The 1,153,433-nt window shown below is 39.9% G+C and overlaps 2 protein-coding genes, 1 long non-coding RNA gene, 1 other non-coding gene and 7 pseudogenes across 4 annotated transcripts; 6 read left to right on the forward strand and 5 right to left on the reverse strand.

Moving 5' to 3' along the window:
• Window positions 1-56,048: 56,048 nt before the first annotated feature.
• LOC147821015 (U6 spliceosomal RNA) lies at window positions 56,049-56,158 on the reverse strand. Its single transcript, XR_015447837.1, has one exon. It is a non-coding gene; the product is annotated as a U6 spliceosomal RNA (small nuclear RNA).
• A 5,134-nt stretch (window positions 56,159-61,292) lies between these two features.
• LOC110344842 (transcriptional coactivator YAP1 pseudogene) lies at window positions 61,293-83,210 on the reverse strand (annotated as a pseudogene).
• A 95,718-nt stretch (window positions 83,211-178,928) lies between these two features.
• On the reverse strand, window positions 178,929-179,806 carry LOC101710639 (translation initiation factor IF-3, mitochondrial-like). The gene is given in 1 exon segment (XM_087202250.1): window positions 178,929-179,806. A coding segment is annotated over 1 exon segment (834 nt). The 3' UTR covers window positions 178,929-178,972.
• Window positions 179,807-275,032: 95,226 nt separating this feature from the next.
• LOC101710274 (mediator of RNA polymerase II transcription subunit 21 pseudogene) lies at window positions 275,033-275,444 on the reverse strand (annotated as a pseudogene).
• A 101,499-nt stretch (window positions 275,445-376,943) lies between these two features.
• Window positions 376,944-885,852, forward strand: Ca10 (carbonic anhydrase 10 (inactive)). Its single transcript, XM_013077742.3, has 9 exons — window positions 376,944-378,189; window positions 464,658-464,732; window positions 589,066-589,208; window positions 773,757-773,942; window positions 860,139-860,234; window positions 864,437-864,509; window positions 880,568-880,722; window positions 882,727-882,901; window positions 884,594-885,852. Exons 1-9 carry the CDS (start codon window positions 378,129-378,131, stop codon window positions 884,614-884,616), a joined length of 987 nt encoding a protein of 328 aa, XP_012933196.1. The 5' UTR covers window positions 376,944-378,128; the 3' UTR covers window positions 884,617-885,852.
• Window positions 715,923-716,005, forward strand: LOC147821016 (U2 spliceosomal RNA; annotated as a pseudogene).
• Window positions 762,741-763,251, forward strand: LOC101696931 (non-histone chromosomal protein HMG-14 pseudogene; annotated as a pseudogene).
• Window positions 847,661-847,875, reverse strand: LOC147821017 (U2 spliceosomal RNA; annotated as a pseudogene).
• Window positions 885,853-1,050,001: 164,149 nt separating the features above from the next.
• LOC101709922 (lupus La protein pseudogene) lies at window positions 1,050,002-1,051,239 on the forward strand (annotated as a pseudogene).
• A 72,165-nt stretch (window positions 1,051,240-1,123,404) lies between these two features.
• LOC147821018 (uncharacterized) lies at window positions 1,123,405-1,126,827 on the forward strand. Its single transcript, XR_015447694.1, has 2 exons — window positions 1,123,405-1,123,953; window positions 1,125,891-1,126,827. It is a non-coding gene; the product is annotated as an uncharacterized LOC147821018 (long non-coding RNA).
• Window positions 1,126,828-1,136,907: 10,080 nt separating this feature from the next.
• Window positions 1,136,908-1,137,720, forward strand: LOC101696565 (high mobility group protein B2 pseudogene; annotated as a pseudogene).
• Window positions 1,137,721-1,153,433: the final 15,713 nt, after the last annotated feature.

Consider the following 1,153,433-nt stretch of genomic DNA (forward strand, 5'->3'; position numbering starts at 1 on the left):
TCAGACCTCCCAAATGTAAAGACCCAATCTGAAAATGGACATCTGAAACGAACAGACATTTCTCAGACAAGGAAGTAGAAATAGCAAATAAATACATGAAAAAAAATGTTCAACATCATTGGTCATTCGAGAGAGATGCAAATGAAAACAATGCTGAGATTCCACTTCACTCCAGAAAGAATGGCTGCTATCATGAAATCAACCAATAACAAATGCTGGTGGGGCTGTGGGGAAAGAGGAACCCTGCTCCACTGCTGGTGGGAGTGTAGACTGGTGCAACCACTGTGGAAATCAGTATGGAGATACCTCAAAGAACTAGGACTGGAAGTCCCATTTGACCCCACTATTCCACTGCTGGGGATCTTCCGCAAAGAATTAAAAGAATCATACCACAGTGATATATGTGTGCCCATGTTCATAGCAGCACAGTTTGTGATAGCTAAAACTTGGAAACAGCCCAAATGCCCATCAACTGGAGACTGGATAAAGAAAATGTGGGTTTTTTTTTTTATAAAATGGAGCACTACTCAGCCATAAAAAATGAGAAATTAGAGACATTTATAGCTAAGTGGATGCACATTGAGGCGATACTCTTAAGTGAAATAAATAGGACACACATGAATAAATTCTGAATAGCTTCTCTGGTGTGAGAAACTGAAAGTGTAAATAAGGACTAAATGTATAATAGGTAATGTGAAATAGGAAGAAAAGGGGCAAAGGAGAAGGAAGTGGGAGGGCTAGGGGAAAGGATAGAAGGGAATGGGATTAATATGAGAAAATGGAAAAATAGGAACAAAATCTTTGTCAATAGGGAGGAATGGAGGGGTTGAAGGGAGGGCTGGGCAAGGGTGAAAAATAAGAACCAAGAGAGACTATGTAAAGGTGCAAATTTCCAATGATGAATGTCATTATATTGAATACCTAAAATGTACCAATGATTAGAATGAATAATTGCTAATGCAAAATAGGAAGAAAAGGTCCAAAGGGGTAGGGGTAGTGGGAGGGGCAGGGGAAAGGAAAGAAGGGAAAGGAAAAATGATGAGAAATGGAAAAAATGGAAATAAAGTCTTTGTAAATAGGAAAGGGTGGAGGGGGTGAAGGAAGGGCTAGGAATTGGGAAACAATAAGAACCAAGATGCATCATGTAAAGGTACAATTCCCAATGAGAAATGTAATTGTGCTGTATACCTACAATGTACCAATGAAAGAATTTAATTTTAAAAAAGAAGTAGAAATAACAAATAAAAATGTGAAAAAATGTTCAACATCACTGGTCATTCGAGAGATGCAAATGAAAACAATGCTGAAATTCTACCTCACTCCAGAAAAATGGCTGCTATCATAAAATCAACCAATAATAAATGCTGATGGGGCTGTGGGGAAAGAGGAACCCTGCTCCATTTCTGGTGGGAGTGCAGCCTGGTGCAACCACTGTGGAAATCAGTATGGAGATACCTCAAAGAACTAGGACTGAAAGTCCCATTTGACCCAGCTATTCCCCTGCTGGGTATCTACCCCAAAGAATTAAAAGTATCATACCACAGTGATATATGTGCACCCATGTTCATAGCAGCACAATTTGTAATACCTAAAACATGGCAGCAGCCCAAATGCCCGTCAACTGGAGGCTGGATAAAGAAAATGTGTTTTTTTATAAAATGGAGTATTACTCAGTCATAAAAAATGAGAAATTAGAGACATTCACAGCTAAATGGATGCACATAGAGGTTATACTCTTAAGTGAAATAAACAGGACATACATGTGTAAATACCAAATAATTTCTCCAGTGTGAGAAATTGAAAGTACAAATAAGGACTAAAAGGTATATTTGATAAAGTGAAATAGACAGAAAACGGGCAAATGGGAAGGGGAAGTGGGAAGGGTAGGGGAAAGGAAAGAAGGGAATGAAATTCATATGAGAAAATGAAAAATGGAAACAAAGTCATTGTAAATAGGGAGGGATGGAGGCGTTGAAGGGAGGGCAGGGGAAGGGGAAAAAATAAGAACCAAGAGAGATTATGTAAAGGTGCAAATTTCCAGTGATGAACTTCATTATATTGTATACCTAAAATGTACCATTAAAATAAAATTTTAAAAAATAGCCTCTATCTTGATTGTATTGGTGGTAACACATCTATGTAAAAATTATTGAACTACATAGTTTAAAATTGGATTTTATAATATACTCATGTTATATGTTAATGAACATGACTTTTGTGAAAATTCTAGAATTCTGGTAAGTATATAGTAATATAAGTTAATATGTTAGTAGAGGTTAAGTAACTTGTTTTAAAAATTAGTTTTAATGGATTATTTAAGATCACAAAGCAAAAGGTGAATGGTACAAAAGAACATATGGGAAATTTTTTTTCTTAACTTGTTTCTCTATCCACCATTTCTTTTCTATAAGCAAGTGCCTTATTTGATGAGACTTCTCCTAGACCAAGTATTTTATTATATGCAAGTATTCTTTTTTTTTGTGAGTATTCTTTATATACAATGATATACACATACCACATATGTGCACTTACGTGTTGTATATTCATGCAGGGAGCATATGCTATACCTTAATTTTTGTAAATAACATGTTTTGGAGGTGATTTATTATTACATATAGAGCTAGCATTGATTCTAGTAGCTGTTAAAGCATTTATTTTTGCCATGTACTAGCAAAATATTTTCATCCAGTTACTTTTATATTATCACTTAGTGTTTTGTTACAATATTTTGCCATCACATGCCAAGTCAAAATGAATGTACTTAGAAAGATGTTTGTATATATGAAGGATAAAGTTTTAGAAGTAAAATGCTGAGCTCAAATGCTTGCATTTTAATACAAATGGAAACAGTATCCTTATACGACTTGTGCTGCTTTGCCACCCTACTTGCAGTTTTAATCATTTATTTATTTATATTCTTGCCCAAAACAGAATGACATTAATATGAGTAAAAATGAGCATAATTTTATATTTTCATAAACTCTTTGAATTTCTGGATGGTAATTGCCATACGTTTACTTTATACTAATTTATAAAGTTGTAATTTATCATTTAATTATTTATTTGTTTAATGATTTTAAAATTTCATTTTTCAGCTTCAGTTTCTTCTTAGATTCTAGGAAAAATTGTATTTCTGTCCATCATATGTACTTGCACGTATGACTGCTAGAAAGTGGAAATTAGAAAGAGGTCCTATTTCTTTCATTTCTGATGTTTTGCTGCCAAATATGACTATAGAATCACTGGACTTTCTGTTGGCCTTACAATAGATCTCAGTAGAGTTATTTACTTCAGGAACATGAAATGAAGTTCATTTTGCTTGATGCCTGTTGGAGCAAATAAAGTCACCAATCTCTAGATAAAGTGTTTTTACATTTCCTGACCAAATTCTGACATATGTAGTATCCTTTCGTGTCCCAGACTGATACCTCCCAGAATATGTGTGTTAATCTATACGTGAATTAAGTTATTCCTAGACAAACTATCTTCAGAAGTCTTGTGTTGAGAGAAGAAATAAGATAATTAGGGTGTGAAGGAATTTTTCCTAGTACTAGTTAAGTTATTTTGAGGCACAAAATTGTGTGTTTTAGTCTTTATTTCTCTACTGCCAAATAAAGTAGTTTTCTTCCTTCATCTTGCCTCATGGAGAAAGTGCTTCCTACAAGTATGGGATGTTTCCTCCTACGCTGCTAACCTAAAAAAGCTCCCATAAACAAATCCCAGTGCTTATATCCATTCTTGTAAAAAAGGGACTACTAATTTTAACTTGCAGGATAAATCACCTCAGATCAAATCAACTCAGATCAGACTGATTTCATTTGGGAACTTCTATTGTACACGTCTCTTCTAGTGTCTCCTATGTTCATTGACAATGCTGTTCATTGCTTAGGGGAGGAAAGCGGTGTAGCACCAATTGACTTCATTGTCTTGTTTTACCAACTTCCAACAGTGTATATTATTTATCTCATAAACACATCACAACTTTGTTTTATGAGAATAGTTTAGATTAGAAGAGTGAATATATATCTATTCATTTTTAACTCAGGATTTAAAGAATGTGATTAACAATAAAATAAACAGGAGGGATTGAGATTGCAGAAAATATATCTTTAGCATTTTCAGTTTTGTTTTGTCAAATTAAATCTATTTTTTATTCCAAAGAACATTCCTTGGTGCCCAGTACAGACAGACAGACAGACAGACAGACAGACACACACACACACACACCATGGTAATAAATACCATTTTGTTCTTGTAGCTTTCCTGATTCCTTTATCCCCTTCCTCTTTTTTAACTCTTTTTTTAAACTGCATGGAAATTGCCTAAATATATAGGTGTCCAAGTCATACTCTAGACTTAACAAAATACAATCTTCAAGGATGAAGCCCTAGCAAAATAATTTAATAAAATACTTGGGTGATTCTGAGACCCAGGCAATTCTGAAAACCACTTCCATAGATTATGCAATGTGAAGTCACTGAAAAATTCAAAGTGTCTTTCAAATTAATTTCATTATATATGATATATTATATATACATTCATATTCCAAGTATTGTATATCATCACTAAGACATAAAAGCTGAGCTTGAAAAACAACAGTAGTCATTTCTCTCAAACACATCCCATTAAAAAGTAGCAAAGAGACAGATATTGACCCTTTACAATGACCTGGATTTTTTCTGCTATAACAAAACTGCCTATTTTGCTTTAGGTGTTAGTTTCTCTTAGGTCGTTGCCTCTTCTATGCTTGAATCTTTACTTAATCCTCTGGCACCTCAAATATTCTTACTTTTTATTTGATCCATCTTTTCACTACTGGTCATTCCCACTTCATCATATCCTCAACCATCAAATACATGCATACTCTGGGATCTTGGAGTGATATCAGTAACCTGAGGACAGAGACTGGGGTGGTTTGCATCACCTTTTTGTAGTGAAGCTGTTCTGATTGTTAAATATTTTGGCTATCACCTCTAAATAAATTTTAAGAATCCAAAGTGATTGTATGAAATAGATAAGCAATAGTAAATTCCTTTGAGAATCTATAAAAATGAAACATATATGAAATAGATATTAAGGTCCTAGTGAGTTCAGGATACCCATTACAAAATATTTCACAGCGCTGTTTACTGCAATTCCATCAGTAAACTCCATTAAAGTCCATTAAGAGTACAAAGAGAGATGAAGAACTGTCTTTAGTGGAACGAAAAGTACACACAGAGTCTATGAACTTAGCAGCTAACTTAAAGCTCTTTCTTCAAAAGTAATGTTAGAATTATTTTAATACATATTTTACAAGCTTTGTATAAAGATTGAATTGAAATAAACCAGTGCCCAGATCATAGATGCTATAGCAAATATTAGTGTGTCATCCTCCTTTGACTACACTGTTGGAGAAGAAGGAACTTTAGGTGCTGTTGTCGGTCTCAACTTACAACAGAATACCTTTGGCTTCATTGTGTATGTTGATGTAGTCCACATAAACACCACCGATGGCAGTCAAATCAATTATCCAGCCCCCAGGGAAAAAAAAAAGAAAATATAAAGATGCTAAGCACTAGTTTGAAGTATTTTTCCATTGGTAACTTGTACTCAGAGGAAAAAAATATAGTCAAAAATGTCAGAAGTAATCCATTGTTTATTCTATGCGCCATTTGAAGAATGGAAACAGGCATTTTATACATTATCAAAGTGGCACCACATACTTGTTCACATTACTGATTTGAGAAACAAGATTTCCTGAAAGAAAATCAATTCCAAACATAGAGCAATGCTCAATCTTGCCATAAAACTACAAATCTTCAGCTAGACACTTTGAAAACCATCTTCTATATCATTAATTCACATCATACCGTGTCTAGCAATCTGGCCTACATTTAACACCTCATAGCAAGAGGTCACTTAAGAAACAGTACAAAAATAATCATAGCAATTCGTTTACCAAAATGTTTAATACTTACAGTGCTTATTTCCTGGAAATGTGATATGAGGCTATAAACTCCTATGTACTCTTATAGGCTTCCTAAAAATATTTTATTTTATTTTCTATCATTATGCATTAATTACATGCTAATGGGTCTAGCTGATGTCTAAACCCATACTGACAGCAGGTACTAATCAAAGCCAGCCGCCCTCTATCCATCCTCTCTCCCCAACCCTTCTCAACCTCTATCGCTACTATTCTATATTAGGGTGTTTTTGTCTTCCACATATAAGAAATAATGTGTGGTGCTTGTCATTCTGTGTCTTGATAATTATACCTAACACAATATTTTCTTTTTTTTATATTTTTTTTATTAAATTCTTTTATTGGTACATTGTAAGTATACAACACAATTACATTTCTCATTGGGAATTGTACCTTTACATGATGCATCTTGGTTCTTATTTTTTCCCCATTCCTAGCCCTTCCTTCACCCCCTCCACCCTTTCCTATTTACAAAGACTTTATTTCCATTTTTTCCATTTCTCATCATTTTTCCTTTCCCTTCTTTCCTTTCCCCTGCCCCTCCCACTACCCCTACCCCTTTGGACTTTTTCTTCCTATTTTGCATTAGCAATTATTCATTCTAATCATTGGTACATTTTAGGTATTCAATATAATGACATTCATCATTGGAAATTTGCATCTTTACATAGTCTCTCTTGGTTCTTATTTTTCACCCTTGCCCAGCCCTCCCTTCAACCCCTCCATTCCTCCCTATTGACAAAGATTTTGTTCCTATTTTTCCATTTTCTCATATTAATCCCATTCCCTTCTATCGTTTCCCCTAGCCCTCCCACTTCCTTCTCCTTTGCCCCTTTTCTTCCTATTTCACATTACCTGTTATACATTTAGTCCTTATTTACGCTTTCAGTTTCTCACACCAGAGAAACTATTCAGAATTTATTCATGTGTGTCCTATTTATTTCACTTAAGAGTATCGCCTCAATGTGCATCCACTTAGCTATAAATGTCTCTAATTTCTCATTTTTTATGGCTGCGTAGTACTCCATATTATTAAAACCCCCACATTTTCTTTATCCAGTCTCCAGTTGATGGGCATTTGGGCTGTTTCCAAGTTTTAGCTATTACAAACTGTGCTGCTATGAACATGGGCGCACATATATCACACACAATATTTTCAAGTTCCATCTATTTCATTGGCAATGACAAACTTTCTTTCTCTTCTATGGCTGAATAAATATGCCACTGTGTATTTATATACAACTTTTTCTTTATTTATCTGCTGATGATACCTGGATTGATCCATATCTTATCTACTGTGAATAATGTTTCCATAAATATGAGTATGCAGTGATCTGTCACAAGCTGATTTCATTTCCTTTACATATATTTTAAACTTAAATCACCTCCACATACTATTGGTACTACCATTTCACAAGTGATTGTGGTGTTATCACAAGATTCTACAATTGATACTTTCATTCCCAATATGGTGGCACTACCACTCAATGCCATCTGAATTATAACTATCACCTCCATTGTCTACTTTTATCACTTTTCTTTTTTTCTTCTTCCTTGAGTAGTCCTTCCCTTCTACAATGTTGAAATAGAATAATAATATCTCTTGTTTCATTATGAATACTTCCCACTGTTTTTCCCAGTTTCTCAAGCCCAACCTAAAGCCTATGCTCTGTCTTATCAGGTAACTTAGTGCAAATGTGCTTAGAAGAGATTTCACAATGGAGTTATGAGCACGGTACCTTATATATGAATTAATGGGATCTAAGACTGTCCATTTTGCATATCATTTTTTCTTGTCCCCTAATATGACATTGGCAGTGAGAATGGAAATGTTCTTTCAACAATAAGCTTTTCCTTGGCTAGAAACCCAGTTTTTTTTTTTCTACTTTTGTGTAGTTAATCAAAGCAATAAAGAGAAAGTTTCCTCCCTACACCAATGTTCACAGGGAGATTACCCATGTCTGAAGATTCAAATGTATAAAAGCCTATCCCTAAGTGTCAAATGAGTGAGTGGAACAGTGGTACTTTTCATGGTTCATTTTTCTTTGGTATTATATCATTCTCTTTGATAACCAGCAGGAGCTCTGTATATTTTCACTGACTTTGAATCTAAATATAGATTTACTCACTGAAAGATTTCCCTTTTTTTTAAATCTAAAAGACTTATCCCATCAAGAATCTGTGAATTTCAGATATTTATTATCAGGAATTTAGCATGAGGCATTGACTACTGGCAAAAGTCTAATTATCCTATTGGAGTCTGGAACATCTTCATCTCTTCTTGCTTATAGGTTTTGCCTAATGAAGATAAAATACAGAAAGTTAAAAGGGGGTCTGGGATTTATTTCACTTGCTTAGCATGTATGAAGTCCAGGGATCAATCAATCCTCAATGTTACAAATAAAACCCATAAATAAATAAAAAGCTAAAAAAGAGATTAAAGTATGTCTTTAAAAATTGGGTGGTAAATTTAAAGAAAGTAGCTGCGGGCCAGAAGCCTTACGTCTACCTTCCACTATGCTCAGTTGAGGACAAACACTCCTGGAGCAAATAACTAGTCTAATTTAAATGTCAAGTCAGTCACAGGTAGAAAAGAGCATGGACAATCCTGCCCTCATCCTAGTTCCCGTTCTTTCATTTTCAGCACACCTTATTCAGCTGAGCCAGGTTTATGGATCTTGGAACCCCACGGTATTTCTTACTGATATTTGAGGGAAAAAAACACCATTCATGGATATATATTCTAAAATTAGATTAATTCTTCTAGCAGAGAAGATAAGTTTTGAGTTAATACACAGTGTTAAAAAACTCCTTTGAAAGAAGAACCGTACCCTCCATAACAGCCCAGTCAGCCATAACATGATATCACAGACAGCACGTCTTAACTAGTAGAAATAACAGAAATTTGTTTTCTCATGGATAGGGAGGCTGAGGGTTCAGTACCAAGAGGCCAACATGGTCAGTCTGTGTTAAAGTCTTTCTCTCTAGGTTCCAGTGGCTGCCTTCTTGCTGTGTCCTTCTCATATAGTATAGAGTAAGATTTTTTTGGTATGGCTCCTCATGAGAACCCTTACCTCAGTAGATTAGAGTACCATCCTCATGACTTCACTTAACTTTAACTATCCCCTAAAGGCCTATGTCATAAACCCTCACAGTGTGGCTAAGAGCTTCCACATGTTTCAATTTGGGAGGAAACAATTAAGTCTATAGTATGCCTCTATTTTTACTGTATGGTTTCCAGGATGGTTGCAGAAGAAAGAGTGAAGGAGAGTAAGACTGTATCCACAGGCTACTGGGGGCCAGGTCTGGCAGGGTGCTTCTCACCTTCTTCTTTTTTCATGATCAGAACTCAGCCACATGACCCTATGGCAGACTCAGGCAAAAAGTCTACCTTCATTTCAGAAGAAAAGGAAGTAAGTTTGCTAAGAGATAGCCTGCCTTTGTTATCAGAAATCAAAAGAAGATAGATAAGTAGTGGCTGACTCAGGAGAAAGCAGATAGCAAAACCTGATAGGGGAAAAGGGAGAGAAGGAAAATGTAGTGGAAAACTAAGCTCAGTTAAACTCAGGAAAGCTGAGACAGAGGACACTTAGAATATCTGAATCATACAGTTGAGCCAGGGCTAAAAGGTGAATATGATCATAATTGCACACGTACCCCAAGTCATCTTATCCCATTTCCCTCTCGCCAAGTGACTACTTATTCCCAGCTCCAGAGAAATAATAAAGTTTATTTCATAGAGATGTTGGTATATTTGAGAAAATAATTGATAGCAAAGATATTTCTGAAAATCAAAGTACATAATGCTTAAAACTTGCCCTATTACCTTTATTAATCTTAAAAACTACTAACACAAAATTATACCATGAAAAGCTCTCAAAGAATCATATTAAGATTATTCTCTGGGTACAAGGCCCCAAAATACATTCCTACAGATATTTAATTGTGGGGAGCCCTTCCAATAAAAAATAACCATTGTTGTCTAATTGCTCTTTAAATAAAATTATTTACCCACACAACAAGTGGTCTTATCACTGTGTCCTTCTGTCAAATTTTCAATTTGACTGGGTTTCAGATATTTGCCCCTGAACTATGTATCATTGGTCACAAATAAACATACTGTTTGAATTATTTTTCTCATTTCTGAGACAAAATACCGAACACCCAAACAAAGTTAAAGGAGGAGAGGTTTATTTCAGCTCACAGTTTATAGAGGTTCCAGCCCATAGTCAGCTGGGTCTAAGGCAAGATGGCATGGTAGAGGAGAAACAGTGCAGGGCAAAGCAAGCCAGGCACAAGGCAGCAAGCAACCACAGCAGCCCTCTTTCTGTACTTGTTATTCTTTAAATTTTTAAATTTTAATATAGGTAGATATTAATAAAATATAAAAGCCATTCTATGAAAAAATAATTTTTCATAACAAAAATGATTAGAGAATAACAATGGTAAATACACTGTGTATCATGATCTAAAAAGAATATATTTTCATTTGCTAATCTCTCAGCTCATTTCCTAATAATACTATATCTTTTTTTTTTTTCAAAACTACACAGAATGTGAGATACTTTGGGAATACTTAAAAAGTCCCCTTTATTCTATCTAGGCTCACACCCAGGGTGGGGCACCCTCAATCCCAGCATCACAAACCCTAGATCCAGCCACCTCTGAAATACTCTACCTATGACTGCATGAGGGTTTGAGGGGACATCTGGACCCAAGCCATAGCACATACATTAGAGGGAAATCTCTAATGTGAAACTGCAGAGCAAAGCCAATAAAAAATAGAACAAAAGAGATAGAGAGGAGAATAAAACATTTTAAAGCTGTCTAATATCCTCAGGTAAAATAGAACATGCATTAAAAAGAGCAGAATAGAAAAATGAACACTTGGAGCCCATAGAAAGTTAAAAATTGACAGTAGAAATAATATGATGATTGACACTGAAAGAAGACAGGCACAGCACGGATTAGTGATGAATGCTAAGCTTCACTTTGCTGTCTTCCTTTTAACATCAGGCCTCCACATCTGGCTTACAATCACCCGTAGAAGGTTCCAGTTACTGGGACCCTTGATAGAGATTCAGACCATGTACCAAAATGAAACCATTTTATCAAGATTCTGTTTCCTATTTTGGCCCCATCTCCAACTATATGTTGTGTATCTCGGTGCCCTTTCCCGTGTTTTATCATTCCTGTGACCCTAAGGCCAAAGGGCACGGGTTTAACAGTAGAAAGGAGAGAATAAGATTGGTTATGCTGTTTTACCCAGTACCGTGACTAACACAAAGAAAACTGCTAAGCAATTGAAAATTGTCTTGTCTTTCTCCCTGATAAGAGTATATAAAATTCTATGTACCATCTTTGAATAGGAGACCCAGTGTCATCTACATTAATGCATACTTGCTGAAGGTTATTGCATTTGTGTTCCTCAATCAATCGGTTTATTATCATCAGAAACACCCAAAAATTTGTTTCACTGATTTTCTTAACCACGTGAATTGCTTACTTAGTTGGCACTGTCTACCTGTAGTCTAAATTAATTAGAAGTTACATGAATTTAATTCCCTTTCCTTTATGATTTTTTGGTCAAAATTGCTAATAATGACACAACAAATTTCTATGATGCTTCCAAGAAGGTAAGTGATTGATTTTCAAGGGCAAGTCCATAGTTGTTTTAATGTATGTCAGCTTCCTGTGTGGTGTGTCTTTCTCTTTCTTATAATGAAGACAGAATGAGGTTCATTCCTTCTATTTGCAAATAATATTGAATTGAGTATTATCTTTCCAAATTCCACACCTAACAAATAAATGCTTTTTGTAGCTATCTAAGGAACAGAAAGAAATATATTAAGTAAACAGAACTGTATTCCTGCTTCATCTTGAATGAATAGAGTCCTATTATTCATAGTATTTTGCCCTATGTACTGTGGGCATAGAACAAATTGCTAGCATTTTGAAGAAAGCCAAACTGCAATTTTCTTTTCACTTCACATGCTTGTTTGAGAAATTCATTAAAGAAGACTGCAAGGTCATCAGTCCAAGCCCACATATCATAGGGGAGACAAGGTCTGGTCACTCCAAAAGCCACCATGCCTATTGTACTCAATAACCACCTTGCATTCACATCAGAAAAAGGATTGCCCTCTCTGCAGCAGCTAAATAGATAGTCAGAAACTACCTGTGTCACACAGAAGTGGAGGTTTTATTGTTTTATTTTAGTCCCAAACACAGAGCCCGGAAAGAACGTGGAAAGAAGTGAAGGCTACATTCTGCTCCCAAGAGCCAAATGCTGCTCTCTTGCTTACCCAAGTGAGAGAGGGCATCTTGGAACTCAGTCTAAATAAGATCACAAGCCCTAATTGAAAATAATAGATACCGCTGGCAAACTGAAGCATCTAGTTTTAATGAGGTTCTTCAAAGTTATGCGTCTTTAATTTGATCTCTTTTCATAAATCACAACTCTGTATTTTTGTTCTTGTTTTCCCATCTGCTGCTGTGTAGGTTAAACTTAAAGAATGTATTTGATGGATGGAACCATAGGTTAGGCATGGAACAAAAGGTTCTTTGCTAATTCTACCAGTGAATTTAGAAAATTGGAATTTATATTCTCAGGTTGGGTTTTCTCTTTTTACTAAGTTATGTTATAACTAGACTTCATTGTGCCCACTTTTCAACATGAAGCTGTGAACACTTTTTATTTTTCTTCTCCTAATGTTGAGCAATAAGGACTTTGTGTAATCACATATCACACTGAAATTATTTAAAACCCTGCAAATGAAACACAGTATTGATAGCAAAATAAAATTTCAGAGTGTTCAGGTGCTCTTTAAAAAATATATTACTCTCTCATTCAAGACTTACTTGATCCAAATTTGGCTCCGTGTTACACATGAGAGACTGTACCTGGGATTATGAATCATATTGATTGTGTGTTGCCTTCATGGAGTTTATGGGTCAGTTGGAAAGAGGGGCTTTGAAAAGCAATTAACATTTCACACATTCTATAGTGGTAAAGATCAGGATGTCATGAAAGTGCCTAGTTGGAGGAGAATAGGTAAACGGTGAAGAGTTCAAGAGAGATAAGGGATTCTCAAAACTAAGACTTAGCAACAAATATTTATTGATCATCTTCCTGAGAAAACTTAGAAGGAGTGATGAAAGTTAGAATCCAATGATAATAGTTTGAGAAATGATTTTAAAGTGAGAAAATTGGAACAAAAATAAGGACGAGTATTTAAAGAGGTTTAGGTCTAAATGGAGAAAATAGAAAAGAGGTGCTAACTAAAGTGGGGTAGGGAGAGTGTTTTGAGTTTTTGATCTTTTATAAAATACTCTAACAGAGTAGAACAGGAACATAGAAGTTCTCAAGTATTATACAAATTAATATTACACAAGTAATGTATGTGCATTGTAAAATATGAATAATGAAAACTAGTTATGTGTAAAATTTGCTTATAATCCTAATACTTCAATATAAATAGTACCTTATTGTTTCATTGTTTGTGTACAGATATTTGGGTATTTACTTTTTATCAATATATGTTGATCCATTATATATTGTTTTATAACAAGTTTTTAATCAAAAATGAATATTAATTTTTCCATGTCAATAAATGTATCTAATTAGTCTAATGCATTATCTTGTACCATACAGTTGTCACTATTCTATTTGTTCATCTGTTATTAAACAATTAGGATATTTTCAGGTCCTCATAAATATAAGCAACTCAATTGAGTCATACACTTGTGTTGATTTACTGAGATAACTGCACATTTGTAGAATTATTTCTTTGATTTAAATTCCTAGGAGTGTTTTAGATTTTTAAAAAATTATTAATTTTATTGGTATATTTTAGGTATACAATATAATGACATTCATCATTGGGAATTTGCACCTTTACATAATCACTCTTGGTTCTTATTTTTTCCCCATTCCCCTACCCTCCCTTCAACCCCTCCACCTCTCCCTATTTACATAGACTTTGTTTCCATTTTTTTCATTTTCTCATACAAATTCCATTCCCTTCTTTCCTTTCCCCTACCCTTCCCACTTCCCCTTCCCCTTTGACCCTTTTCTTCCTATTTCACATTATCTATTATACCTTTTAGTCCTTATTTACACTTTGAGGTTCTCACACCAGAGAAACTATTCACTATTTACACATGTGTGTCCTATTTATTTTACTTAAGAGTATCACTTCAATGTGTATCCATTTAGCTATAAATGTCTCTAATTTTTCATTCTTTATGGCTGAGTAGTACTCCATTTTATTTTAAAAAACACATTTTCTTATCCAGTCTTCAGTTGATGGGCAATTGGGCTGTTTCCAAGCTTTAGCTATTACAAACTGTGCCGCTATGAACATGGGTGTGCATATATCACTGTGGTATGATTCCCTTTGATAAAAACCCTGCAAAAAATTGGGATAGTCTCTACCTCAATCTGATAAAAGCCATCTATGAAAAACCAACAGCAAATATACTAAGTGGACTGTTTTAGATTTTGCATTAAACTTTTGCAGCTGAGTTTGAGCATTTACTCTAAAGTTCCACAGTGGCATGTATTTCAGAAACCAATAGCAAAGTAGCTGAACTAAAGTCTTAACCAACTCATGAAGGAGCCATGCTTGGGGGGGGGGTGATAATAAGGTCTCAATGAACACTGATTGGAAAACTATATTTGGGAATGGAAGAAGTTATAACCAGTCTACCTAATACAGTGTTATGGCAGAGGATACACAGACAAATAGCTAATTAAACAAGGTGCCCTTGAGAGAGGACCATAGGAGTGTAGAAATTAACAGGACAAGCTAGCACTGACATCTGCAAAATATGGAGCACATAGCATTTCCTGCATGAAAATGAGATGATTTAACTGGGTTGTTGCAATAACATAATTTTGGAAATAGAAGAGTGACAGGCTGTCAATTGCTTACCAGTTACATTTTAGGACTGTTGGCTTAAAACAAGTTCAGCGTTTGACTACATTGGCTGTGGTGACTCTAGAAAGAGAAATAACACAACATCTAACCCCCACATATTTCTGAACTACCAGCCTTATTTCCAGTGTTTTGGATTAGACAATGATTATGAATTTGCCCTTCTTCCACAAAAGGCCATGAGTACCAAAGTATGTTGTCTACCAGTCATCACAGAAATCTTTAAATATAATAAAAATTGAGGAAGCCATTTAATTAGAGCAACAATGACAAAGATGCAAGAAAAAGTTTTGTTTTTATATTTGATAGTATTCATTACTTTTAATTGTTATAACCAATTAAAATATGTTCAAACTGAAAATGCATTCATGTCTTCCAAATGCATTTCTGGAGTACATTAATTCAAAATGAATGTAGAGGTAGAAAAATGCCAACATATTATACAGCTAGATTTTTAGAAGTCAGCATTTAAAAATCATATTAACACATAAAATGTTTAAATGGGCTATAAAATTTCACAGAGTATAATTTCTTACACATAAAGTAGCACACAATATGATATCACTTTGTCTTTGTTTATAATTATTATAAAACCTTTTATCTATGAAAGCTGTACCCACGTTAATGTAGATTTTTAAAAATGTATAGGTCAAGGGTGCTGTATGTATTTTGATTTTATGCTTTGCTGGTTGTTTTACTCGGTATTTATCAAAGGAGAAAAGCAATATAATATGTAGAATCTGGGGACATTTTAGTTCATATTTTAAAAATAAGCTCGAGATATACCAGAAACTCTGTACTCCACTTTAAAATCAACAGTATGCACTTTTTAGAATAGTTGCAAACATCTTCAATAACTTCCATTTTCCAAATGTGTACAAGGTAGTATCAGGCCTTGGTTAGCTTCTTTAAATGTATAATAATAACTAATTGCAAAGTATATATTTTCTTTGTTTTATAGGAAATAAAACAGGTTGATGAAATAATTTAATTGTGCTGGTGTGCTAGTACCTGTATAGTGACAGCTTAGGGAGACTGAGAATCATAAACAGCTAACGTGAATGGTCATGCTTTTTCTGTAACATGCTTCCATAACTGAAAAATAAATAATTTATAAGGTGCATAGATACATATACAGTGAGTGATTTCATTCAAGACTTCAAAGCAGGACTTTGATTCAGGACTTCTTGTGCAATTAAAGCCTTTTTTCCACTAAGAATTGAGAACTATCCCAACATGAGGAAATGCGTCTCATCTGGACACATGCTGCTTACAGCATTATTAGCTGTTATCATTCTCCTTTGCAATTAGTTTCTACACCATGGATCTGCACAGACAGGTGCAGGTCAGAGCCCACTGAAGTCTGAGGTGGTGTTTGGCTCATCAACTGCTGATCAGGGAAAAGCTGGACTGGAGCATACTCTCCATGGGCAATAGCTGAAGATCTGAGTGGTTTTAATTAACCCTGAGGGCCAATTTAGCAGACTCCTCTCCTCTGTCTTTACCTATATTAACACAGCAACAGAATTCCAAATTTTTCACACTTAACATTAAAAATGCTCTCCCTCCCCAAGTGTACTTTCTGGTCTTTAGCTTACTGATGATTCCACTGGGAGGTACAGAAGCAGACTCAGACTAAATGTAACCCCAATTCCAAACTCCATTGCCCGTTACAGTTTCCTCCAAATTGCTAATAACCATTCTAATATAATTATTTCTCTGATCCTTCAACAATCTCATTGGTTCTAGCATCCTATTCTCTACAACCCTGCAAAATATATCATTAGCTAAAAAACAAAACCCCCACAATACAAATTTATGCATATATGTACATTCACAAATATAAATATACATGAAGAAACATAGAATTCCAAGGTACAACTAAAAAGTGATATTTTTACACTGGGGTACTTTTTCTTAATTTACTAGTTCCTAACTAAATGAGAAGAGGAAAGTTTTCATTTTAAATTTCCACTCAAGCTATTTTTCCAGTTTTACTCCAAACCTTAAATGTGACCTTTTGTCCAAGTAAATTTTAACATACAGGTAGTTATCATATAATTTAAAATATTCTTTTACAAATGTCTTTTTTATTTAAATCACAACTGTTTTTCTTAAAAACCATCTTTCTTTGAGTAAAAATCAATTTACTGTTACCTGTAGCAATAAAGAATTGGATTAATGTTTACTTCATTTTATATTCTACAGGAATAAACAGCAGACATTTCATGTCAAGCAGTTGAGACATACACTATTTGGACAATTCAACCCACAGCATTAATCTAGTCATAAAGGGCCTGCAGTGCATTTTTAAATCCCATAGTAGTACTTAAAGAAATAAAATATGTAAACAGTAAGAAGATATGGTTATTTAAAAAGTATTCTCTGATCCTCTACCACTGCATAATGGCTTGTAAAATGTGTTAAGATTTTGAACTCAGAGGACATAGAATATACTATGAGAAATTATATCAATCATTAAAATCTGCCCATCATTTCTTTAAAAACCTTTACACTTCAGTCATCATAATAGTTTCCTTAGACTTTTAAAAGAATTCTAAGGTAAACTAGGCAGCCTATCAAAATATCTTTTGCTGACACGTACCACTGAAGAAAAAGGCCCCGTGGCATCTGCAATTCTACACCCAAGTCATTTTAGGCTCAATGATTTTATTATCATTACCACCATTTTTTCCAATGGTTTATCTTCAACTACCAAAGCACAAATGGATCCAAACAGTGGAACATTTCTCCATTATTTTGCCTTTTACTTTTAAGCAATCTTCTCCTTTAAAGGCATGAGAGGTGTGACAAGACAGCTATTCCTGGGTATATATTTACAGATTTATCTATTTTATCTAATGACCACAAATGTGCTTTTATTTTATATGCTCGAGGCCTGTAATTTTATAATAATAACTAGAGTCAATTTTCTACAGCAGAGTGTTTTTGGTACCCAAAGATCCATTTAATTCAATGAACATTTTAGCGATCCTTTTGGCCAAGTATTTTCTTACACTCAGAGCACACAGAGAAAAATGGGACCCACTCTGTCTCTATCTTCAAACATCTTGCAGTTTAAAGACAGGAATGAGTATACACAGTGTCACAGGACAGCTATGCTCATACCCCTAAGAGGTCACAAAGAATATCAACCCCAGAATTAGAGGAACCAAAAAGCCAGTTTTCTAAGCCTTAAAAGGTGAATGGCAATTGGCCTTACTCCAGAGAAGATACTCTAAGCAAAATATAGTTAAGTCCAAATATAAGAACTCGTGAACACTCGCAGCACATTTGGAGAACTGCAATTAGTTAAGAATGACTGAGCACTGTAGCACCAAATAGGGAAAAAGTCAAGGTTGGGTCCAAGTTCAATGTCTGAAGATATTTTCTTCCAAATTGATGTCAACTCATGAGTGGATCTTGAGATTGACAATAGCATATGTCAAAGCTTCCCTTAAAGCCCCATAAATGGCTCATAATTTGTGGAATGTCTGCCTTTTATCCATTCAACCCAGTTCAGTAATGTTTTGGTATAAATGCAGACAAATGATGATGAATTGAAAGTGGCCATTGGACATATTCAAAAGATTTGGTTTCCTTTCCTCTTACCAGTACCACTTGTAATTTTTATCTCTTGTAATTATGTAAGTCAAAATCATACAGGTTAACTGCATATATAATACAACACCATTTTCATCTAAATTATTTTAAAAGATAGGAAATTTCCAAAAGATATGAAGTATGATAATTGCCATTTATAAAATCATCCATTTATAAAAAAACTATTCCTGCAGACTTTGAAAGGATGGGGCTGGTAGAGACACCCTGGTTAGAAATATGATAAAACTGTCCAGTCAAAATGAAACAGGAGATACCAGTAAACCCTAGTAGCATTTGTAGGAATGTCGAAGAGGACATGGCTCTGGGCTACATCAAAATGGTTCAATAAATCAAATTTTCTGATTAGATTTGGGCATTGAATCAAAGGTCCAAATCTGTGATGATATTTTAGTTTCCCATCCACTCAGTGACCAAAAAATATAAGCCACTGTTAGCGATATATATAAATCATGCTTACCATATTCAACTTGGTCTCCAGATGCCAAGGAAGCACATGTGGCATAATGTTTTATTGGAGCAGCCTATTGCAGGAAAAATAGGGAAATGAAGGTCAGACAGACATGGAGGAGAGAGAAATATAAGGGCATCAATTTCTTGTGGGCTGTAAATTTTCAGGCAAATGTAACCATAGCTCAGTGTTCTAATCAGGAAGGCTTCCAGAACATGCTATGTGATATCATTGAGGCCAAAGTCCTTGATGAGTAGAGGAAGGAAAATAAGCAATTTGACTTCGAGTTGGTTTCTACCTTTGTAATCATTCAAAGTGTGAGAAAAGTGAACACAAATAGGATGTAGCTAAAGTAGTGTTTGAGATTTTTTTTTTCTTTTTTCGCTGTGCTAGGGATTTTACTTAGATCCTACCGATTAAGCCATGTCCCCAGCCTGTTTTTACATTTTGTATTGAGATATTTTGGGACAAGTTCTTGATAAATTGATAATTTGTCCAGCTTGGGCTTGGATTTGGGGGCTTTTTGCTGCAGTCTCCTAGAGGCTGGGATTATGAGTATGCCCCAGGATGCCTAGCTATTAGAGGGAAATGTATAGCTGCCAGTGCTATATTAGAAATGCAAGTTGATTTAAATAACTTAATCTTTCATCTTAATAAACTAGAAAAATTAAATCTAAATAGGAAATTATAACTAATACAATTTATAAAGCAAAAATAAATCAAATAGAGTAAAAAATAGTGAAAATCAACAAAACCAAAAGTTGGTTCTTTGAAAAGTTCAACAAAAGTAAGAAAACTCTCACAGATGACTAACATCAAAAAGGAGAGAAGGGGTATAGTATGATGAGCTACCTCGTAGAAATAAAAAAGTAATAATTATGAGAAAATACTATGAACTACTGTATTCCAACAAATTAGATGCCTTATACAAAACGGACTCCTAAAGAGACACAAACTATCAATATCGATCTAAGAAAAAATAGAAAATCTAATAGACCTAACTTTTAGAATTTGAATTAGTAAATAAAACACTTCCTACAAAGAAAAGCTTTGGCTTCAATAGTTTCATCAGTGAATTTTACCAAATATTCAGAGCAATTGAAGCTAATCTTTCACAGAATTTTCCAGAAAGCAGTAGAGGAATAAAATGTATGTCCGTACAATGAGATGTTGTTTGACAATAAAAATAAATGAAGTTCTGAGGAAAAAATAAGAACCAAGATACATTATGTAAAGGTACAAGTTCCCAATGATGAACGTAACTGTATTGTATACCTAAAATGTACCAATAGACTTAATGAAAAAAAAAAAGAAAATAAATAAAGTGCTAATACATGCCACAAGAAGAAAAATCTTGAAATCATGATTCCGAATTAAAGAAAATGAACATAACAGACCAAATATGATGTGACTTGGATTACATAAAATTCTGGAATAGGAAAATCTGTGTAGACACATGAGACTACTGAATTACCTAAGACCGGAAGGGGTGAGGAAAAGCAGAGATAGTGGCTACTGTGCGGGGAGTTTCTTTTGGAAGTGACATAAATATTCTACAATTAAAACTTGCTGATCCCTCCCCCAAATTCAGCAAATATACTAAAAATCACCGAATTTTAAGTGAATGAGTTTTATGATATTTAAATGAAACTTTAAAAATTAAGTTAGTAAGTTATAGGGACATGTCCAGGAAATATAATATGATTTGTAAAATTTGAATCAAATGTACTGTATAAGGGGAGTATCATTGATTAAACAAGATTAACCATGAGTTAATTGTTCAGGTTAGTTGAGATATCTGGGAGCTAATCGTACTTTTCTTTCTAGTTGTATCTATGAGCAAAATTTTCAAGGAAAACTATTTTAAAAATGACTCCCTATTCATTGCATGAAGATTATACGCATGTGCTCAGAACAATTGATTATACTCAGAAAATAATGGTTGTGTCCTATGAGATGCTGCCACATTGTGTCACATTGACAATTGGCAGAGATTAAATACATTGGATATATTAAATAAAAGTTCCAGAGAAGTAAAATGAGAAAATTTACTCTCCTAACAGTAGAATGATTATTACATGATCTTTTTGGTGATCAGTCACTTTCATATCAGAATGGAGCACTGAGATACTAAAGTCTCTCTGATTTTTTAACGGTGGAAAAGTTTTACATTTATTAAATGTAGGAAAGAAAACAAAAGGATAGGGGGAAGATGGGGTCCGCAAAGCAAGCATGGGCTGAGTAAGGGAGGAAAAAATAAATAAAAATACACCCTAAGCTGAATATGGTGGCACATGCCTGTAGTCCCAGCCAGCACTGGAAAGGCCGAGACAGGATTGCAGTGAGTTCAAGGTCAGCCTGAAGTACTTAGTGAGATCCAGCCTCAAACAAAACAAAACAAAGCAAAACGAAATACACCCTAAGCATAGGCTAGGCTATCACAAAGAGGCATAATAGCCTAAATTCTAGGTTTTTTCTGTATTTTTTCACATATAGAAAAAAAGTGAATTCTATGGACAATTTCTAAAATTTAAAAGCAAATAAAATCTATGTTCCTTCTCTTAAAGGATGTCTATAATGTCCTCTGAAAGAAAATGTAGCCTTTCATAAGGGAATCAAGCCTTATTTTCTTATTAAAATAGAGAACAAAGCAGAAAATCTTTACTTCTTTTACCACTTAGCATTTTCCAACCATATTTACCTTCAAGCATTGAAGTCCAAACCAGGGCAAGTGTTATACGAATGGCAATTGCTAGCATCCATGTAGGGATTTCTTATTTCTGTATTTCTGTATCAGGACAGACATTGCTAATTCACCTCAGAATTCTTCAGCTGAGATTTTTATCATTGCTTTAAAAAGCTATGTTGAGAAAACACTGGAATTTTGCTGCCTTTGTTGTTCTTGATGCTGCTGCTGCTGCTGATAATAAGCACACAGTTAAAATAAGGTTAAGATTTAGCTTCAGTATGAGAATAAATGTTAATCCTAGAATGAGAGGCTTTTACTACATTAAGTATTATTAGCATGAGCATTTGCTTAAAATTAATACTAGGATCAGATTTAGTTTTTAGATGGCATAATTTCAATTTCAAGTGAGGTTTTTTTCTCAGAATTTTTTGCTCAACATCTAAAAAGAAAAAGTTAGATTAAGTGTATTTTACTGTAAAATAGCCAGAGGATGTCCTGAAATATAGTAAAACTTCCACAAGCTCAAATATTTCTACTCTAATATTTAGTATATATCATGAATGAAAATTAATGAAATAGCTAAAAGAAGCCTTAGATGCTATTAAAATTAAGCTACTAAGCTCTTAAATTATAGTTTTATTCAGCAGACTATCCTATATGACTCATGTATTTTACGAGTTAATTTTATTATTTGCCTAAAAGAACTATCGCAAAATGTTTCAAATATCCTTTCATCACCATTTAAAAAAATCACAGTGATCAAAAGCCACTTGTAGGCCTGGGGATTTAGCTCAGTGGTTTCGCTGCCTGCTGCGCAAGCACAAGGACCTGAGTTCGATCCCCGGCACTAAAAAAAAAAAAAAAAAAGCCACTTGTAAGTTGACAAATGTAGAGGAATAATTAGCATATCCAGTGAAATAATGAGTCAACATGACTAGTCACATCTGTGCTAGAATGGATGAATTATTTTCCATCCATGTAAGATTTACATCCTGTGAATATGTTTGAGAACATCCATCCCACACACATTCCTGCTGAATCCCACCAAACTTATCCATTCTCGTTTCAAAATAGAAAGCAAGAAATTCTTCCTAGGTGTTAGGAATCATGATGAACAGAATCAAAATTTAAATCCCTTTGAGAAACTTTTCAGTTTAATCTGTTTTTATAAAATAGAGAAAGAAAGAGACTAATAGACTATGATTGCCTTAATTCATTTCCAAAATGATTTTAAACATAGGCAAAGAACTGTGAGTAAAATCCACAAAAACAAATATTTACAAAAATCAAGTTTGGGTAAAATGTATTGTCAGAAGTAGAAAAAATATAGTAATAAAGAGTGCATGCTAAGAGATTTACAAATGCATCTAAGATAGCTGCAAATTGATCTCAGAACTCAATGGTTTACAGATATATTTTTAAAAAGCAAGAGGTGATAAGATTCAATTTTAATAATATATTAAAGAAATATAATGGGATATGACATATTACCAAAATATTATACTTACCAAATGAATTAATGAATATGCATTTACTCTTTCTCTTCATGAATCACTCTGCTCATACATGCTCGTATGTGTTAAAAGAAGGAAAGATAAAATGACATTATTTTCAATACCTATATTTTCCTTTAAAAAAAAACACTCCAGTATCAAAATAAAGTTACCATCTATTCAGGTAAATTTCTTCAAGGAAGGTAAGAATCTGTGGTAAAATAAATCTATTTCTAGTCTTATAAAATTTCAAGCTAATATAAAATAGTATCATTTTATGAAGGGCAAAGTTTCATGCCAAACAGTGTACAAAATCTAATAATACTCAGCAGGTAATAGAGGCAATTCATGGAAAAATAAATACCATATAAAAATTATTACCAGGGACACTACCGCTCTAACTGAAAATTCTTGAAGTTCTAACCATGTACACAAGAAAAACCATCAAAATTCTACATGCTGCTTGTGGAAAGTGCAATTTTCTCCATAGTTTTCCTTTGTATTTTCCTTCCACCCAATCATACAGCTTTTCTAGGCTTGACCAGTGGAGACAGAATCCTGGAAAGAACACTTACTGCCAAGCATAGCACCAGAGCTCATTTCCACATCTTAAAAAGAGAAACCAGTGATATTAAAGTTCACACTCCAAATCTACCTTCTAGTACTTACATGAGTCAAAGCAATGTACTTAGCCTTTCCTACTCTTTAACACTTGATCTGTGAAGGGATTCAAGCCAGAGTCTTACAGAAATTGGGGAGGATTGAATGAGTTCCCACATATGGAAAGCCTACCAGATACAATACAATATGTCTCCCTAACATATTATTTCATCTTTCTTCAAATCCCTTTCTCTTTGTGTTTCTCTTTCTTTTTAAAGTCTCCTGAGTTCCAAAATGTCTGCTAATATTAAGAAATAATTTCCAAAATGTCTGTTAATATTAAGAAATAATAGCTGCAAACTAATGATTTACCAGCATAGAATACAAACTGAGATTACATCATTTAGTACACAAGTGAAATTATACCATGGTTATATCAGAGTGTTTACAAGGATACTAGTTTTTCCTACTTTTGAAGCTCCCAGAACTAAGAAAAGTCTACAAACCTCAGGGAACTACTTTGGTCCTAGTTTCTCAAAGAAGGGAAGAAAGACAAAGGAAAACAGTCAAAGAAAAAACTTTGTGTGCTCAATTCACCAAACTCTGTAATTTGTCGTGTATATGTAGCTGCCACTTAGCACCTGATACAGTGCTTGTTAGGTGGGGTTGCCCAAAATGTACACTGTTAAAGAAAATGAAATCCGGATACATGTTTTATAAGCATGTGTGTATGTAGTCATGCAGGAGGGAAGGGAAGAAGAAAGGAAATTCCTTCTCCCCAGTTGCTATGGTCCATATCTAAATGTCACTCTAAGCCCTCAAGCGATCATATGCAAGACTTTTTGCAAAGTGACTGAATTATAGGTCCATGATAGCTGGCTTGCTGTTAGAAAGAGAGTCTGGTAGAAAGAGGTGCGTCACCGTGGTCACATCCACAAAGATTCTATTTCCCTTTCCCGTCCCTCCCTTTATTTCCTCTGCTTCCTTCCCAACCGTTACGCCATGAGCAGCTTCCCCTCTGCTCTGTCCTTCTGCCATGCCACCCTCCCTTGGAGCCAGTGGATTATGAAATGAAACCTCTACAAACCGAGAGCCAAAGTAAACCTTTTCTCCTTTAAGTTTAGATGTGGGTATTGTGCCCCAGCAACAAGAAAGTGACTAAATGAATGGTAAATTCAAGCATCACTACTATATGGGAGTCCATGCCTAATCCGTGGTGTGGCCATGATACACCTTTAGTGCGCCCATTTTTTAAGTGTGCATTCCTATACTTACAACCATTTTTCTAAAATATGGCAAAGGATGCCTGAGTAACTAAGTGGAAGAGAATTCTAGCAATATCAACACACTATGCCTAAAACTTGCCTTCTCTTTGAACAAAGAGTCATTCTGTTTTGTTTTTTCTCATAATTTGCTCAGTGGGTCTGAGTCTAAAGGACATGACCCTGAGGTTGGGGGCCTCATCCACTACTACTTAAGCAGTCATAGGAAAGGCAAGGTTAAGAAATAAGTTTAAAATAATTATTGCTCTTCTGTAAATCTATAAACCACCAGAAGTTCTCCAAGACTCATCTAACCCCTGATGACAGGCCTTCCCAGAGCTGACCATGTTCTACCTTAGCGTGGTCAGCTGGAGGTAATCCCCTGATCTTTACCTTCATGGCTCCTAAAAAGAAAATCCCCAAAGAAGTATTATCTATCTTTTCAGAGAAGGGCTCTTAATTTTGTCATTTTGTCATAGACATAGAAGCAAATCTTAATATAAACAAGTGGCTCTCTTTCTCTGATGGTAGCCATTAAAAAATTAGTCAGAATGTGGCTTGTTTATACCAATAACAAACTAAAACCTCTTTAACTTGTGTCCTCCTCCCTTTGAACAGCTCTGGCCTTTCTGCCTGTGTCAGATTCTACTTCAATGTTCCCATTTCAGAAATCCCTTTAGAGAAAGGGAACTCTTTAGGCAGTAATGAGTGCACTGAAATTGTTTTTCCAAGAATGATTAAGGCACTCAGACTTTCTACAGTAGTGGTAATTGCTCCCCACACTGCCCTAGCAGGGAACAGAGCTGTGGGGAACAGCAAACACTGGTTATGTAAGGACTCTTTATTTTCTGTTGTTCCACTGCCTGCTGGCTCTCAAGGCAGTAATGGACTCTGATATGCACCTATGAGAGAGCCCTGAAGCTGCTTAAGGACATGCCATTAGACAAGCCACAGAAAGGAAATCAGACATAACCTGGAAGCAGAGAGACAGAAATAAAGGTCAAGTGAGAGATACTGGAGGATGCAGTATCAACAATTACACCTGTAAGGGAAGGCACATTATCAGCTGTAATCTGGAATCAATTGATTTTGGTACCCAGCTCCCTGTTCAGCAATCTTTCTACCTTTTAAAATAGATAAGACTTAGAGGAAAAAGGGAAAAACCATCTTTGGTGTTTCACAGACCTTGAAACCATGGAATGGAGACATCTACTCCAGCCCTGTGGACTCAAATAGTGAACATGAAACACAAAGCTCTATGCTATGGTGTCAGCAACTCATGACAACAGTGAAGAATGGCTTAAATGCTAGAATTATAGAAAATCAAAACAGGTAATGCAAAAACAAATAAACACAAGGCATGCTATTTTGGAAAAAAAAATCAGGACTCAAATCCTACTTGTGATTAGAAAATCAAATCACTAGTTTAAGTGAATTTAAGTGTCAATTTCAGTGATTTAGAAGCTAAAGTAATATTTTATTCCCACCAAACAAAAGTTTTGTAACAGTTGAAGAATGAGTGGGAAAGAATATTTATTGAACATGTACTATGTGTTCGGCACTTTTGAACAAGCTGTCCAATTTATCTAATCATTTGAAACACTTGTAACTCTCTCAAGAGAGTTGAGGACTTAAAGCCTTCAAGATTTAAGTAAAGTGCTCAAGATCATAAAAGCAAGAGCAAAGGAAGAATCAAAGTGCTGTGTGGCCTCCCACAATCCATGAGACCTGCCTGAAACCCTCCTGCTACCTTTACAGGTTGGGACATGAGAAAAGTACACCCAGCTCCCATGGACACCTCTGACCTAGAACACCTGTTGTCTGCGTCGCTTGCTAGGCACCTGGAAGTCACCATTTCCACCCTGACTTATCTTCGGAAGCATCTCTCTTGTCTTTCCTTATTTGCTGACTCAACAGTGGCTGAGTTCAATGACTAAGGCTATCTTTTAACCAGGCTGTTCCTGCCGTTTGGATCTTAAATAGCCTCTAAGGATCCATGGCCACTTGTTCCACAAGGTGGAGCTACTGGAGGTGGTGGAATTTGAAAAGGTAGACTCAAGAGACTGGAGGCATCAAAGCGGGTAGAGAGATCCACCCCTTCCTCTCCCTCTGGCTTGTTTTCCAGCCATGAGATGAGCAGTTTTGCTCAGCCAGGGTTTCCCACCACGATGAGCTGCAACAGACCCAAAGCAATGGGACAATTGATCGGAATGAACACCTCTAAAACTGGAAACCCCAATATACCTTTTCTCCTTATAGCTTGATTACTCCAAACATTTGCTAAGTGACAGAAAGCTGACTAACGCAATGCTCATAACCTTTCTGTGGATCAATCGGCTCATTTAAAATAAATAACAACATTATTTCAAATGAGAAGTAGGGAGATAATACAACAAAGACCCTACCGCAGGATTTTCCACAGATTTCCTCTCCATACTCTTGGACAATTTCTTATCATCGTGTTCAATCTCCAGTAATGCCGGGTAACATCAATTACTGTGTTGTCCCTTAAATCTTCAGATATTAATAACAATATTAACAATATTATTGAAGGCAAGAAGATTTTCTGTGTTCTTCTGAAAAGTCACACAATTTTTCTGAAGTTTAATTTGCAAACTTAGGTGAATGATAGTAATGAGAATCCTCACCTTGCACAATTCATCCTAAGAACTGAGTGAGTTAATATATGTGATGAAACCCAGGCATAGCAGGGAGATTGTACTTGAAAAAAAACTCAAAGGATTCTGTTCGTTCTTTCCTTTGTCCTCTTAAGTTTATTTTACACTTCATAAAGCATTCTGTTTTCTCTCTTATGTTCTCATAGTACCTTGGAATGCATCTATTTTAACATCTTCACATGAGGAAATTGTTCGTTTGCTTTTTTTTTATCTGTCTCATAAAACTCTCAGTTCCCTGAGGGTAGGAACTATAGCTTATTTATCTTTGACTTACTGGTGTTCAGCACAATGATGAAATATAGTGAGAGTGAAGAATAAATAAGTAGAAAATAAGTCTAAATATTTTCAAACTTAGAGAAAGAATGAAAACAGACTAAAAAAGAGATTTAAAAAGGAGAGTGGGAAGAAAGGAAGAAAGGCAAGAAGAAAAGAAAGGAGGGTGGAAGGAAGGAAAATACACAGTGATACAAAATTGAAGGTGCAATATAAACAACAAAACTCTGCTAACCGATAGTTCTAATAGTTCTTTAGTGTGAAAATCCATATGGCATAGAATAAAGTTATATGCATAAGAATTAATGCTTAGCTAGAATCTCAATTTTTTTTTATATTTCACATGGGGAAACTTGAAATCTTTAGATTTTTCCCTTTAAAACTTTCTACCACATGTACAAAAGTTATATATAATATAGTATATCAAATATTTATTTACTTTCATTTACCTTCCTCTTCATCTTGGAATTGATGAGTCCATTGCTAAGAGCAAGAGAAAATGGTTTTCTTTGTCATCTTTATCCTAACACAATTTTTATTTCAAGCTACTTATTTTGAAATGAATGGAGCCAGTATCAGTAGATTGGAAGCAAATGAAAGGCCTTAGATTTTTGCAATGGGCTCATTTCTTTTTATTTTTAAAAATCTCTATAAGTACATGTTTGTAATACATAGTTAATATATTCATCTTGGGGGTTTGATACATATACATGTAGCATCTTGATCATTTCTACTGTGCCATACCTCTGTTCATTCATTTCCTGGTACAAGAAGGGTAAGGAATTGAGGTAGCGGGAGGCACCAATAGCTAAGTAATATTTGTTTTAACAAGGAAATTTATGAAATATGGAATATAACTCATTTTAAAAATAATTACAATATTCACCCTATTTACAAAATATTTCACAATATTTGCCTAATATTGAACATCCACACATGGAAACAGACAAAAGCCCTTTATTTTGATCCACTTCAGGAACTCATAGCCTAAAGTAGTTGCAAAATAAATAAATTATAGTGTCAAGGGATAAATACAAATCTGAAGTTTTCAAAGGAGTGTGTGCTTTACGATGCAGCATGGAAAGTGTTCTGGAAAGGGGAGCAGGTGAAAGGTGATCTGATGGGATAAATTTAAGTAACAGGAGGAAAGGATGGTAAAGGCTTTTCAGGTGAGGAAAGATACAGGTCTTTAACTCATAAATGTACAGTTCGGAATCCACATGAGTTTGAAAATACTGGAATGGAAATAGAAAGGAAGGAGCTGCGAGGCTAAAAGGCTGAAGAACAAGAACTTCAGCTTAAACTTTATCCACTAAACCATCGATAAACAGCTGATATGAAGATTCACAGATGGATGCACGATTACGTTTCAGAAAGAAAACATCGTGTGTTAATGACCCTAAAAGTTATTTACATATTTGGCAGGTAAAATTCCCTATACTGATGTTTCTCAAGGGCAATCACATATTGCATCATTAGGGGATCTTCTTAAAAACACCAGTGAAAATTTTAACACAAACTCAAATCAGAAACAGGCATGGAGCCCAGACATCAATATTTTGTGTTTTGCTTATGCAGCTGGCCTTAAGCCTCACTGTAGTCAATCAGTAGCCACAGTGCTCCATTTCAGGGAAGAGATGCGGCATGTTGGGGACCAGCTGATAATTTATTAGTATCACAATTGGCTTATTGATGTTTTCATTTTTGAGAACAGGCAAAGGAAAGTGTAGGAACCTATTTGACAGTGATTGCTTACTTTGGCAAACCCAGACATCTACTACTGGATGTTAAAACATTGAAGTAATTCCACTTGACATGTTAATAATAGTGTTCTCTAGGAAAAGGTATGAGATTAGGAAATGAACTGGAAAAAGAAGAATGCTATAGGAAGATAGAAAACTTCACTGAAAATGTGGATAGTCTGAACACAACAGACGGGTTCCTAACTTATTCACAGGGACGTGCAGGTGTCAAGCTTGATACTCTTCCATCTCTAGTTCTCCCTTTCTCTCTCACTGTTCCTTCTTGTTGGAGTCAGGGTTTGCAATGGAATAGACACAGGACACATAATTTATAGGATTATTTTTAATATTCACCCAAACAGTCAAATGCAGAGGAGTGCAAGAGATCTGTCCATGAGCTAGAGACCCAAAGAATCCAGTCAAGGGCCTGGATTCCACAACAGTGCCCCCACGAGTCCAGCCAAAGGCCTAAAGCCCATGGCAGCGACCTCCATGAGTCCACCTAGAGGCCTAGAGCCCACAGCAATGTCTCATGCAAGTCCTCTTTATGCTGTTGACAGTAATTTCAGCTAGGTCTTCCATGCTCAGAACCATGCTGATTCAGTTCAGCTGGTCATTGCAAGTTGACCTTTAGTTAATCCACTGCACTTCTCTTCTTGCCAATTTATGAACTCTCTTCAGTTGACTTTGAAAGCTGTTGACCTACAACTGGCCACAACGGAATGATTCCTGCTAATAGAACCATTTGCCTATATATATGATATTCTCCATAAACCATGTCTGTCTTCTCCCACCAGTTAATATATAATTAACATAATTTTTTAAAAATTCACAAGAATCCTCACTATGCAACAAAGTGATTGAAAAAATTTTCAAATTAATATCTTTGTTGGCTTTCTGTTACCATAACAAATACGTTAGATCATCAAGTTATAAACAAACCTGTGAATCAAGAATATATCATTGCTCCCTGATTATCAAATTTTATAAAATTCTACATCTTATTTTCTTTAGTGGTACATATTTGCAGTGTATAATAATTACATTCTTTGTGGGGATTTGGTACATGTACACAACACATCTTAATTCTTTTTTTTTTTTTCATCTCTTTCCCTTCCCCTCTCTCCAAAATTTGGGGCCTTTTCTTTTTTCAAAAGACCTATCTTCTTGTTTCTATTATCTTTTATTTTGTTCTATAATTTATGTATATTTTAGCTTTCTCGTATGAGAGAAATCATGTGATATTTAAGCTTGTGAGTCTGATTTATTTCATTTAACATTATCATCTCAAGGTGTATCCATTTTCCTAGAAATGATTCGAGCTTATTTTATTTGTCTAAAACTTTTAAAAATGAGGTACAGTACATGAGAAAGGAAATATCTACAAGCTCTAAAAAGCAGCAGCAGTAGTCTAAGTCTCTAAGACGGAGACCCAAAATACTGTCTAAGGAAGTAAAAGCAGTTTAAAGGCAAGTAATTTCATGTGTGATAAATATCTTAATTTTGCTTAGGTAAATAATTTGCTTAAATTGCTTGAATAAAAATAGGTTTAATAATATCTATATAAAATGTTGTGTAGATTATAGAATAAGAAAATACGTAACACAGCACCAGACATATTATTGATCTAAATATATTACTTTGAAACACAGAAATAATATATTTTACATCACAATTTAAAACTCTACGTGTGTGTGTGTGTGTGTGTGTGTGTGTTTGTCTGTGATGACTAATCTTGACTGTAGTATTTAAGAGCTTGACAGCCCCCAGGAGAATGGTAAAGCACATTACCGTTATGTCTAGAAAGGTTATGGAAGCATCAGCTTGACAAACATACCCGGTCTGTGGGGCCTTCCTCTCTGGTTCTTCCCCTAGTTTCTGCTTCAGAGTTTTCATATGTTAAGCAGCTTTCCTCTGCTGTGCCTTTATGCCATAATGTTGCTGCCTTGGAGCCAGATGACCATGGACTGAAACCTCTGGAACTGTGAGCCAAAAGAAACCATGTCCTCCTTTAAGTTGTACATATCAGGTATTAGGCCCATGATGACACACTAGCACAGCTCCTAAATGTGAATGTAGTTACATAGTTATCCATTGGTGCATAAATATTACTTCAGAAGTAGCTTAAAATAATAATAATAAGCATTTATAATTTCTTAATGTTGCTGGTCAGCCATTTGAGGGTAGATTAGGTGAATGGTTCTGGCTTCAAATCTCCTGCAATGTTTCAGTCAAGATGGAGGCAGGGGCTTCGGTCACTGGAAGACTCAAGTGAAATCAGAGGGCCAGCTTCAAAGGAGGCCCATCATATGGCTAGGAACTCAGTGATAGTTTTTATGACAAGCATCATTTGATCTCACAGGAACTGCTCCACATAGCTTCTTGAGTAACTTTGTGATGCGAAAAGTGGTTTTGCAAGGAAAGAATCATCCAAAACAGACCCTCCAAATTCCATTATATTTCTGCCTTCAGAAGTTATGTTCTGTCATTTCTGCTACATTCTGTTAAACAGTACCCATCAGCCATGACTTAGTATGGGATGAAGAAGCACAGGGAAGCCAGTAGGATGAGGCAAGAATCATTGGGGGCCATTTTGGAGAATGACTGTCTTCTTTCCTCTTTCACTCTCATCCACCTTTCTCTATATTATCTGCCTGCCTATATATGTTATCACTCACAGAGACACAATTCATGTACACTGAGTGCACTCTCAGTACACACTGCTGGGACACAATTCTTCCAGAATAATCTGTACAGTTGGATATGCAGCACATATGTATGTGTATTTAGATCCTGGCATTATCTACTTTATTTCTATGTTGCTTTTAAGCCCCTCTTTGGAAACATTATGTAGTTTTAAAGACATGCTAATTGGTCGCCACTCATATCTGAAGCATAATTATGTGTGCATTATTAAACACAAAGTTATTGTCCATTTTCTTAGTAACATACATGGAAAATGTTTATTGCTTTTATTTTTATGCAGATAACAGTATGAAGTCATTAAAAAGGAAAAGCCTTTAAAAATAATAATAAATATTTATTATTTCTAAGTGTTGGTGGATCAGGCATTTGGATTTTTAAAAATTTTTATTTTTATCAGGAAATGTTTGGAGTACATGATTTCATTCATCGTGGGGAATTGGGATATGTCCATAATACATCTTAATTCTTTTTAGGTCCCTTTCCCCTCCCTACACTCCCAGATCCCTCCATATATTGGTCCCTTTCAAATTTACAGAAGTGACATCCCATAACATTCTCAGTCAGGAAAAAAATGCCTGGACTATTTTACTCCTCCTTATTGCTCCTGAGGTTACTTGTCAAAACAGGGAAGCTGTTGGAAAGACAGAGTGTGCAGAAATAACAGGCCACAGATACAAGACACCTCAGTTTCTCAAAAAATAGTACTCAGTATTGTCTATAGTGTGGTGAAATATTTACAGGTCCAGTAACAGAGGATTACATAGCTCATTGTCCAAACTGGAAACATAATAAAAGAGAAAATCATGACCAATTCTACTGGGCCAAAAAACAAAAAGTAGAACCATCCCAAGTATACCTGGATGTATAGTTATTACCATAAACATTATATTTGAGAAGTTTTGAGAGATAGAAGATATATACTCTATTATCTGGAAATAGTACTAAGTGCCTTTTCAAAGGCAAATGTAGTTCACTATCTATGTGTAAAACTTAAATGAAGTAGTGTATATAAAATACTGAAAAAAAAGTCTATATCCCTTGACCAAGTGGAACTTAGTTGACAGAAATACCACAAAATTGAGAGTTTCTCACTTGGGCCATTTCTTCTAGATAGCATGCAAACCTAGCTAGCTTTCCTTTTTCATTGTTGTTGGTTTTTTTTTTTTTTTTTTTTTTTTTGGTACTGGGTATCGAACTTGGGACCTTGCGCTTGCGAGGCAGACACTGGAACCACTGAGCTAAATCCCCAGCCCAAACCTACCTAGCTTTAACATCATCATTCTATGGGCTTTATACATGGTGAGCATCTCAGTTTATGCATTTTTTAAATGTTTGCAAATCTAAATGAAGAGTTACAAGCATATTAGGCTTCTCTTCCTAATTACAGCAATAAAATTAGCATGTCTTTACTCTTTTTTTTTTTTTGCTTAAATTCTGTTATTGGTACATTTTAGGTCTATAATACATTTGCATTTATCATTGGGAGCTTGTACCTGTACATGATTTATCTTGGTTCTTATTTTTTCCCCATTACCTGTGTGCCCTTCGCCCCCTCCACCCTTCCCTATTTACACAGACTTTGTTTCCATTTTTTCTTTTCTTATAATTTTTACTTTCCCTTCTTACCTTTCCCCTTCCCCTCCCACTTCCCCTACCCCTTTGGACCTTTTCTAGTGTGAGAAACTGAAAATCTAAATAAGGATTAGAACATTTAAAATGAATAATTAATAATTTGAAATAATATGTCTTTACTCTTAAAGAATAGAAAAACGATTTCGAGGAGGTAGATAAATTCAAAAGTGAATACAAAATATTACTTTAAAAGAATCATCTTTGTGGTAGGCACAATATTAGTTTACTCACATATCCTAAGTCCTGTTCTTTTAGATCTAACAAATTAAATTGCAGTCCATGTAGATCAACCATGGGGTTCAGAGGCAAAGTAATTTACTTAACTTCTATAGTAAGTGATAATAGTGTGATTGAAAACCTACTGAAACCCTTGTCACCTGATAATTGTACCTTACTCTAGTAAGGAAGTGATTGAATTTCTTGCTAGTTCATTTATGTGCATAAAATCCAGTTTCTGAGCTATGGGGCCTCTCTGACCATGTTTGCATTTAATGCCCTCTGTTCCTACTGCTTACACTACAGCTGCAGTAGAGGGAGGGCAGATGTTACCCAGCAGCAAGTAGAGTAAGCGGTTGCAGACAGTCTCCACCCTCTGATGCCAGGCTGCCATTTCCTCTGGAATAAATAAATCTGTAGGAGAGATTCTTGCCATCAACTGTCAACAATCCTAAAGGTAGCAACTCAGTGAAAAATTAAAATCAAAATTGTTGCTATGGTTTGTCTACACATGAGAATGCCTAAAGGGCATATGTTCCTCTCTGCCCCACTCCTCCTGCATGTGTCTGATGGAGAGAAAGTGAGCCAGTATAGAACTGAGATACAGAAAGAGCAGATTTTGTATCTTTCATGCTCACCAGTTGCTTCTTTTAGTTCTAGAAGGATGCAGGTCCCGAAAGGAATTTGTCCTTTAGCTGCCTTGCCCTCCCCTCTTTGGTGGATTACATATACTGCACTTGCAGGTTTCCTAGTTAGGGTTGTACTCAGTGCTCAGCCTCTCCTCTCCATGAAGAATTGCAATCTGTTTGGCATATTGTTTTGGAGAAACCTAATAACCTCTATAAATGTAAGTTGCCTTACTACAAAGTGGAAGGTGTTAATAGCATGGGTCTAATAATTCTAGCAGAGGGAAAAAAACTTGTAACTTACTATTTGGAGTCATTTGGCACCTCTGGGTCTGTTTTGGATAAGATTGTTTAAATGAGACAATAAGAGGAAACCAATTTACAACTTGAAATAAGCAGAGCTCATGTTTCCATACCGCTAAAAGGCAAGGTTAGATGAACACTGTACAGTTATCATAAAATTTTTATCAAGAAGCTGCAGTACCTTTAATAATTCATTCTTTTACCTTTCAAGAACTCTTCTATATGATTTTAAAATGTTGTTTTCATTATACTAAAAGAACTGGCTTTATAAAAGCATCTTTGGGTGGAATCAAATCTATTATGAAAGAGTCATGATTGGTATAAACTAATTTTTATCCCTCCCTTTTTATACATTTTTCAATTGATTGTATTAACACAAGTGTCTTATTTCCTCCTTACATCAACTTAATGACATATGGAGGTAAAATACAAAATTATATATTCAAATAACTCGGAGAGGCTTAATAATGCTCCAGTTAATGTGCTTTGCGAAGATCTAGCATTAGAAGGCATGTATCTTGTTTCACCCACAAAGAAGAAAATTCCTTCCAATATCCTAATAAATGAAAATCTGTAATTTGTGAATATATAAGCTGTCAAGAACCGAGCAATCCACTTTACATGCATGTAGTTCCAGGTATGGTATGCATGTAGTTCCAGGTGTGGTATGCATGTAGTTCCAGGTGTGGTATGCATGTAGTTCCAGGTGTGGTATGCATGTAGTTCCAGGTATGGTCATACACTGATCAAGCTGAGTATGTCACCTCCGCTTTGATTCAAACATGGACCTGGTTGTCCCATCATTCCTGGATGCAGAGAAGCCAGTGGTCCTTTGTTAGATATAATTTAATTGCACAACACAGCTGCCTAGCTGTCATCCTGTCTTCAGTGTATCTTGTCAGATTATACTTTAAGGCATTATCTGGCAGCTGAACTACATGGTGTCATAAAAACAAAAATATGCCTCCCAGTGAGGAAGACTAAAAAACCCAACAATTTATTAAATTTTAAAAATATAAAGCTGGAAGCTTGAATCCATAATAAAAAAATGCTGACCTGAGCTTAACATTCCCACATTAAACAAATGTGTGTTGTTAAAATGTGTTGCAGGATTCCAGTATCCACGCCATGGCTTGATAATTTCAAAATTATGGATTATGCAACTTCATTAACCCAGGGAATGACACAAAGCAAAACAGTGCAGCAAAAATAAGCAGTACAGCTTCCTAGTTTGGTGATTCCCAAAATAAGCCAATAAACGTTCACAGAAAATAAAAGCTTTCTGTTATGGCACTATGTCTATCAAATGAATGCTGAGTGTTATTACCTATGATAAGAATTAATTATTTTTCTATTTTTATGGAAAAATATAGCAACTATATGTTTTCAACTTTCATCAAAAATCTTGACTTCAGTATTAGAGAAATGGTTGGCATGACATAAATTCAACTCTGGCCTTGCCAACCCTCATGTCACAGTATGCTACATGTGATTTGCTCATTTAATGAGAAACACCACACAGGATGTCTACCAAACCAAAGAACATTTACTGAGAGACCAAACGGAGAGGCGAGGAGTCACTGAGCAAGGGTCCAAAGACAGCTTTTGTTGTTGTTGTTGTTGTTGTTGTTTTTTAAAAAAATGGTATTTTAGCCTCAAGATAAAAACAGAAGCCGTTTTAGCTCCCTCCCTTCACTTCCTCCTGCCAAAAACTCCCCCACCTGCAACCTGAGTCAGAGGAGAACGGCAGGACCCTTCCCTTCTTCCTGAGCCAGCAGGAGGAGGGTGCGGCTTGCCACACAACTCTCCCACTCATCCACCTCGCTTCTCCTCACACCCCCTTGGGCCCCAGAGGATGGACAGAGTAGGTTGCTTCTTGCCTCAGTGTCCCCTGCCGCATTGGAGGTTTCTCTGTGGCTGCTCTGCAGGCCTCTCTGACAGGAAGCACAGCTGGGATGTCAGCTCTGGGGCTCCTCCCACACTCCTGCTCTCTAGAGCCTGAGAAAGTAGACAGGAAATGGCCTGTCGGCTGGCAGAGATCAAAGAAGGGTTCCTGCTCATTATTCACAGATAAGAGATATAACAGCTATCAACATCTTGTTGAATGGCTGTCATGATAGCTCCTGCTGTCCTAGGTGTTCTGCACTCGTTGGGACCAATCACAAGCCTTCACGTGGGCCAGTCATTAGGTTTGAATTTGAACCAATCATAATTCTACACCTGGACCAATCAGCAGGCCTAAATTTGTACCAGTCATAGGCCTGCTGTTACTTTACAAGTAGCACTCCGCTCGTACTCCTCAGGTTATTCTAGGAACATTTCCTCTGGTGTAATACCAGCTTGTGTTGCAGCATAGGTTCGGTTCAAATAAAGCTTTGCTCTAATGTCCTCGTAAATCAGCTTGTGATTTATTTCTCAGGTTGTGTAGGCTTAGAAGGTCCTGTAAAATCTACTTGGGATTCCTATTTTGAGTAAGAGGGACAGATTGGTCACTTCAAAAGAGAGCACTATTACCACTAGGGCCTCTTAGCCCTGAAGAGCTCCACAGAGAGACCAGCAACCAGCAGAGATGACCAACAGCATGCAGAATTAATTGATGTTGACCAGTGGCATATCAGGGCCACTGGTAGAGCTTCACTTTGCTGATTTGTGATTACTATTTCAATCAAGCAAAAGAACTTTGAATTGATTGGTGACAGGCTGATCTGAGAGGGAAGAAAGGAACACATGGAAAACTTTTCTATGGTAGTGCTAAAGAATGTGTGTGTGTGTGTGTGTGTGTGCCTGCATAAATACATGCATGCCTGCAAATGTGTGTAGAGAAAAAGGCAGAAATTTTGTACATACATACATATGAATAGGGATTATATATTACAAATATATAGATTGTGTATACTTATATACTTATAGAAATTGTATATATGCAGTTAATATAGAGAAATTTGCTTGCCCTTGTGTTTATGTGTGTGGAGAGAGAGAGAGAGAGAGAGAGAGAGAGAGAGAGAGATTGATTTTATCAGCTAAAATGTGGGCCTCTGTAGATTACCTGAATTTAAATATGTCTTCTCAGTTTATTCATCAGTAATATGAGGTCATATTAAAACCTAATTTTTAAGATTATTATGAATGTAAAATAAGGTAACCATGCAAGTCTATAACAATGTTATGTCTAAGTGTTTAATAAATGTTATCTTTATGGAATCTTCTCATCTGTTAAGAGCAAGAGGTTCTACTTGGAAGTGTATTCACCTTTCATTTGTTATCCATCATCTTCTGTAGGCCAGACAGTGTGCTGTATATAAGTTGGGAATGTACCTATGAACAAGATATATACTCTTGAGTTCTAGAATTTAGTAACAAATTATAGCTGGTAAGTATCTGTAACATTGTATTTGATATACAAAAAACACCCAGAAGAAAGGTGCTATGAGAACTTACAAAATAAGGGCTTACTCTAATCAGTAAGTGTGGGAGAATTCTTTATGGATGTGAATTTAAAGCAGACTTGAAGACTAAACCAGTAGCTCATATGAAGAGAAGGGAAAGATGTTCAGGAGAGGGGAATTTGAGTGGAAGTTCTGTGGGCATGGAAGCATGTCATATGGACAGAGTGTGCTGGTGAAGAACATCAGGTACAGCTGGAGTACTGTTGGGGAGGCCACCTCAGCAGTGATCTGAAGTGTTAGAAGCATCTACAATGGTCTTAACCATGAATATGACCAGATTTTCATTTTCAAGAGATTTTCCTGGAGAATGGATTGGAGAGGAGAAGGGGTCAAGCTGGGAGACCCATTGTGAATCTAACACTGCTGACCTGGAGAGAGATGGTGACTCTGATGAGCATAGTGGAGTAGTAGAAGTGGAGTAAAGTAGATTGACCTAAGAGAGGTGGTAGAATGCACTCTATCTAACTGTCCTATTAAATGTACATGGTCATAGCAATAGATGATCAATCTGCTCAGGAAGATCCAAGTGAATCACGGAGGAACAATTGGAATTGTCTGGAATCTCATTTTCTAAGAGACTGCGAGAAATGGGGGAGAGATTCTGAAGAATTATCAAGTGACTGGACTTCAGGACAAAGGTCAAGCCTCCTGGTACCCATGAAAAACTAACATAGTAAATCAATGGCACGAAAGTGGCCTCCATCTGTGGCTTTTGGATAAAATCAGAACTGCAAGGAAGGAGGGTGATCAAAGTATGTTCCAGGGATGTCCAGACACAGGTGCCTAGAATTAAGTAGAAAGGGGATGGAAGGTAGAGGGTACGAGACTCAAACATCCAGCCAGACTGTCTGGGTTCAACACCTGACTCTGTCACGTAATCTGGGCCAGTTATTTAACCTATCTTTGTTTCAGTCTCTCTCATGGCAAAATCAGAATGCTAATATGTGCCTCAGAGAGTAGCTGAGGGGACCAAATGAGCTCGTGATTCAAGTATTGCCTCACACATGCCTAAGGAAATAGCAAGCATGAGCTCTTATAATTCATTAAGCCCAGCAGTTGATGGATCTGAAAGTGCTCTGCCTGAATCAGAATGGGCTCATGAGCTCATAGAACTGAGCCTAAAGATGGACAATATCAAGACCCATGATTGAGTAGAGAGAACTGAGTGAGACAGGTGATAAGCAGGAGCAGGAATAAAGAACCTGTGTTCATTAGAGAGACTAACTCTGACGAGCTCAAAGAAAAGGTGAGACCTTTGCTTTCTGGGCCCATACATTGTCCTTTGATTGGAAGGGGTGGACACCTGAGTATAAGGAAGGACCTGTGAGATTAGTTAGTGGTTTGGAGATTATGGGAATGGAGAGATAAACTGTTCAGTGGAAGTGGTGTAATAGTTTTCTGCATTATTTTGCATGAAAAAATAATCTCTTGTGAAAGTTGATTTCATTTTCCAAAGTCCAAAGCACTTCAGTTACCTTGTATTTTTGCAGACCATAGAGCTTAAGATCTCAAACTTACTGTTAAAAATACAATTAAAAGAATAAAAATACAATTTTAATCCATCCTAAGAATTTTTGCAAAGGTATTGCATGTCAGGGGGCAAATTAGCAAAGAAAAAATGATTTCAGAATAACTCATGGAGTTTGTATTTAAAGGAATCCTTTATGAAAAAAATTCTGATTTTCATCTAAAATCCCCAGTGCAGACTCTGCAAACTGAATTTCCTTTCCGTTTCCCAGAAGAACATTTTCCTGCTCTAAAACAGTCAGAAATTTAGCATTTCGTGGGTGGCTGGGTCTGCAGCCCTAAATAACGATTATTATTGTTTGGAAATGTTAATTAAAATGACAACATTTTCTACAAATCTCAGCAAGAGACTTTTATGTCTGCCTTGTAGCTGCAGTTTGTCTTTTGCTTAGGATTCAGAGAGAATATCTGGGCAGCATTAAGCTGGCATCATCATCACTCCTGTCACAATAGACGGCTGTGGGGGCTGCTAATGGGCTTCGGAGCCACCCACCTCCAGGTCACCAGTTCACATATGGTGCAGGCAAATAGCGAATGAGACTCATTATTCTCTCCATGCTATGAAAAGCATTTTCTAGGATAAGCTTGCAGTGTCTGGCCAATATCTAGGGTAAAGGGGTTCTAATTACAGTGTTATATTATATTAATTAGCTCTACTTTAAAACAATAATATCGGCTCTCTGGAAGTGAAGCAAAGGAAATGATCCATAGGTGTTTTTAGAGTAATGGAACCAAATCTGTTGATGTTTACTTTCCAGGTGAGTAAAAGTGAGGAAACATGAAAGAAAAGAGGGAGTGGCTTTATTGTTAGAAAGGAGTTTATCTCCTACTGACTATATACTAGATAAGAAAGGGCATAGGCTAAAATAACCTCAAGGAGTACAGGTTCAGAAGCAGGGTACCCTGATCAGTTTCACCAGCCATGTTGGATTGAGATCATGGTGAGGAGGAAATAAACTGTGTCCTATATAATTCCAGCTCTGTGCCACATTATCAAGGTTAGGTCATCAGGGGGCTGCACATACAACAGGGATCTCATAAGACTGCTTTGCATTTGAAAAACTCCTTTTTCTATGTAACATCATAGCCATCCTAACATTATAGCCTTTCACCGACATGTTTGCTGGTGAAGCTGGTGTAAAATACCCTAGCACATTGATAGTCATAGAAGTAGAGCATGAGCGCTTATGCACAATTTGTAACTCTTGATAATAATAAAACAACTGTGTCACTGGTTTATGTATTTACTATACTATACTCTGTTTGGTGCTTAAGTTCAATCCAGGGCCTCATGCATTCTAGGTAATTGCTTTACCACTTAGCTCCTTCTTCAGTTCTTTTTGTGTTTTTTATTCTGGGGCAGAGTCTCACTAAATCCCCCAGGCTGACCTCTAATTTCTAATTCTCTTGCATCAGCCTCATGAGAATACAGTTGTTTGCCACCATTCCTGGCTCTATACTAGACTTTAAATCACTGTTTTAGAGTATACTCCTTCTACTTATAAAATTAGTTTATTGTAGACTAGTATGCCATGTTACACTGGCAGTAGCCTCATAATCTTGTATTTACCATATTTCTTTAATGCATAAAGATGCCTCGATGTGTGACTGACTTGAAGCACCTGGGTTTGTGTGAGCACACCATGGTGCTTACATGACAATGTGACCTCCAACAACCCATTTCCCAGACCACAACCCCACTGGGAAATGATGCACAATAGTACCACACGTCACTACTTGCCTCCCTCTGGTGATGTACAGGATGAGAACAAAAATAAAAGCATCAAGTCCTCAGCTTGTGACAAATACTGAGTAAAAGCATGCTTGTAAAAACTTTAGCAAATTGCATGGTTCAATATGTGGGTGGTTATGAGGATGATGATAAAATGAAAACAATGACAAAGATAATGATGACAACTGACTGTATTTATCTGCTAGGTCACTTTGTGCAAAATTGTTAGAAACATAGGGCTCGTTACATAGTTGAAGCAGATATAGAACATTAGACAATAAACATTCAATCACAAATACTTTGAAGAAAAGTTCAAGAAAGCCCACCTTGCAGCTTGACCTATAAAAGCATTCTGCAATCAGTGAACAACTTCTATCTCAGAAAACACATATTGACATCTATTGTATGCGCATGCATTGGGATCTAGGTGTGGCACATCCTTTAGAGTTCTGATGTCAGTGCATTGCGTTTCCAGTCAAAGAGCCAGCCATGGATTCTAACTCTGCCCCTGGCTTGAAATATTTTTGTATTTGAAATAAAATCAAGAGAGGCACCAAAGGAATGAAAATGAGATGAGAAAACTGGTAGTACACCTGCAAGAGATCAATGTGGGAATAGGCACAGGGCAGAAGCCAGACTAGGGTTCAATTGTAGGGGAGGCCTCATTCTCAGTCTGTTCCTTCAGAGAGCTGCACAGGAGCCGTGTAAAAAGATCTTTGTATGACGATGAAGGTGTTCTATGTCCATACTGCTCAATTTGCTAACCAGTCACCACAGATGTCTGGGGAGCACTTGAAACGTGGCTAATGCAACTGAAGAAATTACTTTTACTTTATTTAAACTTGAATAACCACAAGTTCTGAGCAGTTTGTCTCTGGAACACATATTCCACCTCAAAGTTTATTACTCCACCTAAAGCAAAGAAATTAGGCTTTGATATTCCCATACTAGTCAGTCATTGGCTATTTCCTTAATTAAAAGATCCCCTCCACCTGTCCCTCTGCAGGTAGTTTATAGGTCCAAAGGAAATATTCAGGTTGAAGGAACACATGCAGAAACTGGAGGACAGGCACACAAGATTGAGGAAATAGATTGAATGTTATCTGGATAGGGCACCAGCATAGTCGCCCACATCTGATGACCATTAAAACTCTTTCAGTTAGTATTCCACATGCAGGGATTTGATTCTTGAAGCCATAGTTCTCCCAAGTGACACCTTCGATTTACTGTTTTATTGGCTACTTGGCTTTCCCAACACAGACCTGGTTCTTCTCACACTTCCTGAATCTGCTCTCACTAAGGGAGAGAAGAGCAGTAGGTCACCTCCTCAAGAATTGATTGCAAGTTATAAAGTCCCTTAAGTTAGTCACAGGATTTCAATTTTTTGGTCAACCCTACTATTTAGTTACTTGTATTAGGTTGTCTTCTCAGTCTTTTCTTCAACACACACACACACACACACACACACACACACACACACCATTTTTTTCTCCACCGAAGAATATGAACAGGTTGCTCTGGAATTTAGTCCATTGGTGTATTCCTGGAAACATTAAATGTTTTGCTCAGATAAAACCTATAGTCTATTCCTTAAAAGTTGACCAGTATCTCAAGAAAGTGCAAGGAAAAAAAAGAACCATTGATCTGCTAGTTAAAGGCAGTTCCCTACATAACTAGATCTTACTTGGAGAAGTTATGGGCTCTTGTGTAATACTGGTCAAGAAACTTTACTTCTAGAAACATCAATTCAAATATTTAAACTGTTGTGCTTGAGACTGGTGTGTGTCTTGGGAAACCCATGAGGGAACCGAATATAGGATACGGTTTCTTGAAAACAGGGCCAACTTTGTTAATCATTAGACTGAAAGCATATATTTGACTGAGACTTTTAAAAAATTGTTTTCAAGAAATTTATAAAGGAAGAAAATTGATTTTTGTGTTTCTAGAAGGAAATTCAAGACAAAAATCATGACTATAATCATTTGTGATTGATGCAAGAATAAACTATGCTGTTTCTAAAAAGGTAAGTATTTAGAACATAAACTATTGAGCAAAATGGAATGTGGTTCATTGGTTTTTTAAAATAATCATCTTTTTGTTGTTAAAGTAGTTATTTATACATAATGAAGAATGTGCCCCCAACCAGGCCTACAAGTAACAGGTGAACACATGGGTACATATATCCTAAGTACCTGTTTAATCTCCACATCATATCAGAAATAATAGAATTAGAGAAGTGGAAATGTCCAAATTGAAAAAAGTCCACATTCTCAAAGGGCTTCATGTTGTTCTCATTCCCACAACTCTACTCAGCTCTCAAACAAAACTCATAAATGAGCTTTAATTGTCCATCTTTCAGTTCCCTCCTCTGGAAAAGTAAGGAAGGATTGTGATCTTTTCCTTTCATAATTTTTTTATGTTAGTTTGTAATTTAGTAGAAATTACACTGCACTAGAGGCGGGAAGGTCTCCTACAGTCCTCACGCCAAGCGTATACTTTCAGTAAGAACTGGGTAATTCACCTCCCCATATATTGCCCTCATCACTGTTCATATGACAAAAAAGAGCAAGAAAAGAAAAAACCTGAGAAGAAAGAATACAGAGCACTCCCATCTCTTCTGTACTTGTGATTATAGTGATTTTTGTCTCCAAGCTCAGTTTTTATTTATGCTAAACGTATACATTTGCTCTGTTGTATTCTAATACAAAAAATACAAATGATATTTACTGGTTCATATAATTATTATACCCAGGGGAAGTTCTTATTTCAGCCATAGCTAGATCTGTGGACTTATCTTGACTTATATAATCCACTGGACTCAAACAATGTCACCAAGACCTCATATCTTGCCTCTTTTGGCCTCCATCTTCCATCGTTTGGGAATTTATTTCTAGGTAAACCATGACAGTGCCTATCCAGTTTGACTTTCCATAAATACACATTTAATAGAAAAGACAAATTTCTATTTCTCATCTGTTAGCTTCCAAACAGGTTTTGAGAAGCCCCAACATAGCCCACATGAGTGTCCCAAGCTAGCAACTGTGCTCAGCAGAGTGCAAGCCTCTGGTGTGTTCTAATTAGAGGCTCCACTGCTAAAGGAAATAAAGCTAAAAATATAGCTAAATAAGAAATAGTAAATACTATAGAATGTTTATGATATCAATCACATTTCTTTCTCTGAAGAATGAATAAAATGCATGTCTCTTGAGAATTTATTGTGAGAATTAGCAAAGTTCTAAAGAACTTGGTATTCTGCTTAGAACATTAAAAACAACCATTACTAGTTTTCTATACATAAAAAAATCCTAGACTTTGGGAGTGTGTATCAAATTATCATGACTCTCTTAGATTCCCAGAACTTCCCTACAATAAAGGCAATATTAATATTATAAATGTATAAGGTATTCGATAATACAATAATGTCTACACATCCAGAATGAGAAGCCTCCCCAACCCATATCTGTTTTCAGCTGTTGCCTTATAAATGACTACGAATGGAGTGATTTAGATTTAATTATTATTAATTAATTGTAGCAAATTTATTACACATTCACAGCTTCCATGGGGTAAGAGTCCAAGTATGGCTTAGCTGGTTGCACTGCCTAGGACTCATCAGTCTGCTATCATAGTCATCCAATCAGTGTTCTCTTCTGGGTGCTCCCCTAGGTGGCATCTGCTTCCCAGCTTACGAAGACTCTGGCTTTTTGGTTATACTGGTTGAGGGCTGCTCTCAGGTCTACATGTTCTGCTCCCTATGCAGTTCACAGCATGGCTCTCAGCTCCTAGACAAGTGAGAAGACCTCTTCTCTCAGTTGGCTAAAACTTCTATAACCAAACATAGTATTAGAAGTGATAGCTCATAATTTTGTGGAACTGATTTTTTTAACAGGCCACAGGTTGTGGGTCACATTTCAGGGGAGGGGGATTACTTGAAAGCATGAGTCCTTAGCCTCTCTCACAGGATGTATCCACAGTCTCCCTCCAGTGTAATAACCTTTTACATGCTAAATTTTAAAATAAAAAATACATTATTAGACTACTGATCCTCATAAAAATACTTCAAATTCGATACATTGGGGTCTATTTGACATATTTTAAAAAATAAAACTGAGGGGTGGGGGTTTTAGCTCAGTGGTTTCACCGCTGGCTGCACAAGCGCAAGGACCTGAGTTGGATCCCCAGTACCAAAAACAAAAACAAACAAAAAATAAATAAAATAAAAAAAAATAAAACTGAAATTGAGAAAGGTGATTAAATCATCTGTTTAAAAGCATAGGGAATTATTAACAAAGTTGAGAATTTATAACATGATTTTCAGTACCGTCTTCTTTCTGCCTTATCATGTTATATTTCTGTGATTCCCAAATGTCAGTCATTTGAGCACCACCTTCATAAATCTTCTTCATATGCAGATGGACATAATATTATGTAGGTAATTGTTTTAAAACAATAATCATTCACTATCTAAATATGTTTCCATACACAGCAATACTTACAGAGGTCCCACAAATGCAAGACCATCTTTACATGGCAGAAACAGAAGGGAAGCAACAAATAAATACCATATGTTAAATTTAGTCTTATTTATTTGTGTCTTGCATAATAAGTTCATGCTGCATGACCATGTAGCATATGTCATACTGGGGATCGGTCAATACATGTAAATTGAAAATATATCTCAAAAGACATTCTCACTTCCATTTCTAATCATATCTGAACAGGAAGAAGTAGAGGTACATGGTACCTGATCCTGCTTTACAAAGATATGATTTTTATAAAGAGGCCAAAAAGCCCAGCACATGCTCTGGGCAGTACTCCTGGATGCTTCTGAAAGCAATAGCAGCCTCTACATCAGGAACAGCTATGGCTCTGGGTGCAGGGTCATCAATAGATGAGAAACAATTAGCAAATACAATTAGCTCTACCAGATTGAAACATGACCCTTTCCTTTACCATCTTCAAAGCTATACAAAACTTTCTGCATATTTTGCCTATAAAGCAATACTTACATGTTCGTGCTTCCTCCTCCCTTCTTGCTATTCTCAACACCCTATTCATGATTCTTTCCATGTGTGAGCCTTCAAAAATTCTGGAAAAATGCCACAGAGAAGCATCATCCTTATTCTGTCTCTTCCCATCATCCCCTTTCCCACAAATGATTTGTCCCATGCTTTCCCCTCTCTGGGGAGATCTCTATTTCTGTTCCAGTTCTCTTTATAAAGCATCCACAACAGCCTTTCATGTCATTTCTTCCCTTTGTGCTGCTTTTTAGTGCAGACCCCTTCAACTGTTTTTATTATTGAGATTTTATTTATTATTGAGATTTTATTCTATCAGGCTCACCACTGACTCTTAGGAATAAGCTTTTCTAAATCAGCATTCCTATCTTAAGTTCATATTTTTGTCACAACAAATGGGCCAGATGTGCTAATTCTATTCTCTTATCTTTACTGATGGGAAGTAAGTTCATAAAAAATAAATATATATGCACAAACAGGGACAGAGAAAACATGCTGCTTATGTATAATAAGCACATTTGAATAATTAACCGACTCCTGCTAGTTTCTGTATAATTCTCTTAACCACTAAAGAAGCAAGGAAATACATATTTTCCGAAGTTTAAAGAGAAAAGAGGATCTCCACAATATCAGTGTTTCCTGTAAGACCAAGATGGGTCACTTTTATCAAGAATAGTAGCAATACCCGGCAGTTACATTGTGAAAGTCTTCTCGATCTATGCCATGCTTGAATTTGCTTCTTGGAATAACCCTGATTTGTATTTGTTCAACCCATAACCCCTGAAATAAATCAAAACATTCCTGGAAATCCAGCTGAAATAGCAGGCTCTGGATGAGTACTTGCCACCCCTATGCATATTTCTATTCTCTCTCTCTCTCTCTCTCTCTCTCTCTCTCTCTCTCTCTCTCTCTCAAACTTTCCAGTCTCAGACACAGGTGTCCATTTCTGGAGCACTTATTTACTTTTATGACTAATACAGATATTCTTTGTTTTTCTGCCACACCCTAATTGGAACTCTGCACACTTCTTTAATTTTATGCAACCAGACTCTGGCACAAAAACATAATTTTTATTAGCTTTAATGCTATGGAACTGGTAGACTAGATTAACTACCATAATGAGCCTCTAGCAAAATCAGAGGCTGTACTTATGTATGAAAAAGCTTAGAATCATGATAGAGTAAATGGTGCAGTTATTTTGAATGCCAAGATCAATAAGGGTTGGTGGTTAGAGGGGGGTAAAGAAAAAAATCACAAAAGTAAATGACTAAAATTAACTCTGAATGGGTTGACAAATTATCCATTTGGACTTTGAAGTCATTAAGTTTGGCAAGAATTAATAACATAGAAGAAGACAGTGACTTGAGAGCTAAATCATATTTAATAAAAAATAGTACATAAACATAAAAAGCGTGGGCTGGAGATATAGCTGGGAATAGAGTTTGTACCTGGTAGGTGTGATGCCCTGGATTTAATCTTTCTCAGTACACACACACACACACACACACACACACACACACACTCCCACCTGGCTACTAATCATTAAGTTTCAATAATATGGACTTTTATAAAAACCCAAGACTTTATAGAGATAGGAAAGTAAATATCTTGGATAAAACAGTAAAAAGAATCTGCAAGCCAAGAGGTATGTAGACTACAACACAAAAAATGGGTATCTACTCATGGGGACAGAAGGCAAAATTCAGGGTCAGGGTCATTCTTACAGGTGGTTGAAATTGTTGAAAATGTGAAATTTAGAACAAAATTTTTAGGAATGTTCTTTGAGGACTGGAAGATTGAGTAAGAGTATAGAAATATCGGGTTAGAATGGGGTACTTAGAAGGTCATGGGCTTCTGTGGAAGACTGAAGCCACATTGCAATGAGGCATGATGAAGTCATCCTAGCGATCACTTGGAATTGCCATGCAGTGCGAGCCATGGACCACCAGCAGCAGCACGACCCAGAAGCTGATGGAAATGCAACTCCTCACACTTTGCCTCAAAACTGCCAAATCAACTCTGGGAATAGTTTTGTTGAGAAAAAGAAAGTCACTGAAAAAATCAGCAGAATGTGGAAATTTAGTAGGAAAGGTAATCTGAGTTCTTTTAGTGACGTTTCTAGAGGTTAAGAGTTCACACAGGGGATGCAGATAAGCAGGTGTACAAATCTTAGCTCCTACATCCTAGCTGGTGACCTAGGATTGGTTTTGCAAATTTTCCATCAGAAAATAAGAATGATAGAAATATTTTCCTAGTATGTTTACTGTGAGGATCAAATAGCATGATCCTAGTTCAACACTAGATGAATATTATCAGTTTCTTTGACTTCAGCTTTTCCCTCCTTTTTCCATCAAAGATCATGAAGATCACAGGCAGTCAATACAACTTCCTTTGTATCCAGATAATGGCTAGATTCAGGTTCTGAGAAATGTGTGTCTGAACGTGGTTACTATGCTCTCTTCCAAAATGATCACAGAGGAGCCAATGTTAAATTTAACATTATCTAGTTTAAGATAGCAGATTGAGGGTATTTGTTTCCTTCTTATTCTAAAATCACATTGACAAAGGTAAAAATTTGAAAAAACGTTATAGCTCCTGATAGTGTAAGAGATCATTGTACTATAAATTTTCAGAAAAATCAGAGATCAGGAAAATTAAATTTATGAAAATTTTAGAGTAAAGACAAAATTCAAGATAAAATAAATACAGAAGAAAGATATGAGAAAAATGAACAATGAAGAAATGTCAAGTTCAGGGGCAAGTACAGGTTCCAGAGTAGGCAACTGAATATCTTTACTTTAAAGAACACGTACAAATACTTCTTCCCACTTAAATTCCTTTGAAGAGTTTGGTGTTTGGGGAACTACATCTTGAAGAGAATGTCTTTTGTGGGAACCAGGATACATTTTCTGTATTGACTCAAAATCCTAAGGAGATTGAGGAAAGCAAGGTGAGAAGAAAACTTTCATTATATAAACTTTCTAAAAGCTTCTGATTCTCTGTTTAGATTTCTTCTTTCTGAATCAGATGGAAGTGGATTGAAGTATGCACTTTGTTATTTAACAATGCGTTCAGCTGGCAGGTTCCTCCACTCTGATAAGCCTCAGTTTCTGCTAGGTGAAATCATGATGCTAATACCTACCCATTAGAGAAATCAGACAAATCACACAAGATTCTATATGTAAGATGCCTGTCATATTTGATCTTCAATACATGTGATTTATTTTTGTTAGAGCCTATTCTTGGGAAGATTTGAAACACACTAAAATAATTTTCTATCTCAGCAATACTTTGCTGTGACATTAAGGTAGCTGGTAACACTGGGAAACAGTTTTTTTATCATTGATTCCACTACTTTTCAGAAATGGTTTCTTGATCCCTGCCTCTCTTTCTTATCAAATAAACAAGTACACTCATCCTTTGACCATCCATTCTTTTCCTAAACTACAGTCTATATTTTAGATCAATATTCTTTCATACATAGGTCTTTATTATTAGCTCAAAAATATCTTCAACTATATGTGGACAAAAAGTATGTGTGTTTTTAGGTGAATCAAAGTTGTCATGGAGGGAAAGGAGAACATAAAGAGACGTTGGAGCAGGAGAATGCTAATGGAAAGTAGAAACAACTCAATGCTTTTAAAAAGCCAGAAGAACAAAACGGGATTTTTCCCTATGAAGGAAAATCTCCATTTGCCTTTTGAAATGATACTTCTCCGGGGTGACAGGGACACTCAGAAGTCCTCACCATAGCAGCATAGCAAACTGGTCTTCTAATGCTAGAGAAGAGGCACCACATTTTAAATCACAGCCATCTAAATACTAAAATATAACTCCCACTTCTATCCTGCCTAGCTCTGGCCCTCCTGGGAGTTGGTAATGATATTTTAAGAAATGGATTTTTGTATACAGTCCTTGCATATTTGTTGAATGCATTATGTACTTGAAAGAAAAATTCTTAATGTATATGGAAAAGACCAAATTTTGCAATTTAAGTCTGATTTAGAATTCAATGTACTTTTGCCTTTTTTTCCAACTCAAAATTTGTGAAATTATTGGCTCAATATGATAAAAATATATTCAGACTTCCTATATCTGATGCATCAGGAAAAATAATAAGAAAAGTAAAATTGAATCACTCCAAACTAAGGAAATAAGATATTATTTAATTTTATTTAATCTTTGAAAGCACTGTGTATGCAAAGTTTAACACAGTTTTATAGCTCATCAGAGAAAGATTAAAATAAATGTTGTATTTATATAGTATATAGTTCCCTTTAATAATATTGGGAATATAAATATATAGGCCTATTCTGAGTCTTAATTTAATTTATCAATTCTTTCTTCAAGCTTTAATTGAGCACAGATTTTTTTTTTTTTGTAGTATTGGTGATTGAATTCAGGGCCTCAGGCATGTTAACTAAACACTTTACCACTGAGCAAGACTGAGACTTTTTTATTTTACTTTATTTTTTATTCTGAGACAGATTCTAGCTAAGTAAGTCATCCATGCTGGTCTCAAATTTGTGATCCTCCTGCATCAGCCTCCTGAGTTGCAGTAAATAAAGATCTTAATCTATTTCTCTCTGTAGTATTGTTGGTATCAACTTGACACAGGCATTGATTATCACTGCCCTCATCTGAAAGATAACTGTTGGTATAATAGACATCAAAGAAATCAAGGCAGACAAAGGTGCTAAAAACACTGGTGGAAATGGAGAAAATACAGAGTCATTCATTCTTTCAGGATCTCTGGTTGTAAACTCCATGAAGGCCAAGATAAACATTATCTTTTTAATAAAAGCATTCCCCTGCATTTAGCATGGTGTTCACTTACCACCATTTAAATGTGGTAATTAAATAATTAAATAGATCAAGTACTTGTTCAACAGATGAAATGAATAATTAACAAAGAACAATTGCTCATAATTAGTCCACTACAGTAGCTGTCACAGAAGAGTACATCTACCCAATGACTATTGAAAGGCTTCTTGATACCTTGGAAAGGTCAGCATTCAATTTGCATGTCATTAATTTGATTATCTCTCCTCACAGGAAGGAATGTTGAAAGTGTAGATTGTTCTTTAGTGTGTAATGAGGGATCAGAGAACTGGAGTTTAGACTCCTTTTAAACCTTCCTTAAAAAAACATTATCAGAGCCTTTCTGAACCTAGCATTCTCCTCACAATCACCCTCACTTTTATGGCACCTTTTAAATTGATGCCATCCAATCACAACTATCCAATCATAATGATGATACAGCTGAATAAAGACCACCATTAACATAGCCCTTGTCAAGCAGTGAGCTCTGTGATTTATAGGTATTGTTATAACCTGCAGCCAACAGAGGAGGTAGAAACAATCATTGCTCTTGTTTTTCAGGCTGAAAACTGAGAATCCAAGATGTTCAGAGACTTGCACTAAATTAATGGAGTCACTGAGATTTGTAACTCAGGCTATACGCTACAGGAGGACCAGCTCTTCTTTAGTTCCAGGATAGAAATACTGACAAATTCATCATTAAATCTTAATTTTGTGGCTCTGACTCATTCTATTTGATCTTTTCGGAGTTTTGGGTTGTTTGTTTTTTTTTTTCTTTAATCACTACAATAATCTATATGGTACTATTTGACTCCTACTTTATGTATAACGAAATTAGGGATAAAGAGTTTAAATTACATGATCAGGAGCACAAAATGAAGGAGACATAAGAACAGATTCAAATAAAGTATACTGGATTCCAAATTTCAGGCTCTTTCCACATCCTTTTCACTGGTGATGATTGCCTCTATTAATGCTATCATGTGGTGAATCTGACAGATTCCAGGCTCTGGCATATGGCAGGCAAAGAATTACAAAGTATACACTCTACAGTGAAAGAAAAGCAGTGGCGTTTATTGAAGATCATGAGCAGAGAAAGGGTGCCTAGGTGATAGAAAGGCACACAGCACCCCACGCAGACAAATCAGACTTTCGTGCTCAAGAGCAAGAGAAAGAGTATACATTTTTGTCTGGGATTACAGAGAATGGTCCTATGGTGTCACCTCAGTCCCCATTGTTCCACCTGTACTGTTATTATACAAATTCCTTGGTTTTATACTGCCACTTTCCCATTCATTAGAAATTATATTTCATATATCTTCTTGCATTGTACAAGTTAAGGTAGGTTATTTGTCAGTAACAAGCTCATCAAAGAAGCTAACTTATGTTTCTTACTTGAGCTTTTTTCTTTTTCACATTACATAGGCAATCTGGTTCTAATGGAGTGCAGGTAGACATCAGCTTCCAGTAGTTCCCCAAGCACATCAGCCGATGGAACTGTCCATCCTTGGAAATGTTGCTGGTCACCATGACAGAAGAAGAAAATACCTGTGAATCTTAAACCTAGCCCATCATTAGCCACATGGCCCCTTCTCTTGTCAAAAGGTCTTGGGATGTACAGGAATACTTGGAGTGTGGTTCTTCCGCTAACCAAAACTCTCTATACTTTCCTTTTCCACATCTAAAACAGAGTCTCCTTTGAACAGAGAGTCCCCAACAATCCTCCCGAGTCGCATCACCTCAAAACCTAGGTTGTCTGGGGAAGTTCAGCAGCCTCTGTCTCATACTTAGTTAAAATTCTTCTTGGTGTAAGGCCAGGAATTTAGCCCAGTGGTTCCAGCACCTGCTTCACAAGCTTGAGATCCCAAGTTTGATCCCCAGTACCAAAAAAAAAAATTATTCTTGGTGTGAAAAATTACTAATTAAATATATAAGAAATCTTCACTGTCCTTCAGTCTTCAATACAGGGCATTGAATAACCACAGTAAGTGATCAAAAGTTCAATCAGGCAGTTATCATAGTTTCCACTCTGTGATGTCACTGGGCATGACACCACAAAAATCAACAAGCCTGGGATATGAGGAACAGTTGTGATTTGGCCCTGATTATTTCTTGGAAGATTGCCACCTTCATAGCTCTTGCTCACTGGTTCATTATCACCCTTGCCGTATGCAAAATTAACTGTTGAGATAACTTATTGTCTCCCCAATAGAAGTTGTGGTCCAAAATGTGCTACTTCAGGCTCTTGGTTTCTTTGTCACTGTCTCAAAAACTTAGTAGACTTTGTATTAATTTGCTTCCTGTCATTTCCAAGGGCAAGTAATCATTACTGACACTCCTCCCAAAACACCTAGTTCTTTTAAAAAGTTGGTCCTGATGTTTATTGTAATTTTTTTTGCAGTCATAACACCAAAATGTCTGTGCTTTGTTAATGGTGAGGATAGTGACCCTTTCTGAAGTAAGAAATAGACTTCATATAACCTTTGCCCTGAGGTAATTAATTGGTATTCTTTCCTGGACAACATCCCTTGAATTCCATCCTTGTCACCTGGTACTCTATTCCTTGAAAGATTTTAACAACTGCTTTGAATGCCACATCCTTATTGTAATCTTGTGGAGAGTCACTATTGTCATTCAAATGTAGTTTTTTCAAGATTGCCAGGTTATGTTTTTCTGCTATTTTTCCATTTCCTCCCATTCTTGCTCAGAAACTTCCATGGGTTTATCTTCTTCTCTCTCTATAATCCCAAACTAATCTCTCTTTCCCTAGTCCCCAACTAAACTACAGAAAAGAGCCACAAATCCACACTACTACCATTTTGCATTTAACTCTCCCCTCAGAGGTGTGATTCATCAAATAAGATCTCTCCTTCAAAGTTGCTGCAGAGGACAGTTTTGCCAAATAATTTGCTATTACATAACAAGGATTGCTATTTTGCTAGTACTTTTCCCTGGCATTCTGTCCCTCTACCAACGCTGTGACCACGACACAACATTAATATTAATTTTATGATTAATCAAGGCAAGCTAGATGCACTTTGTTACCAATTAGGTTCTAAATGCCAGTATCTTAATGGAGCAAGTGTTTATTTCCTCTACACATTACATACCTGACACAGTCTGAGACTGGAGGGGGAAGGCTCCCTATGGTCTCCCAGGGATCCAAACTGGGGAAAGCTGTGCCTTCTGCAATCCAACTTGCCACTGCTTTTGGAAAAGAGAAGTCTGACACTCACACTGCTCTTCTAGGCTTTAGCCTGAAAGTACTGCATGCCACTTTAGCTCAGAACAAGTTGTGCATATCTTCTTAACTGCATGAGTGTTAGAAAACACAAAATATTTGATAAGCATACCTCCTCTTGTCCCATGCACTTCCAAAAATCCAAAGACAGACCTAAACCCTGAAACCTCCTCCTCAGAACTCAGTGTCCACAAGAAAAATAGGATCTCTAGACATCTTCACTATCAACTCACAAATTGGCTTTCAAAATTTGCTCCCAGTCCTGTGTTTAGAATGGACTTGATTTTTCTTGCATTGAAAAATGCCTCAATAAAAATGAATGGTTTTGCCTATACTGTAAATGTAGTTTAGGTTCATTTGACTAAACCTTGAGTATATCCTCAGACATTTTGAAGAATTTCCTCCTTTTAATGCTGCTATATTTACCGACATTTCCACCCCCTGGGAATCTGGTTCTCTTGTTTATTAGAGCCTCTAAAATGAGAGTTTGCCACCTGATTAATTTTAATAGTTTAGCCAGAAACCTGTGGATAATGTATATTGGCTGCCAAGCTTGAAATAAATTTTGTTGGCTGTGCTGCAAAGATTTTGGCGGAAATAAAGTCTGCCCTTTGCTAAAGAAGCACAGAGGAGCTGAAGGGATGGAATTTCAAAAGCAAGTGTGAAGCAAAAGATGGTTTTGTCTTTCTTTGTGACTTCCCACTGCTGTGGGGATCTGATAAACCCATTCAGCAATTCTGTTTTAGACCTCATATGTTTTATTTTAGCATTATAGTTCAGGAAGAAATGTAAGCCTTTTGTGAAGAGCTGGATCTGATTCAAAGTCAGAAAGACTTCAGAGGCAGCTTGGTGAGGCCAGCTGTCAGTTGTGTTTTTTAAAGAAATCTGGACGACTAAAAGGTTGCTGAAGACACCAGGAGTTTCCCACAGGGGACTTGTATTGGGAGAAGCTCGCTGTGGGGACATTTATCCACATCCTATAGCTTTTTTGTTGTTGTTTATCAGTTGTTAAAATTTTACTATATTTGCTTTCTCTTTAATATACAATTTTTAATGACAGTTTTAAAAATACGGAACGCTTCACAAATTTGCGTGTTATCCTTGCGCAGGGGCCATGCTAATCTTCTCCGTATGGTTCCAATTTTAGCATATGCGCTGCTGAAGAAGTGAGCACTCACATCGTATAGCTTTGTGCAATGCTATTTTTTCAAGACTTGCTGCAGAACTTGTACAAGTATAAGACAAAAACGGTGGGGCTCTTGTTCCAAAAATCAGAGGGAAAGTGTCATTAGAAGTATTAAAATATAAAGCATTTTCTTTCCTTTTGTGGGCTCCCTCTCATATGTTGTCATGGTATCTTGTATTTGCTATTTAATCCTAAGAAAAGAAAAAAATAAAAATTTAAACGTGGATCTTATCATCCATGTTTATCTTATGCAATGTTATTTCCAAATACAAATGCCTGAGCATTTAATGTGCCTGCTGAATCAATGAAATGATCCAATTCTCATTTTATAACTGTCTCCAGATAACTCCCAGAGATGGCGGAAGAGAAAAACACAAACCAGAATAAGGGCGCTTAGAAGATAGAAAAGCGGATACTTGGGGTGGAGTAGGCTAGTGAGGCACCCTTCAGGTATGGGGATCCATATAGGGTGAGCCAGACCCTCACAGGTGTCCAGCTCTCCTTCAAGTGATACAGACTGTGTACTCACAAGCTCTGCCTCACAGCTGCCTGAGGTGCTGACTGTGCACTGCCCCAGGAAGCATCTGCAGAAGTTCAGGCTCCCTTTCTTGCAGTGAATTGTGGGTGGATAAGTCCCAAGGGCATATGACCTGAACACCAGTCCCCTGGGTACCTGGACTGCTGGGAGCTGGAAGATTCTCCACTCATTCACCCCAGGCTTTAAGCCCCAAGCAAGCACAGTCACCACCATGCCTCACCTCTCTGGGTGTTAGAGAATACTGCCATCGAACCTAACCACCTTGCATTCTCAGGTCCCTGTCTGGGGCAGAGTGGAGAGGAACCAGGGTGGAGAAAGGGAGGCCAGACAAAGCAGGGGACAAGATTAAGAGCAGCAGACAGTTGATAATTCATCCTGGAGAGGGAATTGAAGTCAATTCCATGAGGGATGAGACAAGATTCAGATTCATGCTCCACTGTCCCACCAATTTTATTTACAGAATAAAATTCAACGATAAAATTTTTAAGAACTTCAAGACAGCAACCATAGAACTCAGGATTTTCTGAGGCAGGGATGTGTCCAACTGCACTGGCCACTTACCCAGGAGGCCACCTGTCTTAGGAAGTGTTTTTTGGTGTATTTGCTTGTTTGTTTGTTTGCGGCCTTTCAGTAGTGCTTTTGTGATAGCCAGCTACTGAGCTTCTGTTTTTCCATGTCAAGATGTGAGATTTTAGATGCACTCAATAAAAACTTTAAAAAGCCTGCTACAGGAAAGTAACACATCTTTAGATAACATTTTCTGCTCCTTTGGAAGTATAGCTTTTCAGATCTGTGCCGTCTTTGGCAGGATAGGTTAGTGATTTGGAGTGAGCATCACTCTGGTGCTCTGATCTGCACTGAGCTCAGGGATTCAGGCTGCCGGAGGCCCCACCTTCTGTAGCTGTGCCTTCGGGGCTGTGGTCTCTGAGGTCCCATGGCAGAGGGAGGGAGGGAGGGATCGTAGGTAGTGCACTGACATAGAAAGATTCCTATCAAGCTGCACATTAGCTAGAACTACTCAGAATCAGTACACCAGTGCCATCTAAAAGAAGCCTGGGAAATGTGAAGAAATGTATGCATTTGGTGAACAGAAATTATTTGTGCTGCTCACTATGGGGCAGAACATTAAATGCCATGTAACTTTAGGGATGCTGCATTGGTTATATTCAATGTCAGAAGTGAGTTCTGGCTCTCTCTGGCTCTCTCTCTCTCTCTCTGTGTGTCTCTGCCTTCCTCCCCTCTCTCTTAATATATGTAACTATTCTAATATCTTCAACTAATTCTGAACCTAAATTTCTTCATTGTGAAATAAGGCTAATAATATATACTTTACAGGACTATTACTAAATAATAGAAGACTATGAAAGTACTTTGTAAGCAAAAAAATCCTACTCAACTAATGAAGTATTATTGTGAGCCACACTGAAGAAAAAATACCCAAAGAGATGTATTTACCTTTTTCTAAATTTCAAAAAGATATTTAATAGACTATTTCTTTAATCACTGCAGCAAATCTCATTGTGATTTATGAACTGAGTCTCAGAAGAGTTGTTAGACAGAGATGGTGACATAATCATGGAAAGATGGATATGTAAAATTTAAGAAATAAGACAACACCCAATATTTGGCAGAACTTCTTTGCATTTCACCTACATGTTAGAAAATGCTGAGCTTCTGCTTTGCTATCATGCTGTGATTAGAAATCATAAACTTTGAGTCCAATTATAAGTTTGCATCACACTTTAAGAAAGATCTTCTCATTTCTAACACCCCAAAGTTCCAAGAGGTCTGTGGTCAGGTTGTATGGATATCTTTATTAGATTTGTTCAAAGAAACATGTTTCTCCTCCCTTCATTTGGGAAGTAATTTGTGACAGAAGTTTTAATCAATTAGGAGGGCCTCTTAGATACAGTGGAGTTCAAAAATGTCGGTTGAATGTTCAGTAAATGAACAAATAAACATATTAAATAACTTCTACTTTAGAAACCAGGTCTGTGATGCTTACCAAAAAAAATCATATGGTGTCTCCTAGGGCTCATTCCAAAGAAATAAGGATGCAACTGCATTTATGCTAAAGAACCAGAAATTAGCAGTGATCACCAGAAGCTAACTCACAAGTTCAACACGTAGGCTTTCGTGGAAAAGCGTGCTTCCAGCTGAAATAGATCAAGTAATGCATTTTTCAAGAGCTAGTTGTGAGGAGGGCTTTCCCCTAATTATTTACTGGAAGAGGCACTACAAATATCATTTATTCAGCACCTTCTGAGATACAAACCCATAGCCCCAGAGCAAAGCAGAATTCTGTCCATCTGCTTTGAAGCCACAGAAGTTGCTACATCCAGGGGACTAGGAAAGAACTGGAGCATCCACCTAGAACCTCCAGACACAGGAAATAATGTCACACTGTCAAGGAAGACAGGGACACTTGGACAAGGACACATTCTTGAAATTCTGTGATGTTCTCTCGCTCTTTTGACACCTGAATTTTTTCAGAGTGCTGAAGTAGCCACATTTCCATTTCCAATTACACTCTCTTATTCATTCAGAGAAAATTGCTTCATGGCATTCACATCTTAGATGAAAACATAAGGGGCAAAGTAGATCCCAATTCTAAATATCTTCAAAGAAGAAAATTCAGATATTTACTGGATCTCAGTGATCCAGGACAAGGAAAGCAGGAAATAAGATAATGTATCTTCCTGTTGCGAGTTGCTGCTCACAACATCACAATGTGTCCTGCATTCCTGGTCCAAGTGGCAAACAAAGCACTGTGCTCAAAAGATAGCAGCCTAATTGTGACTGTGGCAGAATCAAAAGTAAAAGAATCAACAAAGAATTTTTACCCGTCAAAAATAAGAATTTTTTTAGCATTAATCTTAGCATATTGGAAAATCAACATTAGCATATCTGCAACAATTTTGTATTTGATCATTCAAATAAGACTTTAGCCATTATTTTATGATATTATGTTAATTATAACTTCCTTGGTATCTCTAAAAGAGCATTGTGCACTATCCAAATGGGCGGGGAATTGGACTTCTATTTTCTTTTTACTCCAACTTCTTCCACTCAATATTGTAGAACAGCAGATATGTAAATGTTGATTGAGTTATACTAAAACATGAGCTAATTAAGAATCTAAAGATAAATTTAAGCAGCCTTCTCCTTAGCATCTTGTTCTAAAATATCGAAAGGGTAGAATTTTTGGTTGGGTCTTTGCTATATTCACAGAGGAAAAAAAAACTTTAAACATCCTTTCTTCTAATTTTTCTCATTTCTACTGTTATACCAGCACTATTACCAACATATTATTCACATAATTATTCTATATAGAAGTTAGTGTAGCTTATGTATAACTTGGACATATACATCTCATTTTATCACATAATTACTGCTCATAAAATATTATCCAAAAGTATATTAAAATATCTCTCATATTACATTTTCATTCAAGAAAAATGTACATAGATATAGATACAGATGTTATACATATTTGACATTACAAACATCTTGTCTGACTGCATCTTTGGGACTCTATTTTGTTTTTAAATCAGCAGACAATTATGATAAAAAGCATTTTGTAAAGACATAAAATTTATTAGTTTTTGTTTACTCTCATTTGGAAATTTTTAAAATTGAAGTTGAAAGTGAACAATAATTTTATAATACTTAAAACAAAAGAGTAGAGCATCATCTCATGATAAAACATGGTAAATTTAAAAAAGAACAACAGCTTAATAGGAAAAACAATACTATCTGCCTAACAATATGAAAATTACTATTAGAATGTATAGCAATATAGCATCAATAGCACAAATAACGGAGAGAGATAGATAAAGATACATTGTTTAAAAGATCTCACAGTGTCAATACAGTGGGACGGAATAACAGCTGAACACACACACATGCAGCAAGAACAGTAAGCCAATAGTGGAGAGGTGAACTGAAAGCTAAAAAAAGAGTAGATGGAATAAATAGAAAATGAATGGCAGAAACTCAAATTAAACTGTAAGAATAATTACTTTCAATGCAAGTATCTAAACACTTCAATTTAAAATCAAGGTTATCAGATTGGATTTTCAAATAAAGACCCCAATAGATGGATGGGTGGAAGGGGCACAGAGAGACAGAGAAGGAAGGTACAGGAAACAGAGGAGGAGGAGCAAGAGGAGGAGGAGGAGGAAGAAAAGAAGAAGAGAAAGAACAAGAAGAGAAAGAGGAGAGGAAGGGAGGGGAGGGAGGGCAGCTCTGTCATTTAACCACTAGCAAAAGGAAGTTTCAGTGCATACGTTAATATTAGACTAATGACTTCAGAACGAGGAAAATAACAAGGGATAAAGAGAAATATTTTATAACAATAGAGGAACCAATTCATCAGTATAACGTAGCCTCCAAATTTGTAGGCCCTCAGTAATAGAGATACAATAGGTACAAAACAAACTGAACTTTTTTTAAAAATTGAAAGGAGAAATAGAAAAAGCCACAATTTTGGTTGACTACTTCAGCACTCCTTTCTTTATGATCAAGGAAGCATGGAGAAATAAATACTATTATTAGAAATAGTTGAGAGAAAATCAATAAGGATATCGAATTACTTAACACTTTATCAACCCATTGAATTCAGAATATAGGACATTCCACCCAAAGACAGCAGAACATTCTATCTTTCAAAATACAAAATATTCATAACAATAGACCATATTTAGGATCATAAAAAGTTTAAGCTAATTTAATAGGATTACAATCATACAAAATATTTTCTTTTTCTTTTAATTTAAAGATTATAAAATTGCTTTATTGTAAAAGCAATTCAAGAATAACCAGTTAAAATCTTATCCCCATGCTACCCAATACAAACAAGAGGCATTAAAACACTTTTACATTAGGAAAAAGGACATAAAGCAAGAAAGACCACATTAAGGCTGTGATTCAAACTCAAAGAGAGAAAGGACTCTTAGATCTCCTTCAGGTCAGTACAAAGGGTATGATAAGATCAAAGCACTGTGTCAGGTACACAATGCTGCTACAACACTGAGGTATAATTGAGCAAATTAAAGTCCAGGGGAAATGGAGACTATATATTTTTGTTTTGTGGGTATATTTAAGCGATTGAAATTTTAGCATCAACTGCCTTTAATGACAGCAAGATGGAAGACAAATCTTTACTGAAGAGAAAAACGTTTATAAAGTTTTCTGTCAAGGTCCCACTAACTCTGCACAACCCACACCCACCTTCCCACCCTCCCACTAAGCTAAAGCTACTCTGCTGATATATACATATACATATATATATATATATATATATATATATGATATGATCTTAATTTGTGTCTTACTGGCAAATTGTAGGCACTCCTTGTAAGTAGCTTTGATCTGCACTTTAACAACCATCACAACATTCTGCATCATCCATATGCTCAAAGTTGCATTCTAGGTAGAATTTCATTATTGTTCTAAAACTCAATGCATCTGCACAGTGGCCAAATTCCCCCAGACTTAATTCAAGATTGAATCTTTTTGCTTTTTTACATAAATTGTGTAGTCAATTACGATGAATGATCAACCTATGAATCATTATATACAATACAATGACTGCATTACTTTAGAGCACTGAAAGTACTTAAAATTAAAACTTCTTACTTCCACTTTTGTACTCCTCCAAATTGAAGGGTCAAAATACTTAGATTTTGTAACTGGAAAAAAAAACCCCTATCTTCCCAAGCTGAGGCTTTTCATAGAAGCTTTAGCCAGGAAAAGAGAATTTGTCTGTTATAAACCCTTGAAAATAAGGGCTTATTTTAGGAACACTGAAAGACCCTTAAATCATAGAGGGGCTAGCTGGTGCCACTATAATTCACAACCAACTACTACTTCATAGCTTCTATTGAAGAGTTAATTCATACTCATTTTGTTCCTTTTAAAAAATATTCTTTGGAAATCATTATTACTTCTGTAGACACATACTCTAGTTATATCTCTTCCTGTAAAAATAAAGGTCTAATCACGATTATCTCTATTTCTTTGCAAAATTAAGCTACCAATATACATTTATTAATCTGATCACTTTACCAGCTAACTCATGACCTTACAGTATTCTACATACTACCCAGGTCAATTTTCAGCATACAAAAGTAGCAGCAAGTCTTATAAAATCTTATTTCAACCTACTAGTATTTATTGTGTTCATTATAAATGAGACCTAAGGTACTAGAATTTACTTCCAAAACTATGGTGAAGGTAAACTTCCAAAGTTACTGGAAGGTAAACCACTAAAGCTTACTTCTGCCATGTACATTACACACCTACTCAGTAATTTCCCATCAAGACTCAAATTAGTCCAAGGAGGAGATGAAGCCATTTCTTGTTTGCCCCTTTTCAATTCATCAGATAATATTTATCATGCGTCCAGAGGCCACAGAGTAGGCCTCTAGGCACTATCCATAGTAATACCCTTTCTAGAATACTAAACTACCTCAAATAACTGTAGATTTCTCCAAGAGAATTAAACTATTTGTGAAATATAAACTATTAGCCGTGTATTCTAAATGCGTACATTCAAAGCTACCATTTAAAAAATAAAATGGAAAGTAGGGAAGCCTAAAAAAAGATACATTCTGCTATCACATTATTATAAGCACTGTAACTGTGTGAGTGAATATATATAAAAAGCAGATAATCAAGATTTAAATAAGATGGCAAAAACCAGGAAATACAGATTTTACCAAAGAACTACAATAACCTTTCCAAGCTACAATTAGAAACAGGTTCACTAATTTAGTAATTTGCCTAGGTTCTGAAAAAAGAAAAAAAAACACCACCAACAAAAAACCCAAACAAAAAATAAAACACCCACAAAAATATGCACCCAAATCTATACTAGAGTATGTGGCAATAATTAATGGATTTCCATGGAAATTGACTCATGCCTTATAAGCTCCTAAAGTAAAATCAAGGTCACTATGTGACTAATGATAGCACTAGGGGGACAAAAAAAAACCACTGAAAGTAAAACAGTCTTCAGCCTTGGTTTCAGCTATCTCTCCAAATCAGCATTAAGTACTTAAATCAGGCACATCGTTTTTTGGCTTGTCAAACCAGTAAGACATGTCTTGCCACTGGCCAAAGGCAGGTGAAGAAACAACTACTTGAACAAAGTAAATGCTGTGACAATGAAGCATTTGACTTCCAAGTCTAAATAGTTAAAATGATCAGTGAACATCTAACTGGGCAAAAGCAATGACATTCATCATCCAAACAGGCTCATTTCCCCAGCCCCCACAACGAACAGTAGTTATAGTAGCAAAAGAAACAAAAAAAAAACTTTTTTTTGATTCTTTAGGGCCAACTGTGAAAGAGGTCAGCACTATATTAACAGCAGCAATGGACAAGGAAGAGCAAAATAATGGATGAAAGAATCTTGCTGGACATTTGTTCATCTTTTTCTGTATTAGCCAGAAAAATTTAATGGGCTTATTTGGAAATTTCAGGTATACATGTCTCATCTCCTTAAATCCTTCACAGATTTAGAATTCAGTCTACCTGAGGGCTCTATAACCACGTAAGAAAGCTTTCTTTATCTAGTTTGGTGGCAGCCAAAACAGACTCCATGTCATTAAGGATGCCAGAACGCAAAGCTTCCTGCAGACTGGGCATTAGCTCCTCTCCTTCTACGTTCATTCCATCTCCTTCCATGTTCCAAGGTCCACATTTGTCCCAGGAACGGCTTCAAGGTAGTCTGGGAGACGGTTCTGCTGTGAGGGGAGGGTGCTTTCGTTGATGGTATCACCTGGATCCATTTCATCAATGCTGTTTAGGAAGTCATGTGGAGTCCGAGGGACACTGTGGCTGCTCATGCTTAGCCCACATCTGTACTCTCATCTCGAGGGATATAGGTGCTACTGTTAAGAAAGGGATCTGAGCTATTGGTCGTCACTGTTCTTAATTCCTGAGACATGCCGGGAAGAAGACACTGGAGTTTGAGTTGCACCATCCTGCTCCAGTGTTGGCAATTGGCTACGAAGAGCTAATTCCTGCCGAAGCAGCTGTTGCTGTTTCAACTGAAGTCTTTGCTTCTCCATCATCAGTTGTTGGAGACGCATCTGCTGCTGTTGGTTGGAGTTGCTACCACCCATAACATCTCCCTGTGGGCTCTGGGGAGCCAAGGGCGGTGGCTGTTTCACTGGAGCACTTTGACTGATTCTCTGGCTCATGGCTGAGGCCGAGTTCATCAAATTCTGCTGCACTGGAGGACTGGTGGGGCCTGTAACATTCATCTGAGAGAGAATGGCCTTCCTGGGGTTCTGACATGTTGTTGTCTGATCAATGTGATTTAAGAAATATCTCGGACCAGAAGATGTCTTGGCCACCTCCCAGGCTGCTGGCTGGCAGAGGTACGTCATCAGGTGTCTCAAAAGAAGACTGGTGAAGGTGTTGGGCAGCGGGCGTAGCTGCTGGGCCAGAGACTACTCCGGTGGGGGTCAACGTCCCAGGAGAAAGGGCTCCCAGCTGCAAAGACTGGAGAGGAACGAGCTGGAACATGTTGTGGAGTCCGGGCTCCTGCAGTGCCTGCATCGGTACTGGGCTGTCGGAAGTGGGATTTGGGCTCCGGCGGCTTAAAGAAGGAGTTGAGCAGCTTCCGGAGCCTCATGGGCACGGTCTGGGGCACGTTGGCCGTCTTGGGGTTCACGACAGCGTTGAAGAGCGCGTCCAGGTCGGCCTCCGAGTCCCCCGGACATGCAAGATCTGGTGGCCGCCCGGGGCGGGGGGCTGCGGAGCCGCCTGGGACGGAGCGGGCTGGCGGGCGGCTGCCCCGGGCCCTGGGGCGCCTGCTGAGGGGGCGGCTGCTGCCCGGGATCCTTGGCTCGAGCCTCCCCAACGCACGCCCCTGGCCAGGCGGGCGAAGGCTCCGCCCCGACGCCGCGCTGGAGGGGCGAGAAGAGGAGCGGGCGTAGCGCTGAGCTCACTGTTAGGGCGGGAGCTGCAGCCCCCACCCGGGAGCCTCCGCCCCTGCCCGCGCCCCTGCCCGCGCCCCGCTCCACTGGACTGGCTGGGGCTGTGGCGCCTGGCAAGGGGCGGGGAGAGGCTGGGAAGGCGGCGCCTCAGAGCTTCCCCTCAGCTCTTTGGACAGGGGCCCGACGACTCGCCGCTCCATACAAAATATTTTCTGTGAATACGACTATACTAAAAATAAGTAACAGAATAATATTAGAAAAACCCTAAGAATATTTGGAAATTGAACAAAACACTTATAAATAACCCAGGCATTAATCCAAAAAACACAAGGAAGCTGGAAGATATTTTCACGTGAAAAAAACTGAAATATATCTGAATTTGTGAAATGTAGCAAAAGCAGGGTTTAAAAGAAGATATATAGTACTAAATTTGAATTTAGAAAAGAAAGTGACGTTCGAACAAAAGACCTCGTGAATCCATGAAAGGATATCAAGTTAACTCCAAGATATGAAGAAGGAAGAAATAATAAACACAAAATTAATGCAATGAGGGACCAACGTGCAACGGAAAAAAATCAGTGTAACTGAAGCTGCTTCTTTGAATAAAAAATTCAGTGGTTCCCTGAGACTGAGGAGCAGCAAGAGAGGAGGCTGATAGGAAGTTGATCAGCACGGGATAAGTTACACTGAAGAGAAATAAACTCTGGTGATGCACAGTAGGATAACTTAAGAAAGCAATCATGTATTGTGTATTTCACAAAGTTAGAAGAAAAGATTTTGAATATGTTCACCATAGCAAAATGATAAATGAGCAAATAGATATGGCTAACCTTGTTAAACATTGCAGAATGTATAAACATATCCAAACATCATGGAATACCCCACTGATGTGTACACTTTTTATGCTTTTACATTTCAGTGAAAATTTTAATTTTAAAAAGCTGAAAAATATTAAATTTCAGAAAAAAATATGTTGACTATAAGATTAAAGCCGTAAGAAATTTTTAAAAGTCAGTAAAATTGATTATCTCCTAGCCAGCATGACGCAGAAAAAATGAGACACAAATGAGCAATATAAGAAATGAAAAAGACATTGCTGTAAATCCTATAGACAGTAGAAGATGATAAGGGAATATCAAATAAAAATCATTATGCCAAGAAATTTGAGAACTTAGGTAAAATGGGCATATTACTTTGAAGACATAAACCAACTCCAGAAAAAATTAGATTACTAGTTGCTCCACTATATTAGTTGAGTAATTTTATGTCTATTAAAGAAATTGAATTCAAAGTTAAAAAGCATTCCCCAAAGATAACTGCAATCAAGGTGGCTACAAAGGCCCATTTTATCAAACATTTCAGGAATAAACACCAATTCTTCACAATCTTTTCTAGAAAACCGACAAAGAATAAAACATTTCTAACTCATTTTATGATGCCAGGATTGTCATAATACATAAAATCAGCAAATTTTTGAACCAATTCATGTAACTCTTTCTTCATGAACTCTGATCTATTACCCCCCTTCCTCAGTTTCCAGGCTATCCTGAATACTGTAAGTTTATCATTGTGTGTACCATATATAATTTTCTACTTATTTGAAAGTCTCACTTATTCATCTAACGTAAAGTTTAGTATAAGCCCTATTTCTCACTCATGCTTATATCACAGCATCTAACACACAGTGCGTATTTGAATTCACAAATAAATGTATCATGTGTATGCTGTTTCTGAGTAGAAAATTCCCCTTTCACTGAATTTTAAAACCAGTTTACATTCACTTGTAATCAGCTATTTTTTTCAAAAACTCACTAGGTTTCTCTACAGTTTTCTAAATAGTTATGTGTTTTGATGAATATTTTTTGGATTTTCCAACCAGGGATCATTGTTTGACTAATAAATCCTTTATTTTCCATTACTCTCTAAAACTAATAAAATAAATCTCTCTGGTTTGAGATGGAAGGATATTGTTATTTATAGTCTTGTGTGCAGCAATTTCATTGTTTTATTGTATAGCTTCCTTCACCTATATCTAGATCCTTTTGGAACAATCAAAGCTCAGATTCATTTTCTTGTCTTACTATATCCCTCTAGGTGCAGATTCAACTGTTTTAAAATAGTTCTTCTAGTTTACTATTCTTGTGCTGTAACTCAAATTCTTCCAGCTATTAATTTCAAAACACTGGAGAAACTCATGCATCTCCCCGACTCTCCTTTTGTCTCTGTACTCCTACAAGAGAACTTGCTTTACTTGATATTGGGCAACTGTCTTGCCTTGAGTCCACCTCTTCATTAGAGAAAGATTCAAGTTCCCCAGAACTACACTTACGTGGAAAGTTAAATGGAAAATTCCCTTAGCTCTTTTCATGGTAAGGAGTGTTAAGTGTATTTCAAGAAGAAGGGGGTCACACACTAATAGACAACAAATACAATATGGAAATAGGCAGAGATGAAAAGATGAGTAGCTAAGACTTAATCAGATTTAAGTAGTTTTCATTGATCCCCTGGCCTAGACAAAACATCTATTCCCTTTTATGCCTCTATCAAATGAAGTTATCTTTTGTATCTGTGCATGTCTTTACATGTGATATTTTAAAAAATATTTAATTATTAGTTGAACAATTGTTCAGTGTTTCTTAACTTGCCTGGTGGTTTCCCTCTGTTAGGCCTCATAGAGTTGAGATCTTCATTGTCTTTTTCTAGGATATTGCTTAGAATTGTTTGGAGTGCTGGTTTGATGTTTATGAAATTTCTCAGGTGTTCATTGTCATGGAAATATCTAATTTCCCCATTGATTTTGAAAGATAGTTTTGCAGGATACAATGGTCTAGGTTGGAAGTTATTTTCTTTTAGGGCTTGAAATACTTCACTCCAGGCTTTCCTTGATTTGAGGGTTTGTGTTGAAAAATCTGCCATGATTCTGATGGGCTTTCCTTTGTAGGTGATTTGTTTCTTTTCTCTAACTGCCTGTAGGAGTTTGTTCTTCTGTTGGGTTTCTGGGATCTTGACTATTATATGTCTATGTGTAGTTTTTTTTTTGTCATAGCTAGTTGGAATTCTATATGCCTCACTTATCTGTGTGTCCACTTCTCCACCTCTGTCTGGGAAGTTTTCTAGGGGCTGAGAAGAGCAGAACTGTGAAATAGCAAATAAGTGTCCATTAGGGAGCTCAGAGGACCAGCTGAAGGACAGCAGCTAAAACTGGAAGGGTTTTGTCCAGACTTACAGTGAATTGTGCGAAGGTTTTGCACTAAATGCTGACTGAATTGGAATAATCTACACCATATGAACATTTAAACCTATTAATCAGGATTCTGTGTAGTTAAAAGCCTTACAGTTAGGAGAAACTGATGAGGATAGAATAAAAATTAAGGAGAATTGTAACAAAAAGAGGTCCAAATGAACAATGTGGAGAGGAAGAGAGCCCAGGCATCTGAGAAATGCCATCATCTTTTTGAACACTCCAGGGAAGCAAAGAAGATAAATCCCTGTGAAATTACAATAGCTGCTCTGAACCACATCTCCTAAAAGTTCAAGAAAGCCAATTTAAAAAAATAGCAGTAGGGAAATATCAAAGTCACATCATAGAATAAAAATGTTTCATAGGAGAAAAGAGTATAATATACAGTCAAAAATTTTTATAAATAACAAATCACACCAGAAAAACTTGCTAAAAGAACAGCTCAAAACAAACTGCTGTACTGAAGAGATAATAGGCTTTAAGAAACCTAAGAAAAAAAACAATGGCATAATTCAGGATTAGGAAAAACACATAAAGCAGATAGCAGAATGATAGCCAACCTCCAAGGTGAACTCAATGACCCTTGTCTTTTAATATTTTACTTCCTGTCATATTCTTTTTTACTGCTATAGTACTAATCAATAGAGTACAGTGGGAAACATGGCATGTGAGCTATGAGATTAGGTCATGAGAGGGTATTGCATTGTCATTTGGCCCCTTTAATCTCCTGGTCGAAGGGAAGCCATCTCCCGTGTGGAGTTCAGCACTTTGGAAAGGACAACTTGAAGAGCAGCTGAGACACCCTGCCAGTAGCCAGCACCAGCACACTGATATGCTCTAGGTACCTCAACAGTCAAACCTTGCAATTTTATCAAATCTTCAGACGACTGCCCCCTCATAAGAGACTCTGAGTCAGAATTGCTCAATCTAACAATGTCTAAATTCTTGACTCAGGAATATAGAAGATAAATTTTAGAGTTGGTTTAAGTCATTAAGTTTCATGGCAACTAATTATGGAGCAGCAGAAAACCACTACAAAGACCAAATTATTAAAAGCATAATGGGATAAACAAGATGATTGTGTCACAGGGACATAAAAGTTTCAAATAAAGGGAATTTGAAAAAACAACAAGAAAAAAGAGATTAAAAGATTCCCCAAAAAAGTGAGAAATATGAAATGTAGGTAGAAAAGTTCCAATGTGTAGATAAAGAAAATAAAAAGAAAATAAAAGAAAATAGAGCAAATACTAAACTATAGTTTAAGAAAAGAATATTATATTAAAAACTCTTGAGACTACATACCAAGAATGTACACCCACACCTAAGTATAGAAAAATATCAAACTTTAATTTTCAAATGGAAAAGGAACAAGAAATGGAAGGAGAAGGGAGGGACAGGAAGAAAAAGAACACAAGAAGGATTAAGATGTGTTATGTTAGTGCACCAACTTTCCACAATGAAAGTGGTCATTATGCACTACAAATACAGTGGACCCTTGAGTTACGACCAGCCCGACATACAAACAACTTGGGTTATGACCAGAATTTTAGTTTTAACTGATGAACAAAGTCTTCAGTTATGAGCCAAATCCCAGCTACTTGTGCTTCCAGATGGTCTCAGATACAGATTTAACCCTTAAAGAGTTCTGGAAGGAACATGACAACATCTTTTCCTGTGGGGAGTTAGTTGAGAAATCCTGGGCCAGGGTCTTTCTAAGGACAGTGAGATCTGCCTGTGTACAGGAGAGAGACTTTGAAGGCTGTGTAGAGGAGCCTGAGCCTTCAGTTGACCAACTTTAGTTACAACCAGCCCTTGCAAACAAATTGAGTTCATAAGTCAGGGGTCCACTGTATGTGCTGATAGAAATAAAAATAAAAAATAAAGATAAGTAATAAATATAAAACCTCCATGGCTTCTAAGAAAAAGAGATATGTAAGGTAAGTAAAATTATATAGCAATGTTGTATGCTTGAAGAAAATGAAATAACATGTTTCAGTTTTTTGTTTCTATGTTTTGCACTATTGGGGATTGAACCCAGGGCCTTTCCACTGAATTACATACTCAGCTCTTTTTTTATTTTTTGATTTTGAGACAGGTTTTCACTAAGTTACTAAGTCACCAAGGCAGGGCCCCAACTTGTGTTCCTCCTGCCTCAGTCTCCCAGAGTGTTGGGATTACAGTTGTGCACCACCATGCCCAGCTTATCTATCAGACATTAAGAGATATTAAGGAGTGAAGATGTGAGCCAAAGATTTTATATCTAGCTAAACTAACTCTCAAACATAAAGGCGTGAACTGTTAGCAACAGACAAGTACTCAGGAAAATTTATTCCTAAGAACTTTTCCCAAGGAACTTAGTAGAGAACATGCTTTTCTCACCCAAGATGAGTAGACTCATAAGTCTGAGAATGAGCTGCAAGCATTAAACATAGTTGCCCACAGTGAGCTGAAGATCAACAGGAAGACAGTATAGAAAGCAACGGCTATAGTTTCAGGTAACACAGGTATAACAATTATTTTTAATGAGAGAGAACATGTGAAAAGATATTTAACTGTTCTCAGTATATATAAAAGCAGTAGTATTATTGTTACTGTGGACTGTGTGTATGTAATCATTAAGTACATAATAATTGTTCAGAATTGTAATGGTAACATCCTTTGTGTCCTTGAGAAGTAGAATTTTCATTGTGAAAATAAAAAGACAGAGATATAGAAGGGATGAAATTAAACAACAGCATCAGCATGCTAAACCACACCTTAAATATGTTCAGTAAAATGCAGACTTTAGGAAAATCTATAGACCGAACAAGTTCCCCTCTTCAACAAATAAATTTGAACAAGAAAGGCATAAAGAAGGAACCTGTAAATTAAGAGATTTAACACACATAGGCATCCCCCCCATGAGTTCTAGCCTCTAAAGATGAACATTTGGATGAAATAAATTGTTAAGAAAGGCAAGCATGTAATTAATGTAAAAGTGAGGTAGTGAGCACATTTGAGGGAGGGACTAGACTGAGAATCAGAGGGAAACATAAGCATCAGAGGGGTTGATGGGAATGGTTGTAAGGTACTTGAAAAGAGATTTTTACCTTATCACAATTCATTACATTGTACATTTGCTCTATGTTTTCATTTATAATTAAATGAATTTTAAGAGTTTTGTGTTTTTTTTAATAAGAGCCTAAGAATTCAGTGGAAGCCTGGTATAGGGGCGCATGCTTATAATCTCAGCACTCTCTAGAAGGCTGAGGCAGGAAGATGACAAGTTTGAGACCAGCCTGGGCAACTAATTGACTTAGCCATACCCTATTTCAGAATAAAAAATAAAAATTGCCGGGAATGTAACTAGTGCATAAGCCCTGGATCCAAACTCCAGGATAAAAAAGAAAAAAAGAATTCAGTGGCCACAGTACTGAGAATTCCTAAATTCCTAAGTTAGTCAGAAAGTCAAATGCACCATTTCCTTAGAATCTTTTTGAATGTTTTCCTTTGCCAAACGTAATTTCTCAGATTTTCTATACATTCTCCTAGAAACCTAATTTATTTCCAATTAAATATATATCAAATAAACCAGGCTATTTGACTTTTAGAATTTCCCACTCTCCACATTTTGCTTACTTCATATTAACATTATAATATAACATGTTTTCAGGTTAATATATGATATGTATGGTCCCACTTCTTTATTCATTATATATTTATATATAATTATACATAATACGTATATATTTATATCTCAATCTTAGTCAAGTGGCTCAGGCTTCATTAGTCTTGTTTTCTTCATCTCTATAATCTGCTAACAGGACTTACTTAATGTAGTACAATGCAAAAACACTTAAACTCCAAGTAATTGCTCACAGATTTGCCTTTTATTATTGATGTGTGAAAGAAGCATACAGGATGATATGCAATTCTTCGGGTTTAGGTGGTCAGGAAATGAAGCTGTGATTACAACAGAGCATCCACGAAGAGAAAATATGTGGGAAAAATAAATTCAACTTTGCACTAATGAAATCCACACACTGACAACTATTTACTCATTGATTACCCTAAGAAAACCCTAAGATCAAATAGAGTACAGATTGTAGTTCATCTTCTGAGGTGTCAGCTGAGTGCCAGTGTTTAGACTTCCAACACGTCCAATGCAAATGCTCAGATTTAGTCCTGTCTCTTGTCACTACAACAAGGAGATTACTTAAAGTGCTTTCTGTGGGATCATTAACCTACCAATTAACCATGAGTCTTTGATTTGGTCATTAGCTACCCTATAATTAGTCAAACATACCAGAAAACTGGATAACAGAAATCTAGCTAATGAGTACTCTGCCCCAGTTGGACCAATGTCACTCATAATGGAAAGAAAACAGCATCGATGATTATGCAGCTCATCAGGACTTTCTGTTCCCATCACTCACTCTCATCTCACCTTGCATAACTTAATCACCACATGAATCTTCAGGTGTGACCATCTTTCTTCTTTGCAGTACCTTTAGTACTTTCACTGTTCACCCGCCACCGTGTAGTAATCAGGTATTGTAATGTAGTGGCTGTCCATTTCTGATAACCTAAACTCACTCCTGAACAGTTTATTTTGAAAATTCACGCAATGCAAAGTGCAGCCCAGCCCCTTCTGTAGCACACATGATCAACCCAACCAGTTACTGCTGCAAATCATTTATGATTTGCATTTAACATAGATCACGATAAGACAGCATTGAAGAACTGATAATTTGCCTACTGGTTCATACACATCATCAATCACATATTTGAGTATGACGAACTACTACTCGCATCTTTAGATCACTCTATTTTAATGACTTTTTCTTTTTGCTCACTATTCTGTATTTTAAAATATGTGATTCTGCCAGGCGTAATGGCATATGCCTGTAATCCCAGCACTCAGGAGGCTAAGGCAGTAGGATCGCCGTGAGTTGGAGGCCAGCCTGATCTACATAATGTGACCTTGTCTCAAAAAAAAAAAAAGTGATCATCTCACCTATCATGTTAATGTTGTTTATCTTTTATCTCCATATCTTCTCAACCTTCCCTCTCCTATTAGTCAGCAAATATAATATTTAAAAAACATGAACCTAAAAGTATTCTGTCCACAGGCTAACGTATTCTCCCATTTTAGCCTATCATTTTGTCCACATTAAAATGAAGGAAATGTGAAGTCCATAATCAGTGACTTGATTATTGGTCATAGGGAGAGTAATGAAGAAACCCGGTCTAGAATATAAGGCTCCAGGTTAGATTTCAGTGCTACTTACATGACACTAAGCCATAGGAATTACTCCAAGTACACAGTACTACATTTTACTGCACCTTTTATTGTTGAGAAAAGATTTGGGGAAATACAATTTTAAAATTGTCTTCTCCTGGGTTACAGAGCTACTTTCTCTCCTTGAGATAAATTGATATCCCTGGGGACTAGGAAAAATCAGACAGCACAGTTGGCTAATAATCTAAGAGAGAAGCATATTGATGTTCACTTTATTGTTCTACTTTTGAGGAGTTTTAAATTTTAAAAGAACCAATTATACATTACTATAATTTATAGCTTCGATCTAATTCAAAGTAATTCCTTATAGGGCATATGACTGAGAAAAATCACAGATATATTTAAAGAATATGGTGTATCTCATGAATTATTGGGGAAACAAGTGGGTTTTAGATACAAATGTTAAATTAAAGCCTTACAGAAAAATATACTAGAAAATTTTAATGTAAAATCACCCACCCATAAATTACAAGATTTTCTTTGATAGAGATAAACAGCATAGAGAAGATATTTCTAAGTACAAATAGATGAAAGAAATAGAGAAATTTTAAAGTATTTTATGTTGATGTCGCTTAGCTTTGATGTTTTTCATGTTTTCAAGCAAGAAAAAGAAATCTTGATTTCAAAATTAAGACAGGCTATCAGAGAACAAAAACAGAGTCTTTGACTGCTCTGTATGCTATTCATCAGTGTTTCCAAAACCAGGTTCACACACCAGTTGAACACAGACTCGCTCTTGAGTGTGTGTTAAGTGTGAATATCTAGGGCCCATGGAAGACCTACCAAATAATAATGAGACATAGGCCCTTGAATTTGTATTTTTGTTCAGCAGCATAAGTGATATTTTTAATGAAAATCACACTAAGGACAGTAATGAGGACAGAATGGCTATTTAATAAATTATAACTGGGTTAATTAAACTAAAACTGTGAATCAAATAAAATACTCCCTCGACATTTGTAATGACCCCCCTTGGAATAAAGAAAAGCCCACACATTTCTAGGCTTGACGTTCCAGACCCTGTGTCAACAGCCCTCGGGTCTGGCACATCTTGTGTCATTTGTCTCTGCTTGTGCCTACACGCGACTTCCCCCAAGACTCCACCTCCAGCTAAGCATCTCATGCCACAGTCATCTGACTATTCACTGAGACTGTAATGTATTTGGAATATTTTTTTCCTTTTGTATGATTCTTCCTATTTCTATTTCCTTATGCAATTTCTTCTTCCAGCATTAAGTCCCACTCTCTACAGCAATCTGTTCAAATCTCATTCAAAGTTCAGAACTCTGAATATCAATTCATTCTCAGACCCTACTTGACCCTCCATTGGCACTTTGTACTTCTACTAAGACATACATCATGCTCTGCCCTGTCAGAATCATTTGTAAGTCATGTGTTTGTATGAATATGCAGCTATATGGGCTCTGCAGGTATTATTCCATATTTTTAAACACCAATTTATCTAACATGCTATTTTATTTGTGGTGATGCCCCATACTTGTTCGTTGAGTTGCCTATGATCAAATTATCTAAGTTTTTCATCTTTTATGTACCATGCCTTCATTTTCACTACCAAAATTTAGAGGGATTCTTAAGGAATATCCAGTCTTTTAATTCTTATAATAAATTAATGTCTAATCTGTGTCATAAATAACAGTTACTGTGACTGAGCCATTACTTACACTATAAAAGGCAAAGACCGTGACTTTTCACTCAAAATTTAATGGACTGTCATTGAAGGCTTTGGTATAAGAGGAGGACGTGTTTCAACTTCCTTTTAAAACAATTTCTGTGGCTTTCTGTTGAACGGAAAGAAGAGAGGCAAGGGCTGAAAGAAGGACAATCATTACTGGAATCACCCAGGATGAAGGCAATGGGGACTGGGATCTGGGGTTTTGCCATGGGAGATGTAAGAAGATGTAAGAAGGCGTTCTGGATATATTCTGAAGATTGGACCAACAGGATTTTCTAATGGACTGGATATGGCATGTATAGTAAAAAGAGGAGTAAAATTAATTTTTTTAACTGAGCAATTGAGAACTGGACTCACCACTAGCTGAGATGGAAAACACTTGCAGGTGGTCCAGACTCATGTAGGAAAGGAGAACATTCTCAGACTATATTTGAATTTATTTAATCAAGAATAATAAATGTTGGCACTTGAATTATGTGGCCTAGAGTTTGAGAGAAATGACATCATTGGAGATGATTTAAGTCATGGAAGATGAAAAAGTAAAACCGGTAGGGCTGGGGATTTAGCTCAGTGGTTCCTCCACCTGCCTTACAAACACAAGGTCCTGAGTTCAATCTCCAGTACCAAAAATAAAATTTAAAATTCAAGTAAAGCCAGGAAAGGGGACAAAGAAAAAGCAGACATGATTGATATAAGACAGCAAGAAAAGTGGGCACCTAGTAGACAAATGAACAGACAAGAGAAGTGCTCCAACATGTTACTTTTGTTAATAAGACATGTTAGATAAAAATTTAGAACTGATTGTTCAATTCACAAAATGGTGGCTCAGGAATGCAGCTATCAACTGGTCTTGGAAATAAAAGCCTTGTAAGAGTATATTTTTTAAAAATAGGAGCAGAAGTAGTAGATATAGTTGATAGAATCAACCTTATGAAGAGTTTTTCTACATAAAGGTACAAAGAAATGCAGCAGTAGCTAACAAGAGAAGTGAAATCATGAGTTTTTGTTTTATGTAGCAGAGAGAGGTAATGAGAGACAAAAGGAGAACTCCTTCAGATGGTCAAGGAGCTGGACTCTAGTGCATTGGTGGGGAGACTGACATTAAGTGGGCACAGACATTGTTCACAATCGATGACAAGAAGGAAGACAGAGTTATGTGACCACTGCAGAACAGAGATTAAACCTGAAGAGTAAGAGCAACAGTGAAGAATTTAGTCGAAGGGCCTAGGCCAGTCTCAACAAAATTTACAGAACTGTTCCCTGGACTGAATTTAGGAATTAAAACTTCAGTAATGTCTAGAATCATTAGTCTCGAAAACTTCAAATCTTCTATCTCTGACATCTAGAATATTTCCAGTACTTTAAATCTGAAAAATCCATTTCCATGATCTCCCATTTGCTTAGGGATTTACAGAATATCTATTAGTATCTACTCTGTATTTTTAATAACCTAGAAACAGTATGCGAACCCTGGAGGATTAGATACAAGGCTTCCAGATTTGTCACTCATGATGATTTCAGGCTGGGAATGAAGGAAGGATCTTCATCCTAGGAGCACCACTTGTGATACAAGTATAATGAGATGAACAATGAATTCAAGCAAACCTTCAAGATACAGCCTGGCTATTAACTCCAGATGGGGGCAGCAGAACTCAGTTGTACTTTTTAAGATAATGAATGATCTCTCAGCTCATCTCTGACTCTGATAAAGTATTGGACAAAGATTCAATTGCAAATTGGATTTCATATAGCAAATGGATAAATGATAGCCTGAATTCAGAGAGAGCAAAGAGTAAGCAATTTCTGAGGAGGCATGAGTTGAAATTCAGCCAGAAGGCTGATTTCAACAAGTAAGAAAGATGTTTCAGGGCTTCTGGGGGTGTCATGTGAAGTTCTATAAGTTTACCAAGCTCAGCAGCATTAATTAAACTTAATTAAAATTAGCACATTAAAAATTAAATGCTTGCCATTTGAAGAGCAATTTTATTTTTTTATAAAATTAAATCTCCCTGTACATAATGATCTGCTACTATGACTTACTCTGAAGAACCTATTTTCGGCAGTTACTGTCATGGTAAAAGCTACTGTGAAATAATGCCCTTTCAGAAAACCTGCATTTATATACACTCTCTTTACTGCATATTAAGAAGTATTTGTTAAATTCATTTTAGACAAGAAGAAAGGAGAAATAAATAATAAATTCAGTGCTAAACACTGGAGCTGAAATTCCATCTCTGAGGTTCGTTCAGGGTGCAATTTGTGACAGGTAATTCAATTTTTTCTGATTTGCAGTTTTTATTTAACCTGGATAATAATCCCTGTCATAACATTGTTATTTTTCAGGACTTAATGAGACAAAGTATATAAGATCACCTACCATTTCCAATAGGTTGTAGATATTTAGTAGGTTTTAGTTGATCCTACATCTAAGAATGGCTCCTTGAAAAAAAATGCTTCAATCAGGGGTGTGCTATTGGGTAAGAAATTGACAGGAAGAAGGTGGGGGTGTTTCCTTGGTTTTATGCCTTTAAGTGTTTGGGCTTATGCCGGTTCCATCCATTCCAGACTCTTTATCTCAAACCTGAGCTAAACCCAACTTTCCTCTCCCCAGACTCTTCTTACTTAAAGCCTCCAGCTATTAAAAAAGTCACGTACCATCATGAGGATTTATGGCACGCATCTGAACATGTTATTTGGAGAGTGATCTGATTAAGAATATGAGGGCAGATGTGTGTGGGCGAGAAGGGACAGGCAGTGTTGTATGACCCCGTGCTTGACATCCTCCACAGAACAGCACTCTCTGCCTGTTTTGTTGCAATGCCTTTTAAACAGCAGAACTGCCTATTGCTGGAGATGCAATTTCACTTCATGCCACAGTGTGCAGCGTCATGCCAAATCCTGTCAACGCACCACTCTGATGATAGTATTAGGAATGAATTAGATGTCAAAGAAAAGGGGCATATATTAAAAGTGTTGTCAGTCCTAAATGATGAAAGATCCATCCAGCTATTAAATTCAAGCCAGAAAACTCAATTTCTAACTATCCTGGATATATAGGAAGGGAGAGGTAGAGAGTGGAGCAGGGTAGGGTGAAGAATCTGTTGAGCACCTATACTACATGCTAGCAGAGGCCAAACACATAGTCTCACCTGATTTTCCTTCTTTAACCACCTGTTTTGCTAACATATTCTAAACTATGAAATGTGTACTATTTGAAACAACTCTGAAAACACTCATAGATTTTGAATCTCTGTAGATTAAAATATTATCTCAAGATTTCACAAGGTTGTCTATGTGAACATCATTCTCACAGATTGTTCAATAATAGTGTGATTAAAAAATTCAGACCATTGGCCCACTCTGATCTTGTTACTCCCCTTCCCAGGATCATTGTCCTTGGTCTTACAGATACACCATTATATGGTGTCCTTTGACTGCTAACCAAAAGCATCCTGGAAGAGGAACCCATGAACTCTTCTTGCTCTTGCTCTTTTTAAAGACCTGTTTAAGCCTTTGCTGGGAAAATCCATAGTAAGGATTGGGGTCTTCAAGGGAAAGGGAAAGTGTGAGTTAATTTCAGTTCGTGCAACATGACTTCTCATGGACTTTGGGAGAAGGGTGAGCAGTCAGCTCCCCTTTCAAGTGAGCAAGATGTAAAAGATATGAGGGAGAAAGATTTTCACTTGGACATTATATTAATTGCCCAAAGCCCATGTACAAATTACCATCAACTGAGGGACTGAAATCAACACACACTAATTTTCTTACCTGTGGAGACCATTAGTCCAAAGTCAAGATGTCAGGAGGACCTGCCATCCACTGCAGAAGAGAATCCTCCCTTGCCTCTTCAGATGATCACAGTTACTGCTTGGCTTGTGGCTGCAAAACTTCAGTCTCTGCTTCTGTCTTCACACAGCTTTCTTGCTTTGTCTCTCTCCTCTTCTTTTCCTTTTATGTCTCTTATAAGAACACATCTCTATGGATTTATGTTCTCTCAGGTTAATACAGAAAGAGCTCATTTTTTTTTCACTAGGGCACCACCAGAAGTAAATTCAGGCACCAGTGAGATGAATAAGAAGGATTTATGTGTATGTAACTTAAAGGTAGGACTGTTAGAAACAAATCACTCCCACCTCCACTCACATAGTTAAGAGGTCCCCATTGCCTTGGAATATGACAGAAAGCTACCTGCACCTTATATGAAGTTCTTGATACCCATTTGTCCCTTTTATCCTTTGCTGTCATCCAGCAAAACAAATGCATTTTTCAAATTGATGCAGCCCCACTGCATCCTTGTGTTCAAAATCGCATCCTTTGTGTACCTTCAATACAATAGTGATTTTGCTATGCTTGCAGCTCAAATACTGTGAGTTCATTTCTCCCCCAATTACCACATAAACAGTAGATTATTTTGAAACAAAAATGTTGTGCATAATATACCATATATATATATAATATACCATATATATATATATACACATATATGTATATGTAAATGTGAGCCTGATGAAATTACCACCTTAGTTGAAATTGGAAACAACTTATGAAAAAACATTGCTCTCTAGATAAAGAGACTTCAAGGTGTTTTCCTAAGACCACAGACCTAGATTCAAGCATTTCTGGACTAATTCTATTTTTTTTCTTTTTATTAGCTGTGTAATCCTATACAGAGTTCTCCACCCCACCAGTCCATCTGTTTTTCTCATTTAGAAAATAGAGCTTTTAATATCTATTTTATACTCTTATGAGAGTTACAAAATACCATATTGGCATATAAAATGCATAACTATAATTATCATAGAGAATTTGAGAAAGTTATATTATCATTTCTAACTGAAAACCTGAATTTTAAGTTGCTCTCAAAAGTCAACAGAAGTACCATTGGACCTCCATATCCCAGGTTCTGTGACTGCAATTATGAATTGAAAATATTTTTTAAAATTGAATTTGTGCTGAACATGTGCAGACTCTGTTTTCTTGCCATTATTACCTACATAATACAGTATAACAATTACTAATATAACACATACGTTGTATTAGGTATTATAAGTAAACTAGACACTATTTTTTAAAATAAAATAAGAGGATGTGTGTGGGTTATATGTAAATACTATATACCATGTTATAACAGAAACTTGGGCATCAGTAGATTTTGGTATACATGGGACATCCTGAAATAAATGTCTTGAATACTGAGAGATGGCCATAGTTTGTAAAAATCATTTTCTTTCTCATCAGCCTAAAGTTTTGCCATGTAAGAGAGAAAATAACCATCTGTCATTTACATTTTTTGGCTATGAATTCTTAGGGACCACCAAAGACATTCTAGCTATGAAGAGGTCTTATTGCAGTATACTCAAGATTAATGATATATTTCAGATTCTCTTATTCTGATTTTCCAAGGTGAGTGATCTGCTCTCTTCAATATCTCACAGATTGTCCAACTGAAACAATGTCTCCATAATGTCATCTTCTCTTTGTTGTTTAGTTGAGCAGAATATGCCCACTAATTACATTTTCCCTTTACATTTATAACACTTATATTACATTTATAACACCTGAACTAATTAGTTTAAGAGTCTTTGATTATTGCCATTATTGGTGCTTTAAAAGAAATAAATGAAAAGACGTTTGTAAGGATGAGGCATTTAGTGTCACTAAAGGAACTGGACCAAAAATTTCTAATTAGTTCATTTCTATAATTACAGGTTTTCTGTAATATTTTAAACAGTCACAGGGATTAGGCTAAGGTTTTGCTCTGGGAGGGACTAGGATGGCAGCTAGAGCTAATCATAGGGAAGACAGACACCTGATTGAGTAAAGAGTCAACAACATTGAATCAGGATGAAGTACAGTTGTATCTCTAGGCCATCGATGAAAGTCCTACTTCTGGATATGACTTGTCATGGTAGAATGAACATGAAGTTTTGAATCAGATATGTCCACAATAAATACTGGGCAGCCATGAAAGGAGAAAAAGAGCAATGTCTACTACTTTACAGAAGATAGCCGGTCCAAGAGAAAAAATATTCTACTCAGAGACCCCAGAGATGGACGATGAGACAGATTAACCAAAGGATGGCATTTGAAACAGTAACAGATATGGGTACAGAAGATACTGAAATGATGGCAGACATAAATACAGACAAGGGCTCTTCACTAGATCAAGAAAAACAGAAGAGAATGGAGATGCATGACTACTATGGAGTACAGGTAAGAATATAATTTTCAGAAAATATTTAAGAATTCAGCTTAACTGCTCACAATAATTCTGCTATTTATTGAAGTGACTACAGAGATATCTTCTTTACCCTCTAAAGCCAGTTGAAATATCCTGCTCCCATCTTCTTCAATTATACTTATTCCACACTGCCCTTTCTTACTTCTTAGAAATGACTGAGCAAAGCTACATCCAAAACTGGCTCCAGGGCAAATAGAAAATTTAACCAGTAGGATAGGTGGTTAAATATAAAATATTACACTTATGGTTCAATTAGGAATAGAAACAAACATAGCTTCTAAAATCTTCTCTGAAAAATGCATGAATAAAAAAGGTCTTTAGATTTGTTTATGCTTTAGACTTGTTTTCTTACAATTTTAATTCAGAGAGTGACAGAGAGCAAGAGAGACAGAGAGACAGAGAAAGAGAGAGACAGAGAGAGAAAGTGAGTGATTACAAATAGACATTGTCTGCCCCAGGCAGAGCCTAAAGATGGCCCTTCGTCTCTTCTCTGCTTCCTCTCTCCCCTCAGCTCCGTTTCTCCTCCCTATTCCCTTTCTCCTCCATAGATTAGAGAGTCAAACAGACTGTGACTGTGTCATATTGTAGTCCCTGGATGGCACAGCCTGGGAGACAGTTACATTATATCCTTCCCTGTTCCCTTCCGACCCATGCCCTCATCATGAAACAATCACACTACATTAGGCTGACAAGCTATAGTTCTACCTGGACCCAGCTAAGAGGAATCTTGGTCGTCCTCATCTTTCTTCATCCCCCACCACTGTCTCTGGCTTTGGACCCTACTAGGCTGTGTGGGTTGGAGCAGTTATCAGATTATAGAGGATGGTAACAGCATAAGAGCCTGTGAGCATGTCTGCATTGGCTGGTCTCTAAAGAGTCCTGGCAAGCAGAGGATTCTAGCCCTTCTGTAGCCATTTCTGCTACTGGAACAAATCACCAAAACACACTGGGCCTCTGGAAAAGAAGGAAGCTAAGCGAGACAATCTTTAACTGACGTGCAGTGTTGACAATCTGACACTCAATGGGCATTTCTTCAACGCCTTTTTTCATTTTCACATATTCAACTCTAATCTGAATTGGATGCCTTGCTGCCATAGGGAGTCTGACTTAGGAAGGATGATTATTCTATGTGCAGCAATCCGGAGCCGGTGTCTGCCATGAGCATCTGTTACCACTCAGGTAAGAGGCTGCAAAGAATCTCCGCCTCTCAGACATGTGTGGCTCTGTGTGCTGTGTGGCAGGAATAGGAGAAAGGGTCAATCAGCTAGAAAGAATGAAATACTTGAGAAGATCATGAAGTAACCCTCCTCCAGACACGTCATAAGATAGAAAAGGAGGCACAGACTCAAGGAGCTGTCATCTGAGAAAAATGTGGAAATGGAAAAAGAAGCCCTTATCTTTGTGTTCTTTGTTGTCCACAGAATCAGCTCACTCATCTGCTAGAGGAGAGAATACAGGGTCCATGTGCACAGGTTTCCGGCAAACATTGGCAAGGATTGTCATTCTGCAGTGGGAAGACAAAGTGACTCTCAAGAGTTAGTATCAACATTTGGGTTTTAAATACATCTCTGTGTAATTTAGAATGAAAAGTACTTGAGAAAATTAAGAGTTAAAGTTCCACTAAACATTTTTAAGCCCTCAGAAAAAGAATCCAGGCTGAAATAATCATTTAACTTCTATAAAATGGTGAGAAAGAAAATCAAAAAGCAGAGAAATTTCATAGGCACAGGAAGGCTTAATATATTCTTACAAACAGAGTGAATGAAATTTTTTAAATAATCAAACAAAATATCTATTGAGTCCCTCCCTCTACCAGCCATTATAGCATAGTTTGGGGAAAATAAGTATAAATAGGGTCTCTGTCTTCATAAAGCTTATAGTCTACTGAGGAAGCCAGATATTGACTAAAGTTTAATTTTATGTTAAACTCTGATTTGTGCAAATAGAAAATACAGAAGACTAGGAGATCAGTATTATAAAGGAATTTGACCTAGTAAGCAATGCTGGGGGTTGATTTCCTAATGAAATATTGAGTTGAGATCAGAAAAGTAAATAGTACTTAAGTAGGAGAGGAAAAGAACGAATGAGAAACAGTGTATGCTAAAGTCCTGTAGTAGAGGATGATGGATTTGTTGAAACTGAAGAAGCACAGCTGAAATATAATGTAGCTGAAGTGAAGAGAAATGGTGGGGGAAGAGGAAGAGAGGGAAAAAAAAACCAAGATTAGTCTACAGGGAAAGGCAATGGCAAGGCATAAGAGATGCAGGGGCCGATTTAAAGAAATTGGTCCTTGTCCTAAACCTTACAAGTGTTGAAAGCTGAAAGTGAGGAGGTTTTGTCAGTTTGTTTTGTTGTTCTGTGTGATCAGGGTTACTTTACATAAAATATTTCAATCCTTATGTAAAATAAAATGAGACTATTGTTTTTTAAAAATCACCTACGTGAAGAACCAGTGGGATAGATGAGAATCACTGTAGCCATAGCCATTCAGAGGGAAGTGGTAGAAGTGAAGAGAAAAGAAGGGAGGATGTTCAAAAAGATTCTGGAAATGTAAGTGGCATATGTAGATGAAGAATGTATCGTTCACCGTGGCATACAACAGGGCATTGGAGGGAAACTCATTGGTTCATTTTGAAACATCGATTTTGTTGAATTCTTAAAATATTTGAGTTCAGCAGAGGAGGCCAGTGAGATGTCAGAGGGTATATTAATCTGAGATAGAGAAGTACAGAAAGTCTTAGACTAGAGAACATCATTTACAATGACATTGTTGAGTTAGGGGAGAAGAGGACCTAGAAGCAAGGTTTGAGGAATAGCATCATTTGCTGAACAGATGAGGTTGAGTATGCAGAGAAGGAAGGTTAGCAGCCAGATGCACAGAATAGAAACCAGAGCAGTGTAGCACCATGGAAGTCAAAGGAAAGACTTTTCAAAATGAAAACCATGAATACTATTGGAAGCTGCTCACAGCTACTGGTTGTTAGTTCTCCCAGTGTGTGGGTTGTCTCTTCACTGGGGGTGATTGTTTCCTTTGCTGTGCAGAAGCTTTTTAGTTTGATTTAATCATCCTACTTTACTATTTAACTTTGCTTTCTGTGCTATTTTGAGTCTGGTACCAAGATTCCTTGCTGATTCCAATGTCCTAAAACTTTTCCTCTATGTTTTCTTCTAATAGTTTCATGTGTTACATTTAACTCATACATTTATGTTTTTAATCTATTTTGAATTCATTTCTGTGACTGGTGAGGGATAGAGGTCTTTTTTCATTCTTCTGCAAGTAACACCCAATTTTTCTAGCACCGCTTATTGAAAAGAGTGTCTTTTTTCCCACTATGTGTTTGTAACATCTTTCTTAAAAATCAGTTGTGGATGTGCAGGTTTATCTCTATTGTATCTATTCTGTTCTTGTGGATTTTTTACTGTGGAGTTTCAAGAATATTTAGAAATTGATATAATGGAATCAGATCATAAAGTTATTAAAATACAAGAGATAATTTAGGGGATCTAGTGACATTAAACATGTAGATATAAGTTGCTTATGAGCATAACAGAATTTAAGCAGTAAAAATCAAGAACAAAAATAAAAAGAAACAATGAACAGAAAAGAAAAGAATAGAAAAGAGGTTTATAGAGTCAGGGTGATAGTGCTTCAGAACCTGTCAGGGCAGCTGTGGCAGCTACAATAGTATAAGGAAGTATAGACTAGTGTTTAGGGAATAATCATGAACCCCAACTGCTCTGTTTACATCCTAGATCTCCAAGTTTTCACTTGTGTGAGTCCAGCCAAACTATATAACCTCTCCATGCCAAAATTACCTCTCCCTCTCCGGAGTAAATGGAAGTTAGAAAAGCACTGCATGTGCTTATTTTGAAGGTTAAATGTGTCATACTTTTATATAAAGCAGACGATAGATAGATAGGCGGACATTTTAAGGAATATTCAGTAACAAAACAGTGAACTCTATAAATGTGTGTAGGAAATTATGGTGTGAATAATATTATTCTGGAATTTTCAGTAGAACAATTCTCTCTGGTCATGCAAGAAATCATTTAGTTAAATGGTGTTTATTTTAGTCTACATTCTTTCCAACTATACTTTTTCTGCTCACCTTTGGGAAGTGGAGGCAGCTGTGTGTACCATCCACATTCCATACATGAATGCCTCACTGATAAATTTTAAGGAGACCTTCTGGGAGACTATCAAGCACACTGCACTGATTTATTTTTTCATTTATTATGTTCGTCTGTACAGATTGCCGGTCTATTCCAGGTACTATATGAAGGCCTGATAAAACAAAAAAGGACATGACATGATCCTTGCCTCAAGAACTCCAAATGAGGAGACATGGATGTATGAGGAAAGCATGTCAAAATGATAAAAAAAAAAAAATAAGGATGCTGTGTGAGCACCAAATGAAGAGAGGGTGCCCATGTATTATAGTTGTTCTGCTGAACAAGTCAGGGTGTAGCACAGGACTTAGATCTTGGAATTAGTGAATGAGGAGGTCATTCTAATGCTGTGAAATATGGACTCAACAGAGACCTGAAAGTGCCATCAGACAGTGAAGCTGGGATCGATCCACATAAACTAAAGCTAGATCTCTGCCTCCGGGCTATACATTAGAATTACCTGGAGAACTTTTTTAAAAAAATCATGCCTTGACTTTCCATCAGAATAATTAAATCATAATTTCTGGGATGTAAAGCCAGACAGTATTATTTTAAATAGAGTTGGAATGAGTGTGTACCTTGAGTAGAGACCAGCTGCAATGCAGTGTCCAGGCAAAGGAAAACAGGAGTAGAATAAACAAGCAACACTGCTGCTTCACTGTGCTCTGAGAGCCTAGAGTGGCTATAGCATGAGTGAAGGATCTTGGACCTCACCATAGTTGGATCCTCTATGATTCCTTTGCTCTACCATATTCCAGAAGCTCTACCATAGATATTTTGACAATCGCAATCACCTCCTAACTAGTCTTGCTGCTTCCACCCTTCCTCCTCCACAGTTTGTACTTCTGAGCTTCTACAAACTCTGTTTATATTGCTGAGTTTATGTGGTCGAGGACTAAGTACACATAGTATTTGAGCCTTGCCTGAATTGCCAAAAATAAAAGAATTGACTGAATTCACATAGGAAAGGACAAAGCCATTTATTGATGAGTACAGTTACATAAACTGTTGGAAAGCCTTCAAAAGCAGATCACACTGCACTGGAAATCAAAGGTGGAGAAACTGGCCTGTAAATACCTACCTAAGATGATGTCATATTCCAGCAGTCTGAGACCTGGACTTGTATCAGTTCTAAAATCAAGGAAGCAGTCTTGCCCATATTCACATTTGTAAATAAAATCCCATTCCCTTCTTTAGTCTTGGATAAAAGACCTCATCAACGTGACAAATTATAACTCACACAAACAGAAAAATTTTCATACTTTATCATATTGGCAATAAAATCTAATCACGTACTTCAGTGCACATTGCAAAAGCAGAGCTTTCATTGATAGAGGACCTTTCTAGGTAGATAGATTCACCTTAAGACCATATTCTTCAGTGAAATACATCAGACACACATGTTTAAATATCACATTGTTTCTCTGGTGTGAGAAACCAAAAGTGGAAATAAGGACAAAACTGTACAATAGATATGGTGAAATAGGCAGAAAATGTTCAAATGGAAAGAGAAACAGAGAGGGGAGGAGAAGAAGTGAAGGAAAGGAAAAGGAAAAAAGGGAGACTAGAAGGAAAAAATTGAAACAAACCTTTTGTAAATAAGTAGTAGAAAAGGGATTGAAGGAAGAGGAGGGGAGGGGATTAGGGAAAAAAGAAGCATGAAGATGCATCATGTACAAATACAAATTCTCTATGATGAATGCTATTATTCTGTATATCTAAAATGTACCAGTAAAATTAATCAAAAATCATTAGAGGATCTGATGCTGACGTGAAAGACCTCTTCAAGAATCAAGTTACCATCCACCAAATAGGAGAGAGCTTGAAAGTAACTATCTTTAGGATTGGTTGTTAAAATCTTTCAAATTTCTCCAATTGTAAGAACTTAACAAATCCATAATTTATTGAGTAATAAATCTGGAGCCAATATTAGAATTTTATATTTGCTCTGAACCATCAAATTTGAATATCCATTTCTTGGGAGCCCTTTCATATGTACAACTAATATATGTTGACCAAAAAATGGAGAGAAGAAGTTAGTAAAGTTTTGAAATTATCAACTAAAGCTGAGTTGGGGATCAAATGTATACAGAAACACAATGGCTTAAGACACAAGTTTTCCTTATTACTTAGATTTCAATCATCTATCCAAATCTTAAATATATCTTCTTCTTTAATTCCTGCAACAACTCTAGAAAGTAGAATTACTTGTTATCAAGTTTTTCTGCAGAAGATCCTAAGATTCACAACACACCTGCAGCTGCCCCAACTCACATAACAGTTTTAGTTAGATTCATGTTTTTCTCAAATCTATATCAAAACCAAACCACTGGACTTCAAATCCCAAACCCACTTTGCTCCATTAAGCTACCTCTCCCATACTCTAATTGCTCACATTCTTGAGCCATCCCACCCCTTTCTCTTTCCTTGCCCAAAAAATTTAAGGAAAAGCAACTGAGTTTCTGAACAAGTAGCTCCTGTATTTTGCCACTGGGAAAGGGAAAAGGTTTCCAGCTTTGTTTTCCCAATTCCCTTAAAAAGAAGAAAAGCAATTTCTTCAAAGCATAATCCCAATTCCATTCAAAGGAAATTGGGTTTTGTTTGTTTCTTATTGACAGAGCCCTAGTGCCTTCTCAAATCAAATTGACTCCAAACCAAATCAGTGTAGATTTTGTTTATGGCCACAAATGCTGTAGGAAGAGAGGAAGTCTGTGTTTGGTCCTGTGTTAGACCAAGCAATTAGCGAGGCACAGTCATGATTTGAGAAACTACTTTAGTCACCAACTATAAATATAGAAGTTTCCTTTTTTTTCTTGTTGTTGTGATTGTTTATTTGTTTGTTTTGATTTGAAATGTACACTGATTAGCATAGAAAAATCAGCTTCCTGAAATGAATGCCACCATTTAAACAATTATGGAAATGCAATTAAAACTTAATGTTGGGAGATTTTTGTACCCTACAGGAGAACATCTGCCCAGCAGCCAGGTGGGCACATGTGAATGGCCTAAGAGGAAGGCTGCCTGCTGACCTGATCTTCATGACAGAAATCTGTGCTGCATGAAGGTGACACTGGAGGCTTGTTTTGGAGAGAGTAAAGGAGATAGAGAGAGAGAGAAAGAGAGAGAGAGAGAGGCGGGGGCAGAGAGAGGACTGAGGTAAGGGCCAAATAATATGGCCGTATTTTAATTTTGAATCCATGAAAAGAACTAAAAGCCATCTCCGACTATAAAAAGGACAGATTAACATAGTTATTCAATTTCTATCCAATTAGAGAGCATCTATTCTGCATTTGTACATGAATTATTTTCATACTTCTGTCCAGATCTTTACAGCTTACAGGGGATATTTTGTCCCCACCCTTGACCTGAAATTAAGGTTATTTTCCTTTTCTCTAATTTCTGCCATTAATTATGTTGACTTATGCTCTGTATCTTTACAAACTTCCTCACATTGTTTTCAGAATCAATACAAAAAATCAATCAATGAATCAATCATTGTTTTCTGTGGAAAAAACATTCTGTTTCTGATTGTCTGTCTCCCTTTCTTCTGTTCTCCAAGTCCAAGGTTCTCTTATAGCTTTGTACAGGAAGAAAATGATGTGGTGGACTAAAAGACCTCAATTTAATTCGGAGGACAGAATCACTTTAGAAGATACAATCCACATAGAATCTGCCCCTTATTTGAACACTTGCAGACAGAAATTTCTTCTTGTTTATCAACATATGCCCACCAACCAGCATAGCCTTTCCTTCAATATAGATGAAACAAATGACTCTAATTGAATTGAAGAATTACAGGCAAACAGTCAATGGTACAATGCCTACTGTGTGGTATATGGTCAAAGAACCTGTCTTTAGGGCAATTTCTGCAAAATGAGAAGTTTTAGGTTGAATTCCTAGGCACCCTGAAACTCTAGAATTAGTTCTAAACCAAATTGAGAGATACTAATTACGGAATCACTGGCCTTTTAAATAAAAATTCTGGACAGCAGTAAGGATTTAAAAATACCTCATCTCTGATTACTTATGGCAGTTGTTCACTGAGCTGGACAGTAATCCTGGCTCCTTCACAGACAGGTAATTAAATGTCTGAGTTGGCCGACTCGGGTTTGAGACCAAGTTTTACCACTTTTTAATGCTACTTCGTGGAAGTCATTGGAACCTTCTAAGACACACTTTCCTCACCTACAAATTGGATGATATACTAATAACTATACTAGAGTTGTGGTGGGGAATGTTAATTAGAACGCTTCCAAATGCTGCATATGAAATCAATACTAGCTGGTTCCCTTCTCAGTTAAGTTGCTCAAAATACCAAGTCACTAATTGTGTCACCATGAATTTATCTGGTAAGATCTCCCCTGCCACATTCTCTAGAAGCATCATTTCTCCTGTAGTGTATCATTCTCAACATCACAAAATAGTCTGTAATAACTCTCACTTTAAATCCTTCCACTACCACCCATATTGATACTCCATACTGAATGTCCTCCTACCCAGCTCTCCTCAGTGTTAAAAGTCCTGGACAGGGAGTGCACTATTACAAAGTAGAAGCTATCACTTTTGTACTTCTGTATTTTCTATTAACTCACTTCTATTTGCTTTCTGTCCCCACCATTCAAGAACATTCATATGCATCAAGATCACTGCTATAACCTTCATCTTTTCAAGTCCATTATTCAGTGCTCAGTTCTCATTTGATTGGATCTCTTGGGAACGCTGGACCCAGTTGCGTATTTCCTTTCTTAAGACATTCCACTGCTTTGTTTCTAGGAAATTGGTTTCTTCTAGTGCTTATCCTTCCTCACTCACTGCCTCATGATGCCACAAAATCTTCTTCCTTTAATGCAAACTTTGTGAAGAACTGATTTTTTTTGTCTTCCTATCTGTACTATGCTCATCCCCTCAATGATTTTATCTGCTCCCTTGGTTGCAGTGATCTTTTGTATGTTTATGCCTTTTCCTATTTTATTTCTATAACTGTCCTCCCTCTCCCATGACTATCGTTAACTGATTGTGTCAACTTAAGTAAAAAATGCCCAACTAAATTAGATCAGCATAGTTTTGGGTGTGGCTGAGAGGATTTACTGAAGATTTGCTGAAATTTACCAGACATAAGTGACAGCAACCAAAGAGCTTGCCACCTAAATGGTATAAAAGGGAAACAAAAAAGGAAGGCTCATTTCTATTTCATTGGAGGCGCTCCAGTCTTCACCTTCACTTTGGACACCATCCCCTGGCTTCCAGCATAGACTGCTCAGCCTGATATGGATTCACATGGGACATGGTAGTGAGCTCCAGGCCTCCACTGGATCCTTCAGATCTCCAGCACAGCATACAGACAGACTTTTCCCACCTTCCACACCTGACTCTATGTGTAGCCATTGTAATCCAATCCCCTAAATTCTTATATATTGTATACCTTGGGTTAAACCTGTTTCTCTAGTGAGCACTAACTGATATGATATCCACTAATGTATTCAAGTGGCTCAGTTTCTCCACTTATGTTTCCAGTTGACATCTCAATCTTAACATTTCTTGATTTTGCTCTGAAACTTCACCTAACTTTTTTTTGTATAAATAGCATCACTACTCACTTAAGAAAAAAGAAAACTCTAAATCCTGTCTGGTGTCTTTCTTCTTTCTTGGGCATCAGTTTATTCATTCAGTACCACCCACAATGACCATCTTTCTTATCTCTAACTACACAACCTAGTTCATCTCAGTGCCTTTATCTTAGATAATCCTTTATCTTTGATGGTCCTTCTGCTTTCTGGAATGACCTTTTCCTATATCTTCACAAGTTTCATTCCTTCACATCATTCTAAATGTCACTTCCTCAGAAAGGTCTTTCTTGATCACCCTATTGAAGAGAAGTCTTTCCATCAGTTCTTGTCCCTTGGCCCTCTTATAATTTTTACATTGCTTTATTTTAGGGTTTCTTGTAATTTCATGATTTATTTACTTATTTACTTAGCTGATGAGTGATTGGCTCATGTAATCACTAGAATTTAATCTCAATTAGAGTAATGTCTTTGTATCATTCTCCACTGTTTCCCCAGTTCCCTGATTATAATCAGCTCTCCAAATGTATTTTTGAAATGACTGAAAAATAGAGATGTAACTTGATCATGGATGTTACTTATACTCAGGCCTTTGATAGTCATTTACACAGAAAATGTATATTATGTTTATTTAAAAACTTGCTATTCTTACTTGTGCCATTATAGTTCCTAAACATTGAAACACACTGAAAAGCAGAAGCATAAAAGTAATAGCTATGACTCTGTCATTTATAATCTGAGTCTCTGAAGTGAGTGAAGCTAGAATTTCAATTCTCCAACTTGCAAAATGATGATAATAAAATCTGTCATCAATAACCTAGAGAACTGTCAAACAAAAAGAGAAACTTACTACACTTATTACATTTATCACTTATTACAAACCTACTACATGCCAAGCACGGAACTCTCAGGCATGTTTCTCACACATGTCTCTTCTAAATTATTACAAGGTCTTCCTAGCTTATTTTCTTATTTATTCATATTCCTATTATTCATATTTTCACCCACAGGATCTGTTAAAGATGGTCCTGGAATAGTTTTAAAAAATACAAATCTTATCCTATCTTTCCCAATATTGAAAAACTCTTGTGTAGCTCTCCATTGACTAGATAATAACTTCCTAAGCTTCTAAGTTCCATTACCTGCCTCTTCCTTCTACTGGTTTCCTCTATCTCAGTGTCCCCTGTGTGCAGATCTCAAGGCATCACCTATTTGTTGGTCTCTAAATAAAATGAGCTATCTTAATTTCCTTGTTTCTGTGTCTTCTTTTTGAATTTCCTTCCATTTTGTGTATTTCTGTCCAACTTCCATTTATTCTGTGAAATTCCATATCCATGCAATAACCTGCCTGGAGTTTGTACTAGACATTCCTGGCACCACCAGAAGAACCAATCTCACTATATTTTCTACACCTTACACATGCAGTTATAATCCTTTGTACATCATAGTAACTTTTTGTTTGTCACACGTACTACAAGTTTCTCAATGGCTGTAACCAATTCTTAATCATCATCAGATCTACAGGTAATAAACACACCGAAAATTGTCCATGTATGTTCATTGAAAGAATAAATTGCCTCACGTAATTTCTAATTTTCATTTTATTCAGTAGGTGTTATTATTCCTTGTTTACCAAAGAACTTTATACAAATATAAATTGTTAATATTTTCTAAGTTTATAGATATTGAAGATTAATTTGGACTTTGTATGTTTGTTGTGAGCCTTAAATACTTTTTAATAGTATTCCATAGTTGTGTTTTAGGTCAATATAGTACTCAGTAGATTTTCCAAACCACGAATCTCAGTTTTGTATAAGTATTAAAGTGCTTCATGTGATTAATAAAACATTTAAGAATATTATTTAGAGGTTATCTTTTGCCTCACCTTTTCCTCCACAGTTCTTTCTAAAGAAGACAGGGAGCTTCCCAGAACCTCGAGGTCTCAGGTCCTACTGCAACAAGTAGATGAAGAAAATTGCCTGGATTAAGCTAAGGGTTGTGTTTATTTACACAAGAAAGGCAGGGTGGAAAGAGTGGTCAGAGTTTGGTGAGTGTTATACGGGACTAGGAGAAATGAGGGAAATGAAGAGCAAGAAGTGAGTAAATGGCTCTTCAGAGACAAGTGTAAGAAGAAATACATGGAAAGGATTTGGAGACATTTTGCTGTGTATTATGTCACAAAATCTCTTACACTGCTTCTCTAAAGCACATCAGCAAAGAATTGAATTTTGTCTCAAAGCTCTCAGAAACAACATAGTTAGTTTTATTACTCTAGATCACAGGAAATAGAATTTAAAAGGAAAACAAAATGCCTAGGATTATTTCGTTGATATTGGTAACACTGAGTCACTTAATTCTCCACTTTCAGAACGCATATATTGTAACAGGAAAAAGCCACAGTGGCTGACTTAAATTCACATGACTACATATAATAAAAATGACTGTAAAATGTTCAAATACATTACAGTTATCATTCCCAGCTAGTAACTCTTTTTTTTATTCATTCTGTTAGAATAATCCATCCCTTACCACTCAATACACAAACTCCCACCTGCATGCATATATATAAGACACACCCATCCACACACATCCACATTCTTGCTTACACACATTTACTCAACTGTATAATAAGAGATGTGATGAAAGAATCTTGGAATGGGGACTAAATTCTGGGAAAGAGAGCATTAACAATTCGTACCAAAAATTTGAGACTCTAATATAGAGGAAAACATGCCTGATACCTGGTTTGATAGAAAAACAGACATGGGAGTCACACGGGCAAAGAAGGAGGGGCCAAAGAAGAGGAAGAATAAGAGGGAAAAGAAGAAAGAGGAGGAAGAAGGAGAACAGAGAAGTGATGAGAATAGGGGAGGGGGAGGGGAAGAAGATGATGATAAGGGCATACTGCATGTCTTAGTTACTTTGCTTATTGCAGGAACAGAATACCTTACAACCACAACTAAGAGAAGGAGAGATTTATTTTGGCTCACATTTTAGAAGTTTTACTCCTTACATGATCAGCAATTAGGTGCATGGGCCTAGGGAGAGGAAAACTGCTCTCATTATGGCATCCAGGAAGCAGAGACAGTGAAAGGAGGTGCTAGGGAAGGAGAAAAACTCTTCCAAGCCACACAAACCTTTGACTTCCCTCTTTCAACCAGACCCCACCTCCTAACAGCAAGTCTTTGACCTATAAATCCATATAATCCAGTCACCTTCCCAAAACCCTGCCTATGAGCTCATGAGGCTCTTGAGGAACATCTAGATATAAACCATAACACTGGAAATAAGTAGTTTGTGGAAAGAAAACAGAAATTATGAACCATAACCTCAAAATCTTCAATGAGGCAGCAGGAATGCAGCTATTGAAGGTCTGTCTGGCTAACATGGGTAGAATCAATCAAAACATCTGACCATAGAGTGTGGGCAATAAACCTGCATACATCTTATCCTGTATTAATGCTTGATATATGTCATAGATCCCATAGGATATCTTTAAATGAAGCTGGCTCACATCCTCCAACACAGCTTCCACTCAGGCTCTCCTTCCATCTGTCTGCAATGTTTCACAACAAGGTGCCTGTGAAATGCCTTGAGCAGAATTATCCTGAGTTAGGCCACAAGTCAAAGAACTTGACAGTATTTTATAATAAAGGTACAGCGAAAGGGAGGGATATCAAGTTTTTAACCCAAATGATACAAAGCAATATGATTTGTACAGGTCAGAAAACCAGAGAAAAACTGATTATTCTAGTTTAAATCATACTGATTTTGTGGACATGAGGCAGCCTTCAGGTATACTATCTACCAGATATTTGGAGATGTGAGGTTCAAAATTAGGAAATGACTACCAATTGGACTCAGATTTAGAAATCAACTGGGTCCGAAGGATTTTGAGACTGAGAAAGCAAGTGACATGTGAAAAAAGGAAAAATGAGAAGGAACAAATCATTTTAATAAATTAGAGCCAATTGAGTGAGATGAGGAGAACATCAAGTACAAGATTAAGGAAGAAGGGATGGTCATTGTAAGGGGATGTGAGTGAGTGGGCACAGACACTGGAGCTGATTAGAAAGGAGATGATTAGAATCACAGAGAAAAGCAGGATTATCAGGCAGCCAAAGTGACCCCATTGAGACCAATCTATGAGGAGCTCAGATGGCATAATTTTATTATTTTGTGTAACTACCTCCAGGTAGGAATCTAGAAAACAAACAGTAGGAGTTTACTCAGATTTTCATTTGACCTATTGGACAATGAATTAGTCCGGTATCTGATAGTTTACACAACCTATCAAAAGGTGAGGAATTCTAGGGTGTAAAGCAGCATTGGGCTGATGGTTCCAGTTGAGAAGCCCTACCTTTTGTTTAAGTACTGGAAAAAATCACCAAAATCAAGGAAAATCTAAATATAAACTCAGACCCAGAACATAACAGAATCATGAAGTGTCAAAGCTGGCAAAAAATTAATAGAAGAGCATCAAATTAGTGTTTTGATTTGTATGAGTACAAAAGGTTTTAGGTCAAACAGAAATCTGTCTTGAACTGTCAAAACAGAGTTGAACCTCACAATTAATTCCCAAACTTTGCCAACTTTGAGACTCCTGTTTAGCCAGGTCCCCTTGAGAAAAGATCCTACTACATGGTAAATTTATACTTCAGATCTTTTTCAATGTCATCTCCAATTTAACCTGCCGCCATTTACCAGGGAGATCGGGATACACGAGGGTATATCAAGATCTCTCAGGGATTATTAAACTTTAGTATTGAACTGAGACTAATTTCTGAAGACCTAAAATGGTACTGTGAGCTATCTCTCAGCACAGGGGCCCTCTGGAGGCCATGTGACTATAAATGTTTGACCTTGATTTGTCTCTCATTGGGTACAAGAGGTCTCCAAACCAAACCAAACCAAATTGGGTACAAGAGGTCTCCAAACCAAACCAAACCTGTGGTTATCTCCTCTGTTCTATAATGGAAAGTAAGTAGACATACTCAGAAACTTGCAGAGTATCCATGCTGTTGCCCAGACACATAAATTGAAGGCTGGAGGTATAGCAAAGCCATACAGATGGCACTAGAATTGCCTCAACTTATCAAAATAGTAAACCATTGCAGTATCATATGTGGGGAGCCATTCTACATTATTTTGGGGAAAAATCATTCCACAATTAAATTATGATTAGGGCTGTGTAAAGGTTCAATAGTTCTGTGATGCTGTGATACTCAAAGCAAGATTAGATCAGCTGAAGACATCCTGGTTCTTTAAGAACTGAGTAGCAATGCAAAAAGAGAAAGATTTCACCTGGGGAGGGACAAATTCCTTATCAGCTTATCTCATCCCACCTACTGTTGTAAGAATGGTTTGTTCATCTCACTGTCCTAATCAACCTAAACTGCTCATTGACCTAAAATCCTCATGGTTATAAGATTACCACCACCCTCCAAGTCATCTGAAACTTACTCCAATTATAAGATCCTTGTCTATTTAGGATTATTGCTCCCCTCTGGCTATCTGATATTCCCTGTGAATCCAATAAATAGTGGCAAGCTCGGGATGCCCTTGTCTTTGCTCCCCAGAGCAGCATTGATCAGGCTCAAAGCTTAGCTTCTTCTCTAAGTCTCATTTCCTGTCTTTACGCTTTAATTCACCTTGAGTTGTAGTGGCTCACAGGAGACCAGGACTCACTGCAGGGGTTCTGGTAACATCCTCTTTCCCATTCCCTACAATCATATTCCTGGAGAAATTGCAAATATCATTCCTTTTATAAGTGCCTTTCATATTTGAGGAGTGGCATTCAATTCTGACCACTCAACTTGCGTATGAAGGAGCGGAATCATTTAAAGATTACAGATAATTTTTATAAACTTAACTTAGTAAGAACAGCAATTGCAGCCAACAGAGTAAGTCAAAACATCCCTTGTCACTGGTATCCAGCTATTGTTCTGGTGAAAACTTTTTGTCTTTCTACTTAATAGGATAAATACCAAAATCCATTCACTTTCATCTGCCAAGATCAGTCTTATTTAGTGAACTGGCTCAGAATTATATTAAGAGTTAATCTCTATGCCATAATCTGTCTGAAGATTTCATCATTTCATCTCCTTGTCTTACTCTGTTTGACCATACTGATGATATCACATGGCATTACTTCTAACCAGGAATTTAGGTTTAGAAAATACAGTGCAGCAATGGCTTCATGCTTCCCTAGGGCCTTGAGCAAGCTGAATTATTGAATGAACTTTTGAAGCCTCAATATACCAGCTGGGAGACAACATATTGCAGAGTTCAATTGGTCACCCGCAAGATGTCGTAAATACTCTTTTACCAGCAACCAACACATAGTGTTATTATTCCTTAGCCAGTATTCATGGATCAGGGATTGAATGGGTAGAAACAGAGGTGGCTATAGTTTTTATTACTTCTAGTGATTATCTGCTAAAAAAAAAATCCCCAAATTCATAACTCCAGGTTCTGTTGAATTTCAGGTCTCATATCCTAAAACAACTAAGAGACTATCACCAGGGGACACAGTGATTACACCATTCAACTAAAAGTTGAAAATGCCACCTGGTCGCCTTGATCTCATTGAGCCAGTGAAACAATAGGAAAACATAAGGCTGTTGAGGTGATTAATTCTGACTATTGCAAGGGAATTAAATTGTTCCTATAAAATAGGAGCATGGAATGCACATATAGAATGCAATAAATCCTCTGTTGAATATCTTAACTCTCCCATGAGCTATGTGCAAAATTAATGAACAACTATAAAAACCACATATAGAAATATTTGGGTTACCCTTATAGATAGGGGGAAATGACTACCTGAAGTGCTTGCAGAAAATATAGAACAGGAATTTCAAACAAGAAGTTAAAACTCACAGCTATGGTCATGTGTACAACTGCAAATAAATGAAACCTCGTTTTGATGTTAGTATATTTGTAAACAAAAAATAACTGATTCTTTTGGTTTTCCTCTTTTCTTATGTGTTTCCTTTCCTATTCCATAAGTCACAGCTATAACTTGGTATTTAAGTAATGGGGTGTCAAGTGAAAGTGATTCAATCATAAAAGGAAAAAATATAGCTCAAAAATGGTTCCAGTGAAGCTCTGCCTATCATTCTTTGGCAAGAAAGTTAGTGTGTTCACAGTCTTACAAAGTAATAGTTATGTTGGGCCAGGGATTTAGCTCAGTGGTTCCACCGGCTGCCTCACAAGTGCAAGGTCCTGAGTTCAATCCCCTGTACTAAAAAAAAAAAAAAGAAAGAAAAATCAAAGTAATAGTTATGTTACACAAAACAATAATTTTCCTATTGCTCTTACTTGTAAATTGTCTTAATCACTTTCCTGTCCAGACACAATACCAGACATCTACAATTTACATGAGAGGTTTATTTTGGCTCACAATTTCCAAAGGTTTAGTCCCTGATTAGCAGGCTCAAGTATGAAACAGCATTGTGGAAAGACCTGCTATAGAAGAAAAGACTCTTCACACCATGGTGGCCAGGAAGCAGGAAAGAAAGGGGGAACTGGGGAGGGAGTCATACCTTTCTAGGTCACGTGTCTAGCAATATACCTCTTCTGACCACCACATGCCCTATCAGCACAATCAGCTCCAATTATATTGGTCTTATGATCCAGTTACCCTCCAAAAACCCTCCCTTTGAATGTGTGAGAGTTTTGTGGGAATTCTGTATCTAAATCATAAGAGATGTTAAACATAGATTTTAAAAGGTATGTAAGCATACCAACTCAGTGAGTTAAACAGTGCTGGATTTTTCTATCTGCAATTTGAGATAGGGGATTAGGCCATGACAAAGCTGGCTGGGGAAGTAGCCATGACCTGTTAATTACAAGATCCCAGAATACATGTAGAGAATGGTTCCCAAAGCCCTGCACATAGACTTCTTGAGAGAACTCAAGCAGGTTTTCCATAGGATGCCTGACATCAGCCTGAGGAGTGAGATCCCAGCACTGCCTCTCAGGACCTGGATGGAGAAGTTCTCTGTGGTTAACACAAGATTTGGACAGTATAAAAGGACACAGATGCCAACAAGCGCTTTCTGTCATGGATTTTCTCCAGTGGCCAACACTGCATCTTCCAGGGCATAATTTTACCTTCCATTTTCCTCTTTTGCTCAGACCAAGTTGCTCTGCAGAGAAGTTCCCCTCTCACTCTTTACTTTTACTTTTTCAAATAGACCTTGCCACTGTATTTGCTCATTTCATTCAATTCTTTATTCAAAACAAGAAGAACCTGGAATCTAACTCCAGAAGGAGAGGTGAGCAATCCAAAACCTGGTAACATTTATTTGGTGAGCCACTTTTAGAAGGAGCTACTCAATAAGAAATTGATTTATCCTAAGAAATGCATTTCCCAGGACATCCTACTCTCTACAATGATGAGTGAGAGTGTGACTACAATTAAGTTTTTTGAGATTTGGGAGGCAGAAGCAGTAACCATTATTCTGTGAGTTCAGAGCTATTGAGAAAAGGATACAGATGACCCAGGAGATTGCAGTTCATCCAATCTCTTTTCCATTCTGGCTCCAGTTTTCCTTCCCAACAGTTGTTCCTGCTGACTGACAGCACCCTAGGTCCACCACTGGATGCTTTGCTGAAGATTCAAAGAGCTCATAGTCATGAAAGGTTGCCTGCCTTTCACAGTCAACTGACCCAGCCCTCTTCCCTAATATCTCTAATTTTCAGATTTCCCTGCAACCCCCAAATCATGCATCTGCACCTGTCTCTCTGATCTTTCAGTTCTCACTTTCAGATCTTTAATTCCCCATTTCCTTCCTCATATATACAGGGTTCAATTTCTACAATAAATTCCATATATCATAGTTATCATACATCTGCCTCCAACTGAACTCTAACTGACACATCAGCCTACAAATAAAGAGCAGCTTTCTCTTTTGGAAATCATCAATATTATTTGAAGAAAGAAAATGTAGAATATCCTTAATCGTAGTCTCAAAGCTAAAACACAGACCAAATTGTAAAGAACACACACTTCTCTTCTTCTGTGAAATTGTTAACCTGGTCTGTGGAGAAAAATCTCTGAAATTCTCCTCAAATATTTCCATAACTTCTTGTGAGATTTCGCCAACACATTGGGTCACTGGGTGTGGGTCACTGGATGCATGAAGAAGGGTGTATTCTTATGCTTGGTTGATTCCTCCCTTTTCTCTCTGCTTTCTGGCTACCTGGGTCCAGCATCTTTGTCTCTGCCATATCCATTTCTGCTTTGGAGCCAGCTGACCTTGGAAAGGAGAAGTCAAAACGAACTTCTTCTTTAAGCCATGGGACTCTGGTATTGTCTCCAGTAATAGAAAAAGGACTAATAGAAAAGGGTATTAAAAGCTACTGCTACCTTTCTGAGTGAGAATTCTCACCTATTAAAGAGAGTTTGACCCATTAAACTGGACCAAATAACTCCAGACAATAGAGGCAAACATTGAAGCACATGAGAAATATTGTCAAGAGAAACACTGACACCTAGAGAAATATTCAAGAGGAATCTGTACACCTATAATATAAAGAAGTGTTTTAACATGCAAATTATTAAAATATTTTGCCCTGGCATAGAGCCTTAAAAGAGCTGCTACTGTACAAAAATGCTCACAAGGATCTAAGTAAAATGTAATCAGCACAGGTATAAGTCATAGCATAAAATCATAAAGCAATTTTTTTCATGTTTCCCTGTTCCAACCCATTTAGAAAATAAGACCTTTCCTCTCTGGGGCCTAAAGAAAATTCAGGCTCACCCCAAGACATTTGTGATAGTTCTTATGTTACAAAATAGAAAGAATGTTAAGAATAGAAATGTTCACTATGTCTACAAATTCCAAACAACATTGAAATGAAGGCTCTTCCCACTCCATTCTTCAAGACCTCTCAGTGTGGAACTATGTGAAAGGGAGCCTAGAGGTAGGGAAAAGATGCAGGTAGTTTCCTGTTGCCTTCCCCACCATAGTTTTACCATTAAGCCTCATTTTGTTAACTAATGTTTCTGAACATTTTGAGTTGGAACATAAAGAAAAAAGAAAGAGAAAGAGTTAAGGAAAGCTCTTTTATGACTGATGTTCTTTTTCCAGACCTAGGAGATGTTTAGAGATGAGCCTTTCTTCCATGGTCTTTTCATGGAAACTTTGGAGCTCTCTGGGAAGTGTCCATCTTTGTTCTTCTGTTCTTTAACACATTTAGTTGCTTACTCAATCTTCAGCCCTTGATTCTCCCTTGGCTTTATTTTATACCTGGCCCATCATTGCTACATGAGAAACTATGATGCATTCTTCAAACTAACTCAAGTTAGGAGCACAGGCCACTTGGTGGAGGCACTTCTAGGTCGCTTTTGTCTGAGGCTAATCAGCCTGTGTCTGCACTACTCTCAGGCAAGAGTAAGACATCAGTACAGTGTGCACACCCGCTCTGTGTAGTCCTAGTGAAGTCCTGCTAGGTACGATCCCACTCTTCCATGAGGTGAGCAGGGGAACACGGGTACAGCAGCATCCTTCCGCACACCTCTCTTCACAACTTCTCTTTCCATTCCAGTTCTCAGTCCATTTAAATATGTGTGATGCAGATGAATGTAGCTCTCCTAAACCCTTTGACTCCCTTCAGCCACATTTTTTTGTAATAGTCCACTAAAACCTGTCATGCTCGCTTCAGTGTTTGACATCTATTTGTTCCCATCTGAGGAGAATATTCAACTATAAAGTTCCGTCACTTAAAATGATTCCTTTCTTGAATCACTAAAATTTGCCCAACATATTCTAATTAAAAAAACTGTTTCTTCAATTTCCATAGTTGGCAGTTCTACTGTTAAAAGTACAATTATGTGTTATCGTCAGCCACTTCAAGCAAACATATATTTTCTTTTATTTATTTATTTATTTATTTATTTATTTATTTATTTATTTTGGTGGTACCAAGGATTGAACTTGGGACCTTGTGCTTTCGAGGCAGGTGGCAGAAACCACTGAGCTAAATCCTCGGCCCCCATATATTTTCTTTTAAATAGTTCATTATGTCCTCAATGTGATTGCTATGTCTTGTCTCCATTCATTCATACAAAATGTTTTAAATAAGGCCTCAGAATGTGCAAGGCTCAATGCTAAATATCCAAACGCCAAAGGTCAATGAACTTTTAACTCTTTCTCACAAAGAGATCACATAATTATTAGGTAATAATTATTAGAAGAATATGTGGGAGATATTCTAGCTGTACAGAGGAATGAGGAGTCATAAGAGATGATGCATAAGTAGCAGCCTCAAAGAGCAATAAAGTTAAAGGGCAGGGGGCATTTAAGAGAGAAATGGAGAAATGCATCTCAAAGCCAGAAGTTATGAGAAGGGGTGGAATATTGATTAGACATAGATGGCTTTGTATGCATTGGACACATAGAATATGGAATAGACACATAGAATATGTGTCCAATGCAGTGATGATTAATGAGCTGACCAAGTGTACAAAAGACACATCCTAAAGGGGTCTGTATATCTGTTAAAGAATTTAAATTCTATTTTAAAGGCAATGGGAAACACCAAATGTTAAGCAGGAATGTGAAAAATTAAATTTAAATTTTAGAAAGATCATCCTGACTAAAGGGCTACTAGTAAGTAGAGGGGATTCGGAAAACATATCCAGGAAAAGCATTGAAATGATCTAAATATAAAGATCTCATATATTTAATTAAAAATTTCAATATCACATCAAGGAGAAATGGAGGAATTAAGGAAAAGATATCCTTTTATTCATAAAATCAGGGAAGGACAAACTAAAAATAAAACCTTATTTTTTTCACCATAAGATAAAGAGCCTGTGGTGTCAAATATGATGAGGGTTTGGAGAACTAATCTATTGCACTGCTGTGAGACTGGAGATTTGAAAGAAATTTGGCAGCATCTATTAAAATGGGAAATACACATACTGTGTGACTCAGTAGGCCTTCTTCCTTGTATCTTCCATGAGAAATACTCATCCATGTGTACAAGAAGATTGGCATGAGGAGGTTCAAAATTGCACTGTGTGAAACAATAGAAGGGTGAAAATTATTGTACAAAGATGGCATGAGGTAAAAGTGGACTTTTTACCTTCTAATATAGAACTAACTCGGAAAGAGCAGGGACAAAGAAGATCAAGTGCCCCACATTCTCTAAGTACAGGTAACTGATTGCTATCAGGGTGCCAACCCTCTGCCAGCAGAACTCAGATGGAGATAGCATTTGATAGAGCAGGCATCTCGCCACATGGCCTTCTTACCCCATGGAGTAGAACTAGGAAAAAGAGGAGAGTTGCTTGAAAGAGGTTCTTCCAATTCCCCAGGAAAAGGATGGCAAGGAGAATCTCTGGAGACAGTATAGAAATTTCTACAAGAAAGAAAGACTGACATTTTTGTACCTGATTACATTGCTGCATGGTGACCAGAAACACCAAGCTATATGCTAAGAGAAATGTGTCATGGAATGGCAGCCAAAGATGTCAGGTTCACTCACATCCCCTCAAGTTTTCTAGTAAAGATAATAACAAGTCCCACCTTGTCCCACAGAATGACAAGTTGATTGTGGTGGAGGGAGTGGAGAGATGAAGGAATATTGATCAAGTAGAAAATGAGATTGTAGTGATAATTTGCACATTATTTAGTGAGTGGGACTGGTTGAATTCAAGAAAATGACATTACTCATTCTAATGAGCTGTCATTAAGGGGTCCAACTACCCAGCAGGAGGGGGCCCCAGAGACTTGGACAAAGCACTGTTGTAGTTACTGAGAAAAATAAAGCTTTTTGTACACCCTAGAACTGAGACTATTTAAAAAAAACTATGCAAATGAAATGTCTAACAGTAAGAGAAAGGATAAATAAATCTCTGTATGGGAAATGTACAGCATGAATTCAGAAATCATCTGTAGCCATTTAGAAGAATAAAATGGCATTACACTATTGATATGAATATTTCAAAAATATGTTGGCTGAAAAAAATTGAACAATGTAGACAGAAGACCATATTATACAATTCCATGGATAAATTTTTCTGTAAGTAGTGGCTGCCTGTGTGCATTTCATGTCCCTACTTGGCGAAGAGAAGTAAACAAAATAGATCAAAGCCAGACTCTAGCTTCATGTACAATGTGCTTTAAAAGGTGGAAAGGTAGTCATAAATTACTTGTAAATATCTTATAAACATGAGAAGGATGGAGAGCTATTTTGCCAAAATAAAAACAGTGGTTAATTTTGTGTGATGGGTATTTGAGTGATTGTTATTTTCTTCTAAAAAATAAAAATTTTTCAAAGGAAGAGAACAAAAAAAGGTAAAGGAAAATAAATATACATTCACAAGGAAGAAAATAAATACAAAATTAACATGCAAAATGATAGTCAACTTCACTAGAGTAATGCAAATTCTAACAAAGTGTCAAAGAAATGTTACTTCCCAAATTATTGATCTTCTGATCATAATAATCAAGGTGCTTAAATGCAGCAGGGAGAGTGAATCTGAGAGTGCTCCTCTGGACAGCAATTTGGCAAGAAATATAATGAGCCTTTTGAAGAGCTCATGACAATGCATGCATAATATATTCCCTAAAATTAAACAGTATAACATTAACTGCACTAATCTCTGACATTTTGGATTACAAATGATGCATATTTATCTATATTAATATGTTCTCTATAATAGGCATGTATTATTGATTTCATTAACAGGCATATATATGTATATGCACATATTTAAATTTTGTACAGTTCTACTTTGGTAATTCTACATGTCAGAATCTATTGTAAGAAAATAAGAGATTTGCTATGATTTAGTACAAAAATATCCATGGCAACATTATTCATAACAACTAAAAACTGGAAACAACCTTCATACTTAACAAAAAAAGAATGTTTAAGTACATTATTAAACAACCATATGATGGAATGAAAAGTAGACCTTTATAAAAATGGTGTTTTCAAAACACTGCATTGCATGGCAGAAATTCTTCTGATGTACTGTTGTGAAGAATAAAAAGGAAGATAAATAGGGACGAATTTAACAGAGAGTCTAGGGGTCTAATCAAGCTTGAAATCCATGCATCTGTGGAGCCATCATGACTTTTCTCTGCTGGTATTCAGTACCTCAGACACAGAAACACACACACACAAATAATGAGCATCTTCTGGAAAGAAAATCTAGTGTCAAAGGTAATGAATCTTGTGTTTCCAGGGAATCGTTTGTACTTCATAATCCCTTTTGTCAAATGCACCCTATTCTCAAAAGACCATTCACTAAGAGGTCCAGAAACCCCACTGCTTCAGGAGATTCTCCACCTATAGCATGCAGAATCCACTCTTACATACAGAATTAGCGATCCACTGGTGTTCACAATACTTCCATTTGAGGATATGTTATGTTTGAAGATGCCAGAACTCTTAAGATCTCTCAGGCTCAACCCCCAAGAGTGTGATTATCAGGAAGCCCCCATGATTACCATTATTCATGTATTTTGTCAAACAGAATCCAAAACTTTATCCTGTACTTCATCTGCCAGACCATTCTTGAAGTAAGACCATTGAAGTCCCTTCAAATTCACTGTCTCATTTGTTGCTTTAGTCATTAATCTATTGATAGCCTGGTATTTAGCAATATGTCTCCACATTAATAGCTATGTAGGTCAAAGATATTTCAGGTTAAATGGAAGACTTTCTGAAAATATGTCTCAATTCCATGAACCAAAAAGTTTTGAAAACTGTGAACCTTCAACTCTAACTTCTTTCCCACTTTCTAAGAAATTGGAAAATAATAGTCACAATTACCAAACAGAACTCAAGCCAGGCACACACGTTAGAGTCTCCAAATAAATCTTTTAAAACCATGTATTTTGTTTGAGTCTCACCTTTGCGTGGATTCTCATTCTAAATTACAATGCAAATATTTATTTAGTACCATTGTGTTACTGATATGGAATCTAGTTCTTTTGGCTGATCTATCTCAGAATGAAACACATAGCCATTTTCCAGGAGGAGGAGTTCTACTTCTGTGGCTGTCCCAACACCTCAACACCAGATCAAGGTTTCCAACTGGGTACTACCCAGTTTGATTTGGATGAACCAGTGTCAGGCCTCTAGGTTTCCACCTACCTCTCCACTTAGCAGTGTATTCACAGAGCACTTGACGTGCTGCCACCTCCTTAAAGATCACTTCATATTTTATAAGCTCCTGGATATCTCCCCACCAAACAGTAACTATGTTTTCTACCCCTAGCAAGTTCCCACATTACAGATTGTCACCATCAAAAACACCCACAGTTCTCTGGAGCTGGTGTCCTATCCCAAATCTACTTTTAGATACCAAAAGTCACAGCCCACTATGGAAAGTACCTTGGCTCCACTTACAAAGCATATTCTAATCTTTGCCATTAATTTAAACATTTAGTTTCTTAAATATCCATACCTCATTCTTCACTCCATTCCTGAATGGAGAACCTGACCCTACATTGACGCATGTCCTTGAGTTACTCTTACTTGATGCACATTCCTGAATCACCAAGTCACATCTGTTCTGTTGTTGCCATTGCTGTCATTTTAAGATAATGAGTAATGTGAACATGTTTATAGGCTAAGCTGTAGATACTAAGAAAGAGAATGAATAGGCAGACCATAAAGGAAATACTGACAAAGCTGGGTTCTTCTTTGTGGGATGGGATTACACCCACAGTGATAGTAGAACTGGTATCTGACAGTGTTTGGAATAAAATATGCTGAGGGAAAGATTGAGCATACAATTCTGAATCTCTAAATTATGTTCTTGGCTGCTTACTTAACATGAACCTTTGCTATTATGTTTGAGGGAAATAAATTGGACAAGAAAAACCTGTCTTCATCAATATTCCGTCCATTTTCTGATTTTTGTATCTTCTCCTTCCCCACTAGCTCCTTTATCTTAGCCTAAAAGTATGCTCGTTATTTATTATCTTAAAATGACAACAAAAATTATAGTAATGGCAAAGATGTGATGTGGGTAAAATTCAGGGAAATCAACCTGTTCGATTACAATGAGGATTTGATTCAAAAGCTCAAGATAGTAGCTTGCTGGCAGGTTTTTGCTTGACTTCAGATATACCTTGAACTTTGAGGCCAGCCACATTGAACACTTTTTGTTTCTCTCCCCATAAACACATGCCTGAATTTCAAGTTGCTCCTGCTAGAAAATTCTGATGAATAGAGTGGTCCAAGATCATGAAGCTGGGGAGAAAAGACAACAAGCATGAAAATATGAGAGATTGTAAGAGTGATGAGAGTAGAGATGGTTTAGGCTTCATGCCACAAAACTCTATTAGGAGGGACAGCTTCCAAAACGTCAGAGCTCCAAGTTTTGTATGGAAAAATCCAGAGGGAACAAAGGAGCCAAAAGGAAAAGAGATAGATGTCAGGCCCTTTACCCAAGTATTTCCGCCAGAGGGAGGAAGAACCCCAAAAGAAACACAGACTTAAATCTGAGTTTCCTTCTGAAAGCCCTTCCATAAAAGTGATAGAAACTTATTTACATTCTTCCTGCTAAAACTCTATCTTTTGAAAAATACTGCCAAATGGGAACCTTGGAATCGGCAATTGACAGCATCATTCTTATTCCAAAAGTGTTGTTGTAAACTTCTGCTGGTTACCTGGGTAGTTATTAACTTTTATTCTCTGACAGAACAGGAAAACAAATAAGTTTAGCTGAAATTGTCCATTAAAGTTGAAGTCACTAGTTTAACATCACTTTTTTAAAAGCTTACATAATTACATGTGATGAAAATCAAAGCTTTCCCTCACAGTGAAAGTGCTCTGACTCAGGCAAGGGCCTTGCTATGGGCAGAGGAATCTTCAAGGAGAGAAGCGTAAAAGGAAGATGTAAAAGCGGCAGTGTTTTCAGCTGGAATAGGCCATGCCAGTGCATGGGCTATCTTTGATGACCATTCCCATATCCATGTGGTACCCGGAAGCCAAGCAATGAAGTAAGTTCCAAAGTTCACATCTCAAGCCTGAACGTACATAGCCAGTGCAAGTTCTTGTAACATAAAATTAGGCCCTTTATTTGCATGCTCTTCTTTAAGGCTGCATTTCTATAGTTACTGGCTTATGGCTTTCTGTTTCTAAAAGAAGGTGAGATGTCGCAAGTTCTCTGAAGATGAATGCTGAAGGTGGGTCAGACAGTTTCACTTTCTTCTTCCATTAATAAACTTCTATTTTGGCTTCTTTCACCTTCTATCCTTTATCAGCTCAATTAACTCCTGGGCAGCTGAGGGAAGTTCTTAGCTTTTGATCTTAGAAATTTTCTTTTACAAGATAATTTACAGAGTTTCTGGGTCTTTGGAGAAGTCACATTCATTGTCTTCTCCCTGCTTCCTTTATTCACCATTTCATACTCAAATAAAATATTAGGAAGAATTTTTCAAATAGGAAAAGAAAATGAGAGATGGGGGAGGGGCGAGAAGGAAAGGAAAAGAGATTTAAAGAAAAAATAATTGAAGGAGAAAATGAAAATAGAGCTTTTGTAAATGGGGAGGAAAGAAGACTTGAAGTGGAAGGGGGCCAAAAAAGAATTAAGGTGTGTTATGTGTAAGTACACACTCTCCACAATGAATGTGATCATGAAAACATATACTAATAAAAACCGATACATTTTAAAAAATAATCAGAGCACATTCAAGTTCAGCACTGTATAATATCCATCTCTCCCATGGATAGATTGCTTTCTGGAGTGCAAAAGTCAATGATAAAATTAGCACATGTTTTTTCTCATCAAAAGAGTTGTTTTCTTAACAAAATTAGTACTAGGGATTCTCTGAATCTCGAGCCCAGGCCATCCAATCTGGCCTAGACAGAACTGTGATTATTTGTGCAGATGGTTTGTTACAAGAAAGAACTGCCAATCCACCCAGAGCACAGTATACACAAATGAGAACCACAGAAGTAAGGTGAATGACCACATGCCAGTGAAAGGTAGGAAATAAATTTAGCTCTCATGAACTTCCGTTCAACCTGATTTCCACTAGGCAAAGCTGTCCTCCATAAAAGAACCTAACCAAGACATCATCAATCATACAAGTTTGCATTATCACCCAAAGATCAAATAGTATGAAGTAGCCAGGTGAAGGGCAAGAAGTGGCTTATCAATAGTTTATTGGAATGGAGAGTTAAAACCTCTAATTTCTCCATGTATCCTACCCAAACCTCATAAAAAGAGCTTGTCTTCATAACAAATTTCCTACTATATTTCAGACTCTCAGAGTTGAAGAGCACTTAATAAGTATTCTCAGTAGGGAGAAAGAGCTTGTAATTTTTGTTTTGACCATCTGTCACTCATTTTAATTTGACAAAGCCATTTTTAACACACAATTCAGATAATGCTCAAATGTCAATACACTTCCCTATTCAGACAGCTCCTTAATGTGCAGTTCATTCATTCTCTACATTACCATAAGAAAAGCCATTGAATTTACCAAAAGGATGACAACCTGCAGAAGCTGCACTCTTCTTCTAAGTAAGAAATATCATTAGCTTTTCCCACCAAGTTATTATTGCTGATATCTCCTTCACAGAGCTAACATCAGTGTCCTTCTGAGGTCAGAGGTATGAAGACGGAAGGGTAGGGATGACATATGTCAACGTAACCTTTAAAAGTCCCCTTTGAAAGGCTTTGTTTAAAAGAGAAGTCTCCAAAGACCTGAACTTTTGCAACTCAGTAAACAATGAACAGTCATTTCCACTGAAGTCTTCCCACTGGAGTCACTTAATAAGTAAGAAGCAGAGCACTTGTCTAGACTTCTTCCTTGATTTTTGGATCTCAAAAGCAAGGTCCTGGTAGAGTGGTCTTCAAAAGAGTAAACCCTTGTTACTACTTAGAGCTTACATAAAATTAAGTAACATTACTAGCTAGAATTTGTTCTGTATATTTTAGAAAATTATTAGATGAATTGTCCCATTTATAATTGATAGATGAATTGTCTCATTTAAATATTAGATGAATTGTCTGGTTTATGAGCAACAGTTTGAGAACAAATCTGCTGTAATTGCTACTGTTTCCATTTAAGTAAGGACTATTTGGCAGAAAGACTGGAGCTGGAATAGGGTACATACTGATTATGCATCTAAATCTATTTGTAGGGGTCTCTGCTCTGGTAGCATTCTCCAGAACTGGGACAATATTTCAGCGTGATATAATAAACGTAGCATACAATTGCAAGTTATAAACTTTCATTCATTTACCTTACAAAGTAATAATTTTGAAAACTATGTAATCTATTATATGATTTTGTATTATCACTTAAAATCTTGTAGCATAAGATCAAATAAATCTAAAATATATAATTTAAAGAATATATTAAACATTTACATTTTAAATGAAGATAGATATTACATTTTGATTATAGTCAAAAGCATATAATACCTTATGACTTGAAGTGTGTCTTTAACTATTTACATTTTATATAAGTAGATCATCTTTAATATTGATAATTTTCACATAATTTTATTTCCTTTTGAACTCACATTTCCAGTGGAATTTTATCCTTTTGCATTTTTTTAATGTTTAGAATATTGTTATATGGTAACTCTATTACATTGTTCTGTAATGAAAATGTATATGCTGTATATTTTATGTTTTCTTTTCTGTAACTATAAGATACAAATTTTTAATATTTGTGTCCTTAGATTCAAATATCAAAATTGATATTATTATCTGAAAATTGATCTGAAATATTATAATGTTGGTATATATGACTATGTTACTTTATATGGTCAAAGAACTGCCCGGCTATGACAAAAGACCTTGTGGTAGAGATATGGTCCTGGATTATCCAGGTAGAGACAACAGTCCCAAGAGTCCTTATAAAAAGGAGGCAAAAAGGCCAAAGTCAGAGGAGAGGCCTGGTTGAGGCAGTGGTTGAAATGGTGCATTTGTAAGAATGATGTCCTTTGGAACTAGAGATAAAGAGAAGGAACACAGGTGGCATCTAAGAACCAGAAGAGGCATGGATATGCACTTCCCTCTGAAGTTATCAGAGGAGGACGCGCTTGCAGATGCACTGGTTTGATTTTAGGACTAATTCAGACTTCTAACCTCCACAACTGCAAGGAATTGATTGTGTGTTGTTTAAGCTACTAATTTTATAATCATTTATTTATAGAAGCTACAGAAAACTAATATAGACCTTTTATATAAAGACATATCCATTTATCCTTGGATGATTATTACTAGAATAAAAGAGGATTCAACATTAATTTCACACCAGCTTTTCACTTTGTGCAGTGTATGTAAGCATAACAAATCTGTTCCTAATATTAGATGCTTCCTTAGACTAATGGCAGACATTTCTTTGGACCCCTTCTACAACAAAAATCACAAAGTGGCATAATATTAAAAAGTTTCTTTAATGCCCTACCAACTAATATTTTAGCTTTGTCATGCTATCAGGTTGCGCATATTTTAGCCCTGAGAGTGAATGCCTTCTGAAACTTTGCTCACAAGGTATCTTACTTACCTTACCCTGCTCCTGAGCTTGAATCTTGCTGAACTTTTATAAAATCAAAGTAAAAGAAACAGTCTGCATGACAAAAAATGACATTATGCATCACTAAAGAATACAGAGCCTCAGTTTCTGAGAAGCGCAACAAAAAACATTTATCAAGATTCAAATATGTCTATTAAATTTTCTGCTAACTATTTAAAGGCATTTACTTAATTTGATAATCTCATCAGGTTTGGGATGAAATGAAATAATATTAATTTTAATGTATGTTTTTATATATTATGCTTTGGGATAAAAGGTTATATTTTGTGCTTGAAATGTATTTCTGAAAATGTTGAAGTTGAACATACAGCTCATTTGGTTTATGGAAAAAGTCTCCTTATGAATTAATGGGCAAAAACAAATAGCCAAAGAAGACTTAATTTATGTCACAAAGAATAGCACTGTAATTTTTTAAGTTACTCTATTTTTAATTCAGATAAACATGTTAATACATATCTCCATGACAACAATTTTAGTTCCAAATTCTAAATTTAGAACCAAAAGCAAGGCATTGGAAAACCAAGTCAGTAAGGCTTTTAATCAGTATGAGGCCAATGTAAATTGAAGACTTTAGGAATACTATGCCTTCTTTTTAGAGCATTGGAGAACTATAAAGAAGAAAATGAAGAATAGAACTACAGAACATAGAGTCTAGCAGTTAATTGTAGGTCAAGACATGTTCTCAGATATATAGAGTCTCCCTGTCAGTTTTAAAGGTTTTATGTATCCTAAACCTGCAAGAATAGCTAAATTTGATGCCTACGGGACTGAGATCTAGGGGCAGCCAAGCAGGGTGCTGGGCACTAGCTGGGATAATACTGATACTTATAAGAATTGGTTACCTGACACAATAAAATGTATGAATGTATGCGGTTTTAAATCCAAGTCAATTTACAAAGTGAGAACCCATTGGTCAGGGTGGAGGATGGGTCTCTTTAAGGAAAGATTTTGAATACCATTGAAAATATGTGCAATAAACAGTTGTTCCCCAGAATGCTTCAGTCCTTTCCCAGGGTAACTGTGTACGAGAAATATTCAAAAGTGAGAAATTGAAATCTCCTATGTCTGTGCAGAGATTAATAAACATGAGATGTTTAGGGAAAAGATCATAATAAGGCAAATGAGATGATGGGGTACATGTTAGGGAAGCACTCACTCTCTCTTTCAGGGCTAGGCAAGTGCGGGATTTGTACTTGCACCATCCCGGGAATTATCCTTTCTTGAGATGTAATTCCCTAGGGGACTTCCTTACTTGCCTTATTTGAATTTTGAGTCTACATTAACTATACGGAACTTTGGCCCATTTCTGTCTGACACTAGTCAAGTTTATGGGAAATCACTTTGTAATAATCTCTAAGTATTTTTCATATACTTGGAGTGATATGCAGAACATCTAGCAGAACCTAACATTATTTCCTTGACTTGTGAAATAAGGATAACTACAAGGAGAATCTTGCAAATGGATAGGGGACCAAGATAAGAGAGGGGAAGGGAATGAACAAAGAATTAAGATGCATTATGCACATGTAGCAACTCTCTGGTAAAAAGAATAAGTTGAAAACTCTTAAAAGGTCATATTCCATTTTTGTCAAGACATTAAATTAAAAGAAATGATGGCAATTCAGAAAGAGTGGAAAATTAGTTTCATTATTGTAAACAACAGATACAAGAAGGATGGACTGTACCATGTCACTATTCAGGTTATCTTTTTTAAAAAGTGCATGAATTGTAGCAAATGATAGTGAGATACCATCAACTTAAACAGGTGTTAGTTGCACATTTAAATTTTTAAATTTTTTTGTGGCACTGGGGATTGAACCCAGGGCCTTCACACTGACCTCCATACCCTCTCTCACTTTTTATATTTTATTTTAAGAAATGGTCTCAATAAGCCAATAATTTCCCAAGACGGATTGACTTTACAATTCCCTTGCCCCAGCCTTCTCGATGGGTGAGACTGCAAGTACATACCACCACGCTCAGCTACTAGTTGCAATTTTACATGCTGTTTAGAATATAATCTTGTCTTTATTATAACAGACCTACACAATCTCCAGCACATACTGATTAGTAAATGGCTGTTTCTTGATGTGACTGCAGTGAGACTCACGTCGTTCACCATTACATGACTAGGACAACAGTATACTTTCACATGCTTGAACCAAGGTAATGTAACTTCCTACTCTGTCATAAACTCGGCTGCATGGAAATCTTGGTCACCTTGAATTTTTGCATGACACACTGGTTCTTTTCATTTTTTAAAATATTTTATTTTATTGATACATAACACACCAGTTCTTTCATAGATGATAACATTATAATTTGGCCTGATGAATAGGAATTGAAAAGTAACACATAAGCCATAGAAAATTTTAAAAAAACATGACAGAGGTTTAGGAATAAATCCTATGAAGACTCAGGAATCCAGCACATTGTAAATGTTTTAGGGGCAATATGTTCCATCCCATTCTAAAATACTCCTCTTTGTCAAATACAACTGTTGTACATCATATCTCCCACATAACTTCTTAACATTTTAAGGAAAGAGACAGAATTTTGAAGACAAAATACCATCTACTTAATTTTGAAGACTTAGAGGAATTTGAATTTTAAGTTGATCAAGAGCAAAGAAAATATTTGCAGTTGATCCAGGCTACATTATTATCTTTCTGTCCTCTTCAGCCACGTGAGACATTAAAGTCAATAGTGCTAGGTGAGTTTTTCAAATTCAGCACTATTCACTGGGCTGCATGGTTTCTGTTGTGGAAAAAGGAGTGCTCAGTGTATTGTAGGGTATTGACAAGCATCCTTGGGTGTCACCCATTATATTCCAGTAGCATCCCTATCAAAACTGCAAAAACCTGGGCTGGGGATTTAGCTCAGTTGTTCTATTGCCTGCCTCGCAAGCACAAGGTCCCAAGTTCAATCTCTGGTACAAAAAAACCCTGCAAAAACCTTTTGGTTGCAGTGTCTCTAGATATTGTAAGTGGTCCCCTGGGGGCAAAATAGCTTGCAGTTGAGCTCAGTTTTTGAGAATTACTGTGCTAGAGCAATAAATAATCATGTTGAATTGAAGCCTCAATAGAATACACACACACACACACACACACACACACATCTCTTGGCTTCTTGAACAAAGCCATGCTCTACACTACACAAAACACTTTCTATTTGAAAAGTAATCTTGGAATGCTACTGGGTTCTAGAAGACTGAGCATTTACATATAGAATATAAAATACATGGACATGTTGGTTGTTATCAAATCCATCTTACCAGAGAAAATTAACGGACACAGCAGATTTCTCTTATATGATGACAGTAGTATATTTAGGACCAGGCTTGAGAACATACAGATGATATTATTAAATTATATAAATGGTTATCTTATAGCATCTTTCTCTGATGCACTGATACTTCTTCCTCTCTCTCTCTATATATATATATGTTGCACCATAGAATTGGAATTCCCTATGGCCAACTAATGAAAGATGTCTTCAGCATCATTCAAAAATGTATCGAAGCAAAGTTTATGAAATGTGAGAAATTGATATCACCCACCTTGCAGCCTCATTCAATAAGGATTACAGTGTAGGGAAATAATTCTGGTTGACAGATGTGTGACCAACAGAGTTGATTATCCACTTGACATTGAGAGAGCTTGACCTGGGGTTAGGATGCTCAGTAACTTTGGGGCAGAAACAAATAGCTTAGCAGTGGACCAGGGGTAATAATACTGCAATATGAAGAACCAGAAAAGCTTTTTAAGAAGCATATAAGACTTTTTAGTGGGCTTAAAGCTCGTGAATCTTTATATCTACTGTTAATTTCCCAGAAAGATCACAGATATTTCTCAATAATAGAGTTGATAAGATGATTTGTCTAGTGGTGTTGGCCAACATTTCTCCTTTACAACATTAGTTGGTTCACATAAAGACTTCATGAGGAGAATGACCATGGTGGCATGGAGAAGGCTTTGCAAGGTCAAAAAGCACAGGTGCTTTCTCAGCAATTCATTATATACTAAAGGTTCAACTACCTGCAGTATACAACAACATTAAACACGCAGTGTCACACCATCCCTTGAAGAGAACCACCAGCTATTGGATTTAACACTATAGAGATGCCAGTTCATCTTTACTAAACCTGAAATTTGGAGTGTATGCTTGGCTTTCCTTTTCATAATGCTTCTGTGAAAATTATCATCAAAACAGTTTACAAAATACCAGATATCCTGTGTCTTTGCTAAAGACCAAGAGATTAATTGTATACAAAAGCACATAAATTGATAGATAGTACATAATCACAGAATCCACTTGCCTTACAATATGCCACATAACCTATAAGCACCCAGCCAATGATAATGATAGAATAACAATTAAAGGCTCAAATATGGAACTAGATCAAAGAATGTATTTGTAGATCTGAAATGCAGACTTCAAGAATAAAATAGACTTGCTGAGTCAATATTCAATATACATTTCTCTTTCAACTTTATCAAGGTCTAGGAACAAAAAGATGGAGATGTTTCTCTTGGTCTCTTCACTGGCTTCTTTCATCACGATTTCAAATTATCAGTGTGTGGAAGGGGATGCTTCACCTTCACATCCTTAGGCTCTGCTTCAATAAGACTCTTTGTCTCTGAGGTGGGGGATAGAGAATGATAGAATACTTCTGCCAGGATCACATTAAGTTTCCATTTAACTGGAAGTAGTGCCTACCATCTGGACACTATGGGCTTTTCATGCCTTTAGAAAAGCAGGTGAAGAAAGCCTACAGTACTGTCCTGGCTGGGGCAATTGACCTTCCTAGCCATCAGAAGTTAGGACTGCCATGACACAATGGGAGAAGAAACAGTATATTTGAAACCCAGGGAACTGACTGGGGTACTTTTTAATATTCTCATATCCATTATAACAGTAAAATAATATAATATTTAATCGAGTTTAAAAACAGACATTTGGAATTAGGAAGATATCTACAAATCGTGTACGTATAAAAAAATAAAAATCCAAATAAGCCAGAGTCAGAGTAAAATGAACAGTTTGAGCCTGAATACATGAGGTCTAGTCTGCATATGATGTGAGCAACATATGAACTAAACAGGGTCTAGTGTATCATATGAGCATTACTGACAAAAACCCAGACAGCACACTGACAGACATTTATGAACATTATGAGACTTAAAGCAATCTGAACACTCAAGTTGAACATCTTCATTATAAAATAACTCCCCAAACTGTGTGAGTTAAACTATTATTTTTAATGGATTAAAGTCTTTAAATTCTGGAGACTAGACATATTTAAGATAATAAGGCTGATAATATTACTATTTGAACTGAATAGTATGTACACTTTGATATTTTTCTTATATTCTTAATGGTATATATAATTTGGCCAATTACAGTAATATCCCAATTTTTAACTCTAATTTTAAATGTGTGATTGACTAATTTAGACATGTCTTTTAAGTTGAAATATTAAATTTATGTACAATACTAGAAAATGACTTAAAGTGTGTTATATTTATAAGCTTAATTTTTCAGGTTTCTGTGAGGCAGTAGTTAGGAGACTGTCAACAATTAAGATTAATTAAATAAAATGCTCTATGTCACACTGATAGACATTTTGAAATATTTGAAGATATTTAATTAACTAAGGTTTAAATGAAAGCAAATATTATGCAAAATCTCCTTACATATGATTGCTAAATTTCAGCAGGCTTATGAAAAGAATAATACTGTGTGTAAGTTGAACTTAAAAGCAAGAAGAAAAAAAACAGTACTGTTTTGTTTTACTTTCATACATTAACCATTAAATTCTAAACCCAGTATAAATCTTTGAATAGACTACTGAGCATAACTGACCCAAAGGATACTAAATAACTAACACTTAACATCACTTGTTGGCATAATGATTAACATAAGTTGCTTATTTTCTCTAAGACTGTTCAGTCATCTTCAAATGATGTGAGACTGTAGAATAAATGATACAATATGCATAATTCTTAACCCTGTTGGGGTTGTTCTAGATGATACTTAACAAATGGTGATTGTTTTTAAAGTCCTTTATAAACAGTAAAGAACCAACTACATGAACTAACTTCTGGAAACCTATCCTAAAAAACTGTATATCCATCTGCACACAAACATACATAAAATGATGGGAACTTAAAACATTATTTTGATAGCAAAAAACAACTCAAATGTCTAAAAAAATAAGGAAGGAGTAGAAAATTCCATTAAAAATAAACACACCAGGGCAGGGGATTTAGCTCAGTGGTTCCGCTGCTTGCCTCACAAGTGCAAGGACCAGAGTTCAATCCCTGGTACCAAAATAAATAAAAATAAATAAACCACCATAACTGTAGCAATAGAGTCTAAAAATAGACCTACAAAAGTCTATCGATGCATAAGAAAAATGACATGACCGAGGAATGGCGATGTGATACTCTGCTCAATGTGCTGCGGGGTCAGGTGGATATTTGTATGGGTAAAAATAAAAAGAGAGAGAGGGAGATTCTCGACTCCCCTGCAGATCAACTAAAATTAAAAAAAAACTTCAATGACAAACTTTCTAGAGCAAAATCTCCATTTCATAAACAGAAAGAAATAATGTTCTAGTCACTAATGAAAAGTTTCATTATTTCCAACTACCATAAAATTAAGAATGAAATGGTTTGATGATAATAAATGTTGGCAAGGATATGGTTTATCTGAAACTGCCATAGTCCGGGTTGGGTGTGTATATATGTAGAACCACTTTGTAAGATTTTATGTGTCAGAAAATACTAAATTCAGTATAGATATTATGATCCACAAATTTCTACATATATACCCAATAGAAATGCATGTATAAAACAGAAAATATATATAAAAATGTGCATGACAATGCCAAAAGGCCAAATAATGGGGAAAAAGACAACCATCAAATTAACAAAATAATAAATTGTATTATCTTTATACAACAGAATAAAGCATTAGAGTAAACTATTTCAACATAAAACAACATGGTTGAAATGTATAAACATAGTATTAAGTGCAAGAGCTGTCTCGCCGCTCCTGGCCCAGAGGAGGGGGCTTCTGGGCCACCATCCCTACCATGGCCCCTGTCCCACCTCTGCCAGCTCAGAGGAGGTGAGCTGCATGGGCTCCAACAGCACTTCCCCTGCCCCCTGAGTAGAAATGAGAAAACACATAAATAAGTCTCAAAACCAGACTTCCAGATCACCTACAGCAACCCCAAAGGGAAATGAGATGGAACACTCTGATACTCAACCACCTGGACCCACTAAACTGGCAACAAAAGGGGATCTGGAAAAAATGAAATGAGAAATAATTTCTCAGATAACAGGAGAAATTGTGCTCCTAGTGCAAGACATGATTAATAAATCTAGAGAGGAGCTGAGGAACATGATGGAATCCCAACAGAGGAAAAAATGGAATGCGTAAAACAGATGCAAATAGATTTCCAGTAGATGAAAAACTCCATTGAAAGTCTACACAGCAGAATGAGCCAATGTGAGGACAGAATTTCAGATATAGAAGATAAGATTGCAATTAATGACTAGGAAAAGAAAAATTGCTTCAAAAATATAAGGGAACATGAGAAATCAATTCAGCAGCTGCTAGACAAGGCAAAGAAGAATAACATAAGACTGATTAGAGTCAATGAAGAAACAGGAGAGGGTGCAGATGACATAAAAAACTCTTCACAGGAGTAATGGCAGAAAACTTCCCAGGCAGGGGAAAAGAAATTGACATACAGATAAGAGAGGCATATAGGACTCCAACTAGACTTCATCAAAAAAAATCTACACATAGGCATCTAATTGTGAAGATACCAGAAGCTCAACAGAAGAACAAAGTTCTACAAGCAGCTAGAGAAAAGAAACAAATCACATGCAAAGGAAAGCCCACCAGAATCACAGCAGACTTCTCAACACTGACCATCAAGGGAAGAAGAGCTTGGAATGACATATTCCAAGCCCTAAAAGAAAACAGCCTCCAACCCAGATTGATGTACCCTGCAAAACTATCTTTCAAAATGGATGGAGAAATAAGATACTTTCATGACAAAGAGCACCTTAGGAACTTTGTGAATACCAAACCAGCACTCCAAAGAATTTTATACAATATTCTAGGAACTGACATTGAGGATAACAACCTCAGGAAGCAAAGCAGAATGAACCCATCTGGCATGACAAGAAATTAAATGTAAAGAGGGAGAACCCAACCAAAAGAAAAAGTCATGGCAATGACAAGTCAATACTTTTCAGTTATAACCATCAATGTCAGTGGTCTCAATTCACCAATCCAAAGAAATAGACTGGCAGAATGGGTCAAGAAGCAAAATCCAACAATATGCTGCATACAAGAAACACACTTAATTCAAAAGGAAACTCATAGAACGAAAGTTAAAGGGTGGAAAACAATACTCCATGTGACAGGAACCCAAAAAAAAGCAGGAGTAGCTATCCTCTTTGCAGATCAAGTGGATTTCAAACCAACACTGATTAAGAGAGATGAAGAAGGACACTACATCCTTGTAAAAGGAACAATCCAAGAGGAAGAGATGACAATCATAAATATCTATGCACCAAACACTAGTGCACCCAACTATATAAAACAAATACTAATGGACATGAAAAGTCATATATGCACTAATACAATTGTAATGGGGGACCTCAGCATCCCACTGTCACAAATAGATAGATCAACTGGACAAAAAATAAGTAATGAACTATTAGAACTCAATCGAACTTTTGAACAAATGAACTTAACAGATGTTTACAGAGTCTTCCACCCGACAAAATAAGAATACACATTCTGGTCAGCCACACGAGTCATTCTCCAGAATAGACCACATACTCACACATAGAACATGTTTAAGTAAGTGAAAAGGAATTGAAATCATCCCCTGTATAATATCAGACCATAGTGCGATGAAATTGGAGATCCATAGCAAAAGAAACTGGAAAAATTTCATAAACATGTGGAAATTGAACAACACACTTCTGAATAACCATTGGGTCACAGAGGAAAGAAGAAATCAGACAGTTCCTTCAATTAAATGACAATGACAATACAACATATTGGAATCTATGGGACACAATGAAAGCAGTCTTATGAGGGAAATTCATAGCAGCAAATACTCATATTACAAAAACAGAATGACCCCAATTAAACAACCTGATGCTGAACCTCAAGCTTCTAGAAAAAGAAGAGCAGGACAACCCCAGAGCTCATACAAGGGAGGAAATTATAAAGATCAGAGGAGAAATCAATGCAATGGAGACTAAGAGAATGATACAAAAAAATCTATGAAGCTAAGAGTTGGTTCTTTGAAAGAATCAACAAAATTGACAAACCCTTAGCCAATCTTATCAGAAAAAGGAAAGAAAAGGGCCACATCCATGCAATTAAGAATGAAAAGGGTGAAATTACAACAGACCCAGCAGAAATCCAGATGATCATAAATACCTACTTCCAGAACCTATATGTCAATAAGATGGAAAACACAGAAGAAATGGACACTAGATACATATGAATTACCAGAGTTGAAAGAAGAAGACCTAAAAATTCTGAACAACCTAATATCAACCAGTGAAATTGAAAACCTAATTAAAAACTTATCCACTAAGAAAAGCCTGGGCCCTGATGGCTTCACTGCTGAATTCTGCAAGATATTTAGAGAGGAACTGCTGCCACTACTGTTTAAACTCTTCAATGAAATTGAAAGGGAAGCAATACTCCCAAATTCATTCCTGGAAGCAAGCATCACTTTGATCCCCAAAGCAGAGAAAGACCCAACCAAAAAGGAGAACTGTAGGCCAATCTCACTAATGAACACAGATGCAGAAATCCTTAATAAGATACTGGCAAATAGAATGCAGAAGATCATCAAGAAGATCATACACCCTGATCAAGTGGGATTCATCCCAGGGATGCAGGGATGGTTCAACATATGAAAATCAATCAATGTAATACACTATATCAATAGATCCAGGGACAAAAACCATATGATTATCTCCATAGATGCAGAAAAAGCATTTGACAAAATCCATCATGCATTTATGATAAAAACCCTACAAAAAATTAGAATAGATGGTCTCTACCTCAAACTGATAAAAGCCATCTATGAAAAACCAACAGCCAATATCATACTAAACGGTCAAAAACTGAAATCCTTCACACTAAAATCAGGAACAAGACAAGGATGTCCACTAGCACCACTCTTGTTCAATATAGTTTTGCAAACATTAGCCACGGCAATTAGACAAGAGAAAGAAATAAAAGAATAAAGATAGGAAATGAAGAAGTCAAATTGTCATTTTTTGCAGATGACATGATACTGTATATAGAAGACCCCAAGAACTCCACCAAAAGTCTTCTAGACTTAATAACCAAATTCAGTCAAGTAGCTGGTTACAAGATCAACACACAAAAAGCAATAGCTTTCCTCTACATGCATGACAGACTCACTGAGAGAGAAATAGGGCAAATAATTCCTTTCACAATAGCATCCAAGAAACTGAAATACCTAGGAATCAACCTAACAAAAGACATCAAAGACCTCTTCTCTGAAAACTATAGCACTCTGAAAAGAGAGATTGAAGATGATATCAGAAAATGGACAGACATCCCCTGCTCCTGGGTAGGAAGGATTAATAGAGTGAAAATGGCCATACTTCCAAAACTGCTATATAGATTCAATGCGATTCCAATTGAGATCCCAGCAGCATACTTCTTGGACCTTGAGAAAAAAATCCAAAAATTCATTTGGAATAAGAAGAGACCCAGAATAGCAAAAGCAATTCTAGGTAACAGAGACATGGCAAGGGGTATCACAATAACCAACCTGCAACTATACTACAAAGCTACTGTGATAAAAACAGCATGGTACTGGCAAAGAAACAGACCTGAGGACCAGTGGAACAGACTAGAAGATGCAGAAACAACGCCAGACACACACAGCCATCTCACCCTCAATAAAGGAGCCAAACACCCTCACTGGAGGAAAGATAGCCTCTTTAATAAATGGTGCTGGAAAAATTGGGCTTCAACTTGCCAAAGATTAAAACTAGACCTATATCTCTCACCATGCACTAAACTAAAATCAAAATGGATTAAAGATCTAAATATTAAAATAGAAACTCTGAACCAGTCAGAACAGAGGTTAGGTAGAACCCTTGAAGACATCAGTGTAGGAAAAGATTTTATGAACAAAACCTCAGTTGCCCGTGAACTAGCACAAAAAATCAACAAGTGGGATCTCTTCTTATTAAAAAGCTTCTGCACAGCAAGAGAAACCACCAGCAGTGTGAAGAGACAACCCACAATGTGGGAAAACATCTTCACCTGCTTTTCCTCAGACAAAGGTCTACTATCTTGAATCTATAAAGAACTTTAAAAGATCAGACCTCCCAAATTTAAAGATCCAATCCAAAAATGAGCATCTGAAATGAGCAGACATTTCTCAGACAAAGAAGTAGAAATAGCAAATAAATTCATGAAAAAAATGTTCAACATCACTGGTCATTCGAGAGATGGAAATGAAAACAATGCTGAGATTCCACCTCACTGCAGAAAGAATGGCTGCTATCATGAAATCCACCAATGACAAATGCTGGTCGGGTTGTGGGGAAAGAGAAACCTTGCTCCACTGCTGGTGGGAGTGCAGACTGGTGCAAGCACTGTGGAAATCAGTATGGAGATACCTCAAAGAACTAGGACTGGAAGTTCCATTTGACCCTGTTATTCCACTGCTGGGGATCTTCCCCAAAGAATTAAAAGAATCATACCACAGTGATATATGTGCACCCATGTTCATAGCAGCACAGTTTGTGATAGCTAAAACTTGGAAACAGCCCAAACGCCAATCAACTGGAGACTGGATAAAGAAAACGTGGTTTGTTTTTATAAAATGTAGTACTACTCAGCCATAAAAATGAGAAATTAGAAACATTTATATTTATAGCTAAATGGATGCACATTGAGGTGATACTCTTAAGTGAAATAAATAGGACACACATGTATAAATACCGAATAGTTTCTCTGGTGTGAGAAACTGAAAGTGTAAATAAGGATTAAAATGTATAATAGGTAATGTGAAATAGGAAGAAAAGGGGCAAAGTGGAAGGAAACAGTAGGGGTAGGGGAAAGGAAAGAAGGGAATAGAATTAATATGAGAAAGTGGAAAAATATGAACAAAATCTTTGTAAACAGGGAGGACTGGAGGGGTTGAAGGGAGGGCTGGGCAAGGGTGAAAGATAAGAACCAAGAGAGATTATGTAAAGGTGCAAATTTCCAATGATGAATGTCATTATATTGTATACCTAAAATGTACCAATGGTTAGAATGAATAATCGATAATGCCAAATAGGAAGAAAATGTCCAAAGAGGTAGGGGTAGTGGGAGGGGCAGGGAAAAGGAAAGAAGGGAAAGGAAAAATGATGAGAAATGGAAAAAATGGAAATAAAGTCTTTGTAAATAGGGAAGGGTGAAGGGGGTGAAGGGAGGGCTAGGAATGGGGAAAAAATAAGAACCAAGATGCATCACGTAAAGGTACAAGTTCCCAATGAGAAATGTAATTGTGTTGTATACCTAAAATGTACCAATAAAAGAATTTAAGAAAAAGAAAAGTGCAAGAACTGTAGAGATTCAGCTTGACATGATCACATTTATCTTGATCATAATGCCATTGGCCCAGAAGGTGACCCTAGCATGTGTTCCAAACCCTATAAGATAAACAGCATTGATAAGATAGTCAACACAGGTTTTTTTTGCTGACCACAAATAAGGCCTGAATTGTTTCTTAATTTTTGAATGTTATTAGTTAACAATCCAGAAAAGTCAGGATTGGCTGGGAACTACCTTTGCCTAGTTGAGCATAAAAATCCCTTCCCTTTCCTTTGGTCACAGAGAGCTTTATGTCTTACTGCTGTCCAAGGCACACTTCTGTCCACAAGTTCCTACTAAACTGCTGTATGTACAACCATGGGTCTGTCTGCCTCTTTCTTCAGTCTTTCAGCTGGTTTCCATATGCCAGGACTGGATTTCTCTGAAACAATAAATCACGTTCTATTTATATAAATGTCAAAAACAGGCCAAACTAATACACAGTGTTAGAAGTCACCATTGTACTTGGCCCATTTCCAGACAGCCCTAAAGCTTTACAATCACCTTTAAATCAATTCTTGTTCCACTACACAATCCAGACTCAAATTTTTTACCAATGACAAATTTATTTATTTTGGTTTTCTAAAAGAAAGAATTAAGACTTCACCAGTATTCATGTGGCATGGTAAAACATTGTGTGATATTTTATTCAGAAGTCCTGGGTCTGAATCCTGACCTCAATACTTACTCTCTGAATAATCCTTCTCAATTTATTTAAAATCAAGGAGATTCAGGTCCCCCATTTATATGACTGGGTCATATAGCTTTTTCCTTCTTCTCAATTCACATGTTTGTCAGAGTGAGTTTTAGGGTTAGAATATATTCTATTGAGTAACAGTATCTGGCTCAATAGCTTTGTTAAACAAACTGGGAACAAGACCATAAGGATCTGAGATCAGTTATTCAAATCACTGGTGATGAACCTATGGCACCCATGGCACAGTGAGCTGTGTGCATCATTAAAAGCTCTGTTATTGTGCTTTTCTCTTAAAACAAAAGATTATTTTTTCTAAACTAAAACCTTAGTATTCAGGTTTAATTGGTGTGTTGGTACTTTGTGATAAATAAGTGGGTTTTGGGCTGTAGTTTGGGTAGTCAGTCTCTGAAAGTTTTGCCTATATCGCTGATATAGTATAATAAAAATTAATTGTCAGCTTTTTGGTTTCCACATATAAGGGGAACATACAGAATTTCTCTTTCTGTTCCTGGTTTATTTCACTTTACATAATGCCTTTCAGTTCCCTTTGTGTTGCTATGAAAGCCAGGATTTCATTTTTATGGCTGAATTTTATATATTTTTTTTTCATTTTTTATTCATCTAATACAAAGACAACACTAGTAAGTGTCTGAAGTGGTAAATATGTTAATTGCCCTGATTTGATCATTACACTTTGGATACACGTATTGAAATATCATATAAATACATATAATTAGTCAATTAAAATAATAATAATTATTATTATTATTATTATTATTATAAAAGAAAGAGATGCCAGACAGAGCTGGGCTTGTCTTCAAGCCACACCTTGGACATAGCTTTGCTCTTCCTGTCTTGTACCCCTTTGGACCAGCAGCCTTTTCAGGGCACCTTTTTCTCATGGTGATGGATGAATTCAAGAGTAGACTCCACTACTTCTGGACTCCAAAGACACTGGGTGTTGAGGCTTAGATAGTGGTCCCACAGTGACTAAGACTGAATGGGATGAGGGAACTATTTATACTGTTCTTCCATCTATTATCTACTCCTCAGAGTTGGCATTGAGGTGTAAGGTGGCCACATAAGATGCAATCAACACTCATTTCTATCTGCTTGGTAAGGACTAAACCAAGGCTTGAGATTGAACACAGGGTGTTCAATGTGTTTCTTTTCTACAAATGTGGGGCTAAAGCTAGAGATCATTGGAAGTTCCATACCAGAGGAATCTGACCAATCATGTCAAATCCATGTCATCGTTCAAGGAGCCAGGTTATGCATTATAGAAAGATTTTGACTCATATTCTTATTCCAGTTTATTTTAAATGGCTTGTTGGATTTTAGATTGAGAAAGATTTTGAGATCATGCTTAGGCTAAGTTGGAGATAGAGCCATGTCTAATTGCTGATAACAACCACAGACATGGAAGTAAGAGTAAACAAGGTCTAGACTGGGTAAGAGCACAAATAGAACCACACTGGATCTCAGAAATCCAGGAAATGGAAAGAGGTGTATAAGGTCAAAAGAGGTGAAGCAGAAGACAGCATCCAACACTGTAAGATGTGGAACACCTACACTGCAGCTACACAAGGAGAACCATGCGTCCTTGTCGAAGAGTTTGGAAACAGAATTTAATGACATCCACCCCCTTGAAGAGATAATGGTCCAATGAGACAGTCAGAGAAGGGAACAATGACACTCAACCCTCACAGACATCAGAATCAAATAGGAAAATTTTTATAAATATAGATGTCAAATACAGCTGACCTACAGTGGGCTAGGGACCACATTGCTTAAAACCACTCCCTAAGGGCCAAGGATTTAGCTCAGTGGCACCATGCCTGCCTCAAAAGCTCAAGGTCCTACATTCAATCCCAGGTATCACAAAATAAAATAATAATAATAATAAAATAACCACTCTCTAGTAAATTGGAGATGAAAAGGAAGCAATGATGCCTGTGGATATTTTGGATAAGAAGAAAAGAGGCCATCAAGCCAAAATGAAAGCAGGCATGAGGTTACGTAAGTGTAAACTAGCCTAATACCTTCAAGGACTTGCTGAAAGTTTTGTTTTGCATAGCTGCCATTCTGTGTCTCTGGAGGAACACAGGATCTGATGCCAAAGACTAGATAATAGAAAGCCTCTTGTGAGAAACTAAAGTGTTTGAACGTTTGCCATTTGTCTATGGAAAATGCTCTAAAATCTATGAAAGACTATACAAAAATAAAACTTTCTTTTTTATATTAATAGCTAAAGGTAGTATTCTGAGAGTCTCTCTCTCTCTCTCTCTCTCTCTCTCTCTCTCTCTCTCTCTCTCTCTCTCTCTCTCTCTCTTTCTCTCTCTCTCTTCCTTCTCCTCCTCCCTCTATGAAATCTCTGTGACATGAAACAGAGATTGCCCTTCAGGAACTGAAGGGTAAACTGCTTGAAAGAGAAAAAGGGAAACAGCCCAGTGCAGAGGGTTATGTAATAAATTACTTTTTCTCTGTAACTCTACGGTCCTCTACATCCACCTGGTACTGAGGCAGTACTGGAAGTATGTTGCTTGACTGAATGAAGATGGCATAGAATAAGAGAGAACAGTTGTCCCTGGAAGTCAAATGACTTTGGCTCTAGCTTTGGCCTAAGGGAGATGCTATGTATCTATATCTGAACCTCAGCCTTCTCATCTATAAAAGGAATTAGTATCTACCCAGCTTTTCTAGCTTAACTTCTAGTGACTTACATTAAACTAACATTTACTGAGCTTGTGAGACCTTCTATTGTGAGATAATGGGATAATCCATATTCAAGTACAATAGAAACTTTAAACTGCCATACAATTGTTAAGAGATGGTCATTGCTAATAAGCACAGTAATTTACACAAACTGCTCACCATTTAGGGTCAAATTACAATCCGGTCAAACACTGATGAAGCACGCCATTAAGTATGTGTCAGACAATTTCTTGTTGTTTTATTTGACCGCAATACTAAATTGTTTATGTCTGTTAAATATCATTTGATTGTTGCCTGGATCACAAGGTGTCTGCTCACAGCTTCAAAAATTAGTGTTATTCCTCCTTGCATTTCTCTGTGAGAGAACAGGCTTGGTTTTAGAAAATCATACAGTCAGCCAGTGGTAAATATGGGCTGTCACGAGCAGTCTCTGAATTCTGAGACTGACTTAGCACAGCACGTTCCTGTGTTTTTAAGAGTACCTGAGACTCTGCTATGCTGGAGCAGAAAAGACATCAACTTTATATGTGATGCTTTTCTAAGATTGGGTAATGGGTAATTTTGGCACTTGAATCTTTACCTTCTCTCTCCTGAAGTCTTCTGCTTCATGTTCTGAGCCACCTTGGGAAACTGAATTATTCCTTCTTTCAGGCAATGACTCTTCGTCTTGCCTCTATGGAGCAGGTGTTTCTGAAATTCTGTAGGTAAGGAGGGGGAAGTATAAACTTTTGTTGTTACATTTATTTACCTTTTAGGAGAAAATATGCACGTTCTTCAGATAGCTCAGGTCAAACTCATATGGGCTCAAAATAAATGTTGTGAAGATACCAATAAAGAGCAAAACATAATCTCTTTTCTGCTATGAGAGCTACCAATTGCCAAAAAGTGCACGGTCGATAGTTTCCTGTTACCTCTGTACTCAGGCAGCCCATATTTGCTCATGTAGTTGCTACTTCTGGGCTGTGGCACCTCATTTTCCTCTAAAGCTTTCTTCCTCCATCTAGAAAATGAAAAGGTGAATAGTGCCTACTACAGAGGGTTGCTTAGAGAACTAAATGATACCATAGGCTGAAAGTGTGTGGCACATAATAAGCATTCTGAGGTTGTGTGCTTTTATCACTGCTGTCATAGAAGCGCTTTCACACTCTAAGCCACAAACAGTAATTTAGGGACAAAAAGCAGAGATTGGACCTCTGTTTCTAGTAGATGATATCAATCCCACTTCGACGTTAAAGTGGAATAAAGTACCAGCAGAGGAAGTATGACACTTGGAGATTTAGGAGCTTAGGTTTTAGTTTCCCTTCTATCATTAGCTTGTTGTGTGGCTTTTAATAGATTGACTTGATGTCCAGTCTGGTCATCCTTTCTCGGGCACCATGCAGAAGGGGTAAATGCACAGAAGAAAACAAAAGAACCCCAGTGAGTGAATAGCTACAGAGGGTCCATCAGCTCTTTATTCTATTATCATTCCAACGATGAATGATACAGACCTGAGGCTACAAAAATATTGAAGTGCATTGTCAATCCTAATCCTAGGTGTGCTGTATCAGTAACCTTTGCCTCATCAGCATGGAACAGTTGTGTCCCATCTCATGACAATCTTATACCTTTTACTGAAATTTTTTTCCTACTAGAAGTCTCTCAGCTTGCTGGAGTTGGTTATGACATTGTCCACACATCTTACCAATTCCATGTAGACTTGAGAACCAACTGACATCACAGTTAAAAGTGGATCTATTATTGCCCTTAAATCCTAGTGATAATATATTATTTATACTGATGAGAGCTCTTGCTAGGGATCCTAACCCTGCCCTACTGGCTGGTATTATGGACTAAATGCCTGCTTCTATCCAAAATATATATTTGGAAGCCCTGACATATTGTGGTTGTATTTGGAGATGGGGCTGCTATGGAAGTAAGCAACTACAATTCAATGAAGTTATAAGCATGGGACCCAATCCAGTAGAATTAGTGTCTTTACAAGAAATGACAACAGCGTGATAGTGTGCTGGCCCACTCTGCAGTCATCTCCAATGCCACCATCACCACTGGATACACACAAAGAGCAGGTCCTGTGAGCTTCCAGTAAGAAGGCAGCTGCCTGCAACTTAAGGAGAGAGCCCTCAGTAGATATCAACCCTCCTGCAACTTGAAAGCAAATATATTTATGTTATTTAAGTTTCCCAGCCTATAACATTTTATATCTTGTTATGGCCACTGGTCATAGTCCATTTGGGCTGTTATAACAAAATATTTTATCCTGAGTAATTAATAAACAACAAAAATTTCTCATCACACTTTTGGAGGCTGGGAAGTCTATGGTCAAGGTTCCAGTAGGTTGGGTGTGTGGTGTTTTGATACTGCAGCCTCACCTGCTAGAGGGGGAAGAAAGTTCTCTCAGGCCTCTCAAGACATTAATAATCCCATTAGTGAACTCAAAGCCCTTGAGAGCCAATCATCCCCTAAAAGCTCTACTTATTAATACCACCAACAGAGAAGATTAAGTAACAACAAGAACTTTCATTTTTGAGGGGCCCAAACTTTCAGATTATAGCACACCCTTAGAAGACTAAGACAGCTGTCTTGGACTCTCTTGGAACTGGTACTTGTCAAAACTAATCTAAAACTGTGTTTCTGTTAGGACACAGCAGATGTGTATATTGCACATCCATGAGAGGGAGAAAATAAGGGTCAATCAGAGTCTCTATGTTACCTGTGTTTATGTTCCTTCACCAACTTGGGAATCCAAGTGGTAATGTCCAGTATCAATCTTGATATTTTAGAGCTGCTCAAGATCTTGAGAATAATGATTGTTTTCATTATACAAATTACAAATCATTAATCCTTTACTAGGCATGTGCAAAAAATGAAATTAAAAAAGCTGAATTATGGGATTTGAGTATCAGGGAGCTGTGATTCTCTCCACCTTAATGCAAACATAACTGCAAATGTTATCTACTTATTTACCTAAAATAAGCACTTTGAAGAAGAGAGAAAACAAGGAAATGACCAAGGTTTTGTTTCTTGCCTACTGGGAAATCAAATTTGATTATCTGGCAGTTTGTGAGAAGCCAGTTTCCTTATTTTCCAAAAGGATTCTCGGCAGAGTGGTAGATGAAAGGAAATTGTAGAAACCCCATGAAGTGTCTAGGTGTGGAGAGGCAGTAGGGAATAGTCTCCAACCCAGGACTTGTTCTCAAGATGCGTTATTACAGCACATCACCTCTACCCTGGCTGCACTTTCTGTGATCTGGAGACTCCTTCACAAGTGCTTCTCCTGAACGGTTCCCATTTTATCCAGCCATCACCTTTCCTCTCACCCTTTCCCACTCCCACCCATAGAACTTCTTTGAGGAAAATACAGAACTTGAGCTTCTGAATCATATTCCCTCTGGCCTGAAATGTGTGTTTTCTATAAACTTTTCCTAACTTTTCTTTTTTTGCCTTTCCAAAAGAAGATATTGACATTTTCTTTCTAAAGCTGATGCCCCCACCTGTCTTTGCAACTTTTTTTTCTCCTGTAAACCCTTGCTGCATCAATTATTCTGTCTGTTGGATATTTCAAACCTCCTCCATTGGTTTCTCCTCTTGATCCTCCAGACATGTTGAAATATCTACGATCCTTAAAAAATTCACACTAAAATCCTATCTCAACCTTGTTCCCTCTAAAGTCACTATTCCTCCTATCCCTTCTTATCTAGGTTTCTTGAGAGTCTATTCTATTGTGTGTGTAGTTCTCTCTAATTATTTGCCTTATAGCTTCTACTCCAGGGAATTACTGAAAATGCCTTTTCACAAGGGATAGTCGCCCCTAATTGTTAAGTTCATTGGCTTGCACTTTTCTTATCTGGACTTTCCACCATGTTTTATGTTGAATGAATGCTGTGAAACCATCCATTCCCTTGGATTTTGGAGCCCAGGTTCTGTAAAGCAGGAACTTGAACTTGACTGGCATAATACTGTCAGGTCAATATAATAGTAAAATATGATTTTCTATTGTAATGCACTGATTATTTATGTTTACCCCTCAAAATTTTCATTTCATAGGAATCAATATTAGATTTTTTGCAAATTGGAACTTTTTTAGTCACTGCTCAATTCCCATCACATAGTAAGTACTCAGTGAAGAATTGGTAAGTATAGCTTGAGGGCACTTAGTTTCATTTAAAACGTAGGAAGGTGAAAAAATTCAGTACACCCATTTCAAGATCTCATCTTGAATAATCTCCCTGATAATTTGTAAACTGCCTTATCCATGCCACACCAGCTATCACTTGAGTACCTAAAGTGTACCAGCTTTTCGGGAGGGGGCAGTAATACAGTGGATAGGACAAACACCCTTTTATCTTGGGCCTCGTAGACTAGGCAGAGGAAATTTGGAGTAAAAATGTTTCTATTAGTTCAGAAGAATCTACCTAGATAAATATAAATGGACATGAAAATGGCCAAAACTCTCCTATTCATAGTGCAGGCATAAGGGGAGAAAGCCCCACGGAAAGGTTGAGACCTCAGATGAGCAAACTGCTACTTTATTTCTAGATAAATTTGGAGATCATGGGGGTTGACAGAGATGACAACACATACAACACATGATGATGTAAGGGCATAGTGCATCCTCATGGAAATTAACTTCCATGAATTTATCTTAACATTAAAATAGGCAAATATTATCAACTTCAAAGGGATTGGAGAAGAGTTAAGAAAAAAAAGAATGAATGAATGAAAAGAAATATATATATACATACAGAGCATGGCTTATAGCTATTGATTAAATATAAATTCTTTTCTTTTTTTTTCATTCAATACTTGCTAAGCACCCACAATATGCCAGAAATTCTGATTATAATAAGGATTATAATATTAAAACATACATATGCTCTTCCCTACTTGAGCATAGAATGGTTGGGAATGATTGTGCTCATAAATATTAATTATGACAGGGTCATGAAACTATACAGCACAAAGGAGAAATCGCAAAGAGCCTGGTTTTACTACAGGGTCAGAGAGCTCTGCCTGAGGAAGTAGAATTGAAACTCAGATCTGATGGAGGAGTAGGCATTGCCTGGATTAGGAGGAAAATAACTTACTTGTGCAGTAAGTTCCAAGGCAGTATGCAAAGGTCTAGACAGAGTGAAGGCATAAGGGGGAATGCCAGAAGGCCAGCAGGACTAAAACATAGAATAAAGGGAAAATGGTGAAATAAAGTTGGAAACAAGCAATCAGCCCTGGCCGGTCATTATCTCTGCAGTTCTTGATCTGACCATGGCCAACATCTGTGATGATTTCTTAACTGTCTCATGCAAGCTCAGCAGATGTAGCTCAGTGGCTCCTTGCCTGCCTCTCAAACGCAAGGTCCTGAGTTTGATCCCTGGTACCAAAAACAAAACAAAACAAAAAAGAACTATATATATTTTATCTGGAGACTGCATCATGTTACATTGAGGCTATAGCACTCACTCCTTGTTGGATTCTAAGTTCCTTGAGGAAAGACAAAGTTTCATGTAACTTGTTTTCCCACAACACCTGGGGAAAGGTAAGCATTCATAAAGGGAAGTGAGATGAATTTACAGATAGATGAAAGTTGTGTCATCTACTTAAAGAACTTATTGTTAAATAAAGAACATTATAAGTTGGTTCCTAACCTATTTTAAATGAGGAAGATACCTTCTAACAGCAGGTAAGAATAGTATCTGTGGTGATTTTATTTCCTGATTCCCAAAGGAAATAAAAATCAGTTTGAAATTTTTTATCATTTGAATATGAATACTTCATGAAAATTTCAATGGATTATAAAATGTTTGTCTTTTCCCCCACATATTTAATGCAAGAAACTATAAAATAAACAGATTTTTTAAAAGTTTCCCCCCATTCCTTTTGAATTCTTTGGGAGGGGTGCAGTATTGGATATAAAACCCACAATCTCACGAGTGCTAGGTAAGAGTTATACCACCAAGCCACACCCCCAAAACCCTTTTGAATCCTTTATCCAAAGAATTCAATGGCAGTTGGGTCAAGAAACTCCTTGTTCTGCAGCAGAACCCTTTGATCATAAAGCCAAGCGCTTGATGATGTATAGTGGTAAAGGAAGAACTCGGGGCAGATTCTATGATCTCGCATCCCACCTTTACATCTGTGCATAAATTCTCACATAAATGCTATCTCTTTCACAATTAATGTATGCTTACTTAAAAAATATATACCTTTCCTTTGGAGAAAAAAAAGGTGCTTTTTATTTAAATAGGTAACAACTGCTAAAATTTTCAAACGGGATCATAAAAAAATAAATCAAAAGTGTACTTCTCTGTTGTTAGTTACAATTTTTTTCTGTCATGAAAGAATGCATTTGAAAATAAGAGCCTTTTTGAAACAGTATCCAAATCAACATAACAGGGTTAATTAGGAACAGTTTAAATATTTAACAACAATGGAAGATGAGTAAATAAGACTCAAGGATTAATAAAACTACTCATTGACACAAGTGATTATAAGGAATTCTTATGATATACTCAATGAAAATAATAAATGCACATATTTTTCACTGGCTCATGTTCATATCTTGCATGCCCACTCTTTGATTATAACAGTTGGCAGGAATCTGCAGTAGGACAAGCATGGCCCCTGCAGCATGCTTTGTGCCCTCAACCTCAGTGGTTCTCCAAAATAATGCATGGATGAATGGCAACAGCACTGCCTGGGAATTTGTCAGAAGAGTGTCATCCTGAAGCCCATTTTGAGACTGTGAGTACAGACATTCTTGATATGGGGAGCATGTTGCTGCTGATGTCACCTATGGATGAATACTCCAATTTCTTCCAGTCTTTCACTGTGATGAATAAAGTTGCTATGAATATCCATGTGCAAGTGTTCAGTGGATGTTCATCGTCATTTCTCTTGGAGTATAATTGCTACATCATAGACTAGAAAAATATTTTTAAAAACAGCTAAGCAGGTTAGCAATTTTCTAAACCAGTTATACCATTTTACACTCCTACCAACAATCTATGAGTAGAAAGTAGTATTTCATTGATTTTAATGTACATTTTTTGATGACTAAAGATATTGATCACTATTTCACATGCTCTTTAACCACTGATGTATTTTTCTTCATGGACTATCTTTCAAATTTTGCCCTTTTTTATTGGGTTGTTTTGTGTTAATGTGTTAAGAGATTCCTTTATACAGATGGCTCTCCATTTCTATGGGCATCTTATGCACTCATTCAACCAAACACAGAGAGAAATATTTGAAAAAATAATTGTATTTATACTGAACATGTACAGACGTTTTCCTTATCATTCGCTAAATAATGCAGTATAACAACTGTTTACATAGCATTTACAGTGTATTGGGTACTAAAGGTAATCTATAGATGATTTAAAGCATAGAGAAAGGTATGCATAACTTTTATGTAAATATCATGTCACTTTATATAAGCAGTTTGGGGCCACTTTTGCTGTGAGAGGTCCAGGAACAAATCCTCCAGAGATAGCAAGGGACAACTTTATATCTGACTTCCAGTTATCTGTCAAATACTATGTATGTCATGAATATTTTCACTCAGACTTTCCCTTTTCTATTTATTTTCTTGATATGCATTTTTTAACTTGGAAGAGCACTTTATCAATATCTTCCATTTAGTTTCTCTTTTTAAAAATAATTTCCAAAGATAAAAAGAGCAGTCATTTTTTAAGGTTTTGAAGGTACTCTTTTAGGTTTTATTTGGAAATTGTATATACATTTAGCACTTACATTTATGTTACATTTCAAATAAATTCCACTGCAGGCTGTAAAGTAGGTTTTGAATTTCATTTATGCACGGAGATTTCCAGTTGCTCTTTTATATCCACTGGCTCCATGTCCATCTCAACTATTTCTTGAGAATGTTTTACACCATAAATGAATCAGCCATGATACCTTTGTAATTTTACAAATATATGACAGTGCATCTTTAGACATTGCATTCTATTCCTTTAAATAATCTCCTTTTGGTAATGCCTGTTAGCCTGGATTATATTAGCTTCATAGTAACTTTCAAAATCAGATTACATAAGTCATATAAAGTTTTTGTCCTTTACAAGATCGTTTTTGGAGTAAAGGATCAATTTTAACATATTTTGCATTCTCAGATGAACTTTTAAAAAAATTTTAACACTTTGCTAATGGAAGGATTTTAAACTATGGATTCAGTTTTTTAAGTATATAGAACTTATTCTGATTTTAACATTGTGCTTTCCATTTCAGATTTAGTAAGTTGTTCTTTCCAAAACTGTTTTATCCACCAAGATAAAGTTTGTCCGATTATTGTTTTAGTGTTTGTAGGAACTGCAACAATATCCTGTCTTTCATTCCTGATATGGTAGACTGTATTTTATGCTTCTTAGTCAGTCTTGTTGGATTTTATTAATTTATTTAACTTTCCAAAAGGTTTAATTTTTAATTTTGTGTTTTTGTCTATTGTTTGCATATTTCCTATTTTTAAAAAATTTCCTACAAATTTTATTAAAAATTTTATTCTATTCATTTGCAATTTGATTAACTCTTCTTTCTAGTTTCTGAAAGTGGAAACAGTTCACTAATTACAGACCACAAATTTTTATTTCTTTTTTTAATACAGTCATTCAAAGCTTAATTTTCCTCAAGTGATTCCCCTAGATTTCGACATACTGTGTTTTCTGATTTCCTGTCCAAGATTTCCCACCTACCTGCCCGCTGCTTTTAAAAGATGTTTCCACCAATGATCAAGTTCAGGGGCTTATGACTCCTCCCCCAAGCTTCCTCCCCCAAGCTTCCTCCCCCAACCACTGCTTGCTAGCTCTGCCTCAATTTGACCTTAATGTGACCCACCTGGGATGGCAGTAGTGAGCAGCCCGAGCCTCTGTCTCCAGCGGAAGAACAAGCAAAGAGCCAAGGCACAAGGGATTGCTGTTTCAAGTTCAAGTGCAACCCCAGTGCAGAGAGCAAAGAGCTAACAAGGTGTGTGCAAAATCCTGGGATCACGTGTTACAGCTGACCATGCCCCTGTTCTAACACACCCTTTTTTAACTGTGCCAGATTCACTCCTCAAGTTCTCAGGGAGCAGTGGGTCTTGCCGCCTAATCTGTGTACCATCCTTATGCTCCAGCATAAGCTCTAATAATTCTGTTCAGAGGCCACTGCTTGCCTCTTCTTCATGATTTCCATCTCAAACTGGGCACGAAAACTCAAGGTTAAACTGGAAATTCTAAAAGCTGGTAACTCAGAGACCTGACAAGACTGGTAAAAGGTTTTTAATGAATTGCATGAAATATTTAATACTTTATTACAAAATGCCCTCTGTGTCAGAAAGTTTTGCCCATTTATAGGCTAATGTAAGCGTTCTTGAGCATGTTTAAGGTAGGCTATGCTGAGGAATTATGTTCCGTGGTTTAGATACATGAAATTAATTTTTTGATTCATGATACTTTCAGTAAATTATTGATTTATCAGGATATTCATAACCTCATCTTGAATTGAGGACCATCATATATGAGGACTTCTTTTCCTATTATTCACTCAAATTTAATGCCATTTTCAAAGGAGAACAATCTCTGTGTGAAGCTGCACATTGGAAACATACTGAGATTTGTTTCATGGCCCAGCATATGGTATAGCTTAGCAAACACTTGATGTGCATTTTAGTAAAAAAATTGAATTCTCACTCATTTTTCCACAGGTCACTTAAGGCTCTGTCTCATATCGTTATCATCCTGAGACAGAGATCTGTGAGGCTGATTTTCCCATGTCACAGGAAAGGAATATCAAAACATCCACTGACTCCTAAAAATTCTACCTCAGATGACATATACTTGTTTCGTCCGCATTTTATCAGCTGCAAGAAAAGTAACAAGGCTATTCCTGATGTCAATCCAAAATAGATGCATAACCCTCCAACAAAAAATGAATAATTTCAACGTATATATAATCCATGACAAAGACATACTAGATTTATATGAGCTTTGGCACTATCTCCAAGTATCTCTCCAGTCACTCAGCTCTCTGCTTTCCCATTGCCCACACTTTTGTTCAGACCACTCTCAGTCCATCTGGATTGGTGCAAGGAAGCTTTTAATAGATCTGTCTGCACGGCCACTTTGGTTCCCTGACAGCAGTTATAGTATTCAACAAAAATCTGGCTATGCTATGCACTGTCTCATTATCTCCCAGGCCCTGCATTACAACCTCTTAATGGCTTCTCAATGCACTTAGATTAAAATGCAGTCTTTCAATGTGGTCTACAAGGTCTTGCAGAACACAAACTCCTATTGGCCTCAACTTCCCAGCTGCATGGCTCTTTCTGTGCTTTGATGGATCGATCTACTTACAGCATCATGGACTTTGCAAAGGCTGTTCCTGATGTCTGGAGTGCCCTTTCCTTTAGCTTTTCCCTGGCTCAGTTTAACAGCCAGGGTAGAGCACCGCAACTCTGCTTCTTATAGCATCACATCATTTATCATACTTTCTAGTGATGTATTTATTTGCATAGTTACTTTTTTTCTCTTGTATAGACTGCAAAATTGCATTAATTATATCACTTAGTTCAAGAATGCAATTATCTACAGTCTGTGCTTGACAAGTTTTTATTTTGCTTTTATCCAACATTATTGCTTCACCCCCTTTCCCCTTGTCACATTAGCTCACAACTTTAATCCACTTGAAGGATGTCTTTTCCAATTTCATTCTATATATCAACTTTTTAGACACACATATACACACATGCACATGATTTTTGTGTTTTCTGATCCTTCTTTTCCTCCCACAGCATCAAATATCTGAAATCTATGTTGTTAGGTTAATATAAAGTCCTTCCTTTCTGGTTAAACCCTCTATGGTATTATTATCACTTTACAGATGAAGAAAGCAAGATTCTGTGAGGCTGAGCAGCACTTTACATTTTCACAGACAGAGTTTTACAGGTTCCATGAATGGAACCTGGTTTTATCTAACCCTAAAAGCAGTCCTCTACACCTCCCTTTCTGTCATACCATCTTGCTATCACTATATCTTTTTAGAAACATAGAAATTTAATATTACAAAGGACAAATGGTAGAATGAAACTTAAGACCTGCCTTCTTCTCCTCCCATCCTCTTTTGCTTGAATTGCTATTCCCTAGACACATTGATCGCATTCAGTGTTTACTTTTTTGCCCTGATTTGAGCGTCCAGACTCCGTTTTGCTCTCCTGAAGATAAGTGCAGCAATCTACTGCAAACTTCAAGCTCCGTGCCAGCTTTAGCTTTGTGTGAAGCATTCCTGTTTGCCCCGGCCTCAAACCAGCTATTTGAAGTCAGCAGCGCTATTTACTTTCAAGCCTCCATTGTCAATAGATCAAGTAGAAACATTGATAACTCGATGCTCCAGGCAGCCTGCCCATCAGGAGCATCAACCTGATACATTTCTATGTACAGGAAGCTTTATCTCTGAAACCTAAGCAAACAACAATTCCTGATTTTGATCCAGAATGAGTATTAGTGTTGTCCACCTCTGCACTTGGCAAGGAAGTGAGGAATCTGTACAAGCATCTCTCTCGGCTAAAATAGGCTTTTAGACTGTCTGGTACTAATGGGCTTAGGGCTTAATGTGCATGAACAGCTTATAAGAACAAGGATGAGATTCTTGCATCATTGGTGAGAGTAGCAACCACTCTCTCTCTCTCTTTTAACAAGTATTTTTGAGTGTCTACTATGAGATAGGCACAGTGCTAGATACGGGAGACATTCGGGGTGGAGCACAGTGTCCTTGCATTCAGTGTATACATAGTCTACTCAGAGAAATGAGTGAAAAAGTGAATGAGGTAAAACAATCCCAGCAATGCTATGCATCCTCCTCCAGTGATTGAGATCTAACTCTTACCTGAGAAGATAAAAGTGGCAGTGCTGCCGAGAACAGAGCTGCTCCTGGTGGCCATTTAGATACATCTTGAACACCTCAACCAGCTAAGTGGAAGCGGATCATAAAGCTGTGGGACTGAGATTAATTGGTGAAGCTGCCTGTGTCAGGCATCATGGAAATTAATTCCCCAGAGTGTCCGAAAACATATTAAAACTTCCATTTCCTCAATGTTCTTAAGAAAAAGTAACTTGAGTGACTCTTTCTGCAACTTAGCAAGCCATATGAGATGATTCAGTGGGGCTATTATGTAAACCTAACCTGGTATTTATATACATTTCCTTGTCATTCTGATACCCAGGCTTCCAGGAGATGCTGACCTAGTATCTTTTCCTCTACTTCTACAGTCTTTCTAGGCCCCTCAGCAGCATCCTTTTCTGCTTCCCCATTCCTCCTCTCCCTATTACTTTTTTACCACTTACTAGAGCAGGCAAAGTTTTTAAATGAATATAACTCATATTTTTACTAGATAATTTCAAGTTGTTCATTTTAACAATTTATTTTATAAGGAAACATTATGTTTTAGAGACATAATATTACTTTCAGGAAGTTTTGTATTTGTTTGTTATTACCCTTTAATCCCTATTCTCAGTCTCCTTAGGACACAACCTACCTCTTCTAGGAGAAAACAATTAAAAACAGGCATGCCTAAGCCCAGGTCATTCTTTATGTTTGCATAGTTTATTTCAGGTATATATATCATATACCTTGCACTTGTTCAGTGTACAATTTGGGCAGCTGTATTTGCCAGTCATGTCTAGACCTACTTCTATTAAAGAAATTAATAAGAGTAAGTGGTTAAGCATGATACCTAATGAATGGATTGAATAAGAGTGGACCTAAGATTTCTTCCTCTTCTTATATCCCTAAGATTTTATGCCCTTGAAAGAAACAGCTCATGACTTAGTGTTGTAGATAGCATTGAATCTAGAAGGCAAGATTGAACATAAGAGCTCTAAGAACTGATCAGGAAGCATAAGGACACATATCATACTGAGCTGGTCCATATCATGTCTCCATATTTAAGTGTGTAGCCAAATCCTGAAGTTCTCAGCCAGACAAGAAAGACATGCAGGAGACAAGGCCAATGGTTTGGCTTTGGCTTTCAAAACCATTACCAAAGCGAATAAGTGGTAAGGAAGGCATCTCACTAAGCAGCAGTGTTCCCTAACCGTGGCCATGGCTGGATCACTTCTCTTTCTCATTAGGTAGCTCACATTGAGAGGAGAACTCTGTACTCTATGCCCTGCTGTCTTTCCTTCTTTCTATGTCTTCCTTTCAGAACATTAATGATCATCATTGGCATATTAAGCATTTGAAAATCCTGCAGTCCATAACATATTCTAGGTTTATTCTGCTTTCCCCACTGTTTCCCCCAAACTGGTAGGAGCATAAAATTGCTTTTTGCAGCCCACATATGCATATCTCACACACTCTCAAGTAATTGTCTGGACACCACTGACCCAAGTGAGGTGGTCCTACTTGCTTACCCGGTTATAGATCTCATTGAGCTGACAGTCCTTGTCCTTAGGTCACAGTGATGTGCAATAGGGTTCATAGGTAAAGAAGGGCAGCTGTGCTGGAAATAAGTTCTTTTTTGTGGCACTCACTTCAACACCAGCTAACTGTTAGAACCACAGCCGAAAATCAAAGGGTACAGATCAAAGTTGCAGAAAATTGTTAGAAAACTTCATGGTGGCTTGGCTTTTCTTCCCATCCTCTGTATCAGGCTTCATTCCAAAATCATTTCCTCCAGGCTGTACTTAACCCAGATGGGGAGCATCCCAGAGTTGGGAGCTGTCCTTCAAGGGGTGAGAGGTAGAGGTGAGAGCAATGAGAGAGTTACACAGAGCAGAGCATTTTCCTCTTCTGGTAACTATTATTGACCATTTACTCATTTTCCCATTTTTTTCCCTAGCTCTCTTTGCCTGTCTCCTATACCCAGTTAAACTTGAAATTTAATACTAGCCTTTCTAAATCTCATTCCTAAGGGTCCTACTTCAGTCCTATTACCAAGCTACTATTTTCCTCCTCCAGGGTTGAGAGCCTCTGCAGCCAGTAATATATATCATTATCTAGTCCCAGGCCATGACTGGTACTTTTCCATGCCTCTGGCTTCTTTTTTTGAAATCATCCTTGTTTTTCATGGGGCTGTGATTTTTTTTCCCAAAATGAATACAGGCCACGGAGAAAAAAAAAGAAGAAAGATGGCATCCTGTGGACCCAGGCATGCCAGCAACCCTGTAGCATCTCAAAAATGGAACGAAACGTATTGTTGTCACTCACTCCCTTAAAATTCTACAAATGTCACCCGCAACTCAAAATATTAATAACATTGTAATTAATCCTTATTTAGATCTCGAATTGTGTGATGCGCTGTATTGAGCACTTTAATCCTCACAGCAACCTGTAAAGTAGATATAATTGTTATCCTCATTTTATGGATAAAAAGACAGTGATGTAGGGTTTTCTAAAGAAACAAAATTAGTACTTGATAGACAAGAATTCAAATTAGACAGTCTGAACAGTAATTAGTCTTCAGCATTAGCAAATACTGTCTTAAATGAGAGTGAAGTATTAAGAACTTACCTTGACATATTTAGATCCTTCCAATGTATATCTGAAATTGCTTTCCATATACTTCACTCTTGCTTATGCATCCTACATCCATTCACTCATAGAATATTTACTGAACACCTCCTCTATGCCAGAATCTGAGCTAAATATCACATGATAGACACACAATTCTAGCAGTCTTAATCTGTCCATTCACTATAATAAAAATAACATAAACTGGGTAGCTCATGAAATATCAAAAAAGTATTTCTCAGAGTCATGGAATCTGTGAAGTCCAAGATCAAAGCAGACTCATTATCTGCTGGGGCTCATTTTCTCTCTGTAACCTCACATGGCAAAAGAGTAAGATCTCCCTAAGGTTTCTTTCACAAGGTCACTCATCTTATTTATAAGGCCTTGATCTCATAGCCTAATCACCTCCTAAAAACCCAACCTCATAACACTATCACCATGGGAGTTAGGATTTTAGCAGATGAATTTTTCTGTTTTGTACCAGGAACTGAACTCAGGACCTTGTGCCTGAGAAGCAGGCACAGTGCCACTAAGCTAAATCCCCAGCCCCCCAGCAGATGAATTTTAGAGGGACACCAATACTTACAATATGGCACTGGCTCTACACCATAAAAGTCCTACACATGTCTGGAATTTTATATGAACAGTGTCTTTGTTCTGTTATGAGCTTCCCTCCTCTTTCCATTTCCCTACACACTTCAACACTCAATGCAAATTTTTCTTTCTCTATGACGCTTTCTGTATCTCATTCATGCTCAATGCCTCTGAGGCTAGCATTGAAATTTGTGGACACTTCCTATATACTCCATAAGTGAGTATCATCTATCTATCTATCTGCCATCCCTCTACCTTTGTATTGGACTTTTGCCTAAAGACTTGAGCCCCTTCTCTCTAAATTTTCTACTTACTTAGAGAATGTCAGGCATATAATAAATATTCTAGAACTGAATTGATCTGCTACTTTAAAGTCTGAGATCGTAAACCATATTGAACCACCTAAGGATTTTTATTTGTGAAAACTTTTAAGATGACAATTTTAAGAGGTTTCCCAGATAGAAACCATCTACAAGGGTCTCTGGACTAGTAAGAATTCTCACCTACATACACACACAAAAAAAACAAAGCTTGCTGTTAGACTGAATGATTGTGTCCCCCTCAAAAATTCATGTTAATATCCTCACTTCCAATATAATGACATTAAAGAGGTCAGGCATTTGGAAAGTAATAAAGTCATGAGAATAAATCCTTCATAAATAGAGGTATGCAGTGCCCTTACAAAAGACATCCTAGAGAACTCTATCCCTCTTTCTGCCATAAGAGGAGACAAGGAGAAGTTGGCCAAATGTTTAGCTGTAAAGGTAACTTTGTTGATACTGTAGAGATTAAAATCTTTGGAGAATGTTGAGTTTGGCATCCTGGAGACCCTTAACTTCCCTCCTTTATGCATGTACAATTGGTTTAAAAGCAATAAAGCACCCCCTAAGTCAGGAAGAACAAAGTTTTCCCCTGGCTGATGCTGCTCCTGGGGTCTTTTGGTGGAGACTACTTCTTTCCTTGCTGTCTTTTTCTCTCCCATTTTGCTTCCTGGAGAAATTTCAGAGCTTACTTTTTATACACACCCTCTATTTAAAGAAAGTTTAATCATCCTTATCTAAGTCCCCAATGATTTCTAAACTTTCCATTCTCTGAATGCAAAATATAAATCCCTTATTCTAAAATATTCTTTATCCATTAGGAGAAGGATTATTTTGCTTGCTGATGACAGAAATTTAACTTAAATTAGCTTATATAAAAATAAATTTAACTGCTTATGTAATCAGAATACCCCAGAGGACTTTATCTGGTCAGATACAGTTAGATACAGGGTTTCAAGTCATCAGCAGCAAGATTTCTCTTCACCTCTTGGCTCTAGCATCCCCTGAGCCTTACTGTCTATACACACTCTCTTCCTGTGGTAGCAAAGGTGTTGATCAGCTGCTCTAGGCTTACACTGTCCCTGCAGACTTAAGTTGAGAGGAAAATGTATGGTTCTCTTCTCACTATCATCCACACAAATCCTTCACAGTGGTCTTTTGTGGGGATGTGCTTATCTGATTATGGACTACTACAGTTTGAATCTGTCTTGTCGTCTCTGGAACTCATGTGGAAGTCTAGACTTCACTGAGGAGGATGAAGAGGGTAGAAATTTAATCTGACTATGGAAGTTAGAGATGGCCCTTTGCGAAGTGGTAGAATTGGATAAGGTAACCATGGAGGAGCCTCATAATTGGACACTGGTGGCTTTACAAGAAGAGGGAGAGAGGGCAGAATACACACATCATGCGTGCTCCCTGGCTTCCATGGTGTGACACCTGTACCGCCCTAGGATTCTGCCAGCAAGAAGGCCATCACTAGGTAAACCAGAACCATGAACTGTGACCAGCCTTACCCAGTCTGTGGAACTGTGACATTTGTCAGAGTAAGCAAACCAATACATGGACGAATCACTGTATCCAAAGGGACTAAGCATAAGGTCGGTCTGTTGGCAGTGGCTCAATGATGCTGGCTTGTATAAAGCTGCCAAAGCCAATTCCATGCTCCTCTCCCCAACACTACACATAGAAATGTCATCTAGGTAGCTTGAAGTCAGTCGCAGTGGGACACAGGAGTGTTTCCACCAATGTAAAGACAAGAGTTGTACAACAGGACCTGCCTGTTTGGAAAAGCCAGTTATTGGCAGGAGATGCCTTTTCCCACCCTAGGAAATTGTTTCATGAATGATATCCCCACTAGTATCATGTGGAGTAGAGAAATTTCCAGAAGAGAAAGTATCAAAGGTAGATCAAAAAGTAGCTGGCATGTATCACATTTGAAGCTTTCTCTTTGTTTCCAGTCACAAAAGATAAATTCTGCTCTTTGGGGGAGTGAAAGTACATTTTTCCATGCCATTTCATGTGTACATGTCCCAAGAATCTACTTATAATTATTTTCAGAAAACAGGGAAAGGAAGGAAAGAGAAAGAAGACACTCTTGCCACTTTTAGAGCTTTTTCTTCCTAGAAGTGACTTGCTAAAGAAGATGAAGAACCATACAATTAATCTTACCCAAGAGAAGCACCACTCAACACACAGTGGAAGTTTAATAAGTATTTCTTGCCATGACCAATAGTCATTTTAGGTCTACCAGATGTGTTGCATGTGTAGGTTTTGTTGGCTGAAATAGAGCTAAGTTAGCACTATGTCGACTAAAAGAACATCTCCTCTTAAGATATCTTAGAATAGCTTAAGGTTCAAGAAGTTATGGAGATAGCAAAATACGTACTCAGAGTTATCCTTTGCTTTGATTAGAGTCCAGGGATCAGATGAAAAAGGCGTGAAACTTATTTGAAAATATTACTGCTGCTAAACTGTTTCCTTTCCCCTTCACAAGCGGAGAAGCAGATGACTCAGAAAATACACATACCCCATTATGACCTAAGAAGAAGACAATGAGGGAAGTCACATCCTCTTCTCTAACCCTAGATATAACTACCTGAACCAATGCTTGCTTTCCCACCAGTCCTACCATCCTAGGAATCTGTTTTGTCTGGACAAGGACAAAGATTACATCTATTACGTAAAAACCTAAATCCCCTAAGAACCCAAGCAGCTGTGCTGTTGAACCTCTCAATGGAAAACATAGATAGAAATGGCATGGAGTTTGGTGACATGGAGGAGAAGCTGCTCAGGAATTAACAGTCCAGAGGAGATAACAGTGATGGGGACCCAACATGCACACTGTATACATGAGTGGAAGAATTGTAGCACAGCAAGTAGTAAGATGTCTCTCTGATCCACCAAACAGCAGAGGGTCCAATAAAAGAAAGTGCCATAATGAATCACCAAAATTGGGAGGAAGCTCTGAAAAGCCTTTGGGATTCCCAAGAATATTAATAGGGGGAAATCTAGAAAATCAGAACTTTTCTGCTAGGAGATAGTGTATAAGAACTCAAAACACCTAAATTTGGGTGCTTATTGTAAAATGTGAGTACGGTTTTAATCCCCAGCCAGAGAAGACTGTGACATTTATTTAAAATCCACTACCACTTAAGTAGGTTTAAACAATGAAAATAATAATGGCATCCTCTATGAGTCTTTCTTTCCCGGTAATGAAACTTGATGCTGTACATTCACTTCCTTGTATAATTCCGTGTTAAAAGCCTCTTACTAGTTGCTTGGATTAGTACCTCTACATTTTTAGCATGCATCTTCCTTTACTCTCACCTCTGTTCTACATATGCTGAAACATGGTCATGTAACTATGAATATATGTCTTTTTTTCTTACCCCACCCCATAGTGTGTATTGAACCAGGGCCTCACAGATGCTAGGAAAATGCTCTACCACTGAGATTTACCCTCAGCACCTTTTTAAGAAATTTATTTTGGCATGGGTCTCGCCAAGTTTCCCAAACTGGCCTAGAATTTGTGATCCTCCCCTTTCAGCTTCCAGAGTAGCTGGGATTACAGGAATGTTACCATGCCTGGCTCCTCTGCTGCATAAGCCCTTATCCATTTTTTTAAAACATCTTGTTCATCCTGTAAGAAATAATTTAATTTTCAGCTTCTTCTAATCTCACCTCCTCCTCGACTCATCCTCAGTTAGCACTGGGTCCAGCCTCTCCAGTCTCCTTCGAAGTACCCCTGTAAGATTGTTACCACAATATGTTGAGTTTATACACATCTCACCAATGATATCACAAATTATTTGCAAAGTAGGGTTTTTTTCTGATCCTTTTCTACATTTCTGAAGCCTAGCATTTTGGGGGATACCTAGTAATCATTTACTAAATACATAATTGATTAGTTTAAAAATATGATGTTTTAATGCTTTGAAGATGTTGAAAACGCCACAAAAATATTTTAAAATGTTTAATGTTTTAAATAGTGATGTGTATCCAGACTTTTAGAATGCATGTTAAAATTTTGAATTGTTCACAAATGCCTATGTAAGGAGATAATATAGAAAACCTAGTTGTATTATGTTTTTTAACAACCATTCATCAAGCAGGAATCATGCCCCACTGTGGAGTAAAACACATTACCAAATACTATAATTAATTGATTCTAGATAAAGCAGACACATTGAATGGCTAATTATGATGTTCATGTCAACAGAGCAATGGCCATTCAGTAGATAAATGAGTAGGAAAATATCTCTTCAGCTACATGAGAAAAATATGACCAAAAAAATTCCAACTACACGAGCAATAAATCATAATAATTTACAAATCGTTTCAAATACCAAAAGTGCAGGATAATTTTTCCCAAGAAGAATAAACATTAAAACAAAATTACATTTTGGAAAAAATATATACTATGTATATGTATAGTATACACATATATACATATATGTAAAATTAGCATTCATTCAACAATTAGTTACATGTTATGAAAAACATGAGTCAATTCAGTATTGATCTAATGAACACATAAGAGTCATAGTGTTAATTTTCAGAAGCAAGGCAAGTTAAAATTAGAGGCTCTATCCACTGTTTTTGCTATTTTTATTTTCTAGTGTACATTGTGACTGAATCTTGAATGTGAGAGGCTCATGAAATATAGTAAACGAATGGCTCACTGAGCTGCCCTTCCTGAACACTTCACTCACTGGCACTAATTCAATAAAAAGCAAAACAGTGCTTGGCTGGGCTCGGTGTTGCATGCCTGTAATAATACCAGTGCTCTGGAAGGCTGAGGCAGGATGGTCTCAATATTATGACAAGGCTGGGCAATTTACCAGATTGGTGAGAGTCTGTCTCAAAATAAATAAATAAAAAGTGCTGGGAATGTAGCTCAGGGCTAAGACCCTTGGTTCATTCTCTAGTACTGAAGTGGGGGTGGGTCTGTGGGGGGGGCAGAAAACAAATGGAGACTCACTAGTCACACTTCATGGCTCAAGTACTAACCTCTCCCAAATTTAATATTGTCAGACTTACTTCCTAAGTTCAAATTAAGTGTTTACCCAGCTCTCAATATGAGCAAGTCGTTATGTAGAATGTAATGATAAATGAGACATAATCCTTTCTCTTGAGAGGCACATAATTAAGAAAAAGAGATGATCACATTTACAAGTTTATTTCAACAAGCATGTATCAAGTATCTTCTGTTCCCAAGGCATTATATTATATTCAAATCAGAGAAGTAAAATGATCCAATTACTGGACCTATTGTTCTGATTGGAAAGTTTCACAATGTATTGTATAAGCGCTTAGATAAAGTTGACTCCTTCTATAATGATCTTATTTAAGGTCCCAGAGAAAAGACTTTGCTATCCTAAAAACTAGGACTCATCAGGACACAGAAGGACTCAAAATAATGAAGTAAGTTCTGTAATTAATGCTAAAGTCTACATGGGACCGAGTCATGTCTGTCAAAGTCATCAATGACTACAGATCTAAATCACTGCAAATGCTTTACAGACAGGATATGTCTTGTACAAATTGTGTTCAAAGTTTCATGGCCAATAAAGATGGAGAAAGACAGATCTAAATAACAAGCTCAATAGAGCTACAAAACTCAATGTGGCAAAACAAGAGATTAATACATTACATAGTTAAGCCTGTGCTATGATAACTTTGGTCCTGTAATCTTTATGGCTTAAACCAATAAAGATTTATTGGTTGTTCATACGCATTCTGATGTGAGTTAAAAGAAGAGATCTCTAGGGAAGTTGTCCTGCTCCAAGTGACTCTATGATTTATACTGTTTTGAACTGGCTAGGGTACCATGTCAACATTCTTTTTCTATGTGGAAAGGAGGTTTGATGGTTGAGTAGCAACTCTTACATATTTTATCCTGAAAGTGACAAGTCATCTCCCCTATATTCAACTGGCCTAAGAATTAACATGGCATTCCTAAACTTAGAGTTGCTGAGAAATATACAGGGATGCTTTGCTGTTCAATAAAACAGTAAATATTTATGTCACACTGGCCAGGTGTGGTGGTGCATGCTTGTAATCCCAGTTCTTGAAAGGTTGAGGCAAGAGGATCGCTGTGAGTCTGAGGCCAGCCTGGGCTACATAGTGTGTTCAAAACCGGCCTGAATTATATAGCGAGACTCTGCCTCAAAACTAAATTATGGCACATTGACAATTAATATCATGTCTAAGAAGAAATAAGGATGGACTGATAGTTGCTTTGTTGAAATGTCAGAGATGAGCATAAATGTCTGCTTATATGAAGTATCCAGTGTAGTCAAATTCAGAGAAACACCAAGTAGGATGGTGGTTAATGGGGACTGGGGAGAATAGGAGGAAAAGGGAGTGGTTTTCTGACATGTGCAGATTTTCAGTTCTGTAAGATAAATGTTCTTCAGATCCACTCCACACAAATGTAAATATAAAATCCCATAAGCCAGAGTCTGTGGAGTCATTCCTACATCAATTGGTAAATACAGTAGTAATCAAAAATAAATCCTGTGACTCAATCCCACATCTCCAAAGCGAAAAATGCTTACTCTAACAAACTCACTGATTAAGGTCAAACCAATCAGTATTGTAAGTCTCAAAGAGAATGATTTGTACCCATGTGATTTTAAAAGTAAATAATGATGCATAATATTATTTTTTACAAAGCACAGAAACCAATAATTAGTCATTACTTTTTATTTTAGTAATTGCTTTAATGATCCTCTCTAAAATAATTGATGACAATTTTGAATAGGTACAATTTAAAAGATGAATGAGGAAAGTCCAAATAGGAAATAGGTGATACCCTGCTAAAATAAATTACACCAAAAATAATTTCTAACCAAGGTGTAAATAGGATTGAAGGAAGGCAACGAAGGATTGTGAAATACATGGAAATAAGAGAAAAGTAAAACTGTCATATAAATACACATGGGCCACATCACACGCCCCTGCTGAAGTGGTAACGGGAAAGAATGATGCAGTCACTCTGGTAAAAGCCAGCACCATGGACAGGGACCCATCCAACAAGAAAGAGCTGCGGCAGGGATAGAGGAATACAAGGATCGCAACTACCGGCAAATTGCAGTGAGGCAGAAAGAAAGTGGAAAATGCTCCCTAGTATTCCACCTACCAGACAAATTCAAACATAAGCCATAGTAAAAGAAAGTATTGGTAATTTCGTTTAGAAATCTCATCCTCCTGGGTCAAAAGCAGAGCAAAGAGCAGAAAATGCTCAGGGAAAGCAAGAAGAGACTAGAATGTAAGCAACCAAAGATCCCTGGAGAAACACAGTGATAAATCACTTTCAACTGCCAATGCTACTTAAAATTTGGACAAGTAAGTCTACCTTTTACATGCCGGGTAGGTCAAAAGTTTACCTGTGACTGACCATGTTAGCAGTGTGTGTGCAGGGGGTGTATACAGCCAGGGTTTGTAGCACTGGATTCTTGAGCTCTTATGTCCCCAAATTTTCTCTGAACTGTAGAGACCATTTTTATTGCCATGTTTTCTTTTAGTGTATTTGGAACATCTTTTCTTATAATTTTATTGTCATTAATAGATAACATTTTCTCAATGGTTACTTTTACTTCTTTTTCTTTGTTGCAGAACTGGGAATTGAACCCAGGGTCTTTGCACTGTGCTACACCTCTAACTCTTTACAATTTAAAAAATAATTGGGGGATGATTAAAGTCACTCAGGATAAAGTTTCAGTTCCCTCCACTTACTACTTGACAACTTTTTAAATCTTTCTATGCCTTAGTCACTTTCTTTTTGGAATGAAGTAGATAGTTTAGTAAGCTTTTATTCATTCATTGATTCATTCAATTCATTCAACAACTACGATGGTTTCCTGGGCACTGCACTAAGTGTTGGGAATACTGCAGGCAACATGAAATAAGTGTCTTCTATAATAAAAAAAAAAGTTACAAAAATTATGTTTGAGCTTCCATATGAGCTCCTGGACCCATAGGAGCTGGCTCAAAGGTTCTTGAATCAGTTTCACCATTGCAATCATCTAAGGAGAGTTGAAAATGTGTGGCTATCTTAACCTCTAAAATTTTGTCTTAGGAAAGCTCTTGTAATTCAAAGTGTGCTCCTCTGGCATCAGATCCACACCTCCCAGGGTGGTTAGGAAAACAGGTGATTAAGCACCAACTCATGTTTCTTTATCTGCGATAACACTTAAGAAACACTCTTCTATGGAGATTCTTGGGCCTTAGTTTTTCTACAAAGTCATCGGTGATTTTAATTTGTAATTATACCTTAAATAGCTTAATTTTATAAAGAGTTTTGTTTTGTTTTATTTGGTTTTAGGGAGTAAGAAATCAACTCTAGGGAAAAGGTTTAAATAACTTGCATGTTTAATAAAAGTAACAAGGGTTCATAATTTTTAAATAATATTGCTAAATGTTCTAGGTACCTGGGGGGGTATCAGCAGGCCTGATCCTCTGAATAATATGCTACCTACACAAGCCATTATCTGCCTCACTGAAACCTGGTCTCATTCTCATTATGTTTACAAAATGAAAAGTCCTGAAGATGTAACCAAAGGCTCCTGAAGATCTGTTAGCAGTTATTAATTATATGTATAGGGTTATTTTATTAGGACATAGAAAACTGTTGTGGGAGGCCCCCTGGAAAAATCCATTCACAAAAATCAAATGGAGCTGGAAACCCAACCTGACCACTTAATAAGTGATCACATTTATGGAAACCTATAGAGGTAATAGTTATGATGTTTCCATTAAAGATAGCACTACAGTGTTTAGAAACTGCTAGTGAGAGTGCAAAATAGTGCAGCCACTTTGAAAACTAGTCTGGCAGTTCCTGACATAAGCCCAGAGTTACCATGTGATCCAGTAGCTCTATTGCTAATTACACACTCAAGATAAATTCTAAGGTACATCTACCCCAAAACTCATGTGCAAATATTCATAGTAGCAGCATTCATAACAGGCAAAATGTAGAAATGACTCATCTCCATAACTGATGAATAAAAAATTGAATGTGGTACATCCATACAACGGAATATTATCTGGCAATAAAAAGCAATGATGTACTAATACATCCTGGAACATAAGTAAACCTTGAAGACATCTTGCTAAGTGAAAGAAACAGATTGCAATTATATAGCAGGGACATGCTATCTTACCCCAGTTACATAAAATTTACAAAATAGGCAATATAGCAAATAGGCAAACTGTACTAAATTGGTAGTAGCTAAGTGATAGAGAGCATTTTAACACTAATGAAAATGTTCTAAAATTGATTGAGGTTATGGACACTTAACTCTATTAATATACTAAAAGATATTAAATCATGTAATTTAAGTGAAAGATTGTGTGGCATATAAATTATATCTCAGTAAAGCTATTCATAACAAAATAATATTTTCTTGAGTGAATTAGCAACACCTGTTTAATTCCTGTTAACCTGCTTTATTTAGAGATCTTCCTCTGTAACATGTCTATTTTCACAGATAAATTGCAAGTGACCTTATCCCTCTGCATGACAAATGACACCAAGAGAAGTGTAACCGGACTTCACTAAGTGCACAACTTCTGCCCTGGATAATATAATGAAATTCATGACATCACATTCTGCATTTCCTGAGCCCTTCTCCTGGGCTTCCACACAGGTGGGGGCACAGGCTCTGGGCAGTCTTTCCTTCTACTTTATTATCAAAGATTGTGGAAAGCTCTACTCACAAAAGTCTCAAAAAACGTCAAATCTTACTTTCAACCTTGTAACCAAAGACTGCAGAAATGTGATAGATATGGTACTTGATAGGGAGTTTGGTGTGTGGGAAACTCTCTGCCTGCACCTATCTTTTGTGTTCCTGAAATTTATGTCATATGATGGAAGAAAAACACAGAACATATCAAAGTATAATCCAGCTTAAAGAGGAAAAAACTATACAAAGTAGATTCCTTTCTTTATTAAACCATTCATGCCTCACATGTGATCTACAGTTTGTAGTTTAAATCTCAAGAACAAAATTGCTTCTTTTATTTATGAGTTGTTGGTGGTCACTTTGATGCTCCTTCTACCTCCTCCTTTACCTACCTACTGCAAAACTTTCAGGACCTTGATTTTAATGAAGTTGACTTTATGTTGCTCTGTGGTCTTCTGAGTGGATTTGACAGTCTGCCAATGAGTCTGACACCACTAACCATGGACTTCAATGCACAGGATGGACTGGGCTTACCTAGGAGTCAGGGTGTTATCAGAGAGGGGACATCTCCTCCTTCCTTGAACTTGAAAGAAATTCAAGCTACATTAAAATGAACCTAGTACGTCATACAAAGCAATAACAATGTAAAAAATGAGCCACCACCTACACACACACACACACACACACACACACACACACACCATTTTAAGTGTCATCAAGGAAAGAGAGAAATATTTTTTGGCCCAGATGCAAGTGGAATAGAATTTTAACTCAGAGACTCCACTCACACAACAGAGATTGGGTAAATACAACATAAGAGGACAGGGGAAAAGTCAGAAAATTGCTTCTTAATCTAAACACAAGAAATTAAGCTCCTGTTTATACTGATCCTTGATTTGGTAGAGAATATGAAGCCCCACTGTAAAGATTAGTGCAAATGCCTTCAGGAGACCACTGGTTTCAAAGTGGAGAGAACTTGTAATCTAGGTGTCTTACGTTGTGTCTCTGAGAACTCAGCCCTGAAGAAAACACTCAGGTACTTGGCTATGCTAACTGGAGAGTGGAATTAGTACAATAGAAGAAGTTGTTCAAAATAAAACATCTGGAACAAAATTGCGCCATAGCAACACACAGTTATTCTATGAATAGATTTGAAGGTACTTTTCAAAGTTGTGGCCAGGTGAACATAGTTGTTTCTAAAATTAACCTCAGATTTCTACATTTTATGCTCTACCAGTCATCCTAAAATTAGGATTTTCATATTTTCTTTTGTCATATAGGGAATGAAAAGAAGAAAGAAATCCATAGAGAAGGCAGAATTCATGCTCTGGGGGTGAAGTGATTTGGTTTTGGAAAGTGAGAGGTGGCTTAGGACCAAAGGAATTTCCTTGGCCTGTGGCCACAACTCAATTACCCCTTCTCTCATAATCTGTCATAGGACATCTGGAGGGCATTCTTTTCTTTCCTGAGACCTAATTGAGGAGCAAACAGAAAAAAGTATAAAATGTGTAGATATTTGTGAAGTAGACTTTTATGTGCCAATGCTTATCTCCTCAGTCTCCTCTCCCCTCCTCTTATATATATGATCATATATATATGATCTCTCAAGTGTGATGTTAGACATGTAAGACAGAAAGAGGAGGGGAGAGGAGACTGAGGAGATATATATATACATATATATATATGATCTTAGAAAGGGTACTTGCGTCTAGATGTCCCCATAAAGCCTCATGCAGTCATAGGTGGGGCTTTTCCAGAGGTGGCTGGACCTAGAGTGTGTGATGCTGGCATTGATTCATGGTGCAATGCTAGGCTCAAGGGAATTAGGATTAAGGGAGTGAGTGCTGCCCACCTTAAGTAGCCTGGATAAGACATAAGGGACAGAAAAAGCTGTGGTCACCCCTTTTGATTTGCTACCTTCTGCCCACCATGAACTATTTCTCCTCTGTGATGCCTGTCTGCCATGCCACCTCTCCTTGGAGCCAGCCGATGATGGACTGAAATCTCTACAAATTTTGAGCTAAATAAACCTTTCCTCCTTTAACTTTAGGTGTCAGGTACTTTGACTCAGAAAGGAGAAAAGTAACTAAGGCAGTACTAAAATTCTCAAAAATATACATGCACATACAAATGTATAGATCTATATCATGTACACACATATATACCTTCATCTCTCTGTATCTGTATCTATTTACTGAGAAGTACAGTCCTTTTGTTAAGATTATATGGAGATAGTGAGTTGTCAAATTAGAATTTGTACTGAGATAGGCTGAATATCAAACACTTATCTTTCCAACATAACAAATTCCAAATTGATTTAAAACTTTTTTTCCGTTTATCCCAGTATCATGAACTAGATTAAGGAACTCTGCTTTTTAAAACTGTGAGTCCCTCAGGAAACTCTGGACAATGACCTATAAAGTCCTAGAAACTGATAGCAAACCTTTCAGAGCTTTGAATGACAAATTGGCTGCAGCACACATGACATGGGTTCGCTACCATGGCCCTAGAGTTTCATGGAGCAGAGAAAACAATCACTGTTCAAAGGGCTGTGCATATTGAATTCACAATCCACGTAAGTGATTCTGAGACAGACCTTGGAATATCTAGTGGAGTAGAATTTTTTTTTTTACTTGAAGTAACATTTCTTTTATGCCTTGTATGCAAATGAGATGAAAGGTAGGTAATTTAAAGAAGAAAAGGAATAAATTAATATCTGTAGAGCAATTATTCTGTGCTAACCACACCTACTTCTTCATTTAAGTTTGGCCTATGCTTCCCCATGAGAGCTTGAAGCCCTCCTCTTTGCCACGATCTGCATGAGCTTTGAAAGGGGCAAATTGGTCAGTGATGTCATAGAGGGGGAAGGTTACCCATGTCTCAGATAAAGAGTGACTGGAAGGATGCTTAGTGATACAAATCTGCCGTGGATTACACAGGGCATTAGGAGTCACTCTGGTAATACCCAGGCAACCATATGTAACCTTGAATAAGTCTATGTTGAATTGTCTTTCAAGCTAAAAATAAAACAGAAGACAGCATAAGAGAAACTGGTAAGGATTACAGTTGAGACAAAAAATAATTTTGGTCAAATAAACATGAAATAGGGGAAGGAAACTAGAAAACCCTTTTAAAGTGTTCATATATTATTTAAGTATATACATTTATACCAATAGAGCTGGTACAATTTTAAATATAAAACTTGATTCTGCTTTTATAAAACCATGCTTAGCATTCCCCATGGCACATTTTGTGAAAAATTTGGTCATTTAAAGATGGACTGAAACTTGGGAAACAATCACTTTGCTTTAATGGAAATTTTATTGACTTTGAAATTAAACAATTTTGAGTACAAATTTACATGGAGAATGACAACCAAAAACTGGGGATTATCCCCAGGCTGACTGTTGCCACCTTGAAAGTAGTTGGAAAATACATAATTCAGGGATGTGATGTGCATAATGAGTTCTATCTATTATTGTTTTTCCTGAAAAAAATTAAAAATAAATTACATGGTTGATAAAGTTGTACAATACAATTTGGCAACCGGATAGAAGATGGCTTTTTTTTATTTGTCATTTATAATTGCCTCTTAGACCATGGCAAGGAAATTATTCCCAGTTCTTTAGATGATGGGAATTAAGTCAACATGAGCATCAACAGCAAAAGAATGAGTACATGCTTCCACTGGCATGCATTTTGAAAGGCAGCACAATTTTGGATACTTAGGTGTTAGAATATTGGTTTAAAAAGTAGACTTTGTGCTTTACAGTCACTTCAAGCTCCCAGATGGAGACTCAGTGATAGATGAATCCATGCAGAGCTGCCTCTGAGGAACTGACCTGAGGACCTTCACAAACAGGTACAACTTAGCCATCAAGATGTTACAGAGCACAAGACTCTCAATCTACAAGCATGGTACTTCCCCCAGCTGAAAGGGTTTCTCTGCATTTATTCTTCTTCTCAGGGATTTACACTCTGATCTATTTGAGGAAACTGCATAAGCCACCCAAGGAGAACTGAGGCCACACGGATGCAGTCACAGCAGAGCCTCCCCTGTTCCAGGTTTTCTGAGTGACCAAGATGGCACCCGTGTGATAAGAAGCTGCCTCACACCCATGGTGGTGGTGAGGCTGTGTCCCAAGGTTACTCAGATGCTGCTGGTGGAAGAAGTTGGAAAGGTGAGGGAGTCAGGAAGGTGAGTGACACTTACCTCCTCTGAGGCAGGTACAGGGTGACAATAAGGTCACCCCAAAGTCTCAGTGCGTGTTACTACAGCAAGGAAACAGGAAATTACAGCCAAACTTCACCTTTGTGACGGTGACTCCTAACAGTACTCTCAGATTCGCTTCAGGGGTTTAAAAAGCTGGAGTCAAACATAAAAAGGAAAGGACTGACCAGACTTGCTAATAAATAATGAGAAATCTTTCACATGCATAATATAACAGTTCACTGTATAAAGATTTCTGTCCAGTCCATCATCTGTCTCCATGGGGTTTTTATTATAATTGCTCCTAAATTCAGAGATGAAGAAAGCAAAACTTTAAGAGCGTCACGGACTTTTTTAGTTAAACTCAACTGGAAAGTGTTAGTGCTAAGACAGAAATCCAAAGCTCTGAAAATCCATTCTTGACTAATTTCCCTCTGGCATCTCCTTCTGTTGCCAGTGCTGCAGCTACAATCCACTTCTTGGGCTGCTCCAGGAAGCTGTCTAGCAACAACAATAATCCCTAGCAGTAGTAGTAATATTAGTGCAATAATAACATTTATTAGTCATCATGTACTATATGTTTATTGTATACCAGACCAAGTGTTCTGAACTTTACATCAATCATCCCATTTAACCCTTAAAACAGCATTGAAGTAGGTATGATCATTACCTTTATTTTAGAAACTTACACTGAAAGGTTATATAAAAGTTTGTAGTTTCATATATAAAGGTTATGAAGTCGTATGAGATCATAAAGCAAAGGTTCAACTCTGGTTCCAGGGTTCAGAAATATGAATCTTAAACTCTCATAACCAAGATGCATCCCACCCTTCCTCCTGACCCACAAGCCCAGGGATGTTTTTAGGCCATCACGGTAGGTCTTCGCTCCCCCTTTGCACCTCCCTTTCATCTTCCGCTTTCCTGTGATCCACACATGTGGCATCTGCTCGAGAAATTAAGAAGCAGTCACAGATATTCAGATCCAAGTTTTCCAAAGCCTCCCCACAGCATTTGTTTCTTTACTTTCTCCACTGTGTAGCAAATATTTTTTCTCCTTTTACTCCACCAGGTTGCTATATACCTGTCTGAGGGATCCATGAGCTTCATAAAATAGCCCCAAACAATGTAAAAAAACAATGCCAGCCCAAAATGAAGTGGTAGAAAACAAAACTGCTGGCTTTGAAGGATTCTGTGAGCTGGTTTTCTTCTTGATGCCTTAATCACTTATTCTTCTCTGTGAATCTTTGCACCCCTATGGCTGGCTCCAGCGATTATTTCCTTCAGTGTATCACCAGTGGATAGAGATGGTCTCAGGGCTCTGAAATCTTAATGAATGTAATTTTGTGGCTTTCCTGCGTATTTTCCTGCTACCCTTCCTATTTACTAAGAGGTAGAAGTCACAATAAGTCTTACAATGAACTATATTCCCCTGTGGGTCATGGTATTTGAAGCCTGGACATTTAGACAGATAATATGGGTTTGAGAAGCACCAGCTTAGAACCCAGCAGCAAAGCTGAGTAGTCTAGAATCAAGGGTTCTGGATGCCAATCTTCTGCCTGTGAGTATCTGTCTCATTTTGTTCAGAAAACATGGATGGTGCGGCTCCTCGTCAGTGACTGTGCTACTAGGTATGTGAGCCTCTCACTTTCCCCTCCCTCCCCTTTGCTCTGAAATGGTCAGGCTGGGAAATCTCTCGGGCTCCTTGCAGCCGTCACATTGCTGGGTTCCTAGTTGGAAACTCGATGATGGTAAGAATTGTGTGTAGTCACTTTTTTAGATGGGGGCTTTATGTATTTCTTGGTAGAGGAAATAGTGGAGGACAGGTTTGAGGAGAATGCTATGGAGGTAAGGAGACAGGTGAATTTCAACCCCACAGTCCCATCCTACTCCTTTGTTTCCTAATTCACTCTCTCAGAATGGTGCGTCACTGTCACAGTGGGTCTATCCCAGGGTAGAAGTAGAGCAACGACCATCATCTCCTGAAGCCATAATGAGCAAAGAGGCTCAAAAGTCCACTTCCTCTACTGAGAAACTGGGGAAACCACAACAGTATGCTTAGAGGGGGAGCTCAGGACACTGAATTACCCTTTGTAAAAACTTGTGATCCTCATTTTCTCATTCTCCTGCCTTTACCTTTCTTTAGGATCTTAGCAGTTTATTCCCATATTCATATAAGAGAAATGAAGTCTAGCAAGTTTTCCAACTTGTTCACTGCACTGGTCCCTACTCCTTGTAATCCACAGTATTTTTCTACTTTTAAAGTCAAGTTCTAAATGTACAAATAAAGCTCTTCGCTGGCTTCCTATTTCCTTCCATCCATCTTTCTCCTTCAGTTCCCCAATGGACCTGCCCCTCCATCATATACTTTCTTAACCCTCAGAGCTCATTTCCACCTTCCTCCCCATTTCTACCAGGTATAATTCTACCCACTCCTGAAAGCCAGTTCTAGGACTCTGATTCATCATGAGGATTACTCTATTTCATAGCTTATCCGTCTTACTTTTACCTGAACCCCAATTGAAATAAACTTATTAATTTACCCATCAGGATTAAACATGTGTTTTAGAAGCTGATGATATTGAAAAGGCAAGGTTTTTTCCTTTCCATGAGTTTAACACATTTCATTTCAAATAACCTTAACCTTGATTTCAATATGCACATGGTATGTGTGGAATTTAGTTTTGTTTATTTTTCTTGAAACAATATTGGTAATGCTTAACTCCTTCTGCTTCTTAAAAACTGGTAGACAAGTAACACCTTGCTAATAGAAGTGGGCTCTGTGAAAAAGCAGCACTTCACTGAGGGACTTCTTAGAAGTCAGAATCTCAGCTTCTGTCCCGGACTTACCAAAACAGAGTCCACAGTTAGACAAAGTCTTTCCTGCTTCACATGTGCAGGAAAGTATGAAAACCACTGAGGAAACAAAGCACAGAAAAACACAGGAAGTGCTGAATAGACAGATGCTTACAGGTGGAAGAAAAAGAGCAAAATCCAAGCAGTTAACTTTGATGGGGCCCAAGCCATGCACTAGGTTCCTTCACACAACAGCACTCCCAGCAACCTTTCGGGTTAGTAAGGTAGATGCCATTTTCATTTTCTGAGAGCAGAATGAGGCTGAGGGAAGTTAAGAGACTTAGCCTAGGTCACACAATTAGTAAAAGACAAAAACCACAGGCTGGGAAAACATATTTGCAAAACACATTTCCAATAAATAGCCTATATCTAAAATACTCATAGAAAATTAAAACTCAACAAAACAACTCAGTTAAAAATAGGTGAAGTATTTAAACACCTTTCATCAAACAAGACATATAGATGGCAGATAAGCATATGTAAAGATGTTCTACACCTTACCTGAGAGGGTAGCAAATTTTAAAAATATGAGCTATCACTCAATGCTTTTTAAAGTGGCTAAAAGCAAGAACATAACAACACTCAATGCTGGAAAGGATGGGGAACAACAGAAATTCTCTCCCATGACTGAATGAAAAAAGGTATTGCCATTTTGGAAGATACAGTCTCTTGCAAACTAAGCCTGGTCTTCCCATACAATCCTATAATCATACTTCTAGATATTTGCCCAAATGAGTTGAAAACTTACTTCTACATGGGAAAGTTATGTACTCATACACATAGATGTTTATCACAGCTTTATTCATAATTGCCAAAACTTAGAAGCATCCAAGATGTCCTTCAGTAGGTGAATGAACAAACAAATTGTGTACATCCAGAAAATGAAATTATTATTCAATGGTGAAAATAAATGCACTCTCAAGCCATGAGAATGCATGAAGAAAATTCAAATGCTTGTTGCTATGTGAAAGAAGGCAAATGGAAGAACCTGTATATGATTTCAATTCTATTACTTTTTGAAATAGGCAAAACTATAATGACAGTAAAAGTTCAATGGTTGCCAAGAGTTCTAGAGCTGAGAAGGCAGAATGAATAGGTGGATTACAAGATATACTTTTCGTGGTGAAACTTCTATATGGTACCATAAAGGAAATACATTCCTTTATACATTTGTTGAACCACCCAGGAAGAGTGAACACAAATATAATCTAGGGACTCAAGCTAATAATTGTACACAAATATTGGATTATCGATTCCACAAAGGACCACACTAATGCAAAAAAAAATGTTAATAGTAGGAAACACTGTGTAAGGGACAGAGAATTTTCCACATTAAAAAAATAAAGTTTATTTTAAAAAATCAGAAGCAAAGATAGCATTTGAGCCCAGGTCTATCTGATATGAAAGACTACCCTGCAAGAAGATACAAAAAGGACAGAAACTTCAGGTGGGTAGAAGTTAAGCTTCCCCCAGGTGAGGGATGGTGAAAACTGAGTGGTTGAAACTCTTAAAGTTTCTAGGCTTCGGATGATAAATTTCCCCTGAATGAACAGTGTTGTAGACTGTGAGTGAACACCCATGAAATAAATCTCACCAAGAAACAAGGAAACCAGTGCTACACATATTCTTCCAGAAAGTAGAAGGAACTCTTCTCAACTCATTTTAGGACCCACTGTAGTCCTCCGATTTCATATTCAAAGGCAATTATGAGACCAAAAAAACTCAGAGAAAAATTTTGTGATTCAAGAGACCATGACCTCTCCTACTTTTTCCCCGCAAATGTTCACACATTGTTCAGAAAGACTCTGACAGGGAGTCCTGTGAATTTCCAACAAGATAAACTCAGTTACCAACAAAAACAGAAGGAACAGCAGGAGTGACAGCACCAATAAAGCCTGGGAGTCCTCAATTCATGAGAGCGAGAGAATATGTGAATAGCATAAACCTCTTGGGCTTCCAGACCGTGGGTCACCATCACTAACACACAGGCTCCTCCTCCAGCCAGGCAGAAAGGACACTCCTGCAGGGCTCATGGGGCCCCTGAGAAGATAAGATACTTGTGCGGTGGAGCTCTGTGAGCCAGACCCCCTACACCCACGCTTCTCTCACCTTGCAGTCGGAGTTCGTGTTCCTAGGAATTATTCCCATTCTGATTGTTCATGAAGATGTGAGAGTGCAACTTTACGCCAATTACGTTTACCACAAATTCAGAACTTCAGAGAAACTCGATGACACATACAAGGTGGAAGTTAATGTCATCATATCATTTAATCACAGTAGAAAAGGAACTTCTTTCAGCAATTTGTCTCTTCCTGGGTTATCTGAAGGGAACTGTGAATGGTTAGGTTTTCCGATTTCACTCTACTACATTGAAGGAGTACGTTAATTCTAAATTATAACTGAGTTTACTTCATAGAAGTTAGCCTACATAAGCTGCATGCTTAAAGAAGTTTCAGGTCTTTGGTAAGCCTCACCCCGCCTTTCTGGTACAACTAGGCTCATTTCTGGTGCTGCTCCTGCACTGAGTCTTCTAGTCTTTCTGAATGTCTACTGCCGACCCCCATGACTTTAATTTGTAAGTTGAATATCACCTATTCCATATGCTTAACACTTGACGTGTTTTAGATTTCAAATTTTTATTTTTGGATTTGGGAATATTTGCATATACAAGGTATGGTCAAAATATACAGTGACTTTAAATTTTTAAGTTATTACAATAAAAGGCACATTGCCATTAGTCCCTCTCAAAATAACACCACACACACACACACACACACACACACACACTCTCTCTCACATTGGTTCAAACATACTTGTCCCATCCTTCCTGCCACTTCCTAGAGCAGTTCCAGAAGTTCTCTTTCAGGAGTGTCTTTAGTTGGGCTGTCATGGCTGCTTTGATGTCCTGAATGGTTTCAAAATATTTACCACCATTACCGGTCATTTTGACTTTAAGAAAGATTCAGAACTTACATGGTGGCAGACCTAGTGAATAAAGTGGTTGATGACAAAGTATAATGTTTTTATGAGACTGCCTTTCTATTGGAATGCACTCAACAGGAGTATTTACAATATTTTTAATCACACCACATAAAGACACTCAGAATTGCATCAGAAAATGGAGAGAAGGGGGAATGTGTCTTTTACTGGAATAAATGATTTTAATTTGAGAATTCACTGTATGTTTTGACCACCTCTTGTTCATAATGGGATATTTTGCGAATGATATACAAGCCTAAAGAGATCATTCATTTACATTTCATAAATACCCTATACACATAGCCTGAAAATAATTTTATGCAGTAATTTTAGTGTGTATGTTTTAGACTATGATCCATCACATGAAGCCAGGTTTGGAATTTTCAACTTCTGGTGTTGTGTCATCACCCAAACTGTTTCATATTTTAGAACATTTGAGATTACAGATTTTCATATTAGAGATTCTCAACTTGTATGTTTTCTTTTTAATTCAGCTCATTAATTGTTAATCAAATGCCAGACATGTGCTCTGCCCTGCCCTTCTGCCATCACTATCAATACCCTTCTCCACCTTTACTCAGCTCACTGACACCACCAGCTCCTCTTTCCCCAGATGTAAAATCTTCACCTCTCCACTCAAGGAAAAAGTTTGGAGCCAGCTTTGGAGCAGCTATATCTGCTGACAGTGAGGCTGTATCTCAGATGGTCTGCAAGGCCCACTAAGACCCACTAAGGTCAGCAGTAAGTATTCCAAGTTAGAGTTTTCTTGAGCTCTGTTTATTTCAGCTCAAGAGTTCATAGACACGCTGCAGTACTGGGTGAAGATATACTGTGTACTGTCACCTAGAATCCCACCTTGACCCCATGAGCAGGACATAAATGTCTGAGTCATTCATGACTCTCTTACCATCTGCCACCCTCCATCACGATCTAAAGGACCAACAACCAGTGCAGTGGGGTGAGTACAGCATGGGTACATGGAGCACTCCGTTTGTGAGCATGACCCTGTATCCTGCATGCCTCAGCAGGAAATAGTGCCAACAGGGATGGCATAATAGTGCCCTCTAGTGACAATCAAACTGTGTCCCAGAGTGTGAGACAGAAGTCTAGAACCCCTATTTTGCTCCACTGAAAACAAAATGGTTTAATCTTGATGTCTGGGTGCCCCCATATCTAGTCAAGGACATGTGCCCTGATAGTGAGCCAAGTATTGGAGACTTGCATAATTCATCAGACCTTTTCTTCATGTACAAAGTCTTCGGGTGCTCTTTTATTAAAATAGTTTTATGGAGATAAATAATATAAAAGATCATCTATGATATGTAAACAAGTCCATGATTCTTTTCAGCATATTCATAGAATTCTGCAGCCATCACCACAATCTCATTTTAGAATAGTTCCATCACCCCACAAGAAATCTCATACCCACTTGCAGTTCCTCTCCATTCTCATCTCCAGCCCACCACATCCACTAATCAAGTTTCTGTCTCAGATTATTTGCCTCTTCCAGGCATTTCATACAAATAGAATCATGGGAAATGTGGTTTTTCATGTCTGGCTTCTCTTTCTTGTCATAACACTTTGAAGGTTCACACATGCTGGAGCATGAATTCAGGTCTCCTTCTTTTCTATGTTCAAATAGTACTGCATCATATGGATGACAGCATTCCATTATATGGATATACATCATTTGTTTATCTATTCATTCCATGACATTCTTCAAATAACAATATTTATGAGCTGAGGCTTCAATGGAGTCACCATCTCCCATGAATTTTAAATTGATTCTGAAAAATTCCAAAGGTGGACTTGTCATGAGGGTAGGAACACTTCCCAGACTCACCTTTGCCAGAAGGATGGTGGTATTTTGTCTTTGCAACATCCCTGTTCCCTTCAGTCTTTACCATGAAGCCCCCCCTCAAAAAAAAATTTGTGAGTGTGTTATATTGAAATAAATGTGAGAGAATCTCTGCCCCACTTATCTGGACTCTCTTGATTGCATTCTCAAAGTCACTCTCAGGCTGACAGTAACAACTGAGGTCTCAGAAGTGGACTCCCCATCCATCCACACAGCCCTCCCCTGCTACATCCCAGAAAAGATTAGTCCTTCAGGAAGCCCTACCTGCTCAAAATTTTCCACATTTTCAAACATATACCATAACTCTGTTATCCATTTCATATTTCAATTCTCCAACAGGCCTATAACATAATATAAATGACCCTAAAGAAATGGAGCATTTCGCGCATTCCCTGGAAGCCACATTAGTATTCACATAGCTATAGACTCAGTCCTACCTCTGGTCTTCCACGGGCAAATTCTGATAAAGCCCTACCTTGCATGTTTCAGGCAGGCCTCTTGATCAGCATTACTCCATTTTATTTGAAAGCAGGACCCCAGTTTCCCTGAGATGGAATATCCTCCCTTATTACCTCAGTTCCATACCAATGTGGACAGCTAGGCTAGTGATACCAAAATTGTCTGGTCTTAGTGAAAAAGAGTGTGGCCTATTCAGAAGACACAACAGAAATTACAGTCTGTCATAATTCAACCAAAGGCTTTGGAGCTTACATAAGCAAATGAATAACTATTTCTTTGTAAGAAAACATTTATTGAATATTTCACAACTGGATAATGGCTCTTGCCTACTCTGCTATAGCTTCACTTTGAAATAGAAGCCAAAATATCAGACATCTGTGCTTTTCTGTTTAATATTGAGATTCAATAATTCAAAGTGGATTCCACAAAACAATGAATGATTCTTCTTTCAGTTTGTCTCTTTTCTAAGGAAAGTAATGAAACAGAAATCTGGGCTTCTGAAACAAGGTTATGGACAGCACCAGCATTCATTATAGAACCAGCTACAGCTTCGTGGTAGCTCTATAATGTGGTGCAGGTGACTCAACTAAAAGTAAGTTCAGTCGCCTTAACTGAAAAATGGGGAGGAAAATGTCTGTCTCAGTCATTTTTGCTAGAACTGATGAGAAGAAAGATTGATGGGTAAGGTTTTATGATGGCCAGAGACAGGGATTTCAGACACCGGGTTTTATTCTTAAGTCAAAAAAGACTTGGATGGATGACATTGCAAGGACCCTTTCTGTATCTCCGTGAACAGCTTGGGCACAATAATGGAAAACTGCAAGGCAGCCCAAGTGGTTCAGATTTCTCTTATGAGGGTAATAGCTATGACTAAAAATCTAATAGCAATCAAAAGTGAGTCCTGGGGGGTGAATTACCTTCCTTCAGTGTTGCTGAACAATAGCAGCAGCTCTTTGGATGCTTGAGAGCTGATGAATGGCCAAGGTTGCTGCAGAGTTGTATAACGAAAAATGGCAAATTCACTAAGCTAGATTCTAAAAAATAACGGGGAGCTGAGCAGCTGCAATCAGCATGTAATATAAGAACAATGAGCCTGCTGCCATCATTTAGTTTTGTGAGGCTCCACAAAAATCCTGCCTCTACCTCCATAACTTTTAACTGCATATCTCTCTTCCCATCGTCTCTCCCTCCAAAAGGAAAAGTAACAGGGTTACAGGGAGATGATCAGCCTGCATTGGTAAACTGTCAATTTATTTGCAATTTAGTTTCCCAATCTGATTGCAATAAATAAAGAATAATGAAACATTTATAATAAAAACCATTACACACTAATGGCTTTAAGGTGACATTGTTTTACTTAATTTTCACTGTAAAATAAACAGGAATTTAAAAGTTATTAGTAGGGGCCAGGGATGTAGCTCAGCAATGCCATGCCTACCTGGCAAGCACAAGGCCCTGAGTTCGATCCCTCATACAGAAAAATAAATAAATAAATAAATAAAAGTTAGTAGTAGTACTATTTTATAGAATAGGAAATGAAAGACCAGCTTATGTGCAGTCGTATGACTTGCCCAGAATTATTCAGTTAGTAAATAACAGAAATATAACTTGAGCCCAATTATTCTGACTCTCTAATTGCTATGGCTGCTGGCATCCCATATTTCTAGGTGAATTTTGCTGAAAGCACATTTGATATACTGATTTCCTAGTAGGTATTCGATAAATGTTTACATTTCCCCTTTTTGCCTCTTTGCAATGAACCAAATCTGCCTGTTTAATAAATCCCTCTCATCATTCACACAGTAATGACAGTCCCTTTGAAGGAATTTGAACCAATACTTGCAAAACAAATTGTGATCCAGACCTGTTCGCAGCAATTGTTGACCGATTATGCTAAAAGAGTAGCATTTTTTTAATTTAGAGAAATTCTGAAACCGAACAGCGAAACACTTCCTCTGAAAGATCATAACACGATGTTAGGTGTGATGTTGGAAAATGTTCCCATAAAAATATCCAAGTATGTGATATAATGTCTGAAATCTAAGAGGAAGAGTTAGGTAAAGGTGGAAGAAAGTCTTTGGAGTTGGGATGAATTTCATGTCCACTGGGAAGTACACAGCCTATCATTCCTCCAACCTTTAATGGTGGCATTATTTCTTGAAATTGGTATACATTAAATGTTTTTAAAAATTAAATTCTGTGTCTTTACTGACCTGACATTAGATTATCAGAGATGAGGGTCTCAAGCAAACCTGGTCCTCAAGTATAATCAAATCCCTATTTGAAGATTCAGAAAATGCCACATTTAAAGGTAAATAACCTGTATGTCTGAGTGAAATACTGCTGTTCTCAGTGTTCACCTGCAGCAGTTCAGACTTAGCTTTAAGGAGTGGAAGACCAAACACAGAAGGTGGCAATGGAAGACCAATAGCAACCATCAGGCAGGCAGCCTCCTGTGGATGAGGGTCCATCCACTCATCTCCAAGGTGTGCTGCCTGAGAAGTTTATTTGAAGTAATTTAGCCCTGGGAAACCTGGTTTAAACCAATCAGACACACATGGGATTGATGTGGTAGTAGCAAGACACTTTAATAAGTTACAAGGGAAAATCTTGCCTGCCAGGATTCCTCCTCTCCACAGCAGCCAATCGGTGCACTCCCTTTCCAGTAGGGAAACCTGCTTGTGAGCTCAGCTGCACCACAGGTACTTGCTGGAGAACTCAGTCATAAATTGACGGCAAGCCAGTGTCAGCTGATTATTCGAGATAGATGATACTGAAGAGAGAGAATCTAATGGACTATATAAACAATCTATTCTTCTAGATATTCTAAGTTGCCAAATCATCAGAACGCAAAGTGCTTGAACTATGTTAGCTCAACATTCCCCATCATGGAAGACAGATCTGCTGTCTCCCAGTGGCCCATATTTGCATTCAATGAATGAATATTGCAACCAAATAATCATTAATTCTATCAATAGGACGATGTGTAAAAGAGGAGATGAAATCTGTCTCTGAACACAATTTTTTTATATTTTGTATTGTTAAACTGTACAACACATATCATTAACTTTTTCTAAATGTTACTTACTCTCCAGGATGCTGAAATTTTAAAGTTGAGTAAGACACCATCTCCATCCTATGGGGAGTCATGGTCTATCAGGTCTATAAAGTCTATAAGGAATCCATCCACTTAAAACTGCAAACTTAACTGACATTCGAACAGGTAAAAAAAAAAAAAAAAAAAGGGTGGAGGCATTAATCTAGGCAGCATAGGAAATAGCTCAGGAATATTTTTGCAGAGGAATTATAAATAAATTAGGATGTCAAAAATGCACAGAAATATGCAGGTTTTCCAGGCAAAAGGAAAAAATAAACATGTTTTTCAAGACAAAGTACTTGTGGTTGAAATTAGACTACTGTGCAAAAACCAGGTTGGAATAAAGTGCATATTTGCTTATTAAACTAGGTATCTATGAGGGTATGAAATGTTCACTCTTTATGTCCAGTGCAGCTAAACCAGGCTCATCCACAAGGCCTTATCCTGAGAGTGCAACCACAATTTCAGGCTTATGTGGCCCTTTGCAGCATGTGGTCCTGAAGATATTAAGGGTGTCTTTCTCAACAAATTCCCAGAAATGTACAGGAAAGGACTCTATGTCTGTTATGGATGGTCTGTCCTCCCAGAGAAAAAGTAGGACATGTAGCACCACATGCCTGGGACACCCTTTTGCATTGCAAAGACTTGCCAAGTCCAGGGGACATTGTGAGTGCCCAGGGACTAGAGCGTTTGGATAGGTGCTGTCTGAAGAACACCAGGAACTAAGTAAACCAGTGATATTTGTAAAACTGCTCATCCTGCCCATATGGTAAATTAGCTGTTCCTGGTGATGTGGATCATACAATGGAACAAAGCAGGGGAATGATGTCATTGCTTATGTAGCCTAGTCTAGAAAACCCCTTTCTTTCCCTGCAGTAACGAGGTACAGAACAGAACACTATAGAGAGGAAAGAGCTGCTAGTCCAGCAGGCCTACCCTTGGACCTTGTGAATACCTTCTGGTGATTTTCTGCCTGGTTCATTGTCTCTGGATCCTCTCCTGTTATCAAGTCTTAAATAAACTCTGTCTCACACAACTTCTCCAGGTATTTTCTTCAGTCCCACGGCATCCTGTTGAACTACCCTAGCGCAACTAGAAGTGGACAGGACATACAGAATATTCATACCCAAAATAATTGTGGGTTCTACATGTCGAGACACTCTTAGCTTGTTGGTGGGTTTTGGAGACTGAAGAGGGTTATGATGACATTAAGTGAGGTGTTCCACATAGGAAAGAAGCTAGAAAGATAAACAGTTGTGCCCACAATGCTGCAGAGGTCTAAACACATAGAATGGGTTGGTGTGGTCAATTCAGGAAATAATGAAAAATTAGTCAATAAGGTCAGGTTGTTCTAATGAAGCTTTCAGAAGAGTACTACATCTGACAATATGATCTATAAATAGTTCAGGAAAGAGATTGGTGGTTAGTCCAACTGTCAGCAGTACACAGACTGGTAATTTAAAATGTGCCTAGTACCTTGTACGTAAATAACTCTCATGTACTTCATGACATTTATTCCCCGGGACTCCCTATAAACTGGATGCCATTAAGTCCATGTGAAAGGTTGACAAAGGTGCTTGGAAGTGAAGGGATATGTCCAAGACACAGGATAGAAATGTAGCAGGAACACAATTCAGATTCTGATCTGCTTCCAAGATCCATACTTTTTTAAATTTTCCCTTCAATTTATTTTTAACTGATACCTAAAAATTGTGCATATTAAAGGGGTCATAAATTATGTCTCAAAATGTATAGTTTTTTAATATTTTAATCAGTTTAAACATAACTACTTTTTCAATTATTTACCATTTGTCTAAAGTGAAGGCTTTTAATGTACTTTCTTCTAGGCTTAATGAAATGCACTTCATTATTTTATCTATGGTCGCCCTACCATACAGTAATAGTACATAAGAACTTCTTAATTTTACCTACTGTAACTGTCTACTCATTACCCCTTCCTCATCCCTGTCTCTTCAGCCTGTGGTAACCACTATACTACTCTCAACTTCTGTAGGCTGGACTTTTTTACATCCCACATACGAGTGAGATCATACAGTCCTTGTCTTTCTGTGCTTGGCTTATTTCACTTAACAATGACCACCAGTTCCATTCAAATTCTCACACCTAATAGGATGTCCTTCCTTTTCATGGCCGAATAGCATTCCATTGTGTATATATACCAACCACATTTTCTTACCCATTCATTGGATGATGGATACTTGGGCTGTTTCCATTTCTTAGTCATTGTGAATAGCACTGCGATGAGCAAGGGAGTGGAAGTAATCCAATTAAAAAATGGTCAATGATATAAGTAGTCATTTCTCAAAAGAAGATACACAAATGGCCATCAGGTATATGAAAAAATACTCACCACCACTAATCAGAAGAACATGCAAATCAAAACCACAAGGAGGTATCACCTCCCTTTAGTAAAAATGGCTATAGTAAAAAAAAAAAAAAAAAAAAAAAAAAAAAAAACAGTCTAAAGATAAGACCTGACAAGGGATGGAGAAAATGACACTTACACACTGTTGATGGAAATGTAAAATAGTGCAGACCTTATGGCTACTGTCAGCAAGACTAAAGATGAGATCTGTATTCTTTTTTTTTTTGGTACCAGGGATTGAACTCAGGTCCTTGCGCTTGCGAGGCAGGTGACGGAACCACTGAGCTAAATCCCTGGACCGAGATGTGTATTCTTAACCGCAGTATAAACACACACATATATAGTATGAGGTTTAAGTGAGCCTGTCTCCATAAAGATAAATAGTTCCAAAATATCAGGGCAGTCTCTACTGAGAGAAACAAATCACAATTTAAAACTTTTCAACCATCACCCAATGTGGCTATCTGGGTGACTCAACCAGACTATGTTTTTAATGGAAGAGTGGGATTTATCAATTAGCACAACAGGCCTTTAAAAATCCCCACTGCATAGGGAAGCCAGACCTCTTTCCCCTGATCTCCATCTAACAGGGCACAGGTTGCCCATCCCCTATGTGGGCCTAACATTTGGGTTTTTGAAAGCCTGGTTTGATTCAGGTTGAGCAAGTAATGAGGTGGTACTGATGCTCAGGTACATTTGGGGTCCAGAGTGCCAGCAGTCTTATAATTCAACATGTTTGCTAATCTGCATTGATTTTTATCCCCAGGGCAAAGGGCTAAAGTGCTAAATAAAACCACAAGGTATTGCACATGACTTGATGCTTAAAACAAAGTGCTGCTGCCCTCTCGATCACTGGAATACATACAGCCTTGGTTCAAAATGAGCAAAGCTAATTCCTTTCACCAGCTATTTCCTTTGATTTTCTAATTTCAAACTTTATTGTGGGCTTATTTACCCCAGCCAGTCTGAAAATTTTTGGAACTGGAACAGATTCATCCGCTGCATCTTAAAAATCCCTTTAACTTTTAAAAAGCTGGGATTATCAATTATCTGAATAGCTTTCTTTCCTAAGTTTTTATTTTTCCTGTTCTCTGGTAGATGTCTCCTCATTGTTTGTATTTCCTTTAGAAAGTTAGGACTATGTCATTTTGAATATTTTATGGGTCTGTTTGGAACCAACATTTATTTTCTTATTTTGTACACTTTCTCAGATAATCATTCTTTATTCGTGTTGCTCTAAGTGTGTGTTAAGCTTCACAGATTGCAGTAGAAATGTCAGTGGAAAGAAAGCAAACCATCAAGAATGAATCTATGAAGAATCAATAGGTGGTTGCATAAAAATCTGTCAAAATCTTCCCTAAAATCATATTAAGAAATGCCAGAGAAGATACAAATGTTGTGGGAACACTTTAATTGAGCCAGCTCAGAAGGGAAAGAGGGAGTATGATTTCAAGAAAGCTAGATAAATGTTATCTCTTCTTAGTTCTTTACAATGTTCCCCCTTTCTTGAGTTCTCTAATAATTTTTAAGCATCTGTGTATATTCTGGGAAGAACAACTGAATGGAGCAGATGTTTCCATTTTTCATAATGTAGAAATGCATTTCAACAGAGGGCAAGTTCAAGAATATCTATTTATTATGTCCTAAGATCTCCACATAAAAACAAAAAAGAATTAATAGTGTGGAAATCAAAGCACTTAGAAAGCACTGTCGATCTCCTCTCCCAGAGTAAGTGGAGAATCATCACATGCAAGAATATTTAGTTCTGTGTACTTCATTGATATCAAATACCCATGGGAGTTTTGTGAGTGTGAAGAAAGGATATCTGACTTCTAATCAGGAAAAGAAAGCAAATTTTCAGGATAGGAAGGAAAATTTAAGTTTAATTATCTGACATTTTCTTAAAGTTAATTTTCCTTGCCTTTGTCTCCGTGCACAGTTCTCTATGAGAGAGAAGATTTATGGGCATCTTATTTTAATTAGCAATCTGGAGGTAAATGTTCCGTGGACAGTTGAGTGTGTGTCCGCACTTCACCAGGCTGCAAGGGAGGCACATTTTGAAACACATCCCACAAGCTTTCTAATGCCACACGTTATATTTTCAGTTGTTTTTCTTTTTTCCAAAGAGGTTTAAATGTGGCCAGATATAGATTAAACATCAACTTAACAAAACTGAAGTTTCATAGCTTCTCCTTGGTACAGATGCATTCCAAGGCTCCAGAAGGGGCCCTCGCAGTGCCATGTGGTCATAATTTGTTTATAAAATTTGTTAAGTAAGATACACTTGCTGCCATCTTCAAGATCAATTTCTCTCCATTATAACTGGGTTTCATTCCACTCCCCTCTGTGCCAATTGGTAGTCAGGAATTTTTTGTTTGCTTGGTTTTGGTTTTTTGTCAGGAATGTTTTTGAAATACCCTTAATGGAAAATTGAATTGTAGTATGTATTTATTTTTCATTTATTGGGATATAGTTATATAGTGTGGAGTCACTTCTGTATTATTGACAAATAACTACTGCCAGTATAAGAATGGCTTCCAGAAGTATTATTCTTACCCACTGTGAAGATTCACTACACCATGATAGGAAAATGCAAGGCCAGAGCAGTCATCACCACCTGAAGTCCCCTTCAGATCTCAATACTGGCGATCTGGAAGCAGGGAAGAGACACAATGTTTGAATTTTATGTAACTGGAAGCTAGGCTCTGCAAAGTTCTTCCAAATTGCCCATGCGTAAAATTGTAAGCAGAGGATCTTTTTCTTAGTGATGGCTATTTATAAAAGAAGTCTTTCCATCATAAATATATGAGCTCATGCAACACATACACTTACAATGTAGCAGGTATCTTTATAATTATCGCATAAAAGTCAGCTTTATTAGAATTCTAGCTTTCATATGAGGAGGGTCTGCAACAGATATGCAAAAAAAAGCATGTACACTTGGGAATACATGTTTATGAATACCCAATATCTGTCATTTTTAAAACACTATTTTTGATTGTTTATCCTAAAGGAAAAGGTGAATTATTTGTACATCATCCACATAGAAGCTATTTTAAATTATTGCCCTTTAAAGAGGTTTTTATCAAAGAGTATATGGCCAAACTTAAAAGGTAAAAACAGTATGGTAGCACTTAATGAATATGAAGCACTTAATGAAAAAAACCACTATTTTTTTTTCTAGATTTTGTATATGTGATGTTTGTCAGCTCAATTTTGTAATGTATTATGGTTTCTTTGAAACTTTAAAATAGCTATTCATTTTCATAGATAAGTTTTATTCATAACTCTGGGTTTATATAGACAGAGTCCAAATGGAGTAAGCTTCCAGTCCCCATACACCTGGCTATATTTCTGTTGGCAACTTCTAGACCTGAGATCTGCAGAAAAAAAATAGACATTTCCTTTCTTGGAGGGTGCAGTTTTTCTTCTTTCTAGAGAACACAAATAGGATCTGTTCTAGAATGATTAACTTTAGAAAAATCTGTTAATATTATCTACCCTATTTATTCATTACAGGAGAAAAATCATATGCTCAACTCAATAGATCCAAACAATATTAGATGAAATTTCATACCCAGAAGAGATACAATTCTTAACAAATTGATATGGAAGGGATTGTCTTTAAGCTGAAAAATGTTGTCTTTCAAAGATTATAGCAATGATTAAACTTAAAATGAAATATTAGAATCAATCACTTTAATATCAGAAACAGAATTAAAATGTCCATTACCAACACTAACCAAAGCAAAAACACAATAAAATCCAATAAGAGGTAAAAGAAGGGATGAGGGTGTTGCTCAGTGGTAGAGCCCTTGATTAGCATGTATGAAGCCCTGGGTTTAATTTCCAGCTCCACAAAGTGATAAGCAAAAAGAAATGGCAAGGGAAGCACTTTCATAATGTACAAATTATATAATTTCCACCTCTGACTACTGAGTACAACCTATAGGAAAATGCCAGAAATAATAAACAAGACTGTTGCATTGAAGATACAAAAATTAATTACATTCTTATGTACTAGAAACAGCCTGTAAGAAAATATTGTAATTGTTTTTTAAGATACCACTCATATTAGCAACAGAACATAGAACATAGCCAGAAATAAAGCTATTAAAAAAGAGCAGATTATATGGAGAAAATGAATAATATCTGTACTGAAGCACATAAAAATCCCTCAATAAATGGAGAGAGATACTTTTGGTCATGGATGGAAAGAACCAATTTCATAAAGATGTCAATTTCTTCTAAACTCATCTATAAATTTAATGAATTCCTATCATAATCCTATCATAGCTCTTTGTAGACTGAAAAGCTGGTCTGAAATCCATATGGAAAATGGTATAGCCAAGAATGATTAATTTCCTTTTTTTGAGTTTAGTTTTTAATTTATTAGAACCAATAAGTAATGATTTTAAAAGCAGAGTTCCCATCAAATTAACACGTAATTCAGGGCAAAAATACATATAAAGAAAACCTAAATCTTAAGGCAGAAGTGAAACATCATAAAAACAGCATGTCTATTACAGACTGTAGAATGTCAGATTTTAAAGAGATTCCCATAGTATTTTATAGCACTACAATGTGTTAATACAGTCAAAAATATTATCCACTGGTCCAAGATTTTTTAGCCTATAAAATGCCTCAGCTGATAATAAGAATGGTTAATTTCAAAGAACAATAAGGAAGAGGGATTTTCCCTGTCAAATACCAGAACTAACAAAGTTACAATAATTAGGAGAATACTGATTCAAAGATAGATAAATTGACCTTTGGAACATAACACATTAAGACTCTGACCCTCTCAACTGTGAGGATACTATGTTTGGCAAAGGTAGCATTTTACAATTCTGCAAGGAGATTGAATATGCAATGGGTGACGCTGAGGCAGGATTAATATAAACAAAATACAAAAAAACTTAGGTATTTTATACCCATGGCTCTCAGTGGTGTACTTATGGCCCATCTGGGGATACCTGACAATGTTTGAAGTCACTGTAGATTGTAACAGGGAGGGGAAGACACAAACTGAGGTCCAGCAGGTAAAGACCAGGTATGCTGCTGAATATTCTGCTAAGCCTAGGACAGCTGACATCCCCTCAACAAAGAACCATCCAGCCCAAATGGCAGTAGTGGCATCACCGAGAAAGCCAGCTCCAGCTGAAACAGATTTCCCCAGGTGACACAAGACATCTTCCCTACCCCTCTCCAAAGATGTTCAGTGGTCGTCACCTTAGCATAAAACTGACACAAACCTCTCCTTTAAAAATTGCTGCCTTTATTCTTCTTCCCCAAAGCACTGGTGATCTCTTTTGCTCTTCCCTCCTCTTAATTCCAATGCACTTATCATCTTCTAAAAGCCAATAAAATGTACTTATTTATTTTCTTTATTGCTTATTATCATTCTGCTAGAATGTCCTGTTTTGTTCGCTGATGTCGCCCAAACACACAGAATAGTACTTAGCACACAGCAGGTAATCAATCAATATTTACTGAATAAATGAATAAAGATTTCCAAGTGCTAATTAGTATGTAGAGTAGCAGGATCCTCAAAAGCTGCTAGTGGATAGTGTCATTTTGTAGAGAAATGTAGCATTGTCAAGTACGTGCACTGCAGACACACATACCAAGAGAGCTTGTGTGAAGTCGGTAGGTGGAATTAGTGAAGAACTTCCTTCCCCCAATGCCAGGCCATATAAGCCAATTATCCAAACATCCAATTATTCCTGAGGAATAACTCAATACCTCCAATGCACAAATTCCAACAACATGTTCCTAAACAAAGAAGTGGGAGATTAAGAACAGAAGAACAGTAGCACAGCAGGGCTCCTAACTTCGACCCCTACACAGTCTTACATTTTGGACTTTTTTTCACTTTGTTTTTCTTTTCCGATAATAAATGATGATTCACATCTGTACATTTTTTCTTCTCCTGAATATGATCATTATGTATATCTAAATTATACAAATAAAATTTAAAAAAATAAAAAGCCTGCCTTTAAAAAAAGCTACTATGTAAGGCTGGGGTGGGACTTGGTTATGTGTAGCTTGCCTGGCATGCGTGAGACCCCAGTTTCAATACTCAGCCCTGGAAAAAATAACTAACTAAAAGAAAAGAAAGAAAGAAAAAGCTATTATCCAGAATCTATGTATGTGATTATTGCTTTGCTTTGTTTGTTTTTCAGCTGATTCTGATGATCAGCCCAGTTTTACAACTATGCATGTTGTAGGTTTTCAAACATGTACTCAGAAGCCCTGTGGATCTGAGTACAGGTGGAAATATTTTAGAAGTCATTTCTTGGGCAGTCTGAAAAAGAAGATGGTTCTATCTATCTATCTATCTATCTAATATTGTTTGGAGAAAAATGTACTCTCTCTTTACGGAAAGCTGGCAAGCCACTGATCCAGAGAAACATGGATGGTGAATGGAATGACCTCTGGGTGTGTGGCAGATGCTGTATGTACAGTATGGAACCTGAAGAATGAGGATGTTTTTCTTTCAGTTGTTGAGAGTACTGAGGGAAGATGAATCCCCAGGAGAATTGTTTGAGAATTGCCTCAGTCTAAGAAAACGCATCCAAGATCAGCCTTACTCCATGGAAAACTCTTATCTAATAACCAATCAATTCAAGTATAAAAAGTCTTAGCCTTTGTGTTTAACTCAAGACAACTTTGAACAGCCTTCCTGCTCCCCAGAGCACCTGTGGGGCCTGTGAGTCTTTCCATTAAGAAGTACTTCAGCTGCCTGGGCTAATCTGCTCCCTTCCCCTCCCCACTGTTAGATCCGCAGAGCAGTCCCTAATCAGCATCCTGTCCACTGATCTGCATACCAAAGCCTGCTTCTAAGAAACCCAACCTGCAACAGCAAGTGAACCTAAGCATATAATTGTATAACACATGGGAGACATGATCATGTCCCAAGTGAGTGAAATGACTAGATGACCGTCTAACGGATAAAAGAAAGAAAAGTGCATCAGAGGCTAAAATCAGGCTGTTCTGCATTCACAACACATGGAAATAAATGGTCTGCAAGGTGCGAGTGATTTAGCAAAACCAGAAAGCTTGCAAGGTGCATTGGCATGATGTTAAATGGCTATCCTTGGGTACCATTAGCGCAAGTGTATGCTTCCATTGTTACCTGCTTAACAAGACACTGTTTGGGGTCTCCATTTGTAACAAGACTTTGGGGGAAACAAAAACAATAGCAAGCAATTATTGAAGTCTGAAAAGCTAAACCATTGAAGAAAGTTAAAGAATTTGTTGTAAAGGGTTTAGTCCCTATATCTGAAAAGATATTAAATGATATTAAATCCAGAAAAGAATTAAATGAAATTTCACCTCCATTCCAATTTGTGAGTAACTAATGCACATGCAATTAATTAATTTAACCCTGGAAAACAATGGCAAAATAAATGCAAATATTTACATAGTGATATCAAGAAAAATTCCTAGCAAAGTTTTGGAGGTCAAGTGCTGATTGCAAATTTCCACTAGAATTGATGGGGATAGGCATCGTCTTTTTTTTTATAGCTCAGAAGCCTATTTTTCTTTATTAAAATCATGAATGCACCCCATCTGATTCCCTGCCATCTCCATTTTTTTTGTCCAAAGTGTCTCTTTTCTGGATTTGAGAGTCTGCATATTCCTTCTCTGCTTTCTTGTTCAGATGACGAAGAATGCACATTAAAGCTCTTCCTCCTTTAACAGCCTGTGGTCTGGATAAGAAGGTGGCTACTCCAGGCATTGTTTGAAGTATTTGATGAAATATTGCCTCTGTTTTATTTTCTGGCTCATCTGCATTTTTCCTCTTCTTTATGGTAATTTGAACCTGGTATTTTTTCTCAATCCAATGCTGAATCTGTTTACTCTTTGTGTCCAAGTCATGTTGTCCAATATTTGAAGAAAAGGTCAGTTCCTTTGTCACGGTTGGTCCAGTTTTGGGTTTGGCCTTTTCCTGCTCCCTGAGTTTTAGACGCTCCTGGTGGATCTGCATGCCCGTCATGAGCTAGTACTCTGGGGGCTCCACACTGGTGCTCCTCTGCACCAGCCTCAGGTCTCGCTCATCCATGAGTCGAATCACATCTGCCTGGTGCATGTTTCCCAAATCACTGCCCTTCTCGTCAAAGACTCGAATAATTTGAGCATGAATTTTCCTTCCAGTGATAGTCAAAGTCTTATCATTTGTTTTCTTTTTCCTGTCATCCTGGGTGTCTTCAACAGTACTAAAACACTTTGCATGAATTAAAGAGGTCAGCTTTGGGGCAGAAGCAGACAGGGACAACAGTGCTGGGACTGTCTTTTGAACTATGTATTTACTGAAACATCTTCTAATACACTTATTTTCAGTCTTTATGGTTTGCAGTATTAATTTCTTTAGAAGAAGAGCAGCCATCCTTTTTAGGAAGAAATGTACTCATCCCCTGTTGATGAGGAAAAGCTCTTCTTTAGAGGAGAAAGGCAGCTTTAACATTAGCTGCATGGGGGGAGGCGAATTGTCATGTCTGGCAGTAGAAAATGGTGAACGGGTTAGGCAGCCGGCATCATCTTAATCTTTCTGATCAAGGCACAAAACCACTGTGGGAAATGTTCTCTTCCACTTCCTTTATATTGTTCTGAGGCTACTGGCTCCCTGAAATCCTTGAAAATATTGGTGATGCACAGGTTTATTATTTTTGTTGCTGCTTTATTCTTTTTTTCATATTTTCACAAGTAGGATTTTATTTATTTTTCCCATTAAGTTTATTGGTACATTTTAGGTATACAATACAGTTACATTCATCACTGGGATCTTGTACCTTTACATGAGTATCTTGGTTCTTATTTTTTTCCCCTTCCCCTGCCCTCCCTTCACCCCCTCCACCCTTCCCTACTTGCAAAGACTTTGTTTCCATTTTTTTTCCTTTTCCTCATATTTCTACTTTTCCCTTCTTTCCTTTCCCTTACCCCAACAACTTCCCCTACTCCTTTAGACCTTTTCTTCCTATTACACAATATCAACTATACATTGTTTTAATTACAATATCAAAATTTAGAGGACATTACCACAGATTCTGCAGAATTTAAAAGGATATAGAAAGCATATTACAAAAATCTTTTTTGAAATAAATTTGACAACTTCTAAGAAGTACCTTGGAAGACAAATTAATGAAACTGACTCTGGAGGAAATATAAAATTTGAATAGCACCTATTGAAGAAAGTATATTCCTAGCTTGAAAACCTACCTATATGACAACAGCAGGCTCATATACATTTTAACTGATGAATTATATCAGACATTTAAAACAGAGAAAAGAAGGAACACTTCGCCCCTCATTTTAGGAAATCAACATTGTGCTAATACTGAAACTGGATAAAAATAATAGAAGAAAAAAGTATGAACATAGACAAAAATTTGTTTAATAAAACAAACTATTAGAAGTCAGATCTGGTAGTATGTAGAAAGTGGTTTTGTTATAGGGTTGGCAGCGTTGGTTCAGCATTGGAAGATCCACCCCCAAAAGTCATCATTTTAACAGAGGAAAGGAAAAAGCAATATGATCCTGCCAGGATTTGCAGACAAAGTATTGGACTAAATTTCACAGCTGTTCATGGTAAAAGCTATCGGGAGACTAAAAGTAGAACAGAACATTCTCAACAGATAAGACATGTGCTCCATACATCCAGCAAAAATGCCTTATATGAATGGAAAAGATACAATGCTTTCTCCCTAAGGTGGGGAACAAGCGCAGATATGCCTACTCTTCATCTGTCCATTAAACTTTGAAACATAGGCCCAAACCAAAATAGTCTGGCAATAAAAAGAAACAATTAGTATAGGAATGGCAAGGTAGAAGTAAAATCTTTATATGTAGATGAAATGATCATCTACAGAGAAAATACTAAGAAATCTCTAGGATCCCCTGGAACTTGTGTTTGAATTTAGCAGGATTAGAAAACAAAGATATACATACAAATTCAGTTCTATGTATACTTGCTATAAATGAAGAATTGGATATTGAAATTTAAAAGTTATGTAGGAGTACAAAGGACCTAGAAAAGTTAAAAGACAAAACAAAACCAAAAAAAAACCGTGTTGGAAGATGTTTAGTACGTAATTTTAAGACTTCCTCTAAAGCTACAGTAATCAAGGCAATGTTGGCATAAGGAAAGACATACAGATCATTGGAATAAAACAGAAAATCTAGAAATAGAACCACACATATATGGTCCACTGAGTTTTGAAAGATTATTTAACATTAACATTTTATAGAACATAAACTCAATTCAAGAGCAGAGGAAAAGACAGTGTTTTCAGCAAATGGTACTAGAACACCTGTTATCTGTATGTAAAAAATTAACCTCAATACTTTATTTCCATACATAAAAATAACTTGAAAGGTTCTGTGAATCTAAATATGAAAGACTAAAACTACAAAACTTTAAGAAAAAATTATAAAGGAAAATGTTCATGAATTTCGGGTAGGCAAGGATTTCCTAGGATACAAAAAGCATGATGTGTAAAAGAAAAAAAATGATAAATGAGATTCCATCAAAATTTAGAACTTTAAATGACATCGTTAAGAAAAATGAAAAGTAATCCTTAAACAGACCATATTTATAATGCATATAACCTATGACCAGAATATATAAAGAACACTTACAGCTCATTAATAGACAATCCAATTAAAAAGTGGACAGAAGAAGATGATAAATAGCCAATACTGCACAAGGAAAGGTGTGCAATATTAGAATCAAAAAAATACTAATCAGTACAATAACAAGATCGTATTATACACTCATTAGGGAGATGAAGTTAAAAGTTTTAAAAGAACAAGTGTCAGCTTAGGTGTGAATCAGTTAGAACTTTCTAATACTGCTAATGTGAACGTAAAATGATAAAACCATTTTGGAAAACAATATAGAAATTTCTTGTATTACTGTTAAGAACCAACAGTTCTGTTCTTAAGTTTTTACTTAAGAAGAATGAAAACACACGTTCGCAATAAATTTGTACATACAAGTTGCCTATCCCTTATATGAAATTCTTGGGACCAGAAGTGTTTCAGATTTTGGTTTGAAATCCACTTGATCTGCAAAGAGGATAACTACTCCTGCTTTTTTGGGGTTCCTGTTATATGGAGTATTGATTTCCACCCTTCAACTTTCAGTCTATGAGTTTCTTTTTGAATTAAGTGTTTGTCTTGTATGCAGCATATTGTTGGATCTTGCTTCTTGACCCATTCTGCCAGTCTGTTTCTTTTGATTGGTGAATTGAGACCATTAACATTGATGGTTATAACTGTTACATACTGACTTATCATTTTCATGACCTTTTCTTTTTGGTAGATTCTCCCCCTTTACATTTAATTTCTTGTCGTGCCAGATGGGTTCATTCTGCTTTGCTTCCTGGGGTTGTGATCCTCAATGTCTGTTCCTAGGATATTGTGTAAAATGTTTTGGAGTGCTACTTTGGTATTCACAAAGTTCCTGAGGTGCTCTTTGTCATGAAAGTATCATATTTCTACATCAATTTTGAAAGATAGTTTTGCAGGGTACACCAATCTGGGTTGGAGGCTATTTTCCTTTAGGGCTTGAAATACATCACTCCAAGCTCTTCTTGCCTTCGGTGTCTGTGTTGAGAAGTCTGCTGTGATTCTGATGGGCTTTCCTTTGTATGCAATTTGTTTCTTTTTTCTAACTGCTTGTATAGCTTTGTTCTTCTGTTGTGTTTCTGGAATCTTAACTATTGTATGCCTATGGGTAGATATTTTTTTTATCAAGGCTATTTGGACTCCTATATGCCTCACTTATCTGTATGTCAAGTTCCTTTCCCCTGCTTGGGAAGTTTGCTGTCATCACTTTTGTGAAGAGTTTTTTACATTATACTCACTCTCTCCTGTTTCTTCATTGACTCTGATCAGTCTTACGTTATTCTTCTTTGGATCATCTAGCAGCTACTAGATAGACTTCTCATGGTCCCTTACAATTTTAAAGCAATTTTTCTTTTCCTGGTCACTAACTGCAATCTTATGTTCTATATCTGAAATTCTGTCCTCACACTGGCTTATTCTGCTGTGTAAGCTTTCAATGGAGTTTTTAATCTCCTGGAAATCTGTTTGCACCTCTTTTGTGGATTCCATTTGTTTCCTATGTTGGGATTCCATCATGTTCCTCAACTCCTCTGTTTTTTTTTAATCTGTGTCCTCTCTAGATTTATTAATCATGTCTTGCACCATGGGCAGAATCTCTGCTTTTATCTGAGAAATTACTTCTGATTTCATTTTTTCCAGATTCTCTTTTGTTGCCAGTTTAGTGAGTCCAGGTGGTTGAGTATCAGAGTGTTCCATCTCGCTTCCCTTTGGGCATTGGGAGTGGCTCACCTCCTCGTGCTGTTGGGCAGGTGGGTAGTCCAGTGGCCCAGAAGCCTCCTCCTGGGTGCTATGTGGGGCTCCTGCAGTTTTATTCCTAACAAGCTCCTGTCTAAAGGAATGTCGTAAGGAGGCATCCAGATGAAGAACCAGTGGAAAAGGTGAAAAGATCATTGTCCACATGGTAGAAAGAATAATCAGAAAAATGTTTCACAGCACTGCCAGGCATAAAGGATGTGTTACGTTGGAATGCTGATTATGAGGATGACTTCCTATGCAAGATGTGCATGGCAGAGAAGATAGACGATCAAAGAGCTAATCATTTATGATGTGGATCAATATATCACTGTCTTTAACTTTTGCCTGATCATTTTGAGGATACACATTTGCATGCATTCATTGTCCCTGAGTCTATGTATTATTCCAATAAGTAAATGGAACAAAGACCTCAAAAGAAACAAAAAATAACATTAATATGACATTTTCTAATCTTCTATAGCCTTGATTTTACTTTTTCTTTTCATGAAAATATGTATTTGCATTTTATTTTTGCTTTAACTTTTTCTACATTTCATAAATCCAATGAACATTAAACAAAAAGACAAGCATGAGTTTGTGAGAGATCAGGTCTGGAATTCAACATGCTATTTATCGGCCTAAACTTTCTTCAATGCCCTAAGGTAACTCAATACCACTGAATGAACAATATTGCTTTGAATTTTTAAATACAATCAAAATGCTTCGACTTACTCCCATCTTGAATAACTGCTAGAAATGAAATGAAAATGTTCTTCTCTCTCCAATAACTCTTCATTATAATAGGCTATTTAATAAAACAGTATGAATTATTTAACTTATAGTGATAAGAAATGTAAAATATCTGTGAATTGTTAACAAAATTGAGGAATACAATTAAAACTGTAAAATAAAATCTCCACCTCACCCAAATGGGTAATGGAGAAATAAGATACATTGTCTAAGAATTTAATTAGACTGGAGCGATTTTAAAGCTGAAATTCACAAAAAGGAACCAAATTTTAAGCCTGTAGGAAGGGACTAAATAGAACTAACTGCTGTATATAAGAATACAGAAAGTATTAGTTTTTAATTCTGAGAAGAAAGGATTAGAGGAATAATAAGGAGAGAGAGGGAGAGGGAAAAGAAGGGCAGGAAGGAGAGGATATATGGCAAAGAGCAGTACCAGGATTTGTAGAAATGGAAAATCAGTCCCAAGATTCTAACAATGAATTCCAAATGCCATGGACCAGGGATTTAGCTCAGTGGTGCCGCATCTGCCTTGCAAGCACAAGGTCCTGAGTTTGATTCCTGGTCCAAAAAAAACCAAAACACACACATGCAAAAACAAAAAAACAAAAAACTGTCTAAATGCCTCCCCTTAATCAAAAATTTTCTGTAAGGTAGCCCATTCCTAGAGAGGCCTTTCTGGGAGTAGTGGCCATGTGCAGTGGATATGTGTGAATGTGTGTTATAAATGAAAGGAATTCTGTGTGTGGACCTGTGCTACAGGTGAACTGAGCAAAGACTCAGATCTAAAGTCCACTTGAGAAAAGAATTCCCCTGGGGGATTTTGCAGACTTGACAGGACAGCATTGCCCTTTGCACAAATCATAGAATGAAGGGGGTTTAATCTTACTAACAAAATACCAGTAGCACCAGTTGACATTTGGGATTCCTGCCTGAGACTGTGCTGGTATATTTTATCATTTAAAATTCAACAATACCAGTTCTTGCTAAAAATAACTCTGGTATTTCTAAGGACTTGGGTGAACTTCAGTATGGCTGTTTTCCTAAGGCCAGAAATCTGAGTTCTGCTGATTCAAACTTTCATTTGAAGCCATACTGACAAATCCTCCCTGTCCTCAGCCCTCTCCACTGCATCTTCAGCTTTACAAACCACACTGGAGACTCACTTCCTGCCACTCTTCTTGCCAGCCCAGTAAACAATTTTTGTTCCAATACTCTATAAATCTTCTTTCCATGACAAACCCAGGTATTTGAAGAAAAGCACATGTTGTCACCAACATAGTGAGATTTCCCCTCTCTCTGCTTGGAGCACTCATTGTCTAGTGAATATTTAACTACTCTCTGCAAATCCTCTTCAACTTTTAGACATCTTCTCATCTCACTTTCTGTTGAGAGGAACCAGTTCTTTACCTCCTCTAGCTGAAACAGTTTTCCTTAAAACAACAACCATCACAAAAAAAATTCACTTTCTTATAAAGAAAGGGACTGCAGCTGCTTCAATAGTCAGATTGTTAAGCCTGAGCAAAAGATGATAATTCATTATCTTGTGAGAGCCCTTCTCTACAAAGGAGCAACTGAATAATAGTGGACAGGACATAACAAAGGTAGGAGTTTTCATAAGATTTTTAACATTTTTATTTATGTAATATCTTATCATTGCCTGCTTGTTGTACAGCCTATATTTTTAAAAACATTCATTTTTGTTCTTATTATTGCTTCTCCCATGCCTAAGTTATATGGTACCTATATCCTGAAGACTTAATTGAACATAGATTAAAAACTAAGGAAGTGACAACAACAACAAGAACACATAACTAAGATGCCTGAATAATTTGTGGTTCAGATGGGATTATTTTAGAGTGCAAAGGTTGTTACTAATTACTTGAGGACAATAGAGTGTCCCAGAGAATTATGGCTTATAGTTACCTACCTTACCTTATAACTTTTCAGTATTTATCTATGAATATATGCTATAGAATGCTTGCCTATTTAGAAAAATGATATTATATTATTTACAGTTTTGACAGTTTTTTCTTCTTTTGCACAAGATGGACATATTTACATCCATTTCAATTTATGCCTAGCTGTATGATCATTTCAGAGGGTACAGTGACTTGCATATACAAGGTAAAGTCTACGTAAATGTCAGCTTTTCTTATTAGCTACTAAAATTAGTTTGTTATTATAGTAGCCTTTAGATTAATAAAAGAATTAATTTAGAAAATATTATTTAATATATCACTACAGGTTGTATTTCTTGTCTGAAATACTTGGGACCAGAAATGTTTCTGATATTGGATTTTTCTTTCAGATTTGTGTGTGCTTAGAAAGACAAAATGAGATATCTTGGGAATGGGGTCTAAGTTCAAAATGTGTTTGTGGTCTGTACACACCTTATACAAATATCCTGGCGGTAATCTCATACAATATTTTTATTGAACTTGCAATCTGACTGTGATCTTTTACGTGAGGTCAGATATGGAAGCTAGTGGCCTCATGTTGATGCTCAAAAAATTTTAGATTTTGGAGACTTGGATTTCAGAATTTTGCATTGGGAATATTCAGCCGGTCCTTTTTCTGCTATTATAAGCAACGTTGTGATAAATATTTTCACACCTACTAGTTTTTGCCCTTGCATAAGATACATTTTTAGAGGAATACTTTTGGGATTAGAAGTGTGTTTTTTTAATTTTAATTTTTATTAGTACATGTTTGCAGTATGTAATGATTATATTCATTATGGGGAGTTGGTGTACATACATAACACATCTCACTTCCTTTTCATCCCCTTCCCTTTCCCTCTCTCCCCCCATCTCTTAGTTTCCTTCCCTTTTGCAAAAGATTTATCTCCCTATTATATTTTATTTTGCTCTTTAATTTATTCATTTTAATTTTCTCATATAAGAGGAACCATATAATATTTAAGCTGTGTGTCTGATTTATGGCACTTAACATTATGGTCTGAAGGTACGGGCATTTTCTTATAAATGACGCAGACTTATCCTTCTTTATGGTAGAGTATTGCCCCACACTTTTTAATTCATTAGTCTGTTATTGGACATGTAGACCACTTCCAAGATTTAACTATTATGTGTTGTGCTGCTATAAATATAAGTATGCATATATCATAGTAACATGATGTCTTCAACTCATTCTGGAAAATGCATAAAAGGGGAATAGCTAGGTTGAATGGAATTTCTAGTTTTAGTTCTTTAAGGAATCTCCATATGGATTTCCATAGTGGTTGTATTAGTTCAAATTCCCACCAATAATGTGGAAGGGTTCTTTTTTCCTATAACCTTGCTAGAATTTGTTGTTATTTGATTTCTTGATGACAACAATTCCTTAAGTAAGATGGAATCTCACCATTGTTTTAATTTGCATTTCTCTAATAGCCAGAAATGTTGAACATTTTTTTTCATGTAATTATTGGCCATTTGTACTACTTTTGAGAAGTGTCCATCTCAGTTGCCCATATTTTTCAGCAGGTCTTTTATGGGGGGGATGTCACTTCTTTTGAAGGAGATCAAAATGCCAATGTAGTGACCAGTAGCAAAATACAGCCTCTTTGGGACTTGAAATCAAGACACGTGGAAAACAACAACTTGGTGAAGAGAAGAAGAAAAAAGAAGAAGAAGAAAAAGAATTAGATATCTTATAATCAGAAGGGTGCTGATGGGAAAACTAGAAACTGCAAAGAAGATGGAGAAAAAGAGCACAATGCAGAGAAAACAAAGAAAGAAAGAAAACCAAAGCACTCTGGAAAGCTCACCCTAGCTCCTAGGGAGAGAGATGTATCTCAGCTAACACAAGGTAATCAATCCAGGAGAAGATCGGCTACTCCAGGGAGAAACAGCAGACTGGGTCAGAGGGTCAGCCCCAAGAAAAGCCCACTCTTTTCATTATTGTTTAGAAGTATCAGAATATGTGCCCATTTTAAATGTGTGAGATGCAGATTTCTCTTTCGCCTTGTTAAAATAATTTTATCAGTCTTCTCAACCTTTGCCAATTTAATAAGTAGAAATGGCCTCGTATTTTAATTTGCTGTCCTTGGATGAAGCTAATTAGTATGTATATCTGAAATGGGAGATAGAATAGATAACTCGAAAAAAAAAAGAGTAGGAATGGAGAATAGAAGCTACAGGATGTTCTACGAAGGCTACTAATTAGTGTAACAATTTAAGTGGTTAAATAGAAAATCTACCTCATTAGAGTTTCTGCTTTTGTTGTTGGTCTCAGGGGGATCTTTTTTGGTCTACACGTGCAAAATATTCAGTACTACTTTCTTCTAATGTTTTTAATTTGTCAAAAATTTATTTTGTTATGAGGTTTAAAGTAGAAATCTAATTCTTACACAAATAATTAGTCATTTATTCCAGTACCCACTGTCCTACACATCTGGCACTTTATTATGTATTAGGTTCAAATCTCTAAAATGTACTTCTGTCTGTTTCTGAACTTTTGTCTTCCTTCAGTGATCTGCTAATCTATTCTGGTACAATTCGTCGGATGTATTAAAGTTGTACTTTTAGAATATGTTCTAACACTTTAATATTAAGCCTCCACTGTCTTACATTTTTGTTTTGTTGTGTGTGTATTTGTGTGTGTTGTGTTTTCACTCTTTTTTCCTGCCTAAATATTCTGGATTGCTTTGACTATTCCTTAGAACGTAATATGAAAATAATATGAATGAGACCTTAAGTAGTATTGCATTTACAGATAAATTGGAAAACATTTGACATACTTATAATATTGAAGGTTTTCTTTCAATTATACACATATCCAGTCACATATCTGAGACTTCTTTCTTTTTTCTTATCCCAGAAGGAAAGGGATACAGATTGCTATAGATATGAATTTTATCAGAAGAATTAAATCCTTTTGATAAGAAGTTAGAGCAGAAGTACTTCTATGGAAGCTACCAAAAATCCCTTAGGAAATCTATTTGCTTACTAGCAAGCAGTTCTCAAATTTCCACCCAGGAACTGGTGTTAAATACTGTACATATATTATGGCATAGTATTTAGTACCAAAGCTTATTATAAGTTCGTATTTCAAGGGACAGATAACTATAACTATACAGTATCAAAGACAATATTTGAGTAAGAGAATTTTGAGCTTCTCTGATTTTTCACCCAGGATTTAAGTATTATTAATATAAATAGTTCACTGACAACCAGTTTTTCTTCTTCCCAGCTAACTTTTAGCTTTATTCTGCATACAATATTAAATGAAATTCTGCTTAATGTCTATTAAAGAATGAAGGGATGATAGGAGGATCATTTTGAAAGATGGCAGTAGAAATTCAGAATCAGCTGTTTTAAAATTTATGAACTCAACAGTAATTTAACTTGTGATAGGAACAATTTTAATCCCATTTCCATGAATGCTAATGTTCTTACTTTAGTTATTAAAATTAATCTGACTCAATTATGTTGTGTAGGCTTGCATTCAGTGGTCCTTTTTGATAATAGCAACAAGCATTAAGTACAGTTTTGTGATCTGTGACACTACACAGCTATTAACAACAAAAAGGAAAGGGTTGACAGGGTGTCCTTTTGACCCAAAATCCAAAACCCACTAGGAATCAATGTTAATGATACTCTAAAGATAATTCCATTCATTTACTGAACAAATATTTATTGTGTCTATCTATAAAACCACGCATAAGGGAGGAAAAACTAATCTTTACTGAGAATTACAACACATCCACAACTTTTAAGCTTTTGCTAAACTTTTCTTATTTAATCCTCCTGTCAGCAATTATTATTACAATTTACAGAAGAAAAGGTATAAATTTATCAAGATTAATTTGCTCAAGGTCAAACAAAAGATAAACACAGGTGCTTCACTCCCATGTTTCTGTGCCCTGCAACCCCAAATCTCTTCTTTTCATTGTGTCATATTCATAGTCACTGTGTCTTCCAAGAAACATAAAACATCGTTTTTTTCCTACTGTCACAGAGTTACAGACTTGTTGAAAGACACATGGGCAAAGGGTCATTCATTGTATAAATATGTTTGAGCCTCTATAATGAACAATGCTTTATAAATGTGGAGAAAACCACAATTCAATAAAAAAAAATGCACTATAGATCCTTTCCACTGGGAAATTTATGAATTAGGTTCCTTTTGTTCTTTTCTGAGCAAATGAAGTCACTTGGTTTTTTAAAAATCTACAGAATAAAATGTCTTCTTTATAATCTTTTGTAACAAAGTAAACCTTGAAGTTTTCCAGGAAGTCACCATTTTCTGACATTTGCACTTCCAAAAAGTGAACATTTTCTGATACCTGCAGTCTTAACCAGGGTATTGGATTTAACTTAAAACACATGAGTTATTCATGGAGAAGTAAGTGGAACCTAGTTCATGAATTTTACATTCTCTGCTGCATTAAAATAGGTAAGTTGGTTTGCATACATTACTTGGGAATTAGGCTTTTCATCATGTCCAAAATGAAAGTCCTAAATTACATACACATTAATCGGTATTTTTTAAAACCCAGAAACTATCTGCATTCTTCCTTTTTCTCTCCATTGTGCCTTCACCTCTATAATCCATTCTTTGTGTTCTCAATGTCTACCATATGTATCACAGTCACATGTGTCTTCATTGTCACACCCTCCATAATAATCTACCCCACCAAAACCTTATACTTGGCCAGAGCCAACAACACCCCACCAATCCCTCTGCTACCACCTCTATTCACTCCATCTCTGCACAGTAGCCAAAGCAAGTCTTTTTATTAAAAAATTTATTCAAAACTTGCCTGCTTTCACACTTAATAAAATTAGATTCATTGATTGGTTAATTTCCAGGCTCTTAAATTCCACTGGTCCTGAGATAAGTTAAAAATCTCTTATTTTCTAAGAACCCACAGAAACAAATGGCTCTTCTTCATCTACAAAGAACAGTTCAGTACACAGTAGGCATTTTTTCCAGCATTGGAGCAGGTAAATTAAATGACCAAGCTAGTATCATCTCTCCTTCAATCAGCATGTCATGCCCAGATCACTTTTATAATATTGCTTTACTTTATTTTACTTTTTGTATTTGTCAGTCTGGGCAAACCAATTATACAAGATATATATCTAATTATCTTTAGGGCTGAATTAGTCCTACTTACAGAAAGAGTTCTGACTAAAGAGAGGCTTCTGCTGGAATCTGGTTGCCATCGCTTCCTAACTTCTCATATTTATCATTATGTTTTTATACTTTAAACTAGGAACAATAAATATATATACTACAAAGGTGTTATTTGTGTTCAAAAGAATTAGATCCCTAAATAAGAACTTAAATTAGGAAATCAGCCAATGCTTTCTCCCTTTTTCATTCCTGACTTCATAACATATGCATAAAAACTAGACTTCTATATAGCTTAATAAAGGTCACTTTTTTTCCTAAATGGCAGTTAATTATTTAATTTTACCAACCAACAACACTTTTCTAAAGATAAAACTTGCTATAAAAATAATCATATCTTGAAATCTTTTTTTTTACATTTGCAGTTCTGAGATTTTTCCTATGAAAGTGCTGAGAACAGCATCATGGTATTCTTAGCTAAGGTATAAACACTCCTCTGTGAAATTGTTCTCATCTTACATTTTGACTCCACTGAGAGCTGGTACTGCTGCAGTAACAGGAGACTTCTTTGATTATTTTGAGATAGACTGAGATACAAGTATATGCTCTCCAGTAGGCTTTTTCCCCTTAGCTTGAATAAAAGCATTTTCATATCTCACGTTGGTTCCAGAGATAGAAAAATCTGTTACTCTTAGGGGAAAGGGAGGCAAGATATACTCCTTAAGGAAATGTTTTGAGAGCCTACTGTAATGCAGAGATCTAATTTGGAATATGAATTTCTTGGCACCAAGGAGATCAGTTAGAGCATCTTCAGGTCCATGCAGACTTCGCCGTGGAGCTTCCTGCAGCTCCTGCAGCTCTGCTCAGGAGTCCAGTGTGCCACCACCCAGTCATATTTTGATAACTCTTAGCAGGCACAGCAGTTCTTTACAATGTTGAACAACCAATTCACTTAGGAAGGCTAAATGTTCACAAATGGTGGGGTCAAAGTGCAAAGTGGTCACTTGTAATTACACTAGGAGGCATTAATCCACAGCACAATTGTGAGTCCACTGAGCTCTCTTCACTCTTTTGGAGAGACAGACACTGGCCTGATAACATCAGGTTTTCCACTCAGAATCCACCAGTTTTGCAGTCCTCTCATTAGAGAAAAGCAAATGATGTATCCACTTAAATAGACATTGACAAAAGACATTACATTTTCATTACATTTACATTACATTTATTACATTTTCAACACCACATGAATTTTTATTAGTGAATGGCTTGATAGCTATTTTGAATATTAGGAGTGCTCTGAATGCATTCTTACAAAGTTATAACAATGCCAGGAATTACGAAAGGTATAGAATTTAAAATATAATCATCAAAATAGAGTCAAAAGAGGGAGCAAAGGAATAATTTATTGACACATTTATCCATTTAATTTTTGTTTGTTTTGTTACTGGGGATCGAACTCGGGACCTTGCGCTTGCGAGGCAGGTAGAGGCACCAATGAGCTAAATCCCTGCCCCTGTCCATTTACTTTTTTATTTATCTTGTATAGTTTGACTAAATGTACAGAGTAAAGATGAAAGTGTCATCAGAAATGAAAACAAAGGTACAATAATTTGAGTAATATATTGATGCCTGGGCTGTCAAAACAAAAGAGAAAAAAGGGTTTACATAAAAGCTTGCACAGGTTGTGTTCTCTGATATGGCAAAGCTTACAAATGCTTCCGAAGAGAGAAAATTTTCCTGGCAGTAAAGACCGATATGACATTATCTCAAGGATAAGTCTTTTAATGAAGTATTAACATGTGGCAATAATGAATATGGACTTTGGAATATACTTCTGGAGTGCAAAAACTTCAATGTTACTTCAAGACTCAGTTTTCACATCTGTAAAATGGCAATAATAGCAACTTCTATCACATAGGGCTTTCATAAAGATTAAATGCAAATGGGGGCTGGGGATTTATCTCAGTGGTACTAGTGCCTGCCTGGCAAGTGCAAAGTCCTGAGTTTGATTCCTGTTACTGAAAAAAAAAAAGATTGAATGCAAATGAAATAAAATATAATACTAATTTTAAGAACAATGCAAAATAATGCAAATATGAGAAGCTTGACCTGGTACATAATAAGCACAATGTGATTGTACTGAATATTATTTTTTCTGTTATTCCTGGAAGGCTTATGAGGGACATGAATAATTTCTCACTGTGACCTTTTCTTGTCCTGTCCAAGGGGTTCTGAGTTTCAACTCTGTCCACATTTAGTTCTTCTGACTGTTAACATCATAGTGCCAGACAACATTCTCCTATTTGATTTACCAATGTATGCATCCTACCTTCAGCTTCTGTTCCCAGGCCTGCATCCTATTTTCATTCCTCCACACAGCAAGTCTGGAACTTCTGGGACTGAAGCTCTTGACCTCCAGCACTTCATCCTTCAATCAGACAGTGTCCTTTGACTCTTTGGTTAAGGATAATAAGTCGCATTGAAAAAAATTATCTTTATCCATCATACAACACTTGAAAATATAAGTTAATAGCAGTTTGCTTATACTGACCTCACAGAAATAGAAATAGCATAGTAGCAAGTCATTTTCTTGCAGAATATCTTCAATGCCTGCACTAGTAGTATTAAAAATGCCCTGCTTTCTGCGGATGTGATCTCAGAGAAGATTTCTGTGCGAAACAGTAGAAAAAATTGAATTCACTCAAATATTATTTAGCGCTACCTTTATAGGAAATAAACCATAGGCAGTTAGAGATTGTGGTATAGATTATTAGGTGTTATATGTTATTGATTGTGGAGGTGTCTATATGTTTGAACTGTCAAGTTTTTATGTGCAAGGTTTAATGTTGTGTGTTAAGTAGAAAAAATATCTTATGATGTTCTAATATTAACAATTTGTTGTAAGATACATGAAAAGTAAAATGGATCAATGAATGGGAAGATGAAAAGATAGAATGGATAGGTATGTGAAAAACAAATGCATCAAAATGTTGATTGTAGCATTTAGATGACAGGTAGATATATGTCCACCATAGGATTCTTTCAGTTTTTCTGCATGTTTCACAATTTTCATCCAGGTGGGGGGAAATACAAACTCTTGATTTCCTTTGCTCAACATTGAAAATGCATTCAAGTTATTTTTATGTATGTAGATCCACATTTTTTCCAGAAAAGAGATAGAACATTTATTTTAAAGAAAAAGTTCAGGCAAGGAGGGCTGCAATGCTGATGGCAGCCTAGGCAATTTCATGAGACCATGTTTCAAAATAAAAAATAAAGAGGGTTGGGGATGTACCTCAGTTGTTGAGCACTTCTGGATTCAATCTTCAGTACAAGAAAAAAAACTCTACCATGGCTCATCATAGGTTTCAATATCATTTTCCTCTACTATTAATTTCTTGGAATGATGAATTTCATCAAAATTTATACCTCTTCCAACTGCATGGGCAACCTGGACTGGAGTCATGGCTGGGAGGGGGGCGACGAATGCCCGCCACGCACCTGAAGGTACCGGCTCCTGGACGATCACACCAGCTGCAGCGGGAGTCCATGGCGCTCCTGCCACCACACACAGGTGCTCAGGCCTCAGTGTCCATTGGCCGCTGGGCTCAGCTCTGAGGCACAGCTACAACTTCTACTGTGATATTGAAGAAAACTTGTGAGAAGAGAAATCTTTGCCGTATTTCTGATCTCAGCAAGAAAGATTTGTGCCTCCCATCATGCACAGCAGCGATGGTATCCATCAGTGTCTTGTAGATGTTCTTTCAAGGGAAGCTACTGAGAATATCCATTAATGGAATGTTGCTCCAAGAATGATGCAGGCAGGGTCAGCTGAAGAAGCCACGATGCAACCAGACTCATGGTCCCTAATACTGAAGATATTTGAAGTCTTTATATTCTGAGATGGTTCCTAATGAAGTGATAATTGAACCAGGATGCTGATTTCTGTGACGACATCAGGGTCTGGGAGAGAGGGGAGGACAAGGAGCTGTGCTGCCTCCTCTTGGACATCAGAGAGACCCTGCGATGGAGATGTGGAAGCACACCAGCCCCATGCACAGGATCTTGCTATGTAGTTCGGGCTGGCCTTGAACACAGTATGTAGCTGAGGCTGACTTCAAATGCATATCCTCAGTCTCCCGGTGCTGGGATGACAAGCATTCTCCACCACATCTGGAAGCAGTTAACAATTTGCTGGCAACACGTGACCTGACACTCTCTTCCTGATAAACGCCACTGCTCCCAGCTGGCCATACAGTCATGAAGGGTAAACAAGTGGTGCTCCGAAGGGGACTGTCCTGTACAAGCTATCTTCTTCAGGTTCACCTCTTTGCAGATCCTGAAATCAAGATTTCAGTAGCTCAACATTGCTGGTATCAGGTTGACCCTCATGCAGAAGAAATTTGTTATACAACTTTCTAGAGTAGGCCCAGGGACACCGTAGCACATAAAATCCTCAGATGTACTTCACAGTGCAAAACAGAAAAAAACGGGAGGAGCAGAGCCCCCTCAGTGCCAAGGAGGTGAGCTGCGTGGGTGCCAGCAGCACCACTCTCCCCCCCACCCCGGTGGCTGCACTGAGACAGTATTGGGATCCTCAGCACAGAGGTGCAGGGGGTCATAAATGGCATTGTTCTGAGCTCCAGAAGATATAGCAGAAGTGAACAACAGAAAGAGGACCTCTCTCTGGCTCCTTGATGAAAAGGGAAGCCCATTGGAAAAGTGAAGGAAATCTTTGCAATAAAGGTACACCAGACCACTGTAGTTGCACACTGAATCAGGAAGGATAGTGCGTGACTGCAGTCCCAGCACTCTGGACAGCTGAGGTAAGAAGGTCACATGGTGGAGTCCAGCCTGACCAATTTGGTGAGTTAGGGAGACCCTTAGTGGGTATCTGAAGTAAAATGTCTGAGGATATAGTTCACTGAGGAAATGCAGAGTACAAGCCCCAGTAATCCAAAAGTGAAAAGCTAACAGATAGATGATAAATAGATAAAAATATTCATAGATACTTAGATAAAAATAACAAAATAAGTGGCCACTGATTTATTTAGTATGAGGAAAAAATGGCTGTCATAGGCGGAGACAGGGAGAGAGCCCCCACAGTCCCAGGCCTGATTCTCCCAACAACGCAGAGGGTTGTGGAAGAATCAGATAGAGACCGAAAGCGTAGAAGCAAAGTTGTACTTTTATTCAGCAAACATGCAAGAGTACAGCTGCCTTCTCGCAGAGAGACAGGCAAGGGTGCCCGAAACGGAGCCACCATTGCAGGGGGGCACAAGATGCTGGTTTTATAGAATTTGGGGCCTATCCTGCCTCTGGGCTGAGGGCTCCCCTACTTGATTGGTTAATGATTAACTTAACTCATTACTAGGGACAACAGGGAAGGGTCTTTTCCGGGGCCCTTTATGTCTTAGGGCCAAGGTTCTTTTTCCTTTTGATCTTAGCAAACCAAGCTTTGCAGGGTTCAGTGTGAAGAGGAGGTGCAACCTCAGCAGACTGTCAGCTTTTTATGGGTGGTTAAGCCTGTTCTGCCAGCTATCTGAACTCCTTTGGGTAGGGGCTCATCTCCCCCTGCTTAGGAGTCTCTATCCCTACAGGGCTATAGGCTTTTCTATCACATGGAGACTCAGGTTATGGAACCCCCAAGACATGAGCTGACTTCCTTGGCAACATCTCCAAAGAGAACTTGGAACCCTTGTTAATGGGTGTCACAATCTAGTAACAGCTGTCTCCCAAGCTCACTTGGCCAGAGACAGTCAACAGCGAACATGCTGAGCTGCTTCTCCACTTCAGAGGCTGCAGGCTCAGGACCCCAGGTAGAGAAAGTATCTGTGAAAGATTAAGAAGACAGCTGACTCCATCCAGATGCCGCAGGCCATGCTACAGCAGCTGCACAACTGTCACAGACACCCCAGGGATGGTCTCCCCAGGAGTGACCACCAGTGACCTACCAAAATCAAGGTACCCCAGTGAAGTCTGCCTAAGCCCAAATACCAATGGCACAGAAACTGGGAAGAGCATGGGGCAAGTATCACCAGGCACAGAAACACCCAGTAGCTCTGGGCAGGCCTCCCTGGAGCCAGGCACAGAAAACCTAGAGAGTCAAAGTCCAAGGGGGGAGACCAAAGTCACAGCCACCGGGCCCTGAGAGATACTGAGAAGCCTGGTGTACATCCATCCAGGTCTGGCCACCACTATTGGAAACAACTTCACAAAAAGCCTTGCAGAGTTCCTGCCAGTGTGGTCCCTGCAGGCAGCCAGGCTGCTCTCATTGTCTGAGCCCTGCCTGCCTATTTCCCTGGGCAGCCAACCATCTATGGTCCCTTATTCCCAGGCACCACCACCACCCACACTTCTACCTGATTGGCCCTGATTTTGGGAAGAGACATCATGACAAGATCTCTTGAGAATTCCATCCCGTTTGAGGGCCTGTGTGATAAAGATCAAGATGTGTGGTGTTTGGACAATAAACAGCTTTTCACCACACCCTGGGTAGAGAGTAGGAAGGAGACCCATATACTGTGTCACCTCAGTTGGAGTTAGATGAGGCCATTAGGCTTTCTGAACTAAAGAAGGATTCTGAGCTCTTAATTCATTTATCGCCTTGTATACCAGAACATCCTAAAGTGCCTTGCCCAGGAGAAGAGAAATCCATCAACCACAGAGCTGCAGGCTGCTGGAGAAAGCTGTATTGTGCGAATGGCCACACTTTTCAGGCCAAATGTTTCAGCAGGTGAGCTCACTGTGCTGTCTGGAAGACCGTGTAGGGGGACTTGGCCACCAGGTGTATAAGTGCACCAACTGCAAACTCTCAGTTCACAAGAAGTGCCACAAACTTGTTACAATTGAATGTGGGCAGCATTCTTTACCATCAGAGCCCACGACACCAGTCAATCCATCATCCATGGCTTCAGACGCTGCACACACAGAGATCCCACATAACCTTTCAACTCATGAGGCTTTAGAACAAGTTGATGAAGAGAATCAGGCAGGGAACACTGGGGAAGGTGGCAAAGCTTCATCTGGTCTAGGTCTTGAGGACTTTGATTTGCTCTGAGTGATTGGCAGAGGAAGTTATGGGAAAGTACTGTTAGTCCAACTGAAAGAATCAAATCATATGTATGCAATGAAAGCAGTGAAAAAAGAGCATGTCAATGTTGTTCAGATACAGAGAGAGAAGTGCATTCTAGAGCAGGCATCCAATTGTCCTTTTCTAGTTGGACTTCATGCTTGCTTCCAGACAGAAAGTGGACTGTTCCTTGTTCTAGACTATGTCAGTGGGGGGGATCTCCTGTTTCATGTGCAACAACAAAGACGGCTTCCTGAAGAACATGCCAGATTTTACTCTGCAGAAATCAGTTTAGCAGTCAGATACCTTCATCAGCAAGGAATACTTTACAGAATTTTAAAATTGGAAAATGTATTACTGGACTCAGAAGGGCACATTAAACTCATCAATTTTTGCTTGTGTAAGGAAGGCTTACAGCCAGGAGACATGACCCGCACTTTCTGTGGCACTCCTCATTTAGTGGCTCCAGAACTTATAAGAAGGGAAGATTACAGTTTCAGTGTGGACTGGTGGAATCTTGGAGTCGTGATCTATATCATGATGATCGGAGAGTCTCCATTCGATCTTGATGAGAGCTCTCATAACCCTCATGAAAACTCAATCAAGCATGTCTTGCAAGTAATTTTGGAAAGAGACATTGTGTCATACCTCGTTTTCTGTCTGTACAAGCTGCAAGTGCTCTACAGAGTTTTCTGAACAAGGACCCAAAAGAACAACTGGGTTGTCACAGGGGCTTTGCTGATGTTCAGGAGCATCCATTCTTTCAAAATGTGGACTGGGACATGATGGAGCAAAAGCAGGTGGTCCCTCCCTTTAAACCAAATATCTCTGAGGGATTCAGTTCAGACAACTTTGATCCTGAATTTACTAATGAACCTGTCCAGCTCACCCGATGATAATGACATCGTGAGGGAGCTTGATGGATATGAATTTGCAGGTTTTGAGTATATCAATTTTTTTATGATGTATGAAGAAGAAGGGGTCTGATCTCCATTTTTCAACTATGCATTTTGCTTATGTTGCCATTTAATGCTTGGAAAAACTTGTTGCCAGGCTAGATAGAATTAAGCATTTCAGAAATGTCTGGAAGCTAATTTTAATTTATTGTTTTGAAGCTATATTTAGATGTAATACTTGATTCTTACAGTCTATAGTAGAGAATATGGAATTTTTTGTTCATAGATTAGATTTTTATAAACTGATTTAAAAAGCAATGAGGCAATCACTTGTTAACCACACTTGTATATACATTCCATTTGTTGAGTGGGACATAATGCCTAATATTTTTTCTTTTTACTTATGATACAAGAAAACAATTTGTCTTTTCAGTAAAATATCTTACCTATGCTAGTTTCTCTCCAACCATACTTTTGAAACTGACCACCTTTTAGGGTCAGTTTATGTAGTCGTCAGGAAAATCCAAAAAATAAAAACAATTGTGAATAAAGACACATATACTTGTATCTTTTTTGTATGAAGAAAATACAATGTGTGACTGCAAGCTTTGGAAGGGTAATGGTTCTCATGAAATGGGGCATCTGAAAGGGATTGAAGGATATTTTGTTGAATGTTTATAAATTTTGAATTGTTCTAAATTTAGAACTGGATCATTAACTAAAATTAAATTAAACTAAGATTGTACCATTATAACTTATTTACATTTAGATGATGATGGTTACCTTTCACATCCTTGACATAAAAATGATACTAAAACAGAAGGATGATATATAGCATCCTAATTTTGGTTAATGATCTGGTTTTGAATTCAGAATGATTTGGGATTTGTAAACATTTGATAGATTATCTTTTGGTCTTTTTCAGATGCCCCATTTCATGAGAGGTATTACTTTTCCGAGGCTTATAGTCCTGTATTGTGTTTTCTTCATATAATTTAGTTTGAAACTAATGAAAACATCAAAGGAAAATATTTATAGACATTCATGTGTTCATTTCCGAGGCATGTATGTTTCTCTTAATGCCTGGAACTTGTTTCAAAACAAAAAGCAGGGCCAGGGATTTAGCTCAGTGATGCCGCTGCCTGCCTCGCAAGTGCAAGGTCCTGAGTTAGATCCCCAATACTGCAAAAAAAAAAAAAAAAAAAAAGCAATATTCATAATATAAACTTATAGAGAATTCTAACATGTCAGAAATATGTTTAGGATCTTGCTTTTAAGTGTTGCTCTTTTCTGTAGGACATTTAAGAATGTAGAATAATCACCCAGGGTGTTTCTTTACCATGTTTATTACTGAGCCTACATTAGAATTCTTTTGGGCTTTTCAACCTCATTTTGAGAAACACTTTCTTCAAGGTATTCTTTCGTCCTCCAGTTAAATAGTAGAAAGTATGTTCATGGTATAATATTTGAAGATGTTACAAGCAGAAATTTACAACTTTATGAACATTTTTGAACAAATGTTACATGAATGACTTCATTAGATACCTTCCTTGTTCCCCTCAACAAAATCTTATCAGTTTTCTGCCAATGATATCCAAATGACGAGCATATTTCTTTGTTGAGGTTTTCAACATTATTCAGGGTGGTCTTTTGCTTTTCAATTTTTTAAGTAATAAGATTAACTGTATATTTTATAGAGAACTGCATTACAAATATGTTTTCAACTATTTTTGTAGTATTTAAGTGTTGTGTCAGGTTTTTTAATGTCATATAAAAATTATCTCAAAATACTCTTTAGGGGGATAAGTCAGTTTATAGTCAGAATGGCTGACATTGTGGTGTTCTAAAAAAATTATTTTGCATAATCCTATAGTCAGATCATTTTATGCATATGTAGCTTGGGTTAAATTTCAAGTACTGTGTTCAGCACTGATATATTTACTGTATACATTTGTTTTGTTTTGATTTTTGTCGTGTAGAACACTGACTTGGTGATCATAATATAATCTGTGTTGTGTTCTTTTTTCATGTTACAGTCTTTAAATAAAACATTTAATATAAATTCAAAACAAAAAAAACAAATCCTTAACTTATATTTTGACCTTAATATGTAGCAAGTACAGAAATTTGGAAACTTTTGATCATTATAAGGTCCATATTTTACCATGTATGAAATTTTGATGTAATGTAATTATCATTATATTAAAAAACAGTAATGTGTCAGTCAAAAAAATTTTATACCTCTTTTCGTCTGAAAACTGCATGTATTGCTCTGTAAATGAATCTTTCTCTAGTTTGTAATTAAAATGTGAAATTCACAATCCTACTGAACTTTTTGTTGGCTTCTTTACTTCTGTTTTTGAGTAAAGTACTAGTGCAGTGTCTCTTTTTTGTGTGCAAATACATGGTTTTGTGTATGTGAGTATTAGATTGAGTCTCAAACACTAGTGTGAACAGAGCCCCTATGGAGTTTGTTAAAAATGCAGGTTCTAGGGTCCCACCTAGCCCTAGAAACAACTCAAACAGCTCATTAGCCAGACATTCTGAGTCCACCAACAAGCCCATTGCATAAAATGGTATCCCTACAAGTGAACTTTTAGCAAGTGTTGCTCTGATCATTTCATAAGGGCAACATCTGTCCTGCCTTTGGCTTGATGTTTCATTGAAATTTTATGAAAAGGGTGATTTGATGTCTGATTTGAGCTCTCTTAGAAATTAGTGTTTTAAAGAGATTTGCTTGAGGGGTTACCACCTAAGAATTACCAATAGCTTCATTTTCACAGTGAGCTGACATTTCAAGTCTTGCCACAGGAGAGAAAACAAAGCCAGCCATCATGTTTTTTAGAGTCCATGATCTGGAGGACCTAACTCCTGAGTTACTGTGTTTTAACACTGAGAAACCAGGACAGTCTAAGTTCCTTGAGGACAGGATGGAGTCCTTGCTGATACAGGCAGTAGCCTTGATGTCTACTGCTTTTAATTAATACTGTGCTTGTTGGAAGAGAAACATGTGCCTCCCTTCAGTGTTACTTATTCCCCCATTCAGTTACTGCTTTTTCCTGTCTAATACTCATGGTATTTATATCCAACAGGAGGTTTTAGTGAGAACTAAAATTAGCTGGACAAAAAATTCACACCATTTAGTTTCCCAAAGGAAATAAAGTAATGATAACACAATAAAGGCATCTCCCACTGCCAACACAAAGCCCATGAAGTGGGAAGACCTTTTACATTTTAGGGCATGAGATCTGGCTATGTGACTATCAGGCACTTCTTAATATACAGTTAAACTTCCTTCACCTTGAGGCAAAGGACCCAGGGTTAGAAAGTCAGGAATTACTGTATGTGTCAAGGAAAAATCTGCTTCAAAGATATCTTATTTGTGGTGAATAGTCACCAGAGAATCATGATATGTAGTCGCCTAATGGTGAGAAATCTTAGTATGGCAAATTAATTATCATCACAAACTTTTGGACACACCTATAGGTATAATATGATCTAGGCTCTGCTAGTCTTGAGCGTGGGCAGACAGTGTTAGGCTACTTTGTCAATAGAAAGTGATGGTGTGCTAGATTTGGGGCCCAGGCCACAGGGACACATTCCACAGTCTTCTTTGGAATGCCTTTGGAACATGGAGCCACAAAATTACTCAAATGCTGCTCTGCTGTGAAAAAGCCCATGGTAGCAAGACCAAAGTTCAGGCAGGAAGGGGAGAAAGTGGGTGACCAAGTCCCTGTTGCTCCATCTTCAGCCAGGTGAGCCAACTTGGTAGAAGCAAGTTTGAGAAGAATTTGTTTCACAGTAGATAAACTTAACCAATAAGAAAAAGCCATGAGCCACTACACTGAAGGTTCCCATGGCTCAACCTGTGAGGAAGGTATGGTCCCCCAATGGAGCTTCCTAGCCCCAAGGAAGTCACCCAGGCCTGAGTGAAAAGTAGTAGTGGTATGGACTATGTCCTAAGTGTCCCTGTTTAATCTTTAGAAAGGGAAAGCAACCTTAAAGGACAATTGTCACTACACTGCCTAAATGAAGGGGAGCCTGAAATAATTTTAGTTTAAACAACAGCATCTTGCATCTAAAGGTGAGCAGTTCTTACTGGTTAGAAATGGATTCACCCATCCCTATCACTACACCGAAGGATGAACTTGGGAAAACCACTGAGACCTTCCATTCTTCTTCCATAAAATGGAGAAAACTTCTCACCCATGGAGACTTACTCTAGGATCAATGAACTAATGGACAAGAAAATACTTTGAGGGGTGGGGATTTAGCTCAGTGGTTCTGGCACCTGCCTCACAAGCGCAAGGTCCCAATTTTGATCCCTGGTACCAAAAGAAAATACTTTGAAAAGTATAAGTAATATGTGTATGAAATAATCAAAATTACAATCAAAATTATGATAGCCATCCAATCATTTTATTGTATACTCAAATGTGTTGAAACAAAAAAAGGTAATCTCTTTGTTTCCTGGGTATGTGTTTATGCACACATGCATATGTACATGAACACACACATGCACACTCACACATGCACACGTACTTCAGGCACAGGTAGATTATTTACTTTTCCAAGAGTCACAGACCAGTAAGGTATAGCTGGGTTTAATGCCCACTATGTGTAACCCACAAACCTACTTTTACATGAGTAAACTAATAATAATAGTAATGGAGAATGTTGAAAAGTTCACTTTACACCTTGGAACTTTTGTTTTTTAGATTTCTTTCTCCTATAGTAAGGCCGAATTCAGGTATTTCAGTGGACCACATATCACCATGGCAACTGATCCAACCCAAGGCTAGCTCCGCCTTAACCAGTTCCAAATTACCTCTGTGGCCACAGGGTGCTCCAGGGCTTTCTGGCCTTGTGAATTAAACAGAGAGCCAGTCAGCAATGAGTAAACAAATTTGCACTAAACGTCTGGACTCATCAACTTATAATGTGCAGATCTGGATTTCTGGGTTCAGCCAAATGCAAGGAAAGCCTGACAGGGAGAGAACTAAATATTGCACAAGACACGAGGGTTGGAAATAGAACATAAAGCTCAGCATCCTGTTAAATAAGACATGAATCTGCTATTTTCCTTTTTCTTCCTCCTTAGACTCCCTATCAACATAGAGTTCTGGCTGTGGTTTGCATGTGTGAATCACAAACAGTTTAACCCTTATCATGGGGAAGCATGTTTTATGGGTACCCAAGGGCACCATGGAAATTCAGTCATGTGATTCAAAGAAAGCCCTTCTCCGTTAAGCCTGCAGTGTAGAATGACAGAATGTAAACTAATAAATCTGTTTGCAAAATGTGATCTTTCAATACCTTAAGGTAGTGGATCAACTGAACAGCCTATGTTTGTCTACTGAGCATGTGTTAAAAGTGCACATTTTGAAGATTTTCTCTACTCCCAATTGGATTTTTAAGTCTGGGACACACACGAGTTGAACATTTTGGGTGAGTTTGGTTGGGTAAGTTTGAAGGTAGGTACTGAGCAGAGCGATAGAGTGACACCTAATCAGGAGAAAACTAAGGGGTCATCTTGGCATGAGTGAGGCCATGATGGAAGATTTCATGATGTGACTCCTTTCCCCTGGCCTCCAAAGTTTTCAGTAAATTATGATCATCACACTTAATGTTTCATGTCAAGGGAGTTTTATAAAACTGATGGAAGGTTACATTTCTGAGCTGGTGTGAAGCAATACAACAGAACATGAGTCAGTACTGGAGAGGGATGTAGGTATACCCACTGGAGTGGGAGGCCACAGGGATCACATATTTGTCAGGGTTCTCCAGAGATATGGAACCCATAAAATACAGCAGTAGATATAGATATAAATGTAGATATAAGAAACTGGATTTGTTAGGGGAATTAGTTCACATGGTTATGGAGGCTGAGAAGTTCCACAACATTCTTTCTGCAAGCAGTCTGCTTTTTTTTGGTAGCTGGAATTGAACTCGGGACTTCGTGCTTGTGAGGCAGACAGCAGAACCACTGAACTAAATCCCTGGGCCCAATCAGTCCACTTATTTACATGATGATCTTTTATGGAAACCCTCTCACAGACATGACCAGAAAAGATGCTTTGTCAGCTCTCTAGGAATCACTTAAGCCAGTCAGGTTGACACTTAAAATTTAACCTCACAGCACACAAGAGCAAATCCTTTTAACAGCTGTTGCCAATACAGGCAAGGTCTTTATTCTTCTACAAGGTGTGGAGTCCGTAATTATAGTCCATATTAACTAGATCTGTTAGGAACAAGAAGTTCATATACAACACTTGAGTTTCCCCACTCATCCATCTTTTTAGTCCTTGGCTCATTCATTCAACACTTACTGCTAGACAAACTGAGTAGAGAAATAAATGTCTAAGCCCAAAGCTGCTCGTGTTTGTTTGCATTAAAATTGTCTGGTGATTGATTCTAAATATTTCTTCACTTCTCTCAATAATCTGATTTATAAGTCCTGGCTAGGGTACATGAAATTTGATGTGTGTTGTCTGTGGATTGCATGTTGAAAGAATGCAAACCTGATTTTTCACTCTAGAAACTAGCAGCACAGTCGGCAATGCAGATTCATAAACAAAGATGACCATGGTAAGTACTTGGTGGCTGAATACAGGCAGAAACAAAGGAAAGACTGCTTTTTTCTTCTTATTGAAGGACTGAATGGGAGAGATGACTCTAAGGGTGAGATAGAAAACTGACTAGGAGTTGTTGAAGAGGTGTGGGAAAAAATTTCTAAAGAGGAAGATCAAAAGGCAGGTATGGTCTGAAGAGTTGATACAGAGAACTGAAAGTGGTTAAGAGTAGTTGAGTGAAGTGAGATGTGCACACAAGAAAGACTTTGGAAGGTCTTGCAGCCATCCAAAAAGTCGTACAAAGGGAGGGAGTGTTGGTAGAATTCACCAAAAGGAGATGCCATTGAAGTTACCAGGAGGATAAAATAAACCAGCTTTTATAAGTGGAGCCTTAATACAGCTATAGAGTAAGAATCTGATGCTAAATTATGGTTGACTTCTAGGCAAGAGTCTAGGAAAGCTGATATTGGCAGAATCTCATAGTCATGAGAAGTAATCCCAGGAGAAAAACATGAATTTCAGGGTAACAGCGAAGAGAGGAGTAAAAGAGCACCCCTCAATTAAGGCTCCCCAAAGTAGAATCTGTTTCTTCTGGTACATCAATATCATCTGGAGTAAGGAGAAGTGAGATTCAGGGATGTCTTAGATGGACCACCATGTTACTCTAATAGTCATCAGTCTTATCAAAGGACTCTTCAGTCCTTCCAGGCTCCTCCAAGCTTTTGTCTGTCTCTTTCTCAAAGTTTGAGTTTTGACATCGAAAGAATAAAATCTCTAAAGGAGACTAGAGGGTCTTTTATCTTGTTTTGACTCCTTCTATCCTCTGTGCCTGCACTATTCTATATGTTTGTAACCACAGCTTTGGCACATCCTGAATTTCAATCTACAGATTTGCACATTGAATTCAGTACTTACATATTACCTCAGAAGTTACAAATCCCATAGTAATTTTTAGTCCAAATCCAATGTTAAATTGTGACTAGACCTGTCCAATTGAGAAATGCCCATCTTTGGATAAAATTAGGTATTTCAGTTATTTAGTTCAAAGAGGAGAATCAGAGATGAATATGGTCATATTCCATTTTTATTTTTTATTAATTTGTTCAGGGTCAGTTTGTTAGAATTGGCCTATTTGGCTTGATCTCTAAAATAGCCAGCTTGTACTGTCATGTTAAGAAAATCCTATGTATGTATAGGAATTTCTATCAAAAGGTGGATAATCTGATATGCTTTATTTTGATACCTCTATCATTTTGAACAAAGGTGTGAAATATCAACCCTAGTGAACAAACATAAACTCATCAAATTATTGAATAAAACATATTAAATGCATGAACATAAATGTTTGCATCATCTTAAATAATATAAACAAACAACAAATTGTTATCACTCATTTGAAAGCAAGATTTTGGTTTTGCAAAACACTTGGAAATTATCTATTTGATTACAGTTATATCAAGCAATACAGATTTAGGATTTAAATCTAAGTCACAAAGCCTTATATTCTATCTTTCTTAAATACAAACTCTTTAATAATTATTATTATACTTAGAAGTATGAATTTTTCTTTATCACCTAGGGATCTTACGACTCTTGCCCAAATTAATTTTCACAAAAACTAAGAAGCAAAGCCAGGCTTCAAATCCAAGCTAATATGCTATCCTAATATGCATAGTTCTGGTCCTTTCATTGTCCTTCCTTAACTGTCCAACTATAATGAATTCCCCTTTGACACTCCTGAATATGAATTGAATGGAAACTGAACATTGAGACTGAACAGTGAGGAGCACAAGACTTTTGTCCTAAAATTTGTCTTCCAACTCTTAGTAATGCAGACTCTTCCTCCCTGTACTTGTCTACACAGACTCCATTGTCCCAGGATTATTATAAGAGTGTTGTATTCTGCTATCCAGAAGAGGCATAGACCTTTGGGTGTTTTTAGCAACTGGGCAGCTCGAGCGATCAACAAGGTATACAATGATCCACTGGTCTTTTCTGTAGATTGTAAAATGTAAAGTAGTTAATATAAATATAGGGAAAACATCCAAATCATGTTTTCTTGAAACCCAAGTTATAGATGAGAAGAGCAGCAATGGATGATAACAAGCTATACCATCACCCTTGTGGCAAAATTGGTCATCCCAACAGTTCAACCACAAAATTGAACAGGGGTAGGCCCTGCCAGGTTGTTGGTAGACTAGCATATTCTTTAGGATGACTCCATTCACTATATAATAAATGCTTTTGTAAACAAGAAAAACTGACTGTATTCTTCACAAATCAAGTCTAACATTTAGTAAGACATGTCATTTCTTTCCCCTAGACCTCATTTACTAATCTCTAAAATAGATCCACTAAACCAACTGACTCCTAGTACCTTTTTCCAATTCTTAACTTTCTAGAGTTCTAAATAGAAGAAACATCTGGTACAATGTGTTTGTTCAAGAGTCATTTTGTTGAGAAAGCAGAGACAGTTCCTGGGGCATCACAAGTTTTCTCCCTTCATCGATTCCTATAGGAATGCCAGCAGGGTGCCATTCAAGACAGTACTGCGATTGATTCTTTTATCATGAAATAAAATGAAAAGACACAGTTCCATTTCAAAAAGTGTATAACTGTGATTCAAGTAATTGGGAAGCAAGAAGGAAGTTACAATTTCAAACACACAGAAGCTCCTTCAAATTACATTAGCCACCTACTCCTCTGCCCTCGAGGGTAAGTGGACGAGGTAACTGTGTGTTGAAAAACCTGCAGGTGAGATTGTTTCATCAACAAGTCGGGAAATCAGTTGTATAGAGTGGTAACATCTTGGGTAGGACTGAGCTGCCTGACAGGAAAAATGAGCTAGGAGAAGTTGAAGAAAGCAGAGAGAGAATGAGTCAGAGGAGAAAGCAACTTTTACTGACTGTCCTAAGAGGAGTTCCCCATGATTTGAATAAGTAGTCTACTCAGGGTGTCTCTGTTTTCAGTAATACCAGGTTTATGTAAGTGGCTCAAGTTAATCCTCCAAACTTGTTTTGCCTAGATTGTTCTTTCTGTGTGTATTTCTTGTAGGTGCACATTTTTTACTCTTTTATCCAGCATTTTATGAGGTGATCAAACATATGGGAACATATAATAGGTCTTATTGTTAATCCATTGAGTCACACTATGCCTTTTGTCTAGGAAAGAAAGGAAACGGATCAGGTTTTGAGCTCAGCTTGGGCAACTTAGCAACTTAACCAAACTCTGTCTCACAATAAAAAAAAATACTGGAACTGTAGCTCAGGGTGAAGGTCCTTAATTCAGTCTCCAGTACTGAAAGAAAGAAAGAAAAAAAGAAAGAGAAAGAAAGAAAAAAAGAAAGAAAGAAAGAAAGAAAGAAAGAAAGAAAGAAAGAGAAAGAGAGAGAGAAGGCAATTATTGGTAATGAAGCTCTTATTACATCTATTTTGTCACTTGTTTTGTTTTTAAGTCTTTTTAATTTTAGTAACTTTCTTACTTTCTTTTTTTTCCCATTGTTTATTGGTACATTTTAGGTATAAAATACAATTGCATTCATCATTGGGATCTTGTACCTTTACATGATGCATCTTGGTTCTTATTTTTTCCCCATTCCCCTGCCCTCCCTTCATCCCCTCCACCCTTCCCTATTTGCAAAGACTTTATTTCCATTTTTTTCTTTTCTCATATTTTTTTCTTTTCCCTTCTTTCCTTTCCCCTACCCCTCTCACTTCCCCTTCTTACTTTCTTATAGTCTTGCATTGTGACTAAGTGATTTGCTCAATGTTATGCTTTATTCCTTGTTTATTATTTTTTGTTTTCGATTATAGATGTTTGTTTCATGGTTACCATGAGCCCTACAGAAGCAATGTTTTGATTATACAAACTTTTTGAAATGATGGAAATTCAACATGATAATAAAAATAAGAAAGGAAACAAGAAATATGCTTTAAAAAAAACCTTTGTTCTTGCTCTCTATTTTTCACATTTTGAATTTTTCATGTCCCATTTTACCTTTCTATATTGTGTATCTCTTAATATATTAGGGAAGTTTTTATTTTACTTGTTTTATTTTTTAGACTTTACATTTAAAATGTGATTTATGCACTACGTTTACAATGTTAGAGCATTCTGAATTTTTCTACGTACTTATATTACCAATGAGTTTTACATTTTTCAGTATTTGCCTCTTACTCGTCAATGTCGCTTTCATTTTAAAGAAGTCTCATTAGCATTTGTTGTAGGACAGGTCGAGTGGAGACATATCTCTCAGATTTTATTTGTCTGGGAATATCTGTCTTTCCTTCATTTCTAAAGGATAGCTTTGCCGGATATAGTTATCTCAGTTGGGAGTTTTGTTTGGTTTAGTTTTTTTCCCTGTTATGTATTGTGAAAATCTCATGATGCACTTTCCTGACCTGTTAGACTTTTACTGAGAAGTCTGCTGTCAGAAAAATTGGAGCACTCTTAAATGTTATTTGTTTCTTTGCTCTTGCATATTTAAGAATCTTCTCTTGATCTCTCACCTTTAAGAGCTTGGTAAACATTAAGTCTTGTTTAGAATTGGTTGAATTAAACCTGAACAATTATCTTTTACCTTTCAGTACCTGGATATAAGTTTCTGTTACTACATCTTTGAAGAAAAATTTGTATTCCTTTGGCATTTCTATGTCCTTCTTGAACCATAAATGGCCTTTTAAAATACTGTCTCAAAAATATTCTTTATTCTACTTTGTTTTTGTCTCCTCAAATTATGTGTTTTCAAGTAATTTGTATTTGATTTCACTAATTCTGTCTTCTGTTTGATCTATCCTATTATTGATACAATACATCTATAATATTTCTAACTTTGCTTACTCACCTGAAAGATTTTTATTTCTTCTTTTAATTCCTTCCATTTTTAGGTTAAGTTTCTATGTTACAGTATTGCTTTTCTATATTTTTTGAAGCTCACTGAGTTGTTTTCAATGCCATTTAAAGTTTCCTGGACCAGGGATTTAGCTCAGTGGCACCACACCTGCCTCGCAAGTGTAAGGTCCTGAGTTTGATCCCTGGTACAAAAAAAAAAAAAAAAAAATTACTGAGAGGTTGTCCACATTACTTACTATCTACTCCACTTCTGTTATCTTATCTTGACCATTAGGTGATGTGATGATTTCTTTAAAGTACTTCATGCTTACAATGTGTGGCATTGCTGGACATTGAAGAATTAGGTATATATTCCAATCTTCATATTTGGAATTTCCAGAAATACAAACAAGCTGATTATTTTGAGTTTATAGTCACTTCTGCTATTTGACCACAAGGTGATACCATGCATCAAGTTTTGCCCCAAATCCACTTTGGGTCTGTTGTCACTGTTTCAGTACTAGATGGCAATCTAAGTCCAGATGTGTACCAAATTCATAGTTGGTATTTTAAGAATGAACCAGTGAGGTGCATCAAAGGGATACAAAATGGCATTCCATCTCTCCATCCCTCTCCCTAAGGGTAGGCTAGAACCAGATGTTTCATGATGCAGCACTGTGGATTCTGTCTGACCTGGGGTAGAATCAACGTGGAGGGACCAGCAGACTTCTACAGCTGCCTGCAATCTCTGGTGTTATAAAGTTGCATCGTCCTCTGAGCTCTCAGGCTGCCAAGACTGATATAGCACTCCAATGTCATCAAGGCCCACCTTCTGCTGAAGTGGATGTGTGGCCTGATACTACTGCAATCAGCCACAGGTAATGCTGGCTGAAGGAAGAAATCATGTGTATGCTTGGCACTGGGGCTATTCCAACAACTTTATCCATGGACACTGGACTGGGAATGGGTCTCTTAGGATCTGCCCAGTGTTAGGTTTCACCAACTCAACACTGAGTTCCATGGCAAAGTTCTGGGCTATCTATCTGGTCCTACCTCCAGTGAATGGATTATTGCTTCACCCTATGCTCCAAGGTTGGGATAGGATTAATGAAACAATCTGTTGGCCACCAAGACTGATGCTAAGATGGATTATAGCTATGTCTCATAGGTACAAAGACTTTCAGCCTCAGGGGAGTACTTTGTTTCATGTAACAGCTAGCAATGATGCTAGCTGAAACATAAATTCATCTCTCTGGGATACAGGTCTCTGCCTAGGCTTGGCACAGGTTCATAGGCTTTATCTGGCCTATGGACAGTTGTATCACATATGGTTGGGAGATGGATGGTAGAGACAGTACTCTGGTCACCAAAGTTTTACTAAGTCATAGCTAAGTCATAGCTGCAAGGCCCACTGCATTTAGGGGGAAGTTTAAGGCTAGTAATGGTGCAAGCAGATATTCAAGTTTGCCCCACCAGTGCACAAGTATCCATCTGATGCTTGGGCAGGTCTGGAGCCTCCATCTCTGACTCTGGTCAGAGTTTTGGGCCTTGGATTTCTGCCTGGTATTGGGTTTCCTCATGGTAGCCCCAGCACTGAGGTCTAAGACAAGCTCTTACACTAGATTTCATGCCCTCCTCCTCACCAAGTAGAGTCTTGGTTCCCATTCTGGTGCCCAAGGTCAGAGGAGGGGTGGTGGAGACAGTCTCTTTGTCACCTAGCTATAACAGTTCCAGCAGCTCGATCTTGCATACTGGCTTGGGGGAAGGACTGTGGGGCTCTACCTGACATTAGGTTTCTCTGTGTTGGACCTGGTACTGGATTTCAAATCCAAGCCTCAATTTAACTGCCCCAATCAGGAGATATCTGTTTTCACTTTGCTTGGAGCCAGAAACTCTTTCTTTCCTACCTTTTTCAATCTGTTCTTTTTATCATGTTAAAACCAGGCACTATGGGCTCTCACCTGGCTTCCTTAGCACTTGTGAATGTAGTTTGTTGTGTGCATAGCTGTTCAAATTGATGTGACTCTAGAGAGACAATCACTGTAGTATCTTATTCACCTGCCATCTTGCTCTCCTCTTTTAGTTGCTTTCTCTGTAAAGCAAGGAAATCCAGGGTACTCTCCTTGCTACATTTTCATGACAATGAGATGAAACAACACTTGTAAGTTGCACATTGTCTGACCCAGACTGACCAGAAATTAAACATCATCAGAAATTAAAAATCTACCATGTGCTCTTAGTTGTACTCTACTCATAAGTCTTACTCTTCTACTGGATTGAGCAAGTCTTTTTCTCAGAATCATACAATAAATAAATAATAGCTGTCTTATTCCAAAGCCTGCAAGAATTCTATTGCATCCTTTTCCAATAAATAAGACACTATTAACAAAAGCAACTAGAAAAAATTTAAAAAATGTGATCATATAACAAAACCTAAGCTACTGAGACAAAATAAAGACCATTGATTTGAAGTATTAAGATTTTAGTAAGGTGATTTTTTTCCTCTACAACTAAACTGGAAAAGTGATTAAATGATTCACATACTTGGTCTCCATTTAGTCTGTAACACACATATTTTTAAAATTTTAATAGACTAAGGAAAAATGAGAAAAACAAAGAAAATATGCAGAAATCAAATGGTGAAATTTAATGTAAAAAACTAGATATGAAAAATAGAAAATGGAAAGATTCTTAAGATAAAACAAAGTTTCTAAGTCTTGAAATCCAATATAAAAAAATAAAGCATAATCATAAAAATTTCAAAAACAGGACTATTTAAAATTTAACAGAAAACCACATGCTTATTTTGATTAATAAGATTATCAAAACTGGATAATACAGCTACACTTACCAATGATTGTACAACAATGAATTCCAAATGGCATCACATGTGCAAATGAGCTCTGGACCACATTTGAGGCTTGCTTAAAGAGTTTGTTATAATTAATGTCACTGCACTGAATGTCAAAGGAATTAATAATGATTAGCCTCTGATTATAAAGAGCTGCCTATCATGGTTATTATGTTAACATTCAAAACAACTCGCTTTATTAAAGCATTTGTTTTTAAATTGTCAACAGCAACCTGAAAATCAATGTCACATTTTTCAGTATCAAAAATCTCATATAGGTCGTTGGTTTTCTCATTGGAGCTATGTTACACAATTATATTATTCAGGCAGATGACCAATTTGAAAAGGGAAGATAACTAAAACTTCCTAAATAAGATTTGAATGTCACCTATTACCCTTTTTTGGTTATAACTATGTTTGGGTTATAACAAAATAAATTGGAAGCCACTTTTGCTATTTGAACTGTAGAGTGACTCACTAATTATAGTGTAATCTAGGACTAAAAGATATAAACTTAAGAAAAAAATCTAGTAAATCAGTCTTTGAGTAAATGCCACAGTATCTTTCCAAATCTACACAACTGATAGGCAGGAAAATTAAAATCACAAAATCCTTGAGTATTCACTAATTTGAGAATTTTCATATGCTTGAAATTCCTGAAAAAATTGCCTTGCAAAGTAGTTGAATATTTGAAGATTTATAATTATTATTAGTATTATGAACTTGAAGAAGAAAATGAAAGTTGATTCAAAGACAAAAGACCCATTGATAAGATTGAATGATTATCAAATGCCAGAGAACAAAATCTCTGGAATTTTAGAAAGATAGATTTAGGCAGTGTATAAAAAGGAAGAACATTTCTCCACATATGCAGTCCACTCACCATCAAATGATAGTTTTCTTCTTTCTTTTAACACAAAAAGATGCATGTGAAATGTACATCGGATTTAGCATGTACGGTAAACACTTCAGTCTTTATCAAGTTCTTAAAAGAGAAATAATAGAAGCAGAGCTTTGAAGCTAAAATACAATATGATTTGAGATAGGGAAGCAGGAAAACTACCAAAAGATGCTCACTTGAACTGGTCATGAAAAGAACTTTTCATGTAATAAGTAACTATATGCTTGCTGTGAAAAAAGCCCTTTATCATCACTTCATTTTTTGTCATTAAAAAACTTCTTCTATCTCAGGGAATATTTGCTGTTTTGACACTATTCACATATCACCCATGAAATGTATAGTAAGACTGGTTCCAAAAAAGATTTTGCCAACAAAACCTATATTTGGTAAAGAAACAAGCCATGACAAGCTTCTAGCCACTGTTAAGCAAACCTTCCTCTTTCATGCTACTATTCCTTTGCTGGTGTTAGTTCTAATTTCAAAAATGTTTGGGATATTAGAATGAAAATCTAGTTTCTGAATTTCCCATTTTTTTCTTCTTTAAAGCCCAATTTCAAGTGTTCCCTCCCTTGATGAGAGGGGAAAAAGAGCAAACTATTATCTTAAAATTATTATGAAAACCATTTTGGGATGGGGATGTAGCTCAGTGGCACTGTGCCTGCTTTGCAAGTGCAAGGTCCTGAGTTTGAACCCTTGTACAGAACAAACCAACAAACATTTGGCTTCATGGACTCTCAGAAAGGAATTGGGGTCCCTTCAGGGTCCTCTGATTATGCTTTGAGAACCACTGCAGTAATTTAATTAAAATAATAGTAAACAAGACTTTGTCTCACCTAATAGTAACCAGTTTCTTTGCATTATTGTCCCATGTAAGAGTCATAATAAATCTGAAAAGGAGTATGGCAAAAGGAATAGGGCTTGGTTTCCATGGCTTGTTAAACACATGACAATTTTCAGAACAAATTTTAGATCCGAGTTTCTGGCTTCAAAACCTTTGTACTTCATATACCCTTAAAGTTGTCTTTCACTGGAATATTGGAGAGGTATATAAAGAATTGATACTTTTGTAAAATTTTACTTTTAGTTTTAGTTTGTTCTTTGGATTTTAACTGAAAACTGTCATTATTTACTTTGTTATTCAAACTGTTCCAAATTTGGACATTGGCAGCTTTTAAAAGTCAATCCCCATGCTGTTTTGACACGTCTGTATATATCTGTTTAGCATTTTCTTTCTTTCTTTTACTTTTACTACCTGATGATCCAGACTAGTTCTGCACTTTTTATCTTCTAGCACTAGTATCAGCCATTTCTCCAAGGAGCTCCTGCTTCTTCAACTGGACAGTAATGTTTAGAAACCAGAATCCTGATTTTAGATCTGCATGTCTCCACTGAGATGTCACTGCTTCCAGGCTGGCTCAGGATAGACTGAAGAAGTGCACATGTACATACCAATCTATGTATAGACACATGTCTGTCTACTTGCTGTCTATCTATTACCTTCCTATAAACATGAGTTTACATGAACACCACTAATAGTAACTCAGTATCAAAGTGATTATTCCAGCTCTTTATTTCTCTTGCCTATTGTAAATTCTATCACTGCCAGTGAAAACCTACAGCTGTATTTAAATTGTTTCCAATTTATAAATGGGTATGCACTAAAAATTCATCTTGAAAACTGGGGTACATTCTCCCGCAGAAACAATTATATGCATGGTACTGTGTTCTACATGGGAGTTAGCCCCTCAGCTGTTCTATGGAATATACTCATGCCAGATTTAGAACTTATTTCCCTATTCAAGAATCAAATTTATACTATTACCAAATATCAGAATGTTCTGTCATCATCAATACTATAAATCCTACCATATCTCACACTTCAATAAAACAAGAGTCCTTGTACATAAAGCGTGTATTACTTTTCATTAAAAATCTAAGAGCTGTGTAATAGTAATTATAATTTCTATTATTTTGAAATTAAGAACTTGAGAATCTGATTCTAAAATTAGTAATCAGAAAACACTTTATTTATGTTTAATTATATTCTGTTAATTTAGTCAACATTTACTCAGCATCATCTGTGTGTAAAATTAAGAAAATGCATGTAGTAGAACAGTACTTTAGAAGAGTGCACCTCAAAATAGTTTTATCAGACCAGCATTATCATCTCCTGAAGATTTGTTAAAAAGTGCAAATATATTTGGGCCCCATTCCTGGCCTAATGGAGAAAATTTTCTGGGTTTATGGGTCAAGAATCCATGTTTTCACAAATTTGTAGGTGATTTTTCTGCTTAGTAAAGCTTGAAAGGCAGATTAAGTAAAGGTTTGAAATCTGGATTCATAAAAATAGAACTGAAACTGAGTTTGCGCACTATCATAGATAGTGTATTTTCTCATATTCTATTAGGTATTCAGTTAAAAATTTTTAGACATTTAAAAATATTTTATAGGTCACGAATGAGCTGATTGTTCCCTTTTTAGGCATGCTGTGGTAGAAAGATGGTTAAAAAACATTCTTGCTAGGCTGATAAATGTGTAATTCAGACTTACAAGGTTCCTCTATATAATTCTTGGCTTTCTTAAAAGAATTGTTTCTTGCAGTTATTTATGTTCACCCTAAGGAATGAAGATTAGCTCTGAAAAGGAATATGCTTGGATCCAGAATGCAGGAGAAGGAAGATTTTGGTGGTCATCAGAGCTCATCCTGGGAAATATCTAAAATCCTCTCATTAGTATTCACTGTACCTGGTAAGCAATACCTCTGAGCACAGACTTTAAATCAAAAGCTTTGCTCAAAATTCTCATCTCTTTGCAAATCACAATGAATATCAATGATGAAAAAAATTATAGCAAAGAAGATTGCAAATGGCCCTCAGAAATCATCTGGTCCAATTCTGTCACTTTACAAATGAGGGACCTGAGTTGTGGGGAGATTAATTGTCTTGCCCATGGTCATGGTCACACCGGAGTCAGTGGCGGAGCTGGGACTAGTTTCTGGGTTTTCTTTCTCTTAGGATAGCTGTAGATATGTACATAAGGTGCTAAAAACAGATTTTTTTCTTCAAGTGTCCCTTTCAGTTTGTCACTCACAAAATAGCAATATTTGTACAGGAAAAGAGCTTTCTGAGCTATCTCCATATTTTTGTGGGACTTACAGGAGGAATACTCAAAATATTACTGAGTATAGGGAAGTCAGAAGTCCTAGTAAATAAATATATGTGGAACAAACTGAAACAGAATAGAAAGTTGTTGTTTGTACATATCCTGAATTTTTCTGTCAAGATTTGTCTATTCTAGGTGAGTACAGTAGTCATAAATAGATATTTGTCATTTAAAATTTTATAGTTATGCATCTATCTGAGGATGAAATGAGAGATTTAGAAATCTTGATAAGAGTGAACAAAAGAGAAGGCTAGAGGACCAGAGGTAGAGGAAGACTTCATGGAGAAACAAAGGAGCACAGAAAGTAACTCTCTAGAGTCAGAGAGGACTAACTGGAAAAGGACACATGGCAACTGTCTGAAAAATTGATTTGATTCTTGCCACTCCTGTTGGGCAACCAAGTGTTCCCTGGTAAGGTGTTGCAAGTTGAAGAAAATGAATATAAACAACCTGAAATAATAACATGACTCACCAAATTCCAAATGCCTGTAGCCACACTTGATCAAAAGCATGCATATCCAGAAGAACAGCTGAATTTGCTTGTGGGAGACCTAAAATTTCAGGAAAATCTGTGTGTACAAGCCTGAAATTCTCCAAATAGTTGAGGTACATTTGTTTTGGAGACTAAAGTTGTCCAGAAATTATCAGCGTCTAAATATAGGCATATAATTAATATTGAATAAATAGGCAATAGCATACTTTGGGTTAACTATATATGTTCATACTGGTTTATGGTAAGAGTATTTATACTACATTGATTTTTCTGAGTCCTATAAAAAATTTACATGCTACTGAAAATAGATCAGGAAAGTAACACCTGGTAACAATTATGAAAATAGCCATGGAAAGAGGTGCTACAGAAATAAACAATTATTCTTGGTATATTTGTCATTACATTTTTCTTAACTTTGCAATATTTTCATGCTATTTAGAAATGACTGTATGTCTACCATGCTCCTAGGTTCTATAAAATATTATGTGAAGAAATAGGATGCATATGAGTGAATAAAGTTGAGTTCTGTGATCATCAGAAAGCTGTATGTCATGAATTAAGTAGTTGCATACTAATTTAGGAGGGAAATACAACACGAAACAAGGAAAAACAGTCAAGTGCTAAGCCAAGCACAGGAAACAAAGGGATTAGGAAGTAGACTGGAAATTGGGCCTTAGAAGGTAAATACGATTAGGATTGGGGAATAAAAGTTCATGTGCTTCAGGTTAGAAAAGATCACCTAGGTAAGAAATAGCCTGGTCTGTGTGTGTGAGGGTGAATATTTTGTCTAGGTTACCAGGAACTTATTGATGAACAATGGAAGATCAAGTCATTTGGGTGGGACAGGGCTGGATTGTGCAAGACTCTCAGATCCTTGAGAGTTTCAGCTTGATCTTGAAAGAAAATATAAAGTCACTTCAGCATAAAAGAGAAAAAAAAAAGGAAGCATTATTTTAGGAAGTTAATTTCAGGAAGATGGTAGACAAAAACCGAATGGAAATGTCAATGAGAGGTTCAAAATAATACAAACTTAGTTTATGGGTGTCTAATTTAAGGTATTAATACTGACAGTGCATATTATATTTTATGAAAATAATAGGCTTTGATGTCAAATTTTATGTAAGGAATAAAATATAAATACTCATTTAAAATAATCTTCTTAAGCTTGAGATACTGAAGATAGAGTGGATGACTATTAGGAATTGTATAGGTGCTTACTATGGTTTTGGAACAAATATAATGAGTTAGATTTTGGGCCATTGAACTCAAGTGATAATGTTGTGGTAGAGAAAATATTCTCTTTACCACACCTATATGACTGATTTCTTCTTGTATACACAGGACAACTATATTTACAAGTCTCCCTCAAAGTTTATTTGAGATTCTACCTCTAGCTTCCGGCCAATAGAATGTGGTTATAGGGATGTGTGTTATTTCTACACCTGATGCACACGTTTCAAAAGGAAAGTCTTTCAGTCCCCAGGTCACCGTTTGGAAGAAAGTAACCTATAGCATGAGTAGAAATGAAACTTCATTATTGTCACTAATCTCCCAGGTCTATTTCTTGTGAAGCAGAACCTTTCCTGTCTTGGTTAATATAAATGCAGCATCTAAACAGACATACGGAGTGATGGAATGAAGATAAATAAACTCATTGATTGAAATTCAGATTTGAAATTTCACTTTGTGGTGGAAAGAGTTGAAGAAACAGCAGTGGGTAAGCTTTCTGAGGGAAAGAGAGGGCAGAAACAAAGGCGTAAAAGGCAGGGGGATGGGTAGAAATCCAATTAAGTAACAGGAAAAAGAAGTAGAGAAGATAACAAACTAAAACATTTCAGAGAGGAGGTTTAAAGAAGCAATACTGAATCAACAGCATCCAGCTCTTCAGAAATATAGAGGACACTGAGGATTGTGACAGCAAGAAGAAAGAAGTTTGTGTGTGCTAGGGTGGGGAGATCTGAAATCTTTGTATAGAGAGGCTAGAAGGGCCAGACATTGGTTTGATGGGCACAGTATGTCTGCATCGAACCCTTTCAGCCAACTTGACCTACTCAAAAAGGAGGCTCTCTAACCTCAGATTTGGTTGCTTTTTCTTGATTTCATCTCCTTTAGCATTTAAGATCTAGCTTGATAACCTTGACTTTGACTTCAGGTTACTATCAAAGATGTGTTACTTTAATGTGTTTAATCCAATGCTTGAATTTAGTTTTACATGAAAAAATTTATGTTCAATGCTCAGGAATTATTCTGGTTCACAGAAAACACAGATCAAATATTCATTGTAGTAGTCATCATCATTATTATAATTATTATTTTCAATTCTGTCTTAGTTTATCTTTTTACATCTCATAAACCATCAATTGCCTTAGGAGGAATGTCTTTCACACCCTAGAAATAAGCAAGAAATTTGGAGCAATAGAAGCTGGTATTTCAATATCCAGTGCAGTGTATCTCAAAAGCTCGGTGTGAATATGCACTTCTTCGTTGCTTGTTGTAGCCACATAAATAGCATGTGGAAGGCTATTGTTTAAAAATCAGTTGAAAGAATAGGTGCAGGCAGAACTGATTATAGTGAACGAATGAAGTCAAACTGAGTGCCATAAGAGTGCTGTTGCTGAGAGATTAGGTTCAGGTCAGACAGATGTAAGGGGAAATCCCAGCTTTGACTTATTATGATTGTTTCAAACTCATGACTTCTCTCCTATAAAAGGTTCAATCTGATTTTAATTACATTACAGTATATAAAATGTTTGACTTGGTATATGGGAGGGACATTATAAATGTTGTATATCATCTGTTTGAATCATTTTCTCATCTCTGAAACACAATACCTGACGCCTACAACTTGAAGGAGAAGAGGTTTACTTGGGCTTACAGCTTCAGAAGTCTCAGTCCATAGTCACCAGGCTCCAAGGCAAAAATGCCATGAGAAAAAGGCCTTCCTCAGAGGAAAGGTGCTCACATGATGGTGGCCAGGAAGCAGAGAGAAAAGAGAGGCCAGGGAGGGAAATGCACCCTCCAGGTCATGGCGGCCCCAGTGACCTGCCTCTTAAGACCATGCCCCACCTGCTAACAGCACATCCATCTCTGAATTCATCAGTGGATCAATCCACTAATGCACATACAACCTCCACAATAGAATCACTTTCCACACACATGAGACTTTTGCAGGGGGTATTCTAGAGTCAAACCATATCATCATCATTATCATTAAATAATAGAATGGCATCCAATTCTGAAAGGTTTTTGAACTCCAAAACAAATTAACATACTGCTCTAACCACCCAAAAGGTACCTAACTACCCAGTGAAAACTCTGTATTTCTTATAGTGGCTAAGCAGAAAACAGCATATATGCAAAAGAATTGTTAAAAAAAAACCTAAGCCAAGACACTCTTTAAAAATTGTATTATATACACTTAAGGTGTAAAACATGCTTTTTTGATATAGACATCCATAATAAAATGATTGCTAGGGTCAAGCAAATTAACATATCCATCACTTTAGAGTTAACTATTTGGGGTGTGTGAAGGATAAGAACATCTAAAATCTACTATCAGCAAATTTTGGGCGCTCAATACTGTTTGATATTATTATCCAGAATCCATATGTCATACCTTAGATCTCTAGACTCATTCACCCTGGCCCTGGAAATTTGTACCTTTGGCCTACACCTTTCCATTTCCTCTTCTTTCATGTCCTGGTAGCCACCTTCCTACTATCTATTTCCATTCCACACACAAGCAACGTTGTGCAGTAGACATCTTTCTGTGGCTGGCTTACTTTACTGAGCAAAATATTCTGCAGTCCTTTTTGTCACCAATGGCGGGGCCGCCTTTTTTTCTACTTAACCTGAATAACATTCCATTTTTTACACATCTGTGGGCGTGCACACACACTCACACACACACACAACACTGAGGTTTCTATATTGCATCTGTTTTGAATAATGCTACAATGAACATGAAAGTGTTGTAAGTGGCTACTATAATTTTGGGAGGAAGATAGACAAAGACGAGCAAAAATACTGTGAAGGTTGGTAAAGGGGAAAAAATAAGAACCAAGATACATCATGTACAGGTACAAGCACCCAAAGATAAATGTAAACGTATTGTATACCTAAAATGTACCAATAAAAGAATTTAAGGGAAAGAATTTTTATCACAGTAAAAGACACATTGCAATTAATCCTTCTCAAAACAATCACTCTCACTTTTAAACATACTTTTCCTATTGCTCTTGACACTTTCTAAAGCAGTTCCGAAAGTCCTCTTTCATAAATGTCTATGTGAGATGTTATGAAAAATGTAGTGTATACTGCTGTCAAGTACCATCCAATGGAAAGAAGGCTCATACAAACATTGTGGTATGTTTTCATCCACCTTATTCACTGGATTTGATACCCTGCAACTTCTGGCTCTTCCACACAATCAAAATGACCATGAAATGTAAACATTTTGAACCAATTCAGGACATCAAAGCAACCACGACAATGCAACTAAAGACAGTCATGAAAAAGAACTTCCAGAATTGCTTAAGAAAATCTTGAGAACAATGGAATAAGGATATTTGAAGTGAGGAGTATTTTGCAGGGGTAATGGCAATGTGATTTTTACTGTAAAAAAATGTTATTTAAACACACAGTGTACTTTTTCACAATGCCTCATACATATAAAGTTTTGATTTCATTTCTTTTGGACATACACCCAGCAAAACATTGCTAGATGATATGGTAGCTATATTTTTGATGTTATAGCCACTTCCATACTGCTACCCATAGTGACTATACCAATTTATATTCCCACACTGCACAAATATTCCTTTTTCTCCATACCCTCAACAATACTTGCTATATCTTTCCTCTTTACAGCAGGCATAACAGGCCTGAGTTGATATCTCATGGTGGACTGGATTTGCATTTTCCTGATGATTAGTGATATTGAGCATCTTGTTATCTATCTGCTGGCTTTGTTTATGTTCTCTTTAGAAAAAATGCCCTTTCATGTCTTTTGTTCATTTTGTAACCAGATTTAATTTTAGTCCATGATTTCTGTTTTCTTTTGTTTTTGTTATATATGGTTTGCCAATATTTTCTCTCAATCTGTAGGCTGCCTTGCATTTTGTTGATACACTTTTAAATACTCTGTAAGACTGTCTTTTTTAGATCAATCCACACAGTTCCTTTTGATTACAGCTATCTTCCTATTAAATTTTTTTATGGCACACACATTACCTAAAATGACTTTGTTACCTTATAATCACTGCCTTCTTTCATCTATCCAGGTGCAGGTTGGTGATTTCGTTTTTATCTTCCAATCCTATCAATGTGGGAAGACATCTTATGCTAGATGGAGCTAAACAAATCCATCTACTTTAATCCCAGACTTTACCACATCTAAGGTTCCTTTGAGGGCCTTGGCAATTCACATTTCCAGAATTCTGGCCAGCTTTTCAACTTCATCATAGTCCCTGGTCTGAATCCTGTTTCTCTGCCCTGCTTTTAGATAAGGTTCATAATCCACACATCTGAGGAGAGGTTAGGAGCCTACTGTGCAGGTGGATGTTCCAAACACAATAACCTGATTTCAGCTGGATACTTACTGGGAATTGTTTTGACATTTTTTTTTCAAGTTCAAGTGAATCTGAATAACTTTTTACACACTATGTTTCACTGAGCATGGTCATTAAAGTATGTTGGCACAATTGTAATGCCTAACAAAATTGCATTGCCTTTAGATTTAAATTCACAAAATTTTCATTCCCTCCTTTATATATTCATTTCTAAATATCCTTGGCATGACTTAATAAGCTTTGATAGATGTGTAAAGATTAAAATAAAATCATAGCGTTTCAATATTTAGGCAATTGAAATTTCATTTCATCTGACTACTAAGAATAAATTTCCTCTATAAAAAGTATATACAAAGGGCCATAGAATCAAAGCTGTTAACTTATTAAACATCAAACTCAAGTCAAAACTTTCATCGATGTGGCAGGTAAATAATATGGTTATTCTTATACTCAATGGGAAAAAATAAGTTTGACTCTGAATTCATTGAAAAATATTTTTTTCTCTGCAAATTTATTCCTCACTTTATTTTTCTTTGTATTAAATTCTTTTATTGGTACATTGTAGGTATACAACACAATTACATTTCTCATTGGGAATTGTACCTGTATATAATTCATCTTAGATCTTATTTTTCCCCATTCCTAGCCCTCCCTTCATGCCCTCCAATCTTCCCTATTTACAAAGACTTTATTTCCATTTTTTCCATTCCCTTCTTTCCTTTCCCCTGCCCCTCCCACTACCCCTACCCCTTTGGACCTTTTCTTCCTATTTTACATTATCGATTATTCATTCTAATCATTGGTACATTTTAGGTATACAATATAATGACATTCATCATTGGAAATTTGCACCTTTTACATAGTCTCTCTTGGTTCTTATTTTTCACCCTTGCCCAGCCCTCCCTTCAACCCCTCCAGTCCTCCCTATTTACAAAGATTTTGTTCCTATTTTTCCATTTTCTCATATTAATCCCATTCCCTTCTATCCTTTCCCCTAGCCCTCCCACTTCCTTCTCCTGTGCCCCTTTTCTTCCTATTTCACATTACCTATTATACATTTAGTCCTTATTTACACTTTCAGTTTCTCACACCAGAGAAACTATTCGGTATTTATACATGTGTGTCCTATTTATTTCACTTAAGAGTATCACCTCAATGTGCATCTACTTAGCTATAAATGTCTCTAATTTCTCGTTTTTGATGGCTGAGTAGTGCTCCATTTTATAAAAAAGAAAACCACATTTTCTTTATCCAGTCTCCAGTTGATGGGCATTTGGGCTGTTTCCAAGTTTTAGCTATCACAAACTGTGCTGCTATGAACATGGGTGCATATATATCACTGTGGTATGATTCTTTTAAATCTTTGGGGAAGATCCCCAGCAGTGGAATAGTGGGGTCAAATGGGACTTCCAGTCCTAGTTCTTTGAGGTATCTCCATACTGATTTCCACAGTGGCACCAGTCTACACTCCCACGAGCAGTGGAGCAGGGTTCCTCTTTCCCCACAGCCCCACCAGCACTTGTTATTGGTGGATTTCATGATAGCAGCCATTCTTTCTGGAGTGAGGTGGAATCTCAGTGTTGTTTCCATTTGCATCTCTCGAATGACCAGTGATGTTGAACATTTTTTCATGTATTTATTTGCTATTTCTACTTCTTTGTCTGAGAAATGTCTGTTCATTTCAGGTGCCCATTTTTGGTTTGGGTCTTTAAATTTGGGAGGTCTGATCGTTTTAAGTTCTTTATAGATTCAAGATAGTAGACCTTTGTCTGAGAAAGAGCAGGTGAAGATTTTTTCCCACATTGTGGGTTGTCTCTTCACACTGGTGGTGGTTTCTCTTGCTGTGTAGAAGCCTTTTAAGAAGAAGAGATCCCATGTGTTGATTGTTTGTACTAGTTCACGGGCAACTGAGGTTTTGTTCATAAAATCTTTTCCTACACTGATGTTTTCAAAGGTTCTACCTAACCTCTGTTCCAACTGGTTCAGAGTTTCTATTTTAATATTTAGATCTTTAATCCATCTTGATTTTAGTTTAGTGCATGGTGAGAGATATAGGTCTAGTTTTAATCTTTGGCAAGGTGAAGCCCAATTTTTCCAGCACCATTTATTAAAGAGGCTATCTTTCCTCCAGTGAGGGTGTTTGGCTCCTTTGTCGAAGATGAGATGACTGAGTGTGTCTGGAATTGTTTTGGCATCTTCTAATCTATTCCACTGGTCCTCGAGTCTGTTTCTTTGCCAGTACCATGCTGGTTTTATCACAGTAGCTTTGTAGTATAGTTGCAGGTTGGGGATTGTGATACCCCCTGCCATGTCTCTGTTACCTAGAATTGCTTTTGCTATTCTGGGTCTCTTCTTGCTCCAAAAGAATTTCTGGATTGTTTTCTCGAGGTCTATGAAGTATGCTGCTGGGATCTCAATTGGAATTGCATTAAATCTATATAGCAGTTTTGGAAGTATGGCCATTTTCACTATATTAATCCTTCCTACCCAGGAGCAGGGGATGTCTGTCCATTTTCTGATATCATCTTCAATCTCTCTTTTCAGAGTGCCATAGTTTTCAGAGAAGAGGTCTTTGATTTCTTTCATTAGGATGATTCCTAGGTATTTCAGTTTTTTGGATGCTATTGTGAAAGGAATTATTTGCCCTATTTCTCTCTCAGTGAGTCTGTCATTGGTGTAGAGGAAAGCTATTGATTTTTGTGTGTTGACCTTGTAACCAGCTACTTGAGTGAATTTGGTTATTAAGTCTAGAAGACTTTTGGTGGAGTTCTTGGGGTCTTCTATATAGAGTATCATGTCATCTGCAAATAATGACAATTTGACTTCTTCATTTCCTATCTTTATTCATTTTATTTCTTTCTCTTGTCTAATTGCTGTGGCTAATGTTTCCAGAACTATATTGAACAAGAGTGGTGATAGTGGACATCCTTGTCTTGTTCCTGATTTTAGTGTGAAGGATTTCAGTTTTTGACCATTTAGTATGATATTGGCTGTTGGTTTTTCATAGATGGCTTTTATCAGTTTGAGGTAGAGACCATCTATTCCAATTTTTTTTTAGGGTTTTTATCATAAATGCATGTTGGATTTTGTCAAATGCTTTTTCTGCGTCTATGGAGATAATCATATGGTTTTTGTCCTTGGCTCTATTGATATAGTGTATTACATTAATTGATTTTCGTATATTGAACCATCCCTGCATCGCTGGGATGAATCCCACTTGATCAGGGTGTATGATTTTCTTGATGATCTTCTGCATTCTGTTTGCCATTATCTTATTAAGGATTTTTGCATCTATGCTCATTAGTGAGATTGGCCTATAGTTCTCCTTTTCAGTTGGGTCTTTCTCTGCTTTGGGGATCAAGGTGATGCTTGCTTCCAGGAATGAATTTGGGAGTATTGCTTCCCTTTCAATTTCATTGAAGAGTTTAAACAGTAGTGGTAGCAGTTCCTCTCTAAATATCTTGCAGAATTCAGCAGTGAAGCCATCAGGGCCCAGGCTTTTCTTAGTTGATAAGTTTTTAATTACACTTTCAATTTCATTGGTTGATATTGGGTTGTTCAGAATTTTTAGGTCTTCTTCATTCAACTCTGGTAATTCATATGTATCTAGGAATCTGTCCATTTCTTCTGTGTTGTACATCTTATTGGTGTATAGGTTCTGGAACTAGGTATTGATGATCCTCTGGATTTCTGCTGGGTCTGTTGTAATTTCACCCTTTTCATTCCTAATTGCATGGATTTGGGCCTTTTCTTTCCTTTTTCTGATAAGGTTGGCTAAAGGTTTGTCAGTTTTGTTCATTCTTTCGAAGAACCAACTCTTGGCTTCATTGATTTTTTGTGTTGTTCTCTGAGTCTCCATTGCATTGATTTCTCCTCTGATCTTTATAATTTCCTCCCTTGTATGAGCTCTGGGGTTGTCCTGCTCTTCTTTTTCTAGAAGCTTGAAGTTCAGCATCAGGTTGTTTAATTGGGCTCATTCTGTTTTCCTAACATGCGTATTCACTGCTATGAATTTCCCTCATAAAACTGCTTTCATTGTGTCCCATAGATTACGATATGTTGTACTGTCATTGTCATTTAATTCAAGGAACTGTCTGATTTCTTCTTTAATTTCCTCTGTGACCGATTGATTATCCAGAAGTGTGTTGTTCAATTTCCACATGTTTATGAAATTTTTTAGTTTCTTTTGCTATGGATCTCCAATTTCATCACCCTATGGTCTGATAATATACAGGGGATAACTTCAATTCCTTTGCACTTACTTAAACATGTTCTGTGTGTGAGTATGTGGTCTGTTTTGGAGAATGACCCATGTGCAGCTGAGAAGAATGTGTATTCTGATTTTGTGGGGTGGAAGACTCTGTAAACATCTGTTAAGTTCATTTGTTCAAGAGTTCAATTGAGTTCTAGTATTTCATTACTTATCTTTAGTCTAGTTGATCTATCTGTTTGTGACAGTGGGGTATTGAAGTCCCCCTCTACAATTGTATTAGTGCATATATGACTTTTCATGTCTGTTAGTATTTGTTTTATATAGTTGGGCGCACTAGTGTTTGGTGCATAGATATTTATGATTGTCATCTCTTCCTCTTGGATTCTTCCCTTTACAAGGATGTAGTGTCCTTCTTCATCTCTCTTAATCAGTGTTGGTTTAAAATCTAGTTGATCTGCAAAGAGGATAGCTACTCCTGCTTTTTTTGGGTTCCTGTTGCATGGAGTATTGTTTTCCACCGTTTAACTTTCAGTCTAAGTTTCCTTTTGAATTAAGTGTGTTTCTTGTATGCAGCATATTGTTGGATTTTGCTTCTTGACCCATTCTGCCAGTCTATTTCTTTTGATTGGTGAATTGAGACCATTAACGTTGATGGTTATAACTGAAACGTATTGACTTGTCATTGCCATGACTTTTTCTTTTTGTTGGGTTCTTCCCCTTTACATTTAATTTCTTGTCATGCCAGATGGGTTCATTCTGCTTTGCTTCCTGGGGTTGTGATCCTCAATGTCTGTTCCTAGGATACTGTGTAAAATTCTTTGGAGTGATGGCTTGGTATTCACAAAGTTCCTAAGGTGCTCTTTGTCATGAAAGTATCTTATTTCTCCATCCATTTTGAAAGATAGTTTTGCAGGGTACATCAATCTGGGTTGGAGGCTGTTTTCTTTTAGGACTTGGAATATGTCACTCCAAGCTCTTCTTGCCTTGATGGTTTGTGTTGAGAAGTCTGCTGTGACTCTGATGGGCTTTCCTTTGTATGTGATTTGTTTCTTTTCTCTGACTGCTTGGAGAACTTTGTTCTTCTGTTGAGTTTCTGGAATCTTAACAATTATATGTCTATGTGTAGATTTTTTTTTGATCAAGGCTATTTGGAGTCCTATATGCCTCACTTATCTGTATGTCAAGCTCTTTCCCCCTGCTTGGGAAGTGTTCTGCCATTATTTCTGTGAAGAGATTTTTTTATGTCATCTGCACTATCTCCTGTTTCTTCTTTGAGCCCAATCAGTCTTATGTTATTCTTCTTTGCATCATCTAGCAGCTGCTGTATTGATTTCTCATGTTCCCATATAATTTTGAAGCAATTTTTCTTTTCCTGGTCACTGATTGCAATCTTATGTTCTATATCTGAAATTCTGTCCTCACATTGGCTCATTCTGCTGTGTAGACTTTCAGTGGAGTTTTTCATCTACTGGAAATCTATTTGCATCTGTTTTATGGATTCCATTTGTTTCCTATGTTGGGATTCCATCATGTTCCTCAGCTCCTCTCTAGATTTATTAATCATGTCTTGCACTAGGGGCACAATTTCTCCTATTATCTGAGAAATTATTTCTGATTTCATTTTTTCCAGATCCCCTTTTGTTGGCAGTTCAGTGGGTCCAGGTGGTTGAGTATCAGAGTGTTCCATCTCATTTCCTTTTAGGGTTGCTGTAGGTGATCTGGAAGTCTGGTTTTGAGACTTATTTACGTGTTTTCTCATTTCGACTGGGGGGTGCTATTGGCACCTGCACGGATTACCTCCTCTGAGCTGGGAGATGTGGGACAGGGGCCGGGAGCAGAGGTAGGGATGGTGACCCAAAAGCCCTTTCCTGTGGGCTGTTAGCAGGTGGAGGGATGGTGGCTGGGAAACCCCTTCCTCTTGACCAGGAACAGTGGGATGGTGACTCAGAAGCCCCTCCCTCTGGGCCAGGAGCAGTGGGACAGAAGGTGGACCAAAATCCCTTTCCTCTGAGCTGGGAGCAGCGGGAGGGATGGTGACCGGGAAGCCCCTTCCTCTGGACCGGGAGCAGTGGGATGCTGGCTCAGAAGCCCCTACCTCTGGGCCAGGAACAGTGGGACTCAGTACCTTGGTCTGGTGGTCTGGTGTCCTCTGCGTCTTTGTAGTGTGGAATCAGGTGGCTGCCTGTCTGCAGCGGGGTGGTTCGGTGTCTTCCGCGCAACTCAGGACCTCGGTAGGTCATGCACAGACCTGCCGACCTGCAGCGGGCTGATTCGGCGTGTGTTCCATGTGACTGGGGACCTCGGTAGGGTGTCTACTCCTCACTTTAGCAGTAAAGATACTACCAGTTGGGACACTATGCATTCTATTTGGAAAACAGGATGGAAGTTTATACATACAGAGAGGTAATGTTTTGCAGGTTAACACATAAACCAGGGTAAATATTTTGCAAAAAACACTTAGATGCTACAAACTTCTGTAGGTTGCACTTCATAATCACTCTCCTTAAAATAAATCTTGTGCAAATTCTTAAGTGGAATATACAGATAAAACCTTGATAATTATAAGAGAACAATAATAAGGATTTATTGAACATGTATTAAGCACCATAGCTCTTTGTATTTCTTTTCTCATTTAATATTCACAGTAGTCCTAAAGAGTCAAGTAGGAAAAAGTCAAATATAAGTTATGAAGCTACAATGGCCTTAAATGTTGATCAACATCACATAACCAGTAATTGTCAGAGCCACAGTTTAAGCTCAGGTTTATTTACTGTCTCAGTTTACTATTTAAGCTCAGGTCTATTTTCTGACCTCAGGCCATTGACTGCTTCTGCCATTACGCACTTTCTGCATTGTGCAAGAAGTAGCATCAAAAACAACCAGTTTATACAGCATAGGAACAGAAGGAGACACTGAATATAAATCAGAGAACCAGAAAGAAGACCAGAGGCAAAGAATGTGTGGCCAACTTTAATCTCATTCTATAATGGCTGCTCTAGGAGTCTCTCATCATTTTCAAATTTGACAAGCCTGCCTTAAATTTGTCATCAAAGTCTTGAAGAGGTCCTGGCTATAGACAATGCCCTGTAAACCACTTCCAAAAATGCCTGGTCCTTGGATTGTCATTTTGGGATAGATTGTGTAGCAGGTACATGCATCGTGAAAATTTCGGATCAACTGTCACTTTTTCCAGCACAGATCCAACAGTTTACAGAAATGATATGTAGTGGGGAATCTTTAGAAAGAAGTTGTCCTCTTTTGAATTAACCCAAAGGAAACAAATGACAGGAGAACATTAACATAGGAATGCTAGGATGATACAACATTGGTAAAACAGCAAGTTGCTGGCATGCTTTAATTAATTATGATTATTTCAGTAGTAATGAAGCAATTTTATTTGAGGTTGAGTCACATCATATTCTCAATTAAGTTATGTAAATTTAGTTGGGCTTCCTTGGTCTACAATGGCAAAGGAAATATAAACAATGGCTTCAACAGCACATAATTCTACTTGCTGTTCCTTTCACTAATGCCCAGCTCAAAGGGACTTTGACATGGAGAGTTAGATCTGTTCTCTTAAGAGCAGGTGACTTGTGCCTCTGATTAGCATAGACTTCTTGCTTCCCTTGGTGTGATTATAACATTTAAAGGTACAGACTACTAGTACAACTTCACCTTGAAACACAAGACAATTTTTAAAGTATTTTTTCACTACTTTTTAACTGAGAAAAAGAAAAAATAATAGTTTCGAGGTAGAAAGAAAGATGCTAGGAAATCAACTGCCCCCAACATGGAGTTTTTCAACAGGCTTTTCAGGGACAATTTTGGTTATTTTTCATTTTAAAATTTATTTTTTTTATTCTTTTATTGGTACATTTTAGCTATACAATACGTTTACATCTATCATTGGGTGCTTGTACCTGAACATGATGAATCTTGGTCCTTATTTTTTCCCCATTACCTGTGCGCCCTTCACCCCCTCCACCCTTCCCTATTGACATAGATTTCGTTTCCATTTTTTTTCTTTTCTCATAATTTTTCCTTTCCCTTCTTTCCTCATAATTTTTCCTTTCCCTTCTTTCCTTTCCCCTTCCCCTCCCACCACCCCTACACCTGTGGAGCTTTCCCTATTTCAAATTATCAATTATTTGCTTTAATCATTTTAATCCTTATTTATACTTTCAGTTTAGGAAATAGGGAGATAGCTCTTTGGCAGAGAGAAGGGGACTGAGCAATGGAGGGAGGGAGAAAGAGGGGAAGTGAAGGAGATAAAAAAAAAAAAGAATCAAGATGTGTTATGTACACGGACCAATCTCTCACTATGAATGCAATTGTTATGTACTGAAAACAGGGACTAATAAAAAAATAAAACTTGAAAAATACAATAAAAATTACTTTTATTGTATAACCCCACTGGGCAGTGCATTCACAGTTCTATTTTCTTTAACAGCATTAGATGGTGATACATTGACATTGATTCAGTCAGATACATTGATTCAGGCACGTTTACATATCTACTTCACATGCGTGCAGAGGAGTCCAGCCTCACAGAATCACATCTGGGTTCTGTAGATTCCCATGTTGCATGTCAACGTCATCAACTTGGAGGATTTACATCCACGTGCGGGGAAACTAATAAGTGAAACCTGACAAAGCACACTTGTTGCACCATGTTAATGCTATATTTAGCTGGACCCTCCTGAGGACATGGGTCCTGCTGTTCTTATTGTCTGGCTATCAGTCTCCTCCATCTCTTCTCCCTCTTTGTCTTCCTTTACTTAAGTATGTATCAAGTTTTTAATTATAAATTGAACTAGGATATATCTCAACTATACATACAAGAAGGGAGAAAATGTAATACCCTCCCATGTATCCACCACTTGCTACAACACTTTTCCGTGTGGCATATTCACTTCAGAACTATCTTAAGGAAAAAATGCTTAATAGGAAAGGTTGAATCCATGCACCTATATCCAACTCCCACCCTTCTCTCTGCAGAGGAAAATATTTTCTCAAAATTGGTGAGTACTCTTTATGCAAGATTTCAATATTTTCAATATAGGTATGTATCCCCCACAACTGCAATTTGTGAACAAAAAACATTCAGACACGGATTTGACACTGTTCCTTCTTGTATTTTATTCTTTTAGCCACTCTACATCGTTCTAATATTTATCGCTGATACACATTTATTTTGTCAATTCATTTTAACTGCTACATGAAATTTTATTGAATGAAATGGTGGAATTTATGTTTTTATCCTCCTTTTGATTTTCTGAGCTGTTAAATCTTCAGTATTACAAGCAATCCAGTGAACATCTTTGTAAATGCCTCCTGGAGTGTATGGGAAGAGATTGCCACAGTATATGTACTTGTGTCAGAGTTTTGCACAAATTTCCACTTGATCTAATGTGTGCCTTCCCACACAGTTATACCAACTTACCATCTCACCCACAATAAATTATCACTTATCTTTTATCATATTCTCTCCTTCAGTGGAGCTTAGAAGATTTCTAATGTTGGCCTTTTGAGTGGGTGTGAAGCATAAGCCCCTTGTGTGATTTGCATTTCTCTGATTACTAGGACTGTGGAAACCTTTCCCATACTAATTAGAAATTCACTTCAGATTTTCTCTTTGAATAGCATGTTCATTTTTAAATTCTTTTTTCTTATTGATTTGGTAAGGGCTTTCATATAAACTGAGCACAAGTTGTATTAGTAATTTTTCTCATTTTGTAAACAGAAGAATATACTCTAGCCAATGTAAGCAGAAAAGTTATGTGTGAAAAGGAATTGGGCAGCTGATAGAATCTGGGTGATTGGAAAGTCCAATTCAGCTGCCCTGTGGTTCTCCCAAATCACACTGCAGCCAAGACTGAACTCTGTGCAGCCACACCAGACACTGCATGTACCAGTAATAAAGCTAAAGACTGATATATGGCTTGCTGTCCTCCCAAGTCAAGAGCTTTTGTCTTAATCAGTCTTGCCCAGGTGGATCTGATCATTGAAACCGATTCCCCCTTGCTGATCTATGCCCTTCCTGCTTTAGGGAATCATAATTCACCTGATGGGGAATTCCCCCAAGTACTACCAGGAAAGACATGCAAAAATATTGTGCATGATCAATATCCAACTCAGTAACCATTTCCTGCCTATCAGTGATGCAAATATCCACTTAATGTCAGTGGCTCATTTTTAAACTCTGTTTTACGATGTGTTTTGCTGTATAAAACTTTTCATCCTGGTCTGAGGATTTAGCTCAGTGGCTCTGCCACCTGCCTCATAAGTGCAAGGTCCCAAGTTCGATTCCTGGTACCAAAAAAAAAAGGTTTACATTCTGATTCTTTTGGATATATCAGTCTTTTTCTTTATGTTTTATCCGTTGTGTAATTTATTTATGAGATCTTTCTCCATGCTAAAATCATAATAAAATTCTTCTAAATCTTCTTAAAAATGTTTATGGTTTTACTTTCCAGACTTGTATTTTTATTATATTTGGAATCCACTTTCATGTCTCATGGGAGGGAAAGACTGGACTTGTCCATATCCATATTGACCTCATTATTCCAGCATTATTTATCAATCTTGATTCTCTCACAGATTTATGCAGCTATTGGTCCCATACTCCACCTTCATTTATCTACATGGGTCTCTGTTTGAACTTTCTATTGTGTTCCATTATTCTACTCGGCTATTTTTGCTTCAGTACTCCACGATTTTAATTACTAAACTTCTAGAATGCCTTCTAGAATAAGTACTGTCTTCTTATTACTTTTCAAGTTTTAGCTATTCTTTTTTCTTCCATATGAATATTCTTTGTTCCAAAATTAACTTCTTATGTGATTTTGATAGCAATTGTGTGTATTAACTTATTTCATAAATATATTTTTTTTAATTTTCAGAAATCAATTTTGTTACATTTTAATTGGTTTTCGCTTGCACATCAGACTTTGATTCTGATTGATCTGAGCATATTAATCTTGCATCAGGTAAACTCATTGAATCTTTTAGTAATTCTATTTATGATTCATTCTTTTGGATATTTCTATATATGCAAATTTACTTCTGCAATAAAGTCATGTTTTGTTTTCTATTCTTATACTATTTATTTATACTTTTTACTGTGTGAACTATGACAAAACAGATGGCGCAGAATGAGAGCAACAGTCGATAGTTTTCTCTTATTTCTTCAAGGCAATCTGTGACAATTGATACTGTAACAGGATGTGGGGTGAAGGATCCTCAACTATATGCTTTACCAGATTAAATAAATTCCATTCTGTCATTAACAACTGATATTCAAATTTATCCAAAGATGTTTTTGTAGATAAAGCAAAATAAGCTTGGTCCCTAACATTCATATTGCACTTGTGGTTTATATTACCCAAATGGGGAGGAAGTATTTTAAATAATCACATGGAAACCACAGAGTAAATACTGTGAAAGCAAAGCATGTGGTTATACAGGAAATAAAAACAGGGGTGGTGGATCCATATTTGGGGAAAGAAGGTCAAGGTTTCTTCAGGAAAATGGTGCATCAGCTGAGACTGAGGTTACAAGTTAGAGCTTGGCCAGATGTGGTTGGGTGGATGAGAGCGCAGGCATACTTGAGGGACAGCCATATCCCATGCAAAAGCCTACGTTCTGGAAGAGAAGAAGCCAGAGTGTTAGTGAAAGGGCACAAGTACACACAAAATGGAGAAAGAAGAAACAAACACGGAATGTGGAACTTGTAGTTCTCATTAAAGGAGTCAAAGGATACTCTCTTGAAGGAGATGGTATGGTACAAACTCAGCCCCTTGTTTTCAGGTTAGATTGTTTTTGACAAGGTTTGATCTCTGGCAGACTTTTAATAAATGAGTTTAAATAGCCACTAAACAGGCAAATATTGATATTTCTTGCCCATTTTTCTTGCTTGACACAAATACCCAAAAACCAAAATAAAACTCATCTGTAAATGAAATTTATCTAAGATATGTTTTCACCTACTAGAGTAGCACCTAGTCTATGCAAATCTGCCTCATTGGACAGAATATCAAAATCTTCCAAGGTTTATTTCCCCACTGCATGCCAAACTGCCTCACTCTAGTCCCAATTTGGGTGTGTGGTTAAGAACAGCAGTGTTAAAATGGATGGCTATGAACAAAATACCAAATAAGGAATTATTAGACAATGCACTGCTATCTTGTAACAAATCTTGGCCTTATAATCATCCAATTAAATATGCAATACAAGCAGCAGTGATATCTAGTATTTCTAAGTGATACAGGCAACATTAAGAGGATGGCTTTGCTTGTAATGTACCAGGATGTTCCAGAATAAACTTTGCTGAGTCGCAGTTTACAGAGGGAAGAGTAAGAACATTTAATTCAGTTAGGGAAAGAAAGTTTGATGGATTTCAAAACAGAAGTCAAGGGATGTAGGAAGAGGAAATGAAGCTGGAAGGCAGTGATCATGTGGAGACTGAAGCAAGTTTAGTAAAATACTTTTCACAAGCTGAGTGACCCACTTGAGTGCTGCTATTGCCGCATGGGATAGATGAGATACAAAAGGTAGTATCCTCTCATGAACCAGTGTTCCAGCAACAGAATTCAGTACTTGAATAGAAGTGCTTTCCAAAAGCTTGGCAGTGAATAAACATAACGAAGGACTTCTATTGCAAATTATCCTCTCTGCTCTTGGCATATAAAGAAGTGTGGAGTGGGAGAAGAATGATATTTTTTCAACTGTAAATGAAGCATACTAGACCTTGAAGAGACCACCAAAATACCTGTTCAAGTCTCCCCTTTCATAGGTAGGGAAGATCTAAAGAGAAAATTACTTATTCAAGGCCCACAGCAATTGAGTGGTAGAGTCAGAATTAAACCTCAAGTCTTTCCTTCCCAAACTTTCACAATTGCATAGGTTTCTTGACTTAACCACACCATCTTCAACTGTCCTCAAGTGTTTTATCATTCTTTTATTATTTCTCCATCTCCATTTTACAGCCGTTTTCCATTCCTCCCTTTGCAATATGGCATCATCTATGACATATTTATTAATGAGATAAGAAGATTTGAATGTCTCTTAAGTGAATTGTTTTGTAATTAGAGCTCTTTTTACAAAAAAATTATGAAGTAATGAGGTTATTCATTTGGTGAGGAGAAATATCTTTGGGGGAAAACTCACAGTGGGTGGGAAAGCACATTCACACGTGAGAGTTAGGGTTGTTTTTTTCATTAGACAGTATGGGTGTTGGAATATGTCCCAACTCCATGAGAAGCATCTGATAACCATCATCTGTGTAACCCGCAAGATGATTTCTGTCAATCCTTTGCCCTTCATTTACTTGAGTTCACTCTAATGTAAAAGGTACTTTTGAACCCACATCACTGCTTTGTCGACCTTTGCTAGGCTAATACTCAATCTGTTAGTGGTGCCACCATTTCTTTGAAACGCAAAACAGATCAAAAGTGAGGACTTTCCCCTAGCTCTGCCTGCTGATTTCTACAACCATCAGGAGGCATTGAGGAGAACTCTGATACATTGTAGGGACTCATGTGATACAACTTCAAATGCCTGAGAGAGATGATTCCTGAGAACCTTATTATCTGTAACACTTTGTGGTTTGTGACTAATTCTCAATCTGGCAGAGAAAACCAATACTAAGATCCAATCTGGGAAGAAAACTAACATTGTCATCCACCTTCTAGATATTAGATCTAGTTTAGCTGCTTATATTGATTGCCATATTTAATATTTATATACTCCCATTTTACCAACAAAATAACTAGTACTCAGGGGAATAGGTCACTTCCTTTTAGAGAGATTAAATGACTTCAGGATCATGGGATTAGGAAGTAACTGAGCCAGAATTTGGACTTTTTCTTGCTGGCTCTAAAAGCCCTGCTCTGTCCACTATTATGAGTTTGAGCTATGAGTTAAGAGGTTAGAGCTGCTGCACCAGAGGGGAAGGAAGATTGACTAGACCCTCTGTTTCCTCTCCATTTGAAATAAGTCTGAAGTGGCTTAGTAAGCTGCTGAGTAATCTTAGCTCCTTAAACACAATGGACTTCACTCCATCCATATTTCCCACTCAGCTACTCTGTCCATGCTTGCAATGGACATAGAAATATAACAAATGCTTCATCAGATATTCCCTTCTGAAAGGTTAATTAGGGGATATTTATTGAGCACCAACTGCATGTCAGACCCTGAGCTTATGTATATCCTATTTCATTTTATCTGTAACGATGCTGCAATGTATTAATTAATATTTATCATAGGTTAGTGGACAAAACATGGTTTAGCTTAGATTACCTACCTATGGATGGGTGAAGCTGGGATTACAAATCTAGGGCACCTGGTTCTAAGCCTAAACTTCATTTTATTTCCCATACTGCCTCCCTGAGAGTTCTCTGTCTAAACTAAATCACAATTCAGCTGCTGTTCCATCTTGTCTTTTTTAAGGTTTGTATGCTTAACTGGATTTCAAAATAGTTGACTGAGTTTACAAAGAAATACGAACTTCATTTTGACATCTTTACTTTCTTGTTAGTTTTAAATGTTGCTAAATAAGCTGTCAGTTTACTTTGAAACCCTCATATCAGAGGATAATGATGGTTAGTGGAGGGTTCAAACACAATGACAAGGTAGAAAGATTAATTCATGGGTGTTAATTATCCAGTGCTGAGGATCCCTTGGGCTCCATCATGCCATTGAAAAGGATGGTTTGATTTTAATAAACAAAGCTCCTTCCTGTGAACATCATATTACTCACCAGAAAATTATCACCGCATGATGTAGAGATGACACAAACTTTGGCAACTGGGATGACTGTCAAGGTGGACTCCCCAATTCCTGACATTTGGCACTGATGTGGCTAAGATTGAGCCTATGGCTAAGGCAATCTTCTTAACTGATCATAAGCTTTCATTTGTTCCTCTTTCACTCACTGTGCATGGATAGCTTCCTTCTTTATGCAAAAAAAAAAGTCTGCTATCTTCAGATCACTGTGCCAGGCACTGAAGATATGGAGTTTCACAATGTCTCTGCTCTCAAGAAGCACACTCTCTAGATGAAGGGACGATATTTACCTGACCATAATTTTATGAAATACGAACATCTCAGTAAAATTAAAGGCATTAGAGTCTTCCTGATGACACAAAAGATCATGAAGCTTCAAAAATGGAAAATGGAAGGAAGGACTCCAGTGGTGGAACTGGACTGAACTGTGAATAAAGAGAATTACTGAGCCATGCAGAAAAAAATGGGGAGGGTGTATAACACAGAGGAAAGATCATATGCAGGAAACAGCAGAGAAGAACATAATGTGATCTGAGAATAATAATGATAATAATCTCAGCTGACTCATGCATTCATTTTGAGTCTGAAAGAAATAGAAGATAAAGGAGTAGGTTGACACTAAATCATAAGGGTGCTTGAACACCTTGCTAATGGCTGCAAATTTATTATATAAATGTTAAGGAGCTCTCTTCCATTTTGATCAGGTGTCCCTGTGATCACCAATGGGAGGCTGCTGAAGGTCTTCAGGACTGTGGACAGCTGCTTTCTGCTCACACCAATCACACTACATGCTCGTGAGCCAGCACCATATATTAGGGAGAAAAAAAAAAAAAAAAGCATAATGTTCTCTCCATTTCAATTTTCATCTACACTGAAATGGATGGCCTTTTTACACATTATCAATAATGCCTCTGCTGGAGGAGCTTTTAATAGGACAAACATTCATCATTCTAAGGTTACTCTTTCCCCAAAAGCATGAGAGCAGTCTGTTGGTAAAATGGAAAAACCATGTACATGAGGCTGCCTTGCTGCCTTTTCTGCCAGGTGGTACCCACTGATAGGAGAAACTGGCAGCAACTAGGAACAAGAAATACTAATAACTTTGCTGAGTATCCCTCCGTTTGAAAGAGCCAGAACAAGAGCAGTTCATCAGGGTTCTAGCTCAAGGTTTGCTAGCAAATAACTGTGTCATCTTAGGTAAATTACTTCCACTCCACAAGTCTAAACTTCCTCATCTTTAAAGTAGGACTAGACTATGGATTCTCGATTTTCTCTCATAAATGAAAACTCCTGTACTAACCTGATATTAGATTAAATAATATCAAGAGATCAAATAGTTTTAAAGAAGGCATTAGTTGTTCAAAGTTGCTGACAGAATGTCAACATCACATACCTTACATAACCAATCCATCATGCAAACTGGAAGTATTCTTTTGGCATTAACCTACCCACTGTGGTACAATAATGAGCTCCAAATCACTCATTTTAATTTCAAAAGCACTGTAGATGGACTTTCAGACCAAACCAAAGGAACAAATACATTTACTGTCTGACATGCTTTATCAATAAGGCTTTAATTCTAATCCCCGGTAGTCCACTGGGTGGTGACGATGGTGTGGAGAGGTTGCTCTGAGCATGATCATGTCATACTGTCATTATTCTATAAATCCATTGATCAACCCATTTTCATTCCATCAGCACTTAAAGACTTCCTAGTATATTCTAGACCCATGAGAAGTCTTGGCAGCCTTTGGAAGGTAGCAGAAGATAACATTTCCCTTTCCACTGAGGTCATTGGCAAGCTATGGAGAACAGAGCAAGCAGAGCAAACACAAAAGAGAAAGTATAAAGCTAAGGTATTCTACAGGGGTGCCCAAGAATTCAACATTTAAAAACCACCAAGTGGCAGGGTTATGCAGGAGCACAGCCTTAAATGATCTCTCTTTCTGTCTCTGTCTCTCCCTTAAGCACCTTCAGGGCAGTGTATTAGTCACCTATCTTGTCACTGTTTTGTCCTGACAAAATACCTGACACTTGTAACTTCAAAGAGGAGAGGTTTATTTGTCTTGGGTTTCAGAGGTTTTAGACCATGGAACTTTGACTCCAAGACTGAAGGACGCAGCAGAAGAAAGCTGCTCAACACAGGGAAGCCAGGAAGCAGCAGAGGGGAAAGGGACAGGAATCAGATAGAGCTCCCCAGACAACATTCCCATGCTACCCATGAACACCAAGAAGTGTACTTTCTTCATCTTCATGGCATCTCAGTTGACAATCATGATTAATGGTCACAGACAGAAAGGAACAAAATTATCTTCAATTTAATGTCCTACAAAGGGCCTACCAAAGTGCTTTATATGCACCAGACATTCAAAAAATAGATATTAGGTGTGTTAGACAGCTTTCCTTGCTGGAAAAAGATACCTTGAGATATGCAACTTAAAGGCAAAAAAGTTGAATTTGGCTCATGGTTTCAGAGGTCTCATTCCATGGTCAACTGTCTCCAAGACAGAAATAGTGTTGCAATGGGAAGCTGTTCACTACATGCAGCCAAGAAGCAGAGAGCAGGGGGAAGGACCAGAGAGAAAATGGGACTAGGGACAAGATATACTCTTCCAAGTCATGTCCCAGTGACTGTCCTCATTTAATTAGGTAAGACTACTGAGCCACAGATTCATCAATAAATGAATCTATTGATAAAGTTGGTGGTCTCATGATCATCTAATCACCTCTGAATATTGCTGCACTGGGGAACAAGCCCCTAACATATGAGTTTTGGGGGTACACTTCATATTTATACCACAACATTAGCAGATAGGTTAGTGTACAAAGGTAAGGGCTGACTGGAAAATAATTGGCATATGAATGTGTAACCTGAAGAATTTACTTTTGATATGGCAAAACTAGTGAAGGTTCTTAAGGAGGGAAGAGGTTAAATCTATCCATTGGGAAGATTTATCTTACATGTGATGACTGGAAGAGTAGAGATAGGAAAATTCACAAGAGTATTCTCATCACCCAGACTTAGAAATTCTGCCTCTGATACATAGCTCTTGATCTTCAATTATTAAAATTGAGTATGGGGACTGTGGGTGCAGCTCAGTGGTAGAGTGCTTGGCTAACATGTGCAGGGACCTAGGTTCAATACCTAATACCACTAAAAAATGCTTAGTGTGGGCCGAGACTTAGCTTATCTTCTTCTGGCTAGTTCTCCAAGGCTGATCTACTATTCTCCCTTTTGCTTGCTCCATGCCAAACTCTCAATAGCTAGCAGATCTAGTAGAATTCTTAAAACAAAATTTGTTCCTTTGTTATCCACTTCTTGAAAAGCTATTCTCTGCATTGAATTCTTTTCTCCCATATAACCAACTGGTTCCCCCAATTAATGCAGGCACCTATTAAACAATATCTCACAAATGAGCTGCCATGAACTCTTATCTCTCTGGCACTCTCTATCCCTTTAATCTGCTTTATTGTGGTTGTTTTTCATAGTCTTTCTTGCATTCTCAGGCAGGACAAAACTTCCACATAAGAGCTATCAAAGGCTCTGCCACGTACTGGCTACCATTTTCTTGGTGTCTCCCTCTGGTCGATGTCCATTTTCTTCCATCTAAGATGGTTGCTTTCCAGATCTATTGCACAGCTGTAATTTTAGATTTTTTTGTTCCTGATGCTACTCTTAAAAGCCTTATTCTATCTCCTAGATGTGAGTCCCTGTTTTTTAGATTTTTTTTTCTTTAAATTTTCTCTTTCATACAGTGCTTTTTTTTTCCATCAATTTCTCTGGGTAACAGGTATCACAATGGCAGAGACAGGGATAACAGCCTCAGCTCTTCAGTCAAACTCTCCAGACTGGAGTGGTTGCTCTCCATGGCTAGACCCCAGGTGTCATCTTGGGTGATCTGTACCCATCATCCTGGGGAGTCCCCTTGCAACTCTCTTACACTGGATCTTCTTTTTCTTGCTTTATTCTCTTTAGTGGAAATTATTCTCCAGTAGTTCTCATAGAAAGGAGTCTGGGGAAATATGCATTAAGAGATTAGAAAATGCTGTTATTCTACCAATGCATTTGATTGATATTACTAACATTATTGCCTAAGGTAACTTTCAAAAGAGTGTGAAATCATCATCCATTTTAATTTCCCCATTATATCCTAGCTCTCCTTTTAGAAAGCCAAAGCCATTGGAATTTCTTCTTTGATGTATAATATTTCTCCTCCATTTTCCTGTAATTTAGTAGAATTTTCAATTTGTCTTCAGGCTTTTTGGATTCTACAATGATTTTTCTTGGGGTGACTGTAGTTTTGTAAGTCGGTCTGGGCACTTCATGGCACCTTTCATTATGGAATTTCACTGCGTTTCCTCAGTACTGGAGACTTACTACAATTATTTTCCAGGTGTGCCCTGTTCTATCTTCTCAGTTCTAACCTTCCTGAATGTACATATTCTTTTTATATACCTTCTTTTATTCTCTCTGGGAATATTAATAATATATTTTTGATAATTTCCCCTCTCTGCATGATCTCTGATATTCTAATTTTGTTCCCTGCAACCACTTCTCTTTCCTTGTTTTGCTCTCTTCTGTGTTGAAGGCTTTTCTCCATTATCTTGGAGATACCCATCACAACTCCCCTACATCAGTTTCCTCTTTGATTTGACTCAGTTATCAGTAAATTGTGGTTCATTTGCACATAGTTAAGAGCAAGCAACTTCGAATTCTGGTTGGCATCTCTGCGGCTGTGGGTGAAGCTTTCTTAGTTTGAGTATTGCTTTTATTATTTGGTTAAGTTCTATATTAGTGAACCCCTGAAGTCAGAATTGTGGACTATTGTATTGGTGACTTCCAGCGGAAGCTGGCTCTGAGATCTCACCAATGTTCATGCTGACTTAGAAAATGTGGCAGAATTGATATTATGCCATTCTTGGGTCTAATCTTTTGCAGACTTCTTTTTTGAACTTCTCCCCTGGGGAGCAAGACTTAGAAACCAGTCTCTATGGTCAGAGGTCCCCAGGCAGCCATGTGGGAGGCCCACCTGAAGGACAGCTGATGACCTTAGCTAAGAGTCCCAGCTGAGATGCCAGTCAAGACTTCACATGACTCCATCCATCCCAGTCCTCTAGTCAATGCCAACAAGAGCTAAAGAATCTTTCAGCCTACCCACAGAGCTGAGATGCAAACTTTTATTTTAAGCCCTGAAGTTTTGCAATGGTTAGCTAGACAGCACTCCACTTAAAAAGTATCATTAAGTCTTTTTTTTTTTTTTTGCCCCCTTTGGGCTTGTCAAGTTTCCTAGACAGAGTTCTTCCAAAATCCTACCTGGAACTTAAAAACTGTCAGCCTGCATGGTTCGACCCAGCTGGAAATAAAATACTCAAGGGTCTCAGGCTTTAGTATGCATATAGTCATTTTACCACCCCTGTTTTGCAAATGGTGCCCATATTTTTTATTTTTTTAATTTTTTCCCCATATTTTAACTGTAAAAATTTCTGGTAAAAGTAAGTTTCATCAAAGAATAAATCTTCATTCTTTCACAAGGATGAAGGATGAGCAGGCTTTCAGAAGCATGGAATGAGGTAGGGGAAGAGATCTAGATTTCTATGTAATTCTTGAAACTATTTCACCCAATAAAACATATTTTAGCTATTCCCCTCTCCCATTCCTCCTAATTCTGGAAGTTCCTGGCATTGTCTGAGCCTAAGCTTTTTTCAGTGGCTTTGAAATATTCATTGCATCCCTTCCAGTTATACTACTGGCTCAGAATTTGGCTTTCTTTGTTGTCATAAGCCCACTATAACTGGCGCTTCTCTTTTTCAATTACCAGAATATCACCAATGTGTCTTCTCTCCTGTTTTCCCTGAACTTTTTAATTTAAGCCCTAAGAAAAAAAATAGAAAAATCTTTGTAGTAGTTTTAGCAGTGTTTTTGGAAGGTTAGAAATCCAAAGTTCAGAAATGACAAATTACATATATATGTTTTATTTGCCAACATAAAATTGGAATTTTCAATTATCATCATTATTATTTTTTACTCTTTTTAAAATCGTCTTTGTCTGGTATCCTGTACTATCCATTACTAGGAATTTGACATGGATACAAGCCACAGAGTTTGTTCAGCCCCAGTATTATAGGCTCTCCTGTGTGTGTGTTCGTGTGTGTGTGTGTGTGTGAATAGGTCGGTGCAATTTTGCCATATATGCATTTCATGTAACTATTACCACAAAACCATTCCATTACCACAAAGCTCCATACTTCAACACCTTTGTATCCATACCACCATACAAAATACCCAGTAATAACTAATTTGCTCACCATACCTAGAATTTTCTTCAAAGATGTTACACAAACAGAATCATACTAAATATAACTTTTTGTGACATTGATTGTTTTGTACTCACCATGATTCCCCTGAGATTTGATTATTTTTCTGAAGGACTTGAATACTCACTAATCTGTAGGTTCCATGCAGGATGAGCCATGTTTGTCCTGAATCCCAGGCACTATCATATCTCCTTCACCAAGCATACTGCTTGACACCTGGCAGGAACCAAAACGAAATGGTTGCTTAAGTAACAGAGAAAAACAAAACCTGGTTCCTGATCCTCTTTGTTGCTTAGGATAATTTTGGGTCCAGATAGCAGAGAGGGAAACATTTTAAAAAGTTTAAGTAGCTCGAGGATGCTTTAGCTCACGTATCCAGGAGTCTGGAGGAAACATCCTCGTATTCACAAGTACCAAGGCTCTTATTCTTCCCTCCCTCATGGTCCCGGAAAAGTGATCACAGTTTTAGACATTTTATGCAAGTGCTGCTGTGTAATAATTGGGGAGACATTTCTTCCTAAATAAAGAATAAGAAACCCTTTGCAGAAGTTCCCTAGCAGACCTTTCTTTGCATTTTATTGATCAGAATTAAATTTCCTGCTCTTCTCTGAACCAATCACTAGCACAGGGAACAGGATTCTGAGGCCAGTTTAAATGAATATAGATCCTGTGAGGCCAGGACAGCCTGTCATCTCCCTTAGAGAATGGGAAGGATACTTATCTAAGCAAATAGCACCCCTAGTACTAAAGACAAAGAAAAGAATGGCCATCAGTGGAATATCAATTATGAAATGGAAGTAACATTGCAGCATAATAGCAAAGAGAATCTTCACCTCTTACTACCATGATTGTGATTTAAATGTTTAACAGAGCATTTAACTCCTAACAAATGCAGAATGTGGATTTTTCTGAAAAATTAAATCATTTGTTCTATAAACTGCTTATATTTATGGTGTAGCAAAAGGTGGAAACTTCCCATCCTATTGAAGGTATACTTTCCTTCTACTTTTCCTGGCCATTCAGTCCAGGTTCTCATGGATTGCTTCTAATTCTTCTATCAAAATGTTGTTTCTACAGCCATAAGGACTAACAAGATGTTCGTGAAATGAAAGGCGAGCAAATGGATGAAATACTGCTAATGGAAATTCAACAGAGACATACAAAGCAGCTTCAGCAACTTTGGAGGCTTCTGAGACTGCAGTTGGTTTTGCATTTCTGCTTCTTAGGTCTGATTTTCCCCATTAAAAAAAGAACAATCACTGAGAGAGTCAGCTCTGTCCATAATATTCTTCCTCGACCCTTCATTTCAGTCCAGTTGTATTAATTTGGTGCTTAAATTTATTACTCTGGAGCCTAATGTATATTACTCTTGTCAGTATTAAATTTAATTTACTGCAACAGGGAAAAGGGGTTGCTGAAACCAGATTTCAATTCCCAAACTATTAAAATGTGTTTTCCTTAATAAACAAGATCTTTATTGTATACCAGTACAGTGCGTGTGCCTATGGAGATACAGTTCTGCCGAATGTGTGCCTTTGGATAGGCTTTTTAATTTTAAAATGATGTTTAGTCTCTTTATTGTGTATATATGAATGTTCCAGGGAGGTTGAGCTATGGAAGCTTTTTACTGTATAATTTTTTTCAGATGATAAAATAGGAAATCTAACCCCAGCCAGACTACCGAATTTTGCTGTATTCCTGCTGGGATACTCTCACCAGTGGATTATAGCCAAAGACACAATGTTGACATTTTTTTTGTAAGGGCAGACACAAGAGACAGCAGGGATTTCTTTGTTATCAAAATGAAAATAGATTTTTTTGAAATTTAAAAAATTTTAAAGAACATTTGTTGTTATAGTGATGCATGCTTGCAGAGAATTCAATTGGTGTGAGATGTTATGCATTGCGATTACTTTATCATATATCCTTCAAAAGACCCTCACTTTTCCTCCTCTCATTATAGATATGAGTGCATGTGTGTGTGTGTATTTATATTTGTTGTATACCTATTCCCTAACCTCCATTTCTATACACAGCATATAATAAGCATTCAACAAATGTTTGGTGAATTATATAAGCAGCTAATTTATATATGTTATTCTTTCTTATTTGTTACTATATTGAACAGAGATGCATGATGCGCTATGTAAAACAAACTAAAAGCCTCTTTCAATTGGTGGAAAATGAGATGCACTAGTTCGTTTAAGAGGATGCTGATGTGTAGAATAGATTTTAGGGTTGAATTATTGGCGGCTCCAAAATGTTTTGAAGGTCCTAGGCTTCTCCTGCCTCTCACACCCCCATGTCAATAATTAGACCCCTTGTTTCTTTATTCATAACTGACATTTTTGGTTCACTCCAGAACAAGGAAGAATTTTCGCAGAAGTCCTCATCATGGCTCAGTTTCTAGTAAGAGGGCAGCCTGTGTACTAGGTATAATACTAACACAATCCACAGTCCACTACAGTAATATGTTCAGGTCCTGCATATTTTGATATTTTCTTTGGATTTACTCATTGACCTGAAAGACTATTAAAGAGATACATTTTTTTCATTGGGGTTGGGGATGCTGCTCAGTGGTAGAGCACTTACCTAGCATACATGAAGCCCTGGGTTCTATCCCCCATGCTGCAAATAAAATATTTTCATGTTCTTGCTTTTTTGTTGTTTTAATATATCTTTGTTTTAAATGTTTGTTTTGTGTTTCACAGTCCTTTTGTGCTATATCTTGCCTTTTCCTTTTTTGCGTAACTCAAAGTCCTTGAATTAAAATTGTAGGTTTTTCAGAGCCAACCTTTTAATATCATACACCTGAAAAATAACATATCTAAATTCTATTAACTAATTTAGCAGTTTCCATTCCTATTGATACTATGCCCTAAAAAAAATAAGGACATAATTACACCCAATGTCCCCTATTTGTTACGTATTTCTTTGCCTGATTTTGATCAATTATAATAATATTTGATGTTAAATTTTATTATAACCTGCACTATATTCTATAAATTATTTTACAGGATTTATTTTTCTATAATGAATAATGAGCATGCTTGTCCAGCAATACCTTCAAGAGTACAATCCAAATTTTGGAATGAGACAGGAGGTTTTGCTCCTCTTAGCCTGCTCATAGAAAGTGTACTTTATGGTCAAAAGAGCGCTCTCTCTCTCTCTCTCTCTCTCTCTCTCTCTCTCTCTCTCTCTCTCTCTCTCTCTCTCTCTCAAAAGTCATATCCTCCCCCCTCCAAATACTACCTCTGACACACTGTGACTTAAACTGGGAATGAAATATGTTTTCCTTCTCTTTTTCTGAGGAATTCTGAAGGATTAAAAGAATGGATGTAGGGTCCTGAAAGAGCAATTATACTCTGATTTTTCCCTAAACTGGCATCGCTACCAGAGGAAGTTTTAGCTATGAAACCCACTTGTTCAGCTAATGCCTCACTTTGTTGAGCAAAACCAAAGCTTGAGGGCTGTCAAGAACAGTAAGCTTCAGTTCCTGTCAAAAGCCCATGGCTATTGAAATCAGCTGGAAAAGAGAGAAAGGAAACTGTTAGGTTTGGTACAGAAATCAAAACTCAAAAATGAATTTAAATATCTACTATTTTGTATTTATCAAATTCCTATTACTGGAAACTTTAGGAATTAATGTGCTAGCTTTCAGTGTCTGTGTTAATGACCCCTGCCATATAGCTATGAATCTGTTTATATATTTTTCTATCATGTAAATTCTTCACTGAATCCCTTATACGTTGTATATTCTTTTAGGTGCAAATTCAGTAATATTTTGACCTTTTTCTTTTTGCACTTTTCCCACACATAAATATTCCCTTTCCTTGGTAGGTATTTATCAGTCAGATTGTATCTTGGTGGCAGGGACAGATGACTCTGCTGTCATGTTCTACATGGCCCGAAAGAGTGGCAGTGAGTATAACATGTTCCAGGAAAAGTACTAAGACAAATATGAAGGGGGCCATATCAACTAGCACCATGAGCCTTCTCTGTTAATGGACATCACTGTACTCCCTGAAAAGGATTTTGGCTGATTTCAGTGCTACACGAAGATTCTCATCTTCCCAAATCTTTACCCAGAACAAAAAAGATATTAAATTATCCAAATAGAGTAAAAGCAAATTTCTTTCAATTTAACTTATAGTCATTTGCTATCACACTTGCAAAAATGTAATTTGTTGCAATGTGGTTGATATATTAGGGAATAATTTAAGCATAATGCAAATGTCATATTTGCTTCTGCATGATTTTATCGGCGAGAAACAGCAGGTGAAGTGAGAAGCCACTCCCTTTTGAACTGAATAGAGTAGAAATACATGAAATTTATAGATACAGACTTCAAGTATCTGCAGCTGCTTTACTTCATAGTGTGTTATGTTCACACCCATTACATCTGGCCTTCAAACTTTCTGTGTGATTTCAGACAGCCCTCCTTCCAGCACTTCACAATCACTCATGAGTTACAGCACTTGAAATGTCCAACTCTATAGCAAACCTCAAGTATTTTTGTGGAAAGTGCTGTCATTATTATAGTAGTTATCTATTTCTTACCCACCTAAAAGATGTAAAACTGTGCTACCATTTTTATTAGCTTCCTGTTTCTTTGTGTAATGTGTCACTCATGAAGTTTGGGAGTGTTGCACTTCAACTCCTTTTTCCCCTTTAGTCTTGCATTTTTCGCTATGTGAGTTTGGATGGCACAGTCATTTGAGAAATGCTTAAGTCTTCTTAGATGAGAACTAACTGTGCATGATCTCACCCTGGCTGTCGTTGGCAAGATTGATTAAGGTGATGTCCGTCAGCTTTCTCCACTGTCTTCTACTCAGAAGAAGAGGATGAAAGTGAAGAAAACATAAGTTCCATTCCCTAGAGGAAAAAATATAAAGGATTTTAGGCATATATTACAAATCATCACAGTAATTAATAAATATTTTGGAAGAGATACTTTGAGGCTATGCAAATATCTGTTTCTCCTTAAAGCTTTGCACACTAATTCTTACAGGCATCAGTGAATCTAGCCTGCAGCAACTATTACTGCTACGTTCTAATGTTGATTTCCATTTTCTCTCATTTTTTGAATATTTATTAATTGGAATGTTTCATAAAGAAAATCTGTCCCCCTTCCCCAGTTGCTCATTCATTTAATCACTTATTTATATCAGTATGAATTTATGGCCATTTATGATACAATGTGAAGGGCACATTATTTCTGTGATTTTCTTTCTCCGTGTCCAAAATCGAGAGAAAACATCCGAGAAGCCCAAACTGAGGAACAACCTATCCAAAAATGCCAAGATCATGGCAGACAAGATGAAACCAAGAGGCATCACAGATTGGAGAAGATTAAAGAGACATGACCACCTCATGCAAGGTAGTATCTTCACTTGAATCTGGGGACAGAAAAGAACATAAGCAGGACAACTAACAAATATGGTTTCTACTTTACCTAATAGCATTGTGCCAGTGTTATTCTCTTAGATGTGATAAATGCATCGTATTTATGGAAGATGGTAACATGGAGGGAAGCTGAGTGAGCAGCACATGAGAGTTCTCTGCATTATCTCTTCCATCTTTTTGGAAATGTGAAATGATTTCAAAGCAAAAATTCTGAAGGAAATAAAGGGGTATGAAATGAACATGCGAATCTTCCTTCACTGTTTTTGTTTTTGTGAGATGCAAATAAGTTAACATATAAAGTACTTAGAAATATTTCTGGTGCATAAGTGCTACATAGTCATTTATTATTATTATTATTATTATTATTATTACTATAACTATTATTACAATGAATACCAAATATGTATAAGAGGCTTTACGTACATAATTTTCTTTGACCTTTGAAGCAAACCTTGAGGTTTTTTTTTTAATTTTATTAATTCTAGAACTAGAAGCTTGGAGAACTGGAGCCTTTAATGTTCTGAAGATTGACGATTCATAAGAAGAGGACCTGGATTTTCAAGCTGATCTTCTTTAAATCTGAACAATGCCTTTTTTACCCCTAGAAAAGTCCTCCTTCCTGGAGAATATGTGGAGTAGTTATTTATTATGAATCAATTTGCACAACTTTTTTTACATTGCTTTAAATGATTTTGGGAATTAGATGAGGAAAATTATTCAGCAGTGAGTAAACTTCATGCAATATTATGTTTTATATTTAGGGGATAATAGTGGATTGGGTGAAATCTGATTTTATTCCCATGGCATTCCTACATTTTGTGACCCTGCCCTCCGTTATCTTTGTATTCAATGATAAAATAAACACAGAAGCATTTTCAATGCCATCCTCCATCAAACAAGTACTTGAGAGTAATTTCTTTACAAAAGAACAGCTGAGTGACCTAGAGTAATGTCACAGCTCTAAAGTCAGTGAATGCATTGATCATCACTATGCTTTTCTGCCATGACGTTGTGAAGTATTCAGGACGAGCCAGGGGGTTTCTATTGCAGCAATTCCTGCATTCTTGTGTCCATGCTTAACGTTTCTGAAATCATACCTTACGGTCAATGGGCGTATTTTCAATACTTCCTTTTCTCCCTAAAATTACCTGATATGTTGAAAATAATGGCAAGAATGATTATCAATGACACCACCAGATTTGAGAAAACAACTTTATGCCATCATCATTTTCCTAAGCCTCATCAGCATCCCTTTGTTTCTAATAAAATTATATATACGTGATAAATTCACCATCCTATCTGCCTCTCATTTTGAACTTCTCTCATTGGAACTCTCTGTGGTAATTTTCTTTATTTCCTCCATCCAGCCAACAGTCAGATTAGAAAAGCCAACTTTATCTGCAACTAAAATAGTTAGCAGACCTTGATATTACAATTTCAGAGACATGAAAATGACCTTCCCTCCCAAGACCTAACTCCCCTACCTAGGGGCTGCTGCTTAGCACTCCTTATTAAGAGATCTGAATGAATGTGGTTGTATTATTGGCTTTCTCCTCAGACACAATACCCAATGCCCACATTTAAAGGTGGAAAGGTTTAATTGCTTGCACTTTCAGTCCGTGATCCACTGGCTCTAAGGCAGAGGCATCATGGTGAAAGGTGTGGCAGACCAAAGCAGCTTAGTTGGTGGCAATAGGGAAGCAGAGCAGGAGAACAGAGTCAGAGAGCAGAAAGGGCAAGGACCAGATGCACAGCCCAAGGCCATGCCTCCATGACCCACCCAGACTCACCTAACAGTTTGCTCTACCAATCCTTGGATGGACCCCAAAGCTAATCAAGTTGAAACTCCACCCTAGCCCCCCACAGCAGTGAAGGTCAAGAACACAGGTCTTAGAGTAAAGGACAGTGCTTTAATCCCCTCTGCTTTTCTGAGCAGCCTTTTGACATTGAGCAAATTACTTAGCTCCATGGAATCTCACTATCCTTATCTATAAAATGAAGGTCTTCATAGTAGCATATCTCCTAGTCCTTAGGACTTTATTCAAAAGTAAGTATAAAATGCCTAGTGAGTGCCTGGTGCACTGTGAGTGCCTTATAGCTGAATGCCATTGAAATGAGCATGCATATACATACACAAACATTCTTAAAAACACATTTTAAAAAACTTGAAGGTTAGCTTTGGAAACAAGTTTTGTAATGAGGCTCAAAATTATTTAAATTCTACAATGAAGTGGAACAAACCAAAAAATTCATAGTATAAATGCTGATCCTTGGTGATTTGAAATGTAAGTGAATTGACTTATGTCCGTCATGTTGAATTATATGGATTATGTGGAAAATATTGAAGAACAGTTTAAATAAATACAAATGTCCAGAAAACAATTTCTAGAGGATTTAGAAAATGATTTTCATTGAACTAAAATTCTTTCTCTTGGATTATAATCCAAACACAAAGATGATTACTGACTAGGAGGAAACTGTATTGCCTAAAATAATAATGATATTAATTGTTGTTATTATATTTAATAGTAATAGTGACATGACTACATTTATGAGGAACTTACTATGTGCCAGGCACTATTCTAAATGATTTTTATATAATAATTCATTTAATCATTTACTCTGACAGATATTACTGCCCTCATTTTAAAAATAAGGAAAAGGAGAAATGAAGAAGCTGGAAAGTACAGTAGAGAGAACATCTAGCAATATATTTCTGGATCCACACTGAAGCTATTCACATCCAAGGAGAAAGTTTTTGCTAGGGCTTAGGTATGTGTGAGAAATGTCTCTTAATAATTCTGTTCATGATATGACATAGTACAGTTCAATGGCATTGAAACAGTAGAACTAGATGATCAGTTCTCAGAAATATTTTTCTTAGAATGAAAAATTGTGAAAGGGAAGCAAACTGCAAAATTTTCATTCTTGGGACCAGAAGAGAAAGACACCAAGGATAGTTTAACATCAGTAAGGAGAGAATTAAATCATATGAGGAGATTGTTAATGAGTGGAGATCTACTGACACTTCAGTCACAATAGTCATAAATGAATGTGAGTATATTGTCTCACTTTTCCTAGCTGCTGATAGAAAGACACACACAAAAATATGGATGAAAGGTGCCAGGTCAAACTTCCTAGTCAATCTTACCAGTTGCAGAATTTCTAGGAATTCTAGAAATAATCAGCTGCTTTTCTTACCCACTTAAATCTTCTAAAAAGGGCCAATTCACCAGAGGGGTTGTAATTGGGAACCAACTACACACCGAAGCATATTAATCCATAAAAAGGATCTGCAGAACAGATACAAACAAGTGTGAATGTGACTACCACTTATCTGCTATCAGTCTTGAGCTTTTTATTTCTTCTGCTTTTCAGTTCATCTTTTGTGAATTAGGATAATAATACTTATCTTTCAATTTTATTGTTATGGTTAAATAAAGGTATGCTTGTAAAGCACTGAATACCTGACACATAGTAGGAAATGAATAAATGTTGTTGTTATTGTTGTTGTAATTGTATTGATTACCATTGCAAAGGAATAGCACCTACTTGCCTGAAGTTTAAGCACTGGTCAACTAGCTGGTCACTGTTCTATTTCATAAAATTGTGTCCCGGTGCTGCTAAATTTTATCCCCGACATCTCTAAAGAGACCACATCTTAACTGTTTTATTTATGCTGACCAAACAAGAGCCATAAACATCCAGTGAAACTGTGGCAGAATTTGTTATGAACATCCATGGAGGTTTCTGATAGTATTTGAAACTCCTAGTGTGATGGTGGTACAAATATAGAAGGGGAACAAAACTATAATGGATCCTCTGGGGTTGAATTGGAAATGGTTGTATTGTGTTTACCCATGATTTGAAAGGTGTAGCAATAAGTACAGAAACATGAATGTGCATTTGTTTCTTTATGTATTCCTTAATTCTATCCACTAATAAGTGGTGAGAACAAAGGCAAGCCAATAACAATGAATATAACCAGAAGAAAGACTGAATTTTTTTCTCTAAATGAAAATAGAATACCTTGATGAAGTAGATGATTTCAAGACTGAAGCAGAAGACATGATAAAACCAAAATACCGGTTTGCACCAGAAATCACAGAAGTGTTAAAAAAAAAAAATGGGAAGCTGTGCTCCTGTACTCCTACCTAAGGGTTGAGGCAGGAAGATCACTTGAGTCCAGGAGTTAGAGGCCAGACTTGGCAACAGTGAGACCCCATGAAAACAGAAGCAAGTCATGATAACATGAAAATGAGGTCGAAGGGACTCCTACTGGTTTAGTAGAAGATGATCTAAGTTTGAATGACAGTAATAGATTGTGACCAATGTAATAAAATATGAGATTACAATCTATAATTACATGAATAAATTCAAAGTTTGATAAAGAACAAGATATTTACATAATTTCAAAATATGTCTTTTATAAGTTGCTTATCAATTACAAATTGGAAAAGAGTAAACTTCCATTGGTGTGGCCTTCCACTTTACCCAAATGATCAAATTGAATATTAATAGTAATGATATGAATCAGAACTGTGCACCACTTGAAAAGAAGCAATGAGCATCTTGTGAAACAAGCATATCTGTAATGCTTCCAAAAATGCATGAGTCAAATCTACTCAGGTAATATTGAACAAAGTCAAATTAAAGATACTCTACAAAATAGCTGAACTGTAACTTTCAAATGTGTACAGGTTATAACAATCAAGAAAGAACGGTAGAGAGAAGCTGAGCCAGTCCCAGCACCTGGAAGGAAGCTCCCCTGCCACCATCCCAAGCTCCTATGGCAGAGAAGCTGAGCCAGTCCCAGCACCCAGAAGGAAACTCCCCCACTGCTATCCCAAGCTCCAAGGGCAGAGAAGCTCAGCCAGTCCCAGCACCTGGAAGGAAGCTCCTCCACTGCCATCCCAAGCTCCTAGGGCAGAGAAGGTGAGTCGCATGGGCACCAGAAGCACCCCCCCCCATGGAAAGGAGAAGACACATAAACAAGTCTCAAAAACAGACTTCTGAATCACCTACAGCAACTCCAAAGGGAAACAAGATGGAACAATCTGATACTCAACCACCTGGACTCTCTGAACTGGCAACAATAGAGGATCTGGGAAAAATGAAATCAGAAATAATTATTCAGATAACAGCAAAGATTTTGCTCATGGTGCAAGACATGATTAATAAATCTAGAGAGGACACAGATTTAAAAAAGTAGAGGATCTGAGGAACATGATGGAATCCCAACATAGGAAACAAATGGAATCCATAAAACAGATGCAAATAGATCTCCAGGAGATTAAAAACTCCATTGAAAGTCTACACAGCAGAATGAACCAATGTGAGGATAGAATTTCTCACATAGAAGAAAAGATTGCAATTAGTGACCAAGAAAAGAAAAATTACTTTAAAATTGTAAAGGAACATGAGAAATCAATCCAGCATCTGCTAGACTATGCAAAGAAGAATAACATAAGACTGATTGGAGTCAATGAAGAAAGAGGAGAGAGTGAAGATGACATAAAAAAACTCTTCACAGAAGTGATGGCAGAAAACTTCCCAAGCAGGGGGAAAGAACTTGACATACAGATAAGTGAGGCATATAGGATTCCAAATAGCCTTGATCAAAAAAAATCTACACATAGGCATATAATAGTTAGGATTCCAGAAATCCAACAGAAGAACAAAATTCTACAAGCAGTGAGAGAAAAGAAACAAATCACAGACAAAGGAAAGCCTATCAGAATCACAGCAGACTTCTCAATGCAAACCCTCAAGGCAAGAAGAGCTTGGAGTGATATATTTCAAGCCCTAAAGGAAAACAGCCTCCAACCCAGATTGATGTACCCTTTCAAAATTGATGGAGAAATAAGATAATTACATGATAAAGAGCACCTCAGGAACTTCATGAATACCAAACCGGTACTCCAAAAAATTTTAGACAATACCCTAGGAAAAGACAATGAGGATCACAACCCCAGGAAACCCAGCAGAATGAATCCATTGGGTGTGACAAATTAAATGCAAAGGGCAAGAATCCAACAAAAAGAAAAAGTCATGACAAGGCTTTTAAAACTTTTAACTTCATCTCCCTAATGAGGGTATAATTCAATCTTGTTATTGTACTGATTAGTATTTTTCTGATTCTAGAGTTGCACACCTTTCCTTGTGCTATACTGGCTATTTATCATCTTCTTCTGTCTACTTTTTAATTGGGTTGTCTATTAATGAGCTCTAAGAATTCTTTATATATTCTGCTCATAGGTTATATGCATTGTAAATCTGGTCTGTTTAAGGACTACTTTTCATTTTAATGATGTCATTTAAAGTTCTAAATTTTGATGAAATCTCATTTATCAATTTTTTTCTTTTATATGTCATGTTTTTTGTATACTAGGTAGTTCTTACCTACCCTGAATTCATAAACATTTAACCCTTATAATTTCTTCTTAAAGTTTTATACTTTTAGGCTTTCATATTTAGGTTCATAGATCCCTTCAAGTTATTTTCATGTATGGAAATAAAGAGTTGAGGTTAATTTTTTATATACGATACCAGGTGTTCTAGTGTCATTTGCTGAAAACACTGTCTCTTCCTCGGCTCTTGAATTGAGTTTATAGTCTATAAAATGCTAATGTTAAATAATCTTTCAAAACTCAGTAGACCATATATGTGTGGTTCTATTTCTAGATTCTCTGTTTTATTCCAATGATCTCTATGTCTTTCCTTACACCAACACTGCCTTGATTACTGTAGCTTTAGAAGAAGTCTTAAAATTAGGTACTAAACATCATCCAACACTGTTTTTGTTTTTGTTTTTTTTAACTTTTCTAGGTCCTTTGTACTCCTACATAACTTTTAAATTTCAATGTCTAATTCTTCATTTATAGCAAGTATACACAGACCTGAATTCTTACATATACCTTGTGTTTTCTAATCCTGCTAAATTCAAGTACAAGTTCTAGGGGCTTCTAGAGATTTCTTAGTATTTTCTCTGTAGATGACCATTTCATCTACATATAAAGAGTTTGCTTCTGCCTTGCCAATCCTATCATAATTGTGTCATTTTGTAGCCAGACTATTTTGGTGTGGCCTAGGTTTCAAAGTTTAATGGACAGATAACGAGTAAGCATATCTGCCCTTGTTCTCCACCTTAAAGAGAAAGCATTGTATCTTCTCCATTCATATAAGGCTTTCTCGCTGGAACTATGGAGTACATGTCTTTAATCTGTTGAGAAGTTTCTGTTCTACTTGTAGTTTCCTGATAGCTTTTACCATGAACAGCTGTAGAATTTAGTCCAATACTTTTTCTCCAACTGGTGACAGGATCATATGGCTTTTTCCTTTCCTCTGTTAAAATGATGACTTTTGGGGGTGGATCTTCCAATGCTGAACCAACACTGCCATCCCTATAACAAAACCACTTTCTACATTCTGCCAGATCTGACTTCTAATAGTTTGTTTTGTTAAACAAATTTCTATCTATGTTCATACTTTTTTCTTCTATTATCTTTATCCAGTTTTAGGATTAGCACCATGTTGAGTTCCTAAAATGAGGGGAGAAGTGTTCCTTCCTTTCTCTGCTTTAATTGTTTGATATAATTTATCAGTTAAAATGTATATGAGCCTGCTGTTTTCATATAGGTAAGTTTTCAAGCTAGGAATATACTTTCTTTAATAGATGCCATTCAAATTTTATATTTCCTCCAGAGTTAGTTTCATTAATTTGTCTTCCAAGGTACTTCTTAGAAGTTGTCAAATTTATTTCAAAACAGATTTTTGAAATATGCTTTCTATATCCTTTTAAATTCTGTAAAATCTGTAGTAATGTCTCCTAGATCTTGATATTGTAATTTAAAAATGTATAATTGATATTGTGTAACAGGAAGAAAAGGTCTAAAGGAGCAGGGGAAGTGGGAGGGGTAGAGGAAAGGAAAGAAAGGAAAAGAAAAAATATGAAAAAGGAAAAAAATGGAATCAAAGTCTTTGCAAATAGGGAAGGGTGCAGAGGGTGAAGGGAGGGCAAGGGAAGGGGAAAAAAATAAGAACCAAGATACATCATGTAATGGTCCAAGATCCCAATGATGAATGTAACTGTATTTTATACCAAAAATGTACCAATAAACTTAATGGGAAAAAAAATGAACTTTCTAGTCCAACAAAAAAAAAAATAAAGAATGGTAAATGGTTTGAAACCAAAAAGACATGACTATTAAAGGCAATGACTGATTCTGAACAGGATCTTTTGGTCATTATGCAGATATCTGTCAAAGGTGAATGAAGTTGCAGCACTGGAAATGTAACAATTTTAATTTCCTTATTCTGGCAGTTGGGTTCAGTTTATGGAAGAGAATGATCAGATTTGTACAAAATTCATCCCAAAGTATTCAAGGGTAATAGAACAGCAGATTGGCAGTCAATTCAATTTTCATTCAGAGAAAATAAAGTTATTTGCACTATATGCCTAGATTTTCTGTATAATTAGAATTATATCTCAAAAATTTTATAAACATGAAATTACACATATTTAAAAAATCAGTTTTACTTTTTAAATAAAATAAAAGTGCTATTTGTGTTGTTTTATTTAATGTGTCAACTTCAGTAGGTCACACTGCCCACATATTTCATCAAATATTTTTGTAGATGTTTCTGTAAAAGTATGTTTTAGAAGAAATTAATACTGAAATCTATAAACTTTGACTAAAGTAAATAAACATACATGTGTGAGTGGGCTTTGTCTAATCAGACTCAATTATTCTCTTTTCATATATATGTACAGTAAAATATTCTTCTATATCCTCTTAATTTCGTTTCTCTGGAAAACCAAAGCCAATACCCCTGACTAATACTCTACAGTTTTCTAAGTTAACATTATTGTGTGAGAATTCATGCTCCATACTGAATAAACTTTAAACTGTTCAGGAGAAGATAGAAAACTGAAATTTTAACATTAACTGTCTCATATATTAAATATTGACCCAAGTTTTTCTAAACTATTATGAGATTCAAGCTAAGCCCACCTCTGTGGCAGGTATAGCCCTTAAGAAGCCAGTTGGTGAGCTCTGCTCAGTGGCTATTATGCAAAAACAACTTTGCTAGCCTTGGGTGCTACCATCACTGGATGGCTAAAAGTAAAACCAGCCGTGGTCCAGACACACAATTGCTTTAGCCTGAGCAGCTCTGCGTGTGTGTTTTCTGTATTAGTCTTTTACAAGACATCTCCTTTAACTGAAGGGTTTCAATATTGACTTTTTGAGAGATTGGAAAATTACTGCACTAGAGAACCAGCAGCAAACCCTTTTAAGATGGCAAAGCATCATTGCAGAGATGTTCTGAACTATTCTCTTGCTCAGCATCCATCTCACTAGTACAGCTTTTCATTCTGTCACCATGAAATGCAGTGGTCCCGCAGCAAGGCCATCTCCCACCACATTAAAAGAGTCTCATCAATGCATTCAGAACATTTTTCTCCTGGGAAGTCTGAAGTCCTGTTGTTTTTATGTGCTGAGGGCAAATGAAAAACAAAAATCAGTGAATATTCATTGAGAATCTCAGTTATGCAGTAGGGTCTCACATACGTTTTTTCTCTCTGTCATTTTCTTTTGATTGCTTCTCCACAATACTTGTCTTGTTTTTAACCAGTCACCAGTTGGATACTTTTCATATTCTTGATTTGGGTGGAAAAGTGACAAACAGTATTCTAGACAATTAAGGCCCAAGAAGTTTACTTGGTTTAAAGGAGGTTTGAGGACATGAGCTAAGAAAAATAAATATGATAGTATGGCAGTCTCAGAGTCCCAAGGAGGCCAGGGCTGGGACATCATACCAAGGAGATGTTCTAAAGATCAAGGCAACATCACAAATTTAGGAATTCAACTTCTAGGATCAATATGTCATAATAATTTGTCCATATGTGTCACAATAGTAGAAAACATGCTAAAAACATAAAATACAGAATTTAGTCATCAGAAACAAGTTAAAATGAGTACTAGAACTCCAACCACGTATTGGGGGGATTATAGTTGGAATTTCAGTTCTAGAATGAAACCAGAAATCTACACTAGAAAAGAAGATAGTCTCTGGATATAGAGAGGTAAAGGTTCAGTCTGAAGGACTAAACACCACCCAGGAAGTAGGGGATGCAACATTGTTGCAGTCGCGTGGTAGTTAATGACGCTAGTGAGATCCGGGACAGGTTCTGGAAAAACAGGATATGGAAAGGCATGTAGTCATGGCTTGGTCACTGGACAGATCAAGGAGTGATCAATGTGATTTTATCCAACCCCTTCCCAAGCAGCACAGGCTGAGCCACCAATGTAAGGTTGATTCTGTGATTCAGTAGCCAACTCTGACCATGAAGAAAAGTGATAGGAAAGAAAACAGGAGTTGAATAAGCAACCTCTGATGATTATTCTTGCATCTAAGTTGAGCCACTTATTATTTTCCAGTGAGTCTCATTGCCTCGGAAATATGAGAAGCCCTCAGGACAAGGATATACCTCTGTGTTTTGCATCACTAGTGCCTGTCACCATGACCCATATGCAGAATGTCCCAATCTTTGCTCTGTCCCAACCACTGGAACTCATCGGTTATTTTTTATTTAATTATATTGGGTGGATTTCAATCAGTGTACAGTTCAACTTTCCAGCCTGTCCTCAGCTCACTTCTCCCTTTACATCCTGCCCTTGGGCCCTGCAAACCACTTCTAGTTCCACTTAGGCAATGGACCAACAGCAAATATTAAAATCTACTCTGAAAGCTCACTTATGCAAGAAATGTCTTTCTTCTTTATTCCCTTTAAATCAAGTGAAATCTAACTTTACACTCATGTTTCCAGTTTGAGGACAAATTCAAATTCAGTCATTATGTGACTCTCTCCACCTCTCTCCTATCTTCATCCCTTCTTCTTAAAATGTTATTTTGAATAGAGCACTCAGGGAGGTGTCCCTGCTGTCCTCCACACTGATTGCTGCTGGCATGCCCCTTGTCCAGATCCAGGCTTGAGGACCTTTAGCTCCCCTACAGTGGCCTTTCCACTCACACATCCTAGGTTGGCTTCTGCACCTCTAGACCCCCCTGTTGGCATTGCTCCTATCCAAAGGAGATTGTTCTCAGATAACATCTTGTCACACTCAAAACACCAAAATCTTCTGATTAATTGATTGATCGGTTGATTGAATGATCCTCTTAGAAATGTAAAGGATGCATTGTGGGATTGAGGAAACAAAATAGTAAACACAAATTAATTCTGTGATAAATTACTGTCAACTTATTTTATTCCCAGTGTTCTTTCTACCAGGGCAACACTCTATTCTCTTTCTGCTAATGCTTCTTCCTCCTTTCAAAACTAACTCAATACACCTCTTCAGAAAATCCTTCCTAGTTTTTTTTTTTCCCCCTTTTTTCTCACCTGCCAGAATTTATAGCTCCCTCTTCTGGCCACCGAGCTTTTTGTGCTACTGTTTACTGTAGGACTTATCCACCAGGTCGGTGCTTTTACTAATCATGTCTGTGCTGTCCTACATATTGTTAGTGCCACAAAGATAAGGATTATGGTCTATTTTTGTAGGAATATAGGAATTATGGGCTACTTTTGTATCCTCAGTTTTTAGTATAGTCCCTGGAAAATGATGAATGTTCAACAAACACTGGTGAAATGTATTTTGATGATGCATGCTTGGGGGGGTAATAGAGAAAGCATAATCTAAAGACATAGATATAATTTGCTATTCCTTTCAATATAAGTTACATCAGATTCACTGCCTAAGAGATAACCATGAAACTCCTGCAAGGACCAGCCCCGAGCCAGAATAATATAGCTTCCTCTAAAATGGCAGAGTGATATTAAGAGAGAAAATAATTTTCCATTCTCATGAAAAATATTTTTAATTAATGGTTTTTATTAGTAGATCATCTTTAGTTGGATTCCTCAAAAGAAGATCCTGAAATTTGTATGGAAGTGATTTATTAAGTTTCCAGTGAAACCAATAAGTGAATAAGGAAAACCCAAAAGGAATAAGAAAGATAGCAAACAGGGGTATAATTTCAAGCAAAATTTCCAAAGCTTAAACTCAGCCTGACCCCACAGAGATCTCCTGGAGGATATGTTCTGTGTCTGCTTCACTGTAATCTGAGGGAAAGGCGACAGTAGTTTGGTCTCATAACTCATCTGTATCTATTAGCTAAAGACCACCTTTGGAAATGAGTGAGTAGGTAGGGGAGATAAATATGTAGGCACTTCACTTTTATTACTTGAGGGGCAAAGTAACTCCAGGGCCTGGGGTGACCTTCCAGGAAGAGCCATGAGCACAGATCATTCAAAGAAAAAGTCCACAGAAGCCAGGACTAAAACACAAAGAAGACATTGACTTGGGAGAAGCATCGGAAGTGACCATTGAGAGAGTGGATTGCCTCTGAACTTCAGAGCCAAACTCCCTCACAGGGACTGGAGAACATAGACTCAGGCAACCTTCCCAAGTGTTTTCTACACACAGCAGATTGTGTGAGTGTCACACAAATATAATTATCAAGTGTCATGAAACATTCAGGATTTTGTGCAAAACTGGAATACATGGCATGTTGCTAAAGACAGTTATATTGGAGATGGAGGGGCAGTTTCAAATCCAGAAAACATGAGAATCCTATAAATGGGAATAATACCACCTAGCATACAAAATTATTATAAAGATTAAATGCAGGTGATAATAACTTATAAAAAATACTCATTTAAACCTAAGTACTCAGTGTGGGATGACTTACTGAGGGCTTTATTTTGCTTCCTCTTTACTCACACATGGTCCCCAGAACTTGTGGCAGTGACTTCCAATCTCTTGTTAAATAAATGCGCAAATGAAAGCCCTTATTATCAGTACAGATGTTCACTGATTCCCCCAAATACTTAATAAGTGCAAGTCACAGTCAGGTACTAAGGGAAATTCAAAATTAAGTAAAACTTCCCACATCCTTGAGGAACAGAGACTAATAAGATGAAATAGTAGTAGCTATAATATCTATTACAGCTACACAATAAAATAAAATATTTACTACCTTAAGGAAGTCTTATAGAAACAAGAGAAAACCAAGATACAGAATGGAGATCAGAGATGACAATGGAATTAAGGACATTTTCATTACGCATGAGAAAGAAGTTGCCTGGCCTCCAATCTTCAACAATATTTGAGTTGTGGCTCTGTGACAACAGAGCAAAAGTAGACACAATGTATTCATTACGAATACAGAATACAGGGGCAATGACAAATAGGTGATTAACAAATAAATCAATAAATAAATATATACTAATCATGTGTTGATATGTGCTATGGAGAAAAATAAAACAGGGAAAGAGAAATGGGAGAGAAGACAGCCTTTCTGATATATTCACAAGTCAAGGAAAGAGCAAGTCTTGCTAGTAGCTAGGAAAAGAACATTGCAATGAGAGGAAGCCAAAATGTAAGGACCCTGACAGGAGGGTATGTTGGTGGGTTGCCAATCAACAAAGAGTTCACAGTGGCCAGAATGGAGTCTGTGGTGGGCAGGTAGGTAGGTAGGAAGGTAGGTATATAAGGTAAGGGGCATGTCTGAGACAGTGTAAGCTTGAAACATTGGAGAAAGGGCATTTTAATTCAAAAAGTCACAAAGCATCTCAGCTCATACAAAGGATACAGTAATACCAGTAGCAGTAGGCTAATATATTCTTCTTCTATACTGATAGCAGCAAGCATGATCAGTCCATTTCAGGTTGTGTTAAGTCATGTGTACAAGTCAGAGGTTGCTTGGGAGTGTCTGGCTTCCCTTCACTAATTGCTGTGGCACTCACAAGCTGCTCTTTCCTCAATCTCTTCTTCATCTGTATCTTCCAGAAGATTAGCCTCGCTGGCCTCATGAGTCAAGTGAATGGGGTTCTTGGGTAAACAAACATCTCCAGCAGGGGAGCCTTTCATGGCAGTGCTGCTTTGCCTTTGCCATCTTAACACATCTGCATTTTCAGAGAAAGGGAGATAGCAGGAAGCATACTGGCCCATGTAATTTTGGGAGACTATTATTTATCATTTCTTAGCTTGCCTCTGCTGACAGGTGTGACAGGTAAATGGTGGTTTTGACAGGGTCCCTGTGATGCTGAGGAATGACTTAAAAGCAATGAGGGGCCCATGAGCTTGGCTATTAGGCTAGACTTATTGCCAGAATATGGATTCCAAAGGTACCTGAGTCCCTTTATGATGGCTGGAAGAATTCTGCAGCGGGACATCCTGGACTTTATTGGCACGAAAGAATGATGCTAATGGTGCCAGGGGTTTCTGAGTTACAGAGATGGACTGGAAGGCGAACAGGGGGCCCACAGTTGCTGCCCACATAGCTCATTTTGGGGAGCATGGGTACTTTTACCCTGGAATCCGTTTCAGGAGAATATGTCCTCCTGCTCAGGAAAAGGAGAGCCAGTCGGTGTCTCCCTTCTCACTCCCACCTCGTCTTCCCAGCTCCAACCCTGCTTCCAAACCAGAGCTGGAAATACAATGTGAAGTCTGAGGCAAGAAAAAGCCTCTAGATGCCTCACTCTAGAAATCGGTGTGTACATTTTACCTGGAGCATTTTAATTTAATGCTGAGCACAGACTATGCTAGAGAGATTGTCTGGCAATGGCCTTCCCTGCCTGTGATTAAACATATTAGACACAGAGAGATATAGGTTCTCTCCTCTTTAAGGGAGAATTTGCTTGTCAGTTGTGGGGAATTCAGTCAGCACACAGCTTTCAGCTGCCAGCTACTTTACCTGCAGAAACCCACCTGTGTAAGGTCATAACCCTGCTGGGTCATGCAGTATGTAGTAAGTGAGCAAGGCAGAGGTATCAGGGCCTAGTCATTTTGATCATCACTGGAAAACAGCCTACATCGACTCCAGAGGTCCCCACTGGATTGCCTTTGCCATTCCTGCATCACAATCTGACTTCTCCTTCTACCCAACCCTGCTTTTTCTCTCCTGGGTGCTGATCTACAATAAGCATCTTAAACCCCAGATTTCAGTGTCTGTTTCCGGTGAACCCAACTTATGACAGGCAGTACTATGAGTGACCCAAGAAAACAGGTGACAAGATGGGATTTTGCAGCCAGGTCACTCGGGCCAGGCTGGCAATGAGAATTTCTTCACTGGAAGTGGGTGAATCACAGCTAGCCTCTGGCATGAGGTGGTGGCCCACTTGTTAAAGTGTGCATCCCAATGAATTATAATGGTGTATTAGTAAGAGGAAGTAATTAGCTGGCATTTAAAGAGTGATGGAGGAATTAAAAGCTATAGGAATTACAGTATTGGATGTTATTGCTACACATGATTGATGTCCTACAGAAAGAACATAAACAGGTAAGGACCAATAAGAGACAATTGGATGTCAGAGGAGAAGGTCACAGGGTCTCTTTGTTTGCATACAATTAAGATCTTGTCTCCTACTATATGAGCATGGAAAAATCTAAGCTTAGGGGTCAATAAGGCCAGGATCTGAGTGTCAAAGAAAGCTTAACATCTAATGAAGTCAGATCTATTAGGTCAACCTCAGGACTTAGATTAGAAAAACTTAAATGTAAATATGTATATATATGCAAATATCTCCAAAATGTTTGACCGCATATCTCTTCCACACCTCCTGTGCTCACAAAAGTGGTTCAGTTTTTCTAAATAAGAGATGGTACTGTCCACTCAAGGCTGGAAGATGATGCTTGGCATTTCTCCTCAAAGGCAAAGCCACGTTCCTTTGGATTTTCCTCCAACCAGGCCTGTACTTAAAGGGTTAAATCACAATATAACTCAACCAGAAATATGTTAAGTCAAATATCGAATGAAAGAGACCCGAAGCCTATGGGCTTGTAAGACTAGGCTGTCATGTAGGGACAGAACTGATCTTCAGATTATGTAAACAAAGGGCCTGGACACACATTGTGATGAGGTAGAGTTCTTTTATTTGAGAAGACTCTCTTGAGATACAGGATTTGACAGCTGACAAGGATCCCAGGAGATGATACATTGTGTGAAGACATTTCAAGATTTTTGGACACAGGATCTAAGTTGACTGTTTGAACCTAGAGACTCAAAACATCATCTTGGTCCCAAATTAAAGGAGAATCACATGGAATCCAGGTAATAAAAGGAACCCCAGTTTGTACATGAGAAACTGAAATAAATATCATTGATAATCAGCATATCCCCCACAGTGATCCTTGAAACTAGCCCTATGGCCCACAAAAACAGTGGCTGAGAACCGCAGCCTAGGGAGCAGGGATAGGGAAGATAAGTACCACCATTAAAGATCTGAAAGAGGCAGAAGAGATGGTCCCCATTATGTCTCCATTTAACTCTCTAGTGTGGACCCTGCAGAAACCACAGAACTTCAGGGATAACTACAGACTCCTGCGAACTCAACCATGTCACATCCCCAGTCACTGCTGCAGTGCCATTATGGTATCTTCACTGGACCACAAAAAGTCTCCTTTTTTGTTAGTTGCTGGACAAAGGAGCCTAAATATCTGACACCCAAAAGAAAAAAAATCCCCAAGCAGCATCTATAGCCTGTAATTCAATGGGACTCTAAATAACCATGCTCACAAATTCCATAAGACAGGTACAGAAGGTTTTATTAAAACTTTACCTCTTTTTAAACTAGGACAAAATGTTAAAACTCAAGACTTCTAATTACATATACATGTTTTCCCTTATAACCAGAAACACTAAAGTTTAAAACACATAGGTATTTTATCCACCCATAAAGACCCACAGAAATGACCAACAAAACATTTTAATATCATAATAAATAAGTAGAATTTTCTGCAAACTCTGGCTATATTTTAGAAGACATTTTATTTCATTGACAACATTTAATAATCCTACTTAAAATAATGAAGTATTATTGGATTCTCGCTTTGGTAATAAGATGCAAGATTTTAAAGTTTTTCATTTAATTGGCTCTACAGGCTATAGTAATCAGTTCTTTATAAATTTACAAATAAATCATTTCTGCCACCAATTGATAGAGGATGAATAAGTGAATACAATCCATTTTGCTGCATTTATGTAATACAGTTCTCCATCCAAAGTAGAAGTATTAGCTGCTAATATTTGTTACTACAAAAAATTTCATTAGACTATAGAGTTTATAAAGCCTGCAATTTAAAATTCCTTTTATTAGAGAAAATTGAGAGATACAGTGTAGACATAGGCTCAAGACAAAGGGACATTTAATGTATGACAAAAATGACATTTCAAATTACTGGGGGAAAAGAAGTGTCATTCAGTACTTGGTGTTACAGCAAATAGCCACTTAGAAAAATATAAAGTTATATAACACTCGGTAGAGCAAAGTTACAGGATTAACCAACATTTAAATATGAAATGTGTGTCTACTTCCATAATTGAAAGCTTTGATTATTTTATTTATTAATTCAGAAAGCATTAAATATTCACTCTGTGACACTGCCCTAAATTCAAGGACTGAAATGGGTAAACAAACTGTGGCCCTTCCATGTTTAGAATCAAGTGGAAAAGGAAGCAATTAAAATAATAACATTATTCACACAACAGCAGACAAATCAATGAAAGAGAAACCAATTCTAGAAAAAGACCTGCATATATAAGGTCATGTGATCCAAGAAAAATATGCCACTGCAATTCAGTGGAGAAAAGAATGGTAGTCACAATAAATGGTACTGGAACTACTGCATATCTTTCAGAAAAATAGTTAATTTTGATCTCTACCTTAATTTTAAAATCAATTCAAAAACTAATTTAAACTAGATTTTAGATATAAATGTGACAGCTGTAAACATAAAGCTTCTACAAGAAAACATGAGAAAGTGCTTTCATGAATCTGATCTAATTAAGAGTTTATCAATAAAATACACATAAAAATTAACCCTAAAATAAAATACATTGGTACTTCAGTTCACGAACTTAATTTTTTCGCCATGCTGGTGCAAACTTAGTTGGTCACAAATCAAATCAAATTTCCCCATAATGCCAACATTGCATCTAACCATTGATTTTGATTTGATTTGTGACCAGTTCAGTGTATCATGGAAGGAATTAAGTTTGTGAACCAAGGTACCACTTGTATTGACAAAACAAACTTCATTAAAAATTTAAAAACCCTTCTGACTAAAAAAATACCCTAAGAGAATTGAAAAGAACACTTCCTATTACAAGAAACCGAATGCATGATACATACTTGTTAAAAAGGACTCATCTTCAGAACATTTCTAAAACTATTACAAAAAAGATAAGCAACAGGATTTATAAATGACCAAAAACTCATTCAGGGACTTTTCAAAAATATATGCAAATGACCAATGTGTCTCAAAGAATTAGAAAAGTTTCTTACCTTCATTAGTCAACAGCGGAAACAAATTAAACCCTAAGGAAAATACCAGCACACACCCTCGTAATTGACTCTGCTACAGAGTGCAAACTGATACAACCACGTTGGGAAACTATTTCAAAAGTCTGTATTACAGCTAAACATGCCTATCAGCAATTCTACTTTTTAACATCCAAAATAAATTTCAGATATACCCCAAAGCATGGACTAGGATGTTCATAATAGCTTTATTCATAATAGCACCAAACTGGAAACAAACCAAATGCCCATCAAAAACAAAATAGATAAATCAATGTGGTATATTCATACCATGAAATAGCACAGAGCATTCAAAAGAACTTCAGCTTTACATCAAAACATGGATGATGTGAAATAGGAAGAAAAGGTCCAAAAGGGAAGAGGAAGTGGGAAGAATAGGGGAAAGGAAAGAAGGGAAAGGAATAAATATGAGAAAAGGAAAAAAACGAAAGCAAAATTTTTATAAATAGGGAGGGGTACAAGGGTTGAGAGAGAGCAGGGGAATGCAGAAGAAACTAAGAACCAAGATATATAATGTAAAGGTACAAATTCCCAATGATGAATGTCATCATATTGTATACCTAAAATGTATAAACAATAAAATAAACTTAATATAACTTGATATAAACTTAAACTTAATTTTAAAACATGGATGAATATTATAGACATGATGATGAGTAATAGACTCAATAGTGTGTAGTCTGAAATTTAAGAAAAGGTCAATAGCAATATAAGTAAGAGTAGTAATTATCCTTGAGGAACAGTTATAGAATGACTTAGACTGAGAAGAGGATAAAAAGGATAAAATATTCTCAGTCTTTTGAGGGAAAATACAGGATGCTCTAAGAGCATAAAGCAAAGGAAAGTAATCCAGTATGGGGAATTAGGGCAGCCTATCCTAATATATAATGTTTGAGTGGATACATGAGAGGTAATGAGAATGCAACTAGGTAAAGAGCATTCCAGACAAAATGAAACAGAATGATCTAAGGTCTCTGCAACAATGAAAGAACTCAAAGAAGAAACCTGTGGCTGGAGCAGACAGAGTAAGTAAGCACTTGATGTGAGGTAGCTGGAGAGACAGCCAAGGGCTAGCGATGCAATGCTTTGAGGCTGTATTAAGCACGTGCAAAAGCAATGAAAAGCATTGAACTTACTGAAAGAGGGCACATGATGTGCAGGATTGGGTTATAAATGAACACTCTGGCTGTGTAATGAAGAACTAGAAGGGGAGAGCCAGGAGTAATGACAAGCACACCAGCTGGGATCTGTATTAGTCCTATGGTGACAGGAGATAGCACCTCGGACAGCAGAGGGAGCGCCAGGAAGTTGAAGCCAGCTCATAACTCTGCAAGTTCCAATTGTTAAATTTTCAGAAAGCTTTTGAGCAATTCATTAAATTTAGCAATTACAAAAAGTTAAATCATATCAACTTACAAATAAATAAATAAATTACACTCTGAATATAATACAGTTGTGTCCTGTTGAACATCTCCTCCCAATATTATACACAACGATTTCAGGTTGATGTCTCACAATTGCCCACAGTTGAAGTATTTAGGATACACACATAAGGCAGAAAACAATATTGTTGGGAGCAATGCTACATAATTTTAGAGAAAAATCATTTGATTAGGCCTAGTTCTCCTGCCTACAGGCCAGCTATGGCATTTTGAGACATGATCTCACCTTGGCCTCCTGTCACAACTGAGACCTCAAGGATCTCTTGATGCTGTGATGCTCCAGGGCAACACCACACTTGCGGGAGACATCCTAGGAGGAACCAAATCTTCATCAGCATAGTTCCTCATTGATCTAGGGATTCCACCACTCCCCAGTTATCTGTTACATCTGTTTCTCCCTATGTACTGAATAAAAGTTATGGTAAGCTCCAGGGCTTTCCTCTCTGCTGCCCAGAGCAGCACTGATCAGGCCCAAAGCTCAGCTTCTCTAAGTCTCATTTTTCTACCTTTCCTGTATAATAAGTTAATTCGCCTTGTGCTACCATTTCTCGCAGGAGACTAAGACTTACTGTAGAGGTTCTAGTAACGCACGTCCCCTTTCCCTGTTCCCTACACAATATTAATAGGGTTTTTCTGGCCTTTGTATTTGTAGACACTATTTATAAACATTTTTAGGAGCTACTTATAAACATTTGTTGGGTAGGAGAATTAATACAGATAAAGAGGAATGGATTTGAAGCATATTTGAGAAACACATTTAATAGAAATTGATAATGTATTACACAGTGAAGGCAAGGAAGAGAAAAGTGTCAAGGATAAGACCAGTTGTCCAGCTAGGTTTTGCAATTTTTTTCACATGATGATGGCTCCTTCAGCAGGATAAGAAACATTAAAAGAGAACAAGGTTGTGAATAAAAATGGTGGTAAGTTTAGTTTTATACTTTGGGTTTGGTGACTTTTGGATAATTCATGTAGATATTTTGATTTTTTTTTTTCAGTACCGGAGATCGAACTCAGAATCTTGTGGCTGCCAGGCAGTTGCCATGCCACTGAGCTACATCCCCAACCCTCATGTGGATATTTTAAAATTGTGTATATCTACTTATAATAATATATTTTAAAATAATATTATTAAATGTACATATAATTATAATTATCATTAGCATACATTTTATACATATGTGAATTTTAGAGGAGAAATCACTACTAAATCTATAAATTTGAGCATTTTCAGTATATAGAAGGCATTGATTTCCAGACTCTACAGGATGCCCTATGATGCTCAACATCACACTACCACAAACTTACCTTAAACCTGGAATGATCAAACTCCAGAGTATCTTAAAAAATTCTAAGGTGTCAGAATGTGGATAAAGGCATTTACGATTTCTACTCAGATGTGTAGAAATATAAGACAAACATTGCTCTCATTCTTACTGTGGGACTGCATAACTCTGTAATCATAAAACTCCCCTAGCCCCAACCGTGATTGAATGTGAGTAAATGGATAAAGATGCTTGTTAGTTCCGGGACACTAGATAAGATCTGTATCAGCCATAATTATTCAACTCTTTGTTCAAAAACTGATGTTCGGACACTGCTATCTATAGAACAATCTACAAAACATCTGCTGACCATCAGTACATGACAGGCTAATTAACATGCAAATGTAAGACCACTAACTTTTGTTCCCTCTTCTGTAAATTTCGCCTGTTAACTTCCCTGCAACCCCCTAAAAAAGAGCCTCGGACTCTGGGCTGATCGCCTCTCTAAGCTACTTTGCTTTGGTAGTGCCGTCTGGCCAGACTAAGATCTGTTTCACTTTCCAACTTGTCCGGTGTGTTCCTTCCCGGGTGTTCTTCGCTGCAGTTAGCTCCTTGGAGCATTTGGTAAGGCCCTTGGTCTTACATTCTGGAGGCACCGCTGGGATCCCTGGGTGTGCTTCACTATAGTCAGCTCCTCTGAGCATTTGGTAAGGACAGCGGTCTTACATTACAACAAGAAAAAAAGTCAGACAAATCTCAAGTTCACGATCTTACTTTATCTCACCAAAGAGCTGAAATTGCTAAGCAATCACCTAACCAGAAATCTGGAGAGTGTCAAACCCAAATATTTTATTACCTGGGACAAATTCAGTCAAATAATGCTAAGAATTTAGCTAGAAAGTTGGAAGAATTGGTGGAGACAAAGAGGGCTGGCATGAGCATGAAGCCCCAGGCAGGTCTTTCTCACTCTACAAATCCCACCCGGGGCCTTACAAGAATGAGTCGGGAATGTAAGCAAAAAGGTTGGCTCATACAGGCTTTAAGAGTAGAACAGCAACCACTGCTGGGGAGACACAAGATATCCCAGGACTCCTGCCTGTTCACTTTAAAGAATTAGTGGAAGCTCATTATACCTTGTAATAGGTACAGAAATAAAACTCCTTTAACATGGCACATGGTGGGAGTGGGCAGAAATACTTGGTAATACCAATACTTGGTAATGTGGTGGGGGATGGCAGGAATACATGTGAGAACCACACCCAAGAGACACATTACGTACCTAAAACCAAAGATTAATCATTAAAATACCATTCTCCTACTTCCACGAAAAATCTAGTGAGTGTTCAGTTAAAGGAACAATGAAATATTTCTATATTGCAAGAGACAGACACTCCCAGAGATGCAATACAAAAAGAAGACAATAAATCTAAGAATGAAGTGGAAATTGAGAGAAAAGACCCTCAGACATCCAATCCCTACTCCCAATATAAGATGCTGCTAGAGGATTTGAAGTCCTTGGAGCACCAAGAATAAACATACCAACAAAAGCTTAAACTTTGGCCAAATCTAGGCTAGACTAACACACACGGGACACTAAGAACAAAGCATAAAGTCTATTGATTTCAATTTTTATTTACCTACACAAGATGTTTGGCTTTCAATTTTAAAAAATGTTACAAAACAAATGAATTCAGTATACTTCTCAGAAACAAAACAATCAAAAAACCCAATCAAATACAACACAAACGTTGGAATTATCTGATGGAAGGTTTTAAAAACACTGTAAACTGTTAAAGATAGACTAAAGTCTTACTGGAAAACATGACAATCACATAACTTCACAAAGGAGATATACATTATAGGAAATGATCAATTAGGAAAGCTGTAAATTAAAAACACATTAACACATGAAAAATACCTTCTATAGAGATAATAAACTTTTTGATATACAGGGCATGCTGAGGAAAAAGCAGTGAAGTTGTGTACAGGGAGATACAAATTTCAAAAATTCAAACACAGCAAAGTAAATTGAGAAATGCATCCAAGATGATGTTGTCTGGGACAACACCAGACAATTAAATATATCTTTTTGGAATCCCAAAAGATGAAGAAAAACACAACATGAAGAAAAAATTCGAACAATGACCAATAGTTTTCCAAATCAAAACAGATGTCAACCTCTGAACTGAGAAGCTCAGAGAAACCCAAGATATCACATTTAAGCACATCATAAAAAGCTGAAAAGAATGACAAAGGACATCTAGAGAAGAAGATACGCTATTTATTTTTTAGGTAAAGTTACAGCAAACATCAGAAAACCTGCAAGGCAGAAGACAACTGAGTGACATCTTTAAATTGCTAAAATAAAATAAAACTTGTTAACTTAGAATTGCTCTGGAAAATATCTTTCAAAACTGAAATCAAAATAGACATTCTTAAACAAAGCTGAGAAAATCATTTGCCAGAAAATCTGTGTAAGAAATACTACAGGCAGTTCTTCCCATAGAAAGAGAATACCAGACAGAATCTTAGATGCCGTCAGGTAACGAAGAGCAAAAACAGTGACAAAATCAAGCTCTTTATTTTTCTTTTGGATTTTTGTTTGTAATTGCTTGTAGAGATAATTAAATATCTAAATCAAAGGTGGTTTTTGCACATTTCTATGGTACATAAAAGTCAAATGTGTTGCAAGTAGCTCAAAAGATAAGACAAAGAGTTGGGAATGTATTTATCAGAATGGCTTTTCCATACACATCAAACATAATAGTATTATAATGTGGACTCTGAATAAGCAGAAATGTATCTTGGAAACACTTGGAATAGACACTAAAATATTATTAAATATTTTATTTATTATTAAGTTAAAAAATTAAGATTGGAAAGAAAATGAAATTATAAGAAAATTCTCTACCCAAGAGAAGACAGATAAAGAGGAAACATGAAACAAAGGCAAGAAGGAATCCATGAAAACAGACAGCAAGATGATATACATCATTTTAGTGTATCTGTTTAATTATACTATGAACATTAATGCAACATCTGCTTTAATAATTTCATTTAGATGAAAAAAGATAGCATAGTAATGGTTTAAAGCTCACTCAATCACAATTTTATAAGCTTATTTATAAAGAGTGAAAATAGAAGGTTATTAAAATAGCCACAAAGGTAACAAGCATCAAGTATGTTTCCATAACTGTTGTAAGCCTTGTATCTAAATCTGATGCAGAATTCATAATGACTGAGACAGTTCTTGGTGTTCCAGATGCTATGAGTCTGGAAGAGGCTGCCTGTGGGTACCACTTCTCATTTTCAGTACGATGTCAGCCAGCGCACTCTGTATCTTCTCCAGAAGCATGTTGCCTCGATACACAATATCCTCCAGGCATGTTGCAGCTTCATGGTTTTCTTCTTCCAGATTATATAAGCTAGCCATGTGTAGAGCAGCATTACCCAGTGAGGAATCTATTAAAACATCATTGTCTTTTGCTGTTCACGCATTCAGTGCAGTAAAAAGCTGGATATACTCTTCTGTTGGGTTAGCTGGTTGGTCCTTGTTAATTGCCATCTGAATGTTACTGAAAGAGACAGGAGGACCACATTGCTGCAGTACTCCAGTGGCATCACAGAGCTGATCTGCTACAGAGTTCAGGGCATCTTGCAGCTGCATGAGGTGGTCAGAAATAAGATGATCTATTTTAATCCAAACATAGAAATAAACACATTTTGAAGGATATAAATGCATCATGCATGTTAAAAAACAAATAATACCAAATTAAATTAAAAAGCAAGGCCTAACTTTATGCTGTGTACAAGAAACCCATTTTAAATATAAGGGACTAGAGAGTGTAAAAGCAAGAGAATAGAAAAATCTAAATCAAAGCTGAAGCAGTGGTAATTATAGTAGTAGACTTCAGAACACAAATATTATAAAGTCTAAAGAGAGATTTCATAGTTATAAAGGAATCAATTTTCAATTTTCCAAAAATAGCTAACATTCTTAAATACCTATGTACCTAACAACATAGCCTTAAGATACATGAAGCAAATTGATAAACTGATTAGGGAACTAGTTTAATCCAAAATTGTAGTGGGAAATTTTAACACTCTTCCCTCAGTAATTCATGGAACCAGTAGGCATAATATTAGGAAGGATATATAGATGACCTAAACATAACTATCAATTGAATTTAACTGACATATTGAACAAGCTATGCAACAAAAAAACACATGCACCAAGATATACTACGGGTTATAAAATGAAACCCAATAATTTATATTATAGTTAGATTAGAAATCGATAACAGAACAATCTCTGAGAATCTCCAAATATTTCAAAATCAAACTAAATGCTTTCAAATAAACCAAGAGTTAAAGGCAAGAAGTAACAAGGGAAATATTAAAATATAAATAAATTGATCCAAAATGAAAGCAAAACAAATATATGAGATTCAGTGAAATCAAGGCTTTATGAAAGTGTATAATGGCATGTGCATATGTTAAAAAAGACGAAAGGTCCAAAGTCAGTAATCTAAATTTCTACATTAAGAAAAAAAAAAAGCAAATTAAACTCAAGGAGAAAATAAAAAGAGAATGAAATTAAAAACATAAATCAATAAAAGTTAAACAAAATTAATGAAACCCAAAGCTAGGTCTTTGTAAAGCACCCCCCCAAGAAAAGAGATTTAAATTTTCTCCGAAGTGATCTATAGATTCAATTTAAATCTCAAATTGGTGAGAAAAAAGAGAAGTATCACAATTTAAAAACAGAAAAGTGAGTAAAAGCCTTAAATTCATAAAAGAATGAGTGCTAATAAATATAGGAAAAGTTGGTCAACTTTTTTAACTCTGAGAAAATACAGATAAAAATAAGACGTAATTTGTATTTATCTGATTAGGAAACTATTTTAAATGATTTAAAACATCTAATGTGATTATTTTTAAAAAGGTCTGTGCCATTGGTGGGAATGGACAACTTTCTGGAAGGCAGCGTAGCGATGTGTGGTACATTCCAAACTCTCTTTCCACCCCAAATTGCCACTGCTCAAAAATGTGCATTAAAGAGATAACCACACAAGTATGCAAAAACTTAAACACAAGTATACTCAATGCAGTATTTTGTGTACTAAGGATAATTTAATAAAGCCACAAAAATTCATTAGGAAATGGGTTAGTTACTTTGTTGTATACAATAACAAGAGACTATCAGTCATTTCCAAGGCTACCACTAATGATTTTGAATCCCACTAACCTGATGTACATCCAACATTCAATCTCAGAGCCTAGTATACACTTGACCCTCAAGGATCTGAAGGCTTAATTGAGATAGACTTGAAAATTAACTTTATAAAATAACAAAAAATTTCATATGATGAAGATATCCACAAATTATTAAGGCAGTACACTAAAGAAAAAATTAATTCAGATGACAATTAAAAGTCATGCTTGCTACAGGGTTGACACTTTTCCCATTTTCCACTAAATATTTTCATTAAATGTTTGTTGATTATGTAATTTTCAAAAAAAGCTTCCAACAAAGATCTACCTTGAGGTATGCTAAATCAAAGTGTCAAGACTTTTTCCAGTATTGGTAAACAAACAAACAAAAACCCTGCACCTGATGGGTGTTTTATTAGTCAACTTCACATTGCTGTAGAAAAATAAAATACTGGAGGCAATTATTTTGTAAAGAAGAAAGGCTTATTTGGCTCATAGTTCTTAGAGTCCACTCCAGACCCTTTCTCTGGCTTTCCAATGAATGTACCACATCCCAAATGATCTAAGGGCCACCCACTGAACCCCAACTCTTAAAGATTCACAACAGCTCTCAACAGTGCCACCTTGGGGACCAAGTGGAGAGCACTACATATATTAAAATCCACTCGCTAAATAGCTGATAAAGCTAAACATACTGATGATGGAAATGCTTAAGCCCAATTCCCTTTTTATTGTTCTAAATATCGGGCCATACAGGTAACTAACTTGCTGTTTGAAAAATTTGAATATGATCCATACTAATCTCTCCATAGATGCCATGCCCCAAACCTTTCAAAATCAAAAAATTATTTAACTTTTGATTTAAAAAAAACAAGAAAAAAACAAACCTAAGAATTGAATGATAATGAGACTATGCATTGCAGTACATTTGAAGATAAATCATTGGTCAAACTTTCAGGAAGAAGAAAAGGAAAGAAAGAAGGAATAAATTTATTTTTTCCTTCCATGGAACAATTATGTGCATGAATTACAACCGCACTGCAAAACTACTGTATAATTTTAACATTTGACTGGCTTTTTCCAATCAATCTCATTGATGTTCCTTCCAAGCATAAAGAATGGAACTTTGGCATCCTCAACCTAAAGAAAAATTTCCTTCTATGCTTTTCTATTTCTTTGTTATGGTACTTGAATGCCGCCAATATAATTGATTATTCTCTTTCTCTTCAAGTGGAATGCTTATTCTTGATTCTTGAATGATAGAATCTGTTTCTCTGAAGTTCTGATGAATGAGGTATATGTACTTCTCTAAATCTTTTCTTTATGTCCAAAGGATGTGCTGGGAGAAAGAGACTTGCTGGTTATCAGAATGGACTCAGCTTGTCACACTATGAAATATCTCACCACCTCTAGCACAAATAGAAAACAAGAAAAAACACTTACAAAACCCTAATGGAGAAGGTAAACATTCCTTTCAGCCTTGTCCAGAAAAATCTAAATCATTATCTGAGATACGGTACGTAAGTTAACATTTAAAGTGATTTATCTTAAATGCTTGCTAATCACTCCAACACCTCCTCAAAAAGATCTATGAAACCTGGAATCATCACAGAAGCTAACCAATGTGATAAGCACATTATATACATTGTCACTGCTTCTTACAAAATCCTATCATTACTTTCGTCCAAAGGTGAAACTGATGTTACTCTCATAGTTCAACAGTAAACTGGAAAGTCACTGAGTGCAAAGTATTGGAATTCAGCTTTGAACCTGGGTTCATCAGTGTTCAGACTGCAGTCTCACTCATATGATCTCACTGACAGAAATTTGGAATGAACACTGAATATGTTCTTTAACAGTTGATTGAATCTTGAAAACAAAGCCAACGTGTACCTTTTCATTCCACTGTATAAACCAGAACACTGCTCCTAATCCGAGCCGAAAAGGAAAAAAAAGGAAGAAATCAAGGACCATAATTACTTGTGATACTTTTGTTGGACTCTATAATTTGAATAAATACAATGACAGGCAATTAAACCTACTTTAAAAGGATTTTGTTTTATAGACTTGGCACTTTGCGAAAGTTGATTTTTACCTATTTGCTGCTAATATAATTTAAATGCTCTGCAGCAGGCAAATGTTAGGATGCAGCAGGCAAATGTTAGGATGCAGCAGTGCAAAAATGCATAGTTCCTTATTATTCAGGACAGTGACTTTCACATGTAATTAACCCCTGAAACAAGACACTTCCGATGTTTTAGGTTGATATTGCATTGCATCAAATATTTGTCTTTCTTTCCTTAAATTTGTCACTTTTATTTTCTTTTGCATTTAAAAAATGTAATACAAATAAATATTAATAAAGAAAATATTACACGCACTCTTCTTTCTTCTCTGACACAATAAAACAAAATTTCATAACAAAATAATTACAGAATAATAATAGTTCATACACTGTGTACCGTAATCTTATAAGAATGGTCAAAATGTTATTCAGAGTTTAAGTAAGTCATTGACAAAAAAGGCTACCTCACACCAAAAAAACCAGATACTAGCACAGAACTTTCTCTTCAATGAGTTAGGAGAAACTAGTAGTATTGTATGAATGAAACCAATTAGCATATGTATTGAAATATTCATATATATTAAAGTATTCTTGAAACAATAAACAGATAATTTGGGGAATTATTTGAATTTCTTCTTATTTCCTATTAAGCTCTCTTCTATTTTCCTTTCTTTCCATGCCTTTTCTCTCTATGAGAGAAAACTGTGTGATATTTAAGCTTATGTGTCTAACTAATTTCACTTAATATATTCCCGAATTGCATCCATTTGTCTATGAACCCCTCAAGTTTATCTTTCTTTTATTTCTTTCCTTGAATTTTCCACTTTTCACTTTTTCCTGTCTATGGACCTACTCAGCACCAAGAAGCTTTGATCTCATTTTGTCTCCACTAGGAAAGAACTTTTCTCTATACATGTTCTGTAAAATAGGTCTGATGTAGTCACTGAGAGGTGACCCTACGATTTCATTTCAGATATTTTTGACTTATAGGTCCATGAATTTAAGATAGTTTTATGGTATATTTCTATTATCCTTCCTTAGCCTCTTTGCTTTTGTTTATATACCCCTGTCTAATTGAATCTTGTTTTCTTGTGCCTCTAGTCAAAGATATAACTTCAGCTTTGTTCCTTCCAGTTCTATTTCTCATCTCCCTACTGCTCCTGGACTGGACTACCACCACCAGGATCAGCTCTTCGTGTCTAGAGATATTCATTCTTCATTCATTCATTCATTATTCAATCAATCATTAATCCCTTCATTTAATAATTCAACAAATGGCTATGGAATATCTAGTGTGCCATTCCCCTTCAAGATTTTTACAAACAAAAATAATGTCATATTATTAATAATTAGCATTATTTCTATCAAACATCTTATGGCCAACCAAAATAAATAAGCTATGGTGAAAAGCATAACCAATTCTAATACTCAGTGTAAAGGGAGCATAAACACAAGGCATTTCATTTTAAAGATATGGGGAAGTGTTTTGGATATGCTCTTTTTTCCCAAAAGTGAAATCTGTAACTTGGATTCTGAAGCTACTTTGAAAGATCGAACTTACCATATGCATTTTCTTGTTAGATGAAGTTAATTGTTACATTATAATCATAGGTTTATCATAATCTATTTGTAAATTTCATCTTTGTTAGATATATTGTTGCCATTTTTTCTATTAAGTAGTGATGCTGTAATGATGTATCTACAATTTTATATTTATCAGACAAGTCAAAGAAGTGCTATAAAGTGTCTTTGATACAATTTGCCAACATGTTTTTTATAAGTTTCAAATGCCCTTGCCCACTAGCTAAGAGGAATCAACTTACAACACTTCCCAGTATTAAGTAATATATACTTCTTATAAATTCAATTTAGTACATAAAAAAGCATATTTCACTGTTACATAAATTTGCCTTTGATTATCAATAAAAATTAAATATTTCCATACACATTCTTTGGATTTTTGAAGCTTATTTCTTTATCCAGTGTATTATTAATGTTTCTTATGCTAACTTATCAAAAAATCTCTATAAAATGTTAACCTTTATGAGAATCATATTATTATTAGGAATTATTATTTTAAATGTTGTAGAGTCTTTTATCATTAAAGGAAATATTCATATGACAATGACTAAAAGACCCGGTGCCACATGACTGAGTGCTCAATGCTTTTCTCCCTCTTTTGTGAGTTTTCCCTAAAACAAAGTTTTCCTAATAAAAGCAGAAATAAAATCAGAACAAAAACCACACAAAGGGGAATTAGCAGAGGGGAAATTTTGATGGCTTTTCAGACATCAAAAATAGAAGGAGGGGGCCGGGGATTTAGCTCAGTGGTTTCGCCGCCTGCTGTGTAAGCACAAGGACCCGAGTTTGACACCACCACCCCCACCACCACCACCACCCCCCCCCCGCCGTACCAAAAAAAGAAGGAGGCATAATGATAATGGAAACCAGATCCCGAAAGAGCCAGAGGGGAGGTGAGCAAAGGTGGAGGCCCATCTGCCCAGGAGGCCTCCAGAGAGGGTCCTGAAGAAGAGGATGGTTGTGAAGAGGAAGCTGGGCTTGTTCAAGGGAGCATCCCGTGATGGCCACCCTTAGTCCTCTGCCGTGCCTCGCCTGGCTGCCTGGCTGCCTATGTCAGCCAAACAAGCCAACAGAAGTAATTTACTCAACGAAATTCGGTGTGTTCCTCGAAAGAACCGGGGTCACCTGCCAGTGAGTGGGGACCGGAAACTGAGGAAGGAAGGACTCCAGCCAGTCGGGGACTATGGTCACCACCACAAGACCAGCTCCCATCCACACATACCAAAGTCAGGTCTGAGAGACTGAGCAAGCAGCGGGTGTTTTCCTTTACTTCATTTTGATGTTGAAAAGTTTTCTTTTTTGTTCTTTTGTTTTGTTTTGTTTTGTTTTTTGGAGACAAGATCTCACTATGTATTTCAGGGTGGCCTTGAACTCACTAGTTGGCCTCCAACTCATGGTGTTTCTCCTGCCCCAGCCTCCCAAGAGCCAGGATTGCAGATCTGCACCACCATGCCTGGCCAAAGGTGTACATTTTGTGTAGGGCAACCAATTTATGTTTTGGAGGAGACTGCTTCCATTGGTGCTTACAAAATGTATTCTAAGTGCACAATCAATTTAAATATTGCTTATATTTTCCAAAATATTTTCAGTTTTAGACATTTTAAACAATCCTTCAAAATTATATTTCCTAAGATATCATAAGATCAAATCTAGTTTTTCAAATATCAAATTTCCAAACACTATTCTTGATGTTTTAAATAACTACATGAGTTTTTATATGAATTATGCATTTTTTCGAAAATGGTTATTTTCAGATGAACTTGTCTCTTGGTTAATGTCAGTTTCATTGTGCTTTATCTTTAAAATAACTTTTACTATTTGACTAGATGGATACCCCATTATTTTACTTTTTTCAGAATTTTCCTACTTATTCCACAGGTTAATATAATTTCACCAAAAATCTCCAAAACTTCTCACAATATTTAATTGGTATTCTCTTAAAAGTATAAAAAATAAATTGAAAAATAGACATCATTGAGATAGTAGTCTTTTTATTCAGCATCCTTTTAGTAAAATTCTATTATTTTCTTCACATGACAATAACATATTTACAGAGGTTATCTCTAGGTATTTCTGTTTCTGTTGTTATTGTGAAGAGATATCTCTTTTCCATTCTGTCATTAAATATTTTTGTCAAAACTTATGCAGAGAAAAAAGCACTGTTATTCTCTTATTATTTTGTTATGAAATTTTGTTTTTTCATGAAACTAAAAAAAAAAAAAAGCTCCAAAAGAATTAATACAAACATGGAAGTCCTGGGCCACATCCACAGCTGACAAATACTCTCCTCTCCATCAGGAGCCTCTTTGAATTCTAGAGCTGATCTCTTTGGTGTTGAACATTTCTGAACAATCTACTTATATTGTTATGTATTAATTTTTCAATTTTAAGAATTATCCCACTGACTTCCTCCTACAGAAACTACAAACTAAGCTTTCTTTTACAAGCAATTTGCCTGTTGTTCTAAACTCTTGATTTTTATGTGGTCAATATTTATCTTATTATTCTTATATAACATTATAGGCAGCTGAGCAGAAATATAACTTTCCTTATCAATTTTTATTCTTACTCTCTCTGACATTAGAATTGCCTTGTTTCAATTTGTTCATTTGGATGCATGTGTTTGTTGGTTTGTCTCTGTGTGAGATGAGACATGGCTTTTCCATGTACAGTATTACTCTTTAATTCATGTTCAGATTCTTTCTCAGTAGTGCAAAATCCTCAAGACATTAAATCTGCTATACATGCTGGTACATACCTGTAATTCTAGAACTCTGGGAGGCTGAGGCAGGAGGATTGTAAATTCTAGCCCAGTCTGGCAACTTGGCAACCTAACAAGACCTTCTTTTAAAATATAGAAATTTTAAAAAGGCTGGGGATGTAACTCAGTATGAAGACCCTGGGTTCAGTCCCCCATACTGCCAGAAATGTACATATTAAAAGACATTAAGTGTACTACCACATTCATTTTGGGGAGCAGTTTCCCCCTACGACACGAGTTTTTTAGTCCTATTTCAAGAAGAGTCTTCCTTCGTCTCATTACTTCCTGGAGTTTTCTCTAGTATGGAGATCTTTCCCTAGTTATTGTCCATTGTCTCCTGGGTCCTCTTTCTTTCTCTTTCTTGCTTCGTTAGTATACTATGGGGTGCATATTTTCCAGCCATTTCCTGGAAAAAATGCACAGGAGATAATATTTTCTCTATGCCCTGCTGGTCTACAAATGCATTTATTCTGTCCTAGCATTTAATTGATACTGATATACTGAAGGAAGATTTCTAGGTTGGAAATTATTTTCATTCAAAGGTTTGAAGGCATTTGTGCACTATCGCCCAGTTTCTGCTGCCTCTGTTGAGAGACACTTTGCTATTCCAACTCCTGGTGCTTTGCATGAACCTGTTTTACTTCCTCTGGGATCTTTTAGCCTGGCTTCTTTCTCTGACACATTCTGAGATTTCACAGTAAGGCATGAGCTAGTTTTGCTGAGTACTCAGTGGATGGTTCAAATCTGATAAGGTGAGTCCGTCATCTTGGAATTATTTCATTTTTGTCCATTTTTCTCTTTTCTCTCTTTCTGAACCTCTTCTCTGTTATTGTATTTCCTTTAGCTTTCTTTTTTTTCCCCTCCTCTTTTCCCAGCTGAATGCTACTTTCTGATAGTTTCTCAACATTATTATCCAATCCTGCTTTTCCGCAATCATAGTTTTAATTTCCTTAACCTCTATTTTGTTCTCAAAATATTATTTTATTTTATTCTTGTTCTTGATAGATTTGTGTGTGGGTTTTTAATGTGCTTGTTTTCACTATATCTTGGAGTAGTTTGTTTCTTCCTAGTTTCCTTAACATTTTTCGTGTCAGTCTTAAATTGTCATGTTTCCACGTATCTTAGGAAAATTCAAAAGCTGATTAGAATTTAAATGCCACGTACACAAGAGGGACTTGCTTCACAGTGAAATGATCTGACTGAGCCACTTCTTTTGTATCCTTCTTCCCACCGTTATGGTGTTTAGTCTTTTGCGCTGGACCAGTCAAATTCACCAGCAAAACTTCTTCAGCCTTTCTGATGGAAGGTATAAATGGAACTCAGCTTTCTAAGAGCTACAGGGAAGGAGGCTGAGGACCTCCGCAGTCAGTAACTAACTAGGTACTTATTTCCTTCTCAAAGGACTAGTGCTAGGCTGAGACAGCACTCACTGTTATCTCCTCAAGAGGACAAAGCTCCGGCCCTCAGCCACCACACAGGGAAGGACTGTCACCCGTGTGCTTGAACGTGGAGATGGAATCTGGGAGTGCAGTCGGCATTGCAATCACTCTTCTTGTTCTCAGCTCCATAATAACCCACTACCTAACACTCCCATGAATCTATTCTCACCTTTCTGGACCTGGGACAGAGCTACAGGAAAAATCATTCTGTGTCTCTGTTTTGCCCATTAGCAGCTTACGGTCCACATTTTTCCAGTCTAATAATCAGCATGATACTATTCTCCTACCTGCCTTTGTTTCTTTTTTTAATTGTTTTTTATTCATTAAGTTTATTGGTACATTTTAGGTGTACAATATGATGACATTCATCATTGGGAATCTGTACCTTTACATGATGTATCTTGGTTCTTATTTTTTCCCCCTTCCCCTGCCCTCCCTTCAACCCCTCCACCTCTCCCTATTTACAAAGATTTTCTTTCCATTTTTTCCTTTTCTCATATTTATTCCTTTCTCTTCTATCCTTTCCCCTACCCCTCCCACTTCCCTTTCACCTTTAGACCTTTTCTTCCTGTTTCACATTATTACACATTTTGATCCTTATTTAGACTTTCAGTTTCTCACACCAGACTATTCAGTATTTACACATGTGTGCCCTATTTATTTTACTTAAGAGTATGGCCTCAATGTGCATCAATTTAGCTATAAATGTCTCTAGTTTCTCATTCCTTATGGCTGAGTAGTACTCCATTTTATTAAAACACACACACACATCCTCTTTATCCAGTCTCCAGTTGATGAGCAATTGGGCTGTTTTCAAGTTTTAGCTATTACAAACTGTGCCACTATAAACAACTCCCATCTACTTTTGTGTCTCCAAAATATCACCCTAGTTCTTTACCCTATGAGCATATACCTTTAGCAGGCATTCTCATTAATTTAAAAAAAAACAGTTTCACGAGGGACCACTACTAAATGTGTATTCATCTTTTTCACTCTAAAAGAAAGTGTCCATTAATTCTATACATAATTTAGTAATTAAAGAATCTAAAACTTGTTTTTATGTTTTATTTACCTATTACATTAAACTGTTTCACTAATATGAATGTATCTCTAGTTTCTTCATATTTCTATACTTAAAATCTCCAAATAAAAATATTTTGACATCTATATTTATTTCACATTTATATGCAAATGTATAAAATATATGTATATATAATACTTCATGTGTTATTGCATTTACCACAACTTATATAAAAGGGTTATATACTAATGATTTTAATGGCTATTTTTTCAATTGCAAAGTTTCTAATGGTTTTGCCATTAAATGTTTCTTTTTATTAGTTATTGGTAGCACACCTTTTAATATATTAAGAGAATGTCATTCAAAGCATCTTTAAAAAGTATCAAAGCTATGTAGCAAAGATAAGAAACTGTCTTATGTTACATTAAATCCATACACATTTCAAAATTATTGACAGCTAATATATTGGTTTGGACATTGTTTTCAGAACTAATTTTCCACAATAAAAATTCCCCATTTATGACTTATAATAAATAGTGATCAAATTTCGCTTTGTCACATGAGGTTCATTCATTAGCCATTTTATTTGCCAAGGCTGTGGGCTAGGCACAGGGCAACTTAAACACGGGCTTACCTAGACCCATGGAGAGGGCATCTGAGGTAAAAGTGAGTGAGTATTCAGATTTAGCAGTCAGGAGAGGCTTCTCAGAGTACATGGACATTTAAGCAGAGATTCAGACCCTGAGGAAGAAGGTGAGTGGCAGTGCTACTTAATGAAATAGGAAATACTGGGAAGGTACGGTGTAGGGGACAACAGAGGAAGGACTCAACTGCTTTATTTGAACAGAGGAAGTATAAGATCTATTCAGCAACCCAGTAGAAGTGGCACCAGTCAGGCTGATCTAGGAATCTAGTGCTCAGGGCAGTTGTCAGAACTACAGATATAAGTGTACACTTTTTCAGAATACATTGTATTTAAACATATGAGGTTGGCTGATACTATGACTGGAGTGGGTGTCATTAGAATGGAGAGGGAGGGCTCGGGTGGAATTGTGAGGAGTCCCACCATATTAAAGGACTAGAGAGGAATTTACAAAAGAGCTGAGAAAGAGCACCCAGCAAAGCAGGAGGAAAATAGAAAAGACTCAGAAGAACAAGGTTGATGCATCGTCTCCACGGCTGATGAATTGCTAATGGTTTACCGTTAATAATTGATTTACCATTAACAATTTTTTTCTCCATTAATTGTTGGTAATTTTTCATTACCTTTGTCTAAACTGTGACCAAGAATGATAACACACTATAGTATTGATAATATGCTGCTGTGTACCTTGTGAATTTGTCAGTAACACACTATTTTCAGTATCTTGACCTATATTTTGTGTGCAGTTTACAGTAACTATAAGGGAGAGCAAATTGTAAGACCTAGTAACAAAATTAGACGTTTGAGTGACTTGAAAAGTACACAAAAATATTTTGTTACCAGCAATAAGGATCAATGAGACCCTCAAGCTCCAGGGCACTTCAAGAGTGAGCAAAGTCAAAAATTTAGCAGCACATATGAAAGAGAACCCTATTTATATTGCTCACATGCAGAGTCTGCACTGAAGAATGATAAGAAAGAAAATGGGAAAGGTAGCACAGCTTATAGACATGACTTTATATCACTGCAATTAACTTCAATATATCTTATGGGTAATGTAGATCCATGGAAAATATCTAAGCTGCTGTAATGTTATTCCTTACAGGTAAAACACATTTTTAATGGAAGAGCCAAACACAAAAAGGCTGCTTCAAAAAAGCATCATACAGGAGTAAAGTATGCTGCAAATGAGGCAATGACACACTGACTTGTAAGGGCAATGTTTACCATTTATTCTTTCATCACCGATATATTAAATGCTTGCTTCCTACCAGGCACTATGTTGAGTGTTGACACAGATGAACACATCACAGACGGGGCTGTCATAGGACTTTAGAGTCAACATTGAAAATGATTGAACTTAAATATGTTTTAATTGGTTGGTACATAACAAGAATAAAAATTTTAAATATATTTTATTATTAATGAATTCAACATGATATGTTTCATAGATCAACCTAGGTAACTATATATTCAAAATTGTATGTATATATTATTTCAAGGCACGTACATTGAATATAGCATAGAGTTTAGTGCAAGTCCCTCAATTTATGAACAATCTGAGACCCCAAAAATTTAATATGAATTGTCAGAAGTTACACAGGTGTTCCAATAGCTGTAACTATTAGACCCAAGATGTTTGTCTTTCAGGTGTGCAAAGTTGTTAAGTGAAATGACTTCACACGGATTCTCCTCCAACTCCAGATACCTGGGCAATAGAAGTCTAGAGAATCAAAGGGATGGAAGGAACATCAAGAACTTGTTGGTGTACTTTGTGATCTCAAAGCCCTATTAGTGCACAGCAATTCACAAATGAATTGTGAAGCAGTGATTGCTGGGGATCTGGAGCACAGCACTTGGGTCCATGGACCCTTGGAGAGAACTCAACAGTCCTTCCATTCCTTAGCCAATGACTCTACCCTCAGTAATTCTGCTTAGCTATTTTCTATGTAGAAAAATTTTCTTGACCCAAAGATGCCTTTAAAGACTTACAAGAACTGAAAACTGTTTTTAATTTCTCGTTTGCAGGAGGTGACTTTCATGCTCTGTTCAACAGCCAAAGCTCTCGCTTGCCTCCTTACATCTAAATCATTTTTTTCTTCTGCATTTCAAAGAATTCTGAAAACATGTTTAAGAATACAAGAAATACTTTTCAAAACTTTAGGATTGGTTTGCCAATTATCGTACTTCAAGAATTGCAAACTAAAAAAGCTATGCCCTACAGTGGAAAGAATGTATTTGTATTTAAATGTCATTTATATTTAAAGTCATTCATTATGTAATCTGGCACAAGTAGTAGAATTCTGAAAGTATAGAGGAAGTTTCTCATCTATTTCAGGTATGTATCAAATGCAAATTCTAAGCTTACATGGTGTAGGTGATGTAAAATGAAGAAGATGCATTTTCTCAGTCAACATCTAGTCCAGTAAATCAGGCAATAAGTAAAATAACGTGATAAATTAGTCAATCGTAAATTAAAGAATGCTCAGATAATGAAACATAAACAAGAAGAAAGGGATGTTATTACTTTGTGACATTTATGAAGACATCATTTTGATTTGTTAGATGTGTTCACAAGAAGGAATAATTTTCTGCAGCAACGCTGCTCTTCCTCATCCTACCAGACTGTAGCTCCTCCACCTCATGGCCCAGTCCACAGCATCGGGTCACAGGCATGGTATGAGAAACAGCACAGCAGCAGATGCAATAGTGTAAGCAATGTAGGCATGGATCTGGATGCCCAAGTTCAGGTCACAGGTATGCCATTTACCAACTGTGCACCACTGGGGATGTTACTTGATCTCACGGAGCCTTAATTCTTCATTAAATAGTGAAAATAATGAAAGTACAGAATTGGTAAATGGACCAAGTGAGTTAATATATGCAGAAGCCTAACACAATAAATACTGTCTTAGTATTATTACCCTGCACTTTTTCTCTTACCCAGTGTACCTAGAAAACCCTGTATACATTCATACATATTATTTCAGCAAGTTCTTTTGCTCCTTCTCAAAAATATATTCTAGATAAGTTTGCTTTTATCTGTTTCCATGGCTAACTTGCCTATGCCACCATCATCCCTTGCAGCTATACTATAATTTCATATCTCCTATCCTGTCTCCCTGCCTTCACTTTTCCTCTTTATAAATCCATTCTTCATGCAACAGCCAAAGCATCTGCCTAACATAAAACAGATATCATATCTCTACATAAACCGATCAGCAGTTTCTAATTGTACTTAGAATACATTTTAATTTTTTATCATGATCTGAAGGTCCTCTGCAGTCTGGATGGAGAACGCTACTGAATCAGGAAGAGTAAGTCCATAAGAGCTAGCAAGCGGGTAGCGCTCCAGCCAGCCAGGCTGAGCTTAGGAGTGTAGTCTCAGGACCAAATGTCAATCATAGGACTAGATTGGAGTGCTAAGCTCATATGTCTACTGGGCCAAACCTAAGTGTGGATATAGTGGGTCAGTGAGTATATCTCCTATCTGTGAGAAAGTGGCTACTAAGATGCATCTGTTTGATGTCAAGTGCAAAGATGAGGCAGAAAATTTGTTAGATCCTGGCTATACATTTGTATTTTTTAATGCGAGCACCCCAAGTTTTAACTGCTGGCAACTCACACTGATGTTCAAACAATACCATTGCTAAGAAACCATGTAAAAGGTGCAAGTAAAAATCTCTCTGTGATTGAAAAAATAAACACGGCACTATTAAGACTGCAGGTCATTAAAATGTGAAGACCCAGAGTCCGTAAATAGCCAGACTCACGTGTGGCTCATGTCTCAGTAAACTCACTTGCTGCAGGTGAAGGAAACCAAGTCTGATTCAAGTAGAAGATTAGATATTGGAGAACTAATAGAGGAGGCTAAAGACTGAAGATAATATTGATGCAATTTGTTATAGAGGACCACAATTTAAGAATGGAGGCTAATAAAAAAACAGATCTCTGCCATAATTGGAAGTTTGACAAATGTGCAAGGACCTGTTACATATATATTTGCACACTAATGAGTAAATACACTTTTCCTACTAGCAGCCAGCCTGAGATCAAATGAACTAGGGAAAAGAGTCATACCACAAATACTACAGCAATTCACATTCTTATCTTTAACAAATGCAACCATAATAAGTCTACCTTAAAGTCCAGCAAATACCTGGCAGCAGTGAGTCTGCAAAAAGTGAGAATTGGGAGCTCAAATCCTTGTCCCTCAATTCCTAAGTGTATTCTCAAATCTAGAAAAGAATTATTCGAGAACTATTGCCTTTCTTTGCCCTCAGTCTGTAACCCATCAGCTTATATCTCTACAGAGAAAGAGTGACAGTGTCTGAGCATAAGACACCCTTTGGGACTTGGTCACTTACCTATTAAAGTGAAAGAAGAGGAAATGTACATCCAGCCTGTTGTATGTACAGACAGGAGTCTGAGAAAGGGCAATATCAGCACAATGGGCTCACGGAGCCAGTGTGCTTCTTGCTAATAAGAGGCTGTGAAAAACTCTCTGATTGCAAACTGTTTAGGCCTTTGCTGGTTGATTTCAAACCCACAGCAAAAGACCATGGCATACCTTGCTTGTAAAAATAATTATGTCATGAGATCTGAACTTTCTATAAAATAAATTGAAAGTCTTATGCAACAGGTAAATTCATTTCTCAGGACTTTAGACTACACAGCTGAATTCCTTCACTCAGCTGTACAAGCTCTCCTAGTTTAATTTGTCTTTTCAGGCACTAATTTCTCTTTATCAACATCTTTATCATCACTATAATGAGAGTAACAGTTAATAAATATGCAGCATTCACAACATGTTAGACACTTTGCTGAACATTTTATATGATTTATCTCAATGAATACAACCACCCTATTAGCTAAGTACTATTTTTATTCTGACTTTAACAGATAGATAAAAATAAGACTCAAAATAATGAAGAATTTGACCAAGCTTTCACAGATGATAAATAACAACTGGTCTTTCTCAGGCTAGAACCTACACTATAGCCATTATGCTCTAAATAAACCACCTTTTCTCCTTGAAGACTATAATGTAATTCCCTACATGTCTTGTGAATTAGTCATGTCCTTTTTGATGGGAAAAAATCCCCAACATTTGCAATTTAAAGGAGGGAAGGTTTATTTTGGCTCACAATTTCCATGGGTTCAGTCCATGGTAGACAGCTCCAACACGGAAACAGAATGGTGGAAGGGTTGGGCAGAAAAAGGCTCCTCACATCATGGTGTTTAGGAAGCAGAGATAGGAGGAAGGATTTAAGGACAAAAATATACCCTTCCAAGTCATGCCCCAGTGACCATTTGCTTCTGACCAAACCACAACTCTGAATGTTACAGTCTGGGGGGACATTTCCACCTCTAGTTCTCAGAAGGCTCAGGTCCATCTCATTGTGTAATAAGCATTTAGTTTATCTCTAAGCATTACCAAAGTCTTAAGAGTTCCAGCATTTCTGAAAATTCCAAGTCTAAAAGTCTCCACTGAGACTGAGGGCAAATTCTTATTTGTAAGCCCTGGTAAAAATGAAAAAGAGAGTTAAAAACTTTCGACAAGATGGCACAGAGTAAATATTCCCATTCCAAAATAGACTGCTTAGGGAATAGGCAGAAAAAAGATGAAGAAAAGTATGAAACTCAGCAGGGCCAACATTAATCCTATAGTACATAGGGAAAGTTTTGGAAAAATATGAGTTCCAAAGGGCATGAATAGCCCTGCCTCTGGCCTGATTGGTTGCAGTCCACATGGCCTTGCTCTTGAGGATGACTCCACTCACTGCCTACAGCTTTCCTCAGCATTTTATGTTCTGGGCATCTCCAGCTTCTTGGAGTTTCCACTGCACCTTCAGCTTCACTCTCACAGCTTCATGTATTAGCCTCTCCTGGGCTTCTAGCAGGGACTATGCCTGTGTCGCATATGTTTGCCTGCCTTCACAGGCCTTCTAAAATCTGTGTTGGAGCCTCCATGATACCACATCTTTCGCACTCTGCCTGCCTAGAAAACCAGCAACATGTGGATAACACCAAGTTGGGGCACCAGTTTGAGCAGTAGCTATATTCCCTTGGACCACAGTTTCAGTAGCTTCTGAGGGCCTCTAGGGCTGAACTTTGAGATACACTTCTCTCAATAACCCTGAATATGCAGACAGCCCAGAGACTCTCTTCTCAAATAAAATATTTGCAGTTTTGCATCTGGAGCCTGTGATGGTTGGGATCTGGCTGATTTCTGAGATGCTCTCTGAGCATCTTTTTTCTTGTCCCTGTACAAAGCATTCGGCTTCTTTTTATTGCTAATCTTTTTAGCAACTATGTTTTCCTTTGCCCCAACTTCGTAGGTGATACTTTCCAATAAAACTGGAAACTTTCAAATCAAGTACTTGTGCCATTTGCTCTGGACTTTTAGATCTGGTTAAAAGTAGCCAGCAGCCCTGTCATAGCCTAAATGATGAGCTGCCATGAAATTTCATCCACCAGATTAGTCTGCCACCTTTAAATTAAGCCTGACCTGAAGTCTTAGGACATGAGAAAAGGTAGACAAATTTTCTGCCAGAGCATAACATACATGGCCTCTAGTCCAGTTTCCAATGCAGTCTTTCTTTCTAACTGAAACATCTTGAGCCTGGCCTTTACTCGCTACATTCCTATCAGCATTCTGGTCTTCTGAGCTCCAGTCAGTACCTTCCATCATCAGTCTCTGCTTACAGCATTCTATCGCTTCTGTAGTCAGCATCTCCAAAGTTTTCCAAAGTCCTCTTGCAAATCAGTTCAAAAGGCTTTTGAACCACATGGTCATGTATACTCACAATAATGACCTCACTCTTGGTACCAATTTTTAATATTAATCATCTTTCCCATCAGTGGTACAAAATCCCTGACACCAGAAAGTTAAAGGAGATGAGGTTTATTTCCATACATAGGTTAGTGGGTGCAGTCATGGTTCAAAACAAGATCACTGAAAGATTTTTTTATTTGCTTGTTTCTATTTACCCTGTCCTTTTCAATTAATCCAAATATACAAAAATAAATATTGTTTAGGAATGCTTTATGCCAAGATCTTGTTTCGCCACCAGTGTGGATTGAGGCAATCACCAAATCCACACATTATTCCATCCTCCTCTTCCCTGGCTTTGCATTTCTCTTACTGACTGATTCTTCAGGTACTATTTGCTTCTATCTCTCTGTTTTAGGCTTTTCTCTCCAAATCAACAGTCACATTTTCCCTTGAACATATCTAAAACTTGTTTCTCTTTTCATCAAATGGCATTTGTACTCTCCTCAGACTCGTTGTACCTAACCTGGCTTTCCCGTAGACAAGAAAAACCTAACAATGACCAGTTCTGGGATCCTAGCAAATTTTATTCTAAATTGTATCCATTTTCTCTTGTTTCCATAACTGGCAATAATATATGGAGATCCCACACAGCAAATGTCAAAACTCAGAAGACTGCCAGCATTTCAGGTCATTTTCAGTTTAAGAGTTATGCCAACCAAAACAAGCAGCCAATTATAGTGGGCCAATTATCAGTCCCCGAATGAGGGTGGGTTGGAACCATGTTTATGACAGCATGAGGTAAAAGATTTAATGAGAAGTAAGAAAACCAGTCTGCTTTCTATTTGCTGGCTTTCCCTGGCTCAAGACCTACTGCCTAACTCTACATGTTCAATCACTGTAAGGCAGGGCTTTTAATGGGCTGGTTGCCATTCCCCAGGGAAGAACCACTGAGCCAGATCTGGAGTCTGTTTGCAGCTAATAAGGTCAGAGTGTGATTGCCCAACCCCAAATGGAATAATAATGTATAGTCACTCTGGGTGAGAGAATTAAATTCCCATAAATTCATAAATTTAATTCATATCATTAAACAATAATAATAGTGCCAGCACACTCTGGTCTAATAATATCTCTGACTCCTCAAAGAAGGTGAAAAGCAATAACTGGCAATAAGGCCTTTGGTTCACACTACTAGATATTTACTCTGCACTGAGTTATTGGAGGCTTTGTCCAAAGCTCTGCATGGGAGCTGGAACCCCTGACTGATAAAGTTAATATATCTATTTGCTTCATTAAGCTAACATAATTTTTCTTTTAAAAATTCTGATTAATGAAATTGCTAATTGATCTTCCCCGCTGTGTTCATCTCTGCTCATATTTTTCCTTTACCTGGATACACACAGAGTAGCCTGTGTTCACAATACTGTGGCTATTGGTTCAACTAAGCATTCCTTTCCATCCTTCTCTTCCTGGCATATTCTCTTCCTGGATACTCCTTCCTATTGTCTAGACCTGACAGACTCTTCACCCATATATCAATAACCAAAATGATTGTAATCCCTCTAGGAATTCTTCTCCAGCTACCTCCTTGTGTAGACTTCATTGGTTTTATAGTTGACTTTAGACTTACACAGAGTGATACCAAAATCTCTGTTTTAGTTTATCCATAAATCTATTCAAACCATACATGACTATAGTTTTTCTTTGAGTTTCATCAGCCTCTGACTTTGGCATAGAAACCAAAGAACAGGCAATATACTATTTATTACAAATTAGTAATGTTTACTACCATTTCTTCAAAATCTGTACTCTAGTAACACTGCCAAAACTAGAAATGATCCACCAATGAAAAATGGTATTTTGAATTCTCTACAATGATGCAATAAGAAACATGTCCCGTATTTAAAAATGTATATCTATATAAAACTGGATCTTCTCACCATACTGAAATAGAGGGGCTAAATGTTTTATATTCCAAAAAGAAAAAACATAAGACAAATATTTCTGTTTAGTACCCACTAAGGCATTGATAGATGAGCATATCATTATTCTAAAAAGTAAACCATTGCCTTTGCAGAATCTCTCTAACACTGAAAAGGTTATTGATGAATGGAAGCCTGCATTCAAGGGCACCACTAAGGATGTTGTGCTAAGCATGGAGATCACCTCACGCAAATTTCCTTGTGAAGGAAAACTTCATGTTTACATTACAGCCCATCTGAGATGATCAGCCAAATTCACACTAGACTGAAAGGTAGAAATCCAAACTACAAGTGTATTTTAACAACCTTGTATGTTTTTAGTGCCTGAAATGTTCACTTTGCCTATCCTGGCCAGGAGTCAGAATTTAGGGGATGACTTACTGAAAGAAAGCCTAAATAGCTGGACTGTTCCACCATTTCAGACTCCTCCAACCTTGGACAAGTCTATGTTCATATCAATAATGTTAATCTTTGTGTTGTCTTTTCTGTTTATTTCTTCAATTACAACCTCTGCAATTACTCTCTGTTGCTGTAAAACAACTCCCTTAAGATTTAGGATATTAAAACAGCAACCATTTACCATTAATACACACAAGTTTCTAAGTCAACTGGGTGGTTCTGCTGATCTAGGTAAAACAGGTTGCCTGGGCTTCCTTTTTTGTCTGGTTACCAGCAGGGTAGCTGAAGGCTGGCATGTCTTTAATGATCTCTCTCACATGTGTAACAATTGGCAGGCTATGAACTTGGTGACACATAGAACTGAGCATGTGCCTCTCCTCTGCCAGCTAGCCTGGGATGGCTCACAGGGCAGGATTCCAACACAAGCAAATGAAGCAAGTGAATGTGCTAAAGCTTAGGTTTAAAAGTGGCACACTGTTAAAATGATTAATTGGGAGGCAATTAGTCTGAGGTAGATCCAAGAGCCTAGATTCCTATAAGCAAACCAAAACACAATGCAGTATAAACATAAAATGAAGCTTAAGTTTAACCAATTAGAAACTTCCAAATAACCTCTAATGAGGGACCTTCTACTGAGATTTTACAAATAATGCCAGGGCTCTACTTTAACCAAATAAGTATTTATTTTGCTCTGCTTTTGTTATTCATTCTATAAAGTTCTGCCTCTTTCGCTCTGGCTTATCCCCAAACTGCTTGAGGTCTGAGCACCCAATTCATGAATCCTCATCTGCTCAAACTCTATAAAAAGTTGACATGACTTGGTTTATCTTTTAGCAATATGATGTTTTCTGTTGTATTTTATTAACCAAATGAGATGACAAATTTAGTTTATACTCAGACACATATCTTGAAGAGGAGCTGTGAGATTATACTGCAAACATCATAGATACAGAGATGCTTGAACAATAGTGGGTATGTTTGCAGTCTATTATATTTTCTACCTCCACTTTGACACATTCTTTCTTTAGACCTATTAATGTCATTGATTAAGCCAAGGTCAATTTCCTCCAGTCTGCTATCCCGAGAAGCATTCTTGCTCCTACTATACCTACATAATCTAAGAGTATCATGTACATTCTGATTATGGTCATTTGTGCTTGCTCAGGTACATCTTTTCCTGGTTGATTCATAATCAGAACTTTTGTGGTCACAATTAATGGGAGGGTGAAGCTGGTCAGGGAGGGGAGGTGACTTTCCCCAGAAAGTTGGAAAGAGAATTGAGTAAGTGTAAATTAGTTACTCTGTAAAAAAATTGTTTAGCATCATGTGTGCATATCTACTGAAACTTCAGGTTATCAGGAGATGCTGAGATTTTCTGAAAAATATTCTGCTGAAACGGTTCTAGTTTTGAATCTGTTGGCCATCTCTTTGGGCACTTTTGTAAGGGACTTTAAGTGACTTTAACCAGATTTATGACAGGTGCAAAGTGGAGTACATGAAATTATAGACTCATCCAAATGTTGAGCATGCCTGAAGCTTATTCCTGAGAAAAATCCTGGTTTCATAGTGCAGACAACTTTGTGTACAGCCCCCAGCAGCCCTACATTCAAGTAAGAATACAAAATACACACCTTAATTTTCAGGCTGTTGTCTATTCTGTTTTTCAAGTTAATGGATTTCTCATTAGCTCACAGATTTATATTTTACCTAGAATCTCAATAAATCATGATACTAACGAGGTCCGGAGTTGTGCAGAACACGCTGAATAAGTGCGCTGCAGACAGGCAGGTCTGCAGATGCCATACCGAGGTCGAGAGTCCCGCAGAACATGCCGAATCAGCCTGTGCCCCAACAGCAATCCACTGGGCACCCCACACACACACTCCTCTGTACAGCCATCTGGTTCCACACTACAAAGACACAGAGGACACTGGTCCACCAGACCACAGTACTGGGTCCCACCACTCCTGGCCCAGAGGTAGGGGCTTCTAAGCCACCATCCCACTGCTCCTGGTGCAGAGGAAGGGGCTTCCTGGCCAACATCCCTCCCGCTACTCCCAGCCCACAGGAAAGGGCTTTTGAGTCACCATCCCTCCCTACCGCTGCTCCGGGCCCCTGTCCCACCTCTCCCAGCTCAGAGGAGGTGAGCCACACAGGTGCCAACAGCACCCCAATGCGCCCCCAGTTGAAATGAGAAAACACATAAATAAGTCTCAAAACTAGACTTGCAGATCACCTACAGCAACTCCAAAGGGAAATGAGATGGAACACTCTGATACTCAACCACCTGGACCCACTGAACTGGCAACAAAAGGGGATCTGGAAAAAATGAAATCAGAAATAATTTCTCAGATAACAGGAGAAATTGAGCTCCTAGTGCAAGACATGATTAATAAATTTAGAGAGGAGCTCAGGAACATGATGGAATCTCAACATAAGAAACAAATGGAATCCATAAAACAGATGCAAATAGATTTCCAGGACATGAAAAACTCCACTGAAAGTCTACACAGCAGAATGAGCCAATGTGAGGACAGAATTTCAGATATAGAAGATAAGATTGCAATTGTGACCAGAAAAAGAAAAATTGCTTCAAAATTATAAGGGAACATGAGAAATCAATCCAGCAGTTGCTAGATGATGCAAAGAAGAATAACATAAGACTGATTGGAGTCAATGAAGAAAGAGGAGAGAGAGCAGATGACATAAAAAATCTCTTCACAGAAATAATGGCAGAAAACTTCCCAAGCAGGGGAAAAGAGCTTGACATACAGATAAGTGAGGAATATAGGACTCCAAATAGCCTTGATAAAAAAATCTACACATAGGCATATAATTGTTAAGATTCCAGAAACTCAACAGAAGAACAAAGTTCTACAAGCAGTTAGAGAAAAGAAACAAATCACATACAAAGGAAAGCCCATCAGAATCACAGCAGACTTCTCAACACAAACCATCAAGGCAAGAAAAGCTTGGAGTGACATATTCCAAGCCCTAAAAGAAAACAACCTCCAACCCAGATTGATGTACCCTGCAAAACTATCTTTCAAAATGGATGGAGAAATAAGATACTTTCATGACAAAGAGCACCTTAGGAACTTCGTGAATGCCAAACCAGTACTCCAAAGAATTTTACACAATATCCTAGGAACAGACATTGAGGATCACAATCCCAGGAACCAAAGTAGAATGAACCCATTTGGCACGACAAGAAATTAAATGTAAAGGGGGAGAACCCAACAAAAAGAAAAAGTCATAGCGATGATAATTCAACACATTTCAGTTATAACCATCAACGTAAATGGTCTCAATTCACCAATCAAAAGAAATAGACTGGCAGAATGGGTCAAGAAGCAAAATCCAACAATATGCTGCATACAAGAAACACACTTAATTCAAAAGGAAACTCATAGACTGAAAGTTAAAGAGTGGAAAACAGTACTCCATGTGGCAGGAACCTGAAAAAAAGCAGGAGTAGCTATCCTCTTTGCAGATCAAGTAGATTTCAAACCAACACTGATTAAGAGACCCAATCCAAAAATGGGCATCTGAAATGAACAGACATTTCTCACACAAAGAAGTAGAAATAGCAAATAAATACATGAAAAAATGTTCAACATCACTGGTCATTCGAGAGATGCAAATGAAAACAATGCTGAGATTCCACCTCACTCCAGAAAGAATGGCTGCTATCATTAAATCAATGAATAACAAATGCTGGCAGGGCTGTGGGGAAAGAGGAACCCTGCTCCACAGCTGGTGGGAGTGTAGACTGGTGCAACCACTGTGGAAATCAGTATGGAGATACCTCAAAGAACTAGGACTGGAAGTCCCATTTGACCCTGCTATTCCACTGCTGGGGATCTTCCCCAAAGAAGTAAAAGAATCATACCCCAGTGATATATGTGCACCCATGTTCATAGCAGCACAGTTTGTGATAGCTAAAACTTGCCAGCAGCCCAATTGCCTATCAACTGGAGACTGGATAAAGAAAATGTGGCTTTTTTATAAAATGGAGTACTACCCAGCCATAAAAAATGAGAAATTAGAGACATTTAGAGCTAAGTGGATGCACATTGAGGTGATACTCTTAAGTGAAATAAATAGGACATACATGTATAAATACTGAACAGTTTCTCTGGTGTGAGAAACTTAAAGTGTAAATAAGGACTAAATGTATAATAGGTAATGTGAAATAGGAAGAAAAGGGGCACAGGAGAAGGAAGTGGGAGGGCTAGGGGAAAGGATAGAAGGGAATGGGATTAATATGAGAAAATGGAAAAATAGGAACAAAATCTTTGTAAATAGGGAAGAATGGAGGGGTTGAAGGGAGGGCTGGGCAAGGGTGAAAAATAAGAACCAAGAGAGATTATGTAAAGGTGCAAATTTCCAATGATGAATGTCATTATATTGTATACCCAGAATGTACCAATGATTAGAATGAATAATCGATAATGTAAAATAGGAAGAAAAGGTCCAAAGGGGTAGGGGTAGTGGGAGGGGCAGGGGAAAGGAAAGAAGGGAAAGGAAAAATGATGAGAAATGGAAAAAATGGACATAAATCTTTGTAAATAGGGAAGGGTGGAGGGGATGAAGGGAGGGCTAGGAATGGGGAAAAAATTAGAACCAAGATGCACTATGTAAAGGTACAATTCCCAATGAGAAATGTAATTGTGTTGTATACCTACAATGTACCAATAAAAGAATTTAACAAAATAAATAAATATATAAATAAATAAATAAATCATGATAAATTCTTAATACTTGTAACACCTCAAAGACTGGGATACTGAGAATTCAATGTGCAAGAATCCACTCTGTGATACTATTGGTGGGTAGCTTGGGAATATAGATGTCTTTAAAGTTGTATCACCCCAGCATTGAGTTTTACTACAGTTTACTATGGAGAGAAAAATCCATGAGACATTGTTCAGAATCAAAATGCAATAATAATGTGGGATTTTTCTGCAACTTGCCAATTATAGGAATCAAGCCTCACATCCAGTTTTTTTTCTCAATAGGTAATTGGAAGTTAATACATACAGCCACAAAATCTTTGGTTCAAGTAGATCAAGGTTAAGCTGATCTTGTTGGGAGGGTGATAAGAAAAATACACAGGTAGAAGAAAGGGACTCTAACTCATCAAATGCTTCATCTGTAGCTGATTCTAATAATAGTACAACACAGAGCTACTGTTTGGAGGAAGTGAGGAGAGAGAATCTGAAGGTATCTCTGTAGAAAACTGCAGTTCTTCAAGAAAGAAAAGCAGAGAACACTATCCCTTGGTAGATCTGTTCTATCCTAGATGTTCTAATAAAGAAGATACTTTGAATGCTGAACACCAGGTACTGGTTTCAAGGGACCTGCTTATGAATTCACCATGGGCAGAAGCTTCAAGGTAAAAGGAATGCCAGGCTGGCTGTAACAATACTGGAGTGGTCAAAAAGCCCACATCGTGGACAATCTTTAAGGTCACAGAAGAACAGAGGAAGTGCAGTCAGATGATGTGGCCATAAATGTTTCAACCAGAAGAAATGAAAGCAGTCTACTCCAACCATAATCACACTCCACATTTGCATAGCACTTTAAAAGACCTTTTTTGCAGAGTTTTCACAGATTTAAGTTTATTTTATCCACACACCTTCACTCGGAGACAATTCAGAGCTAGCTGCAAAAAATTCACAGCATTTTGTGTGGGAGGAAATGAAAGCAAGGAGACAAAAAGTGATTTGCCCAATGTCACCTAAGTAATCAGAAACAAACTCAGAAATAGGACATCTCTAGGTCTCAGCTTCATAAAATCATTATTATTTTAAGATGCCTGTGAATTTGACAAACATGTTTGGTAGAAGCCTGCCAGAATGAACTCCTAATTACTTTCAGGGGCAGGTACACCTGCATCCCTACTGACGGCCCTTCCTTTCCTCCATTCCCTTCCTGGTCAGCTTCTATCCTCTTCCCTCCTCATCAAAGCCAGTTAAGGGACTGTGGGGTAATGGGACATGAGCTTTCCTTTAGCATCTGCTTATTTATTAACTCAACTTCTAAAATTAGATTAGATTGAAATTGAAAAGCAAAGAGGAACAATCAGTATTAAAGTTGGTCGTTGGCTCTAATTTCTGGTCACGCTAAGTCTGCTGTTCATCCATGAATAAAGATAAGCACAGACAGTTCTGCAGGGTGAACATAAGGCTGGACAGACTCCATTCAATTCTGGAACACATCCACCTGCTCCTTGTGACCTTGGACAAGTTATTCAACCTCTTCCACCCTCGATTTATTTAACTGAAAAAGAGTTACAAGAACCCCCTCATCTCACAAGATTCTTGGGAATATTCAATAATACACAATAGTACATAAAACCCCTCTAACAATATAACAATTATCACTTCCTGGTTGAAAAGTTAGTTGTAAAATTATGAAGAATAATATGCAGGATAAAATAAGGAGAAGTCTGTCTGATAGAGTATCTTAGTTTAGGCTGCTATAATAAAGTACCATAGAGCAGATGGCCTATAAAACCTATAAATTTAACCTTTAGGCTTCTAAACTTTGTAAATCTGAGGTCAGGATGTCAGTGTTACTTGGTGTGGACCATCTTCCCATTTGCTGACCTCCGTCTTCTGATTGTGTCTTCCAGTGGGAGAAAGCAGTGATAAAGTTCCCTGAAGTCACTTTTGTAATGGCACTTTTTTCATTTATAAGAGCTCTACTTTCATGACCAAATTATTTCCCAAGGGGCCCACTGCCTGATACTAATACACCTGGGGGCTAGGATTCAAACATATGTATTTCAGAGAAACGTAAACCTTCCATCCACTATATATAGTTATATTTTTAATTATTTATTATATTCAGAAATATAATGGCTGAGTGTTTCCAAACAGGAAATAATATTGTTTATCTGTTTGGTTAAATAGAAAACCCCTGCAATTTAGACATTGCATGTCAACATTAATAAGACATGATAGAATTAAGAGGGAAAACATTTCTTCTTCATTTCAGTTTATACATTTGTTAACTAAATTTCTGTGATGGTCTTTTGGATGTGTCCACTTGATGATAATCCCCCAGTTATTTAATCTAATATTAATTTTCTGTAGGCCGGGGATTTAGCTCAGTGGCATCATGCCTGCCTTGTAAGTCCAAGGTCCTCAGTTCAATTCCTGGTACCACGCTAAAAAAAAATAAAATAAAAATTGTGTTGCTGTGAAGGTAGTTTGTGGGTGTGATAAAGTGTAAACTAAGTTCACTGTAAGTAAAGGAAATTATCCTAGATTATCTAAGAGAACTTTGATTCACCTTAAAAAACAGAGATGAGGCTTCCCAAAGGACAAAATTCTACCCTGGGACTACAGCTTTAGCTCAGGCCTGAGAATTCCAACTTGTCCTTTCCAATGGCCTGCCCTCTGGGTTTCAGGTTCTCCTGGGAAATTCCTTGTATACATATATATTGCCGTGTACATACGTACATCTACCTGTGTACACATATTTGTATTGGCAAATGTAGATGTGTGTGAATGTATCAAGATAGCAATTCTCTAGTTTAACTTTGACTGATGCACCCTCTTTTTCCATAGCAAATGTGAATACTTATATTTTTTTAATGTAAAATATATTTTAGGTTTAAAATGACTCTGTGAGTGTGTATGATTGAACTACATGAATTGATCTTTTTTTAGACAAAATTTTTGCTTATTTTATTTTTCTTACATTTAAGAAAATTTTAGATTCACAACAGTTTGAGTAGAAAGCGCTGTGTTTCCCCCTACACTCTTTGCCCCCATATTGACAAAGCCTCCCTCACTGTCACCATCCCCCGGCAGAGTAGCACATATGTTACCATCCATGAGCCTACATTAACACAGGGTTGTCACTCAAAGTCTATGGTTCACATTGGGTTCATTCTTGGTGAGTGAACTGCTCATAAAGTGCATCACTTTTGATCCATTCTATGAGTCTGAACAAATGCGGTCATGTACCACTAGGTTGTCATAAAAGGGGTTTCGCTACCCTAAAAATGCCCTGTGCTCCATGTATTTATCCCTCCCTCCCTCCCTGCCTTCCTCCCTCCCTGCCTTCCTCCCTCTCTCCCTCTCCACAGGCCCTGGCAATCACTGATCATTTCACTGTGTAGTTTCTCCTTTTGCAGAATGATATGCTCTTTTAAGGTCAAAAGAGATCCTCATGGAAAATATATCAGATTTTCTTTTACCTATTGTGCTAAGGGATCTCGGGTTATTTTATCTGACAAGTACTGGAAAATGTGAACACTTACTGAGTCCAGTGATTAACCATGTACAGGGCCTCTATTCCTTTACTGTTCACATAACAAACTGGGAATCCATAAGAATTTCTTGTCTTGCTGTTCCTCAGGTTACTGGAAGCTCTGACAAGGATTGGACAAGTATGTTTCTAGCTTTCCCTTATTTCTCCCCACATTACGTATCATCAGATTTCAGTGTCTTATTGATTTGGGCCAGACCTTAGGTAATGTTTAGGAGTAGGGCTTAGGAGATGTTGCCAATAAAAAAGTTCCAAATAACTGTCTCTTTGTTAACCTAAAGCTTCAGACAAGCAAACATCCAACTAATGGGCCATTGCTCCTTTCATTCCTAGACAAACATAATCAGTACCACTAGGTTTGAAGATATAATCTCTCTTGCATTTTCCAATCTTTCAGACACTCTCATTGTTACTAGAATCATTTCCAGCATAACACAGCCCAGGGCCTGCAGGTCTGCTTTAATCTGAACCAAAACCATTTCTCCTTCCCAGACAAAGCAGCCAAACTTTGCTTTGTGCACTTTTCAGCTGAAATGTAGTTTCCTATTATGTTCCCAAGTAGGTCACAATCTATCTTCCTTTGCAAGCTTGTGAAGCTGCTCTGCAGGTCCTAATGAACTGGCAAGGCCAATTAAGCACCGCATAGAATATCTGTAGCCAACTAACCTAACAAAGAACAGATAGATGAATTAATACTCTGGTTTTTGTAGTTGAAGATTACCAGGAAAGAGGATTTTTTGTTTTTCCAGCCCTGCCTGAGAGAATGGTTACTCAGTTTTATCAAACTAGTATCTTTTCTCCCTTTGTTGGCCAACTAATTTCAACTAACACTTATTGAATGTCTAATATATGTTGTATGCTATGCTAATCAGTTTTACATATATAATGTCATTTAATCATCACAATAATACCTGCTCATAAGGATTGCAACAGTAAGCCGACATAGTTTGACACTTATAAGTGCCAAATTAATTTGCTTCCCAAATTCGGCAGGTAAAACACTGACAGGCTTGGGGTATATAAATAACTTGGGTTAATTAAGTTAATGTAAGAGTCCTCTGCCTCTTCTTATCTATGGCGCCTACTCAGGTAAACATCCAGATCTCAGCTGTATTGATTTACAACCAACTTGAGTGACATCCAGCCCTCAGGAACTGATTGAGTTCATAAGTTAAGGGTGCACTGTATATTAGAACTTGCACTTATGAAATGGTTGACTTCATGAAATAGATATACATAGATAGATAGATAGATAAATAGATAGATAGATAGATAGAAAATAGACTTTTTCAAAATATCTTCTTGCATGGAAACTGTTTTCTTCTGAGTATTTATTTCTTTCCCCTCAACTTGCACCTGAAATTGTTGCATAGATTTTGTAAACTGAGACTGAGGGGCAAAATGAGTCTCATGCTGGACGGCTGAAACTGAGAAATACTAACACCGGGAGCAAGTGGTGGCTGTGTCTATTCAATCTCTGAGAAGGAAGATGAGATCCAGGCAGGGGAAATGGAGCAGCCACAAAAGGAGGTAGTGCTTAATTCTTCTCTGGGTGCAGACCCCTCTCTCCAGTCTGTTGCTGGCATCAGACAGCATTTGGAAATCTCCCCAATTCCCCTGAATCATCTTCTTTTATCTAGAGTAGACAGTTTTCAGCTCCTTGGAATCAAAAGAGCTCTGATACACCAGAGAAGGCACAGAATACACTTTGGCACTGTGCTGAGGTTTGTATCAGGGATCCATTCTTTTCCTTTTTGTCCCAATACTGAGGATTGAATCCAGAGCCTTCACTCCGAGCTGCTGTTTTAATTTTCTTATTTTGAGACAGGGTCTCATCAAATTGCAAAGTTTCCCAGGAGGTCTTAAACTTGTGATCTTCCTCCCTCAACGTCCCTGAGATTACAGGTATGCACCTTTACAAAGAGCTGAGGATTCTTTTTGAAGCATTATTTTGGGGATGTAGGTGACAAAACAAATTACGAACAAGAAAAAGGGAGTATAGAATTGAGGTCAGCATGGGTACTAGAGACACTGATCAAACAGCCAAGGGGTGGGCAGCGAAGAGTTCGAGAATGTATACCACAGATGAAGGCACTTTTGTAATTACCAGAAGCAAGATGTGTAAAGAAGAAGAAAGAGGAGCCACAGTTAAGGAAGAAGAGGGCAGTGCTGAGTCACAGGAATTAGCAAGAACATCTCCAGACAGAACAAATCTTCAACAACAGCCAAAGCAGGTGCCATGGTGAAATAATTGAGAGCTGAAAAAGGGTCTTAGAGGCCACTTATGATCTAGGAGGATATTTTTACAGCTGGTTTTTCTTTCGGTTTGTTTGTTTTGGTACCAGGGATCGAACTTGGGTCCTTGTGCTTTCAGAGCAGGCAGTGGAACCACTGAGCTAAATCCCTGGCCCTGGAGGATATTTTTCATAAAAGATCTATGCATGTAAGTCTGACTGCAGTGGGTTACTGAGTTAAGTAGGCTGCAGGGAAGTTTTTGAAGTCGTAGGGAAGTTTTTAGTGAGGGTAAATAGCTGTTATTTTAGGATTTTGGTGGTGAGTGACATGAAAAGAGGGGAGTAGTTGGAGGAAGTAGCAAATCATGACTTATTTGCATTTGGGACATGGGAGATTTGAGTGTCCTATTAGCAGAAGAGATTACATGTGTATTTCCCTGTAGGAGCAGTTTGTTTACAAATGCCTGATGGAGATTTGTAACTCTCCCACCATATGTATTCTGTCTCTTTAGTAGCAAACTCTTCTCAGCTAAACACTATGTGTCCCAACCCCAGTTGCTCCTCCAATCCACCAGTTTCCATCAACAGAGTAGAAATGATGTGTGCAGCTTTCATGTCTCTCTCTTAAGCAAAGATCTTCTGCCATCTATGTGAGTTCTTTCCCTTTTCTTTTTTTTTCACCCTTTTCATATAACCCTGAAAATATACTTTCTGGTAAATCCATTCAACCAGATCTATAAGAAATGACACAGCAAGAAGATTGCTGGGCCGGGGATTTAGCTCAGTGGTTCCACTGCCTGCCTTGCAAGTGCAAGATCCTGAGTTGGATCCCTGGTACCCAAAAAAAAGGAAGATTGCTCATGGATTGAAGATGCCCACCTGCTTCTACTTGACAACCATAGACATTAGGACTCTAATGAGAGAGAGAGAGAGAGAGAGAGAGAGAGAGAGAGAGAGAGAGAGAGAGGAGAGAGATCATACAAAACAACAAAATACCATTAAGATTGGATTTGAAATGTACCCCTAAAATTCATGTGCTAAAGACTTGATTGCCCACTGATAGGTTTTGGGGGAGGTGATTGGATCCAAAGAGCTCTAAGTTTATCTAGTAGATTAATCCATTGAGAGATTGTAATTTGATGACATTATTGGGAGGTGATAAAAATAGAAGGTAGGACCTAGTTGAAGGGAGTGGATCAAACTTGGGGACTATTTCTGGTCCCCAGCCCCCCTTTTTTGACTCTTTCCCTTTCTTCTTTATGACTGTGATGAGCTGAGCAGCTTTAACTCACTATGAACCTTCTGTCATGATATTTCTGCCTTCCTATAGCTGACCATGGATTGAAACCTCTGAAACCAGGAGCCAAAATAAGTGTTTCCTCCTTTAAGTTGTCATTCTTGTCTATTTTGTCATAGTGACAGGAAACTAAGTAGCACAACTATTGCACTTGAGTAACTGTATTTTGGGTTCTACATTTTAGAAGCTTAGCCTATGGTCTAGCATATACCACTGTCAAAGAAGAAAGCTGCATTTATCCTAGGTAGTTTAAATAAAGTCCTTTCTGGAAAAAGTTGGACTAACTCTATGTTTTGTAGAGCTAAATCATGCACTATAAAAACTATTTCTGAGGTATGGAATAATCCTAACACGGAACAAGCTCCATCAGAGAAGGCAAACTATTGACCTCTAAGCCAGAGAAACGGAAATTTAAAAAATATTTACAAAATTGTTTTATAGATGAACAATTGGAAGAATCTTTGGTAATAACGATGGAGGATTCTATTTTAATGTTGTTTATAAAGTTGGGTCTTGCAACAAACAGAAGTGGACTTTGGTGGGCTTGGGCAAAACGAGATTTATTGGTTCATACAACTTAAGAATGATCAAGAACAAGGCTGACCCCAAAGGAAAAGGAGGCCAGGTCTTCTTCATCGTCTCATTTCCCTCTATCACCAATCTCCTCCCTTCTACTTTCATTGATGGCCAGCTTCAATATTTTAAGGCAGCTTTCTTCACAGATTGAAGAACCTGGATAAAGACAAGGTCTAGGGCTGGGGATTTAGCTCAGTGGTGCCACTGCCTGCCTCACAAGCACAAGGTCCCAGGTTTGATGCCCAGTACCAAAAAAAAGAAAAAAAAGAAAAAGACAAGGTCTAAACCTCTCATCACTCTGCCTCACTTCTCCAGAAGGCTTTCTGGCTTTGCTCTCTATTTCCAAATTGAAAAAACTCAGGGAAGAGCTCAAACTTTGGCCTAGTTTGGCCAAGTTCCCTACCTTAGGTCAACTACTTGGCAAAGAAAAGAACATCTAAGAAGATAGTAACTCACATTTAATTATTTATTCAATGATTTACATTCAAAATGCGGAGGCTGACTAGAAAAGTTTTATATGGTTTACTCTGATTCTCAGAACTTAGCTCACAGGAAGAATTCTTTCCTTCTTACCGGAAGTCAAGTCTAAGCTTCTGGCTCCTGAAACAAAGCTTGGCTGAGGAGAAACTGGAGGGCAAATCTATATCCTCCTTATCTTTTCTGAAACAAAGACATAACATAAATTTGACCATAGCTTATGAGTGTGAACTTCTTGTGAGGAAATAACCAAATTCTAACCTGATGAATATTGGACCTAAATGACTTGGAATTTCATTTCTGGAAACAATGGCAGAAGGAAACATGAAGTGACTTAGAGAAGAATGATTGCTAGCATTTTTGAAATGTAAAGGGGTCCAAAAAACAAGATGCAATTGGCCACAATGCCACAAGGCTCACTATCAGAGCTTGTACCAGCTGTGTGCACCAGTCCCACTATCAGATCGGGGCCATGGAACCATCTGTCTCTCTAAGTGGCACAGTGGAAAAATTCACAGGAAGCTTCTAACCCCATAAAACAACCTAGGTTTGCAGCTAAATCATGATTCTGAGTCCCAACTTCCCCCATCTTTGCTCCCCTAGAGGGCAAAGATGTCCTGCAGAATGTTCACCTGCACAGTTAAATAAGGTAAGACACTGGAATCTTGGAGTCCAAACCATAAAACATAATTGAACAAATCTCTACAGACAGTACAAAATATTGTACTCTGTCTCTCACAGATGGGATTATTTACCCTTCACACGACCTTCAGATAACATGTTGTGCTCCCTTTCATCAATCCATAATTCAAAGAGGACATCTTAGCCTCCAGAGGTTTCATTATGACAATAGGCATGGGCAGGCCAAGCCGAGGTATGTTTTATTATGAAAGGCAAAGTCAGCTTGGGCCATAATTTTATAAATCTCATTAGTGATTATAGTTTCATATTTGAAGGTATGATAAAATACCATTTCTACTTTGTAAACGTATCTCTGCCAGAAAGAGGGATCCCAAGGCCTCTCCACTGGCTGTACCGGGAACAAAGGGCTGCTTGGTGTGGAGCGCTGTGCCCGAGCTGATAAGGGGCTCTGCGGAGAACCACTGTCCTTTGCCTACACACAGCGTCTTCATAAAAGGTCAGAGAGCAGAGCAGCCTCTTTCTGAATCCCCCAGGGAGACAGAGGCAGGAGTTTTGTGAATGCCACAGCAAATAGCTTTTCTTTCACACTCCAGCTCTGCTGTTCCTGTATGGCCTAGTGTCATACAAATTAGGAACAGAAGTTCTTCCCAGCACCAAATGCACTTATGCTTGCAGAGGCAGAAGTGCCTGTGTCTCTAACAGAGGTTAAACTGCAGAGGGAGAGACCCCTCATAAGTATAAAATCTTCAGTCAGTCAGCGAAGCAGTTGTGCCCATGTGGCCATGGATCTGAGCTGTACTCAGAGGCAAGAGGCAATTAATATTCATTTGGAAACAATTTTCAAAGACCAAATGCATGCAAGGCCATGGGGAAGGTGCTGGGAGACAACAGTGGGATAAAGGTACATTTTGTGTGTTGAAGAATAAATGAAGCAGTGGGGGAACCCAGAGTAGGTCCTAAGAGAGGAACGTGGACGTCATACTGCAGTGCGCACAGAAATCAGATGGTGGTCTTGGAGGAGAGTTCAAGAAATGCTTAAAACAAAACCTGAAAAAATGAATAGGAGAGAACTATGGCAGGGACAGGAAGGAAGCACATTCTAGAATTTTCTAGAAGGAATGGCAGTTATAGCACTCACACGGGATGTGGCTGGGCAAGGCTGGCTTTGCTGAGGTGGGTCCCTGCAGATGCCTGCTATCCCCACATTGTTATTAACAGTGCCTCTCTTTCAACTCAAGAGCATCCCAAGTTATCTGGATGATAAATCATATGGTCACCTTCATGATTCAGCACATAGAGAGGGGTAAGATTAATTTGCCTTCCTAAGGTATCTATGTTGAAGACTGAAGTCTGGTAAGTTCTCCTAGGGATATGGGGCCAGCTACATTTTATGCAGCAGGCAGTGAGAAACCAATGAAAGGAATTTAAGCAGGAGAGTGAACAAAACCAAATTCATGTCTAAGGGAGTTAACTCTGGCAGCAAAGTGGAGGATGGATTATTGCAATGGATAATTCTGGACTCAGGGAGACCAATTAGTTTAGTGAGACTCATGGTTCATACCCAAAAGAAATGTGCTCTCCATATCAGTGCTTTCCAATAGAAATATACTGCAGGGCCCTTCTGTAATTTAAAATACTCTAGTAGCCACATTAATCAAAGTAAAAAGAAACAGATGAAATTAATTTTAATATGGTTTGTGTAACCCAATATATCAAAAGTAGTAAAACAATACTATGTAGTAAAAGCTAGAGAATTAGTAAGGGTTTTTTTGGTGGGTTTTTTTTTTTTTTTGCACTTTTCTTTTCTTTCTGCACTAAGTCATAGGAATCCGGTGTGCATTTGCACATGCAGCATATTACTGGCCACATTCTGATCACTCCATTGCTCCAGGTAACTAGGAGTCACAATATTAGATGGCACTAATACAGACAGAGGGGACATATACACAGGAAAAGTTAGATACAATTTAAACGCTGTACCACTTTTAAAAGAATTTTTCACAGGCATATTGTATTTCAGATGAATTATCAAATGAGTTATGAAGCAGTCTTACAAATTAGGCATGACTTTTTACTTTGTAGATTCAAGCATAATATAAAACACATATAATAAATATCTAAAAGTCAGAAAGTTTTACTCAACTGGCTCCGCAGAGCTAATATACAGCAGAAGCCGTTCTTGAACCTGGCTCTTCAAGCTCCCTCGCTCTCCCCCTCTACCTTGTAAACTCAGGATTCCCATTGCTCTGCTCAGCCTCAGGGCCTGTGCACTCTCAGACCTGCTCCTCCTGTCTCTTTCTGCTTATTTCTGCTTTCTTTTTGTATATGAGCCCAAAGATAAAAGTCAGAATTACAAGAGAGAATTCAAGAAGCACAGAGATAAGAATAATCTGGAAAAAGGTATAAAAAAGAAAAAGCAAAGATATTCTCCTGAGCCAAAGGTTGCTTTATTCTTTAGTCAGATACACCTTTTGTTATCACAAGTGGTAACAAAAAGATCTGAGATAATCAACTTCTATCAAGAAAGTTTGGTTTGGCTCTCAATGTTAGAGGTTTCAGTCTGTAGTCAGTTGGCTCTGCTGCTTTTGGGCCTGGGATGAGGGCCATGTAGAAGAGCAAAGTCCTTTCTCTCTTGGCCAGAAATAGGAAGAGATAGGATGGGGCTCCAGTCCCACTCTCCCCTTGGACCACAGGCTCCTGGTGATCTAAGTCCTCCACCAGGCTCCATCTCTTAAAGTTTCCCGTTTTCAACAGATCGGCCTTTATGGGACATTTTCTTAAACTATAGCAGGCCTGCACACAATTTAATTCTTTCCTGATTTAGTTCTGTGTGCCAGGCATGACTCTAAATTCTCAACTTCAGTCTCTACAATTCAAAGTTAGACTCCATGACAGGCTTGCTCAAAATATTATAGATTCCGTAACAGTTCTGCAATATAGTAGGCACTTGAATACATGGCAGCAAGATTTATTTTGTAAGAAAATCATGATAATTGAATCACTGATTACATCCCTCCCCTGGTTATAAATTTCCCATACCTCCCCATCAGTGCTTAGAGAATACTGTCAGAATTCAAGAAAAATGTAGAAGATACAAGTTAACATGTAAGTAATGAGTAAAGGCTGTGTTCAGACAAAGCCAAAAAGAAAACATGGTGAAAATAACCCAGAAGAAAACAAAGATTTAAACATGAAAAGTCAAACTTAAAACTTTTAAAACTGGATATAGAAGAATATTTTTATGTCTTCACAAACTGAGAATTTCAAAATTAAGACGTAAAAGCATTAATCATAAAGTACAATATCTATGGCATATCAAAGAAATGGAGAATTAATATGCCAACAGATCTGTTGAAAAATGTGGGAGTATGATGGGCAATTCATAGAAGAGAAAATACAAGTGACCAATGTCTTAGTTAGTTTCCTTTTGGCTAGGACACAATACTTGAAACCCACAATTTAAAGAGGAGAGGTTTATTTTGGCTTACAGTTGGCAGAGGCTTCAGTTGAGAGTCGGCTGGTTTCAAGGCAGAGTGGCATGGCAGAGGGGCACAGCAGAGAGAAAGATACTCACATCCTGGTGGATGGGAAGGAGAGAAGGGAGAAGCCAGGAAGGGAAATAAACCCTTCCCGGTCATACCACAGTGACCCCTTTTGGACCAGCCCCACCTCCAATAGCAGCCATAAACCCCCACACTCCTGTCTCTTTTCAATACCCCACCTCGGAGCACATGAAGCTTTGGGGGTTCATCCAGATATAAACCATAAGAACCAGTAAGCACTTGAAAGCATGTTTATCCTTATAGGGAATCACAAAAATGATAAAGCAAAAGCCGCATAAGAGATGTTTGCTTATCAAACTGAGAAAAATGAAAGATCATGAATATTACAGGCTAGTAAGGATGTGTGGAAATGAGTACTTTCATACACTTTTTCTGAAGCAATAGATAAGTGTAATGTTTATAGAAAATAATCTGATAATATGTATTAAAATTAAAAATGTACACACATATATGTATTTTTGGACCCCAAACTGACTTATATTAATATGTCCAAAATAAGATACTACTTCATAATTACAAAAGCAAAAGGACAAATTAATGAATTTTATACAGACAAAGAAAAAGAAAAGAAAACTGGTTCCAATTCAAGGGTCTAAAATTTGGAGTATCTATTAATAATATTCCAGAAAATGCTAAGAGCTATGAATGAAGACATAGATTTCATTGTTTTGATTTAAAAGATTATTCATAGTATGCTTTAGATAAAAGACAACAAAATGCAAAAGAATATTGCCTGCTCCAGTTTTATAAACAAAAAGGAAGCAAATCCCAAATACCCCTAGTAATGATTATATATAACTATATAAACAAGGCAATGAGTCTAGAAAAAGACAAAGAGAGATGATTTTACTTTGAACACCTCTGTAATTCTTGAATGATTTGATTACCATGTATTGCTTGATTTAAATTCCCACAAAAGAGAATTATCTAAGTACAGTTTAAATTTTTTTTAAATGAGTCTAGCCTACCTCTAGGGTCATGACAACCAGAAAAGAAACTAGCAAGATGAAGGCAACATAGATAGCACAGCAAGAATCAAACAGAAGAGAGCAGGTGAAATTGGAAAAGAAGCCCACCAGTAAATGAGTTGGGACTGTGATTAGAAAAAGATGAATCTGATCTTGTCACCTGGTTTAATTAGTATTCCTTTGAACACTGCTGGAGTAGGGCATCTTTTCATAGAGCCATGAGAAAAATTTAACTTTAGATTTATCTGCCTACATCTTTACCTGTTTTCACTTAAATGTATCAATTTGTAAGAAGTCTAGGTACTTTAGGGATATAAACACTTGAAAAAATATTCTTAACTTTGAAAATTTTTGGTCTCTTGACTACTGCTGGAACATAATTATTTTTCCAGATGGAAACTATCAAAACTTATGTAGAAAAGTAAAATTTGGAGTTTGGCCCCTTGCATAAACTGTTGACCTATAATGTGTTAGCTGCTTTCCTAGGCATGGGTAACAGAAAGATTAGTTTGTGTCCCTAAGTTTGTGTGTGTAAGTGGCAAAGTGAAATAAACTGAGAGTTGTAGTAGAGTTGAATAGGTATTGCAATAAAAGACACTTTTACCAACACCTCTGATCACGTGCCTAGTCTCGTTGCTTTACACACTCATAGAACTTTGCACTTCTTCTTGGTCCACTCAGCACCATTGCAATTAATTGATTATCATTAATCTCCTCCCTGACTCTCTGACTGCATGAACTATTCACCACAACTAGAATGGAGTTAGTGCACAGTTGGCTTTAGGGAAGTATTTGTCAGCTGAGTGAAAGAGGGTGCTTGCTACGGTGATGGGGCAAATGGGAGAACCCACTCCAAAGGAGTCTACTCAGAAGGTGAGATATTTGAGTTTGATCTCAAACACAAGATGAGATTCCCCAGATGAGTAAAGACAGAAATAGCAGGATGTTCTCTGGGAATAACCAATATCTTAGTATGAACAAAGCACAGGAATTATGAAGTATAACTGGGAAAAGGTTAGACTGAAGACTTGGAGATCAAACCCTAGAAAGCCATCCAAAGGACTGTACAGCTTTTTCTTATAAAGAATGAATAGATATTGAAGAATTTTAAGCAAAGGAGAGATAAAAACAAGTGTGCTTTCAGAAGACCAACCCACAACAGCATAGGAAGAGGAAAAGAAGGTTGAGCAAACAGGAGGGTACTTTCGGCACACAGTAGGTTCCATAAATATCTGTTAGATAAGTGAATTAAAGAGGCAAAATAGTCAAATTTTTGCACTTAAAATTATTTAAAAAATAGAAATACCTCCCTTTAGCTCGCTGATTACTAACAGCAGACTCTGCACAAATGAGCCTCAATTCCCAACTTTGCCCCAAAGAACCGAATTGTTCCAGGGCAAGCATGGAGGCAATACTGAGAGTTGAGGGAGGCAGTCAAGCAGGGTAATAACGGATTTCATCAATGACTGGAGATGGAATTTCATTACAGTGTATGTCAATAGCAGGAACCTAGAATGGAAAGGGTTTTACTTTTTTAAAATCATGTGCTGAAATAATTTAGGTAAGTTTCAGCAGTAATACTAGGAGTTAGGGGAGAAATAAGAAAGCAATAAAGCGGTGCATAATTTATCCTCTCCTCTATTTTATTACAAAAACTAAACCCAAGAGAAGATCTTGAAAGGCGGTTGCATTTTCATCCCTTGTCTTTTAGGAATTCCAGCTGCAAGGCTTAATCACTACAAACGTAAGGAATATAGTCACACCCCCTTAGCACCATTCTGGTTTTTTTGTCTGCGTGAGACAAAGTTTTAGCTGTCTAAATAATTTTTATGGATTTGAGCAAGACAATTAAGAATATATTGTCTTTAAACTTGGAAAACAATTATTCCACGAGTCCAGACACCAGGCTGACACTCACAGTAATTTTGCTGTTTTTGGCTTTTATTCTGGTAAATCAGATAAATTTATAGAACCCAGCATTCTACTCTGATCTGCTGCTTTGAAGTTAGGTGTGGGCTATCACTTCACTAAATTAAGAAGAGGGACCAGGACAGTTCCTCAACCCCAAAATCCTAACCCTAAGATAATATTGAGTCTTTATTTCGTGAATATTCTCTACCTAGCAGTCATTAAGAACAGGAAATCAGCTGCCTCTCTGTGTGCTTGGGTTTCTTCGTTTATGGAGACCCTCCTCTGGTCTCTAAGGGCCTTTCCAGTACTAGCATTCTGGTATTTACAAGAGGAGATACAACTAGCAATGCACTGGAGAGAATTAAGGGTCAAAACCTCTAACGATCAGTGGAAATATAGAAGAATCAAAAGTCAGTGCTATTGGCCTTTAAATGCCAAGTGCTTTGCCTTCTCTTCAAATCACTGGTAAGATATAAGACTGTGGCACAGAATTTTTTTAAATGCCCCAAATCACCACTTTTTCCTCCCCCTACTTGAAATACATTGCCTTTTAAGATGTGAGTTGTTGAATGCACTCCTTCAGTTTGCTTACCTTGAATACAGTTGGTTTAACAAGGCTGCATTTTGTCTCTGAGATCTGCCAGGGCTCTGCTCTGAGGTTGATTGTACAGTAAAGCTGTTGCTCTAGACGCTACCCAGCATGCCTGCCATAATACATTTCCAATATGTGAACTTGCTCAAAGGCAGTAGCAAGGGTAAGAAATTGGAAATCCTAGTCTCACACTGTGTAAGCCACAGGAGAACTGGGCCTTCCATGAAAACCCTTCATCTTTGGTGATGGACACAGGTCCATTTCCAGGACATGGACTCATCACTGGTCCTCCTCCTGCCCCTGCAGAGAAACAACATCACGAGCCCAGCTCCAGGGACTTCTCATTGTTTCAAATATAATTGCTTTCCTTCCTTCTTCTTCTTTTTATTTTTTTCCCCTCAATTTCACAGACACTTGGCAAAACCAATGTAAATGCCCTCCCTGAGATCTGTTTTTTTCCAAAGAGAGAAAGGGGTGGGAGGGGTGTGGAGACATGGATTTGTTCTACTTGAGTGTTCCTGTTTTTCTCAGTGAAACAATTGGATTCTTTTCCCCCAGTGTCTCTCACCAGACCATTTTAGATTTCTTAAAATAAAAGTGAAGACTCCAAACCTGACTTTTCTTTCCTTTTTCTGTCTCGCTCTCACTCAGTGTTCATAAGGGTCATGTGTCTGGGCGCCTGGGCACTTTCTGTGCTTTCTGCTCCTCCTCTCGGCTTCCCACTTGATTCACACACAGGACATTCCTTCTTGTCTCAGCTGTTTCTCCCACTGAATTACACTGGCGTCTGGTTCCCCATCTTCAGACCCCCAGCTCTGAGAGCTGGAGGAGCCGGAAGTGGATCTCTGCACACTGTTCTGTCCTGAGGACCTGGACCAAGCCTATCTCCCCCTTCTTACTCACTTGCCTGGCAGTTTGGTCTGAAATGAGACAAGTCTGAAGGTAGCAACATTCCCTCTAACACCGAAGTCTTGTAGGATTTTTAGAAAAAAAGAAATTTAAGAACTCTTAACTCAGACCCTGACTATTTCTCATTTGGATTTAAAGCAAAGAGTTGCCTTTCCCTGGCAAGCTTGCTAAGGGCAAAAACACAAAGGACTCCCCAAGGTCCAACACAGTGCCTGACACATAAGAGATGCTCAGTAAATGCTAAATGAATGAAGCTGTAGAACATTATTTTCTTTTTCTAAAGTCTACCTATGAGTATCTTAATTGAAACCTAAACTAGAATCAATTATTGCTTTTAATTTTCTCCACTGATTGAGTCCATCCTGTGCTTTGCACACGAATCAGGAAAAGGACCTCTCAGTCATTTTGATCATTTCATCCTAAGGACCACAAGACCCCAGGGGGAATGCTAGGTCAACTGTGACATGCACTATGGTATTTTTTTTAGTTATGGAAATAGTCATCTGTTCAAATGTGTTTTGGATTCATTTAAGGTGTAGAGATTAAGATACAGGGGAAACAGGGAAAAGTGTATCTCACTTTGGACCCATGAAAATCTGAGTGGTACCTGATTCATTTCAAGCTATGAAGGGTCTCCATTTTAATGGTGCATTCCTTTTCTGCGGTCAGAATGGTAATTCATTTTAATAGCAGTTTAAACACCTGTAGCCAAACCTTAAATGTCTTTCTCATTTAAATTCTAAACATTAAAATTCTAAACATCTCAATTATGTAAATAGTAAAAGTGAGAGGCAGAGTTTTTCTTAAGCCTTTTCCCTCCAATGTCATTCCACTTCCCCAAATCATGTTTTCTCTCTGAGCTCCCAGAAAGGTGGCTAACTTTCCTGAATGACCCCAGAAATTCATTTTGGGGGTAGAACAGGAAGGCCAAGTCTTGCCAATGTGTTTCCAAGAAAAATATGTAAAAGTATCTACCATTTGTTCAACACCTATAATATGCTACCCACCACGCTGTACCCTGCATGTGAATTTGCTGTATGTGTATAGTCCTCATAACAACACTAGAGTTCAGTACCATGAAACCCATTGCTCAACTCAGGAAACTGGGGGGAGAGTGCATACAAACTGCTGTAGGTCCAAAAACCACCCAGTGGTGAGGCAAAGATTCAAGAGGGATTTGAGCTGCCTGATCTCCTTATACATACATAGCTGTCCCCCAGTGCCTGTCGCTGCAGGACACACTGTTGGGAATTTTCTAAAGAATGAAAATTGTCAAAGGAGATTCATAATGAACAGGCAAAGACAAAGACATATGATCCACAAAAGATAATATACAGAATGAATAACATTTGCAACCGACACTGGCTTAAGAAAATGGTGTGCTCCTATTAAGGGACCATTAATGTTGCAGAATGTATTGTGCCTAATCAGTAATAACACCCTGCCAGACCATGCGACCTATTCAGGAATTGTTATAATGCAACTGATACACTCAGCTTTTCATCTGCATTTTCACCACTTAGTAATTAGCAAGCCCAGGAGAGTGATTCTATGATTCCAAAGAGGTCTGCTGAGTCCATTCCCAACTGCCACATTGGAAACAAGCTAGGAGCTTCCCAATGGCATTGGCAAGGCAGCCCCATAGCTGATTAGAAAGTTCCACCTTCCAACTTCCACCCAGTTCTTTCCAAAACTGATTGTGTTTGTTGATGTGATGTGCATTTCTGATCACCTCTCCCATGGAAGATTTTATAAATGCACAAAGAAAATAGAGAGCTGCATCCACTTCCCACCACTGGGTGTGATAACACTCAGTTTTAGTTGACACTGGAGAATCCAAGTCAAGAGATGGAAGGTATATGTACTAGGAATGAGAAAATGGATTATTTAACTGCTTATTTTGTAAAGATAGAAAGAAATAAGTATAAAATTTGAGTAGTCCCACAACACTGAGATGCACTTTTATACCAGATTGTTTTGACCCATGATGAATAGATCTCTTTAAGTTACTTTAAAATTAGCTAAAAAGAGAACGTAAAGTTAAACAGTCTAAATCTCATATTGTCTTGTGCAATGTTAAGTTAGTTCTGATCAAGTGAACAAATCAATTCTCAGGTGTAAATTAAGAATATATGGAGAGAGAGCTAGATGTCAATGTATTTTTTGAAACATTGAATTTAAAATTAAAAATTCTGAGAAACACAAGAAAAGATCCATTTGATATTAATAAAGCATCTACTAATGTCCTACACACTAAGCTGTATTATTGGAATTCAGGGATAAATTCTCTAAAGGAGTTCCAAAAAGGATAGAAATATATAGAAAATTGGGTAATAAGGTTGGAGGTATTGATTGGGGCCAGACTGTAAAGTGAATCATTGTGCTAAAGATTTTGAACTTTGTCCTATGGGAAATAAAAAATTACTAAAAGTTTTAAAGAAAAGGTGAGATACCAAAGTTGGGAAATACATAAAAATGTTTAGGCTAAACATGAGTAATGAAACAGGCATATTTCTGGAAGTAGTAAGTTATCTATATTTTATACTATGGTGATAATATTTTGTTTACAGAGTAAAATAATCATGATTTTGTAAAATTCTAAATCACCCTTTTAGTCTCTAAGAATTGAAATCTTTGCACTGTGGTAGATTTATGGGATGCAATGTTGACCCAGACAAATGCAGTACCAGTCCTCCTGAGGTTTGCATTCCACTGGGAAATAAACAATAAATATAATTACAGATATTACAGATCTTCCTACCATAACAGGCTAAACAGCCACAGAAGCTCACTGCTACTGCATTATGAAGACTTCAGATTTATTTTAGCACTATCATCTTCACTAAACAGCTGTGGAAGTTACTTTTTTTTTAAACTAACAGAAGTGCATTTTTCTTTTGACTAGGGAGTTTGCCAGTGAATTTGTGCTTGAGAGGCCTCAACACAAACCATTGTGATAGCTTCAAGATTTTTTTACTATTATAAACATTTACATATTACTGAGAGCCATTATAATCTGATGGAGAAGAGAAATAGACAAGCTTTTCTAGCTGGAGTCTTTGAAATGTATGGAATCCCCAGTACAAGGGTCAGATGGCTGAGCTAATGTAAGTGATAGCCACAAGAAAAAAACCCATTGTTGACTTCATAGTGCAACAGAGTCTATTTTTATACAACTTTCTGGTAACTGTTTAGCTTAAGTCCTAATTATACAAAATTGAGAAAGAATATCTTAATGTCAAAAAAAGTCCCTAAGAATATCAGAATACTAGGCCACATCTCTATATGTGACTGCTAGACCATCTGCCTAACAGCTTTCTTAATCTTATTTGATCTGTAATACATCCAAGAATTTATTAGCTACTCGCATGAAATACTACAAAAATGAAGGTGAAGAGTTACTTTGGTGAAAGTGTAACCCAATACTCTAACATAAAAAGATACTGCAGGGACTTTTTCCATGAAATTTAAATTCTAAACTAGAAAGTCATTTTAAAATAAATAATGCCCTTTCACACTGTGATAATAATATCATTTCAATTTGCTAAGGCTGCTATAACAAAATAGCTTACATTGTGTGGGTTAAATAGCAAACCTTTGTAGGCTAACAGTTCCGGAAACTAGAAATCTGAGATCAAAGTTCTTCAGAGTTACTTTCTCCTGAGGGCTCTGAAGGATAATGTGTCCCATACCTCTTTCTTAACTTCTGGTGTTTGACAGCAGTCTCTAGCATTCTTGGCTTATAAATTAATCACCCAGATCTCTACCTTATCTTCACACAGGGTTTCTTTTTGGTTACTTCTGTTATCTGTCTTCAAATTTCCCCTTCTCATTAGGACACCAGTAGTACTGTATTAGGTCCAACCCTAATTATCTAATATAAATCTATGATCTCTCTGAAGAAACTTCCCCCAAATAAGATCACATTCTGAAGTACTAAGGATTGGGACTTCAACATAAGAATTTTGGGGAACCCAATAGGACCCGTACCAAACATTCTTTCAGCTGAAAAGCAAACTTTCTCTTTTCCACCAAAGTGTCAGCATCTTTTCTATGTCAAATTTTTTTCTAGTGTGGGGGTGGTGGCAGGGGAAGGGGAAAGGGAAGAAGGGAAAGAAAAAATTATGAGAAAAGAAAAAAAACATGGAAATGAAATCTATGTAAATAGGGAAGGGTGGGGGGGCGTGAAGGGAGCACAGGTAATGGGAAAAAAAATAAGAACCAAGATATATCATGTACCGGTACAAGCACCCAATGATAAATGTAAACGTATTGTATACCTAAAATGTACTAATAAAAGAATTTTTTAAAAAAAATTTTTTCTAAAGAAATATTCAGACTGTATGTGTAGTTCACTTTTACTTTCGATGTAATCTGTACTTAAGCATTGAGAATATTTTGATTATGAGAATTAAGGTTGGAATATGAGGTGCATAATAGACCATTTTGCAGGTGGCTTCCAGTTCAATACAAACATCTCTTGCATGAGACTACCAGGACGATCACCTTGTCCTTTCAGTGTGACTCTATCCTACTGATGGTAGCAAGATTCTATGTGGATGAATGATTTCACTAAAATAAAAGGTTAGTAGCAGAAGGCAATAACCAGCAGTCCATTCACATTAGTTAAATGGAGGTAGTAAGCTTGAGTTTATTCTGATCTTATGTTCTCCTTCTTCGGGAAGTAGTAATGTTTTCAGGCAATGGAAGTATTCTTGTTAAAAATTAAATATCCAATGGGAACAGGAGCTGAGTCAGCATCAAGGACTACAAGTGACTTTGTACATCGCTAAAGCAGGTGATTGAAGATGAAATGTCTCAGCAAACTGCCCTGGGCTCCATTAGAGAGAACAGAATGCAAATGAGGACATCAACACAGAAGTTCAACCCCAGAGCTGAACAAATTAATGACAAAACAGTGGTGAAAGCATGCAGGTAGGGTTTTCGTGTATGTTAGCTAATACACGGCAGAACATAAAAAAATAGCTCTGGGTTCCATCAGCCAGAGATGCTGTATTCAATACTCTTACTCCATCTTGCTCTTGTTTGGACCAAGTCTGTGGTTGAAACAGCCTTTAACATCCGAACTAACTTGTGTTAAGGGAGACAGGAACTAACATTTGTGCATTTACCTAGATTCACTTTGGCACTCTTCACTTTTGATAGACACCTACAAAGTACGTACACATTTCCCCCTATGTTCCTAAAATTAGATAACTCTCACCACTACCTATATACAAGCTATGTTTGATGTTAGCCAATAAAAGCTGATATTTCTGAGTAAATACTTATTTCAAGTACTGTACTGGATATTTCACATACTGATATTTTTCACATCAGTGAAAAATAGGTATCATTATCCTTCAAAGAGGTAAATAACTTTCTCAAGATTCTAACATGGACCTGAGCTATATACTCCAATATGGGTGATGCCCAAGCATGTATATCTTACATTGCATTTCACTGAGAAATGTTTGGAAGCAACGATTCATTTGGATGTGATTTTGTTTTGTGAACTTTTTAATACTGTACAACCAATTAAACATTAGCTCTTTCCTTCAACCTGAGTTTGGCTTGAATGTGCACTCAATATTTTAATTTTTTATCAGTGCATGTTTGCAGTACATAATGATTGCATTTACCGTGAAGAGCTGATACGTGTACATAACACATCTTAATTCTCCTGTTCTCATCCTCTACACCTCTTCCTTTCTCCCCACTCCCTCCAAACCTTGGTCTCTTTCCCATTTGGAAAATCTCACTATTTATCATTTTTCCCTATTCATAGGTCAGTAGGCCCCTAATTTATGAACATTCAAGTTCAAGATTTCACAGGTACAAATGGACCTCACATTACAAACATTTATAGATGCAAACAAATGGTGGTAGTAGCTCAGTTGTCCACCTTGCCGTTTTAACATAATTTATTTACAGTTGTATTATATTGTACCACCATTTTACCATAACTGTAAACTTTTAAAATTGTTTACAGTATTTGTGTGTGTGTGTGTTTTGGTTTTTTATGCTTTACATTGCATATTTGTGCCAAAGACACGTAAGATTCACTTTGTCTGACTTACAAATGAATCTGACTTAGGAATTTTCTCTCAGAATTGAACTCATTTGTAAGTCAGGGACTTGCTGTAAATGGATATACCTTGAGACCATAATATTAAGTGACATAAGTCAGACACACATTAGTGTAAATATATATAGTTTCTCTTATTCAGTGGACCCTCACTTTATGACCACCCTGACATACAAACCACTTGGGTTAATTAGGTTAATGGAAGATTCATCTGACTTTTGTTATCTGTAGCACATACCCAGGTAAACATCACAATCTCAGCTGTATTGACTTACAAGCAACTTGATTTACAACCAGTGCTTAGGACCCGATCAAGCTCATAAGTCAAGGGTCCACTGTATGGGAATTTAGACAGAGAGAGAGAGAAACATTTCTAATAAATTGTAACTCGATAAATGAGTGATGTCTTGCAAAATGAGCAGTGTGTGACACCCAACATCACATAATCACAAGTGAGCCTGTGGTGATTCCTCTCTCTCTCTCTCTCTCTCCTCTCTCTCTCTCTCCTCTCTCTCTCTCCCTCTCTCTCTGAGATTATGGGTGATCATCTCCCAGCAGCAAGAATTTATGGAAATCTCATCTGCAGAGGAGGAGGAGAAAAGGGCAGCAGAATCCCTCACTTCAAATGATGTTAGGAATGTGTGTGAAATGTGGAAAATAGTGCAAAATTTTGTACAAAAGAACTACCCAAATAAGACTGTAGCAGTACAAGCGATGAATCTGTTTAATGACAATGCAGTGTCACATTTCCATGAAATCCTCAAAAGGAGGCAAAAGCAAGTGTCATTGAATAGGTTCCTAGTTAAAACTACACGGAAAGGATCCCACTGAGCCAGAAGATATCAGCGATTATGTGAGCGATAGTGAAAGTTGTCCTACACAGTAACCCTCTTCTTTTGTGTCTCCCTCATACCAGCCGATGAGGTTTTCAAAGGTAAGTGCATATTAATTTATTTTTCTTTATTATTTTTTATTATATTACAGTATTGTAATCATTTTTACACAAATATTTTTGGGTTGTGAAACAAATAATCTGAGTCTCCATTATTTCTTATTGAAAAATTCACTTTGATATGCAAGGGCTTTGGATTACAAGCCTGTTTCTGAAATGCATTATGCATATATATATATATATATATATATACACACACATATCATATATATGTGAGAGAAATAGCGAGTGCAAAATAAAGGGTAGGTAAATAAAAAGTAGGGAGATCTTTTTCAAATGGATGGAGGAATGAGGATGGAGAGAAAGGGGGAGGGAGAGAAAGGAGATTAAAAAATAAATGAAGGCATTCAATAATTTTTAAAAATTAGTTTTCATATTGGAAAGCAGCTTTAAGGGAATGAACATTGAGAAGCATGACACTGAGTCATGGAAACTTGTGAAGTCCTTGACTTCCCTAGGAAAATGTCCTTATTTGTTAAAAAAAAAAAAAAAAAAAAAAAAAAAAGAGCTACAACTAGTAGTGATATGGAGAGTTGAACTTAAGAAATTAAACTCTGAGCATTTATTCGAGGCTCTGTCATTTCTAAAAGACTATCCACCTTTATAGTTCACATTTTTTAGGTATTTTCCATGCTGTCTCTTTCAAAGGAGCCACAAGAAAGAAGATACTTTTAAATTTATTTTTAAAGAGAACTACTCCAGGGCTGGGGATTTAGCTCAGTGCCAACACCTGACTCGCAAGTGCAAGGTCCTGAGTTCAATCCCCAGTACCAAAAAAAGAAAAAAGAAAAAGAAAAGAAGAGAAGAGAAATGCTGCAACTGCCCAGATATTCCAACTTAGTCAACTTCTTTCAGTTGTAATCAACTTAAAGAAGTAACAATTACTGTAGCTGAAATTGACAACGGAACACTTTGGAAACTTGTAGATCAGTGAAAATATACAAATTGGAATAGCAAAAAAATCAAAGTCCTGTTTTCAAGTAGAAATGCAATTTCAACATAACTCAGTTTAAGGAACTGGTACCTTAGTTTTAACTATGAAAATGGATTAGGTGGTTGGAGTGCAAAAAGTAGACAATGGATTTAATCAAGCTCTTCACAAAAGATTGGTGACTGCAACATTAATAAAAGCTACAGAAGATAAAGGCATCTGTAGCCTTTCAAATAAGGCTGCTAAGGAATGCTTCAGGTAGACAGCTGCTACAGAATCACCTCTCGCACTGCCTTTGTGGCCTGACTTAAAGGACTATGTAGAATAGGTATAAAGAAGAAAATAAGAGAGAAAAGGAGGGGGGATGGGAACATCTAGAAAGCCATAATGGATGCTTCTGCTTGGCAATTTTTCACATAATGGTAGGTGCAGACAGTTAGAATAGTTCACCATGATTTTGCAGTCTGGTTTCAGATTTATTGCTGGAATTAATTTCTACATTTCTGTGAAGGGCATTATACACTCCACTCCTACCATTTTAAATAATAAATTAATTTTAATGCATTTTTGCTCTAGCTTGAATGGGAAAGATGAAGAGCAATTGATAGGCTCTGAATTTTTAGGACGCCTTTCAACAAGATTAAAAGCAGAAGGCATCCCAAGTCGGCTCTTCTAAAAACAGAAAGTAGCCATCTGCTGAGGCTGCAGAGATATTCTACTCCAGGGTGCTGCATAGTCCAGCATACTAGGCACAGGTCATGGCTGTGAGCTCAAACATAGCCTCTTCTTACACAGTCATGGCCCTGTGTCCTTTCAATCAGGATGCTTATTTAAGATGCCCTCTACTTCTGCTTGACAGAACTAACGAAAACAAAGAAGCTACTTGTAATGATCCCAGACCTAGAAGATAAAAACAACCCCAGTGAGCCCACAGGTCGTCCTGAACACTTGCTGAGTCTCCCTACAGTTATTTTAGCCTGTACCTGAGAGTAGATAGGGGAGATTGCCCTGCTCTTTCTAAAGTGCTATGTTGGAACTTGAGTCGAGAGAGAAATTAAACTATTTTCATTGTGTCTGTTCGTTTGGTTGTTTTATTTTCTTCCAGCATCTCTTTTTGTTTCAGCATCCTTGCTTATCTGGAGTCTGTTTTTGTTTTTCTCCACTGGATTCTACTGGAATCCATTGTGGAAAGCCAAGCCTCAGAGTCCCTTCACCTCTCTTATTTCTTTTTAACTTCTAATGGGTCCATTTTCTGAGGGTAAATAGTAAAGTAGGGTGACCTTCCCTTCTGCCAAAAACAGAGCTCTCTTTATTTAAGTTTATTGATATCTGAAGGAAAGAACGAACATCTGAAAAGACATACTGGTTCTTAATTAGTCTTAATGATCAATCCCTCCCCACTGGATGTAGCTGTGAGTACACAATGCTATGCTTTATTGCCCAGCAATTGATTGAAAACTGAGATTTTTACAGGAAGATACATATGTGGAAAACACTGTTAGCTGGCGTGCCCAACATCTTTCCTCAAGCCTTCTTTGCCTCTCTCCATAGAAAGCACACTCTTCCCCACCCCACCCCCATGTAGCCCAAAGTGGTTATGTCACTTCCAGGCATTACCATGGGGGCAGAAATCTGATGCAAACTTGGTAAAAGCATGTGCTTTCTTAATGGGAAGAGCAAATAAGGCTTAAGCTCCCCCTTTCTTTCTGGGACACAGATGTGATGTCTATAACAAGTGCAGCCATCTTTGAAGCATCCATCATTAAGACAAAAGCCAATGCACTAAAGACAATGGTGTTAAGATAGAGACACATCTTGAGTGCCTGGTAGCATTAGTACTCCAGCTGAACCAAATACTTACCTCCATATTTGTAGCTGATAAGAAAAATATGCTTCTTCTTGCTTAAGTCACTGTTTTTTTAATTTTGTTTATTGCAATTAGAATTATTACAAAGAAAAGTGTTTCCAATACCTGATGGACAATTTATGTGTGGTAATAATAACATTTTTCATTGTTTCTTATTTCCCTATTTACAAAGTTCTTGTTTGCCATTTGTTATCTCATTTAATCTGTACAATAATAGGATGTAAGGCAGTAATTGTTATCATTATCCTAACTTCAAAGACAAGCCAATTTTAAGCCTAAGGGGTTAAATAACTTGGCCAAATTCATAGAGAATATGGCAAAATTTAGAACCTGAACCTTTACTTTCCAACTCCAGTTTCACAACTGAGTATCGTTTGCTCACGTTGGAAGCCAAATTCTTGTCTTTATATATGTATTATGTTATTAGTACTCCCTGAAGCATGCTGTGACTTAGCTGTTAACAGATCACATACCAGAACTGGTTAAAAATTATTTAACTCACGGTCTGGAGTGAACTAAGGTACTGTGACTAGCCCCCGCGGTTTTAAAGATAAGTGATATGCAGTATCCAATTCATGCTGAGTTCATCACAGGCTCCTAAGACAGACATGTAAATAAATCATTCTGTATGTGGTACTGAGTGGATATAAAGAGTATATGCTACAGTAGTAAAGGAATAATAATTCTTACTTTTGGGGAGGTAGAGATGGAGGCTGGACGGAGAGGGAGCTAAAGGAAGAAACCCAGGACATACACTAAGCAGTTTTGTATGGTTATGGTACATTTGGGAGGGTGGTAATTTGGGGGTTTCAAAGCAGATCACATCTAGGACATAAAGGTTCTTAAAGGTCCTGCAATTTCGTGTGCATGTGGGTGATGAAGATCAATAGGAAGATTTCAAGCATGGCCATATTTTATAGAGAGTTATATTTTTGGATACTTCTCTGGCACCAGGCAGTAAACTGGAAGTAGACAAGACTGGAGACAGGGGGTGAGTAGGATGTTGAGGCAATCATCCAAGCAAGATGGAATGAGACCACAAACTCAAGGAATGTTGTGGGTGGGACAGGAGGAAGCAGCTAGGAGAGCTATTCAGATAGTTCTAACTATGGACTATAGTAGACAACTGGACAAGTTTGGAGGCGTGGCTGATGTGTGAGAGGGAATAACACAAGATGATGTGCAGGAATCTGGCTTGGCCTTCTGAGGAGATGATGCATCATTCATAACAGCAAATGCTAGAGAACAGGCAGAGAGGGGTAGAGCCGCACATACAAGGACATAAATTCTCCACTGCATATGCTGAGTTTTGTAGGCCTTTATCACATCCCAATAGAGGTGTTCATGAAAAAACTGATGTAAAATCTGTAATTTCAATAAATAATTTTGGACTACAGAAGTCAATTTCCAAATCTCACTGGGAACACATGTAGACAGAGAGAAAAAAAAAAAAGAGACCAGAACTCTGAAGGAACATGGCCATTTAAATGCTGAGCAAAAGTATATGATCCAATAGAGGGAATGAGCTAAAGAAATCAGATGAGTAAAGCAACACAAATAAATAAAAGCTGTTTCCTGAAAGCTCTAGAATAGGTTTCAAGAAGGTAGGGAATGAGCAATAATAATCTCAGTAATAATAGATCACTTAGTAATAATTGAGCACTTACATTATATGCAGTATTGATTTTCACATTTGTACTACCAATTATTGTGAAGAGGACAACAAATAGAAAGCCTGATATTTTGCATTTGGATTTGACCACAAATCAATCACTCCAGCCTTCAAAACAAAGGCGTTTCACTCCATATTACTCCAAGCAATCTGTCGGTCTAATGCAATACTATCAACATACCAATGGCAGGCTTCATCATAGAACCAGAAAAAAGAATGTCACTATTCAGATGGAATCACAAAAAACCCTGAATATCCAAAGGATTCTTAAGCAAACAGAACAAAGTTACCCCAAAGCTAAAGTAATCGAAACAGCACGGTACTGACATAAAAATAGTCACATAAACCACTGGAGCAGAATAGAAAGCCTGCAAGTAAAGTCATGCATCTTCAGCCAACTTATCTTCTGCAAAGGCAGTAACAACACACATTAGGGAAAAGACAATCTGTTCAATAAATAGTGCTAGTGAATTGGATACATGGATTCAGAACAGTGACATTAAACTACTTCTCAACATATTTAAAAATCAACTCAAAATGGATTGAAAACCTGAATGAAACAACTGAAGCAATAAAACTACTGTGTAAAAATGTAGATGGAACATTTCAGGTCTTCGGAATGAACAAGGGCTTTTTTAAAAATGAGATCCTAACAGCACAGGAAATTACAGCAAACATGGGCCAAAGCATTACAGCAAAGTAAAAGCCTGCACAGTAAAGGAAACAATCAACAGAATGAAGAGACAAACTATAGAGTGGGAGAGCATATTTGCAAATTATGTATCTGGCAAGGAGGAAATATATAGAACCTCTAAGGAACTCAACCCAATAGTAAACAGCAAAACTCCGATTTTATTTATTTTTAAAATTGTTATTTTTTAGTAAATGTTTGCAGTATATAATGACTACATTCCTCATGGGAAGTTGGTGCATGTACATAACACATCTTAATTTTTTCATCCCCTTCCCCTTCTCTTCATCCCTTGGTCTCCTTCTTTTGACAAAATATCCATCTGATTGAAAGTGAGCAGTAGAATTGGACATTTTCTATGCCTAATGAGTAGCTAACAGGTACACAGAAAATGCTCAGTGCAACTAATCACAGTAAAATGCTAATCAAAACTACAATGAAATATCATCTCACTTCAGTTAGAGTAGCTTTTATTAAAAAGACTGAAGATAACAAGTACTGGCAAGGATGTGGAAAGAAAATGTTGATGGGAATGTAAATTGGTATCATGAATATGGAAAAGTTTAGATTCCAAAAAAATTAAAGATAGCACTACCATATCCACTACTGGGTATATATCCAAAGGATATATGTCAAGAGACACCTGCATTCCTATGTTAATTGCAGTCCTAGCCACAGTAGCCAAGAAATGGAAATAACCTAAGTACCCATCAGGTGATGAATGGGTGAAGAGAATGTGGAAACTATATATAATGGAATACTATTCAGCCATAAACAGTATAAATTCCTGGCATAGGTGGGACTGAGTTTATTATCTTAAGTGAAAAATGAAGTAAGCCAGGCACAGAAAGACAAACACCGCATTACCTCGCTCACACATACAGCCTAAAGTGGGCGATCTCACAAAGGTTGAAAGCAGAATCATGGCTACCAAAGGCCAGAGAGAGAATGAGAGAGAGACAGATGGGGAAATGTTGACCAATGGGTATGAAGATACCATTAGCAGAAAGAAATTCTCAGGTTCTACTGCGCAGTATTATCATTGGCTAAAGACAATGATAATATGCTGGATGTTTCCAAAAAGGTAGAAGAAAGGATTTTGAATATTTTTACCCCAAATAAATGACAAATGTCCGAGAAGATTCAAGTTAACATACTTCAAACATTGCATAATGTGAGCATGAATCAAAACATCACACGGTACTCCAAAAATATGTGCAATTTTATGTGTCAATTTCAAAATAAATACATAAATTGTAAATACCTCAGGAGGATTTAGTCAATGATGAGAGTAGAAGCCAGATTTCTGTGGGCTGAGAATTCAGTGGGAGGTGGGGAAGAAGACACCAAGAGGAGTCTATTATTTTTAAGAAGCACTGTGGGCAATAGGAAGAGCACTTCTCAAAGGCTGTTTATATAATACAATAAAAATCCCAGGCATGAGGGGCAGGGAGCTACAAAAACAAAAGGGAGGCAGAGTTGATGTAGCAGGATCCCTGAGAAGGTAAAATAAAATGAGATCGTAACATGGGTGGAAAAGAATTAGCCCTGGAGAAGAACCGTGTGTCCTTCTCTGAGAACTGAAGGAAGGTAATATGCACAACAAGTGCAAACATGTAAGTAACCAACTAGAATGAGTTCACATCAAACTACAGAGGTTCTTACACCTGCTTCATAGTTACAGATCAAAGGCCTGTTTCAGTGTTCTTCCTTGGTCTTCAGTATCCATCTCTGGACTCAGGCTGAAGGGAATCAGTTTGTGTACATCAGTTGCTTTCTCAATTCAAGACTATTTCTTAACCGCAATCAACTCTAACATTCTCCATCTGCAAGTGCTCCAAGCCCACACTTTAAGAAAGGTCTTAATCTGGTTTCTTCTGGAAGCAGAAGCTGAGTTATAGAATGATAATGCAAGTATTTTACTTGAGAGATGATCCCAGGACGTCCCAGCAGGGAAGAGAGGAATTGAAACAGGGAAAAGAAGGAAGTCAATGGAGGAGACACAAGAAAACAGGTTCTTGCTAGGAGCCAGTGAGGTTCCATTTTCCTGGGGAACAACAGACCCTAAAGATCACCCTTCCCTGGTGAAGGGAAACTGAACCTAGGTTACTTGCCCTCCAGTAACCAATAGCCACAAATGAGAACTCTAACTCCCCATCACTTCTGTCCTGCCCTTCTCGTAGGTTGAATCATGTTCCCATAACCAAAGAAAACTCCCAGCAGAAAGTCAAAGGAGTTATCAATGAGGAAGCACAGGTAATAGAGGCCAAGCACCAATGGTGTTATGACAAGTTCCTTCCCATGAATTGAATTTCTTAATTGCTATTTGTATTTATGCTTAATATTACACAAGTATCTGCAAACACTAGAAACACATCACTCTTAGTACTGTTTCCTGACATGAAATGCCTAAGATAATTTTTACACTGGATACTTATGATTATGGACTGTTAAAATAGGGGCAGAGGGTTTGGGGAAAAGGACAGACCTAGCTCCCTCTAGTTTTCAGGCATAGGGAACAAATTCAGAGCAAAGTAGTACCAGAAAATATTGCTACTTTGAATTACTACGTTCTCATCACAAATTAAAAGTAGCTGTAAACATTACAGTTGCATGAAAGTGTATCAGACTTGCAGTTAGAAAAATGCAGGTTCAAGTCTGAGTGGGCCACTTACTGCATGAACTTTCGCCCACTGCTCAGTTTCCTCATCTATAAACAAGGATGAAATTTTCTCCTCTGATGGTTGAATCAAATAATTATGAAAATAATGAGATCATGAACACAGGACTTCTCAGCCATAAGATTAAAGGGAAAAAGTATTCCAGTGGTATAGGAGGCACAAGCAATGAAGGAACATGAGAGTGGGTATGGGCAGAGAGCAATCATGCATTTCATGGCAAGGAGTTTGGACCCGATTTAATAGGCTACAAGAAGTCATAGAAGTCCAGGCAGGAGAGCAGTGTGACGGGCATATATTTTTAAAGGATTGCTTTGATAACTATGGCAGGGAGGTGTTATATTTTGACAAGAGAGGTGGAAACTGGAGGCAAGAAGACTAAGGTGTGACATTAAAAATTTCACCTCTAAGATCTACCCAGCAATCTCTTTTTTTTATTAAATTCTTTTATTGGTACATTATAGGTATACAACACAATTACATTTCTCATTGGGAATTGTATCTTTACATGATGCATCTTGGTTCTTATTTTTTCCCATTCCTAGCCCTCCCTTCACCCACTCCACCCTTCCCTATTTACAAAGACTTTATTTCCATTTTTTCCATTTCTCAGCATTTTTCCTTTCCCTTCTTTCCTTTCCCCTGCCCCTCCCACTACCCCTACCCCTTTGGACCTTTTCTTCCTATTTTGCATTATCAATTATTCATTCTAATCATTGGTACATTTTAGGTATACAATATAATGACATTCATCATTGGAAATTTGCACCTTTACATAGTCTCTCTTGGTTCTAATTTTTCATCCTTGCCCAGCCCTCCCTTTAGCCTCTCCATTCCTCCCTATTTACAAAGATTTTGTTCCTATTTTTCCATTTTCTCATATTAATCCCATTCCCTTCTATCCTTTCCCCTAGCCCTCCCACTTCCTTCGCCATTGCCCCTTTTCTTCCTATTTCACATTACCTATTATACATTTTAGTCCTTATTTACACTTTCAGTTTCTCACACCAGAGAATCTATTTGGTATTTACACATGTGTGCCCTATTTATTTCACTTAAGAGTATCACCTCAATGTGCATCCACTTAGCTATAAATGTCTCTAATTTCTCATTTTTGATGGCTGAGTAGTACTCTATTTTATAAAAAAGAAAACCACATTTTCTTTATCCAGTCTCCAGTTGATGGGCATTTGGGCTATTTCCAAGTTTTAGCTATTACAAACTGTGCTGCTATGAACATGGATGCACATATATCACTGTGCTAGGATTCTTTTAATTCTTTGGGGAAGATCCTCAGCAGTGGAATAGCAGGGTCAAATGGGACTTCCAGTCCTAGTTCTTGAGGCATCTCCACACTGATTTCCACAGTGGTTGCACCAGTCTACACTCCCACCAGCAGTGGAGCAGGGTTCCTCTTTCCCCACAGCCCCACCAGCATTTGTTATTGGTTGATTTCTTGATAGCAGCCATTCTTTCTGGGGTGAGATGGAATCTCAGCTTGTTTTCATTTGCATCTCTCAGATGACCAGTGATGTTGAACATTTTTTGATGTATTTATTTGCTATTTCTACTTCTTTGTCTGAGAAATGTCTGTTCATTTCAGATGCCCATTTTCAGATTGGGTCTTTAAATTTGAGAATTCTGATCTTTTCAAGTTCTTTATAGATTTGAGATAGTAGACCTTTGTCTGAGGAAGAGCAGGTGAAGATTTTTTTCCCGCATTGTGGGTTGTCTCTTCACACTGCTGGTAGTTTCTCTTGCTGTGCAGAAGCCTTTTAAGAAGAAGAGATCCCACTTGTCGATTGTTTGTGCTAGTTCACGGGCAACTGAGGTTTTGTTCATAAAATCTTTTCCTAGACCAATGTCTTCAAGGGTTCTACCTAACCTCTGTACCAACTGGTTCAGAGTTTCTATTTTAATATTTAGATCTTTAATCCACTTTGATTTTAATTTAGTGCATAGTGGGAGATATAGGTCTAGTTTTAATCTTTGGCAAGTTGAAGCCCAATTTTTCCAGCACCATTTATTAAAGAGGCTATCTTTCCTCCAGTGAGGGTGTTTGGCCCCTTTATCAAAGATGAGATGGCTGAGTGTGTCTAGTGTTGTTTCTGCATCTTCTAATCTGTTCCACTGGTCCTCAGGTCTGTTTCTTTGCCAGTGCCATGCTGTTTTTATCACAGTAGCTTTGTAGTATAGTTGCAGGTTGGGGATTGTGATACCCCCTGCCATGTCTCTGTCACCTAGAATTGCTTTTGATATTCTGGATCTCTTCTTCCTCAAAATGAATTTTTGGATTGTTTTCTCAAGGTCCGTGAAGTATGCTGCTGGGATCTCAATTGGAATTGCATTAAATCTATATAGCAGTTTTGGAAGTATGGCCATTTTCATCATATTAATCCTTCCTACCCAGGAGCAGGGGATGTCTGTCCATTTTCTGATATCTTCAATCTCTCTTTTCAGAGTGCTATACTTTTCAGAGAAGAGGTCTTTGATTTCTTTCATTAGGTTGATTCCTAGGTATTTCAGGGGGTTTTTGGATGCTATTGTGAAAGGAATTATTTGCCCTAGTTCTCTCTCAGTGAGTCTGTCATTGGTGTAGAGGAAAGCTATTGCTTTTTGTGTGTTGACCTTGTAACCAGCTACTTGGCTGAATTTGGTTATTAAGTCTAGAAGACTTTTGGTGGAGTTCTTGGGGTCTTCTATATAGAGTATCATGTCATCTGCAAATAATGACAATTTGACTTCTTCATTACCTATCTTTATTCCTTTTATTTCTCTCTCTTGTCTAATTGCCATGGCTAATGTTTCCAGAACTATATTGAACAAGAGTGGTGATAGGGGACATCCTTGTCTTGTTCCTGATTTTAGTGTGAAGGATTTCAGTTTCTGACCATTTAGTATGATATTGGCTGTTGATTTTTCATAGATGGCTTCTATCAGTTTGAGGTAGAGACCATCTATTCCAATTTTTTGTAGGGTTTTTATGATAAATGCATGTTGGATTTTGTCAAATGCTTTTTCTGCTTCTATGGAGATAATTATGGTTTTTGCCCTTGGCTCTATTGATATATTGTATTACGTTGATTGATTTGTGCATGTTGAACCATCCCTGCATCCCTGGGATGAATCCCACTTGATCAGGGTGTATGATCTTCTTGATGATCTTCTGCCTTCTGTTTGCCATTATCTTATTAAGGATTTTTGCATCTATGTTCATTAGTGAGATTGGCCTATAGTTCTCCTTTTCGGTTGGGTCTTTCTCTGCTTTGGGGATCAAGGTGATTCTTGCTTCCAGGAATGAATTTGGGAGTATTGCTTCCCTTTCAATTTCATTGAAGAGTTTAAACAGTAGTGGCAGCAGTTCCTCTCTGTCCCGGCCCGCGGGTAAGTCAACGGAGACCCTAGAGGGGGGGTGAGAATGACAAAGGACAGGGGACACGAGAGATGGAGACAAGACAGGTTTCTGATCAAGTCTCGTTTATTGCGGAAGCTGCTACAACATATATACCGTAGGGCTAGAGGGGAGGAGCAAGAGGAGGGTACTGGGGCTACTTCCTTGTTGCCGGGTAGATTTGCAGCGGGCCCGGATATGTCCGTAAAAGGCACTCAAGAGTTCTAGTGGGGGGGCAAGGCCCCCCACACCTCTCTAAATGTCTTGAAGAATTCAGCAGTGAAGCCATCAGGGCCCGGGCTTTACTTAGTTGATAAGTTTTTAATTACATTTTCAATTTCATTGGTTGATATTAGGTTGTTCAGAATTTTTAGGTGTTCTTCATTCAACTTTGGTAATTCATATGTATCTAGGACTCTGTCCATTTCTTCTGTGTTGTACATCTTATTGGCCTATAGGTTCTGGAAGTAGGTATTGATGATCCTCTGGATTTCTGCTGAGTCTGTTGTAATTTCATCCTTTTCATTCCTAATTGCATGGATTTGGACCTTTTCTTTCCTTTTTCTGACAAGGTTGGCTAAAGATTTGTCAATTTTGTTGATTCTTTCAAAGAACCAACTCTTGGCTTCATTGATTTTTTTGTATCTTTCTCTTAGTCTCCATTGCATTGATTTCTCCTCTGATCTTTATAATTTCCTCCCTTGTATGAGCTTTGGGGTTGTCCCACTCTTCTTTTTCTACAAGCTTGAGGTGCAGCATCAGGTTGTTTAATTGGGCTCGTTCTGTTTTCCTAATATGCGTATTCACTGCTATGAATTTCCCTCATAAGACTGCTTTCATTGTGTCCCATAGATTCCGATATGTTGTACTGTCATTGTCACTTAATTGAAGAAACTGTCTGATTTCTTCTTTAATTTCCTCTGTGACCGATTGATTATCCAGAAGTGTGTTGTTCAATTTCCACATGTTTATGAAATTTTTTGAGTTTCTTTTGCTATGGATCTCCAATTTCATCACCCTATGGTCTGATAATATACAGGGGATAACTTCAATTCCTTTGCACTTACTTAAACATGTTCTATGTTTGAGTATGTGGTCTATTTTGGAGAATGACCCATGTGCACCTGAGAAGAATGTGTATTCTGATTTTGTGGGGTGGAAGACTCTGTAAACATCTGTTAAGTTCATTTGTTCAAGAGTTCAATTGAGTTCTAGTATTTCATTACTTATTTTTAGTCTAGTTGATCTATCTATTTGTGACAGTGGGGTGTTGAGGTCCCCCACTACAATTGTATTAGTGCATATATGAATTTTCATGTCCGTTATTATTTGTTTTATATAGTTGGGTGGTGCACTAGTGTTTGGTGCATAGATATTTATGATTGTCATCTCTTCCTCTTGGATTCTTCCCTTTAAAAGGATGTAGTGTCGTTCTTCATCTCTCTTAATGAGTATTGGTTCGAAATCTACTTGATCTGCCAAGAGGATACCTACTCCTGCTTTTTTTTGGGTTCCTGTCACATGCAGTATTGTTTTCCACCCTTTAACTTTCAGTCTAAGTTTCCTTTTGAATTAAGTGTGTTTCTTGTATGCAGCATATTGTTGGATTTTGCTTCTTGACCCATTCTGCCAGTCTATTTCTTTGGATTGGTGAATTGAGACCATTAACATTGATGGTTATAACTGATACATATTGGCTTGTCATTGCCATGACTTTTTCTTTTTGTTGGGTTTTCCCCTTTTACATTTAATTTCTTGTCATGCCAGATGGGTTCATTCTGCTTTGCTTCCTAGGGTTGTGATCCTCAATGTCTGTTCCTAGGATATTGTGTAAAATTCTTTGGAGTGCTGGTTTGGTATTCACAAAGTTCCTAAGGTGCTCTTTGTCATGAAAGTATCTTATTTCTCCATCCATTTTGAAAGATAGTTTTGCAGGGTACATCAATCTGGGTTGGAGGCTGTTTTTTTTTAGGGCTTGAAATATGCCATTCTTCTTGTCTTGATGGTTTGTGTTGAGAAGTCTGCTGTGATTCTGATGGGCTTTCCTTTGTATGTGATTTGTTTCTTTTCTCTAACTGCTTGTAGAACTTTGTTCTTCTGTTGAGTTTCTGGAATCTTCACAATTATATGCCTATGTGTAGTTTTTTTTGATCAAGGCTATTTGGAGTCCTATATGCCTCACTTATCTGTATGTCAAGCTCTTTTCCCCTGCTTGGGAAGTTTTCTGCCATTATTTCTGTGAAGAGATTTTTTATGTCATCTGCACTCTCTCCTCTTTCTTCATTGACTCCAATCAGTCTTATGTTATTCTTCTTTGCATCATCTAGCAGCTGCTGGATTGATTTCTCATGTTCCCTTATAATTTTGAAGCAATTTTTCTTTTCCTGGTCACTAATTTCAATCTGATCTTCTATATCTGAAATTCTGTCCTCACATTGGCTCATTCTGCTGTGTAGACTTTTAGTGGAGTTTTTCATGTCCTGGAAATCCATTTGCATCTGTTTTATGGATTCCATTTGTTTCCTATGTTGGGATTCCATCATGTTCCTGAGCTCCTCTCTAGATTTATTAATCATGTCTTGCACTAGGGGCAGAATTTCTCCTGTTATCTGAGAAATTATTTCTGATTTCATTTTTTCCAGATCCCCTTTTGATGCCATTTCAGTGGGTCCAGGTGGTTGAGTATCAGAGTGTTCCATCTCATTTCCCTTTGGGGTTGCTGTAGTTGATCTGGAAGTCTGGTTTTGAGACTTATTTACTTTTTTTCTCATTTTGACTGGGGGTTGCTGTTGGCACCTGCATGGATTACCTCGTCTGAGCTGGGAGATGTGGGACAGGGGCCGGGAGCAGTGGTAGGGATGGTTGCCCAAAAGCCCTTTCCTGTGGACTGAGAGCATCAGGAGGGATGGTGCCTGGGAAACCCCTTCCTCTGGTCCAGGAGCAGTGAGATGGCGGCTCAGAAGCCCCTACCTCTGGGCCAGGAGCAGTAGGAGGGATGGAGGCCTGGAAGTCCCTTCCTCTGGGCCAGGAGCAGTGGGACATAGGTGGCCCAAAAGCCCTTTCCTCTGGGCTGGGAGCAGCGGGAGGGATGGTGGCCAGGAAGCCCTTTCCTCTGGACCAGGAGCAGTGGGACGGCGGCTCAGAAGCCCCTATCTCTGGGCTGGGAGTAGTGGGACTCTGTACCATGGTCTGGTGGTCTGGTGTCCTCTGCGTCTTTGTAGTGTGGAACCAGGTGGCTGTACAGAGGAGCAGGGTGCGGGTGGGGGGGGTGTCCATTGGATTGTTGCTGGAGCGTGGGGTGATTCGGCATGTTCAGTGTGACTCGGGACCTCGATAGGGTGTCTGCAGACCTGCCTGTCTGCAGCAGGCTGATTTGGCGTGTTCCGCACGACTAAGGAACCTCTTTTTGAGTGAGGCATAGGGGTGAAGGAAGGAGTGAGAAAGTCAAGGAAGGAAGTAATAGTTGGGAAACAGCCCTAAGGTGAACCCAGCAGATGCACGAGTACTTCCTAGTGTCAGAGACTGAGGCTCCAGATGGTATGGAGAATGCAGAACTCAGCTTAGGACCGGGAATATGCATGTGCAGAGAAACGACATTACAGGCATTCTTTGGGATAAAACGAAGCCTGTACATGCCGCTTATAAATACATGAGACATCTTAAACTGTCCTCCTGATTCAGCTCAAATTAAATACAGTTATTTTGGAAAGGTTAGTGAGTTTGGCTTTTGCTGAAGTGTTCCTTCTCCCCTCTTTGTTTCAATATTGCACTGACAAATTACCTTCGCTTTCAGGATTTATTTCCCTTCAGACTTAGCTCACCAAGTAGCACCTGCAAAATCCTAACACTTCAAGGGTGCAGCTAGAGGTAATGGTAGTGGGTAGCAGCAGGTGAGGAGAGGACCAAGTGCAGGGCCTTTTTGGTGAGAGGAAGCATCCCCAGAGACAGCTGAAAACATCTGCCACCCAGGTTGGCAAAATGTCATCGGCCCTCTAGCTAATCACCCTCTGGTCTGCCACAAAGTGAAATTCCGTGCTTGTGACAAGCCTGAATAGTTGCACAGCTCAGCGGTCGTCTCTCAGAGCTTGTTCAAGAGCAATCCTCAGAGAACAGTGATTCAGTCAGGGCCTGGAAAGGAAAGGCTGTCTCCTACTTCAGCTCTGGGCTTCCAAGGGTCTTGTCCTGACAGCCACAAGGTGCTTGTCACTGAGAAATGAACAAAGCAGCTTCAATACAGAGAAGGCAGCCCTCTAGGTAGTCAGACTCCTAGGAAAAAATAGTCTGCCCTATTTTAGTCCCTGCTCATGAACTCCCCTGGCACCAGTGCCTCCAAGGTATTTCTGTACTCACAGGTGGCACTGGATTTTCCAATTCATTGAGAAGGAAGCCTGCAAAAATCAGGTATTATAAGGACACAGAGAAAGCCTGGCTTAGCTGGCTCTTCACAAAGTGGTGTCCGATATAAGCCTTCACTAGTCATTGTTGTTTTGTTCTAGTTGTCTTTATTATAATTAATTTTTTAATCTCACCAACCTGATGAAATGCTGACATTACAATTTAGCTTACTCTTCAAGCATTTTAGCAGCTTTACTAAAGTTTAGCTGATGTACAAAAGAGCTTCACATATTTAATGTTTACCATATGATGACTCTGAGTTTGGACATATGCAAACATGTGTGAAACTGAGACCACAAAAAAATTAATACATGTATCTAGTACCTCCCAGGTTTCTTGTGGTTCTTTGCTTTTGTTTTGTTGTTGTTATTGGTATTTTCATTGCTATTGGTGGTGATGATGGTGGTGGTGGTGGTGTGTGCGTGTGTGTGTGCGTGTGTGTGTATTTGGCAAGCACACTCGACATGAGATCTACCCTTGTAACAAATCTTAATGGGCTGTGGATGTAGCTCAGTGATATAGCACGTGTTCAGCATATGTGAAGCATTGAGTTCAACCTCCAATACTGCCAAAGCAGCAACACAAATCTTGAAGTGCATTAATATTGGATTAACTATGGGCACTATGTTGCATAACAGATTCTAGAATTTGTTCATCTAGCATAACTGAAACTCTAAACCCATTGAGTAACAGCTCCCCATTTCCTCCACTCCTAGCTATTGGCAAGCATGATGTATTCTCTGCTTGTGTGAATTTGGTTATTATAGATATCTCTTCCAAAAGGAACCATGCAGTACTTATCCTGTGATTGGCTTATTTCATTTAACATAATGATCTCTAGGTTCATTCATTTTGTTGAAAATGATAATGTTCCCTTTTATTTAAATTGAGTGTATAATTTTAGCTATTTTTATTTCTTTTCAGGCTACAAGTTTTTCACATCCTTTGTTCAATTTATTCTCATGCACTTTATTCTTTTAGATTCTATTGTGAATGGATTATTATCTTAATTTCCTCTGAATGATTCATTGTTAGTATACAGAAATGCAATGGATTTTTATATGTCAATTTTGTGTCTTGCAATTACACTGGATTAGTGTATTTGTTCTAATAAGGGTTTTTATGCCCTGTATTCAGCTTAACTTATACAGTACTTGGAGAGCACATTGTTTCTCTTGTATGAGAATCTAAAAGGGTGAATAGGGAGCAAAATGGAGGATAGATATTGCAAAATAGAAAGAACCTGTTCAAATGGGAAGGGGAACAGGGGAGGGGGAAGTGGGAAGGGAAGAAAGGGAAAAGAATTTTTTTTCAAAAAAGAGAATAGAGGGAAAAACTAGAAACAAAGCTTTTGTAAATCGGGACAGGAAGAAGGGTTAAAGGGAGGGGATGGGGAATGGGGAAAAATAATTAAGATACATTATGTACAGGTACAAATTCCCTATGATGAATGTGATCATTATGTATGGCAAATATGTACTAATAAAAATATAATAAATAATAGGTTTTTGTGAAGTCTGCAGATGTTTTAAAATATAAGATCATGTCATCCTAAACTGAGATAATTTTATTTCTTCCTTTCCAATTTGAATGCAAAAATTCCTAATAAAATTATGTATCACTTAGCAATGGGGATAATTCTAAGAAATGAGCTACTAGGAATTTCATCACTGATGAACATCATACAGTGTACTTTCAGGGACTATACACACAGAGACCATATGGTATATACTGTAGTATATAAAGTCTACCATTGACTGAAATATGATTTTGCATTACATAACTGTGCTAGCAAATTGAATTCAAGAGGACAGTAAGAGTCATAAAATACAATCACTGGGATTTATCCTCAGCATGCAAGAATGCTTTACAATAGGCAAATCAATAATCATGATACCCTACATGAATAGAATGTAGGATAAAAATTACATGATCATCTCAATACATACCATAAAAACATTGGACAAAATCAAATAGATTTTCAAGGTACAAATGCTCAACCAACTACATGTTGAAGAAACATAAATGCCAAACACACAGCTGTATCATATTCAACAGTGAAAAACTGAAAGCTTTTCCTCTAAGATCAGGAATAAAAGAATTCCTATTCTATCCATTTCTACTCAAAATAGTTATAGAATTACTAGCCAAAGCAATCAGACAAGAAAAAAATGCTAATTGTGTGGTGCTGTTGGTGGTGGGATTCCCCCTTAATTAGTTTGAGGACATATATGTTAAAATCTGTTCTCATGAAAATAAAAATCACCATTAGGCAATCATGAACTCCCAGAGACCAGAAGTAGAACAAAATGTATCTTTACTTCTCCTATGGAATAACTAATTAGGTCACACAATGGAGTCCCTTTAGTGGCTGTCTTCCTCTTTCTTTCTCCTTCTCTCCCCTCCTTATTTTTCATCTCCTCTACTCTCTCCTAAAGGTCAGGGAGTTCCATTCTTGAAAGGGGGGGGCTTCTTTCAAACCTACCACTCTGAGTGGTAATTATAGATCCTTCTGCTGGAGAGTAATCCCATTCTTAACAAACCCCTTTACACTGCACAGACTTCCTCTCAGAGTATAACTTCAACATATTATTGTGCAAAAACTATCTTTGCCTCATTTATTTTTTCTTACAGACACCTCTAATTCTAGAAGGAATGAGACTATGCAGAAAAGGATGAGTGAAAAAGGAGAGGATATCAGGCTGCAATATTGCTGCTGGTGGTGGTGTTATGGCTTTATGACTATTAGAGATAGGGATAGGAGTTCTCCAATCAGACTCAAGCTTCAGTCATTGAAAAATGCTTTTTGTATGTAGTAAGGGTCCAAGTCTTCATTTATTTTCCAGTAGATAATGGAAAAACATTTTTGTGATTCCTCAAGCAGAGAAAACTGTCAAAATATACCTTAGTTCAGAAGCCAGCATCAGAAAAATAGTGGTGACAATTTCAATAAGGTGAGGAGAAATGGTTTACAACTCATTAAATCCACACATAGGGGAGATGATCAAAGAAATTAGGAACCATGTTATTGGAAATCTGATTCCAAAGCTGGGTTAGAATTGGAAGCAATAAATACTCAAAGCTGAGCCCAAAATAGCATGGGGCTCTTTGTATCACCTCTGTCTGGAGCCAGGACTGGCTCTTGGAGCTCAGAGTGTGCAGGGCTTCAGGATGGGATTAAGTAGAGATCGCTCACTGCCTTAGTCAAGTGCTGTAGGAGTGAGAGCTGAGGATCCTATCATCTGTTAATGGAATTTCATATTTATATTTTATTTCAGGACAATAGGAGCACTTTTATATCTCAAAAACAATTAAAAACAAACCCTTTTAAGTTCTAAATATTGCAATAATGGTGGTGCTTTTTAAACATGTTTAGATGTAAGTCATTACTATTTTATTCTCAACTCAACTTTTAAACTTCTAAAATCCCTGTTTGATCCCCGAGAGGGGACAATTGTGAAATTTTCAAAACAGAAAAAAGTACTTGTGAAAACGTATATTCGCTGTCTTCAGCTTATGGCATTATATCTAGATATAATTAGATATAATCTAATAGCACAAATCTCCTACTTATATTACCTGGACTTGTTATATTTTTCTTCTTTATTAATCAGATGGTAGTTAGTCATTGATACATTATTGATCTGCTCAGATCACGTTTATTTTCTTCTTTCTCCTCCTTGCCTCCCATTCAAAAACAGAGATGGTTGAGTATGTTTTCCCAGCTGCTTCTCTCCTTCATTCCCTTACATTCTCTTCTTCATATGGCCAGCATTATCTTTTAAAATAATTCTCAACTGCCAGTGATTTTCACCTTCTAAGAGACATTCTGCAATGAGATTTTGGATTGTCACACTGAGGAAGTTGTTGTTGCAGGCATCTGGTATGTAGAAGCCATGGATGGCCCTGAACATCTTACAATACACAGAAACCCCCACAATAAAGAATTGTCTGATCCACTGTATCAACAAGACTGAAATTCAGAAAACTTGCCTTAGAACTTTAGTTAGATCATGTCACTCCTCTGCTTAAATCATTGCAACAGCTTTCCATAAGACTCAGAATGAAATTGAACTCTCTCTGAAAGTACAGTAAATGATTATTATCACTAAGTAAGCCAAAACACAAGTAAAATAAATCACAAGACATGTTTGCCATTTTCTATAGTCAGGCTGGAAAAATATTAAGTTCACTTAAAAGGGACTGTGGGATATAGGTCATATAATTTAGACAGAATTCCAAGGTAAAGATTACTAGGTTTAATGGACATATTAGATATAGAGGAAGAATATTTCATATGATCAAAAGAGAAAAAAATGGAAAAAAACTAATGAACCATAAAAGAGTAGGCAAGCTATCTGAACCAGAGCTTTCAGATATAGGATGGACTCAGAAGAGAAAGGGATGAAAAGTTAGATGATAGGTTTACTTTACGTGTCATGCATCACAGTGAAGTTTTTAATGACTTGAAGTCAGAAAGTAATTTCAGGCCACTAATAACAAGAGCAAGTCTGCATTTGGGGTAGATTTTTCTAGCAGCACAGCACAATATGGACTACAGAAGAATGAGTGGAAACAAGATAAGAACTGTAAGAATTGCTTGAGTGTGGCATCCAAACAAATGTAGTGAAGTCAGTAAGAATAAACAGGAAAGCAGGAAAACACTCATAATTTCCAAAGGTTTTAAATTTTCTTTAGCAGTATTTTATAAGTGCCTAATAGGGTGGGAAAAAATATTAGCATTGAAAATATAAAGAATAGTAATAGCGTATTCCCCACTCCAAAATTTTCTTATTTAGTGAGCATCATTCATTCATTATTTGTTCATTTATTATTAAATATGTAATGACAAGCAGTGCTTTAAATGCTTATAATTCATCAAAGAACAAAACATATATCTCTTTTGTGGCATTTCCATGATAGTGGAAAAAAAGTAGACATACACATAATGAACTAGGAAGGGAGCACGTAAATTTAGTTCTATCACTTCAATAAGTATCTAGGGCAAGCCTAGCTTCATTCAGTATCATAGGAGGCAAAACAAAATTATAACTCAAATATAAACTCAAAGTCTTGTTGGCATGACAAAACTAATGCACAAGTCACAAAACTCCATTAGACAAGCTAGCACCCTACTGTTGATTAAACTTATGTCCTTTAACTTATTTTATCTTCACATCAACTCTTCAAGGCAACAATGGTTGAGACAATTATCTCTATTACAAAAGAGAAAACAGAACCTACTGATCTAAGGGCCCAGAACCACAAGGAGGCAGAAACCAAATTTGCATCCATCATTTACGGTCTAGCTATTGTCATCCTCCCATCCCAGGAGGGGACTCATATCTGTTGCCATCTGTGACTCCGAAGGCCAGATGTGTGCACTGAAAAAGATCTCACTGCTAATGCAGAGTCTACTTTAACCACACATGCGGGTGTGATCTAATGGTGCAGGGCCATCCTGGTGCATTATGTAATTTTTTTTCTGGTTTATACCTTGTGAGATTATTAAAAAATAAATGTCAGTGGCTCCCTGGGTACTGAGTTTAATTGGGAGGAGGGGATGTCACTAGCATGTGGAGGGTCCAGACTTACTCATCCTCTTGGTAACCACCCACCCATCAGGATCTGTTTGAGAGGCTACCATGTAGGACATTGATGGCAAACATTTGAGAGCTTTCAATGATAACAAATAGCCCATTGGTGCCATAGGTTCACCACCACTGGTTTAGGACATGTTTTCCAGAAATTTTTGTTTTTAATCTCATCTTCCTTTCCAGAAGTATCATCACTTATCAGCAAAATTATAATCAAGTAGTGCAGTGGGTGTGGTATTGTATAATATAAACAACCCATAATTTGGAATTCAAAAATATTTATTGAAGCCAGATTAAAGGCTTCAGATAATGTATTTGGGAACCAAATAACCTTTATTGATTTCAAAACCTTCATCTGCTAAATGAGGATTATTACCATCAAATACCTAAATAACATATAAGTAGCATTAAATAAAGGTATAAAACTTCACGCTTAAGTGTGGCTTCCTTTGATTTTCTTTCTTACACAGGTATGTTTTATGTATGAAAACAAAATGGTAAAGTAATTAAAAAGCAATTTCTACATGTTCGTGGGAACATAAGATAAAATTTATAAATTATAAAGAGCTATATGGGCCTAAGACTGATGCCTCATTATAGTTGTTATTTGCTGAGAACTAGCATACCAAAAAATTCTCCTTCAGAGTAGTGATAAATCCTATGGGATTCTGTTTTCCGAAGTTTAATGCATCCACTCAGTACCTGTGAGAGGGTATAGGATGGTGCTTAAGTATATACACTTTATAAACTATTGAGAACTCAGATGTTAATTCTGGCTCTGCCTTTTTCCAAGTATTTAAAGTAGGATTCATTTCTTGAAATCCTCTTAAAATTATGTCAAGGTGCTTTATTCTTTCTTCTATATCCTTCAAATTCTCTTTCATACATTATTTTTTAATCACATCTCTGTAGAGTCCAGGAGACCTGCTCATTAATTCTCCTCTTTCAATCTATCAAGACTTTCTTTAGCTGTGTAAAGTATATTCTACTCTGTCCACTATGGTGTTTCTCTGTTCATCTGTTTGCTTACTGATTTCATTTCTTGTAACTTTGTGTTCTTTTACAAACATGCCAGTTTTCATCATTTTCTCCTATGGCTTAAGGTTTGCGTATCTTATCTCTATGAACACTTATAAGTCATTAATTTAACACCCACATCAAGCATTCCATTTTTGAAAATTCACTGTTCATGATTTCTGCAACTTGTTCCATCACTTCACTGTTGCTCACATCCCTGTATTTCCTTCTGTTCTTTGTAGTTTTCATCTATTGATTGGTCTTTAGTGGAAAATAATTCTTAGGAAGGTGCATATGTCCCTGTCTTTTGGAGAAAACCCAAAGAGGCAAAGGTAGTGATTTTATAATCAACCTTTCTAGGACATCATTGGGCTCAATTCTGGATCTGTTTTCACACTAGTTTCCAGATGCACCTTGAGGCCATAATGTTAAGTGATATTAATCAGACACATGAACTTAAATATTGTGTGGTGTCTCTTCCATGAGAAACTCAAAGCATACACAAATTATAGAGCAAAATAAAAGGTAATATGAAACTGGGAGATAGGTCTTTTGCAAAAGGGAAGGGGACCAAGGGATAGAGACATGGGTGAAGGGGAAAGGAATTTTTTAAAAAGAAGTAAAATGTGTTACTTACATATACCAACTCCCCACAGTGAAGGTAATCACCATGTACAGCAAACATTTTTCTAAAGGGACAGCTTCTCTGTTTGCAAGAGTCAGAAAAGATCATAGTTTCTCTTTCAAAACTGTAAGGGGTCAGAGGCTTTGACTATGAAAATGTTTATACACCAACCATTAAGGAATATAACCTTTGAAATTGCCCCACAAGCCATACAATTTTGTACACATCTGGAATTACATTTTTCATTCTAGTGCAATAGTTTTAAGACATTTTTAAATATTTAAATTGTGCTATATCTATATTATGATTATGATTATTATAATCTCATCATTTTAATCAAGAATTTCTGTGTTTAAAATATGAAGGAAGAGTCATATAACTAATTGGTCCATCTTTGCTAGGGGATTCACCTTTACTGTTTTAGAGGTGATACATTTACTTTCTTAATTTTAATCCTAAATTCAGCATAATTGTCTCTCATTATTATAACAACATAAAATGCACAATATTCATTGAATGACAAAGTTCTAGTTCTGTAGTTAAAAGACAGATATCAAACTGTTGAAGTTAATAGGGACAATGATTACAATGGACTTTTGAGATGCTACAAATCAAAATCACCACCAACACAACAGCTCATCGATGAGAGAGAGAATATGAATGAATGAATGAATGAATGAGAGACAAAGAACAAAGACAGATGCTCTCTCAGAGAGCAGAAAGCCAGCAATTTCTGGTTACTGGCACTACAGGAATTCCAGACTTGATGCTAACAGAAAATGGCTACATTAACTTCTATCCACTTTCCTTAAGGCACCAAACAAATCAGTCAGCAATTATTTCCAAACAGTTGATCATATAGTTTTATAATATACATCAAGAAAAGAACAAAAGTCACCACTTGGCCAAGACACTGGCATCTTGTAGCATATATCAGAAAGTAGGTTTTTCAGCTGAGTAATTTCCCCTCAAGGACTGAAAATCAATAAACTTGCTTTTTACATGAGAACAACTAGAATACATTTGTAGACAGCTAATCTGTTCTGAATATATTCCTGTAGCCAAAATTCAGCCTTCAGCAAATATCTCAGATTTCCTGATCCCCCAAAATAATAGATTAGACAACCATAGAACATCCTCAGTAAAGCACCTAGAATGTCTGGAAAAAATATAGTGAGACAGCCTTTGAACTCATGGCTAAGATTCTGAGAAAATTGAGGGTATTCTCCGGGACTAGAAATAAAAAGAATATGTAAAACTGCAAATGTAAATAGGCAAACAGAAGTTGCAGCTTCCCAAGAAGGTATTGTTAACCCCAATAATCTGTATTTTATATTTTTATATTTTATTACTACTGGGAGATGAAACCTTGAACCAAAGGAAGTAGAACTAACCGAGGTAGAACTAACTCCTACACAAAGTGTTGAATTAGTGAAATATATCAGACTTTGTCTCTGCTTGGTTTGAATGGGAAAACATGTGTCCCTTAAAGATTCATAATTATGAAACATGAACCTGGGGTCAAATTTATACACTTGCATGATGTGTAGGCCTTTGAACAGAGGACAGAGGATTAAAATCAATTTCAGTTTGTAGTAGTTCTGGGCTGTTGGAAAAAGAAAATTTAAAATCAGCTTAGAAATGTGTGTTCAGAAGCCAGATCTTATAGGACATCCACAGAGAAAGCCTTCTAAGGGAGGTGTCACATCTCAAATTATAAAAGATATCAAGAAATAGCCCATCTTGAGGAGAAGTCAGCACACATACACATGGACCCACACACATGCACATGCCCACATGCATACACACACAAACACACACAGAGTAAAGCTACCAAGAATATCAGATTGTGAAATAATCTGAAATTACAAATAAATTTATTTAAAATGAATAATAATAAAAGGGATTAGTGAATAAAAGTAATACATGAGAAAAAGGAACATATGTATTTGGGAAGAGCTGCGTGACACCTCTATAAATAAAAGCCTTTATAAATTGAGATTAAACTCAACTAATGGGTTAAAGGGCAGATTGCACACAATTGAAAAGAACTGAAAAATACGTAGGAGAAAGTTATTCATCATCAAAGAGAAATTAAGGGACAAAAATATGAAAGGAAAGAAGGCAGAGGAAAGATCCACCAAATGCCTGCTAGGATTTTCAGAGAAAGAGGGGAGGAGAGAGAAAAGACAATGTTTGAAATGGTAATGGCTGATAATTTAATACAACTGAGAAAAGACAAGATTCCTCTGATTCTGTAAAAGTCAAAGAGCCTTAAGAATAAGTTGAAATTTAGTGATGTAGTTCACATTTAGACACACTATGACAGAACTGCAACATAACAGACTAGAAGGCTATTTGTTGGAGGAAAGATTATAACGAAAACAGTAGCCAGAAAACAATGTTATTTCTATACATGGATGATGAATAATGATGAAAAAGGAGGAGGAAAGGGAGGAGAAAGGGGAGGGGAAGAGGAGAAAATTTCACTTGCAACATCAAAAACAATATAATACAGGGGTGTAGGGGTTGAAGGGAGGGCAGAGGAATGGGGAAAAACAAGAATCAAGATATATTATGTAAAGGTACAAATCTCCAATGATGAATGTCATTATACTGTATACCTAAAATGTACCAATAACATTAATTTAAAAAACAATAAAATACTTAGAAATAAATTTAAAAGAACTACAAAGCGTGAACATTTAAACTGTGAAATAGCTGTAATATATATTAATGAAGAGTTAAATGGAAACACATCTGTCTTTATGGATAGAAAAGCTTTACATCCTTAAGACGGCAATACTTTCCAAATTGATCTACATATTCAATTTAATCCCCAACAAAATCACAGCTCACTACTGTGTGTGTGTGTGTGTGTGTGTGTGTGTGTGTGTGAAAATTGACAAGTTGATCTCAAAATTCAGATGAAAATACAGCATTACTCATTGGGGAAATCCATGTCAAAACTACTGTAAAATATCACTTTATACCCTCTATGATAATAATTTTAAAATAGGTAAATAATTTTTTGGTGAGAATGTAGAGAAATTATAGCCCTCACGTTTTGCTAGTGATAATGTAAAATGATACGGCCACTTTGAAAACCAGCTTGGGAGTTCGTTAAGAAGTTCAGTACAGAGTTACTCTATTTAGCAGCAATTCACCTTCGGTACATGCTTTGAAGCATTGAAAATATGTACCTGTATTTTCATAAATACTTGTAGACAAATACTCAGCAGTATTATTCATATTAGCCCTAAAGAGGACAATCTAAATGTCCATCAACTGATAAATGGATGAACAGAATAGCTTCCATCCACACTATGGGATTTTATCATCGACAAAAAGGAATAAAGTACTAATTTATGCTGCAACATACATTAACCTTGAACATATCGCACTAAGTAGAAGGATCCGGAAAGTAGTCCCATACTGGCTGATCTCATTTCTATGACGTATCCCCACTAGGAAAATCTACAGAGATGGAAAATAGATTGGTATTTTCTAAGTCCTGGTAGAAGCAAGGAGTAAGGAACGAGAGCTAATAAGGGTGATGAAAATATTCAGGAATCAGACATTGATACAGATTATACAAGTTTGTGAATATATTAAAGGCCACTGAGTTGCACACTTTAAAAAGGGGAATTTTATAGCAAATTAATTACATCTCAATGATAAAATGAAGAGAAAAGGTAGGAGCCCATGAGAGCAACCTCCACTCTGCAAACACATCAGCTGCTGTCATATATATAAATGTATATATAGAGAGACATAGATATAGATATAGATCATATTGGCCAAAGCAGGTGATAGGGTCTAGCCACAGTCAAGAGTCAGAGAACATTTCACTCCAAGGTAGTGAGGAGTGAATGTTTACTAACTAACCATCTAATGTGACGCAGATCTCTATAATTCGTAATTTAAATATATAAAATTGTGGAGGAATAATAATAATAGATAATAATACTAGATAAATCAGTTTATAAAGTAAGCAATTTAAAGCATGTTAAAGTCATTGTATTGACTAAATACAGCATTAACTTTAGGCTTAGTGAAGAAATAAATGTTCGAAAGTAACATAAAAATTAGAATTTACACATGTGCATTTCTGTATATTAGAAACATATAGATGTATGCATAATTTCTAAGTTTATGAAAAAATTAATAAGAAGGATAAAAAATAGTCAATTGATCCAAGAATAAGAACAAAGGGGGTTAATTGAGAGGTAAAGAGAAAGCCTGGTAAACAGAAAGCACAAAGCAAGGTGGTAAAAATAATTGCAAATATCTGAGTACACATTAAATGTAAAATGCTTCAAAATGCTGAAGCAAAAGTCAGAAGTTCTTAGATTGGAATTTTAAAATAATAAATACATTAATATTCAATACATAAACGAGAAGAAATAAGATTTTTTTACCTCATTAGTAACAGGATACATATATCTGTATTTCCTCTTTCAAATTCTGGCTCTAATGAAAACTTATTTAGTGTTTGAAAATGTATATCAGCACTTTTCTGCAAATCAAAGATCTTTAAGACTCCTGTAAAATTTTCTACCCTTTCCCTTGTGTCTACACAATACTATGGGTTGTAAATAGTGAAGGCCAACTTTTTCAAGAGGAAAAAACAGGCAGTTTCATAGAAATATCCAAGCAATTTCCCAAGTGTATGTTGAGAGACACTGGGGAGATAAAACTTTGCACCTCCATGTGATGATGGAGATGGAATAAAATCTGTGACAAGGAGCAGATGAGAGATTATACCTTCTCTGACCTATTGTTTTCGATTGTTCACAAGCAGTCTAATATAGGAACCATTGAAGAAAGGGCTAGAAATGCAGACAAGAAACAATGCCCAAGGTCAGTTGCTACAAATCACAATCACCTTAGATTATAGACATGATAAACATGATATCTCACCAAATGCATATAGACAAACAGCCCAGTAAACACCTAAGATAATTGTATTGAAAATAAATGAAACAAAATAAATCATTTTAACTATTAAGAGGATTTTTTTTTAACCCATAAGAAAATTCCCATGTCCCTGAGCTTCCATTGTCAAAGAGGTACAATCCATACATAGAAATGGAAGAGCAGCCAACAGCCATCTTAAATATGGCCCCAGAGGGCAATGAAAATAGAAGGGCCTGTTAGAGAATCCCTGGGAGTATCAGTTGATTGACCAAGAAATTTCCTTTTACATCCAACCTAAAAACTTCTACTTTCTGACTTGCAAGATATGATCATTTCCATGGATACATGACTACTATGTATTATTACTTGTCAATATCTACTTCTCCAAAGAGAAATTTCAAGTCATTTTATACATCACAGTGTATTGTTTAAGTTAGGTGGAAATAAATTTATAATTTAGGTGTATATCAAGATAAGATGCTACTTTCCAAAGTGAGTAAGAGAATAGGAATAATTCTGGACTTGAACTATCTCCCTTTGAGTGATGGTTATGTATAGAAAAGTTAGCTTTGAATGTATTATGGAAAACAAGGGATGCGTGTCCTGGAACATTTGTTTCTTTCAGCAAAATATTCATTTACCCTCTTTCTGAGGGCAAGATGATGAATTCCCTTTGGCAAAACAACTTGTCTCCTTTCTCAGTCACATGGATTGGGTTAGACTAATCCCATAACTATGCAATGAACCCTGAACAGTTTAACCCAGTTAATTAAATCCTAATCCCCTAAATACCATGAAGTGAATTCTACAGTAGGGGACAAAAGGGAAAATGCTTAACCCTTTTCCTTCCTAGCTCTACATAGACAACAAGAGTACGTATCTGTCTCTATGGTAACTTCGTGGTTATAATTCTGCTTATTTTTTAGTAGCTCTATACAGAAATTATTTTGATCAGTTTCTATAAAAAGATAAACACTGATGTGAAGCTCATTGTGTGGCTCTATCTGCAACATAGAAACACAGGTCATCAATCCAAAAATACCTACCCATAAAATACACATTGGATACCGCTGATTAATCAGGACAATGATAAATATGAAAAATGAGTAGAAATGGGAAAAAGACATGGTTAAGAGGTTTGAGTAATTTATCTTACTTCTGAAAATCATTGAGAATATAAAAAAATTTTAAATAAGACTTTATATTATTTTTGTTCTGCCTTAACATATAACCACAAATTTACTGGCTTAATACAACACAAACTTGTTATCTTTCAGTTCCATAGCGCAGAATTCTGATATTTGCCCACACCAGACTAATAGCAGAGGGTTAGAAGGGCTGAGCTCCATCTAGAAGCTTTAAGAGAAATTCCATTTTCTCATCCATTCCAGTTACTGACAGAATTCATTTCCTCCTGACTATAGGACTAAGGCCTTCATTTCTTTGACTGTCAGTGATGGTCATTGCTAGCTTCTAGAAGTTGCCTTCATGCCTCGCTTTGGGGCCCCTTCTTCCATTAGTAAAGCCAGCAACAGGATAACTTTGCTCTCATACTTGGGATGTCTCCTCTTTTTCCTTCCATCATTTCTCTCTGACTCACTCTCATGTGTTCCTCTTCTACTTTCCTTGAAAATGGAAGATTGGGTCCAACTGGAAAATACAGAATAATCTCCCAAAATGCATTCCCTTAATAGCATCTCTAAAGTCCCTTCCATAATACAAGGTAAAACTTAGAATGTGAAAACATTTTTGAGGTAGCCATTATTCAATTTTCCCTGGCATTGCTACTGTAATTTTTTTAATATGAAATGTCTTACAGAAATGGAATCACAGTGGTGAATGATTATAATAAACTTCTTAGTTCACTACTTCAAAATTAATCTAGTATGTTCTTTGTAATGGTTGCATGAAGAACAGTCCTCATTACCTATCATCTCCCTATTAAAATATATCTTAATTTTGTTTACCAAGTCTGTATCAAAGCCAGATGCAGTATTCCACACTTCACTGAAATTCAAGCCTATCTAGAAAGTGAATAAGAAAAGATAATAGTGCTAGGGGTTAGGAGAGCAATGTTCTTGTTACTCTCTGCCACTAAAGCCGTGTATCTTTAGCTGTGTCGCTTTTCTCCATGGGCTTCCTCACTCAGAAACAGGAGAGGCAGAGTGAATTCTTTCTTAGGGCATGTTAAGCTCTCCAAGTCAACGTGATTGTATCATAGAGTTAATCCAAAGAGTTCTTGGAAATCTCTCATTTTATTGGGATTCCCAATTCAACCAGGACCTAATGAAATGGCTTTAATATTTAAAATATGTAATAACATGCTATTAGATATTGGGAAATTATATTTTACTTTTTTTCAATTCATCTTTTGAAAGATTACTGTCCAGACCTTTTGAAAAGAAGAAATGCATTTTTTGGTGTTTTTTTTTTACCACAGAAAAGGCAGCACGCCGTCAGCAGCAGGACACAGGCACTGTGGATTCCACGCTCTGGGCATATTGCTCTGACCCCCTCTTAGCTGGGCAGTGGCAGGTGGGTTTCTTGCCTTCTTTGCACATCAGTTTCCCAATCTACAAAATAAGAGCAATGATCAGAGCTAACTCACAAGAACAAGAAATGCAGGGACTGAGCCGACACCGAGTCCTTACTTCCCAGCCTGACATACAGTAGCATTCAATAAATCCAAGCTATTACTGGACGATTCTCAGGCATATCTTTTTACATTGAAGGGTTCAACTTGAAATAGTCACCAGACCCATTCTCTGTTTGAATCTATTTCCAAATACCAAGATTCCTCCAGCCAGTGACACATCGTCAGCTGAAATGATAGCAGAGAAGATAAAGGAAGCACATCAGAGGGTCATCTTTGTGCCGATGGTGGTCAACTTTATTAGCATTAAAATTGCTTTCATTTTTAAGCATGTATGGGATTTTTAAGGAAGACTTGGCTCTGTCAGGAAAAAAAACTCTGGTTCCAAAATCAAAGCCTGTGGTTCGATACTAAAGAATGGGGGAATGGTAAGAAGGTCATACTTCATTAAGCAGGTTCTTGCAAATACTGGGAGTCCTGGGATATCAGCATTTAATGTTAGTCAGACCAGGGCTCAGGTTTCAAATGTGGGCTCTAGAGTTTTCATGCAGCCTCGGAAGAGGCACCCCATGCCTTTGGCTCCACTTTTTAGACCTATGCCCCCATTTGCATGGCCCTGGCACTAGCAGACGGCCTCCCATCACCCTTTTCTCCAAAGGCAAGTCTAGCACCTCCTTGGATAGGGGCAGATCTGACAGTGTGTTCAATTCAGGGTTTCTCCTGGGCCTTCCCAAAGCAAAGAGAGGTTCTATAAAACTTAGAAAAAGATGATGATGCCACTGATAAGAAGAAACACCTTGATCTTAAATACCAGCACTTTCTGTCCACATTTTATAACTCACTCCTTTTAACAAACCAGTGAGGTGGGAGTATTTGGGCCATTTTGCATGGAGTGAAATCAGGGCGCACCAAGGTTATTTGGCAGATTCAAGGTCACAACATTATTAGATCTGTGTCTGTCTGGGTTTAGAGAGCCTGACACTGACCAGTGTCCTTTAATGACTTTATAAAGATGCAGGAAGGGGGTTCTCTACCCCTCCTATGCTCCCCCACCACAAGGGTGCCTTTCTCTTGTCTATTTTTTTTAGCACCGAGTTTCACATTCACTACTTGTGTTTACTTTTGAAGGGCTCTGCTCCAGTGATTAAGGACCTAAAGCGGATAATTACCCTGTGATTTGCAAGCGCTGCAGTTGCTGGTATTTCTCAAAGTAGTATTGCCATATAAATATCACCTGTGTGCTGTGTCAGCTTATTGCCCACCTTGAGAGCAATCTCCCTGTTAGTTTTATGGCACATTAAGTCTCCTTTTGAAATGAATTGGGTTTGTAAGAGGGGGATTGGTTACATCAGAATAAAAGAGGAAACAGCAGGGATGACTGGAAAGCTGTAAAATAGAAGCATTAGGGGAAGGGGAGGGGGAAGAGGGAGAAGCATTTAAAGGAGACATTTAAAGTGATAAAAGAATAGGGATGGGGTGACAGTCTGAGATGGTTTTGTTTAATGCAGAGAGTGTGACTGTGAAAACAAAGGTATGAGTCAGAGGTTGAAATAACACTTAGCACTGCCGGAAGGAAATCATCTAGGGATAGAGGAGAGAAATGCTAATATTTATTAAATGTCTACTGTGCGTTTTCCCCTATGCCCTTCCGCATCTACTGACACATACTTGCTGACCTTTAGGACCAGTCTGACACCCCTGGAGTTCTTCTAATTTGTGCCCCCTGTGCCATTTTCCAAGGCTTTGGAGAACAACAGCCAGGGGAATGGATGCAGGAGGACTAAGGCACCAAGTGCCGAACACTGGCCACATCGCACAGGGTTCTGATGGGTTTGTCCCCTCGGCTAGCGTTCTGTCTTCTAGAAGCCAGGAAGAATCCTACATGTCTTGATGTGCTTGATGGTGGAAAGAAGTTCTCAATAAACATTCATTAATTCAAAAGAAAACAAACTTGATATACTGAGCAACGAAGTCCATTTATACAGATGACAATAAACCTGGATTTGATTTCTTGGTATAAATTTCAGTACAATCTTGAGTCTTTCACATCAGTTTCATTTACTAATTGCAAAACAATTTACTATATTAGTAAATTTAGTAATTTTACTAAGCTTAGTAAAATTTAGTAAATTTACTAATTTAGTTAGTAAATTTCATTTACTAATTTCAGGCCTAGAATTTAGTCAGTGTCCCTAACTGAAAAATAATTCTATTGATTTTGAGATTGATTCATATCATAGATGGTAATTTATAATGGGCCCCAAACATGGAATTTTTTCTATATATTTTTGGGGGGCAGCTTTATGGTGTATTATTAAGTGAAAAAAAATAAAGCAATATGGAGAAAAGTTTCTAGAAAGAAAAGATGCCAAGAAGTGTGTGTGTATTTCCTTATTTTAAAAAATAGATCAATATTAAAAACTAAGGACCTGGAGATTTAGCTTAGTGGTTCTGCCGCCTGCCTTGCAAGCACAAGGTCCCAAGTTTGATCCCTGGTACTAAAAAAAAAATATTAAAACGGCAATTTTGAGAGGAGGGAAGAAAGGATATAAAGATCAGAGACAGAAATTTCTAAATGTATCTTGTTTTATATGTTTGATCTTGGGATCAAATAATTAGAAAATAAAAACATAAAAAAGCAATTTCTGGTAATGAAAATCATAATTAAATAAAGAAACCTATGTTATTGAGTCAGTAGTACAGCCACACATAGGAAAGTTATCTCAAGTGACCTTAAAACATTTTTATTATCCTTAATAACACCAGTAAAATACATCCCAAGGACTGTAAGTGTATTTTTTTAAAATTAGGATCCATTCATTTGTGGCAATATTAGTACTTTTATTTTGAGATTGTCATGAATTTTGAAATTTCAAGAATTAGTAATTACACTGGTGATATCAGTAACCATTTCTTTTTGTTGGTTCAATTTTATAGATTTTGGTTCTGGTTTTGGTCTTCTGAAACAGGGTCTCAGCCTGTGGTCCAGGCTGGCCTTAAACTCAGTATGTAGCAAGATCTTTTGATCAAAGAATGAAATATAAATCAAAGGCTAAGAGATTAAATTGAGATTTAGTAGCCCTAAGCTTTCAATACAATTATCATGAGTTTATTGTGCATTTTATTTTGTGTTAGTCACCTTTCCTCACCAGAATGAAACACTTGAGATGATCAACTTAGAACAAAAAAGGTTTATTTAGGCTCAGAGTTCTAGAGGGTTCAGTCCATGATGGACTGGCCTCATGGCTGTGGGCCTCTATGACCACGTGGGATGACAGTGGCTGGAAGCACATTGCAGAGCAAACCACTCACCTCATGGCCAAGAAGTAGAAGAGGGAAAGAAAGGGGCCAGCATCCCTTAGTCCCCTTCAAGGGCACAGCTCCAGTGACCTATGGAGCTTTCTCTAGGCCCCATCTCCTAAAGATTGGTTTCTCCCAATAGCATCACCTTGGAGACCAAGCATTTAACATATGGTCCTGTGAGGGAAATGCAACATCCAAATTATAACAATCTTTAATTGAAGTATAAATACACAATACCTCTGTGTATTGTGCCAGTTCTGTCTACTGATAAAACCTGGAACTTAGGGCCAACCCAAGAGCTATGGGTGACCCTGCCACACAGATTACAATCATAACTACCAGACCTCTGAGAAACTGTTGATTCTAGGTCTTGGGCAGGAACTGTAGAAGATGAGCCTATAACATCTCATCAGACCATAAACCAAAAAAGTTATCAAAGGCTACTTTGCTTTTCCACGTATTAGCACATTCTGACAGCGAATATCAAAGATGGTGTATTAATTACTGTTTTGTCTAGTAAGATCCCCCCTTCTGTAGTGCACACACATACACACACACAATTAGTGAAATTACATTAGAAGGAAGGGAAAAGGCTAAAATGCCAAAAATTCATTTATAAAACTGAAACTAGGTCTGTCTTCTAGTAAAGAATATGCTGAAATCCACTCTCACCTAAATTCACTGCTATATGCTATTAATTAACCTGAAGTCTTCATCATTCCCAATTGGCTTTTTGTTTCCACTTTTGTTCCAAATAAATATTATTTCCAATTTGTTTTTGTTTTGCTAATATTCTAGTCTCTGCTTTTCAATACTGAGTTAACTGAGCATAGAATAATTTTATGTCTTGGCTAAAATCAATAAAAGGTTTATGTTGCCTTTAATAGAAATTAAATATAGGAGAAAATGGATTAAATAAGCTGCTAGAGTATTTCAATTACACTGTGCCACAATACATGTAAGATGTATTCAAAAACTCTCACACTTAAAGAAAAAATTTTCCTGTTTTTAGAAGTTACATTTTCAAATATACTTGACATTTTATTAATCAGTACATAAATATTCACAATTGTCAGTTCATTATTGGAGACCCATTCTAGCAGTATAAAATCACCAGCTATTTTCCCCTTAATGCTTCTCGCATTGACTTCTACTGAGCTGCAATAAAAAATTTCACCTACGCCCTCCTTTTCCTAGTGTATTTATCTTAAGTGGAATAGGGTTGAACTTTGAATTTTATTCAGTCAGCAAGTTTGATGATGTAGTTTCAGGGATAGCTCCCTTCTGTCTATAGAATTTCTGCAGGGATGTATGTCCTAAACCATAAAAGTTATCCTTTTTAGCTCAAGTGCAATAGGATACAATCAAAGGAAAAGACCCTGGGTACATATTCTGTTGCCTCTTAAAGATAAAAATTTTCAGTGTGGCTTACAGACTACTTGCTTCCAAATCACCTGGGATATTCACTGAAAAGGTAAGCGGGAGGACTCACCCTAAGACATACTGAGTCTGAATCTTTGGGGAACAGAGTCCTGGCATCTCTACTTCAACAGGGCTGCAGGTGAACCCTATGGTCAAAGCTTGAGGATCATTGACCAACGGAATAATGAAAGAGCATCACTTAAATCAATTTAAGTTTGATGTATTTTGATGATTTTAAAATGAAAAGCATTCAAATTAATTTTTCTCTTCTCAAGAAGAATTAAAGAGTTAATGAGAAGAATTTGACAGCACCCATGTAAGGACATTTTTTCCTACTCCCTTTCTCAATACCTAATCAGAGGGGAAGATAAAGGGTTCCAAGGTATTCCAAATTGCCTTGTCTTCGGCTCCTAATTTTTCTCTCACTCTGTCTGAATGTTTCTAGTTTTCTACCTTCATTCCGTTTTTAGCTGTTACTGCTTCATATCTATATTTCATGATCATGACCTATAGGATCTTTGGTGTAACAACCATTCTTTTTCAGATTTTGTTTTTTTTGCAAAAGGAAGAAAACATACATTTGAAATGTCAACAGTGTGCTAACATGCTACAATTATACAATCACAAAGCTTTCACTTCTTTTATTCTAATGCAACAGAATTTCAATTTGCCAGGCCAAATAGCTCAGTACTTTTGCTATCAATCAATGAAGCTGTAATATGTAATTCAATCATCATAAATGTCTTCCCCTATTGAACAAATATTTGCTGACTTTTTAGATTAATATTTTGGCTAAAAGTACTTAGAATACTGTCAAAAACACAGTGATATATAATAACTAGATTGAGTCTCTTCCTTCTGCTGAGGCAATGCTGAGGAAAATTTTTGTTTATTCACCCTGTTTTATTAGGTCAGGTCATCAAAACAGAACACTTAATAACCTTTAAGTGACATTTCCATCCAATGGAATTCTATACATTTTTTCTATGGGGAATGAAGTCACCTTAGAGGCCCCTACTACAAAAGAAAATCTCTTGCAATGTCACTAATTGATACAAAATGTATATTAGTAAAGAGAAGTTTTGTTGAATCCTCAGAGACATAGTACAAATGAAACAAATGGATGTTCATACAGCATCTGATTCAATTCTTTCATTTTTACATATAAAGAAGCCAAGGTTCACAGCCAAATTCTAAGTGTCAAAGCTCAGAGCATCTGACTTCTTAGTTCAGTGCAGCACTCACTGTCCATGAAGGCAATGGATGTATCAGGATATTATTTTTCAAATTTCAATAAAACTTTTCCTTGGACTTATTAATTCTCCCCAGCTGCTTTCAAAACCATGATCTTGTGTTCCCCAATAAAATCCTTAGTTCCTCTTTTTCTTCTATCTCCTATATCCATCAATACTTCCTGTAGACTCCACCCTTGAAATAGATCCCAAATGCAATCCCTTTTCCTAGTCCAAAATGCCAGCATCTCTTCCTGGTCTGCAGCTATATCTTCCCCCAGCTGATCACTCTGTTTCCACTCTACATAGCCTCACCCTTACCCTCATCTGCCTCAGTTCTCTGCCCTAGAGTCAAAGCCAGGGAGCTTCTCAAAATGATCAAGTCTTTGATTAAAAACCCCAAATGGGCTCTGCATCACTATTGCAATGGATTCAAACACACTACCACTGATGACAAGGTTAGACAGTGTCCGACGGGAGCTTGTTTCCCTAACTTCATTGGCTGGTACTCCTGCTCTTGCTCATACAAGCAGAGACATCCATTCTCTAGTGTTTTCTTACATATACCAAGCTCTTCCATTGACTTGTTGCCTTGCTTTGACCAGCTCCCTATTTAAATATCACCTCCTTGACCAAGTCTATTTGGATAACCCAATCTCAAAGAGCTATTCCCTGCTTACCATGTGACCACTTTCAGTTACCTTATTCTGCTTTAATCTTCTTTGTGGCATTGATCTATCTAATATTTAAGTAATATTAGTATATTTATCATTCCCCATCTAGAATATTAGCCGCTTAATAACAAAAACTTCTCCATTGTGTTTGTCTCTAATATTATACTATCTGTAGCAATGTCTGACACATAGTAAGACTTTAATTAGTAATGATTGAATAAACAAGTAAGCATCATTGTTTTTTTCACAATCTAGCAAACCAAGAGTGCATTCACACACATACAAACACACACACACACACACACACACACACACACATCTTGCTCGGCAGACAATTGTTGAAGTATGGAATTTAATTTTGGATATACTTTAATAAGTTAAATAAGCCAAACTACGCATCCTTTGAAAAAAGGATTAAGAGAGAATGCAATGAAAATTTCTTTAAGAACCTGAAAAAACCCTGCAATTTGGTAGAAGAGTAAATAGAATGTAGACAGAGACAAGATGGGTAGAAATTTTTGAATCAAAGATACGGGAAACTAGATTCTAGCTCCATGGTAGGAAAGGGCACCAGCTGACATAAATAACCGGAGATGTAATGGGATGCTAACATGTAGGCTAGTGGTCTCTCTTCACTTCAGACATGCAAGCTTCACCTGGGCAAGCAGGGATGGGCACCACTGTATGAAATGCCCTAGTGCTAAGTGTCAAGAGATGGGCTGATTGGTCTGGTCCATGTCAAGGTGAGCTGATATCAGAATTTCACCCATGTTATCATTATTCAGAACATTTGCAAAATATTTTCTTAGAAATGGCTTTCAAAGTTTATGCCCCATTCCTTCGAATATATTAATATTGACAAACGTAACTTCACTAAAGAAAGTGAGTGACGAAGCTTTGTTGGTACATTTTTCTACTTAAAAAGTGACTATTGTAGAGCTGTTTTATTTTGACACACCTTTCCAAGAAAGAATTCCCAGAGTATTTGACAAATGACATAATTATTGAAAAAGATTCTGTTCTGAGCCTCTTCCTATGATGAACAAAATTATTTGAGCCTGCAAATTCTTATGTGTGAATAAAAAAGAATAAAAATTATACTAAAATCATCAAACTACATTAAAATCTCACCTATTGCATAACATTCATTAACCCCTCCCAATAAATGCAAGATATTTATTTCCTTTTAGCTCTTTCAATGTATACTTCTAACAGTAAATATTAGTCTCTTAATTTTGCTGATTTGTAATTGAAGATCAGAGATGTTAAGTGACTTGATCCATAGTTAAATGACAAATAAAAGAGACAGTTCAGACCAGGTTGCAAATTCTGATTGCAGGTTCACAGCCTTATAATCCACCTTTGCTCTTCTAGACTAGAGCCCTCTATCAACACTGAGAATGCCAAGCCCCCCAAAGGTACATAGAAGAAATAATTGTGGGAAGTTTGATTTGTATTTTTCCTCAAGCCATGCTGTATAGGAAGCTTCTTGTTCGGCCTCCTTGTTGGAATGCTCCAGCTGTAAAGCACGATAAAAATGTCAAGAAATTATTCTCTTCTCCTGTAATTTGGGCCTTTTCTTGCTAGTGTGTGGAAAGCAATGATGGATTTTCAGTACACTTTATAAATTGTCACACACTTGTTATTTTGTTTTCCAAAATCTACTTACGTTCCATGGTTTTATGCTAAGCTTGGGTTACTAACTCACACATTTATTCTAAACTTAATTGAATTTTTATTACTCATGATAAAATTGGTGTTTTGCATTTTGCACTATATTTCTGTACTGTGGGCTTTCGTGAGGTACAATTGTACAAGAATCAGAGCCTGGGGCAGTTAATTATTAATAAATGGAATAAAGATATCAATGTTTATCTGTCACAAATGAAAGGCTATATTTGCTTCTTTCAGTTATCACAGCAGACCTTGGATTTTGATGGCCTTTCTTGTTTTTATCAGTAAATTCCACCCCCAGGATTGTAATAGAAAAATTACATAACATCAAGAGATAATCTAAAATAATTTTTGTGTGTAAGTGTATGTATATAGGCATGTGCATGCATGCATGAATATATATGTAGATGTGTCTGAACATACAGATATATCTATGTATACATGTGTGGTACATGTATGATACACAATAAATACACATATATGCATATTCGCATGCACAAAGAGACACACATTTGTATTGAAAAATACTCATTTATATGTATGCATGCATACATATAAAGTGTTTTGTAGATTGATTCCATCTGATCCACTTCCCAGGTAGCCTCTCAGGTAGAGAGACTTGATAGAGACTCTCTTCATTATGAAGATGAAGAAACTAAGACCTGGTGGCTTTAAGTAACTCACTATGTTTACATGGTCAGTAAGTGGCAAAACCAGGACTCAAACACTGATCTCACTTATGGATTGCAAAATCCATAACACTAAGTGCTCAGAAGCTGACAAAAATGACCTCTATGCATTTGGGGTTTACTCTACACCAAATAATTTGCATATATTATCTCACTTCTCAAAACACTCCAATGGGATAGGTACAGTTCACCTACTACAGAGTTGAAAAACAAAACAAAATTAAAACAATAACAACAAAGGTGCAAGCTGGGAAAGATTAAATAACTTTCCTATGTATCTTTTATATGGTAGATCACCTATTACTACATACATCTTTTAAATCCTATTTTAGTTCCTCTTTGAATCTCATCTTCTTGATGTTTTTATTTTTGATGAGAATTTTTTAAAAGGATTGAATGGTGACTGCCATATAAATACTTGCTTAAAATATAAATATCTGCTTGTATAATTATCTATTCCCATTTACTTCAGTTTTCCTATCCCCCTTCTTTTCGCCATTCAGCTAGTTAGATGGGATTGGTTGCATTCAGAGTAGTATTACAGACAGCTGTTCAACTAATCAAAGATCACTGTATTGGCCAAGGAGGAGAAGGCTTAGAACAAGATGGATGAAAATCCTAATTTGATGTACATTAGAAGTCTGATAAATGATTTTGAAAATTCCTGATTGACATGTTTGGTGAACCATATAGTGCAATTTCCATACACAGTTCCATATAGATTCAGACTAACTAATCAGTCATTGTTGATCACTCATAATGTGTTAAGTGCTTTTTATGTATACTCTTGTCTCAACAATCTCTTTGAAGAAATTGTTTTTCTTTATTCTGCTTTTGCAAAAGAAATTTCAGTTCAAGTGCTCATTTAAAGGATTTTTAAAATCTCAGAACTGATGAAAGGAAGGCTTCAGACTCAGAGGCCAGCCATCTGATGCAGGATGCAGCACCTCTGTACCTACTGTATTCTACGTGGCACCTAAGGGTGGTACAAGGTGGCTCATGTGCCATCAAACTTTGTGCCTCTATTAAGGACCACACTGTGCATTCTTTCTCCATGTTTCTATCCTGATTTCTAAATCACTGGGTGAGTTGCATTCCTTCTTGAATCCAGATATTTTAAAGTCAAGACTCTGGACCAGAAAAATCTCTTTTCTTTTTTTTTTAACCACATTGTTATCTATCCAGCTCTGTGAACATAAAAGACAACAGCCTTGCCGCCACCAATCATTTAAAACCTAATCATTATTGTGAGGAGGTCCCAAACATTGACTATGGAGAAACATACCCACTCTAGGACATGTCAAATCTGAAGTTGGCAGAAGAGATTGTGGGGTAAAAGATTTATTTTCACAAGCAGCAAAAGCTTAACACAAAAGCAGACTTCATAAAGTCAAATACATATAAAATTATGGATTAGATATCAGAACTGCTGGTGAATGAGAGAAAAGTACTGCTTCACTCTCTTCGAGTACTGTAAAAAGCATCAGAGTGGAAGAAGTTCACTGTCAAAATCCTGGACAAAGCATGTAGTTCTACAAGGCAAGAGGCTCCATCCAAGTCCCGTCGTCTGAATTAATGGGGGTGCCAGTTATTAACCTATTCTATTGTCTTTTAGTTCCCATTCCCGTCATGCTTTGCTCTGTGATGTTGGCTCTGGGTCTTTCTCAACACATTTCTCTTTTGTCAACTTGCTTTCTATTACAGGGCATGCTAGAAGATTAGAACGGGGTGAGATGAAGGACTGGATAGTGTGTGTGTGTGTGTGTGTGTGTGTGTGTGTGTGTGTGTGTATGTATGTGTGTGTGTGTTTCCTGGGAACCGAACCCAAGACTTTCCCGGAGCCATTTTGTTTTGCATCTAGGTTTTGCAAGAGTCTCCTGGGCAGGAGCTTTCCACTGCCATAAGCAGTGTTTAGGCCACTTTTCAGCTTCTTCCAGCATTCCACTATGAGAGCAGAACCAGCTACGCAGCACAGGGCCTGCACTGGGCTGAGCTACACTGCTTCCTCTGAGGCCCCAGGGCATCAGCACCAAAGGAAGCAGGTTCCTCCGATCACAGGTCCTTGACCATCAGAGACTCCTCCCCCAATCTTCCAGGTTCGGAACATTGTAACATCTGTGTTTCATCTTCCCAGCCGTAAAGGTGGTACCTGTCGCCTATAGTCACCTTCTCTGCGTTAATTCGGTGTTTCTTGTTGCTTTTTAGTACTCCAGAGCCTTTTTAACCAATGATAACATTAAATTATCTCCAAAAACAAAATAAAAAATAAGGATAAACCTCTCTGATTTTGTGTTCAGGGCAGGATCCTGCTTGGTTCTTTGTGTCTGTATCACCCAGTTTGACTAGACTAGACTAGAAATGTCTCCCCTTCCGTGTGAGTGGATAGGCTGACGTTTTGAGGCGCCCTTACCTGCAGGTGCTTTCTTGTTAAATCGGCCCTTCCTTCTCCACCTGGATAAGGCATAGCCAAGCTAACTCAAGGATGCCCCCTGCTGGTCGGAAATAGGTAGCTAGTAGACAGGTGGTGGGCAGAGGTTACCTCCACACAGACCAGCTGCCAAATCATTTGGGCAAACGCCAGCCTCCAAACCATGACAGACTCTATTTCTTCATACCAATGAGCCTTTATCCAGATTCTTCGTCGTGTGACTTTGTGACAATTCCACCTTTGTAAGAGTCGTCACCATTACAGTATACTAAAATTAATTTTTATTTGAACATTATATGAAACTCCTAGACACAGATGAGAAGCTTTTGGAAGGAATATCTGCCTTCTGCTTGGTAAGAAGCCCTATACTCTTTCTTTGGTTACTGTTGATTATATTGAACTAAATCCAAGAATCCAAAAAAGCATTGTGACAATACCTCCAAAATTACCATTACCTCCTTCTGAAATGCCCCGGGACAGAGAGAAAACAGAGATTGTTTTACTCACTTTATTTCCTATAAAAATAAATTAATAAAACTGATATGAAAAGGACAGGACAACACCTTGTTTCCTGTATGGGGGAAGAAGTGGGAAATAGCCATAAGAAATTTCTATTTTATTATAAGTAAAGTTGATGACCTGAAATGAAAACGATTTTTATTTTAATAATTGGTCATTTTAAATATATTTAAATTTTCATTTTTATTCATTTAAAATTCATTTACCCATAAAGAAATAATAATGTATGGGAAAATTAATTGAAATATATTTTCACAAGTAATACTGATATCCTTCCCCCTCCCAAGAAGACATTCAGCATGAGGTTCATAAGACTCCCAAAATATTCATTAAGAGAAAGTATTTGAACTAGTGAGAAGAAAATCATCACTTAGTGAGGATTTTCTGTGTCATTGACAGTACCCCTGCTATTTTGCAGTACCTGACAATGTTATCTTTATGTTTTTGTATGAAAAGTTGGAGTCTTATCACTTTATTTAGTGCTGACTGTTATTTACTCTGCCATGGGGATAGGGGTACTTTCATCTTTCCTCTCCTTCTTGGCAGGAGGCTCTGTTTGTTTTAACAAGTTTTCTTCTCTACCAGCAAGCAGAGAGCAGGCGCAGAACTTTGAGGGTTTCCTGCCATGGTGACTCGACTCTTGCTTTATTAAATCCACACGGTAGTGGCAGAGAGACAAATTTTAATGTTGATCTTGGATCCAAAATTGAAAATTCCACTTGTAAAAGAAAATGAGCTTCATCTCTACAGCAGGGCCCCATCTTCCATGTGGATTTGGAAATGGAATTCCTTTTAGATCTTCCATTCATAGCCTTCCTCATGTACTGGACATCTTCAATGCATTCAGTAAAGGCAGGTTACGTGTAGCATTTGATGTGTAACACTGGTAGGTAAGTGGAGGGGGTAAGTGGGGGGATGGGAAGATCTCTTTTCCCAAGGGACATGCGATACTCACAGCAGCACATTTAGGACTGAGGGCATGACCCAGGGATGGCTCTTTAAGTGAGTATAAGTGGAAGAAAATCTCTCTCTCTCTCTCTCTCTCTCTCTCTCTCTCTCTCTCTCTCTCTCTCTCTCATCTTGAGACTTGAACCCAGGGTTTTTGCACTGAGTTATGTCCCCAGTTCTTTTTTACTTTTTATTTTGAGACAAGGTCTCACTATGTTGGCCAAGCTGCCTTGAACTTGCAATCCTCCTGCCTCAGCCTCCCAGAGTACTGGAATTGTCATGCATCACCACACCCAAGTAAGAGCAGTTTTTAAGACACTTGAGCTTGAGGCATCTCTTGTAAGAATGAAAAACCTCAGAGGAGGTTGCTGGTAGTGTGTGGCAGTGCTAGGAGTAGAGAGAGAAAGAGGAAGAGACTTGGACTGGGAGAGATAGGAGTCTTTTGTTCCAAGTCTCCAAATGTTCCAAGTGAATTCAACTGCCACACACACACACACACACACACACACACACAATTTCTAGATTTTCCTAATAAATTAATTGGACATATGACTCTAAAATATAGCATGTAGGAATTTCTGAATGGAGAACAGGAAAGTATCTTTTACGTGAAAATTAATACTTGCCATTTTAATGCTAATCATTAGGGAGGTGTTGTAAATAAAACTTAGCAGATAATTAAAAAACCTAATGCACTAGTTGCTAACTCAAAAGTTCTAGAAGCTGAGATGCAAGCAGATGGTTATCCTAATGAAAGCCTTTCTTTAAACCTGAGAACCATTATGAAATTAAAATGCTCAATATTGATCTGTAACTACTACCCACGGGTACTACAGTTGGTTTATGAAGAGCCTTTTGGTATTAAACTTCCCTGGAAAAGGATTAATATAAAGAAGCACACACACATAAACGATGGAGTTGAACTGAAAGTGCATTGGACAGAAAGCAGAAAATGTGGATAAAGTTATCTTCCCCTAAGATTTATAGTTTGAGATAATATATTTACCTTTAAGTTTCAGCTGTTGCACTGTGTTATTTGGTAACAAATGAAGTAATGGTTCGAATAGAAAGTTTAAAAACCTAAAAAGGAATAATAAGGAAGGCTAATTTGAATTCCGAGTCTGCCTCTGTTTCAACTTGGACAGATTACCTGACCTCCCTTCAATTTCCATCTTCTCATCTAAAAATGAAGGGCATTGAACTAGACAAGGACTACATGTGCATTAAGATGCACTTGCAATGTATTATGAGCCATCCATCATTAAATCCATGATAAAAATACAAGAAAATTTGGATTCATTTTTAATATACAAATAAGCCTATTTGGTCTTTCAGCAATCATTTACACAGTGCCTGTTATTTATGCACTGAAAGTAAGTCATTGTTCTGTAAGACCTTCAGTTCAGGAGACTGAAGGCATGAGAGAGATTAACTACAATGATAATAAAAGAGATTTAGCAAGAGCTTTACTGACTTCCAAAATGATGCCCAAATGCTTAGCCAAAAAGTCATCATCTAAGTGTGTAGCATGTCCTAGTCAAACTTTAAATAGAAAAAAAGGCATACCATTGTATAGGAATGAAACTTCTGCTATTTTATTTTACAGAATGAAATCCCTAGAGTTTGTCACACATTAAAGAATGGCTGAGAAGAAAGTTTTTTTTAAAATAATGATGAACACTTGTGCTAACAAGCCTATTGTCCATTCTGAGGTCAAAGACAAGAATATAGGCCCTTCCAGCATCTGATATTATTTGTCCAGAGAAGTGAACTGTATCCACTCAAATGCCTTAACATCTCTTCTTGATATACTAATTTATAGAGCACAAAGTCTCCTACCAATGCTCCAAATAACCCACATGAACTCACTATTGAAAAATAGAAAGTACATTACTATACAGATTGAACAGTAGCAAGCTTTTCATTTTCAATTATTTCATGAAAGGCTCCATTGATCTATTCTTGTCATTCTTCATGTGACCCACATCTACCTTCTCCTGGTAAGCAGGATAATATCTCCACAACACCAAAGATGTTCATGTCCCAATCCCTGGGACACAGAAATATATCACCTTACATGGCAAAAGGGACTTTAGAGAGGTGATCAAAAGAAGGATCTTGAGATGGGGAGATGGCCCTGATATTTCAGGTTGGCCCAAAGTGATCACAGTGGTCTTATGAGGAAAAAAGGGATTCTGAGGAAGTAGAGGTTGGGGCAAAACTATTTCTGGGAGAGAGATCTGAGCCAGCAACTATAAACTGCCTCTGGAAACTGGAAAATAAAAGGAGCAGATTCCTCCCTTCCTTTCTTCTCCAGAAAGAATGCTGCCTTCTAGATTCATTCTAGATTTCTGACCTCCAGAACTCGAATGTACTGTATTTGTATTTTTTTTTTTTGCAACTCTCTATGTAATCCCAGCACTCTGGGAAGCTGAAGCAGGAGGATCATAAGTTCAAGTCCAACCTGGGCAACTTGGTAACTTAGTGAGACCCTTCTGTCTCAAAAAAATAAAAAAAGGTTGGAGATGTAGCTCAGGTCAGTGGCCCTATGTTTAACTCCTGGTAACTATTAAAAAATTGAAGGAGAGGGCCAGGGATTTAGCTCAGTGGTTTCACCGCCTGTTGCACAAGCCCAAGGACCCAAGTTTGATCCCTGGTACCAAAAAAATAAAAAATTGTAGGAGAGATAGAAAGTGAAAGTCTTAGCTTGCATGCTGAATAGGAGATTCCCAATCCCCCTTTTTGGAGTTCTCTCCTTTCTCAAAACCTTTGGGGAGTCTCCACAGAGAAGCTCCTCTGTTCATGCTCCATGTTCATACATACATCTTCTCCATCATCCACCTCTGTTCTGCCACACAATTCTTCATTCTGACACAAGTGTGCTCTTGGTCTTCTGGTCCAACTCTTCCTCCAAATCAAGGAACCGTCAAGCCCTTGCTTCTGCTTCTGTTTGCAGCTCCACGTTGCTTTTAGAACCGCTGCAGGCCCCCTCATCACCATAGCCATAGTGCTCACACAGACATTTTCATGAAGAGGTTTATAACTTTATCAAGAGTCATCTGAGGAGACAGCAGGAAGAAATAACATTCAGAGATTACGTTTTTGAAAAATTTGGATCAGTGCATGTTTGCAGGGCAGCATGTTTACAACATTGCTTCGTGGAGTTGGCACATATGCACAACACAACATAATCCTCTTTTTCATCTCCTCCCCTTCCTCTCTCCCTCCATTTTTGATTCCCTTCCATTAAAGAAAGATTTATCTCCCTACTTTCTATTCTCTTTTATTTTGTTCTTTACTTATAATTTCAGTTTCTTATATAAGAGAAACTATGCAGCAACTATTTTTAATCTGTCGCTGGGCCTGATGACTCTTGGACCACAAGTTACATCTCAAGTGTATTAGGACTCCTCATTGGATCTTCAGTCTTACTAAAGGCTTCCCCTTTGCCTCGCTCACAACCTATATCTCAGTGACAGAACCGAGCTTTGCCATCATGACTAATCATGTCCCCAAATGTACTGAGACCCCTTAACCATCATCCTTGCTCAAAGGAAATGAAGAATTCCTTGCTCACCCCCAGTTGAAGGCTGATCTTTCCTGCCGTTCTTTGTTCCTCAAGTTCTAGCTCTCTCCGGGAATGACTGGCCTAGTTAATTCCCACTATCTTCAACAGGAATCTCCACAATGTATAATAGAGAATCTTACTCTCTGATCCCCCACAGAAATTATGACATCATAATTTAATACTTGGAAAAACAAATAAAGATGTAGGTACAGCATCGAAGTATTTCCTTTACACCAGAGCTTCCAAATTACAGAAAGAGCGAATCCTTAAGTTCTACTATTTCACAAAGACTAAGATAATAGTAACCAGCATTTCACATAAAATAATAGTGTGATAATGATGAGTTTCTCTAATCCAGCTACAATTAATACCATATGTCTGTATGTAAGTGTGGTCTCTACGTTTTCAAAAACACTTTCATCCATTTAGATGTATTCTTCGACATATAATTGGCAAACAAACTGCACATTTTGAAGTGTCTAATTCAATGCTTTTCAGCATGTATATAACCCATAAGCTGTTAGTGCAGTTATGATAATGAATGCACTCAATAACCGTGCAGTCTCTTTGCACTCTTTTGTGACCTCTTTCCTCCGTCCTTCCCTATATCCTTGCTGTGCTCCCTAGGTAGTCACTATTTAGCTTTCTGTCACTGTTCATCAGCTTACATTGCCTACAGTTTCATCTAAATGGACTCATACTCCAGGCACTCCCTTTATCTGAATTCTTTCAGTCCGTGTAAAGATCTTTGAGATAAATCCACGTTCCTCCATATTGCAACAGTTCCTTGCTTTTTTAAAATTTCTATACAATCCTTCAAATTTTCTTTATCCATTAATCTGCTAGTGGACATTTTGTGTTGTTTTTAGTTTGTGACTACTAAAATAAAGTACTATGACTATCTTAACAGAAGTCATTGTGGGGACATAAGCTTTTATTTCTCCAGTATAAATATCTAGGAGTAGAAAAAATAGTCATACAGTTTATATATACTTAACTTTTTAGGAAGTTGCCCAACTGCTTAATAAAGTGACTGTATAATTTCATATCCCCACCAGAAATGTATAAGAGCATTAGTTGCTAAATATTCTCATTAATGTTTAACGTACTCATTTTCAATTTTAGCTAATTGAACATGTATATATTGATAAACATGTGTTTTAAATTTCATTACCCTAATGACAAATTATGTTAAACATCTTTCTATATTCTTATTTGACATCAATATGTATATTTTGATAAAGTATCCATACCCTTTGTCCATTTTTAAATTGTTTTGAATTAAGTTGAGCACCTTTTGTATTTTCTGCTTACAAGTCATTTGTGATACCTATTATTTCTAAAATATTTTCTCTCAGATTGTGACTTGTATTTTTATTTTTGTACATTAAGCATCTTTTAGAGCACAAGTTCTTAATTTGGATGAAACACAAATTGTTCTTGTATTTTACTTAATTTAGATGAAGTATAATATATTATTTTTTCTTTTATTAGTCATACTTTTGGTGTCCTATCTAGGAAATATTCACTTAACCAAAGCTCATCAAGATTTCTTCCAATATTTTTCTGTTTTTTACATGCATGTCTATGGTCCATTTTAATTACTTTAAATAGTACATAAATGTATAAATTATATTTTATTTTTCTGTTTTCTTGAAAAGACAATCCATTAAAAAGGTTGTTCTTCCTTAAGGAAATGACTTTGTACTTTTGTGAATCAGCCAAATTAATATATGTCATTCTACTTCTGGGCTCTCTATTCTGTTTCATTGATTTGTATTTCTAGACTCTACTCTGTTTCATTGATTTATATCTCTATCTTGATGCTAGTACTACATTGTCTTGATTGCTAAAGTTTTATAAGTCTTGAAGTCATATAGTTTAAATCTTCCAATTTTGTTTTTCTTTTCAACAGTACCAAGGCTAATTTAGGTCCTTTGTATTTTCATATGGATTTTATGGAAACAGCTTGTTAAATTACATTTAAAACAAACAAACAAACAAACAAACAAAAAGGTTTGCAGGGACACCAATTGGGATTATATTGACTACAGAATACAGCTTGTGTGAAACTGGTATCTTAACAACATTAAGTTTTCTCATCCAATATGGTATATCTTTCTATTTGAGTAATTTTGATTTTTTTGATAAAAATTAGGAGAAGCCAATCATGAAGTTCCCTGGCTTGAAAGTAATTAAAAATAAGAACATTTTCAAACGATGGTGACACATTCACCAAATGAAGCTTTATATGTTCCAAAGTGTATTGTAGTACGTAGTTTCATTGGGTAAAAAGATTTGTACATAAAGATTAAAACAGCACTTTCACTCCCTCCAAATCCAGAACTAGGAAATCATCCAAAAAGATAGTTGGGTGTACAAAGAAGGTTCTAAATAATCTTTTCCTGGCATGTGAATGGTTGTGATTGGTCTCAGAAACCCAATTACTTCAAGAAAGAAAGAAAAGACATGCAGACATACACAGTAAAGGCACTGTGAGATCATTGTGCCAGCAGGTTTACCAAGAGAATAAAGGCACGAGAGATACAAATGGGTCTCTTTCACCTAAAGCAGAGTGACCAGCTGCTGAGAAACATGCCCTAAGCAATGTTGGACTCCTACAGATTTTACCAATCCAATGAGCCTCTCCTTCTTTTAGAGAGCAGAATGAAGGAGAAGGAAGAGCGAGAACACAAAGTAATTTAACACTCTCCTGACGAGTGGAACTGTAACCCTCTGGTCTCCGCGCAACAACTGAGCTTGGTACAAAATTCACAGCACGTGATTTGTAGTGGAGAAACCTAGAGGAACAGGCAAGAGACAAAAGATGAAGACAAGTTCAGGGAGAGAAATTTTAGAGTTATCAAGATATGGGTATAGATCAAAAATGTTAGGAAACTGTTGTATTCATTGTTTTATTCCAAGATGAACAGAATAGGCATCTAGCAGCCACTCAGATGTTTTTTAATTAGAAATGCTTTGGATTATTCCTAATCCCAAAGGATCATTTCCTTCTCCCAAATAGAAGGGAGTTAAATTGTAAACTACATGATCTGCCATTACATTTTCATCCTTCCTTCAATTGATTCTAGGTGTGTGAAGAGTATACACTTCTGCTCTAAGTACAAAGTACCCTCCAAAAGATGATATTTTTCATTTTACAAAGCATGTAGGGAGGTGGTGCAGCCTGGCTTCTAAATTTGGATTGCCCAGGTATGATCTATACATTACCAATTAGGACTGTAAGATCTTGAAAAAATTATTCTATGCTTGTTTTATATCTATACAGTGGAAATAATAACAATATTTATCTCATAGGCAATGGCTATGTTTTGATTTATCTTCTTCAAAATTCATGTTGAAATTTAATCCCCATTGTGCTAGTATTAAGCGATGAGGAACCTTTTGGGAAGTGATTAAGTCACGAGAGTCTTACCCTCACAAATGGATCAGCACCTTTCAGAAAGGAGCTAGCCTAGGCGGTGTTTGCCCTTTCCCCTTCTGCTATGTGAGGAAAGCAACAATGCCCTCACTGAAAGCCAAGGGCAAGATCCTCAATCTTGGACTTCCTAGCCTCCAAAACTGTAAGAAATAAATTTCTATAGTTTGCAAATTAGCTGTGGTGTTTTGTTATAGCGGTACAAGTGGACTAAGAGAGAATATTATGATAACTCAACAAGAAAACTCGTGTAAGGAATTTGGCAATGCCTTGCCCATAACAAGCAATCAATACCTTGAAACTCTTTTTTTCACTAATACTTTTTTCCATTGAAAGTACTTCGTGGCAGAAAATAAATATATTTTTAGAGTGCAGAAGGCAAGTATGCAGGATTAAGAAAAGTAACTGAAGTAGTATTTTACAGGCATTGGTCACAAGGCAAATTGTAAAGGGATATAGAGTATGAGCTTTTAAAAGCACAGATTATGCATTTGCAATTACGAGACACCGGCATCTTCCCACAGCAGTTGACGCATATAAGACACTCACTTAATATTTACAGAATTCTTTAGTGAATGAATTGGCCATGGTATAAAAATCCAGCCCCTCTGCTTTGACCTCCAGAGGGAAGAGCACTCCCCCTGGCTGTAAATCCCGCTGCCAGAGCCCAGAAAGCGGGTCGCTGTCCACGGTTCTGAACCCTGGGCGCTAGATCTGTCCAGATTGGGCAAAATGCTTCTCTTCTCTTCCCTCACAAATCCCTTTCAAGCAGTCTACTTTCAAGGTACGGAGGCAAACACTCCCCATATGCTTCCCAAATGGGCTAATTCCCACTAACTCGGATTCTTCTAAGTCTCGAGTCTCAATACCTTTGCTGCGGAGCCTTAAGGCGCTCCATACGGGGGTCCTGGATTTATTGCATCTGGGCCTAGATTCCTAACGTGCTGACCACCTGGAGTCCTCTGCAGTCACCTCACAGGATGGATCCCTGGGCCACACCTCCTTCTGAAAGAGTAGGCAAGGCTGCCAGCGGTTCTTAGAATCCCCCGAGGCAGCGGGACTGCACGCCCCGCTCCCGCCTCCGCGCAGGCCTCCGCGCAGCCCTGACAGCTCCCAGAGCCGCTCTCTGCTCTCCTCCCTCCTCTGCTCTCTCCTCTCCAGCCACTCAGCCAAAAGACACCCCGGACGCCTGGGCAGGGCAAGCCCGAGCCAGATTCCTGGGAGCTCTGTGGCGTAACTCCTCCGGAGCCCAAGCCGCGCCCTCAGCTGCTGCGTAGCCCGCGGGCCAGTTTCACTCCGGGAAGATAAGTGGATGGACTTGTGCGGGTGGACCCTGTACTTTCTTTGGCCTCCGTGCTTTCCACTTAACCATCCTTCGTGCGGTTCTCAGAGCGCGGTTCACACCGAGATGGCTTCTAAACATCAAAAATTTAAAAGTGCAAAACAGAAAATCCCTGCGGCTTAAGTGTGTGTGTGTGTGTGTGTGTGTGTGTGTGTGCGCGCGCGCGCGCGTGGTGTCCATCCGCGCTTATGCAAAATCTGCCAATGGCACAGTTCGGAATCGGACAAGCGCGTGGAGAAATCCGAGATCGTTCCCGGGATTCCCTTCGCCCTTCCCTGCTCTGCCTCAGCACCCCCACGAGCTAGGTCTGGGGCTCCTGGCAAAGCCCTGCAGCAGCGAGAGGCGCACTGCGATCTGCTGCAGTTTCTCTTCCCCTTGGCTCCCAGCCCTTCCGGCCGAACAGTCCCGAGCGCAGGGTTCCCATTTCTTGGCATCTGCACTGCAACTGGCTGCCAGTCCTTCCCCAGCTTCGGCCCGCCCGCCTCACGGAGAGCCCTTCCGCGGACTGGCGGGCTCGGACGCGGCGGCCTGGCGGCCCGGCGGTGGGTGGTGCTCGCGCCGCCCCCATCTCCCCCGGGGCGCGGAGACTCGCGCGCTGGGCCGGAGTGCGCGCGCGCGGGCTTGGTGGGGAAGTCGCCTTCCCCGCAAGCAGCCGGGTATCCCGGGCAGTCTCCTGAACCCCGGCGGAAGCCTCCAAAGCGCTAGAGCTAAAGAAAAACAGGGCAGGCAAGAAAACAAATCAAGAAGGGAAACCCGTTTGCATCAGGCTCGGATCCTCCCGGAGCTGGGTGGAAGCACAGTTGGCAGCACCCGCACCCGGACTTAGAAAGACGTTTTCCCCACCTTCGGGAGCGGGGAGGTGAGGGACTGGCGGGCAAGAGTTGCAACTGGTCTGGGAAGCTGCAGAGAGAACTCTAGGGTAAGTGGTGTTCCCGCAACGGAGCCCAGAAGGGGGAGGAGGGAAGGGAGCAGGAGAAGGAAGGAAGGGGGAGGACAGGGAATGAATTATGCAAAAACAAAAATCCCCAACACTCCGCAGCGGAGGGAGAAGCTCCGCGTAGCGCTCCCAGGACGATCCCGCCCTGGTCTCCCGCGCCGAGCCGGCGGGCGCGAAGTTCTCTCGGGGAAGCAGAGAAACTCGGAGACCCTGCAGGGCCCCGCGGGCAGCCGGGCGGGGCGGGGCGCGCGGCCCCCCGGGGGCTGGAGCCCGGCAGCGGCCGCAGGGCCCGAAGCTCAGACGCCCGGCCTCCTCCTCCTCCCTCTGTGGCCCGGCTCAGCCGCTCCTCTCCGCCCGGGACTGCTGCCTCCGTCCCCGGGTGCCCGAGGCCGGCCTGACGCTGGGACTCGGGGCGAGCACGCTCACCTGGCCGGCCCCCTCACCCCCCCCCCCACCTGCCCTCCTTCCCCTCCCGGAATCGGGAAGCTTCGGGATCCGTAGGCGAGGAAATAACGACCCCTGCAGTTGCATTGCGGAAAATCTCGGCGGCGGCGGCGGCGCCAGTTGCGGGCGATGGAAGAGAGGCAACCGGGGGTTCTAGGGAGCCCAGGAAAATAGCAGAGGAGCAGGAAGTGCGCACGACGTGGGGAACCCAGTGGGCCCCAGCGCGCCCCAGCCCCGGCGCCCCGCCTTCGCGCTCGGCGGCCGGGACGCGTGGCCCGAACCCCTCTTGGCGGCGAAGGCGGCGCGCGCGGACTGGGGAACGGGGGTCGGCAGAGGCTGCCGGCAGCCTGCGGTTTCGGGCAATAATCCCTGCCTCTCTCTCTCTCTGTCTCCGTCTGCGGTGTCTGCTCGTTCCCCGCCCCCAGAAGCAGGAGGAGACCGACCCCGAGCGGAGCCACCCTCTGACCATGCCCCGGTGAGGGGGGCGGACTTCGAGGGCAACTTGTCGCGGACGCCGGGGCTGAGCCAGCGAGCTGCGAGCTGCCGCCGAGGCCCGGAACTGCGCGGCGCGGCCCGGCGGGGGGCTATCGTCTATGTCTTCTTGGGGCGCCAGGCGGATCGGGGTCCCGTTTTTGCAGGAAGAGCCCAGGGCTGGTGGCTTCAGGTGGCTGCCACCGCTGCTAGTGTTTCCACCGTCGGTGCGAGGAGCAGAGACGCGCGAGCGGGGAGACCTCGAAGACAGCGAGGCATCGGACATGTGTCAGCACATCTGGGGCGCACGTCCGTCGAGCCCGAGGGGAGATTTGCCGGAACAATTCAAACTGCGATATTGATCTTGGGGGTGACTGTCCCCGGCCGGCTGTCGGGTGGAGCGCGAGTGAGCGCTCGCTTGGGAGTGCGTGCGTGTGTGTATGTGTGTGCGCCGTGTCGGGCTCCCCCCTTCCCCCGGTTTTCCCGTCGAGTGATGCACTTGGAATGAGAATCAGAGGATGGAAATAGTCTGGGAGGTGCTTTTTCTGCTTCAAGCCAATTTCATCGTCTGCATATCAGGTACGGGACGAGCTGGAGGCATGCGCGGGTTCGGATTTCGCTGTGATGTTTGGCATGTCTGGGGGTTTCTGGTGTGAAGACGTGGGTCGGGGAAGGACGGGGTGGCACAGACCCTCTGGGTCCTGCGGGTTTGCTGTTTTCAGAATCAGAAGCCTTTTGAGCCCCAAGGTGTGTGTGTGTGTGTGTGTGTGTGTGTGTGTGTGTGTGTGTGTGTGTGCGAGCGCGCCCCCCCCCCCGCTTGTGTCTGTGCTGGGGGCAGGATCTGTGTGGAGTCCTGGAAAGGAGAAGCGTTGGGGACCAAGAAAAAGGAGGCAGATGGGTGTTGGTTTTCAACTGCTTCCCTGGCTGAGAACTCTGGCGCCGAAATCTGAGCACTCGGCAACCCCCACCTCCATCCCCTGGCTTTCAAAGTTCCCAAACTCGGTGATTCCTGGCTGGCAAAATGGACGCAGAGCCCAGCCCTGGTATCGGTGACCTGGCATCTGTGCACTTTCCAGAGGCTGCGGGGAAGATGCGGACTAGTGTGTCCCTTCTTCTCCATCCAGCAGGGACCAGAAAGATGTGAAAGTCCTCTTTGCCTTCCCCCAGACATTTGGGTTGTGACATTTGAAACCTGGTGGCACGCCCTTCTCCACCCCAAATAAAAGAGAAAAAAAAAAAAACCCACCTGAAATAACACAGTATCACAAATACTGCTTTAGACCCTGATCATTCTTAATCCCCAGTAGCAAGGATGTGCAGGTTCAGACACTGGTCTCACTCACGCCCCTTGTGCCAGCCTGGTGTTTGGGAAGCAAATGAGAACCCAGGGCATGGAGGTGGATGAGGGCAGGCTGGTGCACGCCTGTGCCTGGATGTTTGTGTGTTGGGAGGAATTGTGATTTCTGAGCAGTGTCTTTGTTGGTGCAGGACACTGGGAATGGGAGGGAGCTTGAGGAGAAGCCCCAGGACCAGCAGCATTCCCCAGTTCCTGGCTCCCCCCATTGGCCAGCACCTACTCCATTTCCCTCCACACCTGCCATTTAAGCACCCATGGTGAAGCCTGTTTGCACTGCCTGCATTCCCTGTGCAGAATTAGGGACTGAGACAACTTCCATGAAGTCACCAGAAGAGAGCAGGAACCTTGCCCCTCTGAGCAGATACAGCTGAACATCAGTGAGGTGAAAGGACAGCTGTCCCCACCCCATAGAGCCAGACCTGATTCTGGATAGTAAAAACCCTCTCTCTGCCCTTACCCTGGACCCCTTCCAAATATCACTATTTAGTTTCAACTCTGTCCTACTAAGGCAGGAATGGGAATCTGTTACCTGACGTGGCCCTATTTCGGGCTTGGCCACCCTGCTACAAATGTGGCTCTGTGAGTTATGTTGTGTACCTGGAAGACAAGAAAAAGTGCCCTGGGGCCACCCTAATTCCTCCAGCGGAAGCTCTTTTACTCAATCCTACATTTATGAATAAAAGCCCCCAGATGACTTGTAAGGGTTCACATCAGTCATACATTCAGGAATGGTCTCGGGAGCATCTCCCGAGGCCACATTTTACATCTTTCTCTTCTTCGTATCTATTTCAAACTCTTCCTCTTGTTCCACAGTATTTCACTAGTTATAAAGTAGCCTTTCTCTACCTTCCTCCAGCACCATGAATAATTTTCACATCCAATAAACCTTCTATATTCCTTTAAGATCTACAAAGAGGTAACATTCACAGAGGTTCTGGATTCCCCTGGCTGCCTCTTTGTCCCCAGCCTTTGCCCTGCATTTTGTCAGGTAGTGCCATAAGGAAAGAAGCTGAGGAGGAGTCTGTTCTTAGCCTCTGAGAGAGGCCTCAGTGGGATGCCTATCATAGCTGTATTTGATTTGCTGTATTAGCCAATAAATTATTCAAATAGAAACATTAAGAGGGGATTATTTCCAACACAGGCAGAGTGCTGTGGAGTGTGTGGCCTTTCACATATATTTACTAAATAATCATCACTGCTGCGTAATGAGAGGATAAAAGTGTGAGCAAAATTGCTAGCTATTAGCTGAACACAGAAAACTAGGTTAGCGTTCCAAATGCCTAGTTAAGATCTGCATTAATTTACACTTTATGAAGATATGTAGGCAAAGATGCAACATTCTGTATTTACACATCCATAAACTTAACTTCAAAAGGCCATTCTTTCTCATGGCCAAGGTGAACTTACAAGTAGAGCTACTCAATAAGACTCCTATATGTCAGTCTTATGATTAGTAAAATAATCAAAACTCACAGTTACCACAGTTTGGGGGACTTGGACTTCAGTCTTTGCTCCTCTGACAGCCTTAGGATGTACAGGAATACAAGACCCTAAGGGTGAATGATTATGCCTCACGGGGACTTTAGTGTGTCTTTCATTTCCATGTTTCCATGATTTGCAGTTTTAATTTACTCAGACCGAGCTTTACCAAAAGGACTATAACCCCGTGATCATAGAATCTCCTAAAATATAAATTTAAGAATATAAATAAAAAACAAAGCACTTCCCCACCATCTTAAAAGGAGTCTCCCTGCTCAGTAAGTGAGCACTAACCTTCACTGAGTCACCAGATATTGATGATTGATACATTAGTAAGGTTGATTCCATTATTGAGGAATACAGGCTGAAAAAAGCCAGCCAAAAATCTGCAGTGTACACATTTTGCAGAAGGAAAATTTTGGTAGTAGCTTTGGCCTATAGAACACATATTGACTGAATTTCATTTGTTAGCATTTGCTTCCAAGAACACTCTGGGGCTTTAGAGCTTAGTGATTTGTTAATGAAAGGTTCCAACACCCCTTTTCATCCTAGCCCCCAGATTGAAAGTATACCCAAGGATTTTTCTGTCTGTGCCTGTTGGATATATGGCTTAAAGTACAGCTTACCTGGGCTTGGCATATTTGTTGGCTCTGACTTAGTAATTTGGTTGGCAAATGGTACTGGAGGTCTGAGTGGTCAGGCTTAGCTGCTGAATAAGCAGCATGTGTGTCTTCCACCAAAGATATTGTATCAATTTTGGTCACTTAATGACAGCACAAGGCTAAAGAGGGAGTGTTATCTGGGAGTTCTGGCTCAGCACTAAACTCAGATATCATTTTACTGAAAATCTCAGGCAGCTAGGATCTCTGAAGAGACCAAGAGCGGGTAGAAGGGGGAGCTCACCAGAATTTTTCTCTGTGCTAGCAAGAGCATGATTCTCTTCCTACAAAAGCAGAGCAGATCAGCAAGAGAATGCTCAGCAGCATGAGAAGAGAATTTCCTGGTCAAAAGACAGCTGCCTAATTTAATTCCTACAATGCACCCTATTTCCCTTCTTATATAACTTCATTTCTTTTTTAGTTGATTCACAATAGTCATGGCAATGAGGATTTAAACTATATGATATTTTCATACATTTTAAATACACTGCAGATGTTTTAGCTTTATTCTTAGAATTGGTGGGGCAATTTCATAGATGAGACAACCAAAGCCCACAGATGTTTCTTCTAGAGATCCTTTATGTTTTGGTTCAAGATTTCTTTCAAATGTTTCCACTCAATATCTTTTATTTGGACATTTCTAATTAAAAACATAAACTGAGTTAAATGGATGTAAGTCTTACAGAGTTTGGAAATATACATTTAAGGCAATTACAGTATGAAGCTAGAATTCAGGTAGCATCTGAGTTGTACATTACTCTGGCAATCAATCAAATGCAACTCTTACTCTGGTGCCCCTCGAATCTTTTGATCAGCAATCCCTGTAATCAAGGAATATTTAGCACATTCCCTAGTCTGAAAATTGAAATGGTCTAACTTTAGTTTCTCTACACATAGAACAGGAATATTACTATACTTTGTAGTATACTACTACACTAATACAACAGTATCAATTATTTATTTATTTATTTTCTGACGCTGCATAGATTCGATTTATGGTAGAAGAGGGCTTTGTGTTCTATGTCAGAGGAAAAAAAGAAAAAGAAGAAAAGCCAAAAGAAAAGGATCATAAGGGACCACATTTTACAACATCAAATGGGAATCTCACTTTCAAGGAGGACTTGACTAATATTTTGAAATGTCCCTTAATTTTCCTTTCCATACAAATGAGACCAGTAGCATTAGGCTTTTTGCACCATTGTGAGTGTAACCCGTTTCATGCCTATGAAACTGATATTGAGATAATCCTTGAAGAGTTTAATCAGAAGGTAACCACATAGTTCTTAGCACCCAGGGAATCAGCAGAATCTGTTTCATTCTGTTTGTGGATTGAAAACCAATATAGACCCAACTTTAGAGTCTTCCAGAGTGGCAAACTGCATATGCATTCCAGATGGCTTGAAATAGAACATCCCATTAAACAAAACTGAGCCCACCCAAACAGACCACTCATCCAGTCATCTCATTAGCAACATGATTTCTTTAAATCCAGTTTTCAATGTGATGTCCTACAGCCCCTCCTGGACAGATAACCATCATCCTACATCAGTGATGGTGAACCTTTTAGAGCTTTCAATGATACAAACAGCCCACAGTGGCGCATGTGTCATAGGTTCACCACCACTGTCCTAGATGAAACTCTCCACCCAGTGAGTCAAGAAAGTCTTCCTAAGTAATATAAAATCCCAAGGGAAAAAAAATGTCATTGTGGAGAAACATTCCCTTTGGGCCAGGAGAAGACTTTGATTGCTGTTCCAGGAAAGGAAGTCAGTTACCTACCACCTTAACTTATTACCTTCATTAACCTATTTGAGCCTGGGGTTTAAGTCAGAAAGACATCTAGGTACCATAGGTGCATATGGTAGCAGGAATTATAGAAAGGGTGAAAATCTGAAGGCTCACTCTGCAATCCAGCCCTACCCTAATCACCTATGTGACTTTGGCTGATTCTTTTAACCTGTCAGATTTTCAGTTTCCTCATCTGTAAAATTAAAATTACATTTGCTTTGCTTGTTTCTAAAGGATTGTTGAGAGAAACATGAGCCTGATGCCAAACATTCTTTGTGCTTTCTAAAAGTAAAGTGTCTGTCTTTACTATATTGTGTAATGATCCATGCTTAAGACATAGTGTAAAACAAACTATACTTTGAGACATATCCATAATACAGTGATAAAAAATAGTATGAATAGGGGCTGGGGATTTAGCTCAGTGGTTTCACTGCCTGCTGTGCAAACGCAAGGACCCGAGTTCGATCCCCAGTACCAAAAAAAAAAAAAGAAAAAAAATAGTATGAATAGTGTTTAATTATTAAGATATAATTATGAAAGTTACAGTACCAAAATATATTGCAATAGAAGTCAATAAGGACAATGCATAATTGTTTAATACATGACATAAATTCTGTGGAAAGGAGCAATCTAGCCCAAAAAAAAGGGAGTTAATAGCTTGATGTTAGAGTTTGCAATGAAAGAGATGGGGAAGGAATAGGAATGGGTGGATGTATAGCAAGGATAGTTACAACTGAAATAAAAGTTTCAGTTTGGGAGATACTAGAATGTTGGGAGCTATTGAATTAGAGTATATGAAATGTTCTACTATAGTTATTATCTTTGTGATTTTTCTTTTTAAGTTATGGGTCTTTGTATTGATTCTACAAATTTAACTTGGTTAAAACTCATTTTCAATTCTAACATTGCTTTCAACTTTACACTGGTTTTGCATGTCTCCAACTACTACTGTACTAGTACTGCATAGTTTGCAGTCTATTTGATGTTACAGGTAGATTGGTGGGTGTTTGTTTGTTTGTTTGGTTGGTTGGTTGGTTAAGCTTTTTTGGTAAGTCTCAGCTTTCTATCAGTAATATGGAGATCATGGTTCATACAGGATAATTACAAAGATAGTGGAACACTATCTGTAAAATGCAGAGCATGGTGTCTAAAATGCAATAACCACTGGTCATATATATATATATATTACGAGAGTAAGCATAGGCTTTAGAATCAAGACAAGCCTACATGTGAATTATAACATTGTCATTTACTGTGTAGTGTTGAAATAAGTTAAGTTCTATGACCCTCTGCTTCCTCAGCTATAAAATGAAGACTGCAGAAAATACACATAAGAGCTGCCATAGTGCCTGGCATATAGTAGTCATGCAGTCAGTTAAAGCTACTGTCATAACATAATCAGTTTCATCATCATCACCACCACCACCATCGTCATATCAACACCAGTAATACTAATTGTTCTTGATACTTGGGCGAGTTCTTATAAATCTTAATTAATTATTCAGTCATTAAAGTATTGACGGATAACTTCACTGCAGGTACCAGAATCACAAAAATGAACAACACCTGGCTCTTAGTATTTATACAATAGCTCATGTGAGGTGACAGAGAGTTGTACAATGAGGTATCCTGTGAGTAGAAAAGAGGAGCAGTTAGCTCCATTCTTGGTGGCTGCAAGTGGGAAAGAGAGAATCCATACAGAGGAAAATGTATGAACTGGGCTTTAGAGATATATCGAATTTCAGAAGAACAGAGTCGGGGAAAATACTGTAAGGCAGGAATAGACTGTCCATAGGCAAGAAAAGATAAAACAAGCAAAATATCAGAAATATGGAGCACAGGTTTATATGATGAAATTGGAGATAAGGTCACAAAAACAAGATAAGGCCGATATAATGGTGCTTTCAAGCCGTACTGAGCAGGTTAGACCTTAGCTATTTGTAATTATGAGCTAAGAGGGAGGTAAGGAAAGTGGTATGTATAACCAAGTTTGTTTGCAACTTTCGTAAGAAACATTTATAATTTAATTACAATGAGCAATAACTTAAAAGTGCACCTCTTTGTCTTCTTAACTTGCCTACATGTATCCTTTGTCACAAACCCCTTGAAACAGTCCTGGCCTAAATAGATCAATTAGGCCATTATGCAACATCTTGAGTTACGGGGGTTAAAAGGCCATTTCTTATCTATAGGGTCCCTCATTTACCCTGATCTTTGAGATTTGATATTTTCATGTTAAGCAAATGTCTTCCATTTTGTAGCTCTATAGTAGTAATAATGCCTTTAGCATTAGATGAAAGCTAAAAGAAATGAATGTCTGTACACGCATCCGGGTCTCAGAGATGAATCGTGGGCCAAGCAGTGGATGCACTGTGTGACTTGAACCAGATGCCTGAAGTACTGTCCCACCTTTGCAGCAGTTTTACCTTATTACGTTTTGTGTGACTCTTATTTCCAGCAGACTCCATGGTCATTTGGGAGAATATGGTCATGTTCCACTACATTGTATACGCATTGCATCCTCCTAATGGTCCAGTTACTAGAGAGTGTAGAGACCTCAAAAGAAATAGTTTCCTTTGGCCATCCAATCATTTAACATTTACTGAGGGTACCCTAAGCTTGTCAGTCACTAAGGCACCAACAAAAATGAGTAAGACTGACATTCCCTCTAAAGACTCATCATCTACTAAGAGACTATTTTTGAAAATATTAGTAGTTGCAACAGAATGTGGAAAGTATTGCAGTGACTTGGTATGAAAAGTGTTTGAGGGAACAAAGAAGGATGTATGATTACTGATGGAGATGGGAAGGGCAGCAGAAGGAGAATAAGTAATGTTAATGGCAAGATGCTTGGGTTGTGTCTTGAAGGAGGCTAAAGTGTTGGCTTTAAGATTTTGACTGGTTAACTAGGAGGAGTGTAATGGGAAGTGATGACCCTAGGAAACAGCATCTGCAAAGGCGGGGAGATTAGAGAGGACATGGTAATGAATTCAGGATACCATCAAGAGGGAAACACGGCAACAAGTAGAGAGTGGAGTGATGGATGAAGTGGAGATGAAATAGTGTTTAGGAGATGAGTTCAGTAACAGTTACGCCTTATGTAGAATAATGTCAGATAAAAAAAATAAACCTCCCTTGCACCTCCACAGGAAAGGCCTCCTTTGAAAGCTCAAGAGGGCATGGAGTTTGTAGCCTTCTCTTCATCAGGAACAAACCCATCAGAGTGAAGTGCTTGGCCCTGATCCAGCCATGCTCCATTTGGCTAAGATTGAAAAGTCATTTTCCAGTGTTGTCTTTGGTTCCAGGTGGCTTCTCATAAGTTTTGAGGTATCTCAGATATAGATTACAGAGTTTATCTCTTCACTTACTTTATTGTTAGATATTTACACCCTGGAAAAAAAGAGTCAAGAATCTATCGACTGACCCTGGATTTTGCAATGTGTAAATTAGCGTCTTATTCTTTTTTGGTAATTACCAAAAATCCTTCCTGTAATTTTCTGCAATTTTCATCCCAAGTAACCTTAAACAAAACTTTAAGGGATTTCTGGCATGCAGGGACTGGGATAGAGCAGAGCAGGTCCCTAGGTGATGAGGGAGGGTCTACGTAGGACTGCCTTTATAGCAAAGCCATAATTACTTTGTATTAGCAAGATTGGGGTAGTAATGGGATAGCCAGTATTGGGGTTTGATTACATTTGCACTAAAGTCAAAATCAAGAGGGCAGCGGAAAGATATCAGTGGTTATAAAGAAGACAGCCTACAAATGCCTTTACCTTCTGATCTGGAAGAGGTGACACTTTTGTCATGGCAAGTACAAAATTAAACTTTAACTTTGTCCAATACTTCATGCCTGGTGGCTAAAGAGGCTGGCAGTGACTTTCAGGTGAAATTTCCAGAGCCAAGTCTTGCAATTGGCAGCAACGCCAGAGTAGGAATAAACACATTTACTGAAGGATATGAGTCAAAATATTTCCCTTCTGTTCTTCTCTCTTCCTGTTCTGCACACAGCTACCTTTCACCCTCCAGGCAAACAATTCTATGGTGGCACTGAGTGCATGAACATAACCCTTTCCTCTTCTGAGAGGCTGGGATGGTCATAAATACCTCATCAGACTCTTGAAATGAGCAGATCTAGTAATATATCTGTAGCAGGTTTTTTTTCTAGACTGTTTAATGTGTTTGTTCATTCATTCATTCAAGAACTAGACTATCAGGGGGGAGAGATGATGCAGGCAGCACTGTCAGCTCTTCTCCTGCTTTCGCTGCCTGTAGGTGTTTGAATGTGCAGAGTCAGAGAGAAAGGGAACCATCCAACGGAGTAACTTACTTAATAGTTTTCTGTTTCTATCTCAGACTCAGTTCCTATGTCTGTTTTACAAACCATCCTTATTTAAGACACTTCTAGTTTAGAATGTGTTTCATCTCCTTGATGTTCTGTGGCAATGGATTCATTGTTGTTCCCTTCTCCACATCACCCCTGTTCCTATTGGAGGAGGTGCCTTAGGATGTGGAGATGTCCAGCTTGGGAGAAACCAACAGTGTAGAGAGCTCCCTGCCTTCAGTTAATACTGAGCCAGAGTGTTTCAGGGGAATAGTCTACCCCACCCTTTAGTCTGAGGCAGAGCGATGCAGGAAATGACTCTGGTCCCTAGGGTTTTTTTCAGTCTTGTATCAAACACATTACCTCTCTGGCTTTTTGCATCAGAATATTGGTGTGCCTGGCTAGTTCTTTTGAGAGAGAAAAGCCAAGGGCCTCGGAAGCAAAATAGCAAAGCAGATTTGCTGACCTTGGGTGCAAACTCTGTCTGTAAACACCTAGTTGATCTTAGCAACTGTGAGGAAATGGTCAGTGGGAAGTTTTGTTGTTTGCTTGTCATTTTAATTACAGGGAGGAGAAGAGAGGAGGTTATGGAAAATGCTCCTATTGTTAACTCCTGATTAGATGAGTATAACTTTTGGGATTACGCTGATAGAAAGTGAAACATCTGTGGGCTTTGCATTTATATTGTATGGCCTGGGTGTGAATGGGAATATGTCACTTGCCATGCACATCTCATAGTAGACCATAATGACACTAGCTCTAACTTGCAGTGACTCAAACCCCTGCACAGTAAAATGTAAAATCATTATTTTTAATATCTGCAACAAGTAGAGCAGTTCTGTGAGATCATTTAGTTTGTTTCAGTGCAGTACAGTATATTGTAGTGGCAAAATAAGAGCTGCGTGCAACCTTAAACGTACAAATTGGTCTGGCCTTTTAATTTTTCAGTTTTTCTCCTGAGCTTAGAACTGCTGGAATTAGAGGTTGACTGAGCGAAGTACTTTTGTATTGTGCCACCTCTAAAGGTGTGTTGAGCAAATTAATGAAGGAGCATTCCTGCATTGGCTATATAAGCTAATCATGGATGCAAATGAGCTGCTCTTCCTTGATAGGTGCTTCTTACAAGATAAGATTATATACATGAAACTGTTTTAGTGTCACAAACATGAGTGATGGGGGGAATCACTGGATGTATTTTAATGCCAAGTATGATACAAGTGTGTCAAAAAAAATTAAAATACCTCAATTCCCCAGAGACCTCATCTTGATTTATGAAAGTTTAAAATTATAACTTTTTCAACCTTAAATATTTGGTACTTCATCTTTACATTGCATCTTAAGTATTTCCCCAGGTTGTTTTTTAGTTGTGGTTCAGGAAATCTTGGATTCTATAACAGATAAATTTCAAAATCTCAGTTACATTACAGACTAGAAGCTTAACTCTTGCTCACATTAATTGTTCCATTTGCATCAGAGTGTGTGTGTGTGTGTGTGTGTGTGTGTGTGTGTGTGTGTGTGTGTGTGTGTGTAGGGGCTTAGTGGGGGAAAAAAGGAGGAAAAATGCCTGTCTTTTGTAATGACTGGGGAATCTCAAGGCTGCTGGAGGCTATGCTACCTTCCAGACGTAGTTTCCACAGGTGTCCTAGGCTCAACATCAATAAGTATAGAAAAAAATGAAATGTGGGCGAGAATCACGCAAGAAGTTTTGACAAGGAAAGGAGGGAAGCTGTGTACATCACTTCCGGTCAGCCTGGTTCACATCATATTGCTAAGGAGCTGGGAATTGTAGAACAGCCTTGGGTCCAGGCACAAAGGGTCACTTTGCTTTCCATTATTTTTTTATTATATTTCCATAACAGTCTATTCATCTAAAGGAGCATTTTTATTGGTTCATGTTTGCAGTACACGATGTTTGCATTCCTTGTGTGGAGTTGGTACATGGACATAATCCATCTTAATTCCTCTTTTCATTCCCTCTTCCTCCTTTCCTTTTCCCACCTTCCATCTTTCTACCTCTTTCCCCTTTGAGAAATAACCATCTCCCTACTTTCTATTATCTACCTTTTATTTTGCTCTTTATTTATACTTTAGGTTTCTTATATGAGAAAAACCATGTGACATTTAAGCTTGTGTGTCTGATTTATTTCAGTTAACATTATGGTCTCCAAGTGCATCCATTTATCTACAAATGACTCATTTATCTTTATGGCAGAGTGCTACTCCATTGTGTGTAAATACGATATTTTCTTTACCCATTCATCTGTTGATGCACACATAGGTCATTTCCAAGATTTAGCTATTATGAATGGTGCTGCTATAAGCATGAGTATGCATGTGCCACTGTAATATGATGACTTCAACTCTTTCAGGAAGGTATATAGGAAAATAGCTGGGTCAAATGGAACTTCAAGTTCCGGGTTTTGCGGAATCTCCATACTGATTTCCAAAATGGTTGTACTAGTTTACATTCTCACCAACAGTGCAGAAGGGCTCCTTTTTCCCCTGACAAACTTGCCAACATTTGTTATTCTTTGATTTCTTTTAAAATTGAATCATATTTTATTAGTAGTTGTTTGCAGTGCCTGAAGTTTACATTCGTCTTAGGGAGTAGGTGCAAGTACATGACACAGCTTGAGTCTTGATTGGTGGCCATTTTTTCTGGTGTAAGATAGATTTCAGCTTTGTTTTCAATTGCATTTCTCTACTGGGCAATAGGGCTGAGCATTTCTTCATGTATTTATTGGCCATTTTGCACTTCTTCTGTACAATATCTATTCACTTATCTACATTGTCTCTAGTGCATGCCATTTTTGGTATCTAATTTTATCTCCACTGGTAATTATTTTTGTGATTTTTTTCTTTAATATAATCCTAATACTATAATTACTGGGTCATATAGGATGAAGTTTGCTATGATTTTTCCAAGTGATATCCATAAATAATATTTAACCTACTTATAAATTTCCAGAAATATGCTTGGATACCTTTAACAAGTAAGAATGAAAGTAGAATACTGACTAAATTTTCAAAGATCATTTCAACAATGGTCCACCATGGAACTATTAAACAAAAAATGTCTTTGGATTCAAGGTGTTATTTTGCTTTACAAGTTAGATCAGAGACAGGAAGCTGGTTAAGAAGAAAGCAAATATCTTTTCTGGGTCTAGAAATCTTAAGTATTATTTCTGGAGAATATTTTATGTTTTATAAGTTGGTTTGCTGAAAAAATGTTAGGAAAGAGGTTAAGATATATTAAATGTAGTGTTAGTTTGCTGCTACTAGCTCTGTGACGTGGAGTAAGGCATTTCGCTGCTTTGACTCCCAATTTTCTTTTATTAAAGAGGGTTGTTGGACTAAGCAATTTCTGGGTCCCTTTCTAACTTGTGATGTTAACAGACTTTTACAGAAGATTGTCTAAATTTTGAAAAGTCTGAGGCAACAAGATTTAAAATGCAAGAAGAACTTTCAAAACTGTGGAGTGAACACAAAAGTGGCAAATGACTTATGAGATGGGCAAGCTTAAAATAAAGTATTGTAAGAGAATAATTCAAATTACATTTATACAATGATGACGTTGTCATCCTCTATTAAGATTCTGGGAAAAAGTCTAGGGGTCATCACTGACTGCTACATAAAAGCATTTATTGAACACTTTGTACATTGTCTTATTATTTAAACTCAACTCTGCTGATAGTCATATGACCATAGGGAGTTACTTAATATTTCAACAAAGACTCACTTCCCTCATCTTCAATCTGGAGTTAACAGCATCTACCTGTGAGGTGAAAAGAGATTGAAATTTTAAAATGTAGCACAGTGCTTGCCACATAGAATACACTTCATAAACGGAGGGTTTTGCTATTTGTTAAGTCTGAAGCTAAAAGAAAAAAGACACATCAGGCAAAATTAGGCAGGAATTTGGCAATATCACATAAAGCACGGCCATTAAATGAGCCAGTGTATGTGAAAGCATTTAGCACAATGTATGTACGTAGCACACAATCATTTAAGGTCGTGTGAGTTTGATTCACAATGGGAAATTAAGATGTTTGCAGAATATTGTAAAGGTAATAAGGAAGACAGTCATGCTTTGTCCTAGAATGATTTTCGGAGACAGTCTACTGAGTCTGCTCACATTTTTCTTTAAATTTTTAATAATTTAATGCCACATATTTTCATTTTTATTTCTATGGTTTAAAGTGATTGAGGACACCAAAGTGTGAGGTTTTGTGTCACCCAGTAAAACTCTACCCTTAACAGTAGTGGCATAAATAGAATCCTGATTCAATAATTTGCTTATTGTTTTACCTCCTTAATCAATAGTGCAGAGCAATAAAGAAATGAGTCATCATACTCAAATCCATTTACAATAAAAGATATAATATTTCCCCTACATGTTCTAAAAGTGTCATTCATTTTTACTGAAATTTAACTACTTTTCTTTTCATTGTTCAATCTTGGGAGCTTTCTCCAAGTATTAATTTGCACACAGGGTAACCTTAATCATGCTTTTCCACCCATTTGTAACATGAAAATGTAGTTTTAACTTATATTTCAAATTCATGTGAGAGGAAAAAAATTAAATGATAATTAAAGGCTGGGCTGTTCCAAGGATTGAGACATGGTTTGTTTTCAAATATATGTGATCGCATATAGGACTCCAACTCGCCATGATCAAAAAAAATCTACACCTAGACGTATAATAGTCAAGATCCCAGAAACACAACAGAAGAACAAAATACTACAAGCAGTTAGGGAAAAGAAACAAATCACATACAAAGGGAAGCCCATCAGAATCACAGCAGACTTCTCAACACAAACCCTCAAGTCAAGGAGAGCCTGGAGTGAGGTATTTCAAGCCCTAAAAGAACACAGCCTCCAACCTAGACTGATGTAGCCTGCAAAATTATCTTTCAAAATTGGTGGGGAAATAAGATAATTCCACAACAAAGAACACCTGAGAATTTTAATGAATACCAAACCAGCACTCCAAACAATCCTAAACAAAATCCTGGAAAAAGGCAATGAAGGTGACAACTCCATGAGGCCCAACAGAGCAAATCCACCAGGCAAGGCAAGAAATTAAAGGGAGAGGGGGGAAAATAAAAAATAAAAGAGCCAATAACAGGAAAATAACATGACAAGGATAAGCCAATACATATCAGTTATAACCATCAATGTTAATGGCCTCGACTCACCAATCAAAACAAATATATGTGATCTGAGAATTTCAGCAAAAGGCATAAAAGAAAAACCAACAAGAAATAGGACAGATGATAAATGCTGTCTGGATGTTAAGTAAAAACAAGCAAACTGTGACCTCAGCATGCTGCTAGGGAGTTTGCCCTCATGCTTTTCTGAGCATTTGGGGATTTGTGGGATTTTTTTCCCCCAAATCACATTGGTTGAGGCTGGATTATAACTGAGATGCAGAGATTAATGGCTTGTTGTCACTAATCCACTAAACCCCTATTCCTGTTTCTCTTAAATTGATTGAACTTCAGAGAAGCTGAGTCCCAAGGACAAGTAACCAAGAATCAGGGAACCTTCCTGGAAAATCATCATTTTTTACCTTAGGGCATTCCTCATTAGCTGCTTGTAGATCCTAATGCATTGTTTCAAAATCTCTCTTTTTAAAAAAGGACATTTTTACATGACTATTTAAAAAATAATAATGTAGATATAATCCAATTTTAAATAATTTATGAAAATTAATTATTAATGCCACTATTGTTAATACACAGGTTTAACATATAAATTCATGTGAGATAAATATGTGGTTTGTGTGCTTTAAAATAAGGTCCACCATAGCTAAATAGATGCATATTGAGGCCATACTCTTAAGTGAAATAAATAGGACACACATGTGTAAATACCGAATAGTTTCTCTAACGTGAGAAACTGAGAATGTAAATAAGGATTAAAAGAATTAATGACTAATAATTGATACTTTGAAACAGGAAAAGGTCTAAAGGGGTAGGGGTGGTGGGAGGAGATGGGGAAAGGAAAGAATAGAAAGGAAAAATTATGAGAAAAGAAAAAAAAATGAAAACGAAGTCTATGTCAATAGGGAAGGGTGGAGGGGGTGAAGGGCACACAGGTAACAAGGAAAAAATAAGAACCAAGATTCATCATGTACAGGTACAAGCACCCAATGATAAATGTAAATGTATTGTATACCTAAAATGTACCAATAAAAGAATTTAAGCAAAAGAAAAGAAAAGAAACAAAAAAAATAAGGTCCACCTAAAAAGGCTGGCAAAATGATATGAAGCTAATTATATGCATAGATGGATAGATATAGCATTAATAAAATCCACAATTTTATACTGCCAGTGAACTTAAATTGGAAGAAAATGAAACAACATTCAAACTTACAATTATTTTATTATCAATCCAGTGCTCTTACAAATAATTAGTAGGGAGATAAAAAGACGAGAGACATAGTTATATAGTTGGGAAATGTTGACTGAGAGAAACATAATTTAGGGAGAGACAATTTAGAAATGAGGTTTAAAATATATTTTGTTCAGCTGTTAAAAACACTGACTTTTTTTTTTTTCATACCGGGGATCGAACTAGGGATCTTGTGCCGTTGAGGCAGGCAGTGCCACCACTGAACTAAATCTCCAGCCCTCTGAAATTTTTTTAATGTACTGAGAAACAGTAGTTTGCACTGAGAGTGACTAGCAGCTGTATTTGAGCTGACACTCTGCCTCTTACCTCATATAAGCTGGCAGGCTTTGGGTAAGTTAACTGCTTTTTGCATCTCAGTTTTCTAATCTATAAAATGGGAATAACATAGTTACAGTGACTTTTACCCCCTCCATAAGTGTTAAATAACATGTGGAAATAAAACATGTATCATTACTATGGAGCAGATATTGGCTTAATAAATGTGACTTTTTAGTAGCTTCACATTTAGAACACATGGAATGAAGCCAGCCACAGCTTCTTAGCAAAGGGGATGCCCGATTTTTAGAGAACATTGTGCTAGAAGCTTAAAAAACCCACAGCAACTCCCACTGGCTCTACAAGAAAAGAACATACGTTGTTTAAAGGCACAGTTTAAAATCTTCCACGATACACCACCAAGCTTTCTCATTTGCTTACACAACATTCTGTGACTACTTTTGTGAGCACTTTCACCCAGGACTTTGCATCTGTGCTGTGTTTCCCACCTTGTGACTCACCTGAACCCCATGGGAGAGGGACCCCACACATTCTCCATGTCCCCCAGAGGCTGCTTCCTGTCCATCTGGCCTGCCAAGGTCTCATTCCTCTTTGCCCCGCCAGACGCATGGTCTTAATCCCTGTTCGGTCAGGATTCCTCCAGGCTGCTGGCATATCCTCTCCCCACCCCTTTCACTGCATGCTCACTGGTGGGGTTTTACTCCCCAATCTGTATCAATCATTTTTACCCCGTCTTCACAAGTATTATCTACTGATTTAAGTTGTCTTTCCTCTTCCGTGACCTATCCTGTTGTTTCCAGAGATACTGAATCTCAAACCAGGGCATAGCAAACAACACAATGTGTGCCAAATTGAATCTACTGCCAGAATTTATTGTTTTTCATAAAGCCAATTATTTAATTGAAGCTATACAAAAAGAGGCAGTATAACTGATAAAATTAAGGAAAGAATATTTACGACGTCCCAAAGGGTGTAAAGTAGGAGTAAGATACATTGCAAAACACTGTGTGAGAAATAAAACTCTTAAGCTGTAAGGAGAAATATAACATTACACAGAATACAAAATACAAAGACAGAAATAGAAAAGGATTATGTGTACTCCAAAGTCTGAAAGTTATTATTAATGACCAGATATTTAGATTTAAATTTACAGTTCCTGTCTATGAGAGCCATTATTACTGTACAAATCTTCCTAAACATCAGGCAGTCTTTTCCAGTTAACCATGTACAGCATCTTCTTCCCCAGTCTTTGGCCATCTCTGATGTGATCATGTCACTATGACTAATCTTACTTCTGAACTTTACACCGTAGAATTTGTCCGCTGATTCAAGCAGGTCAGGCCTAAAAGTAGTTGTAATGAACTGAGCATGTACAGCAAGTTCCATAATCATGTCCAACACTGCCTTTAAACAAAGTTTTATTGCAACACAGGTAAGCTGTTATACCACCAACCGCAGTTGAGTAGTTACAACACTTACCATATTGGTTTCAAAGTCCAAAATATTTATTCTCTGGCCTTTAAAAAAAGAAAATGTGTGACACTCTAATAGAACCAGTCAATTAAAATGTTTCCAATAGGTAGAGGAATAAATTTAGGTTGCCTGGAAAATCCATTTTCTTCAATAAATGGTTGTTTAAACTTTAGATGAAATATGGAAATTTTGAAAAACCGCAAACTTTAGAAATGTCAGAACTATCTATTTTGTAGATGAATTGGTGGTTTTTACTACCCAAAAGTGATTCCTCGAGTACCTACCACTTCAGAAACAAAAAAGAGAATTCTCAGTTCATGCTGTTTGGATTTAGAAAGCTCCCTTCACAGAAAAAAGCATGGGGTTACTCGAGTCCTGCCTAGAAAATCATTCTGGTGGGAAGCCACTCTCCCTGAGGGCTCTGTTTGTGCTGGGGAAGGCAGATTGGCAGGGAAGGAGCAAGCTTTCTGAGAATACTATTTGGCTGCCAGCTCTTTTAAAAAAATAACCCTTATCCTTTGGGAATGAAGGCCAGACCATATTCAGAAATAAGAACATCACCAGGAGAATAAGCAATTTTAGGAACGACAACCTGAGAAATCAGACCTCTCCCCTGATGATTGAAGCAGGCCAGACTCATAACCCAGGCCAAGATCAGTTTCTGCACACAGAGAGAGGATTTTCTCCCAAATAATAAGCTGCATAAGTTGTGGAGGGCTCTGGGAAATGATTGCTGCCCTCCCTAGATAGATGGGGAAAATGAAGTCCAGAAGCAGCAGCTTAGGCTGACCACAGAGGGCATGGGTTCTGGCGAGGGCCCCGAGGACCCAGCCCTCTTAGACACAGCATTCACTAAGAAGCTTCTAAGGCAGCTTTCATAATGTTGTGAGAGAGAATTTTGGAACTCTAGGACAAAGGGCGGGCAAAGGCTGATATATGGACCATTTGCTGTCCTCTGCCCATTTCTATAAGCCCCACAAACTAAGAACGTTTACATTTCCAAGTAGTTAGGGAGAAAAACATCAAAAGAGGAAGAATATTTCATGGGGCATAAAAATGATACAAAGTCAAATTTTGGTCCATAAATTAAATTTCACTGAAACACAGCTATACCCATTCCTTTATGTATTGTCCCTTATCTCTGGCTACTTTTATGCTACAGTGGAAGAGCAGAATAGTGATAAAAGAGCTTATAGCTACCAAAGCTTATGTTATTTACTATCTTGCCATGCACAGAAACATGTTTGCTAACCCCTCACCCACCATAGAATATGTGCAATATCATAATTAAAATCCATTGTATTGAAACAGTATATATAAAATAAAATCTACTCATTTTAAGCCACCTGTTTGATGAGTTTGTAGAAGGGACACGGTCCTGTAACAACCACCAAGATCAAAACATAGAACATTTCCTTCACTTCCTGTATTTTCCTTTCTTTGCAGTCATTCCCTGCCTGATCCTTGAACTCAGGTCATCATGAATCTGATCTCTAGTGACAGCTTCTAAGTCTTTATTTTCAAAGCTTTTAGAGCACTAGAGACAGTGTTGAAGAGAGGTGAGCGTGAGAGTGTGAAGTTTGGTTAATGTTTTCACTTGATTATTCCTTAATTCACTTCAAACACCCACTCCAAATAGCCACTTAACTATTCAATATTATTAGACGCTAACAGGCACAGTGCAATGAGCTCTCCATTTATATCACTTAATCTTTTAACCCTACGGAGGAATAGTCATTCATTTTGTATTTTATTTAACTACTAAAACACAAAAATATGTTTAAATGCCCCAAGAAGCTGTAGAGTTTGCACTCTGAAAGATTAAAAGCTAGATTTTAGCCCACACTCTACCCCTTACAAGCTGGCAAGTTTTGGTTCAGTTACTTTCTTCTGCATCTCAGTTTGCTAATCTGTAACATATGAATCAAAATAACCACCTCAGAAATTTTGAGAGGACACAGAGGCATCCTGTTTAACTTAAAGAGGGCCCACAGCTGTGAAGGCGTAAGCTAAGACTTGAACTCTGATTTGTCTGAATCTAGAGTGTAAGGTTGGCCATCATACCAGGCTTCACTACAAATCTGCTTAAGGGTATAATATCAGCTTTCTTTTTTCAATAATGAGGATTGAAGCAAGAGCTTTCGCACTGAGCTGCATCCCCAGCCTTTTTCTTCTATTTTGAGACAGGATGTCATTAAGTCACTAAGTTGCCCAGGCTGCACTCAAATTTGTAACCCTCTTGTCTCAGCCTCTCAAAGTCCTGGCCCTACAGGTGTGCAACAAAATTCTCAGTGTAATATCAACCTTTTATAGGAGAATGATATTCAGGTTAAGTAACTGGTCCAAGTCATTAAGCTACTGACTGCTGAAGTCAGGATTTGAGCCAAGATCTCCAACAAGTAGAAGACATAAACTAGAAATGGATTGAAACACGTTGTTTGGAAAAACCACCTTACCAATGAATGAACTAAAAGTCCTGTGTTAGTGAGTTCTAAATAATGCAAAGGTGTGTGTGGCAGTGGAAGAAAAGCAGCCTTAAGCCAGATGTACTTTTGCTGTCTAAATTAATGGATATTCCAAGACTATTTAATTTACTATAAACAACTAATGGTTGTAAAATACTTTGAAAAACACTGAGGGGTGCATCCGCACCGGGCAGTATCAAAATTAAAATCACCCTTTGAATCCCTTCATAAACAGCATTCTATCTTCGTTGGTCTGTTTAGATTGAGAAGATGAAAATTAAAGTCTCCAAAGAAAATCTCACAGTGTATTCTCTTTCTCTCCTTCCCCTTATACCTATGAAGATTGATCCATTTTACCAACCCCTATTTGAATGATTTTGCTACATTTCTTCAGTGCTTTTTTTTTTACCAACTGCATGGCACCCAAATGGTGCCTCCTGGTATGGTTATTCCAGTTTTCTGGGAGCGTTCCACCAGAAGCCCTTCCTGTAGTCCCTCCTTACAACCTTGGCCAGGAAGCTGTGTCTGTTGGGGTCCTTTATGATGAACAGGAGAACTTCTTCAAGACTCCTATAACTGAAGAGAAATTCATTAAAGCATTTTTCGTGCTCACAGAATCTAAGGGTGGTCCAAAGAATTGGAGTTGGAGGCAACATTTACAATTACTGTAGAGAAGACCCTGGCTTCTGCCATTCTGGGTGTTGGGGAGAAACAACCAGATCCTATTGTTGATGTGGACTGGGCACCAGAGTTCCCTGGTGTCTGGGAAGCTGGACATTTGTACCACTCACCTCACCAGCATGTCTTAGTAGACATGTATACTTGAGCATCTGAATGGTCAACCTCAGGCACATTCCTGTGTCCCGTTAAAAAGAAAGTTCAGGATGCTACCTGGGTAGGATGGAGCACAAAAGACAGGAAATGCTCCAGGCAAGGTGGGTTACCTTGAGTAATGACCTCTCAAAGATGTCTATGCCCTCATCTTGGAAACCTGTGAATATGTGACTTCCTAAGAAAAGGGGACTTGCCAGGTATGATTATGTAAAAAGTATTTTAAACCATGAAGATCTCTCATCATTATCTGGGTGGACCTAATGTGATCATAGGGTCCTTGTAAGAGGGAGGCACTAAGCTCAGAGCCAAAAAAAGAAATGGGATGACAGAAACCAGTTGGATTGATAGAGGAAGGGGGTCATGAGCAGAGCAGTGAGAAAGGTCTGTCATAGCTAGAAAATGGAGAAAAATGGGGTTTCCCCTAGAGCCTCCAGAGGGAACACAGGCCTGATGCCACCTTGATTTTAGCCCCCTAAATCATGTTGCACACGTCTGAGCTCCAGAACTGTTACATAATCAATTTATGTTATTTTAAGCTCTGAAACTTATAGGAATTCATGGCAACAGCAATAGAAGGAAGTAATAGACATAGGACAGGTTTTCATGATGTGATGGGAATCCAGAAAATATGACAGTTGTTTGGCACAGTAACATTGAAAGAAAAATGGGAAAATTGTCTTCTACATCCAGTTCATAGGGTTTTATCTCTCCACCCTGTATCTCTCCTGAAGCTAAGGTAGATGAACAAAGCTCAGTAACATTACTTGTGATTATTTAGTTTGTTCATTTACTTTATTCATTCTATGATTTATTCAACAAAAGTCCTAATCATTGAATATTTACAGGAGTTGAGTACCAAGGACTGTGAAGGATTTTGTGGTTACATAGGAAAATGAAGACTAAGATATAAGACCACCACTCAAGAAGTTCTTAGACACTGTGTTTGGACTTACATTATTCCCTTTACATCAAATGCCACCAAAAGTCTATACTAACAGGGTTCTGAAAAACATGAACCATCTGATTTAGAATGTCCAGATAATACCAGAAGTAGAGTCCCAACAATTTATATATGTATGAATTATACTGGAATGGATAATTTTTTAAAAGTTGAGTATCTATTACGATAGTAGTCAACGTGAATTTATTGCTTCATATGTGTTAAAGGTAGTAGTAAATGTTTTATATGCCTTATTTTTATAATAGCAATCCCTGTTAAAATTAGCCCCATTTTACAGATAATAACACTGAGACATAGGAAATATGACTAGAATACACATGGGTAGTAATAAAGCTGGAATCTGAACTCCAGGCTGACTCCTGGGTCTACACACTTTGTAGCCCGCCTGCTTTTCTGCTGTGCCTTGGACTAGAAGATAGAGATTCAAGTGTATAAGAAAAATTCTGACATAAGTGAAGCTTAAAAGGTAGTAGACAGTAGGTAATATGGAAACACAGATGAAAGATTTCATACTTTTGCAGTTTGACTGATTTTAAAGGGGAACCCCCATCATTTGGATATATAATTTCCAACACACTTGGTAACAGATTATTACTTTACAACCCAAAATAAGAACAACCCCTATGTCACTTTCACTAAGCAAGATGCAAAATTGATTCTACTAGGTTGTTTCAATTTTAAAACTCATAGTTCATGAGAAATACTTGTGAATCATACACCCCTTTTCATTCTTTCCTCTTCCATAACAAGTGAATTCTTTGATCAGTGGTATTGTTTACCACTTGCAGACTCTTGCTGAAAATATAAGGGTCAGAGAGGGAAACTGGGCATCTCCAGGACCCTGTTCTAAGCTGAGCCTGTCTCCTCTCCAGTGCCTCATTGGCACCTGCATTGAAAATGTCAAGCCTGGCTGCACTGTGCCCGTGGACACGCAGCTATCACTTGTCATTGCTAGCTTGAGTATTTTCAGTGTATGCAATTCTTTGCCCACTGAACCAGGGACTACATCTTGCACAAGTGGAGCCCAAGTGTTCTGCTCCTTGTTTGGGGAGCTGCTGTTTGTTGAATTCTTGCTCAGCAGTCCTGTTGACAGATGGTGTGACTTGCTCATTAAATTAGAATCTTCCCCACTCCAAGGGCCCCAGGCACGTTAGGAGAAAGGTTTGGTGGTGTTTTCTAATGCTGAATGGTCTGCAGCTCCGGAGCATGAAGATAAATATTCCACTTCATTGTGCATCCACTAACTTAAGCCTTACTGGGTCTGTTCCCTTCGTGTTGACAGGGCACATTTACAAAAGTGAAGTGAAGTGCTTTTAGGCACCCAGCTCCTTCATCCATCACTTTCTCTTGTACTCTGCCAGCTTGGCCCTTTACTCTGAGACTTGTCTTCATAGTGTTTTATGTCAGTGACATACAATATCATGAATCCAATAGAGACCTTCATAGTGCAGAGTTCAAGGCTTAACTTTGTCTTGTAGACAGCATTGTGAAAGGTTTATTTGTTTGGAGAGTTGATTGGAAGAAAAGACAACCATGTATGCAAAGAGGGGGCCTGATATAAAGCCAGAGTGGCTCCCTCCCAGGCAATAAGCATGATCCAGAGCAAGAATGTTAACATGTGCATTTGTCCTAAGAACAATGGGAAGTCATAAGATGACCTTAGGTTAAGGGTTTTACATGATCATCTTTGCATTTTTAAAAGACCTCGCTGGCTAAAGAGTTGCAGATTTTTGGACAGTGAGTAGAAATAGAGAAAGATGACCTTGACTTTGAGAGGGACACTCAGAAGGCTCTTGTGGCTGTCTGGGTTAGAAATGAAGGTCACCTGATGATGGTAGTGATGAATATGGAGAGCAAAGGGGAGAATCAGGAGCTGTGTGGGGAAGAAGTGGAACAACAGAGTCTGATGAATTGCATATGATGGGGGTGAAGAGCAGTAATGAATCGAAACAAGGGCCAAGTTCTGGGTCATGAACAAAGTGGATGGTAGTGGTATTCATAAAGCACAGTGAGCGAGAAAGCTACCATACAAAGCACAGGCTCTGTATTGAGTCACTCAGAGAAGTGCAAGACATCTTAAAGTGGAAAGAGAGATGCGGAGTGGGGAGAAAGGAGAGAAGTAATAATAAAGGAGAAGGCAGTTCTCTCTCCTAGGGTGTGTACTGGGGCATAAATCACAAACCTACTACTACTACTATATTTAACTAATATTGAATAGCTAATATTGATTGCTTGGTGTATGTCTAAAACTTACAGCCATCTTCAATCCTTACAGAAACCATGCATACAGTTTCAGGCATCATCCCTGTAGAGCCAAACAGCCTGAGATTCAGAGGTATTAAATAGTTTAGCTGAAGTTGGAAAACTAATGTGTGGGCAAGGTGGGATTTGAACCTAAGCTTTTATGGCTATAAATATATCGTAACTCTTAGAGAAAATGATCACCCCATGAGACAAATAGGTGAAGGGTTAGCATGATGTGTGTAAAAAATAAAGTACTGAGATAATGGAGAATCTGATGAGAGGTCATAGTAAGACTATTTCATGGAAAATTGGTTTGGATGAGGTTGGTTTTGGATGAGACTATATGTGCTAAATCTTTGGGTATAAGCATATTAATTTCAAGGAGGGAATCAATAAATAAGATTAACAACATTTAGGGTGAAGAGGGCACTTAGGAAAAGGCACAGGAAGTGGCTCTTTAAAACAACATTCTACCTCACAGCCTTTGATGATGCTACTTTGCCAGTGAGGTGAAGTACAATGCTTACCTTGACCCACCTGACCAGCATATGTTAGACACAGCCTTACTTCCTGTCTTACCTCTGTGTACCCTCTGCTTCAGGCATAAAAGATCTTCCTTTCCCCTCTTCCCCCGTTCCCATCGCCCCTCTATTCCTTCCTTCCTACCTGTCTCCCTTCCTTCCTTCCTTGTCTTCTTCCCTCCCTCTCTCTGAATCTTTCTCCCTCCTTTTCCTTTTCTTCATCCCTCCGTCCTTCATCTTCTTTTCCTTCCTTCTTTTATTAATTATTACATTCACCATTCATTCAGCAACCATAAATTTAGCTACTATTAAGTTCCAGGAACTGTTTAAGTCCTCATGGTATAAGATGGACAACCTCAATTTAATCATGGGTGTCTGTAATTCTTGGTCTATAATTCATGCATTATACCTTGAAATACAAACATTGCATCTTACAAACCTTGCATCTAATGAGAACACAAACCAGAAAGGATATGACTTTGTCTAAAGGGGGTGAACTTTGAGAGACAGTTAAGAACATGTAAGAATTTGTCAAGTACATACAGGGGTTGGGATTTTCTACCAGAAGAAATAAATGTGCCTAAAATAACCACAGCTCCTTGGAGATTGGAAATGCCAACTTGAGCCATTTCTGATATGTGACCAGTTGTTTTGTTCCTTATTACTACCTTTTGCATTTTTTTTCCAAAATCCCAAAGTCTCTTCTTCCACTGCCTCCTCTTTTCTCTCTTTCTTGTTTTTTTCCTTTCACCTCTTTGCTGAGTCTCTGGATGAAACCCTTCACTGTAGATCTCTGGCACTTTCTGCCTGGCTTTGCTAACCACTTTAAAAAATAGACAGTTAAAAGCCTTCTGTGGATCTCCCGCTATGTTATGGCTCACATGCTGCGTGAATGGAGGCTATCTGCTCAGAGGACGGGTGCCCCACCGCTGGGGCCTGGGAGGCTGCCTTAGAGGTGTGCAGCATACTCTGTGCCAAATGACAGCAGGTTACCATTCCCTAAGGTAGTCACCTGCCGTGCACCTGCCTTCAGCAAAGGCCATGGCACCAGGCTGCTTGCTCACCCACAGGCTGAAGCTCAGGCAGGCAGTGCAGAAGCCCATACACTGTGGTCATGGCCAGGATGACTCCCAGCTTCCCCTGACCTGCAGTGTCACACGATCAATAGCTGCATGCTCAGCCTGCCTGTGGTCCCCTAAAGTAAACCAGAGCAGAGCCATTGCTAGGGTAAGTCATCCCACCCTATGTTTCAGGGTTGGCTGGAAGGCATGCTTGCTGCTTTCTCACTGTGGCCCTGGGTCTCAGCTGAGCCATAAGATTTCACCTGTGTCTGGTCCAGAGCACCAGTTTGTGCTCTGGCCCTGGTGAGGGGTCCTCCATGCACCTAGGACATGCCATGTTGGTGCCATAACCTATAGAGGACCTTATAATCTCTAGGCTTAGAGATTAGGCTACATTTTGTCTTATACCCATGGGCTCATTGCACAAAAACCAGCTGAACTCAGATTGCCTGAGCCTGAGAAGAAGATGCTGAACTCTGAATATTCTCTGTCCCTCTATTCTCTGTTGCTGAGCCCCACATATAAGTCAGAAAACCAGATTTCAAATAGTGCTCTTCATTGTAAAGACTATGAATAATATGGCAGGGAACAAGTTTGTGGGTGTCTCTGCCTATAACTGCGCAGGGCACTTGAGAAGGATTGCTCACAGAGCCTCACCATTGTTCCAAGAGGAAGGCAGTCCGTGGAGCTGGGATGCCTGCTCAGGGAGCCTTCTTCCAAGGCCCATCTTGTTAGCTCTCCTTCCTGCATCCTCTGGACCCTACAGCCTTGCCAGCCCAGGGTCTATCCAAACAGACCAACTTTCTGGGAGCTTGTTCTTCCAAGTCTTCCTGTCTGATGCTTCTATAGCTCTTGTGGATGAATCTTTCTTTTAAATTGATAAATAAAAAATATCTATATTCACTGTTCTCAACATGATGTTTTGATGCATGGATGCATTGTGGAGTAGTTAAGCCAAGTTAATTAGCTTGTGCATGACCTCACATGCTTATCTTTCCGTGGTGAAGACACGAAAAAAAATCTGTCTTAGCAGTTTTCATGTATGCAACGTATTTTTTCCAACTACCATCACCATGATGTACAATAGACCTCTTGAACTTATTCCCCTTGTTTAGGTGAAATTTTGTGTTCCTTGTCCAATGTCTCCCCAGTCCCCCACCCTCCATTCTTGTATAACTCTCTGCTCCTAGTTTCTACAGATAAGTGAGATTAGTCAGTGTTTGACATTCTGATTTATTTTACTTAATGATGTCCTCCAAGTTCGTTCATGTTGCTGCAGATAATGGAATTTGCTTCTTTCTTTAAGGCAGATAGTACTCCATCGTGTATGTAAACTGAATTTTCTTTATCCATTCATCTGTTGATGGCCCTTTAGGTGGTCTCTGTAGCTTGGCTACTGTGAACAATGCTGCAGGGAAATGTAAGTGTAGATGTCTCTTTAACACACTGACTTCGTTTCCTGCGGAGATATACCCAGTAGTGAGATTACTGGGCTCCATGTTCCTTCTGTTTTCAGTTTTAACGCCCTCCTTACCATTTTACATAATGCCTATACTAGTTTATATTTCCACCCACTGAGCACAGGGGTTCTCTTTATTCCATAATTTCACCAACACTTGTTTTCTTTTGCCTTTTTCTATACTGACCATTTTAACAGGAATAAGACATCTCATTGTGGTTTGAATTTTTATTTCTCTGATGACTGGGGATATTGACCACTTTTATATACTTGCTGGACATTAAAGACTTTCTTTTGAGAAATATCTATTCAGTTCCTTCCTTCACATGGAAGAAGAGGTCTTAGCCAGTGAGCTCAGACTCTAGAGCCAGACTGCCCATATTTAAATACCTGCTTTACCGCATAGCCCATGTGAACTTGTTCAAGCAGCTTATCTTCTCTGTGGCTCTATTTTCTCATCTGTGAAATGGAGATAATGACATCTACCTCATAGGATTCTTGTAAAGATTAAATTAATTGATTTGTGTAAAGTAATTTGCACACAGTAAGTTAAATAAGTGTTTACCAGGATAGTGATGATAATGAGATTACAGTGCAGTGTCTGCTTTTAAGAACCATTTAGCTCAATAAGGGAAACAATAAACCACATACAACAAATAAAACCATATATAATTAAATGCTAATTTGGGTGATAATCAGAAGTTTAATAAGGTCTCAATAGCTATTAAGGACCACTGGAATAGACACTAGGGAGTATGGCTTTCAGGGTCAGTGGGCTGGAGATAGAGGGAGAGTGGAGTCTTGATCTTCTTGGCATAAAGCCTACTACCTTCAAGGGAACACTAACAGCCCTTGTTACAGTAATTGTTATGCATCGTCCAAATTTCCATGCAAATTAACAGGAGCCCAGGATTCTGGGTCTAAGTGAAAATCTTGAGAGCCTGCATTAGTCATGGACAGGGTTATGATTCACCCTTGGGAAGCTGAGTATGGATGGGAATGTGACTTATGAAATCATGTCCAGAGGTGGAGTTGGCATGGAACAAGTCAATCAAATCAGGCTTCCATCAGAAGCTGAGTTGGAAGGCAGAATAAAGACATACCCAAAAGACTGGAAACAAGTTCAGTACTAGAATAAGGACACTAGAATAAACAATAGGAAACAGAGCATTGATGTGTAGAGCAGCAAGCTTCAGCCGATAAATTAAGACAAATAAGTTCTAATTAAAGCATCAGATAAATTAATTTACCATGAGCATTAGATCCTGTATCAATAGGACCATAAAGCAAAAGCTTCCTAATGCTAGAGAATGGACTAAGCCATCCATGCCTGGAGGTTCGAATGTGTGAATTAGTTCCAGGAAGGAGCCTCACTGGGTGACCTATGAAGGTCAGTCTCCGTCTCAGCTTGGGGGAACTCAGTGATCTTTGATTGAATGGGAGAAATTTCATGAGGTTGAATGGTGAGTTTGTCTTTCTTTCAAAATATATTTATTGAGTTCCTACTGTGTTTGAAGTAATGCATGTTTCAAAACATGGTAGAGGCAGAGGTGACTGGGCCATGCACCTTTCAGTTGAGAAGTTAATAATAAGATAAAGATAAGAGAAATCCTATTCACAAATAACTAGTACAATGTAGAAAGCAGTGCCTGATAGGAGAGAGACAAAGAGCCTTGGACAGGCAAAAGAGGAAGTGATTACTGGGGATTCTCAGCCCCGGACTGGCTTCGGAATCATCCACTCCAAGTTCAGCTTTCTGCTCTACTGCTTGATAGATGTTATGACCCTGAGTAGATTCATACACGTATTTGATCCTAATCTCCAAAATATCAATCAAAAAAGTACCTACCTCAAAGAGTTAATTTGAAGATTAGCTGAAATAGTGCATGCAAAGTATATGTTACCTAATAAATGGTAGCTGCTGTAATTCCAAAGGACTGTATCATTAGGGTCAAAGGCACTATAAGTACAAAGGATACCTGATATCAGATATCTAATAAAAATGGAAGAAAAAGAGAAGGCACAGAGAAGGAACTAATTATATTGAAAAGGAGATAACTGGATTTTTTTGTTATTGTTGTTGTTGTTTTTGGTACTGGAGATCGAACTCGGGTCCTCGCGCTTGCGCAGCAGGCAGCAAAACCACTGAGCTAAATCCCTGGCCCAAGGTGATAACTGTTAACAGTTAAGTTCCTTCCACACTCGTAGGACTTACTTACCTACTGAGCATGTGTCTGTAACTCACAAAAAGCTAAAGGACACCAGCTTCTCCTTTCTTCTGCAGTCCCTCCCTATGGCAGCACAAAGATGCTCCTCAGCTGGACTGGATCCTGCTGGTGAAAGTGAAAATTGGCGCTGTGATTGGAGAACAAGTCTGCAGTGACTATTAAAATTTAAATGGGTAGGGAGAAGTAACTACCCCTCAAGCCAAAATTATATCTCTCAATGTATCCCCTGGAGAAATATCTGTAATACATGTATATTAGGAAGCATGGACACCATGAAGACATAGGAAATAGCCTAAATGTCCCCTGGATTGTGGTTGATAAACTGTGGTGGATCCACATTCTATAATACTATGCAAAAGTGAAAAAGAATGGAATACAACTCTGTGTCCCTGCATGGTGAGACTTCCAGTATATGGATTTAAAAATACATGCTATGAGCCGGGGATTTAGCTCAGTGGTTTCGCTGCCTGCTGCGCAAGTACAAGGACCTGAGTTCCATCCCCGGTACCAAAGAAAAAAAAAGGTAAAGTACATGCTAGAAAATATGTATAGCATGCTATCTATATAAAAATGCATATATATTTTATAATCACATGGCTAATTTCTAAAAGGATGCACACCGCACTGATACAAGTAATTCCTCAAGATTGGAGTGTTGTAGGGGAGGGAAGGCTAAGAGGAATTTCAGCCTTTGAAGTCCTCTGAATTACTATGACCGTGGACTCACATCTTATTGAGTAATTGCAAACAAATACAAAATATGTGTATATAATAAAGAGACCTCTACTCACCCCATTAACTACACTGTCACTTTAATCCTAGGCACCTTTCAAATGGTGCATACCCTCCTTTAACAAATGCAATAGAGAAGAGGCATGACTTAGTTTATTTTTATGTACTAATCCTTTATAAAGCTCATAAGAAGAAAAAGTATGTTGCTTTTTTCAAAAAAATTTGCGAGCAGTTGCAGAATTAAATTTGGTTCCTAAGTTTCATGGGGAATGATTTAATGTTCTCCCACACATTGCTGGCACTCACATATGTCCCAAATAAAAATGAGCTGCATAGAAATATAAATAACATTTATACAAGATGGACAGGCCTGCTTAGCTTGTTTTCCAAAGTGGGCTTGAAAATGCTCATTTACAATTTATATTGAGACAGGAAAATCACCATTGTGTCAATAGTATAAAGAAAAAATAATAATCCTCGAGGTGGATGCTTTCAAGTGCACAGCATGCAGATAGGTTAACCAGATGTTCAGATGAAGACTGAAGCTGTCAGCCAGACCTTTGCTCATTTTCAAATATCTAAATGACTGATGCATTTTTTAAATTCATGTGTTGACTTTTGGAATGGGTAAATAGAGACCACATTTGCACCAAAATTAAAATAATAATAAAGACATATACTTGATATGTTTTCAAACAGTGCTTTCTTATTCCTTTATACCTGAGCCCCATAGCAACCATGCTAGGTATTTAGTGCAGATATTATTTGTGCCATTTTATTATGTCATTTTGTGACACTGAGTTTCAGAGAGATTTAATAGGCCTGTCCAGGATAGTATGGACAATATCATATCCACATGTGTACCCTTAGCAAGTATCACTAGCGTACATTACATTGTGTGCTTATCTTTTTTATTCTGGTCTGAGTCCCTCACCAGAATGAAAACATCATGAGAACAGAGGCTTTTCATTCTCTTCATGCCTAGAATAGTACCGAGCACATGGAGAGTATTCTACAGCTGTTGGGGGAGTGAGTGAAAGAATGAGTGAGTGAACGGTTAGGATCTAAGGCTGAGTAAGCAACCAAAACTATATAAAATGGTGATTGGAAGGATGGAGAATAATCTGTAAATCAAGAATGTAATGAGGTGGAGGAATTTAGCTCAGTGGCACCACGCCTGCCTCACATGCGCTAGGTCCTGAGATTGATCCCCAGTACCAAAAAAAAAAAAAGAATGCAATTGTGGACTTTCTCTGGGACAAGCAGAGAATGTATAAAAGAAGAAAAGAACTAAGGATCACATTGACAGAGTCAGGCACTAAGTACTTGTCAGTGAGACACTGGCGAGGAGGTACCTTGAGAGTAGAAGCACTCAGCCAGGAAGGGTCTCAAAGAAAACGACATCTCAGCCAACAGGTTGTGGAAGATTGAGTTGTAATTTTTCCAGCAGAGTGAGTGGGGGAGGCAGAGGAAGCTATGTACACACAAGCTGAGAAGAGAGCCAGGCTGTGATGTACACATGCAAACCGAAAGTCATCCAGTAGAGATGGGGAACGGTGCGAGAAACCATGGTACCTAAGACTGAAGATGTAAGCAAGAGGCAGATGGTGAAGGGGCTTGACTGTCATGTACAAAGATCTGGACTTTATCCTGAGAGCTATGAGAAGCTGCCGAAGCAATAGTACGTGGGCAGGGTGGAGAGCAAGCCTCAGGCGGCAAGTTTCGTAAGTCGTGCGTAAGCAGGTTCTAGAAAGATGAGGAGGAGTTTGCCAGGTAAACAGGGTGTGAGTAACATTGCAGAGGATGCAGCAGCTGCAGAGACTTAGGGGCATGAAGATGGAGGGCAGGGAATCCTGCCACGTCGGCATGGCTGAGTGCTTTGTAAATACCAGGTAATTAGAAAAGCCAGATTATGAAACTCTTGTATAGAAAATATGTTCCAAGAAATGCACTGGGGGTCAGATAATACCAAACTCTCTATATTACAGATTTTTCCTTAGATACACGCATACCTGTCACAGACTTTCACATTTTCACTTAAACGAAGCACTCCACAGCTTCTTTTCGGCATATCCAAGTTACCAGCATCACTGCCTTGCACTTTAGGGCCATTATTAAATAAAATAAGGGTTCCTTGAACACAAGCACTGTGACATCACCGCAGGCATCCTGACAACCAAGATAGATCAGTGACTAACGGGAAGGCCACGTATACATTGTGGATATGCTGGATTAAGAGGTGATTCACATCCCAGGTGGGATGGAGTGGGATGCTGTGAGACTTCATCGTGATACTCAGAATGGCATGCAATTAAAACCTATGAATTTCTTATTCATGGAATTTTCTATTTTCAGACCACAGTCATGACAGGTAACTGAAACTATGGAAGGTAAAACCATATATGAGGGCAAAGAATTATAATTATATTTCATAGGCAAAAAAAGATACAAGTGTCTCCAGTATCACCCATACCTTCCTAGGGGATCTATGTCACCTTTTATGTTAGACATTGAGCAATGACATGCTATATACTAGACTGGTATGACAGAATTCTGTATCCATAGGAAGGTAGTGAGAGAGTGAGGAAGGAGAACCTGGTTCTGAATGCCAGATCCATCACTTACTGAAGACTGGGGCCAAGACGCTTAACTTCTGTCCCTCAATTTCTCCATCCCTAGAATAGCACCAATGAAAGCTTTGCTTTATTGTGAGGACTAGCTTAAAAAGTGCATGAAAATTATCTATGCTGGAAAAAAGTTATTTTTTTCATGATAGGAAGTTGTATAAAGGAGATGAAGATAAGGGTGAAGCCATGTAGGAGAGGCAGAAAGGACAAGATAGAGCACCCAACAAAAATGAAGACAAACATAAGAAGGCATGGTTGGGATTGGGTGGTATCTCCCACAAGAGGTGGGAGAGTCCAAATGGAGCCAATGCAAGACTCTGCACTGTATTAGCTGTGGATCTTTGCTATATTAGCCATAGATAGAAATGAATGAGGAGCTCTACGGTATCTCCTAATGACTGTTCTTCACAAGATGTTGTTTTACAAAACGAGCCCAAGACTCGATTTCTGTTGAATACCTGTATCTGTCTTAAAGGTATACTGCTTGAGTCCTGATGTCTCTTGAAGTAGACTCACCTGTTGAAGATGATAAAGAGCTCACTTGTCAATTCACTTCTTCAGTAAATACTTGTTAAGTCTGTCTGGGGTCACCCCTCTGTAAGATATTGGGTCACACAGAAGGTTCCTGCAACTCACAGAGCCTGGATTTTAGTAGAGAACCTCAAAAAGCACCTGAAAATGTCATTTTCTTAATAAATCACATCAAGGCCTACATGCCATATATTTATGAGCTATCTATCCATGAATATTTGCTCAGAAACTCATTGTTCTACCAATTCTCTTTCAGTGTTCTCTCATACCTGATTTTTTCCCCCAAAAAACAAAACAAAACAAACAAACAAAAAGTGGTTTCTGCCTCAGAAGTTCTTGTCCATCACAGGAGTAGGAAGTTGGCCATGAACACTGAGATTTCTTTTTGACCATTAAATAAAAACCTCTATATTTGATCCTGTTACGAGAATACCAAACTGTTACCTTTCTATAAATCTAGGTGAAAATATGCTATACTTCTCAATCCTTCTAATTAATATTTACCATCATTATTTTTAAGAACTCAAAATTTCAGGCTATCTCACAAAACACTGACAACCTTGACAAAGCTGACAAGCCAATTTGCAGGTCAAGTACCTCTACCTTTGTTTCCGCTCATTCTAACAATCCCATTTCTCTCCCATTGATCAGAACCTGTGATTCACAAGTGTCACAAATACAGACATGTCGACCTATTCTATGGTGTACAGAACTTCTTCATAAAGCTTTGATGATTTTTTTCCAAAGCCCAGGGCCTTAGTGAAGGTGAGAGAGAAATATTAGTCTTTGGTGGTGCACAGATAAGAAGCTACTGATTCAAAAGGAATTTATTTCCAAACAAAAGCCAACATATGACAGAAATGGAGAAGTCTGTGTTAAACTGGGAGCTTTCTAATCACAATCTCTCCTTTAACCTTTTACAGAATGCTTATGTAAGAACTGATCTCCATTTCCTATGCCTCTGATTTTTTTTTTCTTTTTTAAAAATAAAATGGTACTAGCATTGTGGAAAGCTATATCAGAAGACAATATTTTTCCTCCTTCTGCTGACACAAAGATTATCCGTAATTTGGAGCTGGGCAGAAATAAGGCTGAGTTAAAGGAGATGATTTCCTCGGGTGCAAATTTAAAAGGGGGCCAAAAATCTCAGAAATTGAGATGTGTGACACTTTAATGAAACATGTTTTAAAACTCTAAATTAGTACCCAAAAATCCACGCTGAATAAAATATCCAAATTTTTAACGAAGTCAGGTTCAGTGTTACAGATTTTCCTTTAGCCTTAGGCTTGAAAATGCCTCACCATGGCACTGTTAAACCCTTTTACTTAAAGCTCAGCTATTTTGTTCACAGTATATGTTTTTGAGTTCAATTTTGTTTTTCAAAATTTTGTATCAGAATATTATTTATCTTAGTTACTGTGTTTTGGGGTGCACCTTACATTTTGCTTCACCTGTGTTACACCCATTACCTTGCTCCCCAACATCTGCAGATTCTTTATGTAAATGTGGCTTTGTGGCCCATTTGTCTGCTTTGTGGAATCTTCCTTACTTGTCTTCCTCCCCAAGCTGCATGAATGGCTATTTGGGTAGTTCTGCCTGAGGAGTGTAGAAAGGCCTGTCTGCTACAGAATGAAATAAGTTAGAACTATATTGTGCATGAAATTTCAGTTTGGGCCTGCTTTGCAAGCACAAGGTCCTGAGTTCGACCCCCGGTACTGGAAAAAAAAAATTTTTTCAATTTGGGGAGTCAATGCTACAATAATAATTGTCACTTCCCAAGAGGTGCACCAGGGGCAGGGCAGGAGCAAGTAGGTCAGAGCTCCTAATGACTAGCTTCTTGCCCACAGTTCCTAGGCACCTGGAGATGAGAGGCAATGGCAGAAGCTGTGCTGTTGGCCAAGAGATAGCCTTGCTTGCTTGCTTTCCCAGTGCTAGGGATTGAACCCAAGGCCTTTGCACTGCCCTACATCCCCCGAGTCTTTTTTTTCTTTAATTTTGAGTCAAGGTCTCACTAAGTTGCAAAATTCCCCAGGCAGGGCTCGAACTTGCCATCCTTCTGCCTCAGCTTCCCAGAGTCCTGCCATTACAGGCCTGTCCTGTGCCCCACACTGGGAGACACAAACTCATGCTGTGTGATCTGAACTGCAAAGAATTTGCTTGACCTAATGCTTTCTTAATGATTGGAACTTAATAATTTTGGCTTGGCGCGCGTGTGTGTGTGTGTGTGTGTGTGTGTGTGTGTGTGTGTGTGTGTGTGGAGAGAGAGAGAGAGGGGGCCAATAATGCCCAAAATTTTTTCCCTTTTTGTGTGATCTCTCCCAGGTGACTGCAAATCCCTTCTTTTCTGGAAGCTGTCCTTCTAGTGAAAATTACAGAATGAGTTCATGGATTCACATACCTAGGTTTTGTAGAGTGATTTATGGAAGAGCTATTCAGCAACTTTTTCTGATCTACATATTACTGTGAGCTTGTGTGCTAGGCAGCAGTTATTTCTTTTAAGGCAATATCCCTTTTCACCTAGGTCTTCCATTGTAATGCTGAAGAGACAGTTTTGCCAATAATAGCAGAATCAGGAATTCTGAATGGCATCCGTGACTTCTTGTGACAAACCAACTGAGAAAGAGGTGATGCAAAGGAGATGAATCCTCTGAGAAAGCTCGGAAGGAGCTCAGCCCTTGTGCTATGTCTGTCAGAGAGGGGTGATTCAGCCTTTTGAGTCTCTCTCTGGCATAAGGAAAACTCTGGCAGTATTTGAGTGGACTCCATGCCAAATCAAAACTGGTGGCAAGGCGGAAGCCAGTCAGGTAGTTGGAGGCACAGGAGGTGGTGAGGAACAGGACGAGGGAAGGTGACCAGGCACATGGGCAGCCATCATTCAAGCAGTCCTGCCACAGACAAGATCGAAGGAAGGGACAGAGCAAAGTAGTAGAGGGGCCCAGCCGCTGGTGGGTCTGGTGTCTCATGACTGAGATAGACTAACCCAAAAAGAAACACTGGATCTGACATCAAGGCCTCCTAGACAAAGAGAAGGTCAGAAATGAATTACTAAACTTGGCCTCTGTTGATGAACTCAGGGCTGGGGCAAGATACGCAAAGCCAAATACATACATATATATATACAAAGCCAAATACATATATATATACAAAGCCAGAAATGGGAGCATTGAACTGATCAATTCTGAAGTGTTATATTTCTCTTCGTAGGGCCAGTGTTAGTCCCAGAGGAGGAGACACAGTTATCCCTGTAGCTGCCGTGTTAAGTAATTAGAAGAATGCAGTGGCGGGGTATGACAGGCTTTTATTTATCAGGTACTTTACTAAGTACCAGGAATTGTTCTAAAACTTGCCTGCCATTTAGGGCTAATGACAATATTGTGAGTTCAGTATTGTTAGCCTTCTCATTTATGGCTAGGCAAACTGAAACTCAATGGATGCATGTGCATTTTGCTCAATATCATAGTGATAGAACTGAAATTTGAACCCAGGCATTTGGGTTTCATTTGGGTTACATTCCTCAGCACTATGCTATGCTGTTTTTGTTGTTGTTGCTTTGTTTTGTTTTATCATCAAGTTTAATGGTACAATTTAAATACACATAATGATCACATTCATCATATGGAATTTGTACCTGTACATGATCTATCTTGATTCACATTTTTTCCCGTTCCTCTCCCCTCCCTTCTACCTCTCTTCCCCTTCTTATTTACAAGAAATTTGCTTCCATTTTATCTTTCTTTTCTCATTTTTGTTTTCTTTTCCCTTCCTTTCCCTCTCCCACCTCCTTTATGGTCCTTTCCAAACATTTTCTTCCTACTTCACAATATCGTTTATACATGTTGGTCCTTATTCACACTTTCAGTTTCTCACACCAGAGAAGCAATGTGATATTTACACATGTGTGTCTGCTTTATTTCACTTATGGTCTCTAGGTGCATCCATTTGGCTATAAATGTCTCAAATTTATTCTTCTTTATGGATGAATAGTACTCCATTGTATAAAAAAACACATCTTCATTATCCATTCATTGGTTGATGGGCATTTGGGCTGTTTCCAAGCTTTAGCTATTACAAACTGGGCTGCTATGAACATGGGTGCACATGTATCACTGTGGTAGGATGCTTTTAATTCTTTTGGGAAGATACCAAAAAGGGAGACAGCTGGGTCAAATGGGACCTCTGGTCCTAATTTTTGAGGAATCTCCACACTGATTTCCACAGTTGCACCCGTCTCAAAAACATAGACACAGGACTTATAAAAGGATTATCCAGCCCACAGGGCTGCCCACGGGTCTCCCACCTTCTTGTGGAGCAGGAACCCCTGGGGAGTTCAACAGCTATGCTGTTGATACAAACAGGCCATCTTGTAAAACAAACGGGAGCTCAAGTGGTTCAAAAAGGATAGAAATCAGTGCATACACTTAAACGTGAACTTGGTAGCACATCTAGGAATAAGCCCTTTCTCCAAACGTCTAAGGAGTAAGGGTCCCTGCAGTAAGCTGGTGAATATAGGAGAGAAGTTTCACCCAAGGGACCCCCTTGTAGGTGTTCTGGCTTCGTCTTTCTAGAACATTTTAGAATTCAGCTATTCCTGTGCTATCCTTCGTACTGAGGGGAGCAGGTTTTTTCTGAGCTCTGAGTTTTTCTGTACTCTGCCAATTCTCAACTCCATCTATGCCATCCAGGGCCAGTGCCACCCTGCGGCTCTGGCTGTGAGAGAGTCTTTTCCAGGAGACTCCCCTATACCAGGTGTCCTGATTTCCATCAGAATCTTTTAGTCTAATGTACACATTTCTTCTAAAAACAGCATAACTGAAATTGTTAGGAAACAACGTTTGGTGGCTGATTACCACACATTGTGAGCCTGGAAAGCTAGTTAATTAATGTTCATTTTACACTAAAACACTTGAAATTACTCACTTGAAATGTAAGTACATATTTAACTTTGGTATTTTCATCTTCCTTCAGGAGGAGGAAGTAGGAGGGCCATTTTCTTGTGTTTTGGTTAACAAATTCACCTCTCATGTGGATCTTATTCGCCTCTAAAACCTCTATAACACTAGCTATCTGAAGAAAGCATTTAACCACTAATTACTTACTACATGGCAGTATCTCTTCCATTGTTGTCTTGTACTGTCATTGAACTCATTAATTGCTATTTAACTTTTCATGGGCTTGTCTTGTCTCCCCAAGTGGATTATTAACTCCATAGGATGTGAATTTTACCTCATTGATTTTTCTCCAAGGCCCTCAGGGCAGTGACTTGCACATTTGGATAGCAGTATATGTATTTATTACTCAGAACACTGGTCTTTTTTTCTTGAACACTGGCCAGAAAGAAAAAAGGGAAAGCAAATGTGTGTGTGTGTGTGTGTGTGTGTGTGTGTGTGTGTGTGTGAGAGAGAGAGAGAGAGAGAGAGAGAGAGAGAGAGAGAGAGAGAGGTATAATCTATTCATCCATCTGTATTTCTCAAGGAAGTGAGTTATTTACAACTTGTGCTAATTTTGCTCCTCCTTCCAATCTTACATTCCTAGACCCTCTCTGAGTCTTGAGTCTGTACAAACTAATAAGTCCTCCCAGGGATTCACAATTAGTGTTCTAAACTATAGTCCCTGGATCAACTTTAGAATCCCCAATTGATTTCAAAAATGAGAAAACACTATTAGATGGGAAAACAAACCTATTATTCTATCAAGGTTGTTAAGCTGACTATTGCCTATTTTAGTAGGAGACAGTGAAAGTTTGACATCTCTGTATGAACTCTGACTGGAGCTATCTTGTAGGAGTAAAGTGAGAAAAAGAAAAAAAAGTGGTTTCCCTCCTGCATGGCTGCTATGGAATACTTACAAAGAGCTATGTCTGTCCAGAGAGGTGTAGAGAAGTTAGGTCAGAGAAGTATTCCAGATGGCCCCAGGGGAAAAAAAGGTGTCCCTCTTGGCTCAAAAGCCAGTGGCATACATAGGAAGAGAGAAGAGATCTTTGGGTGGTGTTTACAGTGACGCTAGCTAACAGTTATTGAATCATGAATGCATAATAGACGCAGATTTCTTGGCACTTTGAGCATTTTAACTCATTGATTCTTCAATGGTTGGGGAAGTAGGGGAAGTAAGGGTAGCTTCTTCATGGTGATGGTACTGAGGAATGTTCTCAAGGCAACATAACTGATGAGTTATAGAGCTGGTATGCATCCCCCACCCCCAAAAACAAATCTGTTTGTCGAGCACAGATCAGCAAAGATTTTCTTGTAAAGGGCCAAATAGATAATATTTTTGTCTTTGCGGGCCAGGGTGTTCTCTGTCATTTACTCAGCTTAACTGCTGTATTGTAAGAGCAGTGATAGAAAATATATAACTAAATGGACATTCTGGGTTCCAATAAAACTTTATGTATAAAAATAGGAAGAGGAAAAATTTGGTCTATAGTTTGCCAGCCCCTAAGCCCCTACTGTTAGAGCTCATCTATATTCCTTTCCAAAACTAATCTCCCTCTTCTCTCTCTCTCTCTCTCTCTCTCTCTCTCTCTCTCTAGATAATTTGCAGAATTTGCCTGTAAGTCATTAATTCCTTTTTGGATTATCCATATGAAATAATACATTTGTTTTATTTGTTTGTTTGCTTTTTCTTCCTTTTTCAAATACTTCACATTTGGGATGGAGCTAAAATAAAATCTGGTGAATTGGGGCAATAGATCCATTTGTTTCACTGAATTTTCCCAAATTGAGCAGATAATTGGTGGATATGCCCTTCCTTGACCTCGTGATGATAATGACAGTGTCTAGAATCACTGATGCTTTTCATATGATACCAATGGGCAACTCATTACTGAAGCTCTTCTAGTACCTGCTAAAACTTGTCTTCTGGATTCTAGTAAGAAGGAGAGTTTCAGATAAAAGTACAGATTCTCATTTACTTACCATGCCATTATACCCTGATAAACCACATAGGAATATGTTGAAAATATCACCCATCAAAAATGCATTTAATAAACGTAACATGAACTGAATAAGCTACTGAACATCATAGCTTCACAACACAATTCACTGTGAGTATCAACTGTCTACCAATTTAATTGTATGGCTTCCTGGGACCTCAGCAACATGACAGACTAAGGAGACACATCTTTCTAGCCTCAGGATAAAAAGTCAAAATTTGACATAAGGTTACTACTTAATGTGTAACATTTTTACACCTGTGTAAAGTAAAAACAAATCTTAAATTAGGCCTATCAGTACAAGAAAAGAACTGATCATTCAAGCTCATTGGACTCCTTTTTATTTGTCCCCAGGCACTCAAACACAAGTAAAAATTTCTGGAAGGGGCTGATTCATTCAGAAGATTTGAAATCAGGAGCATTAAACATAAAGTTGATGGTAGAAGAATTAATATTAATACTAATCATTGACCTTTGTAAAGCACCTTATCATTTACAAAATGCTTTCCCCTATTCTTACTAATGACCAAGCTGGCTCGCCCCTCCCCTCTCTGGGTGCCTGGGGATTTGTCCTAATGGCGTTTCAGAGTGTGAAGGCTGCTGATACAATCTAATCTAAGCAGGTACTGGGACCTGAGCACATTACTTATTCATGCATTTGCTGATGGGGATGGAAACCCAAGCATGACATCAGTAGGTTCACAAGGGGATACTTTCACATCGTCTACCTCTTCCAATCTGGCTCCTTGCATGTCAAGGAGAAGAAAAAGTACATCATTTAAAAGTGCATCTGTCACATACGTGCTTGGAAACATGTCACAGTGAGTGGTAAAACATTATTAATTCCTTTTGCCTTCGAAGAATAATTCATGCACTTACAAGTACAATCTGCATCACAATGAAATATTTGGATGTAAGTGTAGGTATAATTAATGCCAGGAAATCTCTGAAACAAGGGAAGAAGGGAAATTACCAGTTAAGTCGGCCTCAGACATAATCAGCGTGCTAAAGAATTTAGGATGTGTTACAACCTTGTGCGGTCTTGGTAATTACGAAGACCAATGGACGGGAGAAATGCCAGAGCTGCTTCCAGTGTTTGGACCTGTGGGTTAGGCATGAGGTTACTCGTGTTGACTTTGCACCCTCTCTGTTACTTACAAATCCTTTACTTCAGTTCAATGTAACACCTCCTTTTTGCGTCCCTGTTATACCAAAAGCTCAGATGTGGACATAAGAAGATATAACTCTAATAGTAACCAAGCTCTGGGTGCCACTCGTGCCTGCCCTGATTTCCTTTTCATGGTTGCTGCATTGTCTGCTGTTTGTCCATGGGTACTTTCTTCTGTATAGAATTGCCTACAGAAAAATGAGACCTGCCTGGCCATGAGGGGCATGTCCGTCTCCACCTCCCACAATGGGGACAATCTATTTCCAGTGAACCGTTGGCACAGAGGGTTTGGGTGGTGGAAGGAAAGGAGCAGGAAAGGGCCCACTCTATGGTAAACCCCCATGGGATCAGGCTGAAGCTAGATTTGAGCTTGGCTCCTCTTCCTTTCCTTCCTCCCACCTTCCTGACATCTCTCTTTTAGTTAAATCACAGACACCCCCTATCCCATCACAGATTTCACCTCTAGAGAGCCCAACCTAGGACATAACACTATGGCTTACTGTATCAATTACTAGGGGCAAGGCACCAGCTAAGCAATTTACGTGTGTTTTCTCACTGGATCCTTACAATTACTGCTTTACTTTTTGGAACAGAGGCTCAAGAGAGGCTAAGTGGTCAAAATCTGGCAGTTAGTAGAGCTGGCTTTCTGATGTGTCCGACTGCAGAGGTCTCATTCCATCCTGCTGCCATAGTTGAGTAAGGTGCATGATTGTCCATGCTCTACCCACGGGAGCTTACAGTTTAATCAGCAGAGAGAGCAAATGAAAAACTATTATTGGAGAGATCCAAGAAAGGTTATGCAGATTCAGAGGAGGGGAGCTTGTATCCAGTCGAAAAACATGATTGTTTGCAGAGATTTTATCAGATGCTTACACAAAGGCCATGCTGATCTCTCAGTTTTTCCAGATGGGCTCATAGTGTTAGCTAGTCTGGTGTACTTTATACTTTGTACTTGTGGAGTAGTATTGTAGAGGAGATGGGGGATAAGAGTACACACAGTTATATCATTTGAGCTCCTGTATCTACCTGTTGGAAATAAAACTTTTGTGAGTATGCTGCCAAAGGAGTCATTGGATAGGTTGCCTCTTGATGCTGGAGAAAGCATGAACAGGGTCTCAAATTCTTTAATATTCATAAAGAAAGAGGAATTTTCTTTGATTCCCATCTCTGAAAGTGGCCACCTGAAAGTCATAAGACATAACCTTTGATGGTTTCATTTCTACCTTCTCCATCAATAATCTAGGAGAGTAATAATAGAGATGGAAAAAATGATAGAATTTGGGATATATATTTTTAGCTGGAGCTGAGAGACATTTTTGTTTGGCTTTGGGTTTGGGTGTTTGTCAGTTTGTTTAGTTCACTTGCTTGTTTGTGACAAGGTCTTGCTAAGTTGCCCAGGCTAGGCTCGAAGTTGTGACCCTCTTGCCTGAGGATCCCAGACTGCTAGGATTACATGCCCTGCCACAGCTGGTTGGAGCTGACAGATTTTTAAGAACTTGCTCATGGGATTGGCTGTAACCTGCGTTAAACTCCATTTCCACTGTTTTCCCATCTTTTGAAATCAATCTCCTTCGTTTTATGTGCAGGCCTCATAGAGAACAGAATGTGCTCTGCATTAATCTGCAATAGTTTATTTCCCAAATGGAAAATCAACTGGGAGGAATTATGGCCTCCTGCAATGTTTCCCCCATGATGGCTTTGTTGTGGCTGATCTTAAGACAGACTGGAGTTCTTGCTTAGGAAAAGTCAGAGCAGACTCAAATTCAAATATTTCTTCTCTACCCATGTTCTTTGGTTTTCTCCTGGTAATCCATGGCTGATTTTACTTTCGCCATCCTTGGAAAAAAAGATACATACATATGTAAACAAGGTCTGATCAAAATATATGATGATTGTTTAAATCCCAAACATTTATGACAGTAAAAGTTACATTGTCATTAATCCATCTCAAAACAGACTCCCTGAGTTTGAATACACTTATTACATCACTCTTGCCATGTTCTAATACACATCTGGAAGTCCCCTTTTGTGAACGTCTTTTACAAGATGTGATCAAAAACACAGTGAATGTTGTTGCTGAGTGTCATGCAACAGGAAAGGAGGCTCATGGAAACATTACAGTGTGTCCTCATCCACCTTATTTGCCAGATGACTCTACCTCTTCCCGAAAGTCCAAATGACCATAAAAGGTAAATGTTTTGAACTAATTCAGGACACTGAGGCAGCTATGACAGCACAGCTAAAGAAACTCTTGAAGGATTTACAGAACTGCTTCAGAAAGTGGCAAGAAAAGATACGTGTGTTAAAATCAAGGGAGAGTGCATTGAAGGAGTTTAATGCCAAGGTGTCTTTTATTGTAACAAAATTTTTAATTTAAATATTCACCATATTTTTCAGTGACATGGCATACACACAGAACCCTAACATCTATAAAATAATTTTCATCTTGCATGTTTTCTCATAAAATCCATTAGGGCAAGATTATTTATTTAGTTAGTTATTTATTATTTATATTTGGTACTGAGGATTGAACTCAGAACTCAGAACTTCGCACTGACCTGAATCCTTAGCCTTTGGAGGGAGGGCACATAACAAGGTCTCAAGTCCCTAAATTGCCCAGGCTGGGCTTGAAATTGCAATCCTCCTGTCTCAGCCTCCAAACATGTAGGTATAACAGACACGCACCACTACATCTGACTAAAACAAGAGTTCAAATATCAGAAAATTCTTATCTGTGTGATTTGGTCTTTGTAGTCAAAGTTCATAATCTCAGCCTTGTCTACAAAGGAGCACAGTTGTGTTCATATCACCCCTTTCCCAGTGTCATTGTAAGGAGTAAATAAAACTATGTATTTGAAAATACCTGGAAGAATATGTGGCTAAATTAAATGTTGAAAAAGTTGTTTCTTTTTACTCTTGAAACTCAGTGAATTTTCACAAAGCCAGATCATCGCTAGACCACTCCATTTTATTTTGATTTATGTGGCATTTTCTGCTTCCCTTTGTGGTAGAAAACATGACATCCCGACTCTGACTTTCTTAAATGCTCCAGCATTTGTTTCAAGGATGGAGTGTTACGCTGTGCCCACCATGCCACCGCACATGTCTCCTCTGAACTGTGACCGGGGTCCCTGAGAGTCAAGCACACTTCACTGGAAACACAAAGGTTGCTGATCACAGGGCAGATCTGCTTAGAAGAGGAAGGCGACCCAGCTTTGCACAGGTGTTCCTGTTTAGGGACTCAGAGCCAGCTGTCCTCCCTAAGACTCGAAGAGCCTCGTGATTTCAGTTTTTCAAATTACTGTAAGAACCTGAGCAAGGCTGTATCTAGAATTTGGTGTTGGATTGTTTTTTCTTCCATGTTTATTTCATAGACAATAAAAAAGTCTGAGTTTATTCAGACTATTCACATGGAGAGGATACTTTGAGTTACAAGTCTGAGCAGCTATGTAAGAGATAAATTGTGTCTTCTAGAAAATGTTTGTAAGGGGAAGAAAACTAAAAGTGTTTTTATGGGAATTGTCCTGCTGAAATTCCTGTCTTTTTTATCTGCTCAGGTGTTTATGACCTAGGTCTTAGGTCAGAAGGTAAAGGAAGTGGAGAGATTCTGTCCCCTCCTTTGTTTACAGCACGAAGGAGAGGGGTCCAGACTAGAGCTGATCGCACTTGGCTCCTGTCCCTGGCTGTGGCTCCCATGTCACTCCAGCTTGAGAGATGGAACCCGGGCCTTAAGACTGTCTCATCTCAACCTTTCCCCTTCGCACCAGGGAACTCAAGATCTCCTTTGGGGAAACTGAATATTCAAAAGTAAACCAGACAATTTGGGACTTAGTATCAGTGAGTCTCCCCGCCATACTCATGGTTGACCTTTAGAAAGTGTGAGCTAAAGAGCCCAGTACTTTCTAAAAATAGCTGTTGTTTTTGTAGGACACGGTCCAAAACAGATCTGTGCTCTAGTTTCTGTCCAGCAGAGGGCGAACAAGTTAATACAATCTTTTTGAGCTGTTTGTTGGGCTCTCAATGAACTCGTGGATGTGAACAAATAAAGAATCAAGTTAGCCCGAATGTTTTAAAACACACCATTTAATCAATATCCACTAAATGGGGGAAATACATTTTGTTTTATATATTATAGTCATTCATGAAGGAGGATTACAGTTATACACAGCCTGTAAGAGTTCATTCATTAAAGCCTAGAAGTGGAGGCATCCTGGAGCTCCACCATTGCCAGAATTCTGGTGCCCTCAGGTAGAGGGCAGGGGTGACATTGGCAGGTGTTTCTGTAATAGTTGTAGAAATTTCATATTAACAACAAAAAGCTATACTCTGCAAGAGTGAAAGGACTGCATATCAACTGCAATGGGGAGTTGCTCTTAATTCATTTCTCATACCTCCCTCTTCCTCCCTACTCAATTTTCAAGGACTCAGCAATAAACCAATCATCGGTGGAGGATTCCACCTCCTCAGCTTGCTCTACAGGCAGCATAAATCAGGACTCCTGTTGATTAGAGCCAGTGAGTAGGTCTGCAGCACTGGGAGACTGAATGAATGTCCCATGGTCAGGGACAGTTTCATAGTCTGGAAACATGGGCAAGATCACTGCAGAGAGTGAAGGCAAATATAAATTCCTCAGAAATTCGTCCATGTATTTGGGAAACATTTCTTGGACTCCTCGTGCTTGCCAGTCCAAAAGCTAGGAAAACAAGCATGAGTAAGACATTTGGCTTCTATTAAGGAACCTAGTGGACCATATTCTTAGATAAGAAGTCTATGGACAATGGTCAAGGATTATCAACCTTTATTGAAAATCCATTTCATGTACTTCTAACAGCTAGAATTACACAGGCCTCCGCTAAACACTGTATATGCGGTATTCCATCGAGTACATGTGGCATCATTCTTTTATATTGTTTATAATTCCCTATGCATAGGAGGCTAAGTATGGCAGGATCTTACAACTGGAGATCAGAGACTCTGTCGTGTGTGTGTACATAATGCTGTCCAAAATAAGGGCTCAATTAATGTTTTAACACACTATTAACAATAGCTACCACTTAATGAGACTTGATTTGTGCCATGTACTATGCTAAGTGACTTCGATGTTATTGAATTTCCACAACCCTTAATGCAGGTATTGTTCTTCCTGTCATTTTATAGGTGAGGAACTGGTTAAGTACCTTGCTCAGAGTCATATGGTAGCAAGTACAAGAGTGAGGATTTGAACCTGAGTCTGACTCTAGAGCTGAAGAGCTTAACAGAAAACCTGTGGACTTTTAAACTTTAATATATTTAAGAATTACCTAGAAATAATGTGGATCCCTTAACACCTATTGTAGTAGTTTGATCCCACTCATATATTTAACAAAAACACCTTGGAAGCTTTTTTAAATTACTCATTGGTAGTCAGGCAAGGAGGTGCACACCTGTAATCCCAGCACCCTGGGAGGCTGACAGGAGGATGGCAAGGTTGAGCCCAGTTCTGGCAACTTAGCGAGACCTTGTCTCAAAATGACAATCAATAAAGGGCTGGGATGTAGCTCAGTGTGAAGGCCCTGGGCTCCATCTCCAATAGCACTTACTCATTTCTCATTAGCCTCATCCCAGATGAACTGAACCAGAATCACTGGAGACGGCGTCCAGACTCCAGGTAAAACCAAGATGCAGGCAAGGTGATAAACTGCCTTCAGTAGTCTGGGCCAAGGCTCTGGAATGTACCCATTTTTAGAAGCACTCCAGTGAGAAAAAGTGCCTTCGGCTCTCTTCTGTTCATCAGTCCCCACTGTATCATAGGTGCTAGGAGAAAGGAAAGGGGTATCTGTGAAGCAAATGATGAGCTGACAGAATGAACTCCCCAGCCAGGCCAAGAGGAGATGAGGGCAGAGTACCCAGGGTGAGGAGTCCACACAACCCGGACCCCAAGAACTGGAGAGGGACATAGATCGTGTGACCCCGGGTCCTCACATGGTAACTGGAGGCCACCCACCTGGGAGACATTTGAGAAAGACACCAAGAGAGGAGGTTACTAGGGATTTTCCAAAGGGTTAGATCTGGAAATGTGGGGAACAGCTATTTTTACAAAGCCGCCTCCCCCCCCCCGAATTATTATCTGTGCCTTTTTGAAGGAAGGAAGATATAAAGATGGCAGGAAATCTCTGCCTTTGTTTGTTAATCAAAGAAGAATGAGCATGAAGTAAATGCCCAGCTAGTATCGACTCTATGCAGCTCTTGAGGTGGGAGACTTTATTTTCTCATAATTCCCTCTCTATGGATAGGAAATGGAATGTTAGTCAAGTGTGGCCATTGGTCCATGGCCAGAAAACATAGAGACAAAGCTGGGGCTTAAACCTAGTTCGCTCTGGCCCAGAGCCTGAACCACTAGTTGCACAGCCTCCGAGGCGAGGCGTGACACAGCAGGCACACTACATGAAATCACATGGCCAAATTCAACAAGCAACTAGTGAGGGGACCATCTTGTCCTGGAAGGAGGAGCGAAAGTCATGCACCTGGAATAAGCAAGGCAGCCTTCGGAGAGAAAATGCAACCAACTGCATCCTTTAGCCTGGTAGGTGAATCACTACCCAACAGTAATCCTCAGGTAATGCAGCTGAAGAAAATTTCAAGGCTGAAATCCCCATTATTTATGTAGCCAGCACCTTGCTGCCCAAACTTAGTTATATGTAACTAAGTTATTCTAACTGGGAAACAGCAAAGGTGGAGTTTCCCTCATTTAGGGTCAGCAGGCTCAGGCACAGGCACAGGCCAGAGTCTGTCTGCCTAGGAAGGATCTCACCTAATCTCTCTCTTTAGCATGACAGGTGGGGAGTCGCTCAGAGCAAAACATGGATTCTCAGTGTCAGGTTCTGATTTAAGTCTGCAGAAGTTCTTGGTAGTTTCAAAGTCTCTCCAGGTTACTCTGATGATCATCTTAGGTGGAGCCCTACAATGTTAAAACCTTAAAATCAGTGACAACAGAAAGAAGTAAAAAAATGCATGTAGATCGCAGTGAAAAAAAAAATAGCAGAAATCCCTGCAGTTCTTACTTATCCTCATTAAGAGGAAGGGACTGTCATCAAAGATGGAGAGAAATTCGTGTGTAACTAGGATGAGGTGCATTTTGGACCTTGTGTGAGGCTCAGTTATTAAGAATTATTTCTTATTTTTATGTCTATAAAGAGGCTGGGAAGATTTCATTTACTAACAGTCTTCGTTAGGAGGGTATGATGAGAAGGTAAATCCAGGCACAGGGGAATAGTGAAGAGTATCTTGGAGCAATGATCTGTGAATTGTGCAGCAGTGACTCCCACAGGCTCTACTAAGGAAGTTCAAGGGATGGAGTTCTGGTTTGCATCTAGAATGCCCGCCTCCTTAGCCTCTTGCATTCAAAGAAGGGAATTGGATCATGAGGGCACTAGACTCACTGGTGGATTCAGCCACTGATGACTAAATGTGCTATCAGGCTGTGGGGCCTGGTGGCAACACAGGGTTCCCTGGAAGCAGTACCTGGAAGACTCCTTCTCCCTCCCACTTCCTTCCTTCTCTCTCTGCTTCCTGGACACCATGACGTGAGCAGCTTTCCTCCACCACGTCTTCCTGCCTTGCAGCCAGCTGATGATGGACTGAAAATATGAGCCAAAATAAACCTCTCCTCCTTTAATTTGTGGGTGTTGAATATTGTGTCCCAGCAATGCAAAAGTGACTAAGAAAAGGATCCTTTAGAAAACAGAGACAGTGCCTCACCAGTTCACAGAACAATACAAAACGTCATGTACATGCCCAAGAATAGAATTTTATATGTGATACAGAAATCAGTCAAAGATGTATTACTATTATTGCACCATCTTACCCCCAGCTCGATTGTGGGGGAGGGGACCTAGCTCTCACTGGCATCTCATTAGTGGAAGCCACAGTGTACCCCATCTTATGGACCCAAAAGGTGAACCCTCTTCTTGGGTTTGTGGACACTGGACATCCACTGCACATATGTTAAGGGTCTGAGTTTTGCAATGAGGTTGATTTAGAACCAGAAGAGAGTAAGCAAATGGATGAGAGAATAGTGAATCTCTGGACCACTAGTCATGATCCACTCACCTTCTAAACACACAAGGCTTTTGTGGGACATTTTAGATCCAAATCATAACAGTATCACTGATATTTCTCCCCTGTGACCATGTTAGCTGTTTCCTGGAATTTTTTTTCTTATGTTGTACCCATGGTTTCTTCATTCTGGCTGTTCATGGGTTTCATGTATGCATGCTCCTATGCTGGGTGAAGGAATGGATGTCACATTGTAAGGCTGTCTTGGAGCCTTAGCTCACTGGGAGATTGCTTTAATTTGGCAATGGGCCCACAGAGAGGCTAGAGAAGCACAGGTGCCTGGTTGGAGCTACACTAGGTGTATCTTCTCTATGAGCTGACTGGGTGGAATGACAAAGAGGCATGCACTGTGGCCCTTCCCAGTCTTACTGGCCTCCAAATTAGTGTGGCTGCAAAGTAATTTGCTTGCACAAAAATATATTTGCACAAATGAAAGATAAAAAGACACTAACTTCAACCTTTTTTATGTCACTACATGTCCACTCCATGACATAGTCGCCAAAAAGACAAGTTTTAACTATTAGAAACTGTGCTGCTATGAACATGGGTGCACATATATATCACTGTGGTATAATTATTTTAATTCGTTGGGGAAGATCCCCAGCAGGGGAATAGTGGGGTCAAATGGGACTTCCAGTCCTAGTTCTTTGAGCTATCTCCATATTGATTTCCACAGTGGTTGCACCAGTCTGCACTCCCACCAACAATGGAGAAGGGTTCCTCTTTCCCCACAGCCCCTCCAGCATTTGTTATTGGTTGATTTCATGATAGCAGCCATTCTTACTGGGGTGAAGTGGAATCTCAGTGTTGTTTTCATTTGCATCTCTCAAATGACCAGTGATGTTGAACATTTTTTCCTAGGTTTATTTACTATTTCTACTTCTTTGTCTGAGAAATGTCCATTCATTTTAAATGCCCATTTTTGGATTGGGTCTTTAAATTTGGGAGGTCTGATTGTTTTTAATTCTTTATAGATTCTAGATAGTAGACTTTTTTCTGAGGAACAGCAGATGAAAAATTTTGCCCACAACACTTTTAGGTCATCTCTTCACTCTGTTGGTGGTTTCTCTTGCTGTGCAGAAGCTTTTTAGTAAGAAGAGATCCCACTTGTTGATTGTTTGTGCTAGTTCATGGGCAACTGAGGTTTTCTTCATAAAATCTTTTCCTAAACCAATGTCTTCAAGAGTTCTACCTAATCTCTGTTCCAGCCTATTCAGCATTTCTATTTTAATATTTAGATCCTTAATCCATTTTGATTTTAGTTTAGTGCATGGTGAGAGATATAGGTCTAGTTTTAATCTTTGGCAAGTTGAAACTCAATTTTTTCAGTATCATTTATTAAAGAGGCTGTCTTTTCTCCAGTGAGGGTGTTTGGCTCCTTTGTGGAAGATGAGGTAGCTGAGTGTGTCTGTACTTGTTTCTGCATCTTCTAATCTGTTCCACTGGTCCTCAGGTCTGTTTCTTTGCCAGCACTATGCTGTTTTTATCACAGTAGCTTTGTAGTATAGTTTCAAATTGGGGGTTGTAATACCCCCTGCCATGTCTCTGTTGCCTAGAATTGCTTTTGCTATTCTGGGTCTCTTCTTGTTACAAATGAATTTTTCGATGGTTTTCTCAAGGTCCATGAAGTATGCTGCTGGGATTTCAATTGGGATTGCATTGAATCTATATAGCAGTTTTAGAAGAATGGCCATTTTCACTATGTTGATCCTTCCTACCCAGGAGCAGGTGATATCTTTCCATTTTTTGATATCATCTTCAATCTCTCTTTTCAAAGTGCTGTAGTTTTCAGAGAAGAGGTCTTTGATTTCTTTTGTTAGGCTGATTCCTAGGTATTTCAGTTTTTTGGATGCTATTTTGAAAGGAAATGTTTCCCCTATTTCTGTCTCAGTGAGTCTGTTGTTCATGCAGAGGAAAGCTATTGATTTTTGTGTGTTGACCTTATATCCAGCTACTTTGCTAAATTTGGTTATTAAGTCTAGAAGACTTTTGGTGGAGTTCTTGGGGTTTTCTGTATAGAATGTCATGTCATCCTCAAAAAATGACAATTTGACTTCTTCATTTCCTATCTTCATTCCTTTTATTTCTTTCTCTTGTCTAATTTCTGTGGCTAATGTTTCTAAAACTACATTGAAAAGGAGTGGTGATAGTGGACATCCTTGTCTTGCTCCTGATTTTAGTGTGAAGGATTTCAGTTTTTGACCATTTAGTATGATATTGGCTGCTAGATTTTCACAGATGGCTTTTATCAGATTGAGGTAGAGAATGTCTATTCCAATTTTTGTAGGGTTTTTATCATAAGTGTATGTTGGATTTTGTCAAATGCTTTTTCTGCATCTGTTGAGATGATCATATGGTTTTTGTCCTTGGCTCTATTGATATAGTGTATTACATTGATTGATTTGTGTGTGTTGAACCATCCCTGCATCCCTGGGATGAATCCCACTTCATCAGGGTGTATGATCTTCTTGATGATCTCCTGCATTCTATTTGCCAGTATCTTATTAAGGATTTTTGCATCTATGTTCATTAGTGAGATTGGCCTATAGTTCTCTTTTTTGGTTGGGTCTTTCTCTGCTTTGGGAATGAAGGTGATGCTTGCTTCCAGGAATGAATTGGGGAGATTTCTTCCCTTTCAATTTCATTGAAGAATTTAAACAGTAGTGGCAGTAGTTCCTCTCTAAATGTCTTATAGAATTCAGCAGTGAAGCTGTCTGGACCCAGGCTTTTCTTAGTTGGTAAGGTTTTAATTACATTTTCAATTTCATTGATTGATATTGGGTTGTTTAGAATTTTAAGGTCTTCTTCATTCAACTTTGGAAATTTATACGTATCTAGGAATCTTTCCATTTCTTCTGCATTTTCCATCTTATCGGCATATAGGTTCTCAAAGTGGGTATTGATGATCCTCTGGATTTCTGGTGGGTCTGTTGTAATTTCATCCTTTTCACTCCTAATTGCAGGGATTTGGGCCTTTTCTTTTCCTGATAAGGTTGGCCAAGGGTTTCTCAATTTTGTTTATTCTTTTGAAGAACCAACTCTTGGCTTCCTTGATTTTTTTTTTTGTATCATTCTCTTAATCTCCATTGCATTGATTTCTGCCCTGATCTTTATAATTTCTTCCCTTGTATGAGCTTTGGGTTTGTCCTGCTCTTATTTTTCTAGAAGCTTGAGGTTCAGCATCAGATTGCTTAATTGGGTTCTCTCTGTTTTCCTAATATGAGTATTCAGTGCTATGAATTTCCCTCATAAGGCTGCTTTCATTGTGTCCCATAGATTCTGATATGTTGTATTGTCATTGTCATTTAATTGAAGGAACTGTCTGATTTCTTCTTTAATTTCCTCTGTGACCCATTGGTTATTTAGCAGTGTGTTGTTCAATTTCCATGTGTTTATGTAATTTTTGTGGTTTCTTTTGCTATTGATCTCCAATTTCATTGCACTCTGGTCTGATAATATACAGGGGATAACTTCAATTCCCTACACTTACTTAAATACGTTCTATGAGTGAGTATGTGGTCTCTTTTGGAGAATGACCCATGTGCAGCTGAAAAGAATGTGTATTCTGATTTTGTGGGGTAGAACACTCTGTAAACATCTGTTAAGTTCATTTGTTCAAGAGTTTGACTGAGTTCTAGTATTTCATTGCTTATTTTTTGTCTAGTTGATCTATCTATTTGTGACAGTGGGATATTGAAGTCCCCCACTACTATTGTATTAGTGCTTATATGATTTTTCATGCCTGTTAGTATTTGTTTTATGTAGTTGAGTGCACTAGTGTTTGGTGCATGCATATTTATGATTGTTATGTCTTCCTGTTGGATTGTTCCCTTTACAAGGATGTAATGTCCTTCTTTATTTCTCTTAATCAGTGTTGGTTTGAAATCCCCTTGATCTGCAAAGAGGATAGCTACTCCTGCTTTTTTTAGGGTTCCCATCACAGGGAGTATTGTTTTCCATCGTTTAACTTTCAGTCCATGAGTTTCTTTTAGAATTAAGTGTTTCTTGTAGGCAGCCTATTGTTGGATCTTGCTTCTTGACCCATTCTGCCAGTCTATTTCTTTTGATTGATGAATTGAGACTATTAACATTGATGGTTATAAGTGATATGTATTGTCTTATCATTGTCATGACTTTTTATTTTTGTTGGATTCTCCCCCTTTGCATTTAATTTCTTGTTGTGCCCAATGGATTCATTCTGCTGGGTTTCCTGGGTTGTGAGCCTCATTATCTTTTCCTAGGATGTTGTCTAAAATTTTTTGAAGTGATGGTTTGGTATTCATGAAATTCCTAAGGTGCTCTTTGTCATGAAAGTATCTTATTTCTCCATCCATTTTGAAAGATAGTTTTGCAGGGTGCATCAATCTGGGTTGGAGGCTGTTTTCTTTTAGGGCTTGGAATATGTCATTCCAAGCTCTTCTTGCCTTGATGGTTTGTGTTGAGAAGTTTTCTGTGATTTGGATGGCCTTTCCTTTGTATGTGATTTGTCTCTTTTCTCTAACTGCTCATAGAACTTTGTTCTTCTGTTGGGTTTCTGGAATCTTAACAGTTATATGCCTATGGGAAGATTTTCTTTGATCAAGGCTAGTTGGAGTCCTATATACCCCACTTATCTGTATGTCAAGTTCTTTTCTCCTATTTGGGAAGCTTTCTGCCATCACTTATTTGAACAATTTTTTTAATGTCATCTGCACTCTCTTCTGTTTCTTCATTGACTCCAATCAGTCTTCTGTTATTCTTCTTTGCATCAGCTAGCAGCTGCTGGATTGCTTTCTCATGGTCCCTTTCAATTTTAAAGAAATTTTTGTTTTCCTGGTCACTAATTGCAATCTTATCATCTATATCTGAAATTTTGTCCTCACATTGGCTCATTCTGCTGTGTAGACTTTCAATGGAGTTTTTAATCTCCTGGAAATCTGTTTCTATCTGTTTTATGAATTCCATTTGTTTCCTATGTTGGGATTCCATCATGTTCCTCAGCTCCTTTACTTTTTTATGTGTCCTCTCTAGATTTATTAATCATGTCTTGCACTATGGGCACAATCTCTGCTGTTATCTGAGTAATTATTTCTGATTTCATTTTTTCCAGATCCTCTTTTGTTGCCAGTTCAGGGAGTGCAGGTTGTTGAGTATCAGTGTGTTCCAACTCGTTTCCCTTTGGGGTTGCTGTAGGTGATCTGAAAGTCTGGTTTTGAGGCTTGTTTACATGTCTTCTCATTTCAACAGAGCAGGTACTCCTTGCACGCATGAGGCTCACCTCCTCTGTGCTGGCAACGGTGGCACTGTGGCCCGGAAGCCTCCTCCTCTGCACTTGGAGGGGTGCTACAGAGTCCTGGAAGCCCCCTCCTCTGCTTGACCCCATTAATTACTGTAGAGATACTGGGGCCTGCCCCTAGGAATGTGTCCAGGTAATGGAAGAAAGATACTCAAGGAACTTGTGACCATGGTCATTTATTGCAGATGGAATCCAGAAATAGCTCAGTATCTTAATAAATGCTGTGCAAAATGGTAAAAATGTGTTAAAATCATCCTCACTATATCCTATTTTTTCTTCTTGTGCACATTGCTATTATTGGGCTTAACACTTCTGTCTCCCCTACTAATTTATATCTCCTTCATAGCATGGCCTTGTATTGCTCTGACTTCAGTGAGTGCCTGATAAATGTTTGCTGAGATGAACAAATCAATGAATGAGTGAATGAGTGAGCAAATAGATGTGCAAAGTAGTCATGTGAAAGAAAGTTCAGACTTATTCTGTGTCATCCTAGAATGTAAAAGCAATGTACTGGATGGAAATATTGAGATAGGTCAGCAAGTAATCCAAAAATTATATAGGGTACCAAGTAATCCAAATAGGCAAAAATAATCCAAACAAGGGAAATATTATAACTCCCAGCCTGCTAGATATCCAAAATGTGAGTTTGTGTACTCTAAAATCAAAGAAAAAATTCTAGGAACAACAGAGGTTAAGAGCAGGAAAAATTCATTGAGAGAAGATAGCTTCTGTCTATGAAAGACAGAAGAGGGACTGGAAAGTGAGTTGTCTGCTCACTCCATTTCTCACAGGTGTTTTGTAGAGTAAAGCCTGGAGATGAGGTGGGTAAAAAGTGGAATAAAACTATAAGATCCAATGGAAAATCACAAGATGGGCATGAGGTGCGACAAAATCATGATCAAACAATAAGATTACAAGTACAGTCACCCAGGTAATATTGATTAAATGGGGATCCAATGGGAAAACAAGTCATGTAGCAAGCCTATGCAGAATTTCTGGAAAGGAAGTGGGCTAGGGAGATCGATGCCTATGTAGAATACAAATCACTACTATTTATCCCCAGGGCAAGTAAGTGGGTGCAGTACCTTTTCTCTCTCTATAACACTAACCAGTGAATGTGCCTCGATTGTTTTTCATGCTGAGGGTCCAGCTTTGTCTAACTGCCTTATAATAATTTGTAAATAACTTAGCTATCTGTGATAATAACAACCTATGTATGGACTCACCCTTAAAGAGGAAACTTCTGAAAATTAAAAATGTGCAAAATGAATTGAGTTTACCTGGGTAGGGCCAAAGTCTCTGGAGCCATAGACAATCTAATAAACCTAATTTCAAACAATCCGATAAAACACTTGATGTATAAACCGTGTAAACAAGATCATTTACAGATGAAGAAACCCAGGCAGCCATAAATATATGAAAAATTTGCTCATCTTCACTGGGATTCAGTGGAAATTAAAATTGTGGTGGCATACCACTTCCAACCCATCATATCAGCACACATTTTAAAATCTGATTATACCAACTGTGGGCAAGTGACATGGTAGTTTAAATTGTTATAACCACTTTAGAAAGATCTAATTTATTTCAAGATAGGCATACTCTACAATTCAGCAAATCTACTTCTCAGCATCTATTCTGGATTTTTTAAAATGAGATACTCCAGTACACGTTTATGAGATCTCAAGAAGAAATATCCTAATGCATGATTAATGAGATCTAAAGGCAGGTATCCATTGTAGCACAACCTAAAATGTCTATAAATGGAGGGGACTCAACTATTTATAGTAAGGAAATGAAAAATCACTGACATTTATGCAATGGTATTTACCACAGAGCAATTAAAATGAATGGAGCTTGAATTATAATAAGTCAGATAAACAAACAACAAAAGATAAATAGTATTAGGTGCATTATATATAACTTTAACAATACCCAAACAACAGTGTATGGGGATTGTGGATAGAAACCAAAAATATACATGAAAATGACTTGCTCCAACTTTGGAAGTGAGATATCTCAAGGCAGGGGAGACATAAGGAGGAATGATGGAGAGGAAAGTTTTAGCCATACCTATCATTAGAAAAGGAAATAGAAGGGGAGGGAAGAAAAGGGGAAAATGGAAGGGGGGAGAAAGAGAGAGAGAGGGAGAGAGAGAGATATCCTGGCACCTTACATTTAGCAAAATGTCAACTCCTCTTCCAAATGGGTAATGGTGAGACTGGTATCTATTACATCACCAACAGAATTTTTTGGTATCTAATATTATTTAATAATTTTTAAAAATTGAAAAGGGGCTAGGGTCATAGCTCCACAGTAGAGCATTTGCCCAGGATATGTTAGGCCCTGTGTTCAACTGCCAACTCCTCAAAATAAGAAAGAAACAAACATAACCAATTTCCATCGAAGTCAGTGGGGGTGGGGTGTAGAAGGTCCATGTGGGATAGAGATGATGAAGTGGCCAATGGAAAGATCACTAATTCTGTGGTCTGAGCCAGCTTCCATCTCTAACATGGCCTGGAACTTCCTCCCTAAGGATGGAGAAAAGAAGGTAGACCTGAAGTTCTGAATTTCCTGGTCATTATCCAGTAAAACCTTTAAGGATTCTTTCATAGCCATCTTGTTGAGTTCTCCTTCCTGACAGCAGAAGGTCTGTGTTCATTAGTGGGACACCCACCAAACTCCAGAAAGGAAAAATAGGTTAGGAACAAAAGGACAGATGGACAACAATGAGCCTGGAGGCTGTGGTGGGGCCACGCTCAGAACTGCTTCTTACCTGACCTCAGCCCAGTTGGCCCCATATCAGCAACAGGTACACCCTCCTCCCTTGCTTTCCTTATCTTCACATGCATTATCCTGGGAGATGCAGCGCCCCCACCTGGCCCTGGTGAGGTAAGTCAGGGTAGCCTACATCTGATATGAGGGGCAAAGGTTCAACAGATTAAGGGCTTGGCCAAAGATGGTGTGGGTAGTAAAAGGTTGTCTAGACTCAAGGCCAAGTTTTGTGATACTGAATATTTTTCTCTTTATAGCACCATTCAACTTCTATCTTTAGTGCTTTGTTTTAGCATAGTGTTTACACCCGTATCTAACATAGTTTGGAAGTGGGGAAGACATCCACAATAATATTTAGCAGATGGATAAGCCTTTAGCAGATAGGAAATGGGGATGGAGCTTGGGGAGTGTGGAGCAGAAAGAGAGAATAGAAGGGAATATCTGAAACCCAGGCCAGGAGAGAGAATGGTACTGAATTGGTGTGTGTTCCCTACCACAGGCAAGATATGATATATGTTCTTATTATCTGACAAAGAGAAACCTGTCAGGGTGTCAGGACAGAAAAACGTTTCCCTGGTCCTTAATTATAGAAGGGACAGATTACATATATTCTTATACAGGATACTGGTGTAGTTATAGTTATATTTCCATTCACCATCCTGTCTTCCTTGGGAGACAGTGCTGTTTAATTGGTTTTCAGTGAAATTAACATTTAACATGCATAAATCTTAATTGTACAGATTGATTAATCTGTACATACATACGCATAAACCCACATAACCACTGCCCAGATCAAAATATAGAATGTTTTCAGCATTTCTGCAGGTTTCTCTCTGTCCCTTGCAGGTTAATGACCAACCTGCCATTTCCATATAATAAAAGAGCAAGAATTCTGACTTATAACCATTGATTTGTTCTGCCAGTTCTTAAACTTTGTAACTCTGCACACTCAAACGCTTGTGAGTGTGTGTGTGTGTGTGTAAAATAACATTGTGCAGAATATGCTTCTTATGTCTGACTTTTTTCACTCAAAAATTTGTTAAAACTACCTGTGTTTTCTATTCTTTTTAATTGCTGTTTCAACTAGCACTTGGTTTTTTTTGTTTGTTCGTTTGTTTTTTCCAGGGATGGAACTTTTGTCCTTGTGCTTTCGAGGCAGGTGGCCACACCACTGAACTAAATCCCTGGCCCCTACTTGTTTATTTTTTTTAGCTGCTGTGTGGTTTATATGGTAACATATAAACATATGTTGTAAGATGTAACACACCTTATAGACATATAAACGAAGAACTGAATCTTGGTTTCAGGCCCCAGCTTCCCTGTTTATCAGACAAATAACCTTGATCAAGTAATTTGGAACTTCAATTTCCTTGCGTACAAATGAGATAAAACCTGCCTAATGAGTTTATTGTAAGAATTAAACAAGACATGCATGTCAATTACCCAGTACACAGGAGATGCTTGGAAAATTTACTTATCATCTTTTCCCCTATTCCATCCTAAGAGTTAGCAGTACTTGGGTGTATTTGTCTCTTGCACTCAAAATATTAATAAATTAAACATTTATTTAATATCTAGTGTTACAGGGGCTCAGTACAGATGCAAAGCTAGCCCACAATCAGTTGAAGAGACAGTGACAAGAGTAAAATATTTATAGGAAAGTTACATCCTAATTGAAAACACCCAATTACAAAGACTTCACGGAAGAGTGCAGGATAAATTGACAGCTAGATGAAAACCACCGTAGACATCCAGAAAGAAGCAGGCATTTCAGTCCATGGCGACAAAGGATGGTTTCCCTGATAGGTGAGGGTTTCAGCCAGGATGTAAATTGTGTTTGTAAGGAAGGGGGAAATATCTCAGATGTGGTTTCCTGACACGAGCAAGAAAACATATAGGAGACACTTTTTCTAGTTGTAGAAGAATTGAGATGAATATCGGACAAAAATACCAGAAATGGGTCAGTTCATTAATCCAGGAAGTACGCAGTGCGCAACTACTGCATGCCCAGCTCTCTGATCCTCATTTTCTCAATTATGTGCTTTCATTTAATGCCTAAATGTATATATATGTGTATATATATATATATACACTTTTCCTTTAATATTAGTTTGACTTTAATATTACTTTAAATGTACCTTTAATTTTAAGGTAATAAATAGAATTTGAAGAATTACAGAAGCCAAGGAAAAAGCAACCTCAGAAGTGTCAATCCCATGATGCTCAGTCCTTAGAGGGTGCAGTAAGGGCTGAGTGATGGACACTGGGTGTTGGACAATAAAAGACCCCTGGAAAGATACACTTATGTGATTTTAAGGGTGAGAATCAGCTTAGGGAAGGTTAAATTGAGAGTGCTGAGAAAGGAGGAGGGAGAGGCAGCAAGGTGGTGGCCCTGTTATCTTTACCCGTCAGTTACTTAGGCCAGGAATCTCACAGCCTGCGGGAACAGGAAGGATAACCCTGTCTCACAGAGAAGGTGCCCTGGGCAAGTGTCATGCTGAGACCTAGAAGGTGTCAGCATAGAGGATGACCCCAGGGTGTCACTTCCACCCTCTGTGAGGGGCAGAGGTTCAGGGAGCCTTTTGGGGGGGCCTCACCTGGTTCGTGGAACTTCTTTAGTGAGCAGAGAGCTGATCCCTGCAAGGCACAGTTCACTGTGTAGCTGATGTCCTTGGAGGAAGACCCTACCTCCTGAGATGGCCTTTGATATTTCCTGGCAAATCCCATACTGACATATTTAGTGAGGGCCCTCAGGGTGAGACCCATTGTCATTCACAGCAGCAAAGTGAAATGGAGTCCAAAGTGTTATCAAGTTCCCTGAGCTCAGGGTTTAAAGTAACACTCCAGGCTTTCTTCATTAATAATCACCCTGAAGGAGGTTTCTCTGATTTGAGGTTTATCCTTATGCATGGGTCAAAATGAGGGATTTAGGAATGGGGGAAATTATTTAGTCAGCAGCATAGTGGCCCATGTCTGGGAGTGAGAGAATTAGTCTCAGGAAACATTAACATCCTTCAGGTGTTCTTGCTGTCATCGATAGGGCTGAAAATGAAATGTTAATGTTGAAGAAATTCATTATTTTACTACAGAGAAGTCACTGGGGTCTTCAGAGAAATCTGGGTCATTAGTTCTGGGGAAAAGGTTACAGTTTTGGTACACTGTAGGAAGTTTTGCCTTTTTAGGGTTTATGTGACATTTTTGTCTTAGTCATAAAAAATAAATACACATTGCAAAAATAATTTGGAAAACAGCCAAAGGTTAAAAGATTAACTTCATTTCATAGTCTTATCAGCTGGAAATAATGCCACTTAACATTTGGTTATATTTCCTTATGAATTTCTTTGCTTCTTTTCAAAATTAGGATCATGTTTTTATATATTTTTTCAACTTTTTGTGAAGAATTTTGTGTATGACTTTAAATAAGCTTCAAAAAACATGATTTAATATCTCTTTGTGTGGAAGTCCATGATATATTTTGCCTACACTATGCTGTTCAGTGTTTTGTTATTTGTAAGTTTATTAGCAGCAGTATACTACTCAGTGTTCCATTACATTGCCTTTTCCTTCATTGTCCCTTGATTCATTTATCTTTCCAAAGAAATCTAATTCTTCATATGATCAACACACCTGTAACTCAGCTTTAAACCAAGTTTGGGTTCATCTCTTATGGTGGTTATGACCAGCATGTTTCCATTTCTCTGAATATTCCATGCTGGGGAGGCAGCTGGTCTAGAATGCATAACCAAACTTTAGGTTTACGAGATGTGACCTGTATTAACTGAAAGTTGCTTCATCTCTGACCCAGGGAAATTTGTTATATTTTATTTACCTAGTTTTTTAATTTATATTTTATATTTAGCTTTTAATCTACCTAGAATTTATATTATAACAAATATACCTGATAGTTTGTTTATTATAATTAACCAATTTTGTAAATAATTATCAAATAATCTATTCTGCCATTGATTTTGATATTCTCATTATCCTGTTAGCAAATACGATATCCTATTAGCAAATATGTTATCAAATACTTCAGTATCACTAATGCTATTTCATTGATCTATCAACCAGTTAATTAAGAATCATCTTAGTTATTATAGCTTTATTAGGTTCTAATATCAGAATATGTAAGTCCCAATGGTTTTCTTTCAGAAGAATAACACAATAGTTTTTACTATTTAATGGCTAAATATACTTCTTTAATACTCTCTTTTCCAATTTATTATTATTATTATTACTATTATTATATTTATTGTGAATATGCCCAGAGATATTTATGCATCTCCTATTTTATTCCACTGATCCACACATCTGTTTTTGTGCCAGTATCATGCTGTTGTCATTACTGTAGCTTTGTAATGTATCTTGGAATCCAGGATTGGGGTGCTTTCTGCTTTGTTTCTGTTGCCTACATTTGCTTTTGCTCTTCTAGGTCACTTTGGGTTCCATATGAATTTTAGGATTGATTTACATATGTTAAACCACCCTTGCACATGAAGCCAAGTTGGTCATGATGTATGACTTTAATAATTTGTTGCATTCTACTTGCCAATATCTTGTTGAAAATGTTTGCTTCTATATTCATTAAAGAGATTGGCTTATAGTTCTCTTCACTTGTTAGATCCTTGCCTGGTTTTGGTATCACGAGAGTGCTAGCTTCCAGGAATGAGTTTGACAGTACTCCCTCCTTTCCAATGTCATTGATGAATTTGAGGAGTGTTAGCATTAGATATTCCCTGAAGTTCTTGTAGAATTCAGCACTGAATCTGTCAGGTCCTGGCTTTTCTTAGTAGGTTTTTATTACTGCCTCAATTTCAGTGCCAGTTTTTAGACTGTTCAGTATTTTTATATCTTCTTGTTTCAGTTGTGGTAATTCTTATGTGTCTAGAAATCAGTCCATTTCTCATAGATTCTTCATTTTATTTAAGTACAGGTTTTCAGTATAGTTACTTGTAATCCTCTGGAGTTCAGGTGTGTCCATTGTGATTTTGCTTTTTCATTTCTAATTGCACTACATCTGTCTTTTCTTTTCTTTCCTTTTTTTTCGGTAAATTTGTCAAGGATTTGTGTATTTTGTTTATCTTTTTGAGTAAATGGCTCTTTGATTTATCAATTCCATGTAATTTTTTTAGTCTCAATTTATTTTATTTCTTCTATGATCTTTATAATTTCCTACCTGGTACTAGTTTTGGATTTGAATTATTCTTGTTTTTCCAGCACCTCAAAGTGCATTGTTAGTTTATTTATTCGGAATTGGTCTGTTTTTCTAATGTGAGCATTCATGGCTATAAACTTCCCTCTTAAATACTTTTTATTGTATCCCATAAGTTCTGATATGTTTTACTAGGATTATCATTTCTCCAGGAACTGTTTAATATTTTCTTTGATTTCTTCTGTGACCCATTGATTAATCAAGTGTATATTAGTTAATCTCCACATGTTTATATTATTTCTGTGGTTTCTTTTGCCATTCATTTCTAGCCTCATTGCACTGTGATCTGATAGTGTCTATGGAATTATTTTGATTATTTTGCAGGTATTCAAGCAAACTTCTTGGCCTACTATGTGGTCTAGAGAAATTTTCATGTGCTGCTGAGAAGAGGGTCTATTCTGTTGCTATTAGGTTGAACATCATATAATCTTTTTTTTTTCTTGTGTATGTGTGCATGTGAGTGAGCGCACCGAAGGTTAAGGATCCATTGGGGTAGTAAGAGTCTTTTGCTAATAAGGAGATGTTTTTACTTAATGTCTGGTTCACAGTGATGTGTTCTGGGCTTTGACTGGCTTTTGGTATTTATTTCCTTCTTCAATCTATTCAGTTTAATAGAATCAGACCCAGTAGCTTTGTTGTAAAGAGAAAATTCCTACAGATCATATCAACATCAACAGATCCAACTCTACATCACTCATGTACATTAGCTTTTCTTTAACAATTTCCTCATTTTATCAATGACCCATAAAGACTGTAATATAATACTATTGGCAGGTAGCCTGGGATGCAGTGGGTGGGGGAAGGAAAAAATAAGAGAAAAGAGAAGGGGTTAGAAAAGGAGAAGATAGAAATAATAATTGAAGGAAATAGGGGTGCTCAATCTCTGTTGATGTTATTTTATAACTTGAGTAGAGGCGTGGGGGAGAGGAGATCTGTGAGTATGTTTGTGGGGGAGGAAGAAGGCACACAAGAGGGAAGTGTAATTGTTGGTTAAGGAAAGCTATGACAGGGCTGGAACCTCATAACATCCTGACCGTCTGCTTTTGTTTGGACCCTTGGTATTGAATTTTGGCAGGGCTTACCCTGCCTTGCCCAAGAAAGGTACTATTTAGATTATAGACTTCCTTAACTGACCTCCCAGATATATACTAGGTCAAGGGGAAAAAGGAAAAGAAGGAAGAGAAAGAAGGAAAGAAAGAAAAAAAGAAAGAAAGAAAGAGGGGGGCAGGGAGGGAGGGGGAGAGAGAGAGAGAGAGAGGAAGGAAGGAAGGAAGGAAGGAAGGAAGGAAGGAAGGAAGGAAGGAAGGAAGAGAGAGAAGAAAAGTGAGTAAAAACTAAAAAACCCTACCCAGTTGCAAACACACAAAATTAAAGCTCCCTGCCAGTCCTGATTATCTGAGTTCAACTAATGAGCTCTTCCCCCAAGTGCACAAGTGCGGACACTTCAACCTGTAGAGGTGGTGTTGATGGATTTCTGAAGGGCTATTTTTGCACCTCTGCCCTTCTAGGAGTGTCACTGTGACCACCAGGTGTTTCCTTTCCTCACCCTGTCAGTCTACCGCCAGCTTCTGCTGCTTTCCAGGCTGATCTCCCACTATGATCTGTTCCATTGTCTGTGAGTGCAGAGGTTTAGGGAGCCTGATGGACTGCTGAGCCCATTCCCCACTGCACGTGCACTCTGGGCCTGACCAACCAGAGGCCTTCGTCCGTTTCCTAAGATCAGAATCTCTCATTTAGGTCATAGAGAGTAAAGTGCAGTGTGACAGACTCAGTTTCCGGTTTGCCGCTGATCTCGCCCGGGTCCTCTGAATCTCCGCTCTCTCCTGTGCACCAAACTTTGCAGCTGCTTCAGTGTTCTCCTTCCACGAACCTTCTACAAATGCACTTTGGGTCACTCTCTGGCTATGGTTTCATTCTCCAGCACCCCACCTGCAGCGGGTGCTCCCTTCCTCGCTATCTTCAAAGCATCACTGCTCTGGGATCCACGAATTGGGTGGTGACTTGGGGCCCCTGTGTTCAGCAGCTCCCAGCTGGGAGTTTTGGCTGTTGGTGTGAAGGTATCTGATGGTGGGTAGTGAGTATGACATCCCATAAGCACAACTCACTTAGAGTTTTGGGGGGAGAATAGCTAAGCGCCTATTCCTGGGCCAGTCTGTTTAATGATTTCCCCAAGGTTTCGCCTTTTACTTGTTCACTCACACAGCCCTCGGTGTTCTGGCTTTTCTCTGCTCTCTAATGGGTCCCCACTCAGGATTGTGTGCTTGTTTTCAAGTTCTCTAGTTCTTCAAGGACTTGTCAGTGCTTTCTCAGACTCTGCTCTCAGGCTTTCAGTTTCTCTGGAACCCTGGTCTGTAACCATCTGCTTTGGTACTTTTCTTTAGCCAGCGGGAGGGTAGGGTGTTTAGGAGCCTATTCGAGCAGTCTTTGAAGTGCAGGGTCCCTTGCTCATGGCTTTAGATCTTCTTCCAAGATGGCATACACACCAGACCCACAGAGCAAGGGGCTTGTGTCCAAGGGTGGTTCAGATCCCCTTTCTAAGCCCTCCTGATTTGGGGTTTGGTTCTAATGGGTTTCTCCTTCAGTTTGCTTTCCCATATCTGGTTTTCTTTGCCATGCCCACTTCTGTGTATCTGTGTTTTCTGGACCACATCATTTGGATCCTTCCTCATACGGTGCTGCCCCTAGTTGATCATGACTCAATTTTTTTTTTTTAATTTTGAGCCAGGTTTTGCTCAGACACTTAATTGCCCAGTTTGAGATGGAATTTATAATCATCCTTCTTCAGCCTCCTAGAGTGCTGGAATTACAGGGATATGCTACATTGACATTTCATAAGTGTATATATTTTTGAGATACTATATAATAGTATACATATATAACATTATATGTAATGTATATATAACATAGACATCATGTTAATATTTTAAATCCTTTATTATTCTATAAACTTTGGAAACAATTTAAGCTACTAAATCACTCTTAATATTCAATTAGAGCTTCATTAAAATATTTGAAGGATTTGCATCTATTCAGTCTGCCATTTCTGAAGTATGAAGTACATTCTGATTTCTTTCTTACTGATTTGTCTTTCTTATCTCTTCTAAGGTTGTGTTTTTCCAAGTTACTTTCAAAAAAGATATACAAGATTATCTAATGACATGTTTAATTTACAACCGTATTATACATTTTATATTGTCATCACTATATGAGTTGCTTTTCATTTAATTTGAGTTTATCTTGATACTTACAGGTTTATTTTACTTGTTTTAATTACCATGCAGCATTTGTTTATGAATGTGACAATTAATTGCCCCATTTCTATATGAATGTTTAAATTATATCCAATATTTACTTCCAGTCTTCTTGTGCCATTTTATTTTAGGCATAGCTGTACAATATGGTATACCTAACTTTTAAAAATCCAGTGTGGAAGTCTATATACTATAAAACATGAATTTAATCTTTTTCTATTTATTAGTGACCAATAAATATTTTTCAACTCATTTCCCCATCTCACTTTATTTTTTATCTATATAATTTCCCTACTTCTCCCCCTCCTCTCCACATCTCTCTTCTTCACTCTCCCTCTTCCATCATTATTAACTACTGGATTCAGTTTTCAGGTATTTATTTGTGACTTTTTCTTAGCTGATTTGAAAAATTGTATTTTTTATTTCATAAGATATGGTTACAATAACAATAATATTTTTATCTACTTATTTCCAACAGTTATGGTTATGATTCTCAATCCTCCCTCTATCACATTCCTGACAGATTCCATACAGTAGGTATTAAAGCCCATAAACTGTAGTATCAAATAAACTTCATTTAAAGCCTACATCATAGCATATGACCTTGGATAATTAATCTGATTGAAACTCATGACATTATCAAATAGTCTAGCTGAATCTTACTCTTCTCAACATTGTCTATTTTCTAGATTAGTTTTGATTGAATGAAATAATATATTTGAAGTGCCTAGGACTGTGTGTGACGTTTAAAAGTCATGCATAACTGGTAGCTTTGACATTTATTGTTTTAGTCATTTTTGATTTAATGGGCCTTCCCATTGATTTAAGTTATTCTTCACCTTTTGCACAAATAATTCCACTTCTGAAGTGTATCCTAAAGAATTAACCACGGATTCAGCAAAGCTTTATTCATGAGAATAGTATTCTAAGTAGATGTGTGCTGAAATGGCCTGGCAGGAGGAGGGCAGTGGCTATGGAAGGGTGATTCGGTCTTTTCTCCAGTGTCTACTTCAACCTATACCTTTAGATTAAGAATATTCAAACATGACCCAGTCAGCTGCTAAAGTCTCCTTCCTTTCCACCTGCTCCTGTTTTTGATTTGTTTTGTTTTGTTTCTACTCCTTCAATTTTGGTAACCTTTTTCCTCTACTTCTATTTTGAGTCCTATATTTATTCCCTGTGATTTAATGGTATTCCTTGCTTTTGTGTTAAATTACAGTTCTGTAGTGAAAATCTTGTATTTGTCCTCTGAATCGTAAGAGGAAAGAGGCATAGTGATCAAGTATACAGACTTAGCAGCCAGGCCACTTGAGCACAAATCTCACCATCTTACTATGAATAAAATCTTGGCAAAATTATTTAACATCTCCAACATTTTTGTTTTTTTCACTCACAGCACTGAGACCATGAAAGTAACACAGATAGGGCTGATGTGAGTTTCCTGAGTAAGTACACATAAAGTGCTTAGAACAGTACCCACTTCTAAAAGCTATTTAAATGTTAGTTCTATTGGTTGCTAAGAATATCTTCAAATCCTGCTCAAGCCCAAACCCTGATGCCAGCCCACCCCAGCCCCCGAGATGGGATCTGTGTTCAGCGGCTTGGACTGTAGTGCCCTAGAATGCTAGCAACACAAAAACTCAGGCGAAGTCAATGTTTGTATATTTCATGCATACATCTTCAGTAATCTGATTCTGTCTTTTTGACCTTGAAAAGTACAGCAGTGTTTGTATTAGTCGCACACAGAACTTTTTCACATCTGGTTTTGCCTGCCTTTTGAAATTCATGATTACATGGTCTTGTATGTTCCAAAGGAAGCAGATTTGTACAACTGCAGACCATTAGCCAAATGAGGAAAGACCATTTGCTTACTTTTTAAACAAAATGTGGTCCAGAGAAACCTGGCCAGGATGATGAAAGTGTTTTATTGACTGAGCTCCATATAATCCTTAGTGTATTTTCCACTTTTGTGCTTGATGATTTTTTTTTTCTGAAAGTGAAGAGTGCTGTAGCTTTCAGGAGCAGCATCTGCCATGCTTATGTGATAAAATTATATTTATGTGTAAGGGCTGTTTCCTTCTTTTCATTTCTTGTTTTTATAATCATATGCCTGTGAACAACATTTATGACAAATAGGATGTGCTTGATATTCCCAGAAATTTTACAAAAACTATTGCTTGAGGGAAAAAAAACCCAGTCATTTTAAAGTGACTTTGCCTCTGTTGCTTTGAGAAGTTTTGGATGCAGTCTCAGAGAGAGCCAACTAGCAGACTTCCATCTCTTTTTATTTTTAATTATATGTCTTTGATTTATAAGTGAGCAGAACTTGAGACTATATCACAGAGTCCTGGAGGTCAAAGATGAGAGAACAAAAGGCTCTTTCCATGACTGACAACTCTGGAACTTGACATATTCTTCCCCTCTTGTTTTTCTAGACAGGGTGAGCATATCCTGTTCCAGGATCCCTAACTCATACGCCAAAGAGGCAAAGCCCAGCTATTAGTGTACATCTCGAGTGGAATTAGTGTATATGGTATCAGAAAACCTAAAGCTTCGCTGACTCCTGAAGGATTTATCTAGGATACCTGAAGTCGAAAGTTCAGTTTAGTTCACAACTGTTCCTTTTTCAGCTCTTACTTAAAAAATTTTTACATGTAGTTATGAAGAGTAGCGATTTGGCCCACAGAAACCCCGAGTTGTAGTACGGGCTCCTGCTGTTAGCTCTTTGAACACTTTCATTCGTCAAGATCTCAGTTTCCCCATCTGATAAACAAAAGAGAGGGAAACAAGATTTCCAGTCTTCCTTCTGCCACGAAAGAGTATTATTTTACTGAACCTACTGGCCCATAACTAGAAGAAAATTAAATAGAGTTAAATATTTTCTTTATAAAGTAAGTACACTTTGTTGTACTCAATATCTTGAAATACAGCTAATTCCAACACCTTCTCCTCAAAAAGAACAGAAGTTGAATAATAGAGAGGGCTTCATGCTGAACATTTACTGATGGACAAAGCTTCCTCAGAGAAGAGGAATCCCAGACACAATTCTACCACCTAGGCTTTACTTTCAAAGAGCTTATTTGCTGCCACTTTTCATTTAACATTTAAATTTTTTTAAACGTAGATCAGCATGTTCCTAATAATTGTGTCTTTTCTGTTGCTAATTAAATTGGTTTTATTGATCTATTGCCTGGTGAGTGATGATGAGGAAAGCAGGTTGGGAGAAACCAGATGCATATTTTTGGGTCATGTTGGACTATATATGCACATGAGACAAAATATAGGTTTCTTCTGTAGATGATCTAACATGAATCTAATTATCCTACAGGGAGATTCTTTACAGTGATTAAAGCCATATGTGGCAAAGACTGCTATGTGTTTATAATTTATCCCAGCTTTGAGAGTAAAAGAGAGCTCTATTTATAATCATATTGGGACAACAAGTGTAACCTGGGACAGTCCTAGGGAAATTAGATGTTGTAGGCTCTAGTCATGTGTTCTCCAAAACATACTTCTTCTTAACGGAAAGCTTTCAAGTTCTCTGAAGGATCTTGTGGGATGGGCAGAATTCTACAAGCCCTACAACAATTCTAGCCAGGCAAACAGCGTTGTACAGTCTGTGGCCTACATTTCCTTTGCCTCCTTTACATTCAGGTACATGCAGAAGAATAAGTTCCAGTCCATAAAATACGGGGAAGTAATGAATAGCATTTCTAGTTTTATACCATGAAAAAACTTGTAAGAGATTCCCTATGATCTTTCCTCTTCTGGCTTGATGACATGCAGAATCATGTGTTGTAGAGAGCAGAGTCATAAGGTAGAAGGATCCAGGGACCTAGACTGAAAAGCTCCATACCAATCTAGAAAAAACAGATTGGGATTTTATGTGTATGAGAAGTAAACTTGTTCTATGCCACTGAGATATTAGAGCTTACCTGTTATAGCAAGAAAACTAGTGTTATCAGTACCCATGTTATCTTAATCTATACATTGTATAAACATTTGTTTCAAATATATTAAAAGCATCTCTTTGTTATTGAACTGTGAGTTTCTTCAAAACAGGGCCCAAGAATAGATATCACATATATAAAAGACATTTTAAATAGTCTCTGGATTGGATTGAATTGAAGCACACTGAATTGGATTGAAATGAAATAAATTACATAGAAAATGGTAAGAAATGTCAAAGATGATAAGGCTTTATTCCAGCTGGAAGGGTCATGGGAGGTTTCAAGAAGGCAGTCTTTGAACTGATACTTGAAGGATTGGTTTTACTTTGGATAAGTGAGTAAGATTGATGTACCGGGAAAAACAAATGGCATGAGTATGTGGTGCACACGACATGAGCAGGGTTCAGTCTGATTAGGGTGCAGTATCATCACTTCAGTTCAGACAGATTTCTTTGGTAGCTTTTCTGCAGAAAGATAAACCCATGAAAAGGAAACCTAAGAAAATAATACAGGTGATAAGGTAAAATATATAAATATTATGAGAGCATAGAAAAAGACGCCCAAGAAAAGACAAGACTAAGGTGGATTTGGGTGTTTGTTTGTTTGCTTGGTGTTGGGGTTTGAACATGGGCTTGAACGTAGTAGCCAAGTGCTGTACCATGGAACTGCAGTCCCTCCCCACAGTGGGAGTTTTAAAAAAACAGACAGATGAACCACACTGTACAGGTGGTTGAAGGCTTTATTAGGAATTTGCATCTCATTGTCTAACCAACAAGAAGCCATCATAGGGTTATTGAGGAGAGCCTTGAATGACAGTCAATGACTTTTGGATGTTGCTTTGTGCATAGTTGTAGATCTTTAAAGAATTTTAAGGAATACAAGGAAAGACATGAGTAGAATGTTGCTTTAACAGTGAAATCTTTATAATGAGATGGGTATAAAGAAAACATATTCTTTTAAGATCATGATTCACAGTGTATTTATCATTGTTACTAAATTCTTTTGTTATGAAATTTTATTTTTTCATAGAAATGTTTTTATATTTTCTTTATTAATATCTACTTGTATTACATTAAATTTTTTTTAAAAAGAAAGCAGCAAGGAGCATGGAGGAAAGAATCTAGTTATTACATAGTTCTAAGTGGCTATTAAAGTGATTATTTAATTTCTAGGTGCCTGTGTGTAGAATCTGTTGCATAAACAATGTAAACATATAGGAAAGAAAGAGAACTATAACAGAAGTAAAATAAATGTCTAAATTCCATGGATATTGGAGCTATGTATCTGTTAGGATTAGTTTAAATTGTGATTGACACAAAACCAAATAACATAAAGCAGTGGTGGCAAATCTATGGCACACATGTCACTTGTTTTTCTTTTAAGACAAAACATGTTAATGTATGAGTTGTTTTGTCTAAACTAAAACCCCTCAGTATCTCAGTATTCAGGTTTAATTACAGTGTTGTCACTTTGCCATAAATAAGTGGGCTTTATGTTGCAATTTGGGCATTTGTCTCTAACATGTTCGTCATCACTGCAGAGGTTTATTTCCCTCTTGTAAATTTAGGCAGTACAAGGTTACCAACTTCCTCTATCTGGTTTTTAGAAATGAGGTTTTTACTTCACGGTTCAGTATGACTTCTTGAGGGCCAGTGATCACATCCACATTCCAACTTGCTATAAGGAGTGAAGAAAAGCATATCATTTCTCTTTAACATATACCAGAGGTCTTACGCACTCCCCTAACACCTTGCTTGCAGAACCTAGTCATATATCTACATGTAACTACAAATGAGGAAGAGAAAGGTAGATTTTATTCTGAAAAGCCATGTCCCTTACAAAACACCAGAGGTGTGTTAGCTACAAGGGCAAAACACAGTTAGAGTCATGATATTCTGGAAAATAGTAATATAGGCATTTAGTGGGCAGCAATGAAAAATTCATATGACGAATATCCATGTAACCGTTCTTGTTAAAATAATAGTGAGGTGGATGGAACCATCAGGTCTCCAAGTAAAGCTCACCAGATCACTCAAGTTCCAGATTTTTCTTTGGTGTTATTTGTTTATAAAATGGCCCCCTAGGTTGGTTTGTCTGCACAGTCCAGGCATGCTCATAGTTCACCGACTTCATCATTTATAAGTATGCGATAGCACCTGACACGCAGTGCATGCTCAGCAAGTACTGAGTGGCCCAGAGTTTCAATGAAGGACAACACGAAGCTGAGCTGGTGGTACATTAAATATAAATGCATAAAATTATCCTGGCCCTTCCAAAAGGTTTGTACATGGCCTTATGTCCCACCACAGCTAATTGATTCCAATATGCAACTTTCCTTTTCCATAGGCACCAGAATTTATCTGGACTTTTTCTCTGTAAAGAATACAGGGTTCCTGTGTGAGTTCTCTGACTCTGTTGTTTTTCTGCTTTAAGTCTCATGTTCGCAAAGTTTCTTCAGTGACCCACCTGGACTCACAAATGTGACAAGTAAGTGTCCTTCTGAGGCTCCTCAACTGTCCCTCAATCAACCAAGACTATCTCTTAGGTGGCTCAGAATTTTCAGGATAGAGCGCTTCTTCAAGCCAGGATTCATGTACTGCCTCTCTCTCTCTCTCTCTCTCTCTCTCTCTCTCCCCCCCCCCACCCCCGCTTTCCACCAGAATCAAGTCAAATTGAGGCCTAGCTTCTATTTCTTTTTTCTGAGAAATGCTTTACTGTTTTTCTTCTTACCAGTTTCCCTTTCTTCCTCTGGTTGTACCATCCACTCTCCAACCCCAGAGCCAAAAATCAAGGAGATACAGTACTGGGTGCTATATATATTTATATGTATCTATATATATATATATTTATATGCATATATAATGTCTATATGCATATAAATGAAAACTACTGAAGATATACTTAATCCTTTCAACATTCCTTCAGTTATTTATTTCCATTTTTCAAATAAGGATATTGAAGTGTTTGGGGTTTTTAAATGCTATTTTATCTGTTTTCTTATTTTAATTGAACCTTCAAATGATGAGATAATTTGCCCAAAGTGTGGCAGTGAAGAGTAAACTTGGATTCAACTCCATCTTGCCATCTTTCATCTTAGTTTCCATTGTTTCATACTGTCTATCAAAACAGAGCAATAGTTCTGCTTGATTTAACTCTTTGCATTTGATTTAGCCTTGCTGAAATCAAGCTTTAAAAAAAGATATAAGATGTTAGCCTCATCCAGATCTGCTAGCTGTGATCAAAAGTTTTGTATGGCATGCAGTTAATCCCTCAATTGACTATGTCATTGATTTTTTGAATTATCAATAGCTTTGTTCAATTGTAGTTTTGAAATGGGTTTCTTATCAGCGCCCTTTTAGTATTTTTGAGTACAGCACACACACATTCTCTTTATTGCTGTGATTTATAAGAGACTGAGTGAACTTAGGCATAGACTTGAACTCTTGGAGTCAGAAGTTTCATCCATCTGTTTAAAACATTAAGAGGCTCTACCAACAAATGGAGCTGTAATATTGATAGAGCATACACCCAGGCCTGATTCCAAGATGACAAATAATAGTAAAAAATAGAATATGAAATGTGACCTGATTGATGAAATGTTCATCTCATGAATTTTTGACAGAGAGAATCATCCATTAGCTAGACTAATAATTCTTCTTGATTAGTTGCTTATGTGTCAGAAGCAAAAGTCATTTTTAAATGGATTAGCATTAATCTATCAGTATTTATTTGTTTTGAGGGAACCCCACATTTTCCTTTCAGAAATAAAGGAAAATTACTTACCTTACTGTGGTAGTGCAGATTGTTACAACATCTCTTACAAAGTACAGTAATTTAACATATACACTTATGTCCCTTGACCCTTATTTTAGTGTCAGGGTTTTAAAGAAAGATTCTAAAAAAGGAGCAGTAAGGGAAACGTGGGATTTCAAAAGTTCATTGCAGTAATCAAACCACTGAACAGCCTATAGGAAGGAAATCATGGTAAATTATGCATTTCTACTAACAGGACTTTTATGTGCACAGAGTCATTTGTAGCAAAACAGATGCCCCTGGAGATCATAATGTTAAGTGAAATAAATCAGACACACAAGCTTAAATATCACATGGCTTTCTTATATGAGAAACATGAAATATGAATAAATATGGAAGTAGGGAGATAGATCTTTTCCAAATGGGGAGGAGATGAGAGTTAGAGAGAGGAGGGAGAGATGGGAAGGGAAAAGAGATGAAAAAAAGAATTGAAATGTGTTATGTACATTTACTAACTCCACACAAGGAATGTAATTATTATGTAATACAAACATGCACTAATAAAAAAATAAAAACTGAGCAAAGAAAAGAAAGAAGAATAGGAAAACACCTCAGAAAGTGTTTACTAATAGAAACAAACAATAAAATTATAGCTACACTCTTATAATTTGATAGATTTGAGATAATCTTTTTGTCCAGTTTCCATTGTGTACCACTAATGCTGTTTGAATTACACACTTCCAAAATTCCAAGGACTATTTATCATGAAAATTAATTCAGGAAAATAGTGGAGAGCAGTCTGAGAGTGGATATTACTATAAGACATGAGAACTGGAGTTTTATATATCTTTCCATCTTACTTTTATTAAACAAATATTTATTGGAAACTGGTGTATCTATTATTATATGTGTTGTATTGTGGTATAGTTTTTAAGTTAGCCTGAAAACAGGCGTATAAGATAAAAAAACAAATTAAACATATATGAGGGAACTTTTGTGGCCACGTCAGCTAACCATAATGTGGGATCTCTCTATGGGATCCTGGTACAGAAACTAGACCTTAGGTTAAAAACATAGGAAATGGGAATCAAGTATGGACTTGATTCCCATTAATAATATTGCATCACTCATTATGACATGTGCACCATACTAACATAGGGTGTCAATAATAGGAGAGCATGTGTATGGGAACTGAGAACTAACTTTGTAATTTTTCTATAAATATTGTAAGTAAAATATGTGTATACGTACAGAGAGAGAGAGATAGACAAAGACAATGAAAGAGAAGAGGAGGGAAAGAGAAGTGAAGAACAGGAAAATAAGACATGGTACAAGACATGGTACCAGACAACTATTTTTCTCCTCTTTTTATTAGTGCATATTTGTAGAATATACTGATTGCAATTAGCACGGGGAGTTGGTACATGTGCATCTTAATTCTTTTCTCACTCTTTTCTTTAATCCTTTATTCTTCCCCTCTCTCCCTGATCCTTCCAATGCTTGGTCCACTTCTCATTTGCAGAGGCTCTGTTTCCATCATTTTTCCTTTCCATTCAAATCTTTCGTTTCCATCCTCTTTTCTCTCTCCCGCCTCCTTCAATCTTTTCCTGCCCATCTCTTTGAAAAAGATCTCCCTACTTCCTATTTATCTATTTTCTATTTCATTCTCTATTCTTATTGGCTTCTTTCTCTTAATCACATTTTGGGTTTTTTCCCTTTTATTCAACCCCTAAATATTGAATATCTGAGAGTTATATTCTGAGTTTCTTTTGTTTTCTCTACACATTTTTACATTCTGCTTCGTGACTGCTTCTAAGTTTATGGTTTTATATATCATCAATGCATCAAACAGCCATAGATGTTTACCTCATCATGGCTTCTCTTCAAAACCTATTTTGCAACCACTGCATACTTTCTCTCCCTATGATTTCTCAGTGCCATCTCAAATGCAACTCTTAGCTTCATTTCCAGCTTCAAAGTCACCTCCCCAGCCTCTTTAGTCATTGTAACAACCATCAACATCCAGTCAGGGTCTAGGCTAAAAAAGGTAAAGATTATCATTGAAACAAGGCCTTTCACTTTCCTCATCTGGTTCATAAGCATGGCCTACTTACACTTCCTCTAAAACAGTGATCCCTGACCTTTTTGGCACTGTGGAACAGTTTCGTGGAAGACAATTTTTCCCCAGTTTTGGGGTCTGAGCATGGCTTGCAGATGATTTAAGTGCATTATCTTTGCTGTGCACTTTATTTATACTATTACTGCATCATAATATATAATGAGATAATTATACAACTCACCATAATGAATAATCAGGAGGAAATCCGAGCTTGCTTTCCTGCAACTAAATGGTCCCATCTGGGGTGAAAAGAGACAGTGACACTGAAAGTGTGTTGTATATGTCTGGTCTACTTCCTAATCTGCTCTGTAGAAAACTCTGCTTCACAAGGATGAGATGTTGGAAAGTGAAGCAGATATTTCAGTGCTTTTGTGGCAATCAAGATATTCTACCTTGTCTTTAATACAGATTTATGGAAATTGAAATTGTCTCAAATGCCTTTTAAGGCCACCATCATTTGTAATCTTTAGCAGTTTATCCTCTTCTAGCAAGGACAGAGTCTATTCACCTGGCTTATTCACAAATGTGTGACAGATCCATCCATTCCCAATTCAGGGGTCTTATGTGATTGTGAAATAGTGCTCAAACTCTTGAAAACTGAGACAGGTGATCATGCACCAACCGGGAGAAAGAAGGCCCTGGCTCAGTGTCTTTCAAAATATCTGTTAATGTGTAAAACATGTCAATAATCCCAATGTTCACTCATCACCCCCATAATCCTACTTTGGCTTTGAATGTAGACACTTTAACTGTTTACTAGAACACAGTTGTTCTCTCCTAAAGTGACAGCTTGAATTCACTGAGCAAGTTGAATATGCCACACATGCAAGCAAGTTTTATGATTCATCCCGTGTCACTGAAATGTGCTGCCAGTGGTAACTGTTTTTCTAAAAGAAATCTCTGAAGCATCTCTTGTAACTCAAAAATTCTAGTGATTTTTCTTTAGATAGTGATTTATCTTTAGAAAGCTACCTCACTTCTATGTAAGAGAAGACATGTGTGCTCTGTATCCATCTCCCCACAGAGGTGTTCAAAAAGATGTCCATTAAGAGCATGGACTTTAATGTGACTGATAATTTTAATCATAGTTTGCAAAATGTCATGAAGTTCAGTGACAATTTTGGCTAGCCATCATTTCTCTATGGGTTACACAGTGTGTAGACTCACATTCAAACGTAGCCTCTTTTAGGGGAAGTGGGAGGGGAAGGGGAAAGGAAAGAAGGGAAAGGAAAAATTATGAGAAAAGGAAAAACTGGAAACAAAGCTTTTGTAAATAGGGAAGGGTGGAGGGGGTGAAGGGAGGTCAGGGAATGGGGAAAATTAAGAACCAAGATACATCATGTATAGATACAAGCACTCAATGATAAATGTAAACATATTATATACCTAAAATATAGCAATAAAAGAATTTAAGCAAAAAAAAAAAAAGTAACCACTTTGATCCAAGTTGTGAAACCAGAAAACTCTCCAGTTATTGCAGTCAATTCACCCATGCCCTATATCAACACAAAATAACTAATTCAGTTTTCCTGATATGTAATTATTCAAAGATAGAATAGTTCTGCAGCTGTACTGTGTTTTGGCAATGAGTGCACATAACATATCCCCTGCACATATCCCCTTCTGAAAAATATACCACATAAAAGAAGCATTGTCTTATTGTCAACATTGGTGAACTAAATAACTCAGTAACATTTGTTTTTAACTCATTTTTGATAGAATTATCTTGTAGGATTACCAAAACTGATTGAGACAAGTGTGTAGTGCAGGAAAGAGGTAAAGTGAGAAGAAAGTGGTAAATAAAGTAATGGGCAGGCCATGCATAGACTAAAATAAGTGCAAGATTCTGACTTAAAGCCTATCACCAGATTCAGGTGTACAATTGAAGTATATCAATGTACTTACCATTATAAAGCCTCCCACCAGGAGCAGCTTAGTTGTCACTTACCACTCACTAACAGGTTTTTCCTATCTATCTACAAGTAGTTGACTTATTATGGTCTCTATGCAGTCAAACCTCTGTACTAATGTTAATCAGTATTTGCAGCCACTCCCCAGTGCCAGCGCCACTATCTCAGCTTCACCTCAGATCATCAGGTGTTAGATTATCATAAGGAATGCACAATCCAAAGCTCTCACATGTGCAGTTCAGAGTAAGGTTCATGCTCCTATGAGAATCTAATTCCCACACTGATCTGACAGGAGGTGCTGCTCAGGTTGTAATGCAAGCAATGAGGAACATCTGTAAGTACAGATAAAGCTTCACTTGCTTCCCATCACTTCCCTCCTGCTATGTAACCTGGATCCTAAGAGGCCACACTCTGGTACTAGTCAATGGCCCAGGGTGTGGGGAGCCCCATTCCATAGCATCTGGTGTTCAGTCTTCACCAACACCACCCTAGTTGAAGCTGCCATAATTTTACTGCTGGTGACTACCTACATTATCGACCCTTGATTAGAACCTCTCTCCCCCTCTATCATCTATGGCTCACTCATAATTTCCACTTTCATACTTCTGGAAAAAGCCAAGCTCCTTCTTGCCTACCTAGCATCTTTGAACCCACTTGAAATACTGTCACCGTTGGTTGTCATGAGCCTAGATATTTTTGATATTCACATTTCTGATTGTGTCACAATCTGAATGCTATCAAAGTCACACAATTTAATATGTTTTTCTAGTTACTCTCTATTACCTTGCCCTCTCCAACTATACCGCAGAGTAGTTTCTGTATCAAATATTTTCCTTATATTTTAATTCTAGGTTGCTTTGTGTCTTTCTCCTCCAGGAGAACGTAACTTCTTGGAGAAAACAAACTTCGTTCATGTCCTTAGAGTTTAGAACACTACCTGACAATCACAAGTACTCAGTGAACGCTGAAGTAATGAGAGTGAGAAAAGAGGAAGAGTCATTATTCCTCCATTTCCCAAAATTCAGAAAAGTGAGAGATTACAGTAGATGTGAAGCGATTAACAGAGGTTTCTTGAAAAGAGAGACGCTCTGAGAAAAGAGTAAGACAAGTCAAGAGGCAATAAAGAAAGAGGCAATTCTGAAAAGGGAAAAGTAATGCAAGGTGTAAGAGAGTAATAAATATGGCATTTTTGAGGCCACTAGGTAGAGATAATAAATTTTCAAAATTTGCAAAATTGTGAAAAATGAGATTGGAATATGTGGAACATCCAAATTTTAGAAGTTTTAGAATGCCAGGGTGCTAATCAGGCATGTTACAGGCTTGCCTGTTGTTGATTTTCAACTATAGCTACCCTGGAGCCTCATAACCATGATCTCATGATAGGCCTTATAGGTAAACCAATGCAGGCTGCCCCCCCATCAGTCATCTAATTATAATTTTGACATCAGCTTGCTTGAGTCTTGTCCAGTGGTCAAGGTGATTCCAGATTCCATCATCCCTTCTTTTCTGCTTGGAGAAATCACTTTGTCACACAGTCTGTCCGATCCTTGATGAAAGTTCTGTCTAGATTTTATTGTAAGAGGGGTCACAAAGGGTGAAGGAATAGAAACGAGCTTCATCCTTGTCTTACCAATTTAGGAAAAGAGGGGCAAAGATGTAAACAGTCTCAAGTATGGCATTTTCTCTTTTGCTTTTAAATGAAACACATTTCATAGAATAAAAGTGGGTTTGCCATGACTTTGATTTTCCCAGGCAGGTTGTCAGCTCCTGGTGCTTCTCCATCTGTCAAGCAGGATGGATCTATCAACCAACTTGAAAAGACTTCTGTGCACATTTCCACTGACCACAAACACAGGCATCACACCAACAAGTCTTTGGATGTGGACTAAAACCCCCAAGGATTGTGACAGCTGGATTCCAAGTGTGTATGACAGACAACTTCACTACAGCACTATTCATGCATTCACCTAAATTTTATTGGGCACTTGTATACCAAGCTTTGCATAAATAATAGGATTTTTAAATGAGTTACATACTGTAGCCTTAAGAAGGTTATAATTTAATCTGAAAGAATGATATAGAAACAGATAAAATGTGGGGCACTATCTAAATGCTAAAACATACATGAGCACGTAATCTTGAGTATACACAGAGGAAAGAAAGACCTAGCAGGTAGTGTAAAAGCCAAGCACCTGAGGAAGGGCATTATCCCAGGCAGTCCAATGGGTGCCGTGCGGTGCAGTGGAGCAGTCATTACGTTTCCTATGGTGATCCAAGCTCTTCTCACCTCTCCTGCAGCTCACTTAGGAAGCCACTAAAGGGAAAACTGTGATTTCCTGGGGATATGGTTCTTTCTAGCATGCATCCAAGGTTAGAAGGATTTTTCTTTTGCCTTCTAACATCTGATTTTCTCCTACTCATTAGACTCAGTGATTTCTTCTTTGAATTAACTCTTTCAGAAAAGAGAAGCAATATCTTAAGGAAAGAACTGCTCAGGTTTCTTACTACCACACTAAAACCAAGTAGCCATAGCAATGAATGCCTGGTCCATATATTTGGCTCCATCTTTCCTAGTCATGGACCATCGAACGCAGGTGTAATTGTACTGGCCTAGAGCCTGGAAGCTCAGTTGTGCAATGTGCATGCTTAGGATGCTTCAGGCTTGGTATGTTTTAATCGAAAGTAGAGTTTTGAGGAAAAGCAACCTCCTTTCCTCCACTGATCCCTTTGTGAGGGCTCCTTTCTTGTCCTTTTATCCCCAATACTGGGAATTGAGCCCAGGGCCTTCCCACCACCGAGCTACACCTCTAGCCCTTTTTATATGTTTTATTTTGAGACAAGGTCTCTGAATCGCTAAGTTGCCCAGGCTGGCCTTGAACTCATGATCCTTCCACCTCAGCCTTCCAGAGTGTTGATATTCCAGGTGCATGCCACCGCCACACCTGGATCCTCCCTTCTGTCTTACACCACTTCCTCCCCGACTATACCTCTGTACTCTCAGCTGTTGCTCTTGAGTTTTGGCAAGAGACCCAAATAGATTCCACATGGAAGTATTTTACCATTGTGTTTTCTCTGAGCCTTAGTTAAATTGCTTTCTCTGTCTACAACTAATGATAGACATTGGAAAGTGAATGTTTAAATAGAGAAGAGTTGGAAAATTCAACCTCAAAATGGTGTGAAAACATTCACGTGTGAAAATAAAATTACTTTATCTAGGAAACATTTGAGATTCCAGAGTTATCCAGAAATATGCTTTATACACCCGTAGAAAGAATAGAAGGAGTTCAAGGAATCACTCACATCCCTTTTGACTGGTCTGGAAAACCCAGCTTAGGAGTGTGGGCCATTTTTATACGACACCCTTCAACTTTGCTTGTTTAGCCTGATGGAAACCAGGTGGGGAAAAACACATTGAATTTTAGTTCTACAAAAGGTTTAGTATGACATTGATTTCTGCAGGCCATATTGATCAGATATCATATACATATAATTATAAACCTACATATTACACAGCTCTTTCTGACTTTCCATAAGTAGCTCACTTCTAATCATGCAAGAAGCAGAGCTATGTAACAAAACCTCTTTCTAGGCCTAAAACAGGAGTCTTCCCTGGCCTGCAAGCCAGATTCAGCCTTCAGTCTGGTTCTGTAAATAAAAATCGCATCAGCACAGAGCCATGCCCTATTACCTATTGCATTACCTAGTACCAATTTATTACCTATTGCATATGGTGCTTTTGTACTCCAATAGCAAAGCTGAGCAGTTAGCACAAAGGTGGTATGACTTTCAAAGGCAAAAATGTTTAGTATCTGTTCTTTTACAGAAAAAAAGTTTGCTGACTCCTGTAAGTGTCCTTCCTTCTATGGTGCCCCTGTTTTCTCATCTGTACATAAAAGAGATTAGAGCCACGAGCATTGATCTCTTTCAGAATCCTGAGGTTCTGAGTTTTCTTTTGAAACCCCTAAGATCTCAAACTGCCACAATGAAAAAAGGAGAATAAAATTGAAATATGTTTTGCCTTCCTATGTATATCCCCTCATCTGGCAGCGAAGACAGCTTTTATTGTCAACACAAGCTTTTTGATTAGACACCTGGATTCTTCCCCAGGGGCTGGTTGCACATTAAGTAAAGAAATTCCAATCCCTAGGCAAAGAGAAGCAGAGAACACTAGAAACTTAGGCTGCTCTCTGTTCACCTGTTTGCTCTCAGGAATTCTCAATCAGCTCTGCACTCACTGGAAATCAGATGTAAACAACAACGAAACGACTGGAGGACCTGGCAGAAGGCATTAAATTTGGTGTCCTGAATCTCTAGGTGCTCCATCTAAATCAGCCTCTTATAGGACTGTGACAGTGACAGAACTCTAAAGAAGGTGCCTTTTAAACGCACTATCCTGTCTTTCTAAATGCCAAACAGTGTGAATCCAGACTGGGCGTCCAGGGAGCTTGGGAAGCATCATACACAAAGCACCTTCATTTCCTTCCACGTCAGCTTGCAACACTCACAGCTTGTAATTGGCAGACATCACGTGGGCTCTTCTCAGGCTGGTTGATGGGGGGGGGGGAATTCGGTCCTTCACAAGGCACAGAGAAAGATAACAGGAGTCCTGCGGTTTCACCCTCGCAACTGGCTTTGTTCAGATGGCCTGATTGTCTTGTCACCTGCTAAAATCTGACATCATTCCACTTCTTGATGTGAAAGCTAAACAGTGATTGGGGATGATGGAAGTGAAAAGTTTTCCAACTTGCTGTGTGGAGAGAAGATTTCTGTGACCTTTTTTTTCCGTTGCAACACTCTTAATTATCCAGGGGCTTCTTTTTCTTCTCCCTTTAAAATGATGTTTCTCAAACTGACATTTTGGTCAGACGGATAGTTCTTCCTTATAAGTGTGTTTGTGTGCAGGTGTGTGTGTACGTGCACACAAGTGTCAAGTGTGTATGTGCATATGCAAAAGAGAAAGGCAGAATATGAATGCATTTAAAAATCTGAAACCCGACTCATTTTACTCGGGATTTTATCAACGTTAGCTCTCCCTTTTTGACATTGTGATGTCAATTATCTTTCCGTTCTCATTTTTCCACACTGCCTCACCCCTTCTGATCACCTGCTCTGATCAAGCCTGCAACTCCTTCCTTTCATTGTCCAATGCATTGTGCCCCTTGATATGTGGACATATAAATTTTATTGTAAATGTTTCTGGGGGATATTTTGGAAATTAGGGCTCTCAAGATTGTTATGATGAAAGCAGTTACAATTAGGATCAACTGAAAGGGACAGAGATGCTATATGCTCTGCAATACATTAAACAACTCCAAAAAATGATAAATCTTCCTATGACCTAGCAAACATTCAAGTAGTGAAAGACTGTTTTATTTATCTGAAACTACAAACTACACTTTGCCTATGAACACAAAGCATTGCTTTCAAAGTTTTAATATACCCCATTCTTCAACAATTCAAATACTGCATAAATCAAGAGAAGGTAGTATTTTATTTTGTTCTGAACTTTGACAACAGTTGCTTTCTGTTTTGGAAAATCACAGCACTGAGAGCAATACTACTCACTGATTCTGAAATCTCCAGGATAATACAATGGTGTTATTTGTACCAGTTTCAATTTGGTTTCTGACTCCTTCATTTCATCTCCTAGTGCATCATGCCCATTGACATGTTGACACACATATTTTATTGTAAATTGTGTTCCTTGCATATCTCCTTTATATTACAATTAAAGCATTGCATTCATTGTATTGGTTTTTCTGAAATTATGTGTCTAAATTAGCAGTCAACAACTTTTTCTTCAGTAAAGAGTCAAAGAAAAAACGTTTTAAACTCTATAGACCAAATGGTTTTTGTTGTACCTATTTGGCTCTGCGATTGTCATGTGAAGGTATCTATAGGCAATATATTTTTTAAATGGGCATACATACCAACAAAAATTTTACTTATGGAGCCCACCTGGAATCCTAGCACTCTGGAAGTTTGAGGCAGGAGAGTCACAGGCCCAAGCCCAGTTCAAGCAATTTAGCAACTTAGCAAGACTCTGTCTCAAAATAAAAAAGGCCAGCATGTAGCTCAATGCAAAGGCAATGGATTCAATACCCAGTAACACACACATACACACACACACACACACACACAAATTGTACACATTGAAATTTGAATTTCACATAATTTTCACGTGTCATAAGATATTATTTTTCTGTGATTTTTTTCAACCACTTCAAAATATAAAACTCTTCCTAGCTCTTGGGCTATATAAATCTAGGCAATGGGCTATATTTGGCTAGACCAGGCACTAGTTTACTAATCTCTGTTCTTGCATATCATGCTCAAATTTTACACATTGAAACATGTATTATTTTAAATCTCATCTATTTATCCTTTATAGTTTAGTTAATGCACCATGTTAAGTTTTTGAAATGATGTTTATAAATACTGTAAACAATGGTTTTTGTAAATAATTAGATAAAAGGTTTTACATTAAATTAAAAATTTTTGAGTATTGCCATATCTATATGTGAAATAAGAACAAAAGGAGTAGTTTCTCCAACAGCTGGCTGTGAGAATGAAGCTAAAGCTGTATTTATTGCTGACCTTGTGTCTTGGCAGGGAGCAATCCTGTTTGCTTAAAGTTGGGTGGGTCTGATAAAACTGTGAAGTTTCTGTGATAAGGAAAATGAACCCTGGTTAGGTGCTGTTCCCAGAAAAAGGCTTTCAGGCTTGGAGAACTTTACCTCTTTCCAGGCAAGGAACATGCTCCATGACCGGCAGTGTTGGTCTCAAGCTTAGTTTCATGAAATATCAGCGTTTAGTTTTGATTTGTTTTGTTTGGGGTAGATTGTACTGTCTGGAAATTTAATCTGTCAGGGTGAGCATTCCAGAGTGTTTCAAAACAAGGCTCTTAGGTCCTAATGCACAATGTCACCTCTGGGCAGAGGAATTTCTAAACCTGCTCATGGCTTGCTCAATCACTGACCTCCTCGGGGGAACTCAGCAGGAGGAGAAGGAAAGTGAATTATGCAGTGTCAAAGCCCAGGGAAAACATTCTGAACCCTTTGTGAACTCTAATGAATTTCATTCAACCCCAGAGAGATGTCCTTCCTTCAGTCACTTGTTGAAACTGCAACTACATAATTCTTGATCTGGTTTCTCAACTTGGCCACACCTAAAGGCCTCCTGACTGATTTCAAATCTCCAGGTCTTTCTCTGTTACTATAAATTCCCAGCATCTCAGCTGAACTTCCCATTTGGCTTCCTGGCTGAGCAGAATCTTTCCAGGCTCTGCTTTGAAGTCACTTCCTCCTCTGCCTGTGCCCTGCCCTAGAGCACAGCACTGGCTTTCAACTCCACTATCTCAGGGCCTCCCTCAAGGGCAGCAGAAACCTCTCAACTCTCCCCATACAACATGGGGAGTCGGAACACTAGGAAATCCAGTGTACTTTAATACATACATTGCCTAGATTTGTGCTGCACACCTTGAAGGGTGACAGCTTTTTAGACAGAGCCTTACCTAGGTTCTTGGTCCCTCTTCCGCTTGTTTCTGATATTCCCTAACCCAGTTTTCATTTCCAAGAGTGAATTTCCTTTTAATCTTATGTCACAAACTCTCCTTCAGTGACATAGCTACATGCATGGGGTCTTAGTGTCACAGGCAGAGAAAAATATCTTCTCCACACTAAGGAAGGATACTTGGAGCTAAGCAATGTAAGCTCATCTGCAAGTTAAGGGAATTTAGCAAATCCTTTCTTTATAAAAATCCTTGTCCTGAAGCTAACATCTTGTTCCCAACCTCCAACTCAGAATGATGAGTTTCCTAGCTGGGACTTTGACAAGAAAGATTGAAAAATAGTTTTAAAGAAGGAAATTAAGTGAAGGTGTATTCATGAGCTTTCCCATCACTGAGACACAATATCTGACACAACTTGAAGGAATTAGGCTTAATTTAACTCATAATTTTAGGTGATTTGGTACATGGTCAGCAGGCTCTGAGGCTGGAACTTCGTGGCAGAAGGGTATGGTGGAACAAAACTGCTTACTTTATGGAGGACAGGAAGTCAAGCAGGGGAATGATGCCAGACAGGAAAGGTTGAGGGGCCAAATATAGTACTCACGGTTATACCTCTCTAACCCACCCAAACACATCCAGGAATGTGCTTTACTAATCTGCTAGGTGTTTCTTAATCCGATGAAGTTGACATATCAGAATTAATGATCAAAGAAGGCTTACATTAGCTATATACATGCCAAATTACAATTAATGTCGATTCTACCTTATTTTTCTCCAATGTGACTGGGAACAGAATTATGAGTGCAGCTTAATTAATAAAGGCATAAACTCAGTTTTACATGCCATTTATACTTTGAGGTATACATGCCCACCTGAATTGAAGGATTATTTTGAGGTCATGTCAGTATGACCTTACAGATCCCTATGATATTTCACAGCATCTCAAGTCCTCTATCCTTTATTCCTATATATCAAAAGGCCCCAGAATGCTTATTTATGTTCTGGATTTCATTTTCTGGGGACCTGAAGAAAGGTACACCCTTAAGCCTTGTAGGTTGGCTCTAGTTCCCAGGTTCTCTAAACACAAGGGCTCTGTACCTATTTAGGATTTTCACCTGGTAATTTCCCTTTCCTTCTCAAATCCAGCAGGATGTGCGGGTGTGCGCTTGCATGAGTGTGTGTATGTATGTTGAAGATAAGAAAAAACAGTCAGACAAGTACTGGGGGAATTAAATATATAATCACTGTTTCCCTCTCATCAAAATATCCAAGTGGTTTTTTTTTATTTTTTGGCATTACTGTGACTAATGCCAGGGCCTTTGCACAAGCTACATCCCCAGCCCTTTTTAATTTTTATTTATTATTTTGAGACAGAGTCTTGCTAAGTCATTAAGTGGCCCAGCCTGGGCTTGAACTTGTGATCTTCCTGTCTCAGTCTCCCAATGCTGCGATCACAGCCAAGTACTTTTAATAAAAATTTAAGACAATATATTTATATAATAATTTATTTTTTTTAAAAGGGGAGAAAAAAGGAGGATTGCTGACATAATATGGCTTTAAGGGAGAAAATGATTATTTTATGGATATTTATCCTTCTTCCTTAGACAACCAGGACCCAGTGTTTCCAGACAATCATCTTAGTCTCTTTTCTCTTTTGCTCTTTATTTAGCTCAACAAAACTCACCAAAAATCCATGAAGGCTGGTGGGCATACAAGGAGGTGGTCCAAGGCAGCTTTGTTCCAGGTAAACACACATTTATTGTTATTTACTTTATTTTTAAAAGAACAATTGTGTCCTTAAACATATTTAAGTGGATGTGAATGCTAACCACCCTGATTTGATCATTTCACATTGTATACATATATTGATTCATTACATTATATGAAATATAATGCATAAAATGCATAATTAATATGAAAGCTCATTTTGGTGAAAGATAATTTATCTCTGGGATTTTGTACTTGCTGTATGACATAAACTCTCTTGTAAAAGGCAATGGAGGCTAACTTATATTGGATGAATACTCCAGCAAGAGAAATTATTTTTCTAAAAACAAGTGACAACTTAACCAGGGCACATTTTTTTCCATCTCAGCTAGCAACATACAAGGCCTTCCATGCACAGGAAATAGTCTCAGAGAGAGGGAATGAAAGATTGGGGGCTGAAGTTCTGTCTGCTGACATTTTGTTAAACGAGGAAGGACTGTTTCTTAACATTAAGGAAACAGGAAATATGGAAAGACTGACTGTGGCAGTGAAGCTTGCTGGGATACCTGCTGTCACTGATGTCACTTCAGGAGCACCAATGGTCAGGACTCAGAAGATCGGGCCAAACACCAGTTAAAAATAACAGGCAAAGTAGCTTCGGACAGCATGGGCTCACAGGACAGAGAACCAGAGTCAGGATGGAGCCAGAAACACACCATAGCTTTGGTTTAGAATCAAGGTGGGTGATCTTTGCCTTCTCCTACCTCTCTTACCCTCAGAGTGGTCTCATCCTCCTAGTACTCCAATGGGAAGAGAGCCAGGGGAAAGAGCAAGAATGCTAAAGAAAAGGTGGAAAGGAAGGCTGGAGGAAGGTCTTTTACCTGATTGGACCAGTGAAGGTCACAAACCAGGCTGCCCAGAGGAGTCAATGTATGAGCCCCACTCAGGCCCTGAGAACAGAGGGCCAGTGGCATAGCTGGAGTCTCTGTAAGTGATGGCAGTAGATAGAGCAGTGCCCTAGCTCACCTGGATCATTTGGGCTCTGTGTCTTTCGTTTTCATTGTTTTCCTCTCGAATCTACTGCATGAGTTATTCAAAGCTCAGCAATTTACCAAACCCCTCTGAACAACTCTGTTCTCATTTGTTATCAGGCAATAATAGGCCTTCATAGAACTTTCCCACAGGAGGAAGATAGTCCTGATGAGGCAGTGAGTAACCCAGGAAAAAGCCAGCTAGCTGCCAAATAGCCTCAGAGATCAACATATTACCTGGATAAATTTACTATGGCACATCAAGTCTTTGGCACTGTCCACATAGAAACTGGACTAGATTAATTCACTCAGAAATGACCAGGTTAATAATAATAATCTTAAAATAATACAATCAACATAAGCTTTATTCATATGAAATTATATAAATTCATGGCATTTGATATTATAATTGGGGAATATCCTTCCAACAGATAGAATGTTTATATGTTTTGCCTCTGGGGAATCTGCTTTCCATGTGCAAGGTGTCCTGGAAATTAAATTTCTACTTATACTATTGTACCTCATGAGTGTGGAATTAGAGTACCAGAGCATTCTTTTGTAGTAACCAAAATGCCCATAAATAACTGTCAATGGTCACTGCAAGATTTTACTCCTCTTTCCTACATTTTTTGATGTTTTTCTTCTGTCATCATTCTTTTCTTATATATGATCTATTCTGAGTTGGCTGCTGCCTTAGTTAACCACAGGAAATAATTTGTATCTTTTCTTTTGATGTTGATTTAAGTTCAAGAGTTTAAATTTCCCTTGTTTTCAGCTAAGCCTGGTTGGCATAGCAATTGTGAATCAGTTACTTCAACAGAGTTTGTATTGTACAAAAACACATGAGCTCTATAGCAAAAGCAAATGAAAGTTTAACTTGGCTTGAGACTATCCCACTGTGGTGAGTTCAATCGTATTAATGGAATACTTACCAGGTACAGATCATCATGTTTGGGGCCAATAAAGAGACAGTTGATACCTGATTCTTATTCAAAGTGAACTCATAATCTAAAGAAGAAGATACACTGTGAACTCATGACTCAGGATAACAGGCCTCCAATAGGGTTGATACAACATGTTGCCATGGGTAATTTTATGTGTCCGTTTGGTAGACCTGCTACCCAGTTATTTGATTGAACATGTCTGATTGTTGCTGTGCATGTATTTTTCTTAGATGAGATATTATTAAATCAGTAGGCTTTGAGTAAAGCAAATCATCTTCCATAATGTGACTGGACCTCAATGAATAAGTTGAGAAAAAAAAAAAAAACTCAGGTCCTCTGAGGAAGAGGGAATTCTGTATCCAGAAATCTTTGCGCTCAAGAGGAAATATCAACTCGTCTTACGGCTTCCATCCTTACACACTACTCTGCAGATTTTGGATTTACAATCTCCAAAATAATGACCCAATGAAAATATCTCTCTGTCTCTCTCTCTTCCTTTCTCTCTCTCTCTCTCTTTCTGTTGTTTCTGTTTCTCAGGAGATTTGACTAATACACTAATACAGATATGAATATGCTCTAAGCACTTCCATCCATGAATGTTATGAGGGGAAGTCTCCTGAATATACCTGGGGACAAAACCATACTAAAGATGACAGAGTAGAAATTTATACAGTCCTTATCTTTCATGGCCTACTTGAGTGTTGACTTAACCATAGAGCTGCATCAACCATGATTTTGTTCTGTGAAATTACAGTCCTCTTAGGGTTTGAGCCATTGCATTTCAGGGTCTGTTTACTTGCATCTCAAAGCATTCTTTCCAATTCATAGATCTCAATACAGGGCTGAGGAGGAGATGGAAGTTAGAACTAGGTCTTGACAACACTCAGGATTACTCAAAGTAGAGATGGAGAAGAATGAGAGGAATATGGGACAGCACAGGGTGAGAGGGGTGACAGTGCACCTTGGGTCTGAGGTGTGGTGGACTTTTCTCCCTCCTTAGGAGGCTGGGCACAGGGAGGAACATGATGGAAGGGGAGCCAGAGGGGTTGGGGGAAGCCAGCTTTTGAAGCTCTTTATGTTCAATGCTCAGGAGTCTAGACATCATCCCTTCAAATGCAGGGAAATTATAAGACATCCACAGTCAAAAGTGCATTTTGGAAAGCTTGCCATGGGCACAATGATGGGAATATACTACTATTCAAATGAGGATAATGCAGGCAAAAAGATCAACGAGGTGGGTACTTTTTCATTGTCCAGGTAAGGGATGACAGACTTCTAAAATAAGACTATAAAACCAAGAATAGTGGGTTAGTCATGTTACTGAAGAATTAGCATAAAGACTTCTTAGTAACGTTTAAAGTGTATCTATAAAAAAACCCAAGAAACTATATATATATATATATATATATATCACATACATATAGCCCATTCAAAATTATATATTTATCACATTTAAAGAATATTTATGCCAAATACTATATATTCAAGTCCAATTTATCCAAAGCAGTAGGAAAATAAGGCATTCTCTCTAGAAGATACACTGTGCTAAGGACTGGGATTGCAAAAAGAAATGACTTCTATCTCCTTGGGCCTTACCATATAGTGGGAAATTTAGTTGCTAAGAATATAAACAGCCCCCTTGAACCCCTAGTATTTGCTTCATGTGGTAATGTTTGAAAGGGAAGTTTCCATCCCCCTATTCAGACTAGAATAACACAGTTGAGGAATGCTTTCCATTTAAAGGATTGAATGAGGGTATATATTTTTATGATCTTATACAGCCCTTCAGCTGGCAAAGCCTTTTTTAAATCCTCTCACCTCCAAAGGATCATTCCAAGCTCACTGGACCTGAACACCTTGGCTCATTTATCCATCACCTGCTTTAAGCATGCCCATAGTTGGTCAAGGGTGAATGACATCCCAGAGGAGGTTCACTGTGTCCTCAAGGAGCTGAGCATAGTGGGGAAGAGATAGTACTATCTATTATCGTACAGTTTTCTGAGATTCACACAGAGGGTGTTTGGAAGTCACCAAATCCAAAAATATAGCAGGGCACCTGAGGGGAAGACAACTCAGTCAGACTCTCCTGGGGACAAAGATACGAAGTGGAATTTCAGAAAGGGAAACAAACTGGCCAAAGGGCCAGACACATGGAAGGGAGATGCTCTCAGCAGGCCAAGAAGAGCTCAAGGACTGAAGGCTGAGTGAGACAGCAAGTGCTGATTAGGGAGTGATGTATCAACTTGGAGTCTAGATTTTTCTCTGAAGGCACTGAGGAGCCAAGGGAGGGATGAAGACTATTACAGGTTTCAAGTGAGAAAAGAGGGTGGCGTGAGCTAGGATGTGAGCAGCGAGAATCCTGGGGAGGGGCCCAAGTTGGATAGAACTTCAGCTCCTCCCCCTACCTACCACTGCAGGGAGTAAATTGCATAGAGCAGGGGTTCTGAGATTGTTAAATTGACTTGGAACAGAACAAAGAGGAATTGTCCACCTTTATGAAAGAAAAAGACAGAAACAAAAGCCTGACTTTGGAGACAGCTGTTCCTCTGCCTTGAAACTATGTCTATAATAATAAATAATAATTATTATTGTAATAACCATCATCAACATCCTCAACGAAAACAGCAGTACAAACTGCAGTGAATTCTACTAAGGGAAAGCACTTGGAATTTTGAAGTCCGGCACACATAATCTGGAGATTGGGAAGGGAGTCCTCGTGGAAGCCACAGAAACTAACAGTGGAGACTATGATGGACAGTAATAAGTGGCCTTAGGGAACCATTCCAGGCAGAAAACTGAGCCCGAGTAATGGCCCACAGGAAAGCATGGGCAAGATGCATACAAGAAACCGGACTAAGATCAGTAGCCAGAGAATTAAGTGACAAAGTCAAAGTGGTTCAAGACGGGTTGGTTGGGAGCCAGCTCAGGGAAGGTCTTGTGAATTACATTTATGTTTGAATAGAGATCCCAGGAATAATAAAAGGAGTGTGAACAGTTACAAAGTAGGATTGGAAAATATGGGGAAACTGTAAAACCAAAAATGGTATTAGAGTAAAAGACACTAACTCCCATCAAAATACTTCCCTTTGCTTCAAACACACCTATCCCACCGCTCTTGCCACTCTCTGAAGCAGTTCTGAAGTCCCTTTATGTGAGTGTTTTTAGTTGCTCTGTCATAGCTGCCTTGATGTCCTGAGTTGATTCCAAATGTTTACCTGTCATGATTACTTTGACTTTGAAGAACAGGCAGAATTCGCATGGTACCAAATACAGTGACTAAGGTGGATGAGGACGTATTGTAATGTTTTTACAAGCCTGCCTTTCTGTTGGATGGCATTGACAACAACATTCAACATATTCTTTGTCATACTTGGTAAAGACATTCACAGAAAAGGATTTCCAGAACTGCTTCAGAAAATGGCAGGAGGGGCCAGGGATTTAGCTCAGTGGTGCTGCGTCTGCCTCACAAGCACAAAGTGCTGAGTTCGATCCCAGTAGCCAAAAAAGAAGGAAAGAAAGAAAGAAAGAAAGAAAGAAAGAAAGAAAGAAAGAAAGAAAGAAAGAAAGGAAAAGAAAAGAAAAGAAAAGAAAAGAAAGAGAGAGAGAGAAAGGAAGGAAGGAAGGAAGGAAGAGAAAGGGCAAAATAATGAGATGCACTTGACGTGAGGGGGAGTTTACCGAGCGGGAATAATGACAACGTGTCTTTCACCGTAATAAATTTACTTACTCTGGAACTAGCAGGGGATCATGATACTGAGTCCCTAGGCCATCTGAGCAATTAGGAGAGGAACTCATAGCTGCCATTTATGATCAGGACTTGGTCTAACAGACTGCATTGGTTTGCCAGCCGGAAATTGTTCACCCAGGCCAGTAAACTCTCCCAGCACATTATTTCCCACCCTTTCGTTGTTGAGTAGATTTTTAACTCTTAAGATTTTTAGAAGATGAATGTACTATGCCCAATTACCTGCTGCTGAACATCAAAGTCTAATTAACTTTGTTTTTCAAAATGACCAATTTTCTTTTCTTAAAAGTCTCATGCTATGTAGGCATCAGGAATGAGTGCATGAGCTCTTTTCTACTCAGCCATCCTATGAAGAAAGCAAGCCATATAAGGGTAGGTTCTTTGCTGCTCTAGAATGGTCTCCTTAGAGTCCTGTGTGCCCCTTGTTCCTCCGTGAAGCAAAGAGTTCCTGTACTGGTTTTCTATTACTGCATAACAATTACCACTTCTTTAGCAGCTCAAAATGACACACAGTAGTTATCTCACTGTGTGAGTGAGTCAGGGCTCTGGGCACAGATTAGCTAGAGCTCTACTAGGAGTCTCACAAAGCACAAAAGCAGCCAGTCTGACCCATGTCTTTCTGGATCCTAGTTCACGCAGGTTCTCAGCAGAATTCAGCTCCTATGGCTGTAGAACTAAAGGTCTTGGCAACTTCAGGCTACTTCTTCTCCATAATTAGTTCACAATATGGCTATTTCCTTTTCAAAGCAAAAGGGAAAGTATTCCTCTTCCTTTGAATCTCTCTCTTCTGGAAAGTTCTAGACGTTCTTTAAAGATCAAACCTATTCACAATAATACCACATTTGCTTCACCCAAACTCAACTGACTAAGAATATTATTTACATCTGCAGCATTTCTTCATCTTTGCCAGTTAAAGTAACCTAATTATAGGAGTGAAAACTCAGCAGACTTAAAAATCTCATCCATCCTCAAGGGGGTATATTCTAGGACATGGAAATCCTGAGGCCAGTTTAGAATATGACCAACCACAGTGTCTTGCAGAAGACGACAAAAGTCCTCCAAAGTGCTCAATCCAACTCCATCACAGAGTGGCATTTGAAGACGAAGCAGACATTGTCCAGAGATAACATCTTCAAATCATGAAGTGGGAAATAATATTTTGGGGATGGGATCATTGTTCTTCTTGTCTTTACTTGAAGAGTATCTGCAGAAAACCAAAGCTATTTCTCTACCCCACCCCACCCCACACTTCCCTGCTAATGTTCTCATATTTATAACAAATGTAGGTGATGCGGAGAGGCAAGGATTTTATACAAAGCTTCAGAGTTTGGTTTGGGCAACTTGTTGAAAAGTGGAGCTGCTCACTGGTGCAGGGACAAAGGAAAGAAGCAATGACTGAGTGGTGCGTGCAGAAGCTATCTCAGAGACTCATCCAGATGCTGCCCCGGTTGGCTCTTGCAGCCATTTCCTCCTGCTCTCTTCTCCTTTGCCAGAATATAGCATTAATGATCAGTAGGATCCTCACCCCCACCTGAAACAATCTTTATTACCTACATTCCTGTCTGCATTCTGGTCTCCTGAACTCTGATAGAAGTGCCCATCAAGCTCTGCTTAAAATCTACTGGGCTTTCTTTAGCCCACTTTTCCAAACATTTCCAAACTTCTCCCACAAACCATTTCCAAAAGTTTCTGAACCACATGGTCAGAGATAGTGACAAGAAAAATCCCACTTCTCTTGTAACACTTTTCTGTATTGGTTGGCTTTTCCTTGCTGCTACAAAATGCCTGACAGACAAAACTTAAAGGAAGGAATAGTCTATTTGGGTTCACAGTTCCAGAGGCTTCAGTCCGTGGTTGGCTGGATCCACAGCAGAAACATCACTGTGAAGGAGGATAGCAGAGGAAAGCTCACCTCATGACAACCAGAAGCAAAGAGCAGAGGAAGAGCCAGAGAAGTAGGGGTCAGGAACCAAGGTCCAGCCCCCATGATCCACCCAGACACACTCAGAAATGTGTTTTATTAATCTCTTGTGCATCTGTCAAGCCAATCAAGTTGACATTAAAGATTAATCATCACATTGTTGTCAAAAATTACCACAAATGTAATAGCTAGAAACAGTACAATTTTGAAGGTTGGAAGTCTTATAATCAAGATATCAAAGGGGCTGCATACATTCTAGGAGCTGTGAGGAGAATCTGTTTTATTGCCTTTCCTACTTTCAAGAGGCCACTTGTTTCTTGGCTCATAGGTCCTTCCACTCACCTCCAGCCTCTGCTTGCATTACATCCCCTTCTGACTCTGATCCTCCTGCCTCTCACTTGTAAGAACCTATGTGGTTGCATTTAGCTCATCTAGATAATCTAGCATGACCTTTCCACCTCAAGATCCTTAAACACATCACCAATGTCTCTTTTGCCACTTCAAGTAACACATTTGCAGGTTTTGAGGACTGGGAAAATTTGGGGAAATTCTATTGTTCCTTCTCCTACAGTCATGTCATCTGCACTTCTCATGGAAGCATAATGACTTAGCAATGAATGTCTTATTTTATAGTTGTCAAAACACCTTCACTGATATTTTTCATTCAAACCAAATCACATTTGTACTATTATTCTTCTAAATGAAAAAAAACAACAAATTAAGTCAAGTGAAATTATTGACTAGGTTTGCCGTGCAGGTCTGGCAACTTACCTCAGATCCAATGCTCTTCCCGTTGCACATAGGTTAATGAGATCACCAGAAGTTAATCTTGGATAGAATACAGTTCTGTTCCACTTTCCTTCTAGTAAAAAATCTAACTAAACAACAGACCCCTCCAAAAAAGACACCTATTTGAGATTAATCAATTCAAAGTCTTCAATGTAAATCCATGTTCTGTCCAGACATGTCCTCACATTTAAATATTATCCTTACATTTTAGAAAGCTTTTCTGGTTGTCACCTTTTCAAATAAAATTTTAATTCTGAAATAATTTATGATTTACAGAAAAGTTGCAAAGGCGATACAGGGAATTCCCCTAATGTTAACATCTTACATAGCGTGCACTGCGTATTTCTCACCATTTGGAAACCAACCTGAATACATTACTGTTAACTAAATTCCAGATTGTTTTTTGATATATCTGTAGTTCTAATAAAGTTCTTTTTATGTTTTGTGATCTAGTTTGTGTGACCACATTGCATTAAGCCATTCACTCCTTAGTCTCTTGGGGTTATGACAACTTCTCAATCTTTCCTTGTTATGTCTTAGATAGTTCTGAGGTATACCAGTCAGGTGTTTTATAGAATGTCCCCCACTTTGGGTTTGCTTGATGCCATTCTCATCATGAGACTGTGGTTTGGGGGAAAGTTCCATAGAGGTAAAATGTCATTTTCATTACCGCCCATCAGGAAGTACATGTTTTCAACACATGTTGTGTCTCATTGTAGAATAAGACAAGCAGGTTTTCTTCTCACCGGTCAGCAGACATGGAATTTCCAGCAAGGCTGGGGAGTTATCCATGGTGATGGTGGTGGAACAGAAGAATGTTGAGGCTGGTCATAGAACATAGGGTATTTTACAAACCAGACTATGTTCCAAATCCCCTTCTGATGTTGTACTTTATGTCATCAATTTGTTTGCTAACCAAGGATACGTGAACTATTTTGCTTGAGATTAGAGTTGCATTTTAATTTCTTCCCAGATAGCACTTAGCATTTTAAAAAGCCTGGTGGCATACTGATTGGTCTCACAAATCACTGTCTCTCTTGAAAGTGGTCAGCTTAAATAAGAGCTGTGTGAGTCCTTTTAATTATCATATTTTCTTGGGCAGAGAGACACACCAATATTTTGTTCCCTGAACTGTGTTTTGTTGTTAGCAATTTTCTTCTTTCATTGGATCATAGTAGCAACAAGGATTACTGAAAAATGGTCACTGATTTGCCTTTTTTTCTAACCAAACATGAAATCCTACACAGGTCACCTAGTATGTTAAGATCTTGATTTTCTCACATAAAGATAAGGGTACTGGACTACCATTTTTAAGGATCCATTCCAGGTTCAATATTCTCAGAATTTGCATCGTTTCTCGGCCTTTTGGCTAAGATCATGTGTAATATTCTGAGAATTTACTAATATCATATAAGTTTGGTTTGGGAGATATTAGCAGCATTAAGAAATAGAGTATTGATTTCATTCACAGGATGATTTTATGTTTTCATTATTGGTATTTGGAAATGGAATTAGTGTTATGTCTTTACATTTCTGATCTAAGAGGAGGCAAGTAGAACTTAATGGGCGTATTCTCAAATTAGGATAGTGATATTACACTGATTCACTCTCAATTATAAATAATTTTAATTATGATTCTTCCCAGAAATTGAATGAATATTGTTCAGAATTTACTCTGAACAAGATGCCTCACTAGATACCGGGAAGACAAATAAAATAAACTACAGCTTCTGATGTGAAGAACTCAAAGCTGAGTTTAGAGACAGATATGTAAATCGAGAGTTATGTTTAGCCTGCTTAGGGATGTGAGACAGGTATGGCACAATCCATTGGATACACAAAGGAAAAGCAACTTAGTGTACCTTTGGGGTCAGAGAAGACTTCACAGATGAAGGCTTCTGTTCAGATAGTATTTAAAAGATCTGAAGGAATCTTCCGGGTAGACAAGATGAAAACAAGCCTTGCTAGTGGATTAAACATAATGGAATCTGAACTACTACTATATAACAGATCCCAAACTTTTTGTGAACAATAAGCACTTCTATTTATCATTTCATCTGTGACAGTCCCTATGATTACCACCCATCAGTGCTATAGAATGCAAAATGCACTGAACTCAGAAGTTCATGCTTTGAGTCCCACTCCGTCATGCACCCACTCTGTGATGTTTGGAAATGACTGATCCTCTCAGAGCCTTAGTTTACTCATTTGTAAACTGAGTATGGTAAGACTTGTGCCTCAAATATTTGTGTAAAATAAATTGTGTGTTAGACCTAATTATGCCTTACAGACTACAAATGTGTACTGCAGTATTATATTTTTGTTACTATAGTTTTGCATTATACTACTTAATGTTGCATGGAGGAGACCTGCTCAGATTTACCACTACTCTGAATCCCTAATAGATTCTTCTAATCCAGGGAAGCACTGTAAGCCTTTTAGATACATGTTAACTACAACACACTGCACACCAATATACAGCTTCAGCGCACGTGTAGTTCAGCACAGACAGGGTTTGTTTGGGTCAGGTGGTGTTATGGCTTGGGTTTAGATGTCGCCCAAGAGCCTCATGCTTTTCCAGAGGTGGCTGAATGTAGACTGTGTGACTGACTCATGTTAGGATTAGGCCTGAAGGCACTGGGATCAAGGGAGTGAGTGCTACTCACCCTAAGTAGTCTGAATAAGATAAAAGGGGCAGGAAGACACTGGTAAGGCCCTCTTGTTACCTTTGCTACTGGGTGGGTGCCATGTTGTTTCTCCTCTGCAATGCCTATTTGTCATCCCTGCCTTGGAGCTAGCCAATTTTGGACAAACCCCTATGAACTGTAAGCCAAATAAACCCCTTCATCTCTAACTTTGAGTGTCAGGTATTTTGTCTCACCAAGGAGAGAAAAGTAACTAACACAGGTTTCGAGCATCCGAAGGGAGCACTCCTGTTGGGTGGGCTTCTGCACCTGTCCTTCTTACAGTTGCATTACTTTATTGAATCAGACACTAATCCCTGGCCAGTCAACTCAGGTGACTTTAGCTGATCAGCCACCTGGGCTATCCTTCTGGAGCTTCTGGGCATATCCGGCCATTGTACTCAGGTAGGCACCATGGAAACGGACTGTGCTCGGTGTGAGCAGAAACACTCACTATCTATAAAGAATTAATAATGATAATGGAAGCCATGGAAAGCTTTATCTACTTTTTATTATCTCCATGCACTGAAAAGTCTGACATTTATGGTGATAAAAATACTTTTCCTCCCAAAAGATCTTTTGTTGGTCTAAGCCCTAAACAATTGGGGTAGTTACTGTTGAGTTTTAGTAATAGGTGTAAAATCTTCAGACTAGCACATTTTATTTGTCTTTGAATGAAGACTATCTACACGAAAGTTCACTGGGGGACTCTCAGTTATTCAAGGATCCACCTACACATGGGGACTCTGGCTACAGGTTTGTTCCATGGGGCTGCATTGTAGGCAGAGTCTCCTTCTCTTTCTGAGGGGCTGTCCCTAAGCGTTCCTTATGTGGGATTCTACTGTATGTTGGTTCCTGTCTCCATGCCTGCAGGCCTACGTATTCCTGAAGCTAAACTGTTTGATTCAAAAACAGACAAAAATATCACCATGATTATGAAAACAAAGAAAAAGAACTTTGCTTTGCTTCAGTGATAGTATCCTGTATGACAATTTGAAGCTTTTATTTGTACTTAAATTTAAAACACTGAAGCAGAATGTGAACTGTAAGGTACAGCATCATTTTTGCTCCCTAAGTGTAGTTTTTCAGCTCATATATTCAATATTTTATGGATTCTGAATGATACCTTTAACATTTAAATTTCTTTCTACATTGTTTTTTCATTCTGAAAGAAAAGATCAAGAACAGATCATTCTTCTACTATGATTGATTATTACAGAAAATAATTGTGTTGCTTAGAGAGAAGATATTAAAAGAGTATTTATTTTGGCTTCAAATATTTTAGGGGTATCATTCTATATAGCCTTAGACTGAGTAACTTTTCATTCACTGACAACCCATTCAGGGGCTGAGTGCCTCAAAAGAAGAGCTTGTGGCTGCCTTCCGGCCATGAGACAGATTTCTCTAGGTGAAGGCAAATGGGTTAACATCCATAGCATAAACCCTTGGCTTCCCAGCTGGACACAAATCCTCTCTTCCCTCCTCCTGCTAAAGCTTATTTGAAAGACTTGCCTTGGTTACCTGCACAAGCCACAGGCACAACTTTATTGAAAAGCAGCTTGGAGTTGTAATGGTAAATAGTGCTCACTGAGTTATTGTGTCATAATGGGTTTGTTTACAGAAGATACAGCAGGATGCTTTAACCTCAGGTTTTACCTTTGTGTCAGGTGGAAGATAATCAAAGACAGCAAGACTATAACCCCTAACCAGGAATCTTACTTCTTATACCTGTAAAAGCTTGACAGGAAGGTGCCTGTGGACTCTGTAATGGAACCTAACATTCTACAACATTCTAAAAAAGACAAACTATAGAACTAAAGCTTTTAGGTAGCAAGTATCCAACATGAGAAGACCTTTCTTTGGAAATCTGGCAACATAAATAAGTCAACTCCCCTTCCCTAATGTAGCCTGGCTTGCATCCCACCCAGATGATAGTAGCTGGGTTGGGAGTTCCTTTCTTCCCACCAAACCACTTCATGTCTCCTCATGAAGGACTTCAGAGTGACTGTGATCATGTTTTGTATCCAACTCCAAAAACTGTCCTCCTACAAGCTGTTTTCTATCTCCAGCTTCTGCAAAGTGCCAGACCCTTGACTCATTTTGAGCACTAACTCCCATGACCAGTGATTCTGTTTTGGGGACACTGCTTTTTTCCTTTTTGGAAAAGTGCACATTTCTAGACCTACAGTTTCTAGATCGGAGGGCTTCTTTGCAGCCTGCTGTAACTTCTCTTCCTCATCTCAGCTCTTATAAGATCACCGTTCCCGAGCCTCTTCTTTTACCTTCTCACAACCTCATCGGTCACCTACTTTCTTTTTACTACAAAATCTCCAGCCCTAGCTCCAGCCTCTTCCCACTAACAAACTCTTATTCCAAACTTTTAGGCAACTCAACCTCCCAGCCTGAGCACCTGAACTTCACAGGATGTAGCTAAGGTCAATCATAAACCCTTTTATGCTTTATCTGAGGTTATCTTTTAACTCCTGGATATCTGACTTTTTTTCTGAGAATGACCTAACACTAATCAATGAGCCAGAGTCATGGCTGATTTTAAAGTGTTTATTTTTAGACCACACATTTCTGGCATGTTTTTTATGGGAAATATCACCTCTCCCACCAGTATAAAACTATATCAATATCATATTACTATAATTCATTTTTGCAACCATACTATATCAATGTCACAATATATTTACACTCCTGATTTTAAGCACCCATTGTATTTTAGCAGCTACTTTTTCCTGAAGATGTTTCTGTTGGAAATTTGGCAACAAAAGCAAGTCAACTTCCCTTCTCCAGCGTCCTCTGGGTTTCATCTCACTTGGATCATCTTTCTGTAACATTCTGCTCAAATACAGACTGATTGCTTCCCAAGTTTGTTTTTGTTTTTGGTCTACTTGCTGAATTACTGCTCTTCTTTGTCATATATTGTGGTATGCTCTTGAGTCCACTTGGTACCTTTCTAAACTCCATATTTAAGTTTCGCTTTATTCATTTTTTTACAGAAAGTGTATTTGGGTAATCAATTTTCTGGGTCCTCATATGTCAAACAAAAATTCTTTCTCTTGTCCTTATATGTGAATGATATTGGTAATAGAATTATAGTTTCAAAATTACCTTCCATCAGATTTTTCTAAGCATTACCTTACTGTCATCTTGCAAACGTTGTCCCCGATGAGAAGTCTGATGCTATTGCAAATAAATGCTCCCTATTAGACCACACATACCCTTACTAGCTGTCAGGATATTATCTTTATCTTTGAAGTTCAGAAACATCAGTAGGATATAAATAAATGTGTGTATTGCGTGTTTGCTATTTGTGTTCAGTCTGCTGAAATTCAAGTTCCAACAGGGCAGAGTGTTTCTTTTCCTGGTTTGTTCATTGATTTATAAATGCTAAGAGCAATACCTGGCAGAAGTAAGAGCTCACTAAGTCTTATTAATTGAATGAACTAGTATTCAAGTTGCTGCTTGTATTAGGGAAATTCTCTTCTATTATATCTTTGATTATTTTCTCACATCTGTTCCTTATGTGTTTTCATTCTGACTAGGGTTTGGAACATATGGGTCTATCTTCTAAACCTTTCTTTTCTTTCCATCCACAATTCTCCTATCATTTCCTTGCTCTCATAAATTTATCTCTTTTTATATATTGAGATTTGGGAGCTTTCCTTACTAAATCTCCATGTATTTACTTTGGCTTTAGCAATGTTTATTATTTTATACAAGACTTTTGTTAACTTTTCAAATTTGGCAACTATATTTTAATCTGTAAAAACTCCTTGATTTGCACTTGTCCTTATTCATGAGAATTTTCTTGTTTTGCAGGTATATTATTTTTCTAAATTGCTACAATCATATTAATTGGGTCTTTTAAAGTATTCTTTTTTCTTTGTTAATCTTGTTTCTTTTGTTTCATGCTGTTGGTTTCCCTCAAATGTCTGGCTATCATTGGCTGTTTGTTCCTGTTGTAAACAAAATACTCCATGGTTTCACAGTGGGAACGAGTGAAATTTACTCCCAGTCATGCTTATTTCTGTCATAGGTTCTACCTTGAATTAAAGAGATAAAAATGGAGAACAGTGAGGGAAACCACCTGGACCACTATGACAGTGACTAATGAGAAATAATGGTAGCGATGGAGTGGCAGGAATGAGAATGGAGATAACTTGACTGATTCTGGAATTGTTTTGGAGGTAATGTCCGCAGGACATACTGATGTACTGAATGGAAAAGAGAGTAATGAAGGATGAACTTTAAATTTTTAAGGTTTCAATAATTAGGTGAATAACAGTACCGCTCTCTGAGTTGGTGAACTGTGGAAGATACAGTTCTGAGGTGGGGAGAGTTAAATGTTCTCTTATTATCCGTGTACATTTTGCCGTACTTGTGAAGCATCGAGAGGTATGTAGCATCACGATGACAGAACAAGCCCAAGGGGACAGCCACACTTGTCTCCTGACAACATATCAGTGATGGTTAAAGCTACAGAGGGAATGGCATTGCCTAGATGAAAAAAAAAGACAATAGTTCATAAATATAAGAATAAGAACTAAAAAAAGCCAACATTTTTGGAGACGAGGAGAAATGGAAAAAAAATCCTGATGATAATTTACATAGTATGGCACTGCATAAATACAGTGAGAATTTATTTATGTTAACAGACTTTCTGTAGGACACTTTGTGCCAAGCATGATTTTAAGTAGGTAGTGACCAGGTGGCAGAGTGAGGACTGGTATCCAGGCTGCCTAACCATGCGTCACACTCTTCAGTGTTCTGTCAGGTTACCTCTTGGAGCACCCTGAGGTGTCACCTGTGTTATTAGACCGAATCACCAATGCACGTGGGAAGCAGAAATGCTGGCTTCTTGGCCTTGATTCATTCTAGCTCCTGCCACTTAAAATCAGTGTCACCAAATCCCCGATCCTTAATAACAAAATAATTCTTACACTTGTCCTTTTATTACATTCCTGGCTAGCCTCATAAGTTTAGATTTCTCAAATATCCTGAGGGATTCCTAGCTGGTTTTTATTTTCTCTGTGATGCAATCATTTTTATTCATTACAACCAGATTATTCAAACTATAAAGGCATCCTGCTCTATCCTTGATCAAAAACCTTCAGTGTCATCACACTTCTTACAAGGTAATGTCTACAGTCCTCTGCTGATATCCAAAGCCATCTGTAATTTGGCCTCAATTTCCAAGTTCATCAGTCACAATTCCCCAGCATGTGCCTACTGCTGCCAACCTGGACTAATTAACTGTTCCCTAAGTATGTCCTCCACATTCCCAGCTCAGCATCTTTGCCATGCCTGTCAGCACATTTAGATCCTTTTCTTTCTTTATCCCAACCCAAGAGTTTCTATCTCTCTCTGCCTGTCAAAATCTGACCTATACCCTGCAACCTACCTTCCAGGATCCTCTCTCCCCTTCGTAATTCCTTGAAATTTTTGCTGGAAATGATCAAACTCTCCTCTAAGAATACTCAATTCTTCACTCTTTACAGTAGCAACTTTATAGGAATTCGTGTGTACAGATTGTCAAGTCCTAGTGGGGCGGTCATCTGTATCTTTCCAACCCCTATAACCCTTGCACCATGGCTGGCTACCAGTTGGTGATAAAAGTATTTACATACTTGATAAACAGATGGAGGGATTCTCTCTCTTAGCAGCTTTTTCCTATCTCACTGGTACCTGCCAAGCACTCCCTCTTTTGTCTTGCTTTCTAGTGCAGTGATTCTGCTTCCTGAGCACACTCACACCCTGTAGTAATTTACTATACCTCTTCGCCAAGCATGCACTAAGAGCAAGGATACAAAGTGCCTGACTCCAAGGTTAATCCTTTTACACACAGGATGAACTTTGATGAGGCATTTTCCCTTCAGTTCTCAGGGGAAAAAGAGAAAGAATAAAACCTCCCAAAAGTTTCTTTGTAAATGTTGGGGAAGGCATTGGGAGGAGCTACCAGTTTATAGATGGGAACTAAGTCCTGAAAGCTCATTTGTTTTTATCTAAATAAGTGCAAATGGGATGCTTTCAGATTTTTATTTTGCTAATGTCATATTTTTTTCACCATAAAACACATTTTTAACTAAATTTACTTTTCAGTTGGAGAGTTATGAGTTAGTTACAATACTTATTAGTTAGTTTGAGTATTTTGACCAAAAAAATAAATACCATATATTAAGCTATAACTTTATAGCTTTAGTAATAAAAACAAGATATTAAATCAAATATACAGTGTGATTTAATTTTGTTTTATATTCTCTCATAACTATATAAGAAAAACTTAGAGGGAAAACTGCAATATATAAAAATTGTTTATCTCTAGGCAATAGAGTTATTTTCCTCCTTTGTACATTTCTGCATTTTTAATAATTAGTGTGCATTACTTTACATGAAAATTTTACCAAAATGTATCTTTTATTTAAAAAGAGAAATTTTGGAGAAGCAAGGTGTTGCTGAGAGTTTTTAAAGAGCCTATGTGAAGCTTCAGACTTAAAAATACTGTTCTTTTTTAAATCTATCTTATAGAGATATAGTTTGTTTACAATAAAATTATCTAATTTCAGATTTACAATCTCATGAGTTTTCACAAGTAGATTCATTCCTGTAGTTAACACCACAACCATGAAACATAGCATTTTTAGTACCCCAAAAAGTTCTCTTGTGCCAATAGTTGATCAACTCTTGCAATTTTTGCTTCTGGCTGCCATGACTTTCTATCAATATAATGTTACACTTTCTACAAGCTCACATCAATAGAATCATATGTGTATAGTCTCTTGTGGCATTTCTTTCTGTTAGCGTGACTATTTTCATGTTCATCTATGCTGTTTTTAGTGGTATCAGTGGTTCATTCCTCTATATTGCTGAATGATATATATATGAATGAATGGAATATATTTCATATATCCTTCATATGACCTGTGTATGTCCTTTACTCCGTGGTGTGGACCAGATTTCCACTGAAGTTCTAATTGAAGAACTTCCTTTAGTGTCACTTTGAGTCCAGATCTCTGGGTGGGCAGTGACTATTTTCTTCATACATCATTTTTCTGGAAAAGACTGTAACCTCCATTTATAAAATGTATTTTCACTGTGAAGTAAAATCTAAGTTGGTTGCTTTGATTTTTTTCTTTTCTTTTCTTCACTATGATATTGTTTCCCATTGTCTTTGATTTGCATAATTTTAAGTAAGTTGGCCCTCATTCTGAATCTTATATCCTTAGATCTCTGTACATGCTGTATGGTTTTCCTCTTTGTGTGGACACTTAATTGTTTGTTTCTAATTTTTATCAGTTTAGCTATGATGCATGTTATCGTGGTTTCATTATGTCCAACTCTTCATGGTTTACCTAATTTCTTGGATGTATAGATCTTCATAAAATTTGAAGTTCTTTTGGCCAAGATTTCTTCTCAACCTTCACACACCTCCTCTCTCGCCTTAATTTCTCCAGGATTCTAGGTACAAGTATCTGAGACTGCTTTACCCTTTTCCTAAGCACATAAAATTCTGTTCAAGTTTTTAAATTTCATTTTACTTTCTGTCCTTAACGTTTAAAAGTTTCTATTGCTATTTCTTCAAGTTCATGAAGTTTTTCTTATGTAGTTTTTCATTTCAGATATTTTTATTTCTAGAAGATCCTTTTGTGTATTTTTAAATTTTAATTGTATTAGTACAGGTTTGCAGTACATGAAGTTTAGATTCATCTCGGGTTATTTTTGAAGCTTCTATTTTTCCAAATAAAATCCCAGAAACATACAACCTACCAAGACCAAATTATCAAAGAATTATATGTGTGTGTTGATAACATTCAGAAATCCAAAGAGAAGAAAATCCTACTATTTGAAACAAACATGGATGAACCTGAAGAAAATTATACTAAGTCAAGCAACTCGGGCCCAGAAAGACAAGTACTGTATGATCTCACTTCTAGTTGAATTCTATAATAGTGAAACTCATAGAAGCAGATTGGAGAATGGTTATTTTCAAGAACTGGGGTAGGGCCACTGGGGTGGAGAGATGCTAGTCAAAGGTTACAGGCTTTGGGTTATAAAATGAATAAGTTCTGTATAGCTAATGTATAGCATGATGATTGCAATTAATAATATTGTCTCATATACTAAAAGTAGATCTTAAGTGTTCTCACTACACACATGCACACACACACACACACAAAAGAAGGTAACTGAGGTGATGAGTGTGTTACTAAGTTAATTGTAGTAATCATGCCACAAAGTACTATATATGCACATAAAATTGCTATGTTGTTAAACCTTAAATGTATACAATTTTTATTTGTCAATTAGGCCTTCATGAAGCTAGAGGAAAACACTTCTACTTCTCATCACTCCAGTGTTTTTCTCTACTTCCATGAGCATAAGGAAATCAGTGATGACAGCCTTTTTAATGTTTCTGTTAATTCTATCACATGTGATTTTTCATTTGTTTCTATTGATTGACTGAGTTTTCTCTGAGATATAAGCTGTCTTTTCCTATTTAGTTGTATGCTTTGTTATCTTTAATTGATTGCGAATATTGTGAATTTTACTATTCTGACTGCAGGATTGTGTTATATCCCCCCATTCTAGTGATGGGTTTTGTTCTAACATACATTTTTAATTTACTTAGGATCATTTGGAACCTTTGAAACCCTGCTTTATTAGGCTAGATCAAGAAAAGCCTTAATTCTAGAAATAATATACTTTTAATTTCAAGACCATCTCATTTATGGATTGTACCCGATGCTCTGTGTATTGTATATTTGTTTATTTCCACTTTATCTTTTGAGAATATAAACTATTCAGCCCTGTGTGAGCCTCGAAAATTGTTCTAATTGCAACTTTACATTTTCTCCTCTTTTGACTTTTAGTAGTGTCTGCTCCAGGCTGTCCAGATTGTACTTAGCCAAAGACTCAAATGAACTCATCCATAGTCTCTGGAATTCTGGCTTGGCTCAGTTCTGTGTTCTCCAGTTGCTGGCACCACAGTTTCTAGCTACCTTGCTCTTTCCAAATTCTGAATTCTTGTCTTTTCAACTCAGAGACCACAGGATTTGGTTTGCGCTTCCCCTTTTTGTGCTCTAACCTGGAGGCTTTGGGGAGGCCAGTGCTCTGGGTCATTTTGTTTGTTTTCCTTTTGTCAAGGTTCTCTACACAGTCTGCTGTCCATCTATACTACTTCTCTAATCATTTAAGGCAGAAAGGTAATCTTTCCGTGTCATTCTATGGTCATCTGAAATGAACATTTCTTCACCCAGCCCTATTTGAAGACCTGCACTCAGCATATATAGAATAATGCAGAGAAGACTTTCAATGCAAAAACGGAAGGCAAATTATTATCATGGAAGAGAATCTGAAGGTCCAAGTATCTATAGTAGAAAAGTTATCAATAATACAAAACAAACATGAATCCTTACAAATAGAGTAGATATCTGCCATTGATTTGCTTTTAGAGTTTGAGGTTTAAAAGATAAGGAATGAAAACCACTTTTTCCCTTCAGTGGAAGTGGTGGTTTTCTGTGTGACTGATTTTGAAGGTCACTGGAAAGTAAAAATCATGCATTGAAGGACACTTGAGGATGACTCTAAAATTTTTTAGAAAGTGAATCTTAATGCTGTAAAGAACCTCAGTATTTCCCTGTATCATCTCTAGCAGATGGCCAGGCAACCCTTCCTCATATGCACCATGTGACTAGTCACCATTGTCTGCTAGAAAGACCCCTTCTAACATAGGAGCACTTGATCATTTGGAATCCTGTCCATACCATTCAACCAAACAACTCTCCCTCCTATGAATCTGCTCTGTTCTCCTGAATAACATAGAATATATTGTGTTAAATAATTGATGACCTCAAAAAAAAATAATTGATAGGGCCGGGGATTTAGCTCCGTGGTTTCGCCGCCTGCTGCGCAAGCGCAAGGACCCAAGTTCAATCCCCAGTACCAAAAAAAAAAAAATGATGACCAATATAAGGCCTCCCTTAAGTCTTTTTGATCTGGACTAAACTCCTGTAGCATCTTATAGGAGAACGTGGATTTCAGACTCTCTCACCATACAAGCCATTATTCACTGGACAAATTCTAATGTGTTGCTTTTATACTTAGCATGTGTTTGCCAGAAATGAATACTCTAATTTAAATAAAGAGTGAATGAGTCAATTATTTCCCATGACAAGGAAACTAGACTTCTATTAACACAGGTTACTGTGGCAATAACTTTCCTAAAATGTGAAGAGATTTAATTTCTAGGTCTATCTGGAACTACAGGTAATTTTAAACACATTTTAACACACATTTTTAAAACACATTTGTTTCCTAGCCTATCAATATATGAGTAGCAGAGATGATCTCAGGGAACCCATTTGTTCATCTGTCTTGGCATTGGGTGAACATTCATGGTGGTTTCAGATCACTTCTTTTTAAAATCAATGTAACTTTCATTCCCTGAACTAAAGCAAATGCCTCCTCTTTAAGATGATCACTTTTCTTCTGATATTTCCTATCAGCTGCCAGCTGACAAAAGCTACTATGCAAAAAAAAGAAGTGTTTTTTAAAAAATTCCCTATCAACAATGAGAATGTGGAAACCATCTAATATTTAGAAAAGAAAGTGCTAATTGTGAGTTTCAGTGCTATGATCAGAAAACTCATAGATAGTGCAGTAGCCTAATATATATTTCTTTGTGGAAAGTATTTGATGCATTGCATCTCGTTTCAAGCAGAGTTTTAAATTGTATGCCTTGGTTCTAAACCCAGTTGTCATCCACTGATCCTTATCTTGCTTAGTCTCTAGTATTCTTTATTGTTGACATCTCCTTCTTGAAATTCTTCTCTTGGCCACTAGGGTAAAATCTCCTGAGCCTTTTCTTCCCTTCCTCGATTCTGACTTTTTAAGCACTGATGCAAACCTTCTTTCTAGTATCAATGGGTAATTTATCTCACTTGCATCCATTCAGTTGCCAAATGAAATATCCCTAATTGGCATAGAAAAGATCTTTCTTTTGGATTCTAGACATTTCCGTTTAAATATTCTACTTATTTCCAAGACTGACCTCATCATCTTTTCTTCAGTATCTTCCTTTACCTCCTAGATTACCCCATCACGCATCTTAATCATTCTCTTTTCTTTATTTATATTGCACACTTTAGCATGTCACTCTGCTGCCTAAATTCTTTACTGGATGCTCATCATCCTAACTTTAAAAAACACCATGGACAGTGCTCTTTATTGATTGTCACTGTTTCACTTCAAAAACTCCTCCTGCACCTCATAGTACAGTTCATTGATGACTGTGGATGTATCACCTTCTGATACACCCCTGTGTGTGTTAATAACAACCACCCATATTTATTAAAGCCTAATTATGTTTCAGGTGCCAGGCCATAATACTATACACTCTTTATTTAGTATAACCCATCCAGCAACCCTATATAGTAGGTCCTTTCAGTGTTCCTACTTTAGGAAGAGGACACTGAGACTTAGCGGCTAAATAATTTACCCAAGCTTGCAGCTAGTAAGAGGCAGAGCCAGAATTCCCACTGTTAAGCACAATGTTATGCTCCTTTTCTCATGCCTTGCACAAGCTGTTCCCCAGCCTGAAATTTCCTCCCCCACCTGCTTGTTTTGACTGGTTGATTGCATTTGTCCTTTAAAATAGGTCGTGTCACCTTCTTCAAGAGGCCAGGTGCTTCTCTGTGTTCCCTTGTTTCTTTTGTTCCCAGGAGTCTTGCACATTAGATCATCTTTTTCTTCCCCTAGAATGCAAGCCCCTGGCAGGCAAGGACCATATTACATTTATACCCCATGCCTAGCATGGCACTTGGGATATAACTGGAATGCCATATATAATTACATAATAAATAAGCTTTGAATGAAGCTCAAATGAAGCTGTATTTCTTTATGGCAAGTATTTGATGCATTGTACGCTCTTACTTGTTTATTGTCTGACTTCACATAAAAAATTCAATCAGTATTTCTGTCCTCATTCTCTTCGTGCATAAAATAAGAAGATAGGATTGCATCGGTGGTTTTCCCAAATGTTGCTTCGCAGCAGCGCAGCAGCAGCCTAACCTGGGTACTTGTTGGAAATACAAAGCCTCAGACTCCACTCCAGACTGATGGAATTAGAACTGTTAGGGCGGAAGCAAGGAGCTTGTGCTGAACAAGGCCTTCAAGTGAGGGTCAATGCACGGGCACATTTGAGAGCCTCTAAACCAAGTTCTAAGCACCCATGGCCAAATCCCACCCAACACCTGTTTTCATACAGAAAACTTTTGCCAATTTCTCTGCTAAACGATAGGATCCTCAAGGACACTTCCTGTGCCAGGCTTCCTTTATGAGCCCAGTGTATCCTCTCAGACTGAGAGTGGGTCGCCAGTCTGGAGAAATGGATTCTTTCTACACCTATGGCTTCAACCTTGTCATAATGCAAATTACTTCTACTCTAAACCTCAGTTTCCTGAAGTTGAAGACATCTGTGTACATCTGAATCCTTCTTTCTCTTTCCTACTTAGAACAAACCAGTACAGAAAATCTTGTGTTTAACATTTCCATACAACCATTTTAAAATATCACCTTATGTATGAGAGGTACACATCCACGAATCCATCACCATAATCTATATCACAAACTTTTCTGTCACTTCCAAATTTTCCCCATGTTTTCTTTGCTTATGATGATGATGATGATGATGATGTATGCGTGAGATATGAGAATTTAGCCTAAAATCTACCCTCTTAACAAATATTTAAATATACAGTACACTACTGTATTTTTAACTATAGGCACTGCACTATAAAGTGATCTCTAAGAATAATTCACCCTGTGTAAGTGAAACTTTTACTTTTTAACTACTACTTGCCCACTTCTCCCTCCCTCTTGGCCTCTTACATTTCCACCCTATGCTTGTATGTCTATGGCCATTCTAGGTTTGACATATATGTTAAATCAGACAGTATTTTCTTTCTGTGGCTAATTCCACATAACATAATGTCAGCCAGGTTCATCCATGCTGTGACAAATGGTAAGATTGCCTCCTATGTTAAAGCTGAGTAATTTTCCATTTATTGTATGTATATGCACTAGAAGAGTTGTCTTCATTCTCATGTTCACTGGAACATTATTTACAATAACTATGCAAGTTTTTACCTTATAATCTTGCAGCATTTGTGTATATATATATATATATATATTAAATAATAATAGTCCTATCTCCTACTGTTAATCATTACTAGTATGGTATCCTATAATACATAACCTGCAGTAGCTTTCTATTTTCTCTTTCCACTTAGTATATTTGTGAGGTTTACTTATTTTTGATAAATGCATTGGGTTTTAGTTCATTAACTACTACATAATAATCCATTAAATGGATTTTCTACAATTTATTTTCCCATTCTGCTGCTCACAGGAACTTATTTCTAGTTTTTCACTCTGATTAACAATATATAACATTCTTTTGTATTTATTCTTGGGTTTTCTTTGGGAACTTTATTTCTGGATTGTAGGGTATACGTATCTTCAGTTTTATTACATATGTCTAAAGTGCTATCCAAATTGTGTACATACATGGGGTTTTAATCCATGTCATTATCAGCAGTTGGTATTATGAGACTTTTTGCTGTCATTCTCAGAATGGTAGGGCTGAATGTAAATTTTATGAGTTTCCTTTGGGGGAGGGTTTAATATTAATTTGATCCATCCACACTTTTTTATTATGTATGGGATGTGTTCTGTTTCTCATTTAAGGACATCTGTCTTTCTGTTTTGACCCAGCTCCACAATTGGTGGCCCACCTTCCTCCAGATGCTTTTGGCTGCTTTCTCCTTTGCATCCCAGCCATTCTGATCCCAACTGAGATAAAGTTCACTTCAATGGTTCTTGTGTAATTACTAATACCATCCTCTTATTCTCAAAAATGACCCAGTTTGGGTAATGAATCAACACTGAATTAATGCTAACTCCATTATGGCTTTTATTTGACTTTGCTGATATCCCATGTTTGCCCATTTTTCCCCTTGCAAATCTGAGATCTCTGAGATTACTGACCCCTTTATCCAAAGGGATTGAATTCTGGCAGTTGCTCAATAAATGTTTCAAGGCAGCCACTGCTTTGTCATCCAAAAGGATCCAATAATTCATGCTTTATTCTCTTTTCATGGGTCTGAGTTGACTCCAAATCACTTTTCCCTTCCCAGTGACAAATATAAAGAACTTTTCTTTAGTAGCAAAGCCCATTCCTGAAAAGCACACTGCCAGGAGGAAGGTACTATGAAGTCAGTAACTGCAGCAAAAGGAGATGAAGTTCTATTTTTACTTCAAATTTTTATTTAACAGTTGAGTTTCATGAGATAATTACAATAAGTCATTTTGTTTCCAGCATGAAATTGTGATACAAAGCCTTACGGATTGGAACTATTCAGGGAGCTATCAAGTAGGCCCAGACATAAAAGGAATTGCTCTTCAAGGAAGGTATCTTGTAAAATGAAAATAACAATAATAAAGTGATATTGATAGTCTTTGGTTGCCATGGAAATACTAGTTCACCTGCTTCTGCTAGGTATTGTAGTTCGTTTCACTATGTTGGGTTTAATAGAAAATCACATAGCCAGTCACATTTTTTAATCATTTCTGAATTTTAAAACATTCACTGGGCTGCCATGGTAGCGGGGGAACGTAGAATTATGCATTTTAGTTTGTGCATGGATATGACCTCCTTGTTGGTTTTAGAAGGCAGAACAGTCAGAGCTTTCCACTTAATCCTTTTTTGTGTGCCTGAGATTAGAAATGTTTCCTGTGCATGTGGCAGCTCCTGTGTTGTGAGACTCCTTCCAATTTCAAATTCCTGTCCCTCTGTTAAAACTCTGTGTTGTAGTGAAAATGTGGTTGTGGTAACTGTAACTCAGAGACTGCAAGGGAACTAGGAATTCTTCTCAATGTTTACCAACTTTATCAGTTTGTTCCATCATTCCATCTGTGGATGATTGGGAGAGTAGGACAGAGCAGGAGACAGATAGTAGCATTTATCGAACACATCATATGACCAAGGAACTGTGTGAACCAAAATATTTAATTATTTCTCTTGCCTTATGCTTTATGAAGGAACCACATATCTGCAACAGAACTGGAAATAGAATTCAGTTTGTACCTCCTTTGCTTCTTCCACTTACTTGGTTCCTCCAGTCCCAGTGGATTAAGGCAAGTTTCCTTTGTCCTCCTGGGCATCCTTTTCACACCTCCTCCCTTCTGCAGGGGCTGCTCCTAAGTACACTCTCTTTCTCACTTCAATCCATTAATGTGATCAAACTGTTTTGCAACACATCGTTAAGACAGAAAGGTCAACAGGCCCTCCTGCATGATCTTTAAAAGGCTGGTAATGTCAAGATAAATGCATTCTCTTAAATCTGTTTTTAAAGGCCAGAATCATTCGTGCATTTTCGGGAGAGGATAATGACATCAAAATTATTACCAGGAACCAGTCTCAGCCATCATTGGGGGCAGCCAGGATTTATAGCTCAGCTAGACAGAAGTCCCTACTACCAAGAGCCTGCATTTAATCCCTGGTGGTCTCTATGCTAGGGTGTGAAGAGCAAGTCATTTCTCTGGCCTCTGCCACAAAACAGTGTGCACTCTGTACAAATGAGCAAATACCCTCACTTGACATAAAAATTCCTAATTTATAAGGGAGGCTTTTTCTCTAAAGGTATAAATATATAGTGTGTGAGACACGTACACATGTATTTGTAATTGTAGAATATATTCATTTTGTAGTTCAGAAACATGGCTTTTTAAAAGCCACTTGAATTTCAAATGGCTAAGGAGTTGCAAGTTTCAAGACTAGTTGTGATCAATGTGCAAGGGCTCCTACTTCTTAATTTCTCTACTTCCCTTGGAAGATTCAGGTTCAAGCTGATTATGAAGTAGTTGCCCAGCTGCCATGATGTGCACTTTGAATCTTGCTGATCGCCCAGAACAATGTGGTGAAAGTAGATCTCTGGAATTTTACAGATGAGAAATAGCTGAGAGCTTGAAAGTGGAGTAACTTACCAAGGCTGTGCCATCTGGGCCTTTTTATTCCAAATCCTATAATCTATTGCTCTACTCCTCTCCAGTCTAAACAGGATTATCATCAGAATTAGGTAACATTTTAAAATTCAGACTTCATTTAAACATTGTTGGAATACAGTTAGATTTGTTGACCAAAAGATGTATCAAGATCACCTCTTGAGATCCTAAATTTGAGGTGATAATTCCACCTCCTATGTTATTGCTGAATTGGGCAAGAGGGGGAATCCTCTAGAAGCCCAGGTGGGTTTCCTGTTTCTTTGGGTGTTATTCAAGAGCCATGAGAGAAGGGAAGACCCAAGAGGAAACCCAGCAATGACTAAATCTAAAAGGACTCAAGTTACATAATTACTTTCCAGCCTAAAACTGAAGGTGTTTAATATTTACTAGAGAAAACTTTAGCCAGACCTAGTGGTGCATGCCTGTAATCCCAGCTACTCAGGGGGCTGAAATAGGAGTATCACAAATTGCTTCTCGGCCTTTTGGCTAAGATCAAATGTAGGGGGATCACAAGTTAGAGGCCAGCTTAGACAACTGAGCAAGACCCTGTTTCAAAATACAGTTTTTGAAAAGGGCTAGGAAAGAAGCTTAGTGGTACAGCATTTGCCTAGCACAGTGGAGGCCCTGGGTCTAAACCCAATACTGCCAAAGAAAAATAAAACACGTAGGCCTTGTCGTGCCTGAGCTATGATAGCAACCTTAAGAACAATTATCCTATAAGTCTAAACAGAATGACTGAACAGTTTGGGGAGGCAGGGGTTGGAAAAAAAGATTTAGGATAACATAATCCCAGAAAAAAAGTTGTACTTCAGGCAACAAACTGGGAAGAGTTTTGGTGATAAATTATGTAGGGAAAGACAAAAACTGAAGTGTAAAATTAATGTTGACCTCTGCGAAGCCCTAAAAGCCTTGTCACCAAAGCAGAAAATATGTGAGTCCAAAGAGCAACCCGGGGTGTGGATTCATGTTAGAGAACGACGCTGTCTCCACTTCCTGTGACTAACACTGACCCTCTACAGCGTGATGGTGCATGGCCATTTGTGGTTCCCTTCTTATTTTGTTCACACCCAAAGACTGTTTCAGTTGGTTTTCCAGGGCAACAGCCTCCAACATTTGCAAATGATGTAAGGGGTCAGTAACTCTTGTCCTAGGTGAGCCTCAGTACTGAAATCTCAAAAGGTGGTCAACCAATTTGGGTTTTATCTCACTCTGTGCCAGAGCTGCACCCTTGAAATATTTTGAATAAATCCTTGTTTTCAAATTGCAATTTCACCAAAATGCTATGAATTATATCAAAAAATCTGTTTCAATAAAATCTTGGATATTTCCTTGAAAAGATATATATATATATGATAGATAATATGAATATATAAATATATAATATAAATATAGATAAATATAAATATATAAAGATATAGATAAATAAATATGATGGAGATATATAAATATAGAGAGAGAGAGCTGTAAAATCCTTGATTGATTTATTTTTTGAGAGAGAGAGCTGTAAAATCTTTTGTTTATTTTTTCTATTAATTGTTTTGGTATATAATGGGTTTGTTTGCAACTGGGAACACAGTTATAGGCAATTTCATTATTAGGAAATAATGCTACCATATTTATGTGTCTTTCCTTCAAAATTGAACTTATAAAATTTTGGCCAAATATAGCTCGACAGCCCCTGCATTTTGCTCATGACACCATAGCATCCCCTGGGTTTTTAACGCCATTATTAAGAGAAGCCTTGGGTTCTCACCTTTACTATCTGCTTTATATTGCCATCCCTGGGAGGCAAGGGTAAGATTTTGTTACTTGTATTTAGAGAGGGGAAAATCTGAGAGGTCAGCCAATATGAAGCCACAGCCAGCAAAACAACTCCAGGGAGACCTCAGGTGGGTCAACGTTGTCCACCACTGGTGTGTGCTGGAATTGTGATCCCATTGGCACAGGGCCCAAGGAAAGCCAGCTTCTATTAAGTGACTGCCCTTGGTTCCTACTTATCCCACTGGGCTGCTTTATAAGGGCACTGCATGACCTTGGGCAAATTATCCAACTTTCCTGTCTCTCAGTTCCCATCTGAAAAGTGAGAAGAAGAATAAATATCTGCCTGAATTCCCAGGAAGAGATCCTTTTCTAAGAAAGATTAGCACCTGTGCTGCATAGGGAGAAAGGAAATAAAGGAGAGTGTTTATGTCTTGCTTTTTTTGCTGAATGTGGCTCCCAGAAGAAGAGTGACAGAATCACTGCTTTGTAGCCTCGGGAGCTCTTCCTGCCTGCACTACAAAGATTTCTGGAAAGTTGTCTTCTCTCCCTGACTTTATTGTGAGTGTCAACTTTCTCAGGATCCCATCCTAGAATGGGTTTGAGAAGGGGTGGATGGTTTTCAGTCCTGTGCTTTACAGGAGGAGACAGAAACACAGAATCCTAGACTTGCAGACGCCCAGCTGGTGAAGACTTCAGAGCTGTTAGAGCCCAAACCTCTGGGATGAGAGATGAGAAAACAGATCAGAAAAGGAATTGCAAGAAGGCAGGTCAATGCATTTCACTTCCTCTAGAAGATTTTCTCCTGCCTCCCATCTTTGTTTTTAAAACCATGAAGTCACTGGGAGAACTAAGTGAGAAAACATAAATAAATGGAAGGATAGTGATGGGATCCATGGAGTAGAGAGAACTAGAGGCACAGTGTGAGACTGGAGAGTGACATTTCTCAAGTCTGGAAAGACAGTGGGGTTTAGAGGAGGCTTCGAGACTAATGTCATTTTCCTCGACTGCCCACTGATGGTATCCCTCATGTGGTGAAGGAACACCCTGCCCTGCCTATGGCCCCTAATCTACACCTCTCTGCTCCAGCAGCAGAGGACCCTTTGGATATCCAAGACTCTTTCCTCTGCTTTCCCTGCCACAAGTTCCCATTTGAACAGGAGCCCATATCTGCCAGAACTATAAGCTCAGAGAAAACCTGTTTTGCTTCCCTCATTAAGAGACATTTTCCTTTGCAACATTACATATATAATATTCACTTATATATACATGTGCTATTCTTTCCTTCTCCGTGCAAAACAGTGTGAATAAAAGTATACACTGTTCATATTTGTTTCTCCCTTTTTTTATTTCTCAGCTGCCCCTGTGTCCGTTCTGCCTCTTTCCTGTTACCATCTTCTCCCTCTTTACCCACAGATTGAAAAGCAATTATTGAATCCATTTGTCTCAACACAGTTGTCTGTCACAAGCTGCCAAGGCTGGTATTTTATGCCTGTTTCATTTCTCTACAATCAAAAATATTTTAAGATAAATGAGGACAGGAAAGGTGTTCATGAATAGAAATAGTAATATCCTGATTTAATCTATTCCCATCTGGGTGCCTGGCCCATTTGGTTCAAGTGAAGATTAGACTTTTTTTTTTTTTTTAAATTATCCCCCTTTAAAAATGCAGTGTATTTGAAGGAAAAATATCCAGTCCTATGTGAATGAGCTTTAGGAAAATTGCTTTCTATTATCAATGTTTTCTAGAGAGAGCCACAATGAGAAGTATGTCCCTACTGAAGAATGTGTTGTTTCTCCTTTGAGACCTTGCTTATTAATCACCCAGAGTTCGGAGCCATATAAACTAGCATGGAGTCTTCCTAGAAGCTTTACGACAGTGAGTGACTTAGCTTTATTCCCTCGCTGACACTGATACCTAACAGGAGCAGAATCATGGTTGCAGTGTGGCTAGTGTAACAAGAGGCCTATTTGGGGTACTAGGTTCCCATTACAGAACTTGGTCAGTTTAATCAGATAGAGGAACAAAAACTTGACCACTTTAGGGTAGAACAAATATCCCAGAAGCATTAAATTAAATACTAGACTTCCCCATTTTCAGACAGAGAGAGAGATGATTTGCCAGATCTATGCACGCTAACACCCTCTGCCTTCTTTAGGATGATAATTTTCATTTCATGATCATCACGATCACCTATATCTTCAGCACAACCATCATCATCCTCACCATCACCATTATCATAGCTCTGACTTCTTAAGTAATTACTATGAATCGGTCACTATTCTAAGCACTTTGCACATTTGTCATTTCCAATCACTGCAAGCCTACAGATAATTGTTCATAATTATTGTGGTTTTTAAGAAACTTGCAGTTTAAAGGAAGTTACTTGTTTTTAGAGGGAAGCATCCACACCATCCCTGGATGAAGAAGTAGTTTGGTGGGCCCTCGGGGGCTTCTGGAGATCTTTGGATATACTACTGTGTTCCTCCCCAGCCTGCTCTCTACCTCTGGTCCTCTTTGACCCGGCTTCTAAGAATGACTTTGCCATTGAACCTGGCCTGTGACATGGCAGCCCCTCCAGCACCCATGGGTTTATATGAAGGGTCACTTTCCCCTCATGCTCGTCTCCCTTAAGGTAAAAGATAAGATTACTTAACATACTTGACACAATTACTTCCTTACATGCATTGAACTTGGCTCACATTTCACATATATTATTATGTCTAACTAAAAATAGAAACATTGTGTTAGAAGTTAAATTATCATTATTTGCAGACGACATGATACTCTACATAGGAGACCCCAAAAACTCCTGCAAAAGACTTCTAGATTTAATTAACAAATTCAGTCACATAGTTGGATACAAATATCCAAACATTCAAAACTCAACAGCATCAAAAAGAAAAGAAAGAAAGAGATGCATAGGAATCAATCTAACAAAGGAAGTAAAAGATCATTACATTGAAAACTACAGTATTCTAAAAAAGGAAATCAAAGAGGATATCAGGAAATAGAAAGACATCCCTTGTTCTTGGGTAGGAAGAACCAACGTAGTGAAAATGGCCATACTTTCAAAATTATTACACAGATTGAATGTAATCCTGATCAAAATACCAATAGCACACATCACAGAAATAGAGAAAAAAATCCTAAAATTCATTTGGAACCAGAAGAGACGTAGAACAGTAAAAACATTTCTGGGCAACAAAGGCAAGGCAGGAGGCATCACAGTTCCTAACTTGAAATTATACTACTGAGCTATGGTGATAAAAACTGTATTGTGCTGGCAAAAAAAAAAAAAAAAAAGGAAAAAAAAAAGACCCAAGGATCAATAGAACAGACTAGAGGATGCAGCAAAACTCCAAATACACTAAGCCCAGCCACCTTATCTTCAACAAAGGGGCCAAACACCTTCACTGGAAGAAAGACAGACTTTAATAAATGGTACTGGAAAAACTGGCTTTCCACATGCCAAAGATTAAACCTAGACCCCTATCTCTCACCATGGACTAAACTAAAATCAAAATGGATCAAATATCTAGGAATTAAAACAGAAACACTGAATCTGCTAGAAGAGAGAATAGGTAGAACTCTTGAAGACATAAGCGTAGGCAAAGACTTTATGAACAAAACCTCGGTCACGTGGGAAATATTACAAAGAATAAACAACTAGGATCTCATCTAATTAAAAAGCTCTTGCACCGCAAAAGAAATCACCAACAGATTGAATAGGCAACCCACAGAGTGGGAAAAAAATTTTTCCAGCTGTTCCTCAGACAAAAGACTAGTATCTAGAATATGTAAAGAACTCAAAAAAAATCAGACCCCCCTAATTTAAAAACCCAATCCAAAAATGGGCATCTGAAATGAATATTTCTCAGATGAAGAAGTAGAAATGGCAAATAAATATATGAAAAGATGTTCAACATTACTGGTCATTCAAGAGACGTAAATTTTAAAAACCCTGAGATTCCATCTCACTCTGTAAAGAATGGCTGCTGTCATGAAATCAATCAATAACAAATGCTGAAGAGGCTGTGGAGAAAAAAGAACCCTTCTTCACTGTTGGTGAGAGTGTAGACTGGTGCATCCACTGTGGAAATCAGTGTGGAGATTCCTTGAAAAACTAAAATTAGAGGTTCCATTTGACCCAGCTATTCCCTTTCTGGGTATATATATTAAAAGCGTCATACCACAGCAATATATGCACCCTCATGTTTATAGCAGCACAGTTTGTAATAGCTAAATCTTGTAAACAGCCCAAATGCCCAACAACGGATGAGTGGATAAAGAAGATGTGGGGTTTTTTAATATAATATAATGGAGTACTACTCCAGTACTACTCTGCTATAAAGAAGGATAAACTTGAGACATTTCTAGGTAAATGGATGCATCTTGAGACGATACTCTTAAGTGAAATAAATTGGATGCACATGTGTAAATATCAAATTGTTTCTCTGGTATGAGAAACTGAAAGTACCAATAAGGACCAAAATGTATAAAAGATATTGTGAAATAGGAAGAAAATGTTCGCACGGGAAGGAGGACTAAGAAAGAAGAAGAAAAGGAAAAAGGGAAAAGAAGAAATGAGAAAAGAAGGAAAAACTGGAAACAACACTTTTATAAATAAAGAGGGGAAAAGGAGTTGAAAGGAAGGGAGGGAAATGGGGAAAAAAAAAGAATCAAGGTATATGAGGTACAGGTACAAATTCCCTATGATGAATGTGATCATTACGTATAACAAAAATGTACCAATAAATTTAATTAATTTAAGAAAACACTGTGTTTGTCCATGGCCAGTATTATTCAAGTACTAAGAAGTACTATCTTCTGAAGGGATATTCTTTTGGCTGTGAAGAATTAGCTCATAGCAGCCTGGTGCTATTGCTGAGAACTAGATTATATACATAAAATACTTTTAAGATAGCTAGGAAACAATCATGGAGTAACCAAATTTGCCAAACCCAAAGTAGCCATGAACCCAGTCAGAAGGGTACATAAGAATGAAGTAGATGTAGTATTGGATGAGATAATGGCCAAGGATTTTCTAAAACTGATGTGCAAACTAACTCACAGATCCAAGAAACTTGGCAATCTGTAAAGAGAAAAAAAAAGAAAAAAAAGCGCACCCAAATAACAAAATGAAACTTGTAAATGCAAGCACAGGAAAAAAAGACACATAACTCTGAAAGAAGAAATAAGGAAGACTTCTCCATCTCAGCTGAAGTTATGGAAGAAAGAATAAATGAAATCACATTTTTTTAAAGAATTAAAGAAAATCACAGACACCCTTAAGTTCTACACCAAGTGAAAACTTCTTTCAATACAAAGGCACTTCTAAATGGAGAAAAACCAAGCAGGTTTTGAGTAAAGAAAACAAGTGAATTCTTCAGACAGAAAAAAAATGATCTTAATTGGGAATAAGAAAATTCAGAAAGGAATAAAAAATATGTATGCTTAAATTAATATTGAGTCTGTAAAGTAATAATAAAAATACTGTTTTGAGTTTTAAAATATATGCAGAAATAAAATATCCCCAAACAATGCCATGAAATGAGGGATGGACATTATTGGAAATAATATATAGAATAAAATATAGAAAGTGACAAAAATGGTAATTTATATGAGGCTTTAATATGTCAGGTATTGACATTATAAGCTCAACAGTTCAAAGATCAGAGATATTGTATATTTAACAAACCAAGTACTTTTAAAATATAAAAAATAGAAAACGTTGAACATAAGAGAATGAAAAAAACTACCACCAAAATGCTTCAATAACAGATAATTAGACTTAATAGCAAAAAGTATTAGAGATAAGGTGAACATTTCAGTATCAAAAAAGGATCAATCTACTAGGAAGATGTAACAATTCCAAACTCTTACTCACCTAAAACATATAGCCTCAAACTTAAAAAAGTGTAAGTGAGCAAAACTAAAATTGAGAACATTTGTAATTACAGTAAAAGACTAACAATTCTCAATTACTGATACTGTATAATAATACACAGTTTTTAACAAGCCAAGCAACACAAAGATTATGTATTCTCTTCACAGTAATATTATACTGTAAATGAAAAGAGAGAAATATAACCAGAACTTTCCAAATTTTAGAAAAGAAAACAATACTTTTCTAAATAGCCATGGGCCAAAGAAGAATTACAATGAAAATTATGACATATTTCAGTGTTGGATTTTAGCATGCTAGAAATCTTCTGTCTTGACACAGGACCTAGATTTTAGGTGGTTGATACACAAAGAGATTCACTCTGTAAAAATCCATCCAAGTGTACACTTGTAAGCTGTGTACTTTTCTGTAAGTATGGTATGCATCAATTTAAACAGAATTTAAATTTAAAACTATAAGTGTATGCTCAAATGTTTCTTATAAGGAAATCCTCAAATTGCTTTCAGCTCCTGAAAGTTGTTTATGTAAATTGACTAAATTGACAAAACTCTCCCAGTATTCAGAATGCCTGAAACAGTAAACTGCAACATTTTAACATGAGAGTCAAATAAGAAAGAATTCAAAAATGTTTATAAGCTACAAAATTAAAACAAATGGCTATAATGAATTTATAAATTAAAAATTTATATTGAATTTTAATCTTTAAATATATAGTTTTATTACTTAGGTTACATTACCTTCTTTAATAAAGAGAATAATGGGAATGAGAAAAACTGATGCTCATTTTTCACCATTAAAATGTGCAAATCTCATTTAAGAAAATCAGCTAGAATTAGCTCTTGCAAATAATGCAACATTTACCTCATGTTGACTGAAATATCAGGCATACCGTTAGGCACTGGGGAGATAGTGGAGGGATCCTTCTTCAAAATGTTATCCCCACCTGTACAGTAGACCCTCAAGTTATGAACGGCCTGACACAGGAACAACTTGGGTTAATTAGGCTAATGGAAGATTCATCTGCCTCTTGTTACCTATAGTGTGTATCCAGGTAAACATCCAGATTTCAGTTGTATTGACTTAGTTACAACCAGCCCTCGGGAACCGATCAAATTCATTAAGTCAAGGGTCCACTCTAATTGTAAAGCTCCTCTTTGCTGCTTTTAACTTCTTAGAAAAATTATGCAACTCAGAGGAGAAAGAGAGGGTCTTTTAGGGGGAGCGCTAGGATGGAACTTTAAGCACATGTGGGTCTAAAACCCCTACCCCTTCCTTAGCTCTCAACTCAGACCATGGAAGTCATATCAGTGCCTCTCCTGAAGGCTCCTTTCTCCTGCTCCCCCAACCCAATCCCCCACTTGGATGTCTATTCCTGGGCAGTCCCACCCACCTGGAATGCACCTTCTCTGAGGAATTTCCCTTTTAAGAATCTTCTGCACACAAGATGGTTGGCCAAAGGACCACTTATTTTTAAAATAAGAAGCAACACTTCAAATTATATCAGACACCAATCACACCAGAGACCAGGCCTACTATGGTTCATCTTCAGTCTACAACAGAAATTTTCAAAAAGTAGATGTCCTTAGATTAGACTTCAGATTTTAGACTTCAGAAATTGTATGAAAAATTTGCATATATAGGTCCATTTCTAGCGAGAGACTGAACTAACTTTCAATTTCAAAAAATCTTCAGACACACAGAATTTTAGTGGTACTAGCCTAGAAGAAATAGCTGGCATGTTGTGGTTTATAAAAACCTTACTTCTGACTAGTTATTTGGCCTCTGACAATTAACATCCTCCTTACACCTTGAATTTCAATTTGGATCACATTCTCAAGTCCTTCCAAGATCTACCTATTGGGCCAGGGATTGTAGTCCAGAGATGCTGCACCTGCCTGGCAAGTGCAAGGTCCTGAGTTCAATTTCCGGTACCAGAAAAAAAAAATTTAATCTACCTATTAACTATTGAAGATTTGTTCACTTCTTCAGTGTCTTCCTGACAACCCCCCATTTCATACACTGTTCAGCAACTGAAAATGTACTATTTGGATCAAACTACTCATTTGCTTTTTAAAAAAAATATTTGCAGACCAAACTTTTAAATTTTTATTTTTAATGGTATTAATAGTGGCACATATTTATGATGCACAGCACAATATTTTGATACATGTATTCGATGCGTAATGATCAAATCAAGGTAATTAGCATGATTGTCACCTCCAAAGTTTGTCATTTCTTTGTGCTGAGAACTTTTGAAATCTTCTCCATATCTAGTTTGAAATGTACAATAAATCACTGTTTCTTATAGTTAGTCTCCTCTTCCTTGTCCAGTGGTAATTTAACCAACCACACTTTTCTTGTCCTTCCCTCCCCTCCATGCTGCCTCCCTCTGGTAACCACTATTCTGTTCTCTCCTCCTTGTGGTGGATGAGCTTTTCTAGCTTTCACTTGAAAATGAATAGTATTTGTTTTTTGTGTGCTTGGGCTTATTTCCCTTAACACCAAGATGCAGCAGATCCACTCCTGGGTTTATACTCAAAGGAAATGCAATCAGTATGCAGAAGAGATATCTGCACTCCCAGCTAGTGCTACTCAATACAATCAAGATATGGAATCAAAGTGCCCATCTGCAGATGAATGGATTAGGAAAATGTAGTAAAAATACACAATGGAATACTTAGTCAGCTTTTAATTATTAGTATTTTTTTTTTTTTTGGTACTGGGGATCAAACTCAGGACCTCGCTCTTGCAAGGCAGGCGGCAGCACCACTGAGCTAAATCCCTGGCCTTTAGTCAGCTTTTAAAAAGACTGGAATCTTATTGTCTTCAGAAACACGAATGTCCCCATTTACTTAAGGAGGAAATTAACAAGAACTGTATCCTTGATATATTCACCAACTTCATGATCCAAATTCAGCATAATATCTGTTCCCAAAAAAAGAAATGTCCACCACAAAGAATAATCAAGCATTTTTTTCTTATTTGCCTCAGGAATTTTTTTTATTCATTAAGTTTATTGGTATATTTTAGGTATACATTATGATAACATTCCATTGGGACTTTGTGCTTATACATGATGTATCTTGGTTCTTATTTTTTCCCCATTCCCCTGCCCTCCCTTCAACCCTTCCACCCCTCCCTATTTACAAAGACTTTGTTTCCATTTTTTCCTTCTTTTCTCATATTTTTCTCCTTATTTAGGGAGTTTTTAAAAAAGAAAATGGCATGATACAGTTAAACACTTCCCAATTCCATTTTCTTCCCCTTTATTATCAGAGAAATGTATAACATTGCAGTTGGTACATCATCTTTTCTTCTTGTTACACGTCTTTATTCATAAGCATGGTGTCATACTTTAGATGTCCTTTTGCAGCTTGCCTTTTAAATTCATATGCTCTTTAAGTATTTCTGTATTTATATATGTAGGTGTGGCTTATTAGTTTTATCTAATATTGAGTGATTCCATTGTATGAATATACCACAATTACACCCACTCTCTTTTAAGAAATTTTTCCTCAACTGGTGTCATAATATTTTGTTGATGGATGTGAATAGAAACACTAAGCCAGGCAAAAAACAAATAGCAAATGAGCTCACTTACATGTAAAATTTTAAAGAGTCAGACTCATAGAATTAGAGAATAGAATGATGGTCATCAGAGGCTGGGGGAAGGAAGAGCAGGTGAACAGGGAGAAGAGATGGGGAAGGAAAGGGCAAGAAGAAAAGGCATGGGGATAATACAGAATGAAGGTGTGTTATTACATATACCAACTCCCCAAAATGAATGTGTGGTTGATCCTAAAAAAAGTTTGCTACCAAATACTTTTGTATTTACTCCTTCCAGTTCACAGGAGCTTGTTACATTATCATCTTTGGTTCTTCATATAATACTTGGGGCAAAATTTAAAATAAAATTTCTCACATGGCACTGATGTCCATCCACATCCTGTCCACCAAGCAAGCTACACCAATTTTTCTTTTCAGAAAACTAGACAGAGTTTTCCAAATATCCTGTCTTTGGGAGAAAATGTCTTTATAGTGTTGATCTCAAGCAGTGAAAAATACAAACAGCTACTTATTTAAAACAGCACATTTGGAGGATTAACATTTTCTCTGTTTTTTCAAAACTCAACATTCTCCTACCCTCCAGTTTTACAAAGAGAATTCATCTGATTTGACTATTAATGAGAATACATTGATTTTGGTGTCATGAACTACACATCTTCCGTGTGGTGTGTGTGTGTGTGTGTTCTGTCCATTACAGTTACTGAAGAGAGTGAATGCAGTTTTAACTTTGAATCGTTTCTTCAAGTGTAAAATACATTAGAGTAAAAGATATTAAAGGGATTTTTCACTTCTAAAATTATGTAAGCTTTGCCCTTTGCACATAGTAGATACCTCACTAATCATTTGATCTAGCCACAGCCTCTACGTTTTAGGAAATCTTAGGATATAAAAGCCAAATGTTATCCTTGGTCCTCATATATACAGGTATGTGATTGTATGTTTTCTCTTTGTATTCATAGATCTATATTCAAAGTTTGGTTCATCAACCTAGGAGCAATGTAGCAATCGAGAATAAGATGAATAATGCTGAAATTGCAGGAGTTTTATAAGAATTAGGGATTTTGAGAGAATTGGTGCAAATTACTCAAACTCTGTTCCTTGGTTTCTTCATTCTGTAAAATTGAGATAAAAGTCAACACAGAATCACTCTAAAAACTGCAAGTGAAATTGCAATAAATTGTTTAGTCTAATGCTTAATAAGTGCCAAGGTCAAATTACGAACCCAATTCATGACATAGCAGGACAGAGAGGTGGAAGGTTTCACTTCCTGCTCAGGATTCTCCCTTGGCCCTGGGGCAGCCCCCTTGCTCTCCCTGCGTATGAATTCACTTCCTGTTCTGTGTGACCTCACAGGCAAGTTTGGCCTCTTTGGCAGTGGATAACATTAAAACCCAACTGTGTTCACAAACCTACCCTTGGGGCTAGTTGTGTGCACAAATAATGCTCATTTCTTTTTGAGTCTCCAGTTTTCCAGAATGCCAATGTCTTTCTCCATAACCATGAATGTCTGATTTCTATCCTTTTGATGATTCTCTTTTCCCAACAAATCCATAGAACCTTCTCTATATTGTGTCTCCTCTAGTTCTTCTTGGGCCATGCTATGTAGTCTTGTGTTACATATGTACTGCATTCCACATACCTTTCTATTACAAGGGTGGAAAGTGCTATCCCATATTACAAACCATTCATTGATCTACAGTGAAAAAGCAAGAGGAAAATACAAATGGACTTTTGGCAAATTAGATATATTTTTCCTCATTTGTTTTAATAAAGATTTTTTTAATCTCATGTTTTATATATTGGTTAATATAACTGAGTAAAATTATTTGCCATGATCTTCTTTTTATGATGGACTATTTCACTTTATCATGATCACCTATAAAAGATTAATGTCCAAGCCATTGAGAATGTAATTTTTTAAATTATCTAGGAAATTTGCACCGGACCATACTATCATGATTATGACCTTGAGGACAAATGACTTTCACCTAATCAAAGTAGAACTTAAGTTTGAATTTACATTGCTGACCCTAGGACCTTTGAACCCAGGAAACATTATTGACTTTGTGAAAAATGATGACAATCATGATGCTAATGTCATGATAAGTAATTATGCATACATACATACTTTTCTGTGAACCTCATAAATACCCTAAATATCAAGGAACTGAGTTTAATCCCTGGTACCAAAAAAAAAAAATACCCTAAATACTCTAAAAGGTCAAAATTAAAAGTCCTAGTTTCCAAACACATAAGCAAGGTTCAAATGGGTTGAATGACCTTCTTAATTTGGTTGCTGTCTAGGGCAGGAACCGTCCTCTCTTATGACTCTATTTGTCTGTTTATGGCTCCATTCCACTCACTGCTTCTCCTCATTCTCTACAGCACAATTACTGAAACCTGACTTCCAGCTCTGATCATAAAACTTAAACCAAACCTTAGAACTTCCACTTGATTGTATAGTATCAGCTTTGGTAACTCTCACTGAACAAAACCAGCATGCATTTAAAAAAATTACAACATATAATAAATATACTTTGAAAAAAATATTAAAGTCTTCTACTGTAGTTGTTTTAATAATTTTACCCCATATATATATATTGCCAGGCATGGAGGTGCACACCTATAATCCCAGCACTCTGGGAGGCTGAGGCAGGAGAATTACAAGTTAAAGTCCTGCCTGGGCAATTTACCAACTTTGTGAGAACTTTTCTAAAAATAAAATTTTTTTAAAAAATGAGAATGGGGATATAGCCCAGGGTGAGAGCTCTGGGTTTATCCCCAGTATTGCCAGAAAAAATGAGTTTTGATTGATAATTTTTTGTCCTTATAAATTTAATTATCTAAAAATTACAAATTCAGAAGAAAAACAAGTCTCGCAGATTACAACTGACTAGTGCTTTAGAAATCTTGATAAGGCCTGGAAATTGTTTATAACCCTGCTACAAAGGCACTATTGAGAGGTTGCCTGCTCTTCAAAAGGAAAGAAAACAGCATTTGATGCCTATGGGACATCTGCTGCGGGTTACAGACAGGTCAACACCATGGGTCAAGCATCTTCTTAGAGGCCCAGTGAACATAATGATTAATTAAACAGCGAGTAGGTAAACAATTTAAAATGCTCGATTTATTGTTACATTATGGACTATTCATGTATTCATTTATAATGTGCTTTGCTATATATAAAACAAAAATTAAATAAATTGTGGTCTAAGAGAGTTTGCAGTCCTACGAAAGAGAGTCTCTCTCCTTAAATCACTCCATAAATCTAACACCAAAAATGATGGGGCATAAAAGACATGTTAAAATATTTCCAAATTAAAAGAGGAAAGAAATTATTTCTAGTTTTACTGGGGAACAGCTGATTCTTAGAGAAGTAAGATTTAGATGTGTGGTATCTGGAAGCCCCAGTACTTAGGTTTGTATAGAGAAGACAGTTTGGTATCAGTGCCAGAAGGAAACTCTTTTAGCAAGAACATTTGCTGAGAACTTTGCACCAGGCTCTGGAGCCATAAGGTGAGCTTCTCATATCCTGGTCCTCAAAGTCTGGTGTTTAGAGAGAGGCTGAGAGATAGATAGGCACAAGAATGTGGACAAAAGTAGAAAGGCAGGAAGATGCCAAATCTGCAGGAAGGTTTCGGGAGACGATGACAACATCAAGAGTGAAGTGCGGAGAAGGAGATCATTACATTCATGTCTCGTTTTGTTTTGTTTTGTTTGGGTAGTACTGGGGTTGAACCCACTGGACTACAATCCCAGCCATTTTTTGCTTTTTATTTTCAGACAGAATTTACTAAGTGGCCTAGGCTGGAACTTGTCATCCCCTTGCCCTAGCCGCCGGTGTTTTGAGATCACAGACATGGGTCATCATGCCAGTTGGGGTTTATGTTTAAATTCAGTTGCCTTGTTGTTTCTGTTTAGCAAGTTCAAAGAGCTTTCTTGAAAATAAAGTTTGTAAGTTACTTGAGACTGTAATTGTCTTTCAAAACTTCCTTCAGTGAGAGGGAAGTGCTAATGGGTGAGAAACTTCCAATAACATCTGCTACTGATTTCTAGTCAAGGTGACATTTTAAGTTCATATTCTGAGCCCTTCTCTGCTTCAAACACATAGCAGTAATAGAAAAAAATATAAAAAGTTAAACTAGAAAGGCATAGACAGAGCACTCGCTTAAATTATTAACATACTTACTTAACCGATGTGTAAATTATTTAGCCTTTCTACCCTGCTCCCACCAAAAGACAAGTAGGCATTAGACACTTCTTGTACCCCAACCTCCTAGTAATTATTGTCTAATCCCTTATCTCTTCAGTAAAAAATAATTCTTATAATATTTTTATTCTGTCGTGGGTTCTGAACATTCCCACTTTAAATTTATTTTCAGCCTCCACTGTGATTTTCATTCACCTCTTGATTGATTTTATTGACTTATTTCATAATACTCTTCCTCAAGTGTTAAGGAACCCTCTGGCACGAAGTAGTAATAAAACAGAAGACAATCCACAAAACCAAAAGTGGTCCTTTGGAAAATAAACAAATCAAACTGTATTTAGAAAAGTGAGCAAGATTGATTAAGAGATAAGAAAGGCTGCACAAATAATCAGTATCAGTTATGAAGAGGTCATATAATTATAGATATGGTAGAGAGATCAAAGAAAATTACACTTTTTTGATCTGTTATTTTATTATGACAAATATTAAAAATTTTAGGAGATGGGTAGTTTTTCAGAAAAATAAAAACAGTTAAAATTGTTTGAAAAGTAAAATGAATTTATAGCCATTATAGGATTTCTGAGATGCAAATGGATTTATAAGCAATAGATTATTCATATAGAATGCAAACTGCTGTAGAGAACTAGAAAATAAGGAATTTGTTTTATGAGGTTGATATTATCTTCTTGCCTAAATCAGATAAAAACAGAAAAGAAAAGAAGTATAAGCCATTGTCATATGAGTCATTTTTGTAAAATCTGAAAACATTAGAAAGTTATATCCAAAGGAGTATTGAAAATATACTATTTTTGAGAAGTCATTTTTTTCTAGGATATTGACATTGAACCTTTATCACAGAAATTCCCTAATTTATTAGTATTCCCTTCCTTATTTTTCCTTATATTTATTAAATATAATTCCCATATTTAATTAATATTCCCTATATTTATTTTCTAATTCCCTATATTTAATCCCTATATTTATTAAAATAATTCCCTATTTTTATTAAAAAGAAAAATCACATAGTGATTTCAATGGAAGTAGAGAAAATAATTCTAAAATTTAGCATTACTGTATTCATAATAAAAATGCTCAAACTAAGGATCAAATAAAACTTTAACTTATTAAAACGCATCTACCACAGCCCTATACCAAATATCTTACTTATAGATTAAATGTATGAAGTACTTGAATTAAACACAAGTAGTTGATAAGATATGTTGCACCATTACTAGTATTTAGTTTTGTTGCAGGAGGTCCTAACCATGGTAAAAGAAGCAAAATAAACTATATTTCAATAAGTTATTATCTATATAGAAATTTGGGCAAGAATTTACAACCAATCTATTAATAGTGGATTTAATAGATTTATTGCAAATAAGATAAATGTGAAAAATGAAAGTATTTTTATGTCAGCCATAACAAGATAAAGAATATAGTAGCAAAAAGAAATACCGTTTATAACACTGACTGCACAGAACTGATAAGTATGTGTATATGTGTGAAAGGTTATCAGCAGCAACAGGTGTGATTGAAGAACACAAAAGATTGGATGAGAGTTTGTAGTAGTTAAAGCTTGGAAACAGCCCAAGTGCCCATCAACTGGAAACTGGATAAAGAAGACGTGGGTTTTTTTATAAAATGGAGTACTACTCAGCCATAAAGAACAAGAAACTAGAGTCATTTATAGCTAAATGAATGCATATTGAGGCCATACTCTTAAGTGAAATAAATAAGAAACACGTGTAAATACCGAACAGTTTCTCTAGTGTGAGAAACTGAGAGTGTAAATAAGGACTAAAAGGATTAATAACCAATAATTGATACTTTGAAATAGGAAAAGGTCCACAGGGGTAGGGGTGGTGGGAGGAGATGGGGAAAGGAAAGAATGGAAAGGAAAAATTATGAGAAAAGAAAAAAAATGGAAATGAAGTCTATGTCAATAGAGAAGGGTGGAGGGGTGAAGGGCACACAGGTAATGGGGAAAAAATAAGAACCAAGGTACATCATGTACAGGTACAAGCACCCAACGATAAATGTAAATGTATCATATACCTAAAATGTACCAATAAAAGAATTTAAGCAGAAAAAAAAAAGATTGGATGAAAGAGAAAGAAGCACTGTGAACATGAATCACAGGGCTAATATGATAAAGATGTTAATTCTCCAAGATTAATCAATTTTTAAATAATTTTCCAAAAGGGCTCAAGAGGTCCAATACTATTTTTTAGAATAGCATTTACTCTAGAATATCCTTCTGAACTTAAAATAAATGAACTAGATTTGCCTGTATCAACATAGATAAATCTCAACCATCCTTATGTGAAAAAGCAAGCTGCAGCATAAATATCCTATGATTATTTATGTGTAAAACATAAAAACTCAAGAAACATTATGTCCTGTGGGGATGCATATATGTAGTAAGAATATATAAACAATGATCAGAAAGGGTGTGTAGTAATTTTGGGCCATTGATAACCTCTACTGAAAGAGGGAAGAAATAAGATAAAAATGATGAAATAGATCTTTCACTACATTTGGATTTTTTTCACAAAGGGAGATCCTTTAAAAGAATTGTGAGTCTTGACGTTTTTAATCTGGATGGAGGCATGTAGCATTTTTATGTTACTCCTATATTTTATGCAGTATTTTTATTGCAATATTTCATAACTTTAGCCATAAGTCTTGCCCAATTCTTTCTTGGTTTACCTGGGAGGGTGCTAAAAGATAGAGAAAAGAATATATTGTACATCATGACTGCATCTTTTCTTTGGGAGGGACCACTGCTCTAATATCAGAATATCCAAGCTCTATCAACATGTAGTTTCAAGTTTGAGAGAAAGCAAAACTCCTACTAAGTGCTACTTCCTTCTACAAAGATAGAAAACAGGATCTCTTCATCTTGCTGCTGATAGAAATTTGGAGTTATGTGCCTTTTGAATCTACTTTTTGGCTTTCTCATTATTCACAGGCTATATCAAATTAAAATTGTAGTCTAGCATCATTTCTAAGACCCAGCATGCTCTATGTAGGATGAAAGTTTTTATACATAAGGGAAAAATCATTTTAATCATTTCTTCTCCTTGAAACTTTGAATCAGTTTACCCTCACCTTTCTTATCTCTTCATTTGTCATGCTACTCCTTCCATGTCCAGAAGTTGAAAGTAAATCTATTTATGATAAACCTTTCTCCAAACCCTGGTTGTTTCTCCTGTAATTAGTTAGTATGAGTTAATAAATCTGTCTCAGTTACTTTCTTGTTGCTGGCAAAATACCTACATCCACATGTTAAAGGAGGAAAGGTTTATTTTGGCTCACAATTTGTGGAGGTTTCAGTCCATAGTCAGTTGGCTCAAATGCAGAGTGGCATGGCAGAGGAGAAACAGTCCATGGTGTGGCAGGCAGAGAGCAGTGAGCAGCAGAACAACAGAGTTCCACTTTTCATTCCCTTTTTATTCCATCCAGGCTACAAGCCTATTGGTTGGTGCCATGAACACCCAGGATGGGTCTTTTGTATTCAGTAAATCCATTTGGCCACAGCCAGAACCACTCTAATCCAATTAGGAGACTAATCCAGTTATCACACCCACAAATTACCCACCCTCTTCATTTCAGTGAACCTTGGAAGTTATCTGTTACTGTTCCTTAGAGAATTACTCTCAGTAGGCTGATACTTAACAGAGATAAGAAATTTCTTTTAAGATTCCAGTATATTCACCATTAATGTTACAATAGTAATGCAGAAGCTTGATGAAGGATATCCTTTGTTTCAGATACAGAATTTATTTTTATCGCTTAATAAATGATGTTTATTACTGTATTTGTAAATTCATTAGGTTGCTGAATGGTCAACTAAATCATTATTTTGTACCTTTTCATGTTATGTGAGAAAATATGTGTTATTGAGGTATCCATAACTTTAGGGATTTATGAACATTCATGTTCTAATATTTTTTAGTTATATGCTTCAGAATAACTGGTTAGTACAGTGTAGAAAAGCAAAAGCATTCAAGTATTTGAGTCTTATTTCTTAAGGCTTCATTTTGGCTTTTTCAGATAACTTGAAGAACTGAACTTAAAAAAAAAAAAATCTTATTCTTGACCTGGCATTAAGATATCTGATAATTAGCAAATTTCTTTGGAGGCTAAAATTAATTTGGTATTTTAATAATTTTATACTAAAATATAGAAAGTGTTACATTATAGAATGATTTGTCTTTTTTAAAAAAAAAGTAACTAGATCAGTTGATAATAAATGCTATTTATCTGGACTTCCTCTTTGTTTTTTGAGGCATTCTCTGAATAATCCCATACTTCTGATGGTCTAAAAAAATTAGAAAAATATACTTCTCCCTTATTGAAACATCTCATTATAGTAATGGTACAAAATAATGTGACATGGTAGCATGTTGATTAATGTGAAATTCACAAATTTTGTTCCAGATCTTGGTTCTCACACCATGTCAGTGGCCATAATTCTCTTGTTAATGTCTAAGGTACAGAATGGCTGTACTGCCAACTTCTAGGACAAGGCAAACATTTATTTTTTCCATAGAATTGGATATAAGTTACAGTTTTGGTGGAATCAGTAAGATATTGTACTTTTCCCCAGAAATATACAGGTTGCTTTCATACTAACCAGACAATTTTGTTCTTCTGATTCCTAAGCAGATTAGGTACTTTTCTCTGTATCTTTTGGTTTGAGTGCTAGTTAAGATATTATGATGTGAGAAATTTGTTTCATTAACTCTTGAAATACATATGCATATATAAAATGCATTGTTTGTGATTGACTGCCAAAGGATAACATAGGGAAATTATATACTTATCATGGGGATTTATTCTGGTGCTGAAAAACAAGATATTAAATTATACTGTAAGAACAAGCATAATTCAATGAATTTTTATGATCTGCAGAGATGAGCAAATTGCATTGCAAATGATAAATGAGCTTTCAACATCAAGACCTACAAATAAATCATCATAAGCAGATATTTTGATTTATTAATATAACCAAGAAGCAGTCCCTTGGGATGTGCATGTTATTTTCAGTGGTTGTCCTGGTAGGAGACAGCTAACTTATTTATGTGTTATCTTAAGTTGTGTTTTTTTCCCAACAAGTAACTACCCTGAATATTTTTTAGGAAGTGATTTATTCACTTAGAAATAAGTTTCTTTCTCCACAGAAATTAGAATAGATTACTTTGATTTGCTCTGTATCAAAATAGGATTAAAAACTGATAAAAGTCAAAGGACACTTGGGAGGTCTTTTTCTCTGCATTTTCCTTAAAGAAATCATTGCAACTAAATGTATTCATTTCCCTTATGAATAAATTCTGGGGTTTGTTTTTTCTATCTCAGTTGCAAAGCTCCATATCAAATCCCTCTATCCTAACCTTCTCCTACCCTGACATTATTGAAATAATAGAATAATGGCATTCATGTTTCCTTCATCGGCTAATATCCATAACTGTAGCCTAAAAATTATTGAACAAAAAAAGACTTCATCTGGATATTCCTTTAACAGATATTAGTTAACTGCTTATAAGTCAGAGACAATATTGGAGCCTGGGAAATGGATTGAACAAAGCACAAGCCCCACCTTCAAGGCTACAGAAAAGTGAGAGAAATAACTATGCAAAGTGACTACCCCATTCGTGCATACTTGGTAAAGACAGGTACCATGAGCTCCCACAGGACACCATCTAAACTGAAGGTCACGAGTGGTTACCATAGCAAACGGGTGGTGGGAAAGACTTTCAGGAAGAGCTGAGGCTCAAACTTAACTTAGAGCAGGTGAGGATGCCCCTGGCAAGGGAAGTGGCATGTGGCAAACCCTTGGGTCAGAAGGAGTACGTTCAGCTGTCAACCAGGAGATGAGTCTGTTAATGGTAGTGACTGCAAGCTGAAGAGAAAAGTGGAAGCATCTGGGTCTCCAGAAAGATCCAGAGACCTTGAGGCAGCACCCATGGTCCCCATGCACCCCTCCCTTTCCTTATTTTTGAAGATCAGATAATCTTAAAGCTACCTCTTTCCTGCATAGGAAATGAAGGGTTGTGTGCTAGAAAGAGGACAGGGTTGTATCCAGGCATGGAGCTTAAATTCCAACTGTAGAACTTCCTACTGATGAGAATTTACCTAACTAAACTCAGGGCCAACCTTCTCATATGTCAGAAGACAACAATAACACTTAGATACAGGGCATAAAGCATTCGGAGTTCTTATGACACTGCATGAGAAAATGGGCAAGTATCTATATCAAAGGTACTAAACGGATGTTTCCTTTCCTTTCCACTCACTAATTTCTAAAAGTTGATTCTTTCTCCATTGGTGGGTTTTAAGGATCAAATAAAATTATGCATGGAAATTATGTGATAAATATATATTGACTAAGATTTAGAATATATCCGATATTTATTTGTGTATGGGGATCCATTTAGAGCACTGTGTATTTCTATACTATGTGTTTCCTATGTTTGGATCCTTCTGGGGTCATCTTCTCTCCTCCACCTTCTCTGTCCCAACACCCCACACTGGTCACTTGTTTACAGTAGCACCTGCTGTATGTACTCCAGGGACCCAAGTCTTTTTATGCTCTGAGTGAATCTGTCATCCTGCTTCACATGGCCTCAATCCTCCCCTCTCTCTCTGGGTTGAGTCACTGCCTCCCTTTCACTCAGGTCACCTGTGCAGAGGGCCAACCTAAAAACATTTCGAGATCATATTTTTAATTAAATGTGCAGAAACCTTGGGAGCACATACTTGCTTAAGGTGTGTGCTCTTTCTCACAAGTTATACTTTAAGCATCCGGAGCCCCTGTGTCTAATCAAACACTATTGAAGAAGCATCTCCCCAGTCTCTCTTTCTTCTCTTCCTAATGAGTATCTGATAAAACCAAGGTAAACCTCACAGTGGTTATCAGGTTCTCTCTCCTAAGTGCTTCTTGCTGCTTCTCCTTCCAAACCTCAGCATGCCTGTTGCCATCAGAGTCACCCAATAGGAAAAATGCCCAGAATCACCCAACAAAATGACCTGGTTCCTTTTGATGTGTGATTTGCATGAAGATAAATGTATCCCCCTAAACATGTTTTTATCATGGAAAGATGTTAGTAATAGAAAGTAAAAATATGCCATAGGCAGGGTAGTTTTGAGGAGATACATATGAAACCCTGATACAGTTGTGAGACCTTGTGGCCTATTCTTAAATAGTAGAATATCCTCTGGAAAACATAAGCTCTCCTTCAAAATTATATATATATATATATCTTTGTTAGAGTGCCTCAAAATATGAAAGAATATTATGGAGCATAACTGGTAGCAACATACTCTAAAACACTTTACATCCTATCATTACTTTTTCTTCAACTGCTTGCAGCAAAGTAACAACAGTAGGCAGAGAAAATATCTGTTTACATTCACTTTTTTTCGTTTCTCTAGAAAGCATCTGTTGTGGTTTAGATCTAAATTGCTCCTCAAAGTCTCATATGTACAGAGATGGGCTTTTGGCAGATGATTGTATTATTTCACCCCATAGCCATCTGTGGATGAATCTATTGATCAGTTCATAGCTGAATGAGCTATGAAGAAGTGGGCCTGGTTGGAGGTGGGTCATTAGGGCCAGAACCTAGAAAATTATATTCTTGCGCCCAGCTCTTCCTTACTTTCTATCTTCTTTGTCTGCTTTCTGGCTGCCATGGGGTGAACAATTTTCTTCTGCCATGCTCTTCCACCATGACATTTTTGCCTTTAAGCCACCCAAACTTGGACTGAGGCAGAGTTCTACTTTTTGGAGTAAATCAATGTATTCTCTTTTGGCTCCTTCAGTTCTGCATCTCAAAGTCAAAAAAGAAGTGTGGTATAAACCATGAGTTGGTAAAGGGTGCAGTAGTAGATATTTTAGGTTTTTTAAGTTGCATAGGCCTCTGATGCATAGTCCTCTTGGCTTTGGCTTTTTATTATTTTGGTTTTTTGTTGTTTTCAACCCTTTAAAATGTATAAGCCATTCTTATCTCATGAACCATACAGAAACAAGCCTCTGGTTGGACTTGGGCCAGAGGTTATAGTTTCTTAATTCCAGATGTGAGTAATAAAAGCACCTTTGCTACTTTGTGTATGACCTAGCAGATGAGACAGATGACACAAAAAGGGCTGTTCAGCACATGGCAGGTATGGTATCAGCATGGTGCTTACATTAGCTTGTGTAGTCCACAGAGCAACATTATGAGACAAATTCTATCTATCTATCTATCTATTTATTTATTTATTTTTGGTACCGGGGATTGAACTCAGGACCTTGCACTTTCGAGGCAGGCGGCAGAACCACTGAGCTAAATCCCCGGCCCCCAATGAGACAAATTCTACACTGACCCCCTGGAACATGTTGATCTTTGGAACACTATCCCCACCACACCCCATGCCTGGCCCCATGCTCATCAGCAGCCCAGATTTTAATCTCTATGCAATGTAAAGTAGATAATGTATCATCTTGTCCTCTTTAAACCTCAGTTGATGATTCTGTACAATAATATTATTATGCAAATAGGAGTTTTTGGTTGTTTGATTTTGAATAAGAATTAAATAGATTAGCATGGTCTAACCACATGGTACACATTCCATATGCACCTGCTTTCTCACCATTATTTCAATGGATCACATTATTGGTCCTTGTTCTACCACTAGCTTTTCTAAATTCAGGCAAGTATTTATATGTTTTGTGTTCATATCTTGTTAAGTAAAGTAAGTGTTAATAGCATTTCAAAATTACCCTAAGGACCTACTAAGAGAGCTAGCAAAAGTCAAAGAAACATACAAATGAAAGAAATAATAATTACCATCAACTCACTCTTACATGCCTAACTTCATTTTAAGATCTCCACATCTATTATCAGTGTGTTTCTTACAGCGACTCTATATAGCAGGCTTTTGGACCAGTGGGGCACTACCCATGAAAGCATTTGGAAGAAGTAAGGTATCAGACATATGTGGGAATTTGTTGCTTTTCACCTTCCCTGTCCCAAACCAGGACACTCAGTAATCATAGATCTTGTTTTAACCTTCTGTTCATCCCTGGCTTTTTCACACCAGTGACTCCTTGAAATGTTCTTCACATCATGATACCCAAGACTCAATTTTCAATAGTAACTCCACTTTTCACTTAGCTCATGATTATCTACATGCAGATTACCCATTTTTGAAACCAACCATGATCAAAAAGAGAAACCTCTCAATAGAATTCTGAGTCACTCTTCATTTTCCCTTTAGAGCCAGAAGTTCTAATGATTGATTAGAACTGAAGAATGGAATGATTTCCTAGGATTTTTCAGTGTCAGTGCTCTATCATAAAAGGAGACCTAATAGGGTCTGTGGAGGGGAGGGGATTATAAAAAGGTCAGGAACTTATGCCATGATGGACACTAGGTAAACATTCTCTGTGGAGCAACTCTGTGGGTGTGGTGCTGGAGCCAGGAGTACCCATGTGCTGCAGAGAAAAGGAAAAACGGATGTGAACAAAGGTAAAGGACAAAAGCAAGGGCAAAATGGGTGGGTGAGAACTCAGCACAGCCTGAACACATACCAGTGTTTCACCACCCCAGGCAACTCTGGTGATGAAGTGATCTATAGGAAGAGCTTGCACCCTTCCTCAACACACCTAGGACATCCAGCAGAAACCAAAGGTGCTGGCAACACAATCACTTCCCCACACTGAAACACAGGCCAGCAGGAGAACAGCAGCACGTGAGAGTTAGGACAGTGCCTCACATCCTGAGCTATCTTGCCTGGGTAAAGAGAATATGGCTGCTGCTCCACTTCTACCTTCCAAAATGCAAAATGCAAAGTGTATCTTGTGGCCCACACTGAGGTAGAACCTGTCCTGAAACAAATTTTGAAAAACAAAATTTCAACTTAGCTAAAATGGCACCATGCACATGATGTTTAGATTTTTAAATATTTATTATAGGACACATTGCCATGAATCCACTTCAAAATAATCCCCCTCACATCAAACACACTTAGCTCATTTTTCTTGCCACTTTCTGAAACAGTTCTGGAAGTCCTCCTTCATGAGTATTTCTAGTTGCCCTGCCATGGCTGCCTCAAACTCCTGAATAGATTGAAAACATTTACCTTTAGTGGTCATTTTGATTTGGGGGAATAGCCAGAAGTTGCATGGTGCCAGATCCAGTGGATAAGATGGATGGAGACACATGGCAATGTTTTTATGAGTCTTCTTTCCTTTTGGATAGTACTCAGCAGTAGTAGCCACCATATCCTTTAGGACACCTGGTAAAGACACTAATGAAAGAGGACTTCCAAAACTACTTCAGAAAGTGGCAAGAATGATGAGATAACTGTGTTCAATGCAATAGGAAGTATTCTGAAGGGAAATATTGGCAATATGTCTTTTATTGTAATAACGTTTAAAATTTTTTAAATCTACTGTCTATTTTGAACACTCTTGTATCTGCACTTTTAGTAAGTGTATGGCTGTCCAGAACTTGGTCTGTTTTCCCTAACTCTTGGCCCAGAGGTGTTCTGCTGCCCCTAAATTTGCTTCTATGTAAACTACAAGTAAAAGTAATCATGGCCTCCTCACAGAGCGATTGCACAAAATATTTATAAAGTACCCCTAACAATCCTTGGCATTCTACCAAGTGCCACATTCTTTTTCTTCATGTGTACTTAAGGACCACAAAGATGCAATTAATAAGAAAGGTAAATCTTTCGTGGGGGAAAAATCATGTATTGTGTTCCTCAGGACAGGTATCATTGATTCAAAGCCATCTATTATTGTAAATTATTCACTCCATTGACTTCTGTTACTGGTAGGGATAATGGAGAGTCAGTTACAATTTCACCAGACCAATTTAGAGCCTGGCTTTAGCTCCAGGTTATGTGGAGTGGAAGAAATGCGTGCTTCCATAAGGAAGTGAAGGATAAAGGGTGGGGAGAATCATTTGATTACTCTCAGCTTACGGCCTACCTGACACCACTGCATGATTACTGAGAATAATTCTTTGACTAAAATAAGTTGATTAAAACCAGAGTCCTGCCATTACAGAGAAATTAAACCACACTGTATGATTTTTAATACCAGGCACTTTTCCTGTGGTGTGTTGCATAATAGAAACTAATTTAAAAAATATATATATATATATATATTAGGACAAATAAATATAAATGAATTGATGTACTGTGTGGAAAGAAGGACAAGGGGAGCCCAGAGAGAAAGGAGATACTGTCAGAGTTGAGAAGAGTATCTTTTAATTGATAAAAAGGAAATGCCAAGGAAGAGAAATACATCAGAGGAAGATGGGCTAGAGCTATAATTTTATGAGACTGGTGTTTTATGGGATAAGGAATTTCCAGGGACAGCCATTAAATGAAAGTAAAGTAAAATTTATCCTTGGCTGCCTCACTCAGTGAAGAACTGCATGAGAGCAAATACTTGTATCTCATCCTTTTCTCGATGTTCTTTCTCTCGTCTCTAAATATCTGTAGCACCTGCAGTCTGAACATGTAATTGAGCACAAAATTATTACACTACTTTTATTGTTGCTTCATTTTTAATCCTTGTTCCCCAAGAAGAAGGGGTCCAAAGTGGTTGAATAAAGGACATGGGCAGCTGTAGAATACCACCTACCGCACTTTTGATACTTTTATGCAATCTACATAAAGCAAAAAGGAATTTATTCATTCAGCACATACTGAGAGTGTTACTATGTGCCAGGCTAATTCTGGGTCTGTATGGATGAATTCAACAAAGGTGATCCCCACATTATGAGCATAGGCACTGACCTAGGATGCCACTTGGTGGAACAACTGTGTTACCCAACATCTCCTTTCTCTTTCTTCACCAGGCTGGGTCCAGGACTTCCTATTTTTTTCCTTGGCAAATATTTCAGATAATATGTGGCTTTCTATTTTGCTACTTGGTGACCATAATCCCCAGGTGCCACTGTCCCTGCAGTTATCACTAGGAAAGTGACCTTAGGATTGTCATCGGAAGCCACCATTGTTACAACAGCTCCCATGGATTCCCTTCTATTATTCTGAATGGTTTTCTCAGTATGGATGTGGGGAGATGTTTCCTCAATGGTATCAATTTTGTTTGGGGAATCACTGGAAGTATTGTTCTGCTCATTTGTTTTCTTAGATCATGCCACTTTAAATATAAGAATTTCTCCCAAATTGATTCAGATAACATTGAATTGTTCCCACATTGTGTTACAGTTAAAAATCTTTTCTCACAAAAAGAAATCAACATGTTTCACTGAAGAACCTTGGGCAGCCTGACTCTCTTTAACTTTTATCTCAGGATGACTTTTGTATGCCCCAGGAAGTTTCTTGAACATGACTGCAAATTTCAAAGTCCTTTTTACTATTTTTGTCTCTGGCTTTCCCATGGGTCCCTTACACAGACAAATCTCTTAGAAATCACTTACTGCTGTAGTTTGGGCCTAGAGTGTTCTCAAAACGCCCATGTGTTAAAGGCTTCAACACTACGTGGTGGTGCTATCAGGAGGTGGTGCTAGGACTTTAGGAAGTGGAGCCTTGTTGGAAGTTTCCCATAATTAGGGGTGTGCCCTTAGAGGGAATAATGGGACCTTGCTCTCTTCCTCCTTCTCTCTCCTGCCCTGGCCTCTGTGAGGTGAACAGACTGTTTCATCACTGCATTCCCACCATAAAGTGCTGCCTCCCCCCACTGAGAAAATCAATAGGACAACTGACCATGGACAGAACCCACTGAATCTGTGAGCTCAAATAAGCCTTCCTTCTTCTTAAATTGTTTATCTTAAGTATTGTTACAGTAACGGAAAGCTGACTAACATAGCTACCCTGATAAGAGATTTTCATCAACAATTTATTTCTCCAACAAACAGAATGGAACTCTTAGAACCATAACATCTACTACTTTTTGTACTTTTATAACATGATAATTATATAAAATGGAATTATATTCACTCAACACATACCAACCAAGTGTCATTTTATGCAAGACTAGTGTTTGTATGTATGGTTAAAAAAAACAAAAGTGTTCACTGTCATTATGAAGCTTATAAGCTTAGATGAGAAAGGACAAAAAGAAAACAACAAATTTATAATAATAAATTGGATTAAGCACTATTAAGGAAGGTAAAATACTTTATTAGAAAGATGAAATTAACCTGGGTTGAGTATAGAGAAAAGTTTCTTAAGGAAGTTGACCGTAAGTCCCCATTTGAAGGACAAGCATGGAGAAACCCCACGGAAGGACTTTAAACTAGAAATTTTAAAATATAACCCAGCTTCTGTCATTTAGAAGCCCTGAAGCTCTGGGTTCCACCTGTTGACTTTGAGAAACTTAGATATTTTAAGAAATACATTAACCTTTTTAAATCTGTAGAAAATAATTGAGCATAGAAGTTCTCTTGACATTCTTGCCACATGTGATTGTTTTCTCCCTGGCTGGCGTGTGGTCTTCAACTTAATTAAAAGTCAAATTTTGCCCTCATTTGGCGGGGCCTTCAGTTGTTGGGTGAGTGTCCATCTGGAAACCCTTTTCAATGTGGATGTTTAAAAGGTCAGATGGGCATGATTTCTAATTTACTGAGTAAGAGTTCTTAGAAGGAAGATGGAGTCAGGGAAAAAGTCATACCAAGCACAGGAAATGACATGCTTTAAGCTACAGACAGCATAGAGAATGTGGCATTTTAGAGAAAGAAGACAAGTTTGGGGACTTTGGGGACTTTGTAGGTATACCTAAACCAAAGGCAATTTTTATATTTGTACTGGTGTTAGAACCTTTCTTTTCTCTGGAACAAAATATCAGGCACCTGAAACTTAAAGGAGGAGAGGTTTATTTTGGCTCATGATTTCAATCGGTGGTCAGCTGGCTCCAAGGAAGAAACAGGATGGCATAGCAGCATGGCATAGAGAAAGGTGCTCAATGCATAGCAGCCAGAAAGCAGAGAGTAAAGGAGGGAACCAGGGACAAAAATACACCCTTCCAGGTACACCCCCAGTGACCTACTTCCAACTAGGCCCCATCACCTAACAGCACATTCAACTATTGAACTCATCAGTGGATGAATCCACTCATGAGTATAGGACCCGCATGATCCAATCACCTTCTATATACCTGCAAACTGGGGGGCTGTACTAGATCTAAATCATAACCTTACCACCTAAAAATGATGATGATGATGATGACGATGATGATGATGACAATGATGATGATGATAAACCGGCCACAGTGGTACATGCCTGCAACCCCAGCTACTCTGGAGACTGAGACAAATTTGAGAATTGCAAATCTGAGAATATGTGGGCAACTTACCTTGACTCTACCTCAAAACAAAAATGTTTTTAAAATGCTGGAGATATAACTCATTACACTGGGTGTTCAATCCCCAGAAGGCTAAAAAATAATAATAATAATTTGGGAGGGAAAGAGCAACTACCAAAGTTCATTGATAGTGAGAAGAGATATTAGAGACATTTTTGAAGGAGAAATCATGATTTGATGTGAAAAAGTGAAAGGAGAGAGAGACATGACTTCCAAGTGTTGGGGACAGGGAGGATGACACCATCATGAGTTGAAGACATGGAAGTCACCCCACTCCCTGGAATGAGCTCCTCCTTCCTCTGTGCTCTCACAGAATACAGATCTCCCTTTCACAGGAGCATTTGCTTACATACTTGCTTCACGTGGTCAATTGGGTAAAAATGCTTCATTTATCACTGAATCCCAGCCTGGCTGACAAGTCACCTTTGAGGAGTTCAGTAAATAGTAACCACCATTATTATTATTAGGCTTTCAATAGTTGTGTTTTACTGAGTGCATGGATGGCACGCTTTTGACAATGTAATGGTGAATTCTGAAGACTCCAGAGAAAATGATGAGAGATTGATTGAGAGAAATGGCTTTGATGCTTTAGGTGAGTTTATTTCAAGAAGAAGGAAAGTGACAGCTTCTAAACGAAGAAGAAATGTAATAGGCAAGGGGACACAATAGCTGACCCAGTTTGGTTCTACTGCTAAAAGGCAGCCAAGGGAAAGGCTTGAAACCAAGAATAACACAGGAAATGAGTTCTGAAATGCAACCACCTCAGTTGACTCATCCGTAGGCCTGGGTAGACAGAGAAGCTGTGCACAAAGAGGATATAACTTTCTCAGATATGATAGACATTTTTGAATTAACCTCAGCTACGCTTTTCTCCATTTACATTCTCTTTCTGGTGGATCCAATTCCCCTTATTTAGGATATAGCATTGAACAGAGCCAAGCTTAACATAACTTTCATAAAAATGTTAATTTGGATTGTTGTGGGTTCTTACTTTTTTCAATGGTTGAACAATGTATTCTCCCATTGATGAAATTTCAATTATTTGGTTGAGTCATTATTTACATAGGTTTATTTTAAAACAGTACTGAGGCATAGCAACATAATTCTTAACTGAAAATTCAGCATCTGGGTTTTGAGCATTTTATTCCTTGAATATTGTTTTTTACATATTTGTAATAAATAAACCACAGCCAGCATAAAAGCAATTAACAATTTTAATTAAAGAATGATATTTTTCTAATAATCCAAATGCTGGATATTGGGCTTTATTTTTGTCTCTTGGTTGTTTTGCATGTATTAAGCACTTTATGAACTTGGGGTTTGAGAAGTAAAATATATTACATGACTTAACTTCTCTGCAATAACTTTGTGTGTCAGTCACAATCTTGACATCATATTTTCTTTATTCTCTTTCTTCTTAACTGACTATGCCTGTTTGTCAATTTTTGAGTGGTTATCCCATTCAATTCCATTCAAGCATCTTGTGTAGGTCTGATGTCTTGCAAACAATGAAACAATAATTTATTATATACCTCTTAGAATTAAAGAGTTGGAAGATACAGATGAGTAGTAATAACAATGAATCTCTAAAAACCTATCTGTAAGAGAAATAATATTTCCCTCTCCAAGTTAAATTATCAAATCAACTCATTGACCTTTAGGGAAAGGCAGATATCTTTCTAGAAATTCCCCTTAAATTAATGGAGACATTATCAATAGATCAATGATTATAAACAGCATATATTTATGATAGCAATCTATAGGGAAAAAAGAAATCTGTAGAAAAAAATGGTGGTCAATAAAAGTTTAGAAGAAAAGAAAGTCTTAGAAGTGACTGGCATTGTTTTTAGAAAGGAACATCCTATTAAGAGACCATCCCCCTTGACAGATAAAATTCTGCCATGGAGATGGATACATTCAGCACCTGTGGTCATAAAGCATTCAAACCATTCAATTCTCTTTGTTTTGAGTCCAAGCATAAAGGAACTTTGATTAAAATATAGCTTTCCCTATAGTTTTATGTAAGAAGAAAATTTCAAGGTAGGCTGACAAGAACATTTATTATAAATCAAGGGATTTATTCATATGCTTTAATCTTATAAGTTTAGTCCATCTAAATTATATACTCAAGTATCTCTGTGGGAATGATAAGATGGAGTTTCTAGACATCAACCTCATTCTTCACTACTTGTCCAGGACTTCTGCAGTCCTTCAGTTCTCTATGTCTCACCCAAATTCTTCACATTAGAGTGAAAGAAATGAAAGCCTAGAAAAAGAATATGACTGACTAAGGTCACACACAAATTAGGCCTCTTTCCAGGTCTGTTTCTTCCAAGATACCATGCGGCATTTTAATATACTATCATCTTTGGAAAGAAACAATTCAATAATAAATTTTGTCCAAATAATAACAAGAAACTAAATTCCTGCCTTATTTATCACTCTAATCCCTATGTCACGCCTCAGTGGGTGACAGATCTGCACACTGTTGAACCCACTGTGGGCTTTTTTTCTTCTTTCTCATGGAGTCTGGACCTGGAAATTTTCTATTCATTTTTCAAGATTCAGCCCATTTGTTACTTCGAATTTCAAATCTTTCCCAATTCCATTAATTAGGGTTAACCACTTCCACCTTTGCTCACTCAGAACACTATTATATGTTTATCACATGATATTAAATATCCACATACCTATTCTATTGCTTATCTGGGTGGGACCTCCTTCCAAGGAGCAGCCACTGGTTATCTACCTCTGCACAGAAACCCCTTACAGCATCTGCACTCAATAATTTCCCAATAAAAGGCAAAGAGGAATAGAAAGAGAAAAAAAAGAACAAGAGGATGGAGGACAAAAAAAGAAAAAAAAGAACTAACTTGAGTGTCTCCCCCCTTCAGAGGTTCCTCTGTTTTCTCATAGCAGGCTGGTGGGAGCACTTGAAAAGGAGCTACAGAACATGTACGCAGAAACACATTTGCAGCTCAAAGCAATAATTTTCAAGGTCGATTTGGATGACCCTGAATTATTTTACTGCTTATTGCCCTAAGCAGGGTACAATTATAAGTTAGAATTTTTCACATTCCATGGTATATTTAAACAACAATACCCTTAGAATACTGAAGGCACTGGGAAGGATTGTTTTCTCAGGGTTGCACAGATGCTAACACATAACTCTATCACTTCTCCAAAGTGACCTCGTGTCAGAGCTGAAGGATAGTTGGTTCCAGTGGTAACTGAGATGCTGTATCAGTTGAACAGATGGGAAAGAATCAAAGTGTATGCTTGAGAAGAGGTCCTTATGACATTCAGTGTCAGACACAACTGTGGATGTTAATCCAGCAGAGCTAATTCTATAGCAGGGAGTGAAATATTATTTAATCAGCAGTGCTTCATACATAATTCAATTAACTGCCTTCACTCATCAGTATTAACGAGAACAGGAGCCTGGATTAATGTGCAAAAGCCTCATAAAGGAGCTCCCAGTCTACCTAAGTGCTGCCAAAACTTAATAAAGCCCTGCCAATCAAATTCTGATATCAGGACCCAATGCATCAGTGCACTGATATTACAAATTATCCCGGGCACTTCTCATTGTTCCCTAATTCTTTAATTATGCTGATATCTGCACTAAAATGTTTAATTAGTGTATGGGGGAAAAAGAGGAAGATTGCCTGCCACTTCCTTGACTATCAGTATTTAGCATCAAGTAAACAAAATCAAATTTTATTGCAAATGGTTTTAAATGGCATGTTTAGCTTTTTTTTTTAAGTTTTGTAGATCTTTATAATTGAATGGGAGACAGTAAGTTGGGTTACAATAATCTAAAGGTCTGCTTTGATCTTGAGAGGATGCCAAGGATGCTGGAAGGCTGGGTGCACATTTGTCCACTGACTTTTAGTTCAGTTTCTGAACTTCTAGAACCTTGCTTTTATCCTGTTCTCCTCTGGACTCAAGTATTTGAGAAGAATAATTGATGCTATAAACAGGAGATCAAATTGGGGTCACATGAAAGAACAGGGAGATCACCATTGCTCTGGATTGTTCAACATTAGCCAAATATCCTGCTCCAGTTCCTATCTGAAGGAACTGGTTAAGATTGATCCCTAATGTGTTTTGAGACTTTGCCTGAAATCAAACAATGGAAGTCTGTCTGTCCATTCTTCATGGAATTTATTCCATTTACAAGTTTTGATGAATAGGGCATACAGAGTAGAGAGAGAGAGTTTTAGATCCCCCCAAAAGCAAAGACCTACTGGCAGAGACAGATAAATGTGCTGAGAAAAATAATAATGTCAGTAATGAAAAGGGTGACAATGATAGTGGTAATAAAAATGATGGAACAGATGCAATTATTGTGTGATTAATGTTTTGTCAGCACATTACATATATTTTTAAATTTTACTTGACCTCCATCACCCTTTAAGAGGGGTGTGTGTGTGTGTGTGTGTGTGTATGTGTGTGTTTGTGTGTGTTGCTGGAGATTGAGCCCAGGGCCTTTGCATGGAGCATCCCCAGTCCTTTTTCATAAAATTTTTTATTTTGAGATAATGTCTCACTAAGCTGCTAAGTTGCCCAGGTTGGGCTCCTCCTGTTTTAACCTCTTAGGATCCTAGAATGGAATTACAGTCTCACACCACCATGCAGGCTAAGAGAGATAGTTTAACTGTGAACACAATAGAATAGTGGCTGCTTTGGATGAAGGAAAAAGAGAACTGGAAAATTTACAACTGCGTCTGAAACATTTATGGATCTTTAAAAAGCAGGTCTTAAATAATATGAAAAATGTCAACACTCATGAAGTATGGATGTTTTACTTCTCAATTTTTGAAATGTTTCCTGATAAAAACAAAAGAACAACACTCCTTTCACAGTAAGTGAGGAAAGGTCTGTGGTCAGGGTGCTAGGTGGGATGAAAGGATTGTCTTTGAGTAGTGGAGCTCTTAGATAATTTGCCAAAGACTTTGGAGGTAACTATCAGAAACATCAGGCTTTTGTTAAGCACCAATTTTTTTCATGGCATTATCTTAGATGCCCCAGAAGGATAATAAATCAAATCTAGCTCTTGTCCTAATGATGTTGATGACAGGAGTCATGAGTTGTTGGGTAAGTAACTAAAGCAGAGCTTTACACACACATTTTATTTAACATGAGGTACCTGTGAAGGATAAACACATCTTGAAAGGAGTTGAAATGAACATGTTTGTGGTTGGCCACTGGAAGGTCCAGTTCTACCCAGTTGAGGTGGCAAAACTCCTATAGGTAGATAAGAAAAGAACTGCAGAAGATTGCTAATGTGATGTTATCAGGTTCTCCGCACTGTATTTTTCGTCTCTTTTCTAATTAGTGATGTCAGAAAACTGGAGGAGGGGTGTGTGTGAGTAAAAATGTCACATTATTATAAATGGAACTTGAGGTTCTGAATGGTCATGTAAACTTACACTATTAGAAAAAGAACAAAGGAAAATCTCAGAGAGGCTGAGCAACCTGTCCAGGAGCACATAGCTTTTCCTGCTGAGAGTATCTGCACACCATAGTGGTCTCTGTACCTTTTTAAAAAGGAATGGGTTCTTCTCCCTGTTTGTGGGATCTGTTTTTCTTCTGGCAGAGAATAGAGACCTCTATGAGGCAGCTAACTGTTGATGGAGCACCTCCTCCTTGGAAAAACAGCTGGATGTTGACAGCTGATTTGAGCATCTAACAAAGGGCACAAGGGGCTGCCCTACTGTGACACTGTGTCTTCAAAATGTCACATTCACCTCCGTGCAGCCAAGTAAGAACTGGAGCAGAGAGCTCCGAGGGAAGAAGAACTGGACTCTTTCCATGGACAGAGATGTTTACCGCCAATTATAAATAGAATTAGACCAGTTAGGTTAGAACAAAAGGCAAGAGACTACAGAGAGAAGCTCCCAATGGATGGCAGTGAATTATCACTGTGCATCGGGAAGGTGCTGGTTTGAATTTACAGTTCCCACAGCATTTTACTTTCTCCCCTTAAATCTCCTGCTTACTCTCTGGCTGTTTAACTGCTTTGTCCACCTTCTACCTGTAGAACTCAGACCTGTTACATGGTCAGCTAGATAAAAATTATTTTTATAAAAATTTAGGAAGAAACATTTTTCAAAAAATGTTGAGTGTGACTATTATAAACTTTTGTAAAGAATTGCTTGGTATTAATAACAGACACAGCTGACTCTTGGACAGTGTTCTGACCAGAGCCTGCCACACAATGGCAATATGTCTGCTGGCATCCACAAAACAGGGTCACAGTGACAGAAACTTGCATGATACACCAGGACATTTGGTCCTGGGAGTTCTAAGGGAGTCCCCTCCTTCCAGTAACATTTGTGCTGCTATATGGTGTTATGTGCAAAGATATTTAAGGTATTGTTTATACCCTTGAACAGCTGGATGAATCTCATGTAGAAAAAGAAATATATGAGCAAATAATTATTAAGACATATGACTCTTAAAACAGACTAGCTGGTTTTGAACCCTAGCTCTTTGAATTACTAGCTAGGTGCTCCTCTTTTGGTATTCTGTAGAACGAGGATGATAGGGTGTATAGAGCAGTAGTACAGTATAACCAGCACATAATAAGGGCTGTTTGGAGAAATAGTGAAGATGGGGAGGGGATTATTGGCAGAAAATAGATTAGAAATCTGCTGTAGAATTTCTAGAAGAAGGTTGAGTTGGACATGAAAGGTGCTTATGAGGGAGTGATGGCCCAGTAAATTTACGGTAAGCTGAAAATACTGTAAGCATAAGTCCTCTTACTTAGTATATCTAACCCGCTCCATTTCGCAGCCTTCCAACATGATGCCATATCATTTGTTTACCCTCATCAGCATCTGGCTGACTGGGATCTGAGCCTTGCTACCACTGCCTAGTGTTGCTAGAATACATAGAACCACACTTGCTAGCCGGGGGAAGGTTCACAACTGAGAAATTTAAAATATGGTTTCGTCATTTTAAGCCAAACCATTGTAAATTGTACCATCAAGAACCTTCACTATAATCATCCTACTCAAAGAGATGTCTGTGGGCCAGCAATGTTAGCATCATCTGACTACTTATTAGAAACAGATTCTGATTCAGTAGCTGCAAGAGAAGGCTAAAGTCTTGTGTTTCTTCCAAGGTCTTGGGTGATGCCAGCAATGCTGCTTTATGGACCCTGTTTGGAATAGTGAGGATCTAGACTGGAACCGCCCAGTATGGTGCCAGTATGGTGCCCAGTATGGTGCCCTCTAGTCACTAGTGGCTACTGAGCACTTGAAATGAGTAGGATCTGAGACGGGATATCACTGTAATACTCATTGGATTTCAAAGACTCTGGGAAAAATGTAAAATATCTCATTAATATGTTCATATTGGATATACTCTCATATAGGAATTATAACACTATGGATGTACTGGATTAAATTTAATGTTATTAAGCTATTTTCACTGGTTCCTTTTTTCTTTTTTCAGTGAGATACTAGAAAACTTAAAATTGTACACAAAACTCCCATTGTACTTCTGTTGGACAGAGTTGTTCCAGGACATTTTACCAAGTCATCTCTCTACAGCCAGTGGCTCCCCTACAGTGTTTACTTGGGATCCAATGCTTACAGAAAAGTAGAAGGACAGATTATATACTTTTTTTGTCTTTTTTTCTTTTTTTTCCCCATTAAGTTTATTGGTACATTTTAGGTATAAAATACAGTGACATTCATCATTGGGATCTTGTACCATTACATGATATATCTTGGTTCATTTTTCCCCCCTTCTCCTGCCCTCCCTTCACCCCCTCCACCCTTCCCTTTTTGCAAAGACTTTGCTTCCATTTTTTTTCTTTTCTCATATTTTTTCTTTTCACTCCTTTCCTTTCCCCCACCCCTCCGACCTCCCCTACTCCTTTAGACCATTTCTTCCTATTATCCAATATCAATGATACATTTTTTAAATTGCCATATCAAGATTTAGACTACATTACCACAGATTTTACAGAATTTAAAGGGATATAGAAAGCATATTACAAAAATCTTTCTTGAAATAAATTTGACAACTTCTAAGAAGTACCTTGGAAGACAAATTAATGAAACTGACTCTGGAGGAAATATAAAATTTGAATAGCACCTATTAAAGAAAGTATATTTCTAGCTTGAAAACCTACCTATATGATAACAACAGGGTCATATGCATTTTAACTGATGAATTATATCAAACATTTAAAGCAGAAAAAAAAGGAACACTTCTCCCCTCATTTTAGGAAATCAGCATTGTGCTAATACTAAAACTGGATAAAGATAATAGAAGAGGTCCAGGGATTTAGCTCAGTGGTTTCACAGCTTGCTGCACAAGCACAAGGACCTGAGTTCAATCCCTGGTACCAAAAAAAAAAAAAAAAGAATGATAATAGAAGAAAAAATTACAAACATAGATAAAAATTTGTTTAACAAACTATTAGAAGTCAGATCTGGCAGTATGTAGAAAGCGGTTTTGTTATAGAGATGGCATTGGAATATCCACCCCTATAAGTAACATTTTAACAGAGGAAAGGAAAAAGCCATATGATCCTGTCAGTAGTTGCAGAAAAAGTATTGGACTAAATTCTACAGCTGTTCATGGTAAAAGCTATCAGGAGACTAGAAGTAGAACAGACCCTTCTCAACAGATAAACCATGTACTCCATACTTCCAGCAAAAGCACTCTATAAGAGTGGAAAAGATACAATGCTTTCTCCCTAAGGTGGGGAACAAGGGCAGATATGCCTACTCTTGATCTGTCCATTAAACTTTGGAACATAGGCCCAAACCAAAATAGTCTGGCAATAAAAAGAAGCAATTAGCATATGATTGGCAAGGTGGAAGTAAAATCTTTATATGTAGATGAAATGATCATCTGCAGAGAAAATACTAAGAAATCTCTAGGAGCCCCTAGAACTTGTATTTGAATTTAGCAGGATTAGAAAACACAAGGTATATATAAAAATTCAGGTTTATGTATACTTGCTATAAATGAAGAATTAGAAATTTAAGGGTTATGTAGGAGTACAAAAAGAAAAAGTAAAAAAGTAAAAAGGAAAAGTAAAAAGAAAAAAAAAGTGTTGGAAGACATTTAGTAACTAATTTTAAGACTTCTTCTAAAGCTCCAGTAATCAAAGCAGTGTTGGCATAAGGAAAGACATATAGATCAATGGAATAAAACAGAGAATCTAGAAATAGAACCACACATATATGGTCCACTGAGTTTTGAAAGATTATTTAACATTAACATTTTATAGAACATAAACTCAATTCAAGAGCAGAGGAAAAGATAGTGTTTTCAGCAAATGGTACTAGAACACCTGGTATCCGTATGTAAAAAATTAACCTCAACCCTTTATTTCCATACATAAAAATAACTTGAAGGGATCTATGAACCTAAATATGAAAGACTAAAACTATAAAACTTTAAAAAGAAATTGTAAGGGAAAATGTTCATGAATTTAGGGTAGGCAAGAATTTCCTGGATACACAAAACATGATGTATAAAAGAGATTGATAAATGAGATTCCATCAAAATTTAGAACTTTTAATGACATCGTTAAGAAAATGAAAAGTAGTCCTTGAACAAACCATATTTATAATATATATAACCTAAGGCCAGAATATATACAGAACTCTTACAGCTCATTAATAGACAACCCAATTAAAAAGTAGACATAAGAAGATGATAAATAGCCAGTACAGTTACATATTGACTTATCATTGTCATGACTTTCTCTTTTTGTTGGAGTCTCCCCCTTTGCATTTAATTTCTTGTCTTCCCCAATGGATTAATTCTGCTGGGCTTCCTGAGGTTGTGATCCTCATTGTCTTTTCCTAGGATATTGTCTAAAAATTTTGGAGTACTGGTTTGGTATTCATGAAGTTCCTAAGGTGCTCTTTATCATGAAAGTATCTTATTTCTCCATCAATTTTGAAAGATAGTTTTGCATGGTATATCAGTCGGGGTTGGAGACTGTTTTCATTTACGGCTTGAAATACATCACTCCAAGCTCTTCTAGCCTTGAGGGTTTGCATTGACAAGTCTGCTGTGATTCGGATGGGCTTTCCTTTGTATGTGATTTGCTTCTTTTCTCTAAATGCTTGAAAAATTTTGTTCTTCTGTTGGGTTCCTGGAATCTTAACAATTATATGCCTATGTGTAGATTTTTTTTGATCCAGGCTAGTTGGAGTTCCATGTGCCTCACTTATCTGAATGTCAAGTTCTTTTCCCCTGCTTGGGACATTTTCTGCCATCACTTCTGTGAACAGTTTTTTTATGTCATCTGCACTCTCTCCTGTTTCTTCATTGACTACAATCAGTCTTATGTTATTCTTCTTTGCATCATCTAGTAGCTACTGGATTGATTTCTTGTGGTCCCTTACTATTTTAAAGCAATTTTTCTTTTCCTGGTCACTAATTGCAATCTTATCTTCTATGTCTGAAATCCTGTCCTCACATTGGCTCACTCTGCTGTGTAAGCTTTCAATTGAGTTTTTAATCTCCTGGAAATCTGTTTGTATCTGTTTTATGGATTCCATTTGTTTCCTATGTTGGGATTCCATCATGTTCCTCAGTTCCTCTATTTTGTTTTATCTGTGTCTTCTCTAGATTTTTTAATCATGTCTTGCACTATGGGCACAATCTCTGCTGTTATCTGAGAAATTATTTCTGATTTTATTTTTTCCAGATCCTCTTTTGTTGCCAGTGCAGGTTGCTGAGTATCACAGTGTTCCATCTTGTTTCCCTTTGGGGTTGCTTTTGGTGATCTGGAATTCTGGTTTTGGGACTTGTTTAGGTGTCTTCTCATTTTGATGTGTGTGTGGGGGGGTTGCTGGCACCCATGTGGCGCACCTCCTATGCACTGGTGGAGGCGGTGGTACTTCACCTGGAAGCCTTCTCTTGGGCCTTGGGAGTGGCTCACTTCCTGTGCACTGGACTTTACAGGGAGACCATGCAAGCACCTTGCTCCTCTCCTGCTACTCTCTGGCTGGAGCCCTTGGCCTGTACTCTTGATAAGAATAAGGGGCTCAATAGTTTAAAAATAATTTTCATTTCATTTCTTATTTTAATGATATTGCATAAATAAATTGCAAAAGAGTTTTGGAAAATAGAAGCAGGAAGAAAAGGAATTAAATCACTGATAAAACCACTGTACTGAAACCAACATTGTTTAAATTTTGGTTATATGTATTTTAATATATTTTTAGATGTCCTTTTTCACCTTCTCTTATGAGAATCTTTTTTCACAGACATTCTCAAAGCAATTCTCTTTTTTCCCTCCTACTTCCCTGGCTGACACTTTCCATCTTCTTACTTGATTTCGCCTCATCATCCCCACTGGACTTGTGTGTTTATAACATTTCTCAAAGTTAATCTGTCTAAAACTCAACTTTTAATGTCTATCTTTTAACCAGACTTCCTCTGTCTATTTTTTTTTTTTTTTTACTTTTTTTTAGTAGATTTCCTAGTACAGTACTTTCAAAATACATTTACATTTAATCTAACTCCACTTTCATGGAAGACTACTTCACTGGATGGATAGCTCAAATTCTTGGAAGTATTCTCCATTTTGTCCTCCTATTCCGATATCCTTACTGTTATCCATTTCACTTATCTATAAGCTACAATTGCATTATTTCTATTATTATTGTGAATAAACTGTTATCTGTTAAAATACTAAAGATAAAATAAGGAACTTAAATAAGAAAGATAAAATATTTTATATTATTTTCTTTTGTTCCTTCCCTAATGCTCTAACTTTCTTTAGGCCTGATTTTCTAATCTATATCATTTACCTTTTCCTGAAAAACTTATGTTAACATTTTTCAGGGCTGCTGATATCAACTTTTCCACTTTTATGATCCTTTTTGAATTTCAACTTTTATGTATCTATGCTTCACTTCTTTCTTTCTTTCTTTCTTTCTTTCTCACTTTCTTTCTTTCTTTCTTAACTTGGTGAATAGTTCATTTGTTTTTCTCTTATTATTGTTTCCATTTGTTTTTTTCCACAGAGCAAAGTCTTAGATTTAGTCCTTGAATCCACAGTTTTTCTCTCTTTTATTTTCTTATTTTCTGCCTTATCTGGTTCATAGAAGGCTCTAAATAAACATTCGTTGAGTGATTTTTAAAAACACTGTTTTTCCTCATGCTGTTGTTCTTTCTATATCCTACTAGGTTATGTTTTATTAATTTAATTTTCTAAACTCTTTTGTAATTGGAACCTAAACTATATTTCAAAGGTTAAATATATAATATTTTAGCTACTTTCCAGATACTCCTTAGTGATTTTAATTTCCTTTTTGATTTAAAAAACTAGTAAAGAAAATTTAAGTTACCTAGCTTGTTATTACTATTTCTATTGTAATGAGTTCTGTAATTTTTAACTTAACTTAGTGGTTGTGGCCTAAAAATATATGGTCAACTCTTGCAAATGTCTCTTGGAAACTAAAATACAAGGCATTTGCAATGTGTAAAATTACACATACATACAAACACATGCACATATACTGTCAGCATTATTGATTATGTTACTTAAGGCTCTTCAATTTTTCCTTTGCTCTGACTCTATCAAAAACTGGAGGGCTGGGGATTTAGCTCAGTGGCACTGCTCCTGCCTCGCAAGCACAAGGTCCTGTGTTCAGTCCCCGGTACAGAAAATTTTAAAAAACTGGAAAAGTCTATTAGATTTTGTACCTCATAGTTTCCTTCACTTTCCTCCTAAAATTTCCATGTTCTCTCTCACCTTGCTATAGGTATTTCAACACTGTATTACACAGCACATAAAGTTCAGAACAGTTGCAGCTCCAGTTTTGATTTTACCCTTGAAATTATCTTCTCCTTTCAAGTTAATTTTGGGGGTTGCTTGAATTCAACACATTTTCATATTGTGACTTGACATTCTTGTTTTGCATGTTTTTTCTCATTGTGTTATTCCATGAACTACACAGGTGCAGATGGACAGTTGTCAAATATTACAGTGCTTTCATTAAATTAGCATCTTTTGGAGCCAGAATCCATTGGAGGAAGAGAAGTATCCAAATAGGGATAATTTGGAGAAAATTAATAGAAAGGTAACCACCACCATAGTAATAGTATTCGAGCCCAGCTGTTGTGTACTGACATGACAATGATAATGGGTGTATCTGCTAAGAAGGACAGAGGTTAAGACACTGTGAACAAAGCAGTTGAAAAAATTCTCCCACTGTATCATGTGACAAATGTTTTCTGTCACCCAGGCAGAAACATTACTGTTCAATGATCTTAATTTGTTGGATAGCATTTTTTAAATTGTATCCTCAGTCATGAAAGTGTGAGCAAGTAGCAAAGACACTGACTTCTTCCATTGTCTGTGTTCCTTGAGGAGACCAAGCTCTTGTTGGAGCTTTGTTTGTTGAAATGTTATCCAATTATAGTATTCTTTTCATGCTTGATATACAGCCACAGGCACTGTCTTATTTTGCTTTTCTTTTGTATAAGAGTTCAAATCAATAAAAAGTAAACAAATAAAAGGTGAAATACTTCTGCAGTAATCTGGCAGGCAACTAAAGTAGCTGGGATCCATGAAAACAAATAAGGCCCGCTATGCCTTCTCAAAGTTATTTAAGTAGAGTATATTATTGCATTCAAGAGACAAAGAAGAGACATTTTCAGTATGATGATTTATTGAGATTTCCAGGGTACTTTTGATATTGCACAGTATACTGGAAGAAATCAATCAAACAAATCAGAAAGCCTGATATGAAAGAGATTGTGTACATTAATCTCCAATTTGTTTTTAGAAGAGAAAGAAAAGTTATTCATGTTGGCAGGAAGCACTTTCTGTTATGAATGCTCCAGATAGGAATATCGTTTGAAAAGTGCTCAGGTTTCCTGATGCCCAGAAAGCTGTCAGGGAACATTAAATAATGAGTAATCTGGCCAGAGTTAGTTTCTTGGTGGATAAATGGTACACACTATTAAAGGTGACCAAATATAAAACACAATAGAGTTTGGTATCATAGAAATAGAAAAAATATATCACTTCCTAATGCAAAATTGAAAACAGATTCAAAGACGTGAAACTAGATTAGGCTGGAGATAAAAACCAATATTACTGTGGAAGAGGAGTCAGGTAAAAAATGAAATCTGAAATGTAATCAAATATATTGAAACAGAGTATCTTTATGAAGTTGACATTTGGCCAAATTATAGGGTGTCAGTGTTCCAAAAACCTTATGTTTTACTTAGTTCATTGACCTGTAGTTAAACAGTTACTTAGCATTTATTATGAACTACAACACAGAGACAAAGATTAATAGTGCTTTGCGGTCCCAGTCTTCTAGAAAACACAGTGATGTAAGAAAATATTTTTAAGATACCTAAACCCAATGTAGTAAATTATTTGGGAGAGATCGTATAATTTTCAGTCTTGACTGAAGAGTAGAGCTCTAACCAGCAGGGAAAATGTGAGAGATCATTCCAAATAGATGTACAGCCATAAAAAAGCATAACGAGTCTTGAGCACCATGCAGAGTTTGGATTGACCCTTGCATTTATAAATCAGATCAGGCCAAGTTTGAACACAAGAAACAGGGGCCTTTTTAGTATTTTCTCTACTTAATGCTTTGTCTTTGAAGATTAGAATGAATTGGGACATTGAATTTCCTACCAAGGACATCTTTAACACACACACACACACACAAAATGTCCCATGAAAATTGTGCCAAGAGAGACCTTGACTATACCACTTAAGTCACCAAGAAACTGAGCATACGGATACTTGTGGCTAGAATCTTCCCTTACTTTCCTGCTTTCATTGCCACCTCAAGGGATATGAATACATAGTGGAAATGTTTGTGAATGTGTAATACCAGGATCTGTGAAAGACGCAGTACCTATCTTATTTATGCATAATTTTTCCTAGATGTCTACCAAGCCACTGTATTTCTAAATGTTCAAAGTAAGAGGGAGAATAAGTTCTAAGGAAGGAATTTTTATTGCCTGCGAGTAAATTATTTGTTAAAATCCATGATTAGAAATCTAGTTCCACATCTGGTTTTGTTTAATCTCCTATAAGCCTAAATGGCAATTTTCCAAGTGTAGCTTGAGTTCTTAATATCTCTACAAATTATGTTATCCTTACATGTGGAATATGTTAGGAATAAAAGGTAGTAGATAAATTCAGCAGATTTCCTGAATTCAGCCCATTTCTTCTTAACTTTTAAATGAATTCTTCTGTCTTCAAAGGTATCTTTCCAATGGTCAGACCAATTTCTATATTGTCAAAATCTGCTATTTTATCATTTAATGTCCATCTCAGCAATAATGGAGGAGATAAAAAGAAATTACCTGACTACCTTAGGTCAGACAGAAGCAAATGTCAGCTTTTATGACATGCAGTCGTGTAAAAACTGGAGATATAATTTATGTACAATAAAATAAAATGTAACTGTAAAGTTCAGTGAAGTTTGACAAATATAAACACCCATGCAGCCGGGGATTTAGCTCAGTGGTTTTGCCGCCTGCTGCGCAAGCCCAAGGACCCATGATCGATCCCTGGTACCAAAAAAAAAAACCAAACAAAAAACACCCATGCAACACATCCCATCAATATATAGAACATGTTCCTCACCTCAAAAAAAATCCCTTGTGCTCCTTCCCAGGGAATTACCCCTCAAGTGGGAACTAATGTTCTGATTCCTTTCATTATAGAAGAACTTCACCTTTTCTAGAACTTCTTACAATGGGGATGTTCATTTTTGTTTGACTTTTGCACTCAATGTAATATGTCTGAGATTCCATCATCTTCGTTGCATGCACAAATAGTTCTTTGCCTTTTGGTGCGAGACAGTAATACTCAATCGTATGACTCTATTATGCTTTATCTATTCTCTATCCTCCTGTCAGGGGTTACTGCCATGTTGCAGATCTGTGTTTTCATTAACAAAAGCACTGTGAACATTTATATACAACTTTTTATGTAGAGATATGTTCTCATTTTTCTAAGAATCTGCCAGCTCTTCTTCCAAAATAGTTGCACCATTTGATACTTGCGCCAGCATTGTATAGGCATCAGCACTGACCCACCATCTCACCGGTATTTGGTGTTGTGTATTTCATGGTATCTGTTTCCTTTGGCGTGTAGTGACAGCCCACTTTTTAAATTTGCATTTTCTCTAATGATTAATGATGTGAAACACTTTCAAGCACATATTGTTCATTTGTATATAACCTTTTGGGAGGCAACTGGACAACTCTTTTGCCCATATTATTAAATTGGAATGCTTGTCTTGTGTTAGGAAGTTCACTCTCTCTCTCTCTCTCTCTCTCTCTCTATATATATATATATATACACATATATATACACACACATATATGTGTGTATGTGTATATACATGTATGTGTATATATACACGTATATATGTATATATATGTCTTTTATCAGACATATGTATTATAATTGTATTTTCAGCCTCTTAGTTGTCTATTCATTTTCTCAACAAGGATGTATTGCAAATGGAGGCATAAATCCCCTTTGTGAGATTTTCAGGGATCATTACAATGTGTCTATGGATATCAAATTTGGAGGAGCATTTGAGATCAGAGGACTTATCATACTCATATGTCCCAGAGAAAGAAGTACACATTCAGAGGGCCATGCAAAGTCACCCAGAAGCCAGAGGTGTGATTTGGAAAGCAGAGGGACCAGAGCAAGGACCTGTTGGCAAATGCATTACTGAGGTCATGGATAGTGTAGCTGTGGCATATGAGAAACTTTCTTGGGGGTAATTTTGTCACTGAGTCATTATGGAGAAGAGGGGAGAGTAGAGGACAAGTACCCATAGATGGGCAATGATTAGGTAAAAGTTCAAAAGAAGGTGGGTGGCTGCTGGCCCTCCGGGAGCCATTGAGGGAACAAATAGCTTTACAATGCAAGGTGCATTGGTGAAACAAAGAATTTCAATTTTAATAAAATGTAAACAATTCATATGTTTCCTTTAATGATTAGTGCTTATTGTGTCCTAAGAAATCTTTCCCCACCTGAAGAATAAAAAGATATCTACTATAATTTCACACACAATGTCTGTAGTTTCAGTGCTTCTTAATTTTTCTGAACTTAATTTGCATTTATGATGAAAATCAGAGGTGGAAATTTGCTTTTATTTCCCACACTAATGTGCAGTTATAACAGCATCATTTGTTAAAATGTTTCTTCTTCCCATTATATTTACCTGATGCTTTTGAAAAAAAAAAAAACTGACTTTTTATTCATTTTATTTTTTGGAATCTCAAATCTTGATTAGTCTCTCTATCTTTGTGTCAATACCTCACTGCTTTGATTGTTGTATATGTACAATATACAATATTGTATATTTAAACTTCTCCAACTTTCTCTTTCTCCTGGTTGTCCTGGCTGTTTAAGTTCTTTCCATTTCTACAAAAATTTTGTAATCAACTACTTTGTTGCTATTAAAAAGATAAGGCCACTGAGACTCTTATTAGAATTCCTTTGGAGTTTAAGATCTATTTGAAGAGAATAAAATTTGTTGCCCCAGAGTATGGTATATGTTTCCATTTATTTAGGTCCTCTTGCATTTTGCTCAGTAATGTCCAAATTTCTCTCAGCAATAGTGCAGCAAAAAGCCTTGGACAGCTGTGATTAAATTTAACCCTAAATATTACATTTTTGGATGATTTTGCAAATGACATTTTTGTTTTTATTTTCAAATGTTTATTGCCAGTGGGTAGGAGTCCAGTTTTTTTTTCTAGATTGGCTTATATACTGTAGTATTGATAAATTCACTTTTAGGTTCCAAGGATTTTTATTTTGCAGATTCCTTAGGATTTACAATGTATACAATTGTTTTATCTGCAAATAAAGATGGCTTTACATCCTTTAAAATTCATATCCCATTTATTTTTCTTAAATTATTATACTGTCCAGGACCTTTAGTGAAATATTAAACCTAAGTGCTCTCAATGGGCATCTGTGCCTATATATAGGCAGACTAGATCTTACGGAGAAAGTGTTGAATATTTTATAATTGTGATGTTAGCTACAGGTTTTTAGCAGACTCATTTTACTAAGTGGAAGACATACCATCTATTCTAGTTTGCTAAGAAATTTTCCATGATTGGATATGGAATTTCTAAAAGTGGGTTTTTGTGATAATCACAATGATCAACTGTTTTTTCTCTTTAATCTTTTAATGTATTGAATAATATTAATTTAATTTATATTTTCACCAATCTTGAATTCTTTGACTAAACCTCACATAGTCATCATGTTATCATGTATATAAACTCTGATACTGGTGATTTTGATCTCTTTACCTTGATTAGTTTTATTAATACATTTATATCCTATTCAATGAACCAAATTTGACTGATAGTTTTGTATTGTTTGTGTTTTTCATTTGTTATTATTCCCTTTTATTTTCTTGAATTCAGTGTTATTTTTTATCTCCTTATGATTACATGCTAGATCATTGATTTTTTTTTAGCATTTTTCTTTTTTTATACAGGCATGGAGTAATTTAAATTTCACCAAAAATGCTTTAGCGGCATTCCATAAACTTTAATATATAATTTTTTAATTTTTGTAATGCTGAATTTTTAAAAAAACTTCCACTGAAATTTCCTCTTTAACATAGGTATTTGGGGAGACATAAGTGATTTAATTTCTAAACGTGTTGATTTTCTTAAAATAATAGTATTAACTTCAAATTTAATACTTTTATGGTAAGATAACATAATCCATGATTTTGATATTCTTAAATGTATTAAAAATGTTTTATAAACTAATACATGATTTACCTTGAAAAGAATGTGTATTTTTCTCTTGTTAGGTGTAATGTTTTATGAAAGTTATAGTGTTATTTAAATCTTCTATATCTTACTAACTTTTGTTTATTTGTTTTGGCTATTACTGAAAAACTGATGTTAATATTTACAACTGTGATTGTGCACTTGTTTAATTTTCTCTTTATTTAAGTAAATTTTTGTTCCATATATTTGAGAGATTTCTTATGAAATTAGTGCACATTTAAGATTTATGTTTTCTTAATAAATTGTCACTTTTAATATTATGAAAGTTGTCTCACTATCCCTGATAATACTTTACTTGGGGAAGTCTCATTTATCAGATATTTATATAACTACATTGGCTTTCTCAAGATTAATAGATGCATGATTTGTTTCCCTTCATTCTTTTACTTTTGACCTGTCTGTGTTTATTTTTAAAATATTCCTATATCCAGAATATATTTGGCCCTTGCTTTTTTAAATCAATCTTTGCTTATTGAATGGGATATTTGGTCCATTTACACTTAATGTAGTTATTTATAAATTTACAATAAATATGTTTTAATTTTCTATTTGTCTATTTTTCCATAATTTATTTTACTTTGCTTTGCATTTTTCTTACCCTGTCTGGTCTTTTATTTCAGTTCCACTTTCCCTACCTTCTTTTTGATGAATGGAACAATATTTGTCTATTTCTCTCCTATAATGACATTTTTGTTATACTTCTTTGTGTTATTCTTTTATTGATCTAGAGATTATAATATGCATGTTTAACTTATTGCTTTCTTCAAAAATATCAACTTTTGTTCAGTATGGTGACACAACCTTGTAATTCTAGTACTCTGGAAGGCTGAGACAGAAGAATCACAAGTTCAATTCCGATGTGGGCAACTTGGTGACTTTACAAGACTCTAGCTAAAAATTTTTAAAAATCAAAATAAAGCTGGCAGTGTAGATCAGTGTAAAGGCCCTGGGTTCAATCTCCAGTATCACCAAAAACAAATCAACTGTCTAAGAAACAGCAACAAATTTTTTTTTATTTTCTTACCTACAAATTTTATCACTTTTTGTGCTTTTCATTCTCTCAGCTAGATTTTTCATTATATTTTAACATAAAGAATCTTTACCATTTCTTGTGTTTCAATTTGCTCCATTTTAATCTTTCACTAAAATGTTACTTGGCTTTCATATTAGAAAGATATTTTGTTGGATATACAAATTCCCCCAGACCTTTATTGTGTTCCACAGTCTTCTTGCTTGCCTTATTTCTGATTAGAAATATAACCCATTGTTATCATCATTTTCTTTTGCATATAGTATGACTTTTCTGATAACTTTTAGGATTTTCTTCAGTGAAATCAGTTTGTAATAGCTTGAACATTAACTTTCTAACCTTTCTTTTTTTCCATGTTCACTTCTATTAGTGCATATTTGCGGTAGCAATGATTACATTCCTTGTGGAGAATTGGTACGTGGATATAACATGTGTCAATTCTTTTTCACCCCCTTCCTCTTCTCTCTCCCTGCTTCCCTCATCTCTTGGTTCCCTTCCCATTTGAAAAAGGTATCTTTCTCCCTCTTTTCTGTTATCTGTCTTTTATTGTGCTTTTTATTTATATTTTGAGTTTCTCGTGTAAGAAAAACCATGCGATATTTTAGCTTGTGTCTGATACGTTTCATTTAACATTATGGTTTCAAGTTGCATCTATTTTCCTACTGATGACTCAAGTCTACCCTTTTTTTTTTTTTTTTGTAAAGGGGATTGAACTTAGGACCTTGCATTTTTGAGGCAGGCAACAGAACCACTGAGCTAAATACCAGGCCCCAAGTCCATCCTCCTTTACAGCAGAGTAGTACTCCGTTGTGTATGAATACCACATTTTCTTTATCCATTCATCTGCTGAAATAGGCCACTGCCAAGATTTAGCTACTATATATTTTTTGTCAAATTTATTTCTCTACTTCTTCTGGGAATTTAATTATACATGTTAAGCTCTTTGATTTTGTTCCACAGGTCACTAAAGTTCTTTTTGCTTTCCCCAGCTTTTTGTGTTTGTTTGTTTGTATAGCTTCTTTTTTTCTATTTTTGGCTCCACTAATATTTCCTTTGTATTGTCTATCTTCTGTTAAAGCTATCCAATTTTCCATTTCAGCTACTGTCATCTTCAGCTGTATAATTTCACTCTGTTCTTTTTGTAGTTTCTGTTTCTTTGCTGAAATTCTCTGTATCCATATTCTTTATATTCATCTCTCCAAAAAGCATTGAACCCATTTATGATAGCTAATTTTAAAAAGTCTACTGCTAATTACCATATAATTGTCATATCTAAGTCTACTGACATCTTTCTTCCTAGTTATGTGTCATGTGCTTCACATTCTAGTACTAATTTCTCTATTATATTATGTACACTTTGGTTGGTTAATATTTAGAATCCATTACTTATTTTCTTCAATGAGTAATGGCCCTTTTTTCTAGAAAATAGTTCATTTTCTAATCGCATTTATGGTCCCGCCACTCCCAGCCCAGAGGAAAGGGCTTTTGGGCCGCCATCTGTCCCGCCGCTCCTGGCCCAGAGGTAGGGGCTTCTGAGCCACCGTCCCACTGCTCCTGGTCCAGAGGAAGGAGTTTCTGGGCCACCATCCATCCCGCCTCTCCCGGCCCCTGTCTCACCTCTCCCAGTTCAGAGGAGGTGAGCCGCATGGGCTCCAACAGCACCGCCCCCCCCACCCCCAGTCGAAATGAGAAAACATGTAAATAAGTCTCAAAACCAGACTTCCAGATCACCTACAGCAACCCCAAAGGGAAATGAGATGGAACACTCTGATACTCAACCACCTGGACCCACTGAACTGGCAACAAAAGGGGATCTGGAAAAAATGAAATCAGAAATAATTTCTCAGATAACAGCAGAAATTGTGCTCCTAGTGAAAGACATGATTAATAAATCTAGAGAGGAGCTGAGGAACATGATGGAATCCCAACATAGGAAAAAAATGGAATCTAATCTCATTTATGCTGTCTAGGCTTAGTTTTTTTGGCTTTTTTAGTGCAGTATAAAGGATATATTAGGGGTAGTGTTTTCCTACTCCACTATTGTGATTTTTATGAAATTTTAGCTAAATACTTGAAACACTTGTGAAGTCTCCGGGCTGTGAATATCATAATGCCAATGTTTCTCCACATTATACAACCTTTAAAACTCTAGTCAGCTCATAGTCCTCCAGGATTTATTCTCTGTCAGATTTCATCCTGCACATGGACACTGAAGCACCGATTAACATCTACAGGATTCCTAAACAAGTTCCTGAAGTTCCTATCTGCAGAGATCCCTCCCCCTCCCCCTCCCTTCCTTCTGCCTAAAGGGTCCTGGCCCCCTGTCTATCCCTTTGCTCCAATCTCTGTTCCCTTCACCCAGTTGAGAATGTTTCTGTTCGCATGGACTCTTCTTCATACATCAGGACTCAAAACCCACCCTCTGTCAAAAATGCAACATTAAGTATGGACCTCATGTTTTGCGGTTTATCTTCTTTCAAAGATCAGAGCCTTGTTCTTTCTCTTGTCACTGCCCGGATGTACTTAACTTCTAGACAGACAGTGTTTGTGGCATGAAAGTTAGTCTGAGAGTTGTTACTGTGTTGCAGCAGGAACAAAATACTCCTGATGCTTTATTAGATTGAGGGCTATTGAACATGGCCTCATCCATTGGCTAGTACCCTGAAGGCCCGTTTCACAACACTTCCTAACTTATTTCACCAGGCAGTGGAAAGCCACGTCAGCCTAAAATGATGTGAATGAAAGTCTTCCCTGTGATTCTCAGTAGCTATGTTTACAATTTGTCCTCATTTTTATTAAGGTAGAGTTTGGACTGTCTCTTGACTTAAAACAATCCCACACCATAAATTATATTGTACAAAAGAGGGTAAGCTGGTCATTATGACACTTTCTTTCAATATTGCTTACTATGGTTTTGGTTTGCTGGGCTTCTTTTTCATCACTTCTTGACTTTATTTACTCATTTAATCTTTTGTATTGACTTTAGAGGTAAAAAGAGTAGCATCTCATAGTAGATATTTCACTTTTTGACCAGTTGTTTTAAAACATAGTTTGTAGGAATTCATAGTATTTTCAAACAAGTGAATCTTTAGATCCCTAAGTATTAAGTGATTTTGTTGTGATATATTACCTTTATCTGCTCATGGGTCTGTTTCCTTTACTGGATGGACCTCCACTAATGCAGAAGTCTTAATAATTGCCATATTGATTGTCATATCCATCTATATTTAACAGAAGTTAAAGACACTGTTGTTATTCTTCAAATATATTAGACATCCAGAAAAAATGCATCACACAAAATTTGATTCAGGCTACAATTTATAGTGTTGAGTAAGAATGTAAGGATAAAGATTGAAGATCTATGAATATCAGTGAGCATAAGTAAAATAAGTCAAATTATGAACAGAGCATTGTTTTTATTTGCTCTCCAAAATGTTTTATAGTCTTCTGCATGAACCTTTCCAAGACCAGAAAAATGTAAGAGAGGGACATAGGATATATCTATGTCTTTTCTGTAACTTTGGTATTTTCTGATTCTCCAAATGGCACCCTTCCCATGTATAAATCACATGGGAAGCTACAGTTTCTGATTCTATTTGGTTTTATAATTATATGTCGATATCTTTTTTCTTCCTCCAACATGATGATATACTTGAGATTAACAATTACGTTTAAACTTAATTTTAAATCCCTTCTACTTTGGTTAAATGAATAAGTCTGAAAAAAATCAATAGAAATGCAATTGATGTTAGCTAGTAAAACGGAATAATTCATAAAGACTGAAAAGTCTTAATCAAACTTGCAATTTTAATTGGTATCCTCTCGAGGAAAAATATTTAAAATTATTTTAAACATATATTTTAATAGCATAGGCTAGCGATAGATCTCAACTGGCTTTGTTCTATGAATAAATAAGTAAGAATAACTTATTAGCACAGGATGCTATATAATGCATGAGTTCTTAAAGTCACTCAAAATTACACCAATAAATATTTTAAACACTTTGTATATCTTCTTACAATTCACTATTTTTACTACTAATGAAAGTTAATAAACAAGAATAATTTTCGCTCTCACTTCCATGTTGCATAAAATGGCACATATTCTGATAAGCAAATGATAATTTTCTGTAATGGTTGCTGTCCAATGGGTCATCCTCAAAGAATGCTGACCGTGCTTTCTTGACTTGCAACAAAAAAGACTAGGCTTTCAAAAGATTCCTTCTATAATAAGGGATCTGCATCTCAGATATATATATATATATAGTTGATTGATCATGACAAAGGGCAGATTCAAATAGAATCTCACTGTTTTGCACTTTTGAGGGAAGAAATTGTTTATTCTAAGTGTGAAATGGTTTTCTTGCTCCTAAGCCTACGTATATGCTAAGCAGGATGTTACCTTTTATGGATAAAAATCTGTAAGCTCATGCTGCCTGTAAAAATGCACATGTCTTCTCCTTGGTTTATTTCTAGACTTTCTTTATTATTGGGCTGAGACTCCCCAAAATTATCCATTTGAGGCTAATGAACAGCTCTAGGTTTTTTTTCTACTAAAGCATTTATGATAAATTTCCAATCAAGTCAAAAGTCTGATCCAGAATTTTCTTCATAGTGTTATTTTTAAATCCATATTCAGATCATACCCATTAGCTAATCGGCGACAGTTCCCATATAACACCCACCCAAATATGGAATATTTGGAGTAATATTACCCAAGAAGGTCCATGGTTTAGCCAAGGAAATTTCCATCACTTCATTCCCACTTTCTCTACTCTTTTCCTCTTAGACTCAAATTTACCTATTTTATGGACAGGGAATGGAGCTCAGAGTTGGAACCCTTGTCTAGCAAGCATGAGGCCCTGGATTTAATTCTCAGCACCTCAGAAACAAATGAAACCCAAACAAAAAAACAAAAAAATTTCTTCTTGCTGGTGACTTTTTGACTCTTTTGGGTCTTTGTTTCATTCCTGGAATACAGGTGTTTTATCTCCCCGTATAAATATTATTCCTAGGATGAACTAATAGAACATCAGTAGAACAAACAAATTTTATCTTTGACTTGTGATAAGCATAATAAGCAAAACAGTGAATCCTTTTAGTATAAAATTTGAAAGAATCTTTGAGGAATTTACCTTAGTAGCTTCAGAAAGGCAGATGAATTAGATTATGAAGTGATTAATGCTTATCATGCTTATCCTACCTGAGCTAATATTTCAAATAAGTCTCATAAACCAAATACTGCAGCCATCTTGGCAATAGAATTGCAATGTATCTATGCTTCACTGTATAAAAATTATGCAGGGGAGCTGGGTGTGGTGGCACATATGTATAATCCTACGACTCTAAGAGACTGAGGCAGGAGAATTGCAAGTTTGAGCCCATCCTGGGCAACTTAGCAATTTAAGACCCTGTCTTAAAATTTTTTTTAAAAGTTTTAAAGTTTGGGTAATGTAGCTCAGTGTGAAGGACCTGAGTTCAATCCCCAGTATGAAAAAAATATATGCAGGGGAATACTAAAGTCACTTTTCTCTCTGGAAGCCATCCACGATAAAATTTAAAATATAGGCTGCAAGAGCAGCTTTTTGTTCATATTTTAGCCTTTTCATTTTCTAATCCTCATGGGTAAGGGGAAAAATAATGAAAATAATAAAACTAAAATATTCTCTTTGCTTTGTGGAGAGCTTTTTCTCCCCCTCAAGGAAATGCCTTTCTGTGTAATTCCCTGTTTTTCATGTGTATTTTTAATCCATGCTCTCATAAGATTAAATTGAAGAATTAGGCTTTCTACATATCATAGAAGGATATTTGAGGATATTGTGTTTAATAGGATTTAAATGAAGTAAAGACTTAGTCTGGGTGTCTTGGAATTGGACAAGATTTTTGCCCAGCCTTGCATAGTATCTTTTTAATTAAAGAGGCTTATAAAAATTCTATTTGGAGAAGGAAAACTACATTGGCTTGAGGTGTGTCTTCCATCTCTCTCCTCCCTACTCCTTGGGCTAGTTACTGCGTGAACTTCTATTACTCTACAAATAGCCCACTAGATAGCTCCATATGCTTCAGCTGCTGCACTGCTGTTCATGCCTCCGGTGCCCACAGTCGAAGTCTGTAAGAAAAAGCATTAAGGGACAGAAAGGATAGTTTATTGGAGCATAAGTTTTCTTATTCCAGCTCCATTTCTTTGTTTATACGATTTCCCCCTGCCTGAAGTAGACTTTTTCTGCTCATTTTCTACTCATGAGAACCACACATAACGTTCTTTAAGGATTTGTTTATTTATTATAAAGGTTGATCTAATCCTCATTGCTTAACACAGTCCTGGCACACAGGGCTCCCTCCTAAGTATCCATTTGGGTGGGTTCAAATAAAAGCTGAGCTTTTTCTTAGGGTTCAAATGTATTCTTTTGTGCACTGTGCACCCAGTAGATTGGGGAAGACATTTTAGAAAGATGCTTTCCTGTTTTAAGACTTCCAAGTAGTTAAGAATTTGCTAGAAACAAGATGAGAAAAGGCATCAAGTTTGAAGGAATGTGATAAACAAAATGTGAATGCGGGTACAGATACAGTCTTTGGACTGTGACATCTCAGCTCTGCCCACTTACATGATACATGATCGGGGCAAGTTGCTTTACCTACGTGAATAATAATTTCCTCATTAGTAAAGTAGGAATTATGTCTTTTCAGTGAGATGGGATGGCAGGTGTGAGTATCTGACCAAGTGCCTGTCACGTAGAGATGGTCAGTGAGTCATGGCCATATTATCAGTGTTCCTGTAAGTTCATGTGTCTCCCGTGTTGAATGGAGAGCTAGGTAGAGGTGGCAGGAGATAAAGTTCAAAAGCCCTAGTCATTAGGTTTACATTAAATATTTGAAACGGATCACTGCCTTTTATTCAAATACCCTTGGGCTTTTCTTTTTTCTTCTTTTTCTTTCTTGTTAAACTTGAGTGAAAGAAAATAAAGAACAGGGTTAGATTGGCCCTTTTGGATCTCAGCAATGTCTACTCCATCAAACAGCTTAAAAAAGATAGGACTTTAGTTCACACTAAAGACAAATGAAAATGAATATTTAATAGGTTTTTAAATAAGGTTGTATCCAACTTGCTTTGTTTCCAAATGAAATATTTGCCTCCAGAAAATCACTAAAACCATTTGGTGAGAATAACCATGCCTTCTCTCACCACCCAAATGTAAATTTGAACTTAAATCCTCACGTTACAATGTAGAAGCTAACTAACAAAGAACTTCACCTTTTCTTTTTTATATACATTCAGTAAAATTCACCCTTTTGAGATGCTGTCATTTAGTGTGGTTTGCTTCTGAGGGTTCATGTGCAGAAACTTGGTTTCCAGTGTTATGGTGGTGAGAGCTGGTGGGAAACCTTGAAGAGGTGGAGCTTAGTGAGGAGCCTGAAGTCTTGCCAGGGTGCTGCTGTTGGAAGGGAACACCCCTTTTGCTGGAGGAGTTCCTGATGGAACAAGGCAAGCCTGGTGCCTCCCCATCACTCCAGCTTCTGGCTTCATCCTGTGAGGTCTCCCTACCATGTGTCCCCACCATGACGCTTTCTTCCATGGGGTCCTCACCAGAGCAGAGGCAGTACCAGCACCAGGCCAGTGAGCTTCAAGAACTAGAAGCTAAATATTCCTCTCTTCTTGAAAAGTCATCTAGCCTCAGTTATGTCCTTATAGGAACAGATAATGGAGTTGTACATATGGTACACATTTCTGTTAGTTTTGATAAATGTATAGTCAAACTATAGTAATGACCACCAAGATCAAGATCCAAAAGCATTCGCTCACCATCCCCACATCCTCTAATTCTGCCTCTTTGTAAACAAAGTTAATCCCCACCCCTAACCAATGGCAATTACCTTTGTGTCTCTGTAGTGTTACATATCTCAAGAGTTTCACAGAAATAAAACTGCACAATATATGATCTTTGACTCTGGCTTTCTCCACTCAGCACAGTTTATAGAGATTCATTCAGGGTGTTTCCTGTATCAATAATTTGATTCCCAGTGCTTAAAAAAATGAATCAAAACAAAGAAAACAAAAGTAAAAACCAAAAAGTATTTTCTGTGTGTAATTTCAATGCATACATGTCTCAAAGATGAGCCTGGGACTCCATACACAATTTTAAGGGCTCTTTATCTCTGTCATCTTCCTCTTTGTGAATTCTTTCCAGGTCCAGTCCCCAGAGACTTCTTTCCCTGGTCATCTGTACTCAAAGTCAGGGTTTTCAGTTCTTGATGCTATTTCATACATTCTATGATTTAGTTCACTGTGAGAACAAAAGCATGAAAGATAAAGGAGAAAATTAATGAGGATTTCCACAGAGAGAGAGAGAGAGAGAGAGAACATAAGGACCCAGTTTTCCAGCTCCCCTGTTCAAAAAGAAAGAATATCTTTCAGATTTTTAGTGAAAACATGGCTTCTGCTGTCACTAATGTACTGTTTGTGACTGGGACATAAAGCTAGCAAACAAAAGGAGAAATTTCCTTCCATCCTCTCCATCTCACAGATTCTTTCTTCCTGGTCCTCCAAACAGAAGAAGAGGCAGTAAGTTTCTCTTAGGTTTTGTTTGTTTGCTTTTGCATCTGCCTGATATGCATTGCTGGAACTTGAGCTGTTCTAGACTTTGCAGTTGGAAACTAGGAAGAAAAAGAAAATACTACCGTATCGGTTGTATCTTGATACTTTCCATTTTGATTTCTCTCCCCAATTCATCTGTCACTATTTACTTTTCTGTATCCTCTGTTAGATGCGTCACAATTTTATTTATAGTCAATGGGAGATAGAGAGCCATGTGTACTCATGATGCATTAGCCAAACCGCCTGCAACTAAATTACATGGTAGTTTGCTCTCTACTGACCCTCAGTTTTTCCTTCCTGTTTTGTTTTCCTTTTGCTTATCTATTTGTTTCTATTGCTTTGTGCTGTTTTTACATTCTGAATATAGTGTTCTACTATGTTTGATTTTAAAAATAATTCTCAGCCTGCCTTATGAAGGTATGTCTCTCCTTTCCTATAAATTGGCAAGAGAAAAATAGAAAAAGAAAAACCCCAGACATCACTTAAGGAAACGCAATTCACAATGTTTCAAGAAATGTAATGAACCGTAAAGTTGAAAGAAAAACAATGCTCTTAACTTCTGTATCTACTATTTTTCTCTTTGCCTTTTCAATGTGTTTTTTTTCTTGGAGATAATATTGGGCTATTTATTTACATTAACCAAACAAGCATATCACCATATGCTATCTAGGAAAGGTAAGGCATTTGGCAGGAAATGATCTACTTTCAACATAGTTTTTTAAAAATATTAATAATAGTTATCCTCACACACCCACTCAAATGAACACAATTTGGGTTTTTAGTCAGAAAATGAACCTAAGACCTCTTGTAGAGCCAAAGGAATTAATGCCAATCACACACACACACACACACACACACACACACTCACACACACACACACACATTGATAGCTGCATAAATTTTGAGGCAATTATACCACCACGATCAGTTGACTCATTCTTAATGCTGTTGTATTCCTATGCACATCATTTAATGAACCCCATATCAAACACTATATGTTGGCAGTGTATGTGTACTAAAGGGATTACAAAGATGAGTTTGACAAGTCCTTGTCTTCTAAGAGTAGGGGAGCACACATGAACAATTTACAAGGCTATTTGTCAGATTGCGCTGAGTGCTGTATTTTACAGAGGCAGAAACAGCCTTCTCTGGGAGCTCGCAGAAGGATGATTCACCCCTGGAGGAGAGTGAGAAAGGTTTCCTGGAGAGGGGATGCTTAAAATGAGTTGTGAGGAGTAGCAGGCCACAGAGACGAGGGAGGTGTAGGGAATGTCCTCAAAGCAGGGTGTGAGCAAAGACCTGAAGCTTGACAGTGCATGGAATTCTTGGGGAGTAGGAAATAATTCAGTGGAGATCATGTGTAGTGTGCCCCATTTTGAATTTATTCTCCTGAACTAAGATGTATTATTTCTCTTCATAATGTTGGAATTGATCAAACTATGGGAACAGGTACTTGGCTTCCAACCAAATGTGTTGTTTCAGGAGTAGTACCTTGCTTGTTTGGTAACTTCACTTGAATGTTCACTCTTCCTGTGGGATGCTCTTCACTCCTATCTTCCAGCACTTCTATTCAAACTCATCCTTCCCCCAGAAAATACCTCTCTCTCTCTCTCTCTCTCTCTCTCTCTCCCTCCCTCTCTCTCTCTCCCTCTCTCTCTCAGCTGTAGTGCCCCCATCTGGAGGACATCTATCTGGGGGAGTAGCAAGTAGTTTCTTAAGAGAAGCCACCATCTAACTCACCCTAACATCTACCACCCTGTCCATGAAATTAGGTGCTCCCATAACACAGAGAAAGAATTAAGGCGTTAATGTAAAGGTTGCAGGGAAACCACAAAGAACTGCGTTTTTATAAGGCATCTATTTTCCTTCTTGAATATCTTGTATTAATGTTTCTTGCCTTCTTTTCAATTTGTATAAAGCCATTAAGAAATAAAAATACAAGTGATATTCTAATTAGTTCACAAAATAGTTGAGCTGGTTTGTTTCCTTCTATTCTATAAAAGTATTTATAGACATATTTTAAAACTGCTTGGGGAAAAAATAATCATGTCTCATACATCCTGGATTTGAGAATTTTTTAGTTTATTAATTATAAGAATATTAAAGCATCCTGGCTCAGTCCTGGATACAGAAAACTAATATTAGAAAGGTAAGATTCCAGGTATCCTTTGGGCTTAATGTTACCATTTTGTATAATGGCACAAACAACATCTTTTATGTCGCTTCCTGAGATTTGGAAGAGTATGGCAGAGGCTTGTATTTGTATTTCCCTGTAAAGAACTAGTTTATTTCTCTCTACGTTTAATGTGGTTCAACAAAAATAATTGTCTTCTTTTTTAGGTGTCTAAAAAATAAAAAAGCTTTTTGCTGAACCAAAAGGAACAGGACACCTCTCACCAGTGTCAAAAATATTATTTTGATGTCTCCTTAATTGTTCCCCTGAGGGCTTAAATAGTGTTCAAGGGTGGCAGAGTTTAACAGTTATTGGATCAATCCACCCCCATTCTGCTTTTGCTGACACTGGCAGTGCTGCACTGTGCATTGTTGTATGGTTCTCTTTGGCCACATTAAAGAAACAAATGAAAGTTGAAACATCTAGCAATCCAAGATTATTCATACCATATAATATGGAATATGGAGGAGAGGAAATAAATGATGTAGATCTATGTGATCACAAACACAAGGTTGAGAGGAAAATTAAAATATATGCAACTGATTTATATTTACAGAATGATGCCGTACGTATAAAGGTTAACAACATGCAAAACAATCATATATAACTTCTAGGATACATACCTGTATCATGGATGTATGAAAGCATGATAATGAACCATAAATGCCAAATCAGGAGAGTGATTACTTTTGAGGAGACAGGGGGATTAGGATGAGGAAAGTATGTACCAAGGACTTTAGAAATAATAGTATTGTTTTATATTTTTAAAATATTTTGAGGCAAAATAACAAAGGTTGAGATTTTGATAAAGATAGGCGGTTACAATGAAAGTATTTATATCATTCTCTATACTTTTTCTGTTAAGTATGAATTGATTGATTGTAGAAGTGGATACCAAAGAGAGTAGGCAGCCAGTGTTACGTCTGAGGAGTGGCAAGTGGCCAGTGTAGCTAGGACCTGAGTTACTCAGAGTGGTGGAGCAGGACATGAGGATGGACTGAAAACTGGGTTTCCAAGAGGGACCTGGCATCCCATGATGAAGCATGCATGGAGATAAGAAAGGTTTCCAGGGGCAATGCCAAATCCAAGTTGTTCAGTGTGGAGAGTGGGTGAGGTGAAGCAAAGCCACCAAGCCAACCACTGAGATCATGAGTCTCTGAGGTCAAGGAGAGGCCCACTCTGAGGTCCAGAAAGACCAAGGAGCAGAGAGACCCATTTCTCTCTTCAACTTTCACGCCTCTTGCTTTCCTCTCCCTCTTTCTTCCCCTTTATTCCCTTCCAGACTTCTCCTAAAGATTTCAGTTCCTTTCTGAAGCCCATCAAATACTCCACCCAGGAGCTAAGCTATTTTTAAAAATGAGATGCAATGTATTCTATGGGGAGGTCATCAGTAATAGAGCCCCAAACTTCCTATCTCTTTTGTGAATCTTGACAGCCGGAAGAGAAGCATACATTATCTTTTACACAGACTCCCTGGAAGGAACTGATGTTCTTTCCTCCAGAGCTGTAATGGGGTCTCTATAGAAAGAAGCCTCATTCTGCAACATGCGACCTCTTTTCATTGCTTTGCAGAGGAACTGCTTTGTGCTGGAGAAGGGCACCAGGGCTTCCAATTTAATAATTTTGAATATCACCATTGCATAGTATTGTACTAGTTTGCAGTCTCTCTTGTGCATCTTTAATGACCTTTCCCGCCTTCAGAGAAAGAGGAATAAAAGTGTCCGATCAGGACTGTCTTCCAGCTGGTCATTCTCTGATTGAACTAGTGCCAGATCCTGCCAGCCTGCCAACACTGAATTGGAGTCAGGATAGCTGTGTTTTTAACTGGCTCTAGGGCCTAGGGCCTTAGCTTTCTTATCTGTAAAGCAGAGGGCATTATTTAGAAATCCTCTGAGTCCATTCAAATCCTAAGCTTTTGTGACTCTGAGGCTCCCTGGGGTCTAAAGATGCACTGTCATTATTTGCTCATATTTTATGACCATCCGCTGAGTGCAAAACGGTGGATGCTTCAAGTACTTGAAGCAGCTCAGACAAAGACGTTGAGCCTGTGACACATTCTCCCCAGTTTACCTGGAAGAAACACACAGAGGAAAAAAGGGAAAGTGAATGAACTTGTTAAAACTTGTATTTAATTTTGCCCAGAACAGTAAACAAACAGGGCAGAGCACTGAAATTTGAGTACAAACATGAAATTGATTTTTTAAAAATCACTTCTGGTTCTGTTTGCTTTTTGATCCAAAGGAAGCAATGCTTGTCTCTGAGTTTGCAGGAAACAAATGAGATAGTGGCTTTGAAAACACTTTATGAATGGAAGGTCTAAACATGTGTCATTCTTATCACTATTAACGTTACTTTAACTCTGAATTCAGACTTTCTTATCATGCAGAGCAGGTGCCAGGTACTGGGTCAAACCTTACTTCTTTTCAGTGATTCCCACAGAGCAAGCTGGTGAAGACAAGCTCCTTGGGTTTGGGGTGGGTTTTCCAACTAAGATAGGTTCCAGCTGCTGTTTCCCATGTGCAAAAGCATGTGAGTATCAGCTTTAGAAAGAATGAACCTGTGGCTTGATGTGCTTAGAGCAGAGGCCAAAGGATTAAACCAGGTATATTCTTAGTATCTTCTTGAGACCTAACTTTTTATTTTTCTATGTGTTACGAATTAAATTGGGCCCCCTCTCCCAAAAATTTATATTTTGAAGTCCTAACCACAGGCCTTGAAAATGTGGTCTTATTTGGAAATAGGATCATTGAAGGTGTAATGAGTCACGTTGAAGTGAAGTCATACTGGACTGGGATGGGTTCCTATTCCAACAGGACAGGTGTCCTAAAGGGGAAAATGTTAAAAGGAGGGGAAATGTGGATGGAGAAGTAAACACAGGAAATACACTATGTGAAGGTGAAGTCAGACGTTGGAGTGCTGCAGAGAAACTAAGGAAATGATCACCAGCAAATCACCAGGAGCTAAAGAGACATGGAAATTCTCCTTTACAGTCGCCAGAAAAAGTCAATCTAATCAGTATCTTGACTTCAGATTTCCAGCCTCCAGAACTGCGGAGAACATACGTAAAATTGTTAAAGCCTCCTAGTACATGGTAGTTGCTTTATCAGTCCTCGTAAACTAATACAACACCAAAGAGACCAACCATTCCTACCCGTGGGAAACTGAATACTATTCAAAGGAAAGAGAATTACACTTTTTTTTGCACATATCTATTTGTGCGAGCTAATCCGTTCGGGCTGTCGGAGAAAGTGGAATTCTATTTTAATCACATTGGCAGTTAATTTCCTCTTCTTCCCAAAGACTGTCTGAACATCACAATGTTTTGACTCTCATCTCAAGAAATTTAACACCACAGGAGAAAACTTACTCATGCTACCATATATAGCCAGGGATGAGCACAGCACTTAAAAACAGAGCCTCGTGCACACGGAAGCTACTGTGTTTGCAGAAGGCTTCTTCCTGGAGTCCAGAGTCAGCATTTTGTCACCACTTAACATTCTCCCTCCCTACGCACCCTAACCAGGTTCCAGGAGGTTGTCTCTAAGACCACATTCTGTTCAGTGCAGTAGCAGTTTGGAGCACCTAGCTGCACTTACTGATTAATGCAGAAAAAAGAAACTCAGGCATGTGAAAAATGATCTGATTTATCCTAAAGTTAAGTACTGGGCATGTTTAATAGGCATAAGGAAATTCATCAAGAAGCAATCATCTAAATTTTCACAATGAAGGACAAAAAAGGATTTATATGCATTTCCGATTAAAAAATTTTTTCTTTTTAATTAGTTATTCTGCTGCAAGGGATATTGCTGCTAAAGACAATTATTAAGCCTGATCCAGGCAACTAAGCCCTAGCAGTTATAAGTTAATTAAATAATGGAGCATTATATGCAAATTAAGTAAGTGAGCTGGGGAAGAAGCTTTTGGTTGATTTTCTCCTGTTGTGAGTAGAGAACAGAGAATGAGCCAAGTCTCTACTTCCTTGGGCAGTTTTTTTCTTCCTGATTGGAAGAAAGGAAGAGAAGCTCTTAAAGCTGAAATCAGGAGGGAGAAAGACAGATCTCTTAATTCAAAGACAGCACATAAAGATGAACTAATGAAGTCTTTCCCTTGACTGTTTCTGTATCTGTTAGGTCTGCTATTATAGGAATCTTATGGGAGCCAAATATGATCATTTAGGAGGGTTTGGTGCTAAATTACATTTTCGTAGTTGAAAAATAATAAGTTCTCTGTAATAGATGGGAATTGGGCTAAATTATCCTAAAACTCAGTAAAATTGGGTGAAGAATAATATCCCTTTTGTGCCCTAAACTAGTGATTTCAAAATGGAATGTTCAAGACAATCCATTGAGATCCTGGAGGAAAATAATATTCTTTGACTTATTTGACAGCTATTTGAGAGCCTACTATGTGCACTGCACTATCCTAGGAACTGTGCAAATAATAACGAACAATGACAACAGATGAAAAAATCTCTCCCCTTGGAGATTTTACATTCAAAAGGAAAGATGGGCAATGCAGAGTAAGCATCTGAGGAAAGCTTATGAGCTAGCTGTAGAAAGGTACACATGGTTTAAGAAAAACTAACAAGGAACAGTAGAGGATCCAGAGCTCCCAAGGGAAGAGTGATCCAAATCAAGGGGAACAGCGCCTGTGAATATTGTATAGGACACTCAACAGGATGTATGGCCTTGGGAGAGAAATAGCCATTGCTCATCCCTGGCTCTGAGCCCTTCGTGGATTGTTGCTGAGGAAATAAATACCCCAGTGTGGTGTCTCTTTCTCCTCTGGTCCTCCAGTCGCTTGCTGGTGCCTCCCTTAGGTCAAACTCAACCAGAAGAGAGAGGGCAGGGAGCTCAGCAGCTATAACCTTGTGGTCAGGACTACAGGAGCCCCTCAATCCTAGAAAAGGTCAGAAAAGGGGGAAGAGGAACTTGCAAGGTAAAAGGAAAAGCCCAGTGTACACAGTCTGCAGAAAGAGGAGAAGGAGGGCCAGGAGTATGGCAGAAGGGAGGGAAAGCCTACAGAGGAAGTGTCCCTGGAGAGTTCTGAAGTAGGAGCATCTGGGGAAAAGACACTGAGGAAAACATGCTTTGGAAGGTCAGAAATCAGTAAGGAGGTCAGTGGGCTACAGCTGAAGGAGAGAGTGTGCCAGGTGACTGGTACCCAGTCCTTGTACTAATTAGCACAGCAGCCTCCATGTGTGACCCATGAATTAATATTCACATAGGGAGGTTGCACAGTGAACTTTTGATTTTCATTGATAAGGCTACACTGTCCCAAATGTTTGCAACCACTGCCTCAGATGGTGAGGATTTCAGGCAGTTAAGTGGTTGTACATAAAGGCAGGCTGCACAGGGGCAGCTAAGCTCTCCTGGTCCAATGCCCAGCGTTAGAGATTAGCATTATCCCAAGTCGACCCTGGAACATGGACCTGAACCCGGTCTCCCGTAGATCCTGCTCGATGTTTGCTTCCCTGCAGGATGCTCCCCCCTGCTTTACAAGGTCCTGAAGGTCAGCTATCTTAACGAGGCATTCTATTTTGGCTTACATGCTGAGTGAACATTCTCTGCATGTGCAATCTTGGCCACATTCGGAGACCAGCCTCGCTGCCTGTGCCTTAGAGCTTCACTCACATAGCTCTGTGTGGAAATTTTGACAAAGGAATCAAAGTGTAGGAATTTCAAACATATGTACAGATATTCAAACTGTCATTTTCTGACAGGTACTTATGGCTTGATTGAAAGCAGAGGCAGAGTTAAAATTCATCCATGAATGGGCTTGAAAATAAAAAGTGTAAATGAGACCATGATTAAAGGTTTCGCTAATTCTTCTTCCCAGCTGCAAACTTTAATGTAAGTTGTGTTAGCTATATTTAGCTAAAATGTTAAATTTCAGAAGCAATAGCATGTGTGCTTTTAAATCACACATGTAACTGCTTTCAAATTAACGCAAAGGCATTAAAAATATCTCAATTGTAAAACAACTAAGAAAATTATTAAATCATTCATTAAACAATAAAATTATATAATAAATTCAACTTTTTAATGCCAGCCAAATATTGGGCAAAAGAAAAATAATAGTATTCTGATTAACTATGTTAAATATATTTTAAGAGGGTTAATAAAAGTTCTCAGGTAGCGCTCATAATATCCCGTTATTTTAGTCTTAATAATTTCCTTTTTCTCTAATTATAAAACAAATATTTACTGCTTATCACTCAGTATATCATGAACCTTTTTCAGGACAATAACATTTTTCTTTCCTTTTTAACAAATGCATATTAACTATATTTTTAGTACACTAATATTCCTTCTAAAACATACACATAGTATCAAAAACATAGCAAAGATCCATAAAACTCTGTTATCAGTTTTGTTAGGAAGGACTCAATCAAGAAAATAAAGACCATGCAATAGTTTCAACTGAGATAATTTAATATGAAATAATTATTTAATCAAGTGAAAGAAAGAAAGAAGAAAGAAAGAAAGAAAGGAAGGAAGGAAGGAAGGGAAGGGGAAATGGAAGAGAAGGGAAGAAAAAGAAAGAGAAAGGAAGGGAAAGGAATTGAAGGGAAGGAAAAGAAGGGGCATATTGGTCTAACACAAAAATCATAATGAAAGAACCAGCTACCACCTTGGGACTGGCAGAACAAGCAAAACAAACTGGGATGAGAATTAGAAGCTGTGTGAAGGAAGCCACAGAACAGGAGGCTCAGAGCAGGGCTCCTGGCACCTGTTATGGAGGAGGCTCCTGAGAACTGGGATCCAGGGCACCAGGGAGTGTGGTCAGCTCATTGGCGCTGTGTCTCCAAGAGGGTGCAAGAGGCTGATTTTGGAAGAATGGGAGAGGAAAACTGCAAAACAGAACCAAGCGTGCTCCTGGAAGCAAGTTTTACTGCCAGAGTGAGGACTTATTCACTGGGGTAATGCCAACAGGAGCAGGAAGCAGACGGGGAGGAGCAGGTTCTTCGCCTCCACACTTCCAGTGTCCTTTTCCATTTCCCCCTGGAGGACCTACAGCCACGAGTGGACAAAGCAGGAATGTGTTCTACTGAGGCCGCACCCCAACATCCCAAGGTGAAGTGCAGAGGGACAGATCGAAAGCTGAAGAACCCCACAGGGGTGTGTGTTAGGGTTGATGCCAAGTCCCAGCACTCAAAGAAATGTCCCCATGTCTAAACTCAGATCTAGCACAGCTTCCTGGGTCTATTCCTTGAAGTCCTAAAGGACAACTACTCTCAACAGCTAGCAGATGGAAGGTGAATCTCTTTGGTTTAAATCAAAGTCTCCAAGAATGAATCTAGGTATGTGGGTTTGGTTTAGTCCTACCCTCTTTCCCCTCTATCCTTGAATGTCTTAATCCTTGAATTTCTTTACCTTTAATCCTTAAATTTTTCCTTCATGTTTTCTCTGGAATAGACCTGTTTCTTATTCTCCTAGGAGCAATATGTGAAGATTGGACATAGTCATTCCAAGTTATTCTGTAGGGATTTGCAAACAGAAGTGTTTGAAAATTCTCAGAGAGGCCAATAAACATCATCACAGCCAACCCTTGAATCTTCTCATGATTACCCGGGTCGGCCACCTGCACTGTGTCCTCTGCAGATGACACTGCTTAGGGGTTTGAGAGAAGGAACAAGTTCATCCACTGGCTGAGATGCTGCGTTGTTAAAGCCTGGTGTGTGCACTTTCACTCTAGCTCTGAGAGGACCCTGTCTCCCATTAAGGATTCAGACTATAATGTCATATTAAGTGAAGTTAAACATCTCTCTGTTTGCTGGGAGAATAATTTCCCTGAGTATAATGTGCCTTCACAATTGAGTCAGAATATTTGCGCAGCACTAATACAGTCTGCAAAGAGACCCACAAGGTCATGACTACACCAACGGGGACACATCCTGTGTTTACAAACCTCAGGTAGGTGAACCTCAGCCAGATTTTATGAGACTTTTAATTCACTGCTCTACAGCAGTTTGGGCTGCTTCCAGTCTCTCACCACTGCACAAATAAATAAAGTTCAGAAAGTCTAGACAAAATCTTTACTGCCCACCCCCACTCCCATGTGAACACACATCCTAAAATTAAGATTTTTGCATTGAAAAAGGCTACATATTGAAATACTCAGATAACTGTAGGCTAAAGGCCAAACAGAAAAAGATTTGTCACTATTGAGACAATAGAAGCATTAATCATTGTTTTTAACTTTACTGTTTTTATCTTGCTTATCATTTTTACCTTTGAATCAAGACATTTGAATTGTTCTCACTGAAAGGTAAGTGTCCAAGAGCTAAACCATGTAAAGAAGAGAAATATCTGGGTCAATGGTGGCATTCACTCAGAGTGATCAGGATACCTCAAAATCATTCAGACCTCATTCATACATCAAGTAAATGCTATGTCATTATCACACTACGAGCTACAAGGAATAAGAAGATACCGAGCACAGATTCCACTCTTACTAAAAGAGATATTATAATAAGTGGCACAAGGGAGATATTCATGCAACATTAAAAGAAGAGGGTATCATATAATGAGGCAAAAAGAGACTCTGAAGAAAATTCTCCAAGGAAGTAACGTCCAGAGACCAACCTCAGAGAAGGAGTAGGATTTTAATGAGCAGGTACATCAGGTGACAGCCAGGATGTTAAAGAGAGGAAAGCCTGGGACTCACAGGAAATGGCAGAGCTCCCACTCATCTGGAGGCCAAGGAACATGAAGAAAAGGGGGAGAGAATCCCAAAGGTAGATAATTGCCAGACAATGGGGGTTCTGGAAAGCCAGAGTAAAAAGGGGGTCCCAGTGGCAATGGGGAGCCCCTGGAAGTTGTTCATCCTCAGAGAAGGGGATCTGATCTGTAAGTCAAGGTCAACAGATCCAATGCTGGGAGAATGAAGCAGGGAAAAAGTACAGGTTTTAAGACCTCACAGTGTCTGATGATTATATTAGACAAGAGGTTTAAAAGGTGTGCACAAAAAACAGAAAGGGCAAGACAGGGGACATTTCTCATTTGTGGTCAGTCCTGGGTAGTGCTCCCTACTGTCCTTTGAGCCCTGTCACCTGGAAGGCCTAGCCCTGGTGCCTGTGTCAGCTGGTCTTGAGGTTGGTATTGGCAGCCTGTGAACTTTTCTCACCACATGAGCTCTCTTTCCTGATTCTCTTCACCATGTCAACTTTGATCTCTTCTCTTTTACTTTGCCCACCATCTTTTTATTATCTATTTTTCCTCTTTATTATTTTCTATATTAGTGGAAGTTTGCAGTACATAATGATCACATGATCACGGGGAGTTGGTACCGTGCATGTCCATAACACATCTTAATTCTTTCTCCATCCCCTTTTCCTCCCATCCCTCCTGCCTGCCTCCACCTCTTGCTTCTCTTCCCACTTGAAACAGATCTCCTCTACTTCCTATTATCTATCTTTTATTTTGCTCTTTACTTACATTTTGGGTTTCTCATGTAAGAGAAACCGTGTGATATTTAGGCATGTGTGTCTGATGTATTTCACTTAGCATTATGGTCTCAAGGTTCATCCAGTTACCTGCAAATGCCTCTAGTTTATCCTTCCTGGTGGCAGAGTAGTACTCCATTGTGTATAAATACCAGTTTCTTTATCCACTCATCTGTTGATGGGAATATAGGCTGTTTCCAAGGTTTAGCTATTATGTCATTTTACTTGACAAAAAATTGCATACAAGTATGGTATACAATATGATGTTTTGAAATGTGTGTACATCGTGAAGAGGCTAAATCAAGTTAATTAGCATATGCATTAGACCACATAGTTTGTTTTTGGTTTTGATTTTTGCAGTGAGAACACTCAGAATCTATACTTTTAACCATTTTTAACTTCACACTGTTTTTAACTGTAGTCGCCATGTTGTACAATAGAGCTCTGAACCTCTTCCTGTCTAACTGAAATTTTATAACCTTTGACAAACATCTCCTCATTCCCCCCTCCCACTCCACACCATTCTGCCCCCGCTAAGGTGAGTTCAGCTGTTTCAGATTCAGCATGCAGGTGAAATTCTGCAGTATGTATTAGTCTTTCTGTGCTGGGTTCATTTCCCTGAGCAGAACCTCCTCTAGGTCCATCCATATTGTCTCCAATGACAGGATTTCCTGCCATCTTTTTAGGAAATTTTGGGTGTGGTGCTCATCTGGCCTGAATTTCTGATCTGGCACAAGTTCCAAGCATTCTTCTAGCCCTCTGCTGAGTGTGTTTGCCTGTCTGGCCATAAATCTTCATTAGTATTTCAGATAATGTCATGGGGAGGCATGTGGTGTGGGCATGAGCCACAGGAGAGGTAGCCACGGAGTAGGAAAGGGCCACTCGGTCCTCAGAGAAAGAGAACTGAGGAAAGGAGACTTAAAATCCAGGCGACCCAGCATGGTGGAGCAGTCTTATAATCCCAGCCCCTGAGGCAGGTGAGACAAGGGAATCAGAGTTCAAGATCGGTGTGGGGAACTCTGTCTTAGAGTTTTTTAAAGGGGCTGAGGGTATACCTCAGCAGTAGAGCACTTGCCTAGCATGTGCAAGACCATGGGTTCAATTCCTAATACAAGAAGGAAAAAAAAGGCAGGTGAAAAGGTGTGGAACACTGATTCAGCCTAATTTTGCAGAAGGTTAGCTGTGTTAAGTGGTTTTAATCCCATCCTTTGATGACATTCCAAGGAGGAAAAGAGATTGCTAAACCTTATGTTTAAATGGCAGGACTAATTGGTGTGAGAAAGAAGGAGCCAGCTCAGTTGAGAGGGACTTAATTCCCACCTTCCCATGGCCTCAGATGCCAGGTACAAGAGCCTCAGCACCACTAAGTCTCCTGTCCCCAGCTCAGGAGTCTGAGCGTACTTCGCCTAATTCACTAACAGATGACGAACTCAGATGTCCACCATCAGTGTCAGTTTTTCATCAAAGAGACAGAAAGGCCCGTAGGGGCTGAGCAGGGACCCTCACCCCTTCCTTGATGGAACTCCCACTCTCCAGGGAACTAAGCCTCTGGGCCTCAGAATCTGAGATCTCCTGACACAAGAAAACACAATCTCTTTTAAACATCAATTAGCAGCTCAGCACTCCTGCTATTAGTTTCCTCCTCTGGTTTTCCTTGATATTGGAATGGATTCGTTGACCATTAGGATGAAATTCAGCCAATTAACTAAATTCCTATTAACGTCTCATGTCCAAGCTCGGGGATGAAAGGGAAAAATTCTTGCTCGATCTATTGAGATTTCCTATGTCTCCCAGTTGACACAGAAATTTGGAAAGTGGATCCAGGGAGGTAGACAGTCTCTAATGGAAAGAGATGTGGTGAGAAAATTAATATCAATTAATACCAATAATCAATTATTAATTGTTATATTTATTAAATAATTTTACATATTAATTATTGATCATTATTAGTATTAATCGATATTAATATCTGTTTGACAGAATGTAATTCTCTAGAAGGTCAAAACTTGGCCCAGATGATTGGTCTGTTTTTAATCATGAGAACGCTGCCTGCTTATTGTAACAAGCTTGGAACATACATGCATACTTGTAGAAACATTAATGTTCCACTGTAATTCCACTACCCAGAGATAAGGTCTATCCACGTGTTGGTTATTTTTTTCCATCCAATGTATGTTGGTTTATATATTTGAGACATATGTAAAAAAAGAAAATCTGTGTAGTTAAAATTTATGTGAATGACCACACAAATATTCTTTATGTGGGTGTACTTGATTTAATAAACCATTCCCCTATTAGTGCTGCACATTTAATTTACTTTCAGTGTTTCGTTATTATAAATCATGTTCTGGTGAATATCTTTGTGCACAAATCATTTCTTGTTGTTCCTAAGCACAGTTTATTGCTTTTAAAGTAATGATGAAAGCAGACTTCCTGTGAGGTAGGGTGGCCTCCGAAGGAGACAGGCTATCGGGACATGGGGTTTGGCTGCTGGCAGTGCACACTGGAGACCAAATACTGGTTAGAACCTCCTGGCCCAGTATCTGATAGCCAGATCTGGCATCCAGAAATGGACTATTCTCTGTATATTCAGTGATGATAAGTCCTTGGTTATTAAAATAACACAGGAATAAGGGCCGGAGATTTAGCTCAGTGATTTTGCCACCTGCCCTGCAAGTGCAAGGACCAGGGTTTGATCCCTGGTACCAAAAAAAAGAAAATTTAAAAATTTTAAAAAAATAAAAGAGAGATTTAAAAAAAATAACACAGGAATAAGCCATCGTGACAGTTCATTTTATGATGGAGGAATTAGGAAATGGCAACCCTTTTCTTTGGGAGATTAGAACACTTTGGAAAAGCTATTCAAAGGTTTTTTTTGGTGGACAAGGAATTAGGACAGATGACAGTGGTTAAAATTGAGAGCTGTGGTAGATTTCAGTAAAATATTACTAGCGCCATGAAGAAATACCTGCCTGTGTCTCTCTCCTATGTCAAGACAGGAAGCAAAATCTGGATATTTGTTTGTCTGGTAAACCTTCTTTTTTCCAATAGATGTTAATTCAATCCATTTGTTTTTCCCATTATTATGATCTATGAACCATCTGCATTGGAAGCACTTGGGCTATTTGTTCAATAATGCAAATCCCTGGATCCCACCATAGAGTTGTTTAATCAGAGTCTCTGATGTGAATACCAGATAGCTTTTGCGACAAGTTCTGCATTTGATTATTATGCAACCTCAGAGATCAGGAACTAAAGTGATACAGGATCACATAGAGGTTAAAGAGTGCAGGCTTTAAAGCTAGATCACTTGGCCTTGAACCCTGCCTCAATTACTTTCAAGGTACAAAGTAACTAGAAAGTACTTTGGGCTTTTTTCCTTAAATGTCCCTATGCCTGTGTTGCAGTTTTGACCTAGAAGTCACTCAAATGTCTCATGGGTTCAGAGGTGGGGCTTTTGGGAGGTGACTGGGACTTGGGGGTGCTATAGCTGACTTGCTGTTAGGAGGTGGGGTCTGGTCTGAAGACGCAGGTCACTGCTCTCCCTCTCCAGCTCTGCCCTTCTCTGGGTGGCTCCTGGCTGCCATGAAGTGAGCAGCTTTCCTCCGTGCCAGGCCCTTCTGCCATGCTGTTTCTGTGCCTGAGCCTGCCCACCCTGGACTGAGACTTCTGTGACTGCGAGCCAAAAATAAAGCTCTCCTCCTCTAAGTTGTGGGTGTCAAGTATTGTGTCCCAGCTATGGGAAAGTGAGTAAGACAGCCTGTTTCCTCAGCTGTGAAATGGAAATGATAACAATACCCACATCGCGGGGTCGCTGTGATGTGCTGCAATGACTCAGCAAGATGACACATATGTAAACACTTAAACAGGGCAAAGAATGGGATTACTGTTTGATAAATGTCAGCCATTCAACCTCAGCTTTACATCAACTCTCTGTGTATGGGGTCCTATAGAGACCTTTGATGCTTTCTTCATCTCCCTCTGTTTTCTTTCCAAATGTTAAACACTCTCTTATTTCTTTGCTTAACTAATACCTCCTATGCTCATAACTTCTAGCTCTGTGCTGAAATTAAAGCTTCATCACTATACTAAGACTTCAAGAGTCCATATTTATAGCTAGCAGCAAGCTGTCCCTTCTGATTGCTTCTAGTTTTGTTTCCTACTTTCTAGATGGAAGAGAAATATAAAGCGTCTTTCCTTCTGAGTGAAGAGGGTAAGCGATCTCATGTTTGGTGATTTAGACTTCATGCAAAAGTGTTTTTTGCAAATGAAATTATATACTACAGGTTGAGCATCACTATTAAAAAATCTAAAATCCAAAATGCTCCTCCATCTGAAATGCCCTGAAATCAGAAGCTTTATGAACACCAACATCATGTTTAAAAAGTTTCCGATTTCAGAGCATTTTGTATGTTGAGTTTTCAGATTAGGAATCTTGAAGTGGTAAACTCTATGCAAAAGTGCAAAAATTTAAAAAATCTTCAACCTGGCATATTCTTGGTCTCAAGTATTTTTGATAAAGGACACTCAAGCAGTACTAAATAAGAGAGTAGTGGAACTTGGTTGTTTTAGAAATGTGTTCTATAAACCACTACAAAAACTAGGGTCCTATTGATTTATCCAGATTTCCCAAAGCAAAAATAAATAGACAAACAAGTAAACACAAGCAAATAGTAGAAAGTGGCAACCTTAAGATAAACCTGGAGCAGAGAGAGATTCAGGCTGCTTGCAGAAGAAACTTTTCAGGATGTGTTCCCTGCTGATTAAATTTCTGAGCCATCCTTCCTGAGTCTCCTAAGCATCCTGGCCTTTAAAATTCAAATGCTCTTTTAATCTGTTGTCACCGTGAACTGGCGTTACCTCAGGGCAATGTGAGTTCTCAGTGAAGACCAGGGAGCTGCCAACTGTAATGAGAAAACTTCAGATTCTCACTATCTGAAAAAGAAAATGTTGGACTTTAATGTCTGGAGCCATTGATTTGAGGGAGGCTTCTGAGTTGATCAGTCTCTAAAAGAAGGTTTAGTTTAGGTCACATGGATAGCTTTTGCTAGATTGTTGGGGGTCTCCTGGGGACTCTGCAGGCTGAAGTGTGGTTTGTTAAGCCCTTCACTTTCTCCTTAGGAAGCAACAAAAAAGGAGAAGGCTAATATTCATGTTATTTATTTGAGCAAGCATTAGAACAAAGATGTATTCCTTGTATTTAGAACATGAACTGGAAAGAAAAATTGCACTGAAGGCCAAAGACCCTAGTGACCAAGAAAGTGTTTGCCGGCCATTGATTAGCATACTGGAAACATAAACATGAATAAGTAAACAACTAACAATTTTATAACATTTTACAAAGTACTTCTGCATACACTTGTCATTGAATCTTTGTACAGTGCTTTGTGAAAATGAAAAATACCTTTAAAAATGGAAACATAAGTACCAGAACATATAGGCATTCTTCTATGTTCTAAAGCCACATCAGTCATCATCAGGATCTCCTGAAGTAGAACTGTTTTATTTCTTCTTCTTCCAGTTTGATCATTCAGAATCTGCAGTGGATTGGTTCTGGGGCCCCTTTTGGATGCCAAAATCCTCAGATGTTCCAGCTGCATATATAAAATGACATTCTTACAATCTACACACATACTCCCATATGTTTTAAATCCTCTGACCTAATGCAATATAAATATGCCATATAAACTGTTGTGCTGTATTGTTCAGGAAATAATGACAAGGAAAATGGTCTTTGCATTTTCAGGGCAGATGCAATCATCATCAACTTAACTATAAGGTACATGTCAGCAACAATGTAATATATTTTTCTAATATTCTCACTCCATGCCTGGTTGAATCAATGAGTGCAGAACCCCTTCAGGTTTAGAGGGCTGAATTTGGAAAGCTCAGAGCTTATTTCTATGTGCGTCTGCTTACAGTCTAACTCACCAAACTCTTCACTTTCCTCCTAGCCACTGCAATTCTCATTCCTCAACTTTCTTCCTTTGGTTTGTATCTCGAATCATCTTTTTCTTATTGCCTTGTCCTATTTGGTATCCAGTGTTTTCACACTGTGGTAGCCTCACTGTACAATAGCCATGAACGGCAGCACGACCTTGGGGTCAGACCTCTTCTCCCACTACATCTGGAGAGAGGGATCAGAATTCCTGAGTAAATGCCTAACACTGGGCCTATCATATAGTAAATACTCAGTAAAATGAGGTCTTTCCGACAGGCAGTGTGCCGCACCCGTGCACGCAGGAGGTCTCTGTCCGGCGCTCAGCCCCCCCTCCCCCCCGCCCCGTCCCAGAGGCATGCTGTGGCCGTTCAGCTGGGGTAGACCCTGGACAGTCGCGGGCCGCCCCGCCCTGTCTCTCGAGCCCCAGGCCCCACTGAGGAGCGGGCCGGACCCGCGGGGGCGGGGTCTCTGGAGCCCGGGGACGCCGCGCAGAGAGAGGGGGTCTCGGAATCCGCTGCCGCCCCAGCTACGCGCTCCTCATGGCCCCTGGGGATGGATTTCTCCAAGTGCAGGAGAGACGTGGCGGCTGTCTTTCTCTCACATTGAAAAGGACATTTTGAACAATCATGGACGCTGTAAAACATGTTGTGAAGCTGAAGGAGTAAAATGCTGCAGGGATTGAACTTGGGACCTTCCGCTTTCGAGACAGGGAGCGGCACCACTGAGCTAAACCCCTGGCCCAACAGCCAATACTTTAGCCCTGACCCTCCAGGGTCAACAAAGACTCAGGACACGAGGGGACCTTTCTACAGGAACTGACAACTTTGAGGCTGCTGAGCTCCAAGTGATCTTGTAGACCGGGCCCATTGTCAAGGACTGAGTTAGGTCTGGTGGGCTCCTCAGATAACAGAGCAGTGGTGCTCGTCCCCCAGATGCAACCAATGGAACAGAAGAGAAGATGCAGAAACAACCCCCCAGGCCCACTACCTTATCGTCAACAATGGGGCCAAACACCTTCACTGCAAGAAAGAGAGCCTCTTTAATCAATGGTGCTGGGAAAAGTGGCTTTCCACATGCCAAAGATTAAACCTAGATCTCTCACCCTGCACTAAACTAAAAGTGAAATGGATTATGTCAGGTAAAAGGGCCGAAGACCAAGACCAGACCAGGCCACAACAAGCCTTTATTAGGGGAATAGATCTGCCCGGTTGTCTCTGAACAAAGGAGAGACAAAAGCAATATGGCTGGGACAGGGAGAGTCTTTTATAGAGACTGGGGTGGGGCTTGTAGGGGCTGAGGCGGGGTTGAGTGAGGTAGTGACTAGGGAATGGAGGAGCCCGTGATGTCACTAGGTGGTAGGAGGTGAGCGAGTATTAGGTTACTGTCTAGGTGGGAACAGGGGCATGCTGGGAAGAAGGGTTTGTTCTTTGGTGGGAGCAACCATCTTGGCATGATGTCACACAGGGGAGGGGGCAAGGCACCATAGGAAGAGGGCAGCTACTATACATAATAGCTGCTGAGGTGGTGGGAGACCTATCAGATTAGAAGTCTAAATATTAAAACAGAAACATTAATCTGCCGTAAGATAGAATAGGTAGAACTCTTGAAGGCATAGGTGTAGGCAGACTTTATGAACAACACTGATCACACAGGAAATATTACAAAGAATTAACAACTGGAATCTCATCATATTCATCATATTGAAAAGCTTTTGCACAGCAAAATTAACCACCCACAGAGTGAAGAGTCAACCCACAGAATGAAAAAAAATTTACCAGCTAGTCCTCTGACAAAGGACTAACATCTAGAACATATGAAGGACTCAAAAGATCAGACCCTCCAAATTTAAAGACCCAATAAAAAAAATAGGCATCTGAAATGAACAGACACTTCTCCAATGAAGAAGCACAAACAGCAAATAAATATATGAAAAAATGTTTAACATCATTGATCATTTGAGACATGCAAATTAAAACAACATTGAGATTCCATTTCCAGAAAAAAATGGCTATGATCAAGAAATCAACCAATAGCAAATGCTGGTGAGGCAGTGGGGGAAAAGGAACCTTCTTCACTGTGTGTGGGAGTGTAAATTGGGGCAACCACTATGGACATCAGTGTGGAGATTCCACAAAAACTACAACTAGAGGTTCCATCTGACCCAACTATTGCCCTTCTTGGTATCTTCCTGAAAGAATGAAAAGAATCATATCATAATGATATATGCACACCTATGTTTTTAACAGCTCTACAATTTGTAATAGCTAAATCTTAGAAACAAGATCAATGGATGAATGGAGAAAGAAAATGTGTATATAATGAAGTTTTACTCTGCTATTAAGAAGGATAAACTTGAAACAGTTTTTAGGAAAGTGGATCCACCTTGAGATCATACTTTTAAGTGAAATAAGTTAGACACATATATTTATACATGGCATTGTTTCTCTTGCATGAGAAACTGAAAGTGTAAATAAGGACCAAAATTGATGATAGATATTGGAAAGTAGGAAGGAAATGTTCAAATGGGAAGGAGAACAAGGGAGGGAGCAGAGGGAAGGGAAAAGGAAAAAAAATAATTGAAGGGAAAAGTGAAAACAAAGCTTTTGTAAATAAAAGAGGGGGAAGAAGGCTTGAAGGGTGCGGGGAGGAGTCGGGGGAAAACAGAATCGAGATCTATCATGTACAGGTACAAATTTCCTATGATGACTGTAATTATTATGTACATCAAAGAGTACCAATAGAATTAGTTTTTAAAAAACAAAACAAAATGAGGTCTTCCCACTTCCCGCGCTTTATCTCTTTTTTTTCCACTAGTGAATATCAGATTTTGACGAATTTTTCTTTTTTATTTCAATGACATTGCCAATGAATCTACTACACAATGGGCAGTATACTAAAGTGTAGTAATTTACATACAGAAGTCTTTTTTTAAGATATGTCCATTCTATTTGGGAAGACAACACAATGTGAATATTAGAATAGAGTAATACTCAAAGATCACAGGGACAGGGAGTGTGACCCTACTGAAAGGGAGGAGCAGACAAGGAAACTTCTTCCAGGGATCACCTGACCTGCATAGGGAAGTGGGGAAGGACATTCCAGGGCACCTGAAACAGTGACACAAAAGCATGTTGGTAGAATTACAAGACCACAAGACTATAAGACCAGGCATATATTTAGGTACTGGGTGGTGAGAAATGTCAAAAATTGCTAAATCCATTTCATTGCTAGCATCTTTTTAAACATAAAATCTTTTTTAAAGCTCTTTAAAGAGATTTGATGTTTGGTCAACCAACTCAAGAACCATGTTCCAGAGGCATAGGGCCTCTTGTGCCATGTCGAAATTCCTGACTGTGATGAACTTCCTTCTACTTAGCAAATGATACCATTTCCAAAACAATGAATAATATACTGATGCATTATTAATTTTAAATTGTCTAGCATCTAACTACATCTCTAGAAATCTAGCATGATGGATTAAATAGTAAATGATGACTTAATGGAAAGATTGCAATTTAAACTAGAGGTTATAAGATGCACAGAATTTGACCAGGGTGAAGGGGAAAGAAGAATAAAACCAAGAGCACAAAAGTACATTATGCTGTTGAGAGTATTAAGATAAAGCAATATAATGCCCATCCATTCATTCCACAAATTGTACTGAAGGATGGTGTTATGATTAGCACTGGAGAAAAATGATATGCAAGACAGATAGTACAGTCCTGTTTATTCTAGTCTATTCATTCTATAGAGTCAGGAAGCTACTTTGTACCACACGTTAGAATGAAACAGGAGATATAATGGTAGTATCCAATCAGAACTCCATGACTATGGGAGAATGTGTGTCTAGGTGTAACCTAATCTTGACATTTGCTGTGCACTGAATTCCACTGTGGACCACTGATAAATGTCCAGTCCTGGCTCTTCCTTTTCTGCCCAGCTCTCCTGTCATTTGTGATCTGGAAGTGACTCAGGAGCTGAGGAACTTAGAGAACTATTTCAAAAAACTAAGGGACATGGCAGTAGGAATTAAGCTAGTGGATAAGAAACATTTCAAAGCAAATAAATCACCTAGATTTGATCACGATACAATTTCGGAGGTGATAGGGTTATACAGTGAATGCTTGCAAATTTTCCTGCCTGGCTAATATAAAACATGGTGTGCAACAATTGAACAGTAAAGTTAAGAGGACAAGATAAATATGTTAGCAAAGTAACTATATCATAGACATTGAGTCTTGCATCTCAGTAGAAAGCATGTAGATCTATTGAACTAGAGAAAAATTGGTAAAGGATCAACAGATCATTTGGACATTTTTGTTCCCTGTTTAATGACTGAATATGTTGTGTTTGGGCATCAATATTCTGTAGTGGCATGAAGATTATTTCTCCTGATGCCTCATAAAGATAACAGAGGCCTGTTTTGTGCAAATGATAAAGAAAATGCCTTAAATACATGTCAGTTTCAAGACAGACTAGAACAGCTGGAGGCGTCTGTAGGATTACACTAATGTGAACACAGTGGGAAATTGCAAAAAGCTGAAAAACCACTGCTGAATGGGCTATAAATCTAGGCTCAGCTGATCTCCACATACCTCTGGGTAGTAGGGCTTGCTTTATTGTCTTAACTTTCACCATTTCCCTACTTTTGACATTTATGAAGGGTATAATCTTACATGTACATACAGAGAGATGGAGAGTTAAAAGGACAGAGGGAATGAAATGCTTACATAGTCAAAGAGATAGAGGACAAAGATACCCAGATATGTTGCAGGATTTTAAGTGTTTCAGTAGATGTTTGAATTTCTAAGAAATCATTGCCTGATACTATCTCGGTGAACTTTTTGAATTTCTAAATGCTAAATTTCACCCATTTTGAGGGGCTACATTACTTTTACTTGGCATTTAATTTTCACTTCCCAGCTAGTTTCAGAATGAGCAGTATGGGCTCCATAAAGCCAAGAGGAATTGACTTTTGAACAAACTTCAGATAGGTTGTATGGTTATTCAGAGACATCAGCCTTATTATTTTCTCCAAAGTTGAGTAGGTAGAAATAATTAATGGGCTAGTTTATTAACACACATTGAGCCATTCTACCTTTCAATAAACTAACTTCAGATTTTCTGTGCAACACCAACAATTGCAGGAGACAATAAAAATTGCCAAATGTAATCTAAGAAATTTAACACCAATGCTAGGCTATATTTTAAACCTGAGATGAACACATGGGACCTTAATGCCTAAGTAAACCAGAATGTTTTATGTCTGCAGGTGGAGTTCTCAAGAATGAGTCATTTGATTCGCTAGCATTGATTCTGAGAAAGCAAAATATTGGAAACACAATGGCAGCTTTGTTTGGCTTGGTTCTGTGCTGGGTCTGAGCTTGAATGGGAGCAGAATGAGAATGGAAATTAAATGTGGGTTGATATAGCCAACTCAGCTGCACACTGCTTGAATACCCTGGATAAGTCACTCAATACTCTAAGCTTCGATTCCTAAACTATAAGCTAAGACAAACAGTACCTATCTTGGGGGACTACATTGATGCAGGACTGGATGTAAAACTAGCCTTTTACTAGTCCAGTACCAGTGGCATACTCTATGACTTGATTACTAAATAGGATCAGCTGTGATATTTGTTGCTAACTTTTTCACTATTATTTTTGCGGACACAAGTACTCAACAAAGCATATCCCAATTTTATAAATGAGGAGATTGGGGGTCAAGAAAAGACATTTTTAGCTCAAGCCAAGGTGCTGGGATAGAAAAGTATAACATAGAAATAAGAACAAAGGCTATGGAGCCAGACAGCCTGAGATTTAAATCTTGACTTTGCCATTTATCAGGGTTCTTTTTAATAGTGGGCAAGCTATTTAATATCTGTATGCCCTCAGATTCCTGTAAGATCTGTAAAAATCATGGTAATAACAAAATCTAATACCCAGATAACTAAATAAAGGAATATACAGAAAATACTCAGGATAGTGTTCCATACATGCTAAGCACTGGATAAGTGTGATAGCTATGAGACTATTCAGAATCTGAATCCAGTCCTCTGGCCCTAACCACTATGCCATGTATAATTCACTGCCCCTTTTTTCAACAAACATCTCCCAGAGGTTCTCGAACTATGCTTTCTGTACTGGAGACAAAGGTGCTAAGAATAAAATTTCCATTTGAGAGTTTTGAGGGGAAATAGAACAATCCTCTATCGGGTGTGATTCAAATAAATAACAACCCAAAGACATGAAGATGGGCCAGAGAAACAGTCTTAAGCTCTCTAGAATGTTATAACTATTTAGAGTTCCTGGAATCACTAATTCTAGTAGATTTTGGAAACTTAATATGTGATAGAAATAATATTCACTGAGATGATCAAATTTGGTTTGCTTAATAAATAATAGTAAGAATATTCACTTTTTATCTGAGAAACATCTTAGACCCCTGTCTCATAGCATAGATAAATATTAATCAGTGGTATATTTTGACATTCAAATTTAGAAAGTATAATAATAAAAATATGTTATAAGCCTTTAAAGAAATTTTCCATCTATATGGCCTGTAGTTGGATAGGTCATTCTAAATAAGAGAAAATGCAGAAATCTTTTAAAGAAATAAATCAACCATATAAAAATTTAAAATACCAAAAACAAGGTTAACAATTAGCTAGAAGAAAATATTTATAGCAGATGACAAAGGGTGCGTATCTCTATAGCTTAAATGGCAGCCAAAATTGATACAGAAAATAAATAACCTGAAGAAAAATACATGAAGAAGCAGATCAGAAGGCAAATGCAAATAACCAATGAGCATAGGAGAATAGACCCAACCTCAGCAGTAGTTAGGAAATGCAAATTAAATCAATGAGGTGCCATTTTTCTTGTTAGAGTGCCAAAAATAAAAAAATAATGAATAATATCCAGGGATGTGGAGATTGTACAGAAATGGACACATCACACAGCTGACAGGAGTGTAAATATTCATAGATACTGCCAGTATCTTTTAATGTGACCCAGCAGCACCTATTAAAATAAAGCAAGCACTTACCTTGACTGAACAATGCAACCTTTAGGAATCTTTTCTACTGAAATGAAAGCACTAGTATAAAAAAGAATATGTTTGAGGCTATTTATTGCAGTATTGATTTTAATGGTAAAAGAAGATGGAAATAACCTTAATGTTTTTTATTTAGGGAATGGCTGAATAAGGCACATACAGACTGTGGAAGCTCTGTAGTCTTATGTATCAATGAGTAGCTCTATTAGTATTGACACGAAAGAATATTTATGGCACAATGTTACCTGGAACAAAAAAACATTTTCGTAAAAAAGGACCTTTCCAAATATATGCATATACACTTGGGCATGCTTGTGTGAACAATGCTGAAGAGTCCTAAGGACACTGTCCACACGGGTTCCCACTGGAAGGAAGGAGAAGTGATTACCTCTGGCTTTACATACTTCTGTATGCTACTGCGCATTACTCTGTTTGATTTTTTTTTTTTTTTAAGGAACTTAAATTCTAGTTCCTTTGCTTACTGGCCAAGGGACCTTGGGAAATCATTTTAACCCCTTGAGTCTTACTCTTCCCATCTATAAAATAAATGATAGTATTACCTCCCAGAGTTTGGGGAGAAATAAATATATCAAGTTCTTGGTGCCTACCTTATTAAATGGTGGGTGATCCAAGAGGACCTCCCACACACTCTCTGTCCATTTCTCTTCACCCTCGATCATTGTATTTTGCAGGGATGAAACTCAATTACCACACTGGAATCAAGCACAAATGGGGAGTTGAAGCTGCTGCTGTACGAATAAATAATCTGACGACTTCCAAAAGCTAAATTAAAATTAGTTTTCTAATTTTATGGAATTAAAACCCTTTTGGATGACCCATATCAATGCTCACTCTGCTCACTCCCTCCAAGCTTCTAGACATGGAGAGTTAAAGACTCAAGAAGTTCACATGTCTCATTGACACTATGAAATTAAGTGTCTAATCCTGTGGCCTAGACTCCCCTCAGTGTGAGCATCTTACAGCTGCTTCTTACCTGGCTGCCTGAACCCTTCACCCTCTTTTTATATCTGCCCCAGGCAGAATCACAATATCAGTGGTCACCCTGTTCTTGCCAGCAGCCCCTCCATCCACCCCTCCTCCAACATTTATTAAATACTTATTATAGAATCTATATGATGCTAGACCTTTTATAGATGTGATCTTACTTAATCTTCCCAACAATTATGGGAAGTAGCTATCATTCCACTTTACAGACTGAGAAACTAAGGCTAGATATAGACTTTAGCTATCTATCCATGATTCCATGGTAATAATGTGGCAGCTCATAATTTTTCCCCTGTAAGATCCAGTAGCTTAAATTATCCTTGTTTGATAGCAATTCAAATTCTACTGACAATCTATCTCAGTTGTTAGGACTAGTATGTCTATCTAGAAAAGATTCCAGTCATTTTGCTCTACTCTCTGAATTAAACTTTATGTGCACATACTTTTACTATAATACCTTTATTATAAAAAAATACTTTTATAAAAGTGTTATGCTATAACTATTTTAAGTTGCCTATCTTCCCACCACACTATCCTTAAGAGTGGAGGCATTTGATTTATCTCTCTATCCCTAGTCCATTAGACAGGGTCCATTAAGTTCTCAGATGAATGCACAAATTAATGATTAGGTGTTAAGTCGAATACATGCAACTCCTTAGAGATCCCCAATTGAAAGAATGGGAGACTCTGGTTAGACTGTCTCCACATACTGTGAGTCAGAGTCCCAGCCAGGGAGGAAGGAGCCAGCAGCAAGGAGGTTAACGTCAAGGCCAATTCTCTCTATGAAATAAATCTGAAATCAGAAAGTGCCCCAAAGCCTGCAGCACTGGGTATTTTAACATGTTCATTAATAATGGCTCAAAGAGGAGATTTATTACAGTTGAGAACAGGGGAAGGGACAGTAAATCAGCACTGGTGAGAGAAAGAGCAAGAAAGAGACATTAGTTCTTATTTAAATATATTCACATGCTTTATAACCCCAAAGTTAGAGATTGCTGTATCAAAGTGGAAGGCTTTATTTGTAGGACTGAATTCACCACAGATATGTTTTATACCAGTATTCATTTTCCCAACCTTCATCTACTTTCCTTTGCTGCAAAATTGGGGACTTAGTTTATTGCTCAAAAACAAGAAAAGATTGCCTTAGCCAAGTCTCTTCATGAAAATATGCTTTGCTTCAAATTATGACTTGTAAAGCATCCATTGGATCCTAGGAAAATGCTATTTTATGGACACATATGTTGAAGAGAATAGTTTTTAAAACATTTAATTAGTTCTGCCTTTGAGGTAGAATTTAAACACACCCTACGTAATTAGAATAAATTCATCTAAAAACCTATGTCCCCAACTGTTGCCTGGGAACCCATTCTTTCCCATTCAAACTACTCCAAGAATAATCAAGATTACGCTTGGCTGTGTTCCATCCAAATACATTCAGTATGTATCCAGATACATTCTTTCAATTCAGAAATCAGAACAGAGTACTCCCATTCCTAAAACCCTACCGGTGACTTTCTATTACATTCGAGTAAAATGCAAAGTCCCTAGTGGGGCCACGTGGAAGGGGACAAAGTAGATCTGTCCCTGATCCATCTTCTCGACCTCTCTCATCTCACTTTTCTCCTATCGTCCATCAGGCTCAAACCAACAGACTTCTCTGTTCCTGGAACACAGAAAGCTCTTCTTTGCCAAGACCTATGCTCTTCTCCCCTCTGCCTTGGTCACTCTCTTCTTGTACTCTTCTCCCAGTCCTTCCAGTATCTTTGAGATGCTACTTCCAGAGAGACCATCCCTGGTCGTTCTGCCTAGGTTATGTCTCCCATTGTTGCTTTATTCCATACTATTTTTGATACCTTCATTGTCTCTACAGAATGCTTACCAAAAGTTTTAGCTACATAGACACATATAAACTCACTGGACTGCAAGATACACGGAAACAGGATCCACGTCTATTTCATTCATTACTAACAACCCCAAACTGAAGACAATACCAGGCACTTAGGAGCTCTTCAGGAAATATTTGCTGCATTAATCCTCAGTGCCAAGCCTAATGCCTGACACATCATAGATTTCCAGTCAACACTTTTGAAGTGAGTTTACCTTACTTCCCTACAACTTAGCAAAAGCACACAAGCCATATCCACTTCCCTACCACTCTTCCCACAACAGCATCTTCTTTTCTAGTTCTGAGGGCTCCAGACAAATAAGGAGGATGCCTCCAAACATGGCATGACTCTGAAGAATCTTTTCCAGGATGAGAATGTTATCCTTTCGGCACTCAATATCAGAGTTGAGTCCTCTGGCCCCCTGTTCTCTTGACCTATTTCCTGTTTTAGTGACAACTTTGTTGTTTTTTCTCAAAAGTTCCAAAGTAAGTTGGAGCTTTTTCATTTCATAGGTTTGAATGAGCAGCTGATACATTTTGCTTTGGGTTTGCCACAGCTCACAATTTCAGCAGTTGAAAGTAGACACAGAACATCTTTCATAGCTCACTGGACCCAGAGCCAGAAAACCAGCGGGGATTTGTAGTTTATGGAAAGAATGGTAGTGTTGCCATGGGGGAAATGTCTTGGCAAGATGACACATAGCAGTTAAATTCCATTGTTTTGGCTCTGAAAATTAATTTGCAGAGATATTGAAGTCTGTTGTGTGTTCTAGTTTATATGTAAATTAGAAGATTATGTGAAAAAAAATCAAGGATGATAGAATTCAAACATTTTCAGACCATTTGCCTATTAATCAATTAAAATGATTTTGACTCAATTTTGCTTTATTTATTTATTTTCTCAACAATATGCTGTATCGATCAAACTAGGAAAAGGCATAGCATTAGCAGATATGCCATAATAACTGATGCTTTAAGAAATGAAGAGTTTAAAAATCTGATTTATTGGGGTACCCGTGGAAATGAAGAAAAAGAGAATTCCACAGTGATTTTCAAAAGTTGGAAATAGAATCAGTGACACCTCTCTCTATAACCATCCCCTCTGCTCCCAGAGGTGACATGGGAAGTCTATAAACCTGAAGGACGACCCTGTGGGGGATAATTAAGGATCAGAGCATTCGGATAACTGTGAGGTCTGCAGAAACCCTGAGGGAAATTTCTCACTCCAAATCTTGCAGCCTCTGTTCCTGTATGCGTCCCTGCCCTGCCCTGAAGTCAGCCGGCTCTGGCCCAAGGACAGCGAGCATTCACACTCCCTGCCCTCTGTCTCATGGCCTTCATCCTCAGGCATCTGCCATGGGTCTGAAATACACCATGTTTGCAAATCTATGCCTGGTCCATTTGGTACTTGAGGTCCCTGGACTAGCTTTCAGCACTTTAATTCTTGCCCAGGCACTTAACACTGTTTCGAACAGCATTGACTTCTCTTATGACAGGGACCAAAACCTCCTTGAACCTAACCAGCCCCACTACACTCCCCCTGAAACAGGTCTGAGAACAGTGTTTCCCATCAGGCCTCCTTAGAGACCTGCAGATGTGACCCGCCCAACACTCCCTTCTCGGCCTTTTCCCTCCGGGACCATTCTGTCTGCTTTACCCCCTAGTTGTGTGGTCATTGTAAAATCCTACCTTTATTTAAGACAGTTGATTTTCAAAGAAATTTGACTTAAACCTTTGCAACTTGAAATTTATTTTAACTTGTAAATATTTTTTCCTTAAATTCTTTTATTGGTACATTGTAGGTATACAAGACAATTACATTTCTCACTGGGAATTGTACCTTTACATCATGCATCTTGGTTCTTATTTTTTCCCCATTCCTAGACCTCCCTTCATGCCCTCCACCCTTCCCTATTTACAAAGACTTTATTTCTATTTTTTCCATTTCTCATCATTTTTCCTTTCCCTTCTTTCCTTTCCCCTGCCCCTCCCACTACCCCTACCCCTGTGGACCTTTTCTTCCTATTTTGCATTATCGATTATTCATTCTAATCATTGGTACATTTTAGGTATACAATAGAATGACATTCATCATTGGAAATTTGCACCTTTACTTAGTCTCTCTTGGTTCTTATTTTTCACCCTTGCTCAGCCCTCCCTTCAACCCCTCCAGTCCTCCCTATTTACAAAGATTTTGTTCCTATTTTTCCATTTTCTCCTATTAATCCCATTCCCTTCTTTCCTTTCCCCTACCCCTCCCACCTCTTTCCCTTTGCCCATTTTCTTCCTATTTCACATTACCTATCATACATTTTAGTCCCCATTTACACTTTCAGTTTCTCACACCAGAGAAACTATGCGTTATTTATACATGTGTGTCCTATTTATTTCACTTAAGAGTATCACCTCAATGTGCATCCATTTAGCTATAAATGTCTCCAATTTCTCATTTTTTATGGCTGAGTAGTACTCCATTTTATTAAAAAAACCACATTTTCTTTATCCAGTCTCCAGTTGATGGGCACTTGGGCTGTTTCCAAGTTTTTGCTATCACAAACTGTGCTGCTATGAACATGGGCGCACATATATCACTGGGGTATGATTCTTTTAATTCTTTGGGGAAGATTCCCAGCAGTGGAATAGTGGGATCAAATGGGACTTCCAGTCCTAGTTCTTGAGCTATCTCCATACTGATTTCCACAGTGGTTGCACCAGTCTACACACCCACCAGCAGTGGAGCAGAGTTCCTCTTTCCCCACAGCCCCCTCAGCATTTGTTATTGGTTGATTTCATGATAGCAGCCATTCTTTCTGGAGTGAAGTGGAATCTGAGGGTTGTTTTCATTTGCATCTCTCGAATGACCAGTGATGTTGAACATTTTTTCATGTATTTATTTGCTATTTCTACTTCATTGTCTGAGAAATGTCTGTTCATTTCAGATGCCCATTTTTGGATTGGGTCTTGAAATTTGGGAGGTCTGATCTTTTTAAGTTCTTTATAGATTCGAGATAGGAGACCTTTGTCTGAGGAAGAGCAGGTGAAGATTTTTTCCCACATTGTGGGTTGTCTCTTCCCACTGCTGGTGGTTTCTCTTGCTGTGCAGAAGCCTTTTAAGAAGAAGAGATCCCACTTGTTGATTGTTTGTGCTAGTTCACGGGCAACTGAGGTTTTGTTCATAAAATCTTTTCCTACACCGATGTCTTCAAGGGTTCTACCTAACCTCTGTTCCAACTGGTTCAGAGTTTCTATTTAATATTTAGATCTTTAATCCATTTTGATTTTAGTTTAGTGCATGGCGAGAGATATAGGTCTACTTTTAATCTTTGGCAAGTTGAAGCCCAATTTTTCCAGCACCATTTATTAAAGAGGCTATCTTTCCTCCAGTGAGGGTGTTTGGCTCCTTCATCGAAGATGAGATGGCTGAGTGTGTCTGGGGTTGTTTCTGCATCTTCTAATCTGTTCCACTGGTCCTCGAGTCTGTTTCTTTACCAGTACCATGCTGTTTTTATCACAGTAGCTTTGTAGTAGAGTTGCAGGTTGGGGATTGTGATACCCCCTGCCATATCTCTGTTACCTAGAATTGCTTTTGCTACTCTGGGTCTCTTCTTGTTCCAAATGAATTTTTGGATTGTTTTCTTAAGGTCCATGAAGTATGCTGCTGGGATCTCTATTGGAATCATATGAAATCTATATAGCAGTTTTGGAAGTATGGGCATTTTCACTCTATTAATCCTTCCTGCCCAGGAGCAGGAGATGTCTGTCCATTTTCTGATATCATCTTCAATCTCTCTTTTCAGAGTGCCATAGTTTTCAGAGAAGAGGTCTTTGATGTCTTTGGTTAGGTTGATTCCTAGGTATTTCAGTTTTGTGGATGCTATCGTGAAAGGAATTATTTGCCCTATTTCTCTCTCAATGAGTCTGTCATTGGTGTAGAGGAAAGCTATTGATTTTTGTGTGTTGACCTTGTAACCAGCTACTTGACTGAATTTGGTTATTAAGTCTAGAAGACTTTTGGTGGAGTTCTTGGGGTCTTCTATATAGAGGATCATGTCATCTGCAAATAATGCCAATTTGACGTCTTCATTTCCTATCTTTATTCCTTTTATTTCTTTCTCTTGTCTAATTGCCATGGCTAATGTTTCCAGAACTATATTGAACAAGAGTGGTGATAGTGGACATCCTGGTCTTGTTCCTGATTTTAGTGTGAAGGATTTCAGTTTTTGACCATTTAGTATGATATTGGCTGTTGGTTTTTCATAGATGGCTTTTATCAGTTTGAGGTAGAGACCATCTATTCCAATCTTTTGTAGGGTTTTTATCATAAATGCATGTTGGATTTTGTCAAATGCTTTTTCTGCATCTATGGAGATAATCATATGGTTTTTGTCCTTGGCTCTATTGATATAGTGTACTACATTGATTGATTTGTGTATGTTGAACCATCCCTGCATCCCAAGGATGAATCCCACTTGATCAGAGTGTATGATCTTCTTGATGATCTTCTGCATCCTATTTGCCAGTATCTTATTAAGGATGTTTGCATCTGTATTCATTAGTGAGATTAGTCTATAGTTCTCCTTTTCGGTTGAGTCTTTCTCTGCTTTGGGGATCAAGGTGATTCCAGGAATGAATTTGGGAGTATTGCTTGCTTTTCAATTTCATTGAAGAGTTTAAACAGTAGTGGCAGTAGTTCTCCTCTAAATGTCTTGTAGAATTCAGCAGTGAAGGCATCAGGGCCCGGGCTTTTCTTAGTTGATAAGGTTTTAATTACATTTTCAATTTCATTGGTTGATATTGAGTTGTTTAGAATTTTTAGGTCTTCTTCATTCAACTTTGGTAATTCATATGTATCTAGAAATCTGTCCATTTCTTCTGTGTTTTCCTTCTTATTGGCGTATAGGTTCTGGATGTAGGTATTGATGATCCTCTGGATTTCTGCTGGGTCTGTTGTAATTTCACCCTTTTCATTCCTAATTGCATGGATTTGGGCCTTTCTTTCCCTTTTCTGATAAGGTTGGCTAAGAGTTTGTCAATTTTGTTGATTCTTTCGAAGAATCAACTCTTGGCATCATTGATTTTTTGTATCATTCTCTTAGTCTCCATTGCATTGATTTCTCCTCTGATCTTTATAATTTCCTCCCTTGTATGAGCTCTGGGGTTGTCCTGCTCTTCTTTTTCTAGAAGCTTGATGTGCAGCATCAGGTTGTTTAATTGGGCTCATTCTGTTTTCCTAATATGTGTATTCACTGCTATGAATTTCCCTCATAAGACTGCTTTCATTATGTCCCATAGATTCCGATATGTTGTACTGTCATTGTCATTTAATTGAAGGAACTGTCTGATTTCTTCTTTAATTTCCTCTGTGACCGATTGATTATCCAGAAGTGTGTTGTTCAATTTCCACATGTTTATGAAATTTTTTAGTTTCTTTTGCTATGGATCTCCAATTTCATCACCCTATGGTCTGATAATATACAGGGGATAACTTCAATTCCTTTGCACTTACTTAAACATGTTCTATGTTTGAGTATGTGGTCTATTTTGGAGAATGACCCATGTGCAGCTGAGAAGAATGTGTATTCTGATTTTGTGGGGTGGAAGACTCTGTAAACATCTGTTAAGTTCATTTGTTCAAGAGTTCAATTGAGTTCTAGTATTTCATTACTTATTTTTAGTCTAGTTGATCTATCTATTTGTGACAGTGGGGTGTTGAGGTCCCCCACTACAATTGTATTAGTGCATATATGACTTTTCATGTCCATTATTATTTGTTTTATATAGTTGGGTGGTGCACTAGTGTTTGGTGCATAGATATTTATGATTGTCATCTCTTCCTCTTGGATTCTTCCCTTTACAAGGATGTTGTGTCCTTCTTCGTCTCTCTTAATCAGTGTTGGTTTGAAATCTACTTGATCTGCAAAGAGGATAGCTACTCCTGCTTTTTTTCAGTTTCCCACCCCATGGAGTATTGTTTTCCACCCTTTAACTTTCAGTCTATGAGTTTCCTTTTGAATTAAGTGTATTTCTTGTCTGCAGCATATTGTTGGATTTTGCTTCTTGACCCATTCTGCCAGTCTATTTCTTTTGAGTGGTGAATTGAGACCATTAACATTGATGGTTATAACTGAAACGTATTGACTTATCATTGACATGACTTTTTCTTTTTGCTGGGTCCTCCCCCTTTACATTTAATTTCTTGTCATGTCAGATGGGTTCATTCTGCTTTGCTTCCTGGGGTTGTGATCCTCAATGTCTCTTCCTAGGATATTGTGTAAAATTTTTTGGAGTGATGGTTTGGTATTCACAAAGTTCCTAAGGTGCTCTTTGTCATGAAAGTATCTTATTTCTCCATCCATTTTGAAAGATAGTTTTGCAGGGTGCATCAATCTGGTTGGAGGCTGTTTTCTTTTAGGGCTTGGAATATGTCATTCCAAGCTCTTCTTGCCTTGATGGTTTGTGTTGAGAAGTTTGCTGTGATTTGGATGGCCTTTCCTTTGTATGTGATTTGTTTCTTTTCTCTAACTGCTTATAGAACTTTGTTCTTCTGTTGAGTTTCTGGAATCTTAACAATTATATGCCTGTGTGTAGATTTTTTTTGATCAAGGCTATTTGGAGTCCTATATGCCTCACTTATCTGTCTGTCAAGTTCTTTTCCCCTGCCTGGGAAGTTTTCTGCCATTACTTCTGTGAAGAGATTTTTTAAGTCATCTGCACTCTTTCCTGTTTCTTCATTGACTCCAATCAGTCTTATGTTATTCTTCTTTGCATCATCTAGTAGCTGCTGGATTGATTTCTCATGCTCCCTTATAATTTTGAAACAATTTTTCTTTTCCTGGTCCTTAGTTGCAATCTTATCTTCTATATCTGAAATTCTGTCCCCACATTGGCTCATTGTGCTGTGTAGACTTTCAATGGAGTTTTTCGTGTCCTGGAAATTTATTTGCATCTGTTTTATGGATTCCATTTGTTTCCTATGTTGGGATTCCATCATGTTCCTCAGCTCCTCTCTAGATTTATGAATCATGTCTTGCACTAGGAGCACAATTTCTCCTGTTATCTGAGGAATTATTTCTGATTTCATTTTTTGCAGATCCCCTTTTGTTGCCAGTTCAGTGGGTCCAGGTGTTTGAGTATCAGAGTGTTCCATCTCATTTCCCTTTGGGGTTGCTGTGGATGATCTGGAAGTCTGGTTTTGAGACTTATTTAAGTGTTTTCTCATTTTGACTGGGGGGGGGTGCTGTTGGCACCCACGCGGCTCACCTCCTCTGAGCTGGGAGAGGTGGGCCAGCGGCCGGGAGTGGTGGTAGGGATGGTGGCCCAGAAGCCCCTTCCTCTGGACCAGGAGCAGTGGAACAGCAGCTCAGAAGCCCCTACCTCTGGGCCAGGAGCGGAAGGATGGACAGCAGGCCAAAAGCCCTTTCCTCTGGGCTGGAAGCAATGGGAGGAATGGTGGCCGGGCAGCCCCTTCCTCTTGACCAGGAGCAGTGGGACAGTGGCTCAAAAGCTCCTACCTCTGGGCAGGAATTCTTTACATGCTGAGAACTCAATTAGCTCCAGTACAGTGTTCTGGTGGTCTGGTGTCCTCTGCGTCTTTGTAGTATGGAACCAGGTGGCTGTACAGAGAAGAGGCCAAAGGAGCAGGGGGGGTGGCCCAGTGGATTGCTGCCGGGGCGCAGGCTGATTTGGTGTTTTCAGCATGACTGGCAACCTTGGGACTGCCTTAACTTGTAAATTTTATTTTCATGGTCACTCTCAATTTACCAAGAGAAAAATGGCAGCAAAAAGTTTGCAGGGTCATGGTGATCACAAAATTCTCTGGCTGTGATCATCTGCGTATGGATGGAGCCTCCTGAAGGAGAATGGTTCAATCAGTAAAGCCTCATGTCACTGGAAGTCTTGAGATCTAAGATCTTGTGTTTGCTCTGCTTTTCCTCACTTCTACCTAGATGAGTGTCTATGAGTTGAAGGCTCTACACTTTGCCCTGATGTCCTTAATTCCACATATGTGTTTAGATCAAATGATCTCTAAAGTGGCTTCTAGTTCTAAAAACAACAGCAACAAAAAAACAAATGAACAAAACCAAAACAAAACAAGAACCTATTCATTTATGGCTGATTCAAAATCAGCAAGTCATTGGTGAGTCAGCTTAGATGCCCCTGCAGGAGTGGACCCAATGTGGGACATAACAGAGTGTTTCTTTGTTATTCTCTAATTTCTGAGCAGGTAGTTACAATCAGAGGCACAAGATTTGATAGTGAAAAGGGGATGCAAAACCCTGAAACTGTTTGTCATAAAGAATCCCATGCCCAATAAAAGCAAAGGCAGATGTTCACATAAAGATTTTGCTGTTTGTGTTTTTGTGGGACCACTTTCTGAAAATGAAGTTTATTAGTGTGGCACAGCAGCATCTGCCCACCCATGCTGCCACATGATAGTGGCCTTACAACCCATTTATGGGGTTAGAATTATTTTTGTTAATAATTTTCATGGAGGTAAATGAAATGCAATGTGCACCAGCTGTAGCTACATTTATCATGCAGCTGCCTTCCAGAGAAGCCACCAAACCCCTGACATAGACTTCTAGATTGTCAAAGAGGGTTTTGTCTCACAGAGTTTTAAAGATAAAAAGGAGCTGTATCAGTTTTGTTTTTTTTTAATATTGCTGTAACATGATCACAGAGTGGTTGAATACAGCACAGATTTATTACCTACAGTTCTGGAGGCCAGATGTCCAAAATGATTTTCACAGGGTTAAAACTACAGCAATCTTCTGTTCTTTCTGGAGGCTAGTGGTGGAGAAGCTGTTGTTGTACCTGCTCCAGCTTCTACAAGCCACCTACATTCCTTGGCTTGTGCCCTTCCCTCAATCTTCAAAGCCAACAGACTTATTTTCTCCCTCTTTTCTCTTTTTTCCATCCTTATTTTCTCTATATCTCTGACCTTCCTATCTCCTTTTTATAAGCACTCTCATGATTGCATTGGCTCCACCCACATAATCTCCCCATCTGGGGATCTTTAACTCACTTACAATCTGCAAATTACCTTTTACAGGGTGTGTTCAGCTTTCCATTACTGCCACAAAATGCCTGAGATAATCAACTTAGAAAAAGAGAAAGGTTTATTTCGACTCACAGTTTCAGAAGTCTCAGTCCATCCTTGGCTGACCCAGTTGCTCTTGGCAGCACATCACAGCAAGACCCCGGGGCAGAGGAAGCTGCTCAGGTTACGGTGGCTGAGAAGCAAAGAAGAAAAGGGATGGAGTCTCAAAACAGCCACCAAGGCCATACCCCTGATAACCTAAAACTTCCCACTGGGACCTACTTCTTAAAGCTTTTCACCACCTTCTAATAGTGCGAAGAAAGGCCTTTGGGACTCATTCCAGATGCAAACTGTACCATAATGTACCATATAGATAGGATGTGACATTTTTGGAAGGGAGCCACTAGTTAGCCTCCCTAAGAAGCCATAGAGACCAACCCAGGCCCAAAGGATACATGACTTACCAGAGACCTCACTGCCTTCTGTGAGTGCTGTGACTGTATCCCTGGTATCCTTTCATATACCACTTTTCCACACATCACTGGCAAAGATAGATGGGAGAATGCCCTGAAGGAGACTTTAATAATAAACTTGAATTTATTGAGGAATGAGTACAAGATTAAGCCAGTGATTAAAGAAAAGATCAGCATAGGAAATACAGAAACTTGTCTTTTTAAAAGCACATTCTTAATGCAAGAACTTCCTTAAATGTTACAGTTTTGCTAGGACACAGTACTTTGTAAAGATGTTATTTGCAGAGATAATATAATTGAAACAGTAAGAAATGAGACCACCAAGGAAGCACATTTATAAAAGCTCTTGCTTCTACTCTTCCCTTTGCTCCTTCTTCTCTTGCTTCTCTTTCTCTCTCTGTAACTCTGGTCATTCATGGTGTTTTGAAAATCATTAGTGGCTACAAAGCTGATCCAAATTCCTTGGTTAAACTAAAGGGAATGGAGCCATCTGAGTCTTGTCCCCATGGATTAAACCTAATTCAGTATTTCCCTTATTTCACAGTGAAAGCAGTCTTTTTTGGTACTGAAGATTTGTCTGGGAATCTAAGGAATTTAAGTTTAGTTTTCTCCCTTCTGCCCAGCATTGATAGAAGCAAAGAGTATCATAGAATCTTGGATTGAGATATGGGTAGATATGCTGTTTATCCTATCCCAATTCTCCTCCCAAATGATGGAACCTGTGTTTGGCAAATATTTTCCAAGACCCTTCTTGTACCTCGGTTTTCTCTGCCTGAGTGATTGGCAGGAACAAAGGCTGCTGAAAGTGAAAGTGTACATTAAATTCCAGTTTTTGAGAGGTCAGGTATATTTAGCAGGGTTGTGACATGTTTCCTATGCTCACTATGTCAGGAATCATCCCCGGTCCCACTCAGGGAAGGCACAGGTGACACCTATAGTGTCATAACACACTCAACTCCCTGGTATATTTGTCGTCCTGTGCCTACCTGGCTTCCTCATGATTCAACCTGACCCAGGGCTGAACATGAGATAGAAGTTCACTTTACATACTGTGGATGGATGAGTGAATGAATGGCCATATAATCTCAAGGGCATATGGAGGACACATGGCTCCTGTGCCTCAATGGAAGTGCTGAGAGGGGCAGTCAAAGGCTGAAGGTATAGTGTCTTCCCTGACATAGAAACGAGTAGGCTGGCACTCTGCATACCTCTGCTAACTTTCTCAGCAGAAAAGAAGACTGGACATTCCATATGATTTATCCTAATAGATGTTTTAATATGATGCTGAACACAGCAGGGAGCTCTCCTGCCTTCCTTTGGAAATTTGCACTCAGCACACAATGTCATTGTCATTTTTTTCTGCCTATCAAATGATCACATTCCTCAGCTGCTGGAACATTAGGTTAATGACACAGTGCTGATCCAAACAAAGACAGAGTTGAGTCACCAAGCTCCTGTCTAGTGTTGATTGGGGGTCATAAAAATAATTCTCTCCCTCACTCCCTCTTGACAACTCATAGAAAAACACCTTGTATATGTCAAAAGACACTTTCTTTGAAAATCAAATGCCTTCTAGATTAGACAAGGTTGATTCTCACATCATTCCTGCCAGGTGGGAAAACAAAGTGTCAGTCCCAGAGTAACTAAATATTTGGTGTATCTTGGACACGTTGTAGAATTGATGTGGCTTGAAAGATGATGTCGGTACTAAAGTATTAAAGCTAACTGTACTCAATGAAGAGGCCACAGAATGAATGGGCCTGCAACAAGAAAATCTGACCTCAGAGATCATGAATATAGGTCTTAGAGAAACTGACCTAGATTCATGCCAGGAAAATGCCATAGCAACCCCTGGGGATCTCCATCAACTGGCACATTTTAGCACTTGGTATCATAGCTCTTTCCACATTGCTTCTCCACCTTCTGCCCCACCTAATTCTATTTCTTCTTTTTGTTTCTAGTTCCTTCTTTCTGGGGATTGGTGAACTCAGCTTGGAATCTTTGTTCTGTGGGGAAACGGCAGTCTCCGGTCAACATAGAGACGAGTCACATGATCTTCGACCCCTTCCTGACGCCCCTTCGCATCAACACTGGAGGCAGGAAGGTAAGCCATGGCCTTGGTTCAATCCTTAGGCTGAAGACTGGTGTCAGTGCTGATTCTGAGAGCTGATCCTGCAGGTGTCAATCTGCTGTGCTTTTGTCATTCCACCTAGAAAAACCACGAACCTCAGGCCCACTGCCAAGAAAAATAATTATGTCTAAGTTGTGCCTTTTCTCCCCACCTAGTCAAGCTCTAGTGCTTCTAATTATTGTGCAGCCCATGAGGGTTGCCTGAGGTCTTATCCCTTGGTACCCCATGAAGGCCTAAAAACACAGTTGTCTCACCAGCACATTATGCTGGAAAATCCTTCCTCGGAGACTCTTTACTGGGCCTTCTTTTAACCTCAGTACAGGGGGAAAAAAATTTAATGAAAGTAAAATCAGATGTTTATGATCCTGGGAGGAAACACAAACAGCAATCACCTTAGATGATTTATAAGAAAATCAATAATTAATCTTCATAGGGGAATCTTGCTGGCTAAGAATCTTCTCTCCTGCACAGAAATGCTGAGCTGTGCTCTGTGATTCTCACACCTAAATCCCCCTTGTGCTCTCTTGTCTCCGTGACAAACTCCTGCTTCATTTGTGGATGAGCACACTCCCCACGGGGCCTTCTCTTTGCTGGGATCTAGCATTGCTCCTGCTAGACATTTCTGTTCGGCTACCATTTACTGTGAAAATGGGGGAAAACCCTACACGCAGAGAAAATTGTGTCTGAAAGTGATTCGACTGTGAACTCAAGAGGACTGAGAAATCACCAATGTGCAAACAATTAAGGGTAAAATCATAGACAATTTTTATTACTTCTGGAGGCTGATTATGCAGGGCTTGGGCTCAGTGGTGTCTGCTCCCTCTTCCTCTCATGTAATCTGTTTATCATCCTCAACCAGGAGCTTCTAAATTGTATTTTCCCCTTTTGAATATAACAGAGTCTCTTTTCTATCATGTAATGGTCATACCTCCACACACATGAACCTAATGACTCACCACAAGGTGTAACTAAGTTTGGGTCAGGTCACAGGCCTGTTTTAAAAGACACTGCATGAGGGGCTGGGGATTTAGCTCAGTGGTTTCGCCACCTGCCTGGCAAGCCCAAGGTCCCAAGTTCAATCCCTGGTACAAAAAAAAAAAAAAATACACTGCATGGGACATTGAAATCATTTGGCTACGGCGCATTTATGTGCTGATTTAAATATGACTTGAGAAGCATTTTTTTGTAGAAAGATCCTATGTAGGTCATTTGGTTGAGTGCTCTGATTCTGGAGAAAGCCAAGCTACTCTAATTATTGTTCCATTTATGGCTTCTTTATAACCTAAAGAAAATTGGCACAGCTTCTACATACACCTCTCCCCAAAATGGTCCATCTTTTAAAGTCATGAGCACGTGTGAGCTTCCTGATCAGAGTTTACTGATCAGAGTGCAAGAAGGGAAAGATGGGACACTGGCTCAATGTTCAGTCACCTCTTCTTTCTTGGAGAGTATGATGGGGGATAATTGCATTCTAGGCAAAGGGGAAAGCAGTAAAAGCAAACAAATAGCCAGAGACAGAATGGGATTTGGTGCTTGAGTTCCAGAATTACCTAAAAGCTGGCCAGCAAGGCTAATGCTCAAAGACCAAAGAGAGGAGTGATTGCAGGTGGCTGGGGTCTGGGCTGGAGAAGGTGGCAGACAACAGATCCTGAGGCTGTGGTAAGGACTGGATCTTTCTCCTAAGAGTTATGGCATGCACCTCAAGGATTTTTGGGTAAAGCACACATAAGCAGTACAGTGAGAAAGATGGAAAACAAGCAGAAATGGTAGATTTGTATTCCATCTTCCCTTAGATCATCTTAGAGGAAAATGCTGATGTAAATGAAAAAAACACATTTTAAGATAGCTTCTCCCTGAAATTATTGGGGGAAAGACTGGGTGATAGCCTGGTGTTAAAAGTCCCTCTCGTGTTATGATGTTTGTTACTGTTGTTTTGAGTCTTTATTTTGTTTTTGACAAGTGTATTTTTTTTCATCTTTCCAATTCAGCGAAGTGTACCTGATCCAAATCAATTTTCAGATGCACTGGAGTTTGGGATTTTGGAAACATTTATTTTGATGATGTAAATATTTATATCGGGCATGATGTATGTTGTCAGCAGTTTCAAGAGCTGAGAGCTGGCTGAGGTACCCTTTGCATTTATGAAAACTGGAAAATAAAATATAAACACTAGCAGGATAAACTACCTGGTAATGAAATGCCTCAACTTGATAGACTAGAGTTAAGTCATGTTTGCAAGCTTTTTTTTTAAAAAAAAGTGGCATTTAATGAGTTGGAGACTCATTTTGGAAGCAAGGATTCAAAATATTGCTCTACATTTAGCTATTTGCTTTAGAGAAATATTCAACTGAAAAGTTTGAGCCACCTCCCTGTTAGACTGGAGGTTTGGAGGAATTTGGGCAAGGTGTCACATTCTGAAGTCGGAGATCAGCTGAGTGTCAGGAGGTTACATGCACCCCAGTAACTTTGTATTTTGTGTCACCATGTTGTTGATGAGCATTATTCCTTCCAGCCTTTAAAAGTGGCCTGGGCACAGAACCCTGAAGCAGCTCTGCCACACTTCCTGACTCCGGTTATTGTGTTTGATCTAGCACATTTGACCTGACATGGGCTTCAGATGATGGAATAAAGACTTTCCTTAACATTGCCTATGGCTGAAATTCAACTTCAACACCAAATAACTAGGAATATTAATCTATGAGAATCTAAATGCACTGTGACTTGGATATAATAGAGAATATTTTTCTAACTAAAAATGATAGAGAGAGGAAAGGGAAATGGGACAAAAAGAAGAACCAAGATATATCATGTACAGGTACAAATTCCCTGTGATGAATATGATCATTACATGTATCTACAATGTACTGATAGGGCCAGGGATTTAGCTCAGTGGTTTCGCCACCTGCTGTGCAAGCGCAAGCACAAGGACCCGAGTTCGATCCCAGGTACCAAAAATAAATAAATAAATAAATAAAATGTACCGATAAACTTAATTAATTTAGAAAATTCAAAAACATGAGATCTCTTTAGCCTTTTGCTTATTTTCAGCAGTAGTTCTTAAACAATGTCTTCTTTTGGAAGAGGAATAATTTTGACTTAGCTGTCCATATCTAACACAGGATTCTTAAAGGTGAAAGTCAGAATGATTGTCGTTTTCTAAATGACCCTCTGTTAAGGTTGGTTTCATGTGAATACAAGCATCCTACCTTGAAACCTATCTTCCACCCTTGACCCCTCTTAAACTTAACTTCTGTATGCTACATGATTTGGAGCTAATTAATCTGATTTTAAATAAAGCTACTAAATCAATCCAAGATCAAAAAATGACTGACAGACTTTTAAGGACATCCAATACCAATTTGGGGGATGAAAGCCACTAAGTCTGGAAGTCTGGGGAGAAGGCAGGTGGTGGAAATAAATAACTGACCTCAGTTTACTGGAACAGTCAGATCCAACAAGCCAGAGGAGACTGACCTCCAGCAGCCCATACGTTCATTACAGTGATCTCAAAGAACCAGCCATTCCCAAGCCTGCTCTGAGTGGGGTTTTTTCTTAATTTTTTGCTGAATGAAGGCCAGGAACACAGTTCTTGGGGAAAGGCCTTGGGGTACCTACCCACTGTTGTCATCAGTTTCCTTTTGACTTCTGATTACTTGGAGCTTGCATTAGAGCCTCGGCAAGCGACAAAGAACATACATACTGGGCAAGGCATGGGAATTTTAATAGAGGGATCTTTGATAGCCACCCTGGTCCTGGTCCTGAGAGATGAGGGGAGGGAGTGACCACCAGAACCCAGAGACAGAGAGAGGAACACCCGACCTTCAGTGAGGGAAGCAGACAGCTCAGTGCAATCCATGGGGAAGAAGCTGGGGAATAAAGAACTGACAGTTTCCCTTCCCCCTTCTCTCCTACCAACCTTCCTGTGCAAGGAAGTCAGGCACAGGAAGCCTATGGAATCTGTGACTCAGTCTGCCTAAGCCAGCCTCCAACCACAGAGGCAAAGGGACAAATGGAATACATAGGGCACAAAGCTGCAGGTGTATCCCCATGACCATTTCCACATATCCAGCAAATACATACAGGGTAATAAAAATCACCATGACCTATAAGATTAGATACAAACTTGTTAGCCTGGTGTTCACAGCCCCAAATCTCCTTTGCAGAGATTATTTCACTTATACTTTGTGTACCTTCTGTTCCCAGAGAGGCTAGAAAAAATGAATCTATCTCTCCTTTTCCTGGAGTCTGCACTTTGGCCATGATAGATCCTCCACTTGATGTGCCTCAGGGTTCCTGCTCCTACCTTCTGACCATCTGTGTCTCCAACGCTTCCTCCTCCATGAATCTTCTTTGAGTTTCATTGCCTTGAAGTTGCCCTTCATTTGGCTTTACATGGTTTTTTGTTTGTTTGCTTCTTTGTTTTTATGTTTGAGACTGGGTCTCACTGTGTAGTTCAGGCTGGCCTGGAACTCTCTGTATAGCTTGGGCTAGCCTTGAACTTGTGTTCATCCTGCCTCAGCCTTGAGCGCTGGGATCACAGGCGTGCGCCACTGTGACTGGTTTCATTTGGCTTCTTTAAATTCCTTACTAATGTTTCTTTCAGGACTTGAGCCTTGACTTATAGTATATTAGCCCTTAGATTAAGAGTTCCTGAAGGTAAATGTGCTTTTATATTTTCATTTTATACCTCTGATGTTATCCGTGATAGAGCTGGTTGACTTGAACTGAACCTAGGTTACCCTTGATTATCAACACTACATAGTATTGATCAAAAGGTACTATGATTCAAGGTGGGGAAAATGTGGGGTGCCACCAGGATGAATAGTGACTTGGCTATCAACAGAATAAGACACTAAGACTAATCTGCAGATAGCATACTTGTCATGAAATATTGAAATAAGTTGAAAAATAAGAAATGTGAATTGGTTCGTGTGGAAAATTATATAACATCTCTATTTTTATATTTTCCAATGAATCTTATTCCAAAACTCAAGTGATCATAGTTAACTCAAAACTCAAGTGATCATTGCTATACCTGGCATGTTTACATTGCTCTGTTCTGAGAACTTTTACTTGTGATACACTTATGCTCCTCTGAGAAGCTTATGATATATGATATATTTAGGGAAAAGATAAGATACACAGACGTTAAGTGGCAGTAACTGACTTTAACTATTTGAGATAACAGTGGACTGGATATTAAAGAAGCTCTGAAATGATTATTAGCAAGTCATTCATTTTGACATTAATTTTTAATGGGAATAAGAAATTGGGATTGGATGAAGGAAGGTTTTATAGAGGTGGTAGGATATGAACCAGCATGAAAAGGTAGATAGGATGAAATATTGTTTTTGGCAGGGTTTTAAATGTCTAATGATCTGGTTCCATGTGTGGAAGATTAGGAATAAAGCAAAGGTGGATTCATTTTTTCATCTACACATGTTGCCATGGTGCTGGTGTCTATTGGGTAACTAATGTTGAACTTTCATAGGCAAATAGTCTGACCTATTTGTAACTCACTAGCTGTCTTTAAAGACTATGAGCCATTTTACACTGAAACTCTGATATGGAAAGAGTATGTGTAATTTCATGTATATTTCTGAAGAAGTGGGTGAAATTCTTACTCATCTGTACTTTTTAACTTGATAAATTTCTTATGGCAACTTTCTCAGAAGAAAGCAATAAAGGTCTGTTTATTTGTATCTAATTGTAATCAACAAGGAAAAGACTAATGATACGGAATGAACAGTACCTGTAGGAGAAAGAGGGTAGATTATCTTAGAAAGTATGGTAACCCAGGTAAAAAGAAATGCTAGGCATCATTACACATAGATGGGAAAACTTCAAACATCAGATTTTAAAATATCATAGTTAAAATAGAGAGATGATCTCATTGCTGGGTGGAAGATGACTCCAGAGGCCTGGGAAGCTCTTAAAAATGAAATTATGGTAACACAATTACAAGTGACAAAAACAGAACAATAGAGCTGGTAGGAGTGAAAGTTACAGATGTGGCTGCATGGGGAGCTTTGTGAGAAGTAAGGTTTTTAGATGGTATGTAAGAGATATAAGAGAAGGGCTTATGGTCAAGAAGAAGGATGAAAGGAGAAATGATTCTTCAAAATGGTTTCAGAGAGAATAGGATCTAGAATGAATTAAGGCTCCCAGAAACTGAGAAAGACTTTCAAAAGTTAATGTAAGAGGAAGTAAGAGCGGGAAGACCATGTAGGATTCCATTGCAGGGGGGGGATAGATGTGCTTGAATTTGAGGTGCACAGTTTACCAGCCATATGTAAGAGGCTTAACCTCTCTAAGCTTCAGTTTCCTCATTTCTCGAAGTGACTTAATAATAACACCCATTTTCTACATTTAAAAAATGCTCTTACTGGCCAAGTTACAATGTGACTGCAGAGATATCAATGAGATATCTGTGACCCGCAAAGAAGAATGTGTTCACCAATTGTTAGGCACTACCAGAGGTGTGGTGATTTCTGCTACATTGCAAACACAACTTAATTCCTATTTGAATGTCTCTGTCAAAGAAACTAATATACACATTGGAATTAATAACAAATGCACAGTGATTGCAATTATTTGGATGGCAAATTAAGGAAGCCAAGCCGCCACGCTGGTACCTGTAAGCCAAGAGGGTGAAATTCCATAGGCATAAAAGTCAAGCTCTTTTGTCAGTATATGTTTATTAAAAACTTCCCAAATTCAGGCTGTGCAAAGTATGTTGTAAGAACACTACATGTGACAAAGGAAAATATTTTAAGAGTGATGACTGCAGACTTGAGGAATCACTTTCCTACGCAGCCTCAGGGACAGAGGACTAGCCTGCTGTTTGAAAGGGCTTTGGATCCAACTTCAGAATAGGAACTGGAACTCAGGGAAAATTGAATGACCTCTTCCTGCTTTCATTGAGACTGCAGGCAAAACAAAAAACAAACTTGCAAACAAGGATATTGTGGAAAACACTCGAGCATCTGATGAGAGCTCTGACTGTGAGCCCCTTCCCACCTGGAATTCCTTTAGTGTTGAGACAGTTGGAATATGTTTGTCTCAAGGCCGACCCCAAAGTGAGGACTTACAAAAGATATAAAGCCTCCTAAAGGAAAACTCCCTTTAAAATTGGAGCAAATTCGCATTCTCAACTTCTATGAAAACGATTCCTCTAAGTCTCAGATACAGGTCTCTTTCTCCTTGAGCATATTTTGCTCTAGGTTTGCTACAGTGGAGAATTTGGGGCAAAATGAATGTAACAAATAAGGATTTTGATTAAGATAAAGAAACGAGGTGAAGGTAATTGTGTTTGTACTTAGAGCAGAGTTTTTGCGGGGAGTGGAAAGTCTCAGTGGGTAGCAGGGAAGTGATGAAAGCAGAACAGGAAAAACTAAGATGCTGTATTCTCGGTCAGAAAATAAATTCCGTCCAAAGATGTTCTGCTGTGGGTGTCTGCTTCTCGAGTACCCTTGCCAGGCTCAGGTCTGGGGTGAGGATTGTTGCCCACTGTCTTGGCAGCTCCTTGTGATGTTTATCTCTTGACGTCATCCAGGAAAATCGCTGCCGAGTCATTAGGCAAGTCTCCCAAGGAAACACCTGGTTGCTGGCAGTAGTATTTTATAAACAGACCTCATTCTTATTTCACTCCTCTGGTGAATACTAGAAAAGATTTTGTTTTGCTTTCCTTCCCTGCTACTTGCTCCTTCCTCAATCCTTGTCCTCATTTTTCCTCCATTACTCCATATCTTTCTTGCTCTCTTACGTACTTCTCCCCTCTCCATCCTCCTCTCCAACCTCCGCTCTGCCTTCCATCTTTTCCTATCCTCTTTCCCCATTTCCTTCCTCCTTTCTCCTAGCCCTAAGTTCACATGACCAAGCAACTTGTGCCCTCTCCTTCGGCATCAGAAAAGAATCAGTTTTCCTCTCTCATAGATCGGTTTAAAAAAAACATAGAAAGATCATCACTTATATGATTGGGTGACAACATTCAAACAAGGGAAAAATCAAGTTATCCAGAAACTGAACATAATATTTATAAAAGAATATGAGAAAGATTAACTTGAGATGACTAATTAATTTATAGGCAAATGAATTCCTGGAAAAAAGAATGACCTCCAGGAATCACAAAATTTACACATCCATCAAATCATGTCAAGGGACGTGTCACCCAACAGATAAACTATATGGGACAGAAGAGGAGAAGGAGAAAAGGAAAACCCATGACCTTGTTTGTACAGACCTCTTTCCAGCTAATTTCATATCTCACCAGCCCAGGAGAAGTGGTTCTAGCCCAATCAAGAGGATGAAATTCAGCCGAGCACCTGAGAAACTGCAGAAATCGTCACCTGCCCAAGAGAAATTTATAATTTCAGTATTTAAAAAATGGTATCAGTTTATTATGCTCTCCAAAAAGGCTCTGAAATTAACCAGTTTTCCTATAATAAGCCTGTTCACTTGGTTGGGTAAATCAGCAGAGCTACCCTGCATGAACTGTAGGGACTGAATCCTAATAGAGGAAACTCATTGCCTTAGAAACCAAGTAGTTTTGGTCTGAAAACAGAAATAAAAGGAATCTCCCCACTACCTTAGAAATAAATGAGGTATGTTGCATTTGAATGACTTAAAAATGCTCATTTTCTTCTATGTTTTCTCTTTTTTGTTTTTTGGTACTGGGATAGAACTCGGGACCTTCCACTTGCAAAGCAGGTGGTAGAACCACTGAGCTAAATCCCCTACCCTCTTCTATGTTTTCTTTCTGTAACCAAAGTACTAGATTAAAAACTAAAGACTGGGCTAAAAATACAATTTTGAGAATCTCTACATCATAAATAAATGAACATCTGAGCAACTATCAGATTTAATTTTTCCTAAGAAAATTTAATGTCACAAAGATAGAACTTTATTGCTACTTGAGAGATTAAGGATAGCAAAACTAACCTGTCCATTTCTTTCCTATAGCACATATTTTCAATGGATCTTTGTTGTGTAATATCCTAGAGACAAGATCCAAAGTACAAATAATGTTAAAATTAGTCATTCAGCTTAACATCTGTTTTTCTCATACCATAAACCCACTGTGTAATCAGAAATCAATAGTTTCATTTTATTAATATTAGCCATGGGTATCCAATGTTCCAAACAGATTATTTTTCTGTTTTACTCAGATATTCATCAGATATGACACTTAATCTGAAATTAGCCCATTCTGGCCCATAGCCATGAATTACACCAGCTACAACTCACACATGAAATATTTACATATGGTATCATGTGCTGAAGGTTCATAATCTTGCTTTTATAGGAGATGAAAATATACCCACATGGTTTTCCGTGTCATATACAGTAGAAACCTGCCAAGCTAGCAGCATCTCCCCTGCCTGAAAATGTTTTTGCTATCTTTATATCAAAAAAATTCTTCCTATCACACTTAAGAAGTGGAGATTTTTCTTTATTTGTATTTGCTTCTGAAATATTCAGAAACTATTTTTAAATAGAAAAAAGTCACTCTTCACTTTTTAGCCATGTAGCTATTTTCACTAATATTTAAACATAAGCAAGATTCTTTATTTGGGCTATGATAAAACAGGCATCCACTACATGAATCATGTTGTTATTTGATGCTCAGTTCCTAGATGATTTTGAATTTAGAAATAAATTCAGTGCTTGTGGATTTTTAAGTTATTCATTCAGAGCACGTAAAATAAGATAGAATAAAATCGTGGCCAAATTATCAGGTTAAAATTAGTGTTGCCTCACCCTTGCATGGTCTGCTGCTCTCCAAGACCAGGCATAGAGCCTGAGATGGAGATTCTTGGCTAATTGATTTTTCTGAAGAAGTGTTTCCAGGATAAAATGAGGAAAAGCAGGTCAGGAGGAGGAGTTCAGCAGGGAGCTCAACTGGACTCCATCCATAGCCTGATGCCATGGAGACCTCTTGAATATAAACAGCACCACACTGCTATCATTCTCCCCCATCCCCACCCCAGGGACTAGGAAGCCACACTTTAGTACTTTCTAAGCAGGGTATAATCTACTGGCATTCCCAAGCAAGGTGACCCTTAACATAGTGGTGTACAGGAGGAGTCTGCTTATAACAGCTCTCAAAAGCCCAATGTGTGCATCTCTTCCTGCCTCCTCGCTGAGTGGCACCAAGTTGGTAACTTAAAATCCATCATGGTAGTAATGTTTACAACACAGAAACCTGGAGTATTAAAACCTTAAACTGATAAAGAAGCTGAAGATTTTGTGACTGTCAAGGCATCGGGCAAAAACCATACTATGTGCCAAACTAATTTTTACAAAGGTTTCTTTCATTAAGGAGAATATAACTTCTAGGAAGCCATCAAGTAAAAATCTACTGAAGGAAGAACTGAAAGAAGGAAAGAAGAAGCTGAGTCTCGTATAATGATATCTTGGACTATTTTATAAACTCAGCCACCACTCAGCACTATCTTCCTCTTGAGGGTGCTAGGTTTCAGCAACAAAGTATGCAACACTGTACACTCATGCTATAAACACATTCAAAGGCCCAAAGCGAGGAAATAGGAAAAAGCTTTCAGGATTTATCCTATATATTGCTGGTTAATGATTACTCCTCAGTTTCTGGATCAAACTGTAACATTTTTTAAAAATGTGAACAAAAGTAAGGAAATTACCCTGTGTTGGGCAGTTTTGAGTCCATGCTGTTCAATGAATTCGAAGTATTACTAACATTTTCCTCTTGAGTATAATATACAACAACTGCCAAGCATTCCTTTTCTGATTACAAAAAGAACAGATACTAGAGTAAGCCATATTTCAGCACTGCAGGGGTATAAAAAAATGAACTGCTAAAAACAGCCCAGGAAGAATGAATAGCAATAAGACATCAATGTCATCTGTATACTGATTTGTGATGAATTTCCAAAAGGTTTAATGGTATGATGCTATGATAGATAGGGGCCTCCTGAAAGTTAATAACTGTAAGTTATCTACTTGGAAGAATGTAATGGGGGGAAAGTGAGTAGTCACAGATAATGTATATATAAGTAACTATTAATGTAGTCAAACTGTTCTGTATGTTTTACACTATTGCCCTCTGTGATTTGAAATATAAAATTAAAAGGATTGTGAAGACACAAGAAAATTGAATGTTATATAACCACACAGGAAAACATGTTTGCTAGGGCCTTTAGTTTGCCTTTTAATAGATTGGGACCAATATAACTGAAGGGAAGACGTATGCATGTGCATACGTTGATCACCTTGCTGAGGTGAATTAATGATAGCCAGAGTCCTCTGATCAAGGTGTTCAAGTGAGAGCAACAAAGTCTGTTTGAATGAACAAATGGTCCTTGCCAGTTTTGTGCTCCAAGCATCAGCAGATTTGAGGCATAGAACTGTGCATGCGGATGGTTCCATTCAACCTGTTGCCTGGGTTCTTTTTGGCCCAATAATTTTTATACTGTGTCAGACTGCTTCTTGCCAGACAGCAACAGGATGCATGGTGTATAGAAAGTACCTGATAATGTTTATTGACTGAAACAATAAATAGATGAGTGAAAAAAGCTCAAGTCAGGGGATTATACGTAGATGAGAAAACATAAGGAAACTAAATATATTAAGTACTTACTATATCTATGTGTGCAAACATATTTTATCTCATTTAATTCCCTGAACACAGTGGATGGTCCATTGTAAAGACCAAGAAATTAAAATGTATAGTTGTTAAATATTTAAATTACCTAGAATTGTAGGGATGGTAAGAAGCAGAGTTGAGTATCAACCTTAGTGTGTCACTCCATAGCTGTATTCCTTCCCAAAATGTTTCACTGAAGCTGAAGATGGGAAGAAATATTTTCTGTCTATATCAAGGCTTTACGAAGAAGAAGGCATGGGGTTGGGGAAGTCTTGACCTTCAGCCCATGTTTTTGTCTTTAGCATGTTTTGAGAGAATGAGAAAAAGTGGGTTGCCTGATCTCCCCACACTTCACCCTGTTAATTACAGCTCTGAAGCCTCTCTCTTGGCTCTGGACTGCCCATACTTCACCCTGATGGGTGGTGTTAGACGTCTGCTTTGTTATATGGCTTCCATCTTCCCCTGCAAGGTGGCAAAGCATGCACTAAATCCACTTCTGAATGGGTAGTTAATTCCCCTATACTATTCATCCAAAAAGTGCCATATAAAATATCCACCATGGTCATTGTCATCATGACACCAGTTCTAGCAGGAACAGAGTCGGGGGATTAATATGGTCTTAGTTTCTAGGACACAGTATGAATGCTTTCTTTCTGTGTAGAGGGTGGTGATGCCTTCTCTGTCTCCCCTGTTCCTCTCTTTTCTGCTCTGCTCTCTTGCTTTAGACAAGGACACACCTTGGTGTTTCTGCCTCTGAGATGGTCCCCCCAGGAACATAACTGCCCTTTGGAAACTCTGAGAGACTCATTTCCAAGTTCTGAAGGGCTCAGGGAAGATGAGGAATAACTTGTTTAAAAGTCATGAGCCTCAAAGGACTGGCCAATGTAAATGGCTTGTCCCTGTTTCTCCTAGGCAGTCATCCTTTAAGCCATTTCATATGATGTGCATAATTTAACAGGAGTGGAGCTGGCACGTTCTTGCCGTGCATGTCTCAGTCTGCCCTTAGTTCTCTGTGGGTGATATTAATGATAATGGGTGGAAATCTTAGGGCTGTTTTTCTCCTTGTGCAGTGTTAAGACTGAAAGGAATGTAAGAGTGACCCTCGGTTTCCAAGTGACACCAGGGAAAAGGCTATCAAATCACGATTTACCATTGTGATGATACTTGAGTCCATGTTCCCACACGAGATCATTGCTGCTGGCTACCCTCAGCTCTTCCCTTCCGTGTGGCCCTGGCTGAGACACGCTTCCCAAGATTCTTATACAGAAAAAGGTGTCTTCTGCTTCTCCTACCTGTGAACATTCTGCTTTCCTCTTGGAAGCACTGCTGGGACAAGATACTGATGTTCCATCCTTCAATGCCAGTGCAGGCTTTTCTCCCAAGCCTGAGCAATCTGTTCTCAAAACGACTTCAATCTTCTTTTGCGTTTCCCAGAAGACAGCGTGGCATTTCCAATTTAGTAGAAGCATCTGACCAAGATCTCTAGGAAGCAAGATCTCTAGGAAGTTTTTCAGAAGCCACCTGAGTGACCATACAAGGTGGGAGTCAGAAGCTTGAAAGGGTGCCTTACCCTAGGCAGACTCTTCAGACTCTTCTGCTCAGAGTGATTCACCCCACCCACCAGTACCCAACTTGTAGACATGAGAGTATCTCCTCTCCCTACTTTTCTTGGTGTTCTCACTGTCCACTCCAAAGTCTCCTTTGCAACTTGTTGAAATATCCTCTAAACGGGTCTTAGAACAAGCAAATTAAGCTCCTGCTTAACTCCTAGTGCATAGGAAAGAAATTGCTCCCCGCTCCATCCATCCTGTCTTCATACATGGATGTCTTCCTCTCTGCTCCCAGCTTCCTCTTTTCCTCTGCTGTAACACTGGACAAAGCCACTGAGTTGAGATTTCTCCTAGTGCACCTGAGGGGCAAACCTTAGCACAGACAAGTGAACTGCCTAAGAGGCTTGGGAGGGTTTTTTTAAACAGCTATTAACATGATTGCAGAATGATTAGAATGTTCTCCGAGTTTTAGATGGATATTTTATCCTTTTGTTACCAAGGCCATTCAAAAGATAAAATATACATTAAACTGCATGGAGTATATGAAAGTTCAGTAAAATATGATAATGTTGCTTCACACGCTGTTCTCTTGGGTATGATATCAGGAAAATGTTTCTCTCTGACAGCTTCTTATAATGGATGAAAATATTCCCTCTCACTGCACACAGTGCGAGGTTTGAGGCATATTATTGGAGTCAGGTAATCTACCTCTGAAATACTGGTATTTGAAAAGCAAATTTAAGGCACAGGACATTTTCACTTTATGATCATTGACACTGATGTTAGTAAACTCTTTCTCTAGCTATGAAGAAGAGAAATGGCAGGCAAGTTCTTTTTTTCCAGTTGCCATTTGCTTTTTAGTGACTGCGCCATATGGAGCACGGTAAATAAACTCTGAAGGTGGCAGAATGCATGGAAAAAAGTAATGCACTTAGAATCCAGTGGTCCCCAAGCAAGTTATTTTAGCTCCCTGAGCTTACTTCCTGTTCTATAAAGCAGAGACATTATTAAAGAATCATGGTGAGAATCACAGTTTATTGGAAGGGTCCTATTACTGGGTCTAGCACATAGTGTCCCAACAATTTAATTTTATTTTAACAAAGAGATAATTGGCCTTAAAATTACTCCAACAAGTAGTGATATGTTTGTGATTTAGAATCAGTATCATTTATGTCATCAGTGTTACAGTACTTTGTAGTCCTTAAAAAATACAGACTAAGTCTGGAGGCTTTATAGAATAAATGCTAATTCATGTAAAACACTCATGGAATTGTTTGTTGTAGCAATACATACAACCTTGTGTAATGGTTTGTCTTGCCTCTGCCTGAGGCCACAAATTATTTGGCATATAAGGTGACCATTAGATATGCATTTAAATTATTGTTAGGTGTTTGATGTTTCTTTTACTTATTTTGCCCAGGATTATCAAACTAGAAATACAAGGTGTGATCAAAATATACAATTAACGCTTACATTTTTTAAAAATTCCAGTAAAAGACATATTGCCATGAATCCCCCTCAAAATACTTCCCCTCACTTTGAACACACTTATTCCATCATTCTTGCCACTTTCTGAAGACGTTCTGGAATTCCTTTTTCATGAGTGTATTTACAAGTTGTAATAAAATATATAGTGAATTCCAGTGTCACATGTCATCCAGTGGAAAGGCAGGCTCATAAAAACCTTATAGTGGGTCTTCATCCACCTTACTCACCAGATCTGGATCTGTCTCAGAGTCCAAATGACATTAAGGGTAAATGAAGTGATTTAGGATGTCAAGGCATCCTTGATAACACAGTTAAATACACAAAAGAGGACTTCCAGAAATGCTTCAGAAAGTGCCAGCAATGAAGGAATGAGCATGGTTAAAGTAGGTGGGAGTATTTTAGGGGGATAATGGCGATGTGTCTCTTCCTGCAATAATTTTCTTAAATTTAAAAACTGGCTGTACTTTTATCATACCTTGTATCTAGAGATGCGGATATTTTTCTTGTAACTCCTATGGTTACACATTCAACAAAGAATTCCCCCATCAGACTGAATGATGAGTACTTAAGTATAGACCAGCCAGACTAGTACTTTGGTTTTCAAACTTCTTTTGGTAACTCATTACTGTTTCGACTCATTCTTTTGAGAATATTCTGGATTGGTCCTTTGCATTACTCCAATCATCAATTTCAACTCAACTCCTCAACCCTCATGGTGGACCAACTATATGTAGAGTCCCAATGCAGAGGGGTTCATATCATGGGTAAACTAACAGGTCTGTTAGTGCTATGTAGATGAAACCACCACTTCTGAGTCTCCAGATGCTCCCAATTTTTGACAATCTTTCCGCTGCACCAGGATCAAGCAGCAGTAGCTCTACTATAAACTCTATAAGCCACATATGAGAATAAACACCAAAGAAATGAACAGTTATAATTCACTCATGAAATTTTGAAATGTAAATAATATCAATGAACACTCTCACTTAGTCTTCACAACTTGATGTCAAGACAAGCTATTAATAACATATTGCCAAAACAATGTTATTAAACAAATAACCACAAATTCTTGATGGTATAAAACCTAAGCATACATTGTTTCTTCCTCATGAGTCCTCAGTTCAGCTGGGGGAGGTCTTATTTAAGCTTCAGGTCAAGGTCAGATGCATTCTGTGCCCTTCTGAAGAGGTAGCAGATACTTAGATGGTGTCCTTTGGCTGAGATCAAAAGCCCAAGAGCTTTGATTTAGCTCAGTGGTTTCGCAGCCTGCCTCACAAGTGCAAGGACCCAAGTTCGATCCCTAGTACCAAAAAAAAAAAACCCCAAGAGGAGCAAGTGGAGGCACACAATGCCACATCGGCATTTGGTTCAAAATCAGCCCATTGTCAGTTCTACCATATGCATGAGCACCTGTGACTTCCTCCCACATTCTTCCCACAATCCAAGTAGGCCTTTATTGAACATAAAGAAGTTAAAGGTTAGCAAAAGTAATACAAAATAATAAGAATTACTCTCTAGATCCCTTCCTCCATTCTGATCTGTCTTCCACCTACTCTGTTACTGTTGCTGTTGTCCTGCTATGTAACATTAGATAACAATGGTTTGTTTGGTTCTGTTGACCATGACAAGTCATTTGTGGAAGGAGGCAGGAAAGAGGAAAGAGTGAAACAAATAATTAAATGAATCTGTGTGCTTACGGAAGCACCTGATTAAGAAAGAGAAATCAGTTCATCCGTTTCTCTGCTCTCTAGTTTTATTAATTACCATTGGTAGGAGGATATTCTGTTTATAATCAAAATTAAACCAAATCTTTGGAGATTAAGTTTTCTAAAAGAGCTTAAGGGCAGGATTATAAAGAGGATTCAGTGCATGGTCTCTAACAATGCTTCCCTCTGACACCACCCTTCACTAAGTCTGCCCTTCCCCCATACGCCAGCCTAGACCCACAAAAGGACATGAGTTTCCCTTCTACTATTAATTTCTGTCACTTTGCTTCTCGGTGTAGTTCTGGCTTAAACATCTCCAGTTACCAGTGAAAAGAAAAGAAAAGACAACAGATAAAAGCAGGAGTAAACAGAGTAAGTCAAGCAATATAAAGCAACTTTTTTTACATGTCTACCATTGGAAAAATTGAAGGGGAAGGTATCTCCAACTGCAGACAGAGTGGAAGGAGTCTCAATAGTAAGAGTCATAAATTTAAAAGAGCCAGAGTAGCAAAAATGGACTCATGGGATCTGGCTGGGCAGCAGGCTATAAGGAGAGGGGGCTTTCTGGATGCCCTTTCTACCTCCTGTGAGTAATGCTGATGAGATGAGAACACGGTAGACCAGTGAGTCCTCCTAACCTCAGAGGTACTGAATAGTCCCCTAGGAGACTAGGATGCTTTTTCTGGGAAACCAAATTATGAAAAGCTGAGTCTCCAGCTGACTATTAAATAAAAAGCTATCAAAAGAACATCTGTAGAAGATTCCTGGAAATAGGATTTCTGTCCTTTGAATGAATAATTAAAAATTGACAGGTTCAGTCTCATCTCAACGCTATAATTTTGCTCTTATAAAAAGGGTTGTTTTTCATATCTAATATTTCCTGTTTCCTCCGTACCTTAACTTGTCCCAAAATAACTCCAAAGCAAGAGCAGAGGAAACTGAGTTTCCTCTTGCACACTTGCAGCACTTTCCTCTGGATTCCACTTGACTTACATGGTTTTCATGTCCTTGAAATCGTGCTAGGAAGCTTTGGGCTCAGGGCTGGGGGTAGCTGTGTCTCATTCTCTAAGCCTGAGCTGCAGCGCTGGAGAAGCCTTGCTCCCTTCCCTGTCCTTGTGCAGAACCAGAGACGGCATCCAGTCCTGTGGCCCTTTCTGTAGCAGGAAGCACAGCTTTGATCTTTAAGAAGGAGATTTATCGTTTATCTTTAGGAAGGAGATTTCTCAGTACACCTTTCACCTCTGTCTCACCTGTACCAGGGAAGAGCCTGCACATTGACACTGATTATGGAAAAGATGACACAGCTACTCTGAAACACTGTGCGCCCATGGATGCATTTAAGTATTGATCCTCCCTGAAATAGAAAGACAGCTGTAACTCTGGCTTTTGCAGAGAACCAGACAAAGTCAAGTCAAGAAATTACTTAGGAAAGCCAAGGGGACTTTATTCAGTGTGAGTGGCCTATTTTACTAATGTCTTTGCATCCATATCAGATTAACATAATCAGAGTTTGAGTCTCTCTGCATTTTGACAGATGTCATAGTCTCTGTCTTTCCCAGTGATTTGGTAAAGTGGGTACTAAACACATCATTGGACTATGAGCTATGATGCCATGGGTTTTAATCCAGTGGATGAGACAGGAGTCATCTGGAAGATACAGCACCATTCCTTAACTGAACTGGCTCTTTATTTAGTAAGTGGATTTGTGTTTCCACAGTAGTCGGGAGTGAAAGTGGTCAGCATACTCAACTATACCTATTGGCTGCCTCCTATTTTATTTTGGTGCTAAGCTACCTAACACCCCAAAAAAGTACTTAAAGTGCAAGTGGAGAATAGGAAGATATGGAGTTGAATGCTCTCAGAGGAAAACTCGGCTTCCGAACAAAATTTAATCTAGCAAGCAGGAGCTGTCAACATGATAAATATTCTAATCTTTATTATTGGTTTACATACTAGGGCCAAAGAAAAGGAGAAATTATTCACATGCTCAAAATTTGTTAAAATGATGTTGTTTGACTTCAAATGACAGAGGCCCAAGGAAATGCGACGTTAAGATGAAAACTTTGGGGCTGAGGTTGATTCTGGGCTCTCCAGGGGCCTTTGGATGTGTCGGTGCCACCAGAGCAATTACACTGTCACACATGAGCTCTCCCAGTTCCCACATATGGGAGGGTGAGTTTTTCTCAATTAATCTCTGTGCCTTCACCAACTGCAGGCTTCATCTGGTACCCAGTGCACACGAGAGCAAGGGCAGAGTTTCAAATGAAACCAGATCTCATTTCTAACTTTAGAAATGGCTGGATGGTAGCATTGGTGCCACAGAGTACACTGGCTTTCAAACTGTGCAGTAGTTCTAGGTCTGATCCCAGCTCTGCCATTTTATTTCTTTCCCAACTCTTTCTTGAATACCTACTGTGTTCCAGGCACTATTCTAAAGTTAGAGCATATAGCACTGGTGGAGATTACATTTGCATGGAAGTTTTAGAGGTCAGGTTCTCTAGTAAAGCAAGTCTGAGGCAGACATGTATGTGCGGGAGGCTGATTACAAAGAAACTTCAGGCTTCACTCCCAGGGGAAAGAGAAAGGAAGGAAGACTGAGCTTGTGGCACAGTCTCAACAAAACTGTCCCCATGGAGAGCTTTGAAGTTGGGATGGTTCTTCAGAGTGGTCCCCAGCGGGAATGAGGGGTACATAGGAGCCATTAATGGCAGGCTCTCAGAATGGGGATTGATCTTGGCAAGGGCTTTTGTCAGCTACAGGCAATGCTGGGAGAAGGTGAAAGGGAGGACTCCTGGCAACAGTGCTCCCAGGAGCTGGGGAATAAGTCCTCTAGACTTGAAGGGTATCTGATCAGAAAATGTCATTAAACGGACAAAGAAAAATGTAAACTATTTATTGTGGTGCATTTAAAAATAATAATATTGAGGAATGAAAGGCTAAGGCCAGAGATGCTGTCTTGAATAGGTTTGCTGGGAAAATCCCACTGAAGGAAGCGGTGGCATTTAAGCCATGTTAAATGGAGCAAGGAGGTCACATGGAGACAAGGAGGTAGTTGTTCAGTAAAAGGCAACAGCTGCAGAAAGACCATGAGATGGTACAAACTTAGCATATTCTAGGAACAGACAGATGATCACTAAGAACAGAGAGGAGTAAACAGAGAGTGAATTACTGTTACAGAGAAGTGGTCAAGAGTCCAGTCACCAATGACAACAGGCCATGGGAAGGAGTCTGGTTTCAATGCCTATGTTATAGGAAGCCACTGTAAGGCTTTCAGTAGAGAAGTGGAAAGATTTATTTAAGTTTTTAAAAGAGTTTTCTGAGTGCTGTGTGTGTCAAGTTGATTCAACGGGGCAAAGACCAAAGCAAATGGAAACCATTGTGTCCTCTGGAAGATACAGTAAGAGGGAAGAGATGCAAGTGTGTTTTATGGTGGGATCTATTTCAAAAGTAGAACAAGTAGCATATACAGATGGATTGGATGTGGGTTGTAGAAGAAAGAGCAGGTTAGTGAATGTGGCTTCAAGTACTGATACAGAGATTAGAGGAAGAGTGAGTGAGACTGGGGAGATCAGTTATTCTAACTTAGACTTATCAAATTTGAATTGTCTTTTAAAACATATAAATAGACATATCAAGTAAAGATGCATAGATCTGGAATTCACAACAAAGAGTGTGACTAAAGACATAAATCTTGGGATCCTTGGTGTATAACAAATGCTGAAAGCCATGGTCCTAGTTTAGACTATTTAGGGAGTGAGGATAGTTTGAGGAAAGGGTAAAGTATTGAGCCCCATGGGATCCTAACATTTAAAGATTGACAGGTAAGAGGCACCAATAGTGGGCACTGAGATGCCAAATCCATGGCAAAAGGAGGGAAATCCAGCAAGTGTGGTGTCATAAAAGCCTCCTGAAAATAAAGTCTTTCCTGGAGGGAGCAATTAACTGATCTCTGGATTTATGGAGGCAAAGGTCCTGGTTAAAAGGACTATCAGTGGAAAAGTGGAGACAAAAGGCTTGAGAAATGAATGTAAAACAATAGTGAAGACAGTGGGTATAGAAAACCATTTAAAGGAATTTTGACTTGAAAAAGTAGAAAAGAGAGTGCAGCACAGCTAGAAAGAAATGGAGATCAAAATAAATCTTTTCCATCCAGGAGATATTAGGACATATTTGCCAGCTAATGGGAATAATCCATGGCACTGAAATGTTAAGGACAGCCAGGTTACTCATAAAGTCAAGTCCTCTTTCAGACAACAGAAGGTGAAATCCAGTAGAGAAAAGGAGTTGCTGGTAAATGTGTAGATGAAAGGAGAACTCACCCTATCATGAGAGGGATGGAGGAGGGAACGAGTGTAGACACAACTGAGGAAGATTTGGTTGTGGGAAGATGAAATAGCTTTGTCGGATTGGTTTGTATTGTCACTAAAGTAAAAATCAAGGTCATAAATTGAGAATGAGAAGTAGGACTGGGAAAAGTGGATAGGAGTGGGTAATGCACTAGCTACCCCAGAATGTGGGAGCCAGATGTGATAGAATTGCAAGGAATGCTGAGGACACACTCAAGAGTTGTGGTTACAAAGGAAATGATGGTTGTATGTTTGTCTGGACATATTCAATAACTTAGAGATTGGCACAGAGAAGACAGAGCTGGGTACAGCCAACTCTGGGGTATGACAGGGAAGCTTGATGAAGGGAGAGACCTACAAAGGAGTTGGATTGTAACACATGGACTGATAGGATGATGAGCCAGGCATGTGAAGAAAGCCAAAGAGTGAAAGAAACACTACCTCATACCCATCTGGCCCTTTGATTGCTTGTGCCAAGAAGGAAAGAAGAGTGTGGCCTGCAGAAGTAATTACTGAAAGTTTGTTCTGGGCTACACACTTTTAAATCTGTGCTTAGTTAATCCTTACAAACCTATGCAATCAGGAATAATTATCTCCACCCGATCTTCAGCGACACCCATCTGCCCAGACCTCTCTTACTCCAAGTGTAAACTCCATTTCCATCGAGACCCCCGTCAGTGCCACAGGGGAGTCAACTGCAATTTTTGATAACTTGGTTTCCAATCTTGGGGCAAATCTTCAACCACTTCCTTCTGTAATGAAGAGAATGCAGAGACCTTACTTACATCTTTGACAGTTGAGATTCTTGTATGTCTTATTACAATCTATCACACCGAACATCAGAGCAAACAAAGCAGCCACCTTAGAAGATTGGGAACATGTAAATAGTACTCTTTAACACTTTTAAATCTTTGTGAAGGTATAATGAGTAAACTGAAGGGAGATACAATATCATGTGGTGTGTCTGACACTGACTGTCTCCTATGCCTCTGAGAATTAAAGTGCTCCTGGGAACAGAAGCTCCCTCATCCTACTGCCTTCAGTTAATAAAGGCAAGGGGAAGTCAGGGAGGGAATGGTCCTCTTGGATGTGAACATTATGAATAACACATCTTAGGTAGAACTTACTGTGTGTGCGTGTAGATAAGAGATTCCCAAATGCATATTTTTACTGTGAAATTGCGTAGGACCTTATCACTCACAAGTTTATTGTGTTATTTTTTCTCTCCTCTGGGTAAAACTCCCTAGAAAATACACAAGGAGCTCTAGGTCTGCTGCAGGGACAGAGGACAGATGAACCTGGGGGACTCTCCTGCTGCAGTGGAGATGCCCAGAGGAGATGAAAGATGTGGAAGAGGAGTAGGGTATTTGGATGGATGAGCCAGTTTGGGAGCAGGAAAGGTCTCCTCTGTTGTTCCTATGAACAGGCAGTTTCATTTCTCCACATTGGCCCACTGAAAGAGCAAAGCAGACATCATGAGTTGGTCAATATTAACTTCTAAGTTTGTATAAAAAAAATTATAGCCAAATTTTTCATTCATTGAGTGTGATGAACATATCTTAGCCTACCTCAGATTTTCCCAGTTTTAGGACTGACATTCTTGCATCCCAGAAAGCCCTTCAGTCCCAGGCTGAGCAATGGTTAGTCATCCCATGAAACATACTGGAAATACAGAACTATGCTCCATTTCAAATATGCTAGCTTCTGGTCCACTCATGCATATACTCCAGGTTATAAAATCCCCACATACGCACCATGCTATAGATTTCTTATTTATATGTAAAAGGTATGGCAATGCTAGTACATCTAGGAAAGCAGGAAATTTTCTCCTCCCTCTGCTAATTCAAAGAATTAAAGCCCTGGTAAAATAAAATAGTTTATTGCATTATTCTCTTTCCTTTGTGTTCTAAGAATTTACTACCTGCCAGAATATGTTGAGCTCTCTCTTCTTGCTCTTGAAAACACAGTTTCCACAAAATTTAGATGAATAGTGTGGACTAAGTTTGGACACATCACTGTAGTCTATGAGGTGGCTACAGCATGGTTCATGTAGGAGGGTAAAAAAATCAGAAAGAGCATAATCAGGTTTGCATTTCTTGTAGCATAGGCAGCTTGGTGCCATCTGTCACCCTTAGTGGAAAGTGCTCGTGGTTGGAGCTGATGCTTTATTGTAAATAATGTGGACACGATGGAAGCCTTCTGTCCACTAGTGTGTGCCTGCCTTGTTGGGAAGAGGAGAAGCCCAACATTACCCTGAAGGCATGAACTGAGAATAACATAAGTATTTACTCTTTGCGGGAGTAAGAACGGGAAGGAGGCATCAAAGGGGCAAGAAATAATCTATCAAATTATTACAATAAAGGATATAAGCATTATTGAGCAGGCCACTTCCAATCAGCACCTGAAAACTATTCTATGATTGTCCAAGCCTTGAAAGGAATACAGAATTTTTCAGTCTTTAGTAGAGGATTAACAAAGAAATTCCCACTGGAGCCCAAAGGTTAGACAATGTGATTTGACCAACAATAATTTGACCAACAATAATCTGAACAACAATAATTTTTGACACATTTACCACTTTTGATTTAATATAGATCTGATAATATCTTATTAATTCTGGATTCCCCACTAGTTGAATATCTTTGAGGATAAAGATCAGGTGTATTCACTACGGATCTCAGAATCCAGCACAGGAGGTAACAGCAGAAAGGTGCTTGACAGTGTTGTGAAGTGAGGAAGGTCAGTGAATGAGGGGAATATCCCTCTTCTGAGAGCTGACACTGTATTATGTCTCTTTCACTTTACTAACCCCATTGTATCGCACTGAGAGAAGACTCGGTCCTATAGCATGGATTTAATGATGTGTTTCCCCACGTAAGCGACCAGAAGGCAGCATCATCAACCCTCCCCACTTTCAGCATGCTTGGCATCCATCAAGTGTGTTGCACGGGGCCAGAGCAGAAGCTGAGGTCCCTTCGGCTTTGTCATGAGGTGTAATATACTGAATTTATAGCAGGTATTACACAAAGCCTCCATCCATAAATATTTCAGCTAGCTAATAGACTGATAGGCTGTGCTTCCTGCCCAGAATAATCAGGACTCTACCCAGATCGCTGTTGTCATTGAAGAGAGCCCTGGGTGGACTTGAGATTGGATTCCATTCTCACACTTTTATGGACTCATTGTGTGGTATCAGCGGGGCACTACTTTTACTGTCTCTCATTTTCTGCGACACAGACATTGACAAAGCCCACTATCCTAGTCTGTTAGGGCTCTTGTTAGGAACAAGAGGAAAAAAGATGAAAATAGTGTTACTGAGAAAAGTATAAATCACCGTAGGCTTCTGAGATGACTTACTTCCTTACCTCTGTGATTCATCAGAGGTATTTTTCCACTTCTGAGAATTCTATAACCATGTTCCTCTTTTGGTGAATTCTGAAGTAAGGCCTCCAAGAATGATCAGTAGCAATTGCTGTTTTATTTTATGAAGAACAGACCTAACCTAGGTTTCCTAGAGACCCCAAAAGAACCTTTAGCAAAACCATTGCCTAATCATCTCTAGGAAAGAAATTCCACATTGCTTGTGTATTCCAAATACATTTTCTTGTGTTTTCTCATTGGAAAAATAATAAGGGATTAGAAGAGTAAAATAAAAAATCAAAAGGAGAAAGGAAAAATTACACATAGCCCTACCTTTGAGAATTAGCCACTATCAATGTTATACTGTATTTATTTATGGTTTCCCTTTTTAATAAGCAGATTTTCCCTTGCAAAAGATAAAATTTTACGTCTTGCTTTTTGCATTGCTTGGCTTCATTACAAACTCTTGATAATGTCATCGCATACTAACTGTAGAACTCTGCTTCATAAGACCATGGTGCAGCTGAAATGGGAGAGAAAATCTATTACTAATGATTCCTAATGAGAACTCAATAAATGCTGGCTGCTGCTATCAGCAACATTATCATCATCGTTTTTAAGATTACCATCATTTATTTACTGTTCTCTTATGTTGGATTTGTAGACTATTTCTGAATTTTGAATATTAGGAATATGTTCCGTGCTGCTAGCTCCTTCCTTAATAGAAGTCTCCAGCATGTTTAAGGAGTTGTGATTTAGCCATTGCTTTACCATGATTATTTAAAATTCCCCCAAATTCAAAGAACATTGAAAATTTTTAAATGACAGATGGTAATATTTCTTGTCCCCATTAAGTCCTTCTATGTCGGGCTCTGAAGCAATGCATATGGCTGTTGTAACTAGGATAGAAAAGAACCCCTAAGAACCTACCAGGTTGTTGATGCTAATTTTCCTAACTGTGTCTGCTGCCAGTTGTGCTTAGAGCATTTATTCTCTTAATGTTTGTTATGGTTTAGACCAAAAATGACCCCCAAATTCTCATGTCCTTTGGAAGGTGACTGGATCATAGGGACACTATACTCATCAATGGGGTAATGGTGATTTGAGCTCACTAGAGCCCATGTGTCCTACCCCTGGGGCCTGCTAGGTGAGGCCCAGCTAGAAAAGGGGGGTCACTGTGATCATGACCTGGAAGAGTTTATCTCCCTTCCTGGCTCCTCCCTTTTCCCTCTGCCTCCTGGTTGCCATGGACTGAACATTCTTTCCTCTGCCATGTCCTTCTGCCAGCCTTTTTTCTGCTTCAGACCAGCCAACCATGGACTGAAATTGTGAGCCAAAATAAACCTGTCCTCCTGTGAGTTGTAGGTGTTGGGTATTTTCATCCACTGATGGGAAAGTACTCCTTTGCCTTCTTGTTATCATCATCAAATAGAAGCAGCACTAAATAGGAGCTGTCTCCAGGCTGGGTCTGGTGATGGATGCAGACCTGTAGCTAAGCAGTTCTTGTCTACCTGGGTCCCAGTGGACTATCGTGAGCCCACGAGCGGAACTTGAAGGGCCAGAATAAAGGAGAAGATACATTCATAAAGGTGGCATACCAGTGGTAGCATACATGGGCTCAGGGTTCAGACCTCATTCTGTTACCTTTCAACTATCTGGCCTTGAGTAAGTCACTTAACCTTCCTAACCCTCCGTAGTCAATGCTTATGATGAGATAATGATAGCACTGCCTCATAGGACTGTGAAGATTTGTAGCCATGTATGAAGTGCTCCAGACAATGCCTGGTTAGGAGACCTGCACAGTAAGTGCAAGCCCCTCCCATTGTTGTCCTTATCAGCAACATTCCTTCTCCTCCCTCTCCTCATTCTTTTCTACCTCCTAGTCTATGTGATCCAAGGTAGCTTTTTTAAGGCAGAGCAACTGTGATCAAAGAGAGGCTGAGTCCATATCCTAGAAAGTCATACCAAGTGTAAAATCTTAGAGGAATTAAGACAAGGGGGATAAATAAAACTATGAGGAAAGGTATCTGTCATAGTATGCAAACATAAAGAATAGATCAGACTGTGGAAAGAAATTAAGATCAAGAATACAAGAGATGCGAGAATTTTACACAAGGGTATGTTGTTTTCCAGCTTTTATTTGGCACTTCCCCAAAGTGGATCTGTTGGCCAAAGGCTCCACTATTCATGGCCAGTGTCCATTTTTTATTTAAAGGATGGATAGACAGAGATAGATGGATAGATAGATAGATAGACAGACAGATAAATAGATCGATCTCAGAATTGGCAAAATAAAAAATTTCACCAAAACCTAACAAGGCAGTAATACCTTTATATGGTTTTTATAGGTTAGGGCTAATTTTGTCTTCAATTTGTATTTTTATTTCATGCATGACCCAGGCAAGTGCAGCATATGCAGCATGTTATGGTGAAGTAGAATATATATGATCTGTGTGTGGGAGACATCAGCATGAGGGGCTTTATTCCAGGTCACCTGAGAAAGGGAATGGTAGGTCTACCACTCCATTAAACAATGAAGGAAGAGCAAGCAGTTGTATCTCATTCTCCCTTTCACATAGAGCAGAACCTACAGTTTGAGTTTCTCCCTCTGTTTCGGAAAGGGCTGTTCGTACAGTCCATACCTCGCTCAATCATAAAGTAAGACAATGTAGAGCTTGATTTTAACTAGAATCATGTAAAAGAAGATTATATTTCTAAAAAAAATTTTTTTGCAGTTTGGATCTTGGTTTTTAATTTTTTTCCCCATTACCTGTGCATCCTTCACCCCCTCCACACTTCCCTATTTACATAGACTTTGTTTCCATTTTTTTTCTTTTCTCATAATTTTTCCTTTCCCTTCTTTCCTTTCCCCTTCCCCTCCAATCACCCCTACCCCTTTGGACCTTTTCTTCCTATTTCAAATTATCAATTATTCATTTTAATCATTTTAATCCTTATTTCCACTTCCAGTTTCTCACACTAGAGAAACTATTCAGTATTTACACATGGGAGTCTTATTTATTTCACTTGAGAATATGGCCTCAATGTGCATCCATTTAGCTATAAATGTCTCTAGGTTCTCATTCTTTATGGCTGAGTAGTACTCCATTTTATATATATAAAAAAAAACACATCTTCTTTATCCAGTTTCCAGTTGATGAGCACTTGGGCTATTTCCAAGCTTTAGCTACTACAAACTGTGCTGCTATAAACATGGATGCACATATATCGCTGTGGTATGATTCTTTTAATCTTTGGGGAAGATAGCCAGCAGGGGAATAGCTGGATCAAATGGTACCTCTAGTCCTAGTTCTTTGAGGTATCTCCGTACTGATTTCCAGAGTGGTTGCACCAGTCTGCACTCCCACTAACAATAGAGAAGGGTTCTTTTCTCCCCACACCCTGCCAGCATTTGTTATTGGTTGATTTCTTGATAGCAGCCATTCTTTGTGGGGTGAGGTGGAATTTCAGTGTTGTTTTCATCTGCATCTCTCGAATGACCAGTAATGTTGAACATTTTTTCATACATTTATTTGCTGCTTTTAATTCTTTGCCTGAGAAATTTCTGTTCATTTCAAATGCCCATTTTTGAATTGGGTCTTTGAATTTGGGGGGTCTGTTTTTTTCAGTTCTTCGTATATTCTAGATAGTAGCCCTTTGTCTGAGGAACAGCTGGTAAAAAATTTTTCCCACATTGTTGGTTGTCTCTTAGCTCTGTTGGTGGTTTGTCTTTCAGTGAAGAAGGTTTTTAATAAGATGAGATCCCAGCTGTTGATGTTTGTGCTAGTTCCTGTGCTACTGAGGTTTTGTTCATAAAGTCTTTTCCTATGCCAATGTCTTCAAGAGTTCTACCTAACTTATCTGCCAGCAAGTTTAGAGTTTCTGTCTTAATATTTAGATCTTTAATGAACTTCAATCCTAGTTTAGTGCATGGTGATAGGTATGAGTCTAGTTTTAATCTATGGCAGGTTGAAATCCAGTTTTTCCAACACCATTTATTAAATAGGCTATATTTCCTCCAATGAGGGTGATTGGCTCCTTTCTCAAAGATGAGGTGGCTGAGTATGTCTGGAGTTGTTTCTGAATCTTCTAATCCATTCCACTGATCCTCGGGTCTGTTTCTTTGTTGGAACCATGCTGGTTTTATCAGAGTAGCTTTGTATTATAGTTTCAAGTTGGGGATTGTGATTTTTGGATTGTTTTCTCTAGTTCTGTGAAACATATTGTTGGAATTTCATTCAGCATTGCATTAAATCTATATAGTAGTTTTGAAAGTATGGCCATTTTCACTATATTGGTTCTTCCTACCCAGGAACAAAGGATGTCTTTCCATTTTCTTATATACTCCTCGATCTCCTTTTTTTAGAGTGCTGTAATTTTCAGTGTAGAGGTCTTTTGCTTCCTTTGTTAGATTGATTCCTAGATATTTCGTTTTTTTGGATGCTATTGAAAAAGGAATTATTTCCCTAATTTTTCTCCCAGTGAGTCTACTATTTGTGTATAAGAAGGCTATTGTTTTTTGAGTGTTGACCTTATATCCAGCTACTCTTCTGAATCTGTCGATTAAGTCTAGGAGTCTTTTGGCTGAGTTTTTTGGGTCTTCTATGTAAAGTATCATATCATCAGCAAATAATGACAATTTAACTTCTTACTTTCCTATCTTTATTCCTTTTATTTCTTCTCTTATCTAATTGCTATGGCTAATGTTTCCAGAACTGTATTGAACAAGAGTGGTGATAGTGGGCATCCTTGTCTTGTTCCTGATTTTAGTGTGAAAGTTTTCAATTTTTGACCATTTAGCATGATGTCGGCTGTTGGTTTTTCATAGATAGCCTCAATCAGGTTGACATAAAGACCTTCTATTCCAATTTTCTGTAGGGTTTTATGGTGAATGGGTGTTGGATTTTGTCAAATGCCTTTTCTGCATCTATTGAGATGATCATATGGTTTTTGTCCTTGACTCTGTTAATATAGTGTATTACATTTATTGATTTATGTATGATGAACCATTCTTTCATCTCTGGGATAAATCTCACTTGGTCAGGGTGTATGATCTTCTCAATGACCCTCTGTATTCTATTTGCTAGTATCTTGTTGAGGATTTTTGCATCTGTGTTCATTAGGGAGATTGACCTGTAGTTCTCTTTTGGGGTTGGGTCTTTCCCTGGTTTTAGAATCAAAGTAACACTTGCTTCCAGGAATGAATTTGGGAGCCTTGTTTCCCTTTCAATTTCCTTGATGAGTTTAAAGAGTAATGGCATTAGATCTTCTTTAAATGTCTTTACTTGTAGAATTCAGCAGTGAAGCCATCAGGACCTGGGCTTTTCTTTGTTAGTTTTTATTACATTTTCAATTTCCCTCATTGTAATTGGGGTGTTTAGAATTTCTATATCTTCTTCATTTAACTTTGGCAATTCATATGTATCTAAGAATCTGTCCATTTCTTCTGTGTTTTCCATTTTATCAGGGTACAGGCTCTCAAAGGAGGTATTGATGATGCTCTGGATTTCTGCTGGGTCTGTTGTGACTTCACCTTTTTCATCTTAATTGCATGGATTTGAGCCTTTTCTTTCCTTTTTTGATAAGGTTGGCTACAGGTTTATTGATTTTATCTATTCTTTTGAAAAACCAGCTCTTTGATTCATTAATTTTTTTATCATTCTCTTAGGCTCAATTGCATTGATTTCTACTCTGATCTTTATAATTTCCTCTCTTGTGTGAGCTTTGGGTTTGTTATGCTCTTCTTTTTCTAGGAGCGTGAGGTTCTGCATTAGGTTATTTATCTGAGTTTTCTCTGTTTTCCTAATATGGGCATTCACTGCTGTGAATTTCCCTTGTAGAACTTCTTTCATTGTGTCACATAGAGTCCTGTATGTTGTACTGGCATTATCATTTACTTGTAGAAACTGTCTAATTTCTTCTTTAATTTCCTCTGTGACCCATTGGTTGTTCAGGATGGCGTTATTCAATTTTCATGTGTTTGTGGGAGTTTTGTGGTTTCTTATGTTATTGATCTCCAATTTTATTGCACTATGGTCTAATAATATACAGGGAGTAACTTCAGTTCTTTTACATTTACTTAGACATGTCCTATGAGCTAGCATGTGATCTGTTCTGGAGAATGACCCATGTGCAGCTGAAAAGAATGTGTATTCTGATTTTGTGGGGTGGAAAATTTGTATTTTCCAGTAAACATCTATTAAGTCCATTTATTCAATAGTTTGGTTCAGTTCTAGAATCTTGTTGTTAATTTTTTGTCTAGATGATTAGTCTATTTACAGTGGGGTATTGAGGTCCCCCACTACAATTGTATTAGTGCTTACTTGGTTTTTCATGTCCATTAATATTTCTTTTGTATAGTTGGGGGCATTCATATTTGGTGCATTTATATTTATGATTCTCATCTCTTCCTCTTGGATTGTTCCTTCCCTTCACAAGGATATAGTGACCATCTTTGTCTCTCTTAGTTAGTTTTGGTTTGAAATCTACTCTGTCTGCAAATAAGATTGCTACACTTGCTTTTTTCTGGGTTCCTGTTGCATGGTGAACTGTTTTCCATCCTTTTACTTTCAGTCTGTGAGTTTCTTTTTTAGTTAGGTGTGTTTCTTATTTACAGCATATTGCTGGATTTTCCTTCTTAATTCATTCTGTCAGTCTATTTCTTTTGATTCATGAGTTGAGGCCATTAACATTGATAGTTATAATTGAGAGATATCGACTCATCCTTGTCATGATGTTTTACTGTTGTTGACTCTTTTATTCTCCCCCCACCTCCCTTTCCCTTTAGTGTCTTACCTTGCCTGGTGGCTTCCCTGTGTTGGGCCTCATGGAGTTGTGACCTTCATTGTCTTTTTCTAGAATATTGCTTAGAATTGTTTGGAGTGCTGGTTTTGTATTCATAAAATTTCTCAGGTGTTCTTTGTCATGGAAGTACCTAATTTCCCCATCGATTTTGAAAGATAATTTTGCAGGATTCAACAGTCTAGGTTGGAAGTTATTTTCTTTTAGGGCCTGAAATACTTCTCTCCAGGCTCTCCTTGATTCAAGGGTTTGTGATGAGAAGTCTGCCATGATTCTGATGGGCTTTCCTTTATAGGTGATTTGTTTCTTTTCTCTAACTGCCTGTAGGATTGTTCTTCTGTTGGGTTTCTGGGATCTTGACTATTATATGTCTATGTGTAGGTTTTTTTGATCATGGCTAGTTGGAGTTCTATGTGCCTTACTTATCTGTATGTCCAATTCTCCACCTCTGTCTGGGAAGTTTTCTACTATTACTTCTGTGAACAGTTTTTTTATATTAATTTTACTTTCCCCTGTTTTTTCATGGACTCCTATCAGTTTTATGTTATTCTTCTTTGCATAATGTAGCAGCTGCTGGATTGATTTCTCATGGACCCTTATTATTTTTAAGAAATCTCTGCTTTCATGATCCTTAACTGCAATCTTGTCTTCTATATCTGATATTCTATCTTTAGATTCTCTTAATCTCCTCTGCATGCTTTCAGTGGAGTTTTTAATCTCCTGAATATCTGGTTGAATCTGTTTCACGGATTCCATTTCTTTCTTATGTTGGGTGATCATGGTTTCCATTTCTTTCTTATGCTGGGAATTCATGGCTTCCAGCATGTTTCTGAGCTCATCTATTTTTTTTATCTGTTTCTGTTCTAGAGCCTCTAATCAATCATGTCTTTCACTCTGCTCACCATCTCTCTAGTTATCTGGGAGATTATTTCTGCTTTGAATTGTTCTAGAGCCTCATTCATCTGTTGTGTTACTTCCCGTGCTATCAGTTCAGGGTATCCAGGTGATTAATTATCAGACTTTTCCACCTCGTTTCCCCCAGAATTTGCCTTTTGTGAGGTGGAAGTCTGAGTTTGTGCCTTACTTAAATGTCTTCTCATTTTTGTTCTTGGTACTATCCTTGGTTTAGTTCCTGGGTTGATACTTTGAAGTTGTTCATTGTAAGTATGTTTGTTGATGTATTTAGAACCCTTATGGAATGATTGCTTCTCAGAGGTGTCTTCAAGATATAGCTGGTCTTTAGGTTTTGAGTCTCTAATGGCTCTGAGGCTGTCTCATTTTCATTACACCAGGAAGGACAACTGATTAGATCAATCACAACACCTCAGCCCAAGTGATACAATCAGCAACACAATAGCATCAGGTACCTCTTAGAAAATGACAATTTGTGGTAGTTATTAATCTATCACCCTTAACTGTGTGAATTAAATCAAAATCAAGGACTAAGCCAACATATGTTTATAGTGAATAAACTCTTCAATATAGCAACTTTACCCTTCAGAATGAGGAGTTAGAAGGCATTGGGGAGGGAGGGATATGTAGGTAGAAGGATAGGGGAAGGTTAGCAGTGAGGCTAGAGGACACGGGTGAGAGAAGGAAAGAGAAGAAAAGAAAAATAAAGATGAAATACGAATTAGAGCCAGAATAGGAACACAAAGGGAGATGAAGAACAATGTGGGACAGCAATAGAGAGAGGTAGAGAGAGAGAGAGAGAGAAATGACAAAAGCAAGAAAAAAGCGAAAAATAAAAATTTTAAAAGAGTAGCAAAGAAGAAAAAATTAAAAATAAGAGCAAAAAAATAGTGGTAATTTTGAAAATAACAAATAAAAATAAAAATCAAGGGCCTCCTTCAGGGCATGTGTCTGCTGTCACAATAGACAATGTGGGCAGCAGTGTGCAGTCATAAGTCAATGAGTCTCAGCAAGCCAGTCACAGACCCGTGAGATTCAGGTAGATTTCTTGCTGCAAGTCCCAAGTTGAGCTCCCTTTCCTCCTGCAGGGTTGAGCTCTGCAAGGTTCTATTACAGGTTCCAGATGCCTTTCCCCTGAAGATAGTCCAGGTTCTGATGGGAGGTGTTGATCCCTCCAACTTACCAAGTATGGTGGTCTGGTGTGCCTTTATTGCAGAGATTGTCTTCACTTTTCCAGTGGGCTTCAGTTTTTATCAGGGAGCCTGAGAGAGACCCTCTCTCTGTTGTTCACCTCTGCAGCTCAGGACAATGGCCTTTATGTCCCTCTGTGCCTCTGTAGTGTGGAACCAAGTAGCTGCACAGCCAAGAGGCCAGAGGCCGGTGGAGGGGGAGCTGTTGTTGCAGGGGCCCGCACGGCTAAGCTGGTGGCTGGTGGGTGTGCCGGGGGGGGGTCCTCACTGTCTCCTGTTCACAAGTGGGTGGAGCTAGTGGGATGGAGCAGGTTGCAGTCAGCCCGTGACTGCTTTGCCCACGGGGCTAAGCTGGCAGCTGGTGGGCCAGGGGGGTCATCACCATCTCCTGTTCACAAGTCTTAAAAATTATTTTTATACTCAGTAAGCAGATTCAAAGTCAATTAAGATTCAAATAGATAGTCAAGTCCTCATCGCATAGTTAGAAGGAAGAAAAACATGTTTTGGCAAAAGCAGTCTAGGCTTGATTTCATGAGGGTCATTTTCATTATGTGAAGGTCAACATTGTCTCCTATAAACCTCTAAACCCCACTCACTGCCCTTTGTACTCCCAACTCTATCCCAAGCAGATTGTCCTTGCTTTCTCCAACATTTAATATCTTCTAATTGCTGTGCTGTCTCCTTGAGCTTCCAATTCATTCTCCATTCTCTCTATCCAGAGGCTTCAAAATTAAAATCTCCCCACCTCCAACACAGCAATATTGAAAACCTTTCAGACATTTCCCATAGTATTTAGGATAAAGACAAAATCCCTTACTATGGCCCCACTATAAATTCTCATCAAACCTTGTACCATTCCTTTGAAGCAATGATGACAGTTGTAATTTTGTTTTCATTCCTATGATTATTAAAATTTTACTTGCTTTCCCTACCATAACTCCATTGAGGCAGGACACACATGATTTTACCCAACACACTACTTAGCAAGTACCAACTGCCCAAAAGAAAATGTGCTGAATAAATTAAACTTGTTTTAGGGTCCTTTTTACCCTCACTTTCTGTTGGTCCAATGCAAGGACAGCCAAAAGGAAATACTTGTAAACAGGGGGCTAAGTTCTCTATTTGTGAGCTCTTAGTTTTTCATGCTACAAAAAAATACATGGTCACAAAGTTGACATTTTCTGTAACTTTTGCTGCTGGTGTGGAAGAATACAAAGAGCATAGACATTGTACTCCGACCTTAGCTTAAATCTCACCTCTGCCACTTCATAGCTCTAGGGCCGAGGAGAAATTTCCAAATCTCTTTTAGTCCGTTTAGACTGCTATACCAAATTACTCTGCACTGGGATTTTTATAACCAATAGGAATTTACTTCTCACAGTTGCAGAGGGTAGAAAGAGTAAGCCTCTAGGATGCTCAGTTCTGGTGAGAGCCCTGAGGTGCAGATTGCCATCTTCTCACTGTGTCTTCACCTGGCAGAAAGAGGGTAAGAGCCCTTCCTGGGGTCCCTTTTATAGAAGCACTAATGCATTCATGAAGACTCCACCCTGGTGACCGAATTATTTTCCAAAGGCTCCACTTCCTAAATCCATCTCATTAGGGATTACAATCTCAACGTATAAGTTAGAAGTGACACAAATATTCCATCTGCTGCATTTTTAAATTTAATTTTGTCCTCTGTAAAAAACAAATAGGGTGGTTGTGAGGATTAAGTAAAATAATACTAATATAGCAGTTAGTAAAATGCCTGAGTAATACATACCAGCTAAAGGATGGTGTGTTAGTCAGTCTTCAGTAACTATAACAAATACCTGTGTAAGTCCATTTATAAAGAGAAAGTGTTATCTCAGCCCACAGTTTTAGAGGTTTCAATTCATGATCAATTGGCCTTGGCAAGGCAGGAGCATGAAGTGGGACGAAAATGCTGATTTCATGGCCAGGAAGCAACAGGAAGGAAGAGGAAAGGGCTTGAGTCCCAACATCCCCTTTGAGGACACAGCATTAGCGCTCTGATGACCACCAACATCTCAAAGCTTCAACCACCTGCCAATAGCGCCATCCCAGGATCCAAACCACAGCAAATATCTGTTGTTTTATTATGTTTTCTATTGGTTCTACTACCCTTACTACCAAGTGACTACCACTATTAGTTCTACCATTGTTATTAGCTGTCTGGCATTCTGTCCTCTGATTACAAAAGTCTCATGACTGCCAGAAGAATAACCGCTTATTGGAGAACAACCACAAATATTTTACATTTCTTTATAATGTCTACTCTTTTTAGGTGACTGAATGTTTTTTAAAATGATAAAGAGGACAGCACCACAAACTGTTCTGACAGATTCAAGAAGGCAGAAAATGTCAGAAGGATTTTGATATTTCAGATTTTTGAGATGCTCTTCATTCTGAGATGAAATACTGTATTTATCATATCTATTTTAACCTTTTCTGTGGTGCCATCAAAGAAGACTATTCTTGGTGACTAGCAGGTGACAGAGCCAGTGGACAATGGGGGTGGAAAATATGTCCTTATTTGTGTGATAATTGCTCAGAGTTTATTCAACATTATTATTGAATTAGTATTGAAAAGGCAATTTCGTGCTTCATTAAGTGGCAAATTTGATTCATATGCTGGGAAGGCAGAAGAACAAATGTGATATTGACAGTAATAATTACATCACACCCTGAAAAAGGCAATGTCAACACCGCACAGCACTTTGGCCTGAAACACACTTTCTCTTAGCACCTTCTTATCGACTATCGGGACATTGTAAGATAGCAGGAGTCTCTCTGTTGGAATTTACTGACCTGATCTTTTTCTAGGTAATAAAAAATTGCTTTGTGTTTATTGTGTTCAGCAACAGTCATCCCTTGATAGCATAAGAAGAATGAATTGCCTGCATTGACCTGCACATAGGTATGGAATAAGCTAGAAACATGTGCTGCCTCCCCTAGTTGCCATCAAACTCTTTATCCAGCTTGGGTCTTGGGTTTGGTTTAGAAAGAGCTTCAGTCTGTCAGGAAGGACAGCCTTGCCTCACCTCTAACTCCCCAGTGGCCATTTATTCCCTCACTCTTCACATTGTTCAAGTGGGTAGTGATTTTTTTAATGGTGTGTCTGCTATGGATCTTTCTATCCAAAGAATTTTCATCAAACTCTGTCATGTTTCCTTGAAGAAGTACTTTTTCTCCTCCTTAGGATTAATCTAGTACATGACAATGTGGACAGTTTGAGAAGCAGCTTTACAAACTCATCATGGAATTTATTGTGGATAGGATTGTTGAGGTCCCTTGCAGCAGTGCTGTACAGAAAGCCCCAGGAGAAGTTTCCATCAGACCCAAGTGTTTGGAAAAGTGGCAACTGTTTTGCAAGACTGTGATGGCTTGGGAGATGATAAGGCTCTTTTTTTTCCTTCTTGCTTTGCCCTCTAGGTTCCTCATATTAGATTTTTGACTCATTAGCCCCAGATTTATGTGAACTCTCCTACCCCCAGAGTCCTGTCACCATCCTAGCTTTATCTTATTTCCATCTCAATTAATTTCCCTTTTTTGATAGGTTGTTTTCCACTATAAAAGCTACATGTTTAGGTATTTTTAAGTACACCTGTATAAAGTTAAGTCACAAGGATCACTAGAGAAAGTTATTGTTGACTGTTCAGGATGGTGTATCTTTTAGACTTTTCTTAACACAAATATATATGTACTTACATATATACATGTACATGTGTGTATAGATGTGTGTGTACTGGATTCTCTTCACTCAAAATATGTGAGCATTCTTCCACAACAGTGTGCAAAGATCTGCTGAATTATTTTTTAAATTTGTTCAGTGTTTTATTGAATAACAGAGCTAAGCTTCATTGAGCCTTTCTGTGGTCAGAATTGAAGTTACCCTCAATTTTTGTCTCTTCAAATAATTAAAGAACTTAATTTATGTTCTTTAAATTAAGAAATTCAACCAAAAGTCACTCAGTATAATATATCTTTGTTTGTAATTCGAGTTCTTGTACTGTATCATATTTTCTTATTTATTTTGCTTTATATGTTACCTTACTTTAAAAATTCCAATTTATATTTTTGATCTGTTAGTGGACATCCTTACACTCTTTGCAATCAAAAATCACTGTCTCATCCTCATAAAAATGAAGCATATATACAACCATCTCTTTTAACCAAAATAATAATTGCATCACTAGCTATTTTAATACTTGCCTTTATTTCTTCCTTACTACCTCCTTAGTACTATTAAAAACTATCCTAAATTTGGGTTCCAGGCTGTTAATTTTTTATTTTGTACCTCTTCTATTTTATGAACGCCAACTTAAAAATTCCATGAAATTTCACTGCCGTATTTTCAACGATTACTTAGTATTAGCTATAAGTTTTATTAATATCATTGCTTACTTTATTGGTATGCATTGCATTTCTGTTTCTCACCTTTATCTTGCTGACATCTAATCTGAAGTTTTATATTTTTGTATGTATTTTGTTTTCAGAAGAGGTAATGTAGGTGGTAAATTTCTGTGTTCCCAAACGTCTAAAAATGTAGTGTTCCTGTCCCATATTTTAATAATAGGGCTTGAACTTCAAAATATACTTTCTTAGCTCTTTATAGACATTAGTCCATTTTTATCTGTTTTCTGTATTATAGATGAGAAATTTGATGCTAGCAATTAAAATAGTATATTTTAGAAGCCCGTATGTCAATTAATATTTAGCACAAATAATACTGGAGTCAGTGATAAGAATAACAATTCTTTATACCAACCTTACTCTTTTCTTTCTGGAAATGTAAAGAACTGCTCTTTATCTTTGGTAGGGTTACAATATTTTATAATTTTGCCATAAAGGACTCAGTCTTTTCCTGTAAAAACTCAAGTCCTGTTTCAGCCCTGAGTCATTTCTTTTATTTATGTGGTTCCATCATAATAACTTCCATCTGTTTCTTTCTTTCCTAGAATTCTCACTACCCAGCCACTGAGTCTGTTGAATCTGTTCTTCACAGGTATTCACTTATTATCACTGCTGTTGCAGATTACCACAAACTTACTATCTTAAAACAATACAAACTATTTTATATTCCAGAGGTCCGAATCTGAAATGGGTTTCAGTGGGCCAAAGTCGAGGTGTCAGCAGGATGCGTTCCCTTGGAAGTGCAGGGGAAAACCACTCCTGCACTTTGTCCAGATTCTGGAAGCAGCCCACATTCTTGGCTGGCAGCTCTGCCTGTTATCTTCAAAGCTAAAAGCATAGCATCTGTAGATCTCTCTCCAACTCAGGTACTCTTGTCTTCTTTTATTTATTCTAAGGACACTTGTGATTACACTGAGCCCACAGGAATAATCTCCCCATCCCAAAATCAGTAATTTCATGTGTTATGGAAACACATTCATAGTTTTCAGGGATTGGGACATGGGCATCTTTGAAAGAGCTATTACTGTGCTTACCATAGTAGTCTCTTTGCTCTCTTCAGAAATTCTGATTCTATTTTGTTGTTTCTGGGACAGTTATTTGCATTACTTTTCCAGACCTCAGAGTTAAAATGATATTTTTAATTTTCAAGATTTCAGATCCAATGTTTTAATTTTATCTGGAAGAGAACAGAATGATTTCTGAAGATACTAAATTTATTTGCTTTTTTTTCTGTTTTCTGCATCTTCCTAGGGGATTTGTCCATTTACCCCTCCTATGAATTGCTTTCACATTCTTTATTGTCATTAAATATTATAAATTAGATAATTTGCTTACATTTTATAAGTCAGGATGCAAAGCACCTAGAGTTTATAATATAATTCTCCTTGCATGCAGAAGTCATTGGTGAACTACACGTTATCCAGCTATGGGTACGGATTCTAGGGGCGAAGCCATGACCACTTTCAAGATTGGGCACTGGTGACCAGAAGCCTTCTTCAGGAGGCGTAGAAAGTTATCCATCTCTTTTCAACTTAGTGCCTGCTGAGTGATTCCCCAGCCTATTCAGGGAAGCTTTCTTCCACTTGCTATGGATAAAAGTTGCATTTGCCTTTCTCATGAAACAGCTTTTCAGGACTCTTTATTCAGTTATCCTATACCCTTTCTCTGATCTAGAAGTTCCTCCAGAATTTTACTGGGAAAACATATATCCACAATCCCTTCTTTCTTCCATGTTGTGTTTAGTTACTGAGCTTTTTAACATTCTCAGTCAATATGCTATTATCTGCCTTATACCTTTCAGAAATCCTTTAATATTCTGGTCATAATCTGTACTTTTCCAGTGATGTTATGGTTTTGTTGTTTTTGGTGTACATCTTTTGTCATTTAATGAAATGTTAGGTAGGAGACATGCATAATCAACTATCTTGAACTATAATTGTTTATTCTACTGCTATGTATGTTTCTGTGAATTATAACAACTACTTTAGAATGTATAAATAAGTAAATATTGCATAGACAGTACACAGGTAGATAGAAATATTGATCTATTGGCCTCATTAATACCAGATCTCCAATTTTTGTCTGAATGACCCTACCTTATTTATTTGTTCATTCACAGATATATGCCTAGGGTCCTGCTATGCACTGGAGTTATTTCTTTTTTTATAAGAAGATACCCTCTCTTGTCTTCGTGATGTCTATTGTTTATAAGATTCAATTTTGCAATTCAGGTTCATTCTGAGAATCCCACATACACTATAGATTAAGATTTTTGTTGCATGCAGTAGTTGGCTAGAGAATGCTGAAGGTCAGAGAATCACTTCCGTGGACTTTGACTCCCTTGATTCCTAAATTCTTTACTAGAAAACCACAGTCTCTCTTTGTTAGCTTCATTGCTCTCTGTCCTCATGAGCACTGAACACTGAATTTAAATCAGAGTGACAGAATTCCTCTTGCACAGTCAGAGCTGATTTGCAGTCATCACTCAGAATTCTCCAGTAGAAATGTTTCCTTCCCCCTTCTGCTGCCATGTGTGCTCAGTTTCTGCATCTGGATCAAGAGTCCTTTATGATGATCCCAGCTTTGGGCTTATTGGCCAGATTTTCCCAACATCTGTACAGACAATTTCTATGCCTGCAGAGCCAACATGATTTTATGTTACTCTCAATCCTTTTTCTGACTTTGTTCCCATCTTTTCATAAGGATGGCATATATTCGTTTATATATTTTGATTTTTGTCTTCTCACCTGAAGGTTAGCATTCAGTTTGACATTACCTGATGATGACAATAATAGTAATAATGTGCACCATTATTGAATTTAAGGTAACTACCAAGTCCTTTATATATAGCATATAAATTTTGACTGTTTTTAACTGAACATAACAGAAAATGAAACCATAATATCTTAAACAAGTAATTTTTTGTCACATGATAATAGATCTGGAGGTTGGTAAATACTGGTGATAGTCCAGTTATTCAGTGTTATCCATAATAAAGCCTTTTGTGTTTCCCTCACTGTGCTAGGATGACTGCACCAGTTCCAGCCATCACACCCCCCAACAGAAAGAAACTTATATCAGAAAAGTAAATGGATTCCCGAGGCTATAACCAAACCACTTCCTTCCTCATGTCTGAAAGCAACATAGAGTATCCTGGCTTGAGTTGACTATAGAGGAGGAATTTGAGAATGAAGGTTGAGCCACCAATGGCCATATTTGCCATACTCACATTATCTTGTTTTATAACATGTCTTCCATGCTTATTCCCCTAAAGATAATGAAGGTTAAAGAATTTATGTGGCTAAACCAAAATCACATCACTGAACAGAGGAATAACTGAAATTCTGATACATCTCTGTCTTTCTCTGAACTTCCATTCTTTCCACTTATTCATCCAAGAATTGCCTACAAAATAGAAATAGATTAATTAAAGCAGGACTGAAGAAACAGATGAATGATGGGCTTCCCAACTTTGGTGTTTATGTGCATGGTTCTATCCAAAAGATAGCTCTGGTAAAGGCCCGACAGAATCAGCGTAGAGAAATGGGCAGAAAGAGCTTCAGAGCTACCAGCTTGAGTTCAAATCCCCATTCTACCACTTACCAATATGTGACTATGGATCTATCACTTAATCTCTCTGGACCTTAAAGTTCTCATCTTTTTCTCCATGACTATTCTCTCCAAGACTAGCTAAGTATTGCACCCAAGTGTATTATCAAAAGGCATCACTGTACGTCTATTATTTCCTTACTCAACACCATTAATTGCTCACAGTGGACACTGTGAACTGGCTACTCCAAAGCAGCACACAGTTACCTTTGCCCTTAGCTTTCTTTGCCACAGTCAGATGTACAACACTCAATTTCTCAGCCTTCCATGGGGCTGTGGGTGGCATAACACATTGCTGGCCAGTGAGATCTATATGCAGTTGTAAGGTGGGATTGACCAGTATGTCCATTAACCTGCACCCTTCTTCCTACCTGTAGCATAGATGTGAAGTTAAAGGTGGAGCAGCACCATCATGCAGTGGTGAACACGTGCACAAACCCATCTGTAGAAAATAACAAGGCAGAGGAAATGGATAGAGCTTGCGTCTCCCATGGCATCTTGAGCCTCTATGCCAACTCTGCACTGCCTGCCTCCTACTTTCTCATTGCATGGGATAAGCAAGCTCCTTTCTCATTGAAATCACAATCTGTTGCATTTTTTCTGTTATTTACAACTGAATAAATTCTGATCAAATCACAATTTTCTATCAAATAAAATGCAGACCCATTAAGTCAGAATCGAAAATGCCTCTACCATTTTTCTAGACTTTTCTTCCACTTCTTTTATTCACAAACTGTGTATTTCATCACAGAAAAATTGGATAATGTTGCCACCTCTAGCTGAAGGCTAGAATGAAGTGTGACCTCCCCCTTCAACAAGTTCTCTTTATGTGGCCTGACGGATGCTATTTTTAATTCTTTAGAACTTTGGTCCATTATAATACTTAGCGTTTTCTCATTGAATCATACTTATTTAAGTATCTGTCTCACTACATCTGTGGCAATGAATGGATAAAGTATACACGATCATTTTGGATTCTTTTTATTTTAACTGCCACAGATATTCTTTGATACCTCTTATTTGTCTCTGCTGCTGCTTGCATCTTGTTCAATCACAACAGGTTTCTTAGCTTCATCTTTCCTGAACCGTTGTTGACCTACTTATGAAAACCTGGAAAGGAGGAGAAAATTGTCTTGTTTGCGGCTTGGTTAGTAGGACTCCTTCCGAGCTGTCTGCTGTTCACTGAAGAGAGGCAAGTTTTTAATTCTCTCCTTGGCAGGCAGGCAGATTGGTCTGTGCTCCTGGCATAACTGCCAACCAGTTCCAAATTCAGCAATATATAAGTGAAATGGAAGAAGCTTTGAACCCAAGAAACAAACACAAATCTGATCCTCTGTACATCCTCACAGAGTGCCTTCCATGGGCCAGTCAACCACTAAATATTTCTGATTCCTTTGAAACTATGGTTTGAGTCTAAATTTTCAGACAGACTTGCTGAAACACTGTTCACTCATTTTTATTTATGTGTTTTATTGATACCCTGACTATTTCTCAAATTTGTGGTAACTAAAAGCTACAGATACACCATAACCATTTAGTAATTCATGTGAGTTTAAAAGGAGAAAAAACAAACAACAAAAACATCCCGGTGATACAAAAACCTTGAGTGGGATCTTAAAGTTCAGCCTACTTATTCTTGCCAAAACTATGGGTTTGGTATTTTGTACAAAGGAGAAAACCAGAGATTGGGATCCGGAAGATGGAGCAAATGGGAATAGATCTCCCATTCCTGAATTTCAGAGTCCACAATTCCAGCCAGTGTCTGCTGACACTGTGGCCTGCCTCCTCCCCTAGCTTCACACTGTAACAGGAGTAGGGTTGAACTCACTTAGTAATGCTGTCCACATGAACGGACTACAACACAAAAATGAGAGCAATGATTAAGTACATCCTAACAACCATAAATTAACTGGAATATTCTATTTCCTGAAGTTTCCTACAAAACCCTAAACCTCTGTCACTCTAACAGCACAGCAGGAAGAAAATAAACCTAAAACTCATCTTGTTTTGTTCTAACCTTTTTACCAGATGAAGAAACAAGGGAATTGTGTTACTCAGGATACTCTGCATAAATGGCTTATCTATGCCAGCCTACAACCCAAGGATGTTTTGTCACTGGGAGACTCCCACTTCCTTCCAGTTAGGGATTAGAATCAAAGACCCTCCCAGGTCACACATCCCCAGTGGGTCTTTAGCAAAGACTTTTTGATAGCATGTTTTTTGTTTTTTGTTTTTTTGCTTTTGATGGTAACCTTGTGTTCATACGTTCAGTTGAAACTTCCATATCCAACTTATAGCTAAATGGTTAAGTGGCTCCACTTGTAAAGGTAAAAGTACCCTTATAGTTGGGGAAGTTTAATTAGATGTTGAGTGTGGCAGCTAGTCTCCAAAGATGACCCCTCAAAGAACCATGTTCCACAGAAGTTTCTCCTTCTTGTTCTCAAATTTTTTGTACTTGATTATGATGGCCCTACATAATCACTAGAATGTGGTAGAAGTGATATTGCGTGACTTCAAAGTCTACATCATAAGAAAGCTTGCAGTCTCCTTTGGGCCTCTTGAAATGCTCACTCTTGGAGCCTCCCTCTCAGAACGCAGCCACCATTCCCAAGCAGTCAAAGTTACCTGGAGAAGCACATTCAGTTGTTTGAGTTGATGGCCCAACCTGATTCCTGGCCAACTTAGCAACTGCTGATCTTGAGCGTGACATAGATACCAACCCCAGAGAGCCCTCCTAACACTGTCTCCCCAGATTGTCACACTCAGAAGACTCCGTGCACCCAGCTGTTCCCAGACAAACCGTAGAGTGATGAGTGCCACTAACAAATCACTATTTTAGGCCACTAAGTTTTGAGGTGATTTGTTATGGAGCAAAACAAAATGGGAACACTGGGTCATACTAAAAAATTATTTTTCTCTCCAGTTTCCACAAAACTCAGTAGCAAAACTTATTCAATATCTACCAAGATCTAGTAGATGGTCAAATTGAAATTTATTTACACTTCCCTCTAATCCTGCCAAAGACTGTGCCATTTCCAGCCAAGTTATTTCTTTCAGACCTAAGCGAGACACTAAAGATAGAAGGATCTTGAAAGAGGAATGCAATTTTAAAATATCTATTGAGATAGGTACTGTATTTTGACATTTGAAGGGAATAAAAACAATTTAGGATGCTATAAGAACTTTCCAATGTTTACTTTCATATTATTTCACTCTGAGCTACAGAAAATAGTAGTTCTTATCCTATAATCAAGTTATTTAGAGCAATCTACAATAGCATGATATGTCCTTTAGAGATCTTAATTGATATGTCCTTTAGAGATCTTAATTGATATGTACAATGAAACATTTTATTTGCAGTTCGCCTATTACATCTTCAGTACAATTGAGCTAATTTTCTTTTCTTTCCATCTTCTTTTCTTTTCCATTCCCTTCACTCCCTTTCCATTCTTTTCTCTCCCCTCCTGTCCTCTCCTCTCCTCTTCCTTCACATCTTTTGCCTGTCTGCCTGTCTCTCCCCTTCTCTGTCCTACTCTTACCAAACCCCCTCTCTTCTTCCTTCCTTTCCTTGCTCCTTCCCTCCTTTTCTTGTTCCTCCCTTCTTTTTCCCTTCTTGTATTAATTAATGTCAATTTCTAGCTGTGTCTTATTGGAGACAAGAAAAAGAATCTAGCAAAAGTCTTATTTTAGGGACTTCCTAAGTGTGAAGTATCATACTAGGTGATCTCATGCACTTTATTTCATTGAATCTTCGTAACAGGTTAGCCAAGTAGTGATGTTGCCCTACTATGAAGATGAGGAAACTAAAAGGGAGATAAATTAAATAACCTGTCCAGATTTACTGAGTCAAAATGATTGGTAGAGCAAGGATCTCTACCTTATCCTTTCTTATTCCATAGGCCTTGTGGTTTCCATTATACAGTTGGGTATTTGAAATCTATATGTAGGTTCATGAGTGCAAAAACTGTACACAGAATAACTGTGAAGAATTTCTATTGATCTCAAAATCTCTGCCTGCCCTTAGGAGTGATAACAAACGAGCTTTATATAATTATGCCTCTCTCTGTTCAGTGACCTCGCCCTGTAGACCTGTTTGCCTCAGCCCATAAACTTCATTCAGGGTTTCTACCTTCTAAGAATAGTTTTATTGGCGATATGGAAGAGATTATTTACAAAGACTCCAACTTGAAGCAAATAAATGTACCCAAAGATTTTTTTCACTCATTTCTCCAGCTTTTTTGTTGCATTGGTTAGGATTCTCCAGAAAATAGAACCAATAAGATGATTGATAGATAGATAAATAGATAGATAGATAGATAGATAGATAGATAGATAGATAGATAGATAGATAGATAGACAGATATGTGTGATTTATGATGAGTGTGTAGAAGTTGATGATATGATGATTTATTGTAAAACTTTGATGATTTACTGTAGAAGTTATTTCTATCTACAAACTGGAGAACCTAGAAAGCCATAGTATTATTCAATCTGAAATATTCAAAGGTCTGAGAAATGTACCTACATTGGAAAGGGAACAGACACTGAAGGTGTAAGTCTATATTTGAAATCCAAAGGCCTAAGAACCAGGAGAACTATGACGTAAGTCCTGATACTAATCCAAAACCTTGAGAACCAGAAGCACCAAAGTCTGAGGGCAGGAGATGGATCTGCTAGCTCAAGCAGAGAAAGAAAATTCTACATCCTTTGCCTTTTCTTCCATTTGGGTCTTCAACAGAGAGTGATGTCAGCCCATCTTAGTGAGGGTGGTATTCTACACTCATTCTTCTGTTTCAAAAGCTAATCTCTCCCAGAAATGCCCTCTTAGACATACCTAGAAATATTGGGCATTCCTTAGCCCAGTCAAGTTGACAAACTGGTAGACTATAACAGATCAACTAGATGGATTTAGAGATGGGTTCCTTTTAATGTAGGGATCCTTAAACATTTGTGTGGATCATATTTTCTTGAGAACTTTTTAATAACACAGATACTTGGGCCCCATTCCAAAGATCTGACTCAAGGGGATTTTATATAAGACCTAAGAATTAGATATTTAAAAAGCACTTCAGTAATTCCATAAGAGCAGCTCTAAGACTTTGTCAAATACTGCTTAAAGGTAAGACAAGATTAATCATACTTTTGAATTATGTGATAGTTAATCCTTGTCATCAACTGGATTGGATTGAGAGATGCTTAGGAATTTAATAAATCACACTTCTTAGTGTCTGTGAGGGTGTGTCCAAAGATAATTGGCATCTGAACTATTGATCTAAGGTGGGAGGACATGCCCTGAATGTGAGTGAACTATTCAATGAAACAAAAAGTGAAAGGAAGAGGAAGCCCTCCAGTTCTTGCAAGCTTTATTCTTCTTGTGTGGGTGCATTTTTTGCTACTGCCATCACCCACAGACCTCAGATTCCACCTTTTTCAGCCTTTGAATGTGGACTCACATCAGTGACCCTCTTGAGAGATTCCAGGATTTCAGCCTGGACCTGGGGCTGATCATTGTTCCCTCTTGTTCTGAAGCTTCCAGTTTCTTGAACTGAGTAGCAATTGGTTTCTCTCACTCTTCAATGTGTAGAAGGCTAGCACGTGACTCTGATTGGATAAACCAATCCAATAAATCCCCTTTTACATGTATTTTGATGGTACTGTTTCTCTTGACAACCCTGACTAATACCAATTACCGTGATGGAGGGAATTGTTACTCCACGAAGTTTTCATTGTTGGTAGCTGCAATTTTTATAACCACTCGGTCTCATCTATGTCTAAGACCACACTGCTGAATTCACCCACATCGTTAACTGTCAACTTGATTGGCTTGGTATTTACCTACAGGATTAGTAAAACATACTTTTATTTGTGTCTGGATGGGTCATGTAGGTGTGACTTTGAATGCTGCATCTGATCCTTGGCCCCTTCCTCTCTGATGCTGTTCTCCTGCTATGCTTCCAAACTGCCATGAAATTATCAGCTTTGTTCCACTGCACCCTTTCACCGTAATGTTCCTACCTTGAATCCAGCAGACTATGGACTGAATGCTCTGAAACCATGAACTAAATAAACAATTTCCTTCTTTAGTTGTGGGTATAGGGTGTTTGGTCCCAGTGACAGGAAAGCTGACTAACACAATGCTCAAAATACCTCTGGAAATGGATTGGCCTTTAGCAATGGTGCAGGAGGCTGAGGGAAGATCCTCCTGCCACTTACTGGACTGGCATCAGTTTTAAGACAGATGGGAGACAAACTTCCTTTCTTGGTTTGGTGCACAATCTATATTGAGTGCTTCTTTGCTAATCTGCACTCTCTGCCCATGATTGAGGACTTTCCTGGAAGGCACTTGTTTATAATAACTTCAAAAAACCTTTAGAAACCTCATCCTTCCCACTCTTCTCATTGCCTGACTCTGTATTGCTTGTGCTCTAGGGCTCAGTGGCTGAATTATATCTGCTCATACATCAGAGCAAACATCCCTTATTTTCTTTCACTTTGCAAATAGGTATTCAGCATGCAGCCTTCACAGTCCACATACTGGATAGATCCTGGATGTTGGGATGAAAGAGAGTTGGAGTGAAAAGCCCTCTGATTAATGGACAAGCTCACAATTGCCCTGATAAGAAACCAGTGTATTCAAATGATACAATGAAAAGATTTCTAATGAGAAAAACAGAACAACTAGAAGGCATCCAAAGAAAATAGCTGTTAATTGTCCAGATGAGAGCAAGAAAGGCTTCCAGGCATGAGAACTGAGCTAATCTTAAGAGAATTTGTAAGGTTTTAACAGAGATTCATGTCATGAAGTAAAGGCAAGATGTACTTTGGAGGAGACAATAGAAGATTGAATGTGAGGGATTGTGAAATTGTATGCTGAGAAACAGTCAGAAGTTCACTTTTGTAAAGATGAAAGATGCCAAGGAAGAAGAGAAAAACTGATAGTAGAGCCCAAGTGGAGACCAGATGGTCCAAGAGCACAAGTGCTATGTTTGGGTGCTGGAGTTTAATTTCTTGGTCATGAAGAACCAGAAGGGGATTTCTATCAGCCAGCCATTCTTTACAGGGCACATTTCAAGTCCATCCAGGTACCATTTTCATCCCTGAAAGAATAGCAGAAAAAAAATCTCTGTTCATATTCTTGTATGACGAGGAAAATGACAAATAAAATAAGATGTCATATAGTGCTGTGGGTTGAATTGTGTTCTCCTAAAAAGATATGCTGAAATCCTACCCCTGTATTTGGGGAGTTTTTGCAGTTACCATCAAGCTAAAAGGTCATACTGGATTAGGCGGGCCTTAAATCTCATCTCTTTATATCAAAGTTCATGTGAAGACACAAGAATATAGACAAGGAAGAAGGCCACGAGACAATAGAAGAACTGGATGGAGTACTGCCTCCATAAGCCAAGAACATGAAGGGTTGCTGATGACCACCATCATCTAGGAGAGAGGCATGGAACATGTTCTTCCTCAGAGCCTCTACAAGGTACCAGCAGGGCTAGCACCTTGATTGCTGTCTTCTGGTTGACCTTCAGAACTATGAGACAATACTATATTTTGTTGTTATAAGCCTCCCAGTTTATTTTTATAGCAGCATTACAAACAAAGAATTGCTATGAAGAAGAAAATGCTGAGAAAGAGGATAAGAAATACCAAGGGGGTGGAAAAGGAGTGCTGTGCAGTGACTGACAGTCAAGAACATTTGCTATTGGCTTGAATATAGAAAGAGAGGCAGAGAAGGATCCAGAATGACATTGAGGTTTTCTCTGGAGCAATTGAGAAGATGGAGTGATCATTTATCCTTTTTCTGAAGAACCCTAAAAGACCAGGTTTAGGAGAGAATATCATGAGTTTGTATACACTTATCAAACATCCAAGGAGAGATGAGGAATAGGAAGTAGAATAGGTGAATCTGGAATTTAGGAGAGAACTATCCCAGAAGGAAAATTTAGGGGTAAATTTAACATCAATTATATTTAAAGTTAGGTCTGCAGAATCATGCTAAATAAAGACCCTAAAGACTGGGCTCTGGAACACCCAACATTAATATGAGGCAGAGTGATGTCCAATCAGCAAAGGAGATTCAGAGGAAATTGCATTGTGTTTATATCCAGATGTCCCCTCAAAGCCTCCTGTGGTGATAGGCAGGTTTTTGAAATATGATTGGATCATGAGGGTACTATAGCTAAATGTGGTGCTATGAGGCAGGGTCTGGTCAGCAAAGGCAGGTCACTGGGGCATGACCTGGAAAAAAATGCCTCTCCCCCCTACCCATTACCCACATTTCCTCCTTTGCTCTCTGCTTCTCTCTGCTTCACGGCCACCATGATTTGGGCAACTTTCCTCCAAGGTCCCTTCCCCATTCCCTTTCTGGTTTGGGCCCAGCTGACTATGGACTTAAACTTCTACAAACTGTAAGTGAAAATAAACCCCTCTTCCTTTAAGTCGGTCCCAGGTATTATATGCTGGGAAGAGAAGAGTTACTAAGACAGGCTGCCATACAGGGAGCAGGAAAACTAGAAGAGCATGGTATCCTGAAGGCCAAAAGGACAAGGTGTTCTAAGGCAAAAGGAACTGTCCATGGGTCACGTATGATGAAGATTGCAACAACAATTACTGGCCATGAGTGACCTTGACAAGGGCAGAAATAGTAAATGGGAGTGAGAAAATATCATCAGCATGTGTTCATGACAAAATTGGAAGGATTTAAATGAATACAGCCAACTGTTGAGGAATTTTGCTGCAAAGGGAGCAGAGAAATTGAGTAATGGTAGCTTAAGAGAGAAGAGTGATTAAGAGAGGATACTTTAAAAAAAAGAGAGGATATTTTTGAATTGGGAAGAAGAATATCGTGTGAGTATACAGATGGGAATGATCTCCTCAGAAAAGAAACATTGATCAATCAAGAGAAAGAAACTTTGTAAAATTATTTTAAGTTGATTTGTGTGTTGGTATGTGTGTGTACTAGTTCCTCCTCAAATGAATTTAAACTTTTTTGCATTTGAAGTATTCAAGAATAAATGCCATAGTTGTTATTTAAATTCCACTCCTTGGCTTCTCACAAGGAGGTGACCTACCAATGATAGCTTATTGTGAATGCTTCCAAACCTGAAATGTGCACATGAAGTCTATGCTGCCAGCAAAGTATCACACCAGTACTTTTCTGTGTTTGTCAGCTTTCTGTCACTGTGACAAAATACGTGAGAATAACCACTTAGAGAAGGACAGGTTTATTTGGGCTCATGGTTTCAAAGCTTTCAGCCTATGGTCACTTGGCCCCATCATTTCTGAGCCTGTGGTCAGGCAGAACAAGCAGAAGGCCATGGTGGAGGAAAGCAGCCAGGAAGTGAGTGACAGAGAGAAACAGAGAGACAAAGAGACCAAGACGGAGAGAGTTCCAGAGAAGAAGGGGCCAGCAACAAGATATTCCTGCCGAAAGCACACCTACATGACCTACTTTCTGTACCTCAGCCCTTCCTCCTAATAACCCATTCAGCTGTGAACTCATCGATGGATTAATCCACCGAGGAAGTCAGCAGTCTCATGATCCAGAGGCCTCCCTAGGCTGCACCTCCGAACTTTGCTGCCCTGGGGCTCAAGCATTTGATACATGACTCTTTGGGGCAGGGGGATACTTCACATTTAAACCATCACATTTGCCTGAAATGTAGCTGGTCAACATTATGTCCATTGGGAGCACAACTTATGTTTTCTAGAGAGAAGTACTAATTTATATTCTACTCTAGGGAAAGAAAATGAATAACAACTTCTGAAATAATTAAACACAAAATTTGCCTCTACTGCTAGAGTGAGGAGGATGACAATGTTGAGCCTCTGAACTGGCTGCATCCATCTCAGCTCAGGCTCTCAGGCTGGCAGGACCTCCTCCTCCCACCCCTTCGGAAGTTGGTTGTGTTTAAATTGAAAGAGCTCTACATGAAGAGCCACGCTCGCAGCTGATCTCAGCTCAAAAGTCACAGGAAAACGTCCTTCAAGTACCAAGGACAGTGCCTAAGTTGGGACCATCAGCAAAGCAAAGTGGATGCCCAAGCTTTTCCCTTGCTTGGGCCAGAGTGAGTGAAGAAGAATTGTTTCAGACCCTGTGAAATATATAATATAGTTAACGTACATAAGCAACAAAACCTCCTATAGTTTAAAAATATATTTTATTGTAACTTTTTTTAAAAAGGCAAGTGGTCTTGGGTCACACATTGGACAAGCAAGCCCTTGTTCTGGATTGATTGGAGTGGTGGCATCTGAGGAAAGCCAGCCCCATTCAACTCCATCTTTTTGGAAGTTGAGTTACATCCTCCCCTGCCATGGTTTATACATGATTCAGTTGTTTGTTGTGTTCCTCAAAGATCTATTGTGATTGAAGGCTTTGTCCCAGGGTGGTGATTTTGGAAGATGACAGAAACTTTGAGGGGTAGAACCCAATGATAGGTCGTTAGGTCATGAGGGAAAGTTCCCTTGGAAGGATCTGGAGGAAGCCTGTGTCTCTCTGACTTCTTGATCAGCAATGTAGACTTGCATATTTGCTGCTGCCATGATGTTCTGCCATCCACCACCTTCACCAAAAGCCGAATCAATGAGTCTTTCTCCCCACATTACATCTTGAACTTTGAATCTCCAAAACTGTGAAAGAGATAAACCTTTTTTCTTTATAAGAAAGTTGCCTTAGGTATTTCATTATAGTGACAAAAAACTAATTAATACATCCTCCAAAATATATATATGTACACACAAACATATAATTTACAATTAGCATTTATGAGGCTCTGGGGATTTGGGGACAATTCTGGGATAGGCAAACATAAGTGACAGGTTCTAGATTTCCTGTACTAAGATCTGTGGGGACTCAACTGGGAAAAATGAAAAGGACATGATGATATTACATTACTAATGTATGGAAGAGTTTTTTATCAGTCACTTAACTTGCATTTCTTTGTACATACTTATAAATATATATAATTACATATAAACATATATGAGAGATAATATTATATATGTTGTATTATTTTGCACTTCATTCTTTTTTTGTTTTACCAACAACATAACATAGGTATCTATTTTAAAACTCAGACCATGTAAGTTTATTCTTTCTTTTCACCCACTGTGAAGTTTTCCACAGTATTTAACCATGTCTATTGATGAAACTTTAGAGTACTTCCACTATATATTACAACAAATAATATTGAATCTAACATTTTGCGTATATCTTTACGCACCTAAGCAAGCATTCCAAAGGGATATGTGTCTATAAGCAGAATGGCCAAACCCAAAAACTCACAAAAATGTGACTCTGATGAATTCTACCATATTTCCCTCCCCAAAATGCTCTCCTTATCAACAGCATAAGATGCTCCTCTGCCCACAGCAGAGGAGCCAACTCTGCCAACTCTGGATATTCTCCATCTTTAACATTTTTGCCAATCTGATATGTGAAAAATGTTATCTCTTGTTGACTGAATTTGCATTTCCCTGATTGCTAACAAGGTTCATCACCTTTTCATATGTTTATTTGCCTTTTGTATTTTTATATGAATTACCTATTCATATCCTTTGCTCTGTTTTTCTATTAAAATAGGCTGTCCTTTTCATATTGATTTTTATGTGTTTGTTATACATTATGAATATTAACCATGTTTCAGTTTTAGGTTTACAAATTTTTTTCTATCTTGTCTTTTGTTTTTTAAATATGTTTATGGCAACTTTTGCTGGTGCACTGCAACTGCCATTTTTAAAATATAAAATCTGTAAATCTTTTTCTTTGTGGCTTTTGATTTTTGTCCTTGTTTTGGAAACCCTTCTTTAGTATAACATTATAAAAACATTATCCTATTAATTTAATCCTTAAGGGTTTTTTTACATTTATGCCCATAATCCATCTCAAAATTACTTTAGTGTATTATATGATAAAGAGTTCTAACTTTTTTCAGTTACTCAGTTTAATGAATAAATCCTATCACCATTAATTTGAAATGCAACTAAGCTCCCACATGTGCATGGGTCTGCTTTGTGCTTCTCTTTCACCTCCTCTCGTCATCTATTCATGCACCAATACTGCACAGTTTAATTATTGCCGTTTTATCATTCTGTATGCTTTCACAACTGAAATTAACTTTTCTCCGCATGCTTCTACATAAGCCTTTGTCTACTCATTTATTTTTACTGTTGAAACCGATCAAATAAGACAATAACCAGAATAAGCAGGATTTATAATCTCTCTCCTCTCCCTCTCCCCCCCCCCCCGTTTTGAGACAGGTTCTCATTATATAGTCCAGGCTGGCCTGGAACTCACAGTGTAGCTGGGGCTGATCTCAAACTCGGGATTCTCCTGCTCCAGCCTCCCGGAGGTTTGGTGGAGAATTAACAAGTTGGATCCACCAGGAGCACCATAAATAGGAAGACTTTTGTTCTAAAATATAGTGTATTCATTTAAAAGATCAGAGGTACAGGAAAGATAACAGACCAGGAAACAATTGCCATTCAAAAAAGCAGTTTGTTACTTACAGCTCTGAAGAGGAAAAGCCAATGCCACCTCACACCCATTCCAGTGCACACGGGGAAAGACCCAGTCAGTTGGTCAGTAGGTCAGGAAGCACAGAGGAAGGAAGGAATTATGGGAAAAACCTTTGTTGTGGTTTCTGCTGGAAGGGGCAAGGCAGGGGTAGCAAAGTTAGGAGTGGGCTCTCTGGACAGTTTCGGGCAGCTCTGGGTCATTGAAGCTGTCCCTAAGTACCTGGTACCTGGCCACCCAGTGATTAGAGTAGGTGGTTAGTGTGCTAGTGGTTCAGCAGGTATGAGCCCGGGGAAGGAGGTAGTGGAGGTGAAGGCTCTGGGTTAGCTGGTTTGCATATGAAAAGCCTGCTTAGAAGGTCTAGGAATTAGATAACCTTGGAAAAGTGGGTCACTCCTGTGTCAGCAAAGCCCCAGCTAGCAAAGCACCAAACCCAGAACATAAATGAACTAAGTACTTTCAAATGAGTAGGGGAAGGAGAAAATAGGGCTAGGGATAATATGTAGAAGGCTCACACAACTATCTTTAAGGTTTGACTTCCCAGTAATTCAGGGTTAATAGTTTATCCCTAAGAAATCAGAAATGCACAGTAATGTATGTACAGAAAACATTCAGCACAAATTGATGCTCAGTGGAAAACAATTGTAATCTGCCACAAATGTCTGACAATGAAGGAATGGCTACAGAAGTATAATAACTCTCATAAAATACTACACAGTTAACTAAGTTTGATTTTTAATAAATTAAATCATAGGAAAGTAAAAAAGGAAGCTTACAAAGCTATATGTTGTATGTTTTATTTTTGAAAAACTGAAGAAAATCTAAATATATTAATTGGCTATGTTTAGATTTTTGGAATTAGAGGATTTTATTGTTATATAATGTAATGAGCAAATGTCATATTTGAAAAGAAAAAAATTATTGAGAAACAAAATCTGAACTGATGAACCCTGCACTTGGCACTGAATGAATAATTATAAATTTGAAGAACTTTTATTCAGTCCATACGATGTATCAAAATCCTGGAGAAAATAGAGGACTCCCCAATTCATGCATCAGTCTAGTGAAGTAATCAATATAAATGTTTGGATCACAGAAAATAATAGGTTAAAGACTTTTATGGATGGAATTTCAACTCACACACTTTTCAGATAGGAGCCCTGGTATACAGCTAAGTTCTCAGCCTGAGCTCCCCTTACCAGTTACAGCAGATCCCAGCAATAAATGTCAAAATTGGACAATAATATAAAAATATTCTAGGGTGGGCTTTGTTTCTACCCAGCAAAGAGCGTAGAACATTGGCATTCTTAAAGGGCTGGAATAAATTTCAGGAGTTTTTCTGAGTCTTATCAGGCTTCTTGGGGTCTCATTCCCCACAATAAACACAGTGACTTCTGAAATTGTCTTCTCATTGAAATTATGTAAGGAACATTTAAAAATGAGTTAAATCCTAAATCTCCCCATGGGTCTACTGCTTCAGAATTTCAGCACAGTTAGATCTTGGAAGGAGAATTTTCAAATTTCTGCAGACAATGCTGATGCACCATCAACTTTGAAAATCATTGTGTTTTTACACTTCTCTATATTCTTGGAAAATAGATATTAGGCCAGAAATGTGAAAAAGTTACTAACCCATGAAAGACTTGAAAACATACAATGACCCATGGGAGACAGGTTTTTAAATGACTTCATGGAGTTAAATGTCATGGAAAAGAATATTTTTGCACCCACACAGTGGTTCTGCCTCCTCCAATCCTGGACAGGTGCCAGCACATCTGAGCCTCAGGTGGCCAATGTAATGTGTGCTTACTTTGGTCCATTTCTTGAAACCAGTCTGTTTTTAAGGTGCGTGAAGGAAGCTGAGTAATTCTGTTAATGCATTACAGAATTCAAAACCCTGAGTTTATAAAAAAGAATTACCAGGAGATGAGATGGTCAGGGAAGAGTAAGTAATTATAAGTGTAGCAACTTATTTTGAGCCAAGAACTGTGTGCTAAATGCCTTACCTACATTTATCTCATAAACACAGCGATTCTATTATGTAGGAGTTTGATTTAGACAAGGTGTGATGAGGTAATAAGCAATCTCCAAATGTCAGTGGCCTAAAATAACAAAGGTTTATTTCTCACTCATGCCTCGTGTCCATCTGAGTGTTGGCAGGGAACTCTATTCCATGTCATTTTCACTCAAAGACACTGGCTGATGAAGTCCTCACCATCTGGAAGGTAGCTGGTTGCCAAAGCTGGGGAGGGAAACAAGTGCAGTGTGCATCGGCTTTCACACATGTCCACTGTGAAGTGACCACCTTACTTCCACCCCGATCAAAGCAATGCACAGTCACATGCAATTTAAAGAGGGCTGGAGATGGAACTTTTTGTGACAAGAGTTGCAGAATCAGAAATATTAGGGAGCGTCCAGGTATTTAGCTCAGTGGTTTTGCCACCAGCTGGGCAAGCTCAAGGACCCGAGTTCAATCCCTGATGCCAAAAAAAAAAAAAAAGAAAGAAAGAAATATTAGGGAGCTGTGCTAACATCTACCATAATATCATTATGCCTGATTTTTAAATAAAGGGGCTACACAATTACTAGAATGGCAAATTTTAAGAACCTTGGTAATACCAAGTGTTGACAAAAACATGGAACAATTGGAGCTTTTGTTCATCGCTGATATGAATGAAAAGTGGTACACAGACACCCTTAAAAATAGCTTGGCGGTTCCTTTTAAGTTTAATCACACATCTACCATCTGGATGTATTACACTGGAGCATTGATTCTTAACTGAAGGTGATTTTGCCCCCTCTACCACCACCTCAATTACCCTGGGGATACTGGGCAATGTGCAGACATTTTTTGTTGTCATAACTGGGTCAGAAGGTGCTACTGGTATCTCATAAGTAGATCCACAGATGTTACGAAATATCCTACAATGAACAGAGAAGCTCTTCACAGCAGAGAGTAGGCCCACTTACAATGTCAGGGATGAGAAATTCTGCACCAGGGAAGTGAAAATGTGTGTTCAGACCAAAGCCTGTGCATGAAAGTTTTTAGCTGCACTATCCACATTCCCTGGAAACTATAAACAACTCTAATATGTTTTAACAGATAAATTGGTAAACTGTGGTACCCCACGCAATGAACTACTTCTTGGCAATAAAAAGCAATGATCTATACTATTGATAAATAGAATAACACAGATACATCCCAAAACCAGCTCCCAAAGTTTCATGTTGTATGATTCAGCATAGAAAACTTAACTGGCCAGTGGTCTCCACAAGGTGAAAAAAAAAAGTAGAAGAGAAGGAGGAGGGGATTTTGTATCAAAAGGCACTACATGAAGGAAATGTTGAGGATGATGGGGTCACCCTGTACCCTGAGCTTGGTGGTGGTTACAGAAATCGACATGTGCTAAAATTCACTGATCAAGCATTCCCAAAAAAAGTAGATTTTAGTACACCGTATTTCTTGTTTAAATTAAAAAATAAAATGTAAGTACAAAACCCAAAAGAATGAGAGCTGAGACCCAGTGTGGAGTGCAGAGTAAGGACAAGGACCCAGGGTCCTGAGACTGCTGAAGCAGCATTTTCCCAAACCCATAAAGCTGGCTCAGCACAAGGGAGGATGGTGAGCTATACGCACAACTTAAATGGCTTTGAAAATCAAAAGCATTTGTTATTCAATCATGCTGGCTCCTGAAAATGCTTAATTTTCTCCAGACATGTTGATGCCTTTGTTATAATGTGACTCTACATCTGTGAACATAGATCCAAATACAAATTATAAAGCTACCCTCCCTGCTCCAAGCACCTTCACCCCACCTCCAAACAAGATGCCCAAGGGTAAGTAAGGGGACAAGTTGGCAAGTGGAAAACCCCAGTTCAAGTTACAATAACGTTAAGTAAAGCGAACATTCTACACACATGATAGGAGCAGACAATGAATTTGGTGTTATCATTGTTTCAACTCACATCTACATTCCATTTTCTAGACCTTCATCTTGTAATAGTCTTGAAATGTTGAACTCTAAGAGTGAGCAGTTCTCTGAGATGCCAGAAACAAGGAAGAGCTGAGTATCAATGTTTCAGCACACTGTACATTTGGAACAAGGTTAATATAATACACGATGTTAGTAATGAGGTCATCTAGCACTCTCTCATGTGGCTTTTTTGGTGCATGTGGTCAGAAGCTACTGTAATCAGCTCTGCCCACCTCCTGACATTTTAATCACAGAAACAATTACTATTGCTTAGGGAAAACTTCACAGGACTTGAGTGAAAGAACAGAGAAAGAAAAGCTGAGCTTTGAGTTTTTTTAATTTTTTTAATAGTTACTCCAAGAATAAGTGCTCAGTTAGAATTTAATAGAATTAAGAAGATAATCTCAAAAGTTGGACACTACCTCTACTAAACATAGGCATAAATGCACAAAAACTTGATTTTGGTTTCAAGAAAATTTTTTTCCAAGATAAACCATCAGAAGATCACTTTCTAGAAGGGATGACCTCACCTTTAACAACCACCAAATAGTTCTACGTATTAAAGTCACAGCCATGTAACATAGAAAGGAAGGTTTTAAAACATAAAACTTTCAACAAACACTTCAATTAAAAACTACTAATAAAAAAAGTCACTCTCAAAAAGACAGATTTCTCGAGGAATGAACATACTTTTGCCCACATTTTACACGGAAAGTTCCAAAACAAATCAAGTTGGTGATAAGCCATGTTGAATGGGGTCTCTTTTTTTTTCCATAGGAAAAGTAGAGTTGATGAGTATAGGCAGACAAGGTGATTAACATTTGCTAAAAACCTATTGCCTGCCAGTGTTGCATCTAGATGTTTTAGGCGCATTATCCTATGTGACTACATAATCTCTCAAACCCTGTCAGTCAAGGTCTAGCTACAGAAACATAAATACATCTTTGGTCATTTTAGGCATCAAACTGGATATTTACAAATCATGAAAAGGGCTGGGGGAGATCTCCAGACTTGGTCTTCAAGTCTGACTCCAGGAGTGAAACTGTAGAAACAATGGACCTGCTTTCACTGCCATAGTCAGAAGAGGGGTCAAAGGTTTGCCCAGCCAGCAGAGTTGCCTCTGGGCACCCCCACAGCCAGTTATGGATGCTGGAACTTTGCTGCAGAAAAGCCAGTATCTCTACAACCTTGATTGCCTACTGGAAAAAAAAAGAGAGAGAAAAGTTGGCTTTTGCTTTGTGTCTGCTTTCTAAATAAGGACATCCTATTGTTGGAGTTTAATTCAGCCATGAATGCTAGCTGCAAGGGACTCTGAGCAGTGTCATTTTTAGCTTTTAAGGCTCTGCAATACCAGGTAGAACCAGAGGAGGGTAGAGTGAGTGATAAGCATCAACCACCTAATGCATTGTACCCTGTGAAATAGTTCAGGTTTTTCTAACTCCTTATGTGAAGCAACTGAAACCCAGAGACATCAGATCCCTTTAACAAGGTGGCAGAAGCCACAGAGTAGGAGTAGCAGCATTTACACCTAGGTTCCCCTCAAAGTTATCATTTATTGGGTGCTTACTCTGTACTCTACATTTGTTCTTATTTGATCTTTCCTGTAACTCTATTGTATGAATATATGATCTTCATTTTGCAGGTGAGGAAAAATGGGCTTCAGAAACTTAAATGACTTCTCTGGAATCACACAGCTAATAATAATTAGAGCCAGCACTCTTAGATACCAAACTCTCTTGCTTCTCTTCTTCTCCCTTCATTGTACAGAAGTCTTAGCAATGGTGTTTGGTTGCTGATATACGACTCAAAACATTTCCTGGGACACCAGTATTCCATGCTCATGCAGTAAGGAAATAATCCTCTGAAGGCTATCTGTGTGCTCTTGGTTAACTTTTGTGGAATGTTTGGGTACTTTTAAGAGCTAAATACTCAGTGTAGTGCTAGCTAATAAAAAAAAAACTATATAGCAACCAGCTCTCTGGAAATAAGAGTCCTGCTTCTAGCCCTTACCAGTTTTTATGCTATAAACACTTTCACCCTAGGCAATTCTAAGCTACCAATATATCAACCAGCTTCCACAATATCTGAAAATTTAGCAATTGGCTCTTGCAGGCCAGTGTGATCTCACTCCAGAGACCATTACGAATGGCCCTTGTTTGTTTAGGACCCTTACAAGGAAACTTGAATCCTTTCCACATTTGGAGTTCTGCCATATATTGAGATGTCTCAATACTGGCCATCTCTTGACAGAAAAAGGCAGATGGCAGAGAGAAACAAAAAGATCTCTGAGGGGAACAGAAAAACATAAGTTTTAGCATGAACCAGCAGGATGAGCTTGATAATCTCTAAAGGAACAACGGTTTGAGGTACTTTTCTTGAACTTGTCTAATCTTAGGCTTCTGAGTTAACCATGACCACTAGAAAGAGAGAAAATTTTATTTTTAGAGATTTGAAACACTGTTCCAGGGGGAGCTCCCCCATAACTAGATGAGTCATACAGCTGAAAACACTCAATGACTAAGGTTTTAAGTCACTGTGGAATTTTCCTTATCTTTCCTTGCCATCATAAAGAAACTAAGGTAGTTTGACAATAGCCACAGACTTGTGTGAGGACCAGCACTGCATTGGTACTTTGTAGAGAAGACCAAGTAGAATCATTGCCTATCTCTTCCCTCATCTTTAACCCACTGTTTCCTAGTTTGGGATGGTTTTCCTACTTCTCTGCTGTTGGAAACCCTATGTCTCCTTGTTTAAAGTCCATCTTGGATGAGAAACTTCCCAAAAAACTCTACAGTTGGAATCAGTTATACTTTCTTTTGCTTATGCTATGTTTACAGGTTTGTATTTCATTTATTATTGATGTCATCATTAATTTCTGACTACATATGATTCTCTGATAATAGATGCTGAATCTTTGAAGGATCATTCATGTCTGTGACTGCTCCACAAGTGATTCTGGCAGTATTAATAATTGTGCATAGAAATAACTACCAATGATAGTGCATTTTAAGAAAATAAGGGAGGTTGTTAGAGGGAAAGAGGAAGGAACAAAGGGAGAGAAGGAAGAATGGAGGGAAGAAGGGAGGAAAAGTGGGAAAAGAAAAGGAATCTCCACCTCCCAACATATTTAGTATTTAGCTTAAAGCTTGGGAATAGATTTTTCTTGATGACTTGAGGCTAGCAACATCGTTTCAGAGCCAAGCACAAATTCCTTTAGAATATATCAGAGTCCTGCCATAGTCATGGTATAAGAGTAATCTCCTCTGTATTTCCCATGCATGACTCATCATTTCTAGGAATACCCATATTCCCAAGCGAAGTGTTCACCAGAAAGGTTGTCCTTGGCAAAGCCACTGATCAGAAGCCAAAGCCTTGCTTCAGTCTCTGTGCCAATCCTTCCCCGATAGCAAATGCTTCTAGAGTGCAAACACCTTAATCGCATTGTTTCTCCAAGCATGCCAATAAGTGCTCATATATAATCTATGTGTGCTTATAGTATATATAATACATATGGACTTCTCTGGTGTTTGGTATGCCAAGCCTGAAAGAACAGCTGATTTATTTCATAGCTTTTATGAACTGTTTTATTATTCTCCACAACATCACATCCATTCTCTTTGCATGCATATTTTATAGCACCTTGATGGACTTATTTGATTTGACCCAGTGTTTTGATGACAACATGGCCATTGGAGGTGCACATTAACTTACACAAATCATTTGTTCAAGCCACTTTAGAATGTGATCCTGCCCTCAGATGATTTGTGGACTGCCAGCTCTTTCATGATGGGCAAAGTAGCATAGCATGCCCTAAAAAGCTATGGTTCAAGGAAAGCTATTGGTAATTTATGGATCAACAGGGAAGTCTCCTAGTAGGGGCTGCTGACTGTGTAAGTGTAGTCAGTCATTGTCATAATTATATCAGTTACTTTGTTTCATCTTTGTACTTTTCTTCTGGCTTTGAACTTCCTTAAAGTTGGAGTTAAGACAGAGCATCATGATTGCAATTCAGATTCTTGAATCCAAACTGATCAAATGCAATGGCCTGACCTTAATAAATACTAATTAAAGAATGGTTTGGACAAGAAAGTGTATGGTTTGACTCTGAAAAATTCTGACTTTGTTCATCCTCTCACTCTTGAACACAGACCTAAAATCCAAGGTTTATATCTTCCTCTTTTGGTATACTAGCTTTTACCTGGCTGAGGAGAATGATCTTATACCCTAGAGTACAGAACACCTGGCTGTAGTGATGTAACCATTCATCCTTCTCATGTTGTCACCTCAAGAGATCTCATTTGGTTCAGGTTAACCTTCATTAAGATGCCATGGATTTGGCATATGGAAATCTGCATCTTGCCCAAGTCATTTGTTCTATATAGGTCAGTGTTCATACTGGATTCTGGGGTCTGAAACATATTGATTCATGCAGCGCATGCATTTTGTTAGCATGCTTTCTCCATAGTCTAATAGATGCCAGGTGCTTAATAAAACCAGGGATTTGCCTTTAAAACCTCTCTCACCAGTGTAGCTATAAAAACTACACAATTCCAAGAATGAAAGTCTGTAAAGGGGAGCATATGTGAGCACTCAAATTCAAGAATCCCAGCTTTAAGAAGCTCATTATCTTAACTTGGATATTAGGTTTCAATTGATAGCTCTATAAATACTATGGGAGCTCAAAGAATGTCAGGACAAACTCCTTCTGGGTGATTTGAGGCCAGTCTTCCCAAAGATTAGGCATCAAAGCTCTTCCTTGTCCTTTGATGGTTTACTCTGGCAGATAAGCTTTCTCTCCTTACCCTATCGTGAGTGAAAGAAACTCTGTCCAAGGTCCTGAAACCAGCTTACTACACAACTATCATATAAAATATCAAGGATCTAGAAGGGAGGCTCCTATTTAAATTTCCTGGTGAGTTTTACATTGTTTCCTAATCCTCCTTATATTAACCAGACCTGAAGATCACATGAATACATGACACATGGGGAAATGGAGGCTTGAAAAGGCCTAATAACTCACCCTGACTCAGGACCAGGGTCAGATCAAATCTCAGGCTTTGTGACTTTTTTTTTTTTTTGGTACTGGGAATTGAACTAGGGTCCTTGCACTTGAGAGGCAGGCGCCGGAACCACTGAGCTAAATCCCCAGCCCAGGCTTTGTGGCTTTTAAGCAGCTACAATAGTTTCCCTTATCTATGGTTTCACTTACTATCATGCTGTTCTGAGTAGCATGATGAAATCTCACATGGTCCAACTCTTTCCCACCCAAGATCTGAATGATCCTTTGTCCAGTATATCCACCCTGCATACACTACCCATTCATTAATCACTTAGTAGCCATCTAAGTTATCAGATCAACTATCATAGTAAAACAGTGCTTGTGTCCAAGTAATCCTTATTTTACTTAGTAATGACCCTAAAGCACAAGAGTAGTACTGCTGGTGATTCATATTTTCCAAAGAAAAAGCCATAAAGTGTTTACTATTCAATGACAAGATAAAAGTCCTTTAATTAATAAGGAAAGAAAAATAATCTCATGCTCAGGTTGCTAACATGAGTGGCAGACACACCTATCCATGAAATTGTGGAGAGAATAAAAGCAACTCATGCTGGTTTTGCTGTTATACTTCCAACTACCAAAGTTATAGCCACTATGTACGATAAGTGGTTCATTAAGTTTTTGTGTGGGTGTGAGTGTGTAAGAAAAAACATAGCGGATATAAGGTTCAGTACTATCCATAGTTCCAGGGCCTACAAATGGATCTAGGAACTTCTGAGGCCACAAGGAGGCCAGAATATTAGAAGATATAGCCATATAAATCAGGCAGACACTGGGCAAGGTTCCTAATGAGGAACACTATAAAGTCAGAATGGAAGGATGTTATCTTAGGCACTGAGTGTGTCTTCTTTAGGGACTTGAACCTTTCCACTGGCTAGGGCAGATGTGCCAGGGTTACAGCACTACATGCCTCCTGAACAGCCAGTCAGTTTCTTCCAGAAGTAGTAAAATAAGCATGTATTTATAATCTGGGGCAGTAAAAATAATCTGACAATTATGAGGAAGAGTAGAAGAGATTCTGGTGCTTTGAGTAAAAACCTCTAAATTCTCATTTCATTAAAAATTCTTCTCTGCAGCTGGTAGCAGAGATTACCATGGTTCACCATCTGTGCAGATTAGTGTTTACTAAAAAAGGGGAACAAGAGGTAGAGAGCAACAGATAAAATGAACGGTTTCCAGTTACAACAGAAAGCCAACTAGACTATCTATCCATGACTTTGTGTGTGCATATGTGTCTTACACCTGTTTCATTTGAATCCTGTGATAGATTTGTTTAAGGAAAACTGAGCCTCATCTATTTTTAAGACTGAATAATGTAGAAGCTGCCAATCATCCTCAAACTGTTGAGATATATATTTTATGCAAAATTCATTTTGAGAAGTCTTTGGAATCGGTTAGAAATTATTAGGCATCTTTAGTGCTTGCCTTTTTCATTTAACACTCTAGGAAGAATTTTCCTGATACTTGCAGCTTGGGTTCACAAGTCAGAACCCCAGATTCTGTCCTGGGGGACCACATATTCCCAAGTGCCTCATGGTTTGAGCCTAATCAGTTATAGAAGGGCTTCTCATTTGTTAACTGACTTAGCTTCAGGTCATGAATTGATTGCCTTCCAGTACCTGGAGATGCTGGTAAGCTAATAAACCAATATAATGTGGAGTGTTGTTTTTGTTTGTTTTGGTCACTTTCTTTGTGACAGGCACAGTTTTGACTTTCTGCATTGTCTCTTTATTCCTCACAACTAACTAGGGAAGTAAGCACTCTTATCATCTCTACTTCATTAGAGAGGAGATTGAGACTTGGAGAATTTAAAGAACTTGCTGCATGTCAAAAAATGAATACAGGCTAAAATTGATATTTGAATTTAGATCTGTCTTCCTTCATGCTTTAAACCATTGTACAGTCTCATTCAATAGTTAGGTTCTTTCCAATTCTATTTGGGTACTTTTTATATCCAATCTTAATATTGGAAATCTCATTTCCTTGAAAATCATTCTTTTTCCTCTCCATATACTGTGAATCGTCATTACCAGGAGCAGAGAGCATCTTACTTATTGCAATTACAGTTGTTAATCAATTCTGCCTTATCGCCCAGTGTTATAAATGTCTAGTTACCTATATTCTATTGACATGTGGCCTCATTTCTTACTGAAATAGGCACTAATCTCAGTTTAGAGGCTCTCTTTTTAATGCCATGGAGGACCCAAGGAAATATGTCAATCTTATTGCCAGCCAAACAGCAATAAACCATTGCAGTCATTCCTTATGCTAGAGATCCATGGGTTCAGTGGAATCCAGGTACTTCTGAATTTTAACTTCTCAATGAGAGGAATTATTCCTGACAAGCTAGCATTATTTTCTCTTTAATTCTTGTATGTATAGCTGTTTAACTTACATTAAAATATTTTTCTGGGACTTAAAAGTATTTCATAGGACCACATTTCTGTTGAGCTTTAAAAAGTGTAGTCTTCATGTCCATCAACAGATGAACGGATAAAGAAAATGTGGTATTTACACACAGTGGAGTATTGCTCTGCTATAAAGTAAGATAATTTTGAGTCATTTGTAGGAAAATGGATGCACCTTGAGACAATAATATTAAGTGAAAAAATGAAATAAATCAGATACACCAGCTTAAATATAGCATGGTTTCTTCTATATGAGAAACCTGAAGTATAAAGATCAAAATAAAAGATAGATAGTAGGAAATAGGGTGATAGATCTCTCTTAAAGGGGAAAAGGATCAAGAGATGGAGGGAGGAGGAAGAGAAAGGGAATGAAAAGGGAATTAAGATGTGTTATGTACATGTACTGACTCCCTGCATGGAATGTAAACATTATGTACTCCACACATCTACTAATAAAGACAATGATCTGAAAAAATAAAGTGAGAAATCATAAACCGCATTATTGACCATGTCAGAAAAGTTCCTAGGATTGATTCCATGGCACAATGGCCAGCCATCCTAAAGGTAGTATGATGGAGGCTGAAAAAGTTCTATTATCTCTAAAGGAGAAGCCAGGAATGATCAAGTTCAGGGCCAGATCTCTTAGTCTTAGCATCAGTTAGCTGCTTATGCTCTAGGTCCAGAGCAACTTACTAGGCTGGCTGGGGAAATGCTGGAAGCATGGAACCATCTTGAAGAATGAATGAAAAGAGCCAGGTGAGGACACAAGAAAGAGCTGAAGTTACACCTGAAGTAAAACCTGGCCACACAGAAACAGGGTTACCTGGGCATTGTCTGAGCAACAGTTTATCACTGAACAAGGTGTGAGGAGAGTGTGGTAACTCCAGAGCCCTCTTCAAGATGGAGGATAGGCCATTGCTAACCAACTGCCTCGCTGGGGCCTTATTGGTCCAGACCTAGAGAGAAGGAATCTTTAACCAGGAGTCAGTCTGACATTAAGGACAGTTGAGATGAGCTAACGGGAGCAGTCAGGAACAAGAAAGACACAACAGAGATTTTTAAAGTATTTCCTTGCATTTGTTTGGTATAATCTTTTTCCTCTTTAATCTCTCTCAAAGGTAAGTAATCAGAGACACACTCAACATATGAAGGAAATCTGTGTAACTGTATGTGTACCCTGTCCATCCTCCTGTGAATGGAGGGATGGTGTACACAGCCCTAACCTCACAGACCAGCATGAACTCCCCTGTGCAGATCTGTCCAGCATAGGCTGCGGGTGTCTGTAGCGGAGCAAAATCACCCTGCCCATATTTGTGTTCACTAGACACATAGAGGCAGCCTAACATCACAGATGGGAAGAACAAGGGCCATCGAGTCTCCTGGCCCTGGATTTAAAGCTTAGCTCTAATGCTGATAAGCCATGGAACCACAGGCAAGCTATTTCCCTACCACTCTATTTCCTCACTTCTGAAATGAGGACGATGAATCCATCTCCCAGGGATACAGTGAGGATTAAAGAGAGACAACACATACAAAGTGCATCCTAAATTCTCTGGCTTTGAGTGCTTACTGGCTCCCGTTTCTTTCTCTCTGAGGCCCAGGCCACTGAGTGCCCCATGGCCTGCTAACCTGGGAACATGTGCAGCTCACTCTGGAGGGACAGTCTCCTCATAAACACATCTTTAAATGTTTTTCATTGCCAGAGAGGAGTCTTTGACCCTTGAGGGGAAAAGACCCCTGTTTAGCAGATTCATTCATTCAGCAAATTATTATTGAAAACCCACTACATTCTATGTACAGACCGAAGACCCAGAGATAGAACCATGAAGCAAAGCAGACAAACATCCTTTGCTTTTGTGGATCTTTCTTTCTAGTGGGAGGAGACAAACAAATTAAAACATCAGCAAATTAAAGAGTGTGTCAGATATTAATACACAGAGAAAAAAACAAATCTGGGAAGTACAGTGAAGTGTACCAGGGTAGAGTGGAATAATTCCAATCCTAACTACTGCACCACACCTCAGAGGGGTACAAAGAGGCCTTAGAGAATTTCTTTTGGTTAGAAAGGACCTGAGAGGCAAAGACCATTCAGTGTGTGTGTAAGTCTCCACTGTCAACAGGAAGAGGCTCACTGGAACACCGTATGGCTTCTTAGTACTGGTATCTGCAACTGCAGCACAATGTCAGACATCTACTAGGCACTCCACAATTGTTTGTTAAACCAGCCGGCACCCTTCGAACCTCTTGCAGCACCCAGTGTGCCCTCTGACACCAGAAATATCAATTTGTGCTAACAGCCCCACCTCCCTGCCTCAGTTTGACAGGCAGCAAGTTCTCAGCCGCCAGGTTGCTTATGGATCTGACTAACAATAACTAGTGGAGTGGCAACTCAAGTGACATTAATATAATGTGGGCGGGAGGGAAAACCAGGATTGAAATGCTCTCTTGCTTCAAGGCACCTCTACGACGGAGAGAGGAATTTGATTTTCTCTCACACAATGTTTTCTGTTTCACTTCTTCAGCTCTCAGAACTGGAAAGATCCCATTGAAAAGGTGTGAAAGGCAAAGGCAGAGTTTTAAGCAGAAATTCACAGTTTGTTTTGCAATAGTCGAGAATAGTATGGTGGAAGTGATTCCATGAAAATAAGAAATAGTAGAGAAGGAAGTAGAACAACGGATGTTAGGGCTTCAGATACCAGAAGTAAATCTATCCAAAAAATAAAGATAATTGGCCTACTCTTTCTTTCCATGAGATTATGACAATGGCCTTGTCTTGACATTTAATATTCATTGTTGTTTATTCATCAAATATTTACTACCTACAGTATACTCCTAAACAATCAGAATATATGACCTTTGTCCCTGTGTAATAAAAACTTCAGTTGGCCTTTGTTGTCCTTGGTTCCTGGGAAGTAACCACTAAGTCTTTGGATTTTCTAAGTGATAGGAGTGTCTTTGTTATTCTGGGTGGGTGGACAGCTTGGAACAGAACCCTGGTACATTTGCTAATGAGCCAATCATCACCCCCATAGTTCAGCCAATGAGATGACTGAGAAATGACCACATCAGGAAGATCAACCATGTGATAGAGGGTTAGGGCTTTGAGGTTTGAGCCACCTGATATCGACCCCACCCTGGAGAAGGGAGAGGGACTGGATGTTGACTCAACCCCTTGGGTGATGATTTAATCGATTACCCAGGCATAACGAAGTTTCAGTGAACTTTCTGGACACCAAAGCCTGAGTGAGCTTCCCTGGGAATTGTCACTTATCCATGTGCCAGGAGGGTGGTACATCCCTGAGGATAGTAGAAGCTTTGTGTTGAAAATCTCCTCTTCTTTAGACAGCTGTGATTTGTATGCTGACCCTAAACATGGTGCTTCCCTATGTTCTGTGAGTGTCCTGAGTTCTACTATGTTATCAAACTTGAATGGGAACCGCTGACTTTGTAGCCAGCTTATCTGAAGAGCGAATGTTCCACAGGACACACACATTTGCGGCTGAAGTGAGGGTAGTCTTATAGCGAGCTGTGACTTTAACTGTGACATTCGGCTTAACTCAGGTAGTTCTTCAAGCAGTTCAGGCTAGCTAGAGGGACAAAAAGGAAAATCACATTCATAGTGCAACAAGAAAGCTGTTTTCACACAACTGTGTCTTAAAATGTCATGGAAGAGCACGGTAGGTACCATGTACCTTATTACAGATAATCAGGGGCAACCTTCTGGACCAAGTGAAACTCAAGCTGAATTTAAGCAAACAAAACAAGGACTAGGGGATGGAGACAACAGCATACAGAACAACTTTCAGACTCCTTTCCATCTGAATTGATGATAACAACAGCAGTGACAGTTAAAATTCTTTGGACTATTTTTTATTCAAAATGTGCTCATTGCTCATTGATTCATGTAGTCCCTACAAAACCTCATCAGGAAGCAACTGTGCCTTCTGTTTTCCAGTGAAGTATCTGAGATTTAGGAGTGTACGATTTGGTCAAAGTCACCCACCCGGCAAAGTGCCACACTATTCCTTCAGATTTTGATTTATGTTATGGGCTGAATTTTTGTGTCCCCCCAACCACCATTACCATCACCAATTTGATGTCTGGAGGCCATGTGATGGTCTTGGGAGATGAGCCTTCAGGGAAGTGGCCAGGGTTAGATGCAGGTAGGGCCCTTATGTTGGAATCAGTGGCCTTATAAGAGACAAGAGACACTAGAAAGCTCTCCTTCTCCCCCTCCCTCTCTTCCTCCCTCTCTCCCTTTCTTTCCTCATCCACACGGAAGAAAGACCATGTCAGTATAGGAAAAGAGCCCTCACCAGGACCAAACTGTGCTGGAGCCCTGATCTTGGACTTCTAATCCCCAGAATTATGAGAAAGTAAATTCCTATTATTTGGCTCTACCATCTATGGTATTTTGTTTAGTAAATTCAGGCAGATTAAGATAGTTTCTCAACCCAGGGTTCTTATACATGATTATTATGCTGTATTTCTTTTGGAAAGATTGCCTTAGCCTCTGAGAAATATGCTCAGTGTAAGGCTGCCTGTCTCCTCCTCTAAGGTAACAGCACCTAGAGATAGAGGAAGATATTGATGTTGAGATTAAAAAACAAAAGGAGCCTAGTTAAAGGCTAGTCCCTAAAATCTCTCCTACATGAATGACTAGACCTGTGGATATCTACTGTAACATATCCTTGGCTCACTGAACTAGTCGCCAGTGAAACCCAAAAATCTCAGTACACAAAGGGGCTTCCTCATCTGGTTCTAGATCCAAGTATCCCTCCAACTATAACTTAAATAGTACTAGTTGTAAAGAATTAACTGCCTTTCTGTGTAGCTGATGTAAGATCCGATCATCTGAAAATTTCTTCAAAGAGTTGAAATTTATCCCTGTGTGATTCCATTCATTGATCTTGGCTCTGTCTGTAAGGGAATTAAGGTAGAAATGAACGGCAACAGGAATAGGGTGGCTACTCTGTCTGGCAAGACATACAGGAAACCTTGTAGTTCTGTTGTGAACCATTCGTAGCCCTGTAGAGTCCATCAGAGCTCATTTTCAAAAAGACAGTCATGGATCTGGAGTTATTTTCAAATGTAGCCTTTGGTGATTTGTCTTTCTCTATGAGCCTTTGAAGTCTGCAGTCATACACATAAGTAATCTTTTATTCAACTTTTATTTTCTGTGTATGCATTCATTGTTCACATTAGACTTCTTTTATGTAAATCAGGTCCCCTGATATGAGGGAAACAAAGCAAAGCCAGATTAATTGGCTAATTTTCAAAGTCTTATTCTACATTGATTGCAGCTTTTATTCCCATGAATTTTTTATTATGCTGTCTCTTTGCAATGCCAAAAGTTGCCTTTGGAACAACAGTATGGAAAGTTAGTACATAAAATGTTGACCCAAATCATCTTATTTTTACAAAGAAAAACCACATATCTGTGATCATGACCTAGTTCTTGTTTTTCCAACTCAGCAGGTTTAAAATATAAGAGAAAGAAAGAAAAGGGTAGTTTTTCACAGTCATGGCTTTTCTTCATGCCTTTCTCACCTTACATGTTGCATATGTATATATTTTCCTTGTTCTCTCATATCCTCACTTTGCTACCTTTGCCATTTTAAACCCAGGAACTTAGACAATGTAGACTGAAATCAGAGAATAAAATAGCCTGGGTTTGGAAGGAACTTTCACAATCATCATTACTATTGCTCGAAGCCCCTTGCTCCTGACTGATCACTGCATCTGATGGGGAGCTCATTGCTTCCACACATAGTAAACCTTCTGAGCAGTTCTTGCTTTTACATGAATTTCTCTTTCCCTGTCAGTCTTTGTTGGACCTCCTAGCCATTGCAAAGCATGCTCACTACTCCTCTACTTCAGAGCCCCAAAGAGACTTTACTCTCACCACCCTCTACCTTTGACCTTCTCTTCTCTGGATTAAAAAGGATGTCCTTTTTCAAATTATCAGTTATTCATTTTAATCATTTTAATTCTTATTTACACTTTCAGTTTCTCACACTAGAGAAACTATTCGGTATTGATAATTTGAAATAGGAAGAAAAGGTCCAAAGGAGTAGGGGTGGTGGGAGGGTAAGGGGAAAGGAAAGGAGGGAAAGGAAAAATGATGAGAAAGGAAAAAAAAACGGAAACAAAGTCTATGTAAATAGGGAAGGGTGCACAGGTAATGGGGAAAAGATAAGAACCAAGATACATCATGCACAGTTACATCCCAATGATAAATGTAGAAGTATTGTATACCTAAAATGTACCGATCAAATTTTAGGAAAAAAAAAAGAATGTCCTTTTATTCCCTTCCAATTTTGTGTAACAAAAATAGGCAATGGGTACAGCTTCTAGTTATGTTTTTCTAACCTCCCAATATGTTGGTATCCTCTTCCATAACAACTTTACAGGAAGCAGTAGAATCATTTGTCCTGCTTTAAAAAAAAAAAAGTATTTGCATATAATTACTGTATTAGTCAGCTTTTGTGTTGCTGGATAAAATACCCACTGCTCACCCTTTAAAAGAGGAAAAGTTTAATGTAGCTCATGGTTTGGGGAAATTCAATGCATAAAGTTGGCTCCAAGGCAGGAATATCATGGGGGAAGGGTGTGGTGGGGCAAAGCTGCTGAGTTCCTGGAAGCCAGGGAGCAGAGCAGGGGAACAGCAACAGAAAGGAACAGGCAAGGGATCACGTATAGTACCCAAGACCACGACTCCGTGACCCACCCAGACACATTGAGGAGGATGCTCTAATAATCAGCCAGGCATTTTTTAATCTAATGACATTGACATATCAAGATTAATAGTCATAATCACCTAGCGTGTTTCGAACATTTGTATACTTCGATATTTTATATGATTATCTCATTTACATCCCCAACAGCTCCATGAGATATGTGTTTGTCTCCACAAACTAACCATGTAATTTTCAGGTGATCTGGCTTACTAACATATGAAGAGTCTTGCACACGCATAGTGACTTTGGCTTCTAGATTATCTCTCTGAAACATCACCTATCTCCCGTGGGCTTTTAAGAGATAACACGTAGAGCATGCACATGTGTCTTTGATTAAAAAGCAATGCTGTTAGCTTTCACTGCCAGGCATGTTAGATAGCCAAAGTGGCCTGTCAGACAGCAGTCAGAAGGCAGAAACTATGCCAAGTAACTTAACAGAGAGAATTTATATAAATGGTGGCTAATGAGGTGTTGTGTATCTGAAAAGACAGAAATAACACTGAAGTATCACAGAGGTAGTGACTGCAAGGAGTAGACACCATTGCTAGGGCACAGAGAACAAACAGAAAAAATGAGAATTATTAAATCCTAGAAGCTTGGCTGATCTGAGAAGTGGGTGTTATTTGGCCATTGCGGGCATCTCTGGGCTGAGAAGACCCAAACCCCTGTGGAGCAACAGATGGTGCTGGTGTCTCGTAGGGACAATGTTGGAAAGACTGTAAACTGGATCAAACTGCTACTGCCACAGAGAAAAGGACAGGCTGGCGACATGTTGCCTGGAACACGAAGCAGACACTAAGAGTACCACAGATCTCCCTTTCCCTCTAGCCTCTCAGCTTCCCTCTAGCTCCTCCTAATGGCAGAGCCCAGCAAAACTCAACTGGCAAAGCAGAAATGTGGTTTGCAGTGTCCCAGCTCCAGCATCACAAAACAAAGTGTGCAAAGCTGGATTTGAAACTGACCGACAGGAGCATCACTAGTGACTGGGAGATATTTTATGTTAAAGTTTCAAAGAGAACCACTTCCCTTGTTGGCTTCATAGGAGATCAACATGCAGCTCGCAAATAGTAGGGAGAGGGGAGGAGGAATGAATGGAGTAGTTAGAGCAGTATCTTCTTCCCAGTCTCGCCCTCTTTTCATTTTTACCAAATCTCAGCTCATCAGGATGGCTGCTGTCAGAACTTCTATTCTGAATACCCCCAAAGGGGGTAAAAATCAATTTTAAGGGGGAAAAAATCAATAGCCACTGTGCTGTATTTATGTATCATTGAGAGAGAGAGAGAGAGAGAGAGAGAGAGAGAGAGATCAGTGGCCCATATAAGTACATCATCAGAAGTCTGTAGCCTGTTTCTGTTGCATGGATAAAAATCAAAGGGAAGGAAGAAGTCAGCTGGCTGCCAATCTTCCAAACTGAAGGTTGGCAGGAAGCACTGAGGACAGCACCCATCCTCTGTTCTATTCCAAGAAGAAGTGAGCGTGTGCACCCTCCACCCACCCCCCCACCAGTTCTCTTCTTCAGAAATTCAGAAGTTATTCTTGCAGATCTGCAACGTGGAATGGCAGGCCCACCCCCTCCAGAGTCAAAATACATAGCACGTATTCGGCCCACTCTTCTTTCTAGTCAGACTTTTGGCCGCACGGCTAGCTGAGTGTTTGAGAGAGAGAAAACAACAGAATGGTGCAAATGAGGGCCTGGGACTGGTGAGGCAAGGAGAACTGCAAATCTGGCTGTGCTCAAGCCTCTCTGTAATTGGATGGTTCTAAATAGAAAGGGCTAATTTCATGGGGTCAGGGCTGGGTCCCATAAAATCATCTACCATTTAAAAATTTATGTTTGACAAGTGCTAAGTCCAAAGTGGCCCAAGAGACCCAAGGAAGGGTTTCCAGGAATGGGATTGGAAAGAACATAAGGAGAAAACAGGACACATCTGTAAGGAAAGAAGAAACCTGTAAATGAGTCCAATTCTAATAAATCAGAAGTGAGTGGACCGTGTGGTCTTGCCCTTCTACCTCCCTGGCCCTGTGCAAAAAGCCACCTCCTTCTCATCACTCTACACTTGAATCTCCTCATGCCCCTGATCTTACCTTTGAATAAAAACTACAACATTGTTTTTATATGTATGGCAATCATTAGTCACCAAAATCCTTAGTCTTTCATGTAAGTAAATGATGAGACAAGGTAATGTCTCGTAATGAAAAGTAACATCCATGACACTCTTTATGGTTGTAAATGCCCTTCTGTGTTATCCTTTACTCCTCACAAAAACACTGTGCAATAAATATAATTTCTATTCTCAGATGATGAAACTGAGGCTCAGGTGTTTATCCAATGTGTCCAAGGTCACATCATCCATTGGAGATGGAGCCAAGACTTGAACTCAGCTCTCCTGACTTCAGTATGTAAAGCCCCTCCATAGCTTGTATAAGACGTGGCACAAGGAATCATGTGCCTCTCAGTGGCTGGGTATCCTGAGGTTATTTCCAAACCCAGCCAGGGATATAATCCTAGCCATACTTTGAGGCTGAATGATTTTGATCTGAGGGAAAGGGAAGGCAAATATGGCACCTGGGGAGGTACTAACATACTAGTCCACAATGTCAATGACTCTATATTTGTCCTCTTTCATTCACAGACAAGGCTGGGTGGGGAATAAAGGATAGAATGTCTTGAAAGAACAACATGGTACGGTATGTAGTTGTGCACTGTTAGTATTCTCGACAAGATGATCACAACACTTCCTTGGTGTGGATACGGTCATGAAATTTCATTCAGCCACAGATTCAAGATCCCTGCCCTGATGCGGAAGAGAAAATGACATCCATTTAACAATAATAATAACTCTTAACTATGTGCTCCCATTTTGCAGATGAGAACACTGAGACTTTGAGAGGCTACATGAGCTTCTCGCAGAGGGATTGAGAGGCAGCTTTAGGACTCAAGCTTAGTTCCTCTTAGTCCAGCACTTATCTTCTTCATCACTACATCATCACCTGGCCTAAATTTGAAATCTCTCTTGGACTTCCTTCCACTAGCCACTAAAATTCTTTCAGTATAATGGTCTTCTCAGTGGATTTGCACAAATGTGTGAGTCCTAACAATTTACAACATTCCAGCAGAGGCAGGAACCAAGGCACATTGGAGCCAAGCATCTTAATAACTTCCTGTGCTGGCAGTTACAAAAATGTAATCATTGCTGCAGGTTCAAAGAATTAAAATATGGCGAGGTGGAAGGAGCTCTTAAAGTCAGCTTTCAGAGCCAGGGCCTTGCCCTTGTAAATAACTTTTATGTACCCCTTTTGGAGTGTGTATAATGAAACGACTAACATTTTCAGCTGGAACCAGAGGCATTATGCAGCAGCTGAGTGTTTTGTAGCTTGAAATCTGTCCAGGAAAACACTGAAAATTGGTGGGATGGGTAGGCTATGGGGACTCCTCATCTCTGCATGGGCTCATTTTCCATCCTCCCCATGGGAATGACCTGCACAAAGCAAAACGAACTCACAGTTCCAGGTAAACTGCACCCATGCCTTCCCCCATACAAGCTCTCTTCTGCCCATCTTGTTTCTGCTTTTAGTGCCAACGGGCCTTCCTCCTCCCTCCCTAAAGTGGAACATATGGTTTCCTCTTATTTTTAATCTTCCTCAAAGAAAACTACAAGTTCAGGATTCCAGGTGCCTACCTGGCATCCAGGAGCTCACATCATTTGCATTTCTGATGGAGGTTCCCAGAGAGAGGAAAGATGAGTGGGTTCTTTCTCTGTCTCTGCTTCTCCATTTCCATAAGAATGGGTTACAGTTGCTGATCACTACTATGAATATTCAGAAGAAGACAACCTGAACTCATGCAGTCCTCTTTCCCCAAGAATTTCAGAGAGTGATCCTCCAAAGATGGAATGATTGGTGCTAAAAAGAAAACCTTGGAGTTTCTCATTCAGTCTCCACCAGGGCTGCACTAAAATGCATACTTTCTGAGGGGAGGCACATCACAGAACCGCAGAGGTCATTATTCTGCTTGCTCCTGGAGACAAGACAAGAAATCATAAAATTATGAAAAGCAGGAGATAGTGCCTGTGTCATCTGCTGTCTCTTATATCACTCAGACCGTAAAGATACACTGTTCCTTTTCGCAGGAGGGCTACAGGAACGGAACAAGGGAAAGTTGTTCTTCCCCCAAACATAACAGTAGTCTGTTCTTAGAATAAAATACACAATGAAATACGAGTGGCCCTGCCACATCATGGCAGGGAAATTGGGCCAGTGTCATGACCTGAACCAGTTTATCAAAGTGCAGTGTCTCACAGCAGGGTGCTGGGGATTCCTGAGTGAGTCTGGAAGAGCTGCACTAATCACCAGTGCTTTTCATCCCAAGCTCTTCCTGTTAAAATGGCAGGCCATGTTCTTGGCTGATAAAATCAGCAGCACGTGGTGCACGGTGCATCCCACTGAGAGGAGCAAAGCATCCTGTGATTCCAGAAGCCTGTTCCTTAGTGCTTGCTGTACGGTGATATGAAGATGCCCCTTCCCAGAAGCTTGGCATCTTCAGCTGTCAAATGAGGATAACAATATGTATTTGAGAGGGTTGTGGTGAGGACTGGAGGTGATCATAACTGTACAATGCATTGTGGCAGCAGATGTTCGGTAAATTATACTTAGTACTGATATTGTCGTGTATGTTCTCTGAAGAAGAAACAATCGTTTTGATTCATTCAGGTGACAATATTTTATTTTTTTACAGTTTAAAATTTATTTGTATTTCTGTGGAAGTAGTTTTTATATTTAAAAAATTTCAATAGTACACAGTTTAAGGAAAAATAAAATGCCTTCATTCTTTTTTTAATTTTTGAACACTATTTTTATTTTGTATACACAATGGAGTACTACTGTGACATAAAGCAAGATGAACTTAAAGCATTCATAAGCAAATGAATGCAACTTGAGAACATAATGTTAAGTAAATAGGCATGCACATGGTTTCTCTTACATGCGAAAATCAGAGAAAGAGGAGTAAAATAGAAGATAAATAGGGAGAAGTTCAAATAATTCCCCTTCCTCAAATTACTTATTCCACCATTTCAGAAATATTTTCATACATATGCTAATTTGTTTCATTTATACTACCAGTTTCTCTTAGTTCAGTGAAAAGAAAGTTTTCTGCTATTATCTGTTTGTTTCTCTTTTGTAAGAGTCTTTTTCTCTATGTCTTATACTGAGTAACTTCTTTTAAGATTCTGATACGCAGTGTATTAACTATTGTTACTCTTATTTCATTATGAAATTCTGTTTTATGTTTTCATAATCCTTGATTCACCTAATTGTCACATCATGACCTCCACAAAGCCAGTGCATTGCTGTGCACTGCATTTAGGATCAAATCGATCTCCTTGCCTCTGCCTCTCTCTGCATAACATCCATACAGACACACTTGAAGCCCATAGTCCAGCCACTGAGCATGCTGGACTTGTCCTGAAGCATAGACTTTGCCTATCCTGTCCCAGTCATCTAGAAGGCCAATTCCTCTTGCTCCAGGTGTTGGATCTGGGCCTGTCTTCCATAAGCCTCTACTTTTATGTCCTCCAACCTGACCTTTCACTGTGCCTCGATACCAGCTGTCCACACAGGCAGCCTTGCATTGAACGGTCTTCCCGCTTTCTCTGTGTCCCATGAGAGTATTAGAACCAACCAAGGATGTGATTTGTGGTCCATTCAGCTCCATGTTCCTCCCAGCTGTGGACCAAGTCACTGGATGTTGATTTGAGCCAAAGTTTAGGGTTTATACTGCCAAGCACTGTTCTGAATTTCCTAGTTGTTTGTTCGTGATCTGTGTGTCTTGTCATTATTTCATGCTCCTTGGCAACCATTTACTTTACAAATGCCTGTCCTTTCATATTATGCATTTCTAGACTCTGTGTGGTCTCATGTAAAGCACTGGGGGATTTGGGGAGTTGTTGCTGTCATTTTCCTGAACTGTCTCCCTTACCTATTTTCATATGGGTAACCCTTTAAATAACCCGAATTACCATCAGGAAACAAACTGAGTTTAGAATACAAAGTGTCTGCCAGTGTTACTGCATGGAGTGAAAGAAAAAAAATCTCTGATACACTAGGATTAGATTTGCTTTTGGAAAATGTTTCTAACAAGCAGGTTGGTCCTTCTGCAAGTAGGAGGTTCTAAAGAGCAAAAGACCGGGCTGCTCAGGGGACAGGTTGGAAACGCCTGAAGCATTGCAAAGTCCAGGCTGCCGATATCACTTCCAGGTTAACCCTTGCACATTTGCCCTGGACATGGGCATGCACTTGTTCAGAGCTGGAGGAACTTTACCATCTGCTCCATCCTATCATCGGTGGACTAGGTGATTTCCAAAGATGAATGAACCACCCCATGTCCTGGAGGTAATTAGGGAAGAAAGCTGAAGCAGGACACAGGCCTTCAGATTCCAAGCTCTTTCCTCTCCAATATCCGACCGCCTCCTCCCGTTCACAGATTATTCGCACAGTACAAATTTTGACTTTTTAAAGAATCCACTTGGGGAATTAATCACAACTTTTGCCATTACTCCCTTTTACTTTGAGATAGCACCAGATGTGAACATTATGCAACTCGGTGGCTCCAGGAGTGATGAGGGAACTGCTGGCCCCTAATCACCCTCACGTTTCTACCAGCAGAAAGCTGGGCCAGTCGCACCTGTGCTTGTACAACTCTTCAGGCCCCTGTGGTCTGGGCTCTGGTTCTGTCCTTGCTTCTTTGCATCTCTTCCCTTCATAACAGTAAAGACACTTCCTGGCTCTTTGTACATAGGTATCCTGTGCTATATTTGAAGTTAGCATCACTGAAATTGAGATGTCTTATTGTTCTGTGATGTCCAATACTTTAATCCTCAACATTTTTTAAATGTGTAAATGATGGTGCGTATTAGAGTCTCGCGAATTTGAAAAGTCTATGGTTGTTCATATTTTGCAGCTTATTCTCAGAGAATAATAAGAGCCGCCATACACAGAAGCCTTGTGGTAGATGAGACACCATACCCGTGGTTGGTTACATGAATTTTATCCCCTCTTCATAATTACTCTCCAAGGTGCCTTTAGTCCCCATTTCCTAGATCAGGAGACTATGGTTAAGTAATTTTGGCAGTCATGATGCAGTACAATTCATCGTGTACCAAACTGACTTCCTTCCACCTCTCCTCTGGTTGGGTTTTGCTGTCTCCCCAGAACCAAATGGGTAGCAGAAAGAACCAAATGAGAGCAAAGACTTTGGAGTGAACCCTGGAGCCTTTCTGTGCTTCCATTGTCTCGTCTATACAATAGCGATGAAAATAGCATAAGGCAGTTGTGAGAGTGAAGCGAGATGAGCTGGGAAAAGCACTTGGAACCTGGACCCCACACACACTGGGTGCCCAGGGCATGTGAGTGGCCGCATTGTACTCTGGTTTGCTGAATCCCCCATGAGCATCATCTGAATGGCTTCCAGCCTCTTCCGTCAGGTCAGAACCCATGTGCACAGAAGCCTCTGCGATCCCCTGTATCACATACCTTCCTCTGAAGGAACGACATGGGAGCCACAGGCTCAAGGACTCTCCAGAGCAGTGTCCAGCAGGAGTGATGCTGCTGCCACCTCCGCTATGTGAACTCTTTCACCTGGGCCTCAGTTTCTCATTCTGGACCACAGGTTGGCCAGAGTCACTTCCTTAGAAGATAAAATGAGAGAAGGCTATAAGACAAGCCAATGGATGACATTCCCCCCAAAACCTGGTAGAGAGAGGAAGGCCCAAGGTCGAGTCCATGGGACCAGAAGGTGAATATCTGAGGCATCTAAGGACAGGTGCAGATGCTGCGTCTGCAAACATGTTTGTACAGCAGGTCACCAAAGCCAGGAAGCCTGAAGTGGACACAAAGTGTCCACAGCCTGGAGAACCTCAGGACCAAGAGTAGAAAGGAATGCAGGTTGGAGTAAATGCTCCAGGAGGTGATGTAGGATAAGTCCATAGTCAGGGGCTTGTGTGTATGTTGGGTTGTGGGTGTGGGGTTCCCTGGGTGGGCAGGCCACATTTATTTAAAGGGCTCAATGGGGCAGACACTCCAAGCGGTCAGATCTCTCTGCACCCCATAGTGGGACCACTGACCAATCAGGGAAGGCAGCCAAGCTCCCGCCCACCTTTATGCAAAACAACCCACAGGATCAAGACTTCCAACTGTATTAGATTGCCTCAGTAATTCATCACTCCAGCCCCTAACTAGCAGTTTCTGTGAGTTTTATTTTACAGTTAAATATCACCACCAGGACCTTTTTAATATTCTCCTTTTTCTTAAGCAAGTAAGATGTTAACATTCATGTTAACATCTTGCAGTAAGGCAAACTCAGCACAAGGGTATGTGATAAAGCCCCCCTATTTCTAAACAGAATGCCTTTTCATTTTAAATGAAACTGGTCAGGCAGATTAGGATTCCTAAATTAAACATTTGTAAAACTATTATTCTGTCAAGAATTACAGGAATGAGGAGTCACTGAATTATGTCAGTAGTGTAGTGTACTGGTAGCAAATTTAAAAGCACTAATAAATAAGTAAATTTGATTGAGCTCCTACTTTGTAACCTTGTGCCAAGGGAATCAGCTCCCTCACCTCAGTAAACCTTCATAACCCTGTAACCTCTGTAACCCTGTAACCCTTCATAACCTCTGTGAGGCGAGGGTTAGGGTTCCATGTAGTGGAACTGGGACTTAGAATGTAGATTCCCCAACTCTTCAGAGTCAGACGTAGAACGTAAATCTAGTTACTTCTGATCCCAGAACCCAACTACTTAATGAACACAGCATTTAGAGCCAGACCTTGAATTTCAGGTGCATGACTTTGAGCAAATTATTTAAACCACCTCCATTTATAATCTGGAGATTCATTATCTCCACCTTAATTTCTGCGATTTAATTTTATAAATGAAATAATATAGAAACACGTACCTAGCACTATAACAGTGATATAACTGATACATTATTCACCACTTAAAAGTTGTTACTCAAATCTTACCATAATTCAGAAAATCAATGGAAGCTTTTCAGGCTGCAACTTCTCTGGCAAGTGGTCACCTCTGCTCACCATGATAGTGTGAAGACCACAGACAAACTCAGCCCCTCCCCTCCAACTCAGTGAAGCTGTTCTCTGCTTGCACAGAGCTGGGCTGTGGCCATGGATATGGACTGGCTCTGTGGTCATGGGCAGTGGACTGAGCCCACCCATCTCCTGCAGACAGGGACAAATGAAGCTGGCAAGTGATGGAACAATGTGGCATGATCCAGGCTCTTATTCTGGCCCTGGGAATTTTGAAAGCTGTATTGTGCTGGGTCCTGGGTAGATCGTATTTCCTTTGTATCTATTATACTTAATTGTACCACCCAAAGAAGAGCAGAGATAAAAAAAAAATTCCTTTCAAATAGGAGCTTTCATTATGTGTGGGTTTCTGGCAGTAAGCTAGATAGAAAAATTTTCTTTAATTTCCCTGAAAATAAGAGGTTTTGAGATGAGACTAAGAGGAGGAGGAAGTTTAGAGGAATCGGAAGACCAGCAAAAGCTGAAGGTTTTAATTAAAACAAGGTGAGCGATATTTGGCCCAAATTTCCTAATATTTGAAGCAGTAGTCATCAATTTATGATGAGTCACGGTCAGAGACGCAGAGTTTTACTTTTCCAACACCTCATTCAGCTTAGTTGAACAGTATCTGCCCAGCATTGAGCGCAGAGCGGTACATGGCTAAGTGGACAAAATCCTTGACTTCTAGAAGCTTCCACTCTATTCTGAAAAACTGACCCTAAAATAGGTTGTTTTAGGACAGGATTTTAATAGTAAGATGATATCATAAAATAATAATATCAAAATATTTCTCCAGGAATTATCACATGGCTGCCAGTGTTTTCCGTGTATCAATTCATTTCATTCTCAAAATAATCCATGAGGTGCACACTGCTTTCATTCCCACTTACAGGTGAGGAAATTGAGGCAAAGTGGCCCAGCCTGAGAGCAGCAGAGCTAGATCTGACCTCAGGTTTGGACAGCTCTGTTTGTCCCTTCTCCTGTGTGCCACTTCTCCCATCCCAGAGCAGGGTCACTGTGCTGTGCTGTGCAGCTCCAGGGTCACCACTTGTCACTCAAGTCACAGGCTACGTGGCCTGTGATGCTGCATCCAGACTAGAATACAGGAAGGTGGGCATTAATGCGCAGCACTTGTTCTAGAGGGTGAGGTGACATCTCTAAGGTCACATAGCTACTCAGAGGCAGTGCTGAGGCTGCTGCCTGCATGCATCTCATGCTTTCTGGACTCCATACTGCCTTTACTGATTCCTTATGGGCCACTCCAGGAAGGGGAGCTTAGTACAGCCTATTCTGGAGGAGGAGTCGGGGATGGCACTAGGGGAAAGATGCAACCTGCTCTTTAATCTCTGTGATTCTCCAAAGCTTCTCCATAATCCTTTCTCCCAAAGCCCACTCCCCTTGCTGCACCCCCTATAAACTTCTCTTCTGCACAGGTGAGTTTGCTTCATCCCTCTCATCATTGCAAAGACCCCATGGGAAGCACATCAGGTACAAAGACAGAGGAACCAGGATTTGCCATCTTTCCTCACTTGCTCAGCAGATGTTTATTGGGAGTACACTGTACCCCAGGAACTGTTCTAAGAGCTGAGGATACAGTGGTGTATAAGTCCTTTACTTTCAAGAGGCTGCCATCCCAGTGCAGTAAATGCTGCCTGTGTGTCCTTCCATATGTGACTCAATCTCTCTCAATGTCAGTTCTCCCACTCATGAAATGGAGACAGTACTAACTCCTCAGAGTTATGGCAGGGCCAAAGTGAGACGATAAATATAAGTGAGACTTTAGCCATTATGAGTGATCAAGAGATTTTAGCTTGTTCGTTACCTACTTGCTGCCCAATAAAAATGAATGTAACCATATCTGCTGTTGCTGCTTGCATCCCTTAAAAATATAAACTCTATGTGGTTGGTGCTGTGTAGGTTTGATGGACTATTCTGAGTCCATCTGACCAGCACGGGTTAAAGCAATGAACTGGTTCTCCATGTTTCTCTACTTTATATATATTATGACTCTGTATATGGAACCATAAAACTCGGGACAGATTTATACATACACTGCACTGCATATTTTCATTAAAATGTTTAGCCAGGCACCTGTAATACACTGATATATGTGAGCAGTTTTCCAAAGTTTATTTCTCATAGATCTCTCTTAAATTGCATGTGAAGTGACATTTTATGGCTTAACTTTTGTTTTCATGACACAGCCCCAATTTGCATCTCTACCATAGCTTTCAGGACGCGCCTGCTCACTGAGGTGTGTTCCTCCAGTTCTTGATGCATTTCTTCAGCAAGCCATTGCTAAAGACCCCAGTTTGGCCTCTTTTCCTGAAGAAGCCAATCCATCTGTGACTATCTCATGGAAATGGACTTGAATTATTCAAATCCAATACCCTTCTTGCTTATGGGGTATTGATGCAAAGAAGCAAAGTAGTCCCATTCTTTGTATGGTCAGAGCCCTTGGCATGACAGCATCTGTGAAATCTCACTGCCTCTTTTCCCAAATGGTTTTCTTTGCCTGAGATTGACTCAGACTTTCTGACATGCAATTCCATCAAAGCAAGATGGAAAGGAAAGAAACACACATGCACCAAGTACCTTGTATAAGCCACACTCTCTACAAAGCACTTGCCAGATCCATAATCTTGCCAAGCACCTGCACTTGGGGTGGTATTTGTAATTATTAAAGAAAATAGTTGTAGAAAGATCAAGTAAATACACCACAGTTCCACAGTTAATGAGTGGTGGAGCCATTGACCCAAATCCACCAGTATCCAAGGCTCACAAAAGGGACTGCAGGTAGATAAAGCGCAGCTTTGTCATCTCCTTCTTACTGTAGGAGTTCATTCATGTGAACGAACACTTATGCATTGAATGTGTCACATATGTTTGGTGATATGCAAGGTGCTGTATTTGAAGTACTCACAGCAATTTTGGACTTTAGGATTTCTCACTACCTACTCCTGTGAGACATTGTAAATGAGTGTTTTGTGAGCAAATAGTGACCCACATAGAAAGGGACTATTCCTTTGTCCTTACTGGTTGCTGGCACATAGTAGAGTGTCTGGCATACACAGAGGACATTTCAGGGCAAATCAGGGAGTGGAGACATTTACAACCCCCATAACGAGTATATTGGGCAATATTTATTTGCATATCTGTGTTCCCCCTGGGGCAGCACAGTGGCTTGTCATCTGGGTGTCCTCAGTGCCTAGCACAGCACTTGGCATAAATCAGAGATTTGCTGAATGAGTGCAGGAGTAACAAGGTAGTTACCATCAGGTCAATCTGGGTGCAATTAAGAAAACTCAATCTAGTACTAGAAATGTAAACAGAGCAAGAGACCAGGGTGAAGAAATGAGGCACTGGTCTCAAGGGTAAAATTTAAGAGGACATCAAAAAACTTGGTAACCAAGATAAATAGCATTTTAATGCAGTATTTCAAATAATCAAGACAGGATCCAACAGAGCTGAGATTCATATACAGTAAGGAGATGCTTCATTCACATGAAGAGCCAGGTCCTGTCTTTGTTTAAAATGTTGATTTTTTTCTTCCTTTCTTTGCATTCATTTTTATTTTTTAGTATTGCATGAAAATATTTATCTCTTTCAATGAGATGTTAGCACCCCTTAAATTTTGCACTCGCTGATTTTTGCACTCACAACTGATGCCTCAGTTGCTTACCTTAGTCCTGACTCTGTACATCAACTAAAATTATTTAATGTCATATTAGATGAAAGTACTTTGTGTGAGAAAATTCATGGTAAGTTCTCAAAAACCTCTCATCAGGAAGGTGTGATTATGATCTGTTTTACAGTCAGGGTGGCTGAGACATGAGGAAGCAAACCTGCCCCCTGGAGTGTTCCAAATGGATCACAGATGTGCCTAAGATATTGTTTCTCAGCTCCCAGCAGGTGCTGCCCAGAACCTGGAGCTCCAGGGGTCCCCAGACAGCTCCCTCTAGCCCCAAGCAGCCTCGTGCATTTACCCGAGGGTGCCAAGCAAATACTGCCTTCTGTCGAATCCCAAGATTCCAGTCATTATAAGAAGCAGCAGGATTTTATGTAGCAGGTCCCCGCTCCCACCAAGATGACAGCAATTATAAGGTGCTAACAATTGTAAGGCACTTCCCAACTTCAGAGATTGTGTAATGAAAAAAAAAGTGCACTCTGAAATGGGATGAAACAGAGTCTCGGTGTATCCCAAGAGGTCGTGATATTGGGAAAAAAGGCTGGGGAGATTCTACTCAACTCATTCACTGCCATGACAGGTATAAAAGACCCTGGCACTGTGCATATCTCTAAATACCTAGAAGTCCATTTGTCACTCCAGCCCATAAAGAGCTGCTGTGATTCCTGAAATAAGACGAATTTCAAACTAGCAGAAATGCAGGGAGTGCTTAGGTAGGAGAATCTGCCTTCTGGGGAGACTTCCCCAAGAGAGGGAAGATTGCAGTATTCATTGTCTGATTATATTACTCATGGATGGGTAAAGACTTTTATCTTTTTACAAAATTATGTAGAGCCATTAGTTAAGGCTGAAGTGAGACTCAGAATCTCTTTTTCTTGTCAACTTCCATTTAGAGTACATCTATGGTGAACTGCAAAGATTCCCTAGCTGGTGTCCAGAGTCACAAAGAATGGTCCCAGGTTTATTACCCAAGACAAACAGTCCTTACCGCTCCACATCCAACTGCCCTGCCTACCCACCCAATGAGCCCATGAGCATACCAATTAACTGCGTTACAAAATATTGCATTAAACTTTACTTAGGTTTAAAACTTACACAGTGATGCATTGACCTAGGTCAGCCACTAACTTCCCAACCATTCCAGGGCATAATCACAAAACAGCTGAATTATTAGTCTGCCCATCATTTAGTTTTTTAAAATACGTCTACCAAGCACAGACACAAATCTATGGTGCAACAGGAAGTACACCAACATTAGACTTTTGTGATTTGCTTAAAATGCTTGCAATTCTGCCGTGGGCCATTTGTTTAATCAAAATTCCAAATTGGCTCCAGTAAAGATTAAACCATACTCTTTGCTGTTGTTCAGGACAGAGGATAATATAGAGGGAAGAGTGTGGAGCCAGACTGCCTAGGTTTGAACCCAGGTCTGCCTCAGTTTCTTTATTTGTAAATTGGGAATAATAATGGTACATGAAAATGGAAGGAACTGGAGATCATCAGGAAAGTAAAATAAGCCAGACTCAGAAAGACAAGTATATGTTTTCTCCTATGTGTGGAATCTACGAGGAAAAGAAAAAAAGAGATGACATTAAAACAGGAGGGAGACTGTTACAGAAGATAAAGGGAATTCGGGTGAGGTAGAGGGAAGGGAAAGTGTGGCGAGGAGTGAAGGGTAGAAATGGTCAAAGTATGTTTCATGCATTTACAAATATGCCAGAATGGAACCCACTCTCTGGTCAGAAATATACACTACCAAAAATATCAAAGGTGTTGTGTGGATTTAATGAGCTAATATTTGTAAATCATTTAGAACGTCACCCAGAGCCTGGTACATTGGATTAGCTGCCATTTCCAACTACAGGATTTCTGCCCTCAGATGCTCATCTGAGCTTCATCAGTCACCCAAGGAGCGTGATGAGCCTGTAGTATTGAGCCGTGTAAGTGGAGTGTAACTGCGGTGTAAGTGGATTTGCTTCTCCTGCCCTGAGCTGCCACCTCCTCCGCCTCCAAGATGGGATGGAGGCAGTTAATCAACACCTTGAAGTGGTTCCCTGTACAAATCCCAGTGGTGAACTAAGCTGCAATGCAAACAGATTCTAGAATAGAAGAATGCTTGGCAAGCTCCCCTCATCACTCCAATTTGTATATATTCCTATCACTGTTCTTACTCTATGGCATGTTGCCATCTTTCTATGGTGTGGGATCCCTTGATGGGCAACAATGGATCCTTATCTTATTCTTCCTTGCACACTCAGGTCCTAACATCTTGTGTCCAGTGCACAGCAGGTACTTCATAAATTTGTGTTGAATCAGGCAGCAGCAGTGCCTGCCTCTATGGACCAACGGTTTGTCCATATAATACTTACCTTCCCTCTACTCCATCCTTGGGAATCCTCTTCCCCCTTTGCCTCCTCACTGGTAAAGCCGTGGAAACAGCTGCATCATTGGTCTGCAGAGGAATCGGGGAGCCAAGGACCAGCTGTTCGCATAGCTGCCCCTTGAGCACTGGCTAAAGCTTGCTGGGTAGGATACCAGTCTTGAGATCTGGCTCCAAGAACATTTCCAAGGGGATCTGTGAAGCCTCCAATTATTTTGGAAATATCCGAGGTAATAAAACTAATAAATCTCATTCATGAAAGTGGCAATCGCCCTTCATTTAGAAGCTCTGCATCTCAAAGATAATGGGCCTGTAGGACAGCAAGCTTGGTGAAAGGAAGAAACTACTTTTTAATCTGTCAGAGAAAGGAGGTGGATAAGGATTGGAAAGGAAGTTATGAAAAACTATCACAGCCTTGGGAGAAGAAATCTCTGTTCAGCACTCAGTGTGTTTTGAATGTAGTTGGATCTTTAGGAACTTGGAAGTTGGGGAAATTGGATCTGAGAGAACAAAGGGGACTGAACTCATTGTTTATTGCTGTATAAAAATTATCCCAGCGCTCAGGGGCTTAAAACGATGAATATCTATCACCACACAGGATCTTTTAGTCAGGGATATGGCAGCAGCTTAATTGAAGTTGTGACTCAGTATTTCTCAGGGTGGTGGGGTCAGGATGTGGGCAGGGGCACGAGTCAGGTGAAGTCTTCAGTAGGGCCAGAAGGTCCACGGATGACTCATGCACGTGGCTTTTGGAAGAGGCCTTGGTCCCTCCCTGCAGGGCCTCATTCCACGACATGCCAGCCCTCTTCCCCTGGAAGAACAGAATGAGTGAGAGGTGTCCAGAGCCTTCATGTCATAGCGTTATCCTTGTGCCAAGGTCCTAGGGCTGCCATAACAAAGTAGCACTAACTGAATGGCTTAAAACAACAGAAATTTGTTTTCTCACAATTCTGGAAGCAAGAAGTTCAAAATCAAGATGGCAGCAAGGCTGGGCTCTCCATGAAAACTCCAAGTGAGAAATTCTTCCCTACCTCTTCTTATCTTAGCTTCTAATGGCTGCCAATTGCCCCTGACATTCTTGGCTTGTAGATGCATCATTGTAACCTCGGTCTCTAGCTTCACACTCCTGTCTTCCCTAGTGTGTTTTCTTAGAAAAGCATCGGTCTTTGGATTGGAGTCCAACCTAAAACAGTATGGCTCTGTGTTAACTGATTACATTACCAAAGAAGGTCATGGTAGGAGATTCTGGGCTGACCTTGATTAAGCGGGGGGCAAAATACCAAGCATCCAAGTCTACCCAAAATCACGTCTGTTTTATCCTATTAATTATAAGGAAGACACACTAAATGTGGCTCACATTCAAGGGAATGGGAATTAAGCTCTGCTTCTTGAAGCATCAAAGAATTTGTGGACATACTTGAAAACTACCAAAGGCTAATATTATGCTTCCATTCCAGATACTCTTTATGCCAGGATTTTCTAGTCTCGTGTGAGTTTGTATGGGTCAGTGAAAAGAGAAGAAAATTGATAAATGTTCTCTGTTATGCAATGATAATAGGTACCTGGAAAAGACCCTGCAAAGTAAATTCTTTTAAAATAGGAAAAAAAATTTCTTTTAAAATAAAATAAACTGTTTTGACTAGGAATTTCAATGAAAATAAGTATACTATAATTAAATTTGAAATAAAAATCAGGCTATAAATATAACCATCAACTAATTCTTAAAGCAAAGAATTACCTTTTTATATTTTCCCCTATCCTATAGCTTTTCCAAAATCATATGATGTGATTTTCCCACTATAATCATAAGGAAAGTTATTCTGTGAACTTCAAGTGTGTTATCAATATTTCCTAATCTCTTTAGTATTTATGTCATTCTTTTCTATAATGCCTGTGTGTTTGTTTTTCTGGAGGATTTCCCATTCTTCAACAATGTCTAACAATGATTCTGCCAGACCATCATTTAACAGTAATTCTGAATGCAATTTCAGAAATTCTTCAACATCACTTTTTTTTAACTTCATGAAATCTTCCATTTTTGGAAACTTTTATAATTTATAATTAATTTACAGAGTACTTTATAAGACTATGTTTCACAAGTGGCAAGCAGGGAATGATAATGGTGTTGACTGAGATTCTAATGTTGAGGACTGATTTTGAGTGGGGACTGATTTTATAAATAGTCGATTCTGTGATAACATTTTTATGCTACTGTGAATCCACTTCTCTAAAATTTCACAGCTGTACAACTACAACCACAAAAAAAATCCCAGATAACCAGGACTTCCTGCCTTTTTTCCTCCTTTTATGGCTCTATCTCTATTCCACCAAAGACATTAGTAAGATCTGTTCATGTTTTTTAAGCAATACTGTAAAAAAAATAGTACCCAAAAGAATTACTTTGCAGAAAGAGCTATTGTTGTAGGAAAAGGATGGTATGTATAATTAGAAGTTGTCACAAAGATTAATTGCATCATGAACTTCTTTACTGAAAAAGGGCCCACAACATTTCAGATAATCAGGGAATCTTATACCTTGAGTCCAAAAAGATTTTAGTGGGAGAAAAGTCAAGCAACTTTGGATGATTACAGCTTAACCTGCTGTATAACAGAGATCCAGAATTTGTTTTTAAAGTTTCTGCGAAGAGTCGGGGATTTAGCTCAGTGGCGCTGCACCTGCCTGGCAAGTGCAAGGTCCAGAGTTTGATCCCGGGTTCTGAAAAAAAAATGTCTCAGGGAGTCTTGAACCAGAGTGTGAGGGGGAAAAAAGCAGTGGGATAAAAATGAATAAAAAGATGTCTTATTTTACAAACACAATGGCATAGTTAGAGAATGGCCAATTAGGGTCAGTTTCTGAGCCAAACATTCAAAACCGAGAATAATAGGCTGTCCACTTCTCCATAAGAGAACAGACTCCTCTCATAGAAACCCACTCCAGCCCCAATCTACCCACTTGGAATGCGCTACACACTTGGAGTTCCTTTCTGTCTTCAAGGAAAACACTGCCTCTGCTGCTGTGGGTGACTCTGTGGCTCATTTCTTCTTTAACTACTCTTCTGCCTTCACATTCGCTTATTTCTGGGTGAATTTTGGTTGCCCACTTCAATGTCTCCATCAATACCAACTTCAATACACAACACATTTCCGGTAATGGATATAGTCATTGTACTTAACTTATCATTTGCACATAACTTACCAAGGCCACATGTAAGCATTCCCTTGCTCAGCCTCTGGAAGCAACCCATTTGCTACCCACACTTGCTCACTTTTCTGCAGTAGTAATGAGTTTTTCTCGTCTCTCATAAGTTTCTTTGTAAAACCTGAAAGCCAGCTGAAGCTAGGGGGTCAGGTTATATATGCTCCCTATGCTGTTACCCTTCTCAGGCCAAATGATTCCATTTTAATTGCTTATTGATTTATTGACATGACTTCTACTAAAAGCAGAACTGGTTTAATATGCATAAAAATAAATGATCAGCTCTCTATCTATATTTCTCCGAGTGAGTGCATATGTGAAAGGGAGTGTCATGTCCATGACGCCTTAGCTTCCACAAGGACATTCTCCAGCGAGTCCACCTGGTGACCAAGCCTCTGCAGACAGTGCAGGACCCAGTGACTGTCGGCTCCCAAGAGGCACAGTTCCCCACAGTGATCACAGATAGGGCTCCATCTTGGTAGTGGAGCGAATTCACAGGAGAGATTTTGAAATGTTCACAGCTGCTGCATACAGGAAGCCCATTCCTTGGCTCAATCAGGTTTCTTTTATAACTGTATGGTGTTCTCCATAACCAGAGTCTGTCATCCCAGCATCCACCTCCCTTCTTGGGCCTGGTCTTATGCTAACAGCAGTCTTTGTACTTTTTTTCTCTTTTAAACTAAAAAGTATTATGTGCAGAAGGGCGCAATGGCACACCCTGATGTCTATCCACTGAAACCCTGTGCTCCTCTTCTTCATTCATGGGGTGATAATACCGTTCAGGTGGCTCTTCTCAGAAAACACGACTCCATCTCACTTGAGAGACAACTCTCAACTGGTCCAAGAACATCACAGCAATCCCATTCCTTTATAAGGCGCTGCTTTAGAGGCAGGCGTGTGACCCTGTGAGATGAGATGAGGAAATGTCAGGGCACCTGTGGGAAATATATCCTTGTTCTTAAAAAGAGAAGCAAAGAAGAGACAGCCCCTTCCCTCCTTCTAGTCATGGCGTATCTGCATGTAAAGCCTGTTACTGCAAATGAAGCAAAACCTACAGAGATGACATGATCACAGAGAAGTAGGGTCAGGGCCCCGACATACCCAGCTTGGTACCTTCCCTGCTCACAGGCTGCTTGTTGCTCTGTGAAGTAATAAATCTCCTTCAACTTAGGCTTATGAAGTCCAGGTTTTGGGCTATTTGTGCCAAAGCTATTGAACAAAGTAGGAAAATAATAAATCTGCCCATGCTGTGTCCTTCGCTTGGAGTGAGTTTCCATCTTGTTCCGTTGGTGATTTTGAGGACTAGCCACAGTTTTCTTCAGCATGCAGTGAACCACTCCTTGCTCCAGTTTCCCATGAAATACACTTTTTACATGCTGCTGCTATTTGTTCTGTTTGTTGGGGCTTGTTTGTGGGGTTTTCCTCCCACACACAAATTGGAAGTTCCCATGTGGAAAAGGCAGAGCTGCACCAGAAACAGTGCCAGGGGCACCATGAAATAAAATGTCTCCTTGCAAAAAAGACGTTGCATTCTTAGGCACACTGGCTTATTGGAGAAGTTGCCACTGGAGGTAGAAAGGATGCCAGTGTCATGGAGATGTAAAGAGGCCATGGAACCAGATAAGGAGACCTTGAAAATCAGCTATCAGTCTGTACACACAACCAAGCTGCATGGAAGGCAAATATGAATGACGCGTTGTTGAAGCCTCAGGGTGGCTGTGGAGGTGAGAAGTCCTGACTGTTGGTTCAGCAAGTAAAAGAGGAAAAGGAAGCAAGAGAGCAAGTTCTTCTGGAGGGTGAGCAAGAGGGATACAATGCCATGAAAGAAACTAGGCCCATGCAGGACAGCAAGATCCGGCTCCACTGACTGATAGAAAGTAAGGCATTGCCATCTGTCCCTGCTGCCATTGCTGAGCCCTCTAGAATATTAATCAACCCACATCCAAGCAAGTTCATGGCTCTCATGAAACGGACTCAGCTGTTTCATTTTCTGTGTCTTTGCTAATAAACCATAAATCTATTCTCCCAAGATCGGTGTCTGTTGTTGTTTTGGCTTTGGTATTGGTCTGTTTTTGGTTAAGATATCTGAAGTAAATGGCCACACTTTGCGGGGGCTGTGTTTCTGGTATTTTGTCTCATGCACAAAACCATCTCACCTTCTCTCTCACGTAGTCAGTTTCCCATTGATGATGTCTTTATGAAGTCTTTCCCATTTGTTTCTGTCCTCTGTACTTCTATAACCCAATTATTTGAAATGAAAATATCATCCTTCCCATCCTCAAATTTAAATCTATTCTCCAAAGCAAAGTCAAAAACATAGGAAAGAGCCCCTAGTACCTCCCTTCTCTGTCCCTTACCTAATCTGTGTTATTATAGCCACAAGCAAGATAGCAAGATTAGGTTCAGAGTTCAATTACATTACAACTGCTATTGTTGGGACAGGAATGCCCTAAAAACATGATCAGGAGCGTTGCACTCTGTCTTTTTTCTTTCAGTAGACATCTAATGAATGTATATCAAGTTACTCCATTTGCCCAGCAAGGCCCCAAGCTCAGTAGTAAGAGCATGACCTCTGGAATAAACAGATATGGGTATGAAATCCTGTCTTGACCCTTGCTAGTCTCGTGGCCTTGAACTAAGGAAGCAGTGAGTACTTAGTGGGCTCTCTATTAGGCACTGTGGTAATAAGTACTTTCCTTGCCTCATTTGCCCCTATTCCAGGTGAAAATCCTGAGGCTTAGCAGGATTTGTCTAAGATCACACACTTAATAGACCCAAGATTCACATCCAGCTCTGTCAGGCTGTGAAGCTGTTACATACAATCCCACACTCTATTACCTTATTCCCTGACCCCAAGTTTTCGGATACAGAAGGAGCTAGGTGCTTGCCCTCTATACATGAAAGGAATAAGTAATGGACAGAATTAAGACCCCTACCACACTGGATGACACTGAGTAACACTTCATCTATGATAAATGTTACAGAATCACTGCTATTGACTGGCTATAAGGTGCCACTTCTTGGAATTGATTTTCATGTGATTCCTCTGCCAGAGCTATATTATTTATAATGTTTTGGATGTTTTCTATTTCACTCTTCCTTCCCATTTAAGCCTTTGGTTTACTTTATCATAGCTATGTGATCCTAGATCAACCTTTTCTAACAAACCCCTCCAGCATTCCTATCAGTCTTTAAAATATCTATTCATCAATTAGTGCCTGGGCCAGTATGGGTACCTACTTAATTCTGATGGATAAATCAATGAACTTTTCTTTACATTATTTACTTTGTCACTTATCTCTTCTTCAAGGAAATGTCTTTTTAGCCACAATGATACTTGTGTGGTGGGAAAGCACTGGGTATATTTGAGGCCTGTAGCATGCTTTGCTCAACAATGAACATATAACTAAATGAAGACTGAAGCCCTGATTTTATGAACTTGTGTCTCCTTCAGAAAAACATTTTTGAGGTCCTGCTTTGTGTCAGTTACTATTAGACAAAGACCACAAACGTTAAGTAAAATAAAATCTATCTCTGATATTGGTAAGCACAAAATTTTTTAGAAAAAATAAAACAAGAATGAGAACAAAGTAATTATTATTCACAGAGGTCTATGGAGGGCAAAATGGTAGTAAATGGGAAGAAATGATCCAGACTTTGATGGGGGAAGTTGATACAAGAAGGACAGAGCACTTATGGAAGGTGCCAGAGAACAAATCAGTAGGCTCCCTTGAGCATAACTGTGTGTTTTCCAGCCACCTTATTTCTGTCTGAGAAGTATAAGATATGTACAGAGATACTTGCTATGTACAGAAGGCAGGCACTTGCTGTCTTGTAGAATGTCTCATTAAATTTCTGTGGAAGTTTTGGTAATACATCAAGTCATTCTAGAAAATAATTGTCAGTCTTCAAAGAAAATAAGGAATGGGACTCTCACTCTGAGTAATAACTGCACTCAGCTCTTCGTAGCAATTAAGCAGTTAGCACACAAGCCACCTCAAATATTTATTTCTCATGATTTCTGTAGCCATGGCAGTTCTAAGAGCCATATTTCCATGGGGGTTTAAAGACAAATGGAGGTTGATTTGTAAGGTACTAGCTCCATCGGGCTCTTTCCTACAATAGAAATAAATCTGCTAAGACATCAAGAACATATATCCAAAAGACATAGACTGGTATTGAGACCCAGGCAAGATGGTTTAGTAAGAAAGGCCCTAAATTCAGGACCCAGAGCCAGGAGCCCTGATGCCAGGCTGTCATAGCTTCTTTTGTTGACTTGGAGGTAAATCAACTATCTCTCTGGGACTTAGTTTTTTTTTAATCTATTAATATGCATTTGTAAGACAAGAGAATTAACAGATTAATGTAAGATGAAGAGCATAATGCCTGCAACACCTATTTCATAAGAGTTTTTTAAAAGATAATTAATTATACATTGGAAAGATAAAATGCTTCAGGACACTTACCCTCCTATTTTTAAAACAGTGGCAATAAATATCACTTTAAAAATTTCAGAGTCTGAGAATACACAGGTTCTTTCATTATCCAAATTTGCCCTTGACCAGAAGAGAAGAAACGTTAACTTGAAGAGCAGGTGTTATATTGCATTTTATTAGATAATCAGCTGCTTAGAAATTCCAACAATATAATCTCCTGTGGACCAGAATGAAGAATAAAATTTAGAAGTTATAAATAATGTAAATATTCCAATATCACTGAAATAATGATAATCATAAAATCCTTCTGGGCCAAGGATTTAGTTTAGTGGTTCCGCTGCCTGCCTGGCAAGCGCAGGGTACCAAGTTCAATCCCCAGTACCAAAAAATATATAAAAACCTTCTTATAGGTAAAATAGTTGATACATACATATATCTTACATTTTTACATTTGCTCATGTGCACATAAAAGGCACTATTTGATAAGGTAATAATGTTAACTATATTTTTGAGACAGCATTGTATACTTAAAAGGACAAATGTTTTGGAATAAAAGAGGCCTGGGTTCAACTCTGACTATGTCACCGACATGATCCATTATTTCACAACTTCCGGTCACAATTTCCAATCATTCATGCAATGGATCTCGCCTTTCACCCCCAACACAATAAGGTGATCATAAAGTGTGAAATGCAAGTGTTAGTCCTCAGCCTACCCACCACTGCCACAGGTAGAGGAGGGCCCTGCTTCTGTAGCCAGTACCCTGATGATGCGGAAAGAAAAGTCTTATATTTTCTGGAAACTCAAGTTTCAAAGAGAAGCTATGCCACACCATGCTAATTCTGCTTTCTTCCTCAGAGATTTTTCAGTGTTGGGGCTTACACAGTCAATCTTAGTGCTTACAAAAGCTTGCAGGGCTGGAGCAAGTCTCCTGAAAAAATTGCACATGCTCTGAATCAGATTTGATGCAGGACTCAAAAATTTACAAGATTGGCCTACAGTGGCTGCCCACAGAGTCAGTGTAGAAGAGTGCAAAAGACAGATCCTACCAAAGGCTTGAAGCCCACAGCAATGTCCTATAGGAGACATCAGGAGGCCGAAGAATCTGCAACAGAAGGCCAAGGGGTCTGCACTGGGAGGTTGCAGGGACAGCACTAGGAGATAAAGAATCTGCACTGGCAGGACCAAAGGCCAGTGCTGGAAGCTGAAGAATCTGCACCCAAATCCAGGAGATGACACTCAAGGTGAAGGGGAAGACTGGAGCTCCTCCCAAGAGAACAGCCAAAGCTCCTCCAAGGAAAATCAGCTGAAATCCTCCCCTCCCGTTCTCATTTTTTATACCATTCTATACAACGCTCCTTAAAGTGTGTCTTCCATGCCCAGAACCAGGCTGACTCAATTCAGCTGGGTGTTCCCACTCAAGTTGACAATTAATCAATTAACCACCACCCAGTCCCAGCTTGAATCTTTTCACTGACTGACTCCCCCAGATTGTGTGTGCATGTGCGTGTGTGGCCTGAACTCAAACTAGTCTTATGTACAGTTTCTTCTGACATCATAAAACCTCACACAGTATTGAGTCTCTAATTCTTCAGCCAGGCTCACATCACCTTTCTTCCTTCATTGTCCTTTCTGTCCTGCCAAATGTATTATTCCCTGATTAAAACTTACAAAGGGGGCTGGGGATTTAGCTCAGTGGTTCCAGTGCCTGCCTCTCAAGTGCAAGGTCCCGAGTTCGATCCCCAGTACCAAAAAAGAAAAAAAACTTACAAAGGAAGAAACTACACATTCACACCAAAACTAAAGCATAGGGCCCACTCCCTTCTCTCCAACACACTCAAGTCCTCAGAGAATATTTCCTGTACCCATGCCTCTCCTGCCAACCCTCTCCCCCCTCCAATTCTCTTGATTTTTTGTGCCACCACAATTTCCTAACATTTGACACATATTATGTACACTTAGTTTTAGATGTCCATTTTCCTTATGCCCTGGGAGGTCTTTGGCCATGATGTCCAAAGCATTTGACACAGGCACTGCACAATGTTCAACAGTGAGTGAGTGAAACCCCTTGTGTGTTTTCCCCACTACCTAGAGCAGATGGGAGTAGGCAGGGTATCGAGGGTTTCCCCACAGGCTAGTGTAGAGAAGACCTGGCTGCCTGAGGGGCCTTGTCCCTGTGTTGCCTGAGCTCTGCATTTAAACTGCTTTGCCATCGCTGTCTTCAAACTCTGACCTCTCACTGCAACCTGACTTCATCCAGGACCTAATTTGCATGAATGTTAGGTCCTGGCCCCTTTTTCAAAGTGGCTTTACCTAGAATATTTCACTAAATTTACAATGAAGTCAGGGGGTCTTGGGAAGCAGAATCCCAAAAGAAGTGATGATTTTTTTGTCCTTAGCAGTGTGTGTACCTTGGCCAGTGAGAATGGCAGGTCAATATGAAAAAGCAACCTTCAGCCTGTGGTTTCAGGTTCCTCACTTACTTTTTGGTCAAATCAACAAAAACTGTGGTTGTCCTGTTTATCCAAGGTGACAGGTGAAAAAGTGATGCTGAAATATAAGCCTGACTTGAGAGGCGTGTGGATGATGAACGAGGTTATAAACTTCTACATCTTATTTACTTTCTTCTTTCTGACCCTTGTCTTTTCCTTCCTCCCTCTTGGGTCTTAATCACCATTACCTTCATCAACACTTCCTTACCTTTATTCATCCTCTTCCTTTTAGTTCTCTTCTGTGTGGCTAAATCTGATTTGTCCTTCTAGTTTCCAGATCACCTATGTCACCCTCTGTGACTTCTTCACACCCCTTCTCTGTATTCCAAAAACATTCTGCTCCTCTCCTATGGTGCTTATTGCTAGCACTCCCCATTCAGTTTGCTAATTGGCTGACTCCGCACCTAATTAGTTATTTTTTTATAAAATACTTAAATCAGTTGGAGCACTGTCTGGGGGCAGTAAAACTCAATAAGTGTTAGGAACTCATGGTGGTGATGTTCACCCCCTTACCACTGCTGCATTTCGTTGTTTGAATTAAAAGATGCCAACCACAAAAACACCTTTCTTACAAACCTAATTTTATCTTCCCTTGTGCTAGTTCACATTTAATACCTGAGCTGGGCTCTGGTGGGCTCAGCTTGATTGCTGAATGGGAGTAGCAAGCTGTAGATGCTAAGATATTAAAGAAGTACAGCCATATTGTCAGCAGACAGTGGTTCTAACTCTGAGGCCTGCGAAGCAAATCCTAATTCACAACTATGAGTCAAGAGAAAGCAGACTCTACAACCTCAGCTGAGAAGGAAACCTTGCTGCCTGCTCCTCAAAGGCTCCTGTGTCTCCAGCACATGTCATTTCCTGCAGTTGACTGTTCTCTCTTCCAGTGGGAGGTGCTTAGGTGTCCCACAAGTTGGGCCTGCTATCAGCCTAGCAATAAATATCCTCTGAGAAGCAGTGTCCATCCAGCTGCACAATACCTATCTCCTTGAAAACTCTAAGCAGCTGGAGCACAAGACCACATTGTTTTGGTTCTCTTTTGTGAACTTTCTCATTCTCTTCCTATAAAAAGGTGAAAGAGCAGGGAATGAGGGGGGTACCCTTCCCAGAGCACAACCTCACACCATGTCTGACCACTACGTTGGCCCCTGGAAAGCTCACTGTGAAAGAGAAGACAATAGAGAACTTGTGATGTGATCCTTTACCTCTAAATTTACCCAATGAAGTCTGCTTATACAGGACATGGGGCTGTCACCATTACCTCCAGCCCCCACCACTGACTGCCTTTCATTTCCTGCCACCATCTGACATGAAGTTCATCAGCCCCTTTAGCAGCTGAGGTATCTGGAGCTCAGGTCATTTAAGCAACTCCCAAAGGCCTCAGTAAGCAGAGTAGCAAAGATTCAGGCCAAGTTTGTCTGACACCTAAGCCTTCTTGCCTGTCCCACTGCCACCCCTGGAGATGGGTGATCATTGACTACTGAGAGAAAAGATCCCTCGCCAGCCTCCTGCCAGCCAGAGGCCGAGACTCTGCTGGTCTCCCCAGATGTGCAGGTAAAGAGGAAGTGAACCTCAGTGGCCCGACTTTACAATGCTCATGTGAACAGCAGTGGTGTCCTTCTAAGTAATTTCCATTGTACACGCTGTGCTTTGGGGGTGAATAGAGACTCCAGGGAAGAGATGGCACTGTGAAGAGTACACATAGTACACCTTCTCTTCCTGTTTCTCCATGAAAACTCAGAAGGGCCTGGATGTGCTCTATGAATGGAAGACTGGGATAATCTCTAAATCATTCCCATGCATCAAATGTCACTTCTCAAGGGGAAAGAATATGCCTTGAAGAGATCTGCTCAATCTTAAACCTGCCTCTGAGTGCCCAAGATCAATGTGGAGGCGGATTAAGTTGCGCTGTATAGATTTCTGCAGTCAAGTTCATCAGGGCACCCATTTCTCTTCCCCTAATGATGCTGAACCCCAAGCTCTTCTCTGAAGTGCTTTAATTTTCACTTGGTCATTGCGGGAAGACAGTGACTTAATGAACCTCAGATAGGAAGAGAAAGTTATATAAATCATCTCCCTGTCCCTTTCCATGGTCTAACCATCGTGTTCTTTGCTCATTACGGAGCCTCCAGTCGCTTTTTTGTTCTCAGGCATGGAAATTAAATTATAAGCCACATTTTCAGCAATGTAGCACCAATAAAAAGATAAAATCATCAGGATAAATAATGAAGATAAATTAATGTCAACACAACACAATATTACCTACCCTGTGTTACAATATATTCCTCCCAGCTGACTCTAGTTAGATCCTGTAGAAGGTGCTTGTCTTCTAATATATGTATGCATATTTCAAGACTACTGTCTACCAATGCACATTTTACAAAGCCAACTTCCAGGAAGAGACTATTATGTCGCATTCTTTTTATATTCCCTGGCAAACAGTCCTGCCTCTCAAATGATAAGATAATGAGTTTGTGGCTTGAACACAGCTCTGTTTGAAAGGTAGCATTGAAAATTAAAGTGAAGTATTAATTAAAGATTAATCAAAAGTGCTAGACCTCTAGTAAGTTCAGTGCTTTTTGCTTAATTCTAAATGCCCCACTTTGAAAGAGTATTTCAACCTAACTAGAATTTTAATCAGCTGGCTAGAAGATGGGGGAACAAGAGGGGATGAAAAAGAAAGAGAAAGAATGCTGAGGGTGGATGTTTAAAAATGCATCAAAGGCTATTGGAAAATAAGCTCTTAATTTCTGTCGTGTTGGAGGGAAAGAACTCTGAGTGGAGGGCAGGATGCCGTGGGAGCTTCTGGCCTCCCTAGTGATGTGTTCCTGGGATGTACCGATGAGAAGAAGCCTGAGACCTGAAGCACTTGAGGGTCATCTCCCAGCAGAGGTGCTGGAAGAAGAGTACAGGAATCTATTCCTGTGTTTGGCTCCAGAGGACCTCTAAATTCAGACCTCTCCTTGCTAGAAGAGTAGATTCCATTTATTCCAGAGCCTGCCATGAGGCTAGTGTTGTCCTGCCCCTGTCTCCCATGGAATTGTGAATCTCAGAACTGAGCAGGTCCACAGCATCAGTCAACCTTACTTGCCAGCCTCTGTCTAAACATCAATTCCTTCTGCAAGAGACCAGTGCTGCTTGATTATCCCCAGCAAGAGAAAAATCACTTCTCTCCAAAGCCATTCATTCCACTGCTCCCTACTTCAGCCTGTATGTTCTTTCTGTTTCAAAGTTTCTCTCCAGTCATATGATCCTTGTCTTCAGTCTCCAGAGGCAAGCTCCAAATGTAAAATTGCCGTTTCACACACGAAACTTGCTGATATTTAAAGACAGCCAGCATAATGCTCCTGGGTGCTTTCCAAGGAACTCCTCTATGGCCGGCAGTCTGCTTTTGACCTTCCTGTCCAGTTTATGGGTGCTTGGGTAAAATGCAAAGAGCCCAGGTAAACTGGATGAGTTACTATGCCCTGGCCTTTTCTGAGTATGTGCCCTCAAATACATCGGGGGCATCTTCAAGCCTCTGGCTTTTCAATTGCAAAAAGATGTTGCTGAGATTTAATGATATGATCCATGTAGCATTTTGCAGACACACTAGTGACAAATACCTCACCCTATAAGTACCCTACCTCTATTCTAAAATCCTGGGTTACATACATGTGCTGCCAAGTCACCCTCCCTAGGAGGACATGTGTCAAGACACTCACACTAGTAATCCTCCTTAAATGGTTGGAGGACTTGTAATATGAGATATAGTCATCCCTCACATACACACAGGATTACTAACAAGACCTCATATGGAGACCAAAATCACTGATGCTCAAGCCTTTTATAGTAAATGGCAGAATTTGGATATAACCTGTGAATATTCTCTCATATACTCTAAGTCATCTATAGCTTACTTATAATACCTAATATAATATGACTGCTATATAAATGTGGTTGTAGCATATTGTTCAGGGAATAATGACAAGGAAAACATCTGTATATGTTCAATACCAACACAATTTTTTCCTGAATATTTTTAATTCACAGCTAAATCTGCGGTTGTGAAACCCACAAATATGGAGAGTGGACTACGTATCTGAGATATAGGGAGGATGAGGGGCAGCCACAGTGGTAAACATCTGATGGAGAAAGACAAACACATGTCATCATCCCTTAAGCCCATGTCATCCAGGCTCTGTTTCTTGGCTTTCTCCTCTCTGTCAGGGGTAAAATAAGCAGAGAAACTGCATGCTGGCCTCTTCACCGCAGCAAAGCCTCAGCTTTCTATCCCTGGAATTCCTGCAGCCCAGCCTTCCTAGCACAGGGAAGGGAAAGAGCCACTGAATGAATAAAAGTAACAGGAATTAGATATATGAGCACATGAAACTTTAAGGCTGGGGTGGATCTCAGAAATGGCTTCTTAAAAAGTACCATGTTTTTCTAAATCAGAGGTGAGAAAGAGAGAGACACAGACAGAGAAAGACGCAAAAAGCATTCCAGCTCTACTAGGTGCAATTCTTATGTCTTCAGCAGAGACTGTCTGGGAATCCCCAGCCTGCTCCTCACCCTCAGTCACCCAGGTCAGATCCTCTCTCAACTTCTTTACATCTACATTGGCCCTTTGTCCCATTAGGTTGGAGTCCCTTGTGAACCTTGAAATGAAGTCCCAATCACCTCTTGTTCTAGGAAAGAACAAAACCTTGAATGCCAGTCTCCCCAGGATTGTAATCCTATCGAAGGCCTTGAACAAACCACTTGCCTGTTTGAACCAGGATTTCCCAGTTTCTCCAATTGAGATGATATTTATAAGTGCCCCACTGAGTTTATCAGAGGATTAAAAGGCTACCACACTATCCCAGGCTCCTAGGGCAGTGAAGCTCAGCCGGTCCCAGCACCCGGAAGGAAGTTCCCCTGCTGCCATCCCAAGCTCCTAGGGCACAGAAGGTGAGCCGCATGGGCGCCAGAAGCACCCCCCACACCGTGGAAATGAGAAGACATATAAACAAGCCTCAGAAACAGACTTCCAGATCTCCTACAGCAGCCCCAAAGGGAAACAAGATGGGACAAACTGATACTCAACCACCTGGACTCTCTGAACTGGCAACAAAAGAGGATCTGGGAAAAATGAAATCAGAAATAATTACTCAGATAACAGCAAAGATTGTGCTCATGGTGCAAGACATGATTAATAAATCTAGAGAGGGCACAGATAAAAAAATAGAGGATCTGAGGAACATGATGGAATCCCAACATAGGAAACAAATTAAATCCATTAAACAGATACAAACAGATTTCCAAGAGATTAAAAACTCCATCGAAAGTCTGCGCAGCAGAATGAACCAATGTGAGAATAGAATTTCACATATAGAAGATAAGATTGCAATTAGTGAGGAGGAAAAGAAAAATTGCTTTAAAATTGTAAGGGAACATGAGAAATCAACCCAGCAGCTGCTAGACGATGCAAAGAAGAATAACATAAGACTGATTGGAGTCAATGAAGAAAGAGGAGAGAGTGCAGATGACATAAAAAAACTCTTCACAGAAGTGATGGCAGAAAACTTCCCAAGGAGGGGAAAAGAACTTGACATACAGATAAGTGAGGCATATAGGACTCAAGCTAACTTTAATCAAAACAAATCTACACATAGGCATATAATAGTTAGGATTCCAGAAATCCAACAGAAGAATAAAATTCTACAAGCAGTGAGAGAGAAAAAAACCAAATCACATACAAAGGAAAGTCTATCAGAATCATAGCAGACTTCTCAATGCAAATCCTCAAGGCAAGAAGAGCTTGGAGTGATATATTTCAAGCCCTAAAGGAAAACAGCCTCCAACTCAGATTGATGTACCCTACAAAACTATCTTTCAAAATTGATGGAGAAATAAGATGCTTTCATGATAAAGAGCACCTCAGGAACTTCATGAATACCAAACCGGCACTCCAAAAAATTTTAGACAATACCCTAGGAAAAGACAGTGAGGATCACAACCCCAGGAAACCCAGCAGAATGAATCCATTGGGCATGACAAATTAAACGCAAAGGGGGAGAATCCAACAAAAAGAAAAAGTCATGACAAGGCTTTTAAAACTTTTGACTTCATCTCCCTAATGAGTGTATAATTCAATCTTATTATTGTGCTGATTAGTATTTTTCTGATTCTAGAGTTGCACACCTTTCCTTGTGCTATGCTGGCTATTTATCATCTTCTTATGTCTACATTTTAATTGGGTTGTCTATTAATGAGCTCTATGAATTCTTTATATATTCTGCTCATCAGTTATATGCATTGTAAATATGGTCTGTTTAAGGACTACTTTTCATTTTAATGATGTCATTGAAATTTCTAAATTTTGATGGAATCTCATCAATTTTTTTCTTTTATACATCATGGTTTTTGTATCCTAGGTAGTTCTTGCCTACCCTGAATTCATAAATATTTTCTCCTATAATTTCTTCTTAAAGTTTTATACTTTTAGGCTTTCCTATTTAGTTTCATAGATCCCTTCAAGTTATTTTCATGTATGGAAAAAAAGGGTTGAGGTTAATTTTTCATATATGGATACCAGGTGTTCTAGTGTCTTTTGCTGAAGACACTATCTCTTCCTCGGTTCTTGAATTGAGTTTATATTCTATAAAATGCTAATGTTAAATAATCTTTCAAAACTCAGTGGACCACATATGTGTGGTTCTATTCCTAGATTCTCTGTTTTATTCAAATGATCTATATGTCTTTCCTTACACCAACACTGCCTTGATTACTGTAGCTTTAGAAGAAGTCTTAAAATTGGGTGCTAAACGTCTTCCAACACTGTTTTTGTTTTTGTTTTTGGCTTTTCTGGGTCCTTTGTACTCCTACATAACTTTAAGATTTCAATATCCAGTTCTTCATTTATAGCAAGTATACACAGACCTGAATTTTTATATATACCTTGTGTTTTCTAATCCTGCTGAATTCAAGTACAAGTTCTAGGGGCTCCTAGAGATTTCTTAGTATTTTCTCTGTAGATGATCATTTCATCTACATATAAAGATTTTGCTTCTGCCATGCCAATCCTATCCTAGTTGTGTCATTTTATTGCCAAGACTATTTTGATTTAGACCTATGTTTCAAAGTCTAGTGGACAGATGAAGAGTAGGCATATATGCCTTTGTTCCCCACTTCAGGGAGAAAGCATTGTATCTTCTCCATTCATAGAAGGAGTTTTTGTTGGCAGTATGGAGTACACGTCTTTGATCTGTTGAGAAGGTTCTGTTCTACTTCTAGTCTCCTGATAGCTTTGACCATGAACAGCTGTAGAATTTAGTCCAATACTCTTTCTCCAACTAGTGACAGGATCATATGGCTTTCTCCTTTCCTCTGTTAAAATGATGACTTTTGGGGGTGAATCTTCCAATGCTGAACCAACACTGCCATCCCTATAACAAAACCACTTTCTACATCCTGCCAGATCTGACTTCTAAGAGTTTGTTTTGTTAAACAAATTTCTATCTATGTTCATACTTTTTCTTCTATTACCTTTATCCAGTTTTAGGATTAGCACCATGTTGAGTTCCTAAAATGAGGGGAGAAGTGTTCCTTCTTTTTTCTGCTTTAATTGTTTGATATACTTTATCAGTTAAAATGTTTATGAGCCTGCTGTTGTCATATAGGTAGGTTTTCAAGCTAGGAATATACTTTCTTTAATAGGTGTTATTCAAATTTTATATTTCCTCCAGAGTTAGTTTCATTAATTTGTCTTCTAAGTTACTTCTTAGAAGTTGTCAAATTTATTTCAAAAAATATTTTTGTAATATGCTTTCTATATCCTTTTAAATTCTGTAAAATCTGTGGTAATGTCTCCTAGATCTTAATATTGTAATTTTAAAAATGTATAACTGATATTGTGTAACAGGAAGAAAAGGTCTAAAAGAGCAGGGGAAGTGGGAGGGGTAGGGGAAGGAAAAAAAGGGAAAGGAAAAAAATATGAGAAGAGGAAAAAAATGGAAACAAGGTCTTTGCAAATAGGGAAGGGTGGAAGGGGTGAAGGGAGGGCAAGGGAAGGGGGAAAAAAATAAGAACCAAGAGACTCATGTAATAGTACAAGATCCTACTGATGAATGTAACTGTATTGTATACCTAAAATGTACCAATAAAGTTAATGGGGAAAAAATTTTAAAAAAAACAAAATAAAATAAAAATCATACTGTTAAAAAAAAAAAACCACTGAAAACTAACAGTAAATATATTTTGTGGAGTTTATCAGAATAAAAATCTTCAAAGGAATAAGAAAAATTTCCTCAAAAGAAGACTTGAAATGCAAGAAAATATGAGAAAAGAAAACTTAACATATCAATAAATCTAAGCATTGTCTACAAAAAAAAAAAAAGGCTACCACACTGCTTGTCTTAGTTACCTTCTTGTCACTGAGACACAATACCCAACACCTACAACTTAAAGGAGGAAAGATTTGTTTTGGTTCACAGTTTGTAGAGGTTTTGGTCCATACTCAGCTCGCTCCAGGGAAGGGTGCATGGAGGACTGGCATGGCAGAGGAGCATTGCTCAGGGCATACCAACAGGAAGCAGAAAGAATTCAAGGGAGAAAGAGGGGCAGATATACCCTGCCAGGCCATATCTCCAGTGACTTACCTCCTCTTCCAAATATCACATTTACCTATAAACTCATCCACTGACTAATTCACTGGTGAGTGTCACGCCCCCATGATCCAAACACTTTCCCAAGACCCCACCTATGACTGCATGAGGCTTTGGGGGAACATCTAGATATAAACCCTAACATTCCACCTGGCCCCCCGACATCTCATGCATATCTTATGCAAAATGCAGAGTCCATCTCTAAGAGCTGCCAAAGCCCTGACAGTTCCAACACAGCTGAAAAGTCCAAGTCCAGAGTCTCCTCTGAGACTTAAGGCAAACTCCTAGCTGTGAGCCCTTGTACAAGTGAAAAGAAAATTAAACACTCCCAACATACGATGGTACAAGATAGACATTTCCATTCCAAAAGGGAGAGATAGAGGTGTAGAAAGGAATAGGACCAAAGCAAGACTGAAACCAAGCAGGGTAAGCAGTAAATCCTGCAATTCCATGTTCAGCATCCAGAGCAAGTTGTGAGAAGATGTGAACTCAAACGGCTTGGCCGGCTCCACCTCTACAGCACTGCCGGTGGTCACAGCCCTCACAGCCTCTCTCTTGGGCCAGCTGTGCTCACTCTTTGCAGCTTTCCTCAGATGATCCATGTTCCTGGCTTCTCCAGCCTTCTGGAGTCTCCCTTGCACTTTGGCTTCATACCCACAGCTTTACACACTGCCCTCTCAGAGATACACTGCCTGGCCGCCCAGGCCTTCTTCTGAAATCTGGGTAGCCTTCCTGACTCCACAACCTTGGCATTCTTCATACATGCAAAACCAGCCATAAAACTACTTCTCAAAACCCGTACCTCTGAGTACCTGAGGCTTTGGGGAACATCTAGATCTGAACCATAACACTGATGAAGGAATCTAGCACAACACCTGGCACATAATAGGTGCCTAAATAAATGTTAGTTTCCCTTCTTCCTTTCTTTATTGTAGTCCTTCTGCTTTGAGCAGGTGCACTGCTTTTCAATTATGTGCCTCGCTCCTGGCTCCTGGCTCCTTTTCTAAAGTATTAGCATGGAGCTTTAGATGCGGCTCCTTTATTTGCTGCTGCCTTGATTTGCATGGAGCTGTCTCTGCAAGATGCTACAGGAGGACTCGTTGGAACTCCCACTGAACACAGCCTCAGCACCTTGCTGCTCTGTTTCCTGTAACAGCCTTACCAATCCACGTGTATAATGAATCTTTACAGTCACAGAAGCTACAGACTTAGCAAAGATCTCAAAAGCTTTAAAAAGCACAGAGGGAAAGCACAGGGGAAGTTGCAATGGGCTGTTCAGAAATTCTGAACACATCCATGGTGGGTATCTTTGAGTTGTTATCCCAAAGCAGAAATTGCAAAAATTTGGGGGTAAATGATCAGAGAGTAAATATCTTGGGTTTCACAGGACACAAGTAGCTTGCTGCATATTCTTTTTGTTCTTTTTTGTTTGTTTCAACTTTTAAAAAAACACAACCTTTTTTAGCTTGCAGAGCCAGACAAACAAACACAAACCATGAGCGAAACCTGACTTGGGGATCATAGTTTGCTGACTCGGGTGAGAACCAGTTGTCTTCATGAAATAAAGAAAGAAAACTCTTTGCCTAAGGAGTAATAAAAATGGCTGGAATTTGGGAACACTAACTATATGCTGGGCACTGTTTGCAGCATTTTATAGATGTTCATTCTGCATGCACTATCTTAGGCACTTCATAGACATTAACAACTAGGCATTATAAGTAGCATTATTCACATATTATAAATGAGAAAAATGGCAAAATAAAAAGATTAAGCAATTTAAAGAAAGTATTTACTCAACCAGTAAGTTTTTGAAATATATTTCATGACCAAAATATGTTTAGTTATAAAACTGCCTGCTTGGAAAGTTACAGATAATTTTGCTTTCAGTGTTTACTTTTCTTAAAACTGATTGCTCTTGCACCATCTTTGGTTAGTTTCTATTTCATGTTTTGTTTCCTTGATGGCATTTATTTGGAGGGAGTCTAAATATGAGGCTATGGCAAGATCCAAGATACTGTACTTGACTATAAAATGTCCCAGGAATAAATTCATTCGATTTTTTTTAGTCTCCACACAATGCCAACACCCACATGGGACATCAAGAGCAGCGGCATCAATGCGTTAAGAATCCTGACCTCTCAAAACACTGTCAAATGAGGAAGACAAACATGTCCACTGAGAAATGAAACACAACTTAGCAAGTGCTTTTATCATGTTGCATCTAAAGAAGCAGGGTGCATGGGCCAGGGAGTGGTCAGACCAGACAAGACAGGACAGGAGGACAGCAGCAGAGGGGAGGTGGCCAGGTGTGGGGGGAAGTTCTGTGTAATCCCCAGGGAAACCACTGCATAGGTACTATGTCCAGCCACCAGCTGTACTCTTGATCCAACCACTCTGTAGTCAGGAGGGGCTGTGTGAATGCATGCAATTCCAGATGCAGTAACAGATGAACTCCACCATCTCAGTGACTTTGTAGGACAGAAATTTGTCCTTGCTCACTCAAATTCCAGAAATCAGTGGGGGAGGGGATGTGTGTAGGGGGAACCTGTGTGTGCACAGATACCAGCTACTGGAGACTCTGCTGATTTCAATGCACAGATCCACATTTACCCCAGGGTATGGACATCCTGCCAGCATAGGGGAGGAGAGAGCTTCATGGGCCAGGCTCAAATGCTGGTACATATTCATTCTGACCACATTCTCTTAGCTGGAACTCACACAGCCACACCTACACACAGGAAATGCACTTACTTGGGTAGCAGTATGAAATGGAACTAGGCTGGGTAAATAGCTCACCAACCTCTACCACCAAACCTGCTCAGCCATCAAGTATCGGCAGAGCCCATACTATGTATCAGCTCTACATCTAACTGTGGGACTAATAGTGATTACCTACCAGCGAGAGATTACAGCTAAACAATGCAATAATAAAAGAAATGTTCAGGCAACACACACATATATACATGGCAAAAGCAATTGGCCAAAGTTTGCCAAAATATACCCCTAGAGTTCTATTCCTGTGAGATTTTCCTAACCAAAATTTATAAAATATACATATCATCACTCCCCAGCAATTCTAAGATCAATATTCTTTTCACATTTTAATATCTTTGAAATAGTAATATATTTCACAGTTGGTGGCTTCTTACAATTAAATATATTATATGCATTTCTCTCCTGGTGGTTTATAAAATGCATAATTACATGCAAATTAAGTGTTCTGAAAAGTCCTGCAGATTGAAATAAAAGGGGGGGGGATGATGTAGTCTATTTAACCTGTGTCTCCCAAAGGAATTTGAACGTGAATTTTTAATGTCATTTACTATTATCCAGTGGATCCCATGTTCTGTGGTGTTCCCTGTGGCAAAACTGGTAAAAATAATGTGAGCTCTGGGTTCAGAGCAAGGTGACTCAGTGCTCTGCTGGCTTGAGGTTTACTCACAATCTCTGGAGATGGTGAAATCTTGAGCAGGTGAATCAGTGATGGCCCAGGAGGAAATAACATGAATTAGGATGAATTCTGAGAATGTGAAATGGGTATGGAAGAGCGAGTGCTTGCAAAGCTATGTGCAGAGGGTAGAACTCATAGGGACAGTGCACTGCCAGTGCTGGCTGTCAGGTGACACAGAGGACCAGGTAGGATGGCTGACAAGAGGGGAAGAGCAGCCTCAGGTGAAGGGTATGGGCAGCCCAGTGAGACCCCGATGGAGTAGGGGATATGGAATAAATATGTGGCCTCTTGCTCCTTCCTTGCTCCAGCCTCCTGCCTCAGCCCCTCCTTGGCCAGACCCAACTGGAAGCCAGAACGATGGGGCTGATGTTATCACACAGCAGAGGCAAGTAGGAAAGGTGGTGGCTTGACGAAGGAACAAAGCAGGGAATCCAGCAGAGGGGGCTTTGAGAGTGCACTGAAAATGAATGGATTGTGGCTGAATCCTTCCAAAGAAAAATCCAACAACCTCCTCAACTGCACATTGCTTCCCATTTGACGAAACCCTTTCATATCTTCTTTTGTTTGCTATTCCAACATGTGAAGTACACAGAGCAGAGTAATTATCCACTTTTTAACACAAGAAGGAACGGCCTCCCCAGTGTTACAGCTGGGAAGGTCACATTGGAAGCTGTAGGCAGACTTTCCTGGAGCCAACCTGGTGTTCTTCTCATGATGTCGATTATAGCCTTCGCTGACGGTGTCTCAGAAGGGTCATCTCCGTGAACGGAACTTTATCATTAGTCACTTCCTGCATATTTATACAGCACTTTACACTTTCCATTTACAGAAAAACTTCACACTTTCCATTTGCAAAAAAAATTATGGAAAATCCACAGAAACATCTGGCAAGTCCATTTCTTCTGGGTAGAACCCACTCCCCTGTTCTCTCTCCAGCAAATATTTCACACCATGCTGCAAAGATGAAATCGACATAGCCAATTAAGACAGAACACAAATGAGTAGAGCAAAAGAAGAATAAAGAACTTTGATTCAAATAAGGATTAAAATGATTAAAATGAATAATTGATAATGTGAAATAGGAAGAAAAGGTCCAAAGGGGTAGGGGAAGTGGGAGGGGTAGGAGAAAGGAAACAAGGGAAAGGAAAAATTATGAGAAAAGGAAAAAATGGAAACAAAGTCTTTGTAAATAGGGAAGGGAGGAGGGGGTAAAGGGAGGGCAAGGAAATGGGGAAAAAATAAGAACCAAGATACATCATGTAAAGGTACAAGCACCCAATGATAAATGTAACTGTATTGTCTACCTAAAATGTTCCAATAAAAGAATTTAAGGGGAAAAAAAAGAATAAAGTATTTTGAGAAAGGGAGAAAGTGTTCAAGTGCCACAGGTCACTCCAGGAAGGAGAGTACTTCTATCTTTGAGTCTCAGGGACAGCAACACAGAAGCAGTAATTTGTTTCTGAGCCTAGGGTTGGGGTGTGCAGAAATGGGAGGACTGCATGGATAAGATGTTGCCTCTCTTGTGAATGTGTATGACATTCAGAACAAAACAGTAAAGTCCAGTAGAACTATCTGCTACATAGTAAGAGATGTGGTGTCCTGGTTAAAAACTACAGTTCTGGAGAGAGACTACCTAGGTTCAATCCTGATTCTGATGCTCACTAGCTGTGGATCCTTGGCCAAGTTTCTTTACATCTCTGTGCCTCTGTATCTTCATCTGTAATAGGTAACATAGATAAAAAGACGACATTAGCACTTATCTCCTACCATAGTTATGATGATGAGAGAAAGGCATGCTTCCTCTCACTAGATTCAGCTCCTTCATTTTTCTGTTTCCCTCTCATGTTCACAAAATAATAAGGGAAATGGCAACAAAACAGTCCCAAAATGGAAGACAGGGTAGTACAGAGAATGGAAGTGACAAACTGAACCAGGTGCTGATGGGAAATGCTGCCAACCCCAGACCTCTGAGTGGCCACTGGTCAGTGAGAGGAGGAAGACAGCTGATAACAGTACATGAGAGATGTCACCAGGTGTATGTGATCCATCCTCTGTGGTTTAGGAATATAGGCAGAAAACACCAATGTGGAAATAGAGGTATTTCAAAGGCCAACTTCCCACAGTCCATGAGCGCTTGCACAAAGGCTTGAAGGGAAGAAATGGACTGAAGAATGTGAGATTCAATACATAACTGTGACTAGAAGGTAGGGGAGGAGTCCAAGCATATTCATATTTTCAATAAAGATGAGATCAGTGCTGGCCTGAGCCCCACTGCAGCCTAAGGCAAAAAGACCAACCAGGAATACTGACCTTGTCTCTTATTAAAAAGTCTGAAGTTTGGGCCAGGGATTTAGCTCAGTGGTTTCGCCGCCTGCTGCACAAGCACAAGGACCCCAGTTCAATCCCCGGTACCAAAACAAAAGTTTGAAGTTTGAAGTTTCCTTCAGGGTGGATTTGGGGGAGGGCCTTAAAATTTCTGATTTTCCAAAGATTGTAAATTATAACATTTGTTTCTGTTGCTGAACTGTCAGTGCCCTTCTCAGTTTTGCATAGAGACAAGTGGCTCTCTTGCCACACCCTAGACCTGTTAGAGTGTAGGCCCCTGAAAGGACGCATTAAGAGAAATGTCTTAGAAGTCAAGCTCAGATCTTGGCTCTGATTTCCTCTCAGCCACATCCTGGAGATGTTATCAGGAGCAATTTACTCTCTCTTGAATGCTTGGTCTCTTTCTCAGTAAAAGAACAATGAAAAAGAAACCCTTATCCACTGCTGGTGGAACTGTAAATTAGTCCAGCCACTATGAAAATCAATATGGAGGTTCCCTCAGCTACTAAAAATAGAACACTACCATATGATTCAGTTACTCCACTCCTTGCTATATACCCAAAGGAATCAAAGTCAGCACAACATAGAGATACCTGAATAGCCATGTGCCATAATTCACAATAGCCATGCTATGGGATCAGCCTAGGTGCCCATGGATGGATGAGTGGATAAAAAAATGTGGTGCATGTTCACAATTAAGTATTAGTCTACTATAAAGAAGAGCAAAATGGGCTGGGGATTTAGCTCAGGGGTTTCTCCGCCTGCTGCGCAAGTGCAAGGACCCGAGTTCAATCCCCGGTACCAAAAAAAAAAAAAGAACAAAAGTATGTGACTCACAGGAAAATAGATGGAACTGGAGGTCATCATGTGTCTTAGTTACTTTCTTCTTTGCTGGGACAAAATACCTGACCCACAGCTCAAAGGAGGAAGGGTTTATTCTGGCTCATGGTTAGGAGGTTTCAGTCAGTGGCTCCAAGGCAAGGCAGCATGGCAGAGGAACTCATCAGAGGAGAGCTCCTTGTGGCATGGCCGCAGGAAGCAGAGAGAGTTGAAGTGAGGAGCAAAGAAGAGAAACCCTTGCAGGCTACACTCCCAGTGATTCAGATCTTTCAACTGCACTCCTTGCTATATACCCAACTACATCCCACCTCTTAATGCAGGGCAGCTAAAACCCATCACTGGAATAATCCACGATCCAACCATCTCCCAAAAATCCCATCTATGACTGAATGAGGCTTTGGGGGGACATCTGAATATAAACCATTACATTGTATTAAGCAAAATAAGCCAAACTCAAAAAGATAAACATCACATTTCTCGGTCATATGTAGAATGTGGGGGGGGACATGAAAGTACAAGGGGAGGACTATCACAGAAAAGGAAGGGAATCAGGAGAAAGGGGAAAGATTAGGAAAGGGAAGGGAAGCAAATAGGGAGTTGGACAGGACCAAAGTGTTATATGTCTGCATGAAAATGTCACAGTGTAACCCAATACAGTATAGCTAACATGCCAAATTTTCAAAAGAACAAAACCAGAATGAAATCTAACTCATTTGCTCATGTATTCATTCATCTGCCATCTACAGAATGGCAAGCCAGGTGACGGTGGCAGGAACAGGGAGGAGGGGGAGGTGAGACCACTTCTGAGAAGGGCCAGGGACCAGAAGCAGGAGTGTGACTCACTCTTCCTCACAGCCCAGCCATCATGACTGTCCCTGCAGATCCAAGGATTGGCAGAGAGGTTGGGAAAGGCAGGTTGTGACACAGGGATGTGGCCACACGGCAACCTCTGAGAGGTTCCGGACCAACCCCAAGCTGAATACACACACAGTTTGAAGTCCCCCCCCCCACCATAATCCTCGTCACAAGGGTCAGCTCCAGAGGTTGAGGCCTCCAGACAAAGCCCGGAAACAGCAATTCCAGTAACCAAGAACCACCCTCCCCTCCCTCTGCAGTGAGCGCCCTTGGCCTTCATCCTGTTCCTTGAGGCGCAGACAGAGGAGAACAAGCCCATCATAGAAAGACAGCAACACAGAAGGGCAGAACTGGAAAATAACCCCTCCATAACTGGCCTCCCAAAGTGAAAGCAATTTCTTTGCAGAGCAGTATCTGCCACAGGCAGGAAATGCCACATAAGCTGCTGCCCTTGGGTGGAGCCGGACCCTGCCCACACCCTGGGCTGCAGCCCCAGCCCCTGGGGTCCGCTCACCCTGCCTGGCCCTTTGCCAGGGCTTCGACGTGACTGTTCTGGCCTTTCACCAGCTCATTTCATGGTGTTTGGGCTCCTGCAAAGCAGCCTGTGAAGAAAGAAATGGAAGTTTCCTCAGCTTCTGCTGGACTCTTCATGCCTGTTACAAACCAAGGAAAACAAAACAAAACAGAGAGGAAAACTAAAGGAGAAAAAATAAGGGTTAGAAAGACCAGGCTTTGAGAAAAGTTCTGCAAATCTCCCTGTTAATAACATCTCCAGTAGACTGTTAAGGAGCAAAGGAGAGTGAGGAAGAGGGGGGCTGCAAAGTGCCTCCTCCTTAGGCCACTGTGAAGGGATTCAAGATGTCACTCTATCTGCAGTCCCCAAAAGTTGACCAAATAAATCATGGCCATCCACTCATTTTGGTCTTTACATATAATATTTAGGTTGTCCACTAAGTATGTTCTTCCTTTTCTTTCTTACTAACACTTTTTAATTCTTCAAAACTCAGAGCAGGTAACATTTTCTCCAAGAAGACACAGAGAGCCCTGCCTCTGCCCCACCAAGACCAGTAAGATGTCCCTTCTAAGTGTCTGTAGTGCACCTCCCTTCATGTTCATTCTGCTCATGTTTACTCATGTCTACTGTTTTCCATGCACTGTGTGAGACACTAGCACTGCATCCTTGAAACTACCAGACCTGCTTCCATTCTACAGACTGGAGGATGATGAACAGCTCAATAATTCATATCTATCTAGGGGCTCTGGTCCTTTGAAGAAAAGTTAAGCCAGAAGGCAGTGATAATGGGAGAATGTGTGTAGTGATGCTGAGAATGTGGTAAAGAATGGAGTTATTATGAGCTACGAGCAGATGCCTAAAATGTCAGAGGAGCCAGGCAATGGTGGCACACACCCGTAATCCCAGAATTCTGGGAGGCTGGGGCAGGAGGACCCCAAGTTTCAGCCCAGCCTGGGCTACTTAGAACTTTAAGGAGACCTTGTTTAAAAATAAAAAGGGCTGGGGATGTAGCTCAGTGTGAAATTCCTAGGTTCGGTTTCCAGTACTGGGAAAAAGTGAGGGAAGGAAGGAAAGGAAAGGATTGAAGGCAAACAGATGAAGGGGGAGGATGGAAGGGAAAGGAAGACGGGGTGAGGAAGGAAAGAAAGAAGGAAGGAAGGAAGGAAGGAAGGAAGGAAGGAAGGAAGGAAGGAAGGAAGGAAGGAAGTCCATAATCCATGTAAATGTCTACAGAAAGCATCCTGAAGACTCAGACTAACATCCTGTTAGACCTTGGAAAACCGTCTTCAAGATTTCTACTGGATTTTCTATCCAAAATGAATCACTAAGCAATTATTTTAACAAAAGACACATTTCTGCCATCAATGTGGGTTCGGTGAGGATAATAACTGATGTACACGTGTAACTTAGCCCTCACACTCATCTGTGAGGTGTCCTGGGGGAGCAGGTGCTACCAACATCACTTAACAGAAGAGATTACTGAGGCCCAAGAATCCAGAGCCAAGCAGAAAAAGATCAGAGCGAAACTGAGACTCTGACTCAGGTCTTCTGACTCTAAACTCCGTGCTTCTGTTCCCTACTAAGGTTGGTTGGTGTTGGAGTCTTCAGGTACAAGTAGAAAATTTCAAATATTCTTCAGAGTAGAGGAAATGAGTTTATGTTTCTGAGTCAGAGATCTCATCTAGATATGAGACCGAACATTCCCAATAAATAGAAATACCTCATATCCAGGAAAATTGTAATAGATCCAAACCTCACATTCAATCTTGTCCAAGGAACTCTAGGTGGGGTGGTCTGGGGGAGGTAGATATAAAAGCAAGATAATTACCTTTCAGAAGATGATACCATGGAGTCACCCAACAAATACTGACTCAAAGCCTAGCGTGTCACTCGAGGGTCCACTGCACACGCACAAGATAAGGACGCAGTGACAGAAGAAACTGTACAGAAGGCAATGGAGAACATTCTAAGGATTCAGCATTTAAGGCTGTTACTTAGAAAGTTCAGGTTCAGATTCTGCCGGAGAAGAGGTGAGAAGTAATCAGATTCGTGATGCATCCTGAGAGTAAGGCTGACATGATTTACTGATTGGCTGGTGGGTTGCAAGAGTCAAACTGTTGGGATTTGAATTCTGATGGTGCCACTTGCAAGCTCATGGGACCTGGGACAAGTCCCTTACTCTTTCTCCTCCCTGTTTGTAAAACAGGAATGGTTTGTGTACCCACTTCAAGGGTCCTGATAGTGACTGAATGGGAAAATGCAGATTTCCTCAGCACAGAGGACATCCCCAGAAGAGAAGGGAGAGAGAGACAGAGAAGAGACAGAGAAATAGAGAAAAAGAGAGAGAGAGCACAAGCTTCTAGGGGAAAGCAGGATTTGAGCAGAGCTCTGGATCCAAATGCAAGAAAATGAGAGAGGAGAGTGGGCTCCTGAATGGGCCCCTCCATCTAAAAGCAAGACAGGGACAATGATATCAGAGCCCCTGCCTCTTCTGGCTCCATCTCCACTGAAAGAAGGACCACAGCTGAACTACTTTCTCCTGGAGGAAAGGTGGACATGTGGCTCCGGGTGTTGGAAAACTGCTGGAGAGTTGCTTTATTTTTAGGTTGCAGATCTGCTAAGTGACTTCAGGAGATGACCACATTTCTGTTCCATTAGCTCATCAGCAGTTTCTGAATGAGGCTAATTAGCCCCACACAGCTCCCAGCCCCACAGGGCTCCAGTGAGACCTGGCTATGTGTGACCTCTGCCCTAGCTAGAATGCCTGTTCCTAGGCACTGTGCTGAGCAAAGCTTAGAGCTTAGAGACATTCATGATGCATATGGGTTTGTGGCAGCCTTGGATTTCTGGAGCCACCATTGCTGAGGACACAGCACTGTGGCCCCAAAGAAGGCTGCTCCATGTGAAGACTGAATTAAATGGGAAGCTCTTGGCTGGAAGGAAAATATTCTCAGGAGATTTCCCTGAGGAAGTGTGAGGTATTTGTGGGTGATTTCCTCAGTACCACACTTGCTGACACTAGAACATGAAATAAATATGGTACCAAGCAAGAGCCCTCAGCTAGCAGTGGTTTCCTAGGATGCTATTTTTCTCAATCACGGAGCTGAGCAGATTACTGTGGCTGCTAATGCCTTGTTTCTGCAGCATCCTTCTCTGGATTTCACAGTGACGGAGCACAGCCTATTTTCTGCCCCAGGAGTGGGTTGGCCTAGGCGGGCCTTGGTGTAGAATACTTGCCTTGGGCTGCTAGAACAAGAACTGTAAGAACTTATCAGTTTTACTACATGCCTGGGACTTTCTTTCACACATCACCATCATCTTAGGTAACCTCTCACCACCCTGTAAGGCAGGGGTTCTTCCGATCCCTGTTTTACAGATGAGGAAACTAAGACTGCAAGAGGCTAAGAAATGAGTCCAAGGGCCCAGAGTTTGTGAGTGGCAGAAGCACCATGCCAACCCAGGTCTTTCTAAAGCCAGAGCTGTGGTTTCCATGTTTTACCTACCCCAAAGCACAAGGATGCATCAATTGAGACAAAATCAGAATCACAAAATTAGGTTCTGTGGCAGGAATCGGTCTGTAACTCAGGAGGGAATGAAGTAGCATGTGAGCATAGGTTCCCAGGAATCAAGGGCTGCACTTCCACCCTCTGCTTATGCTGCCCAGGTGACCCAAAGCGGATCAGGTGGCCTCCAGAACCCCGTTTCCTCACTGATAAGGAAGGTCTCTCACACTTCTTCCAGCTCCAGCATCATATCACACTGGAATGTGTCAATATGGAGGATACAAATAAGGTATATTACAGGAAAAGGGAAAGAGCCAGATGCTAACTTTGGCAGCTGTCAGTTTTGTGAATCTTCCAATGAAAAAAAAATGGTTCTTGTAAAACTGAGACTTAAAAAAAACAAATTTAGCTATTACAAATTGTGCTGCTATGAACATGGGTGCACATATATCACTGTGGTATGATGCTTTTAATTCTTTGGGAAAGATACCCAGCAGGGAAATAGCTGGGTCAAATGGGACTTTCAGTCCTAGTTCTTTGAGGTATCTCCATACTGATTTCCACAGTGGTTGCACCAGTCTGCACTCCCACCGACAATGGAGAAGGGTTCCTTTCTCCCCACAGCCCCGTCAGCATTTGTTATTGGTTGATTTCTTGATAGCAGCCATTCTTTCTGGGGTGAGGTGGAATCTCAGCGTTGTTTTCATCTGCATCTCTCGAATGACCAGCAATGTTCAACATTTTTTTATGTTTATTTGCTATTTCTACTTCTTTGTGTGAGAAATGTCTGTTCATTTCAGATGCCCATTTTTGAATTGGGTCTTTAAATTTGGGAGGTCTGATTTTTTTTAAGTTCTTCATAGATTCTAGATAGTAGACCTTTGTCTGAGGGACAGCTGGTGAAAATTTTTTTCCCACATTGTGGGTTGTCTCTTCACACTGTTGGTGGTTTCTCTTGCTGTCCAGGAGCTTTTTAGTAAGAAGAGATCCCACTTGTTGATTGTTTGTGCTAGTTTATGGGCAACTGAGGTTTTGTTCATAAAATCTTTTCCTACACCAATGTCTTCAAGAGTTCTACCTAACCTCTCTTCCAGCCAGTTTAGTGTTTCTGTTTTAATATTTAGATCCTTAATCCATTTCAATTTTAGTTTAATGAATGGAGGCTGGATAAAGAAAATGTGGGGTTTTTTTTATAAAATGGAGTATTACTCAGCCATAAAAACAAGAAACTAGAGACACATAGCTAAATGGATGCACATTGAGGCAATACTCTTAGGTAAAATAAATAGAACACATGTGTAAATACTGAAGTTTCTCTAGTGTGAGAAACTGAAAGTGTAAATAAGGACTAAAAGGTATAATAGACAATGTGAAATAGGAAGAAAAGGTGCAAAGAGAAAGGAGAAGTGCCAGAGGTAGGAGAAAAGAAAGAAGGGAATGGAATTAATATAAGAAAAAGAAAAAATGGAAGCAAAGTCTTTGTAGATAGGGAGGAGTGGAGGAGTTGAAGGGAGGGCAGGGGAAGGGGGAAAAATAAGAACCAAGAGAGATTATGTAAAGGTGCAAATTTCCAATGATGAATGTCATTATATTGTATATCTTAAATGTACCAATATAATTAATAAAAAAGACAAATTTATATTCTCTCCTCTTTGAAGGCGTTCTAAATTAGCACAGTAGAATGAGGATTCCAATTCTGTGTTGAACCATTGGAATAATTAGTTTCATTGTGTTGAACAATGAAAGAAGTTCTTCAGGGGAAATTTGTATCGATGAATTCCCATATCAAAAAAATAGAGCAAGCTCAATAACCTAATGTCAAGCCTCGAGCTTTTAGAAGAAAAAGACCAAGGCAACCCCAAAGCTTGTACAAAGGAGGAAATTATAAAAATCAGAGCAGAAATTAATGCAATTGAGACAAGAAAACCATACAAAGAATCAATGAATTGAAGAGTTGGTCCTTTGAAAGACTGAATAAATTTACAAACCCTTAGCCAACGTTATCAAGAAAAGGAAAGGCTTAAATGTATGCAATTAGTAATGAAAAGGGTGAAATCCCAACACCTGCAGAAATCCAGAATATTATCAATACCTACTTCAAGAAACTGTATGCTAACATGGAAAACACAGAAGAAATGGACAGATTCCTGGATACATAGGAACTACCAAAGCTGAATCAAGAAGATATAAAAATTCTAAATAAATTAATATCAGTCAATGAAATTGAAGATGTAATTAAAAAACCCAGAGAAAAACCCAGGCCCTGATGAATTTACTGCTGAATTCTACAAGAAATGTAGAGAAGACCTTAGGCCAATACTTCTCAAACTCTTTAATGAAACTGAAAGTGAACCATACTCCCAAATTCATTCCTGGAAGCAAGCATTACCTGGAGACTAAAACCAAAGAAGGATCCAACCAAAAAAGAGAGCTATAGGCCAATCTCCCAAATGAATACAGATACGAAAATCCTCAATAAGATACTGGCAAACAGAATGCAGCAGACCATCAAGAAGGTTATACACCATGATTAAGCAGGATTCATCCCAGAGATGCAGGAATAGTTCAACATATGAAATCAATAAATGCAATACACCATATCAACAGAGCCAAGGATAAAAACCACATGATCATCTCAATAGATGCAGAAAAATCATTCGTGACAAAGTCCAACATCCATTCATAAATAAAACCCTGCAGAAAAATGGAATAGATGGTCTTTACCTCAATCTGATAAAAGCTACTCTGTCACAAGCCGACAGCCAACATCATACTAAATGAACAAAAAAATGAGCTTTCACTCTAAAATCAGGAACAAGACAAGAATGTCCACCACTCTTATCCAATATAGTTCTGTAAACATCAGCCAGGGCAACTAGACAAGAGAAAGAAATAAAAGGAATAAGGATAGGAAAAGAAGAAGTTAAATTATCATTTTTTTTTTTTTGCAGATGACATGGTACTCTACATAGAAGACCCCAAAAACTCCATCAAAAGACTTCTAGATTAAATAACCGAATTCAGTAGCATATCTGGATAGAGTCAATGCTCAAAAAGCATTCCTGTACACAAATAACAAACTCACTGAGAAAGAAATTAAGGAAGCAGTATCTTTCACAATAACATAAAAAAAATGAAATACTTACGAACCAATCTAATAAAAGAATTAAAGACCTTTACATTGAAAACTATAGTGCTCTGAAAAAGGAGATCTAAGAGGATATCACAGAATGGAATGATATCCCTTGTTCTTTGGTAGGAAGAACCAATGTAGTGAAATGGCCATACTTATAAAATTGTTATACAGATTTAATGCAATCTTGATCAAAATATCACTACTATATCTCACAGAACTAGAAAAAACAATCCTAAAATTCATTTGGAACCAAGAGAGGACTAGAATAGAAAAAGCAAGTCTGGGCAACAATGACAAGGCCAAAGGCATCACAATCCCTGACTTGAAACTATACTACAAAGCTACTGTGATAAAAACAACATGGATCAATGGAACAAATTAGAAGATGCAGAAACAACTCCAAACATACTCAGCCACCTCATCTTGGACAAAGGAGCCAAACACCCTCACTGGAGGAAAGACAGCCTCTTTAATAAATGGTGCTGGAAAAATTGGCTTTTTATATGCTAAAGTTTAAAACTAGATCCACATCTCTCACCATGCACTAAACTAAAATTGAAATGGATCAAAGATCTAAATTTTAAAACAGAAACACTAAATCTTCTGGAAGATAAAATAGTCAGAACTCTTGAAGACATTGGTGTAGGCAAAGACTTTATGAACAAAACCCCGATTGCATAGAAAATATCAAAGAATCAACTGAGAGCTCATCTTATTAAAAAGCTGTTTCACAGAAAGAAACAGAGCAAAAGAAACCACCAACAGAGTGAAGAGACAACCCACAATGTGGGGAAAAAATGCTAGCTGTGCCTCAGACAAAAGACAACTATCTAGAATATATAAAGAACTTTTTAAAAATCAGACCACCCAAATTTAAAGACCCAATTCAAAAATGGGAATCTGAAATGAATAGACACTTCTCAGATGAAGAATGAGAAACAGCACATAAATATATGAAAAAATGTTCAACATCACTGGTCATTTGAAAATTCAAAATTAAAACAATGCTAAGATTCCATCTCACTCCAGAAAGAATGGCTATTATTGAGAAAACAACCAATAACAAATGTTGGAGGAGCTGTGGAGGAAAAAGAAACCTTCTCCACTGTTGGTGGGAGTGTAGACTGGTGCAACCACTGTGGAAATCAGTGGCGACATTCCTCAAAAAATAAAACTAAAGGTTGCATTCAACCCAGCTATTCCCTTTCTTGGTATCTTCCCGAAAGAAGTAACAGCATCATACCACAACGATATATGCACACCCATGTTTATACCACAGTTTGTAATACCTAAATTTTGGAAACAACACAAATGCCCATCAACAGATGAATGGATAAAGAAAATGTGGTTTTCTTATACAATAGAGTACTACTCTTCCATAGAGAAGGATAAGCTTGAGACACTTATAGCTAAATAGATGTACCTTGAGACCATATTCTTTTTTGTTTGCTTGTTTTGTTTTGTTTTTTAATACTGGGGATCAAACTCAGGACCTGATTCTTGCGAGGCAGGCATGGCACCACTGAGCTAAATCCCTGGCCCTTGAGACCATATTCTTAAGTGAAATAAATCAGACACATGTGTTCCAAATAAATACACATTTATTTGGTGTAAATGAGGACCAAAATGTATAGTAGATATTGGGAAATGAAAAGAAAATGTCCAGATGAGATGGAGAACAAGGGAGGGGGAAGGGGAAAGGAAAGAAGGGACAAGAAAAAAAAAGAATAGAAGGAAAAATGGAAACAAAGCTTTTATAAATAAAGAAGGGAAGAGGAGTTGAAGGGCGGAGAATGGGAAAAAAAGAAGCAAGATATATTATGCACAGGTACAAATTCCCTATGTTGAATGTTATCATTATGAATATCTAAAATGTACCGAGAAAAAGTAATCCTGTGTTAACAATCGAATGAACTGGTGCTCAGAGAGGATTCTTACTTAGGATCCAAAAGCAACTCAATAGCAGGGGACAATTTGATAGCAGGGGAGCTGTGTCTCATTTCAAAGAGTAGTGTGGACTGACTTCTGCCATCAGCCTTTTTACAACCACACCCAGTAAACACCCACACAGGCCCTCCAACGATGGTTCCCACAGGGGTGAAAACGGTACTTGCTGAGAGCTGGTGCTTCACTCTCAACGGGGGATCCACTTTCAACTCCCGGCATGGCCCCACCCGTGGCCCATGGGTGAGACACACCTGATCGTTATTGAAAACCAAAAGGTCATTTCCCTCCTCTCAGGCCTCTTGGAGATCCAGGAATCTCAGGTGGAGAAACTCTGATCTGCTATCTAGACCAGGCATCAGACTTCTCCATTGCACTCTGCCAGTGGGTGTTGGGAGATGAAAAGCCCTGTGGACACGTGAGTAGGCCCAGAAGGGTCACAACACCTGGGCCGAGGACATAGCTCAGTGGTAGAGCTCAGTGTATGAGGCTCCAGGTTCAATTCCCAGCAATGAGGAAAAGACATGGAAGGGTCATACAGCTTCGCGGGCAGCCAGTACTAAAAGGCAGGGCTCTGCCAATCCACTGTAGAAGGTAGAGGGGCCCCTGTATAAACTGCAACTGTGGGCTAAGAAAGAGGGGAGACTGCATGGCAGCAAGCCCCTTTCTCACACTGCACAGGCAGGATTGGAACCCTGAGTTTCAGGCAACCAGCGGGTGTTTATTCCACCAATCCAAGCTATCTTCAGCAACTTTGACTTTTTGTGCTGTGAGGGCTTTTCCTGTGTAGCACAGGATGCTCAGCAGCTTCCCTGGCCTTACTCATTAGATGCCCAGCACCCCCAGAAACACCCACAGGCACTGCTCCATGTCACAGCCATGTGTCACAAATGAGCAGGAGTGGGAATGGAGTTGTCCCTGGTGGAGAACCAAGCTTATGATCTCAAGCTTTATCTCCTTGTTGGAATGGGTGTGCAGAATGCTGTCTCAGAAAAAAGTCCAACAACTGACCTTGATCATCATCCAGACATTACTTAAGCTCATTTCCACAGAACAAGAGCCCCAGAGAGAAACCTAGTCCAAGAGGAGTTTAGGGAAGGAAGTTTCTCTTTCATGGTTATGTGTTTTAGCAAATGTAGTTTAAATACAATGAAGCAGGTTTCCTTTAATGCAAATGCACTTCTTTCCAAGCAGGTGACATAACACCTCTCACACATCCCTTTTCCCATGAGTAACTCCAGGGATTCATGTGCTCCCCAAACACATTTTATACGAAATGCTTCTGAATCCTGTCCAGGTCTCCGTTTTTACACACTCAAGATGGGGCAGGAATATCTGCCTTGCCCTCCTCCAGAAGCATTGGGAGAAGAAATGAGAAAACACTTGGGAAAGTGCTTTGTAAACTCTGAAGAGTTATAAAAGTTTAAGAGGGCATTATTCATGCATACTGATTAATAATTTACTGGTAATAAAATTTTCCCTGCCTCGCTTAGATGTTGAGTTGATGAATGTGATATTTGAAGGAACCCAGGTCCCAGGAAGTTAAGGGCTTCCCCAAGGTCAGCGGCTAGAGCTGGAATCGCAGCACGGGTTCATGCAGTTGCCAAGAGGGTAACACCCCTATAATGTCCACTGGGATGCATGTGGCTCTGATAGTGATGACAAGCAAGACTATAGGAAGCCAGTAGTGACACAAGCCACCCAAAGGTGGAGATGCCCAGAGGAACAAGCATGAGATGTGGAGACAGAACTAGTCTGGAGCCCTTCGGTGAGCTACTTGGCATCGGGGGCTTCTATTTTCCAGTCTACCAAGTGGGAATGGTACGTGACACTCTGCTTCCAATGCTGGAAGCATCTGTATATTCTCTGAAGCATCATGGTTGGGATTGCAGGACCATAGTGTGGGAGTGGAAGCAGCCATGCAGAGGGAAACTACCATTGCACACAGCTTTGCAGAGAATCCATGAGGGCTGCAGCTCTGTGGTGGGCTGGTCTCTTCGTGGAGGCAAGACAAACAGGTGGGATGATCCTAATCCTCCAGGTGAGACACACAAGTGATCATGTGAAATAACTAAGCTGAAGCTGACCTCAGGAGTGGAGAGGAAATGGGGAGGCAGGTGAGGTGCACTGACTGCCCCTCACTCTGCCTGTTAATGCAGGCGCAGCCCCTCCCACACCTCCAGCCCTCACCATGGCAGCCCAGGGCCTGATGGAAACCAGTGGATTAACGCCAAGACTCAGCAAATGTCTCCCATTTAAGAATCCCCACTGCAAGCGTGTGTAATGAAGCGCCGTGTCCTGCTATAATGGCACAATTATGTCTCAGCACTGATGCAGCACTTGATGCTTTTGAAATATTTTACAACCATTAATTACCTGGCCCATGAATGTGCCAGATACTGTCACTGGAGGATGCTGTTTCCTCCGGAGCATGGTGCTGCTGTTCTTCTCCCAGGGGTGCAGTTGTTAGTGTGTGACTCTCGTTTTCTGTCTCCCTGTGCTTTTCCACTATCTGGTTTAATCTAAATGATATTTGAAAGCTGCCAGGAAATTTCAAGAAGTAAATAAGTAACTTTATGCATCTTTATTTCTAAACAGACCCTGAAGGTAATTTAAGACACACCAACTGTGATTATTCTCTTAGTTGAGAACAGGGAGCTATTCGGGAGCTGGCTGATCGAGGTCCCTTTTCTGGTGGCTCTCACAGTCTCCAGAAGTACAGTCAGAACTCCTCTGAGCTGTTTCTTGCCTCTCTTTGTACTCAAGCGATGGACCGGCAGTCAGCCTTGGAACAGACAGGGCCCAGGGTGGGGCAAGGAGCGGCAGGAAGGGCTGATGTCTCAGCACCTTGTGTAACCCGTGCTGCGCTAGTCAATATTTGCAAACCAGCTAGGAGGAGGGAGAGGACTTGATTCCTAGTGTCTGCTGATTTCCCCGATGTAACTGCTTCCGGCGTGGCATCGTTCAAGGTCACAACACCAGCACACTGAGCGTGGAGTTGCACATGGGGAGAGACACACTGCAGCACACTATCTTACACTAGTGCCATTGTAAGTTTATGTGATGTAAGTTTTAACAGCAGTGTGCTGAAAAACTGGCTTGCAAAATTTACCAAAAGTTTAGCAATCGGCTCTCCTGGGCTGGCACAAGTGGACTCCAGAGTGCCCTGGACCACACTGGCAGTGCCATTGTCTTCCAGACAGAGGCCACCGGGAACACATCTGCTGTGGAACAATTTGAGCTAGGGCTCATTCCAAGGAGGGCTCAGAAAGACTCACAAAGTTGGCTGTGGAGGCCCTAGCCGATAATCCCAGCACTCTGAGAGGCTGAGGCAGCAGGATGGCAGTTTAAGCCCAGTCAGAGCAATTTAGTGACCTGTTTCACCTCAAAAGAAAAGGGAAAAAGGGCTGAGGATGTAGCTCAATGAGAAGGCCCTGGGTTTCATGCCCAGGGCCCCCTCATGGACATAAAAAAAGGACTGAGACTCCGAAGGCCGGGAGAAGGCCAGGCGGTGTGCTGTCAGGAAATGGGGCACATCCTGAGTATCTTACCTGGGCAGTTGGGCGAAAGGAGCATGGCTAATACTTTAATTGGTAGAGAAACGGCAGCCACTCAGTCATGACTGACAGGCAAGGAGTCGTGTCATGGGGACGGTGTCCACACTTTTCCTTTGGGTCCAGGCATGAACACCGAGAGGCTGGACTTTGGCTGATCAGGATTGCAGGGTGTCCTTGTCTGGTACGGTCTGAGCATCCACCAAGGCCGGGCCCAGCTCCTGGGCTCACAGGTCTTTTCCGTCTTTCTCGATAGGGATCTCCACCCCCGGTCTCTGTCACCCAAGTGTTTCTTTCTCTGCTGCCGAACTTTCCAAAGCCCAGATGGGATCATGCCCCCGCTCCATGTAGAACCTGCATGCCTCTCCTTTTCCCTCAAGTGAGATAGAAGCCTTCACAGCCTACTGGGGTCCAGTCCCTGCAGCATCTTGAGCCTCGCCTTTAGGCCAGTCCTGCGTGACATCATCCAGCTCCTCCGCAACCTGCCCCTGACCACCCTGGCTTTGCCTGTGCTGTCCCCCAGCCCTACAGTGCCCTTCCTCATTCCCTCAATCCTCCCCTGCCTGCCTATCATTTGAGACCCCTCTCAACAGCTGCCTCCTGCAGGAAACCTTCCCTCGAACCCTCGCCATTGCTGTCCTGGCTAGGAACCCTTCTCAGGGATCCCATAAAATCAATCGATTTTTATTTTGTATTTGAGGTTTCTCATATAAGAGAAACCATGTAATATTTAAGCTTGTGCATCTTATTTATTTCACTTAACATTATGGTCTCAAGGTGCATCCATTGTCCTACAAACAACTAAAGTTTATCCTTCTTTATGGCAGTATAGTACTCCACCATGTACATGTACTACATTTTCTTTATTCATTTGTTCATCTATTGGTGAACCAATAGGCCGCTTCCAAGATTTAGCTGTTATAGGTTGTGTTACTATAAACAGGGATGTGCATGGATCACTGTAATATAATGACTTTTTAATCACTTCTCGGCCTTTTGGCTAAGATCAAGTGTAGTATATAACAACTTTTAACTCTTTAGGAAACAGGGAGATAGATCTTTTGCAGAAGGGAAGAGGAACTAAGGAATGGAAGGGAAGGAGGGAAAGACAATGAAAAAAACAGAAGATGAGCTGTGTACATGTACCAACTCCCCACAATGAGTGCAGTCTTCATGTCCTGAAAACATGTACTAACAAAATACTTTTAAGTCACTCAATTAACTCAACATTTAATGGCTGTTTTCTTTTCCAAGTTCTGCTGTAGATGCTAAGAATTAAACTAGAAATAGGACAGCATTTGTTTCTGCCTGTTGAATTGTATGTTTTAATGAAAGGAAATAAGCGATACTTGTTGTTTAAAAGTCACAAAACAAGAAATGTAACCAATATAGATAAATATCCTGCATACTTTCAGATTCCATTCTATGGAAATGATAGGATGGCTGCAGCAGACATGTGAATGACAAGATACCCTGCCTCATGCTATGGCCTCACTGTCTGATCATGGACCCATTTTCTTTATTGAGTTATAAGATTAGAGGAAGTTGGACAGTGGCTCCTCTATCGCTTCAACCCTAGCACCTAATCAGACATCAATGTTTAATAAATAGTGGAGGAATCAATAGCTAACTCTTGATTAATCTTTACAGCAGCCAATACCTGAAATAACTCACCTGATTACCATTGTGATTACCAGTTCCTCAAGCCCCTGTCCCTCCCCACTGCCAAACCCAGCACTTGGGTCATAGGGTCATTCTGCCTCCATGCGTTTCTGCCCCACTGTCCCCTTATACCCAAACCTTGCCCACTGAAAGCCGCTTGTCTGTGAAACTTTGCCAGCTACCTCATGTGTCAGTCCTGCAGTACCCACTGCCAGTATCACATCGATGGCCTCAGTACCAGAAGGCCACAGAGAAACAACTGGATGTGGAGCAGAGAGCGTGTTAGCAAAGCCTCCAAAGACTTGATTTAAATTCTGGCTCTGGCACTGTCTTTCTGCAGGACATTCAACAAATCATTTAACCTTTCTGAATCTGTTTTTCACATCTGTTCAGTGGGCAAGCTTCCTTGAGATAAAAGGCTATATTTTTTAGGTGTGATTTACATACACCCATAAAAACTGTAGTGTATATAGTTTATCTCTCTAACCCTGACATCAAACAAAATGCCTGGCACACAATAGGTATTTATGAACATTTGTGGAATAAATGGATGGGAATGATAATATCCACCTTCATCAAAGAGTGCTTATGGGATAATGGATTTCTGGTAGCTAATGGGTAATATGTCAAAATAAACTGTTAGTTTTCATTCTTCCATTAGACTCTGTTTTTCCTCTATTGCTTTTGCCCCTTTCCTTTATACTGTTTTATTTTTATTTTCCCCACATTGTGCTACAGGAAATCCTGAATATCAACTTGGAATTTAATACAATTGTTTACTGGCTTAAAAATACAATGATGTTAGTAGTAGGGGGAACGCAATAGCTTTGAAAAATAGAAGACATTTAGAAAGGACACCTTTAAAATATTGAAAAAAATGTGTTTTGCCTTCAAAGATGTCAATTTTGAAATTATAAATATAGTGCATACTCATTAAAGAAAATTTGGGAAATATAGAAAAGTAAAAAGAACAACAAACCCTAATTCTCCTACCTAAATATAATCACTGTTGTTGTCTGAGTATATTTTATTTTATGATGTGTAATTTTACTTAGTTGAGACATAGTATATGTGCAGTTTTGTTCACTTTTCCCACTTAACATATCATAAGCACCTTCCAAGCTATTTTCTCACTAATGGCTACATTCTATTTCATCCAGTGGATCCACCATAGTTCACTTAGGCATTCCCTAACATTGGACCTTTATTTGCTTTCTGTTAGTTTATATTTTCAAAAACCCAAAGTTTAGAAAACAGAGATGTAGTTGTAAATCTGAAATTGCCTCCAGAATTTTTAGCTGGTAAAGTTATGCATGGTATTGGGAGGGGGGGCTTTCTTTCATCCAAACTGTATTGGTACAGGTTGAAAAGTCGGGGAAGGGGGAGAATGAAAAGAATCATACCATAGTGATATATGCACAGCCATGTTTATAGTGGCACAGTTTATAATAGCTAAAGCTTGCAAACAGCCCAAGTGCCCAGCAACTGGAAACTGGATAAAGATGTGCATATATATATATATACACATACAATGGAGTACTACTCAGCCATAAAGAATGAGAAACTAGGGACATTTAGAGCTAAATGGATGCATATTGAGGCCATACTCTTAAGTGAAATGAATAGGAGACACATGTGTAAATACCAAATAGTTTCTCTGGTGTGAGAAATTAAAAGTGTAAATAAGGATCAAAATGTATAATTGATAATGTGAAATAGGAAGAAAAAGTCTAAAGGGTTAGGGGAAGTGGGAGGGGCGGGGAAAGAAAAGAAGGGAAAGGGAAAAATATTAGAAAAGGAAAAAATGGAAACAAAGTCTTTGTTAATAGGGAGGGCAAGGGAATGGGGAAAAATAAGAACCAAGATGCATCATGTAAAGGTACAAGGTCCCAATGATGAATGCAACTGTATTGTATACCTAAAATGTACCAATAAACTTAATGAAAAAAAAAAGAAAGAAAAGTCAGGGAAAGAAGATTTCAGAAGTTAATTGGGAAATAACAAGCAAGTTGAGCAAATTGCCTAATCTCAACCCATTAGATAAGCATTTGCTGCAATACAAAATCTTGATGAATGCAATTAACACATTTATAAACTCTCTAAGAAACTTCAAGCGTTCCCTTTATTGACTGAAAATCAGCAGCTTTTTCAAGCAAAACTTATGACTGGGCCAACCTGTTCCCTGGGCTGTAGGGTTGCTCAGAAAATTCCCCAAACCTCACACTCCTGAGTCTAGTCTTACCTCTAAGACCTGTTGTGAATTGAAGGGAGCAGTCGATAGGGTATGGAAACGTTCTTTTTTTATTCAATCTACCGAACTATAAATTGCATTCAGAAATGTGCAAGATCATGAGAAGACAGCCTGTGGAAATTTTAAAGGTGTTTATACACCACCTCCTCCACTTACCTCCTCCCAAACCAAGACCTACAACATTTCCAGAACCCTGGACAGCTCCCGCTTGTCTTCCCTACCTGATCACCCTGTGGGCAGCCCCTTCATCTAACCACTACTCTATTCAGATCTCTATGGCTGTCCTCCTGTTCTTCAACTTCATGTACGTGAAACCCTTCCACATAGACTCTTCTCTTTACTTTTGGTCCGACTTTTTTTGCTCAATATTATGTAAGTTAAGCTTTACCAGTGCTGTTTTGTGAAACAAAATCTCATTCTTTTTCATTCTTGTGTACTATTTCATGTTTTTATTCTACCATGATTCCCTGAACCACAGATGGATATTTTTGTTATCTCTACTTTGTGGCTATTGTGAACAAAGTTGCTACGGACATTTTTTAAAGATGCCTTTTGGTAAACAGCAAATTAAGTTAATAAGTGTTTTTACAAGATAGTGATGAGAACAATGACCCAAGAGCTAGGGTGCTTGAGGTCTCTTTGGAGCTCTGCTCTTGACTATTGTGTGGCTTTGTGCAAATCATTTCTCATCTCTAATTCTAAATTCTCTCAACAATAAAATGAAGCCTTTTTGCTTGCTTTGTGCATTGCTTTCTGATTAGATATCTGTGCCATCTAAAGGAAAGTAATTCCATTTCTCTCCTTACTTGTAAAATAAAACAGTTGAGCCAAATACTCCACAAGGTCCCTTCTAGCTGCAAATTCCATGTTTTAAAAGAGCTTAGCATGGTGTGCATCCTAGAGTCAGTTGTGGCTTTCCATAGGAAAGGTCCAGATGTTCTAAATGTGACACTGTTTTCCAAAAGCCACTATCCAACAAAGGGATCTAGAAACAGAAGACATGGGTCTAAATCTCAGCCTTCACCTCCCACATGTGCCTTTGTTCCCTTATCTGTGAAAGGAGAATAATGAGATTTAACTCACCCCCCCGCAAGTCTTGTTCCTCAGCTTCCTCCAAAGCTCACAGCCCCACCCCCAAGAGACTCCTCCTGAATTGTACAACCTGGTGCCACCCACCAGCACCCAAGCCAGCACCCAGTATCTGACAGAGGCTCTGAAACTCTTTCCTGAACAAACGAAGGTACTTTGGAAACTAGGCACTGTTCTGGGAGTATTCGCTTCCACAATTATCACACATGTGGTAATGGAATGAAATCCCCAGGGAGGTTCATTTGTGCAACATGAAATTCTGCACTGCTTACCTGTACACTCCATCCTGCTGCTGCTAAAGGGATTCAAACATGCAGCCTGGCCTCAGCCCTGGAACAGATACATCATTCAATTCCTCCAGCATTTATTTCCTGAGCACCTGTTATTGCACCAGGTGTGGTGCCAGGTACTAAGTCTAGGAAAATAAATAGCACTTAATTGGGTTTTTTCTTTTTTCATTTTTATTTGTTTCCTGTGTTTTCCATTAATTTATTTATTCAGTGAGATTCCCCCCCCCTCCATGTGAGCCACCAAAGCTGTTGATAGCCTATAGGGGAGACAGACAAGCAAACAGATTATTAACAACTCCATCTAATTGGTTGTCTAATGGGAGTGTGAGTGAAGCCCTGTGAGATCTAAAGCTGGGATGTGGAGAAAAGCTCCCAGTGGAGTCCTTTATTCAGGACATAAGGAATGAGTAGATTCTGACCACTTAGAAGTAACTGCTTCTCTGCTTTGCCCCCTATAACTTCATGTCTACACAGTTGCTGAGAATATTTTTTAAATGAGCGTCAAAGCATAGCAAATTCCTGTGGAACAGTGACATTGGGAGCACAATCCTGCAATTGACTAAAATTCATTGATTTGTGCATTTCCCATGAGCGAAGACCTTTGTGATATGTAAATTATACTTCTGCAAAACTATTTTTAAATGTTTCTGTGAAACTTTTGAAAAATATTAGTGCTTGGACCCTACCTACCCTGGAGCATCTGATTAAATAGAGCTGGGGAGGAGCCCAGGACCCCCTAAGTTGTAAATCTTTCCAGTCAATTCTGATGTACAGCCTCAACTCAGAACCACTGCTCTGCCTCATCACCCTGCTTATTGCCTTGGCAACGTAATTAAATAAGTAATTATCTTATTTACTCAATTGTGTACTTGGTTATTGCCCTTCACATGCATTTTGCAGCAGAAGCTACCTAAGGGGAAAGTCTTTTACAGGATCTCCTTTGACACTCCAGTACCTAGCACAAAGTAGCTGCTTCATATATGCTTTATGGAAATAGGAGGCCACGTGGAGGATGGAGGAGAAGTCCCCACTGAGGCACAGAGAGGATAGGGCATATTAACACAGTATGTTTGCCGCAGTGCTGTCTAGACTGGCAAACACAGCTGGAACTAAGATGTTTCTGAAAAATGAATCCTCAGCCAGTGCTAGAAGAAACTACTGTGGCCCTGGCTCCAAGGAGGTGGTCACACAGCTCAGAAAAGCAAGGTGGAAAGATCCCAGACACAAGAAATATAAGTGTATAGAACAGGAATGGAGAGTTAGAGAAAGTGATGTCTCTCCCTTCCCTAGCTCTTCACCCTCAGAGTGGAAAAATTTGCAATTGAGGAATTTAAGATTATATGGCAATACAAAGGTTGCAGAACATGCTATAAAAGCCTGTATGAATGTTTTTTCCACTTGCTATGATAGAACAACAAAAATACATTTCTAAATAATAAAAATAAGAAGACCACATCTGTGTGAAAACTGGAGTGCAATTAGAAACAGGCTTAATTCAATGAGGAAAAAACAAAATATTCAACTTGAGGTCCAGAACTGGCCATGAATGAGAGCAAAGGGGAAGATCCAGTAGACACAAATAGGAGTCCAGGATTGGGAAGGGGGAAAGCACAAGGTACATAAGATGGAGTGGGACTTTTCCATAGCTGAGCAGAGGGTAACTGCCTTTCTTTTCTGCACATGTGACTGCAATGTGTCTTGCCACACCCTAGTCCCCTGCCTTGGAGAAGCTGTTTGTGATGGTCCATGCTGCTGAAGACTGCTTGGACTGAACCTTCAGAACCAGGAATGTAAGAAGGGTAGCTAATGACCAGCTGATCTCCCGAACAGAGTTAATGAATACAGTCCCATGTGTTATGCTTTGGAGCCTGTCAGCAACACATAGTGATATTAGTATAGTTGACAGTCAATCACCTATGCTAAGAGTTAAATAACAGAACTGCTGGCTATTTCCAGCAACTGTGATATCACAGAAAACACTTCTATTTTCTATGCCTGGGAAGTCTGCATGCAGACCAGCACAAAGATGTGTAGGATTATAGATATATCAGCTAAGAACAATAAGTTTCCAATACAGCTGTTTGTTGTAAAGTATAATTATCTGATTTCTCAAAAAAGCATGCCCACTCACCTTAGGTTTCCCGGTGGAATTGCAGTGTAGACTTTCAGTGTCCATAAACTAAAAGCATGCAATTTAAATACATAGCAGGCTAAATTTAAGTCCAAGAAGAGGTCAATGAACACTACAAAGATTTTATGTTATTCTTAAAAATTACTCACAAATTATAACAAGTATAACAGCAGTCAGTGAAAGAGTAGCCTGCCTACACAAAGTCCATTTGCTCCTCAAAAGAAATATAAACAGGAGAATCCCTTACGCTTTGTTAAGGAGAATCTGACAATGTTTTTCTGTTTTATAAATCTGATTTCATGGACATGTGACATTCAACCAATTTGTTGTGAGGATAAAAACATACTTTCTCTGAGGACAGGTAAACTAAATACTGAATCCATTCAAGTGTGATTATGCCATCATATTCATCAGGGTAAACTGTTTAGCAAAGATTCTCTGCCAGGCAGAAAGGAGTTAAACTGTACTGGACACCAAAGACAGTGTTTTCTCTGCCTCCCACCAAACTTCATGTCTCTCCATATTTTTATGATATATCTCTTTATTTAAATTTTTTTTCTCAGTGATGTCTTTTTAATTTTCAGTTTCAGGTCCTGCTTATACTTTTTAATTTTTTATTTTAATGTAATACAAGTAGATATTAATAAAGAAAATATAAAAGCTGTTCTATGAAAACAATTTTTCATAACAAAAATTATTAGAGACTAACAACGGTAAATACACCATGTATCATGATCTGAAAAGAATATATTTTCAGTTGCTAATCTATCTCTCAGCTCATTTCCTAATAATACTATACTGTTTTTTTGCATAAAACATTTTAATTATTAACAAAGTATCTCACACTCAAGATAATTTTGAACAATTTCTTCCTACTTCACAATATCTATTATGTTTTTGGTCCTTATTTACACCCTCCATATTTGAAGCACATGAAAGAAATGTGTCTTTTGTGGAATACCTTGAGATTTTAATGCTTCTACTTTTCATGACCACTATAACTGTTCCCAAGAAGGTCCTGGCTCACCCTAATACAGAGATGCACCAGCCAGTTCAGATATCTGCCAAGGTTCTGTTGTCAGAATCTGCAAAGGAGACAAAGAGAACCATTGGAAACAGAAATGTAGACAGAGCTAGGTCAAACGGAAGAACAACTGTCGAGTCTTGAGAGGCAAAAATGTCCTGATCGGGGAGCTGTGGTTCTGGTTCTTTTATCTCCTCATTTATAGAAATTTGTACTTAGGAATATGCTTGACATTGGAGGAGATAATCTCAGAAAGCACATGGAATTTTTAAAAGTCACTATTGAGAAGACTAATCTAGCATTCAGTATGTACCAAGCACCATTCTAAAAATTTTATAAGAACCACAACTCACAACAACTCTGTAAGATAGGCATTGATTAATATGAAGAGACTGAAACATAGAGAGGTTTAATCACTCTGTCAAGATCACACAGCCAGTAAGTATCCAAGCTAAGCTTTGAACCAAACAACCCAGTGCCTGGACCGTCACAGGAGATTCAACCACTACTGTACAATTCACATAAAATACAATGTGGGAAGAAAGTTTCTTTCCTTGTCTTTGTTTTGCCTGCTTTTTATTCTCTGACAAAAGGAAATGGTAGATTGCAGTTTAGTGACTTACAGCTCCATTTGTGGCAAAAGTTAATAAAAAAAAACAAGAGAAAAGTAAATTTAATTAGTTCACTGGTAATTATTGTCTGACTAAATTATACTTTAAAATTTAATATACCAATCACTACTTAATTAGCAAACCAAGTAGAGGATAGTCTTATGTTCCTCACTAGATAAAAATTGGCTAATAAGCATTGTGTAGATTTTGACTTCTCCAAAACGGGGTTTTTCTTTGCTTCTTCCTCCACACACACCATCCTTTCCTGCAACATCACCATCAAAATGAAAGGAGAAATAAACCAAAGATGATCCAGGACTTCAAAATCCCAGAAACCTTCCACTGTAGGACTGGATAGGAGAGAGCAAGTGGGAACGGAGATCTGGAATCCAGAGCTTGGAGAGAAGAGACAGTAAGGACCGGGCTCCATCTCCAGCTGAGCCCTGGATACAGCAGGCTGGGCAGGACAGAGGCAGGGGCCAGTGAGGTCCAGTCCAGCTGCCATTGTGGAGCAGTGATGCTTAGAGAAGGAGGATGCATCCCAGGCAGATGAAGGCAGAGCTGTTTCTGCTGCAGGGCAGAAAACCTAGCCTCACCAGCTTCTCAGGCCCCAAACTGGCCCACCTTCCTGAACAGCTTCCAGCCACACTGCCAACTGCCTATAATCCAGAGAGGTGAGCATTGTCTATCTTCTAGGGGTCTCAAGGGATGTCAGGGAAGGAACGAGAAACAGGACTTGTATCACATGAGGCTAACTCCCCATTGAAACCAGGGGTAGCATGTTAAGCCTGTGACCAGAGCATGACTGGACACAACTGACAGGATCCTGAGATCTTTGCGTATGAGTCTTCCTGTCTGCTGTCTTCACTGAATATGAAGAAGGCTGTTTTATTGCTCATGGTGCAGGGATGGGTCATCTAAATATGAGCAGAGGCAGGACACAGAGGTGACTCAGTTCCGTGGCAGCAGGAGTAGCTTGCAGAGCTGACTGTTGACTGTTAGATATCATGTCCTACTGAGCAAAAAACGAATGTGCCAAGGTCCTTCTTCACCACAACTGTCAGCATCAATCTGCCCATCAACTGGAGGTGTGGACGCTGCTGAATCTAGGATCTGCAACTTCCTCTGACTTTAGCTTTAATCCCCAGACGCTCTTTGGCACACATGTAGGAAGCACTTTTTCCCCCTCAGGTCCTAGGAATGAAATCCTCCAAGCAGAGCCAGCAGTGCTCAGTCAGGTCGGTGTGGAAGCACTGGCCTGAGAAAGAGTTTTCTCACATGGAAAGCATCTTGCTTCTGCAATATCAGACACTGATTCTGCTGAGCATTTATGAGGATCACATGAGTTAAAATATGCAAAACCCTTGGGAACAGTGCACCATACAAAGTGAGCACTGTTTAGGGAATCACTTGATATCATCATTCCTATTTTGAGAAAATGAGATTCAGAGAAGTTTAGTAAATTGGCCCACTGTCATGTGGTGAGAAACAGAACCAAGACTGATACCAGATGTGCCTCGCTCCAAATCCTTCCCTTTTAGGAGTCTGTCTCCCTGCAATGAGATTAATGAGAAGTTTTAGAACAAGCATAACTCAACCCTACTCCTAGCCCCAGTTAAGACCATGGAGAGATGCAACCAATAATGGCACACTTTCCATCTGAAGTGCTGAAGTAGCCTCAGAATTCTCCCAACACTGTATGCCAAGAAGTCACTTCCAGTGTTCGGCACCCAGATGAGTAATGGAGCTCTTGGGAATTGTTCTCTGAGCAGTGTCTTCAGTAGGGCTGTAATTGAGACTTCACAAAGACGATCTCACACATTTTAAATCCAAGCACTGCTATGAGAATCACCCACCTCGCACACCATAATCAGAGATTTCAAGGTGTCCCTGCGTCAGATACCTTTCATAAAGCAAGTGTTGCCTTGCATGCAAATGATTTCCTAGTTCACTATAATTTTTGTGAGGTTATACTGTAAGCTGGGAACCATCCAAACCCAAATAGCAACCCCAGGAGAACTGTAGTAATGTTGACATGGCCTCCACAATGCTTTTCACAGCTCTGTGTCTAGACATTGTTTCTGAGGAACAGTGCTTGCAATCACTCTTTTAATTCCCTTGGCCCACAAGAACAATGCTACACCTCCTGTGAGGCTCATGTATATGGAACGTAGGACTGAAGAGCTTGGCTTCATTTCTTTCCTTTCGTGTGAAAATTAGAAAGCATACTCATCCTGTTCAGACAGTGCATGAGAGCCTGCCGACAATGAAGCTCTTCTATCTTTCCTAGATGAGGCTGGTAAATTGCAAGAGGGAGAAGAGAACTCTCTGAGGCCCCCAGAGGACCTGCAGACTCACAGACAGCCCAGAGACAGACGGGCAGTGCTTTGTTTCATTCCACTATCTGTCAGTCAACAGCTCCAACTGCTTGTCACCCATACAAAAGTGGACACGTGTCTGGTTTTTCCACTCTCTCATCTGTGCAAGCTGCCATCACCAGGGGCCAGATGTCTCGTGCCACAACAAAGTGCTCTCCTTGTTTATCCCAGTCGCATCCTGTCGTGGGAGAGAAAAAGATGCCTGATGAAGTCTGGGAACAAAAATGACCTCAAATGTCTGAGGAAAAGGCAGGAACATTGCCTGCTCAGGCTTCTGTTCCGACAAACAGACATGAGATGTTCAGGTGTTCAGGGACCCCTGGGAGAGGGTAGAAGGGGTGTGCTGGGGCAGATCGGACCAGGGAGAATAAGCACTTCTCCTGGGCATACCTGTTGAGTTAGGTGGAGGCCGAGAATTAAGAATGGGTGCCCAAAAACCTATTAATCTAAGAAAAATGTGTGAACCTAAAAATTGAATCTGAAGACAAAGATTTACTCAGTTGAATAGATTCAACTTCAGATGCTACTAAGATTTTTTTCATACATGCCATATTTCATTGATTCCAAGATGTTTTTCTACATTTTAACATCTCTGAAATTAGGATACATATTATAATTGATGGCCTGTCATGGCTTGCTTGGTAATGCTTCTTACTTTCTTGGTGGTGTATTAAATAATGGTGCCTCTTGCAATCCATAGCATCATAAATTTTATAAAGTATGCTTAGCATAGCCAAGTACTATGCTGGGGACCTTTATGGAAATTATATCATTTAATCCTTTCCTTTTGTAGAAGGAGTACTGAGATGCCACAAAATGTATCCATTTAAGTGTATACTTCAATGCTTTTTGTCTGTTTACAGATTTGTGTAACCGTCACCACAATTATACATTTTGTCTCTTCATAGAGATCCTATATTCATTGAAAGTCAGCCCCATTTCACTCCAACCCACGTAGCCATAGATAACCATTAATTTACTTTCTAGTTCTATAGCTTTGTCCATTCTGGACATTTCATATAACCGGAATTGTAGCCTTCGTGGCCCATCTGTTTTCTTTCACTTAACATAATGTTTTAAAAGTTTGTCTGTATAAACATAAATATTTCATTCCTTTCATGGTTAAATATTCTATTTCATGGGTATGCTACATTTTATTTATCATTCACCAGCCGATGGACATTTGGGGTACTCCCGTTCTGGCTATTATGGATAATTATGCTGTAAACATTTAAGTCTTTGTGTTGGATGTATTTTTATTTCTCTTTGATGGATATGTAGGAATAGAATTTCTGAACCAAATGGTAACTCTACAGCTGGGGTGTAATTCAGTGGTAGAGCAATTGCTTAGCACATACAAAGCCCTATGTTTGGTCCCAAGGCTTCAGGAAAAAAATAGTAATACTCCATTTAACACTTGGAGAGACTACCAAAATGTTGTCCAAAGTAGCTGGACCAGTTCACATCCCTATCAGCAGAATACAAGGGTTCTAGTTTCTCCACATCCTCATCAACACTTGTAATTATCTGACTTTTTTATATTAGCCATTCTAGTGGATATGAAAAGACAGCTCATTGTGGTGTTAATTTGCATTCCCCAATGACTAATGACATTGAGCATCTTTTCATGTTTATCAGCCACCTGTATATCTTCTTTGGAGAACATTTGTTTTTTACAAGACTGAGCCTTTATCATAGTCTAATCATGTGTGAGACTGATTGGATTACTGGCTCCAATTCTTCACTCTGCTACATATCCATATCTTCACCAAGTAATTTGATAGTACTCTCTCGCTCTGACTTTGAACTTGGTCACATAACTTGCTTTGGCCAAGAAGATGTTAAAAGATTTTGTCCAAGGGATGCTAGTGACAGATGAGACTTGTGGAGCAAAGCCAAGTTTCCCTGTCTTCTCAGCCAAAGCTATGCTAGATCAGCCAATAGCCAGTCAACCCCAGGCAGGGAAGCAAACCCAGAAAGTCTAGCAGAGCTGTCTAGATGACTTACAGCTCACCACAGACACATCGGCAAACCTAGACCAGATCACCAGAGCCCAAAAGACTCATGAGCTCAATGTTTATTGTTACCTGCCAACTGAAGATTCATGGTTGTTTATTTTCCAGCATTGTTATGGGACTAGATAACTGGTAATGAAACAGTATTTTAAGAACTGAGGAAAGAAATATGAAAAACACAGTTCCTGCCTTCAAGGGACCATAATGCATTAGGGAAGGAAGAAAAGTACCAGAAAGTCACAGTCTAATTCAGTCTGTGCTATGACAGATATCTGAGCAAGTCTTTGACCAGGTGGCTATAACCACCCATTTTTCAAACAGAAACTTTCAGAGTTTGAATGACAAAGCTTCCTAGCTCCTCCCCTGGTTTCCCCACCTTGCATATTTGACAGTCTCCTTTGCTGCTCACTGAAATGTATCTTGTACCCACATCATGTTCTTCCTGGAGCCATTAAAAATGTTTGGTGATGCGCAGACTTGGCATAAATTTTTAATTATGAATCTTCGTTGTCCAAATTAGTGTACTAGCAGAACTTTAATTAAAAGTTTGCTGTTTCATATTCCTCCCAAGTTCTGCCTTAATAAAATGGTTTCCTTTCCTTCCAAGTCTGTGCCTTTAGCCTCCTCTGGCCCCTCTTGCCTTTTCCTTGAAGAAGCATTGTGGGTTGGCCATACTTTGGCTTCACATTAGTGACAATGCATCTTAAAGCCAATTTTTAAAAAATACTTCTCACACTGCATAAATTTTTACGTTCAAGACTTCTATGTTGACACTTTATCAAACTTTTTATTTTCACTATGATTGGCACAAGCCTAAAAAATAACTTAAGCTAAATCTCTAAAATAGATTTATTTTCTCTCTTTCTTTTCTGAAGTTCTAAAACAGCCCCTTCAAAATAGTCACAAATAACTCTTAGCAGGGATATTACAACCCCGGGACTTTATCTATTTTAGTGATAGAAATAGACGCTTTTGAGCATTTGAGGAACGCTATGAATCTTCGTGTCAAAAACATGTACAGACACCTATATACCACAATATTCATATATTCTCAGAGGCTGGTCCCCAAAATCTTAGGATTTTTCAAAAACTTTGAGATATCAGGACTAACAGATTTATGTTACAAAGGGAACATATGCCTCCAATGGAAAACAGAGTTAGATGAAATATTTTTGATCAATAACATGCTTGCCTAGCCAAGTGTACATGTGTTAGAGAAAAATAGGAAGGGAATTTTGCTCATCAGTAAGGGACAAAACAGTGTGCATTGTGAGAAAGCATAAGAAGTCAAGGGATTTGCTTCTTTTCTGATAGTCCTACCTCTTCAGGAGGCTTTTTCCTGACTCAAAGTAAGTCATTCCTCTCCCAGGGCCATTGTGTCTTCTTTGATAAAAATTTCAGGAAGGCATGTATATTTGAACTGTGATCATCGGCTACTACATGCTACTCTGTGGATGCATGCTAAGCTAGTATAATCAAGTCATTTGGAAAATTGTCAAATATAGATGTTTACCATTTTCCTTTTTTATTTTTATGTGAGGAAAGAGGAAGGTTTACCTCTAGATATTCTGATTCTGTAGGTCCAGGTTGGATCCCAGGAGACTGTGTTTTCTAAAAGTGCCCCAGGTGGTCAGTAGGCATGGTCAAGTTTAGAATCCACTGGATTAAATGATCCTTGAGTCAGGTCCCATCCACGCCACCACTTCATGAGGCAGGGCTTGTGTATGTATATGGGTATGCGTGCCATCATTTGGAATGGGTGAGAGAGTTTGGTCCTGGGAAATCCACAGAAACTGTAAGACTTTGCATACAGCGGTCAGCTGCATATCCACTTTTACGATGCCTGTATGCTTTCAGTATCTACCCTATTCCTGAGTTGCCTGTGCCAACCACCAATAGCTGGCACTACCCATGCCAAACCTACCTGCCTCTCTGATGCTGGAGATGCAACCTAGAGCTGTACACATGCTCTCTGGGGCTGGCTTCCTTCTGAAGGGCAGCTGTTCTGGCAGAAACAGTTGGCAGATGGTCTATGGCTAGAAATTTTAGTGTACCTGAGAAACTTTTGGGGAAGAAAACAGAATAGCTTCAAAGATGAGGCTAATGATTGAATCAGTGTTAGCAATATCACCATACTCATCTTTACAGATGTCCATGCCATGTTTTATATTAAAAAAATGTGCCAACGTCAAGCTGTGGGAGTTGACCTTGCAGTGACCTCCCTGTGCCTTGGTGGCTTTTGTGAAAGTAGCAGTGTTTTTGGCGTGAATGCTGGACCCTTGGCTATGGACACATCTTCAGGTGGGTGGATGGGGAAGGGGGTGAAATGAGAGGTGCTACATTGTAATTAGGAGAATGGCTTCCCTGATGTGAAGAGGGGCCCAGAAAAAACCCAAAGCAACACAGCTTTATGGCTATTGCAGTAAACTTAGTTTTAACCCCAATCTAGAGGGATCTGAGATTCATAAATTTTGCTTGAATCACCCATAAAAGATTAAGATTAGAGAACACTAAGTCTTTTCATTTATTTGTTGCTTCAACTCCTTCTCATCTTCCTCACCCCACAGGATATAGGCTTTTTCTACATAGTGCCCTAGAATGACTCTAGACAATGCAGACATGAATCTGCATTCCCCGGGATTGAGGGGATCACACTGGTCCTCTTTGATGTCTGTCTCCGCGTGGTCTCTGCATCCTCTATGGAGATAGCATTGGCCTGTGAGAGGGGAGGAGAGTGAACTCTGGTCAGGCTCTCTCTCTAACTTCTGTGGGATCTGGGTTAGGCACCTCCCATTTGAGGGATTTGAGTGGATTCTTCTAGGAGGAAAATGGGATTGAAACAAGTTGTATGATGCCTTCCATCTGAAACGTCTTCCATCTGTAACTCCATGTTCATGATCCAACGGATGATGGCCTTAGGAAAGAAGGTCAAGAACAAAGCCATCTGATGATACGAAGAACAGTGACTGAAAATTCAGCACCCCTAACTTCTCGTCCCACTGCTGCCATGGACTAGAAACTTCTGTCCATTTCCAGACTGTAGGTTCCCACTTTGTAAGATAAATAGGCCTGGCTTCTAGGAGACTGTTTTGCCTAGATTTTCTTCTGCTTTGTATTCTCCTCCACTCCTATCTACTGCCAAAGCAGGGAAGGCCCAACTTGACACATTCAGAGCATTAGCACAAGTCCACACTTGCTCCTTCCTACAACCATCCAGGGTGGCGCTGCCCTGGGACCATGAGTGTGGATGAGAGCCACACATAGGTCACCTTGTGCTTCCCAGGGGTCAGCCCTGACCTCTGTCAGCACTGGACAGATCCAGAAGAAGCTAATTTTACTGAGGGCACTGGGGTCCTCTACCTCATAGGGGAAGCTGATGCCAAGAAACAGACCTGCACCAAAGGCACCTTTGTTTTGTTAACAAAAAACAAAACCTCAGCCACCCACTATCCTTACAGCAACTGTGTTCCAGTCCTGTAACTGTTCTGGCTGAGTAGGTGGGAAAAGCTTTTTGGTTTTTTTCTCTTTGGCAAAAAAAAAAGTCTTTCCAACACATGTAACTCTATTGTTCGGCTTGGCAGTTGGAACACACTGGTGACAATGGAGTTGATTTTAGATGGCTATGGCTCTCCCCTTGCCTCACCATCACCATTCTGGGTTGTTGGTCCTCACTGATCCATGGTATGATGCCAGAGACAGCTCTGAGTATGGAGCCAGCCCAAGAAATCTCCCAGAAGTGCATTTATGGAAAGAAGAAAGAAAATGAGCATTTCCTGAGCAGCTGCTGTCTGTGAGACTGTGGGCAGGGTCCTCTGTACATATTCTACCTTCCCACCCACACAGTGAAGCCTTGTGCTGTCCTTTTACACAAAATGAAACTGAGCTAGATAGAGGTGAAGACTTTAGGAAAATCTGGTAGCTGAACACAGGTCTTTCTAGATACTATCCTGCATAATTGCCCTATGTTCTCCATTATTTACTTCTTGCCCAAAAAAGAACTAGCAAAACCAGTTCTGGTCAACTGAAACAATTTCCTTCCAGCTAGATTCAGAATCCTATTATGAGTTATAATATCTAAAGGAAATAAATTAGTGCATCCACACAACTCTGCACTCCCATGTTTATCCCACCACCACTCACAATAGCCAAGAAATGGAATCATCCCAAGTGTTCCTCAATGGGTGAACTGAAAAAGAAAATGTGGTCCATGTACACCATGGAATGCTCTTCAGCCTTTTAAAAGAATAGAATTTCCTGTAATTTGCAGCAACTTGGCTGAACCTGAAGGATGTGTTACATGAAATAAGCATGGACATACAAGTACCACATGATCTCACTCATATGTAGAATTTGAAAGTTAACTCATAGAAGTAGAATGTAGAAGAGTGCTTACCCAAGGCTAGGGAGGTAGAGGGAGGAAGGATGGGGAGAAACTGACGAAGGGGTACAGTTAGATAGAAGGAATTGGTTCTGGGGTTCTTTTGCATAGTAAGAAGGCTAGGGTTAACAATAATCCATTGTATATTTCAAAATAGCTAGAAGAGAAGTTTTTGAATGTTCTCATCACAGCAAAATGATAAGCGTTTAAGATGATAGATTTATTAACTACCCTGATATGATCATTGTGCAACGCATATATGTAGAAAACATCACACTGTTCCCCTAAATTATTGACAATTATAATGTGCCAACCCTAAACGCATTTTTTTCAAATAACTACATAAGTAAGTAAACAAATCCTATTTAAAATGAAGAGTTTTGATGTTTTAAAAACTCTCTCAAGTATTTTGCCTTATTGATGTGGAGGGACACTTGGTTAGGCTGTGATCAATAAAATTACTTCTATATTTTTCTCTTTGCTTTTCCACTCTATTGTAAATTTCTCATGTTTATCTTTGAAACTCCAACAACCTCCATTCTAGTGCCTTTCTCAGAGGTCCTAAACAAATATTTGTTGAAAGAATGAGAAAATTTATGACATTGCATATTATATTTAGTGTGTGTATACATTTAATATATATAATATGGGATACTTGGTTTTATTTATTTAATATCAATTATTAAATACTATGCAATTAAATTTAAGAACCCTGCTTTAATAGGAGGGGGTTTCTTAGAGATATAAATTAAAGTTAATAAAGTATAGTGAGATAACATCTACCAACCCAGGAGTGAAATGACCTAGTCTCCATTTTCATCTTTGCCATCAATTATTGATATGATCTTGAGCCAAGTGTGTAACATCTCTGAACTCCATCTTCTAAAGGGGCTTTTCTGGTCACTTTCCTTACAGCTTTGGCACCTGTGTCTATATTTGCAGATGCCCAAGCTGCATTATGCCCTATTTACAGGCTCAGTTTTCTTTTCTTAACAATGGAACCAGAAACAAACTAAGAACATACATTTTCCTCTCATGATTCTCAAGAAATTCAAGGCAACTGGTGTAATTAACTTCTCTCCGTGGGCCTCGTGAGCCTTAACAAAACCCTAGCAGAACAGCAGTTGTTTTAATTTGCAAATATCAGTCCTGTCTAGTTCAATTCAGCCTCCTTCCAACCAAGTACCTGGCATCTGTTGACTTCACAGAGGTGGGTTCCACAGTCACTGTTTGCTGCTTGATATATTGTGTACAAAGAGAAAAAAACTCTGGAAAGCAAATCCCCATCAGATTGCCTTGGATGTGCAGAGTCTGAGAGGGCCCGGGCATTCAAAGGCAGATGGAGGCACAGCAGGTAGATAAATGATCTCCCCTCACTGAATGAATGGTTGACAAAGAAAGGTCAGAAATGAGATCCTCAGGAAAGAAAGCACAAGGAACACCAAACATCTGTCTAAACAACACAAAGGGAAAAGAAATTGTCTTTCCTCCACAGATACCATGTGAATCTGTGCACTAATTTACCAGTCACCAGCTGCTCACTATTTCTACTGTCCATTGTGCACAAGACAAGTTCATTACCATGCCACAGCAAATTTCTCCGCATTCCACCTGAGTCAAATGACACTTATCCATCTATCATAGCCAGTAGTTTTGACACAGGGGAAAAACCTGGTTTCTGTAGGGTCCCCAGTCTTCCAGGTGATCGTATGGTAAATTTGCAGCAGATTAAAGAAGACTGGGGATTATGGTTCTAGCCTTGGCCCATTATTCAGTTTTGTTGCAATCTGTAATCTTTCTTTGCAACCAACAGTGGTTTCTGGACTTTAACATGTATAGTTCCTGTGGCTAACCCACGGGGGCAGACAAATAATCCAAGACCCAGTGCCACCACAAGAAACCACAACCACATGGTTTCCATAACAGGTATCTTGTTTTTGTTTGGTTGACTATTTCCCACTAATCCAATAGAAGTTATCAGGAAATCTAGGCACTGTAAGAAGTTCATGGCACTGCATCCTCTCCACTGCCTTTTACCCCAAGTTAATTTAAACCATGATGAAACAATTCCTATTGCTTCCATTTAGATGTAAGGCATGCTAGGTTCTCAGGATGGGCCACAGAAAGAGAAAAAAGATGAAACAGCATAGAAAAGCAGTAAAGTGACTGGAGTAATCAATTTCTCTCCATGGATAGCACTAAAATCCTTAGAAGGAAAGCATTTCCTTGAAGACCTCTTCCATTAACAATGGGCAAACTTGTGCGGGTTATTTGAACTCCTGAACTTCTTTTTCCTCTTGAGTAAAATGAAGGGGATGGTAATGTGCACCTTATAGTGTTGCTTTGAGGATTAAAATTCCATACGAGTTGGAGATTATGGGCCAGGGATTTAGCTCAGTGGTTCCGCCGCCTCCTTCGCAAGCACAAGGACCCGAGTTCGATCCCTGCTACCAAAAAAAAAAAAAAAAAGAGTTGGAGATTATATTCAAACTACAAAGAGCTATATAAAAATATTATATTGCTACAGACATAATAATAACAGTTGGACAAGTCATTGCTCGTTGCTAAAGTTCACTCACATGTGATTTATGACTCCTTGCTGCATAATACAGAGCAGCCTTTCCATTGGATCTGTGGTGCTTGATGCTTATTTTCCTATTTTTTCCTTTCTCAAACAGATGAAAACATAACAGCAACCAGTCAATTTACTTTTGATTTGAAAATAACAGCATGTCACAATGATAGTTTTACACAAATCCAGCATCAGAGACTGGATTTCTACACTAAGCTTAATTCATTAATTTAGTCTTTGCTTCCTGTTTAAGTGAATTGCCTTCTCATAATGTAGTTATTCTGACAAACATATGCTGTCAGCAATCTTCTATTACTCAAGTAATTGGAAGCTGTTAAGTGAGATTTGATTATAACCAGCTATCATCACAGGCCCTCTGCTTGTTATTAGGTTTGTCAGGTCCTGTCTCAGCAATTACTGAGCTTCTGTTTTGTGCACAGGAAAGGAGACTGTAAAGGAGAAAAGCTTTTGAAAACAAACAGAATCGGCTCTGTTCCTGGCTCCGTTCTTTGCTATATTCATCATTTGGAGCAAATTCCTTAATCTCTCTAGATCTGTTTTCTCTTTAGTAAAATTGGGAAAATACCCATCTCAGGAGAGAATTACCTGTGATGTCTATAATACACCTGGCATAGTACCTGAGACCCAGGTAGGTGCAATCATGAGTTCGAAGCATCCCAGTGCTGGATTCCCCAGACATGTGGCTCCGTCTCCTCATAGCCCCTGCCTGAGTGTCCTTAGATTCTTGATCACAGACCATTAACTCTGTGGGCCCAGGAGTATGGGATTGGATCTGACAATGCCCCAGGTCATGTCGATATCCACCTCTCATGAGTTCTTAGCACCGGTAGCACCTGCAACAAGAGGAACTAAGAATTCTTAATGCCTTTCATGTCACAGACATTCGATACCTACTATGCACAGGGACCACATATTCCAATCAAGTGAATATACAGGTGGAACATTAATTGGATCTTTATAGCAATATCAGAATTCTTATATGGTCCTGTTATCATTTGATACGTGAATTGGTTTACAGTAGAAATTCAAGGTGGGAAACAATTCTAGTAGGCAATATTTGGTTAGTACAGTAGACACAAATCATGAAATTTGAAAACTATAGAACTTAGTCTAGCTCTACTGTTTAGTGAATATGTGATAAGATTACTATTATTACTGTGCACATGTAGCAAACTATATCTAGGTACTTACACTTATTCTTCCTAACACTCTCTGGGGTACATATCTTGGTTCCTATTATATAGATGCAGAGACAGAAACTTAAAAAGTCAAGTAACTTGCCCAACGCTGCATGTCAAGTAGCACCTTGATTTCAATCCCAGTCTGTTTCACTTTGAAATGTGTGCTCTTCGATGGAGTACTACTCAGCCATAAATAAGAATAAATATAAATCATTTCTAAGAAAAACGGATGCACCTTGAGATCATACTGCTAAGTTAAGGGCTGGGGATTTAGCTCAGTAGCACCACACCTGCCTCCCAAGTGCAAGGTCTTGAGTTCAATCCTGGTAATGGAAAAAAAAAAAGTTTCCCTACTCATAATGCTAAGTTAAATAAATTAGACACAGAAAGATAAACATTGCATGGTTTCTGTTGTATGAGAAACCCTACATATAACTAAAACCAAATACATTATTAATAAAAATACATTCTTGATCAATAATGTATGCTGCTTCCATGCAGATTGGTTCCTGAATAAGTTTCCTTGCCCCTAAAATGGGGATAATGTCTGTGAAAGTGATGGTGTGTTGAAAAACACTATGCAGATGTTAGTTATTACTTTAAAGTGGCATTTAGTGTACTGTTAACAAACATTAATGTAGCTGAGAAGCACAGATGGTGCAACCTTTAAAACTGATCCTCCTACTCATCTTTTCTCTTCATGGTAACAAAATGAATTTGGGCTGAGTTTATCAGGACACGCATTTAAGGCAACAAACATTTGTTGAGCCTCCTATGTTCCCAGAGCAAAGATGAATAGACAGAATCCCTGCCCTTGAGGTACTCTTAGCTTAGTAGGGAAGACACACTTGCAAGCAAATAAATTGCACTCTGTTTGGGGTGAATTCAGGAAGAGAAATGTGTTCAGGGCAGAGAAATAGCCAAGAGTAAAGAATGCTCACCCAAGCTAGGAAAGTGGCAGGGGAGGACAGTGAATCATTACAAGTTTGCCAAATGCAAGAGGTTCAGTCCCAGCCACCTGTCACTTAACCCAGAAATTTATTACTTGGGACTGAGAGAACAGTTGTTAGGACCACACACCATTCTGCTCCAGGCAGGAGCTGGGTTCTAGCTGCAGGCACTTTAGACTGCCCTGCTCCTGCTGTGCTCCCCTCTCTTTGTCAATGAGATGCAGTCATCTTGGGCCCAGCTGAGCGAGGGACTTTGGAGGCCAGGGCTCCAGTGCAGCAGCACATTAAAACAAGATCCTTGGCTTTGGCAACTCCACCCAGTCTTACAGCATTTGCCAATCCACCTAGAAGGAGCCTTGGCTCCCGACTCGTCAATTAGCCAAGTACTCTGTCCCAGTGGTTCCTCCCATTGTCATCAGCCAAGGTGACCACTGAGAAAGCAGCTGCTGGCCAAGCTTCCCCCAGAAGAGCAGAGCTGGAGCGGGCTGGTGGTGACATGCCACATGGACTCACAGGAGCACCCAGAGGCCATGGGGATTTGAGACACATGGCCCATTCAGAGCCAAGCCAGGGCTAGGTTATCACTGATCTTCATCCTTTGTTGAGCTACCTCCCCGGGATCTCCTAAGGCTAAGAACCAGAGTTATTTGCCAGGTTTCCCATGACAAGGATAGCAGGTGAGGGAGACCTGCTCTCCTAGGCACTGAAATGGAAAACAGGTCCCTGTGTCTCTGTGTGTGGGCACCTGGCATGTCAAACAGATTTGAGCCATCCTAGGATGAGGACAGGAAAGGTTTTCTCAAGGGAGTGGAGAAACATTATCCAGGTAGAAGGTGGCAAGAGTGGACAAAGGAGCTTGTTTCCAAGCAGAGAAAATACCTGGAGCTCACAGTCCAAGGCAGACTGGGCAAGCTCAGGGAGGCACAGACTATGGAACTCGTGCTGGAGCGTGGCCAGCCAGGGCAGAATCATGGAGAGGGCCTTGGAAGAGTTACACACCAGGGTTTGTCAGTGACACATGAAAGAAACTATGATAAATACACTGAACTTGTTTCTTTAATCTGTAAATTGTGATCGGTTCTTGCGGAGTGAATTACAAATAAATACGGCATTGTAGCATTCACATAATGCAAATGTCTCTTATGAGAAAACTGTAATTGAAAATTAAATTGTAAGATAAGCGCTATAAGTGCCAATGAATTTCAGAGGAAAGGGGGAAAAGAAGAGAGAATTAGATTTATTCAGTTATTTAGAGTTGTACGTTCTGTCTGGGAGTGTAGCATGCGAGGTAGGTGGTGGTGGCAATGATGGCTGTTTTTGTTGCCGACGCTGCTGCTGCTGCTGCTGCTGTTGTTGTTTAGTCTTTGAGCCTCCAAAACTGTCTCGTGTTTGTGCTCAGGAAATGACAGCCTCAAGAAAGCCTTGTGATCCAAGGAAGGGAACCATCCCTAAACCAACCTCCTCTTTACTTCACCAACCTCTCTTTCCTTCTCTTTTCTCTCCTTTTCTTTGCTTTCCCTATTTCTTTACAGTCCTTTCTCCCTTTTCCTCTTCTTCTTGCCTGCCTCACTGGAGAGACTGGAAAAAGGATGGGTTGGAATTGGATGGTCCACACTGGGAAGTTCAACTCCACTGTTAATAATGAGCTGTCGGCTCTGGGAAAGACAATTTGGCCTTACTGAGTTTTGCCTTCTTCACCTGTATAATGTGGGTAACAGTAGGCAGTTTGCACTCAGGGTGAGTAGCCTTTGTCCAAAATGCCTGAAAGCAGAAGTGTTTCAGGTAACGGACTCGTTCAGAATATTTGCATAAACACATTGAGGTGTCTGGGGGATGAGATCTAAGCCTTATTTATGTTTCACATGTACTTATACACACAGCCTGAAGGTGGTTTTATATAATATTTTTATGCATTTACATTTTGACTGCCAACTATCACAAACTCCAGTGCAGAATTTTCTATTTGTGGTGTCGTGTCTATTTCAGAGAACAAATGCCCCATCCCTGTCCATTGTGGAGACTAAACGTGAAAAGACCTGAGTTTTCCTCCAGCCATAAATAGGTTCCATTTAATTAATTTGCTAATCGATCAGACTTCCAAGAGTATGTGAGGCACTCATCTACACTTCTGGGATACAGGAGTGAGCAAAAGAAACACTGGCTTGCATACTTATCTGATGGGCTATTCAATAAATATCCATTCCCAATTCAGTCCCTGTTTTAGAGGCATTTTCCTGCTTATTAGTGCCATGGAAATATGAGATGAAAGGAAATAACAGCTGTCCTTCAGCAGCGCTGGGTAAAAGAGGATAATATTTAGACAACAATTAGTTGGGAGATTGTTGATAAAATTCTGTGTTCCATACTATGTCACTCAGGATTCGTGAAGCAAAAAGGAGACTTATTGGAAGTATACCAATGAAAGGCTAGAACACCAGACTTTGAGCAATGAAAGCCAAGTGTCAGGCACAGCTGCCTGCTGACTGGGATGTCGTCAAAGACCTGAGATGTCTCTGCCGCTGTCACCACTCTACCACTGCCAGGCCGAGCTGAGCACCACCAAGCTGTCATTCACTATCACATACTCAAGACACAGCATTCTGCCTCTGAACTATATCAGAGAACATGGCCAGGGTCTGGACTCTAAACTTCCAGAGTAGAAGACAGGCCCTGGGAATTGCTCTCCTGCTAAGACCATTCACACTAAATGAGAGGGAGAAGATCCAGAGGATTAGATTCTGGACAATCAAAAACCAACACATGTCCATGATACTGTTCTTCCCTTTTTCCTGTTTCCATTGAAAGATAAAAAAAGCAAGGTTGGTCCTTCTTATTAGAAAAGAATAAACCATTGCTGGGTACCAGCCACCACTATTAAAAGAAAGATCCCAGGGGGCAGTGGATTTAGCTCAGTGGTGCCGCCACCTGCCTCACAAGCGCAAGGTCTTGAGTTCGATCCCCAGTACCCCCCCCCAAAAAAAAGAAGAAAGAAAAGGATTCCAGTCCAGTAGGCCTTGGTGTCAACTTGGCTGAGGAAGTGTTTTCTCCAGGAAGATCCCTAGGATCGTTGCTCTTCAGAGACTGCACTTCTGTCCTGACAACTCCAGCATCCAGGTGCCTGGGTGATGGACGGCAGGCCTATATTTTTAGGCAGCCGTTAGAATGTTGCTTAGAATATAAACAGAGAAAAATATTTCCATTCTTGCCATCTGTCTAAAGAGCAGTGATTCCCAAAGAGCAAGTTCAGAGTGCATTCTCTGGAACAATCTGGGTGACCAAAGGACAAAGGTACTTGGAAGTTAATTCTCCAAGTATTTAGTAAGTGTCAGCTTTTCCATTTCAGATTAGATATTGAGAGAGAGAATAAAAGTATGTTCAGATGCACAGACTAACTGTGCAGAATCATTTGGAATGTCAGATGACAGTGCACAATTCAGGCTTAAAAATCAAGCCAGGCATTGTGGCACACACTTGTGATCTTGGAATTCAGGAGGCTGAGGCAGGAGGATCACCACGAGTCAGAGGCCAGCCTAAACTACAGTGAGTCTCAGGTCAACCTGAGACAAAACCCTGTCTCAAAACAAAATAAAACAAACAAACAAAAAGAATCAGGTAAGCTTGTTTCAAAGGCCAGTTCTGCCATTTACTAACTGTTGGATATAGAGGAAAACTTCTGAGCCTGGTTTCCTCAAATATAAAGTAAGAGTAATAATAAAACCTATCTCACTGTGATGTATATTATTATTATTATTTAATATCTAACTCATTCTGTAAGATAAAAATGGTATACATCATTGTTAAGGATAATGCCCAGAACACACAATGTTTGTAAAAAGTTGTAGCTCATGATTGATATAAAAGCAAAGGTCTATGTGACTCAGGGATAAAAGTAGGATCTAAAGAGGAGAAGGAGAGGAATGAAAGATAGCACACACAGACTGACTGACAGTTACAAGGGCAGCTTCACCAACATCCACTGAGTCTACCGGTTGTGTGGCTGCAGAAATGAAGAGTCTGTTTTCAAAGCCTTCCCAGTCCAGTGCGGGAAATGAATAAGGAGGCTTCCATCAGGATTAAAGTAAATAAGGTCAGATAATGAGAAGCCACTGGATAAGAACCTCTGCGAAGGAGTCTCCTTGAAGATAGCCATGCTGAAGCTGTGACCAAATAGTATCTCCCCTTGTTTAACCTGCTGGAGAAACGAGGGATCTGACCCGTTGTAGAACCCACATTAAACCCATGACAACACCATGTCTCTATCTCTAAATGCACCCTGTTGTGGAGAAAGCGGCATTGCTAGCAGGCAACATTTTACAACACCTCTTAAATCCTGAGACTTCTGCCATTTTTCTCAGATAACATCCAAAACACACCTTCCAGGGCACTGCTTTTATTCCTATGGCACAGATGGGGAAACCGAGGCCCAGGGAAGATAAGTAACTTGTCCGAGCGTGTGTTTACCATAAAAGTCCTGTTTTGATCTGGTCTTCCCTGAGCTGACCAGATTCATCTTTTGCCACACTTTCCCCTACAGTTCTTCCTCACCAAACTCTTTACCAGCTATTCTGAACTGCTTTATGACATACATAGATGTGTGTTAGTCAGCTTTCCATTTCTGTGACAAAGTACCTGAAAGAAACAACTTATAAGGAGGAAAGGTTCATTTGAGCTCGAGTTTCAGTGGTTCTTGTCCATGCTCAGTTGGTTCTGTTGCTTCAGACCTGTAGCAAGGCCGTACGCCATGGTGGAAATATGCACTGGAAGAAACTGCTCACCTCACAGTAGCAGGGAGGGAAAGAGATTGAGGAAGGGGCTGGGTACAAGTGTTCCCTTCAAGGCCACACCCTCAGTGACCTAACTTCCTCCCACCAGGCCCTGCCTCTAAAAGGCTCCACCCCCTTTCAAGAGCATCTCAGGCTGGGGGCCCACATGGGCCTTTGAGGGCTATTGAAGACCCATATAGCAATACTTTAGAGCAAGGGTCAATAAACTGCAGCCTGCTGACCCAATCTGGCATGCTACCTAATTTTGTAAATAACGTTTTATTAGCACACTGTCATGCCCATTTGCTTACTTAGTATCTGTGACTGCTTTTATGCTACAATAGAGTTGAAACTATACAACCCACAATACCTAAAATCTTGACTTCCTTGGTCTTTGCAGAAAATATTTGGTTACATCTACTTTAGCATTAACTCTGGCCCTTGCTTATACTGCTCTCCCTGCCAGGCAGGCCATGATGGGCTTTGACTTTGGACTCTGAGAAGACTTCTCAGGAATTAGTCACTTCCTCTCTGAAGTTACACTGCTCTTTGCATACCACTACATTTGCATTTGTCACACGAAACTGCAGTTGTTCACTTCCATGTCTGTGTAACCTAAAGGATATGGGGCTTTATTTTATGCTCTTATATAGGATGCCTTGAACATTTTGAGTTCTCATTTCATATTTATTGAAGCAAGTTAAAGTCCTTACTGCTTTCCCTGCGTTGTAGCATGTTGCATCCATAAAATGAGAGGATCTCAGAAGCAGTGTGGCAGGAAGACAAAATTCAGGAAATACAGTTAGTATCTTGCAGCCTATTTTGGGGTCTCTCACCTCATCACCTGAGTGGCCTTGGGAAAAACCTTTCATCTCTGGGAGTCTTCCATGCCTTCATTCATACCCTGAAAGGTTGGGCCAGATTATCTCCCATGTTCCTTCCTTTTTTTTTTTTTTTTTTGGTACCGGGGATCAAACTCAGGACCTTGAACTTTCAAGGCAGCCAGCGGCACCACTGAGCTAAATCCCTGGCTCCCTTCCTTTCCTAAATTTTCTGAGACTCTGATGTTTGTGGCTGATATTGAGCAGTTACCAATTCTACCCTCTTGTTATCAAGGGAAGTTTTGCCAGAAAGAATCTCTGTCATGTTCTAAAAGTCCAAATTGGGTGTCCACCATCACATTCTCAAAGCTATGTATATCAAAATTTCTCTCTTTTTATTAAAAAGAAATATTCATTGGCAAATTGTGATGTCTCCTTCCATTTTTCCTCCTTGTTGGATTAGACCTCTAATCACTCAGCAGCCACAGGGAGAAATGCAACCTCTGGAATTCTATTTATGGCAAAGCCAACCAGAAAGGGGTAGCAAATGTCACTCCGGGGTCCCACTCTCCTCCATCCCCACAGGTGGCATTTCACAGCCCTGCTCCCTCCAACCTTCAGCGGGAGCACCTTCCCCAAACTTACCTCAGGACAAGAGTAGTCTGTACAGATTTCTGGGTTCCTCACCTGTACCTATTGAGTCTGGATCACCTTGAGCAGGTCCAAGGAATCTGTATGTTTCACAAGCATCCTTTGAGGTTTTCCAGGAGTTTGGGGATGCGAACCTGACTCCAAATATGAAGTTCTACTGGCTCCTGAGCCACTGAGTTTGATCATCACTGGTGAAATCACAACTCTATTTGTCCCCCAAACAAAAGGTGATTCCAAGAAAGCATCTGCAGGGTGGAAAATATCTTTCCATTCATGGAACTCCCATGGCTGCACCTTTAGGCTGGGCTCATCTGCACACCTGCATCTCTTCCCCCAATTTTCCAGCACAGCCCTCTGTGAATAATTGCAGTTTTGCTAATTGAATCTGAGAACACCTGTTTCTTAATCAATATTAATGCGTCCCATGGACACAGAATCCGTAATGAATCATTCTAGGGGAAAAAATGATAGATTTAACAACAGAAGAAGAAGAAAATGTGTTGCATTCACTGTTTTCTGCACCCTGACGACTTGTGTGTGCTCAGCCTTGTTTGGAGAGATTTGGGGCAGAACAGGGTGACTGAGCAGGCAGAGAGCACCAAGATGCCAAGTGAACCACTGCCGCCTTCTTGTCTCTCCCACTTTGGAAAAAGGGGAAAGATCGCCCTGTACCTCCCAGCCTTTAAATACCTGCACTTCTATCACCCTCTGTGACACTGCTGTCCATAAACGCACCCCATTCTGCCCCTGGCAGAGCAAGGGCCTGGGTTCCAGGACACCCAGGACCCCTCCCAAAGAACACAGTGCGTTGACCCAGGTGCATGAATCTTCAATGTTTCTGTTCCCTCAACAGTTTCGGCTCAGACACTGATTTTTCCAGGAAAGCTTGCCCATTTCCCACTCCCTGTGCAGCCTGAGCTGAAGGCCTCCTTCCTGCGATCCCCCTCACTGTGCTGTCTAGCACAGTTTGTACCCATTGTCTGTTTATGAAGAACAGTGTCCTGATCACCTCTGTGTCCCCATGCCTCACACAAAGGATGGAGAAATGGAGGGGATTTACAACTTTGAGTTGAACAAGTGACTGAGCACTGGACTCTTTCCTCCAAAGGTGTTTCATGTGATTTTACAGCTGCCGGAGCTACTGTCATGTGGTCAAGGTGTGCTTTCTGCAATCCCATCTAAATCAATGGAACAAACCTCCCTTACGAAGTGTGAAATCCCATAAGATCTCATCATCTGGATCACTTATCCAGTGGCCTTGTCCTTAAAACTCTGCCAGTGGGGTGTGCTACAATTTACACCCTTGAGCAAGCCCATAAGCAGGGCCACCTGCCAAGCGGACTTCCACCAAACGTGGGGTCAGGAGAGCTATAAGCTCTGCCCCTGGTCCTCCTCCATCAGCTGAGTCTGGGGAGAGTCTCCTGGTGCCTGGTACAGGGCCCATTCCACGGGGCAGCACATTCAGAACTGATGGCTCCCAATAAGACTAGCTCATGGTGAACCAACACGCAGGACAAGGTGCCATGAATCTGAAGGCCACTATTACCCCTTAGAATGGGAGCAGACTTTCCAAACCCATACCCTGTATCTGAGACAGCTCTTGCCTCTGTTATTTGCCAAGCAAAGGTACTGAGGACCCTGGATGATTCTCCAAAGATCTTTTCTCCTCCTGTGAAGAGGAACTCCATGAGCTGTGTCCAGTGACATTTGAGACCCCAGCAGCAACCATGTTCTTTCACTACAATGTTGATATCTGCAATTTGGCCACTGTTTTATTTTGTGCTCAGCCTGGGTGCTCCTCTATAGTATTTATGTTGACTTTGCCTATATCTAATTATTTCCAGTATATGTTATTTTTATTAACCAAACTCTAAACTATACTGAAATTTTTCCTGATCTCACCAGAGGTTACAGAGCACTTGAAATGGAGTTAGTACAAATGAATGACTGAAATTTTCATTTTATTTCATTTTAACTAATTCAAGATTAAAAACTGGCAGTTCAGCTATTAGAAACTTTTAAGTTTGTTACTTCACCTTAGATGTATAAATTTACTTTTCAAACTATAAATGCTATGAAATCTAAACATGGATCAAGTATTTCTAAGAATATTTGGTATTCAAATTGAGATGTGCTGTCAGTATAAAATACACACTGAATTTTGAAGACCTAGTTTAAGAATTACATGTAAAATGCCTCATTAATAAGTTTTATTTTGACTATGATTTACAATAATAATCTTTGGGAAATACTGAACTACATAGTATATATCCTTAGCCTAATGTCACCTGTTTTCTTTTGCTTTTATTAGCATGGCTACTATAAAAATTTTTAATTTCAATATTTAGCCCACATTCTATTTCTGCTGGTCAGTTCAGCTTGGACGCATGTGTTCCAGTGAGATGAAGGTCCAGTTACCCACTGTAGCTTGATTATTTGTCCTCTATTGACCTTCTTCCTGTTCCTGTCTCCTTTCCCTACTGGCGATTCCTGGGCTCACCTGGAAACTCTGGGCTGCTGGAGGGGCAACCCCACCGAAGGCACCTAAATCATCTCCATTGCAAGAAGTCCTTGTCTCTAATGCCATCTTTGGGCTGTGCCCATGTCCTCCTCACTGTGTTCTTCTTCCACTCTGATCCATTCTTACATACCAACATATCCCATTACTACTGCAAATTCACTCCATGCCTTCCTGCTGATCTTTTAGGAAGCTATAATATCCCCTCTCTGCCGTGTGAGATCCTGCATAGTTGCCCTGCCTTACCAACTTCATTTTAGCACATGTCCCATATTCCACCCACTTTTTTCAGGTTCCCAGGTCCCCACCGCAAGGATCACCCCCTCCCCTGTCTGCAGACATGCTTTGCCAGCCCCTTCCTGTTTATCCCTCAGAGCCTAATTGAAGTCTTGCTTAGAAAAAAACACCTTAAACTTCAGAAAGATTGTGTCAGCTCCCCGTTAGAGATCTTCCTAGCATCCTATAGATTACCATGTAATTGTATGTTTAACTGTTGAGAGCTGCTCTCCCCCATTAAAATGCATGCTTGATGAGGACCCTTTATTTAAAGTTTATGTCCTGAAACATAGTAGATACCTAAAAAATACATGCGTAATAAGTAAAAGAGCAGCCTTGCTATTTACTTTGCAATCTTGGATTTGATTCTTCTTATTTGTGATTCAGAGTGCTAATAAATAGCATTCCTTGCCCACCCCCTTACACCCTGCATGGTTTAAATTATGTAAGAGATAGAACTGGGAATTGTTTGGAAACCAAATGTCAGTGTTGTTAATGATGAACACTGTGTTGGAGGATATGGCTATTGAGTGACTTGAAAATATTGCCCACCCCATCTCCTCAAATTGTATTTGTCCCCCTAAATCATAGGCCTGACCTCAGAGAGAAGAAGCCTTCACCATCAAAGTCCCAACATGCCCAAAAGAAGACACTAAAGTGTGCCCTTCTGTGAACACGTTGCTCCAAGCAGGGCGCAAGATTCATAGACTTGATTCCTTCTCCCAAAAATGCCAACCAGGAAAGTGAGACACTCTTCCTTGAAGAATGAAGAGGGGACAGAAATCTTTCCCTGGAAAGAGTCTCTGCTCATGAGTCAGAAGTCATGAGACCAAACATTCCCCTACACACACACACACACACACACACACACACACACACACACCATCATCATCATCATCTGGAGGGAACATGTTTCCTTGACTGTCAGAGGATAGGATAATAATGTTGTGGCACATGAACTGGAATATATGTAAGTGCTCAGAAAAGTGCTAGGAAAGGTATATAGATTTGTTTTGCTTTTGTTTTTCCAGTACTAGGGATTGAATTCAGGGCCATTGCACTGAGCTACGCCTCCAGCCCTTTTTAATTATTGATTGATTCATTCATTCATTCATTCACTGAGAGGGTTTCATTAAGTCACTAAATTGTTCAGCCTAGGCTCAAACTTGCAGTTCCCCTGCATCCCAGAATCTCCTACCATGCTCAGCCCAGTGGAAAGATACACTGTATATTAAGAACTTTCATATGTTCCTTAGCTGGCTGGCACCCTGGTTTATTTTTCCCATTCTTTTTAAAATAAAAATTATCCACATCTGAGAAAACTGGGCTCTGGCCCAATGGACTTGAGCCTAGAAGGTGGCCTTGAAAAGCTAGGTTTCTGCTCATGTCCCCCACCAATCCAGCATCCTATTGCCACCCCACTCACAGAAAGCAATTACCAAGCAGACAGATCTGTGGGCTAGTGGGATGGGGCAAGGGACAGGTTTCCAATTAAAAATGTGCTAAAGCCCTTTGAAAACTCATAAGTAACCGCTAAAGACGTAGTGTAGTGTAGTGCTTCCATTCTGACAGCCTGACAGCTCTATTGGTTGAACTCTTTTGAAAAAGTAACTTTAAAATGTGCATGCATTGCATCTTTTGTATTTTAAGTCACATAGGCATGGCAACATGATTATTCATGACTTTGCAGACGGGCTGACAGCAGGAGGACATTAATGTCCCCGGTGCTATATCAATTTACTAAGAATCAAACAGAACAAGCAGAGCCCTTCTCCATAGGAGGGGAGAAGGGTATGTGCTTTGGAATGGGATGGGACCTACACAGTGTCACTTACGAAGAGACAGGTGTGTTATTCTGGAGAGCAGCTGATAAACATGCTCAGGCAGACACTGCTGAAGGCACACGGCAGTCCACCAGCAAGGGAGGGGTCTTTGATTTGCTTGGTGTTGCCAATAGCAACTGGGTCTCAGAGTCCTGAAATGAGGAAGGAGAGAAGTATCCCAGGACACCAACAGAACCGGTGGAAGCACAAGCTTCCAAAGGCAGCCCCAACCCACTGAGGCTGCAGCGTGTGCCACAGGACCCCGAGGAGGGCACTGTCATCTTCATTTTAGCAAGGAGGAAACTGAGACATGGGGCGATTAAACAGCCCATGATCACACTGTGTATGAGGAGAAGAATTAAGATTTTCACACAAGCAAGTGGCTGTAAAGATCCACTGAGCTCTTCCGTGATGTTCCACCCTGCAGAAATCTAGTGACTTGTCCACCAGCTGAGCTTGTCATCTCCTCTCTGAATGTCTGCTTCATTATTCTCTCTGCTTCTCAGAGAAAGAGGATCAGCACACTGCTCCTGAGTTGCATTCCAGAGACCAACTCAGACTGAACCTCCTGGTCCTAGCCCCGAATTAATAGGAAAATAATCTGAGCAGCTTTTGTGTATAGTAGTCCTCACCTTACCCGCAGGCTTGTGCAGAATCTCTCCTCGAACCAGGCCATTTAATGCTACGCACAAGACACTGTGTTGGCAAGGAGGAAATATAAAAGTGATTAAGGCACTGCCCCTACCTTCAAGAAACCTACACCATGGTGTCGGATATTGCTTAGACATGCAGATAATACAACGCTTTCCATGTGTGAGTGTTGTATGTGCAAACATGTGTGAAAATCACAGTCTAAAGTCCTCTAAGAGTTCAGAGAGGAAATTTCAGCTGCTCTCCTGAGATGCTCCTAAAATTATTCTCTCACTAGTAGGGAGGTAGAAAAAAGCATGGATCTAGAAGGAAAATGTGCTTTAAAATACCATTTTATTCTGTGACGTCAACTAGTTGCTTAAACTTCTTCGAGTCTCAATTTCCTCCATGTAAAAGGGGGATGATATCATTTATCTCACACGATGGTTTTGAGAATTAAATTACATGACAGCTGATCCAGTAAAAATAAAAATGGCTTCTCTCGCGTGCCATCTCCTCTTCTATGCTTCTACGGCAACTGTAACCCTTTGCTCATTTTGACCTGCTCACCTGTTTCATGTATCTATCTCTCCCTCTTTCCTTCCCAATTGTGAATTTCTGCAGGATTTCGTTCTCTGTATGGCCTTAATCACTGAAACAAGGATGTGTATCAAAAACAACCAACACTGGAAAACCTTTCATTACTTTTTTGCTGCATATCATTCGGCATTTGTCATTATAAAATGAACAAATTCTCATGTTCACCCACATGTACTTGTATCTTTATTTGTAGATATTTTTTATTGATTACATGGGCATCCTAGTAGTAGCAGTAAGCAATACTAGTAGTGGTTACTAATAGTAGCTGCTAGTACCCAATGTTTGTTAGGTCGTCATTATGCACCAGGCACTCTTCAAAGTATCTTTACAAGATGACCTTATTTACTCCTCACAGCAAAACAGTAGCCACTGTTGCTTCCCTTTTTGCAGATAAGGAAAGTGAGGCCAAAGGATAAATTGTGTCTGAGAATGAAAAATGGGAAAAGTGAGAGGCAGCCTGGGGCTTGAGCAGCAAGGCAGAGCACTTCCCATGGCAGCACCCGGATGGTCATCAACCCCTGATTCTGCAAGTGGTGTGGGCCACAGATGAGGCATGTCCATTGCTCCAAGGGGCTTTGTCCCTATTTGTGAGAATGTGGAGCCTGCTCTTGCTGCGGGGATGTTAGGAGGGAAGCATAGGGGAACAGGTATGTGCACATGCTCTGTAAGCGGCCAGGAGCCACACTGAGGTTCCCCAGCTCAGTACCATGCCAGTCTACCTCACTGGTAGGTCGTCTACCTCACCCCCTACTTGCCCTGCTCCAGGACCCAGGACCTAGAAATGCATTGCCACACAGTGTATGGTCAACCAGCACTTGCTAAGTGAAACCAGGAAACACCTAGGCCTGGCTAACATTCACTTTCTTCAATTAAAGAAAAATACATAAGAAGGTGGGGACATGTTGGGACAGCTGCTCACAACAACAAAATAAAATGATGAAAGAAGAAACTTCAAAGCCTTCCAATAGTGTGGTAATATATCAAGTTTTATGGGAAGTTAGAGAGTCGCGACAGTTGGTCCAGAGCGCAGGCGCTGCTGGGTACAGCATGGGAAAACTCCCTTTCCAGACTTCAGCAAGGTGATATGACAGAGAAGGCTTTGCAGTGAGCAGGCCTGGGTTGGTGTCCCATTTCATCCAAGCTCTGTGATAGTGGACAGCTCGGAAATCTTCCAGCCTCAGTTTTTACATCTGTAAAGAAAATGTACTCTTCCTAGGAGCCCACGGATTACTGTGATGATCCAAAGAGATACAGTCCTCAGTGCAGAGTCTGGCATCCAAGGAACACTCCGTGCAATTTAGCAAATGTTAGTATTAATGTTTTATTATTTTGTGACCTTCAGAGCTCTAGGGGTGCTTTGTGTCTTCCTTGTTTTGATTGTTTTAGGATTCTTTTTTCTTCTGTGGTATGTGGAGAGAAACTCAGAATATTGTATTGTACTTGGTAACTTGCTGTTCACCAAATAACTGAGACTGAGAGATTAACATGGAAATAATGCCTTGAAAGCTTTATACTTCAGGGGGAATGAATCTTACAAGCTACTGTGCATCCTTATGTATTAAAAACACCAAGGTGGGCCAGGGATTTAGCTCAGTGGCACCACGCCCGCCTCACAAGCTCAGGGTCTTGAGTTCGATCCCTGGTACTGGGAAAAAGAAAAAGAAAAACAAAACAGAGAGGTGCTCCCCAATATCTCTAGGAGAAAATAAAACTCAAAAATGACAGTGACTATTTTGAAAAGTCATTCTCATAGCAGAACAATGACATTCTGTTAGGTTTGGGAGGAAGCCTCCGAGACCCCTCGTCAAGTCTCCCAGCACCAGATCCTCCAGCAATTACCATAAAAAAGACCCTGAGTAATAACTTCATGGCCTCAGACTAACACTGGATACATACACCTCTTAAGCACAAATGGGCCCTCATAGTTTACTCTTCAGTCTATTCGATCATTGCCTGTGGGTGATTTGTGGCTGCCCTCCCTCTATGGACCACATTCTCTTCTCCTATGTCTCCACTTGTGGGGCTGAGCAATCCATTCTCAGGGATCAGCTGTTTTAGGATGCACAGTGACTACCCAGGGAATGGTGTTTGACATAGTAGCCATATTGAGTATTCCTTCTCTCTGCTCCAGGTGTTACAGAAGGATGACCGGATGTGTCTCCTTGACCCATCATGTATATCTCACAGAACACAAGTGGGCCTGCCCCTACTCTCCTGCTACACATCTGCTGCCCACCCATGCTGCTAGGCTGAGATCAGGTTTTATCTCCTTCCTGGAAACCCTCCTGAACACGCCTTTAACCCTCAAGATCCCCAAATATACACACACAGTGGGGAGTCGCAGAGTTCCTTTATGCATTCCACCGGCACCCTTTGCAAACTTCTGTCACAGCACTTACCATCTTGTGGATAATTATGGATCGACTGCTCAGCCCCCAGTCTGTGGACACTTGCTCTTTCTGCTTCTCATCTCCACATACTGCCTGGAACACTATACTGCTTAAGAAATGGCTGAGCCCAGAAATTACCGTGCCCAGTGGTGGCAAAACCATGCCTCCACCAGCTTGCTGTAGATCCGGGTTTTTACCTCAAGAGAAGCTTTCCATCCATTAAAAAAACCCTATGAACAGGCTAAATATTAGTCATTCCTGCACTATTTTCTCACTGAATTGCCTTAACACATGGCAGGAACAGATGGCATTCAAGCTATGTTGTCATGATAAAAGTATGAAAATGTTATGTGTTTTTAAAATTCTTTAAAAAGAGCCTGCACATCACTGCAGACTATTTCAAGATCAGCACTGGGAAAGAAATGTTTTGCTTTGCCTTTTGCCTTTTCATCCTTTCTGTGTGGTCAGCATTCATCACTAGACCTTCCCTTTCTGAAAAACTGGTGGACTCTCGAAACTTGAGTTCTCAGACAAGTTTGATTTTCCCCTTCCCCACACTCTTTCCCCTTACCAACTTTCCTAGGACTGATCTTAAAATAGTCTCCATTAGCACAAATCACACACCCACTGTGTGCCAAAGGCAAGGTTAAATAACTTGTGGTGTAGGCTCGTAGGGTTCTCTGTACATCCTGTAATTTTCTTTAATAAGCATAAAGGAAATTTTACTGTAAAATTAAGGCAGTAGCAATGGTGAGAGGGTCAGTATGACCGGTTTGGATTTGATGGAGTGCCATGAAATGAGATTTGGAGTCAGGGACCCTGGCTTCATAAACATCTTCCCTGAATAAGTGTACAACATCCTCCTTGCATAGAAGTTCCAGCCAGCAATTCTGGCTGGCTTGCCTTATTGAAAGTTAAGCACTAAGATCAATAGAGCAATATTTTATGAAATTCAATTTATCAGAAGATTTGACATCTTAAAGATGATGGAACGTTTTATTTATTGGCAATCATGGAAACTTCAAGAATGTTTGGTGCAGTGAATGCTAAAGCCCAAAGTTGATTTGAAATTTCCTGTCCTTGAAAGGAGACAATGATAGAGCATTGCTTTTGAAAACTGAATCTCGATCCCAAACCTTTGCAGCCATAGTATAAGCAAGCCAAGATTCTGAGCTGAAATGAAAATGTCATGTGCAATGAGTTTTAAGAACTGTTTCTACCAAAAGCAAAATCAAAAAACAAGAGCAAGCAAACAAACAAACAAAAACTAGCACATCTTCGTGTGGGTCCAGGCTACGAAACAAAAAATGGTCTTTAACTTTACCCCTACCTGAAATATTTTCACAAATAAAGTTGCAGCAGATAATCAGATTAAAGCACAGGGTCACTAAATGCAGTGTATTATTTGTACTGTGATCCTGAAATAGGAAAAAGATATAGGTGAAGAAAACCAGAGAAAACTAAATGAAGTCTACAGTTTAGTTGATAGGAATGTAACACTATGTTAGTTTCTTAGTTGTGACCAAAGATATCAATCTTAGAGGAAGGTGGGTGAGAGCTATCCCGGAACTCTCTGTACTGTCTTTATAACTTTTTTGCAAACCTAAAATTATTCCAAACTATAAAATTTATTTTAAAAGTATAACAGGATTAAACCCAGAAGTCCTTGAGGATGGGACATGAAGTACTGAAAAGGTTGTGAGATCTCGGCTCCACCCAAAGATGTAAGCACAGAGCACCCTTCTTCAACTTTAGCTGTGCCTGTGATTAAGGTGCTGGCCTCCCTGACCCTCAGCCTTCTCAACTCCAACCACAGGCATACTGAAACTCTCTTCTTGTGATTATTGTAAGGATTAAATGAGATAGCACATGAAATGAACTTGCAGTTAGTAAACATTCAGGGCACAATAGTCAAATTTAGTGAAAAGACAAAGAAGGGATTTTTTTTTTTAATGTAAAAGGAAAACTCTGCCAGGCACCTCCTATGACTTCTAGACAAGCAAGATTCTCATTTTAAGAAGGGGCAAGATGATGTGCATTAATGACCATTGCCCATCAGTAGCATTGGGCAGGCAGTTGGACTTGGCCCAAATCATTTCTCACCTCAAGGAAACACTTCCTCATTAATACATTATCATGGCAAACCCTCTGACTTATGGGAAATCTTCTTTTCACACATTTATGTCCAAGTTACTCAAATTAACTTACTTTCCTAGGTATGTTCTATTATAGATAAAATGTTCTTCAAAGGAAAGAATCCTGATTCTGTTTATAACTGACTTTTCTTATCTCCAATATAGGAGAAATACATTTAAAAAAAATAAGCAAAGGTAAGCAAACTGACATATTCACTTATCTACCTGCTTCCCTGCCAATTGATGGCCCAACAAATTAAATGTCACTGAAGGCAACTACAGTTCAGAGGAGTTCAGCAACCTATCAACACTACACAGCTAAGCACCAAGGGGCCAGAACTTGAACCTGACCCGAGCAGCCGTCCTCTGTCCTGCCACATCGCCTGTCCACCCCACTTGTGTCGAGTTGAAAAATGCCAGTGGAACCAGTCTTTCCCACCTGGTTCTTCCACATCAGAAGTTCCCGGCATGTCGGGCAGCACAGTAGAGATTCACCACTTCCCATAAGGGGAGCTTCTGAAATTCTTTCCACCCACTTCTGCCTTTGAAACGAAATAAGTACCTTATCCCTTTGAGGGCAGATGATAGAATCAAGCAATTCCAGCAGAACTGACCATGGAGTACGGACCTGTCCTGTCAAACACCATTCGACTGTGTGGCCTTTCTTCCTGTCACCAAGTCCTTAGTTCTTCCTACACCACGTGGACGACCTTGAATCACGATTAGTTCCCAGCATCTTTCTTGCATCTGAGCTTGGGTCCTGAGCCCTTCTGTTGCCCAGAACTCCTACGTTTTGTGGCCTGTTTGTCTCACCTGAAGCGCTCCCTGGTCTTGCAGGCTGGAATTCATACTCTGCACTTCACAACTTCTCATCGCAGCTTCTTTGTTCACCTAATTCACTCATGGCTCTTCTGCTGTTAACTATCCACTGCTAACTCTTTCCAATGTACATCTGTCTGTCTAGCCAAAGTCATCTCAGCCCTCTGGGCCATACTCCAGAACCCTTCCAAGGTGCTGATTTCTTGTTAGATTGGCTCTGCTCAAGCCACAGATACACACACACACACACACACACACACACACACACACACACAGCCAGAGCTGCCTGCCTTGCAAACTCTCATTAGCATTAAATGCCAAGTTTCAGGAATAACCAGCCTTCTTGGTTACAAGTAACTCAGAGATTGCTGCATTAATGCAGTAATGGAAATATAATGAAGGAATTTATTGTCCCTGAAAGACAATATCTGCCACACAATCCCCATGGGGTATCTCCAGACAGTAAGTACAGCTCCACATAATTCCTCTGGCCCATAATTATCTCAGGAGGACTGTGACCCTCCAGTTCTCCCTATTAAAAGTATATTTCCCTACAAAATGAACTGTACTTTATTGAATTGCATCATTTTGATCCCTGGAAATTGACATATTGGGCTCATTAGCCAGGAAGTTGGATAGTTAATTCCTGAGGTTTCTCAGCGCCCGTCCCACACCACTCATTGAAGGAACTAAACAGCCCACGATCAGATAGAAGAAAGTTACCCTGGCAGAGTTGCTTTATTTTTCACTCATTACAGAGATAATGAACAGAAAACTTCCCTAGTGCAGATATCGCTTCCCAACCCCCTCCATGCGCCCCAAAATGATTTTGCTTTATTGCAACCAGATACCATTTGATGGGCACACGGTCTTACTCTGCTCATTAGCACCGTTTTTCCTTTAAAATGCTTCAACTGCTGAGATGAAACGGCGATTGGAGACTTTGCCTTTATCTTTAATATTTAACACTGTTCACACAACCTTTTAAAAATCAAATATTGATGCTGCTACCTGTTGTTCTTCAAAGTGGAGCAATTATATAGCAGGCCCTTCACAGTGCGCCTGCGTTTGTTAGAAACCAGAGCGAGGGTGTTGGGGAGACGTTGCTTCCCTGTGTGTGGCGTCCGCCGCATTCCGTCTAGAGTGGAGCGCTGGGAAGAGTGTTTGGCTCTTAATGAAGAGATGTGCCGAGGCAGCCACCAGAAGGAACCTAGTGGGCAGGCTGGCGAGGGATAGAGGGCGGAGAGCATCCTCAGAGGAGGTTCTGTCTGCAAAATGGCCCTGAGCCCTTGCAGCAGGGATCTAGCGTCCTGGCCTTCAGCCAGCTGCCCCTAGGAGGCCGGCTTCTTTCAGCTTCTACAACCTGGGTTCTTGGGAAGCAGCCTTTCCGGGTCTGGGATGGTTCCACACTGCCCTCCAGTGGCTGTGTCCGGAAACTACGGTTCTCACTGAGGAGCTGCCAAATATCTGGCTGCTGGATGCAGAAGCAAACAAGATACACAGCCTGTCTTCCAATTCCTCATAGTCTTTGGAGGGAGAACGTGTAAGGAGACAGCTACAGAGCGGGCTGGTGTGTCTTCACACATGAGAAAGTTCAGATATCCACGGGGACCCGGGGCGGCAGCATCGCCAAGCCCATGGGGCTCAAGGGAGTGGAGGAGGAGACCCTGAGGTTGAGAAAGGGTTTCTCAGCAGAGGAGAAGGAGATGTAGCTCCCGGCCTGGCGGTGAGGGGTCGGCCGTGCCTCTGTAGGAGTGCTCCGTGACCAGTCAGGAGACAAGGACAGGGGTTTCGTTGAGATGCTGTGCGTGGTCAGTTTTTGAGATGCACATTTTCTTTTCATGTTCTAACATCTACCTAGGATGCCTCCTATGAACGATGGTGGATGATTCTTTTATTTGTAGGATTTTTTTTCTTTTCACAGTGGAACGTAAAATCAGAGTGCATGTTCGTCTGTGGCATTTGAGATTTGAGGAAATGAGGGCTTACATGAGGCTGTGGCTGGGAGACAGAGGAGAGGAATCCAATAAGATAAGGGGGTGGCTGTGCAGTCAGGCAGAATGCGACAGATTACAGAGGACTTTAGGAGGTGGGTGTTTAACAACTGTTGAATATTTATATGCCAGAGATGGAGGAGGAGAGAGGGTTCTGCGGAGTGTGTGTGTGTGTGTGTGTGTGTGTGTGTGTGCGCGCGCGCAACTAGAAGGGGCCAGTATAAAACCAGGCTTTGCCTTGAACATTTTAAGTTCATTGATGATAAAAGAGGGAGGGCGAATCTCGTAACAGGAAAGCATCATGAAATCACACCGCTGAGTCAAAATCCAGGAGGCTTTTATGGACTAGAATGATGGGAACGGGCAGGAGGAGTGGAGAAATGGATTGGATGGTTTCTTTTTTGCCCTCTGTCTTCTACTTACAGGGAACAGGAGAAGAACCTTGCAGTTAACTGGCTTCAATTCACCTGGTGAATTGAACATGCTCCTCTGCTAGCCCCGAGATCAATTGTACGAATAACTTCAGACCACTCGGATACTTTTGCCATGGATAGATGGAAGGGTAGCATTGCTTTCCCAAGCGGGATACTCAGACTGCTGATTTTAGGATTGCAGGGTAAAACAAAGACTCCCCACCCCACAGCACATACTCAACTACCTTCCCACAAAGGCATCTTACTCCTATTAGGGATGTAAACTGGCTTCCATAACTACTACTTTGAAGCCATGCAAGGGGATTTCAGTTGCATGAAACAAGAGCCACATATTTCTGAAATATTGGTTATTGCAATATGAATCTCCTCACCCCTAAGGTGAAATTCTAGCTAGTGTTGTCAGCTAGTTAATCACGTCACTGGGCTTTACTTGGTGGTTGATTTTTAGATTGTGCTCCTGTTAGCCAAAGGCTGGGGAAGATGGAGAGCAGGGTTAACAAGGCTGGGATTGGCGAGGACAGAGCAGTTCTGAGGAGGCAGGCAGGGAGGGGATCTTTCTTTGTGGCAGAGCTGGAGAGTCAGTGTAGTGGGGCAGAGCATGAGAGCAGGAAGCCATTCCTTAGACAAAGTGGCCTTTTCTGACGTGGTTCTTTCACACTGCAGTAGGAAGAGACACTCCCAAGGTACTTAGCCTCTCAGAGTCTGTCTTCCTCAGTAGGAGCACAGACGTAGTATTCAGGCATCAGGGAAAAGTAACAAGATGACCTGTACGAAGCACTGGCAGAGCTGGTAGCACCATTCACCTGGTAGGCACCATCACAGATACTCTGTGCTGTCACCCCTGGGTTTCCCGTGTCCCTGGATTCCATGACTGCCATTCCCACTGCATGGCCTGCATTTTCCCCTTCCCAGGTCTTCCCTATTCTAGACATCTCTAGACACTCACAACCTACCCATTCTCCAAAGCGCATTTCAAATGCCCATTTATGAGGAAAAAGACTCAGATTCTCCCAGACAGTGGTCTGTCCTTAGAGCCAGTCTAGCAGCTCAGTTGGCACTCAACACAGGCTCTTATAGCTCTCTGCCCTCACCAGCCTTGGTTTCTTCATCAACAGTGGTGCTCCCCAGGATAATGGCAGGGATCGAATTGCAAATTGATGCACAATGCCAGACATAGAGAACCCCACTGTTGGTAGCGATGTTGACATATTATTAGGAGTGGCGTATCTAGATGTGACCTCTTATGAGAAAATGTGATTTTCTTGGTTACTTGCTTCTAGAAAGGATGCATGCTGTTCCTAGAAATCAGTGTCTTTTTCCACAGTCACGCCTCACTTGTTAAAGGCCGCAGTAGTAAATGGCAGCAGTGGTAAATCCAATAACAAATGCATCGGAGGTGGAGTCCTGTTTGGATTTGGGTTGGGGATGATTTTTACTTAACAGCTTAAGGCCCTGAGCCTCACTTCCAGAGCACGGAAGATATTCATTACACTTGCAGAGCCACTGAGCAATGCAAAGTGTGTGAAAACTGGACAGCAGTGGGAAACAGCAAGTGCGGTCGTTAACTGACAAGACTAATGGGTTCCATGAATATAGAATAAACGCCTGACCTTCAAGATAGGAACAGGGCCTGTGTAACCATGCAGGGAGGAGGAAGCAGTGGAATGGAATCATCTGGGAATTCTTCCAGGATTCCCCAATAAATATACCTGTGACCAAAAGGTCTCTCATTTTTCTGTCATTGCTCTTTTCAGGTAATTTAATGATTTTCAGATTCATCCAACTTCTTAGAAGGAATATTAAGAGGTTCACATTTTAGAGAGTGGGACACATTATGTATTCCTAGTAAATAGTGCTAGGCCATGTATTACTGGGTCTTGACATCAGTAGGTTCTAACTACCAACCCAAGTGATTGTCATTTGGATGTCCCCTGCAAGGCTATCCCATAAAAATCTGTGATATGAAACACACTAAAAGAAAACAGAAAAAAAAAAAAAATCCCTCAACAGGTAGAAAGCTTGCTGTCTACTTGGGTGGCTATTTCTAAATTATTCCTGCAATGTTTAATGCTCCTTGGACTCAGGTATCCTCAGCAACTGCCCCATGGTGTTGCCCACTCCATAACATAGCTCTACCCGCATGAGGAGAACAGATTGGAAATGAAGATGCATCGGGCTACCCATCCAGTATTGTGTCCACTGATCTCATGTGGCTCTGGGTAAAGGTGTCCCTCAGTACCCACGGGGGACATGTCCCAGGACTACTCTAGGATACCAAATACGTAGATGCTAACATAAACTGGCATAGTGTTTGCACATAACTATCCACATCCTTAGGTTGCTTATAATACCTAATACAATATAAATAGTGGCTACAATGTATTGTTTATGGAATAATGACAAGAAAAAGTCTGTATGGTCAGTAGTTGGCATGTGCTGAGTCCAAACTGGGGTGTGTTTTCAGTGTAAAATACATACTGAATTTCTAAGACTTGGGAAAAAAAGAATATAAAATATTTCATTAATTGTTTTTGTATACAATGCATGTTGCAATATTTGGGATACACTGTGTTAGATGAAATGTAACATTAAATGTTAATCCCACTGTTTGCTTTTCTCCTGTATCCTCAATGTGGCTAACATAAGAAAGCTGAAAATTGCAGCTATAGCTTGCCTTCTGTCCCTATGGACAGCTGCTGTCATGCACAGGACTGGTGTACCATACCCCAGGTGAAAGCATCAGATGTGACCGTCTCCAGAGCATCCCATTTCATTTAAAAAATCATTTTGCTCGCTTTTAAAATGCATACAATGCAAAGGCACACGATCAGAAGTGTAGCTTGCATCCCTTTCCATCTTGTTCCTGGGTTTCTTTCACCCTCCTCTCTCACATCTCCCAGTTTTCTGTACTCAAGAGACAGCCAAGATATGCAACACAGTGTTCCCCAATGCCCCAGCTTCCACCACAGCCTGTGGTCACACATGTGGCCTGTCACACTTTCTTATGCTGCCTGCAGAGCACTATGGCCATCTGAGTATGTCCCAGAGTATGTGGCAGCTCATGGTGAGCAAGAATTCACAGGGGCAAGAACATAAATATTAAATAATAAACTGGCATGCAATGAGATGATGCACAAGCAAAGGGAATTAGCACCTAATCGTGCCCCCAAACATTTGTTATTTCTAATTTCTTTGAAGAAACTGGCATCAAGGTTTCTAACATCTGACTAGTGGGATCCGAGACACCATGTGAGATGTTAAGACGATCTTCATACTCTGCGTGTGTCCATGTGTGGCTGTGTTCCACAGACTCCCTTAAAAGGCATTTTTCTCTTTAGAGATGAAATAACTGGAGATCGGGAGTTATTTGCCTAAAGCCTTATGAATCAGGGATTGAATTAAAGGACATTACTCTAGAAATAACCTTTCTGAAGCAGGTTTTAGTATGTTAATTAAAGTGGTCTAACCTTGAATGTTCACAGTTTAGGGAAAACCAGTAGCCTGAAGATGAATGAATGTATAGCCCCCTACATGTATTATAGGGCTCTTTAGGGCTACCTCGTCATTATCAAAGTGATCCCTTAAGGCACAGACAGTATGGAGGATGGAGAGTGGATGGAGAAAGGATTCTGTACTGCTGCACCCCTGCCCATCTAGCATTGAATATCTGTGAGCTTGGTTAGACTGAGCATCCAGAGGTGTCTGGAAGCAGAAGCCAATGGATCTCCAAGACCTACCTCAGACCTCCTGAGTGGGACTAGGAATGTGGTTGGAGCCATGCACTCAGATGAGGCTCAAAGCAAACTCTTCTCCATTTTAATTCAACAAATAGAAGCCAACTGTGACCATTAAGCTTGACTGTGTCAACTGGATTGGCTTGGGAGCCACCCCGGGGATTGATGGAGCACACTTCCTGGTGTATCTGGGCAGGTCATGGGGGCATGGCCTTCCTCTCCAGCATTGCTGCCCTGCTCTGTTTCCCTGCCAGCAGGAAAACATCAACTTAACTCCACTAGGCTCTTCTACCTGGATGCTTCCACCTTGGAGCCAGTTGACCATGGACTGAATCCTTTAAACATAAGCCAAATTAAACCTCTCCTTTAAAATGTGAGTATAAGGTAATGTGTTGCAGCACAGAAAAGCTGACCAGTACACCAGACATTGTTCAGGTGCTGAAATCACAGCAGGAATCAAATCTCACCAATATCATCCTTTCATATACATTATATATAATAAAGATATGTTAAATAAATATATTTGATATATTAAAATATTCTTTCAAAATACACATACTCTGCCTAATCCAAGTTTGATTTATGCTAGCGTAGACAGGTAAGGTGAGCTCCTAGCCTTTGAAAGGGACAGAGGAACAGAACGTCTTACGGTGACCATACAGCTGTCAATCATCTGGTACCATCTTGGTTCCAGTTGACACAGAACTCCAGACGTTCTTTTTGTCCAAAAAAGAAATGGATCCAGACAACTGACAGTGACAGGCTTGGCAAGAACTCTTCCGGTTTTCATGTGCTAGTGAGCTAAGATTTAAAGCAAAGTTTTAGTCCAGATAAAGAAATTAGAGAACTAAGCCAGAATCCACAACAGAACTGTATTCATACAGACCATGGGGTTAGAAGAAACACAGTGAAGCAGAAAGTGGTCTACCGGAAATCCATTTGCATTCAAATTCTGGCTCTTTGACCCACTTGCTAAGTGACCCTAGGCAAGTCACACAACCCTCCACGTGGTGGTTATCTCATTTGGAAAATGGTGAGATTTCGTGAACCTTGCCAGCTTGGTGTAGGAATTCCAAGTGTTCATAAAGCATCTAAACAGAGAAGAAAAGTCATTAAATTTAAATTTTACTTATAATGTTAAATCATTAAAGTAACAAAATGAGTTAATAGCATCACTAGTTTGCAGCAGTGAGTCAAAAGGAAAGGACCGTACAGAACTCATACCTGGAAATCCATTTGCCAGAGCCATAATGGGAACACTCATTCCAGGTACCACCCTTTGAGGTTCCCTCCCTGGTCGGAGACTGGGCAGTGCTGAGTGTCAGGGACAGGTTTCAGTGCCAGCAACTAGGTGTGGCAGCTGCCAGCCCACGGTCTCCTACAGGAAGATGGCGGAGATGGAGCACGCTCCTCCCTCAGCCTATGCCTTAGTGGACCAGGCAGCATCTTTCACATTTGTTCATCATTTCTTTTGTCATCAACACAAGCAGAAATTAAGTTCAAGACAGGCCTTGTTATTTGAAGGGTCAATATTACCATAAGCAGGTTCACTTTTTTAAAACATAATGCTGGGGCGCAGGTCCCAGCAGCTCTGGCGGCGGAAGGAGCGACAGCGACCGAGCAGCAAGCAGCGTAGCTCTGCAAGGCTCCGTGCGCATCGGCCCGCAGCTTCCGCACGCACGCACGCACGCACGCGCCGCCCAGATGCCCAAGAGCAGGGTCCGCTCCACCGAGGGGGCGGCCAAGGAGGAGGCTGAGAGGAGGTCGGCGAGGTTGTTGGCTACACCTGCTCCTGCGAAAGTGGAAACGAAGCCAAAGAAGCGGGAAAGGATAAATCTTCCGACAAAAAGGGGCAAGCCAAAGGGAAAAGGGGACCAAAAAGGAAAACAGGCCAAAGTGGCTAATCAAGAACCTCAGGAAGAGTTACCCGCGGAAAACGGAGAAACTAAAAGCGGGGAGCGCGCAGCCTCCGACGAAACGGAAGTGGAAGGAGCCAAGTCTGACTGAGCACACCGCGTCTCATCAGTGATCCCGGGCTCCCTTCTTGTACAATCCAGAGGAATATTTTTATCAACTATTTTGTAAATGCAAGTTTTTTAGTAGCTCTAGAAACATTTTTTAAAAGGAGGGAAATCCATCTCATTGTATTTTTTAAGTGTAAATGATTTTTTAAGAGGTGAAATCATTTGCTGGTTGTTTATTTTTTGGTACAACCAGAAAATAGTGGGATATTGAATTATGGCAGGCTTTGACTGTCCTGGGTGTCAGCTTAACATTCCATAGGTGGGGGTTAGTTTTATATCCTGCAACATAAAGCATACTAAATGGTAATTCGGAGTCACAGTCGTGCATTTAATATGTCTTGGATATTTTAAATGACTTCTATTCCCATGTTTTTAGTAGAATTGTTTCCCAAAGAAAACCACTTCCTGATCGTTGCCCTGTCAGAATTGTGTGTGCTCTGTAACATCGTTTTTGGTCGTGCTAGTCCAGTTTGCCTAATTTTGCTAATGTGCTGTGAAAGATGGAAAATTTGAGTATGTAGTATATATGATAAGAAATTGTGAACTGGTGAGACTTAAGTAACACTTCATCAGCATTCGAAGATACTGGTACTTAATCCTCTGAGGGAAAATTTGCCTCCAGATTTGAAGCTGGAAAGTCACTGGAATAACTGAAAAAGAAACAATACATAGTTTTTTAGATTTTTCAGTATGTGTGTTAAAAATTGTGTACAAAGTGAAGTGTCTGTACTGATCCTCAGTATAACCAATAAAATCTCAAATGTGGAAAAAAATAAGGATGGGATTAATATAATAATTAGTTGCAAGTGTGATCAGTTCATCTGTTTTTTCAGTGTTGATTCCAAAATCCTAGTGTTTTCAGATAGCAAATACATACTGACTCAGATGGGAAAGAGAAAGATTAGGTAAATTTAGCATTGCTAAAGAAGAAACTATCCTCTCTGCAGGGTAAGAGTGGCGGGTGAGATCTTGGAAGCACAACAACTCTCCTACCAAACTCCACCCATGGTAGCTTGAAGCAGATCGCTTCACCCCAGTTCCATGTTCTTCCTTGCCTACTTCCTTCCCAACAATCCTGACCCACAAGCTCCAACTATTTGCCTTTCCTTTTTCTTCTACATTGCAAAAATCACCTCTCCTAAAGTTCTGCATCCTTTAATTCCATTCACTCTTCTCAAATCCAATCCCTCCCATTTCTAATCATCACTTTGACACTTACATAACATAAAGGCATTATAGCCTTCAAAATAGGCAGAAGAAAGGATTTAATTCTCATATTTCATAAAGAAATGATAAAAGTTTAAGATGATGAATATGCTTACCCTGAGCAGATCACTACCTAACTTGTACATGAATCAAAACATCACATTGTATGTTGCAAATATGTCAAAATAATATGTCAATTTAAAAATTAAATGAAACATCTAGACAATCACTGAGAAGAGCCCAGTATCCAGTCATAGTGTCACATAAATGGCATATCCAGATGTCAGGCTGAATTCCCTCTTATTTTTTCTGTGGGATATGGTATCTGTGTATACATGCACTTAATACTCCGGTATTTCTGAATCAGTATGCATATGTCCCCTCAGCATAAAATAATTTAAAAGAAAACAAAAGCATAAGAGGAAGGATAGGTATCCTACCCAGATCAAAGGACAGGTCCGTGGGTTGGTTTCTCATCTTGGGTGTGGCACTTGTCCAATCCTAGATAACTCATGTGGCCTCTCTGTGTTGCATTTTCCTGGTTTATTGAATCAGAGATTTGAGCTTGATTTTTCTACCATCCTGTTAGCTCTAGAATCCACAAGACCCTAATTTTGCCAATCCCTACATATCCTACACTGCAGTAAAGCTGATGATTTGACTCCAGCTATTCCTGCCACATTGTTTTTCCTTGCAGCAATGCCTCTGGTGCACCCATGTGAACACGCAGCCCACCAGCTTTTCGCATTCAACATTTACAAATCAGCCTCTTGGCATCTTGAGCTACTCAGCAGGAAATCAGACTAAGCAGTATTCTTAAATCTCTGAGGCTCACTAATTACATTACAAAGAAGAACTATTACATGCCTCAGCAGAGCAGCCAAAGACATGTACTAAGAAACCTCAGTTGCAAGGAAAGGACATCTAATATATGATATGGCTGTCAGACCTTCACTAACTCTCCTTGGCACTGAGTGGCCTTCCTAACTACGGGCTCAGCCATTCTGTTGCTAAGCCAACATTCAGAGGAGACATTCCATCTCTCAGCTCCCAACATGTGGACCCTGGAACTGTCTCTCCTTCCCTGGGTTTAGAAACTCCCTGAACACAGACCAGGCCTGGCCAAATTAAACTGGATCTGGCACTTCTGCATGGCCACCACCTTGTAACTGAGTTGATCCCCAACCCCAGAACCTGTATGGCTTCCCCAACACACTTCCTGCCAGCCTCTGGCTTGTTCTCTTTCAAGAGCTGTAGAATTTGGAATCAAATAGACCTGGGCAGGAAATCTAGCTCTGCCAATTTCTACTTGTGAGTCATTAAGTAAAATTATTCGGTCCATTTGAACCTTCACCTCCTCATCTGAGAATGCAGATAATGGTGTCTTCCTCGCCCAGACAGTGTAAGGATTAGCTGAGGTAGTACATGTAAAGGTATTAAGTACTCTGCCTAGAATACACCCTGCCACGGCTGCTGTGGGTTGTATGTCCACATCATTATCCAGTGTGTTTGGAGTCACCAGAATGTTTTTATTGTTATAGCAAAAGACAGTCTGCTAGACAAGAATGGCAGCACTCTTATTTACCAATGCCGACTCTACACAGAAATATACATAAATAAAAAGACCATGCTGAATCTCTGATGTCTGTTTCACTGAGAAATTAATTTACTTTCTACAATAGCTTTGAAGATGTTCTCTGAGACTTTACAAAGACCAGGAGCTTTGGGTCATAAAAACTTGAGTTCCAGTCCTCTCATTTGCTCCCCTGTACCTTCTAGTAGAATCCTTAGCCTATCTGTACTTAGTTTCCTAATCTAGGTGCATCCATTTATTTTTTTGTTTTGGGGGTTTGGGGTTATTTTTGGTACCGGGGATCAAACTCGGGTCCTTGCGCTTTCAGAGCAAGCGCCGGAACCACTGAGCTAAATCCCCAGCCCTAGTTTCCTAATCTAAAAAGGGACATGGCACTGGCCATGTAATAAACCCTCCAAATTGGTCTCCTTCACCTTTCTTCCTCCAGGGATTGTGTTAATAAGGCCAGGCATTATGCACAATCAGATGGCCGCCTCTTCTTCATGCCCTCAAGATTCTGTCTCCCCTCAACTCCTACTTTGTAGTGTTCCATTTCCATCTGAGCCATGGGACATTATTTTTTAGTATATCACAAGAGATTTGGGTCAGGCTGCCTTGAGAGGAAATATAATGGAAATCTCACATTAGCTTTGTATCACATCAAGCAAGAAACTACTTACTGAATCTTTTGGAATTTCTGAAGGTAGCATTTACTTAGCTTTCTGCAATAAACATCAACTATAAAATCCTGTGTCCACTAAGCCAAAAGATTTTTGACATGATTATTTTATTAGTTTTTCTAAAACTCCTTTAAAAAACACACCTCTGGCTTATTATTTTTTCCTATCCGGAAATATGAAATTAGACATCTAAATCTCCAAATAATAAGATATTTACCCCAAAATAGTCTCTGAAGTCCCAGCTATACTCAAAGATAAATCTACCTTTTCATGTACTTAGATCTGACAAGCAAAGTTTGATTGTTTCTTTAAATTTTTTCTTCTAAATTTTTCCATAATTCATATATGTGTTATAGCAAACTGGTTCTCCTTTCATATGATTGATGTTTGGAGAACAGTTTCCGTACAAGTGACTTTTTCAATTTTGTGATATAGGAAATACAAAATATAGATTTTATATGTACATCATACAATTTGTATATATAATGTACATTCTTCTGCTTATAATGCTGCTCGTCACACGTATGTGTTTCATCCATCACTCTGTTCTGTGTGTTGTAATTGTTTTGGAACTGTTTGAACCGTGAAATAAATAGGATTTGAAGATGACTGTGATGGTTAATTTACGGGCTAACTTGATCCGGACCGTGGTACCCACATATTTTATCAGATATTGTTCTGCGTGTTTCCCAGGGAGTGTTTGGGGATGAGCTAAATATCAGCCAGTGGAATTTGAGTAGAGCAGATTGCCCAGAAACACACGGAGGGGTCATATCTATGCAGCTGAGGGCTTGAAGAATGTGGAAGAATTCCGCAGCCAACGGCCTTCGAACCCAAGCTGCACCTGCAGCTCTTCAGGACCTGCAGATTTTGGACTCATCAGCTTCCGTAATCACGTGAGCCCATTCCCTAAGAAAAATCTCTTTATTTTATACAGAGAATCCTAACAAATATAATAAGTCGTCCCAAACATCCTGATTGCCAAACCATTATAAGATTACTTCACCATCAACTCACCTCTTGAAGCAAACACTGTAATATTGTATTGTTGGGTAACCAGCTAATAATTATTAATAATCTAATAATTTCCAGTGGTTCAAAGCATGGGCTTTGAGATAGAGATGCCTGAGGTCACATCCAGGCTCACATCCGAGGCTGACTGCTTGCCAGGGCAGGAAGCACCGCAGGAGCTAAGAAGGAAGGTCTGCATCGTGAGAACAATCCATTGCTCAGTGGGTTTGGTTTAACACCTTTCCATCCAAGCGGAAGCAAATGGCACAAGTCTAAGTACCATACCATGTCTGATGCTGGGTTTGGTGAGGGAGATGTAAGGATTAAATGAGGAAGCTCAGGTTCAGAATTTAGCGCACTTTCTGACACCAAGTACGTGTACAAACACGGGCTGTGACAAACAGGTTCATAGCTGACTTTCAAAGGATGTAAATCCTCCTTACCTTAAAAATGCACTGAGGAGGGCCAGAGATTTAGCTCAGTGGTTTTGCTGCCTGCTGCGCAAGCGCAAGGAGCAGAGTTCAATCCCCGGTTACCAAAAAGGCACTGACAAAGTTTATTTCCCTTTGATGCAGTAGTTTCTTCAGAATGAAAGAGGAGATGAATGCATTCGTAAGAGGCCTTGGCAAATGGTGTGCTGCTCTACAAGAACTGTGTACAATGATATCCCATGAAGATGCTAAGGATAATTTTTCTGTTTTAAAAAAATTGCTTTTACATAGTCTCAAATTATTGATACTATTGGTTGACATATAATTTTGACAAGTGTATATATGGAGATCTACATCCTGCTCCCCTCAGTACTGTACCTGCTGCCAGTCTTGAACCAGTACAAATGTCTGCAGGTGAGGAAACCGGGGGTCATCTTGGACCTTCAGGTTTCTCTTGGCCTCTTTCTACATGAAGTTCAACAGCCTAGTGTCCAATTTAATCCTCTGTGTTCCTGAAAAAGAATCCCATTGGCCCTGGACCTGCCCAATACCTGCATCTGTAGACTTGAGAAGAGAAGAAAGTCCCCAGCATATTTTTCACCTGAAAGGAATGAAGAGACTTGTATTTGCTAATGTCGAGATTATCGGTCTTGAGTTTGTCACCTGCCAGCTGTGTGATTGTGGACAAGCCACTGAACCTTCATCAACATCATTAAATTCCCTCATTTGTAAAATAGGCATCACACATCTCTCATCTCATGTTGCTGTGAATTAAGACAAAACCACGAGGAGAACCAAGGGCAGCCCGAGGCAACCTGGATATCTCCTGGAGCTTCAGGTCCCCTGTCCAGCTCTGCATCCCAGTCTAAGTGATGCAACTTTTTGAACATGCTGTGCACCAAAGTAGTTCATTGGTAATGCAGTAATTAGCATCCCAGATAAAATGACACTGCTGCAGTGTTAATTACCATAGTGCTGATGTAGTGTTGGATTTAGATATCATATATAACGTTGTCAAGCCTTTATTTTTAAATTAAAGTGCAACAAACCATAACCTGGCTACACATCTTTTTTTGTCGATTAATACAAATTAATGTTGTTTCAATGTCTAGGGAAAGGGCAAAGAAAATGGGGTGTTGCACCTAATTGTAAGAACACGTGTGGGAATCCTGGACTCCTACAAGCTCCTGCTCCCACTCAGACCTCCGCACAGTGGAGTGTGAGCTCTGTGAGGGCAGGGACCACACTCACCCCAGCTCCTAGCACAGAGTCAGCACTTCGAACATTTTCCCAGTGAAAGAATGGATACTTGACAAATGAATGAAGACAGAGGCATGTGTACAGAAGGGGTCTGGGAGAAAATAAGAACTAGAAGACAGAGTGGTTTATTCATAATTCTCCTAGTTTTTGCTTCAAGTCTTCAAAACGATCTAGGATGCTTCTCATATCTAGCACTTTAAAATCCAGAAAGAGAGGCAAGCCAGTCATCAAAATGCAGAAGTCAAAGTCTCCATGTAAATGTTTAAGGAAAAGTATCACATTCCACCAGGATTTGGAAGTTGGAGAAGATGCAGGGAAGGAAGATAAAAAAGGATCTTCCCACAGTAGCTGAGCACCCATGCAATAAGCCAAAAGAAAGGGAAGGCAAGAATAAAAATGCTTAACCACTGAATATATTGTTAACTTAATACAACATCACAGGGGATGTTTTTCTATTTTTTCTATTGAGGTAAAATACATATGGCATGAGTTTACCATCTTAACCACTTTTAAGCTCAGTAGTATTAAGTTCATTCATATTGTCGTATAACCTTCACCGCTATACATCTGCAGATATAACCTTCACCGCTATACATCTGCAGAACTTTTTTCATCTTGCAAAATTAAAACTTTATATCTATTAAAGACTAAACTCCTAATATCCCTCCTCCATCCTCAGCCCCTGCAATCACTATTCTTTCTGTAGCTATGATTTTGACAACTTTAGATACCTCACAAACAGTGGTACCATGGTGCATGAACTTAATTCATTCTGGAAAAGATGACCACATTGGTGTTCATGGGAGAAAGATGGCCCCAGTCTTGTTTGCCATCCCAGGCAGAGTTCACAAACAAAAACAAAATTTTGCCAAACACTTCTGTTTGCGAACCAAATCCTTCACAAAAAAAGCATTTGTGAACCAAGGTACCACTGTAAATGGAATTCATTTACACTTCAAGTAGTTACTGATAAAGAGAGACTTTTGTCATTTTGATATTTGTTTTCAAAATGTCTTACGGGATTTTTTGTTCTTTGTTGTCATAGTTATCTCTATTTTATGCTTAGGGAAGCTAAAATGTCAAGAAATCAGTAAACTACCTGAGCTCACATAGCTAACAAGAAGCCAACTGGGAATTTTTGGACTCTAGACCCCTTGATTTTTCTACGTGATAACGTGATGTGTGTCCCTGTGTTTCTAACTCCTGGGAAGTCAGACAAGCATGCAACACAGTCCTGTCTTGCTTGGATAGGCAACAATTTTCTTAGGGACATTAGACAGGCACAGATGAATAAATGGATTTCCAGAAGTGCAAGGATGCCCACAATAGTTGCCTAATGCTGAAAGAACTCAGAGCAACTCTTTGTATGCTGCTCTGCATTCCAAAGATGTCTGTGGATGTTGCTGGGTTGAATCTCATGGCCCGGTGTTTTATGTCATTTGATGATGAATACAGAGATACAGCCCTGCTCTATGGGATCAACTCCTTCTAGAAAATGGATGTGGCAAAACAGAGTAAATGCTATTAATAATGTGTGTACAATTAGATCCAGAATTTACCTAATGAAATATCCCTAGATTAGTAAAAGCACTTATTCATAAGGTAGTTATTGCAGTGCTTTTTACAACAGTGAAAAGATCAAGGAAGTATAAAGAAGCAATGATAAGCTATATATATTTTTCTTCCAATACCAAGAATCGAACTCAGGGCCCTGCACTTGCCAGGCAGGTGTGACATCTCTGAGCTACATCCCAGTGAAATGTTATGCAGCCATTTCAAAGTGATATTGCAGAATAGTTAATGATCTACAAATATTCATGTAGAAAGTCATACGTATAGACATACATGTGTATGTGGAAAATCATTTGTTATATATTTAAGCACGTGTATAAGATGATCTCATCAAATATGGATGTATATATAGTTATGCGTGTGAAAATCATACATGCCAAAGTATTAGTGGTGCTTATAGGTTAATTGTGGAATTGTGGCTGATTCCTCTTCCTTGAGCCGTTCTGTATCTTCTGAACCATATATAGTGCCTGTATATTATCTTAATAATTAGAATTTTTTTATATTGTGGTATATCTGCCTTAGTTTTCTCTTTTAATTTTTATTCTTATTAGTACATGTTTGCAGTACATAATTACTACATCCATTGTGGGGAGTGGGCACATGTACATAACACATCTCAATTATTTTCACCTCCCCTTCCACTCTCCTCCCTGCCCCTCTATTTCTTTGTGCTCTTCCCATTAGAAAAAGAAAAAAATAAATTTTATTTAAAGATGGAAATAACATCAAACACAAACCTGTCTTGACCCATTATACTGCAAAGAAAGTTAATAATCAAGACGTAGGAAGAAGATAAGTTCCCATATCTCATAGTCACCAAATACGCAGGCTGGAGAACAGAAATTTTGACTGGGATCCTTTGCTTGCAAGGAATGGACAACGTAAGGCGGGAGAGGGATTTATCTATAAGATGTAAAACGTCTGAAAAAGGGCAGCTCGGGCCTCCTGAAAGAACTGGTCAAAGAGATGTAAAGATACTTGGAGGTGAGGTAGTTATTCTCCCCTTCCACGCCCTCTCTCTCAGCATGGACACATGTGCCTCATCCTTCTGCCTGTGTTCTGACTTCTCTACTGCTTAGAGGCTCAGCTGTCTGGATCCCATTTGACCTTGCTCTTCAGCACTCAGCAGAGGCTATCTACTGTCTGTCCGAGTCTTTGGCAGATCCAGAATCACAGGAGAAAGATGATTGACTTAGCATTTACCATTCAGCTTTCATTGCGTGACAAACCACCCCTAAAACACTGACCTTGGCAGGGGAGGGCAGCCTGTGATCGGCCGTGGTGTCCTCAGTTGGAATGGCTCCCCTCCTTAGGGCCTCACGCTCTAGCCAACTAGCCCGGGATAATTCTCACCAGAAGGAGCCAGGAGGCATGAAAGGCATCTCAAAGCTACTCTCAGAACTAGCATGTTGCTGCCACTACATCCCTACATGCTCTTGGCTAAAGTACACAATAAGGCCAGCCTGGAGCCAAGGGATGGAGAACAGAATCCTATCTGGAGCAGCTGCAAATGCACATCATTAAGTAGTATAGTAACAGGGAGGAGAAGAATGAGGAATTCTGGTCATTTTTATAAACTGCATCTAGTCCCTGAGGGAGCCAGGCTGACACAGGCTCCATCTAGCAGCTGCATTGTATTTACATTTCCACATAACATTCTTGGTTGGTATAGAATGGGAAGAGAGACAACGAAGAAGTGTGTGTAAGCTTTTCACAATGTCAGCCTGGGAGTGATACTTGTGATGATCCCTCAAAGTCCATGGCCAATCCCAGCCACATAGGCTCCACCTTACAGGAAGGTGACAGAAAAAATGAGTCAGTGGAGTATTTGATGAGCATTGCTGTCTCTTCCCTAGGAAGCAATCTAAGAACTAAACAACATAATCACTCACAAGATCAGCATCAGAAATGTGTGAGGGCATGTAAAGCTAGGGCTACAGAGCGAATATATGTAGGCTATGGCTAATAAAGGAATCAGAAATTACACAAGACCTTAAAAAATCCCTGGGGCAAAAGGCTGGGACCAAGGGATCAGAGCAAAGCAGGAAGAAATCCCAAGTAGTTTGTCACCTAAAATCTCAGAAGCATTCCATCTAGATTTATTCAAAAGCTTCCTAAGACCCAGATCGTTTTACCGGAGTGGAGTCAACTGAGGTGACTACAGAAGTAGAGTTCCAGGTGGAACTAAGTCCTAATGTCGTAGTCCAGAAAATACAGCTGAACATCAAGTCAAAAGAGTAAGGAAAGAAAGAAAGAAAAAGAACAGGAAGCAATAATCTTAGCAGTTGAAAGGACTGAAGCCAAATGGAATGGGAATGAGGGGTGAGCCTGGGAATCCGTGAATGGGAAGTTTATATGAATTGCTTTACTTTAATGCTGAGGTTGTGAGCTGTGAGGAGGGATCAGGACTCTCCTTTTGTGTAATGTCTGGTTGCAGGGCTGGGAGGGAGTCTAACAAAACAGGACGGGACCCTAGAGACTTCAGATGAAGACCCTCAACCTCCCAGCAGAGTTTGCTTCTCCTCAGCCATTTTGGCTTCTTTGTCTTTCATTTGACCTTTTTAGCATCTGTCCCCTGATTACTGCTTTCTCCAATTTCTCAACCTGAGATTTTTAATTTTTACAGCTTCTTTTCCTTGCGATACTTATAGTAACAGGAATAAATTAATTTATGAAAGGTACAGTACACAATGTATTAGTTGCATCAGATGAAAAGTCTCCTTTAATCTCTTGCCCCATATTCCTAAATAATAATGTGGTTTACCATTCACAGGAAGTCCAAGAATGCCCTCTGGGGAGGCGGCCGTGCCCTACTCCACACGTGCTTCCATCATTGGTCCACACATCACACTGAGTTTGAGGAGAAATGGAAGAAAGAAAAGCTTGCTTGACCTGTTGCTCATTTCTTTGCAGGTCAGTGGGACTATGTACAACACTGGAAGACATGTGTCCCTCCGCCTGGACAAGGAGCACTTGGTCAACATATCGGGAGGGCCCATGACCTACAGCCACCGGCTAGAGGAGATCCGGCTACATTTTGGGAGTGAGGACAGCCAAGGGTCGGAGCACCTCCTCAATGGACAGGCCTTCTCTGGGGAGGTATGTGGGTCTGTCAAAGTAGAAAGGATATAAGACATGGTGCTTGTTTATATCTAAAGTGAAATAACAGATGGGAAGATTTCCCTTGAATCTATGAAACTAGAGGGTCTCTGCCTCTTTTCTCCCCGTTTTTTGCATGTTGGCATGGACCTTCAGTATGTTCCGGGGAAGGCTACAATGAAACTGAGTATTTCCCTCCAAGACATTGGTGCAGGTCTCTTGGAACTTGTGCCCCAATATATCTCTGGAGCATAATTCAACCCCAGACCTTCACCTTTCATGTGCCTCTCCACTTACACCTCTCCAAGCCATCAAGCTCTCATGTCACGTATGAAAAAGTAGACTCCATAATTCTCCTTTCTGGTAGAAGAGGTCTTATTTGCTCAAAACTATAACATACTGTGAAATAAATGTCAGGCAACTAAATAGTTTGCCTGAGATTCTGCAGAATGGAAATGTCATCGTGTGCCACCATTCATGGTGAGTGTCACTGCATGCCAGCATCAACCCAGACAAAACTCAGGCCACAGCAGTGAGCCCAGATGAAGTTTCAGTGATAGAATGAGAATTACCACTGAAACAGATGTCATCTATGGTGTGACACAGGACAGGCAGCGTGTATCTAATTGGACTGTTTTACCTCCATTATACTTGAGTGTGGGTATCAATGAGGAATGCTTAAATACCATGCAACTATGATCCTGTTAAGTCTCAACAACTGATGCCAGGAAGGCTTTGAAATTACCGAAGCATGTATCTCACGAGATCCTTTCATTTTTTTAATCAAGGTCATGTTTAAACCTGGTGTTATTTTTAATGTGCTAAGGCCTTACACTGAGGAATAGACCCCAACCTCAAAGAGTCTAGTGGGCAGATTTTTATGTGTGTTCAAACTGCATCAACAGAGAGCCTGCCCAGGGATCCAGCTAGTTACCAGGGATACAGGGGTTTAAAAAAGAAAAAGGAAAAAAAAATAAAGAGCTCCTGCCACCGAGGAGCTCAAAGAGTGCTATATTCAAATCATAAAAGCATAATGCCATGCTGTAATGGAGCTGCGCACATCCCCTGGCATATTCAAAGGAAGAAGTGACAAATTTTACGTGAAGGGTTCAGAAGGAGCTTCACAGAGGAGGTGCCCTTTGAACTGGGCTGTGAAAGAAGCAATGAAGAACAATTTTAAGAGCGTCAGCTTTGGAGTCAAAGGACCTGAGTTTGTAGCTCCTGCTTTGATACCCACTACCTATGTTATCTTGGAATGTTATCTGATACTTCTAAGGCACAATTTAGACACCTTTCAAGGTTATTTTAAAATTTAAGTGGGATTCCAGATATAAGAAGCACTGGAAGTACTCAGTTGATGGGTGAAAAGATAAAGCAGGAAATGAGGACTAGCATGAGAAAAGGCCCCGAGGCATGTCAGAGCACTGGGTGTTGGAAAAAACATGTCACATTTTATCTGTGATCTATTAGTAATGGCTACATAGAAAATGGGGTTGAGCAAGAGTAGAGTATCCCTCCTGGATATGTAGGGTGAAATGCTAGGATTGATTAGAGGTGTCTACCAAAGACAAGTAGGTGACAGAAAGCTCCCAGAGTTGCAGATCCTGAGCGATGGCATAGCGGGGAACATGATGCCAGCAGAGCAAAACCCAAAATTTGAGAGTAACTGAGGACTGCCGGTCTGAATTGGAGACTATTCAAAGTTAGATGAACTCCTCCTTCTGATAATATAGATTATGTTAAGATTTATAATTATTTTATGTGTTGAGTTACTTGCTCATTTATTGGTTTGTGTTGTTGTTGTTGTTGTTGTTGTTTATCTCTCATATTCTGGTGCCCATCTCAACAGTGTCTCAGAGTAGAAATATTCCTGCTATTTAAATGAATGAATGAAAAATATAGATGGTTACAAGGCTAGAGATCTTTAAGTTATAGAGTTCTTTGATGTCACTTGTTTCTTCAATATAAGGTAAGAATGCTTTGTAACTTATATATGAATAAGTTATGCTTTTGGGGTAAATGACTGAGTCCAAAATCCTTAAGGGAAATACATAATAATATGATCTGTTAGTATTCTGATCTTCCTAGACCTACCCCAGACCACAGGTATCAGGTCCTTCAAAGAATCTGTATTTTACAAGTTTTCAGGACAGTCTAACAATTAGATCTATGAAACCATCCATCAACAGTGCCTTATTAAGTGTTTCCAATAAAGAAAGCATTCAGTGATGCATTTAAACAGTGAAGAATGCATTTAAAGTTGTGCATAACAATAACTGGCAATGCATTCCAGGAGAATTTTGGAGGCTCCAAAGCAATGTCGTAGGGAAGCTCATTGGATAGGCAGTTGGCCTTTGAGGTATATAGAGGGCTCTGATGAGCAAGAAGAGGTTGGCATCTTCTGTGTAGTATGAGAGAAAAGATCTCGGGCCAGTGGGTGGGAGCTACAGAAAGTCAGAGTTCAGCTAAATTCATGTAGTACCAATGAGAGCTCTCCATCAATGAAACGAGTTTGGTTTCCAAAACAGTGAATTCCTACCACTGAAATTATTAAACATTGAACCAAATTTGGTGTCTTCATTAAAATGATTCACATCCTAATAAGCAGGTGAACTCTTCGCTTTAATGTACCTTTTAATAATGAAATTCTAAGGGCCAGGGATTTAGCTCAGTGGTTCCACCACCTGGCTCAAAAGCACAATGACCCGAGTTCGATCTCTGGTACCAAAACATGAAATTCTACATAATCTATGATTTTCTTATAGAATTTTCCTCCAAGTGGATTCCCTTGCAGCTTAGCCTTAGTAAAAGCAAATGTGTAACCCCCCATAGCTCAACTTTTTTTTATTATTATTATTATTACTATTATCATCATTATTATTATTCTGTGTTTCTTTCAAAGCCTCCCTTGGTCTCTATTTCTGGCTATCCTTTGGGAGAACCCAAGTAGACGCTTGTCGCGACAAAGCATGTGTTTATTTTCCTGACAGTGAAGAATCACATTGCCATCTGCTCCATCTATCATTGCTGATCGTGATAAGTCAATTAATGCCAGGCATTCTCCTTGGTACAGTACACTAGTCGCTATCTGAAAAGCTATAGATTAATTGCAGTCTTGTCTAGTGAGGTTATTATAATTGATGGTAATCATTTGCTTTGTTTTATAAAGCTGCATGGATGTACGACACAGTCACCAACTGCATTTTTATAAAAATTATTCATGTCCTACATGGAGAACTCCAGGATGCCTTGTTGGGGGTTGGTGATAAATGAGCATATTCAGGGACTCAAATGTCTCAATTTTTTAAGAAGAGAAAATTAACTGTTTTTAATAAGTAAAATCCTTCGCTTACTAATCATGTCTAAGAGCTTAGATTAACATCCAGTATAAAGTAGGGTATTTAGGAAAAGAAACAAATACATTAGCCAAGCAAAAGATAATATTAGAAAAGAGTCGTGCCTGTGCATTAAATTCTAATAGTGGGACTAGACAAGGAAAATATTTCTTATTTAGGAGAGATTGGACAAAGTTATTTCTGCAACCTGCTTTAAGTTTTTCTTTTCAAAAGGGTAAAGGAGCACCCTGCGAATTGCACTAGCCATTTTGAAAGCTGTGGGTGGCCTTGTCCTCTGCTAACTTTACCTATCCCTTGCATATCTATTTTGCTTCTGCTGTGTGCTGAACTCTAAGCTAAGCATGAGCCAGAGTCCAGCATCTGCCCAGAGAAACTTGAAATCTATTGAGGGATTTGTCTACTGATAACACTATGCATCCTTCAAAATACTCCCCCTCACTTCAAACACACCTAGCTCATTGTTCCTACCACTTTCTGAAGCAGTTCTGGAAGACCTCTTTCATGAATGTCTCTAGTTGTGCGGTCATGGTTGCCTGAATGTCCTGAATCCTTCAAAACTTTCGCAGTCATTTTGACTTTCAGGAAGAACCAGAAGTTACATGGAGCCAGATATGATGAATAAGGTGGATAAAGACACATTGTAATGTTTTTATTTGACAGAAACTGCCATAAATGGTTGATCAATGAATGAGTGATTACAAAATATGGTGAATGTTTAAATAAAAAATGTATTACAGTAAAAGGCACATTGCCATTAATCCCCTCTAAAATATGCAAAATATCCCCTCTCATCTGCACACATGTATTCTACCATTCTTGGCAATGTCTTTTATTGTCACAAGTTTTTTAATTTAATTATTCACCGTATCTTTTGATCATCCCTTGTATTTGAAGTTTATTCCAGAAGAGGAGTATGAAGTAGCTCTCTTTGGATCATACTGAAGGAAAACAAGTGGCCAGCTGTGCAGACAGACATGCTTGCTGGTCCCTCTGAGGAGGAGGTAGAGGCATTGACCTTTCTAGAGTCTAGCCTCTGGGGTCTCCAATCTTGCTCAAAACACAAATGAGGCAGGGAAAAGACCATAGCTGTTGCTATGGTGATGCTGAGTAGATTTGTTCATTAAAAAGGGGGACTAAAGTCACATGTAAAATATGGAGGTGTTTTTTTCCCTTTTTGGTGGCTCTGAACCAAAAAAGAGATAGCTCCCTTAGAATCACCAACTGAGACCTAACAATAGAAAATACAGGCCTTGTCCAATTAACTTGCAACCTTGAGAAACTGGTGTCACTACAGCAGCACATAGTTGAAGGAATAAGTAACTACCACCAAAGGGTCCCAAAGTGTGCCAGGGTGTGGAAAGCGCTGAAGATCACCAGCTGAGAACACATGGCTGGGGTGGGGTGGATGCTCAGGCAAGCGACTTAGCTCTCTGTTGTGTGGCTGAGACCTCCTGGTAGAGATACTTCACTGGCACAACCCGAGATTGAGAGGGAATGAGAACTGGGTTCTTTAAGAATAACAGGTGGGGAACGCCTCAGGTAGTGCTCCGTGTGTGTCACAAGAAGCTGCTCCCTCCCTCTCCCTAGCCCTCCTCCACTTCAGTTCCCCTGTTAGGGCTTCCCAGCCAGGCAGCTGTTACCAGCTCTTGACTTTCAGAGAATCTTGCATATTCATTTGCTGCAGAGGTTTGCAAACAGTACATTATGGCCAAGCCCAACCCAGAAGCTAATTTTTTTCCTTTTTTTATTGGTACATGTTTGCAGCACACAGTGATCGCGTTCATCATAATGAATGAGTACATGTACATAACACATCTTGCTCTCTTCACTCTCCCCCTTCCCTCCATCTCTTCGTCTTCTTCCCTTTTGTAAAAGTTCTAGCTCCGATTCCTATTATCTATTGTTTATTTTGCTTTTTAATTTATTTTTTAAAAATAGGAGAAGAGGAAGATTCGATAGCAACAGAGACCACATGTGGCCTGCAAAGGCCAGAATATTTACTACCTGGTCTTTTACGTAAAAATGTTGCTGAACCCAATCTATGGTGCTATCTTTCCATCAGTGTAGATCTTGTAACTGTTTGCTATCACTTGTAATGGAACCATAGATTTTCTTTGATGTGAATTTCATCTTCGTCATCTTGTATACTGAGCAGTCAACAAATGTTTACTGAATGAAGGAATGAATGATCTTGGTAAACGTCTTAAGGAGAAGAGCTATTCATCATTGTATGCCATGCACCTAGCACAGTGCCTGACACACAGTAAATGTTTAAGCAATGTTTGTAGAATGAGCCATTCCATTGCTGAGTCAACAACTGAACCATTAGTGTTCAAAGAACAAAAACCTTACAAGCTTTTTTCCCCTGGCAAATTTTGAGGTGTGTTACATTCATGGACGAAACAGGAAATATAGCCTCATTTAATTGAAGAAGGAGTGTTTTGATAAAAAGCTGCCCAAAGCTTCATATTCCATTAGAAACTGAAAAAGAGGGAAAGCAATTTAGTTAATTATTACCCTTAAAACATCTTCTGAAATTTCTCCGGGAAAGGAATAAGCCTTATGAAATGCAGTATGTGTTTATAAAGCAACAACCTACCCCTGCCCTAAATATACAACGAAAGGATTGAACCATTGTCACCTTGGAGGAATTTTGGATCTAAGGGACAAGGCAGAGATAAACTTGAATCAGCTCCTGTGCAGCTCAATCCAGAACTTGCCCTCTCGCACCCATAGGGGGTTAAAGAACCTCACTGCTAACATCTGGCCACTGTCTACATGCTTTGTGATTTGTCTGCCTCCATTTATTCAGTTAACATGTATGGATTATCTATTATGTGCTACAGTGGTAAAAATCCCTTCCCGTAAGGTCTTTAGAGTTGAGAGGGAATAGATCAAGCATAGATAATAAGCATAATAAATGAGTACATGCTGTGGTCAGGTGGAATGTAATGAAGGCTATAGAGACAGAAATAGGGCAGGGTAAGGGGAGCAAGTAGAGGTAGTGAGTTCAAGTTTAAGTAGGGTGGACTGTGTGGGTCTCACTGAGAGGGCATTCATGAAGTTGCCAAGGGGCCATCCAGGAGGAGGACAGTCCAGGCTGAAACAGTAGCTGCATGGTGACTCTGAAGTGGGAGACAACTCTGAGCTTTTAAGGAACGGAAGTAGCTGACCACATGCACAAAGTCAGAGAAGTAAGGGCAGAGCCAAGGATGCTGCAGAACCTGTGGGTTCTCTTTGCATGGACTTTATGTGGACTTTGGCTTTTACACTGAATGAATCCCAAAGCCCAGTGACATAGATTCTCCCATTAAATCAACAACACTATCTCAGTGAAGTTGTTCTTAATGTTATCTCCTTTTTACCTGGGGGAGTGAGGGCCCAGGACCATCGGAACAGTGAAGGACCAAGGCTGGGCTTAACCCATATCTTCTGATCCACAGTGCTGCTTAGTACAGGTCAAGGTTCATCCATGAGCCCCTCACAGATGCTTATTTGCCTACTCTGGCCTCCAGCAGAATGGGGAAATCCAGACTGAAAAGCCACAGGATCTGCCCTGAAGGAGCCTCGCAGAGGATTCTGTCTTCCCAGTCAGACTGCTAACTCCCTGAAGTCCCAGGGACTTTTTAAATATCTCCTCATAGGGGCTCTGGGTAAATACTACTGAACAAAGATCAAATGAGTAAATGAAGATAATTTAAAAGACTGTCGCTTTCAGTGTGCCTAATGTATGCCCAGTATATCATGAACTAAATTCTATAGTCATAATGACAAACTTAATCAAGTTAATGTCAATATTAACAGAAGTTCTAGAAATTTTTATGTTAAATTATTCACAAATTTGAGGTAAGTGAATTCTTCAGAGTACCTGGGAGGAGCAATGAGATAATTGAGAGCCAGTGTGCTAGAATAATTCATTTAGATTCTTCATTTCACCCATGGAATTACTCCCAGGATCAGACTAGAGAGCTTGTCTTTGGCAGTGCTGAAAGCTAAAGCCCTGTAGTGTGGGAGCCGTCCCACCCCAAGTGAGCAAACTGGTCATTGGACAGCAAAGCAAACAGGGGTCAGGAGCCCAGCTGGTGGCCAGGCACAATATAAACACAAAAGCAAGAGGTCAATGACTCCGATCCCTGGATAGGAAGTTTTCCCTTTGGAGATTTTTATAATTACTTCTGAAAGGACAGCCCAGGCAAGTCAGCAGCTTTCTGAATTGCCAATTTTAGATAGACACAGCAGGGCAGCCTAAGAGAGAGGACACTGCATTTGAAGACAGCCTGCTGAGGCCAACTCACCATCCTGGTGACTCTCCGCTCACTCATGTCCTAACAGAGGCCCGGGTCCCACCAGGATGGCATTGCAATTGCACCCCTACTCCTCGCTGCACTCTGATTTCTCCCCCTGGTGTTTCCTGTAAAACAAGGAGAGAGGTGTGGCATTGCAAAGATGGTTTTAAAGACAGGGGTTAACTGGAATCTGATCAGGGTTCAGACCTAACATTACCATGGAGACAGTCACTCACTTGTCATCACTTTACAAGTGGCAGATGAGTTCTCGTTGATTTAGAAACCAGTAACACTGCAGTTGGGGGTGGGGGGCACACTGCTCCTAATGCTTCCGTGAACTGGCGAGGCTTTTAAAACTCATTTCCAAACCCACAGGAATAAAATCAATTGCAAAAGAAGACCTTGAGTAAAAATGACCTATTCCCTGCTGCTCTGACCTCTGTAAATCGTTCAAGAAAGGTCACGGAATCTCCATGAAAGATCACACTTACCAGTTGGTGACAGACCTGGCTTTGGAAAGAGTGAGTCAAGTCTACACAAAACCTCCACCTCGAGTGTCCCTGAGAGAGGTGCCTCTGAGGGCATTTCTTTCCAACACACCAACTATACAAACAAAGGAAAAAATCATGGCAGAAAGGCCAAGAGACCTACTCAAAGTCAATGAGACTGGTGGCAAAATCAGGATCAGTACCTACATTTCCTGAATTTTTCAAATAAAATTTAAAATTTGATCAAATCCAAGATTCAAAAGGCTTTTTGGGTCATTTGGCTTAGTCCACCCGTAGAGCAAAGGCTCCCCAAGAATCAAATGTCCTGCATTAGTGAGCAAAGCCCAAATGCCAGGACATTTATAGACTCAGCCTCAACACAACAAAGACACTGGGCCAATATTTTACAAACCTGAACAATGACGACCATGCATGAGGAAATGAATCTAGAAGTCAACAAATTATGCCCAAAAAAAGACTACCAATATGACAATGAACCATAACTGTGCCTGATAGTTGAAAAAAATATGGAAATTCAAGATTGGAAGACTAAAAATAGAAAATGTAATGCTTTAAAGATCCTTCCTCGATATGAAAAAAACAGTCATACTATTAAGAATCTAAGGACATAAGCAACACTTTTGTATCGTTGAATCTTTCTACTCACACTCTCCAATAACACTCAGTAATATTAAATATAAATAATCTAGATAATAATATTCCAAAATTAAATCGTTAGATGTCTCGCCATTTCATGGATGTGCTGCTATACAATTCAAAATAAAGCTTTGACAAACTCCCAGATTTATTTGCTCTGACATATCGATAAACTTTTGCTGAAACAAAGCTAATCATCTCGATGGTGCTGACTTAATTGCTGGCCAGTTGACAGATAATAAACCGACCTGAGGATTAAAATATGAACTAATTACTGTACTCAATTCCATTTACTTGATTTCATGTTTCATTAATTTTTTGCATCATTTCTGGTGGAAGCCTTAGATTTATAGTTGCCTCAAATGAATTGTGCCACTTAGTTGCCCGTGGCATGCTCATGTTCAGAATCAGTTGGAAAGGGCAGAATTCTGGACAGTAAATATTTAGCCGAAGCAGCCTGGGATATAGTAAGTGCAGGTAATTATCCATTCCCAAATACCAGCCAGAGTCACCCTCTATAATTCTGTCCTCATCTCAGCACTAAAAGGGCAACGCTAGGATTACTGTCGTGATTATTCATGGGATCTGCTTGTTAGAGGCAGTCTCCAAGAGCAGTAGTTGCTTTGGCTGGAAGCTGGCTGGAGGGAAGCAGAGACAAGTACAGGAAGGGGAAGGGTATTGGCCTGAGAGCCAGATGCTTGGACCACCAGGCAGAGAGCAACATTTGGCTCAGAAGATCTGACTTCAGGAGCCTGCTCTGAAGCTTCCTAGCTGTGTGATCTTGGTAAGGGAAGAGTTGAGTAAATCATTTTACCTTTCTTGAGCCTCTTGCATTATCAGATGGGGCCAATGACACTGTTCCTATATATGTGATGGTGTAATTATACAGTGTAAAAATAAAAGCTTTGTAACCCATAAACTGCTGTACAAGAAAGTTATCAACCAGACGAAATCTTAGAACTCACAAAGTCCAAACCTCTCACAGGTAAGATATATGACGACAATCACAATGAACTAATATGACTACCATCACTGGCTGTAATTTATTGCAGACAGACTGCCTCCCATACATTATACTCAAGGCTCTGTAATACCCGATCCTCATAATAAGCTTGTAAGTTAGCACGATTTTATAGGTGAAAGAAAGAAACTTGAAAAGGTTAAAGAGCCTGCCTGCAGTCATGTGGTTGCTACAGGGTTACACTGGGTCTTTGATTCCAGCTACACACTTAGTGACCTTAGTCTAATCACTTTACCTCTCTGGTTCTACCTCTAAATTGCAGCTAATAACGGGCAAGTCTATGCTCTCTAATCCTAAGTGCCCTTCCCTGAGATGATTTTTCAGCTCTTCCTGTTTCTGTTTTAAAAACAGCCTGCACTTTTGGTGGCTGTAAACTGAGACAGGAGCCTATTTCTCCAAGCAGCACAGTAACAGTGTGAAATATGACCCAGCATCCTTCGATGTGCTTGCTGACGCCCATAGCTTCATTCCCCTTCTGCTCCCAGATGGACAGCAACTTGGAAGTTACTTACTTCTGCCATATTTTCTCTGTCATCTTTAAAATACAGTAGGCAAGGCATCACATTTATGCAAATTTGTGTAGAAACACATCTATTTCCCCCTGCAAAGCCGGAGAAACCAATTCCTTAGTCTCGGTGGTAGCTTGGGTGAATACATTTTCTTGCTTTGAATCTATTTGCTGAGCTAGAAATTCCTGGATTTGGCCTTGAAAACGAATCCTGCAAGAGCTATTTGGCAAAATGAGCTTAGCCAGGATGTTTTAAATCACACTCCCAGCCAGGAAGAGGGGGAAGGCCCTGTGATCACAGATATCTGCATCAGGACCTCAGGTTCCTGCACCAGTTTAGAAAAAAAAAAAAATCATGTCTGCTTCAAGAAAAAACCAACTGTACATGGACCCAAATGACCACCCCAGAACAGCTGCTGTTTCTGTAAGCTCCTTGGTGGGGGGCCAAGCAGTTACTGCCCGTGGTACCCATCTCTTCAAGGCCAATGTGTTCCCCAGTCTCGGGTGAGGAGCTATGACCTACAGGCATGAGCAGCTGTTAATTGTAAGATGAGGGTTGGTGGAGTTATTCATGCCTGGGCTGAATCCTGGCTCCATCGTCTATCTGTTGTGACCTTGGGCAAGTTGTTCAACCTCCTAGTGCCTCATTAATAAATTTCCTCATTAGTAAGATGAGACAAATAGTGGTGCACATGCTATCCGGAGGTTTCCCCCAGCTTCACTGGCTTACTCTTAGAAATGGCATCAGTGTGTGAAGGGCTTCCCCATTCCCTGTGAGCCCAGCTGGCCAGACAGGGTGATCACTTGTTGTGCTTTGCCTGGGACAGTCCAGGTGGACATCATTGGCCCTGGTGTAATTGTTATAGTACCTTTTTCCCCTCTCAAAGTGCCCTGGTTTTCCCAGTGGACATACTGTCACTCTAGGTCTAGATAGATGATCCTGTGAAAGCCACTTAATCTCTTTGGAGCTCTTTCCCTCACCCAGGAAATGAAAGGTTTAGAGCAGCTCATCCGAACCCTACCCGCCCCAAGAGTCCTATGGAAGTAAAACACTGTAGTTTTAGCATCACATACAAAATGCTGATTAAGAGATCATGATGCCACCTGGAGTGTCAGAAACTGGTGTGTAACAAAATCTCTATGTTATACTGGGGCAGTTTCCCCAAAGATTGGGTGTGCATTTTGTAAGTACCCCCCGCCAATACCTCCTGTAAGGTAAAATCTTGAGAAATTAAGTTATTTGATGTGGTCCCAAAAATTGAAGTTCAGATTGCTCTGCTCACTTGAGTGTGGGACCTTTTATGGTTATGAGGCTTAAAAACTGTTAAACTTCCTTCTTCTGGCCCTCTGCCACCTTTCTGCTATTAGCACATACACATGCACAGGTCTGTCACACCTTAGTCATTAGCCACCTCCCAGGTAAAATACACTTACACTTAATAAGATATTTTACTGGAAACTATGGGTTCCCCTTGAGTCATTTTACTCTGTCTATTTTAATTACACTTTAAACGACTCCTCTGCACTGAGCATTCCTAGGAAGAAACCCCAGGAATTATCATCATCATCCACTTAAGGTTTTGTTTCCACTCTGGTATTGGGAGAGCCAGACCAGCAAGCTGATGCTGTCACCTTAAGCTCCTCTGTGACTCCCTACTGGTGTCAGCTTTTAGCCTCCTTCACCATCAACAAAAGAGAGAGCTTTCTACTTTGCTTTTAAAACCTCCAGGGCATCCAAACACTGGATCCCACCAAGCTCTAGTGGAGCTTATGGAGCATTTCTTTAGCTTGATTTGCATTATTTTAATTTTCTGAGGGGTGTCTTTACTAGCTGGAGGGTGATTCTTCCCCCCTTAATTAAAGAACAAGTTGATTCCCAAGCACTCAGAACAAAATAAGTCCCTCCATACCCATCTTGCTTGTCACTTCTCCAGCTGTTCTCTCTCATCTGAGCAGTGTTCAGCCTCTCCTCACAACTGCCTCATCCAAGTGGAAGCCTGATGGAATGACAGGGTGGACTCATCTTCTAGTGTAATTGGCCAGCACTTCCTTTCAACTCACTTAATTTCTTGCAGCATATGGCAACTTGGGTGAGGACCAAGTCATGTTATTGCTATCTCTTAGATAGAAAAACTGTATCCAGACAGTGCAATTCGACACATATTCATGGAATTGGCAACAGGAATCCTTATGAACACACCCAGTTGCGGTCCTTGAGGAGTTCAAGCTACTGAGGGCATCTTAGTAAGGTGTTTCATGGTGCAAATAACAGAACTCCTTCAACTGAGGTTAAACTATGAAGAGAACTTACTAGAAGGCCTCCAAGATATGTACTATGGTTCAAAAGTGACTGAACCAGTGAAGAAACAGGAAGATGGAACTGAAACAAGGTCATGACCCTGGAACTACTTCTACTCCACTTCTCATCTCTGCATAGTTACTCTATCCTCATTCTTTTTTATTTTTCTACAAACTGTCCTTTTTGGATTCTCTGTGCAAATAGAGGGCATAAATGTCCCCACTTCAGCTCCCAAGTTTATGTCTCTTTGGATCAAGACCATCTTGAACTGACTAGCTGGCTTTTCATGCCACTTCTAAATTCTCACAAGAAGAGATTTAATTTCCCCAACCTAAATCTAATATTCCTTCTGACCTCATAAGCTATGCATGGGGGATGATGTAAAGTAGATACACAGATCTTAGGGACCTACTTGTATGGTGGGGAGAGTGGTTAACTGAAGAATACAGGCACTGTAAGCCACATGAACACACAAAATGTCTTCTATGGTGGGGAAGACAAACGGTCCTACCCTAATTTGCCTGACAAATTCACAAGCTAAAGTGCTCTGTTGACACATTTGACCCAAATCCAAGGATCCGAGAAAGCTTTCTGACATAAGTAAGATCTTGAAACAGAAGTACGAATGTACTAAAATAGAATGAGAATATCCCAGATAAACAGGAACATCCTCTATTAATAGAAAGAATGTCTGTAGGCAAGCCATCATGTGCAACCAATAAATTCAATGTCTTGTGATTGAGTGTCACAAAAATCTTACTCATCACAGACATCCGTTGCACACCCTATGTTGTCCCTCATCCTTCTGGCTACTAACAGTGTTCTCCCCTTCCTGCCTTTCATCCAATGCATAAATCAGAGTGACCTCAAAAACGTTGCTTAGGGGTTAATGCTGAACAGATACATATTTCAATGCCAACTCTGCCCTTACTGTGTGCCCTTTTATTTAGGTTCTTCCCAAATGAGAAAAATAGTAGTAGTAGTAGTAGTAGTACTAGTAGCAGCAGCAATCTCTAAGGGTTCTTGATTAGATAAAAGAGATAGTATTAGACAAAGAACCTTAGCAGTGTGTCTGGTAAGAGTAGGCATCCAGCATGTGTTTTGTTTTGTTTTGCTGCCTAGCACCTTCCCCCACCTATTTTCTTCTCCAGTAGTTGGTTGATGAGATGTCTTGGGTAAAAAAAAAACTATAGATTTAAGGAGAGTGGTTTTGGTCTAATAAAGGGGCAAATTACTTGAGGACCACCCTTCTTCCTACCAAAAAAAGATGCATTTCTTCCTCACATAATCAGTGGCCCTACAGGCATGTCCTCATCTCTTGACTCATTGTCAGTTTTCTGAACTGAGAGCAAAAAAAGAATGAATTGTTTGTTACTCCCAGTTATTCATGAACTGGGCTCCGATTTCTCTGTCTTGGAATTGAGCCCATTAGGTCTCTGTACAGCAAATTTTCCTACCTCCCTGTTGCCCACTTCAGTCATGAGCCACAGGTGATGCATCTGTGACAACTGTATCTAGTATCCAATGCATTGAAGCAGCCCAAGGAGTTATTTTGTCCCTTGTGTTGACTTATCTTTCAAGAGTCCCAAAGGTAGCATATTTTCCAAAAGCCTTTTGAATATTTAAGCCCAAGATATCCTCACTGGGATAGTTTTCCCATTATTAATGTTTTTTAAATGCCAACAGGTTAGAAATACACTGCTTTCTTTGGCAGAGGCTGATTTTAATCAACGTTAGAGGTTATATTATTTAACTTTCATGCTCATTTTAATTAAAAGGAAAGTTCAGTGACAATGGACCTGTAATATTAAAAATGCATTTTTTCATACCAGCATGTATTTGACTTAAAGAAAGAAGGGAAAAAGAATATTTGCTTGAGCGACAAGCTTGGGATGAGGGTTAAATTTGTAAAACCACTCTTTCCTTATATGTAGAATGACTTGCTTTATTGCACATACATGTTAATCCCTCTAACCCTGCTAAAGTGTCTGTTGATTTTCTAGCTAGATTTATAAAACATGTCTACCCGAATATAATGACCAAAACATTCAGACAAAGAATCCACCTCAGAAAAATATTCCTGCCTCACAGGATTTACCAAAGTCTGAGCATTGTATTAAATATACTTTCCTCATCAAAGAATCAGAATAGCTAGTCCAAATAATGAATAAGTGCCCAGTTCTGTATAATAAATTATACTTACTCTTTATAGACACATACTTGAGCTCCTACTATGTGAATTGCTTTGCTCACCTCTAAGTTTGAGTGTGAATAAAGTACAGGCCAGGTCTTCCGCACTTTCCACTCCAATTAGGAGGTATTTGCAGTCTTTCTTGCACTGTCTATCATGAGAGTGGTCAGGAAATGGTCAGGAGAGCTGCTGGTAAGGGATTGTGAGCATGTCCAGATTGCTTGGATTTGACTCTTGACTCTGCTGCTATCTCTAGCCTCGACCAAGTTACTTACTGCCTGCCTCAGTTTCTCCATTGTAAAATGGGAATGATATTGATGCCAACTTTGCCACAGTGATTCATCTTCTGTCCTGATTCTTTGGTCATTTCAGAGAGATTTCTGTTCACAACTTGTTTCCCTTTGTCTGGCCATGTGGTTTGACTTGCCTTTGGTGTTTTCTGAAAAGAAGTGTAACTTCAATACTCACAGCACTGGAGGAAACAGATTTGTGAGAGTTAGTAGAAATTATATGATGCAAAATATCCCAGCTGGTGGGAGGCATAATGCAGATACCTTTTTAGTCACCAGCAAATGAAGAGAGAGCAACAGAATTCACTATTGCGTGAACTGTCTAAAGCAGTGGTAACTGCCAGAAAAAAAAGACACAAGCATTAAGGACATGGACGCTAGCACATCACAGTTTCCTATGACTTGTTGAGTAGCCCAGTTAGCTCAAGAAAGTGGCTAAGAAATGATTATACACAGTGGACTTTCCTCTAACCCAGGAGCTGATGTTTCCAGAGAGAGGAGCACCTATTCGCTGGGTCTCAGGAGTGTGTGTGTGTGTGTGTGTGTGTGTGTGTCACAGGTTAAAGGTGATACAGAAAAAGGGAGCAGGTTAAGCAGATTGGGGATATAAGAAATGGAGACATGTTACTGCCTTTAATAAGAAGCTCAATGTAGATGTCACTGAAAAGGTAATGTGATCAAAACCTTACAGGAAGTGAAGGAGCTGACTGCGAGTGTTGGTTGGAGAAGAGAGTTTCCCCCATGGGGAGCAGCCAGTGCTGAGTGTGCCTGGTATGGAATGTGCCTGGGGAGGTCGGGCAACTGCAAGGGGGTCTGCAGGGCTGGCAAGAGATCAGAGAGGCGGGAGTGGCAGGATGGGGAGGGGTAGACTGTGCGAGTTTTGTGGGCCAGTGTTGAAGTCTGGATTTCCCTCTGATAGGCCAAGCTCATTCCTGCACAGGGAGCTCTTCCCTCTCCCTGGGGTGTTCTCCTTCCCAGCTTCTTCATGGCTGACTTCTTTTTATTTGAATCTCAGCTGAAATTGTCCCTCACCCCTCATCACTCACAATCACAGCACCTGTTTTAATTATCTGCTCAGCACTGATCTCTCACTAACCATTGTTCTTGGTTTTCTCTCTACTATTAATTTTTTTTCTAAAGTGTTTCACCAAAAAGCAAGCTTTGTTAATTCCCTTCCTTTGAGTGTGGGCAGTAGTTAGCAACTCGATCCCAAAGAAAGAGGGTGCAAAAGGAAAATAGTGAATTCACAGAGGAGATATCTGGCAGGTGCTACCTGGGCTAGGCCACCCGGGAGAACATCACCAGAGTTGTCATGTGAGTGTCAGGGCCACCTGATGTGATGCAATGAGACAGGCACTTCACCTTTGTGATGCACATCAAAAGTCCAAGGGCCCTGTGTAATCAGAGAACCACACACTAAGGAACATTCTACAATTATCTGATAAATGTCCTTTAAAAATATTATGATAATAAAAATAAGGGAAGACAAACTATCACAGACTTTCAGGCATGGTGGTGCATGCCTACAATCCCAGCACTCAGGAGGCTGAGGCAGGAGGATCCCTGTGAGTTCAAGAACAGCCTGGGCTACAAAGTGAGATCCTGTCTCAAAAACAACAACGATGAAAAACTACCACAGACTATAAGAGACTGAGGAGAGATGATAACTAAATGAATATGAGAACCTGGATTGGATCGTGAAACAGAAAAAGGACAGTAGGGAAAACACTGGTAGGATCTAGACATGGTGTCTACTTAATAGTGTTGTGCTGATGTTAATTTCTTAGCTTCCACAGAAGTATCTCTGGGTTACATTAGATATTAATATTAAGGGAAGATGGAGGAAAGGTATAGGCAACTCCCTATAATATCTTAGCTATAAATCTAAAACTATTTCCAAATAAAAAGTTTTCTTTAAAAAAAGAAGCAAGCTCTGCAATATCAGGGATGTTGTCTTGTCTCCTTTTTATCTACTGTGTCCCTAATGCTTAGAATGGTAATAGTTCCTTAGTAAATATTCAATAAACAAATGGGACAGATACTCAGTAAACTCAATAATAGCATCTTCAAAAAATAAATGAAGCAATTAAAGCACTTTGCCAAGTGCAAAGTACTTTGCAAGTAACTATTTACAAATAGCAGAGAATATCATTATTATCCCATCTTAATTTTTGAAATAGAGGAAGGACTGCCCACTTCCTGAGGCAAAATGCAAAAAATAATAGATTAGCTCAGGAGCAGAACAAGGTACTGTATGTGATGAAGCCACACCTGGGCATCGCTGACCTGCAGCCATCTGTGTCCACAAAAATCTCCTGAATCAAAGGCTCTGAGATAAAAGGAGCTTCATTTAAATGTTTAGAAAAATCCTCCTCATCATCTTGGTGACATCTCATTAATCTAGGTTCATTAAAAATGTGTGGCACACCCCTCCTACTCCTCAGCCGATTATTATTCTGAACACACTTTGCAAAGACAAGGGGGAGACATTTCTTCCTGAAAAATTGGAAGTGAAAGCATGAAATTACATCCTCTTCTCTCTTTCTCCCTCTCCCTAAACACCAGCTGCTCTATGAACAGGTGCTCTTAGCCGGCTCTGGCAGAAGACAGTAAGTCCATTGCTGAGGAGTCTGTTTCTGAGAATGAAAGCTCTCATTCCCTAAGAGGGCATAGAAGCACCAGGGAGAAGTGCAAGGGGGTTTTGCAAGTAACTGGCGAGGGATGCATCCTACACTCTCACACAGCCCCTACCCTTCCAATATCACCATATTTTTCCCTAGGCAGAGTCAGTGAATCCTTGGGGCTCCCACAGAACACACAATACATTTTTTTTCACAGCTAGAGGGTCCTCTCATCCTCAAGGTTGTTCAGGTTTCTATCTTTCTTATATCTCTAGCAAAGAACACAGTGCCCAGCAGAGAGTGAGAGCTGTAATAGTGGTGAATGAATGAATACATGAATGAATACATGAATAAACTCATGAATGAATACCTGAATGAAGATTGTGGGAATAAGCTCTGAACCAGAGATAGACATCAGCATCTGCCTTCTATTCAAGCGTTAGGGACAGGCACAGAAGGTGAACGGAGAGATAAAGACAGAAGCTGCAAGAGAAAGAGTTTCTCTCAATGAGCAAAAGCACCCTCCTTGATGCTGAGAGGAAAGTAAGAGTAAAAATCATCCTTCCCCTATCAGGCATCAAGAGACTGCTGAGCTCCTCCCCTCTATCCATTCCCACATCTGAGGGATGTGTGGAGACACCCAAGAGCACTGCACTCCTGGCCTTGCCATGCAGAAGGTTACTGGGAAGGCCCACCCCTGCCTGGGTCATGTGCTCAGCAGCAATGCAGCCTGCGCTCCCAGAAGAGCAGGGCTCACACTGATGAAACCTTGACATTTAGTGGAACTAGAAAAGAGAAAATCACACATTTCATTAATGTCCAAGCTACAGCAATGGGAAAACCAAGAAACCAGACTGACTTACAGGTCCTTTCTCATGTGATTTATCCAAAAGCTGCTTTTCGAAGGTGCTCCATACTTGAGACTCTAGTCTCTCCAGCAAAATGGGAGGGCTGGTCACACAACAACATATGTCCAGTCCCCCTCAAAAGCCACTGAGACCCTAACATCTCCGATAGCATGGGGAGACTAGCATCTAAGAAACCCATAGTCAAGTTTCAATCCTGTCACTTACTAACTTCATGGCTTTAGAATTCATCTCTTTGAGTCTTGGCCTGAGCCATCAACACAGTGCTACATAGCTCTGCTAGAGCTGGCTTTCTGTCATTATAACAAATATGTAAGATAACTTATAAAGAGAAAAGACTCATTTGGGCTCACAGTTTTAGAGGTTTCAACCCAACATTGGTTGGCTCCATTGTTTTTGGCCCTATGTCAAAGCAGCCCATTGCAGTGGGAGGTGGTGGTGAAACAGAACACCACAAACCATGGCCAGGAAAATGGGGCCTGGGCTCCCATAGTCCCCTTGAGAGCCATCCCCCAGCTCCCTGAAGACCTCCCACTGTGCTCAGGCTCTGAAGTTTCCACCATCTCCCAGCAGCACCAAGCTAGAGCCCAAGTCTTTAATACATGAGCCTTTTGGGGACATTCCAGGGGCAATTACAGCAAATTCCTTTGTTGTTTGTTCATCATGAGGAATAGACAGGGAACCCACTGATGACTGTGAAGTTGCTCCCACCACAGCTGGCTCCTGGTAGACATTCACCAGTGAAATGGTCATCATTATTATTAGCTGTTACTGTGTCCCTTACCTCCAACAAGTCCTCAAGGGACCAGCAGACTCACACCAATGTGCAGGGCTCTGGGCTGGCACAGGATGTCTAAGGCAGGAATCTCAAGCAGGAGATGGAATATTCCATGAGTCTTCAGGAATAGGCATGGTTTACCTTTGCTCTCAAGTCAGTCTCTCAAATTATATTTGCAGTTGCAAACCTTCGTTCCTCTAGAGAGCAAGTAATTGTTTTTCTGCATCACACAGACTTTGTAATCACATTCCAAGAAATGAAATAAAAGAAAGGAAAAATCTATCCACAATCCTCCACCCCAATAAATCCAGCTGTTTTTGATTTCCCAAGTTTGAGTAAAGGGTTCATTAGGCAAAGACAGAAGTGAAGAATGGTATTTCATTCAGAGGCATTTAGGTCTCTTTTATGCCGTTCAAAAACCGAGAATGCTAGACCACACCATACATTTGTCAGTGGCTGTTTTCATATTCCCTTACATAGGAAATAAGTGAGAAGGACCAAATAATCTTAACACATATCCCAGCCAAGCAATGTCATTTATTATAACATTTTTATGTGGTATCAACTCATGAAAATGAATTGCCACTCTGTAAGGATAACAATATAAGTGCCTTTACTGGGAGCTCTTCTTACTTCTTACTTATTTACTGGGAGTGGCTTCTTACAAAATCTTTCACACTTTTTAATTCTATGCAAAACCTCATTCCTCTCCGGCCTTTTCAAAATTCCAAACTCCCAAGCTGCCTCATCCTCTCACGGCTATGTGCCAGGCCTGCCTGTTGCTGGAGCTGTGCCCCAGGCCACACAGCCCTGCCCTCCTGGTGACAGCCAGGACTCGGGGCAGAGGATGTCAGAGCCATTGGCTTCTCTTGCAGGTGCCCTGGGCAATGCCATGCACCCCGTGGACACCCAGTAAACACAGGCCGGCTGGCTGCAGTGGTACTCAGCTAATGAGTGTCAGTATTTTTACCTATGCTCAGAGAGAAATATGAGGACAGATGCGGAAGAGGGCCGAGGGAGAGACAGCCTCACACCGAAGCCCAGCCAGGGTCTCACCCACGCACTCATCACACATAAAGGATTCTGATTTCGGCAAGATGAAAGGGCCAGTGAGCACGCTGTGTGACTGGCAAGTAGGTAAAAAAGACTGCGGCCTGATTCAGCTCTTCTCATATCAAAGCAAAGATGAACTGAGTTTCAAAACACTTCCCCAGTGACCTAAAAGAAGGGTAATATATGTGTAATTCTTTGAAATGATAAGAAGTGACTTCCCTAAAAAGTAGGTCTCTTCCATAGATGATACCGACAGATCAGCCAGTAAATATGTCCAGTCCTGCGTAGTGCCTCTAAGCAACACTGCCTGTCTCCACACCACATCTCAGGCCATCTCAAGAGCATTTGTTGACTGTTCACGTCCTTGGTTCTGAATGCCATTTCTCAGACTGAAAGCACCTCTTGGCTTCAAGGTCATGACTCGACCTCCAATATCATCCCTAGCCTCGCCCTTTGAACTTGACATTCACCACTACATTTTTAGCTATTCCCTTTCACAGTTCAGGTCTTCCCACCACCCATATGTGCTACCTTGAATCATACTCGCCCGGATTTAGTTCATCCTTGACAGTCTCCATCCCTCAGCTATCTGTGGAACAGCTCTCTCTTGACCCAATCCTGTGACTGGAAACCAGGTGACATCTTAAAAGACTCACCAATAAATCTGAGTCTGTATTGGTCATCTAATTATATTTTTCCAGTTAGCCACCTTTGGCCCCAACAGAAGGAAGCTAACTTCATGAGATACCTATATTTCAGAGATAATGGTATTGAGAGGGAAAGGAAGAAGGAAGCCCTAGATCTCTTATGAGGAAAATCCGCATTCAAGATCTAAATGATGTAACCAAAGGAGAAAGTGCCAAACCAAAAATCAAGACAAATGGGTTTCAATTCCAGTTCTACCAATGACCATGTGGCCTTGAGCAAATCACTTTCTGATCTAGGCTTCATTTCCCATTCATAAAATGAAGGAATTATCCCACATGACCTCCAAAATGCTCCCCAGGTTTAATGTGCTTTCATTTTTTTTTTTTTTTGGTATTATTAGTCTGACTTTCTGAGATTCCATTTTCTCATTTGGAAAATAGTGATAACATGTCTGCTCCAAACTTCCTCCCAAGGCTACTAAGTGTCAAATAAGAAAATGTATGAAAGTCCATAGCACACTGCTAATTTTGGTGAGGGGGCAGGAAGTCCATAGACCCTGAAGCCATCACACAACCTACTGCTTTGTAGAGCTCCTAATGAACTGTGACTGTGAAATGGTATTCCTCTTCCTCATTTTTTCAATTAAAGAACATTTTCAAAGCATGCAGAGTAAAATCCCCACATTTGTTGAAAAATGTTTATTAAAGGTGTCTTAGTCACTTTCTCATCACTGGGACCGAATACCTGACACCCACAACTTAAAGGAAGAGGTTTATTGGGGTTCATGGTCTTTAGAGGTTTCAGTCCGTAGTCATTGGCTTCAAGGCAGAAACGGCACGGTGGAAGGGTCTGGGTGGAGGAAAGCTGCTAAAGTCATGGCAAACAGGAAACAGAGAGCGAGGGAAAGAGCTAGGGAGGGAAATGCATCCTTGCAGGTCACAGTCCCAGGGCACCTATGATCTAACCACATTACCAGCACAGGAGGCTGTTGGGGGATACCCCAGAACTAAATCACAACAAGGGATAAAATGTCACACACCCACAACACTGGAAGGGAACTTGATGGTAGAAAGTTTTCACCAGTGGTATCTGAACAGGTTATTAAAGGAGGTGGGTAGGGAGGGCATGAAAGAGAACGAGCATTCATATAATGTACATTGCTTTATAGTCACTCTGGGTACTTTATACTATTTATCTCAGCTTAATGCTATAAAATGGTAATTTATTATGATTAATATTATTATTGTTGTTATTACTGTTAGTTTCTAACATGACATGAACAAATTCTCCAGTTCTCCAGACACCAGGCAAGATTCTTACAGTGTGATTCAATGCTAACATTATTTACCTAGAGTTAGCATCAGATTCTCCAAGTAAGCATTCAGTCTCACGGCTGCCACTCACTAGTCAAGGTATTTCTGACTGGATTCCTACACGCCCTCCTCGACATGCAGTCATTTGCTAAAATGCCTCACAGACCTCAGGAGAACACTTTGCTTACATTTACCAGTTGGCAGTCAAGGACACAAACCAGAAACAATCACATGGAACCAACACATAGGGCAAGGTTACAGGGGCAGGGGTGAAGGGAGGCTTCTGTGCTCACTTCTGACCAGCCACCTCTAGGAACCTTGAGGAGTTCACCAGCCCAGGAATTCTCAAGCTCATTGTTTAAGACTTTTTGTAAAGCTCCTGCCTTCATCTCTCAGGTCCCTGAGTAAGACTGCAACCTCCAGCCCCCTGATCAACTGGTCGTTCTGGTATCAGTCACATCCTGAAGTTATCTCACTAGAGGTTCCACCTAATGCACCTCAGTTGGCATAAGGTCAGATATAATCAAAAGGAGCCCAATATGAATAACAAAAGACACTTGTGTCACTGAAGACTGCCCACTGCTTCCAGTCTACAACACTGACCTGTAAAAAGATTTAAGGCAGGTTTCCTTATTTTTTTCTTTTTCTTTTTTTTTTTTTTTTGGTACCGGGGATCGAACTCAGGACCTTGCACTTGCAAGGCAGGTGACGGAACCACTGAGCTAAATCCCTGGTCCCCTAGGTTTCCTCATTTTAACAGGATTCAAAAGACAGCAGCAATCCACTGCATAAATTATTTGAGTAATGTGACGATTCATTTCTCCATGACCCGATCTGTTCAAATCCCCTTGCCTAAATATTTAAAGACAGAAATCCAACATTTTTAGGAGCTCTGTGTCAGGATCCAGGGACAGAGATCAAACATATTTCCTATTTTGCCACAATTATTGTTACATCATCTCTACAGTGGAAAAAAAAACAAGGCACAAACATCACTGGAACATTCCAGAGCTGAGAACAAAATTCCAGCCTATCTGATCTCAAAGGCTACTTCATTTTTTTTTTTCTTTAAAAGGCAGGGAAATGTAGATTCATTTCCATCTGCACACAGTTAACCCCTTGCATCATCTAAATATAGTATGCACAGCATGGATAAAAGATGCCTCCTGGGACTTAACCCTTCTTAGAAGGAGCTCTCTTCCACATTTGGAAACATGCAAGAAACATTTCCTGAGACCAAGCATACCCAAGCCTAGAGTGGGTGCTGGAGCTACAGAGTAAATACCACATGGACCTTGTCTTCAATTTCTCAATGACATGACTTGCTACTCGGTTTTCAGCATAAGCTGAGTTCAAGTGTCACCTAGGATCACTAGTGAGAGATGTAGCTGTTGCACAAGTTTTGTGAGGACATGTTGAAAAGAACAGAGGGGAAGCCATCTGAGAGTTTAAAATTTCATGCCTTCATGCCTCAATTTGCAAGTGATGGCATGCATCATTTATGTAAGGATTTGGATGGCATTTGTTTTATTCAAAGCCCATTTTTCCTGGACGTTTTCCCAGGCCGTGTTAGATTTTATGATTCAGCAAAGCTATCTTCTCTGTGATGTCATTGTATGCACATGCTGATGTGCTATGCGCTCAGAAGGGAACAGGGTCTAGAGTGTGTTCAGAGGAAAAGGCGTTACCGTTGTTGAATGTGCAAACTCATTCCAATCTGCAATACTGTGGGGTAAGAGGAGGCAGGGGAGACTGCAGAAGTATGAGACACAGAAAAAACTAAAAAGAAGTGATTTTTCTTCTTCTCTCACTTAGTATTCCACACTTCTGATCACCAAAACACGTGAGGCTTTCTTCACACCAGCAACCAAGTAATCAATTCTGTAGCAGACACCTGCTGGATAGCCTTTTATTCAATTCCATTCTGACACTGTCTACCTGGAAGAAGCATCAGATCCCACGGGTTGGGGGCTCAGTCCCACAAGACTATGTCTGCATCAAGTTCCAGTCACAAGCGCAGTTGTGACCTGCGCTTCTGAGGTTCTATCAACTGAGGCTCCTGCGCCTCCCTCCTTGGGTTCAGTTGATTTTTAAAGCAGTTCACAGAAGTTAGGAAAACACATGTACCAGCAGATTACAAGGGATATGACAAAAGATACTGAGGCCTATCATTCAACAAGGCAGGGGCAGCATATGCTTATATATCTTCTATAAGGTCTTATGGAGGAACTGCAGCTCAGTGAGGTTCCCAAGTTCCTTCATTAGTAAGTGGTGAGAATGTTGGAACCACACTGCTGATATCACCTGAGGGACTAAAGAGGACCACAGGGGTCTGGGAAGAGAACCAAAAGATGGATGTCTTGGCATTCTTTTCTGTTTTCCTTTTTCTTCTGAATAAGTATTACTTTTTGAGGCAGAAGAAAGAGCCATGAAGATCTTAGACATCTTTTCTTAGGGGCAGCTGTACTACACAGGTGCATTTCTTCTTCCTAAAGTATACTGATCATTTCCCCATCTTGTCACCTCCTATCCCAATCAAACTCCTCTGAAAATGATTCAAGTGGCTATATAGCATCATTCGACCTCATTTTCTGGAGGAAGACGTGTGGAATAAGGTGGCCCAGAGACTGTCACAGGGAGAGCACAGGAGAGAAAATGGAGCCATGTTGACATCGTTTTGTATAATGTTTATTGATACAGAAAGAAACACAGAATTTGAAATAACTTGAAAATAACTTGAAAACTGGCTTCCCCTCCAAATTGTTTTAAGCCACCACCCCCACCATGACTACAATAAACTTAGAATGGCAGCATGTGAAGATGCAGAAATTAAGGCCATTGACAAGCTAGAACCCTTACAAACCCTTACAAAGTACTGATAATTTGAGAAAAGGACTCTTGGTCAGCTCTGCTATTTTTTTCATTCTCTGAACACTGAGTGCCCAACTTAGCCAAAAACACAAACATGGAATAGGACCCATAAATTCTAATTCCTCCCTACCCATTCGCTTCTCAGGCCTCTAACTGAAACAGTCCCACAGAGATAGAGATGGGAATCTACTTGCCAGAGATGTCTTCTGTCTGTAGATTCCTTCTCCTCACTCCACCTGAGCACATTCCTGACTACAACTAAGCTCAGCTTCTCCCATCACTAGAAAAATGCATTTTTCACAGCAAGGGTGCTCATCACCTTCCCGATCATATTGCCTAGGTTTGAAGTCACAGTGTCTCTATTTAATCCACCTAAATGTGACTGCATCGAGAATCTGAAGAAGGTCCAACATTGTAAAACAGCCATGGTGATGAAGATCACATCCCATCCCTGGTAACTCCAGAGGGAGAAACGAAATTATTTTTCTAGTTCAAGTCACCATACTTGGCCCTTCTAATACATTGCCTTATTTAAATCTTGACCACCCCTGTGAGAAGGTAGATATCACTGTCCCCGTTTTACAGGTGAGAAAATTAACAGGATACACAAATTGTCCAAGGTTACACAAATTGCAGACTGTCTCTTTTTGAATGCTGCCATCAATCTGACTTGTCTTCAGCCACCTTCTATCTGTATTTCACTCCATTTACAATTCAGATTCCTGGGAAGCTGACTCCAGCCTAAATTGTAAGTCATGGTTTCCTGGACCAGAGTGCTGAGATAGTTCTTCCAGGGCCATATGGAATGAAGCAGGAGCAGCTTACCAAAGAAAAGGCAGGAAGCTGTTTCCAAGAGAAAGTGGAATAGATAGATGCTGGGCAGGACAACAATATACACCCATCACCCACATGATGCCCTTTGCTCTAGTAAGTCACCCTCATGTTCAAGGGAGTTAGTCTGTGGTCTTGGGATTAAATGTTTGTGTTACTGAGCTTTCCATTACTGCAACAAAAATAACTAAGATCATCAACTTATAAAGATGAAAGGTTTATTTTGGCTCAAGTTTCAGGGACTTCAGTCCATAGTTGGTCAGATCTATAGCAAAGCAGACTATCGTGGTGGGAAACATATGGTGAGACAAGCCATTCACCTCATGGCTGGACACAAAGAAAAAGAAAGAGGTGGCAGCTCACAATCCCCCATGACCCAACTTCTTCCCACCAGAACCCCTCTCCTAAGGATCTCACTACCTCACCACAGCTCTAGGACCAAGCCTTCAACACACAGGACAAACTAGCATCCTCTGAGCCTCTTCTTGTCTCCACGGACATCTTAGATGGAGTCAGCTAATGCTCATCTCTAGTTTAACCTTGCATCCTTCTGAGATTTCTATTCCCTTGCCATGGTCATGACCAAAATAAATGATCTATCATAGGCTCCTTCCTCCTGACCAGGCCTAAAGTCCAGCTATTGGTGTGATGCCTTAATCAACAAAGAGAAAAACATTGTTCAGACCATTTAATGAGTGTGACAGGTCAGTTTGAGTAGTCGCTCCCAACTCTTCAGGAACTCTAAACTAGAAAAACATTTTGTTGAAAAACCATCCAGTTGGATAAATGAAGACCTTGCATTACCAAATAATGAAAACCTGGCCTCTGATTCCTTGTCTAGCTGAGTCTCGCCAATGATCTCCTGTTCTGGACCCATAAAATGGCTGCCCAGCAGGGGCAGGAAAGGAGACCCTGTGGAGATGGTGACTGATCACCAGATAGCTTTGGAACACCACAGCATGGAGTCCTTCATATCTATATCCTCTCTAAATAAACCCACCCACTCACTCACTCTCTCCAGGTAGGAAGGGTGTGTTGCTTAGTTTTTGGCAAACTAAAAAAAAGAGAGAATCACTCCACAGGATCTGTGCAGAGGTGTAGTATGTACTGTGTTAAGAGACCTCAGCAGTGGTCGACACATGTTTTATTTACAACTCACAATTTCTCCAGTTGAGTTCAGAGTGTCACCTACAAACTATGTTGGGAAGTAAAACAATGTGACTGGGTCTCACTAGGTCTTTCCTGCTTTATGTAGTCGCTTCATCCCTGAAAGTGCGTTTGGCAGATCAATATCAATCTCTGTTGCCTATTGACTTTACAGTTCATTCCCAGGATTGCTTGATCTTTATAAACTTTCATTCCTAGAGACTTCTAATGCTATAGATTTAAGTGTCTCTATTCCTGTACTCCAGCCTCTCTGCCAAAGAAAAACATTTTACAAGAAAAATCTAAATTACTAAGCATTTTCAAGTGCCATTTTTCCTAAGCTTCATAAGAGCCAGGTGGAATTGTCTCATCCATATTTTAAAGATAACTGGGTGCACATCTTCGTGCCTAATGAAAAACTGCATGAGGGCTCCAACCCAGGCCTTCTAGCACCACCTGCTCTCTTGTCTTCCATGGGTGTTTGTGCAGTGTTTGGAAAGGGCATGAGAGCTGCCTCATGTCCAGCTGACACTAAGTTGGATGTGTTCACCATTTGAGGAACACACCTTCGTTGACTGCCTCATTGCCCCATTCAGAGATGAACAAAATAGGAACTCAGCCTGGAGTGACTCCCACTTTAGAACAGGCTTGTTCATAGAAGGTAACTGCTGTCTTGACCTTGCCTGAGGTTACTCAATGATCTTTATGAGGCAGGAGTTCCTTGACTCAGGAACGTAGAACCCTTTCTCCTGCCCAGGTCTCAGTGACTTTGTCTGATCACACCTCACAGCCACCTTCTTGCTGGGGCACTGCCCTCTGCTAATTCCCCAGGAGGCTTCACACCCTCAGTCCTGATCACTGCTAGAAGCCCACAGCCATCAACTGAAGGACTCAGGACAGAAGGCACAATGGGGCTGGCCTCCTTTCCTCAGCTAGCACGAATGCTATATAATTCATCCTCCAGCCCTTTCCTCAGGGTTCAGGCTAAAGCAATCTGTAACTCAGTGGAAAGCCTGCCTTAGATACTAGCTCCTGCTCTGTCTTTCTCTCCTCCCTCCTCTTCTCTGGGGAACATATCCTCGTCTTGGGAGCAGTTCCTTGGTAAATCCCTTGAACTGGACGCACCATCTCAGGCTTTGTCTGAGGAAACCCTAGTGAAGCCATCTACTTTTGCTATATTCTGTAGCAGAAGAGTTACAAGATATGTCTTTAAAAATCATTCATTTATCATGTTTTCCTTCATTCCAAATGGATCTTCTCTAAAATTAAACAAAACCAGGGAGATCTATTTGTATTTGTGTGCTTTTGTTTGCATTGAAGTTAAGGAAACTGTGATCTCTGAAAATATTCAGGATTACTAAAACACCACATGGTCACTGCCAATATCCCAATAGTATATCTCTAACCCAGACTTCTGTGAGAACATCCCATCTGCTGATAGGAGTCATGAGATTTTGCTTTTGAGTAATGCTGTTAACCTAAGTGTAAGTTGCACTGAAAATTAATGCACTGCCTGCCTGATCGTTTTCACAGGACTTTTGGTGAGGTTGATATTGAGCTTGTTGAATAATTATCTGTTTTTTAAAACTCCAAGCAATCCTTTCATACATTGAGATTTCTGTTTGCAAGTTTAGTTTCAAGTTTACTGAACCATTTAATTAAGTGTTTAAACTTCTAGAGGTGTTGATTGATTCTAATCAGTATTTTCTGCTACTCTAATTGAAGGCTTCCTCTCTTGGACTATTGTCAGTGAAGCAAAAACATTTTCTGAAAGAAAAAAAAAAAAAAGCAAAACATTGTTTAGTCTTTGGCGTTACCTAACACAAATTTGCTTGGCCGCATGATTGCATGAACTTCTGGAGGCCAGAGTGGAGCCAATTGCGCTGTTTCCTTTGAAGCTGGAGAGCCATCCCCAGGGAGAGCGCCAGTCTGAGGCCCTGGGAGGAACTCTCATAACTTCTTGCAGAGCCTGAGACTTCCAGCCAAGCCACTTGAGGGGCTGGCAGTTTTCACTCTTCATGGAAACTCAGCAAGGGGTGTTTTGCAAGGACATTTGCCACCCAGAGAAAGCAGATTTTCTCCTTTAACAGCTCTTGTCTTAGAAAAACAAAACATCAACCAAGCCAACCTCCCACCTTCATGGCAACATTCTAGGCAAATGCAAATCTCACTCCTAGAAGGAGGGCTGTCTAAACTGAGCAGCTCTTTCTGCAAGAACTTGGGAGCAACCCCAGCCTGCAGCCATCCGAGACATGGCCCCCAGACCACTGCCCAACTTCCGCTTGTGAAGATTCAGTTTCCTGTTACCTTCAAAAAGGTTTTCTGGCAAGCTGCTGTTGCCCTCTCCTGAGACGATGCGGTTCTAGTTGACTTCTACTGGGCACAAAATAATGTATTATGGATATTGCATTTTTCTGCTAAGAAAATGTCAGCTGCTAAGCTAGATCAAACCGCCCTCCAGTTCTTCAGTGCTGACTCATTTTAATTATTGAACTTCTCTCCCTGGAAAGTACACTCTGTGCTGTTTGTTGAGAAACTGGCAGTTTTAACGCAATTTGGAAACTTTTCATAGATGGATCACCCCAGGAAAACAGGCAGCTGATCACCAGAAAAAAAATCTGCAGTTCAGATTAGTTTGCTATGTGATGACACTGAAGAAGTAAAATGTGTGGGGTTTTCTCCATCCACCCTGCCTCCCTGGCTACCTGTGAAATGAGGCCTCTGTATGCAGCTATGAACCTTTGTTTCCTGCGTACTTCAAGGTTTCAGTTCTAGATCCCTGGCAAGCTCACCAGCTCACAACAGTCAATACAATCCCTCCCTCCCTCTCTGAGTTGTTCTCTTACCTCCCTTTGCTTCCGTCACTCTCTTTTAGCCATGCCTGCCTTCTTTCTGCTTCAGGAACATTCCAAACGTTTCCCTACCTCAGGATCTTTGCACACGCTACCCTACCTAGTAACTTCTTTTTCTAATCTAGAAGTATGTGGCCTGCAACCCTGGTCCAGAGCACCTTGGGCCTCAAGTCCAGATGAATTAAATTATAACCTCTGGTAGTAGGGTCTAGCATCAGTATTATTTCAAAGTTCCCTGGTGCATTTTAACGCTTTTCATGGGTTGTGAACCATCACCATAGCTCTCCGAATGGCTGGATCCCCCCCACCTGCATTGTTTGGGCCTCAACTCCGACATTCCCTCCCAGAGAAGTATTCCCTGACCAAACCATCTAAAGTACCCTGACCTTCTGACCCCTGGTACTCTGCATCACTCACTAATTTTATTATCTCTAATATTCATCATTATCTGAAGTTATTTTTTCTATTTTTGTTCATTAGTTTATTACCTGTCTTCCCCACTATAATCCAAGATCCAGGGATCTTGCTCAGCCTGTTGACCTCTGTATCAATACATCTGCCTGACACATAACAAATTGTCTCAGTGTATTTGCTGGACAAGAAAACAAATAAATAAATATATGAATGAATAAGCAAAAGAGTGAAGGAATAAATAAGCACCTGTTCGTACAGTCTACAATACTAATTTTGATATTGTACTTCGCTTGAGAAAAGTACACCACTCCGTACACCTGGAGAAAATAAACTCACTCCATAGACTTTCTATTTTCAATTTCTCCATAGGAGAATGGAAAAAAATTTATTATTAACAACAAATTTTCTACAATCATTGTAGGTCACCAGTTACATAAGATGTTGAGAATTCGGTGGACGTGTAGGTTTGCCATGTCCTATGCTGCCACATGACCCATCAGCCCAGCAGGGCTGTACCACCCAGCACCTATCCCCTCCCCTCCTCACCATCAAGCTGTAGTGGAAGCACCAGAGCTCTTCCTTACCCATTTCCTCTCCCTCCCTTCTAGGCTCCCCCAGAAAAGGACTTAGGTAATGTCCTGGTTACAGCAGAATCTGATTGAAGAGCTCAAAGCAGCATGAAGAGACCATGGCTTGTCTGAATCATTTCTGACCACTGTGAAAATGCATCACAGTGGCTGATGCTTGAGCTGGTATCAGGGACATCTAAGGGCCAACAGTGGCTCTCCAGCCCATAGGATTCCCAAATCTGATCATAGCAGAATCCTCTTGCAAAAAGAAAACTCAGATGACCTGGCTCATACCAACCTTACAAGCTAGGACTCTTTCTGAGTACACAGATGCACTTCAGTATACAATGGAGTTATATCCATACAGAACCTTTATAAGTTGAAAATTCATTTCATACATCTAACCTTCTGAACATCATTGCTTAGCCCAGCCTGCCTTAAACGTGCACAGAACTCTCACATTGGCATACCATTGGGCTTTCATTTAATACAAAGCCGATTTGATTATAAAGTGATGAATATTTCATGAAAGCTATTGTCTACTATACTGACAGTGAAAAACAGAATGATTGCATGGGTATCTTTTCACACCATCATGAATTTAAAAAGTTATATGTAGAATGATCATAAGTAAGGGACCATCTGTACCCAAAGGGATCCCCCCCAAGAACTGTGGTGACCATTCATTCATTCATATGCTATTTATTAAGCACCCGGGATTTGCTTCTGTGACAATCTGGGTGCTGAGGGAGCACCCAGTGTGGGGTAGGAAATTGCAACATTAAATAAAGTAGTCATAGGAAGGCTCTCTGAAAATGGGCACATGAATAAAGACCTAAAAGAAATAAGAATGCCAACCTGCACTGTTTCTAGATAAGAGGTCCCAGCCTCCATGCAGGAGCAGGCCTGGTATGTGGCAAGGGATAGCTGGAACTCATGTGTTAGGGGAAGGAGTAGGATCAGAAGGGCTCACTGGACCACATCCTGAAGGTTTTGAGAGATGGAATCTGGGTTTGCATTTCATTAAATGTGGTAGAGGACATCAGAGGTTTAAGCAGGGTAGTGGTGCCATCTAAAGTACATTTTAACAGGTTCATTCTGGCTATTGTGTCAAGAGAAGATCAAGGGGCAAAGGAATGAGACCACTGCGTCATCTGGAGAGGATATACTAGTGATTCAGACCAAGGCAGTGGCAGTGGAAGAGGAGAGAAGCAGTTGGATCCTTGATACATTCAGAAGTGAGAGCCATCTGTAGTTGCTAGTGGGCAGGCAGGCTGTGGGAAGCAACAAAAGAGGAGTCAAAGTTTGGGTCATAGCCTGGTATACTCCTGGAAAAAGGGCCCGCCCAGAAAGCAAATTCAAATCTGACAGGTCCTTAAGTGAGCATGGAATTACAAAATGGGAGTAATTCATTTCATTGGCAATACCTACCATTTGTGGAGCTCCAAGCAGACAACAGCGTTAAGCACTAGCTCTACACAACCTCATTTTTTCTTCCAGCAACCCAATGGCAGAGGTAACCATGGTCTCGAGGATGAGGAAATAGAAGCTTAGGCCAAAAAGACTTGGCCAGCACCATAGCCACTCGGTGCTGGAACCATGACATCACCCAGGCTGGTCTGGCCTCAGGCTCAAGCTCTCAAACATTTTGCCCCCACTAGATGCAGTCCACAATATTTTAACTAAACTCAAGAAAAATGGTAAATTGTCCTGCTTCCTCTAATGTGTTTTACACTACTTAACCAACTTTCTCTAGACTGATACACATCAGCACCTTGGCCAGTGGTGACACCCCATCCCTTGGCATCCTAACTCTCTGGCCTTCTGTTTGTACCCTTTCTGTCACCTGAACTCTCTATCAGCAGTTCAGCAGTGACTTCATCACTGACTAAATGCTATGGACTTCAGAGTCACAGCTGATGTCACATCCATTTTGCTTCAAGGGATTCTGCCCCTGGGGACTTGAGACACCCCAGAGCCTTGGTGGGGTATAGAGAACACCTTGCTCTTGGGTGTAGCAGGATTGCAACCTGGGAATCCTATCCTCATCCCCAGTCAGCCTACAGGACTGACTTACCCAAGACCACAGGGCCACTTAATTAAAGAGTCATCACTAAAATTGAGCTCTTTTGACGTAAAGCCTTGTGCTCATAACCTTCGTTTCAGTTACGGGAATTTGCATGGAGACCCAAAGGAACAGAGGAAAGGAAACTCAGAGACAAGGTGAAGGAGAGATTACAGAAACTGGGAGCTCCTTCACTGTACTGATTCCTTTGGATTTAATATTATAACTTCAGTGTCTGGCAGCCAAGGATACTAAGTGCATTTTGGATGAATAAACTGAGAGATGGATGGATGGATAGATTTAGAAGGATGATCTTTCTTTTATACAAACTTCCATAACAACAGTTGAAAGAGAAATCCTTTTTCCCTTACTGAGAACCACACTTCATGACCTTCCTTCCTAAAAAGCATGTCCTCTGGTCATGTACCCTTCAGGCACAATCAGTGTGGCCCCAGAGGACACCTCCTCACCCAAGTCAGTATCCTGGCAGCTTCCATTGCTGAAAGAAGCTGATAAACTCCCTGCAGTTGTTTGGGATGGCAAGCAGCCCAGGATCAGCTAGGTCATGCACTGGCTCTGTATTCCTCCTGGAAAGGAGCCTAGCTTGCTAACTGTCCAAATTAAATTTTAAAAACTTTAATTAGGTCACCCATAAAGACTTGCTTCTCTTAATGGCAGAAAGCCCAGTTTCCTCAGTGTTTCCTTGAGAAGCTCATCCTTTGTCACCCCTCTACTCCTGTTCATCCCACAGCCCATTAAGGAGGAAAGTCCAAATGGAATGCTGATGAGATAGTATGGCCAGCCACAAGCATGGAGTGTTTGGAAAAAAGGCTCAGGAACAATTACCAAGATACATAATTGATAGACGTCTTTTCATTTACTCTTCGCAGGGAATGAGGATTGTCCCACTGTTATAAATAAGAAAAGTGAGACCATGAGTCTAAGCACCTTATATTTGGATTCCAAACTGCTAGGGATCTGCCCAGTTTTCTTTCAGTGATAATAGTATTTCAAATGGGATGGTTTCCTAGTGGTAGCTGTTTAGGCTGCAATCATTATGACTAATGAACAAAGCAAATTCATTTGTCATCAGCCAATGTTTATTGATCACCTATTGAATGTATACAAAACATCTTACCAAAGGCTTAGATTGGGGCAATCGGACTTTCCTTCATGACCTTAGAGCATTAAACCAGAACTTCATTCAAGCCCCCAGTCAGCCACTTTCTCTAGGATATGACCCAGAGAAAGACACTCAGCCTCTCTGAGCTTCACTCTCCTCTTCTGCCAGATGAGCACAGTCATTTGTGTTTAAGGAATTTCCAACAGGATCTGTATGGCACACTCAAAACTGGAACTACTGAGAAGAATGTGTGGGTGTAAGGGAGCCATGGGATAAAGCCCTAACACAGAGAGAGCAATGGCCCAGTTCTTACTGACTAGAGGGCCAAAAGACAAAGGGGAGGCAAGATTACAAAGCCTGGGAGAAAGGTTCTTTGGGACATAGCCCAGCCCAAGACCTCACATGGCAGGAATGAGGAGGTTAGGGCCCTGAGAGCCAATCCTCCTGCTTGTGATTTCCTCCCGGGGTGGCTACCGGTAATACCTGTGAGAGCCAGAAGACACTGGAGCTGGTCACACACTGCACACAGCTGGTCCCTAGGTACCGTGGCAAAGGAGAGAAAGGATATCTGGGAGGCAAGTGGAAGCTACCAGCACGTGACACCTGCTCTACCTGCACCAGAGTGACTTTATGATGGTGAAATGAGCCGCACGGAGGTGAGGGTGCTCTCAACACAGAGCATGTCGAGCCCACCTGCTCACCTGAGAATAAAAATTTTGACACCAAAAAGGGGAGAAGAGTAATCTAAAAGAAGAAGCTGATTGAAATTAAAACAGGAACTGGGTTTCCTCTTTAGAGATCTGAATCACAGCTTTTGTATCTGGATCTGCCACCTACCTGCTGAGTAATCCCGAGTCCCTTAACCTCCCCACCCGCCGTGCCCTCACCAAGGATGTAGGGACCATAGTCTACCTGGCAAAGTGCTGTGAGGTAGAAAGGGGATAGGAAGGGAAGCTCGAGATGCCTGGCCCATAGCGGGTGCTCAGGAAATGTATCCCAGAGGGAAGGAGGGAAGGAACTGTTGAATGCTGGGTCCCTTCTGCCTCTCAGATGGGAGGAGTCTGGATCAGCAGCCTAGAAGGTGCTCTGGTATCTGGACAAAGTACTGAGATGAAGGCCAGATGAACGGGCTGGGGACAAGGGGATCCGGGACTGCAAGTCCACAGACAAAAGAGATCGCAGGTGAGACAATACTCCTGAGAACTCTGTCTCAAGCCATAAAAGCTTCTGTGGGCTGTGGCAGCCTCCCTAAAAGTGGAATTTGAATGTAAGCTAGAAAATTTGACAGAAAGTCTAATTTGTCAAAATAGGTTTCGTCTGGCAATACATTAGAAAAGACTGTGAAATTACTTTCCTGGCCAGTTCCCAAATAGGAGTAGATAACTGAGAATTAGCTATTATAGCTATTATAACATAAATAATGTTTAAAGGATGAAGAATTTGAGGGAGGGAGCTGACATTTGCTGAGCATCTTGGAATCCAACTGATTCACCATATAACAAAGGTCTCAGCCCTTGCAGAGATTACTTGTCAGAAGGAGACAAATAATAAACAATAATAATAAATCACATGGTATTGTGGTTTGAAATGTGTCTTCCAAAAAGATACATTCAAGTCCTAACTCCAGTGCCTGAGAATGTGACCTTATTAGGAGACAGGGTCTTGCAGCTATATTAGGGCTGGGCCTCAATCCAATGACGAGTGTCTGTTTAAGAAGAGGGACATTTGGACACTCACAGGTGGAGTCCCAACAGTTGCCAGCAACCACCGGAACCAAGGACTATTTCTCCCTCACAGCCTCCAGGACAAGGCAATTTGCGGACACCTTAATTTCAGACTTTTGGCCTCCTGAACCACAAGAGTAAATCTCAGATGCTTTAAGTAGTTAATGAATCTTGCAGTAATTTGTTACAGAAACCCTGGGAACCCAATGCATAAGTATGTTAGATGATGGCGATGTGATAAAGAAAAGCAGTTCATGGACCAGGTCAGGAAGGAAGGAGGAGAGTGGCAGGAAAGGAGATGTTGAGGAATCAGGAAGAGCTTCACTGGGGAGGTGAAGTCTGAGCAGGTTGAAGGCAGCAAAGGCGTGAAAAGCCAAGATGGGAGAGGAGTGTGGCAGACAATGCAGGAACCATGGAGCCCTGAAGGGCATGAGCCATGTTTGAGGATCACAAAAGAGGCCAAGGTGGCCAGAGAGCAAACTAGCAGAGGTGGGAGACACAGCAAGAGAGGCCGGTGAGGCTAGATCACAGGGGGCCTTGTAGGCCTCTGCCAGGGTTGTTCTCTCACTCTGAGGGAGCTGCAGAGCCTTGAGAAGGTGCTGATCTGAAACAGTACTTAGAATCCGCACCCTGACTGCTGCCTTGAGGACAGGTGGAAGCTGGCAAGCACAGATGCGGAGACACCACTAGGGGGCCCCAGGAGCAACCCAGCTAAGAGTACTTCCTGGGCAAGGCCGTTCACTGGTTTTCCAAGACATCCTCGAGTTAGGGCCAGAACTAGTCCTCCCTACGCCTTCCCCCAGCCTGGAGACCCACCACCCCAAGGATGGTCCTGTGGCCATAACCTTGATGCAAATTTAGTCTAAGTCCTTGAGAAGAAGAAAGGAAAACACCTCGCTTGCCTTCCTGGGTTTCCCTGCCTCAATCTGATGTCCGCCTTACAGGGATGCCGCAGGAATCAAATGAGGGGACATCTGTGGAAAGTTATTGAAGGGGCCTAAAGTAGGAAATGAATGCAAGTGGTTGTAATTAATACGAGCAACAGTCATCCTCTCCTCACCCTGCAACTGTTTTCCTATAAATCCCCCCCAAAACACTCTCATGAAAAGATTGAGCCCCAGGTGGGGAGGAAACTGGTACTCACATCTGCTTGGGAGAATTTTGCACTTGATAGATTTCACTGTAACAAGATTAGCAATACCCTGTGGCCGTGGGCCATCTGTCAGATTGTGCAAGCCGCTTTACCATGTAGAACTGGACCTTCCAAAAGGACAGCAGTCAACCAACATGCAATCATTAAGTTATCTGGTTCCTCTATGACGCTTTTTTAAAAATGACTGCTTTTGTTTTTCCATGCTCGGAAGAGCTATCTTGGATTAAAATAAGCAAAGATCAGGTGTGGGGAACATGAGGACACCTACCGGGCAGACAGGCATTTGTGTGAACTGGGGTGGAAGGGGGTGTAGGCTGTGTGTGTCTCTGGTTGAAAGGAGAGATTGATTCAAAGCAAGCTGGAAAAGAATACAGAGGTTCTTCAAAAACTTAAAAGCAGAATCAATTTAAGATCCTGAAACCCTACTTCTGGGTATACACCTGAAGGCAATGAAATCAGAGTCTCGATGAGATGCCCGCTCTCCTGTGCCCACTGCAGAAATGTGCATAATGGCCAACATACAGAAATAATGTAAGTGTTCATCAGTGGGTGAAAGGATAAAGAAATCATGGTAGATGACATATAGATAGATGGATGGAATGGAGGACAGACAGGTAGTCAGATAATGGGATATTAGCCCTTAAAAATAAAGAAGCCCTGCTACTATAACAATATAAATAAACTTGTAGGACACTTTACTAAGTGAAATAAGGCAAGTCCAGAACAATGAACATTGCACGATCTCACTTATATGTGGAATCTAAAACCACCAAACCTGCAGAAGCCAAGAGAGTAAATAATGGTTACCAGAGGCTGCAGGGAGAGGGAAGGAAGAGATGTTGGTTAAAGTATTGTTATGGCTTGTGTCTAAGTGTTCCCCTTCAAAGCCTCATGTGCTCATAGGTGAGGCTTTTTGGAGGTAACTGGATCTAAGGTGTGTGAATATGGATTAAGGGTGTGTGATATCTGGATTAGTCCTCTAGTTGGATTACCATAGTTCTGAGTGTGGCTGAATGGATTTACTAAAGAGGGAAGCCCTACCCTGGGTGTGAGTGGCACATATTGGTTTGTAGCCCTTGATGGAATATAAAGAGACAGAAGGAAGGCAGGCTTGATGCTTCTGCTACTTCTCACTGCTTCCTTTCCTCCTTTAACTTGTGGGTGTTGAGTATTTTGTCTCAGCAAAAAAAGTAATTAAGACAGGGGTACAAAGTTTCAGTTACACACGATGAAGAAGATCAGGGGATTTAATGTACAGTAATATGACTATCTGGACTGTGTATTTATCTGAAGTTGGCTATGAGGTTAGATTGTAAATGTCTTCACTTCAAAAAAAATGAAAAAAGATAATGGTACTGTACCTATGTGAAGAGAAAGATACCTTAATTGCTTGATTATGATGATTATTTCACAAAGTGTACACAAATTTCAAAACATCAAGTTATACACCTTACCTTTCTAAAATTGCCACCTGTCAAGTATACCATGTAAAACTAAAAGCAACAACCAGAGAGCAGGATTTGTCTCTGTGTTGAATACTGGTCCTAAGTAAACCTGGAGGGGACAGTTTTGTCCAGGGACTTTGAGAGTCTTGGAGCACATACTTTTTCACTTCCGGGTCAAAAGGATCCATTGCCGCGGAAGGCAGGAAAGGGATGTTTCCTAAGTGTTTGTGGAGAGCATGGGGAGCACAGAGAGAGGAGGAGGACAGGGAAAGCAGCAGAAGTGGCAGCATATGCTGTGCCTGGAAGGGAGGCAGAGAAGCAGCAGCCTGCAGGAGACAGCAGCCACTGGGGCAGCACGGGGACACCTCTGAGTGCCTTCAGGTTCCCACTGCTACTGCAGGTCCCAGCTGGAGAACAGGAGAAGATGGTCACCTGTGCCCCCTGGAGTTCTTAGAAATGACTGGGGAAGCCATGGAAGGGAGGGGAAGGAAGCTATGTCTAGAAAATAGTGAAAGTGGGGTATTTAAATTATTAACAACCCCCAGATGAAGTGACCTGGGGGTATCCAGCTTGCCACCGTAATGGCGTAATGGCTGCATTTTCTGGGTCCCTACAATATGCCAAGCACTGCCTTGAAGGATTCCATTCATGCATACATTTGTTCATTCATTCATTCAACAGCTACTTACGGGGATCCATCATTGTATAAAACAAAAAATTTGGCCCTCCTGTGGCTTATGTTCTATGAGTTGAAAACAGGTAATAAATAAATAAGTAAAAGCAATATCTGGCATGCAAGGAGACAATAATTGTTTTGGAAAGAAGATGGAGCAAAGCAAGGGGTCTCAGGAGTAGCCCTGAGCAGAGAACAAATTAGAGAAGTCAGGGTGGTCCTCATGGAGAGAGTTCCTTGGGAGTCAAGAGGCAAAGGACGTCCAGAAGAGAAGTGTCTGACAAAGAGGGAGGAGCTGGTATGGAGTGGAGCCATGAGGCAGGCACTTGCCTGATGCATTTGAGAAACAGCAGTGAAACACGCGCAGCCAGAGAGGGTGTGCACTGGGGAGGGAGCTCGGAGAAGAATGGGACATCAGGTCAGGTGTCACCTATGTTAGATCTTCACAAAAAGACAGAAATACATGTCAGTACCCAGCTTTACTGATGAAAAGACAGAGGTGCAAAGAGTTTAGTTATTCCTGGGTGGATCTTCCACGTAAGTGATGGGACAGTCTCGCTCTCGTGTGACGCTTTCTCCATCACATCCATTCTTCTCTCTTCACAAGCTCATATTTCACAGCTACCCCTGCACACAGGTTAAAATCAAGACCACACGTACGGTTTACTAAGCCACTCTCCAGAGCCAAAACACACAGAAATACACACTGTCACATCAAGTTTCTTCCACATCGAGAGCCGCACATCTTATGACCATTCCTGTTGGCTGTCATTTTTATTGTTGCTGGTGCCGTGGGGGTGGTGGTGGCTTTGGTTGTTGTTGTTGTTGTTGTTGTTAGCAATATCTGAAATTGACTAAGGCCAGTTTGAAAGCAAGGGTGTCACCTCTGCCAAGAACACACAATGGGGAAGGGACAATTAGATGCATATGCAGAAGGAGGACCCCCAGCCTTTGTCTCATAACATGGACAAAGAGCAACTCAAAATGTATTAAAGACTGAAATGTAGGAAAGGCCTGAAACAGTAAGACTACTGCAAGAAAAAATAAGAGGAAAAGTTTATGACATTGGTCTAGGCAATTTTTTTTAGATATAAAATTAGAATTAGAAGCAAGAAAAACAAACCTAGACAAATATGATTACAGCCGACCAAAACTATCTGCAAAGCCAAGGGAACAATCAAAAGAGTGAATAGACAACCTACAGAATGGGAGAAAATGTTGCTAGCCATACATCTGAAAAGAAGCTGGTACCTAAAATACATAAGGAATTCAAACAACCCAAAAGTAAGAAAATAAATAATCCAACTCAAAAGTGGTCAAAAGGACCTGAATAGACTTTTCTCAAAAGATACCAAATAACCAAGAGGTATATGGAAAAATGTCCAGCATCACCAATCATCAGAGAAATGGAAATGAAAACCATAATGAGATAGCACCTCACAGTGATTAGAATGACTACCATCTAAAAGATGAAAAGTAGCTAGGTATGGTGGCACATGCCGTAATTCCAGTGCCCAGGAACCTGAGGCAGGAAGATCAAGAGTTCAAGGTGAGCCTGGGCTACATAGCAAAACTCTGCCTCAAAAAGCAAGAAAGGAGGAGAGAAAGAATAAAAGAGAGAGGGGAAGAAAGAAAGAAGAGGGAGAAAGGGTGGAGGAGAGAAAGAAAGAGGAGGGAGAGGGAAGGAGGAAAGGAAGGAGGGAGTGTCAAGACTTGTGAGGGAGTGGTGGGGAGAGAGAAAAAACGAATGTTAGTAAGAATGTTGGTAGAGGGAACTCTGACACACTGTTGGGGAAGAAATTAACATAGTTATTATGGAAAACAGTATGGAGGTTCTTCACAGAATTAAAAACAGAACTACCATATGATCCAGCAATCCCACTACTGGGTATATACTCAAAAGAAGTTATATCAGTGTATCAAGGAGACATTTGTACTCCCATGTCTATTGCAGCATTATTTACAATAACCAAGATATAGAAAAAAGAAAGGTGATATTTTCAGAGGAAAGATATACATATTAAGCCAGAAATTATTCTTGCTTAAAAATTAAGGAAATCCTGTCATCTTCAGCAACCTCATGAACCTGGAGGACTAATATTACATTAAATGAAATAATCCAGGAACCAAGAAAGGAATTCTGAGTGATCTTAATACATGGAGAATCTAAAAATGTTTAACTCACTGAAGTAATTCATAAAAAGTAAAATAGTAGTTCCTGGAAGCTAGGGGATGGGTAGAGGACTGGAGAAATCTTGGTGAAATTATACAAAATTTCAGTTAAACAGGAGGGATAAGATCAAGAGATCTATTACACAACATGGTGACCACAACTGATAACAACATATTGTATTTTTGAAAATTTCTGAGAGTAGATTTTAAGTTCTCACCATGAAAAATAAGGATGTGAAGAATAGGTGTTAATTAGGTCAATTTAGTTATTTCACAGTGTATAGGTATTTCAAACCATGTACATAAAGTATATATACAATTTCTATTTGGCAACTTAAAATCATTTAAAATGATGTAGTAGGAAGGCTCAGAGGGAGGGAGAAAGGGAGGAAAGGAGGGAAAAAAAGGAAGAGAGGGGAGGAGGGAGGAAGGGTAGCAGGTATATTCTTTAAGACTATGGGATGTACAGAAGGTGGGGACAGCTCAGAGTGTACAGCAAAGATCAGCCTGTATGCTGCAAACTATCAATGGCAATCAGTGGGTAATATAGAATAAAATGTGTCCACCACAGAACCAGTGTTCCCCTTCCTCTGATGTCATGTCCCTGTGTCTCAGTAAAGCCATTGTTACTCCAAATTGTGCTTATCTCCAAGTAGAAGAAACTGTACATGGGTCATCCACCTTTCTCTCTTGCCATTTTTACATCAGCTGACATTCCATCATATATTCATCCATCCATCCATTCAAAGACTACTGTGGGTGTTTTGATGGGGTGGAAAGAGATTGACTTTTGGAATCAGATGACCCTGGCTGGAGTTCTGATCCTCTGGAGGTTTCTGGCACTAGGAGGCTTATAGGAAGTTACTCTGCCTCCCTAAGCCCTAGGGTTCTCACTCATTAAAGGGGATTTAAGAAATATCTGCTTTGTAAAGTCCCCAGCACAGAATCTATAGTGTGGAGAGTAAATAGCTGTTGTTACTTTGGTTGCAAGTTTCCCTTGTTCTAAAAACTCCAGTGGCTACAGAGGAGAGGAGACTGGCATCAGTGAGTGTGGGTCCTTCTCCATGAGGGGATTTCTCTTCATAGCAGGGGTAGCTTGGTGTGCTTAAGAGCACAGCCTCGGGAGCCAAAGTGCCCAGGTTTGAATCCTGGCTCTTAACCCCTACCACATGCTTAACCTTTCTTGGCCTCAGTTTCCTCTGCTAAAAAACAGAGATGACAAAAGCACCCGCTTCATAGACCTGTTGGGAGGGTCACAAGTCAATATACAGAAAAGTGTTAGGACAATGCCTGGTCCAGAGAAAAAGCCAAGTAAGTGCTTGCTATGACTGGGGCTGACAGGGGAGATGGATGTGTAAATAATGAATTAAGTATGTGTGATAAGTGCTCTAATAGAGAAGAGAATAAAGAGTCAAAAGAAGAAAGGATGGTCAGGAAATGTATCACAGAGGAAGAGATACTTATACCGGGTTTAGAAGAAAGAGTAGTTCTGCACATAGACAGGGGAAGAGATAAACTTCAGGCAGAGAATATGGTATTGCAAAGTCATGGAGGAATGACATGATACAGTCCCAAGAATAAGATGTAAAGTAAAAATGCTGATAATGAGGAACATGCATTACAACAAAACTAAACCAACCAAAATTTATTATCCTATGTAGTTTGCAGAGATCAGGAATCTGGGAGTGAATTATCTGGGAGTTGTTGCAAGTGGTGGCAGTGTGCGATCATGTGGGGCTGCTGTCATCTAAAGGCATGGCTGGAGTGGGTCAGTGCTGGCTGGTGGCTGGAGATCTCAGTTCCTCCCTCATACACTTCTTCATGGGGTTGCTTGTGTGTCTTCATGATACCATAGCTGTCTTTCCCCAAAGCAAGCAGTCCAAGTGAGCATAAGAAGGATGTTGCAGTGATGATGTTGCCTTGAAAGTCTGCACACCATCATTTTCACAATATCCTATTGCTTTATCATTCAACTGTATTCTACATGACAGGGAATTACACAGAAGTGTGACTACTAGTAGGGTAAGGTCATTGCAGTATTCTTTGAAGTTAGAGACCACAATCACAATTTTTTTAGAAAAAAATTAGGAACATTATTAGGTGTTTTAGTCAACTTTTCCACTGTCAAGACACAATACTTGACACCGGAAACTTAAAGGGGGCGAGGTTTATTTTGACTCATGGTTTCAGTGGGTTCAGTCCATGGTAATCTGGCTCTAAGGCAGAAACTGCATGGCAGAAGGGCATGATGGAGGAAGGCTCCTCACCCCATAGTGGCTGGGAAGTAGAGAGAAGGAAGGGAGGAACTGAAACAAGAATACACCCTTGCAGGTCACACCTCCAGTGACCCACTTCTAACCAGACCCCACTTCCTAACAGCACCTTATTTTGATGAAACTCATCAATAAATGAATCTATTGATGAATCCATTGATGAGCATAGTGCTCCCATGATCCAATCATCTAACAAATACATGAAACTTTTGGGGGATATTGTAAATCTAAACCATAACATTGGATTCATTTTGTCAAGAATATTGAAATAAACCTAGAAATAACTTGTACAATATTACCAATATCATTTTATAAAAGCAAACTTATTTAATAGAAAAAAGTAGGAAAGAAATGATCTCATAAATATAACAAGTTGCTTATATTTGATAGAACTATAATGAGCTCTTTTTCCTCATTTCACCTTAGATTGACAAAAAAAAACTTTGTTCTGGAAACTACTAGGACAGGCCATAGAGTTCAGCCACCACACACCACAAAATCCTAATCCAGTTTCCCTGAGCCTCACTGTCTTCATTGACAAAATTCACTCATTCATTCAACACAAATATATTAGGCATTTGTGATGTGCCAAACTCCACAATGAACACTGAAAATTCACCAGTGATCAATATAGACAATAATTCCATGTGATAGAATTAACATTCTAGTGGGGGTTGATAGGTAACAAGTAAATAAGAAAATTCTAAATGGTGGTAAATGACACCTCCTGGATAACTAAGGAAGATTACATTTGTGATGTGTTCTAAATGTCCAGGCTAGTGAATCCTGTGAAGATCGAGGAAAGCACGTTTTAGGCAGATGAAACGGTGCAAAATTCCAAAGATGGGAATGAGCTTGGTGTATTTCACACCAGAATAGCTGGGCCTAACAGAAAAGAAGAGAATAATACAAAATGAAGTCAGAGACATGTAGAGCAGTGCTTCTCAAACTTAGTTATGCATTGACTGACTTAATCAGCTGAGGGTTTTTTAAAAATATGCTCTAGGTGCATTGAATTGTGAAAAGTTTTGAGACCCATTGACCTGGTTCTAGGGAGAGGTCAAGAGAAGATTTCACCTTCGGTATCAACAGGGTATGGATGCTAATTAAAGTCAAAGGACTGATGGAGATTCTCTGAAGAAATCATGAGACGAAAAGGCCAATGTCCAAGCCCTAGGGCACCTCCAAAAAAGTCAGGAGCACCTTTTTATCCTACACAACTTGACAACAGGAAGTTGAACAGAGAAGCTGGCAAGGAAGCCCAGGAAGCAGCAGCCAATCCCTGTTGCTGGAATACTGGGCACCTGGAAGGTGAAGGTTAACCTGGCCGCTCTACTTTTCTCTGGGGCTCTGTTCGCAGTCTCTCCAGCCTCCTCTGTTGACTGTTTGGCTGCTACTCAGGCAATCTCTAGTTCTTGGTCACCAGCATGCAAACCCATTCATTTAGCAGCTGTTCCTCCTTCTGATTGTTTGTTCCAAATCATATTAGTCCACATTTGCCCACATTAAATTGTGTTTTATCATCCATTTTCCCAAGTCCTTCAATGATCTGGGCCTCTCTGCATTTGACTGCAAGGCTCAGTGATGTGTGGTGCCTGTAAAAGCTACCCTTTGCAGATTTGACACCCTTCTTGCCGGGCCATTACATGGGTCATTAGCATCAATAACAGAGTGGCTGACCCAGAGGCAGGAGAAGACACTAGGGCTGGACCTGGGGTTGTTTGTTTTCTTTATCCAGAAGACACAGTGACACCTGGGTGAGTGCTCCTCCCCCCCCCCCACCCCCCAGCTGCTTCCTGGGCTTCCCCTGCTGTCCAAATGATGACACTGAAGGAGGGCCTCAAATGATTCTCAGATAACCAACTCTACATCTGGATGCCTTCTGCCTCAGAATCCCAGCCCCCAGAAATCTCAGTCATTTCATAAACTCCCCACACCAGCATGCCTCTGCCTGTCTCTAACCGAGCTGGGTGCGTGCCCCAAACCTCTCTGGCCTAATTGTAAAGGACATTTCTGGAGATTGAATATCTACTGGCATTTTCAGCTGATGAATCCACAAGGAGACATCCCTGATAAATAATTCATCCCTCTCGAGAACCTCCTCTGATTCACCTTTGATCTGCAGATGAGCTCTAAAAGGCGCAGTTGAGTGGCTCCAGCTCTGTAACTTCTGCAGGAAGGAATTCAAGGTTCAGGGTGGAACTCAGAAGCAAGAAAAGCCCAATCCACCTAAACGTCCCATCCCAGGAGCCTGTACATCTTTTTCTCGGCTCCTTCTAATGAGATTTTATTTCATTATTTTCAGCTTACTCTCTTTAATATTTTAAGGCATCATAAACCCTTCTTGGAAGCCTGAGAAATAATTAATCAAAGAATCAATTTCCTCTCTTCACAAACTCTTAGAGAGCACCTGAGTGAGCCACACTATGCAGGGGGCAGGTTGGCATGACTAAGAGTGCCAGGCTCATGGTGAGCAAATTAATCCTGAGGGCCAGCGCTTTCCATGTATTGTTCAAATTCTCCTTTTCTAAAGCCTGTTCCCAAAAGGCTCCTTTGCTCCCCCAGACCTCCAGGCCATGTCCCGTGGGGCATTTGGGAATGAGTGGGCATGTTAGGTGGCCACAGTGACTTGGGGGCAAGATTGGCATTTAGTGCCCCAGGACACTCGGGGTCATTCTGAGCTCAGGACCATCCTTTACAGCAGGTCACCGGCGCCCCACTGATAAACAGAAAGAGGGGTTGCAGCCGAAGGGGCGGTTGAGGTGCGCTGATAGTCTCAGCCACCAGAGCGCGCGCTCACATGGCGCGGGCAGCCCTTGATCTCGCTAGGGGGAGCCTGGTTCATACTCAGTTACCCAGATCAATCCAGAGGAGCACTTGGCGTCACCTATGAGGAGTTTGCGAACACACGGTCGGATGACTTTGGAGTTTCTTACACTGAGCAGCAGCCTTTGAAGTGGAGCACTATTCCTGCTTTATTTAATCTGTCAATAACTGTGAATGTCTTGTCTTCACGTGGACGGCACAATGAGAAGTGATCCAGAGGTGAAAAGAAAGGTTCAGAGCTTCATGCAGTGCACATAAAAAAGAAACACAAATAAATGGACATAGACTTCATCAGGTCTCAATAATATGACGACCTCTTAGGGGGCTTTACCATGTCCAAAACTCTTTCACGGCCATTATCTCATTCCATCCACACAGTGAATCTAGAGGTGGTTGGACAAAGTATTTTATTGCCATTTTACAGGTGAAAAAACTGACCAGGAGAGCTTTAGTAGCTCACCCAGTGTCACAGAACTAATAACCTGCAGAGCTGTAGCTCAAGTCCTCGGACTGCAGTCCCAGGGCTCGGTCCTGTCCACCACACTGATCACCAAGCTCTAGGGAGCTGATATGCACAGCAGGCATGCATTGCAGGCCTTCTCATCTCAGAGGTAATTGGACCTGTCATTCCCAAGGAGGCCTCGTGAAGCCAAAGGGTTTAGCAGCAGATGTCAGGCGAAGCCCCATCTCCACATCTAGAAATTGGAGACGATGAAATGCAGTTTAATGAAGTGTTTTTCAAACATGCTGGATCATTGGAAGCCCCTGAAGTGATGGTTAAAAATACCAATTTCTTGTGTTTTCCCAGAGTTGGGTTCAGTAGGTCCGAGGGAGGGAGGGACATGTCCAGATGTATAGTCAGCGTGCTCAGTTGGGAAACCACTGGGCTTCTGTGTGAATTAAAGGAGATGATGTGTGTGTGTCAAACACCCGGCACTATCTTGCCCTTCAACGATATGGGGTGTCTTTCTTCTACTGCCTTTCTCAAGGGGTGCTCTATCTCTGCATTACTTTTGATCATGGGTGCTGTGAAGACAGGTTCCTCTCTCCAATCCTTATACCATGTTGCAGAAATTTCTTGTAGAGAACGTGGCCTCAGGTTGGGAGTGGGGAGGATAAACCCTTTGCGGATGGCAGTAAATGATTGTTTAAGGGAGAATCTAAGTTTGTCATCCCCTTTTCACCTTTAACCACAGAGCAGGGTGGTCTGACCCAGTTCATTTACTTTGATATCTCCTGACTTATAACACCCACCTTCTGCCTTGAGCTCCAAATGCGTTACACTCACTCAAATAACAACACACCCCATATAATCTGTCCTGTCAACCAAGTCGTGTCCCCTGAGACAAACCCAGCCTCCCCAGGGTGCCAAGGGGAGCTTTTATTTTGCCAGCAGTGTCAGCTTGTGCCTCTGCCCAGCTTTCAGAATAAAACCCAGCATGAATCCACCAGGCCGCTGCTCTCCTCAGTCTGGTGGCTCAGTCGCAAGTTTAACAGAGACCCCCGGCAGCCCTGCCTTAAAAAATGGAGGACAGCTGGCTTCCTGGCAGCCAGAGTTGCAAGGGCCTTCTTCCCCAGGTGGGGGTCTGCAAAGAAAAAATGAAAAGGCTGCTTGTGCCTGGAGAACCAGCCCATGTCTTGTTTCTGTCCACCCCCAGGACCTAAACTGGACCCGGCACTCAGTAAAGACCTGGTGCATTGTAGTATTTACAAGCCATAGATTTTGGAGGTTTTCTTTTTTTTGTCCTTAAATTCTTGTATTGTTACATTTTAGATAAACAATACATTTACATTTATCATTGGGTGCTTGCACCTGTACATGATGTATCTTGGTTCTTATTTTTTTCCCCATTACCTGTGCGCCCTTCAACCCCTCTGCCCTTCCCTATTGACATAGGCTTCGTTTCCATTTTTTTTCTTGTCTCATAATTTTTCCTTTTGCTTCTTTCCTTTCCCCTTCCCCTCCCACCACCCCTACCCCTTTGGGCCTTTTTCCTATTGCAAATTATCAATTATTCATTTTAATCCTTATTTACACTTTCAGTTTCTCACACTAGAGAAACTATTCAGTATTTACACATGTGTGTCCTATTTATTTCACTTAAGAGTATGGCCTCAATATGCCTCTATTTAGCTACAAATGTCTCTAGTTTCTCATTCTTAATGGCTGAGTAGTACTCCATTTTATTAAAAAAAAAAAAAAACTACATCTTGGGGCTGGGGATTTAGCTCAATGGTTTCGCCACCTGCTGCGCAAACACAAGGACCCGAGTTTGATCCCCGGTCCAAAAACAAAAACCCACATCTTCTTTATCCAGTTTTCTGTTCATGGGCAATTGGGCTGTTTCCAGGCTTTAGCTATTACAAATTGTACTGCTATAAACATGGGTGCACATATATCACTGTGGTAAGATTCTTTTAATTCTTTGGGGAAGATACCCAGCAGGGGAATAGCTGGGTCAAATGGGACCTCTGGCTCTAGTTCTTTGAGGTATCTCCATACTGATTTCCACAGTGGTTGCACCAGTCCACACTCCCACCAACAATGGAGAAGGGTTCCTTTCTCCCCACACCCCAGCCAGCATTTGCTATTGGTTGATTTCTGGAGAGCAGCCATTCTTTCTCCGGTGAGGTGGAATCTCAGAGTTGTTTTCATATGCATTTCTCAAATTACCAGTGATGTTGAACATTTTTTCATATATTTATTTGCTGCTTTTTATTCTTTGTCTGAGAAATATCTGTTCATTTCAGATGCCTGTTTTTGAATTAGGTTTTTGAATTTGGAGGGTCTGATTTTTTTCAGTTCTTTATATATTCTAGATAGTAGTCCTTTGTCTGAGGTACAGCTGCTAAAAATATTTTCCCACATTGTAGGTTTTCTGTTAGCTCTGTTGGTGGTTTCTCTTGCAGGGCAGAAGCTTTTTAATAAGATGAGATCCCAGTTGTTGATTCTTTCGGCTAGTTCCCGTGCTACTGAGGTTTTGTTCATAAAGTCTTTGCCTATGCCAATGTCTTCAAGAGTTCTACCTAACTGATCTTCCAGCAAGTTTAGTGCTTCTGACTTAATATTTATATCTTTAATCCACTTCAATCTTAGTTTAGTGCATGGTGATAGGTATGGGTCTACTTTTAATCTTTGGTAGGTTGAGATCCAGTTTTTCCAACACCATTTATTAAATAGGCTATCTTTCCTCCAATGAGGGTGGTTGGCTCCTTTCTCAAAGATGAGGTGGCTGAGTATGTCTGGAGTTGTTTCCGCATCTTCTAATCTATTCCACTGATCCTCAGGTGTGTTTCTTTGCCAGTACCATGCTGTTTTTATCACAGTAGATTTGTAGTATAGTTTCAAGTTGGGGATTATGATACCCCCAGCCGTGTCTCTGTTACCTAGAATTGCTTTTGCTATTCTGGGTCTCTTCTGCTTCCAAATGAATTTTTGGATTGTTTCCTCTAGCTCTGTGAAATATATTGTTGGAATTTCAATCGGCATTGCATTAAATCTATATAGTAGTTTTGGAAGTATGGCCATTTTCACTATATTGATTCTTCCTACCCTGGAACAGGGGATGTCTTCCCATTTTCTTATATCCTCCTCAATCTCCTTTTTGAGAGTGCTGTAGTTTTCAGTAGAGGTCTTTTGCTTCCTTTGTTAGGTTGATTCCTAGATATTTCATTTTTTGGATGCTATTGCAAAAGGAATTGTTTCCCTAATTTCTCTCCCAGTGAGTCTGCTATTTGTGTATAAGAAGGCTATTGTTTTTTGAGTGTTGACCTTATATCCAGCTACTATACTGAATCTGTCAATTAAGTCTAGAAGTCTTTTGGTAGAGTTTTTTGGGTCTTCTATGTAAAGTATCATATCATCGGCAAATAATGACAGTTTAACTTCTTCCTTTCCTATCTTTATTTCTTTATTTCTTTCTCTTTTCTAATTGCTGTGGCTAATGTTTCTAGAACTATATTGAATAGGAGTGCTGATAGTGGGCATCCTTGTCTTGTTCCTGATTTTAGCATGAAAGTTTTCAGTTTTTGACCATTTAGTATGATATCGGCTGTTGGTTTTTCATAGATAGCCTTAATCAGGTTGAGATAAAGACCTTCTATTCCAATTTTCTGTAGGGTTTTATCATGAATGGGTGTTGGATTTTGTCAAATGCCTTTTCTGCATCTATTGAGATGATCATATGGTTTTTGTCTTTGACTCTGTTAATATAGTGTATTACATCTATTGATTTATGAATATTGAACCATCCTTGCATCCCCGGGATAAATCCAACTTGGTCAAGGTGTATGATCTTGATGACCCTCTGTATTCTGTTTGCCAGTATCTTGTTGAGGATTTTTGCATCTATGTTCAATAGGGAGATTGGCCTGTAGTTCTCTTTTTGGGTTGGATCTTTCCCTGGTTTGGGGATCAAAGTAACACTTGCTTCCAGGAATGAATTTGGTAGTTTTGATTCCCTTTCAATTTCCTTGATTAGCTTAAAGAGTAATGGTGATACTTCTTCTTTAAATGTCTTGTAGAATTCAGCAGTGAACCCATCAAGACCTGGGCTTTTCTTTGTTGGTAAATTTTTTATTACATTTTCAATTTCACTCATTGTAATTGGGGTGTTTAGAATTTCTATATCTTCTTCATTTAATTTTGGTAATTCATATGTATCTAAGAATCTGTCCATTTCTTCTGCGTTTTCCATTTTATCAGGGTACAGGTTCTCAAAGGAGGTATTGATGATCCTCTGGATTTCTGCTGGGTGTGTTGTGCCTTCATCTTTTTCATTCTTAATTGCATAGATTTGAACCTTTTCTTTCCTTTTTTTGATAAGATTGGCTAAGGGTTTATCGATTTTATTTATTCTTTCGAAAAACCAACTCTTTGATTCATTAATTTTCTGTGTGGTTCTCTTAGTCTCCATTGAATTGATTTCTCCTCTTATCTTTATAATTTCCTCTCTTGAGCGAGCTTTGGGTTTGTTATGCTCTTCTTTTTCTAGGAACGTGAGGTTCTGCATTAGGTTATTTATCTGAGCTCTCTCTGTTTTCCTAATATGGGGATTCGCTGCTATGAATTTCCCACATAGAACTGCTTTCATTGTGTCCCATAGATTCCTGTATGTTGTACTGGCATTATCATTTACTTGTAGAAACTGTCTAATTTCTTCTTTAATTTCCTCTGTGACCCATTGGTTGTTCATGAGGGTGTTATTCAATTTCCAGGTGTTTGTGGGAATTTTGCATTTTCATATGTTATTGATCTCCAATTTTATTGCACTATGGTCTGATAATATGCAGGGGGTAACTTCAATTCTTTTACATTGACTTAGACATGTCCTGTGAGCTAGTATGTGGTCTATTTTGGAGAATGACCTATGTGCAGCTGAAAAGAATGTGTATTCTGATTTTATGGGGTGAAACACTCTGTAAACATCTATTAAGGCCATTTGTTCAATAGCTTGGTTTAGTTCTAGAATTTCATTGTTAATTTTTTGTCTAGATGATCTGTCTATTTGTGATGGTGGGGCACTGAGGTCCCCCACTACAATTGTGTAAGTGCTTATTTGATTTTTCATGTCCATTAATATTTGTTTTGAATAGTTGGGGGCATTCATATTTGGTCCATATATATTTAGGATTGTCATCTCTTCCTCTTGGATTGTTCCTTTCACAAGGATGTAGTGACCATCTTTGTCTCTATTAATTAGTTTTGGTTTGAAATCTACTTTGTCTGCAAATAAGATTGCTACCCCTGCTTTTTTCTGGGTTCCTGTCACATAGAAAACTGTTTTCCATCCTTTTATTTTCAGTCTATGAATTTCCTTTTGAGTTAGGTGTGTTTCTTGTATACAGCATAGTGCTGGATTTTGCTTTTTAATCCATTCTGTCACTTTATTTCTTTTGATTGGTGAGTTGAGGCCATTAACATTGATAGTTATAATTGATAGATACTGACTCATCCTTGTCATGATGTTTTACTATTGTTGGCTCTTTTATTTCTTATTTTACCCCCTTTCCCTTTAGTGTCTTACCTTGCCTGGTGGCTTCCCTCTGTTGGGCATGGAGTTGTGACCTTCATTATCTTTTTCTAGGATATTGCTTAGAATTGTTTGGAGTGCTGGTTTGGTGTTCATGAAATTTCTCAGGTGTTCTTTGTCATGGAAGTATCTAATTTCCCCATCGATTTTGAAATATAATTTTTCAGGATACAACAGTCTAGGTTGGAAGTCATTTTCTTTTAGGGCTTGAAATACTTCACTCCAAGCTCTCCTTGATTTGAGGGTTTGTGTTGAGAAGTCTGCCGTGATTCTGATGGGCTTTCCTTTGTAGGTGATTTTTCTTTCTCTAACTGCTTGTAGGATTTTGTTCTTCTGTTGGGTTTCTGGGATCTTGACTATTATATGTCTAGGTGTAGTTTTTTTGATCATGGCTAGTTGGAGTCCTATATGCCTCATTTCTGTATGTCCAATTCTCCACCTCTGTCTGGGAAGTTTTCTACTATTACTTTTGTGAACAGTTTTTTTATGTCAATTGTACTTTCTCCTGTTTTTTCATGGACTCCTATCAGTCCTATGTTATACTTCTTTGCATCATCTAGCAGCTGCTGGACTGATTTCTCATGGTCCCTTACTATTTTTAAAAAATCTTTGTTTTCATGGCCCTTTACTGCAATCCTGTCTTCTATATCTCATATTCTATCTTCAGATTCCCTTAATCTCCTCTGCATGCTTTCAATGGAGTTTTTAATCTCCTGAATATCTGTTTGAATCTGTTTCATGGATTCCATTTCTTTCTTATGTTGGGTGATCATGGTTTCCATTTCTTTCTTATGCTGGGCATTCATGGCTTCCAGCATGTTTCTGAGCTCATCTATTTTTTTTATCTGTTTCTGTTCTAGAGCCTCTAATCCATCATGTCTTTCACTCTGCTCACCATCTCTCTAGTTATCTGGGAGATTATTTCTGCTTTGAATTGTTCTAGAGCCTCATTCATCTGTTTTGTGATTTCCTGTGCTATCAGTTCAGGGTGTCCAGGTGGTTGATTATCAGACTTTTCCACCTCGTTTCCCCCAGAATTTGCCTTTTGTGAGGTGGAAGTCTGAGTTTGTGCCTTACTTAAATGTCTTCTCAGTTTTGTTTTTGGTACTGTCCTTGGTTTAGTTCCTGGGTTTATACTTTGAAGTTGCTTATTGTAAGTATGTTTGTTGATGTATTTAGAACCCTTATGGGATGATTGCTTCTCAGAGGTGTCTTCCAGATATAGCTGGTCTTTCGGTTTGGAGTCTCTAATGGCTCTGCAGCTATCTCATTTTCATTACACCAGGAAGGACAACTGATTAGATCAATCACAACACCTCAGCCCAAGTGATACAATCAGCAACACAATAGCATCAGGTACCTCTTAGAAAATGACAATTGGTGGTAGTTATTAATCTATCACCCTTAACTGTGTGAATTAAATCAAAATCAAGGACCAACCCAATATATGTTTATAGTGAATAAACTCTTCAATATAGCAACTTTACCTTTCAGAATGGGGAGTTAGAAGGCATTGGGGAGGGAGGGATATGTAGGTAGAAGGATAGGGGAAGGTTAGCAGTGAGGCCAGAGGACACCGGTGAGAGAAGGAAAGAGAAGAAAAGAAAAATAAAGATGAAATATGAATTGGGGCCAGAACAGGAACACAAAGGGAGATGAAGAACAGTGTGGGACAGTAAGGGAGCAAGGGAGAGAGAGAGAGAGAGAGAAAGAAAAGAGAAAAGAAAGAAAAAAGAGAAAAATTAAAATTTTAAAAGAGTAGAAAAAGACAAAAAAAATTAAAAATAAGAGCAAAAAAATAGTGGTAATTTTGAAAATAACAAATAAAAGATAAAAATGAAGGGCTTCCTTCAGTGTATGTCTCTGCTGTCACAATAGCAACATGGGCAGCAGTGAGCAGTTATAAGTCAATGAGTCTCAGTAAGCCAGTCACAGACCCATAAGATTCAGGCAGATTTCTGGCTGTAAGTCCGAAGTTGAGCTCCCTGTCCTCCTGAAGCGTTGAACTGTGCAAGGTTCTGTTGAAGGTTCCAGCTGCCTTTCCCCTGAAGGTAGTCCAGGTTCTGATGGGAGGTGATGACCCCTCCAACTTACCAAGTACGATAGTCTGGTGTGCCTTTATTGCAGAGATTCTCTTCACTTTTCCAGTGGGCTTCAGTTTTCATCAGGGATTCTGAGAGAGGCCCTCTCTCTGTTCACTTCTGCAGCTCAGGACAAGGGCCTTTATGTACCCCTGTGCCTCTGTAGTATGGAACCAGGTAGCTGCACAGCCAAGAGGCCAGAGGCTAGGGTGGGCTCTATTGTTGCAGGCACCCATGCGGCTCCACAGGCAGCTGGTGGGTGTCAGATTTTGGAGGTTTATGCTTTGGAGGTTTCTGCTTAGACAAAAAAAAGAAAAAATATAGTCCATATTTCATACTTCATCCAGAACAGCTACAACTTTTCAAATCAGAGCTTCTCAGTCAAGGGCAACATTGTCTACAAGGAGCATTTGGAGACACCTAGAAACAATCTGAGTTGTTAATACTGGAAGTGGGGTGCTGTTAGTGCCTAGTAGGGCCAAGATGCTGCTAAGCAACCTACAGGACATCACCTAACACAAAGAATTATTCAGACCAGGACCTCAGCAGTGCCAAGGTTGAGAAACCCTGCCTTACACCAATCATTGCCACGCTTGGCTAAAATTGGTTCCCCTCATTTTCTGAACTACAATATGAGAGCAGCACCATTGGCCCCAGAAATTGGTCTGCTCTCATTGAAGCAAAGAGAGCAGGGAACACATTCCCTGCGCACCACTACAGGCCCTGATATTGTGCTGTGCTTGTCTCACACATTCCCAGACAATCTTACCACAATCTTTTTAAAATTTACTTGGCAAATCAGAAAATTAAGCTTAAGAAAATTTATATAACTTGCCCAGGTTCACCCAGTTAGGAAGAGACTAAGCTGAAATCGTATCCAGCTCTTTATAATTCCAAAGCCATCATGAAGATTAAGCCTACAAGAATAGCTGTGGGTAAAGGATAGTGGTTGGTCTCTACCCACCCTCCTCACAGATCTTGTCTTTCATAGCCACTGTAAATATCCCCTAAAACTTCAAATTTGTACATTTCCCTGGTATCCTGGTTCTCCCAGAGTTTAGATGGAAGCAGATTTTTTATTTTTTTGGCTGAACTGCCAAGCATTTGTATCGATACACCTTCTGACCTGGTCTCCATTCAACAGTAACTGAGTAAGCTTCATCTCCTTCCCCCAAGTCTTTTTATTCCTCAACCTCTGGTCATTCCATGTTACAGAAGGATCCCCAGCCTAAGTCTGTTAATGAGGGTGCTGTTGGCATTTGGGACAGACCAAGCAACCTTCCCCACACTGTCATCTTCTACGTCTCCTGCAGATCTTTTTGGCATCTCTGGCCCCTGTGCAGTAAATGTCAGAAGGGAGAGATTCTCCAGTTATTGTGACAACCAAAACTCCCTGACAAGCTTCCAAACACTCATGGGGAACAGTATCATTCCCCAACTTCGGGACTCACTGGGTTCCAAGCTCTCACCAGTGTCCTTCCTGGTTTCATTATCACTCTCAGGTCTTCACCTGATCCTCCATACTCTGCCCAGCTGGGTCCACTTTCCAGAGTTAGGGGCTGGGTTTCTTTGTTTCCTGACATCTCCCTTTTCCACTCAGAGGGGAGTTTTAATGATTCTTCCACTAGCAATCTGTGCAGCAGCTTTCTGCACTGAGATCTGCAGTTGCATCACTACTTTCTGCCAAGCCTTTCCATTTACAGATTTCCTTTCTTCTTCACCAAAGGCTGCCATCTGGGTCCAACCCCCTGGCCATAACATTTGAAGCTCTTCCTCCTTGAAGTTGCCCTGGTCAGGCCAGCAAGAAAGTGGCATCTCCCTCTCTCCCTCCTGAAATCCCTTATAACATTATACCAGGAATAGACAAACTATTTCCTGCAAGGGGCCAGATAATAAATATTTTAAGTTTTTCCAACCAGCCAACTCCAGTTGCAACTAATCAGTCCTGATTTTGTAGTGGGAAAGTGGTCTCAGGTCTCAGGCGAAATGCAAACAGATAGATGTGACTGTTCCAATGAGACAGTTTACGGACCCTGAAATATGAATTTTACAATATTAAGTTGTCCTGCAATAGCATTCTCCCTCTGTTCTGTTTTGGGCTCTTGCCAACCATTTTTTTAAATGTCTTCTTAGTGTTGAGGCCATTCAAAAACAGGAAGTGGTATTGGCTTCATCTTAGTTTTTAGAAATACAGACATCTCAGGCCCTGCCCCAGACATAATATATCAGAATCTGCAGTTCCACAGGACTGGTGTAGGATTTGTATGCATAATATGACCTAACACACATCACTGTAGCTTCTCTCAGAATTGTTTTATTCCGTGTCTCTCACTGTCCCTGACACCAGTAAATGAAAGGTTCTTCATAGGCAGAGAATGACTGTGTGTCTTTAATTCCTTACAGTACACAAGCAGGAGTCCAATTGCTCTGGGGAGTGAAGGAATGAATAAACACGTTAGGTGGCTGGTTCCTTCCTCCCTTCGCTCTGTCATCAGTCTCTCCTAAAAGCTCTCTTTCCTATTTCCCAGCTAACCCATTAGGGAGGGAGAAGGTTTACTGTACCTGAGACTTTGTTAATTGAGATAAAGAGAGAGACTTGAACTTAGAAGAGACTTCAGATCTCCTCCCAAATGCTTGATAGAGAGCTGTGGCTTTGATGATCTGTCTCTCTCAGGAGGCTGGTTGTATCCTAGTCTTTCCTGTGTTTCTCCTGGCTGCATAATGCCATCCCTGTGGACCTGTCTCAGAGGCTCAAACTGTCTTAGAAGCAGCTTGGTTGTTAACACTGCCGTAGTTCCTGATTTTTGCCTGAAATCCTTGGACCAGCTGGGCTAGGTTCCTAAGCAGTAAGCAGGTACCTTGCTGCAGGACTGTTCTCCCTAAGTGCCCCTGTGGCTGGGAGGTGGGTGTTTTCAGTAACAGCAGAAATAGACAGGACAGGGCCGGGGATTCAGCTCAATGGTTCCACCACCTGCCTTGCAAGCACAAGGTCCCAAGTTTGATCTCCGGGACCAAAAAGAAAAAAAGAAAAAGGCAGGAGAAACCCTTCTAAGTGGTTGTGTCCCTCAAGAATACCCAAGCCAGACATTCAAGCTCAACCTTCCATTCTTCATTGCTGGTTAAACTTTTCAATTGTAATAAAATTAAGCATTTAAAAGTGAACAATTCTTCAACACACTACATTCTGTGTTGTGCAACTACTACCTTATCTAGTTACAAAATACAGTGTAATAACTCCAAAAAGAAATCCTGGATCTAGTATGTTACTCCTTGTTCCTCCCCTCCCAGTCTCTGTAAACAGCAATCTGCAGTCTCTACAGATTTGCCAATTCTGAGTGTTGTATGTAAATGAAAGTATATAAATGTGACCTTTCTATGTTTCCAAGGTTTTCCCACATTGCAGAATATGTTGTCATTTATTCGTTTTCATGTCTGCATGATATTCCATTGTATAGGTTTCCCATAAGACTTGTCTATGTGTTCGTCCATGGGCAGATGGGTGCTTATTTCCACCTCTTGACTATTGTGAGAATGTGGCCCTGAGCATGGGAGAACAAAGCTTTGTTTGAATAACTGTTTTTAATTCTTGGGGTGCATACCTAGGAGTAGAATTTCTAGGATATATGGTAACTCTATGTGTAACTTTTGAAGAACTGCCAAGTTCTTTTCCCTTATTTTTTTATTTCAGCCCTTAACCCCATGCCAAACACTGAGTTAAAGGGTTCTGGACATGGTGCACATAGATAGTAAACATTTAGAGACAGGAAGAGACCACTGGGACTGAACTCATTCAAGAAGTCTTTAGACATTTATGAGAGTTGCCTCTCTCTCCATCTCTGTCTTACTCTCTCATTCTCTCCACTCCACCTTAACCTTGGCTTCTTTTTAATTATTAAAAAGGGATGAGAGGGAGAAAGGAAGAAGGACCACGGAGAGTTCCTCACACACCATTAGCAACACTAATAAGCAGTTTATCAGACAGATATTTCTCCATAGAGCAGATATTATTCATGCATTTTGAAGACAGAATACTGGAGACTCACAGAATTGAGAAACATATTCAATTTCAAGTGACAGAGCCAGGAATAGAATACCAATCTATTTGACAACAAATCACACTGTCTTTCAACACACTACTTGACTTCCACTTCCTTAAAACAAACACCAAATAAATATTACATGTCACAAGTGGTCCTGACTGTTGTGGAAGACTCAGGTCTCCTCTATGGCATGGACTTCACAGCAGAACAGTCATTGTACTTGCAGGTTGGCATGGGCACCAAGAAAGAACCCAGTCCCTGAAATTACTGAGAAGCCTGGGGTTATTACCACAGTGAGAAATTGAAATCCTCTAACATGGCACAGGACCACAGTGATTCTTCATGTAGAAGTGCCTGGCATTTAGGGTGTGGTTGTCAGCATAGGTGAAGTGAGGCACACATATGTTCTTAAGTGAGCTGTATTGCAGATGAGTTGCTTTTCTATAAATTAGAGCAAATTTAAATCTGTCCCTAAAGCAGTGTCTCTCATTTGCTCACTTTGCAGCCCACGGGTTTCCAATGTGAGCATAGAGAGCCTGGCTGGGACATTGTACCTCAATCCAGCCCCAAGCTTTGCCAACTGCGTGATCTCAGGATCCCCTGGAGAGCTTCTTAGAAACCGAGTCCTGCACACATGTGTAAATACCGAATAGTTTCTCTAGTGTGAAAAACTGAAAGTGCAAATAAGGACTAAAAGGTATAACAGATAATGTGAAATAGGAAGAAAAGGGGCAAAGGGGAAGGGGAAGTTGGAGGGGTACAGGAAAGGAAAGAAGGGAATGGAATCAATATGGGAAAATGAAAAAATGAACACAAAGTCTTTGTAAATAGGGAGGGATGGAGGGGTTGAAGGGAGGGTAGGGGAAGGGGGAAATACAAGAACCAAGAGAGTATGTGAAGGTGCAAATCTCCAATGATGAATGTCATTATGTTGTACACCTAAAATGTACCAATAAAAGGATATACAAAAAAAAAGAAACAGAGTCCTGGGCCACAGGCCCAGAGGGGCTGGTGCAGGAGGTACAGGTGGGGCCCTGGATTCCTCATTTCTAATCAGCCCTAAGGGATATCCCAGTGGATGGCACCACTCACAGCAGATGGCTAACATGAGTAGAGAGTGCAAGAGCCAGGGAGCAAATAAAAGAGATGACTGTGCCAGTTCCCACAGACTTCTTAAACTACTTGTGCCCCTCCAGCCTCCTCCTAGCTATAGAAGTACAACATCCATGTGCACCATCTCATGGATCTTTATCAGCACCCACCACAAGTAAGTACTCACTTTACAAATACAGAAAGACAGTCTGACTATCCCTCATAGGGTTAAAAACAAATTGCCAGCTATCCTAGCAATTTCATAGCCATACACCTGAAAGAATTAAAAATAGGTGCTTGTGGTGGTTATGCTGCATTGTGTCATCATGATTGGTGTACTAAACACAGAGGTTTAGTACAGTAGGTTTCTGGGTATATCTGAATGAGCCCTGAAGGATGGCCTTGGGGTCTATATCTGTCCAGTCCCTCATCCCTTCCTCTCTAGCACAGTTCCCTGCTCTATTTCCAGACATCCCAAACTAAGCAGCTTTGCTCCTCCACATGCTTCCACTTATGACATTCCTGTCTTGGAGCCAGCCAACCATGGACTGAATGCTGTGAAACCATAAGCCAAATTAAACCTCTTCTCTTTTAAGCTGTAGGTGTCAGATATTGTGTCCCTGAGACAGGAAAGCTGACTGATAACAGTACTCAAACAAACACTTGTACATTCGTATTTACATACTCCACTTTAAATAACTCCAGCTAATGTTATTTGTGCTGAAACACCTGATAACCAGCTATTGCTGACTTACCATTAATATTATGGCACTAGCAACAATCACAGTGCTTTGTATCACTGTAAGGTATCGGTACTTCAAAGCAGGGTGTTTGTGAGAGGGTGTCACTGCGTGAATGCTATGCATGCATCCAGGGCACAGAAAATTTTACAAGTGCTGGTCCAGAGGATTGAGACATTAAGGAGTCATGATTCCATTCACATTGCTCAACCCACACACAAAGAATGGGAAGTATGCTAATCTCTCCTGCAAATATCATGGGGGGCTGTGCTTACAAGGTGGAAGTGAGCCAGGGACCCCCTCCTAGCAGCCACCTCCTTAGCAGTGTGCTCTGCAGAGCTGGGCTTTTTGCCTCCTTGCCTCCTTGGAGCTCATCTTCTGTGAAGCTGCTGCACGCAGCCTCCTGGAGATGGTTCTCTGTGTTTATTTAAGGCAACTGAGGGCAAAAGTCTCCGTGCTGAAGATGAAAAGGGAGCCATGTTAATTCCATGTTAATGACAGCAGAGCCATTTTCTTACAGGAAATAACTAGTTACCTTAATCATTTTAAGTAGTTATTAGCAGCAGCCTAAAAAGGATAGGTATGCTCATCACGATACAAGCACCAGGGAAATGAAGACATGAATAACGGGACCTTAAACAGCCTCTGGTATCTTCCTCCGGGTGGTGTTAAATGGCATTGATCTTTATAACTGACTTCAATTCTGAGACCAGAGCCATGTGATAAAATGTGGAATGAACTGCTGGAAATAGAGGTGGTCTCGCCGATTTATTGTGCCAATTTACCAACAGCAGAAGCGTGCGCCGCTGCAGAGAGGAAAGCCATAGAAAAGGAAGAAGGACAGGTAGATGTATGGATTAATTAATAAAATGCAGATAATAACATCTGCTCCAATACTAATACTTCTTCAGAGGCTGCTTTACCTATGTCTCTGGGAAGAAAAAAGCTGCAATCTATTGTCTGTCACTCCATCCCATCCTCCCAGATAATGATCAAAGTCGGGAAATGAATGAAACACCACGGGTGACTCCGTCCAGACGACAGTCATACAATAAAAAAGAAAAAGGAACCACAGAAGGAGCATAGAGCGCTTGTTGGAGGCTTTTCCAGTTTTAAGACACGTCGAGTCATTTTTTTCCTAAGTAAGAAGACCGCTTTTTCTTTCCTGGGGTGGTTGTGCTCTGTGAAAGAAAGCACCTTGAACAATTTGGGAGAATTGTCCACATCAACAAGTGTACTTAGTGTCTGTGATGGACCAGGGGCTGTGGAGGTCTTGGGCAAATGGCTTCTAGAAGCCACAGGGTACCCATCAAGTAGCTCCTATTGTACTGGAATATGAGGCAGTAAAGCCCTTGGTAAAGGTACACCATTGGCCTCAAGTGGGATGGAGTCACTTATGAAAATCACCACCTGAAGGGTAAGGCTTAAGCGAGTGAGAGTTTTCCAGATGAGCCCAGGGTGAAGGACTTTTGGCGTAGAAAGAAGCCATATGGAAAATTCCAGATGTGCAAGTGGACAGGGCCACCCAGGAAGCTGCAGTTGTTTGGCAAGGCTGGTGTGTGCAGCCAGGCAGGGCAGGAAAGATGAAGCCAGAAGTCACAAAAGGCGAAACGAGCCAGGATGTTTCCCACTGAACAGAAGGTGCCACCACAGGGTCCCTAAGCCAGGGAGGGCAGTGTTTAGACTTTGCCATCCCAATGGCTGCTGTAGGCATCTGGCTTGGGAGGACACGAGATTGGAATCAGCAAGACAAGGTAGAAAGTTTTGCAATAGTCCAGGTAAGATTAGCTGAAGCCCTGAACTGAAACAGCAGCACTGGGAATAAAGAGGTCAGAGACCATTACACCCACTGCTAGAAATGTTACTGAACTCCAGAGGGATGAGGAACAATGTGGATCCCACCGAGAAGGAAGACGAGAGCCTCCCTGGACACCCATATTTATAAATGGGGAGCTGGGAGGGTGCTTCAGGAGTTGAGAGGGGGCACAGAAGGGGGCCAAATGCAGACAGAAGTCCAGGGTGGCAGCACAAGGAGCTGGGTTTGGAAGAAGCTGAGATTTGGAACATAAATCTCCATGATGCTGGTCAGTTTCCCTTCCCGAGACAGTGGTTTGCCAGCACCCACTGGGGCAGCCATGCAGGACTGCTTTGGGCTAGCCTGGGTCTCTGCCACCCGGGTGACCAAGGATCCTTCTTTCTATTCACTGAAGAAGGAAAATGAACACTAAAGACACTCCAGGCTGGGATGAGGAGCTTTGTTTTCTCATCCCTGCTCAAGCCAGCTCTAAGACCTAGAAAGCAAAGGAAGGCCTTGCACCTTCCAGTCTGACAGGCATTGCACTGGGGCCACAGGACTATTCAGCTCGGAGAGCCCAGAGGGAGGCACGTCTTTGGTCTCAGCCCACTGCAGAGAGGACACCTCAGTCTCCACCATGCCTAAGGCCGCCCTCCTGATGGCCTGAGTCATGGAATTCTTCCAGGGCTTCCAACCTGCAGACCTCGCTAGACGTCCCCACCAGGAAGGAGTCAGACCTGGACAACTTACTGTAGCTATGCAGGGGAGAAGGCAGGGAGAACAAGGGGTCTGACCTGGTTCTGCTCATTTCTGCTCTCCTGGCAGAGCTGGGCAGACCACGGAGGAATCATAAGCTTTTCCTACATTGCTGCAGCCCTTCGTGACATCCTGGAGAGGACTCTGAAAATAATGCAGGGTATCTGGGGCTCACTTCCATTTTGGCTTCCGGTGAAGAGCCAGGCTCTAATATTAGGCTCCCACCATTCAAATTCTAGCTCTTCAACTTATTTTTAAAAATGAGATAATGAGGAAACTGCTTAACCTCCTTAAGCCTTGATCCTCCATCTGTAAAATGGGGATGATGAAAATATTATTGGAGATGTAAATGCTGAGCACCCAAATCTGATTATTGCACATCATGTATTCATATTATATTACAATACCATAGCCTATAAACGTGACAAATATCAAGTGTCAATTCAAAAAAGGGTTATTACCTAACTTTCTAGGGTATTCATTAGGAAGATCAAATAAGACAATGCCTGTAAAACACAGAGTGCGATCCCTGACATCTAGCGTAGAACCTAGTTAATACTGGCTGTATCACTGCACTGACTTAAGCCAACAAACCCCCACCCAGTGTTAATTATTCATCTGTAAAACAGTGACTAAAATAATGGGCAGCTGCTGAAACTTAGCTCCATTATGGTCCTGTGTGCAGTGTGCACTGAGCCATCTTCATGATGGTGGTGCTGGTGGTGGTAATAGTAGGGTGTGTGTGTGTGTGTGTGTGTGTGTGTGTGTGTGTGTGTATTTGGAGGGAGAGGTAATAAGGAAAGTGGATCAGATAGTAACTTCAGACTCTTGAATGCCTGTTGCTTGTCTGGAGCAGTCTGGCCATGTGTCGTGCTTTAATTCATATAATCCTTAGAACAACTGGGAAAGTTGATGGTTTTACTGCCACCCTAAAGGTGAAGAAACTCAGGTTCTGAGAGGTAAACTCAATGCCCTGAGTGACACAGTTATTAAGTGGAAGCACTGGGGTTAGCTTTCTAACTTTTTCTACTGCTTATAGGCTATGGGTAAATCGTCGTAGTGCATAACATTATAATTTAAAGTGATGTAGAATCCAGATTTTAGGAGAGTTAAAAGAATTCAAAAGGAAGATGAGAGCTGATTCAATGCAGAAATCCCGAAAGCCAGCTAGGGAGGATGGTAATTTAGCAAGGTTTTTAACTGTCAGAAATGACAGCTTAAAAATAAATGGCTATGGGCCGAGGATTTAGCTCAGTGGTTCCGCTACCTGCCTTGCAAGCGCAAGGTCCCAAGTTCGATCCCCGGTACCCAATAAATAAATAAATAAATAAATAAATAAATAAATGGCTATTCCAGGTGGAGACAAACAAGTTGGGCAAAGGCCAAAATGTGGGACTCTGTGAGGTTTGTGCAGAGAGCAGCAGGAGGCCCCTCCAATACTGGGGTGCAAGTTGTAGAGCAGACTGGAAATGTTGGGATTGGTCTCTGGGGTCTGGAGGAGCATCCTTGGGAGAGCAGACCTGGAGGCGGGAAGCATCAGCAGCTGGAAAAGGCCACTCAGCTGGCCCTCAGGGGACAGTTAGTGTGTGTGCATGTCCATGGCAGTTCTGCTCCAGAGAAAGAACCTGAGACTCGCTGCTGACCCAACACATGTACAGCCAGCTCTCCCTACCTCAGAGCTCGGGATCCGTGGCAGAGGAAGCTGAGGCTGAGGGCCGAGGAGAAGGACATTACGCAGAATGACCCCTGTGCCTTTTTCCACACAGGTGACACTAAGTAAAATCCTCCAGTGCAAGAGGCCTCATCGCACAGGACTTGTTTCTTTAGCTACCCCCTTAAGTCTGATGGACAGCCCCAAGTCCATGCTACTGACATGACTGGGGACCACATAGCTTAGTAGTTAGCACTTTCTCTTTGGCTTCAGGCACAAGCCCTATAATAACTCTGTGACTTAGACACAGTGCTTAACATCTTTGAGCCTCAGTTTCCTTATCTGCAACTTGGAGGTGATGCTAAGGTTCTCATACATGGGGTTGTGAGAAGGTTAAATGAGATCATGAGTGTGAACTGGTTTGTACAGTCCTGGCTTACACAACAGGCTTGATAACATTCACTAGTGGTGGTGGTGGCAGCAGTGGCGGTGTTACTCACCATATATAACACTTGGAGACTTGGAGATAGTGTGGACAGGGCAGATAAGGCCAGAGAAAGACAGAGCTGGAATGGAGGTCATTCAACCCCTCCACTAGTGCCCAGCCAGGGAAGATGATTTCCTCAGGATCTCACCTGAGTTGGTGTCCCAGAGCTTCAGGAAGACAAAGGAATCTGGCCGGGAGGCTCAGTGAGGCGCTAAGCAATATCCAGGAAGAAAGGGATGCTCCTGTGGTCCAGAGAAGACCAGGTTTGACCCATGGGTCAGCCTTCTACCAGCCTTCTTCTTTTCTTGGTTGATGGCAACCAAGTCCTCCCAGCTCTCCAGCTTCCATACCTGCCTCTCTTAATTGGGAGCAAAATAATCCCCATCTGCCCATCTGATGTGACAGCTGACATCTGTAAGGCACTGGGGATCCTGCAAGCACATGGAAACCTCTCAGTAAATGGTAGCTACTGTGATTTTTCTAAAGCAAAGATCAGGCAAGACAGAATGGGTAGATAGAAGGAGAGAGGAGACATCAGATGAAAGAAGCCACTTAAACGGAAGACTAGAGATGGAAAATAAGTGTTTGGAAGAAGAGACCTGGGTTCAAGTCTAGGATTTATCGACAGCTAGTGAACTTGGGTCTACAGTTTCTCCTATCAGAAAGAGGGTTTCAAAGCTTCCTGGCCTGATTCACAGCAGGAAGTGTGTGGGTCCAAGGAGGAAGTAGATGTGAAGATGCACCATGAATGTGTGAACTGGTTTTCTCTCTTCTAGAGCTTGAGGCAGACATCTCTATCTTGAAACTGGCACTCTGTGGCACATGGCCTGGAACCGAGGGATGGGAATCACATTGCCCCTCTCACCCCAGGAATGCCCCCAGGCTTTGGCTGTCCAAGGGACAAAGGCCTCCTCCTCCTCCTCCTCCCCCCCCCTTTCCCCCAGCTAACCTAGGTCTATTGGAAACAACACTTGCCCTGGCAAATGACAGAGGTCCCAGATGGAGCCATGACATTTGGCGCCAACCCTTTGCTGAACAGTTGGACCTGGGGTTACAGGGACAGCGAGGAAAGAATGAAAATTGTGATCTGCCCTTGAGAGATTAGACCCAGTGGTTTCCAAGTAAAGTCATGGTGTGTCGCACTCTCAGAGAGAGCTTGGAATGGATACTGAAGTCTTAATATAGACTGCCCGCACACTTGTTCCCGAATGCTGTCAACGGAGTCCTCTCTCTGCTCCCCTCCCAGAGTATATTTTGGGAGCCTGGGACAAGGGCACCATCTGGGCTTCCCTACAGTACCGTGAGTAAAATGTGGCTTTCCTGCCTTCTGGCTCTTTCCCCACTGCCAGCCCCCACTCACCTCTTGGCAAGAGAATCAAAGGATCCTTCTGTAAAATGAAATCCACTGTTTTACAGGAGGGGGGCAGCTGGCTGCATCCTGCACGGAATTGGCACTGAGTGATCATCAGGCCGCACAGGGAGTGGCAGGAAGGATGCCATCACCCAAGGTCACTTGTGCTTAACCAAGGCCCTGCCACCTTCGTGAACATGCAGAGGGGAGCTGTGAGACATAATTCCTCCCATTTACAGCTCCCTGGTTAAAAAACGTAGGCTGGCGAGTAGGAGAGGACTGGGTCCCCAGGCTGCTAACTGGGGCCATCTCATCATCAGTCCTAATCACTCCCTCAGTGTGGTCCTCCCCCTCCTACTTGACAGCCCACCATCCTCTGGTATTTGGCTTCATTTCAAATCACACCACCAAGCCAGAATCAATGCGGCTCTCTCTCCCTAGATCATTCAAATTCATCTCTGAGTTATTGCTTTTGTACTTTTCCACCTCCGTATGGGGATTTTCTTGATATTTTTTGCCATTTATTTTCCAATAATTGGATGACCTGTGTCTTATTTCTTGGAAGAAGCTAATATTTTTCTGTGACTGCCAAAAGTTGTTTTGTACTTGTTACTCATCTTTTATAATCTTAAGTATGTTTCTGAGATTTTCAGAAGCCTGTTTGGGGGTCTCCCATTCCCTGAAATCTGCACTGATGTATGGTTTTCTTAAAAAATCACTAAGTAATTTGCAGTGGCTTTTATGAGCAAGTGCTTAGGCAGATATTCGAATTATTTTTAATTTGCTGAGTACTGGGGCATGAGATAAGTTTTTGAACTTGGGGTGATTTAATTCTGGGTTTGCAATGCCTGGTTCTCTAAGATCCTGGGTAGGATCTAGGAGGGAAAGAATAAAGGAAAATTGGCAGCAGCTGGAGATAGGATTCCCAGAAGAGCTGGATACCATAGTGAGAGAAGTGCTATAGTAAGGGGTCACTTCTCCCTACAGCCATTGACTGAGTGATCTGCCCCCAAACCAAATCTGATTCCATCACCATTGTCTGGGTCGCCATACACACCCTCTTCTCCATCTTCAAACCTTCAGTGGCTCTCCACTGTTCTTAAGATAAAGGCAACATTCTTACCAAGGTCCCCAAGAGGGGCATGGTCTCTCCCACCCTGTTCCTCCTGGGTCATTCTACCTCAACCCCACCGCCTTCCAGCCTCCAGCCTTTTCCTTTTACACATGGTCCTCCATGACCCCAGGGGACCTTTGAGCATATGTCTCTCTCTGCCTCTGCGATATGCCCTCTTTTCATCTCTGCATGCCCAGAATATTGCCTGGCACATGGAAAACACAAATGTGTCTATGTCAGAAGAATAAATGAATGTGGGCTTGAGTGGCAGTTCTCAGGTTTGGGATATTTTGTTTTGTTTGCTTTTGGTTTGCTGTGACTAAATCACCATCAAATAGAGGAACAGAGGCCACACACAGGCAGGCAGGCAGCCCATGACTGCTCCTGACCTGCACCCGTGTATTTCTTGACTGCTTTGCCTCTTTCTCTGTTTATACCACCAGCACGGCCCGTCATTGTCTATGCACGGCTCAGGTATAAACATGCTGCCTGCTCAACTGTGGTTTAAATATCTGGTTTCAATTCAATGCAACTCAGTTTACTTGGAGGGAAGCTCAGAAGCCAATTGCCTGTTCTTTCCACAAAGGTTTGTTTGTATTTTAGGAAAATCACAAAACCTTGTCTTTAAAAGTCTTGCATTTTGCAGATAAATACTCCAGGATCTCACAGGCTGCAGTGGCTCACCCACATCACCCAACTACCTAATGATGGACTTGCCACTTAAAACCCAGGGCCTTTGACTCACAACTCAGTGCTCTTTCTACTCTTCATCCCAGACTCCATCCATACGCACAGTGTTTGTGCATGTTTAACTGCTTTGAGACTGACTAGTATGCATTTCTCATTATGAAGCACCACACTTCATGCAATTAGTGTGCACAAAATCAAGCCTAGTTTTATGAGTGCTTTATCCAAATCACTCTGCAGCTTGATTTACAAGAGGAGAGAAACCCTCATCTCTTATCTAATAGATGCTGTGTTTCCATTGCCCATTAATGTGGCAGTTAGGAGAGGAGTCATTTAAAGTGACTTTCCAAAATGAACAACGACTGAACTGGGGGCTCTGGCAAGAGTAGGTGAGGATTTAACCTTTCCTTCCTCCTGTCTGGTCTAACAACAAAGCATAACTAAGTGTAGTCTTCTCTGTCACTCCTTCAGTGGGCACCTACTGCAAGCATTAATACTCATTGTCTTGGGTGTTTGACAGCTCCCTCTCCTTTTCAGTTTAGCTACATCCAAACTAGCAAGGCCTTGGCTCTTGTGAGTAACCACAAGAGGAAAAGCCTTACACCATAGTCCCCTGAGATGGCATCCACTTTGCACTCCAGGATTCACGTTGCTGTAGACCAGCCTGCCTCAGGCTCCCGTGGCCACACTTTGGCCCAAACTGTCCTGTGGTCACCTAGAGGCCACCTTTCTTGCTTATTCCCAAAGCTCAAATCTCAGGCAATTGGTTGAAGCTCAGTATTATTTATTTCTAGTGCAATTCAAAACTGAGGTCATTTTAACCTAGAGAATAAGAAAGAAGGAACTTATGAACAATTTCTACTGTGTCTAAGAAATACAAAAATCACCCATGACAGCAGTTAGAAGAGCAAACTGTTAAAGCCAGGTTCTTCCACAGAAATGAGAAATAATTCCACTAAAATGTGTGCTAATTTTCTACAGCTGTGACTAAATATAAGTATCCTTATTGAGATATCCACAGATCCTTTTTTCATCTTCACTCAACCAATGTACTAAATTTTATTGGAAAAGTTCTCCAAAGTTTATCTCTTTAACTCCTGAGGTTAGCTCTCCTTGATTATAACAAATTATTTCAGTATTGTATTAGTTACTTTTCCATCACTAGGACACAATACCTGACACTCACAACTTACAGGAAGAAGTTTATTTTGGCTCACAGTTTCAGGCCATGGTTGGCTGCCTCCAAGGCAGAAATGGCATGGTGAAAGGGCATGGTGGAGCTAAAAGTGCCCAACTCATGGCAGCCAGGAAGGGAAGAGTGGGGCACAAGAATACACCTTCCAGGTCACAGCCCAATGACCCAATGACCAGGTCCCACCTCCAGACACCACACACAGCTATGAACTAATCAATGGATGCATCCACTGATGAGTATAGCACCTCCACGATCCAATTACCTTCCACACGCATAAAAGTTTGGAGGGATGTTTTATATCTAAACCATAAAAAATGCAATATTGCTTTCCATTAGCTAGTATTCATTTAGGCTTTTGCATATATAATGGTAAGAAACACTGGCTTATCTGAACTTTACATGTCTCTTAGAATTTATTTGTCAACCTATCTTGCCCTAGACTTTTTGTTGGGTGTTTATGGGTAAGAGAAGTAACAAATGATTCTCGCCTTAATTCAAGTGAACTATATAATATTATACCTCTACAATGCTTAAAACAAAGTGGTTTTAAAGCCTTCATTAATACTATTTATATGGGCTCTGAAATTATCTCTTTGCTAACCATCTGTGACATATGACCTGACCACGTCAATAGACTGGTTTTCATCCATGAACCACCTCTTGCAGAGGGACGACAATGATGGGAAGGGAGGCAGGGCACAGAGTCATGGTGTCCAGTATATCTACTGTTTTCCCAATGCAAACTCAGGAAAGAAGAGAAGGAGAAAATCTTCTAAGCAGTGAGAGACAATAAGATAAACTAAGATACAAAAATGAGTCATCTATGGACTTTTCCCTCAAGAAAGAGAGTCCAAGAGTGTTAATGGCCTGACTCTGCTTTTCTCTATGGAATTTAGGACTCCTTTCCTCACTCTGGACCTCACATTTTCCTTATCTGAACCTCAGCAGCCAGACATTTCTAATAATAATCATTGCAACTTCCCATTTAATGTTTACTTTGTGCCAGACTCTGCATTTGAAGCCTACTTTATCTCACTCATGCACTTACTCTCATTTCCATGTTTTAGCTCATTTAATCAGCACAACTATTTCGAGGAAATAATATTATAATCACAACTTTGCACATGAAGAAACTGAGGATCAAAGAGACTAAATAACCCAGGATTTGAACCCAGGATGTTAGGCTCCAGGGCCAATGGAGTATCTTCATCCATGCCTCATGCTGGAGGCCAGGGGCATATAGGGTGAAAATAGGTGAAGGCAAAGAAAACCCGCAGGAGTGGTGAAGTCAGGGTGGACAGCATGTCTGTGAGAAGACCATTAACTAAAATCAACTGAGGTTCAAAAACTACCCACAGGCCCCACTGTTGTAGTCTCTTCCAGAAGGATCTGGGCCTCATTACAGGCACCACTGCCTGCTTTAGCTTTCAGCAGCTTTGTTAACGAGAAGTAGAAAGCATACAGATGCTTTGGAAGAGATCAGAGAAGGCTCATTTGGCTTCTAGAAGACAGTATTTCTGAATGTTTCAGGAGAAGAAGTAGCATGGGAGAAGCGTCCTGATTCTTCCCATCCGCCATCATCTATTTTGCTTGTTTATTTATACCCTGCCCAGTTCCCTAAAGACCATGTCGTTGATTGTCTTGTTCCATTCTCAGGACCATCCTCAGATGCAGTCTCATATTACAAATGAAGGCATCAAGGCACAGGAGGACAAGTGACAAGCCTGAGGTTACTCCACCAGCAGAGGTGTCTGAATAGGGCAGAGACTGGCAGTCCCCAACATCATTCTGCACCCAAATACATTGCTCTACATTACAGCTCAATGAAATGCACCACACTGTACAATCCAAGTTTTGTTCTGAGGGAAAAACACACTTCATTCCGGTTTTCTAGGTTGCTGTAATAGCCAGACGACATTTGAGAGTCTTCAGTCAATGAAATGATGGGCCCTTCTCTTTATTTTTATCAATAATTGCATTCTATGTCTTAAAATGCCAGAAGTCAGTGTCACTGAGCAGACCAGTGATAATTGCCAAACCTTAGGGTGAGAAAGTGGTGGCTGGTAAATATCAAACTGTGTTCTTGTCTACAGGCTGTGAGTGCACTTACACATAAAGACAAACTTGCTAATGACTTTCTATAAATAAGCTCTAGCTTATCATTGTTGTTCCAGCAAAAGCTGCTGAAATGTCATCTCCCCTCAAATACACAACACCTTCCCTTCTCTCTTTACTTATGAAGAAGTGAAATACTCTAAGTTACTGTCTCTGTGGAGCTGTGTGATCTCAGAAGAATTGGTTACATTCTCATCCTTTGTCTATTTCAGGAACAAATGGGGTAATGTGAATGAGCTCCCCAAAGAAAGAGTACATAGTATTCATCGCAGGACTCCTAAGGTCCAACATAGGATTTACCAAAGTAAACCCATGTGTTGATTATGCCTTGAAAACACTGGAAATGTCACACTGGTCATAAGGATCTTGTCAAGGGGAGGGAGAGGTTAGTGCTTAGGTTCCCTCTGCACACATCTTTCTCCTGTGTAGAATACTTACAGGAAATGCATGCCTTTATTCATCCTTCAGACTGAAACTAGCAGGGGTCTACAAACCACAGCCACAGACCAAATCCAGCCCTGCAATGTGTTCTTCTAAATCCAGTTTTATTGGAACTTAGCCACACCCATCCTATTCTATTTTCTCCAGGGCTGCTTGCTTGCTACAAAATAGGAGTAGCAGTCCCCATGGATAAATATATTTATAACATCTGAATCTTTACCGAAACTGTCTGCTGACTTTTGATTCACAATCTGACCCACCCGGGGGTGGGTGCATTTCTTTTCAAAGCACTCACCTCATCCAGGGCCTGGACACACAATGGGTTCCCCACATGGGCAGACCCCCCCAGTCTCCTCAGAGGACAGACCCAACGTGAAGGCAGGATCCTCAAGACTGAGCTCCACTTACATAACCCCGATTTCTGCAGAAGCTGAAAGCTCTATTATCCATTTATAGTATAAGAAGTATAAGTGTTGTGCCCAGATCGCGAAATCCCCAAAGACCACCAAGGAGCCAATTCCAGGGTAAACACACGAGGGTCGTTTATTCAAGCTCGAGCAGGGGCACTCAACCATCACCGACACAGCGGATCAGGATTGAGAGCCCCGAATTTCAAATCAGCAGGGTTTTTATTGTGGCTACAGCAAGGTTTGGGGATTTTCCATTTAGCAGTTACATGATTGGTTGATATTTAGCAAGTATGGGGTGTACATCAGGGGGGTTGAGGGGTGGCTACATGTAGATTTTATGGGAAAAAGGAACAATCAGCTCACTGACAGAATGTTCTATAGATAATGGGCCCGGGAGCGTCTGTTTTCTGGGCAGACACAGGATTGAGTTAGGAGCTGTGTCCTTTTTTTATCTGTTGTCTCACAGCAAGGACATTTTATCATTACATTATGGGCACAAAGGAGACTAGGGGAATAGTTGACTTTAGTGAAGTGGAATTTATGTCAAGGCCACTTTACTGTCTTATTCCAAGATGGAGTCAAATTTTAAAATGGAGTTAGTTAGGTCTCACATAAGTAACAAAAATAGTAAGAGCTAATTCTTGAGAGCTTACTATGGGTGATCAACATACATGGTAAATGCTTAAAAAAAAGTTTATTGCAATAAAAAAACACATTGCCATTAACCCTCCTCATAACACACCCCCTCACTTTGAACACACTTATCCCATCATTCTTGCCACTTTCTGAATGAGTTCTGGAAGTCCTCTTTCATGAGCGTCTTTATTTGGTGTGATCACAGCAAATGCTGCTGCTGAGTGCCATCCAATGGAAGAGGAGGCTCATAAAAACATTACAGCATGTCCTCATTCACCTCATTCATTAGATCTGGTGTGGTGCAACTTCTGGCACTTTCCCAAAGTCAAAATGATCAGGAAAGGTCAACATTTTGAATTGATTCAGGACAATTGATTTAAGTCAGCCGTGACACCACAACTAAAGAAACTCATGAAAGAGGATTTCCAGTACTCCTTCCTAAAGTGGCAAGAACAATGGGATAAGTGTATTTAAAAGAAAGAGTGGTATTTTGAAGGGGACTGATGGCAATGTATCTTTTACTGTAATAATTTTTTAAACATTCACTGTACTTACCAATCACAGCTCAAGGCCAGGGATTTAGTTCAGTGGCACCACCACCTGCCTCCCAAGTGCAAGGTTTTGAGTTCAATCCCCAGTACCAAAAAAAACAAAAAACAATCACAGCCCAAACATACTGGATTCTCAGCCATGTATTTTACATATAGTATTCTATCCCATATAATCATCTCCATAGTTCTATTAAACTGATAAGAACAGATACTATACTTGGTCTTCGCCAAAAGGCTGAGAAGCAATCACCATGGTTCTATAAAGCAGGTAGTGTTACTATCCTTATTTACAAGTGAGAGGCTGGGTGCCCCAAGGGCACTCAGGGTTGATGCCAGACTTTGCAATTCACACAGTTCCCCTGTGATATTGAGTGTCTTGGTTCCCATTAGAGACATCTTTTGAGATTTCTTTCAGTTCTTTATAGGCTCAGCCAAGAACATCACTCGCCCTATCCCTGGGAATATCACATTTCATTGTATGACCAAAGCCTGCCTTGCTTCCTTCATTCATTTTACAGTTGTTTCTGCCTCACTACCGTTAGTGTGCACAGGTATAGTGCTGGGACCTGGGGATATCAGATACAGTCCTTGCTCAGATGAAGCCTAAAGTCTAGTGAAAGAGTGAAGTCTAATCATTCACATAGTGAATGAAGAAATAAACTGTGATCTGTGTTGCAAGAGAAGAGTACAGAGTACTATGAAAGTGGAAGATGGCGTAACTCTCACCACATAAGCTTTGAGCTGAGATCACGAAGAGTCCAAAAAATAGGACTCACATGTGTCAATACCAAATAGTTTCTCTAGTGTGAGAAACTGAAAGTGTAAATAAGGATTAAAATGATTAAAACAAATAATTGATCATTTGAAATAGGAAGAAAAGGTCCAAAGAGGTAGGGGAAGTGGGAGGGCAAGGAGAAAGGAAAGAAGAGAAAGGAAAAATTATGAGGAAAGAAAAAAATGGAAACAAAGCCTTTGTAAATAGGGGAGGGTGAAGTGGGGAAGGGAGCACAGGGAATAGGAAAAAAAAAAGAACAAAATACATCCTGTACAGGTACAAAAGCACCCTATGTAAATGTAAACATATTGTATACCTAAAATGTACCAATAAAAGTATTTAAGCAAAAAAAAATAAAAAGAAGAAGGAGGAGGAGGAGAGGAAGAAGAAGTTCACAAACAGGAATCAGCCACAGAGAGGAGGGAAGGTGTTTCAAGTGGAAGGAACAGAATGCGTGTAGGCTCTAAAAAGGAGGAGTCCCACTGTGTGAGGGAGACAGAAAGATAGTCACTGTGGCTAGAGCATAAGCAGACATGGGCAGAAGAGCCAGGGGCCACAGAGAACTGTGCTCAGGTTTGGGTCTTTATCTTACAACAGGACATGGGAAGCCACTAGGGTTTCTAAGCAGGGGAGAGGTGATGGGCTTATCACTCTGAAGGTCAGGTATGGTTTTGCCTTATGGAAGGCAGTTCTTTTGAGTTACTAAGGGGCCTCTGCTAATGGACCATCATGTAGGGGAAAGGAGAACTAAGACGTGTGTGCACATCAGATCTGAGAACACAGCCAGCTGCTCTCCCAGGCTACAAGGTTTGAGCAAGCAGTAGCTGGCACATGCTGCTGAGTCACCTCACTCCTGCAAAGGGAAACTGCCTGAGACCTGTACGGGAGAGGCTGCTTCCAACTGAACCAATGACAAGGACACTCCACTGTTGACTTGGAAGCTTGCTGGCCACAGGTCTGCCAACTCAGCAAAGATGAATCGTCACCTATTAGCTTGAAAATTGAGCTGCTTGTCTCCAAAGGCCAATGGTTTTTAGCCTCCTCATGTCAATTATAGGCCACAGGAGAAGCTTTGCCTGTGGTGCTAAGAGAAATCTTGGACATGAATGCAGTTTTCCATCACCCTGAATGCAATCCAGACCTCCCTACCTTGGCCTGCTGGATTCTTTGTGGTCTGTCCCTGCCCTCCTAGCCAATTCTCCTCATACCACTTTGCCTCACTTAGAAGTTCCTCAGTAAGCACTTACTGGGTAGATGGACGGATGGATGGATGGATGGATGGATGGGTTAATGGACAGATGGACAGATGAGTGGATGGATGGATGAATGGATGGATGGATGGATGAACATATCATCATGGGCAGAACACAGCCCCTCTCTGATCTTCATTTTCTTCATTTTAAAAAAGTGGGGGGCTGGTCTTGGTTTTCTAAAGCCTCTTCCAGGACTAAGACTCTTTGGCATTCAGAATTAGCAGCCAGTCAGCAATACTTGCCAACCTCTCCTCTGAGTTAAATTCTATGACAAACACCACAGCTAGAATGATGAATAATATCTATGCCCTTGAGATATTTGCCCAAAAGTAGAGACAGACCCAAAGAAAATAGTTTCAAAATAACATGGAGCTTGAGACTGAACTCTCTAATCATAGGAACTGTGCACAAGCCCAGCTCTAGCACTTCCTTGAGCAAAATATTTCTCAGACACCTGGAATTCTTTGAGAATTAAATTAGATAATGTTACTACCAGCATCATCTCTGGCACAAAGAAGAGCTCAACAAATTTTGGGGTGACATCAACAAATGACGACAGTGACAAACTTTGACAATAATACTCCGCTCCCATATGACTGAACCCATGGTCTATGGCTTAAATTTTTTCTGATCAACAGGCACCCGTGTCATTTTAGTTATAAAATGTTTTGAAGTTTTATCAGTCATGATTGTCCACAGAAACTACAAGACATGTTCAGTGATATACATGAGATTTATTATGGGCATTGCCTCAGAAGATTATGGAAGGTAGGAAATGTCACACATGGAATCTGTCAACTGGGAAACCAGGACCCTATAACCATGGCTCTCTGTCCAAAACCAAAATCCTGAGGTCTCTGGGGATTTAGGAAATACTTGCTGGTATAAGTCCTGTGGCCAAAAATCTAAAGCCCCAAGAACAAGGAGCTGCAAAATTCAAGGACAGGAAAAAATGATTGTCCTAGCTTAAGAAGAATGAATTTGTCCTTCCTTGGTCTTTATGTTCTCTGCAGACTATATGATGCCTGCCCACACTGGCAAGGGCAGATCCTCTTTGTGGTCTACTTTTGCAAATGTTAATCTCTTCCAGAAATGCCCTGGCAGATACACCAAGAAATAATGTTTTACCAGCTGTCTGGGCACCTCTTACCCTAGTCAAGCTGACACATAACATTAACCGTCACAAACTTCCCTCCTAGATGAGGATGCCATGGGAACACAGATGGGCCTGGTACCCAGTGTCAGTGGTTCACAAAGGCGTCCTGGAGAAGGTGAGGCCAAAGCTGATCTGCAAGGTAAAGAACAGTAGGTGAGGCCTCCTCTGCCTCTATTTTGCCCTTCTCTGTGGCCAAAGAGATCTTCCAAAATTACACATGGGATCAACTGATGCTTTCCATAACACCAGCAACTTCCTGTTGCACTTGGAATAAAATCAAATATCCTATGATCTACAAAGTCCTATGCAAGCTGGTCCCATCTTGAGCCACCTTTGCCCTTCCCCAGCCATTCACACTGCTTGCTTTGCCTCAGGCTCTGTGCACTGGCAGTGGTCTCCATGAACATTTTGCCTCCCTCCCATCTCCCCATGCCTGGCTCCTCTCCATTATCAGAACACAGCTCAAGGTCACCTCTCCAGAGAAGCCCTCAACAAAAACACTACCAGATGTTGCTTTCACTTCCACACACAAACATTTCATTCTTTCTTCTGCTGCCTTTCACCTTATAAGCCAAAATCTTGTTTTGTTTCCTTCAAAGCACCTGCCAGTATCTTAAACTGTCGCCAGCTAGCTTTGGTTCTTGCTCTAGTAGAAATAGAAATTAAAAGTGAAGCACACATTTTTTCCAAACCCTTAAATAGAAAGTTAGAGGGAAGATAAGAAAGAATTCCAGTACCCCTTCTCCCAGCACACAGGAGGTGAGCTGCTCCCAGGGCCCAGGAGGAGGCTTTGGGGCTGAAGTACCACCTCCTGCCAAAGCGAACAGGAGATGAGCCACGTGGGCGTCAGCAACACACTACCCCACCCCCTGTCAAAATGAGAAAACATGTAAACAAGCCTCAAAACCAGACTTCCAGATCACCTAAAGCAAACCCAAGGGGAAAGGAGATGGAACACTGATACGCAACCACCTGGACTCCCTGAACTGGCAACAAAAGAGGATCTGGAAAAAATAAAATCAGAAATAATTTCTAAGATAACAGCAGAGATTGTGCCCATAGTGCAAGACATGATTAATAAATCCACAGAAGACACAGATTAAAAAAATAGAGGAACTGAGGAACATGATGGAATCCCAACATAGGAAACAAATGGAATCCATAAAACAGATACAAACAGATTTCCAGGAGATTAAAAACCCCATTGATGGGCCGGGGTTTGAGCTCAATGGTTTTGCCACCTGCTGCACAAGCGCAAGGACCCGAGTTCGATGCCCAGTACAAAAAAAAGAAAGAAAACTCCATTGAAAGCTTACACAGCAGAATGAGCCAATGTGAGGACAGAATTTCAGATATAGAAGATAAGATTGCAATTAGTGACCAGGAAAATAAAAATTGCTTTAAAATAGTAAGGGACCACGAGAAATCAATCCAGCAGCTGCTAGACAAGGCAAAGAAGAATAACATAAGACTGATAGGAGGCAATGAAGAAACAGGAGAGAGAGCAGATGACATAAAAAACTGTTCACAGAAGTGATGGCAGAAAACTTCCCAAGGAGGGGAAAAGAACTTGACATACAGATAAGTGAGGCATATAGGACTCCAAATAGCCTTGATCAAAAAAAAAACTACACATAGGCATATAATTTTTAAGATCCAGAAACCCAACAGAAGAACAAAATTCTACAAGCAGTCAGAGAAAAGAAACAAATCACATACAAAGGAAAGCCTATCAGAATCACAGCCGACTTCTCAATGCAAACTCTCAAGGCTAGAAGAGCTTGGAGTGACATTTCAAGCCCTAAAGGAAAACAGTCTCCAACCCAGATTGATGTACCCTGCAAAACTATCTTTCAAAATTGATGGAGAAATAAGATACTTTCATGACAAAGAGCACCTTAAGAACTTCATGAATACCAAACCGGCACTCCAAAAAATTTTAGACAATATCCTAGGAAAAGACAATGAGGGTCACAACCCCAGGAAGACCAGCAGAATGAATCTGTTGGGTGTGACAAGAAATTAAATGCAAAAGGGAGAATTCAACAAAAAGAAAAAGTCATGACAATGATAAGTCAATATGTATCTGTACTGGCTATTTATCATCTTCTTATGTCTACTTTTTAATTGGGTTGTCTATTAATGAGCTCTAAGTGTTCTATATATATTCTGGTCTTAGGTTATATGTATTATAAATATGGTCTGTTTAAGGACTACTTTTCATTTTCTTAATGATGTCATTTAAAGTTCTAAGTTTTGATGGAATCTCACTTATCAATTTCTTTCTTTTATACATCATGTTTTGTGTATCCTAGGAAATTCTTGCCTACCATAAATTCATGAACATTTTCCCTTATAATTTCTTCTTAAAGTTTTATAGTTTTAGTCTTTCATATTTAGGTTCACAGATCCTTTCAAGTTATTTTTATGTCTGGAAATAAAGGGTTAAAGTTAATTTTTTATATACGGATACCAGGTGTTCTAGTACCATTTGCTGAAAACACTATCTTTTCCTCTGCTCTTGAATTGACTTTATGTTCTATAAAATGTTAATGTTAAATAATCTTTCAAAACTCAGTGGACCATATATGTGTGGTTCTGTTTCTAGATTCTCTATTTTATTCTGTTGATCTGTATGTCTTTCCTTATGCCAACACTGCCTTGATTACTGTAGCTTTAGATGAAGTCTTAAAATTAGGTAATAAATGTCTTCCAACACTGTTTTTATTTCTTTTTACTTTTCTAGGTCCCTTGTACTCCTACATAACTTTTAAATTTCAATATCCAATTCTTCATTTATAACAAGTATATGGAGACCGGAATTTTTATATATATATCTTGTGTTTTCTAATCCTGCTAAATTCAAATACAAGTTCTAGGGGCTCCTAGAGATTTCTTAGTATTTTCTCGGTACATTATCATTTCATCTACATATAAAGATTTTACTTCTACCTTGCCAATCATATGCTAATTGTGTCTTTTTGTTGCCAGACTATTTTGGTTTGGGCCTATGTTTCAAAGTGTAACGGACGGATGAAAAGTAGGCATACCTGCCCGTGTTCCCCACCTTAGGGAGAAAGCATTGTATCTTTTCCATCTATATAAGGCATTTTTGCTGGAAATATGGAGTTCATGTCTTATCTGTTGAGAAGTTTCTGTTCTACTTCTAATTTCCTGATAGCTTTTACCATGAACAGCTGTAGAATTTAGTCCAATACTTTTTCTGCAACTACTGACAGTATCATATGGCTTTTTCCTTTCCTCTGTTAAAATGTTACTTATGGTAGTGGATCTTCCAGTGTTGAACCGACACTGCCATCTCTATAATAAAACCACTTTCTACGTACTGCCAGATCTGATTTCTAATAGTTCGTTTTGTTAAACAAATTTTTATCTATGTTCGTACATTTTTCTTCTATTATCTTTATCCAGTTTTAGTATTACCACAATGCTGATTTCCTAAAATGTGGGGAGAAGTGTTCCTTCTTTCTTCTGCTTTAAATGTTTGATATAATTTATCAGTTAAAATGTATATGACCTTGTTGTTGTCGTGACCCTGTTGTTGTAGGTTTTCAAGCTAGGAATATACTTTCTTTAATAGGTTAATTTTGTATTTCCTACAGAGTTAGTTTCATTAATTTGTCTTCCAAGGTACTTCTTAGAAGTTGTCAAATTTATTTCAAGAAAGATTTTTGTAATATGCTTTCTATGTCCTTTTAAATTCTGTAAAACCTGTGGTAATGTCCTCTAAATTTTGATATTGTAATTTTAAAAATGTATAATTGATATTGTGTAATAGGAAGAAAAGGTCTAAAGGAGTAGGAGAAGTGGGAGGGGTAGGGGAAAGGAAAGAAGGGAAAAGAAAAAATATGAGAAAAGAAAAAAATGGAAACAAAATCTTTGCAAATAGGGAAGGGTGGAGGGGTTGAAGGGAGGGCAGGGGAATAGGGAAAAAAATAATAACCAAGATACATCATGTAAAGGTACAAGATCCCAATGATGAATGTAACTGTATTTTATACCTAAAATGCACCAATAAAAAAAAAAAAAAGAAAGAATTCCAGTTTAGGTAGCTGATACAAGGGTTCAGACTGTCCCACCTACAACAAAGCAGGAGGTCAGCTTTTAAGGATTAGGTAGTGGGCTGTGGTCCAATTGATCACTATCTCAGTCCTGGGGTCATGGTTCTGGAATCTTTATGGCTGAGGGATGGTTTCATTCCCCGGAAATGATTGTCTGTCTGTGATGGTCTCAGTCATGTGAGGATCCATGTTTCCTGGAATCCAGGGGAACACAGGTTTAGGACAGTGGCCAGAAGCTTCTGGTTGTAGCTGAATGACCCTGTAAACCTCTTTATCTTGGTGTTGTCAGTCTTACAAGGAAGTGATACCAAGTAAAACCAGGGCTAATCAACCCTATCTGGCCAGCTTTCTAAACGATCAACATACCCCTGTGCAGACCTGGGAAGAGTTTTGACCTAAGATTTATAGTAACAAAGAATATCCAATGAAAGCTAGACTGCTTTTAGTCACCTCATTGGCATCTGTAGATCCAAGTGAAAGGTCATGGTTCATAACAAAAATGGTTTTTAAGTCCCTGGCTGTCCCGGGAGAAAACACAAATCTCATCTGTAATGAGCAACGGGCAAGGGCCCAGGATTCTGCCTGTTCCCCCTCCCTGTGGTGTCCCTAAATCTGTCATGACGGTGTCAAAACCATGTCGTGGAGGGCAAGGACTTTATCAAGTTTAATCCCAGTTGGCCTTGGCATATTCTTGGCCCTCAATGGCTTACTGAACAAAAAAATCCCAGGCCAGTGTAAAGGACAGGGTGAAGCAACGCTTCCAGGATCACAGCACAAGGTTCAGGTTACTGTACAAGGTTCAGGCTAGTGTGACAAAAGGTCAAGTCACTTCAAGTCACAGAGGACTTAGACACGGAGAATGCATTGGATCTTGGCACCTGCTGTCATCTTATCTCCTAGTTTCTCCATTTTTATATTTCTTCCTCTAAGACTCCCATTTCTCAGTCTTGATTTTCTAGAAACCTGTAGGAGGACACTCCTCCAAAATTAATAAAAAGGCAAGATTATAACAGAATTTCCAGTAATCCAGGTTTAGCTCTTTCTGACAGTAATTTCCAACTAGGCTGGCAGAAGCCCTCAGGGCATCTCTTTAATGAATAGCTAAACTCAGTGTTTAATTCAAATGTCATCCTCAGCCCCCAAAGAGTTTGTTCTTATAGCAGTTTCCAGATTATGCCTGTGGTCTTCATGGCCTCTCACACCTGCTCAGAAGGTTAAACAATCACTTACCAATTCCCTATTATTTCATGCCAGACACTTTGATTACATTAAACTGCAAAGCTGAGGCTAAGCTAAACAACCTCTAGAACCCATCTAAGTTATTCGAAACTCAGACTTTGTAGGGTTTGCACTTCAAAGTGCTGTCTGTAAATGGCTGGAAGTCATCCACAAGCATTGCTTGCAGAATCCACCTGCCCATCTGACATTCTTTCCCCAGCAGGGTGTGATTTGCTCATTGCTGCTCCCCAAAACCAAGTTCACGGCAGGACAAGTAGCAAACCCCTTTCCACCAGGCCCATCCCTGCCCTGGCATGTCTGGAGTGGTCAGGGAGCATTGGAAGGGCACCACCATGATGCCAGGCTGGAGAAGAACAGGGGCAGCCACTGCAGGACCTCACCTGCCACTGACAGAGAGCTAGGAGGTGGAGGCAGGTGGGAGAGCAGCGGCACAGTTGCATGGCTAAGCCCTGTGGTCAGTGCTCAGATGAGGGCAGCCCCTGTTATCTCCCTCTTCCTCTTGATGCCCAAATTGCATCCTGACAGGCGGAACAAGACCCCTGGCCACTTTGGAGCTGCTTCCTGGGCTTTTCTGTTGTTCCTGGAGGTTCTGTGGCCTGGGGACTCTCTTGGTGCCTCCTCACTGCACACATGTGTGCACATATGCACAAGCGCGCGCACACACACACACACATACACACACTGTAAATTGCAAAGTCCCCTGACAGCGCTTCCTGAGGGGCCACCACCTGAAATGACACCTTCCCCACCTCTAGTCTGTTGGCCTGCTTCGACCTGCCCTCCTCCAGTCCCCGAAGATCCTCTCCTTCTCCTGCTCACAGCCCTCCGGCAGCTGATAGGCCAGGCCTCCTAAAGTCTGACCCAGCCTGTCTCTCAGCACGTGAGTCATGTACACCCAAACGGAGGAATGAACAGCCAGACAAGATGGGGTTCTTCCAACCACTCAGCAGTATCTGCTAAATGAGCTGCCAGTCTCTGGGAATGTGTAAGAAGGCAAATGTTGACTCAAGCAATCCTGTCTGGGTGGGGCTCAAGATACTGCTTTTCTGAAGAGCTCCCAGATGCTCTGACTGTTGGCAGCCCCTTGACCAGACATTGAGTAGAAAGCAGGATGTCATCTTATTAACATCCGGGGAGGGGCCTAGGGAGATAAGGGCCTCATTCAAGATCATGTTAGCTATTAAAAAATCAAAACATCATTTTCATGTGGTTCAATCTAACACAACAGGCTGTCATCAACCAACTGCAAGCTCATGCTATCAGGGGACAGGGAAGCTTCACACCAAAGTCCTACATGTGTTACCTTGAGCTTGAAGCAGAGCACGATCTCACCCCTGGATGCACCCATAGCTTCTCAGAGGCCCTGTTCTGGACAGAATCTCACCCCCTGGGGCAGACTTCCCCTTGCATCTTTCTGGCTTGCAAGTTGAAGAGAAGAATCCCTCCCGCATTGCCTTCCTCTTCCCTGCTCTAGTGTCCCAAGCCTGCTGCAATTTCAAGGTATTCCTGGAAGCACCAGCACAGGCCCAGCTTGCTTTGCAGACCACCTGGATCAGGCGGGAAGGCCCTAGCAGACGGCAGCATGGGCCTCATTCTCATTTGAAAGCCCCAGCACTGGAGAGAAGGTTATGAGTGAGTGGAAACCCACAGCTCCTGGTTCCTCCCATGGCAGCATTCTCCAGCTACCAGAAGTGCTGGTTGTGCTGGGAAATGAGGTCAGGGGATGGGTGAAACTGAGTCTTGCACAGCAGAGCACTCACCAGCTCCTGTCTCAGCTGCACTTCTGATGGCAGAGGACCTGAGGCACAACCATCTGTTCTGTCTATTGGCCAAACTGACAAGAACCAGAATCAGAAAATGGGAAATTTCAGGAGCTGCAGTACCATGTGCCCTTCATGAGAAGTTTTCTATCAACTGCAGATGTTTGGGACATCTCCAGGTTCAAGGTGCCATCCACTGCGTGGGCACTGATGGGCTGCTGATTCCCACTGAGTGTGATCCATGGTTCTCAACTTCAGCCACCTCAAGCTGCAGCACTCTGAACAAACACCAGCTCCTGGTTCCTTCCCAAAATCAACTAACTCAGAACTGAAGATAGGTGGGCAGGCGGGCACAGGTAGGCTCTCAAAGCAGCACCGAGCAAGCTGCAAACCACTGTGTGAGAGATGTTATCTTCCAAGTTCAAGGACAAGCACTTTCCGAGCTTCTAAAGTTGCTTTTCCTAATTTCTAAAACTTCACTTCTTTTTTAATGCAATACAGCATGTTGGCAATAACAAACACTCTCTTCAGGACACAAATCACTTTTACATGCACTGCCTTAGATTCTCAAATCAGCCTGTGGAAAGTGCTTACACCATTACAGAAAGACATATGATGCACTTGCTGGGACGCTGTTTGTAAGAGACAGAAAATGGAAACAACCTGAAAGTCTGTGAGAGGGTGGTTAAATAGGTAGGCTGTTCATGCACTGGAGAATGCTATAGGTATTAGGAATACTTAGCTAGGTCTAAATGCATGAACTTAAAAAGATAGCTACAATGTACTCTTTTTTTTTTTTTTTTTGGTACTGAGGATCGAACTCAGGACCTTGCACTTGTGAGGCAGGCAGCAGAACCACTGAGCTAAATCCCCAGCCCTACTTTTATATTTTTAAAAGTCAGCTTCAGAATCATAATTGTACATGATTCCATCTCTATGGTTTTTAATCCCCATTTGTGTGTGTGTATATTTATAAGCACAAAGGAATAGCTGGGAGGATACACATTAAAATATTACTGGTCATATTGCTTGAACTGTGATCAGAGAGAGATGAAGGGGAGGGTCTATCTCTATTTTGTAAGTCTATATTTTTAATTTATTACAAAAATTACACTTCTGTATTGTTTTTAAAAATCTTCTCAAACAGCATCCCTGAGACAAATTCCAGGAGATAATTATACCCATTTTTCAGAGGAAGTAATTGAGTCTCAGTGGTGTGGAGTAACTTGATCATATGGCTAAACATTGGTGGTACATCAGTTTGAAATTTATGTATTTTCTGTGTTTCACAAGTTTTAAAAGGGGTTGTGTATATGATATATATATATGTATACAAGTGTGTGTATCTATGTATGAGTACTCCTCAGCCATAGAGAAGGATAAATTTGAGGCATTTGTAGGAAAATGGATGCATCTCAAGACCATAATACTAAGTGAAATAAATCAGACACTGGTTCAATATTGCATGGTTTCTCTTATATGAAAAATGCAAAGTATAAGCAATTTAAAGAGCAAAATAAAAGATAGATGATAGGGAACAGAGAGGTCAGCCTTGTGGAGATAAGAAGGGGATCTAGGGATGGGAGCAGCCAGGAGGAGGAGGAGGGGAGGGAGAAGTAAAAAGGATCCAGATGTGATATGTATGGCCCACACTTGCTTGGTACACAAAGGACCCGACAGGCAGATGCAGGCCCTCACTGGAGGAGGAGGAGGGAATGGACCTGAGTCTGAGCCTCAGCTCGCTGGAGTCAGAGTCCCCTCCCCTCTGCCCAGGGACACTTAGCTGCTTCGGTTGCCAACAGCTCCCTGCTCTCCCAAGGCTGCCAGGAAGATTCACTCGCTGCCAGTGGTAGCTGTTGGTGCAGCCAAGAGGGAGGGCAACAACCCCTTCAGGGCCACCCCTTTCCTAATAAGGAAAATTCACTTAACACGCTATAAAGCAAACGTCCTGGGAGGGAGCCAGAGCCAGACGGGCACCGAGCTGACTAAAAGCACGCTTGTTACCAGAAAACATTTGCAAATATGTACAGGGATCTTGGCACACGCATCTATGTCTATATGTGTGTGTGCATTTTACACACAAAGACGCACACTTTTCTATGCCTCTGAAATCCCTTCCAGTCCAAGCTGGTCTTTTCTAGGTGCTACTCAATGTACTGTGCAGTTCACTCTTACAGGGTGCATATTGTATACCTTGAACCTCTGGATGCCAGATGTTCTGATTCTTGTTTTTCCCTCCTACCAGGTGCAGCTCATCCACTATAACCATGAGTTATACACAAATGTCACAGAAGCTGCAAAGAGTCCAAATGGATTGGTGGTAGTTTCTATATTTATAAAAGTAAGTCTCTTGCATTCCTCCATTTCTCTCTTCCTGCCACTCCCCAGCCCAGCCAGAACATCAGTCTAGCATCTGTTAAAAATATTTAAAAGGGTGATGTGGACAAGCGTTCATGGTGAAGAAAGCCGCAGGTCTCCTGATTTCAGTATCTACAAGATCCATAAAAAATGGGTCCCTGGCCACAAGGTGCAGACCATGGGCACTGCTGCAGAGCGTCAGGGCCTAAGCGTCTAGGCAGCTTCTGTCCTAGAGAGGAAAAGGGCTCCAGGCCTGGGACAAGCTTAATGCCGTGGAATCGGAAGATTGCAATAGTAGGAAGGGGGTGGCCCTACGGTGTCCCCTAGGGCTGGCAACTCATGGCCCATTGCTCTACTGCCCCTGGGAAGCCCGGCATGTCTGAGATGTCCCTCCCTGCACAAAACAGCTGCTCCTGGCTTTCCACGGGGGCATCAGCCCGTCCCTCCCTCACGTGCTACCTCAGGAGCATCGCAGGCAAAATGAGGCCATGTCACCCACGCAGGATTTAGGACCTGCTTGGGGAGCCAGGCTTCTCCCTAGCAGGCAGCAACAATAGCAGCCAATTTCCAACCAAAACAGTTCTAATTTGTTCTTTAAATTACATTTGGGGGGAGGGAGGGTAAGCGAGATGGAGGTGATCAGAGTATGTTACATGCATGCATGAAAATACTACATACTGAACCACAGTTTGTGAAATTAATATCCACTGATAAAAAAGTAGATAAAAAACACATTTTGGCAGAAGTAGAGTGAAGCAGATATACCAAAAATATTAATAGAAAAGAAAGAAAAAAAAGAGAGGAAATAAAAACAAAAAGAAAGAAAGCAAAGAAAAAATAAAACATCAACAGCAAAAAAAAAAAAAAAGAGTTTCCTTTCTGATTGGACCCTTATCTGAGTCAGGGTGGGGCACAGCCATGCCAGGGGCATCTGTGACCAGTTGGCCACCACTCCCAAACTCTTCTAGTTTGTGTCATTAGCAAAGAGAGGAAAGGGCATTTAGCCAGGGAAGCATCTTTTTAGCCTTTCCTCCCTTCTTGGTACCGGACATGACATCTCTACGAAATTGCTCCAGCTCTGTATCTTTTGGTATCATCACAAACCCTGGAAGAATAAACAGCAGAATCCTGAGTGTCAGGCCCTGTGATGTGTGTTTTACCTCTATTTGATCTTCTAGCACTAGTAAGAAGCCTATGGGTTGGTCATCTGTGTCCATATCTTACAGATGAAGGAAATGATTCAGAGAATTCTTGGTATTCACCCAAGCTCAGGTAGCTCACCATAGCCCAGCCAGGGAAGGAATGCAAATCTTGCTTTTCAGGCTCATGACCTTATTCTCATTCTGTGCCTCTACCACAGAGACAGGGAAGGCAACAGAGAGCAAGAAGAGAGAAAAAAAAAAAAAAAAAAAAACAGTGTTATCCACAAGCACAGAGCAAATTTCTGCGTTGCTCTTCCAGCCCTATGATGACACCAATCACCAGTTGGTACATTCAGCCTGGACCACACTCGTGGTCTACAGTCCAAAGATACAACACACATTCTCAGGCATGTCTGTGAACTCACCTCCCCCATGGCCTTCCTGGTGCCAACCCTTCCCAGAGTAGCTCCCACAGGCCAACCTGCCTGAGCTATTAACCCCTGTCCTTTGGAGGGGTCTCAGTCTCAGCCCCCAACTTTGCCTCACTTTGCTCAAAGCCCCTGAGTCCATGAATGTCATCCCAGAAGCACAAACATTACAGTGGGCAGAGTGACCAATGGGCCACTGGGCAGCCAGCCTCCCCAGCAGCAAACTGTTGGCATGGCCCACAGGCTCGAGCAGATATGCTTGCTGCACTGAGTCAGGCTTGCTGCCTGACTGACAGGTAAGGCTTCCAGGTCCTGGGTGCTTCCCTGCAGGTTGATGAGAACAACTCAGGGCCCATAGTCTGAGGCCAGCAAGTAGCTCCTGCATCTCCTTGGGCCACTTTGGCCTCAGAGGATGCTCCTGTTCTCTCCCTGAGCAAACCTAAAGCTTCCTGGCTCCCTCTGAAAATCAGTCGCAGCATTTCTGTCTTTGCACCACATGATCACCTCCCAGTTACTCAGCTCCACTGCAAGTTCTCTGGCCTCATATCAAAGTTCCAACTGAGCAGGGGAGCCAGGCCAGTCTTCGGCTAAGCACGGGCACTCAGAGGTGAGAGCTCAGCTCTGGTCTCCAGGACATGCAGCCTCTGCAGCTCAATCTCTCCTCTCCTCCTCTTGGTCTCCCTGCTTCTCCTCCCAAGCCCTCTGCAGCCCCACACGTGGGTGGTTTAGTTCTACAGATGTCACCCTGCTCAAAAGCTGAGCCACAGGAGGCGTTGGAGTTACTGGCTAAAAGAAAAGACTTGTTTATCTGTGGGTTTTCTTTATCTCTGTCCTCCCCTAATCCCCCATCCTTCCCCTGACCATGGGGAACTGAGATTTTGCAGTAATTGCGGCTCAATCACACACCATTAACTTCCCACTTAAGCTCACTTATCCCAAGTATATATTTTATCCTTGCACCCACACAGCCAACACACCAGTGCCCACAAATCATCTGTGTGCACTTTGGGACTTTTTCAATTATTTTTAATCAACTCAAAAGGGGCTGGTCTCAACATTAGTGCTGCCTGCACTCGTCAGGTGTTAGGAGCCTAAGGCACCTGGCAGCTAAGGGACAGGGCATACTCCTTCCAGGCTTGAACAATGCGTTTTTGGTTCTCCTCCTTCCACAGAGTGCATCAGGGCTCTCAGTGAGAGGCTTCTAGCTCTCTTTTCAGTGCTGAAGTACATGTCGAGTTGAAGTGGGGACTAAAGTTGGCCTCAGAAGCTGTCTGCATCTCAGGGTGGATGTTACCTCCACAGAGAACTGCCACTCACAGAGATCCCTGTGGTGTGTGTCTCACCACAACACACTCAGGAAGCTGCAAAAAGAGAGACAGATGGAGGGAAAATAAACAGTCTGTGCTTTCTCCAAACTGAAATTACCTGTTGCCTATCTAATAATAATAATCATCTGTTGCAATTTTCCCCACCCTCAGAATAAATCAAATTTAAAATGTTGATGTGTCACAACATCCGATTAGCAGCTGAGGCGTAAATTGCAGAGCAGAGCAAGGAGAGAAATGAGTAGGATGAACAGTGATGCTCAAAAGAGGCTGAGTACAGAAGGCATTGTTAAGGAAACCTTGCATAGAGTTACGTGCACCCAAAGCACAGCCTCATAAATAGTGGTTGCCTGACTCGGAGCCTCTTGAAGCTTAGCTTCTAATCCTAAAGGAGGAGATATAAGGGTATCAGCATAAAATGGGAATTCATTTCTGAACATTTAGAACAACATCTGGCCCATAATAGGCACTTGGTAAATATTTATTGGATGGGTAGATGGATGGATGGATGGATGACTGGTATGGCTGATATATTTAATCCATGCAATAATTAACAATGATACAGCAAAGTTCTATATGACCTTATGCTACCTTATACTACCTATATTACCTTATATGTATAGTGTGTGTTTTTTCATCTCATGATACTGCTATTCTAGATACTCTCTCACTCTCTAGATAAATATCCCTGTCCTAACCTGTCATATCCCCTGCTCAAGACACTTTGATGGTTCTCCATCCCTACAGAGCAAAGCTTAGATGCCCAACAGGACATTCAAACCTGCTGTGAGCCAGCCTCTCCCTCCCTCTAGGCATCTCCCCACTTCCCCGCCATCTTCCCTCCCCCACCATTCCCCAGGCAGTGATCCAGCCCCACCTAGGGAGATACCTGGCTGTCGCGGCCCCATGTCCACTCCAGGCTTTTCCTTGCTGTTCTGACTTTTCCACCCTCCACCACCAAAACACTTTGCTAACTCCCACTTATCCTTCCAGATACAGCTCACAGGTTCCCCGGATGGTGGGCGGGGTCCCCCTGATACTGTCACAACGGGGGCTCCACCACAGCGCCCCTCGCCCATGAGAACCACTGGCTCACCCACCCGTCTTCCTTCTCTGCACTGCGGGTCCCCACAGAGAAGGGTGGAGCCTTTGCTCTCTGAATTTCTGGGCATCCTAGGATTTGGCACATGGCGGGCACTCTGGAAAGAGGGAGAAACAAATGAAGGCCAGGGGTGGCGTTCATCACGGGATAGTGCTGCCTAGTCATTAATACTTTCTTTTCTCCTCTAGGTTTCTGATTCATCAAACCCATTTCTTAATCGAATGCTCAACAGAGACACTATCACAAGAATAACATATAAAAGTAAGTTTGGTTCAATTTCCTCTCCTGCAACTATTCCATAAAGGTTAGTCCTTTCAGAGGCAGGAAGCCAGAACCGATCCACTCTGGGCCTCTTTGGGCTTCATGATCCTTTAATTCTGTACAAAGTCACTCTGAAGAGCTGGGATTGGCTAAGAGGCAGCTCATTTCAAACAGTAATCCCCACAGTGTCTCTGTCATCCATGCCTGTCGAAGGCAATGATGATTATGATGCTGTGGTCATTGCTCTTGCTCTCCCTTGGATTGATAAAGAGCTGAGGGACTCAGCTGTCCACAGTTGGGGATCTGACCTCAACGCTCCCTGAGGCCCCCAGCCAGGCCAGGGCTCCCTCTCCTGACCCTGTCCAGGAAGTGGCAGGGTGGCATCATTTTCATTCTCTGGGGCCCACAGATCTAGAGGACTCTGTCCAGCTGTCCAGAAGCAGGAAACCCAGCTGCTGGGGGCTTCGGAGTGTTTCATCCCCAGCTTCTTAGGCAGAAAAGAGAGGACAGTGCAAAGCTGAAGGAGGAAGGGGAGGGAGGTGCTGCTGCCCACCACGGTGATCCTGAAGATGCAGCAGGTCAGAAGGTTGAGGCAGCACACTCCAAGAGATGAAAGAAACCCACGTGGGGAATGCAAGGGAGCAGCAAAGTGGGATTCGAGTCTTGGCTTTGTCCTACAAGGAGCTTTCTCACCCTGACTCTGTTTCCTCATCTGTAAAGTAAAAACTGGACTTCAGTTTTCTAAAGTTGTCTGGGTCTAGGGTTCTGCATCAAGCAATAGATAAATAATGATTTTTGCATCAGCATGAAAACATTGTAACTTCCACATACCTTTGGTGGGTCCTTCCCCGAGCTAGGACCCTGTTGTAGGTGCTGCTTGTACCTCCAATAGCGATGTGGAAAAGACAGAGAGGATGTTTACAGGTCTCACTTTGGATGGTGGATAGGAGAAGATGGGGAATCCTGCACTCATTCATTTATTCATTCAACAAACATGGAAGCCCAGATCCTAGGCCTACCCACAAGGGGACCAGACCCCAGCCCTCCACAAGAGATGTTCACTGCTGCTCGCTCCCATGTGAAGAGGTTGAGGAGCTGCTGGGAGGATGGCTGCATCTGTGGAATCCCTGCACCTAGCTCACAAGCCCCTAGAAAGACGAATTAAGTTGTCTCCACACACGCACACACGGTGCCCTTCCTCATCAGTATTCTTGTGGAGTTCTCTCTCAGCACACACTTCGACGGCTCAGCTAAGGGAGATATTTCTCTTTTGAGTGTAAATAGCACATTTATAACTGCCCATAAAAGATTATTATTCTTTTAACTTTTTTGATTAAAAAAGCATGAAAATTAAATAAAATGTTTTCAAATAATCTTGAATGTGCAGTTTAGAGACCATGAAAAGCTATTAAATTGCACATGAAGCCCCAACACACCCTCTGACAGATTGCCACTCACGCAATCATTGAGGGGCTTTTCCCCCCTCCCCAACCCGAGCACCAGGCTCATTAATATGAAATGAGATGGCAGCTGCCACACTGGGGAACAGGGAGGGGAGGAATGGAAGGGAAAGGGGACGAGGGAGAGAAGGAAGGAAGGGGAAGGGGAAGGAGTATAAAGCTTTGAGAGCCCTGAAGGGCTCTGAAGCGTTCAGCAGGAAGAGCTTTGCCTCCATCAGCGTGGAGGCCTGAGTTACAGTGCGACTGGGCCTGCTCAGCAGCGGTGACAAGGCTCGAGGAGAGTAAGGGTCAGAAATGGGCATCTGAAATGAGCAGACATGTCTCAGACAAAGAAGTCAAAGCAGCAAACAAATATAGGAAAAAATGTTCAACATCACTGGTCATTTGAGAGATGCAGATGAAAACAGCACTGAGATTCCTCCTCACCCCAGAAAGAATGGCTGCTACCAGGAAATCAACCAATAACAAATGCTGGCAGGGCTGTGGGGAAAGAGGAACCCTGCTCCACTGCTGGTGGGAGTGCAGACTGGTGCAACCACTGTGGAAATCAGTATGGAGATACCTCAAAGAACTAGGACTGGAGGTCCCATTTGACCCAGCTATTCCACTGCTGGGGATCTTCCCCAAAGAATTAAAAGAATCATACCACAGCGATACATGTGCACCCATGTTTATAGCAGCACAGTTTGTGATAGCCAAAGCTTGGAAACAGCCCAAGTGCCCAACAACTGGAGACTGGATCAAGAAAATGTGGTTTTTTTATAAAATGGAGTACTACTCAGCCATAAAGAACGACAAACTAGAGTCATTTATAGCTAAATGGATGCATATCGAGGCCATCCTCTTAAGTGAAATAAATAGGACACACATGTGTAAATACCAAATAGCTTCTGTACTGTGAGAAACTGATAGTGTAAACAAGAGTTGAAATGATTAAAATGAATAAGTGATAATTTGAAATAGGAAAAAAGGTCCAAAGACGAAGGGGTGAAGGGAGGGGAAGGGGAAAGGAAAAACTATGAGAAAAGAAAAGAAAAAATGGAAATGAAATCTATGTAAATAGGGAAGGGTGGAGGGAGTGAAGGGCACACAGATAATGGGAAAAAAAATAAAAGCCAAGATACATCATGTACAGGTACAAGCACCCAATGATAAATGTAAACGAATTGTATACCTAAAATGTACCAATAAAATGTACCAATAAAATTAATTTAAAAGTAAAAGAAAGAAAAAGCAGCTCTGGCACCAGGTCTCAGCATCATGCTAAGGCCTTTGTGCTCAAGGCAGGCAGGGCCCTTTCCGCCTCTGAAGACCTCCTAGAAACGCAGAGGGAAGCCATCAGGGGCTCCCTCTCCTCCTCCTGTCCCTCACTCTCTGTGTCTGCCAGGGCCATGAGAAAAGAAAGGGGAAGTGAAAGGAGATGGAGACCTGGCCTACATGGGCAGAGGTGACCACCTCCAACCTGGTCATACCTAGCAGGTATTTTGTGCTGTTACGCTCCAGCAGGGAACAATATAGGTGTTCCCCATAGTGACCTTTGTCACACACCTGCAGGGTCCCCTCCACAGGGACAATGATGGCCTACCACACGGGGAGGCCCAGATACCACCATGCCCAGGACATCGGTGGAAAGGGGTTGATTTGCTCAGCATGAAACCTAAGCTCTCTTCCCGAGGCCTGCGGCCCGTGGAAGGTTGGCCCAGCAGCCAGCGGGGCATCTGGATCAGGTGTCACTCTGGAGCACACAGCTAGTGGGGGACAGAGAACATGGGCCTGGAAGTCTCTCCCAAGGCTCTGCAAGAGGCAGAGGTTACACTGGCATCAGGCTGCGAATTCGGCTCAACAGGCTCACGATGCCCCTACTCAGGGGCACCTATCAGGTCATCCTGCTTGTAGACTTCTAAGTGACACAGAGATAAGTCAAATACCCGCACCCTGCCACTTCACCCACGCCGCCCAGGGGCACCTGACCTCACTCCTTCACACCCCCACCCAGCCCTTGGACCCAGAATTACACCCTGGCACGGCTCCAATGCATCCACCCACTTAGATGCAGGGATCCCCTGTGATGTGCCAAGCATCAGGAGCATGGAGGTCCCACTAACTGAGAACCTGCCACACTTTGAGGTCTGCACTACACACGCAGCACCTTACCTCATGCTGTGAAGTCTTCCAAAATAGGTTTATCCAAAATCACTATCCCCTGTTTCAGAGGAGAGCAAGGGCACACCACTAATGGTGGCTGGCTAAGTCAGCAGCTTCTGCAGTGCTCAAGAGTAACCACTGACATCTCACTGCTGCCCATGTGGGTGGGCTGGGGTGGCTCAGCTCCACATGGCTCTCATTCTTCCAGGACCAAGAGCATATCCAGGTCAAATATTTCTCATGGTGCAGGGTGAAACCATGGGATGTTTTCATCTTGAAACACACACACACACACACACACACTGTTGTCCATTTTCCACTAGCCAACACCAGTCAAGTGGGCAAACCCAGCATCAAAGTCCTCCCATGGTGATGGGAGTTCTTCCATACTTGAGAGCAAGGATTTACATGGCTCCTCCTGGGTCCTGTTTCCTAACTTGTTTCCTTCCTTTCACACTTCCTCCCTATGGAGCAAGGAAAAGCTAGCTCTGAGCTCTTAAAATTAGTTGTAATCCTAGTACTTGGACATTATGTGAAAATTGTCAGCCTCTTTTTCTCTTAATCACATTGGTTCAATGTGAAGAGTCATCTATTTGCTTTTTGCATTTGCCTCCACCTGGAAGGGACACAGACTACCCACAGAGCTGACACAGTGGGCACTTTGCTCAGGCTCATCCTTTCTGAAATGCCAGCTTATGTTTCCCCCGGCATGGGACCTTTCGTAGAATTCAGCATCATCCAGAAAGATAGCAGTGCCATTATGTGGCATACATAGTTATCAGAGAAAGCACACAAGCTGGTTCAGGGCAGGGCTTGTCCTCTCTAAGTCTTCCCCCTTGGAGGACACATTGTAATGAGAAACCAACATAAGACTTCAAGCAGAGGGACACGATCTGCTGACGCTGTGGTTATTGGCTGGGAAGCGACTACAGAGAGACCTGGGTAAATGAGAAAGATGAAGGCAGCATCCAAATGACAAGGCAACAGCACCGATGAAAGAAAAGCTAAGAGATTTGTTAGAGCAGATGTGTGATGGGGGAGCAAGAGCAGAGTCAAGGATGACTGTAAAGTTTTTCTCTGGAGCAACTTGAAGGAAGACATTTCTGTCCACGAGGATGGGGAAGACTGTAGATGGACTGTGGGTGGAAAGGGAATCACAAATTTGGAACTCCTTGTGACTGGAATGTCTATTAGGCATCCAAGAAGAGGTGTGGTGTAGGCAGTCAGATACGTGAGTTTGGATTCCAGGAGAGAGAACTGAGGATGTAAATGTGGAAGACATTGACATCCAGATGGCATTTAAACTTGGGTGAGATCATGGAAGGAAGAATAAATAGAGGAGAGAGGTGGGACCTGTCCTCACTTCTGAAAGAGCAGCTCCAATCTTCATGGCTTAGAATTGAAAAGCACTTCTAAAGATATCTTTTAAATCCCAACTTGAAAGAGGCTCCCGCATGACCAACTCATCAGCTGGCTGAAGAGGTGGAGGAGGAAGAACAAAGCATGGAGGGCTGAGGGGAAATCACCACAAAATGGTGGCTGGTGGAAACCCAGCCTGTTTCCCAGGTTTATAAGAATTGCCATAAAGTAGATGGGTAGAAAAGGGGGATTCTTTTGAGTCCGTTAAGAAAAGTCAGTAACTATAAAAGGATGAAAGAAGGAGAATCTTGCCAATAAGAGGACAATTTTGAAAGCCATGCTGGTGAAGGCTACCACACTTGAGGGGCAGTGAACTCTTGTGAGGAGAGATGAACTGAGCAGACTTGGACTTCTACACTGGATTTACCACTTCCTTTGCTGTGTGACCTCAGACAAGTTTCTTAAGATTTCTGAGGTAGTTATCTAATCAGTAAGATGAGACTATTGATACTGACAATGAAAGAGTTGGAAGAGTAGATTGAACAAGGTAGTGAGTCTATTGCAGTTGGTTGAACAATGATTGGTATAAACTTGGTGCACAATGTATACATACGTGTGTGTTCCTAAATTGTTCTAAGGTATATGCCTGTCAAATTCAGGTTCCTGAAGAGCAGAAGACAGATAACTATGATGCTGAAAAAATGTATGGCAAAGGTGGACACAGTACAAGGTATACAGAACAGAGTTTGCCTCTTGAATGAAGCATAGCTCCTGCATTTAGATCTATGCAATATACTGTAATGACTTCATGCAATTCTAACGTCTATCCTTGGAAACTTAGATTTCATACAGTTGAGTAAAACTTATAAAACACTCTTCCTAACCAGGACTGACAGTGAAAAAGACCAACCTGAATTAATTTCAGGGTAATTTAGAAAATCTTCTAAAGAAAACCCATTTTATTAAAATTAAATTCCCTTTCAACAGAGTGAGGGTCAAGACTGAATTCATGACATTGAAAAAATGGATTTTCTGAAAGGACTTTCTTGAGATGTTGGTAATTTACTCGAACTATTTTCATTTTTTAATATAGGGTACTGGAATAATGCCTATATCCCTGTTTTCCTGTGTTAATTAATTAGCAGGCACAGAACCTTAATTACATAAAAGGTAACATTCATGTCATTTTCATATCTGCCTCATTTCATTGAACCAGAGTTATTCTTAAAAAGGAGATTTCATGGTATTTTCAAGTGGCGAAACTAATGATTAATAATTGCAAAGAGACTTCTTGCATAGGTAAGACAGAGGAGTTATTAGAACATTGCCTATTAATGAACACTTTCTTTAACATCCTCAGCGTATTATTGTGGTAGCTTCATTCTCCTTCAATTTCACATGCTCCATTCATATCATATGCTATAAGCAATAGTGAGCTTAAGTCCAGTGGAATCACAAAACCCACATTTAGAAGGTTTGGTTAGTATATTAGTACAGTTCATCCCATTCAAGCACTCCACTGAAGGCATTTGAAGGAGAGTTTTAAACATGGTGTTTAGCGCAGAAAACAGCCCCCTTAAAACATCTTTTTCAATCTTATCTGTCTATAACTTTGCTTTAGCCTCACGTGCCCCCAGAACCCCCTGCTAACGGATGCATGCGAAGGCATGACCACCAGCTGGTAACTGCCTTTCCCCTCACAGTTCTTGGGGAAGTGTTCTCCCCACTGCTCCTTAGGGCGTGCAGTGTTAAATGTGATGAAATATCACCAAGGAGTTTAAGCAGATTGCTCCGGGTGCCTTTCTCTATGCTTAATTGAACTTGTACTTTCATTTCAAAGGAATGGCTTTGGAAATGTTTTCACAGAATGCAAAATGTGGCCCGCTACTTCTTCCCATGTTGCAATCTAAGTAGTTATTCATGTCAGCAAGGAGCAGAACAGGAGCGGCTTACCTCCAAGAATCCAATTCTCAGAGGCCCCTTTTTGTTCATTTATCTTTTGTGCAAAACAACAAAAAAAATCATATTACTTTATTCTTTAGTAATTGCCTTTTTTCATTGCAGTTGAATTTGCCTCAGATTACAAGAGGAAATGTCATTTCATGTAATAAAATTGCCAAATGGTTCCATATTGATCAGAAACAGTATTGATTTCAGGGAGAGCACTGTGCCTTTTTCTCATTGGCTCAGTTTGCTTTGAATGGGACCTGCACAACCAGAATGGGGGGCCATAAATCATATGCCCAGGACAAAGGCCACCACGGAAGCTCAGACAGAAAGGTGGCCCCACCATGTGGTCCTGGCAATGTCACCATAGTGTGTTTTTCTTGAACAACAACAACAAAGTCAACTTGGGAGTTGGAACCATGACTAAGAACTCAGTATAGAGTCACCGAGTGCATGTCATGAAACCAAAGACACAGCTCCCAACTTCTACAGTCACCTGAAAGAGTAAAATCGGGCCATATACTCTGCATAAATATCCTGCACTACTGATTATCCAAGAGGTCTTCCTGTACTATAAAGATAAAGCCAACACATAAAAAAGCAATTACAGCACTGTCATACCCAAAATTTCATCTACCAAAAATAAAGTTGGCTACACAAACTTGTTTGTATTAAGAGATGTTTTAGGATCTATGGAATCTTTTTTTTACCTAGTCTTAACAATGATCCACAATTGTCCAGTGCCCCAGGTGAAGCGTTATATGACTTATCCATGAAAGAATAGCAAGTGTCTGGCAAAGGCATAATTAGAATTTATACTTGGATTGGGAATTCTGACTTGAAGTTTAGGGCTTTGCCCTCTATAAGCTATTTACTCATAAAATGGGTGGTGGGAGGGTAGATAGATGAGAGATTAGATAGATAGATAGATAGATAGATAGATAGATAGATAGATAACCTCTCTGTAAAACTGTCCATGAAAATTTATCTAGACTTCTTCCATCACTTTTGATAAATATCCTTAAAGCAAATAGAGGCATGCATGATCTCCCACCTTTGTGCCAAATTTATATATTTCTGTTCACAAACATCCTTGACCTCCTCTAGGTTCTTCCTCACCTCACTGATGAATAGAGCCGTGAGCTCTATTTGGAGAGGAGAATCCACCTTCCAGGCCTAACTCTGAGGCTTCTTTCTGGCTGCAACACCCGGATGTTAACACCAACATACATAAAAAGATGATTTCAGCTGGGTAGCAATTAGCTCCTGGCCTGTTTGGCCATGGAAAGCACCATATTCTTTTCTTGGGTTCCACTGCCTGTGTCCTACCAAATGTACTAAGCAAGCTTCCACCAGGGTGAAAATAAGATGAAAAAGGAAGCCTGCGGTTCTCAAACTCTGATATGTAAAACAGAGAGCATGGATTTAATGGTTGTCTTTGAAGCATAGTGATGAGACATGAGGACAAAAGTTACATGTTAAGCACGTGCCAATTTCAGCAATGTGAATATGCAGGTAAAAGGCATGTTTGGTGTAGAAATATGGTAACACCATATGAGATGAAAATAGAACCAAAAGTCTCACTCTGATGTCTTGCGGTCTGACACAGTAGAGAGGGTGGTAAGCAGCATGTGTTTAAGCTAATGGTATAGGCTGGAGTCTTGGACATGTTTCCTATCATCTAACAGTTGTTGTCTCCTCCTCTCTTGGTTTCTGCCCAGCACCACCAGCATTGATTCATTCATGAACTATTCATTCAGTTTTTCAGTCTATGTTTATTGAGTACCCACTATGTGTAGACTTCATACTGGGACCTGGGGATTCAGAGATAAGGATACAAATCCTTCCCTGGAAGGCTCACAGCTTAGTGGGAATGGTCAAATAGATAAGTAGTTATTAGAGAGTTCATTCAGTTGATTCATGAAAGAGGAGGGCACCACACCAGCTGGGAAAACCAGGGGCCCTGGAGAGAGGTTATCCCAGGGGTGCTAAGCAAAGGCACTGTAGGTTTGGAGGAGGTGACACCAATACTACTCAGCACTGCTGAGTACTTACCTGGGCTGGGCCTTGTGCTAGGTTGTACTTGCGAAGTGCTCCTCAAACTACCTTGTGAGGCAAGTACTCCAACCACCTCTATATTACAGACGTGGAAACTGAGGCTCAGACAGTTGCTTGCAGGCCTAAGGTCATGCAGATGATGAGCGGCAAAGTCAGCATCCAAACTCAGTCCAAGGCTCAGACTCTGGGTCTCTCCCAGTTTTGTAGTGTGTGCAATAACAAGCCAAATTGTCAAGGATGAGTATTTGTGAGTTTTGTGTACAGCACCGTTGTGAATGGGGAGCTAGGGAGGGCAGAAGCCACCTGTGTGCTCCAATGACTGGCTCCCAGCAGAGGAAGTGGCCGAAGAGCAATCTCTCAGCAGGACCACGGCAGCTGGAACAAGGAGTGTGAACATGCTGGGGTTTCAAAAGCACGCTGCTACCCTATTGTCGGGGGAAATCCGCACACATCACCTGTGCCTCTTGCTCCTAAGCCCCACCAGTCCCCAGCCCTTTCTGCAAGCGTGGCTGCAGCCCAACAGCTGACTCCAGCTTCAGCAAAACACAGACGTTCCTTTTGTCCACTCCAGTCATGCCTGGAATGCCCCTCTTTCCATTGCCTCCTTCTTTCCCTCCTCCTTCCACCCTGAATAAAATAAAATACAGAAATAGCAGCACACTAGAGTACCCAATATGCACTTCGTGCAAGCTTGGTTAAACAAATCACATTGACCTTTAATAAAACTGTGCCAAATGCTTCCTTCTCTCATTCAATATGTTCATCTTCAGGCCAAACCATCGTCAGAGCAAGCCTCATTAAGTGCAAATCTGATCACGCTATCCCCACTTCCAACACTTCAGTGGCTCCGAATTGACTCCCAGATGAAGCCCCAACTCCCAGCGCTTCACTGAATGGCCTTCCCATGTGGCCAGTGCTGACCCTGCCAGGTTCGTTTCCCACAGTGGCCCTCCCCCTGCATCTCGCCACGCTCTAGCTGTCCCCAAGTACACAGCACTCTCAACTGCCCCAGCCCTTTCTCTACCGTGACTCAGTCTGCAGGGCCCTGGGCTCCCACCCCCTGCCAGCCACACACTGATTACCTCCTATTGTTCAAGGTGCATTTGGGGCCAGCAGCTTGATTCTCCCTTTGCTGAGCTCCCCCTACTCCTGCAGGGCCAGTGAAGATATGTATCACTGTCTGGCTCACCTCCACCAAGCTTCACACGTGACACACATTAGAGGCTTAAGAAACAGTCGCATGATGAACAGCCTGCATAAGCTCATTGTGTTGACCCCAGACCCAATCCCAAAGACCATCATAATGGGGCCAATTTGGACACTGTGGCACTGTCACAGGAACATCTGACCACGCAGGCTCTATGTGGACCCAACTTGGTCTTATTCTAGTCACTACTTCCCTCCTGGGCTCATCCTGGACCCTTAGTGTTTTGATGGAAAGGGTTTGTTTTTATTTAAATAGAAAATCTGTCCTCTTAGGGTTGGTTGGATTGAGTTTGACTGAACTTTCTTTCTCATGGGCTTTGCATGAACACAGCACTGAAAGTGTTCTGTTACCCCATCGAGGGAGTAGGAGGCCAGGGAGCGCAGTTTGCAATGGAGCTGGCAGACGGGGGATTCATTTGTATAGTTTTATACTGGCTTAACTGATTTGTTCATAATTTATTTTTCCCCCCATTAAGTTTATTGGTACATTTTAGGTATAAAATACATTTACATACATCACTGGGATCTTATACCATTACATGAGTATCTGGGTTCTTATTTTTTTTCCCCTTCCCCTGCCCTCCCTTCACCCCCTCCACCCTTCCCTATTTGCATAGATTTTGTTTCCATTTTTTTCCTTTTCTCATATTTTTCCTTTTCCCTTCTTTCATTTCCCTTACCCCAACAACATCCCCTACTCCTTTAGACCTTCTCTTCCTATTACACAATATCAATTACACATTTTTAAAATTACAATATTAAGATCTAGGAGACATTACCACAGATTTTACAGAATTTAAAAGGATATAGAAAGCATATTTAAAAAATCTGTTTTGAAATAAATTTGACAACTTCTAAGAAATACCTTGGAAGACAAATTAATGAAACTAACTCTGGAGGAAATATAAAATTTGAATAGCACCTATTAAAGAAGGTATATTCCTAGCTTGAAAACCTACCTATATGACAACAGCTGGCTCATATACATTTTAACTGATAAATTATATAAAAAATTTAAAGGAGAAAAAAAAAGGAACACTTCTCCCCTCATTTTAGGAACTCAACATTGTGCTAATCCTAAAACTGGATAAAGATAATAGAAGAAAAAAGGATGAACATAGATAGAAATTTGTTTAATAAAACAAACTATTAGAAGTCAGATCTGGCAGAATGTAGAAAGTGGTTTTGTTATAGGGATGGCAGTGTTGGTTCAGCATTGGAAGAGCCACCCCCAAAAGTCATCATTTTAACAGAGGAAAGGAAAAAGCAATATGATCCTGTCACTAGTTGGAGAAAAAGTATTGGACTAAATTCTACAGCTGTTCATGGTCAAAGCTATCAGGAGACTAGAAGTAGAACAGAACCTTCTCAACAGATTAAAGACATGTACTCCATACTTCCAGTGAGAATGCCTTATATGAATGGAGAAGATACAACGCTTTCTCCTTAAGGTGGGGAACAAGGGCAGGTATGCTTACTCTTTATCTGTCCATTAAACTTTGAAACCTAGTCCCCACCAAAATAGTCTGGCAATAAAATGACACAATTAGGGTAGGATTGGCAAGGTAGAAGCAAAATCTTTATATGTAGATGAAATGATCACCTACAGAGAAAATACTAAGAAATCTCTAGGAGCCCCTAGAACTTGTACTTGAATTTAGCAGGATTAGAAAACACAAGGTACATATAAAAATTCAGGTCTGTGTGTACTTGCTATAAACGAAGAATTGGATATTGAAATTTAAAAGTTATGTAGGAGTACAAAGGACTTAGAAAAGTTAAAAAAAAAACAGTGTTGGAAGACATTTAGTACCTAATTTTAAGACTTCATCTAAAGCTACAGTAATCAAGGCAGTGTTGGTGTAAGGAAAGACATATAGATCATTGGAATAAAACAGAGAATCTAGAAATAGAACCACACATATATGGTCCACTGAGTTTTGAAAGATTATTTAACATTAGCATTTTATAGAATATAAATTCAATTCAAGAGCCGAGGAAAAGATAGTGTTTACAGCAAACGGTACATGAACACCTGGCATCTGTATATAAAAAAATTAACCTCAACCCTTTATTTACATACATAAAAATAACTTGAAGGGATCTATGAACCTAAATATGAAAGCCTAAAAGTATAAAACTTTGAGAAGAAATTATAAGAGAAAATATTTATAAATTTAGGGTAGGCAAGAACTTCCCAGGATACACAAAACATGATGTATAAAAGAAAAAAATGATAAATGAAATTCCAACAAAATTTAGAACTTTAAATGACATCATTAAAATGAAAAATAGTCCTTAAACAGACCATATTTACAATACATATAACCTATGACCAGAATATATAAAGAACTCTTACAGCTCATTAATAGACAACCCAATTAAAAAGTAGATATAAGTAGATGATAAATAGCCAGTACAGCACAAGGAAAGGTGTACAACTCTAGAATCAGAAAAGTACTATTCAGTACAATAACAAGATTGAATTATACACTCATTAGGGAGATGAAGTTAAAACTTTTAAAAGCCTTGTCATGACTTTTTCTTTTTGTTGGATTCTCCCCCTTTGGGTTTAATTTGTCACACCCAATAGATTCATTCTGCTGGGTTTCCTGGGGTTGTGATCCTCACTGTCTTTTCCTAGGGTATTGTCTAAAATTTTTTGGAGTGCCGGTTTGGTATTTATGAAGTTCCTGAAGTGCTCTTTATCATGAAAGTATCTTATTTCTCCATCAATTTTGAAAGACAGTTTTGCAGGGTACATCAATCTGGGTTGGAGGCTGTTTTCCTTTAGGGCTTGAAATACATCACTTCAAGCTCTTTTTGCCTTGAAGGTTTGCATTGAGAAGTCTGCTGTGATTCTGATGGGATTGCCTTTGTGTGTGATTTGGTTTTTTTTCTCTCACTGCTTGTAGAATTTTGTTCTTCTGTTGGATTTCCGGAATCCTAACTATTATATGCTTATGTGTAGATTTTTTTTTATCAAGGCTAGATGGAGTCCTATGTGCCTCACTTATCTGTATGTCAAGTTCTTTTCCCCTGCTTGGGAAGTTTTCTGCCATCACTTCTGTGAACAGTTGTTTATGTCATCTGCACTCTCTCCTCTTTCTTCATGGACTCCAATCAGTCTTATGTTATTCTTCTTTGCATTGTCTAGCAGCGGCTGGATTGATTTCTCATGTTCCCTTACAATTTTGAAGCAATTCTTCTTTTCCTGGTCACTAATTACAATCTTATCTTCTATAGCTGAAATTCTATCCTCACATTGGTTCATTCTGCTGTGCAGACTTTTGATGGAGTTTTTAATCTCCTGGAATCTGTTTGCACCTGTTTTATGGATTCCATTTGTTTCCTATGTTGGGATTCCATCATGTTCCTCAGATCCTCTATTTTTTCATCTGTGTCTTCTCTATATTTATTAATCATGTCTTGCACTATGAGCACAATCTTTGCTGTCATCTGAGTAATTATTTCTGATTTCATTTTTCCTAGATCCTCTTTTGTTGCCAGTTCAGAGAGTCCAGGTGGTTGAATATCAGATTGTTCCATCTTGTTTCCCTTTGTGGTTGCTGTAGGTGATCCAGAAATCTGTTTTTGAGGCTTGTTTACATGTCTTCTCATTTCCATGGGGTGGGTTGCTTCTGGTGCCCATGCCACTCACCTTCTCTGCCCTAGGAGCATGGAATGGTGGTGGGGGAGCTTCCTTCCGGGTTCTGGGACTGGCTCACCTTCTCTGCCCTAGGAGCGTGGAATGGCAGCGGGGTGGGGGGGGTCAATTTGTTCATAATTTAAGAGATGAGCAAAGGAGCCCTGAAGTTCAAGTTCCCCTGGTAAAGATGGCTCTTTCTTACCAGACGAAGTTGAATGAGCCATTTCTGGAGGAAAAGAGGGAGGGAGAGGTTCTTTGCCTAGGAAAGTAGATTAACAGCATCAATACTGTTAAAGTGCACTTTTGTCCCACACTATAGTCTACATATATTTGCTTTGCCATTTGTCTGTGTTTAGAGCCTAACCCTGCATCTAGCACAAAGAGGCATTTAGTAAATATTTGTTGAATGACCTTAGTTTGGAGATCAGAACTGGGTTCCAAGTTCCATTCTGCAGCACCAGCTTCCCCTGTGGCCTTGAGCTGGTTACATCACCTCTCTGATTTTTGTCCTCCTGTTAGGGAGAATGCTGATATCTGCATTCATGGGTCCATACAAGGTTCTGGCTGCAAGTGAAATTTCTTCTTTTCTGTCATGTGTGTGCAATATTGAACTTGGGAGATTATATCAACACTGAAGAATGAGTCCTTTCCCACTAGGAGCTGCACACATGAGTGAGAGAACCCACAAGAACCCAGAGGGGCTGCAGAAGCCAGTCTCAGCCCTCTGCAGCCAGGATTTGGGCCCCTACCATGTGTTCTCTGGGTCTGGTGGGTTGGATGCACTGGTGCGAGCTCATGGCACCCTGATGGGGTGATGGCTCTGGAGACAAAGACCTGGAATCACTGGGGGGCAGGGGCAGTTGAAGCCTTGAGCACAGTTGGGCTACTGTAAGATGAGAGTATGGACTGCAAAAGAGGAGAGGCTGGGACTCATCCTCAGGAAAGGTGACACTGGAGGAGCAGGCAGATGATAAGAGTCAGCAACAGGGCCAGAGATTTAGTTTAGTGGGGCCACTGCCTGCCTCGCCAGTGCAGGGTCCCAAGTTCAATCCCCAGTACCAAAAAAAAAAAGAGTCAGCAACAGAACCTGAGAAGAAATGGCCAGAAAACCAAGATATCAACTCTAGGGGAAGCCAGGAGAAGAGAACAACAGTGCTCATAAAAGAAGGGAAGAGGGATCATGGGGAGAGAGGAAGGGTGAGAGATTCACTGTAATTTATTGAGACTAAAACTTCAGTATGTGCATTATGATTTTCTAAAAACTCAATCAATGTATTGAATTTTTTTAAAAGATATATACCAAAATGTTTCAGATGATTTGAATTGTATCTTTTTCCTCTTTTTCATATAGCCTGATGTGTGTTTGCATAATTTTTATAATCAAAAAGCTATATTTTATATCAAAAGATATATGAGTTTGATCACCTCAAATAGGTTTAAAAGAAAAGGCTATGTGTATGGGCCCTCAAGGAAGAGATATACAAAAAATGAAATCAACTGTTGGACTTAATCATTGAAGCTTATGGTTGGATTTGGCCTGATTATTTGTCTTGGTAAAAGTATTTAGTGTTTTTTAATTAAACAATGTTAATACAAAAAATACTGGGAACCAAGTGACCTTCCAAAAGGTTCTCTGTTTGTTCCTCTCGTTGTGACTGTCGTGCCTATAAGTCTACATCTCAGGGACCATAACAAAGGACTTGGCTCTTCAAACATTCCTTGGGACCTACCACACCCCTCACAGCTCACCAGTACCCAATATCCCATCCTGCAGGATGAGTGCGCTTCTTTGCCTCCCCCACATCCACCTTGGCCATGGGACACCTTTGGGTACCAATATGTGAGCAGAAGTGTCATGTGCCACTTCCAGGATGGAAGCTTTCAGAGCTGACACATTTCACTGTGTTCACTTTTCCTTCTGTTGTTATAACTCACAGATCATGATGCAGATAGACAGGGTCTGCTCTTAGAGCCTGGGTCCCAAGGTGAGAACAAGAACAATAGGAAGAGAAACCTGAAACCAACCTGGAGTGGAGATGTTTGTGAACAATACATAAAACTTTGTTGTTTAAAATTATTGAGGTAGGAGGGAGGGGGAAAGGGGGCTGTTTGTTACTGCAGCTTGTCCTGACAGATACAGTCTTCTGGAACCCAACGCGAAAAAGAATACATCAGCAACACCAGCACTTTCTCAAGAAACCTAATTCTTAAGTCTTTCTCGCTTTCTTTTCTAGATGATGCATATTTACTACAGGGACTTAATATAGAGGAACTCTATCCAGAGACCTCTAGTTTCATTACTTATGATGGGTCAATGACTATCCCACCCTGCTATGAGACAGCAAGTTGGATAATAATGAACAAACCCGTCTATATAACCAGGATGCAGGTGAGCCTGTCTTTGGTCAGTCCGCTCCTGGGGAAGATGACATGAAGACCAGTGGGGTTGGTTCAGAGCCTTTCGTGTTAGGTTACTAGGACTGCTGAAACCAAGTGCCACAACAAAAACACGTCACCTCGCAGTTCTGGAGGCTGAAGTCCAAGAGCCAGGTGTCAGATGGGGTTGATTCCTCCTGGGGGTGCTCCATGCCCCTTCCTGGTTTCTGATGGTTTGCTAGCAACCATCTGAGCTCTTCAGCATGAGAAACGCACCCACCCCCATCTCTGCCTTCACCTTTTCATGGGCTCCTCCCTGTGTCTGGAACTCTGTGTCCTTTTCGTACAGACACCGCTCAGGTTGAATTAGAAGAGCCCACCCTATAGCTTCACCTTAACTCAGTAATTGCATCTGCAATCACCCCACTCCCAAGGTTACATTCTGAGGCCTGAGGATCACCAGTACTTCCAATTTAAGAGTTTGGGGGTGTAGTGGGGGTGCTCACAGTTCAGCTCAGAACATTTCTGTTTAAAGAGCTGACGTCTGGCATGGGTCAGCGTGCTCTCACAGTGGCTGCACCCCCCTGTCTGAGGGAGAAAAGACAACGAGGCTGATTCCCAAAGTGTGTTCCAGAACTCTGATTCCCAAAAAGCAAAGGCTCAAAATGAATGATGTGGCCAAACATGCTTGAAAAAGCTGGATTTGTAAATGTTGCATCGATTTCACTATGAAGGGGTTTCTCGAGCCTTTTAAAAATAGTAACACTCATGTCGGTCCCCAAGTGGAAGGCCACGTGACGTGCAGCCTTCTACAAATGTATTTGAACACAGGATTCTTTTAGATCACCTCATACATGATCCATTGCTCAGAAGTGAACAGGATACAGAACTGCCCTCCTGTGGCAGCTTTGCTAAGTGGCTCCGGGTGCACATCAGACCTGTCACCCCACTCTGCGAAATGGATGCACCCCCTCTTTATCATGGGGTGGGGGTAAATGACAGGAGTTTCTTCCCGCTCTGACCTCCTGTGACTGTGAGAGTCTATGAAAACTCAGGAAAGATGGGCAAATGAACCAGAACCCCATCTCCTTGACAGGATACGCACTCACCACCTGATGATTTGGACAGTTTAACCTCCCTGATCCTGTCTGTATTAATTGGGGCTCATTGGATGACAAGCAGCAGAAACCCCTGCAGATAGCTTAAGCATAGAAAAAGGATTTATTCAAGAGATACTCAGGAATCTCATGAAGTTTAAGATCACTAACTGATGTCAGAAACTCACTGGAGTCAGAATGCTAGAAGCCCTTCCTCTCTGCTCTTCTCTTGTTCATTTTTGTTTTCACCCAATTGTGCTGGGGATTGAACCCAGGGCCTTTGTATTGAGCTACGTCTCCAGCCTTTTTCGTTTCTTTATTTTGAGACAGGGTCCTGCTAAATTGCTAAATCATCTAGGCTGGACTCCAACTTGCCATCCTCCTGCCTCAGCCTCCCGAATGCTAGTATTACAGGCACCACATGCCACTGTGGCCAGCTCCCATCCTCTTCGTTCTTTTCTCCAGCTAATGACTATCTTCCTCTGCTTCACAGTCCTGGGGTAGAACAAGGTCTGGTATTCACAAAAATGAATTGAATTGCTCCCAATTAGTTTAGCTCTGAGCCCTGGACCCATTGCTGTGGTCCAGGTAAATACCCATCCGAGTGTCAGGGAAATACCTAGCCACAGGTGTTAAAGCAAGCAGGACTCCCACAGAACACGCAGCTGGATTCCTTCCTTGGACAGGTGGCACATTGGAGGGTGAGAGTAAACGACTTGCTCAGAGATGCACATGAGCTAGTGAGCTAGAAGCCAGTTCCCTCCAAACTCGGAGACATTCATGGCCTTCAGCCCCACTGAAGCCAGGAGAGAGGGCTCTGAGGGGCTTGTGGCCTTTCGCAGCCAGTCTCCTGGGTCTAACTTCTTCCCTAGAGCATGGAAAAGGACAGTTGGACCTCGCAGCTCTTCCTCTCTCCACAGATGCATTCCTTACGCCTCCTCAGCCAGAATCAGCCATCTCAGATCTTCCTGAGCATGAGTGACAACTTCAGGCCCGTGCAGCCACTCAACAATCGCTGCATCCGCACCAACATCAACTTCAGCCTGCAGGGGAAGGACTGTCCAAACAACCGCGCCCAGAAGCTGCAGTACAGAGGTGGGTGTCAAGGCCCAGGGCGCAGGGCACAGGCCCAGAGCTCCAGCCTTCTGCTAAGACCTGTCTGAAAGTCCTGGTGCTCTTGCCCGGTCGTGGAGTCAGGGCGTGAATGACCATGAGACCACCCCTCCCATTCTGGTGCTGCCTTTCTCTTAGTAAAGCCTGTCTCTCACACCTAGAGCAAGTGGTAAACACTCTAAGGTTTGATATATGTGATCTGTATTGAAGGTTTGATGCCACATATATGAAACCTTTATACCCTTCTGGTTCAGGCAAGACAGACTTTTTATTGTCATTTTTTTAAAAAGAGCCCAGAAAGGGTGGTTTCTGCAAGCATATCTGTTAGAACAGGATGACAAAAGCATTTAAACTGTGGGTTATGTGTCCTCTAGAAGGTAGCAATTGCACTGGATCCCAGGCCATCTGGACGCAACGAGGTGGTACAATGTGTAATATACCCTTGTCCCCAGAAGTGGTTATTGTTCCTGCCTGGAGGACTCATAAAATGACCTCTGCCTCCTGTAACCCTCTGCTCCACACCCAGCCCTCTCTCCTCCCTTCTGCACCCGAGATATCTATTGGCCTCTGTGGCAGAGTCTCAGTGTGGAAAGAGAGGCAGAGGCAGCACAGGGTCTTGGAGATGTTCTGGACCGGAAGACAGGACATTGAGGTCCAGATGTGCATCTAACAAGTCATGCAAACTCAACCACTTACTCCTGTGGGCCTCACTTCTTCCTGACCGTATCTGTCCCCATCTACTTCAGAACTCACCGTGAGAGATAAATAAGAGCATGGATGAGGAAGCCCTTTGTGACAATAACATGCTCCCCACCTGCAGGAGCTGTGGTTCCTACTGGGCAGCTTTTAGAAACAGGTGCCACTGCTGTCCCCACCCGTCCCCTCGCCCCTCCTCCTTTCCCCACATTCCCTCATTCTGATCTCTCTCTTAGACACATTCCCAGAGCACCTAAACTACAGATTACCTGCTCCTGTACAGCCACACCTACTAGGAAAATAAATACTTATTATTGTGTGCTTCTAATGTGTCAGGCTCTTAGGCAGGTGGTGGCGATCCAGGGGCAATGAAGATAGACATGGCTCTAACCATACAGAGCTCATAGTCCAGACCAGGAGCCATTGCACTATATTTGGTTATGGAATAGCAAGCAAATATCTTAAACTTTGTGGGCCATACAGTTTCTATCACACTCTAACGAGTCTGTGAAATCAGCCATAGACAATACGTGAGTAAATAGGTCAGTAGTGCTCCAATAAAACTTTATTTACCAAAAAAAAAAAAACCATAATGTGCTGGATTTGGGCTGTGGGCTGAAGTTTGCTGGTTCTGGTCTAGACCAGCCATCAGATAGAACTTTCAGTGATGACAGAAACAGTCCATATCTACGTTGTGAATACAGCAGCTACTGAACATCAGGAGTGTGGCTGGTTTGATGCCACAACTAATTTTGTTTAGTTCATTTACCTTTGTGGTAGCCATATGTGGCTGGTGGCTGCCATGTTGGATAGCACGGTCTAGTGGGTCATGCGGAACAAAGAAGTTGGGAGACAAATAAGGATTTATAAGACAGCCCCTTCCACTTTGGAGTAAGCGCCCCCAAACTGTGTGTAAATTAATTCAGTTGTGCCTTGTTCTGTGTTGTGTGTGTGTGATTTTGTTTCTTCTCTTTCCAGTAAATGAATGGCTCCTCAAGTAGGGAACTAAGCCAAGAAGAATCCCACCTCAGAAAAATGCTACAACTGTGAATTGATGTAACCCAGAATGTCCTCCTTCTTTCTTCTTTCTTCTTCCTTCCCCCAAGCCTCATTCACTCTTTGGTTTGGCCCCTCCCTTGTTCATGAAAAGTGCGTGCAAAACCATGGCAGAGGAACTCATCTGTTATACACAACTCCCAAACACACACACACACACACACACACACACTCATGCAAGCTCCATGATGGAAAGCCAAGTTTCAGAAACAAAAGGCTCATTCATAAGAAGTCATAGAAGAAAATAACCAGTTAACCTGATGACAATTTTGATACCGTTTTCCTGAACTAAGACATCTACCCAGTGAGACTTTTCATTCTTTGTACATACAAAATTCTTCCCAGTGAGAGAGAGGAGAAAGCACAGCTCTGAAAGCATCAAGTGGACTTTTCACCAGGCCTTCTCCAGCAGTGTCCTCGGTTCCATTCAGGATGCTGGCGACAGGTGAGCCAGGACAAAGCCAACCAAGGACACTTATTTCTAGATTATGATTCTTCTGTTTACTCAACAATTAAAAAAAAAAAACAAAGGACAGACATTAAAGAGCTACACATTGTATATATATCACCACAGACTATAAAGAAATGGAATTATTTCCCTCTTTGTCACATACATGTAGTAGGATTTGCCAAGATCAGAACTGATCCATTTGCTGTTTGTTGTTTTCCGAAGGTCATACATTGTGTTTGGTTATCATTAACAGCTCAATAAATGTATTTAACGAGTTAATTTCATTTTTCCAGCTTTCTGTCTGTTCTCCTCCCTTCCAGGATAAGCCCTGGCTCCATGCAACTCTATCCTTTGATTTCACTTGTTTCTCCATCTCCTTGTTTTGCTCATTGCAGCCAGTTTTACTGAGTTTGTGGCAATCAGGAATGCATTTGCTAAGCAAGTATAACTTTAATTCCACTCCATGGCTCGATTATTCATACAAGGTGAGCTTCAGCCTGACATAGCAGGCGACAGATTTCTTGCATTTCAAAACTGCCATCCCCCTGTGATGCTCCCATGAAGGAATGCACTTTGCCTTGTAACTTCCTGGGAAAGGGTGTCTTTTCTCTCCAGGTGCAGCCAGATCTCACAAAGTACAAACGAATGCCTTTCTTTTCTTGTTTATAATGGTCATTCACTGTGTTTGGTTACTGTCAAAAAAAAATCAATAAATGTGTTTAACAAGTTACCGAGGACCCCTGTCTGAGTTTATTGGGAAGGAGGATTCTCCCTCCTGCAGTCTCTGTGTCTTGCTGGGTCCACCAGCAATCACATCCAGCTGGCAGGGGGAAGCCAGGGCCACCAGAACAATCAGTCTGGCCATTCCCAGGGCCAGGTGAGAAGACATCCAGGCTTAGCTGCTGGAAGAGAAGACTCGAATGTGCATTGGGTGGCCAAATTAAAACTAACTTTCCTCTCTGCTTTCTATCACAAGCTCCAGGAAGAGGGAAACCACGGGCACAGAGAAGCTGTGCAAATGGAAACATTCACAAGCAGATTGAAAACTTCACCTAGTGGCAAGATACGTTAACAATGAAAAAGTCAAAGAGCCAGTTATTTCATAATTGAATGATACTCCCTGGACTTTCTTGTTCGCATTTGGCATCAATGTGAGCTATAGGACAGCTTTAGCCACATGGTATCTAGGCCTGTTTCTAAGCAGTTCTATTTGAGCCTGGAAGTATAGCTCAGTGGAAGGGCAATTGCTTAGCCTTCACGAAGCAGGGGCTCAATCCCCAGGACTGAAGAGTGAAAAAAGACTTATCCAAACTAAATACTCATAAAGATTTAGGGTGGGCAGGTAGCAGTCTTTTTTTCGTCTGAGTCTGCTTCCTCTCTGAGACTGAATCTTCCCTAGTCTGCAATGGCCGCAGGGGCACAGTCCAATGCTTGAAGAATATGAATAGCAAATCAACTTCACTCTGCCTCTTGGCTGCTGTGTGACCCTAGGCAAGTTGCTCTACTTCTCTGATCTGCACTTTGGAAGTGCTAATAAGCACCTTCATGAGTCAAGAGGCTTAAAATACTACATTGGTACTTCAACCAATTAGCACAATTCCTGCACCAACTGTTCTCTAAAAGAGCATTTGTGTGAGCAGCTTATCTGAATCCCACCTCAGCACTCTCTCCAGGCAGGTGCCGCCGTTGGTCACAATGTGGAGCACCAGATTAATATTACACAGGAGCAACAGATACTTGGCCAACGGGACAAATGCCTGTGCAGAAAGGGGCACAGTGGGGAAGGGTGGCAGGGCCTGGGATCCTCGGCTCCATTGTGCTAGCGGCATCCTTCGTGACTGTGGACAGCTCAACTCCCTCCCCTGGGATGCGTCCTTATCTGTGAGCAGGCAGGAGGACAGCCCCCCGCCCCCCTCCCCACCCTGCATTCTGCATCCTTCCCAGCCCTGTGTCTCTCTCAGTTCCTCATCCAAGGAGAACAAAGGAGAACACTTGCCTGGGCATGGGCAGAATCCCACCTGGCCAGGCAGAGCTCACAAGGGAGTGAAATGGCTCCTGCCTCCTTCCTTCTGGGGGGGAGCCCTCAGTGCTCCTTCTCTACAGCCCTGGGCTTCCCTCGCCCCAGCAGTGGAGATACAGGCGCTTGGCCCTCCAAGCACATGGGAGTAGTGAAGATTAGCTAGACTAGTATTGCTCCCCCTCTCCTCTCAAAAACTTAAACTTCCAAAGTCCCTTGGGACTTAGCCTGGGGAGGACATGAAGGAATAAAAACCCACGGGTGCATTCTGCAGTCAGAGGACCTGGGAAGGAGTGAGTAGCAACGCCATCGTATGTGCCCCCTGTCCCCTGGCATTAGAGTCTAGGTGACAGGAGAGTCCCTTCCCTCCGGGAGAAGATATCTGCAGCCCCCTCCTCTAGGACATGGCACAGGAAAGTTAACATCCACACAAGAGAATTCTTGGCAAATTAAATAAGAAAATACAGTGTAGAAACCCACAGCCCCCTTTTGGGAGACACATTTTGTGATTTCCAAGGCCATCCCATCTCCTTGGACAGTTTGGTTTCCATGGTAACATGAGGACAGCCACAGCTCACCGCACTAATGTGTGTGGAATGTAGTGCAGGACAGCATGAGGACAACGTGCACAGTCCTCTGTCACAGCCCACGCCACCCACATCAGGCTGGTGAGCACGGACCACATGGGCAGCACACAGCAACACCCCAGGGTGGACCTTCCCACTGGGCCCCAGAGCAATTGCAGTACAGAAGGGTGACTAGGTTTCTTGTTCCAGAAAACCTCAGAATGGGACCTGCAGGAGCAAAAACCCACTGTAATGCACTCAGCAACTAGCAGATGGAACATAAGGAAAGATATGCCAAAACCCCAGCCGAGGAGACATCCCAATAAAACCCACCCTGGACAGCACATTTCCTGTGGCTAAGGCCCTGTGCTAAGCAGTTAGCAATTTTCTTCTCATTTCAGGCACTCAGTGACCCAGGACACAATCGCTACTGCTACCCTTGTGTTATAAATGCAGAAATAGGCTTCCTAAAGACCAAATGACAGCTTCAGGGTCACACAGCTCATAAGTGATAAAGCCAGATCCAACTCTTCAAAGCCATAGTCCCAGCCATCAGCATCACTCAGGGACTGGTTCAAATGCAAGTTCTTAGACTCCACAGCAGACCTCTTGACACGCAGTAGCTGAGCCCCAGCCTTCTATAGTTTAACGAGACACCCTGGTGATACTGAGGTTTATTCAAATGTGAGAACCACAATAAATCAAGCATTCATTCTACAACTTCCTACTCTAGAGGTCTCCAAACATAGCTACATATCAGAATCTCCTTAGCATATCTACCAAGTTCACTGATGTTATAGCAGGTGGCAGGATTCCCTTCTTTTTTAAGGCTAAATAATATCCTACTGCATATATATGCCACATTTTCTATCTGCACATATTGATGTTCATCTGCCAATGGACATGTAGGCTTTTTCCTTGTTTTTGCTCTTCCAAATGTTGCCATGAATCTGAGAGGATAGATGTCTTTTACAATCCTGATTTCAATTCTTTTGGTTATATACACACAGTAGGAAGTCTGGATCATAAGCAGTTCCATTTTTAATATTTTGTGGAACCTTCTTACCATTTTCCATAGCAACTGTACCAATTTACATTCTCACTGACATCCTCGCCAACATTTGTTGTCTTTTGTTTTCTTGATAATAGTCATCCTAACCAGTATAAAGTTATATCTCTTAGTTTGGATTTGCATTTTCCCTGATGATTAGTGATGTTGAGAATCTTTTCATAGGCCTGTTGACCATCACTATGTCATCTTTTGAGAAATAACTATTCAGGTCTTTTACTCGTGTTTAAATCAGATTATTTGGGGTTTTTGGCAATTGATTTGTGAAGTGCTAAATGAAATAGTCTGGACACAAAAGAGCAACGCTACATGCCCCCATCCATGTTGGGAATCTAAAATATTCAAACTCATAGAAGGAAGCGGAGAATGATGATTAAGTTTCAGATTCATTAACATGTATACATTAAATATGTATAGCTTCTTTTGCACAAAAATCATACCTCAGCAAAATATATAGTAATATTTTTAAATAACTTCCTGGGAAGCTTTTGAAAAATCCCAAAGCCCAGATAGTACCACATACCACCTAAATCAGGATACTGGGGGTAGCAGACAGGCTTCAGTGTTTTTGAATTATCTGCAGATAATTCCAACATGCAGCAAAGTTTGGAGCCTCCATCGTTGTCTAAAAGACCTTCTCAGAGAATGGCTCACCCTGCGGAGTTCCCAGCGGCCAGCAGGATCTTCGAGTCAGCCCCTTTCAGAATCACACCCTCATCCCTGTGCAGACCTTTGCGGATGGTGTCAGAATGCTCCCTATCCCCCTTTTCCTTCCAAATCTTCAATTAACAGGTGCAGGATTTGAATAACAAATCTCTCTCTCACTCTCTCTCGCTCTCTCTCTAAATAAAAGAAGCATAGTATTTAAAACCATGGCTCAGTCCCAGAATTCTGGAACCCTAATTACGCAGATTGGAAAATTTCCAAAACCTCAGTCCATAAAGAACAAACAAAAACAAGCTGAGAGTCAGGAGGCCAGGAGTTTGGGGAGATAAGCTGGGTATGAAATTCTAAGTCACAGGCAAGTCGCAGCCCTGCCACTTCTAACTTCATGGTGTGCTTTCCTTGCAAGGCTTCCACCCCCTCCTCCTGTGACAGCCCTGTCACACACACTGTGACAGCCCTGTAGCAAACCCTCGTCCCACTTCCCATCATCTCAGGCCCAGACTGTAGCAACATCCACCCAACAGTTCCTCCCGTCTGCAGTCTCAGGTAAGTGGAAGATCTTGGGCCAAGAACACAAAAGTACCCACACTCTGCTCTCAAGTCCCAGGAACCTGAGTCCACCCTGAAGAGAGGTTGTAGGAAGGGGCTGGGGAGCAGGTGAAGGACAATCTGAGATACAATTTAGAAGTAAGACTGAAATGCAAAGCTAAGCAGAAAACCAAACAAGCAGCACTCAAAATTGATTCCGCGGAGAAACAGAGTCCAGGAACAATGCACACTGTGTAAGAGGCCAAGTCCTGGATCCCAGGCCAGGGATGGAGGCAGAATCAGGACCCCACAGGACTCCCTGAGCTTTCTGTCAAGGTTTTCTGGGGCCTTGGCCATGGCCCTAGGTGGGGAGGACCAGATGCAGAGTCATATCCTGAGCCACACATTGCCAATCCACTCCCATCCCAAACCCCAACCAAAGCACATCTCCCAACAGCCACACTTTTAATAGTTCCCAGATGCTTTCAGGCTAAAGGATTACATTCTTTAGCAAAGCAGGGGACCCTTACTTAACAGGTTCTCAGCAGCGGTCCATAAATGTGTCTCAGCCCTTGTCCTGCGGGTTGGGGACCAGTCACCCCATACTCTTCACTGTTGTCCAGATACTCGTATTTTCCAGCCTCCTGACCTTAGCCCATGTCATCCCCACATTTGAAGTACCCTTTCCAATTCCTCCTCACCTCTGCAAGTACTCCACATGGTTTTTCCCCACTCTTTTCTTTTACTGGTTATATGGATTAATGGGTTTTGGGTTTTGGCAAGTTCGTATATGCACATAAAATACTTGGCTCATTTTCACCTCCCTTTCCCATCCACCCCCAACTTCATATTTTTGGAGAGTTGTATATATTTTGCTCATACCCATCCCCTCTATTACCTGCCCTTTAACCCTCTCCTCTGCCCTCTTACTCCCTTCCTCTTGACTAATAGTAGCCTGCCTTCTACTTTCTTGTCATCTTTTTTAGATTCCACATATGAGGGAGAACATGACACTTGTCTTTCTGACTAGACACAATGGTGTCCAGATTCATCCATTTCACTACCTCCCCTGGTTTCCTTGATCTCCCCCGCTGTGTTTAGGAGACTTCTTCTATCCTCTCAGTTCACACAGCATATCGATTGTATCTCTAATACTACTTCATTCATTCTGTATTAGAAATATGTGTAATAGACAGAGAACTTCATGTGATTCTGTGTTCTCCTGTCCGTGCATGCCAATTGGAAGTTCCCTGAAGGCAAAGATGATCTCTCCATTCATCTTTGCATCTCTCCATCCTACACAAGAAAGAGAAAGAAATCATATCATATTCCTTTGCAAATAGTAGATACTCAAAATCATTGATATACAGAATTTTCCTACAGGAGGGAAGAGTGTATTTGATTCTCTTCAGTTCAGTTATTGAGCTCCTTCTATACACCAAGTAAGTACCAAGCACAGTGCTGAGTTCTTTTACATCTATTTAAATATATTGTTTCATTTGCTGGACCTGGCAGTTCTGCCAAGTAGATCTTGGCCTTGCTTTATAGTTAAAGGAGTTAATAATCAGAACTAAAGCTACACAACCAAGATCACAGAGCTAGTGAATATTGAAACCAGAAAGTCATAGCAAAGTCTTTATTGACAGCCTTTCCTCTGATACTAAAGAAACCTCGGTTGAACACGCTTTTGACTGATCTGAAATGGAAAGAATCTTCCTTGTGGGACTAATCATTTGTGTGTGTGTGTGTGTGTGTGTGTGCGCGTGTGTGTCTTTGTGTGTGTGTGTATGTTTGGGGTTTTTTGTTTGTTGGTTTGGTTGTTGGTTTGGTTTGGTTTGGTTTGGTTTGGTTTGGTTTGGTTTTTTTGAGGTACTGGAGATTGAGCCCAGGGCCTTTGCACTGAGCTATATCCCCAGCCATTTTCATTTTTTTATTTGGAGACAAAGTCTTTCTAAGTCACTAAGTTTCCCAGACTGGGCTCAAATTTACAATCCTCCTGCCTTAGCTTCCCAGAGTGCTGGGATTAAAGGCGTGTTCTACCACACCTGGGTTAGTCCTACTCCTTATACTGGACCTGCTGTGGTCTGAATGTTTTAGTCATCAACCCACTGTCAAACTTATGTTGATATTCTGACTTCACAGTGATGTCATTAGGAGGTGTTAGGTCATGCCAGTGGGGTCCTTTCTGAATGGGATCAATACCCTTATTAAACAAACCAGAGAGAGGACTCTCTCTCCCCTTCCGCTGTTAGAGGACACAGCAAGAAGGTGTCATCTACAAGTTGGAAAGCTGGCCCTAACCAAACACTAATTGTTTTAGATTTCCCAGCCTCCAGAACAATAAGAATTAAATTTCCATTGTTTATAAAGCATCTAGTTTATGTTTTGTTATAAAAGCCCAAATGAACTAAGACAGGACTTGATTTATGGTAACTTTGCCAATGATTCCCAGCCCCAGAGCAATTAAATCCAAGTCTCGAGCTGCATCAGTATGCTGGATGGCTTTTAAGTCACAGGTGGTTCCACTGCACCATCTGCAATGTTGGCCACCCACTGCAACCACCTAGGATGCTTCCAAAGGTACTTGGCTAGTACTGAAAGTTCTAAACCTTCTCCAGGTAATTCTGGTGTTGGCCAAAACAGAACCCCACTGTTCTATATCCAGATATTTCCCAAGTGGTTACAAATATTTATAGGCTACCTGATATTTGAAGAGATACTCAAATAAAATGGTATAATGGAGAGCTGTGGAGAGAAAAGAACAATTTCTCTAGGGCTCAGGCTGCTAGGTGCCAATACATGGAACCAGTGAGATACAGAGGTAGGATTTCTGCAGAAAGTGAGGATGCCCAGCCCTCCCCCGCACCTACCTAATTGGTCTATTCACCCCGGGGCTCAGACCCAGTGGGGAGTCCAAAGATAATGAAGAGTTAATTTCAGGCTCCAGCCAAGAGGAAGAAGCTAGCCCTGGTGGTGCACATCTGTAATCACTCAGGAGGCTGAGGCAGAAGGATTGCCATAGGTTCAAGGCCAACCTGGGCTACATAGTGAGACCCTGTCTCAAAAAACAAAACAAAAAAACCAAAGAGGAAGAAACAAGAGCCACACTGTCACTCTGCCCAAGTGCCTCACCCCTGTGAGTGGCAGCCTCACTCTGTCACCAGACAAGGAGATAAATGGTCCTCCATCCTGGGCTGAAAGTACCCCGTGAATGAAATGGATATAATCATTTCTTTTCTCATCTCCTAGCAAGTCGTGAAAACAAAACCAGAGAATAGGTGAGAAAAAGCTTGGGGAAAGTGTTCAACAAATGTCAGGCGGTGCCAACAGAAGGGATGCAAATACTGCTGCTGAAGAGAAGATGCATTTCTGGGACCTGTGCACAGCTGGGGACCTAGGGACAGAGCATTCACAGCCATCCAAGGAGGGCCTACTGTGTGCCAGGCACAGGTGCTGCCCTCCTGTATTTGGGGACACACCTCCCACCTACAGAGGAAAGCTTGAGCTGCATCTTGTCTCAGTCACTTTCCTGTCGCTGGACGCAACACACAACACCCACAGCCCATGGCAGGCTGCTCAAGGCAGGGAGGGCATGGTGGAAGGGCATGGCAGAGAAAAGCTGGGCAGCCCATGGTAGCCAGAAAGCGGAGAGAGAAGTGCAGATGAGGGCCAAGTACACACCCTTCAGGGTCACGGCTCGAGACCCGCTCCAGCCACACCCCAACTCCTGACAGCACTTTCAGGCAGGAACTCATCCATGGGCGAATCCACCAGTGAGTACAGTGCTCCCGACATGCAGTCACCTTCCAGACACGTGAGTCCTTTGGGGGAACATTTTAGATCTAAACCCTAACTCACCTTAAGAGAAATATTTGGAGTTGGGAACTGTGGGTTGGAAGAGAAAGCCCACCTAGGGAATTGTAGAAGGCGGAAATTGATTCCAATAGCAATGTCTGGGGAAGGAGGCTGCCCGGAAAAGCACTTGAACTGCTAAAGCTCAAAGCGTGGTCGAGTGAATAGGGAAGGAGCAGCCATGGGAATGTGTCCCACCATGGGGCAGGGGCCAGGGTGGCAAGGTCACCTGGGAAGCCAGTCAGCTGTTCCCTGCAAGAGTTCTGCTGGAACCCTGCAGAGCCAGGACTGACACAACACTTCCTCTGATTCACTTCATCTGCTCTACCCGAGAGTCTCAGCTCCTGCCTCTGGCCCAGGCACACTGGGTGAAACTGAAGGTTAAGTCCTGGTTCCTACCCTCAGTAAGCCTTCAATCCAGTACAGGAAGGCAGCAATGAACAAGGAATACCTGAAACCTATGAGACTTAGGGATGTTTAAGTCCCACCACAGTTTACTCTTTTTTTTTTTTTTCGGTACCAGGGATCAAACTCGGGACCCTGCCCTTGCGAGGCAGGTGTAGCACCACTGAGCTAAATCCCTAGCCCAACCACAGTTATTCTTGAAATTGTCAGCTATGGGCGGGGGATTTAGCTCAGTGGTTCTTCTGCCTGCCACACAAGCGTAAGGTCCTGAGTTTGATCACCAGTACCAAAAAAAAAAAAAAGAAATTATCAGGTAGATGAGTTGGCTGTGGTCTCACAGGCTGCACACTGCATAGAAGTCCCCAGCTGAAGGGACAACTGAAGACAGATTTTTGCAATTCATTAGCCTACAGGGATTGAATACCTTCTTATAATTCATACAAAGATACCACTCCCGCTATCTGAGGCCCCAAGAGCAGCAACTGTCCTATCCAAGAAGGATAGGAAATTCAGAAGGGAAGAGCAAGGTCTAGACTGAAAAGCTCAGTGGGGAGCTTTGGTGAAGGAAATGGGATTCGAGGCAGGATGGTTTTCCAGACAAGCAGAAGAACCTAGGGAAGAGCTGGGGCTGGCATGAGCCTGGCAGGGGCTCTGGGCATGGTGAGAATTCACTGCCTTAGTACAGATGAAGGTGGACTAAGGAAAATTGGCTGGGTTTAGTAACGCTGGGCCAGAGCTGGGTGGCAGTATGCCAGCTGGAAAGGTGGCAGGGGGCAAAGCAGAAGAGGCGGGTGCTGCTGGATCTAACAAACCAGGATGATCAAATGTGAGCTCTGCAATTTTTTTCATTCTTTAAAAAATAAAGGAGACTCCTTTACCCCTTTGCAAGCAAGCACAGTACTTGGAAATAAAATGCGGAGGGCAGTTATCTACTCCACGGTGTTTTAGAGGTGTTCTCTTAGTGTGATAGACAGTAAGAAGCCATGGTAAGCCTTAAGCAGGACTATGATGTGGCCATACGGGAACTGGGGATATACCTGGGTCATTGGTCCTGGGCACTGTGGAGGGGAAGAAGGAAGGCACTTTAGATTTTTTTCTGGTCAGGCAGAAACTCAAAGCCAAGATCTCCTAAAGCTAGTTGGTGTCTTCTTTCCATTTCAAAGATCCTAGTCCTCCAAACACCCAAAGCTCCCTGAGTAAAGAGGACAGCCCAGTTCCTCAATGATCTTGCCCAGGAAGAAACTTCAGCCATCAGCTACTCCTGGAAAAAGATGGAGAGATCCTAAATGTCCATCAACAGATGAATAGATAAAGAAAATGTAGTATTTGTACAGAATGGAGTACTAGTCTGCCATAAAGAAGGATAAATTTGAGTCATTTGTAGGAAAATGGATGCACCTTGAGACTGTAATGTTAAGTGAAGTAAATTAGACACATAAGCTTAAATATTACGAGATTTCTCTTATAGGAGAAACTAAAAATATAAATAAAGAGCAAAATAAAAGATTGATAATAAGAAATGGGGAGATACATCTTTGCAAATGGAAAGAGGACCCAGAGGAGGAGAGAAGGCGGGGAAAGGGGGATGCAAAAAGAATCAAGATGTGTTATGTGCATGGACCAACTCCACACTAGGAATGTAAGCATGATGTACTGCAAATATGTAGTAATGCAAAATTAAAATTGAAAACAAAAAGGTTAAAAAGGCAATGCCAGGAAGAAAGTACTGGCAAGAGAGGCTGATGGTGACTGCTAATGTTCAGGACACACAGATGTGTGCTCAGCAGACAGGGATGCCTTTCATCATCACCATCTTCCTGTAAGATGGGCACTGTTGCAGATTCCATTTTACAGAGGGGAAAACAGAGGTACAGAGAGATGGATATTGTGCAGCTTGGGAGTAACAAGGAAGAAGAGCCCGGCGAGGGGTGCTCATATATCACCACTCTGTCCTGGCGCCTCTCCAAAAATGGGCTGCTAAAAAACACAGCAGAGATGAATTAAAATAAGTAACCAGTAGTGTGAGAATTGAAAACAAGTGCTCCAACAAGTGCCCGCATAAGCGTGTTCAAACCGGCACTACTCACCACAGCCCAAAGCTGGGAACCACCAGGTATCCATGAGGAAGAATGGACAGACAAACCGTGGAAAACGTCCACACATGGGGGACAATTATCATGTATGGCAAGGCCTGACTTGGCACATGCTACAGCGGGGATAAACCTGAACCTGAACCACGTTATGGTGAGTGGAGGGAGCCACACACAAAGGCCACAAATGGCAGGGTTTCATTGATGTGAAATATCCAGAATAGATCACTCCACGAGAACACAGGCCAGCGGTCACCAGAAACTAGGAAGAGAGGGAACCAGAGCAATTGCTGACCAGCAACAGGTTTTCTCTGGGGTAAGGTAAGGAGATGGTTGTGCACTATTGTGCATGTACTGAACACCACTGAGTTGCCTGCTTTAAAATGGATAACTTTATTTTATGTGAATTGTACCTCAATTTAAAAGCTCACAATGGGCAATGCTAGGGGTGAAGGCACCCGCTTGAGAAGGGAGGGGATTATAGGGAGGCAGAGAACATAAATAATTAGCCGCTGGCCCGTAGACCACAGCCTTGCCTAGACCTAACTTTATTGTATCACTTAGGTGAGGGGAAAGTACTGTGAAGAGCAATGTCTGCTAGCGACTGCACAGCTCTCATGTTCCAGGCTTCTGCTATGCACTTTACTGGCATAACTTATCAAACAACCCAACAGTCATATGTTTTTTAAAATATTATTATGCCCAAGCACTGTGCGCCAAAAGGAGGCTCGGAGTGTTTATGAACTTGCCCAGCAAGTGGCAGAACCAGAATTCAAACTCAGGTGTTATGCACTTTTCAACACTGTACTTTATGATCCTCCTTCCTCTGCCCTGAAAGTTCAGACTCCACCCTTCCAAAGGGGGGTCTCTCTGGGACTGCAGAGATCACTGCTAGAGACATCGCCGACACCTTGCCCCAGCTTTAAATCACATTTGTCACTCCTGGTTTTCTTTCCCAACCAGGGATGGACCGGAGGTAGCCAGGAGAGTTCAGAGCAATTATTTTTGTTTTCAGTAAATTAAAATAACTGTCAAATCATTGAGGCCATCTTCAGGATTCTGGCTGTAGGATTATTCTGATGAGAATGTGCATGATAAAGACCCAAACCAATTAGAGCGAGAAGTCTAACATCAGAAACCAGCTCCTTCCTGCAAGTTCCAAAGTGTGGAAATTACTAAGGATCTGTCAAACACCCAAGTGAAGCGAAGGATGAAAAATGATAATAAATCTTGTCAGAGGAAACTGGGCTCTGACAAAAGAAAATGGTGGAAAGAACCCAAATCTAAAAATTCAGATGGCTCGACCATCACTCAAATGGCAAACAACCCAAGCTTTCCAGAACTACCAAGCTTAGAGAGATTCCATCACACCAAGGATAGCTTAGTAGGACAATGTAACTTAATGGAAAAGAGGAGAAATCTGGTACACGATCTCCAGAAGTCACCAGTACTACCCGTGAGGGTCACCTCAGCCCATGTTTGAGACCAAAGACACATAACTAGGTGGACCCTCCTTGAGTACATTTTTTTAAAAACTGATGACTTTGGGGAGGAAATGGTCAAAGCCATAGATTGCTATCAATAGTTCTTAAATCTATGACAAAAAAATAATACTTAGCAGAAGCAAAGTAATATAAGACCTTCATATGGGTGGAGAAATTGTCCAAGACTGGGAGCTTAGCAGAACGTGGGGACTTATGTGCCAGCTGCCCCATCTGCCAGGGGTGCGGGCCCATCCCCCAGGTTGGTTCCCCAAATGTTGAAAGGTGGCATCATGGTGGAATATTTAGAAATTTGAGCAGGAATGATTTTGGAGTTCTGGTTAGAGTCTGATGACTTTCTAAAGGAACTTCAATTGCAGTACCAGTAAAAGAAAAAAAAGAACAGGCTTTGAACAAGAGTTCATATCTCAGCGCTTCATCACAGTAGGCAGGCTAACTGGGCAAACTTCGGTGCTCTAGTGTAAAAGGGTAGGATGTTGTCTGTTATTCTCTTTCTAAGTGTTTTTCACTGAGAATGTGCACACACACACGCACGCACGCACGTACACACACACACACACAATGCTTGGGGAAACTTTCTGAATCCTAACAAAATGGTTAGTGAAGCTTTCTGAACTTTACCAGCTCATTTATCCTAAGTCCCCCTCTCATTACTGGTAAGAGCCTTCACGTTACCTGACCTTCTTCATATGCCATCGTGAAAGTCTTTCCGTACTGTTCCATCTGAGGGTCCTCTCTTCCTTCCAATTTATTAGGAACTTGCTGGCTCCCCCACTGGGCAATGATAGGAAAGTTATTCAATTTCTTTGAGCCATAGCATTCTCTTATGTAAAACAGAGATGATGAAAAATAAATATCTAACTCTCATGATCTTTGAGAGGATTAAGTGAATTCACATGTTTGAAAATACCTAGCACCTTTTTCAAAACTAGCAAAACATTGGCCACAGAGTCACAACTAAATAAGAATCATCATAATCTTTCTCTGTGAGCAGAATGAATGTCCAAATAGAGTGTATCTCCCTACACCCACTAATATCTCTTTTTCAGGGCTCAGCACATAAAGTATAAACTTGAGGTGTCATCAGTAAGTATAGACCTGGCATTGTCAGACCAATGACTAGGAGGAGGAGAGTATATTAGTGAGTGATGTTAATTAAAACTAGCTGTTATAATCATCAACCCCCAAATCTCGGTGGCTCAATATAACAAAGATTCATGTCTTTCTTACAGTTCAGTGGTGGCGAACCTATGGCACACAGGGGCCTCTCTGTCGGCACGTGAACCAAGTACATGAGTTGTTTTTTCTAAACTAAAACCTCAGTATTCAGGTTTAATTGCAGAGTTGGCACTTTGTAATAAAGAAGTGGGTTTGGGGTTACAGATAGGGAACTGGGTCTCTAAAAGTTAAAGTTATATAGTTATATAGATAGACAGTTATATATAGTTATATAGATATAGTTATATAGTTATAGTAAAAGTTATAGTTCAATACTAACATCAGCTCTTCTTGGTAGTCCTTCTTCAAGCAGTGAGTAATTCAGGGACCCAAGTTCCTTTGACATCGGAAACTCCCATTAAACATATAACCACCAATCAGTTTAGACGAGGATAGTCTTTGCTTCTAGCCACATAGATGACAAAACTCCCGAGTTTGTGGACAGTGACTTAGAATCCAGTTACATAGCTGTACTCAAACTGCAAAACAAACCCCAGGAAATGTAGTCTTCATGACCAGAGGGACATGAGTAGTTCAATGAGCAGGCAGCATTGCCTCCAGCACAGTCTGGAAAGAGGCACAGGAAGGCGTGCTGGGCTGCTTTACCTGCTGCCTGAAGAAACATAGCCACCCAGGGTCCTGGGACAGCAGCAGCCCAGCCAGGGCCCACCCTGCTCTTAGAAGCTGTCTGCTCTTAGTCTGTTGGGGCTGCCCTGGGAGGAAGGTGGGCCTCCTGGGCAGGAGGTCAGACTCTCCCTGGGTTCCAGCAGCACCTGGCCTTCAACCCAAAAAACCCCCAGGGTGGGGGAGATGGACTCACCCCCAAGGGCAGGGGCACCTGTGGACCTGAATGTCTCTGTGGAAACACATACTTCACAGGCGTTGGAGTCCTGGGCCTTCTCCCTCCACAAGTCCAAGGACAGAAGTTGTGCTATGGAGTCTCTTTTTCCCCTCCAGAGCCTCCTCCACCCTGCCCTGCACCCCAGAGGCCACCATTATAGACCCACTGGCAGGTTCCTTGGCTCACTTACTCTTTGGGAACCAGCAATGGACCCTGTCACAAGCAGGAAACAAGTGAGATGGAGGTATTCCCTCCTACAGCTCTCTCCCGGGCAGGAGGTACCATGTCTAGACTCAGCATCAAGGTCCCTGTTCCTGCAACAGCCCCCAAGGGCAGCTGCTCCCTCCCGGGCCCATGAGTTCCACCCTCTCATGGTGCCAGTCTCCAGCATGCCTCTGGAGCCACGTGTTTACACTGTGTGCACCTGGACACATGGTGGCCTCCCCAGGACATCAGCTGTGGCCCATATCAGAGCTCCAGAGGCCAAATGAGGATCTGGAGCTCAAGGCTGATAATCCACTGCAGTTTGGGGGATGTGGGATGTGCTGAAAAGAGCCCTGTGTCCTAGACCCACTTGGGGCAATATTTGTTTCACAAATGAGAGTGAATTTCTTGACCTCAAAGAATCTCATTTTTCTTATCTGTAAGAAGGGGATACTATTCTTATTGGACAAGAATATATACATATACACAGGCTAAATGAACACTATCCACACAGCGCCAGCCATAGGCAAGCCTTTAATATATATCAACTAGCTCCCTTTTCCCTTTCTCCCTTCCTTTCTTCCTCCCTCCTTTCCTTCTTTCTTCCTTTCTTGCCCCCTCCCTCCTTCTTAAATAAAATAAAGGAGAGATTTTTAAATCAGATTTAAGACATCTTAATTAACCACCTCCTGTGTGCACACAGCTCTACAGCAACTCTACAGCCTGCCGCAGAGGCCACAAGGCTACCTGAGCCCCTGTGCTTGCTTGCCTAGGGCTAAGGGCTCTGGAAAGGAAGAAAACTGGGTGCCCAGCAGCTGCAACCACAGTACGTGGGGGTAAACTGAGGCCTGAGGGAGACACAGAGGGAGCACAGTTCAGGAGCCAACATGGCCTGAGCAGTTCACTTCGGAAGCTCGGCGCTTTCTGTGTGGCAGTTGGGGCCGGTAATTGTCTATTCACACCACGATCTCACTGCACGCAGCAACCTGTCACCGGGCAGCAGGTTGGGCTTGATGTCCAACTCTGCCTTAGGCAAAACATTCTTCAGAGTGTAAATAACATTTTCAGGAGCTTTTGTCCAGAAAAACAAAAAATAATGCAAAAGGAAAAGAAACCACCCTGCTTCACATGCTGGGCTTCTGACAGCAGGGCTGACAGAGCTGCAGGGTCACAGAGAGCTGGCAGCCCCAGGACAAGGTCACTGGCAGCAGCCCCTCGCCCTTAGCATCCCACTTATTCCTCCCTGATTACACCCTCCGAGGTCCCCATCACCCCCAGATAAGGCTGAGACTCAAGCTGGTCTGGTCCAAGCAGCCTTTCCTTATCTGATGCTATCGACTTCTCCTGCCCCACAACCCTCCAACTCTCCCCTGTTGCCCCGTGATCCACTCATACAAATTCTCCAAAGCCCTTGGACAACTCACAGCATTTCAAGTTCCCCCTTGCTTGGAACATCCTTCCCACTTCCTGCCAGAAACCCCTCGGAGTTCCCGGTTCGTGCCACTGCCCCAGGTGTGTCTGTCCTGTAATTGTGGGCTCATCTGTCATCCACCCAGACAAGCAGATCCCTGGCAGCAAACACGGTGCTCATTTGTAATCTGAGCATCAAGCATCATGCCTGGCACATGGTAGATGTCCAATTAATGTGGGATGAATGAACAAAATAACAAGTGAGCAAAATGCGAAGGTGAGCAACTCTGGAATTATTCATGCATTCATTCAACCAAATAGTTATGTAAACTCCTGGGCTAAAGAAGGAGCATTTTGGGTCATGCACTAGCTAATGGACATCACTCTGGAGAGAGAGGGCACAGGGCAGCCTCTCTTCCTCCAGTCACCAGAAATCAAGCTGCTTCCCAGGTGGGGGAAATGGCCATCATAATCCACACCACTGGTCCCAGGTACAGTTTCAGTGTTTATGTGACACAGGAGACGACCAACATTTGCCCAGAGGCTCACAGCCTGCAGTGCTAAGTCAGGTCTCTCACCCAGGCAACCTGATGTCAGGGCCACACGCTCAACCCCTACAAAACAGTCTCCCAACTTGGTGATTCCTCCATCGCTTCCCAGCTAATACCCGGCTCAGTTTCCTATCTGTGCCTCGAGTTACACGAGGCTGACCATCATAGGCAACATCTGCACCTGACCTGCAAGGTCTGCAATTCCTGTGAAACAAAAGAGCAGATGAGAAGTCCTGAGATGGAGAACTTGGGAAGGACACCTAGGACAGGAATAAGGACGCTGGTGACACCTGGAAGAGACTTATGTGGGCTTCCCTGAAGCTCAGGCCACAGAGGTGCAATAGAAGGAAGGGAGGCAATGACTCCTTACAGTGAAGGCTGCCTCGAAAAACAGGCCAGAAGGTGGGGCCCAGGCTGGGCACTGCAAAAAATAAACTTGCATCACCCCACTTCGAATGCTGTCCCCAAAGCATTTTTTAATCTATCCATAAGGCATAAGTCTGGATAAGGAATCCACTCAGATTGTTTATTGCTTCTCAGAGGAGCTATCACCTAGGAGCTGTCAGCCTGTATCTCAGAGAAGCCTGAACTAAAAATATCAGCAGAATTCTTAGACTCATAGACAACTTGACTACTAGAAGTAGAATAATAAAAATAATGCAACTGTAGTTCGTACCTGTGTTTGCCATATATTCATCCAATTTTCAAAACCCCTCCTGCCAATTTAGCATTGTGTTTTATGGATGAACCACTTCAGGCTCAAAAAAACTAACTCGCCTATCGTTAAACAGTTGGAATCCAAGTTGAGAGTCAAACCAATGGGTCTGATCTCATTTCCGAATTCCCTTCCCCATACCAAACCTTTCCCCCTATAGTACTAGCATTGTTTTTACAAATAAAGTTTTATTGGTCCTGAGTTCGATTCCCAGTACCAAAAATAAATAAATAAAAATAAATCAGGGGTTCCTATGACTTCCCCTCAGATTCAGTAATTTGTTAGGATGGCTCTTGAGCTCAGGGAAACATTTTATTTACATTTATTGGCTTATCACAAAAAATACAACTCAGGAAGAAGGAAGAGATGAATAGGCATGGGGACAAGGGTGGAGAGGGCAGGGGCATGGCGTTTCCATGACGTACACCACCCTCTACCCCTCAGCGGGCTCGCAATCTGGAAACATGTAGCATCTTGCTATTCAAGATCTTTTAGAAATTGTTTTGTTTCATTTTGTGGTACTGGGGATCAAACCCAGGAGCCTGCCCCCTTTTTTAAAAATCATAGCCCTGAGCCCCCACCCTCTCCCTGGAGAGTGGTGGGTGGGGCAAAAGTTCCCTCCCTCTAAGTGTTGGTCTTTCTGGTTGCCAACCCCATCCTGAGGCTATCTGGGGGGACCTGCCCTAGCCCGCTTAGTAGCCTAAGCTCAAAAGGGGCGCCTTCTGACTAGGAAAGGATGTTCCTCTCACTCAAGAAATTCGAAGTTTTAGGATCTCTGTTCCTGGAAATGGAGGCAAAGACCAATTAAATAAATTTCTTATATTATACTCCTGATTCCTGGGGGAAAGGAAGAGTCAAAGACAAGCCTACGACTGCCTGATAATTGTGTTCTCGGCTCCACACAGCCACGCAGGAAGCCTGACACCGCCCATTTCCTAACTCCTCGGCCCCTTGTGCATTCTTCCGCTTCACAGCTCTTATCTTCTGCTTCTGTGGCCGCATTTCTACTATCTGTGAGCTTCCGGAGGGGATTTGGGAGGAGATTCTGATTTCTCAACCTAAGCACATGACTGAGGTGCCTAGTGAATGTTACTGCACTAATGAACCAAGGGCTACTGTAACAACCAGGGTCTGTATAACTATTCTGTGTTGGCCCTTATGCTATGGGCATTGTATATTTTACATATTCATCCTCACAATAATGCTATGAGGTTGACATTGTTACACATACCGTATTTTACTGCTGGGGTACCTGAGAGTAAGGAAAGTTAAATGAATTCCCCGGCGTCACATGGCTTATAAGCGGCAAATCCAGAAATAATGCCAGAGTCTACCTGACTCTGAAGCCCAGTACTCTAAACCGCTGGTCTACACTCCCTACAACTGAAGTCAAGTCCCTGGCTAACCAGAATCATGGCCCTTGTCTTTATAGAGCAAAGTGAACGACAACACATTCAGTGTACAAAATATGCTGTATAGAAAAAGAAGGTATTTCAGCCATTACAGATGAATACACATTGACAAGAAAAGTATATATTATACTGTAAAGAGAGAAACAGCTATTTTCAAAACTATGTACCCCATCATGTGAGTATATATAATTATGCACAAAGAAAATCTAGAATAAAGTACACACTAAGGTATTATAATTATTATGAATTTGCAAACTATCTTGTTTACTTTTATTTTTAATTGATGCATAATAATTGTACATATTTACCGGATATAGTGTGATATTTCAAAACATGTGCATGTATACAAGGTGCGTTGTTCAAATCAAGGGATTCAGTTACCCATCATCTCAAGCATTTATTATTTTTGTGTCAGGAGCATTCAAACTCCTTTCTTCTAGTTATTATGAAAGATGCAATAAACTTTTGTTAATTGTAGTCAATTTGCTGTGCTGCTATCCACTAAAACTAATTTCTTCTTATTCTCTTTGAATTTATCTCCATTTTCTAATGTAGCTGGGTATGAACTACCCTGCCAGTGTAGGTACAAATAAGCTTTATTTGTATATTTTTATACCTCAGGTAATTGTCAAACATGCTCATTTTGTCATTTTTGGGCTTGATTCCCTTCCTTAATGGTCCAAATATCATCAGGCTTGTTTAGTCCTATTTCCAACTTCTAGGTAAAAAAAATAATAATAAGTAGAAAAAAATCCTACATCCGCTGCTGGACACTGGTCTATTTTCATGGTCTCTGTCGCTGTTAAAAGTTGGGACTGCTCAGCTTAATGCTTGCTTACTGTTCTTCTTTCTGTCCTGGATGCTTGGACATCCTTGGATGTCCTCTGTGATCCCTCCATAGCTCAGCTGGGGTAGTGGAGACACTGGAGAGTGTCTAGAATCATGGGTCTTTAGTTCACATTCACAAGCACAACCTTTCTTCCAGGCTCTGTCCATAGCCAGACTCCTGTCTCTCATGACAAGCTCCCTTTGGAGACCTAGCTCTTCTTTCCAATCTGTACATCTCCCTGGGGCCTACTGCAATCCATCTGGAAGCGTCCACTACTCAACTAGCTTTGAACCTCAGAAGAGAAACACTGGGGCCCAGGCCTTGACTCTTGTCCTCTCAATGGCTCCTTAACCACAGCACAAATGGACCCACTTTCCCAACGCACCCATCAAGCATATCAAAGGGAATTCCCAGACAGCACCCTCTGTCAAGTGATAAGAGGAAGGGCCTCTTACCTTATATCATTTCCAAGGAAAGAAAGCTACCACTAAATCTTCCATTTGTCTAGTTACTTGAGTAACTCTTCATGGAAGAAAGATCTGATCCAAATCTTGCTTGTCCACCCAAATAACAAGGCTGCAAACTGTAAACAGCAACTTCTTAAAGACCCAAGAAGTAAGCACCCCATTTGCTCTGGTCTGTCCCCTCCAAAAATCATGCTGGAGCTGAAAGGTTAAGTAACATACCTTCCATCCATTTTCAATCAGCAAGTGTCTCTTTGCTTTAGTGGTGATGAAAGCCTTCTCTCTGCACACTGTGGGAGCTGTTGCCACCAACTTGAGCCTTCTGGTGAAAGAGTCAGTGAAACAGGAGGGAACACAGCCAACATCATGTGTTTGTCGGAACACATTAGAAGAAAGTGTGGCCTTCCATGGAACCCAACAAAGAATAACCAAACCATTACAGTCTTCTTCTTGAGCAGGTAAGATTAGTTAGTAAGAAGTCAACTTATGAAACAGATGATTCCCAACATTTGAAGAAAGAAGGATCCATCCCAGGCCAGCACTGAGGGCTGTCACCAGCACCCTTCTGAGGAGAGGGTATGGACCAGCACTAGCATTTGTGTATCCTTCCAGTTCACATCTGACAAGTATGTAGGACAAATGGTGACTCAATTCCAGAGTGAAGCTCTAATCATTCTTCATGAAGACTTTCTATGTATGGTGAGTATTTTGTTACTATCACCCTTGATATGGCTACTGGGGATCAGTCAAGAATTCTGGAAATAGAGGAAGGAAAACTAAAGAAATAAGATCATTGATAGAATGCTTTCTTACTGAAATGCAGTCTAATGTGGTTACACCACCCACTGTGTAATTCACTTGTTTCTTTGTGTGAATGTCCGATTAGTGAGATGAAATGCTGTGCCCCAATTGTGGGTGGTTTAGGACACCTACCTACTTCTTACCTTGAGCTATTACGTGTGCCTCTGTGTGGCTGAAACTGCTTTTGCCTTCCTAATACCTATTCTACCTTTTTATCCTATATGTTATTGAGAATACTATGTGACAAGCTAAAACTCTACAGTTACTGGAAGATGGGGTGTCTAAAGGCACTGAAATGCGCATCATTGGATGAGCTCCAGAAAAGTTGTATAAACAGATTCCCATTAGCCTTTGCCACTTCCTCTGATCTGATACTTACACTTGGAATGTAAATAGGATGACTGGGGCTACAGTAGCCACCTTGCAATTTTAAAGGGAAATTGAGTATGAAAATAGTATACTAAAACTAGGAATACAGAAATATAGAGGATTCTGAGACCCTTTTTTTTTTTTTTTTTTGATACTGGGGATCGAACTTGGGTCCTTGTGCTTGCGTAGCAGGCAGTGAAACCACTGAGCTAAATCCCCAGCCCCTGAGACCCTTTTTTTTTTTTTTTGGTACCCAGGATCAAACTCAGGACTTTACACTTTCGAGGAAGGTGCCAGAACCCCTGAGCTAAATCCCCAGCCCTTCTGAGACCCTTTTGACATGACAAAGCTACCATATGAGCTCTGGACAACTGATTGAGACAAAAATTAATACCTATATCATAAGCTACTAATATTTAGATTTTCTATTACATGTAGACTTCATTATAATTCATATACCACATTAGCTTTAAGGTATTAAAAGATAGCAATACCTCAAGATACAAAATCTTATTCCAGCTTGCAAATGATTATCAGAGATGTAAAATAAAACAGTATAGAATATTAAAGTTAATAATAAAGCAATAATAAAAACAATAACCCCATTTGCAGAAAAGAACAGTGAAATCCAAAAACATGATGCGACTCCCCAAGTTCACCCAGCTCCTGAGCAAAACATCCAGGATCAGAGCCAAATCTTCTGTCTCCCACCTCAGGTTATCTCCAAATTACAACATGGCCAACTTCGTCTTGAACACTTGGATGAAGGCTATTCTATTAATGCCACAAATAGCACATGATGTTGTCTTGCACCATGTGACTGTTGATCATGATATAGCAACATGATAGGATTAAGAAACACCTATTGATTTTAGCTTCCACCTGTAGGAAGTGCTCCAAGTCCCCACCACCCGGGTTGTCACTGTGCTTACAGAGTTGTGTCCAACTCTCCCATTTGAGTATGAGCTTCTGCATCATTAAAGGTCTGGAGAACCTGGAAAAAATAACTGAAACACCTATTGGGTTAGTAACTTGTACATGTGTCTGTGTGGGTCATGGAGGCATGACCTTGCGTACTATATATGGTAACTGGCTCCCTCCTCTCTTGCACTGTTTCCCTGCTATACTTCCCAGCTGCCATGAGCTAAGCATCTTTGCTCTGCCACATCTTGCTGCCATGATTTTTCTGCCTTGGAGCTACCAGTCATGGACCACATCCACTGAAACTATAAGCCAAATCAAACCTCTTTTCCTTCAAGTTCTGGCTGTTGGGTATTGTATCTCAGCAACAGGAAAGCTGACTAATACGTACCAACTTCTTTTTCCCTGCCACTCTCTCTCTCTCTCTCTCCAAAAATGACCTTTTCAAGAACCCTGCCTTAGTTACTTTTCTCAATGCTGAGACAAAATACCTTACACCAACAAGTTAAAGGAAGAAAGATTTATTTCAGCTCACAGTTTGTAGAGGTTTCAGTCCACAGTCAGTTGGTTCCAAGCCAGGGTGGCATGGAAGAGGGACATCACAGAGCAGAAACAGTCCATGGCAGAGCAGGCAGGAGGCAGCAAGCCACAGACAACCAGTAGTAAGTAGCCAGCCTGCTTTCCTTTTTTTCCTCTTATGTTCCATTCAAGCTATAAACCTATTGAGTGGTGCCACCCACACCCAGGATAGAGCAGCACATTATCCATACTCAGAATTATGCTAAACCAATAAATGGTCTAATTTAGTACCACCCTTAATCCCAGTATCACATACCCTAGGCCCAACTGGCTCTGAAAAGTCCCACCTATGAGCACATGAGGCATTGGGAGGACATCTAAATAATACATGCCACAACAAATTCCAAGATGGAATATTAGGTTATTTCCAAAAAGACAATTTTAAGTAAATAACAAGTTCACAAATTTGCAAGAAAAGGTAAGAAGTAAAAAATAAAATTACTCTAGGGCCAAGGATTTAGCTCAGTGGTTCCAGCACCTGCCTGGCAAGCGCAAGGTCCCGAGTTCGACCCCCAGTACCAAAAAATAAAAATAAAATAAAATTACTCCAGAAAAGAGTTCAACACACCAAAGTCACTAGTCCAAATCTGGTCCATTGCCTGTTTTTGTTAATAAAGCTTTATTGAAACACAGTCACACTCATCCCTTTATGTCTTGTGTTTGGAGCAGAGTTGAATCTCTCCAACAGAAATCTTATGACCTGCAAAGCTGAGAAACTTTACTCTCTGACCTGTTAATAGAAAATATGTTGACCCCTGATGCAAAGCAGTAAGTGCACCTTCCCTGTTTGGCGATACTCAAGAGCAAAGACCAACAAATCCCCAGATAACTCCAGCAAGCACTCAGCAGAGGAAACAAATATCAGATCCCCAGATAATCTCCCCAGTGGTAGCATTCAGTACACTAGCCACAGGTTCTTTTTTTTATTCTTTAATAAGAAAAAAACACAATCCACTAAAATACAGATATAGGTCCATGAGACTGCTAAAAGAGAGAATGAGGATAGGGGAAGTTATGAGGGAAATGTTGTCCAAGTCATCTGCAAGATTCCCACCCATCAGACAGCTTTGATAAGGAGCAAGGGACCATCTGAAGAGCTGGAAAAGTTCAGGGAAGACTAGGTGGATGATATGAAATAATGACCATTGGAAGAGGCAGAGTACTCCTGCATGGGGTAGGAGAGACAGATGGGTTGTCAGAGAGGGTAAATTGCTCTGAAGATGAGAAATGTGCCAAAAGTGAAGAGAAAATCAAACCCTGGACTCACCACCCGAGATGGAGAAAGGAAAAATAAAAACAAGACTGCAAGGAAAATGTTGTACAAATGGGTTTTTTTCCAGAAATAGACTAATAAAATGCAGATGAAACCCATCAAATTGAAAAATGGTTTTCATCACCTGAAATACAGCAGCACAATGTGCTAAAAAGTGTATGGCTGCAAAAAGCCAGTTGGAAAGGGGTTTAAATTCTGGCTCCATCGCCTGCTAGTACATCCATGTTAAAAAAAAAAACTTTGCTGAGAGCAAATTCTTATCATGATCCTGCTTACCTGGCATGGCTCCTGATAGACAACAGAACCTTGACTGATCCTGGTATTTACATCAGTAGTGATATTCAAAATATCCATAGACAGCCATAGCATCAGTCCTGGCTGATTAGAACAGGTGACTACCATGCAAATGTGTACATGCAAGTGAAGCCATGCAAGTGCGTACAGCTAGCTCCAAAATGAAATTCAGCAAAGCTTAGGGTAGCTTTGTAAAGAACAGGGAGAGCTTCACTCCTGAATAAGGACTACTTACTATGAACATGTATATTCAATAACTGGAAAAAGACATGAGTTCCAATACTAGTTATCATGGTGAGTGGCTGGTAATGACTTTTTTTTTTTTTCGGTACTGGAGGTCGAACTCAGGACCTTGCATTGGCAAGGCAGGTGGCATAATCATAGTAATGACTCTTAATGGAGATCTGGAGTGGATCTCTCTTCCTTCAAATTTTGGGGCTCACTTAAGTTTCCCAAGTTGACTTCTTATTACACGTCCTGATATCTAATTTCATTAGCTCAAGGGTAAGCTCATTAAGGATTTAGTCATCTTTCATTGATCTCCATGGAAGGCCACACTTTCCTCTAAAGTGTTCCAATAAGCACACAATGTTGGGTGTATGCAATCCTCTACATGGAAAATTCTACCAATTTTCAGACTCTTTCACCAGTCTGGTGGCGGCAGCTCCCACGCTATGCAATGAGAAGATTATTGTCATCACCTGTCATGCAAAGTGACACCTGCTGATTGAAAATGGATGGAATATATGTTACTCTAACTTTCTGGACCTCAGTTTCCTCACCTACATAATGAGTGTAGCAGGAGGAAGGAATGATTTTAGCAGCTGATACAAGTTTGAGCCTGAAATTCCTGGGTGAAAAATATTCTGCTACCCACAGAATGTTAACAGACAACATTTATATCTCACACCTTCTCAGTGACCAGAAAAAATCAAACAAAACAAGAATTTGATTTTAGGTCAATGTTGTATGGCTAAAAGAGCACATCTCAAGAACCAGGCATGGAGACCCAGGTTCGAGTCTCCACCCAAGTATTAACTAGACTTGCAGTTCCCTGAAGCTGGCTGTGTTCCCTGTGGGCCACAGTTCTCCCATCTGACAGATAAAAAAAGCCCAAATCTAGGACAACAGTGTCTTCGGAATTCCAGTACAATCTCTCAGAGGTCCCAGAGAATGAGACTGAACACTGGGGACCCTTCCTTCCCTCTCTGTCCATTTCTCTCTGTCTATTTCCACCCAAACAATGTCCCATCATCTGTCTTATATATTTTTTGGTCAAGTACCATTTACTGGATTAAAAGGGACCATTATTTAAAGACGTAAAAATCTTGAAAACCCCCATTAATATTCTATGCCTGTATAATTTGATAATTTTTAAATCATTTTTAAATATTTTATCAGATAAAAATATAGAGCCTGGCATTAAAATCAAAAGATGGTGTCAAGGAAAGGATTGAGGATCTACTGAGTTATGTAGTGGGGAATAATAAAATTTTCTTTTCAACATTTCAAAATGGTGGAGGACAGCTCGGGTAAACTTTGGACTGGTGCTATTTGTCATAAATTTTCTGTGTGCCAGTTCTTTGGGGAATATTCTGAAATCCATGTGATCTTGTCTTTTGATCTTGAAGCCTGGGCTGAACCACCATGGTCTGTCTGAAAGGGCAGAGTATTGGTTTCCTATTGCCACTCTAATAAACTGCTGCATTTAGTGGTCTGAAACATCATACATTTGTTATCTTACAGTTCTAGAGGTCAGAAATTCAAGGACACCTTAGAGTTCAGAAGTCTAAAAAGGGTTTCACTTGGAAAAGAATCAAGGAGTTTGCGAAACAGTATTTTCCTGGAGGATCTAGGGGAAACTCTGTTCTTCTTTCACCTTGTCTAGAAGCTTCCCACAACCCCAAGTGCACAGCCTCCTCAAAGGTGATGGTCGAAGTTGGAGTCTCCCTGGCATGCAAAACTCTGACACTGGCTCTCCTGCCCCACTCCTTCCCTTATCTGGACACTTGTGATTCCACTGGGCCCACACAAACAATCCGGGATAATCCCTCCATCCCAGGCCAACTGATGGGCAGCCTTAATTCCGTCTCCTACCTTAACTTCCCCTTGCCATGTAACGTGTTTGCAAAATCAGAACATGGATGTCCTCAGAGGGTTGGAGGGAGGCTCTCATTCTGTTACCCCAGGCAGGCAGTTTCCAAGGACGAGCTCTGGACCTGCTGAAGCAGGAGGCAGGTGGGAGGTGACAGAAGGAGAAGGCCTCATTACCAAGACAGCTGCAAGCACTAGCATTAGGGGAGAAAAATAAGCTGAAGGACAAGTGAGAAGATAAATGTTTAGAGGTCTGGTCACACAGGTTGATGTGAGACTGGAACTATTTACCAGAGGTAGGGCTGGAGAGACGGACCAGGCTCAGCATGAGGACATCACATGAGACACGGGCAATAAATCAGGATGATACAGAGCTGGTGCCAGGAAATCTGAATTTGGAAAGCACCAACTATAACAGCAACTGCCTTTTATTGACGTTTATCACATGCCAGAGAACACTGAGTCCTTCAGATCTGAGTCCTTCAGATCTGAGTCAGTCCTCCAACATCCCTGGGAGACAGGTAACATTGACCTCCTTTTAAAGACAGGAACTAAAGCCAACAGAGCTGAAGTGACTTGCCCAAGGACACTCGAGTCTGAGGACCCAGATTCTAAGCCAAGTTTGTCTGACTCCAAACCCCACAAAAACCTCTAGGCTCTCGTCATCACCATCACAGACAGCCTTTACAACAGAATCGACAGATTCACCAGACTAAGGAAAAAGTCTTACAAAAAGTTTACTACTCGATGACTTCACATTTTTAGTCTAAAATGAAAGTGTAGAATCAAAATTCAACTTAAAGTCATGCTTAAATTTTTTCTACTTGTGACTTTTTACCTTAAGGTGTTTTTTTGTTGTTGTTGTTGTTTTTCTTTTTTGGTACCGGGGATCGAACTCGGATCCTTGCGCTTGCGAGGCAGGAGACGGAACCACTGGGCTACAATCCCCAGCCCAACCTTAAGGTTTTTTACCACGCTTTCTGGTAGCCAATAACTGATGAACGCTGTGCGAGGCATCTTAGGTTATGTGTTTGGAAAGTGTTTTTCCAATCAACAAGCAATTTACAAATGTTAGTTACACTTTCGTTTGAAAAGCATAGCCCCAGGAGTGTTGTGCTTGGTGTTACCGACCTTCCTGGGCCTTGAGAAACTACATACAAAACCTCAGCCTGGCCTGGAGGTTCTCATTGCTTTTCTCTGCTCACTTCCCTTTCATACCAGAAGTTGCCTATTCTTCCCTCCAGGTATCTGAAAGGCGGCAAAGTATTCGGCTTACTTGAGCTGCTAAAGGAAAGAGAGCCAATAATCTAATTTTGTTTTCCAGAGTTTATTGGGTGAATTCAAATTGGCATTGATTCACTTCCAGCAGAAAATTTACCCACAGAATGCCTTGGCAGCTGAGGCAAAAGCAGGCTTCCTTCTAATCTAAAAAGCAGTAGAAAAATACCTTTCAAGTCTCAGTTATGGGGCCCTCTATTCACAGGACCCCATTCAGACCATGACAGTTCCTGGCCCTGATGTTTCACCTCCCTTTCACAGCCTCTGAGCAACATGGTGACACTCATGGACCAGCAAGAGGAAGACGTTTTGTTCTCCCAAAGAGAGATTTCTCCATAGAGCTAGCCAAAACTAGTTTGTCAGGTGCTAAGAATTGGAGACAGAGTGCAAGGACAGCAAGCCTTCTGAAATAAAACTACATGGCATTGCTCCTCTTCCATTCTGCAACGATTCTTCACTCATACTCTGGGATACATTCCAAACAACGGAACAAAATACTGAAGGCTCTTCATAGCCTGCCCTCTGCTGCTCTTTGCAGCCTCCATTCCAATCCTTTCTCCAATCTGTACACAGAGCCTTCACTCTGGTGTTGCCAAATTATTCGGCCTCCACAAGCACCAGGTCTTAAGGGGATTCACATGTGCTGCTTGCTGTGCATGGAAAGCATATTCTTCAGCTCAGCCTCCACTCTGCCATCTGAGCTAACCCTTTTGCAACCTTTAAGACCCCAGCCAAATCTAATCCCATGCATTCATCCATCCATCCATCCATCCGTCTGCCTGTCATCACTAAAACTGTCCTGTCATATCTGTATCCATAGCTGAGAAAGCTAAGAGAAGTCACTGATTCTCTCCACAGCTATTTCAGCTTCCCTTTATCAACCTCAACTCAAAGTCAGGGCTTCTCTTCCAGTGTGATTTCCACCCATGGAAGCAGATAGATCTGCAGAGGCCAGCCTGAGAGAGTCTGATATAGGGACCAAGGAGGGCAGCCTTCAAATCCTCATCCCACCCTTTATCATTATTTCACCTTCCATATGTCCCTAAAGTTTTCTAATCCTTAGCTGTTCTCTTCTGTACTAAGAGGCATACTAGAATAGGGGAACTAAGAATGACATTGTAGAAATTGTACAAGTTAATAAACCAATGTGAGGTAACTAGCTGTATGTGGCACAAAGTTGTGCTCAATAAATGGTATTCCGTGTCCCATATAGAACAACTTAAAAGGCCACTTTCTTTTTGTTGTTTTTTTTTGGTACCAGGGATCAAACTCGGGTCCTTGTGCTTGCACAGCAGGCAGCGAAACCACTAAGCTAAATCCAGGGCCCTGAAAGGTCACATTTTAATAAAAAAGAAAATACATAATCTTCCTTCAATATTCTCTCAGGAAGCTAGTTCCAGGCCTCCTGTGGCTATAAGAATTCATGGATTCTCAAATTGTTAATGTCAAATGGCATGTTATTCACACAGCACCTATGCACATCCTCTCACATACTTGGGGTCACCTCTAGATTACATCTAATACCCTATGAGTGCTGGGTGCTATGGTGTGCATGTGATTGGAGTGTGTCTCCCAAAGGCTCATAGAAAACTTGGTCCCCAGGCCTGTGATGCCAAAAGACAGTGGAATCTTTAGGAAGAGGAGCTTAGTGAGAAGTAATTAGGTCTTTAAGAAGTTTGAATGCACTTCTCATTGGAGTATATTCTTGTTCTCATAAAGGTGGTTGTTAAAAGCAAAAGTGGCCCCCCTCCTGGCTCTCTCTTGCTTCCTGCCTCACCGTATAACCTCTCTTTCCCAAATGTCCCTCCATTGTGATGCTTCTCCTTGAGGCCCCCACCAGTGCTGAGCAGAGACCAGCACCATTCTCTTCAACCTCCAAAACTCTGAGCTAAATAAACCTCTTCTTCATAGAGTGCCCGGTGTCAGGTATTCTGTTACAGCAACACAAAACAGACTATGACACCATGTGAATAGTTTTTGTGTGTTGTTAAGGGAGTGGTTACAAGGGGGGAAAAGTTGACACCTTTATTACAGATGTGATTTCTTCTTCAAATATGTTCCATCTGTGGTTGGTTAAATCCACACTGAACCCACGGATGAAGCGGACCCGCTATACAGACATGGTATTTCAAAATGAGTACGACTAAGAAGTGCAGCTGAAGTGGCAAAGACCTGCACTCCAGAAAAAGAAGCAGCTGAGTGACTGACGGAGCTTCCCAAGGTGATTGGCCATTAACTGCCTCCACTTTCTGAAGGGAATCTCAAAATGTCATAACTACAAAGGCACCCAGGATCATCCAATCCAACTACGCAATGCTGTACTTTTCAAAAAGGAATCAAAGACCCAGTGGCACTGCTGAGAACCCTCACAGAGTTCTGGAAGCTTCAAAGAACAAGGGTAGAAAGTAATTAAGAGAAGTTAACTGCCTCAAATTGGTTTTGGAAAAAGGTGGGACATAAAATAAATGAAGGAGATTAATACTTTTCTTCCTAACAGCACCAGAGACTGCCTGAAGCTGATAAACCAGAAAACCAATGAAAAGACCCTATGGACGAGAGGGCAATATTAGCCTACCTTCCATCCTAAAAGAAGCACAATATTCAGATAAGAAGGACAGATCAGAGAAAAAGCCTTCAAAGGAAAAGTAGGAGGGACAAAATGCATCTTATTTATAAACAGTGGCTAGAAATTAATGTCTGCTCTTTTTAATAAAGAGAGGCTTTTATAGAATAGCTTGAGTCTGAAGAAAGTCAAAGTTACTGCAAACAGAAAGTGCCCCAAAGTTTTCACATTATTTCTAAGAGAATCTGTTCTGAAGGCTAGCATTTCACCCCATAAATGATGTGACTGATGAAATATTTATTTATTCAGCAAATATTTATTGAATACCTATTAAGTGTCAGGAACTGTTTGTCCAGGAATCACAGTAGCAAACGAAACAAAACAAGGTCCTGCTGGAGAAGGGAGATTGAGGGTAAACACTCTAAATAAGCAAGATCATGTTTAGGGAGCAACAAGTGCTCCATGGGAAAACAAAAGGGGGTGAAGTGGGAGAGGGAGCCACTGGGAAGAAACAAGGTCAGGTCTGCACTGAATGGCAGAGGATTAGGCAAGCGAAAATCAGGGGAAAGTGTGTAAGTGGGAGGGAACACAAGCTGAGAGGCTCTAAGGAAAGAACTGCAGTGCTGTTCACAGAACAGAAGAGAACCAAGTGGGGCTGGTGGAGCAAAAGCAAAAGGCAGAGGACAAGGAGAAAAGCCAGAAGCACAAGAAGAGGACAGGTAGTGTTGGACCCAAGAGGCCAGAGGAAGGAGCCTGAATTCCATTCCACATACAATGGGAAGTTATTTGAGGCTTTATGCATGAAAGAGAAATAATCTGACATATTTTCAACATCACCTTTTAAAATCTTCAGCTCAATGGGAGTCATCTTGGTCAGGGATTCTTAGAGAAAGACCCAAGCAGTGGCTATTCCCCCAGGGTGAGGCTGACAACCCTCTAAAAAGAATGTGCATGTAACCCAAATAAATCCCAGGACCCACTGGCCCAGTGACTGTGTCATTCATTTGTTCTTTCAGTAAGTATTTATTGAAAACTCAGTGCTGGCCAGGTAACAGTAAATGAAACAAAATGTATCTCTTGGTGGATCTTACATTTTAAGAGAGAGATGGCCAAAAAACAAATACATAAATGTTTAGTGTTAGTGCTAGAAAGCACCATCAAGATATATAAAATGGCACCTAAGGGACTAAAGAATACCTGGAAATGACATTTTTGATCTCTTTCTTTTTAGAAGAGTCCCTCTTAGAAACAGAGATGTGAGTATTCAGCTAAATGAAGTCATCCAGACATCCAGGGGAAGAACATTCCAAGCAAAGGAACAGCATCCTCAGGAACTCTGAGGCAAGAACATACTTGCTGCAGCCACCACATGGCAAAGTACAGGGAGGCTGAGCCAGCCTGGCAATGGAGAGGGTAGAAGGAAATGCAATCAGATGGGCCCCATGCACTGAGAAGGCTACTTTCTTCACTGCTGCTCCGCAAGGTCACTTTGTCTACTTCAAGTGTCCAAAAATGCCCTGATCCTTCTGGGAGCTCTCTTTACTACGCTATTGGTCTATGTGCTACGTGCCTGATCTGTGCCAATGTCGCTTGTGATAGGTAATCTTTTTTAATATTATTTTATTGGTACATTTTAGGTATACAATATAATAACATTCATCATTGGAAATTTGGACCTTTACATAATCTCTCTTGGTTCTTATTTTTCCCCCTTCCCCGTCCTCCCTTCAACCCCTCCATTCCTCCCTATTTACAAAGATTTTTTTTCTCATTTTTTCATTTTCTCATATTAATCCCATTCCCTTCTTTCCTTTCCCCTACCCCTCCCACCTTCCCTTCCCCTTTGCCCCTTTTCTTCCTATTTCACATTACCTATTATACCTTTTAGTCTTTATTTACACTTTCAGTTTCTCACACTAGAGAAACTATTTGGTATTTACACATGTGTGTCCTGTTTATTTCACTTAAGAGTATCTCCTCAATGTGCATCCATTTAGCTATAGATGTCTCCAATTTCTCGTTTTTTATGGCTGAGTAGTACTCCATTTTATTTTTAAAAACCCCACATTTTCTTGATCCAGTTTCCAGTTGCTGGGCACTTGGGCTGTTTCCAAGCTTTAGCTATTACAAATTGGGCTGCTATGAGCATGGGTGCACATATATCACTGTGGTATAATTCTTTTAATTCTTTGGGGAAGATACCCAGCAGGGGAATAGCTGGGTCAAATGGAACCTCTAGCCCTAGTTCTTTGAGGTATCTCCATACTGATTTCCACAGTGCTTGCACCAGTCTACACTCCCGCCAGCAGTGGAGCAGGGTTCCTCTTTCCCCACATCCCAGTTAGCATTTGTTATTGGTTGATTTCATGATAGCAGCCATTCTTTCTGGAGTAAGGTAGAATCTCAGCATTGTTTTCATCTGCATCTCTCGAATGACCAGCGATGCTGAACATTTTTTCATGTGTTTGTTTACTGCTTTTACTTCTTTGTCTGAGAAATGCCTGCTCATTTCAGATGCCCATTTTTGAATTGGGTCTTTGAATTTGGGGGGTCTGATTTTTTTCAATTCTTTATATATTCTAGATAGTAGTCCTTTGTCTGAGATACAGCTGCTAAAAATTTTTTCCCATATTGTAGGTTGTCTGTTAGCTCTGTTGGTGGTTTCTCTTGCAGTGCAGAAGCTTTTTAATAAGATGAGATCCCAGTTGTTGATTCTTTCTGCTAGTTCCAGTGCTGCTGAGGCTTTGATCATGAAGTCTTTTCCTATGCCAATGTCTTCAAGAGTTCTACCTAACTTATCTTCCAGCAAGTTTAGTGTATCTGTCTTAATATTTAGATCTTTAATCCACTTTGATCTTAGTTTAGTTCATGGTGATAGGTATGGGTCTAGTTTTAATCTTTGGCAGGTTGAGATCCAGTTTTTCCAACACCATTTATTAAATAGGCTATCTTGAAAGATAGTTTTGCAGGGTACATCAATCTGGGTTGGAGACTGTTTTCCTTTAGGGCTTGAAATACATCACTCCAAGCTCTTCTTGCCTTGAGGCTTTGTGTTGAGAAGTCTGCTGTGATTCTGATGGGCTTTCCTTTGTATTTGATTTTTTCCTTTTCTCTAACTGCTTGTAGAACTTTGTTCTTCTGTTGGGTTTCTGGAATCTTAACAATTATATGCTTATGTGTAGATTTTTTTTTGATCAAGGCTATTTGGAGTCCTCTATGCCTCACTTATCTGTATGTCAAGCTCTTTTCCCCTGCTTGGGAAGTTTTCTGCCATTACTTCTGTCAACAGTTTTTTTTATGTCATCTGCACTCCCTCCTGTTTCTTCATTGACTCCAGTCAGTCTTATGTTATTCTTCTTTGCATCATCTAGCAGCTGCTGGATTAGTTTCTCATATCCCCTTACAATTTTGAAGAAATTTTTCTTTTCCTGGTCACTAATTGCAATCTTATCATCTATATCTGAAATTCTATCCTCACATTGGCTCATTCTGCTGTAGACTTTCAATGGAGTTTTTAATCTCCTGGAAATCTGTTTGCATCTGTTTTATGGATTCCATTTGTTTCTTATGTTAGGATTTCATCATGTACCTGAGCTCTTCTCTAGATTTATTAATCATGTCTGCACTATGAGCACAGTCTCTGCTGTTGTCTAAGAAATTATTTCTGATTTCATTTTTTCCAGATCCTCTTTTGTTGCCAGTTCAGGGAGTCCAGGTGGTTGAGTATTACAGGGTTCCACCTCATTTCCCTTTGGGGTTGCTGTAGGTGATCTGGAAGTTTGGATTTGAGACTTGTTTATGTGTCTTCTCATTTCGAGGGGGCAGGGTACTGTTGGCACCCATGTGGGTCACCTCCTCTGTGCTGGGAGCCGTGGTATGGCATCCCAGAAGCCCCTTCCTCTGCACTGGGAGTGGTTGAACGGCGGCCCAGAAGCCCCTTTCTCTCCACTGGGAGCAGTAGTATGGTGGCCCAGAAGCCCCTACCTCTGTTCTGGAAGGGGTGGTACCATGATAATCTTGATTGCCAGCTTGACTAGATTAAGACACTGCTGGAGAGGTGACTGCATTATAAGGTTGCAGCTGAATGGGTTTTTAGGAGGTAGAGTCTAGTTAGGGGAATTGAGTCATAGGGACATGACTGGGGGCTATTTCTGGTCCCTGACACCATTCTCTCTGGTTTTTCTCCTGCTCTCTTCTTCCTGGGTGCCATTGGTTAGCAGCTTTGCTCCACCATACCCTTTGCTGGGATATTTCTGCCTTGCAGCCAGAAGACCACAGACTGAACCCTCTGAAACTGTTTGCCAAAATAAACCTTTCTCTATTACACTGTGTATATCATGCATTATGTCCCAGAATTGGGATAGCTAACCAATACACCACTGTATCAGTCAGGATAGAATCAGGAGACAGAATTCCTTGCTTAGTAATCTGAACAGGGAATTTTTAATATAAAGTTATTAATACAAATATAGTCAATTTTTAAAAGGATTTAAAGTGAACTCAAAGGGAGACAAAAATAGAAAATGTAGAGAGTAGTCACTACCACCAGGGCTGTGTGAGTACCTGAACTTGAGACAAACTTAAAAAAGGGGTTCTCCTGTAAGGCTGAGATGCACTGGGAATATGTAGCAGCAGCTCTCACTAGGTCATGGTGACATTGACTAGGACCTTGTGGATCAGACTGTTCTGCAGCCAGCAAGACAGGATTGTTGGGCTGTAAATTTCCTTGTGAGGTGCCATGGCCCAGGGATGGCAGTGAACACTCTCCAGTGGGGTGTTGGAAGAGCAAGATAGAGGGAGCACTGCTGAGTCCCATAAGCTCCCACTGCATCTTCCATACTGTAAAACCAAAGCAAGAGCCACAAAACCCAGACAAGGCAGTCTATACGCCTTGCAGTGTTCCCTCAGTGTCCTCCACTGACAAAGCCTAACTTTTCACTCCCAGGAAATAAATGTTTACAGGGTCCAGCTCCTGTATCACAGAGCAGAACAGACAAGAGTGAATTTGGAGCCAAAAGTCAATAGCGGCCAACTAGTAAAATCATATTATGTTAGTTATTTAGCTGTATCACAGGTTTTGAAATTCTTTGAAATAGAGTTTGAAATAGTCCTTCACCTTATTGTCCAAAACTACCTTAGCTATTCCTGTCCCTTTTGCACTTCCAAATAAATTCTGGAAACAGCTTGTCAAATTAGAATGGAAACATATTTTTATTGGGATTGCATCACATATATAATCATTTTGGGGAACACTGACTCTTTGCACTCTTGAGTCTTTCCTGAACATATTATATAATTTTTTAATCTTCTAGGAGGAGTTTTGCCAAGGGTTTTAGATTTATTTGTAGGTGTTTGGCATTTGGGGTTGGTGGTCATGCATTTTAAGTAAGATAATAAAATTTTGCTTTTTCTCCAGCTGTATTCAGCTCCATAGGTATATATACAATGTAGAAGGGGAGATTTAATCTACAATAGCGATTATCTTGTTGAGTAGAACAGAAGAAGACAGGAGCTAGAGAGTTGCTCTACAAGAGGAGATTTGTGCAAGGGTTTAAGATGATAGGCAGTGAAGCTTAAATTAGGCAGTGGGAAAAGTGAGGGCATGAGAATGATAATGGACAACAAGAAGCAGTAAGGCCAGTGAATTGAAAGTCCTGGTAAAATCAAAGAGTTATTAGAGTTAAGCCTCAAGGGAATAAGCTGCAGATAGGAGGTGCAGATGGCAGCCTCAGAGTGTGACACTTGAAACTGAAATGACTAGGTGTCAGTGCTGTGCCTTCCTATAGAGCTTTCTGCAGTAATTGGAATGTCCTATATCTGCACAATTCAATTTTATATCCACCAGCCACATGTGACTATAGAGCCCATGAACAGTGGCTGGTGCTATTGAGGCATTACCCCTTTAAATTTTATTTAGTTAATTTCAAATTTGAATAGCTATGTGGTAAATGGCTAGAGCTGCCATGTGTGGGCGGTACAGGTCTAGGGCATGACCATGGTGATGTGTGGCTGAGCACGGTGAAGGGCAAAAATCACTAGAGGTGACATAGCCAACAAGCTTGGAGCCCAGGGCATTGGATGGCTTCTCCATGTGATTTTGAAAATACCAACAACAATGGAAGGACTAGAGATGGAAAGAAAGAAGCAAAACTAGGTGCTTTCCTTTTCAGTGAATGAGTTAAACCAGAAGACTTAAGAGAACTGGGAGGGGAAGAGGTGGTATGGTCTGAAGGAGCTGGGTTCTTCAGGTATAGAGGAAGAGATAGGGATATGGAAGCGCTGATGAGCAGTAGACAGGACCTTGCCCCACCTCCAGGCCACTGTTAAGCAGGAAGTGGGAGAAGCACACAGCCACTGCATGGGAGGATTTGGGGAATCAGTGACCTCAGGACATTTTAAGAGCAAAAGGAAAAAGGAATATTCTAAAGACAGCTTGAGAATACTTGGAATTTTTCTACAGAGAGACTCATGAGTTCCAAGGAGCAGAAGAGAAGTCTCGAAGGAACAGACTTACTTGGGGATGAGAATCCAAGTCAAAAATTATCACTGAAAGGCTTGAAAGTCTTACAGAAAACTGGGTAAAACAGATCAAGATATGATGCAGTTGGTCCCTGAGGTCACTTAGGACAATGACTTTCAAATATTTTTGACTAAAAAAATCAGAAAGACCTTGTTTAAGAAAGAGTAATATAAGTCCAGCCATTACAGAAAGCAATATGCCAGTTCTTTTAAAAATTCAGAATGGAACTACATTATATACTGTATCATATAATCCAATAATTCCTATTCTGGGTATGTATCCAAAGGAAGTAAAAAGTGAAATCAGTATTTGGAAAAGACATCTGCACTTCCAAGTTTATTGTAGCAGTGTTCACAACAGCCATGATATAGAAACAACATAAGTGTCTACCAACAGATGAATGTATGAAGAAAATGTGAGATATGTGTATAAAATACTATTCAGCCTTTTCAAAATAAGGAAATTCTGACGTTTGCAGTAATATACATGAATCTAGAGGACAGTATACTACACGAAATAAGCTAGGCACAGAAATACAAATACTACATGATCTCACTTATATATGGAGTATAAAACTGCTGAACTCATAGAAGCAGAGAGTAGAATGCTGAATACCAGAGGCTGGGGGTGCAGGACTGATACAAAATTTCAGTTAAACAGAAGAATTAAGCTCAAGACATCTATTTTACAACCTCATGACTGTCGCTAATAACAGCATAGTGTATGCTTTACAAATGCTAAGAGAACAGATTTTAAATATTCTCATTGTCAAAAGGAATAAGAATATAAGGTATATCTGATAACACAACAGGTATGTTAGTTACCTCATATTACCAATCCAAAAGCATACAGAGAGGACATTTCCTTTAAAACTTTACACCAGCACACCTCTACTCAGAAATCTGTTTTACCCCAAAAGTTTATATCCACAGTGGGATATTTTGAACTCACAATATATTTTTCATTAAAAATAAAAATTGAAATATATTCATATGTATAAGAAATACTAAAGATATATACATATATCTTTTGTTTTAAAAAAGTAAACTTTTATTGATAGATAGATACACATACATATTCAGAAGTTCCTAACTTTAGGTCCATCAGAGGATTCCCAGTAGTTCATGGTTCCCCAGATGAGGTGTTGAGTGGACCATTTCTGGGAAGGGTATCCACAGCTTACATAAACTGCTCAAAGGATCCATGACCTCAAAGGGATTAAGAAGCCCAGCAAGAGAACACAGATCTAAGAGCCCAAGATTTAAGTTTCAGCTGGGTTACTTGCTGTATTAACCTTGAGCAAATTTCATAACTTCTTTGACTCCCTCATGTGCTCATCTTTTTAAAGACAGAAACAACAGTACCTGCTTCATAGGAGTATTGTGAGAACTAAGGTAGGGAATACAACATAGCCAGGTGCCAGACTAGCACAAGTGTGGCTGCTGGTAACCTGATCTCCTAGAAACACCTAGACCAATCCAAATTCCCAGCTCCAGTCAAGGATCACTGTGGAAAATCCTCTAGATCTGTATTTATAAATTGCTACCCCAGTAGCTCAAACTGTCCTTTCTCCAACAGTACACTGAGAGGACTAAGACAATCCTGCCTCCCTAGCATGAACTTCTCTAGAGTTCCCAACCTTCCAAGACTTCCAAGTGAGAGATCCTACTCTTAAGCTTCAGCACTGAGTTTGACTTTCCTCTGCTCCTCTGATGTGGAGCCTCTCTGCTCAGTTCATTAGACAGTCGCCAGGACCTCCACGCAGCATTAAAGAGATTGTCTCTTTCATGTTGGCCCCTTTCAGCAGACTCAGCCCAATCCTGTCAATGTAGACTTTGGCATTGTAAAAGTGAAATTTGCTTTCAAATCCTCACTTCAAGAATCATCTAAGCAACATCTTGCTCACTAATTGAACCCTGCTGCTCCCTATTTTCATCTCCTTTCATTTTCTGGCCCACATTTTACTTCAAATCTGGATCCTTTTGTTGATCACCCACTTAAGATCCACTGGATCACTGCATTCTTTGAAGGTACACATTTTCTTGTTTGCTACCTGATCCCCCACAGGAACCATCTGGTTGGCCAGCTTCCTGTCCACTTTCACAGTGGGAGAGAAGATTTACACATGGTCAACCATGTCAGTGGTTCAGGTCAGATGCAGTTCTCAGGAAATGCTCAGCTCATGTACCTTCCCACCTCAACTCTACCAGGCCAGACTGAACTGCTCATGTAGGCCACACACAGGTATCGTATGTCCTCGGCATATACCAAGCAAGGGGCTGATTAACAGTGAACATTTCACATGAGAACTGCACACCGAGGTGGGGAGCGGGGATCTTGAAAAGAGATGAAGGGACAAATCAAAGGTGACCACAGGGCACTACTAGGTTAAAGTATCAGATAGAGGAGAAACAACAGAAAAGGCAGAAAAGAGAAAGGCCACAAGTTACAGAAAAGTGGAGCAGTATGTCTTAGTTTATGATTTGTAGCATGTGCAAGGATGACCTAGGTTCTCATTGGCCCTTAAAAGAATACAAGGTCAGGGCGGGGGATTTAGCTCAGTGGTTTCGCTGCCTGTTGCGCAAGCTCAAGGATGCAAGTTTGATCCCTGGTACCAAAAAAAAAAAAAAAAAAGAATACGAGGTCAACATTGTCCTTGCTGGGATGGGACTTATTTTCAATAACCATGAACTCTCTGCACTTATCTTTCCTAAAGCTACCCTGCTTATCAGAGATGTGGCGTGATACACATGATGTGAACTCATAACTAGGAAAAATTTAATTTTTTCTCTGCTGTTTAATCACTGAGATGTTAGCCCATTTTCCTCTCATTTCTCCCAGGATCTTTCCATCAAATTCTCATCAAAATGCAGCAAACATAATTCTCCTCTTAGAATGGCTGTTTCTGTGAAACTTAATCATCTCCTCTAGTGGAGGAAACAGAGCAACTAGGGTGGGGTTGCTTTATTCTGGGATTTTTGTTTTACTCTTTGGTTTTTGGTTTTATTTTTCAGTTCTTCACTCAAGTACAAAGCAATCCTCAGAGGTTCGGTTGGTTCCAGAAATGAAGTATAAAATAAAAATAACAATATAAAACCTTTCTCTTATAATGTGACTAGAAACCAAAACATGTCACACCTCTACCTGCCTATGAGTGGATAGGACAGATCTGAAATCAGGAAACATACTAACATCTGGAGTTAAAATTAAGAATGTATGTATATGAGGAAAAGCTAGTAATTCTACACAGCAGAAATCGAAGAGATTCCTTGACTGGATGGTCAAAATTAATACTACCATCAGTGAGGGGAAGGTGCACAGTGGGCATCTCCAGATATGATATCTTGAGAATGACACAGAATCACTTACAGACTATTCAGATGTGTAACCCAAATTTACCTATGAGAAAACATCAGACAAATCTCGAAGCAAGAAACTTCCTATTAAATACGAAATAGGATTGTACCTTCAAAAATGTCAATGTCATTAATGACAAGAGAAGTCTACAAAATGTTCCAGATTAAAGGAGACTAAAGAGACACAACTAAATGAGCTACTTGATCCTACATTTGTGCCTATACTGAAAGAATAAAAAAGAAATGCTATAAATGACATTATTGAGTCAATTGACAAAGTTGGACTATGCACAGTAGATTAGGTAAAAGTATCAATGTTAAATTACTAAAGTTGACATGTAATAAAATATTACTGTTCTTGGGAAATATACAAAGAAGCATTTATAAGTAAAGAGGAATGATGTATACAACCAGGTATAAAAATGGCTCAGAAAAATTTGAGTGTATGTGCGTGTGTGTGTGTGTATGTGTGTGAGAAAGACCACAGATCATAAAGTAAATGAGGTTAAATATTCATAACAGGTAATCTGGATATAGGGTATACCAGTGGTCCTATTTCTTGGTCTATTTCTATAATCTGGATATAGGGTAGACCAGTGGTCTATTTCTTGCAGCTTTTCTAAATGTCCATTTCCAAATAAAAATTGAGTGCTTGAGAGACTTGAGTATTAGATTTTTTTTTCATGAGTGTTTAAAAGATTCATGTTGCTTTGTTCACCCTGAATTTCACACACACAAAAGCCTTGGAGATAATTCTTCTTTTACAAGAAACCAAAGCAATAATAGCTCAGAATATGCAAGGATTAGGGAAAGTTTACATACACCAAAGACAACAGCAAGATGTGTGTCTCTTCTGTCTCCTTTGGCAACTAAATGTCAGTATTAACCTAAACAGTAAAGCACATACATTAAACAAGATGCCATCCAGTTCTTAGGTTTTAATCATCTCATTCCTGCCTGTGGCTGATGAGAGGGTCCAATGGCTTCCCCAAGGTCTCTGAAAATCCCGAACATCCCCCATCCCAGCATTAAAGGGTGACCAACCTTCTCCAGTCACTTGAGACTATGGAGTTTTTAGGGCATAAACATCCAGTGCTAAAGCTAGGAGAGTCCTCAATACTCATGTCAGGTGAGCCTAATAGACAGCCTATGGGCCACATGCAGCCTGGACAGCTAGTAATGTGGTCCACAAGATTATAGTAAGCTTTTCACATGATTATGCGATTCTCAGTGATATTTTTCATGACTCCATCAAGAAATGCTCCAGTGCAGAGTACAGAGGTGACATCAGAAGACCATGTCAGTGAGGGCACAATGCACGCTAAACCCACCCTTGTGCCCTCCACGCAGCAAGTGGAATCAAATCTCACATGCATCGGACACCACGTGGGCTTGTGTGACAAGGTGAGTGAAACAGCAGCTGCCAATAGTAGTATTTCCTCCTACTTACGTGTGCACCTGCGAGGACAGGTGTTTATTGTTATCAAGCAGACATGTAAGTTTTGTACCTAATCATTAAACTTGAGCTTGTGTTATTTCATTTCAATGTTACAATAAATGTATTTTAAAAGGAAGTTTTGTTATTGAAATTAATTAATGACATTACATATTTTATATGTGGCCCAAGAAGATACCTCTTCACTCAGTGCGGACCAGGCAGGCCAATGCCCAACGTTATGGTTCTGAGCTCTGGCTCCAGGTGAAACTCAGGCTTCCGTCTTGTCACCTATAAAAGCTCTTTCTTTGTTTTCTGCCACTCCTTGATGTAGATCTGGAACTCAGACGCTTCTCTGGGGTGACACTTTCTCTCCATCAGCCCCACAGAGGATGTATTCTCTAAGTCACTCAAGGAAGTGACAAACGTGTCCAAAGATCTGAGCAATGAAGAGTTTTGGTGTATTATGGGTCCTATCTAGTCATCCCCCAAAGCCTCATGCACTCACAGATGGCACTTTGGGGAGTAACTGGATTGTGGGAGTGCGATACCCATTCGTGGATTAGTCCATGATAAATTTATAAGTTTATAGCTAAATGTGATGTTGGGATGTTGAGCCTGGTCAAAGAAGGCGGGTCACTGGGGTGTGGCCTCAAAAGATAAGATCTATCTCCCTAGCACTCCTCCCTCAAAGCTCTCTGCTTCCTGTCCCCCATGCCATGAGCAGCTCTCTTCTGCCAGGCCCCTCTCCCATGCCACCCTGCTTCAGAGCCAGCTGACTATGGACTGAAACCTCCACACACTCTGAGCCAAAATAAACCTCTCATCCTTTAACGTTGGTGTTGAGTATTGTGCCTGAGCCTTGAAGAAAGTGACTAAGACATATGGCATCCCATTGTTCATCCTGCTCTCTCAGTTTCTGGGCCCCATTCCGTTTCTGGCTCCTTCTGACACTCAGTGCCTCTCTTTTTATAACTATGCAAAAAGTTTATCCTCGTGGGTCTCCTTTGAAATGATCCTAAACATCTTAATGTGTTTCACTTGACAGGGGATTGATGCCATTTTTCACTTTGGAGCCCAGAATTGGGACAGTGACACTGAAATGTCTGTGTTTGTTGGTTTTTCTCTATGACACTGAAAAATGTTCTGTATCCTGAAAGAGAATAAAATCTATTCTATGTAGTTTGAATTTCATGAGTACTTTATTTTATTCTAATTTTTTGACATTAACAACTGATGATTGGTGTGTGTGATCATATTATAGTATCTTATCCCAGTGTTACTAGAATACTGAGGTCGTGTCCAATGGTGACAAAGAATGAAACCACGGACATAGGAGGTAGGGTTTAAGAAAACTTATTTAAAAGATATAAAGGCACGAAAGTAAAAGATAGAAAGGCAAGGAAGTAGACCTCCTGCTAGCCCAGAGGAGATTCTGAGTAGGATCTCCAAGAAGGCTCTTTGTCTAGGAGTTTTTATGGGATTTAGAAGGGAGCTCAGGCCATTGTGTAAGCAATATGATCTCTACCCTATTAGAGACTACATACTCTCCAGGGTCCAATCTCTGTAGTGTTCATGAAGTGTCCATGCAGGGCATATATTTACTTCTGCATCATGTGCTATGTCAGGAAATTTACCTGAAATGAAGATGAAGAAGACTACATAGGTGAGAGGAGATTCCTTTCAGCCTAGTTAAGCACTGCTGGTCTTACAGGAATGGCCAAGTGCTACCCTTTACCCCACCCAGGGGCTGATTGGTCCCTGAACAGACAATGACTGCTCTCTGCCACCCCGGAAGAGTGTGAGAGGTTTTCTGGGCCAGGTGTCTCCGTCTGATGGTGCCCTGCTTCAGTGGGCCCACCTCCCATCTCTATCTCCCAGTCTCTCCTCCTGGCCTCCACTTTCTGTGCAGGGCTTTAGCTTGAGCAGTGTCACAATTTCATTTAGCCTCAGATAAAGCCATGCTACCAGATGTCTCTGCACGCACTTGTGTCAAAAGCCACTCACTATGCAGCCTTAGCAGCCACTCACTGACCTCCAGCTCTTCCATGGAGCTGCCTCCTCATTTTATCTGACAGAGACAAGATCCCATTTCACCTCCGCTACTCAAACAAGTCTGTGCTGTACTTTATCCTAATAGCTTCTGTCTTCACCTCTTTCTTCCTAGGCTTCCTTGGGAAACAAGGCAGTGTTTCTCTGACACATCCCACTCCTTCTGTGCCCCTTTTTCCACAGTTGAGGTCAGCTTTAGGGCAATAACCAAACCTTAGTAGGGTTCCCAAGGGCCAAAAGTTAATTGGAGACAAGTTGAGTGTGAGCTAAGAGATAACCAAGGATTTAAGACAGAATGAGACACAGGACTGATAGGTCTAAGGCAGAGCTTCTCAACCAATCCTAGTGACATAGTGGGTTAGATAATGGGGGGGCGGCTGTCCTATACACCGGACATGTTTAGTAGAAACTCTTCCTCTACCAACCAGATACTAATAGCAACCCCTCAGTGTTGTGACAACCAAAAATCCCCCTAGGCATTGCCAAATATCCCCTGGGTTGGGGGAAACAATATCATAACCCTACCACCACCACCCCTTGAGAACCATTCACCCTAGATGTGAACACAGAGTGGAAAAAGAGGGAAGAAGCCTTAAAGTTGGGGTTAACTTAATGAGGAACAGAGGAGACAGCAAGTTACAAAACTGATCAAATAAGAACTTTTGCCACCATTAAGAGAGAGAGGTCCCAAGCTCATGCTGAGAGCTGGGCATGAGTATGTGGCATGAGGAACCTCATTATGTTTGCCTTAGATCACTGGCCCTGCAACCCAGCAGTTGGCAGCTGCTCAGTGCCACAGCCTATACTCTGATCACAATGACAGCCCCCGAAAGCTCTGACAAAGAACCGCACTTTTCCTCCCTCATAGACTACCTCAGGGCAGTCATCTAGATCTATCCATTCTAAGTCAACTCATTGTGCAACTTTTATTATTATCCAGGTCCCTGGGTCAAGTGGAAACGAATCCGGCTGTGAGTAAGAGAAAACAGAAGACTAGTTAAACAAGGATTTTTTTTTCCACATAAGAAGTCTGAAGGTAAACAGCTGAGAAGGTAAACATTGAGCTGAGAGTAGCTCGATGATTACAAGGCTAATTTCTTGGTAATCATGGTAGTCTTTCCCATGTGGGTGCAAGTTGGCTGCTTCACCACCAGGCAACAGATCCATATGTTCCAGGAAGAAAAAATAGAGATGGTGTTAGCTGTGCTCGTCTCTTTATGAACAGAATCATTTTTAAGAGCAAAGAAGGCTAAGAAAATGAGCATTTAGCTTTTCCAGCCGCTACAGAGCAGGTGAGCCACAAGAATGACTGTATTAGCCAAACATGAAGTCTTCCATTGCTTCTTCACCTGAATTTTCCCTAATTATCACCCTACTACTCTCTAGCCTAAAGGAGGAAAGGCTACCAAAATGAAGATTCGAAGTACAATGCGTGTAGTAAGATTAAGCCTAAATGGATGGTGAACCCTCCTAGAATATTCAAAGAAAAGAGTGTATAACTCCAGCAATCAACCCCTAAAGTGGATATTTCAATAAAAGTACTTACCCTTATAAGGAAGTCAGAACTCAAGGGAAAATTATTGCTGGAAAGTGGCTCCTCTTGGTACTGATAGGTAGGGCATAAAGATAGAATGCCTTTTACCTCTAGTCTCTGTAAGTGGGGCAGGAACACAAATGATACCAAAATCATTTCCTAGGAAAGTCTCAGCAACAAAGCCAGAAGAGTGGCTCAAACAAGGAGTACAAGAAAGAGAAAGTGATATTTCAAAATCAAAATAAGGAAAGGCTAAGCCAGCAAGCAGCCATGAGCAAGGAGTAACAGAACTGGCAGTTGGAGAGAGCTCTACAGGAAGTTTGGAAATGGAATGTTAAAATGCAGAGCATTTTATTTTATGCTCTAAATCCAGGTAGCTCACATTGTGTCATCAAACCCTCCCAAAGCAGATACAAAACCAATCACCCTAGCAGAACACCAAAGCAATGTAAGATAATCTTCTCGATAGAAAAGGAGTAGAATACAAAAGAAATTCATTAATATACCATAAAATGTGCAGATCCTAGTATGTTGGTGTTGCTGTTGGCTGCATTTAAGAGAATTCTGCCATTAGCAGTTTAGCCCAGGAGAGTTTATTGTTCTGCTGTAAGAAGGAGTCCAGGCCTGGAGGTAGTGAAGCTACTAAAGAGTCAAATGCATACAACCTCCTCTTGGCTTGTGGCCCCACCGTTAGCTTGTGGTTTTCCCCTTGTGCTCACAACTTAGCTACAGTGATTTCACACTTTTGCTAATGGGAAAAAAAAGAATATCATTCCTTTTTATTTTATAACAGTAAACCATACAGAGAAGTATAAAAAAGAAAACTTAAAATGACTTCAAATCCAATCAGCCAGAAACAACTCTTATTATTAGACAACTATTGTTTCTGATAACTCCCACGTGTTCTTTTTACTATGGGGGTAAAAGAGTGATGGCTAGGCAGCCAGAGACACAATAGATAAGTAGGCAAATAAATAAGACTGAGTCTATGCTATACATGCTATTTTTAGTTTAAGTAGTCCAACTTATTAAAAAGGAATAGAAGGTGTTCTGTAACAGCTGCATTCTTGGAAGCTTTAAAATATTTGTAAGCTCCTTTATCTATGGCCTTTCACCCTAAAAGCAATGGTGGCTGAGTATAAAATTTATAGACCCACCATCTTTTCCCATAGATACTTTTCCACTGTCCTTTAGCATTAGGACTGTGTGGCTGCAGAGAAATCTAAACCTCGGCATTCAATCAAATGAGGATTCTATCAAATCATAAGAAGCTGCGTTTAAAGCTGTGATTCTTACTTCTAAGGAAATCTATTTGTGATCTGAGGGCAGTGTTGGATCACAGCCTCTCCTTTTGGTCCTGGCTGCACAGCTGGAGGCATGAAGGTTGATGAGTCATCACCTGGAGTTGTGGCCATTTCCTTATTTTATCAAAGTTGAAGTTTTCAGCCTGTTTCGTTGTTTTCTTAAAACAGGAGGAAAGGAGTTGGGACAAAACTGACTTTCTTTCATAATCTCTAACCATAAATTGCACCCTTAACTTTGGGTAAGTTAAGGAACTCAGAGAAAAAGAGCAGATAAACATGAAATTCTCTGTTCCCCACCCACCACACTCTTCCCATGCCATGTCCCATCCATCCCTGTCCCCTTCCCTCTCTTCCTGAATGCATCGCAATTCACCCACTACTCTCTATCTCTACTACTTTATTTCCTGTCCTCAATAGTATCAAGCTTTTCAGGGTTACTATGACAACGTCTTAACGGGCCTCTCTCCTCTCACGGCAGCATCTCCTGCTTTTCCCCCTTCCATCCCCGACACATCTGTCCAATCCTAGCTGTCATTCCTCTGCATAAAATCCTTCAGGATTATTTACTGATTTTTTTCATAATAACCAAAAGCTAGGAACAATCTAATGGTCATCAGCTGGTGGATGAATAAACAAAAATAGACTATCCGTGCCGTGAATTACTACTCGGCATTTTAAGAGGGAAAGAAAGAAAAAATACGATACAGGCTACAACTGGATGAAACTCAAAAATCCATGGGAGAAGCCAGTGAAAGAAGTCAAATGCAGACAACAACGTATTATGTGATTCCTTTACTTGAAATATCCAGGAGGCACAGCAAGTGGTTGAATAGTTATCAAGAACTGGGGTAGAAACAAAGAGTGATTGCAAAGGAGCGGAAGAATTGAGGGGAGACAATGACAATGTTCTAAGACTAAGCTGAGGTGCTGACTACACAGCTCTGCACATTTACTAAAAACCATTCGACTTGTGCACTTGAAAAGAGTGAACCTAATGCTATGTAAATTATACCTCAATAAAGCTATTTTTTAAAGTGAGACACCTCCAAAGTCACTCATGAAACTTAGACCAATCTTCCCTTGAATTACAAACCCCTACAGGATACACCCCTTACTCACATTTCTGTCCTTCTCATTTTCCACTTTTCCTTGTCCCCACTGTACCTCAGCCACAGTGGCCTCTTTCCATCCCTCAAGCACACTGTCCTTGCTCTCATCTTTGAGACTTTTCCCTTCCCTAACCTCTGAACAGCTGGCTCTTCCTTGATATTCAGATGTTGGCTTTGATGCCAACTTTTTAGAGTGGCCTTCCCTTCCCACCCAATCCAAAATAGCCTCCTACTAACTACATGTTCCCATTCTAACTCTCAGCATTGCCTTTCTTCCTCCTGATATTTTTCTTGTTGTCTGTTTATCATATGTCATCATTTACCAGAATGTCTGTGAGAACTGAAACCTTTCTGCCAGGGTATCCCCAGTCTCACCACATTTTCCACCCCTAGATGATATCAGTAGACATTTATTGAGTAGATAAAGGATTGACCAAATGAATAATTGAGGCTGTCAGAAACCCATGCAGATAAAAATATTGAGAGGAAACAGGAGTTTCATGTCCTTGTTTTGCATTATACAAAGGATACATCACAAAGAAAATTCTACGTGACTTTTCTTTGACCTGGACAATTGCAACAAGACCATTTGCTCCTAGGACCTAAGGAAAGGAACCCCAGTGAAACCTCCTAAAAACACAGAGGAAGTTCAGAAATCAACTGTGTTATTTGAAACAACATTGATGTGTCTACTCAAGGAACACTGAGTGTAAAGGAACAAACCAGCTACAAATGGCTCTGATAAAGAGGAGTTTATTCTATATGCACAAGCAGCAGTATATTAGAAATCTAAGGGTTTGGTCCCACCATTCCCAGCCAAAGGTAGGGGCTTCTGAGCCACCATCCCACTGCTCTCGGCCCAGAGGTAGGGGCTTGGGAGCTGCCATCTGTCCCACCATTCCTGGACCAGAGGAAAGGGGTTCTGAAATGCTGTCCCACCTCTCCCAGCTCAGAGGAGGTGAGCCATGTGGGCGCCAACAGGACCACCCCCCTGCCCTGGGTTGAAATGAGAAGGCACTTAAATCAGCCTCAAAACCAGACTTCCAGATCACCTATGCAACCCCAAATGGAAATGAGATGAAACACTCTGATACTCAACCACCTGGACCCACTGAACTGGCAACAAAAGAGGATCTAGAAAAAAATGAAATCAGAAATAATTTCTCAGATAACAGCAGAGATTGTGCTCATAGTGCAAGACATGATTAATAAATCTAGAGAGGAGCTGAGGAACATAATGGAATCCCAACATAGGAAACAAATGGAATACATAAAAGAGATGCAGATGGATTTCCAGGAGATGAAAAACTCCATTGAAAGTCTACACAGCAGAATGAGCCAATGTGAGGACAGAATTTCAGACATAGAAGATAAGATTGCAATTAATGACCAGGAAAAGAAAAATTGCTTCAAAATTGTAAGGGAACACAAGACATGAGTCCAGCAGCTGCTAGACAAGGCAAAGAAGAATAACATAAGACTGATTGGAGTCAACAAAGAAGCAGGAGAGAGTGCAGACGACATTAAAAAAAACTCTTCACGGAAGTAATGGCAGAAAACTTCCCAAGCAGGGGAAAAGAACTTGACATGCAGATAAGTGAGGCATATAGAACTCCAAATAACCTTGATCAAAAAAAATCTACACATTGGCATATAATTGTTAAGATTCCAGAAACTCAACAGAAGAACAAAGTTCTACAAGCAGTCAGAGAAAAGAAACAAATCACATACAAAGGAAAGCCCAACAGAATCACAGCAGACTTCTCAACACAAACCATCAAGGCAAGAAGAGCTTGGAGTGACATATTCCAAGCCCTGAAGGAAAACAGCCTCCAACCCAGATTGATGTACCCTGCAAAACTATCTTTCACAATTGATGGAGAAATAAAATACTTTCATGACAAAGAGCACCTTAGGAACTTCATGAATACCAAACCAGCACTCCAAACAAATTTAGACAATATCCTAGGAACAGACAATGAGGATCACAGCCCCAGGAAGCCAAGCAGAATGAACCCATCTGGCATGACATGAAATTAAATGTAAAGGGGGAGGACCCAACAAAAAGAAAAAGTCATGAAAATGATAAATCAATACGTTTCAGTTATAACCATCAATGTTAACGGTCTCAACTCACCAATCAAAAGAAATAGACTGGCAGAATGGGTCAAGAAGCAAAATCCAACAATATGCTGCATACAAGAAACACACTTAATTCAAAACGAAACTCATAGACTGAAAGTTAAAGGGTGGAAAATAATACTCCATGTGACGGGAACCCAAAAAAAAGCAGGAGTAGCTATCCTCTTTGGAGATCAAGTAGATTTCAAACCAACACTGATTAAGAGAGATGAAGGACACTACATCCTTGTAAAGGGAACAATCCAAGAGGAAGAGATGACTATCATAAATATCTATGCACCAAACACTAGTGCACCCAACTATATAAAACAAATACTAATGGACATGAAAAGTCATACATGCACTAATACAATTGTAGTGGGGGACCTCAATACCCCACTGTCACAAATAGAGAGATCAACTAGACAAAAAATAAGTAATGAAATACTAGACCTCAATCGAACTCTTGAACAAATGAACTTAACAGATGTTTACAGAGTGTTCCACCCCACAAAATCAGAATACACATTCTTCTCAGCTGCACATGGCTCATTCTCAAAAATAGACCACATACTCACACATAGAACATGTTTAAGTAAGTGCAAAATTGAATTGAAGTTATCCCCTGTATATTATCATACCATAGTGCGATGAAATTGGAGATCCATAGCAAAAGAAACCACAAAAATTTCATAAACACCTGGAAATTTAACAACACACTTCTGAATAACCAATGGGTCACAGAGGAAATTAAAGAATAAATCAGACAGTTCCTTCAATTAAATGACAATGACAATACAACATATCAGAATCTATGGGAAACAATGAAAGCAGTCTTACGAGGGAAATTCATGGCAGTGAATACGCATATTAGGAAAACAGAATGAGCCCAGTTAAACAACCTGATGCTGAAACTCAAGCTTCTAGAAAAAGAAGAGCAGGACAAACCCAAAGCTCATACAAGGGAAGAAATTATAAAGATCAGAGGAGAAATCAATGCAATGGAGACTGAGAAAACAATACAAAAAATCAATGAAGCCAAGAGTTGGTTCTTCGAAAGAACCAAAAAAATTGACAAACCCTTAGCCAACCTTATCCGAAATCTAAGGGTTCACAGAGACTGGAAGTAAGGCTGTGGTTTCCACTTCTCAAGCACTATGTGGGTCCACCTTAACATCTCCCAACTACTAGCACCTCCTGGGAATCCACCACTTCCCTCCCTTGTTTGCTATGATCTTGGTTTTGAACAAATGTGACATGAGGGAGGTAAGTTTATTTTCATGAGGGTTAAAGTAACAAATCAGAGGACCAGAGGAGTATTTGAGTGAGGTCCCCTTAAGGAACAGGAACACAAGGCTGTGAAGCTTCAGGTTATTGGTTGGGTATTCCCAAGCCCGGATGGGAAAAGAGACTCATGTGTATGAGGTTGCTTCTACATGGATGGGCACCAAACTAGGCATCGGGGTGCCAGGTTGAACACTGCAGTTTCAGACCTCAAAAAACTCATAGCCAAGCTCATCAGACTCTGGAACGGAGTACGCTCCTCCCACTGGGATTCACATGAACCCGGCATGTCAGGTGAGCTGGTGAGAAAGATCCATCTGAAGACTTTTGATAATGGAAAAAGAGACAATTCGGGAGTCAGTAGGATCTGTCTATAAATCGGACTCCTGTCCCAGCACCCTTCCATCCAAATCATGTTGCTTCTTTTTTTTTTTAAGGGATCATGTATTTCTTTTTCATAATAAATAATAATGCACTTTTCTTACAGAAAGAGGGCTTGTGGTGATGGTAGATTACAAAGGTGAGGGACAAACCCTTTGTAAAGTGTGTCTTGGAACCCAGAACCCCTCCTCCTCTCACGGCCACTGTCCTGTGCTCTTGCAGGCACCACAGTTATGCTGGGAAGTGCACATTTCCATTCTCTGTGCTCTGTTCTCTGAACAGATCCTCCACACTGGTGGCAGCAGATGGCTCTTCCCATTGCAGTGGCAACGTTGCCATCTGCCTGTCTTCCATGGCAGTTTGTGAGCCTGGTGTGTTTTTGGCAAGTTTGTGCTTGGTTTATGGCAAATCACAACCCATGTGAAGCAAAACACCAAGATGGCAACAGAGATCACACAGGCAGCAAGGCTCAGTTCATGATCAGTTCATGACAGACGAGACACTGCCATGGGACCCTTGCATAGCAGCTGCGGTGACCAAGAGGGAATGGCATCCTGGCCACAGTGGGGCTACATGTGGCACCAGGCTGTGGGTATAGAGCCAAAAAGCAGCATGATGGGCTCTTAGGAAAGTCTCACATCCAGGACAAGGTACAGGCAAGTGGCACACTCTGATGACACTGACCCAGCAGCCAGTTATTAGGAAGGAGAAAAGCATCCAACACAAGGGGAATGGTCTAGAGCAGTGCTCAGGAAACTTTCTGTAAAATGTCAAATAATAAATATTTGGGACTTTGTGGGCCCTAATGTCTTTATTGTAACTAATACAAGGGTGAATTGCAAGGCTGTGTCCCAATAAAGGTTTATTTAGAAACATTGAAATTCAAATATCATGTAATTTTTATGAAATGTTATTCTTATTCTTTTTTAAAATTTTTCAACCACTTAAAAATGTAAAACCCGTACAAGAAACACGGAGTAAAACTAAAGGACCAAATAAAAGATAGCTCATAGAAAATAAGGAGCTAGATGGTTCTCAAAAGGAAATGGGATCAAGAGGTGGAAAAGGGGAGGGATAAGGGATGAAAAGAAGCTATTGGGATGTGTTATGCACATGTGCTAACTCCACACAAGGAAAATAAACATTATGTGCTGTAAACATGGACGAATAAGTGAAGAAAAGTAAAATAAAATAAAGTAAAAATGTAAAACCCACTCTTAGCTCATGGGCCATACAAAAACAGGCAGAGAACTAGTTTGGCTCATGAGCATATTAACCAACCTCTAGCCTAGAACAACATTCTCCAAAAGAAATATGTGAACCACAAATGCATGCCACACATGTAATTCTGAATTTTCTAGTAGCCACATTTTTAAAATTTTAAAAACTATCTTAAACTCTTTGAATCCCAGTTTCCTATAAAATAAAGCCCGTGATAGTAACTGGTAGGATTGCTGTGATAATTAAATGACTCAATCATAGTAAATGCCTAGAATGGTACCAGCATGTAGCCAGTCTTCAATAAATTCCAATGTTACCCTTTATTGAAAGGAAACAGGTAAAATCATTATATTGAACTAAATACAACCAAAATATTATCATCTCCATAAGTAATTCATGTAAGAAAATTATTCAGATGTTCTACATTCACCATTTTCAGACTGAATCTTTGAAATCCAGGGTATGTTTTACACTTTTCATTTCAAGTGCTCAGCAACCAGCAGCACTATGTAGGGCAGCAGAAATCTAGACAAATCCAAGCATCAAAGGCCAGAGTTTAAGCAATGGAGCACATCCAGGTAGACCAGGAAGAGGCCATATCACACCAAAAAGGCAAAGTCTGAGGTCAAGGAGGTGGATTAGATATGGGCACCTGGGCAAATATCGGAGTAGACCATGATCCAGGATCCAAGAGACCACCTGGGCATCCTAGATAAGCTTCAGAAACAACCACTTATTTAGGACCTTCTGGGCCAGGCACTGTAGGAAGCAGTTCGCATTCATTCTCTCATTTAATCTTCCCAGTGGCCTTACGAATGAACATTCTTATCTTCATGTTAAGAGTGAAATATGAAAGAAAAGGAATTGGTGGGCTCAAAATCATACAGCAAGGTAAGTAAGATAAGATTCAAACCTGTGTCTATCGTACTCCAACACCTACTCAACCCCTGCACTGTGCTACCTTGTACATATCCAAGGCAGTGGGAGTGCACAAAAGATCAGAACACAGGGAAAGGTGCTGTGCAATGACACCCTTGCATCCATGCATTTCTCCGCTCTCACTGCTCCAGTCCCTCGCTCTCCCTTCACCTTACCAGAATCAATGTAGCAACTTCAACCCTAGTCCCCAAGCTCACTTGCTCCCATTTTTTTTTCTGACTCTAACTCTCCACTGGCTCTCCTTGGCTACAACATAAAACCTCAAGTTTAGGAAACATGAATCGTAGGCCACCTATCTTACTGTCTCCAACTTCTATTTTTAGCTGTCTCCAACTTCTCCCACACCCCAACCCCGGTACAGAGGATCAAACTCAGGACCTTGTGCTGGTGAGGCAGGCGTGGTGCCACTGAGCTAAATTCCCAGCCCTGCTGTCTTCAACTTCTAAGCATAGCATTCCAAACCCTCACAGTCCTTCACCTCTGCTTCTGTACTTTAAATGGGGGTCCTAGAATACAGGAAAGAAGCCACAGCATCACTGGCAATGATTTTTTTTTCCCAAGCACGACCTGTGATTTTTAGATCTATACCATAGGTCACACTGTCCCTTCAGCTTCAAATGACCTTTCCTTCTACTTATTCCTCCTACCATTTTCTTTCACACAGATCCTGAATATCTCGATCACACTCTTCCATAAATTTTTGTCTTATCCTTATTCTTGTCTGGACTCTTCCAACAGCACAACTACCCCACTTTTATAGCTCTTACTGCTTTCTCCTTTGTTTCATATACATGTGAGTGTGCTCTCATCTCCCCTTCTACACTGTGAGCCTCCCAAAGAAAGGTACCGCGTCTCCTATCTCCCATAGCCTGTGCCATAGTGTTTCATGCTAACAGACTAGGAAATTACCACCCTTGTTTAGTTAAAAAGGAAATCTGTGTTAGTTGAGTTGACTTCATCTCTCATGATGCTTAAAGTGATTACCATCTAATTTATTCCTTAACAATATTCAAGAAGGTTTAACTGAAATTGGCCTATGTGAACCTAAAGAGGTAGAATTAAGTAATATTCAGCAGGATTTCAATGTGCCACCATTAACCAAAACACACACACACACACACACACACACACACACACACACACACACATACACACACATATATAATTCTTTTTTTTTTCTTTTGGCCATTAGAAAACTCAACTGAAAACATGGTGTTCAAAGACAAAAATATTCTTAACACAGACATCTTAATCTCCCTCCATCTCCCTCCTCCATTTATTAATTCAGGAATTTCCTTTTTTTAATTCAGGAATTTCTTTCTTGATTGTGTAGAGCAACTTCAAGTATTGTTTGTTGAAAGCTTCTGAGATTCTTTTGACAGTATATGTAAAAGAAGTACATATATGTCCTAAATGAATACTACTGGTAGGATTGTTGATGAACCAGGACAGAAAGAGCTGGAACTAAGGGAAGTGAGTCTCCATTAGAACTGGAGGAAACCATCAGTCTGAACTCCATCATCCAGCAGGACATGGTGGTCTCGGGCTTGTCTGAGCTGGAGCTGCAAAGCAAAGAACCACAGAGTATGGAACATAGGAGCAGGTGGAACAAGGCAGCAGCAACCCATAGAGCCAAGAAATGAGTCCCTTAGAGGAAGAACCCATGTGATAGTCGGAAGTTATGACAAAAAGAGTCCAACTTTCTAGGAAGGGTCACTAGCATCTGGAAGAGGATCAGGACTCCTGTTAAAGAACAAGGATTCAGAAGCAGACACCAGCCCCAGGGTGAGAAGGTAGAGATGAACAATGGACCAAAGCAGAAATATCTAGGAAGGATGTGTCATGATGCTGAGATTAACAAAAGGCCACACCTCTGAGTGCCATAGGCTCCCTTCCTAATGGTCAGCATGTTCTTCCTAATGGTCAGCAGGCCAGAGCCACCCACAAGGCAATAGAGTCTTATATGGATGTTACTTAGGAAGTTGTAGCAGGCAAACATGCGATGGTAATTTTTTGACAGAGGCCTGAAAGAATGGACAATATGACGGTTTTGATGGGAGTCAGTGAGCAGGAAAACTCCAAAGAAGAGGCCAAGGGCCAGAAACAGTATCTACATGGCATGAAAGAACATGGAGAATGGGACACTGGTGCACTAGGAAGCAGAATTCTGGCATGGAGGCACCTCACACTGGGTCGAGTCGACTCTGGTAACAATAAGGAAGATACATACAATTGGAAAGAGGAATAGCATTTCCTTCCCGCCACAATGATGGATGCGCTTTCCTTCCCTCTCTGTACAGTGGGCATTGTTGCCCCCATTTACAAATGAGGAAGCAGATTCTCGGAGTGCTGTGTTCTGGTGTCAGCCAGGTATCAGGAGCCAACATTTAAATCCAAGTCCCTCTGACTCTCGAGCTGGTGCTCTGGCTGTACCCTGGGCAGTCATCTAATAAAAAGTAAATGAAGCAATTGGAGCTCCACGAAGCCCCCACTCAGTGCTGGGCTGGGCTGCTGTCTCCCCACCAACCCCAGCACCCTCCTGCTGCGGAGGTTTGGGTGGTGAGGGAGGGTGGCACGCATCCTAGAGAGAGCTTTCAGGGCAGGGTGGTGCTCACACCCTGGAGAGAGATACCTCAGGTCCCCAGATGCCCTCTGTTACTTCAGTTCACGGAGCAGATTACATCTGCCAGCTCCCCGGGCAAAGGGCTCTGCTGCAAAATGAAAGGTCAAGAGTGCCATTCCTCACCATCTGACGGCAGGCCAGGCTGGTGGCCAGAGCCCCGATCTGGACAATTCCATCTGCTAAGAGCACAGGATGCCTCAGACCTGCCCAGTCAGGATTGACATTTTCTCTTTAATTGCCAACCCTTGCTTTTTATCTCTTCAGGAGATGAGTCATTTTTTTCAAGCCACATTCTGGCATTCTGGGGTCCTCTGGATTTTCATCACACTGAGAGTTTTCTCAAGTAGTGTTTGACAGGGAGAAGCTCAGGCCCAAATCAACTGCGTGTAACATGTATGTGTTCTTTGATGTCTTTCTTTGCACAAGCAATTGTGCAGGCACTGAGCAGACCCATGGGTGATGGGAAGGCAGGAACAGGCATCACTCATTACAATGACTCATTAAAAAAGTTGCTTAAGAATCTGCAGCTTCTCTTCCTGCCCAGGGAAGTGGGGGCTACAGTGGTGGCAGCAGCTGTTGCTGATTCTCCTTCTTCGGCTTCAGCATTGTGGCCGCAGCAGTGGCTGCAGAGGGATTTGGAGGGCCGCATCAGGAAGAAACACACTGGGATATCTAAAAATAAACAAGTGAAAATGAAATCTACAAAAGCCATGATGAAGGGGAAAAAAGAATTGAGAGGGGCTTTGAGCCTTCTTCTCGTTCTTTGAGATCCTTTGCCTCATAAGTCCTGGGAAGACAGCATCCCCTCTTGGCCACTGAAGTCCTCCACTGGGTGCTGGGTGACCCCTTTGCCCTGGTGAAAGGTTATGTTAACCAACCAGGGAAATCCCTTGCCTGCCTGTATTGTTGTCCCTACACACATCTCCTCCTCAGTGGTGTGGCGTGGCGTGCCTGCTCTAGCAGGATGAAGGCAGCATTGCTACATTTGGGGTTTCATTCATCAAGGAACCCAAGACAAGCTCCCCTTCAAGGCTGGTTTGGAGAATTTCTGAACGTTATCACCCATGTCACCCCCAAACGCTCCCCACACTAGGACCAACTCGTATCTCAGGACAAGAAGAAACTGAACTTCAAGGGGAAATTCTAACCTATGCCAAGAAATTCTCCCAGGTATGGTGGTTATAGTTTGTCTTCCCTTTTTTACTGGACAGATTTGATTTTGGTTTCCCCAGATACAACCAATGGTTTCAAAGTACCCTTCTCAAATATCCCAAGAGGTCTGTGAAATTGCCAAGTAAATAACAATCCTAAAAACAAGCTCTATTGAGCCAAAATTCCCACTCAAGCAAATGGATCAGGCTTCACCCTCAAACCTGCTCTGCACACATATAGTTATACACACAGCAATTGTAATGAATTTATGATGATATAAAGAAAAACCCAACCTGGAAGTATTCAGTCTCAAAAGCAGCAAGAGGCAATTTCTGAGTCAAATCTAGGAATACAACAACAGTCAAGCCAGAAGCCAGGAAGGCTGGGAGCAAGTTGTCATATGACACAGTGCTGCAGGTGGTACAGAGGTAAGGCTGTAAACAGCAGGAAGGATCCAGAAGTTCATGTTTATATGCTGGGACAGGTCCAGCTACCTAAAGGACCATGAAAGTGTCAGGTAGGATGGCCAGGGTCGGCTGACCCCCAGTGGCCATGAAACTGAGGGTTACAGATTCTTTACTCCACACTGAGCTCAGCAGAAGGCATTTCCTTTTCATGCCAGTTCCTTTGTCTCAAATCTGCCCTCAAGAGGGGAGGGTTGAGGAGAAGTCAGTGCAGGAGCACTTGGGATAAATGTGCTTCCCTTGGAGCTCCCCTTGAACGATACTAATTGGATTCTAATTGAAACTATCCACCCAGGCCCCAAGTGGGCCTGAAGGAAACGGTCAATATCTGGAAGCCACACCCCAGAGAGCTTGAAGGCACCAGACTCAGCACACAGTTCTACTGAGTAAATTATTTGTCTATTAGACCTTCAGAGATGCCACAGACTGCCCTGCTAAAGACAAAAAGAGCACAGCCTCTATTTTGGGCTGCCCTACAAAGCTGGGTTCTGACCTGCTAAGACTATTACAGTTCATTTAGCATCACTGCCATGCACCATGCTAATTAGGACTTGGGGACTCTTAAAATCACTGGCTAATACAACGTTCCCTCCCAAGCTTTTCTGTGATGTGGTCCAAATCCTTCTAAAATTTGTATGCAATGAATAGAGAGGGGTCAGGAAAGGCATAGGAAGTGGAGGGGAGTGTGGTAAGTACAGGTGACTAGGAATTTAATATTCCTTCCAAGGGTAGAAAAATTTTCCAAATAGTCTTTTGTACATGCATTCCACAAACATTTACTGAGCCTCTAATATGTGCAAGGAATTAATTATTCCAGATCCTGGGGAGACCGTTTCTCAAAAGTATACATTTTGCTGGAAGAAAGCCAATAAATGAAAAATGAACAAATAAAATACTTTCACTTGGTAAAGGCAACCAAAAAGCAAAATAGGGTAGTAAGATGAAGAGTAGATTAGAGACAGTGAGCCAGAGTTCATGGAAAGTCCTTTCCAAGGAGGTGACTTTTGAGCTGAAAGCTGAACGAGGAGGAGAAGATCCATGAGATCTGAGGAAAGTGTATTCCAGAGGAGGTACCACTGGAATAGATAAACGAAGGCTGTAAGGGATTTGGCACATTTGAGGGTCAGAAAGAAAGCCAATGTGGACGAAAGGGAAAGGTAAGAGACAGGTAAGACCAGACAGGAAAAAGGACAGGTAAGACCAGAGAGATAAGCAGGTCCAGATTCTATAGGGTCTTGTGGGTCATGTGGGAATTTGGAAGCAGACATGTACAGGAAGCATTCCTTTACGTAAGGAAGTATCATGACTATATTTCTAAGGCTGCTCTACAGAAGATGGTTTGGGAGAGGACAGAGGCAGACGGACGGAGTCAGAGACCCCAATTAAGAAACTATTATAAGAGTTCAGCAATAAAATGTAATGACTTGGGACCAGAGATTTATCTCAGTGGTTCCTCCACCTGCCTCACAAGCGCAAAGTCCTGAGTTCGATCCCCCGTACCAAAATAATAATAATAATAATAATAATAATAATAATAATAATGACTTGTACTAGGGAGGAGCAGTAGAGGAAAAGCTTAGAAACAGAATCCATGGGCTGTACTAATGGATCACATTTAGAATTGTATTCAAAAGGGGGGAAATTAAAATTTTCAAGAGTTTGAGTCTAGACAATGACAGAGATGGGGCTCTCTTTCCTAAGGTTCTTCTCACTGTCACATCAGAGTTTTATTTCTTCGTGTTATAGTGGAAACTAAAATGTCCCCAAGATTCTCTTGTGGGTGGAAGGTGATTGGGGTATGGAGAAGACTAATTCACCACTGGCTGTGCTTTTCAGAGGTGGGGAATGGTCCTCAGAGGCGGGTCACTGAGGTCTGTGACCTGGAAGGGTGTGTTCTCATCCCTGACCCCTCCCTTGGCTCCCTGCTTCCTGGATTCCACGGAATGAGCAGCCCTCCTCCTACCAGGACCTTCCACCATGCTCTTTCTGCCTTGGAGCCACCAACCACAGACGGAAATCGTAAGGTTATGGTGTTGGGTATTACGTCCAGCCATGAGAAAGTAACTAAGACACTTCATACCACTTATCACTCTTCACAATTTTGTTTTTTAAATATATACATGTGCCTTTTTTATTGCCTGTCACCCTCCTCCCTAAATCAAGCTTTAGGAACAACCTTGCTAGAGTCACTGGGGAAATGTCCCGACCTTATTTAAGGCTGGTACCTCGACTTGCTTCCTGCATCTTCCCCCTCTGGCCTCCTCGAGCACACTGCTCTACCAGTTATCTCCTTTTTTTCTACATGATTGATTTCTTCTGGTCTGCAGGGTCCTGTCCAGCAGCACATAAGCACGCTGTCCTGTCCTTCACCTTTACTGCAAAAGAAAAGATCCACACCCACCCTGACCTTGCGTCTCCCTCCAGCTGTTATCCCATTTCTGTTTCCCTTCATAAGAAAACAGAGAGATCTCTACTCACTGTCTCAGGTTCCTCACCTCCTGTTTTCTCCTCATTGCCCCTCAATTTGGTGGCCTTGCCCACTTCTCCACAGAAATTCCCTTTAACAAGGCCTTCGGGGACCACGTCCAGCTAAAACCAAGCATCAACTCGCAGAGATAATTTAGACCTCACAGCAGCATTCCAGGACTCTATGCCGCTGCCAGCCTTAATCCTCCTCTTCCCCCAAGTTCCCTCATCTCCTCCAGCCATTAAGAGTCTAGGAGCCAACCCAGGGGTTTAGCTCAGTGGTTCCGGCACCTGCCTTGAAAGTGCAAGGTCCGGAGTTCAATCTCCAGTACCAAAAAGATAAAAAATGAGTCTAAGAGCCAGTGGATACCAGAGCTGTTATCCAACCTCACATCTTCCTGATTTCGGATACCCAACACTTTCCAATGTCCCAAATTGTATTTATAAGAGGAAGAATTGGGTGGGTGAACCATAGGAGAAGGAAACTTCCTGACATTTGTCCTGCCCTAAAATTCCTGCTCCATGTCCCCTCTACTACACCACATTTCTTGCTGCTTTTCTAATCCTAGATTAAAATGTTTCACCTTCCAGAACCCTTCCCTGGATTCCCTGTCCAATCCTGTTTCTCCGTCTATGTCTTCATCTAGTAAAGGAAAGGTGATTCTATCCACCTGGCAGGAGAGTCACTTGTATGAAAGATGAAATGTGAAACTACTTGGCACTTAGTGGGTGATCATTATTACTAGATTATTGTTGTTATTATTATTTCCCTGGCCTTTATTATTTTTATCATTATTTATATGGCATCAATTGCTAATGGCTTTCTCAGATGTGGTTTTATTTGTCCTGCCTCCTTTCAATCTAACATACATGGACCCCCCCCAAAAAAATCACAATACTGATAACACTCATTTGTACACAAGTAACCCAGTCTCTTCTGTGACCTGCAATCTTGTAACGCTCATTCATAATGCAAAGTTACAACAAATTCCATCCACATCACAGCTTTCTATTTTCCCTAGCTCATTGCTCAGAGTCACACATTATAAATTGCCTTTTATGTTATCTCTATATTCCAGTAAACCCTTCCCCTAGTCCTTTTACCCTGCCCAGAGCCCAAGCTCTGGGGCAGCCTGCAGCAGCTCACCAGAACCGGATGGGCTGCTCTTTGTAAAGCTATCGATCCCTATAAACTACTTTATTAGTGGTCATTATTATTCTGTTTCTAATCATCACTTTAATTAAAGTTTTATCATCCACATTAAAAAGGGTATATGACTTTTAACAGGCTGAATGGTTTGCTCTCAGCCATGAAGCATTCCTGTGAAATCAGCCAATAGGCTCCTGGTTTCAAGGACTTTCTGAAGCCCAGCTCTCTTCAGGATACAGTGTGTTTATGAATGAGTGGAGGCACAACGCCTGTGGCCCCTCCTTGGGAGCCCCTTTATCTCCCCAACTAAGGAATCCCCAGACCGGAAGTCCTAAACAGTAGTCCCAACATGAGAACTATCCAGTCGAAGTACTAGAGGTTTGCACTTGAACAGTCTATCAACTCAAAGGGGGATATTGATTTGAGACTCCAGAGTCTCCTTCAAGTTCACATTTCTTACAAAACCCACTTTAGCAAAATCAACTCCTCTTAAGGGAGTCCTCCACTCACTCAAGAACCAAAACAATAAACAGAAGTAATCACTTGCCTGACTCAATGTAGATCCAAATGGAATCCTTTGCTGATGCATCTACCCCTGAGAGCTTCCTAATCCTCTTCCCCTCACACTAAACTGAGTTCTTTCATGGGAAGAGTGTGTCTTGGTCAATCTTGTATCTGCAAAACCAACACCAGCCTAGAACAGGAGTCTTCAAAGGGTCTGAAGTCAGGAGGATAAGCCTACAGTGGAGAATAAATTGAAATCACATGAGTACTGCCCTGCTGGACCTCTTTCCTTTTCATGTCTCCAAAAGTAGTGGGAGAGTATATTCAGAGCAGCATTATTGCTAGTATCCAAAATAGGGTGCACCCCAGGGAATGAATGGCTAGACTAAGTGTCATCTATATGGACAATGGAGTACTAAAATGCTTAAAAAGGGAAGGAAATTCTGACACCTATGCGACATGGGTGAACCTTGGGGAAATCATGCTAAGTGACCCAGTTACAAAAGGGCTGTATGATTCCACTTCTTTGAGGTATCTGGAGTAATCCAATTCACACAGACAGAATTAGAATGGCGGTTACCAAGGGTTAGGAGAAAAGAGAGAATGTGGAGCCATTGTTTAATGAGCTTCTGTTTGGGGGAATGAAACATTTCTGAAGATAGATGGTGGTGGAAGTTGCACAACAGTATGAACGTGCTTAATGCCACTGAACTGTACCAAAAATGGTTAAAATGATTAATTTTAGGTTTGGGTATTCATCGATAATTTAAAAAACAATGGGATAGTATTCTTGACTCCTTGGGGGCTGGGAGACATAATGTTTTTGTAGTCAAACCTTTGTTAAGTCTTCTCCTGGGATTCCAGTGAGATTTAACCAGACCACAGGACAAACACAAACTGCACTCATTCTTCCATTCACCATACACTGAGTGCCTACTCTGTGTTTAGAGTAGAAGTTCAGGGGTAAACTCACACCGTGTACCACGCTGTGCTTCAGAAAGCTACCAAATGCTCTCCACCCTACCCGGGACTCCCCATGTTCATTTAATTCCTATTGTAAGGAGTCGACCAGCGTTCTTCCAGCGAGAGGGAGAATTGCTCTCAACCAGGGTCCTGCCACCCCTCATCCCTGGACCTGATGTCATCCTGCTTCTCAAATCCCACAAGATCCAGTGCAAATGGTCCCTTCACCTCCAAATGGCAGCTCCTCTCAACCGACTAAAGGATCAGAATGGATCTATAGGGACAGCCTGGGGACAAACACCACTGGGATTTGCCTTGGGTACAAATTGTAAAGGAGTGCAGAAAACTCAGTAATCAAGACAAATAACATTTTCATACCATATTTTTTAAATCAAAAGTAATTCAAAGACTGCTGTGGTGAAGAAAACATCAAAGTTAGGGGTGCCACTTTACATTTTTGTCTCAGGTAGGTGCTTCATGGCCTCACCCTGACCCTGCTACTCCATTTCAGGCTCTGTCCTCGAAGCCGGCACCCCCAAACCTTCTCCTCTCAGACCTGCAGCAATTTTTTCCAACAGGTAACTAGGGGCCCTGGCTCGCCAGAGAGAATTCAGCCTGAATCATTTTAGGCTCATCCCCCCAGGAGCAGGAGGTGGGGTGTCTAGTCTGGACTGAATGTTTGCTTCCCCTGTTCATATGTTGAAATCCTACCCCTAAGTGAAGGTATTAGGAGGCGGGGTCTTTGGGAGGTGATTATGTCATGAGGGTGAATGAGATTAATGTCTTTATAAGAATTTGCTTCTGCCATAGTCAGCCATCTATAAGCCAGAAGAGGGTCCTCACCAGAACCCAACCATGCAGGCACCTAGATCTTGAACTCCTAATCTCCAGAACTGACAAAGACAGTATGAACCAGCATGCTCCTGGCCCCCTCTCCCACTAGCCTGCCAGCACTTGGGAGCAGGCTCTGTCCTTTCTTCATTCGCATCTGTGTCCCCAGCCTCTAGCACAGCAACTCAAACCCAGCATGTCCCCATTGATGGTGTCATACTCCCTTTAAACTCCCTAAGGATCCCTGTGAGGACATACAACCAAGTACGTTCGCTTTGGCCTTCTGGCTCTCATTTGCCACATGTGAGGTTGCATGGCAGCATTATAGTTTTCTTCTCTCTCTTTTTTTTTTTCAATCAAGCTTCTTGGAGAGGTTAAGCTGCTTTTTAATCAAATGCATTACCCTTGCAACCTGTTCCTCACACATCTTCTCTATCAAGCAGGTCGCAGACTCTCGCCTGTAATTACGCCCTATTTTCAGCTTTGCCTTCTAAGCCTTCACAGTGGAATTCATCCCCCGTGGGTAATTTTCAGCTGTCTTGTGCACTCAATCCAACCCCCATCCCAATCCCCAACAACCTCTCATAGTCACTCCACCGTTCATTATTTTATTTCTTTAATTGGATTTTAATTTGTATCACTAAACCCAGATTTACTTGAAAATTCTTTATCCCGTGTTGAAACTGCAAATTGAAATGACACACATCTTACAGAAGGAAAGAGAAACAGGATGCGGGCCAAGAAATTCACAAAGGGCAGAGACAGGGCTAAAAACAGGGTCAGAGAGATGGCCCAGTGGTCCATACTGATATAGTCTCACACTCAGAAAATGTTCCAGAAAGCCTACTTCCCCACTGATAATCAAGGGAGTCCCCAGGTTTGCCTTGGCTAATAGCCCCCATTAAATGCTGTCGTGATAAGAAAATGCCTTCCCTTCCAAAGTAACCTTGGGGGCTGGGGATTTAGCTCAGTGGTCCCTCCGCCTGCCTCACAAGTGCAAGGTCCCGAGTTCAATCCCCAGTACCAAAAAAATAAAACAAAAACAAAGTAATCTTGGCCACCAGAAACTATCACCACCACCCTGGAAAGTAGACATCAGCCAGGATCAGCTTGCAAAAAGTAAGTAGTGAAACATGCAAGCTCCTACAGCAGTAGGATCATGAGTGGGATTCTGCAGAAAGCAGGTGCTGAAAAGTTGGGGTGAACATTGTTTAAGGATCAATGCCTGCAAAAGGAACAAAGATAAGTCAAAATTAGGCAAGGGAAGTAATCAAACTACCCATGCAGGTGAGGATCAAGTACTTCTTGGAATGTCCAGGTCAGCCAAAATGCCCAGGCCTTCATATCACTGAATAGTCTCACCTCTTCCAGGAACTTAATGCAGATTATTTCAGACAAGATGCAGTGACAGATCCTGAAGGAGCTGACAGCTAGAAACAAGGTCTTCCCTAGAGGGGATCTGGTGGTGTCTCTCCATAACTGCCGCATAGTGGAATAATAGATATCCATTTTAACAGGGAATGGATTAGGTTTGGTATGGTTCAGGGACAAATGGAAGTATATAGGGGATTAAACTCCCTGAACATTCAGGCCTCCTATGGAAGCCCATTGTTGGATCAAAGACTGTAGGAAAATGAAAACTACCCTTGGAGAGCATAGGTAAGCAGGGGAGAAGACACGAGACTTTCAATTTAAGAAAGCCAGTGCCTTGGGTAGTACTGATCAGAGGTCTTGCTCAGGCAGGTCTAGCCAGAAGCTCATCATCAGGGCCTCAGAAAACTAGGTCCTCAGGATTGCTACTGTCATGGTCAGGTCCTGATTTCCCCAGCCAGTGGTTCAGTCAAGTCCAGATCCAAAACATGTTTTAGGATGTCCTCAAGATAAACTGGGATCCAGGGTACCAGAGGTCAGGGCGGGTCCGGTTCATCAGCTATTGAGAAACCCGTGACATATTCCAAATGGCAACACTGTATATCAGGAAGCCACTTCATCTGCAAGGCTGTTTTTATAAATCTCTGTCTCTAACTCATGCAGAAGTGTAGAAGCCCTAGCAGGCCCATACAATCTGAATATCTGGGAATTGTTGGGGTGAAAGTGCCCTGGAAGGGCAGCCCTAGTACAGATGGTGTGCTCTGGTTTTCTTTTCTATCAAAAGCCAACACTTCCAGATGCTGGTGTGTAGGGGTAGCTGGAGTGGTGGGATGTAACCATCACTGGCAATTCTATCCTTCAATAGGACCAAAGGAAATGGAAAGCTCATGGGTCTCAAACTGGGAACTGTTCAAAACCAGAGGGAATAATTGTGTAAATTCACCACTCACTACTCTGATGCCCTTTCTAACACTGCCCTTCCCCTATAACATCTGTCAAAAAGGCTCTAATAGCCACTCACTGAGCCTCTTGGGTCCAGAACTCCGGTCCATATTACCTGCATAGGAGCATGTTTGAGTCGAAAGGATGCTGGGCCTTTTGGACCAAGAATTGCTCAGAAAACCATCTAAATTGCTCATAAAACATGCTCATCTCATGGACATTTTACAATCTTACACTCCAAAAAAACTTCCAAACTATAACCCAAAACCCAAACCCACTGAAAAATAATTTAACTCTTTGTTTCTGCTCATCCCCACGGTTTCTCACTACTTCCTCTCTTAGTAAATCAACATAACAACCTTTAGCCTCCTCTGCCTCCTCTGCCTCCTCCTCCCCACACTTTGCCCCAGTCAGCAAAATAACAGTCAGGAACAGGAGTGAGATTCAGTCTTATTTTTGTCTCTGTCATGTACCTGATACCCCTGAAGCCATTTGGAGGTGAAGCTGCGATGAATGTCTTACAAGTGGACAAAATGTTGGCATCTCCATCCCTCCCCAAGAGACACACAGACATGGACCAAATTGGAGATTCTGGTAGAGCCGGTGTGCAAGATGAGGTCCTGCTGCTCAGTGGGAAGCAGATGGGCTGAGTTGCTCCTCGACTCTGGCCCTGAGGAAACCATGGATAGGTCCCAAATCACAGCTCCATGCTACGCTCAACTTCAGCACGTCTCTAGGGATGGATTTGCTAAACTAACTTAGAACCAGCATCTGTGCCACTGCCACCCCTGAGTTAGAGTTTCCAAACTTCCCTGGTAATGAGCAGCACCTGGGGTACATGTTAAACCTGAATTTCAGCCTATTTCAGACCCACTCATTCAGGATCATCTGTGGCAGGGCCTGCAGAGCTGTATAATCAACACATGTCCCAGGAGATTTTTAACATATACCCAGGGAAGTGATTGATGTAAGGATCCCACCCTCAGAAATTCTGGGGCCAAGTTTCTCAACTTTGGTATTTTTGATATTTTTGGACCAGATAATATTTTGGTTTTGAGCTTCTGACTATGGACGGAACAAAGACTGCCCACATCTTTGGATGTCAATAGCACCTGTAAGCCAGTTGAGACACCCAGAGCTTCCTCTGGGCACTGGTAAATGTTGAAGGGTTGGGGCGGGCGGAAAACCACTAGGTGGAAGTCCAGGGCATGGTCTAAGCAGTGTGATTCTTTAAAAGCTCTCCAGAGGATTAAATGTTCAGCAAAGATGCTTTAGACTAGTGCTTCTCAAACCTTAATGTGCGTGGAAATCACCTAGAATCATGTTCAAATGTAGCCTCTGATTATGTAGGTCCAGATGGGTTCTGAGGGTCTGCATTTCTAACCCATCTCCAGGGAACACTGATGCTGCTGGTCAGTGCTTTGAGAGGTGAGGCTGAAGATCATCCTTTAATGGGGATAACCACGTGCATGACTTTATCCAACTGTTTAGAAAATCACTTTTCCCCTAAATCAGCAAAGAAGAGGTCATCATGAGACAAGTGTTGAACAAGGTACACAGGGTAGGTAGGGTACAGATAATCTCCATGAAGGAAACCTCAGATGATAGGAAATCAGTTGCCTACCAATAAATCTCCTGGAGAAATGATTTGCAGAGCCAGGTATGGTGGTGTGGGCTTGTAACCCCAGAAATCTGGGAGGCCGAGGTAGGAGGGTGACAGGTATGAATCTAGCCTGGGAAACTTAGCAATTTAGTAAGATACTGTCTCAAAAAAATGTTTTCTAAAGGTTTGGAGATGTAACTCACTGCAGTGGCCCTAGATTCAAACCCTGGTACCATAGGAAAAGAAAAGAGGAGAGAAGAAACTAGAGGAAAGGAGTCCACTTGCTGCTGCTATAACAGAAAACCACAAAAGTGTGGCATATATACACCATGGAGAATTATTTGGCTATAAAGATTGAAATACTGTCATTAGCAGCAGAATGGATGGAACTGGAGGAAACTAAATACAATAACTCAGACACCGAAAGAAAAGGATCACATGTTCTCTGGGATATGGAAGCTTTAAACGTTGACTTGAGAGCAGAATAGTGATTACTGGGGACTGGAAAGGGTACAGAGTGGGGTAGAAAGCAGTGACTGAGTTTGACCAGTGCATGCTCCGTGCATTAATGGAAATATCACACTGAACCCCATATAATTAATAATATATGTTGGTCCCACTGCTCCTGACCCAGAGGAAGGGGCTTCTGGGCTGCCATCCATCCTGCCACTCCCAGCCCAGAGGAAGGGACTTCTGTGCCACTGTCCCACTGCTCCTGGTCCAGAGGAAGGGGCATCCCAGCCACCATCCCTCCCACTGCTCCCAGCCCAGAGGAAAGGGCTTTTGGGCCACCATCCCTCCTGCTGCTCCAAGCCCAGAGGAAAGGGCTTTCGGGATGCCTTCTGTCCCGCCACTCCCGGCCCAGAGGAAGGGGCTTCCGGGCCACCATCCCTACCACTGCTCCCAGCCCATGTCCCACCTCTCCCAGCTCAGAGGATGTGATCTGTCTGGGCGACAACAGCACCCCCCCACCCCCCAGTCAAAATGAGAAAACACATAAATAAGTCTCAAAACCAGACTTCCAGACCACCTACAGCAACCCCAAAGGGAGATGAGATGGAACACTCTGATAATCAACCACCTGGACCCACTAAACTGGCAACAAAAGGGGATCTAGAAAAAAATTAAATCAGAAATAATTTCTCAGATAACAGGAGAAATTGTGATCCTAGTGAAAGACATGATTAATAAATCTAGAGAAGAGCTGAGGACATAATGGAATCCCAAAATAGGAAACAAATGGAATACATAAAAAAGATGCAGATGGATTTCCAGGAGATGAAAAACTCCATTGAAAGTCTACACAGCAGAATGAGCCAATGTGAGGACAGAATTTCAGACATAGAAGATAAGATTGCAATTAATGACCAGGAAAAGAAAAATTGCTTCAAAATTATAAGAGAACATGAGAAATCAATCCAACAGCTCCTAGACGGTGCAAAGAAGAATAACATAAGACTGATTGGAGTCAATGAAGAAACAGGAGAGAGTGCAGATGACATTAAAAAAAACTTTTCGCAGAAGTAATGGCAGAAAACTTTCTTAGGAGGGGAAAAGAACTTGACATACAGATAAGTGAGGCATATAGGACTCCAAATAGCCTTGATCAAAAAAAATCTACACATAGGCATATAATAGTTAGGATTCCAGAAATCCAACAGAAGAACAAAATTCTGCAAGCAGTGAGAGAAAACAGATAAATCACATACAAAGGAAAGCCCATCAGACTCACAGCAGACTTCTCAACACAAACCATCAAGGCAAGAAGAGCTTGGAGTGACATAGTCCAAGCCCTAAAAGAAAACAGCCTCCAACCCAGATTGATGTACCCTGCAAAACTATCTTTCACAATTGATGGAGAAATAAGATACTTTCATGACAAAGAGCACCTTAGGAACTTCGTGAATACCAAACCAGCACTCCAAAGAATTTTACACAATATCCTAGGAACAGACATTGAGGATCACAACCCCAGGAAGCAAAGCAGAATGAGCCCATCTGGCATGACAAGAAATTAAATGTAAAGGGGGAGAACCCAACAAAAAGAAAAAGTCATGGCAATGACAAGTCAATACGTTTCAGTTATAACCATCAACACTAATGGTCTCAATTCACCAATCAAAAGAAATAGACTGGCAGAATGGGTCAAGAAGCAAAATCCAACAATATGCTGCATACAAGAAACACACTTAATTCAAAACGAAACTCATAGACTGAAAGTTAAAGGGTGGAAAACAATACTCCATGCAACAGGAACCTGAAAAAAAGCAGGAGTAGCTATTCTCTTTGGAGATCAAGTAGATTTCAAACCAATACTGATTAAGAGAGATGAAGGGCACTACATCCTTGTAAAGGGAACAATCCAAGGGGAAGAGATGACAATCATAAATATCTATGCACCAAACACTAGTGTGCCCAACTATATAAAACAAATAGTAACGGACATGAAAAGTCATATATGCACTAATACAATTGTAGTGGGGGACCTCAACACCCCACTGTCACAAATAGATAGATCAACTAGACTATAAATAAGTAATGAAATACTAGAACTCAATCAAACTCTTGAAAAAATGAACTTAACAGATGTTTACAGAGTCTTCCACCCCACAAAATCAGAATACACATTCTTCTCAGCTGCACATGGGTCATTCTCAAAAATAGACCACATACACATAGAACATGTTTAAGAAAGTGCAAAGGAATTGAAGTTATCCCCTGTATATTATCAGACCATAGGGCGATGAAATTGGAGATCCATAGCAAAAGAAACCACAAAAATTTCATAAACATGTGGAAACTGAACAACACACTTCTGAATAAACAATGGGTCACAGAGGAAATTAAAGAATAAATCAGACAGTTCCTTCAATTAAATGACAATGACAATACAACATATCAGAATCTATGGGACACAATCAAAGCAGTCTTATGAGGGAAATTCATAGCAGTGAATATGCATATTAGGAAAACAGAATGAGCCCAATTAAACAACCTGATGCTGAAACTCAAGCTTCTAGGAAAAGAAGAAGAGGACAACCCCAGAGCTCATACAAGGGAAGAAATTATAAAGATCAGAGGAGAAATCAATGCAATGGAGACTAAGAGAACGATACAAAAAAATCAATGAAGCCAAGAGTTGGCTCCTCAAAAAAATCAACAAAATTGACAAACCCATAGCCAATCTTATCACAAAAAGGAAAGAAAAGGCCCAAATCCATGCAATTAGGAATGAAAAGGGTGAAATTACAAAAGACCTAGCAGAAATCCAGAGGATCATCAATACCTACTTCCAGAACCTATATGCCAATAAGATGGAAAACACAGAAGAAACGGACAGATTCCTACATACATATGAATTACCAAAGTTGGACGAAGAAGATCTAAAAATTCTGAACAACCCAATATCAGCCAATGAAATTGAAAATGTAATTAAAAACTTATTAACTAAGAAAAGCCTGGGCCCTGATGGCTTCACTGTTGAAATCTACAAGACATTTAGAGAGGAACTACTGCCACTACTGTTTAAACTCTTCACTGAAATTGAAAGGGAAGCAATACTCCCAAATTCATTCCTGGAAGCAAGCATCACCTTGATCCCCAAAGCAGAGAAAGACCAACCGAAAAGGAGAGCTATAGGCCGATCTCACTAATGAACATAGATGCAAAATTCCTTAATAAGATACTGGCAAATAGAATGCAGAATATCATCAAGAAGATCATACACCCTGATCTAGTGGGATTCATCCCAGGGATGCAGGGATGGTTCAATATACGCAAATCAATCAATGTAATACACTATATCAATAGGGCCAAGGACAAAAACCATATGATTATCTCCATAGATGCAGAAAAAGCATTTGACAAAATCCAGCATGCATTTATGATCAAACCCCTACAAAAAATTGGAATAGATGGTCTCTACCTCAAACTGATAAAAGCCATCTATGAAAAACCAACAGCCAATATCATACTAAATGGTCAAAAACTGAAATCCTTCACACTAAAATCAGGAACAAGACCAGGATGTCCACTATCACCACTCTTGTTCAATATAGTTCTGGAAACATTACCCATGGCAATTAGACAAGAGAGAGAAATAAAAGGAATAAAGATAGGAAATGAAGAAGTCAAATTGGCATTATTTGCAGATAACATGATCCTCTATATAGAAGACCCCAAGAACTCCACCAAAAGTCTTCTAGACTTAATAACCAAATTCAGTCAAGTAGCTGGTTACAAGGTCAACACACAAAAATCAATAGCTTTCCTCTACACCAATGACAGACTCATTGAGAGAGAAATAGGGCAAATAATTCCTTTCACGATAGCATCCAAAATACCTGAAATACCTTGGAATCAACCTAACAAAAGACATCAAAGACCTCTTCTCTGAAAACTATGGCACTCTGAAAAGAGAGATTGAAGATGATATCAGAAAATGGACAGACATCCCCTGCTCCTGGGTAGGAAGGATTAATATAGTGAAAATGCCCATACTTCCAAAACTGCTATATAGATTTCATGTGATTCCAATAGAGATCCCAGCAGCATACTTCATGGACCTTGAGAAAACAATCCAAAAATTCATTTGGAACAAGAAGAGACCCAGAATAGCAAAAGCAATTCTAGGTAACAGAGACATGGCAGGGGGTATCACAATCCCCAACCTGCAACTATACTACAAAGCTACTGTGATTAAAACAGCATGGTACTGGCAAAGAAACAGACCTAAGGACCAGTGGAACAGATTAGAAGATGCAGAAACAACCCCAGACACACTCAGTCATCTCATCTTTGATAAAGGAGCCAAACACCCTCACTGGAGGAAAGATAGCCTCTTTAATAAATGGTGCTGGAAAAATTGGGCTTTAACTTGCCAAAGATTAAAACTAGACCTGTATCTCTCACCATGCACTAAACTAAAATCAAAATGGATTAAAGATCTAAATATTAAAATAGAAACTCTGAACCAGTTGGAACAGAGGTTAGGTAGAACTCTTGAAGACATCAGTGTAGGAAAAGATTTTATGAACAAAACCTCAGTTGCCCGTGAACTAGCACAAACAATCAACAAGTGGGATCTCTTCTTCTTAAAAGGCTTCTGCACAGCAAGAGAAACCACCAGCAGTGGGAAGAGACAACCCACAATGTGGGAAAAAATCTTCACCTGCTCTTCCTCAGACAAAGGTCTACTATCTCGAATCTATAAAGAATTTAAAAAGATCAGACCTCCCAAATTTCAAGACCCAATCCAAAAATGGGCATCTGAAATGAACAGACATTTCTCAGACAAAGAAGTAGAAATAGCAAATCAATACATGAAAAAATGTTCAACATCACTGGTCATTCGAGAGATGCAAATGAAAACAATGCTGAGATTCCACCTCACTCCAGAAAGAATGGCTACTATCATGAAATCAACCAATAAGATATGCTGGCGGGGCTGTGGGGAAAGAGGAACCCTGCTCCACTGCTGGTGGGAGTGTAGACTGGGGCAAGCACTGTGGAAATCAGTATGGAGATGCCTCAAAGAGCTAGGACTGGAAGTCCCATTTGACCCCGCTATTCCACTGCTGGGAATCTTCCCCAAAGAATTAAAAGAATCATACCACAGTGATATATGTGCACCCATGTTCATAGCAGCACAGTTTGTGATAGCTAAAACTTGGAAATGGCCCAAATGCCCATCAACTGGAGACTGGATAAAGAAAATGTGGGATTTTTTATCAAATGGAGTACTACTCAGCCATCAAAAATGAGAAATTAGAGACATTTATAGCTAAGTGGATGCACATTGAGGCAATACTCTTAAGTGAAATAATTAGGACTCACATGAATAAATACCGAATAGTTTCTCTGGTGTGAGAAACTGAAAGTGTAAATAAGGACTAAATGTATAATAAGTAATGTGAAATAGGAAGAAAAGGGGCAAAGGGGAAGAAAGTGGGAGGGCTAGGGGAAAGGATGGAAGGGAATGGGATTAATATGAGAAAATGGAAAAATAGGAACAAAATCTTTGTAAATAGGGAGGAATGGAGGGGTTGAAGGGAGGGCTGGGCAAGGGTGAAAAATAAGAACCAGGAGAGATTATGTAAAGCTACAAATTTCCAATGATGAATGTCATTCTATTGTATACCTAAAATGTACCAATGATTAGAATGAAAAATTGATAATCCAAAATAGGAAGAAAAGGTCCAAAGGGGTAGGGGTAGTGGGAGGGGCAGGGGAAAGGAAAGAAGGGAAAGGAAAAATGATGAGAAATGGAAAAAGTGGAAATAAAGTCTTTGTAAATAGGGAAGGGTGGAGGGGGTGAAGGGAGGGCTAGGAATGGGAAAATAAATAAGAACAAAGATGCATTATGTAAAGGCACAATTCCCAATGAGAAATGTAATTGTGTTGTATACCTAAAATGTACCAATAAAATAATTTAACCAAAAATAATAATAATAATATATGTTAATTTCTTAAAGAATACTATTGACTGGGTAGCTTGTTTAAAAAACAGAAACTTAATTCTCACACTTCTGGAGCCTCAGAAGTAAAATTGGTCACCAGAAAGTTAGGGCCTGGTAGTCTCTCTGCTTCCAAGATGACACCTCGAGAGATGCAGAGAGAAGAACACTGTGGCATCACATGGCATAGAAGCAAAAGAGAACAAGCCCATCCTCACAAGCTCTTTTTATAACAGCCTTCATCCTTTTATGAGGCAGAACCTTCATGACCTACACATCTCCCATTAGCTTCCATCCAATGCCTGAATTTGGAGCAACAAAACCTTTCACACCCGAGCAGCAGGGAGCCAAGGCCTGTCAGCAGCCATGGAAAAGACTGGAAGCAGCTCCTCCTCATAAGCCAGGTCTTGAGATGACCACAGCCCTGGTCACCAGCTTGACTGCAGCCTCATGAGAGAGCCAGCATTAGAACCATGCAGCTAAGCAGACCCTGGACTTCTGACCCACAGAAACAGTGAGATAATAAATGTTTGAAGGCACTAAGGTTAGGGTCATTTGTCTCTCAGCAACAGATAACTAATGCAGGATGCTCTGCCACTTGAGTTCTCAGCTTGGGTGGTGCTGATCAGAGTAGTGGATAGACAGGAAGAATTAGGATAAAGCTGGACCCCTTAGTTAGGTCCTTAAAAGGACCTAGAGAGAGCTTCAAGATGGCAGAGTAGAAGTCAGGAGCAAATCACAGCCAATCCAGGAACTGAAACATCTGAAAAACAACTACCTCACTTCTTCCCTTTTTCCCTTTTCCATCCCCTCCATTTTCTATTATTACTATGAACATTTATTAACTTTTAACTTTTCCTCTATGTTATTATTACTGATTTTTGTTGTCAATGATAGCAGGGTTATTGGCTTTTACCATATGTTAATATCTTTTTTGTCTTTGTGTCATCTACAATGCTTCAGTTTGTTTTCTCCTCTCTGAGTGGTGCTGGGGATCAAGCCCTCAGAAGAAGGCTAGACACTAAGATGGCCCTAAAATAAAAGTGGAAGAGATAACCATCACAACAGATGCACAAATCTCATTATAGAAATACAAGAAGTATGAAAAAACAAGGCAAAATTATTCCTCCAAAGCCCATAATTCATCAGTAACTGAGTGCAAAAATATCAAAGTAGATGAAATGCCAGGAAAAGAACTCAAAAGACTCATTTACAAAATGATTAATGACTTCAAAAAGGATACAAATAAAATAGTTTAATGAATTAAGGAAGACAATAGAGGACATAAAGAAGTAGTTCAACAAAGAGATAGAGATTCTGAAAAAGAACCACACAGAAATTCTGGAAATGAATCACAGTATATCAAACCAAAAATTCACTGGAAAGTTTCACCAATATATAGGACCAAGCAGAAAACAGAATCAGGGCTTGAAGATAAGGCTGAGGAATTATCACATGCAGATATTAATAAAGAAAAAAAAAAAGAAATTATGAACAAAACATCCAAAAAATATGGAACATGGTTAAAAAATGAGACTTACAAAATGTTTGTGTAAAGAAGGCACTGAGATTCAGACTAATGGCATAAAAAATCTACTTCATGAAATAATAATAGAAAATTTTCTGAAATAGCATGAAACTTTCTTAAATAATAACAGGATAATTTTCCCAACTTTGGGAAAGATATAGACATCGAGGTATAGCAGTCATTTAGAACCCAAACAAGCATGACCAGAAAAGGACCTCCCCACGTCACACTACAGTTGGATGATGACCCTCCCCAGCACAGAGGAGGTGAGCTGCGTAGGTGCCAGCAACACCTCCCTCCCCCCATCAAAATGAGAAGAGAGGCTCCACCAGCTTGTGACCAAGACAGGCTTGAGACCAAGACAGGGTGAAGAGGACCCCCCCCGGGCACGCCCACCAGCCCCAACTTGGCCAAGCAGGTGCTGCCAACAACAGGCCCCACCCCTATCTCTGGCCTTCTGGCTGTGCAGCTACTTGATTCCACACTGCAGAGGCACAGGAGGACATAAAAGCCATTGTCTTGAGCTGCAGAAGTGAAAAACAGAGAGAGGGCCTCTCTCAGGCTCATGATGAAAATAAGCCCACTGGAAAAGTGAAGAGAATCTCTGCAATAAAGGCACACCAGACCACCATGCATGGTAATTTGGAAGGATCATCAGCTACCATTGGAACCTGGACTTTCTTCAGGGGAAAGGCAGCTGCAACCTGCAATAGAACCTTGCAGAGTTCAACCCTGCAGGAGGAAAGGGAGCTCAACTTGGGACTTGCAGCCAGAAATCTGCCTGAATCTCATGGGTCTGGGACTAGCTTACTGAGACTCATTGACTTATAACTGCACATTGCTGCCCGTGTTGTCTATTGTGACAGCAGAGACATACCCTGAAGGAGGCCCTTCATTTTTAAAGGTAATAGATTAATAACTGGTACAAATTGTCATTCTCTAATGATGTATTTGATGCTATGGTGTTGCTGATTGTATCACTTGAGCTAAGGTGTTGTGATTGATCTAATCAGTGTCCTTCCTGGTATAATGAAAATGAGATAGCCACAGAGCCATTAGAGACTCAAAACCTAAAGACCAGCTATATCTTGAAGACACCTCTACGAAGCAATCATTCCATAAGGGTTCTAAATACATCAATGAAGATACTTACAATAAGCAACTTCAAAATAGCAACCCAGTAACTAAACCAAGGACAGTACCAAAAACAAAAATAAGAAGACATTTAAGCAAGTCACAAACTCAGACTTCCACCCCCCAAAAGGCAAATTCTGGGGGGAATGAGGTGGAAAAGACTGATAATCAACCACCTGGACACCCTGAACTGATAGCACAGGAAATAACAAAACAGATGAATGAGGCTCTAGAACAATTCAAAGCAGAAATAATCTCCCAGATAACTACAGAGATGGTGAGCAGAGTGAAAGACAAGATTAGAGTCTCTAGAACAGAAACAGATAAAAAAAATAGATGAGCTCAGAATCATGCTGGAAGCCATGAATGCCCAGCATAAGAAAGAAATGGAAACCATGATCACCCAAAATAAGAAAGAAATGGAATATGGAACCCATGAAACAGATTCAAACAGATATTCAGGAGATTAAAATCTCCATTGAAAGCATGCAGAGCAGATTAAGAGAATCTGAAGATAGAATATCAGATATAGAAGACAGGATTGTGGTGAAGGACCATGAAAACAGAGATTTCTTAAAAATAGTAAGGGACCATGAGAAATCAATTCAGCAGCTGCTAGATGTTGCAAAGAAGAATAACATAAGACTGATAGGAGTACACAAAAAAACAGGAGAAAGTACAATTGACATTTAAAAACTGTTCACAGAAGTAATAGTGGAAAACTTCCCAGACAGAGGTGGAGAATTGGACATACAGATAAGTGAGGCATATAGAACTCCACCTAGCCACAATAAAAAAAAAAAGTCTACACTTAGACATGTAATAGTCAAGATCCCAGAAACCCAACAGAAGAGCAAACTCCTACAGGCACTTAGAGAAAAGAAACAAATCACCTATAAAGGAAAGCCCATCAGAATCATGACAGACTTCTCAACACAAACTCTCAACTCAAGGAGAGCCTGGAGTCAAGTATTTCACACCATAAAAGAAAATAACTTCCAACCTAGACTGTTGTATCCTTTCAAAATTATCTTTCAAAATCAATGGGGAAATTAGATACTTTCACCACAAAGAACACCTGAGAAATTTCATGAACACCAAACCAGCACTCCAAACAATTCTAAGCAATATCCTAGAAAAATGCAACAAAGGTCACAACTCCATGAGGCTCAACAGAAGGAAGCCACCAGGCAAGGTAAGAAACTAAAGGGAAAAGGGGAAAAAGAAATAAGAGCCAACAACACTAAAATATCATGACAAGGATGAGTCAATATCTATCAATTATAACTATCAATGTTAATGGCCTCAATTCACCAATCAAAAGAAGTAGACTAACAGAATGGATTAAGAACCAAAATCCACCAATATGCTGTATACAAGAAACACGCCTAACTCAAAAAGAAATTCATAGACTGAAAGCAAAAGGATGGAAAATGGCTCTCCACATGACAGGAACCCAGAGAAAAAGCAGAGGTAGCAATCTTATTTGCAGACAAAGTAGATTTCAAACCAAAACTAATTAAGAGAGACAAAGACGGTCAATACACCCTTGTGAAGGGAACAATCCTAGAGGAAGAGATGACAATCCTAAATATATATCTACCAAATACAAATGCCCCAACTATACAAAACAAATATTAATGAACATGAAAAACCAAATAAGCACTAATACAACTGTACTGGGAGACCTCAATACCCCACTATCACAAATAGATAAATCGTCTAGACAAAAAATTAACAACGAAATTTAAGAACTGAACCAAGCTATTGAACAAATGGACTTAATAGATATTTACAGAGTGTTCCACCCCATAAAATTAGAATACACATTCTTTTCAGCTGCACAAGGGTCATTCTCCAAAATAGACCACATGCTAGCTCATAGGACATATCTAAGTCAATGTAAAAGAATTGAAATTACATATTGTATATTATCAGACCATAGTGCAGTAAAATTGGAGATCAATAACATGAGAAACTGCAAAACTCCCACAAACACCTGGAAATTGAGTAACACCATCCTGAACAACCAATGGGTCACAGAGGAAATTAAAGAAGAAATTAGACAGTTTCTACAAGTAAATGATAATGCCAGTACAACATACAGGAATCTGTGGGACACAATGAAGGCAGTTCTACATGGAAATTCACAGCAGTGAATGCCCATATTAGGAAAACAGAGAGAACTCAGATAAATAACCTAATGCAGAACCTCAAGCTCCTAGAAAAAGAAGAGCATAACAAACCCAAAGCTCATACAAGAGAGGAAATTATAAAGATCAGAGCAGAAATCAATGCAATGGAGACTAAGAGAGTGATACAAAAAAATTAATGAATCAAAGAGTTGGTTTTTTTAAAGAATAAATAAAATTGATAAACCCTTAGCAAACCTTATCAAAAGAAGGAAAGAAAAGGTTCAAATCCATGCAATTAAGAACGAAAAAGGGGAAGTCACAACAGACCTAGCAGAAATCCAGAGGATCATCAATACCTACTTTGAGAACCTGTACTCTAATAAAATGGAAAACACAGAAGAAATGGACAGATTCCTAGATACATATGAATTGCCAAAGTTAAATGAAGAAGATATAGAAATTCTAAACACCCCAATTATAATGAGTGAAATTGAAAATGTAATAAAAAATTTACCAACAAAGACAAGCCCAGGTCCTGATGGTTTCACTGCTGAATTCTACAAGACATTTAAAGAAGAACTAATGCCATTACTCTTTAAACTCATCAAGGAAATTGAAAGGGAAACAAGGCTTCCAAATTCATTCCTGGAAGCAAGTGTTACTTTGATTCCAAAACCAGAGAAAGACTCAACCCAAAAAGAGAACTACAGGCCAATCTCCCTATTGAACATAGATGCAAAAATCCTCAACAAGATACTGGCAAACAGAATACAGAGAGTCATCAAGAAGATCATACACCCTGACTAAGTTGGATTTATCCCAGGGATGCAAGGATGGTTCAATATTCATAAATCAATGAATGTAATACACTATATTAACAGAGTCAAAGACAAAAACCATATGACCATCTCAATAGATGCAGAAAAGGCATTTGACAAAATCCAACATCCATTCATGATAAAAATGCTAGAGAAAATTGGAATAGAAGGTCTTTATGTCAACCTGATTAAGGCTATCTATGAAAGACCAACAGCCAACATCATACTAAATGGTCAAAAACCAAAAACTTTCACACTAAAATCAGGAACAAGACAAGGATGCCCACTATCACCATTCCTGTTCAATATAGTTCTGGAAACATTAGCCACAGCAATTAGAAAAGAGAAAGAAATAAAAGGAATAAAGATAGGAAAGGAAGAAGTTAAACTGTCATTATTTGCTGATGATATGATACTTTACATAGAAGACCCAAAAAAACTCTACCAAAAGACTTCTAGACTTAATTGACAGATTCAGTAGAGTAGCTGGATATAAGGTCAACACTCAAAAAATAATAGCCTTCTTATACACAAATAGCAGACTCAGAGAGAAATTAGGGAAACAATTCCTTTTACATTAGCATCCAAAAAAATGAAATATCTAGGAATCAATCTAACAAAGGAAGCAAAAGACCTCTACACTGAAAACTACAGGACCCTGAAAAAGGAGATTGAGGAGGCTGTAAAAAAATGGAAAGACAACCCTTGTTACTGGATAGGAAGAAACAACATAATGAAAATGGCCATACTTCCAAAACTACTATATAGATTTAATGCAATGCTGATTGAAATTCCAACAATATACTTCACAGAACTAGAGAAAACAATCCAAAAATTAATTTGGATGCAGAAGAGAACTAGAATACCAAAAGCAATTCTGGACAACAGAGACATGGCTGGGGGTATCACAATACCCAACTTGAAGCTATACTACAAAGCTACTGTGATAGAAACAACATGGTTCTGGCAAAAAAACAGACCAGAGGATCAGTGGAATAGATTAGAAGACACAGAAATAATTTCAGACATACTCAGCCACCTCATCTTTGAGAAAGGAGCCAACCACCCTCATTGGAGGAAAGATAGCCTATTTAATAAATGGGAAAAACTAGATTTCAACCTGCCAGAGATTAAAACTAGACCCATATCTGTCACCATGCACTAAACTAAGATCAAAGTGGATTAAAAATCTAAATATTAAGACAGAAACACTAAACTTGCTGGAAGATAAGTTAGGTAGAACTCTTGAAGATATTGGCATAGGAAAAGACTTTATGAACAAAACCTCAATAGCACAGGAACTAGCAGAAAGAATCAACAACTGGGATCTCATCTTATTAAAAAGCTTCTGCACTGCAAGAGAAACCACCAACAGAGCTAACAGACAACCTACAATGTGGGAAAAAATTTTTAGCAGCTGTAACTCAGACAAAGGGCTACTATCTAGAATATATAAATAACTGAAAGAAATCAGAGACCCAAATTCAAAGACCCAATTCAAAAATGGGCATTTGAAATTAAGAGACATTTCTCAGACAAAGAAGTAAAAGCAGCAAATAAACATATGAAAAAATGTTCAACATCACTGTTCATTCGAGAGATGCAAATGAAAACAATGCTGAGATTCCACCTCACTCCAGAAAGAGTGGCTGCTATCAAGAAATCAACCAGTAACAAATGCTGGCAGAGGTGGGGAGAGAAAGGAACCCTTCTCCACTGTTGGTAGGTGTGCAGACTGGTGTGACCACTATGGAAATCAGTGTGGAGATACCTCAAAGAACTAGGGCTGGAGGTCCCATTTGACCCAGCTCTTCCCCTGCTGGGTATTTTTCCAAAAGAATTAAAAGAATCATACCACAGAGATATACGTGCACTCATGTTTATAGCGGCACAGTTTGTAATAGCTAAAGCTTGGAAACAGCCCAAGTGCCAATCAACTGGAAACTGGATAAAGAAGATGTGGTTTTTTTACAAAATGGAGTACTGTTCAGCCATAAAGAATGAGAAACTAGAGTCATTTATAGTTAAATGGGTGCATATTGAGGCCATACTCTTAAGTGATATAAATAGGACACACGTGTGTAAATACCAAGTAGTTTCTCTAGTGTGAGAAGCTGAAGGTTTAAATAAGGTTTAAAAGGATTAATAACTAATAATTGATACTTTGAAATAGGAAAAGGTCCAAAGGGGTAGGGGTGATGGGAGGAGATGGGGAAAGGAAAGAATGGAAAGGAAAAATTATGAAAAAAGAAAAAAAATGGAAACGAAGTCTATGTCAATAGGGAAGGGTGGAGAGGTGAAGGGCGCACAGGTAATGGGGAAAAAATAAGAACCAAGATACATCATGTACAGGTACAAGCACCCAATGATAGATGTAAATGTATTGTATACCTAAAAAGTACCAATAAAAGAATTTAAGCAAAAAAAAAAAAATGAGAAGAGACAATTGGAAAATGAAAATACAGAACAAGAAAAGGGTATTGAAAGCCATGGGGGAGAAATGCCAAGTCACTTACAGGGGCAAATCCATCAAAATAACTTTAGACTTCTCTTCAGAAGCCCTAAAATCCAGAACACCATGAAACATATATTCCAAGCCCTGAAAGAAATAACTTTCAACCTAGATTACTATATCCAGCAAAGCTATCCTTCAAAAGTGAAGAAGAAATAAAGACCTCCCAAGATAAGCATAAACTAAAGAAATTCATGACCACTAAGCCAGCATTAAAAAGATACTTAAAGAAATTCTACATACAAAAGAGGAAGTGTAGATGAATCATTGAGAATTAGGAAAAAATAAAACTTTAGAAAATCAACAATATGACAGGAATTATTATAAATCTTTCTATAATAACCCTGAATATTCATACATGGTCTTAATCCAGTTAAAAGACATAAACTGGCAGATTGGATTAAAAAATTAGACCCAACTCTTTGATACTTGAAGAAACACACCTCATCAGCAGAAACATACACAAACTGAAAGTGAAATGATAGAAAATATTCCATGCAAGTGGAACCTGAAAGGAAACAGAAATAGCTATACTCATATCTGCCAAGGCAGACCTCAAGATAAAACTAGTCAGATAAAACAGAGGCATCCACTACATATTGGTTAAGATAATAATCCACCAGGAAGATATGACAATTATATGTGCACCAAACATCAATGTGCCAAATTTCATAAAAGAAACACTATTCAACATAAAAGAACACATAGGTCCCAATATAATAATAGTAGGTGAGTTCAATAATCCACTTTCACCAATCCATAGGTCATTCAGACAAAAAAAACTCAACAAAGAAATATCAGAGTTAAACTATACCATAGACCAAATGAACTTAATAGATGTCTACAAAACATTCTATCCAACAACTACAGAATACACATTCTTCTCAGCATCTCATGAAATGTTCTCCAAAATAGGCTATTTTAGACCATAAAGCAAGCCTTAACAAATACAAAAAATTGACATAAATTCTTGCAACTTATCGGATCATAATGGAATGGAATGAAGCTAGAAATTAACAGCAATAAAAACAACAAAAACTACACAGACATGTGTTTAATGATTACTAGGTCATTGAAGAAACCAGGTAAGAAATTTTTAAATTCCTACATGAAATGAAAGTGGAAATAGAACATACCAAGATCTCTGGGATATTACAAAGGCAGTTCTACACAAAAAAAAAAAAAAAAATCAGAGAAATCTCAAATAACCTAATGCTGCATCTCAAGGTCTTAGAAAACAAAAGCAAACCAAAACTGACATAAGGAAAAATAATGAAGATCAGAACTGAAATTGATGAGATAAAAACTAAAAGAACAACACACAGGATCAATTAAACAAAAAGTTGATTCTTTGAAAAGAGAAACAAGGCTAGTAAACCCTTAGCCAAATTAACCGAAAGAGAAGGAAGACCCAAATCAAAACAAACAGCAGTGAAAAAGGAGATGTCACAACAGACACCACTGAAATCCAGAGAATTATTACAAACTACTTTGAAAATCTATATTCTAATAAATTAGAGAATCTAGAAGAAGTTGATAAATTTCTAGATATATATGACCTACCAAAACTAAACCAAGAGGATATGAAAACCTAAACAAGTAATGAGATTAAAGCAGTAATCAAAAATCTCCCAACAAAGAAAATCCCAGGACCAGATTCACTGCTGAATTTTATCAGACACTGAAAGAAGAGCCAATACCAATTCTCCCCAAACTATTCCAAGAAATAGAAAGAAAATGAAGACTTCCAAACTCATTGTACAAAGCCAACATCACCCTGATACCAAAGCAGAACAAAGCAACAACCAAAAAAAAGAGAAAATTATGGACCAATATCCTTGATGAATATAGATGCAAAAATCCTTAATAAAATACTTGCAAACAAAATACAAAAACACATGAAAGATAATTCAGTATTTACAAATTAGTTTCATTCCACGGATGCAAGAATGGTTCAATATATGCAAATCAATAAATGTAATACATCACATCAATAGAATCAAGGATAAAAATTACATGATCATCTCAGTTGAAACAGAAAAAGCCTTTGACAAAATTCAATACCCTTTTGCGATAAAATCCCTAAAGAAAGTAGGTATTGGGGCCAGGAATTTAGCTCAGTGGTGCCACTGCCTACTTTCCAGGCTCAAGATCCCAGATTCAATCCCCAGTACCAAAAAAAAAGAAAATAGGTATTGAAGGATAATTCTTTTCTACAGTAAAGGTCATATACAACAGAAAACCTGCAGTCAACTCAGAATGGGGGAGATCTAAAATCATTTCCTCTAAAATCAGCAATGAAATAAAGATGTCCACTCTCACCAATCCTAATTCAATATAGTTCTTGAAATATTAGCTAGAGAAACTAAGTAAGAGAACAAAATAAAAGAGACATAAATAGGAAAGGAAAGGGCTGGGGATTTAGCTCAGTGGTGCTGGTGCCTGCCTGGCAAGCACAAGGTCATGAGTTCGATCACTGGTACCAGAAAAAAAAAAAATAGGAAAGGAAAAAGTCAAATTATCCTTTTTTTTTGCAGATGATATGATTCTAAACAGTACTTAGAAAACCATAAAGACTCCACCAAGACTTTCAGAGTTCATAAACAAATTGAACAAAATAGGATATAAAATCAACATTTTAAAAATAAATAACTTTTCTATCTACCAATAAAGGACTAGCTGAGAAAGAAATCAGGAAAATAATTCCACTTACAATAGCTTCCCCAAAAAAGTACCTAGGGATCAATCTAACCACGCTACTGAAAGATCTCTACAATGAAAATTTCAGAACACTAAGAAAGAAATTGAAAAAGACACCAGAAGATGGAAAGCCCTCCCATGTTCATGGATTGACAGAATTAATGTTGTTAAAATGGACATATTACCAAAAGAATTTACAGATTCAATTCAATCCCCATCAAAATACCAAAGAAATTCTTCACAGAACTAAAAAAGAATCCTAAAATTCATATGGAAACACAAAAGTCCCAGAATAGCCAAAGCAATCCAAAGTGAAAAAAAAAAAAATGCAAGCCAGGAGACATTTAAATACCTAATTTCAAATTATACTACAAAGCCATAACAACAAAAACAGACACAGAGACCAATGGAATAGAATAGAGGACTTAGAAACAAATTCACACTATACCCATCTGATTCTGAACAAAGGATCCAAAATATTCATTGGGAAAAATGACAACCTCTTTAACAAATAGTAGTAGGAAAAACTGGATATCTACTTGTTGAATACTGCAACTAGATCCTTACCTCTCACGCTATACAAAATAAATTGAAAACACGTCAAAGACTCAGATTTTTTTTTTTCCAGTGCTGGGGGATCAAACTCAGAACCTTGTGCTTGCAAGGTAGGCACGGTGCCACTGAGCTAAATCCTCAGCCCTAAAGATTCAGATATAAGACCTGAAACCTTAAAATTGCTTTAAGAAAAACCACAGGAGAAACACTTGAAATCATAAACACAGGCAAACACTCCTGAATAGGACTCTTATTGCACAAGAAATAATAGCAAGAATCAACAAACAGAACGACATCAAATTAAAATGTTTCTGCACGGTAAAGGATACAACTAACAGAGTGAAGAGACTATGAAATGAGAGAAAATCCTTGCCATTAATTCTCCAATCCATGAACATGGGAGGTTTTGGATGCTTTGAAACATCAGCTGTTTGTTCTGCTAAAATGGCACTATTAAAATCTGCCCTGTTGCAGTTTAACTTTATGTGCATATCAACTATGTCAATAATAACCAGCTGGAAATATAATGGAATAATGGAGGAAAATATTCCGTTCATAATTTCAACAATTATGATATTACTATATTAATAATTAAGTTACCAAATGTCTACCAATACAGCAAACATGCAGGACTTATATGACATAGCCAATAAATTATTGTGATAGTACATACCAACAAATTTAAATAAAAGTCACTCATTCATTTCATCAACAAATACTTGATGAAAAAAATCATCTCAGAAGAAAAAGGAGAAACAATACAAAGGGTATGTACAGTTTAAAAGAGGAATGAAAAGATGAGTAAACATCATTGTAGAAGCTAGCCCCTTCCAAGTTGTATGTGCTGGTATTAAAACTCTTCTTTGGAAGGAAATCCTTCTCTTAAAACAATTTTTGAGGAAGTACTGCAGTGGCAACAGGGTGTTCTGGGGCAGATTATTCTCAAAACACCACAGTAAATAATTTTAACATCTTTTCTGAATTTAAACATTTGGATCTCCTTTTCTTGCAATCTCCCATGTTTCACAAAATCATCAAAAAATACCTTTGCAGAAATTACTGTGATGCTAAAGGTAAATCTTCATGCCAAACCTGTATATCAGGGTAGAGTAGGAGCTGATTTTCTCTCTCTAAACTGCCCCACTCTCCAGTTCATGCCACCCACCAAGAGAAGCAATTGTTGGTAGAATGTTTGCCTAAAGATGCTTTTTTTGTAATTGTCAATTTTAAATTTTATGTTACACAAATATGAAATTAAGTAACTCAGACTTGAAGTAGATGCGATCCTTGTAATCATGCACAGGCACCCGTATAGATCTGATACGGCAATGGCACTAGTATTGTTCCCAAAGGAAAGGCACCTTGGACCACACAGCTTAGGAAGTGGTAGAGCTGAGATTCAAATGTCAGCAGGCTCATTTCTGTTTTCTTTTTTCTTTTTTTTTCTTTTTTTTGGTACTGGGGATCAAACTCGGGTCCTTGAGCTTGTGCAGCAGGCAGGAAACCACTGAGCTAAATCCCTGGCCCTTTTTCTGTTTTCTTAACCACTTTGCAATCTCAACATTTAACAGTAGAGAATGAGCAGCAGCCATTAAAAATAATGTGTGAAATAGGAAAAGGTCCAAAGGGGTAGGGGTGGTGGGAGAGGAAGGAGAAAGGAAAGAAGGGAAAGGAAAAATTATGAGAAAAGAAAAAAAAATGGAAATGAAATCTATGTAAATAGGGAAGGGTGGAGGGGGTGAAGGAAGGGTGCACAGGTAATGGGGGAAAAAATAAGAACCAAGATACATCATGTTCAGGTACAAGCACCCAATGATAGATGTAAATGTATTGTATACCTAAAATGTACCAATAAAAGAATTTTTTAAAAAAATAATAATAATGTGTGAGAGGGCTGGAGATTTAGCTCAGTGGCACCCTGCTTGCCTTGCAAGTCCAAGGTCGTGAGTTCAATCCCCAGTACTGAAAAAAAATGTGTAAGAGCTGCTTGAAAATTGGCCTTCAGAAGCACCAAGCCTTCATTCAGAGAACCTGTTTTTTAGTTTGCACACTGAGACTCCATAAAAACTTTCATTCATAAAAATGATTCAAATGATTACATTAAGGAGGAAAATGTTAAAAGCAGAATTACAAAAGAATATCTAATGACATGAAAAAATAAATATACAGGGAAAAAACAATTTTCCAAGCAGCATATATAATAGGACCCTGATTTTGTAAAATATAAAAATAAAAGACTCACACATACATATGCCTGGAAATAAAACACATCACTTGGTAACAGTGTTTATATTTAGGTTGTGGAAATACAAGGCATTTTTACTTTTCCCTTGATTTTTCTGTACATTTTTAATTTTCTACAACAGATATCTTTAATTTTTTAAAAGATGTAAAGCTCATAAAAATGCTTGGCATCACTGGTCATTAGGGAAATGCAAATTAAAACCACAATGAGATAGCATTTCATACCCATTAATGGCTATAATAAAAAAAAGACAGGCACTAGCACACATTAGTGAGAATATGGAAAACCAGAAACCCTCATTCATTGCTGGGGAAATATAAAATGGCACAACTACTTTAGAAAACAGTTTGCCAATTTCTTACAAAGTAAAACATGAGTTTACCACATGATCCAGTAATTTTTGCTCTTAGGTACCTAACCAAGAAAAATAAAAATACATGTGCATATGGCTTACACACCAACACTCTAGCAGCATTATTCATAATATCAAAAAATTGAAAACAATGTAAACACCCACCAAACAGTAAGTGGATGGGCAAAATGTGGCATATACATGCATTGGCAAGCTATTCACTAGTAAAACGAGATAGGGTACCAATATACAGTGCAATGTGGATGAACCTAGAAAACATTACATTTTGATTCTGTATATGTGCGATATCCAGAAACAGCCAAATGGCAGTGACAGAAAATGGGTTACTGATTCTCTCAGGGAGGGACGGAGAAAGAGGCAAGGAGTATTAATAATGAGTATGCATGAAGAATCTAATGGAAGCTGGTAAATGGGAAGATTATATCTGCTTAAAAGAAAGAGGCCAGGGATTTAGCTCAGTGGTGCCACCCCCTGCCTCAGAACTCCAAGGTCCTGAGTTCGATCCCTGGTTTCAAAAAAACAAAAAAGAATACCTACAGCATATCTACTTTATGAAGGGGGAAAGCCAGTTATTGGATGTAAAGCAACAAGAACTCTCATTCTTGCTGCTGGGAATGCAAAATGATGCATTCCCTTTGCAAGACAATTAGGCAGTTTCTTGCAAAGCCAAACACATTCCTACTATATATTCCAGCAATCACGCTCCTTGGTATTTACTCAACTGACTGGAAATTTTCAGTTCACACAAAAACTGACCAAGAACAGCCTTAAAATTCCCTTCAGTGAATAAACTTCAACAGTTTTCCAGGTTTCTTCTTAACCATAGGCCTCTAACTTTTTCTTTTTCTTTCTTCCTTCCTCACTTTTTCTTCCTTCCTCTCTCTCTTTCTTGTCTCATGTTGTTTTTACTGCTATTGTTGTTTTCACTGCTATTGTTTTCAGATAGGGCCTTGCCGTGTAACCTCACTTGGCCAAGAACTCACCATCCCTCAGCCTCCCAGTGCTAAGGATTACAGGTTCCTGAACCCGTCTTTTCTAAAACACTAAAAGTTGCTATAATAAATCTCTTGTGTATTTTGTTGAGATGTAAATCTCCCAGTCACTGGATTTACAACCCAGGAATGTGTTTTTCAAGTACCTACTAGGCATCCTTTTCAAAGGTGAATGGCGCCCTAATTCCCAATCTCTGCAGAAAGCTAGGAACCCTCCATTGAGTAGCCCTGAGGTTATTCAATAAGCATCAATTAGCAAACACAGATGGTCTGATTACATTGACCAGCCTTCTCTCAAACATCAACACTTTCCCAGTAGCTTCACCCTAGAGTTAGAAACTCAGTGGTAGAGCTCATGCTTAGCATGCACAAGGCCCTGGGTTTGATCTGCAGTCCCAAAAAGAAGGAGGAGAAGAAGTAAATAAAACATTCCTGCCTTTTGTTTCAACAAAGTTGGTTTCATATTCTTACCTCTGTTGCAATCATTATGAATAAAGTCCTCCTTGCTTATTTAAGCCTGAGGCAATTATTTATACTTTGACAAAACCTACACATGAATCTTTATAGCAGCTTTATTCATAATTACAAAAAATTGGAAGCAAACAAGATGTCCTTCAACAGGTGATAGGCAAGCTGCAGTGCCTGCATCCAGTAGAATACTATTCAGTGACAAAAGGAATAAAAGTCCTGAATTAATCATTAATGAATACTGTTAAATGCAAATTGTTAAGTGGGGGAAGCTAATCTGAAAAGATTCCATTTTTATCGTGTTCTAGAAAAAACAAAACTGAAATCAGTTTGTCACAGATCTGGGGTTCAGAGAGGGAGGCGAATTTTTTAGGGTGACAAAACTTTTCTCAATGACAATGTAACAGTGGATACACAACACTATGCATTTGTCAAACCCATAGAGTTTAACAACGCAGAGTAAAGCTTAAGGTTTCAAAATCACCCTTTTGTTGCTTAGGAGATCCCAGGTGGAATTCAGACTATAACAAAAGACCTGACTATGTTATAATGTTTGAAATAATCTTGCTGATGGAGGTTGAGTGGGAGGAAGGTACTCATCTGCATTACCTTGGGGAAAAAAGTGTTGGCTACAAGACTAAAGACAAAAGAATTGTATATAAGAATTTTACTCTTGGGGTCCGGGTGGTGGCACATGCCTATAATCCCAGCACACTGGGAGGCTGAGGCAGGAGGACTGCAAGCTTGAGCCAACCCCAGTCAGCAACTTGGCAATTTAGCAAGACCCTGTCTCAAAATAAGAAATTAAAAACTGGGCTTAGGGATGTAGCTCAGTGCAAAGGCCTTGGGTTTAATCCCCAATACCGCCAGAAGAAAAAAAAAGAATTTTATTCAGACTGATGAACTTGTTTTCCCACATATAATGTTTGGAAACCAGGATACAGGAATACTGTGAGAGGACAATTGAAAAAAAACACAGGGAAGATGGTGGAAGCTAAGTGAAAGTGTCGCCCAAGAAGGGGGCACACACGGGCATCAAGCAGCAAGGCTTTGTTGGGGGCGGGGCGGCAGTCTGCAGCCGGCCGGGCTGACTCAGAATGGAGACCAGCAGCTGCATGGGCTGAGCTGGAAGCTTATACAGGGATCTTGCAGGAGGGAGAGCACTAGCCCATTGGTGGGGGTGGGGGATTGGGGCTGGGGTATGTAGCAACAGGTTTCGGTCAGGGGGGATGGAGTCACCGCTTTCAGGAAGCCCCTGTCTCACTGGAACATCTGACCACGAAACCAGTGGGGCAGAAAGACCTTAACTACGCAGAGAGTCACTAACAAAGGGAGGTCCTGCCTCAGTTATGCGGAAGCTCCCTGTTCCCTGCGGCCAGAGTGGGGCAGGGGGAAAGGAGAGGGGGGGGCTTGCTCTGAGGGGGCTCTGAAATACCTAACGCTAAGTTTCTCATTGTTACAGTGGGAGGTTATAAATGAGCAAGAGAAGAAGCTAGAATTATACATGTGATTTATTATATATGACAATCTGAGAAACAGTATAAACTCATATTTAGTTTAATATACATGCAAATGGATATATACAAAATATTTATAGATATTTGTATACACACAGATTCATATTACACGTTTCTTTATTCTAACAGCTGAGTCTAAAAGCAACCACATTCTAGTACTAGAAATGAATTCACCTAACCCCCAAATCTTGTTTTCTAATGTTATTATTGAATAAAAAGAACCAAGGTTCTTTGAAGAAATGGCTGATGCTAGAACAGAGGCAGGGAATATACAAGAGGAGCCCAGAGCATCTAGTAGTGCCAGAAAGCAAGAAAGTGCTAAAAAAAAAAGGGGGGGGTGATTTTTGTATCCACAATGACAAGGATATGTCAAAGAGACCCAAGGGCCAACTGAAAGAGCTCTCCATGGACAAAGCTGGCATAATTTAAACAACAAAATAAAATCATTACATTATAACTCCAAATACAAAATAATTACCAGGGAGTCCGTGAGGATAGTAATAAAAGATTCGTAAGTGCATTAATTTAGAGGAGTAGACAAATCTCCCATACAGAAAGAACTGCAAATTATGTGCCAACTTTTCCACCCTAAAGGAAATGAAGTATAACTCTCCACACCTGAAATGTGGCTGCTGAATGACTTCCTTCCAAAAAGTACAGTATGAAAATGGGAGCAAAGAGAGGGAGTAACTTTACAGAGGAAAAACGCACTAAGTACTACCTCAGGTTAGGTGATCAAGGTTAAGATCAGTAGTGATAAAGCACAGCATGCTGAGAGAAGGTGCTCTTGATATGGTGTGATGAGAATGGCATTTTACCTCTGTGCTTTTCCTCCTAAAAACTTACAGTTTAGGCTAAGGTTACAAATATCAGACAAATTCTAACTGCGGTATATTCTACAAAACACCTGACCCATGCTCCTCATAACTGGCAAGATCACTGTGAAAGTTCAGCTTAACTGTCAACGTGATTGGCTTAGGAACTGCCTAGGGGATTAGTAAAGTGCACTACTGGGTGTGTGTGCCTGAGTGGGACATGGAGATGTGACCTTGGGGACTATATATGGCCCCTGGCCTCTTCCTCTCTGCTGCTACTCACCTATCCTGCTTCCTGGCCACCATGAACTAAGCAGCTTTGCCACACCGTGCTCTTCCACCATGATGTTTCTGCCATGGCATCATCTGACCATGGACTGAACTCTCTGAAAACATGAGTCAAATAAATCTTTCCTCTTTCAAGTTTTGGTCTCAGCAATGGGAAAGCTAACTAATACAGTCATCAAAAGACAGAAAAGTCTGAGAAACTGTCATAGCCAAAAGAGTCTAAAAAGATGTGACAAAGCTAATGTGGCTTTTCTGGATTGAACCCTGGAACAGAAAAGAGAAAGCAGGTTAAAAATTAAGGAAATCTAAAAAAAAAAAAAAAAATTAAGGAAATCTGAGTAAATTATGGACTTTTGTTAATTTTAAAATTGAATTCTGGCCCAGGCACGGTGGCATATACCTATAATCCCAGCCACTGGGAGGCAGAGGCAAGACGTTTGAGATCAACCTTGGCAATTTAGCAAGACCTTATCTCAAAATAAAATTTAAAAACAAAAAAGACTGGGGATAGAGCTCAGTGGTAGAGCATTTATCAGGTATAAGCAAGGCCCTAGGTTCAATCCCCAGTGCCATAAAATTAAAAAATTAAATTAAATTAAACTGAATGCCTATTTCATGCCTTTTTCCCTACACTCTTTTCCCCAGGACCCTCTTTAACTCAAAGTTACCTCTTCATCTCTAACCGTTTCTCATTTTTATTAACCACTGGATTGCAAACTCCCTGAAATAGGGCCTCTGTCTGCCTTGCTTATTTTTGCCTCCACCATGAGCACAGTGGTGCCTGGCATGGAATAGTGGTGCCACACATAATCACTAAATAAAAGTGAATTTTAAAATTCTGTCCTCTACCCTGTGCCCTGCCGGCTAGCATCCAATCTGTCTTCACTTGTTCCTCTAAACTCAAAAGAGTAATTTACAGTTGCTCTCTACACTTCCCCTTTTTCCATTTTCTCTTCAAACCTTTCTGCCTCCTATCACCACTCTACTGATATTATTCCCCCATGCTGCCTGAAGCAATGACTTTGGGAAGATGCCTTTCTCTGGGTACCTGGACCCTGTGCCTATTTCTAGGTGATCTAATTATCTCTTTATGTGCCGGTATCTTCCACTGAGATCACCTTGAGGACAGGAATTGTGTCAAGATAATTCCTCCTTACACCTCAGCACTTAGCATATTTCTTAGAACTTAGGTGCTCGATAAGTTCTGGCTATTTATTAAAATTATAAAGGTTGAGGGCAAAATGGATAAAGAATAGCTTTAAGATTGTGTTGAAGCTTTCTTTCTTTCCTTTTTTTTTTTTTTTTTTTTTTTGAGATTTAAGGCAATATTAGCTGCAAGCCCCTGCACAAATGAAAAGAAAGTCAAACACTTCCAACACTCAGTGGCACAAGATAGACATTACCATTCCAAAAGGTACAAACAGGAGGATACAAAGGAAAGGGACCAAAATAAGTCCAAAACCCAGCAGGGCAAACATTAAGTCCTGTAGTTCCATGTGTAGCATTGGAGGCCGTCTTTGGTAAGCTGTGAACAAAAGGCTTGGGTGACTTCTTGTGTTGAAGCTTTCTTTCAAGGTGTTTTCTATGTCAATGATTATTTAAAGGAACTTTGCTCAACAACAAAAAAGGAAAATAATTCCTTTAGACCGCACCCTTGATGCTGATCAGCTCTGAAACAGGATACAAAGTCACGAGCCTACCTAAGGCAGATAAAGCTCATGTTTCAGAGTTCTCTGCCTAGAGGTACTACTCATGGGCAGGTGTGTGCTCGTGGAAGATGCTTACTTGTCCATCCATATCCTTATGAAGGGCCCGGTCAGCAGCTCTGTGTAGGAATTTCAGGGACACTGGCAATATTTTCCTGCCTGAATAATGTCCCCCTTTACCTACCAGCTAATGCTTGACCCTCAGCCAGCAGGCGTTCACCCAAGTTATGGCTTTCAGCCATTTTTAGTCTTTAAAGAAACCTATTAAGTAGGAAACTTCAAGCTGTCAGCTGTGACCCAGCCTTGGTCCCAGTAAAGATAACATCCAGCTCTTTTCCTGAAAGAAGGAGTTGATAGAAGGAACAGTAGAGTGCCTGTGTGGAGCAGAGAGCAGAGCCCACCAGGTGTGGCAAGGCTGGAGAAAGCTGAAAGTGCCACCGGAAACATCCCCTTGACAGGTGTGCCTGGGCTCAGCCTTGCAAGGAACTCTGCTTGTGATGGCTCATTTATTTCTGGAATTGCTATGGAGAGGACGGGGAAGAAAGAGGTTGAAAGATGAAAGAGAATTTTCAAGCAGGAAGTAGATACTCTGCTTGAAAACTCCTAGCCTCAGTCCTTCCTGGGGTCACACCGCAAACAGGTTGAAACCCCACAAAGAACACAGGCGTCCATGTCTCCCTTGGCCTCCAAACTACAGCTGTGAGCCTTGCATATGTTTTTCGAATGGCTGTAAAGCTTTCTCAGGACAGAGTTCAGAGTTATTAGTATGGCACTCAAAACCCCAATAAACATTTCTAGTCCCATGTGATAGTCCCCAAATATTCTTTCTGTCCTTCTGGAATAAGACCGCTTGCTGAACCCAGCACACTGTAAATTTTACATCTCTGTGCTATCTCTCTGTGATCATGTGACTTCATGAAGTTCGTTCCTGTTTCCTGGTACAGAATTCATCTTTGATCTCAGCCCCTGTGGCAGAGATCTTACATCCCTTGGAATTCCCTGGATAATAGGAACATTTTTGTTCTAATAAGGTAGTTGCTGGTGAGCTCCCAGATAGACTCCATTGTGGGTGGCGGCCCAAGGAACCAATTAGGTAATTAGAGGGCTGGAACTTTCAGCCACCGAATCTATTCCTGACCTCCAGGGAGGAGTGAGGGGCTTAAGGTTGAGTTGATCACAGTGGCTGATGCTTTAATCAACTTTGCCTAGGTAATGATCTCTCCATTCAAAACCCCAAAGGAATGAGTCCAGAGAACTTTTGAACAGCTAAGCATGTGGGGGTTCCTGGAGGGTGGGTACACAGAGGGAACATGAAACTTCCACAACTGTTTCCACCTGCCTGCCCTCTCCAACACTTCCATCAGCTGCCTACCTATATCCTTTGCAATGTTCTTTATAGTAAATTGGTAAACATAAGTGTTTCCTTGACTTCTGTGAGTTATTCTAGCAAAGTAATTGAACCCAAGGAGAGAGACACGAAACTATGACTTATAGCCAGTTGGTCACAGGCACAAGTGATAATCTGTGCTTGTGACTGGCGTCTGAAATGGGGGTTGGGAGGCAGCCTTGCAGGGCCTGAGAATCTGCCACTGTCCCTAGGTAGATAGTGTTGGAACTGAGAATTAGACTAGGATACCAGCTGCTATCTGCTGAAGATTTATTTCCATGGTGCAGGGGGAACAGTCCCCCATGTCTCTGATATCAAAGTACTGTGTTGAGTGCAGTGTGAGAGGGAATAGGACAAAACATTTGTGTCTTTGTTTTTTCTTATCTCTACTCCTCTGTCTGAAATACTGCTGCCTGCTTTACCTTCTCTGCCTGGCCCACCCACATGCTCCATTCAAAGCCCAGCTTGGTGACTCTTTCCTGTGTTTTCCTTTGCAGAGTTTTTCTCTACTATCCCTGCTTTCTCTATAATACAATCCACACCTGGTGTAGTATTGAGGATGTAAACTCTCCTCTCCCTCTCTTGTCCTGTGGGGTAGAATAGATGCTGAGAGTCAAATAAGCCCCCAAACGGAGTCTCAGATGTTCTATCTGCTCCCTGACTTAAAAATTAAAGACATTGAGCCCCTGAACTGATCTCCTCCTCCATTCACAGGCTGGAGGCTGGAACAGGAGAGTCAAGAAGCTGGCCCCTGGGTCCTGTAAAGACTAGAAGTCCAAAGGGCCTGGCTGTATCAACCCAGGGACCTCCACCAGGTTTGCCCACTAAATTCCTGGGAGTTTTGGAAAACGCTATTTCCCAAACCTTATTCGATACCAGTTGCATCGGAATCACTGAAGGGTGACTGTGCATCAGAATTTTTAAATGTCTCCTAAGAATTCTAACATGCAGCTAGGAATAAGAACCTCCAAGTCTATCCGGGGAGGCTGGAAGGAAATGTGAACCCCACCCAAGAATAAGGAAGGCAGTGAATGAATGGCAGTGGTTTCATTACCACCAGCATCACTCCATTGGAAAGAAGTGACAATGAATGGGTGGGAGGAGAAGTAAAGAGACTCTTTTCAGTCCTTTCGGTTGGTAGGGCAGCAGTGTTGTTTGTTCTCATAGGGGCTGAGGAAGGACTATGGGAACAGAAGGAATAGTTTTATACAGTATTCCCTTTGAACTTCACAATACTTCCTGTACAATATTCAGGGAAGCAGAAAAGGCTCTGTGTGACTGGAAAGGAAATTATTTATAAAGCCTTTCTTCTGTCTTTCTTTTTTTTTTTTTTTTGGTGGTATCAGGGATCGAACTCAGGACCTTGCACTTGCAAGACAGGCACTGGAACCACTGAGCTAAATCCCAGGCCCTATAAAGCCTTTCTTTCTATTTGACTTTGCTTCTTTCCTTTAACTTTTTCTGATTATAAAAATACTGCATGTTCACGATGGAAATCTTAGCAAAAACTGAAGTATAACAGAAATTTTAAAAAGTAACTTTTATGCCAACTACAGCTATCATTTTTTTGTTTTCTTCTAATTTTGTTTATATTCTGCCTTTTTTATTTATTTTGAATACATATGCTTAAAGATTATATAATCTTCCATCATATGACCTTACCAAATCTTAGTGAGCCATCTCCTAACAGTAGAAATTTAGAATATTTCCAAATATACCGTAGTAAGTAAAGCTACAGCTTACAGCTTTCTGCTTTTCAAATTATTTCCTTAGAATAAATGGTTATAAATGGAACTACTGTGTCAAATGGTACAAATATTTTCAAGGATTTTGATATATTTGGGGGGGGTTAAATATTTTTTTCAAAAGAAGCCATAGTTATTTATAAAAGCAGCCAAAACACTGGAGTTTTCTTTCCTAATGACAATTCAGAGTACTGTCTCTTACACATTTGAGAAGTGAAAGCGGTTTATGCTTCTCATCCTTCATTCGGGGGATGTCTTTCTTCTATAGGAAATAACAGGGGTACTTCTACAGTTGGTCATCTTCAAGATGATAATTCTTGCTCCTTGTTACTCCTGGTCCTCTAGATCCTGGTAAAAGACAAATGAAACCAGAAAAGTTGTTAGTTTATCAATCACAGTTTCCAAGCGGTAGGTTTTATGTGTTCTTTCTGGGTCCACAGAGTTCTATAAAGCAGCTGTGACAAGGTTTACTATGCTCTTGTTGCTGGAAGACTGCGGAGTTCAGAGACATGGCTGCCCAAGGTCACAGGCTGGTGAGTCCCATGGCACATCAGCAGCCCAGGCTCCAGGCTCTGTGTCCCAGGTCCGAGTCTCTGCACCTCAGCTGCCTCTTCTTTGTCAGTCTGTATTCAGAACAGGATGCAGATACCGTTTCTCACCAAAGACATCTCAGATGTCAGCTAAGATCTCTACACTCCTTGAGATCTAGGTGAGATCTCCTAACCCCTTGTATTAATTTGCCAGGCCTGCCATAACCAAATACCACAGACTGACCGGTTTAATGAAGACAACTGTTTCCTCATAGTTATGAAAGTTACACATCCAAGATGGAGGTTGATTCTCCTGAGGCCTCCCTCCTGAACTTGCAGTCATCCATCTTCTTGATGTATGCTCACACATCCTTGATACCATTTCCTCTTTTGTAGAGACACCAGTCTTACTTGATTAGGACCCCATTTTTTAAATTTATTTAATCTGAATTGCCTCTTTGAAGACCTTGCCTCCAAATAAAGCCACATTCTCCAAATAATGGAATTCTCTATATTCTTTCATTCTAAGGAACGGGGAGTTAGGGCTGCAACATACGAATTTTGAGGGAACACAATTCAGACCACAACACCCCTCATCCTTCTTCAACATGAGGTAAGTTCTTAACAGTGGAGATGTGGTGGAAAGTAGGAGCTGCACTCCTGCTCTCTGGCTCCAAACTCATGCTTTCACCAAATGACATTAGCTTATTCTTCTTGTCCCCATCCAACGCCCACTTTCTTTGCCTTTCTTCTGTTGATAGAGAAATGAGAACCAACCCCTATGTTTTCCAGGGTGAAATCATTCTCAGAAATCATCTGGGCATGTTAGTAAGAAGTCCAAGGACAGAAGGCATAGAAGGGGAGTCTCAATAAGCAATTTCAAGCTGAACAACCAGATGGCCTTGTTGTAAAGAGAACAGGCTTAATACATATGACTCCTAGTATCTATTCTCAACCAGGTAGAACTCAGGAAGCAGGCAGGGTAGTAAATTGATCACTTATATTTCCATAAAGCATGACTACAACTGCTTCTTGGTGACCACCTCCCCATGGCACAGCGATAAGTGGCAACCTATATGGCCCTGTTAACCTTCGTGTCCTATATGGGACTGTACAGATTTCACTTCAATCACAGGGTGAGCTCCTAGAACTCATTCCTGCTTGCTTTATACCTGATAATTACAACCCTGGAGAAAACCTGTTTAAATAAGGTCCTGGACCCAAAAGAGGTGCTGTCTCCTTCCATCTCCTTTCTCCCTTCCTATCTCCCTGACCTCCTTGTGGACAATGTGCTATCTATCTCCTGGGACCTGTAAGTAATAAAATCTTTCCTTCCCTCTTGAGTCTCTACTCATTATCGAAGGAGTGCTCTCAATTTTAATGATCATAAATTAAAACACACAGGGAAGTAATGAAAATCCACCCCTGGGTATTTTTCACTGACCTTTTCATCCCATGCAGATCCGAGCCTGGTACCATAGCAGAGGCTCCTCTTTCTTGCTTAGATGTCCTTTTTCCTCTAGATTGCCCCCTGGGAACTCTAAATTCATTGTATTCCACTAGACAAAGCCTTCTAGCTTTCCCCAGCTCCCAATAATAAATTCTGCCCCCAACTACCTTTGAAAAGCCAATCCACCCCTCTTGACTTGTCAGCAGAATGGACAGCTTTCAATTTAACTAGCTCCACTCTCCTTAGACTCCAGTGGCAGTTTTGGGGTTTTTTTTGGTACTGGGGATCGAACTCGGGTCCTTGCGCTTGCGCAGCAGGTGGTGAAACCACTGAGCTAAATCCCCGGCCCAAAATCCAGTTGCAATTTTAATAGTGTTCACATCTTCATTATTCAAACAAACCCTAATGATGTTGATATTAGTGAAGATGAATGTTTAACAGCTTGAGACAGAAATGATGAAGTTGCTAAATAAAGAATGAGGTCAGAGTTGCTAAAATGCTTGAGAAGTATTGGCTGGGATGTATAAAAGGCACACTCTTGATTAGTAGCTTAGGAGCATAAAGTACAAGCATCTGGGAGAAAAAGTTAAGTGAGGCAAACTACAGTCCTAGGTATGCATTCAGTGGCAGAATATGATACATGTCAATCCTGAAGCCATTGTTTACGATTGGGAGAAAGGTGACCTTGGGAAAAGACAGCCAGAAAGTGAGAATCTGACAAAGAAAAGATGTTACCAGGTGGCTGCCTCCCTCAATTAATCACTGAGGTACAAAGGACATGAATACTGACTCATTGCATTCAGTGTCTTAGAAGCAGGAAAAGAATGGTAAAAAAAAAAAGTGTACAGTCCAAAAAGAAAGATGACACAGAAGAATCCCATAGAGTGCATCCCATTACAGAGTCTTAGACTCCATAAGAGCAACTCACATTTACCAAGCATTCCCAACTCTGAGCCAGGCATTATTCTAAACTGGCAATAAGACCAAGTTCCTTAAACAAACTGTGGGGCATACCTACATTGAGTTATCACTCAGCAATAAAAGGAACCATCTATTGATATCCACAACTTGGATGAATTTCAAATGCATTATGTTGAAGGAAAGAAGCTGATCCCAAAGGACAAAATGATTCCATATATTTGATAAGCTCAGCAAAATAAAACTGTGCACAGATCAATGGTTGCTAAGGGCCAGCAGTGAGGGTGAGTGTGATAATAAAGGTGTAAGTGATAAAGCTCTTCTATTTCCATTGTTGTTGTAGTTAGACAAATCTATAGCTAGGTGCAGTAGCACACTACTAGTTATAGTTTCAGCTATGCCAAAGGCTGAAGCAGAAGAATTGCTTGAGGCAAGGAGTTTGAGGTCAACCTAAGAAGTACAGTGAGACCCCATCTCAAACAGACATACTATTTTAGTCACTTTTCTGTTTCTGGGACAATATACCCAAAACCAGCAATTTAAAGACGGCTCATGGCTCATAGTTTCAAAGGGTTTAGTCCATGGTTGTCTGGCTCCAAGGCCGAAATGGCATGGTAGAAAGGCATGAGGGAGGAAAACTGCTCAACCCATGGCAGCCAGGAAGCAGAGCAAGAAAGGAGAAGTTGCACTCCTAGTGATCCACCTCCTTCCACCAGGCCCCCACTTCCTAACAGCACATTGAGCTATAAACTCATCGATGATTAATCCACTGAGAAGCACAGTACCTCCACAACCCAATCACCTTCCCAAAGCCCCATCTCTGAACACAGGAGACTTCTGGAAGACTTATGGTTCAGATTTTAGATCAACCATAACACTTCTACATATGTTAAAATTCATATGCCTGTATACCCTCAAAAGGTCAACTTTGCTGTATATTAATTTGAAAATAATTTTAACTCATCTCCATAAAAAATTCAAAAAATACACATGCACAAAATGTACATAGAATGTGACTCCACCTTATATTTTTCCAATCCCTAGGTTTCCTGAGAGATGTTCCAAGGGTTAGGGTGGAGGAATGCCAATCAGACAGGGCTTCCCACTCCCCTTTAGGTACAAAGCTCCACTATAATCTGTTTTGGCATATTTAGCTTTAGCAAACATTTCATTTGAAAAAATGAAGTATGAACTACTGATATAATAACACATAGTAACCACTAGCATTCACTGAGACCTTACTATGTGCAAGCACTGCACAAAATGCTTTCTTAATATCCATCATCTCATTATTTCTCCATATAGTTCCATAGGGTATGAATTGACTTGCTTTAAAGGTGAAGAAATTGAGGTTGTAAGAAATGCCCTAGACAGTGGATGGCAAAGCAGATTTAGACTGTGGCAGCACCTCTCAGATCCTCTACTGCTGGGACGTAACTGATCCCAAACCCAATGTCATGTCCTGTTCTCCATCACCACTTTCACACAAAGCCATACATCCTATGTGCTGCCCTGGGTCAATGGCAAAGCATGGCTTATTCTCAGGAGATGCAAGACCTCTCTCACAAGAAGCTTTGGCTCTAGATTCCCCTTCAGCATGACTGTACTAGTCTCCTTCTTTTTCTTTCTTTCTTTCTTCCTTCCTTTCTTTCTTTCTCTCTTTTCTCCCATATGTCCTTTATAGGGGCCAAATCTTTACCACAGTGTGATGGCTCTCCCAGCTTTTGCTGACTTCCATCCCATTTTCCCCTATCACTGTTTGCCCCAGTGAATTCCTGCATGTCTAACTCCTCAGTATCTGTTTCCTGAAGGACTAACACATCTTACTGCAGAAGTTACACTCTTACAAGCTTCACAACAAAAGAAAACTACAAGTCTTCAGGATGATAATACTTTACATACAAGGTGATGGTAAAAGTTAAGCTCTCTGACACAGGTGAATTGCCACTGGATGCCCCTAACTTGTAGAAGATACTCAACACTTACTGGATAAGTGAAATGAAAAGTTTGTGTGACCAGTAGCTAGAAGGAGCTTAATGAGGGTGTGTTCCCTTCTGGCAGTTAAAGGGAACAGACTTCTGGTGGTCCCCACCTGAGCGTCCATAGGGCCGCATCACTATCAACCCCTTCTTCCCTCCAAACCTAGCAGGACATAGACAGTCCTGGCTGCTTCCCCCCACTGCCATTGGCTTTTTTATACAGAGAAGAATTTTCACGCTGACATCCCAGCCGGCCCCCATATCTCGTGAAAGTCACTTCATGGGTTGAAAAATCTCTTTCTGAAAGAATTACTCTCATAAAATGCTGAGAATTGGATGCTGACCTGGAGCTGACCAGAGGAATTTTTCAATACCCACTTTTATATATAAAATTTGTAACCTTTCTCTTCTCATTGAAACTAGGTGGTATTGATTGAGTAGGAATTTCAGAAAAGTGTGTTTGGGGCTTAATAGGGGTGAGCCTGTGGTAATCGTGGCTACCCAGAGTTCAATTAAGATTCCTAACCAAAAGGAGAAAATAAAATCAAAATCAATACTTCCATGGGCATACAGTTTAAGAACTTTGTGGTGATTTGAGCAGAGCCTCCTTCAACAACAGAAAAGTCTAACTGCTGCCATAGGGCTGTTTTTCCATCATTTGTCAATAGGAGGACAAAGAAAGAAGAACAGGGGGGAGGAAAGAATGAAAGGTGGTTCCAACAGAGAGACAAGAAATTCATCAGTGGGCAAAAAGAAACCAGCACTAAGAACCAACCAACTATGTAGAAAAATAAATATCTCCCTGTAACGACAGAGCACCAACTCTTCCCAGTCAATAGTGGGCAAAAGTCCTTGTCTCCAGAACTTGGGGAAAAAATTAGAAAGTGGGGTTTAGCTCAGGGATTCCACTGCCTGCCTCGAAAGTGCAAGGTCCCGAGTTCGATCCCCAGTACCAAAAAACAAAAAAAATTAGAAAATATCAGATCTAGAAGAGCCCAGGAGATTGTTGTTTTGCAAAAAAAAAACCAAAAAAACAAAAAAACCTGAGGCTTAGAAAGACCAAAAAAATCTGGCCCTACATCTTGAAGAAACAAACAGACTTCCTCTTGAGAAAGGGCTCTAGGGCCTCTCATTTCATACCACTACATATAGGCTATCTTCTTTCTCAGGCCAGTCTCACTTCTCATATTGCCCTCTTTTCTACCCCTGCAGATCTTGAGAACTCTTTTTCCACTTTCTTTAAGTTTTCCAAGCCCCAGGTGCCTAAGAGTTCATCTAGTTTTATTTCCACTACTTGTGAGTTGGTGTATAAAATATCACAGGACTCTGAAAATATTGTCAACAGTGGTTAGCTTACCAAAGCAGAGACATGGTGCCCAGCAGAAGGATGGGAGGCAACCTGAAGTAAAGGACCTTCCTCCATGGACAGACCCAAGAAGCTGGGCCTGGCTTCAATGAATCCTTCCACATTATGCTCTGAGCCACCCTCTCCGCTGCTCTTTCTTTTCTTTCTTTCTTTCTTTCTTTCTTTCTTTCTTTCTTTCTTTCTTTCTTTCTTTTTGTACCAGGAATCAAACTCCTTGTGTTTTTGAGGTAAGCAGCAGAACCTAAATCCCCGGACCGGCTGCTCTTTCTTCTGATTAAGCATGACTGAAAATCCCAAACTGAGGTCCTCTATCACATCTCATTCTGATTCCACACATTCTTATGTAGAAATAGGGAGCTTGATGAGTTGATCATTTCTGACCAAAAAAAGAACATTCTCTTCTCCCACTTGAGATGGTTTTTTTTCTAGACTCCCATCTTTGGAGTTTTCAGGGTATCTAGTATCCAGTACATATTGGTGCTTAGTTGAAAGCACTCAGTAACTGCATTGAATGAGTGCATCACTGGGTGAGTGAATCAAAAAAGGGCTTTTATTGGTCAGCTTCCCTACCCCTGGGACAAAATACCTGACATCCACAACTTTTTTTTTATTTTGAATATATACAGATAATGTACTTGCATATTTTAAAAACAAAACCATAAAATCGTGTGTGTTTTAAAATTGGTACATTTCAGGTACACAACACAATTACAATTCTCATTGGGAATTGTACCTTTACATAATGCATCTTGGTTCTTATTTTTTCCCCATTCCTAGCCCTCCCTTCACCCCCTTCACCCTTCCCTATTTACAAAGACTTTATTTCCATTTTTTCCATTTCTCATCATTTTTCCTTTCCCTTTTTTCCTTTCCCCTGCCCCTCCCACTACCCCTACCCCTTTGGACCTTTTCTTCCTATTTTGCATTATCGATTATTCATTCTAATCATTGGTACATTTTAGGTATACAATAGAATGACATTCATCATTGGAAATTTGCACCTTTACATAATTTCTCTTGGTTCTCATTTTTCACCCTTGCCCAGCCCTCCCTTCAACCCCTCCATTCCTCCCTATTTACAGAGATTTTGTTCCTATTTTTTCATTTTCTCATATAAATCCCATTCCCTTCTATCTTTTTCCCTAGCCCTCCCACTTCCTTCCTCTTTGCCCCTTTTCTTCCTATTTCATATTACTTATTATACATTTAGTCCTTATTTACACTTTCAGTTTCTCACACCAGAGAAACTATTCGGTATTTATTCATGTGAGTCCTAATTATTTCACTTAAGAGTATCACCTCAATGTGCATCCACTTAGCTACAAATGTCCCTAATTTCTCATTTTTGATGGCTGAGTAGTACTCCATTTTATTTTTAAAAATCACATTTTCTTTATCCAGTCTCCAGTTGATGGGCATTTGGGCTGTTTCCAAGTTTTAGCTATCACAAACTGTGCTGCTATGAACATGGGTGCACATATATCACTGGGGTATGATTCTTTTAATTCTTTGGGGAAGATCCCCAGCAGTGGAATAGCAGGGTCAAATGGGACTTCCAGTCCTAGTTCTTTGAGGTATCTCCATACTGATTTCCACAGTGCTTGCACCAGTCTACACTCCCACCAGCAGTGGAGCAGGGTTCCTCTTTCCCCACAGCCCCACCAGCATTTCTTATTGGTTGATTTCATGATAGTAGCCATTCTTTCTGGAGTGAGGTGGAATCTCAGCATTGTTTTCATTTGCATCTCTCGAATGACCAGTGATGTTGAACACTTTTTCATGTATTGATTTGCTATTTCTACTTCTTTGTCTGAGAAATGTCTGTTCATTTCAGATGCCCATTTTTGGATTGGGTCTTGAAATTTGGGAGGTCTGATCTTTTTAAGTTCTTTATAGATTCGAGATAGTAGATCTTTGTCTGAGGAAGAGCAGGTGAAGATTTTTTCCCACATTGTGGGTTGTCTCTTCCCACTGCTGGTGGTTTCTCTTGCTGTGCAGAAGCCTTTTAAGAAGAAGAGATCCCACTTGTTGATTGTTTGTGCTAGTTCACGGGCAACTGAGGTTTTGTTCATAAAATCTTTTCCTACACCGATGTCTTCAAGGGTTCTACCTAACCTCTGTTCCAACTGGTTCAGAGTTTCTATTTAATATTTAGATCTTTAATCCATTTTGATTTTAGTTTAGTGCATGGCGAGAGATATAGGTCTACTTTTAATCTTTGGCAAGTTGAAGCCCAATTTTTCCAGCACCATTTATTAAAGAGGCTATCTTTCCTCCAGTGAGGGTGTTTGGCTCCTTCATCGAAGATGAGATGGCTGAGTGTGTCTGGGGTTGTTTCTGCATCTTCTAATCTGTTCCACCGGTCCTCGAGTCTGTTTCTTTACCAGTACCATGCTGTTTTTATCACAGTAGCTTTGTAGTAGAGTTGCAGGTTGGGGATTGTGATACCCCCTGCCATGTCTCTGTTACCTAGAATTGCTTTTGCTATTCTGGGTCTCTTCTTGTTCCAAATGAATTTTTGGATTGTTTTCTCAAGGTCCATGAAGTATGCTGCTGGGATCTCTATTGGAATTGCATGAAATCTATATAGCAGTTTTGGAAGTATGGGCATTTTCACTCTATTAATCCTTCCTACCCAGGAGCAGGAGATGTCTGTCCATTTTCTGATATCATCTTCAATCTCTCTTTTCAGAGTGCCATAGTTTTCAGAGAAGAGGTCTTTGATGTCTTTGGTTAGGTTGATTCCTAGGTATTTCAGTTTTGTGGATGCTATCGTGAAAGGAATTATTTGCCCTATTTCTCTCTCAATGAGTCTGTCATTGGTGTAGAGGAAAGCTATTGATTTTTGTGTGTTGACCTTGTAACCAGCTACTTGACTGAATTTGGTTATTAAGTCTAGAAGACTTTTGGTGGAGTTCTTGGGGTCTTCTATATAGAGGATCATGTCATCTGCAAATAATGCCAATTTGACGTCTTCATTTCCTATCTTTATTCCTTTTATTTCTTTCTCTTGTCTAATTGCCATGGCTAATGTTTCCAGAACTATATTGAACAAGAGTGGTGATAGTGGACATCCTGGTCTTGTTCCTGATTTTAGTGTGAAGGATTTCAGTTTTTGACCATTTAGTATGATATTGGCTGTTGGTTTTTCATAGATGGCTTTTATCAGTTTGAGGTAGAGACCATCTATTCCAATCTTTTGTAGGGTTTTTATCATAAATGTATGTTGGATTTTGTCAAATGCTTTTTCTGCATCTATGGAGATAATCATATGGTTTTTGTCCTTGGCTCTATTGATATAGTGTATTACATTGATTGATTTGTGTATGTTGAACCATCCCTGCATCGCTGGGATGAATCCCACTTGATCAGGGTATATGATCTTCCTGATGATCTTCTGCATTCTGTTTGCCAGTATCTTATTAAGGATTTTTGCATCTATTTTCATTAGTGAGATTGGCCTATAGCTCTCCTTTTCGGTTGGTCTTTCTCTGCTTTGGGGATCGAGGTGATGCTTGCTTCCAGGAATGAATTTGGGAGTATTGCTTCCCTTTCAATTTCAGTGAAGAGTTTAAACAGTAGTGGCAGTAGTTCCTCTCTAAATGTCTTGTAGAATTCAGCAGTGAAACCATCAGGGCCCAGGCTTTTCTTAGTTGATAAGTTTTTAATTACATTTTCAATTTCATTGGCTGATATTGGGTTGTTCAGAATTTTTAGGTCTTCTTCGTTCAACTTTGGTAATTCATATGTATCTAGGAATCTGTCCATTTCTTCTGCGTTTTCCATCTTATTGGCGTATAGGTTCTGGAAGTAGGTATTGATGATCCTCTGGATTTCTGCTGGGTCTGTTGTAATTTCACCCTTTTCATTCTTAATTGCATGGATTTGGGCCTTTTCTTTCCTTTTTCTGCCAAGTTTGGCTAAGGGTTTGTCAATTTTGTTGATTCTTTTGAAGAACCAACTCTTGGCTTCATTGATTTTTTGTATTGTTTTCTCAGTCTCCATTGCATTGATTTCTCCTCTGATCTTTATAATTTCCTCCCTTGTATGAGCTTTGGGGTTGTCCCACTCTTCTTTTTCTACCAGCTTGAGGTGCAGCATCAGGTTGTTTAATTGGGCTCGTTCTGTTTTTCTAATATGCGTATTCACTGCTATGAATTTCCCTCATAAGACTGCTTTCATTGTGTCCCATAGATTCCAATATGTTGTATTGTCATTGTCATTTAATTGAAAGAACTGTCTGATTTATTCTTCAATTTCCTCTGTGACCCATTGGTTATTCAGAAGTGTGTTGTTCAGTTTCCACATGTTTCTGACATTTTTCAAGTTTCTTTTGCTATGGATCTCCAACTTCATCGCACTATGGTCTGATAATATACAGGGGATAACTTCAATTCCTTTGCACTTATGTAAACATGTTCTATGCGTGAGTATGTGGTCTATTTTTGAGAATGACCCATGTGCAGCTGAGAAGAATGTGTATTCTGATTTTGTGGGGTGGAAGACTCTGTAAACATCTGTTAAGTTCATTTGTTCAAGAGTTTGATTGAGTTCTAGTATTTCATTACTTAGTTTTTGTCTAGTGGATCTATCTATTTGTGACAGTGGGGTGTTGACATCCCGCACTACAATTGTATTAGTGCATATATGACTTTTCATGTCCATTAGTATTTGTTTTATATAGTTGGGTGCACTAGTGTTTGGTGCATAGATATTTATGATTGTCATCTCTTCCTCTTGGATTCTTCCCTTTACAAGGATGTTGTGTCCTTCTTCATCTCTCTTAATCAGTGTTGGTTTGAAATCTACTTGATCTGCAAAGAGGATAGCTACTCCTGCTTTTTTTCGGGCTCCTGTCACATGGAGTATTGTTTTCCACCTTTTAACTTTCAGTCTATGAGTTTCGTTTTGAATTAAGTGTGTTTCTTGTATGCAGCATATTGTTGGATTTTGCTTCTTGACCCATTCTGCCAGTCTATTTCTTTTGATTGGTGAATTGAGACCATTAACATTAATGATTATAGCTGAAACGTATTGACTTGTCATTGCCATGACTTTTTCTTTTTGTTGGGTTCTCCCCCTTTACATTTAATTTCTAGTCATTCCAGATGGGTTCATTCTGCTTTGCTTCCTGGGGTTGTGATCCTCAATGTCTGCTCCTAGGATATTGTGTAAAATTATTTGGAGTGCTGGTTTGGTATTCATGAAGTTCCTAAGGTGCTCTTTGTCATGAAAGTATCTTATTTCTCCATCATTTTTGAAAGATAGTTTTGCAGGGTACATCAATCTGGGTTGGAGGCTGTTTTCTTTTAGGGCTTGGAATATGTCACTCCAAGCTCTTCTTGCCTTGATGGTTTGTGTTGAGAAGTCTGATGTGGTTCTGATGGGCTTTCCTTTGTATGTGATTTGTTTCTTTTCTCTGACTGCTTGTAGAACTTTGTTCTTCTGTTGAGTTTCTGGAATCTTCACAATTATATGCCTATGTGTAGTTTTTTTTTGATCAAGGCTATTTGGAGTCCTATATGCCTCACTTATCTGTATGTCAAGCTCTTTTCTCCTGCTTGGGAAGTTTTCTGCCATTATTTCTGTGAAGAGATTTTTTATGTCATCTGCACTCTCTCCTGTTTCTTCATTGACTCCAATCAGTCTTATGTTATTCTTCTTTGCATCATCTAGCAGCTGCTGGATTGATTTCTCATGTTCCCTTATAATTTTGAAGCAATATTTCTTTTCCTGGTCATTAATTGCAGTCTTATCTTCTATGTCTGAAATTCTGTCCTCATATTGGCTCATTCTGCTGTGTAGACTTTCAGTGGAGTTTTTCATCTCCTGGAAATCTATTTGCATCTGTTTTATGGATTCCATTTGTTTCCTATGTTGGAACTCTATCATGTTCCTCAGCTCCTCTCTAGATTTATTAATCATGTCTTGCACTAGGAGCACAATTTCTCCTGTTATCTGAGAAATTATTTCCGATTTCATTTTCTCCAGATCCCCTTTTGTTGGCAGTTCAGTGGGTCCAGGTGGTTGAGTATCAGAGTGTTCCATCTCATTTCCCTTTGGGATTGCTGTAGGTGATCTGGAAGTCTTGTTTTGAGACTTATTTATATGTTTTCTCATTTTGACTGGGGGGGGGGGACTGTTGGCACCTGCACAGATTACCTCCTCTGAGCTGGGAGAGGTTTGACAGGGGCCAGGAGCAGCGGTAGGGATGGTGGCCCAAAAGCCTTTTCCTATGGGCTGAGAGTAGCCGGAGGGATGGTGGCCGGGAAGCCCCTTCCTCTGGACCAGGAGCAGCGGGATGGCAGCTCAGAAGCCCCACCTCTGGGCCGGGAGCAGCGGGACTCAGTACAGTGTTCTGGTAGTCCGGTACCCTCTGCATCTTTGTAGTGTGGAACCAGGTGGCTGTACAGAGGAGCGGGGTGAGGGGGTGTCCAGTGGATTGTTGCTAGGGCGCTGGCTGATTCGGCGTGTTCCGCGCAACTAGCAACCTCCATAGGGCATGTGCAGACCTTGACATCCACAACTTTGGGACCAAATGTTTATTCTGGCTCACAGTTTTAAATGGTTCAGTCCATGGTCAGCTGGCTCAAAGGCAGAAACAACATGGTGAGAAGCCATGATGGAGGAAAGCTGCTTAATCCATGGCAGCCAGGAAGCAGAAAGAGAGAGAGGGAGGGAGGGAGAGAGGGAGAGAGAGGGAAAGAGAGAGCAAGCCTCTCCAAAGGCACACTCCAGCCACCCACCTCTTTCAACCAGGTCCCACCTCATAACAACACAGTCAGCTATGAACTCATAAATGGATTAATCAACTGATGCGTATAGCACCTCCTCTGAACACATGAGACTTCGGGACATATTTTAGAATGGAACCATAATAGGGATGTAGTGATACACATTCAGCAATTCCAAAGATTGGGCTTCCTCATAGTGGAATGTGGTGGAATCAGGGAATTCTTTAGTCTATTTTCAGAGACTGTCACACACAACTACAACAAGCAGGTCAGAAAAGAATGGGCTTTGCAGCTCGATAAATCTCAGTCTGAGATCTTATTTCTCAACAACAAGCTATGTGTCCTCTTAAATTTACCCAAATTATTACCATTCTATTTATTATTAAATTATTTACCAAAAATATTAGCTGTAATTTGGGAATAGAAGTATATGCTTTATGAAACTGTCACATACTATATGAGTTATGTATAATTAAATTGGGGGAATGATATAATTTAAATGATTTAAATAAATGAAATCTTACTTGGAAAGAAAGGTCAGTGAGCTGGCTAAGTGCACTGTGATCTGGCTTGACCATAGTCTCATAATGGAGACCAAAAGAGACACAAAAATAGGGAAATATAACCAGGTATGGGACCACATGCCTGTAATCCCAGCCCTAAGGGGGCTGAGGCAGGAGGATCTCCACAAGTTTGGGGCCAGCCTGAACTACATAGTGAGACTCTGTCTCAAAAAAAAAGGGGGGATCTCATTATATAGCTGAGGTGACTTACTCTGTGCATAACACTTTCCTCTCTCCCTAACTGTGAGTCTAAAAGTTAAAGTATGTCAACCTAACTGGCCTAAGGACTGCCCACAGAGCTGGTAAAACATTATTTATATGGGGAAAAAATAAGAACCAAGATACATCATGTGAAGGTACAAGATCCCAATGGTGAATGTAACTATACTGTAGACCTAAAATGTACCAATAAAAGTAAAGTCAAGAAAAAAAAAACATTATTTCTAGGTGTTCCATTAGAGTGTTTCAGGAAAAGATTACCATGTGAATTGGTCAGTGGAGTAAAGAAGATTACCCTCACCAGTGTGGGTGACATCAACCAATCCTTTGAGGCCCTAACTAGAACAAAAAGATGGAAGAAGGGTGATTTGACTCTGCCTGCACTGAGATATCCATCTTTTCCTGCCCTTGGACATCAGAATTCCTGGTTTTGAAGCCCTCAGACTTGGACCAGAACTTAGACCATCAGACTCTGATTCTTAAGATGTAAGATTTGGAGTAGGGCTTACACCACTGGCTCTTGCTGGTTCTCAGGCCCTCAAGGTTAGGCTGGAACTGCACTACTAGCTGTCCTGGGTCCAGCCTGCAGATGAACTTCTCGACCTCCATAAAGATCATGTGAGCCAATCCCTCATGATAAATCTCTTGCTGTGTATCTACATTTTATTGCTTCTGTTTCTCTAGAGAATCCTGATCAATACCCCAACCTTCAGTAAAGTCTGAGTCCCTTCACATCTTGGGATGGGGGCAAGAGGTGAAGACCATAAAGAGAACTATCTCACATGTATCTATTTTTATATGGTGCTCAATAAGGAAAAAATGTGCAAGCTCAACTTTTTCAGTTAAAAGAAAAAGTGCTCAAAGCCATAGAAGAAAGACCATGAGAATTCAATCCCAAGAAAACTGGCAGAAGTTTTTGGGGGGTATCTTGAACTTTCCATATATCATGGAATGGCATTTTGGATCCCTTGAATCTAGATCTTAAAAGAGTTAGAAGAGTTCAGCTGACTTCAGATTCCATTAAAATACTTGATATTATAAACCCTTAATAAATACTGATTTATTTCCCCTCCTTTTCAAGAGATTGTTGATGCCTTGTGGCTGTGGAATGGTTTGCTCCACTCTAACCCCCAGCAATTTGGAATAAATAGAAAACAAGGCTGTAAGTGGACAATTACCACAAATAAAAGTACTGTCTGTTCCACTTGGCTGCACATATCCAGCGAGTGAAAGCACACAATAGTTTGCCCATCAATTTCCAGTAACACATTTTTAAAAGTCTTCTTTGAAACCAGGATGTCACTCAAATAACTGAGCTAAAAGCTTGTGTCTATTTTACTTTTTGCAGTCGCTTTTTAGAAACAAAATGCTTACTTAACTAAAACCAGGGACAGGAAGACATGACAAATAGAAACACTCATTTCTTGGAGGGACAGCTCATGCAATCTTTGTACATCCTAAAGCCTCCCCCATGAGACTGAAATTACACAAATTCTACAGTGACCTAAATTCCAGTGCTGTATTGTTTGGAGCCAGTGGCTTGTGAGCAATCTCTGCAGATGTGTGTAATGTAAGGAAGTCTTCACATGACCTTCTGCAGTCTTAGATATCACTGGTGATACCTGGCTCCTCTCTGGAGAAGGAAATAAGCAGTGACTTCCCAACCATCCACCTCCTCTTCCACTTGCACCACCATCAACAGCAGCCCTCAGCTCCTGCCTGATGGGGACAAGGTTAAGAGAAATTGTCCCTCTCTGTCCATGTGTGCAGCATACACAGTATTCTTCTGAAGGTTGTCTCCAAGTCAGCCTCTCCCTCCTCATGGACCTGTCCTCTCCATGTTCCATTCTACAAGTATTTGTTGACTGAGCACCTTCTGTATGTGAGAAACTGTGCCAGGAGCTACAAATACAATTTTGGCAGACCAAAAAGGCTAGTTATCATCCCTCTTGTTATGGAACTTAATAAAGAGAAAAGGGAAAGACTTTTTGATAGAAGGGATCCCTTTGAATTGGGATCCATTTCACTAGTTACACTATTCTGACCAAAAAAATAAATAAACTCTCTGGCACAAAACCATCTGCTACTTTGCACACAGGCCTTCCATGTGGGATTAATACTTTGCAGAACTTGGGGAAACGTTTTATTCTGACTCCCCTGGAAGATAACACAAAGAACTGTGAGATAATACCTGCTACCTTCATGGAAGTCAAACTCCCATATACAGACAATGTCAATGTTTTATGGCTCTGACTGATTGCCTCCAAGGGGCATGAATTCCCTTTCTCAATGTCTACCCCTGTACCAAGCACAGAAATGGCTACATGCATCCTTAAATCCTCACAAAAGCACTTTGAGAGGGGTACTACTATATCATGAGAAAGGTGAGATACCTCAGGTTATGAAAGAATAAGTAAATTTGTGGAAGATTCCATAATTAGTGAAAATGACCACCTCCAATGCCTGCCTGGGTTATGTGTGTCAGGAATGTGATCATTCAAGGAATTTTTCCTGGATTCCCTTGAGATTAAGAAGTTCTGGGATACTGTGATTATTAGAACAGACTTAGGCCACAGATGCTTTTCAACAAGTATGACAGAATGGAATTCTTTTCCATTATATAGTGCAGTTGTTGTTACCTATGTATTTTTTTTAATTTAATTAAAAATAATTTTGCCAAGTCACGCGGAAGAGGCCAAATCACCCCACTGCAGACAGGCAGGTCTGCCCACGCCCTACCGAGGTCTGAGTCTCACAGAACTTGCCGAATCAGCCTGCTGCAGACAAGCAGGTCTGTGCACACCCTACCAAGGTCCAGACTAAGGCGGAAGACATCGAATCACCCTGCTGCAGGCAGGCAGCCACCTGGTTCCACGCTACAAACACTCAGAGGACACCAGAAAACCACACCAAAGTACTGAGTCCCACTGCTCCCTGCCCAGAGGTAGGGGCTTCTGAGCTGCCATCCCACTGCTCCTGGTCCAGAGGAAGGGGCTTCCTGGTCACCATCCCTTGCACTGCTCCTAGCCCAGAGCAAAGGGCTTTTGGGCCACCTTCAGTCCCACTGGTTCTGGACCAGAGGAAGGGGCTTCTGGGCCACCATCACTCCCACCGCTCCTGGCCCAGAGGTAGGGGCTTCTGACCCGCCATCCCACTGCTCCTGGTCCAGAGGAAGGGGCTTCCCAGCTACCATTCCTCCCGCTGCTCCAAGCCCATAGGAAAGGGCTTTTGGGTCACCATCCCTACTGCTGCTCCTGGTCCCTGTCCCACCTCTCCCAGCTCAGAGGAGGTAATCTGTGCAGGCACTAACAGCCCCCACCCCAGTCGAAATGAGAAAACATGTAAATAAGTCTCAAAACAAGACTTCCAGATCACCTACAGCAATCCCAAAGGGAAATGAGATGGAACACTCTGATACTCAACCACCTGGACCCACTGAACTGCCAACAAAAGGGGATCTGGAAAAAATGAAATCGGAAATAATTTCTCAGATAACAGGAGAAATTGTGCTCCTAGGGCAAGACATGATTAATAAATCTAGAGAGGAGCTCAGGAACATGATGCAATCCCAACATAAGAAACAAATGGAATCCATAAAACAGATGCAAATAGATTTCCAGGAGATGAAAAACTCCATTGAAAGTCTACACAGTAGAATGAGCCAATGTGAGGACAGAATTTCAGATATAGAAGATAAGATTGCAATTAGTGACCAGGAAAAGAAAAATTGTTTCAAAATTATAAGGGAACATGAGAAATCAATCCAGCAGCTGCTAGATGATGCAAAGAAGAATAACATAAGACTGATTGGAGTCAATGAAGAAACAGGAGAGAGTGCAGATGACATAAAAAATCTCTTCACAGAAATAATGGCAGAAAACTTCCCAAGCAGGGGAAAAGAGCTTGACATACAGATAAGTGAGGCATATAGGACTCCAAATAGCCTTGTTCAAAAAAAAACTACACATACGCATATAATTGTGAAGATTCCAGAAACACAACAGAAGAACAAAGTTCTACAAGCAGTCAGAGAAAAGAAACAAATCACATACAAAGGAAAGCCCATCAGAATCACAGCAGACTTCTCAACACAAACCATCAAGGCAAGAAGAGCTTGGAGTGACATATTCCAAGCCCTAAAAGAAAACAGCCTCCAACCCAGATTGATGTACCCTGCAAAACTATCTTTCAAAAATGATGGAGAAATAAGATACTTTCATGACAAAGAGCACCTTAGGAACTTCATGAATACCAAACCAGCACTCCAAAGAATTTTACACAATATCCTAGGAGCAGACATTGAGGATCACAACCCCAGGAAGCAAGGCAGAATGAACCCATCTGGAATGACTAGAAATTAAATGTAAAGGGGGAGAACCCAACAAAAAGAAAAAGTCATGGCAATGACAAGTCAATACGTTTCAGCTATAATCATTAATGTTAATGGTCTCAATTCACCAATCAAAAGAAATAGACTGGCAGAATGGGTCAAGAAGCAAAATCCAACAATATGCTGCATACAAGAAACACACTTAATTCAAAACGAAACTCATAGACTGAAAGTTAAAAGGTGGAAAACAATACTCCATGTGACAGGAGCCCGAAAAAAAGCAGGAGTAGCTATCCTCTTTGCAGATCAAGTAGATTTCAAACCAACACTGATTAAGAGAGATGAAGAAGGACACAACATCCTTGTAAAGGGAAGAATCCAAGAGGAAGAGATGACAATCATAAATATCTATGCACCAAACACTAGTGCACCCAACTATATAAAACAAATACTAACGGACATGAAAAGTCATATATGCACTAATACAATTGTAGTGCAGGATGTCAACACCCCACTGTCACAAATAGATAGATCCACTAGACAAAAAATAAGTAATGAAACACTAGAACTCAATCAAACTCTTGAACAAATGAACTTAACAGATGTTTACAGAGTCTTCCACCCCACAAAATCAGAATACACATTCTTCTCAGCTGCACATGGGTCATTCTCAAAAATAGACCACATACTCACGCATAGAACATGTTTACATAAGTGCAAAGGAATTGAAGTTATCCCCTGTATATTATCAGACCATAGTGCGATGAAGTTGGAGATCCATAGCAAAAGAAACTTGAAAAATGTCAGAAACATGTGGAAACTGAACAACACACTTCTGAATAACCAATGGGTCACAGAGGAAATTGAAGAATAAATCAGACAGTTCTTTCAATTAAATGACAATGACAATACAACATATTGGAATCTATGGGACACAATGAAAGCAGTCTTATGAGGGAAATTCATAGCAGTGAATACGCATATTAGAAAAACAGAACGAGCCCAATTAAACAACCTGATGCTGCACCTCAAGCTGGTAGAAAAAGAAGAGTGGGACAACCCCAAAGCTCATACAAGGGAGGAAATTATAAAGATCAGAGGAGAAATCAATGCAATGGAGACTGAGAAAACAATACAAAAAATCAATGAAGCCAAGAGTTGGTTCTTCAAAAGAATCAACAAAATTGACAAACCCTTAGCCAAACTTGGCAGAAAAAGGAAAGAAAAGGCCCAAATCCATGCAATTAAGAATGAAAAGGGTGAAATTACAACAGACCCAGCAGAAATCCAGAGGATCATCAATACCTACTTCCAGAACCTATACGCCAATAAGATGGAAAACGCAGAAGAAATGGACAGATTCCTAGATACATATGAATTACCAAAGTTGAACGAAGAAGACCTAAAAATTCTGAACAACCCAATATCAGCCAATGAAATTGAAAATGTAATTAAAAACTTATCAACTAAGAAAAGCCTGGGCCCTGATGGTTTCACTGCTGAATTCTACAAGACATTTAGAGAGGAACTACTGCCACTACTGTTTAAACTCTTCACTGAAATTGAAAGGGAAGCAATACTCCCAAATTCATTCCTGGAAGCAAGCATCACCTCGATCCCCAAAGCAGAGAAAGACCAACCGAAAAGGAGAGCTATAGGCCAATCTCACTAATGAAAATAGATGCAAAAATCCTTAATAAGATACTGGCAAACAGAATGCAGAAGATCATCAGGAAGATCATATACCCTGATCAAGTGGGATTCATCCCAGCGATGCAGGGATGGTTCAACATACACAAATCAATCAATGTAATACACTATATCAATAGAGCCAAGGACAAAAACCATATGATTATCTCCATAGATGCAGAAAAAGCATTTGACAAAATCCAACATACATTTATGATAAAAACCCTACAAAAGATTGGAATAGATGGTCTCTACCTCAAGCTGATAAAAGCCATCTATGAAAAACCAACAGCCAATATCATACTAAATGGTCAAAAACTGAAATTCTTCACACTAAAATCAGGAACAAGACCAGGATGTCCACTATCACCACTCTTGTTCAATATAGTTCTGGAAACATTAGCCATGGCAATTAGACAAGAGAAAGAAATAAAAGGAATAAAGATAGGAAATGAAGAAGTCAAATTGGCATTATTTGCAGATGACATGATCCTCTATATAGAAGACCCCAAGAACTCCACCAAAAGTCTTCTAGACTTAATAACCAAATTCAGTCAAGTAGCTGGTTACAAGGTCAACACACAAAAATCAATAGCTTTCCTCTACACCAATGACAGACTCATTGAGAGAGAAATAGGGCAAATAATTCCTTTCACGATAGCATCCACAAAACTGAAATACCTAGGAATCAACCTAACCAAAGACATCAAAGACCTCTTCTCTGAAAACTATGGCACTCTGAAAAGAGAGATTGAAGATGATATCAGAAAATGGACAGACATCTCCTGCTCCTGGGCAGGAAGGATTAATAGAGTGAAAATGCCCATACTTCCAAAACTGCTATATAGATTTCATATGATTCCAATAGAGATCCCAGCAGCATACTTCATGGACCTTAAGAAAACAATCCAAAAATTCATTTGGAACAAGAAGAGACCCAGAGTAGCAAAAGCAATTCTAGGTAACAGAGATATGGCAGGGGGTATCACAATCCCCAACCTGCAACTCTACTACAAAGCTACTGTGATAAAAACAGCATGGTACTGGTAAAGAAACAGACTCGAGGACCAGTGGAACAGATTAGAAGATGCAGAAACAACCCCAGACACACTCAGCCATCTCATCTTCGATGAAGGAGCCAAACACCCTCACTGGAGGAAAGATAGCCTCTTTAATAAATGGTGCTGGAAAAATTGGGCTTCAACTTGCCAAAGATTAAAAGTAGACCTATATCTCTCGCCATGCACTAAACTAAAATCAAAATGGATTAAAGATCTAAATATTAAATAGAAACTCTGAACCAGTTGGAACAGAGGTTAGGTAGAACCCTTGAAGACATCGGTGTAGGAAAAGATTTTATGAACAAAACCTCAGTTGCCCGTGAACTAGCACAAACAATCAACAAGTGGGATCTCTTCTTCTTAAAAGGCTTCTGCACAGCAAGAGAAACCACCAGCAGTGGGAAGAGACAACCCACAATGTGGGAAAAAATCTTCACCTGCTCTTCCTCAGACAAAGATCTACTATCTCGAATCTATAAAGAACTTAAAAAGATCAGACCTCCCAAATTTCAAGACCCAATCCAAAAATGGGCATCTGAAATGAACAGACATTTCTCAGACAAAGAAGTAGAAATAGCAAATCAATACATGAAAAAGTGTTCAACATCACTGGTCATTCGAGAGATGCAAATGAAAACAATGCTGAGATTCCACCTCACTCCAGAAAGAATGGCTACTATCATGAAATCAACCAATAAGAAATGCTGGTGGGGCTGTGGGGAAAGAGGAACCCTGCTCCACTGCTGGTGGGAGTGTAGACTGGTGCAAGCACTGTGGAAATCAGTATGGAGATACCTCAAAGAACTAGGACTGGAAGTCCCATTTGACCCTGCTATTCCACTGCTGGGGATCTTCCCCAAAGAATTAAAAGAATCATACCCCAGTGATATATGTGCACCCATGTTCATAGCAGCACAGTTTGTGATAGCTAAAACTTGGAAACAGCCCAAATGCCCATCAACTGGAGACTGGATAAAGAAAATGTGATTTTTTAAAATAAAATGGAGTACTACTCAGCCATCAAAAATGAGAAATTAGAGACATTTGTAGCTAAGTGGATGCACATTGAGGCGATACTCTTAAGTGAAATAATTAGGACTCACATGAATAAATACCGAATAGTTTCTCTGGTGTGAGAAACTGAAAGTGTAAATAAGGACTAAATGTATAATAGGCAATGTGAAATAGGAAGAAAAGGGGCAAAGGGGAAGGAAGTGGGAGGGCTAGGAGAAGGGATAGAAGGGAATGGGATTTATATGAGAAAATGGAAAAATAGGAACAAAATCTCTGTAAATAGGGAGGAATGGAGGGGTTGAAGGGAGGGCTGGGCAAGGGTGAAAAATAAGAACCAAGAGAGACTATGTAAAGGTGGAAATTTCCAATGATGAATGTCACTCTATTGTATATCTAAAATGTACCAATGATTAGAATGAATAATTGATAATGTAAAATAGGAAGAAAAGGTCCAAAGGGGTAGGGGTAGTGGGAGGGGCAGGGGAAAGGAAAGAAGGGAAAGGAAAAATGATGAGAAATGGAAAAAATGGAAATAAAGTCTTTGTAAATAGGGAAGGGTAGAGGGTGTGAAGGCAAGGCTAGGAATGGGGAAAAAATAAGAACCAAGATGCATTACATAAAGGTACAATTCCCAATGAGAAATGTAATTGTGTTGTATACTTACAATGTACCAATAAAAGAATTTAATTAAAAAATAATAATAATAATAATTTTAATTCTAGCTATCTTACCAGTACCCTTTTTTTGCTCTGAAAATGTTACAATTTATGAGGTTAGGTTTTCTAACAAAACATCTATTAAAAAAGAATAATTTTATATTCTTATTGCTAAAAGTTATAAATCTTCTTTTGATTTCTTGCCTTATTGTATTGATTACATTTTTCAGAATATTTTTCAATCATACTGGTTGTTTCTGCCAAAATGGTCTTATTTCATACTTTATTACTAGATTTTTATAATTAAATATGGTGGTTTCTCTTAACCTGACAGTCTGTTTTACCCTAAGGTTATATCTTTCACTCTCATGTTCAGGTTTTGGGTCTGAATGAATGCTGTGTTTTTGTTAAGTATCTTCTTTTATGTCTATAGAGGTCCTTGCTTGGTTTTTCTCCTTTGAATAATTTATGTATTACCAATATGCTAATGTTACCTTTTAGATCTTTACTACTTATCTGTCGTGTATAATTCATTCAATAAATTGCTGAATTCTATTTGTTAATATTTTAGCATACACTGTATATTCAAAAGTATTAGTCCACAGTTGTACTGTCTTTGCCATCATTTATTATATTAGTGTGGTAGCAGATTTCCATCACTATAACAAAGTACCTGAGATATTCAACAAGAGAAAAGGTTGATTTTAGATCATGGTTTTAGATGTTTCAGTCCATGGTTACTTGGCCCACTGCTTTTGGGCCTGGGGTGAAGGAGAACATTTGGGCAGGGGCATGTGGCAAAGGGAGCATCTCACCTTATGGCAGCCACCAAATGAAGAATGAAAGAGGAGAAACTACTGTAGGAACTCAAGAGACCAAAGAGACCAACGGGTGAAACAGGAGGATTTATTTAGGTGTATAGTGACTCAGCAGACTCGTGTCCAAAGGCTGAGCCCCAAACAAAAGAAGAGCTCCAGTTTTATACATTCTGTTGAGAGGGTTGAGCTACCTAGTAGCATGTATCTTGGGGGTGGGCAAGCAGAAAAAAGGCAGTTTGTCACACTGTGATTGTTTTGCCACTTAACATATCCCAGTGGCCTTGGTCAGGTAAAAACAGGATATTATGAGAAGAGAAAGTTACAAAACTTTACTTACAGGGACAAAGTTACTGATTTTATCTGTATTAGAACAAAGAACAACAGCCATATTGCCTAGATTAGGGAAACTTGTTTCTTTTTTTTTTAAGTCCTGCTTCAGGACCAAGGTCCCAGTGATCCCTTCAAGGTCATGCTCCCATGTGACCTAAGTACCGTGCACTGAACCCTACCTTCTAAGGGTTTTATCAACTCTCAACAGTGCTGTGGGTTGAAGACCAAGCCTTTAATATCTGGGCCTCCGGGAAACATTCCAGATCCAAACTATAGCAAATAGTTTTATAGAATTAGAAAATTTCCTTATTTTCCATGATCTTTCTTTATTCTATTTATATAGAAGCATTCCGAATGTCAACAAAACAACTGCAACTTTCTTTGCAATTACAGAGTGGTATTCAGTTAACAGAATAACAATTATTTCATATAAGATGCATCAGAAGGGCCGGGGATTTAGTTCAGTGGTTCCACTGCCTGCCCCACAAGTGCAAGGACCTGAGTTTGATCACTGGTACCAAAAAAAAAAAAAATACATCAGAGACAACTGAAGATTAAAAAAACTACCATCACCATAGATAACTCATTTGTGCTATGTAGCAATAAGAATCTGCTTCAAATTTCCATGCCAATTTACAACCCCCATACTATACCAGACAAGGTTAGTGGCTTTAATAAAATACTAGTAAACTAAATTCAGTAGCATATTAAAAGGATTATACTCAACAACCAAGTAGTGTTTATTCCTAGAATGCAAGAATGGCTAAACATACAAAAATCAATAAATGCAATGCACTACATAAATAGAATGAAGAAAAAATAATTATCTCAATGCAGAAAAAAATTTTGATAAAATTTAACACCTTTTCACAATGAAAATATTCAGTAAGCTGAGAAGTAAACTTTCTCAAAATCATAAAGCCCATATTTGAAAAACCTAAGGTAGTATCATACTCCACCCCTAAAATTAGGAACAAGATAAGTATGCTAGCTTTTAACACTTTATTTAACATATAACTGGAAGTTATAGGCAGAGCAACTTTTTAAAAAGAAATAAAATAGTTTAAATCACAGAAGTAAAAATGTCTCTATTCACAGATGGCATAATCTTATAAACAGAAACACCCAATTAATTCCCTTCCCCCAAAAAATGTTAGAGTTAATAAATTCAGCAGTTATAGAATACAGAGTCATGGGGGAAAGATAGTTATATTACCTATGCTAATACTGAACAATCTGACTCAATTTACAGTGTTATTAAAAGTAATAAAATACTTAGGCATAAATTCAACCTAAGTAACCCAAATGTTTGAACACTAAAAACTACAAAACATAGGTAAAAGAAATTAAAAACCTAAATAAATGAAAAGACATCCCATATAAACAGGAAGACTTAATATTGTTAAAGCAACAATACTGCCCAAAATGATCTACAAATTTAATGCAATCCCTATTAAAATATCAATTTTTTCATGAGTTGAAAAATGCATTTTAAAATTCCTATGGGATTTGAAGACATCTAATAGCCATAATAATCCTGATAAAAGAAGAGCCAACTAGAGGACTCATACTTCCTGACTTTGAAACTCACTACAAAGCAATAAAAATCAAAATAACTTGGGCTGGGGATTTAGCTCAGTGGTTCTGTTGCCTCTCTCACAAACGCAAGGTCCTGAGTTTGATCCCCGGTACCAAAAAAATAATAATAATAACTTGAAGTTAACTTGCAGACAGAAACAGACCCCAAAATCCTAACATACATAGTCAATTAATTTCTGATACAGATGCTAGGGACACTCAGTGGTAAAAGGACAATCTTTTTGTAAAATTGATTCAGGGAAAACAATATCTGCATGAAGAAAAATGAAGTTGAATTCTAACCCTACACAGCGTACAAAAATAACTCAAAATGTATCAAAGATCTAAACATAAAAGCTAAAACTATAAAACTCTGAGAAGGAAAGACAGGGGAGGAATCTTTAGGACATTGGATTTGGCCATGATTTCTTGGGTATAGCACCAAAAGCATAGCCAACAAAAGAAAGAACAGATAAATTGGACTCCATCAAAACTAAAAATTTGTATATCAAAGGCCACTGTCTTGAGACCATGAGAGTAAAAAGACAACCCACATGATGGGAGGAAATATTTGTAAATCATATGTCTGATATTGGATTCATACCCAGAATATGTAAAGAATTCCAATAACGCTACAATACCAAACAGTTTTTCAAAATGGGTAAAGGACTTGAAGATATATTTCTCCCATACAGGCTCTTCGGGTGGCAAATAATCACATGAAAACAAATGATCAACCTCACTAGTCATTAGTCAAAACCACAGTGACCAATGACGTGCCACATCACATCCATTAGCATGGCTATCACTAAATAAATAATGTATATTCGTGCATATGTACATTCATAAATATATAGCTAAAAAGTAAAAACACAGAGAAAATAACTATTGTTGTTGAGGATGTGGAGAAATTAGAATCCCTGTGCATTGCTGATGGGAATGTAAAATGGTGCAATTCTGTGAAGAATAATGTAATAGTTCCTGAAAACATTCCACACAGAATTATCATATGCAGAAATTCTGCTCCTGATCCAGCAATTCCAGTCCTATATATATACCCAAAAGAATTGAAAGCAAGAATTCAAACAGTATGTTCACACCAGTGCTCACAGAAGCATTATTCACTACAGCCAAAAGGTAAAAACAACCTGAATGTCCACCGACAGCTGAATGGATGAACACAATGTGGTATACATATTCAATGGAATATTCAGCATTCACAATGGATGAGTTTCTGATACACACTACAACATGGATGAGCCATCAAAATGTTACCCTAAGTAAAATAAACTACACACAAAAGGAGAATTGTTGTACACATCCACTTATATGAGGCAAATTCATACAGACAAAAAGCAGGACAGAGATTGTCATGGCAGGGTGAGTAGAGAAGGGAATGGAGATCATCATTTAAAGAGCTCTGGAGTTGTGTCTGGGATGATGAAAAAATTTCCAGAAATGGATCATGATGACAGTCATACAGCATTGAGAATGTACTTAATGCCACTGAATTGTACACTTAAAGGGGGTCAAAATGGTAAATTTTATGTTACTTATATTTTACTACAATGAAAAAAGAACATAGGCAGCCAGACATTTTTTGAAGATATCAGCAGTACAAATTTAAATTTTGTCTTCCCTCATTAATGGGTTATTTATCCTTGTTACTTCTTCCTGAATCAGTTATGATAATTTAAATTCTTTCAGAAAATCATATATTCCTTTGGTATTTTTCAAGTTTGCTACCATTCAGTGGAATTTTACCCTCCCCTTCAATATTGCTATATCCATGCTTACATTTTTCCTTAATTCTTACTTTGTGTTGGTAGCAACTTGTCTGTCATGCTACTTTTTAAATTTTTTAATCCCTGTTATAATCTGTTTGTTTTATGTTAGGCATACATTATTTTCTGACTACCATGTTAAATATATGTATGCAGATTATTCTTTGTTTTAAAATAAGGGTATTTAAAACCACATATTTTCTCTGAGTAATTGGATCAAATTTTATAGATTTTGATGTTGAGAGTCCTCAATGTCATTACTGTCCAATTAGATTCTAATCATGTTTCTAACTTCCCTCTTTACCTAAGAACATTCCAGTGAATGTTTTTCATTAATTTTCTTTTTACTTTTCAAATGGTTAGGGTTTACTTTCTCTTTTATTAATAGTGCTATAGTTGAATGTGAGCTGTGAGATTTTGATGAAGGGAATAGAGACTACTGCTGAATCTCACAGAAGGAGCCAAAGTTGTATGCTGCTGTGACAAAAGTTTAATCTCTGTGCTTACAAATTTCTTCACTCTGCTGAAGTCGTCACCAAGAGTTGGCTGTGGGGCATCACCATGCCTCGCCTGGCAGAGACATCTGTGAGAACTTGCCTCTCTGGCCCAGGGCACTTGGAGACTCAGCTATGCCTCTCCTACCTACTGCCTGACTCCCATCTCTCTCTCTCTCTCTCTCTCTCTCTCTCTCTCTCTCTCTCTCTCTCTCTCTCTCTCTCTCTCGGAATGAAAAGGTGTCAGTGGATTCAAGAGAAGCCTCTCCCATCACCTCCCAGGGAAGCATATGCTAAGCGTAAGAGGAGTCACGAATACAATCAGTCTTTCTTTTGATCCATATTTATGCAGTAGAAAGTCTGGGATTCCTGGCATGTGTGTGGCTATAAACATTCCTAGTGTCTGGCTCAGGTTTCTTCTTCCTTTTATACTCTGGGACATTCCCATGAGATTCCCCAATGATAGATCCAGGCATTGGAGTCCCCAACTCGGCCTCTTTTTCCATGCCCCATTCCCAGTTTACTCTTTTCTTTTCTGCCACTCAGAACAATAATCTATTGGCAAAGTACTCATTACAGGACAGGCTAACGTTTCCTCTTCAGACATATGCATATCATCCAAAGAGATGAAACTAAACCCATGGAAAGCAACACCATTGCAGAATGTGCTCTGCCTCAGAGCCCAGCTTCAGTCCAGCTGCAGGACCAGCCCCACTCCTACCAGAACAGCAGATGTCCCTGAGTCACTAGAGCTCACTGTCAGTAGTATCTTCCATCCGAAAATAAATCCAGCATTAGATAGCTGATCACATATGTGACTCCGAAACTATGGCAACAGAGAGTCCCTTTACCTCTGTGTCCCAATTAAAAGTGTTCTGTTGGCTGCAGTTGGGATGTTTGGTCTCCAATACTAATACATCAAAGCAGTCACATAAGCCTCAAATGTCACCATCATACAAACTGACATTTCCTATACAAGCAGCTAATGACGATCAGAGCAAAGAGCAGAAAAAGCTGGATAAATCCACTTTTGGATCCTTCTCTCCAGGCTCCATTCCACTCAAGACTGGACAACTAGTTAATTGTTGCAGGGATGGCGGGGGGGAAGATGATAGAAATTTGAAGTCAGGCATCCAGGAGGTTAGAAGTGGGGAGAAAATGCTTGGAGTAAGTTTCTTAGAAAGAACGATACATGGTGAGAAATAAATGAATTCAAGTCTACTCCACTAGGGTAGCCAGGTGTCTGGCCCTGAATGAGGAACATGGTGTTTGAATTTTCTGCCTGATTTTTTTAAGAAAGGAATTAACTAGTAACATGAATGTCTTTTTGATCATTATACTTTCAGATTTGTTTTATCTTTTTCTCTGATTGATTTTTAACAACTCATGGAACAACTCAGCATTTAGTTTCCCCTCTATTGAGTATAAAATGATCTATAAACAAACAAGATGCTGCCACTGAAGGGATCCTGCCAACCTTTCATCATGTGAAAAGTCTTTGAGTAATGCAAATCATTTCTCTCTCTAATAATCTGTTTGCTAACATATTCAGTACTATTTAATGACTGTAAAATTTTATTTCCCAGAAAAAATCAAGATACATATGTAGATTTTTTTTTACTACATCGGAGGAATATTTTTGCAAATAACAGGAAGCCCAACTTATAGTGGCTTAATCAAACTAGAAGGGAGACAGTTGCTGACATTAAGCAGCTCAGTTGTGTCAAAATGAGGTTCATGGGGCCGGGGATTTAGCTCAGTGGTTTCACCACTTGCTGCGCAAGCACAAGGACCCAAGTTCGATCCCCAGTACAAAAAAAAAAAATGAGGTTCATGCAGTTCTCTTGGCCAAATGGTCATCTCGAGGTGACAAGCAGACTGCTCTACCTCTAATATGGCATCCAAGTTCTAGGCAAAAGGAAGAGAATAAATGGGAAAATGGTACATTCACCACGTCTTTCCTGCTATAAGGAACCTTCGTATTATATATAGAGTTTGTGATTTCTACTTTCATCTTGTTAGCCAGATCTATGTCATATGGTCATCTCTACAAAGAAACCTGGGGCATGTGGCATTTTAACGGACAAAACATCACCTTTCACCTAGAGTTCTGTTAATAATAAAGACAGGAAAATAGATATTAGTATGTGGTTTTCATCTTGCTGACTCCATCCAACCCACTTAGCAGGTTTTACATTTTTGTGTCAGTAGTTAGGCATCCCCCAATTGAGGGTTTCAAAAAGCAAATTATTCATGAGCTATCATTAGAACAAAAAATCTCATGAAAAACCTGAAAATAGCGTGCATGGTGGTGCACACCTCCCAGCAACCTGGGAGTCTGAGGCAGGAGGGTTGCAAGTTCTAGCCTAGCCTGCACAATTTAGCAACTTAGCAGTACCCTATCTCAAAATTAAAAAGAGAGTTGAGAATATAGCTGAGGCTAATTTAGTAACTTAACAATATCCTATCTCCAAATTTAAAAAGGGTTGAGCATGTCACTCATGATATAGCCCTGACTTCAATCCCTGGTACTGAAAAAAAAATGAGATCAAGTTATGATTCTGACCTTGGGTAACCAAGTCATTTACTTCAGTTTCTCATGAGCAAAATAAGAGCACATAAAGCAATCATTGTGAAGATGCTGACGTTCTATACTTCCATTTTAGAGCCTTACCTGGTGGCTATCCAAGTTGTGTCACGCTGCACTCCTGGACCCTGGGCCCCACCCTTGTTCCTGGTAGGCAAGGGAGCCTTGCTGTAGTGTCCGTCCAGGACCTAAGAGCAGCATCACTTCAGGAATCATATTAACTTGGAGAAATGACAATGCTTCCTTTCAGTTCCATAAGGAAAATACTGCAGGGCATAGAGCTTCTAAGGACACTTGTGTGTGTCCAAGGTGAAAGCTCACCCGTGGAAGTCAAAGGTGAGATGATCCCCCAAAAGTGTCACATCCAATAGATGTCTCCAGATACTGTAGTGGGAACCACGGTTGCACCTGAACTTCTAGGAATATTGCTAGAAGTGAGAGAGGAAGAAGAAAGTAGGTGAGAGGGAGGAATAGGAAAAGTTAGGGTAACTAGGAGACCTTGCCCAAATGTACAACACTCTGTGGTCCACAATGCTTTCTTTGATGAATTTATATCACCAAAGAGGGGAAATTCCTCCTATTAGCTCCCTCCGGAAATGTCATCCTTACTTCGCTAAACCAATGGGCAGAGGAAGAATGTTCTGGTTGTTACAAACACAAGAAGGACCCATTCTATTTTGCATATGGGATTTGTTTTACAAGTTACTTCTTAGTGAGTAAAGCCAGTTCAATCCTGAGAAATTTACCTCTACTTCTTTCTTTCGGCTCTTCTTTCAGCTCTACCTACCCACCCCTCACTGCATTAGATTGACTGGTGAATAGAGACTGTTAGTAGCTGCCTCTGGTTAGCTGATAAATTGAGCTTTGAAACGCATCTATGATTTTATATCACCCACTAAATTCTTTAGATACATAATACTAGAAAAACTTGATCTCTGTTAGAAATAATTCACAAAGGAGTACTGCAAATAAAAGAATAAAAACTGCCCCTTTACCATGTAATTCCACACAAGCTAGAGCCAGATCAACCAAAGAGTCCAAGATTTCTGAAGTTGCTAAAAATCAAACGATTTCAAAAAAAAAAAATCAAATGATTCCAAAGGCCTGTATTTTTCTTTGTTTTTTGGTTTTTGGGTTTTTTTCCGGTACCAAGGATCAAACTCAAGATGTTGCACTGACAAGACAGGCAAGGCACCACTGAGCTAAATCCCCAGCTCCTTATTTTTTTTTCTTTTTTGACCTGTATTTTTTTTTGAGAAAGAGAAATAAAGAAAACTTTGTCTCTATCCAAAAAGCTTCACCTCTTCTGGATCCATTTTTCATAGCTCTCACCAAAGTAAATCATAAAAAAATTCAGAAGAATACATGTGAGAAAATAAGAATGATAAAAGCCTCAGAGTTTTAACTTCTAATACTAACTGCATTTTTAAAGTCTCTAAATCTTGGAAATATTTGTATTTGTCTTTTACCTGGTAAATTTTTACAAGTTGTAGCTCAGTTATATCATAGATAAGTTCTGTAAGTTTGTATCACAGTTATATAAACTTTTATAAGGATTATACCTCATAATCCTTTAGTATATAAAAAGCATCTGCAAAATCAATAAGAGAGGACCAACAATGCCACGGAATAAAAAGCTGGCAAAGGCTGGGCACTGAATGCACAACAGTTCACTGGCTGCTCACTGAGTGGGTGATACAAATGGGGAGCACACACATGCAAATCCTCAAATAGGAGCATTCCAGCTGTGGTGGGGTGCAACAGAGAACATTTTCCTCCCCTAGGCCCAACTTTGCCTTCAGAAAAAAGAACAATTTTGATATGCAAGTCATTTTAGAGAAATTACCCATCCCATACTAGCCTAACCCAAATCCCATGTGAAAAATGTAAGGTAAAAATCAGAGGACAGAACCTGCTTATTTGGTGTGATTTTAGGTTCATAATGGTAAGAAAAATGCTTCCCATGTTGTGTGCCACTGCCTGCACTCCTGCCACTAGATATCTGTTCACTTGTTTACAGCTTCTCCAAAGCTAACAGACATGGGAGAAATCTTCCTGGAGTCCTCCCATTAATTATAATTTGGTATGAGTAATAGTAGTCATTTCATAACCTTGAATTGAGTTTCATAACCTTGTATTGAGCTTCATAACCTTGTATTGTTCTTGTCACAAGATCTATTGGATCTTGCCAATAACCTTTAAAATAAGAAGGAATATGGTTCAAATTATGTAGATATCTCTTCAGTAGTGAAACCATTACTCAAATTTAGGTTTTCTGATTCTAAATCCTGAACATTTTCCAGAATATTATGAAGGAGGGACTATAAAGTCCTTTCTTGAGATAGCATTCTGGCAAGGGGTATGGAATGGGAAAATGAAATCATCAACTCCTGGAGCTGCTAGGAATGAAGTAAGGGAAAGAGAGAGACTGCCCCCATAAAATAACAAAATAAATTACAAAGCACTGGACAGGTGTATGAATGACACATTAACCTTAAAGGAATTAAACAATTAGATAACACTACACATTTATCAGAATGGTCAATATTCAAAACACTAACAACACCAAGTGTAGGTGACAATTACAATAACAAAAACTCCCATACACTACTAGTGGGAAGCCAAAATGGCAGTGTGGCAGGTTCTTACAAAACTAAACACACCCTTACCACACAACCCAGCACTTCCATTCCTCGGTGTTTATCCACGTGAACTGAAAACTTACATCCACGTAAAAACCTGCACATGGATATTCATACCAGCTTTATTTATAATTGCCAGAACTTGAAACCAACTAAGATGCCCTTCAGTAGGTGAATGAATGAATTATGGTATATCCAGACAAAAACATATTATTCGGGACTAAAATAAAATGCTCTATCAAGCCATGGAAGACCTGGAGGAACCTGAAATACATATTACTGCAGGAAAGAAGCCGACCTGAAGAGGGTACATACTGTATAATTCCAACTTTTTTTTTTTTTTCAAAGGCAAAACTATAAAAACAACAAAAAGATAAGGGCTTGCCAGAGGTAAAAAGGAGGAAGGGTGAATAGGCAGAGTACACGGAACTTTCAAGGAAATGAAATTATTCTGTCTGATACTATAATGGTGGATACATGTCATTGCATATTTGTCAAAACCCATAGGAAGTCCTACTGTAAACTGTGGTCTTTGGAGGTTAATGATGTTTCAATGTAGGTTCATCCGCTATCACTAATATGCCACTCTGGTGCCAGATGTTGAAAATGAAGAAGGTTGTGTGAGTTAGTGGGATAGGGGTATATGGGAAAATACTCTCCTCAATGTTGTACACCTAAAACCACTCTTAAAAATCACTGACTAATTAAAAACAGCTTACTGATTTATAAATGAGCACAGATACTTCTAAATCCTTCTTGCCTCCCAAGAAACCAAACACCTCAATGTTTCTCAAATAGAGATCGCCAGGAATTTCTGAGCATCGACTGAAGAATACAAGCATTTCAGTTTCCTTGTGTTCTCACATAGGTATATTGTGGTCAATCTGCCCTTTGAATTTAAAGTTCAATGGCTGGATCTTCACTGCTCCAAGTTCTCTTTGGCTCCCTTGCTTCCTTCTTTTCCCATATTCTCACTTCCTTCCATTCTAACCTGGATGAATTTTTAGGAGACAGCACTCCCCCACTTATCCACAGCTTTGCTTTCTGTGATTTCAGTTACCTACAGTCAACTGTGCTCTGAAAATATTAAATGGAAACTTCCAGAAACAAATAGTCCATAAGTTTTAAACGGTATCCTGTTCTCATTAGTGATGGAATCTTACCCTATCCTGCTCCTTCCTCCACCCAGGATATCAGTCTGCCCTTTGTCCAGAGTACCCGTGCTGTGTTTGCTATCCACCCATCAATCAATTACTGACTGTCTTGTTTATTAAATTGACTGTCACAGTATCACAGTGCTTGTCCAATAATGGCTTCATGGTGCAAGAGTAGTGGTGCTGGCGATGTGGAAATGCCAAAAGGAAGCTTTAAGTGAAAAGGTGAAAGTACTATAAGGTATTGTGAGAGAAAGAGGCTACATTCATATAACATTTATCATAGTATATTGTCATAATTATTCAATTATAATATTACCTATTAGTTCTCTTACTGTGTGTAATTTATAAACTAAAATTTATCATAGCCACTTATGTATGTATGTATGCATAGAAAAGAAAGTTGTATAATAGTATCATCCACGATTTCAGACATCCAATGGGGGTCTTGAAATAGATCCCTGACAGAGAGGCAGGGACTACTGTGCTCATTTCACGGTCTCCATTTCAATGCCTCTGTTATCAAAGTTCCTGGGGTTCCAATTCTTCCATCTCTTTTGCCTAATGATTCTTAGATACTCCAGGTGATTTTCTTGTGCATTTTATAATTTGGGCTTTGAGTTCAACTCTGGTGGGGCTCAGATGGTCTGAGTTAGGGGTCTGTGTTGCTTTCTAAAGAAGCCCCAGAGTTCTTGCTTCTGAGTGTGTGCTTGCCTCAGTCAGTGGTGCATTCATTTCTCATCTGAGGACCTCCTTAGCCCACACATGCAGTACAAATTAGAAACCCAGAGTTGTGCAGAGAGTCTGTTACCAATAGAAGAAAGATAATAGGAGACAAGGAGCCAGATCTCTTGCCAGATCTCTCCTGTCTCTGTATGAGCGTTAAAACCCAAATCCCTTATTTAGATACCACAAACTCTAGCTTCTCCAAGCTTGCCAGATCGTGGGATCTACTCCAGTTCCCTCTATTTTGGGTTCTTAAAGGATCCCCTTTTCATTTCTAGGGATTTAAAAGGATATATGTTCAAGTTACATTTTGTTGTTTCTTGTGATAAGGTATATAATGATTATGAATAAAAATCTAGAAGCTAATATTTCCTGAAAATTACTAGTAAAGTTACATGGGCATAAAATAACCAAGTATCTTATGTTGTGGTTCTTTAAACTGTTATTATGTACACTGAATTCACCCATAATGTGTGGTAACTGAACAGCCTTTTCCCATACCATTGTGAGAATAGATGTAACAAAAAAGAATAAAATCTACTGGTGTAAAATAAAATAATGTTTTACATTTAGTATTTATAAGTATTTTGTAGTAGGCAGGTTTTTAGATCACCATAATACTGGAAAAGGAGCTACTAATCACCTTAGATACCTTTTCCACTGAATCCTCATCCCAGTCTTGCAAGATAGATAAGCATATTCCCATTTTACCAGTGAAAAACTTGAGATGGGTAGAAGTTAAATAATTTTCTCAAGGCCACACAACTAATGCTGTCTGACCCCAAAGACTGTTTTCTCTCCCTTATCTCATATTGCCTCTCTGAAGAGCCAGCCTATTTTCTCTACTATGTCTAAAAGGAGTCCAAAACTTGTGAAGAGTTTTATACTGAAGAGTCCTGTGAGTGCTCTCCTTGAAGAACATTCTTTAAAAAATCTTCTGGCAAGGTTCCATTGTTAATTATAAGGGTGACTGGTGAGCCAAAGAATTATGAATGCTGAGTGTGGCTTGACATCACCTTCGGGGAAACCATCAGAAATCCTTGAACAGACTTGTGTCTGTGCTATACAATGAGTGAGAGAGGCAGGCCTTCCCTCCCCAGGCAGCCAGCCTCATTTTGACCAAAGAGGGTCAGCAGAAGGTCTGAGTGGTTGGCTCTGTCTGAATGGTGTAGGAGAAAGTGGACACAGGAGAGGTTAATGTCCATGCTGAGGAATCATGAAGCCAATATCACTGGTTAGAAAATGGCCCAAGGCCAGACACAAAATATAGCCATAATTGGAGCTTTCCCAAGTAGAAAAAGGATATTAGTGGTATTACATCAATCACAATGATTAATGCTGAAACCTAAGCTTTTTGTTATGTAAAAGGCTCAAAAAGAGTATACTGACAGGGGGAAGAAGAGTTCCAATTTTGCAGGAAATAATGAACCAAAGAGGGACAGTAAATATTCAGGACATAATTTAAAAATCAGAAGCCTGGATGTCACACATATCACACTCAAAAGCTGTTGCCAGCAAGCAAATGTGCCTGCAGATGGCTCACTGGGAGGCAGCTGGTAGCCCCTGGGCACTACAAGGGCAGCCAGGACAAGGGACAGGACAAGGGCAGCACAGGTGAGCATGAGCTGAGAATGGGGCCTCACCACCCACTGTCCTCCCAGAGCTCACAGTTGGCAAACACAGGGCCCGGGAGGAGCCACCTCAGAGCACCAGAGTCTCTAAATAGCTCCCATCCCAGACAACGCAGGATGGAGAAGCAGAGCTAACCAGGTAGAAGATGTGAGTCTAAGGAGAAACTGCAAAAGCCAGTACTGATTCAAAGTCAAAGCACACAGACTGAAGTGGTGCCTCTGATTTCAAAACAAGCTAGATGGCAGATTGGTGAGTGATGAAGGAGATGCAGAAGAACAAAAAGAAAGAAGAAAACTGACCCTGGAGAAAGTCAGAAGGAGTTCAGGAAGCTTATTCAATGTGACAATTCACTGATATGGAATAGAACCAGAGAAGGTACTTATTCCTGACTTTCCAGATGAGAACTGATCATTGAGTAATTGCTCTCCTCCTACTATTTTGTAGAAATAATTTCCAAAAGAAGAGAGGCAAATTATGTTTATGTTTTAATTATTTCAGCATGTCTGTTTCCAAAAGGATGTAGGGTACATTACAATACTGAAGCACAGGCCATCCCAAGCTCCTAGGGCAGAGAAGGTGAGCCACGCGGGCACCAGAAGCACCCCCCCCATGAAAATGAGAAGACACATAAACAAGCCTCAAAAACAGACTTCTGGATCACCCTCAGCAACCCCACAGGGAAACGAGATGGAACAATCTGATACTCAACCACCTGGACTCTCTGAACTGGCAACAAAACAGGATCTGGGAAAAATGAAATCAGAAATAATTACTCAGATAACAGCAAAGACTGTGCTTATGGTGCAAGACATGATTAATAAATCTAGAGAGAACACAGATTAAAAAATAGAGGAGCTGAGGAACATGATGGAATCCCAACATAGGAAACAAATGGAATCCATAAAACAGATGCAAACAGATTTCCAGGAGATTAAAAGCTCCATCAGAAGTCCGCACAGCAGAATGAACCAATGTGAGGATAGAATTTCAGATGTAGAAGAAAAGCTTGTAATTAGTGACCAGGAAAAGAAACATTGCTTTAAAATTGTAAAAGAACACAAGAAATCAATATAGCAGCTCCTAGATGATACAAAGAAGAATAACATAAGACTGATCAGAGTCAATGAAAAGAGAGGAGAGAGTGCAGATGACATAAAAAAACTGTTCACAGAAGTGATGGCAGAAAACTTCCCAAGGAGGGGAAAAGAACTTGACATACAGATAAGTGAGGCATATAGGACTCCAAATAGCCTTAATCAAAAAAAATCTACACATAGGCGTATAATAGTTAGGATTCCAGAAATGCTACAGAAGAACAAAATTCTACAAGCAATGAGAGAAAACAAACAAATCACATACACAGGAAAGCCCATCAGAATCACAGCAGGCTTCTCAATGCAAACCCTCAAGGCAAGGAGAGTTTGGAGTGATGTATTTCAAGCCCTAAAGGAAAACAGCCTCCAACCCAAATTGATGTACCCTGCAAAACTATCTTTCAAAATTGATGGAGAAATAAGATACTTTCATGATAAAGAGCACCTCAGGAACTTCATGAATACCAAACCGGCACTCCAAAATATTTTAGACAATACCCTAGGAAAAGACAATGAGGATCACAACCCCAGGAAACCCAGCAGAATGAATCCACTGGGTGTGAAAAATTAAATGCAAAGGGGGAGAATCCAACAAAAAGGAAAAGTCATGACAAGGCTTTTAAAACTTTTAACTTCATCTCCCTAATGAGTGTATAATTCAATCTTGTTATTGTACTGATTAGTATTTTTCTGATTCTAGAGTTGCACACCTTTCCTTGTGCTATACTGGCTATTTATCATCTTCGTATGTCTACTTTTTAACTGAGTTGCCTATTAATGAGCTCTAAGAATTCTTTATATATTCTGGTCATAAGTTATATGCATTGTAAATATGGTCTGTTTAAGGACTACTTTTCATTTTAATGATGTCATTTAAAGTTCTAAATTTTGATGGAATCTCATTTATCAATTTTTTTTCTTTTATACATCATGTCTTTTGTATCCTAGGTAGTTCTTGCCTACCCTGAATTCATAAACATTTTCCCTCATAATTTCTTCTTAAAGTTTTTTTGGCTTTTTTTTCAGTACCGGGCATCGAACTCAAGTCCTTCCACTTGTGAGGCAGGCAGCTGAACCACTGAGCTAAATCCCCGGCCCTCTTCTTAAAGTTTTATAATTTTAGGCTTTCATATTTGGGTTCATAGATCCCTTCAAGTTATTTTCATGTACAGAAATAAAGGGTTGAGGTTAATTTTTTATATTCGGATACCAGGTGTTCTAGTGTCGTTTGCTGAAAACACTATCTCTTCCTCGGCTCTTGAATTGAGTTTATAGTCTATAAAATGCTAATGTTAAATAATCTTTCAAAACTCAGTGGACCATATATGTGTGGTTCTATTTCTAGATTCTCTGTTTTATTCAAATGATCTTTATGTCTTTCCTTATACCAACACTGCCTTGATTACTGTAGCTTTAGAAGAAGTCTTAAAATTAGGTACTAAACTTCTTACAACACTGTTTTTGTTTTTTTGGTTTTTTTAACTTTTCTAGGTCCTTTGTACTCCTACCTAACTTTTAAATTTCAATATCCAATTCTTCATTTATAGCAAGCATACACAGACATAAATTTTTATATATACCTTGTGTTTTCTAATCCTGCTAAATTCAAATACAAGCTCTAGGGGCTCCTAGAGATTTCTTAGTATTTTCTCTGTAGATCATCATTTCATCTACATATAAAGATTTTGCTTCTGCCATGCCAATCCTATCCTAGTTGTGTCATTTTATTGCCAAAACTATTTTGGTTTAGACCTATGTTTCAAAGTCTAATGGACAGATGAAGAGTAGGCATATATGCCCTTGTTCCCCACTTTAGGGAGAAAGCATTATATCATCTCCATTCATAGAAGGAATTTTTGTTGGAAGTACGGAGTACATGTCTTTAATCTGTTGAGAAGGTTCTGTTCTACTTCTAGTCTCCTGATGGCTTTTACCATGAACAGCTGTAGAATTTAGTCCAATACTCTTTCTCCAACTAGTGACAGGATCATATGGCTTTCTCCTTTCCTCTGTTAAAATGATGACTTTTGGGGGTGGATCTTCCAATGCTGAACCAACACTGCCATCCCTATAACAAAACCATTTTCTACATACTGCCAGATCTGACTTCTAAGAGTTTGTTTTTTTTAAAGAAATTTCTATCTATGTTCATACTTTTTTTTTCTATTATCTTTATCCAGTTTTAGGATTAGCACAATGTTGAGTTCCTAAAATGAGGGGAGAAGTGTTCCTTTTTTTTTCTCCTTTAAATGTTTGATATAATTTATCAGTTAAAATGTGTATGAGCCAGCTGTTGTCATATAGGTAGATTTTCAAGTTAGGAATATACTTTCTTTAATAGGTGCTATTCAAATTTTATATTTCCTCCAGAGTTAGTTTCATTAATTTGTCTTCCAAGGTACTTCTTAGAAGTTGTCAAATTTATTTCAAAAAAGACTTTTGTAATATGCTTTCTATATCCTTTTAAATTCTGTAAAATCTGTGGTAATGTCTCCTAGATCTTAATATTGTAATTTTAAAAATATATAACTGATATTGTGTAACAGGAAGGAAAGGTCTAAAAGAGCAGGAAAATTGGGAGGGGTAGGGGAAGGGAAAAAAGGGAAAGGAAAAAATATTAGAAGAGGAAAAAAATGGAAACAAGGTCTTTGCAAATAGGGAAGGGTGGAGGTGGTGAAGGGAGGGCAAGGGAAGGGGAAGAAAATAAGAACCAAGAGACTCATGTAATGGTACAAGATCCCAATGATGAATGTAACTGTATTTTATACCTAAAATGTACCAATAAACTTAATGGGGAAAAAAATTTATAGTAGTAAAAAAAAAAAAAAGAAATCCCTACTGTAAAAAGGCACTAAGATTTGACTATTTGTTACAGCTACTAGTATTTTTCTACTAATACAGAAATTGGCAACTGGGAGAGGAATATGACATAATCAAAACCTAAAATACACAGCACTGGCTTAGCAGTCAGGTGTCAGGCAGAGAAGACACTGTTAGCAGAGAATGGTCGATGGAGGCCTACAATTTTCCATAGCAACACATTAAAAATGTTACCCGCCATTACTTGGAAGGTGCATCATGTGCCACCCAAGACTAGCTCTAGACAAGTGGTTGGGAAAAAACTCATATTTGTTTTCTGCTTTTTTTTTTAAGGTACCGGGGATTGAACTCAGGACCTTGCACTTGAAAGGCAGGCAGCAGAACCACTGAGCTAAATCCCTAGCCCCTGTTTTCTGCTTTTAATAAGGAGAAAGAAGGATAAGGTAGAGAGAAATAGAAATTAAATTAGGGGCTTCTGAGGACTGGAAAAATCAACTAATTCAAGACCCCAAGTCGTGATCCATGAGATGGAAGGAGGTACCAAATGAAAATGGCCTGCAGCTAAGGGTATGACTACAGACGAGGCCTCAGGATATAACATCCATACCGTGGTGGCCTCCCTGTCCAGACTTTGGGCCTCCTCCATCTACCACTCCTCTAGTCCTTGCAGGCTCCTCGCTGAGACACTGGAGCTTCTGATTCCTTGGACATTACCCATAGACCCTGGCGACCTAGAGAAATTTCTCAGGCCCAACTTCGCAGAGACTTCCCTCAGTCACATCTAATCTACAGCCCCTCCTCCATCATCGCCATGTTACCAGGCACCATGACAGAAAGGTCTTGCGATATTCCTAGGCTGTGGCTTCAGAAATGTGGAATAAAGAAGTTTCCTGGATAATCCTCTAAACATTTCTAGATGTTTCTATCCCCAATTCTTTCTCCTCATATCAGATGGGATTCCTTCCCCCTCTTCCCATCTGCAAGGAATCATCTAAATCACTCAAAAATATCTAGGCCCACCTAGACTATAAGATCCCTGATAGTAAGAATTTATCCTCATACCTTCAGTACCAACCCAGAATTATAGCCGGGTGTGGTGGTTCACACCTATATTCCCAGCACTCTGGGAGATAAACAATGAATGCTATCTTTCCTGAGACTAGAAGACATTTTAGACCAGTCCAAGTCTAAGTAGCTGTTAGTGGCCCACTCTTCAATGTGAACAGGTACCAGGCTTTGGAGAAAGTTGACATTTTAAAATACAGAGACTAAAACAAATAGAAAAAAAGGAGAGAATGAGAAAGAGAAGTAGAAAGAGGAAGGCAAAGTGAGAATCAAGAGCAAACTGAGGAAAATTATAACTAGTTATGACTTCAAAGAATGAGACATGGCTGCCATCCTCACAAAGACAGCAATCAGAAAATAAGAATAAGCTCTTGGAAATTTAATTATTATACTCAGATTTTTAATATTATTCAACAAAACTATGAAGATATAAACACTAGTAAAGAAAAAGGGAAAAAGGAAAGCAGAAGATCAATCCAAGTAGCCAAATATCTGCCAAAGAGGAAGTTAAAAAAACAGAGAACAACAACAACCAAAAAAAAAAAAAAGATTGGTGTGAAGAAATTATCAAGAAATACTGCAAGAAAAATTTTCCAGACTGAAGAACATAATTATTCAAACTGAAAGAGCCTACCACATATGAAAAACAATGAATGAATTTCATTTGTGAAATTTTAGAACCCTATAGATGAAGAAAAGATCCAAAAAGATCTTAAATGCTTCCAGAGAGAGATAAACAAGACACATATAAAAAACTAGAACTGATAATGATATCCAATTTTTAAACAGAAGTACTGAAAGGTATGAGAAAGTAAAGGAACACCTCACAAACTGAGAGAAAAGGTTTCCAACATCAAATTCTATAATCATTTACACTATCAATCAATTTGAAAGTAGAATAAAAAGAGTCTCATAAAATATATATCTCATTCTCAGATAAATTTTCTCAAGAAAATGTGCTTCACAAAAGTGATGAAGTTAACCAAGGAAAAGAAGACATAGAGTCCGGGCAATAGAAGATTCGAGATGGAAGCAAGTCAAAAGGAACATTCAAGATGGCCCCTGGGAGGCCATCGGAATACTGCTGGTCGTGACTGGTCAGAGGTCAAGTAGTTATATCTGAACAAGGGAAAGAGACAGGAGGGTGTGTGTGGGTGTGTGTGTGTGTGTGTGTGTGTGTGTGTGTGAAATTGAATTGAGTAGAATTTTATGAAACTATGACAAGATGTAAGATTTAGTCAGAAATTCCAGAACGTAAGAGAAGTGAAAATAAATGAGACAGTATTAATTTTAGGAAAAGCAAATTATTTCAGGAAATAAAATAATGTACTCTTAATCCAGGAATGAGCAATACCCAACAGTATACTAAAAAACAGAAAATATGAATTTTACCACAGTTATATCCTGCTATCATTCCATCAGGAGGATAAGGAGAGATTTAAAATTCTCATCTCCCCATAATAAACCATATCTGCAAGCAATTAATTCAGAGAGAATAGTGCACCCATATTATCAAAAAATCTGGAGGTAAATATCAGAAGAAAAAGGATTAAAAGCTAAAAGTGCTTCTGGAGAAATGGAGAAGGGTTGTTAAGCAAGTGCAGGTGGGTAAGTTTTCAGTAAGTCTTCTAGCACTACTTGACTTTTTTAAATGATGGGCATGTACTTCTTCGACAAAAATAAAAGTATTCTGTAAAAGTAAGGCTTCTCTGTGGGCTCTTTCTCATCCATCTAGTAATTTTTTTAATTATAATAATAAATCTGTGTAAGATGATGGGAGCCTAAGGCATTAATGAGGGGTGAAAGGCATTATCTCCATTTCAAAGTCATTGTTGAAGACAGAACAGACCCAACAACCTGAACAGGGAGTACTGAGGATATTTTTCATAATTTCTGCCATGCAGAACTGTTTGAACAGCCTTCGTGAGTCAAGAAAGTTACCACCAGCACAACTGCCTCCCCAGTGTAGAAAGCCACACCTGGATTTCCCAGGCTCCTTTGCAGCCCGAGCACAGGCACAAGAATCCAACATGGAAGAAAGTGATGGGAAGGAGAAAGCTGTTCTGGCAGAACGGTAATGCATGGCCACCTGAGAAGCAGCTCTCAAAGCAGCAAGGGTCTCAGATGCCACCAGGCCAAGTTGATGGCAGCTGGATGAGCTGCCTTGCCCACAGGGAGAAGGAGACTGTGTTACTCAAAGCCTGCTTCCTTGACCCCTTCCATGATTCTTTAAGCAACTTGCTGCCCTCTCACAAACTCCTTTTCTGCTTTTATTAGCTAGAGTAGGTTGTGCTGTTTACAATTAAAAACTTCAACTGATGCTTGGAGTTAAACCAGTGTGACCTGGCATGGAGATTCAGGAGAGGAAAAGAGAACACTGCAGAAGTTTGGAATGTTAGGGACCCGTGGAAACTCCCCTGCATTGACCAGACCAAGAGGAAAGGGGAAAGCAGATGGATGTGATGGCTTGGAAGACTAATGCCATGGAGAGACTTTCTGAATTTGTTTCCGTAAATTTTAGGGCAGGATAGACTTCTGACACAGCAGGTAAGGGAAGAGCCAGGGAAATACAATCACCTTACTGTTACTGGGAGCACAGTTTCATCCCCTACCTGGTGTGCCCAGGAAACACAGGCTGCAGTAGACAAAACCCTGAAAGGACACCCCTGTGTCACGTTCAGACTGTCCTAGGCATTGCTCTCCTCTGCTCAAACCCACCAGTAGAACTGTCCCTTAACCCAGTCCTGGTGGAGGCCCTGGGTTCAATTCCCAGTACCAAAAAAAGTTTTCTTTAATTTAAAAATAAAAAACCTTCTACTGGATGCTCATGTCACTCAACTACTCCCTCCTATGTCCTTCCCCTTACACTCGTTGGCCCAGCCACCATCTTCACTGTTCCTCAAATATGCCAGGTGCAGTTCTACCTCAGGACCTTTGCACTGGCAGGAACATCTTTTCTCAGAAATCCACATAGCTCACCAATCCCCGTTCTCTAGAGCCTGCCCTGCCCACACTGTTTCACATCCCTCTCTCCCAAGCATTCCCAGGCCCCTTACATTGCTTTTTTTCCATAACACCCAGCACTGTCTAACTCACTACACAACTTATTTATGTCTTCCATTTATTAAGTGCCTCCCTCGACAAGACTGTTGGATCACAAATGAAGTGATTTGTTCTTTTTCAGTTTCTGTGTCAACAAATCTTCCAAGGAATGGGCATCTGAAATGAACAGACATTTCTCATACAAAGAAGTAGAAATGGCAAATAAACATACAAAAAAATGTTCAACATCACTGGTCATTTGAGAGATGCAGATGAAAACAACACTGAGATTCCACCTCACCCCAGAAAGAATGGCTGCTATCAAGAAATCAACCAACAACAAATGCTGGCAGGACTGTGGGGAAAGAGGAACCCTACTCCACTGCTGGTGGGAGTGTAGACTGGTGCAACTACTGTGGAAATCAGTATGGAGATACCTCAAAGAACTAGGACTACAGGTCCCATTTGACCCAGCTATTCCTCTGCTGGGGATCTTCCCCAAAGAATTGAAAGAATCATACCACAGTGATATATGTGCACCCATGTTTATAGCAGCAGAATTTGTAATAGTTAAAGCTTGGAAACAACCCAAGTGCCCAGCAACTGGAAACTGGAACAAGAAAATGTGGGGTTTTTTATAAAATGGAGTACTACTCAGCCATAAAAAACGAGAAATTAGAGGCATTTACAGCTAAATGGATGCACATTGAGGTGATACTCCTAAGTGAAATAAACAGGACACACATGTGTAAATACCAAATAGTTTCTCTAGTGTGAGAAACTGAAAGTGTAAATAAGGACTAAAAGGTATAATAGATAATGTGAAATAGGAAGAAAAGAGGCAAAGGGGAAGTGGGAAGGGTAGGGGAAAGGAAAGAAGGGAATGGAATTAATATGAGAAAATGGAAAAATGGAAACAAAGTCTTTGTAAATAGAGAGGGATGGAGGGGTTGAAGGGAGGGGAGGGGAAGGGGGAATAATAAGAAGCAACAGAGATTATGTAAAGGTGCAAATTTCCAATGATGAATGTCACTATATTGTATACCTAAAAGGTACCAATAAAAGGATATACAGAAAAAAAAATCTTCCAAGGAAGCAAAGTATTTTTAGCAGCTCCGTATTCCTAACCACACCTGAATATCAAAAATTAATAAATAGGGCCCAGGATTTAGCTCAGTGGTTCCAGTGCCTGCCTCGCAAGCGCAAGGTCCCAAGTTCGATCCTCAGCACTAAAAAGTAAATAAAACCAGTCCCCACTGGCACGAGGACTGCGTGGCTCACCTTTCACCTGAACAGCAGTCCAAAAGGAGATCAGTGTGGTGGGCTGGCTGGGTCTCTAATCGAGGGTCTTCCAGGGCAGTTATGGAAAAACTTTGAAAGCACTGACCTGTGCTCCCAGGAGCCACCCAAGCCCACCTGGAAGCCAAGATCAGGTTCCATTGTGGGTCTGAAATCTCTGACGTAGAAAAGAAAACCCCAACACACACACACACACACACACACACACACACACACGCACACGGCGGTCCATAGATAGTCACTCCCCTCCCCTGACCTGACAAGCTGACTTCATGCTAAGCCTCGATTACACCTAACATCCTCCTGGGCCAGAATTGTACCCTATCAACCTCTTTCTCCCCGGCAGCGTTGAATCTGGAGACAGGAGTGCAGCCTGGGAGAATCCAGGCGCAGCTGTGTAGCCTTCTCCAGCTGTGTGCTGTGCCTTGCTCCACCCACCCTTCCCAGGAAGAGTCTCAAGGTCACCGGAAACCATGAGCACCTGGGTGGCCACGTAGGGTGTCCTGGTCTCTCCCGGCCAGGTAGGGCCTCTACCAGGCTGGACTTAAGTGAGCACAGGCAAAACAGATCCTTGGAGCAAGATGCAGGATGGGAAGCATGCTGTCCTAGGCTGTTTGGGGCCTTTGACAAAATACCTCAGACTGAATGGCTTAAAAACAACAGAAACGTATTTCTCAACAGTTCTCAAGGCTGCAAATCTGATGTTTGGCAAGGCTCTGGCTGTGATTTGTACAGTACCATCTTTTTGCTATGTCTCACAAGGCAAAAGAAACAAGGGGGCTCTCTGGGGTCACTTTATAAAGGCACGAAGCCCAATCACAAGGGATCTGCTCTCATGACTGTCACACTCCTGGATCCCTGGATCTCACCTTGAAGAGGGAGGAGCCACACGGAAGAATCTGAGTCACGTTGGACTCAGGGAAAGAGCTGCTGAAGAAGCAGCTGGCATTGCAGGCATCGGGTTGATGGAGAGCCTGAGTCTACCTGGACCAAGTGAGGCAGGCAGACAGCACTGGCTTCTCACCCCGGGTGAACTGAGGTAACAAGTACTGGAAGTGACAGGCAGAGCACAAGGGTTTTATTGACTGATGATTTTCAAAGGAATCTTTTGTGATGTCAATAGTCTTCAAGTCGCAGAACAACTTTAAGTCTTTGGATATTTTAATTCCTTGAGCAAGGCAAATAAGTACACAAGAAGAAAAGACGGCTCCTAGTGTCTACCTGCCTGCCATGGGTGGTTCTATGGTATCAACGAGCCTCCCAGACAGCAAAGGAAAAAGCAGCACTGAAGCTGAATTCTGCAAGAAGGGACCCTCTTATATTTGGTCCAAAGGTGGATCAGAATCTTGCCTCTTATGATCATTCCAGATTTCCCCCAGTTTTATTATCTCCATGAAACACTTGAAGAAATAGATGCATGTGTGTCTATATACATATATACATATTATTGTTAATTGGAAGTAATATTTGTATATATTTATGGGATACAATGTGATGTTTTGATATATGTATACATTTTAGAATTATTAAATCACACTAATTAACATATCCATCCATCTCCCACTTATTTTTTCCAGGGTTCTACTCTTTTAGCAATTTTGAAATATGCACCCTTTTTTTTTTTGGTACCGGGGATCGAACTCAGGTCCTTGCGCTTGCGCAGCAGGTGGTGAAACACTGAGCTAAATCCCTGGGCCATTATGCACCATTATTAACTCTGGTTGGCATGCTGCAAACAGATGGTTCACATTTAGTCCTCCTGTCTAATGCAAACATTCTGTCTTCTGACCCAACACTCTTTAATTCGAAATTTTGTGACAGCAACAAAAGAATTTCTTGAGATTGCCTAAATCTGTGCTCTAGAGTGGGGACATCATGGGGACCACTCTGTGAACAAAACAAACAAGTGTGATGCGCACGGGATTCTCACCCTGAGTTCCTGTTTTCTATCCAGTACACGAAGCTGGTGATGATGGTCAAACAAAGAATCCTTTTGTTTATATTTCAGATTGCTCTGGGCAAATGCTGCTGATTAGCTACCCTCTGTCTTTGCAGCCAATCATTATACAAGTTTCAAATACAGAAGACTTGTCATCTACGACACTTCTGAGATTCAGAATTCAGCGTTGACCATGCTTGAATGGCACCAAAGATCCATGGTGTGTACTATTTTGCAGTTTCTTTGAAACACAAATTTCAATCCTATATTTCATAGGATCCATGGTCAGAGCCAGGTAACCATCTTAGCAAGTGAACAAAGCTAGCCAAATTCTCAGATCTGCATTTCAGCACATTTCAGGCAGGCTCTCCTTGTCCTGTAAGTCCCAACTTTTCATAAAGTGACTAAAGTTGTGCTTCTGTGTGCAAAGGGGCTCCCAAAAGAAAGTCAGCCGCTGGTGCTGACAGTAAAATGAAGGAAACATGTAGACATCTGAGAGAGTAATGGTTCTTCCTAGAGAATCAACACACTGCCTGTCGTCAGGGTGGAATGTCAAGTTCGGCAGCATCTATATTCTGAAGGAACTCCATGCATTCTATACAAAAACAATAAATGCAACTTGTAAAACTGCTTCAGGACATTTTATAGCCGGTGTGAAATAAAAATTGCTCATTGAGTGAGCAATAACTCATTTTCTTAAGAGTCACTTAAATTTTTCAGTTACAGGGAAAAGCGTATGCCATAACGGTGGAGATTCTCCTCGCTCTTGAGACATCTCTTGACTGGCAGAAACATCTCAACCATCAATTCGATTAGGTCTTTATTAGCCTGCAGCTGCAAAAGGCTTGCTCTAACCAGCTCCCCTTGCCACATGGTGGCTGGGCCTGTGCGCTCTCTCTGTCCCTCCAGACTCCAACCTGAAGGCTTTGTGCTGACCCTGCTGTTGCCCCTGGTCACCCTCCATGTACTCAGGGAACAAGTAGGTCATTTCCTGAGTGGGCGGAGTCTCTGCCTGTCTGGACTTCGCTCTGAAAACAGCTCCCTCTAGAGGGGGAAAGACCCAAATGCTGACGTTCCCAGGAGACAACCCTGAAGCTTCCCAAGAATGAGTAGCAACTATCCAATCACTTCCTTTATCCGCTTACTGATTTTTTTCTTCTTTTTGTGTTAAGCGATTAGAAAATAAACAATAACTTCAATCGACCATTTGCCCACGGACACAGGGATGATTGCCTCAGGGAGGTAAACTTTTTGAAAGTGACTGAACGCGCCTCCTGAGACCCACCGAACTGCACAGGCTCTCCTGGCTCCTCACAGAAAACGGTCCTCCTTTTTACCATCTTCTCAGAAGCTAGGGAGAAGCTGTCTGGCCTGTGATGCAGGGCATGCTTAGCGTATTTGACACCTGGGGCAGATTACTTTATAATATCCTCTCCTGTACAGTGAGATTATCATCGGTAATACTCATAAGGTAAAATAAATAATAATAATGGCCAGGGAAATGCAGATAGCAATAAGTTTCTGCTACTGAATTTAATAAGTATAAAATCGTGTCTGTAAAATTTAAATGATAATAAATAGAATAACAGCACAAAAAAGGAATAAAAGTTGTTTAATAATGTGTAGTCCCCTCCTGAATCTGCACAAGGCCAGGAAAGCAAGCCGCTCCCTCTTGAGATCCCAAAATGACTCTCTGGCCTCCTCAGTTTGGGTACAGAAGGAACTCATATTTATTACAAACTCATATTTATCACACTTCAGCTTTTTTGTTTCATCCAGAACATCTAATCTGTTCAGAACGGTTTTAGTAAACATGTGCCCAAGAGTTCTCCCAGAATAACACAGTGTCCTTGTGCTTTTTGGCCATATTAATTCAGATTCATGTCTAGTTCTCTAGTTACTATAGATAATTTCCCAGAAACATATCATGGCTTATAAAATGCCCCCTTAATGCACTAGTCATTTTCTTGGTTATTCTATCTTTTTTGAAATATGCCTTGCATAAAATCCAGTCCTCAAGTCAGGAAATCCATGTACAATAATCTTGGCGCACATAAGACTCGTGTCTTGGTCCATTCTGTGGGCGGCTTCTCGCCATCTGTGCCTTCCATGTTACATGTGTTACACAACTGCAGATCCCCTTACTTCATACACTATTCATGGACAGTAAAGTTAGTCTCCTACAATTCATTTAAGTATTTACTTAAGCCCTACTCTCTTCTAACCTGGAGAATGTAAGAGTGAACCAGCCATCATGCCTGCCTTCAAGGAACTTCATTCCTAGTGAGGACCCGGATGTAGTTAATCACAGATAGGAGCCCTTATGACACCTGAGCTCTTTGCCATGCGGCAGTACTTCTTTCCTCTCTGTACTCAGTAAAGACTCTCTAAAAGGTAAAGACACTAACAAATGTATATAAATTACAACAGGAAGGTAAATGGGTATCTGTGAGTTACATAGTCTTTTGATTATGAGCTTGCTCATTTGTAAAATTTTGGAGGACTTAGAAATACCAACTCTCAGTCCCAAAAGGAGAAAGGAAAACCTGTAATTGAATGATATCAATGACTATCACCCTGGTTATGAAACAGGCAAGTCACATGAAGAACAGCGGCACAACTTGGACCCATATGCAGAGCCTGACAGTGGCCTGGCCTCCTCCTGTCCCCACCCCAAAGTGGGCCGGGGCTAGGGTGGTATCCAGCTCTATCTCTATGCGGATCTTAGAAAGAGAGCTCTCACCCACAGATAGCAGGATGCGCTGCAGTCAACTTCTGATTCTTAAATTTACCTTCTGTAGAAAATAAAGTGCTTCAAAACACTCATGATAAATACCTGCCTCTTAGAGTTCTGCACCACCTACTCACCCCATATTAATTAATTGGAGGCCTATAAATGCAAAAAAAGTGTTCATTAATCATTAGTCAAAACTTTTCCCAATACAGATAGAGAAGATATAGAAAGTTGCAAAAGACCACTGCGTTTGCCATAAAGATGAGAAAAATACTCATTAGAACCATCAAAATGTTGTGGATGCAAAAAAGTCTAAGTGAATTAATTAAGTACCACCCAATTCTATGTAGCGATTCTCCCCATGAGAACTCTGCTTAGAATGTTATGGTGCAGGAGCTGGCGCTGGGTTAGAAAGAGGGGAAAGATGTTTCGTGAACTCCTGGTATTTAGACCCCAAAGCTCTGCTGAAGGGAGGGACTTTGATCCTTAACTCTGCTTTTAAAACATTTAATACTGACACAAAAATACACATGTAGACCACTGAGATAGAAAGAGGACTCAAAAACAAACCTACACAACTACAGCCATCTGATTCTTGATCAAAAAGCCAGAAATATGTTGGAGAAGAGACAGTCACTTTAACAAATGCTTTTGGGAAAAAGTAGAAATACACATGTAGAAGATTGAAACTATGTCCTTATCTCTCACCCTGTACACAGATCAATTAAAAATGCATCAAAGATGTGGGTATACTGTGGAAAATCAGTATGGAGATACCTCAAAGAACTAGGACTACAGGTCCCATTTGACCCAGCTATTCCCCTACTGGGAATCTTCCCCAAAGAATTAAAAGAATCATACCACAGCGATATATGTGCACCCATGTTTATAGCGGCACAGTTTGTAATAGCTAAAGCTTGGAAACAGCCCAAGTGCCCATCGACTGGAAACTGGATAAAGAAGATGTGGGTTTTTTATAAAATGGAGTACTCCTCAGCCATAAAGAATGAGAAACTAGAGACATTTATAGCTAAATGGATGCATATTGAGGCCATACTCTTAAGTGAAATAAATAGGACATGCATGTAAATACCGAATAGTTTCTCTAGTGTGAGAAATTTAAAGTGTAAATAAGGATGAAAATGATTAAAATGAATAATTGATAATTTGAAATAAGAAAAGGTCCAAGGTTTAGGGGATGGTGGGAGGGGAAGGGGAAAGGGAAGAAGGGAAAGGAAAAATTATGAGAAAGAAAAAAAATGGAAACAAACTCTGTGTAAATAGGGAAGGGTGGAGGGGGTGAAGGGTGCACAGGTAACGGGAGAAAAAATAAGAACTAAGATACATCATATTCTGGTACAAACACCCAATGATAAATGTAAATGTATTTTATACCTAAAATGTACCAATAAATATATATATATATATATATATATATAAATTTTTAAAAATCAAAGACGTAGGTATAAAACCTGAAAATTTGAAATTTCTAGAAGAAAACATAAGAGAAATACTTGGAGTCATAGGCCCAGTCAAAGAATTCCTGAATAGGACTCCAATATTACAAGAAATAATGTCAAGAATAAAAAAATATGACTACATCAAATAAAAAAGCTTCTGCACAGCAAAGGAAACTCCATAGAATGGTGAGGCAGCCTACAGAATGGGAGAAAAGCTTTGCCAACTACTCTTCTGACAGAAGATTAATACTTAGAATATATAAAGAACTCAAAAACCTTGATGCCAAAAAAATCAACTAGCCCAATCAATAAATAAGCAAACACATTGAATAGGCACTTCTCAAAAGAAGTGTAAATGACCAATCAGAATATGAAAAAATATTCAACATTTTTAGTCATTCAGAAATGACTAAAACTATATTGCAATTCTATCTCACTCCAGCCAGAATGGCTACCATCAAGAAGACAAAAACCAACACTGGCAAGGAAGCAAGAAACAAGGAGCCCTTCTGCTCTTGGTGGGAATGTAAATTCACACAGCCACTAAAGGAATTAATATGGACTTTCCTCAAAAACGAAAAATAGAACTACTATATGATCCAGCTATGCCACTCCTTGGTCCATACCCAGAGGAATTAAAGTCAGCACATTACAGGGACACCCACATACCCACGCTGAATGCAGCACAACTCACAATAACCAAGATATGGCATCAGCCTAGGTGCTCATCAGCAGACAACTGGATAAAGAAACTGTGATCGGCATACACTGTGGAACATTCTTCCACCATGAGGAAGAGCAAAATTATCCAGTTCTCAGGAAAATGGTTAGAACTGGAGATCATTATGCTAAGTGAAATAAGGCAGAGTCGGAAAGACAAGAACCAGGTTTTCCCTAATGTGTGGACTCAAAAAAAACAAAGAAAGACGTGTTGAAAGTAGAAGGAAGACTTATTAGGCAAGAGGAAAGAACGGGAAGGGGATATAAGGAAGGGGAGTGGGTGGGCGGATATGGCCAAAATATGTTATATGTATGGATAGAAACACCACAGGGAAACCCAATATTTTATAAAATTAATATGCACTATTGAAAAATGCTCAAAAAAAGTATTTGAAGTAAAAAATGATTTGAATCTAATCAAACAATAAATGAGCCCAACCCCATCCAACTACTGAATAGATGAAACCAATGAATCCTTGCCCGACCTGCCTGAAGCGGGCGGAGGGAGATCCAGACGAGAGGTGGGAGATGACCAGAAATGTTGTCTACTTCCGGTTCTGCTGCTCTGTTCTACATAATGTGGCTCATAACCAGGAGAAATGGCAGTCAACACAAGTAAACCTACAGAAGGCTGCAATGTAGGACAATATCTTTAATGAATGTACATATGAAAAATAAGTTGGAAGACAATCCCAACAAACTGCATGAGAGGATGAAGAATTTCCACAGATAAATAAAACTGAAAACTGAAATAATCTGAATTGAAGAGCTCACGAGATGAGATGAACAATACACTGACACCGCAGAAGAAATGATGAGTTAACCTGAGGAGAGGTCAGTAGAAATCACCGCAACTGAAGCACAGAAAGGAAGAGAGCAAAAAAATTCAGAGACTTTGTCAGTTTCAGGTGTGTAACTGGAGTCCAAGAAAGAAATTAAATTGACCTAGCTATTCCCCTGCTGGGTATCTTCCCCAAAGAATTAAAAGATTCTTACCACAGTGATATATGTGCACCCATATCCATCGCAGCACAGTTTGTAATAGCTAAAGCTTGGAAACAGCCCAAGTGCCCATCGACTGGAAACTGGATAAAGAAGATGTGGTTTTTTTATATAATGGAGTACTACTCAGCCATAAAGAATGAGAAACTAGAGACATTTATAGCTAAATGGATGCATATTGAGGCCATACTCTTAAGTGAAATAAATAGGACACACGTGTAAATACCAAATAGTTTCTCTAGTATGAGAAACTGAAAGTGTAAATAAGGATTAAAATGATTAAAATGAATAATTGATAATTTGAAACAGGAAGAAAAGGTCCAAAGAGGTAGGGGTGGTGGGAGGGGAAAGGGAAAGGAAAAATTATGAGAAAAGAAAAAAATGGAAACAAAGTCTTTGTAAATAGGGAAGGGTGGAGGGGGTGAAGGGAGCACAGGGAATGGGAAAAAAATAAGAACCAAGATACATCCTGTACAGGTACAAGTATCCAATGATAATGTAAACGTATTGTATACCTAAAATGTACCAATAAAAGAATTTAAGCAAAAAAAGTAATTAAAGAGAGAACATTTTAATATGTGAAATGTTTAAAGAGATAAGAGCCAAATATCTCCCAAATTAATTAAAGTTATCAACCTGCAGGTTCAAGAAACTCTGCAAACCCTAATCAGGATAAGTGCAAAGAAATCTATACTCAAAATTTCAAACTCAAATGCTGAAAAACAAAAGTAAAGCAAAAATCTTAAAAACAGACATAAGGAAAAAACTTATATTGTATCCAGGAGAATAATAACAATGAACAATTTCTCATTAGAAATAATGAAAGCCAAGGAACAATGAAATTGCGTATTTCAAAGACTTGAAAGAAAAAGAATTGTCAATCTTGAATTCTGTCTACAGCAAAAATATACCTCAAAAATGAAGAAAAAATAAAACTTCCTGAAAGATGGCGTGGACATACATTCCTCCATTTCTCCTGGTATATACAACTAAAAAGCTGCACACTATATATTAAAGAAATGGATAAAGATTCTGAAAGACAAAGGAAAGCAGACTGGCTAAGGCCCCAGGGTCCAAGAAATGACATGGTAGTGTGTTCTCTGGATGCCCTTTTGCCTCATATCCAAGACTTGGAACCAAAGAAACCAGCAACCAGAAATCCCAATGGGTACAAACAATAGAAGCCCTAGAAAAAGCCTGACTTCTTAGCTGCATTGGTCACTTGTCCATTGCTGGAACAAAATACCTGACACACACAACCTAAAGGAGAAAAGGTTTATTTTGGCTCATTGTTCCAGAAATTTCCATGCATGGATAGTTGGCTACAAAATGGAACCTTCACGACAGAAGAGCATGGCAGAGGACAGCTGCTCACCTCATGGCAGCCAGGAAGGTGAATCAGCATGGAGACCCAGAGAGAAAAGAAGGGACCAGGGACAAGAATATACCCTTTCAGGTTATGCATCAAATGACCTACTACTTTCAACTAGCCTCTAGCTCTGAACAGCACATTCAGTTATGAACTCAGCAGTGGATTGATCCAGTGATCAAATTATCATCCAAAAGCCCCACTTCTGAACACATGACCCTTTAGGGGTACATTTTTTATCCAAACCATAACACTAACCAAAGGAGCAGGAAAGGGCCATCCAAGAGACAGAAATCTGATAGCTGATAACTACACAACCTCAACAAAATACGCCAGAAAAAAAATCATGGCCTCACACCACCCACATCAACAAAGGTCAAGTAGAGACCCTAGACTTCACCTTCATGAGACGGCAACAAAGCTCTCCAATGTCCCCCCTAAGGTAAGGTTGACGCGGGACTAGTAGGGAGCCAGGACTTTGATCCCTGACAACTGATAAGAAGCTTCCCCAGCTCCGTGTCAGCCAGAGACGTCCATCCCTATCCAGAAATGATGAGGAGCATTCTGCCCAAACACTTCACCCTGATGTCAATAGAGGCCAAGTGGGAAACATGGGTGTCGACCTCCAATTACGGGTTAAGGTGATCTTCCCCTTCCCCCATCGGAGCAGTCTCAGAGAACACCAACTAAAACTGAAGGTTTCAATAAGATCCAGAGTCACATGATATAATATGACCATCCCAGGTCTCAAGAGAAAAATCACTCACCTCACCAAGAACCAGGAACTTCTCAAACTGAGTGGGGAAAATAAGACAATGGATTTCAATGCCAAGATGACAAAAGAATTAAATAATCTAAACAAATCCCCCCTTTTTTTCAGTACTGGAGATTGAACCCAGGGCCTTAGCACTAAGATGTATCTCCAGCCCTTTTTTATTTTTTATTTTAATATAGGTTTTCACTATGTTGCCAGATGGTTTAGACAGGGCTTAAATTGCAATCCACCTGCCTCAGCCTCCCAGAGTGTTGGAATTATAGGCGTGTACCCACCATACCTAGCTCTAAACAAATATCTTAGTGCCACCATGATTTTAAAAATCTTCAATAAGCAATTTTACTCATTCTTGAAACAAGTGAAAAAAACTGAAAGGCTTAACAAACAAATAGCCTCAATAAATAAAGAATAGATATAAAGATGATGCAAATGGAAATCTTAGAACAAAAGAATATAACAACAATAAAAAGGTTGGTCAGTGAGCCAAGTAGTAGAACGAGAAGACAGAGAAAATGAACAGGAAGACAGGACAATAGAAAATACCCAATGCGAACAGAGAGAAAACAGACTGGGGGGAAAAGTGCAGAGCCTAGGAGTCCTATAGAACTATGACAAAAGAACTCACCTTCATGTCATTGGCGTCTTGAAAGAAAAAGAGAGAGAAGACAGGGCTGAGAGGGAACTTGAAAAATCAATGGCTGAAAATGTCCCAGGTTTTGCAAGATACATAAACCTACAGGTTTATAAAAGCTGAGCAAACCCCACAGAATAACCCCAAGGCAATCGCTCCAAGACACATCATAATTAAACATCGAAAAAGAAAGAAAAGCAATCAGAAAGCAGCCAGAGAAAACAACACCTGGCCTGCAAAATCCAATTCAAATGACAGTGGGTTTCTCATCAGAAGAGAGGTCTCCTCTGGTCAGGCTGCCACCTGGCCCAGGCACAAGGAAGCTATTTCTAGAACTGTTTCTTGATGTGAGTGTTAGGTCCGTGATGAAAACTCATCTACCTGCACACTCAAGATGCAGGCCTTTTTCATGCCTATGTTTTTTCTCAATAATGTACTATAAAAGCACAGATGATTCAGTGGTGGTTGAGAACAAGGAGAGACTGGGAATAAGTTAGCTGTGTTATTGCAAACCCCTCTGCAGCCTGTCTGGGAAGGCTTTGCCATATATGACCTCCTCCTCTACCATGATGCAGCTTCCAGGTGGGAGGATGGATGAAGCTGTCTATGCCAAGGAGTTTATCTGTATTTCAACTGGGTTCCTATGATGGTCAGAGAGTGGCAGTCAATGTCCCCTTTTAACACGCTCTGTTTCTCACATACTTGACTCCAGCCACTCTCAGAACTAAGCACTGATTTTGGAGCCTAGTGACTAATCCAGAGATGCTCAGTGAGACTCAGCTCTCATACACAAATCTAAAACACAAATGCCCAGCCCATCCCAGGCAACTCCATCAGAACAACCCTTCTTGGTGTTGGTCCAGGCAGAGGATTGTGTTTTAAAGCTCCTTCGGCGATTCTCATTTGCAGCCAGATTGAGATCTGCTGCACTAGCAAATGAGCACAGATCTCACTGCAAACAAACCCCAAGTGGGCAGCACAAAATGGAGTGCACACAGAAGAAAAGAAAAATCCTATTCAGGAGCCACGCTATGGCGAGGGGACTGGGGAGGGAGTGGGTTTTCCTCTTGCTAAGTAGCAATGATTATGAGAGAGTACGTCAGGCTACTTAGGATTTCTGGACAGCTCTATCCTCAGCACTAGGACTTTAATAGACCTCAGTCCCCAGAGCCCATCGAGAGACAGCCAGGAGAAGAAACCCATAATCAAGACTTCCTATTGGAAGTCTTCAGACTCAATTCAATCACAAAATGTTTCCCGCAAGCTTTATAAGAGTTGTGGGTCCCTAGTCTTTGGCAGCTTTAAAATAGCCTGGGGAAGACACCTGCGCTCCAAACTCTGGACATTTTTTATTAAGTTCAACTCTAAGAAAGTTGGCTACAGTGCAGCATGTGTTTGAAAGTCATGCAAACAATTCCAAGACATGAGTGTGGTAGAATCAAAACACTTGCCAAAGTTGCCCATAGCCCCAGCTTCCCCAGGCCCTCCTTTGAAAGTCTAAGAGCAAGTTTAACTTCTCTGCCCTGTGTCTGGCAGTGATTGTGCTGGGGATAAGCCCTAAGGTCCTGCTTTTACCTAGGGTTGTAGCTCTTCCTTTTAAGCTTCTCATCTCCACTCCAGCACTCACTTAAGCCACGCTCTTGACTGGGAATTAGATGCTGGCCTGCCTTGCATCTGCAGGCCCCCTTCCATACCCTGAAGTCAAACCCTGTTCTCTGGTCCCCTCTGGGACCCCAAGCTGAAAGCTTGCCATGGATGGATATGACAATAGGCAGCTTATTCTCTTAAATGTCTATCATCTGCTTGTATGTCCACTATCCTCCCCAAAACTGGGCTCCCAACAGGCTGAAACCAGTTCGGTACTTCATAGCCATTTCAGCACTGGGTGTTGAATCTCCAGGCCACCTTTATGGAATCTATTTACTGTGACTGTGTTATTATCCTCAGTCTCTGTCTTACTGAGCCCTGTTTTCCTGCATCTCCCCAGTATCCAAGTTCCCAAAATTCCATCACATTCTCTGTTCTGACACATGAAAATACAGATCTTCAGATATAAATATGTATCTTTCTATTACTTCACCCTTTTTCAAAAAAAAATAGACATTGGTTATATACATATACCATAGAATTTTTGACATGAAATAATTTCTTTGCCCTAGAATGACAAGCAGTCTTTTTTTCTCCAATAACCTAATCAATTAACAAAGGCTGCCTAGGGAGCCATTCTAAAAAGAATTCTGAGTTTGGTTCTGATCCTGGCTAGAAATCTAATCTTGATCTATTAGTAATGTCTGACACGGATGAGGAAGTTTAGTAAGAGCATATATGTCAAGTGTCTGTGGACCCTGGTTCTATTCCAAGTTAGCAGGAAGGTCAGGCCTAAAACCCATGTTTCTTGATACACAGTTGTTCCCATGTTCCATTAAAGAACATTCAAGAAATGTATATCTGAGTTTATCAACTAGAAATTGAAAATGATCAACCATATTACAGAACTCTACTTTGCCTTGAAATATTTCACATGGAAAATATCAAAACTACAGTAAAATAAGTGTCTGGCTTGCAGATTATCAACTACATGACAATGAAGCCTGGGAGGAGACCATTAGGAGCACTTGCAAAATGACCAATGGAGAGAAACTAAGTGAAAGTCTAAGCTCAATGATGATCCTGTAAACTAGTGGTGAAATAAGACTGTTTATAAGAATTCCATTTACCCTGAGCTTTTCAGAACCATGATTCCTGAGGAGATAAATATATATATACTCAAATTGCAAAAGAAAAAAAGAGAGACATAATTACTTTTGGTGACCTTCATAAGACATGAAAATGATTCTCTTTGGTGTACATGATTTTTGAAGCTAAACATTCACTTAAAAAGGAAAAAAAAAAAGAATTTTCAATGAGGATGCCCTTGGAACCAGCAATTTTGCTTGAATTGGTAGACTAGCCAAAAGTCCCCTGAAGCAGTTCACTACCCATCTCTTAGGAAAGGAATCCTCTAAGCGACTCTTCTAATTGTAACTGAGGGGTAATGAGACATGAGGAAATAATTAGTCATTTGAGAGGACATTATTCAAGGACTGGGGTTTGATTGACATGTGTTTCCCAGGAAGGAGTTAAAGAGGGAAGGAACCCTGGCCCTGTAGACTCAAAAAAACACACTCCCCACTGGTCACTGAGCTCAGCCTGGCTGGGCATGGACACAGGAGCCCTGCCCCATGGGGCAAGAGTTCTTTGTCAGGAAAAAGTGAAAGGAGCCCTTTCTCCAGTGATGAAGAAAGATGGCTGGCCACCGTGGAATTTGCCGCGAAGCTGTCTTTCTGGTGGGTTCAGTGGCATGGCAGTGGTCTGGGCCCTACGCTACTTGACTTAAGCCAACAGAGCAGGTTTTAGGTAACAGGATCTCCAGACCTATCTCAGTGAAGACTCAGAACCGGCTGTTCCCCAATCACCTTCAATTCACAACATGATCTATAGCAGCCACATCCTAACAGGATAAAGATTCCCCTTCCATCACAGCAAAAGTGATCTACTGCTGGCTGAATTCGCATTTTGGAAGATTCAAGGTAAATCCGTGTTATACTTATGAATTTCACACACTAAAACTGCGTCAGGATCCCTATGTACACAAAGGAAGACGCTTATTGATTTTTAATCAATTCTTTTAATACAAGGGAAAACAAAATTGTGTCAATAATTCTTGTGAACTGGAACGACATATCTATGTCAAGTGACTGCCTTTGGCAATTTTTTTCTTTTATTTAACTGCATGATTACAAACCTGCAAGAGGCATGGTGCATAATAAAGTCGCTGGTGTAACTTTAACTGGCTCCGTGCTAATAGGTGTCTCTCTGGTTTGCAAATTATAACTTGCAAAATGATGACATGCCTGGGAAACAGTAATGGCGTCCCATGAAGCTTAGCACCAAGAGTCAGAAAATGCCCATGAGAAGCTACTGCAGGCAGATTTATTATGACATTAGACAATGTGCGTATGGCATTAATTATACCCTCTGAGTTTTGCTAGATTGCAGCCCCAGACAGGGTGTCAGGCAGTAACAGCACATCCACAGTGTCTTGTAGCCGTTTACCGGTGACATCTTTGTCACAGACAACCTGCTGCACTACAAGGCCCCAGGCCTGGACCCAGAGGACAAAGAGTCCAAATGTTCCATCCTGCTTCGGCCTAGTGGGCAGCCAGGTGACACTAAGATAATGATGAGAAAGCAGGACCTCTCCCCTAGAAGGACACCTCAAGATCAAAGGGAAAATCAGAGAATGATTGAGAGGCTAGAAACCGGATGAGGGAAGGGAGAAAAGACTTGGATTTTTTTTTTTTTTTTTTTTTTGCTAAAGCAAGAGAGGGCTTGGAGATTTTTTTAGCCAAGAGCAGGGAGGTAGAGATGAAAGCAAGAGAGGAGGCAGGAGGAGGTGTTAATACCTGTCTTTATACTTTTGAATCATTCATTCTCATGACTAGAAGCAACCTAAAACTTTCAGCCAATGCTCTGATCTTCACATATTGATACAACATCAACACAAATGGCAGCCAGACACCCCACCCCTTCTCCACCACAGCCCCAATCACAAAAGCTCATTATTCCCAAGCAGCACATTTTGTCTTGGACAGCTCTGATGATTAGTGAGTTCATCTTCCTGCTGAGCCAAAATCTGCCTGCTATGACTGACAGCAGTTAGAGGAAACAGGAAGTGTGTGACACCACTACCACCACCCCCTTCTAGCCAGAGCCCTCAAGTGCTTGATAAAAGCCATCGTGTCCACAGGTTACCATTCCTCAGTCCATCTGTCTGACTTGCTGGGATACAATCACCAAAGAATTTTTGTACATTTTTACAGCATGTAGTACAATAATTTGATACATGAATATAACATGTAATGATCAAATTAGGATGTAACATTTCCATCTCCTCAAACATTTATCATTTCTGTGTGTTTGGGACTTTCAGATGCTGATCTCTAGTTATTTTGAACTAAATTGTTGTAGACTATCACTATCCTATTGCATATTAATTAAACACCAGAACTAATTCTTCTTATCCAACTGTATTTTGGTACCTGTTATTTAACCTCACTCCACCTCTCTTCTCTCAGATCTTTCCCAGTCTCTAGCAACCAATAATAAAGTGAAAATACATTTTAAAAAGCACTAAAGAGATTTTTTAAAAAAATATTTGGTGTACAAAATAAACACAGGGAAGGGCCATGGATTTAGCTCAGTGGTTCCACCACCTGCCTCACAAGCACAAGGCCCAGAGTTTGATCCCCAGTACCAAAAATAATAAAAATAAATTAAAAATAACCACATGGAAGAATTGATAGTAAGAAACTGTTAAACCATAATTTTCCCTCAAAAAATATAAAATCATGACTGTAGAAGTATATTGTCTTGCAACTCTAGGGGTTGAGAGTCGGGCTGGGGATTTAGCTCAGTGGTTTCGCCGCCTGCTGCGCAGGCGCAAGGACCTGAGTTCGATCCCCGGTACCAAAAAAAGAAGAACCTATGGTCTAGGGGCTGAGAGTCCACAACCAACGTGTCAATGGACTATGAAAGAGAACCTGTTCCTCATCCAGCTCCTGTAGGTCACTGGACAACTGTGGCATTCCTTGGCCTGCAATCTGTGCCTTCATCTCCTTGTGTACATCTGTGTCCAAACTTTGTATTTTCCTGGGGTCACCAGTCATGTTGAGTCAGGAGACCATCCTATTTCAATACAACCTCATCTTTAATTACATCTGCAAAGACCCCATTACCAAACCAGGTCATATTCAGAGGTACTAGAAGCTAGGACTTTAGTATAGGAATTGGAGGAGACACAATTTAATCCATAACAGGTTCTGAGACTCCACAAAATCAGAACAAAATACTCTGAAAGTGTATGCTGTAAATAATGTGTAGTTTTCCACTAAAGTTCAAATTTCTTCCCTGCAGAGTTATATAGAGAACTTCCATAAAACAATTCCAAATATACTCAATATAAAAAGGAAGATAAATTAAAGATGGAGAACTTGGATAAATATTTTAAAAGACAAGAAATGGTAAAGCCAGCATTGATTGATAAATTAGTATTCTATTGCTGCAGTTGTTTCTTTTTAAAATTTTGTTTAGCTTGGTTAATATTAAAAAGATCAGAAAAGGTCTGGAACTAGTTGGATTGTGGCTAGGTCATAACTTTAAAAAGGAGAAGGATGGCACTGGGGATTTAGCTCAGTGGCACCTTGCCTGGCTTGCAAACACAAGGTCCTGAGGTCCTGAGGTCCTGAGTTCGATCCCTGGTACCGCAAAAAAAAATTAAAATTAAAAAATAAAAACTGAATAAAAAGGAGGAGGATGGATAGGGGTACTGGGGACCCCTGAAACGTTACTGGAAACCTCTGCAGTAGGTTCCAGTCTCCTCCCCAATGTGCAATACAGACCTGAGGGCAAAAAACTAAAAGACAAAACGAAGACAGAAAGCAGGGCACCAAGACGACCGATGCCGGTACAAGTGACAAAGGCACTGGCCAGTCCAAGACACTGATTTTTATTGGTAATCAATTGGGGTAAAGGCGAGCCAAGTGCAAGGGCAGTACTTTGTGTGAGGATGCACAGTTCAGTTTCTATGGAAATTAACGTAAGCAAGGCTCATAAAAGACAAGACAAAGCATTCTCAAATTGAGAACAGACAATATAAGATTGTAATTAGAACATTGGCCTTCTAGTAAGGTTTTAGTTGTGGGAAAGGAATTTGGGGGCGAGTTACTCTGACCTTAGCATGTAGGCTTCAGCTGGACTCACTTCTATAAACAAGCCAATTGTGGGGTCAACTCTTCACAGCCTGCAGTGCTCACAGCCTGCTTTGGGCATAACCAATTTTGCAGTCTCCCACATCCAGGGAGAAGGAAGAGAAAGAAAAGAAAGAGAATGAGGAGGGGCAGGGGGAGGGAGGGAAAGGGGACGAAGAAAGGAAGAAGAAATATTGTAACAGTGATACCTGGGGGCCTAAATACTTAAAAGTTTGAAAGTCTTCTACTCAGGTACACTTTTCCTCTAGAAAATGATTGCTACTACTCTTTATAACTTATCCTGGTGGATTTCAGTGTTTCGAGTCTAGTATTGTAGCAAGAATGCTAGAAAAATGTAGAAAATTCGATTCTTTTTTCAAACTACTGATTCAGTACCCCCTGTTAAATTTCAGGCTCTATACTTACCCATGGTGGTCAGCTTTGCTTGCACATTAGAAATAATTGAGGACTGTATTTGTCAGCTTAAGCTGCATAACAAAGTATCCCAGACTGGTGGCTTAAACAATAGAAACATATTTTTGCAGTCTCGAGACTAGAAGTCTGAAACAAGATGTTGGCACATTTTATTTTTTCTGAAGGCCTGTCTTTTCATTTACAGAGAGCTGTCTTTTTCCATTGTCTTCACACAGTCTTCCCTCTGCCTGTGTCTTAAACTCCTCTTTTATAAAGACAACCATGATGTTGGTGTATAGGCCCCACTCATATGACTTCATTTTGCCTTAATTACTTCTTAAAATCCCTGTCTCCCGAATACAGTCACATGTTAAGGTATAAGGGCTATTATTTCAACATACGGATTTGAGGGAGATACGATTCAGCCCTTAACAGAGAGCTTTGAAAAATTACCAATGCCAAACCCTAACCCTCCGTGTCTGATAGAGTTTCCTGGTCTGGGTAGAGTTTGGCATTGGTGATTTTTAACACGCTGAAGTGATTCCAGTGTGCCCCTAGCATCAACAACCACTAGGGAGGACTTTGGTGAAGATTCTAGCCCCAATTCAAGCTAAAACGGTTCGCACCATAGTTTTCCCAGTTGTACAATAAACCAGCTGGATGAAATCATTTAAAAATCCTTTCCAGCATTGAGATGTCATGGCTCAGGGGGAAGAAACTAGTCCATTATATAATTCTCCTTTCATCCCAGACACTGCTACCTCTCATGGTGTCCTGACAAGAAATGGCACATTTGGGGTTCAAGAGTAAATATAAAGAAATTCAGAAAAGTTACAGGAGGATCAACTTCTAGCCAATCGTGTGCTCCCCAGTAACACAGTTGGGCAGGATGCTCATGGCATTCTGCCTAAGTGCTTTTGCAGCTGAAAGCTATCGGGAAAACATCAAGGGGCCCTGTCATTAGCGTCTCCGTGCAGCTGCAGTGGGACTCCTCTGAGGGCAAATTTGCACAAAGAGTGTGGTATGCTAATGAAAATGGAATTCTGTGTGGACATTTCACTTGTGGGTTAGTTAAATGCAATTAGTATGTAGGGCAGGAAGGGTACTCTGGGAAAGAGGCGGAGCTAGGTACATTTTTGGGTGGAATGGAAGAGTTTGGCTTTGGCTATTGTGCTTTTGGGAGCTGACTCTGCAGTCTCCTTGGGGCTCTGATGAAGTGAGCTGAAATCCACAAAGCAAGCCAGGAGAATCCCCAACACCAGGCCCTGTGAGAGACTTACTGCCTTCTTGAGCTCACAATGTGTTTCTTTCTACTTCCCTTCTTATCCATCACCATTAGGAACATATTATATAATAAAAGCAGATTGATAAATGGCATGTTTGTGTGTAGCTCACTGGTCCTTTGAGACAACAAATGGTATGTTTCTAGAAAATTCCTACAGAGAATCTTTAAGAAAAAGGGAAGGAGGCAGGCCCCACATTTGTAGGTGCAGTGGACAGTTGACCAGGTGAGACAAGTCACTGGAGAGTAAGTGTGAATTAGGAGAACTGACTTCTCCTCCCAGAGGCAAGATGGAGAGGACTAGAGCTAGAAGACAAGAGTTAATGGAAGACAAAACAAGTTCGGGGAAGTATAGTGGCTGAGGGTCATACAGCTAATGAGGGAGAAGGGAAGAAAAATAGGAATGGATTCCCTAGAAGTCTGGTGTATCTTGCAAATGAGTGGACTAAACAATAAACACAAAACAATAAAGAGCCACCAGCAAGTGTTTCCAGGCAAGAAAGGACAAAGAGCCCCCACCTAATTCTCTCTGGTGTGTACTTACCACCAAAAAGACTCACCCCCACATATCCAGTAAGGAGGCTCATAGGAGGTGAGACATGGGCTGGCATGGGCTGTGATTTGGATTTGATTCAAGTATGTCCCCCTGTGAGGTTCGTATGTTGGAAGCTTGGTCTCTAAGGAAATAACAGTTGGTGGCAGTGGGACCTTTAAGAGGTAGAGCCCAGTGAGTGGTCCTAAGGATACTTAGAGATGTGTCCTCATGTGCAAGTGTTGGGCCCTGGTCCTCTCTGTGTTCCTGTTTCCAGATATGATCCTTCCTCTAACCACTAGAGCCATTATCATCACACTGTTTGGACTTTAAGCCCTTAAGTTTATGACCTACGAACTTCTTTTCTTTATAAAGTTAACCTGCCTCAAGTATTTCATTATAATAATGAAAACTGGACTAATACACCATGCTTGACCAAGGATTTCCATGACAAGAAGCAGAGCAATCTTAGGGTGAAAGGCTTAGAGGACCATTCTGCTCTGACCCCAAGGGATCCCCAACTCTGGCCAAAAATAAGCCTCGAATGTTCCTAAAAAGATTCCTAGAGTATTAGGCAGTGTCCAATCAGGAGATAGAAACCACACCAGTGATTCATACAAGAGAGAGTTCACAGTGAGTTCTTATGGTAACTGGAAATGTCAAAAGAGAATTCTAAGGTATCACGGAAGTAACAACTGGGGGAAGAGCCCTCATCCTCTAAGGGCTGGGGGAACAAATCTCCTTGGTTGTAGGAGGAGGTGTCCCACTGAACTGCAATTCAGATCCATGAGGACAGGGTGCCAGTCATTTGACACCAATGTCTCAATGTGTACAGGAGGCAGCTAGTTCTGTGATAATCGGAAAAACTGAAGAGTTGATTCAGCCGCTGCTACACTGAGGCACTGCTGCTTCCACAATGAAGAAGCATTGCTACTGTGATGCTCAGAAAGAGACAAGCAGCCCCAGAAAGAAGCATATCCCTCCTCTCTGCCCCAGTTTTGCAATCTATCCCTAACACCCCCTGCTGGCAGAGCTTCAGAACCATGTAGCAAGCAAAACTGTTCAGAGTCCCAGCCCCTAAATCACAAGTATGGAGCATAGAAGTGTATGTTTGGATCCTAGAGACCATAGCTGACCAATAGCAATTGTTAACAACAACAATAACAAGCAATCACTGCTACAACTGGTCGTGATCCCCATGAATAACCAGACTGTATGATGCAAATAGCTGGCCTCTCTCTGTTCTGTTAGGAGGAAGTAGGGTTTGCTTCTCCCTATTCCCTACCCCTCCCTGATCACATAGTTTCTAACATGAGGCCCCAATTTACTGTGCTCTTGGCCACCACCTAGAACTCTAGGAATCTTTTGGTACAATTCTAGAAGAAGGTAGCTTAAGCAAGGCCACATGTCCCTTCAACTCTGTCAAAAATGGTTTCCATGCCTCAACTTTAATTCCTTACAGCACCATCAGTACAACTTTACTGAAGACTAAGGAGCCAGCAAGTTAGACATATAATAAGCTGGTCCTTTCTGCCTCCTGAGCTTCCATTTACTCCTCAGTGAAAGAGGAGGTTGGATCAGCTCCAATCCAAGATCTCTTCTAGCAAAGAACTTCATGATGATTATATAAATTATGAAAGTGGTTCTTCCTCTTTAACTTTTAACACTTACCACAATACTTGGCACATAACAGATGCTTGATAAATGTGTGTTAGATGAATAAAAGAATGAAAGAAGCATAGTAGTAATTGTGTAGTCCTTTTAACATCTACAAGGCTAGGGGAGTCTGGCTCTGGGATCCATGTGTATGTGGTGAGTTGCAATTGATTAGTCAGAAAAAAGACACATTAATGATTAAAAAAGACAAACCACATGATTATTTTAATAGATACAGCAAAAAGAAATATTTTACAAACTAAAAAATTGATGCACTTACCCTTTTAACAAATAATTTACTCATGGTCAACAAAAGAAGTAAAAATTTATGTCCTCATGGAGCTTCTTACATTCAAAATTAAAACTTTTCACAAACTAGGAATAGAAGAAAACTTTCATAATCTGATAAATGATTTTTAACCAAAACTCTGCAACAAATATTGTAACTACAGCAAAACCTGAGAAGTGGTCATACAGAACACAAGAATAAATTGTTCACTTTTTCTTTTCAACTTTGTAAAGCAGGTACTAAAAGAATGAATTTGAACAAGAGAAAGAAATAAGATACATAAGAATTGGGAAGAAAAATGTATATGCAGATTGCCTACATAGAAAATCCAAGAAATCTCCAAATTGCAAGAATTAATAAGAGGGTAACCACGCCCAGTGGGCCCGCAAGGACTGCCAGGAGGGCGCCCATCTTCTTTGAGCGCGTAGTTAGGCCAGCGGCGCTGAGGAGTGGGGAGGTCTTCGTTGTTGTTAGTGAACCTGCGTTGCGGTGGGGGACCCCACGGCCTTAAAGATTAGCCACAATGGCTGAAAATGGTGATAATGAAAAACTAGCTGCTCTGGAGGCCAAAATCTGTCATCAAATTGAGTATTATTTTGGAAACTTCAATTTGCCACGCGACAAATTTTTAAAGGAACAGATCAAATTGGATGAAGGCTGGGCACCCTTGGAAATAATGATAAAATTCAACAGGCTCAATCGCCTAACAACAGACTTTAATGTAATAGTTGAAGCATTGAGCAAATCTAAAGCAGAACTCATGAAAATCAGTGAAGATGAAACTAAAATCAGAAGATCTCCAAACAAACCCCTCCCTGAAGTGACTGATGAGTATAAAAATGATGTAAAAAATAGATCTGTTTATATTAAAGGCTTCCCAACGGATGCAACCCTCAATGATAACAAAGAATGGCTAGAAGATAAAGGTCAAATACTAAATATCCAGATGAGAAGAACATTACACAAACCATTTAAGGGATCAATATTTGCTGTGTTTGATAACATTGAATCTGCTAAGAAGTTTGTAGAAACTCCGAGCCAGAAGTATAAAGACACAGACTTGCTAACACTTTTTAATGAAGATTATTTTGCAAAGAAAAATGAAGAAAGAAAGCAAAATAAAGTGGAAGCTAAATTAAGAGCTAAACAAGAGCAAGAAGAAAAACAGAAGTTAGCAGAAGATGGTGAAATGAAATCTCTAGAAGAAAAGATTGGATGCTGGCTGAAGTTCTCAGGTAACTTAGATGATCAGACCTGTAGAGAAGATTTGCACGTCCTTTTCTCAAATCATGGTGAAATAAAATGGATAGACTTTGTCAGAGGAGCAAAAGAGGGAGTAATTCTATTTCAAGAAAAAGCCAACGAAGCACTGGATAAGCCAAAGACGCAAACAATGGTAGCCTACAATTAAGGAACAAAGAAGGGACGTACGTGGGAAGTTCTGGAAGGAGAGGTGGAGAAAGAAGCTTTGAAAAAAATCATAGAAGATCAGCAAGAATCCCTAAACAATGGAAATCAAAAGGTCACAGATTTAAAGGGAAAGGAAAAGGAAATAAAGCTGCTCAGCCTGGATCTGCTAAAGGAAAAGGACAGTTTCGGGGCAAGAAAACAAAGTTTGATAGTGATGCAGAATGTGATGAAAATGGTGTAGCTGGGCCAGTGAAAAGGGCAGGAGAAGAAACAGACAAAGAAGAGCCTGCATCAAAGCAACAGAAAACAGGAAACGGTGCCGGAGACCAGTAGTTCAGTAACTGATTTTTTTTAATTCGTCTTAGATTTTAAGCTGCTTTTTGTCTTTGGAGGCTTTTTAAAAGAAAACTGAATTAGGTTCACTTCAATGTCCACCTGAAAAAAGGACAATTATTTTGTGGTTGTTTAACTTGTCTTTTTGTTGTTGTTATCCACACACATTTTTTTAAAAATGTATAGTTGTTTGTCTTCACATGACTCAAATATCAAAAGGAAGATTCTTCCACTAAATCACCTTTGTAATATGAGAATGGATTAGTATAAAATAACAAAATATATACTATATAAAAAGAAAAAGAATTAATAAGAGAATTCTTCAGGGTTTTGAACTGCAAAATCAAAATGTTTAAATCAGTGTTTTTCCTTTATATCAATAACCAGTAGAAAACTATAATAGAAAAAGTGCTATTTGTACCAAAAACATTCTACATACCTGTGAATAAAAAAGGTGTGAAAGAATTTTATAGAGAAATTGCAGAACATTATTGAAATCCCTTAAAAACCTGAAAAAAAAAAACCACTATGTTCATGGACAGGAAGACTAAATCCCACGTAGTTTGTTTTTTCCAAAGCAATACGTGAATTTATGGCAGTAATTATCTCTCTGGAGAGTGAATTACATAGACAAAGAGAGGCAAGGAAACAAAATTAGATATGGAATAAAAGTGAAGTTTATTTGTAAGAGTCTTTCCTTGTATAGTTTTTTAAGTGAAGGGAAACTGGGAGAGACAACATTTGTGGAGCTGACTCCCTTTTTCAACTAAACTACCCCACCCACAGCCTCCTCCTCTCCAAGGAATCAGCCATCTGTTTTTGGAAGGAGAGAATGAGAGAATTACTGATTCCATCAAAAGTGAGACTCTTGACTTAAGCACAACCAATTCATAGACTTGCCAACAGTCTATGAAATGATTGAAGGGAAAAGGAGAACTGGGCTGATAGATTTCTTCCCTCATGATATGAACTAGAGGAATTGGAAAAGTTGCCAGGTCAGAGATGGCAAAAAGGCAGCTAAATCTTGTTAGTGGGTGCTCTAGAGTGAAAATCTGCCATACAGCTCTACTTTTCCTGGGCCTGGCCATTCAACTTTTCCTGAGTTTTTGCACATACAGCTGCCAATAAACTCCATTACTTAAGGCAACTCGGGCAACAATATTCTGAGTAACAAATCTTTCTTTCTACAAACTAGAGGCTATATCCTTCCACCTGTTAATTAACCTTGCTTTCTAGACCTAAAACAAATTTCAATCCCCTTCCTCCCCCTCAGTCTCTTCATTTAAATATGCTCAAGTCTCTTCAATGTTTAAAAACCCTCTCTGTTTTAATCAGTTTGGGCTGCTATTTTTAAAATGGCAGATACTGGGTGGCATAAAAAACCAACAGAAGTTTATTGCTCATAATTCTAGAGGCTGACGAGCCCAAGGCCAAGGGACTGATAGATCCAACAGTTAATGACCCACTTCCTGGTTTGTAGAAGGCCATCTTTTCACTGTATCCTTACCTGATGAAGAGCAGGGGAACCAAGCTCTCTTGTGTCTTTTTATGAACTCACTAATCCCATTTCTGAGGGCTCCATCTTCATGACCTAATCACCTCCCAAAGGCTCACCATAATATTGAGGGTTAGGATTTCAACTTATGACATTGGGAGAGACAAACATTCAAGCCATAGACCCTCCCCTCCTCCTCATATCCCCCTCCAAATACTTTCTTACCTCTCTCCTCTGGTCTTTTCTCAAACCCCTTGAAAGACTTGTCTACAGGTCTCATCTCCCATTACATCCTCCACACATTCAATATTCCCACTCACTCATCTGACACAGCTCTTATAAGGCCTATTCTCAGATGAGGCCTATCCCTCCTCTCAACAATCACAGCATCTCGTACCTCACAGAAGTACATTTATTGACTGTTTTCCTCCACTGAACCCTAAGATTCCTGATGTTCACCTCGGGATCTCAAGTCTCTAGCATAATACATGACCTACAGTTGATGCTTAATGGTTTGTTGTTGGAAAAAATGTTTACATTGATTTTTAAAACCATGAAACTCATCACTTGGTGAAAACCCATTAGTATTTACATTATTCCCTTGAAGTTTTATTCTCTTTTATAGTGTCACCATTGTGCATATCTGATCAATTTTAATATATGCTATAATCTACATGCTTGTGATCCCCCTCAAATTATATATACTGACCTAACCCTCAAGGTGATAGAATAGGGACTTGGGGGCTTTGAGGAAGTGTTTAGGTCAGGAAGGCAAAGCCATCATGAATACAATTAGTGTCCTTGTAGTTAAGCCTGAGAGATCTAGTTCTTCCCTTCTATTTTGCAAGGCCACAGCAGGGAAGTTCTTTCTATGAGAAATGGGTCCTCACCAAACACCAGATCTGCCAGGGCCTTGATCCTGCAAACCCCAGCCTCCAGAACTGTAAGAAATAAACATTTGTTGCTTATAAGTCATGTGTCTAAAGTATTTTGTTACACTGATCCAAATAGACTAAGACAAAATACCGACATTTCTGCCATTTTTCACCATCTTGATGTTGAATGACTCAGCTCTTAGCCTTGAATAATTTCATTAATGATAAGTTTAATAAAAACCTGTCTGCAAATTGGTGAGAACCACTTGTATGAAATTGTATATCTGGCCGCTAATTGTGTCTTAAATTGGTCTAGCTATTGCTCCCAAATAAAGAGTTCTCAACTCTCTGACTTTTCAGGAACCTCAATTAAACCTGTTGATGAGTTGGTTCCCTTGAGCAGCCTCAAAGACGAGGCAGAGTGGGGAGTTGGTCCGGTTAATGCAAAATTGGTTTTCTCGGTTAAAAGCAGACATGAAGGACCAGATCTTAAAAGGTACAGAGCAAACCTGGTGTCCTGTGAGCCCATAGTCTTGGTAACCATGGTAAACAAAGAGTTAAGCTTCTCTTTCGCCTTTGAACATCATGCAAACATAAATGGGAAGCAGAGAAGTTAATGTAACAGCTCCTAATTTCTGTCATGAATCACAGGAATGAGCAGCAGCCTTTGGTCTTGCAATTATAGTTTATTATGCTGCAACTCATGTAGTCAAGAATGACATAGGCACAGTCTCAGTTATGATATACAAGGTGGTGACATCCCTGACTGATGTTCACTTTTAGCTTCCCGTCTTCAAAAGCCTAACACACCCTTTCTTCCTACAGATACAGTAAATTTACACTGACTTAGAAGATACCTTCCCAAAGAAAATGTCAAGCTGTGTTTCAAAGCATCTCTCTTTAGGGCAAGTAAGCTCTATCTTGGCCCAGGTGGTTGCTGTGTCCATACAGGTTCTTCAGAGTGTTACTCAGCCTGGGATCCCCTTCTCGGGATCCCAAAAGAGAGTTCTTTCCAAAGTGCCAATGAGTAAGACCATAGTTGGTTAATTTCAAGATGGCCACCATGAGTTCTTTCCTCTCTTTACCCACATGCTGTCCTCTAAACAAGAGGTAGAGCCTGTTTCTAAACACAGCAATTAAAAGAAAATGTTTCCCTGGGTGTTCACTCATACACAAAGCTTTCTTGAGTCCTCCAGGCTGATGTGAGCTTCCTCCCCAGGACCGGGGACATCATCCCTTCTTCTATTACACACTTACCTGATTAATAACTCTTCTATACCCGTCAGGTTGCAAAGCCCTTGAGAGTCCTAAACACAAGGTCCGGCAGGCAGCAAGGAATAAATATGGCACAGCAGTTAACTCCCAGGGCTTGGAAAATATTCACTGCCAGGTTCAAATCTAGATGTGTGACTTTAGGCTAGTTATTTAATTTCTGTGATTCTTGATGTCTCTCTCTGCAAAGGAATAACAATATCTACCACATAGTCATCCAAGGCTGGGAAGGGGTGGGGGAAAGAGGAAGGAGAAAGAGAAAGGTCAGAGAGTGGGTACAAACTACAGTCAGGTGGGAGGAATAAGTTCTAGTGTCCTATAGCATAGCAGGGCGGTTGTAGTTAACAATTTACTGGATAATTCAAGACAAATAGGAAAAAGGATTGAATGCTTCCAACACAAAAGAGGAAAACATTTTGAGATGATGGAGATGTTATCCACACTTTTATCATTGTACCTTGTGTGCATGTATCAAAATATCTCGCCATACCCTACAAACATATTTAATTATTGTGTCAATTAAAAACTGACTTTTAAAGAATGTCTATCTCATAGTGCTGTGAGCACTGGATGAAATGATGCACATGGAGCACTCAGCCTGACACAGCAGAACTGCCAATTCACAGTAGCTGTGGTTGTCAGGCATTCAGCAAATGCTACAAGACAAACTTCTAAGCTCTCACCTGCTCTACTGCTTTGGTTTCTCCCAGGAGTCCTCTTTTTTTTTTTTTTTTTTTTTTTTCTTTTTTGAGACATGATCTTGCTCTGTTGTTCTGGCTGGCCTTGAACTCAATAAACTCACTATGTAGCCCAGGCTGCCCTGGAACTCATGGCAGTCCTCCTGCTTCAGCCTCCCAAGTACATGCATGTGCCACCATGCCCTGCTGGAGATTCCTCTTCCGTCATCCCATTTAATCAATTGCTCTTCACTGTACCTGCACAGTATTATTACCTGATTTGGGGGAGGGGGCGGGGTACCAGGGATCAAACTCAGGTCCTTGTGCTTGCACAGCAAGCGGTGAAACCACTGAGCAAAATCCCCGGCCCTGTGATTTTTTTAATTCCTTTTAAAAAAAGCATTTACACACACAAACACACACACACACACACACACACACAAATGTAACATCCAGGCCTCTCCCAGGCCAATGGGATCAGAATATCAGGGTGGGACTCACTGTATCTAGAGCCTATACAGTCTCCAATGAGGACGTGGGCTTAACCAGGGCCATTTTTCAAGACCTAGCCTTGGTCCCTGCTCCTTCCCAACTGCAGGCTGCCCCCCACCCGATGGTCCCACTCCATCCTGCTCCCCAGGGCTCTGGCTGCTCTGCTCCTGACTCACCTCCTCTCCCAAACACCAAGCATGCATGTCCTGGTGCTGCTCCGCCCTTTCATCTGGACATGAAGCAAAGCTTGGAGTTAACAAGGACAAACAGCTTCCCTCTTTCATGCCCCTGCTCTCCACTTACCTTCCGCATTTGTTCCCATCTCAGAAAGGCTTCTGAGTGCTCAAGCTGAAAAATCACAGAAGCATGTTTACCCCTTATTTTCTCACCCACAAAAGTCACCATCCAGACAGGTCAGCCTCATCGTCACGTTATCTCACCGCCACCCCCATCTCTGCTCGAGTTGCCTCTGTCCTAAATCAAATCCCAGATGGCTCCAACCCAGACAATGACAGTGAGCTCCCATCCCAGCCTTCCATTCCCTCATAGATCTTCCCATCGTTTTCTCAAGATAGTCTCAAAACCCAGCTCTGGACAAGCCACTTCTCTGCTTTAAAATATAATGGCTCCTGGTCGTCCTCACTCCAACTCCTCACCTGGCCTCAGAGCTTTCCAACATTTGAAACCAGCTGCCTCAGCTAGTTTAGCCACCCCTGGGTCCTAGATCACCTCCTAGATCACCACAGCTTTGTCACGGAAAATTCCCAAGAAAACTCTATGACCTTCATTCTTCCATTCTATGTCCACCTGCCCTCACAAGGGCAGTTGAGGCCCTTGCTCTCCCAGCCCTCAAGGGAGGATCTTGAGCAACAGGAAGTCCATCCTCCACAAGCTTCCATATTTGAATGAAGGCTTTCCCAGCCACTGGATTGATTACCTCAGAGCTGGGTTGATTACCTCAGGCTTATCACCTGTTGTGCCAAGAGGACCCATAGCCCAGGAACTTGAGTAAGTTACTTCTTTGCTTCAACTCCTTCATTTGAAAAATAGAAATAATAATAGTACTAACTTACAGGGCTGTCATGCGATTAAATGGCTGAATATTTTAGGCTCCTTAGAATAGTATCTGGTACATGGCAAGCATTGTATAGGTGCTTGTTAAAGAAATAGAGAATTGGGGCTGGGGATTTAGCTCAGTGGCACCATGCCTGCCTCACAAGCCGAGTTCCTAAGTTCAATCCCCTGTACCAAAGAAAAGAAATAGAGAATCATGCCATGTGTTAACAAAACTACCTAATAGCATATAAACAACTTCGGGGCAAAAATAATGTTGTATTTATCTGGAATAAAGCAAGTACCCAAGAACTGTGTGAGAGAAGAAAGCTGGTAGAAATGGAAATTGGTATGTTTCTAGGTGATGGTGAAAAGGATCAAAACTTTTCACACCTGCTTTTCACCCAGTCATTCTGCCTCTCAGAGTCTTTTCTATGGACATAAATTTTTTTAATGTAAAAAGATGTATCTGCAAGGCTGTTCACTGCAGTGCTATTCAAAATAAAAAAAAATGGCAAGAGCCTTAATATCTTTTAAAAGAAAATCACAAACCATGGGACATGTACAATGGGATATATACAGGTGTTAAAAGATGATAGTGCATATTTATACTTTGAGGACATAGAAAGATGACTATAATATATCATTGGGTTTAAACGGAAGGCACACAACAAGAAATATAATATGATCTCATTTTTACACATACACATGAGATGTCATTGAAATAAATGGTGAATGTTTAAATTTTTAAAAATTCATTACAGTAAAAGACACATACCCATTAATCCCTCACATGATACTCCTTATTCAGACACACTTGTCCCTTCATTCTTGCCATTTACTGAAGCACTTCTGGAAGTATTTTTTCATGTCTTTAGAGATGTGATCAAAAATATGATAAATGCAGCTGCTGAGGGCTATCCAAGTGGAAAGGCAGCTCATAAAATCACTACTGTGTGTCCTCAACCACCTTATTCACTGGATCTGGCACCATGCAATGTCTAGCTCTTCCCCAAAATCAAAATGTCCATGAAAGGTAAAAGTTTTGAATCAATTCAGGACATGGAGGCAGCCACCACAGTGTAACTAAAGATGCAAAAGAAAACTTCCAGAACTACTTCAGAAAGTGGCAAGAACATGAGTAAGTGTGCTCAAGGGAGGGAGGCACCACCAAAAGTCTTCTAGACTTAATAACCAAATTCAGTCAAGTAGCTGGTTACAAGGTCAACACACAAAAATCAATAGCTTTCCTCTACACCAATGACAGACTCATTGAGAGAGAAATAGGGCAAATAATTCCTTTCACAATAGCATCCAAAAAACTGAAATACCTTGGAATCAACCTAACCAAAGACATCAAAGACCTCTTCTCTGAAAACTATGGCACTCTGAAAAGAGAGATTGAAGATGATATCAGAAAATGGACAGACATCCCCTGCTCCTGGGTAGGAAGGATTAATAGAGTGAAAATGCCCATACTTCCAAAACTGCTATATAGATTTCATGCAAGTCCAATTGAGATCCCAGCAGCATACTTCATAGACCTCGAGAAAACAATCCAAAAATTCATTTGGAACAAGAAGAGACCCAGAGTAGCAAAAGCAATTCTAGGTAACAGAGATATGGCAGGGGGTATCACAATCCCCAACCTGCAACTCTACTACAAAGCTACTGTGATAAAAACAGCATGGTACTGGCAAAGAAACAGACTTGAGGACCAGTGGAACAGATTAGAAGATGCAGAAACAACCCCAGACACACTCAGCCATCTCATCTTCGATAAAGGAGCCAAACACCCTCACTGGAGGAAAGATAGCCTCTTTAATAAATGGTGCTGGAAAAATTGGGCTTCAACTTGCCAAAGATTAGAACTAGACCTGTATCTCTCACCATGCACTAAACTAAAATCAAAATGGATTAAAGATCTAAATATTAAATAGAAACTCTGAACCAGTTGGAACAGAGGTTAGGTAGAACCCTTGAAGACATCGGTGTAGGAAAAGATTTTATGAACAAAACCTCAGTTGCCCGTGAACTAGCACAAACAATCAACAAGTGGGATCTCTTCTTCTTAAAAGGCTTCTGCACAGCAAAAGAAATCACCAGCAGTGGGAAGAGACAACCCACAATGTGGGAAAAAATCTTCACCTGCTCTTCCTCAGACAAAGATCTACTATCTCGAATCTATAAAGAACTTAAAAAGATCAGACCTCCCAAATTTCAAGACCCAATCCAAAAATGGGCATCTGAAATGAACAGACATTTCTCAGACAAAGAAGTAGAAATAGCAAACAAATACATGAAAAAATGTTCAACATCACTGGTCATTCGAGAGATGCAAATGAAAACAATGCTGAGATTCCACCTCACTCCAGAAAGAATGGCTGCTATCATGAAATCAACCAATAAGATATGCTGGCGGGGCTGTGGGGAAAGAGGAACCCTGCTCCACTGCTGGTGGGAGTGTAGACTGGTGCAAGCACTGTGGAAATCAGTATGGAGATACCTCAAAGAACTAGGACTGGAAGTCCCATTTGACCCCGCTATTCCACTGCTGAGGATCTTCCCCAAAGAATTAAAAGAATCATACCATAGTGATATATGTGCACCCATGTTCATAGCAGCACAGTTTGTAATAGCTAAAACTTGGAAACAGCCCAAATGCCCATCAACTGGAGACTGGATAAAGAAAATGTGGTTTTTTTATAAAATAGAGTACTACTCAGCCCAAAAAATGAGAAATTAGAGACATTTATAGCTAAGTGGATGCACATTGAGGTGATACTCTTAAGTGAAATAAATAGGACACACATGTGTAAATACCGAAAAGTTTCTCTGGTGTGAGAAACTGAAAGTCTAAATAAAGACTAAATGTATAATAGGTCATGTGAAATAGGAAAAAAAGGGGCAAAGGGGAAGGAAGTGGGAGGGCTAGGGGAAAGGATAGAAGGGAATGGAATTAATATGAGAAAATGGAAAAATAGGAACAAAATCTTTGTAAATAGGGAGGAATGGAGGGGTTGAAGGGAGGGCTGGGCAAGGGTGAAAAATGAGAACCAAGAGAGACTATGTAAAGGTGGAAATTTCCAATGATGAATGTCATTCTATTGTATACCTAAAATGTACCAATGATTAGAATGAATAATTGATAATGTAAAATAGGAAGAAAAGGTCCAAAGGGGTAGGGGTAGTGGGAGGGGCAGGGGAAAGGAAAGAAGGGAAAGGAAAAATGATGAGAAATGGAAAAAATGGAAATAAAGTCTTTGTAAATAGGGAAGGGTGGAGGGCGTGAAGGGAGGGCTAGGAATGGGGAAAATATAGGAACCAAGATGCATTATGTAAAGGTACAGTTCCCAATGAGAAATGTAATTGTGTTGTATACCTACAATGTACCAATAAAAGAATTTAATACAAAAAAAAGGGAGGGAGGCATTCTGAGGGGGATTAATGGCAGTTTTGTTTTTTACTGTAATTAATTTTTTAATTTAAACATTCACCGTATTTTTCAATCATGCCTTGTATAACTATTTACAGACAGGTAGAATACATCAAGAAGAAAATACATCAAATATTAAAAGTTATTATTACACTTGGGCAGTAATCTTATGGTTATATGTTTTTTGTTTGTTTTTTGGTCCCAGGGATAGAACCCAGGACCTTGTGTTTTCGAGGCAGGCATGGTGCCATTGAGCTAAATCCACAGCCTTTGTTATGGGTATTCGTACCTTTTTAGTTTGCAAATTATAAAGTGGTTCTGTTGAAATTTTAAAATCATATTGAAGTATACATAGAGGAAAAAAGTGAAAATTCCCCTCAACTGCCCAAACTCACACCAAGTAGTACTCCTCAAAGCAGCTACAGAATTTGGGGTGGAGAATTCTGATTTTTTTTTCAATTCAAACATTCTTGAGTACTGGGTGAGGTTTTGCTAAGTGGTGAGATTTAAATAGGATTACCATCAGTCTCTTCCACAACCTTCTAGCAGTCCAAGGTGTTCTCCAACATTTCTGAGTCCCCAAAGGGATATGTTCTCATGACTTCCAGGGGCTTTGAACCCCTGTTCTTATCAAATTTTGTCTCATGGATGAATTCTCTTCCCCACTTCCTTTTCTCCTTCCGGTTTCACTGACTCTAATGGGTAATGAAGTTCCTTTTTCTGACTCTGCCCCAAATCACTCCTATTTGTCTAGAAGAATCTGTGAGGGTCAGCGCATGGGGTGGGGACTTATTTCACAGACCAACTTGTGATTTGACATCGAACACCCCATCCTTGAGAGTCACCATGTACCATCGCCCCTCACCACCCTCTGCCCCAGCAATGGGACCCCACCTCACTGTGCCTCTCAACAGGCAAACAGGGCTCCAGGCTTCCTCAACTTTCTCCATCTCCCAAGACTCTCCCCGCATTGACTATCATGTATTTGCAAACTTTTAAGTTCTGCTCAACAAAAGGTCATATCCTCTGCATCTCAACCTGAAGGTGACATTGAGGACCCCAAAGCAGATTGTGCAGCTGAAAGCATACAGATACATCGTCCCTGGACAGTGCCCCTGAGATAGAAGTAGTGGCTTCATAGCCTCCACAGAGCACTGATCTGTGTCAGAGAGGTCTCTGTCTCCCACTCCAGGGGCTTGTTTTGTTTTGTTTTGATTTAATTTGTGACAGGGTCTCTGTGCAATCTAGGCTGGCCTCAAATTCCCAATCCTCCTCCCTCAGCCTCCTGTGTGCTCAGATTACAGGTGTGTGCCAAAATAGAGGGAAGCTGTAAAACTCCTTTGAGAGCAACTGAACAATTTGGGGAGTGGGTACAGGCATAATATATTGTGAGAGAGAGATTACATATTATATTGAAGTATTGACAGAGAAATATATTTTTAGTTTTTAAGCATAGATTTTATGTGTGTGTGCGTGCATGCGCATGTATAGGCAGCTCTCCTTAGCTATGGGCTCTGCACCCATCAATTCAACCAACTGTGGCTCGAAAATATTTTCATATCCAGACTTTTTACCATCATTCCCTAAACCATACAGCATAACAACCACTTGCGTAGCATCCACGTTGTACCAGGTATTATAAGTGACCTAGAAATGATGTAAGGAATACAGGAGGAGATGTGTCAATTAGGTGCAAATACTGGGCCAGGGATTTAGCTCAGTAGTTCCGCCACCTGCTTCGCAAGCACAAGATCCTGAGTTTGATCCTCAGTACCAAAAAGGGGAGGGGAGTTATGTACAAATACCGTGCCTTTTTATACAAAGGACTTGAGTACCCACAAATTTTAGTATCTAGAAGAGTCCTAGAGTCAGTCCCCCGAGGAATCTGAGGGAACGCTCCACTGTCAGAGAGCCAGGTGTGCATGGGATGGGGTCCAGAGAGCAGTAAAGGAGGCCCCTGAAAATTGGTCTTAAAAATCATCTGAAGCCACAGGATTTCTTTGAAAGTTCGAAGCTGTTGTAAGTCAAAGCTTGGACTGACAGGAAATCCCTCCCAGCTCCACCACGGCCAAAGCCTGGTCAGGCCGGCTGGTGTCACCCAGAGAAGCTGTCGGAGGTGCAGTGGGCTCCCTGGTCAGGAGAAACTGCCTGCTTCCAGGCATGGGGCTCAGGGGGTCTCGGGAAGGCAGCTTGGAGTCTTCAGGCGACAGCTCTAACGTGGTGAGACTGCTCGGGTGATGTTGTTTACTGGCAATGCCCGGAGGCAGAGGGACTGAGACAGTGAGTCTCGGAGCCCTCTGCTTCAGAAGCCAGAGTCTGCCTCAGAGCTTCGGATGCCCTAGTCCTGTGCCTGGCAGCCTAACGACATGCACACGGGAAGCTGCAAATGCAGCGGAGGTGGGGACACAGAAAGCAGAAAAGAGCTCTTCGCCTGTGTGTGCTGGGGAAGGCTCAGGAGCTGTGAGCGGCTTCGGAGTCCTCGGCTGGCGTGACCAAGGCCCTCGATGCTCAGTTCCCTTCAGGCGGAACCAACAGTCACTGGGAGCCAAGCAGCGCTGATGCCCAAACGGGCCGGGCACAGATGTCACCTCCTAATTACATGATCGTTAATGCACCGCTGCAGGGAGTGACGTCTTCCTATGCCTCGCACATAGTGCTGAGCGCCTCGCGATCTCCATCGCTCTTCAGAGTCATCATTGTGTTCATCCCCATTTTCCGAATGAGGAATCTGAAGCTCAGAGAAATTACTTTTTCCAAAGTCGCACAGCGAGTATGTTAAGGAAATGATGCGAATTATAACACAGCGATGTGAGGCCGGGTCTGTGTCTGCTTCGAGAGCGCCGGGGCAACCCATGTTTGCTCCCAGGTCGTTGCCTTTCTGTCTCGGTCTCCCCTACTGGACTGAACACGTGCGCAGAACTTGGCGAGACTGTCATTACCGTGTTCCTGCCGCTTAGCTCCAGGCCTCACAGGTCAAAGAGCGCCTCCACTGGACGATTCGTGTATTGCAAAGAAAATTAAATTCTGAACACCTCGGTTAACTGGGAGGTAAAACGGAGAGAGTCACACCCTGGAGAAGCAGAGGACATAGCCTGGATGTGAAAGAGAGGCAGGATCTGCAGAGTGCTCCAACCAAAAGAGCTGCCCTCACTCAGAACAGAAGGCATGAGTCAAAGGCCAGCATCCAGCAGGAGGTGTGGGCAGCTGCTGACCCCTGAGCCTCATTTTCTGGTCTCCAACTAGGACCAGGCGCACCCACTCTGCCCATCTCATTAAACAGTTCGTGGCTCACACTGCCGATGAAGAGACAGAATACTAAAGAGTGTTTCACACACCATCCGGCGCTATTCAGGAGTCAGTTCCCATGTTTCCCATCAGATAGACGTCAAGGTCATGGCAAGGCTAGCAGGGAAAGAGGCAGCTCAGTCCAAGGAGAGAAGAAAGAGCTGACCAAGACTTACGACCTCTCTCAGGAGCACCCAGCTCATGCTGGTGCCAAGGAATGCCCACCATGGCCTTTCCTCCCCTGGCTCTTGGGCCTTGTGGACACATAGCAGTCTAGATGCACCTGTTCCCCAAGGAGAGAGGCCAGGGCAGGCCCTGACCCCACCTGGCCAACCTGAGCTAGCTGTGCTGCACTGCGCTGTGCTGTGCTGTGCTGGAGCACTCCCTCCACCAGCAAATCTGTTCCTCCATTGCTTGACCAAGGCCACTCCACATGGTGCAAGTGTCACACATCTGGTATGCGTCTGATCTCCCATCTGCCTCACATGAGCTGGAGAGAGCACCCACCATTGGGGACCTGTTCCCAAGCCTATAAACAAGCAGCTGCCAACCCGGGCTCTCTGGATCTCAGCACCACGGCCATGGTAGGTCAGAGGACTCTGTGTTGAGGGGAGCTGGCCCATACATTGCAGGGTTTTGGAGCTCTGCCTGTGCGCACTGAGACTAGCAGCACACCTATCCCCACCACTGCAACCAAATATGTCTCCAGACGTTATCACAATGGCCTGTTGAGAACCATGAGCCCCAGTAACTCCTAAGGACTCCATCCTGCTTTGATGTCTCCAGCCCAGACACCAAGGCCTCAGTGCAGGTTCCTCACACATATCCCATTGTGTGGACTCTCACTTCCTCTTCAACCACCCCAGCCACGACAAAGGCATTCACGTTCGGCCCTGGGTCTCATCATTATCTGCCTTCCCATAGTTCATCAAGTGATCATCAGAAATGGAAGCATTGACAGAGAGGACCCAGTTCTCCTACCCCAGGGCCCAGAGGAAAGGGGCAGTGCTGGCTTTGGAGTCCAGCGTATCTGATCTTTATCCCTGACTCTGCCAGGCACCCTTCACCAATTCACAGTATCTCTTCAATCTCAATTTCCCACCAGTCAGGCAGAATGACAAGATAACCCCATGAGGTCGGCGTGAGGGTAAGTACTGAGAGGCCTGCCCTTCTGGATATGTGGCCACTTTCTTCCTGCTCTGAAAGTATGTCAGTGGGGAGGATCCAGGGAAGGGAGCCCTGCAGCTCTTTGTCCTGTCTCCTGGTTCAAGCTCACACCCGATTTTGCTCCTCCTCTCTCAGCTGTTCCAGGGTGCAGCCAAAGGCTGCATGATGGTTTCCCTCATGCCTCACCAGCAGATGCCCAATCCACACCCGGCTTTCCAGGAGAGCTGAGGCTCGTTTTCAGAGCTTCGACCAAGGCAGAGCAATTAAGCCCATCTTCACCTCATCTCAGTACTTCCAACGAAGTGGGAAAAACTGCCAGGGAATTCATTACTTGCTGAGGACAGAGTCATCTTTTAAGCCTACTTCCTTTCCCTTCCTGCCTGCCCTCCCCAGTCCCTGCAGTTCAGTAATTTAACAGAAAAGAAGCCAAACCAACAGGAAACAGAGCTGCCTGTCTATCTGCAATCAACACAACCAAATCTCACTTCAAGAATGAATCCAGGAGCCCAGGCTGATGATGAATCATGCCTGCTGATGAGGTGTCTCCCTCTGTGACTGCTGCAGCGAGGCCTTCCCTGAGCCCAGGAGAGGCATGTGAGCCCAATCTCTCTGCCCAGCCCTCCCTCATTAGCTAGAAAGAGACGGAGCCTGCAAGCTCTGCTGGCAGCCTTGAGCAAGTGACTCAGCTGCTCTCTGCCTCATTTCGTCATTTGTAAACTGGAGTACCAAGAGTACCCTACCATGTAGGGTTGTTGTGAGAAGAAGTCAAAATATAGAGTGCTTAGAACAGTCCCCGGGATATAGTCAGTGCTATGGAAGTGTGCCCTATTGATATTATTATTATCGTCATTCTCAGTCCCTGTTCCCAATTGTTAGGGGCTCCCAGAGACACCCCCACCATAATCCAAACTTTCATGATTGTCATCACAATCAAAGCCAATGTTTATTGAGAGCTTACAATGAATATTTTCTTTAGTCATTTCAACCATTCTCTGTGTCTGTTATTACTATTGTCCTCATTTTATAGACAAGAATAACAGCCTGGAGCCTTTGGGGAAGTTATCCAAGGACACCAGGAAGCAAAGAAGCTACTAGATGTGCTTAAGTCTGTCCACCCTGATGCCTACATACCAGTAGGCAGATGGACTGCTCTTCCCAGCACCCCTGGAAGTACCTGAAACACACGGCAAATATCCTCACCACAAGCTCACATTTAAGAAGTTTAGCAGAAAATTTTTCAATATGTGTAGATCTATGGTTGCAAACAGTACAAAGTGATTTTGCCAAACTTAAGCAAAAAAGAATATACAGTAATGTCTCAGTTCCGGAACCCTTCTGCTCACAGACACATTCGGCAGCATCTTGCTTCTGTTTGCAAATTCTGCATCGGGTGACAAACACGACTACAGCCATCTTCCCCAAAACTGTGCAATGGATTAAGTTTGTGAACCAAGGTACCATTGTAATGGGAAAACACTGGGATTCTCAGAATTATCTGGTAGTTCAGGACCCAGGCTAGACACTCCTAGGAGCTCCAGGAAGCAGGAAGCAAGAAGTCCACATCTTACTGCAGGAATGACCACATCAAGAGGCTGCCGATGGATTGGATGACACTAGACATTTGCAGATATCTTCTGATTTGCTCAAAATTAAAATTCCATGAAAGGGGCATCTACTTTGCCTGGTTGGGTCACATGCCCACCCTTTGTTTTAGAGGATCAGGTTGCTACCAGACTGAAACCACTGGGGAAGAGACCATTGCCCCAAAGGACACTCCAGTACAGTTGGAAGGAGAAAAGGAGGCTGGATAACCCAAAAGCATTCTCACTTCTACCATGAGGCTTCCCAAAGTTCTCACGTGTGGCACCCAATGAAAAGGAGGTGTTCTCCGGTGAGGGGTGAGTCAGGCTATCTTGCAGAGAAAATACATGAATTCTGCAGTGTGTGTGTGTCTGCGTGTGTGTGTGTGTGCGCGCGCGCGTGATGTTGGCCAATCTGTCCAGCCTTCTCTACATCCAATAGAAAACATTAGAACATGTTTCTTTGGGCAAGACAGAACTAAACAATATTCTATTTGCTACACTTTGAAGGAAACTTAGAATTATCTCATCACCTTGCTCTTCCTTTTTTTTAACAGATACAGAAACTAAAAATAATGGAAATACAAGTAATTACCCAAAATATCACCACTGGTTAGTGGGAGAGTTGGGATAAAAATAAAGGGCTTTGCAGCCCGGACATCACTTCTGCAATACAGCACTAAAGACATGCAGAAGCATTGCCACAGGGTCCAACCCCAAGTCAGGCGCTGTGCAGATTCCGGGGTCTACCTGGAGTCTGACAAATCAAGCCAATCATCTGTCTACTCTGGACTTTGAAGAGCCTCCCTCTCCCAAGCAAACAGCTGGATGCATCTATAGAGGGGACAGAAAGCCACACAGCAAGGGGAATCTTGGCTGAGCACAAGACACCCAGGCACACACCTTAGATCTCAGAGGGAAGAGGAGTTGCTGTCTGTTCCTTTCTCCTTCTTCCCAGCCCTCCCAGCCCCGTGTGGTCCTTCTTTGCTGAATCCTTCTCCTTCAGGAATCTTTGATATCACTATAACCAGATTCCCCAGTATGCTGATGTGGACAGCTCTTGGGGTGCTTCCCTGAAACACCCCCAGATGCCTCACTCAGAGAAATCATCAGTTCTTGGTCTTTGGGTTGTGACATCTGGACTGTTGTTGCTTGTTGCTCTTAGACTCTCTATCCCTGCAAAGAGAGAGGGAAGGGGAAACAGAGGGGGACATGGAGGCTTCAAGAGTACAATACCTGCAAAAATTGCCAATTTTTGCCAATTCTAGTCCAGCTGTGTGAGGGTGCGAACATATACAAGGTTACCCAGGGGCACCGTTAACCTGCCAACTCCATGTGCTCCCTCTTGATACCCTGCATCAGGGTCATGGAGATAAGAAATTAAATGCTATCCACTCAACTTCTGAATGAGAAAGAAAAATCATTGTCCCAACTGAGAGCAATGATAGTGCTACCGGAGAAATAACCTAGGCAGGGGCAGGTTTTCCCTGAGAAGGCAAAATATCATACATAAATTGTTGCTCCTTTCCACAGGCAGGAAAATTTGCATTACCCTAAATCAAAATGGGGTCATCTTCAAAACACTTAAGATCATGAAAAGCAATAAAATACTCAGAAACTGTCACAGACAGGAGGGAGCTAAGAACCTATTACCATGAAAGACTGCATTGTGGAGGGCTCGTGACATGGGTGGTAAAGGAATTTACCGAGACCAGAATAAGAAAAGACAAGAGTTTATTCAGATTAGAAGACACTGTGAAGAGAGACAGCAAGCTAGTTCACAAGAGAGAAATTATACCTTCAGGGTGAGACACGGGATTTTTAGGAGGGATTGAAGACTTAGAAAGGGTTCTCAGTAAATGCAGATATCTCGTTTACCTGCATTTTCCATGACACCTTGTTCCTGGTTAATCTTCCTGGAGCACCTGCACTGTAACATCAAAGGTGTGGGATGATAAGGTCATTTACTTTGGCTTCACCAAATCCCCTTCTCACAAGAAAAAAGATTTATTTTTATCTCACGCTGTTTCAGTCAGTGTTCCTGCATTTTCAGGACTGCTTAGCTAAGCTAGGCAAGATTGCTTTAATGTAGGGGTTTATTGTTCGGGGTTTCAACCCTTTTGTTGCCAGTGGGTGTTCTCTATACTTGTGATGATTAAATACAGTTCAAGATTCCAGGTCAGATCACAGAACTGAGTGGAAAAGCTGGCAAACCCTGAACTCTGTGACTCAGTGACCCACACTGCACCAAAAGATGTTTCTAGTAGACTATGGCAGGTTATTTGGAAATCCCAGTTTGGCTTTGCAACTTTTCTGAAAATTTTAAATAGCAAGTCAAAGTGAGGGGGGACCCTCAGGTAGAGCAAGGGATGCACCCACCCTGGGTGCTACGCCAGCATGGGCAAAGGGGAGCCCTGACTTTGACAGAGTTCAGAGCAAATCGAGCTGAGCCTCCCTCAGGCCCTGAGAGTTCTGAAACACAAGGGCAGAAACGCTGGAGGAAGGAAACAGAGAGGATGCCAAATGATGGCGAAGTTAACATGCAGCCCCAGCAAAAAGCCAGGCAAGGTCTCAGGGACATCTCTCATCCTTGTGAAAAATAGAAACCACATAAACATCAAGCTGGGCCAGCTCAGATGTTGAGCTCCCCGATTAAAAAAAGAAAAAGAAAGAAAAAAATTCCAGGCTTTTTTAATAAAGGAAAACCTTAAAATTTTTAAAGTAACATTTAAAAGGAAGCCAAGAGGTCAGGCAAACAGAGGATGGGGAAGGGAGAGAGAAAGCACAAAGTCTCCTCTGATCCCAGCACAAGCAGCAGAAATCAATCTGACTATGCAACAGCTCCCTGGAAACCAAGCTCGCGCCTGCCAAAAAGCCTCCTTCGGGTGCTGTCTGCCCGGGGCTGACTTCCGTGGGTAGCTGTACAGCACAAGCTGGTGCCCCGCTCAGCAAGCAGGCTGAGCCTCCCATAGGCCCCCACCTGGCTGGAAACCACAAACCACACCTTCCCCCAGCACCTGCACCTATAGTCAGCAGCCACCTCCTTCATCACATCTTGATCCATTTTACTTCCCCTTCCCCTGCCACCTTCCCTCTCTCTCCTTCCTAAGATCCCCTTCTCATCTCCATGAAGCCTCTCTGTTTCCTACCATCTCTGTTTTGTTATGCTCTTTAAATTATTCATATCTTGGGTTTCTCATCTAAGAGAAACCATGCAATATTTAACCTTCTGTGTCTGACTGATTACACTTACCATTATGGTCTCCAAGCCCATCCATCTATGTTTCCTCCTTCTCCATTCATCCAGCAATTGTGAAGGAGGAGTCTTAGACATTCTACAGATTCTCTATGACACCCTAAGATTCCATCCTTTCCTGTTCCCCAGCCTGCCAAGTTGTTCCTGCCCGGAAGCTGAGGAAGCCAAGGGTGAGAACTGATCATTAAAATTGTAGAGCTAACAAGTGGCAGAGTCTGGACAAACACAGGTCAAACTTCAGGATCAGGTGTTATGGTTTAGAGCTAAAATGTCCCTTGATAGTCTCATGTTTTCAGAGGTGGCTTTGGGAGGTGATTGGATTATGGGAGCATTATACTTATGGATGGACTCAGCCACTGAGGAGTTCCAGGCTGAATGCGCTGTTAGGAGGAGGGGCCTGGTTGGAGGAGGGTCACTGGGGGCGTGGCCTGGAACCGTATATTCTTGTCCTGATCCTTCTTTCTCTGCTTCCTGCCTGCCACAGGTTCCTCAGCTCTGTGCCAGGCCCTTCTACCATGCTGTTCTGCCTTGGAGCCAGCAGACTTTGGACTGAACCCATAGGACACTATGAACCAAATAAACTTCTGCTGCTTTAAATTGCAGGTATCAGGTATTTTGTCCCAGCCACAGGGAAGTTAATGCACTAGGAATATGTTCCCTTCACTGTTAGTGGGTGCCTTACTATGTGAGAGGCTCTGATATATATAAAAAAAAATTTTAATTTTAAATAACTTTATTATCAAACACACATACAAAAAATTAAAACCATTCAAAGATGAACAATGCAAGGGAAAAAAACTACAATAATATTCAAATACAGTAGCACTCAACCAAAACAAAACCGAAAAGCACTTAAACATTTTCGATATAACTTATAAAAGCATCTCAAGCACCAACAAGACACCAGAGGATGTGATTTGTTTCAGGAAGATCCCCAAAACCAACCTTGAACAAATAATGATCTGGAAAAAACTCCAGTTAGCTAGCAGACTCCAGATAAGCCAAACTTCTCCCTAATTTAAATTTCAATACAGTCATATGACACGCGATGGAAACACAATCCGAGAAATATGTTATTAGGCCATTTCATCCGTGTGTATCCGTAATTACACTTTCAGTTTCTCACACTAGAGAAAAAAATTTTTTTTGGTACCAGGGATCGAACTCAGGACTTTGCCCTTGCAAGGCAAGTGGCAAAACCATTTATTAGTAAATAAAAACATTTATTAGTAATTAAACTGATATAAATTATTAAAATATCATTTGAAACTACAGTGCAAGTGTTAATGGGTTCTTGCAATATCTGGCATATGCTAAAAAAAAGTTAATAACAAAACCTTAAAATTTCAATTATTTCAACAAAATTAGAGAGACATAATCATTACATTTTTGTAACTGTTAGAGAAATACATTTAAATGTGTATCTTACATGTTACATGTAAACAGTAGTGGAATATGAATTCATTTTAAAGCTTCCAATTCACTGGAGGAAAAAAATAAGAATAAAGAAACATCATCAATTTATCAAATATTAGTAAGGAAGAAATGAGGAACTCAATAGAAGGTATAATGAATAGAACACATAAAATTAAATGGCAGGATGAGGCCAAACATCCTAGATACCAAATACATGTAAGAGGTATGAATTCTGCTATGAAAGGAAAGATATTTAAATCAGGCTTGAAAAAAATCCAATTATATATCTATTTATAAGAGATGAACATAAAATGACACCAGGAAGGTGAAAAAAATGGATGAACAAATATCCATCAGACAAAAGCAAACAAAAAGAAGCAGGGGTAAAGATTTTAAGGACTGAGGATAGAATTTAGGCCCAAAATGTAAACAGTTCAAAGAAGGATGTCCTAAATGATAAAAAGTTAGAGTAGTCAAAAAATGTAGATACTGAACAATATCTCTCAGTTAATCCCCTAACAAGGAAGACTGGATGAGCAAGTAAGAGGTGGAGGGGTCACAAAACTGTCAGTAATAATAGCCCTACCACTTTGCAGTTGCATAGAACACATCTCCCTTCACAAGACACTTGCATGCAGGAGATTTTGACTCCTTCATACAAGAAAGCAGCAGAGACTGACCCCCAACCCCAGACCTCACCCCATTAGAGCTGCTCTCAGATATCCCGAACCTGCTCCATTATCCCTTGAGAGCCCCATCACCACCTGACCTTAGTCACAGAGGTCTGTGTCTGTACCCACTTCTATGGAAGTGTCCCCTAACATAGTATATTTACGCTTATAGATGTATAGCATAGAGGAATATCTACTTCTACACAGATACAGATATTTCTTTTGTCAAAGTCAAACAAAAACATACAGTCACTCTCCATTAAAACGAACTTTTATATGGGACTAAGCAAAGAATAGGATTATAACCCAGGACACAGGTGCACAGGCCAGGGTGGCCTCTGGTATGTTTAGAAAACAAAGGGAAGTTTGGGATTTTATCAGGACAGAGAAATCTGAGGTTATTGTGAAAGAAGATTCCTTTGCATTCTAATGTTTGTGGGAGCTAGAGAGCCATAGTGAGCAGTGGCAGTTTCTATGAAAAGCTGGCCTTAAGGTGATGGTTGGCAATTTCATTGTCAGTTGCTAAGTAAAAAGAATGGCATGTGCCTGTGATCCCAGCACTCCAGGCAGCTGAGGCAGGAGGATCACAAGTTCCAACCCAGACTGGGCAATTTAGTGACTTAGCAAGACCCTGTCTAAAAATAAAAAGGGCTGGGGCCTGGGGATTTAGCTGAGTGGCACCTCCACCTGCCTCTCAAGCGCAAGGTCCTCAGTACCTGGCACCAAAAACATAAAATAAAAATAGAAATAAATAAAAAGGGCTGAGTTTGTAGCTCAGTGTGAAATCCCTGGGTTCAATAGCCAGTAACCACACACATGCACACACACACACACACACACACACACACACAGTCATAAAGACAGGATCAACTGTTTGGTTGGATTGGTTCTGTGAAACAGTTCCTGAAGCAAGCATTGGTAACCAGAATGTTTCCTTTTTTCTCCCCTGGGTCCCGGTCCACTTAATGGGTGTGATAGGAATCGCTCCATTTCATGTGATGTTGATATACCCATAGATACACAGCCTATCCCCTCACCAGAACTCAGGCCCTAGGTGGTACAGAATCTTCCTTGTCCTGCTTGCTGTTGGATCTCCAGGGGCCTACAGAAGACACTTCTTGCTGCATGAATGAATGACTCTGATGGGCAGCCCCCAAGGTATCTCCCCATGATGCCTCCTCCTGGAATGTGGGCCCTTCTATAATCTCCTTCCTTGACTAGAGACTGGTCTGGGGAGGAGTTCTAACAGTAGGACACAGCAGAAGCAATGGGACATGACTTCCAAGATGAAGTCACAAAAAGACAATGTCATGGCAGTGCTTTCCAGCTCTCTCTCTCCAATAGCTAGCCGCCATGTCATGAGGACACTCAGGCAGCTTACTGGGAAACCCATGCGGTGAGGAACTGCTCAGGACTGAGTTGTGTTCCTCTAAAATTCACACCCGGAGCCCCAACCCCTAAGGTGACTGGATTTGGAGGTGGGAACTCAAAAGAGATGATTCAGGGTAGATAAGGACATGAGAGTGAAGTCCAACTAATGGAGAAGGATTGGACAATTCCAGGGTTGCTTGGGCACAGGGAGGACCCAGCAAGAAGACAGCCCATTTTTGAGCCAAGGAGAGAGGCCTCAGGAGAAATCAACCCTACCAGCACCTTGGCCTTGGACTCCCAGGCTCCAGAACCATGAGAAAAGAGATTCAAAAATTCTGAGGCTCCTAGGGCCTGCATTCTGGTAGGGGAGATAGCTATGCATCCACAGCTATATCTACGGTGTGAAAAGACCTCATATGAAATGGAGCCATGTTTAAACCACCCAGCCCATGGCATCTGTCATGGTGGCCCTGGAAGATTCACACAGGAAGTACAGACCTGGGGACTGAGCTTGAAGTTACTGTCCTGTTGCACCTTGAGATGACACCTTGGTCATGGATTGACAACAACTCCATGAGAGACCCAGAGCCACTGGTGCCCAACTGATCCACAGATTTCTGACCAGCAGAAGCTGGGAGATAATAAAACATTTGTTGTACTAACCACTAAATGTTAGTGTAATCATGCAGCCATGGGTAAGTGACACAGTGAATGAACAAATCTTTGAGTCAGGAAAAGGCAATGTTATCATTTATCCCCTGCTTATGAGGGAGGAAGCTAAGTCTCAAAGAAACAGTTTTGCCTGAGGTCAAACAGCACATGGACCCACCCAAGAGAGGAGAAGAAACCAGAGGCAGAGCATGGCCTCCACACAAGTTTTGCCTTGGGCCACCCTGCCAGGCCTCTCCAGCTGGGGGCAGTAGGACACGGAGAACAAGCCTCAAATACCTCAGTGTCACCTTAATGGTCTCCTTGGGGTCTCTGCTGCCAAACCAAGGTATTATTTTAATAAGGTCCACCTTGTCAGCCTTACCACGTCCAGTAATGAGGCTGCATAGACACAGCCCCTCCCTCTCACCCAACAGCGTCCTGTCAGAACAGACACTGATGTGTGGGATCTTGTGAGAAATTATAACAGCATGGGCTTGCTGCGTTCTGGACAGTGCTCGTTATGTTCATTGAACTCTTTGAGGTTATTTTAGTATTATCCTCATTTTACAGATGAGGAAACTGAGCTGCCAAAGGGTTAAGCAATTTGCCCAAGGTCACACAGCCAGCAAGTGATGGAGCCAATCAAATCCAAGATAGTTTAGCTCCAGAGTTAAAGCTTTGAACTAATTTTTCTAAGTCTTCATATTCCTTATAACCTACAATATAATGGTAACTTGCTGAAAACCTCTTGATCCCATAGCCTGGCTAGTTGTAAACTATCAAAATGAAAAATAATCGCAGCACATGAAGGACATCCTGCCCCACCGGGAGCCGTTGAAGGCTCCCTGCTCCGGCCCTCTCTCCTTGGGGCTCCTGAGGCCCCCCCAGGCCCTGCCTGCAGCTCTCACCCGCAGCCCGAGCTCCCGCCCCTCCTCCGCTCATTCCTGCGGACTGAGCAGGCGTCTCCCTCCCCTTGCAGCGGCTCGGCCCCGGAAACCGCCCCTCCTGCCCAACACCCTGCTAAACCTCCCTCACCTCTCCCAGGAACTCCCTCTTGTAGCCTTCACACCTCTCAGGGCCCCAGCCCTCCCTCTGCCACCCCCCGATCTGCCGGTCCAGGGCTTGTGTTCTGCCCTCTGTCTCTCCATCTCCTGCTCCCTCTCCGGCTGGACTCGGTCCCTACAAAAGCAAAATCAGCTTATTTGTCTCTTTATTCCCAGCTGTGAGCACAGCACCTGGCGCCTATAAGTCCCACGTTGTTGAATGAACATAAGCACCAGGTGACACTGTTGAGTCGCTCGCTCCAAATCACTCGCCACTGGAGGCTCCAGGGGCAGGGATCCACTCATGCATCACCCTGGAAGGGCCCGAGAGAGGTCCTGGCTTAATCCAGTGCCTTCAGCAGACAGATGAGAAGGTGAATTCAGGGAAACGATCCAGGTGCCTGCACTCCAGGGCGTCCTGGGAGCACGGCAGGGTCAAGCATCCAAGTGGCCAAGTGACGCCCCTCACCTCTCAAAGCCATCTACAGTGTCAGATTGGCACACATTCAGTAGCTTAGAAACAGCATGATTTCTTCTTTTACAGTTCTGAAGATTAGAAGCCCACAGTGGCTCCCCTCAGCTAAGATCAAGGCATGGGCAGGGCTGCCTCCCTTCGGGGGCTTTGAGGGTTGATCCCCTGCCTTCTCCGGCTTTCAGAGACCACCAGCATTTTTTGGTTTGTGGCCCTTCCTCTTTCAGACCCAGTAGTGGGACATCATCAAATCTCTCCCTCTCGATCTTTGCCTCTGTCACCTCCTTTCCTGGCTCCTTCTTTCCCCTGTAAAGACCAGCGTGAGAATCTACAATCATTGCTATCTCATGATCTTTATTTAGTCACATCCACAAAATCCCATTGCCATGTAGAGGAACACATTTACAGGCTCTGGAGATCAGGGTGTGAACATCTCTTCCCACTAGTGTCTTCCCGTTTCTCATGTAAGAACATGCATTATCTGACAGCATCTTTCATAGGAAGGATGGCAAAAGGGAAAAAAATCACCAATGTTAGAACATATTTTGTTCTCTTTTTCTATGCCTATATGTCTGGTTTTGAAGAACTGGTAAGAAAAATCATTTCCAATATATTTAGGTAAAATATAATAGCATGTGTTAATAACCACTGTATATTCCTCTGCAATGTTTGTTTTATACTTACATTTCTAATATTTCAGTCCTTGTGATTTCATGCAGCGTTTGGAAAAATCTAATTTGCAATGAGAAGGAATGGAGAGAAATGTTGGTATCACCGCAAGCCAAGCACTCTGGGTCTTGCTTAATTTAAGACTCACAACAGCCTCCTGAGCACGGCTTTATGAACTTGCATTTTATAGATGAAAAGTCTGACTCTGAAATAAGTTAATTTGTCTAATTCATGGAACAAATGAGTGGCAGAGTAGGTTGGAAATTCAGTTATTTGGCTTCAGAACTCATGTTCTTTCCATTAAATTTTGTTGCCTCCCCAGAAAGTTCAACCTTGTTTTAGCTGCTGGTGTATTGATTGGTGCAGAGAAAGAAAGAAAGACAGAGAAGAGAGACAGACAGACAGAATGTGAATGAATCCAGATGCAAATTTCCATGAGCAAGCAACTTTAGGGGACCCCTTCTCAAGGCAGTGTGGATGCCATCCACCAAATTCTATAGTGAGGTTCAGGAGATTGCTGGTTGCTAAGCAACTCCTCTCCGACCATACTCCATATCAATCTAATTAGCAGACTTCACCTGAGTTCTAACAGTTGCTAGGTAACTCTCAAAAAAGTTGCTAGGTAACTTAAAAAAAAAAAAAGAAGAAGAAGAAGAAGAAGAAGAAGAAGAAGAAGAAGAAGAAGAAGAAGAAGAAGAAGAAGAAGAAGAAGAAGAAGAAGAAGAAGAAGAAGAAGAAGAAGAAGAAGAAGAAGAAGAAGAAGAAGAAGAAGAAGAAGAAGAAGAAGAAGAAAAAGAAGTCTGGGGCCTTTCCCTTTCCTCTCCAAGCCAATTCTGATCCCAAAGGGGATGTTTGTTAAAACGCCACTGAAGGCTTATCCATGTCTAAAATCTCCCTTGTGATTCCACTGTATCACCAAGAGTAACCAAATCCTAGGAAATGAAAAAAAGGGGGAGTCCCACAAGCCAGAGAATTGACTTTTTAAGGACAGAGACATATGGGACAAGAAAAGTCCAGAGGCTAAGTTAAACTACATCTGTGAATGTTTTCAGACAAGAACTCTGAGTGGAAATCCTGAAGGGACTGATCCATGCGCCACCAGGAAGAAAGGGGATGGCCGGGTAGGGAGCACCTGTTACTTACCTGGCAACAAGCACAGTGGTTTCACCAACACCTCCTTCACTCTTCACAAAATTCCAGCCAGTGGGTGAGCCGGTACCATTACACTTCCCCAACAGAAAATTGCAACTCAGAACTAGTGAGCTGATCAGGACCACCTGCCCAGAGCAGCTGGAAGTTAAAGACGACCCATCTGCCCAACAGGATCTTCCCAGTCCTCTCTGCAGATGCTGCCATCTCCCTGGGGCTCTCTCCACCGCGTGACAAATGTGATCACCTACCCAGTAGAACTTCAGTATTAATCCAGACTCCTGGAGACGAAGGTGCAGGCCAGAACAAACCATGAATTCCTTTCCTCTGTTCACTGCCAAGGATTTAACATCACCTTATGGCAGTGACTCTCAAACCGTTTGGACCCAGGGCCCCCTTTATACTCATAAAAATTAACAAGGACCCCAAAGAGCTTTTGTTTATGAAGGCTACCTCTATTAATAGTTACCATATTAGAAATTAAAGCTGAGAAATCCCTAAAATATTTATTTCTTAATTAATCCTTAAAGTGACAAAAGTAAGCTCATACATGTTAACACAAATAATCTATTTTTGTGCAAAATAACTATATTTGAAAACAAAGGAAAGTAGTGAGAGAGTGGCACTGGTTTTTTGTAATTTTTTATTTTAATGTAATACAAGTAAATATTGATAAAGAAAACGTAAAAGCCATTTTATGAAAAAATCATTTTTCACAACAAAAATTATTGGAGACTAACAATGGTAAATACACTGTGTCATGATCTTAAAAAAATATTTTTTCATTTGCTAATCTGTCTCTCAGCTCATTTCCTAATAATACTATATCTTCTTTTTTGCATAAAACATTTTATTTTTGCAGACTTCTTTGATGGCTGGCTACTGCATTCAAGCTATAGGATTATCACATGCCAGGTACCCCCTAGAATATTTGTCTCTACCACCATGCACTCATAAGAGCATCAGAGTGAAATAAGCAAGTAATGTCTTACATTACTATGAGAATAGTTTTGATCTTGAAGACCTTGTAAAGGGTCTCAGAACCCATCGGGGTCCCCAAACCACACTTTCAAAACCACTGCCTTAATGTCAACAGTATAAATGCTCAGAATGCACTCAGAATTTAACTGGGTCCCTTCTGTTTTTTCAGCCAGTTATTTTAAGAACATCCCACATCTTTCTTGTCTATAGCACTTTATGGTCCCTTAGAGCCCTAATCTACCCCTGTGGTGTGTAATCTTTTCCATGCTATCTGTGAAAAACAAAATAAAGATACTCACTCCAGACCGACTGAAATGGTCAGAAATTTCAGATTACATAGTTTTCCCTCCCAGACCCTGCCCTCCACCTCTTCTCTTAACTGATGAAGAAAAAAACCCTGAGACTTTATGGCCTTTGTGATTGGTAGAAGGGATAAGCGTCAGACTCAGCCCAGCCAATCAGAAGCCTTCCCTGAATTTTTTCACTCTGACTTGTAGTTTCATCTTCCCCTGAGGTATTTATTTGCATGTTATCGAATCATCAACTTTGTGTTGGTATCTTAGAGTCATATCTTCCCCTCATATCCCAAGCCTACACTTAAGATTTCACATGTTGGGAATCCTATCAGGTAATTTCTAATTCCTCACTGTGCCCTGGGAAGTCCACCTTGGCTCTACTACTCATCAGAGTCCACATTGCCTGAATTACTCCCCACAGCCTGGAAAACAAATGGACTTCTCCACACACAACACACACACTGACACACACACACACACACACTTGTCTCGATTCCCTTTCCAGGGTCGCAAGGGCTCCAGTCTTCTCTGCATTCACAGAAGGAGTAAAGCAGCTCGGGATGGTCCACCACCTTGCAATCAAGCACCATGGTGCAACATGCAAGCCTTTTGTCCTTGCATGAGCCAGTCCAGTGCACTTCAGCAAGCATTGCTTGAGCACCTACTACATGCCAGACACTGCACTAAGAACACAGAATTATAAAACAAGAACCAACTTCCAAAGAGTCTGCATTTAGTAGGGAAGCTGAGACATAATCAGTAGCTACTATAAGAGCTGGCTAGTAAGATTTACGTACCCCACAGGACTCTTGCAGTATGAGTGAAAGAACTGCCATCTAAGACTGACTGACACAAAAAGGAGTATTGGTGGCTCTCCTGACTGACAACTCTCTCATGGGCCATCAAGAGCACCTTTGTGCTGCATTTTTCCATTTATCTCTCCCATCCCAGGCCCCTTCTTGGCCTTCTCCACATTACTCTGCATCATAGAGGCTGTCCTTGCTCTCTGACCCTGACTGTGTGCATCCAACACAGGTACCAGGAGGAAATGGGAAGACTTGAAGAGGGTAAGGTCAGATGCACCCCAGCGCGTCCTCCCTTCCCTGCCTTCCCCCCGCCTGACGGTGCCGCACTACTCTATCACCACCTCCCTCCTCCATGGCTCCAGCTCCTGTCCAGCCATGGTAACACTGTTCCCTCCCCTTGCCCTTCAGGAGCAAGGGTGCTAACAGCTTCCCACTGCCGCTAGTCCCTGGGTCCTTTCCTATGCTTTCTCACTTCCCTTAATCCTTCCCCATGCCTCTGGCATTAACCTCTCTTCAAATGTGTCCTTTTGAGTAGCCACAAGGAAATCCCTGTCATAAGCCCACCCTTGAGCCAATCACTGGGACTAGAGGAATTCAGTGATCTCATTGGTCAGGTGTGGTCATGTGATCCACCCCCAAAACTAGCAATGGTGGCTCCATCTTCATTCAGAACTTGTGGTCTAAACATTAGAAAGAACAGTAACTCAAAGGAAATCCTTCATACTGTTAGCAAAAGAAAGAGGAATGGGCCTGCAAAGCCCCCCAAACAAGGAATTACCACAAAAGAAAACCAGATGAGGCTGGGGATTTAGCTCAGTGGTTTAGCCACCTGCTGCGCAAGTGCAAGGACCCAAGTTCAATCCCCGGTACCAAAAAAGAAAAAAAAAAAAAAGGAAAAAGAAAACCAGATGAAATGTGGGCAGAATTAGAGATGAGATAAGAGAGGCCACCAATAACAGAGATTGTTCTTCTGTTGACTACCTGTGCCAGGAAGTTCTTGTCCCTCTGTCACTTCAAAGGTAGTTTGGAGCTCTACCCTGCTCCTTCTGTCTCACCAAGAGAAAGCCCAGCCCTGCATATTCCTCTCTGTGGGCCTCTAGACTGAGGATTTTTCCCATTGTAGCCACAGCAACATACCTGCTGCCATTTTATTTCAAGATCATACGCAAACCAGAGTCACAGATCTCTTCCAAAATTATCTTACTATGAATGGACATGTGTTGTGGTTTTTATCTAGATGTTCCTCCAAAGCCTTATGCACTCATAGGTGGGGCTTTGGGGGGATATTGGATCATAGGGGTGTGATACTCATCAGTGGATTAGTCCACTTATAAGTTTATAGTGAAATGTGATGTTGGGAGGTAAAGTTTGGTGGGAGAAGGTGGGTCACTGGGGACATGACCTGGAAGGGTCTATCTCCCTCACTCCTCCCTTAATAGCCCTCTCTCTCTCTCTCTCTCTCTCCTGCCTATCATGCCATGATCTATTTCTCCTCTTTTATGCCCCTCTGCCATGCTGCCCTGCTTTGGAGTCAAATGAGTATGAACTGAAACCTCTACAAACTGTGAGCCAAAATAAACATTGCTTCCTTTACATTGTGGGAATTTGGCCCCAGCAACAAAGAAATTGACTGAGACAACATGTGTGAACTTCCAAGTGATAATTTGTAACGAAGATTCCAGTTCATCTAGTTTAATGCAGGAAATGCTTTGCATGCTGAGGTGGAAGAATTCTGTAAATAGAATGCACCATAAAAATTGTAAGCATGGGGCCGGGGATTTAGCTCAGTGGTTCAGGCGCCTGCCTCGCAAGTGCAAGATCCTGAGTTCGATCCCCAGTACCAACAAAAAAAAAATTGCAAGCATGATAATGCCACGTCTAAGACATGCACTGGGCCCTGTCCCACCTGTTCAGCCCTTTAAGAACAAAATCCCATCTGCCAGGCCATGAAGCTAAATCCACTAAAGCCAGAGCATTCACATTTGTTGCCAATCACAATCTCAAAACCTCTTGCAAAACCCACACCACCTCCCAACCTGCTCCAAATCCCATTACTCTTTCGGTCCCCACCCCAGGGCTTCAGACTCAAGCCTTTCAGAGAGGAATTTGTCCCCACGGCTGCACTGTGACTCTTGACTGCAGTGTCTCAGACCCCCCTGAAAGAGGACCTCTCTGCCCCAGGGTGGCCAATGCTCCCCCTGGGGCTGCTAGTTCCTGTGTCGTCCTGACTCTTAGGAGAAGAAGGGGAGAAATCTGAAGAATCCTGAGCCCTGGCCTCTGAGAAGAACACACGGATTATTATCCAGGGCGCTCATGATGTCTCACAATGGGAGACCATGAGATACTGCAAACCCTACAAGATCTCCTCGGCTGTGAGACTTGGGCCCTTCTAGGCATCCACATACTCAATCTAAAACAGGGACTGACAATTTTGCAATCAAGATTAAATCTGCTCCCTCTCTGGACAGTCTGTGGCCCTTCTGTCTTTGCTCCTCCTTCATGTGGGATATTTACATCTGTGGCCATACACCATAGGCAAAAGTTATAAGGTCCTGTGACCTATATTTTCCAACCTGGACACTCTCCCTTCTCAGCTGTGTGATCCCAGGCAATTCATTTAACCTCTCTGACCCTCAACGGTAAAGTGGGTGTAATAATTCTGCTCCACCCACCTCACAGACCCCTGAGGATTGAGACAACAAATAGAACATAATAAGTAACCCCAAAAATGTGAGTGGGCTACTCTTATTTTATCATTATCATTATTATTCATTAAAATCAAGGGAACACAAGTTTTGTTAACCTCTTCATGACCACACAGCATCCCTGAAATACAGTGACTCATTCCACCCAAGCCTAAGTTCCCCCCTGACCACCAGGAAACTGTTTTCCTCATCTATCCTTCCTTAAAGGGATCACTCAGAGCTCATCCCTGTATAGAAACTCGGAGAATAAATAGAAGCCGCAAGTTAGCAACAGTTTCCACTCTGACTGTTTCAATTAAATAAGTCCACACAGCTCTTCCACTAGCATGTGGGTGGAGAAGCCAGCGGGGCCTCGGTGACCCTCGTTCCGTGGTTCACTTGGACTTTGCAATTATTTTCAGCTGACACATCACCTGGGCTTCCATCCACATGACAAGCTTCAGTACTGACAAATCTGTTCTAACCTTCGCGTCTCTTTCAAGTGCTGAAATTTTTATAAACCTGTTTTTTCCAAATCCTGAAATTCTTTCTCCAGTACTTTTTTTTCCTTTTTTGCTTCCAGTAGGCTCCCTCTCCGATGTCATCTGCTAGTAGACTTCGTGATAAAGAAATGGAAGCAAGCAGGCTCAGCTTGGAGGAGAATGTACCAAATTTAATCTGCATCCTCAGAGCACCACAGCATGAGGGCACTCGACACACGACAAGTCAACATGCTCTCTGCAGGTTCCCAAATCTTTCCGTGGGGGTGGATTTCAGGGACACGGGTCCAGATACCAAACTCTTTGCTCCCATGAGATATAGTCACGTGGCATCTCAAAGACATGGCTTGGCTGGCTGCTGGGGGGAAAGTCCAACCTACATGAAATGCAGATGTTGGAGAACAAGAAGAGCCACCTAGCTTTGGGGTCCAGGGAGATGCAAAGAAGGAAGAGCTGAGACTCCCAAAGTTGCCACCTGCTGCAAGGGAAATAGTTCTGCATTTGGAATTAGAAATCTCCAGTTGGAGGTAGAAGCATGACACCTCCATACAAAAAGAAAAAACAAACACAAGTCAGCCCATCCAAAGAATGAATCAGATCCACACAAACAAATATGAAACAATCTGCAAACACATCATTAAGAGATTTTCTTAAGTTGTGTTTATGTACAGTATTCCATTCATGTAAAAAACATAAGCATACACAGAAAGAAACTGTATTTCCGTAGAAATAGTGTGTCTATGTCTGCAGGAAAAGGTCTAGAATGTTAAATACCAAACTATTAACAACAAAATCCCAGGACAAGACTAGCTTTGGTTGGAAGGGAGAGAACTCAAATCCCACCTCGTGAGACGCCAGCCTTGGGCTCTTTCTGATTCCTCACATTTTGCATATGGGAAATTTATGATCTTTCAAAATAACCCAGTGTCTCAGAGAAGTCTCTGGCCTTTTTAAATAAACATTGACCATCTTTCTTTTTATAACTAAAGAGACTGCCCAGTGCTCCCCTGGGCACATGTGTGCATAGAGGGTACTGTGTGCACATTGCCTCCTACTACATTGCGATTCTCAAAACACAACCACTTAGTTGTGCTTATTCATGTCCTTCTGCTTCTGTGACCACAGCAGTGTGTTTCTGCATTCTGGCTCATCCCACTGCAGTCGTACTCAGCTTCCCACCAGGATTATGTCAAGAGACTGGCCTTCTCTAATCCACCCTACATTCCACTCCAGGGTGCGATATCTAAACCATGGATTCAGCAACATCATCAATTGAAACTCATCGAGGACTCTTGTCTCCTCTTGGAGTAGTTCTCCACTTTAGGGTATGCCAGGATCATCTGCGAGTTTATTTAAAATGCATACATCCAGTGTCTCCTTCAAAAGCTCTGACTCAGAACCCTAAATTTTTATCTAGCACCTCAGATGATTTGGATGCAAAGATCGTAGGACTCAAACTTTGCAAAACACTAACCTCGGGCTAAAGACAGTCCCAGTCCCTTAGCATAGCAATCAGATCTCTCATCATCTGCTACTAAATCACCTCTCCAGACTCCCCCTCCCCTGTCCTCAATTCACATTTCCTTCCAGGGGCACAGACCAGCATGGCGCCCCCCACTGGCTGATTTGCCTCTCTGTGCTGTTGTTCCCAGCTGTCCCTACAATGTCCTTCTTGCTCTTTCAATCCTTTCTTCATTTGGCTGATGCCTGTACATCCTTTACAACTCAGCCCAGGCATCAGCTCCCCTGTGTAACCTATGCTACACTCCCTAGCTAGGTTACATGACCCCATCTCGTCATTCTAATGGGCAAGGCACGTGTCAGTCAAAGATCTTTTTCAATTTCCTGGATTTTCTCAATTTCATACATTCTGAGGTCCTTGCAGCAAGACTGTCTTATTCATCCTCCTGCTTCCCCCAGAACTAGCCTTCTCTCTTTGCCCACAGCATGAATCTGGAATTCCTTCACAAGTGATCTCATGAATGTTCATCTCATTCCCAGATTTGTGCGGATCCATCACAACCTTGTTGTTACAGTTTGGATCAAGAATGACCCCCCAACATTCTCATGAGCTCAGAGGCAGGGCTTCTGCAAAGTGATTGGGTCATGGGGTGGGGGCTATACCTGACTTGGTGTTAGGAGGTGGATCACTGGGGACATGATCTGGAAGGGCTTATCTCCCTCATAGGCTCCTCCCTTTGCTCCCTGATTCCTGGTCTCCATGACATGACCAGCTCTCCTCTGTGGCAGGTCCTTCCAACCGTGCCATTTCTGCATTTGAGGCTGCCAGCCATGGACTGAAACTTCTGGAACTGTGAGCCAAAATAAATTTCTTCTCCTTTAAGTTCTGGGTGTCAGGTATTGTGCCTTGGTGATAGGAAAGTAACTGAGACACTCGTTCAGCTCCAGGTCATCAATTTCTTTCTTTTTTTTTTTGGTACTGGAGATCGAACTCAGGTCCTTGCGCTTGCTCAGCAGGCGGTGAAACCACTGAGCTAAATCCCCGGCCACCAGGTCATCAATTTCTGACTTGCTGCTGTGTGTACATGGAGCATTGCTAAAAGGGAATAAGGAATTCTTTCCCAAACTTATTCAACAGACTACCTCATAGGAGTAGTTTTCCTGGAAATATGTTTTGGTAAATCTGCTGAAGAAACTACTCAGTCTTGAGATGTGCACAACAAATCCTCAGTTATGCAAACACATCGTCTCAGGGGCCAATGGTGCATCCCATTTCCAGGGCAAGCTATGGAGTTAAGGCAGAAGAAAGAGATGACCTCACTAAATTGGGATGATCCCATTTCTCTGAGGCTACTGATGGAGCCCCACTCTTCAGAAAAGGTGAAAACTAAAAGATGTCTTAAGGGTTGTACTCAGCACTCTTGTTTTCCAGCAAAGGATCGTGAAGACTAGAAAACTCAAGAAATTTGTCTTAAATTCACAGCCACTCAGTCATGGAGCTAGGACCCAAGACAAAGTCCTGATTCAAATCTAGAACTCTTTCTACTACACCCAACTGCCACCAAACCACATATTATACCTGTAAGTTACGCTTTTATTCTATAATAGAATAGTAGTCTGTGGTAATGCCCCTGGGTGGCTAAAATATCATGAATGGATAATGTTTTTCTGCAAGATTTTCCTAGGTCTGAGTCTTGGTTTCAATGATCATTTCATAACTATCCCTTCCTTTCATCTCAAATCCATTACCAGGCAATTTTTAAATTTTTTAAATCAGGGTTGGAATATTCATATAAGGCATTCTCACTGGAAGTATGGAGTACATGTCTTTAATCTGTTGAGAAGTTTCTGTTCTACTTCTAGTCTCCTGATAGCTTTTACCATGAACAGCTGTAGAATTTAGTCCAATACTTTTTCTCCAACTAGTGACAGGATCATATGGCTTTTTCCTTTCCTCTGTTAAAATGATGACTTTTGGGGGTGGATCTTCCAATGCTGAACCAACACTGCCATCCCTATAACAAAACCACTTTCTACATACTGCCAGATCTGACTTCTATTAGTTTGGTTTGTTCAACAAATTTCTATCCATGTTCATACTTTTTTCTTCTATTATCTTTGTCCAGTTTTAGGATTAGCACAATGTTGAGTTCCTAAAATGAGGGGAGAAGTGTTCCTTCTTTTTTCTGCTTTAATTGTTTGATATAATTTATCAGTTAAAATGTTTATGAGCCTGCTGTTGTCATATAGGTAGGTTTTCAAGCTAGGAATATACTTTCTTTAATAGGTGCTATTCAAATTTTATATTTCCTCCAGAGTTAGTTTCATTAATTTGTCTTCCAAGGTACTTCTTAGAAGTTGTCAAATTTATTTCAAAAAAGATTTTTGTAATATGCTTTCTATATCCTTTTAAATTCTGTAAAATCTGTGGTAATGTCTTCTAGATCTTAATATTGTAATTTTTAAAATGTATAACTGATATTGTGTAACAGGAAGAAAAGTTCTAAAAGAGCAGGGGAATTGGGAGGGGTAGGGGAAGGGAAAAAAGGGAAAGGAAAAAATATGAGAAGAGGAAAAAATGGAAACAAGGTCTTTGCAAATAGGGAAGGGTGGAGAGGGTGACGGGAGGGCAAGGGAAGGGGAAAAAAAAAATAAGAACCAAGAGACTCATGTAATGGTACAAGATCCCAATGATGAATGTAACTGTATTGTATACCTAAAATGTACCAATAAACTTAATGGGGAAAAAAAATCAGGGTTGGAGTGTGGCTCAATGGTAGAGCATTTGTTTAGCATGTATGATGCCCTGGGTTCAATCTCTACCACTGAAAAAAAAAAAAGTTTTTTCTAGAAATTATACTCTAAAATATTACACTTTTGGGCAAAGCCAAAGTACAAACCTTCTCCTCAGTCCTTATCCATCACATGGCTTTGAAAATACCCGACATTCAAATCTAGTCAACTCTAAAAATATTCCTCTCAAAGCTGTTCCAACCATTGGAACTCTCCTGTCTTGATCTTTCCACCCACAGCCATATTTCCTGAAAAATGATGTACTATCTGTCACTACTTTGCCACATACCATTCACTCTAGCTTATCCAATCTGCAACCTATCATTCAGCTTATGAATTTAATCAATTCACATTTATTGTGCTCCTTGATGTATATGGGCTGAGTTTTTCTCATCTTAATTTGCCCTTTCTACTTATCTAAATCACTCTTTGTTTTGAGGTTTGCTTCCTCTTTCTCCCACACTACCTTGACAAAAGCTGAGACAGACTGTGTTTTCATTATTTAAAAAAAGGATGAAATGGAGAAGGACAAGGGAAAAAATGGGAATTTTACTAATGTTGTTCAAAGAATTTAAAACTAAATTCTATTACATTAATTGCAAGACTTTCTTGTCTATTCAGTGTAGCAAAATCAGCAGACTTCTAATTTTCTTACTCAAGTTTCATAGTCTATACCCTTTCTATTTGTTTAAAAGTTATACACTCTATTTTTATTACTTTAGTGGTTCCTTTGAAATCTTGCCAGGAATACTTAGCACAATAAAGTCTAAAGTTATTGTCTTAAATCATAATTTAAGTTAGTATCTTAAATCCATCTATCCATCTTTGAAAAAGACAAAAGCCCTAGTATACTTTATTTCCAATCCCTTCCTCCCAACATGCATACTCTGACTGTCCAGCATTTTACTCTGTCCTTTTTGTTATCTTACAAATTTGACATCGTCCTCATCATCAAGACATACATTACACATTCTCATTCAACATTCACTGTCTCTTATTTCTCTTTAACCTTTCTCAACTCTTTTTTTTCCAATACTGGGGATTGAACTCAGGACCTTGTGCTTGCCAGGCAGGCACAGTGCCACTGAGCTACATCTCCAGGCCTAACATTTCTCAACTCTTTAATCTTTCATGCTTCATTTCGTGTAATTTTCTATCTTCCAGTTTACCCACTCTCTCTCCATCTCCCTCTTATGTTTTTTTAACATATCCACTGAGTGTTTAAATTCTACAATTACATTTTTCATTTCTAAAAATGTCTGTTTGCTACTTTATTTAAAATCTGTCTGGCCATTTTTATGATTTCTTGATTCTTGTTCATAGTTTGGTTTTATCTTGTACCTTTAGCCATGTCGTACTCAATTATTTTATATCCTATACCTGATAATTTTAATACTGAACTTAAGTCTCTTTTCTCTGCTCTTCTAAATCCATTCATAATAGCTTCTTTCCTTGTATGTTTGATACTTTATTTTTACACTAGGCTTACATTTTATAGATCTTAACCTTGGGAATTCTGAGAGCCTAAATAGGACATATTTTCTTCCAGAGAGGACTTACTTAGGAGCCTAGCGATCAGAATCCACTCTTGACACTTTCAGGTCCTCTTCCTTGCCTGAATTCCAACACCTAATCTTCCATTTTGCAGAACTGATTTCATATTTGCCCCCTAAGGAAGTCTCCCTCTTTTGGAGTTTGCTTATTGCTCACATCTCCATGTTTCTGGGCCTATCTTTAACTCTGATTTATATGAAAATTTTGTTTTGTTTTGTTTCCTGCTCTTATTGATTTCCTCTATTTTCAAAAGTAACATGTTCGTTAACTGTTAAAAACTAGGCTTGTGAGATTTACCCAACATCTGGTTACATTAACCCGAGGGCTAAACTTGCTTTCATCAGCCCATTGATGCTTCACCCAGTGTTCTCTGCGCATGGCCTCATCGCTCCATGGAAACTATTCTCACAAAGGTCACCTGGAACCACATGTCACACCCAATGGCTTTCTCCTCTCAGCTTTCATCTCAGTTAACCTTTCTGTAGCATTTGTCACTATTAACTCCAAATCCTCATTCAAAGTCTGTGCTCCCTTACCTTCTATGACAGCACCTTTCCCTCCTCTCCCACTAATTCTCTTGCTGTTTCTCTACTGCTCTGTCTTTTCGCTGACTCCACTTTCTCTACCCAGGCCTTAAACGAAAGCATTCCTCAAATGTCTTCAACAAAGGCGCTCTTCTGCAGTCTTCTCTTTCTTGCTGATCTCTTGCTAGCCTCTCAGAACCTCACTGGTATCAATTAAAGCCCATCCAAATCCATCCATCTAAATATCCTTGATGCCGAGACCCACATCTACAGCCTGGACTCCCACCCGGAAGCTATCGGCAGACCCACCTGAGTCGCACTGGCAGCCCAAGCTGATTGCATCTAAAACAAAACTCATTATCTCCACTCACAATCTTTTCTTTAAAAAAAAAAAAAAAACTTACTCTTTTTCCCTTATCGTCTATCTTTGATAATAGTATCTCAATTCCCACAGTCACACAAACTAGAATTCACATTACCCTTGACTTCTCTTTTCCTTTACCCACCATGAGGGGTCTTCATCTGTTCTTCCTATCTACCACCATTGCCCTTCCATTGCTTCAAAGTTTCATTTCTGTCTTGTCTAGAAAATATCAGTAGATTCCTAATTCATCTTCTCCAACTTCATGGTAATCTTATCACAGCCTGATCACATCACTTCCCTTCTCTGACAAAAGAATTACATTGGTGATTACAGTAAATACTGCTTTAGGTTATGGAAACTCTGTTATACAAAGCCTAAAAGGCATATATATATATATATAAATAGATACATAGAAAAATAGACATAAAAATACACCAACTAGTAGTTTGAATTGAGATGATGACGTTAGCTGTGAATTTTTCCTTTTTCCATTTTTCACAATATTATGTTACCTTTTCAACTAAAAAAAAATCATATAAATATATGTATAAAATATAAATAAATATAAATATATTTATAAAATATACAGGCATTTACTTACAAATTATAAAATATTTATAATAAATATAAACATATTTATAAAATATATATATCATATATTTATTTGTCAAAATTAAAATTCTGATGAGTTCCCAGTAGCTATAGTAACATTCCCTGAAATGGTCTCAGACGTTAACAGGTCTCACATGAAAAAAGAGAAACAATGATCAAATAAATTTAAGAAATAATTAAACAAAGTCAAACAGGTCTCTTTACCGCTGGGTTTCTGGGGCATTTGAATTATTAACGTTCACTATGAATCCTCAGATGGTGACTAGAGTACTCAGTGATACTCGGAGTTATTTCACCTTTCCATCCTGTTTCTTTAAAACATATCAAGGAACAGAAAACTTTTTGGAGATCTCTGTTGCATGGAAAAGGATGGTCTAATCTATGAGATTTTCATAGCATGTTTCTGCCTACCTTTCAGACTTCCCTTGACCTCCTTTATTCCTAATCTGCATGAGTTTTCTATTGCTGCTCAGTGTGGCTGGGATAGAGTTTGTTTCCACCAAAACTCATGTTGAAATTTAATTGGCAATGCAATAGGATCGAGAGGGGGTGGGTCCTTGTGCTATCACCTTCATGAAGGAATTAATGGCATGTCCCAGGAGGGAGCGAGTTCTCTCTGTCATAGGACTGGATTCATTATCACAAGAATGGGTTGCTATAAATCACCTGACCCTCTTTGTCCACTCTGTTCTGCAAGCACTTGCTTCCCCTTGTCACTTTCCGCCATGAGTTGACACAGCACAAAGTCCTAACCAGAAGCCAAGCAGCTGTAGGCACCCAACGATGGACTTCAACCGTCTGGCAGCTATCAAAAATAAACCTCCTTATAAATTACTTAGTCTCAAGAAATCTGTTATAGAGCCAGAAAACAGACTAACACACTCTGTAACAAATCGCCACAACTTTAGTGACTTAAACAGAGCAAATTTACTACCTTACAGTCCTGTTCAATATGGATCTCACTGAACTAAAAGTGTCCATGGGCCTGGGTTCCTTTCTGAAGGCTGTCAGGCAGGAATAGGGGACCCATTTCCTTGCCTTCCAGTATTTCTGGAGGTCATCTGCAATTCTTGGCTCTAGCTTCAAAGCCAGTTGAGTTCAAAGTAAGTTGAGTCCTTCCCATGTGGTTCCTTCCTCTGCGTTTCTCTTCCACTTTTAAGAAAACTTGTGATTACATGGAGGCCACTTAGACAGTCTGGGATAACCCCCCCAATTTGAAATCATATGAAGAACAACCCTAATTCCATCTACAACTTCCATTGTCCTTTCCATTGAGGTAATATATTCAGGGCTTAGGGTGTGGACATTTAGGGGATAGAGTATTTTCTTCTGCTACACCATCTTTTCCACCTCCCCTTCTTTCTCCCATAGGACTGTCTATACTTCTCATCAAAGCTACTTGTTATTCTAGAGACAAAAGTGCATTTTCATACCACTAGTTTCCCTTACTTCTGAAGCCTATTCCCAGCCTCACCTTTGACTTATCTATCCAAAACAATCTTACTCATACATTGCACTGGTCTTGTTCAAATCTCACTTCCTCCATGAATGTTCCTCTGGGCTCCTCCAGGTGCAACTGAACACTCTGTGCCTCTGTAGTATTTTATTCCTGTCACCAAGATATCACACTGTGCTGTATTCCTAATGTAGTAGCAGCAAACCCTAATGACCATATACTAACATGTCCATCACTGTGCTGTTTTACCTGCACTGCTACATTTACTTCTCTCAGCAGCCTGATTAGGTGGACATCACTGACCATCCATCTCTTCCTCCATCTCCAGATGAGGAGCACTTACAATACATGAATCCACATGTCAGTCTCATCTCTGTGTCACCAAGATCTCATTCAAAGATTAATACATAATTCAAGCTCAGTTAGTTTGGATCCATTTAACTGCATTGCTAGTTCTCTGAGCCAAAACAAATGCTATTGGCCATCCTAATAAATGGTGGAATCAAAGGGGCTTCCCAAAGGTGAAACTAAATGCATGTGTCTTCTGATCTGCTAAAATTTATTACCTAATTTTTTTTTTTTTGGTATCGGGGATCAAACTCGGGACCTTGCGCTTGTGAGGCAGGCAGCGGTGATCTGGTAAAATTTAGATGCATGGGAGAAAAGGTTGAAAATGTCAGTGGGACTCAATTTGCAGAAAAGTCTAGGTGTCCCTGAAGACCTTGGTGCCTGTTGTACAGATGATGGGAAGTTATTAAAGGCTTTTAACTAGGGGAATAGCAGAATCAAATGTTTCAAAAGATCACTCTGAAAAGAGGAAGGAGGGTGAGCTAGGTGGAGGTGAGGCTAGAAGTGGAAATTCAGTTATGAAAGACCACTAGTGAGGCTGTGGAGATAGACTATGTCCAGTGAGCATGTGCCCCAGGGCTCAGCCCAGTACATGGCACAGGCTAAATACATACAACTGGATTGGATGGATGGATGGATGGATGAATGGATACATGGGTGGATGCATCCATGCATGGATGGACTTATACTATTATAGTAGCCCTAGTGAGATGATAAGGCATGAACTATGATCAAGACAATGGGGACAGAGAGGACAGGAGAGACTGGAAGTATATTTAAGGAGTCAGAGTAGACAATGGTTGGGGACCAATTGGCTATAGAGGATGATGGATTTGCAAGAAACTTCAAGTTGCAGATCTTACAATCAGAGCCCAGAGGCAAGGAAGACAAATGGTAGATGAGAGCCCTTGTTGCCAGCCAGGCTTTCAAAAGGGCCATCTTGAGACCTGGCCTTTTGCCAGACATTCTAGGCATATTTTCTCATAATCTCTGCAAACAGCTTTGCATCCTTCATAGAGACAAAGGAATTAAAGGAAGCAGATATATCGATTTCCTAATACTTCCTGGCTAGTCTTGTGGGGCTTTTGCCAGGTCTGTGGAAAGTCTGTATTCTCCTTTATTCCCCTCCTTCCTTTCCCTGAGAAGTGGTATTTTCTCCCAAATGTTCTCCTCTTTAACCTTTTGAGGGTCCCCTCACATTTCCGATTCTGTGATTCTCTACTCTGAAATTTCCCCCACCTAAGAAGGCAGTGAATGATGTTCCACACCAGAAGTCAGTAAACTTTTTCAATAAAGCACCAGAGAGTAGCTTTTTTAGACTTTGTGGTCCATGCAGACTGTCATAATTACTCTTCTGTTGAGCCATAGATAATGTCAGTGGAAGAGCATGGCTGTTTTCCAATAAAACTTTACAAAAAGCACAATATCATATTGCTTAAAAATAACAAAGCTAGAATTTGACTGTGGGTCTACCCATTTCCAGGTTCAAGCCCTTTCCAGCACATCACACTCTCTTTCCTTTCTCTGTTGTAAGAGAAAGGCCACCTGGCCAGCTCCAGGAAGAGCAGCCCTCAACCTCACCAACATATCCCTGAGTCTTGTGTTTAGCTTATAGGGCCAAGAATTAATGAGTTCAAGTCACTTTTGCACAGACTCCCTTAGCCAACTTCACAAGGGATTCATTATAAATCAAAATGCCAAAATGCCTGTTTCTCATGGGGGACTGTATCAATTTAGCTTGACATGACTGCGGCCATCTTGAGTTATAACCACCATAATTGTCCCCAGAATAACCCCAGCCAGTTTTCCTGCATAGTTTCCCATCAAACTATAAAAAGACAAAGCCATTACAGTGTTATGAGGAGAGGCAGAGCCAGACCCTGGCTCCAGGAATGCACCTGACTCTTTGGTATTAGCTTAAGATAAACCAAGTACACTCCATTAAAATAAAGTCCCTTTGGTCCTAACCCATAAATACACCCCTCTTTCAGACCAAAAGTGTGAGTCTTACTGCTGCTTAGGAGCACACTTTGATCAGTAAGTCCCCCAATAAATTGCAGGCTGTACAACCCTAGATCTGTCTTTTTCCATCTCACAGTGCCTAAGGGCCGAGTCATTCCAGAACAGGATGCCATTCTCCTTTTTGTTAACTAGAATGTTTCAGTCCTTAAACCAGCACACACTTCCTTCCAATAACAAGGCACCAGAGGTCAAATTAAAGTCCAAGTAAGTGTGAGTCAAAGCAAGTGGAAGTAAGAAGCCAAAGTGAGGGCCAGGGATTTAGCTCAGTGGTGCCACTGCCTGGCCTGCCAGCCAAGGTCCTGAGTTCAATCTCTGCTACCAAAAAAAAAGAAGAACCCAAAGTGAGGCCCAGTTCATGACCCATCTCTGGGCACAACAGGGGCTGGAATTGTCACAGCTCCAAATTCAGGCCTCAGTGACCAGGACATTGCTGTACCTTGCACTTTTCTGTTCTCTCTCTCCAGCTCCCTATTTTCCTGGGACTGACACTAAATGGCTCCCTCTTTTAATTATCTGTTCTTTCTTCCCTGAATAAATGTTTAGCTTATTCTAAACACAGGTTATTTCCAGAAAACTTCAAAAATAAACTTTTTAAAAAGTCTAAATCATCCATAATTCTATCACCCTTGGATAACCACAGTCAGTATTTTGGGATATAAGCGTCAGACTTTTTTTCTACACACAGTAATACATATACACATAAATATACACACATATGCATATAGCTATGTATGCACATATGTGCTTTTATATGAATGGGATCAAGTTGCATGGTCATTTTTTTTCTTCACTAAATAATATATATCGACCAACTTTTCATGTTACCAGGCATCCTTTGTTAAGGGTTGGATCTTAAATGTTTCCCAAAGGATTTGGTAAAGGCTTGGTTGCCAACTTTTGACACTACTGGGGGAAGCTTTAGGAGGTGGAAGGAGGTTAAATCACTGTGGATGTGGCCTTAAAGGGGACACTGGGACCCTGGAAAATCCTGTCTCTTTTGGTTCCCGGCCACCAGGAGATAAGCAGACTCCTGGGCTGTGAGCTCCTGCCGTGATGAACTGTGTCACCACAAGCCCAAAGCAACATGGCCAAATTACCATGGACTGAATCCTCTGAAATCATAAGCAAAAAAACCAAAATACTGTTCCTCTTTTAAACTGTTTATCTCGGGTAGTGTGTCACAAAAAAGGAAAGCTGGCTAACACATCCTTCTTGATTATTAATTAATTGCTGCATGGTAGCCTGTTATAAGTATGTGCCATAATTCATTTAACCAGTTCCCTTGCTGTTGGATTCATTTTTCCTTTAGCTGCATTAATATCCACCAATTTGACTGGCATTCAGCCTGAGAACCACTGAGTCTCTTAATCCCTTGGCTTATTTTTATTAGTCATGCTCCCTGCCTCCCCTATCTGAGCTCATTCTCCCCTCACAGCATGCTCCGAGGTCTAAATGAGGTGTGTGCATTAGAGTTTTCTGTGTGCTACAGAGCACAGTCCCCAAGGAAGGCTGATTGAGCCTGCATGTCAGGAGCCTGACAGGAAGCTAGGATTAGTACCTGGGAGAAAGGTGATAGGATTTGGGGGTGGGGTGACCTTTAGTCTTCTACCCTTGGTAGGGAATGACCTTGAGTCTTCTGTCCTTGCCTACCCCACACCCCCTGACACTCCAGAAACCCACACTAACAAACAGGAAGTAGAACTGTGAAGACCAAGGCCAAGTGCATCCATGCCCAGCCTCTCAACTGGGACAGCCCATACTGACAGGAAGCGCCTTGCACATTACACACTCCCATGCCCATGCACATCACAGTCTGCCTAGTCAGCTCGTGTCAAAGTGAGTGTCTACTTCCCCCTGTGGCTGCAGTGAAAATACAGGCTCTGGATTCCAGCTGTATGAGTTTGAATTCCCAGCTCAAATCCTACAGCCCTGTGGCCTCAGGGACATAGCTAAAGTTCCACATGTCTGTGCCCTTACCTGTATACTGGTGATAAAATAATGTCTACCTCAGCACCCGGAAGGAAGCTCCCCCACTGCCATCCCGAGCTCCTAGGGCAGAGAAGCTCAACCGGTCCCAGCACCTGGAAGGAAGCTCCGCCACTGCCATCCCAAGCTCCGAGGGCAGAGAAGCTGAGCTGCTCCCAACACCCAGAAGGAAGCTCCCCTGCTCCCATCCCAAGCTCCTAGGGCAGAGAAGGTGAGCCAGTCCCAGCATCTGGAAGGGAGCTCCCCTGCCACCATCCCAAGCTCCTAGGGCTTAGAAGGTGAGCCACTGGGTGCCAAAAGCAACTCCCCACACCGTGGAAATGAGAAGACACATAAACAAGCCTCAAAAACAGACTTCCAGATCTCCTACAGCAGCCCCAAAGGGAAACAAGATGGGACAAACTGATACTCAACCACCTGAACTCTCTGAACTGGCAACAAAACAGGATCTGGGAAAAATGAAATCAGAAATAATTACTCAGATAACAGCAAAGATTGTGCTCATGGTGCAAAACATACTTAATAAATCTAGAGAGAGCACAGATAAAAAAAATAGAGGATCTGAGGAACATGATGGAATCCCAACATAGGAAACAAATGGAATCCATAAAACAGATGCAAACAGATTTCCAGAAGATTAAAAACTCCATCGAAAGTCTGCACAGCAGAATGAACCAATGTGAGGATAGAATTTCAGATATAGAAGAAAAGATTGCAATTAGTGACCAGGAAAAGAAAAATCACTTTAAAATTGTAAAGGAACATGAGAAATCAATCCAGCAGCTGCTAGATGATGCAAAGAAGAATAACATAAGACTGATTGGAGTCAATGAAGAAAGAGGAGAGAGTGCAGATGACATAAAAAAACTGTTCACAGAAGTGATGGCAGAAAACTTCCCAAGGAGGGGAAAAGAACTTGACATACACATAAGTGAGGCATATAGGACTCCAAATAGCCTTGATCAAAAAAAAATCTACACATAGGCATATAATAATTAGGATTCCAGAAATCCAACAGAAGAACAAAATTCTACAAGCAGTAAGAGAAAAGAGACAAATCACATACAAAAGAAAGCCCATCAGAATCACAGCAGACTTCTCAATGCAAACCCTCAAGGCAAGAAGAGCTTGGAGTGATGTATTTTAAGCCCTAAAGGAAAACAGCCTCCAACCCAGACTGATGTACCCTGCAAAACTATCTTTCAAAATTGATGGAGAAATAAGATACTTTCATGATAAAGGGCACCTCAGGAACTTCATGAATATCAAACCGGCACTCCAAAAAATTTTAGTCAATACCCTAGGAAAAGACAATGAGGATCACAACCCCAGGAAACCCAGCAGAATGAATCCACTGGGCATGACAAATTAAACGCAAAGGGGGAGAATCCAACAGAAAGAAAAAGTCAAGACAAGGCTTTTAAAACTTTTAACTTCATCTCCCTAATGAGTGTATAATTCAATCTTGTTATTGTACTGATTAGTATTTTTCTGATTCTAGAGTTGCACACCTTTCCTTGTACTGTACTGGCTATTTATCATCTTATGTCTTTTAATTGGGTTGTCTATTAATGAGCTCTAAGAATTCTTTATGTATTCTGGTCATAGGTTATATGCATTGGAAATATGGTCTGTTTAAGGACTACTTTTCATTTTAATGATGTCATTTAAAGTGCTAAATTTTGATGGAATCTCATTTATCAATTTTTTTCTTTTATACACCTTTTTTTGTGTCCTAGGTAGTTCTTGCCTACCCTGAATTCATAAACATTTTCCCTTATAATTTCTTCTTAAAGTTTTATACTTTTAGGCTTTCATATTTAGGTTCATAGATCCCTTCAAGTTATTTTCATGTATGTAAATAAAGGGTTGAGGCTAATTTTTTATATACGGATACCAGGTGTTCTAGTGCCATTTGCTGAAAACACTATCTCTTCCTCGGCTCTTGAATTGAGTTTATATTCTATAAAATGCTAATGTTAAATAATCTTTCAAAACTCAGTGGACCATATATGTGTGGTTCTATTTCTAGATTCTCTGTTTTATTCAAATGATCCATGTCTTTCCTTACACCAACACTGCCTTGATTACTGTAGCTTTAGAAGAAGTCTTAAAATTAGGTACTAAACGTCTTCCGTTTTTGGTTTTTTGGGGTTTTTTAACTTTTCTAGGTCCTTTGTACTCCTACATAACTTTAAAATTTCAATATCCAATTCTTCATTTATAGCAAGTATACACAGACCTGAATTTTTATATATACCTTGTGTTTTCTACTTCTGCTAAATTCAAACACAAGTTCTAGGGGCTCCTAGAGATTTCTTAGTATTTTCTCTGTAGATGATCATTTCATCTACATATAAAGATTTTGCTTCTACCTTGCCAATCCTATCTTAATTGTGTCATTTTATTGCCAGACTATTTTGGTGGGGACTAGGTTTCAAACTTTAATGGACAGATAAAGAGTAAGTATATCTGCCCTTGTTCCCCACCTTAAGGAGAAAGCATTGTATCTTCTCCATTCATATAAGGTGTTCTCACTGGAAGTATGGAGTACATGTCTTTAATCTGTTGAGAAGGTTCTGTTCTACTTCTAGTCTCCTGATAGCTTTGACCATGAACAGCTGTAGAATTTAGTCCAATACTCTTTCTCCATCTAGTGACAGGATCATATGGCTTTTTCCTTTCCTCTGTTAAAATGATGACTTTTGGGGGTGGCTCTTCCAATGCTGAACCAACACTGCCATCCCTATAACAAAACCACTTTCTACATACTGCCAGATCTGACTTCTATTAGTTTGGTTTGTTCAACAAATTTCTATCTATGTTCATACTTTTTTCTTCTATTATCTTTGTCCAGTTTTAGGATTAGCACAATGTTGAGTTCCTAAAATGAGGGGAGAAGTGTTCCTTCTTTTTTCTGCTTTAATTGTTTGATATAATTTATCAGTTAAAATGTTTATGAGCCTGCTGTTGTCATATAGGTAGGTTTTCAAGCTAGGAATATACTTTCTTTAATAGGTGCTATTCAAATTTTATATTTCCTCCAGAGTTAGTTTCATTAATTTGTCTTCCAAGGTACTTTTAGAAGTTGTCAAATTTATTTCAAAACAGATTTTTGTAATATGCTTTCTATATCCTTTTAAATTCTGTAAAATCTGTGGTAATGTCTCCTAGATCTTGGTATTGTAATTTAAAAAATGCATAATTGATATCGTGTAACAGGAAGAAAAGGTCTAAAGGAGCAGGGGAAGTGGGAGGGGTAGGGGAAAGGAAAGAAAGGAAGAGAAAAAATATGAGCAAAGAAAAAAATGAAATCAAAGTCTTTGCAAATAGGGAAGGGTGGAGGGGGTGAAGGGAGGGCAGGAGAAGGGGAGAAAATAAGAACCAAGAAACTCATGTAAAGGTACAGGATCCCAATGATGAATGTAACTGTATTTTATACCGAAAATGTACCAATAAACTTAATGGGAAAAATAATAATAATAATAATAATGTCTACCTTACACGACTATTTAAGGAGCATGAAATAATGTATGGTAAGTGTTAACATATGTGCCAGGAATGTAGTAATGCGTTATCAGGCGTGAGCTTTTTATGATTATATTATTAATTAATATATTACTATTGTTGTTATTATTATTCTTGCTGTTGTTAACAAAGGCTTTGATGTCTCAGAGCCAGCTACACAAAGAAGAACCTGAGCCTTGATAAATTCCAGCTCACCGGGGCTGTAATAACTCCATTATCACAGCCATAAACCACTGGGGGCACCTTCAGCGCGCCGGCTGATAGAATGCTATACTTGGGATGACAGAGGCCAGCCCATAAATAAATCAGACCAAGCTTCAAAGCTAGAGCACTGAGGGTCCTAAAACTTAGTAGTGTGTTCTCATCACAGCCACACGCCTGCTTCCAAGCAGGGTCCCTGGGCCTAGATTTCCATGCCCCATCACCACCCACTGTTCTAATTCAGACGGGGACAGAGAAGGGCCCTGGCGGAAGCAGGGATAGGAGGAGGGAGGGGTAACGTGATGTTGCTGGTGGCGCGTGGGTCTGGGTTGGACGGGCCCTGAGACAAGAGCCACCCACGGCCTTTAGAAGGTTCAGGCTGGTGCTCCTCCTCTCCATGGTGATCTGAACTAAGAGGAACAGGCACAGCATGAGGGAGATGAGTGAGATCATGAACAACAGTCAGTGCAGCAGGGTGAGGGGACAGAGTCACTTTAGTGAACCTTCCCCTGAGGTAGCACTAAAAAGAAAAAGATCAGATCAGATCTCACTGGTCTGGGCCAGCTTTCCCTGGAATGAGGGAAGGAGAGGAGGAAACTGTGGGGAAGAGAAGGCAGCGGGTAAATTGCACAACAAGTTTATGGGCTCTAAAGTCCATCATGACATTAATTCCAAAATGAGATTTATTTCCGGGCCTAAGCGGAAAGTCTGGTATTGACACATGTCTGCTGCTTGGCACTGTTCGGGTAAATGAATGCCGCTTTTTGTCAGAGTCTGCATGCTGATGAGAGCAGGTGGTTGTGGGGAGCAGAGCCGGGCTCCGGCTGTGTGGTTTGGAATTATACCCCAGGCGCAGCTGGATCCCAAGCCACTCACTCTGCAGGCTGACAGCACCAACACCCTAGGCTCTGTGGGCCAGGAAGGGCTTTCCTTCCCTCCTCCCTCCTTCTCTTCCTACACTGACCTCTTCCTGAGGCGGGGTCTTGGGAAAGGTAAAAAGAGAGGGGCTCTGTGCAGGTATGGACCCCCCCCCCACTGGAGTTGTCAATAATGGCAAAGCGAAGGTATGGAAGTTGTACCCCCGAGACCCAGCAGGACCTGCAGTGTCCAGAACTTGTCCTTCAGGACAGAGCTGCAACTCTGCAGGGAGAAGCAAGAGACTGAAAAGAACCAAGGGAGTCCGGGTGGGAAGAGGAGAAGGAGGCTGATCAGAGAGAGGAGAGCTGCCCAGCTATCCCACAAGGAGAATCCAAGGAGCACTGAGAGAGCTCAGGTAGAGAAGCAGAGAAATGGCTTCTCCCCTCGGCACTTGGTGGGTTTTCTTGGTCAACAAGCGTAAGACTTTCTTTCTGGAAAAGTCTACACAACACGCCGCCTCAGATGTCATGAGTATCTCCAGGACTCTGTCCTGTGCTGAGACCCTGTCTGCCTTTTTCTGATGGCCCATGGAGAGTCCAAAGAGGACAGCATAGTTTATCACATTCACGATCATAATCAGAGCCAATCAGATTTGATCGTGAAGGTCAGGTGCTACTCTAAGCCTTGGACCCCTGTTACCCCATCGAATCCTCTCAGTGACCCTCTGACAAACACAGTTCTCATCCCCATCGGACTGATAAGGAAACTCAGGGGGAGGTAAGGAGGTTCCCCAAGACTACACAGGCAGTGGGTGAAGATGGGATTCAAATGCAAGCACTCTGACTCCAAAGAAAGACCACGGTCAGGATTAAAGCTGAGGAATGGAGCCTTTAGCCACATGAAGGAGTTTGAGATAGGAGATGAGATCAAGGGGAAAGGGAGTCAGTGGTAAGGGTAAGTTGTAAAGGAGGACTGAATGAGTGCATGAACATCTTTGAACATTCAGGACTTGCCTGGGGGATATAAAGCAGTATGAGAAGCTGGACATGATGCCACATGCCTATGATCTCAGCACTCTGGGAGGCAGGAGAATTGCAAGTTTGAGCCCAGCCTGAGCAGCTGAGTGATTTAGCAAGACCCTGTCTCAAAGTAAAAACTAAAGAAATGGCTGGGGATACACTACGGTGCAAAGGTCCTGGGTTCGATCCCAGGAGGAAGAGGAGGAGGAGAAGGAGAGGGGGAGGGGAGGGAAAGAAGGGGGAGGGGAGAGGGAGGAGGAAAGGGAGAAGAATGGGGGAGGTGGAGAAAGAGCAGGAAAAGGAGAGGAAGAGGGGGACAGGAGGAAGAGAAGTAGCATGGGGCATGGTGTGTGGGTGGTTTCATCTGGCTTTGTGGGAAACCAATTTGATCATTTGAGGGAATTTTCTTATACATGGTACCAGAAGTCATTTAAAATTGATCTGAACACTACTACATTGGCCCCCAACAAACTCATCATAATCAGTCATCTGTGTCACCCTTCATGAGTTCTGCATTTGTAAAGTGATACTTGAATGCACTTTGCAAATCATGGTGCCTTCACCAAACGTCCCCTAAAGTTGAAGGTCACTTCCAGGGACAGTGTCTGTGCCAGTGTGGGCGCCATTCCTTCATTTCTGCATTCGACAGGCACTCATGGATGCCTGCTCCATACCGACACTGAGAATGCGCTGTGTGCCCCCAAAGCCCGTGTGTGGTGGAAACATGGAGGCAAGGGATGGAACATTGCAGCCGCAGGGCATGACGCACGACACTGCGTGGGTGTCCAGTGCTAAGGAGAAGCCGACTTGAAGGTAAGGAAAGGCTCTGTGGACAAAGCATCGGTCTAGCTGAGACCTGCAGGACCCATGGAGGGGCCAATAAATACCCACATAAAAAAGGTATCGCTTCTGCAGGGGATCAAATGTCCGGAATCAGAAAAACCCAGGATGGAAGCCTAGCTCATCAGCTGTGTGTTTGAGGACCAATTCCCTCATTTACCTGAGCCTCTGCTTCCTTGTTTGTAAGGTGAACATAGAGACAGTTACTTTGCAGGCTCAGTTTAAAGGATTGCTGCTAAATTGCCTAGCATAGGTCCTGGCACATAGTGTGTGCTTAATAAATGGAAACCAGGGCCTGGGATTTAGTTTAGTGGCACCGCGCCTGCCTCGCAAGCACAAGGTCCTGAGTTCGATCTCCAGTACCGGAAATAAATAAATGGAAACCATTGTTTTGGTGATCATGGAAAGTCAATAAACTTCTATTCCTTTCAATCAAGCAGAAATAAGCCTGAGCCAGAGGCACAAGGCAGCCGGGGAACATAAAGTAAAAACGTTGCCCTGTTTCCTCATTAAAACCTGACTTTGCTTTGGGATTGGGAACCTGCTTCCTCCCTCTTCTCCCATACGTTGTGATTAACTAACCTACTCCAAGGTGGGGGAACTGTCACTTTCCCCTCCGATAAATAATAAAGTAAAATTTTCCTACATGCTCTGGGCCACCCCCCGGTCTCATCTTTGTGAGCCAGCAGGAAGTCTCTCCCGAGCGCAGAGGGTGACTGTAATTGAATCATTTGGAATTGGGGAATGCACCGTAGTAAGTCAGACCCACTCTGTATCCTGGAAGAAGCAGGCACCTGAGCGATCCTGATGTGAGATCTACCTAGGGAGGCCAGCTGTCTGCGTGACTGCTGACAGGAAGGGTGACCAGAGGTCACCCCACACACTGGCTCCACACAGCCCTGCATCGCCCCCATGGGGCCCAGGTACAGCCTTTGATATGTTCCAGGGTGTGCTCAGGGAAGCAAATTCCTGTGTGTCCTTGAGCAAGTTACTCAATCTCACTGAGCTTCCCCTTGGGTAAAAATGGGGCTGTGTTCTTATAGAACACTGTATTCATTTCCTCCTGCTCCTTAACAAGCACTGCAACCTCGGTGATTTAAAAACCACACAATTTTATATTGCTCCAGGTCTGGGGCTGAGAAGCCCAAACTCAGATTCCCTGGATGGAAGTCAAGGTGTTCCTGGGGCTGGTTCCTCCTGGGCGTTCTGAGGGGAGAATCCATTTCTGCACTTTCTCCAACTTCTAGTGCTCACTGTATTCCTCGGCTCACGGTCCCTTCTTCCATGCTTGAATAGCTTGCTCCAATTTCTGCTTCATCTCCTCACCTTCCCCTCAGACTCCAGCTCTCCGGACTCTCTCTTATAAGGGTCCTTTGTGATTACAGCAGCCCCAACCGGGATAATCCCAGAAAATGCCCATTCCAAGACCCTTACCTTAGTCACATCTCCCAAGCCCCTTTTGTCACATAAGGTAGCATCCCCAGATTCTGGGTGTTAGGGTGTGAACACCTTTGCAGGGCCGCTACCATGACTACCAAAGAACAAAACCAGATGTGTGTGGGGTCACATCATATTAAAAAGCTTTTATGGGCTGGGGATTTAGCTCAGTGGTTCCGGCGCCTGCCCTGCAAGTGCAAGGACCCGAGTTCAATCCCCAGTACCAAAATAAAATAAAATAAAATAATAGAAAAAAAGCTTTTATGTAGCAAAAGAAACCACTAAGACAGTGAAGAAACAACCAACAGAATGGGGAAAAAAATGTTACCAGCTGTTCCTCAGACAAAAGACTAATATCTAGAATATATGAAGAACTCAAAAAAAGTCAGATCCCCCACCAAATGTGAAGACCCAATCCAAAAGTGGGCATCTGAAATGAATAGACACATCTCAGAAGTACAAACAGCAAATAAATGTATGAAAAAATGTTCAACATTGCTGATCATTCGAGAAATGCAAATTAAAACAATCCTGAGATTCCATCTCACTCCAGAAAGAATGACTATCATGAAGAAATCAACCCATAACAAATGCTGGCAAGGTTGTCGGGGAAAAGGAACCCTTCTCCACTGTTGGTGAGAGTGTAGACTGGTGCAACCACTGTGGAAATCAGTGTGGAGATTCTTCAAAAAACTTAAACAAGAAGTGCCCAGCTATTCTCCTTCTTCATATCTTCCCAAAAGAGTTAAAAGCATCATACAACAGCAGTGTATACATACCCATCTTTATAGCAGCATAGTTTGCAATAGCTAAATCTTGGAAACAGCATAGATGCCCATCAGAGGATGAGTGGATAAAGAAAATGTGGTTTAGGGCCAGGGATTTAACTCAGTGGTTCCTGAGTTTGATCGCCGGTACCAAAAAAAAAAAAATGTGATTTCTATATACAATGGAATAATACTTTGCCATAAAGAAGGATAAACAAGATATTTTTAGGTAAATGGATGCACTAAGAGACCATACTTTAAGTAAAATAAATTGGACACACATGTTTTTGTGAGAAACTGAAAGCATAAATAAGAACCAAAATGAATGATAGATATTTTGAAGTAGGAAGAAAAGGTTCAAATGGGAAGGGGAACAAGGGAGGGGGGAGAGGAAAGGAAGGAAGGAACAGGAAAAACAGAGAATAAAAAAATAAAAGAGAGGGGCCGGGGATTTAGCTCAGTAGTTTCGCCGCCTGCTACGCAAGTGCAAAGACCAGAGTTCAATCCCCGGTACCAAAAAAATAAAAAATAAATAAAAGAGAATAGAAGGGAAAAATGGAAACAACCCCTTTGTAAATAAGGAAGGAAAGAAGGGCTCAAGGGAGGGGAGGGGAATGGGAAAAAAAGAATTAAGATATATCATGTACAGGTACAAATTCCCTATGATGAATGTGATCACCATGTATATTGATAAGTGTATACAAAAGTGTATTGATAAAATTAATTTTTATAAAGTTTAAAAGCACCCCCCACCCAGAAAAATAAGATGTATGTATACAGTGACTACCCCAGGACCTGGAATCCAACAGGCCCTGGCTAATTTTCCATCCCTTCCTCTTCTCCATGCCGCCTAACACGCTTGTGCCCATGGGGGATCACCACACAGCGTGCCTTGCCTGGCTGAGTGGCATGCTCTGGCTCTTGGTAGACTCACTGGACACCACCTGGAAGCTGCACAACTTCCAGCCAAGACTGTTCTTGGCTCTGGGATGAGTCATCTCTAGTCGTCAAGGGCCATTGTCCTGGTCAGGGGTCGTTTGCAAGGAAAAGGAACACTCTCGGGTTAGAGAGAGTCATTGTGGGACTAAAACAAGCTGCTGAGCATCCAGGAACAGGAAGCCAGGATTCGGTGGTCCAAGCATCCCCCATGACTCTCCCCCGGGGCACATGCTCCCCCATCTCTGCTCCTCTGCTCATCCTCTCCAGTGACAACAGAACTCGAGTGTGCCTTCAGCTCATCCATGGGGAGGCTGGTCTTGGCACCAATCCTGACCCCAAAGTGGATGACTGTCCCTCGTACAACACCATCCCAGCCAGCCAGCCTCGGTACGCTTTCACTCAATTCATCAGTGGAGAGAAGGCACTGGCTCAATGCATCACAGATTACTGAGTTAGGGAAATCAGCTGTGTGAAGTGAAGGGGCTGAGCTCACATCAGACAGCTCCACACTCTTAGGTCCACACCTGGCGGGGAAAGCAACTTCCCAAAAAGCCAATATGGGCTGGACATTCACTCCTAAACATGTGTACTTGACAACCACTCATCTCTAAAAGAGATCCAAAACTGTGCTAATATTCAAAAGTAATCACTAGTTTTACTAGTGCTTGGAATACCCAAGAATCACTAATAACAAACTGCCTAATCATTGAGCATGAGAACTCCATGAATCACTAATCACAAATTCCTACTCCCTTTCCCTGCAGCTGCCAGCTTAGCATGGCAAAGATACCAAAACAATCAGAATCTAATGCTGCCAGCTGCCCTGTCCCTAAAAGCAAAGATGGCCATTTCCATCATGGGTTCAAGACTCCCAGAACATACATGAGATTGCCTGGTTTGGAAATACTGAGAATGTCTTTCTGTATTGTGAGATCTAAGACAATTATTCAATAAGGTAAGTAAACCAAGTCCTACTGTCTGACTTACCAATGATGAATGCAAAATTTGTTCATTTAAGGATATTTAAAGTCTTGACTTGAAAAATTCAAGAAGTAGAACGCAGGAAGAAAAAGATAGAATCTTATCAATGGAAACCTTCAACCACAACCCAGAATCATAGACAACAGGGTCATCATACCCCGGATGTATCAGCAGAGTAATTTGCAGCTTAGACCTTAGGAGCCTCACGGTCTCGTGGCTATTCTCTCAGAAAGAAGGTGAAGCTGCCCTGTGAAGGTGAGCTTCCCTGTTCCCTAGCCCCTTGGAGAGGTAGCCAGATGCATGAACTTGCTCCTTCTGGGCCCCTCCTGGCCTTGGCTATTTCACACACCCTGGAGAAGCGGAAGTAGCTTAGGAGACTTCCATGAGACAGTGGGACTCCTGCCCATTCAGGGGGCGGGGAGGGAGGCAGCTTTTTGGCCACAGATGATGGGGTTCTGTCTTGCTGCCAAGCCCAGCGTAACAGAACACAGAGGGAATGGGAGTGAGATTCATGCTGCGTATATTTATCAGCCCATTTCCAATTTTGAGTCTGAAATCAAACAGCCGAGGATCTGCATGCTTTGAATTTTAATCTGTTCCTTTAGGGTAGTCACAGGTTATGAATACAGAGAACGAGTTCCAGGCACCAAGAGCCAACTGTGTACATACGTTTATCCCTGTGCTCGCTTTACCATGGGCCTCAGCAGGTCTTGATTTACCCAAAATTCTTGTGCCCCCACACACACAAAAAAAGAGGCATTTTTATTTCCATCCAAAGCAGACCATCTGACTTTGCTCTGGAGCCGGCAGGGTAGCCGATGAAATCTCATTTCTTCTCTCCAACACTTACCTATTCTGATGGCTCGGTCCTCGGTGACTCTGTCAGAAAAGGACTTCGTTTATCAATGGAGTTTGGCCCACCAGGAAAACAGAGTCTCAGTTTTCAAAAACCTCTTCTCCATAGAGGCAAAAAGGAGCCAAACACTCATCCTATGGAGTCTCAAAATTGCAATGGAAGTTAAAGTGAACATCAAAAAATAACAGCTTAGATCTTGGTGAGTAGCCATTGATTTTAGATATTTTGAATTTATGGATTCTTTTTATGTCACCTTATGCTATGCATTCCAATATCTTCAGCTATGCTCTACATTCTTAAAAGTTATATGCTGTCCACGGATGTAAGGGACTGAGTTCTAAATTACAAGGAATAAAACATAACTTTTATAAGTGGGAAAAGATGATGCCACCAGCAGCTTCAGAAGTTTTCGATAAATCAGAGCACCTGACCCACAACCTGGACTTGAGGAGCTCACACAGTGGGGCAAGTCTAAGTCTACATATTTGGCAAGCATATAATGAATGGTTGCTCAGGATTTAATCCCATTTAACTTGCAAATATAAAGAAAGAAATTGAGATAAGTTTTTTCAAAGCAAATTGGTTTTATTTTTGCAGGATCAAAGGGCAGTGCTGCTTTCTGGTTTTATTCTTGCGGAATCCAAGGGCAGAGCTGCTTTCTTTTCCCATCTCAGGTTCTCTTCAAGCTGTCTATATGAATCCAATTAAAAGCTTCTTCCCCCGAATATTGCATCAGTGTTTCTAAAATTATGGGTGCACAACCACCATAAAGCTCGAAAAGTATGAAACCGTGTTGTTTTATTTTTAAGATCTAGTTTGGTGAACTCTTATGTGAGCCTACAACCAAATGCATGTCAGTTACACTTCCTCTGGGATTGGTAATTTTTTTTTTAATTTAAGGACTCAACCTTCTATGGAGGGAAATCTGGTCATGGGCCATTTATGCAAACACAATCGTAGAAAAGAATCCCTTTTGCACACAGACATTTATCTCTGTACCTTTCCCTGTCTGCATCAGTCTCAATGCTCAGTGGACCTCTACAGTCCACTGACATCTCCCTCTGTTGCCTTCAAGGACAAGATCCCCTAGAGACAGAAGTACTAAGAGACTCAGCCCTACCAAGCAGACTGAGAAACTATGAAGAGTAGATTCTCCCAGGGGATGGGACCAGGGCATTGTTCTGGAGCCAGGACAGTAATTTCACTGGAAATGGGGGGAAATTGAAAGCCAGGCCCAGCATCCTAAAATGTAAGATACATGCAACCTGCTCCTTATTCTGCCTCTCATGCCCCTCTTAACTCTCTCCACATCTTTTCCAACTAGAAGAACTGCCCAGCCTTCAAGGCCCAGCCAAACTAGCCCCTCCTATCCAAAGCCCATGGGCTTTGTTGGCCAGATGATGAGAAGCTCACAATGAAGGATAAGTAATGGTCTGGAAACACAAATGGAAACAAAAGGGAAGCTAATATTTGCCCTAAATCCTATGGGAGAAGGCCGCTAGACTTGGTCATACTCCACTCCGTACCTCTTATGATGCCACGACTTAGTAAACTGTCTCCCCACCCCCCGTTTTACCTCTTCCCCACTCACCCAACCTGTGAACGTGTGTTTCCCCAGGACTGTATTCCTGGGATCTCGCACAGAACAGAGCCTGGGACATAATCATTTCTCAGAAAATTGTTGAATGGATGAGTGATAAAGGCCAGCTACTCTTATATACAAAGAAAAAATGGGCCCTGGTGGTCTCTAAATTAAGAACCACTGAGTATACCAGGATTCAGGAGAATTCTAAAAGTAAGAACCCTCAACATAGGAAGTGCTGACTGATTCTACTGGTGCCCAAATTCAAAATTATGTGCCCAAACTGACTATGACCAAATACACTAACCACAACACAACTACCACTCTTGAGGATGGAACCATTAAAATGTGTCTGACCATGCTGACCTTTCACTGGCCTTCCCTGAAATTGAAAAGTAACCAGACATTGGTCAGTGACCATGTGTGACCTTCCTTGTCCCATTCCTTGGTGCACACCATGTCTCTGAGTGTCTCTAGCCTGAGCCCAGTGTTCTGGGCCTGCACACAGTTTATTCTTAGCAACTCCTCCCATCCGGTGCTCCAGCTGGACAAATGCAGTGGCTCTGGGAAGTGTCCACATTTCTGAGCTGAATGTGATTTCCCAAGATTTCTTCCCTGCGCTTCCAGTCAGAGTAGGCCCCAAAGAGATTCTTGGGGAAGATCTGGAAGGAGGGAAGCAGATGTCACACTGTGTTTTTACACTTGCAAGATTTGGATGGAGTCACCAGCTGCTTTTGTAGCTCAGCAGATTGTCACTTACCTGGCACTGGGGCAGCTGTCAGATCTGCAGTTGTCCCACCTTCCCCTGGGTCCTCTTTCATGTCCTCCTACTCCTGGGATAGAGTGAGTCATCTGAGATGAGGACCCCACTTCACCCACAGGATGCGCACATTACCAAGGTTGGAGGTAGTGAGAACTCAAACAGGTTCTAGTCTGTCCTCAGGAGTTCTTACTCACATCGTGAGTTCCAGTTTATCTTCACCCCACTTTGCATCTGTTTTCCCTTCCTGACTTTCTGCCCTGAGAACTTCAGTCTCCGACATAACACATCAAGTGTTCAACCCACCAGCACAAGAAAGTTCTAATTCTGTAACTATACATACGTCCCCACAGGTTCTGCTTCTCTGATCGAACACTGTGCTATTTATATTTTTTATTTCCTGTATGATGTTTTGACATTTTAAAAAAAGATTTTCTAGGGCTGCAGATGGAGCTCAGTGCAAAGCATGTAGGAGGCCCTGGGTTCAATCCCCAGCCCTGAAAAAAAAAAAAAAAAAGCAAACAAACAACAACAACAAAAACCTTTCTGGCTAGGTAGATAGACAGCCCACCCTGGAGCTGGTCAGTCCCTAGAGATAGCAAAGGGTTCTGCTGGAGCAGGTCTTTGATATGCAAATTTCCGATCCAGCACCACACCTTGTTTATCTAGCACACAGCCCAGGAGGTGATATTTCTCTGCCTTAGCCCAGAGCCAGTACTAGGCAGCTGGGGCCCACTCCTGTAGTTTAAAGCCTGCTGAAACTATTCAAACTAGCCTGTCCTAAACTCTTCATCTGCCCTGCCTTGCCTTTCCTATGGAAATTCCAATAAAGGCAAGGCCTATGCTCTCCCCTCTTTCCTGACCCTCCTGCTTCCTGGCCACCATGTTGCTTTCCCATGTGGCTCTCTGTAGCAGGCCATGCCTCTGATTTCTAAGATCTATGAGTACAATAAAGTTTGATTTTTCTGAGCCTGTCTTGTGTCTCCTCTCACAGCCACACCTGACTGACCATCCTACAGAAGAGCAGGTCAACAGGGATGCCTGAAAACCCACCTCCTCCCGAGCAGTTCTGCAACCCTTGGACTCGGACTATGTGTCCCTCCTTCAATACCACTGCAGTGATGAGGCTCCTTCTAGCTTCTCTGCAGTGAGTATTATCTCACTGCCATACTCTTTCATTCCTTCTTCTGCATTGTACCCAACCTGTAATCGATCATAGAACCACACAGCCGTCAACAAATGTGACCTCAGATGGGTCCATAGAGTCTTTTCATAACCTGCTCTCTTGCTTTGGAGGTCATGAAGAAAGCCGCTCTGCAGGAAAGGGGGATGAAACTGAATGAAGTAGAGAAAGGGAGAGATGATGGGTAAACCAGGGACACAAAGGAAAAGAGAGACTCAGTTCTGACTGGCACCATCATAGCACTCTATGATGGAGATGGTCTATGGACTGTTTCCAAAAACTCAAATTCTTCAGTACTGCAAGAACTACTGTTATGGGATGAACTATCTTCCTCCAAAATTCATGCCCTAAAGATCTAACTCCCTGGACCTCAGAGTGACAGCGCTCATGACAAGGCCTTTAAGAGGTGATCAATGAGTTCTTTAGGAATATGACCAGTATTCTTGTAAAAAAAGGAAGTTTGGCCACATAAAGCGGCACCAGGGATGTCTACATGTAGAGAAAAGATCACAGGAGGATACAGCAAGAAAAGTGATCACCTGGGAATCAAGGAGAGGCCTCTGGAGAAAGCAAACTTGCCCGCACCTTGATCTCAGAATTCCACCCTCTAGAACTGTAGGAAAATAAATTAATATTGTACAAGCCACTCACCCTGAGGCACTTTTTTATGCAGCCCAACCTGACAAATATGCTGACCACACATCTCCATGAAGAGTCACAGCATAAACTCTCAAGATAAAGGCTCTCTGAAGTCCTGCGGCGAAAACCACAGCTTACTTTAAAAACTGTGTTCCTAAACTTCTGCATCTATTGCCCACACGGAACTGCCACTGTGACAACTGATGGCAGAGAGGAATCTATCTGGGTATCAGTAAAGTTATGTTCTTGCCCTCCAGAAATAAAAAGATGAATAGAAAATTATTTTTAAAACATGCACCATAGGCCAGGGATTCAACTCAGTAGTTTTGCCGCCTGCTGCGCAAGCGCAAGGACCGGAGTTCAATCCCCAGCACAAAAATATATATATATATATAAAATAGCTCTATGGTACAATGACAAATGCACCAACACTAAAACCCAAGTCTAGATTCTGTCTTTGTTCTTAATTGGCTGGGTGACTCTAGTCAAGTCCCTTTGCTGATCTGGACTCAGTTTCCCCATGGGGGGGGGGGGTACCGGGGATTGAACTCCAGTCCTTGCACTTGTGAGGCAGGCGGCGTAACCACTGAGCTAAATCCCCAGTCCCAGTTTCCCCATTTTTAAAGTGAGTGATCAAGCTTGTGGCCTCTTTAGGTGGGTTTTTCCTGTCATCAAGTTTATTGGCATCCCAAGATTCCTTAGCGTTCCCCCAGTTCATCTACCGAAGTCTCTTCTTGGTTTCTAGCACTCAGGTAGCTTTCTTGTTGCCATTTTAAGTTTTAAATCATAGCTCCTGCTTGATGCTTCTGTGATCTTTATTTTTTTAATCTTTGGCTTTGGTAGTGGGTAACTCTTTGATAAATCACCAGGGTCTCCTGCCTCCACACATTTCCTTTACCTTGTATCCTTCTTTCTCCTCAAATCTGAGCATTCATTCCACAGTTACCATCTCAGGGAAAGAACCACAGAGCAAACTTCAGGGAAAAAAGTGAGTCAGTTCTTGGCTTTTTAGCTGAAAATCGTGTGTGGATTTAGGGCACAGAAGGTGGAAGAAGAAGAGTGCAGCTGGACTATCTCGAGATCTCCTGGAAACACTTCTGATTCCAAAATGGTTGACATCAAACTCTTTCCACCCCCTTCCTGTCTCAAAAACTATCCCAAAATAACAGGGAGAGCAAGATACAAAAACAGGAACTCCAAATTAATGAGGCTATAACTCATCTGCAATCGGTGACATCAGAAATGGAGAAGGATGGAAAAATGAAAGAGAACGTGATGGAGAAAGGTCAAGCTGAGTGTCTGGAAAAGGAGATCATCAGCAGGAATCAAGACAGCTCACCCCACAGGCCCTCAGAAAGGCAGAAAGCACTGGAGGCAATTGATACCTTGAAGGATGGGGCTCCAAGAATGGGGGCACTTCTTGAAAGTTGATAAAGAAGAAGTAGACCTGTGATGGCCAACCTCCAAAATGGCCTCCAGTGACCCTCCCATCCTGGTATTCACACATTCACATTGTTCCTTCCTCATTGTGCCATTGTTGGTCTGTGTGACCAACAGAACACAGATAAATGAGGCCCATCACTTCTCAGATTAGGTTATAAAAGATACTTAGCGCTTTCCAGATGAGTTTGAGTGTGCCTCTGTCACTGTCTCTGTCTCCCTCTCCTCTCTCTGTGTGTGGTGTGTGTGTGTGTGTGTGTGTTCACACATGTCATCACTAGCCCTGTGGAGCAATGTAGGGCTTCTCAACAGTGACACAGGTAGCTAGAAGATAATGAAACAACTTAAAATTCTCACTAAAAATTATTTTCAGCCTAAAAATATTGCCCTGGCCAAATTACCAATCGAGTGTGAAGCCAGAAAATAAACCCAGCCAGACACTCATGGATTGAAGAAATCTACCTGTATGCACCCTGTCTCTGGAAACTGCCAGCAACTGTACTCCATCAACGTGAAGCGCTGAACCATAAAAGATGCCACCACGGGGTTGAGGAGGCAGAATTCCCCTCATGGGAGAGAGATAAGGGGCACCCAGAGTGACAGCCACACAGCAGGCCAAGGTACCCAGGGTGGGCTGAAGAGGAGGGCTGAGGGCTCCAACAGGAAGTCTCTAGGGTGGGGAAAAAAGACCTCAGTGAGGAGGCTTAGCCAGAAATGCAAAGAAAGCAAATTAAAAGTCACAATTAGCAATCTTTTAAGATCAAGAAAAGACATAGGATCATAGTGCATTCAATAGTGAGCAATAAGACACTTGATCTTAGCCAAAATGCCAAAAAGCAGTAACAAAGAATAATAGTACAATTCTGATAAGGAAACACTTTGTATTGGGGAAAACAATGTGTAATACAACTGGATTGGAAGGACAAGAGGACTGAAGGGACTGAGCAAATACATAGAGTTGTCCTACGCCGTAGTAAGAATTCAGTAGAGAATATCTAAAGTGCACAAACCAAGAGAGAGCTATATCCACATATTATTTATGAACCTGCAGAAATGGCTTTTCAAAGATGAAAAGGGATGACTCTGTGGAATGACAAGGAGTGGGAATTTGGGAGGCTGGAGCTTCTCTTTTTTATTATAAGACTCTTAGTACAATTTGTCCTTCATGGACTGATGCCCCAATGAGGAGGAGGATGCCTCAGGAATGACAGCAGGGATGATACCAAGTCCCTCCTGTCCCTCCTCAGGACCTTGGCATGACAGAAGAGTCCTAGCATTTGTCCTGCCCCAGGAAAAGGGAGATGAATCCCAATCAAGTAAATGTCCTTCACTCAGTACAATTGAATCTTGAAATAAGTATTAAGTTCAGTCATAGAAAAACAAAGTTATACTTCCTAACCCCCTGAGTGAATGGACTGATAGGCACACCTGCTAGTCTTACACCCCAATGGAACTTTCTAGAATGATGGAAATGCTCTCCACTATCCCATGCAGTAACCCCACTAACCATAGGTGTGGCTATTGAGCTCTTGAAATGTGGTCACTGTGTCTGAGGAGCTAATTTTTAAGTTTAATTTTAGTTTATTTCAATTTGAAGAGCCACAGTTGGCTAGTGGTCACCATGATGGATGAGGTGATGGAGCAGCCTTAATTGGGTCTGTCTGTCATTCAGCAAACACGGGTGTCTACTGGATCCAGGCCCTGTTTGACGCTAACTGAACAAAGCATTCCCAGTCCCTTCCCTCTACAACGTGACTGCAAACTGTAGTACATGCTGTGAAGGAAAAGGACAGGGCAATAGAGAGCAGACTTGGGGCCCCTAAATTAGATGGAGGTGTCTCCTCAGGGAAGGGGGTATGAGAAGCTGGGAATGGAAGTCTGACTGAAGGCCAGGGAATCTGCAGACTCAGACTACACGGAAGCCACGGAGCAGGAGTTGAGACTGGGGGTATGAGCAAGGATGATAACAGGCGAGTTGAGTTTTGTGTTTTATCCTAAGTGTTGTGAGCAGAGTTCCGAGTTTAAAAAGCCAGTCCAGGAGCTGTGCAGAGGACAAAGTGGAGAAGACAGAGTGCAGAGCTCAAGACTCGCAGGGGCAGGGGCCGTCCCTCGAAGGGAGGTGACACTGACAGTGACTCAGGCCAAGCTGGAGGGAACTGACGTGGAGCATGGGAGCAGGTTCCACCTGTTGAGGGGGAATCAACACGGAGACGGGCAGGATGTGGGAGGGCGCGAGTGGAGGTCAAGGCGGATATGGAGGAGCCGGTGCGAGAGCCGGAGGTCACAGGCTGAGTCCTCCACGGTCTCCGCATTGGGGCCGCAGAGTCTCAGACCGCACAGTTCATTCTCCGCCCAGTCCTGGAAGGAACCAGGAAGGTGAGGGTCATTTCACTCCTCCTTACAACTCATTCTCCACACTGCTCCCTCCGCCTCTGCCGAAGCCCACATGGCAGCCTCCCCTGGCCGTACCTCTCAGGTCCAGCCAGGCCACGGGTGCAGTCAGGGCCCCAAGGAAGGCCAGCCTGGACCTCTGACGAGCTGTGAGGGTCTTTCTCCTTCTCACAACCTCACTGTGGAACCAATCGGTGCTCTCGGGTGGGTTTCCTTTCTCCTTCTGCCATCAGGGTCCCCGTCTGAGTGGCCACCCTGAGGGGCTCGAGAATTGAGGCCCCTCCGGGAAATCTGAAGACCGTGAGACCCCTCACCACCACCACCAGTGATCCACACACGGCTGGAAAAATGGAGGCCATCTGGGGCTCAGGGACCTTGGCTTATGGAAAGAGAAAGAACGATATCTAAATTTTTGGAAAGGAGGCTAGGGCGGGCTGATTCCTGAGAAGAGGAGTTGGCTGGAATAATAGCTCCATGCCAACTTCTGCAAGGTGGTATGAGCAGAAGCCAGCCTGGCTTTGTTGCCTATGTCCCAGTGTGACACACACAGGCCATAGCATCGATGTCCCCGCCCCGGAAGGGCCCTGTGCTTCCTTCCCTCGGTGTTTATCAGCTTTCTAGCACCTGCCTGTTAACTTTCAGGTCTCCCCTGCCTGGCTGGAGCCACCACGAGTGGGAACCACGTCTGCTTTGTGCCTGGTAAGGGACCAGACAAGTTCTGACGTGAGTGTAGAAGTTTTCTCCATCTTAAAAAGGGGGCCAAGTTCCTTCCACAGGAAAGACAACTTTAGCACCCGCTGCCCTTCTGTGCCAGGGACCTCTTCCGGGAGCTGCCAGGACCTCAGAGCAGCTGCAGCTCCCACAGTCCTGTGGGCAGGTAGAAGAGCAGAGGAAGGTGGGGAGTGACTGCCACACACACTTGGTCACGCTGAGCCAGGGTCCCAGGTCGGCAGCACAACTTCCTCCTCGCAGGGTAACAGTGTGTGGACTAAGGAGTCGCAGACGAATGCACATTAGAGTAGAGGTTCTAATGGAGGGGACAGCATTTCTTCAGCTTTACAGACGCTGTCAGATGTCATGATGATATTCATTGTCTTTTCCCCTGACTTAAATCATTTCCTCAGCCACGAGACCATCCGTTCAGAATCTGATGTACAGCTATCAGAGAGAATAACAGACACTTGCTGCTCCAACCTTGAGTCCTAAAATAAGATAATAATTCTTCTGACACCTCAGAGAACATTCCATCAGTTGGTCCAAAAAGGGATGAAGTCATCTAAATATATTTCTAGGACCCAGCAGGAGTTAAGCACATTTGTTAATTTTCATAAAATGAAAGGGGAGGGAGGAGATTGCTGATTCTTAAACCGAGAAAAGTCATGGATTTACTACTTGACCACAGGCTAAAACCATATTAATTTTATTTCAAATGTATGCATCCAAGCTAAGAGAGGTTGTCGTGAAAGGTTTAATCTTAAATCAAATGTTCTTTCCAATAAGGTCATTAGTGACAGGCTGAAATGTTGCAAAGGATGTATTACATGATGGATGTTTGTCACTGATTCGAAGAAAAATGCTACAGTGAGCATAAAGGGTCATTTCCCCAAGCACAAGGTATTCTCAAGGGGCAAAGCTGCCAAGTGATGAAATCCAAATTGCTCTCCTCTACTCTCACCGTGTTAATTACTCCTCACTCTGCAAGGACGAGCACCTTCCTGACCTCAGCTGTCTCCCCACACTGCCTAAGGAACTTGAGCCAGCACCAAAACCCAGGAAACAGAAAAGGAAGGGGAAACTTACACAGTCAGAGAGGTCTGGAGGCTTTTCCGGAGCATGATATTTATGGACATTTCCGGATGTGTGTATTTGAGAATAATCAAGGTCACCCTGGGTAGCACTGAGCCAGAGGTAGATGAGGATTTAAATTCCTTCAGGTGGTGCACAACCCATCGTGGGACAATAAGTAATAACACCACTGCTATATTCCCCAGGTCTACACAATGACAAGCAGACATCTGCGGAATCCCTGAAGTTCCTGTGAAGTCCCGCAAAATTAGGATTCAAACACCACTAAGGAAAGAACTTGAGTTTGCACAGCAGTAGGTGTGATCAAAGCCTGACCCTCCACCTCCTAAGAGATGACCATGTATAAAATGTGTAACAATGTAAACAACCTTCCCCTAATGCTCCCAGCTTCTCCCAGAACCTGCTTCCCCCCAAAGCCTAATGGTTTGCATCCTTGTTGACAAGCAACTGTAATAACCAACTAGCAACAGTGGTTGCAATAACCAGAATACCTCTGATATATAAGAAGCTTTATAGTTTACAAAGCATTTTAAATGTATATTATCTTACTCCCCTTCCTGATAGCCTTACATGGGAGGGAGGGAGCAAGGGCTACTTTCTTATGTAATGGACTAAGAAGTTGAAGCTCAGAGAGACAAAACAATTGGCCAAAAACCACACAGCAAAGATGTCCCAGGACTAAACCTTAGCTGGGTGTAATGGCACATGCCTGTAATCCCAGCACTCGGGAGGCTGAGGCAGGAGGATTGCCTTAAGTTCAAGGCCAGCCTGGGCTACATAGTGAGTTCAGAGCCAGGCTAAACTACAAAGCAAGACCCTGTCTCAAAAAAAAAAAGGCTAAACCTGAGAGTTTCTACCTCTGATTCCACTCTTCTCCCCTACATGATACCACCATCCAGAGCCCAGCAGTACTCACCAATTGCCCAGCATGCACATGGGCACACAACCATGCCACAGTCCACTTCAAGAGGCCTGCAGACAACCTGTGGTCCTGGAGACATCACTGACCATGTTGCACGACCATCCTGAGCTGGGATTTCTGAACAATGTCACCACAGTGAAATGAAGCCAGGGCTCTCTGTGGAGCAAATAAATTGGCTCTAGCATTGTTATAGGTGAGTGAGTTGGAACTACAGAGATTCGCCACACTCTGAGTCAGATTTCAGTGCATTTATTTAAACCTGGCGTCTGAGAGAGATGAGTGCCTGGAAAGATCTCTTGGGCCTGAGAAGCGGTTTAATTTCTCCTTTTAAACCATCTTTTCAGTTGGGGAGGGCTCAGGGGGAGAGCAAGAGGAATTTTACAGAAGCAGAACCATGCCAGGTTAATGAGGGCAAGAGGAAGGTTCACGCACTAGGTGAGCTACAAAACATCCTGCAGCTGCAGCAAGTTTTCTGCCAAACAGGATGTGGGTTTTGGGTGCTTTGTCCAACACAAGTACAAAATGGTGGTGAGGCTCAAGATGGAGTCGGGTTGGCTGTCACAGTACAACCTCCAAACATTTTCTTGAGTACTGCAAACAAGAGGTCATGGATGCCCATAGAAATGTCCCTATTATAGTGATACTGCTGCTCTGTGCTGCTCTTCTCATCTGTCTTCCACAATATTGTACTTTCTGTTCTGAAACTGCAAGAAAAAATCATTATAGGAGGATAAGTCTCTGCACTCACAGTAAATTGCTGATATGAGCAAGTCATCTCTGATATCACACCTAAGTGGCACTGGGTGTGGAGAGACCATTGGAAATTCACAAGTCTTCCTGGATTCTCAACTTCAACCACAGACTCTAGAAAGTCCCATGGTGGGGCAGCACAATTCCTTCACAAAACACCTTGGGAAAACATCATCTCTCTGGCCCCACTCCCTCCCTGCCTACATCTTTCCAGACTGCTGGAGTCGGAGCCAGACACCCTTAGTTTCCAGCCATCTCACAAGTGGTCAGCCTTGGCTACACTTTGGGGACTTCATGCTTCTGTCCTGGAGGCCTCCAGGTACCTTGTTCTTCTGCAAGGAGGAACCTTGGGGATGATCTCCTCTTCCAACCTCATTTTACAGAGGAGAAAATTGGGGCCAACTGAGTTTCCCAAAGACAATCAGCAATTGCAGATATGAGGAGGATGCCAACAAAGAGACACCAGATGAACCAATGCAGTGAGATTGCTCCTAACTGATTTGCAATAATGCATTCAATAGTTTTCCTTTCTTTAGGGTAAACATAGCTTCTTCAAGCCATTAGGTAAGCTCTGGGCCTTATGTGATCCTGGCATCAACAGAATAAAATATATACATTTGTAGGCTCATTTTGTACAAGAGGAAGCTGAGGCTGAGTTGTCCATGGCCATTTAACTAACAAGGCACAGACCCAGAATTCAAATAGAGTTCAGCCTGGCTCCAAAGTGCATGGTCCTTCTCCTTGCTCGGTCTGGATTGTGTAACGGGCACTCTGCTCAGCTGGGCTGGAGGCTAAGCTTCCTAAGACTTCAGAATTATGGTTCCAAGGAGGCTGTTGAGCACCTGTCCTTGCTGTCCCAGAAAGGAGCCCATCTGCTTCTCTGTGCACAGAGCCTACAGCAGCTAAGATACTAAAGACCACCTGGGGAAGCTGAAGCCACTCTCCTGACCACTGGCCGGAAGGGGCCTCTTGTGAACAAAGTAGCTGGAAGACCCCACCTTTAACTGTCACCACTATATCTTGCTCCCTTTTCCACTGGCACTCAGAGGACAGACAACTCCAAAGACAGCCATCGGGAGAGTAGAAAACCTCCTGAGCCAAGAAATGAGGCAAAGGTCTCGGAGATTCAGATTCCTGTGACTCAGACTGGCACAAGTGTGCTCCGAACCAGGCCACCACTTCCCTGGAGCCCACGCGCCGTGCTCCAGGAGGCTGTGCACTCAGAGGAGCTGCAGACTGCCTCTGTGTGCTGGGGGGAAGGAAAACAATTGATTTTGTTTGGGAGAACTTTATGTTAGTCCTTTTTATTATCTCCAGAAGGGTCATGAAATCCTCTAAAGCAAAATCAATTACAGCCTCGCTCTGGAAGCCCAGAGCAGCCCTCTGGCTTCTGAGCAACAGGCAGGTCTCTGGAGGAGAAACTGGGGCCCCAAGTGCTGCCGGTCTGCTCGCTGGTGGCTTGGATCTGTGGCCCCCCTGCTCTCCATAAAGCTCTCTGGTCAACACCAAGAGCCACAGGAAGGAACAGGGTGGCACCTGGTCCAAGCCTGGGCCAATCAATCCCCTCTCCCAGCACTTGGGAAGTGGGGCCCAGAGCCACCTAGCCAAATATGGGGGAAACAAAAGGGACATTAATCATCCTGGTGGTTGGGGAGAGGACATCTTTAGCCATGTACCCCAAAAATGTCTCTGCTCAGAGAAAAATCTGTCTGTGCAGAGAGAGTAGCAACTAACAGGTAGAAAGAAGCAGAACTGAAGACAGAGTTGTGGCAAATCTTCAGACTCCAGCACCAATTCCCAAAGGGGCTGGGCTTCCAGAAAGAATTTGGGTGCTTCAGAAACCCTCCTTTTCTCAGAGAAGCTGCCTCAAGCTGGTTAGTGTTGTTTGCAACCAAATATTAGACAACCTTGTTTCTTCTGTTTGTTTGGTAAGTGTAAGAAAAATACTCCCACTAATTTGTTGAGTTGTTTTCATTAAGAAATAGTGTGTTACATGAAACATCCAGAATAGGTAAGTCCAGAAACACAGAAGTCACATTGGCTGGTTGCCAGGAAATGAGAGGGGTATGGGGTTTGTTTGGGGGTGACAAAAATGATTTTGACCTTGATGTAAGTGTGGATTGCACAACAGTGTGAATGTACTATTTACTATTGAATTGTACACTTTCAGATAATTAATTATGGTAGTGTGAATTTCACTTCAATTTTTTAAAAAAACACTATGTTATACATATGAATACCAGGAAGTCCCATTATAGATGCAGAATTTGCCAACTAACTTGCTAAAGTATCTAATTTACATGTCCATCTGTTCATTAATAAGATATATAGATATCATGTCCCGAGCACTGTGCTAAGGATATTGGGCTAAGTGAAAATAGACACAGTCCTTGCCTTTGAGCTGAAAGTGAACAATCCACAAGCCGCGACACTAAAGTCCTGCAGGGGACATCCATTCTGTCCTCTAGCACCCACTCCTACCTTTCTAACAAGGAATGTGTTCTCTGTGATACAGAAAGGAGGCTGATTCTACCCATCCCCTCCAAGAGGTCATTCCGAATACTCCCGCCCCCCCCAGCACAATGATTGGCTCCGGAATAGTCACATGACCAATGGTGAATCAATCAGAATCTCCCTGGAACTTGTCAGCCATTGTTATTCTGTTTCTTTTTTTTTTTTTTTTTTTTTTTTTGGTACCAGGGATCGAACTCAGGTCCTTGCGCTTGCGCAGCAGGCGGCGAAACCACTGAGCTAAATCCCAGGCCCAGCCATTGTTATTCTGAAAGGCAATGTCTTTACACTGATGTTGGTGAACAAGAGGACGCAGCTATGAGAGAGACCCAAAACCCTAAAATTAACTGCCCACTGATATTTCCAGAGACCAACCCATGAAATTGTCTTCCCTTTTGTTTAAGCTACTTTGACTTGTGTTCTATCACCCATAATTAAGATTCTATCATTGCAAGGAGAGCAAAGGCAGTGTTGAGTACTAAGGCAGTTCATGGCACCTCTGCCAGAAGATCTCGGGTAATATGATGCTTTGTCCTATAACTGACATGTAAATATGAGATCTCAATGATGATTGACCCTTGGACATTTATTTATCCTCACACTGCTGTTGTTGCACATGACTACATTAAAATTTCTAAAATGTGCGAGTCATTGATGACTCTCATGGGAAATAGGAAATGCTACACCACAGCATACTGTCTCTGAGCCCTTGGAGAATAGTGTGGAGAGGAGATATTCCTGGGGCCTCTGTGTGTCCAGAGCTCTGGGGGAACCACAGATTGAAACCACGCAAGTATAGCAGCAGTGCAGAGATTCCCCTCACTCAGCGGCCACTCAGAAGAGCCAAGGTTGCTCCTGTACACTTAACATCCTGCATCACATCCTTCATCCCAGCAAGCCTGAGGCTGGTTCCCTAGCAACGCTGCCCCTTCCTGTCCACCCACCCAGAATTGCAGTCCATTCTCCCCCACCCCCAGCCTACTGGGATCATTCCCTGATGGTCAGATTCTCACAGTCTGCTACCTGTTTCCCACCCTTACCTGGGCCCAGGAGGGGGTCTTCGCTGTTCATCGCACATGCCATTGTTATTCAGCTTTGCAGTGGATAACATGCTTCCACTCACCTTTCTTCATCCAGTGCTCATTAGGACTGCTGCAGGTAGGAATTACTCTCTTTATTCTATAGATGAGGAAACTGAGGCTCAGATAGTTTGCTTAAGGTCACACAGCTAGCAGATGAAAGAGCCAGAGTAGGACAATTAAAGGGGGAAAAAATAGCCTCATCCCAACAGACTGCCGTGCACATGAATCCTCACTAAGCCGAACACGCTTCTACTGTGCGCTTGTTTCTGTGCTTTGCGAAGTTATTCTTTCATTAAGCTCAGTGACACCCTGTGTCTCCCGCGTCGCGCTCCAACGCTTGGGGATATGTGGCCTCTTACTGCTCTACTTCTCACCCACGATGGACATCACAGGAGGTCACAGAGTCACAGGATAGGACAATGGTTAAAAGGCACTCAACCCAGGAGGCCTTTTGACAACAGGAAAGTTTAGGCGACCCCCTAGACGGTGACGGCTCATACACTAAATTGACAAAAGTAGTGCACAAAATAACTCAGGGTGTGGCTGGTGTTTCCAAAACTAATTTGAACTTCGAAGCAAACAGAACTTGAGCCCAGCAGGATTCCACCCAGCTTCCTGGTGGGGACCAACAGGTATCTTCCACCAAGGCTGGGCATCTTCTAAAACGACAAGGGCAGAGCAGACTCCCCAGAAAAAGGTACTGGGCAAGCAGGAGATCCATTCCATTTAAAATCTTGAGACAAGTTCCCAGAGATACCCTGTCACTACGTCAGCCCAGTAGGTGCTTGTGACAAGGCTGACTTTAGTCTATGTGTGCACAGCACTGTACATTTGTGAGTGTGTGTGTAGTTTTATGATCACAGCATATACAACTGCTGTTTTTGCTAAATCTGAAGCACTGAGCTATTGGCCATTTCATTTGGTTCAACCTAATGTTTTAAAACTGGAAAATTCCACATTCATGAAAGGTGTATTCAGCAGCCTCCGCTGAAAATGTACTTTTCAAAACCAACAAGCGGTCCAGAGGAACTATTTGGTTTTTGGCTGACAAGTGTGCAAAACCTGGCCTAGGGGAGTGGGCCGTGCTCCCAGTTACACCCAGCTCACCGGCGCCAGCTCAGCCACCGTCCCTCGGGTTGAGGCAGAGCTTTGCTTCCTGCCCCCAACCCCCATTCGCCTCATTCGCTGGCAAGCTTATCCTGCCCTCAGCTTGTTTGCTCATGGTGGATTCCTGTGCTTCCCATGCTCCCCAGACCACGAAAGGCTTCAGGACTCAAGACCAGCCTGGGACCCCACCCCAGCTCCTGAGACCGGATGTGCCTTCCCTTCCTGCTGCCCGCTCCACCAGCCCTTTCTCCTCCCCAGCTCCCAGCTGTTTCCCACTCCATGGCAGCACTTGACTGTTATGCAGTCATGAGAAAACCTCACAGGGCAACGTGCTGCTTTCAGGGAGAAGCTGGGAGCCTGGCAGCTTGTTGAGGACCTGGGGAAACAGAGGCTGGCAGTCAGCCACCCAGCCCGGGGCAGAGTCCACCAGAAACAAGGAGCTGCCCAGGCGGGGCTGAGCCCTAAACAGCCACCTACAGGAGTCTGAGCTCCGATCTGGCCAGGCAGGCTTCACCAGGAGAAAGCCTCCTCAGTAACCCAGGCGGGGCTGGCGCGGGGCAGCGACTGGACTCGGACTGGCTGCTGGCAGCCCTAGGGTGGGCCGTGGAGGTGGAGCAGAAGGGCAGGAGCTGGGCGGAGCACATCACAAGGCTGATTTGCTCGGGTGTTGGAGCACTGACTACCTGCTTACAACACAGGTCAGTTCACAAAACAAGGCTTTTCCGCTTGGAGTTATTTTTAATGTAAAGAATCCAGTGCTGGGCGGGAGATTTAGCTCAGTGGTTCCACCGCCTGCCTCACAGGCACAAGGTCCTGAGTTCAATCCCTGGTACCGAGGGTGGGGGGAAGAATGCAGTGCTGGGGACATAATTTATGCATTAAAAAATTATTCACTGCATCTAAAATTCATATTTAACCAATGCCCTGTACTTTACCAGCCACCTCAGGAGGGTAGAGAAGTTGCCAAAGATTAGGGGACCAAGTGCCCAGCCTGTGAGGAGCTCCCCATCTCCTCCATCTGCCCCTCTCCCGGCAGCCAAACCCATGCCACTCCCAGCTCTGCAGCGGAGGAAAGTCAAGAGGACCCAGAATGAGAAGCGTCCGCTCCCCTCCCAGTCAGTCCCCTGCCTCTATATCCCCCCAGTCCCTACATCCAGGCTGGACTCTGGCAGGAATAATCTAAATGCTCCCCACACCTGGCCATCAATACCGGGGACATGGTGGGCCCCAGCCAGTGACACCACCCAAGACCCAGGATCAGTCACAACTCTGGTCCCCATAGCAGCCTTGCTTAGGAATAACTTTTTCTTTGAATCTTGACCGCAAATGACAGCTGTAAATGATTATCCAAATGATCCACTGTAAAAAGGAATGGAAAATAGAAGAAACCCTGAATATAAGAACAGATCGAGAGCCTATGGCACTGAGGCATTTTCTTGCAGCCTTTTTTTATATGTAATACGAATTTCTTCTTATAGCTGCCCTCATGCTCTAGATTCACTCCCTCCCCCTTTTTTTTCATTTTCATTCCAGTTGTTTTTGCATTTGACATTGTCCCGTTTGATTCGACTTTAGTCTATAAATATTTACCAAATGCCTACTCCAAGCTCTGCACAGTTTGTACAGCAGTAAACAAACCTGCCACAGCTCCTGCCCCGGGACGCTGCTGCTCCGGGTAGGAGTCAGGCAGCGCACCAGTGAGATAAGGAGTGAATTAAGTAGTCACCTACAAAGTCTGCCCTATAATTCAATTGTATGCTTTGCTTTTGAGGAAATACATTCCTAGAAATACACAGAAAATATCTCAAAGGGTTTAATCTAAAATATAGATTTTTGTCCAGGACTCTAAGTAGAAGAACATTTAGATGAAAGTAGTTAACGTCTCTTTATATTTCACTCTTGATTCACACGAACCCTGGAGCTTTCTGGGATTACTGCTTAATAAAGAACTTAATAAATAATAACACACTATGATGACTTAATAAAGTACCATGATGACCATAGAAACAAAATATTCTTCTACCTGAAGATTTTTGGCTGTTATGTAGTATTCCTTTGTGTGGCTAGACCATAAATTTTTAATCCCTTACCACTTGTAAGGGATTAAATATTGACTTGTATAATCACAGCCGTGTACATCTTTGAGCATGGATATCAGTATAAGCAAATCTGATTATGTCTGAGATAAGCTCTGCACTGTGACTATTTAATAATGCGTTTTGGAGCAGAGACAAGTTAGCTGTACCCAAAACCTGTCTTCTCACCTCCTGGGCACACACTAGACTACACTTCCCATCCTCATCTGTAGCTAGGGGAGGCCACTCATTTCCGATCAGTGCAGCAGAGGTGGGAGTGATATCTCTACCCCCACTGGGCCTGACCCACGAAACCTCCCATGGTCAGGCGTGGTGCACACCTGTTACCTCAACACCTGGGGAGGCTGAGCCAGGAGGATTACAAGTTCAGGCCCAGCCTGGGCAACTTAATAACTTAGCAAGCACTTGTCTCAAAATAAAAAATAAAAAGGGCTGAGGATGCAGCTCAGTATGAAAGGCCTAGGTTCAATCTCCAGTATGGTGAAAGGAAAACAAAATACTTCCCATGTATGCCCATCCAAGTTCCTCCCGCTTTTCAGTCTTTAGAACCCATGCTTTGAGAACAGGAGAGTCACCAGGAAAGGAGCCTTTGAATTTGAATTCTCATTTGGAGAAGAGCTACCAACTTGCTGGTGAGAATCAGCCATTCTGAACATTCTGCAAGCAAGAAACGAGATTCTACTGTGCCAGCCACTGAGCTCTGAAGCTGTACCTGTTACAGCAGCTGGCGTTAACTGATACAGCAGCCCTGCCTCTCTTCCCTCACCTGGGCCCACTCCCCGGTGGGCATCACAGGTGGTAGAACTGTAGTGGCCCCCACTCCAGGTTTGCCTCCCCAGCCACCTGTGCACACCCCGAATTCACCCCAAGGACCAGGGCCAAGCCTTCCTCTTGACAGTCTTCCGGGAAGTTTGGCCCACACAGATGGACACCAATTGAAGCTGCCTACCCTGCAGCTCACTAGAAAGACGCTGGGAAGACTGCCACCTGTCTGTCCGGGGACTCGCCTCGGAGCCTGGGAGCCTGCAAGGCCAGCACCAATTTCTTCACGTGGGCAAAAAGAACTTACACAAGCCCACAGGGTAAATAGCAAAACGAACAGTGCCGCCCTGTATGGAGAGGAGCTATCATCCGTCACTGCACAGAACCTCCAGATACAGCTGCCTGCCTGCTCGGGGTTTAGGGCAGCAGGGGGTGTCCGCCTGGCAGTCCCTTTCTAAAAGCCCCTTCCTCCTGCCTAGCTGGGAGACAGGCTGTGCCTTCAGAGTCGGCGGGCCGGTTCATCTCTGTGCTGCGAGTGCCATCTAGTGGCAGATGCAGAGCAGAGCAAGGCACAGGGCTTCCCTGGCGCCATCCCCATCACCCCAGTCTTTGAAGAGCGCCAAAATTTAATGGCCAAAATCGAAATTGCTACTCAAAGCCCTTTTCTCTGCCTACCCAAAACAAACATCAAAAAATTAAAAAGTCGACCCCTGCCTTCCGCTTAGCAATTGATTTGCTTAGAGAACTACCTGCAACTCGCTCTTTCATTTCATTATTATAAAGATAGTACGTGCACGTCATTTAAAAGTTCAAACACTACTGAAAACTTTAGAAGTCAAAAATCATTCCCAATCCAGCCATTCTGATCTGCCAGTGTTAGTCTCTCTGTGCCACCCCCAAGCAGAGAAGTGGCCGGTGGCTCTGCCTTGCTCACTTTCTCATAGCTAGGACCCAGTACCCAACACCCACAGTTTAAAGGAGGGGAGGTTTACTTTGGTCCATGGTTTTGGTCCATGATCCGCTGGCTCCAAGGCAAGATGGCACGGCTGAGGGGCCTGGCGGAGGAAAAGCTGCTCAAGGCATGGCGGCCAGGAATCAGAGAAGGGAGGCGCCAGGAAGGAAGACGAACCTTTCCAGCTTGTCCCCTCAGTGACCGCCTCTTCCTACCCAACTTCAGCTCCTAACAGCAAGTCTGTGAGTACATGTTCGCAGCTTAGAACGATTACATTCACAGTGCAGAGTTTGTACATGTGCATAACACATCTTAATGCCTTTACTTCTCCTTCCTCTTTTCTCCCTCCTCCTCTCTCCACCTCTTGGTCTCCTTCTAGAGAAAGGATTTTTAACTATGCATGTTACTTTTTAACTTACAAAAAACGTTCATGAAAAGCGAAGGAAGAGGGTAACTGTGCTCACAGAGACTAGGAACTGAGTAGTTGGATCCTTCTGGGACCCCAGGGGATCAGTTGTGTGTCTCTGGCTGGTTCCCCCGGAAGCTGCCTCTCACCATAGTAGTTCCCACCTAAGCAGTTCCCACTCAAGGAATAAGGAGTGCTAATAGCCAGCCCGGGCAGGGTAGAGTGAGGCAAGAAAGCCCATCCCACTGTGGCACAGAGGTACAAGCTCCCTGAGGGACAGTACTGGCTGTCATGCACTGTGTGGTCCCAGCTCCTCTTTTCCCACCTGGCAGCCATGGGCCCTCAGTCACACAGACTGAGGGAGTGGGCGAAGGGCAGAGGCTCTAGAGAGTCACTCACAGGAGATGCCCACACCGAGAAGTCATTCTGGCAGAATTCCTGCTTACTGCCTAGTGTGATGGCGCACTCCTCTCATCCCAGCACTCGGGAGGCTGAGGTAGGAGGATCGCCGTGAGTTCAAGGCCAGCCTGGGCTCCATAGTGAGACACACGAACACAAAGAATTCCTGCTCACTCTCGACAGATGTGGTCCACAATGGAGCATCCCCCCTCACTCACACCCACAGAAAGTGCCTTACCACACCGGCCATCTCTGCCTTCCAGGGCAGATATTATCAGCTCCATGTTGCAGCTAGGAAAACTGAGACTAAGGAAAGGACATTTCCCTAAGGGCACTTAACTGGTAAGGAGCAGAGCTCGGATTTCAATTCAGGACCTAGGCTGTCTGACCCACAGCTCTCTCACATGTTTAGAGCAAAGAGGTATTTTTGTTTTGGGGGTTTTTTGGTACCGGGGATTAAACTTGGGTCCTCGTGCTTGCACAGCAGGCGGCCAAACCACTGAGCTACATCCCCGGCCCCTTTTATAGCAAAGAGAAGGGGAGAATTAACCCATTTGCCTGTTACCACCAAAAACTTCAAGAAGTTTCCTCATCTGGCCTTAACACACATTTAGTCTAGTTAACGGGTCCCAGAGGCAATTTGAACTCTGTTTTTTAATGTTTCTATTCTTGAATAAGCACCAAATAGAGTAAAATCTTAGCCATCTAGAATCCTCATAAAATTAGATGGGTTGGTGGGTTGGCTGGCTCACTCCAAAAGACAATAACCCTAAAAAAATAAATAAATAAATAAAATTTAAAAAAGAAAATAATCCTAACTTCTTCAAAGAGTCATATTTTACAAAACAATCGTCATATCCAGGCCTGGCGGTGCATGCCTAGAATCCCAGCGCTTTGGAAGGATGAGGCGGGAGGATCACAGGTTTAAGCTCACCATGGGCAAATTAGTGGCTTAGCAAAACCCTGTTTTAAAATAAAAAAGGGTTGGGGAGATAGCTCAGAGTGAAGGACCTGGGTTTAATCCCCAGTGCCACCAAACGGAAATCCCAACACAGCCACCAAAGTGTTAAATAATCAGGAGCCCATCAGCCTGAGGCTGTCTTTCCTTTGAGTTCTTAGTGACAAACCACAACCTAACTTAGTATATAAACAAACTGAAACCTAATTTAGGAGTATGTTTTTTACAATACCCAGGTTTCAGCCAATCACAAACACCAACTTCAACCAATCACAGGCAGCCACTGATCAAACTGTGCCCAAATAAGGCAGATGCCTGGTTGTAGCCAATCAGGTGATTTCTCTACCTCGCTTCCAGGTTTGGTTTATAAAAGCTCTCAGGTCCCATTGCTGAGTGGAGCTCTCCAAGTCATTAATTGTTCTTTGCTGAAATCAACTCTATTAAATTAAATTTGCCTAAAGTTTTTCTTTTAACCAAAGTGACTGACCTTCCTCACAAACAGAGCCAACCTTGCTGCTCTCTCCCCTACATCCTTCCCTAGCAACTTCTTTCAGAGCATATCAGGGCCTGTCCATCAGGCTTTAGCCACTTGGTCTGCTCTCTCTCCTCTGAATAAGCCCATACCTTTATTCAGGCCATTCCTTTACCTGGAAATCCCTTCCCACTTTTTGCATCAAGAATTCCTGGAGGGAGGCATGGTAGTGCATCCTTGTAATCCAATTTCGTGGGAGGCTGAGGCAGGAGGATCGAAAGTTTGAGGCCAGCCTGGGCAACTTAGCAAGATTCTGTCTCAAAATGAGAACACTCATCAGTGCTCAGCACCCATGTGTGATGTAGGCTTCCTCTCAGCCCTGAGAGGAGCGTGGACTTGCCCAGACACGGTCAGTACCCCGAGGCAGGTAACTGAACCCATTCCCACTGCTAACTGTGGGTGTGATACCTGGTGCAGAGCCGACCACCAGGGCCAGTGTGGCATCCAGCTCCCCAGTCTCCTCCTCCAGGATTTAGAGAACAGACCTAGAGCCTTCCAAATCAAGGAAAGAGCTCCTGGTGGGATATTTTCTCCCCTGTTGTGGGGATCTGGCACATAGTGATGGAGCTAAAAGGCTCCGTCGAGCCCCTCTCAAGAATCCCATAGCAAGATGGAAAAAAAGTACGAACACGAAAACGACAAATTCTAGGAACTCAGCTGAGTGACAGCCCAATTATTTGCATGATCTCAGCAACCACAGTTTCATATATTTGGAGTTAACTAAAGAATTTTTCTATCTTATGAGAAAGTCAGGATCATGATGTCATGGACCCGGTTCCAAAAATACAAGCACCTGATTTTGAAACAATTTCAAAAGGGGTCTCCAAACTCAACGAAACCCACAAATAATCTAGGTTTCCTTGGACCCCAGATTAAGAAGCCAAGGTGAAGAAAAACCTCAAATTTTTTAGCTAAAAGTCCAAAGTTGAAATCTTAGCTCCACCACTTATTAGTTATAGGACCTCGGTCCAGTTTCCAAACATCTGAGCCTCGTGTCCATCTGTGAAATGAAGACAGTACGGCTGACCTGAGGGTAGAGATGGGATTAAAGGAGAACCGAGACCATGTACTAGAGATGCCACAGGGTGGGCAGCCTACCATTCCAGCTAACAGACACTGAGTCCCAAGTACAGGCTCTGCCCTCCACTCTTCATCCACACCATCTCAGCCATCTTCAGAACCAGGTCCTACCGGTATCTGTGATTTGTAGAGAAGGAAGCTGAGACTGAGAGTTAGGGATTTGCCCAGGATGCCAAAGCTTCTAAATGGCACAGCCCGATAGTGGACTCTGAAGTCCGTGCTCCGCACCTCTACACCATATGCTCTGGGTGAATGTCAACTCAATGTGCCCCAGAAGTATGCTTTTTTAAAATAATTAAAATCAAAGAAATAAGAAGAGAAAGAAGCAAACAGATTCTCGTGAAAAATAAGTCAATCCAAAAGCCCTTTTGCAAACCTCCCCATTTTGCCCTTGTAGAGGGACAGAGGCAGAAAAACATCCTGAGCCTTGGGGCAGAAGATGCCCTAGATTCCAGAGGGTTGGTCTCACCCCTGTTATTGCAGTGTTTCAAAGACACTTAGGCATCTAACCATGCGGTCACTGCCCTAAGACGCTTTACACAAATCACCCGTTTAATGCCTACTGTAGCCCTATAAAGTCCATATAACCCTAGCCCCATCTTGCAGGTAAAAAAACAAACATGTCAAGACTTCCTCCTACAACCACAAGCTAGAGAGAGCCAGAACTGGGAGAAGGCTCCGATGAGCCTGAAGCCAAAGTTCTCATCCACTGCCCCAAACTACTGCCCACTGCAAAGCCTCATACACAGCAGTAGTACAAAATAGTGGTTAGGATTGGAAGCTTTGAGATCAAATGCAGCCAGAACTAGGGGAATGTGAGGAAGGACTTTTAACATGCACAATCCCTATACTGCACGTGGGGTCTGACTCCTGCTCGTGTGAACCACTTGGGTGGTCTAGGGCTCATCAAAGAAGCTGTCCCAGGGCAGAGAGGAGAAACAGAGGGAAGGAGTTGGTACATAGGATAACAGAGGGTTCGCAGACAAGGCAGGCAACAATTTAATGGGAAAATCAGAGACCGGGACTCTAGCTAGAAAACAGCAATGCATTCTGATTTCTGGAGCTCCTGGGAAACTCGCTACCCATCAGCCTGCAACTCAGCACCCAGTGCTCTGGCACAGACATCAGCAGGGCACAGAACAACTCCTGGCTCCACCCTTTCCGGCCTGGTGAGCCAGATCTCCTTCCGGTGCTTTGAGTCCAGCCTCAGGATCAGCAGTGGCAAGTCAGCGGGGTCGGTCAGAGATGCTCCGAAGGACAGGACAACAGAACAGCTCACACCTTCTGCACATGCATCTTTATGCCCCTTGCCTTGACCCAAATGAAGACTCCTACACTTGCCCACACAGTGGAATTACCTCGGGAGCTTTTTGAAAAGGCCAGCCCTCTCTAGGGATGGGTCCTGGAGATTTGATATGTCAAGAACTCACCACATGGCCCAGTGGAGAGCCAGATTTTGAAGAATCCATCATTAATTCATCACCCATCATGTCTCATCTAGGATGGCCTCTTAGGCCCCTGCTACTTGCGTCAGCATCTCCTAGGAGCTTGTTAGAAATGTAGAATCACAATCCACAACTGGAAGCCCTGTGCCCTTGATTCTGAATCTGCATTTTAACAAGGTCCCCGGGCGATTCATCCATCCGCAAGATAAAGTTTGAGAGATACGTTTGGGGTTTGCCTCCACCCCGCCACACCCCTACCCGTCCAGACAATCAGCCACTATTCAACTCTCCACCTCCCTTACCCTGGTCAGGAACCAAGATGGAGCGCAGGAGTTCCTGGTTCTACCTTGCCTCAGAAGCACCTGGGCAGCTCGGAAATACAGATACCAAGACCCAAGTGTGTTTAACAAGGGGACAAGAGGCTGTGAGTGGAAAAGCTGTTATGGAGGAAAGCTCATAGGGATTGGAAACAGATGACTTATGCCCAAAATTCTGACTCTGCCACTTGCCAACTGTGTGGATTACAGGAGTCACAAACTTCACGGAGCCTGTTTCCTCATCTACAAAAATCAAGATAAAGCTGTTTCACTTACAGCGATATTGTGATTTAAATTGTGTCCTCCAAAAAGATGTGTTGAAGTCCTAATACCTTGTACCAGAAAATGCAGCCTTCATGGGAAAGTGTCATTGCAGATGTCATTAAAATGGAGCCACAGTGGAGCAGGGTAGGTCCTAAATCTAGTGTAGCTGCTGATACATGAAAACACAAACAAAAAGGGTGAATGCCTCATGACAATGGAGGAGGGACTTGAAATGCTCTGGTTGCAAGCCAGGGAAAACCAGGAACAGCTACAAAGCACCAGAAGCTAGGAAGAAAGGATTTGCCCCTATTGACTTCAGAAGCATTGGCCCTGCCACCACCTTGGTTTCAGACTTCTATGCTCCGGAATGGTAAGAAACAATACATTTCTAGTCCTTTGTCAGAACACAGCGCGACAGCACTGCAGCTGGCCTTCCTTCAAGGAGCCCAGCTCCAGAGTGAAATGGCAGGGGACATTCTCCGCAGGGTGATGACCTAAGTAACGGGCTGCACCCCAGGCAGCCGGCAACGGCTCTCCAACCAGAGTGGTGTGATCAAAACCTAACTCTGCCTGCGCCGGGACAGCGGCAGCAACCGCACCCCCAGTGCCCCAAGCGGTCTCAGCAGCTCTCAGCCGTTCGGAAGCAGCCTTCCTCCGCTGCTGCCCACAGCCCAAGAGGAAACGCCAGGCCAAATCAAAGAGCTAGTGAGACTGGGAAAATAGTTTCCGAAAGTCACAAAATCTTAAAACAGTGTTGAGTGAGGCTAACTGGATTAGGTAAAAGAGCGACGGGAGGCAAAAACAAGGCTGCTTGAATATGAATGAGGGAAGAAGCCCAAGCAGTTCCTACAGAAAGAGGCCTTCATGGTCACCCCTGCACCAGCCTCAAAGTGGGAGGCCCGAGAGTTCACCCTGAGCCACAGATAGCGAAACTGGGGCCCAATGACTGGAAGGGATGTCCAAGGTCACGTGGATGAGTAAACAACAGAGCAAGGACCTGAGACTTCTGACTCCCACCCAGTGCCCTTCCCACTACCCGGAGTTCCTGGGAAGATGGTTTATCCATTTGTCTCTATAAGATTATAGAGCCCAAGCTGAATTGATTGTGAGTAGCTCTCTCAAGCCACAAAGCTATGAGAGCATGAAAGAAACCCTATGAGAGTCAGGCACCAAGGATCCTGCCACTAGAATCAACACAAAGAGGAAAAATTTTGTTTCGTCATTGAAAAAAATCAGACCCAGAAACACTGCAAGGCAGCAGCGCTGGGCATGTTCCCCTAAGCTCACCTGTAGACCTTGCCCTCCAATCTTTACTGCATAGACAATAGAACTATGGGCTCCCCTTACCCTAGATCGTGTCCTAACCCTTTGTCATGGACTGAAATGTTTGTGTCCTGCTACATAATTCATATGTTGAAGCCTTGACCCCCAATTTGATTGTATTAGGAGGTGGGGCCTTTGGGAGATCAGTAGGTTTAGATGAGATTTTGATTAGTGGCCTTAGAGATAGAAGACACCAGAACCCTCTCTCTGCCATGTGAAGACTCAACAAGAAGGCCATCTGCAAACCAGGAGGGCCCTCCCCAGAACCCGAGCATGCTGGCATCCTGATGTGGGACTTCCCAGCCCCCAGAACTGTAAGAAATAAATTCCCATTGTTGAAGCCACTCAGTCTATGGCATTTTGTGACAGCAACTTGAAGAGACTAAGACATCCTTAGAATTCTAGAATGGCTCGGCCACAGAGGACCTTAGGAGCCTTCTGGTCAACACACCTTACTTCATACTGAAAGCCAGGTCCAGAAAGGAGAGGAACTTGCCCAAGAGTAGTGTTGAGTTAGGGAAGGATTCAACTTCAACTCAGGTCTCCTGGCTTTATTCCACACCCTATGATGATAGAATAATTTGTTTATAAGCATTATGGACTGAACTGCATCCCCGCAAAATTCATAGGTTAAAGCTTAAGCTCCCAGTGTGACTGTATTTAGAGATACAGCCTTTAAGGAGGTAATGAGGCCACAAAGAGGGGCTCCTGATCATTATAAATGGTGAGAAAAAGAGAGACCAACAGAGGGCATGCAGAAAAAAGGGCCCCACGGGGATGCGGGAGAAGGTGGAGAGAGGTCTCATGGGAAACTAACCCTACCAGCACCTGATCTTGGATTCCAGCCTCCAGAATTGTGAGAAAATAAATTTCTGTTATTGAAGCTACCCAGTCTGCAGCAGCCCTAGCAAAAAAAAATGCAGTAAGAAAGAGTCTCACTGGGGCCCCCTCAAGCGTTGGACACTTGTTATAAGGACACAGCAAGGTAAAAGAGAGACAGAGGAATTATCAGAAAAAAACCCAGGAGACCTGAGAGTGACTTAGAAGCTGGGAGGACCCAGCACATCAATGAGGAGCCAGCAACAGAAATTTAGGGATGATCCCATAACCCTGCCATTCTGACAGCATACCTTTCCGCGTTAAGATCTTCCCACCATCCTCCCCTCTTTTCTCATGGCCTGCTGACTCATACCACACCCTGAGTTTCCCAGTTGAAACTTGAGAGATAGGAGTGGTACCTGCTAATCAGTATCCACCCCTGGAAGCAAAGCATTTACCCAGACTGCCTCCCCAGTCTGTCATTGGACCGGCTTTGGTCACCTGACCCTAGAGCAGCCAATCAACTGTGGCTACCGAGGAGGATTCACAATACTTAATGTGGTCCAGGACCAGTAGTGATGGTGTCACCTGAGAGTATGTTACAGTGCAGACCCTCAGCCCCAGCCGGGACCACTGAGTCAGGTGATTTGTCTGCCCAGTAAGGCAGATAGGTGCTGGTTTAGAACATGGCATCCCAGCTGAGGTCTGTGGTTTGGATAGCTTCTTCAAACGGGATTTACTGATTTACATTTCTTATCAGTAAAGAAGTTCTTTTTGGTACCAGGGATCAAACTTGGGACCTTGTGCTTTCAAGGCAGGCGCCAGAACCACTGAGCTAAATCCCCAGCGAGCACAGAAGTTTTAACTTTTAAAACCAGCCTCAGAATCTGCTGGGAAGTTCCTTTAAAATGCACATAGCTTGCCCCAGCCCATGGAGAGTCCTACGTCTGGGTTGGAGTTCAAGAACCACCCTCTGACAAGCCCGGCACCCATCCACCCACCGCCCCCGGTGATTGACAGCAGACAATTCATGGCCTCACTTTAAGGAACACCATCCAGCATGAGGACCTGGCCTCTGAATCCAAACCAATGCCTGGAATCCTTGCTTATATAAGGCCGGAGGTATTCGGTCAGTCCCTCCTTTCACACACACACCCCCTACATCTCCTGCCTCTGGAACCAAATCCCAGCTCCTCATCCTGGCTGAGAGGGTTTTGTGATCTGCCCCCTTCTCACTTCTGCTGCTATCCTTCCCACTTTGCACCCCACAGTTTGCCTCTGTGCCTTCACTAATGCTCTTCCTTCTACCAGACGAGCTCCTCCTCTCCTTTGAGAAATCTCCCTTTGAGACTCCAGCTCTACACAATCTGGACAGAGCAAGTTGATTCTCCTCAGTCTTCCTTCCTACTGCTGCCCTGTTGGCCTGTGGCCTCCTAGAGGGCAGGAACTTGTTCTTGTCATCTCTGATTGCCCAGCCCCCAATAGTACAGGTGCAAAACATGGGCTGCAATCACTGGAGATGATGCTAGCTACTGCCCACCAGGCTGCCCAGATCCTCCTACTATAAAGTAAGATGGAAATATTCCTCCTCCTCTCGACATTAGAATTAATTGAACTGCACCCGCAATAACCATTGTTCAAACACTACTAGCAGGGTGTTTCCATTCCTGAAGGATGGCACACTGTATTGAATACAGGCTGTCTGTCCCATGAATCCAGGAACTGAGTCCTGTTTTCCCCAGTCAGAATGAACCCAATTCCTGGCAGGTCCTAGGAGAGAGACTGGGAGCAGAGCCATAGCCCTTGGAGATAAGGGGGTGGCAAGAGACCCACTGAGTCTTTTGGTCTTCACCCATTGCTTGCGAGGCCCCACCCCTCCAAGGGCAGAACAGGAAATAAAAGAGGTCTGAACAGGCCGGGGATTTAGCTCAGTGGTTTCACCGCCTGCTGCGCAAGCGCAAGGACCCGAGTTCAATCCCTGGTACCAAAAAAAAAGAGGACTGAACAAACTGCTGGATGTTGCCACCGCTTAGCAGACAATTGAGACCATGGCAAGTCATCCTAACAACATTAACATACATCTAGTCACTGCGTTTTCTGATCCTCGAGGAAGTGATTATTAAGGTTAGTGATGGGAGACAGGGGATCAAAGGGTCTTTTAAAGAATACAGGGCAGAATCAAAGAGGCAGGGGTGTGGCCTGTGGCCGGGTATGTCAAGTTGCGGTGGTGGTGGTGGTGGCGCGGAGAACTCTGCAAAACAAGAGGCTGAGGGTTGCCTTAGCGGTAAACCAGTTCACGCCAGAGCCCTAGGAAGGAAGCGTCGTAGTAGGACCCGGCCGCTCTGCGGGACTGAGGAAAAGCTCGCACCAGGCCGCGCCGCCATGGGCAAGGGAGACCCCAACAAGCCGCGGGGCAAGATGTCCTCGTACGCCTTCTTCGTGCAGACCTGCCGCGAGGAGCACAAGAAGAAGCACCCCGACTCCTCGGTCAGCTTCGCCCAGTTCTCCAAGAAGTGCTCGGAGAGATGGAAGACCATGTCAGCGAAGGAAAAGTCGAAGTTTGAAGATATGGCCAAGAGTGATAAGGCTCGCTATGACAGGGAGATGAAAAATTACGTTCCTCCCAAGGGTGGGGATAAGAAAGGAAAGAAGAAAGATCCCAATGCACCTAAAAGACCACCGTCTGCCTTCTTCCTGTTCTGCTCTGAACATCGCCCAAAGATCAAAAGTGAATACCCAAGACTGTCCATTGGAGATACTGCAAAAAATTTGGGGGAAATGTGGTCTGAGCAGTCAGCCAAAGATAAACAACCATATGAGCAAAAAGCAGCTAAGCTAAAGGAGAAGTACGAAAAGGATATTGCTGCATACAGTGCCAAGGGCAAAAGTGAAGCAGGAAAGAAGGGTCCCGGTAGGCCAAGAGGCTCAAAGAAGAAGAATGAACCAGAAGATGAGGAGGAGGAGGAGGAGGAAGAGGAAGATGAGGAGGAGGAGGATGAAGATGAAGAATAAATGGCTGTCCTGTAATGGCATGTGGAGTAAATGTGTGCTCAGGCAATTGTTTTGCTAAGAATGTGAATTCAAGTGCAGCTCAACATTAGCTTCAGTATAAAAACTGTACAGATTTTTGTATGGCTGATAAAATTCTTTGTAGAAAAAATACTTTTTTAAAAAATTCAGGTTGTAGCTTTTTGAGGAGCTACTACATATAGTTAGATTTTAAAGCTTTTGATGTTGAATGTTCCTAAATATTTAATGATTTCTTTCACGTGTGTGGTAGCACAGCAAATTTGCAGGAACTAGTACCAATAGTAAGTTTTGGGTTTTTTTAGGATGTTGCATTTTGTGTTTGTTTTTTTTTAATTTGTAATAAAATTATGTATATTAAAAAAAATACAGGGCAACGTATAAATAAGGACTAAAAGGTATAATAGATAATGTGAAATAGGAAGAAAAGGGGCAAAGGGGAAGGGGAAGAGGAAGTGGGAGGGGTAGGGGAAAGTAAAGAAGGGAATGGAATTAATATGAGAAAATGAAAAAAAGGAAACAAAGTCTTTGTAAATGGGGAGGGATGGAGGGGTTGAAGGGAGGGCAGGGGGATGGGGGAAAGAATAAGAACCAGGAGAGTATGTAAAGGTGCATTTCTCCAATGATGAATGTCATTATATTGTATACCTAAAATGTACCAATAAAATTAATTTTGAAAAAAATACAGGGCACATGCTTATACCCAGACCTGTCAAAATATGATCTTTTGACATAAAACCTGGGCATTCAAATTTCTTACAGCATCCAGGTGCTTCTAACTCTCAGGCACAGTTGGAAAATGCTGGCCAACACGCAGAGCTGAGAAAAGTTGGACAAGGTACCCAGGTGACATTTATCCAGCCTGAGGGCTACTCCTATCAGTCACTGGGTTAAGTAAAGATAAAGGAGTCATCCCTGGGTTCCTGAAGTTCATGATCAACGCCCAGAGACCAGCCCCTAACAACAAGGTATGGTGTCAGGGACTTGGGAATGCCATCTAGGACAGAGTTTCCAGGCCTGGGAACGTGGGGACTCGCACATAGGAACAAATTAAAAATGAAGGAGCCGGGGTCGGGGATTGAGCTCAGTGGTTCCGCTGCCTGCCTTGCAAGTGCAAGGACCCAAGTTCGATCCCCGATACAAAAAAAAAAAATGAAGGAGCCAATAACAGAGGCTGACTAGCTTTTCATTCATCCAAAAGAAAGGAACATAGTATTTTTGAAAAACAACTACTACTGATCACTGACATCAATTCATAACATGAATCTCATTTTAAGTCCTCTGCATTGCAAGAACATTTAAAGAAGGATAAAGCTTGTCTCATCTTCAGCTGCACCCCAGAACCAGGAAGGACACTTTGAAATGGAATAATGATAGCAATAATAATAATGGAATCACGATGATAATAACATGTTATTAAACACTGACCGTGTTCACCACATACTGGGCCCTGCTGCCTAGTACCTTCATGACCTCCCTGAATTCTCACAGCAACTCTGGGAGGTCCTTGTATCAGCCAGGATTAGTACGAGAAACTGGAACAGACTGGATCTTTGAAGAGGGAAGGGATTTAATGAAGGAAAGAATCATTGGAAGAGCTGGAGGAGCAGGCTCCGGTCTGGGAGCCAGGATTGGTTTCCAGAATGGTAGGAACCGGTCAAACTTTGGAGATGCCATCCCTAAGGCTAAACCTAGAACTACTACTTCCATAACAGCCCCACTGCTGTGAGCTGAAGATTAGAAACCAAGATAGAGGCCCCTCCAGCTCCGCTGCTGTCCCCACAACCCCTGCTCACGCAGGAGGCTTGGGGCCTGGACACGCCACAGAAGACTGCTGCAAAACCCTCACTCACAGCTTTGCTTGCAGGAGAAAGGTCAGGAAGGAGGCCATGCTTGTGCCTCACTTGGCCTTCCTGATCCTGGGCAAGCATCTGATTAACAAACCCTCCATGCATGCTGAACCCCATCCGCAAAGCCCTTTGGAAAATGTAGATTTTAGCCTTGCAGGCTCTAGAGTACAGGACGGCAGCCTGGGAGGAGGGTGGTATGGAGCCTGGCAAGGGAATCCAACCCGTAGTGATCACTGGCATCATTTCTGTACTCACTGGTAAGTACAGAAACTGAGGTGAGGAGATGTTAAGTAATTTGCCCCAGGTAGCAGCAAGTTAGCAATGAAGCCAAGATTTCAACCCCAGGGGGCTAACTTCAGAGTCCTCACTCTTAAAATGATCCCTTCCAAGAAAGGGCGGTTTACAGCCTTGGGCAGCATATTATAAAAGAGATATTTTTTTTTCCTAATGACAGAAAATTACAGCATGAAACTTTAGTTTTTGATATTACAGTATCAAAAAATTGTCAATATAAAGGTTCTAAATTCAGCTGAACTGCCTGAAATAGAGTTCAGATATTTAACAACCTTTTTAAATAGCAATTGTATAAAATCCAGCTTCACATGTTGATGGAACTAGAAAAATGAAGCAACATTACTTGATTCAACTCAGGATATCCTGGGAAAACCAAGAGCCCTTGAACATCTCCAACTTGTCCTGCCTTCCTGCAGGGCCATGAAGAAAGGTGGACAGAAAACTGTAGAGCTAGGGCTGTGGATTTAGCCCAGTGGTTCCACAGCCTGCCTTGCAAGCTCAAGGTCCCGAATTTGATCCCCAGTACCAGAAAAAGAAAAAGAAAACTGTAGATCTACTAAAAGAAAAAATAAGAGGAAAGCACCACGGCTTGGCCTGGACAGTAAGTTCCTCGGGCAGAAGCCAAAAGCACAAGACACAAAAACAAAAACAGACACATGGGATGTCATCAAACTCAAAAGTTTCTGCAGAGCAAAGGAAACAAGAGTGAACCCACAGACAGGAGGAAATTTTTGCGACTCATGTATTGGCTAAAGGACTAAGACCCAAAATATGTAAGGAACTCAAACTATTCAATAGCAAGAAAAAAAGTAACTATTTAAGAATGGACAAAGAACCTGAACACACATTTCTCAAAAGAAGACATACAAGTGACCAACAGATACATGACAAATGTTCAACATCACTGGTCACCAGGGAAATGCAAATTAAAGCCATAATGAGATCACCTCACACCAACTAAGATGGTGATTATCAGAAAGATAAAAATTAAGTGCTGCCATGGATATGGGGGAAATTTTGTGCTCTGTTGGTGGGAATGTAAATTTGTATGGCTATTTTGGAACCAGCATTGAGATTCCTCAAAAAACTAAAACTGGAATTACCATGTGATCCAGCAATTCCACTTATGGATATACAGTATACCCAAAGGAACTGAAATGAGCATGTCAAGGAGGTAGGTATCTGTATTTCTATGTTCATTACAGAACTATTCACAGTAGCCAAAATATGGAGACAAGGTTCCTGTCAATAAATGGGTTTTAAAACGTGCTACATGTGTGCATATAGGCATGTTGTGTATGGAATACAATGGAATACTAGCCAAGCTTAAAGAAGAAGGAAATTCTGTTATTAAGGACAGCATGGAAGAATCTAGAGCAGGGAGCCCCAACCCCCTGGGCTACAAACCAGTACCAGTCTGAAGGTCAGTACCAGGGAAAGGAAGGGAGCTTCATCTGTATTTAAAGCTGCTCCCAGGCCAGTAATTTAGGTCAGTGGCTCCACCGCCTGCCTCGCAAGCACAAGGTCCAGAGTTTGATCCCTGGTACCAAAAACAATTAAAAATAAAATACATGGGCCAGAGATTTAGCTCAGTGGTTCCACCACCTGCCTCAAAAGCGCAAGGTCCTGAGTTGGATCCCCAGTACCAAAAAATAAAAAAATTTTAAAAAAAAAATAATAATAAAGCTGCTCCCCATGGCTGGATTCATCACCTGAGCTCTGCCTTCTGTCAGATCAGCAGCTACATTAGATTCTCACAGGAGCACAAACCCTACTATGAACTGCAAATTCAAGGGATCGAGCTTGCATGCTCCTTGTGAGAATCTAATGCCTCACAATCTAAGGTGGGGCTGATGCAGTGATACTAGCACTGGGGAACATAATAATTAGGTATCATAAATATATACCAATAGGGCCGGGGATTTAGCTCAGCAGTTCCACCACCTGCCTCGAAAGCACAAGGTCCTGAGTTTGATCCCCAGTACCAAAAAATAAATATATATATACCAATAAAAAAAGAAAGTAACCACAACCCCCTAGTGCATGGAAAAATTGTCTTCCACAAAACCAGTCCCCGATGCCAAAAAGTTTGGGGACCACTAGTGTAGAGGACATTATGCTAAGTGAAATAAGCCAGGCACTGAAAAGACAAACACCAAACAATTGCACTTAAATCCAGAATCTAAAGAGGTCAAACTGAGAGAAGTATGCAGTGGAATAGTGATTACCAGAGGCTCATGGGTAAGGAGGGAAAAGGGGAGACTGAGGAAGGTGAAATGTTGATCAAAGGCAAAAAATTCTGTTCAATAGGAAGAACAAGTTCTGCTGATCTATAGTACAGCATGGTGACTATAGTGAATATTAATGTATCATACACATTTCAAAATTGCTGAAAAAGTAGATTTTAAATGTTCTTACCACAAAGAAGTTAGTGAGGTGATAGATATGCTAACTGACCCAATTCTACAATGTATTCATATATCAAAGTGCCATATTATACCTCATAAATAGATTCAATTATTATTTGCTGAATAAAAATTTAAGTTGGAGGGGCCGGGGATTGAGCTCAGTGGTTTTGCCGCCTGCTGCGCAAGTGAAAGGACCCGAGTTCGATCCCTGGTACAAAAAAAATTTAAGTTGGAATGGCTGCTATCAAGAAATCAACCAATAACAAATGCTGGTGGGGCTGTGGGCAGAAAGGAACCCTTCTCCATTGTTGGTGGGAGTGCAGACTGGTGCAACCACTGTGGAAATCAGTATGAAGATACCTCAAAGAACTAGGACTAGAGGTCCCATTTGACCCAGCTATTCCCCTGCTGGGTATCTTCCCCAAAGAATTAAAAGAATCATACCACAGCGATACATATGCACCCATGTTCATAGCGGCACAGTTTGTAATAGCTAAAGCTTGGAAACAGCCCAAGTGCCCATCAACTGGATAAACTGGATAAAGAAGATGTGGTTTTTTTATAAAATGGAGTACTACTCAGCCATAAAGAATGAAAAACTAGAGTCATTTATAGCTAAATGGATGCATATTGAGGCCATACTCTTAAGTGAAATAAATAGAACACACATGTGTAAATACCGAATAGTTTCTCTAGTGTGAGAAACTGATAGTGTAAACAAGGGTTAAAATGATTAAAATGAATAATTGATAATTTGAAATAGGAAAAAAGGTCCAAAGACAAAGGGGTGAAGGGAGGGGAAGGGGAAAGGAAAGGAGGGAAAGGAAAAACTACGAGAAAAGAAAAAAATAGAAATGAAGTCTGTGTAAATAGGGAAGGGCGGAGGGGGTGAAAGGCACACAGGTAATGGGGAAAAAATAAGAACCAAGATACATCATGCACAGGTACAAGCACCCAATGATAAATGTAAACGTATTGTATACGTAAAATGTACCAATAAAAGAATTTAAGAAAAAAATTTAAGTTGGCACAGTGGTACGTGCCTGTAGTCTATTACTCAGGGGGCTAAGACAGGAGGATCACTTAAGCTAAGGAGTTAGAGACTAGCCTGGGCAACATAGCGAGACCTCATCTCAAAAAAAAAGTTTTTTTAAATAAGGTCTGGGAGTGTGGCTCAGTGGTACAGGGCAAGCATTTCATGCACAAGCTCCTGGGTTCTATCCTCATTGCTGACAAATAAGTAAATATAAGTGATTCAGTGATGGATTGATTTTAGGAATAAGAGAGGAAAAGAAAATGTGATCAGTACCTGGGGAGGCTCTGAGCTTCCTATTCCAAGGTTACCTTATCAGAGTCAGGATGGGAATCTGGGAGCACAGCCATGGACCGGGCAGGCTGATAGGATGTACAAACCCTTCACTGGGACCCAGGGCATAGACCCAGGGACCTGCCCTGTGGGAAGCCCTGTCATCGAAGTCAATGGCCAGCAATCATCACCCTTGGGTGACTGCTTTCATTTCTTCAACTTGACACCTCTGACCTGCAGACATGGGATCTAAAACTCCAAGCAGCAGAAACCTGATTTTCCTTCTTCTCTGTCTCCAACACAGACACAAAGAAAGCATTCTAGAGGAGGAAAGGAAAATAATAAACTCTAACAAGCTTTAACATTAGCTGAATTTTCATTTTTTTCTTTAACTCTTTTTGCTTTCAATGATTATAGAAAAACAAGGGTTGTTTCTTAGCCAAGTATCATAATCTTTGCTAATTCGGGGCCATGGCATGCATAAAGGCATAGATGGATGATTGGAAGATAAATGGATTAATTAATAGATGAATAAATTGGTAGATAAATAATGCTGTAAGTAGAGAGGGACAAAGCCAAGGAGAATAAATTTTAAACAGGTGACCAGCAAGGCCAGAGCTGGAACAAACACTGCCAGCAAGAAGCTTCTGGGAGCCTATGGGGGTGTGCCCAGAAGACCCTTCAAACTGCCAAGAGCAACAGGAAAGCAACAAACACATAGTCACCCAACTACAAAAGGGCAAGCAGAATAATTATGGACCTCAGTAAACAGAAATGGAGGAGAAAGCAAAATGGAAAGAGAGACTTAGGAAAAACCTTAACGCCTCTATCTACTCCAGGTTCAAGGGAAAGTTCAAACCAATCAGCAAAACTCCTAAGAGGAGCTTTCAGCTGCAACAAATCCTGCTAAGGTCGCCCAGCCCCTGCCCTGCCACATAGACAGAGCTGATCCTAATCTTCCTTGCTGTGAACCAAAGGCTCACCAGGACTCAGGTCCTTAGTCTTGACCTCTGCACCTTACAAAAATACTCTTAAAAATTAAACGATGGCTTTGCAGCTTCCTTTTTCTTCTCTTGGCCAGCGGAGCAGCCCACCCTTAGTCTAGGAAGATATTCACATGTGCCCCATCCTCAGGCAAAGTTGTCCTCTGCAGCTCAAGCTAAAAGTTAGAGCCACGGCTGCTGCTCTTTCTGCAGATGGAAATTGGTCGGTTACAATGGGATATCAGGGAGGTGGCAAGGGGCATGGAGGAGCATGCGCACATCTTCTGGTTTGCATTTCTATGCTGCAAGCTGGCAATTTGGTGCCCTTGAGCAAGTTACCTCTCTTCTCTGAATTTCCATTTCTTCACCTACAAAAAGGAATAATGAGGCCTATATCCAGGCACTGTTTCAGGACTAAAGACTGTGCACACAAGGGCTGGTCCCACGATCAGTGACAACTGTCAGACCCTGCTCTGGCTGCACCCACAGCTGAGGTTTCTGATCTCACACGTAGGCTTTGCTTCTCTCTGTCCCCCAAGTACAAAGGGAGCCTTAGACTCAGTCTGTGGGCTCTGCATCATCCCGCCTTGCTGTTCCCATCCTCACCGACTGTTTCCTGAGCTCTTGCTAACTCAAGTGCCTCTGCAAAAAACACATCCTGCCTAGGCCATGCCATCTCTCTCCTAGGGACCGAAGCCTGCTCTGAGCCCATTTGACTCCACTCCAGCTGAACCCCACCCATCTCCCGTGCTAGGGTCCCTGATAATGGACTCTGCCCATTTCCACCCCTGTACTTCCTTCCAGCAAACCCCTGTCACAGGCTGCCTGCCAGGGGTTGCCAGACAATGCCTACCTCCCTGCCAAATCTTTCTCCCTCTGCCAAGCATGGTTTAATGGACTAGAGATGGGTTGTGGACTCAGACTGCCCTATACATCTACCATGCGACCTTGGGCAACTTTCTTCACCCTTGAAGCTCATCTGTAAAATGAGGATAGTGCCAGCTTCAGGGTGCAGGGCAGGAAATGCAAAGGACGATGGCATCAGGAGCCTGGCACCGTGCCTGGCACCTCACCAGTGCTCCCTAAAGGCCCCCTCCTTCTTACTCCTCCCAACCCAGATGGCCCGTATCTGAATCCAGAGATATGACAATGGTCATTAAAACAAATTTATCATTTGATTCTATAGCCAGGTGGCACGTGACAGCCATTAATTTTTCACATGAAAAATGGCTCTGCTAATTGAAAAACATCAAAGAGATTGAGGTTTACACAAATGTTCAGCTCTGTTTATTTTTTCTAATTTACTTTTCAGCAGTCAGTAAGAACTTAATGAGCTCTCATTTATGGCTTCCTCCCTATTTATAGATATCAGCGCCTGTGGTGTTCTAGATGTATGTACTGAGAGCATTCAGCCTGGGCTATGAGGCCAGTAGGGAACACTTACAACAACCAGGTAAATTCCGGGCAGGAAGACTGCTCCTGAAAAATTTAGCCCCTACACTGTTCATTAGGATAACACCTCGGCTGGTGCCATGTCAGCTGGATTCTGCTTCCTTCTTCTAGGGACAAATTTCTCTAGCAGGAAGCTCTTTCTGTTATTCCCTTTAGTATGGGACGAAAACAGGTAACATTTATTGACCAACTGAACCACTCCCAGCACTGTGCTGTGTGCTTTCTGTGGGTTATTTCACCCTGTGCCTGTTACAATATTATGAAGAAAGTATCATTACCAACCAGTCAAGGGACCTGAGATGTAAGGGGAGATTAAAACTTGGAGACCCACTTCTCCCTGGGTCCAAAACCCATGCTTTTATCTTTGTGTCCACACAGCCATACCCTCTTTCAATAAGAAGAGTGCCAACTGGTGAGTCCTGCCCAGTCAAGGAGGAGAGAGGCAAGAGGAGGAAGAGCCCTGGGGCAAAAGACAGGAGATCAGAGTTCAAGTCCCACATGTCCCATGAGTCCTCATGACCTTGAGCAAGCCCCTCATGCTCCCAACTCTAAGTTTAGAGGTCTAGGGCAAGGTTGGAGCCAGAATGCTAACATCTCCACTTCTTCCCCTCCACTTGACCACCCAATAGAACACACAAGGAGAATTAGAATATGAGATTGTTTGATGGCCAGTGTTACACCAACTATCCCCCAGGTGGAGCTGGAATGGCAAATCCAGATTGGGCAGAAACCAAAATAGAGGCTTCCTACTCCCTCCCCAAATCTAGACCACAGAACCCAAAGGACCATGAGGATGCCACACCGACTTAGGCATGGCATGAGGACAGAGTTCTTCAAGTCCTGGGGCAAAGAGGACAGAAAGATAGAATGGACCCTCTTTTCCACTGCTGTGGTACCAGGAGCCTGCAGTCAGCTTTCCATTACTGTGACAAAATACCTGAGATACTCAATTTATCAGAAGGAAAGGTTTATTTGGCTCACAGCTTCAGTCCATGGTCAGCTGGCTTATTGCCTTTGGGCCTGTGGCAGCACAGTACATCATAGTAAAGCACTTGGCAGAGGACACTACCTTCCTCATGGAAGCTAGGAAACAGAAAGAGAAAAAGAGGGACCAGCATCCCAATAGCCCCTTCAAGGCCATGCCTCCAATGACCTAACTTCCTCCCACTAGGCCCCACCTCCTGAAGGTTCTTCCACTGCCAATAATGCCATGAGCTGGAGACCAAGCCTTCAACACTTAGACCTTGGGGGATGCATCTCAACCACAGCACCTACCCACCAGTAAAACATAACTAAACCAGTCCTCCAGGGAAGAGAAACAAGTAAGAGGCAGAGAGAAGGGACAGCTGTTACACTGCAGCACCTTGCAGAGCAGACGCAAGAGCAAAAGGACCCCCTAGGCAACCCAGGTGGCACCTGAAAAGAGGAGGAGAAAGAGTCCCCTGAAATTCTTCTTCCCCCGTAAAATAAGAGCGTAGACCCCTGAGGAAAGAGGTGACACAGATGAACTAGAGCAACAGCTGCAGTGATGCGAAGTGAATGAATTGAGAAGTATGATCACACCTGGTTACAGACTGGAGGTGCAGTGGAGGAGAGGTTGATTTGGGGAAACTGAAGATCCCCTTGGGGGGAAGGACTCTTCTTCATTTCTGTATCCCCACACCCAGCACAGAGGGAGCCTGGCTCAAGGTCAGGCTCAATCAGTATCTTCTGAACAAATAAGAGAATACTTAAAAAAGCTGGGGTTCAGCATCATCCTGAGAAAACGGACAGCTCTGAGGCTTGATTCATAAGCTTGAGGGTGCTATGGGGATGTTAGCTGGTGTTCAATCCACTCCTTTTGACTCCCAATCGCATAATTGCCAGCCAAGGAATCAGCAGTCTCTATAATAGCGTTTGTGGGGAGATTGGAGAAATAGAATAATTTGCTCAAGAGATCAGTGTGTAACACTCCAATCACTTGCACAATCACAGCCCCTGAGCCTTGGGAGGATACCGGAAGTATAGCCTGGAACCCTGGCCTCCTGACTCGTCCTCCATGCCCTGCAGTGTATGGAAGGGGCAAAGACCACACACACCACACAACACAGAGTTCCATGAGCACCAGGCTACAGCCCAGTGAGAGCTCTCATGATGAACTGGTTGTGTCCCCCACTCCTAGGCTTCCCATCATCCTACATGCACCAAACAATCATCATCCTCTTCTCGAACTTCAAACAGGAATACTAGGACTGGGGATTTAGCTCAGTGGTTCCGCCACCTGCCTCGCAAGTGCAAGGTCCCGAGTTCGATCCCCAGTACCAAAAAAAAAAAAACAGGAATACTAGGTACACACAAAAATAGATGTCTGAGCTCTCTCTCAATCTCACATCGACAAATGAATGAACCACTGAGTTCTTGCAAGTGCTCAGTGCCTGAGCTGGGATGTGGTCCCAGATACCCTGGGCCAAGGTTCAGAAAACTCTTTCGAGGATGTGATGTTCAAGTTGATCCCTGAAAGAGGAGTTAGCTTCGGGAAGGGGATGGAGTAGAGGTCCCTACAGGGAAAGAGAGCAGCACTCACATAACCCTTGAGATGAGAGAATCTGTGGTTTCTCCATCCAATTATTTCATGAATGAAAAGAAGACCTCTCCAGAACAATGCTCTGGGTCATATGGATAGAGCAAGAGGGGAGGAAAGAAAAAAGAAGCGATCTCATTCTTTCCCTTCCCAGCATTCCAAAGTCCTCTTCAGCAGATCACTAATCCTGGGAGATCCTCTACAAAAATAAATTCAAGGAATGCTACATCCACCTCCTGACTGGTCACACAGCTTATTAACAGTGGAAAGACCTTGAAAAGTCCTGCGGTAAAGAACACGAGTCCTTGCATCTTATTTGGCTACTTTTCCAGTCAATATCTATTTAACATTCCACAAAACATACATCAGGGAAAGACTTCCATAAATTTAAGTTCAACAGCACCAACTCCAACATAGCCCCAAGGGGCAAAAGCTCTTTGATACAACAGTCTATTGCTACATGTTTCCTGCCCGTCCCCAAGATGAGGGCTTGCGGAATGAACCACATGCTCCCCATTTGATCCCTGGGAAAAAGGAGAAGGTGGCATGACCAGGCTGGCTTAGCGGAGATTTACTTCACCGGCATCCTCTGGAATGGCTACCCTGCATGATTGAGCCGGGCTTTGTTCAATTCTCAAAGCAATTTGCCAGGAGTGAGAAAGGAGGGCTTAGTGAAGCAAGTTGGTCAGTCCTGGATGATTACTTCTTATTCCAAAACAATCACTAGAAAGGTAAAACGGGTTATGTTGCTGTCAAAAATATGACTCTCTCCAAACAGCTGCACATGAATTCCCTAGCAGAGCCCCAGGCCATGGTCAAGAGCAGGCTGGACACGGGACCTATCGGGGAGATGCCTCTGCTCTTTCAAACAGCACTGGCTGAAGGCAGAATTAGGACAGGGGAGGGCTAGGGGAGCAGGGCAGGGAGAGGAATGGGGGCCCTAGAGATAAGGGCCTATTCAGTGGTCTGAGCCCATCCCGAGAGACAGCCCCATTACCCCTCCTTCTATGTAGACCCTCAGTGAAAATAAGGCTGAGCAGGGTTTCTCAACCTTAGCCTTAGTGACATTTGGAGTTAGGCAAGCAACCTCCCAAACTGGCCTCCCCCGCTTCCAGTCATGACAACCAAAACTGTCTGCAGACATTGCCAAATGCCTCCAGAAGCCAGGAAGTAGGGGGGAAATTCACCCCAGGACAAAAGCAGTAAGAACCTGGGAGACAAGTCCCACCGGGTCACCAGAGCCAGCACATCTCCAAGAGAAAACTGCTCAAGACTGGCCTTTCCCAGAGAGCAGAAGGAAGCATATGCAGAAGTCGTGGCTGTTGATCCTGCTGTGCCCACTGGGAGAGCAGGAGTGGGCTGGTCCCTCACCGTGCTGCCCTGGGGCCGGCATCAAAGCCGTGTGTCCAGCCTGCTCCCTGGAGGACAGCCAACACCAAGAGGGCCCAGCAGGAAGAGCTGGAGAACCTTTTCCCAAAAGTAAAAACATTCACTCTTTCTCCGGGGGCAACCAACAGATGATGTCAGTATATCACAGCCTGAGTCAAACTCCCACAGTTTATGAATCGGGGCGTCATGAATGGTGTCCACCAGCTAAGGAGGAGCCGGGGCGGGGGGCATGCCTGAGCTTGGACCTGGACGCTCTCATGAGGTCTTGATGCTGATTCTGTTTGAGGTCACTTCACTTTAGCCACCTGGGGAAGCTATGCACCCTAAAATGAAAAAAAAAAAGAAACACCCACTCCACTAGGTTGTCACAAACGTATGTAAAAACACTTCGCAAATGCGGAGCACCAGGGGGGTGCCAGTTGTTTCCATTGACTTGAGAGGCATCATGAAAGTCGAAAAGCCAATCAATTTTAATTTGCTTCAAAGTTGATGCCAGGCAATGACTCAAAGAGGAGAAGACTGAGAAAGACTATCTGCTCTGAATATAGTGACTAAGAGCAGTAAAGTTGGAAGAAATAACAAGAACCAGGGATTTTAAGAATGATTACTAATACACCTCAAAAGTCTTAGATACATAGAGAAAAAATAGCATTGCTCTTCCAAGTGGTCCTTTCTGGGTCTTTTTTCCCACTTCTTTAGAGCTTTATTCTCTCCCCCTCCCCCATTCATCTCATTTCCGTGGTCGCTCAGGCCCCTAATGTGCATTTAATTGCCATCACCAGCCTCATCCAGAGCCGCTGTGAAGCATTTAACTGCTCACGGCTCCATACCAGCCACTGTACCGAGAAAATTACTCTTGGCGGAGAAGAGAGGGAAGGAGGGAGGGAGGGAGAGGAAGTGAACAGAGGGAGAAACTGGCTCTGACCTCTCCGTGGCTTTAAATCTCAGTCTGGACTTGCAAACTGGGACTTGGGAGGGGGGCGTGACAATGACTGGGGCCCAGCATGTGCTGGCACAATACCAGGTGATGCACAGGGCTCCCCTCCTCTGACCCTTCAGCCTGCCTAGTAAGGCAGCCTCCCCCAAAGCAGGTGCCTGTAATTCACGTCCACTCCTGGCTTCATTCATTCCACCCGTGTTTGCTGGGCTTTCCCTGTGTGCCAGATTCAGCCTGGGGAATAAGAGAAGTAAATATTGACACAGGACCTATTACTTGCACTACACTGTTGTACATATGTTGATTGAATCAGGGTAGCTTTATAAAGAAGAGATCATCACCCCATTGTTACAACTGAGAGGAATGAAGCTATGGCCCCAGGTCACACACAAGTGTGACAGGCAGACTGGCAGGCAGCCCCCAGATGACCTCTCCTGCTGATGTCTACACCCTGTGTGGTCTCTGCCCTGGAGTGTGGGTGGCTTGGTGACTGCTTCTAACCAGTAAATGTGACAAAGGCTGCATTAGATTGTGACTTCCACCTGGCCAGCAGACTCTCTTGCTGGCTTCGATGGAGCAGGCTGTGTTGGGGAGGCCCATGCAGCAGGAAATAAAGAGGACTCTCCAGCCAGCAGCCCACGGGGTACTGAACCCGCTAACCTGGCCAACACCTGCACTGAATGAAGCCTTGTGAGAGACACTGAAGTGAGGACCAGCTCTGCACTCCTGGAGTCCAGATCTATAGAAATCATGAAATTAACATTGCAAGAAGCAAAGTCCTTCAGTAAAAAAACCTCTCTCTCTTTCTCTCTCTCTCTCTCTCTCTCTCTCTCTCTCTCTCTCCCTCTCTCTCTCTCTCTCTCTCTCTCTCTCTCTCCCTCTCTCTCTCTCTCTCTCTCTCTCTCTCTCTCTCTCTCTCTCTCTCTCTCTCTCTCTCTCTCTCTCTCTCTCTCTCCCTGCCTGACCCAATGCTGCCCTGACCACCAAACTGCTCCTGCAGCACCTGGGCCACTTCAGCAAATCAGGACTCTGAAGAACACATTTTGGAAATGTTTAGACAGGCAGGCATAACTCCTTGTTTTACAGGTGAGGAAACAGTCTCAGCGTGCATAATTGTCAGCAGCCACATATGAACAACCTAACTCTGTGGTCTGACTTGAAGACCTGTGCTTTTCCCACTAACGGGCCCTGAACTGGGAAGGGCAGACCAAGTGACCTGGGAAGAGGGTGACCGAGAGTCAGGAGAGGGTGGAGAAGAAACAGCCAGAAGCAACCTCCTGTGACTGGTCCCTAGGCTCTGCTTAGGCCTCAGCAGGGTGGAAGGCAGCTGGCCCGCACCTGGAGGCCCTCGGTGCCTGGGGGCTGCCCCTGCCAGGGTGAGGACGGGCAGTAGGGGAGGTGCAGGAGCACCCCCAAACCTAGTCCCAGGGTATCTGCAACCGCCACTTTTCTTGCCTTGCTTTGCTTGGGTGGACAGACCCCAAGGCCCTTAAAGCGCTGCCCACGGTGACCTAGAGACTTGCTGTGCTCAGGCTGGGTGGCCATCAGAGCCACTCCCCGTGTGAGGGAGCTTAGCACTGTCACATCTACTTAACTTATCTCTGACACAAGGACAGGAAGGAGGGAGGAACATTGCCCAGGGCTGGATGCCTCTGTCCAAGTGCAGGTGCTGAACCAGCACAAAGCACTGAATCCTAGCAAACTCCTGGGGTGGTGGTTCTGTTCCCTGTCTCCATTTTACCAATGAAGAAACTGAGTTTCAAAAAGATGAAGGTGTTTGCTCAAGGTAAGCAAATGGCAGTGGCAGACTTAAAACCCAGATGGGTCTGACTCCAAAGCTCAGTTTTTTTCTATGCAGACTGAGGCAGGCAGAAGTCTGGTGCAAACCTTCTCCTCTCTCTGCCTGGAAGAGGGTGCACATGGGTGCAGAAGGAGCTTCCAGAGAACAGGCAGTAGCGGAAGTCACTGTCTCTTCTGCACACAGAGTGCTCAGGCCTGTCCATGCTTCCGCGCTGCTAAGAATGACTCTAACAGGGAACGTTTTCCCCCATCTGTGGACAAATGTAAAACGGAACAAAACAAAAACACCGTCAGGGGGAGCTCGGGATGTGAGATTTTGGTTTCCTTTAAGTGGCCGTTTTTATAAATTACGGGACAGGAACTTCACTTCCTCAAGTAGGATGCCTTGGAGGCTGTGTGGCGGAGGTCTGTTTGTGCAAGGTGGGGTTTGGGCACACGGTCAGCATACCAACGCGGGCATGAGCCACAAACAGCCCTTTATTCAGGCGGGCTATGAAAGCAGATGGCTTAGTTAATATTCTACTGGGCTACTCCTGAGCTCACATGTCCTTTTGAGAGAGAGAGAGAGAGAGAGAGAGAGAGAGTTCATGCTCATATTTTGTAAAACTCAGTCACTCCTAGATAGGCAAATAACTATGAATCACTCCATCAGCCCACAAAGGAACACAGAAGAGGAAATCTGCATGCAATGAATTCACGCCCACTCTGCAAAAGGCACTGAGCATACGTTGTCTTGCAGGGTGCTCAACTTGCTAGGTGGACCCTCTGCCTGCTGCTAGCCCCAGTTTACAGTGAGGAAAGGGAGGCTCTGAGAGGTTA

This window comes from Heterocephalus glaber, unplaced genomic scaffold (assembly GCF_053883595.1).
Source record: "Heterocephalus glaber isolate CG9 unplaced genomic scaffold, H.glaber_assembly_v1.0 deba00001773, whole genome shotgun sequence".
Taxonomy (NCBI): domain Eukaryota; kingdom Metazoa; phylum Chordata; class Mammalia; order Rodentia; family Bathyergidae; genus Heterocephalus; species Heterocephalus glaber.

Excerpts from the sequence above, each read along its gene's own strand:
- Ca10 (XM_013077742.3), top strand. The coding sequence starts at position 378,129 with ATGGAAATAGTCTGGGAGGTGCTTTTTCTGCTTCAAGCCAATTTCATC. Across the intron at positions 464,733-589,065 it reads CCAAGGCAGCTTTGTTCCAG|TTCCTTCTTTCTGGGGATTG; the intron begins GTAAACACACAT and ends TTTTGTTTCTAG. Across the intron at positions 880,723-882,726 it reads TCTATATAACCAGGATGCAG|ATGCATTCCTTACGCCTCCT; the intron begins GTGAGCCTGTCT and ends CTCTCTCCACAG.